The following is a 1,153,433-nucleotide window of genomic DNA, read 5'->3' as shown; positions in this document are numbered from 1 at the left end:
CTCTACAGAGTGTCGACATGATGCCTTGGCCTGCTCGACCACCAGAACTGTCTCCAGTCGAGCGCATATGGGGCATCACCTCACGACGACTCCGGCGTCATCCACGACCAGCATTAACCGTCCCAGCATTGACCGGCCAAGTGCAACAGGCATGCAACTCCATCCCACAAACTGACATCCGGCACCTGTACATCACAATGCATGCCAGTTTGCATGTTTGCATTTAACATTCTGGCAGTTACACCGGTTACTGATGTACCAGCATTTCACATTTGCAATGGGTTATTACATTAATTACATTGACCTGTGATCTTGCAATATTAGTGACTTAATACCTGGACAAATGTTTTCCCGAAATTTCATTACTTTACATACAGAGATTATACTGATAGTAAAGCGTTCTACCTCACTTTTTTTGCGAAGCACCCTGCAATCCGAAGACGTTGCCGATTGCAAATTATCGATGAGATTTGTTTATTTCCAATTACATAGTTTTTTTCTTTACCAGTTACATAATCTATTTTGCAACTCCTAGAGCAAACTGCCGATATTCTATGGCGCTTAAATATCGTGACGCCATTATGTGCTCATCTGGAAGTCTCTCCTTGATACTGTTTCTGCGATCCCATTAAGAATTCGCAAGATAGTCTACCTCAATTAGCTTGATCTGGATCTTTCATAACTAGGCTTTTGAACAGAGGTCAAGTGAAGCTTGAGCACCGTATTCAACAGAAGGTGCAGAGGCAGCAATACTCTTATTAGTAGAGTTTAAAATAGCGACTTGGAGAACGCACTGTTCGTTGCGACCACTAAGATGTTGGGGACGAGCTGGCGTAAGCTATGTTTCATATCATAGGCGTCCCTAACCCATACGCTGTTGTGTTCTCTACTTAAAGTTTCAGCAAGACTCTTCATTACTTCTAGGTTTTGCTTGATGCCACTAAACAGACACAGGTAAATAATGATAGTTCCCAAATGAAACTGATACAAAGATAAAAGCAGAGTAGTGAGCCGTTAATACAAATGTCAGAATTGTGAACATAGAAATGTGATCCACAGGTAACAATCGACATTGTAGAACGATGCACGAAATAAGAAAGAATAATATGTTATGTTCTCTCCGAGCATAGAACCGTGGAGACAAAGTCGCGGACGACGCGACACTCCTTGGCTACGGCGTATACAAGGAGATTCATTTATTTATTTTTTAACGTTACAGAGTGACCCACTATCTCAGTAACGTGGGTCATTTGTTACTAAAGATTAGTAACAAGTTACAGAGACAGACTCTTTGTCTTTTCCTAAAGCTTCTCTCAGTGCTGTTATTTTTCTTGTCTTTTACTTAATTACATTCTTAATTACAAACGTGTGTTACATAAAATACATTTTGAGACAGGAACAATTTTTACTATATTCTTAAGAAGAAATAAGATTTAGATAGTAAGAGAAGTCCTTTTACCTGGGTATTTCAACTGAGAGGGCTTCCGTAAACACTTCGAGCGTTTCTCCCATAAATTAGCATATTCTATTCTACTAAGGTTACTACTCAATGGATGTACGTCGCGAGATTAACTCTACGTGGTTTGTATATGAGGTTTAACAGCACTATTAGTTACTACAATCACTTTTTCCAGTTGCCCGCGCCATATCGAAAGAGCAGCCTACCCAAAAGGTAGTTCTTATCTATGCTGTGCGCTCGTGTTTGCGTAGTTAAGTCTTATGATACTGTATCTCTATGTTTATGTACAATATTATAAAATTCATTTACAGTTTCCATCTCATGAAGTTTACATATTAAACAATTAGATGTTAGAAAATAATGACCCCAGAAACTAAAGAATTACTTGTTTTGTCACGGTGATCGAGTGCCAGATTGTCTGTCCTAAGTGTCATTTTGTATGTCAGCTCCGTTGTCGCGAAACATATCGTTTCCCCTTCCAGGTGACGGAGGTGTATCACCAGACGCAGAGCAGTCTGAAAAATTTGCCTATTTTCTAACCTACATATACATAAGTGAGTCTCAAGATCATCACTGTCAATTACGTCGTTCTTGTGTTGTTTTGGGTTTTTTTCTGTGTCCTGTGACGCATTCCGACATTTGTCTTCCTTTAGTGTGGCGTACACTGGGAACTGCGTGTGTCTGAAGTATTTGTAACTGTATTACTAGGTAGGTAGATTATTTGTATTTTGCATTAGGCTTCCGCTGTCTGTGTTATTGAAATACTGTTTGCCTATCTCGGGATTATTTGGCAGCTGAGGGTTTTATTTATGGTTATTTCCTAGTATGGCTGTGCTGTATGTTCTGCAACCATATATAAGCCGTACAGGCCTAATGTATGATCTGCGTTTGCTAGAGGCATATTCGGAATGTAATCTTAATGATGTGTTTTGGCCTAGAGAACTCTTTACAGGTCTTGTATCTTTTTGTCCTTCTTGTACTGGTGTATCAATATGTCTGTCTGTTCCTTGTTTTTCGGTGTGTTGAGGAGAACAACATACCGACCAGCGACACCGCACGATCAAAGGTAGGTAAGGAGAAAATTTCCCATTCACAACGTAAGCGCCGCTCAAGAGAGGGTCTGTCGATAGGGAACGTCATATGATAACTTGGCTGCGCCCCTAAGGGCTATAAAATCGACGTGCAGCAAGCAAGAGGCACGTAACTGGCGCAGTGAGCCACCAAATGGTGTCTAAAATTCAACGCTGAGAAGACACAAGCGATAGTGACTACCAGACGACTAAAGCCAGCAACACTGCCACCGATTACCCGCCCGGGAACAGCAGCGCCATGGGGCAGCACAGTAAAGTACCTGGACGTCACCATAGACAGAATATTAGCACGGAGACAGCACATGGAGAACCTCTTCCATATGGCCTCTGCGAAGATGAGGATGATCTACCCGTTTTTGAATCCACAAACAAAACTTCATTTTCAGCTGGGCTTCGCCATCTACATGGCATTTCTACGACACATCTTTGAGATGCGACAGTTACCCGGGGAAAAGCGCCGAACACGCACATCGACCTACGCAGAGGCTTCACAACCGCGTTTCTCGCTTGCTCAGAACAAGCGAGGTACCGACCCTTCGAGAAGCGTATCTTCTGACTGCGCGTCTCTTCTACAGGAAGACAGCAGAGTCGGAAACCCCGTACATCCGTGAAATTGGCACGCGGCTGCAGACATTGCACAACACTCGCTGGCCTCGTCTGCTGTGCGACTGCCTCGCCAGCACCAGAAGACAACAAGACAACTGCACCCACGAAGCAAGACAGCCAGATGGTCAGGACAACCCGCACAACGCAGCTTGGAGGCACAGCTCTTGAACTCCGCCGACACACGGGAACAGTAGTAGTCCCATAAAGCAGACCAGCAACAACAAGAGCCACGTTCACTGTTGACTACGCTTCCTGGGTAACGCTGCCTCCTCACTCTGCAACCCGGCCGATTGTTATTGACCTGTTCAAAAATGGCTCTGAGCACTATGGGACTTAACATCTCAGGTCATCAGTCCCCTAGAACTTAGAACTACTAAAACCTAACTAACCTAAGGACATCACACACATCCATGCTCGAGGCAGGATTCGAACCTGCGACCGTAGCGGTCGCGCGGTTCGAGACTGAAGCGCCTAGAACCGCTCGGCCACCAGCTATTGACCTTTATTACACCCGGTACTATGATGCGTATTCTGTAACCCTGCCGAAGACGATCTGGAAACGGAGTGTTCACCGTTTCAGTTTAAGTATACAACAGCCACGCTGTTTTATTTACTGAGTGATAACTTCTTCTTCACGTCCTAATTCAGGAGCTGTGCGGTGCACTGTCTTCGATGCATTAGTGAACCCTTTGATAAAAATGAACAGACTTCGTACGCCGCGATCGCAGTGTAGACACTTTCATTGTGATAAGATGACTGGTTTCGACAGTCTTACGCTGCCGTCATCTAATCTTATGGAACGTGATATAAAACTGCCATGTTACGTTACATGAAGTCAAAGCATAAAAAGCACTCTCCACGTATAAAAAATTCAGGAGATAAAATGTACACAGTTGGTAAAATATAGAGCTGTGTGGTTTTTTATCGAGACATACGTGTATATACGTGGAGAGTGTCTTTTATGGCTTGGCGTCACGTAATGTACACTAGTGACCATTAAAATTTCCACACCAAGAAGAAATGCAGATGATAAACGGGTATTCATTGGACAAATATATTATACTGATATGTGACTACATTTTCACGCAATTTGGGTGCGTAGGTCCTCATAAATCAGTACCCAGAACAACCACCTCTGGCCGTAATAACGGCCTTTATACGCCTGGGCATTGAGTCAAACAGAGCTTGGATGGCGTGTACAGGTACAGCTGCCCATGCAGCTTCAACACGATACCACAATTCATCAAGAGTAGTGACTGGCGTATTGTGACGAGCCAGTTGCTCGGCCACCATTGACCAGACGTTTTCAATTGGTGAGAGACCTGGAGAATGTGCTGGCCAGGGCAGCAGTCGAACATTTTCTGTATGCAGAAAGGCGCGTACAGTACCTGCAACATGCGGTCGTGCATTGTCCTGCTGAAATGCAGGGTTTTGCAGGGATCGAATGAAGGCTAAAGCCACAGGTCGTAACACATCTGAAATGTAACGTCCACAATTCAAAGTGTCGTAAATGTGAACTAGAGGTGACCGAGACGTGTAACCAATGGCACCCCATACCATCACGCCGGGTGATACACCAGTATGGTGATGACGAATATACGCTTCCAATGTGCGTTCACCGCGATGTCACCAAGTACAGATGCGACCATCATTATGCTTTAAACAGAACCTGGATTCATCCGAAAAAATGACTTTTGCCATTCGTGCACCCAGGTTCGTCGTTGAGTACACCATCGCAGGCGCTCCCGTCTGTGATGCAGCGTCAAGGGTAACCGCAAGCACGGTCTCCGAGCTGATAGACCACGCTGCTGCAAACGTCGTCGAACTGTTCGTGCAGATGGTTGTTATCTTGCAAACGTCCCCATCTGTTGACTCAGGGATCGAGACGTGGCTGCACGATCCGTTACAGTCATGCGGATGAGATGCCTGTCATCTCGACTGCTAGTGATACGACGCCGTTGGGATCCAGCACGGCGTTCCGTATTACCCTTCTGAACCCACCGATTCCATATTCTGCTAACAGTCATTGGATCTCGACCAACGCGAGCAGCAATGTCGCGATACGACAAACCGCAGTCGCGATAGGCTACAATCCGACCTGTATCAAAGTCAGAAACGTGATGGTACCCATTTCTACTCTTTACACGAGGCATCACAACAACGTTTCACCATGCAACGCCGGTCAACTGCAGTTTATGTATGAGAAATGGGTTGGAAACTTTCCTTATGTCGGCACATTGTAGGTGTCGCCACCGGCGCCAACCTTGTGTGAATGCTCTGAAAGGCTAATCATTTGTGTATCACAGCATCTTCTTCCTGTCTGTTAAATTTCGCGTCTGTAGCACGTCATTTTCGTGGTGTAGCAATTTTAATGGCCAGTAGTGTAAAATTGCAGTTTCGTGCCTAGTTCCATAAGATCAGATAATGGTAGCATAAGGCTATCGAAACCGGTCATCTTCAAGCAATAAAAGTGTCTACACTGCGATGCGGACGCATGAATTGTGCCCATTTTCAACCATACCGATCGCCGCACAGCATAGCGCGTGGCACAGTGGTTAGCACACTGGACTCGCAGGCGGGAAGATGACGGTCAGATCCGCGCCCGGCCAGCCTGATTTAGGTTTTCCGTGATTTCCCTAAATTGTTTCAGGCAAATGCTGGGATGGTTCCTTTGAAAGGGAAGGGCCGACTTCCTTCCCCACCTTCCCTGTTCCGTTGGGGCCGATGACCTTGCTGTTTGGTCCCCTCCCCCAAATCAACCAACCAGCCACAGTGTGTGTACATTACAGAATGAATCCTTTGTGTTTACTACTTAAGCTAAAAACTAAACTCCGCGAGAACAGGCCGTGAAGGCACAACAACACTGACACCGCCGGGTCATCCTCAGCTCACAGGCGTCTCTGGATGCGGATGGAGAGGGGCATGTGGTCAGCACACCGCTCTGCCGGCCGTTTGTCAGTTTACGAGACCGGAGCCGCTACTTCTCAGTCAAGTAGCTCCTCAGTTTTCCTCACAAGGGCTGGGTGCACCCTGCTTGCCAACAGCGTTCGGCACACCGGTCACCCATTCAAGTGCTAGCCCAGCCCGACAGCGCTTAACTTCGGTGATCTGACGGGAATTGGTGTTACCACTGCGGTAAGGCCGTTGGCACTACTAATTGTATCTGAGCTATTGCAGCTCAGGTTAAAAAAATCCTGTTTCTCTCAAGAGTAATCAGTTGTACTCTTTTAAAATAAAGAAGTTAATTTACTCTTCATTTCTTGGAATCGCCGGGAGCCCTACAGTGTCGGCGAGGAGAATGTCGTGAGACCAGTGACCTTGTCTAGACCATAGACTATCAGAACCGCCTATGTGTCATTTGTTTACTGTTGATTACTATCATGTGCATTACTTGTCAGTTTTTGTGTTCTGTTCTGGTTCCGCATGTAGCATCGATGTAAGCATGTCCGTTTCAGTAGAGAAGATTGAACAAGTGATGCAAGCCTCTATGGACAGGGAACGGCAACGGCAGTTTCTGCAGATTATCTCAAAACAAATGAAAGCTCCTACGGCTTCAAACACTGAGACAAGCCCGCTGCCTTTAGAAGATTACCGGAAATATATCGAGCTTTCCCGCAATTACGCCGAGTAACTGCGACAATTCTGCAAATCTACCACATCACCGGTGAGCCTAGAGAACGAGCCTTCTCCATTACATGGTGCGGTACTGAAACTCACAGGGTGAACATTAATAAAACTGTTAAATCGCAGGGGCGCATCCCTGACTAGAAATGGAAGGAAGAAAGCTCTTATGAAAGTGTGTCCGAAAAATGCGCCTTTGATACGGTAGACGGCGCTAAGAATGACACTTTCTCTGACCACGTGCCGTATGTTCCTTGCGTGTTGCAGTGTGTGTGATCGACGCAGCGTACTGTAAGTAGCAGAACGGTCCGCTACTCATGTCGGGAACAAGCAGATGGAAACGGTCGAAAGGCAGCTCGACTATATCAAAACATAAACACCAACTACATCACATAACATTTCAAGCAGTTTTTGGACGTCTGTGTGATCATGGGTTCTTTTAGACAGGCGAACGTGCAGGTAAGCTGCGGACTGTGCGTACCCCAGATCTGGAGCACCGGGTTCTACAGGAGACTGAGACGGACTCCAAGACAAGTAGTCTACCAACATGGTGTAAGCCAGACTACTATTGCATGTATCCTGTATGACAGCCAGTACTGTCCCTATCACCTGCAAACCAGTGCAAGTATTATCAGAAGCGGATTTTGCCTATGGTTTTTGTACTAGACCATCACAATTATGGGATGTTTTTTTGTTATCAATCCTCCTTACCGACGAAGCAATCTAGACCAGAACTGACATCTTCAATCTGCATTATCGTCATCTGTGGGTTACATACAATTCTCGGGGAATGGTTGAGGCGTCTCATCAGCATCGGTTCAGCATCAACGTGTGGGGTAGGGATTTTTTGCGACCACGTATTTGGAACAGTTATTATTCCAAGACGCCTCGACGAAGGAACGTACCGGGTGATCAAAAAGTCAGTATAAATTTGAAAACTGAATAAATCACGGAATAATGTAGATAGAGAGGTACAAATTGACACACATGCTTGAACGACAAGGGGATTTATTAGAACAAAAAAAATACAAAAGTTCAAAAAATGTCCGACAGATGGTGCTTCATCTGATCAGAATAGCAATAATTAGCATAACAAAGTAAGACAAAGCAAAGATGATGTTCTTTACAGGATATGCTCAATATGTCCATCATCGTTTCTCAACAATAGCTGTAGTCGAGAAATAATGTTGTGAACAGCACTGTAAAGCATGTGCGGAGTTATGGTGAGGCATTGGTGTCGGATGTTGTCTTTCATCGTCCCTAGAGATGTCAGTCCATCACGATACATTTGCGACTCTTCAGGTAACCCCAAAGCCAATAATCGCACGGACTGAGGTCTGGGGACCTGGGAGGCCAAGCATGACGAAAGTGGCGGCTGAGCACACGATAATCACCAAACGACGCGCGCAAGAGATCTTTCACGCGTCTAGCAATACTTTTTTTTTGTTCTAATAAAACCCCATGTCATTCCAAGCATGTGTGTCAATTTTTATCTCTCTATCTACATTATTCCGTGGTTTATTCAGTTTTCAAATTTATACTGATTTTTTGATCACCAGGTAGTTCGACTACCTGCGGAATGCTGTTCCTGGGCTGCTTGAGAACGTTCATTTGGCAATATGACAGGTTATGTGGTTTCTGCATGACGGAGCACCTCCTCACTTCCGCATTACAATTCGCCGACACTTCAACAACGTCTTCTATGGAAGCTGCATAGGACGAGGAGGCCGTGTAGCATGACTTGCTAGATCAAGGGACTTAAACCGCCAGGATTTTTACCTCTGGGGCCACCTGGAAAGCCTTGTGTATGCTGAACCAGTTCATGATGTGCAGACCCTTCAAGAGCATGTTCACGACGCCTGTGATGCTATTCGGAGAGATGCCCGGACGTGCGAAGGAGTGCGGCAATCCATGATGCAACGTGTGAAATCGTGCACTGTATTCCACGGAGGCCACTTCGAACATCTGTCGTGACATGGATGCGATGCAACTGTGTACTGTGTTTCGGGACGATTTGCTGTTGTGTGCACACCGTCAATTTCCGGACACGTGTTTTTCCTCCATTTCCAGTTAGTAATGCGTCCCTGCAATTTGTCGTTATATTATTGATCACCTTGTATAACTTCATGTCCATGTTGTCCCCTACGACTGCGCTTACTGACCTCTCATTCATTGACCCTGCAAACGAGGTCGAGACGCATCTGGACAAGACCGAACACATCAATGCTTTCAGACTCTTGTTTTTTCGGAAGATTAAACAAACAGAGCAGCCATAAATTGATTTTATTGTTGAAGGTCAAGGCTTAGTAAAGCAATGCGTTTTTTCTTGTACTACCTGTAAAACGCGATTTGAGTTTCAAATGGTTAGAGACACCGTATTTCAGAGTATTTCTGACTTAACGTTGGGGTAGGAGCGTTTTTTTAATTGGATCGTCCAACATTGTACGGTGTCAAGAAAGTTGTCCAAACCCATGAAACTCACCGTCGGTTCGCTGGATCTGCTAGTGCGGAAGCTATGGATATAGCAGCGGTTCATCGGCGCAGCAGACCTCGCATACACCTCGCATGCACGTGCCCGGCCAGCACGGCCCGGCACCGCCCTCTGCCGGCGGCTGCCCACCAACGCCAAGTCTTGTGTTCGTTGCGGTACACGACACGCCCGGACGAACTGCCTCTATCGCAGGGCCATTTGCCGTGGAAGCGGAAAGCAAGGCCACCTGCAAAATGTAATCTCGAGCAGCGGAAGGAAATTCTAAAGGTGTACTCTAATGAAACCCTTGAGTGCGAGGTCGCATGTTCAATCTTTAGTAAGGCTCAGTTGAAAGTGTTGTGTTAACAATTATGACAGGAAAAATATCAACTGCTATTGACTCACCATGTGCATCAGTAGGGCGACAGAAAATCAGTGTCCGGGAGACGCAGAGATCAACTTCCCATGGGATGTATGTATTACACTTCACAAAATGGACATCGTCCACATTCCAGAAATGCTCAAAACAAACCATTAACTTGCATCATGAACATGTAATGAAAAATGGCGTTCCACAGTGATCATAAATGTTCTCACCATCAAGATCGAAGCCGAACTCCTTGGAGTCAAAAAGCGTGTAGGACGTTCAGCTATGTATCCACTCTTAAAGAATACATGTAGAATCATGTTCTTGTGACGGAGCGATGAGAACTGATGGAATGTGATGGAGTGCAAGCGAAAGCGAAACAGTCTATCGTGGAGCTTATCGTGAAACTGGCAATCCTTTAAGGTGTGGATGCAGATATTGCAATAATTTGTTTTATAGGCACAGAAAAAACAAACATCCAGAGACTCAATTTGTCCAGTGGTTCTAGTTGGTACGAACTGCAACGTCACACGTTTTTCAGGAGGAATAGTTTGTTCTAAAAGAGTAGGTTTTCTTATATGCGGACTAGGAATCAATTAAAAGCTAGGTATCCACTCTTAAAGAATATATGTAGAATCATATTTCTGTAATGCGGTTATGAGAAATGATGCAATGTGATGGGATGCAACGGAATGCGGAACTGTCTCTCGTGGAGCTAATCGTGAAACTGGCTGTCCCACAAGGGGGAGCTGCAGAAAGTGCAATAACGTGTTTCATATGCAAGGAAAGAACAAACATTCAGAGGCTGTATTTGTCCAGTGGTTCCAGGCGGTATGAACTGGAATGTCACACGTTTTTCAGCACAAATACTTTGTTCTAAAGGAATATGATTTTTATACGAGACCAAGAATCAAGCAAAAGTAAGTTATTTTGACCAGCTGTCTGCCAAAAGCAGTGCCTAACCGTAGTCGTAGTTTTCTTATGCCCATTTTCCCTCTCTTGCTCGCTGTAATGTAAATACACTGGTGTCCAAAAGTAAAGCAACAAACTGCTGTTTCCCCGTCCTGTGTCTAATTCACGATATAGTCATTCAAACTGTCAACATATGTCGTTACGATCGTGTTCTGCACGAAGGTGGCATTCCGATCAACGGACAACAACGCAAAGCAATGACGTCAGGGTACCTATGTATCGGGTTAGTGTTTGCAGGGTAGTCACACATTCACAATCGCTGCTTACACAGTTACAGACGGCGCAGAATGGTACAGAGAAGACGCCTACGACTCTCTTGCTGTGGAGGGCACAGGAAGAATGGAAGCAGGATAGTCGCAAACTGATGTGGCCCGGTGGCTTAATCTGAATCGTTCTGTTGTTTCTCGGATGAGGTGACGGTTTATAGAGAACGAAACTATGTCCCGGAGACCAAGCCAGGGCCGCCCACGCGTGACATCAGAAAGAGTGGACCGTTATTTGGAGGTAAGGACGCGATGGTACTGCACTGCAACTGCCATCTGACCTCGCAGCATCCCCCGGACGTGTTATATCGAGGCAAGCGGCGTACAGAAGGCTTCAGCAAGTTGGCCATTATTATTGGAGACCCGCTGTCTGTTTACCTCTGGCGTATCCTCGCAGAAGGGAACGTCTAGAGTGGAGCCATCAACGTTGCACCTGGACGGTCGAACAATGGGCCGACGTTCTTTTCACAGATGAGTCCCGAATTGGTATGGAGAGTGAATCTCGACGGATTCGCATCAGGAGAGCACGTGGAACACAAATTCGGGACCCAAACATTGTGGAAAGAGGCCGATATTGAGGAGAATCCCTAATAGTGTGAGCAGGGATTATGTTGACCGCCCGAACACCTCTTCATGAAATTGTAAAGGTGAATCAGCAAGATTTAACTGCTGTCAGGTGGCGTGAGGAGACTTTGGGATCTCATGCGCGGTGCTGTGGGCTCCGACTTCATACAGATGGACGATTATGCTCGACATCATACAGCACAGTTGGCTGATTTTTTTTTTGTTTGTAAACGGAAGATATAGGAAAATTGTGAGCAGCTCTGCAGGAGGAATGTGAGTTATTGCATCAACATGAGACTGATAAGTCATTCACAGCACGTCCCGTTGTTGCCAGGCCTATATTGGTGCCAGAGGTGGTCACAACCTATACTAAGCACATTAATCAGTTGTCAGAATATGTGTGCAAATTCGTTAAGTTGGAAAAAAACGAAGAACATTTTTGTCTACCATTACGTATGTTGCAATTGATTACGTTCTGTATCCTTTACATTGTTTGTACTTTACTACCATGTGTTTATACTGTTTTGCGGCACAATAAAGGCAACCTTGCAAAATTTCCGTTTGTTGGTTTAAATTTGGAGACCAATGTAGTCGTTACTGCCCTTGAAGATCACGCACACGACAAAGAATCGTAGGGGACAGAACATCTCCCACTTCTCGCAGCACAATAAATAACTTTCCAGCCAATTTATCTTCCAGATCGGCAGTAGGCTTATTTGTATACGAATGAGTTAATTCACTGATGTCAGTTGATCTTGATACAACTCTCTTGGTACTTCTGATTTCCAGAGTTCCTTTCATACTCATTTCCTCTTCAAATTCCGAGTGGTCGGAGTTGAAAATAAATTCGTTACTGAAAGATGAGACTAGTTTGTCCATCGTATCTACAAATTTTTGGCCGATTCCGCAGTTTGCGGAGCATCGTCAAGTTGACGCTATGTTTGAAATTTCGTTATCTTATATCTTCCAATTCTGTAGTACTGTTTGAAGTTAAGCAAGAATGAACTGCTTCCCTTGAAATCACTGTAGTCTATGTCCCACGCAACTTGATGTGCATAACATAGTAGGTCACTTTCTACACGGTCACATTGCTGTGGACTTACTCGAAATCTGTTCATAATTGCTTTTTTGCTATGCTGCAGATGGTCTTCCACGTACGTAATTATGTTCAGTACCCGTTCCTTGAACAACGACTGTCCTCCGCTAGGTTTCATTGGAGAAGGGATTTGTCGCTCCTTGTCCGACAAGGACGATAAACTACACTCCTGGAAATGGAAAAAAGAACACATTGACACCGGTGTGTCAGACCCACCATACTTGCTCCGGACACTGCGAGAGGGCTGTACAAGCAATGATCACACGCACGGCACAGCGGACACACCAGGAATCGCGGTGTTGGCCGTCGAATGGCGCTAGCTGCGCAGCATTTGTGCACCGCCGCCGTCAGTGTCAGCCAGTTTGCCGTGGCATACGGAGCTCCATCGCAGTCTTTAACACTGGTAGCATGCCGCGACAGCGTGGACGTGAACCGTATGTGCAGTTGACGGACTTTGAGCGAGGGCGTATAGTGGGCATGCGGGATGCCAGATGGACGTACCGCCGAATTGCTCAACACGTGGGGCGTGAGGTCTCCACAGTACATCGATGTTGTCGCCAGTGGTCGGCGGAAGGTGCACGTGCCCGTCGACCTGGGAGCGGACCGCAGCGACGCACGGATGCACGCCAAGACCGTAGGATCCTACGCAGTGCCGTAGGGGACCGCACCGCCACTTCCCAGCAAATTAGGGACACTGTTGCTCCTGGGGTATTGGCGAGGACCATTCGCAACCGTCTCCATGAAGCTGGGCTACGGTCCCGCACACCGTTAGGCCGTCTTCCGCTCACGCCCCAACATCGTGCAGCCCGCCTCCAATGGTGTCGCGACAGGCGTGAATGGAGGGACGAATGGAGACGTGTCGTCTTCAGCGATGAGAGTCGCTTCTGCCTTGGTGCCAATGATGGTCGTATGCGTGTTTGGCGCCGTGCAGGTGAGCGCCACAATCAGGACTGCATACGACCGAGGCACACAGGGCCAACACCCGGCATCATGGTGTGGGGAGCGATCTCCTACACTGGCCGTACACCTCTGGTGATAGTCGAGGGGACACTGAAGAGTGCACGGTACATCCAAACCGTCATCGAACCCATCGTTCTACCATTCCTAGACCGGCAAGGGAACTTGCTGTTCCAACAGGACAATGCACGTCCGCATGTATGCCGTGCCACCCAACGTGCTCTAGAAGGTGTAAGTCAACTACCCTGGCCAGCAAGATCTCCGGATCTGTCCCCCATTGAGCATGTTTGGGACTGGATGAAGCGTCGTCTCGCGCGGTCTGCACGTCCAGCACGAACGCTGGTCCAACTGAGGCGCCAGGTGGAAATGGCATGGCAAGCCGTTCCACAGGACTACATCCAGCATCTCTACGATCGTCTCCATGGGAGAATAGCAGCCTGCATTGCTGCGAAAGGTGGATATACACTGTACTAGTGCCGACATTGTGCATGCTCTGTTGCCTGTGTCTATGTGCCTGTGGTTCTGTCAGTGTGATCATGTGATGTATCTGACCCCAGGAATGTGTCAATAAAGTTTCCCCTTCCTGGGACAATGAATTCACGGTGTTCTTATTTCAATTTCCAGGAGTGTACACGGTTCGACACTTTCTTCAGTATCACTTCCACTTGTTAAGCATGCATCGTCATCACTGTACTCCTCACATTCATTGACCGCACAGTCGAGTGTGTACGACACCACACATTCCACTGACTCATAGAAACGCTAATATTTCATCTGCCGTTTCTTTGCCATTCTGCGAATTTCCTTGGGTTCCTTTATGACGAAATGTTAAATTCGGCAGCTGTTGTAGATGCATGCAATGTTTGTGAACCGTTGCGCGATCGATAGCTCGCGACACGTCTCGCGGAGCACAATTTTTGGCGTGCTGGGGGAATGACACTTTTGCCGCGAGTGCTGATGAGGCCGTTTTCCGAGCAGAGGCAGGCAGTGAATCAGCACGGACAACTCAGGTCTGCGGGGCAGCGGCCGGCAATTTGTTCTGCCACGCATGTGACTTCCGAGTCGGTCTGGCTGAGCATCTTCTGGACAAGAGGGACGTGCAGCGGAAATGGAAGTGGACACATTATTCCTCTGGCTGACCAGGTCTGGAGGCGACCAGTGGGTCGTCGTCATTCACACGTCTCCTGGTGGCTCCAAGTTTTCCACTGTCATCCCACAGCGGCTTTGCATGCACGGTGAGCTACATAAAGACTGATCTTCTTCCTCGCTGTACGATTGGTTCGCTTCCTGCACGTGTTTGTGCCCTGCTGCTTCTATATCGGACTCGGTTCAGCCTCCTATTGTTGTTGTTTCCTGTTTCAGTGTCTGGCCAATAGATTTGAGGAGCGTATTGTTCGTATCAAAACGTAATAGTTTCCATTCGTTCAAATGGTTCAAATGGCTCTGAACACTATGGGACTTAACATCTATGGTCATCAGTCCCCTAGAACTTAGAACTACTTAAACCTAACTAACCTAAGGACATCACACAACTCCCAGTCATCACGAGGTAGAGAAAATCCCTGACCCCGCCGGGAATGGAACCCGGGAACCCGGGCGCGGGAAGCTTTCCATTTGTTAATTGCCATAGAGTTATGATTTGATTATCTGTTTTAAATTATTGAAGTTTTGTAAGTTTCTTTTATGTTCAGTGTTATTAATCATGACTGCCAAAACATTTTTCTTCCCTAGTGCCTTGTGTACGAAACCGCCGAGTTGCTTTCTTTAGTTATTCAGAGCCCTCAAGCTTATGCGCCTCACTGCGGCAAATATTATGGCCTGTATTTTGCGGGTTATACTTATGTTTACGTATGTGACGTTCAGCAGCCATCGGTTCGTATCTTACATCCACGTAGGCTTTCCGCTCCGTGCGATGGTTAATTTGCCGTTTCCGCCTCGTCACGTGATTTGAAGTTGAATCTCGGTTGGCCGTTGAACATCTTTACTATCAGGTGTAAGTGGGGGCGGTTGCCTTGGCCAGTTACCTTATTATCTTTTAACGACTTTTCAAAAACGTTTTGTCTGCGAGCGTCTAATCTCAGACTTAAGTTTTACTAGTTTTACTTAAAAACTACTTCTCTGTTCATCAGGCTATCATTGTATGTTTGTGCCTTTGGGCGTGTTCCCACTGGTTTCTTAGGAACGGAGTATGGCGAGCAGCGTATCGGACCTGCCCTAAGTAGTTTCGGGTCCGTTCGTCAGGATCACATTGCCCAAAGTATGGTGATATCAAGGAGCTTTATTTCTTGTTTCCTTTTAATGAACTCCTTTTTAGGTAAACTTGAATTATTTGTTGTATTTTAGTCAAACACACTCTAAAGAGGTTTTTGGCCTATCTATTTGAAGACTGTTTTCTTAGAACCTTTGAAGGGATTGTTATGTAAATTCAATTGGTGAAAAATTATCTTTCTTCTCTTATTGAAATTTTCTGTAAATTTTGCAACAATAGTAACCAGTGGCACAAAAGATTTGTATATTTTTGGAAAGAGAATAAAATTTGTAGTAAATTTAAACATTCGTACTACATGTTCCCATGAGTAACTTTTGGAGAGTTGAGAGCAAATATTTGAATTAACACTATAGCCTTTTGTTATTTGATCTCACTGAAATATTTGATAACATTGTTGATCGATTATCAGTAATTGTTCTTAAGTAATTTTATCTAATTGAACAATTTAGTCTCAATGTGTTAAGGTCCTATTGGCCTAACCGGTAAAGTTATTTTTGCTGAGAAGTGTTAATAAAAATGTCGATACAAATGATGTTCAATTCTTATTTGGCCCTGTCCTTCCACTCCCAGGCAACCTTACGTCATTAGTGCGTACCTGTTTGCTTTGTTTATGGTTGCCATTGTTCTGCTATTACTGTAGCACTGTTGTGATTTAATCGTCGACTAAGCAGTTCAACTATGCTCCACAGGCTCATGCTGTGCTCACCACTGGGTACCACTTGTCCTGCCCCCTGTTGCTATTAGCAGCCAACATTGGGTTTGCATGGTAGGAAATATGTAGGACCTCGAATGCCGTAAACATTATTGACCTTCTGCGACCTCGCACTCAAGAGGTTTTTGTCAGAGGACAATATGGACCTTGACTCTGCAGAGCCAACCGCCCAACGACATGCTGTACGACACATTACGGAAGAACGGCGCGGAATATCGCTTTCCATAGACCTCATCGATAAACCCATAACCTTTACGTGGACAAAGGTTCAGCTACAACTCTAATTAACCGATTCACTTAAAGGTAAGTAGCTAACACAACCGAGACAGATACTAGGTGGCTACAATCATGGCGAGGTACCCATGAAAGGGTGCTTCGCCATCACAGCTGTTTACAACGGGGTTGAACGGACCATTAATATTTCCGTCATCAACCACTCAGAGTTGGTGTTTGATTCCTTCCGCACTTTTGGATTCTCTACTAATAACTTAATCAATTTCATTGCTCCATGTCAACATCGAAAAACGTCAACTCACTTTGTTGGAAATTCGAGGATATATTTTCTGATACACTTGGTATTGCTACTAGTTTTGAAGCACACATTACGCTGAAGTCGGACGCTCGTCCTAAGTTTGTGCAGGCGCGTCAAATTCCACACGCATTGCGTGACGCCATGCTATCTGAACTGGATAACTCAGTACAACAAGGCGTCCTGAGACCCATTTCTAATAGCGCTTCGCCTTTGCCAGTTTCACCAGTCCAGAGATCTGACGGAAGTATTAGTATTTGCGCCGATTTTAAGAAAACTGTCAACCCGCAGATTCTTGTCGACTCCTTCCCCAAACCTCGCCCCCAGGATTTGACTTCAGAGTTAGCGGTGGAAACTTGTTACTCCAAGACTGGTTTCGACGATGCCTATTCGCAGCTCACGCTGGATGAAGACTCGAAGATATTCGCATATGTTTTGGGCAATTCTAATACCAAAGCTTGCCGATTGCTGTAGCAAGTGTGCCGATGGTTTTCCAAAGATTTTGGGAGGAGATTAAAGACCGGGTACGGTGCTATGCAAACTACTTCCATGATGCTGTGGTCTCTGGGTCTTCTGAGAAAACGATTATTTGCACATTCTCCAGAAAATCTTCTGTATTTTCAGGGAAAGAGGTCTGCGTTGTACCAGCCACAAATGTCACTTTTTGAAGACGTATCTTGGGTATACTGGCATCCGTCCTTCCAAAAAAAAAAAAAAAAAATGACCAATGCTGCCGCCTTCGCGGCACCTCTCAGCCGTCTGACGAATACCGACATACTTTCAACTCGCTTTAGCAAGGACTGCTGAGACGTCGTTGTTTCATCCACTACGACAACTTGTAACACTTATATCGATTAGAAGAAGGATTATATTATGTAACTGTGTATCTGCAATTATGAGGTGTGTATTCTGTGTTAGTTAAACTCCTTGATCTATGCAAAAATACTAGAATTTTGTAATGTATATACGAAGAAAGCAAAAGGGTACGTTAAAATGATAAATTATTATAATATGAGCGTTTTCATAAAAAGAAAATATTTATTGATAGATGGTTCATGCTTAGGGCATTTGTATTTGTAACATGTAAAAGCTGTAGGGAAGTCCCTCCGCAACGGAAGTGGCATGGCGCTATGTAAAAGGTGATTTTTGACGGTCGAACTGAGGGGCTCCTTTGTATGAACGGCACGCAGTACGTGGCTAGCCGTAGCACGGTACACTTCGACGGTGCTAAGAGAGGAAACTGGAAACTGCTTTATAAAGGATTTGCCTCCGATGTGGATCTGGTTATTATTTGGTATTCTAGGCATAAAGGAATGGCTCTAATATGCTGAAAATCCGACGCCAAGAAGAGATTTTTATAGACCACTCGAACATCAAGAGCCGTGAGTACAGTTAGCCGCCATGTCGCTTGCCACCAATCTTCGCCACTGCTTCACAAACTTCATACATTCAGTAATCTATATGGACACTGATCAGTTAATTTGTGTGCTGTTTCAATAATAATCACAAAAAACTAAATTCATGTCCGGAGCCTTATTTTCTATCCTGATCACGAACCTATGCAGTGTCCTCACCTAAGTGCTACTAAAACCGAGTATCCTGATTTAAATGAACAATTCTTCCATTCAAGTGTTTAACAGTGACTTTTTTGTCTGATGTAAATGCAGTAGTAAAAGTTAAACATGAAATCACAAAAGTGAAGTTGGATAGGCTTTTGCTGAAGTATCCTTAGTTTATTACAAAACACAGTTTTGTAAAACTGTGTGCCCGACCGAGACTCGAACTCGGGATCTTTGCCTTTCGCGGGCAAGTGCTCTACCATCTGAGCTACCGAAGCACGACTCACGCCCGCTCCTCACAGCTTTACATCTGCCAGTATCTCGTCTCCTACCTTCCAAACTTTACAGAAGCTCTCCTGCGAACCTTGCAGAACTAGCACTCCTGAAAGAAAGGATACTGCGGAGACATGGCTTAGTCACAGCCTGTGGGATGTTCCCAGCTGTGAGGACCGGGCGTGAGTCGTGCTTCGGTAGCTCAGATGGTAGAGCACTTGCCCGTGAAAGGCAAAGGTCCCGAGTTCGAGTCTCGGTCGGGCACACAGTTTTAATCTGCCAAGAAGTTTCATATCAGCGCACACTCCGCTGCAGAGTGAAAATCTCATTCTGGAAACATCCCCCAGGCTGTGGCTAAGCCATGTCTCCGCAGTATCCTTTCTTTCAGGAGTGCTAGTTCTGCAAGGTTCGCAGGAGAGCTTCTGTAGAGTTTGGAAGGTAGGAGACGAGATACTGGCAGAAGTAAAGCTGTGAGGACCGGGCGTGAGTGGTGCTTCGGTAGCTCAGATGGTAGAGCACTTGCCCGCAAAAGGCAAAGGTCCACAGTTCGAGTCTCGATCGGGCACACAGTTTTAATCTGCCAAGAAGTTTCATATCAGCACACACTCCGCTGCAGAGTGAAAATCTCATTCTTGATAGTTTTGTAGGATTACAGTGCAAGAGTGTGTAAATATTATTGTCTAGAATACCTGCTTCAAACGTGATAAAAAAGCAAATAAGTTCTACTCAGTTTCAAAAATAGTGTGGTTTTGATTTCTATCATGAATGGTTCCTTTTATGTGTTGTATTTTATTGTCTTGCAAAGTAAATTACGAACTACTTCAAGTGAAGTGAATGATGAGCTTTTTGAATTAGTCTTTTCTACTGCAATCATCAAAGAGCGTTGACTAATGAAACTATACTAGTTTATGGGTCCCCATCATATTCTCCTCCTATTAGGAAAAAATTGAACTATTACTGTTGCTAAGGAAAAATTATACATGTAGAGGAGCTGAAACAGTGTATTTATGATATCATTCATCTTTATTTGTGTTTTTTTTTCATGTCAGTCAAGATAAAAGCCCTTCATGTCCAAATTTAGTTCTGCACTTCATGCAGTAACATTTCAGTAATTGATTAAGTAATGCTCTTGAGTGTAGCTATCATTAGTATGAGTCTGGTGCAAAATTACTTCCTATAATTTACTGGTGTGTGCTTTATTGGTAACTGCTGCTACACACAGTTCAGAGTGCACTGTGTAATTTTGTATCCTGTTTGCTATTCAAAGGGAAATCTCAACGAAAGTAACTTCAATAACAATATTCAATTTTCTTAAACATACACTCCTGGAAATTGAAATAAGAACACCGTGAATTCATTGTCCCAGGAAGGGGAAACTTTATTGACACATTCCTGGGGTCAGATACATCACATGATCACACTGACGGAACCACAGGCACATAGACACAGGCAACAGAGCATGCACAATGTCGGCACTAGTACAGTGTATATCCACCTTTCGCAGCAATGCAGGCTGCTATTCTCCCATGGAGACGATCGTAGAGATGCTGGATGTAGTCCTGTGGAACGGCTTGCCATGCCATTTCCACCTGGCGCCTCAGTTGGACCAGCGTTCGTGCTGGTCGTGCAGACCGCGTGAGACGACGCTTCATCCAGTCCCAAACATGCTCAATGGGGGACAGATCCGGAGATCTTGCTGGCCAGGGTAGTTGACTTACACCTTCTAGAGCACGTTGGGTGGCACGGGATACATGCGGACGTGCATTGTCCTGTTGGAACAGCAAGTTCCCTTGCCGGTCTAGGAATGGTAGAACGAAGGGTTCGATGACGGTTTGGATGTACCGTGCACTATTCAGTGTCCCCTCGATGATCACCAGTGGTGTACGGCCAGTGTAGGAGATCGCTCCCCACACCATGATGCCGGGTGTTGGCCCTGTGTGCCTCGGTCGTATGCAGTCCTGATTGTGGCGCTCACCTGCACGGCGCCAAACACGCATACGACCATCATTGGCACCAAGGCAGAAGCGACTCTCATCGCTGAAGACGACACGTCTCCATTCGTCCCTCCATTCACGCCTGTCGCGACACCACTGGAGGCGGGCTGCACGATGTTAGGGTGTGAGCGGAAGACGGCCTAACGGTGTGCGGGACCGTAGCCCAGCTTCATGGAGACGGTTGCGAATGGTCCTCGCCGATACCCCAGGAGCAACAGTGTCCCTAATTTGCTGGGAAGTGGCGGTGCGGTCCCGTACGGCACTGCGTAGGATCCTACGGTCTTGGCGTGCATCCGTGCGTCGCTGCGGTCCGCTCCCAGGTCGACGGGCACGTGCACCTTCCGCCGACCACTGGCGACAACATCGATGTACTGTGGAGACCTCACGCCCCACGTGTTGAGCAATTCGGCGGTACGTCCACCCGGCCTCCCGCATGCCCACTATACGCCCTCGCTCAAAGTCCGTCAACTGCACATACGGTTCACGTCCACGCTGTCGCGGCATGCTACCAGTGTTAAAGACTGCGATGGAGCTCCGTATGCCACGGCAAACTGGCTGACACTGACGGCGGCGGTGCACAAATGCTGCGCAGCTAGCGCCATTCGACGGCCAACACCGCGGTTCCTGGTGTGTCCGCTGTGCCGTGCATGTGATCATTGTTTGTACAGCCCTCTCGCAGTGTCTGGAGCAAGTTTGGTGGGTCTGACACACCGGTGTCAATGTGTTCTTTTTTCCATTTCCAGGAGTGTATATTTCCAAATTAATGGACCTGATTGGGCTGGCGAGCGTTTATTTTTTTTTTATTCACTTTCATTAACTCTCAACGTTAAAGTCCGTTTGGTTTTTCTGTTAATTTCACCAAATTCGAAATTATAGTCCGATACCTTTGTCCATTATACACACGCGCAGTCAATTTTCGAAATCTTCTCCGAGGGTAACATTAGCGTGTTTCACGTTAGAGTGATATACGTGAGTGTTATATGTGACAGGACTAAAGGTTCGGTTGTTAGGAAAGAGTGACATATACGCTAGTGTTATAAACTCCACACCTCCTTTTTAACCACAGTCGTTTCATCGTATGGTCTTGGAGCCATGATCTCTCAGCACATCAGTGGTGTAGGACGAGCTGTTACTTACGCCTCCAAAAAATTGAACACGATGTAAGTTGAATATTCACAAACAGAAAAAGAAGCTCTTTATGTCCTGTTACGGGGAAATGGCCGTCCCTTCACAATTTTTACGCACCATAAACTATTGTGCTCCTTACACAGAGCAAATGTGCCCATCCCTGACTGAACAGGATTAAAAATTCAATTGTGGGCACTGTATCTTGCCTGATATCAATATAACATCGCATGCACAGCATCCGGACAACATGAGAACTCGGATGTCGTCTGTCAACTATCAGTAGATCCAGATCCAGCATTTGAGACCTCAGAAGACACGTGGCATTTCGTCGACGACACTACCGAGGAACTATTAACCCGATTTCCCTTTGATACACCATGCATTTCCATGAAACCCGCCAAAGTCCGGAATTAACGTAGATAGCCCACTATTTGCACCACGGCTAGCCGAAGAAGAAACAGGATGCCATTCCCCTATCAGTTCAAGTTTTTTTTCTGAACATCTTGCCTTCACAGAGTACGATGGAGTGATCTTGTATGTAACTTGCACCAACGGACTATAGTAGTCATCCCATCCTTTCTGTGCCCCACAATCCTCAAGCACCATCATCACACGCATTAGGGAATCGATCGAACGAAACAGCCCGCTCAGACACACTGTTTCTGGCCAGAGATGGAGGGTGGGTGACGTCGAGAAATTTCTGAAAAACTGTAAAACTTGTGCAGAAATAAAAGCTGCACCCAAGCAAAAATTCTTCTCCTGGACACCTGCAGCATCTTGGCAGGGGGTTCACGTAGATTTTGCTGGACCCTTTCATTGAGCTCAATGGCTGATTATCATCGATGCTCTCTCTAACTTTCCATTTGTTATTCAACAAATTTGACGAATTTCTTGTACGCACAGCATCCATCAACCTGACTGCAGAACGATTCTGTTGCTTCCGACAAACATTGCACGTAAGGACTACGAGGTAAGATAGAAATTAGGGCTCATACAGAGGCATACAGACAGCCATTTTCCCACGTTCTATTTGCGAGTAGAACAGGAAAGGAAATGACTAATACTTGCATTGGGTAAAGTGGATTGCGGAGTATCGGTGTAGATGTAGACATTATGTCTACTCCTTTCCATCGTGTTTTGAATGGAGAAGCCAGAATGGTGGTTCATACATTCAAGACACAAATGCCTAAACTAGTTCAAACCATGCCAGAATCTCAGGCTCCTCTGCTGTTTCTCTCGTAGTACCGGTCAGTGCCAGGCATCCACGGTAAGTCTCCGGCGACATTACTCTATTGTAGGCTCATTGCACTTTGCTCAATTTGCTTCTGTCCCTCCAGCTTCATCTGGCACCTTCTGTGGACCATTTTATGTATGGTGAGTCTGTCCAGCTCAGCTCTACAAGGGCGAAGACAGATGGGACTGGGGGGGGGGGGTTGTGGGGGAGTTGATACAATGTGGAAGAGCCATGTTTCTTGTGCACATTAATACAAGCATTGCGCATCTCCACAACAATCAGTTGCCTAGCACCCCACCTAACGATAACTATACTGCCCTGAGGCAGCATGTTTCAGATGAGCTGCCACCACGAGTTGGCCCAAGAGGACCAGCCGATGCACGCTGAAGTCGAGAGGCAAATTCCGCAGCCGCTACACTAAGGCTGCCTACAGCGATGCCTAAGGGCTGCCGCCCTTTTCGCCCACTGCTCTGCATCACAGCCTATGAAAGAGGCGCTTGGACCAGCGCAGGTACCAACCTCCCATTGCCTCAACAACAATCTCCTGAGATGGCCCCAACCTTAGTATCTTATCCAGGTCCAAGCCAGCGTGAGATGGCCTCAACTTCAGCTGTAGTGTCAATCGTGACACCGCCACCAGCAGCATTGGAATCGGGCCAGATTCCAGCCACCTTGCACGATGAAGATGTCCAGATGTTGCAAACATCGAACAAGGAAGAAATGGATCTCCCTTTCCCCAAGCTCTCGGGGCTGGGTCTTTCCCCAGCGGTTTTCCTCAACAAGCCTATATCCCGAATGGACGAGAGTGAAGAACTCGGATTTCGAGCCACTGAAGACGTCTGTCCCTGAGGCCCTGCTGGCGACTGCAAATTCCAACGGCTTACAAGGCGGTCCCAGTTGTATGAGCGGCCTTTTCGGAAGCGGATGTGCTACGTTCGCTCCGATCTTAGCACTTTGGAGATAGAAGAAGCGGAAGACGCGAGTCTCCGTGACTACAGCGCTGGTCAACGATAACGCGTCGCCAAAGGAAGGTAAGAAGAGAGTTTCCCGTATTCAACATAAGCGGCGCTAGAGAGAGGGCCTCCCGGTAAGTAACATCACACGATAACTTGGCCATGGACTATCAAACTGGCGTGCAGCAAGCAGGAGGCACGTTCGCTATGACTTCGTTTCCTGCACAACGTCGACTGATTGCTATTACTTCGGACTGTGTGCGGAAGGAACTTTGCCATGGATTCTCTAGCCCTGCCGAAGACGACCTGAAAACGGGCTGTTCAACGCTTCACTTTAAGTACACAACAGCCACACTGTTTCCTTTGTTAAGTGTTAGCTGACACGTCCTAATTCAGGAACTGTGCTGCACACTACCTTCACTGTCTTAGTGAATCCATTGTATTTACTAATTAAGCTAGTGACTCTAACTGACGTCCAGATACATCACGTATCCGAACTATTGCAGTTTAGGTTAAAGAACCTTATTTCTATTAAGAGTAATAACTTATACTTTAGTTGAATAAAGAAGCTATTTATTTTACTATTCCATTTTTTGAATTCGTCTCGAATCCTACCGAATAGTAAAAGTCACGTTGACGAGATGTCTTAAACTCCGCACAACTGTGTTCAGTAAGTAGAAAAAGTAACTACATAATTCTGCTGCGGAGGTGGTAAAGTAACTTTAAAGAAGGAACAACCTCATGCAAAGGAGGAACAGGAAAGAAACTCACACAGTGTTCAAATTTCCAGGGCCATAAGCAGTATGTGCGGAAGGAGAGCGAGAGGACTCTACGGGTTCACTCAAATAGGTAACAACCCGTTGGCAAAAATGGGAGTCACAGTGATCTTTGAGGCAAAAGTCGAAACATTAGCGAGCGTAAATCACAAATTGTGTCATTTATAATACAAGAAATAAAAGCGAGCACGCGCAATGTAGCATACGCAAGGACGTAAATCGATGAGCGCAATCTGTAGATGGTAGATAGTAAAGTTGATAATGTTGTACTAAGGAAATGAACGGTGCGTTTATAATCAAAGATTAAGACTTAAAAGTCCGCCCCTGGTAAATGAGTGGTCAGCGCGACAGAATGTCAAATCCTAAGTGCCCGGGTTCGATTCCCGGCTGGGTCGGAGATTTTCTCCGCTCAGGGACTGGGTGTTGTGTTGTTCTAATCATCATCATTTCATCCCCATCGACGCGCAAGTCGCCGAAGTGGCGTCAAATCGAAAGACTTACACCCGGCGAACGGTCTACCCGATGGGAGGCCCTAGTCGCATGACATTTTTTTCTTTTAAGGCTTAATAGTTACTGGGATCATAAGATATATTGGAAAACCATTTGCCGTCGGCCTTGTTCTCAGGATTTGCAATCAGGAGATGGTACGCATATGATACCCACTGGCGACTCCAACGGCAAGCACCAGGGATACGTACGAAAAGTCATTGTTCCTCTAGGCACCACCAGTCGCCATTGATTCTTACTCACAACCTACACCACTGTTATATGAAAGGCATAACTTGTACGTTATATTCGTTTTCACAAGGTATATCTCTCGCAAGTGGCATTCATGAGATAATACAGACTAGGGATATGGGGCAGGTCCCGTTCCTAGAATGTTTATGAAGATAGTTCTCAGCGGCTGCAAAGACTAAAATAGGGAGTTAGGGGTAGGATCTGTCACTTGGGAGCAAGTCACACACATTGGGACTTTGTGAAAGATCTGAAAAGTGGTAGGTATTGTATGCCTAATTTAAGTAATTGATACTACATTTAGGTTTTATAAAGTGAGTGATGTGGAGTTGTACGATGTACTGGTTGAGAAACCTGGTGACGCTAAAAGTCAGCAAACGGTAGTGATATGCATAGTTGTAAGCAGATACGCGGGGAAGTCCATAACACAGAGTTATGTAGCGACTAGCGGCTATAGAAGTGGGCGATACGTGGCACCGTTGCCACCAGTCGCTTCTCTGTATTTACACTCCTGGAAATGGAAAAAAGAACACATTGACACCGGTGTGTCAGACCCACCATACTTGCTCCGGACACTGCGAGAGGGCAGTACAAGCAATGATCACACGCACGGCACAGCGGACACACCAGGAACCGCGGTGTTGGCCGTCGAATGGCGCTAGCTGCGCAGCATTTGTGCACCGCCGCCGTCAGTGTCAGCCAGTTTGCCGTGGCATACGGAGCTCCATCGCAGTCTTTAACACTGGTAGCATGCCGCGACAGCGTGGACGTGAACCGTATGTGCAGTTGACGGACTTTGAGCGAGGGCGTATAGTGGGCATGCGGGAGGCCGGGTGGACGTACCGCCGAATTGCTCAACACGTGGGGCGTGAGGTCTCCACAGTACATCGATGTTGTCGCCAGTGGTCGGCGGAAGGTGCACGTGCCCGTCGACCTGGGAGCGGACCGCAGCGACGCACGGATGCACGCCAAGACCGTAGGATCCTACGCAGTGCCGTAGGGGACCGCACCGCCACTTCCCAGCAAATTAGGGACACTGTTGCTCCTGGGGTATCGGCGAGGACCATTCGCAACCGTCTCCATGAAGCTGGGCTACGGTCCCGCACACCGTTAGGCCGTCTTCCGCTCACGCTCCAACATCGTGCAGCCCGCCTCCAGTGGTGTCGCGACAGGCGTGAATGGAGGGACGAATGGAGACGTGTCGTCTTCAGCGATGAGAGTCGCTTCTGCCTTGGTGCCAATGATGGTCGTATGCGTGTTTGGCGCCGTGCAGGTGAGCGCCACAATCAGGACTGCATACGACCGAGGCACACAGGGCCAACACCCGGCATCATGGTGTGGGGAGCGATCTCCTACACTGGCCGTACACCATTGGTGATCGTCGAGGGGACACTGAATAGTGCACGGTACATCCAAACCGTCATCGAACCCATCGTTCTACCATTCCTAGACCGGCAAGGGAACTTGCTGTTCCAACAGGACAATGCACGTCCGCATGTATCCCGTGCCACCCAACGTGCTCTAGAAGGTGTAAGTCAACTACCCTGGCCAGCAAGATCTCCGGATCTGTCCCCCATTGAGCATGTTTGGGACTGGATGAAGCGTCGTCTCACGCGGTCTGCACGTCCAGCACGAACGCCGGTCCAACTGAGGCGCCAGGTGGAAATGGCATGGCAAGCCGTTCCACAGGACTACATCCAGCATCTCTACGATCGTCTCCATGGGAGAATAGCAGCCTGCATTGCTGCGAAAGGTGGATATACACTGTACTAGTGCCGACATTGTGCATGCTCTGTTGCCTGTGTCTATGTGCCTGTGGTTCTGTCAGTGTGATCATGTGATGTATCTGACCCCAGCAATGTGTCAATAAAGTTTCCCCTTCCTGGGACAATGAATTCACGGTGTTCTTATTTCAATTTCCAGGAGTGTATTTAAGATATCTGCGATCGACTCTGTATCGCGTGGCCGCGGTTTCCTCTTTCGACCCTTTTCGGCTATTTAAGCCCAAAACGCTGTGAGGAGAGGGCTGGTTTTCGTCGGTTGGTTGGCGCTCCGGTGTGCAGTCTGGTTGTCGGCGATAGCTCTTTGCGCCTGCTCTGCCTCTTTGTGTCACGTGGGCAGTGCAGCTGCGATCGGAAACGTGCGTGCGGTCGGGAGTGTGTACTGCGTCTAGTGAGAGGGCGATTGTCTCGTCTGTGATGCTAAGCGATGTGAACATGTGAAAGTGCCTGTGTAATGTATCAGCCTACAACTTGATACGCTACAGATTCAAGAGGTGGGAATTATTCAGGTTCATGAAGTCCTGCTGTATATACGTATATTGAATTTCGTGCTGTTTGCATTTAACAGCTTTCCCAGTGCTTGGACGTCCATGTTATCTGTTTCGTATTGACCACTGGTGCACAACTTATTGAACAGTGGTTATCCATGTGAATGAGGGTGCCTGTTTTGGACGCACTTGAGATACGGGAAAAGAGTGTACATCTAAGTGAGTGTCTGTGCACTCCGAAATAACCACAGGTTCGATTTTCTGGCTGACTGCTGGTTTTTACGTAATGTGTTCAGAAATAAACAAGCAGGGGCTTAATGATAAAAAATTTATTGCGTGCTGGAGTCCTGTCGTATTGTAATTATTGAGTGTGTGTTTATGGAATGAATATATATAATTAATCGGCTGTGGGGTTATGTTATGAGTTAAATTACGAGGGCGTGATTTAGCACTATGACCATCTTCTTATATATTTCAATATATTATCACTTCCTGCTCTGACAGTAATAAGCCTGTGTCCACATGTCATTAATGACAAAGTAGTGCAATTATTAAAGTAGCTAATTCTGAATGTGAATGGCATGTGGGCCCTTGTAGCCGTATTCTTGTTTTCATATTTTTCTAATGTTTTAAAGATTGTGTTACTCTGGATACTGCCCAGTTGCTGTGTGGTTTTATGTTGTTGTTGCTGTGGTATAATCAGCGGTGCGCGTCGTCCGTTGCAGCTGGTCGTTTAACTGGGGGACGACGCCTTGGCGGCGATGTGTTTGAATTGTAACCAATAGCGCGGTCGCTGTGTTTATCAGTAGACTCCAGTTCTTCGGCGAATTCAAGTTGAGTATTTCATTATTTGTTCCTGATGACGCCGAGGCGTCAGTCTTTCCTACTTCACCTTTCCTTTCGCCTTTCATTCAGGCTCGATCTGAGTTATAGTTTCCGCACACCTCTGGTGTGCCATTACTTGTCACTGAAATTTCGTAATACCTGTAAATTGTACTGGGTTTTTAATATCTTATTCAGAAAAAGAATTTGTGAGTAGTTTCTACTGTCAGCAGGTCTCCTGCTGCTGTGGAAGTTTTTCTCAGTAAACCATTTATTGTTTATATGGTTCTTAAGATTTATGTAAAGAGGGTTTTAAAATTATTTATTGTTTAGGATGGGCTTTGACGCCCGTAGACATTTCGTCTCTTCAGTAATGTTTAAAATTCTAGGGCAATTATGTATATTATTCTGGGATAACCAGTTTTCTGTTTTAATGCAATTGTTAAAGAAAATCTATTGGAAATTACAAGCCAGAGTTTGTGTTTGATTGGTCATTATTGCCTTGTCGTTACTGGGTTGAAGTATCCTTGAGCGTGTGTCCGACGTCTCAGTGGGAATTATGTTGCTTGCAGGTAGAGTCGATATGGCACCACGTTCAGTGTGTAGAAATGGCTAACCATTACGAGTAGATTCACACCTATGAAGATCGTTTGTGATTGGAAAAATGTATGAGATGTTATTGAATTGAGCTCCTAAAGAAAAGGTGGGATGATAACTTCAATGTAAATGTGGAGGTTAAAGTGCCATCTGTAAGCCCAAATCATATGAAAGGGATTCTACTCGAAACAAAAAATTTCACCCCTGAAATAGAAACGCTTGTTGCAAAATGCGAAATAAGATATCATTAAGACCACATCTTAGGTCAAACGACACTTAAGTCATAAGGTTGTGACGTAGAACGTGATAAGAAATTAGGTAGATAAATGGACTGGTAACTTGTCGGCATTCATTTTGCTCAATGGGCTTTGCTAAAGGAAGCCATTTGCTCGAGTTGGGAAAAGAGATAAGCCAATAGATTTTCCTTCCAAGGGGGAAAGTACTTCTGAGAGGGCAAATTTTGTGAACTGATCTCGTGCAGTGTGTGGCGGAGGGTAATTCTGGTACCAATAGATTTTCCCTGTTCAATTCGTGAATAGTAGAAGGACGTCAGATAAAACCTCTGTACGAGACCTGGTAGCTCTGATTACGTTGTCGCGGCCACCATGCGAGATGTATGCAGGAGTAAGTAATATGTTGCCTCTTTCATCTTAGAACGCACGGTCCCGGAATTTTAACGATACAGCTCTCCATGACTGGAGCCTAATGAGCATCTTTCTAATGCTCCCGCGATTACGAAAAAGACCCGTGACGAAACGCAGTATTCGTATTTGGATCTCCCCTATTACCTCTACTAGCAGTACTGAATAATGATCCTCGACAGACGAACATTAGTTAAGAACCCTTACGATTAGTGTTTCATAAGCAACAAAAGTAAAGCAATAAAATAATGGTAGCATCGTGTATAACAACCGTGGGAACTGCGATGATACGTGTTTCATGGCCGATAAGAATAATCATCTACCGCTACGTCTGTGATGTCCAACTGACGTACTGCACTTGGACAGAGCGTAAAACAAAAGGAAGTTCAACTAGATTCGTGTCTACAAAATGGTTCAAATGGCTTTGAGCACTATGGGACTTAACATCCGAGATCATCAGTTCCCTAGAACTTAGAACTACTTGTTGTTGTTGTTGTTGTTGTTGTTGTGGTGGTGGTGGTGGTGGTGGTGGTGGTGGTGGTGGTGGTGGTGGTGGTGGTGGTGGTGGTCTTCAGTCCTGAGACTGGTTTGATGCAGCTCTCCATGCTACTCTATCCTGTGCAAGCTTCTTCATCTCCCAGTACCTACTGCAACCTAGATCCTTCTGAATCTTAGTTTATCCATCTCTTGGTCTCCCTATACGAAATTTACCCTCCACGCTGCCCTCCAATACTAAATTGGTGATCCCTTGATGCCTCAGAACATGTCCTACCAACCGATCCCTTTTTCTAGTCACGTTGTGCCATAAACTCCTTTTCTCCCCAATTCTATTTAATATCTCCTCATTAGTTGTGTGATCTACCCATCTAATCTTCAGCATTCTTCTGTAGGACCCCATTTCGAAAGCTTCTATTCTCTTCATCATCATCATCATCATTTAAGACTGATTATGCCTTTCAGCGTTCAGTCTGGAGCATAGCCCCCCTTATACAATTCCTCCATGATCCCCTATTCAGTGCTAACATTGGTGCCTCTTCTGATGTTAAACCTATTACTTCAAAATCATTCTTAACCAAATCTAGGTACCTTCTCCTCGGTCTGCCCCGACTCCTCCTACCCTCTACTGCTGAATCCATGAGTCTCTTGGGTAGCCTTACTTCTCCCATGCGTGTAACATGACCCCACCATCTAAGCCCGTTTGGCCTGACTGCTGCATCTATAGAGTTCATTCCCAGATTTTCTTTGATTTCCTCATTGTGGACATCCTCCTGCCATTGTTCCCATCTACTAGTACCTGCAATCATCCTAGCTACTTTCATATCCGTAACCTCAACCTTGTTGATAAGGTAACCTGAATCCACCCAGCTTTCGCTCCCATACAACAAAGTTGGTCGAAAGAATGAACGGTGCACAGATAACTTAGTCTTGGTACTGACTTCCTTCTTGCAGAAGAGAGTAGATCGTAGCTGAGCGCTCACTGCATTACCTTTGCTACACCTCGCTTCCAGTTCTTTCACTATGTTGCCATCCTGTGAGAATATGCATCCTAAGTACTTGAAACCGTCCACCTGTTCTAACTTTGTTCCTCCTATTCGGCACTCAATCCGTTTATATTTCTTTCCCACTGACATTACTTTCGTTTTGGAGATGCTAATCTTCATACCATAGTCCTTACATTTCTGATCTAGCTCTGAAATATTACTTTGCAAACTTTCAATCGAATCTGCCATCACAACCAAGTCATCCGCATATGCAAGACTGCTTATTTTGTGTTCACATATCTTAATCTCACCCAGCCAGTCTATTGTTTTCAACATATGATCCATAAATAATATGAACAACAGCGGAGACAAGTTGCAGCCTTGTCTTACCCCTGAAACTACTCTGAACCTTGAACTCAACTTACCGTCAACTCTAACTGCAGCCTGACTATCCATGTAAAGAACTTTAATTGGTTGCAAAAGTTTGCCTCCTATTCCATAATCTTGTAGAACAGACAATAACTTCCTCCTAGGAACCCGGTCATATGCCTTTTCTAGATCTATAAAGCATAGATACAATTCCCTGTTCCACTCATAATACTTCTCCATTATTTGCCGTAAGCTGAAGATCTGGTCCTGACAACCTCTAAGAGGCCTAAACCCGCACTGATTTTCATCCAATTGGTCCTCAACTAATACTTGCACTTTCCTTTCAACAATACCTGAGAAGATTTTAACCACAACGCGGATTAAAGAGATACCTCTGTAGTTGTTTCAATCTTTTCTGTTTCCATGTTTAAAGATTGGTGTGATTACTGCTTTTGTCCAGTCTGATGGAACCTGTCCCGAGTCCCAGGCCATTTCAATTATCCTGTGTAGCCATTTAAGACCTGACATTCCACTGTATTTTATGAGTTCCGACTTAATTTCATCCACCCCAGCCGCTTTATTGCACTGCAATCTATTGACCGTTTTCTCCACTTCCTCAAATGTGATCCTATTTCCATCATCATTCCTATCCCATTCTACCTCGAAATCTGAAACATTACTGATCGCATTTTCACCTACATTGAGCAACTCTTCAAAATATTCCCTCCAACTGCCCAAGGCATCCACAGTATTCACCAGCAGTTTTCCTGACCTGTCCAAAATACTTGTCATTTCCTTCTTACCTCCCTTTCGAAGACTGCTAATTACACTCCAGAATGGTTTTCCAGCAGCTTGACCCATAGTCTCCAACCTGTTTCCAAAGTCTTCCCAAGATTTCTTCTTGGATGCTGCAATTATCTGTTTGGCTTTGTTTCTTTCTTCAACATAACTTTCTCTGTCTACCAGGGTTCCAGTATGTAGCCATTTTTGATACGCCTTCTTTTTGCTTTTACAGGCTGCCTTGACTGTATCATTCCACCAAGCTGTTTGCTTCATCCTACTTTTACACACTACTGTTCCAAGACATTCTTTAGCCACTTCTAGTACCGTGTCCCTGTACCTTGTCCATTCCTTTTCCAATGACTGTAATTGACTACATTCAACTAACTGGTACCTTTCTGAGATCGCTGTTATGTACTTGTGCCTGATTTCCTTATCCTGAAGTTTCTCCACTCTTATCCTCCTACATATGGACCTGACCTCCTGCACTTTCGGCCTCACAATCTCAATTTCACTGCAGATTAAATAATGATCAGTGTCATCAAAGAATCCCCTGAATACACGTGTGTCCCTCACAGCCTTCCTGAATTCCTGATCTGTTATTATATAGTCAATGACAGATCTGGTTCCCCTGCCTTCCCAAGTATACCGGTGAATGTTCTTATGTTTAAAAAAGGAGTTTGTGATTACTAAGCTCATACGGGCACAGAAATCCAAGAGTTGTTTCCCGTTCCTGTTGGCCTCCATATCCTCTCCAAATTTACCCATAACCTTTTCATACCCTTCTGTTCGATTTCCAATCCTGGCGTTAAAATCACCCATGAGCAGAACACTGTCCTTGTCCTTTACTCTAACAATTACATCACTGAGTGCCTCATAAAAACTATCCATCTTATCTTGATCTGTCCCTTCACAATGCGAATATACTGACACAATCCTAATTTTCTTGCTAGACACTGTAAAATCTATCCACATCAGTCGTTCGTTTACATACCTTATTGCAACTACGCTGGGTTCCATTTCTTTCCTGATGTAAAGCCCTACACCCCATTGTGCTATTCCTGCTTTGACTCCTGACAGGTAGACCTTGTATTCTCCCACTTCCTCTTCTTTCTCACCCCTTACCCGCATGTCACTAAGAGCTAAAACGTCCAGCCCCATCTTACTTGCAGCCTCTGCCAGCTCTACCTTCTTCCCAGAGTAGCCCCCATTGATATTAATAGCTCCCCATCTCATTACCATTTGTTTGCCAAGTCGTATCTTAGGAGTCCCTGGTTTGTCAGTTAGAGGTGGAACCCCGTCACCTCCAAAGGTCCGAGGCATTTTGCTCTGATTGTTGCCAGCATCATATTTAAAGTACCAGGGAAGCAGGTTGCTAGCCTTACTTGCCCCGAGTCCCACTGGGTTTTACCCCTAACGGCTGAGGGACTAACCGGTGGATTTGGTAGTCTTTGCCGTATGAGCACAAAGGTGACCACGACTCAGAATATGTCCGAGATGCCCAGCCTTATTCCAAAGTAACTGGTATCCTGACTGTCAGGACCACTTACTTGGCCACACACACGTTGCCCATGGTTCATGAACTAGGACATGACTACAGCAACCCACACCATGAATCATTCTCTTCTTGTATAAACTATTTATCGTCCATGTTTCACTTGGATACATGGCTACACTCCATACAAATACTTTCAGAAGCGACTTCCTGACACTTAAATCTATACTCGATGTTAACAAATTTCTCTTCTTCAGAAACGCTTTCCTTCCCATTGCCAGTCTACATTTTATATCCTCTCTACTTCGACCATCATCAGTTATTTTGCTCCCCAAATAGCAAAACTCCTTTACTACTTTAAGTGTCTCATTTCCTGATCTAATTCCCTCAGCATCACCCGATTTTATTCGACTACATTCCATTATCCTCGTTTTGCTTTTGTTGATGTTCATCTTATATCCTCCTTTCAAGACACTGTCCATTCCGTTCAACTGCTTTTCCAAGTCCTTTGCTCTCTCTGACAGAATTACAATGTCATCGGCGAACCTCAAAGTTTTTATTTCTTCTCCATGAATTCTAATACCTACTCCAAATATTTCTTTTGTTTCCTTTACTCCTTGTCCAATATACAGACTGAATAACATCGGGATAGGCTACAAATCTGTTCCACTCCCTCCTCAACCACTGCTTCCTTTTCATGCCTCTCTACTCTTGCAACTGCCATCTGGTTTATGTACAAGTTGTAAATAGTCTTTCCCTCCCTGTATTTTACCCCTGGCACCTTCAGATTTTGAAAGAGAGTATTCCAGTCAACATTGGCAAAAGCTTTCTCTAAGTCTACAAATGCTAGAAACGTAGGTTTGCCTTTCCTTAATATTTCTTCTAAGATAATTCGTAGGGACAGCATTGCCTCACTTGTTCCAATATTTCTACGGAATCCGAATTGATCTTCCCCGAGGTCGGCTTCTGCCAGTATTTCCATTCGTCTGTAAAGAATTCGCGTTAGTATTTTGCAGCCGTGACTTATTAAACTGATAGTTCGGTAATTTTCACATTTGTCAACACCTGCTTTATTTGGGATTGGAATTATTACATTCTTCTTGAAGTCTGAGGGTATTTCGCCTGTTTCATACATCTTGCTCGCCAGATGGTAGAGTTTTGTCAGGACTGGCTCTCCCAAGGGTGTCAGTAGTTCTAATGGAATGTTGTCTACTCCCCGGGCCTTGTTTCGACTCAGGTCTTTCAGTGCTCTGTCAAACTCTTCACGCAGTATCATATCTCTCATTTCATCTTGATCCGCTTCCATTTCCATAATATTGTCCTCAAGTACATAGCCCTTGTATAGAGCCTCTATATACCCCTTCCACCTTTGTGCTTTACCTTCTTTGCTTAGAACTGGGTTTCCATCTGAGCTCTTGATATTCATACAAGTGGTTCTCTTTTCTCCAAAGGTCTCTTCAATTTTCCTGTAGGCAGTATCTATCTTACCCCTAGTGAGATAAGCCTCTACATTCTTACATTTGTCCTCTAGCCATCCCTGCTTAGCAGTTTTGCACTTCCTGTCGATCTCATTTTTGAGACGTTTGTATTCCTTTTTGCCTGTTTCATTTACTGCATTTTTATATTTTCTCCTTTCATCAATTAAATTCAGTATCTCTTCTGTTACCCAAGGATTTCTACTAGCCCTCGACTTTTTATCTACTTGATCCTCTGCTGCCTTCACTACTTCATCCCTCAGAGCTACACATTCTTCTTCTACTGTATTTCTTTCCCCATTCCTGTCAATTGTTCCCTTATGCTGTCCCTGAAACTCTGTACAACCTCTGGTTTAGTCAATTTATCCAGGTCCCATCTCCTTAAATTCCCACCTTTTTGCAGTTTCTTCAGTGTTAATCTACTGTTCGTAACCAATATATTGTGGTCAGAGTCCACATCTGCTCCTGGAAATGTCGTAAAATTTAAAACCTGGTTCCTAAATCTTTGTCTTACCATTATAGAACCTATCTGATACTTTCTAGTATCTCCAGGCTTCTTCCATGTATACAACCTTCTTTCATGATTCTTGATCAAGTGTTAGCTATGATTAAGTTATTCTCTGTGCAAAATTCTACCAGTCGGCTTCATATTTCATTCCTTACCCCATTCCACATTCACCTACTACGTTTCTTTCTCTTCCTTTTCCTACAGCCGAATTCCAGTCACCCATGACTATTAAATTGTCGTCTCCCTTCACTTTCTGAATAATTTCTTTTATATCATCATACATTTCATCAGATTCTACGTCATCTGTTGAGCTAGTTGGCATATAAACTTGTACTAATGTAGTAGGTGTGGGTTTCGTGTCTAACTTGGCCACAATAATGCGTTCACTATGCTGTTTGTAGTAGCTTACCCGCACTCTTATTTTTTATTCATTATTAAACCCACTCCTGCATTACCCCTATTTGATTTTGTATTTATAACCCTATATTCACCTGACCAAAAGTCTTGTTCAAAAATGGTTCAAATGGCTCTGAGCACTATGGGACTCAACTGCTGTGGTCATCAGTCCCCTAGAACTTAGAACTACTTAAACCTAACTAACCTAAGGACATCACACACGCCCATGCCCGAGGCAGGATTCGAACCTGCGACCGTAGCAGTAGCGCGGCTCCGGACTGAAGCGCCTAGAACCGCACGGCCACCACGGCCGGCAAAAAAAGTCTTGTTCCTGCTGCCACTGAACTTTACTAATTCATAGTATATCTAACTTTAACCTATCGATTTCCCTTTTTAAATTTTTTAACCAACCTGCCCGATTAAGGGATCTGACATTCCACGCTCCGATCCGTAGAACGCCAGCTTTCTTTCTCCTGATAACGACGTCCTCTTGAGTAGTCCCCGGCCGGAGATCCGAATGGGGGACTATTTTACCTCCGGAATATTTCACCCAAGAGGACACCATCATCATTTAACGATACAGTAAAGCTGCATGCCCTCGGGAAAGATTACGGTTGTAGTTTCCCCTTCGTTTCAGCCGTTCGCAGTACCAGCACAGCAAGGCCGTTTTGGTTAGTGTTACAAGGCCAGATCAGTCAGTCATCCAGACTGTTGCTCCTGCAACTACTGAAAAGGCTGCTGCCCCTCTTCAGGAACCACACGTTTGTCTGACATCTCAACAGATACCCCTCCGTTGTGGTGGCACCTACGATACGGCTATCTGTATCGCTGAGGCACCCAAGCGTCCCCACCAATGGCAAGGTCCATGGTTCATGGGGGGGGGGGGGAGGTGGGTAGAACTTCTTAAATGTAACTAACCTGAGGACATCACACACATCCATGCCCCAGGCAGGATTCAACGTGCGACCGTAGCGGCAGTGCGGTTCTGGACGGAAGAGCCTAGAACCGCTCGGCCACAGTGGCCGGTTTTGCTCAAGAGCTAATAATATTGACATTTTGGGGCGGCAGATCGGGTTGCATATGTGTCGATCTTATTATTAATAGGTAACCTACATAAATTAGTATGCTATGGGTCCCCAATAGAGTAGCTATCGTAAGGGAGTCATAGGTTTGCCGTTCACGAAGTGCTAACTGGTAAATATCGATATCATTCGAAACATATTGTGTTAACTGTTCTGTCTTAGATTACTACCTCCCTTACCAACCCCAAAATTGTGGCACTGTAAATGCCTGACGTAGAGTTATGTTGACTTTGTGATCGGATGATTAACTGATTAACAACAGTACTTACATTTAAATGCATTATGCAACGCGAGATACGATCACAAATATTTGCTAAATGTTTTCAATCTCATTTTTCTTCTACGCATTGTATCTACTACAACAGTCTTAATTTTATTTTATATTCCTTGCTATGACCACACTTGAAGCTGACAGTCTCTATAATGCGCATTCACGAATCCATGTTACATCAGTTTCAAAATTTAAAGCCTGCCGGTGTGGCCGAGCGGTTCTAGGCACTTCAGTCTGGAACCAAGCGACCGCTACGGTCGCAGGTTCGAATCCTGCTTCGGGCATGGATATGTGTGATGTCCTTACGTTAGTTAGGTTTAAGTAGTTCTAAGTTCTAGGGGACTGATGACCTCAGATGTTAAGTCCCATAGAGCTCCGAGCCATTTGAACCATCAAAATTTAAACCTCTGCAGCTGATCCCTACGGGTCGCGCATTATATGGCGCTGCAAGCGCGCGGCCTATGAGGTGTCCCACATGCACCAGCAGTGTGCGAGTGGCAGCACGAATACGCTTCGCCAATGTTGGCGGAAGTTGCCGAAGATCACGCACTTGCACTCACTTCCACGGAGGCTGCGAATCTGCGGTGTGTACATGTACTATGCGCTTCGCTTAGCACAAGACTTGGGCTAAATTTATGTGAATGACGAATAACAAATACAGACATAAACTATTATTCGTTATTCGTGAATAATAAATGTTAATCGAACATTGCTCGTTTACATGAATGAAAATACTTATGTATCATCAATGAATAAAAAGTGTTAAGAATAGTAGATAAATTTGAAATCCAGTGCCATTTATTTCTCAAATTCTTTGTCATTTATTAAATGAATGTCTTTGTTCGTTTTTTTGAACAACTCTTTTTAAAAAGAGTCTCATCAGAAACTGTGCTTCATTTACGGAGATTTACCGTTCTGACACCAAAGAAAATACTGTACATTCTACATGCAATGCGCTCCTGAATTCCTCTGTAATCATGATTCGATGTATGACTTTCAGCTTGTGATCTTCTTCGGCATAAATACAGAAATCATCAATTCTGCCGTAATTTTTCGCAAATAATTCGTTGTGAGTCCACTTTAACTTTATTTCTCAAATCACATTCCAAATAAAATATTCTTTTTACATCATATCATTCGAAACTTGAGACCCGATTTCTTTCACATTTCTTTAGCTATTATATGTCTGAAGTTTGTTGTCTCTCTTGATCATGGACAGAAATAGAGGTGAACTACTTCTTTTTAAATCGTGAGTAAGACTTTACTGCAATAATTGCAGTTGGTAGAGAAGGATGAAAATCGTTTTCCAATCGTCTGTGGACACTTTCACGATACAAAAGTTGCAAATGTGCTGTAACATAACGAATTATTTTATATACTCAAACCTAGTGTCCCTTCAGAACTTTTTTGAATTTCGAACCTCTACGTAATAAAGTATCTGAAAACTGTATGTAATTACGTAGATGTACGTCAGATCGATAAACTATTCCATATTCAAACGGCAAGCTTATTCTGAGTTAATCCTAAAACGCTTTGAATGACTTTGGACGTCCAGCAGCGTTCTACACATGCTGCAGGGGACTTTGGATTAAAAGGCTGGTGATGTTAATCATTAGAAACCATGAGTTTGCCCATTTTGTTGCACTACAGACACGAGTGAATTGCGTAATTATATGAAGGAGACAAGCGTATTCGATAGTGTTAGCTGTTTAAGAAAAGCGTTGACAACTTTTTGTCGGCTGCATTCTCATGGCTGGCTGCTTACGTAGAGTTCTTGCGCATGTTAGCAGTGGGAGGGAGAGACATATTGTCAAATGCAGAGATAGTTGACTGGGTACGAGTCGGTAGTGCAAAGGTCGAAAAGCACTAGGCAGCCCGTCTGCGGCAGCCGGTAAGACAATGACGTGCATTGTAGGCCGCACATTGCGCCGCTACGACAGCCGGCTGGCTCCGCGTTGCCAGTTGTAAGCAGGCTGCTCGTAGAGAACGTATATAGCTGCCTCCAGTCTCCGTGCGCTTGTATCCTGAAACAATTTACACAATGACTTTCGGCAGTTTGTAGGATCTGGCGAAGTTTGCAGTTCTGAAGGGACGTACAGTCTTTTTTCAAATTCATAGCCGTCTCTTTCTGCCACATTATTTTGTAAAATACAGCACGTGTTTATTATGGCAATTGCAAATCCTTCTCGAACATCGACTGATCAATGAAAAATTCTCCATTCTCCGCTTATTTGCCAAAGCGCCAGAAGTGTTCTATAAACTTCCTAGACCGAGACAGTGGGTAGTTAAAGGTTCTTTTATTGTTTGTTAAACTCCTTCCTCCATAAAGGCACATTTAAGTTTTCAAATGTACCAAGAGCCTCTGCTTCAACAATGATGCACAGCATCGGTACTCCATTGTTTGATATGGTGCTTTTTTCAGATCACATGAGTTTTTATTAACAAGTTCTTCATGTAACATTAATTACTTAAAAATAGGTGAGTCACTATGCTTTTCGTATGTTCCAAAATCTATGTAAAATGAACCTATAATCCGCAGCACATACAGCAAGTAAAATGATCGAACGACATTTTTAAATTATAGTAAAGTACGTTTGTTATGAGAAAAAAAGCATAACAAATTCCACGTCCTTCTCGCTAGGGTGATCGGTCACGACTGATCGTCAGCTGCCTGTTCAACACTGATGGGACCGTCCGTCAGTAAGTATTTTAATGTTTCATTTGTGACGCTGTAAATCAAGTAAAGCTGTGCTGAACTCGAAGTTAGTATGAGAATTGCAGTACTTTACTAGGCGTAGTGGTGTGCCTTGTCCACCTCTGAACAGACTTGCACAGCCAGTTGAAGGGGGATCTACATTTCAACATGTACTCTGAAATACAGTGGAACTTGAATTATAATTATTGCCATTGCTATAGGTGAATGAAGCGACAAGTAACAGAGAAAATCGCCGGACCAACTAGGGATCGAACGATAAGCCTTTAGTTCCGTCGTTTGAAATGTAAGCCACTCTTTTTTTTATTGAAGGGGGGGAGATCGGGATTCGAATCTGGGATCTCCTATTTACTTTTTTGTGGAAAGAACGTTCCTGGTGCCCAAAGGGAGGGGTGGTGGCAAAGTGGGCAAGGATCGCAACCCGAGCTTGATCACCATATCCCGTTCCCTCCCCTAGCATCCAAGGAAAGCGTAGGGAACGTGGAGTAGGTACACAGCACATTAGCGCAAGGAATTTTGTTTCATTTCATTATTTTTTATTTATTTAGAATTTTTTATGTACCATCGAGTGTAGCAGGAAATCGATGTCGCGAGGAGGAGGGAGCGGCATTTCTTCACACTTGGTGGGAGTATCAACGCCCAGTTTTTCACAGAAGTATTTTTCTGTGACCAGAAAATAACAGATACTAACCAGTACTAAGAGTGGGAAAGGTGGGGATCAACTCTTCATTGCAGTAACACCCCAACTCTGCAGTGGGTTTACGAAGATATTACAAACAAAATTAGAGAAAAATTGTCTGTATTTGGGATTGCAGACAACTGCACAGTGCCGTCCATTAAGGAAGTGCCAAAAACCAAGGAAATTTTTCTCGTCGTCAGCAGACAAGTAGATGCACGTCCGCAAATCCACTTCACGGGATTCGTCTTTATTTCTGGGAAGTATACCTATTGCGGAAAGAGGAACAGATGAGGAGGTACCTGATGAGGAGTTGGGTAATGAAGGCCAGCACCTGTCGCACCAAGAACCAGACACCTGTCACTGATACACACGCCAGGCGATGCTCATTCGTGTCTGCAAGGTGGATCCCATTAGAGATGGGGGATCCGCTCTTGAACTAATTCATAGAGTTGAATCTTTCAAAGGAGTGAACAATCAGTGATTCAGAAAAAAAAGAACAGTAGCTCCAAACGTTTCCCACGGCAGAGAGAGAGAGAGAGAGAGAGAGAGAGAGAGAGAGAGAGAGAGACGGAGCATATCAGCAGCGCCTCTGCTGGTCACAGCACAGTGCACGCCACACAACACAGCCAGCGCCGGCCTCTGCCCTGCTTCTGCCTTGGCTGCCTGCATTGTGCAGTGCCCCATTGGATTTTGTGTTTCACATATGCCGTGCCGTCTCTGTGCGTCGTCTGCCATGTGCAGTGTCTGGCGCAGCTTAACTTCGCATCGCACTCTGTCGGCGATCGTTTCAGTCGCACGTCCTGCCCTCTGGGCAGTTGATGCGAGCAACAGGACAGAGAGCCACCTAGCGGATAACATAGGAACTACTTGCAAAAACCTGCTCGCGAGGGAACGGACGATTTGTCTCGGAGCGGGTGAGTTCACCGCTCCCCCACCCTCGGAACTCGCCCGCTCAACGCTCACCCCACCATCTCGACTCTAGCCAGAGCATTGAGCAAAGCGACTCAGGTGTCACTCTGGTCTCTGCGGTCTCAGCTCATGCAGTAATACAGCTCGCGGCTCGACCTGCTCGACTCAGCGCCTCTGCATCGGAGTTCGTCCCCACTGGATATTGTTCTTCGTAGTAATACCGCTATGTGTATTACATTATTATGTTATGTATACATCAATTGTTTTTATTTTATTTTTATTTGTTTAAACTGATTAGATTAGGTTCCTGATGACTCCTCTTACTATAGGATTTTTATTATGGACACTCGAATTTACGCTTTAATTACGAGCGAACCGATAAACGTATCGCAGAATGTGATACACCAATATTTTCCTTATTTTATTCTGTGTAAGGCTATATGCAGCACTTTCGTTTTACAGTCAAATTTATATTTTTTTTCTTATTCTGGTACGGATTTTGCGATTTTAGGCGCCTTCGGAAGGAAACGTTCACTTTAAAAATATATGGCTTGCGATGTATTTGTATGAGGTTAATGAAATTTTAATACATTATAGCCAAATATATTGTTAATGTAAATCTCAAGTTACAACATTTTCCGATCACCCAAAAAACCACGATAGTGCAAAATAAATCAATAATCAAAAACTTTGTCATATCGTGGAAATTTCAATAAACAATACAAAATTCTTACTCATTATCTGTGTTACTTCAAAATAGTATCAAATAAGATCAAAATACAGGTATAGTACTGGAATAAACCAAGTTTAAAGGGCAATGTGCCTTCCATTTATTTTCTATTGTAAATGAGTGGTGAGTCATGAAAAAGAGCTAATTCATTTCAGGGAGTGAACAGTTCTGATCCAGTCTCTGAAAAGAACAGTTTTGCCCATCTCTAGATCCCATGAAGACGTGAACGGCATACTTGCTTCCCATTCACCGTAAGGAACAATACGACTGGACGTCAGTGATGGGATAAAGTGTGCACACTGAGCGCCAGACGGCACGACAGTTGATGGGGAGATCCTTTCCCTCCGTGGACATCAAGCGCACTGGTAGTATAGCAGTACGGACGTAACTCATTTCGAGGAAAAAGTGGTGGAAGTAAAAGAAGGGCGGCGGGATGTCTGGAAGCTGGATAGGAGCTGAGAGAGAGAATGGTGCAAGCGCATCCAGCAACAGGGGACAACGGCGCCACAGCTCCATTTGATAGCTGACGAAAAGGGCTCTGTCTGGGACATGATGTAGGCCTAAACCACCCCTGCACCATGGCTGCCGAATGTCTCATACCGTATCTTGAACAGTAAACCGTGGCAAAACATATGAATCCAGCACCGCTAGCATGAGTTGGGTCATGGATGGGGAGTGTCTGTGTCGCATGAAGGATACGTGACACCAAATATACGTTGACACATTTTGTACGTTGTAGAAGATCGAGGGCTCATAAACGATGAGGAGCTCAGCTTGGAATTGGGGCAGTGGGCGGCGGCAGTTGGAGGCAATCGTGCGCCGCAGATCACATGCGAAATCCAGTCCTAAGCATCGGATGGTAGCAGCAACAAGCAAAGGAGCAGCGCTGTCTGCAGGAAGCCTCGCACCTACAGCCAAGGCGCTCTGTTTGCGTACATCAAGGCAGCTACAAGAAGCTTCGCTGTAGATGGTAATCCATGTTAATGACTCCTTGACCCTAGCATCTCTATGAAGAACGAGGACGAAATCTTTCGCATAAGCAGTGCAACTGAATACATGACCACTGAGAAACATACCAGTCGGACGTTGACGGAAGCCGCAGAGCAACGGTTTCATGCCGAAAGCAAACAACAGTGCAGAGAGCGGGCAGACTCGACGCACTGAACAACGGATCAAGGTGGGAGGTGGGTGACGGCCATTGTAGAGTATACAGGACGTATCGCAGTGAAGGGACGCATTGCGACGTCGATGATAGTATCAGGATATCCCATATTACCCTGTCCAGGTTGTCATGATCGACCAGATCGAACGCGTGGCTGAAGTAAAGAGTGGCCAAAGGTGCAAGTACGTGACGAGCGTGAGCAAGAGTGATTACGTCTCGACACCGACAGGGGACAGTGTGGATGTCATTGGCACCTCCAGAGAAGTTTGATCAGGGGAAACCACACACCAACCGGGAAGTCCATATAAGCCTTGCAGCCAACAGCTGTAAAGAGTGACTTGGCAGTTGGTCTTTGGGCACCTGGGTGGAATTGAAGGTGCCTCAGTGATTAAGGCTTCCTGCTGAACCCGGGAAGAGAGGCATGCCCTCTTCAGAGAAGAAAGTGGAACGTTCACAGTAGTGACCCGAACCCAAGGCACATAAACGCTGATGATCCTGACGCCACCGAACGTGTGAGAGCCATATCACTGGTAGCTGGGAGATAGGCTACTGCATCAGTGAGAATTCCGTCATGTAAGAGGATCGCCACCCCTCTACCAGTAGGTGAATGATGGGAGACGTGTGTTGTAAAGCTACGAGGAGCAGGAAAGGTTGCAACATACACCTCCTGATGGAGGGCAGTGTCAATGTCTGCAGTGTACAGCATTTCACCCCTCATTCTGCCAACGGCCTTGTCAAAGAGGGCGGAGCAATGGCCGCTCTACTTACCTCTCTGATCCTGAGGTAAGTGGCCAACTTCACTTAGCTCACAGCCGAATTGACCGACATCAGCCTTTAAAGCCCTTAACATATTAGTGTCTTTGACTTTTTCTAGGTTTAGCGTGAGCAGTCTTAAAATTGGGCCACAGTTCAGTTAAGCTGCTCATAATTTTGCTAACGAACTCTCTACCATTGTCAGACTGCAATACTGATGGAACGCCGAATGACGTGAAAGTGTCAATAATGCTATCACATACCTCTTCAGTTGTTGTGGACTTCAGTGGTCTGAAAACAACGAATTTAGTGAGGTGCTCCTATCAGGAATTTGTAGTCTCCAACTGGTTGCGATTTGAAGTCGATAAGATCAACTTGACATCTGGAATTTAGCTCCTTGAACAGCATTGGCTTCACTACTATTACTTTTTTCTGACCTTGTTGCTTTTGTAAATAAGGCTGACAAACTAAGATAGATTTGGTCATCTCTGTATGTTATATTATAGAACTTCAACATTTCTTCATTCGGTCGCGTCCACTGCGGCCAGTCATTACATGAGCATCGTGCAGAATATCATACAGTTCTTCATCATAAACATAGTATTTAATCTTATTTTCTTCAGTTACAGAGTGTATTAATTTGCTTACTCCATTCACAGGTAAGAGGTATCTGGGAAGTTGGATTAAAGAAGACATGGATTGCCAATAAGATATCGAAGTGGAAATGTCTCTGGCGAAAGAGGCATTTCAAAAGCAGAGAAGACTCCTAACAAGTTGTATAACGAAGGAATTAAGGAAGCGACTGGTTAAGTGCTTAATATGGAGCGTAGCCTTGTGTGGAGCAGAAAAGTGGACTTTGAGAAAGCAGCATGAGAAGAGAATTGACGCTTGTGAAATGTGGATACGTCGTAAAATGGAGGAGACCAGCTAGAGTGATAAAGTCGGGAATGAAGAAGTACTGAGGAGAGTTGGAGAAGAACGGAGGATGCTGCTGACGGTGAAGAACAGGAAGCTAAACTGGGTAGGCTACAATTTAAGAGTAGATTGCCTTCTAGTGGAGGCAATTGAAGGTTTCGCTCCAGGAAAGAGAGGGAAGGGCAGGTGGAGATTCCAGATGCTGGATGATGTCAGCAGGCCACAAGGAGGGTACCAAAGAATGAAGAGGAATGCAGAAGACAGAGACGCATGAAGGGCTATGCAGTCAAAACCTGTCGCAAGGCAGACAAACCAAAGATGATGATGATGATGATGATTCACTTCCAGCACTTCATATCTCTTCAAAAACTTGTAGTCGTTGCCGTCCCTCTTTCGTCCAGATTTTAGTGATGTAGCCTTCCTTATAAGTGACTGATACTTTCCTCTGTCCGTGAAGGCAGAATTATAACTGAGATTTCCCTGTTCCATTCTAAGAAGTTCTTAGAATTTCACTGATTCGACCATAGCTGCACTGATATCAACCACAGCTTCACTACTGTAAACCGCAACTGTACTACTGTCATCCACAACTGCACTGCTGTATAACATAACAATAACGAGATGACGACAATTACATTCATACTGATGCTTAGTAGCATTGTTGGACGCACCGATAATAACCCGGGAGTAGCGAAGGTATACCTTCACTAGTGCGTAATATGCTACTGTACACTTTCCCTAGCCGAGTACAGTGATGGTTCACTTTCACTAGTGCATGTGTTTTTTTTTTTCAGTTTATAGTAAGCTCTCTCTGATCATTTTAGTGATGGTGCACATCCACTGGGGAAAGTTTACCTTCCCTAATCTTCGCCGACCGCTGTGGCCGAGCGGTCCTAGGCGCTTCAGTGTGCAACCGCATTGCTGCTACGGTCAGAGGTTCGAATCCTGCCTCGGGCATGAATGTGTGTGATATCCTTAGGTTAGTTAGGTTTAAATAGTTCTAAGTCTAGGGGACTGATGACCTCAGATGTTAAGTCCCATAGTGCTTAGAGCCATTTGAACCATTTGAACCTTAATCTTCTGCTTCCACTATAATGCATTCATGCATTCTCCTTTTACACACGTTATATACTAAAAGATCTCTGCCTTGTGTTTCTGTTTGTACATGCTTGGATTTGGCTGCTAGTTGCTATATGCATCTCTTCCCTTCTCTACAAATATTAACTGAAGTTCCCCGCTCGCTTCTATTAGAGTGTATATGCTGGCCTCAGGAACCACTGAAGCGATGTTAATACTCGAGGCAGGCTGGCGCGACCGCTCTGTCCATGAGTGAGCCGGTTTAGGGGGCGGGCGGCGCCTTTGATGCACGGCTCTCACAAGGGAACCTCCTCATCGCACCCCCCTCGGATTTAGTTATAACTTGGCACAGTGGATAGGCCTTGAAAAACTGAACACACATCAGTCGAGAAAACAGGAAGAAGTTATGTGGAACTATGAAAAAATAAGCAAAATATACAAACTGAGTAGTCCATGGGCAACATAGGCAACATCAAGGACAATGTGAGTACGGTAACGCCGCGGTCCCGTGGTTAGCGTGAGCAGCTGCGGAGCGCGAGGTCCGTGGTTCAAACCTTTCCTCAAGCGAAAAGTTTACTAACTTTATTTTTGCAAAGTTATGATCTGTCCGTTCGTTCATGGACGTCTCTGTTCACTGTAATAAGTTTAGTGTCTGTGTTTTGCGACTGCACCGCAAAACCGTGCGATTAGTAGACGAAAGGACGTGCCTCTCCAATGGGAACCGAAAACATTTGATCCAGGAAAACACGTCTGATATATTCTATACGACACTGGTGACGGCATGTGCGTCACATGACAGGAATATGTTGTCGACCCACCTAACCTGCACACTTGGCGAATGGGTAAAAAGATTCTTCTACCTTGCCCGATTTAGGTTTTCTTATGGATGTGATAATCACTCCCAAAAAGGTGATGAAAACATAAGAGTGTGTCACATAAACTCCAACAAATGAATGCAACAGTTTCACAGTCGCACAGTTTTCTCTGTGCTCTGTCAAAACATGTTTTTAACGTTATCAAATTTTTCCGTGTGTAGACCGTCAAATCCTGCATATGTCCAAGCAAATCTGAACATGTCCTGGAATTTTGGAGAGCGAAGTTGATTATGTGTGAGTGCCTGAACTCTGATAATTGTCTGAAAAAGAAATTAAAATATTCTCTCGAGAGAAAACTTGAACCAAGGACCTCTCGTTCCACAGCTGCTCGCGCTAACCACGGGACCACGGCGCTCCTATGCTCAGATTTACATTGATGTAGCCTATGTTGCCCATGGACTACTCAGTTTGTATATTTTGCTTATTTTTTCATAGTTCCACATAACTTCTTCCTGTTTTCTCGGTTGATCTGCGTTCAGTTTTTCAAGGCCTATCCACTGTGCCAACTTAAAACTAAATCTGAGGGGGGTGCGATGGGGAGGTTCCCTTGTCAGTATTAGCGGGTTGCAGTCGCACAGTCCACTCACGCCCTTAGGCCCTGCAGTACGCCAACAAGGGCGTGTGCTGCTTAAATCGTTTCATTTATACGAAAATGATAATATTCAGTTACCTAACGTTGTTCTCCGATTTTTAATCATAACTCTACGCAGTGCCCTGTAAGCAAATTTACCGCTACTGCGGAAACTCGTCTGGCAATAGATACTTAGAACTGAAGCCGGAATGGGTCGCTAGTAGGACCGTTGATATTTATAAGAATATCGCGAATCCGATATATCGTCATTTGCTCTCTATACGTCGGAAAAGATTATCGATATATCGACGGAATACATATCGACGTATGGCTGCACATTGTAAATATACTACCTGTTTTAAAGCTGTATATTTAAGTATTGGCTTATTAGATATTCTGTACATCTGCTTCTCCCCTTAGAGCAAGAATTAAAAGGGTAACGATGCACGTTCACGCTTGGCGATAAGCACTTTGCTAACAATGGTAGCTGCAGGTAAGTGGCTCAATAAACGGTGTCCGATGGGTCCGTCGTTCGGTTTCGTTACATATAGGATTTGTCTCGAACACTTTATGTCGACTTCCCAGTTATCTTTTATTTCTGCAAACGTCTGCGATCTAGCAGTTCTATTGTCAGAATTGCGTGGTCAAGTTAAACGTCGCAGTTTCTATTGGTAGCACCGAGCACCGATTACGTCAGCACTGCCCCTTACACGTCTCCGCCCAACGCAAAGACCAATCTTGTCTTTTAGATTTTTGTTCATCAGTTTCAGCAACTATTTTTGAAGAATGCCGATGTGCAGAAACAGCAATCGTTTTTTAACGCAGCTGGTGCGCTATTTCTTCACATTGGATTTGTTGTTCCATTCACATAACCTCCCACCCCCCTCCTCCCAGTGCAGTCGAACTTCTTCTTTGTGCCATCTACAGGGTGTTACAAAAAGGTACGGCCAAACTTTCAGGTAACATTCCTCACACACAAAGAAAGAAAATATGTTATGTGAACATGTGTCCGGAAAGGCTTACTTTCCATGTTACGGCTCATTTTATTACTTCTCTTCAAATCGCATTAATCATGGAATGGAAACACACAGCAACAGAACGTACCAGCGTGACTTCAAACACTTTGTTACAGGAAATGTTCAAAATGTCCTCCGTTAGCGAGGATACATGCATCCACCCTCCGTCACATGGAATCCCTGATGCGCTGATGCAGCCCTGGAGGATGGCGTATTGTATCACAGCCGTCCACAATACGAGCATGAAGAGTCTCTACATTTGGTACCGGGGTTGCCTAGACAAGAGCTTTCAAATGCCCCCATAAATGAAAGTCAAGAGGGTTGAGGTCAGGAGAGCGTGGAGGCCATGGAATTGGTCCGCCTCTACCAAGCCATCGGTCACCGAATCTGTTGTTGAGAAGCGTACGAACAATTCGACTGAAATGTGCAGGAGGTCCATCGTGCATGAACCACATGTTGTGTCGCACTTGTAAAGGCACATGTTCTAGCAGCACAGGTAGAGTATCCCATATGAAATCATGGCGGTGAATCGAGGAAGTACAGTACATCAAATGGTTCAAATGGCTCTGAGCACTATTGAACTTAACATCTAAGGTCATCAGTCCCCTAGAACTTAGAAATACTTAAACCTAACTAACCTAAGGACATCACACAACACCCAGTCATCACGAGGCAGAGAAAATCCCTGAACCCGCGGGAATCGAACCCGGGAACCCAGGTACAATACATACTGACGAAACTAAAATGAGCTCTAACATGGAAATTAAGCGTTTCCGGACACATGTCCACATAACATCTTTTCTTTATTTGTGTGTGAGGAATGTTTCCTGAAAGTCTAGCCGTACCTTTTTGTAACACCCTATATACTTGCTTCACAAAGTCGAAGAGAAAGACTGGACGTGATGAAAGCTCAAAAAGTAGTGAGACTCCTTCACACGGTGAAAGTAAAATTATGTTCTACTAGTATTTAAAAAGAAAAACTTCAAATATTTAGCGAATATTGGGGAAAAAAGTAACATAAAATAAAAAATCGGCTCTCGATATTGCCATTTCAGAACTGACACGTCGATATATCGAAAAAAAGTAGTCTGCGCATATCGATATTTTGAGGAATGCTATAGATAAATCGATATTTTATCGACAGCCCTTGTCGCTAGTACAGCTGACAACAGCAGGCCGGATGAATACCTGGTTGGGGTCGCATGCAGCTCGCGGCCCGCAGTTAAGACGACCACTGCTTGTTGAGAATCAGTCATGGGTATGACACATTCGACTGTTTTGGTGTACGAAATCATCTTTATGTTGTTGTAACACACAAATTGTGATTGTCTGACTGGTAAGAAGAGGATCTTTTAGAGAAAAGATCCGCAGTTTATTACGCAACTTATTGTTCGAGATATCTGAGTGAATACCGTCAAGACCTTAAAGTTGTCTCCGAAACACTCAGCTCGTCCGGAAGCGCTGCACTCAGCGTGGGCTCAGATACACATGCAGATCTGTCATCAGATGACTAAGTCAGTTTCACGTCGTCTAACTTCGCGGTTCGTACAAACCGTGCGTCCTACATACTAACAGGTGTCTCGGCACAACGAGTTAGCGTCATTAGAAATAAAACATAACGTATTACCGCCGGCCGAAGTGGCCGTGCGGTTAAAGGCGCTGCAGTCTGGAACCGCAAGACCGCTACGGTCGCAGGTTCGAATCCTGCCTCGGGCATGGATGTTTGTGATGTCCTTAGGTTAGTTAGGTTTAACTAGTTCTAAGTTCTAGGGGACTAATGACCTCAGCAGTTGAGTCCCATAGTGCTCAGAGCCATAACGTATTACCTTTTGTCTCTGGGGGTCACTGGAAACTGGGTTTTGCGCGCGCGTGTTTGTGAATGTAAGACAATAGCCTATTTTCCTGTGTTAAAAATATGTTTCGGATTACTGTTATTCTGATTCATTATAACTTTTAAACAGCATTTACGATCAATATTCTCAAAATATATCTGTTATTCTTATGTAATTAAATCTTAAAAAATCATTTAATATCAAGATCTGGTCGCGTGATCGAAAAAGCTCTCTTATTGTCTGATGCTCCGGTGACGTCACAGGCCGGTAGTAAGACGAAGCGATACGCGTGTTGTAGGAGCGTTAGCCGAAGTTATGAGGTTGTTACGTAATTTTTCTCCAAACAGTTTAGCTATTTAATAATGGAAAACGGAATTACAACTTCTAAGTAACAATAGGAAGGAATTTTGTGAATGGTGATAATTGAAGCCTTGCGAAAGTTGGTGCCTTTATACTCCACCCATTTAGAGCTGCGAAATGTTCAACGACGGATATTCTTTTGCCTCTTCCCTGCAACATAATTAAACTCGCTCAAAACTAAAGACTTGGAGAACTCCTTACAAATGGGTCCGTATATTATAACTAGATTCAGTCGACTATCAGTCATGAGCTGCGACCCAAAGCAAAATAAAATTATTCTTATCCAAACTTAGTGCTGATTTCCTTCCTAGAAGACTCAGCAGAGACTCTTTATTCAGCATGCGTTCACTGACGCCGGCACGGTAGCTCAGCGTCTTCGGTCAGAGGGTTAGCTGCCCTATGTAAGAAAAAGCTGAGTGAATGGATCAACAATGAACTTCAACGGGTACCAGGGGACATCCGCCCCGTACAAATGTAACGAACAAAATGAGATTAAAAAAAGGGGGGGGGGGCGCAGAGTAAGGGTTACAGGTTCAAATCATCGAATGGTCAAATTTTTTTAAAAGTGTTACATGAAATACGAACAAAGCCTTAGAAGAACTGATTGTAGCAGCTGTTTCGATTGTGGAATGTATTATGTATAGCATCAAATTAGTCTGTCTGAGAATGGGCAACAGAAGGTAAATGGATTTACTTTGCCAACAAACAATTCACTCTTTTGGAAAGGATTGCTAACAGTGAAAATATCGCCATACGCCCACAGTACGACGAGGTGTAGGACGATGAGGTTATGCGGAGAGATATAAAACGTGTACAACATGCAGGTGTCACAAACAAAAGGGCTGTGATGTTTCTGAGTGTAATTTAACGTTACCGTCTGAAGCAGACTTACTTCATCTTTTTGTAAGATGATGAAACTGCAAAAGTTTAAACAGTAAGAATCCTAGCTGGACAGTACGAAGATATAAACATTGTTTCTAATAAAGTAAAAAGTGTGTGGTCACATAAACTACAATATATCGTTTAAAACGTGACGTGTGTCAGTAGCGATCGCATATGTAAGCGCTTGTAAACAGCAAGGAAAACGAATAATATTCTGTTTCTGATTGGTGTAGTGAAGTTTTATAATTGTCGTTTAGTTTTTATATTAGAGCAGTCTCGAATCGGTTTAAAAATAAGTTAAAATGTTCTTTTGGGTTAGATTAGAACCAGCGATCTATGGACATCGTCCTATAAAATTCGACGGTCTACCGTTATAACAGCTGTGCTACCGAATAATTAACGTGTAGGTGGATAAAACGACGATTGAGTCTTGGAGTTTAATTTCATTGAATGATTATGTCCTTCGTTGTAACTGTGGGAAAGCATATCTCGGACGTAAGTTAACTTATGCTTCGACATGGTAGCAATTTGCCGGTACAGTTCAACCATCTTTTACGCATCTTCTCATTCTCTGGAACACTCAAAAAGAACTTTTCAGGAGTGTTTATAGATGTATTTGTACAGTATGGTACTACACACCATTTGTAACGCATTTTCCGAAACGTTAATTCCAAAACAAGACATCACTGTGAATTAGCGTTATGACAAAGGAGCAGCGAGTTAGCCAATGACGTCACAGGCATCACATGATTCGAATGGAGCATTTTAGCGGGCTTTCACATTATTTGAATTTCATTTTCTTATTTATAAAATAATACTGAAATTCAAGAAGCATAGAATGACAAACTTAATCATTTAAGACAATTTCAGAAAACAGTCGAATTCCATATTGACGTCTACAAGGATGGTTCTGTGCTTAGTAATGCGCCTACAAAGGATAATACCCTGTTGTGGAATGGTAAGAACATAAAGACCCTTATTACTATTATTTAAAAGAAAGTTAAATGAGGGCCGGCCGCGGTGGTCTAGCGGTTCTGGCGCTGCAGTCCGGAACCGCGGGACTGCTACGGTCGCAGGTTCGAATCCTGCCTCGGGCATGGGTGTGTGTGATGTCCTTAGGTTAGTTAGGTTTAAGTAGTTCTAAGTTCTGGGGGAATTATGACCTAAGATGTTGAGTCACATAGTGCTCAGAGCCATTTGAACCATTTTTGAGTTAAATGAGGATAGCTAATTGGCAGTCGGACATAGACATCTTGTCTGACTTACTTACGCAATACACTGACTTTTGTTTTTATGTTGTAAAATAATGCTCACACCTCCGGTACGCTTATGATCTTGTAGCTTTTTGTTGTTCGACCATTATCTCATAACCTCAGTGACTTGCTACGTGAGCAGTTTGATAGCATCCACTTAGCTGACGAACACGTGATAAGAGCCAGTAGAGTTCAAGGGAAAACGTCTATATCAGCACACATACTCTGCAAGCCACAGAACTGTGCGTGGTACAGGGTACCATGTACCACAGCTAGTAATTTCCTCTTCTGTTCCACTTCCAAATAGAGGGGGGGGGGGCATATGGTGGAAACGATTGTCTACAGGGTGTTTCTGCAAGACCGTGCAAAAATGTAACAACATAAAGAGAGCTCCACCAAACAATTTGAGGTAGGGAACCTGGGGCTGGAGAAGCCAGCTTAAAGAGATAGGGAAGTAAACTTATCTGCTGTTTTGGGTAGAATTACTGTTTTGAATCTTATTTACAACTAACATGCGTACAAGTTTACATGCACTGTGCTGTTTATTTACATGTACTGTACATTCCTTATTTCCTGCAAGCAAGAAAGGACGACGAGCCTGATTACTAGGAAGTCATGATGCAGGTTTGTTTACTTTACTTGTCCATAAGGTGGCTCTGTTGTATCATATTTACATTGTCCCATGACAGAACGTGCTATGAATCAACGACAGACCCACTTATTACTCAGTGATATTCAGAGACGTACAGTAACAATACCATGGAGCAGTACCGGTACAGTTTTGCAGAACTCATTGACATTCACCTTGTGTATGGGGAAGCACGTTGCAGTGCTCTCACTGGTAAAAGACTGTATAGGGACGATTTTCTAACAGACGTCATCCGTCTCAACATTTACTTCTCTCGAGCGACGAATGTGGGAGACTGGTTCATTCGAAAGAAGAAACGAGGGACCTGGCAACATGAGGACTTCTCGCACACCCAATTTTGAAGAGGAGGCGCTGGAACGTATTGCAGCGGACCGCACTACAAGTACTCGTCGTACTGCACGTGAAATGGGCGCCGCACATACTAGAATGTGGCGAGTAATCCGTGCACAACACTTACACCCGTATCACCCACAACGAGTCCATGCAGTACTTATGACTGGCTTTGCACCAAGAGTTGCATTGTGTCAGGGTTGCTCCAACAATGGATTGGTCAAATGGTTCAAATGGCTCTGAGCACTGTGGGACTTAATATATGAAGTCATCAGTCCCCTAGAACTTAGAACTACTTACACCTAACTAACCTAAGGACATCACACACATCCATGCCAGAGGCAGGATTCGAACCTGCGACCGTAGCAGTCGCGCGGTTCCGGACTGAAGCGCCTAGAACCTCTCGGCCACCGCGGTCAGCATGGATTGGTCGACCAGATTTCCTCCAAATCGTACTGTTTACTGAGGAGACCTCATTTGATCGTGACGGTATTTCGAACAGCAAGAATAGCTGTGTGTGGGTTGAGGAAAACCATCACGCCGTAGGAGAGTCACACCATCAAGTGAGTTTTGCTGCGAATATCTGGGTCGGCATTGTAGGCGACAATCTCATTGGGCCATATCTTCTACTTGACCGTCTGAATGGCCATCTGCACTTGAGGTTCGTGCAAAGAGTTCTATCTGAGTCGTTGGAGAACGTACCCTCTGGTATCCGAGAGAGGATGTTGGTACAACATCACGGGGCACCGCCTCACTTTAGTTTGGATGTCCGCAGCCATCTTAATTCTGCCTGGTCGCTGGATTGGAAGGGAAGGCCCTATTCCATGGCCTGCGACGTCACCTGACCGGAATCCCCTTGATTATTTCCTATGGGGATATCTGTATGAGACCACTATGGATACGGAGGTGGAATCAGTCGCCAGAATTGAAGCTGCCTGTGGTGTGATTCGAAACACACCAGGGATATTTGCTAGGAGTGCATCAGAATCTTGTTCGCCGATGTCATGCTTGCAGTGAGGCTGATGGCCGTCAGTTTCAGCATATTTTGTGATATACAGTACAAATGGTACTTTCATTGTGTCATTGATGGTATTTGGAGTTAACTGTAACTAATGTAAAAAAAGTAGAACAGTAATTTGATTTTATTCCTGTTACCTCCTAAAGCTGGCTTCTCTGACCACAGGTTCCCTACCTCAAACTGTTCAATGGAGCATCCTTTATGTCCTGTTAAATTTTTGCACGTTCTTACGAAAACACCTATATATGCCTCCGTATGAGCTCTAATTTCTCGTATCTTATCTTCGTGGTGCTTACACGAAATGTATGTTGGCGTCATTAGAATCGTTCTGCAGTCAGCAAAAGATGGTTATCTAAATTTTCTCAATAGTGTTTCTCGAAAAAACCTTCACCTTACGTCCACGTATTCCCATTTGAGTTCCCGAAGCATCTCGGCAATCTTCTTCCTTTCTTTCGGTGTTCAACCCTGAGGTTGGTTTGCAGCACAGCGCCATTCCTCCCTTCTGTCTGCCTTCCTCTTCATTTCCACGTATGTGTTACATCCAACGTCATTCATGATCTGTTGCATGTATGATATCCTTGGTCGCCCCTGCCGATACCTTCCCTCAGTAGCTCCTTCTGCTATTGTTCCAATGATGTTGTTATGTCGTAGGCTGTGCCCTACAAGTTTGTCTCTTCTTGTTTGGGTGTCCCTCCACAGAGATCTAGTTTCCTGAACATCTCTAAGCACCTCTTCATTTATTACTTTGTCTCTCCAGCTGATCGTCATCCTTCTATAGCACCACATCTCCAGGGCGTCTAGCCGTTTTCTCTCTTCTCTTCCAATTGTCCAAGTTTCACATCCGCATAGGGCCACACTCCTAACGAAACCTTTCATGATACGTTTCCTTATTTTCAGACTGATGTTGTTGCTTGTGAGTAAGTTCCTTCTCCGATTAAATGCAATTTTAGCCTTTTGTATTCTGCTCGCAGTTTCTTTCCGGCTTCTACCATCCCTTGTGATTTTGCTTCCCAAATAAGAAAACTCCTCTATCACTTCCAGCTCCTCTCCTCCAATTCTCATTCTCAGAGGTTCATATTCTGCTCCTGTACTGCATATCATCACTTTAGTCTTTTTCTTGTTTATTCTCATTCCATACTGATTGCATAGAATTTTTTCATTGTTCTGAGGATTTCCTCTAGATCTTCTTTTGTCTCCGTGACTGTAGCAATATCATCTGCATAACGTAATATGTCTATCTTCTGCCCATTAATTTTGATCCCCACCTCAGTAGTTTCTCGAACTTGGTCATAGCGTCCTGGATGTGAGCATTGAATATAAGAGGAGAGAGAGCACATCCTTGTTTTGCCCCTTTTCTAATATTTGCTTCTTGTTCCTGGTGACAGTTCCTAATCACTGCCACCTCATTCTTATAGAAACTGAGTATCACACGGATGTCTTTGTACTTTATTCCACTGTTCCTCAGCACTCTGAACATCTCTTGCCAGATAACGTTATTAAATGCCTTTTCCATGTCTACAAAGGCAATATAAGTTGGTTTATTTTTCTGCAATGGCTTTTCGATAACGAGTCTCAGTGCCAGAATCGCCTCTCTAGTTCCCAATCCTCTTCTGAAACCAAACTGATCTTCATTCAGCATATCCTTCACCTTCTCTTCAATTCTCTTCAGAATTATTTTTATGAGAATTTTTGATGCATGTGATATTAGGCTTAGAGTTCGGTACTGTTCACATTTTGTAGCTGCTGCCTTCTTTGGTTTAGGACCAATGATACATTTCTGGAAGTCTGTCGGTATCTCTCCTGTGTTATATATGGACCTAATTTCATGCTGTCACCAGCATTCTTTATTAGTTGTGTAGGAATGTCATCAATACCTGTTTCTTTGTTGTCCCGTAGTTCTTTTAGAGCTCTGTCAAATTCTTCTTGCAGAATGCCATCTCCCTTGTCATCTTCGTCTACTTGCTCTTCTCTTCCTATTACTTTCTCCGAAACAGGTGTTCCGGCATACAACTCCTCTTTGTATTCTTTCCATCTCTTCGCCATATCTTCACCAAACAGCATTTTCCCCTCTTTATTTTCTATTGTGCCTGAGAGTGTTGCTTTAAGTTTGTTAAAAATTGATTTGCTGTTCTGTAGGCTAAATCAGTTCTTCCGTTTTGCATATTTTCTTCCACTTCCCTGCACATTTCTTCAAGAAAATTTTCTTTTGCTTTCCTAGATTCTCTGTTAACTAAATTCCTTAGTCTTCTGTATTCACGCAATACTTGTGTGTTATTAGACCCTACCAGCTAAACGCAATAGTGGAAAGAAAAGCTAAACATTCCGATATAAACATGTTGAGGACGGTAATTTTATCTAATAAGAAGATCGCTGCATCTTAAGTGACTATTGAGTTTAAAATACGTCAAGAGAACACACTGTCAACAAAATAAATGCCATGAAACTCGCAGAAATGAAACCTATCACTTACACAGGGTGTTAAAGAAAAGTGTCTAATGCTTCGAGAGGTGGTAGTAATCATCGAAACAAAAAAAAAAAAAAAAACAAAAAAAAAAAAAATTTACAGTAAACATGGGTCCGGAAACGCATACTTTTCAAGATAAACCAGGGCTTGCAGAAAGGGCTGCGCGACGCTTACACTACTGGCCATTAAAATTGCTCGGTTCTAGGCGCTACAGTCTGGAACCGGGCGACCGCTACGGTTGTAGGTTCGAATCCTGCCTCGGGCATGAATGTGTGTGGTGTCCTTAGATTAGTTAGGTTTAATTGGTTCTAAGTTCTAGGGGACTGATGACCTCAGAAGTTAAGTCCCATAGTGCTCAGAGCAATTTGAACCATTTTTTAACCATTAAAATTGCTACACCAAGAAGAAATGCAGATGATAAACGGGTATTCATTGGGCAAATATATTATACTAGAACTGACATGTATTACATTTTCACGCAATTTGGGTGCATAGATCCTGAGAAATCAGTACCCAGAACAACCACCTCTGGCCATAATAACGGACTTGATACACGTGGTCATTGAGTCAAACAGAGCTTGGACGGCGTGTACAGGTACAGCTGCCCATGCAGCTTCAACACGATACCACAGTTCATCAAGAGTAGTGACTGGCGTATTGTGACGAGCCAGTTGCTTGGCCACCATTTACCAGGCGTTTTCAATTGTTGAGAGATCTGGAGAATGTGCTGGTCAGGGCAGCAGTCGAACATTTTCTGTATCCAGAAAGGCCCGTACATGACCTGCAACATGCGGTCCTGCAATATCCTGCTTAAATGTAGGATTTCGCAGGAATCGAATGAAGGGTAGAGGCACGGGTCGTAACACATCTGAAATGTAACGGCCAGTGTTCAAATAGCCGTCAATGCGAACAAGAGGTGACCGAGACGTGTAACCAGTGACACCCCCTACCATCACACCGGGTGATACGCCAGTATGGCGATGACGAATACACGCTTCCAATGTTCGTTCACCGCGATGTCGCCAAACTCGGATGCGACCATCATTATGCTGTAAACAGAACCTGGATTCATCCCAAAAACTGACGTTTTGCCATTCGTGCACCCAGGTTCGTCGTTGAGTACACCATCGCAGGCGCTCCTGTCTGTGATGCAGCGTCGAGGGTAACCGCAGCCATGGTCTCCGAGCTGATAGTCCATGCTGCTACAAACGTCGTCGAACTGTTCGTGCAGATGGTTGTTGTCTTGCAAACGTTCCCATCTGTCGACTCAGGGATGGAGACGTGGCAGCACGATCCGTTACAGCTATGCGGATAAGATGCCTGTCATCTCGACTGCTAGTGATACGAGGCCGTTGGAATCCAGCACGGCGTTCCGTATTACCCACCGATTCCATATTCTGCTAACAGTCATTGGATCTCGACCAACGCGAGCAGCAATGTCGTGATACGATAAACCGCATTCGCGATAAGCTACAATCCGACCTTTATCAAAGTCGGAAACGTGATGGTAGGCATTTCTCCTCCTTACACGAGGCATCACAACAACGTTTCACCAGGCAACTCCGGTCAACTGCTGTTTGTGTATGAAGAATCGGTTGGAAACTTTCCTCATGTCAGCACGTTTTAGGTGTCGCCACCGCCGCCAACCGTGTGTGGAAGCTCTGAAAAGCTAATCATTTGCATATCACAGTATCTTTTTCTTGTCGGTTAAATTTCGCGTCTGTCGCACGTCATCTTCGTGGTGTAGCAATTGTAATGGCCAGTAGTGTAGTTCCGGATACTAGAACAGTCGTTGCATTGACCCTCCGCCAAATGAGTCAGCAGGTTGTTATGTAGTCTTATTCACGGTACTCTACCTACCATTAGGTGGTCCGCAGTCAGTTGTGTGGTTCGATTCGTGTTGTAGACTACGTTAGTTTTCGTTCTGTTGGTGTGCGTCATTGTAGAGTACACTCAACCCTGGGTACCTATCATAGTGTTTTTACTTTCTTGCAAACGTGGATTCCCATATGTGTGGCAAGTACAAAAGGTGTGGTACATTTACATTTTCTCTGTTCCACCACTTGTTAGCAACGGAAGCCTGCTACTCGACAAGTGAAATGGCGGTTATGATATTCTGTTGTGGTTTAGCAAATGACGTAGCCTGCGAGCCCGTATCCCCTACGCTGAAAACTATTCATAAGGCAGAGTTCCCTCTGATAAGCTGTTCGCCAAACTTTACCAACGTCTGAGGGACACAGGTACCTGTGCACCTCGGGAGACTGACTGTGGAAGACATCGCACAGTCCGCACGACCCGCACGCCTGACAGAGGAGAAGGCGCGCTTTCTGGGCAAGAAACCCCTGGGACTGTTGTTGGAGTCACGTATTACGGCAGTCGAGTTTAGGCTTGTTCTGCGCACCCCACCCACGTCACGCATTCTCCGAAAGTCAGTGAACGTTCAGTAGTATTTTGAGCGCTTTGCTGTTAATGCCGTAGCTAATGCGAGCATTAAACGTGATCGTAGCGAATTGTTTAATGAATTTCTATTCCATTTGTTGCGAATTGTCATCGCTGGTGGTGGTATTAATGATAAATTCTGCAGCAGCAAGCGAGAGGCGTAATTTGCGGGATATACGCTTTCTTCAAGCGGAAAGTACGAGCACGCGTACCGCAACTGTCGGTTGGAATCGTCAATGCAATCCCTATTTGTCACTCGAGACTGGTCCGCAGCTCGTGGTCGTGCGGTAGCGTTCTCGCTTCCCGCGCCCGGGTTCCCGGGTTCGATTTCCGGCGGGGTCAGGGATTTTCTCTGCCTCGTGATGACTGGGTGTTGGGTTTAGGTAGTTCTAAGTTTTAGGGGACTGATGACCATAGATGTTAAGTCCCATAGTGCTCAGAGCCATTTGAACCATTTTTTTTTGACTCGAGATGCGCGAACTGCCATCGTTTATGGATCGGACTATAGAGTGCGACGATGTTTAGCAGCAGCAGAAGACGTGTCTCACTCTCTTATCTGGAGGGTACTTCATGAAAAGATGGTATATCCCTATCATCTACGGCCCTTTCAAGCCTTAAGGCCTCAGGATCATCATGGCAGACGGCGGTTCTGTCAATGCCTGTTCCAGAAGACTGCCTCAAATCCATAGTTCACATCCAAGATGAGACAGGGCTCACAGGAGGTGGTATTGTGAGTTGCTATAACCAGCATGTATGAGCACATGTAAATCCCCAAGCACCTCAGGAAAGAGGGCATCCACACCGATTCTCAATCAACGTATGGGCAGGCGTACTTGGCGGTAGATTAATAGGGCTATACGTGCTACCACATAGGTTAACTGGGGCTCATTACCTGGACTTTATCATTAATGTTTTGCACATCTTGCTGGAGGCTGTGCCATTGCAGCAACGAATACAAATGTATAAATGTGATTCTTGCATGATGTCGCACCAGCACATTTTCGTCTCAATGTGCGCGAACATTTACGCAGACATTTCAGAACTGCTGGATTGGTCTGAAAGGGGGGTGGGGAGGGGTAGGGGGGTGGTTCATGCCCAGACCGCAGTCCACTAGACTTTTGATTATGGGGACACGAAGGAATTGGTCTACGCCACGGCAATCAACGATGTGCGGACATTACAGCATCGCGAATCAATGCGTGCCAGCAGGTACAACAACCAGGTATACTCCAAAGGGTGCGTCACTCCTTACGCCGGAGGGCAGAGAGGTGCATTGTCATGAAGGACCGCCACGTTGAACACCTCTTGTAAACACGTGTTTATCGCTGAAAGTAGGCATTTCTACACCCAAGTTATTCGATTTATTTTTCATGTTTCGATGAGTTCTTCCACCTCTCAAAGCATTCGACACTTTTTTTGAACTTCCTTTACTATTTCTCAAGTCAACATCCATTTTTCTCAACATATAATAATCGTACAGGTACTAATGAGGTATCGTTAGGAGGTTTTTTTACCGGCTTCTGACATTGCATTGCGCTGAAACTTTCTGACTGTGGAAAATTTTAACATGAAAAGAGACTTGTGACAGGAAATAGGGCATCATGGATACCCAGCTTCATATCTATATTTTACGAATAAGAGTCTCTTTTCATATTATTTTATTGCAAATACAATTTTATTTTTTTAAAGTACTTATTAACTGGATAATTTGTATACAGCAATGTCATAGATAATAACCGTGAACACTGCGATATTCCATTATTTCTGCCTGTTGTACAAGTTGACTTTTCTAAACGAATAAACTTTCCGAGGCGACAAACATCCTGTAGCATTCTTATATTTATTAGATCAGTCAAGATTACCTCCACATAAACTTATACTAAAGAAAAACAATATTGTCATGTTGACAAGAAACCTGAACGCTAAACAGTGCTTAGACAATGTAGCACGCATGGTTGTAAGAAAAGCCATTGAATTTACTGTTAATGCTCTGCTGATTGACACCAGGAAGGCTGTTGTAATACCACCGAGAAATCTGACACAATCTGATTCAAGGGTGTCTTTTCATATTGACAAAAAGACAGTTGACTATTAGAATTGCGCTTGCGATCACTATAAACAAGTCGCAGAGACAAAGGCTTCAGAGAGCAGAAATGTGTTTACCAAATCCCGTCTTTACTCACGCACAACTGTATTTAGCTTCTCAAGGATAATAAATCAACTAACATTTTTGTATCCCTTGAGGAAAACGAAAAACAAAAACTACACGACAATACAGTTCAAATATTGTCAAAGTCAAATATTGATTACACCGAAGTACTGTAATGCTCTGTCAGGAATTTTGTTAAAAATTATATGCATGGAAATGCATACATAAGAATGTATCATAAATTCATGATCATTATTTCACGTCCTTAAGTTCATTTTTCTAGGCGTTTTTTCTTCATTTGCAGAACTACCCTTACATCAACGACTACACTTATTCCAAATACTGCCATTATTTAACACTATAAAAGTGCGAAGGGTTCGCACGGGTCCCGTGGTAGCTATTATTATCTACATTTTATTTGCATACACACTCCGCAAGCGACGGTACGGTGCATGGCGGAGGGCTCCCTGTACCACTACTAGTTTATTTTCCTGTTCTACTCGCAAATAGAGATAGCGAAAAGTGACTGTTTACAAGCCCTGATTTCTCTCATCTTATCTTCGTTGTCTTTACGCGAAGCAGCAGCATTAGAATCGTTCTGCTTTCGGCCTCAAATGTCGGTTCTCTAAATTTGCTCTATAGTGCCTCGCGAAAACAACGTCGTCTTACCTCCAAGAATTCCCATTTGAGTTCAAAAAGCATTTCCGTAATATATGGGTGCTGATCGAACTTCGCAGTAACAAATCTAGCAGCCTGTCTCTGAATTGCTTTGATGTCTTCCTTTAAACTGGCCTGGTCGGGATTCCAAACACTAGAGCGGCACTCAATAATGCATCGTCCCAGCGTTCCACACGCCGTCTTCTTTATAGTTGAGCTACACGTCCCCAAAATTCTTCAAATAAAGCTAAGTCGACCATTCGCCTTCCGTAGTACCAACGTGACGTGCTCATTCCATTGCATGTTGTTTTGCAGTGTTATACGCCTAGATATTTCATCGATGTGACTGTCAAACAGCACACTACTAACGCTGTACCCGAACATTAAGGGTTTCTTTTTCTTATACATCCGCATTCATTTACATTTTTCTACATTTATAGCAAGTTGTCATTCACCACGCCGACAAGAAATTCTGTCGAAGTTATTTTGTATCCTCCTACAGTCGCTAGACGACACCTTCCCTTAGACCATAGCGTCATCAGCAAGCAACCGTAAATTACTGCTCACCCGGTCCGTCCTATTGCAAAACAGGTGGCTGGACAGTGCTTCATGGAAGATAAAACTTAAACTACCGACCAGTTCTGAAATCTAGTGACGTTCGCAAGTGAATGTTTACGTTAGGATTGAAACCGAGTTTACTTGTGGGAATTATTAAAAGAATTTTACAACCTACATTGCCCGCTTACAACTGTGAAGCTTGTATAAGTGTTTGTACGGTCATCTTTGGTGTGCAGTGGGTTGTATCACTCTGCTGAGAGAAAAGATAGCTGGTATGGTTTTTGCATTATATTTCGTGTTCAGTCGATGGTGTATTCAGTAGCAGATTTCATTTTAGATGATTATGTCGTCACTTATACAGCTGGAAATTGGTCTGATGCCATGGAAATGAAGTAAAACGTGCGATTGCAGTCTTTCTCGGCGTATTCCACCGGTGAATTCTTCTCGGGTTATCAGCCGACTGGTGGCGTCGTCTTGTCGCAACGTTTCAATGAGTTTCGTACCCATCATCTTCTGGCGAAGTCACTCGGCTGATAACCCGAGAAGAATTCATCAGAAAAATAAAACGTCTTTCTTGGGATTTACAATTATTTCAACTTTATCGATCGATTGAGTTCTGCATTGGAGGAAAAATTGAAACCCTGTTACCCTTATCAAGTATCTCTCAAGGATATGGGTTTAATGGTTTGGATGTCATAAAGTAGGTGGCATTCATTTTATTCTGTCCGTCTCTAGTAGACAGAAATGGGAGAGACATTTAATTGGCCAACTAGGAGATTAGGTAGAGCTTCGGTTGTTAGTGTCTTTCTGTATCCAGATTTTCTTTCACCTCCGTGTCTTCAAAAGGGTTGAGAGGTCTTTTTGTTAACCCTCGAACTGGCGCGCCGTTTTTCATAACACGTTCGGGCTCGCGGCGCACTTTGTACACACGAAGAGAGTAGATTCCCTGATGTTACCAAGGCAAGTCAAGTATGATCAAAATCACAGTTTAATCTTAGTTTATTTAAACAAGGAGAAGATAAACATACATAATATGAGCTAAACTACTGTTTCATTAAACAATAATGAAATAAATTTTCACTATGAGTGTGCTCCCTGCCGCCGTTGGATCAGCAGCTGCCAGCAGCAAGTCGTGTACTCCTAGCTTACTTATTTGTTACATAGTTTAATTCTTAATTTCTTTGCGTGTTTTTGGGTACTTGCATTGTTTAATTCATAAATTTCGGGCGTATTATAGTATTTGAGAGTTGTAGCATCGCGCTTTAGTGTTTACTTCGTAGATTATTACTTAAATTGCGTGTGAGTTTCGTAAAGGAGGTGTAATTTCGAGTCTTAGTTACTGTAATCGTAAATTCAGGCAGATTGTAGCGCAGTCGTTAGGCATTTGTACCGGTTAGTTAAAACATTCTTTGCGTGTTTCCCTTGCGTTATCTAGGCACGGACTCGTGTTTCAGTAACTGTTGTTCAACATCGATTAGAATGGACAGGGACTGTGATTGCTGTGTTCGGATGAGGGCTGAGTTGGCATCCCTTCGCTCACAGCTGCAAGCGGCGCTGACTTCGGTCGCACAGCTTGAGGCTGTTGCCAATGGGCACCACTGTGGGGAGCCGGACTTGGGTATCATGGGGATGTCAACCTCGTCCCGTCTGTCCCCAGATCGGTCTGCCGCTGTTGTTGCCCCGGTTGCTGCCCGCAGTGGGGCTGAGCCCTCGCCTGTGGTTGATTGGGAGGTCGTTCCAAGGCGTGGCAGGCAGCGAAAGACGTCCCCGGAGGCTGATCAGAAAGCCTCCCCGGTGCGTCTGACAAACAGGTTTCAGGCACTGTCTCTGGCTGAGCCAGATGCAGCTGCCTGCCCTGTTTCGGAGGATGATTCTCAGCCTTCAAGGTCCGGGCAATCACAGAGGGTGGGCTTATTGGTAGTTGGGATCTCCAATGTTAGGCGCGTAATGGGGCCCCGTAGGGATATGGCGGCTAAGGAGGGGAAGAAATCCAGTGTGCACTCCGTGTGCATTCCGGGTGGAGTCATTCCTGATGTGGAAAGGGTCCTTCCGGATGCCATGAAGAGCGCAGGGTGCAGCCAGCTGCAGGTGGTGGCACATGTCGGCACTAATGACGTGTGTCGCTTTGGATCTGAGGAAATTATCTCTGGATTCCAGTGGCTATCTGATTTGGTGAAGGCTGCCGGTCTTGCTTACGAGATGAAGGCAGAGCTCACCATCTGCAGCATCGTTGACAGAACCGACTGCGAACCTTTGGTGCAGAGCCGGGTGGAGGGTCTGAATCAGAGGCTCAGATGGTTTTGCGACCGTGTTGCCTGCAGATTTCTTGACATGCGCCATAGCGTGGTGGGGTTTCGGGTTCCGCTGAATAGGTCAGGAGTTCACTACACTCAGCTGGCGGCTACACGGGTAGCGGAAGCTGTGTGGCGTGGACTGGGCGGTTTTTTTTAGGTTAGAAGGCCTCGGGAAAGTACGGGGTGGGCTGCTATCTCAAAGGGTGCATGGCAAATACAGGACGTGCTTGGATCAAGGAACAGTCGGAATTGTGGTTGTAAATTGTTGTAGTTGTGCTGGGAACGTTCCTGAGCTTCAAGCGCTAATAGAAAGCACAGAATCTGAAATCGTTATAGGTACAGAAAGCTAGCTAAAGCCTGAAATAAGTTCTGCAGAAATTTTTATGAAGTCTCAGACGGTGTTCAGGGAAAATAGATTAGGCAGAATTGGTGGTGGAGTGTTTGTGTCTGTCAGTAGTGGTTTATCTTGTAGTGAAGTCGAAGTAGATACTCCGTGCGAATTGGTATGGGTGGAGGTTATACTTAACAGCCGAACTAAGTTAATAATTGGCTCCTTCTACCGACCCCCAGACTCCGATGATATAGTTGCTGAACAGTTCAGAGAAAATTTGAGTCTCGTAACAAATAAATACCCCACTCATACGGTTATAGTTAGTGGGGACTTCAACCTTCCCTCGATATGTTGGCAAAAATACTTGCTCAAAACCGGTGGTAGGCAGAAAACATCTTCCGAGATTGTCCTAAATGCTTTCTCCGAAAATTATTTCGAGCAGTTAGTCCACGAGCCCACGCGAATTGTAAATGGTTGCGAAAACACACTTGACCTCTTAGCCACAAACAATCCAGAGCTGATAGAGAGCATCATGACTGATACAGGGATTAGTGATCACAAGGTCGTTGTAGCTAGGCTCAATACCGTTTCTTCCAAATCCGCCAGGAACAAACGCAAAATAATTGTATTTAAAAAAATGGATAAAGTGTCACTAGAAGCCTTCCTAAGAGACCATCTCCATTCCTTTCGAACTGACTATGCAAATGTAGACGAGATGTGGCTCAAATTCAAAGATATAGTAGTAACAGCAATTGAGAGATTCATACCTCACAAATTGGTAAGAGATGGAACTGATCCCCCATGGTACACAAAACAGGTCCGAACGCTGTTGCAGAGGCAACGGAAAAAGCATGCGAAGTTCAGAAGATCGCGAAATCCCGAAGATTGGCTAAAATTTACAGACGCGCGAAATTTGGCACGGACTTCAATGCGGGATGCCTTTAATAGGTTCCACAACGAAACATTGTCTCGAAATTTGGTAGAAAATCCGAAGAAATTCTGGTCGTATGTAAAGTACACAAGCGGCAAGACGCAGTCAATACCTTCGCTGCGCAGTGCCGATGGTACTGTTACCGACGACTGTGCCGCTAAAGAGGAGTTATTGAACGCAGTTTTTCGAAATTCCTTCACCAGGGAAGATGAATGGAATATTCCAGAATTAGAAACGCGAACAGCTGCTAGCATGAGTTTCTTAGAAGTAGATACCTTAGGGGTTGCGAAGCAACTCAAATCGCTTGATACGGGCAAGTCTTCAGGTCCAGATTGTATACCGATTAGGTTTCTTTCAGATTACGCTGATACAATAGCGCCCTACTTAGCACTCATATACAACCGCTCGCTCACCGATAGATCTGTACCTACAGATTGGAAAATTGCGCAGGTCGCACCACTGTTTAAGAAGGGTAGTAGGAGTAATCCATCGAACTACAGACCTATATCATTGACGTCGGTTTGCAGTAGGGTTTTGGAGCATATACTGTATTCAAACATTATGAATCACCTCGAAGGGAACGATCTATTGATACGTAATCAGCATGGTTTCAGAAAACAACGTTCTTGTGCAACGCAGCTAGCTCTTTATTCGCACGAAGTAATTGCCGCTATCGACAGGGGATCTCAAGTTGATTCCGTATTTCTAGATTTCCGGAAAGCTTTTGACACCGTTCCTCACAAGCGACTTCTAATCAAGCTGCGGGCCTATGGGGTCTCAATTGTGCGACTGGATTCGTGATTTCCTGTCAGGAAGGTCGCAGTTCGTGGTAATAGACGGCAAATCATCGAGTAAAACTGAAGTGATAGCAGGTGATTCCCATGGAAGCGTCCTGGGACCTCTGCTGTTCCTAATCTATATAAATGACCTTGGTGACAATCTGAACAGTTCTCTTAGGTTGTTCGCAGATGATGCTGTAATTTACCGTCTAGTAAGGTCATCCGAAAACCAGTATCAGTTGCAAAGCGATTTAGAAAAGATTGCTGTATGGTGTGGCAGGTGGCAGTTGACGCTAAATCACGAAAAGTGTGAGGTGATCTACATGAGTTCCAAAAGAAATCCGTTGGAATTCGATTACTCGATAAATAGTAAAATTCTCAAGGCTGTCAAATCAACTAAGTACCTGGGTGTTAAAATTACGAACAACTTCAGTTGGAAAGACCACATAGATAATATTGTGGGGAAGGCGAGTCAAAGGTTGCGTTTCATTGGCAGGACACTTAGAAGATGCAAGTCCACTAAAGAGACAGCTTACACTACACTCGTTCGTCCTCTGTTAGAATATTGCTGCGCGGTGTGGTATCCTTACCAGGTGGGATTGACGGAGGACATCGAAAGGGTGCAAAAAAGGGCTGCTCGTTTTGTATTATCACGTAATAGGGGAGAGAGTGTGGCAGATATGATACGCGAGTTGGGATGGAAGTCATTAAAGCAAAGACGTTTTTCGTCGCGGCGAGGTCTTTTTACGAAATTTCAGTCACCAACTTCCTCTTCCGAATTCGAAAATATTTTGTTGAGCTCAACCTACATAGGTAGGAATGATCATCAAAATAAGAGAAATCAGAGCTCGAACAGGAAGGTTTAGGTGTTCGTTTTTCCCGCGCGCTGTTCGGGAGTGGAATGGTAGAGAGATAGTATGATTGTGGTTCGATGAACCCTCTGCCAAGCACTTAAATGTGAATTGCAGAGTATTCATGTAGATGTAGATGTAGATATAACTCTCTTTTTCCAAGGACAGATGTTAAAGAGAAAGTAACGACGTATTCGAAGCATTAAGCAGTGCAGTTGCATCAGATCTCGTTCAGCTGCTTATTCGACCACTAATTATCTCGTAGACAACTGCCTCAACGTGGGATTATGTTGCTAGTTCGTAACTGAGCTCGTTTTCTTGAACTGATCGTAAATTATTTCTCGCTTAGCTCGCTTTGTATTTTATATTACTGCTGATCACTTGGACGTACGACAACACAATTTATCGCTGTGTTTCCTGAAGCAATATTGAAGGAATAGGTATAGGTTGGCAGATGTGAAACAAAAATAGAACCGCACAAAATCATTATATTTTTCGTTGGCGCTCTTTATACACAGGCTCGCCCGCTCGAGGGTTAAATTACTCGAAATAATTTCTGTAATATTCGATGTTATGTAAACATAAGCGTGCTCTCGCTCAGGAGTTTATCCGATTTTGTGAAGTCTTATAAGCTGACGGCCTTGCCGCAGCGGATACACCGGTTCTCGTGAGATCACCGCAGTTAAGCGCTGTCGGGCGTGGTCGGCACTTGGATGGGTGACCATCCAGGCTGCCATGCGCTGTTGCCACTTTTCGGGGTGCACTCAGCCTCATGACGCCAATTGAGGAGCTAATCGCCCGAATAGTAGCGGCTTCGGTCAAGAATACCATCATAACGACCGGGAGAGCAGTGTGCTGACCACACGCCCCTCCTATCCGCATCCTCCACTGAGGATGGCACGGCTGTCGGATGGTCCCGGTAGGCCACTCGTGGCCTGAAGACGGAGTGCTTATAAGCTGATGTCGTTACTGACTGAAAATGGAACTTCCCTTTTTGTTTTACAACATGAAGTTTTTATTTACGCATACTAAAGACAGAATAACATGGTTAGCATACGATCATGGGAGGAAACATGAGTCTCAATTGAGCTAACGTAGGAAACAAACTGTGTAGTTTGCGAGCCGGATACCGCCGAGAGCTGCCGCTGGATAGCGTTACGGTAGCAAACGACGTTAACTAGCATGTCCCATCTGATGCGGATGCTTTGTCTCGTGAGGATGGACTTCCCGTCCGTGTCCAGGTCAACGTCAGCTGTTTCGTTCTGTGTAAGGACGCGTTAAGAGTCCGTCGACTGTGGCCGTGGCAAAGACAGGGACTTCGCCCGACGCTACGGTAACTCCGAATCCACAGACGAGGAGGACAGTTTAAAGTTTTGGGGGCAGGAGGAGAAGAAGTTTCGCACCTGTCACGGCATCCAGTGATCCCTGCGACGTAGAGCAGTCTCATGGGTGGTGGCGTCGTAGGCACCGCTGGCTGGTGAGGCGAGGTGAGGCGCGGCGCGGCGCTAAGATTAGATGCGCTCCGCGTGGAAGGTGCGAGATCGATGTGGGCAGCCGCTGGTGTTGACGCGGAGCTGGATGTCCTCTGGCTCTGTGGGCACACCAGAAATCTCCTGTTAGGCCGAGGCGAGCTCTGCATGTTCGTGACTAATAGCCATACCTGCTGCCGGCAGCCGGCAATTTAGAACAGGAACCCTGCAATCACGGCCAGGGAAAACTCGTGTCTTCGGAATGGAAGGTCCGTACTGTGTGCAGGTAAAAATTCGATGTCCTCGCGAAAATGAGACTTCAGGAATTTCAGGTTGCCGTGGCGTCGTAGACCAGTGAGACTCGAACAAATGGGTGGAGGTATATACGCCGATGTACGAGGTGGTACCCGTAAGTTCCCGAAATTTGAATTTTGTGCCCGAATGGCTACTAGTACACTGAAATATCGCAAGTAGTCTCCCCATACGGTCTTTAATCAGTTTGGCAACCGGCTACCATCTGTGGTTTGCGTAGTTGTTGGTAAGCATTTTTCCACTATTGTGTTTCCGTGAGTTTGCGGTTTTTCGGTGGATGACCTGAAAGAGGAGCGTGTCTGTACATTTTATTGTTCTGAAGCAGCGAAACCCGGTACAGAAACTCACCTAACGTTGAAGCACGTTTTGAAGACGACACTTTAGGTCAGACAAAGCGTTGACACTGTTACGAGCGCTTCAAAAACGAGGAAACATCAATGGATGATGACGAACGTTGCGGTCGGCTATCAGCTGGCATCACACCAAGAGATGTTCAGAAAATAGGGGATCTGAATCTGTCATCCAAAATCTTTGTAAGAACTTCGGAATAAATTATGGTGTATGTAAACGTGCACGAATTGAGCACGAGAAAGATTGCGGTGAGGTCTGTGCAACGACTGCTTTACGACATTCAGAAATATCATCGCGTAGTAGCAATCAGGGGATTTAGAAAACTGCTCCAAGACGACCCAAACGTTCATTCAAAGGGTGTCACCGGCGACGAAAGTTAGGTTCATGGCACTGAACAAAACAGAAATAGCCGCAACTTGGTAAAAGATTAACTTGAAGGTTATAGAAAAGCTAGATAAAATCGGGAAATTATAGCATATAATGGAAAGTCGTGAACAAAGAACAGACTGTCCTCTAAGTCGAACAGCTACGAACATCAGTCACAGTTACAAAAATAGACACGAGTCTGCCTGTAGAACAAATCGCATCTCCAGTACAACAAGATTATTAAGTGTGACTTTATTTTGGAGATATAGCCGTGGCCGTGGTTACAATGTGATTGACAACTATGAAAACTGACACTTACCAGCCATAATTAAGATCGCTTCCTTTTAGTGTGTTAGTTCACCTTTGTCATCCAGACACTATATCGATTTTTTTTTTTATACACGAATTCACAAAGCATCAAAACTACTTATTGTAGGACACTGGTGAACACGTTACAGAGCGAAGAAATGTCAGAATATGTTCGATTGACTTGTCAGGCAACGTGTATGGGTGGATACCAGTGACATCCGGCGTTTCCCGGAAGTATCTTGAACATTCGTTACCACATGTGACTGGGCATTGTCATGCTGAAATATGGACTACTGAATTGCTTGAAGAAGCAACCATACGTCTGTTGCCAAAACCCTCCCTGGTTGTAGCAGATTGCATATAAAAACTAGCCTCTCTACTCCATGCACCACCCACCACTTCCCATCAGACACTTCTGAGCCTAACAGATTCAATCACTTCCTCCCCGCGTCACACTCTCATCTAAAGAAATCCACCTGTACTGTCCGTCATCTATTCATCCTCCTTTCCGACACCTATAGAACTTGCTGGGAGCTGACCTTCAAGGACTTGCAGGAACAGCATCGTCATCTATATCGTAGCACGAAACTCTGCGTTTCTTATACTAATACCGTCAAAATGAATAATCTTTTATTGTATTTTAATCATGCAGCGATGTGTTTGGATGAAGTGGGGTTTGGTTTGAGGGTTTTGCATACATGGACTTATAAAAACATTTATTAAAAATATAAACATCTTTCACAAACAAACTACAAGAGCATAATGTTAAACAATAAACCAACTGAAATGCATGTTGCCAGAGCTAGTACTTGTACAGTCTGGGCATCAAATAATCACAGAATAATTTAAAGACTCCTTAAAAAGTATCAGCAACACAGTAAGCGGGAACCAAACAAGAATAACAAATACACAATAAAATATTAACGCTTTCAGCCCGTAGACATTAATGCACTACAGCTCAATACTACGAATCCGCCTACGCTATGAGCAACAATAATCAGTAGAAATTGAATAACTTATAAGTATACACAATATGGATTACAAACGACTTTGTAGCCGGGGCATCCGCATCTGTGGTAGTACATTTTATAGCAAGAACTGCGCAACAGCTGTATCGTGAACCAATTTTTATTAAGGCACTACCTGTTGGATTGCGTCCTCAGCGTGACAAACAGTGTGCAGAACTCTTTCTGAGAAATGTTAACGCACTCCAGTGACGTATAAGGAACCACCACACACGGGGTAATATTCTGCCCTCATCGTCAGGCCGTGGAATATACAAACTGGAATGGATCGTCGCACTCGAAACATATGTACACTCTCCTTCACTGTACACAATACTCGCCGAACACGACCCTAAATCTGACCACTTGTAAAATAACAAAGAATCACTACAGGCCTTAAAGCACACTCCTAACTCTTCGCCTGTACACTGTTAACAAAACTACTGTTCTGCATATCTTGTTGGGGTGCTGTCCTCCCTTACCTCTGAGAATAGACACCGACAGCCCTCCTGGTCGATGATGTCCACAACTGCGCGGTCACAACACGGGCCAATCATTGATTCTTCAAACTGTCCAGCTCCACGCCACATCAGGTCGCAGACGACTCCGTCTTGGCTACTGGCCACGAATTAACTCTACCCCAGAATCGCTGCATCCTTGCAGTTCTAACTGTGGTTCACTGCGATGCCTTAGGCCTACCACGAGCTGGAACAGCGCTGTATACTACGTCAGGCACAGCCCTCAGACAGCGCTCACATCGCGGCTTCCGTCGTAAGCTCACACAGTCGTTGTCGCATCTCTCGCTCCAGTGGTCAATACCTTCAGTCCCAGCCCGCTCCCGCTCCCAACATCGACCTCGGCCATTACCTCAGGCTCAGCCTCGCTCCTCATGCTTCGCAGACACACCCCAGTTGCCACGGTGCTGGTCTCCAGCTCCCTGGTGGAGTAGGTCACCCTCTTTCTCCGAGCCGCGCCTCACCAGCTCATCTTGGAGAGGCCCTGTAACAGCTGTGTCTCAAATCCCGTCATCCGCGCCCTCTGGCCCTACTGCTGCCGCCAGACCAGCTCTGCCGCGCCTGGCTGGACGAGAACTGTGTTCTGTGAACTTCAAATACACTGCACACTCTAGTCTTATTCATTTCAATTGTACAAAATTGTGAGGCTGTTTTTTTCTTATGTCGCCATTGAGGCGCTGATTCCCACATACCTCGCCTTCGAAAGTGACAGTTTGCAGTGCGATGAGTGACAGGACAATTTTCTTGCCACCCCCTGAGTTGTTCAACCATACTCGAAGGGCATCGTGGGCAGCACCCCCTTTGGAGCGTAGTTTGACTGCAGTTTTTGGCTTGATATACAGTGTGGGCCACTAGGAATCTTCGAAAACCATTCGACGGAATCTAAACGTGATGCGAAGCAGCAAAGAGGTTTTATGCCTTTTTAGCACTATTGTCTCGCGCCCTCCTGAGGCGTGATCACAGGGAGAGGGGGTGAGACGCTATGTTACTACATTATCATGTAGGTGAATAAAACAGCAAAGGGTCCGTCTTAAGACCCCAACCCACCCACTCACTCGTCGACAACACTCTCAGTGCTGCCCACGCACCTTTGGTGAGCACTTTAGAAATGCGCCTGTCGGAAAGTTCGACACTTAGGCTCCCCCTCGGAGGGGGGGGGGGGAGACCAGACAGCGAGGTCATCGGTCTCATCTGATTAGGGGAGGATGCGGAAGGAAGTCGTCTGTGCCCTTTTCAAAGGAACCATCCCGGCATTTGCCTGAAGAAATTTAGGGAAAACACGGAAAATCAGGATGGCCGGAAGCGGGATTGAAAAGTCGTCCTCCCGAATGCGAGTCCAGTGTGCTAACCACTGCGCCATCTCACTCGGTCCTAGTGGGGGTAGGGGTGAGGAATGAGGAGGGGGGGGGGTTGGGGGGAAAGGTCTTAGAGGGACCCTTTGCCGTTTTATTCACACACATGATAACGTAGCAATGTATTTTGCCCAGGTCGCCGTTTATACTGTATTTTTCGTTTTTAACCAGTCTGTTCCCAGTCCCACAACTAACAACACCAGATCTTCTTTGCTAAAATCCTTACAAATTTGTCCAAATTTACCTGACTAAGTAAGACTAACACCTGGTCCCCTGGCACCCTGAACATAATTTTTCAGGTAGCTGTTGTCCTACACCCCTCCCATGACCACTGCCTAGCAGCAGAGCCGTTCTCTTTGTGTTTTGTTTTTCACTCGGCTTATCTGTAAGTTTCCATAGCATCTGTTTATACCCAGCCTTAACGCTACTGGTGAAACCAATAATTCCAAAAAATTGCGACAGTTTACTTATTTAACAAAGTACTAACTTAATGGGCCAGAGTTCGGGTCTCATTACCCTCGCCAAACAACAGTTAGTGTCATGAGAATACTTTCGCTAAGTTTTTTTACTTATCTTATCGTTTTTCTAACTGGTCGATGTTGGCCATCACCATTTCTCTCATAAGGCACTCTTCATCTCAGACAGCATTTACACCGCTACGGCCGCCTTCTGCTTATTCGCAGATGTTTTAAGACATGTCTTATTGTGTCCCTTCTTCTTGTTAGTTTTTTCCCGTATTCCTTTTCTCGCCTGTTCCGTGAAGATAATCCTCGTACTTATATTAACAGTCCACCTAATTTCAACATCCTTCTACACAACATTATCTCAAACGACTCGATTTTCTCACAGTCAGTTATTCACTTCCACGCAATATTGCACTTAAAACGCACACTCTCAGAAATTTCTTCCTCAAATGCTTATGTTTGATACTAGGCGACCTCCTTTGACGAGGAATACTGGCCGGCCGGAGTGGCCGAGCGGTTCTAGGCACTACAGTCTAGAAGCGCGACCGCTACGGTCGTAGGTTCGAATCCTGCCTCGGGCATGGATGTGTGTGATGTCCTTAGCTTAGTTAGATTTAAGTAGTTCTAAGTTCTAGCGGACTGATGACCTCAGCAGTTAAGTCCCATAGTGCTCAGAGCCATTTGAACGATTTTTGTGAGGAATACTGTCTTTGTCAATGTAAATCTGTTTTTTTATCTCCTTCTTGCCTCGTCTGTCACGTATTATATTGCTTCCAAGGCAGAAGAATTAGCTCATATCGCTTACTGTGTGGTCCTTAATTTTGATGTCAGCTTTGTCGCAAATACCTTTCCTGCTATTCGTCTTTCTTTGGTTTATTCTGTGCACAGTTCACATATTCCATTCAGGAGGACCTGCAATTCTTCCACACTTACTTATAAATTTTCAAAATTCCACTCACTGTTCTATTTTTGCATTCCATACTTACGACACACGCCTTTTTTGTGTCGTCGATGTGAGCCTGTTTTACTCGGTGCATAGTCAGGAGCCTCTTTATTCACTCACTCACTCACTACCTTGTCCTCCCCGAGCACATCACAGTGTCACTGCTTTGCTGATGAGGCTATCACAATTGTATACAGCGCATCATCCAACTGGGTTTTATCTACAAAAAATTGTTAAGCGTTCAAAGTCTAGGAAGATATTAAGCAATACAATATAAGCAAATATATTGCACAATAAGCCGTCTTGGGAAGACTCAGACTCCATAGGCGATCGGCCCCCAGCAGACCCTAACTCATTCACTGTTGGCTAGTCGATGATGATCACCTCCGCCACATAACGTGAAATACCTTCAGATATAGCCGGCAGGGGTGGCCGAGCGGTTCTAGGCGCTATAGTCTGGAACCGCGCGACCGCTACGGTCGCAGGTTCTAATCCTGCCTCGGGCATGGATGTGTGTGATGTCCTTAAGTTAGTTAGGTTTATAGTTCTAAGTTCTAGGGGACTGATGACCTCAGATGTTAATTCCCATAGTGCTCAGAGCCTTTTGAACCTTCACATATAACCGTACTTCAGAATGCTAAAAACAGAGAGTGCACAAAATCGCACAACTCTTTATTACTAATTATCGCATTTTTGGCACAGTAGTACTTCACGGTTTTCCAGAATATTTTCTTGTTACAGTCTATAATCTTTACGACTTCAATATTTTTGTGATGGCAAGTTTCAAATTTGATAATAGGGAAAAGAAGGAAAAGTAACAGGAAAATATAGACTGGGGGTTGTGCCAGTTGGCATGATTTGCTAATCGATAGCGAGTATGGATCGATTACGCATGAGCGTCGATTGCAAGGGAGACTGAAGCGGCAGACGGCATAGATAGTTGGATGGGGGACAACCCAGTGACGGTGGATGGGAGGCCAGTTTGTTACGCGAAAAGCCTGCAGTGTTTGGAAATACTTGAGAAATTCTACATCTGCTAGTTCCTACGAGGAATCTAAGGGAATAAAGCACGGATTTTAATGCTATGTGGATCTTTAAGAATAAAAACTGTGACGTGAAAGGCTCTGAAGTACTCACGTGTCAGGGCAAGGTTTTGTGATCATCTGCTAGTTGTCATAATGCTTCGGGTAGTTACGCTCGTGTGGTGTATGTACGTGTGTGCCTCGCGGCCCTCTTAAGCTCCGTTAAGTAAGACAGGGAAGCAAATGTGTGCTTGCTTCAAATTAAAGTTGTAAGGTAGGTGGTAAGGTCTTATGGGAGCAAACTGCTGAGGTCATCGGCCCCTAAGCTTACACACTACTGAATCCAACTTAAACTAAGTTACGCTAGAGACGACACACACACACCCTTGCCCGAGGGAGGACTTCAACCTCCGACGGGGGGGAACCGCGCGGACCGTGACAAGGCGCCTCAGACTGCGCGGCTACCCGCGCGGCTAAAGTTATAAGATTGCCGAAGTGGATATACGTTTCTCCAGAACCGTCATATTAGCAACTGGTTTTATGGATAGAGTGTCTGCACAAATTCGGTTGATGGGATTGTTGAGGCCGCGTGGAATTAGCCGAGCGGTCTATGGCGTTGCAGTCATGGACTGTGCGGCTGGTCCTGGCGAAGGTTCGAGTCCTCCCTCGGGCATGGGTGTGTGTGTGTGTGTGTGTGTGTGTGTGTGTGTGTGTGTGTGTGTTTGTCCTTAGGATAATTTAGGTTAAGTAGTGTGTAAGTTTAGGGACTGATGACCTTAGCAGTTAAGTCCCATAAGATTTCACACACTTTGAACATTTTTTGGACTGTTGAAACAAACGGTATCGTCAGTGGGAATACTGGTTCCTCTGTGTGGTGTTGGGGCTGAGGAGGCCTTAAGCACAGCCAGCTGGCGTGCGGTATGCGACGCTGTTACAGATGAGGCCTCATACTAGCTATCGCTCTAAACCACTGGGCTAGGAATAGCGACAATAGTGATGGTTCGGTATTACGAGTGAAATAAAACGTCTATCAGTAGACTGACAAGTACTGGGCTTCAAGGAAAGGCTGGAAACGTGCTCAGCCGGAGACACTACTTTGGAATTCTGCAAGCAGCCTCGTCGTGGCGATCATAAATTATGTTAAGTAACTGATGTACTAAAAACTATTTTATTTGGTTTAGTGTGATTCTTAAATGTTTAATTAGTACTCCAGTACTATGGAATTCTATTTTATGGAAGTGTGACATCTGGTAAGGAAGCAGTAATAATTAAAGTAGGGGGCCCTCTGAAGTATTATCTGTTATGTAAATTTACATAAGGGACCACCTGGTAGCATATGACCTGACATTATACTGAGTGCTCTATCCGAAAATTACCTCGAGCAATTAAACTGAGAAGCGACTCGTGGAGATAACATTTTGGACCTACTGATAACAAACAGACCCGAACTTTCGACTCTGTAAGCGCAGAACAGGGAATCAGTGATCATAAGGCCGTTGCAGCATCCCTGAATACTGAAGTAAATAGGAATATAAAAAAAGGGAGGAAGGTTTATCTGTTTAGGAAGAGTAATAGAAGGCAGATTTCAGACTACCTAACAGATCAAAACGAAAATTTCTGTTCCGACACTGACAATGTTGAGTGTTTATGGAAAGAGTTCAAGGCAATCGTAAAATGCGTTTTAGACAGGTAAGTGCCGAGTAAAACTGTAAGGGACGGGAAAAACCCACCGTGGTTCAACAACAAAGTTAGGAAACTACTGCGAAAGCAAAGAGAGCTTCACTGCAAGTTTAAACGCAGCCAAAACCTCTCAGACAAACAGAAGCTAAACGATGTCAAAGTTAGCGTAAGGAGGGCTATGCATGAAGCGTTCAGTGTATTCGAAAGTAAAATTCTATGTATCGACTTGACAGAAAATCCTAGGAAGTTCTGGTCTTACCTTAAATCAGTAAGTGACTCGATATAGTATATCCAGACACTCTGGGATGATGATGGCATTGAAACAGAGGATGACACACGTAAAGCTGAAACAATAAACACCTTTTTCCAAAGCTGTTTCACAGAGGAAGGCCGCACTGCAGTTCCTTCTCTAAATCCTCGCACAAGCGAAAAAATGGCTGACATTTAAATAAGTGTCCAAGGAATAGAAAAGCAACTGAAATCACTCAACAGAGGAAAGTCCACTGGACCTGACGGGATACCAATTCGATTCTACACAGAGTACGCGAAAGAACTTACCCCTCTTCTAACAGCCGTGTACCGCAAGTCTCCAGAGGAATGGAAGGTTCCAAATGATTGGAAAAGAGCACAGGTAGTCCCAGTCTTCAAGAAGGGCCGTCGAGCAGATGCGCAAAACTGACATCGATCTGTTGTAGAAATTTAGAACATGTTTTTTGCTCGCGTATCATGTCATTTCTGGAAACCCAGAGTCCTCTGTAGGTATCAACATGGATTCCGGAAACAGCGATCGTGTGAGACCCAACTCGCTTTATTTGTTCATGAGACCCAGAAAATATTAGATACAGTCTCCCAGGTAGATGCCATTTTCCTTGACTTCCGCAAGGCGTTCGATACAGTTCCGCACTGTCGCCTGATAAACAAAGTAAGAGCCTACGGAATATCAGACCAGCTGTGTGGCTGGATTGAAGAATTTGTAGCAAACAGAACACAGCATATTGTTCTCAATGGAGAGACGTCTACAGACGTTAAAGTAACCTCCGGCGTGCCACAGGGGAATGTTATGGGACCATTGCTTTTCACAATATATATGAATGACCTAGTAGATAGTGTAGGAAGTTCAATGCGGCTTTTCGCGTACGATGCTGTAGTATACAGAGAAGTTGCAGCATTAGAAAATTGCAGCGAAATGCAGGCAGATCTGCAGCGGATAGGCACTTGGTGCAGGGAGTGGCAACTGACCCTTAAAATAGACAAATGTAATGTATTGCGAATACATAGAAAGAAGGATCCTTTATTGTATGATTATATGATTATATTATACACTGGTAGCAGTTACTTCTGTAAAATATCTGGGAGTATGCGTGCGGAACGATTTGAAGTGGAATGATCATATAAAATTAATTGTTGGTAAGGCGGGTGCCAGGCTGAGATTCATTGGGAGAGTCCTTAGAAAATGTAGTCCATCAACAAAGGAGGTAGCTTACAAAACACTCGTTCGACCTATACTTGAGTATTGCTCATCAGTGTGGGATCTGTACCAGGTCGGGTTGACAGAGGAGATAGAGAAGATCCAAAGAAGAGCGGTTCGTTTCGTTACAGGGTTATTTGGTAAGCGTGATAGCGTTACGGAGATGTTTAGAAAACTCAAGTGACAGACTCTGCAAGAGAGGCGCTCTGCATCGCGGTGTAGCTTGCTGTCCAGGTTTCGAGAGGGTGCGTTTCTGGATGAGGTATCGAATATATTGCTTCCCCCTGCTTATACCTCCCGAGGAGATCACGAATATAAAATTAGAGAGATTCGAGCGCGCAAGGAGGCTTTCCAGCAGTCGTTCTTCCCGCGAACCATACGCGACTGGAACAGGAAAGGGAGGTAATGACAGTGGCACGTAAAGCGCCCTCCGCCACACACCGTTGAGTGGCTTGCGGAGTATAAATGTAGATGTAGATGTAGACCATGTCAAACATTTGCATTGTGAAACCGAGGGGACTATGTCTTCTCCCTCTTCTGTTTATGGGATTACTGATATAATTTGGTGTAAAGAGTTTCATACTTTTATTTTTGGTTAAGTAAATGTTCAGAGAACTAAATGGTTCAAATGGCTCTGAGCACTATGGGACTTAACATCTATGGTCATCAGTCCCCTAGAACTTAGAACTACTTAAACCTAACTAACCTAAGGACAGCACACAACACCCAGCCATCACGAGGCAGAGAAAATCCCTGACCCCGCCGGGAATCGAACCCGGGAACCCGGGCGTGGGAAGCGAGAACGCTACTGCACGACCACGAGATGCGGGCTGTTCAGAGAACTGCATGTTAACCAGCGCCTTTGAACTTTATAAATCGGTTGTTACAATGGAATAACAATCAGTCCTTACGGATCAATCTCTATACATAAAAGGCAAGCTCCTGGCTCACTGACTGACTCACTCATCATCGCCCAGGCCAAATCGCTAAGTATAGAAAATAAAAATTTGAAGAAGATGTGGATCATATACTGCAGGCGCCGTTAGAAGGGATTTTTCGGAATTCCAACCCTAAGGGGGTGAAATAGGCGACGAAGGTTTTTTTTTAATGTCGCTATTAAGGAAATATTTAATTTAGACATACGAAAATTGATAATTGGTTTCTCGGTCAGAAATAAAGAAATACGTGTTTCAGCATTTTGTAAATAAACCTTAAGGGGTTGAAATAGTGGGTGAAAGTTTTTTTTATATTATATCATTATTAGAGAACTACGAATTTTTTTCGAAGCTACATCTATGAACTCTGGTATTTGACTTCTCTATTCCAAATAAAGAAATACCCCCTAACCGGGTGATATAGGTGATGATAATTTTTATGACAATATTTTATTACAGAAGCATTTTTAAAGCTAAATCTTTGAAAATTGGGGAGAGGAATGAAAGAAGAAGCCTGCTTGTGCACTATTTAATCATAGGGAGAAACGATCGGAATGATAAAATAAGGGAAATCAGAGCTCGTACGGAAAGATATCGGTGTTCGTTCCTTCCGCGCTCTATTCGAGATTGGAATAATAGAGAATTGTGAAAGTGGTTCGATGAACCCTCCGCCTGATCCTTAAATGTGATTTTCAGAGTATCCATGTAGAGGTAGATGGATGAAATAATAACTAACACGTTGCTTACAAATTATGAAAGAAGGCTGTACAGAGATTTAGGAACCAAATTTTAAACTATGAAACTTTTCCGGGGGTGGATGTCAACTCTGACGATTTATTGGTTTAAAACTAAACTCCGCCCGAACAGGCCATGAAGGCCCAACGGTACGGGCGCCGTGTCATTCTCAGCCCACAGGCGTCACTGGATGCGGATATGGAGGGCCATGTGGTCAGCACACCGCTCTCCCCGCCGTATGTCAGTCCCGAAGCAGCTACTTTTCAGTCAAGTGGCTCCTCAGTTTGCCTCATAAGGGCTGAGTGCCACCCGCTTGCTAACAGCTCTCGGTAGACTGGATGATCACCCATCCAAGTGCTAACCCAGCCCGACAGTGCTTAACTTCGCTGATCTGACGGGAACAGGTATTACCGCTGCGGCAAGATCGTTGGCAATTTATTCGTTACAAACTGGAAATTAAAACTGAAGAAATTGTAAGAAATGAAGGAGATGGGACCTGCATAAAATGAAAGACCAGGGCATGCTGAAACTTTCAAAGGGAGCATTAAGCAACAATTGGCTGAAACAGGTAAAAGGAATACAATGGAAAACGTATGAGTAGCGTTGAGAGGTGAAATAATGAATGCAGCAGGTGATCAAATAGGCAAAAAGTCAATGTCCAGTAGAAATTCTTGAATAACTTATAACATATTTAATTGATTAAGTGAGAGAATTTAAAAATTTAGTTAATGGAGCAGGCAGAACTGAATTCAGACATCTAGCCTGAGACTGTCCGAAAGTGGAATGTGGCAAGGCAGGAACGGCTAGAGGACGACTGGAAGGCTATAGACACATGCATGATTGTGGGAAAGATAAATGGCGGCTATGGGATAATTATTCCATTGGAGAAAGGGAAACAGCTGTATGAACATTACGAGTTCAGATGGCAGTCCAGTATCGAACAAGGAAGGAAGGTTGAAAGGTGTAAGGAATATATACAAGGAGTAAAAAAAGTCATGTTTTGAGAGGTGGTTGTATGGAACAAAACAAGATAAGAATATCATGTAAACATAGGCTCTAAAATGTATACGTTAAGTGCTGTGAGTACTTGTTCATGTTCGTTGCTGTGTGATGCATCTCTTCTACTGTAAGCTCTTTCTTAATGTGAACGACCTATAGAGTGCTGTAAACAAATGACACATTCGTCCGTTATTGTCGATGGACACAGCATGCAGTCTACATCTGTTACTTTTCTTACTCCAAAACGTATTCACTATAGCGCATACATTAGTTCTAATGGATCAAGAATGCACCCTGAAAAGTTTGTGAAATGCTTTCACATTGTAGTTTTATCTCTGCACTTAGAGCATAATGGAAGCCTATTATTTGACGCGGGAACTGGCAGACATAACCTTCTGTTATGCTATAGCAGATGGAGGCAACAGTCGAGCCCTCGTCCCGTATAGTGAACAATATTATACTGGAAAATATCCAGAACGTAGGGCATCATCATAGATAAAGGTACAATGTAAAAGCGTTTCACAAACTTATACACACACAAACTAGTTCCATTACAGAAGAACTAATGTATGCACTGCACTTAACCAGAACAGTGGATATAGTTTATAGTAATAATACTAACAGATGCTTACTGCATGTTGCCTCCATCGACAAGCAACTCCTGGTCTCGCGGTCGCATTCTCGCTTCCCGAACATGGGGTCCCGGTTTCGATTCCCGGGGGGGGGGGGGGGGGGGGTCAGGGATTTTCACCTGCTTCAAGATGACTGGGTGTTTGTGTTATCATCATCATTCATGAAAATGGCGAGATTGGAATGAGCAAACGTTGGGCATTTGTACGGGCGCTGATAACCACGCAGTTTAGCGCCCCACAAACTAATCATCATCATCGTCCAGCAACAATAACAAAGGAATCCATCCTCATTTGATTACTACGGTCTGTAGATCGCTCGCAATAGCAAAGAGCTTGCAATAGGAAACATGTGTTTCACACTAGCTAAGATGAACAAGATCTCCTTGATCTTGAGGTACGCATTTTAGAGCTCATGTATACTGGTCATTTTGGCCTTGTTTTGGTCTACACCACTACCTCTAAAAAAATAGGACACTTTTTTGCAACACCCTGTAGAAGTGGTATATAAGAGAAAAGTACATTATTATATGAGAGGCGTTCAATAAGTAAGGCAACAATTTTTTTTCTCGCCAACTTTCGCTGGAAAAATGTGGAATTTGTTGTGGGAAATGGTGGAATACAACCGCTTCAGCCCCTGTAGTTTCATGAAGTTCTGAACGGCGGTGGTGCTATATGCAACCTTTAAAATGGCATCTGCAAGGGAGGCGTGTTCTATGCAGAGAGCTGTCATGAGTTTCTGATGGTGGAAAACCAGAGCATCGCAGAGATTCATAGGCACTTGCAGAATGTCTACGTAGACCTGGCAGTGAACAAAAGCACGAAGAGTCGTTGGGCGAGGCGTCTGTCTCATCGCAATAACGTCTCGCAAACAACGACCTCCCACGTGTCGGCTGGCTGCACAGAGCTGTGACTTCTGCAGTGCTGGAACGTGCGGACACTATCATTCAGCGTGGTCAACGGATATCAAACACCTCGCTGCACAACTCGCTGGTGGTAATGCTGACACACTCAGGTATCAGCTGAGATCTTCAAAAGTGTGTGGTCGCTGGTTGGTTGCCGCCCAAATGAAGGCCATAAAGGCAACGAAGGAATTGCTTGCGCGTTAGGAGGCTAATCGTGACATATGGAGAGAGTATTGATGCAGCAAGACGTTGGTTCTGACGTCGACAAGTAGAGTGGTACCATGAGGACATACAGGCCCCCCCAGTAAAGTGTAAGGCCGTCGCATGAGCGCAAATTATGTTGAAAAATTTGGTTTTGTAGCGAAGAAGCGGGGAATGCTACGGTGTACTGGTAACCTGAATAAACCAACTTACTTACTGAAAAAATGTGTTGCATTACTTATTGAACGCCTTTCGTAGAAAGGAAAAAAGAAGTATATAAATATAAGATGGAGAAACGACACTGTAAGAAGCATCTGGCATAGCATTGAAAGCCCTGATTCTAAACAACTTCAGGATTATTGAGACCCTTGACAAAACATACCATGGCCCAACTATTCAAACTGATGTGCGACCTAAGAATGTAACAATTCCAATTCCAAAGAAGGAAGTTGCAGATAAGTGTTAATATTACAGAACCAATAGTTTATTATGTCATTATTGTATAATACTGGCAAGAATTACTTACAGAAAAATGGAAAAATGTTTAGAGGTTGACCTGGGGGAAGTTCGGTTTGGGTTCCATAGAAATGTAGGGACACATGAGGTAACACTGTCGCACGAGTTGCCTCGGAAAATAGAGTGAAGAAAGGCAAATCTCCCTACACGGGTTTTGACAATATATATTCGAAATCACTGTTGATAATTGTGAAGATAGCAGAGACAAAATACGGGGAGGAAGGGGTTATCTACTACTCGTAAAGAAACCAGGCGGTAAATGTAAACGTAGGCTTCCGCGGTTCTAGGCGCTTCAGTCCGGAACCGCGCAGGTTCGAATCCTGCCTCGGGCATGGATGTGTGTGTTGACCTCAGATGTCCAATAGTGCTTAGAGCCATTTGAACCGTTTTTTCCGCGGCCGCTGACACATTCAATAATATTTTTCTGGGTTTGTGACCGCATTGTCAATATACATAAAACTACCTACGTTTCGGACCCTGTTGCAAATGACCTTCTTCAGCGTGCTTTTTTTTACAGTAAACAAAAGCACCGTGAAGAAGGTCGCTTGCAACAGGACCGCAACGTGGGTAGTTTATATATTGACAATACGATCACAAACCCAGAAAAAATTAATTGAATGAAAGCAGACGGTAGTTTATGCATGCAGGACCTAAAGTGAAGTAATAGATGAGAAGAGATCTGCAGTCTTTTCCCAATATTTTTCAGTGTATACATTGAGCAAGTAGTCAAGGTAGCCAAGGGTAAATCTGTAAAGGTAATTAAAGTTAAGGGAGAAAAAAATTAAATCTGAGAGATTTTTGGTGACATTGTAGTTCCGACAGAGACGGCAAAAGGTTTGGAAGAGCATTGAAACGAAATGGATAGTGTCCAGAAAAGATGTTATAAAATGAACATCAACAGAAGTTAAACAGGGACAATGGAATGATGTAGAATTAAACCAAGCTATGCTGAAAGAACTAGAAAATGAACACTAACAGTAGCGGATGATTTTTGCTACTTAACAGAAACAGACGATTTCCGAATTAGAGAGGATATAAAATCAGACTGGCGCCAGCAAGAAAACAATTTCTTAAACAGAGGAATTTATTAGCACCGAATGGAAGTTTAGAGGTTAGGAAGTGCTTTCTCAAGATATTTGCTTTGAGTGAATCCTTGTATGGAATGGGGGATAAACAGTTCATACGAAAAGAGAACAGATGCCTTATAAATGTGGTGTTACAGAAGAATATCGAAGATTATATCGAGAAATTAATGAGAAATCACTGAATCGGACTGAGGAGAAAAGAAATCTGTTTAAAAAGATGAATATAATAAGGAATCGGTTGACAGAACACATCATGACGCATCAAGGATCGCCAGTTTAGCAATGGAGAGCAGTATGGACGGTTAAAAATTTAGCAGGTGTCCGTCCACTTAGCTGAGTGGTCACTGCGTCTGACTGCCATGCAGCGGGGTCCGCAGCTCGTGGTCGTGCGGTAGCATTCTCGCTTCCCACGCCCGGCTTCCCGGGTTCGATTCCCGGCGTGGTCAGGGATTTTCTCTGCCTCGTGATGACTGGGTGTTGTGTGATGTCCTTAGGTTAGTTAGGTTTAAGTAGTTCTAAGTTCTAGGGGACTGATGACCATAGATGTTAAGTCCCATAGTGCTCAGAGCCATGCAGCGGGTTCGATTCCCGGCCGGATCGGAAATTTTCTCTGCTCAGAGTATGGGTGTTGTGTTATCCTCATCATCTCACTATCACAGACACGAGAGTCGTCCAATGACATGTCAACTCCAAAGACTTGCAACTCCACGTCTGGAGTTCCCCTTGGATTCCTGGCCATCAATGCCAGGAGATCATACTGATGGATAAATCTCGTATCTTAAGGAAACTATTCACGGTGCACATTTCCTTTCCAACACAAATCAGTAATGTCTCCACGTACTCCTGTTTCTAGCCACGTCAAGTTGTTAAAATGCCACGAGCTTTCGACCAAACAGTCCTTGACTACTGTCAAGTGGAATGACTACTGATGGGCTGCTGGTACGCCCTTACACAGAGTGAATCACCTAAAAATTTCACCGCAAATATTACGGAAATGGGAAGTGCTGTTGATGTGCGGTTTTCACAGAATGGATTGGTAGTCAGAGGCTCGTATTTTTAGCCGATAAAGAGATTGTAGTAATACTTATGAAGCGTATTTTTTGTGCAAACATAAACTTTTTTAAATGGAACACTAACAAACTAAAAGTAGGGTAAATTAGAATGTCAGTGGTGTTTGTTGCAGAATTCTAGTGTGAGTCGTGTACGAGATAAAACTTTCCACACCGACACTTGCTTTTGTCTTTCAACCTGCTTAGTTGCTACGTAAGAAGTTTTTATCTTTGCTTACAGTGTGCTTGTGTGTTCTTTAAGTGCATTGCGACTTGCTGCTCAATTAGTGTGTGACAGTCCAACCCGTAGGTAGTGAATGGACGATGGGATTTACCAGTGCAGAGAAAGCCGACATGCTGATGGTGTATGGAGAATGCACTTCGTTCTTTTACGGAGTTTGCGGCAAGGTATCCCATTAGACGTCAACTATTTCGGCAATTATTTATCAACCTCTTCAACCAGTTACGTGAAGGTGGTAGTTTTACACCCAGATAACGTAACAGAAAACAGAAACAAGTGACGACAAAAGAGGGGGAAATTAATGTTCTCGCTCGTGTTGCAGTCAGTCACCACGTTAGATCCTGTGCTATCACACGCGGAATTGGCTTGAGTCAGGTAAGTGTCCTACGCATTCTCCATCGACATAGGCTCCATTCCCACCACAACTTTCTTCATCAAGAGCTGCATGGAAGCGATTATGAGAATCGTGTTAACTTCTGTACATGGGCATTTTGACAAGAAATTCCAGATGTATCATGTATCTTGTTTAGTAATAAAGCCCCATTTAGCAATCATGGCCAGGTAAACCACCGAAACATGTGCTGTGGTTTGTTGACAGTCCCCATTGGGTTCGTCAGCTGGAACGTCAGCGTCCATTGAGTATAAATGTGTGGTTTGGTAAAATGAACCATCAGCACATAGACCAGTTTTTCATAGACGGAACACAGAACGCGCACAAGTACCGCAGCCTCCTAACAGCCGTCCGCCGCTCGTGGTCTCGCGGGAGTGTTCTCGCTTCCCGAGCACGGGGTCCCGGGTTCGATTCCCGGCGGGGTCAGGGATTTTCACCTGCCTCGAGATGACTGGGTGTTTGTGTTGTCCTCATCATTTCATCATCATCCAGGAAAGTGGCGAAATTGGACTGAGCAAAGATTGGGTAATTGTACGGGCGCTGATAACCACGCAGTTGAGCGCCCCACAAACCAAACATCATCATCATCATCTCTCCTAACAGCCCATTCTCCAAAGATGTTAGATAATGTTCCTCTGTAGACTAGAAGAAACCCGTGGTTCTAGCATGATGGCTGCCCAGCCCTTAGTGCAAAAAGTACTACGTCTTCACTATTTTTTTCCAAATCGCTCTATTTGACGCAGAGGACCTGTACCTCGGCCGGCCAATTCCCCGGATTTGACGCTTGTAGACTTTTTTCTGTCGCTAAATCTAAAAGATGCAGTCTACAAGGACATACCAACTACACCCGATGATATGCAATGAAGTATGACTGCAGCCTGCTCGGACATCTCCGCTGAAATACTAGTTCCATACCAGACTGGAAACGAGTACTTCCGCTGCCGGTGATCATTTTGAATACAACCTGTGACGGTCACTTGTCCCGTTACTGGTCAGAATCCACATAACTAGTGTATGCACTCGTTTTGTTCTTTAGCGTATGTTACCACGGGTATTATGTCGGTGTGGGAACTTTTCAAAGTACGATATCTCATAAACGTCTCGCACTAGAATCCTGCTACACACTCTATTGACATTTTAATTTACTCTCAGTCTGCTAATGTCAGTAGACATTGTTCCACTTAAAAAAGTGATGTTTGCACAAAATTACAGTCTGTTGACAGGCTAACAATACGAGCCCCTAACTACCGATTCACTCTGAGGAAACCGCACGTCAATATCATTTTCCATTTCCGCAATATTTACAGTGTAAGTTTTAGATGATTCAGCCTATACACCTTAGTTGCCGGCTCTGACGTCACTTTTGCTCATGGCACCCATAGAGGGTGTCCCAGGTGAAACGGCCAATTCAGGGATACGACAGGAACGATGTAGTGCACATGGGCTTAAAATGCATACCTTTCGACGTATGAGCACTTCATCTTCGATACTGTGAAACAGATCTCTTCCGGTGAACAAATGCTTCCAATTTTTAAGATTTGCGTTTTAGAGCCCATGTTTACTTGATTTTTTTCTTGTTTTGGCCCACACTACTTCCTCCCAAAATATATAAAAGAAAGAATTTACAGTAACAGAGGTTTGTTTCACAGTATAGAAGATGGAGTGCTCGTAGCTCTTAAGGTATACATTTTAGAGCCCATCTGTACTGCACTTTCTTGCTTCGTATGATAGTTCCTGTCATATAGCTGAATATTGACCATTCCCCCGGGGACATTCTGTTTGTGGCCATACGCTCGTGTCTGCTGCGCCCGCTTCAACTTCGTGATCGCTGGATCCCATCCGCGATGAGCCGCAGGCCACCGTTCTGTTAAGGGCGCTATCGGCGATTTTTATTTCGATAGTCCCAGAAGCCGTCACTGAGGGCACGAGCCTGTCGAGACTCGTTCTAACAGCTTCTGGCACAGTGTAACTAAAGAAGCCATCGCATTCGACGATAGCGTGAGCGCCAGTGACGTCATAGCCGGCAGGATAAGGGCGTACAAGCAGCATCAGCACTTACTCCACTTGACAATGTCCAAGGAGTACTTGGTCGAAAGCTCGTGGCATGTTAACCATTTGACACGGCTAGAAACCAGAGAACAGTTTTTCCACCTGTTTGGTTTCTTTCTTCGAAATGATCAAGCAATTTTCTACCGATTCAGCTTTTGCATGGTTTATAAGTGAAATCCATTACGCTTCGTCTTGTCGACTGTAATAATTTTTCACGAACATTTGATTCCAAGTGAATTTTCACTCTACATCTCAGTGGGCGCTGGTGTGACGGACAGGAACTCGAACACGGGCACTTGTTCGTGAAAGGCAAAGGTCTTAGGCTTGAGCCCGGTCTGACATGCGGTTTTAATCTGCCAGGAAATCACAAACACTTAACGTTAGAAAGTTGATGTTATGCTCCCTAGAATCAGCAAAATCTGCAACACTTGAAGTAGTGCTAAAGAGAATAACAACTCTGAAGTAACTGATGTTTCCCTTAGATAACACTTGGTCAACTAATACAAACGGTGTGTACGAGTAATAGGGGCACATAAAGAGAGCCCGCACTACCATCACTCCACTTTCAGTAAAGGAATTCTACTGACTTCGGTAGTCCTCTGCTCTCACAACCATCTTATCTCTGACCATTGTAAGTGACGACGCGGAACGCCACCACCTCAACAACAGATCTATCACAATTGAGTGTCGTACTCGCTCTCTCAGGTATTTCTCACACTTAATTATGTATCTACATAATAACAATAATTATAAGCGGGTCAGTGGCGTGATGCATATCTTTCTATTGGACACCACTTCGGCGACTTGCATGTCCTAACCTATCCCAGTTACCCAACTCGGAAAAGGAGACCTATAGTTTAAAGTGCACTCCTCACATCGTTGAAAGGTGAATGCTTGGTTAAAACGAAGACTGAAAAAATTGTGCTCCAACCGATATTCGATCCCACTACCTCTCTATTTGCAGACATACGCTTCACCACCACACCGCGAGGCTCGACATGTATATACACCGTTCGTCCATAGATTTTGGAGTGAGTTTGCTAGTATCAAAGTATGTGACTTGTATGGCCGTATCTTTGACAGTATTGACTTCAAGCTTAAATTATTTACACCGCCATGGGATCGTAGACATTAGTATTTGACACACATCTACATCTACATGGATACTCTGCAAATCACATTTAAATGCCTGGCATAGGGTTCATCGAACCATTTTCACAATTCTCTATTATTCCAATCTTGTACAGCGCGCGGAAATAATGAACAACTATATCTTTCCATACGAGCTCTGATTTCCCTTATTTTACCGTGGTGACCGTTCCTCCCTATGTAGGTCGGCGTCAACAAAATATTTTCGCATTCGGAGGAGAAAGTTGGTGATTGGAATTTCGTGAGAAGACTCCGTCGCTACGAAAAACGCCTTTCTTTTAATGATGTCCAGCCCAAATCCTGTATCATTTCTGTGACACTCTCTCCCATATTTCGCGATAATACAAAACGTGCTGCCTTTCTTTGAACTTTTTCGATGTAGCCCGTCAGTCCTATCTGCTAAGGATCCCACACCGCGGAGCAGTATTCTAAAAGAAGGACGGACAAGCGTAGTGTAGGCAGTCTCCGTAGTAGGTCTGTTACATTTTCTAAGTGTCCTGCCAATAAAACGCAGTCTTTGGTTAGCCTTCCCCACAACATTTTCTATGTGTTCCTTCCTATTTAAGTTGTTCGTTATTGTAATACCTACGTATTTGGTTGAATTTACAGCTTTTAGATTAGACTGATTTATCGTGTAACCGAAGTTTAACGAGCTCCTTTTAGCACTCATGTTGATGACCTCACACTTTTCGCTATTTAGGATCAACTGCCACTTTTCGCACCATTCAGATATCTTTTCTAAATTGTTTTGCAGTTCGTTTTGGTCTTCTGATGACTATATTAGTCGATAAACGACAGCGTCATCTGCAAACAACCGAAGACGGCTGCTCAGATTGTCTCCCAAATCGTTTATATAGATAAGGGACAGCAAAGGGCCTATAACACTACCTTGGGGAAAGCCAGAAATCACTTCTGTTTTACTCTATGATTTTCCGTCAATTACTACAAACTGTTATTTCTCTGACAGGAAATCACAAATCCAGTCACATGACTGACACGATATTCCGTAAGCATGCAATTTCGCTACAAGCTGCTTGTGTGGTACAGTGTCAAAAGCCTTCCGGAAATCCAGAAATACGGAATCGTTCTGAAACCCTTTGTCAATAGCACCCAACACTTCATGTGAATAAAGAGCTAGTTGTGTTTCACAGGAACGATGTTTTCTAAACCTGTGTTGACTGTGTGTCAATAGACCGTTTTCTTCGAGGTAATTCATAATGTTCGAACACAATATATGTTCCAAAATCGTGCTGCATATCGACGTTAACGATATGGTCCTGTAATTTAGTTGATTACTCCTACTACCTTTCTTGAATATTGGTGTGACCTGTGCAACTTTCCAGTCTTTGGGTTCGGATCTTTCGTCGAGCGAACGGTGGTATATTGTTAAATATGGAGCTAAGGCATCAGAATACTCCGAAAGGAACGTAATTGGTATACAGTCTAGACCAGAAGACTTGCTTTTATTAAGTGATTTAAGTTGCTTCACTACTGTGAGGATATTGCATTCTACCTTACTCATATTGGCAGCTGTTCTCGATTCGAATGCTGGAATATCTACTTGGTCTTCTTTTGTGAAGGCATTTCGGAAGGCTGTGTTTAGTAGCTCTGCTTTGGCAGCACTGTCTTCTATAGCATCTCCATTGCATAAATTTAAACTTGATACTTCAACCTGCTCCTGAGAAAAAGGAGCCTTAACCGGCCGGCCATGGTGGCCGAGCGGTTCTAGGCGCTACAGTCTGGAACCGCGTGACCGCTACGGTCGCAGGTTCGAATCCTGCCTCGGGTATGGACGTGTGTGATGTCCTTAGGTTAGTTAGGTTTAATTAGTTCTAAGTTCTAGGGGACTAATGAACTCAGAAGTTAAGTCCCATAGTGCTCAGAGCCATTTGAACCATTTTTGAGCCTTAACTGCAGACAGACGGACAACATATGGCAAAAATATTTTTTTTGTGATATAATTACAGATTAACAATTTTAGTATTGTTTTCCTTTAAATGTACTGTGGAACCTTGCTTATCGCGAAATTTCTTGATTGTGGGTCAATGGGTTTTGTTGAGTGAGTCTGTATCAAAATATGACATTACTGGCCATATCTTTCGATTTCATTGATTTTCAAGCTTAAATTTTGTACACCGCCAAGAGATTATATACCTTAATACCTGACGTAAATTTCAAGTTGATACATCTACGTGTACTTCAGAAATGGTCGCAAACACTTTCGACCGCAAAAACATTCCTTTTGATGGTCACGGTTTTCGGTGTGTTTTTAACCATGCTCAAACACTCACACCATGTTGTAGCTGGTGTCGCTGAATGGATCGGGTGTTGTAACTCCACGAAAGTGAGTAGTCGCTTCATTCACCGCCACCACCTACCATCACGATCTGGGTATGGTCAAGACCTGAACGAAACCGATTACCACCAACGTAAAAGTTTTTACGGTCGAGACTGTTTCTGTCTATTTTTAAAGTACGTTTAGCCAGATCGCTTTTCTCCACGAGTAATGTTCTCAAAAACTACATTTACATGTTCCTGAGAAGAAAGTCTTAACAGAGGGGCAAACAGATACACAGAGAGGCAGACAGATAGACATCAATGTGGCAACGGTCAGCAAGTGATTTTTAGTGGGGTCCGGAAGACTTAAGAAAGTTTTTATCCATGTCAAAAAGAAAAAAAAACTCATGTTCCTTAGTAATTTTTATTATTTTAATTCACAAAATAATATGAAATACAATACATAGGCATAATTGTATTCAAAAATCAATGGGAGAAATTACTCTTGTGATCTACAGCCGGTTTTTTAGGGTTAGGTTCACGCGGAATGCAGCCAATGCGAATAGTGTCTTCATAGTGGGCGGCTGTTAATCTTACCTGATACTGGTTCTTCAAAAACTTCATTTTCGAAAATGAAGTTTCACAAACCTATGTGGAGTCAAACATAGCATCCAGGTAAATGGCTAATTTTTCACAATTTTAATATTTTGCTAGAAGATGTTTACTCCAAGATTCTTCGGCGGATCTTATTTTATACGTTTGCAAGGAAATGTCTTCCTGCAAGTCTGTTATCTCCATTTGGAGTAAATGTCATTTCGGAACTATTTTCATACTCAAGATTTGCTGGAAAGTGAATAAATACTTGACTTAAAATGACTTTTTCAAAGATGTCCAGCTTGCGTCGGTGGAGAGACACACTTTATATCACATCAGATATTGATTACCCGTTTCTTTGCAGCTAGGTATTGAGCACATTTAAATGTTTCAGAATGTCTATGAGGAACGCAACAGCTAGCATATTGCGTTCGTTTGCTAGGAACTCCAGATGCTTCCTTACTTCTTGTCTGTCCAAGTTGTCTAAGAAGGACGTTACTTATTCCTTTATTTGCCAAAAACGTCCAGTCACTTGAACTTTACGTAGTCAACGAACATTTCTGTGCTGCACCAAATCGGGATGCGCTCAATCACACTAACAAACTCGTTGCACTGTCTGTGCCGAAGAGCACAACGAGACCTCATTAAATTAATCAACGTGATCAAGCTGTCCATTACTTAGTTCAGAGCGGCACTAAATTTTCCACAAAGGGCTTTCTGCTGCATTATGCACTGATAAGACAGTAGTTCAGCTTTCTTATCTTCGGTTCTATTTACTAGTCCCTTTTCTTTTCAGGGGCCCCGTCAGTTGAAAGAGACACCGTTTTATCATAACTAACGTTTGATTTCGTCATGAAGTCATCAAATGTCTTATAGTCGCACGAAATTAGACATTTCCTTTTCATCAACAATATCACATGATCCCTCAAGTGCTATGGCGTAGCAAAGCGTCTCCTGCAGATGTTCGAGCAAACTACTTTATTTTTATTGTCAGTAGCGAAAATTTCTGCTCTTCTTGTACTGCTCCTTGCTGACAACAGAATGCTTTGAACTGCAGCAACGTCATTCTTTTACTCTTCAAAAAGATCCGCTGCCACTTCCAACTACCTCAGAATCTGGAAATGGTTTCCGTTGTTTATTAAACGTCCAACAAACACGCAACGCTGCTTGGTTTTTATTGCGCGCTCGTAGAGCGATTTAGTAACGCCGTGCTCTTTTCTTGTGTGTGTGCGTGTATGTGTGTAGGCAGCTAGATGTGTCTGGAGATTTTCTTAGATTTACTCCTCAGAGGAAAATTTTTAAGCTACTCCTGATCCGTTGTTTCGTAGTGACGCTTTAAACTGGCACATTTACCAAGAGCGGCAGTTTTGTTACATATGAGGCAAAATGAAAAAACTATAAGCATACCAGGCAGCCTAAAGCAATACTGTTTAGTCTACTCAGTCAAAAATTTCCTATTTTCACTATCAACTTCACGCTTTTAAGGAGCCACATATGGGGAAAAAAATCACGTAAAAGATTCGACAGTAACAAAACAAATTAGGAACAGCTCCGTACGAAATCGCTACAACTACTGATGTAGTGACGATAAAAATAGTCCATTTTATTTACATTTGTTCTTTACAAAAATCGCCACCCGACACAAAACGCGTACTGACGCTCCGCAAAGGAGTTGCCTCCGCGTCAAGGTGCATGCCAAAGCACCGCAAAAAAAGACGCTTCAATGTCCCAAGTTGCTGCTGCCGTGTACACCCACCCGAAATATAAGTTTGTCTTTTCACATCAAATTTTCCTGAAGTGGCAACAGCTTTCGTTGCCTGCTCCGATTGAAAAAAGGATTCATAAGTTGCGAGAGTCAGAGATCGACTTATAAAATCTCCTATTTCATAAAATTAAATTCTTGTGTTGTCTTTGGGCGTAGGCTAGAGAGCTTTCATGTGGATCGACATAACACGCTGTTCTGGCCAGCAAGCTTCTTCCCTTCCACACAGCGCACTCTCCTGTGCTACAAGGCACAGCAGCCACGTGTTTAACCTACTTGCTAACCGTTAAGAACTCGAACTCAGCCATGCAGTTACTTATAAAATATTATAGAAATGATAAAGGTGGCGATCAATCCTATTGTTAGCTACAGAAAAATATTTTTAAATAATTTACGTGCGTAATTTATACTTCCCAAAAATTTTTGTCGGATCATCTTCCGCGGTCAGGACCTGGACAGCGTTCTGGCAGTTGCCGAGGTTTCATTTTACCGATTGAAGTACGGAACCCTAAAAAAGGACAGTATGATATGGCGTCCATATACAGTTAATGAGAACGAGTTTTCTATGACCCAGGTCTCTTGTAATGAAATAGTGCAATAATATGAATACTTACCTCTGTTGTGTGTGCAAGTTTGTGGGTTAGCGATACTCAACGCCAACGTTATCAGCGCCCGTACGGAGGTCAATAGAAACGAATGTGGTTAAAACGTAGAAAATGCGATAAAAGACGAACTGAGATAAAATCGCATTCACCCTCTTCTAATCTCATCCATTATCGCCCGCTCTACTTGCCTGCCTTTTAGCCCCATAAAAAGGAAGTGCTCTTCGGTAGCTAGATGTGTAGCAATCCTGCACGGTAGCAGTGGAATTCTATACCGTTTCTCATACAGAAAATCTTTCCATTCATTGGGATACGCTGAATAACGGTAAAGGGCTTTTAATTGTTCCACGAATAAGGACCACAATCCCCTGTGACTGATTGAAATGACGGGTTGTTGTGGCGCCACCAGCAGTCGACCAATGGTGTTAACGCCCAGAAGATGACCCCTACGTCGGGTTGAAACCGGTTGGCGGTATAATAATAATAATAAATGCGATTAAGACTGTTTTTGAATAATTGATTAATCATACTGATCACTGCTTCATCTCCACAACCATGTTGCCCAAAAATCCATTACAGAGCCTCCACCAGATTGAACAGTCCCCTGCTGACACGCAGGATCCAAGGATTCATGAGGTTGTCTCGTTACCGGTACACGTCCATCCGCTCGATGCAACTAGAAACGAGGCTTGTCCGTCCAGGCAACAAGCTTCCAGTCATCAACAGTCCAACGTCGGCGTTGACGAGCCCAGGTGAGGCGTAAAGCTTCGTGTCGTGCAGTCATCAAGGGTAAACGAGTGGGCCTTCGGCTCCGAAAGCCCAAACCGATAATATTTCGTTGAATGGTTCGCACGCTGACATTTGTCGGTGGCCCAGCGTTGAAATCTGCAGCAATTTGAGAAAGGTTTGCACTTCTGTTATGTTGAACGATTCTCTCCAGTCGTCGTTGGTCCCATTCTTGCAGGATCTTTTTCCAGCCTCAGCGATGTCGGTGATTTGATGTTTTACCGAATTCCTGATTTTCACAGTAGACTCGTGAAATTGTCGTACTGTAAAATCCCCACTTTATCGCTGCCTCGGAGATGCTGTGTCCCATCTCTCGTGCGCCGACTATAACACCACGTTCAAACTCACTTAAATGTTAATAAGTGACCATTGTAGCAGCAGTAAACGACCTAACAACTGCGCCAGACACTTGTCTTATATAGGCGTTGCCGACCGCAGCGCCGTATTCTGCCTGTTTACATATCTCTCTACTTGAATACGCATACCATACCAGTTTGCTTGGCACTTCAGTGTATGTGGCTTTTGGAAACAAAAAAAAAAAAATGATTCAAATGGCTCTGAGCACTATGGGACTCAAATTCTGAGTCCCCTAGAACTTAGAGCTACTTCAACCTAACTAACCTAAGGACATCACACACATTCATGCCCGAGGCAGGGTTCGAACCTGCGACCGTAGCGGTCTCGCGGTTCCAGACTGTAGCGCCTAGAACCGCTCGGCCACTCGGCCGGCGAAACTCTATCCACTGCACCAACTGCGCAGAACTTTTGGAAACACTTCATCGTTCTTGACATTTTAGTTGTTATAACTTTTTGATAATTTAAGCGGTTACTGTTTTTATTGTTATTTACAAACATTAACAACGGAGCAGCTCTCCACTTTTATTAGTGGGCTGACTCATTTTGCTTTGGCTCCTATAGCGGCGTGGTGAGATGATTTCAGTATGTACCACCACTGGACACACGTAAGTGTAAACAAACAAAAAATTAGTTCAGTAACTACATTTTTTCGGAGTGATGATTAAAACTTTGTGACTCCCCGTCCTAAATCCTGCTGAACAAATGCAGCACAGTGTTGAACGCGTGCTGCCGGCTGTCACCGTGGACGTACGAAGGAAACCGCGAAGCGATCTCCACCCAGGGTCAGCTGTCGAAGTGGGTCATGATTGGCGAATATCGACCTTTGGCGGGTAAACGTTTGGCGGGCAGTCGGGCGTTGCGTGCGGGCCGCGCCAACCGATCCGGATGGGGATACCAGGTGCGCCGCCCCGCCCCGCCCAGGCCCTCAGGGAAGCCGGCCGGCTCTCCACAACCACTTCGCCCGTGAGCACTGCGACCGCAGACATGGGTCCTCCCCTGCAGGGCGGAACTCTGCCCGCTGTACTGCTGTGTCCTGCATCTGCTCCATTTCTTTTCTTTAAGTATGCAGGGTGTATCCTGTATGAATTAATCTGGGCAAAAAGTTTTGCGCCATGTACATGTCTGGAAAAGCCTGCGGGTTAATTGAATGGCAGTAAGTAATGTACGAACAAGCGCGGAATCAACTAAATAAATCTGCTGCAAACTGAAAGGAAGTACATAACCAGAACAAATGACGTCCACTCGGAAAGGTATATGTACATTACTGGCCATTAAAATCGCTGCACCTAGAAGAAATGCTAAACGGGTATTCATTGGACAAATATATTATACTAGAACTGACATGTGATTACATTTTCACGCAGTTTTGGTGCATAGATCCTGAGGAATCAGTACTCAGAACAACCACCTCTGGCCGTTATAACGGCCTTGATACGCCTGGGTATTGAGCCAAACAGAGCTTCGATGGCGTGTACAGGTACAGCAGCCCATGCAGCTTCAACACGATACCACAGTTCATCAAGGGTAGTGACTGGCGTATTGTGACGAGCCAGTTGCTCGGCCACCATTGACCAGACGTTTTCACTTGGGGAGAGATCTGGAGAATGTGCTGGCCACGGCAGCAGTCGAACAATTTCTGTATCCAGAAAGGCTCGTACAGGACCTGCAACATGCGGTCGTGCATTATCCTGCTGAAATGTAGGGTTTCGCAGGGATGAAATGAATGGTAGAGCCACGGGTCGTAACACATCTGAAATGTAACGTCCACTGTTCAAAGCGCTGTCAATGCGAACAAGAGGTGACCGAGACGTGTAACCAATGGCACCCCATACTATCACGCCGGGTCATACTGGCGATGACGAATACACGCTTCCAATGTGCGTTCACCGCTATGTCGCCAAACACGGATGCGACCAACATGATGCTGTAAACAGAACTTGGGTTGATCCGAAAAAACGACGTTTTGCCATTCTTGCGCCCAGGTTCGTCGTTGAGTACACCTTCGCAGGATCTCCTGTCTGTGATGCAGCGTCGAGGGTAACCGCAGCCATGGTTTCCGAGCTGATAGTCCATGCTGCTGCATACGTCGTCGAAGTGGTCGTGCAGATGGTTGTTGTCTTGCAAACGTCCCCACTCAGGGATCGAGACGTGGCTGCACTATTCGTTACAGTCATGCGGATAAAATGCGTTTATTCTCGACTGCCAGTGATACGAGGACGTTCGGATCTAGCGCGGCGTTCCGTATTACCATCCTGAAGCCACCGATTCCATATACTGCTAACAGTCATTCGATCTCGACCAACGCGAGCAGCAATGTCGCGATAGGCTGTAATCCGACCTTTATCAAAGTCGGAAACGTGATGGTACGCATTTCTCCTCCTTACATGAGGTATCACATTAACTTTTCACCATGCAACGTCGGTCAACTGCTGTTTGTGTATGAGAAATCGGTTGGAAACTTTCCTCATGTCAGCACGTTGTAGGTGTGAATGCTCTGAAAAGCTAATCATTTGCATATCAGAGCATCTTCTTCCTGTCGGTTAAATTTCGCGTCTGCAGCACGTCACCTTCGTGGTGTGGAAATTTTAATCACCAGTAGTGTATATTTGCACATATATGAAACCAAAATCTGCTGCTGGATAACTTTCAGTACTGTGATGTTCCGTCTTCTACATTTAACATGCTTTCGTTCTGTGTGTAGGCGGTGGTCGAGGCTGGATTGCTTGCACCTTGTCCACTCTTCGACGACGCTCCCGAGTTCATCCAGTGCGCGAGGACGATTCTTGCTACGAAAAGTTGCAAGTTTTTTCATATCGAGTGCCACAGCTCCAAACTTATTAAAAAACGATTCCAGACAATGTCATTTACATCAAACTGATTTCGTCGCTGTCTCATTTTCGAGTGCTACCAACTCCTATCGATGTAATGTTATGTTATAACCCTGTATGGGTGTCTACAAATGTGCGTCTGACATTTTAATATGTAACCGCTGTCTTAGTAGACACGAGCGAGGACAAAGCTCCGTACTCCTCAACGATTTAAAATAGCAAAACTGCCGTCATTTTAAGTCTTCGGCGAGTACGTAAAACTATAGCTCGCTCGGCTAGCCGCGTGATCTAACCCGCTGCTTCCCGAGCGGGAAGGCGTGGCGGTTGCCGGCAGCCGGTCTCGGTGGACGAGCGGTTCTAGGCGCTCAGTCCGGAACCGCGCGACTGCTACGGTCGCAGGTTCGAATCCTGCCTCGGGTATGGATGTGTGTGATGTCCTTAGGTTAGTTAGGTTTAAGTAGTTCTAAGTTCTAGGGGACTGATGACCTCAGATGTTAAGTCCCATAGTGCTCAGAGGCATTTGAACCATTTTTGGTCCCCGGCACGAATCCGCCCGGTGGAATAGTGTCGAGGTCCGGTGTGCCGGCCAGCATGTGGATGGTTTTTAAGGCAGTTTTCCATCTGCCTCGTCGAATGCGGGCTGGTTCCTCTTATTCCGCCTCAGATACATTACGTCGGCGATTGCTGCGCAAACACTGTCTCCATTACTCTACCACACAAACATTTGGGGCTACACTCGTCTGGTGTGAGACGTTCCGGGCAGGGCGGGAGGGGGGGGGGGGAGTCCTGTTGGGGCCGAACCGCACTGTAACCCTGGGTTCGGTGTGGGGGCGGCGGTGGGGCGGGTGGACTGCTGTGGCCTGAGGGCTACGGCGCGACGAAGCCTCTCCGTCGTTTCTAGGTTCCCGGTTCAATACACAATACACACAATGTAAAACAATTCTCGCCCGTGTCTACTACGGCAACGGTTACATATTAAAATGACAGACCTACATTTGTATACACCCGCACAGGGTGATGATGTAACATTACGTCTTTAGGAACAAGTAGCACTTGAAAATAACACAGCGCTGAAATCAGCTGATCGTTTGAGGTAAATGACATTAATTGTACAGGGATTGAACAAAATTAAGCCAACATCTGGAAAATGCTTGCTTGAACATAAATGCAGATGCTAGCCGAGTGTGTAACCTGATCCGTTGTGTTTGATCTAGAATGGGAACTGTCCAATGTCCCGAATATGTTGCTCATTGTCAGAATAGTGTTCTGTGCAGTTGTGAGTGCTTTATGTTGGATCTAAGTTAAGTCGTACGTCGAAGAATTCTTGATGCTCGTATGGTGCGTCTTCCGTAATCACGGTAGCCGAATGTTTGGTGTTTCAAGAGAGCATTCAGGGAAATCAGAAATGCGTCCTTTGCAAAGTCAAAACATGGACGAAAGTGTTCTGTGCAGAACTGACTGTCGCACTGTCATACCTAAACAACACTAAGGGAGCTCCACCAGCGGCGAATTGCAGGGTGAGCTGGAATTCCGAAACTACTCATCAGTGATGACTAACAGGATGACGAGGTGCCGAAGCCGTAAAACCTGGACCATGGACTAGTGGAAGAAAGTCATTTGGTCAGATGAGTGTTGCGACATTCTGTTTCCAACTCCTGGCTACGTTTACGTCTCAAGAATGAAACATGGCAGGGGCCTGTTGATGATTTGGGCAGCCACATCGTGGTGTTCCATGGGCCCCTCGCTACGCTTCGAGATCACGATACTGCCAAGGATTGTACGACCATTTTGGCTGACCAGGTCCATCCCACGGTACACAGTTTGTTCCCCAATCCTGATGCAGAGTTCCGAGACGGCAGTGTCCCTGTTCACAAAGCTCTCATCTTCCGTGACTGGTTTTGTGAGCACGAGAATGACTTGTCGCATCTGCCACGGACACCAGAGCTCAATATTATTGAGCCTTTGTGTGGTATCGTTCAAACAATATCGGCAACTCAAATCGATACCACAGAGGACAGCGATGTCTTGCTGCGCACTGCACTGGCGAAACGACGTCCGTCTTCCAACTCCCCAATGCCACCGCACGGAGGCCGTTCTACAGCCGCGCAAAGGAAGGCTCAGCCAGTTTGTGATTTTCGATCAACTTCTTGGATTTAACTGTCATTCTGAACTTTGTGATTTTTTGTACTTCATGAGAAGGGTTTAGTGAATGTATTCATCAGGTTAGACCTATTGGGGTTAGCTGAAACGAGAGGGAAAGGAGAAGCAAGGAGAGAACTGAGGAAAGGCTACCGACTGTACTGGGGTGGAAATGAGGAGGCAAGGAGAAATGGAGTCGGAATGGTAGTAAGAGATTGATTAAAAGAGGAAGTGAAGAGAATAAGCGATAGGGTGATGAAGGCCAATATGTCGCTTACGGGGACGACCATAGAGGAAATACAAGTGTATGCGCCGCAGGTGGGTTGCACTTCTGAGGAGAAGCAAGAGTTTGAAGAGGAAATGCAGAAGCAGATGGGAAGGAAGAATATGGCAGTAATGGGAGATTTAAAGGCACACGTTGGAAGAGAAAAACAAGGCTGCGGAAGTGTGCTGAGACCAGAGGGTTGGGGCTGCCGAAATGAGGAAGGTGAAAGACTATTGGAGTTCTGTCAAAGGAATGGCTTGCCGGTTGGGAACTCTTGGTTCAGGAAAATAGAGAGCCACAAGATTACCTGGTACAGTCATACTTAAAGAGAAAGTCGATAGTTCACTGCTTCCAGTACGACAGTGAGATGAATGGGAACATCATTGACATTAAGGTAATACAATCAGAGGCTTTGGAGAGCGACTACCGTTTGCTGGTAATGAACCTGAGAGGGACCAAGGATAATAAAGGGACAGTAAACCAGGAAAGTCGTATAAAGGTATGGAAGTTGAAGGAGGAAGAAAGCAGACTACAGTACCTACAAGTAGTAAAGGAAAGCATTCCAAAGGATGAACCAAAAACGGTAGAAGAGGAATGGGGTAGATTCAAGGGAACATAAGTAAGTGCGGCGGAAGCAATATGTGGGAGGACAAGCAACAAAAAGAGAGGGAAAGAAACACCCTGGTGGAATGATAAAGGATATAGTACAGAAGAAGAATAGAGCCTTTAGGATATGGTTCCAGAAGAGAATAATAGAGACAAAAGAAGAGTAACAGGCAAGCAAGAAAGAAGCAAAAAGAGAGATGGCGGAGGAAAGAAGAAAGTGGATGGAACAGTGCACCAGAATGATGGTGGAGGATAGTGAAGGTTCAAAAAAGGTGTAATATGGGATGATTAAAAGTAATAGGAAGAACGGTACGACAGATTATGCTCGAATGGTAAACAGAAGTTTACAAGATGTAAAGAATGAGGAGGATGAGGAGGAACACAAGAAGATGTGGAAGGAGTATTTTGAAGAACTCCTGAACCCGAATGGAGACCTGGATGAGGAGGAACAAGCCGAGGAGAAATATACGTCATACTATGTTCCGATCCTGACATATGCATCAGAAACCTGGGTTATGAAAGGAAGAGAGAAAAGCAAAGTACAAGCTAGTGAGATGAAATTCTTGGGAAACAGTGTTGGAGTGACAAAGACAGACAGGTTAAAAAATGATAGGATCAGAGAGTTAATGAAGGTGGAACCATTACAGGAGGAGATAGAGAAATCAAGGCTGAGATAGTATGGGCACGTTGAGAGAATGGAGGAGAAGAGGATACCCAGGAGGATACACGAGATGAAACTGGAAGGAAAGAGACCAAGAGGAAGACTGAGAAACAGATGGCTGAAAGGAGTGGAGGAATGCGTCCAAAAGAAAGGAGAAGACTGGACCAAGGTGAAGACGGAGATATGGTGGCAAGACAGAAGACGATGGAGAGGTCTATGTTCCATACAGACCCGGCCAGAGGCTGAAAACTGTCCAAGATGATGATGATGATGATGATGATGATGATGATAATTCATCAGGTGATGCTTTAATATTCGAAGACAGTTGTAACTATTGGGTACATTCTTGTGGCAACGGATTGTATAAATTAAGTAATTTTTTTAATCGTTCTTGTAATAAAGTGAATTAGTAAGTTGCAGTTCCACTCCATCATTTCCTAGAGCAATCAAAGAAACCCACAGTTCTGGCGGACGACTGTAGTTTCGTCAAGTCATAACACTTTTTGTTCTATTGTATCATTGTTAGATGAGCTTACCACTATTTTGCAGGGAAAATGGTATACGATTCTCTTGAAAACCATACAGGGTCTATATTTGCACATTGCAAGATGACTCGAAGCTGTTTTGAATGCTAACGGGTTTTCTACACTGTACTAAGTATGGTAATCTCTTTATCGAAAAGGCAGTGTCCTGACTGACCGACTGACTCATCATCGCCCAGCCCAAACCGTTAAGAATGGAATCTCGAAATTTGGAGAATATGTGGAGCTTATACTGTTGGGGTCGTTTAAGAAGGGATTTTTCGAAATTCCAATACCAACGGTGTGAAATATTTTTTTATGAAAGCATTTTAAAGCTAAATCTGTGAAAATGTAAATTTGACTTCTTAGTTAGAAATAAAAAAATACGTGCTTCACTGTCTTCAGAAATTCAGCCCCTGTGGGGGTGAAACGGGGTGTGAAAGTTTTTATGGAAATATTGTGCGAGCATTTTTGAAGCTATATCTATGAAAATGTGTGCTTTGCTTTTCTGTTAGAGACAAAACATACGCATGTCAGTGTTTTTCAAAATTCAACCCCTAAGAGGGTGAAATAGGGGTGAAACGTTTTAAGAAAATATTTCATTGCGAAAGCGCTTGTAAAGCTAAATCTTTGAAAACTGGTGTTTGGTTTCTCAGTTAGAGATGAAAAACTACATGTTCCGCTGTTTTTGGAAATTCAAACTCTAAGGGAATGAAATGGGGTCAGACTGATTCACTGACTCATCATCGTCCAGCCCAAACTGCTAAGTATAGAAACTTGAAGTTTGAAGGGGGTGTGGATCTTACTCTGTAGGTATCGTTTACAAAGGGACTGCCCGAAATTCCACTCCTAAGGGGGCGAAATAGGGGATGAAAGGCCTTTTGAAAATATGCCGCTATTAAAGAAATTTTGAAGCTGGAACTACGAAAACTGTTATTTGGTTTCTCAGTCAAAAAATAACAAATATATGTTTCAGCATTTTTGGTAAAATAGAAGGTGAAAGTTTTTTTCAAAATAAATAGTTACTAGAGAACTACTAAAGGATTTTTGGGGCTACATCTGTGACAACTGGCATTTGACTTCTCGGTTAGAAATAAAAAATAGGTGATTCAGTGTTTCTGGAAATTCAACCCCTATGGGAGTGCAACAGGGGATGAAAATTTTTAAGAAAATAACAAGTTACATTAAAAAAAATTTAAAGCTAAATTTATGAAAATTGGTATTTACTTCTCGCTTAGATGTAAGGAAATATTTGTTAGGGAATGAAAGTTGCTATGGAAACATCTCCACAAGAAAGCAAAAGGCATTATTAATAAAAACTTTGGACTCCAACTACCAGAATCGCTGTTTGGCCAGAAGTACATTCGGAAAACACTACGCCTATATACCCTTGTTAGCGTGAAAACCTTCGAAGGTGTTGCAATTTGTGAACAACATGAAAATTCGTTTAAATAAAAACAAAGAATCCTTGCAGGCCGCAAGTCTACGCGAGCGAAGCAGCGCGCGCTAAGCTCATGTTTCCATATTTTTGTCCACCCACTGTGTAAAAAGAAAGGTGGTAACGGAACTGTGCGTAGGGCTGGAAAGCAGTTTGCAGGATAGAGTCCCGACGCCGTCAAATTACCCTCGACAGTGGTGGGAGGCGTTTGCCTAACCCATATGCATGCTGAATGTGTGGGACTTCGTGCCACGACATGCTCTGTTCTAGGCCTCCTACTCATTCTTTTAGACGATCATCAGCTATCAGACAAATTCTGCTCTCCTTCCTGAAGGTAACACGACGCCTTTGTTCCAGATTCTATTCCAGATTTCTCCACCCATAAGATGCTGGGAAATTTGTACTCCATTTCGTAATGGGTGTGTAGAGGTCAAATTGATCGGGTGGAAACGGTTGCGTACTGCCTAGGTTAGTCTTTCTCGTAAAAGGAAGCGTGCAGTCATGTTGCATTCTCCTCGGGGTATCTACGAACCATAATTTGCAGGTAGTGGCCACCAGCTAGCGCTGTCGACGGCCGACCATCACTACTAGACAAATATTCTTTGCTATGTGTCTCACGGTAGCAGTTGTATGTTCGAATGACGTCGCAGTGGTGTACGTAAATTCAGCAAGCAATTTCTCGCGCCGACAACCATTCTTGCCGTAAAGTGGCAACGAGGGCACAGCTTACGCTTGGAGTGATCCCTCGAGGCGTGTTGACGGACTGAACAGCGCACAACGGCGGTCTGAGACATGGCACATTCTGCGGCAGAGGTTTTCAAACTTTCTGGTCACTGCTCCTTTGACACGACTCATATGACATCCGACTCGAAGTACTGGAAATACTTACTTCTTTATTAACAATTGACAAAACATATTTTACTCAAATGGCTCTGAGCACTATGAGCACTATGGGACTTAACATCTATGGTCGTCAGTCCCCTAGAACTTATAACTACTTAAACCTAACTAACCTAAGGACAGCACACAACACCCAGCCATCACGAGGCAGAGAAAATCCCTGACCCCGCCGGGAATCGAACCCGGGAACCCGGGCGTGGGAAGCGAGAACGCTACCGCATGACCACGAGATGCGGGCATATTTTACTCAACCTTCTTCCAGTGAAATCAGTGGGAAGGATGAGCATCCTTCTTGAGCAAATTTTGGCATAAGACTGGAAATTGCGACTCGTATTTCTTTGTCCACATTCATTCGCAGACCATATTTCGTGTGGTTGAAGGCCGATGGTAAAAAAGTAGAATGCTGCAAATGCTATCAAAACTCGCGAGGCCTTACTACCTATTTGGGAACACTCCAGCTACACCAAGCTCCTAAATTCAAGTAAGAATGAAGACACGGACTTCTGTTTCAATATGGAGTTTGAAGAAATATCAATAAATTGCTCTTTTTCTTCAATGTTAAATGTTGACGAAAGTTCTCTACTGAAAGGATCTTCGGTTCAATTGTGTCTGCTCAACTCACTCTGGAAAGAACTTCCGAAAGTAATCAAAGAATTCAGGTAAACGATCCGCAAACACAGACTTGATTCCTATACTCAAGTGAAAATCATTGTATTCTAAAATCGTGTGAAGAACAGAGAAATCTTAGTGTATATCATTACCATTCAACTTTTTCTTCCACATTACCAGTTTCTTTCTGAAAACTGTTTTTTTTCTGACAGTTTCAGAATGCTGCTCTCATTACCTTGAAAGAATACATTCAAACTGAATTTCTTAAACATGTTACAAACACACGCCAGCTTTAAAACAAAGTCACTGTCTACGAACTTCTTGACCTCAAATGTTTCTCTCGAACAAGGTAAGAGTAAAATTCGTTCGTGAGTTCATACACCATTTTCAAGAGATTCCCACAAAAATGTTAACGAGAGTACCTGCAATAAATTCGGAAAATTTGTTCAGTCCTCATATCAACGCACATTTGTTGAAAACATCTTTTAATAATTTTTACCACTTCTATCACTGATTGAAGAATATGAACTACTGGACTCATAATAATTTTTGATGCGAGTGCTTCTTGGTGAGTAAAACCGTGTGTCCCAATAGCATGAGGAGCCTCTTTACGGATCAGAGCTTGCAACCCGGCGTAACAACCAGCCGTACTATTACCTTCATCTGTACACATGCCTACAGTTTTCCCACTTAATGTTATTTTCTTCCATAAGTATTTTAAAGAGCGTTGTTGCTTTTGTTTCAAGAGTTATTTTCCAGCAGAAAAGAGTATCTTCGTGAAATTTTGTTGTCATGCACAAACCACACGTAGTAAATGAGACGAACATCATCGTGTTTGTCTGTGGTTTCATTTAACTGAATAGCGAAATTACCATTACCTTTGAATGTTTCATCAAGTGATCATTAACGTCGTCAGCTATATCCAGTATTCGACTACTGATACTGTTGTCTCACAAAGGCACACTTGCTACCTGCTTGGCAGCTGACTCGCCATAACATATACCATGTCCACAGCAGCTGCTGAAGTAACGTTTTCCGCTATAATGTGAGATATCTTGGTATTGCTACATGGTAAGCGACTTTGTAAGATGAAAGAAGAGCGTTCGGAGGAATCATAGCTTGTTTAGTGGAAGTTTATTTGTCCTGTCATTTCTTTTAAAGCGTGGGAAAATTATTCTCTCGTTTGTTTCCGAGACTACCGGGATTCGAATCCAAAACTCGTTTCATTTTATTAGAAAGCATGCTTTTAGTAGGTAGGACTTTGAAACAAACGACGTTCGTCGTCCCAAAAGTAATACACGTAAATCGGAAAGCCAAGTAACTGTCGTCATATTTCCTGCATTCTCGTTTATACATGTCTCTATGTCTGCGTGATACATTTGAAATATCACGTTTTACACTTTAAAAAATTTGTTCTGTTGTTGTTGTTGTGGTCTTCAGTCCTGAGACTGGTTTGATGCAGCTCTCCATGCTACTCTATCCTGTGCAAGCTTCTTCATCTCCCAGTATCTACTGCAACCTACATCCTTCTGAATCTGCTTAGTGTAGTCATCTCTTGGTCTCCCTCTACGATTTTTGCCCTCCACACTGCCCTCCAATGCTAAATTTGTGATCCCTTGATGCCTCAAAACATGTCCTACCAACCGATCCCTTCTTCTAGTCAAGTTGTGCCACAAACTTCTCTTCTCCCCAATCCTATTCAATACCTCCTCATTAGTTACGTGATCTACCCACCTTATCTTCAGCATTCTTCTGTAGCACCACATTTCGAAAGCTTCTATTCTCTTCTTGTCCAAACTAGTTATCGTCCATGTTTCACTTCCATACATGCCTACACTCCATACAAATACTTTCAGAAACGACTCCCTGACACTTAAATCTATACTCGATGTTAACAAATTCCTCTTCTTGAGAAACGCTTTCCTTGCCATTGCCAGTCTACATTTTATATCCTCTCTACTTCGACCATCATCGGTTATTTTACTCCCTAAATAGCAAAACTCCTTTACTACTTTAAGTGTCTCATTTCCTAATCTAATTCCCTCAGCATCACCCGACTTAATTTGACTACATTCCATTATCCTCGTTTTGCTTTTGTTGATGTTCATCTTATATCCTCCTTTCAAGACACTGTCCATTCCGTTCAACTGCTCTTCCAAGTCCTTTGCTGTCTCTGACAGAATTACAATGTCATCGGCGAACCTCAAAGTTTTTATTTCTTCTCCATGGATTTTAATACCTACTCCAAATTTTTCTTTTGTTTCCTTTACTGCTTGCTCAATATACAGATTGAATAACATCGGGGAGAGGCTACAACCCTGTCTTACTCCTTTCCCAACCACTGCTTCCCTTTCATGCCCATCGACTCTTATAACTGCCATCTGGTTTCTAAAAGGGATCTAACATTCCACGCTCCGATCCGTAGAACGCCAGTTTTCTTTCTCCTGATAATGACGTCCTCCTGAGTAGTCCCCGCCCGGAGATCCGAATGGGGGACTATTTTACCTCCGGAATATTTTACCCAAGAGGACGCCATCATCATTTAATCATACAGTAGAGCTGCATGTCCTCGGGAAAAATTACGGCTGTAGTTTCCCCTTGCTTTCAGCCGTTCGCAGTACCAGCACAGCAAGGCCGTTTTGGTTAATGTTACAAGGCCAGATCAGTCAATCATCCAGACTGTTGCCCCTGCAACTACTGAAAAGGCTGCTGCCCCTCTTCAGGAACCACATTTTTGTCTGGCCTCTCAACAGATACCCCTCCGTTGTGGTTCCACCTACGGTACGCCCATCTGTATCGCTGAGGCACGCAAGCCTCCCCACCAACGGCAAGGTCCATGGTTCATGGGGGGGAAAAAATTTGTTCTAGCTGACATAAATACAAAATCGCATAAGACGACCAACAACTAAAAACGATTTGCATTCGACAAAGCTCACCCACGAACTGAATAAAAACAAATGAGTCGCCCCTAGTGCGATTCGACTGCCATCTACCACGCTGCCGCAGAAACAGTTTTTATGAAACGAGCGTCGCGCGGAGTAACCGCGCGGTTAGAGGCGCCTCCTGCCGAATCCTCCCTCGGGCATGGGTGTGTGCGTTGTTCTTAGTATAAGTTAGTTTAAGTAGTGTGTATATCTAGGGACCGATGACCTCAGCAGTTTTGTCCCTTAAGATTGCACATACATTTGAACATTTTATGAAACGAACGCGACGCCCCTGGGAGCTGCGACACGGTTTGAAAACCCCCGCTCTACGGAACAATGTTGACCGGTGAGGTTGACTTTTATATGCGTTACACAGTTGACTATACGTATGTATTTTCCGGGGTCAAAAGAGTATCGGAAAAGAGTTTTCATCTAAACACGCATAAGGCTAGTGCAAAACTTTTTTGAACTGTTTGAACTAGTCGAATACGCCTCACGGACGTTTTAAAGTTTCATCTTATTTTTTATTCTTCCCCATCACCCACATGGCTACAGCAACCGCTTTACACACACTAGGCGTCACTTTTTTACTTTAAGTTATTTGCACAGATACATAATATTCAATACCGCTTTTATTTCAGTTTAATTAGAGTGTTTAACTGGGAATCAGACGTCTACTGTCACAATTAAAGGGACACTTTTTTAAACACAGTAATTGTCTCACATTGCGACGCAGAAGTTTGAAATGTGGTGTACGCAGTCTCTTTCGTAGACCTATTGCGCCTTATATGTCTCCTGCCAATGAATCGCAATCTTTCGTTTTCTCTGCCCACAACAAACAGCAAGGTGTCGACTCAGAAGTTCATGTGAGGTGTAACATGGGTTAATGATGTCATATTCATTGGCAGAACACTTAGAAGGTGCAATAGGTCTACCAAAGAGACTGCTTACACTACACTTATCCGCCCTATTCTGGAGTACTACTGTGCGGTGTGAGATCCGCATCAGGTGGGACTGACGGATGACATCGAAAAAGTACAAAGAAGGGCAGCTCGTTTTGTATTATCGCGAAATGGGGGAGATAGTGTCACAGACATGATACGTGAATTGGAGTGGCATTCATTAAAACAAAGGCGTTTTTCGTTGCGACGGAATCTTCTCATGAAATTTCAATCACTAATTTTCTCCTCCGATTGCGAAAATCATTCTGTTGGCACCCATCTACATAGGGAGAAATGATCATCACGATAAAAGAAGAGAAATTTCCCGCGTGCCGTTCGAGAGTGGAACGGCAGAGAGACAGCATGAGGGTGGTTCACTGAACCCTCTGCCAGGCATTTTATTGTGAATAGCAGAGTATCACGTAGATGTAGATGTAGATATTGACACCAAATTTCACCACATTTCTGCCCAACGACTCTGTGGATGTGTCACACGGTGACATGTCTCTATACCTATTCTTGCTCACATTTCACTCCCTTCGTTTGACGCCTCTACGATGGAGGTCAGAACCGTGACGCCCATGAGGATTTCTTATGGATGGTCGAGGAAAACATTTCAGACATATCGCCGCTCAGAAGCGACAGGAAAAGGCCTCAGGAACTTGCATAAAGGGCGACAACGAAACCATCCAGTCCCTAGGGGATTTATTTTCAAACATTTCGCACTCTGAAACGACAATTCGTAGTGCAGTGTACAACAGGACAACGTTCTTGACAAATTTTACCACTGCTGACATCACCCGGACGATTCAAACCTTTTCTAAGGACTTCGTAAGGGTGAATCCCCGTAGTACGTGGTCTCACCCCTTTGGAGTGTAGCATGACCGAATGTTTTGCTTTGTTATTCAGGGTGGAACCACTAGCAACCAATCAGAACCATTCGACGATATCTGAACGTGATCCGAAGCAGAAGAGCGTGTTTGTTCTTTTCAATCTAACCTCTTTCGCCCCCTCCTGAGGCTTGTGGACGGAGGGATGCACACTGACGCGCAGTTCCAATCATAGCAAGAGAAGTCAAATACTTAGGATTAACTAATGTTAGGGACCACTCGTTGATTGTTAATACGAGGGGGAGTTGGAAAATAAGTTTCCCCTGTCGACTGTGGGCAGAGTTGTGTGATGTGGGCGAAAGACGACACGGCAGGTGAACGCGCACGTGCAAGACACCGATACACCATCGGGTAGAGGTCGACCGCGATCAAGCAGATGGCGCTGTCGCAGTGCCTGCGCAAAGCGGAGGCCAGCCGCTCAGTCTTCTCCCGGAGCTGTGGAAAGAAGGTGCGTTTTGGAGTCGTGGTCAAATGCGGAAGTGAGAGCTGTTATCCGCTATGAATGGGCACGTGGAGTATCAAGCACAGAAATTCATAACCCCCTTGTTGAGGTGTATGGGTCAGGTGTGCTGCCGAGGCAAATAGTGCGGAGATGGTGCCAGCAATTTAGTGATGGACGTCAGCAAGTGCAGGACATAACGAGACCTGGACGGACGCGCACGACCACTACAGGTGCAAATGTCAGGAAGGTGGATGACATGACTAAAGCGAACCGGCGTATCACCATCGATAGAGTAGCGGCAGAACCTGGAATCGGACATGAGCGAGCTCACAAGATCATCCACGACATTCTTCGATACAGGAAGGTGTCAGCACGATGGGTGCCCCTCGAACTGACCCCGACACACATGGAACAACGCATGGCGTTCAGCCTGGAACAGCTTGGGCGTTACCATTAATCTGACAATGACCTTCAGTTTCGGATTGTGACGGGGGATGAAACGTGGGTCCACCATTACACGCCCGAATCGAAGGCCGCATCCATGGAGTGGAAACATCCGCATCACCTGTCCGAAAGAAGTTCAAAAGCAGTCCGTCTGCATGTAAAGTGCTACTCTGGGACGCCAAAGGAGTTTTGCTGCCGGTCTTTCTGGAGGATGCAACCATCAGTGCTGCGCGGTCTTGTGCCACTCTGTCGAAACTGAAAGAGGCGATTCGGAAAAAGCGGCCTGGCCTTCTGTCTGGCGTTCTGCTGTTGGATGACAATGCGAGACCACACACGGCGACGGCAACTCTTGGTTGGGAGCGCCTACACCATCCGCCTTACAGTCCGGATCTCGCACCAAGTGACTTCCATCTGTTTCCCGCTTTGAAGAAGACTCTCGGTGGAAGGTGCTTTGGCAGAAACGCTGACGTCAAACAAGCTGTTCAACGCTTCTTCCGTATGCAACGCCCTGATTATTTCCCGGAAGGCTTTTTGAAGCTTATAAAGCGGTATGACAAATGTCTCAATGTACACTCCTGGAAATTGAAATAAGAACACCGTGAATTCATTGTCCCAGGAAGGGGAAACTTTATTGACACATTCCTGGGGTCAGATACATCACATGATCACACTGACAGAACCACAGGCACATAGACACAGGCAACAGAGCATGCACAATGTCGGCACTAGTACAGTGTATATCCACCTTTCGCAGCAATGCAGGCTGCTATTCTCCCATGGAGACGATCGTAGAGATGCTGGATGTAGTCCTGTGGAACGGCTTGCCATGCCATTTCCACCTGGCGCCTCAGTTGGACCAGCGTTCGTGCTGGACGTGCAGACCGCGTTAGACGACGCTTCATCCAGTCCCAAACATGCTCAATGGGGGACAGATCCGGAGATCTTGCTGGACAGGGTAGTTGACTTACACCTTCTAGAGCACGTTGGGTGGCACGGGATACATGCGGACGTGCATTGTCCTGTTGGAACAGCAAGTTCCCTTGCCGGTCTAGGAATGGTAGAACGATGGGTTCGATGACGGTTTGGATGTACCGTGCACTATTCAGTGTCCCCTCGACGATCACCAGTGGTGTACGGCCAGTGTAGGAGATCGCTCCCCACACCATGATGCCGGGTGTTGGCCCTGTGTGCCTCGGTCGTATGCAGTCCTGATTGTGGCGCTCACCTGCACGGCGCCAAACACGCATACGACCATCATTGGCACCAAGGCAGAAGCGACTCTCATCGCTGAAGACGACACGTCTCCATTCGTCCCTCCATTCATGCCTGTCGCGACACCACTGGAGGCGGGCTGCACGATGTTGGGGCGTGAGCGGAAGACGGCCTAACGGTGTGCGGGACCGTAGCCCAGCTTCATGGAGACGGTTGCGAATGGTCCTCGCCGATACCCCAGGAGCAACAGTGTCCCTAATTTGCTGGGAAGTGGCGGTGCGGTCCCCTACGGCACTGCGTAGGATCCTACGGTCTTGGCGTGCATCCGTGCGTCGCTGCGGTCCGGTCCCAGGTCGACGGGCACGTGCACCTTCCGCCGACCACTGGCGACAACATCGATGTACTGTGGAGACCTCACGCCCCACGTGTTGAGCAATTCGGCGGTACGTCCACCCGGCCTCCCGCATGCCCACTATACGCCCTCGCTCAAAGTCCGTCAACTGCACATACGGTTCACGTCCACGCTGTCGCGGCATGCTACCAGTGTTAAAGACTGCGATGGAGCTCCGTATGCCACGGCAAACTGGCTGACACTGACGGCGGCGGTGCACAAATGCTGCGCAGCTAGCGCCATTCGACGGCCAACACCGCGGTTCCTGGTGTGTCCGCTGTGCCGTGCGTGTGATCATTGCTTGTACAGCCCTCTCGCAGTGTCCGGAGCAAGTATGGTGGGTCTGACACACCGGTGTCAATGTGTTCTTTTTTCCATTTCCAGGAGTGTACTTTGAAATTATGTAGAAAAATAAAGATATGTCTTATCTTTAACGTCTCATTCTCTTTCTTTTTCCTTTCACACACAACTCTGACCACAGCCGACAGGGGAAACCTATTTTCCAACTCCCCACGTATTAACGCAATGAAGACTACGGAAAGGACGAAAAGAAGAATAATAACACAGAAAGTGGACATGAACTAGGGACATAACCTACAGAACACGTTAGCAGCTCTCTATTGCTTCAAATTTGAAAGGAAACTATCTGGGATAAGGGCCAGAATTTACAACTGCAAACAGTTGTGATTATTGGTGGAGCTGCAATGCGGCTTCACCGCCTAGCATCTCGTGGAGCTCGATGGTGTTGCTAGCGGCGGCGGAAGGGAAAGCAGCCAGCTCACCTGGTTGCTGCAGGCCCTACTGAGCTTTTTAAGTCGAATGGGCACTGCTGACTTCCCTATGGACACTCTGTACTTTCTGCCCTATCTGAAACGCGTGCCCGATTCACAACGTACAGAGCCCACTTGTAGACCATCACTCTCCGTTACAAGTATCAGGCGTCTCCTCATTGCGTATACGCGTCGCGCCGTAACAAAGATTTTTGCCGGTATGAATATTCCTTGCAGTCGTTTACATGTGAATATTTCTGCCGATATTATTCACAGGGATTTTTTCTCTGCCTCGAGAAGACTGGGTGTTGTGTGCTGTCCTTAGGTTAGTTAGGTTTAAGTAGTTCTAAGTTCTAGGGGATTGATGACCATAGATGTTAAGTCCCATAGTGCTCAGAGCCATTTGAACCATTATTCACAGAAGCTTTGTAGAAAAAATTAATTTATATTCCGTGTTGTTATTGTAGTCTTCGGTCTAAAAGCCCGCATCTCGTGGTCGTGCGGTAGCGTTCTCGCTTCCCACGCCCGGGTTCCCGGGTTCGATTCCCGGCGGGGTCAGGGATTTTCTCTGCCTCGTGATGGCTGGGTGTTGTGTGATGTCCTTACGTTAGTTAGGTTTAAGTAGTTCTAAGTTCTAGGGGTCTGATGACCATAGATGTTAAGTCCCATAGTGCTCAGAGCCATTTTTTTCGGTCTAAAAGCTGATTTGATGGAGCTCCCAAGCTAGTTTTTTCATGTCCAAGCCACTTCATCTCTGAATAAATATTGCAGCCTACATACATTTGAACCTGCTTTCTGTAATTAAATCTTACTCTCCCTGTATAATTTTTACCCCCACCCTTTCTTCCATCACAAAATTAACTATTCCTTGATACCTCAGAATGTGTGCCACTAACTGATCACTTCCAGTACATCGGCAGTTTAAATGTCTTGTTCTTTCACTTGACTAATTCCTTAACTTGGCTCCAGATGAGTTCTGTTTGGTTCATACTGTAGTGAGGCGGTGGCCACTGTAAAAAAGCGGCATTTGTATGGTGTGGTCGAAGCTGTAAAAATGTTGTTTTCCATGTTTCTACGACGCTTATCACTCTGGCTCGTGTAACGCCACACCTGTAGTATAAAAAAATGGACATAGTCCAAACACAGTGTATTTTACTTTATTTGTTCAAAAAACTTAATTGTTACGTTTTATTAACTTAGACAGCCTTTGTTAACAACCTTTTATAAATTATCGGAAATTAAGGATTTATATTTGCAATGAAAACTGGAATTTTGCGTGCTGTACATTAGTAGACACAAGAAGACATGCATTTTTCATGAAAAAGTTGATTAGAATTGTTCATTGACATGTATTTAATGAATTTTACATTTAAAACGTGCAGGTATTAGAAACTGAGTAATCAATCCACGGACTATACCATATTACCATTCTACAACGCTACCGATTCAGTAGTGTATCCTGTTTCCAAAAAGCTTCAGCAGTAGTAAGTTTCAAAGCCGATTTTTTTCTGCAAATTTGTGAAAAATTAAAAGCAACCTGTTTTTCGCCATTTTCATGGTGTTCCACGCGCTTGTTTCATTACATAGCAGGAAGCAGCGTCAGCCGTTTTCAGACTGTATTAACAGCGCGACAATCAGAGCACAAAAGTACAGAAACAGCGACTGTAGACGATTTTTGAAATAAAAGCTGCATATCTAAAGTATGAATAAGAAAAACTTTGATGGCTGTTAATACGTCAAAATATCTTAAAGTTTCATTTACCGTAACGTAGTAATAAGATATCTAATACATAAGTAGGACCTTCTCCTAAAAGTGTAACGACACCATTGTGTGTGTGTCACATCTGCTGTTCAGTCGTCTCGTTTTTGTTTGTTTAAATCAGATTTATCCTTATGATGAACAGATTATAACAATTAAAGCAATTACTTTTGAAATAATAAACAGCTTACTTACTTTTTCCCATCTGTCTCATTTTCAAATGACTGCTCCTTATATATCCTCTTTACTTCCGCCATCATCAGTTATTTTTCTCCTCAAATTGCAGAGCTAGTGTATTGATTTCAGTGTTTGATTTCGTAATTTGGTTCCCTCATTTAATTCAGTTACATTTGCTTTATGGTCATCTTATAACCTCTTTCTGAGACGCTATTGATTCCATTCAACAGATCCTCTAAATCCTTTCCCGCCTCTGACAAAGTTAGAAATTAACGGGCAAACCTTATAGTTTTTAATTCTTTTCCCCTCCTCTTCCCACATTTCTTGCCCTACATACAATCACCACCTCCCTTTCATTTGCCTCGATACTTAGAACTGCACCCTGTATTCTATCACTGATACTTTCAGAATTCCGAAAAGGGTAGTCCAGTCAAAATTTTCTGTTGTGGACTGACAAGACAGCCAGTCCACAGTGACGGGTAACCGAAAGGCACGCGTTTACACACGCCGGCTGGCGTTATGTCTGAAACAGGATACGTAATGAATGCTATAAAGAAAAGTACGTAGCTTCTGGAATACTTAACTTTAATCCATCATTTGGATACAGCATTCTTGATGATACAAGTGAGTCTCTCTCTAGAAATGGTTAATGGCGCCTTGCTAGGTCGTAGCCATGGACTTAGCTGAAGGCTATGCTAACTGTCTCTCGGCAAATGAGAGAAAGGCTTCGTCAGTGTAGTCGCTAGCAAAGTCGTCGTACAACTGGGCCGAGTGCTAGTACGTCTCTCTAGACCTGCCGTGTGGTGGCGCTCGTTCTGCAATTACTGACAGTGGCGACACGCGGGTCCGACATATACTAATGGACCGCGGCCGATTTAAAACTACCACCTAGCAAGTGTGGTATCTGGCGGTGACACCACATTTTCAATATTTTTTCCCTAGATTTACAAATGCTATAAATGTAGGCTTGCATTGCTTCATCGTATCTTCTAAGATAAATCTTTGCGTCAGTAATACTTCGCGTGTCCCTACATTTCCCTGGGATCCAAATTTAGTTTCTTCCTATCAGATTATACCAATCGTTCTATCCTCAATTAGTTAATTCGTGATAGTATTCTGAAACATAATTTACAAAACTGGAGGTTGGGTAACATAAATTTCAAGACCAGACTTTTTTGATATTTCGAGTCAAACGTTTTCTTTCACTCTGAGGGAATTACGCCTATCCCATACATACCGCATACCAGGTGGAACAGTTCTGTTGCGTTTCGTTCTCTAAACGTTCTTAATAATTCTTAAATCATGTCGTCTACTCGAGCAACCTTACTCCACTCTAGTCTTTCATTGCTCTGTCTTATTCTTCTTACAGCATCGCATCCCTTATTTCATCTTCATGCACCTCCCTAGCATAACATTGACTTCAACTTCCTTTCCTTTATATAGCCCTTCTAAAACTGTATTACTTCTGTCTTTGTTATTTTCTTCCTCCCTTGAAAGTAGCTTGCATCTGAGCTCTTAATGTTCTTGCCCTTGCTCCTCCTCCCTCCAAAGGCTTCCTTGATTCTCCTATCAGTGGCATCTTTCTCTCGTGTTGTCATTTATGCTTCTTCAGCACTGCTTTTATCCTCTAACCATTCTTTAATTCCTGTAGACAATATAAAACAAAATATACATACACCGTTTAAAATTGTATACCATTTTCAAATTTTTGCTTTATATCATTCCAAATTTTAATCAAATACGTTCCCTAAAGATGCCATTTGTTTTATAAGTCTACTCTAAGCATTTCCACCGTAACGTATTAGAAATTTTATCTTGGTCAAGCTTTAACGAAACGTACGAAATAAGAGTTTTACGCCTGATACAGTTAAAGCTGGCGTAAAATAATAAAAATGTGGCTTATTGCTTTGCAATCATGTACAAACAATTTTACTCAAATACTAGAATGAAGTCCTTTCAAGTTTCTTTCTGTTTTGGTAACCCTTCGCGGTTTTATTCCTCTGGGGGTAAGATAAGACAGATATCAAAATCAAGGAACCCAGTAATCTACCACATTATCCTATAAATTCTCAACTCTGATATGCCAAATGGTCTTGAATATATGAACATACATTGGCCATATTAAAGCAGCTTTAGACGTCGCAAAAAATTCCCATTGTTGAACGGAATAGTATTACAAGAAAAGCAGCCAAGATTAATGATAGAGACAGCAAGAACAATATACGTAAAACACGGAGGAAATGTTATGAAGCAATGTGTTTACATAATATTAACAGAAAATTAGTTATCGATCATCTCTGGCATTAAATGAGGAGAATACCGCTCTTCTTATGAAAAAAGAGGAATATGTCCAAAAAACATAGACTTCTTCAACACAGATAACACTATACATATTGCCAGCGCTCCCACTAATAAATGTCAAGCTCGAATAAAGAAACCTCTAACCAGGTGTAGCTTTATGCTTGCTAATATAGGAAAAGACCAGTATATGCTTGTAGCCATCAGTCTCCCAAACTGTGATCCCAACCCAAGATTCTCAAAGAACATGTCTCCGTCAGGCCGATTTAAATTTTATAAACAGTCATACATATTTATTAAGCAAAAAGCTTAATTTTATCATTTACCAAAATTATACGTTTGAGAAAATGTTCACAGTCAAAAACTCGGTAGACCTGATAGACCAGAACAAAGTCATTGACATCCCAACTGGTGGCAGATTTTCGTCCTTAAATGTCACTAGTATGTACACGAACATTCCCACAGCTGACACTATATCCATTATCAAAACTACCTTATTCAAATTCAATAAAATTTTAAAAATAGAAATTGATGAATTACGTGACCTTATTAAAAGAGGATGTAGATGAAGATGAAATGGGAGATATGATACTGCGTGAAGTGTTTGACAGAGCACTGAAAGCCCTTAGTCGAAACAAGGCCCCCGGAGTAGAAAACATTCCATTAGAACTACTGACAGCCTTGGGAGAACCAGTCCTGACAAAACTCTACCATCTGGTGAGCAAGATGTATGAGACAGGCGAAATACCCTCAGACTTCAAGAAGAATATAATAATTCCACTCCCAAAGAAAGCAGGTGATGACAGATATGAAAATTATCGAACTATCAGTTTAATAAGTCACAGTTGCAAAATACTAACGCGAATTCTTTACAGACGAATGGAAAAACTGATAGAAACCGACCTCGGGGAAGATCAGTTTGGATTCCGTAGAAATACTGACCCTACGACTTATCTTAGAAGAAAGATTAAGGAAAGCAAACCTACGTTTCCAGCATTTGTAGACTTAGAGAAAGCTTTTGACAATGTTGATTGGAATACTCTCTTTCAAATTCTGAAGGTGGCAGGGGTACAATACAGAGAGCCAAAGGCTATTTACAATTTGTACAGAAAGCAGACGGCAGTTATAAGAGTCGAGGGACATGAAAGGGAATCAGTGGTTGGGAAGGGAGTGAGACCGGGTTGTAACCTATACCCGATATTATTCAATCTGTATATTGAGCAAGCAATAAAGGTAACGAAAGAAAAATTTGGAGTAGGTATTAAAATCCATGGAGAAGAAATAAAAACTTTGAGGTTCGCCGATGACATTGTAATTCTGTCAGAGACAGCAAAGGACTTGGAAGAGCAGTTGAACGGAATGGACAGTGTCTTGAAAGGAGGATATAATATGAACATCAACAAAAGCAAAACGAGGATAATGGAATGTAGTCGAATTAAGTCGGGTGATGCTGAGGGAATTAGATTAGGAAATGAGACACTTGAAGTAGTAAAGGAGTTTTGCTATTTGGGGAGCAAAATAACTGATGATGGTTGAAGTAGAAGGGTATAAAATGTAGACTGGCAATGGCAAGGAAAGCGTTTCTGAAGAAGAAAAATTTTTTAACATCGAGTATAGATTTAAATGTCAGGAAGTAGTTTCTGGAAGTATTTGTATGGAGTGTAGCCATGTATGGAAGTGAAACGTGGACGATATATAGTTTAGACAAGAAGAGAATAGAAGCTTTCGAAATGTGGTGCTACAGAAGAATGCTGAAGATTAGATGGGTAGATCACATAACTAATGAAGAGCTATTGAATAGAATTGGGGAGAAGAGGAGCTTGTGGCACAACTTGACTAGAAGAAGGGATCGGTTGGTAGGACATGTTCTGAGACATCGAGGGATCACCAATTTAGTATTGGAGGGCAGCGTGGAGGGTAAAAATCGTAGAGGGAGACCAAGAGATGAATACACTAAGCAGATTCTTAAGGATGTAGGCTGCAGTAGGTACTGGGAGATGAAGAAGCTTGCACAGGATAGAGTAGCATGGAGAGCTGTATCATACCAGTCTCAGGACTAAAGACCACAACAACAACAACATTGAATTAGTTCTATCACACAACTATTTCACCTTCTGTGACGAAGTATATGAACAAAAATAAGGCTTAGCTACGGAGAATCGCCTGTAAGGAACAGTTGCAAATATATATTTAGATCACAGAGAAAACAAATTTTTTGAAAACTTTGATGACCCAACTAAGGAAGTTACATAGGTCGCCGTCATAAAGGTGATACAACAGTCCTGCTCCATGGCGCTCTTGATGCAGCTAATACGTGTTGCCACCGATTTAATCAGATGCATAAAAACATCACGTTCATTATAGATCATGAAAAAAATGGGAGTATTAGCTGTTTGGACCAGACGGCTAAAATAGGAGATAACTATCTTTTGAACATATTCCGGAAACCCACTACATCTGACTACATAATTCACAGCAGTTCTTACCATCCACGACTCCATAAAGAGGCAAATTTCCGCTCAGGCCCATAAAGAGGCATATTTCCCCTCAGCGATTGACAGATTAATCAAATACCCTTCAAATGAGGCGAGTATTAATGCTGAATTATATGCACTGGAGATAATAGCGTCTCACAATGGCTATGACCCAAAACTAGTTATGAAATTATACACAAAAAACAGAAAGAACGTTGTAGGAGCAGAAATCAGATTACATTATAAAAGAGTAAGCAAGCAGAAAAAAAAACAAGTTTATCACCTTACCGTACTGGGGTAACATTTCTAACATTTTTTTTCGAAAAACTAGACTGCAAATCGGCTTCAGGACAGAGAACAACGTAAGATCACTTCTTATACACAGTATCGATAGAGCCAAATATATCACATGTCAGTGGTGTATCACATATAAATTAGTAAATGTGACAAATTTTACGTTGGGCAAACAGGGAGAACCTTCAAAAAGGGATTTAGAGAACATAAAATGTTAGCGAAGCCAATCTCTCAACATTCATTGTTCATTTAACGGAATACGAGCATTCTGCTAATGACGTTAACGAAAACGTCACCATTCTCTACAAATCAGAAAAAGTCAGATTATTAAATAATTAATAGAAATTCATGAAGCCATCAAAACACTCGAAAACAATAAAGCAAGTGGTGAAGACTCCATTACAGCAGAATTATTGGAGTGGTCAGAACCAAAAATCGTAAAGGATCTACAGCTGCTTTTTGAGAACATATGGAAAACAGCATTAATCCACCCGCTGCATAAAAATGGAGACAAAACATGTCAGTGATTACAGAGGAGTGTCACTTCTGCCAGTGGCATACAAAATATTATCAAAAATTCTCCTCAACAGAGTGGTAGATACTTTAGACAAACAACTAGGAGAATGTCAGGGTGGTTTTCGAAAGGGAAGATCCTGTGCAGAACAAATTTTTAACTTAGTCAATAATTCGCCATAGAATGTTAACCAGCAAACCAATACTAGTGTCATTTATAGATTTCAAGAAAGCATTTCATTGTATAGACAGAGAAACGATAGATAAGGTCATTAGAGAATTTGGTGTTAAATCAAAACTAGCAAACATAATTCGTGAAACACTAACAGGTACAGTATCTAAAGTCGAATTTATGGGAGAAGTATCTCAGCCTTTTGAAATAAAAACTGGTGTTAGACAAGGCGATGGTTTATCACGTTTACTGTTTAACTGTGTTCTAGAAAAAATGAAAGGATCTGGAATTCGGAGCTAAAAAATCACAAAAATGAACCAATAACTCTGGGAAGGAAAACAAATGGAATTAAGGTAAACTGCTTGGCTTTTGCGGATGATTTCGCAATACTTTCAGATAATCTGACAGAATCAGTTACTCAAATAAACATTCTTGAAAAATTAGCAAACAGAACTGGTCTCAAAATTTCAGCTGAAAAAACAAAATCCATGACAAATATAAAAAATGCACCAACATACATAGAAACACAAATAGGTAAAATAGAGCGAGTAAATAAATTTAAATATCTTGGAGAAACTATACAACAGAATGGACTAGAAAAATCTGCAATAGATGTAAGAATTAACAAAAAGGAAAGAGCGTATGGTTTGACCAAAAATATTTACAACAAGAAATGTATATCTAGAAAAACAAAACTAAAACACTACACCACAGTGGTACGACCAGAATGGATCTGAATGCCTAACGATGAACTATAAGATGGACAAACTAGAGGTATTGGAAAGAAGGATTATTAGAAAAATAATGGGTGCAATGAAAACTGCAGATGGTTGGAAAATAAAAAGTAATGAGGAGATCTACAAAAATATAGAGAAAATATCTGAAGTAATGGCCAAACGAAGATTAACCTTTTTGGACATCTCTACCGAATGGATGGAAACAGACTAACAAAACAAATACTCCTATATTTCTGGAAGAAGAAATCGACAATAGCATGGATTACAGAAGTAAGAAAAGATCTTGAAAGAAACAACATCAAAGAATTTGAAATAGCAGAAAAAACCGTTTTAAAAACGAAATACTAAATTTGGAAGGCTTTCAAAGCAGATGAAATAAAAAATCGGGAATAACATGGACAGAAGAAAGGAAAAGACTTCATGGGGAGAAAACGAGGGAATACTGGAAAAATAGGAAACAACGACAAAGGAAGAAGAGGAACAGAAGTTGTTAAGGTGATCCTAGTTGGTCAATACTATTGTAAAAAAAAATAACCAGGCATACTTAACAAAAAAGTAGAGTTACGGAATTCTCTCAGTAGGTGGGACTATACCAGGCACAGCCTACATCTCAACAGGAAAGGGAAGGGGAAACTGGCTGGGGTAATAGCAGGAAATTTAAGGGGGGGAGGCACTGCCATGAATGGTAAAATACCAGTGGTTACAGGTGTTGGAGCAGCACATTTTTTAGGATAGGTAAGACAGAAAGATGTTAAGTTCTACGAGAGGTCAGGATTGAAACAAATCTTCAGTTTAGGAAAGAAATTAAACAGCACAATTCTGGCACATTGTATCACCAATCACAGCTGTCAATTATAAATTTTCACCAATCACCGGAATTTTTATCTCCACCAAGTTGTATCTCAGTCCTAGGTAATTGCATTGATGAATTAAAGCCACCCAACCCAGTTGACATAATCTGCCTCTCTGAACACCATGTGACCACTGGTATAGCAACTAGGCCTAAGCACAATGAGAAACTCAGACAGGAGAGTACTGCAAATGTTAGAATAAGGAAAGGTTCTCATAAAAGTATAATTAAAAATAATGTAAGTATATTTCATCAAAATATTGGGAGTTTAAAGAATAAAATAGATGAGCTTCTGGTTTGTTTAGAAGATTTAGAAGCTGAGGATGAAATAGATATACTATGCCTGTCTGAGTATCACATTGTTACTGACATTGATAAGGTAAATGTAAGTGGATATAAGCTCTCTGCACATGTAATGAGAGAAAATATGGAGAAAGGAGGAGTTGCCATATATGTCAAAAGTTATCATTGTGCAAAAAGTATAGAAACAAAAAAGTTTTGTGTAGAGAAACATATAGAAGCATGTGCCTGTGAGCTTAAATTAAATAAAGGCACATTTATAATTGTAACTGTATATAGGTCCCCATCAGGAAATTTTAATCTATTTCTGAAAAATTTGGACTCCTTGTTGTGCTATCTGTCAGACAGGGGGAAGCAAATTATTATTTGTGGGGACTTCAATGTAGATTCTCTGAAAGAGGGTAATAGGAAAAATGATCTTGAAGTATTACTCGGTTCTTTCAATTTGACACCCGTTATTGATTTTCCTACTCGGGTGGTAAAGGATAGCAGCTCACTGATAGATAACTTCTTTATAGACCTAGATAAGTTTAACCAGATAAATGCTCAGCCTGTTGAGAATGGTCTTTCTGATCATGGTGCACAGCTAGTTACAATATATGACATAGCTCCATTCAGCAATACTAAACAGTCCTCCAAAGTAGTACGTTCAGTCAACGATTTAACAATTGCAAATTTCAGGGAAAGCCTACAGCAGTTAGACTGGGATGAGGTGTACCGCGAACCTGATGCCAATTTAAAATATAATTCATTTCATGACATTTTTGTAAATGCATTTGAAAACTGCTTCACCAAGAAAATAGTTAAATATACTTGTAAGAAATCTTGTAACAAACCATGGCTTACTAAGGGTATAAAAACATTTTGTAAGCGGAAAAGGGAAATGTATCTGATAGCAAGAAAGAGTAGCGACCCAGAAACTATCAAACATTATAAAAACTACTGTGTTATATTAAGAAAAGTTATTAAAAAATCCAGAAGTATGTGTATCATGTCTGAAATCAGCAACTCTGATAATAAAATTAAAACAATTTGGAATATTATTAAAAGAGAAACAGGTCAACCAAGAGCACAGGAAGACAGTATTACCATCAAATTGAATGAAAACTTTATGAACAAAAAGTCAGAAGTTGGAAATATTTTTAATAATCATTTTCTAAATGTTGTGGATATAATAGGATCCAGGTGTTCATTAGAAGATGCTAGGCTGTTAATGGAAGAGGCCATACCTATGCAATTTGATACAATTGAAATCTCACCCACTTCTCCCTCTGAAATTAGGAAAATAATAAACTTGCTTAAAAGCAAAAACTCACATGGAATTGATGGCATTTCCAGCAAAATACTAAAAGCTTGTTCTCAACAGATAAGTAAGATTCTCAGCCACCTGTGTAATAGCTCTCTGGAACAGGGCATTTTCCCTGATAGACTGAAATATGCTATTGTTATACGTTTGCATAAAAAGGTGGATAGATCTGATGTCAACAATTACCGTCCAATCTCCCTTCTAACAGCTTTATCCAAAATTTTTGAGAAAGTGATGTATTCAAGAGTAGCTTCACATATCTGTAACAATGAAGTACTAACAAAATGTCAGTTTGGTTTCCAGAAAGGTTTGTCAACAGAAAATGCCATATATGCTTTCACTAATCAAATTTTGAATGATCTGAATAACCGAACACCACCCATTGGGATTTTTTGTGATCTCTCAAAGGCTTTTGATTGTGTAAATCATGAAATTCTGCTAGACAAGCTCAAGTATTGTGGCATGAGTGGAACAGTGCACAAATGGTTTAATTCATACCTAACTGGAAGAGTGCAGAAAGTTGAAATAAGTAGTTCTCATAATATGCAAAGATCAGCACATTCCTCAAACTGGGGAACTATCAAGAATGGGGTTCCACAAGGGTCAGTCTTGGGTCCTTTGTTGTTCTTAATATATATTAATGACTTGCCATTCTATATTCATGAAGAGGCAAAGTTAGTTCTCTTTGCTGATGATACAAGTATAGTAATCACACCTGACAAACAAGAATTAACTGATGAAATTGTCAATACTGTCTTTCAGAAAATTACTAAGTGGTTCCTTGTAAATGGACTCTCACTGAATTTTGATAAGACACAGTACATACAGTTCCGTACAGTGAATGGTATGATGCCATTAATAAATATAGACCTTAATCAGAAGCATATAGCTAAGGTAGAATATTCAAAATTTTTAGGTGTGTCCATTGATGAGAGATTAAACTGGAAGAAACACATTGATGATCTGCTGAAACGTTTGAGTTCAGCTACTTATGCAATAAGGGTCATTGCAAATTTTGGTGATAAACATCTTAGTAAATTAGCTTACTACGCCTATTTTCACTCGTTGCTTTCATATGGCATCATATTTTGGGGTAATTCATCACTGAGGAATAAAGTATTTATTGCACAAAAGCGTGTAATCAGAATAATAGCTGGAGTCCACCCAAGATCATCCTGCAGACATTTATTTAAGGATCTAGGGATATTCACAGTAGCTTCTCAGTATATATACTCTCTTATGAAATTTGTTATTAACAACCAAACCCAATTCAAAAGTAATAGCAGTGTGCATAACTACAATACTAGGAGAAAGGATGATCTTCACTATTCAAGATTAAATCTAACTTTGGCACAGAAAGGGGTGAATTATACTGGCACTAAAGTCTTTGGTCACTTACCAAATAGTATCAAAAGTCTGACAGATAACCAACAAGTATTTAAGAAGAAATTAAAAGAATTTCTGAATGACAACTCCTTCTACTCCATAGAGGAATTTTTAGATATAAATTTAAAAAAATATTATAAAAAAATAAAAATAAATAAAAATAAAAAACACAAAAGTGAAAAAGTTGTTATATTAACTTAAGTATGTTGTTAAATTAACTTAATTATGTCATGTATTGGAAAATTTGACTCATTCCACATCATTACGAAATATTGTATTCATGATCCATGGAACTAGTATTAATCTAATCTAATCTAATCTAAGATGTATACATAAAATGTCAACTGTGTTTTAACCGAATAAATTTGCTCTGGAGTCTATATCCTGCATGTAAAATTGTCTAATCTGATGTAATATGTTGGATTTTTCTGCAATCTTATACCTTTTGTATATTTTGTCTTCACATGCCAATTATAAAAAGTTATAATATATAAACATGACCTTAGAAAAGACAGTTTATGTAGACTCCTTGACCTGTTAATTCTATGCTTGCTCTGTATAACAGTTATGTCAAACATTATCAAATTTGACAGCGGTAACATACATGAGCAACTGTGTAATAATATGTCACAGGACGTATTTCAGATCCTTTCGTATTAACTGACAAGCATGTCATTTGCTATAGAAGTGTATTATGTAATTAGAGTTATATTACTGTTACATATGTACGGTTATCATTTTGTAGAAATCTATGCACATCCAGTTGTTTGTTCCTCTGTATTAGATGCCACTGATGATGAGTTATAAAACAGAAAATCAATTTGAAAGTAAAACATTTCTATTGCAACTCATAGTGTGTATAAGAAGTCTCTTCATAAGTATCTGAAAGCTGCGGACCACCAAGCTTCGAGATTCATACATAGAACGCCGCCTTTTATTTCATATCCTGTTGGTAATATAGTTTATACGTTCGTTTTCAGCGATCATGTAGTCCTGATTGTAGGAGATGTGAAAAAGAAAACTCCAGGCAAGAAAGAAATGTAATTTATTTTCAACTCAATGAGATCCTGTTTAATTAACACAGAAACAATCGTAAATCTCATATTTGAGTATCAAAACGTTGAGACTTCTAAAATGACAGCACACCCCAATTTTCGGTTTTATAACTCATCATCAGTGGCATCTAATACAGAGGAAGAAACAGCTGGATGTGCAATTACGAACAACTTAAATTGGAAGGAACACATCGAAAATGTTGTGGGGAAGGCTAACCAAAGACTTCGTTTTATTGGCAGGACACTTAGAAAATGTAACAGACCTACTAAGGAGACTGCCTATACTACACTTGTCCGTCCTCTTTTAGAATACTGCTGCGCGGTGTGGGATCCTTAGCAGATAGGACTGACGGGCTACATCGAAAAAGTTCAAAGAAATGCAGCACGTTTTCTACTATCGCGAAATATGGGAGAGAGTGTCACAGGAATGATATAGGATTTGGGCTGGAAATCGTTAAAAGAAAGGCGTTTTTCGCTGCGACGGAATCTTCTCCCGAAATTCCAATCACCAACTTTCTCCTCCGAATGCGAAAATATTTTGTTGACACCGACCTACATAGGAAGGAACGATCACCACGATGAAATAAGGGAAATCAGAACTCGTACGGAAAGATGTAGGTGTTCATTCTTTCCGTGCGCTATACGAGACTGGAATAATAGAGAATTGTGAAGGTGGTTCGATGAACCCTATGCCAGGCACTTAAATGTGATTTGCAGAGTATCCATGTATATGTAGATGTAGACGTCATATTTGCTATCATTTGCGTCACGTAACAGACGACTGTAGCACTACGTTGATTGCACATGGTTATTCTGGATAAAATAAATTGTGTTTTTATTGCTTACAGAGCATCGTACTGCTGATGTAATTAATAAGACGGAAAATCCTGCTTTTTCACAGCGCGTCAGTCTTTCTCTTGCGAGCAGTTTGAGGTAAGTAAAATGGTTGTCTCGGCTGGTGGAACGTTAAGCGGCGTATAAAATGGGCTCGAAGCACGCCCCTGCCGTGACAGAAGTCGTTGAGAACTAAAGTGACTTTCATTGTGTTGTTAATGCCAAGCAGTTTCCTGTACCAGCGCTGGTATACTGAAATTGAATTGAAGGAGGGCTTATTTCTAAAGCGCCCGTACATCATTACCTGCTGTTATAGACCTAGCGAAACAAATTCAGTGAGAGTAAAATATTTGCTGTTCCTACATAAATTGCGTCTTTAGCAGGCGACCTCTGTTTTTTCTGTTGTAAGTCTCGGACACGCAACTAATTTCCTGGAGATTTTTTTGCGTGCCGTCCTTGAAAGTGAAATACCTGGTTCTCCGTGTAACGTACTGTTGGGAGGTAAGCTTCCCTCACACCGACGGCCGGCGTAATCGGGAGTCAAGAATTCACTGGCACGGAATGCCGCCATCAGGAAATAATTTTTTACGTACTTCTCCAGTGATAGAACGTTCGTCGGCGCTGCCTTTCCACCTCTTCTTTAAGCACGCAAGGCAGGAGAGTCTCACGGCGTATGTGATCGGTGGTCAGATTACTGCAAGCCACATTTTTGCCACCAGCGGACTCTGTGCGCATTGACATCTTACTGCAGTTCGCACCGAGCAAGGTGGTGCAGGGACAGAGTACTGGACTCGTATTCAGGAAGTCAGCGGTTCAAATCTCTCTCCTGCCATCAAGATTTAGTTTTTCCATGGTTTCGCTAAGCAGTATATGGACAAAGGGTAGTATTAAGTAAAAATTAACACCTATTTCTTTCATGCTCTACTTCTTTTATATGTATTTTACAGTTTCTTAGTTAATTGTGTTTGATGAAGAATACTTTCTAAACAATTTGCAAATATTTTGAACAATTTAGGACGTATTGATGATTATAAAAAGTAATAACAAAAAATTGCTGCTCAACATTTTCTAAAGAGTTTCCTCAAATTCAGGTACCCTTTAATCACATGAGAAGGAGATGAAATTTTTACCGGATTTGTATGTCAACGATGAATGAGTTTCCTGATCTGCTTAACTCCGCACGTTATGTAAAGAAACGAACCGGAGGCATAACTACAGAACCTGTACCTGTATGTTATATGTATTGACCCTGGCTGCTGAGACACTTGTCCCACTGTGACACAAGGTGGTGAAAAGCTGTTTCATAAAATTCCCGGGGCTGCGATATTAACCCGTTCCGCACGTACGGCTGGTAATAACAAAAAATTGCTGCTCAACATTTTCTAAAGAGTTTCCCCAAATTCAGGTACCCTTTAATCACATGAGAAGGAGATGAAATTTTTACCGGATTTGTATGTCAACGATGAATGAGTTTCCTGATCTGCTTAACTCTGCACGTTATGTAAAGAAACGAACCGGAGGCATAACTACAGAACCTGTACCTGTATGTTATATGTATTGACCCTGGCTGCTGAGACACTTGTCCCACTGTGACACAAGGTGGTGAAAAGCTGTTTCATAAAATTCCCGGGGCTGCGATATTAACCAGTTCCGCACGTACGGCTGGACGTCGTCGTCCGAGGTGAATCGTTTTCCCCTCAAAGCCTTATCAAGGGGAAAAATGGCTTAATCACAGGGAGAGAGGTCTGGACTGTATGGAGGGTGGCTGAGAACCTCCCATTTGAATTTCTGCAGGAGTGCCGCAACTGTGTTGGTCGTATGAGGCTTTGCATTGTCGTGAGCAGAATGACCCCATGGGTGAGATTGCCTGGTCATTTCGATTTGATCGCTTGGCGAAGGTGGTCAAGGTTTGCGAGTAACGCTGGGCACTCGCTGTTGTCCCGTGCTGCAGGAAGTGAATCAGAAGGGGGCCATCTTGGTCAAAGAAGAACTCCAGTATAACTTTTCCTGCACTCATGTGGATGGCCTTTGCTTTTTTTAGTGGTGGCGACCCTGGATGCTTCCACTGGCGACTTTGTCGTTTTGATTCTGGTTCTAAGTGATGACACCATGCCTCATCTCCAGCCACCACTTGTGCCAGGAACGCATTCCCTTCCCGAGCATAGTGCTGCAGACGATCAAGTCAGCGGGCCATTCCACATTCTCAGTAATTCAAGAACAGTTTTAATCGCATTTATTATTGTTATAATACCGCCAACCGGTTTCAACCCAACGTAGGGGTCATCTTCTGAGCGTTTACACCATTGGTCGACCGCTGGTGGTGTCAGTCCTGTCTACATAACGGTATAGTTTCCTGCCAGCAGTCGACCAATGGTGTAAACGCCCAGAAGATGACCCTTACATCGGGTTGAAACCGGTTGGCGGTATTATAACAATAATAAATGCGATTAAAACTGTTCTTGAGTTACTTATTAATCATACTAATCGCTGCTTCTCTCCACAACCAAGTTGTCCAAAAATTCGACATTCTTCCTGATGTGGTTGAAGACTGTGGGGCACCCATTGGACACACACTTTGCGCATGTGCAGTTGTTCCTTCATGATGGTGTGAACACTTCCGACGCTCAATCCGACCACGGCGGCTATGGCTTTCACTGTCACTCGACCAGCTGGAAGATGTCATCGGTAATGCAGAGTGGTGCTCCAGACCGTGCATCATCGGCTAACGACACCTGTCCTTCCCCGAAGCGCTTGTGCCACGCCTTGACCCTTGCAAGGGACATGCAGTGTTCGCTGTACGCTTGTGACATTCTTCGATGAATGTCTGTTACTCCAACTCCTTCCGCTGTCAGAAAACGAACAACACCTCTTTGCTCTTGTGTTGACGCCTCCATGTCACTGCTTGCAATGCTACTGGCAGTGTTGGACGATTGGTGCATGCTGCTGCTAGCTCTGTATAGTCAGGTGACATGCACGCGTGCCATCTAGCGGCGGGCTGTGAACTTCCAGGCTCTGGTCGAAACCACACCTCGTTACCCACGCTACGATATACCCTCCTGTCATCGGTTTGCGCATTCCAGACTCCGGCTCGTTTCTTTTTGAACGCCCCTTATATATTAACCATAAAATATTATTATATGTAATATTTTAGTTTTTAGAATATTTTCCTAGTTAAAAATTTCATTTCTCTATAGTTTAGTTGAAACTGGAATAAAGTTTAGGTCTACTAGGTACGTACAGACAGTTGCGAGCTGCCGTTACTTGTTTCGTACGCATATATAAATTAAATTTTATAGAAATAAATTATGCCCATATAATATTTAATGTTTTTTTGAATTGAAGAATTCATGGTATATGATAATGAAGGAACATTTCGTATCCGAAGTGTCCTCTGCATCTGAAAATATTATGAGATTTAACGTTTTGAGTATCTTAATTGACAACGACATCAGGAGAAAAGCAGAAGAGTCGTTCCTCAGATTGTACTTACACTACGAAAAACTACAGCTTGTGTGCTGTTGGAGTATCACAACAAAATTCACTACAAGGAGCGGCAGTTTGTGGCTTTCCAATCTCGTGTTCTCGTGTGCTAGTGTTTCCTGTCAGCCGCATTTACTACAGACGTCGTCTCTCTTAATTTCCCTTATCCGCCCTATCCTCTGCTACGCTCATCTCACCTGGATCTCCGCCCCTCCTAACTTTTACAAATCCCTCCAAATCCTAGAACGCCATGCGCTCCACCTCGCCTATCGCATCCGTCTCCCCTTCCCCACGCGGATCCTCTATGACATTATTCCGTTCCCGTACCTCCTTCTTTTCCTCGAACGGATACGGATCCTCTACATCTCCCGTAAACTTGATCCCCCTCTCCCACTTGTCTCTCCCATCCTCCCCCCCCCCAACCTCCGTCTGCTACCTCACCTGCATTCCCACATCCCACCCGCTCTCCATCTCTCCACTCTCCACACCCTCGCTCAAGGTGGCTTCCACCGACTCCCCCTCCCTGATGATGCCCTCATCCCCTCCTACCAACTTTGATCCTCCTCTACCGCACCCTGTGTTTTTTTCCCCAAGGGCACCCTCCCTCCCTTCTCTCCCTCCTCCCTTCCTCCCTCCCTCCTCCTCCTGGGCTTCCCCTACCCCCCTACGTTCTTTCCTCCCCCTCCCATCTCCTCTGCCAATGGCATCTACACACTCCCCTCTCCCTTCTCCCCCCTTTTTCCCCTTTCGGCAGGTCCCCGGACTCGTACACGTATAGTGAACTTTCGCGCACTGGAGACGTATAGTAAACTTTCGCGCGCCAGAGATCATCGCCTACTGTTTGTGTGTGCTGTCGTGTTCGTACTCAAGTGTTCCAGTGCTTAATCGTTTGTGCTCCAACGTCCGCGTGTGTCATCTGCCGTCTCTGTGCGTGTACACGTGTCTGAACATTTTTATTTTGGACTCTGCGCCCATGAACGGCTCCATGTGTTTTATTTTGTCTGTCTACGTTTGTATATCCACCATATCTGTTCTGCGATTGTCTTCTTTTGTATCATTAGTTTTATCTGTGGCCGCAGAGCGACATAATATGCCGCTGCTGGCCTACCTGTATCAAGTGTGAAATCAATAATAAAGAAAAAAAAATCTCTTAATTCATTGTGGATTCTAATCTTTATCTGCCCTTGCAATTTACTTCCACTACTGCCAGTTCTAGTTACAAGCTGACCTTTCCTGGATGTCTGAATTCACTTTAACCCTTTATATGAGTGAGACTGTTGTTGTGTTGGACAAACATTGTGCACTGTAGAATTACTCAACAACGAAAACGAGATTGCTATCGCCTATGCTTCCCCGAAAAATCAGTTTTACCTGAGCATCCCCCAGAAAACTGTCACCGGATCAGATCTGACAGAACCTGAGTCATAGCTCCAGCTAATGGCTTCTGGAAGAGTGCAATTCAGGAAGACGTCGAAATAGAAATCATTGGTCACGGTCGTAACAGAGCCGGCGACTTACAACCTACAGCTGCGTAGGGATACAGCGCACACAAGGTTTAAGCGGGCGCATCGAATACGGAGTCAATACGTGTCCAAATATGGCGACACTGCGAGCATCAGAGATGTCACAGTCGTCAGAGTATATAAAGCTGTACCCCAGCCTGTCAGCGCTCATTCCACTCGACGATGGCCAAGGTGTTCTCGGTATCTGGCGTGAGATCAGAATAGTTAGCGGCAGACTGCTGTTCCCTGGTCGAAGAGGCGTAAGCCTGACCCTGGGGCGTAACGCTTTGGGAACTGGCACGTGCCACGCGACGGACCTCAGTGAGGAAGTGATACATCACACATAACCTCACCTTCTCAAGTGGCTCTTTCCACCATGTAGCATTGCCAGACGTTAAGCTTTTCATTTCCCAAGCCCACTCGGACGTTGCCTTGCGACAGAAGCGAGACCTGCAACCTGACCCGAGAGCAAAGTGAAGGGTGCGTGGCACAGGGGGAACTGTGTCGGGGCACCAAAGAACTGCCCCAAAGGTCGAGCGCGGCTTAGGGGAGGTGTAGTGCGTCATCAAACACCGACTGTGATGCGCATCGCCGCCCGAGGCCGATTGTTCCTGCGACGATAATGTCCTCCACCCTAAGGAGAAAGCAAAGGGTGCGTGACGTAGGGGGAGTTGCGTCTTGAGGGTCACGACCATCTGTGCCTCCTGCGGCTACCAGGCCAGGGAAGGTCGCCTCACTTCGGTGTGTGGTGCTCCCTGAGCTGGGCGGCCGCTGTCCCCCTTCTCTTTTGCAGGGCATATGATACCAGTGTTCCAATTCCAAAGAAAGCAGGTGCTGACAGATGTGAAAATTACCAAACTATCAGTTTAATAAGGCACGGCTGCAAAATACTAAATGGTTCAAATGGCTCTGAGCACTATGGGACTTAACTTCTGAGGTCATGAGTCGCCTAGAATGTAGAACTACTTAAACCTAACTAACCTAAGGACAACACACAGATCCATGCCTGAAACAGGATTCGAACCTGCAACCGTAGCGGTCGCGCGTTTCCAGACTGTAGCACCTAGAACCGCTCAGCCACTCCTGCCGGCTGCAAAATACTAACAAGAATTCTGTACAGACGAATGGAAGAACTGGTAGAAGCCGACCTCGGGGAATATCAGTTTGGATTCCGTAGAAATAATGGAACACGTCAGGCAATACTGACCCTACGACTTATCTTAGAAGATAGTTTAAGGAAAGGCAAACCTACGTTTCTAGCATTTGTAGACTTAGAGAAAGCTTTTGACAATGTTGATTGGAATACTCTCTTTCATATTCTGAAGGTGGCAGGGGTAAAATACAGGGAACGAAAGGCTATTTACAATTTGTACAGAAACCAGATGGCAGTTGTAAGAGTCGAGGGGCATGAAAGGGAAGCAGTGGTTGGGAAGGGAGCGATTGTAGCCTATTCCCGATGTTATTCAATCTGTATATTGAGGAAGCAGTAAAGGAAACAAAAGAAAAATTCGGAGTAGGAATTAAAATCCATGGAGAAGAAATAAAAACTTTGAGGTTCGTCAGTGACATTGTAATTCTGTCAGAGACACCAAAGGACCTAGAAGAGCAGGTGAACGGAATGGATGGTGTCTTGAAAGGAGGATATAAGATGAACATCAACAAAAACAAAACGAGGATAATGGAATGTACTCGAATTAAATCGTGTGATGCTGCGAGAATTAGATTAGGAAATGAGACGCTTAAAGTAGTAAATGAGTTTTGCTATTTGGGGAGTAAAATAACTCACGATAGTCGAAGTAGAGAGGATATAAAATGTAGACTGGCAATGGCAAGGAAAGCGTTTCTGAAGAAGAGAAATTTGTTAACGTAGAGTATAGATTTAAGTGTCAGGAAGTCTTTTCTGAAAGTATTTGTATGGAGTGTAGCCATATATGGAAGTGAAACGTGGACGATAAATAGTTTAGGCAAAAAGAGAGTAGAAGCTTTCGAAATGTGGTGCTACAGAAGAATGCTGAAGATTAGATGGGTAGATCACATAACTAATGAGGAGGTATTGAACAGAATTGAGGAGAAGAGAAATTTGTGGCACAACTTGACTAGAAGAAGGGATCGGTTGGTAGGACATATTCTGAGGCATCAAGAGATCACCAATTTAGTATTGGAGGGCAGCGTGGAGGGAAAAAATCGTAGAGGGAGACCAAGAGATGAATACACTAAACAGATTTAGAAGGATGTAGGTTGCAGTAGGTACTGGGAGATGAAGAACCTTGCACAGGATAGAGTAGCATGCAGAGCTACATCAAACCAGTCTCAGGACTGAAGACCACAACAGCAATATAACACCAGTGCTCCACTTATCCCTGTTTGCCAGTATGGGATACTGGCGCAAGTCGACCAAGACGCATCGCGGAGCCTGTGGATATCTGGGGCGTGATTTGCCAAATCCAGAGGGTGGTGACATCGCCTGGGCAGGTTAGTTGCGTCCACAGCGCTGGACGACTGGATGAACGGCCCCCACCTGAGTAAATGGCCGAAATGTGGAAGCTCGGGCCAACAGAGCGAGGGCGTAGGGCGAGGTGTGCATCCATCTCTCCAGAGTGCGAGGTGTACTTGCCGATGAGTGCTGGAAGAAATCGTCAGTGACCGGGTCATTGAAGGGGACCAGTGTACTGGCAACAGCGTGCTGAACCCTGCAGCTTGGTGATGCCCTTGATCTAGGGGAGAGGTCAGTGGGCGTGCTGCAAACCTTCTTCGGTTGTGTAATTTCATAATGGCTGACACTGAGACAAGTGATTCGAGTGCACCACCTGCAAAGGCTTATTCGATGCTATCTGATTCTTTCTCACGAGAGGACTGTGGACAGGCTGTCGAACAGAGTGATGGAGAGACACTCCAGGATCACTCATATCATGGATCAGACTGCCAAGAACGGTAAGATAAGCCAGGCAGTGGTGCAGTCTGTCAAAAACGAGTTGACTGCGTGGACCATAGCAAACGCTAAGCTGGAAGGTAGAGTTGAGGAATAAGAGAAAGTAAATGAAAGACTGCAATAGTAGTCTGTAAAGACACGGGCTGGCGTGGCTGCATAAACAGCACTGAAGGCAAGGACGACGAGAGGAAGTGTTGTTAAAGTCTCACAGCGACCAGAGCAGCAGTCTTTCTAAGACCTTTGCCCAGTCAACATGTCAAAAAAGAGCAGGAAATTGTCACCACAGTGGTGAACCCCACGAAGAAAAAGTTTAAGATAAATAAAGCAGAGACTACCAAAAATGTAGTTATTGTAGATGTAGCTACAGAAGATGATAAAAATAAAATCGTAGGTAATCAGGAACTGTTTAAGGTGGCGAAGTGCGAACCGCCGAAAAAGAGGAATCTATTGATCATAATGTATAACATTCTAGTCGGAATGAAGGAGGAGGAGATTCAAAAATAGTTCAAATGGCTCTGAGCACTATGGGACTTAACATCTATGGTCATCAGTCCCCTAGAACTTAGAACTACTTAAACCTACTAGCCTAAGGACATCACACACATCCATGCCCGAGGCAGGATTCGAACCTGCGACCGTAGCAGTCGCGCGGCTCCGGACTGAGCGCCTAGAACCGCTAGACCACCGCGGCCGGCTAGGAGGAGATTTATAACATGATAGTTCAACAAAATTTTGATGATACGGACTTGGAGACATACAAAAGGAATTAATTCAGACTTCGATTTAAGACTATGGCTTGAGAGTATGACGTTGTACACTACGTTGTTGAGGTTTCAGGAAAAATGTGGAGGAAATTGACGTCTATGGGCAAGCTATATGTTGGTTTCCACGCACTCGATGTGAGAGATTACCATGCGGCACTTCACTGCCGAATTGCTGGGACATAGACCACATCCACAAGCAATGTGGCAAGAAGCCGGGTTGCTCAAAGAGCAGAGCAGAAGACCACACGAGCAATAACGGTAGTAAAACAGGAATATGCATACCTTGCATAAGAAGAGGAGAAAAATCCTGTGCCCCCACAGGCAGGACCTGACCCACACAGAATAGATTATGGCTGAAAATATGACAGGGCCTGGGATGCGCAAAAGAAAGTCCCGAAGCGAAAGAGGGAGAGCCGCTGAGGATAACCTCAGACACCAGAGATCATAGAGTAGTTATGGTGGACGTTGATATTCAAACAGAGCCGCAAATTCCAATTGGGGCTATGGACCGACAGACGACTGTGATCAGCAATTTGGACGTCCTGTGGTGGTGGTCTGAGCTGAGGTGATGAAAGGAAATGTGCAAAGTGGCCAACTGCGGGACAGAACTCCTGCGCAAGATCCCCGCCGTACTAGAGGGCAGAGAACAGGCCCTGTAAGACTATACCCCAATTTATAATTCGCTACGCAGCTTGCACGGCTGGAGCAGACTGCTGTGCTAACCACTGCTTTGTGGCATGTGGTTTGGTTAGGACATACATACGGTAGGAAAGTAACCTTCTCGGCAATGGAGGCTGTAGATAGAATACAGCTGAAGTCAATGAATCTCCCCACTGACTTTGGAGCTCTGAGGTATGTCGTAAAAAAAGTTTTTGAAAAGTGGAACGAACACTTCGATCTAGGTGAAATTTATGCCCAGTCAGTCTTCGCCAGCGGGCACATTGCGCTGGATTGGAAAGAGACGTAGTTTGAACGTAACGTCCACACTTACTTTCCATAACAATGGACGTAAGTGTCGAACAATTAAATACACACAATAGCAGGTTAGGAATACAGGAGCTACATAAATTTGTGAAGAGGAGGAGACTGGACGTGCTCTATCTGCAGGAGCTATACTCCCTCGCCAGATGAATGGCTTTCATGGCCGCCACATGGCAGATCATTAGTATTGGCCAAAGGTAGCACTAATTGTGATCAACAGAGCGCTCAGAGTCACTATTGTATCACAATTATCGAATAGCAACTGCAACGTCATAGAGCTTCAGACACCTCTCGGAATACTCACATAGTTAACACTTTCAGAACGATGGAAACACTGAAGAACACTTGGATCACCCTATTGGTGTGATCACGGCGTTGTGAGAGCGAAAAGTCATCGTGATGGCAGACATCAACGCGAAATCTCCCGTCTGGTTCAGTGGCACTTGTGATACGAATGGTGGCATAACAGAAGAGACGATTATGGCCTTGCAACTTGAGGTGGCCAGTAGGCTGGGGAAGCCGCACGTACACGGCCGGAGGGGGTGAGGTTACAAACATAGACGTCACTCTGGCAACGCCAGGTGCTGCAGACAACATAAAGAACTGGGTGGTACATGGCGGGGTCACCAGAAGCGACCATAATCTGATCACATTTATGCTGAATGATAGAGAGTTCCATTGGGAGTTGGGATAGGAAGTCCAGCTCAACTACAACAGAGCTGATTGTGAATTTTTGATAAGGGAGTGTGACATTCCAACATTGTCAGAAGGTGATGACAAGTGGAGAAGTATGCGAAAGACCTGATAAGGGCACTTACCACAGCAGTGAAGACAGCTGTTCCAACCAGGAAGCGACCTGTAGTGGCCTCTTCAATTGCCGTGGTCTGCCGAACTTGGACAAATGCGTCAGTCTCTCAAAAGAGCGATGCGGTGCTACCAACCAAGTGTCGTATGAAAGGATAAACAATATTGGTTCCAACAACATCAGGAAGACAAGGGCCCCTTTCAGAAGGAGATAAGAGCGGTCAGATTCCGCATCTGGGAGCTGTATGTGCTGTACCAGCTGGCAACTGACTCCTTGGGCGCTCCATATGAATTGGTAAGAGAAAAATAAGAGAACCTATGGTTTTATCCACAGTCAAGGACAGGGACCGAATGATGGGGTCTTGGCGGAAAACTGCCAAGTTCCTTCTCCAGTCCTTGCTGCCTGACAATGATGAAAGATGGATATAGATGAGCTGCGCTGTATAAGGGCAGAGGATTGAGTTGAATACAGCATACCTGTTTTCAGAGGAGGAAGTGGTGACCCATATAAAAGACTAATGTTGTAATAGTGAAGAAAGGTCCCAACAAAGACCCAAGAGGGCGATCGGTGTCTGATGGTGTTGCCCTAGCGGTCAAGCTCTGTGGCCCAGCTCCACACATATACATAGTCTGCATAGTCCAGGGCTCTGTCTTGGGGCCACTCTTTTGGGACATCAATATGGAGCCACTGTTGAATAGTTTACAATGCAGCGACGATGTGCAGACAATCTCCTCCTGCTGGTTGGCAGTCGCATATCGACCTACCTGCTATTAAAAGGACAATCAATCAGTAATCTGACTGTTAGGATCGATGACTCACCAGTTCTTCAGCGTAGTGAGGCCCTATATCTGAGAGTCGTCATAGACGAGAAGAACTTCGCCACGCTTATTGAGACCATGAACCAGAGATCGCTAGAGGTGCTGAATAACCTTATTGGAACAGGGCAAAACAGATTGATCCTGCCAGCAAATTTAATAAAATTATATCATACTAGTATTCTCACTTCCATCGTGAATTGCGGATCAGGAGCTCACGAGGGTCATGCCTGCCATGACCGTGAGAAGAGTGCAATGGAAGATGTTATTACGTTCTATAGGGGCATATAGGACAATTTAGGGAGGACCTTGCTGATGTTAATGGGGCTTTGTCCGCTTGACATCAAAATAACACAGCTTGGTATTGGGTGAAAAAGGGCAAAATTGAGAGGACAGCTGAGATGAGATTCTGGGGGGTTCAGGCGGTGGATAAAATTACGATTAAAAGGTGGGGAGAGGAGTTATCGCAGAAGTCGTGGGAGACTGATGAAACGGGTCAAAGGACATATCAATTGCTGCCAATTATTAGGGAACGTTTGCAATTAAAGTACTTTCAGCCCAACAGAGGTCTGTTGCACTTTCACACGAGACATGGACCATATACGACGTATCTGTGCTTTCCCGAATGAGATTTTCACTCTGCAGCGGAGTGTGCGCTGATATGAAACTTCCTGGCAGATTAAAACTGTGTGCCCGACCGAGACTCGAACTCGGGACCTTTGCCTTTCGCGGGCAAGTGCTCTACCATCTGCGCTACCGAAGCACGACTCACGCCCGCTACTCACAGCTTTACTTCTGCCAGTACCTCGTCTCCTACCTTCCAAACTTTACAGAAGCTCTCCTGCGAACCTTGCAGAACTAGCACTCCTGAAAGAAAGGATATTGCGGAGAGGTTCGCAGGAGCGGTTCTGTAAAGTTTGGAAGGTAGGAGACGAGGTACTGGCAGAAGTAAAGCTGTGAGTACCGGGCGTGAGTCGTGCTTCGGTAGCTCAGATGGTAGAGCACTTGCCCGCGAAAGGCAAAGGTCCCGAGTTCGAGTCTCGGTGGGGCACACAGTTTTAATCTGCCAGGAAGTTTCGTATCTGTGCTTGTTTGGGAGACTGTGGGGCGCTGGAGGGCACCCTGATCATGTGATCTATGAGTGTCCTATACATAACGACTTGGCAGCCGAACTACGACAACAGTTACCCAGTCATTATATTTACCATCTGATAAGACATCAAAATATCTTCGAAACAGAAACCTGGCAAGTGTCGTCGTAACTGCCGTCTGCTTCACATCTTCTGTGCAGCGAGCTACGTTAATTTAAGTATTAACTGTATTTTTCTTACTTATCACTTCTTCTTCCGTGTGTTTTTGCTTTTAGGAAGCTTTAATTTTCGAGTACTAGTAATAGTGTTCCATAAATTTCGTGTTTGTCTTGAATACAGTCAGAGAGAGTCCCTTTAGTCAGCTATAGTGCCAGTAGTGCTAGCGTTTGTTTTGAATATAGTCCAAAGACAGGTAGTTCTTATTTTCATTGTTTTCAACAAGAAGTGTCTAGTAACCACAGTTTAGTCAGCTATCAGCCGCCTTTAGTGAATTAGCAGTCTAGTTAAAAGTTGATTAACTCTCTACAGTAAATTGATTTCTTAGGATGGATAGGATGTGTGACTGCTGTGTACGGACGTAGGAGGAGCTGGCCACTGTTCGCCAACAGTTGGTCGTGTTGATGGCTGCGGTCAGCCGTCTTCAGGCTGCTGCCTCGGAGTGTAGCGGCAGTGGGGAGTCTGGTGCGTCGCATTACAGGTGTTACATGCTTCGCCCACGGTCCCTGCTGTCAAGACATCTTCGCGGGTACCGGGCGCGGTTGGGCCACCCTCTCCCCAAGGTGAGTGGCGGGTTCAGCGGCTTTCGCATGGCACGAGGCGGAGGGTGAATGTGGAGGCTTGCCGTGTGGCATCGCCCGCTCTGCCTGTGGGTGGACATGTGGCCGCTCCTTCAGCAAGGTCCGAGCAGGCACACGGGGGGAGTGGTTTATTAGTGATTGGGAGCTCCAATGTTAGGCGGGTGATGGAGCCCCTTAGGGAGATAGCGGAAATGTCGGGGAAGAAGGCCAGTGTTCACTCTGTCTGCTTGCCATGGGGTCTAATCCGAGATGTGGAGGAGGCCCTGCCGGCTGCGATAGAGAGCACTGGGTGCACCCGACTGCAGATTGTTGCTCATGTCGGCACCAACGACTCCTGCCGTCTGGGTTCAGAGGTCATCCTCAGTTCATACAGGCGGTTGGCGGAGTTGGTGAAGGCGGAAAGCCTCGCTCGAGGGGTGGAATCTGAGCTAACTATTTGTAGTAGCGTTCCCAGAACCGATCGCGGTCCTCTGGTTTGGAGCCGAGTGGAAGGCTTAAACCAGAGGCTCAGACGATTCTGCGGAGATCTGGGGTGCAAATTTCTCGACCTCCGCTATCGGGTGGAGAAATGTAGGGTCCCCCTGGATAGGCCAGGCGTGCACTACACGCAGGAAGTGGCTACAAGGGTAGCGGAGTACGTGTGGAGTGCACATGTGGGTTTTTTATATTAGAGAATTCCCTCCCTAGCCCCGACAAGACGCCTCCTGAGACGCGACAGGGTGGTAGTAGGCAAAACGTAACAGGGAATAACAATATTAATGTGCTAATAGTAAACTGCAGGAGCGTCTATAGAAAGGTCCCAGAACTGCTCTCATTAATAAACGGTCACAACGCCCACATAGTACTAGGGACAGAAAGTTGGCCGAAACCAGATGTAAACAGTGATGAAATTCTAAACTCAGATTGGAATGTATCCTGCAGAGACGGGCTGGACAGTGAAGGGGGAGGCGTGTTTATAGCGATGAAAAGTACAATAGTATCGAAGTAAATTGATGGAGATCCGAAATATGAAATAATTTGGGTGAATGTCACGGTTAAAGCAGAATCAAACATGGTAATTGGATGTCTCTATAGGCCCCCTGGCTCAGCAGCTGTTGTGGCAGAGCTCCTGAAGAAAAATTTGGAAAATATTTCGAGTAGATTTCCCGACCATGTTATAGTTCTGGGTGGAGATTTTAATTTGCCGCATATAGACTGGGAGACTCAAACGTTTATAACGGGTGGCAGGTACAAAGAATCCAGTGAAATTTTTTTAAGTGCATTATCTGAAAACTACCTTAAGCAGTTAAACAGAGAACCGACTCGTGGCGATAACATATTAGACCTTCTGGTGACAGACCCGAACTATTTCAAACAGTTAACGCAGAACAGGGAATCAGCGGTCATAAAGCGGTTACTGCATCGATGATTTCAGCCGTAAATAGAAATATTAAAGAAGGTAGGAAGATTTTTCTGTTCAGCAAAAGTGACAAAAAGCAGATTTCAGAGTACCTGACGGCTCAACACAAAAGTTTTGTCTCAAGTACAGATAGTGTTGAGGATCAGTGGACAAAGTTCAAAACCATCGTACAATATGCAATAGATGAGTATGTGGCAAGCAAGATCGTAAGAGATGGAAAAGAGCCACCGTGGTACGACAACCGAGTTAGAAAACTGCTGCGGAAGCAAAGGGAACTTCACAGCAAACATAAACGTAGCCAAAGCCTTGCAGACAAACAAAAATTACGCGAAGCGACATGTAGCGTGAGGAGGGCTATGCGAGAGGCGTTCAAAGAATTCGAAAATAAAGTTCTATATACTGACTTGACAGAAAATCCTAAGAAATTTTGGTCTTATGTCAAAGCGGTAGGTGGATCAAAATAAAATGTCCAGACACTCTGTGACCAAAAATGTACTGAAACAGAGGATGACAGACTAAAGGCTGAAATACTAAATGTCTTTTTCCAAAGCTGTTTCACAGAGGAAGACTGCACTGTAGTTCCCTCTCTAGATTGTCGCACAGATGACAAAACGGTAGATATCGAAATAGACGACAGAGGGATAGAGAAACAATTAAAATCGCTCAAAAGAGGAAAGGCCGCTGGACCTGATAGGATACCAGTTCGATTTTACACAGAGTACGCGAAGGAACTTGCCCCCCCTTCTTGCAGCGGTGTACCGTAGGTCTCTAAAAAAGCGTAGCTTTCCAAAGGATTGGAAAAGGGCACAGGTCATCCCCGTTTTCAAGAAGGGACGTCGAACAGGTGTGCAGAACTATAGACCTATTTCTGTAACGTCTATCAGTTGTAGAATTTTGGAACACGTATTATGTCCGAGTATAATGACTTTTCTGGAGACTGGAAATCTATTCTGTAGGAATCAGCATGGGTTTCGAAAAAGACGATCGTGTGAAACCCAGCTCGCGCTATTCGTCCACGAGACTCAAAGGGCCATAGACACGGGTTCCCAGATAGATGCCGTGTTTCTTGACTTCCGCAAGGCGTTCGATACTGTTCCCCATAGTCATTTAATGAACAAATTAAGAGCATATGGACTATGAGACCAATTGTGTGACTGGATTGAAGAGTTACTAGATAACAGAACGCAGCATGTCATTCTCAATGGAGAGAAGTCTTCCGAAGTAAGAGTGATTTCAGATGTGCCGCAGGGGAGTGTATCGTAGGATCGTTGCTATCACAATATACATAAATGACCTTGTGGATAACAGCGGAAGTTCTCTGAGGCTTTTTGCGGATGATGCTGTGGTATATCGAGAGGTCGTGACAATGGAAAATTGTACCGAACTGCAGGAGGATCTGCAGCGAATTGACGCATGGTGCAGGGCATGGCAATTAAATCTCAATGTAGACAAGTGTAATGTGCTGCGAATACACAGAAAGAAAGATCCTTTATCATTTAGCTATAATATAACAGGTCAGCAACTGGAAGCAGTTAATTCCACAAATTATCTGGGAGTAGGCATTAGGAGTGATTTAAAATGGAATGACCATATAAAGTTGATCGTCGGTAAAGCAGATGCCAGACTGAGATTCATTGGAAGAATCCTAAGGAAATGCAATCCGAAAATAAGGGAAGTAGGTTACAGTATACTTGTTCGCCCACTGCTTGAATATTGCTCACCAGTGTGGGATCCGTACCAGATCAGGTTGATAGAAGAGAGAGAGAAGATCCAACGGAGAGCAGCGCGCTTCGTTACAGGATCATTTAGTAATCGCGAAAGCGTTACGGAGATGATAGATAAACTCCAGTGGAAGACTTTGCAGGAGAGACGCTCAGTAGGTCGGTACAGGCTTTTGTTGAAGTTTCGAGAACATACCTTCACCGAGGAGTCAAGCAGTATATTGCTCCCTCCTACCTATATCTCGCGAAGAGACCATGAGGATAAAATCAGAGAGATTAGAGCCCACACAGAGGCATACCGACAATATTTTTTTTCACGAACAATACGAGACTGGAATAGAAGGGAGAACCGATAGAGGTACTCAAAGTATCCTCCGCCACACACTGTCAGGTGGCTTGTGGAGTATGGATGTAGATGTAGATGTAGATGTAAACGAACTATCAGTTAAGATTGTAAGGGAATTCCTGAGGGACAACAACTAACAGCAGGATACAAAATGTGAAGTACGTACGCACTTACCCAATATCGCCGGGATGTGGACTGGCCGACCGCCGTTACGGTCGGAACCCGAAATGTCAGGGAGCAGGGAAGAGATGCTTCGATAACTGACAAAGACGATGGCAAAAGTTTAGGTTAGAAACATGTTAGTTAAAAGTAGGAAAAGTTAACTGGAGCTAATGGTAAAGCAAACTTCATCGAAATTGAAAGTCTGTTGGGGCAGCCCAGTTTCAGGGACACAACCTGTGGGATTAGCTCGGTGGGCATGGTCTGAATAGTAGGTTTATAGTTTTCTGGCACATCTTTAACGCTGCAGGTATTGTAGTACAATAGATCTAACTAGCAAAACAAAAGTAGTTTCAGCAAAGTCAATAACAAAGTTAGAAATATGTTGCCCATTTTAGTTAAGTGTAATATCACTACTTGTAACAACTACATGTTAGTGATAATTGTACAACGTTGGACCCACTAATCACTTAGGTGGTAGGTTATCATTCTATCATAATTTTTGTTAAAAATAAAGATTTTTATTAAAAAAAGGTGTTCTTGGTCGTATGCTCTTGGAATTTTAATCACTTGACGTGGATGGAAATCGGAGAACGTTTTATTCAGAGGACAGTTGTTCCTCACACCCCGCACTTGCGAGACTTAGCTTCTCGTGAATTATTCGTCTTCACTAAGATGCACTGAAGCTGAATGGGCAAAAACCTGACACGGTGGATAACACTGATGCCCGATCACAGATTCTAAACCACATAACAAAGACACACTTGCAGGAGACATTTTAAAAGTGGCAGAAAGATAATGGTGCAGATTAAGGCCTTTTTTTATTAATCAGTCTTCTGACTGGTTAGATGTTGCCCGTCACAAATTCCTCTTCTGTGCCAATCTGTTCATCTTAGAGCGGCACTTGCAACCTACGTTGTCAATTATTTGCTGGATGTACACCAATCTCTGTCTTCCTCTACAATTTTTAATCTCTACAGCTCTCTCTAATACCATGGAAGTTATTCCCCGATGTCTCAACAGATGTCCTGTCATCCTGTCTCTGCTTCTTGTCAGTATTTTCCATATATTCCTTTCCCACCGATTCTGCGGAGAAACTCCTCATTCCCTACCTTATCAGACCACCTAATTTTCAACATCCATCTGTAGCACCACAACTCAAATGTTTAGATTCTCTTCTTTTCCGGTTTTCCCACAGTCTATGTTTCACTACCATACAATGCGGTGCTAAAAATGTACGTTCTCAGAAATTTCTTCCTCAGATTAAGGCCTATATTTGATATTAGCAGAGCTCTCTTTTCCAGGAATGTCGTTTTTACCAGAGCTAGTCTACTTTTTACGTCCATCTTGCTCCGTCCGTCACTGGTTATTTTGCTGCCTAGGGAGCAGAGTTCCTTAACTTCAAATATTTTGTGATCACCAATCCTGATAAGGTTATCGCTGAAGTTTATCGCTGTTCTCGTTTCTGCTATTTCTACGTCTTTCTTCGATTTACTCTTAATCGACATTCTGTACTCATTAGACAGTTCATTCCGTTCAGAATGTCCTATAATTCTTCCTCATCTTCCCTGCGCATAGCAATGTCATCAGCGAATCTTATCACTGATATGCTTTCAGCCTGAATTTTAATTCCACTCTGGAAACTTTCTTTTATTTCCATCATTGCTTCTTCGATGTATCGACTGAGGAGTACGGACCAAAATCTACATCCCCGCATTACACGCTTTTTAATCTCAGCACTACGTTCTTGGTCTTCCAATCTTATTATTCCTTCTTGGCTCTTGCACATATTGTATATCACCAGTTTCTTCCTGTAGCTTACCTCCATTTTTCTCAGAATTTCGAACATCTAATACCATACTATATTGCCTAATGCTTTTTGTAGGTCGACAAATCCAGTGAACGTGTCTTGATTTTTCTTTAGCCTTGCTTCCATTATCAACCACAACGTCATAATTGCCTGTCTGGTGCCTTTACCTTTCCTAAAGTCAGAGTGAACTTCATCTAACACATTCTCAATTTTCTTTTCCATTCTTCTGTATATTATTCTTGCCAGCATCGTGGATGCCTGAGCTGTTAAAATGATTGTGCGATAATTCTCGCATTTGTCAGCTCTTGCTATCTTCGGAATTGTTTGGATGAGATTTCCCCGAAAGTCTGACAGTATGTCGCCAGACTCATAGATTCTATACACCAAAGTGAATAGTGGATTTGTTGCCATTTCACTAAAAATTTTTAGAAATTCCTATGGAATGTCATTTAACCCTTCTGCCTTATTTGACCTTAAATTTTCGACAACACTTTTAAATTCTGATTGTAATACTGAATCCCCTATCTCTTCCATATCCACTCTTGTTTCTTCTTCTGTCACGACATCAGACAAGTATCCCCCCGCATAGAAGCCTTCAGTGTACTCTTTCAACCTATCTGGTCTCTCCTCTGCATTTAACAGTAGAATTCCTATTGAACTCTTAATGTTACCACACTTGCTTTTAATTTCACCTAAGGTTATTTGACTTTCCTATGTGCTAAATCAGTTCTTCCGACAGTCATTCTTTTTCGTTTTCTTCACATTTTTCATGCAGCCATTACGTCTTAGCTACCTGCACTTCCTTTTTAATTCATTCCTCAGCGACTCGTATTTCTGTATTCCTGAATTTCCCTTAAAATACTTCCTCCTCTTGTGGTTCTTGAACAGAGAATTCGCTGTTACTATCTGAAATTTATTGCAGAAGCCAATTAGTCTTTCTCCTCTATCATTCCTGTCACAAAGCCTGTATTCTGCTGCAACTCTTTCGTCTACTCCTTCACCTAGAACCGCATTCCAACTCCCCCTGACTATTATATTTTCATGTTGCTTTATGTACTGAATTATCCGTTCAATATCCTCATATACATTCTCTGTCTCTTCGTCTTTAGCTTGCGACGTCGGCATGCATACCTGAACTAATATTGTCGGTGTTGATTTGTCGTCGATTCTGATGAAAACAACCGTATCACTAAACTTCACAGTAACTCACTCTCTGCCCTAACGTCCTGACATAACGAATCCTACACCCGTTATACCATTTTCTGCTGCTTTTGATATTACCATGTACTCATCTGAACAGAAATACTTGTCTTCTTTCCATTTCACTTCACTAATCCCCACTATATCTAGATTATGAATTTGAATTTCCCTTTTCAGATTTTCTATCATCCCTACCACGTTCAAACTTCTGACATTCTACGCCGTCTCGTAGAACGTTATCCTTTTGTTGGTTATTCCATCTTTTCTCATGGTCATCTCCTCCTTGGCAGTCTCCTCCTGGAGACACAAATGGAGAACCAGTCCGGAATCTTTTGTCAATGGAGATATCTTGATGACACTTTTTTCAATTAGAGACCATATATCCTATGGATACACATTATGTGTCTTTCAAACAGTGGTTTCCATTGCCTTCCATATCCTCATGCCGTTGGTCATTGCTGATTCTTGCTCCTTTAGGGGCATTTTCCCATCCCAAGAGCAAGCGAATGCCCTGAATCTCTGCCCGCTCCTCCGTCCTCTATGAGAAAGCCGTTGGCTGAATGAGGGTGACTGACTTCTTATGGCGGTAGTCTTTGGCCAGCATTGCTGATGATTTGTATTCGGAGTATAAGTGGTGGCGGGGTTCTAGCCCGGAACCGAGCATTACTAATCAAAGACGCTAACCTACATTTTCTTAATTTTTTTCTTTTTTTCCATTTTGTCCGTTATTGTTCGTTGCCTTTGGGCGGGGCGGACGTCACATGACATCCATTCAAGTTCATCATTGCTCCCTTTACTAAGATTTTTTAATTTTTTTTGCTATCGAGTTAAGCCTCTATGGACTTTTGGTAACAACCAATTTCATTTTAGTGTCTAGGTCTTGTTCTTCTTCCGGCTTTGACTTCCTGCCAGTATCTCCTGAGCCCATCAAGAAGTGCCTGTTTATGCTCTTCGGATAATGATCCTCTCTGTCTTTTGGACCTTGATGCCATTTTAAAACCTTGGTAGTTGTTCACCAATCTTCTAAATTTGTTCCTGTCAGGAATTTCTCTCCCTGAGATACCAATCTGCCTAAGATCTCTTTCACATTCTTCGAACCATCCCGGCCTTGTTTTCTTAGATTGGAAGAAACTCCATATTCTTTTTGTTAGTCGGTCACCGTACGTCCTCATGAGATGACCGTAAAATAACAATCGTCTCGCTTTTCCAGCCGCTGAGCTTGACCTTGTCTATTCATGGTCAAAGTTTCGGACGCATATAAGCCCTCAGGTTTTACAACTGTACTATAATATCGGAACTTGGCCCCTATACTCAGAGTTTTTGCTATAGGTTAAGTTTTTATTATTATTGTTATCATTATTATTATGGTTCAAATGACTCTGAGCACTATGGGACTTAACATCTGAGATCATCAGTCCCCTAGAACTTAGAACTACTTAAACCTAACTAACCTAAAGACATCACACACATCCATGCCCGAGGCAGGATTCGAACCTGCGACCGTAGCAGGCGCGCGGTTCCAGACTGTAGCGCCTAGAACCGCTCGGCCACTGCGGCCGGCATTATTATTATTATTATTGGAACAGTGGGCACCCAAACCTCTCTCCGAACACCCTGAGCTTTCGCGCCGATTCCCCTAGACCACTAGTCCACAGTCTCGGTACGAAATAATAATTTTAATTAAGATACTTCAGAAACTTTCCGACACCACGTCGTACTTTTAGAGCCAGAAACAGCGGAAAGTTGCGTTCGTAAAGTTACGTAACACTGGAGAATAATAATCTCGATATTAAATAATCTTGATCATCTTCTCTCCGCAGCTGATTAACGTAAATTTTAATAAAAGCCAATGCAGCTGCATTTCAGACATCTTTATTAAGCCCCAAACGGTCTCGCACTAAATGAACATCTTCAGGTGACACCGAAAATTCACTAACATTCTTTGTAACTTTCACAAAGTGGCGGAAATATGACAGTCCCATGATTCTAAAAAGGCAAATTGCTGCACACAGTGCTAAAACACATGTTCTAGAGCACGACGAGGACACCGAAACACTTTGCCAACCGTCTGTCACCTGAAGATGCTCATTTATAACGAAACTGGTTGTGGCGTAATAAATGTACATTTTTATTACCATTTAAACTTAGTATTCACCACGATGCTTGTAGGACGATGTATTACAACTCACTAAAGAAACCATTTAGGCGAGACAGAAAGCGTTTAAGGAACTTGGCGGCTGCGTAGTGTATAGCGTGGTCGAACGCGTAGTAGTGCAGCGGGCGTGGGGGGCGCGGTGATTAGCCCCGGCTAGCTGCCAGGTATATAGCACGGCGCCGCAACCGAGCCGCGCGGGTGGCCTACGTTCCCAGGCAACAAGGCCAGCGCGCAGCGGGCGCCAGTCGTTAAGGCCGGCTCACATGTCCGCCCGTCTCTGTCTGCAAGGGGCCCTGGCCCTGTCACTCAACAGCACAACATGGCGACTCCACCGCCCTCATGACTAAGGAGGAAAATCACTCCACACACAGGAGGGATATGCAGATCTCGCAAAAAATGCAATACAATTCAGTCATCTTGTTTTATTGTTTAACGAACAAAACAAGTCAAAATAACGTTTTATGTGTAGTTGACAATAGGGAACTGGAAGTTCAAGTGATCTAGTAGAAACTTCCGATAACTGATAATGCGATTTATCGTAAGTTCGACAGACAAAGATGGAATCAGGAAAAATTCGTCATAAGAGTGCAAATGAAAAAATACACTACTGGCCATTAAAATTACTACACCAAGAAGAAATGCAGATGATAAACGGATATTCATTGGACAAATATATTATACTAGAGCTGACATGTGATTACGTTTTCACGCAATTTGGATGCATAGATCCTGAGAAATCAGTACCCAGAACAACCACCTTTGGCCGTAATAACGGCCTTGATACGCCTGGGCATTGAGTCAAACAGAGCTTGGATGGCGTGCACAGTACAGCTGCCCATTCAACTTCAACACGATACCACAGTTCATCAAGGGCAGTGACTGGCGTATTGTGACGAGCCAGTTGCTCGGCCACCATTGACCAGACGTTTTTAGTTGGTGAGAGATCTGGAGAACGTGCTGGCCAGGGCAGCTGTCGAACATTTTCTGTATCCAGAAAGGCCCGTACACGACCTGCAACGTGCGGTCGTGCATTAACCTGCTGAAATATTGGGTTTCGCAGGGATCGAATGAAGGGTAGAACCACGGGTAGTAACACATCTGACATGTAACTTCCACTGTTCAAAGTACCGTCAATGCGAACAAGAGGTGACCGAGACGTGTAACCAATGGCACCCCATACCATCACGCCGGGTGATACGCCAGTATGGCGATGACGAATACACGCTTCCAATGTGCGTTCACCGCAATGTGACCAATCACGGATGCGACCATCATGATGCTGTAAACAGAACCTAGATTCATCCGAAGAAATGACGTTTTGCCATTCGTGCACCCAGGTTCGTCGTTGAGTACTCCATCGCAGGCGCTCCTGTCTGTGATGCAGCGTCGAGGGTAACCGCAGCCATGGTCTCCGAGCTGATACTCCATGCTGCTGCAAATGTCGTCGAACTGTTCGTGCAGATGGTTGTTGTCTTCCAAACGTCCCCATCTGTTGACTCAGGAATCGAGAAATGACTGCACGATCCGTTACAGCCATGCAGTTAAGATGACTGTCATCTCGACTGCTAGCGATATGAGGCCGTTGGGATCCAGCACGGCGTTCCGTATTACCCTCCTGAAGCCACCGGTTCCATATTCTGCTAACAGTCCTGTGATCTCGACGAACGCGGGCAGCAATGTCGCGATCGCGAAAGGCTACAATCCGACCTGTATCAAAGTCGGAAACGTGATGGTACGCATTTCTCCTTATACAAGGCAGCGCAACAACGTTTCACCAGGCAACGCCTATCAACTGCTGCTTGTATTTGAGAAATCGGTTGGAAACTTTCCTCATGTCAGCACGTTGTAAGTGTCGCCACCGGCGCCAACGTTGTGTGAATGCTCTGAAAAGCTAATCATTTGCATATCACAGCATCTTCTTCCTGTCGGTTAAATTTCGCATCTGTAGCACGTCATCTTCGTGGTGTAGCAATTTTAATGGCCAGCAGTGTAGTACACTAATTTAAATAACACACGTATTTCTTTATAAAGGTATGCAGAAAGTAACAACTAGAGATAAAATTAAAGTTTATCTTTTTTTCCAGATTTATTAATTTTTATTTTCATGTCTGAAACGGAAGGCTCACTCAAATTTCCACGAGTACATACGAAAATGTCGGTTTCATTCATTTTTGCATACTGGGTAAATTGTGTCAGCAATGATCGGATTCATCAACGATCAGATCTTAAAAACGAACTTGTGCCCTTTTTTTAAGTTAGTTGCCCAATTCTCACTCGCGGCGAAACGTTTATTGCCCAGATTAACAGCGAATGACATAGGCTTTTTGTAAGTGCTCGTCATATTCCGTAAAGCGTAGCAGTTTGACATCTTTGACTTACGATATCGGCACACAAACACTCAAGCATATAACCTCCGACAGGTACGTTTTATCCTTTACACAAACTAAGCCATTTCATTAATCCTTTTTCAAGACACGGAAACTTACTTCGAAGCTTTCACTTCTTTGTAATATGTTTTCAGCAGACTTATCTCTCAGCTTCAAGACTGTCGACAGGGTGGGTGGCGAAATTCCGAAGCGCTCCGTTATATCCTATTTTGTTTTTCTTCTTTTTTTTTCTATTTCACTTTCGATGGGTTCAATAACCCGCTTCTCTTCTGCGAAAGTCGAACACTTGTATTTCTTTAAACTCATTTTTACCACTGGATTAATATATTGTAGTAAGTTATGGACTGATGGGAGACCCAAGAATTGTCACGAGAGATTAATAATGAAACAATTATCTCACCTACTGACGAAACAGTTCGACTTACCGAGTGTTAGACAGCCACTAACTTAGAAGCATAGAATATTTGCAGTGCCGTCTGTCACGACAATTGCTCAGATTTTTCGAGTGGACCAAAACACTCGTAATTTCTTTGATTTATTGAGGTTTTTTTTCCAAGGGACTTGACAGAAAACTAGATTTATCGGTAATTTCGATTTATCGAGAAATTTGATTTATCGAGGTTAGAACTAATAAGCGTCGACTGTAACTGTTGTGACCGGTTTGGCCGAATCAGGCCGTCTACAGCTTTAACGCTACATTACCAGATAGTTGCTCCTCGAAGCACTGGCTGCAGGAATACCACGTCCAGCAAGATGCTGACTTATAATGTTCAGACTAGTACGGTGCGCTAATGTGAAGTAAGTGCGGGTTAGGAAAGCAGGGGTAGCTGTCGTTCCTCACTGACGTATTTCTCCACGTAGACGCCTTCTCTGTGTGGACTCAATCATTTGTTGCTGGTTAACTGTGCTACACAGTCGCCATTTCTGGACTCATTCGGACCATACTTTCAGGGCAAAGCAGTTTTCAAAAATACTAATGCCTCTTCAAGAAAAAGATTATTAAATTAAGGAATTAAATTAAATTAAATTAAATTAAATTAAAGAAAAAATTATAAAATATAAGCCCGAACTCCAACGACAGGCTTACAAGGATCTTAAGGGACATTTTCCGAGTATTGCGGTGTAAGAGACCAGTAGCTCGTTGAATAATAATGTAATTATGATTTATTTGGTTTGTTACCCTAATATGCCTTAAAATTATTCAAGATTCTGAGAGATGCCTCCACATTAGATATATTTTTGTTTGTTTAACAATGGTGCGCAGCAGTACGAATAAGTTCAGTGATGAAGAGTTGGTCGGCCGCTAAGCTGGGCTGCTCTCGCAGCGGCGGGAACCACGTCAAGTACTTTTGTGTCTGTATATTACAGACTTTCTCCTTTCGTGAAGGTATTTTCCCAGAAACGAAGGTAACTGGTCTCACAAATTGAATAAATAATGATTATGTTAATACTCTGTAACAAGCCGTCGGAGACCATGGGTTCCTTGAACCAAAAATACTCAGAACTTAGGGGGCTTTAGTAGTATAACTGCCCTTGACTGCGCATTCGCCCTAACTCTTAAAATATCCACTAAAACATACAGAAAATAATTACTTCATTCGCTAATGGCATTCGGGATCACGGTGCAGAAGTTAGTGACCTAAGCGAAGAAAATGGCTTCATCTTTTACGAAATATAATGTGTTTCCAAAGTCCTATATTACTTCCTAGGACAGATAGAGGGTGTCCAGTAGTGAATGACAAGAAACAATTTCCGTACCGTAAAAGCGAACGCATAAAAAAGTTCTATACTATCGCGTTTGCTGCGTGAAGAGAGAGATATTAATTTACTATTAACATTATAAGCTATATTTCCATAATGAAAATAACTAACAATGCATCCCTACAACATTTCTTGATAACAGATGGTGTGTTAACGTCTTGGAACAGTGACTACCGTTACATGACAACCGAATGACTCACCTCAGGGACCAACGGACAAAGAACTCGTAAGAAGAGCGATTCTACGCGGTTGAAACATCGGCAGGCATTCTACATTTCACTTTACAGTGGGACAGTGACACTGTACCCAAATATATTTTATTCAGTTAGTCTTAATCATTTTTCCATTTAGATTACCTGCAGGAAGAGCACCATTCTGCACATGACTCTACAGCCCCAGTTGTCAGTCGCACACAGATTACTATTTTTTACTATTTTTTCCTTTCACCTAAAGACCTTACGTTCAGTACCAACTTGTTCTCGTCAGCTTTAAGCCGTGCGCCTCAGGCTGCCTTGCATTTTAGCTTTACTCCAGGGCAGATGGGTTAGTCCATCAGCCCCTGTCTTAATCGCACTTCAGCTCTTGCGTCTGCCTCTGCCTCTATTGTGAATCCGCCACCCTCCCTACTATTCAGCATTTGCGCTCTGAAATTTCACTCTTCCTTTTTCAATATCTTTTAATTTTTGCCCCTGTCGCCCATATGACTGGCATATGGTATAACTACATACATGTTGAATGGTCTCTTTGTAAAGACTAAACTGCAATACACGCAGGTACTTTCTTTGAATTTATGATTTTCAATCGCTCCTAACAGCCACGTCTTGCAAATCGACCCCAAGCACTCGCTGCGCTATAGGCAACTATGGAGAAAACAATCTTACTACAAATTAATTTTACCGAAGTCACTTCCTTGAGTCGTCTGCATGAATTCTTAATACTGACGACCATATCAAATGGTTCAATTGGCTCTGAGCACTATGGGGCTTAACATCTGAGGTCATCAATCCCCTAGAACTTAGAACTACTTAAACCTAACTAACCTAAGGACATCACAAACATCCATGCCCGAGGCAGGATTCAAACCTGCAACCGTAGTGGTCGCGCGGTTCCAGACTGTAGCGCCTAGAACCGCTCGGCCACCCCGGCCGGCACGACCATATCCCCGGCTTGTCAAGCGCAGGGCGGGAGAGCTGACAAATATCAAGTCCAGCGTGTTCAAGAGGTTACTATTTACAAAAGAATTACATTAAGATATGAAATTATAAGTAGTTTTGAACATTATACGTTTGTAAATCTGAACCAGACGTGGAAAGGTTTACCCGGTCAGGCCGATACCGTAGAATATATTTCCAGACAGTGCCTAGAAGGAACCAAATTTTCCTGCAATAGTTTAGAATGCATCGTGTAGAGCACAAAAGAAAGTGTGGAAGTAAGCTTACGGTTAAATGAGCACAAGTATCCTCAGAACTATCCTTGCAGAAAGTCTGAAATTCTCATTCCCTCATGAAGAATGCGTCACGAATATAGCAAGGCAACGACAACGTGAAGTACCACATTTACTCTGAAGTTGTTAAGGGAAGAGACTATCTCATGAGATCTATAACCCACATCTACAGACGGTTGCAAAAAAGTTCCCATAACTGTCCTTCTGTAGAAATGAATTATTAATTCGACTTTGCTTTTTCTTTCTCTTCTTGCTACTTAAAATTCTGTCGATGTTGAAATATTGAAAGAAGTCATTCCACTTTCGTTTCCACATATGGTCTGGGTGTGGACTTTCTGAAAGGATTATCTCAGCTCCTCTAGATACGAGCTGCAGGAGTTACCGTAAAAAGTAATCTGCATAAGTGGACATGAACAGGAATCCGGCTCCGCGTAAACACAAGTCAGTCTTCGAATTCACTTCATGGTTAAATATAAAAAATATGTTTATTTAACTTTTATGAAATATTGAGAAATTGATCATCATATGTTTCGTGGAAAGATAGTTTTGTTGAAGTAAAAGCCATAAGGAACACTTTTTGGGGAATGTTGCCTTAGTGGAATTACTATAGATATTTGATTCAACAATACAACAGAGGAAAAATATAAATACTAGGGCAGCGGGGAAGTTTTTTGGGGAGGAAAGGTGGGAGGAGGGGGCATTGTGTCGAGTAGTGACAGATTGTTACATATACATGCAACGTACTAACTAATACTGTGCATTTTATGATAGATTTCTAGCTGGATGCAATTGTTCTCTACAAGAAAGAAGATATTTTCGGTCTCCATTAGTGACCCAGAACCATTTGAACACAGCACTCGCAGCTACGCAGTAACTACCAAATTTCATACTCCCGCAAATACAGCACCACTCATTTTATGAAGAATATTGCACTGCTTGGTACATAGCTCTTGAGGAAATAACACACGACCCAGTTTCAGGTAAATCTGATTTTCTGAAAAGAATTAGAGAGAAAGAATTACACTATCATCCTCGTTAACAACGCATTACACGTAATACATGGTATACGACACATGATGATGTCATGTAACTCATGATACAAGACGTGTAAAGAAAGAAATATATCTTTGCATTACTATTAGTAAGGCACATATTCAGCTCGCCAGTGACTTATTTTACAGAGACCTGCCCCACTTGGGACATACAACGGATCCTACACGTGCCACACATTTTGTCTGTTTCACCGTCTGACAAGCTTCCAGTGTCCTTATCAAGTTGGGCGTTTACGCTAATAAACCTTCGATTTTATTCTTTTTTTGTGGTTGTTATTTCATTAGCCTGCGTACTGCGCTGAGACTTCTCTTGAACTTCTACATCTAGGCTCTTTTCCCTACTTCTTCCCTGTGCATTGATCACACTGCGTTTTGTGCATTTTTGCATCTCATTCCCGGGTTGATGATCCCCCCGAAAATGAGGCATACTATTTTTATAAATTTTCTAGATCTACTTGCGTCATTTTTTTTTCTTTTTGACCTTAATAGACTGCTTTGATTGTAACCGCCTTTGCTCGGTCTCTGTTATTGGAATGTGTATGTTATGGGACTGCTAACCGTTCCAGTATATAACCCAACATCCATACCTCTGTGGACCTGATTCGTTGGTGGGTATTAAGGGATCTTTGAATCGCGATATGTTGAGTTTTGAACAGGGAACTAGAAGCTACTGCTCTTCTAACCAATGTGTAACTACTTTGCATCTACAGGAAGTTCAACTATCATATCGCAAAACGTTTTTAATAACATGTTAATGTTTGCAGCCATTATTAATCAGTTGCTATTTCAGTTCTGTTTGGCATGTAGATAAGCACAAATAGTATCGCTCTTTTGGAACTGAATTAATGTTTTGTTTTTTAACCGGAAAGGATTCACCTATCTATAAATTAGAAGATAATTGTTGAACTATACATATCTTCTGACTAGGCACTTAGTGTTTCCTGGCAGCACATTTATGTTATGTAACTATGTTTTGTTTTTTAACCGGAAACGATTCACCTATGTATAAATTAGAAGATAATTGTTGAACTATACATATTTTCTGACTAGGCACTTAGTGTTTCCTGGCAGCACATTTATGTTAAGTAATTATTTTCATTGATCTGATGGAATTACATTTTCCTAGATACAACCTGAGTCTCAACTGTATCTACGATAAATGCTAAATGAACCGTGGCGGCTTCATAATCCGAGTACTCTTTAGTTTTGGATGGCAAAGACAGAGTGAGTCAGTTTGCTGTCGCCACAGTGCCTTCTACTGGACCTCCTACTGCACTGATACCTGAATACAGTTGCCGGCCAACACACCAGAAATTATTAAACGTTCATTTTTTATACTGGAGTAGACGTTATTAACCGGTAACGCAAAACCAGTCCCACACAATTACAATGTTGTTTTGAACTAATTATTATTCAAAGTCGAATGAATGGAACAAGGTACGACACCAACCTACACAACGACAAATATTTTTTACCTAGCTTCATAAACAGTAAGTTTGGCACAAATTTTAATTCATTACTTCAGCTTCTGTCCTCAAGTATTTACAGTTATAGAGTTACGATCTATGACTTGCAATGATGAGGCAAAATATTGTGATTAGCTTATTAGTGTACTTTACATGCCTACTCACAGATCACTCAATTCCTGTAAAGTACAGGCCTATTGTTTGTGGACGTAGAGCTGGCGCCGCAATAGCGTCCCTAACGTGTTTAATCCGGTTCAGAGAGCTCTTCAAACTACTTTGGCACGATTCTAGCCCTGTGATACGGTCAGTTTTCCTATTGAAGATGCCATCGCCGTCGGTGAAGACATCAAACAATAATGTTCACTTAGTCACAGCTGTCATGTTGCAATCCGCCAGGTTAACCAAAAGCGCTAATGCGCTGCTTCCTGGACTCGGGTAGGGGCGCCGGCCCCGGATCGAATCCGCCAGGCGGCTTAACGACGGAAGCCGGTGTGCCGGCCAGCCTGGATGTGGTTTTTAGGCGGTTTTCCACCACTAGGTGAATACCGGGCTGGTCCCCACGTCCCGCCTCAGTTCCACGGCTCGCAGACATCTGAACACATTCGCACTATTCCATGGATTGCTCTAGGCACAGACAGTCGGGGTACACTATTTCCGTCCCGGGGGGGTACGGGTTGGCGGCAGGAAGGGCATCCGGCCACCCCTTAACTTAACCTTACCAAATCCGATTAACCATGCCGAACCTGCATCATTAACGGAAAAGGGACAAGCAAAAGAAAAGAAAGTCTACAGCTATCATGTTGCCTTCTATTACGATCTCAGTCCCCATGGAAGCCAAACTGAATGTACCCCAGAATATAGCACTGCCTCCACTGGTTTGTATCCGTGACATGGTGCATCTTTGGAGCAACTGTTCACCTGGATGAAGGTGTTTCTGGATATGACCACCGACCTTGTGTAGCAGAAAACGCTATTCATCCAACAAGACGACACGTTTCCGTTAATCCACGGTTTAATCACGGTGGCCCTCTGCACACTGCAATCGCAATTGACAGTGTCGTTGAGGCAACGTAGGAACACATATAGGTGGTCTGCTGCCGAGTCCCATGATCAGCAATGCACGCTTCAAGACACTTGCGTCAGGACCAGCATTGCACTCTGCCATCAGATCTGTCACGGGGCGCCACCTATCCTGCTGTACATTTTGTGTTGTGGTGCGGATGTCCAATACCTTATCACCTACTCGGTGTTGTGTCTCGCCGACCTGTAACCACTTTTCACAGGTGCTCACGACAGAAGACGCGAACTGCCGCCTTGCTTCGGTGTATCCGAGAAGCTCGTTCCAAGGCTCATTCCGCATCAGGTAGGATTAAAGGAAGACGTCGAAGCAATTCAGAGACGGGCTGCTACATTCGTTACCAGTAGGTTTCAACAACACGCAAGTACTACGTAGATGCTTGGGGAACTCAAATGAGTGAGCAGTCCTAATGCATCGACTGCGCAATGACCAGCGCAGGCCCGCGAAACGACATCAAGAAGGCGCTAACCCGCGAAACGACATCAAGATGGCGCTGACCGGTGCGGCAGTGGGAAGAGCGGGCAGCGCCACGCCTCGAGAAAGACAGAGTTCAACGCCCCCTGTCAACGCTGATTTAACCAGCCGCCCATCGCTGGTCGGGCCTTTTCGGTCGCAGACTTTGAGAGCATCAGTACTGAGTAATATGAAAACGTTACTTAACGATTATTAATAGATTGTTGGTGAACTTGCATGTAGGAGGCACAGGAAGTTAAGTATTGTTTTTCCATTAACAGAATTAGTTTTCTATTAATTTCAAAGGTTTTTTTTCAGATGATCTGGATTCCTGCCACCAGTCATCACAACTTCTCTGCTTCCTTGTTTGTGTCCGTGTGACTCACACAATAGCCGACACAACAATGAGAGTCCCTGGAGGGAAGACGACGTTCTTTTCGAGAAACTGATAAAATTTAGAGAATCGGCATTTGAAACTGAGCTATTATACTGTCCCCAACGTACATTTCGCGTAAGGACCGCTAGGAAAAGGGTACGAACGGAGGCATTATAGATAGTCTTTTTCCCTCGCCCTATTTGCGAGTGGAATGGGAAAAGAAATGACTTGCAGAGGTTGTATGTGAATGTAGATGGCGTTGGGCCGTTGCGACCTGCTCTTTGTTGAAGTCGCTTACGTCAGAGGATCTCCCCATTTGAGCCTGTATAGTCACTAGAATGATTTTAAATTCGCCACTGCTCCGCTTACATTTTCCTTACCGCGTCACATGCCCACAAAGCAACCAAGTGGCATTCAGTTTCGTATTGGGCAATGGCTATATTTTGGCTGGTCAGTGTATTGTAATTTATCGAAATTACAAAATAACTCCATTGTGACAGCTTCAATAATGATTTGCATAATTATTCCAGTTTTGCATGCATGGCTTCGGAGTTGTGCCATTTCAAAGATCAAGAGGTCATTTTAACGCAGCACTTGAAGTTGGAGCAGTATTTATCTCAACCAAGCTCCAATGAATTCTACTGTTGGAGAAGAATTAAGGAACGCGTAATGAGCGTTCAGCTGACATGTGCGGATTCATTAAGTACTTGTTGTTGTAAGAAAAACTAGATGAAGGTATTATCAAAATCACTAGAAGTATGCGTGTCTATATTTCAACAATGCTTTGAGAAAAGGACCATCAAATAAAGCATAAATGTTTATCGATGATTGCATCCTATTGACCTAGTTCATCAAACGGAACTTCTTTGAAAGGATGTACATATACTAGTAATTTGCAGACGAAAATTCCACTTCCATATTTTGTGTGGTCAGCGATTTAGTCAGTACTTAACGGCAAAGTTTTTCTACTGCAGGAACAGCCTTCGGAAACTTACTGGCTGTTGCCTGAACAGACAGACGCATTCGGATGACTGAACCCGTAGACGTACGGCAGACTTCCTGGTTTACGCTGATAACACGCGGCGGGCACATACCAGGAAGAGTATCGCAAATTGCGCTGTGGAAGCGCAGTGTTTCCAACGCCACTCAAGGCCCTCTTTGTCTTGGTTCATTGCTCAAACTTTTTGTGCATTTGGCGACCAAACAACAAATTTTTAATGACATCATCTTACGTAATAATTATTCAGTTTCATTTTCTTCCAACTCGTTGTTTTTTTAACCGGATTGAAGTTGATTTGCTTTGTCGTGTGTCCGAGGTAGATGTTGCTTGGGAAAGTGACATCACAATTTTATAACTACATAATACATATTTCAGTTACATCTTTGGAATTTCCAAATTACAGGATGTTTCAAAAAGAATATGCGCATTTCTAACGCGTATATTTATCTCATTTCTAACGCATATATTTATTAATCTGCAAGATATACAACTATGAAACTTGTTACACATATTTATGAATTTCTCAAGTTTAGATTGCAGATGTTCAATATGTCGTCCATCAGCGATACGAACAACATCAAATCGATACTCGAATTCCTCCCACAATCGGATAAATATGTTCATCATCAGTGATGTTATGGCAATACGGATCCAGCACTTCAACTCTTCTAGGTCCTGGAGAGTGGTGACGCATAAACTTTGTCCTTAACACAGCAGCAGTTGAGTGACAGAGCACACAATATGGATAAAGTTATTTTTATATTCCGTAACAGTAGCCACGTTAAAATAACAACGGCGAAAACCTGGCCTTTAAAGTAGAAGCTAGGTAAATGCAGGTCTGTGTATAATCCGTACGAGGGACAACATAACTAAAATAAAATCGCTGGCTGACATGTGTCACCCGCGCCACTACTCAAGGATGAAACCCCACAGGAAGAAACCACAGACCGTCAAATCCGGTGACAATGGAGACCAGCTGAGAAGTGCTAAGTCGCCGGCTGTTTGACGATTAATTCCATCGTCTTGGTAGAGTTTCATTCAGTTATTCGAACTCTTGGTGACTCCAGTGAGGGGTTGCCCCTTCTTTTTGAAAATGTAGTTGTCCTCGTTCAGCCTCGAAAACAACTAGCCGTTCGGTCTAGGTGCCTTGTCACGGTTCGCGCGGCTTCCGCCCGTCGAAGGTTCGAGTCTTCCCTCGGGCATGTGTGTGTGTGTTGTCCTTAGCGTAAGTTAGTTTAAGTTAGATTAAGTAGTGTGTAAGCTTAGGGACCCATGATCTCAGCAGTTTGGTGCCATAGTACTTACCACAAATTTCCAAATTTCCATAGCAAGACACTGTTGGCCGTTAACCGTGTTTCGATGAAAGATGAATGTGCCATGAACAGATGAGTTGGATATCGCACAAAACGCATTAACTTTTGGTGAATCTTGTGCATGTTCATTGTGTGCATATGGGTTCTATAGGCCCCATATTCCAACGTTGTGTTTGTTTACTTTCCCACTAATGTGGAAAGTCGCTTCATCACTGAACACGATGCGTAGTGCGAAAGCGTTATCATTGCCAATAGCATTCTGAAGGTCGTCAGAAAACGCCACACGTCTAAATTTATCGTCATGCCGCAGAGCGTGTAACAGCTTTAACTTGTACAGCTTCATAAGTTTCGTAACTAACTGATTTCTCAAAACACGTCAAATTGTTGTTGTAGGCAGTCGTAACTCCCGACTGGCACGACGAGTTGATTTTGCATGACTACATCGGGAAGCCGTTTGAATTGGCGCTACATTTCCGTTGGAAATACGAGGGCGGTCAGCACTCTTTCCTTTACACACACATCCTGTGTCTAAAAACTGTGGAGACTGTGCCATATTGAAAAGACTTAAGCTAAACGATACTGAGTCTGTGTTATTGGAAGCTAACGAGACACAAGGCGGAGCCTAAAACGAAAGGCAAGTGCCCCGTCTGCGATGCCGGCAGGGAACCGCCTTTGCTCCGGAGACAACTGTTGCGCGGCGCGGGGCACCCGCATAAAGGCTATCGGCGACACAGCCGAGACAGCGGGGCCGCACACCCTCTTTGTGTTCGGCGCTGTTTCAGTGGCAGCGAGCAGTGTCACTTCTCCACAACGACTTGTGGAAAGCGAACCAGGCGATATCACGTAGAGAAACCCCGTTATCTGGCGTTCGTTCCAATAAAACTTGCAGAAATAAGTTTTCATTGTAATTACGAGGCATAAACGCACGTGGAACTCAGTTTCGATAGTAAAACTGGGTGTCGCTATCGAAAAAAAAAAACTCGCTAGAGTTATACAGGATAAACCACCGACAAAATTTCGGAAGTTCTTCAGGGTATTTTGGTAAAAGAGACTCTTGGTCTCCTGTGGCTCATTTTAGAAGAATAATGTAATTATGATGTTTTCAAAACTTCCCGGCAGATTGAAACTGTGTGCCGGACCGAGACTCGAACTCGGGACCTTTGCCTTTCGCGGGCAAGTGCTCTACCATCTGAGCTACCCAAGCACGACTCACGCCCCGTCCTCGCAGCTTTACTTCTGCCAGTACCTCGTCTCCTACCTTCCAAACTTTACAGAAGCCCTCCTGCTAACATTGCAGAACTAGAAAGCAGTAGCCCACGAAAGGCAAAGCTCCCGAGTTCGAGTCTCGGTCCGGACACAGTTTTAATCTGCCAGGAAGTTTCATATCAGCGCACACTCCGCTGCACAGTGAAAATCTCATTCTGGATGATGTTTTCAGTTTATTATTATTATTGCTTCTGTAAAAATGTCTTTACAACAATGAAATAGCCTGTAATATGCAGTCACCACAACGTGCAACACAAAACACAGAAGAATTCAACAGCCCTCATACGAAACATAAACACGTTTATACCAGCGTATTCAATCCATTCTCTCAGAGTGTCGTACAGTAATGCAATTTTTATCGGTAAACTACTCCATTCAGCTTGTATCACTGTTGGCGCACAACTAACACTGTTGGAAAAACAAACCCAAGACAGAAACGAGGTTGGGCATGGATGTGTGGGATGTCCTTAGGTTAGTTAGGTTTAAGTAGTTCTAAGTTCTAGGGGGCTGATGACCTCAGATGTTAAGTCCCATAGTGCTCAGAGCCATTTGAACCATTTGAACAAAAACGAGGAGTACTGAATGCAAGGTTGAGGCTTAAGAGTATTGTGGGCATTATAGTTGTCGACAACACGTACCGTAAGTAAATGAAAAAAGACACACGTACCACCTACATTTGCAGCGTTGCGATGATATTTTCAGTGGAGCACAGATACAAAGGTAAATGTGGGTGAGAAATCAAACGAAATGTAGGACTAATTATTCTGAAAAGAGTCACTGGAGAACTTAGGTCCCTTATTTTTAAAAAATATTTAGAAAATATCTCTAAACAACCTCCTACATTTTGTCGGTGTCCTCAAAAACGATTCATGTGTACAGTCAAGGCTGCAAATGCATTTACATCTCCCCGTCTCTTGTGGGTTCATGCCCTTTCCTGTGCACACTGCAAGGGCCTAAATCTGAATATTAAGGTCAGTTTCCTAATATTTGCGTGAGACATGCTGAGTAACTGAGGCAACGTTGCATGTTTTGCCCTTCAGGATAATCGAGTAAAATTATCTGCAGAATGATATTTGTTAGCTACTGTATGTCGTGGTGTGACAGCTAAGACAGTGGATTCATCTTCTATCGGAGCAAGTTTCAAATCCTGTACTGTCTTAATAATTCGAGTTTTTCTTTGTTTCCCTTAATCACTTCAGGCAAATACCATGTTAGCTGCTTCTATAAGGCTGCGAATAATTCTTTCTCTCATGCCTATTCAGTTTATCAAGTGCTCCATGTCTAATGACCACACTGTCGGCGAGATGTCAAAGTCTAAATGTCGTTGAGGGTACACCGAATCTTAACGCTACTCTCTTTTCTAAGCTTCCTTCCTTCCTTTTTTGCTGACAACTGTGTCACACGGCATTCGGGAATAATCTCTCCCGTATTTATAGCGTAAAACATAGATACTCAGTAAGTGTAATACAAGGTTCAAGTGTTCATACTCATAAAACAAGTGAAAAGTGAATGTATTCTAGTGTATCTTCTGTATCACTTCGACACTAAATTCTAAGGAATGCTGGGGAATTATCGCCACGACCTTGTCGCACCCCAGGAATGGCATCCGAGTCGTGATTAGAAACACAACACTGTGTCAGATTCCTTCCTGGTTAAAATTATGCTTGGTTAAAATTATTGCAATCACGATAGAGTTTGGAAGTAAGTCACTCGAACGATGTCATTTCTGTGTTAGGATAGTAAATGACGCATTGTAAACAAAAGAGTGCTAATAGTGGCAATGTCAATTCATTCCGCGTCTGCGGTAGCAGTGGAATGAGATAATTTCTGTTTTCAGCAGGCTGGATTGGTGTCTGCTTGTCTGAGTTGGCATCCTCAAGGAAAGTGTGACTATCAGCTCGCTATTGATTGCGGGCTCAAACTACACAACGCAAGCACCGAACAGAATAAGAGCATTCGGAAACTGTATAAACAGTCCATTTACTGTGAATCGAATTCCCACAATCCATTAACGATCTTTGACATGCTGTACTGTCTAAGGTTTTTATGCAGTTTTCAGCACTTGTTTAGTTGAATGTAGGTCTGACCCACAGGATAACTCAGAAACACAAATGTAACCTTAAAATATGCTCAAAGGGAAGATCAAGGTTGGTGATAGAGTACTATTTCAGCCGCTTTTGCACTATGTTTATTTTGTCCGTAGGGCAAACTTGTTCCGTTCCAGCTACCTTGACCTTCACAGTCGTCAGATTGCTTGTATACTTTATATTACGGCTTCACTGTAAATATAGGTGGACCATTTTTAAGAGCTCTCGAACACTTTTCCTGAAATTACGTTGCTAAACCCTCGTAAAATTTATGAATGCAGTAGGATATAAAACAAGACATTTTGTACTTAATTTGGTATGTAATCTACCTTTCTGCCAACGGCCTTGTCAAAGAGGTCGGAGGAGCGGACCCATCAGGGCATTCTCTTGTCCTTGGGGTAGAAAACTGCCACTAAAGGCGGAAGAATCAGCAGTGATAAACAGCATGAGTATGCAGAAGGCAATGGAAACCACTGCATTACAGATACACAACGTGTATTCGCAGGACATGTGGCCTGTAATTCAGAAAGTGTCATGATAATCTCTCCATTGGCGAAAGATTCCGGAATAGCCCTCCATTCGGATCTCCGGGAGGGGACTGCCAAGGGGGAGGTGACCATGAGAAAAAGACTGAATAGCCAACGATAGGATAACGTTCTACGAGTCGGGACCTACAATGTCAGAAGCCTGAACATGGTAGGAAAGCTAGAAAACCTGAAAAGGGAAATGCAATGCTCAATCTAGATATAGCAGGAGTCAGTGAAGTGAAATGGGAAGAAGCCAAGAATTTCTGATCAGATGAGTATAGGGTAATATCAACAGCATCAGAAAAAGGTATAAAGCGTGAATGATTCGTTATGCCAGGAACGTAGGGCAGAGAGTGAGTTACTGTGAACAGTTTAATGACAGGGTTGTTCTTATCAGAATCGACAGCAAAGCAACACCGACAACGATAGTTCAGGTATATATGCCAACTTCGCAAGCTGATGATGATGAGATAGAGAAAGTATACGAAGATATTGAAAGGGTAATACAGTATGTGAAGATGAACATTTAATAGTCAAGGGACACTGGAATGCAGTTATAGGGGAAGGAACAGAATAAATGGTTAAAGGAGAATATGGGCTTGGGACAGGAATGAGAGGGGAGAAAGACAAATTGAGTTCGTAATAAATTTTAGCTAGTAATAGCGTACACTCCTTTGTACATATGTACAAAGAAGATAACTGCGAAGAAACTATGCGTAACAGAAGAAATACTTCTGTTGATCAATGAAAGAAGGAAGTGCAAAAATATTCAGAGGAAGACAGGAATACATAATATAAGTCACTGAGGAATAAAATAAATATGAAGTTCAGGGAAGCCATGATCAAATGGCGGCATGAAAAATGTGAAGTAATCGAAAAAGAAATGATTTTCGGAAGGACTGACTCAGCATATAGAAAAGTCAAAATAACCTTCGGTGAAATTAAAAGCAAGAGTGGTAACATTAAAAATTCAACGAGAATTACACTGTTAAATTCAGAGGAGAGAGGGGATAGGTGCAGAGAGTACATTGAAGGTCTCTATAGGGGGGATGATTTGTCTGATGGTACAGAAGAAGAAGCAGGGGTCGATTTAGAAGAGATAAGGGATCCAGTATTAGAATCAGAATGTAAGAGATCTTTGGAGAACTTAAGATCAAATCAGGCGGAAGGAGTAGATAATATTCCATCAGAATTTCTATAATCATTGGGGGAAGTGGCAACAAAACAACTATTCACTTTGGTGTGCAAAATGTATGAGTCTGGCGACATACCATCTGACTTTTGGAAAAGTATCTTCCACACAGTTCCGAAGACTGCAAGAGCTGACAAGTGCGAGAATTATCACACAATAGCTTAACAACTCATGCATCCGAGCTGCTGTCGAGAATAATGTACAGAAGAAAGGAAAAGGAAATTGAGGATGTGTTAGATGACGATCAGTTTGCTTTAGGAAAGGTGAAGCAATTCGGGCGGTTCGGCTGGTAAGAGAATCAAGACTAAAGAAAAATCAAGACACGTTCAAAGGATTTGTCGACCTGGAAAAAGCGTTCAATAATGCAACATCGTGCAACACATTCGAAAAATAGAGCCAAGCAATAGGGAGAGACGGATAATATGCAGTATGTACAAGAGCTAAGAGGGAATAATAAGAGCGGACGACGAACTGCTCGAATTAAAAAGGGTGTAAGATAGGGATGTAGTCTTTCTCTCCTCCCCCCCCCCCTCCAGCAAGTGCTGCTCTGAGACGAAGAGGTTGGCACAGGAGATCAATTCCTGGCGGGCAGCATCAAATCAGACAGAAGACTAATGACTCAAAAAAAAAAAAAAAAAAAAAAAAAAAAAAAGAGAGAAACCTACCACTGAAGATCTTATATTTGTAATCAACTAATGTGTAATCTATAAATTACGACTTCCTTTGAATAAAATGTGGAGTAGTAGCCTTTATGATGGTTTAGTAGCAATGTAACATTTTCCCTTTAATGTTTTAGGAACTCGCTCCGTTATTAATGCAGAAAAAGAGTTGAAACTGGTCTTTTCTCGCCGTTCAATGCGCCTGACCTAAGACTCATGTACTGAGCAGTTTACGGAATATTAGTAGCGTTCGCATGTCGATGGATAAATATAATGCCTTTGTGGGAATCCGACATCCAGTTGTGCCGTTGAGAGCCTCTCTCACCTCTCCCCTTCAGCAGTCTCGAGAAAAATTAAATGACGGTAGGTGATTTCTTCCGTATTTGATTATGACATTTTATGTATACTGCAGTAAAACTTTTAAAATCTTTATTGTGCTGAAATTAATTTTGACAATTATTTCTAAAATAAAGTACGTGGGATTTATACCATTTTAAATTCTAAAGTCTGCCAGATTATGACATAAACCGTGGGAATAGTTCTGCATAACAAAGATTTTAGCAGCTTTATGGTGGTATACATGAAAATGCCCTTTCAACTGCTCTGGGGCACAAGTAAAGATTTTTTATGACTTATCACAGCTCCCGAAAATGGACCGCGGAATTTGGCGCAGCTGTAAGACACGAATATGACCGAAGAAAAACCACAACCAGTCACACTTTTTCAATGATCTAGCCTCATGGTTCAGCGTGTCACAAATCACTGGAACAGACCTGTATGTTGTAATGTACACTGCAAAACTTTCCCTCAAGACAAACACGTGAAACATGTACGAGAAATTCTCGTTGCCGTCTGACGATGGGCCCAGGCCCAAAAGTAGTTCCTGTGAAATAGTCATTCATTCAAAAAATGTGGCTGGAGGCAATTTTTCCTCCATGTTGTTTACGAAAATAGCAGCGGTGTCCTGAAACCACCATGCATAAAATAACTGTACTCACATTCTAGAGGGCAGCTGTTCAAATCCATGTCCGGCCATCCAGATTTAGCTGTTCCGTAATTTCCTCCAACCGCTTAAGGTGAATACCGGCATAGTTCCCCTGAAAGTCAATTCGAGCTTACGATCCGCCTAACGAGCTCGTTGTCGACGGAACAATAAACCTTGATCTTCCTCCTCCGACAAAATGTGTTCGCAACACAAAAACAGAAGGAACGCCGACCGTCCTCACCTGTGAGGACCAGAGAGGCGGCCAGAGGGCGCTGCAGCTGCGGAGGCGGCGGAGGCGGAGGCGGCGTGAGCGGCGGCCGGGCGGCGACTGCCGGTCGCTTCCCTTCCACCCCTCCGCCTCCGCCCAACGCCGGCGGCCGCCCCCGCGCTCGGCGCGCCTACCTGTTCGCTTCCTCTCCCCCTCCCACTTTCCTCTCGCCTCTCACTCGGTACTTCCGCTCGCTGCCATCTGCTACAGTCAAACTGCAGCTCTTATCACTCCAAATACCAAACTTTGTCGAACTATCTCTATTCAATCCGGTATCCATCTAATGTCGTGCCCGACCACATTCGATAGTTTGATCGGCTCAACAAGTGGATGAGAGGCCTCTCGAGAAACACTGTGGCTCAGCACGAATTGACTTCTATAGCGCCGGAAAAAAATGCAGCACCCTCGAGGACTGTTTTCAGTGGCACCAGGTGCATGCTGAGAAGTTTTAGTGTTAGTTATTCATTTTCCACGGTCATCGGCGATAAGATGGTACTCTGGAGGCCTATCTGTGCAAGGCCTATCTGTGCACCTTCTGCTTTGACTCTGCAAACAGTAACTGTGCTGACTTTAGGGGTGAAAAGTGTGTGCAAAATTCCTTCTAGGGTGTAACCATACCCCACCAACGAGTACGTACTCCAGTTGAACTGTTTGAGCCATTTGAACGGGGTCATGTTGTGGGTCTGGGGGAAGGCGAATGGACATACCCAGGGGGGCGCAGAAAGCGATGCGCAGAAAGCAACGTGTTTTCTCGGTTGTGCGCATGACGTCACGGTGGAAGCAGCTGTGCCAAATACAGTTCGAACTGTGTGTGATTGTTTTTGTTATGTTATGTTGTGTTTGAAGGAATATTTTGATTGAGTTCTTTCTTCTGAGGTACGCAGTCAACAGCGGAAACATTCGGACTTCGGGATTGTTACGGTTTTTGCTGTAATTGATATTTGATTCGGAACTGAAATAGTTAGCGATAGTGGACAGGGGATCAACATTGTGTTCGCCAGCTCTATAGTTTATGGTTCGTCCTGTGAAATTCTTATTGGAGAATCTACAAGTGAGTGAGAAAATTAATTTTTACAATGCCAGGCTGTGCTGTTACGGGCTGTTTTTCCTACAACCGGAACACAAAGGGAACTGACGTAATGTATCACGGTTTCCCGCGTAATGAAACATTACAAAAACTATGGTTGTCGAAATTTTGTAGGAAAGACAGTGTAAATGTTGCGCATGCACGAATATGCTCTCGCCATTTCGCAAAAACAGATTACTTAAGGGATTTACAGTCTGAATTGCCCCGAAAAAGAATGCTCAAGCCAGATGCAGTTCCTTCGTGCAATTTTCCGTGCAGTAGTGCGACTGTCAATGTGTCACCAGCAACAGAAGACAGAACCAAACGGTATAAGAAACGAGAACTACATAAGAGATCTCTGGAAACTCTGGAAAAGCTGTCACCAAATAAGAAACATCATAATAAGAGCACATGTACAGATGACAGCCGGCCGGTGTGGCCGTGCGGTTCTAGGCGCTTCAGTCTGGAAGCGCGTGACCGCTACGGTCGCAGGTTCGAATCCTGCCTCGGGCATGGATGTGTGTGATGGCCTTAGGTTAGTTAGGTTTAAGAAGTTCTAAGTTATGGGGAACTGATGACCTCAGATGTTAAGTCCCATAGTGCTCAGAGCCATTTGAACCATTTTTGAACAGATGACAGTTTTTTCAGACACAGATGAAGTTACTTTGATGAATACTATAGCGGCATTAGAAAGAAGGAATGCTGTTGTTACAAACAAGTGTGTGCAACTTCGAGCGAGGAATAAAGATCTTCGGAATCAGCTGTCTAGAACGCGACGACTTATGCGTGAGGAAGAAATTAATAAGGAGATTCTTGTGTCTAAGGAAATTACTCTTGTGCTGGGAAAAATATTTTCACCCAATAAAATAAAAAGTTTATTAAGTGACTCAAAAAGGGTTAGATGGAGTAATGAAGACATTTGTAAATCAATTACTCTCCATGCTATATCTCGGAAATGTTATATTTTTCTGAGGAAAAAAATCGGGTATCCTCTACCAGCTGTGTCGACGTTGAGGGCCTGGATAAACCGGTCTTTTAGTTGCAGTCCTGGCATTTTGAAAGATGTTTTGATTATGATGAAAATGCAGGCTAAAACATTCACTGACAGTCAACGTGTTTGCATTTTGTCCTTCGACGAAATGGACATCGACAGTAGGATTTGCTATGATCAACAAGAGGACAGGGTGTTAGGACCCCACAGTAATGTTTTAGTTGTTATGATGCGTGGACTGTTTGCGAGTTGGAAACAACCTGTTTATTTTGATTTTGATGTTCTCATGACGGCTGCCCTCTTGAATGAAATTATTGTCGCCTTAGACAGTAATTCGTATAAGGTTGTAGCTTATGTAGCAGACATGGGAACAAAAAACGCTTGCGTTTGGAATGAGCTTGGCGTGACGCACATAAACAGTTGTTTCCCTCATCCTAGCGACACACGGAAACGTGTGTGGGTGTTCGCTGATGTCCCACATTAGCTTAAGCTGTTATGGAATCATTTGCTGGATGAAGGTATAGTTGAAGAAAATAAGGCAGTGACGAAATCCGTGTTTCAGAGACTTTTGGCTTTAGACAGTTGGGAAATGAAAATGTGCCCAAAGTTAATCCAGCAACACATCACTCTTAAGGGAAGAGACCGACAGAGAATGCGTTTAGCAGCCGAATTGCTATCTCACATAACTTCACAGGCCGTTCGGTATTTAATGTCAGAAGAAGGACACGCTAGTGATTTCATATAGCTGGTCGACGATACTTTAGATGTCCTCAATTCAAGGACCTTCGAAAGTAAGAAACCTCTGGCATGTGGATTCGGAATTCATTTAGAAGCACAAGAACAATGTCTGCGCAAGTTCTACAACTGCTGTGAGAGGATGCACGTTGGATCATCAAGGCATTTGTTACCTTTTCAGAAAGGATTCATGAAGTGTATTCGGTCAATTTTAGGTCTATTCAGTGACTTAAGAGAATACGATGTCAAATACATACTTACTGCCAGGCTGAATCAGGACTGTCTCGAAAACTTCTTTTCTCTTGTAAGGGGCCTGGGACATTTTTATGAACATCCAACTCCGATAGACGTAAAAAACCGAATCAAGCTATTATTGTTAAGTGCAAATGCTTCCGATATTCCTCTATCTAATGCTTCTTTTGTTGAACCTGATGAAGAAGGAACATTTGTTACTGCAGCAGTGTTCAGCAGTGTTCTTCCTGATATGTCTGAAGCACTGTCGATGATTGAAGGGCAGAGAGGAATTGAGGGGATAGTGCTGACAGCAGAAAATCATGAGAGTGCCTCAGCATCCGTGGGTTCGGACTGTAGCGTGGAGGGATTTCAGTACCTGGCCGGATATACAGGGTGAGTCACCTAACGTTACCGCTGGATATATTTCGTAAACCACATCAAGTACTGACGAACCGATTCCACAGACCGAACGTGAGGAGAGGGGCTAGTGTAATTGTTTAATACAAACCATACAAAAATGCACGGAACTATGTTTTTTAACACAAACCTACGTTTTTTTAAATGGAACCACGTTAGTTTTGTTAGCACATCTGAACATATAAACAAATACGTAATCAGGCCGTTTGTTGCATTGTAAAATGTTAATTACATCCGGAGATATTGTAACCTAAAGTTGACGCTTGAAACCTCCGACGTTCAGTTGCGTGTTGTAACAAACACGGGCCACGGTCGGTTTCACAAACCACGGGGCAGTGAATCTACGGAACATGCATTACTGGTCCGTGGACAATCCTCGCTGGCTCAGACAGGTACAGCGACAGCGACCGTGGACTGTAAATGTATGGTGCGGAATCATTGGTGACCACCTCATTGGTCCTCACTTCATTGCAGGGGCCCAAACAGCTGCAACATACGTCTCGTTTCTACAGAATGATCTGCCAACGTTGCTCGAAAATGTCCCACTGGAAACCCGTCGACGTATGTGGTATCAGCATGATGGTGCACCTGCACATTCCGCAATTAACACTAGGCTGACCCTTGAAAGGATGTTCGACGGGCGTTTCATAGGACGTGGAGGACGCATAAATTGGCCAGCCCGTTCTCCTGATCTTACACCTCTGGACTTCTTTCTGTGGGGTACGTTAAAGGAGAATGTGTAGCGTGATGTGCCTACAACTCCAGAGGACATGAAACAACGTATTGTGGCAGGCTGCGGCGACATTACACCAGATGTACTGCGGCGTGTACGACATTCATTACGCCAGAGATTGCCATTGTGTGCAGCAAATGAAGGCCAACACATTGAACATCTATTGGCCTGACATGTCGGGACACACTCCATAATTGAAAACGGAAACCACGTGTGTACGTGTACCTCACCCCTCATGGTAATGTACATGTGCGTCAGTGAAAAAGACCAATAAAAAGGTATTAGCATGTGGACGTAATGTGCTGTTCCAGTCTCTTCTGTACCTAAGGTCCATCACTGTCCCCTTTGGGTCCCTACGTAATTCTGTGCTCTCCGATACACACGATCGAACAGCGGAGGAGTGGTACTCAAGCGTCAACTTTAGGTTACAATATCTCCGGATGTAATTAACATTTTACAATGCAACAAACGGCACTGATTACGTATTTGTTTATATGTTCAGATGTGCTAACAAAACTAACGGGGTTCCATTTAAAAAAACGTAGGTTTGTGTTAAAAAACATACTTCCGTGCATTTTTTGTGGTTTGTATTAAGCAGTTACACTAGCCCCTCTCCTCACGTTCGGTCTGTGGAATCGATTCGTCAGTATTTGATGTGGTTTACGAAATATATCCAGCGGTAATGTTAGGTGACTCACCCTGTATAGCCCATCTGTGCTGGCAGTACGACAGAACATTAGCCACACCCACTGAAGAGCTAATGTCGGTCCCAGGGGAAAAACCAGTCAGCTAGCTGTGTACGATTTCTAAGGGAAGCTTACTTGTGCCATCAGAAACTTGGCTTGAGACAATAAGCCAATTCGAGCTGACTTTTACTCAGCTCCATGGCAGTGAAAGTTTGTCTACAGAAAGAGGCATAATTAGTAACCTGTGTGCAGTACTTGGTGAGCGGTTCCCCAATATACACAAAGAAATAATTAAAATATATGTTAGAACTCGCACATTTATTCGTCTGCACTGGCTTTCATCAAAAGACAGAGCAAGAATATCTGAGGTAGCTCAGAGGAAAAAAAAGGGAGAAAATGGCATATGCCATCAAAGTAATCAATTCACTACATAGCGTAACTGTTTTGCAAATAAAAGTTGTGTATATAGGTACGTACATTTTGACAGAACAGTTGGATATAGAGTGTCGTTGCGTGTGATATTCTGTTTGTAAACTTCTCCCTAAATTGTCATGGTGTTACAAGACACGTTACAAATGCTTTTATATATTTGCAACACTGCTGCACAGCTTCACTGCAGAGGAGAAATGGAGAATAAACTTGTTTTTTTCTTTATATAATGCTAATTTAAAGTAATTATGCTTTTAAGTAAATTCATTTCAATGCGATTAAATGAATAGTTTCTGATTTATTTGAGCCGAGGTTTCGAATTTCAAGTCTGTGTCAGTATGGTTGTGATGTAATATTTTACCGATGTGTAAGGCATAAGCTGCAAAAGAATATAACTCATCAGTTTAACTGTAATATTTTAGCAGCAGAAAAGCAGTTTAGACATCTCTATTCTGGTGTAAACAAAATCTTCCGCCAAAAACTTGACGTAAACGCGGATGCTGTGTCGTCTGCTTGTGAGCGCTTGCGTCCACGTTGTCGTCACTAGGCCAGCCAATGGCAGAGCAGAGCGCTTACTGCCCAACCTTATTATTTAGTAACCTTGAACATACCGACAGACTGTTGCAAATAATATGCAGAATGTATCGGTGGCGTATCGCTGATTTCAACAGCCGTCTGTGGAAGATTCCCGCACTAGAGGACCAGGTTCCGGGCGTCCGCTTAGTACACAGGCACGACAAGATCGACGCATTATGCGAGCATCAGTGGTCGAACGAACATCATCCAGGGAAGAAATCAGGGAACGTGTCGCACCTGACGTGTCACAACGCCCACTGGGAGCCGTCTGCTTGCAGCAGGACTAAGATCACATGCGCCCCTGGTGAGGCACGTGACACCGGCAAGCAGGGCTACTCGGGTGTCATGAAAGAGTGGACTGGAGACTGGAATGTCATTCTGTTGTTTTCAGTGATGAGAGTGTGTTCTGATCGTATGCGAGTAATGGAAGTGTACGCGTACAGCCTAGGCTTCGCTAGTACCTATTCTTGAGTATATTTACCCGTGACACACATGTCCCCCTCCAGGCTTCATAGTGGGGCCCGACGGGGACCGGGTATCCGTTACATCTCGCAGTCACATTTAGTGTTCCTGCAAGTGACCAGTGCCTGTTACACTGCTATTTGTTATCCCCGTGCTACTGCCATCTGTTCCAGAGGGAGGTAATGTGCTTTTTGAGAAGGACAATGCTCGTCCGCATACGACTGCTGGAATGCAACGTGCTTTACATTGTGTACAACTGTCCTGGTCAGCAAGAGCACAAAACTTTCGCCAATTCATCTCGTATGGGAATTGGTGAAGCGGGAACTTACTCGCGCTCCAGAGCCTGCAAGAATATTGCCGAAATGCAACAAAAGGTACAAGGTGCTTGGAACAATTTATCGTTGGATGCCATTTAGGAGCTTTACGATCGCTACCGCCAGAGGAGTGTACACCGTGTATTGATGCAACTCTTTGGGCATCTTTTACTCTGACATATGTATTTCATTTGGCCTGAATTTGTTCTCATATACTCCTACACTGATAACCTGCCTGTTACATAGCTTGCCAATAAGATGGCAATGTCTTTCAGGGTGTTGTAATTTTTTTCCGACACTGTATCAAGTTCGCAGAGTGTGCCAGGCGTCTATCGTTTGTAACAAATGAAAATTTAGTGTCACTGAGCAAGTTCCCAGTCATCTGTCACAGGCAGTATCCTTTTTCGGACTAAGACACTCGCGCAGACCTCTCGGTGCGACTACACAAACATCTACAACCTGTATCTATCTCTACATCTGTACTCCGCAAGCCACCTCATGGCGGGTGGCAGAGGGTACTTCTCTCACCAACATATTTTTTCATACTCTCTGTCTCATCCAAAAGTGGCAAAATTGATTGTGAGTAAATCTCTGTATGATCTCCAGTAGCGCAGATTTTCTCGAGTGGTCATTTTGTGAGATGTATGTTGCCCGACTGTTCCCAGAAGGTACGCTTTTGGAGTTTCATCAGTAGACCTCTCCGTGATGGACAACGCTTCTCTTCTAGTGTGTCACTGGAGATTCTTGGCCATCCCTGTAACGCTGTAGCGTCGACTAAACGATTCAGTGAGAAAACGCGCCGCTCTTTGTTCGATCTTCTCTGTCTCTTCTATTAAGCGTACGTGATACGGGTACCAATAGTCAATAATATGTAGAACAAGTTCTTGCAAGTCACTTCTTTCGTGAATGGATTATATTTCATTAGGATTCTCCAAATCATTCTCGGGGTGGCAACTGCTTTTCCTACAGTTCATTTTATGTGCTCATTCCACTTCTTGACGCTCCGGGTAGTTACCTATGGGTAGCTGCTGCTTCCAGTGTTTTCAAGTCGCACAGTAACTGATATTACCCCATGTTTATGCGCATATATTTACGTTCTCGGTCAACTCCAGTCACTGCACCATTCGTCGATTCTGTGCAGGTACTACTGCATTTCGCCTTGATCTTCTGCGTTGCAAACTTCCTATGGACAACAGCATTATCTGCAAACAGCCCCTTGGAGCTTCAGAAGTTATTAAATAGATCATTTGTATATACTCCTGACAAAACAGTGAAGCGCACAGAAAACATTGTCGGTTGTCAATGTAAATTCTTACTAATTCACACCATCGGTGGGTATGTAAATGATTGGGGGTGTAATCCCCTGTGAGAGATAGAATAGCCGCCAGAGTGGATTAGTGTTGTTCATGTTTATTGCTGTTGCAGGCCTGGTACGGCATGTAAGGGGCATGAACAGCGTCGAGGTTGACTGATCTCTGCGACGGACACGGGGATGTCACACACTCGTGCAAGACATCGTTATCAGCACCCGATAGAACTTGAAAGAGGCTTCGCCGACAGTCTCTCCTGGAAGGCCGGTTGAATCGTGCAATATCCAGATTTACTGGGCATTCAGATGTCACAGTGGTCGGATTTTGGACTGTATATGTATGAGAGGGCAAGCACACTCATCTTCAAGGTACCAGTCGATTACGTGTAAGCACCGTAATTGAGGGTCGCATTACTGTGCGCCAATCACAGCGGGTTACTCCTTCACATGTGTGCCTACCGTTCGAGAACAACTAACGGACACCCTGCAACGTTCTGTGTTATTTCACACCGCTGACCAGAGACGACTAATGGCAGCTGGACTTGGGAATTAATGTCCAATACGAAGGCTGCCGTTAACATCACAACACGAACAGCTGCATGTGTGGCAAGAAAGTCTGGACAGCTGATGAATGGTGTCACTGCCACTACCCTGGATTACCGACGTTGGCAAGTATAGCAGCAACTTGGAGAGATGAATCAATCTTCCAATGCATTAGGGAGGTACAGCGGTGATACTCATCACCATGATGTTTGTGGAGCCATAGGTATAATTTCCGATTATGGCTGGTAGTGCTTGACAGCACGACTGTATGTCACAGACGTTCTGCGTCCTAATGTGTCACCTCTCATAGTGTGGTGCCATTTTGAATGGGCCGAAGCTCGTCAGAAGCTGCTACGGGTCTCTATGAACTCTCTCCATTATGTTGTGGTACAGTCTGTGCAGAATTCCATACCGGTGGATGCGCAAACGACAGGGCACGAGTGGGGAGATCGATAGTGGTGGGGGATAGGCGCAGGTGTTGTAGGGGAAATGCCGAGCGCCGGAGGGGAATTGCCGTTCTAAGCTGATGCCTACGTTCACATTTTTTGTGCATATTAAGTGGGGCCCGGTGCTTGCATGGTGACCATTCAAAAAGATCTACTGTCACATCTGCTTTGGTTATTATATGGAAAGAATTCCCCAGAAAATGCAGCAATTTATTTTCTCCCAGCTTGTTAACCATTTGCAACTTTCAGAGCAGCATCATGAGTGGCAATTTTTAGTAAAACCTACACATTTCTCTGGTTGGCATGTTAAAATTTACTTCTTTTGCGAAAACACAGCGGAGTATACACAGTCTCACCTCGATAGCATATTGTACAGACACCATTACGAGAGAATCCTGAAGCAGTGGTTTATTAAGTTTATTAAGTGAGGAACTGAGGAAAATTAAGGTCGGTACAAAAAAACTGTAATGTGTTCACTTATATCAAACCCATAGCATTTCTCGTTTAACCAGCTAGGATGGCTCTTAAAAATTACATTCCTTCATAGAACAGGTCTGTAGTTAAAGGAATAACGCGGCAGATAATTATGTAAAGCTTCATTTTACATATGAGAGTTCCTGTTTGTGTGCTATCATTTGCCAAAATCTCATTTCGATATATCATATGGGGAATGTTGTGGATTTTCACTCTGGCTTTTTCACTGGCGCGGCGCGCTCGCAGATGAGTGTGCTATGTCAGACCAGTTTTCTACAGATTGTTCACAATTAGACACTTCCACCCAAGTTGAAAGAAAAATTCAGTATGTTAGCTAAGCTTCATATGCAACAGAATATTATGTAATATGCACCAAAAGCAAAATGATAGCGACCTCTGTTTTCCATTGCAAACTTTTTCCGAATTTGGCGCAGCGTATCACTTCCATGTAAATAGCACAGTAACTACAACCATTAACGAAATGATCGGCACATGATGATGAACCTGGCATTTAAAGTTATAAATAGAGCAAAATGAATTTTTTTACCGAATAGTTTCTGTAAAATCGTTTGAATAAGATTCGCCTCTGTCATCTCTAACCGGTCGAAAGGTGGAAAATATTTGTCGGCGTCGTCTTCAGTACGAACAAATGAACTCGCGCAGCGCTTTGGGCGCAAAGTAGTCGCTGCGCATCGGCGCGGTCTCTACGGCCGTGGCCAGCAAGATCCTCAGCTCTGTCCCCAGACGGGACCGTTTCGGACGTCATCCCTGTCCCGGAGCCAATATGCAGAATATCAAGGACCAGTTAAACAATTGTTAGCCAGCTCGCCTCGGGAGATAATATGATAGCCATCCCAACTGAGTCTTTGCGTGCAGCCAGGTCAGAGGGGACACAACTTCATACTGATAAGGGGCCTCATACTGACAATTTCTTTGTAAATATGACTACTTTGTAATCACTGAAATAACATCACAACCATGAAGTCAGATTTCGTTTCCTCCTTCGCTCCGGGTGCTTCAACTTCTTTGTCAGGCTGCCTACGTGGTAAATAGAAGCGGCCCTGAACACTCCCTTGCGGTATTAACTTTATATTTGTCGATTTTGTTCCGTTCAGAACGATGCTTTGAATCCTGTCACAAACCTCGTCCGATACTTGCTAATCTCGTATTTTGTTCAGTAGACGATAGGGCGGAACTGTATAATTTGTCTTTCTGAAGCCATATAATACGGTATTAACCTGGACGCTATGATCTACAGAACGGAAGATAGGAACGTTTTAGTTATAAATTGTTCTTAATAACGTATTGGTCCCAGGAAGATGTCCATTCCTGTTGACACATACTACTTGTGCATCACAGCCGAGACATTATGTGGGCAGACTTCCATCGTCGTTCTTCCTAAATAAGCCAGCAATGTCATAATTTGTATGCAGCATCACATTTTCCTAGTACTAGTGCTAGTCATAAAATTTAACAATCACCTCGAAAAGCTTAAGTCATGGAATTAGTTTTTTTATCGGTTTTCAGGCGCATCTCTGACGTCCTAGTACACAACGAAGACCCCGCGCCACAGGACCGCCGGACGCCGCTAGAGAAGCCTAAGCAAAATGACAACTGCCGAAAGCAAATCACTGAACGATACTCCGATTTACCGACGTATTCCGCCATTTTGATTGGTTTCTCTAGCGGGGTGCTACGATAGTTTGGCAAAGGGATTTCGGTGCGTATCACAGTTATTGGCATGCAACTGCAAACAAACATCTAATTAATTTTCTAAATACATGTTACGCAATGATAACTGAAACTTTATAACTACTCATACAGAGATAATCTTCGAGATGACAATTCACTTTTGACACGTTGTTATTAGTTACGTGATGAACAAGGCGGCTGATTTTTATTTTGAATAAAATAAGCACGTGATAATTCGTGTACAAGAGGAGCATTATAATGAGGAAGCAGAAAAGATCCTATTTCAAATCTGATGTTGATCCCATAGCTCATAACAAAACTTGCTACGAAATAGTGAAAATTGTAGTACAGATATCAAAGCAAATACATTTCTAGAAAAAAATAATCACATCCGGCAGCCAAGTAAAGACAATATGATGTATAGTGACGTAGGAAACTGGTAGAAGCTGAGATGAAGGAGAGCAGATAACATTAAGAGAAAATCATACATTTGTAAAAAATGTGTGCAGTGTTGAAAACTTTTTAACAACCATTTCATAGCTGTTACTGGAAAGATGGGCTGTCAGTTTCAGTAAACGCTGTAATGGAATCTCAGTTCAGCTATTACAAGTAACTTCTAAATATGAATAAGACTCTTACTACACCAGCAGAAAACATGTATACCATGAAATCTTTAAAATAAAATAAAATCCTGTGGTTATGGTAAAATATCATCAAATTTAATTACAATATGTTATTCTGGCTTTATTAAGATATTATTTGTGCATCCAGTTATTTGACACTGGAACATTTCCCGATTGGCTGCAATATGCTGAACTCAAGCCTCATAGTGATAACTAAGAATTCGGGAGGGTAGATTTGGGATCGGGTCACCCTTATGGAAGGACAATGATCCCCACATAACTGCTTCAGCGTTCATCATCATTAATACATAACTTGTTTTTATTAAAGTCAGACGAGTTTTAAAACTAATCAATAGTAAAATTGCCTGAGCAGACTTTAGAAAAGTGACTTTTAAACAGCTGCCACTAATTATGAGCCACCAGCTATTAACCTAACATGAAAAGTAAATAATTTTAAAAACAACTAACTACAGTTAGCAAAATTCACTGAGTATTTTTTAAAACTAAATGACCTTTGAAAAGCTGCCATTGATTATGAAGCCATTGTCACTCAGTACACAGCAAAGGTACAGAATTTTAAAAACAATTAACAGTCACTGAGTAAGCAGCTACAGCCAGCGAAAATTCATGGATCACATTTTAATCAAATGCCTTATAAACAGGTGCCATTAATTATGAACCATCTGTCATTCACTACACACACAAGGTACAGAATTTCAGAACAATTAACAATCGCTGAATAGACAACTACAGTTAACCAAAATTCACTGATCACATTTTAAACAATTGATTATGAAACAGCTACTACTAATTATGAACCCGCTGTCATTCAGCAGACAGGAAAATACAGAATTTCAAAAACAATTAACAGTCACTGAGTCAGTAGCTATAGTTAGCCAAAATTCACTGATCAGTTTTAAACCAAATGACCTTTAAACAAAGGCTATTACACTACTGGCTATTAAAATTGCTACACCACGAAGATGATGTGCTACAGACGCGAAATTTAACCGACAGGAAGAAGATGCTGTGATATGAAACTGATTAGCTTTTCAGAGCATTCACACAAGCTTGGCGCCGGTGGCGACACCTACAACGTGCTGACATGAGGAAAGTTTCCAACCGATTTCTCATACACAAACAGCAGTTGACCGGCGTTGCCTGGTGAAACGTTGTTGTGATGCCTCGTGTAAGGAGGAGAAATGCGGTACCATCACGTTTCCGACTTTGATAAAGGTCGGATTGTACCCTATCGCGATTGCAGTTTATCGTATCGCGACATTGCTGCTCGCGTTGGTCGAGATCCAATGACTGTTAGCAGAATATGGAATCGGTGGGTTCAGGACGGTAATACGGAACGCCGTGTTGGATCCCAACGGCCTCATATCACTAGCAGTCGAGATGACAGGCACCTTATCCGCGTGGCTGTAACGGATCGTGCAGTCACGTCTCGATCCCTGAGTCAACAGATGGGGACGTTTGCAAGAACAGTTCAACGACGTTTGCAGCACCATGGACTATCAGCTCGGAGACCATGGCTGTGGTTACCCTTGACGCTGCATCACAGACAGGAGCGCCTGCGATGGTGTACTCAACGACGAACCTGGGTGCACGAATGGCAAAAGTCATTTTTTCGGATGAATCCAGGTTCTGTTTACAGCATCATGATGGTCGCATCCGCGTTTGACGACATCGCGGTGAACGCACATTGGAAGCGTGTATTCGTCATCGCCATACTGGCATATCACCCGGCGTGATGGTATGGGGTGCCTTTGGTTAGACGTCTCGGTCACCTCTTGTTCGCATTGACGGCACTTTGAACAGTGGACGTTACTTTTCTGATGTGTTACGACCCGTGGCTCTACCCTTCATTCGATCCCTGTGAAACCCTACATTACAGCAGGATAATGCACGACTGCATGTTACAGGTCCTGTACGGGCCTTTCTGGATACAGAAAATGTTCGACTACTGCCCTGGCCAGCACATTCTCCAGATCTCTCACCAATTGAAAACGTCTGGTCAATAGCGGCCGAGCAACTGGCTCGTCACAATACGCCAGTCACTACTCTTGATGAACTGTGGTATCGTGTTGAAGCTGCATGGGCAGCTGTACCTGTACACGCCATCCAAGCTCTGTTTGACACAATGCCCAGGCGTATCAAGGCCGTTAGTACGGCCAGAGGTGGCTGTTCTGGTTACTGATTTCTCAGGATCTATGCAACCAAATTGCGTGAAAATGTAATCACATGTCAATTCTAGTATAACAAGTTTGTCCAATGAATACCCGTTTATCATCTGCGTAGTGTAATTAAGAACCTACTGTTGTTCAGTAGGCAGCAAAATACAGAATTTTAAAAACAATTAACAGTCTATGAATGGTCAGCTACAGTTACCCAAAAATTCACTGATCAGATTTTGAGCAAATGACTTTTAAACAGCTTCCGTTAATTATGAACCCACCGTCATTCAGCACACATTCAAAATACAGCATTTTAAAACAATTAGCAGGGTCTCAATAGGGATCTACAATTAGCCAGAATTCACTGATGAGTTTTTAACCAAATGAGTTTGAAACAGCTGCAATTAATTATGTATGGTGGTTGGATAAACCACACTGAGGGGGGGGCACGGGGAGAGCGAGAGGTAAGGATTTACACGGAAGCTACTTAAATTGGACAGCATGGTTGCCGACCTTCCACTCGTTTAGCCATCGCTAGCGTGAACCGGCCAAATAACCGCCAAGTCGCTGGTGTGTTTTCAAAAATATCATGTCCATTCACGAAAACCGCTTCACAGGGCAGGCGGTAAACGACTCTCGAAACCAGGCTCTTCGCCTTCACAGGATCTGATTCGATCGCTCGAATACCATCCAGGGCTCCAAACCTCCCGTGGCCCCGGTCGACTCGCTGCGCACGCCACACACTCACTGCCCAAAACCTACCTGCTTCGCGGCTTTTGTCCCCACCGATGGCGCCACCGGCATACCTCTAATGACATACAAAGATCGTCAACGAGGGGAAAATAAATAGGCCGAGCCTACATGCTTCACGTATAAGAAAGGAGATAAAGAAATGCCGTCAAACTTCTATCGTTTCACTTCTGCCAGCATTCTCGAAAAATTTGGAAAAGTTCAGGCAGCTTCTTAACCATCTGACTACAAACAACATATTTGCTACAGTCGCAGTTTGGATTTATAAACGGTTTCTATATTTAGAAAGTTATTTGCACATACATCAAGATGTAGGACAAGCGCGGATGACGGAAGGACGGGGAAGGAAATCGGCCCTTTTAAGGAAACCATCCTTGCACTTGCCTGAGGTGATTCAGGAAAAACACGGGAAACCTAAATCAGAATAGCCGGTCGCAGGTTTGGACAGGCTTTATCCGGAATGCTTGTAGGCGCTTCAGCCCGGAACCGCGCTGCTGCAACGGTCGTAGGTTCGAATCCTGCCTCTGGCATGGATGTGTGTGCTGTCCTTAGGTTGGTTAGGTTTACGTAGTTCTAAGCCTAGTGGACTGACAACCTCAGATGTTCAGTCCCATAGTGCCTTTTGAACCATTTTTGAGTGCTTGTAGCATGGTGAACTACATCAAATCAGTCTTCGGATGCAACACAACAGCACTGCGAGACCGTACTTAATTCATTAGACAATAAATTACAGCATACTGGTTCATTCTGAGATCTGTCAAAGACATCTGACGTTGTAAATCACAACTCCTTTTAAATAAATTAGAATTCCACGACCCCCCTTGAGCGGATAAGGCCAGCTCTGACGGCTTGCAGCTGATATAGCGACCGTAGTTTCGAAGGTCGGCGGCATTGTTGATGGGCAGGGTTGCCGATTTGCCGATTGGGTCCTCTGCTGTGGCTTGAGCAGTCTCTTGTTCAGTGATGGGGAATCCGTCGAGAACATCCTGTAGCTCATCGTCAGTGACAAAACACATCGCTCCTGTCCGTCGAAGTGTAGATCGGGACCCACTTGGAACCGGGAGAAAGTACACGCTTTGTCGTGCTGAGGATCGAGTATGTGGTGGGTTTGGTATGGATACCTGCTTAGGAACAGGGCCCACCTTTGTAATCGCCGAGATTTTTTCTCTGGGTTGCGCCTGTCAGGACTGAGGAGGGCAACCGAACGTTTGTGATAGTAATCGCAATTTCGCTCCGTACGGAAAATTATGAAATTTCTGTACGCCAACAATGATTGGTAGTACTACATTTTCTATTCAGCTCTATTTGATAGGCATATGCAGTTAATCGCTCTGTGCCATCAGGAGTTTTGCGTACTAGTGCCATGCTGGGAGGCTTTAATGGCGAGGTGCAATGGTTTGCTGGGATTGAACATGGCTAGGCATGGAGAACGACTCAGGCTAGGATAGGGAAAGCACCAAATTCGTTCCTCTGACACTGTGGTTTTAGTAAGATATAACAATTACTACGCTAGGACGTACAGAAGGCACAGAAATTGGAAAGCACCAAAAAAACTACAGCAGGAAAGAAGAAGGATTGGCGGCGCGACTCTACTGTCTTAGGCAGCGTCTGATGCCGTCACGATACATGTACATGTACATGGATACATGTAAAAAATTCGTCTTGGTTAGTTTGTCTGTAACAGCTTTCTGAATGGTTAAAAACTCTGATGTAGACTGCAGCAGTGGAAGACGAAACGTTAGGCAGAAATTAATGCCTTGGACCACAGTCTTGAACCAAATATCAGCAACATCGGTCAAAATACAGTTGGCAAGTAGAGATCTACTGAAATTTGGCGGCATTATTTTTCAAATCATTTTTGATGCCTGGTGGAGAAAATTCGTAAAGCAACTGATTTTGCTCGAGATGGATTGAAATTCAGTACGGTTAGTCAGTACAGGGAGCAGGCTTCGACGTTTTTACACATTGGAGAGAAGCATTCAATAATAAGGACCTGTGCCGTCGCGCTGCTATGGTCCCAGGTTCGAATCCTGCCTCGGGCATGGATGTGTGTAATGTTCTTAGGTTGGTTAGGTTAAAGTAGTTGTAAGTCCTAGGGTACTGATGACCTCAGATGTTAAGTCCCATAGCGCTCAGAGCCATTTGAACCATTTGAACTAAGAACCTGTCTTTGGTAGTCAACTTCTGGCTCGAAGAAATCGCATTCCTCGAAGCTGAAGTGCAAACCGTACCGTTGTACTGTAAGGTTTGGAAAAGAAGGCGAAGATTACTTACATTGTTACATACGTTCCTTATGCTTTCTTCCTGTAAAAGATGAACTTCACATTTCAAGTTTTGGCTTAGGGTTTTCTTTACAGTTGTTTGTTTCCTCAATCTTGCCCGTATTTCACTCTTAGAAGTAACAAGTAAGTGATCAGTGGCTATATCATTACCTCTAAATAATGGGTACATCGAATTTGAGAGCTTATTTTTTTATTAGCTACTACATAGTCAATTATTGATTGTGGACCTCTTGCATTCCAAGTGTTTTTATTTATCTCTTTTTTCTGAGGAAGGTATTTGTAATTTTTAGCTGCTTAAATGTAACAAAATCTCTTAATGTCTTGTCATTTCCATTTAAAGTTATTTCATCAAATGTGTCTGTTGTATACACACTGGCATCCGTCCAATTTTGCATTTAAGTCTCCTGATATTAAAAAAAGATCAGTTTTATTATATTTGTTTACTTGTTTTTGCAGCTCTTCATAGAATATTTCTGAATCTTCATGTTTTCCTTCTTCAGGTGCATTACTTCTATGACACATAGATATCCTCTATTAATTGTGAATCTGGCAATTACAATCTTTCATTTATGTAGTCTTTTTTTGTTTACTGCACCCACTGCTCATTTCGTTTGTTCGACTTCACTGTAAATTAATGTATAATTATTTATAACTTTCGTGCTTCTCAGTTTCTTCTTTGTTTCTTACAGCATTGCTTACATGTCTTTCTTTCAAGTTTTCTATAAGCTCCAATCGCTCTGTATTAAAACCTCCTCCTATATACCAGGTACCCACACATAATGCACCTTTAACACCAATTCGTTTTCCTTTACCATGGCTTTGTCGTCTTCCTTGAGAACTATGTGACTCTTTCTTAGAGACTTATGAGTTATCGTCTTTTTATAAGGTTCTTCAGCTCAAATATTAAAGAAAAACAAAATGTATCAATTGAAGAAATGAAGTCTGTAAATGAGACCGCAATCATTTTATTTTTGGCACTTTTATTTTCACAAGTCCATCCCATGTACTCTCATGTTTAGCTTGATGGCGATTTTTTATCAGAATACTTTAACGATCTGAAGTTGGTGGTAAGCCGAAACCGGTAATAAAGTGTAAAGAAATCTGTGTGATCATGACGGACTTGTGAGAATAAAAATAAAATGCTTATAACGCCTGTTTACCAACACGAACAAAGTCTGGGAAATATATAAACAGAAAAGACATGAAACGAAGAATTTAATAAACAAATGAAATAGTGAATCCCGGGAAAGATTCATTGCTAATGTTGAGCATGAAATTCATAGAAGGCAGAATATAAAGTTTAAACTTATGAAGCACATGAATAAAACGGAGTAAAATACTGTAAACATTAATATAAAAACACTGGATACATCATTATAGAAAATTATGGTATGATGAAAGAAGCGAAGAAATTTATTCTATAAAAGTAAAAAAAACTTTGTAGGTCGAATACACATAAAAGAATTACAATCAGCCCTAAATGTAATAAAAAATGGAAAATCTACTGGCTTGACGGCATTAATGCAAAGTAATCAAGTACAGAAGAACAATTTTTGAATTTGGCTTCCTCCATATTTTAAATATGTGCTACAAAAATTATTCCATACCTGAAGAATGAAACAAAGCTTAAGTTTTTTTCTATATGTAAAATGGGCAATAGGAAAGACACAGGAAATTATAGAGGAATATGTTCACTAAATGCAGGATGTAAAATTTGTGGGAAAATTCTTAATCGAAGATTACAAACCACAGCTGATGCAATAATCCCAGAAGAACAGTCAGACTTCAAAACGGACATTTATGTAATGATAATGATAATGATAATGGTAATAATAATATGACAAACCACTGAAAAATCTCGTGAATTTGGTTTAGAAACGCATTTAGCGTTTATTGATTATGAGAAAGCCTTTGATGAGGTAAGAAGAGCCATTTTGCAGAAAACACTAGAAATAAAAGGTTTTCCTGAGCACCTTATTAATACCATAAAGAGTCAATATGCAAATACAAAAATAGTTACAAGTTCAGGTACGAAAATCTCAGATGAAATTTTAATAAATGAAGGTGTTCGACATGGGTGCTGTGTATCACCCACTTTATTTAATTTATATGTTGACGACCTAGTTATGAAGTGGAAAGATGAAATAAGTTAGGAATCAAAATAGGATCTAGTGTACCATTAAATACTCTACTATATGCTCATGATAGATAATAATACAGGAGACAAAAGGTAATTTACAAGGAAAAGTGTATAGATAGAGGCAGAACGCGATATATTACAGCTGTCTGAAAATAAGACAAACGTAATGGCTTTCAAACAGCAAGAATCCATTCACACTGAAAATAACAATAAATGAAAAAATTATCGAACAAGTATCACACTTCAGTTATCTAGGATGTGATAATAATTCCAGCTATGATAAAGACATCGAGAAAAAAGTTAATAAATATCAAGCTATCTGCGGAACAATTGGAGAAACTCTGGGAAGAAAAATAAAAAAAAGAAACACAAATGAATTCTATAAAGCTGTGGCCGTATATGCTTCCATATACTGTAAAAAAAAAAAATCACATATGCAGGCAGCAGAGATGAAATTCACGAGATATGCAAGAGGCTGTTACAATGGATAAAATAAGGAGTGAAACAATAAGATCAGAGTTCAGTTAATGACAAGATAGAAGATAATGGAGTGAGATGGAGGGATCATGTTTATAGCGTGACTGTAAACAGATTGCCAAAAAAGATAAAAGATAGGTCGACCTCGTATGAAGTGTGAATGATAGAAACAGGTGAGTACAACACCAAATCCTTGGAAGGAAATGATGATGTCGACACTCAAGCTTCTGTATCCACTTGAAATGTGAGTGGACGGTCGAAAAGGCAAGTGCGGTCCACATTTTCTGTAGTTGCGCCGTAAAAGGATCTGCCTGAGACAAGACAACGTGAACTTTTTCATGCCCGTGCCGTGGCGCAGGAGAATATGAGCCACAGACGGCGGCGACTGGCCGAGCTTGCCAGCTGCTTGCGTGTTTACGAGGGCACTGCTGCCCGAAGCGTGTGCAACAACACTGAGGGCAACCGCGGGCGCGACTTCAGTATGAATTGTATGCTGAAGACTGGTTATCCGCAAGTGTTCTACGAGGCGCAGAACAGCAAACTTCCTTAGTGCGCTTCCTACTTAGGCTTGAGAGATTCGAATCCCATTTCCACGATTTAGTCTGAAACGGGACGAACTTTTTGAACGGAAGACTAGAAGTTGAGCAGTCTGTATCACGGTTCCGCAACTTTCTGTGGCAGCAGACGCATATTGTTTCGGAACGAGAGTTGAGATTTAGTGAGTTTGAGAACCTCTTCCAGGGTTGGAGCGTCCACCTATCATGCTTGTGAATACGCGACCTAGTCTGGAGTGAACCGAATGAATACATTTCGCACAAGATAATCTGCATATCGAGTTGTTGTTGTTGTGGTCTTCAGTCCTGAGGCTGGTTTGATGCAGCTCTCCATGCCACTCTATCGTGTGCAAGCTTCTTCATCTCACAGTACCTACTGCAGCCTACGTCCTTCAGAATCTGCTTAGTGTATTCATCTCTTGGTCTCCCTCTACGATTTTTACCCTCCACGCTGCCCTCCAGTACTAAATTGGTGATCCCTTGATGTCTCAGAACATATCCTACCAACCGATTTCTTCTTCTAGTCAAGTTGTGCCACAAACTCCTCCCCAATTCTATTCAATACCTCCTCATTAGTTATGTGATCTACACATGTAATCTTGAGTTGTCGGGAGCCACAACCAGTCTGACTCGATAACGACGATATCTTCTGTGGCGGTATCAGTGTCGTTATCTGGTCGAGATACAAGAAATCACAAGGGAGCAGTTTTCCGACTCCAAAAGCGACTAATTCCAGTTATTTGTGGCGTGAACTCAACAACATTCTGGAGAGGCCTCTTCAAGGCACTGAGGATACTAAATACAGCGTCCCAGTCTGTTTGTTGATCTACACATCTAATCTTCAGCATTCTTCTGTAGCACCACATTTCGAAAGCTTCTATTCTCTTCTTGTCTAAACTATTTATCGTCCATGTTTTACTTCCATACATGGCTACACTCCGTACAAATACTTTCAGAAGCGACTTCCTGACACTTAAATCTATACTCGATGTTAACAAATTTCTCTTCTTCAGAAACGCTTTCCTTGCCATTTCCAGTCTACATTTTATATCTCTACTTCGACCATCATCAGTTATTTTGCTCCCCAAACAGCAAAACTCATTTACTACTTTAAGCGTCTCATTTCCTATTGTAATTCCCTCAGCATTACCCGGTTCAATTCGACTACATTCCATTATCCTCGTTTTGCTTTTGTTGATGTTCATCTTATACCCTCCTTTGAAGACACTGTCCATTCCGTTCAACTGCTCTTCCAAGTCCTTTGCTGTCTCTGATAGAATTAAAATGTCATCGGCGAACCTCAAAGTTTTTATTTCTTCTCCATGGATAGTACATGTAAAAAAAAAATGGCTCTGAGCACTATGGGACTTAACATCTGTGGTCATCAATCCCCTAGAACTTAGAACTACTTAAACCTAACTAACCTAAGGACATCACACACATCCATGCCCGAGGCAGGATTCGAACCTGCGACCGTAGCGGCACGCGGTTTCAGACTGAAGCGCCTTTAACCGCACGGCCACATCGGCCGGCGATAGTACATGTAAAATGACGTTTGTGGAAAGGACCTGGAGGTTAAACTGTCCATGCTGTGTAGCTCCCTGTTATTGATTACAACTTTTGCGACACAAAGATTCTAATCTGGCTGCTACTGTTCATAATGCGAAGAAAATGTCGTACAAAATTCTAAGAAGTACAAAGTTTCTAGGTTTATGAAGTACGTAAATTTGCGAAGCAGATTCGACAATTAGAAAACACAACGCCATATCAGAAAAGTAACATGCCCGATAGTGCAGGAAGAGGGGCCAGTTACAGCTGCCCCATTCGTCAGAAAAGAGGAAAGACGGAAACGGCAGCGGCTGGTGTAGCAGCTCCGCTGATCGAAGCAGGAGTAGTGTGTTAGCGCGGCTTGCGAGTCCACCCAGTGTACCAAGCGGGCCTATTGTTTAAGTTGTTGCTGTTGATATTGATTTTCTTGTTATTGTTGTTGTTCATGCAGCGTTAACCGCTGCTGAAAATTTTTTTAAATATCTGGCCCTGTATTTACCTTCACTGAATGAGTGCTGTGTCCGAGTCCAGTGCCTTTAAATTGTGGCGACTGAACAACTTTGATGGTAGAAGAACAATTGCAGGAAGTTGTATAAGTCCTCGTAAAGTCGTTATCAGCACAGCAATTAATAGCTCGTACAGCAACCCGTATTCCAGTCCAGTAGAGGGTAGCCAGATTCCAGGAGCGGGTCGCGAGGATGATGTCAATAGTCTCCACGCAGTGGATGATGTGACAGTGGACCTGCATGTAGGTGTTATGAAGGCGGTATGACTTCTAGGTAGCGGGCGAGACCACGTGAGTCGCCGGGAGGGCCGTCAATCTTGAGTTGTCGGGAGCCACAACCAGTCTGACTCGATAACGACGATATCTTCTGTGGCGGTATCAGTGTCGTTATCTGGCCGAGATACAAGCAATCACAGGGAGCAGTTTTCCGACTCCAAAAGCGACTAATTCCAGTTATTTGTGGCGTCAACTCAACAACATTCTGGAGAGGCCTCTTCAAGGCACTGAGGATACTAAATACAGCGTCCCAGTCTGTTTGTTGCTTAATATCTCTTTTTCAAACCAACAACTCAATTCATGGAACCAGTACTTGGTACATACATAAAAAAAATGTTTGCATCAAGACGTTGACTGTGGATATTGTATCACGGACACAGTCGCTTTCACTGTTCAGAGATGTCACTAAACCCACCCAAAGATGTAAACAACCATGCATGAGCAGCGCCTATTAGACGGAGGGGTTCGACAGCCAATCAGTTCCAGTCATTCCACCAGTAATGAGATACACGGCTCGTGTTGTCTGTAGTTCAACCATGCCTAGACGGTCAATACCACGGCTCGATCGCGTCCGCATTGTTACGTTGTGCCAGGAAGGGCTCTCAACAAGGGAAGTGTCCGGGAGTTTCGGAGTGAACCAAAGCGACGTTGTTCGGACATGGAGGAGATACAGAGAGACAGGAACTGTCGATGACATCGTCGCTCAGGCCGCCGAAGGGCTACTATTGCAGTGGATGTCCGCCACCTACGGATTAGGGCTCGGAGGAACCCTGACTGCAACGCCACCATGTTGAATAATGCTTTTCGAGCATCCACAGGACGTCATGTTACGACTCAAACTGTGCGCAATAGGCTGCATGATGCGCAGTTTCACTCCCGACGTACATGGCGAGATCCATCTTTGCAACCACGACACCATGCAGCCCAACTCAGATGGGCCCAACAAAATGTCGGATGGACCGTTCAGGATTGGCATCACGTTCTCTTCACCGATGAGTGTCTCCTATGCCGTCAACCAGACAGTCGTCGGAGACGTGTTTGGAGGCAACCCAGTCAAGCTGAACACCTTAGACACACTGTCCAGCGAGTGCAGCAAGGTGGAGGTTCTCTGCTGTTTTGGAGTGGTATTATGTGGGGCTGACGTACGCCGCTGGTGGTCATGGAAGGCGCCGTAACGGCTGCACGATACGTGAATGCCATCCTCCGACTAACAGTGCAACCATATTGGCGGCATATTGACGAGGCATTCATCTTCATGGATTACAATTCGCGCCCCCATTGTGCACATCTTGTAGATGACTTCCTTCAGGATAACGACATCGCTCGCCTAGAGTGGCTGGCATTTTCTCCAGACGTGAACCCTATCGAACATGCCTGGGATAGATTTAAAAGGGTTGTTTATGGGCGACGTGACCCACCAACCATTCTGAGGGATCTACGCCGAATCACCGTTGAGGAGTGGGACAATTTGGACCAACAGTGCCTTGATGAACTAGTGGATAGTATGTTACGACGAATACAGGCATGCATCAATGCAAGAGGTTATGCTACTAGGTATTAGAGATACCAGTGTGTACAGCAATCTGGACCACTACCTCTGAAGGTATGGTGGTACAACATGCAATGTGTGATTATCATGAGCAATAAAAAGGGCTGAAATAATGTTTATGTTGATCTCCAATTTTCTTTACTGGTTCCCGATCTCTCGGAACTGAGGTGATTCAAACCTTTTATTGATGTGGTGTATAGAAGTAATTATTACAAACATTTAAAATTTCTTACTTTGATTCAGAAAGACAGCCATTATTCTGGAAAACATGTTCAACAATCAGCCAGCAACCATAATAAAGATCATGAAACTTCCTGGCAGATTAAAACTGTGTGCCGGACCAAGACTCGAACTCGGGAACTTTGCTTTTCCCAGGCAAGTGCTCTACCGACTGAGCCTACCAAGCACGACTCAGACCCCTTCCTCACAGCTTCAATTCTGCCAGAATCTCGTCTCCTAATTTCCAAACATCACAGAAGCTCTCCTGCGACCATTGTAGAACTAGCACCCCTATTGTTGTTGTTGTTGTTGAGGTCTTCAGTCCAGAGACAAGTTTGATGCAGCTCTCCGTGCTACTCTATCGTGTGCAAGCTTCTTCATCTCCCAGTACTTACTGCAACCTTCACCCTTCTGAATCTGCATGGTGTTATTCATCTCTTGGCCTCCCCCAAGGATTTTTACCCTCCACGTTGCACTCCAGTACTAAATTGGTAATCCCTTGATGCCTCAGAACATGTCCTACCAATCGATCCCTTCTCTGGTCAGGTTGTGCCAAAATTTCTGTTCTCCCCAACTGTATTCGGTTCCTCCTCATTAGTTATGTGACCTACTCATCGGCACCCCTGAATGAAAGGATAATGCGGAGACATGGCTTAGTCACAGTCTGGAGGATGTTTCCAGAATGAAATTTTCACTGTACAGCGGAGGGTGCGCTGATATGAAACTTCCTGGGAAATTAAAACTGTGTGCCGGAACGAGAATCGAACTTGGAATTTTCGCTTTTCGCGGGCAAGTACTCTACGGACTGAAGTACCCAAGCACGACTCGCGCCCCGTCCTCACAGCTTCAATCAAAGTTTGGAAGATAGGAGACGAGATACTGTCAGATTTGAAACTGTGAGGACGGGTCGTGGATCGTGCTTGAGTAGCTCAGCAGGTAGAGCACTTGCCTGTGAAAGGTGAAGGTCCCGAGTTCGAGTATCGGTCCGGCACACAGTTTTAATATGCCAGGAAGTTTCATATCAGCGCACACTCAGCTGCAAACTGACAATGTCATTCTGATAATAAAGATCAGTTTAAGGGAAGCCTAAAGGACTTACTGGAAGTCAACCACTTTTACTCTGCGCTGACGAAATTTTTAGCATAACTGGTTGACGTGAACGTACACTAACGGAAAAAAATCACAACACCAAGGAGTTGTGCGACGTAAACGAAAGTGCATGGGCGTGTTTCTACATCTTAAAGATGATGTCTGTTCGGACTTCGCACCAGCTACATAAGGGTAATGTTAGTAGCCGCACCATGTAAATGGAAATCAGCTTTACTTTGAATACACCCTCTGACGGTAGTGGGCATTAGTTACCTTTGAAATCTGACGTGGTGAGTTGATGTTAGTCAAGATTGCCTTCAAGGTGTTTGAGTTTTAACAAGGTCTCGTAATAGGACTAAGAGAAGTTGGATCTTCCTTCTGCGATAATGTAGCCACTGTAGATGATTACAGGCAGCGGTGAACATGAAAACTTACTATCGCAAGAACACCGGGCTCCGGACGGCCACGTGGCACTACCGTGAGGAAAGATCGTCGTGTTCGGCGTATGGCTCTGGAGCATGGGACGGCATCTGCAGCAGCAATTTGAGCAGCAGTTGGTACTACAAAGAGCTGTTACGGTCGGTTAGTTCAAGGGCAGCTACGAGCCAGACGCCCTGTAGCGTGCATTCCACTGACCACAAACCTCCGCCATTTACGACTTCAGTGGTGTCAAACGATAGTTCATTGGAGGGCAGAGGTGGGGGTCTGTTGTGTTATCTGATGAAAGCTGGTTCTGCCTCGGTGCCAGTGATGGTCGTGTGTTGGTTAGAAGGAGGCCAGTTGACGGCCTGCAGCCATCCTGTCTGTGTGCTACACACACTGGATGTATACCTGGAGTTATTGTCTGGGGTGCGATTTCGTATGACAGCGGGAGCACTCTCTTGTTTATCCCACTCGCGAGACTGCAAAATTGTACGTCATTCAGGTTATTCCACCTGTTGTATGTCAGTCATGAACAGCAATCAAGAGAGTGTTTCCCAACGCGATAACGCATTCCAAGGGATGTTTTCCAACAGAATAACAATGGCCAACATACAGCTGTTGCAGCCCTACATGCTCTACAGAATGTCGACTGTTGCCTCGGCCTGCTTAATCAACAGATCTGTCTCCAACCGACCACATATGAGACATCATCGGACGACAACTCTAGCGTCATTCACAAACATCATTAACCATCCGCGTATTCACCAACCTAGTGCGACAGGCATGGAACTACACTCCTGGAAATTGAAATAAGAACACCGTGAATTCATTGTCCCAGGAAGGGGAAACTTTATTGACACATTCCTGGGGTCAGATACATCACATGATCACATTGACAGAACCACAGGCACATAGACACAGGCAACAGAGCATTACACAATGTCGGCACTAGTACAGTGTATATACACCTTTCGCAGCAATGCACGCTGCTATTCTCCCATGGAGACGATCGTAGAGATGCTGGATGTAGTCCTATGGAACGGCTTGCCATGCCATTTCCACCTGGCGCCTCAGTTGGACCAGCGTTCGTGCTGGACGTGCAGACCGCGTGAGACGACGCTTCATCCAGTCCCAAACATGCTCAATGGGGGACAGATCCGGAGATCTTGCTGGCCAGGGTAGTTGACTTACACCTTCTAGAGCACGTTGGGTGGCACGGGATACATGCGGACGTGCATTGTCCTGTTGGAACAGCAAGTTCCCTTGCCGGTCTAGGAATGGTAGAACGATGGCTTCGATGACGGTTTGGATGTACCGTGCACTATTCAGTGTCCCCTCGACGATCACCAGTGGTGTACGGCCAGTGTAGGAGATCGCTCCCCACACCATGATGCCGGGTGTTGGCCCTGTGTGCCTCGGTCGTATGCAGTCCTGATTGTGGCGCTCACCTGCACGGCGCCAAACACGCATACGACCATCATTGGCACCAAGGCAGAAGCGACTCTCATCGCTGAAGACGACACGTCTCCATTCGTCCCTCCATTCACGCCTGTCGCGACACCACTGGAGGCGAGCTGCACGATGTTGGGGCGTGAGCGGAAGACGGCCTAACGGTGTGCGGGACCGTAGCCCAGCTTCATGGAGACGGTTGCGAATGGTCCTCGCCGATACCCCAGGAGCAACAGTGTCCCTAATTTGCTGGGAAGTGGCGGTGTGGTCCCCTACGGCACTGCGTAGGATCCTACGGTCTTGGCGTGCATCCGTGCGTCGCTACGGTCCGGTCCCAGGTCGACGGGCACGTGCACTTTCCGCCGACCACTGGCGACAACATCGATGTACTGTGGAGACCTCACGCCCCACGTGTTGAGCAATTCGGCGGTACGTCCACCCGGCCTCCCGCATGCCCACTATACGCCCTCGCTCAAAGTCCGTCAACTGCACATACGGTTCACGACCACGCTGTCGCGGCATGCTACCAGTGTTAAAGACTGCGATGGAGCTCCGTACGCCACGGCAAACTGGCTGACACTGACGGCGGCGGTGCACAAATGCTGCGCAGCTAGCGCCATTCGACGGCCAACACCGCGGTTCCTGGTGTGTCCGCTGTGCCGTGCGTGTGATCATTGCTTGTACAGCCCTCTCGCAGTGTCCGGAGCAAGTATGGTGGGTCTGACACACCGGTGTCAATGTGTTCTTTTTTCCATTTCCAGGAGTGTACATCCCACAAACAGACATCCAGCATATGTGCAATACAATACGCGGACGTTTGCATGCTTGCATTGAACATTCTGGCAGTTACACCGGTTATTAATGCACTAGCATTTCACATTTGCAATGGTCCATCTCACGCTTACATTAACCTGTGATCTTGCGATGTTAATCACTTAAATATGTTACCTAGACAAATGTATTCCTGAAATTTCATTACTTTACATTAATTATTTTTTGGTGTTGCGATTTTTTTCCATCAGTGTATCAATAATGTCAAAGAACGTGCGTATTATGTAAAATTTGACTTCTGCAGATTTTCAGTGCAGTAATGTGATCAATATAAATAACTATCGTAAACTGATAATTCGTTGATAAAAAAATGTCGTGTGACGAGGGCCTCCCGTCAGGTAGACCGCTCGCCTGGTGCAAGTCTTTCGATTTGACGCCACTTTGGCGATTTGCCCGTCGATGGGGATGAAATGTTGATGATTAGGACAACACAACACCCACTCCCTGAGCGGAGAAAATCTCCGACCCAGTCGGGAATCGAAGCCAGGCCATTAGGATTGACAGTCTGTCGCGCTGACCACTCAGCTACCGGGGGCGGACTATTCGTTGATGATACTTGGCTACAATAGCCTAACAAAATATTATACAAGCGACAGTGTATTGCAAATTTACATGCTTTGTGATAACTTTGTCATTACTTCTTAACTGAAAATATATATGAAATTTTTCTGTTATTCCATATCCATGAGAACCATTTCAATTGGACCTGTGGAGTGGATGTAAGCATATCTCTTTTTTTGTAAGAATGCATTCATTTTTTGTGCTCTGGTCTACATTTTTGAAGATCTCTTCAATATATTCAATCTATAGAATTAATCCAATGTAGTCTAACAACCCTCACCTACGATATATAGTCACCTTTGGGGCACAGGACATGCTTCATAAATTGTAAGTGTCCAATGGTTTCGAATAAAGAAAACCTGCCCAATTTCGGCTACTGAGCTCCTAGGTGATATCAGTCTGTGCCATACGACATTTACATTTCTTACCTGTGAATTCCGCTGTGCGGGTGGTCCCGGCAGAGGTTCGAGTCCTCCCTCGGGCATGGGTGTGTGTGTGTTTGTCCTTAGGATAATTTAGGTTAAGTAGTGTGTAAGCTTAGGGAGTGATGACCTTAGCAGTTCAGTCCCATAAGATTTCACACACATTTGAACATTTTTTTGTGAATTCCGGAAGGGGAAACGGCATTGTGTTTCAGTAGAGCGTAACACGTTTGCTCATATGTGGTACCAACAACGTATAGTCGAAAGTACTGGAGGGTCTGTAGTCATCACGATCTGCCAACTGTTAGCATCGGCTTTCGAAACTGGAACCGTAACTGCTGCTTTAACTAGCTCATTTCAAGTCCTCGAGTTACTCTGCTTGGTTGTTAGATAGGCTGGCAGCTCATTTACGGACACAAATTTTTATTTAAAGAGAGCAATTCGTATGACACATTTAAACCGTAAGCTTACTCGCGACTTTATACGTAAGTTCGCTTCATGTAAGAACGCGGCCCAATTTCCAGCCCTTCTGCGCATCCCCCTCCACTAACCACTGGTGGCCGATAATATTCATTCTCTGTCTGAGCGGCTAGCTCAGAGTTACAGCTAGACATTGAGAATCTCGCTCCTACATGTTGCACTGTTGCCCTATATTCGTGGCAGCGAATTACTCATTCAATTACCAATTTTTTTTTGTTTCCTTTTTTTTCTTCCAGCAGTATATCTGTGAATGAGTATCTTGTAAATGTGTAAGTGTGATTAAAAGAAAAATCAGGTGACGGTAATAAATGTGAAGTGCTTCACAAGCAGGCGAGTTGGATTATTTACCTTATTAATAACTTTTTGAAACGTGAATTTAAAAGCAGGTCTCCTACTGTTGACTTTGGAAAACACAAAGACGGACTCCAGAACCATGTGGTATCGGCAAGACAACTGTAAAGAAAATTGTAAACGAAAGTGTCAGAGCTGTAGGAACCATAGAAGCAATTGGTTTCGTGTCGTCTGGAGAGCAACGAAATCGCAAGGAACCTGTAACACAAATGGATGATTTTAACAACGATTTTTTAAAGTGCTCCATTGAATGATGAATGACCAACATAACAAAAACTTGTTAGTTATGCAGGCTACAGTGGTAAGCACTCCGTCAAGATAAATAATTATAAAAGACGTTGGTTCCAGATATGTTAAGAAGAGAGTTTTTAGTCCACAGAAGTGACATAGGTGCAGCACGAACTATATCCCATATAAAGATTCACGATACAAGAGAAGGACGTAGTTCAACAGTGTATTACCTTGATGAAACATGGGCCAATTAGAATCATTCCAAGAAGATCTGCTGGAAAATGAGTGACGGTATTGGCGGTTTTAAAGTTCTCATAGGGACAGGTTCTCGGATAATTATTCTGCATTCTCATTCTTCTTCTGGTTTTATTTATGAGAATAAACTTGTATTTACGTGTAAGAAAAACAGCTGTGATTACCATTGGGCAATGAACGCTGTCAGTTTCGTGACGGAATTCACAATTCTTGTCATATCTTGCTTCGAAGTCGGTCATTGCCAGTTATAATTGAACTGTTATAAAGAAAACATCAAGTACAAACGCCGTAAAAGGGGATATTTTTCCCCGGCTTAAAAATAAGAATATTAAGCACCGTATAAATCAGACTCGTGCCGATCTCCTGCAGCTCGTTAATTTATACAAGTCACGTGACAGAACGTACAAACTTGACTTCCTTGCACGTGAATGGGATCACACAGATTTGCGTTTACCCACGTGTCACTGTCATTGTAGCTCCATGGAATTAATTTGGGTAAAGTGTTTTACGGCTATGTGGGAAAACAAAAAACACTCAAGATTACATACAGTGAATCGCTTGTGCATGAGGCAATACACAATGTGCTAACAGACAACATCCCATCTGTAGCATGGGCACAGTCTGTGTGGTATGCTGAAAAGCTTCAGAAAGAAGAATTTGACAGGGGATTGATGATGGATATAAGCCTTGAACCTATCATCGTAAATTTACAATCAGATTGTTCAGAAACAGACATAAATGGAAGGGACGATGGTATTACGATGTAGACTTTGGAACAAAGTAATAATATTTCTTAATCTTAAAGACTCATAGTTTAAAAAAATGTGTTTGTCAACATATCGGTTGCATACATAATAATGGGAACTTCCTAGCCTTTTTGATTAGGACTTTGTTTCCTTTCAATTATGCAGACTATGATGTTCAACATATTGCCCAAGGAGAAGTTAAGCTTCTCCCACCACGTTGTAAACCTCTGTCATTTTCAAGGCACGAACTGGATAAGACCCTAAAATGACAGTAACAGTTACTTGTCGAGATATCGGTGGTTTTCGATGTTAGCGGTCAGATTCCCTGGAGTTATTCGCAGATGATGTTTCATTGTTTGCTTGTTCAATGCCAGCACTCCTATCTAAAATCTGTCTCTTCAATAATGTCTAATTATAACAGTACTTATGATCTACGAATATAAACTCTATATGTATGTATTTTTCCAGGTGTACCTTCTAATTGTTTATTTCACTTTTTGTACTAGATGTAGTTTAACATGCCTACTAAAACATATGAATGTAAAATAAGTAGAATGCCTGGTTAGATGTAAGAGAGGGCCTGATGGCCCTAATCTTGCCAGGTTAAATAAATCAATATATATATATGTGCGGTCTCTCACTGTAATATCGAACGTGTTAGTTCACACTCATAATGGCCATTAACAACGAAAAATATGACAACTTACAGACCATTTTTACGATAGCCTTTTACATTAACCTTTTCCACCACTAATTCTTTTTTACTTGCAGGAATTACACTTACCTATAGTCAAACAAACAAACACACACACACACACACACACACACACACACACACACACACACACCTTACACATTTTTAAAGCTTCTATTGAGCAGAAGCAGTTGTCAAGCAAATGTAATGATTTCGGTTTGTGCTTGAAGTTAATTTTATTGTTTATTTAAATTTCTATCATGATAGAAGGTTGTATACATGGAAGAACCCTGGAGACACTAAAAGGTATCAGATAGATTATATAATGGTAAGACAGAGATTTAGGAACCAGGTTCTAAATTGTAAGACATTTCCAGGGGCAGATGTGGACTCTGACCACAATCTATTGGTTATGACCTGTAGATTAAAACTGAAGAAACTGCAAAAAGGTGGGAATTTAAGGAGATGGGACCTGGATAAACTGAAAGAACCACAGGTTGTACAGAGTTTCAGGGAGAGCATAAGGGAACAATTGACAGGAATGGGGGAAAGAAATACAGTAGAAGAAGAATGGGTAGCTTTGAGGGATGAAGTAGTGAAGGCAGCAGAGGACCAAGTAGGTAAAAAGACGAGGGCTAGTAGAAATTCTTGGGTAACAGAAGAAATATTGAATTTAATTGATGAAAGGAAAAAATATAAAAATGCAGTAAATGAAGCAGGCAAAAAGGAATACAAACGTCTCAAAAATGAGATCGACAGGAAGTGCAAAATGGCTAAGCAGGGATGGCTAGAGGACAAATGTAAGGATGTAGAGGTTTATCTCACTAGGGGTAAGATAGATACTGCCTACAGGAAAATTAAAGAGACTTTTGGAGATAAGAGAACCACTTGTATGAACATCAAGAGCTCAGATGGAAACCCAGTTCTAAGCAAAGAAGGGAAAGCAGAAAGGTGGAAGGAGTATATAGAGGGTCTATACAAGGGTGATGTACTTGAGGACAATATTATGGAAATGGAAGAGGATGTAGATGAAGATGAAATGGGAGATACGATACTGCGTGAAGAGTTTGACAGAGCACTGAAAGACCTGAGTAGAAACAAGGCCCCCGGAGTAGACAACATTCCATTGGAACTACTAACGGCCTTGGGAGAGCCAGTCCTGACAAAACTCTACCATCTGGTGAGCAAGATGTATGAAACAGGCGAAATACCCTCACACTTCAAGAAGAATATAATAATTCCAATCCCAAAGAAAGCAGGTGTTGACAGATGTGAAAATTACCGAACTATCAGTTTAATAAGCCACAGCTGCAAAATACTAACACGAATTCTTTACAGACGAATGGAAAAACTAGTAGAAGCAGACCTCGGGGAAGATCAGTTTGGATTCCGTAGAAACACTGGAACACGTGAGGCAATACTGACCTTACGACTTATCTTAGAAGAAAGATTAAGGAAAGACAAACCTACGTTTCTAGCATTCGTAGACTTAGAGAAAGCTTTTGACAATGTTGACTGGAATACTCTCTTTCAAATTCTAAAGGTGGCAGGGGTAAAATACAGGGAGCGAAAGGCTATTTACAATTTGTACAGAAACCAGATGGCAGTTATAAGAGTCGAGGGACATGAAAGGGAAGCAGTGGTTGGGAAGGGAGTAAGACAGGGTTGTAGCCTCTCCCCGATGTTATTCAATCTGTATATTGAGCAAGCAGTAAAGGAAACAAAAGAAAAATTCGGAGTAGGTATTAAAATCCATGGAGAAGAAATAAAAACTTTGAGGTTCGCCGATGACATTGTAATTCTGTCAGAGACAGCAAAGGACTTGGAAGAACAGTTGAATGGAATGAACAGTGTCTTGAAAGGAGGATATAAGATGAACATCAACAAAAGCAAAACAAGGATAATGGAATGTAGTCGAATTAAGTCGGGTGATGCTGAGGGAATTAGATTAGGAAATGAGACACTTAAAGTAGTAAAGGAGTTTTGCTATTTGGGGAGCAAAATAACTGATGATGGTCGAAGTAGAGAGGATATAAATTGTAGACTGGCAATGGCAAGGAAAGCGTTTCTGAAGAAGAGAAATTTGTTAACATCGAGTATAGATTTAAGTGTCAGGAAGTCATTTCTGAAAGTATTTGTATGGAGTGTAGCCATGTATGGAAGTGAAACATGGACGGTAAATAGTTTGGACAAGAAGAGAATAGAAGCTTTTGAAATGTGGTGCTACAGAAGAATGCTGAAGATTAGATGGGTAGATCACATAACTAATGAGGAAGTATTGAATAGGATTGGGGAGAAGAGAAGTTTGTGGCACAACTTGACCAGAAGAAGGGATCGGTTGGTAGGACATGTTCTGATGCATCAAGGGATCACCAATTTAGTATTGGAGGGCAGCGTGGAGGGTAAAAATCGTAGGGGGAGACCAAGAGATGAATACACTAAGCAGATTCAGAAGGATGTAGGTTGCAGTAGGTACTGGGAGATGAATCAGCTTGCACAGGATAGAGTAGCATGGAGAGCTGCATCAAACCAGTCTCAGGACTGAAGACCACAACAACAACAACATTTAAATTTCTACTTATAATGCGGTTCAAATCGAAATAAATGGTAATTACTGCAAGCAGTTTCAATTACCTTGTCGTTAGACAATTGTCGTTTTGAGAAAAATTGTACATCACATCTTCACAAAGCTGTGTCAGCTTTTCTCGCCTCCCGACGTCACTCAGACTAAACCTGTGGAGCAGTGGACGCAACGTCGTCAAGACGTGAATTAATATTTCTTTTATGGCGACTGATCGGAATTGGTTTTAATACTTACTATTCCCCTCACAGATTAGAACGTATAATACAACGTACCGTAGGCAAACGAGCTAGACTGTTGTCCGCAGCAATGCAGTTCACAACGTGGACTTTGTTTGCCCGCTCTCTGCTGCCGCACATGCGCAGTTCTCATCTCCCCACGCTTTCTTTGTGCTCCACATCTGTGCACGGAAGGGCTGTGCTAGGTGACGCCGGCTATAGTGAGACTATGGTGGAGATGTTTACTTATTTGGGCTACTTGGAATACCTGCTAAAAATCGTGCATATAGTGGAGGTACCCAAAAGAAACCGAACTAATTTTTTAAACTCATTTATTCACGTTTTAAGCGTAAATCTTCAGATCCCTTCAATGTACTCTCCACGAACGCTAACATCGTTGTCTAATCTTTTATTCTGAAAACATTGTTGACATTCATCTGATGCTTGACAGCGCTTCCGACGCTTTTTCTTCACCTCAGGAACATTAGCAAAACACTTTCCTTTAGGGCCTCTTCTCATTAGAGGAAACAAGAAAAAGTCGCACGTGGCAAAGTAGGATAAGTATGGGCAGGAGTGGGGCTGAGAAACGGGTATCTACCATTTTTGGTCAAGACAGGGCTGTGTGAGCAGGGACATTGTCATGATGGGAAAACCAGTCACCCTAGTGCCATAAATCAGGCCGCGTCCGCCGCTGTTGCGCAATCTTTTCAAAACTTCAAAGCAGAGTCTGGTTACCTATCTGACCCTGCAGAGCTGGCCGGGGTGGCCGAGCTGTTCGAATCCTGCTTCGGGCATGGATGTGTGTGATGTCCTTTGGTTAGTTAGGTTTAAGTAGTTCTAAGTTCTAGGGGACTGATGACCTCAGAGCCATTTGAACCGTTTGACCCTGCAGAACAAACTCCAAATGGTCGACTCCTCTCATACAAAAAAAAATAGCGATGTGTTAATATTTGAACTATAAGTCTTCCACTAACCGGAGTGTTGCTTTCATTCAGGATCTTAAGCCAACTTCAAGTTTCGTCACCTGTTATAATTTTTGAAAAAAAGTTTGGGTTGTTTTGGAACTCTTCTTTCAAAGCAAAGCATGCTTCCACGCGACTTTGTTTTTGTTCAGCAATCAGCAGTAATGGCGCGAATTTGGCAGCCACACCTTTCATTCCCAAATCTTGTCACAATTCGCTGCACTGAACTCCAAATGACTCCCGACAGCTCCATAATTTCTTCAGTGGCCAGTCGACGGTCTTCGTTTATTTTCAACATTTTCATGTGTTCGGGCTGTGCAATGGCGATCAGAGCGAGACTTATCACCAACTGAAATTTCATCTTTTTTGAAAGGGGAAAACTACTCTAACACTTGAATTTTTCCCGTAGCATCATTCTTGTACGCCTTTTTTTTTTTAACATTCCAAGAGTTTCTGTTCCACTTTTTCGGAGCATAAGGCAGAATTTCACCGTCGCACTCTTTTCACGAAAAACAGCCATTGCAGAAACGACTATCACACAAAACGGTTATCATCATAAACTCTGCCGAAACTAGTCCTGGCCTTCAGCGACGGCACTCGGCTTGCTGATTCTGGAATGTGCGCATGAAGCGCTCCTAGTGGCGAAACGCCGTACAACAAAATCTATGCCCACCAAAAAATTAGTTCGGTTTCTTTATGGGTGCCCCGTCATATAGCCTGACCTTATAAGGTGGAGAACTACCGATGTGGTAGCCTTTAGATCGCTGCTTGTAAAAGCACGTCAGTTAGAGTTCTGGAGCCACAAGCTCTGGAAGCCTTCACGCGACTCTCGACATTACGCACCACTTGCAGAGTAAGAGATCGAAACACAGTTCACTGAGGTACTTACTCTACGGGACAAATAATATTGTGAAACACAAGCAGTTACGTAAGCCTACTGCGAATTCAGGTGGTTTCCCCTTCTACATATAAATCAGCATCTATACTCTACAAACCACTGTGAAGTGCATGGCAGAGGGTACGTGGCGTTATAGCACACCATTCACGTTTGGAGCATGGGAACAATGATTGTTTAGACGCCTCCGTGCATCCTGTAATTAATCTAATCTTGTCCTCACGATCCCTACAGAAGAGATACGTTGGGGGTTATAGTATATTCCTGTAGTCGTCATTGAAAGACACTTGTTGAAAGTTTGTGAGTGCACTTTCTCTAGACAGTTGGCGTCTGTCTCTCAAGACTTTGCCAGTTGAGTTTCTTAATCATCTCTTTAATACTCTCCCACGGTTCAAACAGTCCTGTGATCATTCGTGCTGTACTTCTCTGTACACCTTCAATATCCCCTGTCAGTCCTGTTTACAATGGGTACCACACACTGAATCAGTACCCTAGGATGGGTCGCGTGAGTGATTTATAAGCAATCTCCTTTGTAGAGTGATTTCACTTCTCGAGTAGGTATCTTCCAATAAACCGAAGTCTACCACCTGCTCTACCCAGGACTGAGCCTGTGTGATCATTCCACGTCGTCCGCAGCTCGTGGCCGTGCGGTAGCGTTCTCGCTTCCCGCGACCAGGTTCCCGGGTTCGATTCCCGGCGGGGTCAGGGATTTTCTCTGCCTCGTGATGACTGGGTGTTGTGTGATGTCCTTAGGTTAGTTAGGTTTAAGTAGTTCTAAGTTCATAGATGTTAAGTCCCATAGTGCTCAGAGCCTTTTGAACCATTTGAATCATTCCACGTCGTGTCTCCACAAAGCGTTACATCCAGTTATTGGCATCAGTTGATTAATTCCAACCGTGGTCACAGGTACTGTAGCCATAGGAAACTACGTTTTTTTTTGTTTTTTTTTGTGAAGCGCACAATTTTACATTTCTGAACAATTAAAGCAAGCTGCCATCTTTTCACCACTTTGAAATCTTATAAAGATCTGACGGAATGTTTATGCATTTTCATTCAAGCAGCACTTCATTATAGATAACTGCATCGTCTGCTAAAAGTCTGGGGCTTGTATTAATATTGTCCACATGGCCATTAATATACAACGTCAAGATCAAGAGAACACCACATGTTACTTCTCCGTCTGTCGATGAATCATCATCAAAGATAACTCGCTGCGTCCGCCTTACCAAAAACTCCGCTGTCCAGTCGCAAATTTCGCTTGCTATCTCGCACGATTGTACTTTTGATAACAAGTGTAGGTGTGGTACTGAGTCAAATGCTGTTCGGAAATCGAGAAATACTACACCTACCTCACTGCCTTGATCCAAGGCTTTCAGTATGTCGTGTGAGAAAAGTGCGTCTTTTGTGAAGCGAAATCTTGTCTTCCTTTCCGACACCGCCTGCGAAACTCCGTGTCCCCTCCTAACGTGATGCTTTACAACACCTCATCTCACCATAGTACAGCTGACCTCTTTTCCACTGCTTACACCGGCTATCGTTTTCTCTCTAGACGAACGTGTGACAACACTCATTACGGAAACTGAAGAGAGATTCGTAGTTCCTTCTCGGCACTACAGCCCATGTAGGGCCCAGGCGTTGACCACCCGTCTCCCACAATACTCTCTCGACTTCGCCAGCCCGCTCCAGTTCGCACTCCTAACCTTTCCAGATCCGTCTATGCATAATCCAGCATCGGAATCTCGGTCTTCCCACTGAGCGGCTACCCCCTGGCTCTGCAGTTAGCTCCTCCTTTGGCACTCGCTGTTCCTCCATTCTACGCTCATGTCCCAACCACTGGAACTTCTACGGCGGCTGGCGGATTTTATAGAGTTCATACAGTTCTGCATTGGTCCTAGTTCTCCAAACACCACTTTCACCTCCTTACCCATATGTCTTGCATAGTACCTTGCGTTCCCATGAATCCAGGGCATTTCTGACCTGCTCTGTTATTGTCCACCTTTCGGGCACAACTGGTTCTATAATCGTTTTGTAAACTGTCATCTTTAGCTGTCTTGATATTCTGGAGAAAGGCATCATGTTAAGGAAGCTGTAATAGCACCTGTTATCTGGAGCTCAAAAAAAATGGTTCAAATGTCTCTGAGCACCATGAGACTTAACTTCTGAGGTCATCAGTCCCCTAGAACTTAGAACTACTTAAACCTAACTAATCTAAGGACATCACACACACCCATGCCCGAGGCAGGATTCGAACCTGCGACCGTAGCGGTCGCGCGGTTCCAGACTGTAGCGCCTAGAACCGCTCGGCCACCCCGGCCGGCTATCTGGAGCTATTCTAGTCTTTATCTCTGTTGGTACGATATTATCTTCCGTAGCCATACCTTCCAAATACTTCAGCTGAAGTACTTGAGCCGTTGTGGCTTTCTCGCAATGTATCGATGTCACTATTCTTATGATCTTTGATTAACACGTTGCCGCTGAACCGCAGCGCCCTATACTATGGCGCCTCCGGGCGTGGTGGCGGGTTTGGTGGGCAGTATGAGCTGAGGATGGAAGCTGTAACGAGCTCTCCGTGGGGTCTCTTTGCCGTGGTGTTAGCTGTTGGCTGGCGGCCAATACTGGGGTCGTGTTACGGGAGTTGGCTTGGCACTCATTAAAACAGACTTTTTTTTGGGTGTCCCGAGATCTTTTCACGAAATTTCAGCCACAAACCTTCTCCGAATGCTAAATGTTTCATTGACACCCACCTACATTGGGAGAATTGATCATCGTAATAAAATAAGAGAAATCAAAGCTCGCACGGAAAGAATTATGTGTTCCTTTCGCCCGCGCGCTGTTCGATAATGAAACGGTAGAGAAAGAGAGTGATGGCGAACTCGACGAATCCTCTGCCAGGCACTTAAGTGTGAAATGCAGTGTAATCCCGTAGATACAGATGAAGAATATGTGGCATGTTTAATGAGCCCTATGTTAAAATTAATGCAACCAGATGATTTCTTAATTTTCCTAGACATTAGTTCTAGTGGTATCAGGGGCTCTAACAATAACTATTAAAGCCTATTGTCGCCGGGTTCAGCACTGTCGGACTTCTCCTCAATTTTTTGCAGTACTCTAACCATTTGTTCTCACGCATTTAACGTTCATATCCCTTTCCCTCTTCTTCCATGGTGTCCCCAATTAGATTAAAACAAATTCCTAGATGCTTCCCTTCAAAAGAACATGGTCGGCGCACTTCGCCGTCTTTGCCCTATAGAAACTCGTCTTCGTTTTGATGATGCCTCCTTCAACGGGACATTAAACTCTAATATTTCTTCCCTTTCATTTTATCATACACGATCTTTTGTTGTTTCTGTCTTTAGCATTACGTACAGACCACAGGCTTGGACGGATGTACATGGTAAAGTTAAGTTCTTACAAATGACGCGCTCCAACGAATATTCTCTCAATTGCTGACATCAGAATAAATCTTTCTAGAGAAACGGTTGGACTGTTCAACAGATCACTTGTCTTGATTCAACATTCGAAATGTTAGAACGTTTTAGTCCATCTTTCATTACGGCTCTCTGTCCAAGGAATGGCTCCGTTCGTTAAGTTCATCCCCATTCTTGAAATATGACGATTTACAGCTTCGATTTTACTTTCGCTTTCCTACACACTTCCACTTTTGTGCAGATAACCTATGATACGTTCACGTTATCGAGCTTATGTGTTGGAGCACACAAGTAAAGGAAACTGCTACTGCGTGAACAAATCACTTACCTAGAACTGCCAACTAAATATTTATATTCTCGAAATACATGTTTCTGGCAGAGATAATACAGAACATGTGAATTTTCTGTTTTTGTGTAGAAATATTATTGAATTCCCTGAAATAGTTTCTTCATTTCGACTGTAGACTTAATGGTCCTACTTCTACTTGCTTGTGCAGCTACGAACTGATTATTTCCCGTACGATAGAATGTCTAAAAACGTACATTGTCAAAACAGGTGCTAAATTATCCTTGGGCTTTATTAAATTTTACCTGCAACACGTTGTGAGAGCTATCAGTTGCACAATTGCTCGTAAGTGGTCCGTCTAGAGTATTCCTGTGGTCTTGCAGTCAGCGAACCCGCGAACTTGAATATTGCGTGACAAATCAGCGGCGACGCGGCGATAAACTTCTGCCAGCGGCATGCGTGTCTCGATTTCCTTTGGCAGTAATTTGCCGAATGGCTTGCCAGATTAGCTGCATGTAGATCGATCCTCTGCGCTAGGCCAGCACCACACACGGTTCAGGGGAGAACTTTAGCAGACCCTCCATCTCTCACGTGCATTCCCTGTCCTGATCGTCACGGAACCTTACCGCTGGCATGAGGCCAATAGTTTAGAGACGAAGTCACCTTAGATAATACGAGGTAAAAAAAAAAAAGTCCACTTGTGTGCTCAGTTATGCATTTTATTCGCGGCACGGTATATCCGAATTTCCTATATCCGTGTCAGTTACATCTAACAGATTCCTTAATTTTTTGAGCAAGATAGCTTACCACGGAGCTGTCACATATATTGTTAAGAATTTTATGAGTAATAAAACAGAAGAAAGTTAAAATACGGCCCCACATAATAGCGTATTATACAGATTTCCTACCGTACGTGATTACTTTCTAAAATCTACATGAAAATGATGTGGCAAATAGTATCGGAAGCACTTTAAGAGTGTTCGTGAACGTAAATAAATATAATATATTGCGCATACACAGGAAAAGAAATCCATTTCTGTGTAACTACACTACTGATGAAAAATTGCTGGAAACAGCATTTACCGTAAAATATCTTGGAGAAACTATCCAGAGAGATCTTGGAATAAGTACATAAAACAAATAGTAGGAAAAGCAGATGTCAGACTGAGGTTCATAGGAATACTGTAAAGGAAATGCAACTCATGCATAAAGGAAGTGGTTTACAAGGCACTTGTTCCTGAGTATTGTTCATTAATCTGGAATCCTTACCAAGTAAGACTGACAGAAGAGATAAAGAAATAAATAAGATACAACGAAAAGGGGCACGTTTCGTCGCGGGATCGTTTAGCCGGCGCAAGAGCGTTACAGACACACTCAGTAGCGGATGTTTATATAAGAGAGGCTTTGTGCACCACGGAGAGGTAAACTATTTAAATTTAGAGAATGTGCTTTCCGGGAAGAAACGAACAACATATTACTGCCTCCTACATAAATCTCGAAAAATAACCACAATCAGAAAATTCGAAAAATTAGATCTGATGTAGAGGCTTACGTACGACCATTCTCCCCAATGTGACGTGGCCGAGCGGTTCTAGGCGCTTCACTCTGGAACCGCACGACCGCTACGGTCGCAGGTTCGAATCCTGCCTCGGTCATGGATGTGTGTGATGTTCTTAGGTTAGTTAGGTTTAAGTAGTTCTAAGTTCTAGGGGACTGATGACCTCAGATGTTAAGTCCCATAGTGCTCAGAGCCATTTTAACCATTTGAACCCAATGTGCCGTTCATAGTGGATCAGGGAGGGGAGCATCAGTCCATGGTAACAGAAGTACCCTCTGTCACGCACTGTTAGGCGGCTTGCGGAATATGATGTAGATGTAGATATTGACGTCGTCATACACTAATGATAAGCTTGTCTAGGTCAGTAATACAATTATCTTCTACAGTTTATTTTAACTAAAGTAATATAAAAACTCTCAGAGACACAACTACAATGAGAAAGACACCGTTTGGTCATTTGCAACGTTTTTATGGATTACTTGTTTCGACCCGTACCACAGGCCACCTTCAGTGCTTTGTTACTGCAAAGAGCAACTTGCCGCCAGGGAGATCTGTAAATCCTCGACCTGATGACAGGCAGTATTTCGCAGTAATAGGTGGCTCAGGAGTGTAAATGAAGTGATTAAAATACAGCTGAATGAAACAAGGATAACATGTCACCGAAACTTCACATTTACCCTTCGTTGTAGAATAAGGGAAGAACTCACAACAATATAGCAACTTTAATTTTGGGAAATATTACTCTGTAAGAACTGCACATTTTATCATACACTGGCCACTTACATTAATGTGGCCACCTGTCTGAAGCCTGAATAACCACCTTTTGCTGCGCGGACAGCTGCAAGGCGCCCACGAAGAGTCAGTGAGGTTCTGGAAGGCACTGGCACAGATGTGGAGCCTCACCGATTCCAGTGCCGTGGCCAGCTACGCTAGATTTCTGGTTGAGTATCCATGGATCCATGGCGCGGACAGTCCAATCGAGGTGGTTCCACAGATTCTCGATTGAGCTTAGAACTGGGGAGTTTGATTGCCAGAAGAGCTTGGGAAACTCATCCTGGTGCTGTTATAACCACGGAAGTACACTGCGAGCTATGTGACACGTTGCATTGTCCTGCTGGTAGATGCCATCGTGCCGAAGAAAAACGAAAATAGTTACTGGGGTGAAAACGGTCCCCAACGATAGATGCATACTTGTGTTCATCCAGTGTGCATTCCAGAACGACGAGATCACCTAAGGAATGCCCTCTGGTCTAGACTCTTCAATGATTGTTGCAGCGTGTTTGCTTTAAAGTGTTTCAAGCCACACACACCATCGGCCATTGTCAGATGAAGCAAAAAACGTGACTCATCTAAAAAAAAACATTTAGCAGACGTCCAGTTGCGTTACTGGCGTGTTAATTCGAGCATTCATCGCCGATGAACAGCCGTCACCATGAGTACATGAACCAGCCACACGCTGTGAAGGCCCAAACACAGTAACATTCACTGTACGGATGTTGAGGAGACGCCGTTGGCAGCCCCTTGGCCCATGTGGCGAGTCAGTTGCTCAATAGTTGCACGTCTGTTCGGCGCTTACATCCGTCATCTATGGCTCGTGCTGCACCATAGTTGTCTCGGCGCCGATTTTGGACAGCGCCAATTTGCCTTGCAAAACATACTCTAGCCATGGCGGCACACGAACTGTCTCCAGATTTGGGCGTTTCGGAAATGCTTCCACTCTTGCCCTGGAAGCCAATGGTCATGTCCTTATGGACGTCAGATAAATCAGTCCGTTTCCAGATTGCGTCAACGACTGCTCTTTTTCTCTGCATCCCCCCCCCCCCCCCCGAAATGGTTTACACTGAGGTGACAAAAGTCATCGGATACCTCCAAATACCGTGCTGGACCTCCTTCTGTCCTGCGTAGTGCAGCAACTGGATGTAGCATGGACTCACAAGTCATTACAAGTCCCCTGCAAAACTAATTACCCATTCTGCCTTTATAGCCGTCTATAATCGCCGGTGCACTGACCTCTCCATTATGTCACATAACTGTTCGATAGGATTCAGTCGGACGATCTGGTGGCCAAATCAAAAATGGTTCAAATGGCCCTGAGCACTATGGGACTTAACATCTGAGGTCATCAGTCCTCTAGAACTACTTAACTAACCTAAGGACATCACACACATCCATGCCCGAGGCCGGATTCGAACCTGCGAACGTAGCGGTCGCGCGGTTCCAGACTGAAGCTCCACAGCGGCCGGCGTGGTCAAATCATTCACTCGAATTGTCCAGAATGTTCTTCAAACCAACAGCTAATAATTGTGGCCCGGTGACATGGCGCATCGTCATCGTTGTTTGGGAACTTGAAGTCCATAAATGGCTGAAAATGGCCTCCAAGTCTTTCAGTTAGACCTTAGGACCCAGTCCCTGCCATGCAAACACACCCCATATCACTATGAACCTACCACCAGCTTGCACAGTGCTTTGTTGATAACTTGGATCTGTGGCTTCGTTGAGTATGCGCCACACTCGAACCATACCGTCAGCTCTTACCAACTGAAATCAGGACTCATTTGACCAAGCAACGGTATTCCAGTCGTCTAGTCTCCAGCCGATATGGTCACAACCCCAGGGGGAGGTGACGCAGGCGACGTTGTGCTTTTAGCAAACGCTCTCGCGTAGGTCGTCTGCTGGCGTAGCCATTTAACGCCAACTTTCGCCGCGCTGTCGTACTTCCCAGATTGATTTCTGCGGTTATTTCACGCAGTGTTACTTGTCTTTCAGCACTAACGCCTCTACGCAAACCCCACTGCTCTCGGTCGTTAAGTGCATTCCGTCGACCACTGCGTTGTCCGTGCTGAGAGGTAATGCCTGAAATTTGGTTTTCTCGGCATACTCTTAACACTGTGGATCTCACCATATTGAATTCCCTAACGATTTCCGAAATGGAATGTCTCATGCGTCCAGCTCCAACTACCATTCCGCGTTCAAAGTCTGTTAATTCCCATCGTGAGGCCATAATGACGTCGGAAACCTTTTCACGTGGATCACCTGAATACAAATAACAGCTCCGCCAATGCGCTGCCCTTTTATGCCTTGTGTACGCGATACAATCACCACCTGTATATGTCCTCATCGGTATCCCACGGCTTTTGTCACGCCAATGTATGTAACCACCATTGCTAAGTACTGCCGCCTGCCATTGTGGGTGGTTATTACATGTTGACGTCGAAGGTAGAGGGAGATCACATTAATGTGACTGGACTGTGTGTATTAATTCAAGCAGATGCATATCATTCTTGCAAATAACACATTTATGTCTCTTGCGAATCCGCTAGTCGTAGTTATCCTTCACACGCTATTGTTTCTTCAGTCACTTGCGCATGTCTAGTATTTAGATTCAGAAAACGATTGTAAACAAATGCCGAGTCTTTCAGATAAATCACCTTAACGAGACGTAGTCTCAACTATCACCCATAAAAAATCAATCCGTGCGAGGAGACTTGGTGTTAGCCCTGCTCTGCACGTTTACCCTTCAATATGACACATTTTTCTCAACGGTGGATGACTTGGCCGACATCTTGGTTGTAGGTATCACAATTTCACCGTTGAAGAAACGGTCCATCTCGAAAGTCATGCCATTGTCTTTCCGGGAAGGTCTGCCATGCAATGACATCTGCACTCGAGAAAAGAGGAGGAAATCACGGTGTGCCATATCAAGACGAAAGGAGAGAAAGGCGGGGAGATGGAGGCGAAGGGGGAAATTTGATAGTCCAAAGCTGCGCAGAATGAGCGGTGCGTTCTCGTGGAGCACTGACACCCCTCCAACAGCTTCCCGGGATGCTTCGTCTTCACAGCGTCTCGTAACCTTTACAGAATTCGCTAGTACGGTTCTATGGATGTTTGCTCCTTACGAGTGTAACCTGCTGGTAAGATGCCACAGCAGTCTCAAACGACACTCAGCATTATCCTGCCCGACAGAAGTTGGGTCTTCGCCTTCATCGGCGGAGATGAATCCGCTTGTTTCTAGTGCTCGCTTTTCTCCTTTGCGTCGGGATCATAGTGATCCACGTGTGGCATCGTCCGCTGTCCGGTCAGCCGCACTTTCAAATATGCGCGCCGCCGGTTACGCCGGCACGTTTTCTACAGCCGCCACCGCGACACGAGGTCACTGCCACGAACGAGTACGCCGATGCCAATGAGATGCAAGCACCGCGTCCTTGGAGCTCTAGCGGCAGGTGTACTCAAGTTCGAATATCCATGCACTGACCCCATACCACGTGTGTGGCAGTTGGATAACATTTACAGACTTTCATAGTGCCCAGCGGTCGACATCTTCTGAATAGACATTATATTGAAAAGTAACAGATTTATAAATCTCTTGTATCTGTATACATTTTTACATTCCGATCTACTGTTAGCAACTGATGCTGCAACTACAGCAATGAAGTTATGGTATATTACTTTTACTCTTTGTTACTAGATCTAGAATAAATTAATATCTGAATCCTCCATTCATTAACAGCATGCTCACTCCTGCGTGCACTAAAGAACCACACAGCGTGCAAGGAAGTTATGACACCAAGCACTACTCGTCCATGGTGATCAGGCGGTCAATGCAGTCATCTGGGTTGGCCTGGCACAGCTGTAACATTTCCGCTGTGACCCCGATTCGGCGGGATTTTATAGTCGGTGTTGTCAATCGCGAATCGAATGACAAGCCATCTACGTAACGCACAAAGTGTCATGCAGAATGCTGAAAACTGATCCAAGATTGATTTTTACTGCCCCGCGGTTTGAGACGACGTGTCACGGACCGCACGGCCCCTCCCGTCGGGGGTTCGAGTCCTCCCTCGGGCATGTGTGTGTGTGTGTGTGTGTGTGTGTGTGTGTGTGTGTGTGTGTTTGTTGTTCTTAGCATAAGTTAGTTTTAGTAATGTGTACGTCCAGGGACCGATGACCCCAGCAGTTTGGTTCCTTAGGAATTCACACACATTTGGACATTTGATTTTTACTTTTTCCATTATTACCTCGATTGTGACATGTCAGTCTTCGAGCACCAGGAATTCCACTTCTGTTGCGATTCCAGGTTCCTCGCTTGGGTCTGCCAATTCGTCCTTCATCATTCACGCTTGACTACACTGGTAGCTACACTAAAGTGACAAAAGTGATGGGATAGCGATAGTCACAGATACAGATGGCGGTAGTATCGCATACACAACGTTTAAAAGGGCAGTGCATTGGCGGATCTGTCATTTGTACTCAGGTTATTCACGTGAAAAGGTTTCCGACGTGGTTATGGGCTCACAACGGGGATTAAGACTTTGAACGCGCAATGGTAGTTGGAGCTACACGCATGGGACATTTCATTTCGGGAATCGTTAACGAATTCAATATTCCAAGATCTACAGTGCCAAGAGACTGGCAAGAATACCAGATTTTAAGTATTACCTCTCACCATGGACTTCGCAGTGGCCGACTGCTTTTACTTAAAGACCGAGAGCAGCGGCGTTTGGGTAGAATTGTCAGCGCTAACATACTAGCAACAATGCGTGAAATAACCGCAGAAATCAATATGGGACATACGACGAACGTATCTGTTAGCACAGTACGCCGAAATTTGCTAACGGGCTATGGCAGCAGAGGATGACGCGAATGCCATTGCTAACAGCACATCGCCTGCGGCGTCTCTCGTGCGCTCGTGACCGTATCGATTGGACTCTAGACGACTGGAAAACCATGGCCTGGTCAGATGAGTTCCGATTTCATTTGGTAAGCACTGATGGCAGAGCCCGAGTGTGGCGCAGACCCGTCGAAGCCACGGATTCAAGTTGTCAACAGGCACAATGCAACCTGGTGGTGACTCCGTAATAATGCGAGCTATGTTTACATTGAATGAGCTGGGTCCTCTGGTCCAACTGAACCGATGATGCCTGGAAATGGTTACGTTCCGCTAACTGAAGACCATATGCAGCCCATCATGGACTTAAGATTCCCAAACAACGACGAAATTTTCATGAATGACAGTGCTCTATGTCACCATGGCGGCCGGCCGTGGTGGCCAAGCGGTTAAAGGCGCTACAGTCTGGAACCGCGCGGCCGCTACGGTCGCAGGTTCGAATCCTGCTTCGGGCATGGATGTGTGTGATGTCTTTAGGTTAGTTAGGTTTAAGTAGTTCTAAGTTCTAGGGGACTGATGACCTTAGAAGTTAAGTCCCATAGTGCTCAGAACCATTTGAACCACCATCACCATGGCGCAATTATTCAAGACTGGTTTGAGGACCATACTGGACAATTCGATCAAGTGATTAGAACGTCGGACATGAATCCAGTCGAACGTTTATGGGACTTAATAGAGAGGTCAGTTCCTGCACAAAATGCTGTACCGCCAACACTTTCGCAATTATGGTTGGCTGTAGAGGCAGAATGTCTCACCGAGCGAGGTGGCGCAGTGGTTAACACACAGGACTTGCATTCGGGAGGACGACGGTTCAAACCCGCGTCCGGCCATCCTAATTTAGGTTTTCCATGATTTCCCTAAATCGCTTCAGGCAAATGCTAGGATGGTTCCTTTGAAAGGGCGCGTCCGACTTCCTTCCCCATTTTTCCCTTATCCGATGGGATCGATGACCTCGCTGTTTGATCCCCTTCCCCGAATCAACCAACCAACCAGAATGACCCAGTATTTCTGCAGCGGGCTTCCAGCAACTTATCGAGTCAATGTCACATCGATTTGCTGCACTATAAGGCATACAGGAGGTCCAAAACGGTTCAAATGGCTCTAAGCACTGTGGGACTTAACATCAGAGGTCATCAGTCTCCTAGACTTAGAACTACTTAAACCTAACTAACCTAAGGACATCACACACATCCATGCCCGAGGCAGGATTCGAACCTGCGACCGTAGCACCAGCGCGGTTCTGGACTGAAGCGCCTAGAACCGCTCAGCCACAACGGCCGGCAAAAGAGGTCCGACAAGATATCAGGAAGCATCCCGTGAGTTCTGTCACCTCAGTGTACTTTGTCAGTAGTTGACATTGTGAAGGCTCCGCAGTCGTATTAAGATATGGTATAAAAACGGCAACCAACCACTAATCTAAAGGCGTTTTTATTTAATACATTTTAATGATCCATACCATTACTGCCCTCGAACTTTTGTTTCTCATTAGATGGCTGCACTACAGACTGAACTGCTAATCAGACGGTTGTTTTGCTTGCCACGGTGTCAGCGAATGTGGTTTTAAAGCTATTAAGACACTTTCACTGACGTCATGGCAAACAAAAGTACCAACGTTTGATTAGCAGTTAATCCTGTAATGCAGCCCTCTGATGTTGCACAAATGTTCGAACTCGGGAACGGATGGATCAATAAAATGTGTAGTCTTTAAATTTGCTTGTAGCTGTTTTTATACCGTACGCTGGAAGTGCTTGCACCACCTAACCACTGTTTCACATCGTACTCTTGCCGACTTCCACCAGCTCAGCACGGACTGTTGAGCAATGTTCCCCTTCAGATGCGGAAAACCAGTTACCACACGATATTACATTTTATCAATGGGCTGCGACATTTTGTTTGGCTCCTCTAGCGGCGTACTAATGTACTGTGACTCGCGGATTTCAATGTGTGCACTCTAAGACAAAAAAAAAAAAAAAAAAAAAAAAAAACGCACCACTGAGGAGTTATCTGTATGGGACGAAGAGCTGTAGATGTTAGGCCTATGTGTAGCTACAGAAAAACAAATGATTACAACATCAGAAAAGTTAGATGATTTATTCTGGCCGGCTGGAGTGGCCGAGCGGTTCTAGGCGCTACAGTCTGGAACCGCGCGACCGCTACGGTCGCAGGTTCGAATCCTGCCTTGGGCATGGATGTGTGTGATGTCCTTAGGTTAGTTAGGTTTAAGTAGTTCTAAGTTCTAGGGGACTGATGACCTCATAAGTTAAGTCTCATAGCGCTCAGAGCCATTTGAATCATTTTTGATTTATTCTGGAGAAATATCTTCACAAACTGAGCAACTGAATAGCGCACTGGTCAATCACTGGTCCTTACGCAAGCAGTTATTCGGTTTGGCACTGATTGATAGAGTTGTTTGATGTCCTGCTAAGGGACGTCGTGCCAAAGTTTGTCCAACTGGCACGTCAAATCGTCAAAAACTCGAGCTGGTTGTGGAGAGATCAGGAGACCTTGCTGGCCGTGCTACGGTTTGGCAAGTACGAAGGCGTGCAGTAGAAACTGTCGCCGTATGCGGGCGGGCATTATCTTGGCGAGATCTAAGTCCAGGATGGCTTCCATGTCGGGCAAGAAAACTGGGCACAGAGTATTGTCGACGTATCGCTGTGCTGTAAGAGTGCTATGAATGATAACAAAAGGGGTCCTGCTATGAAAAGAGATTGTGACCCAGTCCTTCACTCTTCATTGTCGGGCAGTATGGTGGGTGACAGTCAGGTTGGCGTCTCCACTCGCGTCTTCGACCTGGAATCTCAATGTCTTCAGTGATGAGTCCTGCTTCGAATTGTGCCCCGATGACCTGCGGAGATGATTCTGGACACGCCCCAGACAGCCGTATGTTGCCCGCTTTGGGGTGCCATTACGTTTCATAGTAGGCCCCCTAAGGTTGTCATCCGCGTCACTCTTACAGCACAGCGTTAGGTCGACTACATTGTACGCTCCGTTTTGTTGCCCATCATGGCAAGCCATTCTGGCAATATAATGCCCGCATGCACGTGGTAAGGGTTTTTACTGCCTATCTTCGTGCTTGCCAAACCTTATGTTGACCAGCAAGGTCGCGAGATGCCTCCTCAATTGAGAACATTTGGAGCATTATGGACAGGGCCCTCTAACCATCTCGGGATTTTGACGATCTGACGCGCATTTGGGCAAAATTGGCACGATATCCCTCGGGAGGATATCCAACAACTGTATCAATCAACGCCAATTTGAATAACTGCTTTCATAAGGGCCGGAGGCGGACCGATGAGTTATTGACTTGCTCAGTTTGTGAAGCTCTTTCTGTTGAACTATCAAATTTTTCAGAAACTGTACTTATTTGTTTGTATGTATACATACGTCACACCTACCTATTTCCATAATACCTTGTATTCTATTGTATTGTATGTTAACCGCAGGTCTAGAAACGATGGAGAGGCTCCGCTCCGCCGCAGCCGCAGTGGTCCACTTCACCCCTCCGCCGCCCCCACACCGAACCACTCTTTCAGGGTTATTGTGCGGTTCGGCCCCCGGTGGACCTCCCCAGGGAACGTCTCACACCAGACGAATGCAACCCCTATGTTTGCGTGGAAGAGTATTGGTGGTATACGAGTACGTGGAGAATTTGTTTGCGCAGCAATCGCCGACATGGTGTAGCTGAGGCGGAATAATGGGAACGAGCCCGCATTCGCCGAGGCAGATGGAAAACCGCCTCAAAAACGTCCACATACTGGCCGGCTCACCGGACCTCGACACAAGTCCGTCAGGCGGATTCGTGCCGGGGACCAGGCGCTCCTCCCTACTCCAGAAAGTCGTGCGTAAGAGGGCACTGCCGGATAATACCTTAGTGATGCGTCGTTTTCCTTTCTTTTTTTTTTCCTTAGAGTCTATCAGGAGTGTTGACTTGAATCTACAGACAGAGTTAACAACATAACTTTTTTTCGAGGTGATAACTAAATTTTTATGGATATTCCTCGTCTGGTACAGCTAACACATCTCCGCATTTTAAAATCATTTTTATTTAGGTTTTGGCCGCTCGAGCTAGGGTATTGCCCTTGCGAGTGGAAGTCTACCGCTCGCTTTCTTTGCAAGTTGATTCTGATGTTGTCTTAGTTGATGCAGTTCTGCATCTCTTTGGATGTGTCACATCTGAGTTTGATTTAACAGCCAGAATACTTCAACGCAGTTGATGTCTGCATCATATTGGACAATTAGACTCGTGAGATTAAATATGAATCAGATGTTTCAAATTTAATACGTTATAGTTTAGTGATATATTTCTTCACACAAAATATAAATTACTTATTGTGACAGAACTTCACGTTATACAGTAGTATTAAAGAGGTTTAAATGAGATATATTCGTAACAAGTCATTTGTAACAACCATTAGCATTTGAATTCCATATCCGTACATCACTGAAAGAAAACGTTCAATGAGCCTCACAGACAGTGGCGTTCGACGTAACAGATAAAACTTTCCGAGCGGAAAGGCATAAATTCTGTATTACAGAAGAGTGTCTCACATGGAAAGACCTATGTCTTTCACTTCTGACCGAACGAACTGACACATGTTTTATCGATCTATCACTTTCATATTAAATGAACATTTCTTGGAGAAATTTTTTCCAAAGCCAAAACACGACAGCATAATTATCTTGACACACTGATGAACTCAGACGAAGGATATTTACCCTGATAACATAAGGAAAGAAGCTATGGATTTGTAATGCCAAGAAACTCCTTATCTGACAAGTGACGTTGAGGAATGTACAATAAAAACTACACACGCTGTTTCGCAGTGCAGTGAGTTACGACGTTTACGAATTGTTAGGGAAAATGCAACTGAAAAAAAAAATCGTTCAAATGGCTCTGAGCACTATGCGACTTAACTTCTGAGTTCATCAGTCGCCTAGAACTTAGGACTACTTAAACCTAACTAATCTAAGGACATCACACACATCCATGCCCGAGGCAGGATTGGAACCTGCGACTGGAGCGGTCGCTCGGCTCCAGACTGTAGCGCCTAGAACCGCACGGCCACTCCGGCCGGCAGTGCAACTGAATACGAGACATCAATGAAGCTTAACATTTGTGAACGACATTAAGTTCACAATACAAAAAGTAGAATTTTAAATGTTTTAAATCTCTAAAAGCCATTCCTTGCAGAGAGTGGATTTCTGAACTAATATGCGAATGAAAGTCTCTTTGAGCTACATGAGCTTCCAATATTGGGAAGAAATGAGACACAACATTCTAAGTTGACGTAAGATGCATTTCAGTACCGGTAAAACTCCAAGATGTTGCTTCACATACTTTTGTCCTTTCATTGAAGGTACACTATGATAATTTTACTGCTTCTCGTCTCCCGGATACTGTTCTAAGCAGCTAACAAAGAAAGATTTCCGGTAACGAAGTTGAGCTGAATACTTTAACGGTAAATAAACTTACGATAATAGTTATTTCTATGTGTGACACCTCAACTAATGCGGGGAAAAAAAACTCAGCTCCCTCGTAACACTCAACAACTGCAATTTTAGAGTTCTGATTAAGTGGGACGAATTACAGATATTACAAATGTGATGACTTTTATTGCTTTTTGCAAAGTGTTTTTCTAACGTGTCATAAAAAATTGCTTCAACCACAGGAATTACGCAGTCCTAGACAGCTTAAAGGTATTTAATGTGCGAAATGGTGTTCTTCCCGTAGCGCCCTTCTGTGTGATACCCTGTCCACAACTTCACGGGAACCGGATGCTGAAGAATTGCATTTAAGGAACTGTACGAATTTTCATGCAAACATACATGATTATTTTTAGATGTTAGTTATGGACTTATGGCTGTAGCCAGTCACATCTATAGCCTCCATAAAACCGTTGTGGGATATGGAATGTGTATGAAGCCAACCATGGATTACAACACGTCCAGGATAGTCTTTCGGCGCAAGTTCCTGCCTTATGGTACAAACAGAGCTGTTATTCGTGTAGTATCCCGGTAACTGTTACCATTGCAGTAGGGCTAAGATACTATCTGCATTATGCAGCAATCGTTCCTGTAGATCGGCGGTAGTCACAGAGAATGGCCCAAATGAGTTCTAGTGTTGTATTGAAAAACTTACTGCTTATACATCAGATCCTTACCACAGGAAGGCCCATTTATGAGTTCGGATGGTTCATCTCGTCTTGGTGGCAATACTACCTCACAGAGGTGTGTACGGCTACTTTCACACATCTGACAGATATATTTTGCTCATAACTTAATACGACTATTACACAGAAGTAACAGACATGCGACTGCTTATCGAACAGCGAAGATAGAAAAATGCGGAGATGGCTCTGAGCACTATGGGACTTAACATCCATGGTCATCAGTCCCCTAGAACTTAGAACTACTTAAACCTAACTAACCTAAGGACATCACACAACACCCAGTCATCACGAGGCAGAGAGAAAATGCGGAGAGAGCAACACTTATTGATCCCCAGGTTTTCTCAGGGTGACTGATTAATCGTGTGCTTTCGGCTGTACACCCGAACAAGAAATGCCTGGAACAGAAAGTAATAAAAGCATTTTACTGGAATCAATGCAAAAACCAGCTTGCTTTCACAGATTTAACTATATGTTTAACGTGCATGGAATCATAGACACTTTGAGATTTAAAATCCGACAGATGTTGACGAGAAGGCGGACCTAGTTGCAAAAAATAATTTTATAGCGTCTTTTGATGGTTTTTGTTTTTACGGTCTCCGTTTCGAATAGTTGCTTGATGCAGCTCCCCACGCTCCTCCCTTCAGCTCAGTCTTGCTATTGTAGCTTCCACCGACTTGCACCTGCTCACTGTAGTCATACCTCAGCAATTCTTACCCCACCACTTCCACTACCATAAAGCCGGTTCCCCGATCCATCAGGATGTGTATGATCAACTGGTTCCTTCTTTTAGTCACGTTGTGGCACCAGTATCTTTTCTCCGAAATATGGTTCAGCGCCTCTTCGATAATTACCCGATTTACTGCTCTAACCATGAGCAGTCTTCTGTAACACCGCGTTTCTTACCTGAACTGTTGATTGTCCACGTTTCACTTGCATACAAGGCTACACTCCATAGAGATACCTTCAGAAAGGACCTCCTAACACTTAAATTTATATTAAATGTTAACTAAATATGCCACTTTTTGAGGAACGCTTTCCTTGGTGTTGGCAATCTACATTTTGTAACCTCCCTACTTCGGCTACAATCAGTTGCGAATATAACTTTTATTTACTCGATGACTGGTTTCGGATCGGAACACATTTTCAAATCATTTAAATAATGAAAATGGTACTTCCCAAAAATAGGAAAAATGACAAGATAACAAACGTATACGTAAGCCTATAACAAAGTGCACATACATATGTCTGTTATCTTGACGCGGTTCTTACATTTTGGGAAACACTATTATGACTTCTGGTTGATTTGAAAATGCGTGCCGCGCTCGGTTAGCCGAGCGGTCTAGGGCGCTGCAGTCATGCACTGTGCGGCTGGTCTCGGCGGAGGTTTGAGTTCTCCCTCGGGCATGGTTGTGTGTGTTTGTCTTTTGGTCAAGTAGTGTGTAAGCTTAGGGACTGATGACCTTAGTAGTTAAGTCCCATAAGATTTCACACACATTTGAACATTTTTCAAAATGCGTCCCGACCCGAAACCAGTCATTGAGTAAATAATAGTGAAATTTGCAACTTTGGCTGTTTTTTTCCGTTGCTGCCCTGCAATTACTTCAGCATGCTGGAAGTTCGTAGTATTTTGCTGAACAAATATCAAAACGCATCTACTATTTTTAATGTTTCATTTCCGAATCTAATTCCCTCAGCAGTATCCGATGCAACTTTACTACATTCAATCACCCTTGTTTTACCTTAACTGGTGTTGGTGGAATGTATGAAAGAAACGTCCTGTTATGAATAGTTCGATACTAGAGCGACGTGTGTGTGAAAGTTCAGATAAGTAATTACATAGAAGTGGCAGTAGGCTTCATTACTAGTGTAAAGCGAGTGCTGGTGAGGTGTCGCGTGACGATAATGGCGAATTATTTCTGTGATACAGAGAGCGTGCAGGCAGTGCGTTTTGCTGGCACCGCACGCGCGTTTTGCGTGCGCATGCTGTTTACAAACTACGCCGGGCCACGCCACGCTACACCGCGTCGAGTTGCCCCGATAGGTGTTAGCAGGATTGGTCGATAGCGGCTATTTGCGGTTACGTGGAGCCGGCAGTCGAATGCGATTACGGCCGCAGTCGCGCCTGCCAACTGCTCGGCGAGCGTGTAGCCGCCTCACGGCCATCTGTGTCTTACGGCAAAGCGTGCAGCGCTGTTGTTTCCTCTTGGTTTTGTTGCTGCTACTGCTGCCGTCTTCAGTCTGCAAGACTCGCTTCGTGCAGCTCTCCTCGCTAACTCATCTTGCGCAAATCTCTTCCTCTCTGCGTAACTACTGCAATCTGCACCCATTTGAACCTGCTTACGGTAGTCGGGCATTCCTTTCACTTCCACATATACGATCCACTGATGCCCCGGAAAGTGTCCTATAAACCGGTCCCTTCATTTAGTGTAAGGGTTCCGTAAATTTCTGTCCTAATTCTCAGCATTCTTTTGTAACTCCACATTTCAAAAGATTTTTCACTCTTCTTGTCTGGATTTTTATCGTCCACGTCTCACTTCCGTACAAGGCTAAAAGCCAGGCAAATACCTTCAGAATATATTCCCTAACACTTAACTTTATCTTTGATGTTAGCAAATTTCTCTATCTTAGAAGTTGTTATTCCTTTTGCCAGTCTACATTTGCTGAAATTAGAAATTCACAGGGGAACAGTTCGCTGTGAATTCGATAATACATAAAGCAAGGATCATCAACGAAATTGTATATGGATGTACATATAACCATTTACTGAGTGTCTCACATGATGTAGAGTTCCCAATATTTGACAAACAGTTCGTGCCGGCCGCGGTGGTCTAGCGGTTCTGGCGCTGCAGTCCGGAACCGCGGGACTGCTACGGTCGCAGGTTCGAATCCTGCCTCGGGCATGGGTGTGTGTGATGTCCTTAGGTTAGTTAGGTTTAAGTAGTTCTAAGTTCTAGGGGACTTATGACCTAAGATGTTGAGTCCCATAGTGCTCAGAGTCATTTGAACCATTCAAACAGTTCGAGGTATCGAATCAAGGGTTCCGAATAAAATGATACCACACACACAAAAAAAGTTCCACATCACCTCGGTTCCGAGAGTTCCGGAACCTGTACAGAAAATTGGAATACAGATCAACATAAACATCATTTCCACCATTTTATTGCTCATGAAAACCACACATTGCATGTTGTACCACCATACAGCGAGACCTTACAGGTGATGGTCCAGACTGCTGCACACACCAGTACCTCTAATAGCCAGTAGCGCGTCCTCTTGCATTGATGCATGCCTGTATTCGTCGTGGCATACCATACACAAGTTCATCAAGGCACTGTTGGTACAGATTGTCCCACTCCCACGCGACCGCTACGGTCGCAGGTTCGAATCCTGCCTCAGGCATGGATGTGTGTGATGTCCTTAGGTTAGTTAGGTTTAAGTAGTTCTAAGTTCCAGGGGACTGATGACCTCCGAAGTTAAGTTCCATAGTACTCAGAGCCATTTGAACCATTTTGTCCCACTCCTCAAAGGCGATTCGGCATAAATCGCTCAGAGTGATTGGTGAGTCGCGTCGTCCATAAACAGCCCTTTTCAATCTATCCCAGGCATGTTCGATAGGGTTCATGTCCGGAAAACGTGCTGGCCACTCTAGTCGAGCGATGGTGGCATTGCTGCCAGGAATCCTCTAAGCCATAATCCGTAGATAGCGGTCATGCACTGTAGTAATAGCTCTTGGGTGGCCTGCGTGAGGCATGTCATCGACAGTTCCTATCTCTCTGTATCTCCTCCATGGCCGAACAACATCGCTTTGGTTCACTCCGAAACGCCCGGACACTTCCTTTGTTGAGAGCGCTTCCTGGCACAACCTAACAACGCGGACGCAATCGAACCGCGGTATTGACCATCTAGGCATGGTTGAACTACAGACAACAGGAGCCATGTGCCTCCTACCTGGTGAAATGACTGGAACTGATCGGCTGTCGGACCCCCTCCGTCTAGCAGGTGCTGTTCATTCATGGTTCTTTACATCTTTGGGGGGGGGGGGGGGGGGGTTAGTGAAATCTCTAAATATTCAAAGGGACTGTGTCTGTGAAACAATATCCACAATCAATGTCTATCTTCAGGAGTTCTGGGAACCGGGGTGATGCGAAACTTTTTTTTATGAGTGTTATTTTACGGTACTTTTTACACTCGTGAATCTTGTTATCTGATACCATATAGAAGCGTCCGTGGCTTTGAATTTTGGACAGAATTGTACACCTTATTTAAAGTCTATAGTCGAATAACATATGTCAGTATTTGAAGGGAATGTTTCTCAGAAACAGCGTAGAATTGCTCAAACAGGAAAACTTGTAGTGTCTCATTTCCCAGGCTAGTACCTCATTATTATCTGATTTGCCTATTGTTCCATAATGGTACTCTCGTTTCGTTTTTTGTTGATATTTTATAACCTCTTTTGAATTCGCTAACCATTCCCTTCAATTGATCTTCCAGGTCCTTTGCGTTTTCTGACAGTCATTGCGTTTACATGCGAAAGAACTTCTGAAACACGAAAACCGAGTTTCGTAAACTGTTTTTCGCTATCGTGTTTACTTGTTTAGGCCTGAGGCATCTTTTGCTAGGTCAGTCAAATAAGGCGTTTGGAAAACAGCTGTTCCAGTTTCTCACTTTGTCAGCACAATTGCCATTTCTCTTCAGTTAAATATTATAGGTAGTTAGCTTCATGCTCGCTCTAATGGTTCTCTTTCTCCTTCATTGTACATAAGGTGAATCTGTTCATATTCGCCGAAAAATTTTATAAACAAGATGTAACCTGACAATCCAAGCACGTTTCAAAAGCGATTGTGCGTTTAAATGGAAGCGAAAATCGACTGTGGATGTGGAAAACCCACTACGTTTACATGGAGCTCCCAAAACTGTGGCTGTGGAAAACCCACTACGTTTACATGGAGCTCCCAAAACAGGATTTCGTAAACCGATTTCTCAATAATGCTTCTGGTTGCTTACGTGGACACCTCAACAAAATCGATTCCGGAAATCCGGTTCTACCTGCCAGATTTCCGCTCCCACAACTGATTTTCGCTCCCATTTAACGCACAACCGTTTTTCAAACGTGCTTGGGTTTAAATTTACGTCTTGTTAAAAGATAAAAAACTTGAAGAGAAATAGTGATTGCGTTGACTAAGTAAGCTATTTTCCAGAAGCCATATTTAACTGGGCTATCAAATCCGCTTCAGGACTTAACATGTAAACACGGCGGTTTCCGAAATTCGTTTTCGTCTTCCGGAAGATGTGCCGCATGTTAACGTAGTGACCGGAAGCTAGAACTGACTTCCAGAATCAATTTGGAGCGTTTACAAGACCAACCAGAAGAGGAATTGGGAAACTGGTTTACGAAATTCGGTTTAGGGAGCACCACGTAGACATCGTGAGCATTACAATGTCATCGGAATAGTCCGTTAAACATTGGAAAAAGAATGCTCTAAATCAACAAGTACTGTAAACGTAGGTTTGCCTTTCTTCTGTAGGATCAGTATTGTCTCGCGTACCCCTACATTTCTCTGGGGCCCAACATGATCTTCCCAAAGGCGGCTTCCCCCCTCCCCCCGTTCTTCTATTCTTCTCCAAATCTGTGTTAGTGTTTTGCAGCCATGACTTATAAAACTCTCGTTTCGGTAATATTCATAACTATCAACCACTGTCTACTTTGATATTGGAATTACTACATTCTTCTTGAATGTCTGACGGCATTTTGCCTGTCTCATGCACTCTCGTGTTGCATACGGGGCTGAACAGTTTTGTCAGGTTGTGTTCTCGCGATTTCAATAATTCTGAGGGAAAATTATCTACTCCTGGCACCTTATTTCGACTTACATCTTTCAGTGCTCTGACTGTGTCATACGACGGTACGCGAGATTTCCACACTCCTAAACACACCTAGGTCCACTGCTTCCGATGTGACGGTGAAGTGGAAACGTGAAGGGACACGTACAGCACAAAAGTGTACAGGCCGACCTTGTCTGTTGACCGACAGAGACTGCCGACAGTTAAAGAGGGTCGTAATGGGTAATAGGCAGACATCTAGCCAGACCGACACAGAGGAATTCCAAACTGCATCAGGATCCAAAATGGGTCAAATGGCTCTGAGCACTATGGGACTTAATGTCTGAGGTCATCAGTCCCCTAGAATTTAGAACTAGTTAAACCTAAGGACATCACACACATCCATGCCCGAGGCAGGATTCGAACCTGCGACCGTAGCGGTCGCGCGGTTCCAGACTGAAGCGCCTAGAACCGCTCGGCCACAGCATCAGGATCCACTGCAAGTACTATGACAGTTAGGAAGGAGGTGAGAAAACTTGGATTTCATGGTCGAGCAGCTGCTCATAAGCCACACATCACGCCGGTTAATGCCAAACGACGCCTCGCTTGGTGTAAGGAGCGTAAACATTGGACTATTGAACAGTGGAAAAACGTTGTGTGGAGTGACGAATCACGGTACACGCTGTGGCGATCTGATGGCAGGGTGTGGTTATGGCGAATGCCCGGTGAACATCATTTGCCAGCGTGTGTAGTGCCAATAGTAAAATTGGAGACGGTGGTGTTATGGTGTGGTAGTGTTTTTCATGGAGGGGGCTTGCACCCCTTGTTATTTTGCGTGGCACTATCACAGCACAAGCCTACATTGACGTTTTAAGTACCTTCTTGCTTCCCATTGTTGAAGAGCAAATCGGGGATGGCGATTGCATCTTTCAACACAATCGAGCACTTGTTCATAAAGAACGGCCTGTGGCAGAGAGGTTACACGACAATAACATCCCTCTAATGGACTGGCCTGCACATAATTCTGATCTGAATCTTATAGAAAACCTTTGGAATGTTTGGGAACGCCGACTTCGTGCCAGGCCTCACCGACCGACATCGATACCTCTCCTCAGTGCAGCACTCCGTGAAGAATGGGCTGCCATTCTCCAAGAAATCTTCTAGTACGTGATTGAACGTATACCTGCGAGAGTGGAAACTGCCATAAAGGCTAAGGGTGGGCCATCACCATACTGAATTCCAACATTACCGATGGAGGGCGCCACCAACTTGTAAGTCATTTTCAGGCAGTTGTCCGGATACTTTTGACCACATAGTGTACATTCACTTCTTTTTTCTTGCAGCAGGCCGAGGTGGCAGAGCGGTTGTAGGCGCTTCAGTCTAGAACCGCGCAACCGCTATGGTCGCAGGTTCGAATCCTGCCTCGGGCGTGGATGTGTGTGATGTCCTTAGGTTAGTTAGGTTTAAGTAGGTCTAAGTTCTAGGGGACTGATGACCTTAGCAGTTAAGTCCCATAGTGCTCAGAGCCATTTGAACCATTTCTTTCTTTTAAGACCGTTTCCTGTGTATAGCGCTTACAAATATTTTTTCTGCCTTTCAGCCTTCTCTTCTTATTTCAGCACTGAATTGTCTTATGGGTTGTTAATATTTACACAGATCCTTCTCTTTTTCTCCGGAGGTCTCTCTCATTTTCGAATGGGCGGCAGATGAAGACTAATCCCAGAGTCCAAGAGACACCACAAAATCTGTCTTTCTTTCACAAAAAACTATTGCTACAAATATCCTGCCAACTGCACGTCACTTTGTCGTCATCGTTGTCGCCTTCGGGAAACACATCCCACCTAATTTGCACATGCCGAGTATTCATAAACGGCTCGAGTTACTGAAATAATGTCTGTGGCGTTTGAACGCAAAGGGTGAGTCTTCAACTGTAATGGTAGGACACACAACTTTTTTATGTAAAGAGGTACTGAAACACCCGACAATTTATGAAAAGAGAAGTGACGTGTTACAACACTGCCAATATTTGCCGTTAAGCTTTCCGCAAATCTCTCGGCACAGAGCAGTTACGGCTCAATTTCCTTATAACATAGCCTGTAACTGTTTGCCGATACATTACAGCATCGCATTTAGCACGTTTCTAGGCTATATTTGCGAAAACTTTCCCTACCAACACTGAAATCTGTTATTTCACTGAACGTTTTAAACAATGTATAAAATGCTTTCAAAAATTGAAAGCCACGGATGTTTCTATACGATATCAGATAAAAAGTTTAGAGTGTAAGACCTACAGTAAAATAGGATATTTTTTCCCGAAAACCTTGTTTCGATACCTTGAATTGCTTCCACATCACATGGAAAACTTAGTAAATAGCTTTACTTCCGTTCATTAAAAATATACTTCGTTACTGGTTGTTCTTTCTCACTTATTAGACACACACCTGAGCGGTTTCCTATTAGTTCCTAACTTAAGAAAACACTTGACAACGGAAACGATAGTCTACAGCAGCCCAAATACCTACCTAACAAAAATAACATACTTCACGCGCTGAACAATATTAATTCCTAAAAATGGAAATATTGGGAATGCAGTAAATGTTTGATCATATTCATACTTACAGACAAGGAAGGTCGTCAGTAGTCTCTGGGACAGGAACGATGAATCGCTATTGCGGTTGCTATTCAGTAAATGAAGAGCCAAATATTTTTTATTTTTAAAGCACATCATCAATACAGGCAATCAATTTATCTATCGTCCATGCCGTTAAAAATTTTTCAAATCTCTCTGCCCCTCAACGTGGCAGAAAAAATGTTGGCTTTCAGTTTGCCGCAACCTCACACACGTGTTTTCATTTCTTCGTTGTTGAGAAATTTTATGCCTTATAACAACTCACTGAGCGGATCACATAACGAAAAGATAGAAAAGTTGTAGTCTAATATTCCGTATAAATTTAGATCACTGGAGACGAGCTCCTAACTCAGCCAGACAAGGATGCTAGAATGAATCTCACAATGGCTCGACTTGTTCCACAATGAAGAAGCAGGATATTTTACAAGCATTTTTTGCTACTTCGATTTAGGTGAGTAAAAACAAATACAAGTAGGTTCGATTTATTACCCCTAAAAATGTAAAACTAGATTCGTGACTTGGCAGTTTCATAAAACACTGCCTGTGGACCACCTTGCACATGTTACACGGTAGATCAACTAGTCATGGCTAAGGAGTAAACTGGGTCAACTTTTCTACCAGTTCTTCAGTCGTAAGCTGACTGAATTTTATACTAATCGCATCACTGTGAGAGTAAAGTGACTTATCTGTTTGCCCTGTATGTTACTGATGAGATGCACATGCTCAACCACAGATGCACTGATCACCTAACTTTCATAACTCCGTACAAATCACATAGCATTCGCTGTTTTACCGAGGTATTCTAGATTAAAGTTTCGATAGTTTAGTGTCATTCCCTGAAATCTGGACTCATACGACTAACTACAGTTCGCCCTGACATTCTAAAATAGTGATGAAAAATTCGTATTTATGCGTCACGACCAGGTGTTTCTAGAAAAAAAGCAAAGGAGGATAGTCCATCGAAATAAGCTTCGTGAGAGATCAAGCAGCAAGTTAAATGACATTCGACCACGAATTTCCGTCTTTGATAGGACGTGCTCTTTGATGTGAATAATCTGCTGAGGCAATAACAATGTCAGGACTATCTGAAGAAGGCTGTGTTGTGTGTTCGAAACTCATTTCGACACAGTTTTTAAGCAAACATTCAGTACGACGAATACATTGATAACGAATATGAAATTTCAATATTTACACAACATGAAACAATATTAACAGAAACGCACAGTTTCCTAAGATGATACTTCTGTTACAATTTTCCGTCTTGTGGCGTCTTAAGTGCCTTTCTCCAAGGCATTATCGGTTCCGAGCTGGCTAGAGTGCCTGTAAGTTACGAGGCTGCCACCAAAGCCCCGATATACTGTAACAACTGGACCAAGTGGACGAACGTACGCACATCTACACACTGCAAACACCTCTGAGTAGCAAAATAGAACACGTCTAGCATAAAAACAAAACCATTTGCTTACTCGCAAACGAAGCTGAGAAACTCTCATAATGTCGTATCAATATTTCATTTCTATCGTTACATAAACTTAAAGGGACTGGAGCTTCGTTTGGCCAGCGATTTTCGGCATCACTTTAAGTATCTCTATCGGCTATTATCGGGAGAAGTAGCGAATATTTTAATCCCTGCGCCATTGCATTCTGTGATGAAACTATAAGTAAATAAACACAATTCCATTTAAAAATCGATCATTTTTCACTGTTTCAGTAGACAAAAAATTTACGATTATTATCCATGCACAAAAATATACTCACTCGCTCTTTTTCATACTATTACTAGACAAAAACTTTGTTCTTATATCATTAACATCGTATTAAATAGCGAGAATGCGACTGAAGTGCGAGTCCATCATTTTTACGTGGTAGGTACATATCTGTCATCAATATCTTTTCTATAGCGTCCTAAAATAGTAGTGCCGTTATGTTTTGTATAAATACAATAGCTTTCAGTTACGGAAAGGTGTGTTGCATCCGATAATCATCAGGATGAAACTATAGACATCCTTCTGACACACTCCCTTGAACAGAATCGTTTGGACGGTTATGAACTGTACATATATTTTACACTACTGGCCATTAAAATTGCTACACCAAGAAGAAATGCAGATGATAAACGGGTATTCATTGGACAAATATATTATACTAGAACTGACATGTGATTACAATTTCACGCAATTTGGGTGCATATCCTGAGAAATCAGTACCCAGAACCACCATCTCTGGCCGTAATAACGGCCTTGATACGCCTGGGCACTGAGTCAAACAGAGCTTAGATGGCGTGTACAGGTACAGCTGCCCATACAGCTTCAACACGATACCACAGTTCATCAAGAGTAATGACTGGCGTATTGTGACAAGCCAGTTGCTCGGCCACCATTGACCAGCCGTTTTCAATTGGTGAGAGAATGGAGAATGTGCTGGCCAGGGCAGCAGTCAAACATTTTCTGTATCCAGAAAGGCCCGTACAGGACCTGCAACATACGGTCGTGCATTATCCTGCTGAAAAGTAGGGTTTCGCCGGCCGGTGTGGCCGTGCGATTCTAGGCGCTAGAGTCTGGAGCCGAGCGACCGCTACGGTCGCAGGGTCGAATCCTGCCCCGGGCATGGTTGTGTGATGTCCTTAGGTTAGTTAGGTTTAATTAGTTCTAAGTTCTAGGCGACTGATGACCTCAGAAGTTAAGTCGCATAGTGCTCAGAGCCATTTGAACCATTTTTTGTAGGGTTTCGCAGGGATCGAATGAAGGGCAGAGCCACGGGTCGTCACACATTTGAAATGTAACGTCCACTGTTCAAAGTGCCGTCAATGCGAACAAGAGATGACCGAGACGTGTAACCAATGGCACCCCATACCATCACGCCGGGTGATACGCCAGTATGGCGATGACGAATACGCGCTTCCAATGTGCGTTCACCGCGATGTCGCCAAACACGGATGTGACCATCATGATGCTGTAAACAGAACCTGGATTCATCCGAAAAAATGACGTTTTGCCATTCGTGCACCCAGGTTCGTCGTTGAATACATCACCGCAGGCGCTCCTGTCTGTGATGAAGCGTCAAGGGTAGCCGCAGCCATGGTCTGCGAGTTGATAGTCCATGCTGCTGCAAACGTCGTCGAACTATTTGTGCAGATGGTTGTCGTCTTGCAAACGTCCCCATCTGTTGACTCAGGGATCAAGACGTGGCTGCACGATCCGTTACAGCCATGCGGATAAGATGCCTGTCATCTCGACTGTTAGTTATACGAGGCAGTTGGGATCCAGCATGGCGTTCCGTATTACCCTCCTGAAGCCACCGATTCCATATTCTGCTAACAGTCATAGGATCTCGACCAACGCGAGCAGCAATGTCGCGATACGATAAACCGCAGTCGCCATAGGCTACAATCCGACCTTTATCAAAGTCGGAAACGTGATGGACGCATTTCTCCTCCTTACACGAGGCATCACAACAACGTTTCACCAGGCAACGCCGGTCAACTGGTGTTTGTGTATGAGAAATCGGTTGGAAACTATCCTCATGTCACCACGTTGTAGGTGTCGCCACCGGCGCCAACCTTGTGTGAATGCTCTGAAAAGCTAATCATTTGCGTATCACAGCATCTTCTCCCTGTCGGTTAAATTTCGCGTCTGTAGCACGTCATCTTTGTGGTGTAGCAATTTTAATGGCCAGTAGTGTAGTATTCGCTCTATATTCTCAGGTAATATGCAGGGTGAGTCACTAACAATTGCCACCAAGAATAACTCCGAAAGTATGATAGGAGCTGAAAAGTTTGTGGGGACATAACTTGCATGGAACAACAGGGGCCATAATATGACGTTGGTTTTTTTGTTGCTAGGTGGGATCGCTTCACAGATATGAAGGTAAAGTTTACTTTTTTAAATGGGATGCCATAGTTTGGAACTTATTTTCTGATAGCGGCTATCGAAACGAATCCAGTGATTTGTAAAAGTAAGGTCTTTGAAGGTCAACGTAGGTCACAAAGGTGGCATGAAGTCCATTTACAGATGGTGTTCTGAGTGATAACCATTGGTATCAATGGAGTGCTGCAATCTTCTTATGGATTAAGTGGTGTTCCTTATCACATCGGCACTTATCGAAGCGCATTCTCTGACATTTCTCTCTCGCATATCTTCAGGTGCAGTTGGAACGTCTTTATAAACAATGTCTTCTACGAATCTCCACAAGAAAAAAATCCAGAGGCGTCAAGTCTGGCGAACGAGCTGGCCACGACATCTCCACGCCCAATCCAACGATTTGGGAATTGTTTCTGCAACTCATTTCTATCCATCATCGAAAAATGTGCCGGACACCCATTGTGTTGATACCACATTCTGTTCCTTGTTGTTGGAAGAAATACCTTTAGAGGCAGACGTAATGTTTCTTGCAGGAATGTGGTGTTGGGTTGTTTCGGGAAGGAGACCAGACAGCGAGGTTATCGGTCTCATCGGGTTAGGGAAGGACGGGGAAGGAAGTCGGTCGTGCCCTTTCAAAGGAACCACCCCAGCATTTGCCTGGAGCGATTTAGGGAAATCACGGAAAACTTAAATCGGGATCGCCGGACGCAGGATTGAACCCTCGTTCTCCCGAATGCGAGTCCAGAGTGCTACGTAAACACCGTTACACGTTGTTCCGCAGCAGTAAGTCCACAGCGTACATATCGTATTTCAGCTCATCGTTGCTTCAAAAATTTGACCGCTTTGATGTGAAACTAAAATTTTATCTCTAACAGTGTCACACGTGGCACCAATACTATCTTTCTCCGCTCATTCCCTTATTATATCGCGGTTTCTCGGTTGGACCCTCCAATTGTGTCAGGGTAAGGCATGTACAGACCAGTGCCGGGCTAATTGTAAGGGGAGGGAGTAGGCGAAGGAGGTGACCTATTCCAGACATCTGGTCCACCCAGGATCAGACCATTTTTAATCAAATCCCAAACAAGGCCAAAATATGTTTAGTAAATATGAGTCAGTTTGAAGTTAAGAGGCCACATTATCTGGCGACGGCAGTTGTCAATGTGTGTGAACAGATTTTTATTTTTTTATTTTTGCAAAACTTTCCATGAAACTTACAAACTGTACAACTTAAATTCTGTAATCCGCCTCGATAGCTGAATGGTCAGCCTGATGGAATGCCATGCGAAGGGGCCTGGGTTCGATTCCCGGCTGGGTCGGAGATTTTCTCGGCTCAGGAACTGGGTGTCGCATTGTCTTCATATCATCTCATCCGCATCAACACGCAAGTCGCCGAAGTGGCGTCAACTAAAAAGATTTGCACCAGGTGACCGGTCTACCCAAACTACATTTCATTTCATTTAAAAACTGTAGAATGATAAGCCTTTGAAGCTGACAGCAGACCGATTCTACTGCCGCCAACGTATATTTCGCGTAAGAATCAAGAATATAATATAAGAGAAATAATGGGTCTAATGGAGCCATATACACATTCGTTTTCCGCTCTCTATTTACGAGTGGAACACACAATGAAATAGTTAGTAGTGATCAAAGATACCATCCGCCTTGCACCATACAGTGGTTTGCGAAGTATGTAAGTACCTCTAAATAACCAGTTGCCAGAATGAAATTTTCACTCTGCAGCGGAGTGTGCGCTGATATGAAACTTCCTGACAAATTAAAACTGTGTGCCGGGCCGAGACTCGAACTCGGGACCTTTGCCCTTCACTGGCAAGTGCTCTACCAACTGAGCTAACCAAGCACTACTCACGCCCCTTCCTCATAGCTTTAATTCCGCCAGTACCTCGTCTCCTACCTTCCAAACTTCGCAGAAGCTCTCCCGCATACCTTGCAGAAATAGCATTCCTGGAAGAAAGGATATGGCGGAGACACGGCTTAGTCACAGCCTAGGGGATGTTTCCAGAATGAAAAAGGCAAAGGTCCTGAGTTCGAGTCTCGGCTCGGCACACAGTTTTAAACTGTCAGGAAGTTTCAACCAGTTGCCAGTTAAACAAAATTATTCTACATGAAACGTGTTTCGGTAGCTCTACCATCTACAAAGGTGTACTGTAAGTACAGTAACGTCAGTATAGAAGAAAAACATTGTGGAAGTTTGAGAATCATTCTTACGTTCCTTTACATAGGGAAAGATTGCAGAGGATATGTGGAAGGATATTCAGCAGCAGCTGGAAAAAGATGGGGTGGATATTGGGTTGTGTAGGGCTCGAGGTTATGACAGTGCCGCATCAGTGTCGGGTGTACATCGGGGAGTACAACGAAAAATCAATCCAAAAGCTCTGTATAATCTCTGAGCCAGTTCTTCCTTAAGTCTTTGCATTGTTCATACATGCTCATGTGTTTCCTACGACGTCACCTGTTTTGGAACTGTAGAGAAGTTGTATTCATTCTTCTCGTCTTCTACATACACAAGCTGTTCCCCAATTGATGTTACACATGTCAAGAGCTTGTAGAGGGGACTTAGAAGATCTAGTGTAACATAGAAACTCATCCCCGGAAACGTCATCCTGCGACGCTACAGACCGTCGAAGTCATAGGCGCTAGCTCCTGTAAATGTATATGTATACAGGTTGATTCCTTGATGATATTACAAGCTTTCAGGGATAATGGACAAGGATAAATTTTTCGATTCGTGGTAAGGGTCCATGTACCAGAAACGAACGAGTCGAACACTTAGCTGTACTGATGTTGCTAAAATTGTAGGGCAGGCAACTTTCAGAGGTGGTAGTATGGACCATAAAATGAAAAAAAAAAAAAAAAAAAGTCCACTAAACATGGGCTCTAAAACGCATACCTTAATAGCTATGAGCACTTGTTCAATAGAGGAGATTTGTTTCACACTAGCGAAGATGAACAAGTGCTCATAGCTTCTCTGGTATGCATTTTAGAACCTATGTTTACTCGATACTTTTTCTTGTCTTGTTCCATACAACCACCTCTGATGCATACTCCACTGTCAGAGGTATCAGAGTGATTTTCTCTTTTTAACTTCCGACTCTTTCGTTACCAATACAGGGACCCTTACTTCAAATTGATACGTCTATTCCTCTCCATCATGCTTAAAAGTATGTAACACCGTCCTGTATATGCATACATTTACGGGCGGCTGGCACCCATGACTGATGTTTCCAGAAATGGGTTACTATGTAAAACTTTATCCACGACAAACCTTGATACTAAATCTGCTGCAAGCTTGCTTCTTGCAGCGCTCCAGCTGTGCCTTATCTTTCAAACCTTCACCAACTTTTGGCACACGATACTGGAAGCAAATTTAGTCCAACAATTTTCTACAATTTCCGAAAATGACTAGATTAAGGAGTCGTCAAAATGAGTTTTTAGGGACGGAACGAACTACGACTATAGACTATGCTGTTTCTTTACGCACTAAAAATGCAATGGTATGGAAAATACATTGGCTGACAAGGAGGAAGACGGTATATAAAACAATGACGGGTGCGCTAGCTCATGATGCTGGGTTATTGAGTTAGGAAATAGTTCGTCGCTCAGTGTTTGAATGCATAGACCGATTTATATGAGAGTTGTCACAACGATGTACAGTCATGAAGGGAATAACTTGTGTCTAGGATGGTCCATACTCGATTCGATAGACAATCAGTCAAGCAACTCGTATTGATGAGTTTTATTACAACAAGACAAGTACTCAACTTTGATTTGAGAACTCTTGTAGTCCTTTATACATAATCATTCACAAGTGCAATCACACGGATGTGTCGCAAGCAATGGGCGACATACAAAATAATCAGTCTTCTTCAAGTAACACTTCTGGTCCTAACAACCGCTGCTAATAGAAGTCTGTCAAATGAACTGCAGTGACAGCTGATGTCTGTGCTATGTAGAGCTTGCTAATGAAGAGGCTACTATGCGTCGACTAACGAAGTGGTAAACGTTGAAGCTGCTATCGAAGTGGGCTGCCAGCAGTCGGACGCGGCGCTTATGTCGTCTTCACTTAGAGGCCGCTGCAGTCGCTTTGTCGTTCTGGAGGGAGGTCGGTCAGCGTGCGATTGGATGACCTCAAAATGGTTCAAATGGCTCTGAGCACTATGGGACTTAACATCTATGGTCATCAGTCCCCTAGAACTTAGAACTACTTAAACCTAACTAACCTAAGGACAGCACACAACACCCAGCCATCACGAGGCAGAGAAAATCCCTGACCCCGCCGGGAATCGAGCCCGGGAACCCGGGCGTGGGAAGCGAGAACGCTACCGCACGACCACGAGATGCGGGCGGATGACCTCATCTTACAGCCTTTTCTTCTCTGTCGTTCCTGACTGGCGTGCCGGTGCTGACTTTACACCGTAACAGCATTACCATAATTTTTCAGATTACTGAAAGAAAATTTATGCTTGAAATTTCCATTGTGCCTTGGCTGTTACACTGGAGAATCTGGTAGATATTTGCGGTAAGTTTGAAAAGGAGCAGGTGCTGCAAGAAACAAGTAGGTGTCGTAGGCATCTACATGCAATCGACGTATGAACAATGCTGTTAGATGAGCAGCCCAAGAAATCCTTCAGTTTATAATTAAATTGACTTTAGTCAATCATTATGCTGAACATCATTTATAAATCCAATTCGCGTTGAACATTTGTGCCTCAGTCGCACCATGCAAGAGAAATATCTCTAAACTGTAATTAATAAAGTATACCTCCACTCCATGATGAATCAAGAATGAGTAGCCTCTTCATTTTATCAACTGAAGGAGAGGTTCAAATGAAACAGATGTCAATGACATCACTGATAATTTCAGTACAGGAACGAAAACATGTATTATACTGATACCAACATTAACTAGTATCTAACACAAAGGTTATGAAACTAAGTGATATTATACGCTGAGGTGACAGTCATGCGATAGCGATATGCACTTGTACAGATGGCGGCAGGCCAGGGCATTGGCGGAGCTGATTCGTACTCAGGTATAATAATAATAATAATAATAATAATAAATGTCGTGTGATGAGGGCCTCCCTTCGGGTAGACCGTTCGCCTGGTAAAAGTCTTTCGATTTGACGCCACGTCGGCGACTTGCGCGTCGATGTGGATGAAATCATGATGATTAGGACAACACAATACCCAGTCCCTGAGCGGAGAAAATCTCCGACCCAGCCAGAAATCGAACCCAGGCCCTTTGGATTGACATTCTGTCGCGCTGACCACTCATATGAAAAGGTTTCCGACGTAATTACTGCCGCACGATGGGAATTAACAGGCTGTGAACGTGGAATGATAGCTGGAGCTACACACACGGGACATTCCATTTCGCAAATCGTTAGACAATTCAGTATCCACATTATCAGCAGTGTGCTGAGAAGACCAATTTTCAGGCATTACCTCCCACTAAGTTTTTGAAAACAGCCACAAGCCGCTCTTTGTATTTTATAAATTGAGATAATACTGAAAACTTACACTGACGTTACGTTAAGTAATATTCTATTTTCAATTTGGTGATTTACGTTTAAACTTGGTTGACAGCCCTATAGATTACTGTACTATAACACTTTAAGTTCCGTTTAAAGTGCAGTCATAAATGATGACACTGACAGCGCCTTTTGGTTAAATTGACTGTACAACACAGGTACGACAGAACTTGTGACATCCATGGCATATTGTATCTAAAGATAATTTACAACTACAGAAAACGAAATTTACATTTTAGGCTGCGTTCGGCACCGACAACGGTCATCAGACACCGTTGCCAAAGGTAGCCCAATAACATCGGCCGCCAGCGTGGGCATAGCGTGACCGATCTCCTCAATCAGTTTTTGACGGTGTCAAGGTGGTTCGGTTAGAATAGTGTTCTATGTATGAACTAGGTTAGATTTTAACTTTGACACGACGCCTCTGTGCTTTAATAGGGGTAATGCGCCGCCATGCTTTTCACTTCAACAAAATATTTTTTGAGGTTATAAGCCAAAAATTTCCAATAAAGACTTTGCCTATTTGAGGTTTTGAATAAAACTGCGATGTCAGTTCATAGATTCCGAACTACATCCCAATTATATTTTCATCCTCAGGATGACACCTTCTCATTCTTCCTTGAATGAAACTTATCAGTTTCTCATGCTCGATATTTCATGCAGGAGAACGTCGCTTGATTACCGATTTGAATTTTATCGGTTGATGTCCGTAGTCTGTACGTTCGGGAGATAAGATCGGCTATAGCGCGACCACGTACGTAGTGGCATACTGATTTGAAAAGATCGGCCGTCTCCAGCCGATGCCGAACGTGGGCGGAATACACCGATATATCTAGATATCGTATCATCTAAAAAAAAGAGCGCATGTGTTCAAATTAAAATAGCTTTCAAAATACATTATAAATACATAATTAAAATGCCTTTACCAAAATGCATTCAAAATTAATGTTTTTAAAACTCTTCTGTTGGGATAATATGGCAGATATTATATTTCAGTTGCTTACCTACAGCACTTCATCAAAAAGCTAGAAGAACCCACATAAATTTAATTAGTTTTGTGCATTTAATAGATTTTGCGAGTTTTTCTTCTTTTCTACCTACATCCTTACTGCTACCGTACAACTCGGTTGGTGCTGTTACATTTGACAATAAAACAATGAGAAATTTGCTTAACAGAATGTTAAGATGACTGACATTTCATTTCTGTTGGATGGCACTGCATTCGACAAGATCATAATGAGAAATTTGCTTAACACAATGTTATAAGATGGATATTTCTGAAATTCCGTATATCCATTCCTATAGGCATCATCATCAAACATCATTATCTACTGCTCATATTATATGCATTTTGTAATGTTAACTCACTCAAGATATCTGGTTAAATGTAAGAGGAGGCCCCAAGGTTCCAGTCTTCTTAGTTGAAATAAATGCATAAAAATATAAATAAGACATACTTTATTAGATTTACAACTTAACAATTGTGAAACATTTTTACAGTACAATATAACTGGTTTCCCTCTTCTGGAGAAGTATAATAAACATGGAACAGAATAAATCTACAACATTTGAGTTACATATAGTACCAAAAACTTGATATCTTCCCCCACAAATAAAGATGACTAAAAAACATTTTAAATGCAACCAAGAAAAATCTGATCACTTCCATTCTTTTGCACATACTTTTGTCCAATATGGTCATACAGCATTGGTATCTGATGCCCCACAAATATTTTATTCTCTGGCTGAAAGACAGAACTTAATTTTAGCATGAATGAAACAGACTGAAACCTTGGTCTACGAGGCAGCTACTCCAATGAATTATTTGTACCGATTTCCTCTTCATCTTTAATTTTCCCCATTATTTTTCAGTTGCTAGAATAAAAAAAGTCTCGCAACTACGTTATACTTGGCTCTATTTTGCTACGTTACTTTAGTGCTAATGACACCACACTCACAATCAGAACGTTATTATGATTCTTCATATTCTTCAGTTTGTTTCAGTTTCCTATCCATTATTTTCTAACAGTATTATCTCAACAAAGAGCCAGGCCATACAATTCTTTATTTTTTTCTGATCTTGGGGACCTTTATCACTGCTACAAAGAAAGATTGAGGGATCACTGTTCAGCTAGCTGGATACTAGCCATTGAAGTTTTCCAGTGATTCCTGGAGAGGGGCAGCAGCCTTTTCAGTAGTTGCAGGGGCAACAGTCTGGATGATTGACTGATCTGGCCCTGTAACACTAACCAAAATGGCCTTGCTGTACTAGTACTGCGAACGGCTGAAAGCAAGGGGAAACTACAGCCGTAATTTTTCCCAAGGGCATGCAGCTTTACTGTATGGTTAAATGATGATGGTGTCCTATTGGGTACAATATTCCCGAGGTAAAATAGTCCCCCCATTCGGATCTCTGGGCGGGGACTACTCAAGAGGACGTTGTTATCAGGAGAAAGAAAACTGGCGTGCTACAGATCAGAGCGTGGAATGTCAGATCCCTTAATCGGGCAGGTAGGTTAGAAAATTTAAAAAGGGAAATGGATAGGTTAAAGTTAGATATAGTGGGAATGAGTGAAGTTCGGTGGCAGGAGGAACAAGACTTTTGGTCAGGTGAATACAGGATCATAAATACATAATCAAATAGGGGTAATGCAGGAGTAGCTTTAATAATGAATAGGAAAATAGGAGTGCAGGTAAGCTACTACAAACAGCATAGTGAACGCATTATTGTGGCCAAGATAGACACGAAGCCCACACCTACCACAGTAGTACAAGTTTATATGCCAACTAGCTCTGCAGATGACGAAGAAATTGAAGAAATGTATGATGAAATCAAAGAAATTATTCAGATAGTGAAGGGAGGCGAAAATTTAATAGTGATGGTGGATTGGAATTCGGTAGTAGGAAAAGAGAGAGAAGCAAATGTAGTAGGTGAATATGGATTGGGGCTAAGAAATGAAAGAGGTAGAATTTTGCACAGAGCACAACTTAAGCATAGCTAACACTTGGTTCAAGAATCATGAAAGAAGGTTGTATACATGGAAGAACCCTGGAGATACTGACAGGTTTCAGATAGATTATATAATGGTAAGACAGAGATTTAGGAGCTAGGTTTTAAATTGTAAGACATTTCCAGGGGCAGATACAGACTCCGACCACAATCTATTGGTTATGAACTGTAGATTAAAACTGAAGAAACTGCAAAAAGGTGGGAATTTAAGGAGATGGGACCTGGATAAACTAACTAAACCAGAGGTTATACAGAGGTTCAGGGAGAGCAAATCTGAACAATTGACAGGAATGGGGGAAAGAAATACAGTAGAAGAAGAATGAGTAGCTTTGAGGGATGAAGTGGTGAAGGCAGCAGAGGATCAAGTAGGTAAGAAGACAAGGGTTAGTAGAACTCCTTGGGTAACAGAAGAAATGTTGAATTTAATTGATGAAAGGAGAAAATATAAAAATGCAGTAAATGAAGCAGGCAAAAAGGAATACAAACGCTTCAAAAATGAGATTGACAGGAAGTGCAAAATTGCTAAGCAGAGATGGCTAGAGGACAAATGTAAGGTTGTAGAGGCTTATCTCACTAGGGGTAAGATAGATACTGCCTACAGGAAAATTAAAGAGACCTTTGGAGAAAAGAGAACCACTTGTATGAATATCAAGAGCTCAGATGGAAACCCAGTTCTAAGCAAAGAAGGGAAAGCAGAAAGGTGGAAGGAGTATATAGAGGGTCTATACAAGGGCGATGTACTTGAGGACAATGTTATGGAAATGGAAGAGGATGTAGATGAAGATGAAATGGGAGATACGATACTGCGTGAAGAGTCTGACAGAGCACTGAAAGACCTGAGTCGAAACAAGGCCTCGGGAGTAGACAACATTCCATTAGAACTACTGACGGCCTTGGGAGAGGCAGTCCTGATGAAACTCTACCATCTGATGAGCAAGATGAATGAGACAGGCAAAATACCCTCAGACTTCAAGAAGAATATAATAATTCCAATCCCAAAGAAAGCAGGTGTTGACAGATGTGAGAATTACCGAACTATCAGTTTAATAAGTCACAGTTGCAAAATACTAACGTGAATTCCCTACCTCAGGGAAGATCAGTTTGGATTCCATAGAAATATTGGAACACGTGAGGCAATACTGACCCTACGACTTATCTTAGAAGCTAGATTAAGGAAATGCAAACCTAAGTTTCTAGCATTTTTAGACTTAGAGAAAGTGTTTGACAATGTTGACTGGAATACTCTCTTTCAAATTCTGAAGGTGGCAGGGGTAAAATACAAGGAGCGAAAGGTTATTTACAATTTGTACAGAAACCAGATGGCAGTCATAAGAGTCGACGGACATGAAAGGGAAGCAGTGGTTGGGAAGGGAGTGAGACAGGGTTGTAGCCTCTTCCCGATGTTATTCAATCTTTATATTGAGCAAGCAGTGAAGGAAACAAAAGAAAAATTCGGAGTAGGTATTAAAATCCATGGAGAAGTAATAGAAACTTTGAGGTTCGCCGATGACATTGTAATTCTGTCAGAGACAGCAAAGGACTTGGAAGAGCAGTTGAATGGAATGGATAGTGTTTTGAGAGAAGGATATAAGATGAACATCAACAGAAGCAAAACGAGGATAATGGAATGTAGTCGAATTAAGTCGGGTGATGCTGAGGGAATTAGATTAGGAAATGAGACACTTAAAATAGTAAAGGAGTTTTGCTATTTGGGGAGCAAAAGAACTGATGATGGTTGAAGTAGAGAGGATATAAAATGTAGACTGGCAATGGCAAGGAAAGCGTTTCTGAAGAAGAGGAATTTGTTAACATCGAGTATAGATTTAAGTGTCAGGAAGTCATTTCTGAAAGTATTTGTATGTAGTGTGGCCATGTATGGAAGTGAAACATGGACGATAAATAGTTTGGACAAGAAGAGAATAGAAGCTTTCGAAATGTGGTGCTACAGAAGAATGCTGAAGATTAGATGGGTAGATCACATAACTAATGAGGAGGTATTGAATAGGATTGGGGAGAAGAGAAGTCTGTGGCACAACTTGACTAGAAGAAGGGATCGGTTCGTAGGACATGTTCTGAGGCATCAAGGGATCACCAATTTAGTATTGGATGGCAGCGTGGAAGGTAAAAATCGTAGAGGGATACCAAGAGATGAATACACTAAGCAGATTCAAAAGGGTGAAGGCTGCAGTAGGTACTGGGAGATGAAGAAACTTGCACAGGATAGAGTAGCATGGAGAGCTGCATCAAACCAGTCTCAGGACTGAAGACCACAACAACCAATATTCCTTAGAGACTAATGACCATTTCCCCTCAACAACATTTCTCTCTTATAACAGAAACTTTATTCTCTCAAAGCACTCTCAATGCTTTCTTGCTGGCGATTTGATTAAGTTTCTCAAACAAGCCATGAGAAAAATCAAACTTTGGAAATTAACTTGCCAAGGGTTATTTTCCACTAACCAATATTTCCATTCAATCTGTCTGCTATGAAATGAAAACTGAGCTAGCATAATGACAACTACTAGGTGAGGGTTTCAAACTGGTACTAACGCAGTTGTTTTACTACTACTCTCTTGTTGATATCACTTGTTGCACCTGTACAATTCTGAAACACCACCAAACTTATAACTATCTATTGTTACACTGGTCCAAATAATTATGGGATCACATACATCACACCATCAAACATATAGCTATCTAGCCAGCTATCACTGTTACATAGGCCCAAATAATTACACAAACATGCATCATATATGAGAGAAGCAACCAAAAGGAATGAAGTTGAAGAACCAGGAGATGAAGACAATGAGTTTCAGAAAGAGGAAAACAAGGCAAAGGCAAATACAGAAGCAGCCCTAGCGGGTGCTAACAAGAGGACGAATGGTGGTGAAGAGAAGCAGGAAAATGAGTAGAGTCCGAAAAATGAAAAAGAAAAGTTGGATGAAGAGAGAGAAAAGGAAAAGGTCGAAGAGGGAAGAGAAGAGGAAACAGAAGAAGGGGTAGAGGAGATAACTGTGAGAAGGAATATGAAAAAAATCAAAAGATGGAAACTTCAGACGAGGAGGAGGAGGTGGGGGGGGGGGGGGGGGACAAGGGAGGCGCAACAGTTTAGAAGAGCAAGAAGAATTTGACAATTGGTCCAGCTGGGAGAAGGAAGAACCTTTCAACATACCACAGACTGAGCCAAAAAAAGATGAAAATTTGATATTACTTATAACTGGATCAGACCTGACAGAAAGGATGAATGGGATGAATGAAGAAGAAGGAAGAGTGGATTACGGAGTTGGTACTTATTAGATAAGGAACCTGTGGACTTAACTAACCAACCATAAACAACCTACCATGAGGGCTACCCATTAATGATGCAGACAGTGTATCAGGAGAATTTGTTAGCAAAGAAGAGTTTTACAATGATACTTCACCAGTTCGTTTCGTTAGTTTGTTCCACGTGTGCTGCAGGGAGTCAGTGCTGTAACATTTATGCAAGATAATGAGAAGCCCTGAGAGATTGGAGCCACCACTGCGGTTGAAACAGTTGGCCCAACAACAAATACTTGTGATTTTTGAGAAGCACCAGACTTGATTGTTGAAGAGGAGAGGCTGGTTTACAGGTGCACTGAAGCATCAGAATATGCAGTGGGGAAAATTTTGAGAAAGGAGAGGATGTGGCCTGTAAGACACTTGTTGATGTGGGAAGTAGGAACAACTGAAAGTAGTTTCAGCACACAATGTTTATACACAAAATAGCTGACAGCTAGCAAGTCATGGGCATGGCACTACAGCTTCCATTATGATAGGAGTGAATGAACAACTGAGTATGCGGGTATGTGAGATTCAGTTCCTCTCTGTAATTAAATTATGTATGTATCCATGTACGATGGGCAACTGTAATAATAATAAATTATTCTTAAACTGGGGAGGCATATGTAATGGACATATTTTCAGCCCCTTTTAACACTACCCAAAGCCTCTTACCAGTTTAATGTCTAGAAAGAATGCATTATAAATTTGTATCTATTTAGTCTTTTTACCAAGTCTTTATGTAAATGTAAATAAGAATATTGTAGAGTATGTAATATTCATTTGTTGATGCTCTTATGTTATGTTATGTTGTATATTCTGAAGCTTTGGTATAGCCCAGAATTTTTTATCTATGTAAAAATTTGTCAGCACGGTAGGAATAAATGAAGTAGAGTGAACCTAACGTGGGACTGAGAAGTGTTAATAACACACTGATTAAGCATGTGTGACTATTGATAGAGAATCAGTTACATTTTGCATGAAGAAGTTGTTCTCTCTGTAACAATGAATGAAAAGCAAAATCAGGAAGACAGTATTCAAAGTATTGATATTCAGTCAGTCTTGGTTGGGATTTGGATATGCGTGAGTGGACGGACATGAGTAAACAGTAAACTGATTATTTTAAGGACAGCAAAACAGTTTTAGTAGTGTGATGAAGTGGAGGAGTTTAAGAAGATCAAGAGACAGCGCATGGAGAGGGGGAACACAGTAATTACATCAAGAGACGAGTACAACTAAGAACTTTCTAGAACATAACTGCTTCATTATTGCTGAAATAACTATTGCGATTTTGAAAAGAGGACTAATTCCAAAATTTGACACAGAAGATGATTTTGCAACTGAGCCAAGAATTTCAAGACAGATGATTTTTTTAAAAAAAAAGGTTTAACGCTGAAGACACTGGGAGCCAGAAGCTAGTATTACACCAAGTTGCCTTGAACAAGAAGCAATCGCATGAAGAGAACACAAATGCACTGAGATTTCTTCTGGCAGTATACTGATCTATTTTCTGTGTTATTTAGGGCAGAACAGAGACAGTGAAATTTGCTCTTTCTATGGACGGTGTTACAACTGAAAGCTGACACCTATAGTCTCATGTGTCAAAATGAAAACTATTTCAAAGGTTTGTTTGATCAGTGTAAGGGCCAAAGATTACATTAATTAGAGAGAAAATTTATAAACAGACAACCTGTCACACAAAACACATAGGTAGGCAGTTGTCCACTTTGAACTTAAAACCCTATCTACGCTTGCCAAATCGACATAATCAACTTCTACATCCTGCTCCAAAACGGTCTAGAAATTTCAGTGTCTTTTTGGTCACAAGATGACACACAACAGCAAGACAGGAATTTTATTTGCATTCTGGTAATGCGCCAGACGAACTAACACTAATCGGCACAGTCATAGGTTCTTAGATTTACTTCTGGGGGAGGCTGAGTTGACACTACAACAAACACAAAATATTAGCTCACTTGATTATACACTCCTGGAAATGGAAAAAAGAACACATTGACACCCGTGTGTCAGACCCACCATACTGGCTCCGGACACTGCGAGAGGGCTGTACAAGCAATGATCACACGCACGGCACAGCGGACACACCAGGAACCGCAGTGTTGGCCGTCGAATGGCGCTAGCTGCGCAGCATTTGTGCACCGCCGCCGTCAGTGTCAGCCAGTTTGCCGTGGCATACGGAGCTCCATCGCAGTCTTTAACACTGGTAGCATGCCGGGACAGCGTGGACGTGAACCGTATGTGCAGTTGACGGACTTTGAGCGAGGGCGTATAGTGGGCATGCGGGAGGCCGGGTGGACGTACCGCCGAATTGCTCAACACGTGGGGCGTGAGGTCTCCACAGTACATCGATGTTGTCGCCAGTGGTCGGCGGAAGGTGCACGTGCCCGTCGACCTGGGACCGGACCGCAGCGACGCACGGATGCACGCCAAGACCGTAGGATCCTACGCAGTGCCGTAGGGGACCGCACCGCCACTTCCCAGCAAATTAGGGACACTGTTGCTCCTGGGATATCGGCGAGGACCATTCGCAACCGTCTCCATGAAGCTGGGCTACGGTCCCGCACACTGTTAGGCCGTCTTCCGCTCACGCCCCAACATCGTGCAGCCCGCCTCCAGTGGTGTCGCGACAGGCGTGAATGGAGGGACGAATGGAGACGTGTCGTCTTCAGCAATGAGAGTCGCTTCTGCCTTGGTGCCAATGATGGTCGTATGCGTGTTTGGCGCAGAGCAGGTGAGTGCCACAATCAGGACTGCATACGACCGAGGCACACAGGGCCAACACCCGGCATCATGGTGTGGGGAGCGATCTCCTACACTGGCCGTACACCACTGGTGATCGTCGAGGGGACACTGAATAGTGCACGGTACATCCAAACCGTCATCGAACCCATCGTTCTACCATTCCTAGACCGGCAAGGGAACTTGCTGTTCCAACAGGACAATGCACGTCCGCATGTATCCCGTGCCACCCAACGTGCTCTAGAAGGTGTAGGTCAACTACCCTGGCCAGCAAGATCTCCGGATCTGTCCCCCATTGAGCATGTTTGGGACTGGATGAAGCGTCGTCTCACACGGTCTGCACGTCCAGCACGAACGCTGCTCCAACTGAGGCGCCAGGTGGAAATGGCATGGCAAGTTCCACAGGACTACATCCAGCATCTCTACGATCGTCTCCATGGGAGAATAGCAGCCTGCATTGCTGCGAAAGGTGGATATACACTATACTAGTGCCGACATTGTGCATGCTCTGTTGCCTGTGTCTATGTGCCTGTGGTTCTGTCAGTGTGATCATGTGATGTATCTGACCCCAGGAATGTGTCGATAAAGTTTCCCCTTCCTGGGACAATGAATTCACGGTGTTCTTATTTCAATTTCCAGGAGTGTAACTTGAAAAGATGAAACACAATATTTAACACTGTAATAATCCATGGCCACAAGAATGTTGTGCATTTGTGACTATCAATGAACACCAACTTATCACCCAATACAGTACAGGATTGTCTCTTTTCTCAAAGCATGACTGAATATAAACTCTACTGCATAGTTCAGTCCTACACAACTCCTGCAATGCTGGCTCTGTAGTGAGATGATGTTGCAATCTTCAGCAATGATTGTGGAGTGGACTGAGAGGTACTCCACTCTGACATCAGCAGGCATGCTGCAGTGGTAATGTATGGAATTTTCAAGTACGTGTCCTCCAGATTCGCTCATTCATTGCAGCATCTGGCTGCAGTTATTCTTACTAGTGGTTCCATTGCTAGGTACCAACTCTGCCACGTGACCTCGTTCTTCGGAAGACACCACATCTCTCAATTTGTGAAGACAGCATTTAACAAGCTATTATGCAAACATTGATAGAGATTTAAGAATAGTATCCAGAATTCCCTAAGAAAAGTATTGAACAGAATTTTGTCCTGCACCATTACATTAGCAACACAGCACTCTCTCACGTTTAGGTCTGGCCCCAGACCCCTACACTCATCAGGAGAGAGTCAGGAAGGATGTGCAATAATACAGGATTGTCTCCCAAGACACCACACCACCGTCAGGCCGGTGGAGCGGTAGCCTCGACAGCAGGGGGAGGCTGGCATGCACTGAACTTGCAATTCCACCAGTACAGCGAAGTGTCAGGTGGCAGCTATTATGTCAATGGGCGGCCATTGACCTGTGGTCACTGTTGGCCTCCAGCTCTACGTTTCCATCTCCAAAGTGCTCTTGTTAATGGTGAAGATATACTTGGCAGATATGTCTGCATCCAGGTGCACCTGGATTACTTATTTTAAAGCAGGGGTCAGCCCTCAGCCCATGTTTAGGAGACAGGAGCCAGCAGCATCAATGTTGCCACAGGAACTGCGACGAGCAGCAGGAAGTGGCCCTCCCTCTCGAAGGCAGATGACGGCCAGCATCCAGGTCACACAGGTCAAGCCTCCAGCAGGTCTGCAGGGTGATTTGTGTTGTTTCAGGGTGCAAAAACAACTAGGGTCATACACCCTATGTCAGAACCGTAGAACACGCACAAAAAAAAAAAAGAAAAAAAGGAGTTAAAAATAACTACATGTTAAGCCCAATCGATGGAAGGAAGGGCAGCTAAGAACAGGGACTTTGAGAACAGGGACTTGGAAGAAAGGTCCATAAAATATGGCACAGAGACAACAGATGTTATGAACTAAAGACTAAATGAATGAAACTCCATTTTCTGGTGTAGTATGGGACTATGGCTGTTCAATGTTCAATAAAAACAATACCAAGCACCGTAGTATAGCTTTATTTCTAGGCAACCGGTTTCGACGAAGTGTAATGTCAAAACTGGTTGCCTAGAAATAAACCTACACAACAGCGATTGGTATTGTTTTTATTGAGTAAAGATTAAATGTCCTTTCCCATATTGTTATGACAGACAAAAAATTAAATGCAGTTGACAGCCTGCGCAGTGTTAGCTAAAATGGCCGATAACTCAGATGGCAAACATAAATGAGAATGTAAGTGGAAATGGCAAACCATCAAAGGTTGAGGGCAATGAGCATAAAGTGGTGGGGATCACCACGTAACAAATGGCAATGGCTAAAAAGACAGTGCTCAATACACACCCTACCTAAAATGATCTCCTCATGCTGAGAGGAGTTCAGCCAAGCCGCTGGGAGAGGTTTAGTTTCTCGGAGTTGTTCCCGTGAAGGGATGACCAGTGGTGATACTAAAGTGACACCACCTGCTGACAGATGGCAACACAAAGATCATCATAGGCAATGGAAGAACTGGCAGGGTGAGGTACCACGACCTGCTGCACTAATGGAAGGACAGTGTAAGCAAACACAGGCTCTGAACAGCAATGAGAGAGTCAGAGCAGATGAAACAATTGAAAAGCCTGTGTCACCAGATGTGGTGCATGGCCTGATATAGGGCAAACAGCTCCACAGTAAATACTGAGCAGTGTTCCAGAAGCCAATACTGAAAATCATCGATACCAATGACGAAGGCACACCTGACTCCACAGTCAGTCTGAGAGACATCAGTGAACACAAAGGTATTATCGCAAATTTCCATGCAAAGGTTGAGAAACTCACAAGGAAGGCCTAGTTACAACACAACAATAAGTATTCAGGTGCCAAACCTGCAGAAAAAAGCCTCTGAAATGTGAAGTTGCATAAGTCTGAAGCTGCCAGGATAGCTGGAGTAGTGTCATTAGGAAGCGAATGAAGTCCTAGGTGAACATCGGCTGCTGCATGATGTCAAGGTGGTGAGGGGTTTACACCCATCGGGGAAAAAGCCAGGTAGTGTGAAGTTAAGCTGCTGGTGCAAGAGCCGAAAGCAAACTCTAGGAGGTAACAGAGAAGAAGGACGCACCCCATATTGTTTTGATCAAAGGAGTTATCGAAGAAAGAGGCATAGGATGGATGGTCAGGCATGGCAGACAAACAGCACGCATATCTGCTGAGGAGAAAATCACGGCAGTATGACAACAGTAGTTCAGCAGCTTCTGCATACACTCACAACCAGGCTAGTGTAAAAGGCGCCAGTGGCCAAAGTGATGCCACAATGGTGAATTGTACTGAGACAACGTAAGAGGTTAGACGTGTGGATAAATAAATCAAACACCCATCGTCTAGTTTTGAATGGAAAAGGACCAGTACAAACGGAGGTGGGTGGTCTGATCTGCTCTCCAGGAAGTACTGCTGAGGACTCATAGGACACTGATGTACAGTGGGTGGCCAGGTAAGACACATGGAACACGAAAGTTCCCTTTAGAGCATGAGCCCCAGACATGTAGTTTTAATGAATGGAAGAGTAACAGGCCCAAGATACAAAGACCCTGCAGCATGATGGTGTCCTCCACAACCCATCAGCATTGCCTCAGAATTTGCCACTGCACCTGGCAGTGATCGGGTCCTTCCAGCGGGACATATGGTTCTATAGACGATCTAAGATGGCTAGATGCGGCAAGGGTGAACTCCCATAGCCTCCCTTCTCAATGGATAGCTGTAACTGAGACAAGGGCTCTTATCTAACTATTGTTGACCCCCTCACTGTCAAACACAATGATTACTGGTCTGTCATTAATGGTTGGCATAAGCCCAGCACATTCTACAGATCTCTAAATCAATGTAGTCATGAGGTCATGCACTGTGGAGAGCATGGCATGCCTGCAATCACAAGCCATTAGGAATTCTGAACTGTGGCACAGAGCTGAAGCAGCGTGGAATGGCATACCATGTCTTTCATTGCGCTCAGTTTGGCTCAATGACCAGCCAGATTGGAGCCGTCATTCCTGCCAGAGGTATCAGTTCTGTGCAATCTCAAATTACTTACATATTTAATCATGTGTTATTCTTACTTCCTACTATACTGATTATGTGCAAAATTTCGTGATTTGCTACTCTTCCTGGTGTTGCAATTTAAATGGCCAGCAGTGTTCTTCCTTCTAAGATGACTGCAGAACCCACTGAGACAACCCATATATAGCCTCCCTGAAACTGTTCTTATTTTCATTGGTCAGTGATTTGTATTCTATATTTTTTGCGCACATGTGTAAGAGATTTGATGAGATTTTCATATTAAGTCTGCATGCTGTTAAAGAAACAAGATATAGAACCTCTAGATACCCCCAACTGGCTTGTCAAAAACATCAGTGTGTTTCCAGAATGAAATTTTCACTCTGCAGTGGAGTGTGCGCTGATATGAAACTTCCTGGCAGTTCGAGTCTCGGTCTGGCACAGTTTCGATCTGCCAGGAAGTTTCATATCAGCGCACACTCCGCTGCAGAGTGAAAATTTCATTCTGGATATATCCCCCCGGCTGTGGCTCAGCCATGTCTCAGCAATATCCTTTCTTTCAGGAGTGCTAGTTCTGCAGGGTTCGCAGGAGAGCTTCTGTAAAGTTTGGAAGGTAGGAGATGAGATACTGGCAGAAGTAAAGCTGTGAGGACGGGGCATGAGTCATGCTTGGGTAGCTCAGTTGGTAGAGCACTTGCCCACGAAAGACAAAGGTCCCGAGTTCGAGTCTCGGTCTGGCACACAGTTTTAATCTGCCAGGAAGTTTCATCAGTGTGTTACTGATAACTGAGAAAAACTCCTTTGAAGCTGTGTTCACACCAGTGTTCCTGTTTTTTGCCCTACCACTGCACATAAGTATTGTTTTTTGGAAAATGTAATGATATTTAAAAGAGTACAAGCATATGAGTGCCATCCTCAATTCCTGCCCACACACAATTGCTACAATGAACCTGATGCATTTCTTCCATGACCAATTGATTTGCATCTGTCCACACAAAGTGGTTGTGGTAATTTACTGACTCACTAGGCGAATCCCACATCATCTATAAAGAAAATGGAAGTTGTTAACTGTGGATCTTCAGCACTCCATTTTATGGTCCATTTGTAGAACTATAATCTGACATGTTGTCTTATGACATGATCCTTTCCACACACTAAAAGTGTATATGGACAGAGGAGCAGCTCAGGCAGGATTAACCACAAAAGAGCATAGTTTATGCCTCCAGCAGTTCCAGTTCTTCCTATACTTGTTGCAGAATCATCAAATCATCTTGCTGAAACATTTCCTATCCATCCAGTGTGCATACTGTGCAGTCTACGGTGATCACTGTTCTTTGTTGTCAATGATATTGTCGTTACAAGTTGCTGGAACCACCTGCTGGCCATTTTTCAGCTGGGCTGCAGTGTTAAGTATATCATTTGGAGTTCATGGCATGAGCCAGCATATTAATACTATTGGCTAAATCACAGCAGAATATAGTGTCTGCCATCTTTCATTGAATGAAAGGATACAATTTCACTCTTTCCGTGGTTCTCATTTGATGGAATTACTAATCTTGTTCTGATGCCAGCACATTCACAAAACACATTCATAGAATGGCTGATGGAGGGGACATGTGAGTACTGCATGCAACATCACAGTCAAAACATAGGAACACACATAACCAATATGAAATAATTAAGCTTATCAAAACAAAGACAGCCTACACCACTTTCTACTGACCATTTATAACACAATTAAAATATCTCCTCCCTCAAAATCTTTTTTTTTTCTGGATGTAAGTCGATACGAGCCTTTTCCTTCTTCGTTTTGTTGTAGGGTGCAAAAACAACTAGGGTCACAGGCACCCATGTTTGAACTGTATAACACTAAGATGAAAAAGGAGTTAAAGGTCCATAAAATACGCCATAGAGAAACAGAGGTCCTGAAGATAAAATGTCCTTTGTCATATTGCTATGACAAATTAAAAGTAACATGTGGTCAACAGCCCATGCATCGTTCGCTAAAAAGGCTGTTAACTCAGATGGAAAACATAAATGAGAATGTAAATGGTTAAAAAAAATTGCAGTCTGTCAGGAAATGACAAACTGTCAAAGGTCGCCGACAATGAGCACAAAGTGGTGGAGGATCATTACTTAATAAATGGTAATGGCTAGAAATATAATGCCCAATACGTAACCTAGCTAAAATGATCTTGTGATGAGAGGACTAAGAAGTCAGCCAAGCCATTGGGAAAGGTTTAATTCCCTGGAGCTTGTTCCCTTGAATGGAGGACCAGTGGTGATACCAAACTGACACCACCTGCTGACAGATGGCAACACAAAGATCATTGGAGGAAATGGAAGAACTAGCAGGCCGAGGTACTAGGACTGTGGCCTTAGCAGCAGCAGCAGCCTTGTTTCCCGTAAGACTGATTTGACCAGGAACCCACACAAACATGACACTGGCTTCATCAAGACTGAGCAAGTGACAACTGTCCTGGAGCCATTGCATTAAGGGATGGACAGTGTACAGCACACAAAGGCCCTGAATGATACTGAAAGAGACAGAGCAGAAGACTATTAAAAAGCCTGTGTTGCCGGATGTACAGCATGGCCTGATACAGAGCAGAGAGCTCTGCTGAGCAGTGTTCCGGAAGCTGACACTGAAAAATGTCCGTGCGAATGACGAAGGCACATCTGACACCACGGTCAGTCAGAGAGGCATCAGTGTACACAAAGCAACTATCAAAAAAAATCCGTGTGAAGGTTGAGAAACTTATGGCAATAGATCAAGGCTAGAACACTGTCCTTAGGAAGCAAATGAAGTCCTAAGTTCACACCCATCAGGAAAGTGGCAAGTAGTGCGAAGTTAAGCTGTCGGCACAAGATCCGACGGTGAACTCCAGGAGGTAACAGAAGAGGGACATGCCTCATATTGGAGAGCAAAGAAGTCATCGAAGGAGGCAGCACAGGATGGGTGGTCATGCATGGCAGACAAACATCATGCATATCTGCTGGGGAGAAAGTCACAGTGGTATGACAGAGGTAGTTTGGCAGCTTCTGCATACAGACTCTCAACTGGGCTAGGGTAAAAGGCACCAGTGGCCAAACGGATGCCAGAATTGTGGATAGAATTGAGATGGTGTAAGAGGGATTGATATGCAGATGGATAAACGAAACACCCGGTACAAATGGAGGAGGATGGTCTGATTTGCTCCCCAGGAAGTACCGCTACGGACACACAAGATTTCAATGAATGGAACAACAACAGGCCCAAGATGTAAAGACAGTGGAAGAAACCAACTGCACTGCCAGAAATTCATACAAATGGTTTTGTCAGTAAAAAAGAGAAAGCCACAGTCGATGCTCCAGGAGTGAAGACGATCAAGACACTGCTGAAGACACCACTCAGACAGACAAGTCCTTGGAGAACTGCAATAGAACAAAATCATCAAAGAAAAGGAAACCAGAGATGCCCGGCAGGATAAAGGCCATTACAGGGTTCATGGCAATAGCAAAAAGGACGATCCTCAGAACGGAACCCTGGGGCATACCGTTTTCCTGGATAAAGCTCTCCAAGGCAGAACCCACACGTTCCTTAAAAACTCTGTCTTTTAAAAATTCCTGAAGGGAACAGGGCATGTGGCCATTGAAGTCCCATGTGTAGAGTGTATGAGGATATCAGTTATCCAGTAGGTGTCATAGGCTTTCTCCAAATTGAAAAACACAGCCACAGTCTCATATTTCCACACAGAGAGCCATTCATGACATGGCTTGACAAAGTGAAAAGATGGTCTACTGCAGAAAGACGCGTTCTAAATCCACACGGTGCAGTGGAAGAACTCAGCATTTGATGGGCCTTGGCACGAACAGGATAGCTGTGGAGGAGCGAAGCTGCAAGCAGTTGTTCTACTTGAGAATCAGTAGTAGTCTCCAAATGTAAAGTGCCATTGCGTAAATGAGAGCAGGACTTCATAGGGCCAGCAACTGCATCAACACCTTTCCAAATAATAAACAGATTTACCGTAGCAAAGGACTGACCACCTTCAGTGTATGAAATCACAAGGAACCATGGTGCAACTGGGAGTGTCTTTGAATCGTTAGCCTCATTCCATTTACATAGGGTAGATGTTGACTGTGAAGATGGTGACTGGCTCATTGCAAGAAAATCCCCCGTGATTGCCAGTGTCTCCAATTGTGCGCTCCTTCCAACATGGGGGGGGGGGCCCTCACACGGGGGTGCACCCTCCTAACATGATTGTTCACACCTCATGTTACACCTCCCGAACACCTGACAAGAGGGACCAATCAGCAATTTGGGAATGTAGGAGCTCAGGCTATCACTCCTCCCTGGGCCTAGCCTGTACCAGGCGGTACGTATGAACCCTACCTGTTCAACTGGGGCTGGGAATTACGTGTTACCCAGTTACATGTTAAGTGCCAGATGTATGGGCCGGCCTTCAGGAGCACACAGGGAGAAACCTCACAACATCAAAGCAGAGGAAGGATAGGAGAAGGGAACGGAGAAAGATAAAAGGAAAGAAAAACAATGGAGAGACTGTTCTGGTATCGGGTAATGAAACTGCAGGACACATTTCCAAAAACATTCCACACATGCTCCAAGGTAGGAGAAAAAGAATAGCAAGAGGATAGACATGCAGCATGGAAGGGGAAAGATACTGCAAAGGCTGGGGTCCTGTGGTAGCCAAGCACGAACTTTGCAAAGAACAGCAATCCCCCCCCCTTTTCTTTCCTTCAAAGATACAAACAGCAGTATGACTTGTTCAAATGGCACCCTGTATTTTTATTCGATAATTCATTTCCCCTCCTAAAAGCCTATTCAAAAATGTATCACAGTCTACCATTAACTGAAATACAATGTTATTAATTACATAACACAACATTTACTTTGAGCCCAGGATCACAAACTCGTCCACTTGCTGGAGTTTTCAGAAAACATATGAAAAAAATGGTTCAAATGGCTCTGAGCACTATGGGACTCAACTGCTGTGGTCATCAGTACCCTAGAACTTAGAACTACTTAAACCTAACTAACATAAGGACATCACATACACCCATGCCCGAGGCAGGATTCGAACCTGCGACCGTAGCAACAGCGCGGCTCCGGACTGGAGCGCCTAGAACCGCACGGCCACCGCGGCCGGCAAACATATGAAAACCAACTAAAAACATAACACAAAATTGACTTCGACTCTCCTGTACCATTGCCCAGGAGCAGAATACTCAAATGTGCTCAAAGCAGTGACCCTGGACACCGATACACTTGTTGAATGGAAGAATTATTTACTGCTTCCAGTTTTGCCTGCTGAAGAGAATTACAAGCAAGCATGATATGTTCTTGCATGTCCTCTGGAGTTGTTGGAATATCGCGAAAGACAACGCCTTTAATGCATCCCCGAAGAAAAAAGTCCAGAGGATTTAAATCGGGAGACCTAGCAGGCTAACTAACTGTTACATCTCAACCAATCCATCTTGCAGGGTACCTTTGGTTCAGAACACGACATGCACACAATGCTTTACGTGCTGGACATCCATCGTGTTGATACCACAACATAAGCAATCTGATTCTTAGCGGCACTTCATCCAGAGGAGGAGGAAGAATTCATCTGAGGAAGTTGGTATACGCTGTGCCAATTAGACTACCATTGATGAAATAAGGGCCAATAATCGCAGTACCAAGCATCCCACACCAGACTTTAACTCTCCACTGATGCTGATGTTCCACCTGTCTAAGCCATCGTGGGTTGTGACTGGAACAATAATGTACGTTCCTTGTATTTACCTGTCCTATGTTTGAGAAGGAACATTCATCGGTAAATAGAACATTGGAGAAGAAGTTCAGGTTGGCGAGAATTTGCTGCTGTGCCCACTGACAGAAATGTACATGATTCTTGAAATCATTCCCATGTAATTCTTGATGTAGTAGGGGTACATGGTAAGGATGGTACTGGTGACGTGTAAGCATACAATGTAGACTGGTTTTAGGAATGCCATTTCGTGTTCAAGCTGTCGTGTGCTCACATGTGGATTCATAGCAATGGAAGCGAGAGCAGTAACTTTAGCAGCTTCGTCTGTGCGAGTGCTGAGACGATTGCGTTGTCGTGGGTTGGAACTCCCCGTTTCCTGAAGCGCCGCAAAAAGACAAGGAAACATCAATTAGGAAGGTGGGTTCTTGTCAGGATATCACTCTCTGTACAGTTCCACTGCCTCTGTAGCATTTCGCCTACCTTCAACAACAACAACAACAACAATAAAGGAACATTATGTCGATGCAGTTTGTGGGAAGGATAGCTTTTACTGTATGCCTACTCTACACAACAGTATTTAAAAGGACTAAATTAATGTACTAAATGTACCCATACATAAGAAAACAGTATTGCAATTATTGTTCAGCTGACTTACTTTCCCCATAGATAGAGTAGCACTTCTACCTTCTCTTCACTTGGTGTACATTCTACTCACACAACTTTTCAACGGATGGTTTACAGAATAAGGAGTGTGCATTCTACTTATGTTTACATTTGACCTCTGTAACGTCAGTACGTGGGATGTGTTCCATTACCCCGAGTATCTGTACTAAGTGCTGCAAGCATCGACGTCAATGTTGTGTTATGTATTAATAACACTGTGTTTCAGTGAATGGTACACTGTGCTACATTTTTGAATAGGTCTTTAGGAGAGAAGATGAATCGCTGAATAAAAAATACAGGGTGTCATTTACAAAGAGTCATACCACGTTTCATATCTTCAAAAAAAACCAAAGCTACAATGAAGGCAATCATGCTGACTGATGCCCCCCTGACAGGTAAAGAACATTTGCTTGAAACATTTTGTAATTTGCATCTGGACAAACAGTTATTTAGGGTGGTAAAGATAAATGGGACCTCCTGTATATATAATAGGTATTATGGCACTCTTATACCAATGAACATGAAGACACAATATCATGATTAACTTTTTATTTGGTAAAGTATCTATATGTCTAAACTGTACAGCCCTGGCTGATTCACACATTCTTGAAAGCCGATTCAATTAACAGCATTTATAAAATCAAATGGTTCAAATGGCTCTAAGCACTATGGGACTTAACATCTGGGGTCATCAGTCCCCTAGACTTAGAACTACTTAAACCTAAGGGCATCACACACATCCATGCCCGAGGCAGGATTCGAACCTGCGACCATAGCAGCAGTGCGGTTCCCAACTGAAGCTCCTAGAACCGCTTGGCCCCAGCAGCTGGCAAATGGCATTTATAATGGAATAAATTGAGCATATTTCAAGTTGCAGCAGCAAAGTACCAAATGTAAGATGGCACTAGGTTAATTGCCAATTACCGTTGCAACTTCTGCTGAATCGTGCAGCAAGTAGGTTTTATTCTCGTTTAAGCTGCTTAGCACTGGATTGGTGACAGTATCAGGTGCATGTGGAAACGCCCTTCATGAATATCAACACTAAATTCAGCAAACACTCTCTGACAAAAAACGAAATCCTTCTGAAAATTTATAGAGAATTAGTATCACAGCAGATTAATTGTTTAAATCCAGCTGAGCCATCTCTGTATGGCATTATCAGGTATGTAGGCATTCGGTTGTCTACAGTGCTATCATATCCATTTGAAGTTCTGGCGAATGGATATGTGAAATACACTAACAAGATCACTGCTTGTGACAAATCCAGAGAGAATAACATTGTGATGGTGTGCTGAATCATAAGAGAAGATAGAGGCGCTTGCAGTCAGTCATTAGGGTCTAAATACAACTTGGATTCATACTTAAAGACTAACTATTTTTCCAATTGGCACGTTCTAGAACATTACCTCTCATTAGATAAATTAAAGCAGCAGCTCATTGTATCTTCAATGGGTATACTCATTGTAATTTTGGAACCTACTGATATCTTTATTTTCTTTGAAAGTGTGAACTTACCAACTTTTGGGAAAAATGAGCTAGCAATATCCTTTGTAAACAATAAATTTGGGTATCACAGAGTCAACATCACAGAGGCTCCGTCAGTTAAATGTAATTATGCGTTGACAGAGATTCCTTGTGTCCTAAACTACTAGTGTATAATTTTTATATAAACACGAAAATTGCCGCCAAGTAGCAGTATGGTATGGAACACACATTAAACTCGACTTCAGTAGTGGATTAGCTTCAGAAATGATTCAGTTGTTACAGTTAAAGACTAAGATGTCTTAACGCCAAAAGTCATCCTCCATACTGTCGACCAGTTATGCATATATTTCAGTGAAATGCAAAGTTTTGTTAACAAGGCACACAATTCAACAAGCTTAAGGCATGAGTAATGACAATGTAAGAAAATTACTGTAGTGCCCTGACACAAAATATAGATGTAGAATAGCACAACAACTCATAGCTTCTTTTTCCAGGTAGTTTAGTATCTACATCCTATTTTATTTGAAAATATGATTGTCCAATCCAGTATTCATCATCATTATTAGGAAACTGCAATGAAAGCACTACTGGAAATTTTAAAATGTGTTGAAAGTAAGTGACAAATGAGTGATATTAACTTTGCATATTTTGTCAGTTCCCTATAGCCACTTGAAACTGGTATTTAACAGAAGTTCTTTGGTCACCTATTTTCAGCAAAAATGCTGTACCTATCATATATATACCTATCATGTACACAGAAACAAGATAAGAAGATAAATTTAGCATCAGATGCGACTAATGACTTCACTGATGTCTCACAGCAAATAAGTCAGACTAGTACCAGTTTTTCTCCCTGGTGAGATTAAAAATCTCAAAAGTGTGCTTGGAGGTCAGATTCAATAATCCTTACTAATAAACTAATGCTACTGGAACAACTTTAGACACAGTGATGCAGTTCTTCAATCATATTTGTAATTGGTTGACAATATGGAGGATATGCTTGGGCATTAGTCATTTCAGTCTTTAATTTTAACAACTGATTCATTTCCAAAAGTAATTCCCTATTTGTGTCAAGTTTAACGTGGACTCCATACCACGCTGCTACATGGCGGCAATTTTTGCACATAAAAAAGAAATTAGTCTCTCAGAGGTTTTGCAGATGGGATCACTGTCACCACATAACTGCATTTAACTGACTGAGCCACTATGATGTTGACTCCAACTCTCAAATTTACTGTTTACGAAGCATACTGTCAGCTTTCAGATGCAGACAGGTGTGAATACTACTGACCCATCAGTTTAATACACAATTGTTGTAAAACACTGGTACAAATTATTTACAGAAGTTATGTGTGTAACTGGCAATGGACAATGGACCTTATGTGATATTTAAGAGGAAAACTAATTCCAAAAATATCAGTGAAAGGAATATTGGTGATGTATGTTTGGCAATATCACCCTTGTTCGTTGCTTAACTTACATAACATGTTGATGCTCAACAGCTTTGCAAACATGCAACTGAGAAAGTGCCACACAGGTTACAAAAAGGGAAAATTGACTTACTCTTTATCCCTGGAGGCCTAACATCTGTGCTGCAACTGCTAGCTGTGTGTGTAAATAAGCCATTCAAAGCTCCACTTAAATGGCACTAATGCAACGAATGGCCAATGAAAACCACAGCAAGTGCAAAATCAAGCAGCCAGCTTTATCCTATTTGAGAGTAGGTGAAATGAGCATAGGACTCCACTCTGCTACACAGGTGGAAAAATTTTTCAATGTATGTGGTATTGCAAGTTCATTGGACAAAACCGAGAATGGAAAGATGACAACAACGATTCTTCTGCTAGTGATGATGATTATGTTATATTATTTATTGCAAATAAAACACTAATTAAAGCTAATATTCCTTTTTTCCCCCGTCCCTTACAATTAGGGTGCATGGATTATTCATGTGTATACAAGATTTTTAGGTGTTCTAAACCACAGAACCTATCAACACTTCCTAAAAGATTAGACCCCTTTTGCTGGGATGGAACTAGAACACTGACCCTTACAATTCCCAGCAGAAGCAGTTTTTAATTGGGCACAGCTCATGACCTGCTCAGAAGATTCCATTTGGCACTAACATTCTCCTGCTTTCCAAACTCCTCAGAAACTAATCTGTTACTACATATCTGCAAGGTATTTATCATTACCACATTCAAGCTCAACAATGTGTTACAGTCATTGCTTCAAATGGTACACACTGAGTACACAATGAGCTATGAAAGGCGCAAAAAAAAAAAAAGAAAAAAAAAAAAAAAAAAAAATGAAATTAAACACCTATTAAAGATCACCTCCATATAGTGAATACTGATATACCTTCACTCTGCAATACCACATACCATTTGGTTTTCAACAATTATTTACACAGCACATGTACACGATTCGTTTGTCCACACCCAACCTTAAAACAATGTTTACATGGTCATGATGAAGATCATTTGGTCATGCCAGAAACCATTGTTTAATGTAATTTTCCAATACATACAGATTTCTTCTTGTCTCTCCTGCGATTATCCCAATTAACACTGCGCTGTTTTACAGTGTTTGGGGTGTTGGAACTGGACCATTCACATTAGCCAGACAGCACATACAGAGCCATGTGGAACATTCTCAATGTGTTTTCTGTGACCAAATAACTCAACAGTTATATGTCAAATTTGAATGACCATTACACGAGAACAGTAAGACATAATGTACGAGGGCTGGAAATTTAATGGTGTCAACTATTTATTTACAGCTCGTACAAAATAGATACATGTTTCAAAGTTTTACTGACCTTCAAAGTAGTCACCAGCATTGTGTATAACCCATTGCCAGTGATGTGGAAGTTGTAGGATACTCTTAGCAGTGCCAGTTGTGTTGAACTGCCTGACAAATTTGTAGCATTTCTGAAGAGAATGTCATGAAGTGTTTCCTTCCGTTTAGAAATCGATTTGAACTCATGAGGGCTTAAGTGAGGAAAGTGCAGTAGGTGGTATAGCACTTAGCAGCCCCGTCAGTCAGACAAATCAGTAACAGCTCGCATTGTACATGCTTGAGCACTGTCATGCAAAATGATGGTCAGGTCCTGCAAAAAGTGTCATCACTTCTGTCTTTATGCTGTTCATTTTTGGGACACAACCTACGACCAGCTTAGAGACGGAAGTGATGACACTTTCGCAGGACCTGACAATCATTTTGCAGGACAATGCTCAAGCACGTACAGTGCAAGCTGTTACTGATTTGTTTGACTGATGGGGCTGCTAAGTGCTACACCACTTACTGCACTCGCCTGACTTAAGCCCTTGTAAGTTAAACTATTTCTAAACTGAAGGAAACACTTCACGACATTCACTTCAGTACTGCTACAAATTCGTCGGGCAATAGACCGCCCCACTCAAACTGCCAACACAACTAGCACTGCTAAGAGTATCCTACGAATTCCACATCGTTGCCAATGGGTTATACACAATGCTGGTGACTACTTTGAAGATCAGTAAAACTTTGAAATATGTATCTATTTTGTACGAGCTGTAAATAAATAGTTGCCACTATTAAAGTTCCAGCCCTCATATATTCCAGGCGACAATAAATGTTACCAGATTGCAACAAAGTCATGCCACAAAGTTTCACTCAATATAAAAGTAGGTGGGATGTTACACATGAATATGTCTTACACTCGGCAAAATGAAATACTGCTATATTTTCCCACTATACATTTCAGGGAGAGAAATGGGTCATTATTTAAATGTGCCTAAATCCAATCCACCAACTAGTTGCCTCAGGGAAGTAAACATTTTGTCTTCATAATAACGAATCAACTGCCATCAAAAATTCTTCAGAACTAGACATGGAAGAAAACACGATACTACAGTATTTATTACACTAACCAGTTATAGTGAAACAAGGACAAGTTTCATACTGGAAGTGATGTATGAAAGTCTCTTTTTGCAAGTCGTGTTGTAAGACAACAATACCACATTTGTGTGGAAAGGCATTATTTTAAGAGGTTGTAAATTAGTGAAATTCAATTTGAATAAGTGAATAGGGATGCAGAGGGAAAATAAACAAATACAGAAGTAAGTAAGAGTATTTAAGGCACTTCAGTTCTCACAAATAAAAATGGAAGTATATTGAGAACTCATCAGCAATACATACTGAATTGTTAAGAGGTTAGTCAATAACAGCAAGAAGGGAAAAAGTTGACACACACAGTGCACTGGTGATTGGAAAATCCTAAATTAACAACTGAAACGTGCAAAACCATGCTACAGATAAAATGTGAACTGGAAACTTGTAACTGCAGTAAATATGTAGTGCGCCAAGAAATAAGGAAACTACAAGCTCGACAAGGCCACACATATTACAAGAAACATTTCATAAAGCAGGAAAGGAGGAGCAGCTTCACAGTTCAGAGCATTTCAAATTTCCACGAAGATTAAGTGTAAGAAAACAGGACTTCAAATGCTAACAATTACAGAGCAGAAGAGCACTTGCTTGCTCTCCCTCTCAGAACAGAGATCGCATCTAGCATATTAGTGTCTGCTGAACAATAAACCATGATTTGTCCTCTTACGCTTAAGACTGAAGTTGATCACTTTCAATAACTAACACTAATAACTTACACAGCAACAGCTTTCACCCAAGTCAGAAATTACAATGAAGTTAGTTCTGTCGTAACGATGAAGGAGGGGGGGGGGGGGGGGGGGGAACCAACTAACACTGTAAATTAGGTAGACTGAGATGAAATATGTTATCATTCAACTGAGAAAGGATTATCCATTATGCCTAGTGGATTAGTGGGCAGAATTCCCTTCAATACAATATTGAATAACATCAAAATAATACAAGTGGTGTTTGTAAAGTCCGTGCAAAAATAAAAACTACTTACGTGTTTGGGGTAAACATTTTTTATTTTTCGACAGTCTCCTTTTAGACTTATACACTTCGTCCAACACCGTTCTAATTTGTTGATCCCTTGCGAATAATACGAATTGTCAAAGTCTGCAAAATAGCTATTACTTGCTACAATCATCTCCTCGTTTGAATAAAATCTTGGTCCCACCAGCCATTTCTTCAAATTGGGGAACAAATAGTAGTCCGAGGGATCAAAGTCTGGAGAACAGAAGGGGGGATGTGAAACAAGTTGGAATCCTATTTCCATTAATTTTGCAACCACAACTGCCGAGATGTGTGCTGGTGCATTGTTGTGATGGGAAAGGACTTTTTTTTGCAGTCCAATCGCCAGCATATTCCTCGCAGCTCTGTTTTCAAACCATCCAATAACGATGAATAATATGCACAAGTTTTACCCTTTTCCTTATAGTCGATGAGGATTATCCCTTGCGCATGTCAAAAAAACAGTCGCCATAGCCTTTCCGGCCAAAGGAATGGTCTTCACATTTTTTTGTGCAGATTCTCCCTTGTTAACCCATTGTTTAGATTGTTCTTTGGTCTCAGGAGTATAGTAATGTATCTATGTTTTATCCACAGTGACGAAACAACGCTTAAGTTCTGTGGATTCTTCCTGAACAGCTGCAAACCATCCCTGCAACACTTCACACGATTCTGTTTTTGGTCAAGTGTGAGCAATTGCAGAACCCATCTTGTGGATAGCTTCCTCATGTCCAAATGTTTCTGCAAAATATTGTGTACCTGTTCATTTGAGATGCCCATAGCGCTAGCAATCTCACGCACCTTAACTCTTCTGTCATCCATCATCATATCATGGATTTTATCAATGATTTCTGGAGTCTTAACCACCACAGGGCGTCCAGAACGTTCAGCATCACCTGTGCTCATATGGCCACTACGAAAATTTTGAAACCACTTATAAATTGTTCTAATCGAAGGTGCAGAGTCACAGTAACGTTTATCAAGCTTCTCTTTAGTCTCCTGAGGCGTTTTGTCTTTCATAAAGACATGTTTAATCACCACAAGGAATTCTTTTTCGTCCATTTTTTGGCAATCACTCAACTTCCTTGATTCACAGGAATGCCAAACACAAAGAAATAGACCAATATGGCTGAAACTTGGTGTGCATTCTTTCCAAAGATGCTACTAACTAAACATGATCTCAATACACGCCGGTGGTGCCATCTCTCTGACTTTGCATGGACTTTTCAAACACCCCTCGTAAAACATCCATTAGCAACAAAATAACAGAAAAAGGGAAATAAAAATGACAGACTCAATCCAACAGAAAGTGAAATAAAACTAAAAAATGATTAACAGTTGTAAATTAGAGAATTACCATTCCAGGGTTCCCACAAGATTCCCCAAGTGAAATTCCCTAATATTTCCCTAATTTCCAGATAAGTTTTAGCATCTTTCCCTGACAAATTTTGAGGTTTAAAGGATAAGTAAAGACATAAGTTAACAAAAAAAAAAAAGTTAAGGACTTCTGTATTTCTAAACGTGTGAGCAAACATATAAGTACTACCATCAACATTTTATGTAATGAACTGCTTTTAGATGGAGAAAGCAAGCCAAAATGTATGTTTGTTTCATTAAGACCACTGGTGTTATTTTACTTCAATAAAGCGAAACAATTGGTGACAAAAACACACATTTTGTTGGAGTTGCAAGACAGATTTAAAATACCTTCACTGCTTTCAGAAAAAAAAAAAGCAGGCCTCTTGAAAGAAATGTATACTGTGGGGAAGAATTGTGTAAACCCACACTGTAGGTGACCACAAATAAAATGTTGGTTCTACTATGTTCGTTATTGTCAGTTATTACACATTGTGTTACATCTATTATTCTAAAGGTATTGTGTGATTTTTCTTTCAAGAAGAAGTAGACGAGTACATAGTGTACAAACTTCCAGCAACTGCCACAATTTTCTTGTTCTTATCGGCCATACTTTCTAATATATAACCTATTTTTGGAATTCCAAAATGTACTATAATAAATAAAATGTCTACAAAGTGTGACACAGTTACAATTCCTAAAATCCATCGCCCGTGGCCTCTGGCCTGCTGAGGAGCACCACAGTCCTGGCTCCATGGATAAATCATGAAAATCTGCCGCATTACACCACACACAGACAGACAGACCCAGCCTGTGGGCAGACCAGTGATACTAGATCCAACAGGAAGGGCCCACACATTAGTGGGAAACTATGGGCTTCAGATCAGCAGGCCCGATCCATTAAAGAAATCCACAGAAATGGCCTGCAGTTTTTGCCCAGCATGGAAGTCCACTCATGTGGCCACCTATTCACGTGTCACAGACACCATGTTGAAGAAATGAGACCGTGGTGATCACCCACACTAACTTGAGCAAATACTCTGAGAATCAATACTGGTGAGGACTGGTAGCAACTCACAGTAAAGATGATCACTGAGCCACAGAGGGGGACATAGGAAAGACAATCACACTCCCACAACTAAATTTTTGGCCATAGCCTTTGTCGGAAAAAGAGAGCGCACACACATTCACACAATCACTCAGTCGCAGCTGTCTCCGGCCGTTGTGTCAACAAGCTCTGAGAATCACATCCAAACAAACCACTTCTCATGCTGCCCTGCCTCTCAATGCAGTACCAGTGCCTACTGCTTTGAACCAAATATGGCAAGAAAGTGTAGATGCACATGTTTAGTTACAAAGGTACGAATTGGTGGTTTATTCAGAAGCTAAATGTGAAACCTTTACCAAAGATTCACTCCTCAAAAAATTCTTTCAATTTCCTGATATATTATCCAGTGAACACATAGTTAAATAATGCCTATGGCATACAGAAAGCCAAATGGGCGTGAACTATTATGGAAATATTTCTAAATCGTTCATCAGTTATGGGGAAGTGGCTTGAATAAGTAATAAATGAGTCTAGCATGTGTCCTTAATGTTTGGTGTTATAGTCAACTTTTCCAATTGGATAACCACACATTACTTCCAGGAAAAGGGAGGAACTGGTTAACTGAAATAGTTGCACCACAAATCAGATTTTAAAAAACAATCACATACCACAAATAAGGTATTCATCATGCAAATGAGGAGGAAATTATTATAGCTCATTAAATAATAATTACTGAACAAAGTAAACAACCACATGCTACCTGCAAAATTACTGCAGTGTTTAGTTCATACTACACTGACATTTCAGGTAAACAAATTTACGCCAACTCCATAAGCACCATTTCAATATCAATAAACTTCCGATGCAAACTTATTTAAAATGCAAAAGACATGAATGATTTTGGATGTCAACATTAACCTGTAAAGAAAATTGCAGCAAATTACCGACCTTGCCAATTTTAATTATTTTTAAAGTAAACTTATCCTGAAAGTGAAATGTGATGTTTAACACACCCCTAGACTTTCATAATACTTTGTGATGTGTGTTATTAACAGAAAACCTCTGAAGAGAAAATTTGTAAGAAAACATAGGTGGTGTTTCATGAAAACACTAAAATCTACTACAAACTGAAAATGCAGAAAATATGCCGTTAAAACTTCCAAATGCATTCCATAATATTACTGCTAAGCACCAATTTTAATTATGTATTCCCAAAAATTTAACATTTTAGCTGCACTGTTCCTATGTGACAGGAATATCAATCCATGTCTAGTAATTGTGGTTCAATCATCTCACTATGATTCAACAGCAGAAACTATATTAAATATTAAAATATTTCAATATATTCTGATGACATTAAGTCACAACATAATGAAGGGAGGAACTGGATGGACAAAGGCATTTTATCATTGGTTTCAAGTGATTACACTTTTACAGTATTCAGATTCATTTCATAGGATATATCTTACATAACTAAGCACAAGTTTCAGGTACAGAGACAGGAAATGTTTCAGCTTTTACATTCCACAATTTCATTTGCATAACACAGTAAGCAACCTCACAGTTCTTGCACATGTATTCTGTACCAGTCAGAGTTTCACCTGTAATAAAATCTCTACCCTGAAGAAACAGAAGCCAGCTAACTGACGGTCTGCTTATACATGTCAAATTGGAGCATCAGTAAATGCTTCGTGTTGGTATCTCGTAAGACCCTTTACAAACCAGTAACCTTGAGTTTTTTAGGACGACGTGTTGTGTGGGATGTCTCAGAATCAGAGGTGTCAGACTCCGACTCCTGCTGGAAGTTTGCTATGGCATCCGGTTTGCCAACAAGTGAAACTTCACTTGTTTCTGCAGCAAAATTGCCAGTTGCTTTGGCTTTCTCCAATGTTCGAACTGCAACATTAAATTTTCATAAATACAATCATTTAGAACATACAGATAAAAATACATACAACAGAATATTGATAAATACAAAAGGTTGCATTGCATCTTGCAATTCGAGAAGAAAAGATTGAATACTGAATGTAACACAAATGGACAAGAATGTTACTTATGAGGGCAAATCATTTAAGATGTGCTAAGTACAGTAAATATCTGCAAAATAGAAAAAAAAATATTAAAAAAATTACCAACACAGAAAGTGACTGCCACAATTTTTAAAATTCTGGGAGGACTTTATGATAGACTGTCTGGAAAATGACAGAGTGAGAGACTCTTATCAAACTGGACCATTTGTATAGCGCAGGGTGTATACACAGACCAGAAAAAAGAATTTCCCCACGTTTCCTGGTTGAAGATACACTTTTTGTCCAAGTGAAAATACACTTCTTCCTTGGTGAAAATACACCTTTTCTGTGTTAAGTTCCAATACACTTTCCCATGGAACTGTGAAACTTACAAATCCTTCCCAGCACTTTAAGAAACAAAATACACTGAAGGTCTTTTATGCAGGGCAACGTGTACACTCCACATTTTTATATTATGAAAGCACAAATATGAATTCTGCAAGTACAGCACAGTAGCTTTTGACACCCTGAAATTGAGATCGTGATCTGCTTTTGTCGGCCAATCATAGCTCATGTTACATGACTCACAAGAAGCCAATGACAACAGATATTCAGAGCATAGGATTTGTGCCAATAGCAAGATCACTGCTAATTAGCACTTACACATAAATAGGAAAGTTAATTGTTTAAATTAGTACACATCCTGTACAGCTACACGAAAAGCTAGCTTTCACCTATAATATTAGTCATAAAAAAAAAATATATATATATATATATATATATATATATATATATATATATATATTATTCCACGTTTGTGCTTAGGCAGGATCCAGAGCATAGTTTCAATTGCAACAGGTGAATATTTTGGACAATTACAATTGTAAGTTTCACTGCTGGGCACCGAACATTTTGTGTGGTCCTTGGCTGAATAAATGTTCCGATGAGCACTTAAGTCAAATATGTGTAAAATTGCTCAAGAATTCAACCAACACTTTCTTTTGAAGCATAATTATACTTTTTGCGATCGTTATTGCAGAATTTGTAATCTATGAAAGAATTACAATGAATACGAAAAACAAACCTTGAAGCTTGATCTTTTTTATCAAACACAAACATGGCAAAGACTTTTAAGAAATGGCACAAATGGCTGGTCTTCAGAGCCATTTTCCCAAGCAGCTGGTCCTCAAAATGTTTTGAATAAGAACCAAATGATGTGCGATTTAAGAAATAAATCACCCAGTCTCACATGCAACGTAATTCATCTTGCATAAAAGGAAACTTATTTTGAAAGTAACACTTCTCAAACCATCAATGGCAATATTTTCAGACGACCTGCTAGAAATGTAAACAGTTGTAGCATCACACTCATCGAAAACAGTTTGTTGTTACTAAGCATTGCATAGTCTTTGTCCTAACGCCCTTGACACATGTTGCTGTTGGCAGATGCTTGTGTGCAGATAATGTTTTGTTGCAAATAGCACATTTTCTTTGCAATAAAACTTTTTTGTGTTATTCTCCTATTTACGTTTTCTTGAAGCAGTATTATTCTGCAGTAGTGGGCCAAAATAAAATTTTTTGTTAGAGTATCAGTTCTTACCAATCAATTACAAAAATTTAAATGGAAACCAAAACTATGAAAAATTCTTGGGTTTTTCCCAGGTGAAAAATTTCCCGTGTTTTTCCTGGTTTTACCGGTAAATGAAGTAGATGTGATGAAGATTATGTTGCCTCAGGATAGTACGCATGTACACAAAGACTGAATACTGCAGTGAAAAAAAATGTGCAACAAAACAGTTCTCAAACTACCTTCTCCAAATTTGACATTTTTGTTAACCTCACAAAACTGTTTGATGGTGGTGGTGGTGCAGACTTCAGCTATTTAAGAAGTAAAATTACACAAGATGGCTCAAGCAAATACACCATCAGGTGTAAGATGGTGCACACAGACACTGCATTTTTCAACAACAGAATTTATTAGTATCAAAACTCAAGTGATTTAAGGCAATTTTTTTAAAAAACTGTTCACCCTGAGCATGACAATTATGTAAAAAAAATGGAATCCAAGAAAAGTCAATACCAAGATATTGGAAATATTTGAAATGTGGTGCCCGATAAAGATTTTATAAGTGAAATGGACACAAAACAGTGAAAGAAAGATATACACAAAAGGAATGAAGTTTAGAAGTGCCCAACCAGAAAGAAGGACATGCTTGAAAATCTTCAAGAATAGGCAGCTTGTATGAAGGGTAATCAAAGTATTAACTACCACATCAAATGTGTTACATAATTAACATTGTACTTACAGTTACATATCTGCCATCCAGTGTCATTACACATACAGTATAAAACTAGAGAAGCCTAAACATAACGTCAAAGACCATTGACAACATGGAATATTGTGCAATAATCAGTTTCTGCATTTGGAGGGGAACAGTGCTGCAATGATCCATGCGGAGCTGGCGGAAGTAAAAAGCAGCCATACACTATTATTTGCTAGAAATATGGTACAATGGTTAGGTGGCAGGAAATATTCTAGTACAGTGAAATTTTCTGAAATGACACAGAACAATGTGACAGAGCACCTCTCTGTGAAGAAACTGGAATCTCGAGAGAAGTGGAGACCATAGTGCTTCAAGATCAGGTCATTACAATCTAGGTGACAGCGGAAAAAGTTGAAAATCAATCATTGATCAGTTGTCAAAAAGCTCCATGACAATTTGGAATGTGACAAATATTTCCATCCCATGGGTTCCATAACTGCTGACATTATTGAAAAAGTTTGCAGAAATGAGGCAACAGAAGAACTGTTGCAGCTGTGTCAAGCCAAACCAGACGATTTTCTTCGCCACCTAATTACCACGGAGAAGTGCTGGCTGTATCACTATGACACGGAGATAAATAAGCAGTAGAAACATGGAAACATCCCCACTGAAGAAGACACTCAACTACTTTGGGGCAAGGGGATGCCGATTGTTTTTCCCTGCCATGGTACGATGCTACTAGATTATGCTCATAAAAGGCAAACCATCATGCACTGTGTGGGAGACATTTCCAGAGTGACAAGTGGTTTTCAAGGTCTAATGTTTCCTAAACAACCAAAATGCAGATTACTACAACCAAGGTATCCATCAGTGAGAAAAACATATCGCAGTGCAAGATGAATATGCACAGAAGAATAAACACTGAGTTTCATGACTGCACCTCTGTTTTTGTATGTAATGACAGAAACTTTATGATCATCCCTCATGTGGCGAAACACTTCACCCAACTTTCAAGTCATGATCACTTTATTTCTCAATCACTGCACACTTTTCAGGTGTTTTGCAATAATATATGCATTTGTATCGCAAGGAGAGACTAATGCATAGAAACGTTTTCTCTTTCATGATAAATGACATGTTCCCTAAATGGTAGTAACCACCACTGACACAACACACCCTTTGACCATCAAAATCTAGTTGTCTGCAAGCAAGCTTGCCTGGAATCCCTTGCTGTTAAAAAAGACTTTGGCACTTATAAAAGAATCAACAATTAGCAACAATATGTCCTTCCAAAATCAATCTGTCATTTAGTAAGTCTCTAATCAACATATTTCTGCACACAATGTATGTTGTAAGCTGAATTATAATATACAAGCTATTTCATCAAACATTTGAAGATAATGTAGTCATTCACAAATTGTAGACTCATTATACGATAGGCATGATTATTCTGGATAAATCTGAACATGCATTTGTCTTTTACAGATAAGTTTCACACTTTACGCTGATGACATTCAGTACAATATGGAGCAAGAAATTTGCAAAAATTTATCTTCTATACTTATGGAATAAATCTCTTTGAGAAATATGAAGAATGTATTCTGCTTACATATTACGACTCCTTGTGGAATGACAACTCTTCTACAAGGTTGAATCATAAAAATACTTCCAATGGGTATTAAAAATAAGCAAATGATTACAGCTTCATGACAGTTGTGTAGTTGGGAAGAGTGACTTTGAAGGTCACATTGCACAAGGTGCATTCTGTCGTTCACTTCCAGCATGCACAATAAGCCAATTCTACCAAGATTCATCACAGCCTGTGCCCTCTGTATGGGTATTGGGTTACGAGTGACGATAATGCAAGAGAGTGGTGCAGAAAATTCTAGGCTGGTCACACACATGTGGATGATGAAAGTGGTAACAGGAGACGTTCAGATGTGGCTACTGAAATTGATAACAGGTTTCATGAAAGTAATGCATGAGAATACTCTGACATGACATTTTACGTGGGAGTCTTATATGGTTCAAATGGCTCTGAGCACTATGGGACTTAACATCTATGGTCATCAGTCCCCTAGAACTTAGAACTACTTAAACCTAACTAACCTAAGGACAGCACACAACACCCAGCCATCACAAGGCAGAGAAAATCCCTGACCCCGCCGGGAATCGAACCCGGGAACCCGGGCGTGGGAAGCGAGAACGCTACCGCACGACCACGAGATGCGGGCGGGAGTCTTATAAAGCTCCGAAGTGTAGTGATACATAATTTGTGCTGTATCACCAAGGACTTCATCGCCTACATGGTAAGTCATATGATTAACTTCAGCACATCATCAAAATTATAGCATCTTTTATAATGGAATAAGGATCTAACTTGTGAGCACAGGTATCTCTAGTTCTGAAACAGTTCACCAAGATATAGTCCCAAAAAAGTAACTACAGCAGCTAAGGAAATAGTGAGCTATTAATTAAATGAAGATGACAGATGTTTTACTAGTTGAAAGTAAATAAAGTGTATTTTTCCTTTCTCACCGTATTCTACATCAAATGAGGTGAACTAAGAAACCGTTACAGAATTAATGATATGCAATCAGAAGAGTACCAAATATTAAAAGAAGCTGCAGTGAAGATGTGACAAACAGTCATCACACAAAGTAAATATGTCCAAGAAGATGAAATATTAGTGACACTTAGGACAAGTAATAGAAAGTCAACTCAAAACAATCAGTGCAGGTTGATTACTGAAGGGATCATTCTTCTTCACAACACTGCACAACCACATATTGTGAATGGAAAAAAAAAAAAAAAAAAAACACCTCAAGACAATTTGTCTGGAAGATTTTTCCAATGCCATCATAAACCGGAAAGGGCAGCAAGTGACTTTCAACTCTTCCTCAACATGAAGGGCTGGCTGGGTACGCAGTACTTTACAACCAACAATGAGTTGAAGGTTGCCATCAACTATTGTCTGAAGCACCACCATTCTTTGATGAAGTGATTAAGAAGCTGGTGTCAATGTACGACGAATGTCTGAACTTAGGTAGTGACTGGAGCAGTAATGTCAATAGGCAGAAATAAAAAGTTGTATTTTTTTTAAGAGCCAATCAGAGGCTGACTTTTGAATAGCTTTCATTCGTAAACAGACATGTATTTCACAAAGCAGAGCTCTTTTAAAACTCAGCTCGCTCTCTTCGTCCATGAGATCCAAAATGCTGTAGGCTGGTGCACAGGCTGATGCTGTGTTCCTTTTGGAAGGCATTTGATACCATCCAGGAATACCATACAGTGAACAAAGTGCAAGCTTACCTGTGTTGGACCAAATTTGTGGCTGGATTCAGGATATCCTAGGAGATAGAACTCAATATGTTCTCCACATATCATATGGTGGCTTGCTGATATAGAATTAGGTGTCTTTTGCAGTAAAGGCATTTTGAACATTTGTGTAACCCAGGGGGAAAGGGATTAACAATCTAATTTTCTTTGCTAATTACAAGTCATTAAAATTACTCTCTAATGAAGTAACAACAGAATGAAACTTTTGCTACTAAGGGGTAATCAACAATAAGCCTTTCAACAGAACAAAAATTTTCCGTTTAAGTAATTCTAAATGAAAACTCCAGTCTGGACGCAGAAAATGTAAGTGGATGCAGCAATCTGATAGCTATAAATAATAACAAAAAACAAGGACAGACAGAAGTACTTAGCACTATGAGATGAAATACCTCTTGTTCTCAACAGGAACAGTTACAAGTAAAAGATATTAATGATAACTTTCTGAACTTTCAGTTTACTTCTTTGGGAAAGAAAAAGAGGATCCACAAAAAGAGGACATTTGGACTTCCAGAGGAGATCTGTGACCTATGTAATCTATTATAGGAATAGTGTTTTGGTCACATGCTGTTTTATTAATATTGATTATTGGTTTCAGCTTTGCACTGCCATCTGAAGGTTGCAAAGCTGAAAGCAGTAATCAATTTTAATAAAGTAGCATGTGATCAAGACAATGACTTTGCAATCTAGAGGGATTAGTTGAGGAAGGGATCAGATCAGCCAAGATGGTATGTTGAGATAGATTCACCTGCTTCTGCTCCAATATAGTCTCACAAATAAACAAAAATAAAAATTAATGAAATCTACCTTCTAACAACAAACAATTTGTTCACTTGCCCATAAATAATCTAACAACAAAAACGCACAAAAGGTAACAGACCACAGTGTACAACTTACTCTGAGACTCCAAGAGTGTATTCTGTCTCTTCAGATCATCAATATCTTGTTGATGGGCGGAATTTTTTCTTCTCATGAACTGAATATAGTCTGCAGCTTTCTTTAAGATAAGTGCACGGCTTGCCTGGGAAGCAAAATACATATTCCATGTTATTTTGGTTTCCTTCACACAAAAATAATGCATTACAGGATTATAAATTTCTATGAGAAACTTATGCAAAACCAAAAACATCTCCCACTGCTACCAAAGGGAAGTGGAAAAAAAGCACAAAAAAGTGAGAGTGAAATTTATAGATTAATCTGTGTGACACACACTTCCTGACCCACAACTCCCCATATGACTGCGTAGCTGAAAGCGGAACATTTCAACGATTTTGATCAAGATAAACTCATGCTGCAGTATTGTTCTTCTGCACACCAGTGGAGAAGTGTGCACACAATCAACTAAGTTAAAGTTCCATGCAATATGCACATTTATTTATATATAAAAGCCTATTTAGAAATTTACCACTGTGTGAGACCACATGTACAAGACTGTACGCCAATGTAAAGTTCTAGATTCACACAATGCGTCATTTCTGCGTAATCTTTCATTGATTGTATCAATTCCCATTTGTTCTGTCACACATTGTGAATTTTTAATATTTGTGAGTGCCATGATAAACCTGTACTGTTATTGTTAATTGTAGGCATAAACTCAATAGAGCTCTTTTTAAAATTTTGAGAACAGTAGGCGCATCCTCCCCAGACAATCTTTCTCTAATTTAATTGTACAATTATGTGAGAAGTAGGTTATTTTGAGAATTTTCAGATGCTACCAGACTACATTTTAATAAGTTACGGGACATAATTTATTTTGTAGCAGATCAGCATTTGTGGTTCACAGTTTCACCAAGAAATAGATCACCCCTGAACTTCAGTGTACATTAATGCAAACAAACATGTACTTTTGAGAATATAATCTATAATATATGAGCAATTTCTAGCCAACAGGTGTTTGTGATTTAATTAATGTAGCAGATTTTTTGACTAACATTGTGTGTTACATATAGTTTTCCTTTGCAGAGGAGTAGCCCTATATATTACATGCATTTATCATAAATTAACTCTGTTTTCGAGTTTTCTAATAATTATAATTAACATCAGAACATTTTAGGAAACTAATAGTTTTTCCCACATGTCTTCGTGTTGCCTTAATAGAAATCTCATTTTGTGTATTTGCTTCAATTCTTATACAGGGAATTAGCAACTTTTTAGCTCAACAGATTACAAGATAACCAGTGAGCTTAAAGTTATTTGTTCATTGTCTTGCAATATATTGCACCGGCCAAAACGTAGCCCCACTGTGTATGCTGTTCTCGAGCATGGAATGAGTTCGCAGATATTCGTAAGTACCTGGAAATCATCCTGACTACTGTCAAATGATTGGCAGCTGCTGAAAATCACAAGTGTTGGAAGAACGCCAGTGGGCTGTGTGTACCTGTGCTACTTGTACCAATGGCAACTCAAGTATTATCCTCTCCCATGGATCTTGTCTCCTCTGCAGAAAGTACAAATCTGATATTACTTGTCCACTTGACTGCGACTGACATGTCAATGGTAGACCTAGGCATTCTGCCAGGGGGGACAGGGACCAGGGAGGACTCAGTTTCACTGAAACTGAGCCAGTGGGACTCATTTCACCTGTTTTGGGGAAACTTTGTACATTGTCAGGAAATGGCAAATGCAAAAGGGTACGAGTCTATTAATCGTCAACAGTTCAAATGTACAGCGAACGATGGTACCCTCTAGGAATATGCAGCAAGGGACAGAAAAGGACACCATGTGAACTCAGTATGTATTCCTGGAGGCCTCATTCAACATGCTGTAGAGGCTGTTCCAGCAGACACTGAGGGAACAGGGTGCAACCAACTGCCAACTGTGACAAATTTTGGAACAAATTATGCCTGTTGTCTGAGCTATGATTGTCTGAGCTATGACGTTATTCTTGGGTCATTCCGGTAACTGGTAGAGAAATTTGAGAAGACCAGCTTTGTGCATGGAGTTTCAACGAAACTCACAATTTGCAGCATTGTTGCCAGAACAGATGGTGGACCATTGGTTTTTGGTACAGTGGAAGAACTGAACTAGAGACTTCAAAAAGTTCCATGACAAGCTAGGCTATGACTTCCTGGACTTGTGCCATAGGGTTGAGAACAGTAGAGTGCCCCTAAATGGGTCAGGTGTGCACTAAAGAGGCTGCTTCTCAGGTAGCTGACTGTGTCGGGTGCACACAAGGGTTTTTCAGATTAGGTGACATGCCACCCAATCCAGATAACAATAGCTGTACGAAACCCTGAAGTACCAGTGTAAGATTGTAAGAAATGTCTCCCACAGGTGAAGTATTAAAATCCTAACGGTAAACTGAACTAGGGTGCCAGAGCTTGAAGAGCTCATGAAAAGCGGTGAAGCTCACGTAATACTAGGTACAGAAAGCTGGTTGAAACCTGAAACTGATAGCAGCGACACTTTTGGGGAAAATTTAAGTGATATCAAACGGATAGGCATATGGGAAATGGAGATGGTGTATTTGTCACAGTAGACAAGAAACTCAAATCCACTGTGGTATAAACTGAAGATGCATGTGAGATTGTTTGGGCAAGACTCAGTTTCAGGGGTGGGCATTAAAAAAAAAGATTATTGGATACTTCTATAGCCATCCAGACTCATCTCCTGATGTAACCGAAAACTTTAGAGAAAACCTCAGTTCACTTGTACATGATTTCCCCTATCATACTGTAATCTTCGGTGGAGACTTTAATTATCCAACAGTTAATTGGGAAAATTACAGTTTTGTTAGTGGTTGATGAGAAGACATCCTGTGAAACGTTAGTAAATGCCTTCTCTGAAAACCATCTGGAACAGATAGTTACGAACCCCACACATCAAGAAAATATACTGGATCTAATTGTAACAAATAAACCTGACCTCTTTGAGGATGTCCACATCAAAACTGGTATCAGTGACCATGACACGATTGTGGCACAGTGATCCCAAAAGTACAAAGGACAACTAAATCAAACAGAAAAATATATATGTTCAGTAAACTAGATAGAAAATCAGTAGTGTCATATCTTAGCAAGGGGCTTGAAACTTTCAGCTCAGGGCAGGAGCACATAGAGTAACTCTGTCTCTAGTTTCAAAAAATAGTTCACCATGCACTGGATAGATATGTACCCAGTAGAACAGTTCACAATTGGAGGGAACCTCCATGGTATATAGTCACTCTAAAGAAACAGATTATTGCACAATAGGTGTAAACCAAAATGCAGGACTACAGATAGAGAGATGCTGAATGAAATGTGTTTGGCTGTCAAGAGAGCAATGCGCGATGCCTTCAATGACTACTGTAGCAGAATACTGTCCAGTGATCTTTCACAGAACCCAAAGAAATTCTGAACCCAAAGAAATTCTGGTCATATGTAAAGGCTTTTACTGGCAACAAAATTAGTGTCCAGTCCCTAACAAATGAGACAGGAACAGAAATTGAGGGTAACAAAGCAAAAGCTGAAATACTTAACTCCATTTTCAAATGTTCCTTTACAAAGGAAAACCCAGGAGAATTGCCCCGTTTAATCCTCATACCACTGAAAAGATGAATCAAATAAGTATTAGAATCAGTGATGTTGAGAAACAGCTGAAATCGTTAAAATTGAACGAAGTTCCAGGGCCCGATGGAATACCTGTCAGATTCTATCCTGAATTTGTGGCTTAATTAGCCCCTCTTCTAACTATAATCTATTGTAGATCCCTCCGACAAAAAGTTGTGCAGTTCTTGGAAAAAGACACAGGTCACACACGTCTTCAAGCAGGGTAGTAGAAGTGATCCACAAAACTACCATTCAATATCCTTGACATTAATTTGTTTTAGAATCTCAGAACATATTTTGAGCTCAAACATAATGAGGTGTCTCAAATAGAGTAATCTCCTCCATGCCAACCAGCATGGATTTCAAAAACACTTCATTTTAAACCTAACTCATGCTTTTCTCATACAACATATGGATAGCTGTGGATCAAGGCAATCGGGTAGAGACACTATTTCTTGACTTCTGAAAAGCATCTGACTGACAAGGGGACCTTCCTGTCTTGGAAATTCAGTTTGGGATGAGACTTCACAAGTTGGTAGGGTACCTCAAGAGTGTCCACTCTTAAGTCAAAGCACACTATCTAGAAAATTTCAAGAAAAAGAGCTCTAAAGTTTTAAGTGTAGCTCATACGCACTTCATTTATGGTCAGTAGCAGCGTTCCAGCACACAAGTGAAATAGCGAGGTAAGTAGCATGCTAGAATATCATACGGCTGATCTGGATTTGATCTTACTTGCAGGCTCAATTTTTATTTTGTTTTTTTAATTGTTTTAAAAATTGTAACAACTTTTAAATACAGATAATGAATGACCTGAAGTATTATCAATTCAATCACAAATAATTTCAGTTTCTTTGTGAAATGGCTGTCACAGGCTACTTAAAACGTGAATTACACTCATCAATACGTTCTTTTTAAAAGTGGTAATTAATTTACCTCCATTAAAAATTATTCAACTTTTTAAAAAGAAAATACGGATGAGTGTAACTCACATTTTAAGTAGCTGTGACAACCATTTCATAAACACATATTATTATTTGTGATTTAATTGATATACTTTAGTTCATTAACTAACAGTTGTTATAATTTTTAAAATGATTAAAAAACATTGTGCAATCTTACCAACAGGTAGGTAGGATTGAAACCAAGTTGGCCACATGACATAGAACACACTACTGAATGAGCTACATCTAAATCTAAAGAGCCCTTTTCTGGATAGTGCACTTTAAGAGTTCTATGTGTCGACACTCTTGACATATACTACTAATCTGGGAAGTCTCATCCCAAAATGAATTTCTGAGGCCGGAAGGTCTCCCGTCAGTACCACACCTACACTTATTGTCAGGAGTACAGTCATATGACGTATAAAGTGAAATTTGTGACTGGAATGAGAACTTTTTGGTAGGGAGGATGCAGTATGTTATCTGGATGGACAGTCATTGTCAGATGTAGAAATAACTTCAGGTGTGCCCCAGGGAAGTGTGTTGGGATCCTTATTGTCCATGTTATATATTTTGACCTAACAGACAATGTTACTAGTAACCTTAGACTTTTTGCAGATGATGCACTTATCTGCAATGAAGTACTGCCTGAAAGAAGCTGCATAAATATTCAATCAGGTCTTGACAAGATTTCAAAGTGGTGCAAAGATTGGCAACTTGCTTTAAATGTTCAGAAATGTAAAATTTTTCACTTCACAAAATGAGAAAATGTAGTGTCCTATGACTATAATACTGCTGGAATTGACCGACTCATACAAATTCCTGGCAGAATATGATTAGAATAATCACTGCATGCACAAAGGCATTGAAACAATCATTCTTACCCATGTTCCATAAGTGAATGAAACAGGCAGAAACCCTAGCAACTGGTACATTGGGATGTATTCTCTGCCACGCACCTTGAGGTGGTTTGCAGAGTATACATGTAGATATAGCTGACAGACAAAAGAATCAATTAGCTGAGAGGAAGGCAAAAGACTCTTTCGTTTTGAAAAATTATCTTCCAGTGCGGATATGGTAAAATCCAACAGCAGGAAAGGCTATGAAGCAATTTATGAAAGCAAGAGCTTGTTTGGAAAGTACAATTTGTAAATAAGGAAGAGAGTACATTGTTTCAGTGCCTAACTGAACCAAGTTAAATCATCAGGAGTATAGAGAAACACATTTATGTATGCAACTGAAAAAATAAATAAAATAAAGAAAATTAAATGGAAAACTTCGTTCAACGTTCATATATCACTTGATATTTGTCATAAAAGAAAGTTCAAGCAAAAACAAACATGGAAACTCCAGATCATAATATCAACAATATTAGGAAAAGTACAGATAGCTACTCCACACACTCATGCAAGGTGGGAGTGAGGGGTATGCACTCCTCCTCCTCCTCCTCCCCCCCCCCCTTCCCCACCTCACTCCAGGCTGCTATTCATATGACAGTCTTATTCCAATCGGAGTTGCCGGTGCTGGTCATCACATGCGCACGAGGTGTGTGTGCTTGCGTGAATGTGTGTTTTCTTTGCTTAAGAAGGCTATAATATGTAACAGTCCATTCGTTGCAGCTGTCTTCAACTCAACAGATCATCTTTACGGTGCATAAACAAAATAGTATTCAGAAAACCACCAGTGAAACAAATTAACATTTTTTTGGGTGGAAATATGCAGAATGAATAGTGGGGACAATGTATCAGGACAGATATTCTTAGCACTGCTATTAAAATAGCTTCAAAATGAGAGTTATGACTCAGAATAAATTTTCACTCTATGCAGAAAGTGTTCCAATTTGAAACATGCTGGAAGATTAAAACTGTATGCTGGACCAGGACGCTAGCAACAGAACCAGCCAAGCACAATTCGCGATCTGCCTCACTGCTTTATCTCCACCTTTGAAACTCCACAGAAGTTCAGTGAAGTTTGGAGATGAGCTACTGCCAGAACAAAGCAGTGGCGTGGGTCATGAGTTGTGTTTGTGTGAGAATTTTGAATCTTATGCCTCACTTGGGTATATACTTTCCATGTTGCTATGGATGCTCAATGTCTATTCTGTGTACTAAGCTGTAAAAGATTTCATGTAAAAGGTTTTAAACTATTAATGTGTGCATAATAAATCTAATCATTCTAATGAGATAGTGCCAAAAAATTACTCCAGACACACTATGTGGAGCAAATTTCTCAACATGTTTAATATGAAAGGGTGTTAACAGATATCTACACCACGTGGCAATATCCCACTGCTTTCTAAAGAACTGGGCATGCCGCACTGGCAAGCTGTCAAAAGTATTTTGAAATACCTCAAAGACACCAAGCATCTGAAGCTATTGTTTTCTAAAGCAGATGACTGCCATATAGTAGGTTAGTGCGATGCAGACTGGAACGGAGATTCTGAAGACAAGTAGTCAACAACTGGACATTCATTTCAAGGAGAAACGATATCCTGGCAGAATAATAAACAGCTAACAGTACCCTAATCCACAACTGTGGCAGAATGTATATCCCTGAACTCAGCACAACATGAGGCTCTATTCTATGGCTTCAACGTTTAGGCGGCGAGATATCTCCAAATTCCAAGAAGAAGCCTGTCAAACTACTGTGGGACATGAGACAACAACGCAGCAACTGACTTGTCTAAGATTAGTGGCTACATAAAGGCCACAGACACCATTTTATAAGAGAGAAAAAAAAAAATAGTGTCAGTCCGAGTAACTTTGGAGCACATACTTTCAGACAAAATGCTGGCAGACATCTGGAAAAGCCTTGCTATCATCTCTAGCTTAAAATTTAGTTTTTGTATGTTTTAACTTTTTGCAGACATGAGTCTGGTGGGAGTGTGAGAAATTAGATTCTATTTGTGTAAATATTGTTTGTGTTGCTATGGACACACAATGTCTTTATTCCATGTACTGGATTGTACAAGATTTTGTGTAACAGTTTTTAACTTGGTAATGTGTGTATCATAAATCTTATCATTCCAATCAGATACTTGCCAGCAATTACTCTAACAGATTGGCTAGCTCAGTCTGTGGAACACTTGTCCAAGATTTGAGTCCCAGTACCAATTTTAGAGTGCCAACACATTTCTAAGTAATGATGTCTGGAAATACGGAAGCGTCCGATCCCGCCCGTCTGCTTTGACCCATGACGTCACAAATATGGCGGAAACAAAAACAAACACACACACTTTCCACAAGAAGCCTAATGACAAGCGCGGGAAATGCGGTGTTTTGGGTGGGGGGTCAAACTAAATATAAACAAATTTAGACGCCTTGCGTAGCTACAACGTGTAAGTGAAGACAGGCATGCATGAATACCCACCCACCTCCCCAGGGGTCGTAACCCCTGCAACCAACAGAAGATAAAGATGCTTCAGTAGCTGATTAGTGTTTTTTGTCTTTTTATTTAAAAAAATCTCACAGTATAGAACGAACAGATCAGAAAGATAAATATAATAAACTAAAACAGAAATTGGAGGAAACAGATAATTAAAATAAGTAATAAGCGTTTTTAAATTAAAAAAAAAAAAAAAAAAGAATCTCACGAGATAGAATGGCCACACTCAAACCAAACTCCGCGCCGTCATGACGTCACACACGACAACACCCTTACATCACGGGTCAAAGCCTACGCGTGGGATCGGACGCTTCTGTCGACCCTGATGTCTGGTAATGCATCAGAACATATTTAACTGTAAACTTTGTCTCTAAACAAATGCTTTTCAATAAGAAGACAAAAAGACAAAGTATATCTTGCCAAAAAATAAGCAAGCAACACTACTGCCCTGCTAGTATGAAATAGTATAATTTTATTGTTAGGTGATACATCTAAGCTGAGTAATGAATTGACAGCTTGTGAAAGCTCTACATCGATTCCATTGGCCATACTGGACTTACTGCTATGTTGGCATACTGTTAATTACGGCACTATACTTCTTATCCAAAATTAGTAGCTTAGGTAATAAGGAAAGAGCTTTTAGCTCATTAGCCAAACAAGTATTTGTCATATTTCATACTGTACATTTAGCAGACCTCTAGAATTTTTTATTCTCACCAGAAGATCAACAAAAATCATATGGTAAACCAAGTGTAATTACATACATTGCTATTAGGCAGTCCTGTATGAACTGGAAGCTAGGGCATAAAGGGTTACAGGCAATGGTTAAATATTAATGAAATGCTAGTTTGCAACAAAAGGACAAGTTTAAACTAATAAATCTTGAGAGACAAAGATAGCTAGGAGATCCATGGTAGCTCACACCAGCGTAACATAGGTTAGCTTGCGTTGCACTGATACTGCAGTGGTATTGCATCACTCGCATGTGTGAATTAAACAATGCCTCTGAATGTGTTAGTGCCATCTTCAAAATACGAGTATGGTCAAGGCTCCAGTTCTGGCTATTACACCACTTATGGCTACTTTGATGTAATTAGTGAATTTTTAAGCTTCTTTTGAATACCAGCCAATCTTATTATAGCTTATTATAAACAGCATGAAATGTGGTTGGTTGGTTTTGAGGAAGCAACCAAATAGCGAGGTCGTCGGTCCCATCAGATTAGGGAAGAAAGTCAGCCATGCCCTTTCAAATGAACCATCCCAGCATTTGCCTGAAGCAATTTAGGCAAAACAAAGAAAACCTAAATAAGGATGGCTGAATGTGGGTTCGAACCATCATCCTCCCAAATGCAAGTCCAGTGAGCTAACCACTGTGCCACCTCACTAACATGAAGTGTGCTATTCAATTAGACAGAGAAGCATTTCTTTTGTTTGTTCTTGTTTAGAGTCACAATTTTGTGAAAAATTCTGTAGTTAAGAAGCTGAGCTTAGAGTTTTTCTCTAAGCAACACACAATCAATTTTTCATATTTTGCATGGTAATAGTCTTGGCTCAGCATCTCATTAATTTAATATAGCAGAAAATGCAACAGTAATTATAAATACCAGAACATTTTTTTTAACTCAAGGCTCTTGAGTCAACCAAAGAATAAAGAATTTCATTACTCTCTCAGCAAAAGTAAAAATGCACTGATTGCTGATGTTGAGGCGATGATGATTGGTTCATGAGGCTCTCAACTGTGCAGTCATCAGCACCCGAAAGTCCCAATTTTCACACAGTTCAATTTTTTCACATTCCAATCTAAACACGGTCACGAATTATGGTGAAGATGATGAAGACAACACAAACACCCAGTCCCCGGGCAGAGAAAATCCCCAACCCAACCGGGAACTGAAACTGGAACCCTGTAGTCCAGAAGCAGCAACACTAGCCACTAGACCACGAGCTGTGGATGTGTTGAGGCGATGAAGGTTGCTACTGCAAACATGTTTTACATTGCCCAAGAACATCAAGAAATAAAATTTCTGTTCTACTTCCACATGAATTTTGCACTGGGAGAAGAAAAGAAATTGATGGACTTTGTTTTTCACTGTTCCAACATGGAGTTCCTCATTACTAAGTCATCTCTCTGTATCTGCACACAAACTTATTAAAACAGTGTCACACTTTTTTTTTTTTTTTTTTTTTTGATTAGTTTCTAGCAAATGGATTCTACAGTGATTTAACACTAGAACACCCGGTAGGCGTCAATTGACTTTTTTTTATTTTAAAATACGAAGATCTTTAGTTTTTAAAATACTCTGTTCCGGTGATTTTTCCGACTTCATAGTTTTAGACTATGTTTTAAGTTTCCTTAATAGTTTTGCTCTGTAACTACAATTTTTTTTGGATAATTACACACCTACCGCTGGTTCTTAAGGGCGCTCAATTGACCGCTTCTCACAGCTGTAAGGTTTACCTGGTTTAATTAATGCTTTTGTTAGCAAACAATGATCAGTTTCATACATTGTTGCAAATAATGAGTTATATACATTTTTTGATGATGATATCTTGTTTGCGGGGCACTCGACTACGTGGTTACCAGAGCCCATACTAATTCCCAATCTTTTCACTATCCAGTCTCGCTGTTTTCCCAAACGATGATGAAGTGACGAGGACAACACACACACCCAGGGCCTGGGCGGAGAAAATCCCCAACCCGGTTGGGAATTGAACCCATGACCCCGTGATCCAGAGGTAGCAATGCTAACCACTATACCACGAGCTGTGGACATATGTGTTTATGTCAGTACCAGTTCGACTGGCAGCTGTACTGGACTGCTATCACGGTTGTGGCCTTTCTGAAGTTGAAATTATAGAAGCTCTTCAAACACCTCCACCTCAGTCTGAAGCAGATGAGACAGAGTGAGTACAATGAAAGTGGAGCACTACACAATGAACACCTCCTGTGCATTCAACTAGCGATTCATCAGAAACTAGCAATGATGATAACCAACCAAGAGTTTCTTCCGATGATGATGATGCTGCTTTAACTTGTGTAGATATATCTGGCATTAATTTGTGAAATGCAAGTATTAGGAACTGTCGCAGATGGAGAAAAGAGGTTAGTAAAATATTATTATAATTATCAAGCGCAAACTTTTTTAAAAATATTATTTGTTTATTTTTTGTCTTACCTAAATATATAAAATTTATTTTTATAATATTTACAGATTTTTGCAGATGTTACAGAAAAAAAAATATTGGAATGAGAGCTGATACTGATCAACAAGAGTTCCAATGGAACAGCCATTTCTCCTACAAACTCTGCAGGAAGGAAGAGTCAGCAAAATGTTATTCAAGAGACGGATGTACTGAAAGTGTATGCAAAGTGCACTGTTAGGGAAGTATCCCAAAATAGTGCACTCTGTCTATTCATTAGAGAAAATATGTTGTGCCTGGTAAAAAAGCACACTGAAACAGGAATACACATTGTACTCCATGATAATTTGTGGAACTTGAATTTGGAAGAGCTGGAAGCATTTATAGCCATATTGTATGCTTGAGGGGCATTTGGCGCTTGGAGTCTTTGTAGGAGAAATTTGTGGAGTCTTGAGTGGGGTCCTGCCTTTTTTACTCAAAGAATGGAAAGAAAGAGACTTTTAGCAATCACGTGATTTACTCGTTTTGACATCAAAGCTACGCATCAGCACTGTAAAGAAGCAGACTTGGCATCTGAAATCTGGTACATGTTTATAGACAACTGTACTGTATGTTACAAATCAATTAAATTCTTAACCGTGTATGAGCAGATGTATCTGATGAAATGCTGATGCCCATTCATTCAATACATGACTGCAAACCTGATAAGTACAGCATAAAGTATTGATTACTCACAGATGCTCAAGTTAGATATGTTCTAAATCGTTTTCCTTACTTGGGCAAAGACCAAAAGAGATCTGCCCATTATAGCCTGGGAAAATAATGTTATGTCTCAATGAACCTTACTTACAAAAGGGGAGATAGGTTACAACAAACAGCTTTTTCACTTCACTCTAGCTGGCAAAAGTGTCGAAAAAGGGTGACACAAGCATTGTTGCCACTTTGAACAGGAGTAGAAGGGAAGCGCCACCATCTGTGAGGGAAGGTCAAAACATACTTCATTCAAGTGTTGTTTATAAGGCTGACGACATCAGTCTAACGTCTTACAAAGGAAAGAGTAAGAAAAATATGCTTATTCTTAGTTTATACACTTCAGCATATCAATCACTGAGGTTGCATCAACAAACACTCTAGAAACAGTTGATTTTTACAGTAACTCCAAATTCGGCATAGATGTGAAAGATGAAATGTCCTGCAAATATCATAAGGGCCATGATGAGCTGCTGGCCAGTACATGTCTCCCATAACATTTTGGATCTGATTTTGATCATTTCTTGTAGTGTTTCGAGATATTTGTAAACATCCCAATACACCATTGGAAAGTATTTGACAAGGGACGCTCGCGACTAAATTGAATAAGGATAAATGTAGTGGGAAAGGGAAACTGTATGTTTTCCTTTCTTGTATGCGGTGAATGTGGAGCAGTGGTGGAGCTGGCGAGAAGGGGAGCAGTAAAAATGGTATTACAACCACTGGTCATCCGGGGGTCATTTGTACCATGGTGCAACAAGTGCCTAAATCCGAGAGCCATGGAGTAAATGACACACCAACAACAGTGTAGTGAACAACTCAAGAGTGGTAGTTATTTTTCTGGTTTTTCTCTCAGGTCCTACAGTACAGACATTTGAATGTACTCAAGAGAGTGGTATTACCGTAGCAATTGGTGGTTGTGTTGTGAAAAATAATAATGAAAACGTTGGACAAAATATACCCCTGTTTGTGAGAAGTGTTGCTATTTATTTAGTAGTGCAAAAGAGAGAACTTGCAGAAGCATTCCAGGGATCTTCATCGCAGTTGGATCGACAGGGAGGTGGCCCAGAAGGATCCGGATAATACTACTTTCATCTGGGGGCGCATTGGGATCAGCGAAATATTGCCGTTATATCCACCAGGCACGCAAATTCCCACAAGTGCTGGTATAAGGCTCACCACACATCTTACAAAATAAAAGGAAAAGTACACCACATGTGACGACCCCAGTAAACACGAATGGAGAATGCAACAGCAAGTAACTGCAGAAAATTGATTTGAGTCAGAATTAAGGCTCCAAAGAACACAACACAGAGAAGTTGCACCTGGCAACTAGCAATCAAAAACAGTGCCTTATAAAACATGTAACAGGAAATCAAAATTCATTAAGAGCTTCTTTTGAATGAATTGTATAAGAAAGAACAGTAAACACATAATGAATGGAAAATATAATTTACTGTCACAAATCTGAAACAGAAAGAAATAAGACAGTGGCAACAGAAAGTGCACTCATATTACAAGCAATGAGCACACAGAATTAGTTCAAAACTTAAAACTGTTTCGACTTGATAATGCGTACTGCAGACATCGATCCAGCGAGAGGTGTCAACGCAGAGCAGCAAGCAGTTATGCGAGTACGGGGTGCTGCATTGTCCAGCCAGCGATAGCACACAGCACGAGAGCAGATGTAGGCTTGAGCTTCGGCACCAGCTTAGGCTGTTCTACAACCAGCACATAGTTCACAGTTCCACAGAAGGGTGAGCCATGAACACTTAAAAAGTAGGAACAGTTCTTTGAGTATAGGATTTAATGTTAATATTGTCAATTGGTAATAAATAGTGCGTGCCAATCACAAGAAAGATGGCAATTCAAAATGAGGGGTTAAGATCAGTACCAGAAGGTATAATCAAAGAATGTACTAGACGCAAGAACCTTAAATCGTCACACTGAACCAGAGAGAGAACGTCTCCCATGCACAGATGAACTACTTGCTCATTTAGCAAAAGCAAATTATGTTAGTTCCATGGATCTTACAGTTGGGCACTGGCAGGTAAAATTGGCTAAAGAATCTAGATCTTATACCGTATTTCTACATGACAAAGTCATACCAGTTTAAAGCCATTTGGGTTAAACATATCATTATCAGTGTTTGTATGAGCATTAGATTAAGCGTTAGGGAGAAAGTTGTTACAAGAGCTATTGATTTATGTAGATGATATACTTACTGGTTCAGAAACCTGGGTCAAAAAGAACACAAAGAGAAATTTTATACCACCAAGGGAATAAGTATTAAGCTCGTTAAACCATATTTTGGGCAAGAGGAGTGCCCACACTATTTTTATATTAAAAAAAAGTAGTAATATAATTATTAATGGCAAGAAATACAAAACATAATTATATTTTCTAAAATAAAGTGATGAAAACTTAGCAGTCAGTTGACTTCCATTGGGCATTCTAGAGATTAGATCTAAGATGACTAATCTAGTGTTAAAGCCCCAGTTTCATTATAGTATGCAATGACCAAAAACAGTGTAATCACTGGCCATAGCAACAGCCAATGTGGGGGGAAAGAAAAACTGGAGAATTACACCATTTCGTGTTCAATATTTTTTTTTTTTGCTTTTGCTCTAAAAGTTAGACCATTTGTTCCTACATAGTTGTAATGTACATTCTTGAAACAATAGATGAGTTTTTGAAGTGATTTGTAAACTTTTATCCTATACTAAACATGTAGTCCATCTTGAACCATAAGTTCGGCCTCAACCCAAGAGCGTATCATAAAACTGACATGCTTGTACCAATAAAGATTATTTTTAACATTTAATGCTTCTTAGAAAAAAATAATGAAACAGACAATGCACAAAAAACATCACTCAGACAAATAAACATCGTTTCTGGAAGACATTTTTTCCCCCTCATTACATGAAAATCTATGGTACCTAGGCATGAAAATTACAGACAGACATCTGATTTACTTTTATAGATGCACAACACCTACCAAATTCAACTGAGAAATCTACTATTTAGTCAATTTTCTACAGTCAATATGGTGAAATTTTCACCAAATTTCCACAACCATTGAATTCAATTGCGCACTTAACTAGTCTTTATATAGGTATTGGCCTTGGGTAATTAAATCTGACAGACTGTATTGTAACAGATTTTTGACATAAATTATCTACAGTATTAGAATGCAAGCTGCTCACTGATTAGTAGCAAAGGCATATATAATAGAGAAAAATCACGAAACACTGACCACTTTCTCTCCTTGCAATGCGGGAACTGACTCACGCAGGCTTGTGAAACTGTCTTTTATGTGATCACGGCGTTTCCTCTCAAGTGCATTGTGGTGCGCCCGCTTCTCCGCCTGAAACATTTTTTTTATATTTAAGATCAAATCTAGAGAAACATAACTACTTGCCAGAAATTTTTAGTGGAGCTCACTCAAGTGCTAAAAATTAAGTTTATACATGGAGATTAATCATACTGATAAGGGATGCTCATGGGAATATACCACTTGGCGACTCCAAAATATTTGAAGTATTCTGAATTTAGAAAAAATAAAGAGAGCCTTCCTTAGTCAGAGGTGAGAAACTTCTTAGTGGTGTTTTCTTTCCTTGCCTTGTTATATTAAATGTTCTCCCTGTGTTTCCACATCATTTTCTAATTTCATATTCTTTTATAATAAGCAAGTCAAGGTTAAATAGAAATCTGATAGTGCAGAATCATTAATTCATTACCTGTACATAAAATTAAAATTTTCCTTGCCCAAGTCACCACCCATCTACAATGAATACTAAAAACAAACAAGGGAAACTCTTACACAAAAAGGATCTACATAACTACCAATCAAGTGTACGAATAACTGTTGAAAGGTTTATGATCTATGACAATATGCATATCAACTGAAAGCAACACATACTACAGGAAAGTTATTACTGGAATCTCATAGCATGCTAGTTAAGTAATCATTACTGCAAAGGTTAAAAACAGTTCTAAATATTGCTCTAAACATGTCAAAGTACTTCTAAACATTATATGTTTATAGCCCATCTATACAAGTGTGCCAAATCATACTGTATGTACAGTACCGCACCTAAAATATTTACTGACGACAGATTTTCCTACCAATAAAACAGCAGAGGATAACCCAATGACTTAGCGGAAAGTTTAGTATACAGAAAACAAACATCGGGTGATGACATAATGTTGTTCAGCTTCACGATTTTTTTTTTAACTTTAATAACGTCGTAAAAAAATGAACAAACTAACCGATCAAAAAATTTCTTGCATCAGTTTTCTCACTTATAATCTGTGGATCTTAAGATTACACATGATGTTCGTATATCCTTTATTGTGGTTATAAAGACTCACCGCATAAACGAATGCACGTAATTTTTACGACGTACGCGTTACGCTGTAATGCTCTGCTTTACTTCCAGAATTTGCATGAAAAACCAATTCCCACTGTTAAAAGTAGATAATACGCATCGTACACGATTCGTCGAACTGCTTCAAAATACCACTAACGATCGTCTGGTCACAGTAAATTTTAACAAAGCGACTAGCGTTTCCATTTGAATTAATTTAGTTTCCTTTTTTTAAATGAATTCTGAACTACTTCGTTCAATTTATGTACGCTCAAGAGTGCTGAACTAACGGGATTTCACCAAACAATATTTTGTATACAGTGCTTTCTTCTTCGTAATTCAATACCAAAGAAACTTCACTATAAGTGTTTCCGTCCTTACGAACAAATCTTTGATCTTGATAGGCCTACTATCTAATGTTTAATGTCAATAAATCACAAGCATAAAGCTAAATTAGAAATAATTTAAGAAAATACATAAATTAACAGCTTATTCTAAAAATTATGGTCATATAGATGTAGCAAAAGCTATGATATCGCCTTGATCAAGCATAGTTCCATGGAAGTGTCTCAAGTGAAAGAGAAAGCTCCCAAAACAAGCCATGAAAGTGTCATATGATGGCATGCACAATCGGAACGTAAGGTACATACGACACGTTTCAACTTTGGTGCGCCACACCCGTAGTTTGATCTCATTTTTCGGAACAAAAACACTGACAAAACGCAACACTTCACAACACCTTAAGCATTATTTACCATTGACGTAAGTAACAACACTTCCGTCCACCTCCCACAAACACTCCAATCCCTCACGTTGCTTTTACCCTTTCCACTGGACAACAAGCGCTGCCAACTGCGGAGAGTAAACACCCTAACTTTTATACAATATGCATTGATTAATGGTGCTTCTAAACGGCGCCAATCAACTTTGCATTCAGAATCACATAAATTAATGCATAATTGGAATAGATATACCTATAAAAGTTGTTATCAATTTTGATATTTATAGTGGTGCAACTACCATGCTATTTACCCGTCTCTATAACATTAGTGTGCTTCCTTGTTAATAGCGGTTCGATTTGCCCCTCGAGAACTAGACGAAACCTTGTTATCATTGCGTCGTGTGCAATTTTTGTGACTATCACTGCAATAATGAAAATATGATATCACTTGAAAATGATTAGTGATTCATCTGTATGGGGAATGACTACTGTCTCTCAATATGTGCACAAAAAAGAGTACTATTTGCAAGTTTTTAATTGTATCACTATATTTACCTTTAATAATATGCCTATATAAAATAATCTATCTTTATTGTTTTTTTTTTTTTCGTTACAGTAAAATGAAATTTCTAAGATCAGCGTAAGAGTTAGTTGTCAATGAATAAGTACTAGTGAACGTTCTTAAACATTAAAAGTTTGCTCTCCACAGATTGCTTCACAATGGAATCCATTCCTGTTCCCAGCATCAACGTCCCTCTTTGTTCAATACAAAGAGAAGTGAGGAGCTTAAATGTCTTATTTTCTAAACAAAATAAATTCAATGTGTATTGTATGCTTTACTGCATGCGAATGGATTTAGTTTCTTCCTTGTTTCTTGACAAAACTATAAATTATATTCAACAAATTGGTTAGCAAATGAAAATTCATTCCCGTCTACAGTGTCTAGGAGACTTCTGATGAACAAACATTCAGATATTCACTACACTGGAAAGGAGCTCTTGATTGAAAAATGTTTGTATTTGTTGCGAGAAAATGAGTTGCAAACAATAAAGTAGCCAGGCTAGCGGAGATTACTAAGTTATTTAAGACAAAAACAATAGCATCAAAGGAAGCAGAGCAGTTGAAACCTTCAAAACGTAGCTTAGCAATAAGATAAAAGTAAATTACAAACTAGTTAAAACGAAGAGAATAGAGACAAAAGGATGAGAGCAATTAAAACCTGCAAATATGAATGTATCTTTCAGGTAATCGCAAATTAAAAACGGATTTTGCATGATATTAACAGAGATGAAGTGCAACTAAACACAGCACTGACTGGCCTTTGTAAGTGGAAACAACACAATAGATTTTTAGGGTAAGTGCTTTATTGGAAATGTCTTCAGAAGGTGTCAGTAGGTGTCAAATATTATGTTCTGTGCTGTATTACTAAACCAGATATTGATGTAGTCTGTATTATTGAACACTAGTTGAAAGACGAGATAAAATTAAACCAAATATCAAGAATTACACTAAAAAGCTATCTTATTAAGGAATCCTCTGCACATGACAGAAATAGTATTTTTGCGAAAAAACAAATGAATTTCATTGAAGTTAAATTGTCCCAATATAAAATGATTTTGAGATATCTGCAAACAGTCTGCCAGAACTTAATTTTGTAATCTTACACAAACACACACACACACACACACACACACACACACACACACACACACACACATACACTGACAGGTATTTATTAAGTGGAACTTTATCTGTATTTATGAACAAATTATATGTTCTGCTGAACAATTTCAGCCCATTAAATATGAGGATACAGCTACACTTCGTCAGTGTATGTGTAAGCATAACATATAAAGGAATAATGGTGTTAGCAAAAATTTCTAAAAGTTCTGGACCAATTTACTCCAGATATTTACATGATATTCTAATACACGGTGTTGGGTGTATAAGTGCAGATATTTTAATTAGCGGCTAAGGACAGTGTACTGAACAACATTACATTAATGTTTGCTTCAGTCTGAGACTAATAATTATAGCTGTTAGAAGTAGTATGTTTTTAGGTTTGTTAGTGCTTCCAATTACATATGTCAAGAGCAGCCACTAATGCTTATTTTCCCTGGCTTGCCTGTCAGGTCTTGAGCTTTAACAGGAAAAAAGAAAGTTGTATTTATGACCTATCAACTTATTATTAGAATACTACAAAGGAATCTGAATGCTCCGAAACTTTGTAATCCTACTGATTTGCAGATCACAACTATGTGAAATACTATAATGGAAGCTGCTATTCTAAAGGTCCAGCAGCAGGAGAAGTCTGTCATACCGTGTATATCATTGATCCCAACCGATTTACTCATTCATTTTGAGCAACTGCAGTTCTGAATCAAGATTTCGTTGGCAATAACAATTAACAAGGCTCAAGGTCGGAGGGAGGGGGAAGAGGAGATCGATAGCACAGAGGAGAAGGAAATGAACATAGATAGGCTGAAAGAGAGATGAACAGAGACAGGGGAAAGGAAGAGGTGGGGAGAGATAGAGGGGACAGAGGGAGGGAAGAGGAGGAGGAGGTGGAAAGAGAAAGAAAGAAGAAGAAAATTAGGACTACATCCAATTCCCATACTTACTTACAGTTACAAAGCATTGTCAAGACTGCTAGTGATGAGTAACAAATGACTGGAATGTTGCAGTCCGATCCCTGGTAAGTCACCACTCATGAAAGTATTACTTCCCGAATTTGCTACAAAAGTAGAACATATCTTGTAATGCTCCATTAACTATGGAGCCTTATTTAACACCCCTACTGATGTCTGCAAGACAATTCTCACTGTGCTATGCTCTACTCTGGCCTGTGGCGGCCATCCCTCTTCACCAGGTTAAGGGAAATGATGCTATCAGCTACCCTCAACAACAGTCTCCTTGACTATTGCAGAGATGGAGTGGGGGGCTAATACACACAAGGCTGCCAAGAGAATAACAAAGGGATGTCCACAGGGCTCTATCTGTGAACCAATATTTTGGGATATTGCAACTGAGCCCTTGATGAACACCCTGGATAGTGTCAACAGAGTAAGAGGTGTAGTGGCATACACATATGATCTGCTCACAGTGGTGTCAGCCAACTCAAGAGCAGCACTAGAGACAAAAGGCACACAGCTGCTTCAGAAAACTGAACAGTTGTTGGTGCAAAGAAAATAAACTAAAAATAGCACCCAACAAAAGTGTATATTTACTGCTCACAGGAACATTACAGAGGAAGCCAGTTCTAAAATTATTCAATACTAGCCTACAGAGGAAGCAAGCCACACATTATCTAGGACTGCATCTCGGTGAAAAACAGACTTTCAAAAATTGCATCAAACTGACAACTGACATAACCTCCAAAATTATGCAGAAACTAGCAAAACTCAACACAAGTCAGTACAAATTACATATTAAGACAAAAGGGCCTGCCACATTGTGATATTTGAATCCATCGCATGCTTTGCCTTAAGTGTTTGGGCTCACAGAGTGAACATACAGACTAACAAGACAATTGCAAGACGAAGTCAACATAGAGTACTCCTGAGAATGAGCAGAGCCTTCAACACCACATCACTAGAGGCACTTTGTGTTGTGATGTGGACCTGCACTATAGACGTAGCTATACGTTATAGATCTGCATTTTACTGGTTTAGGAGGGACAGGCTCGACAAGGTCACCAAAATTACAGGAACGAAAACAAAAATAAAACACTGGCCGATTCAAACCTGGCAAAGAGAGTGGGATACATCTGATAAGTCACCGAGTGCACTCTCTCTTTTCTAACATACACGAAAGATTACAACTGAAACATGTTGACCCAAGCTTGGGGATGGGCCATTTCTTGACAGGCCATATGCCATACCCTGTACACTTAAACCACATGGGCCTAACTAACGATGAAACTTGCATTTGCAGAGAAACATGCTGCTATACAACACGGTAGCACATGCAAGACCTATGCAGAATAACAGTGAAATCACCAGAATAATATGTACTCCCAGTGATTGGAACACAATAAATAGTATAGCTGATATTGTACTGAACACATTGCATGAAGAAATAAAGAGCCAAACTCCATGTGGAAGGAGGCATAGACAAGCACAAACAACACCACAAACCACATGGCAGGACAAGCAAGAACACAGATTCCGAAACCAAGGAAGGAACCAACACACTAAGTGCAAATGCCTCAGAAGAGATAATCACATAAGGGACCCAAACCAACAACACATGACACTGCATGCCATAACACAGTCACATTCAACACAACAAGCAGTAACAATCATGAAGCAAACAAACAAATACTGAAACCACATATTAAGACTCTAGTAATAAGGTACCATTGATTGGGAGGAGAAGGCTTGAAGAACTTTAATTCTGAGGCTCCTCTTCCCTGATGATATATTTTATATTGCTCAAAGTATACTGCACACCAAACAGCAATGTATTATTTGTGTTATTATGAGTAGACAAAGTATATTCTCTATTTTATGTAAAGGTACAGTCAATGAGTTTTACATATATAACGTATTTTTTGTATAAAGTTTGTATAAAATTAAACATGTAATGTATTAAGTTATTTAAGGAATACTAAATTCAAGTAGCAATGAACATCATTCTATTTCTACACTCCTGGAAATGGAAAAAAGAACACATTGACACCGGTGTGTCAGACCCACCATACTTGCTCCGGACACTGCGAGAGGGCTGTACAAGCAATGATCACACGCACGGCACAGCGGACACACCAGGAACCGCGGTGTTGGCCGTCGAATGGCGCTAGCTGCGCAGCATTTGTGCACCGCCCCCGTCAGTGTCAGCCAGTTTGCCGTGGCATACGGAGCTCCATCGCAGTCTTTAACACTGGTAGCATGCCGCGACAGCGTGGACGTGAACCGTATGTGCAGTTGACGGACTTTGAGCGAGGGCGTATAGTGGGCATGCGGGAGGCCGGGTGGACGTACCGCCGAATTGCTCAACACGTGGGGCGTGAGGTCTCCACAGTACATCGATGTTGTCGCCAGTGGTCGGCGGGAGGTGCACGTGCCCGTCGACCTGGGACCGGACCGCAGCGACGCACGGATGCACGCCAAGACCGTAGGATCCTACGCAGTGCCGTAGGGGACCGCACCGCCACTTCCCAGCAAATTAGGGACACTGTTGCTCCTGGGGTATCGGCGAGGACCATTCGCAACCGTCTCCATGAAGCTGGGCTACAATCCCGCACACCGTTAGGCCGTCTTCCGCTCACGCCCCAACATCGTGCAGCCCGCCTCCAGTGGTGCCGCGATAGGCGTGAATGGAGGGACGAATGGAGACGTGTCGTCTTCAGCGATGAGAGTCGCTTCTGCCTTGGTGCCAGTGATGGTCGTATGCGTGTTTGGCGCCGTGCAGGTGAGCGCCACAATCAGGACTGCATACGACCGAGGCACACAGGGCCAACACCCGGCATCATGGTGTGGGGAGCGATCTCCTACACTGGCCGTACACCACTGGTGATCGTCGAGGGGACACTGAATAGTGCACGGTACATCCAAACCGTCATCGAACCCATCGTTCTACCATTCCTAGACCGGAAGGGAACTTGCTGTTCCAACAGGACAATGCACGTCCGCATGTATCCCGTGCCACCCAACGTGCTCTAGAAGGTGTAAGTCAACTACCGTGGCCAGCAAGATCTCCGGATCTGTCCCCCATTGAGCATGTTTGGGACTGGATGAAGCGTCGTCTCACACGGTCTGCACGTCCAGCACGAACGCTGGTCCAACTGAGGCGCCAGGTGGAAATGGCATGGCAAGCCGTTCCACAGGACTACATCCAGCATCTCTACGATCGTCTCCATGGGAGAATAGCAGCCTGCATTGCTGCGAAAGGTGGATATACACTGTACTAGTGCCGACATTGTGCATGCTCTGTTGCCTGTGTCTATGTGCCTGTGGTTCTGTCAGTTTGATCATGTGATGTATCTGACCCCAGGAATGTGTCAATAAAGTTTCCCCTTCCTGGGACAATGAATTCACGGTGTTCTTATTTCAATTTCCAGGAGTGTACTAACAAATTTACAGCCATAAGTGTATTCCTCACGTAAAACTAAAATTCATGTATTCCACCTATCAAACGTGCAATCAGTATTTAATCTATATAATACGAGGTATCTGTATCTAACATATCATATAAAATAATATGTATCTAATGTATCATATAGATATGACAACTACCAACAATAAGACAAACAAACAACTAGTGAATATCATGTAGTGTCCTGAAATGCAACACTGCAAGTAATATATGATTACACAGAAACAAAATAAACATACATAAACACAAATCATTTCAGATGAGAATAGTTTGAGGTTCTACTGAGACTTTCTCACCTGAAACAACCAACAAGTTGCTTAGACTATATTACACATCTAAATACGGTACATCACTTCCCTCTACATATTGCAACTTATTTTCACCACACTTAATGTATTACCTTTTTCTTTGATATTTGCATTATATAAATTATATTCTTATCGACTAGGTAGAAAAAAATTACATAGAATCATTTTAACAATTGTTAAGCATTCACTTCTCTGTAACTTCTCTGTAACCTTAGATAAATTGTTATTATTATGTTCTTCATATTATGTAAGAAATTCATTAACAACTGTATACCAGTAAGATTGTAATAATAAGTAGTTTTTGCTGTTAGATTTAAAAGCATCTGACCCACCTTACATTTCAAGGCAGTGGTTTACTCTGTGCTGTTAATGAAATAAATAAGTAAAATAAACCTACTCCACAACTCAGGAGTGCTACACTGTGGTGGACCTGCTGTTCAACGTTGATTTGGCAGCACTCTGGACTTAGAATTTGAATTTGAGACTGTAACTGTGATCTTTAACATTCAGTAGGCTTTGTCTGTCAATGGACTTATGATTCTGCCGGAATTCTGCATTTCACCTGCACTTCCTGGACACTTGTGTAATCACCATCGATTTATATAATTTCCATAAAATGTTCATCAACAACTTAGCGCTTGGTAACAGAATTATTTGTATCAGTGTGTCAATAAACAAGAAAATGGTGATATATTTACTGTTTTATTCCTGGTTATAACACAATAAAATGGCGATGAGCCAGCAACCATCTACATTGGAAACTCTACTCACGCAACTTATTCATCAGCAGGACGACAACCAAGAGCTGCTAATGAAGACCCTCCAACCACTTCTTCAATGCAGACACAAGCAACAAAGCAAGTGCTGGCTTTTCCTTCTTTGATGAGGCTTTAGAGGATTGGAGCATGTCCATGTATTCAAGCAGCTGACGCCATCCTCGAGAAATCTTTGTTTTTGTCTTGGTCAAAACCTGAGGTTCACTGGCTACTGTGCAGACTGGTCCCCTAATCTAGCCCTTCAGAGCTCATCTTTTCAAATATTCTTTCGTTGCTGACTGAATATTAACAGTGGGATATCCATATCATTTCCTCCTTGGTTGCATTTTACCAAAGTAAGAAACAGAAAACCAGACTAATAGAGGATGGGCCGCAGAGTTGCAAGGTTTAAGGTGAAATTGTTATTTTGATATCCCAGAAGTAAGGAGTTCTATACAGAAGAAATGATCAGGGACATCATCATCTGGGGTACTCCAGACAGGGAATTCCAGTACAAGGTACTTCAGCTCGAAGACTCACTGTTAGACAAAATTTTGTACTTAGCACAAAGCTCTCAAGTGACCTGAGTAGCAGACAAGAAACAGGAGTCATGGATCGACATAGCAGCCGTTAATGCAAACACATCTGAGCCAGCAGCCAATGGCCACATTAATGGCTATTTGGACAAAGCAACATAGCATTAATTAACAACGTCCTCCCTCCTACTCGAGCCGATCAAACCTACTCGAGCCCATCAAATCGAAACAATTGCCGTCATGTCCGGATTGTTTTAAAAAACATCAACGTGAAGACTGTCCTGACAGATGGGCCTATTGCCAAAACTGTTCTGCCAGTGGCGATTTAGCTTCTGCATGCCGTAAGTCCTGTCAGGCAAATCATCCTCCTGCCCCACTGATGAATGTTAATCTGGTAGTCACTATAGACCATCAAGAGACCTCCAATAAGCTTTTCGTAGAAGTGCAGATTGTAGACAAACCAGTTCAACTACAAATATTCACCAGCGCAGCCTTCGGCATTCTGCATTACGGTAGCTATTTGAAACTTGGGGTTCCTCCCTTGCAAGAAACGAAGAGGCATCTAATGGCGTATAATAAATATACTATCCCAGTACATGGTCAAGTCGAACTGCTGACGACATATCATAATGTCACCCGCCACTAGTTGTTAACAGTGATTCCGCTGAGAACTTGTTTCGACTTGACTCTTTGCAGAAATTTGGATTTTCAATAGACGATTCTGCGAATTTGGTACACAAAGATGTTCCGCAATCGGACCTAGAGACACTTTGTCAGGATTATAAGGACCTGTTCATCCCAGAACTCGGCACCACAAAGGATTTTGAAGTGCACATCGCACTGAAACATAATGTATGGCTCAGTACTTTTAAGCCTGCGCTGTTCCGTTAGCTCTCAGAGGCCAAGTAAAGGAAGAATTGAATTGCCTAACTGCAATTAAAGTTCTAGAATCTATTTCTTCTAGTCAATGGGCTATCCCATTAATCACAGGGTGAAAGCCATCGGGGAAGATCCGCCTGTGCGGCGATTTTAAAGTAACTGTCGACGCCCAAACAGAGACTGAGACATATCCTATTCCGAAACCAGAGAATTACTGACAAAGTTAAAACGTGGAAATTTCTTCTCTAAAACAGATCTAGCAGATGTATACCTCCAAGTTCCTCTTGATGCAGAATCTCAACAGTTTCTTACATTTATCACGCCGCACGGACTTTATCGTTTGAAACGCTTAATGATTGGTGTAGCAAGTGCCTCCACCATTTTTCAGCGGTTTCTGGAACAATTAACATTCAAAGTGGATGGATGCGTTAACTATTTAGACGACATAATTGTAACAGGGAGAACCACGGAGGATCACCTTCGCAGTCTGAAATCTTTATTCAACGTCTTAAGGCTGTCTGGCCTAAAATGCAGAAAAGAAAAATGTTGTTTTTTCCAGCCGGCGACTGAGTACCTCGGCCACATCATTTCCAGCTCAGGCATTCATGCTCTGGATAAACATGGCAAAGCCAAAATCAGACTTCCCAGACCAACAATGCTTAAGGAACTTCGTTCCTTTCTGGGGAAGATATCGTATTGTCAAAAGTTCTTACTGCCAGCAGCAACAAAAATCGCCACCTTGTCCCAATTATGCAAAAAAGGGGTGCCTTTCCAGTGGACACCATCTTGCGAGCGCACCTTCCACAGGCTGAAATCCCAGTTGTTGACGGCCACGTGCCTCGCATGTTTTGATCCTACAAAGCCGATAGTTGTTCCAACAGATGCATCCAACACAGGCGTTGGAGCGGTCGTAGCACATAGGAAGGGGGATGGTTCTGAGCACCCTGTGGCCTACGCATCGAAAACAATTGACTGACAGACAACGCAGGTACTCCCAAATAGAAAAAGAAGCGCTGACCATCATTTTGGCGTTAAAGAAATTCCACGTTTTTGTTTATGGGACGAAATTTCATCTCATCGCAGACCATAAACCGCTGATCTCCTTATTCAATCCAGCAGCAAAGATTCCAGACAGGACTGCTCACTGCCTCCAGCGCTGGGCTTTATTTTTGGCGCGCTACCGGTATGAGATTCACTTCCGCAACACGACTGAGTATGCAAAAGCTGTTGCCCTCTCCCGCCTTCCATGGGGACCCGATCCACAGTTCGAAAGAGCATTCTGTTTTCACATAGATGAAGAAGCGAAAGCCGCCGTAGATTTCTTTTCCCATTACCAGACTCAACCGGTAATGACGAGGTACTCCAACAAGTCAGAGTCACATACGAGGGTTGGAACTTTAATAGTGGCAACTATTTATTTACAGCTCGTGCAAAATAGATACGTGTTTCAAAGTTTTACTGGCGTTCAAAGTAGTCACCAGCATTGTCTATAACCCGTTAACAGCGATGTGGAAGTTATAGGATACTCTTAGTAGTGCCAGTTGTGTTGAGAGTTCGAGCGCTGCGGTGTATTGCCCGACGAATTTGTAGCTGTTCTGAAGCGAATGCCGTGAAGTGTTTCCTTCAGTTTAGAAATCCAGTTGAACTCACGAGGGCTTAAGTCAGGTGATTGCAGTAGGTGGTGTAGCACTTAGCAGCCCCATCAGTCAAACAAATCAGTAACATCTTGCACTGTAAGTGCTTGAGCGTTGTCCTGCAAAATGGTGGTCGGGTCCTGCAGAAAGTGTTATCACTTCTTTCTGTATGCTGTTCATTTCTGGAACACACCCTACCATCAGCTTAGAGACAGAAGTGATGACACTTTCTGCAGGACCTGACCATCATTTTCCAGGACAATGCTCAAGCACGTACAGTGCAAGCTGTTACTGATTTGTTTGACTGATGGGGCTGCTAAGTGGTATACCACCTACTGCACTCACCTGATTTAAGCCCTCACGAGTTCAACTCGATTTCTAAACTGAAGGAAACACTTCACGGCATTCGCTTCAGAACTGCTACAAATTCGTTGGGCAATAGACAGTGCCGCTCGAACTGTCAACACAAATGGCACTACTAAGAGTATCCTACGACTTCCACATCGCTGGCAACGGGTCATACACAATGTTGGTGACTACTTTGAAGGTCAGTAAAACTTTGAAACGCGTACCTATTTTGTACGAGCTGTAAATAAATAGTTGCCACTATTAAAGTTTCAACCCTCGTACTTTATGGATGGCCCGAACAACAATCTTCCAAGACTTTCGCGGCATTCCGCCAGTTCTTTAATGCCCGCCATCATCTCATGTTGATCAATGGAGTAATTCTATTCGTTTACGACTAGGGACACCCACGAGTAGTCATTCCTAATTCGTTACGTTAGCTCATCCTGCAACTATTGTACCAAGGTCATTGGGGGTGGGAGGAGGGGAGGGAGGGGGAGGGAGGGAGGGGGGGAGGGTCCTCGAACTAAACTCCTGGCTCGCAGGTTCACTTACTAGTCGGGCATGAACCAGGGTATTGAACGACTCACTCAAACATGTCCATCCTGCCAAAGCCAGCAGGCAGCACCGTGACATTCATTTGCTTGTTGGCCACCATGTGCTCGCCCTTGGGTACACATTGATTTTGCTGGGCCAGTGTTTAATGCCATGTTTTTGACAGTGGTTGATGTTCACCACTACAAAGCTCCGCACCGGGCAGTGGCCGCGCTCCGTTACGCGCGGCCGAGAAACGCATCGTTGGTCGACTTGTCCGTGCACAGCCCGCTGCTAACATCACAGGCCGCCTTCGCGCTTGCTTCGAACCACAGCGCGGCCTTCAATGCGAGACGCCTATAATAGTTTCCACATCGAAACTTTGTCTCGAAACCTGGCAGAAAATCCAAAGCGATTCTGGTCGTATGTGAAGTATGTTAGCGGCAAGAAACAATCAATGCCTTCTCTGCGCGATAGCGATGGAGATACTATCGAACACTGTGCTGCCAAAGCAGAGTTAGGCCCGTCCACACGTTACGATCTGTCTGCGCAAATGTCTGCGCACATCACATCTGCGCAGACAGATCGTTGCGTGTGGACAGAAGATTTGCACCAATCTGAGGTGTGTACAAACCTGGAAGTTGGAATTGGAGGTTTGAGCGAAACCTCTCAAATCTGTGGGTTCAAACCACATCTGCGCAGACAAGTTGGAGCGTGTGGACAGGAGATCGCCGCAAATCTGGTGCGAAACAGCTGTTTGCTCAGTCTAGTGTTTGTGTGCACAGGGGATTAAATTGGCTGATACTCGTTAGTGTTCTCGAGAGTTTGTAAGTGAATTCATTGAAATATGTAGAAACCACCCATGTTTGTGGAAGATTAAAAGTAAAGAATATAGTGACCGAGACAAAAAGACTGCAGCATACAATGCTCTAATTGAGTTATCCAAAGTTCAGAAATCTAGATCTGATGTAGGAGTAGATCAAGTATACCAGCCAACGTTATGGTATTTTGATCTTCTTGGCTTTCTTAGTGATCAAGAAACGCCAAGACCAAGCAGGAGTACAATTGAAGATGAAATTGGAGTGTCAATGTTACCGCCAGCCGTTCATGAGGAGAAATTGCCTTTCTCATACAAGTATTTTTTCTCATAATATGAAGGGTTACAAGCTTTAAGAGATAATTATAAGTTTCGACATCCATCCGCAAATACACTCCTGGAAATGGAAAAAAGAACACATTGACACCGGTGTGTCAGACCCACCATACTTGCTCCGGACACTGCGAGAGGGCTGTACAAGCAATGATCACACGCACGGCACAGCGGACACACCAGGAACCGCGGTGTTGGCCGTCGAATGGCGCTAGCTGCGCCGCATTTGTGCACCGCCCCCGTCAGTGTCAGCCAGTTTGCCGTGGCATACGGAGCTCCATCGCAGTCTTTAACACTGGTAGCATGCCGCGACAGCGTGGACGTGAACCGTATGTGCAGTTGACGGACTTTGAGCGAGGGCGTATAGTGGGCATGCGGGAGGCCGGGTGGACGTACCGCCGAATTGCTCAACACGTGGGGCGTGAGGTCTCCACAGTACATCGATGTTGTCGCCAGTGGTCGGCGGAAGGTGCACGTGCCCGTCGACCTGGGACCGGACCGCAGCGACGCACGGATGCACGCCAAGACCGTAGGATCCTACGCAGTGCCGTAGGGGACCGCACCGCCACTTCCCTGCAAATTAGGGACACTGTTGCTCCTGGGGTATCGGCGAGGACCATTCGCAACCGTCTCCATGAAGCTGGGCTACGGTCCCGCACACCGTTAGGCCTTCTTCCGCTCACGCCCCAACATCGTGCAGCCCGCCTCCAGTGGTGTCGCGACAGGCGTGAATGGAGGGACGAATGGAGACGTGTCGTCTTCAGCGATGAGAGTCGCTTCTGCCTTGGTGCCAGTGATGGTCGTATGCGTGTTTGGCGCCGTGCAGGTGAGCGCCACAATCAGGACTGCATACGACCGAGGCACACAGGGCCAACACCCGGCATCATGGTGTGGGGAGCGATCTCCTACACTGGCCGTACACCACTGGTGATCGTCGAGGGGACACTGAATAGTGCACGGTACATCCAAACCGTCATCGAACCCATCGTTCTACCATTCCTAGACCGGAAGGGAACTTGCTGTTCCAACAGGACAATGCACGTCCGCATGTATCCCGTGCCACCCAACGTGCTCTAGAAGGTGTAAGTCAACTACCCTGGCCAGCAAGATCTCCGGATCTGTCCCCCATTGAGCATGTTTGGGACTGGATGAAGCCGTCTCACGCGGACTGCACGTCCAGCACGAACGCTGGTCCAACTGAGGCGCCAGGTGGAAATGGCATGGCAAGCCGTTCCACAGGACTACATCCAGCATCTCTACGATCGTCTCCATGGGAGAATGGCAGCCTGCATTGCTGCGAAAGGTGGATATACACTGTACTAGTGCCGACATTGTGCATGCTCTGTTGCCTGTGTCTATGTGCCTGTGGTTCTGTCAGTGTGATCATGTGATGTATCTGACCCCAGGAATGTGTCAATAAAGTTTCCCCTTCCTGGGACAATGAATTCACAGTGTTCTTATTTCAATTTCCAGGAGTGTAATTTCGCCAGTCGTTAGGTTCGTCCTGCAACTCTCTCAGTAAATTTACGTGAGAAAACTGCTTTCGCTTTAGCAGCCACTGTCTACACCATTTTGCCCGCTTTCTCTGTTTCCTGCGGTTGGTCTGAATGTCTTTTGCAACACAAGTTGCGAACACAGACCACAACAGAACTTCCTCCATTTCTATATTTCAAAATAACTGAATTAAATGTTTGACGTTTACGGGCAGCGTAGTCGCTTGCCACTGATATTTCTTTTCTACACCGGCAGATGGCGGGCGAGTAGTAGATTGGGGTTTGTGTCGTGTGAACTCACCACATTTGCAGCGATCTTTTGCATGTACAGACATGTGCACCGATGTCTGCGCAGACAGATCGTTGCGTGTGGACCAGGCTTTACTAAACACAGCCTTCCGAAATGCCTTCACAAAAGAAGAGGAAGTAAATATTTCAGAATTCGAATCGAGAACAGCTGCCAACATGAGTACCGTAGAAGTAAATATCCTCGGAGTAGTGAAGCAGCTTAAATCACTTAATAAAATGAAGTCTTCTGGTCCAGACTGTATACCAATTAGGTTCCTTTCGGAGTATGCTGATGCATTAGCTCCATACTTAACAATCATATACAACCGTTCGCTCGACGAAAGATTCGTACCCAAAGACTGGAAAGTTGCACAGGTCACACCAATATTCAAGAAAGGTAGTAGTAGTAATCCACTAAATTACAGGCCCATATCGTTAACGTCGATATGCAGCAGGATTTTAGAACATATATTGTGTTCGAACGTAATGAATTACCTCGAAGAAAACGGTCTATTGACACACAGTCAACATGGGTTTAGAAAACATCGTTCCTGTGAAACACAACTAGCTCTTTATTCACATGAAGTGCTGAGTGTTATTGACAAGGGATTTCAGATCGATTCCGTATTTCTGGATTTCCGGAAGGCTTTTGACACTGTACCACACAAGCGGCTCGCAGTAAAATTACATGCTTATGAAATATCGTCTCATTTATGTGACTGGATCTTTGATTCCCTGTCAGAGAGGTCACAGTTCGTAGTAACTGATGTAAAGTCATCGAGTAAAACTGAAGTGATTTCTGGCGTTCCCCAAGGTAGTGTTATAGGCCCTTTGCTGTTCCTTATCTATACAAACAATTTGGGAGACAATCTGAGCAGCTGTCTTTGGTTGTTTGCAGATGACGCTGTCGTTTATTCACTATTAGTCATCAGCAGATCAAAACAAACTGCAAAACGATTAGAAGAAATATCGAAATGGTGCGAAAAGTGGCAGTTGACTTTAAATAACGAAAAGTGTGAGGTCATCCACATGAGTGCTAAAAAGAACTCGTTAAACTTCGGTTACACGATAAAAATCAGTGTAATCCAAAAGCCGTAAATTCAACTAAATACCTAGGAATTGCAATTACGAACAATTTAAATTGGAAGGGACACATAGAAAATGTTGTGGGGAAGGCTAACCAAAGACTGCGTTTCATTGGCAGGACACTTAGAAAATGTAACAGATCTACTAAGGAGACTGCCTGCACTACGCTTGTCCGTCCTCGTTTAGAATACTGTTGAGCGGTGTGGGATCCCTACCAGATAGGACTGATGGAGTACATCTAAAAAGTTCAAAGAAAGGCAGCACGTTTTGTGTATTATCGCGAAATATGGGAGAGAGTGTCACAGAAATGATACAGGATTTGGGATGGACATCATTGAAAGAAAGACTTTTTCGTTGCGACGGAATCTTGTCACGGAATTCCAGTCACCAAATTCTCCTCCGAATGCGAAAATATTTTGTTGACACCGACTTACATAGGGAGGAACGATCACAAAGATAAAATAAGGGAAATCAGAGCTCTTACGGAAAGATATAGGTGTTCTTTCTTCCCGCGCGCTATACGAGATTGGAATAATAGAGAATTGTGAAGATGGTTCGATGAACACTTTGCCAGGCTCTTAAATATGAATTGCAGAGTACCCAAGTGTATGTAGATGTAGACAGCGACTGGCCACCCATAACACTCATCGACTGGCCGCCCAGAATATACAGCGACCCCAGCTGCCGGGCTTCTTTGACTGTCGAACCTTTTCCAACGCCTTTCTGACGTCTACAAGCCAGTTCTCATAGCGCTAAGTTCTACTCCGCATCTCGGGAGTGCTAGGCTGCAGTGGACCTGCTGTTCGTTGATGATTTTGCTGCGCTCTGGAATCCGAATCCTATGCTGGAACTTGGACTTCAATGTTCACCAGGCTTAGTGTGTCAACAGATCTGTGTTTCCGCCGTAATTCTGCATTTCGCTTGCACTTCCTGGGCACTGGTATAACCGCCATCAGTTTATATAATTTTCTATAAAGTGTTTTTTACAATTTGGCGTTTGGTAACGGAATTATTTGTATCAGTGTTGTGTCAATAAACCGTAAAACGGTGATGTATTTACTGTGTTATTCCTAGTTATAACAAGAACTATACATTGTGAAATCAAAGACGGTCCTTTGGTGCTTAAAGTGAGCACTCGGTGGCGTATCTTTCGAATCTCTGGGAGTGTCGGGAATTTTAAATGTCTTCTGAGGCCAAAAATAAGGAAGACTTGTGAATCACGAATCCCCAAGCCACCACAAGGAAGATAACATAGGTCTTTTACAGGTAAGCCCTGCGAGAGCAAAAATACAGGATTGGCTCAAATGGTTCAAATGGCTCTGAGCACTATGGGACTTAACATCTATGATTATCAGTCCCCTAGAACTTAGAACTACTTAAACCTAACTAACCTAAGGACATCACACAACACCCAGTCATCACGAATACAGGACTGTCTGGACCACTGAAATGGCATTGTGTTGCCAGTGATTTCGGTAACTTGATTGTGGGCAAATGTTTCTCAGTGCTTTGGATCATTTTGTATCCAATTTAAAGCAATCACTGAATCGGTCCACATAATCGCTTTTCTGTGGTGACAGTTTGTAGGTTGGTAAAAGTAGCGTAAAAGACTTGTACCTACAAATACTGCAGGTGGTTCTAGGTGTCGCAGAGCAGTCTTTTTGACCGGCAGTATCGTAGGTCTTCAGTTCAGAAAAAATAGCAGAAGGCGTGCAGTGAATAATTGTCAGGCTGCAGATTGGTGACCCCTAGCCATCAGAGGTGGGCATCTCATGGAGAGTCTTAAGTTCGGAACCACCAGAGTGACCAGCGATATGCAACGTCGAAAGACAAAACCTTGTGCTATGCAGTAACTCTGAGCCACAAATTTTTGAAACAATAACTTGCCGTATACAGTAACAGGAGAGTACAATCCTAGAGGATCACACAGTTGTCAGGCGATCTGAAGAACATGACGTTTCATTGTTGGTTATGCTGAGGCATACATCAAGACATCAGCAGTTGAATGTGAAGTGTATCGCATCAATCTTCAAGTCTATTCCGAGGATATTTCTCCATCGGAGGTGGTAAATACTGATGTTGTCATAGCTGATACAGTGATGGAGAGTTTGTAGCTCATTTCGACATCAGTAATTCAATTATGTTCACCAGGTCACTTTGGAAGTCTTTTATCGTGCTGATGTCTATCTCGTTGTCAGTGGAAGAAGCGAAATCGTTCACATACATGTGGTGATTGACGAGAGAAGCGTCTACTAGGAACTCACGCATGTGGTGAGTAGCTAGTTCTCATAGTGGAGGCCGGGGCTATATGTCAGTCCGAAAGGAAGTCCCGTTTTTAGTCACTTCGTTAGTTATCTGATAGTTGCCATCGTTGTTTGGTATACTCGAAACAAAACAAAAAAAAAAAAAAAAAAAAAAACTATCGTGTCGGGTCCCTGTCTTCGTGATGGAATGAAATCTACAGAAAGATCTGTTTGATGTCATCCACAGTAGCACAGTGGTGTAGTCTGAAGCAAAGTGTAACATCACATTTTATTATAGATATAAATGTGTCAGATACTGTGCTGTGTGTAGGAACCAAAGGCTATATTACTTGCAAAAGAAAAGCGAACATTATCATTGCATTATTTCCGATGTTTATTATCTCTGCTGTTGAATTTAATGTTAATGACTCCGAATTTGTTCTTGCTCTGAAAAAAATGAAGGGAACTTATAATTGTAAATATTACGTGTTACAACTCGGTAGTAAAAGTTTTATTCAAGGAAGAAATCAACAAGTACTCATCTCCGACAAATAATTAGGTGAGACTCAAATGGATTCTAATTACTATACAAAGTTTCGGCTACACTGCGTTGACGTGGAATTGGAGAGACACTGAGGAGGTTGGCGAACGATTCTGCAAATAAACACGGCGACTTTCAACGGACTCAAGAGCACGAAACAAGAAATCTGCCCAGCTCTTTACCAACGTGTTAGCAAACGACAAAACCCACATAAGGCGAGTTTAGTTTGAATGGACATCTCAATACACCATTTGAAAACAAAGAATATCCCTTAACACGCGCGTCCGCAGCTCGTGGTCGTGCGGTAGCGTTCTCGCTTCCCGCGCCCGGGTTCCCGGGTTCGATTCCCGGCGGGGTCAGGGATTTTCTCTGCCTCGTCATGACTGGGTGTTGTGTGATGTCCTTAGGTTAGTTAGGTTTAAGTAGTTCTAAGTTCTAGCGGACTGACGACCATAGCTGTTAAGTCCCATAGTGCTCAGAGCCATTTGAACCAACCTTAACGCACGAGGTGACTTTTCTGTAACGTATACCACGAGGTGGAGTCTCCGGGACCCCCATGTTTAAACCCAGATTTAAGGAAAAAATCGTATGATTTTTTAAATTTATGCTATATAACATTTATTTTCACAATTATTTAGGTGTTGTTTGAATGCTTCTAGTTTATTCTGCTGCGTTAAACAAAGCCTGCAGCATTTTACTATTTATCATACAAAAGCACTTATCACACAGAAGCACATAATTCTGTGTGTTATTTTAAATAGTACACATAAATGGACTGTTAGAGTACTGAATTTTACATTATGATAAAATATACACTCTCGGTAGCAGATAAATTTCCATATAGAACTAAATTGCAGGGTTTAAATTTTCACATAAAGATTCGGACCGACAGCTACAAAACGAAACACTTTCAAATTCACATGAATTGTTGGGAACTACATTTTTGTTATCATCACTGAGAATACATTCGATTTTAACAGGCACTTGAAGTATTTCATTGAAGAGACAGATCGATCCGCATCACAACTTTCCTGACGTTCTTACTGTGAATGGCGGAACTGTGATCACTGCCTATGTTGGCACTCCGTGCGCAAATCGTCAATTCTCTGCACGTCTTCCTGCCTTTTCTAGCCTTGCGACTTCAGTGTATAAAACATCATTATCCACGAAAGGCTACTGGAACTTACAATGTTGTCTAGAATGTCACTTATATGTTTTGTGTAAAGTAAAATTTTGCGGTACTCCAAAAAGCTTCTCCATTGAGAATGATATGCTGCGTAGTGTTTGCTAGAAACTCTTCAATCCAATCACACAGATGGTGCGATGTTTCGTACATTCGCGTTTTCTTTCATTAGGAAGTAGCACGGAACTGTAGCAAATGCAAAGGAAAACGGCATATAACAGGGTGCCCGAGCCTACTACCTTCCGGCTCTCATGGGTTTCACAGGATTATTGTTTTGGGAACCCATGTATTTTCCTACAGAAGAGATTTTCGGTCTCCAGAAATGTCATAATACGTGAGCATAAAACATATTCCAAAATCCTACAACATACGTCAGAGATGTAGGCCTTTAGTTTTGTGCATCTGTTCGATGACCTGCGCTTTTTTCCAGTCATCATGAACAACACTTCGTATCAGTTTACATGAGGCAGCCGGTCCTATAACCCGAATGTGTGCTGCTTGTGATTGTAGTCGGATATCTGATTTTGAATTTTGTTCACTGACGAAATGGCTAAGTTTCTTTAGAGCAAATGGAGCAGTGGTGTGACTACTTGAAATTCGAAGAAAATGTTCTGCCTTGGTTGCTAGATGTTTTCACTAAGTGGGCTCTATTCAAATAAATAAAGCAGGGCGACTTTTGTTTGAAATTTTCTATGCTGTCCTTCACGCTGGTTATTTTCTTGCACTCCTACGCCTGGTGCCCTTCCTTTTCACAGAATACACAACATGGCAGTGAATTTCGTTTGTATGATTCTTTGTGGAATTAGTTTCTATGCTGAAGGCTCTTGTCATTTTTAGTAAAGACGTAGAAGCAGCAGATTATGCCCTGACTTTTTCTGTTTTTATTTATTTATTTACACGTCTAGTTCCGTAGGACCAAATTCAGGAGTAAAACTCCAAGGTCATGGAAGTGTCAGTACATGAAATTACAACATAAAAGAAAACTCGCTAAGAGTGGGGTTACCCTGAGGGAAGATCTGACGCGCGAAAGACTAAAAGTTTTGAACACTGCGATCACACAGTTCGGCCTTCAAAATGTATGGACCAAGGATGGGAGGATCGTAGTCAAGACGGAAGGAGGGAGGAAAACGGTGAAGAACATGTCCGAACTGAAAGACTGAGCGAAATCTCGCGAGACACAAAGTCTCATATTGTACTCTGTCTAATATAAATTAATTTTTATTCTTTCTTTTCATTTTTTTACGTAAATATTGCTTCGTTATTTCTATAAGTACCATAAGTACTCTATTTAAAATCAGTCAATTGTTTCACATAAATATTGCTTCTTTATTTGTCTATCATAAGTGCTCATGTATATTCATATTGTCAGTCAAACGGGAATTAACATTCTCCATTAATAGGAATCTCCTTAAAACCGCCTTTCTATATCTGTTATTTTCATCCTCGTCACTACCACTACTACTACTATTATCTTTTTCGTAACCACTACTGCCACTTTCCATCTTTCTTTTCGCTCCCTTCTCCGATACCTCCAGCTTGTCTTTCACCTTTAGCCCACAGACGCTTGAGTCAGTCACGACCTTGGACACACCTGTAAATATGTTTTCCCCGCGAAATCCAGCTTTTGTCCCTCTTCCGGCCAGCAGGTAGACGGAGCGCGCTCGGTCCTACAGGCGGCCACAATGGGACGGACCGGTTCCAGCGGCGGGTTCTTTGTGGCCCACGCGAATGCTCAGTCGCTAACGGCTCACTTCGACGAGTTCTGTGGCCTGTTCTGACAATCGCTGTTCCATATTATCCTCGTCTCTGAAACTTGGTTGAAACCAAACATTTCTTCCGACGCTATCCGAATCACTGGTTAGTGGTTACTCTCTCCTAAGGGCAGATCGTGAAACACGACGCGGGGGTGGTGTGGGTGCCTATGTTCGCTCTCATCTGAGACCTACTATACTATGCACATCGGATGCAAAGGGCGAAGGAGAAGCAGAGTTCCTGTTTTTCGAAATAAATACATCAAATCAGACACTGCTAATTGGAGAAACCTATAAACCTCCAAACGTCGGTGCTATGTCCTCCTTTCAGTCTGCCCTGTCCTCGCTCGTGACACTGTATGAACACATAATCATTATGGGCGACACAAACATCGACTTACAGTTAAAATCTCCAAAAAAATGGTTCAAATGGCTCTGAGCACTATGGGACTCAACTGCTGTGGTCATAAGTCCCCTAGAACTTAGAACTACTTAAACCTAACTAACCTAAGGACAGCACACAACACCCAGCCATCACGAGGCAGAGAAAATCCCTGACCCCGCCGGGAATCGAACCCGGGCGTGGGAAGCGAGAACGCTACCGCACGACCACGAGATGCGGGCGTTAAAATCTCCCTCTGCAGAAAAACTAAGGAGACTGTTCCACTCCAATGACATGAGTTTAACATCGCTGGACCCAGCTTATCACACGCCACACAGCCATACACTCATAGATATAATAGCAACAAAGCGAGCAGATAAAATAATTCGCGCCAATCAGACATCCGCTCCAGGACTCTCTGCTCATGACGTGATATTCTTAAATTACTCAGTGAATACTACCAAAGAAAAATCTCACCTGGTAACCTACAGAAACCTAAAAAATGTTAACCATGACGCTCTTCAAAAGGATTGCTCAGACATCAGTTGGCATGATATAAGCAATGAACCGACTTTAGACGGAAAAATTCGGGAATTATGTCGCAAAATTATTGCACTGTATGATAAACATGCTCCTCAACGCACTGTCAAGGTAAAGAGAGTTCCCGCTCCGTGGCTCACCACTGCATTACGCCAGTTAATGAATAAACGTGACGCTGCACATAGGGCCTTCAAGCGTAACCCAACTCCCGAGGCGTACGAAGCTTATAGGAAACTCCGAAATAGAACCAAGCAAAGCGTGAGGAATGCCAAAATCAGACATGCCCGCTCTGTCGTATGCGGCATATCAAAACCTGCTGCACTGTGGAAAAAGCTGCGCAGTTTCGGTATAGTAAAGCGAAGATCTGACGCTGTTTATCAAGCGTCTGCAGAAGAATTAAACGATTTCTTCTCAACAGCTATAAAATGCCACGGAGCGACAAATTACCAGCCCCAAGATATCAATCTCTTGAGAGACAAGTTTTTCCTAAAACATGACACTACCGGCACAGTACACAAGGCAATTATGAGAATCTCTTCCGAGGCAGTAGGAAATGATGGAGTGAGCATTGGCATGATTAAGAACGTCGTAGACACTATTACTCCAGTTATCACAGACATCTTCAACCTGTCTCTTGTCAGTAGTACATATCCTACCGAGTGGAAGCAAAGTTTAATTCAGCCTATACCCAAGACTGACAACCCTAAGTCGCCAGGTGACTACAGGCCGATCAGCATACTACCTGCAATATCTAAAGCCCTAGAATACATCGTCCATGAACAGCTGACAGATTACCTCAAAACTCATAACATCCACGACAAATATCAGTCAGGCTTTCGAAAGCACCGTAGTACAGCAACTGCATTAATCAAAGTAACTGATGACATTAAACATGCTATGGACAGACGTGAAGCTACCATCCTAACACTGCTTGACTTTAGCAAGGCTTTTGATACAGTTGACTTTGATATATTACTAATTAAAATGAAGCAGCTGAATTTCTCAAACAGCGCAATACACTGGTTCGACAGCTACCTCAAAAACAGAAGTCAACAAGTCATTTGTGGGTCGGAAAAGTCATCATGGAAAAACGTGCGCTCTGGAGTACCCCAAGGCTCCGTCCTTGGTCCATTACTCTTCTCACTGTACATTAATGATATTTCTTCAGTGATTCACTCCTGCAACTACCATCTATATGCCGACGACATCCAACTGTACATAAGTGCAAGCTCCAAGAACATTGCTGACGCAGTAGCGAGTATGAACGCAGATCTTTGCTCTGTTTCTCGATGGGCACAGAACCTAGGTCTGAAACTAAACCCCAAGAAATCCCAGGTCATGCTTATATCTCATCCAAAGTTAATCAGTCGGTACTTTCGCGAAACAGCCCCTCAGATACTCCTCAATGGTACCCTACTACCATACCAAAAAACAGTAAAAGACCTTGGAATAATCTTGGATGAACATCTAAACTGGAAAGAACAGACAGTCACAGCTTGTCGGAAGTCGCTCTCCTCCCTACATGCAATTCAAAAATTTAGAAAAATATTTCCAACCCACGTTAAACAAAAATTAGTCCAAGCACTAGTCTTGCCTAATCTTTACTACTGTGATGTAGTTCAACACGGCACAAACAGTGAAAATTCGAGATGCCTCGAGCTAGTGATGAATGCTTGCGTTAGATACGTATGCAATATACGGTTGTATGATCATATCAGTCCTTCATACTCCCAGCTAGGTTGGATACGCCCACATAAGGCACGCGATCTCCACACGATGTGCTTACTTCATCGATTTCTTAGCCACTGGTGCCCCCAATACTTATCTTCTCACATTAAACACCTATCATCATTCCACAACCGCAATACCAGATTGGATACGTCTAGCATCTTGGCTGTACCTTTACATAACACAAAATCTTTCTCCGTGTCATTCTCCATCTCAGCCATACGACTATGGAACGCGCTCCCCTGTGATCTGCGTCTTATCCAGAACCACTCAACATTCAAGAGGGAGCTCAAGACTTACATATTAGGGACGGTACAGCCACCATTGTTGTGCCCCTCTCATCTTTTTCTTTCTCCTCTCCATCATAGCTTCGAATTTTACCATTCTGTTTCTCTTCCTCTAACCTATCTACCTCTTCTATATCTCTTTCACCCCATTCTATCGTCTTATGTCTCTGCTTGATGAGAATAACTCACAAGCTGCAAGAATATAACGAGAAAAATTCCCAACTAGCAATAGGACTGACATTCATAAAAGAAAAATATGTTTACTTTCATATACATAGTCATTACTATTATTATTATTATTATTATTAGCGAATGTCCCCATGGGAGAACGATAAGCAGGTGATTAACATTTCTTAATGTTCTTCTTATTTTCCCAGTATTTCTTCATTGCCTCCCCAAAGGCCTTCTTCCTTTCTTCGGTCCACTTTGGTCGGAAAGGTTTAGATTCCGTCTCTGGAGTAAACTTCCACTTGTCGATTTTTCTTCTGAATGTATCCCGGTCTGATGTGTTTGTTATGTCAATTTTTGCCTTTTTCAAATCCTTCTTAACTTCAGTTACCCAGGGTATTGTTGCCTTAAGTGATGTCATATAGTCCAGTAGACGTTTAGTTAACCTGTTTCCAGGTAATCTGTCTATATGTCCATAAAACTTCATCCGCCTCTTCCTGATATCTGCCTCGATGTTTGATATTTTTTCGGTTGTCTCGGTAGTCTGCAGCCTGTATCCATCTTGTGTGTATCGTGGTCCTAGGATTTTTCTAATAATTTTTCTCTCTACTTTCTTAATTTCGTGTAAATCTAATTTTCTATTCAGGGAGAGTGTTTCACTTGCATATGTGACTGTTGGTTTGATGACTGTGTTGTAGTGTCTGATTTTAGTGCCTTTTGATAGACATTTCTTGTTACATATATTTTGAATAAGTCCGAATGCTTTCTTGATTTTCTGTAATCGGTTTTTTTGTGCTATTTTCTCAAGTCCTGTTGGTTCAATAACTTCACCGAGATACTTAAAGTGCTTGACTCTAGTTATTTCACCATACTTTGTTTTTAGTTTCGAAATATCTAATTTTGAGCAGATGAATTCTGTCTTCTCAAAGGAGATTTGCAGGCCAACCTTCTCAGCACATTCTTTAAGTGTCTCAATTTGTTTTACTGCTGTTTCTTCACTGTCAGTTATAATTGCCAAGTCATCTGCAAACGCTAAATAAGGGATGTTCAATTTTCCTTTACCTCTTCCTAGTTCAATTGGCTTCCACAAGCTTTGTTTCCTTAGTGTTACTTCCCACTCTTTCATAACTTTGTCCAAAACTATATTGAATAATAGTGGTGAGATCCCATCTCCTTGTCTTACTCCTGTTTTAATTGAGAATGGTTCCGAAATTTCCCCTCTGAATTTAATTTTTGATTTGGTTTCTGTTAGTGTTTGTTCAATTAGTTTTCGGGTTTTAGTGTCTAGGCCTCGTTCTTCGAGAATGTGACATAGAGACTGTCTGTCTATGGAATCGTATGCCTTTTTGAAATCAACGAATGTGCAGATTATTGGTTTTGACCTGATTGCTTTAATCTTTAAAATAGTTTTAAGGTTGAATATCTGTTCCGGGCATGATCTATTAGGACGAAAGCCTGCTTGGTAGTCTGAAATTGTATGTTCTAGTTGTTCTTGTGCCCTCTTTAGGAGACATGCAGATAGAATTTTGTAGGTAACTGGTAAAAGTGAAATGCCTCTGTAGTTGTTTACGTCTGATCTCTCTCCCTTTTTGTGCAATGGGTGAATTAGTGCACACTTCCACTCCTCTGGGATATTTTCTGTCTGCCAAATTTCTTGGATGATGCTAGTGATCTCTTTTAACGAATTTGGACCAAGGTTTTTCAGTAGTTCAGCTACAATTCCATCTTCTCCCGATGATTTATTGTTTTTGAGTTTTCTAATGTGACTATAAATTTCTTCTTGAGATGGTGGTAGTGAAGTCTCATTCGTGTGTTCTGGTTGTAATCTGGGGAATCTTGTACTTGGTTGTGGGCAATTTAGGAGTTGTGAGAAATATTTAGCTAGTTCTTGGCAATTTTCTTTGTTAGTTAGTGCCAATTTTCCATTCTGTTTCCGGAAGCAGAGATTTTGTGGAGTGTATCCTTTGATTTGATTTGCGAATATTTTATAAAAATCTTGAGTGTTGTGGTTCTTAAAGTTTTCTTCAATTGTGTTTAGTTGTTCATTAAGGTATTTTCTTTTAGTTTGTCTAAGTATTTTAGCTGTTTGTTTTCTCACTTTGAAAAATGTTTGTTGTGTGGTTTCTGATTTGTCACAATTGTAATTTAAAAAGGCTTGTTGTCTCTCTTCTAATGCGTTATCACAATTCGAATTCCACCATGGATGCTTGGATATTTTCTTTAACGGAATCAAATCTCTTGCTTTCTGTATAATTTTCGTTTGGAAATCTTTCCAGTTGTTTGTTGGTTGTTTATCCCATGCTTCTGTAATTTCTGATTCCTTGATATTTTTCAAGTCAAATTTGGGAATTAGTGGTGATTTCCTTTGGCGTTTCCTTTTTGGAGTGAATTTAATTTTAACTCTGGTAAGGTAGTGGTCAGAATCTATATTTGCCCCTCTGCGGACTTGAACGTCGTGTATTTCTTTCTGGAAGTCATAGGAGATCGCAACATGGTCTATTTGAAATTCACCAAGCTGAAGGTTTGGTGATCTCCATGTTTTTTGTTTATTGGGGTCTTTTCGAAGTGATGTTGTCACGATTTTTAGGTTGTTTTGCTGACATAACTCGATGAGTCTCATGCCGTTCTTGTTTGTGAATTTGTGTGCAGGGTAATTACCGACTGTTTTTTTATATTTCCTCTCTTTGCCAATTTGCGCGTTGAAATCCCCTAGAAGAATTTTTACATCCTCCTCTGGAATTTTGGACATTTCAGTTTCGAGTTTTTCCCAAAATTTTTCTGTCTTCTCCGGTTCTTTTTTGTTGGCAATGTTGGTAGGTGCATGAACATTAATAAATGTATATATTTTGTTGGTGTGCTTGATTCGCATGGTCATTAGTCTGTTACTGATTTGATTTATGTCTATAACAGAGTCAAGGGTGTCCTTATTTACAATAAAAGCCATGCCAAATATTGCAGCTCCTTTGCCAATTTTCTTGTCTGTTTTACTTTTAAAGATACAGTAATTGTTGTAGTCTATTGTTTCTGAATCAGTGAATCTGGTCTCTTGGAGAGCAAGGATTTGAATTTTCTGTTTGTTGAGTTCTGTTGTAAGATTATGAAGTTTGCCTGTCTGAATTAGTGTCTGAATGTTAAAAGTGCCAATAAATGTATGGGACTTTCGTGGACGTTTACTAGAGAACTCCGACTTTCTCTGTCGTACGAGCCCAAGCTCCCCAGAATCCGATAGCTTGGTTGTCGCCACAGGGCGAGTGGATTGGCCACCTGGGGTAATATTAATTTTACTTGTACGAATCATACTGCTTGTAATTAAGTTCCAGCTAATGCTGGGTAGTTAGAACCAGGGATTGTTAGTTCCTGGAGCTTGGTGTTCAGCCGCACCTCACATGGTGAACAGACTATTATTATTATTATTATTATTCATGATTATTATAATAATTTTTTGATTGTTATAATTATCATTGTACTACTTTTATAATCTCTATTTTTTTCTTTAACATTAATACTGTATAACATGTTATATGTCCTTAATGTTCTGTAGAAACTGAAATTTGTTGAATCTGAGTATGCCTGGTTAGGTGTAAGAGAGGGCCTGAAGGCCCTAATCTTGCCAGGTAAAATAAATGCATAAATAAATAAATAAAAATAAAATAAATAATAGATAAAATAAAATGTTTATGAACCCAAAAAAGTCAAATCATAACTTTATGTAAACGCAATCAACAATATAACATAGGAATCAGCTTAATTTTTCAAGGAATTCCTCAACAGAATAGAACGAGTAACCCATGAGAGGAAACTCTTCGGCTTCGATTTGAAAGCGCGTGGATTACTACTAAGATTTTTGCATTTTGTGGTAGCTTATTGAAAACGGTTGCAGCAGTATAGTGCACCTTTCTGCACAAGAGTCAAGGAAGTGCGATCCAAATGCAGATTGAATTTCTGCGTAGTATTAATGGAGTTAAAGCTATTAATTCTTGGGAATAAGCTGATAACAAAAAAGACAGTAAAGAATATAAGTATCGAGAGGCCAATCTCAAAACACCCAGAATAGTGAACAGGGGTCGACAAGAGGTTCGCGAACTTACACCACTTATTGCCCAAACTGCCCATTTCTGAGCCTAAAATATCCTTTGAGAACGGGAAGAGTTACCACAAAATATAAGCGAATGAAAATAAGCAAAGTAGTTTGTGTCGAACTATCACGTACTTCAGGTACTGTTCGAATAGTAAAAATGGCAGCATTAAGTCTTTGGACAAGGTCCTGAATGTGAGCTTTCCACAACACTTTACTATCTGTCTGAACACCTAGAAATATGATCTGTTCAGTTTCATTTATCATATGCCCAGTCTGTGAAATAAAAACGGTGGGTTTTGTTGGTTTGTTTGTTAGAAACTGTAAATACTGAGCCTTGCTATGATTTAGTGTTAGTTTATTTTCTACAAGCCATGGTCTTATGAACTGCACTATTTGAAACAGAGCCAATGTTGCACACATCCTTTTCTACAAACATTTTAGAATTACCTGTAGTACTAGACGGCATATCATTTATATAATTAAGGAACAGGATCGGCCCCAACACTGATCCCTAGGGCACCCCTCATTTGACCGTGCCCCACTCAGACAGACCTCACATAACAGCCATTGTCAACACTGTGAATAATAGCACACCAATTGTGAGCTACTCCCTATATTCCATAACGATCCAACTTCTAGAGCAATATTTTGTCATCAACACAAACACTTTAGTTAAATAAAAAAAAATATTCCTAGCATTCGAAATTTTTTTTAATCCATCCAGAACCTCACAGAGAAGAGAGAACGTAGCATTTTCAGTTGTTAAACTACTCCTAATGCCGAATTTGATAGCAAATTATGTCATACAAAATGATCAATTATCCTTACATACACAATCTTCTCAATAACTTTAGCAAACACTGATGGCCTAGAAATAGGTCTAAAATTGTTTACATTATCCCTTTGACCCTTTTTATAAAGCAGCTTTACAACTGAGTACTTTAATCGTTCAGGAAACTCACCATTGTACCGAGAGAGGTGGCGCAGTGGCTAGCACACTGGACTCGCATTCGGGAGGACGACAGTTCAATCCCGCGTCCAGCCATCCTGATTTAGGTTTTTCGTGATTTCCCTAAATCGCTACAGGCAAATGCCAGGATGGTTCCTTTGAAAGGGCACGGCCACTTCCTTCCCCGTCCTTCCCTAATCCCATGAGAGCGATTACTTCGCTGTCTGGTCTCCTTCCCCAAACAACCCAACCCCCAAACTGACCATTCTAAAAGGATTAATTACAAAGATGGCTAAGTACAGGGCTAACATGTGCAGCACAGTAGTTCAATATACTGCTAGGTATTCCATCATATCCTTGAGAGTCCTTAGTCTTCAGTGACTTAATTGTTGACTAAATCTCCCCCTTATCAGTATCGCAGAGGAGGATTTCAGACATCCATTTCAGAAAGGCATTTTCTAGGAGAGTTACATGAGTCCTTGTAGAAACTAAGTTTTTATTTAATTCGCCAGCAATGCTCAGAAAATGTTTGTTAAATACTGTACATATATCTGACTTATCAGTAAGAGAAACATGTTTACTATGAACTGACTTTATATTGTCGACCTTGTGCTGCTGTCCAGACACTTCCTTCACAACTGACCATATGGTTTTAATTTTATCCTGTGAATTAGCTATTCCATTTGCGTATCACATACTCTTTGCCTTCCTAATTACATTCTTAAGCACCTTACAATACTGTTTGTAATGGGCTATTGTAGCATGATTGTGATTACTTCTAACATTTTGATATAATTACTGCTTTGTTCTACATGATACCCTTATCTCACTAGTCAGCCACCAAGGCTGCCTTTTACTGCTAGTACCCTGTTTAGAACGTTCTAATGGAAAGCAACTCTCAAAGAGTATAAGAAACGTGTTAAGGGAAGCATTATATTTGTCATCTGTTTTATCGGCACTATAAACATCCTGCCACTCTTGTTCCTTAAGGATGTTTAAAAAACTCTCTATTTCCATTGGATTAGCTTTCCGACATAATTTATATTTATAGATAACATTTGTTTGAGTACAAAAGCTGTTTAGTGTTAAAATTTTTGCACCATGGTCTGAAAGGCCATTCTCCCTTTTAGTAACAGAATGCCCATCTAGTAATGAAGAATGAATAAAAGTATTGTCTATCGCTATGCTACTGTTCCCTGCACTCTGGTTAGAAGAAATACAGTCTGCATCAGATCATATGAGTTTGGAAGATCTACCAACATCCTTTTTCTTGCACAATCATATACAAAATTAATACTGAGGTCGCCACATATAACTAGTTTTTGGTACTTCCTATAAAGCGACCCAAGAAACCTCTCTAGCTTGAGCAGAAATGCTCTGAAATCAGAGTTAGGGTACCTATAAACAACAACAATTAGAAGTTTAGTTTCATTCAATTCAGCTGCTCTGCACAACATTTAAATACCTATTCAGTGCAGTGCCACGATACGTCTACGGAATTAAATGGAATACTGTTTTTTGCGTAGAAGGCCACTCCACCACTCCACAAAGAACTCCTTGAAAAGCAGCCAGCTAATCTGTATCCTGGTAAAGGAAGCCTCTGAATTGTCAAGTTATTCACGAGTGGGACAGAGTTGGAGGGATCAGATAGTGGCACCGAAAGTACCCTCCACCACACACCATTAGGTGGCTTGCGGAGTATGATGTAGATGTAGATTTAACTGGTGCTCCGATATAGCAATAATGTCAGAGTCAACATCTATAAGCAGTTCACTAACTTTATCTATAATACCTCTTATATTTTGATGAAATTTGCTAATTCCTTCTCTACTTGGTTACCTGACCTCCTCTGAAGGTGATTCCTTTGTTAGAGGGACTTCCTTTAACCAGGTATAAGTATCAGAAGACTTCAGTCTGAAAAAGGTGCAGCTGTAACACCAACTACTACAGGAATTTTTCCATGGGTGATCCCACCAACAACACTGTCACCTATAAGCTTTGCCAGCCTTCCCTTCCCATACCTATTGAGATGCAGGCCATGCCTAGTGAAACCTGATCTATTGATAGACTCAACTAGCACTACTGCAATGTGACCCATGTCCTCCGCCATCAGTGTCTTCTCCAGTTCCATGTTAACGCGCCTAACAGCAGCATTAAGATGGGGCCGATCATGACACTGAAACAGTTGCATGAAGTGCACATGAGTCCCACCATTTTGAGTAACCATCTTTACCAGGTCACCACCTACATCATATTCCCCATCCCTATCAAGACTATTCCCTGCTCCACTCACAATCACTAATTGATCCTCTTTCGTAAAATTCCTACATAACTCCCCTATGCTGTCAGTCACCTGAGCCAACCCTGCACTAGGCTTCACAAGGCTGGCGACCTGGTACTCACTCCCCAACACTTCCTGTAACTGCTGGCCCACACCTCTATCGCGTAAACTACGTAGCAACAGAACATTCTTCTCTCTGTTAGAATTTGCAACTGACTTAGACTTCCTAACTGCTGAGAACTGCTGCATGTTTCTTACACCTACAGCTACAAGAGGCTCCTCTCCACTCAACTCTGACAATTGGTCAAATCTGAATATCTCCTTCTTCTAAATGCCTTCTTAGCAAATGCCAGTTCCAATTCCCCAGCACCCTTCACCCTCCTCAACATATCTAGTTCCTCCTTTGCGTCTTGTAACTACACCTGAAGGGCACAGATCTTACGCTCCCTCTCCTCTGTCAACTTACTTCTGCTATAGATTCTGCATTCCCAGGAGAGGATCTCACTAGAATACCCACTAGCTTCTCCACTGCATTCCCCCCAATGTAAATACTATGAACAAATCCCACACCGTAACCCACTATTCAGGAACCTACGAAAAAGCCCATACTTCTCGCTCATGGTAAAAGTTTAACAGTTACAAAAAAATTAAACGTCTACGTTACCTAAGTTCAATTACAACAATATAACTATTTAAAGAACTAATAATAGTGGTCTCGAAATTCTCTCTCTACTAAGAAATCAATTTTTATTAATAGTATTAAACCACCACTAATACCAATACCACCAAAACTTCGCACAATTTCTTCGCTAAAAAAATAAATAAATAAATAAAATTCAAACGGCCACTGGAACCCTCAACGAAGTTAAAAGACTGAATGAAAATTTTACTGAAATGTTTCACTAGAAATAATTAGAAACGTCAGCTGGAAACTACCGCACGAAATTTATTAAACGACTTCAAACTTTTTAGACAACTCTAAAAAAAAATGGGCGAATGTTTCCAAAAATTCATTAAACCGTTACTTCGCCACAAACAGCACGAGACACGGTTGAAAACTACTAAATTTAATAATTGTATAACCGTGCACAAACAACTTTATCCGAATGTAAATTCAGAACCGCTGTAGCTGCTACTGCAAGCCGCTAAAAGATTTATTAGAGATCCTTCGACTTCTTTGTTTATGAATTCCATTAGCTTCGTAATGTCATCTTCTGTAGTATCTTATCGTTTAACATGGGTAACCCATCGTCGGTAGATGTCTTCAGTAAACACCTGTAATAGTTTCGGAGCAAAAATGCGACGGTAATTATCTGTATTTGCGCCTAGAGTGTGAAGTGCATGGAGGTGACCATTGCATTTAATGTACGCATGGCTGAAAGAAGTAAGGGCAGTTGGCTGTAGAGGCTACAGGTACTCAAGGAAATCAACACGAGCTTGGATGATGCGATTAGCATCAACGTATTTAGCGCTTCCTCGTACATTTCAGATGTTACAGTTATGCCGTCAACCAGATCTTGAGCGTCGACAGCATAATGTGGATTAACACATATAAAATGATCTGGCTACCACAAAAAACAGTTGTTACTTGACTGAGTGTTACGTTTTATTAAATCCAAAGAATGTGCATACAAGTGTACCACAAACTCCAAGAACTAAATACGGTACTAATCACAGATTTTGTCATTCACACCCCTACAGCTGCCCCGCTAGATAAAAAGGTTGTCAAGAAATGAATTTCTGAATATGACCGTAGGTACGGTACGCTGTTTGGCTATTAATAATGAGTTGAGGAACAATGCTGGTGTGTATAACGTATCGACGAAAGTAACTTTCGCATGACGTATCGCTGTCAAGTAACACTGTTAGGTGCAACTCAGACCATGGATAGAAAGAACTACTAGAATATATTACAGAACGCAAAAGCATGAAAGGAACAATGAGACGAACAAGACAATAATTATACTAAAGTCACAGCAATTTATGACGGTTCCCTGTGTAACAGGTAGTTATTTCGTGTATAGTGCTGATGGGTAAAGCTGTTTTGTGATCGCGTGCAAATGGGTAACGTATCTTACTCTCTTCTCAAGCCCAGACATTCTACATAGCTATTAATTTTGGATTTTAAATTAACAACGGCCTCAGTTGCAATGTTTACGTAGATTTACCTGGTTTCAGTTGGAATAACCCAACCTTCTAAAGAATAAAAATTTAAAATAAATATTTATACTGTTGCTGAAAGGGCCGCGAAATGTTGAAAGTATTAATTTGGGTCCTGTAAGACCGCTAATGTTAGGTGCGAATCATCTCAAATTAGTTAGAAATTCTGCTGTAACATAACAAGAATGCACAAAATGATATAAATGAGAGTTTGGTATTTTTTGTAAAATTGCAACACAACCTGTCCCTTTTTCATACTACATTTTATTTATCACTGCTATCAGGGTTCAAGTGATCACGTGCAAGTTCAATTACTTTCAACTCTGAACAAAATAATTAATATTTAGACATGGAATTTGTGAATATGAAATCTTTATCTCTATATATATGAGAATATTATAACTAGCAATACAATTAACTCTTCATCAGTGAAATTTACACCTACATTCTCGTAGCTGTTCAGTGGGCTAAGTTGGTGGAGAATTATATTTTATCTTTTAAACTAATCAAACTCTCATGTACTCAATGGAGGGTATGTTAATATTCAACTCTTGAAATTCTGTATTCAATGTGTATGCAGGTTGGAGTGAGCAAAATCTCGACTCAACATTTATGTCGCCTATTGCGCACTGATACATTACCAGTCAGGAACTGCGGCGGCGTTGTCTCCATGCTGGATCTGAAACGCTGATTCGCTACTCTGGCCCTGACTGAATCACTCAGTCTCAACTTTCCTGCGTTCCGCAGAACGTTAAATTTTCCCTAGTCGAAATAATCGCTTTTGCACACTTGCTAAGAGATGGAGCGACGTGAACAATGCTCTGCCCACAAAAATTCCCTCAGGAATGTGAACTAACACTTTACATCTGTCGCCACGATACGTGAAGCGTACCGCCCTCACTTCGCAGGAGTAAAGGTCTCAAAGTCTTCGCTAAATTTTCACACATAGGCGTGGCCCGCTGTGAGACGAGAGAGCTCTGTTAATTTAGTTCTCAAAACTGCTTTTATATGATGTTACTCTCCCCATCATGTTTCTTCTATGTCACACAGTATGGCTTCAGCCAGCCACTTCCTCTTACAGGTGGATTTTTATTTTTCTTCCCAGGTCGCCGCTAGCCTTGTTAATGCTGTCTAGCCACTCAGCTGTGTTTATTTAAACGGTATTATACTGTTCTCGCCTTATTTCTTTCTATGCTACAGCTGGGCCTACTTTTGTTTATGTTAATTGGGGTTTCCCAATGCCATTAGCCATGTGCACAGTCCACCACCAAACTGCTTTCACTTTATCTCAGTTACACATGCCCCTGTCGTTATAAGGGTGGATATTGTTTTGTTATTCGGCACATGATATTGTTACAATTTCTTCCTGTTAACAATATAGAGTTATTTTCTGGGGATTTTATTCTGTATCATAATTATGAAGCTCAAGTAGGGTCCGAAAAATGCAGACGCTTTACAACCGGACATTACAAAAGGCAGGGCTGGCCCTCTTAATGTACTGTATGTGATCGTCACAGACGGCAATGCATGATCTCTGCCACATTTTACCATGCTGACGCCGAGGTTGGCAAAGGATTGTCGTGGTAGCGCGTTCAATTCGTCCGCCAGTGCGGCTGCTAACTGCTGGATGTTCATTGGCGCATATGGACGTGCTGCAATCCGTGTCCCCAATGCATCCCACACGTGCTCGATGGCTTTTTAGTCCATGGAACGGACAGGCGAGACCATTCACCCAATATCCTTTAGTTCCAAGAGCCTCTCCACCTGCAGTGTTCGATGCAGTAGCGGATTGTCATCCATAAAAATGGATGGCAGCCCTGGAATGACGCACATGAAGAAGAAGTACAGTGTCACAATGACGTTGACCGGTGATTGTACCATATTAAAGGATCTGGAGGTCAGTACACCAGTGCAACATGTTGGACGATGTTCCTGGGTGCGTTATGTGTTTCCAGTTGTAGACATACAAGGCTACGTCCAACACTGTCAAACACGATCTTTTCCTGCTCACTACCGATACAGCAGATTTCAGCAATAACATCTGAACTTACGGAGCAGCTGCATTGAGTGTATTAGAAAACAGGTAAATCATCTAGTATTGAACTGTCGACGGCACGCTTTTACAAAAAAAATGGTTCAAATGGTTCTGAGCATTATGGGACTTAACTTTTAACTTCTGAGGTCATCAGTCCCCTAGAACTTAGAACTACTTAAACCTAACTAACCGAAGGACATCACACACATCCATGCCCGAGACAGGATTCGAACCTGCGACCGTAGCGGTCGCGCGGTTCCAGACTGTAGCGCCTAGAGCCGCACGGCCACTTCGGCCGGCACGCTTTTACATTACACACACTTCACACAGACGAATATCCTATGTTTGCGACACGTTTATGTTGCTCGTTGTCTCTCGTATCTATCGCTTCCGCTTGATCCCTTGTGTACCGTATTACGGAGGTCTACCGTACATTATTTCACTGTCCTTACAAATTGTACTATACGAAATTTGAAGTTATTGCCTAATGTAGGGCTGCCGTAATTCTCTTCCCTAAAATCGTGACAGATGCACATTAGAAATGAAATATAGTGCACTGCCGATGATATAAGTAATACAAATATATTTGGCATAGTTTTAATGTAAAAGTTTTGCTAAACATTACAATTTAAGTTTATTGTTGCTACTGTACTTCTGTGGTGACTGTACAGAGTCAAGATATTTCAATATTTTGTCACTGGAGATTATTGTACAGGATTCAGAACAAATGACATTTACCATATTATAACGGATGTCAAGCATAGCCCTAACTGATGCCAAATTTAACATATATCTGTCTTTAGTCCAGTGAGCATACATTAATGAAAACACTCTCTGTACATTAATAATGTGGCCATGAACAGAGAAGTAAAACTTGACGATTTTCAGCTGTTCGGAACATTGCTCTTACGGCACACAGCTTTTGAAGAACAGTAACCACTATTGTAAATTCTCGAATCCCTGAACATAGTTGTGAATAATTTGTTTGTAAGCGTGGTGGAGTGGTAGGAGTTGATGATGATGTTTGGTTTGCTGGGCGCTCAACTGCGCGGTCATCAGGGCCCGTACAAAGTTCTCATTTTTACACAGTCCAGTCTAGCTACTGAATGATGATGATGATGATGAAATGCTGAGGACAACACAAACACCTAGTCCACAGGCATAGAAAATCCTCAACCCGGTCGGGAATCGAACACGGGACCCTTATTGAACGTTGCCTCTGCGGCACCCACTTTCCTCACTTCTGAATTAATTGTCAGTTGCTTACTGGAGGAGGATGCTTAACTGTGCTTCACTGTACCGACATGATGTCTGATGTCACTCCCTCTAGCCGGCCAGGGTGGCCGAGCGGTTCTAGGAGCTACAGTCTGGAACCGCGCGACCGCTGCGGTCGCAGGTTCGAATCTTGCCTCGGGCATGGATGTGTGTGATGTCCTTAGGTTAGTTAGATTTAAGTAGTTCTAAGTTCTAGGGGACTGATGACCTCAGCAGTTAAGTCCCATAGTGCTCAGAGCCATTTGAACCATTTTTTACTCCCTCTCCCATGTGCAACAGAAAAATACTGACTGTAAAGAAAAGTACTTTTCAAATTACTAAGCAATTGGGAAAGGAAATCCTACATTTTATTGCATTAATTATTTGTTGTATTTCTTATTTTTTTTAAAAATACAACGGAACTTGCTTGTAGAGTTTGCATTCTGCTTCATGTTCACTTCGACATCTTTCTTCACTCAAGGAAATTGTGTGGGGCATTTATCTTTAAATCCTGTTTTACGATTTGTTGCCCTGACCTTAAAATGTTAAATATTTCTCGCTTGATACTCTTGGCCACTTATCAGGATATCTGATTGAATTTCAAGGATTCCTACATATTCCTCTTCTTGAAACATAGAATGTCGAACAAGATTACTCCCATTGTTGCAGCTCAAAAGGAAGGCGCTGTGCCCCCCCTAGCTCTCAGAAAAAGGAAAAAGAAATGTAGTAAGGTCAGGTATTTTCTGTGATTTGTCAAAGGCATTTGATTGTGTGAACCACAATATCCTTTTAAATAAAGTAGAATTCTATGGTGTCACAGGCAGTGCTGCAAAATGGTTCAAGTCATACCTCTCTAACAGAAAACAAAGGGTGTCAGTGCAAGGGACTAGTGAATTAAATTATCAGTCATCATCAGAATGGGAAGAAATTACATGTGGTGTCCCACAACGATCCATCTTAGGGCCATTGCTTTTTCTTGTGTACATTAATGATCTGCCAGAAGCAGAGTGCTTTTTGTTTGCAGATGACACAAGTATTGCAACTTGCTTGTATGTCGAGTGTAGTTCTAGAAAGATCTGCTAATATTTTCATGGATATTAATAAATGGTTTAAAGCCAACTGAATGACTTAAACTTCGAAAAGACTCACTATATGCAATTCAGAACCTGTAAGAGGTTTCCACCCAGCATATGCATAAAGTATGAAGACGAGCAGATAGAAGAGGTTGACAGTCTTAAATTCCTGGGATTACAACTTGCTAATAAATTCAGTTGGCAGGAGAACACCACAGAACTGCAGAAACGCCTTAACAAATCAAGTCAAACAAAAGTTTTTAGAGTCCAAAAGCGTGTAATACGTATTATTTGTGGAAAAAATTCACGGACGTCCTTTAGAAACCTCTTCAAAGAACTGGGTATACTAATTACTGCCTCTCAGTATATTTACTCCTTAATGAAATTTGTCCTAAATAATATATCTCTTTTTCCAACAAACAGCTCAGTCCATACATACAATACCAGGAACAAAAATGATCTGCACAAGGACTTAAAAGCACTCACTTCAGTTTAAAAAGGGGTCCACTATCAGGAACACTCATCTTCAATAATTTTCCAGCAAACATAAAAAATTTAATTACAAATAAAGATCAGTTTAAAAGGAGCCTGAAAGACTTACTAGTGGCCAACTCCTTCTACTCCATTGACGAATTTTTTAATAGAAACAAGTCATACTACTAGAATTATTATTTCAGCTTAAAAAAAGGACATGTTCCACATCCACGAGGATCTCCTCAGCACGGATCTATGAAACGAAAAACTAATCTAATCTAAAACTTCCTGGCAGATTAAAACTGTGTGCCCGACCGAGACTCGAACTCGGGACCTTTACCTTGTGGCTAGGCCATGGCTCCGCAATATCCTTTCTTTCAGGAGTGCTAGTTCTGCAAGGTTCGCAGGAGAGCTTCTGTAAAGTTTGGAAGGTAGGAGACGAGGTACTGGCAGAAGTAAAGCTGTGAGTACCGGGCGTGAGTCGTGCTTCGGTGGCTCAGTTGGTAGAGCACTTGCCCGCGAAAGGCAAAGGTCCCGAGTTCGAGTCTCGGTCGGGCACACAGTTTTAATCTGCCAGGAAGTTTCATATCAGCGCACACTCCGCTGCAGAGTGAAAATCTCATTCTGTAATCTAATCTAATCTAATCTCTTCAACAAAATAATTTAAAAGTTGGAATAACACAGGTTTTTAGCAAGGTCGGAACTGAGACTTCTTAAGTGGGAGGACCCAGTATGTCGTCCTCGATGATGTGTATAGAAGGTGTCGTCACGAGTGCCCCAGGGAAGTGTGATAGGACCGGTATTATTCTCTGTATACGTAAATGATTTGGCGGACAGGCTGAACAGAAATGTGCGGCTGTTTGCTGATAATATTGTGGTTTATGGTAAGGTGTCAAAGTTGAGTGGTTGTAGGAGGATACAAGATGACTTACACCATATTTCTAGTTGGTGTGATGCATGGCAGCTATTTCTAAATGTAGAAAAATGTAAGTTAATGCGGGAAAATAGGGAAAAAACTCGTAATGTAGTGTTCTGCTTGACACAGTCACGTCGTTTAAATGTCTGGGCTGCGCGGGATTAGCCGAGCGGTCTCAGGTGCTTCAGTCATGGACTGTGCGGCTGGTCCCGGCGGAGGTTCGAGTCCATAGCAGTTAAGTCCCATAAGATTTCACACACATTTGAATATTTTTAAATATCTGGGCGTGACACTGGAAAACGATATGAGGTGAAACGAGCATGTGACGACTGTGGTAGGGAAGGCCAATGGTCGACCTCGGTTTATCGGGAATATTTTCGGAAAGTGTGGTTCATGCGTAAAGGAGACCTTATGAAGAATGCTAGTACGACTTATTCTTGAGTACCGTTCGAGTGTTTAGGATCCGTACCAGGTCGGATTAAAGGAAGACATCGAAGCAATTCAGAGGCGAGATGCTAGGTTTGTTACCGGTAGGTTCGATCAGCATTCAAATGTTACGGATATGCTTCGGGAACTCAAGTGTGAATCCCTGGAGGGAAGAAGGCATTCATTTCGAGGAACGCTTCTGAGAAAGTTTAGAGAACCAGCATTTGAAGATCACTGCATAACGATCCTTCGGCCTCCAACATACATTGTGCGCAACGGCTATGAAGATAAGATGTGTGAAATTAGGGCTCATACAAAGGCATATAGATAGTCGTTTTTTCCTCGCTCTGTTTGCTAGTGCAACAGGAAAGGAAAAGTATATTAGTGGTACGGGGTAACCCCCCGTCACGGGTCATACGATGGATTGGAGAGAATTATGTACATGTACATATTTTTATGACTACTTAAAAGTCGCCAATCGTCTTCCACAATATCAAAAATACCCCTTAACTCCAGGTCACCACCCCCAGCCCCCCCGTCCAATACACTGGTATGGGCAGCCTTGAGCTGATCCATGGTTGGTACGCACTTGTACCAACGTAGTTACCAGCTTCCCGCTCGCTTCTAATTAGTGGTTGGATCGCAACGTAGTATTGAAATTTATGGCAGACTGAAAGGCGATAATCCTCTGCAAGGCACGGCCATTTTTGCATTCATAAATGGAAATAGGAAGACGGCAGCCTGACGTTCATTACAAGGACAGACACGCAGGCTTCTCTGGCCAGATGGCCGAGCTTGTCACTGTAAGGCGGTGTGGCAGCTATGATGCTGCACGGACATACCGTTATAATCTTACGCAACTGTACTCGACAGAGCGGGACTTGTTCCGAGGGAAGGAGACGCCAATGAGGTAATAACAAACGCAGAGGAATACATAAAGCAATGTTTACCTCCGTGTTTAACTTACCATGAACAGAGTGTAATGTTAGGCTAATGCAATTTTGACGCAAAAGTTTATTACTGACATGCAACTTTCCTGCTATTATTTATTATTAACGAGCAACTCTGTCGCTGTTATTAGTGTTTCTAGGAGTGTATTAACTGTGGTTGCGGTATTGCTATTCTCAGCGTGGTAGTAGATGTGTGCAGAAAACAGTGCAGTCGTCGAAATACGGAAAGAGAGCGACTTACCAGTCGTCCAGAACGGCATGATAATTGGCTTTCGGACCAAGTGTGAAATATTTTCCGAAACAGCAAAGTTTTTAAACAGTTCACATGCCGCATTGGTTGAAGCATACTGTGGATGGAGAACTGCGCTGTCTAAACCTGGCGTCGAGGCAACTGCGGTGCACAGCCGCCTATAGACGACAGCAGCAAACTACAGTTACAGATACGTGTACGAGCGAATAGACGTGCAACTACTGAGCAACGGACCGCCGAAATAAATCAAGGGACTATCAACAGAGTCTAGTTCATGAACCCACGCTGACTACTGTTCATCGGCGACGAAGGCTGAAATTTGCACTCCAGCACCGGTAGTGGACGTCCAGTGAGTGGCGACAGATAGCCTTTTCAGATGAATCACGATTTATGCTCCACCAGGCAGATGGGGTAGGAGTGTGTGGCGTAGAACGTCTGAAAAAAAAACAAGGAGGAAGCGTTATGGCATAGGTAATGTGTTCTTAGCATTCCCTGGGAGATCTCGTCATTCTAGAAGGTACAGTGCATCGACAGAAGTATGCATTTATCCTTGTAGACCATGTTCACCTCTACATGCAGTTTGTCTTTCCTCGCCAGGATGCCATCTTCCAGCACGGCAATGCGACGTGTAACCAAGCTCGCAGTGTACGTGCGTGGTTCGAAGAGCTCGAGGATGAGTTTTCTGTACTCCCTGGTCAGCAAACTCCCCGGAGTTAAGCCCAATCGAGAATCTGTGGGACCACTTCAATCGAGTTGTTTGTGCCGTGTACCCTCAACCGAGAAACCCAACGCAACTCAACTAGCCACGGCACTGTAGCCGGGATGGCTCCGTGCCCCTGACGGCACCTTCCACAACCTACTGACTCTCTGCGCGCAGCTCTTCTATGTGTCTGGACAGTGTGTATACAGGGACTTCCACGTCTTTGGTTCGCTGCCAGGTCACTTGCGGCGCAGTCCTTCATCATCTTGTTTTTTTTTATTGGGTCGTTTAAAGTCTTCCATATTTATTTTTGTTGCTTAGTAAACAGTTGCATCTCTGCAAATGTCAACACACTGTGTTCCTGATTACGACTTCTTGTTTGTTACCGCACCCTTTGAATCGCGATTCTGTCGTTGCAGGAAGAATAGAAAGGAATTCAAAACACAAGAGGTAAAAGCTATGCAGATATACAGCCATTCATACCAAGAGAGCCATGGTTTATAAATTCCATAGCTGCAAGGAAAATGATAACGTCCATTGTGAGAATGCGTCTGTCATGGATCTTCCCATAGTCGGTACATTGGAGACAGCCTATGTCAATGTGACAACTACTGATTGAAATCACATCCTATTTTAATGTAAGCGCTATGACAACGGGAGATTCAAATTTTTAAAGCAACTCTCGAGACTTGGTCACTGTCAGCCATTTTGACACTGTCCCAGTTCAAAATGGTTCAAATGGCTCTGAGCACCATGGGACTTAACATCTATGGTCATCAGTCCCCTAGAACTTAGAACTACTTAAACCTAACTAACCTAAGGTCATCACACACATCCATGCCCGAGGCAGGATTCGAACCTGCGACCGTAGCGGTCACGCGGTTCCAGACTGAAGCACCTAGAACCGCACGGCCACACCGGCCGGCTAAGTCCCAGTTCCAGGAGATGGCCTACAATAGGACAACAAAATGACTCAGAAAACGGGAATTGTCCCAGTTTTTCGTCATAACATACGGTGCCCGAAAACTAGTTTCAGGACTTTCAAAAGTCACGGAATTCAGTTTTTAGATACACTTCATGAAATTCTATTAGTTTTTAGAGATTTCGCTCAATTAAGCGGAATACGAAACGATAAATTAACGATCCTAAGTTTGATGAAATTGCTATTCGGTGGACCGAGGAAAAGGTTAGTGATATAATCAAGAAATAGAGGAAACAGGTGACGATTTTATGATGCCAGTGATCACAGTTCTGCTAACGAACAAGAGGATCATTCAGGAGAACTTCTAGGCCTCTGTGATGAGGACCTTTCCGTTTGTCAAATAAAATAAGTTCAAATCAGATTTCATATCAGTGGTGATAAAGAAAAATGTAGATCCCACCACTGAATGTCACTTTTGCAGACTTTCATTAAATACCAGTCAAGTGCAATTTTTATGTGCAAATTTATATCCTGGAATTTATTTTTATGTGAAAATGTACTTGCTGCAGAGATATTATAATGATTCAGAACGTAAAACCCAGTTCTCTAACAGCTCGTTCGCACATACTATTTAAAAAACTGCAGAAAAGTATGTGGTTTTCTGCGATAAAAAGTGAAATACTGCAGGCTTCATTTAATTCAATAAAATCAACAAGGGACATTTAAACAACACTTAAATAACCGTAAAAATAAATTTTATACAACTTAAATTAAATATTTCAAATGGTTTGCACCTCCAATCTCGGTTTAAACGTTGGCGCTTCAGAGATCTCACCTCGTAGTGTACGTTACAGAACAGTTACCTCTTGAGTTAAGGAAGTATAAATTTTAGCTTATTTCTCTAACCACCATAGTCCCACATTGATGATAGTATCAATATTGATACACTGAGGCTAGAGAGTAACTATATTGTCGTAACAAAAATGGTTCAAAAGGCTCTGAGCACTATGGGACTTTAACTTCTGAGGTCATCAGTCCCCTGGAACTTAGAACTACTTAAACCTAACTAACCTAAGGACATCACACACATCCATGCCCGAGGTAGGATTCGAACCTGCGACCGTAGTGATTGTCGTAACAGTTCCAGGCGTTGCAACTTGCCTAGAGCCATGAAAACTGTTCCGATTGCCGCACCACTTACCACCGTCATTGACAGAACAGTTATGTCAGACAAGCTGTACCAATTGGCTTCTCGCATTAGTCGTATTGTTGCCATTTGGCTACAATACGCAATGCCGAAAAGTGCCTGAAAATTCGGTGACAATTATTGTAAGGAGTGGAATTTTATCAAGAAAGGTCGATTTGATTACGAAACAGTGTGTTCAGTACGTAACTGCACTGACGGGGAAAAAATCGCAACACCAAAAACTAATTAACATAGAGTAATGAAATTTGGGGAATACATTTGTCCAGGTAACGTATGTAAGAGATTAACAATGTAAGTTCACAGACAAGCGCGAGTCAGGCCACTGCACATGTGAAATGCTGGTACATTAGTAACTGGTGTACCCGCCAAAATGTTGAATGCAAGCATGCAAACGGGCATGCATTGTGTTGTACAAGGGCCGGATGTCATTTTGTGAGATGGAGTTCCATGCCCGTTGCACACGGTCGGTCAATACAGGGTCGGTAAATGGAGTTTGTGGATGACGCTGGAGTTATTGTTCGATGATGTCCCACACGTGCTCGACTGAATACATACCTGATAATCGAGAAGGTCAAGGCAACATGACAAAACTCTGTAGAGCACGTTAGGTTACAACACCGGTATGTGCGCGGATGTTATTGTGTTGGAAAACATCCCCTGGAATGCTGTTCATGAATGGCACCACGAAACGTCGCATCACCAGACTGAAATACAAATTTTCAGTCGGGATGCGTGGGACAATCCCGAGAATGCTCCGGTGCCATACGAAATCGAACCCTGGACCATAACTTCAAGTGTAGGTCCAGTGCGTTTAGCATGCAGACAGGTTGGCTCCAGGCCCTCAACTGACCTGCTTCTAAGCTACGTACAACCATCACTGGCATCGAGGCAGAACCAGCTTCCATCAAAAACAGCAGACCTCCACCCACCCTACCCTCCAATGAACTCTCGCTTGACACAACTGAAGTCGAAAATGGCGGTGGTGTGGACTTACTGGAATACAAGATACAAGGCGTCTGGCTCGGAGTTGTCCTTGAATACATTCTCATGGTCTCTGCTACCAGCAGTCATGCACAGTGCCTACATTGCTGCGAAGTCTTTCTGAACATCGCGGAAGGAACATTCAGCATTTCGTAGCCCTACTACACGAACTCGTTCAAAAACAGTGAGGTGTTAATAACGGCGCCTTTGTTGCCTTAAAGGCATTCTTGACTAACATCAACTTACCACGTCAAATATCAAAGGTAACTAACACTAAGACTGTTACAGCGCCTATTGAAAGCAAACCTGATTTGCGTCCTCATATTGGCGCTACTAGCACACCTCTTATGCGTCTGTCGCTTAATCTGAATAGACGTCATCCTTCAGATGTAGAAACATGGCTACCAATTTCATTTATGTCGCACAACTCCTTGGTATTGCGATTTTTTTTCTGTCAGTGTATTTTATTAGTATCAGTCACGGTGGGCGTTCTAGCAAAGTGGATGACATAAAGTCAAAGAAACATATTAACACATTTATTGCACCGAGTTGTAGTAAAACTCTGCAATATTATTTGGTAAAACCCCAGTCAACTGAAGACAAAAACGTTCGAGCAGCCGAACTTACTGTTGCCTACCAAACGATGAAACATCAGCAGACCTTTATGTCTAGTGATTGTACTAATAAGGTGATGATTCTTCTATTGCAAAAAAGTGTAGTTCGGCAAGAACTAAAGTATCAATCTTTGTAACAGCAGTTACTGCTCTCCAGATTTTAAGGGAAAGCCCTGAGAACATCATAAAGTGTTCTTTCTATGGGGTATCCACTGATGCCATCAGTCATAAAGCTGTCAAAATATTTACGTTTGTTGTTCATTTCTTCGATATTAATGGAAGAATTAAGTCCAAACTATTGCAGGCGAGTGCACTGGTTAATGGAACACCCGACGAAATTTCAATATTTTGTATGAATATTATCGAAATGTTTGAACTCGAAAAAAAAAAAGTTTGGCATTTTGTAGAGATAATACGACGTCAGCTATGGTGATATAAAAAGAAAAGGCAAATGTAATGTATTTACAAAAGTGAAGACAACATTGCGTTCTTAAAAGATTTTTTGACCGGCCGGTGTGGCCGTGCGGCTCTAGGCGCTTCAGTTTGGAACCGCGTGACCGCTACGGTCGCAGGTTCGAATCCTGCCTCGGGCATGGATGTGTGTGATGTCCTTAGGTTAGTTAGGTTTAAGTAGTTCTAAGTTCTAGGGGACTGATGACCACAGATGTTAAGTCCCATAGCGCCAAGAGCCATCTTAAAAGATTTTTTCCTAAATGACGACAAAGCCCCCAAAATACTTAAATTTTTCATCAAAAGTGGAGCTTACATATGGTTCATTCACAGACAGCTTAGCACTTTTCATTATGGAATAAAGGAAACTGAACGGAGCACGTCGTGCCCGCCTAGTGCTCGGTTGTGTAGTTATTCTCTCACGAAGTTTGATGTAAATAATCCACTGCACTTCAACGGAAAAAACGATGGATATAGTGACAATACCAGAAGGAAAAAAATAACATTCATTACGTCGCATTAAGATTGTCTGTAGCACAAACGGGGGTTCACAACACTGCAACCAAAAGTTTTGCTCACTTACCCATTGACATAAAATGCCAGACAGACAGCAAAGTAAAATCTGGAACTGAAACGGTTTAACTTTGACCACTGCTCCTGTTCCGCAGAAGATTATCTATTACCGTAATGTCTAAATGGTGATGGGTAGAAGTTACTAACATCTGTCTGCCTTTAATTAAAAAAAAAACAAACGAAAAAGCTAACAGATGGCTGGTGTATTGTGACGAGCCAGTTGCTCGGCCACCATTTACCAGACGTTTTCAATTGGTGAGAGATCTGGAGTATGTACTGGCCAGAGCAGCAGTCGAACATTTTCTGTATCCAGAAAGGCCCGTACAGGACCTACAACATGCGGTCGTGCATTATCCTGCAGAAATGTAGGATTTCGCAGGGATCGAATGAAGGGTAGAGCCACGGGTCGCAACACATCTGAAATATAACGTCCACTGTTCAAAGTGCCGTCAATGCGAACAAGAGGTGACCGAGACGTGTAACCAATGGCACCCCATACCATCACGCCGGGTGATACGCCAGTATGGCGATGATGAACGCTTCCAATGTGCGTTCACGCGATGTCGCCAAACACGGATGCGACCATCATGATGCTGTAAACAGAACCGGGATTCATCAGAAAAAATGACGTTTTGCCATTTGTGCATCCAGGTTCGTCGTTGAGTACACCATCGCAGGCGCTCCTGTCTGTGATGGACCGCAGCCATGGTCTCCGAACTGATAGTCCATGCTGCTGCAAACGTAGTCGAACTGTTCGTGCAGATGGTTGTTGTCTTGTAAACGTCCCCATCTGTTGACTCAGGAATCGAGACGTGGCTGTACGATTCGTTACAGCCATGCGGATAAGATGCATGTCATCTCGACTGCTAGTGATACGAGGCCGTTGGGATCCAGCACGGCGTTCCGTATTACCCTCCTGAACCCTCCGATTCCATATTCTGCTAACAGTCATTGGATCTCGACCAACGCGAGCAGCAATGTCGCGATACGATAAACCGCAATCGCGATAGGCTACAATCCGACCTTTATCAAACTCGGAAACGTGATGGTACGCATTTCTCCTCGTTACACGAGGCATCACAACAACGTTTCACCAGGCAACGCCGGTCAACTACTGTTGGTGTATGAGAAATCGGTTGGGAACTTTCCTCATGTCAGCACGTTGTAGGTGTCGCCACCGGCGCCAACCTTGTGTGAATGCTCTGAAAAGCTAATCATTTGCATATCACAGCATCTTCTTCCTGTCGGTTAAATTTCGCCTCTGTAACACGTCATCTTCGTGGCGTAGCAATTTTAATGGCCAGAGGTGTACTTTGAAAACTTCAAATTAAATTCGAAAGTAAAATCAATCAGATGCTCAGAGTAGACGTACATCCCAATTGTGCTATGTTTGGTTTTCCTGGAAAACTGACAGAGTTACCGGAGGGAAATATTCCGGGAAAAGAAGCGAATAGGCTACTGTAGGAAGAGCACGCCTACATCTCATATAGGTTACGCTACCATTACAAAAAAGATTGCTTACGTACACATTAGTGCTAAACATCCATTTTACGACGTCTTAAGTGTGAGAGACCATTCGCTTAATCACAATGCTGGAAGGTGTTTAAATATTTTTTTTTTTTTTTTTTTTTACCTTGTAAACTGCTATTATTGGCCACACACTGATGACGCATCATAGGTTAGATTTCAAAGTGAGAATATGGGTAAACTACAATGAAACTAATGCACTGACAATCCAGTAATGCAAGAATTCTATCCTGCATGGAGGTCTACCTCTACGTAGCTCTGTTTCTATGACATTTCAATAATCGTTCACTTTGTTGACATGCACAAGATACGATCGCTTGCCTTGGTTCTTTCCTCATTGCACACGTTTACGGGCTAGCAAAGAACACATAGGTAAGTTTTTTTTTTTTTTTTGCAAACGTCAACATTAAAAATGTTTTATATACGAGTTGAAAGCAAAAATTGTAACGAACAAGAAGCAGCACTAGTAAGCAAACAAGCCTTGGTTTCAGAGTTCTAGCTTCAATTGCTATAGATGTAAATACAGTAAAAGTGGAATTAAATGAATTACGAAAACGTGCTTTTCGCATCACATCCTTCTCTTCTGGGTTATTCGTAATACATCAACATAAACAAGTTACATTAACGAGGCCAAATGTGTCGTATTACTAGAACAAATACGCATTTAAGAAAAAAAAACATTCGAAATTGCTTTCCTTACACTATGTTATTCAAGTGAGCACTGTAATTATTAGTATTTAAAATAGGTGTTGCATGCACACGGCAGAAATAATGAACAAGAAACAGTCGTTAACACTAGTCTGCTGATCTGGGCTACGTAAGATGGCGGCACTCCCCGCCCACTCTGGCTTCTAAGCGACGTGCAGCGTAAGCTTATAGAGCCACTACATCCATTCTTTTTTTTTTACCTCCATGGAAAATAACATTAGCTTGCAGGAGCTTCAGCCAAACGCAAATATCATTAATATACAAAAGAACGCTTTAAATGTGAATGGGAATGCAGTCAGGTATACTTTTCGCAATAAGAATATTTTAGGTGGCACAGAATTTCATTTAAACTGAACCATCTGAATGATAAACGCAAATCAAGAGAGGATGCATAATACTTGACTATGAACAATTTGCGTACGGTAGGTTTTTATAGATATAGCCTCATGTTTCATTTTGGGTGGTAAGATAAGTAAAATAATGATTTATCATTGTTATAAATTTTGCGCGCAAATATTATTAAAATACAAAAGAACGCTTTAAATGTGAATGGGAATGCCGCCAGGTATACTTTTCGCATTAAGAATGTTTTAGGTGGCACAGAATTTCATTTAAACTGAACCATCTTACGACAAACGCAGATCAAGACAGGATGCGTAATACTTGACTATGAACAATTTGCGTACGGTAGGTATTTATAGATATAGCCTCATGTTTCATTTTGGGTGGTAAGATAAGTAAAATAATGATTTAACGTTGTTATAAATTTTGCACTGTTTTGGAATAAAGAATGTGGCCTTTTCAAATAAATTATTGTTGACATACATGTAGTCATACCGTCCTGAACTTCAGGATACGCTTTACCTGAATCTACCGGCGGCGGCATTTCATCGACATGGAACGCAGTATGATTACCAGGCAGTCGAGATATGCAATTACATTTAAAGGACAAAAAGCTGAACTTGACGACAAATTGTAGCAGTAGGTGAGCACCCCATTCTATAACAACACAACTGCCAATTCAGACATTGTTTTCACTCTCACGTAGTTTCGTTTAAATCATATTTCCAACGCCAGTTGCATGTTATGTCAGCAGCTTCTTTACGTCTAAATGTATATTATGAAAACTTTAGTGAAATGCTTGTTGGAGGGTATTCCCCTTTCTACTCACACTACATGTAATTAGTCTAATTTTGTTTTCGCGGTCCCTACAGGAGCGATACGCAGGGGATTGTAGTATATTCCCAGATCCATCAGGTAACACTGGTTCTTGAAACTTGGTATGTACACCTATCTGATATGGATTCCGCACACTTGAGCAACTTTATGGAATGGGTCACAGTAGCATCTTGTAGGCAATCTTCTTCGTAGAATGACTGCATTTTCTCAGTGCCCTTTTAACGAACCAAAATCTGCCACTTGCTTTAGCTAGGACTAATATTATGTGATCATTCCACTTCATATCTCTACAGATTGTCATAACCATGTTTTGGTTTGAGTGAATGAAGGTCATCTTATTCCGTGAAGTTCATTGTTGATAGCAGCCGTTTTTAAGTAACAAAACAGAGACACACGACTCACCAGAGCAAATATGTGACGGCGAGTGGTTCGAGTTTGATCCTCAGTGAATACAGATGAGATATAGTGAGGGGAGCTGATTCGGGCTAGATATTGTCATCTATAGTGTAGGCATAAATTTGACACTGCTAGTAGTAAACAATAATATGAACTGAATGTCGCTTAGGACATTTAAAATTGTACGGTCAGAATACCGTTGACAAACCCCACATGCTCTGATCAATCACATTCCACCACCCAAAATTGAAACCTTTCTGTATTGGAACTTCACAAAATTTGAATAAAATTAACTGCCTAGGACAGAAATTAAAAAATCAGAACAGTATAACTGGGAGATTATTTTAAAAAATCTGAGTATGTACCAGAACGTTCTCACTGATCATTTAGACGCTAGAATTCTTATCACATTCATGACATTATCAGATAAAACAGAAGGCAGATCAAATAGAAATCCGACAGCTGCTCTACTGTCAGATATAAGATAGAGCTACTTAAAATGTGGTAGCCTGTAAGTAGTGTGCCACAAACCATCTCACAGCATTTCTCTTAATCGAGCAGTGTACGATTTATAACGGGATTGGGTGATGGTAAAGACGCAGAGATCTGTATACTGTCTAGATGTTTAAGACCAACTGTCTGAACGTGTCACCCGCAGATGCTCGTATTTCGTTTCCCGACTAATTATCACATGGCTGCCACGAAATGTCACGAGAACGGATAATGAAAATACTTTTCGATTCCCACTTGTCCTTTTGTTTGTGACATTTAGTTTCGTAGAAATGGAAATGCTAGTTTCATAAAAATATGTCCATGAGTTCGGACAGTTCTACAGTAGATATGTACGTCATTTACCATCTTTTTACGCAGGACAAAACAGTAGACTATTAGTACTAGTAGTAGTAATGGCAGCGGATTTTGTCAGAAAATACATAGCATAGAAAATACAATGATGTATATATAGTACGCTACACAATACAGACGAAATATGGCAATCAAGACTGCATAGGCTATTGCTTTCTTAAATGAAGATTTTTTTTAAATTTCTTTTATTCTGCTCCCGAAATTTACAAAAAAAAAAGCAGGGTATTTTACATGGAATGCATACACTTTGGTATTTAAGCACAAATAAACTCTGAATTCTAACATATTGCTTCAAAGTACTCATTCACATTAAGGTAAGCACTTTATTAAAGACATTACTGATATATAGTAAATGAATATGGTTATTTTACTATGAATTTGTTTCTGGTATTCATTTACGCTATAACGGCTGCTGATTATCAAACGTTTTACTATTGCTTTCTTAAATGAAGATTTTTTTTAAATTTCTTTTATTCTGCTCCCGAAATTTGTTGTACAATCCTGTTCTCTTAATGTTTGTTTGTATTTGTGCTAAAGCTTTATTTATCCTTTTTATGTGGATGTCATTGCACTTTCTTGTATTGTAATAGTGAAGATCTGAATGTGTTTTGATACTGTGAGTGTACCTTTTTATGTTAATTATTCTCGTTTTTATATACAGAGTGCTCGGAAATCCCGTAACAAACTTCTAGAACATGTATAATATTTCGAATAGTGAACCATGCCCGCAAACGTACCGTTTCCGTTCTACGATGGTTTCAATTCAGACGTGTAACGCGTTCACGTCTGCTGAGGGGTAGAGAAAAGCGTCAGAGTTACCTGTCCTGGTATGCAACAGGGTAGACGAGATGACGTGTACTGCTTCTTGTGGGCTCATATGCAATGTTTAATTTACGAGGCTCCTGTAGAGACACCGGAAGATCTGCTGGCACGAATTGTGACCGCTGCACTATAAACTGAAGAGACACAAGGTGGGATGGAGAGTGTGTACCAGAACATGCTTTGCAGATACAATGTCTTTACAACGTTGGTGGTCGCCACATAGAGGCGCTGTTGTAATGCATCAATACTATTCTGTATTTGCAGTATATTGGGTTCTTTTTTTGTTGTGGAATAATGTAAACACCCAATGTTCAAGCGTGAATACAAATAAATGTGCTTAAGTGATAAATCGATGTTTCGTTATGCTTCCTTTCTAATTGTTACCTGATAACTGTTCTGCCTAACGCCTAATTCAATTCCCCGAGCGGAAGTGGATGATTTAAACATTTCCGGGAATGGATTCCTATTCTAAATGTTATGTACTCACTCCTCTCTCCAAGTCCTAGATGTTTGTAACGGTAATTTGCGAACACGCTACAGAGGCATGGCAAGGGTAGAATATTTGACTTTTGAAATAACTTTGTTGTGGATGTTAGACTTTAACTGTTGGTAGTTAGTTTGACAAATCGTTTTTGTACAGTGAAGATGGTTTTCAAGTTTGTCTTATTATGATAACAGACGGTCAAAGTAGAAAGTTCCGCTACACTGTCTACTACCCACACGATACGAATTATACATAACACAAAACGAGCAGAACTCAGGATATTAGCGAGCTAGCGGATGTGAGCTTTCCAGTCTAAATTTTCGCCAATTGTTGTTGTTGTTGTGGTCTTCAGTCCTGAGACTGGTTTGATGCAGCTCTCCATGCTACTCTATCCTGTGCAAGCTACTTCATCTCCCAGTACCTACTGCAACCTACATCCTTCTGAATCTGCTTAGTGTATTCATTTCTTGGTCTCCCCCTATGATTTTCACCCTCCACGCTGCCCTCCAATACTAAATTGGTGATCCCTTGATGCCTCAGAACATGTCCTACCAACCGATCCCTTCTTCTGGTCAAGTTGTGCCACAAACTTCTCTTCTCCCCAATCCTATTCAATACTTCCTCATTAGTTATGTGATCTACCCATCTAATCTTCAGCATTCTTCTGTAGCACCACATTTCAAAAGCTTCTATTCTCTTCTTGTCCAAAACTATTTACCGTCCATGTTTCACTTCCGTGCATGGCTACACTCCATACAAATACTTTCAGAAATGACTTCCTGACACTTAAATCTATACTCGATGTTAACAAATTTCTCTTCTTCAGAAACGCTTTCCTTGCCAATGCCAGTCTACATTTTATATCCTCTCTACTTCGTCCATCACCAGTTATTTTGCTCCCCAAATAGCAAAACTCCTTTACTACTTTAAGTGTCTCATTTCCTAATCTAATACCCTCAGCATCACCCGACTTAATTCGACTACATTCCATTATCCTCGTTTTGCTTTTGTTGATGTTCATCTTATATCCTCCCTTCAAGATACCATCCATTCCGTTCAACTGCTCTTCCAAGTCCTTTGCTGTCTCTGACAGAATTACAATGTCATCGGCAAACCTCAAAGTTTTTATTTCTTCTCCATGGATTTTAATACCTACTCCGAATTTTTCTTTTGTTTCCTTTACTGCTTGCTCAATATACAGATTGAATAGCATCGGGGACAGGCTACAACCCTGTCTTACTCCCTTCCCAACCACTGCTTCCCTTTCATGTCCCTCAACTCTTATAACTGCCATCTGGTTTCTGCACAAGTTGTAAATAGCCTTTCGCTCCCTGTATTTTACCCCTGCCACCTTTAGAATTTGAAAGAGAGTATTCCAGTCAACATTATCAAAAGCTTTCTCTAAGTCTACATACGCTAGAAACGTAGGTTTGCCTTTCCTTAATCTTTCTTCTAAGATAAATCGTAAGGTCAGTATTGCCTCACGTGTTCCAGTATTTCTACGGAATCCAAACTGATCTTCCCCGAGGTCGGCTTCTACTAGTTTTTCCATTCGTCTGTAAAGAATTCGTGTTAGTACTTTGCAGCTGTGGCTTATTAAACTGATTGTTCGGTAATTTTCACATCTGTCAACACCTGCTTTCTTTGGGATTGGAATTATTATATTCTTCTTGAAGTCTGAGGGTATTTCACCTGTCTCATACATCTTGCTGACCAGATGGTAGAGTTTTGTCAGGACTGGCTCTCCCAAGGCCGTCAGTAGTTCCAATGGAATGTTGTCTACTCCGGGGGCCTTGTTTCGACTCAGGTCTTTCAGTGCTCTGTCAAACTCTTCACGCAGTATCGTATCTCCCATTTCATCTTCATCTACACCCTCTTCCATTTCCATAATATTGTCCTCAAGTGCATCGCTCTTGTATAGACCCTCTATATACTCCTTCCACCTTTCTGCTTTCCCTTCTTTGCTTAGAACTGGGTTTCCATCTGAGCTCTTGATGTTCATACATGTGGTTCTCTTATCTCCAAAGGTCTCTTTAATTTTCCTGTAGGCAGTATGTATCTTACCCCTAGTGAGATAAGCCTCTACATCCTTACATTTGTCCTCTAGCCATGTCTGCTTAGCCATTTTGCACTTCCTGTCGATCTCATTTTTGAGACGTTTGTATTCCTTTCTGCCTGCTTCATTTACTGCATTTTTATATTTTCTCCTTTCATCAATTAAATTCAATATTTCTTCTGTTACCCAAGGATTTCTACTAACCCTCTTCTTTTTACCTATTTGATCCTCTGCTGCCTTTACTACTTCATCCCTCAGAGCTACCCATTCTTCTTCTACTGTATTTCTTTCCCCCAATCCTTTCAATTGTTCCCTTATGCTCTCCCTGAAACTCTGTACAACCTCTGGTTCTTTCAGTTTATCCAGGTCCCATCTCCTTAAATTCCCACCTTTTTGCAGTTTCTTCAGTTTTAATCTACAGACCACATCTGCCCCTGGGAATGTCTTACAATTTAAAACCTGGTTCCTAAATCTCTGTCTTACCATTATATAATCTATCTGATACCTTTTAGTATCTCCAGGGTTCTTCCATGTATACAACCTTCTATCATGATTCTTAAACCAAGTGTTAGCTATGATTAAGTTGTGCTCTGTGCAAAATTCTATCAGGCGGCTTCCTCTTTCATTTCTTAGCCCCAATCCATATTCACCTACTACGTTCCTTCTCTCCCTTTTCCTACACTCGAATTCCAGTCATCCATGACTATTAAATTTTCGTCTCCCTTCACTATCTGAATAATTTCTTTTATTTCATCATACATTTCTTCAATCTCTTCGTCATCTGCAGAGCTAGTTGGCATATAAACTTGTACTACTGTAGTAGGTGTGGGCTTCGTATCTACCTTGGCCACAATAATGCGTTCACTATGCTTTTTGTAGTAGCTTACCCGCATTCCTATTTTCCTATTCATTATTAAACCTACTCCTGCATTCCCCCTATTTGACTTTGTGTTTATAACCCTGTAGTCACCTGACCAAAAGTCTTGTTCCTCCTTCCACCTAACTTCACTAATTCCCACTATATCTAACTTTAACCTATCCATTTCCCTTTTTAAATTTTCTAACCTACTTGCCCGATTAAGGGATCTGACATTCCACGCTCCGATCCGTAGAAAGCCAGTTTTCTTTCTCCTGATAATGACATCCTCTTGAGTAGTCCCCGCCCGGAGATCCGAATGGGGGACTATTTTACCTCCGGAATATTTTACCCAAGAGGACGCCATCATCATTTAATCATACAGTAAAGCTGCATGCCCTCGGGAAAAATTACGGCCGTAGTTTCCCCTTGCTTTCAGCCGTTCGCAGTACCAGCACAGCAAGGCCGTTTTGGTTATTGTTACAAGGCCAGATCAGTCAATCATCCAGACTGTTGCCCTTGCAACTACTGAAAAGGCTGCTGTCCCTCTTCAGGAACCACACGTTTGTCTAGCCTCTCAACAGATACCCCTCCGATGTGGTTGTACCTACTATCTGTATCGCTGAGGCACGCAAGCCTCCCCACCAACGGCAAGGTCCATGGTTCATTTTCGCCAATATGCACACCTAAAAATTTGGTGGTAGCTACCCTCTCAGTCTGTTTATTTTAAATACTGAGGTGCAGGCCGTGATGTGACTTCGCTTTCCTGTAATGGATACATTTAGTTTTTTAGAGATTTAAAATTAACATGTTCATTTCTAATCAGTTTTGTGTATATTCTAAATCTCAGATAGCAGGTTTTGCCGATACCTGGTTTATATCACTACAAGAATATTTGTGTCATCAGCAAGCATTTACTTGAGAACCATTGGAATCTCAATGTCATTTACATAAAAAAGAAATGACAGAGTCCTAGGACACTGTCTTACGGTGGCCCTATAGGTAGTCTGTAACAATATTGTGCTTTTGAATGTTCTAATTTAGCTAGCAACATATGTTGGATAGTAAGGAATACTATGGATAAGACCACGCGCATTCCTATTGTCTTGCTGTATTGTATCGTATTGTTGTATGGTCCCATTACAATATTTTCAATGAATTGAGTATTAGCTGTTTCTCTACTCATACCTCTGCGAAACCCTTGTCGATTTACAGAGAAGAGATAGAATTTTTCAAGGTAATTTGTTATTAAATGTTTTATGGCTGTCTCTATAACTTTTGAAATACAGATATTATTATCGGTCTATAGTTTCCCGCTTCATATATATTGCTCATTTTATACTATAGTTTTACTTTTGTATATGATCGAGCAGGAAGCAATAGGGACAAACGGTGCCATCCAACGAGAATTAGAGAAATTGATGAGCAGCGCTTATTGATTAGTATGGTATTGGTTTGCTTTTTATATCTCTATCCCAGATGTAGTTTTTCTTGTGCCGGCAGAGGCATCTTCAAGCATAATTGCTAGGGCGCTCTCTGAGGACTGCCATCACCGACTCATCAAGATGGTTACTACACTATCTCCTTGCATGTTCCTTCCGGCATAACTCTGTAAAGTGCACAGTCCGCTCCATGTAATGACGTCCACATTAGCTCGTTATCTGGTGTACATCGGGAATTCTGAATCGTATGCCATTAATGAGATGCCTAATGAGTAATCAAATTAACAATGGAAAAAAGAAGAAAATAGGATTTAATGTTCCATCGACGAAGAGGTCACGGGAGACGGAACACGAGGTCGGATTGACGATGGATGGGGTAGGAAATTGGCTGCGCCCATTCGAGCGAATCACGCTTAACTTCAAGCGATTTAGAGAAAACGGGGAAAACGCCAATCTCGCTGGTCGAACGGTGATTTGAACCGCCGTGCAAAACCTTAGCGTGCTTCTTGCCGCGTCAGTTGTGGCAATGATGGAAGGAGAGTAATTTATATGCCCCTCGAGACGTTGCGGGCTCGCTGCAATTGACGAGCCAAGCAACTCAAGAAGATTTTTTTGCAGCGAACCGCTATCCTCCCGAATACAAGACCAGTGTGTCACCAATGTGCCAACTTGCTAGGTAAATTTACGTTGAGATCCTCAAAACTGTTTCAGTATTTGCATCTCCCAACAGCAGACTTATCTTATCCTTCACCGAGACACAATGGTTGCAAGACTATCTTATTGATCTGTTAGTCGGCAGTGATCATCTTGCACGTTGATACGCCGATTCTTGAGAGCTACTTAGAAGCATCAGCCAAAAATTAGTGGACTTTTTCCCCAATTCGCCTGGCAAGAGATAAAAGTTTATCAGAGTCATTTTTCCTTCCAGATTATGTCAGGTCTACCGCAGAGCAATAACATAAACACACTACTACGAGCGAACTTCCTTGGGTTGAGCAAATGCAAATGCGAACATTGGACTGTCTTCATAAATACTGAACCATGTGCGCTTTCCCGACCTTTACGTGGCGTGTAAGACATTTCGCAAGTCGTGATTTTCCATGTCCGACACGTAACATCTGTGCCAAGGTTATTCTCGCATATAACGGTTCGGACATACGTGTGTAAATATGAGTACAGTTAGCTGATACGCTCGCAACTCATTACGAAATTGCTTACGAGCCCTCCTGTGCCCAGCTACAGGGTTCTGTGATTCGTCACAGAATGTAAGTACTTGAACAACGTGAAGGTGATACGTGTATCGTGAACCGCCATTTTTGCTCGAACTGCGGAAATGCACGCTTTATTTGTTTCTCTCTGCCGAACATTTCACGAGCCAATGATGCAAAATAGGACATCAGTCTGTGACAGTGTAAACCATCCCATTATTACTTATTATTTTTCTATAATGCAGATTTTATTAACTACGTCGCGAGATATATTCTCTTGAATGAAGTACTTTAATAGTAGGAGCGGACATTTTTTGCGAAGAAATTTCCTGGTGTTAGCCTACTAGCAAAGAGTGAAGTACTCGATGTAGAGCGAAAGTTCCTTTCCACAGCGTCAGTTGCCACCGCGGAAATTATCTTCGTGTGTTCACACATGTACGGATGTGGCAGCGAATACACAGGTGTAGACGATCCGTAACAATTCTACTACTCAGGCCGTTTAGCAGCTCTGTCTCCTTAGACGATTTCAGCGTTGCTATCCATATCACTCTGGCAAGAACATTATTCATCTCACCATGGGAACAAGCTCAGGGAACTTAATCTCACCCTCCGCTCCCACGCCTGGGAGACTTCTTCTCGTTCATCTCGTGGCGAGCGGTTAATTTTTGACAGAATACGTGCAAGACACTGACTTTTACCCATCCTCATCTGTTAAGAGGCGATTCCACGCCAATTTGCTCGCACTGCAACAAAGCCACTGACGATGCGTCACTTTCTAAACCAGTGTCATTTTTCTGACTCTGTACTCTTCACTACATGTCTGTATTGCTTTAGGAGATACGCCGATTCTTGAGAGGAACTGAGAAACATCAGCCAAAAATTAATGGACTGTTTACCCCGATTAGCCTGGCATCAGATAAAATTTTATCAGTGTCATTTTTCCTTCTAGATTATATCTGGTTTTTATTCACACCAGTAACAGAAACACATTATTACGAGCAAAACTAGTGTGATGGACGAAAACTTCCTCGGGATGAGCAAATGCGAATGTGAACGTAGGGTTGTCCTCATAAATACTCAACCATGTGCGCTCTCCCGTAGGAACATGACGAAAAAGAATTAATTTTTGACCGTGGACATCAGCTGTTCTAGAAACTTCACTTGTAATTTTTCGCTTTACCTTTCCACTGTTTGTATGCTTTATAACTAGCGCCACAGGCTCACCATGACTATTCGTTGTATTTCTACTCACCTACTAATGCCATTTAGACTCTATTTGTCCACTAATTTGAACCAGAGATTTCTTTGCCTAATAAACGGCCCATTTTAAGCCACGATTTGCGCGCATATGACCTCAGCTGTTTTGCACCCTAAAGTACCAACATAAAACATCAAAATATCAACAGCTATGATAAGCCGACACGCAAGTTATTGGAACGGTTTAGGGTCCTTACAGATTTTGTAAACATTTGTAGACACAGTTCGGCAGAGCAACAGTCCTAGAATTGAGTTGCGGCGCTGAAAATCACAAGGGTCTAAAGTACATCGTCATCGATTTTGCAGCAAGTAGCTTGCTCGTGACAGTCTATGATCTTATAGTGATCCAGCTTTATGTACACCGAAGGAAAAGAAATCGCAACATCACAAAGTAATTAATGTAGAGTAATGGTATTTCGGGAATACATTTGTCTAGGTCAGTGGTTCCCAACAGGTGGTCCGCGGACTCTCAAGGGTCCGCGAGCTATGCCAGAGGGGTCCGCAAGATGCTATTAGAATAAATCAGTTTTAATTTTTTCCTGTCATTTTCAGTTCATACTCAATTTTTATTTTTTTGAGGCGTTTGTTATACTAAACACCCAGATTTGAAGACACAAATTTTGAGCAATAATCAAAAATTTGACAATAACAATGATGGATAAAATGATAAAGTTTTAAGCTCAATATTTTTTCAATAATGAATATGCCAATGTTTTTTCTAAGTGCCAAAAATGGAAAACGTATAAAAAGACTCTTAATTTGGCTTTTTTAGGTACTTGATACTGTGATAAGACAAGGTACCAATCATGCTCGATGAGGGCGTCTTCGAGAAAATTTTGTCGGGAACCCCTGGTCTGGGTAACATATGTAAGTGATTAATATCGCTAGATCACAGGTAAGCGCGAGATAGGCCATTGCAAATGTGAAATGCTGGTACATTAATAACCGGTGTAACCGCCAGAATGTTGAACGCAAGGATGCAATTGGGCATCCATTGTATTATACAAGTGCCGGATGACGGTTCATGGGATGGATTTCCATGCCTGTTGCACTTGGTCGGATAATATGGGGACGGTTTATGCTGTTTTTGGATGACACTGGAGTTATTGTCCGATGACGTCCAGAATGTGCTCGACTGGGGCCTGTGGAACGCAACATACAGGACGTCTGACTCGGGGCTGTCCATGAAGTAACCGATGTCCTACAGTTCGTTGAGTCACTACGGTGCCAGCTGCTGCTGAGATTGGTGCTGCAGACGCAGTACGATGCACTATAGCCAAACGCCGAACACTATGGTCTTCCATCTCGGTAGTGCCTCATGGCCTCTGGAGCCCGATCTTCCTGCAACTGTACATTCTCGTGACCACTGCTGCCAGCAATCATATGCAGTGGCTACGTTCCTGCCAAGGCTTTCTGCAGTATCGTAAAAGGAACATACAGCTTCTCATAGTCTCACTAAACGACCTCGTTCAAACTCAATGCGCTATTGATAATGGCGTCTTTGTCGCCTTAAAGGCATTCTACACCTACATCTACATTTATACTCCGCAAGCCACCAAACGGTGTGTGGCGGAGGGCACTTTACGTACCACTGTCATTACCTCCCTTTCCTGTTCCAGTCGCGTATGGTTCGCGGGAAGAACGACTGCCAGAAAGCCTCCGTGCCCGCTCGAATCTCTCTGCTTTTACATTCGTGATCTCCTCGGGAGGTATAAGTAGGGCGAAGCAATATATTCGATACCCCATCCAGAAACGCACCCTCTCGAAACCTGGACAACAAGCTACACCGCGATGCAGAGCGCTTCTCTTGCTGAGTCTGCCACTTCAGTTTGCTAAACATCTCCGTAACGCTATCACGCTTACCAAATAACCCTGTGACGAAACGCGCCGCTCTTCTTTGGATCTTCTCCATCTCCTCTGTCAACCCGACCTGGTACGGATCCCACACTGATGAGCAATACTCAAGTATAGGTCGAACGAGTGTTTTGTAAGCCACCTCCTTTGTTGATGGACTGCATTTTCTAAGAACTCTCCCAGTGAATCTCAACCTGGCACCCACCTTACCAACAATTAATTTTATAGCTAGTCTCAACTCACCACATCTAGGCTCAAAGGCGACTAACGCTCACGATCGTTACTGCGTGTATTTAAAGCAAATCTTGTTGGCTTCCTCATAGTGACACTACTAGCTCTAGTCTTAGCGACTGGATGGACATCATTTTTCAAGTGCAGAAACAGGCCTATCAAATTTCGTTTATGTCGCACAGCTCTTTCTTGGTGTTCCTATTTTTTCCGTCAGTTTATATCTGTAGCCCCACACTGTATGTATGAACATTCATGAAAAGTTGTCTCACCGATTTCTCGGATATTCATTTCCATGTGGGCCCAAAGCACAAAGCACAATTTTGTTGCCCTGCGCTGCTCAATTGTTATCTAGGGTTGACAACATAATTTAGTGTCTATATCATTACGCAGTACTAATACTTCGTATTCGAAAGTCTTCTGGCAGTTTTACACCGGTTCCCGTCAGATCACCGAAGTTAAGCGCTGTCGAGCTGGGCTAGCACTTGGATGGGTGACCATTCGGTCTGCCGAGCGCTGCTGGTAAGCAGGGTGCACTCAATCCTTGTGAGGCAAACTGAGGAGCTACTTGATTGAGAAGCAGCGGTACCGGTCTCGTTAACTGACATACGGCCGGGAGAGAGGTGTGCTGACCACGTGCCCCTCCATATCCGCACATCCAGTGACGTCTGTGGTCTAAGGATGACACGGCAACCGATCCGTACCTTTGGGTCTTCCAAGGCCTGTTCGGACGGAGTTTAGTCTTTATGGGCAGTTTTATCTGAACCTCAACTCACAGAATAGACTTCATGAGAATGACGATTAGCGGGGATTACAAAGCGTTGCATTAGATCATAATTGTGTCTGTGTTCATTTAGTAACTATTTTATGAATTAACATTAATAATGAATATAAATTTAATTATTAATATTTCTAACGTAACGTGGGTACATACTTGTTTAATAGGAAGCTAAAAAACAATTCAAAGTTATAAGACCGGTGCTCTGTCTATAATTTTGGTTTTCACAAGCATGTATTTCTGTGAAAACTTAGTTTCCATGCTTTGGGTCCTTACGGTCCTCAGTGCCTCAGTTGGTTCATACTTTGTAATCTACAGGAAGAACCTTCTTGGATGCAGAACGTGCCAAGGCGTGTTTTACAGACAGCAGTACAAACCAAAAAAATAGTTCAGTACGCGATATTAACAAATAACTACCATCAAACTACACTACTGGCAATTAAAATTGCTACACCACAAAGATGTGCTACAAACGTGCAATTTAACCAACAGGAAGAAGATGCTGTGATATGCAAATGATTAGCTTTTCAGAGCATTCACACAAGGTTGGCGCCGGTGGCGACATCTACAACGTGCTGACATGAGGAAAGTTTCCAACCCATTTCTCATACACAAACAGCAGTTGACCGGTGTTGCCTGGTGAAACGTTGTTGTGACGCCTCGTGTAACGAGGAGAAATGCGTACCATCACGTTTCGACTTTGATAAAGGTCGGATGGTAGCTTATCGCGATTGCGGTTTATCGTATCGCGATATTGCTGCTCGCGTTGGTCGAGATCCAATGACTGTTAGCAGAATATGGAATCGGTGGGTTCAGGAGGGTAATACGGAACGCCGTGCTGGATCCCAACGGCCTCGTATCACTAGCAGTCGAGATAACAGGCATCTTATCCGCATGGCTGTAACGGATCGTGCAGCCACGTCTCGATCCCTGAGTCAACAGATGGGGACGTTTGCAAGACAACAACCATCTGCACGAACAGTTCGACTACGTTTGCAGCAGGATGGTCTATCAGTTCGGAGACCATGGCTGCGGTACATCACAGACAGGAGCGCCTGCGATGGTGTACTCAACGACGAACCTGGATGCACAAACGGCAAAACGTCATTTTTTCGGATGAATCCAGGTTCTGTTTACAGCATCATGATGGTCGCATCCGTGTTTAGCGACATCGCGGCGAACACACATTGGAAGCGTTTATTCGTCATCGACATACTGGCGTATCACCCGGCGTGAATGTATGGGGTGCCATTGGTTACACGTCTCGGTCACCTCTTGTTCCCATTGACGGCACTTTGAACAGTGGACGTTATTTTTCAGATGTGTTACGACCCCTTCATTCGATCCCTGTGAAACCTTACATTTCAGTAGGATAATGCACGACCGCATGTTGCATGTCCTGTACGGGCTTTTCTGGATACAGAAAATGTTCGACTGCTGCCCTGGCCACCACATTCTCCAGATCTCTCACCAATTGAAAACGTCTGGTCAATGGTGGCCGAGCAACTGGCTCGTCACAATACGCCAGTTACTACTCTTGATGAACTGTGGTATCGTGTTGAAGCTGCATGGGCAGCTGTACCTGTACACGCCATCCAAGCTCTGTTTGACTCAATGCCCAGGCGTATGAAGGCCGTTATTACGCCCAGAGGTGGTTATTCTGGGTACTGATTTCTCAGGATCTATGCACCCAAATTGCGTGAAAATGTAATCACATGTCCGTTCTAGTATAATATTTTTGTCCAATGAATACCCGTTTATCATGTGCATTTCTTCTTGGTGTAGCAATTTTAATGGCCAGTAAGGTACTATACTCTTCTTCACTTTTCACGGGCTGTAAATAAACATAAAATCGACAGGGGAGACTGTTTCTTTGCAAAAACACAAAAGGGTCGCTGCTTTCTCAGTTATAGTAAGTCGGTGCTGAACATTTAGGAGCAAAAGAAGGTAAAAGGCGTAAATTAGAGCATGAGGCCGCTTCAAGGCCACATATTTCCATTATTATTGACGAAAAACTTTTCCAAGGTGGTGGTGGTGGTGGTGGTGGTACTAATAGTAGTAGTAGTAGTAGTAGTAGTAGTAGTAGTAGTAGCAGCAGCAGCAGCAGCAGCAGCAGTCGTCGTCGTTGTCGTCGTCGTCTCTATAGTCCGAAAAATGGTTTGATGTAATGCAGCGTTCCACGTTAGCGTAACCTGTGCAAGTCACCTCATACTTGCATAACTCCTTCATCCTACATCCATTTTAACCTACTTACTACACTAGTGAAGTATCAGAACGGTAGCTGTGAAGAAATTGAGGGCAACAGAACATAGCCAACTCATCGATTAAAACAGGAAATCTAAAAAAAAGTGCTGGAAAATAAAAGAATACGGTAAAGTACTCCACTTGAGACTGAAGTTAATGGCAGTACAAAAAAAAAAAAAGAAAAAAAAAAACCGAATAAATCGAAAAGAAAATGGTCGTCTGAAGGACAGATATAGAAAAGTCAACACAATTCTCGGAGAATTTAAAAGCAAAAGTGTGAACATTAAGAGAGCAAGCGGAATTTCACTGCTAAATGCAGAGGTGACACAGATCGGAAGGAAGAGTAACCTGAAGATTTCTACAGAGAGGAGGAACTGCTTGTTGACGCAGAAGATGAAATGAGTGTCGATTTGGGGTAAGTAGGGAAGCATTCGTAGATCCACAGTTGAACAGAGGGCTGGAAGGGCTGAAATTAAACAAAGCAGAAGTGATAGATAACATACCAGTGGAATCTGGGAAATCATTGGGAAGGAGAAGGGGGTTGCAATTATTTAAGTTAGTGCGCAGAAACTAGAGTATGAGACAGGAGACATGCGATCGGGTATAATCCATTCAATCCCAAAGTACGAGTAGCTTGCACAGATAAAGGTGAGAGTTATTGCACAATCAGCTTGATAGCTCATGCATCCATGTAGCTTATCTATTCAATCCGAAAGATAGCTTTTTCAGATAAAGGCGAGAAATACCACACAACCCGCTTGACAGCTCTTGCATCCATGCACCTAAGCAGAATATTATACAGAAGAATGGAAAAGAAAATTGAGAATCTATTAGGTGACGATCGGTTTAGTTTTCGGAAAGTTTTGATGTTACATTTGATAGTGGAAACAGTCTCTCGCCGACAGGTATTTGAAGAAGAGGATCAAGCAACGGAAATATATCAGTAATGCTACAAAATAACAACTCTCGGCCTCCACCATTTATCAGTCCTTTGACGCAAATGTGTAAATAAAGGAGTCCTTGTAGTCGACGATGCTAGTACGTGTGTGTGACATGTGTGCCTCGCTTGGCGAGAAAGGCAGCAGGAGGGCAGAGACTGTTCCTCTTCATTCGATTTTCTCAAAAATATTCAGACAGCATGTTCTAAATACCGCTTGGTAGCTGCCGCTCTCTCGTCTGTCTGCGCTTGCCGCAGTGGATCGGCCGTGACTGTGTGTAAAACGGAAAAGTGCACTAAAATTTGAGACTTCAGCTTTTCGTCTACACCACGGTTTTCCGTCGGTGTCTTGCCGGAAGAATGCAATGTTATTTTGTAATGCGCGATTACTGTAATCCCCCCGACTCTGAGTAGGGTTTTAGGGGCTACCTTGGCTATCAGTCAAATGATGGAAGTAGAAATGACTCCGCAAATAATCTCACCGGACAAAGTACTAATTATCCAGTTAAAAGAGCACACGGATCGCTTAGGAGCGCTGTTGATGGTACAGAACTGGTACCATGCGGTCTTCTCACTCTCTATCGCTGACGTAAGTCATGGCAGCAAAATGGTGTGTATGTACTAGTCCGTTGTATGGAATATAGGTTGACTTACAGACGTGACAGAGGGACAGAAAACACGATGAATGGAGTTGACCGATTAGTTGGAGTATCAATGCAGGCTATCTAAATTGTCTATAAGGAATGGTGTTAATAATCGCATTCGTGTAACACAGGGTAACGATGCTAACTGCTTGTGAATGTCAGACAGGAATGGCTGGTGTCAGAGAATGGAAGTGAATATCAAGCAGTTTCCAGGCTATCACTTCGAAGGGAACTGGAACAAACGGACATTTGGAATCAGGTACCTCGCAACATGCTATTGCTCCAAGCGGCACATGAAACTGCTAGTCATCAATGGGCCAAACAAAACAGAAACTGTAAAATAGCTGACTAGAGGCATGTACCGTGGTCTGACGAGTCCCGATTTTGCCTCTTTTAAAATGACGTAAGGCGTCGAGTGCATCGCCGGTTCAGTGGGACCTTTAACCGCAGTGTACTGAGGTTGTAATTCAGGCCGGAGGTGGTTCTGTGATGATTTGGGGGTGTTTTCCTTATTATGATTTTGGACCACTTACTCAGCTTACCGTCAACACAAACAAGGCTGCTTACTTCAGTATTCTCGTGACCAAGTTTTACTCATTCTCCTACATCTCCCATAATAGTCTCGCGACATGGTCTCAACGAGAAAAGCAGAGAAATCGCGGAGCTTCAGCGACAACCGTTCTTCACTCGCGCCGTTCGCGAATATAAATGGAAAGGGCGGGAAAGATAGTGGTACTAGACGTATCCTTCACCACACACCGTACGATACCGTAGTTTGCGGCGTACAGATGTAGATGTAGTAGATCTGTAGATACTCCTGTCTTCCAAAATGACAACACGACAGCACAGCTACATTCGTAGTTTGACGGACACCTTAGGACTCTATCGTTTCTCGTCTCACGACTGGCCCGTAAAAACACTCGATCTCAATCCCACAGAAAATGTCTGGGACGATTTGGAACAGCGGGTGAATTTGGCAGTCAAGATCCCCGCAGTCTCGTAGTCATACGGGATCTAGTAATCAAGGAGCGGTTCCAGTCGCATATGGTGCGTCTGAAGAGACGTATGTACTACGTTTCTCGAAGATTTGGCACCATTATGAAGGATTGAGCCATTTATCTTGGGGGTACCAAACTTTTTGTTCCGTTTTCCGATTCTAAACAGAGAACTTTTTGGCCCTCTTTTGGCCCTCCTGGACTTGTATTGTCTGAATAAAAATGAGTTCAACAACAGTCTGTCCAATCCTCATAGATAGAGAATGAAAGATGCAATAAAAAAGATGTAATTTTCAGTACAAGGAGTCGACAGAGACAAATGAATGGCTTCGAACGAGTTGTGTTCGTAGAAATCCACAGTTTTGGACGAAGCGTAAAGAATTTTTTAGGGGCTAAATGTGCTGCAGTCTACTGTAAGCGATGTTAGTCCGAAGTGCAACCTTCAGAGAAACACTAAACACTGTTGCCACTCACGTAGGCCTGTGGAATTAAGCCAGACCACCCAACTCTTATAGCGTACGGCGCGAAATAATTATTATAGGAGGCCGTACGGTGGTTAACAGACAGGAGTCGCGCTCTGGTGAAGCAGCATTGAAACCTTCATTCGTGTTTAGATTTTCTGTGTTCTGTGAATAACATAAGGAAAATGCTGGAATGGTTCCTTTGAATAGGACGCGACCGATTTCCTCCAGCATTCTTATCTTAGCTGGGGCCCTCTGTCTTATGACGGGCCGTTAAATCCTCATCTTCCCTCCTTTTGTAAGAAACAGTTACAGGACGTATGTGTGAAACATTGAATAGGACTCTAGTTGCCGCTTATGTAAGGAGGGCACTGGCAAGTGGATTTGTCGAGCGGCGACACACTTCATTTTCGTGGTCTTACGCTGCCCAGCGCCCACTGATTACCAAGAAGAAATTCGTGACGTCGCTTTTAGAGTTGCGCATACAGTGCCGTTATGACATGTGGAACAGAGGAAGCGAGCTGTATGGCGAGGTGAGTCACGGCAGATGATGTGGTCTTCCTGGGTACCTAGCTAACGGTATATATCTGAATGTCTTCTGTGGCAGTGAAACGCGCTGGGTATGGTGCGATGACCATGGGTTGTTATCGTAGTTTGCGCTCGGACCACTAATTTTAGCCGATGGCAAAACGAATGCGGGTGTTTCTAACAGCATTTTACGAGGGTTGCCTTTTCAGGTTATTAATGAAAAAATAAAAAATAAAAAAAAAATAGGTTTATTGTTTCTCTAAATATAGGCCCTTAAAATTTGTACTCTCCTGCTAGCGTTAGAACCAATTCTGGAAATATTTTTTTCCGCTCTGATGTTGGTACCATGAAAAATGATTTTGTAACGGTTAAATAGCTTCCTGAGGTGATAAAGTCGCTGTCCATGAGTCTCTTGTTTGACATAAGGTAAATAAAAGAAATCATTAGGCGACAAATAAAGTGAAAACAGCCAGTGTGGACTTGAGTCGACATTTTTCCCGCCGCACAATTAATTGTTTGGCGTGCTGTATGACAATTACTGTTGTCATGAACAATGCAACGGTTTCGCTTGTTTCATCTGATTTCATCGATGACTTGTGGTAACTGAGTTGTTGCGTACCATTGAGAATTAACCATTCATCAGTACGTAGATTATGACAAACGAGTTACACAGATGTGATTAAGAACACAACTTATTTCTGGAAGACATGATACCTTTATCAAATTCTTAAAACTATTATGCTGTTAGATATAATGAAAAATAAGTAAACAGCTAACACGCATTGTAAAACATACTAGGCTCCACCTTATACATGCCATGGTATGAGGGTCACTCCAAAAGAAATGCACACTATTTTTGTTAAAATACAGTTTTCATTCTGCATGTGTGAATGTTTTACAGTGTGTAGATACATACTTCCCGCTTGTTTTCAAACTTAGTTCAACCTGTTCCCGTGAGTGGCGCCGTCACAGCATCTCTTCAAGCTACACTTGACGTTCGTCAGAAGCAATGTGCTGTCATAGAATTCCTGTGCTGTGAAAACGAGACAGTGGGAAACATCCACAAGAGGTTGAAAGAGATGTATGGAGATGCTTCTGTCGTTCGCAGTACAGTTAGTCGGTGGGCAAGCAGGTTACGTGACGAAAGCGGGCACGGCAATATTGAGGATTGTCCTCGCAGCGGCAGGCCTCATGCTGCACACACTCCAGACAATGTCCAGAGAGTTAACGAATTGGTGACTGCTGACAGACGCATCACAGTGAACGAATTGTCACGCTACGTTGGGATAGGGGAAGGAAGTGTTTGCAGAATACTGGAAGTTTTGGCGTTAAAAAAAGGTTTGTGCCAGGTGGGTTTCCAGGATGTTGACAGTGGCTCACAAAGAAACAAGAAAAACGGCATGCAGCGAACTTTTGGAACAGTACGAGAATGGTGAAGATGAATTTCTTGGAAGAATAGTGACAGGTGATGAAACATGGCTCCATCATTTTTCACAAGAGAGGAAGAGGCAATCAATGGAGTGGCATCATGCAAATTCACCCAAGAAAAAAATTCAGAACCACACCTTCCGCTGGAAAAGTTGTGGCTACAGTGTTTTTCGATTCTGAAGAACTCTTGCTTGTGGGCATAATGCCAAATTCTGATGCTGAAGAAACTTCAAGCTCGACTGAGTCGTGTTCGACCAAATCGGCAAAAGCAGGATGTTTTGCTGTTGCACGACAATGCACGGCCACATGTCAGTCAAAAAACCATGGAAGCGATCACAAAATTCAGATGGCCAACACTGAAACACCTGCCTTACACTCCTGACCTGGCCCCATGTGACTATCATCTCTTTGGGAAACCGAAATACTATCTTCGTGGAACAAGGTTTGAAGATGATGATTCCCTTGTGCACGCTGCCAAACTGGCTCCAGCAGGTGGTCCAGAATTTTACCGTGCGGGTATACAGACGCTGGTTCCAAGATAAGGCAGTTGAGAGGGATGGAAATTATGTGGCGAAATGAAACTATTGTTCCTAAAGGATGCATCTACACACTGTACGACTTTCATATATGTCGAATAAAAGATGGATTTAAAAAAAATAGTGTGCATTTCTTTTGGAGTGACCCTCGTATAATACGCCGAGGCGACAAGTCATGCAATACCTCCGAATATCGTGTCGGACCTCCTTTTGTCAATCGTAATGCAGCTACCCGATGTGGCAACGAATCAAGTCGTTGCAAGTCCCCTACAGAAATAGTGAGCCATGCTACCTCCATAGTCGTCCATAATAGCGAAAGTGTTGCCGGTTCAGGATGTTGTGCACGACTGACCTCTCGATAATTTCCCATAATTGTTCGATGGGTGGCCAAATAATTCACTCGAATTGTCCAGAATGTTTTTCAAACCGCCGGCCGCTGTGAGCGAGCGGTTCTAGGCGTTTCAGTTCGAAACCGCGCTGCTTCTGCGGCCGCAGGTTCGAATCCTGCCTCGGGCATGGATGTGTGTGATGTCCTTAGGTGAGTTAGGTTTAAGTAGTTCTAAGTCTAGGGGACTGATGACCTCAGATGTTAAGTCCCATAGTGCTCAGAGCCATTTGAACCATTTTGTTCTTCAAACCAATCGCAAACAATTGCGACATGGTGACGTGGCGCATTGTCATCCACAAATATCTGAACGTAACCAATTCCAGACAATGATCGGTTTAGCCGGACCACAGGACCCAGTTCATTGCCGGCCGAAGAGGCCGTGCGGTTCTAGGCGCTGCAGTCTGGAACCGCGAGACCGCTACGGTCGCAGGTTCGAATCCTGCCTCGGGCATGGATGTGTGTGATGTCCTTAGGTTAGTTAGGTTTAATTAGTTCTAAGTTCTAGGGGACTAATGACCTCAGAAGTTGAGTCCCATAGTGCTCAGAGCCATTTGAATCATTTGAAGCCAGTTCATTCCATGTAAACACAGCCCGCGCCATTATGGAGTCACTACTAGCTTGCACAGTGCCTTGTTGACAACCTAGTTCCATGGCTTTGTGGCTCTGCGCCGCACTCGAATCATCCCCTCAAATCTTACCAACTTAGATCGGGACTTATCTGACCAGGTCATGGTTTTCCTGTCGTCTAAGGTCCAATCATTCCCCCCATGAACCATGGACCTTGCCGTACCGTAGGTGCAACCACAACGGAGGGGTATTTGTTGAGAGACCAGAAAAACGTGTGGTTCCTGAAGAGGGGCAGCAGCCTTTTCAGTAGTTGCAGGGGCAACAGTCTGGATGATTGACTGATCTGCCCTTGTAACACTAACCAAAATGGCCTTGCTGTTCTGGTACTGCGAACGGCTGAAAGCAAGGGGAAACTACAGCCGTAATTTTTCCCGAGGGCATGCAGCTTTACTGTATGATTAAATGATGATGGTGTCCTCTTGGGTAAAATATTCCGGAGATAAAACAGTCCCCCATTCGGATCTCCGGGCGGGGACTACTCAAGAGGACGTCGTTATCAGGAGAAAGACAACTGGCGTTCTACGGATCGGAGCATGGAATGTCAGATCCCTTAATCGGCCAGGTAGGTTAGAAAATTGAAAAAGGGAAATGGATAGGTTACAGTTAGATATAGTGGGAATTAGTGAAGTTCGGTGGCAGGAGGAACAAGACTTTTGGTCAGGTGAAGACAGGGTTATAAATACAAAATCAAATAGGGGTAATGCAGGAGTAGGTTTAATAATGAATAAAAAAATAGGAGTACCGGTAAGCAACTACAAACAGCATAGTGAACGCATTATTGTGGCCAAGATAGACACGAAGCCCACGCCTAATACAGTAGTACAAGTATATATGCCAACTAGCACTGCAGATGACGAAGAAATTGATGAAATGTATGATGAGATAAAAGAAATTATTCAGGTAGTGAAGGGAGACGAAAATTTAATGGTATGGGTGACTGGAATGCGAGAGTAGGAAAAGGGAGAGAAGGGAACATAGTAGGTGAATATGGATTGGGGCTAGGAAATGAAAGAGGAAGCCGCCTGGTAGAATTTTGCGCAGAGCGTAACTTAATAAGCCGCCTGGTAGCATTTTGCGTAGAGCATAACTTAATCATAGCTAACACTTAGTTCAAGAATCATAAAAGAAGGTTGTATACATGGAAGAATCCTGGAGATACTAAAAGGTATCAGATAGATTATATAATGGTAAGACAGAGATTTAAAAACCAGATTTTAAATTGTAAGACATTTCCATGGGCAGATGTGTACTCTGACCACAATCTATTGGTTATGAACTGTAGATTAAAACTGAAAAAAACTGCAAAAAGGTGGGCAATTAAGGAAATGGGACCTGGATAAACTGAAAGAACCAGAGGTTGCAAGAGTTTCAGGGAGAGCATAAGGGAACAATTGACAGGAATGGGGGAAAGAAATACAGTAGAAGAAGAATGGGTAGCTTTGAGGGATGAAATAGTAAAGGCAGCAGAGGATCAAATAGGTAAAAGGACGAGAGCTAGTAGAAACCCTTGGGTAACAGAAGAAATATTGAATTTAATTGATGAAAGGAGAAAATATAAAAATGTAGTAAATGAAGCAGGCAAAAAGGAATACAAACGCCTCAAAAATGGGATCGACAGTAAGTGCAAAATGGCTAAGCAGGGATGGCTAGAGGACAAATGTAAGGATGTAGAGGCTTATCTCACTAGGGGTAAGATACATACTGCCTACAGGAAAATTAAAGAGACCTTTGAAGAAAGGAGAACCACTTGCATGAATATCAAGAGCTTTGATTGAAACCCAGTTCTAAGCAAAGAAGGGAAAGCAGTAAGGTGGAAGGAGTATATAGAGGGTCTATACAAGGGCGATGTACTTGAGGACAATATTATGGAAATGGGAGAGGATGTAGATGAAGATGAAATGGGAGATATGATACTGCGTGAAGAGTTTGACAGAGCACTGAAGGACCTGAGTCGAAACAAGGCCCCCGGAATAGACAACATTCCATTAGAACTAGTAACAGCGTTGGGAGAACCAGTCCTGACAAAACTTTACCATCTGGTGAGCAAGATTTATGAGACAGGCGAAATACCCTCAGACTTCAAGAAGAATATAATAATTCCAATCCCAAAGAAAGCAGGTATTGCAGATGTGAAAATTACCGAACTATCAGTTTAATAAGTCACAGCCGCAAAATACTAACACGAATTCTTTACAGACGAATGGAAAAACTGATAGAAGCCGACCTCGGGGAAGATCAGTTTGGATTCCGTAGAAATGTTGGAAGACGTGAGGCAATCCTGACCCTACGACTTATCTTAGAAGAAAGATTAAGGAAAGCCAAACCTACGTTTATAGCATTTGTAGACTTAGAGAAAGCTTTTGACAATGTTGATCGGAATACTCTCTTTCAAATTCTGAAGGTGGCAGGGGTAAAATACAGGGAGCGAAAGGCTATTTACAATTTGTACAGAAACCAGATGGCAGTTATTAGAGTCGAAGAGTATGAAAGGGAAGCAGTGGTTGGGAAGGGAGTGAGACAGGGTTGTAGCCTATCCCCGACGTTATTCAATCTGTATATTGAGCAAGCAATAAAGGAAACAAAAGAAAAGTTCGGAGTAGGTATTAAAATCCATGGCGAAGAAATAAAAACTTTGAGGTTCGCCGATGACATTGTAATTCTGTCAGAGACAGCAAAGGACTTGGAAGGGCAGTTGAACGGAATGGACAGTGTCTTGAAAGGGAGTTATAAAATGAACATCAACAAAAGCAAAACAAGGATAATGGAATGTAGTCGAATTAAGTCGGGTGATGCTAAGGGAATTAGATTAGGAAATGAGACACTTAAAGTAGTAAAGGGTCCGCCGCTCGTGGTCTCGCGGTAGCGTTCTCGCTTCCCGAGCACGGGGTCCCGGGTTCGATTCCCGGCGGGGTCAGGGATTTTCACCTGCCTCGAGATGACTGGGTGTTTGTGTTGTCCTCATCATTTCATCATCATCCAGGAAAGTGGCGAAATTGGACTGAGCAAAGATTGGATAATTGTACGGGCGCTGATAACCACGCAGTTGGGCGCCCCACAAAGCAAACATCATCATCATCATCAGTAGTAAAGGAGTTTTGCTATTTGGGGAGCAAAATAACTGATGATGGTCGAAGTAGAGAGGATATAAAATGTAGACTGGCAATGGCAAGGAAAGCGTTTCTGAAGAAGAAAAATTTGTTAACATCTAGTATAGATTTAAATGTCAGGAAGTCGTTTCTGAAAGTATTTGTATGGAGTGTAGTCATGTATGGAAGTGAAACGTGGACGATAAATAGTTTAGACAAAAAGAGAATAGAAGCTTTTGATATGTGGTGCTACAGAAGAATGCTGAAGATTAGATGGGTAGATCACATAACTAATGAGGAGGTATTGAACAGAATTGGGGAGAAGAGGAGCTTGTGGCACAACTTGACTAGATGAAGGGATCGGTTGGTAGGACATGTTCTGAGACATCGAGGGATCACCAATTTAGTATTGGAGGGCAGCGTGGAGGGTAAAAATCGCAGAGGGAGACCAAGAGATGAATACACTAAGCAGATTCAGGAGGATGTAGGCTGTAGTAGGGACTGGGAGATGAAGAAGATTGCACAGGATATAGTAGCATGGAGAGCTGCATCAAACCAGTCTCACGACTGAAGACCACAACAACAACAAGAAGGTCCAATCGATATGACCACCAGCCTATGAGAGGCGCTTCAGGCGATGTCGTGCTGTTAGCAAAGCCACTCGCGTCGGTCATCTGCTGCCACAGCCCATTAACGCCAGATTTCGCCGCACTGTCTAAACGGATACGTTCGTCGTACGTCCCACATTGATTTCTGCAGTTATTTCACGCAGTGTTGCTTGTCAGTTAGCACTGATAACTCTACGCAAACGCCGCTACTCTCTGTCGTTATGTGTAGGCCGTCGGCCATTGAGATGTCCGTGGTGAGAGGTGAACCTTGGTATTCTCTGAACACTCTTGACACTGTGACTCTCGGAATATTGAATTCCCAGACGATTTCAAAAATGGAATGTCCCATGTGTCTATCTCCAGTTACCATTTCGCGTTCAAAGTCTGTTAATTCCCGTGGTGCGGCCGTAATCACGTCGGAAACGTGTATCACTCGAGTACAAGTAACAGCTCCGACAATGCCCTGCCCTTTTATACCTTCTGTACGCGATACTACCACCATCTGTATATGTTCATGTAGCTGTCCCATGACTTTTATTACGTTTGTATACTACTGACTGTCAGAAAACAGAGCTCTGTGAGACTGTTAAGGGCCGCCAGTCACTAAGAACGTTATACCGTGATATATATCTGTAATGCAGAGTCTTATAAGTTTCACAATGCATGTCTGTTGCTTCTTTCTTTTTTCCCTCTTTACAAAAAAAAAGGTATAGGATCGAAAGCACAGAATTACAGGCCAATGTCCCTGCCGCCCGTCTGCTGTCGGACTCTAGAACATATTCTAAGCGCAGACATAACAACCTTCCCGAAGGAAAACAAACTTCTCTCGGAGATACAGAGCAGATTCAGGAAAAATCCATTGTGTGGGAAACAGTTTTCTTAAACGATACATTGTAAGTAACCTTTACAAGCTGATGAACCATTAAAAATGGTTCAAATGGCTCTGAGCACTATGGGACTTAAAATCTATGGCCATCAGTCCCCTAGAACTTAGAACTACTTCAACCTAACTAACCTAAGGACATCACATAACACCCAGTCATCACGAGGCAGAGAAAATCCCTGACCCCGCCGGGAATCGTGAACCATTAGATGACGTCTTCTAGATTCCAGAGAGAAATTTGTCGCTGAACCACATCATCGACAATTAACCAAGATATCTCCGTGTAGACCTATATGTGATTGGCTTGGTGAGTATTTCGGTATTTGAATGCATTATGTCATATTAGACATAAAATGTTCCACAAAAACGTAACATCGGGTGTATCCGAAGGAAGCGTGATAAGACCTCGAATGTTCTCAATATATAAAACCGATTTATAAGATGGGATGAGCAGCACTATACTACTGTTCGCTGACAATGCTGAATGCTGAAGTCCACAGGAAAATGTCGTCGGACGATCGTAAGAAAGCACGGAAAGACTAGGACAGTATTTCGAATTGGTGTAATCAGTTGCTGCTCCCTTTAAACGTAGACAGAAGTAAAACAGTGCCTGTAACATAGAGAAAGAATCCGACTGTATCTGATTATAAGATTAGTAGTGGACATCTTGAGTACTTCACGTCAGGTTAGTACTTACATTGGAGTGATAGCAAGAAGCGATATGAAATGAGACAGTCAAGTAAAATCGATATTTGAGAAATGCGAGTGGAAGACTCAGATATTGGAAGGGTTCTGAGAAAGTGCATTGCAAGGAAAACACGTAAGTCGCTCCTGTGACCAATTCAGATAACTGTCCCATTGTTTTACGTCCTTATCAAGCAGGCATGACGTGACATCCATCGAACGAATTCAGACACGTTCGACAGAATCGTAGCGGGTCTGTATAGTCCACAACAAAGTGTAACAAGAATGCTCCATGGGGGAGGGGGGGGGGGGCGTAGAGCAGGGGGGGGGGGGGGGGGACTTAAGTGGGAAACGATGTTCAAAAGAGAATCTGTACGCGTAGAAGACTGCGCCACCGTAATACTATCAGCGCCGTATATCTTGTGTAGGAGTGAGATTAGGCATCATACAGAGGCACAGAGACAGTCATTTCTTCCTTGGTTATCACGTGAAAGGAACTGGACGGAATATCGATAACACTGATACGACGTACCATCGACCATGCACTGTACAGGGGCTTGTAGGGTCTATAAGGAAACCGAACAAAAAAATCATCCACGGAGACTTCGCTTTGATGTTATATAATACGTTCTCTACCGTACTAATGGTCTCAATTCGAGTCCTTAAGTTTCTACGGATATGCCATATCCACGGAAATCATTCATTGAAGACTAGGCGCTTCAGTCTGGAACCGCGCGGCCGCTACTGTCGCAGGTTCGAATCCTGCCTCGGGCATGGATGTGTGTGATGTCCTTAGGTTAGTTAGGTTTAAGTAGTTTTAAGTTCTAGGGGACTGATGACCTGAGATGTTAAGTCCCATAGTGCTCAGAGCCATTTGAATCACAGACAAGTAGAACATACAGAGCTAACAAATTGTGGGAATGAAACTTCCTGAAAGATTAAAACTCTGTGTCGGACCGAAACTCGAACTCGGGATCTTTGTCTTTCGCGGGCAAGTGCTCTACCATCTGAGCTACCTAAGCACAACTCACGACCAGCCCTCAGAGCTTCAATTCTGCCAGTACCTCGACAAGGGTCCGAGTTCGAGTCTCGGTCCGGCACACAGTTTTAATATGCCAGGGAGTTTCATATCAGCGCACACTCCGCTGCAGACTGAAAATCTCATTCTGGAATTGTGGAAATGTTCATTTGTACATTGTATCCCCTATCCTAAACAGAACTAGACATTTCCCGTTTTCTGGTTTCTCGCGCCAGTATATGTGCGATAACGTACCTCACTACACACACACACACACACACACACACACACACACACACACAAAACTTTACAGACAGATACCTCTGAAAGATTCAGAACAACTTCAACTGTTCCACTGTCAGCCATCTTGTTTTTACACCTTCAACTGTTCCACTGCTCGCCATGTCTGTTTTTACAGCTGGTAAACAGTGAAAAAGTGACAGTGACAGTGGCAACTCAATATATAGTGTCTGACAGTGATGAAGAAGAGGAAAAAGAAAACGTAAGTGAAACATAATGTAGACACACACACATACAATTTCAGGTATAGAAATAACAATTTTCAAATCGTAATTTTGGCTTAAACAGGTCATCTACTTTAAGGTGTAAGTGGTTGCAGATGACAAACAGTGGAACAAAAGAGTCACTGTAGAAACACAGCACATCAGAAAAACCGCACCATGTGGTAAAAAGGTATGAATTCATAATTTTATGTGTTTTTTCAAATATCTGTAAGTACGATTTAAAAACTAATACTTACGTGTATACAAACAGTAAAGGACATTCTTTACCTTTAACAGCCATAAAATAAAAAAAATGGTTCAAATGGCTCTGAGCACTATGGGACTTAACATCTGTTGTCATCAGTCCCCTAGAACTTAGAACTACTTAAACCTAACTAACCTAAGGACATCACACACATCCATGCCCGAGGCAGGATTCGAACCTGCGACCGTAGCGGTCACGCGGTTCCAGACTGAAGCGCCTAGAACCGCACGGCCACACTGGCTGTGTTTTGCTAAAGGCTGTCCCTATCCAAAAACATACGTATTGTTGAAGCAAAGACGGAAAAAAGCTTCAACCCCAAGATGATTATTGTACAGATAGTCCAGGAAGTATTTTAGGCGAAGAAACTAACGATTGTTAGTGAATATTTCAGGCGGTTCGTGGTACTGAATGAGGTATGAGCTTGTAGTCTATGTTTGTAAACTGCATCGCCCCAAATTCAGTGATGAGTCAAATCATTATGACCACTGGTCACTGTGATGTGGGAAACCAGCTAGTGGGTGATAAGGGCACGTGACACTGTAACGAAAGCGAATAAACGGGGTAGAGACGGATGGTGAAACATTCAAACGACCATACGAGTCACAAAAGGAGAAATCTACTGATGCAAGCGGCTTTGATAAAGGGTATACCACTAAGGCCCGATGCCTGGGAGCGAGCATCTCGAAAATGGCGAAGCTGGCCGGTTAATCGTGTGCTACTACCATCTAACTAAAGTGGTTGGAGGACGGCAAAACTATGAATAAACGACAAGGTGTTGGGCATCCATGCTCATCACAGAGTCTGAGGGTCAGAGTCTTGCTTGCGCTATACAGCACGAGACAGATCTGGCCACATAGTGCAGTGGGTGGTGTAGGCACAGGTGGTTCATCACACGCCGTTCAAAGCACATTGTTGAACGTGGAGCTCCGCGGCTGACGACCCCAGGTTGACCCACTGACAGCAGTGCGCACGGGCTAATAGAGGTTGGGGACCGTCAAATACTCGCCTGATAAGATGTAAACCATTTCCTATTACAACAGTTAATAGTCGTCCCCGGATACGTCATTGTCCTGGAGAGTGTATGCTCAAAATATCCACCACGCCATGAACGCAGGCCAGTGGGACCCTTTTACGCTATGGGGGACGTTCTCCTGAGTTTCTATGGGACTTGTGGTAGTAATCGAAGACACCACGACTGCTGTGGTATATGTGAACACGTTGATATCTTTGCCACCAAATACAGGGTGATTCTAAAGTCACTATACATTTGTACTTAAACAAATTTTATTAACCAAAATGTAATGGCGCTGCAACTTATGTTACAATAGGACATAATGTGACCACCTTACATGTCTAGGCACCCCCCGCCCCCCTGCGCTCCACTGCAGACCGAGAAACCTGCCCAAGCATATCTCGTGTAATCTCAGCAGCTACGGTTCGAATCCATTGTGTTAAGTGTTCAGTGCTGCGGATCTTCACCTGGTATACCTTAGACTTGATAACCCCCTATGCAAAAAAAGTCTAAGGGTGTCAAGTCAGGAGAGCGGGATGACCAATCCATCTGAAAGGAAATGCTTGATTCAGATAATCCCGAACAACGAGGGCAAAATGGGGTGGTGCACCATCCTGTTGAAAAACAACAGTATCCACAATCCCATCAGATATCAACTGGGGCTCCAAAAAACTGTCTCAACATATCTAGGTATATGGTTCCAGTAACGGTTTGTTCTGCGATGAAGAAGGGCCCATACACTGTTGACCTCGTTGTCCCTAACCACACGTTCACTTTTGCTGTGCCCCGTTGCCACTCCTGCAGCACACTTGGTTGTTCGTCTGCCCAGATCCTGCAGTTGTGTCTCTTCACATGTCCACAGGTATGAAATGTAGCTTCATCACTGAACAAGACATTTTGCATCAAATTATTTTCCACAGCTCGTAGCAGGTCATGACACATAACTTGTCTGGCTGCGTAGTCCTCCGCTTCAACCTTATGTACGACCTGGATATGGTAAGCATGTTTGTGCAGCTTGTAACGAAGAACTCTCCATACAGTGGTTTGTGGAATGCCGAGCTTCCTACTAAGTCTCCTGGTAGATGCGAAAGGGCTACGTGTGACCGCATCCTGCACACTTTGTGTGGTGTCATCGCCAGACACCACACTTGCTAGGTGGTAGCCTTTAAATCGGCCGCGGTCCGTTAGTATACGTCGGACCCACGTGTCCCCACTATCAGTGATTGCAGACCGAGCGCCGCCACACGGCAGGTTTAGAGAGACTTCCTAGCACTCGCCCCAGTTGTACAACCGACTTTGTTAGCGATGGTTCACTGACAAAATACGCTCTCAGTTGCCGAGACGATAGTTAGCATAGCCTTCAGCTACGTCATTTGCTACGACATAGCAAGGCGCCATTACCAGTTACTATTGAGATTATGAAATGTACCATCAAGAGCGATGTTCACCATTTATGGATTAAAGTTTAGTATTCCACCAGCTACGTCAGTTTTTTATACAGTCTAATTTCCTTGTCCTGTTCCAGCCTGCCTGAGCTAAAACGCGTGCCTTTCGGCTTCTTCTCATACCGGTGTTGGCTCTCCTGCCAACCCACAACACTTTGCACGGTGTCTGGCGTTCTGGCAGGCCTCCCTGGACGTTCTTCATCTGCAACACTACCAGTACGCTGGAATTTATTGACTAGGATCTTGATAGCAAGCCTGGTGAGGCATGTTTTCCGGAATCGACGGGCAAAGTCTGTCCGCGCCTGTTCATATGTCAGTCCACGAAGACGAGCAGAAACAACAGCAATTCGTTCTCCTTTTGTAAGCATTCTGTCGTAGTACCTGCAAGAAACAAATATTCCGTTACTATATCACTGAATTGTATAGTGACTTTAGAATCACCCTGTACACATGATCTGAGCACGATGGAAAACATTTGGGGCGCTATCGGGCGCTATCGGGCGCCATCGCCGTGCACACAAACCACTGGCTCGTAATTTTCTGGTATTGTGAGAGCTGTTAGTAGACATTTGGTGCCACCCACCTCCGGGACCCACCAACAACTTGTCGAATCCTTGCCACGCATAATCGATTCTGTTCTGCGGTCCCTGGCGGTAGGTGCAATCTGTGTTTATATGTGCCACAGAGTATCTTTTTCGTTAAATAAGTAGAAAGAAAACACCTTCGAAGAAATCGCTGTTAGTGATACGACCTTAGAGCAGAGAACACGTATACAGACTAGACACAAAGACTCTGTTTCGTTGCAGGAATATGGGGAGATGAACAGCACAAATTGTGATTGGTGGTTGCAGGAAGAAATATATAGAATCTCCCGCATTTATGCATTGTTGTACGATGAGTAATCATAGTTTTATTGATCACCTCGAGAAACGAAAATACATGATTATTTTTTTGTTTACTTGCAAATACACGTCTACACATTGCAATCCCCGCGTCACAGTACCATAGCACGCCAGTAAATAACGCGAAACAAAATGGCGCAGCACATCAATAAAGTGGATTATCGACTGATAATTCCTTTTAAGCAGCAGTGAAAATGTTACAGCTAAATCAGACCAGTCCAAATGACTTCTTTGGCTGCCACAGGCAGTCAATATTTGACAATGACCGCCAAGGCCTCATCCGAAAAATCGTGGATATTTAACCACTTGACCCGGCCAGAGAAAATTTTATTAGTTTGTATCACCGTGAGACCATGCGTTCGTTCAAACTGGAACTGTAAAGCAAATTCGACATTTCAATCGACTGTAAGAAGTCACTGGACTATGAAGGGCGTTTTTCCCTTTACAGGGTAAACAAAACTCGTGCGTTCTGACACAACACTATTCCCTCAAAATGTTCAAATGTGTGTGTATTCCTAAGGGACCAACCTGCTGAGGCCATCGATCCCTAGACTTACACACTACTTAAACTAACTTATGCTAAGAACAACACACACACCCATGCCCGAGGGAGGACCCGAACCTCAGGCGGGAGGGGCTTATATCCGTTGTTTACTTTATATCCGTTACTGATAGAATGGGATTGTCAGGATCAGTAAATAATGTCCTTGAATATCTGAAACTAGCCTTTACAAATAGCTTCAGGTACATGAATATGTCACTCACTTCACCAAAAGAAATAACTTCCATAATAAAATCTTTAAAAACAAAGCATTCTAGTGGTTACGATGAAATATCAACAAAGTTAATTAAGGCATGTTCTTGTGAGTTTAGTACAATTCTAAGTTACCTGTGTAACCAGTCAATTATAACTGGGACATTTCCTGACTGGCTGAAATATGCAGATGTTAAGCCTCTTTTCAAGAAAGGGGATAAAGAGATGCCATCAAACTACAGATCGATTTCACTTTTGCCAGCATTCTCAAAAATTTTAGAAAAAGTAATGTACAGGCAGCTTCTCAATCATCTGACCACAAATAACATATTATCAAGAATACAGTTTGGATTTCTGAATGGTTTTGATATCGAAAAGGGTATTTGCACCTACAGTGAAAATGTACTTAATTCATTAAATAACAAGTTACAAGCAGCAGGTATTTTCTGTGATTTGTCAAAGGCATTCGATTGTGTAAACCACAACATCCTTTTAAATAAATTAGAATTTTATGGTGTCACAGGCAGTGCTGCAAAATGGTTTAAGTCATACCTCGCTAACAGGAAACAAAGGGTGTCAGTGCAAGGGACTAGTGAATTAAGTCATCAGTTATCATCAGAATGGGAAAAAATTACATGTGGTGTCCCACAAGGATCCATCTTAGGGCCATTGCTTTTTCTTGTGTACATTAATGATCTCTCATCAGTTACACTGCCAGAAGCAGAGTGCGTTTTGTTTGCAGATGACACAAGTATTGCAATAAATAGTTTGTCGAGTGTAGTTCTAGAAAGATCTGCTAATGATATTTTCATGGATATTAATAAATGGTTTATAGCCAATCACAGATATTAAACTTCGAAAAGACTCACTATATGCAATTCAGAACCTGTAGGAGGTTTCCACCCAGCATATGCATAAAGTACAAAGAAGAGCAGATAGAAGAGGTTGACAGCCTTAAATTCCTGGGATTGCAACTTGATAATAAATTCAGTTGGGAGGAGCACACCACAGAACTGCAGAAACGCCTTAACAAGTCTGTATTTGCAATTCGAGTGTTAGCAGACATAGGCATCATAAAAGTGAAAAAGCTTGCATACTTTGCCTACTTTCATTCCATAATGTCATATGGTATAATATTTTGGGGTAACTCTTCAAGTCAAACAAAAGTTTTCAGAGTCCAAAAGCGTGTAATACGTATTATTTGTGGAGTAAATTCACGGACGTCTTGTAGAAACCTCTACAAAGAACTGGGTATACGAACTACTGCCTCTCACAAGGGAATGGTCAGACTTGTCATGTCGAAACCTGTGTTGCTTTTTTTACCACTGTGAGTTAACATTGTAAGAAGTCTGTATGCAGAATTTTAGCTGCTGACATGAACTGCAAGTCTGTAAACAATTTGATGAAGTAAGACATTATTGTCGCATGGTTTCCGCGCTTATAACGGCCTCTTGTACAACCCTGACCTCTCTCGCCACGTTATACCAACGCCATATAGGGCGTTAGCTACGGCCGCTCTCTTGCCACAGCAGTGAGAGAGCTGATTCCCCAGTGAAAGCGATCGTACGATAATAAAACATTTGTTGACCAGTATGGCTGATATGTTATCTACAACATTCTTTCCAAATAGCTATGAAATAGACACAAATAAATATACGGTTTAGAACACGTCCAAATTTTATTTCTTGTAATTACCTCAAAAATGCGAAATATTGATACAATGTTCAAAACATAGGTTTTTTGTGCACCAAGAACATACAAGCAAAGATGACATATGACAGCCCTGCGAATCACAGACGTTGTTAGATGTCCGTAGACAAAACTGGGCTGGCGTTAGGAATGAATCAGGCCTAGTATCAATATATTTCGAGGAGTGCCACGCATATTTAATCAAATTCTGAAACCGCGGGGAGGAAATTTGATAATGTACTACTGATTGCAGCTTGAGAATATTGTCACGGTGATACACAGGAAATTACAGTGTTCTGCACACAATAATTTTCTCTGTTAGTTTTCTGTAAAATGCCTTCCACTGACGGAAAAATTCTCTGTCTAAAGGTTGAATTTACGTTCGTCGTCTCGGGTGGAATCTGAAGTATCTCTACTTCTTTGTCAGGGTGGGCTCGAAATACAGCTTTTAATGAATCACACCTTTTATGACCTGACCACGAATCTAGAAGGAGAAGAGATTTGTTCCCGCAGAACGGAAGAAAAGCATGACGCATGAAATGTGTAACGTTTTCGTTTCCCATTTTTCCAGACTTCGATGCGTCTACCACAAGATTGTTTGCGTGTAACATTGTTCCTTTGACACGTGGTCCAAAACGTCCAATTGGTTCTTGAAGACACACATATAGGCTAGTTTAGGCAGCAATGAACCATCCAGACTAATTATGGGCATTATAGTGTATGAATGGGTGAGTGCAGTCGTGGACTGCGCAATCGCCTCAATATGTTTTTCCCCTTTGAATGTCAGTGTTCTTTTCGCACGCATTTCTTTTTGAAAACCTGACTGATCTGCATTGTACACGTACGATTCACTAAAACTAGCGATCTTATTTTTTGCATTCGTAAGAAAAGCTTCTATCATTTCGATTTGTGTCACTTCATTTTCCGACCTGTTTCTCGATACAAATTTTATTATTTTTGTTGCCACAATTTTATGTGATCTTTTGAAGCGACTAATCCAACTTTGAGAAGCTGTAAATTCTTTAGCGCCTATCGCATTGGCAATCTCTAACGCCCAATCACGCAAAGTTGTATCGCTGACATTAAATGACTGTTGTCTGGCATCGTAAATAGCTCAAAAAGTCGCGCATTTATCTCCGTCGCAATTTCCAGTCGACTCTTACGTCGTCCACCGACTTCCTTTTTCCATCTATATAATTCACGTTCAGAACGGACAAACCGATACTTATTTTGAACAGTACTTACACATAGGCGTTTCTTACCACTTTCGTTCAACCAATACGTCACCGCTTTTTCTTTGTCTGATAAGGTAACTGTAGTTGCTGGTGTTACTTTCGGATGGTACGTGGCACTATCACTCGAAGAGTCTTCATGAGTGCAACTTTCGTCGGTGCCTTCGCCGTCTGTAGATTCACAATCTGCAATATCGAGTGTTTCAGTTGTTTCTAGCCACATGTCTGCGCCATTTACATGCTCGTCTAGAAGTTTAACAACCATGTCGCACAACACATAGTCTTCACGCGTGTTTTCTGTTGATTGCTTCATTTGGCGTCTGTGGCATATCTCCATGGCAAGCAGCAAAACATTTACAGGGTTCACCATCACCTGGGAGGGGAGATTGAATGTTCACCGTTAAGTGGCTTGCGGAGTATAGATGAACATGTACAGAACATCTTTCACATCTCTAACCAGTTTCAGAACGGTATGTTTCGAAATACGTACCAGAAATTAAAAGGACGTGGATGCCACAGAAACGAATATTCGTTTCCCCTTTCCACCAAACCCGTGCAGCGATATTCCTCTTTAGTGAACGCCGCGATAAGACGGCCGCACTTCCCGACCATGCGCACGACGCTCGCGACTCGCCATTTCCAGGGGTGGCCAGCCGTCACTGCAAGCCCCAAGCAGGAAACACAGCCATGTTCGTGATTTTTTTTAGGTGACTTCCAGTTCATGTCAGCAGCTACAATTCTGCATACGGACCTTTTGCACAGTTAAATAACAGTGCTAAAAAAAGCAATACATGTTTCGGCATGACAAGTCTGACCATTCCCTTGTCAGTATATTTACTCCTTAATGAAATTTGTTCTAAATAATATATCTCTTTTTTCCAACAAACAGCTCAGTTCATACATACAATACCAGGAACAAAAATGATCTGCACAAGGACTTAAAAGCACTTACTTTAGTTCAAAAAGGGGTCCACTACTCAGGAACACTCATCTTCAATAATTTGCCAGCAAACATAAAAAATTTAGTTACAGATAAAAATCAGTTTAAAAGGAGCCTGAAAGACTTACTAGTGGCCAACTCCTACTCCATTGACGAATTTTTTAATAGAAAAAATGATGTATTGTGTATATTCATACTATTAGTATTGTTTTTTCAGCTTTAAAAAAAAAAGTGACATGTTCCACATCTACGAGGATCTCCTCAACACGGATCTATGGAACGAAAAACTAATCTAATCTAATCTAATCAGCCACGCAATCCGTGAGATGGCGCCCTATACAAAAAATGGTTCAAATGGCTCTTAGCACTATGGGACTTAACTTCTGAGGTCATCAGTCCACTAGAACTTAGAACTACTTAAACCTAACTAACCTAAGGACATAACACACATCCATGCCCGAGCCAGGATTCGAACCTGCAGCCGTAGTGGTCGCGCAGTTCCAGACTGTAGCGCCTAGAACTGCTCGGTCACCCAGGCCGGCTGACGCTCTTAGACCGCGCGGCCACGATTCCCTGTATACTAGCAGTACAAAGACGCCTGTTACAAAATTTGTTCTCGTCAATATTTACGGTATAAAACGAACGTCAAAGACAGACATTTTGCTAACACTGCAATCACGTGTACTAAAAACAAAAAAAAAAAAGTACGACAGACGTCTCCATACACAATACAACAGCTTTCAACCCTAAGATAGATCCATATAAAGTAGCGAGCTCTATTAATGAGAACGGGATGGAAAGTATTAAGAGGTGCTGTGGATTGAGGTATATATAAAAATAGATGCTAATGTCAGATTCAGTTTATTCCCTAGTCATGTGTGTCAATATTTGAACGTTGCTTCCGTAAAAAGTTATCCAGAAAATCCTTTAAGAAACAAATAAGTTATGAAAAGCTAAGAGAATTAAAATGTCATGTAAGAGGAAGAGGGAAATTTATACACTGAAGCAACAAAGAAACTATTATAATGTTACTTAAAATTCGTCTTGATTGCAAATTTTTTATTTTTATTTTCTTATAATAAAAAAAATGCAATCAAGACGGATTTTAAGTAACATTATAAAATCACTGATTGCTGTTATCCCATAAGACATTATATCTGTTTTTGCGAAACTGGTATAGTCTTGAGTATTCAACAGAGAAATGTGTAAACAGGCAGAATACGGTGCTGCTATCGCCAACGACTGTATAAGACGGGTATCTGGCGCAGTTTTTAGATCGGTTACTACTGCTACAATGGCAGGTTATCAAGATGTGAGTGAGTTTGAACGTGATGTTGTTGTCAGCATCTCCAAGGTAGCGATGATGTGGGTACTTTCCCGAACGACCATTTCACGAGTGTACCGTGAAAGTCAGGAATCCTGTAAAACATCAAACAGATTATATCAATACTCAGCTCGTCAATCAGTTTTCGTATTCCAGTCAGATCCCGTTTACTTCGCGCAGCATTTATCTCCAATACCTTTACCGTTTTGTGTGTTTCGAGTGTAAAGAAAGCATTTCGGTGACGGGAGGGCTGTGTCAAAGAAAACGTGTCCTTATGCTTTTACAAAATCCACTTCCAAATTCTCAATGTTGAACGGTTAATTTCTTCTCGTGAACGCCTCCCGAAGGAGGTCAGCCGGCCGGAGTGGCCGAGCGGTTCTAGGCGCTACAGTCTGGAACCGCGAGACCGCTACGGTCGCAGGTTCGAATCCTGCCTCGGGCATGGATGTGTGTGATGTCCTTAGGTTAGTTAGGTTTAAGTAGTTCTAAGTTCTAGGGGACTGATGACCTCAGCAGTTAAGTCCCATAGTGCTCAGAACCATTTGAACCATTTTTTTGAAGGAGGTCACGTTATGGTTTAAACTCTGTTGGAAGACTGTTTACTCTCAAACAAGTCCTGTCTAATGCCTTGGGCATAGGATAAGTAATAGGTATCCCTTCGGGATGCCCAACTCCGATAATATGTCTAACAGCAACCTGCAGTACACTAGGATCATCCAAAAGACTTGACTCGACATTAACTTCTAAATTACTGTAAATTGTCTGTGTGTAGTTGTTTATTATTGTTTAGTAGAGCTCGAAATGTTAGAATTTTTTTTTTTGTATTTGAGAAAAAGACCTGATTTTTTGGAGTTCTTATTCTCATTAGTATTACCTCTGCCAAACCCTGCACTTCGCGCGGAAATAGGGGAGGACCTGCAGATGATGTCGAAGCTGCGTGTATGTCTGCTGCTACTGCAGGTGCGGTGTCGATGTAATCATGATCCTGTCCGTCCTCCTTTGGCAGGAGTTCCATGTAGATGCGGTATCGTGTTGGGCAGCTGACAAGTCGGGTAGCCTTCCGTCGCAGGAGTTACTGCACCAGGAACATCTCTTCTGTCAGCAGCCCCCCCCCCCCCCCCCCCCCCAGTTTGAATTGATCCAAGTGTTCGCCACATAGTCTGTCCTTTAAAGAATTTCACGAACTTCATCTGGTGTGATTTTTCATGCGATGACGAAGTGCTTCCTTGTCTTGTGGACAGATCGTTATGAGTTAAACTGTCTGCGTTTAAGCTTCCTCAGTGTTCAGCTTCACTTACACAAAATTTCTGCAGCTCAAGCTAGTTTGTTATGCAACACATCTTTGTCTGCATTATTACCCATTTAAGAGACTGTCTTCTAAGTTCCTTTGCAACTGCTGTCTCTAATCTCTTCCATAGTATCAAGTCGTTTATGAAATTCATGAAGTCAAGGTGATGATTCTGAATAACCTCTGTAGTGGTGGCCCTGGAATTTCGTCATAAAGTGACACTCCTCTCCCTGGCAGTATAATCCCAAGTTGCTACGCCAAGCTATGGCTGCAGTCGACTGGGATTTGTACTTCCGTTCCCTGCGCAACGTGTTTTCTGTTACTTGTTTTACATAGATTTGATATGAAGGTGACCACTCTACGCTTGATTGTAGTTTAGGTGGATGCTGTACGGCCTCTTCCAGTTGGAATGTGTGGCGTCTCGTTGGAGGACCACAGTCACGTCTGCTCACTGTGAAAACACCCCTTTCTCGAAGCCGCAGCGTAAATGCGGCGAAAAGGGAGTTGGACGTTGTGGCTGACTATCTTGATAAAGGCGAGCAGCTCTTCCATTACCGTGAGCATCGCCATACAGAAGGACCAGGTTGGTGTAGTCTGCAAACGCATACACGACGATTTTGCTCTAACACACACCGACACTCGAATGAGGCTCGAACCATGTTCTATGACGTAGGAAAGACATCAAGTGACAGCATCCGATCCGACGTAAACAGCCCGCCCTCCCCCCCCCCCCCCCCCCAAACCATGACTATCCTGTTGCACACCTACCTAGCAAACATTTTTTCAAACGCTTCTAGTACGGAAACTATACATGGGTTCCATTTAAAAGTATTGTCTGCTTGGCCCCTTTTTACAAGTCCTAGAAGTTTGTAAGGGTAATTTTTGAGCACCCTCTATACTTATCGGCAAACCACAGTACGGCGCGTGGAGGACGGTAGCTTGTATCATTACTAGTCGTTTCCTTTTCTGTTCCACTCGCAAGCAGGGCGGGGGAAAACGATTGCCTATATGCCGCCGTGCGAGCACTAATTCCTCTTAAATTATCGTCGGTGGCCCTTCCGCAAAATTTACGTTGGCGGTAGTATAACTGTAGTCAGCTTCAAATGTTTGTTGTCCAAATTTTCTTAGTACTTTTCCTCGAAAAGAATGTTGTCTTACTTGCAGTGATTCCCACTTGAGTTCACGAATTATCCCCGTAACACCCGCGTGCTGACCGAGCTCGCCGGTAACAAATCTAGCAGCCTGCCCGTGAATTGCTTCAATCCGACCTGGTAAGGATCCCAAACACTCGAGCAGAACCGTACTAGTGGTCTATGCGCGGTCTCCTTTGGAGATGAATCACACTTCGCTGAAATTCTCTCATTAAACCGAGGTCGACCATTCGCCTTCTCTGCTACCGTCCTAAAGAGCTCGTTCAATTTTATGTCCGTTTGCAACTTTACACCTAAATATTTAATCGACATGACTGTGTCAAGCAATACACTAGTAATGCTGCATTAGAACATAAAGGAATTGTTTTTCCTACTCATTTGCGTTATCCTGCATTTTTATACATTTAGAGCAAGTGGTTCTGATTCACAAGAAAGACGCGCCGTGCAACGCGGAAAATTTCCGACCAACCACGCTGCTGAAGGCAGACTGCAAAATAGTATCGTGATGCTCTCACCGGACATGCGCCATACTCAGGAGAAGCATTCGAAGCTATAGCCGACTAAAGGTAAGCCACTAGCCTCACAACACTAAACAAAACCGAAGCTGCGATTGTGTTCATAGACTTTCACAAGTCCTTTAACCGCGTGGGGCACAACTTATTGTATAAATCTCTCGAGAAATGCTGCCTTTGAGAACCGTTCCTGCGAACACTAAAGAACACCCTGAGCAGTGCTACGTCCGTTGCGTCTACAAACGGTCGCAACACGAAGGTGATACAAACTTTTTTTTTTCCTTTATTGTAATTTTCATCACCTCATACAGACGGGCTGTCAGCAGCATAGTACGCTGCTCTTCAGCCTTAAGTGAAACAATAACAAGACATATAGGTGATACAGACAATACAGCAAAAACGGCGGGCAAAAAAAGGAGATACAAAAAACAAGAAACATGAAACCGTTCACGCTGGACGCGAAAAAACAGTGAACACTTGGTGACACGGCGCACAGAACACGGATGACGGCGACGGCACACGTGAACAGTTGATGCGTGACGGGGACAGAACACTAAACACAAATCGAGGCACACACACGACACACAGATGGCGATGATCTCCGGCGCGCGAAAGTCCACTGAGCGTGTACGAGTCCGGGGACCTGCCAAGAGTGGAGGAGGGGGAGGAGGAGGAGGAGGGGAATGGGAGAGGGGAGAGAAGAGATGCCATGGGCAGAGGAGAGAGGGGGAGGGAGGAAGGGGGGAGGGGAAGCCCGGGGGAAGAGGGGAGGAGGAAGGGGGAGAGGGAAGAGAAGGGAAGGGAAGGGAGGGAGGGAGGGTGCCTAAAGGAAAGGATACAGGAGGTGGGGGGGGAAGGTCAAAGTTGATAGGAGGGGTAGATGGAGGGGAGGAGGGCATCATCAGGGAGGGGGAGCTGGCGGAAGCCACCTTGGGAGAGAGTAAGGAGGGTGGAGAGATGGAGACCGGGTGGGACGTGGGAATACAGGCGCGGCAGCGGGCGGGGGTGGGAGAGGATCGGGGAGACGAGCGGGTGAGGAGGATCAAGTTTATGGGAGGTGTAGAGGATCTGTATCCTTTCAAGGAAAAGGAGGAGGTGGGGGAAGGGATGAGATCATACAGGATCCGCGTGGGGGAGGGAAGACGGATGCGATAGGCAAGGCGGAGAGCATGGCGTTCAAGGATTTGGAGGGGTTTATAAAAGGTAGGGGTGGGCGGAGATCCAGGCTGGATGGGCGTAACAAAGGATAGGGCGGATGAGGGATTTATAGGTGTGGAGGATTGTGGAGGGGTCCAGACCCCACATACGGCCGGAAAGGAGCTTGAGGAGACGGAGTCGGGAACGTGCCTTGGCTTGGATTGTCTGGAGATGGGGAGTCCAGGAGAGGCGACGGTCGAGGGTGACGCCAAGGTACTTAAGGGTAGGAGTGAGGGCGATAGGACGTCCATAGACGGTGAGATAGAAATCAAGGAGGCGGAAGGAAGGGGTGGTTTTGCCTACAATGATCGCCTGGATTTTGGAAGGATTGACCTTGAGCAACCACTGGTTGCACCAAGCAGTGAACCGGTCAAGATGGGATTGGAGAAGGTGCTGGGAGCGTTGCAGGGTGGGGGGCAAGGGCAAGGAAGGCTGTGTTATCGGCAAACTGGAGAAGGTGGACAGGGGGTGACGGCGGCGGCACGTCCGCCGTGTACAAAAGGTACAGAAGGGGGGAGAGGACGGAGCCTTGGGGCACACCGGCAGAGGGGAAAAAGGTGTAGGAATCCGTGTTATGGATGGTGACATAGGAAGGACGGCGGGAGAGAAAGGAACCGATCAGACGGACGTAGTTAATGGGAAGGGCGAAGGTTTGGAGCTTGAAGAGGAGACCGGAATGCCATACGCGGTCATAAGCGCATTTGAGGTCAAGGGAGAGGAAGATTGCGGAGCGATGGGAATTGAGCTGTTCGGAAAGGAGATGAGTGAGATGAAGGAGAAGATCGTCGGAAGAGAAGGACGGCCGAAAGCCACACTGGGTAACGGGAAGGAGGCGGTGCTGGCGGAGATGCTGGTGGATGCGTCGGGTGAGGATAGATTCCAGGACCTTGCTGAAGACCAAGGTAAGGCTGATGGGACGGTAGGAGGAGACGGCGGATGGCGGTTTGCCAGGTTTAAGGAACATGAGGATACGGGAGGTTTTCCACAGGTCGGGGTAGTAACCGGTGGACAGGACTACATTGTAGAGCCTGGCCAGGGTGGAGAGAAAAGAGACAGGAGCTTCACGAAGGTGACGGTAGGTGACACGATCGTGACCAGGAGCGGTGTTGCGTTTTGTGCAGAGTGTAGCAATGAGATCCTATGTAGTGATAGGAGTATTGAGGTCTGTGTGTGCAATGTTGTCCAAGTACTGGAAACCAGGAGCGAGGGGAGGGACAGAGGTGTCAGTTCGATCGCAGATATCCGGGAATAGGGAGTAATCGAACTGGGGATCATTGGGGATGGAAAACACATCAGACAGGTAGGAGGCAAAGTTATTGGCGTTACTAAGGGCGTCAGGGAAGGGGTGATCATAATGGAGAAGAGGATAGTAGGGGGAGGGCTTAGTTCCGGTAAGGCGACGGAAGGCTGACCAGAACTTGGACGAGTTTATAGGGAGGGTAGCATTTAAACGGGTGCATGTCTGTCGCCAGTCCCGGCGTTTCTTAGCCGCGAGCAAATTACGAATGTGTCGCTGGAGTTGCCGGTGGCGTCATAGGGTGTCCGGGTCACGCGTGTGGAGGAAGGCACGGTAGAGACGGCGGGATTCATGGAGGAGGAGGACGGCCTGTGGGGGGTAAGGTAGGACGGTGGGGGTGGATGGCGACAGTAGGGACGTGGGCCTCCACGGCCTCAGACAAGGTCTGCTGGAGAAAGGAGGCGGCATGGGTGACATCATCGGGATGGCAGTAGGTGAGAGGGTGGCTATCGACCTGGGTGGAGAGGGTATCCCGGTAGGCATTCCAGTTGGCACGGGAATAGGCATGGATGTACTTAGGGGGAGGGTCATGACGAGGGTCGGGGCGGGGGCGACGACCGTCTGAAACGGTGAGGAGGACAGGGAGATGGTCGCTACCAATAGGCTCCAGGACATCCACCGTAATGCGACCAAGGAGGTTGGGGGGAGGAGAGAATAACATCGGGAGTGGAGTTGGATTCGGGACGGGTGTGTTGGGGGATGGGGATGAGGTCGCCTTGAAGGGAGGAGAGGAACCGATCCCACCGCCGTAACTGGGCAGCGGAACGACTATGGATGTTGAGGTCGGCGGCGATCACGTAGGAGGAGAAGGTACAGTCGATGTGGGAGAGGAAGTCGAAAGGAATAGGGGCGTTGGGGCAGACATAGATGGTGGCGCAGGTAATGGTAAGGCCGGGGAAGAAGAGACTAAGGATCAGGTGTTCGGTGGGGTCGGGAAGGAGAGGTTGGAGCCAAACGGGGATCTGGCGGTGGTGACCAATGACAACTCCACCTCGTGCAACTGGGAGGGGATTATCGGAGCGATGGAGGAGATAGGGTGAGGTGTGGATGGAGTAGTGGGGTTGGAGGAAGGTTTCATTGAGGAGGAAGGCATCCACGCGGTGGGTAGCAAGGGTGTGCAGGAAGAGGTTCTTGTTGGCGGGAAGGGAGCGGATATTGTTGAAAAGCATACAGTGCTGTGTGATACAAACGGTGAGGCTGTGTTTATAAGTGATGCTCGATCCGGTGCTGTGACAAAGTCATAACACTGTCAGCGGAATCACGCTGAATGGAACAGTTATAAAGTGCAAAGCGTATTCAGATGACTTTGGGTTCTTCGTAAGCAACAACTTAGACAATATGAGGATACATGATGCAATACAAACTTTCCAACAGGCAGAAATAATTAATTCACAAAAGACAGTATTACTACCGACTGGCAACAAAATATTAGACGACAATAGCACGTGGTACAAAGTAACAGAGACGCAGAAATCCTTAGGGCTACAGTTGCATGCGTGTCCTCTGGAAATGGCGGCGTAAAACTGGATACCGGCGCTGTTGTACACAGTCAAAGGTATCGCAAGTTTAAACACCAACAGACAGCTGCACTTCTTCCATAAGCCGAGGCTCATTAACGAGCAGCTCTTCCCGAAAGTGTGGTTCCTTGTGCAGGTTACAGGCCGCGAAAGAGACAGCGAGAGCCAAAGAAGGGGCAGTTTGCTACCTTTTTTGGCGTTGCGAAATTTTGAGAGTGCAGTGTACATGAAGGAGGAGTGTGCTTGATCGACCTGCAGAGGAAGTATGCGGCTCTGCTGACCCACCGACTGAGTGCCACGGCGGAAAAAAATCCCAACAGTATGGCAGTTGCCTGTTTAAATTTGTACTGGTTAGAGTTCCAAAAAGCTCCTATCAACATAGTAAATATCCTTATAAACCAAAATATGTAAGGGAATATTTCATACAGAGAGGGTGCGTCCTGGACACAGTTGACGACATTTGCACAGGGACGACTAAGAAACTCTATGCAGAGCTACAAGAACAGGCACTACGGAACAGAGATAATAAAGCCAAATCAGGAGTGAAGACAAGTACCGTAAAACCTGCATGAGGTTGTCTTCGCTTTCTAAGTAAGAACAACTTGGTATAAAGGTGTAAATGACACGGTATCCACCAATGGAAAACTCTAAGCTATTAATCTTAGGCCATCAGCAAAAAGGCCATGCCTGCTATGCAGCCGACACGCTAAGACATCGTTCCCAACATGGAGACACCGTAATCAGTAGTTAGATTTTATCTGATAGCTGAAAGTCAAACTGTGTACTATTAAATATATCTGTCTGCTGTTGAATACCTCTTATGTGTTGAGTGGAAATCTATTGTAATATTCATATTATTAAATCATACAGTGTACTCCAGTCTCACACTTGTAATCATGTAGGGGAACATTCTGTACAAAAAGCTGACATTATATTTCCATGGCTCTAAATCTAACATATACTCTCATATCGATGTTAAAATGAGGCTTTTCACAAAGATCATTGAAAAAGTATTGAGAATGAATGAATTCAAATTTTTGACTGCAGTTAACAAAAAAGATGCTTACAAGCAGCAATTGATCTTATTTACTTTTTATGTTTCAGCTATAGAATCTCTAGCTTGGCTTTGTAACATGGGCCTTCAGCTTAGTCATAATGTATTTTAACATTCAGGATTAAGAGTTTTCATAAATTACAAGATGTATAAAGTTAGTATTCACTTTCCCCACAGATGTATGCACCCTGAACTATCTTATAATGGTAAGTCATATGTTGCCACTCCAACAACTGTCATACTGTAATAGTAGTTCCTTGAGGACCAAACATCATAGTTTCCTTACTGCACTGTGAATTTGGGTGTGGCTTTAGCAGCTGTTATAACAGAACACATGAGAGTTGCATCAAACCAGTCTCAGGACTGAAGACCACAACAACAACATTACGGAAATTCCAGGAAGTCTATATACGCTCACTTTTAGCAGCTGTACAGTGTTTTGTAAACAAAGCAGAAGGTCACAGTTTTTTTTCACGAAAAAAAGGCTGCATCCTGGAATGGCAATAAACTTCAGACTGCATGACTCAATAGTCTAAATTATTGTTATTCTTTCTATTATAGTTGCATCTGTTATATGTCATGGGAAATGACTGTGAAGATTTATAAGTACAAAGGAATCAATTTAAAGCAGATTCCCCTTGGTGTTTTGCACACTATCAAGCAAAATAATACCACCCTGCTGCTAGGGTGTGGTCACTCTGTTGCCACTTATTAAAGGTCCAACAGTAAATTTTATTAGTCGGTGGTAGCTGCATGCCTTAGTAAGGTGTGAATCCAGGAGTTGGTACTGAAGCCCCTCCCCCCCCCCCCCCCCCCCCCCCCCCCCACGCCTCACTCTCTCTTCTCCTACCAATACCAAACCCTTGAACTGCACTTGACTAAGGCATGCAGCTAACACAAGCTCATAAAATACTCTTAGTTTGTTAGTACCCCCACCCAAATAAAACCTGTCATTAATATAATAATAATATTTTGTTTAAATCAGTGGTTAATACATTACTTTATCTTCACTGCCAAGAAGCAGTAATTTAGAAAAAATAAATAATTCGAGAAACATTCATTAGTTAATTTACGAAGTACACGTTTCACGAAATTGAATCAAGAACTGTAATTGCATCTGGCTCACAAAACTTTGACACTGTCTAATTTACACAACACAAAATCAAAATTTGCACTGACCATTTCAGTATTTCACTCAGCATTATGATTGTCAATACCATTCACGACTGGAACAAGGAAAGGAGGAAGTGACAGGGATACACAAAGTATCCACCATATACCATAAGGTAGCTTATAGCTTATGGATGTATATGAGGCATGTAGACTGTGGCTATGCTAGCTTGTGAATTGGGGGGGAGGGGGGGGAGAGGGGGGGGGCATACCATTCCTTTTGCTCATTTCCTGTTGCATTTGGGATAGTCTTTTTTTTGCATTAATTCCCTGCTCTGTTTGGGATAATCTTTTTTTTTGTATTAGTAAAGAGTCTTTACCCTTTCTGTTGCTGACACTGCCAGTAGCCTCATGGACCACAGCAGGTATGGTCAGCCTCTACTTGGCTGCAATTTTTTCTGCTGTCTATTAGGCCAAAAGCCCATCCACCGAGGGATGCATCTGAAAGGTATCCTGTGTGCAACATAACACATAATTTTCTAGAATTCCTGCTATTTTCGAGACACTTAGTTTCCTTGCTACTTCATTCCCCCAAAGTAAGATGAGGCCACTTAATATAAACAGTTGTGATTTCACTAAATATTGTCATTGTTTGCATGGCCCTCTTCCACAGCAGCTGTTTGGTGAAAAATACTAAAAATACTCTTTAATTTCAGTAAATCTAAGATAGAAAAACAACAATTACTGATATCATTAAGTATTGATGAACCAACCTGCCACTGTCCAAGCCATAGTGTAAGAACTGGACACCATCATAAAGACAGTATCACAGATGAGGTGCCTGGGGAAAACTAAGTATTCATCTACATCCATACTCTGCAAGCCACCTGACGGTGTGTGGTGGAGGGTACCTTGAGTACCTCTATCGGTTCTACCTTCTATTCCAGTTTTGTATTGTTCGTGTACAGAAAGATTGTCAGTATGCCTCTGTGTGGGCTCTAATCTCTCTGATTTTATCCTCATGGTGTCTTTGCAAGATATACGTAGGAGGGAGCAATATACTGCTTGACTCCTTGGTGAAGGTATGTTCTCGAAACTTCAACAAAATCCCATACAGAGCTACTGAGCATCTCTCTTGCAGAGTTTTCCACTGGAAATTATCTATCATCTCTGTAACGCTTTTGTGATTACTAAATGATCCTGTAACGAAACGCACTACTCTCCATTGGATCTTTTCTCTCTTTTCTATCTATCCTATCTGGTACGAATCCCACACTGGTGAGCAGTATTCAGGCAGTGGACAAACGAGTGTACTGTAACCTACTTCCAATGTTTTTGGACTGCATTTCCTTAGGATTCTTCCAATGAATCTTAATCCAGCATCTGCTTTACTGACAATTAATTTTATATGGTCATTCCATTTTAAATCACTCCTAATGCCTGCTCTCATATAATTTAGGGAATTAACTGCTTCCAGTTGCTGACCTGCTATAATGTAGCTAAATGATAAAAGGATCTTTCTTTCTATGTATTCACAGCACATTACACTTGTCTACATTGAGATTCAATTGCCATTCCCTGCACCATGCGTCAATTCATTGCAGAACCTCCTGCATTTCAGTACAATTTTCCATTGTTACAACCTCTCGATATACTACAGCATCATCCGCAAATAGCCTCAGTGAACTTGTGATGTTATCCACAAGATCATTTATATATATCATGAATAGCAACGGTCCTATGAGACACCCTTGCGGCACACCTGAAATCATTCTTACTTCGGAAGACTTCTCTCCATTGAGAATGACGTGCTGCATTCTGTTTTCTAGGAACTCTTCAATTCAATCACACAACTGGTCTGATAGCCCATATGCTCTTACTTTGTTTATTAAACAACTGTGAGGAATTGTATCGAATGCCTTGCAGAAGTCAAGAAACACAGCATCTGCCTGGGAACCCGTGTCTATGCCCCACTGAGTTTCGTGGACACATAGCGCGAGCTGGGTTTCACACAATTGTCTTTTTTGAAACCAATGCTGATTCTTACAGAGTAAATTGCCTTCTTTATAACAGATTAAATAGCTATCATGAATAAGTCAAGTTAACAGTCTGAAAGCTTCATAGTAAAATTTCTTATTCTTAGTGACAATGCTGCCATGGAAATTCAACCTACTAGTCATTTCTGCTTGAATAATTGCGTAAGAAAATGTGGGACCAACCTGGTCAAACCTGGCAATGATCCAGTGTCACCACCATTTTTCTAATACATTATAGGTGTTAAGCCTCTTTAGGCATGCCTCTGGTACAGTCTGAGAAATTAATACAGACAATGTCATAGTGGTGTCATTCATTATGACTGAGGAAGTGTAGTTGTACAGAAATTTGCCTATCAAATTAATTTCTCGATTATTTAAATGCAAAATGCACAACTCCATGATGCTCACACCCACTGCACCATGTCTGCACACCTTTAACAAGATCAGATGGATGCAAATAAGATAAATTCTTCTAAAGAGAAAAATTCAATAATATACATATTTGTCACTGTAACAAAAGTTACTTTGGTGGACTGCCTTACTGCAGTTGCATCTGTTGCAACACTTTAACATCATGTTACAAGACAGATTCAGTTTTTACACCACCACTAAAAATCAGCCAAAACTATATATTTTAATAGGAAAAAAAAAAAGAGTTGAAACTTGCGAATGGCTTCATGTAAGCAAGTTAGTTTGAATTTACAAAACATTTTATTTATCCACTGTTCTGATTCTAACTGTGATGTGAGTTTTTTTCCTTGTCTTCTTTAAAAAAGATCTCGTGTTATGTACATAATATTTAAGTACACTGGAATAATTTTAAAACCCAGGAAGAGCATTGTAATATCATAGTCAGAAGATTGCTTCTAGACCACATTTTTACATTATGACAAATTTTGGAAAAATACAAGGAAAAATTTAAAAAAAATATATTGATTAGTTTTCATTGATTTATAAAAATTCAAAGGAATCTACTTTGAAAGCATTATACTTAGCAAATATAGAGGACCCCCTTAGTTAATATATGTCTGCCCCCGGTAGCTGAATGGTCAGCATCGCGGATTGTCAATCGTCTGGGCCTGAGTTTGATTCCTGGCTGGGTCGGGGAATTTTCTCCATCCAGGGACTGGGTGTTGCGCTGTCCTCATAATCATCCTTTCATCCTCATCGACTGCAGGTCACCAAAATGGTGTCAAATTGAAAGACCGGCATCCAGCGAATGGTATGTTTGATGGGGGGACCTAGCCATATGATTAAATAAATAAGTTAAAATAATACAAGAAATATATAAAGATAACACATGCCTTGTTAAAATCAGTAGCACACTTTCAAAAAAATTTGCAAGCAAGGTCCTGTTACAAGGCTGACCCTCGTCACTGACACTATTTAAAATTGATATAAATGGAAAATGATCATATGGCGTCAGAGGCCAGGAGTTCCCAGGTGCCAAGTGCAAGTCTCATTGAGTGTGATGCCAACCTGTGTGTCGACAGTGGGGATGAAATGATGATGAGGACAGCACAACACCCAGTCACTGAGGAGAAAAAATCTCCCACCCCATCTGGGAATCGAACCCGGCCTCCTGTGCGTGGCCTTCCAGCATGCTGACCATTCAGCTATTGGGGCGGACAAATTTATATAGATATTAGTCTTAGGACATGGTCTCACAGATGTAAGAGAATGGGATTAGAAATGACACATCTACTTAATTTATTATTTGACAATGACTGAGTCGACATACCATGAGAGAGTGACGATGCCAATTATGTATGTAATCAGTTAGCATTAGAATGCAGAAACTGCGGTCTGAAGGTTAATCATCAAGAAACAGAATATCTTACCAAAATAATTTTTGCTACATGGAATCTGTTTTAGGAATAGAGGGAAATTTCAGATATTGAAATTAATAAAAGAATTAGTAGAGGCAGGAAGGTCACTAGATGCACAACTCACTCTTATGGAGAAAGAATGTTATGAACAAACTAAAAGTTTGTGGTAGAGAGTATAGTCTTGTTTTGAGCTGTCACTTGGACAACTAATCACAAACATTTTAATAAGCAGGGTGTGTTAGGGAGGGATTTCTGGAGAAGATCCGCAAAAATTTCAAGAAAAGGAAAACAAATAAGTGTTAAGGAGAATTGAACTATGAAATAGAATATGTGGATATGTAAGTAGAACGGAGTAAACCAGAATACCAAAACTTATACTAGGATGGGAAACAGAAGGAAAAGGAAGCTGATGACCCATAACTACCAAAATGTACAGTTGATAATGAGAAAATCTGGCACAGAAAAAGATCAAAACACATGAACAAACATCTTGAAGGGTAAGTGGAGAATACTTGTGTAATAATGTGTTAATATTTCCGAGCTATTTTTATATTTGAGTAAAAAAATCTCTCATTCACAAAATCTTAATTTATAAAAAGGATACTATTAGACAAAAACATCTTCAAGTATTTTAATTTTTTATGTTTTCAGTTCTGAATATTTACCCTTTATTGATTTTTGTGCCTAACAGTAAACAACTATTTTGGTTGAACTATGGCACATGAAAATGTAACACAAAATTTAAGAACTTTTTATTAAGCAGTTTCCATTTCCTGCAAGGACTCCTCTTAATAACTGCCAGCAGAAATAAGATGTGCAAACAGAAACCTACATACCAACATCTTGAGCATCATTTTTATAAAAACAGTAATTTGTTGGTTGGTTCATTTGTGAGGGTTGACGACAGTAATTTGTCAGATCAGTAGTGGTTGTCAGGCAAATAATAAATGGAGAAAGTGCAGCTAAACTAAATTCAAAGTAGCATTCAACTCCTAATAAATAATACTAATTAAAAAAAATCATTACTCGGTTAACCAGCCTTCAGAATAAAGATTAAAGCCCTTCATAACACTTTACAAAGGAACTCTGATCCTCTTCTGGCCCTCTGTCAGAAAAATGGTTCAATACAGCTCTCCATGCTACTCTGTCCTGTTCTAGCTTCTTCATCTCTGAATAATTATTGCACCCCACATTCATTTGAATCTAATTACTATACTCGTCTCTTTGTCTCCCTGTACAACTTTTATGCCCACATTTCCCTCTAGTAATAAAATGATTATTGCTAGATGTCTGGGAATGTGTCCTATCAACCAATTCTTTCTTTTAGTTAAGTTATACCACTAATTTCTTTTCACTCAAATTCTATTCATTACCAGTAGCTCTTCATTACTTATATGATATAACCACCTAATCTTCAGTATTCCTCTGTAGCACTAAATTTCAAAAGCAACTCTTCCTATCTGAACTGCTTATCATCCACATCTCACTTCTGTATAAGACTACACTCCAGACAAGTGCCATTAGAAAAGCCTCAGAAATTCTTATAAATTTATTTATGATAACAAATTTCCCTTCTTAAGAAACATTTTTCTTGCCACTGTTTGTCTACATTTTACATCCCATCTGTTTTGTCCATCATCAGTCACTTCACTGCCCAAGTAACAAAACTCCTCAACTACTCTATGTCTCATTTCCTAATCTAAGTCCCTCAGCATCTCTTGATTTAATATGACTACATTTTATTCACTGTGTTTTATTTTGTTAATGTTCATCTTATACCCTCAGTTCAAGACACGGTTCACTCTGTTCAATTACATTTCCAAATGAGTTTCTGTCTCTCACAGAATTACAATGTCATCAGCAAATCTCAAAGTTATTATTTCATCTCCCTGTATTTTAATTCCTTGTCCAAATTTTTCTTTGCCTACTTTTACTGTTTGATCAATGTACAGATTGAATAATACTGGAAATAGGGTACAACTCCGTCTCACTCCCTTCTAAACCATTGCTTCCATTTCATGCCTTTTGAGTCTCATAACTGCAGTCTGTTTCTGCATAAGTTGTTTATAGTGATTCACATCCTGTATTTTACCCCTGCTATCTTCCAAATTTCAGAGACTGTATTCCAGCCAACACTGTTGAAGCTTTCTCTAATTCTACAAAAGCTGTAACTGTAGGTCTTCCTTTCCTTAGCCTACCTTCTAAAATAAGTTATAGGGTCAGTATCACCTTGCATATTCCAACATTTCTCCAGAACCCAAACTGTTCTTCCCTGATATCAGCTTCTGTCACACTTACCATTCTTCTGTAAGATAATTTGAGTCAGTATTTTGCAACCATGACTTATTACACTGATAGTTTGGTAATATTTACACTTGTCAGTAGTTTCTTTCTTTGGAATTAGAATTCTTGCATTATTCTTGAATTCTAGGATATTTTCCCTGTTTCATTAATCTTGCACACCAAGTTAAACAGCTTTGTCATGGTTGGCTCTCCCAGAGATATCAATAAGCCTGATAGAACATTGTCTACTCCAGGGCCTTGTTTCAACTTAGGTCCTTCAGTGCTCTGCCAAATTATTCTCACTGTTTCATATTGCCTATCTCATCTTCACAAACTACTTCTTCCCCTTCTATAGTAGAGCCTTATAGCTTTCAAGTTCATTTGCCTTTGGCAGCCCTCTATATATTCCTTCCACCTTTCAACTTTCCCTTCTTTGCTTACTACTGATTTTCTGTCTCAGCTCTTGATATTATTACAGCTGCTTCTCATTTCTTAAAAGGAGTTCTGATTATTTATTTATTATTGTTTGTCCCATGGATCAAATCAGTACAGAATCTTGTATGGTTGATACAGGATAAGTAAATACAAAAATATGTATTACAACATGTACAACATGAATGTCATACAGCATTTTCACAAACTTTTACTAAAAGCTTTTTAAAAACAGCAGGCAGCAACATTATAATACTGATAGCCTTATCTTTACCTATATAGCACAGGTTTTAATACCTAAAATTTCATACAGTTTAATTATCTTATTTTCTTATGAGCTGCATGAGTGGGAAAGATAACATCTATGCTCAAACAGTAACATTTTTTAAAAAATTTTATTTGCTTTAATTCCTACAGACAGCATAAGGTGTGCATGAAAATGACTTAAGTGACTACTGTTTTGATATACTTTCTTTATGTGGAAATGTCAGACTTCCAAAAATTCCTGCATAGTGTAAAAACAGTGATTTACTATGAGAGATTTTACATTCATTTTAAATTTCCACTGAGCTGACAGGTCATGGGATAGCGATATGCACATGTACAGATGGTTGCAGCATCATGTACACCAGGTATAATAGGGCAGTGCATGGAGAAGTTATCATTTGTACTCAGGTGATTCATGTGGAAAGGTTTCTGATGTGATTATGGTCACATGATGGGAATTAACAGACTTTGAACACGAAATGGTAGTTGGAGCTAGAGGCACGAGACATTCCATTTTGAAAATCATTATGTAATTCAGTATTCTGTAATTCACAAAGTCAAGAGTGTGCCGAGAATACCAAATTTCTGGCATTACCTCTCACTATGGACAACGTAGTGGCCGACGGCCTTCACTTAATGAGAGCAGCGGCATTTGTGTAGAGTTGTCATTGCTAACAGGCAAGCAAAAATGCATGAAATAACCACGGAAATCAACGTGGGAAGTGCGATGAATGTATCCATTAGGACAGTGTGGCAACCTTTGGCATCAGTGAGCTATGGCAGCAGCTGACCATTGCGAGTGCTTTTGCTAACACCACAACATTACCTTCAGTTCCTCTCCTGGGCTCATGACCATATTGGTTGGACTGTAGACTGGAAAACCAAGGCCTGTTCATATGAGTCCCAATGTCAGTTGGTTAGAGCTGATGGCAGGGTCCAAGTGTGTCACAGACCCCATGAAACCATGGACCCAAGTTGTCAAAAAGGCACTGTGCAACCTGGTGGTGGCTCCAAAATAGTGTAGAGCTGTGTTTACATGGAATGGACTGTGCCCTCTGGTCCAAGTGTACTGCTCATTGACTGGAAATGGTTATGTTCAGCTACTTGGAGATCATTTGCAACAATTCATGGACTTCAAGTTCTCGAAGAATGATGGAATTTTTATGGATGACAATACACCACATCACCAGGTCACAGTTGTTCATTACTGGTTTGAAGAATCTTCTGGACAATTTGAGCAAATGATTTGGCCACCCAGAGAACATTTACGGGACATAATTGAGAAGTCATTCTGTATGCAAAATCCTGCACTAGCAACACCACCACAGCTGTGGACAGCTATGGAGGCAATATGGCTTAAAATTTCTGCAGGGGACTTCCAACGCCCTCTTATGTCCAGGCCACAAGTTGCTGCACTATGTTGGGCAAAAGGAGGTCTGATATGGCATCCCATGACTTTTATCATCTCAGTGTATTTACTTCCTAAATTTCTTTTGTTTATACGGGAAGGTGATTACATAATTTTATTCACATACATTCAGCGCTTAATTTCTAAACTTTTAGGTGTCGGAATGCGCCCCCTTCTACAACTTCTCCCCCCCCCCCCCCCCTTGCTGGCCCAGAGAGAGAGAGAGAGAGAGAGAGAGAGAGAGAGAGAGAGACTTGTGATAAGACTGAAGGCGCGCACACGCGCGCGCCCACACACACACACACACACACACACACACACACACACACACAGTACCTCCTGCCCGTCACATCACATTGGTAACCCATTGTGTCACATTCACTTATGCTGGCGCAGCGGCAAATTATAGTTACATTGTGATTTAATGCACAAAAGAAAGAAAGGAGAAAAAAAAGGTCTCTGGGAGGTGCCGGAATGCATTCCGGCTGAAATTAAGCACTGCATACGTTTAACACAATAACTGTGCAAGTTTGTCAAGTGGGGATTTAGTCTTACAGAATCTTGTGCAATGATGATGGCAATCCATATTTCTGTCAAGTTTGTTAATGCTTTTCTCAGTGAAATGTAATATTTCTAGTGTGCATTGGCAAGGAAGGGGCAATATATTCTGCTTCTTAAATAACGGTTTACATGCTTCTGTTTACTGTTTGAGTAAAACTGTTGTGACTACTTTCTTTTGAAGTTTAAATAACTTAACTGACTCAGAACTTTGACTCAAAAAACATAAGCCAATAAATAAGTATCGAGTGGAAAAGAGCATAGTATTACAAGATGTACAGCTTTGCTTCCACTGTTTTTTCGCCAACATTTGAGGCTTTACTGAAACAAATTTGTTACACATGTATCATACTTTCTCCCATCTTTTGGGCAGTGTATGAATCCCGCGTCGAAAAAATTGTTCATCTTTTGAAGCAATCCATGAATCGATCCAGTTTGTGATTTCTTCACAAGATCAGAAGTGTTAGTCAGCCAGTCCATGCGCTATTGATCTAAACAGGTGATACTCAGAGGGAGCAATGTCTGGAGAATATGGTGAATGGGGTAACACTTCCCGTTTTAATGTTTCCAAGTATGTTTTGACCTCTTTTGCAACGTGGCGTCGAGTGTTGTCCTGCTGCAAAATCACTTTATCATGCCCCTCGCTGTATTGCAGCTGTTTGTCTTTTAATGCTCTGCTTAAATGCATGAACTGCATTCAATAATGAGCACCTGTGATTGTTTCACTTGATTTTTAACATCTCATAGCACACGACACTGAGCTGGTCGCACCAAATCGAGAGCATGATCTTGGAGCTGTGAATATTCGGTTTGGCTGTCGACATGGAAGCATGGCGCATGGCTGGGATATCCCCATGATTTTTTGCATTTGGGGTTATTGTAATGAACCCATTTTTCGTCCCCAGTCACAATGCAATGCAGAAATCCCTTCCGTTTTTGCCTCTGAAGCAGCTGTTCACAAACACACAAACGCCGTTCGTCTCTTCATTTCAGCTCACATGGGACCCAAGTTCCTTCTTTCTGAATCAGGCCCTTAGCCTTGAGATGTTTTGAAATGGCTTGCTGTGTCACTCTCACTAATCATGCCAATACCTCTTGAGTTTGATGTGTGTCTTCACTCAGCAATTTCTCCAATTCTGCATCTTCGAAAAAATTCTCTCTTCCACCACTATGCTGGCCTACGATGTTAAAATCACCATTCTTGAAGCACTCACAACACGTTCTTTCACTAATAGCATCCTTACCATATATACTTGAGAGCATTCGATGAGACTCAGCCATTGTTCTCTACATATTGAAACAAGACAGTAACACCTCCAACAAATGACAAGCATTAGGCTCGTAAACTGACATTTTCAATCAAGAACAACTTTATGATGCAGACACAAATTGACTAATGTTTGAATGAGGCTATGTTGACCAAGGGCCAAGCTAACTGCCTGACATCTGCGATCTGTTTCTTTTGACTGCTACTTACCGTTGTCACCACCTATCAGCAAACGGCAGAAGCAAAGTTGTACACCTTGTAGTTTGATACAAAGTTTGTAGCCTTTTTCCAGAAGTTTAATAAATGCAACAGATACAAATAACAAAGACTTTAGTCATGAATAATATTTTTTCCTTCACTGTTTACAACAGTGTGCCAACGCAACTTTTAATGCCATGACTGTAAAATCAGTGGTGTTGAGGTGTTGAACCATATTCTGAGTGCATTTTCATCAAGAAACGAAGTTCCTTTAAGGTTATTTGATACAAAGTGGGAAAGGTGAAAATGTAAAGGTGCAAGCTCAGGTGTATAAGGTGGGTGCAGAATGACTTCCCAACCCAACTTCTGTACAGAATTTGTTGTCAGTCTATCACAATGTGGCAGGCATTGTCATGGAATAGCATCACTTCACATAGTCTTCCTGGTCATCGTCCCTGGATTGCATCTGCAAGACATCTCAGTTGTTGACAATAAATGTCAGCAATGGTGGTTACACCTTAGGCAAGTAATTTATAGTACACCATACCATCACTGTGCCACTAGATGCATAACATTATCTTTTGTGGATGCATGCAGATCTTTCTATGAGGAATTGTTGCTTCGTTTGGGTTCAACAAATCATTTCTTTTCCTTTTGTCAGCATAAGTACACCGTTTCTCATCACCAGTAATGATACTGGATAGTAATGGTGGGTGCTGTTTGTGTGCCAACTGACGACAAGCAAGCTGAGATGCACATACAGCCACCAGCTGATTTTTGTGATTTTGGCTTAGAGCATGCAGTACCCATACATCCAATTTTTGAAACTTCCCCATTGCATGCAAATGTTGTACGATGATGGGATGATCACAGTTCACCACTCTGCTTTGAGTATTGTGACATAGGTAATTGCGGATTAATGCATTTAAATGATCTTCATCAAACACTAAAGGTCTTCCTAAATATGGAGAGTCACTAATGTCAAAACAATCCTCCCAAAAATGAGAAAACCACTTTCTTACCATTATGTCAAATGGCATTATCCCCATACAGAGTGCAAATGTTTCTGGCTGCCTCCGCTGCTGTCACCCCTCTGTCGAACTCAAGTATAAGAATATGTTAGAAATTTTCAAATTTCTCCACTTGGTACTCCATTTTCTAATGTCTGCAGCTCCACTCACTAACTCCGGATGAAAAAATGAAAATATATAAACTCAAATAGCAACAGTGAACTACAAGTAATAATTAAAAAAATGACAGTTGATAAATAAAGCCATACAACCACAATAACATCATGCAAGACAAAAACACTATGAACTTATGCACCAACATAATGTGTTGTTATCAGTGTACTTGTGTTGATAACATTTCTTATTGATCTGATCATAAAACACGCTTTACTGAGCTTTGTCCTAGTTAAATCAATGTGCTCTTTACAATTAAGGAATCCCCAAAAATTTAGTTTCATTGCCAAATTCAGCATTGTTATTGTTCAGTGATATAGCTGGTACAGTGGATTTCTATTTTGGGCAGTCTTAAAAGTTAGTCTGACTGTCTTCTTTACATACTACACACATTTTTAAAACTCTCACATTCTTTTACATTTCATTCCTATCCAGTTTGTATGTAGAACTACTAGGTGATATTGAATGTATACAGAAAAGGGTGCATGAATAGTCACGGGTTTGTTTGACCCATGGGAGAATATCACTGAGATGTTGAAGGAACTGAAGTGGGAGGATCTTTAAGACAGATGGAAACTATCCCAAAAAAAGGCCACAAACAAATTTCATGAACTGGCTTTAAATGATGACTCTAAGAATATACTACAATCCCTTACATATCACTCCCACAAAAATCGCAAGGACAAGATTAGATTAATTGCAGCACACAGACAGAGGAATTTAAACTATCATTTTTCCCACAATCCATAAGTTAATGAAACCAGAAAATGTTCATATGTACAGTAAATCTGAATCTATACTCTGAAAACCACAGCGAAAAGCACGACAGATATTACTGCCCACTGTACTACTTATTAGAGCTTCTTTCCATTCCATTATTGCACAGAACGTGCATAGAATGATTGCTTAAAACTTCTTGCATACTGTAACAAGTCTGCTCTGGTCTTCACAGCCACTATAAGAGCAACTATAAGTTTTAATGTACCCTTAGATTCTGCACTTACAGCTGGTTATTGAAACTTTGCAAGTTGGCTTTTAGTGGATAGTTGGCACCTCTCTTCATGTGCTGCCACTTCTGGTTTTTCTGCCTCTCCAAGACACTCTTGGATGGGTCAAACAAACATGTGCCCTTCTTTGTATATGTTCAGTAACCTGCTAGACCTGGTTGGAATAGATCCCAAACACACTGAAGAGCCAAAGAAACTGGTACACCTGCCTATCATCATGTACAGCCTCTGCAAGCACGCAGAAGGGCCACAACACAAAGGCCTAGACTTGAGTAATGTCTGAAGTAGTGCTGGATGGAACTGACACCATGAATCCTGTAGGTCTGTCCATAAATCCATAAGAGTATGAGGGGGTGGAGATCTCTTCTGAACAGCATGTTGCAAGGCATCCCAGATATAACCTATAACGTTCATGTCTGGGGAGTTTGGTGGGCAGCAGAAGTGTTTAAACTCAGAAGAGTGGTCCTGGAAACACTATCTAGTAATTCTGGACATGTGGGGTGTTTCGTTGTCCTGCTGGAATCTCCCAAGTCCATCAGAATGCACAAAGGACATGAATGGATAAAGATGATCAGACAGGATGCTTACTTATGTGTCACCAGTCAGAGTCATATCTGGACGTATCAGGGTCCCATACAACTCCAACTGCACACACCATTACAGAGTCTCCACTAGCTTGAGCAGTCCATTGCTCACATCTAGGGTCGATCGATTTATGAGGTTGTCTCCATCTGCTCTATATATCTTGAAACGAGACTTGTTCGACCACACAACATGTGTCCAGTCCTCAACATTCCAATATTGGTGTGGACAGGCTGAGGCGATGCATAAAGCTTTGTGTCATGCAGTCATCAAGGGTACATGAGTGGGCCTTTGGCTCCGAAAGTACATATCAATGATGTTTCATTGAATGGTTTGCACACTGACACTTGTTGACAGCCCATTACTGAAATCTGCAGCAATTTGCAAAAGGGTTGCACTTTTCCCTGCTGCAACAATGTCAGAGATTTTATGTTTTGCCGGATTCCTGATATTCACTATACACTCATGAAATGGTTGTATGGAAAAATCCTCAGTTCATCACTCCCTTGAGATGCTGTGTCCCATTGCTCATGCACTGAAAATAACACCATGTTTAAATTCACTTACGTCTTGCCATTGTAGCAGCAGTAAATGACCTCGCAACTGTGCCGAACACTTATTGTCTTATTTAGGCAATGCTGACTGCAGTGCCTTATTCTGCCTGTTTACATATCTCAGTATTTGAATTGGGTGCTTCAGTGTACAACAAGCAATATTCTAAGAAATGTTGCACAAGTGTTCTGTAAGAAATATCTTTTGTAGACTAAGTCCATTTTCCCAATACCCTACTAGTGAATCAAAGTGTGCTACCTACTTCACCCATGAATGAGTCTATGAGAGCATTCTATTTAATATTTCTACAGTTAGTTAACTTGGGTATAAGTTGAATGATTCTGATTGTGACTCATTGATACTGTATTCATAGGATACTACATTTTTTTCCATTTTGTGAACTGCACAATTTTGCATTTCCGGACATTTGAAGCAAATTTCCAGTATTTTCACTTTCAAATATTAACCCTTTCCAACCCAATTTTTCTACTTGCTGCATTCTTCCCAACTCTTATTTATAGTACAGCAATGGAAACATGTTGGACATTGTTCGACATTGGAACCATAGTGAAAAATCGTTATGTCAGATGTATTCCAACAGTGGAGCTGAAAGGGTTAAGAATATCTGATTGAATATTGCTACAATTATTGTGAGGCAGTACTTTGTCACAGATAATTGCAAAAGCCTGGGGTTACTTTTAATACTGTGATGGATCATTAATACATAGCATGAACAGCAAGGTCCAAATACTCCACACAAGATAAAATGCTACAGCCTGTCTACTGAGAAAGCCTCATTCCAGCTGCAAATTCACTATCCAATATGATTGTACTTTTATATTAGCATATACATGGAAACTATATAGCAGGTAAATATTGGTTGATTAAATAGAAGGTACATAACATTCTGATACAAAAAAGTGTTTATTACCATTGATACAGTTGTTCATAAGAAATGCATGGTGTAACTTATATGAAGTTGCAAATTTCTTAACATTTCATCAAGTAATACATTTCATTTATTACTGGAAAGAAAACAATTTATATGGGATTCGATCATAACAAAGAAATTTTTATTTTCACTGTTTTATATTGATGTATTTCACAGCTGGAAGTTCTACAGGCCATCAATAATACCTGTCACCTTTTTCAGATCTGAAACATGTAAATATTGAAGTTTTTACAGCACAAAACACATTATAATTTATTACTGTTTAGAGTCATCAACATGAAATTGATTACAGCAATAAAAGACAGCTTACCATGAATCATTATGTTTAACTGATCCTCTGTCACGTTAAATTGGTGATATTTTTCTTCTCCTGTTAGACAATCAAGCACCTGAAGCTTCAAGCACACTTCTGGTCTGATTTCACCATCAACAGACAAAACATTTGACCCACCAACCAAGTCAACACGCCAGCTTACATCTTTCAGATTGCTCACTATCAAAAGAACAGAAAAAAAGCTGATTTAGTGCAATCTGAAAACTAACAATGGCTTAGCAGCTATACTTCCTTTAATGCTAGCCTGATTATAAAAACATTATGCAGTAAGTATGATACAAACAAAGAAATTTTTATATGTTCCCTCTTTGGCACCACACATTTATTTCAGTGCTGTCTTGATAAGGAATCACTGCATAATATAAAGTTACTAGCAGCAGCAATAATGTCCTCAACCTTTTGAGATTAGATCTTGAGAGACAAACAGAAACAAGCTGGAGGATCTTAATATGGAGAATGGGAGCACCAACATAGTAACTAGTTTTAGTTCATGCAGCCTCAAAGTGACTTTGGAGATGCTGTTGTTGTTGTTGTTGTTGTTGTTGGTGGTGGTGGTGGTGGTGATGGATCACCCTATTTCGCAATAATTGTGGACGCTTCAGCAATGGCACTTCATTTCACTGACCAAGGAGGCTGCTTAATAATCCCATGCTATTGTTTGAACTTTTATTTGGTAAAATTATTTCTTTATCTGTCCCAAAAACTATATTCAGAATCTCAATAAAATACAAAGCTATGTCTTTCTCACTGTACTTTTTTACATACTTTATGTTGCTCTAGGAGTATGAATTGATATTAAAAATACTCTGGACCATGAAGTACCTACAATGATGTTACAATGTTAAAAGTAAAGTCTTGCAGACTCTAATAGAAAATTTTTGTGCGTGTAATATTTCATTCAAGTTAGCTATTGCATATTGACTCCAATGAGATGACTAAGTCAGCAGTTCACTTAAAACCATATAACAGTCTGGCATTGTCATATTTATTTACAGTTCAATTCAGTACAAGTTCAGTGTCTTACAAACTGTGCCAGCTTGTTTGATTACATATGTGAGATATTTTAAAATGTAAAGCTTATTTTGTGCTCCATCTCATTCCTTTTACTGTAGGCCAATCATTAAAAAGGCTACAACATTAAAGGAAGATTGTTCTTCAAGGTGGTTGACATTAGTTACTAGCAATTACTGTTCAGATTTCTGTGTGACTATGATGAACAGTTACTGATGGAGAGTCTGCTGAAGTGTTACACCAAGTCCTCCTGCAAGAGGCACCCAGTCTCACAGTGTCAAGGACCAGAGAGATTGCTCACATCTTTGCCCATTCTTCTTCCTAGTACCAGTTCTTGAGCATGTAGTATGTGGAAATTTAGTTTCTATGTGTTCTGTTACAGCTCACTTAACCTCAACTTACACCTTTACTACTGCTGGCTGCTCCTATTTTGCTACATTCAACCTACTAACTGCATCTAGCTTTGCCTCCTCTAAGATTTATCTTCACATTCGCTCTTCCATTATGCCTGGATTTTTGACAGGCTTCCTGACCACTTAAAACTTTTCAGTATCTCATATTCTTCTTTTATTGTATTGAGTGTCCATTGATACAAAGTCATATAAGGTATTCTTCCTGTTTCTTATATAGTCAAATTTCAGACTTCCAAAAAGCAAGTAAACCTGCTAGCTCTGCTATGTTTGTCACCTGCTTTTGCCATTATCCATCCACATCCGAATGAAAGTCTTTCATGTTTTCCAAGTCAGTCAATTTAGTGGAACCAACTACTACTTCCAGCATTCATCTAGATGTATTCAAGCTTTCTCTACTGGGTCTGACAGTGCTGCTTTCATGTCCCAGAGGAATCATATTATTGCTCCATCTGTCTCACAATTTGGCCAACCCATTGCCATTTCAATCTGGTAACTCTTTTGAAGACATCTGTCAGACATTGGTTTGGTTCATATCGAGGCTATTGATAGGGGGGATTTCACAAGGCATGGCCTTCACCTCAATAGGAAAGGGAAGGGTAAACTGGCAGGGTTGTTAGTGAAATCCATAAGGGGGGACACTAGTACTCATGGATGTACCTCTTTTTTAGACTAATATCAGTGTCCAATGAGAAATTCAGGCAGGCAGGTGCTAAAGAGGTCCAAAACTCACAAAATTCTCACAACAGGAAAGTAAATAATGATGTTACCATATTTAACCAAAATATTGGCGGATTAAAGAAAAAAGTAGATTCTCACAAAAGTAAAGTAAAAAATAATGTTACCATTTTTCACCAAAATATTCTGGGATTGAAGAATAAAGTAGATGAGCTCCTGGTTTGTTTAGATGACATTGAATCTGATAATGTAATAGATATACTATGCCTGTCTGAGCATCACATTGTGTCTGATATGGAAAAGGTAAATATCAGTGATTATAAACTAGCTGCACATATGAGTAGAGAGAATAAGGTGAGAGGAGGAGTTGCCATATATGTCAAAAGTTATCACTGTGTAGAAAGCTTGGATACAAAAAAGTTTTGTCTAGAGCAATGTATAGAAGCATAAGCCTGTCAACTTAAACTGAAGGAGGGCCTGTCAACTTAAACTGAAGGAGGGCTCTTTTATAATTGTAACAGTATATAGGTCCCGTTCAGGGAACTTTCATTTATTCCTGGAAAACTTGGATGCCTTGTTGTGCTATCTGTCAGATAGGGGAAAGCATATTATTATTTGTGGGGACTTCAATGTTGATTCACTGAAAGAGTGTAATAGGAAGAATGACCTGGAAGTCTTGCTCGGTTCTTTCAATTTGACATCTGTCATTAATTTTACTACTCGGGTAGTAAAGGACAGCAGCACATTGATAGATAACACTTTTATAGACCAAGACAGGTTTAAAAACATAAATTCTTGTCCTGTTGAGAATGGGCTTTCTGATCATGATGATCAGCTAGTTACAGTATATGACATAGCTCCATTCAGTAATTCAAAACTACCTTCCAAAGTTGTGCGTTCAATCAATGACTCAATAATTATAAATTTCAGAGAAACTCTTCAGCAGTTAGACTGGGATGAGGTGTACAAGGAACCCGATGCTAATTTAAAATATAACTTATTTCATGACACACTTGTAAGAGAATTTGAAAACTGTTTCCCCAAGAAAGTAGTTAAATCAAATTATAAGAAACCATGCAAAAAACCTTGGCTTACTAAAGGAATAAAAATATCTTGTAACCACAAAACAAAAAGAAAGAGTAATTACCCAGAAACAGCCAAATATTATAAAAACTATTGTGCTACATTAAGAAAGGTTATTAAAAAGTCCAGAAGCATGTGCATCATGTCTGAGATTAATACCTCTGATAACAAAATCAAAACAATTTGGAATATTATTACAAGGGAGACAGGGCAATCAAGAGTACAGGATTATGGCATCGCCATCAAAGCGAATGGAAACTTGATAAACAACAAGCCGGAAGTCGAAAACATTTTGAATAATCATTTTTTAAATGTTGTAGAGAAAATAGGATCTAAATGTTCATTAGAAGTAGCAAGGCAGTAAATGGAAGACACCTTACCCACACCATTTGATACAATTGAAATTCCACCCACCTCTCCTGCTGAAATTAGGAAGATAATAAACTCTCAAGAATAAAAGCTCACATGGAGTTGATGGCACTTCCAGCAGGATAATAAAAGCTTGTTCCCAAGAAATAAAAGAAATAAGTGGGCTTCTTAACCACATATGTAATAGCTCTCTGAAGCAGGGTATGTCCCCAGATAGACTGAAGTATGCCATTGTTAAACCACTGCATGAAAAAGGGGATACGTCTGTTGTCAACAACTACCGCCCAATCTCTCTTCTGACTACCTCATTCAAAATTTTTGAAATAGTAATGTATTGTAGAGTAGCTTCACACCTTTGTAAAAATGAAGTTTTAACAAAATGTTAGTTTGGTTTCCAAAAGGGTTTTTCAACAGAAAATGCTATATATACTTTCACTAATGAAATATTAAATGCTCTGAGTAACCAGAAGTCACCCATTGGGATTTTTTGGGATCTATCAAAGGCTTTTGATTATGTAAATCATGGAATACTTATAGATAAGCTCAAGTACTGTGGTATGAATGGGACAGTGCTCCAATGGTTTAAATCATACCTAACTGGAAGAGTGCAGAAAGTTGAAATAAGCAGTTCACATAATATGCAAAAAACAGGTGATTTCTCAAACTGGGGAACAATCAAGAGCTGCAAGGTTCAGTCTTGGGTCCTCTGCTGTTCTTAATATATATTAATGTATATTAATGATTTGCCATTCTATATTCAAGAAGATGCAAAGCTGGTACTTTTTGCCGATGATACAAGTATAGCTATCACACCCAATTTAACTGGTGAAATTGTAAACGATGTTTTTCAGAAAATCATTAAGTGGTCTGTGCAAATGGGCTCTCATTAACCTTTGACAAAACACAGTATATACAGTTCCACACAGTAAATGGAATGACACCATTGATAAATACAGACTTTGATCAGAAATTGGTAGCTAAGGTAGAATATTCAAAATTTCTAGGTGTATGCATTGATTAGGGGTTGAACTGGAAAAAAACACACTGAGGATCTGCTGAAACATTTGAGTTCAGCTACTTATGCTATTAGGGTCATTGCAAATTTTGGCGATATACCTCTGAGTAAATTAGCTTACCATGCCTATTTTCATTCTCTGCTTTCGTATGGCATCATATTCTGGGGTAACTCATCATTGAGTAAAAGAGTGTTCATTGCACAAAAGTGTGTAATCAGAATAATTGCTGGAGCTCATCCAAGATCATCCTGCAGACACTTATTTAAAGAGCTAGAGATCTCCACTGTAACCTCAATATATACACCAGTAGCAGCAGCAAAGGCTCAGATATTCTCAGCAGCAATGTCAGATAAACCAATAGCAGCAGAATCACCACAATCATCAGCAGAGCTGTCGTCATCAGCAACAGCATCCAGAACAGCAGACCCCATAATACTACCTCAAGGCAATGAAAATGCATGTAAGAAAACATACAAGGTTTATTAGCCGCAGCAGCTAACAAAGAAGGGCAGTCACCAAGTCGGGGAGCGCAGGAGCCACCAGCAACAGCAAACACACAGAAGAGGTACCTGAGGCCTGGGAGATCAACAGCAGAAGCAGCTTCCAATCAAGACAGATGCCTGAGAACTAGGAGACCTGCTACACTAAGTGAGGATTTTTTATGGTACCGAGTAAGCAGAAAGAGAACATGGAAAAAGATGTAAGTAAAACTGTCCATCTTAAATACCAGTGTGACAATAGTGAGAGGGACATAAACTCCGGACAAAGATACGACCCAGGTTTAATGACACAAACTGAAAAAAAAACATTGCATAGTACCAGAAGCAAAGGGAGCAAGTGAAGTGCTTAGTATATTACAGGAAGGGGAACTATTACATTTAAAGCCAACTGTTAGAATACTTCACCAAAATGTTCAATACATAAACAATAAAATAGAGGAACTAGAGGTAATATTACAGGAACATAGGCCAAACATTCTAGTAGTTACAGAACATGGGCTAAAAGAAAACCACATAGGAATGTACAACTTGAAGAATTATGTGAAAGTAGCCAGTTTTTGCAGAACTTCCTATAAGGGTGGTGGGGTTGCCATTTTTTCTAACTATAAATCAACTAAAGCCATAAATATAACGAAATATGCTATAGAATTGAGCTTTGAAGCTACAGCACTGGAAACTAAAATTGCTGGGAATTTATGTTGTGTACTAGGTTTGTATCAATCACCAAATGGTATAATCAAAACCTTATTTGAACAGCTGGAAGATATAATACAACACCTCTCAAAAACATATGCTTATTTGATAATTATAGGAGATCTGAACATAGACACAAGTAAAAATACAGACAATACTAAGACCCTATTGGACATATTGTGCATATACAACCTAAAAATAAAAATAGATAAACCAACCAGAGTAACAAAGCATAGTGAAACTATAATTGATCATGTAATAACAAATATTCCTACATGCTATTGTGACACACAGGTAATAAACTCCACATTAGCAGACCATTTTGCAATCATGATAGACATAAATATAAAGACTAGTGATTCAGTGCAGAAGATATGGGAGATGAGAAGACAGAACTACCCACATAACATAAAGCTGCTAAAAAAGATGTTAGAGGCAGAAAACTGGGAAACAATATATGCAGCTAAAGATGCAAACACCAAATGGAACCAGTTTTTTCTTTATTCAGTTATTATTATGATGTTACATGTCCTGTTAGTAAAAGGCTTGTCAGACAGCAACAAAAAAAGAAAAGCTGGGTGACTGGAGAAGTAATCCATGCCAGAAATAATCTGAGAGTGTATTATGACCTCTCCAAACAAAAAAATACTGAGGCCTACAACACACTGTATAAAATAAAAAAGAAAGAGTACTGTAGTTTTATCAGAAAAACTAAAGCATCATTCATCAGGATGTCTATAGATAAGGGAAAGAACCACTCAATAGGTTTATGGTCGTTCATTAATGAGGAGAGAGGAAAAGTAACAAATCGGGCGGAGGACATCTGCCCACTGATGAGTGGGAAAAGCAACGCAAACCCTCTAGAAGTAGCCAATACTTTTAACAGATATTATATTACTGTGGCAGATGAATTAATAAGTCAAAATAAAACAAATGCAGCAAGTAAATTGTTAAACCCCCCACATACAAATCATAATATGGTTTTCATACCTACAACAGATGCAGAAGTGTCAAACCTCATAAAACAACTAAAAATTAAACATTCATCTGGCTTCGATGGTGTCACATCACATCTCATAAAAGAATGCAGAGAATGTATATTAAAACCATTGACACACATGCTGAATGCTGCGATAGAAGAAGGTATATTTCCAGATTCACTGAAAGTAAGTAAAGTGAAGCCAATATTTAAGAAAGGGAACAGGGATGAATTAGGAAATTACAGGCCAATATCATTGATCTCAACATTTGCTAAAATCTATGAAATGATAATAAAGAATAGAATTGTAAGTTTTATAACAGAGTACAGTATACTGCATTCATCACAACATGGTTTCAGAGAAGGGAAGTCAACAAAAACAGCATCAACAGATATAATTGAGCACATTCTTAATTTACTTGACAGGCAACAAAAGACTTGTGGGATTTTTATGGACCTATCTAAGGCATTTGATTGTGTGAACCACTCAAAATTAATGATGAAATTATATCAGTATGGAATTAGAGGAAAATGCTATGACATACTTAAATCATACATTACAAATAGGAAACAATGTACAGAAATCAGACATACTAGTGGGGAAAATATAACAAACTACAGATCAGAATTACAAACAGTTAAACACGGTGTGCCGCAAGGGTCTGTACTTGGGCCAATACTATTTATACTCTACGTAAATGACTTCCCTAGCTATATAAATCAGAAACTTATAATGTATGCTGATGACACAACAATCATTTGCACAGCTGACACAAAGGAGGAGCTTGAGAAGGAAGCACTCCTGACTATCGAAAATGCAAATAAATATTTAACACAAAACAACCTGTTTATGAATCAGTCTAAAACAATGAATGTAGTATTTCAGACCAAGCATAGTGAAAATTATAATATAAATGTTAATATAAATGGAAAGACTATTAAAGAAGTAACCAGCACAAATTTTCTAGGAACTATAATAGACAAACATTTGGCATGGGGGGAGCACATCGATGCACTGTGTAAAAAGATAAACAAACTGATCTTCATCATGCATAAAACAGCTAAGACTGTGGATGATAAAGTCCTCAGATCAATGTATTATGGACTTGTCTTCCCACATTTGTCTTATTCAGTTCATATATGGGGAAGTGCACAAGCTGGCTACCTAAAAAGAATATTCACAATTCAGAAAAGGGCAGTGAGATGCATTGCAAAAATACCACCAAGACAGACCTGTAGGCAAGCTTTTGTATACTATAATATTATGACAGTATATTCACTGTACATATACCAAAGCATAATGGCGGTAAGGTCAAGTGATAAACACCTCTTAAATAAAGATGTACACAAACACGGTACAAGAGGAAATGAAAATTACTACATGATAAACAGAAATCTAAAACTGTCTATGACTGCCCCAGAAGAAGCAGGCAAAAGGTTTTTTAATAAACTCCCCAAAATCATTAAAAAAGAAACAGACCTAAAATGTTTTAAAAATCATTTGAAACTATATCTCACAGAGAAATGTATATACAGTTTGAGTGAATACTAAGATGGTGTTTAATACATTATATCATTACTGAAATGTATCTTTTAAAATTATCATGTATGTTGTTTGGATTTGTGTGTACATATAATGTGAAACATGTAATACCTTTGTATGATTATGGACTATTTCTGTTTAATCATCTGTTTCATTTATATATAATGAAATCAAGTTTGATGTTAATAGCCTATTGTATGACACACCCAATACTCTCAGCTGGATTTTCAGCTGGAGTCCATGGGCAAAGAATAAATAAATAAATAAATATATTCACTTATGATATTTGTTATTAAAAATCCAAACGAATTCAAAAGTAATAGCAGAGTACATGGCTACAACACTAGGAGAAAGGATGATCTTCACTACTCAAGGTTAAATCTAACTTTGGCTCAGAAGGGGGTAAATTATGCTGGCATGAAAGTCTTTGGTCACTTACCTAATAGCGCCAAAAGTCTGACAGATAGACATATAGCATTTAAAAGGAAATTAAAAGAATTTCTTAATGGCAACTCCTTCTACTCATTAGATGAATTTTTGGATATAATAAGTGGGTAATTTCCCCAACCCCACAAAAAAAAGAAAGTTAAGTGTCATGTAATATTTTGTGTAATGTAATATCTTGTATGGACACCTTTTATTAACCTGACACGTTCCACATCATTATGAAGTGTCGTATTCATGATCTATGGAACAAGTACTATTCTAATCTAATCTATGTTTTTCCTCAGATGAACTTGTTTGTCAACTTGTCTCTGAGGTTGATGCCTAGTATCCACCACTCCAGACTGCTATTGCCTTATAAGTGGATATTTCTTAAGTCCATTCGACTGTACGGACATTAGAGGCTATTACAGTAATTTCTTAATTAAGGTAGTATGGCAGTTATTTTCAGAACATGGACTATCAATAACAAACAGGTTAAGTAATATTTACTTGGTTGATGAACACCTACATTGAGAAGAAACAAGTTTCAAATTTAACATTTTCCTACACTGATTCTTTAAGAACACAAAAAAAAAAAAAAAAAAACAAATACCACAGTATACTGGACACACACACACTATAGAATCATGAGCATCTAGCATCTAGGAATGTTAGATACCAAGCACAGAAAGGCAGATTGGATAGCTGTAAATACACTCCTGGAAATGGAAAACAGAACACATTGACACCGGTGTGTCGACCCACCATACTTGCTCCGGACACTGCGAGAGGGCTGTACAAGCAATGATCACACGCACGGCACAGTGGACACACCAGGAACCGCGGTGTTGGCCGTCGAATGGCGCTAGCTGCGCAGCATTTGTGCACCGCCGCCGTCAGTGTCAGCCAGTTTGCTGTGGCATACGGAGCTCCATCGCAGTCTTTAACACTGGTAGCATGCCGCGACAGCGTGGACATGAACCGTATGTGCAGTTGACGGACTTTGAGCGAGGGCGTATAGTGGGCATGCGGGAGGCCGGGTGGACGTACCGCCGAATTGCTCAACACGTGGGGCGTGAGGTCTCCACAGTACATTGATGTTGTCACCAGTGGTCGGTTGAAGGTGCACGTGCCCGTCGACCTGGGACCGGACTGCAGCGACGCACGGATGCACGCCAAGACCGTAGGATCCTACGCAGTGCCGTAGGGGACCGCACCGCCACTTCCCAGCAAATTAGGGACACTGTTGCTCCTGGGGTATCGGCGAGGACCATTCGCAACCGTCTCCATGAAGCTGGGCTACGGTCCCGCACACCGTTAGGCCGTCTTCCGCTCACGCCCCAACGTCGTGCAGCCCGCCTCCAGTGGTGTCGCGACAGGCGTGAATGGAGGGACGAATGGAGACGTGTCGTCTTCAGCGATGAGAGTCGCTTCTGCCTTGGTGCCAATGATGGTCGTATGCGTGTTTGGCGCCGTGCAGGTGAGCGCCACAATCAGGACTGCATACGACCAAGGCACACAGGGCCAACACCCGGCATCATGGTGTGGGGAGCGATCTCCTACACTGGCCGTACACCACTGGTGATCGTCGAGGGGACACTGAATAGTGCACGGTACATCCAAACCGTCATCGAACCCATCGTTCTACCATTCCTAGACCGGCAAGGGAACTTGCTGTTCCAACAGGACAATGCACGTCCGCATGTATCCCGTGCCACCCAACGTGCTCTAGAAGGTGTAAGTCAACTACCCTGGCCAGCAAGATCTCCGGATCTGTCCCCCATTGAGCATGTTTGGGACTGGATGAAGCGTCGTCTCACGCGGTCTGCACGTCCAGCACGAACACTGGTCCAACTGAGGCGCCAGGTGGAAATGGCATGGCAAGCCGTTCCACAGGACTACATCCAGCATCTCTACGATCGTCTCCCTGGGAGAATAGCAGCCTGCATTGCTGCGAAAGGTGGATATACACTGTACTAGTGCCGACATTGTGCATGCTCTGTTGCCTGTGTCTATGTGCCTGTGGTTCTGTCAGTGTGATCATGTGATGTATCTGACCCCAGGAATGTGTCAATAAGGTTTCCCCTTCCTGGGACAATGAATTCACGGTGTTCTTATTTCAATTTCCAGGAGTGTACATATCAAAAGGACATACGTTTATCAACGAGTTAGAGAAAGGACAGGTCAGAATTACATGCAACACTTAAATTAAAAAAAAAGTGTACATGGGGATGTGGCTTCTGTATTATAAAACAGCTCGTAGGTTGGACATAAACAGTATTTGATACATGACACTGTATCAGCCACTATGCAATTAAATTTTTGCATTTTGTTTGTAGCAGTGATGATATGTTCATACCTGTATGCCATGTATACTTATAACAGCATTCAGAATCATTGAAATTTTGTCTCAGATACTAACAATTGCTCAGAATGCATAAATATATGACCATATCTACATATAGATCCATAGAATCATTTTAAAATATATTTCAGTAAAGGCCTACTAATCAAATCTGATATTAATGTTACTTCAATTCCATTTCTGAATAAATGATTGTATATAAATCTTTTTGTCAGCTGTCATTTGTCTCATTTTATCTTTTGTTTCAGGTGAAATGTACAACTTTACATTCTCTACATTAACAGCTAGTTGACAACTTGATATTTAATGAATGTTTTGTCAAGATTTACAGGCTATTACTGAAATATTATTGGATAGTAGTTCACCATAGATAATTACCTCTATGTCAACATTATAATATAATGGGCCACAAATTATCTTGTGGCTCAACCAAAATTGTTTCTTTCTTACTCTATGACAATATCCTGTCTGCTACCTACTAAAAAGTTTTTAATCCAGCCACAAACCTGGCTAACCATGCCAGTGTGGACATAATTTAAGTTTTACATGTCAGTGTGCTACAGAATCAAAAGCTTTTTGAAAGTGAAGTCACAAACAAACTGAAGATTCTACACATCACTATGCAACAATAACAATGGTCAAGTGAGATGAAACATATACCAGAACAGAAAAGTAACATGTTCATAAATACATGTAAGTTAATTGTTCAACATGTCAGCAATAGTTTGAGCTTCAAGCATCAAGAAACAAATTTGTCACTCATATAAGGAAAACACTCCTAACAGCAGGTAAGAGAATGTTTCATGTCACTGACTTTCTCAGAGCTTAGATAAAAACAATATAGTCCCATGTCAATATTATTGCTTAACAATGAGTTGAAACTTGAAATGTTACTTTCACATATTAAATATAACAAATTGAAGTAATACACAATTATGTGTATGTTGTAAGTAGTACTCGCTTAACAAAGAGCACATAAATTAAGACAACAAAGGCAAATTTTGTCACTTTAATCACTAACTTTGTCCACAAATACGAATGCATAGTCCATAAACAAAGCCAAGTTGGTTGAAGGCAAAACACTGAATTACAGCCATTAACAAGAACAAAAAAAGTGCGGGCAGGGCAACATCAAAATCCAATAAGCAGAATGGCATGACTGATAGTAGCTCTAGTAGCTGTACTTCACTGAATCATTGTTGCCTGCCGGGACCCATTGCTGCGAGTGGCACAACCCATGTGGCATACCATGCTCTCAACTGGTGGCAGTAGTCAACTGCAAGCTGTAATGCCTCTGAGACACAATTGATACTTGCCATTGTGGGTATATTAAATGCCACCCCCCCCCCCCCCCTTTCTCCCATGAATCAGCACATACAACCATCGTAAATGTCCCAGCTTATGCCAATGCCAATGGGGCAGAGGGCTGCGGCAATGGCAAAGGCGAGGGGTGGAGCAGTTGAACACCCCACCAACAGATACAGAACCATGGGATAGGGGCCAGCCAACCCTGTTGGCCTGGCCGAGCACTATGGGAGGGAGACCAGTGTGCCAGGGGAATCTGGCTGTGACAGGACAGCAAGGGAACAAGAGTGAGGGAAGGTCTGTATGGAGGCAGTGGTTCAACCTCCATATGCTCCTACACCATAATCCATTGACCAACCCTCTGGTGAGCAGTGGCATCAGGGTAGGGGGTTTGAGCATGTTCCAGGATGCACGACAAGGGTGAGAGAGCACATCTGGTGGTGATTCAGGTGTCCAGCCACAGCAGTGGAGCCAGGAGTGCCAACAGTGACTGCAGTCGTGACTGGAGCTGGTTGTCGTGGTGTGCCAGACAGATGCACCCAAATGCAACATCAAATGTCTGAAGTGTCCATGGCTGCTGAAAAAACATTGGATCCACCCTGTAAGCTGACCAAATGTGCCTGCCATACCTAGGCACCATAGGCATGGGTAGGCCTGTATGCAAGCTGGGCATGCTTCATGAGTTCGAACAGGGCACAAAAGGTAATAGGGGTGATGATGGGCAGAGTCCATGGCACATAAGAGAAGTTCAAGAGAGGGTCCACCACCAATAGCCATATAGCTACAGCAAAATCAATGTGGACCTTTCCCCATGGGTGGTCAGTACGGGACCATGAAGTGAAATGTTGCACAGAGACTGCCTGACTGAGGGTGCAAGCATGACAGAAATGACATGTGTTCTACACCAGCACAGATGCTGGGCCAGTAGCCGTGGCACTGGGGCAGTGCCTCCATATGCGTCATCCCCAATGCAAAACATGAAGCTGGAGGATGTGGGCATGAAGCAAGTGTGGAATGATGACCCAGTGTTCAGAGTCCTACATGGTCAGTGTTAAGATGCCATATGTAGCATTGAGCCTATAGTGCAGTGCAAATAACTGTGTAAGACATGTTGCCAGGCTGGAAACATACTCTGGCCACCCCTTCTGTACTGCAGAGTAAACTTTTCATAGGACTGGGTCACAGGATAATGCCATGGTTGCCTCACACATGGTCAATGGGAATTCATCCACAGTTTGTTGTAAATGGTGTTCCAGGGCAAAAAAACTGTTTCCTGCTGACTGAAATCTGCATCGGGGCCAAGAGGGAGATGGGATAGGTCCTCTGTATTAGTGTGTTTGAAAACAATGCACAGTGCTGTTATGTTTTCTCTGAGAGCTTAGAATGATTCCCAAACAATGAAATTTAGGGTTTGTGGTCAGTCAGCATGTGGAATTTGCCACCATACAAGTACACATGGAATGTATTGACCCTGTAAATGATTGCTAAAGCCCCCTTCTCGATCTTTGAGTAGATAAGCTGCACGGGAGTCAACATTTTTGAGGTGAAAGTGATTGGCTGTCAGAACCATCCAACAACTTTTGGGCCAAAACTGCAGCAACTCTGTACTGGAGTGCATACATTGTGACTGTCAATGAAAGGCTTGATGTATGTGGCATCAGACGTGGTATCACCTTGAGACTACCCTTAATGTGGTAAAAATCCTGTTAACAGATGGTAAACCACATATCTGATGCTATTCTTGCACAACCGACAAAGGGAGGGCATGATTGCACCATTTGGGGAATAAAGTTGGCATAGTACATGATTTTACCCAGGAATGACTAACTGTGTAAGGTTAGTAAGAGCTTGTGCACCACTGATGGCACTGAATTAGCCTTGTGTGGGTGTGATATCTTTGTCACTTAAGTATTTGATATTGGGGGTGAAGAAACTGCTCTTTTCCAACTGACAGCATATGCCATTTTTTGGAGCTGTTTGAAAAGGGATTTGAGGTTCCCATAGAGTTCCTCATGTGTCAACACTGTAATAATGATATCATCCAAATAAATAACACATTGCAGAATATATTTAATCAGTTATTCTAAATAGTTTTGGAAAATGGTGAGTGCACTAGCAACTTCAAACAGTCAGCAGTTGCACTTGCATAAAATGAATGGTGTATTTAATACTAGGAGCTGCCTCAACGCTTCATCAAGCAACATGTGTAGATCTATCTTTGAAAAACATTGGCGTCCAGCCAGTTTAGTCAACGAAACTTTCGGGTTAGCCATTTGATGGAGATCCAGGTCAGACTGGGCATTTATAGTGGACATTTTAAATATCCTCACAAATGCATAAGAAGCTCTACAAAATTTTGGCACCACTGAATGCTTTGAAGAGATGTGAGCAGTAAAATTAAACACACAGTCCATTATTGGTCCAAAAATTCATTTTACGAGGTGCATTCAAGTTCTAAGGCCTCCAATTTTTTTTCTCCGGACTGGAAAGAGATATAAACATGTGCATTGTTTTAAAATGAGGCTGCATTCATTGTCAATACGTCCCAGAGATGGCAGCACCGTACAGCAGATGGAATTTTACCACCAGGGGCGAGAATAAGAACTGTTTTAAAAACTTAAAATGGTGACGTTTTCCTTACTTGAACAGCGTGCAATCATTCATTTTCTGAATTTGCGTGGTGTGAAACCGATTGAAATTCATCGACAGTTGAAGGAGACATGTGGTGATGGAGTTATGGATGTGTTGAAAGTGCGTTCGTGGGTGCGACACTTTAATGAAGGCAGAACATTGTGTGACAACAAACCGAAACAACCTCGGGCTTGCACAAGCCGGTCTGACGACATGATTGAGAAAGTGGAGAGAATTGTTTTGGGGGAACGCCGAATGACTGTTGAACAGATCACCTCCAGAGTTGGCATTTCTGTGGGTTCTGTGCAAACAATCCTGCATGACGACCTGAAAATGCGAAAAGTGCCATCCAGGTGGGTGCCACGAATGCTGACGGACGACCACATGGCTGCCCGTGTGGCATGTTGCCAAGCAATGTTGACGCGTAACGACAGCATGAATGGGACTTTCTTTTCATCGGTTGTGACAATGGATGAGATGTGGATGGCATTTTTCAATCCACAAACAAAGCGCCAGTCAGCTCAATGGAAGCACACAGATTCACCGCCACCAAAAAAATTTCGGGTAACCGCCAGTGCTGAAAAAATGATGATGTCCATGTTCTGGGACAGCGAGGGCGTAATCCTTACCCATTGCATTCCAAAGGGCACTATGGTAACAGGTGCATCCTACGAAAATGTTTTGAAGAACAAATTCCTTCCTGCACTGCAACAAAAACGTCCGGGAAGGGCTGTGCATGTGCTGTTTCACCAAGACAACGCACCCGCACATTGAACTAACGTTACGCAACAGTTTCTTCGTGATAACAACTTTGAAGTGATTCCTCATGCTCCCTACTCATCTGACCTGGCTCCTAGTGACTTTTGGCTTTTTCCAACAATGAAAGACACTCTCCATGGCCGCACATTTACCAACCGTGCTGCTATTGCCTCAGCGATTTTCCAGTGGTCAAAACAGACTCCTAAAGAAGCCTTCGCCGCTGCCATGGAATCATGGTGTCAGCGTTGTGAAAAATGTGTACGTCTGCAGGGCGATTACGTTGAGAAGTAACGTCAGTTTCATCGATTTCGGGTGAGTAGTTAATTAGAAAAAAAATGGGAGGCCTTAGAACTTGAATGCACCTCGTACAAATTGCACAGTGTGTCAAGGTCAGGAAAAGGCACTGTTTTGTACATAAAATAGACTTGGTACATGTATGATGTTGTATGATGTTTTGTAGTTGGCTACCATGGCAGTTCACTGAGAAGAGGAATGGCCATACAGCAGTAAGACACAGCTCGGTACTGGACCCTTCACAGCAAAGGAGAGCTGAGCTGCCAATACAAATCCTTCTGATTAACAACACTTCAGAGCCTGTATCCAGCTGGAATTTCAGGAACTGGCTGAAAACCATCAGGTTCAATGTAAGCTCCTGTGGTAACAGTGTGAAGCAATGTGCTCTCCCCATGCTGTGACTGAGTGCTTAAATTTGCCACAAAATGCAGGCAGCATAATCATGATTTTATTCCAGGAAGGATGTGCAGGAGAAAGCAGCATTGGAATCATAATCTCAAACATTTATAAGAGAACAGTATTAAAAGAATTGTTATAATGATTATGTGGCAATTCTGAAGAAATAACACACACACACACACACACACACACACACACACACACACACACGCACACACAAATGAAAACCAAACAACAACTGTAGCTATTTTGAATGCTGTAAGAACGTTTCAACACATATTTACCATATCATGATGTTGCCTGAAAAATTCATGAAAAGTGACTTACAGCGGAGTGAGTTGTCACGCAGAGCAGCAGTAATAGCAGGTAGGTTGTCACTGTAGACACGACAGAGTGCAGCACTCAGCTCACGTGGCAGCCCCAACTGCTGCAGTTCACTAGAGAGTGCTTCCTCTGTCACCCCGTGGCGTGCACCTGATGTTAGCACGAAAGACACTGCTGCCACGCATCCCTTCACATCACCAGTGTCTGCAACCAGTATATACATTACATGCAGGAGGCACATACAAGTGTGTATCTAATACTGCCTGTGTCACTACTTTAATAGGCAGGAGAATAGAATGATAGAATGCTCCTGTCTGAGAGTAGAGGATATATGAAAGCTTCATTTGGAATGGACATTTTACTTCACTCCATATTCATTTAAAGAATACATAGAAGGAGCAAGTATAAAGATAAGTGGGAGAATATGTAGAAGGATACTACTATCTTGGAGACAAAATTACACTCGACAGCTACAGCAATAACTGTATCACAACAGGCAATCACTGATCAAGTAAGCTTGCTTAATAAAATATGTATGTCCTTAAAAATGCTGCTGTAAGATCAAGAAAGAAATTCCTACCTGGAGCAATACACTGTAAAGAAGTCAGAGAGGAGAAAAATGCAAGTATTTGAACAAATTCAAATCTTAAATTAAGTGGAAAATCTATTACATTTGGAAATAGGCATACAGTTCATACAAGAGACAAAAATGAAATACATAGTACAGATTAATGAGGACTGTGGCTGTAGCTGGTGTGTAAAGCTGAGGAAAGAATTCTTTTTAAAAATATTAAAATATTCTTGATCAAAGAAGAGAGAGGGAGTTTACAACTAAAAGTAAGCACAATCATATAAAAATGATATAATTTTTATCCCACAGCAGAAATTGCACTGATTTTAAACTCCCTGGCAGATTACAGTTGTTTGCTAGAAAAGGACTCAAACCTGGGACCCTTGTCTTCCAAGAAAATATGAAACTTCCTGGCACATTAAAAATGCATGCCAGACCAGGAATTGAAGCCAAGACCTTTGGCTTTCATGGGAAGTTGCTCTACTCAATGAGATATCCAGGCATAATTCACAACCTGCCTTACAGATTTCCTTGGAAGACAGGACAGAGGTACTGGTGGAAGTAAATATCTGAGGACGGATCATGAGGCTTACTGAGTTTTGCTCAGTCAGTAGAGCAATTGCCCACAAAAGGCAAATGTCTTGAGTTACAGCCCTGATCTAGAATGCATTTTTAATCTGCTAGGGAGTTTCATATAAAAATGCTTCATAAAAACATAACATTTATCATAAAGAAGTGAGATAGTGTCTATAAAGAGGATCATTACTGACTGACAAACTTAACTGCGAGAACTGGCAACACCACATGAACTGATATATGAATCTTATTTCTTACTAATACTCATTGTGTCCTTACTATAATTATTGATGTGACTATGAACGTATATAACATTTTTCACTGTGCTTTGTCTTAATGATGCAAGAGGTGTCCTCTAATACAACAATATCAGTAGTAGTAAATAAAATGCATGTCCCTCTTTTGCTATTCAACCAGGTAGTATACAAATGACATTCAAGTTTATTAGTGTCACTATTATAGATTAGAGTGACTTTTGAGGCTACTACAGGAAATTCCATGTACATTCATTGTAGGAACTACATATGTTTTATAAAGGTGGAAAATTTAAGTCAGGATTTGTTAATGGAAATCTCAAGACTTGTCTTTCCATAATTCCAGCGTCTTCTATGTCATCCCACTCAGTCACTTTAGTGCTGCCCCTCACTAAAGTGAAACATTTCTATTTCCATGCATAGTAACGAGTACAAATATATTCCTCTAACAGATTACTTTACTCCCTTTATTTACTGTCTTGTGACAATATAGTTAGCTGGAGCACATCTGATATTTCTGTTCATCAGATTATCACGAGCTGTTCTGTGAGCAATTAAGAATGCAGGACACAAGCAGCTGTGGATAACTGTTCACTTCAGCGTCAATAATGTTTGTCACTTGTCACCCAATCATTACTTTAGGGAACTGGCAGAAGCAGTGAAGAATGGTGGCCCACTTTTTTACACTGGTGACATAATTTGCAGCATGGAATTGTGCTTTTGATGCTGAGTTCAGTGAATGGTAGCTCTTCCAGGTCTGTAATGTTCTGCACTGGATAACCCTCTAACGAGTCACATACTTCCTACAGTTAGGGTTGTCCTGGATACATCAGTTACTCATTAGAAATTTTTAGTGGCTAGCTGAGTAACAAGAGCAGATATGGCTACAAACTGGCACTTAGCACCAAATTTCTTATGTTACATGATGACTACTCACTAACTATAAGCAAATTATAATATTGACCTGCAGAGTGAATATAGTGAAATAGAATGTTATGTCACTGGAAATAAATGCAGAAGTGTTTGTAACAGAGCCCCACAACACACTGCTTTTATGGACAAAACTGTGCATAGAAACACAACAAATCAAATAATTAGTGAAATTATCTTTTGTAAAATATAGCTTAGATAATCCAGGACCTGGTAGTGTGATGTTGTAACAAAAATTTTGCATCTAGCAAGCCAAAAATAAATCAATTTCTTTAGGGATTTTTTTTTCTTTTTTTTTTTTTTTTTTTTTTTTGGGGCGGGGGGTCAAGAGGAAGACGTAACTGTTGTTCAGTTTAAAGAAAGTTTCTGCTGACCATTAGAATTAGATACAGTACTCACAAATTCATTTAGAGACAATGCAAGCTTCATGGAACATAGAAGTGAATTTATAGTAGGTGATGTTAATACATAGAATAATGAGTAAAATCAAAATGTTCCACTGAGGATACAAACATCTTGAAAAACTAATTATAAAACCATTCACCTATATCTGTTTTGCACAACTCGTATATCTGCTCACAGATGGCAGAAGCCAAAGAACACAGAAAAAATCATTTTAAGAATAAAAATTAAAATCCTACACCACTCAAGATACCACCTTCAGCTCCATATTGGTTAGCTAATATTTCTTGCTTTGAATGGCTGCTTAAAAATTAAAACAAACAATGTAGTCATTCATGACATCATATGCTACTTATTCCACAGTAGCCAACCAGTAAAGATTTGGACAAAAGAGGTGATGATTGGTGCCATACAGAGTGGATTTTATGCTGTTTTTCATGTATAATGCAATATTCATTGTCCCTTCAACAACTGTTAGCAGTGTATGATCATTTTGCACTCTGGATGCCAACAGCACAAGGCTCAGGGTGGATTATTTATGTCAGTAGTAGAAGTCAATCCTAGTCAACACTATTATTAATGCAGAATCTGCTCTCATAATTAAACACATTTTTATGCTGTTCATCATCCAGCTGTGTCTTTCTCTGCACTTTCGAGGCAAACTGCTTGGTGATAAGATGTGACAAGTAGCTTGGTGAGTGCTACCCTTACTTGTAGCTCATCATACAATTGCTCAAAGTCTTAGATAATTCTAAGTACAAGAGAAATCTTAATTTGGATTGCACTCACCTTGCGATTATCGATCACTGCTCATCTGATGCAACTGTTGTTTGATTGGTTGGTTGATTTGGGGGAGGGGACCAAACAGGTCATTGGTCCCATTGGATTAGGGAAGGATGGGGAAGGAAGTCGGCTATGCCCTTTCAAAGGAACCATTCTAGCATTTGCCTGAAGTGATTTAAGGAAATCACGGAAAACCTAAATCAGGATGGCCAGACATGCATTTTAACAGTCATCCTCCCAGATGTGAGTCCAGTGTGCTATCCCTGGATGTGAGTCCAGTGTGGTAACCACTGCACCAACTTGCTCAGTATGCAACTATTCTGACTTGAACCCTTGCCCCACTCCTGCCAAAAAATCAGGATAACGAACATGTGCACCCTCCTTTGATCAATGATACACAAATAACATCTCATGTCCGGCACACTGGGAAATTCTTTGGAAGGACCATCTGCATTGCATTTGTTGACATCATCCTGGCCAGTCACAATGTTTACTAATCCAGTGTGAAGGTTTGAAAGATAAATCACTCTTTCCCAAGTAAATACAGTTGTTAAGGCCTCATTATTTTCATATTCGAAGCGTGATTCTTACTGTATTCCAAGCATGGTACCTGAGGTCGAACTCTTTACTGCCCTCTATTATCAGACACACTAATTCAGTGTTTCTACTAATGAATATGATATGGGATGAAGATATCAGCCACACTTTAATTAAATCAACTATGTTAATTTTAATTAGGTTTGACCAAACACCAGACACATTCAGTGATATCAAAGGTACCCTGACACCCATATGTAATGCGGAATTGAACACCAGATGTCAAAAGAAATAGATGTGCCAATATAAAAAGAGGTGAGGACTGTTTTGCAGAGAAGCAATAACAGCAGAATACGTCATCAGAGCTCAGTAACTTCACATGTACCAGTTGCCTGAGTATCAAATTCATCAGATGCATTTCAACTCTTAGAAAGGTGTCCCAAATCGAATGCTGGCAATGTGACTGTGAAGTAAAAATGTGAAGTAATAACCACAGGAAAACCAAGACCAGGAAGAACTCATTCACTGATAGAGAGGGACCGTCGAGCATTGGGGAGAGTGGTTTTAAAAAATTACGTTAAATGAGTGGAAGGAATTACCCAAGTTCAGAAGTCCTACTAGCAGTCCAGTTAGCATAATGACTGTGCATAGGGAGTTAAAAAGAATGGGGTATAATGGTTGAGCAACTCCTCATAAGCCACGCATTTCTGTAGTCAATGCTAAGTGAAGCTGTTGTTGGTGGAAAGAGCAACAGCACTGGACAGTGGATAACTTGAAATGAGTTGGTGACAAATCATGTTAAACCTTATGGCAATCCGATGGAAGGTTTTTGGTTTGGTGAATTCCTGGAAAATATTACCAGCCATTATGTGTAGTGCCAACAGTGAGTTATAGAGGAAGTGAGAGGAAGCAGTTTTACGGTATAGGGTGTTTTTCATGGTCAGGATTTGGTTCCCTTACTGCACTTCAGAAAACGCCAGATGTGGAAGGATATGAACATATTTTACGGCATTGTGTACTGTGTACAGTGGAGGAACAGCCTGGAGACAATTACTGGTAGTACAAGCATACAGAGGACCCTGTCATAAAGCAGCAATGGTTTGTGGGCATAAGCAATGTGACCTAAAGTATCTGGTCACCCTCAAAAACACATTTTTCATACCGAGCGAGGTGGCGCAGTGGTTAGACACTGGACTCGCATTCGGAAGGACGACGGTTCAATCCCGCGTCCGGCCGTCCTGATTTAGGTTTTCCGTGATTTCCCTAAATCACTCCAGGCAAATGCCGGGATGGTGCCTCTGAAAGGGCACGGCCAACTTCCTTCCCCATCCTTCCCTAATCCGATGAGACCGATGACCTCGCTGTCTGGTCTCCTTCCCCAAACCAACCAACCAACCTACCACATTTTTCATATTAGATGAATTAGGTGCATTGTGCTCCCACCTACTGCCAGGTACTCCATACCAGCGACCTCAGCAGTCATGTGGGGGCACTCCGCAGAACTCATGGACTTTGAATGTGGTGAGATGATTCGATGTCATTTGTGTCTACGTCTGTACATAAGATTTCCATTCTCCTAAACATCCATAGGTCCACTGTTTCCAATGCTATAGTGAAGTGGAAACGTTCAAATGGCTCTGAGCACTATGGGACTTAATATCTGAGGTTATCAGTCCCCTAGAACTTAGAACTACTTAAACCTAACCAACCTAAGGACATCACACACATCCATGCCCGAGGCAGGATTCGAACCTGCGACCCTAGAGGTCGCGCGGATCCAGACTGAAGCGCCTAGAACCGCTCGGCCACTCTGGCCGGCGAAGTGGAAACGTGAAGGGGCACATACAGCACGAAAGCGTATAGGCTGACCTCGTCTGTTGACTGACAGAGACCGCCGACATTTTAAGAGGGTCATAATGTGTAATAGGCAGACACATAGCCAGACCATCAGACACGAATTCCAGACTACATCAGGATCCACTGCAAGTACTATGACAGTTGGGCGGGAGGTGATAAAACTTGGATTTTATGTTCGAGCTGCTGCTCATAAGCCACACATCACGCTGTAAATGACAAACGACGCCTCGCTTGCTGTAGGAGCGTAAACATTGGACGGTTGAACAGTGGAAAAACGTTGTTTGGAGTGACGAATCACGGTACACAATGTGGCGAACCGATGGCAGGGTGTGGGTATGGCGAATGCCTGGTGAACGTCATCTGCCAGCGTGCGTAGTGGCAACAGTAAAATTCTGAGGCGATGGTGTTATGGTGTGGTCGTGTTTTTCATGGAGGGGGCTTGCAATCCTTGTTTTTTTGCGTGGCACTATCACAGCAAAGGCCTACATTGATGTTTTAAGCGCCTTCTTGGAGAACAATTCGAGGATGGCGATTGGATCTTTCAACACGATCGAGCACCTGTTCATAAGGCATGGTATGTCGTGTGGTGGTTACACCACAATAATATCCCTCTAATGGATTGGCCTGCACAGAGTCCTGACCTGAATCCTATAGAGCAAATTTGGGATGTTTTGGAACGCCGACATTGTGCCAGACCTCACCAACTGACATTGATACCTCTCCTCACTGCAGCATTCCATGAAAAATGGGCTACCATTCCCCAAGAAACCTTCCAGCACCTGACTGAACGTAAGCCTGCGAGAGTGTAAGCTGTCATCAAGGCTAAGGGTGGGCCAACACCATATTGAATTTCAGCATTACCGATGGAGGGCGCCACGAAGTTGTAGGTTGTTTTCAGCCAGGTATTACATAGTATAACATTCCTGAAATAGAATGGTCAGCCCAGAGAACTGACTTGTATCCAGTGGAATGCCTTTAGGAACTGTTGGAACGTCGACTTTTCTCCAGACCCCAGCAACCAACATCACTACCTTCTCTGGTTTTGGCTTCTGAGGAAAACTGGGTAGCCATTCTTCCACAGATATTTGGACACCCCAGCAGAATCAATCCGTCATAACGAGTGGACACTAACAAGTATCTGGATTCTTTCCATCAGATAGTGTATTAATGAAACAGAGGCCGAAATTTGTTAAGACATACGCCAGAAAAGTATGCACTTTCAGATCTTATGTTTAAGTAATATTTGACATAAAACACTATACCGATGCTTCCTTTCCCGCTTTGATCCGATGGTGGCAGTCTGCCAAAATGCCTAACCTATGTGGATAAATGTAGAACGATTCACACATTTATAGTTATATATAAGTTATTCATCATTGTCGCTGACCTCGGTAACGACTTTCTATCTTCTATTATCAAACAAGTCATTTATTTAGTCTTGTACACTTTGTACTTTAAGCAGATTTGATCTAATTCATTTGTGTTAAGTGCCAGTGTGTTGAAACATTGTGAATACAGGTAAAATTTTTGTGTGAGTTACTAACAACATAGCGTGATGCAAGCCAGTACTACGTATCTACATCTACACGCATATTCCTCATACGGTGCACAGCGGATCCTACCCTGTACTGCTAGACATTTACTTTTCTGTTCCAATCGCAAATAGAACGAGGATAAAACCACTACTACATACCTATTTTTAAGTCATCAGTTTTCTGACTAGTGTGATGTGACCTGCCACGAATTCCTCTCCTGTGCCAACCTCTTCATCTCAGAGTAGCACTTGCAACCAGTATTGGGGCAAAGAGAGGACCAGTCCACTCTGCATTGTTGCCAGATGTATCTAAGATAGTGGTGATGACGTCATCCAAGATGGCGTCGTGTAGACTTTGCAACAGCGCATTACGTCATTCAAGATGGCGGGAAGTTTGAATTTTAGCGGGAAAGTGCGCCCCCCTCCTCAAGAAAAATGGCGTGAAGTTCAAATTCTAACTGGATAATGCACCACAGCACTATTATCTCTACTACGCAAAGAAAATGGCGGGAAGATAGGCCACTTGGGCTAACGTAAGTCACCCGACCGCCACTTCCTCCTAGGAACTGGCGCCAAGTTTGAATTCCTACAGGATACTGCATCATAACCCGGTATTCTCTACTAAGCAAAGAAAATCGCGAGAAGATAGCTCACTTGACCTACCTCCACTAACTTGAGTCACCTGACCGCCACTTCCTCCTACAAACTGATGCCTGGTTTGATATTTGTGTGCCGCGCAGGCTTAGCCGAGCGGTCTAAGGTGCTGCAGTCATGGACTGTGCGGCTGGTCCCGGCGGAGGTTCGAGTCCTCCCTCGGGCATGGGTGTGTGTGTTTGTTCTTAGGATAATTTAGGTTAAGTAGTGTGTAAGCTTAGGGACTGATGACCTTAGCAGTTAAGTCCCATAAGATTTCACACACATTTGATTTTTTATATTTGTGGTAAAAAAATGCCACTTGGGTTTTTTGCTACCAACCTAAGAAAAATTTGGGAAGATAGGCCACTTGTCCTAACTTAAGTCATCCGACTGCCACCTCCTCCTACGAACTGGCAACAAGTTTGAAATTTGATGGTAAACAAAAGTCAATTTGCATATCTCTACTAAGCTAAGAAAATGGTGTGAAAGAAAAGACACTTGTACTAACCTCAGTCGCCAGACCGCCACCTCCTCCTAAGGATTCGTAGGAACCTTGGACATAAGTATTTATTTAAACAATTCCATGCAGGTGTGTTCACCACAAGGTTAGGACTCCAACTGACTTAGTACACACCGCCACCACAAGAGGGCGCTCTCATCTGTGATGTAATCCAAGATGGCGACACCCAGTTATTCATAAAGAGCTCCAGACTCCAACTGACTAAGTAAACATCGCCACCGCCAGAGGGCACTGTCGTTACTTCAGGAGATGACGCAAGTACCGTTAATCAAGATGGCAGCATGCAATGTGTTCACCACGAGGCTTAGTACATACTCACACCACCAGAGTGCGCTACTGTGTACTTGGAATGAATTTTAGCGAATGCCACGCCCATCTGGTCTTGGAAGCAAATAGTTAAAGTCTCCGCCACGATCCTCAACCCAGCAAAACGTCCCCTTACCGATCCATTTTGGCAGGCTAACGTGTAGTAACATGCACAGTGCATGATGTCATCCAAGATAGTGGGGCGAAATGGCGGCAAAACAGACCTGAACACAAGTCTTTATTTTGCAGCCAGTGTCTCCACCACGAGATTTAGAGTCCAACTGACCTAGTACACGTTACTGCCACCAGAATGTACTGTTATCCCTCCTATGACCTAATCCCAGATAGTGGTCTGTAGGGGGAAGATGGCGCGAAACTTACTCAGGCTGCACTGGACTGCTGGGGAGAGTAAGGAAGGAGTGCACTCTATTCATTTTCGAACATTTTATTTAGTGATGGAGTATATTTATCACACTAATACAAAACATATGCTTGGGGTCACGACACACAGCCCACAGATCTCTAAACTACTCCTAAATAATGCTCTAGAGACACGCAAACAACTCCTAATTTACGCAAATAATTTAAGTACAGACATTCAGACTCTTCCTAAATAATGAAGCACAGTGATGTATAGACACACTCAGTACTCATAAACTGTCCAAATAACGCATAGCACAGTGTACAGACCCGTTCCCAAAATAATACATCAGACACGCAACCAACGTACGCAGACACCGCCCCCTGTCCACTAGAGCGCATAGGAGGCTACCGACAGCCCCACCTACTGAGGCGCCCGTCAGCTGTCAAACCACACATAGCTGCCCACAGGCATGGATACATCCCTTTTCATACTTGACACTAGAGAAATTCCTATCACAATACGTGTTCACCTAGATGCCAATGATAACATGATTGGACAGGAGCAAAGACTTACATACAGAGTGCAGATGCTCATGCGTTTGGCCGACGTGTCCGATGTGGCTAAAAGTTGGGTCTATTCACTTCCCGTTATACCAACCTCACAGAATTCCAAAGTGCAGCCACCATACGCGAGACACCTCTGGACAGCACGCACTTTACCACAGATGGCAGAACAGCACAGGCTGCTTCCATCTAACGGAACATACGAGATGCGTTCAGCCGTGCGTACCCACCGCAGCGTGGCTCTCGCCTCGCCGTGTAACGTCTGTGTAGCGACTCGTCTTCTAAAACGTTCTCAACGTTAATCTTACGTCACATGGCATTTAAAAAAAAAGAGCCTAGTCGACCTATCGGGAATTGTATATTGTCACAGAATAGCTTGTATGCACGGAAATTCTTACCCTAACAGAAGGTGTTTACGAAAATAACATCGAATGCCGTCTTCCCAGCGCTCCTAACGCGTTAACCCTTCCAGATTTCAACATACGCAAACGTTCCCTCTGCTATGTAGAGACTCCTATATCCCAGCACAAACGATGTGAATGAATCTAGCATTCTGATTGGCTCTTATCGAATTTACCCGCCGAATTATTCATGCCACCGGTATCGAAGCACCATCCACCTATTCTTTCTCGGACTACCCGCGGTTATTTTACACAGATCGGTAAGCTGAATTGACAGTTAAACCCGCAAATTTATCTCCAGAGTATCAAAAACATTCCAGACTCACAAGAATATTGGAAGCCTGGAATATATTTACCAATGTAACTACACTTGAAAATTACGATTGCTGCTACAGTTTGACACCAATCAATGTACAGGTAATGTCTCCTCTTGATGACTGTGCTTCAGTATCTATAGCGCATATAATTTTCCACTTAAAAACTCTCTCTCATACCCTTGTTGTTATCGATGTGCTGAATCTATGCGTCCCTCACGATAGGACAAACAGTCATCCTCTCTAGTCATGCCATAACATAAACCATAGTATCTTTACAATGCAATATATACACATTTTACACAATGTAAGCCACAGTAAATTTACAACAGAATATATACACATTTTACACAAACAGTCCAGTTACCTTTTATATCTGTACAACACCCGAAAAAATTATCGTACGCCTACACTCACACAGGCTATATGTTACAATGCTCCCCAGTCCTAGGGAAGCACTGTCAGCCTTTTCTTTCTTTCTATAGACCCGACATAACATTGTACCATTTTCGCGATACTTCTCCATATCAAGCACTAGACGGCATCCTACCGATCGCTAACGCAACATATTTCCCAACATATAGACTCGAAATCATTTCTCTACAAACACGAAACTTTAGCTACGTGAAATGTGCTCTAGACCACTGACTAACTAGCAACAAACACATTAAAAATCATATTTCCACCCGCAAATACCGATCTCGCTGATCTAACATACTCCAAATCATCCATATAATTTACAAGCCAACTACGGTCTTTCCCATGTCCAGAGAACAGGCAGACGTATCTTCCACATGTCAGATGCACACACCACAATCGATCTTCTCTCAACTAAATAAAGACGCAAAATGTGCAGAAGCAGTCAACCGAACAGTTTACATGGGAGGGAATAACGGTCCAGCGCAAACGCACCTCTGTACACAATCTTGTCAAATTTACACTTGATCACGAAAGCCGCCCATCTTAACGATCGCGATCTCAATTGAACGTCATTCGACAATGTGCGAAGTATCGGAAATACACCCTACCAAAGGTAGTGGCTCTGGAAATGGAATATCTATGCCCGTCATACGACTGAACATACTCTTCCCATTGCTAACACAGTACTCCAAGTCAAATCCATACCTTCCCTACAACAGGGCATAGTCATCTCCTTTCCACATACACATTCTTTATAAACCTGATGTTCAAATATGTAAATATCATGCACCCACCAATACTACTAAATAATACTTTGACTGTTAATTCTCGAACACAAAGTATATCAGACAGCGCTCTACATATTTCTAAGACCTCGAGCGTAGTACTTAATTTACGATCCATCTCTCTGTGTATGGGAGTCACATAGCATTCTCGTTGTCTTAGGGTAAAATTTAGAGATTGAAAGACCATCCTCACACTGTCATTGACCAACCTGCCATGCAGCACCGTTACCGAATTAATCTGCAACCGATCAGAAGAAGACCGCTACACTCCACGTCTCGTGAATGAATCGAGCTTTCCGAGTCCTAACCCGTCCAAGTGCACCAGTTTTCTCACGATGCGACCATGTCGAGGAGCTTAGCACTCCTTATCGATGTATAGTAACAGATTTCAAAGTGCTGTGATGTAATAGCAGACAGTTAAGAAGAACAAGAAAGAATTAATTTTTATATGCGATGGTGTTCCAAACGGATGGAGTTAGACACATTTTTACGTAAATCATCCAAGCTATCAACTCTGAAGAATTGTTCTAGAGTCTAGGATCGGTACCTGGAAGGTATTGGTAAGAGAGAGAACATAAACACACACACTCCTAAGGCTGCAACGTTCTGAACTTAAAACGGGTCTATAATGTTAGATCGCCTACGTTTCCAACCTATCAGTTAGATTAGATTAGTACTTGTTCCATAGATCATGAATACGACACTTCGTAATGATGTGGAACGTGTCAGGTTAATAAAAGGTGTCTATATACAAGATATTACATTAGACAAAATATTATATGACACTCAATAATTTTTTTGTGGAGGTTGGGAAATTTCCCACTTACTATATCCAAAAATTCATCTAATGAGTAGAAGGAGTTGCCATTAAGAAATTCTTTTAAGTTCCTTTTAAATGCTATATGGCTATCTGTCAGAATTTTGATGCTATTAGGTAAAGGACCAAAGACTTTTGTGGCAGCATAATTTACCCCCTTCTGAGCCAAAGTTAGATTTAATCTTGAGTAGTGAAGATCATCCTGTCTCCTAGTGTTGTAGCCATGTACACTGCTATTACTTTTGAATTAGTTCGGATTGTTAATAACAAATTTCATAAGTGGATATATATATTGTGAGGCTACAGTGAGGATTTCTAGCTCTTTAAATAAGTGTCTGCAGGATGATCTTGGATGAGCTCCAGCAATTATTCTGATTACACGCTTTTGTGCAATGAAAACTCTTTTACTCAATGATCAGTTACCCCAGAATATGATGCCATACGAAAGCAGAGAATGAAAATAGGCGTGGTAAGCTAATTTACTCAGATGTATATCGCCAAAATTTGCAATGACCCTAATAGCATAAGTAGCTGAACTCAAACGTTTCAGCAGATCCTCAGTGTGTTTTTTTTTTTTCAGTTCAACCCGTCATCAATGCATACACCTAGAAATTCTGAATATTCTACCTTAGCTACCGATTTCTGATCGAAGTCTATATTTATTAATGGGGTCATTACATTTACTGTGTGGAACTGTATATACTGTGTTTGGAAGTAGTTTGGAATGTGGCGTTGTTAATATTGAATTGTGAGAAATATATTGCAACCACATTATATATATCCTTCTTCCCCGTTTCTCTACGATGGACCATCTTATCGAACTGTAAAACGAAAAACAAACTTTTGTAAAATGCTCACTCTGCGTGATACGAGCTCAATATAGCTTTGCGGAGATGTATAGAGTCCACTGTTCACATCCGATCACGGTTCAGAAATTATAGTAGGTCTGCATCAGGCCTATATAAAATGGTCGTTAGCAGCATAAGATGCAGGCTATGTCACGTGACTGATGCATCTGGTCAGAACACTGGAAAAAAATTGACCTGCAGCATCTTCTCCTTCTCTAGGATGAATCAGTCAACCATTAACTCGTACCTCGTTACAGCTCTATCTCAATAGATCGACCCATCTGCTCTCGGTTATCCTTTAGCGCAGATGCAAGTAAGTGTAGGGGTGAATAGTTCTCTGCCCTCCTGAAAAGCGCCAAATACAGTACTAAACTCCCATGTACTGGTACCTCAATAAACGTACAGTATAATACTACCTCAACAGAAAGAAAATTCACTGCCTCCCAGATTCCCTTCGTTTCGATGTCAACGTTTTCCCAGATTCCTCTTGCTTTCACATACTTGCCCCCAGGTACAAATTATTTGGCGCGAACCAGAAGATACGCAAGTACTTCCTCAACTTCCTCAATTTCCAGCATTTTGGTGTATATTCAGTCAATTTATACCTATTCACTCGTTATTTTTCGCTCTGTCCAGAGGTGTCTCGCGTATGGGGGCTGCGCCTTGGAATTCTGTGAGTTCGGTATAACGTAAAGTGAACAGACCCAACTTTCATCCACATCCACCATACGCATGAGTGTGTGCGCTCTGTATTAAAGTCTTTGCTCCCGGCCGATCAGATCATCGGCGTCTAGGTGAACACGTATTGTGATAGGAATTTCTCTAGTGTCAAGTATGAAAAGGGATGTATCCACATCATCCCTGTGGGCAACTGTGTGTGGTTTGACAGCTGACGGGCGCCTCACTAGGTGGGGCTGTCGGTGGCCTCCTATGCGCTCTAGTGGACAGGAGGAGGTGTCTACGTATGTTGGTTGCGTGTCTGATGTATTATTTTGGGAGTGGGTCTGTACACTGTGCTGTGCGTTATTTGGATAGTTTATGAGTACTGAGTGTGTCTATACATCACTGTGCTTCATTATTTAGGAGGAGTCTGAATGTCTGTACTTAAATTATTTGGGTATAGAGTGCACTCCTTCCTTACTCTCCCCAGCAGTCCAGTGCAGCCTGAATCATTTTTGCGCCATTTTCTCCCTACAGACCACTATCTGGGATTAGGTCATAGGAGGGATGACAGTACATTCTGGTGGCAGTAATGTGTACTAGGTCAGTTGGACTCTAAATCTCGTGGTGGAGACACTGGATGCAAAATAAAGACTTGTGTTCAGATCTGTTTTGCCGCCATTTCGCCCCACTATCTTGGGTGACATCATGCACTGTGCATGTTAGTACACGTTAGCCTGCCAACATGGGTGATTAACGGTACTTGCGCCATCTCCTGAAGTAACGACAGTGCCCTCTGGCGGTGGCGATGTTTACTTAGTCAGTTGGAGTCTGGAGCTCTTTATGAATAACTGGGTGTCGCCATCTTGGATTACATCACAGATGAGAGCGCCCTCTTGTGGTGGCGGTGTGTACTAAGTCAGTTGGAGTCCTGGCCTTGTGGTGAACACACCTGCATGGAATTGTTTAAATAAAGACTTATGTCCAAGTCCTTTTCCCATGAATCCTTAGGAGGAGGTGGCGGTCTGGCGACTGAAGTTAGTACAAGTGTCTTTTCTTTCACACCATTTTCTTAGCTTAGTAGAGATATGCGAATTGACTTTTGTTTACCAGCAAATTTTAAACTTGGAGCCAGTTCCTAGGAAGAGGTGGCAGTCGGGTGACTCAGGTTATTGGAGGTAGGCCAAGTGAGCTATTATCCCGCGATTTTCTTTGCTTAGTAGAGATAACAGTGGTGTGAAGCATTATCCTGTTGGAATTCAAACTTGGCGCCAGTTCGTAGGAGGTGGTGGCAGTTGGATGCCTTAGGTTAGTACAGGTGACCTATCTTCCCGCAACTTTCTTAGGTTGGTAGCGAAACCCCAAGTGACGTTTGTTTACTGCAAACATTGAATCTTGGCGTCAGTTCGTAGGAGGAAGTGGCGATCAGGTGACTTAGGTTAGGGGGAGGTAGGCCAAGTAAGTTATCTTACCACGATTTTCTTTGCTTAGTAGAGATAATCGGGGTGTGACGCAGTATCCTTTTGGAATTCAAACTTAGCACCAGTTCATAGGAGGAAGTGACGGTTGGGTGACCTAGGTTAGCCCAAGTGCCCTATTTTCCCGTCATTTTCTTCGCTTAGTAGAGATAATGGAGATGTGGTGCATTATCCTGTTGGAATTTGAACTTCACACCAGTGTTCTGGGAGAGGGGGGTGTGGCACTTTGCCTCCAAAATTCAAACTTACCACCATCTTGGTGTCATCATGGCCGCCGTCTTGGATGATGTCATGCACTGTTTCCAAGTCTACACGACGCCATCTTGGATGACGTCATCGCCACTGTCTTGAATACATTTGGTAACAATGTAGAGTGGACTGGTACTCTCTTTGTCCCAATACTGCGGCCTACATCCTTAACTATTTTCTGGATGTATTTTAGTCTTTGTCTTCCTCTACAGTTTTTGCTCTCTATAGATTTCTGTAGTACTATGTAAATCATTCCCTGATGTTTTACCAGATGACCAATCATCCTGTCCCATCTCCTTGTCAGTGTTTTTCATATATTACTCTCCTCTCTGATTCTGCACAGTGCTTTCTCATTCCTTAGCTAATCAGTCCACCTAATTTTCAACATTAGTCTGTAAGACCACATCTCAAAGGCTTCGAGTCTGTTTTTTTCCGGTTTCCTTGTGGTCCATGCTCCACTACTATAGAATGTTGTGCTTTAAACGTACATTCTCAAAAATTTCTTCCTCAAATTAAGACCTATGTTTGATATGAGTAGACTTCTCCTAGCCAGGAATGCCCTTCCTGCCAGTGGTAGTGTCCTTTTGATGTCCTCATTACTCTCTCCTTCGTTGGTTATTGTGTTGTCTAGGTAGCAGAATTCCTTAACTTCGTCTATTTCGTGACCACCAATCCTGATGTTAAGCTATTCGCATATCTGGGAGCCTACTCCGTATGCACGTACCTTCGTTAACAGTCTGCAAGGGGGCACGATATCACACGCTTATCGGAAATCTGCTGCTCTCATTTCTGCTACTTCTCGTTACTTTCGTCTTTCTTCGATTTACTCTCAATCCACATTCTGTACTCATTAGACTGTTCATTCCATTCAGCAGATCATGTAAATCTTCTTCACGTTCAGTCAGGATAGCAAGGTCATCAGAGAATCTTATCACTGATATGTTTTCACACTGAATTTTAATTCCACTCCTGAACCTTATTTTTAATCTCCATCATGGTTTCTCCCATAAGTCCAACCCCTCGTCCAAGTCGTGGGAGATGGGCAACGGCACAAAGTAGGGGACTGCCTGTAGGGGCGATGTACAGCGGGGACTTCGTGTGCCCCAGGACCGCTACGGTAGCTGAGAAGGCTCTATGGGAACCCCGAAACGTGACGGCTAACGGGGCTCTGGTGAAGCTGCGATAGGCCTAGCAAGCCAGTAGTGGATAAATCAACTGCTTTTAAAAAGGGAACATGCCTCGGATCACGGAACGGATTTAAAGGAAACCGACCAAGCAATGGAAAAGGATTACGAGATGGTTTACGACTGGGCACCTTAAACGTAAGGACTCTAACTGGGAAGTTAGAAGAAATTGTAGAAATGATGGAAAGGAGGAAATTGGACATCTTGGGACTTGCTGAGACTAGGTGGAGAGGAGTTGGTGAAAAACCACTAAGTAAAGGATGTAAACTGTACTGGATAGGGAATGAGAGGGGAAGAAATGGAGTGGCAATAGTGGTCAGAGAGGGTCTGCAGGAGGAGGTGGAAGGTATCAATGATCGAATGATAAAAGCCAGAGTACGAGTGAAAGGAAAAAGCATTGAAATCATCCAAGCATATGCCCCACAGGTGGGGTGTACAAAAAAGGAGAAGGAGGAATTTGAAGATGACATGCAAAAGCAGCTAAATGGAGGTAATCAGATTATAATAGGGGACCTCAATGCACATGTTGGCACAGACAGGAAAGGATTCGAGGAGATAATGGGACCAGAGGGCTGGGGGAACCGAAATAGAGAAGGAAAATTGTTGCTGGAATTCTGCAAGAGGAATGGGCTGACGATCGCAAATTCCTGGTACAAGAAGAGAAGTAGTCACAAAATAACTTGGTACAGTGGGGACTGGTCCCAAACTTCAGTAGTAGACTATGTACTAGTGGATAGGCAGATGATGAGCAGCCTCACAGATGTTAAGGTCGTTCCATCTGAGGCCTTAGACAGTGGCCATCGGCTGTTGGTAGCCACCCTGAGAGAGAAAAAAGATAGGAGGGCAACAGATATACAGGAGAAAAGGTTGAAGACATGGATGCTGAAAGAGGATGAACGGAGGACCCAGTACCAGACACTGATCAGGAAGAAGCTGCCAAAGGAAGATCAGAGAACAGTGGAAGAAGAATGGGGAGATTTTAAGAGGGCCCTAGTTGAGGCAGCTGAGATTGTGTGCGGAAGAACTAGCACAAAGAGGAGAAGTAAGGAAACCCCATGGTGGAACAACATATGTAAAGAGGCAGTACTTCGAAAGAACAAAGCCTTCAGAGAATGGTTCCAGACCCGAACAGAGGAAGCTAGGGTAAAATATAAGGAAAGCAAGAAAGCGGCACAGACCATAGTAAGGGCGGAGAAGAAGAAGTGGATGGAAAAATGGACAAGAATGTTAGAAGAGGACAGTGAAGGGAACAAAAAAGTACTTTACACCATGGTAAGAAATAAGAGGAAGGACAGAAGCGAGTGCCTGAGGATCATGGATAATAATGGAAGAGTTGTGGAGGAAATGCATGAGCTCAAAAAGATTTGGAAGGAGTACTTTGAAGATCTGTTGAATGCCGCCAAGCGGGTAACTAACAGCGATGGAGAGCCTAAGGCAGCAGACGATGATAATAGTGGGGAAATTGATGATCTAACTTGGAATGAAGTGGAAGAAGCCATAAAGAGGATGAAAGGGGGCAAGGCACCAGGTTGGGACGAAGTAACAGTGGATATGATACGAGCAGCAGGAGAAGTAGGAACCCAGTGGCTATACAGAGTGCTGAGGGTGGTGTGGAAGGAGAACAGAATTCCTGAGGATTGGAAGAAAGGAATTATAGTCCCGATCTTCAAGAAAGGGGATAAAAGATGGTTGTCGTCTTGCAAACGTCCCCACTCAGGGATCGAGACGTGGCTGCACGATCCGTTACAGCCATGAGGATAAGATGCCTGTCATCTCGACTGCTAATGATACGAGGCCATTGGGATCCAGCACGGCGTTCCGTATTACCCTCCTGACCCCACCTATTCCATATTCTGCTAACAGTCATTGGATCTCCACCAACGCGAGCAGTAATGTCGCGATACGATAAACCGCAATCGCGATGTGTTAAAATCCGACATTTATCAAAGTCGGAAACGTGATGGTACGCATTTCTCCTCCTTACACGAGGCATCACAACGTTTCACCAGGCAACGCCGGTCAACTGCTGTTTGTGTATACGAAATCGATTGGAAACTTTCCTCATGTCAGCACGTTGTAGGTGTCGCTACCGGCGCCAACCTTGTGTGAATGCTCTGAAAAGCTAATCATTTGCATATCACAGCATTTTGTTCCTGTCGGTTAAATTCCGCCTCTGTAACACGTCATCTTCGTGGTGTAGCAATTTTAACGGCCGGTAGTGTACTTAAGTCCTCAAGCTATTCGCATGCCTGGGAACGTACTCCGTATGCTTGTACCTTCGTTAACAGTCTGCGGGAGGGCACGATATCAAACGCTTATCGGAAATCTAGAAATATGAAATCTGCCTGTTATCCTTCATCCATAGTTCGCAGTATATCATGTGAGCAAAGGGCAAGCTGAGTTTCGCATAAGCGAAGCTTTCTAAAACCGTGCTGATTCGCGGAAATAAGCTCTTCGGTGTCTAGGAAATGTATTATATTGGAACTTGGAATATGTTCTAGAATTCTGCAGTAAACTGATGTTAAGGATACTGGTCTGTAATTTTTGGGGTCCGATCTTCTTATATAGAGGAGTCACCTGCGATTTTTTCCAATTTGCTTAGGCCTTTGTGCTGGGCGAAAGATTCAAGATAAATTAAAGCTAAATAAGTGCCGTGGCGTGCCAGTACCATAGAATACTCTTTGTAAAACCGATTCGGGATTCCATCCGGACTTGGTGACTTATTTGTCAACTCTTGCAATTGCTTCTCTACGGCAGGGATATTTATTACTATGTCGTCCATACGGGACTGTGTGCGATGGTCAAACGACGGTATGTTTGCACGATTCTCAGGGACTCAGTATTCGAGAAGAGCGAGTTATGAATTTCGACTGTGCTACAGGATTTCTTTGGTATGACTAACACTTATTGAGAGAATTTTGAGATGTTTCCTGCTACAAGATCAAACCCGATTTCCTGACGCATCTTGAGTCAAGAGAGTTGGTACTTCGTTTAATGAACGTCATGCTGATGGGACGATAAATTCTATTCCTCATCCTCTATGACCCGTGTGTACTCATCGCAGTGTACTTTTGTCCTGAAATAGTTTTATTCCCCTAGATATTTAGTCCACGATAGATCTCTTTGGACTGTGTGACTTTAATTCAGTCGACTATTACCTTCAAGAATGTTTAGTCGCTTTCAGCGGCGATTTGTGATTTCAATAGTAGGTAAGGCCGAGAACTCGTTACCAATGTGATGAAATTGTCGAAAGCGCGAGAGTGCTACAGATTTTTACCCCTTTAATTATTCCCTACAAATACTTATACTTGCCAATTCTATCTAATGCGTACGTTGCGAAAGCAGCTAAAATGCTCCAAAGGAACAGGAAGAAAGGTACAAATAACAGACTTTGTCAAGCAAACGCCTTTAGGAAGCAAGGACTTTTTAGCAACTGAAAGTCACCCCATGTTTCAAGCCCTTATTTCATCCTAATCGTTTGTGAAAACTCCCATTAGATGGTGACACGTTACCATATTCTTATGAACTCAGCCGAAACATTTACAAACTTAACCTGCCAATGCCTGAAACAAAAAAGTGGCTTTAGAACTGCGAAAACAACGGTATTAAATGTCGACACGGTTGTTGACGTATCAAAGCATAATACAAAAATGGAGAGACAGCGATTTGACAGTGAAGATTCAGTCACTTTGTTGCTTTCCGTTAATTGTAAGCATCGCAAGGTTAAAATCGTGATAATCTTGGTACGACACCCATGGGTTCATCTCACTGAGCCTTCTGAAAGCACGTGAGAGCTCCGTAAAAATCAGGCCCCAAACCTCGGCTACATGAAGCTATTCGACATTTCAAAGCGTAGCCTTACGACTAGCTACTACCTGTTTTAAGAAAGAAAAACTATCACTCTACGTCAGCGGTTATAAAAACGCAGACTTGCAATATTTAAACGGGTACGGGAAATATTCGAAAGGCTTCCCGATAATTTTAATTCTGTAACTAATAATTGAAAACTAGGTCTTGAAGTATCTGTAGAGTTGACTCTGTGTTAGAGCGTTTAACAACGGGACGTGCTAGTTGTTATCTTAGACGAAGAGAAAGTGAATCCCCGGAATGAAGAGCACGGCTGCTGGAGCGGCGGCGAGCAGGGTGTGGCGGCCGGCTGGCTTTGACAGACGCTGCTCTGCTCATTTCCTCTGCGTCGCCGCGTGTGCCACACGCCCCCGCATTGCAAGCGATGCGTGGAATTGTCTGACGACTTACCATATTTTGCATCCGCCGTAAGCTTCTTAACTTTGTCGTACTGAAACACAAGCAGAAATGAAATTGTTTTAGTATTGCAGTATTGATACCATCTCTTGGATACCGAAATTACGCCAGAACAAAAAATTGTGACATTTCCATTGTCATTTTGTCCGTGGTGGATCTCTCTGAACTGTTTGACTTTAATTCAGTAAATCAAATACTGTAATCAGCGACAAAATTGTGAATTCCTTCGATAATGTTTCAAGAGGCGGCTCTTATGTTCAACATTACGTAAGGAAAATGTACTACAGACCCAAATAATTTCAGCAAATGAGACAATTCGTAGCACCTCGCCATCGGCTGCACATTGCCTTCCAGCTCCAAAAAGTAAATCCCGTTTATATTATTTTTCTCGCTTATTATGTGTAGCCAAGAGTTAATTGGATGTGTGCTTGCCTGGGAGAGTGGGAGAATGGACATGATGGAGTGGGGAAGTATGGAAAAGCCTGGGAAACTTAAAAGACCCAGATAGCTCCCGATGCCAGATTAACGACTGGTGACCATAAATATGAAACATCGTGAATTTCATCCCCAGTTACCTCCAACTTGTATGTCATTTTCGCAGAAGAATTAATGGACAACAAGAAAATTTAATTATTAATTACGATAGTAGCACGAGGTGTACCCTGCAAGTAACTTAGTCTTGTTTACCCCTTTAAAATGAATTACCGAAATTCTTTATTTTTATTTTACCGTCCTCCTTTTCTTCTCATTTTTCTAGAGGGACTGGGCAGATAAGAAGGGAGTTCCAAAATGAATGCACCGTTTCCTGCAACTGACGCGATAATGGCTTTCCCGTACAAGACAACTAACAGCGGCTTATAAGACAGTGCCCGGAATACATTGCCAGTAAGCAACGAGACCCAGCGAGGTCGTGCTATGGTTAGCACAATGGACTCTCATTCGAGAGGACGACGGTTCAAACCGGGTCCGGCCATTGTGATTTAAGTTTTCTGTGATTTCCCTAAATCGCTTCAGGCAAATCCCGGGAAGGTTCCTTTGAAAGGGCGCGGCCGATTTCCTTCCCCGTCCTTCCCCCATCCGATGGAACTGGACCTCGCTGTTTGGTCCTCTTTCCCAACTCAACCAACCAACCAATCAACGAAGACTGAACGGTGGTCAGTGGCTAGGAGGGAGGCTAGAGTTAAGCATTATGTACACTTTAATTGAAGTACCAGTCTCGAACTGGTTTGATACTGTCAGGCATATCTTCCTGTGTATTCTATAATCTTCACATCTCCGCATACCAACTACACAGCACTGTAAAAAATCTGTTACACAAAAGGAGGCAGCCAGAGTGGCAACTAAAATGGATGTTCATTTAGTCGGTGACCGGCTTCGGACTACGCCCATTTTCAAAGTAAGTTTGCCAAGTAAAATTTCCGTCCAGTGGGTACATTTGTATACGGTCCCAACTAATGTTCATTATAAAAAAATTTCCGACAGACGTCGAGAAGGGCTCTGCATGCAATGGGCATTTTTGATATCCTGCAAAAGGCTACTGCTTGCATTCGCTTTTCAAAACTGCACGCCTTCAATGCGATAAACTGGACAGCAGCTGACTGGAAGTGTGTAGTGTGGTCCGATGATCGCGATTTTTCGTCTTTTCTAGTTACAAAGGCACGAGAGCATCGATGGCCCAATGAGACATATAACCCGCAGGGAGTGTAGTTCAAATCGAAGATGGTTTTGTAAAGTTTTGGGGGTGTTTTTCGTACCACGACTTGGGCTCATTCGTTCAGTTTACCGTCAACATAAACTAGGTTGTTTAGTTCTACGTTCAAGGTAATCAAGTGTTGACCTTTTTATAGCTTCATGATGAATATTCTGTAGACAGTCCTGTCGTCCAGGATTCATGGAACTGGAAAAATACATTCCTAGTCTGACGAACGAACCGACTGGACCGTAGAGTCTCCCCACCTCAGTCGCACAGAAATATATCTGGGACTGTCTGAAACAGTAGGTGAAACGAAGCAAGCAACATCATAGCAATTTGGTAGGTATACGGCATCTAATGGATGGCTAGGGCTGGATATGACACTCGTGAAGAAACTTGCGGACTATCTTCCTTGCCGAATTGAGACTATTGTCAAGGTTAGAGACACTGGTCATGGTAACAGGTTGTTTCCTGGGGGTGATTAATCTTTTGTCAGATGTACTTATGAGGGACCAAGATACAACGAGGGCGAGATGTGTTGTGCTTGATCTGTCTTTCCTGAATGCCGGTGCTGTTTTCAATCAAGCTATGTAATCTTGCTAGGAGCTCACGTTCAGGTCAGTTAAATAATTTGTTGCCAGGGATGATTTAGATGCGGAAATGGCTATAGCTATTTTTGTAGAAGTGAGTAAAGTTTGCAGTCGTGTCGCTGAGTACGTTGTGAGGCGGCCTTTTTCCCGCGGTGGTTCTCGCGCAGTGCGTCAGAGGGCAATGCCGTAGCCGCTGGGAGCACGGCGCCGCTTTGAGGTGCTGGCCGGCTAATGGCTCCCTTTTCGCGGGACAGACTTATTTTGCCGGTGCCGGCGCCGTTATAGAAATGGCGCTTTATTGCATTACGACTATCCTTTCAACACCTCTTACGGCCCCCGATTTGATTACGGTTAATCTATTGGCTTACTGTATCACAGTCGGTAAACCCGCGTCGCCAAAGGCTGCGCCCGGGAAGAGAGTGATACGCCGGGAGGTGACAGCCATTCAGTGGCAGACGCGACCTTGCACTTATCGAGTTTTCCTGTGCATGGATGTCTCATCACATGCGGCGAAGCTTTACTGTCTGTCTGCAAGGAATGACATTTTTATTTGACAAAATTCAAAGTAAACATTTCTTCTGGGTCTTCTTTGTATACTATGTGTGAGAGGGCCGACTTTCCTAAATAATCTGGCGAATCTTCTGAAAGATTTTAGATGCCTACGATCTAACCTTTGTCGTTTTCATTTTTCTCTGTCATCTAAAAGCATATCTACCGACAACAGACATTTAATGAACGGCAATTTCGAAAAAGGAAAGAAACAAACGCTTCGTAATATTTTATTGCTTTAGTGATTTTGTACGTCCGGTGGCGAATTTCAAAGTGCATCTACTGCAGGAACCGAAGAACAGTTCGTTAACAAAAGCCCACCTGTTAATCTCTATATACCCACATCAAAAAAAGTTTTGCATCACCTCGGTTCAAAGTTTTGCATCACCTCGGCTCCGAGAGTTCCGGAACCTGTGCAGAAAATTGGAATAGAGATCAACATAAACATCATTTCCACCCTTTTTTTGCTCATGAAAACCACACGTTGCATGTTGTTGGTTGGTTGCTTTGGTTTGTTTGGGGGAAGAGACCAAACAGCGAGGTCATCGGTCTCATCGGATTAGAGAAGGACGGGGAAGGAAGTCGGCCGTGTACTTTCAAAGGAACCATCCCGGCATTTGCCTGGAGCGATTTAGGGAAATCACGGAAAACCTAAATCAGGATGGCCGGACGCGGGATTGAACCGTCGTCCTCCCGAATGCGAGTGCATGTTGTACCACTATACAGCGAGACCTTCAGAGGTGGTGGTCGAGATTTCTGTGCACACCGGTGCCTCCAATACCCAGTAGCACGTCCTCTTGCAGTGATGCATGCTTGTGGCATACTATTGACAAGTTCATCAAGGCACTGTTGGTCCAGATTCTCCCACTTCTCAACGGCGATTCGGCGTAGATCCCTCAAAGTGGTTGGTGGGTCACGGCGTCCATAAACAGCCCTATTCAATCTATCCTTTTGTCATTATACGTGCACTTTGGGACGCTCTCAGTAGTCTTAGGCGCCGCCATGTTTCTATCTATGTTTCTATTTATGTCGGGAGAACTTGCTGGCCACTCTAGTAGAGCGATGTCGTTATCCTGATGGAAGTCATTCACAAGATGTGCACGATGGGGGCGCGAATTGTCGTCCATGAAGACTAATGCCTCGCCAATATGCTGCCGATACGGTTGCACTACTGATCGGAGGATGGCATTCACGTATCGTACAGCCGTTACAGTGCCTTTTATGACCACCAGCGGCGTACGTCGGCCCCACATAATGCCACCCCAAAACATCAGGGAACCTCCACCTTGCTGCACTCGCTGGACAGTGTGTCTAAAGCGTTCAGCCTTACCAGGTTGCCTCCAAACACGTCTCTGACGATTGTCTGGTTGAAGGCATATGCGACACTCATCGGAGAACATAATGTGATGCCATTCCTGAGCGGTCCATTCAGCATGTTGTTGGGCCCATCTGTGCCGCGCTGCATGGTGTCGTGGTTGCAATGATGGACCTCACCACAGACGTCGGGAGTGAAGTTGCGCATCACGACTTCTTTGAGTAGTAACACGACATCCTGTGGCTGCGCGAAAAGCATTTTTCAACATGGTGGCGTTGCTGTCAGGATTTCTCCGAGCCATAATCCGTAGGTGGCGGTCATCCACTGCAGTAGTAGCACTTGGGCGACCTGAGCAAGGCATGTCATCGACAGTTCCTGTCTCTCTGTTTCTCCTCCATGTCCGAACAACATCGCTTTCGTTCACTCCGAGACGCCTGGACACTTCCCTTGCTCAGAGTCCTTCCAGGCACAACGTAACAATGCGGAAGCGATCGAACAGCGGTATTGATCGTCTAGACATGGTTGAACTACAGACAACACGAACCGTGTACCTCGTTCCTCGTTCCTGATCGGCTGTCGGACCCCCTCCGTCTAATAGGCGCTGCTCATGCATGGTTGTTTACATCTCTGGGCGGGTTTAGGACGTCTCTGACAGTCAAACGGACTGTCTGTGATACAATACCCACAGTCAACGTCTTTCTTCAGGAGTTCTGGGAAACCGGGTGATGCAAAACTGTTTTTGATGTGTATATAAATGGCAACGTCCTGACTGGCTCACTGACTGACTCATCATCGTCCAGCCCAAACCGGTAAGGACAGAGACTTGAAATTTGAAGAGGGTGTGGATCGTATACCGTAGGCATCGTTTACGAAGGGATTGCTCGAAATTCCACTCCTGTGGGGGGTGAAATAGGAGATAAAAGGTTTTTGAAAGTGTGTCGCTATTAAGACAGTTTTGAAACTATAACTACGAAAACCGACTTTGGTTTCTCAGAAATAAAGAAATTCAACTACCAAGGGGTAAAATAGTTGGTGAAATTTTTTTTGAAAGAAATTAATCATTACTGAAGAATTACTAAACCATTTTTAAGGCTGCATGTATGAAAACTATTATCTGAATTATCAGTTAGAAATTTAAAAAAAAGTACGAATTGAAATTTAACCCCCAAGGGGGCGAAACATTGGACGAAATTTTTAAAGAAAATACTTCATTACATTAAAAAATTTAAAGCTAAATCTATAAAACTAGTATTTCAGTTGGAGGATCAAAGTTTCTATGGAAATATCACAACAAGAACGCAAAAGGCATGATTAACAAAAACCTTAAGACTCCAGCTACTAGAATCGCTTACTGTTCAGAGCTACATTCGGAAAAGACCATGCTTCTACGGCATTAATTAGCGTAAAAAAATTTGGAAGGTGGTGTTATTTGTGAACAAAAAAAAAAGATTAAATAAAAACAAAAGAATCGCTGCACGCCATACAGTCTACGCGAGTGAAGCAACGGGCGCTAAGCTATTGTCAGAGCCTACACTGAGCTGCTTTTGGAGGGGAGAAGCAAAGCAGTAGTTTAAAATTAGACTTCATTATTTTGACAACTGTTCCCTCACATAAAATGTAAGTAACAACACGCAGAGCGTTTAAGATACCATTTTTCTTTTTTACATTCTTTTTTACATTCATCACAAAATATGTCGTAATAACATGTTTATAGATGGAAACTCTTATTTCTAATATGAAAATGGTTTCTTAAATTTTTAATGCCAATTGAATTTATTTATGATTATGAGATTCCAAACCTGATCACTGAATTTACAATATATAATTTTTAAAAGGGATGATTTGGTGGTTTCTTTCACCTATTTTACATGCGCTAAGTGTGCCTGGCCAGGATACGTCCCAGTGGTTATGTTGGCTGTATCAAGATGAAATACGTGATAATAAATTAAAAATAAGCAATGTTTTCTTTCTTGTTGAAAGATATATGAAAACACGTGCACAAGGGGAGAGCAAAAAACCTTTTTCGATGGGGTTTAATGACTCGTCATTGTGGAGCAATAACAAAAAAAAAATTAAAAAATGAGGGACTGAAAATAGATCATATCGTATTTCTATTTATATGAGGACCACTTATCCTCACTGGGCCAAATTATTATGGGTCGAAGGATACGAGAATTACTGCATTATTTTGTACACAAAATATAACAAAATCTACGAACTATTAAAAAGTGCTCATTTTCTTTTTAATTTGATATGAACTATTCGCAACTGTCCAACATTTCGTTATTTCGTGCTCTGCCACATTAAAGAAACTTAATTCTAAAGAACTTCTCGCGTATTTTCCTGAAGCGATTGCTGGTCTCGAATCATTAATGTGCAAACATGTTCGGTAGGATATAAATTTGAGGATTTTTCGGAACTTTCCAATGTCGATACTTCTGGGTGTCTCTGTCCTGCCAATTCTTGGCTATTTTCGAGATGTGCTCGCTGCTGTTATAGAACACGAAATGGATGATACGCATCTCTTCGGCTAGATAAAGGAATCGAACAGTTGACAGCAGACATTATTCTAAAACGACAGTGCGTTCTTCCGTGTGAAACCCCAGTCAGTTCTGCTACTGCGGCTGCAGTCAAACTCCAGTCATAAGCTTATGGCTCTGAGCACTATGGGATTTAACTTCTGAGGTCATCAGTCGCCTAGAACTTAGAACTACTTAAACCTAACTAACCTAAGGGCATCACACACATCCATTCCCGAGGCAGGATTCGAAACTGCGACCGTAGCCATAATCTTATCCTTCCACTCGGTGTTAAGGCAACAATCAGACTTGAACAGAAGAGAGTGTCTATTGGATTTCCAAGACAGTCTACCATCCACATCCGAACTTAAATCCTTCTGGACGATAGCAGTCCTTGACGTTTTTTGGCAGTTGAGAGGTACTGGGAATATAGTGCGCTGTATTGGTCTGTTTTCTTGCACATTATTCTTGCAATTTTGCAGTGATGGAAGCCAGCAGAATGAAGACGTCGGCGGAGAGTACTCGCACTGATTGAGGGTTCGTACAGCTTTTGTAGCTGACATGATTGGATTATCGATACTGACGTTTAAAATTGTTCTAATGTTGCCGGTAATAATTGCTTTAACTCTTCCAACATTTTGGCGAGTACGAAGACCTCCTTCGCCTTCCTTTTGATATGCGACTACCCACAGTTTCTCAGAGCCCGTTGCTTCTGCCATATGAGCAGTCTGGTATCCACAATCACATACACAGGGTATTCGGAAATTCCCGTTACAAACTTCTAGGATTTGTAGAGGAGAGTGCGTACATAATATTTTGAATAGTAACCCAGGTCCGGAAACAAACAATTTCCTTTCTACGTCGATTTTAATTCAAATGTGCAACGTGTCCACGTCTGCTGAGGGAATGCAATAGGGTAGACAGGACGACGTGTACTGCTTCTTGTGGGGTCATATGCAACGTTTAATTTACGAGGCTCTTGTAGAGACAGAGGAAGATCTGCTGGTAGGAATTGTGGCTGCTGCACTGAAAAAAAAAAAGAAAACACGAGATGGTGGGTGTGTAGCAGAATATGCTGCGTAGGTACAATTTTGTAACAACATTGGTGGTCGCCACATCGAACCGCTGTTGCAATGCATCAGTACTGTTACGAACGTACAGTATGCTGGGATCCTTTTGCTTTGGAATAATGTAAACACGCAATGTTTCAGTGTTAATACAAATAAATATGGTTAAGTGATAAATTGATGTTTCGTTACGTCTCTTTTTGAAGTGTTACCTAATAGTTGAGCTGCGTCATGCGTAGTTCAATTCCTCAAGCAGCAGTGGATGACTTAAACATCTGAACTGAAATAGTAGTAGAACATGACATGGGTTTCTATTCAAAATATTATGTATTCACTTCCCTTTGCAAGTCTGGAAGTCTATAACGGAAATTTCCAAACACCCTGTATACAGACAATGCTGCTACCAGTTGCCTCACGTATACCGTATAATACATGGTCCGAAGAGATTTCCTTCTCGGTTTTTATTCCCCCTTCTTTAAACAGCGGTTGACACACCTCGCAATTGATAGGAAATCGATTATTGTGATCGAAACACTGACTAATCGCCGTAAATCAGACAACGGTATAAATTATCATTTTGGTATACTCTAATACGAACACGAATGTGTACAGTGTACAGTGGTCATAATGCTTTACTAAACGATACCTGAATTTTATGTAATAATTGTGGTAACGCGTCGCGAGAAATAAAAGAAAAATTTCTCTATGGAATGTGAAGAGGGCCAAGTTCACCTAAAATCCTGTCCTGATAGACTCTTATATGAGTTCTGTGACTAGTTTCGGGGTTCAACTCATGGCTAGCTTGATCATGATCTCCATGGTTAAAATCTGTCATTGCAAGCTTCTAAAGTAGTTCACGCGCTAGGAAATAGTTGACTGACGAACTTTGCTTCTTCTACAACTTACATGAGTTAACTCTCGTCTCTTGTAAGATGTTTCACACTGGACGTGGACGTGAACGTGTTTAGCACGTAGAAATACGTTGCCGAAAGCTGAACAGTTCGCACCTTTGCAGTACCTACCACGCTCACGCCGAGGTGGTCACATGGAATCCCTTTCATAAAGACAAATGTCTTCGAAATACGATATGAAAAGGGAATCTCATCATTGGGTATACCATCCTCCGTACTTGTGCCTTCTCTCGGCTACTGCTGCTTCTCATGCACCAGATACGTGGTTGAGGCTTCATAGAACTTATTCAGAAGCCTTTACAAACATAAGATTTGTTGTAAACACAGTGCAAACAGTGACGCGGCACTCCTAAAGACTCCGGCGAAACTGTCAGTCCTGAATAATCTGCCACAAGATCGGCGGGATCCGGCTTGCCAGTATAGTTCGACGGCCGGAGAACGAACGAAAACTCGTTTGTTCAACTGATGGAACTGAGGAGCGCGCAGATGTTGTTGAGCGTGTGTGAGGTTAGGCGATCTTCTCCGGTCTGAAACTCCGCGATTTAGATGGTAACCAACGGCTGTTTGCGGAGAAATTCTTACTTGTGTGTTGCTTGAAGCTTAAAATGCAGTTTAGGTGGAAGTTATGCACTTGTTCGCCCAATTACCTCCTCACTATCACTCATTATCGCAAATTTCTCCGTTTCCCTCCCCATTTTCCAGCAAGAAATATTATGCTTTCCGAGTTGAGGATTCACCCTACAGAAACCACACCACCACAACTCACTATATATAAACCAAGGCTACTGTCAAAACGAACAGCAGCAAAGAAACAGTAACGCACTTGTCACTTTTGTGTCTGCATATGATGATTTTTCCTAATTTGCATTTTTCTTTTTTGTAATTGTGTTAAAATAAAAAATAATGCTATGTGATTAAATGCACATTTTGCATCACCATACAGAACTTTGTAAATGGCTTCACACGTTTCAGGTATAATTTTCCCAAGGGCCTGAGGTAATACGATAGTGTTAAACTTAATGTCATCCAAATCTCTCCCCCATAGCTACGAACCTTATTACTGCTCTGAGTCGTACACTAGGAGAGACTGTGTTTCTTATCTTATTACTTCTCTCAGTTAATAGTACCACCAATGACAAGTTTGAAGTACGTACTTTCGTCCGTTTTAAGATGGGGTAAATCCGGTACAAACCACTAAAGGCAGTATGTATGCTTTATTAGTTTCTTTACAATCACAGTGGTGCGGGTCTGGTGCAAGTTGCTCGGTTATTACGCAAATTGTAGTCGATATACTGAGGTGAGTACATGTTTCCTTCTACCACAGTTTTTCCTTGTGTTCATGTATTGTATATTAAATTGATTTCAAATGCGTAAATCAACCATTCTTAGTATAAAAGAAGTCATAAGCGTTACTGTAACAGAGAGTAAGACGTTTTTTCGGCCGTAGTAGCCTTGAGGTATTGCGTGTCTGACGGTTGGGAGAGCTGCAGCCCAGCAATCTGGTGGAGATGCCTCATTGCTATAAGATTTTACAAATAATCTGACAGCATTCCATGCTATTCAAAGGAAACCGGTGTTACCTCATGATTTTATAAATAAAGCACTCCGTCTTCAGGCCACGAGTGGCCTACCAGGACCATCCGACCGCCATGTCATCCTTAGTGGAGGATGCGGATAGGAGGGACGTGGGATCAGTACACCGCTCTCCCGGTCGTTATGATGGTATTCGTGACCGAAGCCGCTACTATTCGGTCGAGTAGCTCCTCAATTGGAATCACGAGGCGGAGTGCACCCCGGAAAATGGCAACAGCTCATGGCGGCTGGATGGTCACCCAACAGCGCCTAACTTCGGTGATCTCACGGGAACCGGTGTATCCACTGCGGTAAGGCCGTTGCCCCATGATTTTATATATATATATATATATATATATATATATATATATATATATATATATATATACTAGTTATTTTATTTCTTACATTTACGTCATTGTGGCAGTTTACAATTCTATTATATACAGGAATATACAAATATTTATGACATGCCTACTTAATACATATGGAAGGGCATTGCCAAGAGAGGTCAGTGGACAGGCAAAGAAAATACTATTCGGGGAAGCAGAAAGGCATTATGGTATTCCGGCACAAACCTTAAAAAGAGGAATGGTGTCCGGCAATCTGGAAAAAAGGTGTACTGGGTCCAACAACTACAACTATTTGAATATTCACCTAAGTCAAATTAATAACCAGTAATACTTTTAAATTAAATTTAATCAAAATAAATATTCATGATATTAAAAAATATTATCTGCTAAGACTGATTTATTTCTATTTCCTTTCACAAATTTAGGTTTATTTGGACCACGAAATAAGAAGAAATTGGTTGCCCATATTAAGGCTGTTGCAGCAGCCGGTTTTGCGCCTGACAGGTTGACGGCGAGAAGGGTTGCATACTAATGGCAAAGTAAATGAGATTACCAAACAAATTCATCAACGAATGTGAAACTGCGGGTTACGACTGGTTAAATTCTTTCCTACGTAAAAATCCAGAACTGAACGTACGCCAGTCTGAGGGTCTTTCCTAGAAAGACCGGCGGGAATAAGTAAGGAAATTGTTGGTAATTATTGTGAAGTATTGGCAGAAGTACGGAAGGAAAATGATTTATTTTTAACATGGACCACTCCGGAATGTCGGCAAACAACCAACTTGGTTCTGTGATAATGGAGAAAGGTACCAAATCTGTTCCTATACTAACATCAGAAAAGAAATGCGAAAATGTGACTGTTCTGGTTTGTAATGCTGCAGGCCAATTTATGCCTCTTGTTCTGATATTTAAGGAGGTAAATAAGAAAGCGAAGTTTGCTGATGGCTTGTCTCCAGGTTCCGACGTTTACATGAACCGAAAGTCATCGTACATTAGTACAGACTTGTTTTACATGTGGTTCACTGATCATTTCCTGAAAAACAAGCCATCGGGAAATGCCCTTCTCATTTTAGACGGACACGCATCTCACAGCAGTTCTCCGCAGTTGCTTCAGACAGCTGCTGGGAACGGTGTGGTAATGATGTGCCTACTTAGCCACTGCACTCATGCCTTGCAGCCTCTGAACGCGTTATTTATCTGGCCTCTAAAAGCATATTTCTGGAAGAAGATTCAGCATGGTAGCACAAAACAGACAAAGGAAAATCACTCAGTATCAAATGGGTTGACTAGTTGGTGCAGCTTGGAGTGAAGCCGCGTCTGTAGGAACAGCGCTTAGTGTCTTTGAAGCCACGGAAATTTATCCATGTAACCCAGATCGAGTACCTGAACACTTCTTCTCAATGTCACACACAAATGAATCATCACCATCAGCATCAATACAACAAATTTCCAGTTCTATGGACCCCTCACTTACTCCTACTGGTTCTTCCCAGAACTCTTCACAACCTTCCACATCTAGTACGTCATCTGATAAAATGACATCAACGAAACTTCTCCGGAAAATACGCCCGATACCAAAACGGCCCAAATGAACGTAAGACGAAAGCTCAATCGGAAGCACTTTCTGGCAGATCCTACAAGCAGAGAGGCGTGAAAAACAAAGGCAAAACGTAATTAAGGAAAGAAAACGGAAGGAAAAGGTCAAAACAATATCATCCATCACTGCACGAGGCAGGACACGACCAGCTAAGAGAACTATCGCAGAAACTGGGAAGCATACAATAAATTTAGAAACCAACCGCTGCTGTGAATGTTGGGAAAATTATTTTCTAACCACAAAAAAGATGACTGGATCCAGTCTTTAAGTTGCAACCAGTGGCTCCACAAAACATGCTAGAGAACAAAGCCTCAAGAAAGAATCTATGTAAATTAATACCTTGTACGCTGTAAGTGGAAATTAAAATATTACGTAAATTAATATTGTAAATTATGATTCAATTCAAGTTACTATTCAGCTGCATGCACACAATTTTCTTGTTGTATGTTATAACGCTCAGTTAAATAAAAGTTGTAGAAATCGGCTTAAACTTGATTTTGTTATTAATTATTTTACTGCGGCAGCTCTCCCGAGAAGAGTTGGCATCTGTACCGGGTTTCACGGAGAGTCGCCGCTTATGAAAAAATTCCTTTGCTCCATCTTTTCTCTGTACAACATTAGGTATGTTAATAGAATATTGCGATATTGAAATATTATGCTTTTGTTATTAACTACTGCAATTTTTTATTTAATTAATAACTTTTTCAAATTTCTTCTGTCTCAGGTTATGAAGAATTAAAACTGTCTGCGGCAGAAGGAACATTTGTCTACCACAATGTGCGTCACAGTCACATCTATAGTTCCATTGACTGCATATCTGGGCCTTTATTTCTTTATCTCTTCTCTCAAACGGCGAAGGAAAGTGCAATAGTATGATACATTGATAGTTACGCCCTTTTGCATGTAATCCATCATTATTGCTCTTCTGCATCACAGACGACCAATACCATCACCTTACCGGCTGATTTTTGCACCCGAGATTTTCTTGGGGTTGGGGATGAAGGACGTTACCATTGCTGCGACTGTTGTTTTGTCTCATGATCAAAGTGGTGAACACACGTTTCGTCCATTGCCACATACTTTGCAGGAAAGCCTACTTCATCCGCTTCAAATTGGCGGACGATTTCTTCACAACACTGCACACGCTCCCTTCTCTGATTTGTATTCAAGTCTTTCGGGACCCACCGAGATGAAACTTTCCAATTCCCGAAACATCCACAACAATGTCATGAGCACGCCCATGGGAGATTCCAAATGTAGTTTCAATGTGCTGCAACGTTGTTCGACGATCCTGCAAAATCGTATCGTGAATTGCAGTTTCTTCCACGTTTGAAACCGGACACCCAATTTTTCGCTGTTGCATAAAACGAAGTGTATTCCACATTTCCTCCACAATTTTCTTGGGCATCATCCCCTTCAAATGAAGATATTCAATCACATCACAGTTCTAAATTTTCTCGATTTCGTAAGTTTGCTTACGCTACTATAAACAATGCATCCTAGGAGCAAAACCAACGAAGCTTGAGCCGCGAAGTTTGACTTGCATACCCACAAAGGGTCACCATAAAAGTAGGTGGCGGTGTTTGTGCGAGACATTACGGTAATATGTCGGGCTGGAAACTTTCCAATCACCCCTCATACACGTAGCATACTGGAATAATAGGGGGCGACAAAATTGTCTATTATCGAATGAGGAAATAAGATACATTAACGACGTAAAAGAAAGTCTTGTGTAGCAATGTCGAACGCGTTCTACTACATCTACATTGATACTCTGCCAATCACATTTAAGTGCTTGGCAGAGAGTTCATCGAACCACCTTAACAAGTCATAGCGCGCGGAAAGAACGAAAGCCTATATCTTTTCGTACGAGCTCTGATTTCCCATATTTTATCGTGGTGATAATTTCTCCCTGCGTAGGTCGATATCAACAAAATATTTTCGCATTCAGAGGAGAAAGTTGGTGGTTGGAATTTCGTCAGAAGATTCCGTCGCAACGAAAAACGCCTCTGTTTTAATGATGTCCAGCCCAAATCCTGTATCATTTCAGTGACACTCTCTTCAATATTTCGCGATAATACAAAACGTGCAGCCCTTCTTTGAACTTTTTCGATGTACTCTGTCAGTGTCGGCAGCGGTGGCCGAGCGGTTCTAGGCGCTTCAGTCCGGAACCGCGCGACTGCCACGGACGCAGGTTCGAATCCTGCCTCGGGCATGGATGTGTGTGATGTCCTTGGGTTAGTTAGGTTTAAGTAGTTTTAAGTTCTAGGGGACTGATGACCTCAGATGTTAAGTCCCATAGTGCTCAGAGCCGACTCTGTCAGGTGGCGGTCCAATCACATCATCTGGTAAGGATCCCACACCGCGCAGCAGTATTCTAAAAGAGGACGGTCAACCATAGAGTAGGCAGTCTCCTTAGTAGCTCCGTTACATTTTCTAAGTGTCCTGCCAATAAAACGCAGTCTTTGGTTAGTCTTCCCCACAACATTTTCTATGTGTTCCTTCCAATTTAGGATATTCGTAATTGTAATTTCTAGGTATTTAGTTGAATTTACGTCCTTTAGATTTGATTCATTTATCAGGTAACCGAAGTTTTACGGATAACTTTTAGCACTCGTGTGGATGACCTCACACTTTTCGTTATTTAGGGTCAACTGCCACTTTTCGCACCATTCAGATATTTTTTCTAAATCGTTTTGTTTTGATCTTCTGATGACTTTATTAGTCGATAAACGACAGCGTCATCTGCAAACAACCTTACTTTAATAGGTAACTGCCCCTAACAAGTAGTAATACTGACGACACTCGAGAGAAAAGTAAACGTCATGGTTACATGAAGCTCTGTTCTTACGGCAGTGTGCCCGCCTCCGTAGCTGAGCGATCAGCGCGACGGACTTCCATGTGGAGGACGCGGGTTCGATGCCGGTACTGCCAGGTAGTTTTCCTTGGTGGGAAGACTGGAGCGGTGTGCACTCAGCCTCGTGATACCAGCTGAGGGGCCGAGTAAAAGCGGCTCCAGGTCACCAAACTGACAACGTCGGGCTAGCGGTGTGCTGACTCGACACCCCTCCATATTGCATCCAGTGACGAAGTTGGCGGAGGATGACACGGAGGGCGGCAAGTGGACGGAGTTATCGATAGTGTCATTAAGGAGACTATCAAAGCAACATTTGGCTGCGTAAATTACAATTTCCCATTAAGTAAATTACGGTGTAACAGGAAATGCTGCAAAATGTTTTACATCCTATATCTCTGACAGATAACAAAAGGTGTCAATAGTAAAGAGACACGTATTAAGCAATCGGGCAACATCCAATTGGGAACCAATAACATGTGGTGCCCCCAAGATTCCATCTTAAGGCCCTTACTTTTCCTTGCATATATCAATGACGTTTCATCAATAACGTTACCAGATACCTAGTGTGTTTTGTTTCCAGATGATACAAACATTGCAATAAATAGTAAATCAAGTACAGCCTTAGAACGGTCGACTAGTGAAATCTTCATCGCCATCAATAAATTGTTCTCAGTTAATTCTGTCACTAAACCTTGAAAAAACATACTATTCGCAGTTCAGCACTTGTTTTCTGCGAGTATATGCCTAAAATATGACGACAGATAGAAGAAGTTGACAGTGTTAAATTATTGGGATTACAGCTTGATAATAATTTTAACTTGGAGGAGTATACCACAGAACTGCTGAATCGCCTAAACAAATCTCTGTTTGCTATGTGAATGTTGTCACGCATAGGTGGTATAAAAATAAAAAAAGGTAACGTCCTATACTTAATTTCATTCCATAATATCATACGGGAGTATTTTCTGGGCGAAATTAGTCAGCTGAGAATAATTATGGGTCTCCGTATGCACCAAGATGAAAATCTTCCAAAGTATTCTATTCGTCGCGCCGACAAGTGCTCTCTTCATCACATGCTCACTTGTATAAATGCGCAATGGAAGAAGAAAACGATAGGTTAGAATGTTTAGTCTGTACACGAGTGAAATAGTTGACTAAAGCTACTGAAATGCAATAGATTTAATGGATAACAGTTTTCTCTTTGAGAGGTAGAGTATGCGGACATAAACATCTATTGCCGGCCGGTGTGGCCGTGCGGTTCTAGGCGCTCCAGTCTTGAACCGCGTGACCGCTACGGTCGCAGGTTCGAATCCTGCCTCGGGCATGGATGTGTGTGATGTCCTTAGGTTAGTTAGGTTTAAGTAGTTCTAAGTTCTAGGGGACTGATGAAAACAGATGTTAAGTCCCATAGTGCTCAGAGCCATTTGAACCATTTTGCCATAAACATCTATTTGCAGCAAGAAACCTCACCTCTGAAATGGGATCTTCAATTCATATTTGGCTTCGGTGTCAATTGTTTGCATGATAAATTAAGTAGTTGCGTGATATTAAAAGCCTCCTTTATTTTTATTGTTTACAGTTTGAGGATACTTGTTGCCCACTGTGTACCTTGCTGTGTAGAAGACTTTTGGCACCATACTGTGTGAATTACGGTTTATAGCACGATATGTCTTTAAGCATATGAGTACCTGTAATATGGACATACATACTATTTGTACACATTATTGTAAGACACGCACTGTGTAATTTTTAGGTGTGTGGTTTGCGTCAGCATGAAACCGGTAACCAGAACAGCTGAATTATCAACTGAGACTCATGACATCAAAAATTATCCAATTTCCTCAGTACTAAATAGTTTCGGGCCTACTATCCCGTGGCACCATGCCTCGAATAATCAAGTATTCAATTCTGTTTGTGGTATGTTGTGCAAGTACTTGAAGCCGGGAGCCAGGGGTGAGATAGTAAGTTTGTGGATGGTAGTGAACAGACAGTGATCAAAATGAGAGTCGTCAGGAACAGGTAGTGAGGTTTGAGATACTACCAGTGAGTCTATGGAATGCTTTCCAATACTTTAAAAAGTTTATGGGGAGTGTAGTCCCGTGTCTGGTGCACTTCTGGTGCCAGTCCGGCTTCTTTTTGCATTTAATACATTCCTGACGTGTGTCTGTTTTTGCCGGTGGAATATGAGTTATCCTGTTCATGAATTTGCAGGAAGATGCAATATATGGGATGGGAGTCTCGAAGGAGGAGTGAGGCTTGTGTAGGGAAGATGGCACAGTGGGAATATAAGGTGTTGGTAGGAATGTGGTTGGATATATCGCCTGACAATGTCTGCTGCAGGAAGGATGTAGTATGAGGAATATCGTCTTGTTATTGGAGGGCCAGAAGGCAGCTTTCACTCAGGGTTCTATGGATTCCCAGCAAGCATTCCAGTTGGCGCATGAGTAATCTTGGATAACTCTTGGATGGAGATTGGAATGGATTGAATGGGGATGACGTGTGTATGGACTGAATGGGGATGAGGTGTGTAGGAGACGGCGAGGAGTATGAGTAGGTGGTCATTTCCAGTTGGATCAAGGACTTCTGCAATAAGGCGTCCAAGGAGATTGGGCAGTGCTTGGACAGCATCATGTGTAGGATGGGAATTATGTCACCTTGCAGGGAGACGTTAAACTGACGCCACCACTGGAGTTGTGTGGGGGACCTACTGTGGAAGCTGAGATCAGTGGCAATAATATAGATTGAAATGGTATGGTCTATGTTGTTGAGAAAGTCATATGGGATGTGGTGATTAGGTCAAATGTAGATGGTTGCACAGGTAATGGTTACAGTTTGGAAAAAGAGGGTAAGGATAAGGTGTTCGGTGGGAGTATTCTCTAAGGATTGTGGCTAAACAAGGATGTTATTGTGGTGACCAATTGCAACTCCCTCTCTGTCCAGGGGAAGGGGTTATCTGTGTTATGGAGGAGACAAGAGGAGGTTCAGATGGTATGATAGGGTTGGAGGAACATTTAATTAAGAATAAAACTAAGGACGTTGTGTTGGGACAGAGTATGCATCAAAAGACATTTATTGGAGGGTAGGGAGCATATGTTCTGGTACAGTATTTTGTAGAGGTGTGTATTGGTGAGGAATGCTGGACATTCGCCACGCCGGACATTTGCCACACTTGCCCCTTCGCCAGGTAGCTTGAGTAGCGATCCCTCAGGTAAGGGACTCCCTTCCTTGCACTTCTGTTCGCTTTCAAACCGCCGTCTCCACATCTTACTCGACACAACCAGTACGTGAGGGATCTTCTTCGACATCTTGGCGAAATACAGAGCTTCTTTTCCGAAATCTAAATATTTATAACTTTTGAGAAACGAAATCGATACCTACGATTATGTCAGTATGTAATTAGTTCTGCCAAGTATAAATATAGATCCCTCTGTCTGTACGGTAGCTTCCTTTCACGCTTACTGATTGCAATAGAAACAGTTCATCGGCATGGGAGCAACAAGAAAGGAACGATGTAAAGAGAATGCGAATGTACGCTAATCATTTCTTTTTGATCACTGTATTTGTGCCTGTTTTAATTACTACAACTGCATGCTCAAAAGACAACAAGGAAAGAAGAAATGGGAATGTGAATGTTTGAAAAGAAGAAAGACATACTCCATATTAATTTACTCTCTAAAATCCGATATCCTTTGCGGGGAAACATTTGTTAATAAAGTGTAGCGGGACAATGTTCAAAACATGACTGAAAATACGTTCACTAAATAGAGATAAGAACATCTATGATTGACAAGTCATCTAAAGTCGACGTACAATTTAAAATGTTAGAAATAAGGAAATGAAGTAATACAGAATGCTATGCTTGTAACGTACGTTGTCGTTCTACATTGTTTAGCTCTGGTATTTACAGGGTCACAGAGAAAGAATCCTAGGTTTTGAAGGGAAAAGCCGTAATTGTAATAATCTGCAATACAACAGAAACAAGAAGCACAACTAAAGGAAATATAATGTAATGTGTCTTTCAGCTCTCAAGCGACAGTGAAGCAGATAGTTCCTCTGACTTAGTATGGGTAGAGATTATATTCAACAACCGGAATAAATTAATAACTGGCTCAATTTACCGACCCCTGGTCTCAGATGAAACAGTTGCTGAACAGTTGAAAGAAAACTCATCACAAATAGGTACCCTACTCATACAATTATAGTTGGCAGTGACTTCAATCTACCTTCCGTATGTTGACAAAAATACTTTTTCAGACCTTATTGTAGATAGAAAACAACTTCCTTAATTGTTCTAAATGCTTTTTAAACATTATTTTGAACAATTAGTTCACGAGGGCATTCAAATTGTAAATGATTACGAAAACACACTTGACCTCTTAGCCACAAATAATCCTGAGCATCACGACAGGCACAGGGATTAGTGAACACACAGTCGTAGCGAAGCTCACCAAAACTAAGCGCGAAATATATCTATTTATAAAAAACAGCTAAAAATTCGGTTGACGTCTTTCTAAGAGGCAGTCTCCAATCCTTCGAAAGTATGTAAGTGAAGACCATATGTGGCTTAAGTTCAAAGACATAGTATCAACAGCACTCGAGAGATTCATACCAAATAAATTAATAAGAGACGGAACTGATTCCCCATGGTACACAAAACACGACAAAAAGCTGCTGCCGGAGCACCGAAAAAGAAACGTATAATTTAGACGAACGCAAAATCTCCAAGACTGACGAAGTTTCACTGAGGCTCGAAATTTGGTGCGGATTTCAATGCGAGATGCATTTAATAGTTTCCACAACGAAACTATCTCTAGAAATGTGGCAGAAAATCCAAAGAGATTCTGGTCCTATGTTAAGTAAACCAGCGAAAAGGCTCAGTAAGTACCTTTACTGCGCGACAGCGATGAGTAGGAGGGGGAGTGGGAGACAAGGGACCCAACCCTTCGGAGCAGGCAAAACCGTGGCAAATGTCCACATACCGTTGGTGAGGACTAGATGGAGCTTAGACTAGGGTGTCGAAGCAGGTAAAGAGGAAGTGAACCTGGCTGTGAGAGTAGGTATCTTGGGTGTTGGGATGGAAGATGGAGCTGGCAGCGAGCGAAAGCTGTTGAAGCATGTGTGGATGTTGGCATGGGTGTATATTTTGGAGGAAAATTATCATGAATTTGATTTTGTCTTCAGCAGTGGGGATTAGACAGAGGGAATTGTTGGGATAGATGAGGGTATCAATGGGACTGTTTGGGACAGTGAGTTCTGGTTTAGCTGTTTTGGTTTCTTTGTACACTATTTTATGGTCCAAAATGGATGAAGTAACATGTTGCTATAGCATACGACTTTAGTCTGTTTGTGCTACATGACGCGCTGCCACTGTCTACTGGTTTTAAACGCCCTGCTGTTATAGGAAAATTTTTAAACAGCTTAACTGTGGTAATTGACTTGTACTTTTATTGTATTAACTGTTTTATCCTTGATGATTGGAAGTTTTAATAAAGACTTTCTTACATTCCGATATGGCATCCCCTACATAAGGTTTCCTTTGTGGGAGCCACGAAATTAGGCTATCAGTTGTGTGTATGTTCTGTCACTGTTCATGGGTAAACTTGATTTTGTTATACATATATGTATAATCTTTACATGATTTATATGCTATTTTGGAAAATACTGTTTTGTCTGTCTATACACGTATACACTTTGTATCTTGTTGTAAGCACTCAATAATTTCTGTGACAGTTGGCATAAATTGTAATTTTAACTTTCCGTCTCACAGGATTATTTGAAAACTGGTTCTGATAACCCAAAACTAGTAATAAATCAAATAAAAAGTGAATCTTGCAACTTTGGCTGTTTCTCCACTCCTGGAAATGGAAAAAAGAACACATTGACACCGGTGTGTCAGACCCACCATACTTGCTCCGGACACTGCGAGAGGGCTGTACAAGCAATGATCACACGCACGGCACAGCGGACACACCAGGAACCGCGGTGTTGGCCGTCGAATGGCGCTAGCTGCGCAGCATTTGTGCACCGCCGCCGTCAGTGTCAGCCAGTTTGCCGTGGCATACGGAGCTCCATCGCAGTCTTTAACACTGGTAGCATGCCGCGACAGCGTGGACGTGAACCGTATGTGCAGTTGACGGACTTTGAGCGAGGGCGTATAGTGGGCATGCGGGAGGCCGGGTGGACGTACCGCCGAATTGCTCAACACGTGGGGCGTGAGGTCTCCACAGTACATCGATGTTGTCGCCAGTGGTCGGCGGAAGGTGCACGTGCCCGTCGACCTGGGACCGGACCGCAGCGACGCACGGATGCACGCCTAGACCGTAGGATCCTACGCAGTGCCGTAGGGGACCGCACCGCCACTTCCCAGCAAATTAGGGACACTGTTGCTCCTGGGGTATCAGCGAGGACCATTCGCAACCGTCTCCATGAAGCTGGGCTACGGTCCCGCACACCGTTAGGCCGTCTTCCGCTCACGCCCCAACATCGTGCAGCCCGCCTCCAGTGGTGTCGCGACAGGCGTGAATGGAGGGACGAATGGAGACGTGTCGTCTTCAGCGATGAGAGTCGCTTCTGCCTTGGTGCCAATGATGGTCGTATGCGTGTTTGGCGCCGTGCAGGTGAGCGCCACAATCAGGACTGCATACGACCGAGGCACACAGGGCCAACACCCGGCATCATGGTGTGGGGAGCGATCTCCTACACTGGCCGTACACCACTGGTGATCGTCGAGGGGACACTGAATAGTGCACGGTACATCCAAACCGTCACCGAACCCATCGTTCTACCATTCCTAGACCGGCAAGGGAACTTGCTGTTCCAACAGGACAATGCACGTCCGCATGTATCCCGTGCCACCCAACGTGCTCTAGAAGGTGTAAGTCAACTACCCTGGCCAGCAAGATCTCCGGATCTGTCCCCCATTGAGCATGTTTGGGACTGGATGAAGCGTCGTCTCACGCGGTCTGCACGTCCAGCACGAACGCTGGTCCAACTGAGGCGCCAGGTGGAAATGGCATGGCAAGCCGTTCCACAGGACTACATCCAGCATCTCTACGATCGTCTCCATGGGAGAATAGCAGCCTGCATTGCTGCGAAAGGTGGATATACACTGTACTAGTGCCGACATTGTGCATGCTCTGTTGCCTGTGTCTATGTGCCTGTGGTTCTGTCAGTGTGATCATGTGATGTATCTGACCCCAGGAATGTGTCAATAAAGTTTCCCCTTCCTGGGACAATGAATTCACGGTGTTCTTATTTCAATTTCCAGGAGTGTACATCGAAAAAAAGTGTGTGAAATCTTATGGGACTTAACTCCTAAAGTCATCAGCCCCTAAGCTTACACACTACTTAACCTAAATTAGCCTAAGGACAAACACACACATCCATGCCCGAGGGAGGACTCTAACCTCCACCGGGACCAGCCACACAGTCCATCATGAATGCAGCGCCCGAGACCGCTCGGCTAATCCGGCGCGGCGTTTCTACATCGAACTCAAAAGATATTATGCTATTATAATTTGCAACAACAGACAAAATACTGGTGGAAAAAATTACTTTTCAACATTACGTATTGTCAGAAGCGCTGTTATAGACATTACTCTCCAATATATTCTAAAACATGATTCAGAAGGATATTTTGGCACACTCCAGAAGTGTGGAAATTTGAAGCAGCATGAAGAAATTCCTCAACTCATTGCCTCCTTGCTCAAGTAAACTCATCAACTGGTGTCAGTGGAACAATGAGAAGAGAGAGTGTGCACTAAGGTTCTATAGATGATGTTATCATAATTTTAGAGAACAAATTACCAAAGTTTCTTCTTGACTGTTTTATCAATGTTAACCACTAATTCTTCTTTTGAAAAGACAAAAGTTCAAAATGGTTGTTGTAGTACCTATGTTCTCTAGATATATGTCAGAGAAAACTTCACTATTGATTATCAGGATGGGGTGCAGAGCGCACACTGTAGTAATTAACAAATCACTATTTGCACAGGATCAGCTTACATAGTTACCAGTCCAGTTTCATATGCTATTATACCTGAATATCTTCAGCATAAACTAGCTGTTCATGTTTTTAATCAGAAAATACTTCCGAACATAAAAAATAAATTTCCTAATCTTAAAGTGAAGGAATTATTCTCTCATGGAGGTGATCGACATTTAAAACAGTGGTACACGTCAATTAATATAACTTTCAGCAAAGAATACTGTGGTATTGTGTTGAATTGGCATTTGTTTTGTACATCCCATGTAAAGGATCTGCTGCTGCTGATAATGAAATGCTGAAGCAATATCTGTGGCAGTGTGTGAAAGTTAGAAAAGATCTCATTACTGATGGCACATCTTATGTACGATGTGCGAAATACAAAACTGATAAAATTAATAATTAGAAGTTCCAGCAGAGAAGCTAAAAAGCCTGCCAATTAGTTACAACAGTATTGGATCGCTATCAGATCTCTTCCTAACACTGATTAAATCCGCTGTGTTCAGACCGTTGGGAAATAATACAGTCAAAATAGGTTTCTTGTCTGAGGAAGACGGTACACACTTCCATTTCAGACCTATCGAAGACCAGAATGTTCAAGAAGAAAACTTCATTACTTCTTTCATAAGTAGTTGAATGGTAACTTTCCACTGTCTTTTGGTCAGTAGGTTATCGTTAAAAACTGAATGAGGACATTTGCAATAATTTGTTGGACAAATTGGCAGTGAAGAGTGTGAAAAAATTTTTGTGAAATTCCTTAAGAGACCACAGAATAAATTTGCATGGCCAGAAAAGGATGATATTAGTGAAGTTGCCATTTCCCAATAAAAAGCCGATCACGGATTCACGGGAAAGATTAACTTCCGCTAAAATTAAATTAAAATTTTTAACTAAATTTGTTTTTGTTATCTGATTACTCTTCCTTATTCATAAATATGTCATTACACAATGATTTCAACGTTGTTAGATATTATATCAGTGTGTGTTCTTTCAGTCATGTCCGAGAGAACAGACGCCACACATTCATGTAACTGGTTTGCTTTGGCCCACGGACTTCAGTGTAGATGCACATTTACGTTCGACCCCCAGCGGGAATATAAGATTAGTGAGCATCAAGGACATGGACGGAGGACTATGGATAGGCGACGCTAGGCGAGAGTGTGGGTCAGCCAGGGAGCAGGCCGAGATAGTCCCCACAACTGCGATAAATACATTGTCTAGGTGACACAGCGGTTAACGCAAATGCCTAGTGAGCAGGAGATCCTCGGTTCGAGTCCTAGTCAAGCACACATTTTCACTCATCACCGCCGATTTCGCAAAAAGTTCAGATGCAGCTGATATACCGGTAATTAGTTTCTTCCCTTTCCTTTCTCCGCCCCCGCCCCTTCAAATTCAGTTTACACAACTGTCACATATATAATTTCAGTCGTTCATTATAAGTTAAATGAATGTGTTACACCTGTAATATCAAAACGTTACATCCGTAACATTTACTTGTCTTATTTTTTATTAGTTTCGCTAAATTTATTTAATGCCCGGTATATTTTCATGAATACTGTTCTTGTGCTTTATATAAATAACACAAGATTCTCTCTGTGCTGACGAAACTCACAGATATTACTAGAATTTCAAACACATTTGCATTAACTTCAATTTGCTGAGTTACGTCAGTAACACTATCATTTTAAGTTTTAGCGGCAAATGAACACAGTTTGCTTCATGAAACGCTGGCTGTATCTTGTTCATATTTAAGTCCATCTACAAAAGATTAGTAAAACTTTCCGTTTTATTTTCCAGTTAATACTTCACTTTCAACTGCACAACGGAGGAATCATCAACTGACTGTTTTTACAATACAAACATTAACATAAGCTACCTGTAGCGTTATTTTCTACAGTTTCTACTACAAGAAAAGTGTAAAAACGAGCGGTTAGAGGAAAAAAAGTAAAATCCAGACTAGGGGATACTTACGTCGATGTCCTCTCCTATAAGCGACCGTGCTACCTGCTGGCAAAGCAGCTTCATTTTAATTGACGTCTGGAACAGGAAAATGCACAATAACTAACGTGCCTGTGGCGTAGAACTGTGTAGGTTATATTTCGAATGGATACCATTTTTGTAATATTTCCAGTCAATGTAAGAGACTATCAATTGACGAGGACCACACAACGTGATCAGTTAAGAATGTTCTAAAATGATACGTGTCAAGTGCAATATGCAAATAAATGACTTGTGAACTATAGTATACGTACCATACGCGCCAACGTATTTATTTCTGCAAGAATCCAATCTGGGCAGTCCAGATCTCCGCAGAACCGGAACCTCTGAAAAAGAGATATCTCATTACTTTCTTCAACACATACAACAATGATTTTACGGCAGCTGCAGTTACAAATAAACATATGACTACTGCATTTGCATATCAGCATTAGTGACATGAGCAAGAAAAAAGAATAACAGTTCAAATTTGTTGAGTTGGATTGTCAAATGTTACAGTAATTCCACGTGCCTTCCACTGTTAATGTCTGCCATTAGTAGAGCACGGATTTTTCTGTAATTACATCTTTCTTTCCATATGATCCCACGCACGTGAGAAGAGTAAATGTTCACGGATTGTCAGCGCTGAGATACTTCATTTTATTGTTAAGTATTTTAACATATTTCATTACATTACGTGTTTATAGGTATTTCAGCTTCATGCTACATAAAATCACATATGACTGCTTTTTTTTACCTTTTACCCCACACGCTCAGCAGGTCGCTCCCTTAGAAAAATATCCGAATCCGACCTACCATAAACATTGAAGACAAGAAGTAAATTTTCTTTACAAATCATGTTTTACTGCAATAATACGTGGTTAACTGCACATTTGAGCAGGGTTATGAAGCATGTGCTTCTGATTTTTTCTAAGATTTGGAATTTCATGCGCTGCCGAGATTGGCAGTTGGGCAAAGAAAAGACTAGCGGTTACAATTTTTCCGACTCTAGCAGCTTTTACCAATTCAGAACTAGGGTATATGTGAGCCACAAAGTCTGCCTAATTGTACTTCCTAAGAGTTCACGACTGTGTGTTCATGATGCCCCCTGTTGCTTCAATATATCATCTAAATGAAAACCTTGGGTTAGGGCAGACGACGCTTCCAGTGCTGATGGACAGGCTGCTCTACGTCGAGCGTGCAGTAAGCGGGTCCGGAATGAAATTTTCACTCTACAGCGGAGTGTGCGCTGATATGAAACAGCCTGGCAGATTAAAACTGTGGGCCGGACCGAGACTTGAACTCGGAACCTTTGCCTTTCGCGGGCAAGCGCTCTACCGACTGAACTACCCAAGCACGGCTCAGAACTCGTGCACACAGCTTTAATTCCGCCAGTACCTCGTCTCCTACCTTTCAAAATTCACAGAAGCTCTCCTGCGAACCTTGTAGAACTAGCACACTTGGAAAAAAGGATGTTACAGGGAGATGGTGTAGCTAGTTCTGCAAGGTTCGCAGGAGAGCTTCTGTGAATTTTGAAAGGTAGGAGACGAGGTACTGGCGGAATTAAAGCTGTGAGCTCGGGTCGTGAGCAGTGCTTGGGTAGCTCAGACGCTAGAGCACTTGCCCGCGAAAGGCAAAGGTCCCGCCTTCGAGTCTCGGCCCGGCACAGTTTTAATCTGCCAGGAAGTTTCAGTAAGCGTATTGTTTGCTCTATTAAGTCCCATACACACACACACACACACACACACACACACACACAGACAGACAGATGCGCACGAAAACGAAGCAAAAAAGCAGTACAATCGTCTAAGAAGCAAATGTTAGTGACGCACAGATGCAAAAGACTCCAAACTCCACAAACGAATATTTATTTATGTGCTCCACTATGGTTGCTGCCAACATTCCATGGTACAAATTTCAAGTGAACGAATATCGCCCCTAGAAAAGTACTGCTGGAAGATGATCCCTGATGGGTTGACGTTAAGGAAAGACTATTTAGATTTTTGTAACCAGGAGGCTCTGAAAACTATGCGGCCTATGTAACTGACCTTCTCATACAGATAAATGTCGACAAAACAACTGGACGCTTGTGAACGTTTCATTAGAAACGCCGGCCGATGTGGCCGAGCGGTTATAGGCGCTTCAGTCCGGAACCGCTCTGCTGCTACGATCGCAGGTTCGAGTCCTGCCTCGGGCATGGCTGTGTGTGATGTCCTTAGGTTAGTTAGGTTTAAGTAGTTATAAATTCTAGGAGACTGATTATCTCAGATGTTAAATCCCATAGTGCTTAGAGGCATTTGAAACATTCATTGGAAACCTCACTGTTGGCAAACGCGACAGAGAAGAACCCTCATAACCATTATTGATTTCTTGCACAGTGTTGGAAAGCACAAGTCTGTAACAGTAATTCGTTTACTGATGAACGGTCAAAGTGCTGCGGCCTCGGGGAATTCACGAAGAAAAAGTTCTCGGTATGTATTCGGATGTTACGACCTACACACTAAAGGCACTTACTTCCTACGCGTAGTCTATCCGACTTTAATCAGACTGTCTGCCCCATGTGCTGTATGGTATCGCCAAGAAATTGCACGGCAGCTGCCCAGAGGTAAATAAAATAATTTCATAGACCAAGAAAGTGTGTTTCAAAGTCCCGCAGTGTGTCGCACTATCGCCTCTAGTGTTGCCGCCTGACTCAGTCCTAATGAGTTGGGGTACATGGATTGAAGCTTGTTTAATCCTAGATTTAAAGGCTTGAAAATGTTCATTATAAAAATTTCCGAGAGAATCTTCTGTTTCAGTATGAGATTCACTAAATGGTTCCGCTGTACCTAAAATCGAAAATGCTTCGGAGTAGATCCATAGCAACTTCTGCTTCCTCGCCAGCAGCATTAAAAGATCAGAAATCGTTAGAAATCGTCGAGAATATCAAGTTCAAGATGACAGATTAGAAGTGATACTGGGCAGTGCGTATTGAATACGTATGAGGCTGCGTTGGAAAGAAATCTTTGTAATTCGACTTTTGATACATCTGCGATATCCTCAGCCGCGCGGAATTAGCCGAGCGGTCTGAGGCGTTGCAGTCACGGACTGTGCAGCTGATCCCGGCGGAGGCTCGAGTCCTCCCTCGGGCATGGGTGTGTGTGTTTGTCTTTAGGATAATTTAGGTTAAGTAGTGTGTCAGCTTAGGGACTGATGACCTTAGCAGTTAAGTCCCATAAGATTTCAGACACATTTGAACAGTTTTTTTTTTTTTTTTTTTTTTTTTTTTTTTTTTTTTTTTTTTGCGATATCCTCAGTGGGCAGAAGATCCTCCAGTGGACATATCTCCAGAAATATTCATCTCCTAAAATGACGTTGAGAAATAATAGTCTTCCTACAGTAACATTCTGACCGTCGACATTCTACGACAGCAGAGAATTTGGAGAAGTATCTGGGGTTCATTGCGCTTCAACACGAAAGTTAAGAATGGCCAGCGCAGGGAACTACGTGGGGTTTCTCTGGGTGCTGGCTAATGAGTAGAGCCAGAATTTTTATGTAATTTTAACACGCAAATTATGCACGTATTTATGTAATGAAAATGGTATTTTCTTCATGCATTATAATACAATCTACAATGGAGGGAAAATTTTCGAGACTATTAAATCGCCGGCCGCGGTGGTCATGCGGTTCTAGGCGCTGCAGTCCGGAACTGCGGGACTGCTACGGTCGCAGGTTCGAATCCTGCCTCGGGCATGGATGTGTGTGATGTCCTTAGGTTAGTTAGGTTTAAGTAGTTCTAAGTTCTAGGGGACTGATGACCTAAGATGTTAAGTCCCATACTGCTCAGAGCCATTTGAACCATTTGAATTTGACTATTAAATCTGAAAGCTATGTTGCAATGACTTTTTTTCTTTTGAGATTACGGAATAACAGGTTGAAGCCCCATAGACCGCTCTCCCTTCCCCCGGTTCGAATTCGCCTCTGGATGAAAAAAGCAAAAAAATGACGTCTCGGCTAAATTATTCATTATTAATGCACATTTTTTTAATGTTTAACAGTCGCATGATGTCGCTGTCAAGTACCATGGCTGGATGAAACTTAGGCCATACATAACACGATCTGCTGCAGTATAGTACAGAGTGTAACTGAAAGAAAAGTGCAGTGAGACGAACAGAAATGACACTTTTATTCAAAGACAATAATGACACTGAAGTTTAATGATTTATGTTGGTGCCCTGGGCATTACAAACGGAGGGACATGGTTCTTAACAGAGTGTAGTTCTTGTGGTAGGGCGCTCTACCCCTTAGCCAGTGCTGTTGACTACTGCTGGAGTACGTCTCCCAAGCGCGTCCCACACGTTCTTGGTGGTATTATGTCTGGCGAACGAGCGGGCGAGTCTATTCGGCGAATATCCTCTCTTTCCACCTCTGCTGTCCGCTGCGATTGCGTATTGTTATCCATAAAAATGTAGCCAGGGCCGAATGCACCGCGTCACGATGACGTTGATCGGTGAGTGTAGCGTGATGATGATGTTTGGTTTGTGGGGCGCTCAACTGCGTGGTTATCAGCGCCCGTACAATTACCCAATCGTTGCTCAGTCCAATTTCGCCACTGTCCTGGATGATGATGAAATGATGAGGACAACACAAACACCCAGTCATCTCGAGGCAGGTGAAAATCCCTGACCCCGCCGGGAATCGAACCCGGGACCCCGTGCTCGGGAAGCGAGAGGTGAGTGTAGCGTGTTAAAAGATTTGGAGCTCAGTACGCCCGTGCAACATTATGCCTCCCCACACCATAACACCAGGACCACCAAAACGTTCATGTTCATCAATGTTCCTGGGTGCATTACTTACTTACACACACACACACACACACACACACACACACAACTTGTGTGCGGCCACTGCATACCATTAAACTATTGCGCACCAAAAATTTATAACAAAAACGTAAGAAAGGCAACTAAAATACTTTAGCAGGTACAAGACACGAGACTGGCTGATCACCAGACTAAAAGGCGATTGATTAGCCATCACTCAGAAATTGAAAACAGTAACATGGCTCGCGTCTTATAAAGTAAGATTGTAGTGGTTGAAAGTATATGAATCTATGAGCGTTGACTCTATAATATTTTAGCTAACTACAAGGTGTGCATGTAGGACAAATATGCATGTTATACAGGGTGATTCACGAAGATATGCAAATATTTTAATATGATATTCTACAAGTAAAACTAAAGAAAAAAGTTCATATAAACATAGTCCGCAAATGTTTAGTTAAGAAGTTACGGCTAATAAAAGATGTGTATCTGCAGAAGTCTCCCGTAACATTCGAAATACTCCGCTAATGTTTCGTGCATTCGGAATCCTCCGAGTTGGATAACGTATGCGATATTCGTTAACTGCAGCTGTAGAATTAGCGTAACATTTGCCATAAATAAACGCCGTATCGGCGTCTTCCTCTGTCGTAAATTTGAAAGACATCCCTATTTCATAAACAATCGACAAACTACAACAGTTACTATGTGGTTTCACTTAAATACACTGTTGTTATTATTTTCTTTCACTGAACAATACGGAAAACTAACTCGTTTCAAGGTTAGCAAACGACTGAAACAACTCACTAACGGTTGCCAACAATGACAAACGTTTCTACATTCTTCATGGAAAGTAAATAAATTTACAATCTTTGCTTCTCTGGATGTTCTGGAAAACTACTGCAGATACACGTCTGGGACATGTTTTATTAGATTCAACAGATCAATAACAACAAAATAAATGGAAATCCTGCCTTACTTTAACCTCGTAAAGCTCTGCGATGGCTTCGTATTAGCAAAATTGCGAAATTTCAGGCAAAATCTTGTTAGCCGTAAATCCGTAACTAAACATTCGCGGACCTATATTTATATGAACTTTTTTTCTTTAGTTTTACTTGTAGAATAACATATTAAAATATTTGCATAACTTCGTGAATCACCCTGCATAGCGAAACGGAAGGAGCACTCTACAATGCTAAATATCGAACGGCTGAGTATGCGGTTGATGTACTATCTCTGAAAATTGTTAGCAGTTACCTTTGTATTTGTTTTGGATCGCGAATACCCACAGGCTGCCTCAAAAGAAGACTTTTCTCAATTATGACAATAAATGTAACTTGTTTAATGTTTGATGCTGTATTTTGTTAAAGTGCTGGATGAAGTGAAGTGCAATCAGGTCATAATGGTTTCAAAAACAACGTAACTACAGATGTCATGGAGAGCAGAAAGTAATTATGAAGATGGCAAAGAATAAAGCATTGGAAGGCTTACACCACTGTGTTGCAGCGAAATTCAGGAAGACCTGCAGTTTGAAATAGTAGATCTGAGGAGCCTTTATAAATAATATTTTCTTCTTGACTGAATCTTCCGTCGGTTCTTGGTTCTGTAGGACAAAAGCAAACTTACGCTTTTCATTTATCATAATGTTTTCCTGATGTTATTTTGATTTATTCATTATGTTTGGCAATAAATTTTAATACATTCAAATAATACCTCTGTCGGAAAATTTATATGAGACTGTTTGTATCTTTCGCAGAGGAGAGCCTGTTTTTGACCATCGAAACTAAATAAGCGAGTGGTAAAGTATGACGAGGAGGACGCTGATTGTTGACATTTTGATGTGGTGGTTTTTCTGGTTTTCGTGTGTAAAGACACTATTAAAACATCTCATTAATATGTGCACCTAATCGTGTGAACAGGAGAAAGACAGTGATTACTACTGAGTAAACTGTGAACTGTGCACTGCTTTATTCGCGGATAACTAAAAATGGGAGACCACGACGTCGGGATCACAAGTTTACTTCAAACTTTGTACATCCTTAGAAGCCCATTAAAACAACATAACGTGCAAGTAGTAAGGTGCACCACTCTTGTAATATTGAGAAAATTGCAAGAGACGTTTTACGTGCCCATTACGTAACGGATGTACCTGTGAGTAGGTGCCGGATGTTAGAGTTCATGGTGGTCAAGTGGTTAGTGTTCGAGCTTTGAAACACATGCATATGACGCGACGGTTTGACTCCCGCTCACAATTAATTTTTAATCTATATTTTTTCATCTCTGGTCATGTTATTTAATTTATATGACTTTGAGAGGTAATATAACCAAAAAACCGCAGTGAAAGTACCTTAAGCAGAATGAACTCATAAAAATAGTTATAGAAAAGCAGGTGTCAGGCTCAGATTTATCAGATCATCCACAAAAGAAGTGCCTTCCAAAGCATGAAGTTTTAGTCAATTTCATGTTATTTGACTACTTACTATTTTCGAAATGTGGTGCTACAGAAGAATGCTGAAGATTAGATGGGTAGATCACATAACTAATGAGGTATTGAATAGAATTGGGAAGAAGAGGAGTTTGTGGCACAACTTGACTAGAAGAAGGGATCGGTTTGTAGGACATGTTCTGAGGTATCAAGGGATCACCAATTTAGTACTGGAGGGCAGCGTGGAGGGTAAAAATCGTAGAGGGAGGCCAAGAGATGAATACAGTAAGCAGATTCAGAACGATGTAGGCTGCAGTAGGTACTGGGAGATGAAGAAGCTTGCACAGGATAGAGTAGCATGGAGAGCTGCATTAAACCAGTCTCAGGACTGAAGACAACAACAACATTTTAATGAAGTTTAATTTTTACAACAAACATATTTATAACAATCAGCAAGCCGGCCGGTGTGACCGAGCGGTTCTAGGCGCTACAGTCTGGAACCGCGCGACCGCTACGGTCGCAGGTTCGAATCCTGACTCGGACATGGGTGTGTGTGATGTACTTAGGTTAGTTAGGTTTAAGTAGTTCTAAGTTCTAGGGTACTGATGACCTCAGAAGTTAAGTCCCATAGTGCTCAGAGCCATCTGAACCTTTTTTTGAACAATGGGCAACTAAATAAAGACACGCATAGAACTACTTTGCGACTTGCCCAGCTTAGCGGTGAGACGTTGCTACAGTAGCAAGAACGAATAGTGTAGGTGAAAATTTTTTGAATATCGCAGAATTTACACTTATACTACAAAAATGAAAGTGTGAGCGGGAGTCGAACCGTCGTCTCATACACGATCGTCTTATGAAACTCTTAACACTAACCACTTTTTTTCCCGCTGATCTCATTTTGTTTGTACTTGTTCGTTGGATATGTTCGGGGCGGACGTCCCATGACACCTGCTAAAGTTCTAATTGATCCGGTAGCTCAGTTTTGTATTACCACTTGACCATCAAGAACTCTAACGTCCGGCACCTAAAGACAGATACATCAGCTACCTAACAGACGCGTAAAACTTCTCTTAAGATTTTCTCGGAATTGCCAGAGCAGTGCACCTTACTACTAGCACATTATGTTGTTTTAAAGGCCTACTGAAGGTGTACAAATTTTGAAGTAAATCCGTGATCGCAACGTTATGGCCTCCCCTCGTAAGAAGTTTTTGCGTGTGCAATGGATGCAAATCGGTGGGTCACTGGTAAAACAATGCGTCTGCACAATATAGGGTTTCCAAATCTCGAGGACTGTGCTTTGCTGTGAATAAGACTTGAATTGTGTTACATCAGTCTTTGAACTAAACACGTTTCACGGGTACCACAGAGTAAGAATTGTATGGACGAATATACCTCGTACACCTCAATGAAAGTACCTTCAGCGGAATGACCGCACAAATATAGTAATAGAAAAGCAGATGCCAGGCTCAGATTTATCAGATGAATTCTAAGGAAATTAATTCATCCACAAAAGAAGTGCGTTCCAAAGAATTCATTCAGGTTCTTGACCAATTCTTGTTAGTACGGGACAGTTAACAGTTAGGATTGAAGAGGAACGGCAGACGATTCAATATAGGCAATGTACAGTCGCGCTCAAAAGTATCCGAACGACCTGAATTACATTTCGCCTGATTCGCTTGCAACACATAACGCAGCTGTCTAGCAGGTCCTCTAATCGCTCCTTGGTACAGTCGTTTGACTATTGAAAATGGTTCCAACAAGTCACCACTAGAACACACTGCTCTGTATCGCAATAACTCAAGATGTAAAGTAATACTACGATACTACAAATATCAGGGAACACCTTATCACAGGTAAGACTGTCCTTAAGGCTTGTAAGCTCACATTTATTACAATAAATGACATACCTGAAATGATACAACTCTCATTATTACGTCAGATAGGTAATGCACGTAGTAAGTTCGTCGTATTCATTATGTCCTCTTCAAAGTAACATGCCGTACCTATTATTTAACACAAAATGACATTAAAAATTTAAGTTATTCACGAGCATCTAGTTGAGAATATGTATGAACATTAAATGACACGACGAACCGTCTTGTTCTGCATATGGGTTCAAACCAAGCTCATGCAGACTAAGCAAAGATTTCGTGACTGACGGAAACTAACAGTCATTTCTGATTAGGCATACAGAGAGTGATATACCTCGATTTTAGACAGTATCAATTAGCAAATACCAACTTTAAATTACATAACGCAAACATTTTTAACGGACGCGAATTCCTACCCAGCACCTATTGTCCTTGTTAACGAACTACGAAAGATGTTAAATATTGCTTCTTCACGAGTAACGTATTTGAAATGCCGTGAGGTAAAGCTTTGTGTTGGACAGGGATTCGAACCCAGAACCTAATAAGATTGATATCGAAGCACAATCAACAGTGGCATATCTGATTTTCTCGGCAGTAGCTAGATGTTTTAACTGAGATGACGAGACGAAACATTAATTTTTTCATTCCCAGGACTCCAACACGGCACCTATCGCTGTTATATTCTAGAGAAAACGAATGTTAAATATGGGTTTGTTGCACCAGCAGCGACATGTGAGCGTGTTTGAACTAGAAATAATATGACTAAGAGTTTAGTGCTGACTGGGAATAGAGCTCCACACATATCGTTGTTGACTACACACAAAGAGACGTCAGCTACCGAATTTTTCTCCACCAGCAGCTCGGAATAACATCTTGAACTTACAGTGATCTCGCAAATAGTTCTGTGTCTCACTGGGAGTCAAAAACGTCGGATATCGTTAGTGTTGACAACGAATGAAAATACATTAAAAATGGAAATTATTATCCACCAGCAGATAGGTGTTCTCATGCTAGAGCTTGATAATACATAATGAAATCATTAGTGCGGGGCCAGGATTCGAACCCATTCACGCGCAATATGTGGCGATGTTGAGGAATCTGCAGTTTTGAACAAACAGCAAATTGTAGCCGAGCTATATCGTCACGAAGGGATCAAATTCCGCGTTAAGGGCGATCTGAGTTGCATTCCCAGTTCAGAACCAATTTTATCGACATACACAAGCTCAGATAAGAGATGGAATAAGTGTCCTGTGAGCCTACATAGCGTTTGTTTCGTCACTAGAAATAAATAACTACACTCCTGGAAATGGAAAAAAGAACACATTGACACCGGTGTGTCAGACCCACCATACTTGCTCCGGACACTGCGAGAGGGCTGTACAAGCAATGATCACACGCACGGCACAGCGGACACATCAGGAACCGCGGTGTTGGCCGTCGAATGGCGCTAGCTGCGCAGCATTTGTGCACCGCCGCCGTCAGTGTAAGCCAGTTTGCCATGGCATACGGAGCTCCATCGCAGTCTTTAACACTGGTAGCATGCCGCGACAGCGTGGACGTGAACCGTATGTGCAGTTGACGGACTTTGAGCGAGGGCGTATAGTGGGCATGCGGGAGGCCGGGTGGACGTACCGCCGAATTGCTCAACACGTGGGGCGTGAGGTCTCCACAGTACATCGATGTTGTCGCCAGTGGTCGGCGGAAGGTGCACGTGCCCGTCGACCTGGGACCGGACCGCAGCGACGCACGGATGCACGCCAAGACCGTAGGATCCTACGCAGTGCCGTAGGGGACCGCACCACCACTTCCCAGCAAATTAGGGACACTGTTGCTCCTGGGGTATCGGCGAGGACCATTCGCAACCGTCTCCATGAAGCTGGGCTACGGTCCCGCACACCGTTAGGCCGTCTTCCGCTCACGCCCCAACATCGTGCAGCCCGCCTCCAGTGGTGTCGCGACAGGCGTGAATGGAGGGACGAATGGAGACATGTCGTCTTCAGCGATGAGAGTCGCTTCAGCCTTGGTGCCAATGATGGTCGTATGCGTGTTTGGCGCCGTGCAGGTGAGCGCCACAATCAGGACTGCATACGACCGAGGCACACAGGGCAACACCCGGCATCATGGTGTGGGGAGCGATCTCCTACACTGGCCGTACACCACTGGTGATCGTCGAGGGGACACTGAATAGTGCACGGTACATCCAAACCGTCACCGAACCCATCGTTCTACCATTCCTAGACCGGCAAGGGAACTTGCTGTTCCAACAGGACAATGCACGTCCGCATGTATCCCGTGCCACCCAACGTGCTTTAGAAGGTGTAAGTCAACTACCCTGGCCAGCAAGATCTCCGGATCTCTCCCCCATTGAGCATGTTTGGGACTGGATGAAGCGTCGTCTCACGCGGTCTGCACGTCCAGCACGAACGCTGGTCCAACTGAGGCGCCAGGTGGAAATGGCATGGCAAGCCGTTCCACAGGACTACATCCAGCATCTCTACGATCGTCTCCATGGGCGAATAGCAGCCTGCATTGCTGCGAAAGGTGGATATACACTGTACTAGTGCCGACATTGTGCATGCTCTGTTGCCTGTGTCTATGTGCCTGTGGTTCTGTCAGTGTGATCATGTGATGTATCTGACCCCAGGAATGTGTCAATAAAGTTTCCCCTTCCTGGGACAATGAATTCACGGTGTTCTTATTTCAATTTCCAGGAGTGTAGTATAAGAAAGGTTATTGGTAATAGAGTTTCTACATATCGCCACTCCAGACTATATTGTGGCTCAACCTAACATCTGCTTGGTAGGGAAGGAATATCATTTTTAATGTGAATTTCAGACCACAATTCCATTATATCTTCTTCACTTGGTGTAGCCAGAAGAAAATGGCATCTGTCTCTCCCTATCTAAAATCATTGATTGAAGTTGGAATCGAACCCAGACCATGGATGTATGAACCTATCATCAGCCCAACAGACCACCAAATCCTCTTCTCAGTGGCTCGTTTTCCTATCATAACATCGTTGTACCACGCTGGCTGAGAATTCTGACACACAGGCTCCCTGTATCAATTTGCAGCATGTTAGTAAATTCATTTACTTGGTTGACCGAATCACCATGAACTAGCTGCCTCGGCTACCAGTGCATGCATTCAACTTTATTTTGTAATCACCAAAATAAAATCACATAACTGCCACCAAGACAGAACTGCCAACAGTGTAGGATGCAGAAATTTAAATAGGAAGTATTCCTTTCCACTTGAGCTCCTCTATTGCGCTATCTGTTTGTTGAAAACGTCGTGCAGTGCAAACGAAAAGGTATAACTGTTTGTCTCTCATAAGTATTGACCTGGCGATATGCATTATCCCACAGCGCTGTGGAGTGCAGAATTTCTGGAGGAATTGTTGTGACTTCTGGAGCTGTTATAGCTACGTGTCAGCTAGTGGCGTAATGGTAAGAGTCGCACATGGTAGATAAGACGTCGCGAGTTCGAGTACATACACTGCTATATTTTTTAAAACGCAATTCTGCTGCCTGCTAAAATTATCAATCTACTGGAACTTGTAACATAATTTCCTTCACGTCTCAACCCAAAATAGTCGTATGTGGAAAAAGGGGTAACTTCTGCGACATTTTGTTCGTTTCAAGTTTAATAGACAGCCAGACAGTAGATGCATCTCGAAACTTTTGTATTATGTATGGGTAGAGAGCATCGTGCCAAAATACGTCGGAAAAGTATTTTCTACATTAGCTGTCGTCTGGTAGTGGCATTTTATTCTTCTTCAAACTTTGTTTGACAGCTTTAACTCAGAACAAGTTTTCTACATGCATGTAATCAATAAACTACATGTGCATTTTTAGACTGTTATAGATAACATTAGAGAATTCGCATATATCGTTGATGATTAATTTCTCTCACATGTTTACTATTGTTTCAACAACATTAAAGGAAACCTTACGAAAATTGTGAACTGTATTATAAAAATGAAATAAAACTATCCACGATAACCTTACGACGAAAGTCTGTTTTAATAAAACTGAGTATCTGTACACAAGCGTGCATCTATCGTCACGAATTGGTAAAATACTACTCACTTAGATTTTGATTGGGTCTATGTTTAATTGGTATGCTATGTCATAGTCAAGAGGTATGCAAATGTGGCATTTCATAAATAAAGTTATGTATTCCTAGAAACCCAAAATTTGCTTGTCGGCAGCCGGCCTGTGTGGTCGTGCGGTTAAAGGCGCTTCAGTCTAGAACCTCGTGACCGCTACGGTCGCAGGTTCGAATCCTGCCTCGGGCATGGATGTGTGTGGTGTCCTTAGGTTAGTTAGGTTTAAGTAGTTCTAAGTTCTAGGGGACCGATGACCACAGATATTCAGTCCCATGGTGCTCAGAGCCATTTCAACCATTTTGCTTGTCAGCAGCGGAAAGAGGCGTTACCTGTTGTGAAGCATTGTAAGGTTTTCACAATTGCATTATGAGCCGAAAGTATTTTCTTGCGATTTCCTTATCGATTTATGATCTGACTGCTTGTAGCTCTTTCACAGAAGGGATAAAAACGCTACACTCAGTGAGACTGGAACTGCGAACCATATCAGACGCTTTTTCACAGGTCAGCACGTTACTACAGAGCTGGCGAAGAAGTATGTGCCTTAGCTTCCTCTTACGAGACCAATAGTGGCTAGAACTCGTAAACCGCTATTTGAAGGACGAGATTAGTTGCGATTTCCGCGTCCAACGACCTTCCTGGGCTGGAAGCCGTAAATTTACAATCTTTTGTTACACCTCAAACGAAAATAACTCAGATTATTCAATGGAAATGACAGGTAAAATCAAGTGAACTTTGAGGCTTAATTCCGTGCACACCAGGAAGTAACTCGTCGATCACAGAGTTGCCAAACATACATTGCCTTGTTGCCAAATCTCAGTTACAATACCAGCAGGAAGAAGACGAACCGATGTGATCTTACAGCGGGCTGGGAAGTGACCATAGCTCGTGTCTCCAAGTCGCAGCTGCTACGGCCTGGAATACGTAATGCGTCTGATTCGCATTTCTGTAACTAGGTTTAGGGACTGGAGCGTGGTTACTAATAATACTCAGAACTGAGTGCAAACTAAGCATAATAAATCAGTAACTCTCATAGTTGTTTTTATATTTCTTTCGTAAGTGTACTCAAAACTAAGAAACTCATTCACACAAGTTTTCGTGCCTCGCCGATAGTCGAGCACAACAAACAAATAAAAATAAAAAATGAATGTGTGTGTGTGTGTGTGTGTGTGTGTGTGTGTGTGTGTGTTACAGAGAGAGAGAGAGAGAGAGAGAGAGAGAGATATATATATATAAAAATCAAAAAGAATGAGAGAGGGAGAGAGTAAAAAATTGTAAAGAATTGAATCATGGTATGTAAAGAAATCTTTCATTAAAATCATTACAAAATGTCGTATTCATGATCTATGAAACAAGAATTAATCTAATCTAATCATATCATATTGACGACTAGCCATGAAGAGTCATGAATTACCGAAGTTTTTTCCAATACCAGTATCCAAATCTAAACTTGAAAATAAAAGACGACAGTTTTTGTAATAAACCGGGACTTCTATCAAGACCCTTTCGTCCCTGTTAACTAACCACGAAAGATGTCTGATATACCTCTATTCTGAAGTAACAAAGTGTGCATGCATTTGAAGATGAAGTGCATGACATGAAGTTCTGTGACGGAGATACGAACCCAACACGTAATCGGACTGTTAACTAAGTAAAATGAAATGTTACGTATCGGTTTTTCTTACCAGCTGCTAGGTGTTTGACTCTAAAACAGGGGCGGGCAGGAATCCTGCACATGTGCGGTGCACTTGCACGCGTGCAGTTAACAGGTGTTCCGCGTGCACACAGGGGCAAGCTGGCCACCCGCTTATCTCCCAACCCCCCCCCCCCCCCCCCATACCTTCTGTCCGCTGCTTCCTCTGTAATGCGTTTTGTTTCCTAGCTTGCTTTATTGAGTGAATGAATAAGGTTAGTAGGAGTGCTTGAAAGAAATCATGGTTTGAAAGAGTACCTATTACCTACGATACGTTTTATTTAATTATCACAGGTGGAGTTTACAATACGTTTAATATCTGGAACAAAATTTCTACATACAGACAAACACAAACAGTTACTTAAATTTTCATCACTGATGTTTGCTCTTAACCGAGACTTATTAATTCAGCAAATGGTTTTCCAGCTCTCGCTATATTAAGCGCAGTCTTATAACTTGCACATACCGCTGGGCTATTATTGTTGTCGTCCTGAAAACTTGAAAACAGTGCTCCATAAAATGTTAAATCAGTTAGATGAGAGACGTGACGAGAGAAAGTCGCAGATCTCTCGTGACAACAGCAACTACGACAAATTCAAATGGCTCTGAGCACTATGGGACTTAACTGCTGTCGTTATCAGTCCCCTAGAACTTATAACTACTTATACCTAACTAACCTAAGGACATCACACACATCCATGCCCGAGGCAGGATTCGAACCTGCGACCATAGCGGTCGCGCGGTTCCAGACTGTAGTGCCTAGAACCGCTCGGCCACTCCGGCCGGCCAACTACGACAGATTCATCTGGTATCGTCAGATCGCTCTTCTTAAGCTCAGTCAATTCCCCATCCGCTCAGAATCCGACAATAAATTGTACTCGTCCTTGTGAAATTTATTATAATGGCCTTCAATACTAAACTTCCGTTGACCAGCGAGAATACTGCCACATATTAAACATTTCGAATTTTCACGTTTTTGCATAGAGAAAAAATGATTCATTACTTTTTAAAAGATAGCAAATCTCCACTTCTCCGTTTCTTGAAATACAACTTTCACTACATAGTGCTCGCTTCGCATCAACGTCCGCAGCTTAGCCTGGCACTACACTGCCGCAACCTGCCGGCTGTCGCCACAGCCCCGGTCGCCGCCTGCACGCGAGCAGCACACGTGCAGCGCTGTGCGCTCATGAGCCGCGTGCAACGTTTGCCCGCCCCTGCTCTAAAATAAGGATACAAACGTTTGTGCCTAAGTGACAATCGAACTGCACACCTACCGTGCATCCACGAATATAGCTTAAGTATCAGTTGCTTACTCACCAATAGTAAGATGTGTGCGTGTTTGACCAGAAATAACGACACCTATTGCGATTCTTGGCAACACATGAACAGACATTAAAAATGCACGTTAATTTTCACTAACAGGCCGGTGTGCACGTGAGAGGGCTTGAAATGAAATTATGAATATTTTTGTACTGGATCAGGATTCGGACCCATATACTTACCTTTGGAGGAAACCTAGAGAAGACTGCAGTCTTGAGAAAAGGAACGAAATGATTGAACTATACTATTCAGAGAGATTCAGATCCTCGAAAGAGGAGATACGAACTCGAATCACAGTGCAGCACCAAATTTTTCAATGTCTCCAATCAAGTACAAGTAAAGTAAGAGCCCTGTTCCTTTAAATGGCTATCGGTTCATCAAATAAAATAAAATTTTCTAATGTAAGTAAGTTTACTGGCGACTGTATTTCTGTTTACCATGCCTTCCGCTGTGTCATTTCCCAACGTAAACCGGCTCTGCCCAGTTGGTAATGAAGGAACGTGATGTTTAATGCGGATTCTGGATTATAACGTCTTTCTCGTGATGTTACCAGGGGTAAAGTAAATCTGTTTGTGCCTCTTAAAAGTAGATGCCTGAACCCACGCATTGCACCTGTGATAGTTCGTTCCGCCAGACCATTGTGGCCACATTTCCCAGCCCCAGGAGTGTGCTGTAATAGGTGATGTGCTTAGCTTACAAAATTAGTCACGGTGGAAAAAACGCAGTACTATGAAATGATTAAGTAGAAGCAAGCTTCTGAAGCGGAGATTATGCTATTCTCATGTCAGCAGGATGTAAAGACTCTTCTAGGCATCATAGGCTCGATGTGAAGCCATTTTGAAATTTTCACAAATTCAGCAAATTTCTTAGTTCGAGAAAATCCACTGGGAAGTGTGAAGTTACCGGATAATTCGATTATTACCGTCATTATTACTATCATTTTCTTCATACCGCTGCTGGAACACTGTACTTGATGCCTTTTGGTCACTATAGAAGTAGTTTCCAAAGAACAGGTTCTTTCCCTGTCTACGGAATCCTTTTCATGTTAATATCAAACATCAGTAATAACTCATAGATTACATTAAAACTAAACTAATTGATGAAGACGTTACTCGATAACAAAAAGGCGCTGCCTTTCTTCATTTACTTGGGTCTAGAAATGGCGATCGAGTACTGCCAAACCAAAAAGCAAGAGATCTTACTGCCTTCCGATATACGTCGCTGTCAGTTCTTCCATATGATTTGGTCGACATGGCCTGTTTCAAGTTTTGTATGACAGGCAATGTTTTAGACTTAGTCGGTGACCATAAATTCTAGCTCAGAGTGACACCAGTTTAAGTAACCTAATGTAGCGAAGACTGTTTGCCAGTGCTCTTTCACACCGGAAAATACACAATTCACTCATTGGGCTCCATAAGTACACTGTAACAGTAATTTCTGTGTGTATGCAATGCATACGAATTAGAATTTAGTGGTGCTCTCTCTTCCACGTCTGTATACAATATGCCTGACCTAAACGGGCCCTTTATCATTACAGGCCCTGGGCAGTGCAAAATCATACTGACTACAAGAAGGTGCTTATACTGACAACCTGACTGTTCGTTTTACCTGATTTTGTACTCACTTAAATAAAACAACATGACCTTCCAGTGGGAGACATTTCGACCCTCTTTTCCTTCTGGGAAATTTGTCAGTAAGCTTTTTGCCTAACAACCAGTGAAATGCGGCAGAGTACGGCCGGTAAATGATTCACAAACCACGATTTAGTGCCGTTAAGATGATTTATTTAAACGTCACAAGACTGCACATAGGTGCAATCGATTTCGAGGTGCAACGTGTTTGTTATCTTACTTTTGTGACAGGTGGGCATAAGTGATTTCCAAAGACTTTTTATTGTACTGAAATAATCTTTTGTCACAAAGTAACAAGGTACGTGTTTTATTCGTATATACACTCCTGGAAATTGAAATAAGAACACCGTGAATTCATTGTCCCAGGAAGGGGAAACTTTATTGACACATTCCTGGGGTCAGATACATCACATGATCACACTGACAGAACCACAGGCACATAGACACAGGCAACAGAGCATGCACAATGTCGGCACTAGTACAGTGTATATCCACCTTTCGCAGCAATGCAGGCTGCTATTCGCCCATGGAGACGATCGTAGAGATGCTGGATGTAGTCCTGTGGAACGGCTTGCCATGCCATTTCCACCTGGCGCCTCAGTTGGACCAGCGTTCGTGCTGGACGTGCAGACCGCGTGAGACGACGCTTCATCCAGTCCCAAACATGCTCAATGGGGGAGAGATCCGGAGATCTTGCTGGCCAGGGTAGTTGACTTACACCTTCTAGAGCACGTTGGGTGGCACGGGATACATGCGGACGTGCATTGTCCTGTTGGAACAGCAAGTTCCCTTGCCGGTCTAGGAATGGTAGAACGATGGGTTCGATGACGGTTTGGATGTACCGTGCACTATTCAGTGTCCCCTCGACGATCACCAGTGGTGTACGGCCAGTGTAGGAGATCGCTCCCCACACCATGATGCCGGGTGTTGGCCCTGTGTGCCTCGGTCGTATGCAGTCCTGATTGTGGCGCTCACCTGCAGGGCGCCAAACACACATACGACCATCATTGGCACCGAGGCAGAAGCGACTCTCATCGCTGAAGACGACATGTCTCCATTCGTCCCTCCATTCACGCCTGTCGCGACACCACTGGAGGCGGGCTGCACGATGTTGGGGCGTGAGCGGAAGACGGCCTAACGGTGTGCGGGACCGTAGCCCAGCTTCATGGAGACGGTTGCGAATGGTCCTCGCCGATACCCCAGGAGCAACAGTGTCCCTAATTTGCTGGGAAGTGGCGGTGCGGTCCCCTACGGCACTGCGTAGGATCCTACGGTCTTGGCGTGCATCCGTGCGTCGCTGCGGTCCGGTCCCAGGTCGACGGGCACGTGCACCTTCCGCCGACCACTGGCGACAACATCGATGTACTGTGGAGACCTCACGCCCCACGTGTTGAGCAAATCGGCGGTACGTCCACCCGGCCTCCCGCATGCCCACTATACGCCCTCGCTCAAAGTCCGTCAACTGCACATACGGTTCACGTCCACGCTGTCGCGGTATGCTACCAGTGTTAAAGACTGCGATGGAGCTCCGTATGCCACGGCAAACTGGCTGACACTGACGGCGGCGGTGCACAAATGCTGCGCAGCTAGCGCCATTCGACGGCCAACACCGCGGTTCCTGGTGCGTCCGCTGTGCCGTGCGTGTGATCATTGCTTGTACAGCCCTCTCGCAGTGTCCGGAGCAAGTATGGTGGGTCTGACACACCGGTGTCAATGTGTTCTTTTTTCCATTTCCAGGAGTGTATTTTGTAGGAAACTGTAATTGTGATGGAAGATTATACACCTGAATGTTTGACACAACTGGTAGGAGAAAACGCTGCATATTAACCAAACCCCGCGCCTCCTCTCCATATCCTCCTATGACACGAGCACGGGATTCTCCTCCCATACTGCTACAGAGATATTCCTAGCACAGCTGAGAATTGGCAACACCGTCACAAACATTAGGCAACACTGTGACACCGAGCGAGGTGGCGCAGTGGTTAAACACTGGACTCGCATTCGGGTGGACGATGGTTCAATCCCGCGTCCGGCTATCCTGATTTAGGTTTTCCGTGATTTCCCTAAATCGCTCCAGGCAAATGGCGGGATGGTTCCTTTCAAAGGGCACGGCCGACTTCCTTCCTCGTCCTTCCATACGATGAGACCGATGACCTCGCTGTCTGGTCTCCTTCCCCAAAACAACCCCCCTCCCCTCCAACACTGTGACAGGGAAATCACTTCCGCGTATGGTACTGAATTGACTCGCAAAATTCGCTTGATATTCCCTTTCCATTTGAATGACTCGTGCTATATAATTCTCATGTAAACTAAGACACTGAGACAGAAAATTCAGTTTTTTGCCTAAAGAAATGCTATTCTTCACATAAGCGACAACTTTTATTATATTTCACGATGCGTTATGAGGCTGAGCGACAAATACCATGATGAGAGCGGCGTACAGGCAGCAGAGTGTCCGTAGCCCGGTGGTACCGCCCGTGTCTCGGGTCAGAACTGTTCAATCAGTCGTCAGTTCTAACCGTGATAGGGGCCAGCGTGTGCGAGCTTTTTTTTCTGATATATTTTATGGAGCTGCGAATTTCCAGAAAAAATTCTGTATCGAAATCGGAAGAAAACCTTTTCACATCAGATCCTCTTGGTAGCTCGACTCAGTAAGTTGTGTTAATGGTCATAGATCTTGGCTTTCTGACTGCCAAGCTGCTTCGCAATACCAGCGTCTCTGAAGAAATTCGAATCGACCATCAGCATTACGAATTTCAATATCGTTCTTCACTTAAAGACTCACATGCCAGGGTGGTAAGTATGACGGAAATGAACCTCTTGTTTACTATAGGGCCTCTATGCTAAATTTCCACAGTAGCAATTAGGAACTCCCTGCAGACATTTGCTAACAGCGGCTCTAGCAACTTACTTTTTCTCTGGGTAGCTTCAAATATGGGCAATTTTGTCGCCTTAAATCCAATTGAATATTTTAAATATCACTTGTGAACAGCGTTCACTTCTCCGTTAATTAAGGTATAGACCTCAAAACAAGCAATTTGCCTGAGTAGCTATAGAGCATGTTCTGATAGGTATTGACACAATCTTTTGCATCCATTCACCATAGCGAATCAAAGAAAGAAACCAAACACATTACATTGCATTTACTCTCTGTGCCTTGACTAACACATATGAATCCATGACAATAATAAATTATTTGAGGAACCTCCCGTGAAAGGAAAAAGAACAGATTGTGACGCTTTAATTGTAGTGCACTGGATCAGCAACAATGAAATTAATTCTGTGCCACATTGATGTATTGCATTCGAGTGTAATAAAATAATCATCAAATAAAAACGGTTTTGTGCCTCCTTTGCTATCAAGAGTGAAACACAAATCGTAGACAGATTTTATGGGTCACCACTCAACAACATTACAGCATTTTACATGGTCGAGAGTGCGGAATGGAGCAGACGTTGTTGGGAGAAGGCGAGACAATGCAGTGCCTCAGCCCCCGCCGGTAGGCAGTAAACGGGTCCCAAAGGACTCAGATGCATGCGTTGTTCACAGGCAGATGGTCGATAAAGAAATCTTTCGCTAAAACATTGTTGAAGCAAACTATTATTACCAGTGTGACAGAAAGCGAAATATATTGTGGATTCCCTTGAATTACACTCATAGCCTCAGCACCGAGAGGAAAGGGGCGATAAAAATTTTGTCAATGAGTGCTTTCGGTCGCCAGACGTCATATTACCTAGTCTCGCGTTTTACCTCAAGACTATGGTCGTATTCAAGAATAATGTACTAAGATGAAGTCAAGACTTCCTCTGGGAAGTGCCTCAGTCTACTATGTTGCCAGATCGAGCATATTGCCGGACATAGGATTCTGATAGGAGCACGACTGTATTGCCCACCTTACGTGAACGACTCGGCGGTCAATTTTTTGCTCTAAGACTGTATCTACGACACATATTGTACGCTGAAGACCCAGAAGAATTAAAAAACAAAAGTAGTTTATGAGAGCAACGTTAACTACAGCGTTCGAAGTATTCATAGTATTGTATACGTGTGTGTAAATGCCTTCCAATGCCCACTCAAGGAAGACAAGGATACACGGTCTACCTTCAATATTATAAATTTGCCTCAGTTTGCGGATGAACTCTGAGTAAGGTTGATAATCATTTTGAATATTTAGCATATTGTACCCATTGGTGTTAAACTCGTTTTCAACCAATGATTCCCCAGCTACAGGAACACTACTTGGGATACCTCATACACAAAATACATACGCAGTGCTATCAGACGAAAAGATCAACCTGACACAAACTGTGTTTGTTTTACAACCTTCGTACCTGGATAATGAGCTTTTTCCTATTAGAGATGTCTGTGAACGTTGTTGCTTGAGACGATTTAAGACGAAACTAAATTCCTTCAGCTACGACAATGTTTAAAGAAATCGTCTTAACGAAACTAAATCGTGGTTTGTGAATCATTTTCGGGCCGTACTCTGCAGCATTTCGCTGGCTGGAAGGCAAAAAGCTTACTGACAAATTTCCCAGAAGGAAAAGAGGGACGAAATGTCTCCCACTGGAAGGTCATGTTGTTTTATTTAAATGGTTACAAAATCAGGTAAAACGAACAGTCAGGTTGTCAGTATAAGCATATTACTGTTGTCAGTATGACGTCGCACTGCCCAGGGCCTGTAATGATAAAGGGCCCATTTAGGTCAGGCATATTGTATACAGAAGTGGAAGAGAGAGCACCACTAAATTCTAACCCGTATGCATTGCATACACACAGAAATTACTGTTACAGTGTACTTATGGAGCCCAATGAGTGAATTGTGTATTTTCCGGTGAGAAAGAGCACTGGCAAACAGTCTTCGCTACATTAGGTTACTTAAACTGGTGTCACTCTGAGCTAGAATTTATGGTCAGCGACTACGTGTAAGGTCAATGAGTCAGGTGCGAGTTCTGCAACTGTGAAATACTTTCCTACATTATAGAAGCGAATATTAAATTTGAACTAATATTACGAAAATTTTGTACTTGGATAGCTTAGAATGAAAATCTTTCTGTTTATTGCAAAGGAAAACAATTGATTGTCTAAAACATTGACTGTCGTACACAACCTGAAACAGGTCATGTCGACCAAATCGTATGGAAGAACTGATAGCGACGTATATCGGAAGGCAGTAAGATCTCTTGCCTTTTGGCAACACACACACACACACACACACACACACACACACACACACACACATTCATTTTTTATTTTTATTTGTTTGTTGTGCTCGACTATCGGCGAGGCACGAAAACTTGTGTGAATGAGTTTCTTAGTTTTGAGTACACTTACGAAAGAAATATAAAAACAACTATGAGAGTTACTGATTTATTATGCTTAGTTTGCACTCAGTTCTGAGTATTATTAGTAACCACGCTCCAGTCCCTAAACCTAGTTACAGAAATGCGAATCAGACGCATTACGTATTCCAGGCCGTAGCAGCTGCGACTTGGAGACACGAGCTATGGTCACTTCCCAGCCCGCTGTAAGATCACATCGGTTCGTCTTCTTCCTGCTGGTATTGTAACTGAGATTTGGCAACAAGGCAATGTATGTTTGGCAACTCTGTAATCGACGAGTTACTTCCTGGTGTGCACGGAATTAAGCCTCAAAGTTCACTTGATTTTACCTGTCATTTCCATTGAATAATCTGAGTTATTTTCGTTTGAGGTGTAACAAAAGATTGTAAATTTACGGCTTCCAGCCCAGGAAGGTCGTTGGACGCGGAAATCGCAACTAATCTCGTCCTTCAAATAGCGGTTTACGAGTTCTAGCCACTATTGGTCTCGTAAGAGGAAGCTAAGGCACATACTTCTTCGCCAGCTCTGTAGTAACGTGCTGACCTGTGAAAAAGCGACTGATATGGTTCGCAGTTTCAGTCTCACTGAGTGTAGCGTTTTTATCCCTTCTGTGAAAGAGCTACAAGCAGTCAGATCAAACATCGATAAGGAAATCGCAAGAAAATACTTACGGCTCATAATGCACTGGTGAAAAACTTACAATGCTGCACAACAGGTAACGCCTCTTTCCGCTGCTGACAAGCAAAATGGTTGAAATGGCTCTGAGCACCATGGGACTTAACATCTGTGGTCATCAGTCCCCTAGAACTTAGAACTACTTAAACCTAACTAACCTAAGGACATCACACACATCCATGTCCGAGGCAGGATTCGAACCTGCGACCGTAGCGGGCGTGCGGTTCCAGACTGTAGCGCCTTTAACCGCTCGGCCACTTCGGCCGGCAGAGGAATATCGCTGCACGGTTTTGGTGGAAAGGGGAAACGAATATTAGTATCTGTGGCATGCACGTCCTTTTAATTTCTGGTACGTATTTCGAAACATACCGTCCTGAAACTGGTTAGAGATGTGAAAGATGTTCTGTACATGTTCATCTATACTCCGCAAGCCACAGGTGATGGCGAACCCTGTAAATGTTTTGCTGCTTGCCATGGAGATATACCACAGACGCCAAATGAAGCAATCAATAGAAAACACGCGTGAAGACTATGTGTTGTGCGACATGGTTGTTAAACTTCTAGACGAGCATGTAAATGGCGCAGACATGTGGCTAGAAACAACTGAAACACTCGATATTGCAGACTGTGAATCTACAGACGGCGAAGACACCGACGAAAGTTGCAGTCATGAAGACTCTTCGAGTGATAGTGCCACGTACCATCATCAGTTATCTCCGAAAGTAACACCAGCAACTACAATTACCTTATCAGACAAAGAAAAAGCGGTGACGTATTGATTGAACGAAAGTGGTAAGAAACGCCTACGTGTCAGTACTGTTCAAAATAAGTATCGCGTTGTCCGTTTTGAACGTGAATTGTATAGATGGAAAAAGGAAGTCGCTGGACGACATAAGAGTCGACTGGAAATTTTGACGGAGATAAATGCGCGACTTTTTGAGCTATTTACCGATGCCAGACAACAGTCACATAGTGTCAGCGATACAACTTTGCGTGATTGGGCGTTAGAGATTGCCAACGCGATAGGCGCTAAAGAATTTACAGCTTCTCATAGTTGGATTAGTCGCTTCAAAAGATCACATAAAATTGTGGCAAGAAAAATAACAAAATCTACATCGAGAAACAAGTCGGAAAATGAAGTGACACAAATCGAAATGATAGAAGCTTTTCTTACGAATGCAAAAAAATAAGATCGCTAGTTTTAGTGAATCGTACGTGTACAATGCAGATCAGTCAGGTTTTCAAAAAGAAATGCGTGTGAAAAGAACACTGTCATTCAAAGGGGAAAATCATATTGAGGCGATTGCGCAGTCCACGACTGCACTCACCCATTCATACACTATAATGCCCATAATTAGTCTGGATGGTTCATTGCTGCCTAAACTGTATGTGTGTCTTCAAGGACCAAGTGGACGTTTTGGACCACGTGTCAAAAGAACAATGTTACACGCAAACAATCTTGTGGTAGACGCATCGAAGTCTGGAAAAATGGGAAATGAAAACGTTACACCTTTCATGCGTCATGCTTTTCTTCCGTTCTGCGGGAACAAACCTCTTCTCCTCCTAGATTCGTGGTCAGGTCATAAAAGGTCTGACTTATTAAAAGCTGTATTTCGAGCCCACCCTGACAAAGAAGTAGAGATACTTCAGATTCCACCCGGCACGACGAACGTAATTCAACCTTTAGACAGAGAATTTTTCCGTCAGTGGAAGGCATTTTACAGAAAACTAACAGAGAAAATTATTGTGTGCAGATCACTGCAATTTCCTGTCTATCACCGTGACAATATTCTCAAGCTGCAATCAGTAGTACAGTATCAATTTTCCTCCCCACGGTTTCAGAATTTGATTAAATATGCGTGGCACTCCTCGAAATATACTGATACTAGGCCTGATTCATTCCTAACACCAGCCCAGTTTTGTCTACGGACATATAACAACGTCTGTGATTCGCAGGGCTGTCATATGTTGTCTTTGCTTGTATGTTCTTGGTGCACAAAAAACCTATGTTTTGAACATTATATCAATATTTCGCATTTTTGTGTTAATTACAAGAAATAAAATTTGGACCTGTTCTAAACCGTATACTTATTTGCGTCTATTTCATAGCTATTTGTAAAGAATGTTGTAGATAACATATCACCCATATTTGTCAACAAATGTTTTATTATCGTACGATCGCTTTCACTGGGGAATCAGCTCTCAATGCTGTGGCAAGAGAGCGGCCGTAGCTAACGCCACCTTGTCCCTAGATGGCGTTGGTATAACGTGGTCAGGGTTGTACAAGAGGCAGTTATAAGCGCGGAAACCATGCGACAATAATGTCTTATTTCATAAAGATGTTTACAGACTTCCAGGTCACGTCAGCAGCTAAAATTCTGCATACAGACTTCTTGCAATGTTAAGTCACAATGGTAAAAGAAGCAACACAGGTTTCGACATGACAAGTCTGACAATTTCCTTGTAAGAATAACACAAAGCAAGCGCAGAGTCAGGCAGTCCACAGTGCTCACGAAGTATTACGGATAGCATATGTTTGGAATGCCAGGCAGCGAATACTTAGACCAATATTTCCTTTGAGAGCGTGGATGTGGAACAGGGGGTTTCCTTGATCTGTCAAGCTGGAGACCCTCGTACCGATTGAGCAGGTTGTCTGCTAATGATATTTACACAGCTTGCTTGACCACTGAATCCCAGTAGTATAAGGCTATGGCCAGTATCTCGACTTTCCTATCCATGGAAGGTTTTCTTTGATTTGTCAAGCTGTAACCCTCGTACCAACTCAGCAGGCTGTCTGCTAATGTTTACACAATTTGCTTGACCACTGAATCTCAGAAAGGTAAGGCTGTGGCCTTTATCTTGACTTTCCTACCCATGGAATGGCCATTGTAACTATAATGTTCAGCCATTGCCGATTTATTGGGCTGTAGAAGCCAAGCGTATCGCTAGTGCTCCGTGCAGCGTTCTTATACAGTGAGTATTGTTTGTCGTTTCCTCCACAGATCTCAGATCTGCTTTCACGAAAGAATTCGTTGTGAGTGTGGTAGAAGGTACATACTATATTATCTCTAATATCGTCTGCTTTCGCTATCACTGATAGTGTGCGCTATTCACAAGACATAAATTAGTAACGACAGGGCACGCCCAAGGTGCATCACAAACGCCGCCGGTTTACTTTCCTATCCCTCTGTAATCCCACCTTCTGCCTACCCAGACAAATTATCGGCGTAGGGGCGTCATTTTTTTAATCGATGTTAATTTAGCGGGTCTGTGGGAAACTGCCTCCAATTAGCTTTCGTCGGATTCCGTCGTGACATTTTTAGACTCTTTTTTTCGAGAAATTGCCAATTAAATCACGTGTCATGCTTCTTTTAGTATCCAATCTCTGTTGCTCTTTCACTCACCTATTCTGTATTTATCTCAACCGATTTGTTGCAGTCGGCCATTCATGTACGATAATCTTGACTTTTTTATCTCCTACCGTAGTATTTTGTAAAAAATAACCTCCCGAGTGAGGTGGAGCAGCTCATAAGGAACTACACTGGCGACCGACTGGAACGGACTTCTGACACCCGTATGACATCCAGATTTGGGTTTTCCTTGGTCTCCGTTAGCTGAATTAGGCAAACGATATGTTTCACTGAAAAAAACATCACTGCTTTACCTTTTCGTCCTCCTATAATACGAGCTTGTGCTTCATGTGCAATGCTCCGTCTCCGACTGGACGTTACATTATAATCATGCTTTCCTCTTTGATAATACTGAAATCATGTGTAAATTATTAGCCTACAATAATGTAGTATTTTTAACAGGGTTGAAAACGGTCTTATTGTTCACAAGTAGATGTTTTGGATTTTAAAAAAGTAGTAACGAAGTACACTCACCATGACAGAGCAGACGGATCAAATATTCTCAGGCCGGGATGAGTCTGGAAAAGAGAAAAAACGGATGAAATGTAAAAAAGAATCGGAAGCACAACAGCTGCAAATTTTCAGTTATCGTTCTCAGATTAAAAGACGACAGACGCATCTAACTGACGTCACTCAACTGTAACCTGATGCAATGAAAGGTGGCAGATTTAGAGCCATGCATACGAAACCGAGATGTTATTAGTGAAAACATTTGAAGGCTACTTATTTTGTATGAACACAAGTAACTTGAAAAAGTAGGCTGATTATGTGTGCACCTCAGTGATTTAGTCTATGTTCACTTATGATGGGGCAAAACTTTTTCTTAATTTAGATTGCTTGGCGTAGCAGCGAAAAAGGACGAAGGAAATAAAGTACAAAGAGACGTGAATGAAACTCACGATATCTTCACTGCGATTGCGTGGTGTATAGGTGATTTTTTTACACGAGCGTTGCTTTGCTCACTTTAAAACGTTTTGTACTTTTGTTACTGTTAATGAAGAACAGTCAAAATCGTATGAGGTGCCAGAAAAGTAGATCCATATCACTAAAATTATTCTCAGCATTCGTGGTGGAAGCCTTCGGGTCCCTGAACTGGGAAAAGGAAGAAAGAAAGTGCGTTAATGGGACATATACTAATGAACCAAAACGACACTAAATACCGCCTGGTGGTGTTGCGGGTTTGCACCACGATAAGTATGCAGACAGAATAGGGACGAACGTGAAATCATTCTAGGGACGACACAGGATGCAAATTAGGAAATCCACTGACGTAAGCGTCTCTGAAGAAGGGCATAATATTATAGACCGGTGCCTGTGAACGAGAATCTCGGAAACTGCGAAGCTGCTTGTCTGTCCTGGTGCAGCAGTCATGAGCATCTATTGAAAGCGGTTGAAGGTCGGCGAAACGACGTGTAGTGAACAATGTGTTGGGCTTCCAAGCCTTACCACAGAACGAGAGGTTGGAGGATTCCCCACTCGGTAAAGCAGGACAGACGGCTAACGGTGGCAAACACGACAACAGAGTACTGTGATAGTACAAGCACAAGTGCTTCGGAAGACGCAGTTCAGCGAACATGGTTAAACACGAGGTTCTGCGGCACACGAGCCCTTCGAGATTCTATGATGATCCAAAGAAATTATAATTTGCGATTTCAGTGGCCACTGGGTCATTGGGACTGGACTGTGGATCAAACATAAACGTGTCGCCTGGTCGGATGAATCGCGTTTCTTCTTGCACCAGCTATGTCGTCATCCAGTCGATCGGCTGCTCGAAACGTGAACCGTGCCGCCGACGCAGGCCAGCTGGAGCACTATTATGCTATGGGGAGCATTTATTTTTACTTCCATGGGACCTGTCGCCGTAATCAAAGATACAATGGTAGCTGTGAGCTACGTGAATACCTCCACCCTTCATGCTTGATGTGTTCCCCGACACCGACAGCATCTTCCAGCAGGATAATTGGCCACAGAACGAAGCCACAATGGAGCTACAGTAGTTTGAAGGGGCGTGGTAGTGAAATAACACTGCTCTCCTGGCGACCAAATTCACCTACTCTGAACCCGACGACTACCAAGGATATGTTGCATCCATGCCACGGAGAATCATTGCTCTTGTGCTTTCATAGATGGAGCAACACACTATCAGGCAGACGATCACAATATTCTGCCTCAGCAGTGTAGAAATACAAGGTGTCCCAAAAAGAATGACCCGGTTATTATTTATTAGGAGTAAGGACGTAACACCAACAAATTGCATACTAAATTACTCAGAAAAGACAGAAGTTTATAAAAATCCAACATAAATATTTAATATGTCCTCCATTGGCTGCACGGACGACATCTAGCCGATAGCCGAATTCATCCCAAACTGAGCGTAAGGTGTCTTCTGTCACTGAAGCTACAGCAGCTGATATTCTGGTTTTTAGTTCATCGGTCTCACGAATATGAAACGCCCGCTGAATTGCGATCACTGATTGAGTACCACTAAATTCAATGACACAATACGCCTTCTGTTGCGTGGACGCCATATTGCGCGAGACTGGCTGCACTCTCCAGGTCAGCGCTCGTAGCGACATGTAATGGATTTTTTTCTGAAACTCTAGACCGTGCCGATTACATCTAGCGCTGTTTCAGTTACCTAGTGACATTTGTCTCAATATTATTAGAGGTTAAAATCGGGTCATTCTTTTTGGGACACCCTGTATATTGTTGGAAAGTACACTTAAAAAAAGTATTTTTTAAATTGTTTTTCAGTGAAGTTGGTTACATACAGAGCCATAGATACTCGAAATGAGTCGCCTCACCACGTCCCCCCTGGACTCTGGAGTACAGAATTTTTGTTCATTACAGAATGCTCATTCAACAAGAACAAATACAGCAAGTCTTTTGGGTCACCTATAAAATTTAGTTTTTGTAGCATGACACGTTTCGAAACACACCAACGAAAATGTCCGAAAGGACACCACACACACACACACACACACACACACACACACACACACACACACACACACACACACACACACACACACACATTATATATAAACTGAGGACCACCAATTGATAACTTTAGTGCAGCACAGATGCACACCAAGCTCGAAATCTTACAGGTACCGGCGAAATGGCGCGACTTATGAGAATAACGGGCAAGGGGCACTACATCAGTAGCGTGTAGATAGGCTGAGAATTTCGGTCTGATGGCATACGTGGTAGGGTACTCCGTGCAGCTGTGATGACCACTGTGTCCAGGGGGCGCAGTGACCAGTGCATCTGCCTAGCAAGCAGCAGACATCGGTTCGAATCCTGGTCCGGCATATAGCTTCAACTTTCACCGTTGATTTAAATCAGTGCCCACTAGCAGTTAGTGTCATTAATTCCTTTGTGTCTTGATTCATAATAGCTGCAGGATCAAACTGTCTGTTCTTTAGGACATTTCGAAAGAACAGACGCCACATATATACGATTTCGTTCATTTTAAATACATACATACATGAAAAAATGATAAATTCGTAACACTAGTAAGAATACAAGTAAGTGATATGATTTTATTGTCTTTCACTGAATTGATGTGAGCCTCCATGATTTTCTATCCTACTGAAGTCCGAAGTTGTTTTTCTGTCCTCCCCTAAAATTTTTGTCCTCTTCAACTCGGTCGCAACTCGTGTTCTAGTGGCTAGCGTTGCTGCCTTTGGATCACGGGGTCCCGGGTTCGATTCCTCGCCGGTTTGGGGATTTTCTCTGCCCGGGGACTGGGTGTTTGTGTTGTCCTCATCATCCTCATCATTTGTGACAGTGGATAGATTGGACTGTGTAAAAAAGAAATGGACTGTGAAAAAACTTCGACTTTGTACGGGCGCTGAAGACCGCGCAGTTGAGCACCATACAAACCAATCATCACCACCACCACCACCACCACCACCACCACCACCATCCTCCTCTGCAACTCCCTTTAAGAGGCTACTACAGAAGTTACTCCCCAATGACTGAACGTACGTCCTACGACCCTGTCTATTCTTCTACTAAGAGAATTAGATATATTCCTTTCCTTGCCGATTCTGTGGAGACCCTCTTCAATTCGTTTTCAGCATCCCTTTGTAACACCACATTTCAAATGCTTCGTTTCTCCTCTTGCCTGGTTTTCCACTGTTCACGTTTCACTTACATATAATGCTGTTCATTCTCAAAAGCTATATGAAGAAGACAATTACTCAAAAACACTCTCTAAGGCATATATCTGATCCTGTTGGTCTTTTAGCGATAAATGCTTTGTCTGTACCAGTACAAAAGAACAAACACCACATATATGATTAAGGCGATGACGGCCAGTTGATCTCTCCAGTACAGATGCACACCAAGCTTGAACTCTTTCGCGAATCGGTGAGATTATGAGACTAATGAGCTGGGCCACTACATCAGTAGCTTGTGATATTTTATTTCCAAGGTAGCAACAATCGCTCATTTCATGTATACGTGGTCTTCTTTTTAATGCTAAGTTTGTCACTAATCCCACTTCACCTGGTCCTCAATACTTCCGTTTTACCGAGCGGGTTGGCACAGTGGTACAGTACAATTGACTTGCATTTGGGACGACGACGGTTCAAACCCGTGTCCGATCTTTCGGATTTAGTTTTTCCATTATTTCCCTAAATCGCTTAAGGCAAATGCTGGGATGATTCCTTTGAAAGGGCACGGTCAATTTTCTTCTCCATCCTTCCCTAATACTAGCTTGCGCTCTGTCTCTAATGACATCGTTGTCGACATATTAAACGCTAATCTCCTCCTCCACTTCCGTTTTTCACTTAGTATTCGTGCCCTTTGCTCAGCAGACACTGAACAGGTCCTCTAATTCTTCTTCACTTGTAAGGTCATCAGCAAACATTATTATTGATATACTTTCAGCCTGATTTTTTCTCTTTTCTGACGAGTTCTTTTCTTTCTTACATTGCATCTTCGATGTACAGATTGAAGGCTGCAACCTTGCCTCACACGCTTTTTACTCTGCACACATGTTCCTTGGTCTCCAATTATTATTATTCACTCTTGGTTCTTGTACATGTAGTGTATCACCCGTCTGTATCTATTGAGTATATGCTACTTACGTTTATAATGAATTCAAACATCTTGTACCACTTTAGATTGCCGAACGCTTTTACTAGGTCCAGATCTTCTATGAAATTGTGTGTATTTTTCTTCTGCCTTTTGTCCGTGATCAACTTTTAAGGTCAGAATGCCTCTCTGCTGCCTTTGCCTTTCCTAAAGCATAACTGACTGCCATGTAACAGATCCTCTTTCTCAATGTTCTGTATGTTATTTTGGTTAGCAACTAGTGCACGTGTCATGCAATATTTCTCGTATTTATATGTCCTTGACATCTTTGGGCGAGTGTGTAAGAAAATCTTCCGAAAGACGCTATATGGTTCCAGAGATCTTTCCAAGCCTCAAACATCTATGGTTTACTAAATAAAGGTCTCAGACATAACATTCTACCAAAACCTAATGACAAAAACACCAAAGAATTAGTTGTCAGCACGAAAATTGCATGTACATAGCCAAATTAAGCCCAAGTGAACAAATTACTGTAAGTTCAAAAGCCAAACAAATTACTGCAAGAAATCTACACTCAACATACAGTTCTGAGACAACTGATTCAGGAATAGTCACTAGCATCAATGAAAAACTTAAAGGTAACAAAGCTGTTGTTGTTACGGCAGATAAAAGAAACACTGCAGTTGAAACTTCCTGGCAGATTAAAACTGTGTGCCGGACCGAGACTCGAACTCAGGACCTTTGCCTTTCGCGGGAAAGTGCTCTACCAACTGCGCTACCCAAGCACGACTCTGCCCCGTCCTCACAGCCTTAATTCCGCCAGTACCTCGTCTCCTACCTTCCAAACTTCACAGAATCTCTTGCGAACCTTGCAGAACTAGCACTCCTGGAAGAAAGGATATTGCGGAGACATAGCTTAGCCACAGCCTGCCAGTTTTAATCTGCCAGGAAGTTTCATATCAGCGCACATTCCGCTGTAGAGTGAAAATTTCGTTCTAGAAACATCCCCCAGGCTCTGGCTAAGCCATGTCTCCGCAATATCCTTTCTTCCAGGAGTGCTAGTTCCGCAAGGTTCGCAGGAGAGCTTCTGTAAGGTTTGGAAGGTAGGAGACGAGGTACTGGCGGAATTAAGGCTGTGAGGACGGGGCGAGAGTCGTGTTTGGGTAGCTCAGTTGGTAGAGCACTTGCCCGTGAAAGGCAAAGGTCCTGGGTTCGAGTCTCGGTCCGGTACACAGTTTGAATCTGCCAGGAAGTTTCATATCAGGGCACACTCCGCTGTAGAGCGAAAATTTCATTCTAGAAACACTGCAGTTGTTATGTATGAAGAAGATTAAATCAACAAAACCTTACAATTCTTTCTGAAGGCTGACCCCACACCTAAATATCAAGTTTAGCTCAGGGAATTAATTAAATATTCCAACTAGCTCCTATCAGATACTGATGTTCATCACAGCTCAGTCATGAACTCCGTACCTCATAAACTAAGATTTTGGCCAAAGATTTTTAAACCTCAGTGCCTAATATGACCGACTGTTAACTCAAGGAACAGTCTTGAATACTACATCTTTAAGAAGCTTAAAGATTTCCTTAGCAGTTTTTACACATTTGAAGACAACTTCTGTCAGAAATCCCCAAAGATTTATTAATGATGCAAGTGATGTGCACATACCAATAAATGCCAGATTTGCTTTCCTGGATATTGGAAACCTGTACACTAATAATACTGTCCTTGAAACTATTGAAATAATGCAATTTAAAAAACAAATAGCTTTGCAACGCAGAGATATACGAACACAGAGACGTTACAGTTAATTCTAGCACATAACTACTTCCGATTCAACAAGAAAATCTATATGCAGGCAGATGACCTAGCAATGGGAAGCAGTCTTGCCGGGCTTTTATCCGATATTTACATTAATCATCTGGAAAATAAATTTTTTAGGGTCAATACCTATTTAAAAGATAAACTGCTGTATTACAAAAGGTATGTTGATGACATAGTCATCTTGTTCACTGGTACAGTAGATGAAATAGAATCATTTACAAATGCCATGAGTAACATGCACCCCAATATCAAATTCACTCTTGAGCATCAGAAAAAAGAGTTTCAGTTCAATCAAAAGCATGTTTCCGAAATTCATAGAAAAACAACCACCACAGCATAGAAAAACAACCACCACAGTAGTAATTATAAATAATTCTTCATGCCACCCTACACAGCACAAAATGGCTTATTTCTGATCCATATTACAATGTATAAATAAAATTCCGCTCAGTTGATCTGCCAAGAAAGAAAGAAATCAATATTATCAAAGTTGTAGCTGAAAATAATGGCTGTAAGTCACAAATAATTGACCTCTTGCACAATAAAATTAAGGATAGTAAATCACTTGCAGTAAATTCACAATCAGCAACAGAAAAGGAACTTTTAGCACACATTACATTCCTAGAAGCAATCTAATACCAAATTGGCAATCTTTACCACAGGGCAGTAGTACAAATAAGCTCCCATACCAACGACACAATGCAACGTAATCCGCCCCCGGTAGCTGAGTGGTCAGTGCGACAGAATGTCAATCGAATTAGTGAGGCGTCTAAAATTAGCAGACACCTGGCGCCTACTACACCAAGACCACACCGAATTCACGTACCTGTATAACCGCAGCAGAAGAAGAATCGACAGAGTATATGAAAACAGAGAGATGGCCGCCTCTGTGACACAAGTAGAGGTCGGCCCTGTGATCTTCTCAGGCCACTGTGATTATCAGTGCAAACTCCGTCTACTAAGAAGAAAGCTACCAGCAGGAAGAGGGACGTTGAAGCTGAATACAAGCCACCTCACGGACGAAAAGTTAAGGCAGGAAATAGCCGACACGATTCATGCATGCAGACAGAGGCGAGGCGAGTATAATTCTACTACTGAGTGGTGGGTAGAACACGCCAAATCGCAAATAAGAAGGGGGCTGATAAGGTACAGCGCTGAGAAGGCTTTCTGGAAACGAAACGCGGCAGACTTCTACACAAGATGCCTACGAGACGCGATGGACGCCCCTGCGGACGAAGAACTGCTTCTGCCGCGGATCAGAAGACTCAAGGCACGTATGCTGAGCATGAAAAGGGACAAAATCAGAGGTGTCATCGCCCGCAGCCATACAAACGACGAAATCAAAGATGAACCTGCCACGCTGCACCACCTGCATGGGGAGAGATAGAAGGCTAACACTAAAATAAGGGAACTCGTTGACAAGGACGGCAACAAACTATCAATGAAGAAAGAAATAATGGCCACGTCGAAGACCATTTCAACAACCTGTTCCGAGGAGAAGACAACGACGACGCAGAAATGGCGAGGATCCTGCAAGTAACCCGCCGGATCCTTACCAACGCAGACCAGGCGCTATTAAATGACAATGCGACAGATGACGACGTTAGAGCCACCATTAAAGACACCAGACCCGGAAGAGCACCAGGCGCAGACAGTATCCCAACGGAATTCTACACTGCGCTCTGGGGCTCAGTCGGCGGTATTCTTACTGAAATAGTAAATGAAGTCTTAAACGCGGCAGAATTGTCATCAAAATTTCTGCAAGGGACGGTGATTCTGCTCCCCAAAAAGCAGGCTGCCAACGTAATCGAAGACTTTCGGCCCATAACGTTACTAAATTCTGACTACAAAATTGTAGCAAAGTGCCTGGCTGCGAACATCAAAGTCGCACTCAAGAAAGCCGTTAGCCCATGGCAGACCTGTGCAGTGCTTGGCAGGAACATATTCGACGCCGTCTGCACATATAGGGACATTATAGCCCACGCCGCAACAACTAGGACACCCGCAGCAGTAATCTCTGTCGATTTCTACAAGGCTTTCGACAGGATCAGTCACCGGTACTTACTGAAAACTATCGCACACCTCGGATTCGGGCCAAAATTCATGAGAACCATCAAGAACATCATCACAAATGCCACCTCTAAAATAACAGTAAACGGATGGATTTCCAATTCTATACGATTAGGAAGATCCGTCGGTAAGGGTGCCCTTTATCGATGGCAGTATTCTCAATAGCCCTGGATCCTCTTTTACGAAAACTAACAGCCGACATCAGAGGCTACACATTAGGTACAACAAACATCGCATGTATGGCCTATGCCGATGACATGGGCATTTTCATTCAAAACGAAGAATTAGGAAAAATTCATCCTATCATGGAATCCTTCGAAAGGGCTTCAGGTGCCAAAACGAATCCGAGGAAGACAGTGCTACTGCCGATAGGCAACGGCAGTATGCGAACAGCGAAACAGTGGTACCATAGGACACTCGGAGTAGAACTACAACAGTGCCCACTGAAAAATGGCAGCACATAACTGGCGCAGCGTCTTGAACACAACAGGAGGGCTCGCGAGGACACACGCGAACAGAAACCTGATGCTGAGCCAAAGAGTGCAGTTGATAAATGAAACGATCCTGTCGAAAGCTTGGTACATGGCCCAAATACTATATGCACCGACAGAAACTGCACGAGCAATAGCAGGTGCGGCGTATTACGTGTTGTGGAGACGGGAAATCTTCAAAGTCTCCCAGGCGACGTGTTCCCTAACGAGGGAAGAAGGCAGACTTGGTCTGACAGACGTCAAAACGAAATGCGCTTCGCTACTCCTGCACCGAGCGCTAAAAATCGAGAACCAGAACAGTAACAAAAAATGAGTCTGATCACTATGGGACTGAACTTCTAAGGTCATCAGTCCCCTAGAACTTAGAACGACTTAAAACTAACTAACCTAAGGACATCACACACATCCATGCCCGAGGCAGGATTCGAACCTGCGACCGTAGCGGTCGCGCGGTTCCAGACTGTAGCGCCTAGAACCGCTCGGCCACCCCGGCCGGCGTCAGAACAGTAACAGCATTACGTCCAACCTGCTCAAGGACTAGGGACCGGGATCTGAGGAGGTACCTGTAGACACCGCAAACATCCCGTTCAAGTTGCGGCACATTAAACAGATGACGGTTGACAAGAGCTATATCGTGTCCATTATAATTATCCGGGCTGTTATGCCGTGGTCGGTTGATGAATTTTGTCTCAATTCCCAACGTTTCGTCTACGGGAGACATCTCCAAGGGGGTCCGTAGGTCGATGGAAGGTCCAACACACCCACTGGCTCGCTACTGACTGCCGCTAAATTCCGTGTCCGCGCGCTCCCGCGCCGCGGTGTGAAGTCACGTGTTTTGAAAACGTCAGTGCAATTGGCCGCTGTCCGCCGCCGTCGATCGCCGTTGCCATCACCCAGTAGTGGACGGGTGGTACACATCTTCTTTAACACCGGCATCCATATACCGTTTAATTTCACGCCCTCCTCCTTTCGGTTGAAATTATTTGGGTGTTTAGCGATTTCGATTGCCTCCCTGTAGAGCTTTTCGTAATATCCGCTTGTGGCCGCTAGTACTTGCGTCTCCTCGAAACGAATATTGTGGTTCCCTGGCTGGAAAGCATGCTCCGCAACAGCTGATCAATCCGTTTCTCCTCTTCTACAATTTCCCTTGTGCTCTTCCGAACGCTTAGAAACAGTTCTTTTAGTGGTACCCACATAAACATCACCACAGCCGCATGGGATCCTGTACACTCCAGCTTTTTCCAATGGTTTGCGAGCGTCCTTGGCAGGCTCAAGGTATTCCTGTATCTTCTTGGTGGGCTTGTAAATTACGGTAATATTCCGCTTCGTCACGCACACGGACCGTTATTTGCACCGGGATTCGAACCACCACCCACAACAGAAGCGGGGTGTTATCAAGACGTTAGCGGACAGAGCTAGAAATACACTCCTGGAAATGGAAAAAAGAACACTTTGACACCGGTGTGTCAGACCCACCATACTTGCTCCGGACACTGCGAGAGGGCTGTACAAGCAATGATCACACGCACGGCACAGCGGACACACCAGGAACCGCGGTGTTGGCCGTCGAATGGCGCTAGCTGCGCAGCATTTGTGCACCGCCGCCGTCAGTGTCAGCCAGTTTGCCGTGGCATACGGAGCTCCATCGGAGTCTTTAACACTGGTAGCATGCCGCGACAGCGTGGACGTGAACCGTATGTGCAGTTGACGGACTTTGAGCGAGGGCGTATAGTGGGCATGCGGGAGGCCGGGTGGATGTACCGCCGAATTGCTCAACACGTACATCGATGTTGTCGCCAGTGGTCGGCGGAAGGTGCACGTGCCCGTCGACCTGGGACCGGACCGCAGCGACGCACGGATGCACGCCAAGACCGTAGGATCCTACGCAGTGCCGTAGGGGACCGCACCTACCGCCACTTCCCAGCAAATTAGGGACACTGTTGCTCCTGGGGTATCGGCGAGGACCATTCGCAACCGTCTCCATGAAGCTGGGCTACGGTCCCGCACACCGTTAGGCCGTCTTCCGCTCACGCCCCAACATCGTGCAGCCCGCCTCCAGTGGTGTCGCGACAGGCGTGAATGGAGGGACGAATGGAGACGTGTCGTCTTCAGCGATGAGAGTCGCTTCTGCCTTGGTGCCAATGATGGTCGTATGCGTGTTTGGCGCCGTGCAGGTGAGCGCCACAATCAGGACTGCATACGACCGAGGTACACAGGGCCAACACCCGGCATCATGGTGTGGGGAGCGATCTCCTACACTGGCCGTACACCACTGGTGATCGTCGAGGGGACACTGAATAGTGCACGGTACATCCAAACCGTCATCGAACCCATCGTTCTACCATTCCTAGACCGGCAAGGGAACTTGCTGTTCCAACAGGACAATGCACGTCCGCATGTATCCCGTGCCACCCAACGTGCTCTAGAAGGTGTAAGTCAACTACCCTGGCCAGCAAGATCTCCGGATCTGTCCCCCATTGAGCATGTTTGGGACTGGATGAAGCGTCGTCTCACGCGGTCTCCACGTCCAGCGCGAACGCTGGTCCAACTGAGGCGCCAGGTGGAAATGGCATGGCAAGCCGTTCCACAGGACTACATCCAGCATCTCTACGATCGTCTCCATGGGAGAATAGCAGCCTGCATTGCTGCGAAAGGTGGATATACACTGTACTAGTGCCGACATTGTGCATGCTCTGTTGCCTGTGTCTATGTGCCTGTGGTTCTGTCAGTGTGATCATGTGATGTATCTGACCCCAGGAATGTGTCAATAAAGTTTCCCCTTCCTGGGACAATGAATTCACGGTGTTCTTATTTCAATTTCCAGTAGTGTATTTGTGAACCTGAGTTGCTCGACGCTGAGATGGAACATCTCCACAATGCACTAATGAAGAACGGATATTCGTCCGCCGTAATAAAACGTGCGTTGAGGCAGCCACGCAGAAATCATACTGACGTACAGGCTACTGCAAAATCTAAGGTTTTCCTGCCGTTTGTTAAAAATGTAACGCAAAGAATAAGGAGGATCTTGACGAAGCGGAATATTACCGTAATTTACAAGCCCACCAGGAAGATACAGGAATACTTTAAGCCTGCCAAGGACGCTCGCACACCACTGGAAAAAGGTGGAGTGTATAGGATCCCATGCAGCTGTGGTGATGTTTATGTGGGTACCACTAAAAGAACTGTTTCTAAGCGTTTGGAAGAGCACAAGGGAAATTGTAGAAGAGGAGAAACGGAACGATCAGCTGTTGCGGAGCATGCTTTCCAGCCAGGGAACCACAATATTCGTTTCGAGGAGACGCAAGTACTAGCGGCCACAAGCGGATATTACGAAAAGCCTTACAGGGAGGCAATCGAAATCGCTAAACACCCAAATAATTTCAACCGAAAGGAGGAGGGCGTGAAATTAAACGGTATATGGATGCCGGTGTTAAAGAAGATGTGTACCACCCGTCCACTACTGGGTGATGGCAACGGCGATCGACGGCGGCGGACAGCGGCCAATTGCACTGACGTTTTCAAAACACGTGACGTCACACCGCGGCGCGGGAGCGCGCGGACACGGAATTTAGCGGCAGTCAGTAGCGAGCCAGATCGACCTACGGACCCCCTTGGAGATGTCTCCCGTAGACGAAACGTTGGGAATTGAGACAAAATTCATCAACCGACCACGGCATAACAGCCCGGTTAATTATAATGGACATGATATTTCCTGCCGTGAAAGTCTACATTGTAGTATAACAGCTATATCACCGCGGTCGTTGCCAACCCACAACAAAGAACGGCGAGGAAGATCTACGGCGCTCTGAGGGGGAAGACAAGCAAAACGAAAATAGAGATGAGACTTCCAGATCACAACTGGCCACAGGTCTGGAAGAACACCTCTGAAGGGACACTGCGCGAGCACGCCAGGGACACCTGGTGGGAAATCGTTCACCAGCCAGTGCCAACAAACGAAAAACTGGCGCGCATTAACATGCACGAATCGCCAAACTGCGATCTCTGAAACCATACCGACACCATCGAGCATCGCTTTAGTTGCAGAGAGAGCAAGAAAATATGGGCGACAGCGAGAAGAATGATCGCTCACATCAACAGAACTGACGAAAGGGCTATACACGTCACAGCTGTCACTGTCCCGGAAGCGAAGCCTTTCCCCAACCCAAAACGCCTGGCCACGCAGTGGATTCTCGCCACAACAGCACACGCCATCGTCAGCAAACGTCAGACCGTCAAGGTGCAGTTCCTCACGGAGAAGTGGGAGGAACCCAAGAGGACCAAACAACGCAAGAACTAGCGCGAGACCTTCCAGGACTTCCTGCAGGTCCCGCTGGACGCCGCCTTCCGAGACGCCTTCTACACGCCGTGAACGACGTCCTCCCACGCCCCAGTAGCTGAGTACGTCGCCCACTCATCCCTCCAAAACCCAACATCAGGAGCGGTGTAGTGAGAAAAGCGTGTGGTAAAATGTGAATGCAAAGTACAAAGTGAAATTGCGCAAGTGTGTGTCACGTGTACAAATTCTATCGATACAGTGTCCTTTCCTCATAGGAAAACAAAGCAGGCAAACAGAAAATGATCAGCCAGAAATCTAGTGCAAAGGATACCAAACAAGTGAACCAAGGTAACAACGAAATCTATATAGTGTCCTTCATATATTAGTGTGCTCTCTCGCTCACACTATCTCTCTCTCTCTCTCTCTCTCTCTCTCTCTCTCTCTCTCTCTCTCTCTCTACTCAAGTTACGTTGTTTTTTGTTCCTGTGGTATATATATACTTCTGTTCTCCATGTGCCTAAATGTAGCATGTTTCCTTGTGATTTATTACAATTTTTACCTTATATATCCATTGCCTGATAATATACTCGTGTATGCAAAGTGTAGCGTCTACCTAAATTCAGCACATTAGGATCCTTCATTTATTTATTCACATTTTTTTGTTCCTGTTTGTCTCCCCATTTGTCATAAATATCGCGAACATGATACCATATGCGCAATTTTTATTGCCATACATCATAAATCTAAAATTTAAAAAAATTAAACTCAAAATACAACAAACCAAAGTAAGGCAAGTTGGCCACAACAGCGTGAACACAATATGCAAAAAACTATCTGAAGGACATTCACGAATATAAGGGTTATTCCTTACCAAAAGACAATTCATGAACACTTACAAAAGAGAATCGAAAAAATGTCCATGACCGCTTAATAGTATAGCAGATCAATTTCATGTAAAAATCTGTAATTGTGAAAACCTGTAAATAAAAAAAAAGTCTATATATGCTACAAAAAAAAAGCCCGGGTTCGAATCCCGGCAGGTTCGGAGATTTTCTCCGCTCAGGGATTGGGTGTTGTGTTGTCCTAATCATTATCATTTCATCCCCATCGATGCGCAAGTCGACGAAGTGGCGTCAAATCGAAAGACTTGCACATGGGGAACGGTCTACCCAACGGGAGGCCCTAGTCACACGACATTTACATTTATGCAACATAACCTTATCCACAGCACCAAAACCATCAGCATAGGCCTAGAAAAATCAGGAATTTATAAGATTACTTGTGAAAACTGCCCTAGATTTTATCTTAGACAGACCAGTAAAAGCTTCAATATAAAATATCGTGAACCCAAGGATGGCTTTGAACTAAAAAATTCCAATAAATTTGTAGTAGCTACTCACATGAATCAATATGGACACACCGTTTCTAACACATATTACATATCACTCACAAAGGCAAGAAAATGGACCTTTCAGAGAAACAAGAAATACATATTCACACCCTCCCCCCACCCACAAACATTTTCAATGAGCTAGAGAATAAGCACTTTCTAAATGATTTCCTTGGTTTGTTCACAGGAATCAAACATCAACTGCACCCCTAACAGTTAAACCACTGCAGTTCGACCAGCATGTAATTTTATAAGTATAAACTACCATGATGAACAAATGTGCTGCTCTTATTCCATCATAATGTGCTGCTGTTATCCCACCACCCAACATTTTAATTCTGTGTTTCCTGATTCGAACTTATAAAACCGTCTTGATGATTATATATTGTGTGTGTGTGTGTGTGTGTGTGTGTGTGTGTGTGTGTGGGCGCGCGCGCGCGTGCTTGTGTGTGTGTGTGTGTGTGTGTGTGTGTGTGTGTGTGTGTGTGTGTACACACATATATGTCTCCTTCATAATATGCAATCAGTTGGCTCCAAAGTATTTAGATTTCTATCACAGCTTAAGTACATGACGATACACGAAACATTACTAATACAAAACTGGACATGGTCTCTGACTCGGAGAACAGAATATGGTATTAAGTCCCTACATGCTACAATCAATGTTTCTACATGCTTTGTCACGCGATCAAGACGTCCAGGACGTGTTTCTAGAGAAATTTTCTTTGCGGGGTTTTATGAGAATCCACAATGCATCAAGAGTGATTTTTGGAAGATCGTTACGACAAAGTGACCGACAATCGCATCACAGATGCATTAGATGGGAGCAGTGTGTACGGTGATCGTCAATGTTTATTCCGTAAACAACCAGCGAAAAAACGCTCCTATCTGAGCACAAAAAATGCGAAAATAATGTTAGCCCATCCACCCCCACTTGCTCATTCTCACTCATTCATTCGATCCAACTTATTGTCATTATCTCTTTATCTCTCTTTGTCACTGTCACCCGTTTCACAGCCACAGTCCCTCTCGTTCTGTCCTATTACAACTTCTCCTCTCACTGTCACTGTCTCCTTCTTGCTCTCTCTTACTACTACTATCTCATTCATTCCTTTCCACTGATTCCGTCTCTTTTGACTGTCAGTACGTCTCTCTTCCTCGTTGTTACTGCCCATATTGTCTCATTATCAAATGCCTCTGAGCACTATGGGACTTAACTTCTGAGGTCATCAGTCCCCTCGAACTTAGAACTACTTAAACCTAACTAACATAAGGACATCACACACATCCATGCCCGAGGCAGGATTCGAGCCTGCGACCGTAGTGGTCGCGCGGTTCCAGACTGTAGCGTCTAGAACCGCTCGGCCACCCCGGCCAGCCGTCTCATTATCACTGGCTCTCACCCGTTTCTATTTTCTCATTATCCTTATTCATCTCCCACTGACACTGTCTCCTTTACAATTTTCCTAGCACTATTTGTCACCGTCAACTATTTTCCATTGCCACTCTTTTTCTTACACTGCCATTATCTCCGTCGCTCTTTCTATAGAACAACCACTGTCTATGTTTTCCGGTATTAAATACTTTTTCCGTTTCTTTCCCATAGCCACTATCTCCTTCTCTCTCAGAATTAAAAGTGCAAATATGTTCGCACGCCAAAATTTGTAGGAAATTTTTTAAAGGTGCTAAGTAAGGTAGAATGAGGCAACTGGTACTCCACTTCTAAGTCAGAGCTTTGTATATAGGAGAGTATTTGTCTTTTTTGTGCTCCAAAAGGCACATTTTTTTCGCTGCTTTCCTTCTGTTCCCTGCAACAGCGGGGAATGTCAGTCATATGAAAAGAACTATATGGGTCAGTAAAATTTTGATAGTTTATGTGAAATTGAAATAACTCTAAACTATTTTACACTTCAGACCGGATTTAACACGCATAAAAATTTTTGCCTGGGCTTCAGTACTATAAAACGGGGTTCCCAGAACCTTTATGATGATAACGGAGACACTTTCCAGCATTTTTCTCTGTGTTACGTCACTTTGTAAACTACGTTTTCGCCTCTCACCGAATTTTACATGCGTATTTTACATCTGTAAGTATGGTATATTTGAAACTCTGTATCTCGGAAATGGATGACAATAACAGTAACATTTTCAAGGTTGTTCAAGATCAGGATCTTAGGTATACAGCGTCAAAATTACACCTATTTCCTATGCACAGCCGTCTTGGAACCTGCGGCTCGGTTTTGGTAACCAGAAACCGTGTTATTGGGACGTTCCCCAATTTCGATAAACATTTGTGAGAACTGAAAGATGGTATTTCTAGACAAATGCCTAGACAATACCGTTAAAATTTTTATAGGGTTATTTATAATTTAAATTTCGCTTGACAGCGCATTTTACGTGCCCATTATATGTGTACATGTAAGGTAGGTTGAACCTCTGCATCTCTGAAACGGATACATATATCAAGGACATTTTCAAGGCTGTTCGAAATCGCGATCTTCGGAATATATCTTACAAATTTTAACCTTCGTTTTGGACGGCGCAATTTTTACAAGTTACAGTGTTGTTTTGTCGTTTCTTACATGTTGTGGCAGTCAACTGCTTTTTTCGTCGCCGTTAGCAGAGGGTGCAGTTTAACTTTCACTGCACGCCCTCCCTGGTTCAGTCCCCAGCACCGTAAGCAACTCATTTTCAAGTCAATTGCTTGTGACTTGGTTGCACCCATTGCTTTATGTGAAAAATTGTTATTACTCATAACTTATGAATTTTCTGTCAGTCATTCAATTTTGTGTTGCGCATTCTTTTGTTTCTGCCGTTGATTTTTTAATGCACTTTATTCTATGGAAACTGCTTTTGTAAGGAAGCTTTTACCAGCCATTTTTCCTTGAGTTCTTTTTAGTGCTGTTGAGTCTGCATTATCTCTGTTAATAGGATTACATGTCATCTGTGCTATAATTGTTATCTTTTCTTTGGTTTTTAGCTGTACGTTTAGAACAATCTATGATCATCGTTTCATTTTTAGTTTCTTTGTGTTTGTATAGTTTAAATTACATGGTTTAAATCATGGTTGGGGGAAGCGTGCACCTGGCTCCAGTCTGAAAATCCAGGCCTATAAGGACAGAATGGTGCCTCAATTCTTCATCGTAGAAGGGCTCTTGGAAAAAGTGGTAGTCGCCTCTCAAAACATGCGCTGGGAAGCGTTGTGTGTAACGACGCCAGTCTGTACAAGCCATTTCATTATGATTGACACCTTCGTTTCGAGCTTCTGATCTGGCTACATCACATGAAGAAGGCTGATGTGTTGTACCGTGTTGGAATTGTGGAAAAGTTTACTTTTATTTGACGTGTGAATATTTGGTTTTAGTCGAAAAATGGCGAAATACGTGGCAGCATTGTAAAGAAAGAGTGCTTTTTCTAGCCTTTTTTTGCGAGTGTCAACTTCTATGAGTCACCGAAGCAAGACCGTAATTAATTTAACAACTTCCTTTGCACAGTTTAAAGATACACTCCTGGAAATTGAAATAAGAACACCGTGAATTCACTGTCCCAGGAAGGGGAAACTTTATTGACACATTCCTGGGGTCAGATACATCACATGATCACACTGACAGAACCACAGGCACATAGACACAGGCAACAGAGCATGCACAATGTCGGCACTAGTACAGTGTATATCCACCTTTCGCAGCAATGCAGGCTGCTATTCTCCCATGGAGACGATCGTAGAGATGCTGGATGTAGTCCTGTGGAACGGCTTGCCATGCCATTTCCACCTGGCGCCTCAGTTGGACCAGCGTTCGTGCTGGACGTGGAGACCGCGTGAGACGACGCTTCATCCAGTCCCAAACATGCTCAATGGGGGACAGATCCGGAGATCTTGCTGGCCAGGGTAGTTGACTTACACCTTCTAGAGCACGTTGGGTGGCACGGGATACATGCGGACGTGCATTGTCCTGTTGGAACAGCAAGTTCCCTTGCCGGTCTAGGAATGGTAGAACGATGGGTTCGATGACGGTTTGGATGTACCGTGCACTATTCAGTGTCCCCTCGACGATCACCAGTGGTGTACGGCCAGTGTAGGAGATCGCTCCCCACACCATGATGCCGGGTGTTGGCCCTGTGTACCTCGGTCGTATGCAGTCCTGATTGTGGCGCTCACCTGCACGGCGCCAAACACGCATACGACCATCATTGGCACCAAGGCAGAAGCGACTCTCATCGCTGAAGACGACACGTCTCCATTCGTCCCTCCATTCACGCCTGTCGCGACACCACTGGAGGCGGGCTGCACGATGTTGGGGCGTGAGCGGAAGACGGCCTAACGGTGTGCGGGACCGTAGCCCAGCTTCATGGAGACGGTTGCGAATGGTCCTCGCCGATACCCCAGGAGCAACAGTGTCCCTAATTTGCTGGGAAGTGGCGGTAGGTGCGGTCCCCTACGGCACTGCGTAGGATCCTACGGTCTTGGCGTGCATCCGTGCGTCGCTGCGGTCCGGTCCCAGGTCGACGGGCACGTGCACCTTCCGCCGACCACTGGCGACAACATCGATGTACTGTGGAGACCTCACGCCCCACGTGTTGAGCAATTCGGCGGTACGTCCACCCGGCCTCCCGCATGCCCACTATACGCCCTCGCTCAAAGTCCGTCAACTGCACATACGGTTCACGTCCACGCAGTCGCGGCATGCTACCAGTGTTAAAGACTGCGATGGAGCTCCGTATGCCACGGCAAACTGGCTGATACTGACGGCGGCGGTGCACAAATGCTGCGCAGATAGCGCCATTCGACGGCCAACACTGCGGTTCCTGGTGTGTCCGCTGTGCCGTGCGTGTGAACATTGCTTGTACAGCCCTCTCGCAGTGTCCGGAGCAAGTATGGTGGGTCTGACACACCGGTGTCAATGTGTTCTTATTTCCATTTCCAGAAGTGTACAACCATCCTCTATTTACTGACGGATTTTCGTTGCTTTCCGATTAATCTTAATAATTGCGGACGTCTATTGCCTCAATTCGCCTAATGGTGATACGTAGACGATAAGTGAAAGTGCAAACTCTGTTGTTGTCTTTTAATGTTTCGGTTGGTTGGTTGGTTGTTTCGGGGAAGGAGACCAGACAGCGAGGTCATCGGTCTCATCGGATTAGGGAAGGACGGGGAAGGAAGTCGGCCGTGCCCTTTGAAAGGAACCATCCCGGCATTTGCCTGGAGCGATTTAGGGAAATCACGGAAAACCTAAATCAGGATGGCCGGACGCGGGATTGAACCGTCGTCCTCCCGAATGCGAGGCCAGTGTCTAACAACTGCGAATGTTTCGGTGTTAGTGACAGTACAGTGAAGCGAATTTTGAGATGGCCTAGAGAAACTTCAAGTTTTATATCGCCAAAAACGAGTTCTGGCAGGCGGCAGAACTTTGCATTGGACAAGTTTACACAGTGAGTCACAAGAAGGAAAATTAACGATTTCTGTGTGGAAAATCAGTTTATTAACAGCAGCAGTTGTACTGGAAAAGTTGAAGATGGTTCAAATGGCTCTAAGCACTATGGGACTCAACTGCTGAGGTCATTAGTCCCCTAGAACTTAGAACTAGTTAAACCTAACTAACCTAAGGACATCACACACATCCATGCCCGAGGCCGGATTCGAACCTGCGACCGTAGCGGTCTCGCGGTTCCAGACTGCAGCGCCAGAACCGCGCGGCCACTTCGGCCGGCGAAAAGTTGAAGAGTCCAGTGGAAGACTTCCCTGATATGAGTGAGACAACCCTTTGCTGCACTGTTCGGAAATTAGGCTGTAGATACAAAAAAGTCAAGAAAATTTTTGTGTTGATGGAAAAAGTGTCAGGAAAAAGACAGAACTTGCGCAAAATACTACACTTGGATGGACTAGTTATAAGACTGATGTGAGTTGGTTTGGTGCAAATCATTCCAGAAAGTTTGGATGACAGAAACAAAGAATTCCTTATGCATCAGAAAATGTATATAATTCTTAAAGAAGTAGTGTTCAAGAATGGAATGGCTGGAAAGGAGGAATTCAAATACCGTCCGGTTCTGGAAAAGTATTGTTATGTACCACTTTGAACGGAGATGGGTTCTGGCAAAGTGGAGGTGCAGATTATTCTGAAATGCATGCCAGACACTACGAAAAGTTGTTTAGGAGCGTTCTCGAAAAATTACCGAACAGATCTATTATCGGTATAGATCAGGCCCTACAAAACACGATGATCAATCCATTGTCACGAGATCCATCTACGAAATGGATGAAGCATTCTATCATTGCGTGGATGAAAAAGCAGTACCGTAGAGCTATTTAATGCCATGTCGTACGAGGAATTTACTAAATCAGGACTATTGGAAAACGTGCGACCGCATTTCGGGTCTCAATGATACGTTTTGGAAAACTTAGTGCATCAATGGACATAGAAGTTCAACTTCCGCGGTTGCCTGTGGCGCACTGCAAATTCAGAGCTACTAAACTTATACGATCCTTTGTCAAGAACAAGGTAGCAGAGAAGAAGTTTTTTTTTATTTTATTTTTTTAAAGATAAATGATACTTTATAGTAGCGTTGCTTCACACTGAAAAGTGGAGGAATTCAGTCATATACATAAACTTGAAAACAGATATACATAAATAACCCAGGCCCGACACAGAAATACCGTTTTGGTCAGTCCAAGGAGACGACTGCAAGAGCAGCAGCGAAACCTCAGCTTGCAGTGAAAGCGAAAGTTGGCTGCATTTCATTCACTATTATTTTCAACAAAATTTATTTCAAGCTAATCGATTTTTTATTTACTTTTAATCCGTACAATACATTTCATTTATCATTGGTTGAGAGCTGCTTGTATGTCGAGAGATCACTTACAATTTCCCTTTCTATTGCCCTCTACTTGCAACAACAACTGAACGAGGCAATGCTTTAAGGGAATGCGAATAGGAAGTTGCCATTCTTGGCTGGTGAATAGGTGCTTATCGCATGTATTGGAAGCTCAGTCGCAACCTACTGCATTTGACTTTATTGCGGTGAAATCAGAAAAAAACGAAAATACGCCTGCAAATAGAAAAAGGTTTCTAATTCTCAGCTGTGAAAAGGAAATTTTTTCTCCGAATTACCGTCTGGCTTCTATGACCTCTCCGATAGCAACTGGTCAAAAATTTCTCGAAAAAGCACGCTTTCTCTTAAACATTACCGCTTATGTCGCCGCCTTTCCAACTAAAATGAATTAGTCACACAAAAAATAAAAGTAGACACTTCCACCACTCCTGCGGTGCACCCACAATAAGAGCTTAAATTCAGGAGTAATCATGAAGAGATAGTCGCACGGTTGTGTACAGACGTTCCGTCCGAGATCGATATCTTGCAGGTGCTCCTTTCATCATGACACTGACCCAGTTGATCAGGTAATAATGTATAGAGCTCATTTAGCTTCAGTACGCTTTACAGTTCTGAAATTGCCCCATTTGACAGACTAGTTCCCGTAAATGAGTCTCGGGGAAAAGGGTGGTTTTTATGGTTGGTTGAAGAGCTTGTGAGAGTATGCAGCCATGGGGATGCTCCACAGCTCTAAGGTTCTTGAACTAACGAGACGTATACTGTATGGTTTTGAAGTCTGAATACAAGTAATGTGCGTAGGACATTATTTTGAAAAAAAAAAGAAAACAAACACAACAGTTATGTTGTATTGCAAAATTAACTGGTATGTGTTGCATAGCCTACATTTAAGGAGGATGGCATACCTGCAGAGTCCAGTTTTAGTTGAACTAACACCGAACTACGGGTCGAGTACCATACGCTAAAACAACATTCTACGTTGAATGTTTTGGCTAATGACGGCGAGATGCATTACATTTTCAGAAAATTTTACAAACAAGAGTTTTAGCATACAGAACTTATTTCGTGACGTGGATGCCTAGTACGAGAGGTGATACTAACGTCGAATGTACTCAGAATCAATCCGGGTCTACGAATGTAGCAGGCGTAAATAATATGCTCGTTTAACGCAAAAACAGGCCAAAATCTCAGTGCCAAACAGCAATCATTACACGAGAAACTGTAATCGTGGTAATACAGAGAGAGAAGGCCCTTCCGGAAACTCCGAGTTTCGCCAGAAACCGGTCGCCAACAGAAATGCAATTAATGGTTCAACGAGAGATTGCTTTCTAGAGAGCACACAATACCCCGCAATAATGTTCTCTCGGCGCGGCTGTATTTCCCCAAAGAGAAGAGGGTAATTTCTTCGGTCTGAATGACTGACAACGGGCCGCGCGGCGATGTGTCTACACGGTAAAACTCGCAGCCGTGAAATGAAATGTGACTTAAAGGCGAGCGCAATGGGCGCGCCCACGGCCTGCTCTGTCCTGCCTAGTAGGCCGCAAACGAGGCACAGGGCGTCACCACAGAGTGGAGCAGTTTATCAGCGCTACAATTTGGTAATGAGGTGACGATTTTCGGAGACTGGCAGCAAACTGAAATTTAATAAAAAAAAGCACATCTCTGAATATTGTTAAGACATCTCTTCGATTGTGTAGTTGTAACACTTAGTGTGGAAAAACATACAAAACGTGCTTAAGACGTACAAGAATCCCGAAAATTGTTTGTTATAAACCTTGGTACCATTTGGCGCTAAAATTAACTTACTGATATCTAACTGTATTAAATCCTATAAGGAATTCAACGTGAACCGCACACACACACACACACACACACACACACACACACACACATATATGTAAATATCAGTATTAATTGAAATCTTACAAAGAATTCGAAATATTAGCGGAACGCTCCCGTTCATCCAGCGTGTCAGTGACTGCTGTCACTATCCTCAAATCATTAGATTTCGCGTCGGTGTTTGTCATCGGATGAAGTCGCAGTCATGTCCTCGCGTCAACATTAATCAACGACGTCTTTTCTCATCGCCGTCCTCATTTTGATGTAACAGTCGTCACTACCAAAAACAATTTTACATAACTGATTTGTATCAAAAACTTGAGAAGGTATTGTGATACCACATAATTATGCTTCCCACCGCACCAGTCCAAAAAATTAATGACAGATTAGAACATTGTAAGAGCCACATCAGGAAACTGGTTATAAGTGCCAATAAGAAAGTTTTTACAAGTTGATTCCTGTAAAGAAGAAAACAGCAACCAGCCACGGTTAATGAAGCTATTTATTTACGCAAATAGCGCCGTGAACGGTTTAGAATCAACAGGTTGTTCTTCAGAAGGCTATTCATGTTTATTTTATATTTTCTGTTTACCTTAGTTGTTAGGTGTTTCTTTTCAGACAACCAACGTACATAAGCAGCCTTATTAGCGCTCGCTGGTTGCTGTTTTCTTGTCTGAAAGACTCAACTTGTATTTCAGACATAGCCACAGTTTCCGGAATGGCAGTTTTCGTCGAAATAGAAGGAAGAAAGTTTTTGTTCCATGTGATATTAATACTGATACACAACGCTGTAGTTGTGATGAAACAAGTACAGAAATACGGCATAGGCTTGTAACTACCAGTTGTAGAACTGCAGGCAACAAAAACAACTTTTATATATCTTTCGAAATTTTGGAACTTCAGAGGGCCACAGCTTGGCACAAACACCATGCGCCATGTTCTAACACATTTTTGAATGACTTTCTAGAGACATTCAACAGAGTACCGACAACACAATAGTACTGAAAAGCGTTTTGTGAAAAAATGGCACTTCGAAAGTTTTCCATTTCCACTCTTCATTCCTACCCTCCCCCCCCCCCCCTTTCTCCCCGCACTCCGTTCTTACCATCTCTTCCATATCCATCGACTGCTCACGCTGTTTCCACCTGTAGCTTCTTACTGACAGTTCTAGTCTACTTGCCTTATGTTCCTCTCTCATACACCACAGTGCAACTGTCCTTTCATCATCGATACCCAAGAGGTGCAGTCAAGGTTTTTATTATGACCTCGAAAATAAAGTTACATACTTAATTTTCCGTTTATTTTCTGGTATGTGCCAAAACAGCGCAAGCCACTGATAAATTGGGGATGGGCTGCCCCATTTTGTTTTGTTTCCTCTAGCAGCATGGTACACTACCGTGGCACGAGGATTATAATTGATTTATATGTTAATTACTTAAGTTCATTTTTAAAGCCGATAAAACTTTGACTAATATAGTGTGGCATATATTCCGACGGAAATTCCAGCTGCATTGCCGACTACCGCCACTGAATTAGTGCACGATATTACGCTCAGGCAACATATCTACCTTCATCCTGTCCTCTTCAGATCCCAAGAAACTCACTTCAGAAATCAGACTCTATAATTTAAGTACAGCTTTTCACTAACCTTCCAATCAGCCACTAGAGATCATGAAAAGACTATGTCCTCGCCAAATCGCACTTACCGTTATTTTGAAAGACCCACTGTGTTATCTTTAACCCAAACATGAGACTCAGCTTCTTCCACACCGCTTCACAAGCAGCCGACCACAACCCCTTCGCCTTCTCTTAACTTCATCCGTGTCGTCAACAGAATCTTTACACCGGTACTCACATTCGCAAACCCCAGCGACGTACAAATTTCCCCAGCCCACAACCAAAGACAAAGGACAGCTTCTCACATCCCACCTATAGACCTAACAATGACAGAGGTATTTAAATTATGGTTATTTTCATAGTGTAAAAATCTTCCGGTATGTCCCTATTGTCAAGCTGTTACTTCTACAATGCCACTACCAATTGTCTCCAACGACATGAAACTCTTGTCAGTTCACTCCACCTATTGATCTACTTACAAGGTAAAACACAACCCATTGAACGTGATTTAAGTGTTGCTCTCCAATCTACTAGTACAACCCTTCGATCCAATGGATCTTACTACCGGAGATATCTTAAGATTCTTAAGTTCCACCCTGCAAAAACAAAATCATCAATTCCAACGACGCTACAACCTTCAAGAAGTGTTCCTCAGAAACTATCCAGTATCTCACATAAGTTCAAACTAGCTGCTCGCTCCACCTGGTCATCTTTCCTTCAAATTATTTCAACATGCGCAGTCAACTTTTCACTTTCAACCCAAAAATCCCCTCCCTAAACATCAACTGTGATATGTCATTCCAATATTGACATCTACAGCTCCTTCCGCAATAGACTCCAGCATTGGTGACCATTTATGAACACTCTGGTTCATGACGTAGCGCATAACTATCCAGAAAGTATTTTCAGGTGTGATACTAACTCTTACTTTCCCTAAACTATTAGTGTACATCTATGCGAAGACCTTTAAAAGTTGGAAGTGACCATCACCATCTACATGTCTTTCTTACTATTGCTTACACCTGAATCCACAACCACACCAAGTGTTAATGCATGCCAACTGGAAATTCTCGTAGACTCAAATCAGAATCCACTCACTTCTTTTGCCATACGCCAGATGCGTTCTTCATACCACTGGTTTCAACAGAGTCAGGCGCCATATAAATTTATATCCCAATTCGGCCTATGCACCTTTTCAATCTAGAATCTTCTACTAACTCCTCTTCTCCTCCTCCTACATGAGACTAACTACGAGTATTATGTTACTAGCAGACATCAGACTAGAGCTCACGCAGCACTGTCAAATACAATTACATACTTGATTAGAAAAGTACATGATGCAAAAAGGAAGCACTGAGAATAGCGACAAACATGTACTAAACCTAACCACTAGATTTCCTACAATGGCATTTGAGAACTGATAATCCTTTTCGTCGTTTTAGAGCCAATAATTCTAAAATCATAGGTAAACTTAGTACTTTGCACACAAACTCTCTATCTCAGAATATATCTATAATAATTATAGATAATAAAACAGGGTGAACAACTCACAATCCTGGTTTCCCTTGTCAAGTATAAAAAATAATCTTCCACGTTAAAAAAAGCCAAACTATCTAAATTAGGATAGAACCAGACCAGAAAATTCATCTTCAATATACTCTTCCTATCAAATACGACGAACTCTACCTTCTCTTCTCAATATCAAGACTCCCTTCTCATTCCAAGAACTAGCCTAAGTGTGTGTACTTAAGGAATGATAAGCCTGTCATTATTCACCAGATCCTTTACATCTACACTTACATGCAAACATAATCGTATTATCTCAGTAATTATACTATAAATTTACTCAGACATATCCTTCCTTTCTTGTGAGTTTCTCATACCTTTATTTTAGGCCCTCTGATGAAACTGATAAGCATCATCATTCTTATCTTATCGGAAGTCATACAGACAATACTGAAGAAAGATGGAGTTACATTGTAGCTTATATAAAAGCAAAAAATACTGAAATATGGAGTTTTTCATAGATCTTAACCTAACTCTACGCGCTTGTTATTGAAGAATGCATCTCTTTTTGTGGCAATGGTGTACTGTTCATCGTTGGAAAACTTCCTGATATTTATGAGAGTCACTGTTGGGTTACCTGTCAGGCCAGGAGAAATGGTTAAAAGTTTGTGAATATGAGAATGTGAATTTCTTAAGATATTCTAACACAGAAAAATGAGCTGAAAATATTATTCACCTGTTACAATCAGATTACATATTAAATTTTCCACATGGAGTACATCAGAATAGTAGAATTCTTGTTAATAATATTTTATAGACAGACTGCAGACCAAACAATTCATTATTTACACGTGATCAATGCATATTGTGACCAAGTTGGGCAATTAACGCCATATACCTCTGAGACATTTACACAAAATGATGAGATTTATTAATGACACAAAGGTACAATTTTTTGACAGTAAGATGTGACAGATGAGCTATGCAAGGATAACGATCGTAGTTAAACTGTGCCAATAAAGCCGGCCGCGGTGGTCTAGCGGTTCTGGCGCTGCAGTCCGGAACCGCGGGACTGCTACGGTCGCAGGTTCGAATCCTGCCTCGGGCATGGATGTGTGTGATGTCCTTAGGTTAGTTAGGTTTAAGTAGTTCTAAGTTATAGGGGACTTATGACCTAAGATGTTGAGTCCCATAGTGCTCAGAGCCATTTGAACCATTTGATTAGTTCACATTATAGTCATGGATTTTCGAGCAGAATTATGTTGAGACGTTCTGACTTAAGAAATCATTAGTGATGTATGAAATTCATTGGTAGCACAGGGAAATTTTCAAGTCTAATTACAATATACCATTGAAGAACATCCATGTAAGAAAGATGATAGGCAAACCTAAATAACTATTATACTTTTTTCTAAAAAGAGTTCTGTAAGATTTTAGTAGAAACAATTTCCCTACTAGACTGCAGAATACCGAAAGATCTGCTGAAATGAGAATGCTATTCATACAGTTACTCATCAAATAATACAAGTTTTAAAAAATGACTGTGTCGAGAGGCTGAACCACATGAACATCTAAAGCATTGTACTTTTTAGGACATTCTAAATTTTATGGGAAAATGTATTAAAACAGTTTATTTGGGATATAGTCAATAAAATAAAAAATTGGTAATGAATATTGCAGAGAATCCTGAAAAATGAGCAAGTTTCATTACCTGAAGAGAAATAATGAATGCAGCAGTCAATTTTGGATATACTCAGTCTTTATATATTTAGTGAGGAAATGAATACGGGAAATAGAATAAGGGAAGGGACAGGATGGTAGAACTTGTTTTAAAACATCGGAGAACAACGTACACGCCGCTAGACGGAGCTGTACAGTGTAAAAAGTCTAAGGGAAGACAGACTGGAATATATTCAACAAATAATGGATGATGTTGGATGTAAGCAGTACTCTGAAATGAAGAGGTTGAGGAAGTTGTGATAGGCCACATCAAGGAAGACAAAAACTGATAACAAAACAAAGTGAATTATCTATAACAAACTTGATCCTTTTAGCAGATGAGAAGTATTATAAGTAGTTATGTCAAAGATAGCAATAGAGAGACTGTTAATGTTTTCATTCAGATGTAGTTGAATGTAGGTTGAAGCAGAATACTAGCTTAAAGAAAAAAAGACAGGTCGGGATCAAGCCAGAATAGGAAAAGAAGAATTCTGCTTATAGGTAGCAGTCATGGGAGGGGTGAGGTCCAACAGCTTCAGGAGAAATTAGGGACAGAGTTCCAGGTCACAAGTTTTGTGAAACCAATTGCTAGCCTTATCCAGTGACAGAAAACTTAGGTCAGCTATCCAAGGACTTTGAGAAGGAAGATCAGATAATTATAGCTGGGGGAGCAGTAAACAGCCTGGCTATGAATCCAAGATATAGTATTAGGAGTGACCTGGATAAAATAGGAGCAGGAACTAGGCACACAAATGTGGGGTTTGTGGAGGTCTTTCAGCGCCATGATCAGCCCTGGGTAAACACTGCTGTAAGGCATGTTAACATTGAGGTGAACGGGATGCTCCAGACACCGGCAAAGTCTCACATGAGTGTTGTTCCAGTTCATGCTATTGGTAGGTGGGGTTACACTACACATGACCTACACCTTAATAGGAACGGCAAAGATAAGTTAGCTTCTCTATTAGCAGATACTAAGGGGGACCACAGTTACACAAGAGGTGATCCCTGTGATTATTGGGACCAGGCAGACAGGTTTTTTAGGTTAAAGCCAAATTCCAGACAGACAACAACCAAGGAAAACAGAAGAAAAGAAACTTAATGCACAGCAAATAGGGATAAAGATAAGGGTGGTATCAACTTACTTCACCAAAATACCAGGGGAATAAAAAATAAAATAGATGAGCTGATACTGCGTTTAGATGACCTCAAAAATAAGAATGAAACTGATATACGAGGGTTATTCCAAAAGTAAGGTCCGATTGATTGCCAAATTGAAACCACAGTGAACATCAGAAATGTTTTACTTGTAACAATTAGCTACACCTTTCAGCTACTTCTCTACGTAGTCGCCGTTCTGACTTAGACTTTTGTCATAGCGTTGTACCAACTTTTCAATAGCCTCATCATAGAAGGCAGCCGCCAGTGCTTTCCGCCAATTCTCCACGCTGGCCTACACCTCGTTGTCTGTGTCAAAATGTTGTCTTCAAAGACAGCGGTTCATGTGACCAGAGATGAAACTCAGGGGGAGACAATTGCGGACTGTATTGTGGGTAATCTAACATTTCCATTTGAAAACGATGCAGGAGCATCTTCATTGCCCCTGCAGAATGCGGCTGAGAATTGTCGTGAAGACGAAACAGCACGACAGTTATGTAATGTTGGCTGCATAGCTTCAGGCGAAATTTCTCACCAGGCCTCGTACTTGGCGGCAGACACTATTTTCTAGACATCTTTACGCACTCACTGCGAGCTCAGAAATGAGAAGAGCGACGTGATGCTAACTGGGGTTATACTAGAGACACTACCCAACACATCTGTGCAAAGCTTTATCGGAGTTTCATAGTCGTTTCCATTTCGCGACCGATCGGACCTTACTTTTGGAATAACCCTCGTACTTTGCCTGTCTGAGCAACAAGTAACTGTGGGGATGGAAAATGTCAGTATAAATGGGTATAATTTAGCATCTTACACTTGTAGATCGAGAATGGATAAAGGAGTTGCCACGTTCATAAAACAAGGGTATAAAAACAGAACTGTTGAAGTAAGCAAATTTTGTGTTGATCAGCATTTTGAGGTTTGTGCATGTGAACTTCAGCTAGATAATGTTGTGTTGATATTAGCAACAGTGTACAGGTCTCCACTAGGAGATTGGGAGCTATTCATAAAAAAGTTTGACTCCCTATTATGCTGTCTATCAGACAAAAGAAGTCAGTAGCCAGGGTAGAGCATACTAAGTTTTTGGGTGTACATATAGATGAGAATCTTAATTGGTAAATTAATATTTTGGATCTCCTAAAGCGACTAGGTTCAGCAACTTCTGCAATCAGAATAATTGCCAATTTTGAGGATTTAGAAATTAGTAAGCTAACATACTTTGCATACTTCCACTCTCTGATGTCATATGGAATAATATTCTGGGGCAACTTAACACTTAGGCAGAAGGTATTCACTGCTCAAAAGAAAGTAGTTAGAATAATGTGTGGGGTTCATAGTCGCACATCTTGTAGGCATCTGTTTAAAAGGTTAGGAATTCTTACAACTGCTTCACAGTACATTTACTCAGTAATGAAATTTTTTCTCAACAACATGGACCAGTTTCAAATCAACAGCGACATTCATGATTACAATACCATAAAAAAGGAAGACCTACACTATCCTTTACTTGATCTATGTTTTGATAAATTACCAGATGATATGAAATGTCTGACAGACAGCAGTAATAGTTTCAAAAACAAATTGAAATCATACCTCCTTGACAACTCCTTCTATACCATAGATGAATTCTTTAATATGAGTAAATAAATCTGGAAATGTAATATATGCATTTTGTGCCATTTAAGGGAATGGGATAGATAATAGAAATATTTAGGTATAACACTATAATGTAAACAAAAAAAATAAAACTTGTTTCCTGTGCGCATTCCTTGTGCATTTGACACACTCCACATCATAACGGTTTTCCGTGCTATTGATCAATGGAACACGTAACTAACTAACTAACAACTAATTATTCTTGTCTGGAAAGGGTTGGGTGGGGACTAAGAGACTAAACAGAGGTTACTTCTCCTTGATTCACGGATAGTTTATATGGAGTTGGTGACGTCCGCCAGGAACGAGTTCTGACGATTAAAGAACGTAGGAGTGGTAAAACTGGACATTTACCAAAGCTAAGAAAGAATCTGGAGAGACATATACGGATTAGGTCAGTGTGGAGGTCAGAGCAGATGATGAGTCTCTCAGGCCTCATCCATGGCGAGAAAGAACCCCAACTGCATCTAACTCCCACCAAATCCATTAAGAGAGAAGAATGTCTTCTAGACGAGTGATTCAGCATAGTATAAGTGAGAAGGCTAAAAACGGAATGGACATCAACTGGACCATCAATAATGGAAACAAGAAAGAGAGATAGTTAAGGCAGCAGGTGGTTGTCTCTTGAGCTCTGCACCCAACGACAGCTGTCCCACTCACAGCAATCCCAATCCTGACCAATTATAGTCAAGACGTATGGAGCACCCACTATTCGACATAGTGCAAACATCTAAAACTGAAAATAGAGTTCGGCAGGAAAGGAGGCAAATTACATCTAAAAGCAATTAGAACAAGGAAGGACGACAGACGCAGCTGGCAAAGGAAGTATGGTCGAGAGTCTCCCAGAGCCAGACCCAGCAGACAATGGGAGATGCCCCAATCCCAACCACCCCCGACCTTGCCGGAGGTAGTTTAAAACCTGAGAATAAAAACCGCTGTCATGGGAGAAACAGAGCACCAGTTCAATTGTTCGTGAATTGTCTTGCCAATATTAGAGGCAAAGAATTTGGAGAGTTATGCTTAGTATGGAGGGCCAGGAGGAGGGAGCATCCCACCAGGATACGAGCTACTGTCTGCAATGCTCTGCAACCACAATCCGGGGTGGCTTGTTATATAAAATAAAACTATGGGTTAATATGGTATGACCAATGTAGAGGAGACGTAAGACAATGGATGCATTCCAGGAGGAAGGAAACGAGAAGAACCATACAGCATGGTTTCCTCGATAGTGCGGAGTTTGTTGGAGAGGGCAGCAGCCTACCATATGTTTTTTCATCTCTGAGTAAATAGAGGCCCTATTTGAAACTGGAAATCCGCACCTGGGATCGCTAAAATGAACGTTGGGTGAGTAAATGTTTCTCTATCCAAATAATCGTCCAAATCATTCCCTATGATGCCCACATGACCTGGGATACAGAAAAAGACAACTGAGCAGGCAGTAAGAATAAGATTCAGAGGGGTCATCAATAGCAGATATCACAGAGTGACATGAGAAACGGTGTTCAATGGCCTGAAGACTGTTCATTGAGTCATGTTCCCGGCAACGGATATTGTTTCTGACGAGTGGGAGATGTGAAAGCATATCCCGCCCTATATAAGGTTTTAGAGCCGTCGATGTAAATGATGTTAGCACCTCGACATTCTTGAGAACTAAAAGTAACGAACGGTGGAAGGTCATGGGGGCGACTGAAATTGTAGGCCCGTGGAACAAATCGATTTTAATTCGTGGCTAGAGTACCAACCAAGGGGAGACATGGGAAGAGGGGAGGGCGAAAACATAGGGAGTACATTCAAGGAGGTTATGTGGAAGTCCCTGTAGATGGCTCCGAAAGACATTTCAATTGGCAATCCTTCTTATTGGCAGTGTAAGGGGTCGTTGCTCCTTGTATGAAAAAAGAATATTTTAGTGCTTTGATTACATACGTTGAGGACTATGTTTTAGCAAGGACAGTAAATGCTTACAGAGAGACAATCTGATGTAATTTCGTCCAACATATTATTTTGGGCGACTTTCATTCTTTTTCTTGTCCCTCTGCACTACATCTCTCATCAGCCACTGAGCAAACCAGGTGCATTAAGATACCATTGCTCGAGTATCATCATACTGAATGTAGTTACATAATATCAGGACAAGTGGCACAGGCTGATGTAACATGTTATTTTCAAAAGAAATAATAACGCTAAACTAAAGAAATGTACTGCTTCATTATATTCATTTCTCAGTTGTAGTAACCTTGATCATTATTTAAGCACTCACTCCAGTTTTATTCCTGTGTAATGTTTCTAAAGTATTTTATGTAACACCTTGTAATAATGAGGTTGAGTACGACCTTTGTTAAGAAAGAGCAAATATATATATATATATATAGGCAGTTGTTTATAGACATTGAGTTTTTGCTTGGCTTAAGGATACACTCTCGCCATTGCGGAGAACAGACAGCTTTGGCGAATACAGTTGCAGACCCTGAGTAGATGTAATCTTTGTGTAAAATTTAGAAACTGGATCATCTGATCATGTTTTGAATCAGGGCCTGGGGCCATATTGGGGGATGAGACAAGAGCCTGAAGCAGTTCTCACTCAATAAAATGTTCATTATACATATAACTCGGCTTGGCAGGGTGAAGATGGCAACAGAGATCTATAACAGCCAGGTGGTTCTTCAAAGAGTCCATCATGTTAGTTGGTCCATATGGCAGTGACAAAGAAGTGATAGCATTACTGGGAAGTGGTCACTGCTACAAAGATCATCATGGAGGAGCAAACAATGTAGCTAAGCTATAAGGTTAGGGTAATAGATCGTAATATCCGTAGTCAAAAAGGTGTCATTAACACCACTGAACTGGGTAGGAGGACTGTCATTGAGGAGGCTCAGGTCGAATGAAGCTGGTCAGTCAGAAAGCCTCTATGCGATGTGTTACATCCCTACAGTGGATGGTGCACATTTAAATCCCAAAGAGGGATGAAAAGGAGTTGTTGGATTAGGGTGGTCATCATTTGGGGAAGTAAATGCCCAGCCAAGGGGTAAATAAATGTTGCAAATGGTGATTTCTTCTCTCTAGCTTCCAATGTGGTGTGAATGGAACTCAATAATTGACGGCGTCTATGTGAAAGAACACATGGAGCCCTCCAGTTGCCCTAATAGGACCAGAACAATTCCGAAAAATGCATGGTAGCTCTGAAGCATTGAGGAATGGTCATCCGAATTGAGTTTCCTGGAGGGCGACACAGAGTACGGAATACGAGGGAACTAGTTGTTGCAGTTCTGACAAGTGAAGCAGCATCCATTACAGTCGACTGGATCGTCATGTTGAGGGTATGCTGGTTAGGCCCAAAGGAGCCAGTGCACCAGTCAAATACTAAGAGCTCTTTCTGTCACTGGTACGAGCAGGCCAACATCAATGAACATTTGCTCAGAATCTGATGGTGTGGGGCGGCAGTGGTAGTGGTGGTGGTGGTGGTGGTGGTGGTGGTGGCGGCGGCGGTGGCGGTGGCGGTGGCGGTGGCGGCGGCGATCTGATGCCTCCGGGGTCACAGAAATAGCCTCCTCCTCCTCCTCCTCTTTCGCAAATTTTGGTGACCGATATTCTTGTGAGGGTTTATCCAAGTAGGCATGGGGACATACAGAGCTCAGCTCCTACAACTACTGGCCGGTGTCAGGCCTATTCTTCATTCAGTATACGACAGACTATCAAATTTTTGTATGTTTGGTATTTTACTTTCTTTTTTAAATACTGGGCAAACGTGTGAATGTGAAGGATGGTGTTCAGTACAATTGACACCCAAAAACTGTTGTTCGTAAGGATGACCTTCGTGGAGTAATCGTCCACAATTTACACTTTTTGGGTTTGCCGTGCAGAGAGATAAACGACCAGATCATAAACACTGGGAACACTTCAGAGGCGCTGGGACATGAGTAAGCACGCTATACCTGTAGACCATGGCTAACTTTTTCTGCGAGGATTCGTCCTTCAAAGGCAAAGATGAAAACTCCTGTATGTCTTAGTTATCCAAGGAACTTTTGTATGTGTTGGACGAAAGTAGGAGTGAAAGTAGGAGTACGGCGGTGCGGACCACTTGGTGTTTCTCGGATTTACTGCTAGACAACGGACGCATGGAGTGCTTGAAACAAAGCGCAGACACCACTCCTCGTTTGCCACGACGTGAGCGATGTGGCTGTTGCATCTGTGTCACACGTAAATTTTATTTGTTTTTGATTGTCAAGGCTGGTGAATTTTCAACACTGGTTTGTACTTTTACAAAATGGCTCTGAGCGCTATGCGACTTAACTTCGAAGGTCATCAGTCGCCTAGAATGTAGAACTAATTAAACCTAACTAACCTAAGGACATCACACACATCCATGCCCGAGGCAGGATTCGAACCTGCGACCGTAGCGGTCGCGCGGTTCCTGATTGTAGCGCCTTTAACCGCTTGGCCACCACGGCCGGCTGTACTTTTCAGGCAAGAAGTAATATTACCATATCATATCAATGTTTTGCATCACGATTTACACTCCTGGAAATTGAAATAAGAACACCGTGAATTCATTGTCCCAGGAAGGGGAAACTTTATTGACACATTCCTGGGGACAGATACATCACATGATCACACTGACAGAACCACAGGCACATAGACACAGGCAACAGAGCATGCACAATGTCGGCACTAGTACAGTGTATATCCACCTTTCGCAGCAATGCAGGCTGCTATTCTCCCATGGAGACGATCGTAGAGATGCTGGATGTAGTCCTGTGGAACGGCTTGCCATGCCATTTCCACCTGGCGCCTCAGTTGGACCAGCGTTCGTGCTGGACGTGCAGACCGCAAGAGACGACGCTTCATCCAGTCCCAAACATGCTCAATGGGGGACAGATCCGGAGATCTTGCTGGCCAGGGTAGTTGACTTACACCTTCTGGAGCACGTTGGGTGGCACGGGATACATGCGGACGTGCATTGTTCTGTTGGAACAGCAAGTTCCCTTGCCGGTCTAGGAATGGTAGAACGATGGGTTCGATGACGGTTTGGATGTACCGTGCACTATTCAGTGTCCCCTCGACGATCACCAGTGGTGTACGGCCAGTGTAGGAGATCGCTCCCCACACCATGATGCCGGGTGTTGGCCCTGTGTGCCTCGGTCGTATGCAGTCCTGATTGTGGCGCTCACCTGCACGGCGCCAAACACGCATACGACCATCATTGGCACCAAGGCAGAAGCGACTCTCATTGCTGAAGACGACACGTCTCCATTCGTCCCTCCATTCACGCCTGTCGCGACACCACTGGAGGCGGGCTGCACGATGTTGGGGCGTGAGCGGAAAACGGCCTAACGGTGTGCGGAACCGTAGCCCAGCTTCAAGGAGACGGTTGCGAATGGTCCTCGCCGATACCCCAGGAGCAACAGTGTCCCTAATTTGCTGGGAAGTGGCGGTGCGGTCCCCTACGGCACTGCGTAGGATCCTACGGTCTTGGCGTGCATCCGTGCGTCGCTGCGGTCCGGTCCCAGGTCGACGGGCACGTGCACCTTCCGCCGACCACTGGCGACAACATCGATGTACTGTGGAGACCTCACGCCCCACGTGTTGAGCAATTCGGCGGTACGTCCACCCGGCCTCCCGCATGCCCACTATACGCCCTCGCTCAAAGTCCGTCAATTGCACATACGGTTCACGTCCATGCTGTCGCGGCGTGCTACCAGTGTTAAAGACTGCGATGGAGCTCCGTATGCCACGGCAAACTGGCTGACACTGACGGCGGCGGTGCACAAATGCTGCGCAGCTAGCGCCATTCGACGGCCAACACCGCGGTTCCTGGTGTGTCCGCTGTGCCGTGCGTGTGATCATTGCTTGTACAGCCCTCTCGCAGTGTCCGGAGCAAGTATGGTGGGTCTGACACACCGGTGTCAATGTGTTCTTTTTTCCATTTCCAGGAGTGTAGATTGTATTCTACTAACGAAATACCATTCATTCGAGCGAGTTTCTGTTTCCGCCATATTTTAATGTGCAGTTTCAGCAGCATCCCGCCAGTGAGAGACGAGAGATGTGTTTTGAAACTGCAATGAAGCAAGCGGTTTGAAGTGTTTTGGAAAGCGAAATGACGGAATGGTCTGCTGCCAATAATTTAAATGTCCCTAGAAGAAGACTGAAATCAGTTGTAGGGAATCAGCGAAATCTATATATCTGAGACAGGGCTTTTTTAAGCCAATATTGTTTGTGAGGAATTTTTTTGAAGAAAAATAGATCCACTGTGAAAGGTGTGATGGCAGGGAACATGAACTTTGTGCAGACCTGGAAATTCATCGAATTACTATTGTCACTACTGCAAAATGAGAATATAATGAAGCAGATTAACAGTTAAAACAGCTTCTTTACTTTCAACTTTGAACATTAGAGAAATATTATTCAGTTAATTTGGATCATGTGAAAAACCAAAACAATTTCTATAGTAAGACTTATGTTTCTGTTGCAAGTTTTTACTTTAATTTTTTACAATGTTGTGCGTTTGATATATAAACTGATTATATTTGTTTGTGAACCACGAAACATTTTTTAAAAGTGAACGTATTTTTTTGTATGACCATATTACTCGACATTTCCCTCACAATCTGGAATTTGAAGTCTTAGAAAATCTTCTCCTGCTGAGTGTCGTTTTTGATAGAATATTTTTTTTACCATCTGTACCAAAAAATGTTTGAACAAAAGTATTATGCAGTTATACCTCATTTCAAAACAGCAACAAATGTTTTTTGCCAATTTGGGCTTTAGCTGCCGTTCCCCAACATCTCGCCATTTCATACCTGCTCGGAGCTCTTCATCTGTCTGGCGCATAAGTCCTCTGTAAAACTTAACTCCTCACACCACGTTCAAAGTTTTATGCGACACAGTAGCCACTGATATGTCACCCAGTCGTTCACATGACTGAAGTGTTTGAGTCTGTGCAGTACAGGAGGCCTTAATCAACAATGAGTCAAATTTTCCAAATTTTTTATTTGTATGGTCCACAAAAAATTATGGTTTTGTCGCCCTAAAAGTAAACACTAGGGACTGAGTGAACTGTGTCACCCCAAGTAGTCTGCCTTGTCCGTCTTCCCATGGGTTAGTCAGAGTCAGCTGCAGAGTTGTAACTATGTGCGTTGAAATATCTGTCTGTTGAGAAGGCCGAATCAGAACGGCCATTGCGCTGGTTCGGTTTCATAGTTTCATATGCGGAACTTCCGCCCTGACGCCTCGTATTCCGATCAAGTTTTCTCCCAACGGGCGCCGTCCATCCACAGTAAAGATCATTTGGCTCGAGGTCTTGGCATATGTCGGGAGCTAGCAATTCAGCCACCGCAACTGTGATCCATTTGTTGTCAAGGCGCTCTACAGTAAGCATACATAATGACCCCACCGCGTCGGACTGGTTACTACATTGGCTTTTAAGCACATAAACGAGCATACGCCGTAATTGTGCACAAACGATGGTCAACACATTAGGCACCAAGCACTGTTTAAGGCGTTCTTCCCCAGTCGGTCTACACTACAGAAATATTTTGAAAATGGAGGTCAACTAAAAAGGCGATTAAAATTACCTCATCCGAAAAGTAATGTGAGAGAAATGAGTGAAGATGTCGACATAGAAAGCAGAACCTAGGGATACAGCGAAGTCAACATCAAAGGCTGCCACTCTGAGAAAGAAAGAGAAGTAAGTAGAGTCGGAGGTGGCAGATGCTCCACGAGAAAGGAAGTGGGTGTTGCAATAGCTTGGGGCTCAGTGCTCGACATGTACGTTCTCACGAAAAAGACGTGATCCCCTTGAGGGTCTCTAGAAATAGGCTCGTACTTTACGTCGAAAAACAAAAAGAACAGTACAAAACATTCAGTTTTGTCCAACAGCTCAAGAGTTAATGTATCTGGAGAAAAACCTTAGTGATTATGGTGGAATGCCCAAACGTTTGGGGGTATGCATTGAAGAAAATTTAATTTGAAAGAAACGTGTTATTGAGGCCCTCAAAGAGACTAATTACGTAACTTCCTTTCTTCACATAACTGCTGGTTTAATAAACAGACAAATCAACACTTACTAGTGCCCCATGCATTAAGTTTTTGGAGTAACTGACCACTTAGGAAGAAAATATTGATAGCACAGAAGTAAACTGCGGGAACCACACGTGTTGTTACTGGTATCTGGTAGGCTGCTTTTCAGGGAGTGGCATTGTCATCACCACTTCTCGAGATATACTCGCTCTGTAGCTCTTCATAAATAATCCACGACAGTTTGAGATAATGACAATGCGTATCGTTACTACACCAGACGACTAAAATGACTATTATGCATCGCTAAAGCTATTTTTCTTTTCGTTTCTGTTTACACAAGTATGTTTTGACATCTACGTGTAATCTTCACTCGGTCTCGTTTTTACTTCTGTAAATACCAAGTTTTGATACTTTCGCTTTTTTAAGCTTAAAAACTATAAAGCGCACTTTTCTGTGATTGCTCATCTGAAACTGCATTAACTGTAAAGACTTTTTACAAGTTTTATGATACGACAGCATGGCATCAGCAAGGTAATCGGAAAAATGTTTCTTTGGTCAAAAACTAAGGCTCTGTAGACTTTTTGCTGTGTTTGGCATGAACGTACTTTCTGTTTTCGTCGTATTGAGCATCGCTCCTCCCCGCTCCCTCCGTTGGCGCGTTTTGTGGGCTATAATTATGGACACCTCTTTTCCCACTTTTTCCATTTTACTCTCATCTGTCATCGGAAGTTTTCATAGACAAATCTATATCCAGAAAAATTTATGTCACTACACTCGCTGAGAGATATCACTGCCACCCGTTCATCTGCCTTAGTCTCTTAGATTTATGGCTATGGGGACATTTAAAGGCGTCGGTGGATTCCACACCCATCGACGTCACGCTCAAGTTACGAGAGCGCGCGTCTCATGTATATGACCATATGTGAGGACAACCAAATGTGTTACACTGAAGAGCCAAAGAAATTGGTACACCTGCCTAATATCGTGTAGTGCCCCCGTGAGCACGCAGAAGTGCCGCAACACGACGTGGCATGGACTCGACTATGTCCGAAGTAGTGCTGGAGGGAATTAACACTGTGAATACTGCAGAGCTGTCAAAAAATCCGTAAAAGAACGAGGGGGGTGGAAATCTCTTCTGAACAGCACGTTGCAAGGTATCCCGGATATGCTCAATAAGGTTTATGTCTGGACGGTCTGGAGGCCAGTGGAAATGTTTAAGCTCAGAAGAGTGTTCCTGGAGCCACTCTGTAGCAATTCTGGACGTTTGGGGTGTCGCTTTGTCCTGCTGGAACTGCCCAAGTCCGTCGGAATGCGCAATGGACAGAATGGATGCAGGTGATCAGACAGGATGCGTATGTACGTGTCACCTGTCACAGTCGTACCTAGACGTATCAGTGGTCTCATATCACTCTAACTGCACACGCCCCACACCATTACAGAGCCTCCACCAGCTTCAACATTCCCCTGCTGCCATGCAGGGTCCATGTATTCATGAGGTTATCTCCATACCCGCACACGTCCATCCACTCGATACAGTTTGAAACGAGACTCGTCCGACCAAGCAATATATTGCCGGTCATCAACAGTCCAATGTCGATGTTGAAGGGCCCAGACGAGGCGTACAGTTTTGTGTCGTGCAGTATCAAGGGTACACAAAAGCCTTCGGCTCCGAAAGCCTATATCGATGAAGTTCCGTTGAATGGTTTGCACGCTGACACTTGTTGATGGCACAGCATTGAAATCTGTAGCAGTTTGCGGAAGCGTTGCACTTCTGTTACGTTGAACGATTATCATCATTTTTCGTTGGTCCCGGTCTTGCATTTCAATGACGGCAGCAATGACGGAGATTTGATGTTTTATCGGATTCCTGATATTCAAGGTACACTTTTGAAATGGTCGTACAGATAAATCCCCACTTCATCGCTACCTCGGAGATGCTATGTCCCATCGCTCTGCACCTACTAAAACATCACGTTCAAACTCACTTAAATCTTGATAACCTGTCATTTTAGTAGCAGTAGCCAATCTAACAACTGCGCCAGACGCTTGTTGTCTGCCGGCCACTGTGGCCGAGCTGTTCTAGGCGCTGCAGTCTGGAACCGCGCGACTGCTACGGTCACAGGTTCGAATCCTGCCTCGGACATGGATGTGTGTGATGTCCTTAAGTTGCTTAGGTTTAAGTTCTAAGTTCTAGGGGACTGCTGACCTCACATGTTAAGTCCCATAGTGCACAGAGCCATTTGAACCATTTGAGCTTGTTGTCTTATATAGGCGTTGCCAACAGCATCGCCGTATTCTGCCTGTTCACACATCTCTGTATTTGAATACGCATGCCTATGTCAGTTTGTTTGGCGCATCAGTGTAGTTTGAGTTCGATTTTCTTTTTCAAAGGGGGGAAAAGGATAGGTGATAACGAACAATTACCATATCGAGGATCCCCTGTAGTGTCAACACACAGATGGCTACCACGGGACAAAATCTCGTACATCTCGACAAGTTTTTGTTTCCAGACATACGTTTATATGACTTAAGCAGTTTTGTTCTCTATCATCTCCTGCAAGGATATGGGACACTTTTTAAAAACCTTACATACTTCAATAGACTGACGTAAGTTGTATCAAACACTTGTTATTAAAGAGCTGATAGTACAGATTTTATTGAAAGTAAGGCAAGAACTTCCTCCAAAACTAAGAATCCTTTGAGTGACATCAAATAGCAGAAAAAACAGAGAACATGCCATGCTTCCATGATGTAATCTGAATGACTACGGAATACCGCTCTGAGAATAAGTTATGTTGACTTCAGACACAGAAGAAAGAAGCGGTGAGGAGACAGTTGGCGGAACTGGAAGGCGGCACGTGGGGGCGACGCTGTCTCGCGGCGTTGTGGCCCAGAGCTGCTAGTTGGACCGGCCACCCTAGTCCACGCTGGCCGGCCGTAATTCGCGCGATTGCTTTAGCCTGCAGCCACCCCCTGCCTTATCCGAGTCCTCGTCTCCATGCTTTCCTTCCTTCGTTCATTCTTTCTTTCTTTCTTTCACTCAGACAATACGGAATGCTAAACCTAAGCGAACATTTTATCCTTAATAAAGTAGTTTGACGCTATTGACTGCTAGACGTTGATTAACACAGACCAATACGTTTTTTATTGTTTTTTGTTAGGTGATAGTTTAATCACATCGTTTTTTGGACACTGAATCCAAAAGTGACCTCCCCTTTTTCTATCACGTAGGAGTTGTCACAACCGTACTTAGTTATAAACTAGGAAGTTAGGAAAACTCTTCTAATGAAAATTAAATTTTCAGTATAAAAAATGGTTCAAATGGCTCTGAGCACTATGGGACTCAACATCTTAGGTCATAAGTCCCCTAGAACTTAGAACTACTTAAACCTAACTAACCTAAGGACATCACACACACCCATGCCCGAGGCAGGATTCGAACCTGCGACCGTAGCAGTCCCGCGGTTCCGGACTGCAGCGCCAGAACCGCTAGACCACCACGGCCGGCTTTCAGTATAACAAGAAGACTTTATCGAAACATAAAACTACTTCTCTGCCGCATTAGAATTATGCATGAATTATGAATCTAATGGCTTAAATTACATTTCTCTCTTCTTGTTGTGGCATTTCGAATAGGTTCTCTCTGTGTAAATTGCCTACTGTACATCTCGGTGCAGTGACCAACAGTAGTCTCCCGTTACACTGACGTTGCAGCGGCCCTGATATAGTCTTCGTATGACTTCAGTGCCTTGATGATGAAAGTCTTCACCTTTTTCCTCACTGAAATCACAGTAATTTTCAGATGAATTCGTGGTGATTTCTTAGAAAAGGAAGTATTGAGACTCAAACAGTTTGATTTTTTTGAACCATTCCAACTGTTGCTTACAATAGAAATATAATATAAGCTCCATCTGTTGACTATGAACTTTGTAACAACCTACTTGAACGATACCGTAGCTCCACTTTCATAGTCTTTTGTATTCGAAGTCGAATATCATTTTTCAAAGGTCAGGTTTAGCAAATATGGTTTCTTTCAGTTTCCCTTGTAACAGATGGGGACACTTTGTAACAACCATACCACAACAAATGTTCTCTCCAACAATGCTAAATATTGCATTTTCGGGCAACAACAAAGTTATATTATGTGACAGGTGTCATTAGAGCACAGTTAATAAAGTCATTTCTTAAATAATGGATAAACTAGGCACTCATCTTTTCGTGTTTCCCACGCTGGTCTCATTGTGAACTCATGGCTCAATCGTCGAAAATCTAGGTAGTGATGATTCCAAACTCGGATGCAAAGAGGTCTAGGTGTTATTCGGCGATATTCAAAAGTTTTATAGGTGTGTTTCATAATCCATTCTTGAAGATTAAACTTTTGCAAGTTAGGACAAGGGTGATGTAAAAAAGTAATCAGAACTCCGAATTTAAGTTACACTTATTTTTTATTACTTTTGTTGCAATATCACGTAACGCGTTCCAAAACATCACTTCACAATATAAAACATACTTGAAAATATCTCCTCAGTGTTGAAGTTCACATTTCATAAACTGACTACAATTTGCGTCTTTTTAACATGACAACCAAAGCTTGACTCTCTAATAACCGCTTACGCGCCCAAAAATCAGAGTTACAAGTACGTCAAAGATCATAGTGAGAAAAGAAAGAAGACACATAAGAATAATATCATTGCAATATATACATATCGATGTATCGAAGTACCTCTACGTTAATGAAATCAAATCTGAATGTTGTCACAGAAATATGTTAACTATTTTACAGAAAAACAGTAGAATATTGCTGGTATCGAGAGGTTGAGGTGAGGTGCCGTAATGGTTACGTAATTCAAGTACCATTACAACTTCTTGCAAAACTATTCGGAACGTTCTTCAGTTTTTGGTGAGGCTATCACAAACTGTTGTTTTAGAACCAACTTAATGTGCAAACATGCTAATAGAATGTTTTTCGGATCAGTGAGGGTTTTGCACAATATGTTCTCTCCAACAATGATTCTTTGACCTACTACCTCGTTTACAAAAGAGTGAAAAATTGGAATAGTACATGTAATAGATACCATTAAAATCGCTAAAAATATATTTTTTAAATACTACGTGTTAGTTGTTAGAAAACGAGTCGCCTTTTTGTTAAACTGACATTCTGCGCACCAAGAACTGTAAGAACAAGCCTTAACAAAGATTTTCTATCGTTGTCCTGTTTTATTTGTAAAAAATGAGGTACAACGTATAAAATTAATGTCTCAAAAGACAGGCGTTAACTGATCAAGATTCAGGAAATGTACACTGTATTGTAGTTTGTGGTGTACACATCTAGATTATAAGCGTCCGTAAGAGGGGACGCATGTGTCGCGCCCCCCCCCCCCTCCCCCCCCTAGAATGTGTAGTACAAAGGTTTTATGCACTACAAGACCCTCATACACTTCTAGAAGTGATTTCTCCTGGTTCCGCTACATTTCTCGTTTAGATAACTGTAGCATTACGTAATCGGTCGCAGTAAGACTCAACTGATCAGTTCAAATACACACTGCACCAAAATATCACCGATAAACTTTCAGAGGTCCTAGTAAGGAGCAAAACAAGAAAACAATGTCTAGTAAACATGGGATCTAAAATGCATTCCTTAACAGCCATGAGCACTTTTCATTTTCGCTAATGCGAAACACATCTACTGAAGAATTTTAGAGCCGATGTTCACCATGGATTTTTTCTTGCTTTGCTCCTTACTACAAGCTCAGAAAATTTGACGGTGGAGTTCTGGTTCCCGATGCTTATGCTTATAAAAAAAAATGGCGTTTTTAGAGTCTTGCGGCCCCCTCCTTCCCCCCCCCCCCCCCCCCAATAAGTTTCTGTGAACGCCTATGATCTAGATGTAAATGGACATTCACCGCCCGGGAAAATGCATCAAGAGACATATTTGATGATCGAAATTTACCACCGTTGCGAAAACGTCATTCAGCAGCGTGAAAGTCAAAATACCATGAGGACATTCCCTGTAACGGAGTGGTAATGTTGGAAACGTTCTGAACACATTTTCGTAATATGTTGAAAAAAGTGAAGCTATTACAAATTCTAGTAGCCCTCATTTCTGATTTTCGTAAGTGGATTTGATTTAGCACTGAAAGTACCAGAACCTCCTGCGTATTAGTGAAGTCGATGTCCACTCGCAGGAGAATGCACCTACCACCCCGCCACTTTCACTGTCAGAACTCAAGAGGGATGCAATACACAGCATATTATATTTTTCGCTGTATTAACTCTGCGTATAGTTTAATTTTCATTTATTGAAAGAAAATGCTGATTTTTTAAGATCTGAAGGCACATGATCATGCACAACGAGAATTTTCCACTAAGATATTCCTCATTGAAGAGAAATGATAATTTCTTATAGTAAAAATCTCTTTCACACGAAGCAACATTTCATCAAAGAGGCGATGTAAACAGACATAAAGTGCGTAATTCGGGTAATGAAACGCCAGTGTTTGTGAGGACGTATATTTCTATCAACGATTCTGTGTACTTGGATATCTGTAGAATTAGGCTATTACGCAACTCACCGGCCGGAGTGGCCGAGCAGTTCTAGGCGCTACAGTCTGGAATTGCGCGACCGCTGCAGTCACAGGTTATAATCCTGCCTCGGGCATGGATGTGTGTGATGTCCTTAGGTTAGTTAGGGGACTGATGACTTCAGAAGTTAAGTCCCATAGTGCTCAGAGCCATCTGAACCATGACCCAACTCCAGGACATGCAGCCCGACATAGCGTTTCAACTAGATGGAGTGTCACCTCATTAGGCAGTCTCGAGTATTTGCACGAAGAATTAATATATCGCTGGATTCGAATGGATCGCTCAGTCCGATAGCTACCAAGATCGCTAGACAGAGTTTTTCCCTTTGAAGATATGTTAATACCAAGGTGTACGCCAAATCTGTGCAGGATACGTGCACCCTGTGTGAATGCATCGTTGAAGGTGTTAAAAGTGTTATCCCGGAAACGCCACGAAATGTGCGGCGTGAGACAGAGTAGCGTTTGGGTATTTTGTATCACCATCGTTGCTCACGTTAAGCAAGTTAAATGAAATTACATATGCTTGAACTTTATGAATGTGTATTTGCATGTGTCAAATATTGTCTCTTTATCGATATTAGCTACAGAGATCTGACAATTTTATATCTGGTGAACATTCCACGCCTCACAGTATTCAGTAAAGGGATAATATTATTCGACAGAATTTCTGAAGGAGATGAAACGGATAACGCAAACGGTCCTTAAACGCGATACAGCTGTAAAGTGCCTTTTAAACATGTCTACTAACAAGTCAAATGCTATGAGATAGATTCATTGTGTTAACTGTATGTTGGGTGATTGTCAGAGGGAGTTGCAGGGAGGGAAGGAAAGAAGCCTGGGTGCCACACAGACAGCCACAGGATGAGGACGGGGAGGGGGGGCGGAGGAAGGGAGGGGGCGGGGCGGACTCAACAGGCCACGCCTTCCTGCTGCAGTACAGCTACCTTAATCTGGTATTTCTTTCTTCCGCGAAACCAGTAGCAAAATGGCTTCGTAATAGAAACTAAATTCGTCTTAAATATTGACATTTTTAATGACGATCGTAACTCTGTTAAATGCGTACACATATTACAAGGATAGAAATTAGTACGAAACAGAGTGAAGTATAACAAAGGAACACAGCGGACAACGACTACCTCTCGCAGTACTGTCAGCAAGGTAACGTGGCTGCAGCTAGAAACAAATGATTACCGTTGACAGCCTTCTGACTTGTACCAATTCATCACTAGGGAACTGATTAGCCAACTTGCAGTTAACTCACTGTTTGTCAGAATGTTAATATAAGCAGTAAATATAAGGCTTCTTATATCTCTGAGAACTCTTACAAATTATAAAACAACTAATTGGAAAGCCTTCGATCTAATAATGCTACGTCCCACAGTAGCCTTTCAGTCCATGTCTATAGTCCAAGGTTTCCTATCACATACCGATACATTTCCATTCGCCTCGGAAAGGGCACCACCACTTTTAATTTTCCGCCAATTCCGTGGTTGGGGGTGGGGAGTGACTTCAGCACAGCCCTGAGATAAAGAAATTATCGCCAAAATTCGAAATTCCCGCCAAAATTCGAAATTGTCACCAACAGGGTAGGTGGGGGATGGGGAGGGGGGCTGGGACCCATGTGTTGGTTGAGAAAAACACGACATCTTCAGGTAGCGGTGGGTATGGCTGGGGTAATTAATAGATCAATTTAATTAACTTGCATATCAATTTGACATCATTTGATATCAAAATTGTGGTGGAGTCCCCATCCTACTACCAAGTAAGGGGAATATGGGATCGTGAGAACAAAAAAAGAGGTTATGAGTGCACATGGAAAATGAAAAGAATAGGAAAGCAATGTACTTAAACCTATTCAGTTATGGCGTTTACGTTAGATATTACAATGGGAAAATACTTACGTGTATCGATATAAATTCAGAAGGACGTGATTTAGAACGATTTACATTGTTGCAAAATGTTCGTAGACTCGACTCTGAGCACTATGGGACTTAACTGCTGAGGTCATCAGTCCCCTAGAACTTAGAACTACTTAAACCTAACTAACCTAAGGACATCACACACATCCACGCCCGAGGCAGGATTCGGACCTGCGACCGTAGCGGTCGCGCGGTTCCAGATTGTAGCGCCTAGAACCGCTCGGCCACACCGGCCGGCGTTCGTAGACTCTTGGACTGCTTGAAACAATGTAATGTGAACGTCTCAGATTTTGGGGACTTCCTGCTACAAGCTCGTCACGAGGTGGACGCTTGTTATAGCATGGCCTACCATACAGGCAAAACAGGGCATAAACAAACAACGACGGACATTCAGTGTTCGATTCCTCGCTGCGATATTTTTTTTTCACATTACAAAATGGTGACCATAGATAAATAATAATATGCATTCATTTATTAATTATTTATTTCGTATTTGTTTTATGCAGTAAGGTATGTGAATAATTAATTCATTTCAGTTGTTCCAAAAAATAATTATTCGCATATATAACTATATAATATGAAACAGATCCATGCTGCTGCCTGCCAACGGCCTTGCCGCAGTGGTAACACCGGTTCCCGTCAGATTATCGAAGTTAAGCGCTGTCGGGCTGGGCTAGAACTTGGATGGGTGACCCTCCAGTCTGCCGAGCGCTGTTGGCAAGCAAGGTGCACTCAGCCCTTGTGAGGCAAACTGAGGAGCTACTTGATTGAGAAGTAGCGGCTCCGGTCTCGGAAACTGACCTACGGCCGGGAGATCGGTGTGCTGACCACATGCACCTCCATATCCGCATCCAGTGACGCTTGTGGTCTGAGGATGACACGGCGGTCAGTCGGTACCTTTAGACCTTCATGGCTTGTGCGGGAGGAGTTTTTATATTGCTGTTTAACAATACCCTCGAATCCGGAAAATGGTACCTGCTTATCAGGGCTGCTTGGCATACTGAAGGTTTACCAGTAGATTACTTACAGAATTGTGGCTAATTTTTTTTTCAACTGATATGATCCCACTCATCTGACTCACGCTTACAATAAACAACAAAATGAAAATGTTATTGAAGCTAATTTCATACTATATTATAATTGCCAAGTAACTGTCGTATTAATGCAATGGTGTAGGCCAAATGAACTAAGATATTTTTTCCTAAATATAATTTTCCTTATTACTTGGTATCGTTAGAAAATTTGTGGGTTGTGAGAGTGTCTCTTGTGGAGACCTCGGAGCTGTAGGCCCCAGCACTCTGTCCTAAATCCGACCACGCTGCCACTGTTCATAGAAAAACTTGACTTTGATATACAGGTATGTACAGTCTTAACGCTGCTTGCACGCTTTACAGCAAATTCTGTTTTGTCTATTTGCTATCTATAAACAGGTATGATATCTGCTATATCTTGTAATATACACTCAAATTTTGTAACAGTTTATTGGATAAATCGTAATTTTAACTTTTCGTCTCACACGATGATTTGAAAATGGATTCACGTGACCCGAAATTAGTCGTCAGTTAAACAAAAAGGAGGATCTTTTAACTCTGGCTGTTCTTGTATCAATCTATGCAGTTGTTGTTGTTGCCTGTATTAACAAATATCATCTACACTACACCTGTCGACCATCTTTATTTAGTCGACTATCCCACAAGTTGTGTTATGTGCAGTTGTCAGTCCCCTTTTTTGAATAGAGCAATGCTGCGTGGGCCTCCCACCATTACTGAATACTACAATAAAAAACTAAAGCATACAGACGCTACACTGATTTTGAAATGAAATTTGCTTACGAAGAACAGAACACTCCAGCAGTGCAATGGAATTAGGTGCTTAACATAGATTTCCACATGCAGATAACTAAAAAACTATTGGCAGACAGAGAGGGGTTCCTGATTGTCTGAAACATGTATATCTACAAGTCAACCACCAACGCATATATATCTACAACAATTCTCCTTATTCTATAGACTTAACTTTCTGCTCATTCGTTCGACTTCTACTTACGTTTTTCAAGAAATCTTCAGTACCTTTAGTATCGCCTCCTGTGTTATTGTAACAGCGCCATCTGACAACCTGGTTGATGTATGCAGACTACTCGTCATTACTGCCTGTTTAGTTTTCTTCATATTTCGGTTGTTCTAAATTTCTGACTTTTTTGGACCAAATTAATACCATGTGTTATATGTAATATTTTATTTTCCACTCTTCTCTCTTCTTCATCAGCTATCTTGTGTTACCTGAAATTTTATTTATTTTTTTGCTGCTGTTCACCTCTGCCACATCTTAAGCTGCAATATTTGTTAAGCATCATTCCTCTCTAAACTTCCTGGCAGCTTAAAACTGTGTGCCGGACCTAGACTAACTCTGATTTATGCCCCTCATCTCATTCTGGATCATTCCTCTAACTGAATCTATAGTTTTATTCTCTGTAGCCTTCATCCTATCTTAATTTTACTTGGTATTGTCCTTCTTACACAACGTTGTTTTAAATCCATGAAACTAGAGGCATTCTTAATGAGTTTAGTTCTTTCTAGCTTAGTGTACAATTTCATTTCCCATCTTGCTAGAATTTCATTACTAGAGATCTTAAACTGGTTTTATATCTGCACATTCTGTTTCTTTTTGTTCAACAGCACATAGTTTAACACCGCTTGGTCCTTGAAATTTCTTTTTTATGTCTACATTTTTCTTGAAAAAATTAGGATAAACATTCCTTTCTTCTCGGTAAATTCCATTAATATGTCCCCTCTGGCGATCCTGGCATCAAATTCCACTTTTCTGACTGAAGAGTCATTTTTCAACTTATTTCCTACTTACTATTAAAGTCGCCTGTTACTAATCCTTATGGTGAGAATTACATTTGTTTCACAGTTCTTGTGACTCCTCATAAAGATCTTCATCTTCCTCATCACGATGCGAGGTACTTTGAGCGTAAACTTGTGCTATTTCCTATGAGTATCTTTTACATATTTTACAATGTCACATATGTCATCACGAATACAGACCTTTAGCTGCACGAATTATTAAAAATGTGAATATTTTATTTTCAGTACATCGATCGTGGAGAAGTCGCGGGCTGGCCTTTACTCTTCAAATTTATTATGATAATTAGTACTTAAAATGAACAGTTATGACGTTGAAGTACGAAATATCCTACAGGAAATTAAGAAGAACAAAAAAATATTTCATAAGGCATCTTAGCTATCAATTGCAATAACAGTCATTCCCACGTGCCTTCATGAGAAGCGAAAATTTACCTTAAAACTGGATTTGGAGTAAAAAAGAAACAGAAAAAGAACAGGGAAACATTAGTAGCGACACCATAATGTACATAACATAAAGGTATTGTTAAAATAAATGCTAAATGAAAAGAAACAGTTTAACGTAGCTCTAATTCGGTGATTCATAATAGACTCAGATAGTATTACAAGACACTGGTTGACATGTTGCGTGATCGTTGGTATATGGGTAGTCAGGTTATCCGACTTGAATCTGTATCTGTACCGTCTCGTTTTGTTTTAGGGCGCAAATACAACCAGGGTCACATGCGTTCATGTCAGAACCGTAGAACACGAAAGAGAAAAATGGAGTTAAAAATCACTAATCTTTAAGCATAACCGACTGAAGGAAAGACAGGTAAAAAAGTGATTTGGAGAAAGGAGAATAGAATACGCCACAGAGAAACGGAGGTCCTGAACTAAAGATTAAATGTTCTTCGGCATATTGCTACGACGGATAAAAATTAAAAGGCGGTCGACAGCCCGCGAGTCGTTCGCTAAAACGGCCAGTAACTCAGACGGCAAACATAAATGAGAAAGTAAATAGTTAAAAAAAAAGGGCATTCCGTCAGGAAACGGCAAAGTATATACCGAGGACAATGAGCCCGTAGTGGTAGGGAAGCATCACTTAACAAACGGCTATGGCTAAAAAGGCAGTGCTCAATAGCAACATAGCTAAAATAATCTCTTCGCGGCGAGAGGGCCGAGAGGAGATCGTTGAAGCCGATAGTAGAGGCTTAATTCTCCCGAGCTTGTTCCCATGAAGGGAGGACCAGTGGTTATGTCGAGTGACGAGGAACCCACAGAAACATCACAGCGCTCTGTCAAGAGTGAGCAAGTGACAGCTTTCCTGTACACGTTGCACTAAAGGATGGACAGTGCACACCACACAGATACTCTGAATGGCACAGAGTGTCAGAGCAGATCACGCCTGTGTCGCCGGATGTACTGAGTGGCCTAATAAAGAGCGAAGAGCTCTTCTGTAAATACTGAGCAGTGTTCCAGAAGCTGATACCGAAGAACGTCGGTGCCAGTGAGGAAGGCACACCCAACATCACAGTCAGTCCGACAGCTATCAGTGTACACAAAGGTACTGTGCGAAGTTCCGAGCGAAAGTGGTGAAACTTAAGGCAACAGAGCGAGTCTGGAGTAGTGTCTTTATCAAGGCCAAGGTGAACACAGGCTGCCGCACGAAGCCAAGGTGGTGAATGGTTCATACCCATCGAGAGCCGGAGGTGCCTGGCAGGGGTTAATGCCATAATAGGGTTAAAGGCGATAGCAAAGAAAACAACGCTCCAGACGGAACCCTGAGGCACACATGTTTCCTGCATAAAGGTGTCCGACACGGCGGAACCCACACCTGCCTTGAAAACTGTGTCTTAAGAATTCCTGAATGAAATGGGGCAAGCGGCCACAGAAGCCCACATGTTTAGAGTACGGAGGATATCAGTCCTCCAGCTGGTGTTGTAGGCTTTCTCCAAATAGAAAAACGCGGCCACAGTCTGGTATTTTCGCAGAAAACCATTCATAACATGGGATGACAAAGTGACGACATGGTCAATCACAGAACGGCGCGCTCAAAATCCGCACTGCGCAGTGGTTAGTAAATTGCGAGACAACAGACACCAGGCATGAATCATACATTCCATCACCTTTCAAACACAGCTGGTGAGAAAAACGGGCGAAGGAAAGTTTTTTTTCCTCGACAGGCTTAGGTGTGGGTATGACAATGGCTTCACGCCTACGTCGGGGAAACGTGTCCTCTATTCAGATTGTACGTATGAAGGAAAAAGTACTTGCCCGCAAGAGAAAGGTTCTCCGAGTTCCCAGTGTGAACATCGTCCGGCCCTGGCCGGCGGATCATGATGAAGTGAGAGCATGATTTAGCTCCCTCACAGTAAAGGCTCTAAATCTCATCAGAATAGTGGAACAAGGTATTGGAGATAGCAGTAGAGTCTCTGCTACTGTCAGGCAGAAAACTGGGGAATGGACCTTGGCCCCAGACAGCCGTCGGAGGTTGGCCCACATGACGGAAGATAGTGTGGAACTATTGAAAGAACTAGTAAAGCAAATCTAGCTATAATTTTCTGCTATCCCGAAGAACGCGACGACACTGTGCACGCAACGGTTTTTAACGAATGTAGTTTGCATTCTTTGGATGACAGTTAAAAACACAGAGAACACATCTCTGCGCGCGAATTGCGTTGCGGCATGCCCCTGTCCACCAAGACACTGGGACACAGCACGGCAAAGAGGAAGTGTGAGGAATGGAACATTCGTCGACGGCAAGGATAATGTTTGTAAAATATTCTACCTGGTCGTCACAACTGGGGAAATGTTGTTTATCGAACGTTGGCATGGGGAAGCAAAGCCTCCAGTCGGTCTTAGAAAACTGCCATTTGGCTGTGCACATAGGTGGGGTAGAAGGAGAGAGGACAGACAACTCGAGATAATGAGCAAGCTGGGCAGTGCAGAAGGAGCAGTCCAAATGGGAATAGGTGTGAGTGGAATCTGAAAGGGACGTGAGTGCACTTGTGTTAAGGCAGATGAGGTTAAAGTGATTGAACAAGTCAGCCAAGAAGGTATCTCTCTGGCAGGTTGTGGGCAAGTCCCAAGGGGATGGTGCAAATTAGTCACTGAGCAGCAGAAAAGGGCGAGAGAGTTGCCCAATAAGCTGAAGGAAGTTTGCCCTGGTGACATCGAATGACAAAGGGATGTAAAGGGTATGAAGAGATAAGGTCAAGTGAGGAAGGAAAATGCGGACTGCAACAGCTTGAAGCCGGGTAGTCGGGGTGATAGGTTGACTATGGACACCATCCCAGATGAGCGGCATGACTCCCCTGTGTCCTTGGGAGGAAGGTCAGTGCGGACCGGGAAAAAATGCGGGTGCTCAAAGTGGTAATGAGGACGCGATTTTGTTTCATGTCGGTCTGCAGAGTCCACAGCAGAAAAAAGGTTGGTGGTGCGCACCGACGACAGGGAGGTCGGTCGGACGAGAGTATCAAGTGTCGACACTGTCGAAGAGGATCTCAAAATTGGCGAGGGAGAAGACCGTTAGCCTTTCTTTGATTTCTTGGAGCCTTTTTGGATGGCAGAGGAAGACTCATATTTCTTGGCTGGAGGGACGTAGTCTTCGTGGGCGTATTCCTTCTGTCCTTTCTGGCCCGTCGGTTGTGTAGCAAATGATTTCGCCTCGTGAGGCGAAAGTTCGGCTTGTTGCACAGCTAGAGGAGGAGATGGGGATGCTGCCATGACATTGGGCGATTTCATAACTGCAGTGCTGAATTTGAGGTCGCACGTTTGGGTGGCGATGTCCTTCGTGAAGCGAGATGTAGCAAGAACAGTAGAGTAAATGCCGCATTTTAGAATGCAGGGTTTCTGACTAGCCAACAGTCAACAGCCAAGCGTCCAGGTAAGGCACTTTTTCCTTCACCGGGATTTCCTCGACAGCCCGCTCATCGAGATGGTTCAAATGGCTCTGAGCACTATGGGACTTAACTTCTGAGGTCATCGGTCCCCTAGAACTTCAAACTGCTCAAACCTAGCTAACCTAAGGACATCACGCACATCCATGCCCGAGGCAGGATTCGAACCTGCGACCGTAGCGGTTGCGCGGTTCCAGACTGTAGCGCCTAGAACCGCTCGGCCACTCCGGCCGGCGCTCATCGAGATACATGGGACAACCTCGGGAGGAGGCGGTATGGTCGCCATTGGAGTTGATACAGTGAGGACAACGAGGCAGACACTCGCGCTCGTGAGCATCCCTACCATAGGTTACACATTTGGCCGGGTGTTGACAGGACTCTGCAGTGCGGTTGTAACGATGACACTGGTAGCAGCGCCTTGGGTTTGGAATGTATGGTTGGACTGTGATAACTTCTTAGCTCGCTTTGATCTTTGACGGAAGCACCACTCTGTCAAAACAGAGAAACAGAGTGCATGTAGGCACTGCCGTTGCATTTATCTTTTTTTTCACCCGATGAACTGCAATGACGCCCCGATCAGAGAGGTACGTTTGGATTTCTGCCTCGGTCAGACCATCGAGCAGGCTAGTGTAAATAACACCATAGGAAGAATTCAGCATTCGATAGGCCCTGACATCAACAGGATAGCTGTGGAGGAGCGAAGCTGCAAGCAGTTTTTGTGTTTGACAATCAGAAGTAGTCTCCAAAATCAAAGAGCCATTGCGTAAACGAGACCAGGATTTCACGAGGCCAACAATTGCATCAACACCTTTCTGAATAACAAACGGATTTACTATAGCAAAGGACTAGCCATCTTTAGTATGCGAAACCACGATGAACTGTGTGCAGATGGGAGGGTCTTTGAATCGTTAGCCTCATTCCGTTTACGTTGGTAGACATTGACTATGAACTAGATGATTGGCTCATTGCGAGAAAATCTCCCATGACTGCCAGCGTCTTCGATGGCAAGCCCCTTCCAACTGGGGACCCCCATGAAAAGGGGGTCACATCTGCCCAACACCTGACAGAGGGATCAATGGCAATTTGTGAAAGTAGTAGCACAGGCAATCACCCCTCCCTGGGCCTTGCCTGTACCAGGGGCCTGTGTGAACTTTTCCTGTCAACCCGGGGCTGGGAATTACGCCTTACCCAGTCTCCTGTTACAGGTCAGAAGCGGTGGTCAGCGTTCAGCAGCGCACAGGAAGAAATAAGAGGAGCCTCAAACGCCGAAGTGGAGGAAGGTTAGAAGAAGGGGAACGAAGAAAGAAAAAAGGAACGGAAAACAGTGGACAGACATGTTCCCCAAGGGAGGGGGGGGGGGAGAGAATAGCAAGAGGACAGACATGCAGCACGGAAGGGAAAAGGTGCTGCGACGACTGGGGCCCTGTGGCAGCCAAGCACCAACAGGCCAAAAAGAGTGGCGAGACCCGTGGTGGTCTGTACTGTCTCGTATAAATGCGCCATTCGCTGCAATAGCGCTGCACTTTAACGCAGCTACGTGTCGAACACTGAATCTCCGTAAGAAGGGTCGAGGTTAAAGTTTAAAGCTTTGATAAATTAATTTCGATATAGTGCTTCAGTTCACTTAGCCAAAGATGACCTCTGACATAGATGCTACGATCGCCGGCAGCACTACGACACAGGATGTTATGTTGTCATACTTTAAGACAAGCTCCACAATGCATATCATACAAATAGAACGGCTCATTTGGCTGCTTTCGTATCTCCACATTCGTCTCATGCCTCATCAAGCGAATATGTGTATTAAATATCTTAGGTCAATGTCTGGTACATCAGCTACTATAGGAAATTTATCTGTGAATTTGTGCTGGACTGTTCACAACGCATCAAGAGACAATTGGGTTGTTTTATAACGTGTCAAGACAGGTGAAAACTTTGTTGTTCACCACTATTAATTTACCCATAAAAATACTGTTTTGTAACACTGACAGCAAGTTTGTAAAACTAATAACATGTACAATAAATTTAATTATTCTAGTTACATTATTTCGTGGAATATGTTACGATAACATTGATGAATTTTGTCTTCTGTGGATTTCATCCTTTCACATGTGGCTATACAGACAAAATCAAACACTAATCAAATATTATCTTCGATAGCGTTAAGCAGGTATTCACTCTCCAAAATTCATCATAATAAAGCAAGTCCCAATTATCTCATGCTCCAACAGACTGAGCATGCCTGTCCATAAAATATGTTTCCCAAATCAACACACGTTAATACAAATTTTGCACACCATTTCAGTCTTTTACATCTCATGTAAAAAAAGAAGAGTTGAATCAAATGCTTTTCCATTTACCACAAAACCACATAGACCGCAACCCGTTTGCCAATAGTTTGTTTTCTTCTACATACACGTTGTTCACAATGTATCGTGTATAAGATTGTTTGTGTTTCTATACTACCGATATGCAACCTCAAGAATTCACTAATCCCAGCAGTGCATCCTGTAAAACTCGGTTACAAGCTTGACTCTAACAATGGATTCTTCTACACTCTAGTTAAGAAACGACTGATCTCCACCCATTTAGTTTCCTTCCAAATACAAGAAACCACTGACCCAAGGACAGAAAACAGCACAGTCTATATAATGTACTAGCCTCCACTATAAGAGAAGCCATCCAGCCGTCTTGATTGATGCTTTCATATGTCCTGCCCTACAGTGCACTTGACTATGTAGCGACTTTCCCCCTAGTCTGGAACAAACATGAATCTGCTTTTCCACTGGTGCATTCAGGAAGCCTGCTCCACCATAACCTCCCCCAACAATACCATAACCCACATACTGGTACCTTCCCCCTACCTAGCATCTTACCCTTTCAACACAGACTTCCTCTACCCAAAAATCCTCCATTAAAAAGCAAGGCATCCGACCTGCCCTGTCAATCCCATCCCAGGAAAATGCTCGCCACCCCCACCAGCCTAACCCATCACCTCCCCAGCCACTGACTCAAGCCAGCACCCCCCCCCCCCCCGAACTGATATCCCTCCCCCCAGCTCTCTCTCTCTCTCTCTCTCTCTCTCTCTCTCTCTCTCTCTCTCTCTTTCTCTCCACTGCCTATTCACCATGGTACAGACACATCATTTGCTGAACCACCCTGGCACCCCTCCCACCCACTGACCCAATCGTGCTGCACACTGTCACTTCCTGCCAACGACCGCTGGCACACCCAACCCACCAACTCACAGCAACGCATCCCAACCTAGCAGTTACAATCACTGACCCAAAGAGGCTCACTTACCTCCCACCAACACAGCCCAGTGCACACGACACTGACCCACACAGGTGTGTTCCCCCACTCCCTTGCGACCAACAGAGGCACACACATCCCTGTGCTCTATCTGGAAAACCTCCTACCCTACCTGGCAAACCCCTGACACTACCCACTAAACCCCCAACTTAACACTACTGGAAAACCCCCAACCCTATCCTACTGGGCCGGCTGGGGTGGCTGTGTGGTTCTAGGCGCTACAGTCTGGAACCACGAGACTGCTACGGTCGCAGGTTCAAATCCTGCCTCGGGCATGGATGTGTGTGATGTCCTTAGGTTAGTTAGGTTTAAGTAGTTCTAAGTTCTAGGGGACTGATGACCTCAGAAGTTGAGTCCCATAGTGCTCAGAGCCATTTGAAGCCATATCCTACTGGCAAACACCCAATCATATGCAACAAGGATGCACTTCTCGACAACAGTCCTCTCTGGCAGCCACCCTACCCAGCAGATCTCTTTAGGCAATCCCTTTCCAGAAATCCTTTTGTGGCAATGCCCATTTCATACTGAGCCAGCGAACTCTACAATGTCACCAACTGCTCATTGTAGTATCAGAGGCGTTCTCTTATTCCTGAAGCGGCTTCTCCATCTAATAATCTCCTGTGATCCTGCACTATACAACCTACAACATTCGAATCCTCACACTACTCACTTACTGCCTCAACTCCACACTAACTCAGTAATCCCTGCTAAGGTTTGACACGTGCTGCCACCTGAGCCTCAATAAACAGCACTAGCAAGACTGTATATCATCTGTACAGATATCAAAGGTCAGTTTCTTTTGTGTTACTTTCTACATAGTTCATTCTATGTAAATTATGTTTGGAAGTGTTTCATCTACGCTGTGCTGTCAGTGGGGTGTTAAACGACGGTGTTACACAAGTGTACATGTTAACTTACCAGGTGCAGAGCTGGTGGCTACCAGGACGGCGTCTCAAGACGCCTGAGGCGTGGGTCGTGGCGCGGCAATCTGTGCCGCCCCCAAGTCCCCACTTTAATCTGTGCCGGCCCGCTGCCGCCACCGCGGGGGTGTCTCGCTGCGTTTGTGTGAGGGAGGGGCGGGGGAGGGGGAGGTGGAGGGGGAGGTGACTGCCCACTGACAGATCGGAGGTGACCGCGCCCTGGCCCGGCCTGCTGGGCCAGTATTTAAACGGCACCAGTCCTGCCGCCGTCCCACAACTCCGCCGGACGCCGCCCTCGAAGCCCAAGGTAAAGCAGCACTGCGCCTCTTTCTCCGCAGCACAGCTTCGCTACGACGCCGGTACAACACCCCAGTATCTAATTCGAAGCATATTAAATATTCAGGGATTGCTACAGAGGTACTGTCGATATAGGCACCCACAAACGTCCATTTCTGTATTCGTGAATGAGAAAGCAAGCCATGCTTCATCGTGTGATGTGTCAGGACACAATTATAAATTATTTTGTGTATGTAGTCCCGTACTTGAATAGGACTTTGTCTGCTTCAGTCCTCGTCGCTTAAAAAGGTTGATGCTACATCCGATATAACGAGCTAATGTTAAAATAGATTACAACGGATATGATACTTTCCGAAAGCTAGAGCCTTGGCATATCAGTATCATAGTACAATCAAACATAAATATTCGTTTTTAGCTGCCGACTCCTCCACTGAAACAATGAAACAAAGCCACATGAATCAGTAAGAGTTATCAGTCTGTTGTTGCAAGAATTCTTTAAGCTATTAACATTTCCATCAAAGCTGATCATCTTCAGGTCCGTCTGAATTAATAATATGATCATAACTGATCAGCGAAGAGCAGTGCGAATGATGGTCGCATAAGAAATGCAATTATCGAAGGCGTTATTTCTGAGTTTGAGAAACAAGCCTGGGGCACTCGAATGCTATACCTCTGCACCGCTATTGGTGTGGTGTAACTAATTTCATTTAGTGATGTACTTTAACGGAGTGATGGGCACCAGTAACATGTTTTAACCCCCATCTCACCAGTCTGCCACCCCTCATCGGAAATATTAGTCCTGATGGCCACTGGGACTATCGAAAATCTGAACTATATTTCCTGTTAATGATTAGAGAGTATTTTCTGAAATTAAAACGGGTTCAGACTAGTCTAACACATGCAACGCATGTGACAAGTCCAACACAATTTATTGGAAGCAGTTGCTTTCGCATATGTATATATCGCTGATGCTATCTAACTCGCAGTCCATACTTAGCCCATGCAGCCACTTTAGCCATTTTTTCGTAGGCTCGGTCAAGATTTTTGACAGTGTAGCACCATGTAGAAACCTACGTGACCACCACCGGCATCTTAGCAAGTATAATCATTTATATTTTCAGTAGGTGGTGGCTCACAGTTTGCAGAAACTTAACGGAAAATCCCTACTTTACCACTATAAGCTACTCTCGGTACCTTCATTATTGATACTAGGTTTTATTGTATCAAATCATCATCAGAAACAGGAAATTTTTCAATCAAAGATGTGAATAAACCTATGGCCGTTAGTCCCGCTCTGCACACGCTAAAACGCATACTGAACATCAGGGCCAGATACCGATATATAAAATATTTTGCTAACTTGTGATCCACATTGATAAGTACTGTATGAGTGAAACAGTGAGCTGCTAGGTGAACTACGGTTTACAACCAATATCAGCCTTTCAAGATCATCTTCAAGTACCCGAACGCAAACGAAACAGGATTAAGTCCGATTCCCACGTGTTAACTTTCAGACTCCTGCACGTGGTGTGAAAATCGAAATTTATTATGAAATAAAAGCAATTCACCTATAAAATGTCGGTTGTGTCTACACATTATGAATTTCATACGGATACATAAACCTTGAACATTGTTCATCAGCTAGTACCGACACATTAGTCGCGAGGGAATTCAGCAACTGTATTCCTATTTAAAAATTTATATATTGTTTATTTTCCATCTGAGGTTCAAAAAAAGTGTGCAACTGAAATATAAAAGTAGAAAGTATATATCTTTTAAACTGTTCAGGAGTCTTGTGCATCAGGTTCTGATGCTCTGTTTGCGTTATGTAGAATGGGGATGTATGTATACACAATGAAACTGTAATTGACGCAGATTTGTGACAATCTTAAGTTGTAGTAATAATAACGGTTTTAGTAGGAGATGGTGGTATATGATTCTCGATAAACGAATATTGATCTAATTAAAAACATATATGCAGAGGATTTGACCGTCACATTAGAAGGTACCACGCATTAACTAAACAATTATTTTTGGCCTGTCGCTAACGAAGAAAGAGAAAATATTCACCGCACCAAAGCCCTACCCTGAATATAGCTTCTGAAACCCTTCGCTGGCACGGGTGCGTGGTGATAAGCTCCGCCAAAAGCAATTGCAAAGATTCTTAACGTAAGAAAATACTTCCGTATCTAATATTAATAAAGGTGCAAAGTATGGAGAGCGTACAGTTCAGCACTAGAGAGTGTCGAGACTTTAAATTCTCCGGTTGTCGGTAGCCAGGCCGTACAGGGGTGAGCAACAGCAGCCAAAGGCGCGTCTTGCCTCACAGCGCAGGCGCCAGCGAAAATTTCAACATCGGGACGCACCCCGCACGCTCTGTGACGGGCATCCGGGCCGTAAAACAGCACAACGGAACCCTCAAAGTGGGCTGGAGACGGACGACAACTGGGCCTCTACATAATTTCCGCTAAAAGTCGCGTTTCTTGTTGCTCTCTCTGTTTTAAACGTTTGCAAAGCATTTTCGCGGCGCGCTTAACAAATAAAAGCGATGCGGGTCCGGTTTACAAGTGAACTGACGTTTCACCAACAATTGTGTAATTAGTAAAATGAGGTGCTGGACGGGCTATGAAAATGTGCACAAAGCTTTAGCTGGAAGTAGCTAGTGTCAAATGAGGGACAATCGCAGAGCATTCGCCCTCACCGACGACGGTGAAAATGTGGACGGAACAAAGGAATAAAGAGTTTGTCATGCAGAGACAGAGAACGAAAATACTATAGTTTCCATTTTATATATTCACTGTACACTTTACTGTTTTGGAAACTATCAATGGCATTACAAGTAATTTTTCGTATATTACCTGCAAATGATTATTTCAAGCAAATGTCGCTGTTCTATCGATGCGTGCGATCTCCCACTTATGACTCTGCTTCTGTCCCAAGTATTTGGCTGACTGACAGAAAATAAGATAAAAGAGGAACGCCTTCCCACAGTAAGTTTTCTTTTAGAAACAAGAGGACAATTTCTGTATTGCAGCAAGTCGTGGGCCAAGAAAAGGAAGGTCAAAGTATCCTACAGTTGACATGTACCTGTTGTAAAATTTCCTGCAAAATTACGTAATATTTGTGTTCACAGTAAAGACGAGCATACTTCCTGTTGTAAACCTTACTTAGCTTGGAATGGAAAAAGATGGAGCTGGAATTCGACTATATCCTTTTCAAAGGAATCATCACATATCTCGCTTTGATCGAATCGATGTCGCCGGAAAAACTGAGTACAAGTCCTCCCGGATGGCAGTTTCAGGCCTCGATTCTCCAGTGGGGGTTCAGTGTCTTAATCACTTCGCTACATCTGTCTCGTTCTCCAGTTCCCTTGTTAGCTTTGACACGAGAATGTTGTCGAACCCAAAATTTAGTACATATGCTATGTTTTGCGATAGTTAGTGAATGTTCTGAAGTATTCGAAAACACGTCCACGGATTACATGCAGTTGTTTAAGTAATAGATCGAACTGTTTAAAATCTTTGAGTATTACAAACTTAAGCTTCTTTTTTGACAGGAAAGGGCAAAGAATGAGGCCCACATACACACAAAATTTATCTCTGTAATTAATTCGCGGAACGCAAATACATTCCCGTACGAATAACGAAGGAATTAAAATTACAGGTTACAGCCTATATACTGATTGCGTACAACGACCAGAGGAAACTTACGACAAATTGGTTTCCCTCCTTGCGTTACTACAGTTAACATCTAAATCTGCACGCTGCAAGCAACTGAAAGGCACGGCAGAGATTGCTTCCCACTGTACAACACCTTAGGGTTTCTTCCCATTCCATTCGCGTATGAAACGCGGGAAGAATGCTCAAATGCCTTTATGCGTATTGTGTGTAGTCTAATCTTGTCCCAGTGGGCCGTATGTGCATGATATGGGGCTGCAAAATATTCATAAATTCCTTACTTAATACTATTTACTGATTCTTCGTCGGCACACTTGCGCGGGATAACCGGTGTCTTTCTTCAGACGTCCACCAGTTCAGATTTGTCAGTATTTCCTTGCCGCCCTCATGAATCAAACACCTGCGACCATTCGTGCTGTCCTGTTTTTGTAGACGTTCAATATCCACCGTTAATCATATTTTGTAGGTCCCCCACTTGAGCAATATTCTAGGTTGCAGTAATGGACCCATAAATAAAATGTTACTTCCCGGTGTAACACACAGTTCCTGCCAAGCGCGCAATAAGGAGCCAGAAATAGTCTCGTGTGAATGTTTTATACCTCTCCAATATCATCGTAATTGTAAACAGGACACACAGAGAGATGAAAGGAAGTCAACTGACACAAATCAGTCGCGATGTTGATTATACGGTCTTGCATATATTCACCAGAGTTCACTTATGTAAACCTAATCAGGACGGATAGATTCTTCTGAATGCCGATCCAGTCCTGTGACATGACATGAAATAGTTGTAACTATCTGAAAAGGAATGGTGATTTTATAGCAAACAGCTCATATTTAATAAACAGCATGTAAAATATGCCAACTGTAAGTAAGTGCATCACAGTAAATACGAGCGGTTGGCGATTGTTTTATGTATGCTGTAGTTTAAAGGAATATCTTTTCCGAAACTAAAAAACTGAATTACAGTTCTGCGTACAACACATGTATATTTTTACTGGTCACAGGACCAACTACACCTAGGTACCCGCAAGGAACGTCGCCAATATGTAAAGTTAAATAGATAGATTAAATGATAAATTTCCTTCGCACAGTTTTCGAATAACGGATACGCAATAAATGTCACACTGTAAGGCAAATGAAGAAGCGTACGTACTGATCTACTTCTCCATCACTTCTTCCATATGAGAAACTGATTAAACTAACATAGTACGATCAGAAGAGGTGAGAGATTGCTTCTCGACACGAAATTTATCTTTTTACCGAACCGTTACAATGGGTAAGAATACGGTGGTTGGAGGTATGAATGAAATTAACTCTTCCTTTGCTTAGATCGAGAATACGATCAGCGCAGCATCCAGCAGCACCTATGTCCAGCTCGATAAAAAATGTCTAGCTTAAATCAGCCGTAGAACACCAAATCTTACTTATGGACAGTCGGCTATCGAACCACTGAACGCAGTTTTGTACTTGTGGCCGACCGTTGTGGCCGAGCGGTTCTAGGCGCTTCAGTCTGGAACCGCTACGGTCGCAGGTTCGAATCCTGCCTCGGGCATGGATGTGTGTGATGTCCTTACGTTAGTTAGGTATAAGTAGTTCTAAGTTCTAGGGGACTGATGACCTCAGAAGTTAAGTCCCATAGTGCTTAGAGCCATTTTTGTGTACTTGTGCAAACGACTTCCTGTGTAAATACACGTACGTGAATCACAAGAAAGTTAGAAGTTCTGTTCAGAATATCATAGTAGGTCACACCGACATTGCTTGATGTAACCTCCCAGTCTCAGTCTCTCGCCTACCTCTTCTTTATCACACAATAACACAATCTGTTCATTCTGGCCGGCCGATGTGGCCGAGCGGTTCTAGGCGCTTTAGTCTGGAACCGCACGACCGCTACGGTCGCAGGTTCGAATCTTACCTCGGGCATGGATGTGTGTGATGTCCTTAGGTTTGTTAGGTTTAAGTAGTTCTAAGTTCTAGGGAACTGATGACCTCAGATGTGAAGTCTCTTAATGTTCAGAGCTATTTGAACCATTTTTGTTCATTCTGCGGGTGTATATTTATTACAGTTCTGTTACCTCTTCATTTTGTAATTGTCACACAGCTTTTTTAAGGAAAGTGTGTACTGCATATTTTGTTCTAAAATATTAGAAATTTGAAACAAGAAACAAAAAGGCAGAGATAAAATTCGCATGTGCACTTGAGTTTTGCGATTTATATCCTATTTATTAAAATCATATGTAAATAAATAGTGCCAAGCGGAATTTCCTGTATCACAGTTATTGCCTATTCAAGTTATTGTGTGCTTCTAGAAAAACGGGAACCTCTCACCATCAAGGATATTCGCTGTGCACTTTTACGGAGCGACAAAAGTATATTACTGCTCGTGTTAAATGTGAAGGAAGCTAGCTTCTCCTTGGCGAAGTGTCGTATAGTATTTGACAATCAAAAAGAGGCGCAGTTGGCGGGCACCACTGTACTTTCTTAATGTTGTTTATATTAACATGCACGCTACGCGCTTTGTATCTGCTTTCTTCTCTAGATATGGGAAAGTGTACAATATCATACAAGAAGAAATAGAATATGACGAAACATTAAGTTTTAAGACGACATTCTTAACGCTACTGAATTCAATTGAGACAACAGGAAAACGGATAGTGGCAGTCCAGAACACTGCTGCTGTTATATGGTAAAAGAGCGCTGGTTGGTGCACTTTTTTACTATCCTGTGATGTACTTCAGAAAACGCCTGCTAGTTATGTAAGCCCGCGCTGCAACTCGCCCCGGCACCAGGCAGGCGCCTGAGCCCTCGTCCTCCGTGTTGCAGATGCCGCGCGCCCTCGCCTGGGCCTGGCTGGCAGCCGCCGCTACGCTCACCCTGGCACGACAGGTAAGCAGCAGCAGCAGCAGCAGCTGTCTCTCCTCTGCGAGTGCGATCGCAATCTGACTGACGTTCAAGGCTCTGCGCACACGAACTAGTAACAGCCACAGGTGTTCGCAGAGATCTTTTCAATACACGCACGGAGACATGCCGGCGATAAGCGCGCATTAGTACTGAGTCGGAAGACCAAGTATGGACGTAAGCGAAAGAAAGCTGTGATTACGCTAAATAGTTCAAGCCTGTACTACTATATTAAGATATGTCGTCGTTTAACGTCTTTACCAAGAATCCTGAACAGTACTTCACCATTTTACTTTAACTTTTCACTCGACACTCTAACGTTTGGACTCACAAATGCTATGTATTTCTTAATATATCTAGGGTGGTCCGTTGATCGTGACCGGGCCAAATATCTCACGAAATAAGCGTCAAACGAAATTTGTCTAGCTTGAAGGGGGAAACCAGACGGCGCTATGGTTGGCCCGCTAGATGGCGCTGCCATAGGTCAAACGGTATTTAGGTGCGTTTTTTAAATAGGAACCCCCATTTTTATTACATATTCATGTAGTACGTAAAGAAATATGAATGTTTTAGTTGGACCACTTTTTTCGCTTTGTGATAGATGGCGCTGTAATAGTCACAAACATATAGCTCACAATTTTAGACGAACAGTTGGTAACAGGTAGGTTTTTCAAATTGAAATACAGAACGTAGGTATGTTTCAACATTTTATTTCGGTTGTTCCAATCTGATATATGTAACTTTGTGAACTTATAATTTCTGAGAACGCATGCTATTACAGCGTGATTAAATACCACATTAATGCAATAAATGCTCAAGCTGATGTCCGTCAACGTCAATGCAGTCGGCAATACGTGTAACGACATTCCTCTGAACAGCGAGTAGTTCGCCTTCTGTAATGTTCACACGTGCCATGACAATCCGCTGACGCATGTTGTCAGGCGTTGTCGGTGGATCACGATAGCAAATACAACTTTCCCCACAGAATGACATCCGGGGACGTCAGGTCCGATGAACGTACGGGCCATGGTATGATGCTTCGACGACCAATCCACCTGTCATGAAATATGCTATTCTACACCGCTTCAACCGCACGCGAGCTGTGTGCCGGACATCCACATGTTGGAAGTACATCGCCATTCTGTCATGCAGTGAAACATCTTGTAGTAATATCGGTAGAACATTACGTAGGAAATCAGCATACATTGCACCATTTAGATTGCCATCAATAAAATGGGGGTCAATTATCCTTCCTCCCATAAAGCCGCACCATACATTAACCCGCCAAGATCGCTGATGTTCCACTTGTCGCAGCCATCGTGGATTTTCCATTGCCCAATAGTGCATATTATGCCGGTTTACGTTACCGCTGTTGGTGAATGACGCTTCGTCGCTAAATAGAACGCGTGCAAAAAACCTGTCATCGACCCGTAATTTCTCTTGTGCCCAATGGCAGAACTGTACACGACGTTCAAAGTCGTCGCCATGCAATTCCTGCTGCATAGACATATGGCACTGGTGCTATCGATGTTGATGTAGCATTCTCAACACCAAAGTTTCTGAGATTTCCGATTCTCGCGCAATTTGTCTCCTACTGATGTGTGGAATCCCGCGACAGCAGCTAAAAGACCTACTTGGGCATCATCATTTGTTGCAGGTTGTGGTTGACGTTTCACAAGTGGCTGAACACTTCCTGTTTCCTTAAATAACGTAACTACCCGGCGAAGGCTGCGGACACTTGGATGATGTCATACAAGATACCGAGCAGTATACATAGCACACGCCCGTTGGGCATTTTGATCACAATAGCCATACATCAACACGATATCGACCCTTTTCGCAATTGGTAAACGGTCCATTTGAACACGGGTAATGTATCACGAAGCAAATACCGTCCGCACTGGCGGAATGATACGTGATACCACGTACTTATACGTTTGTGACTATTACACCGCCATCTATCACACAGCGGAAAAAGTGGTCTAACTAAAACATTCATATTTCTCTACGTACTACACGAATATGTAATAAAAATGGGGCTCCTATTTTAAAAGAACGCAGTTGATATCCGTTTGACCTATGGTAGCGCCGTCTAGCGGGCCAACCACAGCGCCATTTGGTTTCCCCCTTCGTTCTTTGTAGTTTTTTCGTTTGATGCTTATTTCGTGAGATATTTGGCCCGTTCACTATCAATGGATCACCCTGTACAAAGATATGTCGTCGTTTAACGTCTTTACCTAGAATTCTGAAAAGTACTAAACCGCTAAGGGTAGAAACTTTAAATTTGCAGAGGGTCTTGATCTTGTACTATAGGCGTCGTTTAAGAAGGTATTTTTCGATATTTCTTCCTTGAGAGGGTGAAATAGGGCATGAAAGGTTTTTTTGAAAATATATCGCTATTAAGGCAATTCTGAAACTAGAGTTACGAAAGTCGGTATTTGGTTTCTCGGTCAGAAATAAAGAAATACATGTTTCGGGATTATTGGAAATTTAATCTATATGCGAGTGAAACAGTTGGTGAAATTTTTGTTGAAAACAAAATATTAAACAACTACTAAAGCATTTTTAAAGCAACAACTATGGAAATTGGTATTTATCTTCTAAATAAATGTGTGTTAGAGGATGAAAGTTTCTATGGAAATATCACCACAAGAATTCAAAAGGCAGGATTCACAACAACCTCCGTCTCTAGCTGCCAAAACTCGTTCTGGACAGAAGTAATTACGGAAAGATCATGCTTCTACATCCTCAATTAGCGTGCAAAGTTTAGAAAATGTTTTAGTTTGCAAACAACATAAAAACTGGATTAAAAAAAAAACAAAAAATCTGTGCGGATCATACAGTCAACGCGAGCGAAACAGTGGGGGCTAAGCTAGTATAATATATAAACATGTATGTAATATATAAAGGAGAAACATTGTTACCAAAAATCTTGAGACGTTCTTGATCAATTAGCTCCAGATTTTCACACGATAATCTAATGGACCGTCTGGCGGGCAAGTATAATGCTATAATGGGTAAAATCTTGACTGATTTACTTCAAATTTTATGTGACACTCTAATCAACATTCGGACGGACATAGGCTATATATTTTTTTCAAACAAGAGTGTACACATTTTCTGTTAAAGCCGACTGAGAGAAAGAAAATACTGTTCTGTGCTCTGCTGTTAAAATGTGCAGTTTGTTCTTTCTCGCGATCAGTTTTAACTACGATAGCATGACATTCAAACAATTAGTCAAACTGTGTTCTCCCATACATAACTTTCTCATTACACATACTTTTAAATAAAAATCTATACACAACAATATCTTGTTTTTTTTTTCTTCCTCGCAGTCCGCTTTCACAGATAATAGGATATCTGTATTTATGGGTCATCAGCTTATACTGTTATAGAATCTGAATTGGCAGTAACATTAAACAAGGTTCAAAATCATAGAGAAAGAGAGGGCGAACGGACAGAGAGGGAGGATGGACAGAGAGGGAGGGAGGAAATTGATAGAAAAGGGGGATGGAGGAGGTGATGGGCAGAAAGAGGATCGGTTGGCTAGTATTAACAGATTTTAATCTTTTATTACTGACACAAGAATTGTACGTTCAGATGAAAGGCCCGTCCATAGGGAGCAAAGCGTTGGCCGGTTAAGGATTTTTCAAGTTTTTAATGGCCACATTCATGCAAAAACACCACTAGAACATAAACACGCACTAGCTTGACAATGACGCTTCCCTGCATCGTCTCTCTCCTGATCTCATTTCACAATAAAACCGAGACAAAACTTATCAAATACTTGATACCATGCGGTTCTTCTTAATCTGACCGTGGTGCTCCTTGCAAGGCGTATCCTATTTCAGGGTATTTCTTCACCTCATCAGTGAACAGTTTCACATCCGATACGGCTTCCTCCACGGCAGTCTGACGACAGCTGCTGCTGGGGCAGCGAACACTGCGAGATCTCTGTGAATCAGCAGTGGTTGGCGAGCGCAATTCTCTCGCTGCGAGTTCGCAGCATCACCACCGTAGTGTGCGTGGCTCCATTGTTCCACGCGTACAGCTAAAACGCGCGAGGAAATGACGCAGCGAGCTCGCGATAATAAATCGCTCGTGTGCGTCGAGCCTAAGGTCCGAATTTGCGGCGTTATCGCGACACGACAGCCGCCACGGCGCTCCATTCTCCATGGCCGCTTTAAAGTATCTCCTAAAAACAACACTCAAAAGCTCTGAAATTCAATATGGCTTGGATCTCTATAGTACCTCGAAGCACGTCAAAAGTCCTAGTTTGCATTGGGGTCGGATGTAAAGGTTGCAATTTTTTTATAGATGTAATTTTTCAGGCTTAGACACTTATATCGCAAAAACAATTCAACTCACTGAAATCCGGTATTTTTCGTTTATTACCAAATAACTCGCTCGGCAACGGACCCCTGCCAAGTTTCACATTACAATTTGTTTGCTATATGTAAGCTTCGGAAAACGAGCCCGCTCGCTATCGTTGCCAACGAATTTAAATCAGTCTACAGTGTCGAACGTTTTCTTATGGGAGACAACATTTTCTTCTCACTTTGTGCCTTTAATTCTCAGTACTCTTCTGCCGTTTCCAGACATGTTCCGTAAATTAATTCTTCTCTTGTTGTCATGATACAGCTTGAATTTTAGAGTGCACTGCACGAGCACTTTTTTTTTTAATGGCGGACCTACTAATAAAATTTAGCCGCCGTTGACCCCCTATAAGTACACCTTTAAAAATTGTTAAGTGCCGTACCTCATCTAAGTTCAAATACAACAGTAAATTTTTCATGATAATGTCATTTATTTCAGATAGGCAAGTGTACGTGAGGATGAGACGGGACAAAAGGCCATCTTTCAGACTGGTCTGGATTTTACGAAAAAATAAAAAATGAGGACACAGTAAATGATATTTTATAAACAGCATTACATAAAGAACAGAGTTACAGCTTTAAGAACATAACTTCGACACAAAATTCTAAGGGAATTATTTCGTTTCTTCAACTTGTCCTACGCGGTATTGATCAATATTTGAGTCTATTCCTGTATTTAGTTTTTGCGTAATTGTGCTTAGTACACAGTTTTTCGTATAAGTAGGAAGCGACAATTGGTATCACAGTTCATAACGTTCTCTCACCTCATGTACGACAATGATAAAATAAAGAATGAAAGATTGGTACTGTTTTGTTCAAAAATGGTTCAAATGGCTCTGAGCACCATGGGACTCAACTTCTGAGGTCATAAGTCCCCAAGAACTTAGAACTACTTAAACCTAACTAACCTAAGGACATTACACACATCCATGCCCGAGGCAGGATTCGAAACTGCGACCGTAGCGGTCGTGCATTCCAGACTGAAGTGCCTAGAACCGCTCGGCCACACCGGCCGGCTGTGGTTGTGTGTGTTGTGACACTCAGAAATTGCTAATTCCATACTCTGCTGCCTGCAGGGCATCTGATTAAGAAACAGAGCGAATAGCGAATTTATACAACGTAACAGTGTCTACAGACTGAAGATTAATCACTGCAACTGTACCTCCACAATCGAAGTTGGGTCAGCTCCTGTTTTTGTTATCTACTATCACATATACAAGAACCAAAATTAGATCTTTCCCCATTCGATGCAAGTATTACGATCAAGCCCAATGGGGAAAGCTGAACACTTGACAATGTAAACAACACTTTCTTGAAAATTAATTTTGGATCCTCTGTAAATGGCCTATCACTGAAAATCACTGAAATTACATAAAACACACTATGCGCTATTCAGCATTGCACAAGGTCTCACCAAACCGTTTGAAATAAGGGATTAGGAAAACCGATATATGATACAGAATATTCTAAATTCTTAGGTGTTTATATTGATGTGAACTTTAACTGCGAGTCACGTGTTGCATCTCATCTTACACGTCTATGCGCTAAAACTGTGGGGTCACGAATAACATCAGATTCTAGAAATCATGACGTCGAAAAAATTAGCTTCTCATATCATTAACTAATGTATTGTGGCGTCATGCTTTGGGATAATCAGTCATTCAGGAAGAAAGTGTTTGTTATTGAGAAGTATGTAATAAGTATAATGTGTTTTGTCCACTATAGAACTTATAATAGTTCTTTAAAGAGTCCGGCATATTGAATTCACATTCATAGTCCATTAGATTAGATTAACACTTGTTCATAGATAATGAAGACGACACTTCATAATGATGTGGTATGTGTCAGTTTAACAACAGGTTTCTTTCATGTCAAATAAAATAAAAATAGATTTTTTTAATAACTGTAATATTACTAATTTATATCTAAAAATTAATCTGTTGTGGAGGAGTTGTCATTCAGAAATTGTTTTCATTTGTTTTTAAAATACGTTGATTGGCTGCCTGTCAGACTTTTGATGCTATTTGGTAAGTTCGCATAGTGTTATAGCTATGCACATCGCGTGTGCTTTTGAAGTGGGATACGTTATTAACAACAAGTTTAATAAGTGAAATTAATATATATGTATATATATTAGTGTGAAGTTATTGTGAATATCCCTAGTTCCTTAAATAAATGTCTGATCTTAGGTGGTCTCCTGCTACTATTCTGATTGCAGGCTTTTGTGTAATGAATATATTTTTCCTTTATGATGAATTACCCTAAATATGATTCCATACGAAAGCAGAGAATGAAAACAGGCACAGAAAGCTAATTTATGGATACTTTTATCGACCAAATTTACAGTAACCCTAATAGTGTAAGTACCTGAAAAACGCTTCAGTAGATGACTATTGTGTTTCTTCTAGTTCGATCTCTCATCAGTGCACACACCAAAAATTATGAATATTCTCCCTTTGTTACAGACTGCCGTTCAAAGTTTATATTTACCGATGATGTTGTGCCATTTACTATCCTGTGTTTGCAGAGAACCATTTAATACATTTCCAAAAGACAACTAATTCTTGTTAGTTGGGTGTGATCACTATATTTGTATCATTATCAAAGAGGAGTAGCTTTGCCTCTTCGTGAATAGGTTGTGGCAAGTCATAAATATATATGACGAACAATAGGGGACCCAAGATCGAACAATGACATCCCATTCTTGATGCCTTCCCTAGTTTGAGGACTTTGCTGTTTTTGCACATTATATGAACTTTTTATTCAACCTTCTGCACCCTTCCAGTTAAATAAGAATTAAGTCATTTGTGCACTGTCACACTCGCACTACAATACGTAAGCTTATATAGGAGAAATCCATGATTTACACAATCAAAAGCAGTTGGGAGAACACAAAAAATTCCATTGGGTGATGTCCGGTTCTTCAGAGCATTTAATATTTGAGCAGTGAAAGCATATAAAGCGTGTTTTTACTTAAAAAACCTTTTTGAAAGCCAAAATGACATTTTGTTAGAACTTTATTTTTTAAAAACACGTGAAGCTGCTCTTGAATGCATTACTTTTTCAAGAATTTTGGATAAAGCTGGCAGCAGTGAGACTGGGCGATAGTTGTTGGCAACAGAGCTATCCTATTTTTACAAAATGATAATTTCCTAATTTCAGAAGCAGACGTGGGTATAATTTTAATTTTATTATATTGCATAGGAATTCTCTGTTCCATATATAAAGCCTTGCCTTTTCTAGAGAACACTTGGGTCCTAGTTTCTCCACAGCTTTTCAAGATGGTTATTAGAAATATTTTCAACTTCTGACTTTTTTCCACATAAACTTTTCACTCACTTTGACTGTAGTACAGTCTTTCTGTGCCTTGTTTCCCTTAAACCAACATTCTGTATTATTTTAATTTTATTGTCAGAGGTGCTAATCTCGGACACAATAAATACACTTCTGAACTTTTTAACCACTTTTCTTAGTAAGGCACAGTAGTTTTCATAATATTTGACTCTTTCTTAGATGCATTTCCCTTTTCCGTTTACAAGATTTTTATCCGTTTAGTAAAGCATGACTCTTCGCGCGCTTGCTTACTATTATAGCTGAATGTTTTATTAGGGAAACTGTTTTCAAATATGTATCATGAAATAGTTTTAAATTAACATCAGCTTCGCAGTACACCTTATCGCAATCTAATTGCTGCCAGCTTTCCCTAAAATTTCCAATCGCTAAATTGTTAAATGAACACATCATTTTGGAGGACTGCTTGGCGTTACTGCATGAAGCTATGTTTATACTGTAACTAGCTGTGCATCATGATCAGAAAGACCATTCTCAAAAGAGTAATTGTTTATTTTATGATATTTATCTTGGCCTATGAAAACAGTATCTAGAAGTGTGCTGGTTGTGGGTATTACTGGAGTAATAATTCAAGGCCATTCTTACTCTCAAGAGTGTCAATAAATCTACATTGAAATATCCACAAATAATAATTTGCATCCCTCTTTCTTACAGGACAACAAAATTTCAAGTCACTCCCTTATTAAGCCGCACGGGATTAGCCGAGCGGTCTAGGCGCTGCAGTCATGGACTGTGCGGTTGATCCCGGCGGAGGTTCGAGTCCTCCCTCGGGAATGAGTTTGTGTGTTTGTCCTTAGGATAATTTAGGTTAAGTAGTATGTAAGCTTAGGGACTGATGACCTTAGCAGTTAAGTCCCATAAGATTTCACACACATTTGAACATTTGACAACAACAGCAACATTCGTAAACATAATACCATAAGGAGAAATATTTACACTATCCATCACTTGGCATTAGTGTCGCACGGAAGAGCGAGGTATTCACCCGTAACAAATCTTTTGACCATTGGCACATGGATGTAAAGGATTTAATGCATAAATGTCCGTCCCAATAACTAAGTGGTCAGCGAGACGGATTGCCGTTCTACGGGCCCGGGTTCGATTCCCGGGTAAGTCGGAGATTTTTCTCCGCTCAGGGACTGGGCGTTGTGCTGTCTTCCTCATCATTTCATCCCCATCCGACGCGCAGGTCGCCCAATGTAGCGCCGAATGTAATAAGAACTGCACCAAGGCGGCCGGACCTGCCCCGCAAGGGGCCTCCCGGCCAATGACGCCAAACGCTCATTTCCATTTCCAATGCATACATAAATTCAAACACAACCTGAAGTCTATATTATCGACAGCGCCCTTCTGTTTGAACACCAGAATTCAATGTAAGTGGGAAAGAAATACCATAGCTTAAGATAAAAAAGTGAATCGGTCTATACGTGGGCGTATTTTTCCAGAGCAAACGAGCTGTACCATTGTAAAGCTGAGTCGTTTCACACAAGTGGCGCACGGAAGACGCAGGTGACGCGTCGTGTGTCCTGCGCAGGGACCGGACAGCGAGAACGCGACGCTGGCAGAGGACGGCGCCCGCGGGCGGGTGAAGCGGGCGGGGGTGCCCGAGGCGGCGCTCGCAGACGACGGCCGCAGCCGGCGCGAGGAGCCGCTCTACGTGGAGGAGCCCGCCTGGGTGAGCCGCAGCTCCGCCCCGCCTGCCACCGCATCCATGTCCGCACCTAACTGCACTTCGCCCCTTTAACTGACCACGTCGTCTGGTACTCACTCTGTTTTTCTGTTTACATTCCAAGGCCGTACGTTCCTAGACGAGTCAATCAGTAAACCGAATAAAAAGTTCTCGGGTTTTCAGCGGTGTCGAGTGATTAAAACTACACGAACTTTCGGTCAAGCACTCCTCGGCCAATGTTAAGTGGTAGGACTGCCTGCGGGCTGCTGGTACGCCCCTTATACAGGGTGAGTCACCTAACATTACCGCTGGATATATTTCGTAAACCACATCAAATACTGACGAATCGATTCCACAGACCGAACGTGAGGAGAGGGGCTACTGTAATTGGTTAATACAAACCATAAAAAAATGCACGGAAGTATGCTTTTTAACACAAACCTACGTTTTTTTAAATGGAACCATGTTAGTTTTGTTAGCACATCTGAATATATAAACAAATACGAAATCAGTGCCGTTTGTTGCACTGTAAAATGTTAATTACATCCGGAGATATTGTAACCTAAAGTTGACGCTTGAGTACCACTCCTCCGCTGTTCGATCGTGTGTGTCGGAAAGCGCCGAATTACGTAGGGAACCAAAGGGAACGGTGATGGACCTTAGGTACAGAAGAGACTGGAACAGCACATTACGTCCACATGCTAACACCTTTTTATTGGTCTTTTTCACTGACGCACATGTACATTACCATGAGGGGTGAGGTACACGCACACACGTCGTTTCCGTTTTCAATTACGGAGTGGAATCGAGTGTGTCCCGAAATGTCAGGCCAACAGATGTTCAATGTGGTGGCCATCATTTGCTGCACACAATTGCAATCTCTGGCGTAATGAATGTCGTACACGCCGCAGTACATCTGGTGTAATGTCGCCGCAGGCTGCCACAATACATTGTTTCATATCCTCTGGGGTTGTAGGCACATCACGGTACACATTCTCCTTTAACGTACCCCACAGAAAGAAGTCCAGAGGTGTAAGATCAGGAGAACGGGCTGGCCAATTTATGCGTCCTCCACCTCCTATGAAACGCCCGTCGAACATCCTTTCAAGGGTCAGCCTAGTGTTAATTGCGGAATGTGCAGGTGCACCATCATGCTGATACCACATACGTCGACGCGTTTCCAATGGGACATTTTCGAGCAAAGTTGGCAGATCATTCTGTACAAAAGCGATGTATGTTGCAGCTGTTTGTTACAACACGCAACTGAACGTCGGAGGCTTCAAGCGTCAACTTTAGGTTACAATATCTCCGGATGTAATTAACATTTTACAATGCAACAAACGGCACTGATTACGTATTTGTTTATATGTTCAGATGTGCTAACAAAAGTAACGTGGTTCCATTAAAAAAAACGTAGGTTTGTGTTAAAAAACATACTTCCGTGCATTTTTGTATGGTTTGTATTAAACAATTACACTAGCCCCTCTCCTCACGTTCGGTCTGTGGAATCGATTCGTCAGTATTTGATGTGGTTTACGAAATATATCCGCGGTAACGTTGGGTGACTCACCCTGTATACACTACCTGCCGGCTGTGAATTCAGTGGCGGGTTACAGCGAGTGACGACGTATGTTTCGTCAAATTGTATCCGGTGTCCGTTTTCTAACTCATGCTTAGCTTGAAATGCATATGTGCCCTCCCTTCACGTGTTAAAGCCAAATATTATGTATATTTATGCGATCGGGAATGCTCATTAGCAGCCATGCTACATGTACATAACAATTAAGCGTCAGCAAGGAGCATTAGTGATGAATGTTGTGCAACCTTAGTAGGGACAAGATCCGACTATTTGGAAATAGGATCCGAGACAAACTTCCGTCACAATGTCTGCATACATGACGTCAGATCCGCCTACCAACAGCGATCTGAACAGCCATTGGCTGAAGGTTTGGATATATGTAGGAAACGAGAGAAGTGTCCTTATTGGCTGAGGAAGAAAGGGGGGGGGAGTCTCTTTTGTCCTCTGGGAAGACAGGGCGAGTTAGTCGCGAAGAGCCACGCAAAACACACGGTCGAGTAACTGGGGCGGCCCTAAAAGAACGGTCGCGAGTGCATATTTCAGATGTTAAACAAGATATAAAGTGAAGTTATTAGTTATAAGAACGCCACCTGTCGTGGGTAGTGTCTATCATTATGTAAAGTCAGAAAAATGTGTTAATGTGTGTACAGGGTCGAATATAACGGCGTAGACCAGAGCCGCCATATTGCAAATACTGATTCTGTGACGTGTCTGACAAAGCAATTTCTGTATTAAAACAAGTATAGTTCAAACGTTGTTGGCCATTAACAACTGGCATCCCTGAACACTCCCCTTCAGCAGGATCACCACCTACATAGAACCTGGCGACTGAGCGCTCCTACTGTGCTACGAGGGACTTACCGACGCAGCAGGACACCAGGTTAGTGACACCACCCAGAGAAGTACTTCCTTCTCGCTACAATGCCAATGACGGTATTGTAAGCCAAAGCAGATTTCTCGGGATAGCGTAGGCGATAAAACCTCACGTTCCTTCTTGCACTGTTCCACAACTGTTTGTCCGACGTAAGACTGGCCACACTCGCAATATATCCCGTAGATCCCACGTGTTCCGAGACCTGATGCATCTGTAACTAGTCTCAATAATTGACAGATTTTTGTCAGAGGTCTGAAGATTGATTTCATCTTGTATCTTTTCAGTAGACGGCTTACGTTGCTTGACACAGAGCCGTAGAATGTCGAGAAAGCAGATTTTTTTTTCCTGCTTCTCGTCGGTGACCATATTGTGCTTCTTCCTTGATATAACTTAATTTATTTGACGAACTTAATAGTCATGCATATAAGTGATGTACCAGCAGCCCACTGGTAGTAGGCCTATACCACTCGCCACTTTACAACGGGTGCTTGGCCGGAAGGTTGTGTAATTTTAATCACTTGACGCTGCTGGGAACCCTAGAACTTTTTATTCAGTGCTATCACCACGAGATTCTGAATTCTTATGTCAACCAATATACTGGTTGTTTCCATTCGATTTCACCATACTGTATCTTCTCACCAATGAACATAGAAAATTTAACTTTGGCACAGAACTGCAAAGCTTTTACTTTTAAGAGAACCACATGATTTTAAAAGTTTATATATTTTACATGCAAGCATGCACAGCCTTGTGGGTATTGTTTTCATTTAAGTTTACAATCAAAGTTTTCATTTACCTTTCACCAATAGTTATGACGCGCTTGTAGCAGTTGAATCGATTCCCGGCGGGGTCAGGGATTTTCTCTGCCTCTAGATGGCTGGGTGTTGTGTGCTGTCCTTAGGTTAGTTAGGTTTAAGTAGTTCTAAGTTCTAGGGGACTTATGACCACAGCAGTTGAGTCCCATAGTGCTCAGAGGCATTTGAACCATTTTTTAGCAGTTGAATCCTGCGTTGCGTGAAACATAACGGTCGCCGTAAAATACGAACGACGGACATTCGAGGATTGGCTAATCCTTGGCTGGTACGACGAATAAATGCGAAAAACTGTCGAATTTGCTCTACGTCTTTAACGACCGTATGGTGCTTTACCCCTTCCATAATCACAGTTTTTAAGCCGCTGTTGCCGTCTTCGAATACTTTTGAGGTATAGGAAGTGCAGTCCCATACTACTGACGAAAATGAGGTCGCACAGCTGTAACAGAACTGAACCTCTTGAAAAGGAGATCGCAGAACGCCTTTTCTCGGTATGTTGTCATCAAGAGCAATGAACGAGCGAGCGAGTACACCAAGTTTCTACCTTCAGTCATGTGCGAGATATACTCTCGTGAAATACGATGAATTTGTTTGGAACACCCTGTATCACTCCCTCCAAAATAAACCTCGCGAAAACGCCACAAAGGTAAAATTAGATATATGCGAGCTCATACGGACCCTTACCAACAGCGGTTTTTTCAAGTGCTATGTTCACGGCTGGAACAGGAAAAAGAGGGTGAAGAGTGGCAGTCGTACATCAAGTAGTCTCCGTCACAGACTGTAAGGTGATTTGTCAAGTGCAGACATAACTACAGAGCAAAGGCACGGCACCCAGTAAGACTGTCTGATACGGCACTACACACTTCTGCTTGTTGGCTTATTAAGCCTCATGGTAATCTATCAGTTACAGCTCGTATGGCCTCTTAGCATTCAAAAAGAACCTCAACATTTAATATGCTCTTTATTTTTTTACCATAGTCACCTTCTCAAACATATTGTTATCAAAAACATAGAAATGCGTTTGAATATTCTCAATAAAATAAAACCTGTCCAGTATAAAAATATAAATATATAACTCATCTTCAATCTTTTCAATAATGTGTATGTTCGTCGATTCAGCTCTTTCTTCAGATTTCTGGAAAAAACTGGGAGCCCAACCAGGCGAATGAAGATGATGTGGAAGCATTTCGAAGCGAAGGTCGCGCAAGTTTACAGCAAATACGCCCCGTGTATGGAAGGGCGCGTTATTATGGGAGAAAAACTTTTTTTTCTCTCTGCGGGATACGAAAGTTTCATCCGCCGTGATGATTCTACTGTTGCGATGGGAATTTGTCAGCTTCATCGTATCCATAATTTTATCCACAGTTGGAACCCTTGGATGCACATTCTCTTCTACACGCGTTTCGACCGCTCAGTCTCTGGTCATTGTTAAGAATTCATGCGTGGCCAGCAGCTACGAAACACCAAAGAAACTTATTGGATTTGCTCTTCAGAGAGTCTAAACACTTTTGACCAAGTTTCATGTGTATACCTCAGTGATCGATGGTAAACAGAAGCGGCACTTAACAAGTGCGAAGTCTTGCCATACCCCTAACTTAGTATCTTTGCACACAGCATACAGAGACCTACCCAGTGTCAGCAAGCCCCTATCCCTTCAGACGCTGAACTTTGAAAATTCTTAGTTAATAGAACAGTACGCAAGACACATCTAAATCAAGTAAGTAGTTATAAACATGGCATGAAGATAATTTTTGCAGTGCGGACGCATTTAGTCATAATAAACTGCAATAAAATAAAAATACGTACTAAATAAAAATAAACTGATGTATGACGTCATTCAGCAATCATACACGAGTAAGTTAAAAACGCTGAGATTAATTATACAGATCAGTGCTCTTAATAATTCAGAATAGTCTAGCGTCTGAGGCACTTATCACTTCACTGTAATAGTCATAAGGCTTGTCTCCTGACTATCGCATCGTGAACACAGAACGACAAGTTTAAGGGCAGTATCTGAAGGAGTGTCAAATGCTCCTGACTAATAAAAATTATATGTATACTAAGATGGTATCTGTTCTTTCAGCCGCGCGGGATTAGCCGAGCGGTCTGAGGCGCTGCAGTCTTGGGCTGTGCGGCTGGTCCCGGCGGAGGTTCGAGTCCTCCCTCGGGCATGGGTGTGTGTGTTTGTCTTTAGGATAATTTAGGTTAAATAATGTGTAAGCTTAGGGACTGATGACCTTAGCAGTGAAGTCCCATAAGATTTCACACACATTTGAACTTTTTTTTTGTTCTTTCGGACATGTCCGAAAGAACAGATGCCATCTTAGTATACATATAATTAAGCCTCACCGGCCACTTGACCATCTTCTTCTTCTGTGCTAATGCACAAACAGTGTCCGAACTCTTACGGGAATCGGCAACGCGCCGCGGGTAATGAGTATAATGGGCGGGGGCACTAAGAAAGTAGTGCGGGACAATACGTTGAGAATGTGGGGTTTCGCGGGGGGCGTGCCAGAGATAAATCTCTGCAGTCGCGCTATCCTCTGTGTCCTCGGTGGCTCAGATGGATAGAGCTTCTGCCATGTAAGCAGAAGATCCCAGGTTCGAGTCCCGGTCGGGGCACACATTTTCATCTGTCCCCGTTGACGTATGTCAACGCCTGTAAGCAGCTAACGGCGTTCATTTCATTGTAAATAAAAATTCATGACCTGCCGGAAAATCGGCAACGCTTGCTCACGGATGACTAATCCCACGATCTTCCTATGCTAAGGAGCACTCAGCCGTGTCGCGTGCCTGATTTGACACTGCCTGGTTAGCACCACCTACGCCTGCTACACTAAGGGGAGCTCTGCCATTTCTAAGCGCCAAAGCAGAAGTACCGTACAAAAACGGCGAGATAAATACAATGTCAGCAGAAGGTTGGATTGGGAAGGGTGAGGCAGGGCAATTTGTCGTGTCCTTTTCAAAAACAACCACCCTGGCATTTGCCTAAAAAGCGATTTAGAGAAATCGTGTAGAATATACATTGCCGGAAAAAATTAGTACTGCCTTTTAGGGATTTCCAATTAACTCAAGATTTATTGTTGCAACAGTGCATATGGAGTACATGAAATGATTACATATACAAATCACTAGCACAAGCGCTTCTGAGGTATCAAGTGTCGACACATGCTGAAATACCTATATTAGTACGTGGCGTAGCCTCTACAGGCGGCAATGCAGGCGCTAACTTTGGCATCAAGTCGGTGGTACAGATGGCGAATACCGTCCTGGGAAACGTTATGCCACACCTGACCAACATGTTCACGTAATTCTGTAACAGTTGTTGGCTGACGATTCACACGAGGCACTTCTCGTTCCTCGTTCGGAGACAAGTCTGGAGATCGTGCTGGCCGCAAAGTTGCTGCACGTCTTGCAGAGTACGCTGAGTTTCACTGTCAGTGTGTGGGCGAGCATTATTCCGTTGTAAGAACGACAAAAGAACGAGTCTTACAACATTCTGCTCATACGGAGCGCTGGTTAGTGTCCCCTCCAGAAACACCAAAGGTTAACAAGAGTTGTAGCTTACCGCACACCAGACCATAATGTCTAGGGGTGCGGGGAGGGGGCAGTGTGCCTTGGACGATGCACCCGACGAGACAGTGCTCACCAGGTCTACGTCGTAATCCCAAACGACCATCACTTGCGTGCACTTCATCGCTGAAGACCACGACGCGCCATACCATCTTTCTAATGATCCTCTGACAGTACTCGTCAAGCCATGCACATCGATGCTGCGGCGTGAGTGGAAGAGCGGCTAGAGATGTGCGTCCCGGAAGTCCCACTACTAATAACCTGTTCGCAACAGTTCGTGTTGAGACGTCTCGGCTCACAAGGCATCTTACCTGTGCTATGATAGCTGTACGATCTGCCACATTTTCCCTTACAATACGACGATCCTGGCGAGCGTTTGCGCTACGTGGACGTCAAGAACCACATCTATGGGTGTGAGAATTTTCGCGTGTTCACAGAAACCACATCGTTGCGCAACTGACGCAGCACGTCCATCTTGTGTGGCTATTCAGCGAAAGGACCATCCCACCATTCGGAAGGCCCCTTTCAAGTTAGCTTAATTGGCTGTAGGAAGCACGAGTGCGTCTCCATGGCTTGGTTGCCTGCCTGCTTCACACGTTTGCACCACACTGAGCCTTCTGGCTGTAAGCATTCCCTATTAACGGGTACACACAGATGACGCTCTGGTAGCTATTCTACTAAGCTATCTGTTGGCGGACGACGTTGAAACAATTATCAGGACATGTACTAGCCCCCAGATGGCATATGCTGTCATTGGATCGAAATCGACGTAGTCTTTTCAGGTTTATTAATTTTTTTGCGGCAATGTATGTCTGGATCGCTCGACAGGGACTGACTCATCGTTCTCTCGAATGCGAGTCTAACTTCTTAGCACTGCAGCACCTCGCTCCGTAATGGTACGAGGCACCGTGCACAACAATAAAGCTCGGCACTACGAAGTGCTTGATGCAAATATCAAATATTTTCCAGAATGTATCTTTCACTCTGCATTGGAACTGGTGCTGTTTAGAAACTACATAGGGGATTAAAACTGTGCACTGGACCGCAGTGCTCTTACCGACTGACGTATCGTGGCATGACTCAAGAGCCGTACTTACAGCTGCAATTCTGCTGGCACCTCTCTTCTACTTTCCAAACGACACAGAAGCTCTCCTTCATAACTTGCGGGATTAGCATTCCTCGAACAATATAAAAGGTTTTCGAAAATTGCCGTTACAAACTTCTAGGATTTGTAGGGGGGAGTCAGTACATAGCATCCTGGATAAGAACCCATGTCCGGAAACTTGACGTTTCCGTTCTGCGACGGTTTCAGTTCAGATGTTTAACTCATCCACTTCTGCTTGAGGAACTGAATTAGGCTTAATGCAGTACAATAGTTCGGCAACAATTCGAAAACATACATTTATCACTTAAGCACATTTATTAATATTAACACTTAAACATTACGTGTTTATTCCATAACAAAAAATAACCCAGCATACCATACGTACAGAAGAGTACTGATGCATTACAACAGCGGCTCGACGTGGCGACCACCAACTTCGCTACAGACATCGTCCCTATGAAGCATGTTCTGGTACACACTCTCTATCCGATCTAATCTCCCTTCAATTTCGAATGCAGCGAGCAGTACTCATACCATTAGGTCTTCCTCTGTCTTAGATTATACTTTGCATGCGACCACACAAGTAGTACTCCACAGGAGTTAAATCTGGCGATCGCGACGGCCACGCTGTTGGACACTTAGGCCTATCCATTTTTTACCACATAGTTTGTTGAGATGTTTCCACATCGCAAGTGAGATGTGAGTTGGTGCACCATCGTGCTGAAACCACATTTCCTGACAAACACTAGGTGGCACAGCTTTCAAGAACGGATCCAAAAGGTTTTGTAGGAAGACCGCGTGTGCAGGACCAGGTAGCTTCAGTGGAACGAAGTATGGCCCAATCACATTACCGTATAGAATGTCTGCCCAAACATTAATAACAAACAGGTTCTAAAATCCCTGAACATGCATGTCACGAGGGTTTTTGTGTGCCCAGACATGACTGTTTGGCGAATTCAGAACACTGTCCTTAATAAACTTACATTCATCTGTGCACAGAATTCGACATAAAAACAGGGGTGCAGCGATGCAGGAACCAACGCGTTGTGGAGAACCGACTGGACACAAGTTTGCATCCTTTTGGTACGGATGTAATTGTTGTTCACGAGCCAGCCGGTGTGGCCGAGCGCTTCTCGGCGCTTTAGTCTGGAACCGCGCGACCACTACGGTCGCAGGTTCGAATCCTGCCTCGGGCATGGATGTGTGTGATGTCCTTAGGTTAGTTATGTTTACGTAGTTCTAAGTTCTAGGGGACTGATGACCTCAGATGTTAAGTCCCATAGTGCTCAGAGCCATTTGAACCATTTTTGTTGTTCACGCAGAACTAATACCCGTTGCACCCGCAACTGTTCTAGTACTTGTTGATGAACTCTCTTCAACGCGATGGAATACATCATCTTGAAATTCGGGCGTGCGGCGTTTCCGTGGAGCACCACAGTCCTGTCTCCTCACGGTGGAGGTACCCACGCCGCTGCGGAAATTGGGCAAAAAGTTTGTGCGATGGCGTGCTACGTTGTGGAAAGAATGCGTGTTACAGTCGACTAGGAGCTTTCCGCCACGTCGAGCTTCGCCATACACAAGCAGCACATCTGTGTATTCCGAAAACGTGTACCGACCCACGTTTACTGTAACGGAGACGCACGGGCGTCGAATAGTTCTCGCAGCACAGGAGACTTTAAGTCACAGAAGGTGACCGTCTGACGTAGTACACGCCATCCTGTCTACCCCGTTGCATTCCAGGATAAGCAATTCTGACAGTCTTCTTGTTGTGTACATAGTTCCGCGTAGTCAGCGCGTACACAACTTTCCCATTAGAGCGCGCCCCGCTAAGCACAACAGCGCAGGCGCAGCGCTCGTCCGTCTCCGCACTACGAGATGGCGTTACCTAAGAGACGGACCAAATTCTGCTTCCGCCGATCCGCGTATTAATATGTCACGCAGCCAATGAGATTGCTGCTAACATAGAACCTTTTCTCCTCGCGGATCACACTCGCGCAGTGATACCTGAACGCGCGAGGTATTATAACGAGTGTACAGACCTCCGATGAGTCAGTCTGCATTAGTCTGCATTTGTCTGTACCAGTCTATAGTCAAGTTTCAGTCTGCGCCTAATAAGATTATCATATTCCTGTACATAGCCATGAAGAGAAATGTATAGACACTTTGTCAAGTATCAGATATATGTGAGAATAAGATTAACGTACGAAGACCAAAGGAACTTCAGATTGTCAATTGTAAACACCATCCAGAATCAAGTTACGTAATATCTATGTTTTTTATTATTTTAATAAATGTGTGTGAAAATTAATCAAGTTCTGTTTAAAGTTGGTCACCGTCAATCTGCTACTGTAAGCGTGCAAGTGGCATTTCTATCGTCTGACCTAACGGCAGAAGATAAACACCCACGATAAGACCACGAGACATATTGCTGACACTCGCCTACTTCGTTAGAGCGACAAGTCAAATAATCTGATGGTGTGTGTACCGAAGGTCTTACAGTACGCACACCACATTTCTCTTTCCCTCAGCAGACGTCGACGCGTTACTCATCTGAAATGAAACCGTGGTAGAACGGAAACTACGCGTTTCCGGACATCGATTCCTACTCAAAATATTATGTACTGACTACCCTCTACAAATCCTAGAAGACTGTGACGGGAATTTCGGCATACCCCGTATATCGCAGAGGAATGAGATCGCCATTGGTCACTGGCTGTAAGGACGGATCATGTGCCGTGCCTGGATAGCACTGCCAGCGAAGGGCAAAGCTCCGAGTTGGAGTCGCGGTCCGGCACACATTTTTGATGTGCCGAGGAGATTCCCTTCGCGCATACATTGTTGTTGGCCTCGCGTTGCTTCCAGTATGAGGGCGGTGGCGGTTGCAGGTGCTGCTCGACCGGCGCGAGACGCTGGGGCCGGCGCGGCAGGCGGTGGCAGCGGCGGTGCCGATGCCCGCGGGTGTGGGCGACGCCTTTTGGGTGGCGCGCGGCCGCCGACGGGAGATGTCCGCCTCCTCCGCCTCCGCCGAGGGGCCCTTCTGGGCGGCGAGGGGCCGCCGCGAGATGGAGTTCTTCTGGCCCACCAGGGGAAAGCGCGACCAGGAAGGTACACCTTACTCTGCCCTACCTTCTAACATTGCGCACTGCTTATTTATTTGCATCTGGGTACGGCTGTGTCCGCAGCACTATACTTACGATGTGCTATTTCTTTAGCGGTCTCCATGTAGTCACGCTAGTTACAAATCGCCTTTCCTGTAATGCTATAACGGGCGACACTGAGGAGATTCAGATAATATGTTCACAAAATTCAAATATTCAAATGTGTGTGACATCTTATGGGACTTGACTGCTAAGGTCATCAGTCCCTGACCTTACACAGTACTCAACCTAAATTATCCTAAGCGCCAACAAACACACCCATGCCCAAGGGAGGACTCGAGCCTCCGCCGGGACTAGCCGCACAGTCCATGACTGCAGTGCCTTAGACCGCTCGGCAATTTGTTCACCTCAAATATTTTCGGAACCGTATAAAATATCGTGATTCTGTTGTCACAGAGCCGGCCGGGGTGGCCGAAAGTTTCTAGGCGCTACCGTCTGGAACTGCGCGATCGCTACGGTCGCAGGTTCGAATCCTGCCTCGGGCATGGATGTGTGTGATGTCCTTAGGTTAGTTAGGTTTAAGTAGTTCTAAGTTCTAGGGGACTGATGACCTCAGAAGTTAAGTCCCATAGTGCTCAGAGCCATTTGAACCATTTTTTTGTTTTCACATAGATGAATTGTGAGAAAGTCTTCACTAAAAGACGTATAGTCTCTTTTCATGGCTGTATTAATTACACAGGTATTGATATCAACTACAAGTATAGTGGTTTTTAAAGAGACAAATTGAACTGTATTTCTCTCTTCGAAATCAGATTACTGGTTTCAGGGTAATTACAATATTTATCTCAGGATTAGTTTGTTTTGAATGCGAAACAGATTGCGGTCTTCTGTGGAAGTTTGTGATTTCGTTCACAAACGAAAAAATACTTCACATCGGATATGGAGGAAACAGAGTGACTTACCACTGCGAAACCGATGTAAAAGGGGCGTATGGGAAATGTAGCGATTTTGTTATAGCTTTGCCTTATTCTAACCAGTTCTGTTTTGGAAATACTTAATGCTACCTCATCGGCGTAGGCAAGTCTAGTAATGTTCACCTCCCGCATCTGTATTCCCTGTGGATTAGTCTTGGTAAATTCTCTATCAATCCTCTCTAAGACTAGGTTAAATAAAATAAGTGAAATGGCGTCACCGTGTCTCAGGCCATTGCACACCTCAAAATTTTCCGTTTCCCCTACCTCGTCACTATACGACAAAGTTTCATCTATATACATTTTAATTAATCTGATGAACTTCGAAAGTATTTTAAATTCCGTCATATTTAGGAGTGTCTGTCGGTGTACGCAATCATAGGCCTTTCTGAAATCTAGAAATAATACGTGGACATCTACTTCTTTTATTGGGACCTGCCTATTTAATAAGCAAATCTATATGATTTTATAAGTGGCACCTAGCAACCAATTCTTCTGTGGTTATTGCACATAAGGGGATCATTCTTCTTAAATATAGGGCATATAATTGCGGTTTTTCAGTCTGCAGGTATAATTTCTGTCTTCCAAGTTGTTTCTATTGAAGACTATAGCTCTAGTTTCAGTTGTGGTCCTCCATTCCTTGATAACTCAACGTATATCTAGCTTTCATCAAATGCTTTAAATGGCCCTCAGCACTATGGGACTTAACATCTGAGATCATCAGTCTCCAAGACTTAGAACTACTTAAACCTAACTAACCTAAGGACATCACACACATCCATGCCCGAGGCTGGATTCGAACCTGCGACCGTAGCAGCAGCGAGGTTCCGGACTGAAGCGCCTAGAACCGCTCGTCCACAACGGCCGGCTCTAGCCTTCATCACAAGCATTGTTATTCTTTAATTTTTTTATTGCTTGCCGTATTATGTTTACTGGTGGGGTGATGACTTTAACAGGGACTGCATCAGATTCTACTTGAGCAGCTGTGAGAAGTACGTCTTTCCATCTTTTTTGTTTGTCACTTTTATTGGTCAATATTTTCCTATGCTGATCCTTTATAAACTGTTCACTTCTAGTTAATTTACGAAAATATTTCCTTATTTAACTTGCCCTGTGATGCTTGAAACCATCCTCCGTTTCCCTTATCATATTCTGTAATATTCCCTTTACTCTTGTTTTGGAGTCCTTTGTGTTTCCTGCCCTATATTATAGCATATTTCCTTCAGTGTCATTGTTTCTTTCTTGAATCCACGCTTTTCTCCCATTTTTCTCTCCAGTACTTTCTTGGTATTTACATTAAACAAAATTTTGCCACATAGTTTTCTTTTCCGTATATATTTGGAACTTACTTCTTGAACACTCCTCCTAAGCGGCTCTATCTGCTTTTGACATTTTGGTATTCCCTCTTGGCCAGTCTAGTTTCTGTTAGGTTACTTTCCATTTCTTTTATACGTTTTCTTTTATATCTTCTTTAACCAAATTTCCTATGTTGCATCTAGTAATTTCCACTATATTTAGTTTCCTTTTCGTTTTTGATTAAGAAATGTAAATTATACATTTCAGCAATCATTTGTCCTTTTTAAATTTTATTATGCACATCCAGATTTCGGCTACAAGCTATCCATTCTCAATGCACTATTATTTTCGCTCAATGCATGTAGGTTCATTAAACTGTGGGTGGAGCCCGATCAACAGGGGCTTACATGCTTTGAGTGAAAATAATAGTGCATTGAGAATGGCTTGCTTCTAGGCGAAATCTGGAAAAAAAAAATTTAAGTCCGCAGCTCGTGGTCGTGCGGTAGCGTTCTCGCTTCCCACGCCCGGGTTCGATTCCCGGCGGGGTCAGGGATTTTCTCTGCCTCGTGATGACTGGGTGTTGTGTGCTGTCATTAGGTTAGTTACGTTTAAGTAGTTCTAAGTTCTAGGGGACTGATGACCATAGATGTTAAGTCCCATAGTGCTCAGAGACATAGTGCTCAGAGCCAATAAAATTTAAAAAGGACGACTGATTGTTGCAATCCATAATTTACAAGTCAATATGACAGTCGCTGAGTGCAACCGCTTTCCGAATGGACGATTGAGAAATTATTTCTGTCACCATCCTCAGCTTTAAAGGTTCTAATATCTTTAATACTGTTTTGGAATCATTTTTCGATAACTGCATGTCAACTCTATTCACTACCTTTCCATCTGGTGATATCCACGACTCTAAATTAATGCGTCTGTATTGAAATTTTGTGCTGTTGAGCCTGAGATCATTAGTCACTGTAAATTTTGTAACCTGAACCCCATTATCTGAGATTTCCTCGTGTAAGCTGAAATAGCCGTGGTTGGTTTGTAAAATTTTTCCTTTCCTATTTTGGCATTAAAACTCTCCTAATAATACTTTTGCATTATGCTTACTCATTGAGTCGTACATGTTTTCCCGTTGACTGTTGAATTCTTGGGTATATGTGCATTTAGAGACGTAATTTCTAACCACTGAGTGAATTGTGATGTATGATATTCGATTATTAACGTGTCTGAATTCTTTTATTGAATAATTTAATGATTTGTGAACCTAGAATCCGGTTCCAAATTTATGGTATAAGTCGCAGTTTCCGTAAATTATTCTCCTGTCTCCTATTTTCAGTGACCCCATTCATTGCCATCTTACTCCATAAGAGCTACCAGCTGTACCCTGTATTTGTCTAATTCGTTTACTAGTGTGTGGGTATTTCCAGGGCAGTATATGTTTCTGATATTCGAAGAAACAAAAAAATATCCCTACACTTTTGCCAACTTTGTTTCCAGTAAATTCTTTTCTTTTTCCGAGTCATGCTTTGAGTATCCTGACCTGTCAGCATTTACTTGAGTAGGTTGGTGGACCTCTGCACAGCCTCCAACCTGAACGATCAGGAGCCATGATTTTGGGATGCTCTACCCCTAGAATTAGGGAAATAGAAGCAGAAATTAGGGAATTAGAAGCAGAAAGGTGGAGGAGGAGGAGATTAGTGTTTAACGTCCCGTCGACAACGAGGTCATTAGAGACGGAGCGCAAGCTCGGGTTAGGCAAGGACGGGGAAGGAAATCGGCCGTGCCCTTTCAAAGGAACCATCCCGGCATTTGCCTGAAAGGATTTGGGGAAATCACGGAAAACGTAAATCAGGATGGCCGGAGACGGGATTGAACCGTCGTCCTCACGAATGCGGGTCGAGTGTGTAGCCACTGGGCCACCTCGCTCGGTGTGAAAAGGTGGAGCTCATAGTGACATCTATGTAATTGATATAGATATAAAGAGAACCTATATATGTCATTTATTAAAGATTTTCACACAACTTATCTGGGTGAAAACAGAATTGAACGGATCTGGAAATATCCGAGCTAAACGACTACGCTTAACTCCATCACCCTGTATGTGAGGCTATGTCTGAATACATTCTTCCGCTTTCTGAGTGGTATGTTAGTTTCACTTAGCGCCACATAGTAATTTTAAGTGTGAACCCCAGGCAGATTCCTACGATTTTGTCATTGTGGCATTCAATGAGCATTTGGACGCTAACTCAAATATGTCCATTTTGATGGGTTAGACTACAGCAGACACTTGAAAATGACTTCACAGCAATGAAAACAAAATAAAAAGAGGTTTTAAGCCGTCGAATAGTAGCCAGTATGGCAGAATATTATCATTCAGACGATTTGTGGTGGCTGTGGAGCTCGTTAGAAGTAAAATATTTAGTATGTGAAACACTTGGTGCCTCGAAACAACAGCTGACGTGGAGAACGTAATGGCAGTCTCACATTTTACTTTGCAAGTGAGACTGTGTACTATGTAAGACATCTGGTACATTCAACAGATCGACCAAGCGAGGTGTGTGACTCATGCGACAACAAATGATTTTTCGTTCTACCTGTAATAACAATGAGGCGCGCGACAAGTTACAGTTGCGAAGAACAATCACAAATGGTGTCTGCACGAGAGTTGCGAGATGACTTCCAGACGCCACGGGATAAGCCATGAACGCAAAAAGCCAATTGGTTTGCGACGAAAAAAAGTGCCAGAAAAAAGCCAACTGAAGCTAAACTAGCCACATTACATGAACAATTGCACTGTTAATCGTAAAATATGGTTAGTTACAAGAATGGGGTATAAATCTAATTTAGGAAGCTCAGATGATACTGCAAGTCAATTGCCTACCGAAGGAATGATTTCCGTCGCTGAAGTTGAGAGAGGTGCCTAATTTTACTGAAACATCTGGCCAAGTTCATGATGGATGTGACAGCATTTTTAGTACTATGTTTTATATTTTGAGATTAATGGAAAATAATCATCTGATCTTCAACAGTCATGGTATACTTATTCTTTACACACATAATTTATCTACGAACTATAACAGTAGTCCTCAATCTTTCCGAGACCATTACCCCTGTGCGCAGTCAGATGTTAGACAGTACCCACCATTACCAACAGCAACATAAGTACCTATGATGATATTTAATTCTTGTGGATGTTTTATTGAACCGCTAACTAATGAGACCATTGGTGCAGCTTATTTATAATAACTTTTATTTATTTATTTTTTGGGATGATTAAGCAATTCTCAGTGCATCGCGAGTGCTACTTAAAACTCCTCCTCAGAAAAGAAACAAAACACTTGTTAGAAAACATGCTTCCACTGCACCACTCCTCTCCCTAGCGACACTTGCTTCACCAGTCAACCTAACTAAAATGTGTGCGCTTACTGTTTGTAAATCACTTGACTGTTGCACTCCTTACTTCTGCAACGCCAGAAATTGGAAGACTTCATGCTTATAATGTTTTGCGTCATAAGACTACCACTAATAATAACAATAATATTCTACATCGATACTCAGCAAGCCACCGTGCGTGGTGGAGGGTACTACTTCTAGTCACTTCGTTTCCTGTTCCATTCGCAAACAGAGCGAGGGAAAAACGACTGTCTATATGACTCCGTATGAGCCCTAGTTTCTTGTATCTTAACTTCGTGGTCCTTGCGCGCATTGTGTGTTGGCGGCAGTAGAAGCGTTTGGCAGTCCGCTTCAAATGCCGGTTCTCTAAATTTTCTCAATAGTGTTTCTCGAGAAGAACGTCCCATTTGAGTTCCCGAAGCATCTTCGTAACACTTACGTGTTGTTCCAATCCACCGGTAACAAATTTAGCAGCCCGTCTCTGAACTTCTTCGATCCCTTCCTTCAATCCACCTGGTATGGATCCCAAACACTCGAGCACTACTCAAGAACAGGTCGCATCATCGTCCTACATTCTGTCTCCTTTAAAGGTGAACCAATCTTCTAAAATTCTAGCAATAAACCGAAGTCGATCATTTGCCTTCCCTACCACAGTTCTCACCTTTCGTTCCATCTAACATTGCTTTGCAAAGTTGCGCCCAGACACTTAAACGAGGTGATGTGAAAAGCAGGTCACTAGTAATACTGTATCCGAACATTACAGGTTTGATCTTCCTAATCATCCGCAGTAACTTACATTTTCTTACATTTAGGGCTAGCTGTCATTCACCACAGCAACTGGAAATTTTGTCTGAGTCATTTTGTATCTTCCTACAGTCATTCAACTTCGACACCTTGCCGTAAACCAAGGCCTCATCAGCAGACAACCGCAGATTGCTGCCCACCTTGTCCGCCAAATCATTTGTGTACATAGATAACAACTGCGGTCCTATCACGCTTCCCTGGAGCACGACTGACGTTATCCTCGTCTCTGATGAACACTCTCCGTCTGCTTTGTTTTAGGGCGCATACTGGGTTATATTATTTATTTCCGTTCTATAACAACAACAATAATAATAATGTGTGGGCCCTACAACAGTGTAGCAGTCATTATATAGTTACTGTTGTGTTGTGCTGTCAGTCTGTTCGTTTACTGTTGCGAAATTAATAATGAAGCAATTCTCATATATTGAGGGAACTACCTACAACTTGGGGAATGTACACTCCTGGAAATGGAAAAAAGAACACATTGACACCGGTGTGTCAGACCCACCATACTTGCTCCGGACACTGCGAGAGGGCTGTACAAGCAATGATCACACGCACGGCACAGCGGACACACCAGGAACCGCGGTGTTGGCCGTCGAATGGCGCTAGCTGCGCAGCATTTGTGCACCGCCGCCGTCAGTGTCAGCCAGTTTGCCGTGGCATACGGAGCTCCATCGCAGTCTTTAACACTGGTAGCATGCCGTGACAGCGTGGACGTGAACCGTATGTGCAGTTGACGGACTTTGAGCGAGGGCGTATAGTGGGCATGCGGGAGGCCGGGTGGACGTACCGCCGAATTGCTCAACACGTGGGGCGTGAGGTCTCCACAGTACATCGATGTTGTCGCCAGTGGTCGGCGGAAGGTGCACGTGCCCGTCGACCTGGGACGGGACCGCAGCGACGCACGGATGCACGCCAAGACCGTAGGATCCTACGCAGTGCCGTAGGGGACCGCACCGCCACTTCCCAGCAAATTAGGGACACTGTTGCTCCTGGGGTATCGGCGAGGACCATTCGCAACCGTCTCCATGAAGCTGGGCTACGGTCCCGCACACCGTTAGGCCGTCTTCCGCTCACGCCCCAACATCGTGCAGCCCGCCTCCAGTGGTGTCGCGACAGGCGTGAATGGAGGGACGAATGGAGACGTGTCGTCTTCAGCGATGAGAGTCGCTTCTGCCTTGGTGCCAATGATGGTCGTATGCGTGTTTGGCGCCGTGCAGGTGAGCGCCACAATCAGGACTGCATACGACCGAGGCACACAGGGCCAACACCCGGCATCATGATGTGGGGAGCGATCTCCTACACTGGCCGTACACCACTGGTGATCGTCGAGGGGACACTGAATAGTGCACGGTACATCCAAACCGTCATCGAACCCATCGTTCTACCATTCCTAGACCGGCAAGGGAACTTGCTGTTCCAACAGGACAATGCACGTCCGCATGTATCCCGTGCCACCCAACGTGCTCTAGAGGGTGTAAGTCAACTACCCTGGCCAACAAGATCTCCGGATCTGTCCCCCATTGAGCATGTTTGGGACTGGATGAAGCGTCGTCTCACGCGGTCTGCACGTCCAGCACGAACGCTGGTCCAACTGAGGCGCCAGGTGGAAATGGCATGGCAAGCCGTTCCACAGGACTACATCCAGCATCTCTACGATCGTCTCCATGGGAGAATAGCAGCCTGCATTGCTGCGAAAGGTGGATATACACTGTACTAGTGCCGACATTGTGCATGCTCTGTTGCCTGTGTCTATGTGCCTGTGGTTCTGTCAGTGTGATCATGTGATGTATCTGACCCCAGGAATGTGTCAATAAAGTTTCCCCTTCCTGGGACAATGAATTCATGGTAACACTTATTTCAATTTCCAGGAGTGTAGTTTCATGAGATATTTAAGAATATGTGATATACGTAGCTCAATTTTATTTTCATTGATGCTTGCTACAAATTACAAAGTTTGTGTGTTGTGGGTGGACTATGTGAGGAAGATGTTCATACATCCGTTTCACAAACTGTAACTATCACCACATTGTGTCACACGTTAGTAGTGGTGTATGGAAGAAAACAATTTTTGGTAACGTATGGAATTAGTATTACACTCTTACAAAATATTGATAATAGTAACGACTTTTTAAAAACGATTTAGTTTCTGGGGGTAATCACCCCCCCAGATGGGAACCACTGATCTCGAATAATATCAACTATGGATGACTATTTTGTACTCTCTAATTTGCATTGGTTATCCGAACAGCGATCTCTCTGTAAACGAGGATCTGCGTTCACTGCCAAGAACACATTCTCTTACTTAAGATACAAGTTTCTTTCTTTAATCGTTATTGTGAAACGCCCGGTATTGAAATTGTCAGCTCGACAGTTGGGAAACTGTTCACCTAGCACCCAGTGACCATTATTTCTATGAAGTATTTTTGTTACGTAGGCACTGACTGAGCAATAATGTGTTACGTTCATCCACGGAATAGTTTGATCAGTTTTAGTCGCACGCCCGCGAGTGCGGGTTTGATAGATCTCTCCACCCTACTGTATACTGTGCAAGTGTTTTCACCTCTGCGTAATTACTGAGACCTAAACCCATACAGCCCATTCTTTGGTGCCGCAACATGAGTTTTACCCTCTCTAGTCCTCTAGTCAAGATGTACCCTAAAGCTTTTTTATTGCCTTCTTATTCCACACTTACTCGTGGTTATCTAATCTACTCATCTAATACAGAGCATTCTTCTGCAACATCACATTCCAAGAGCTTCTATTCTCTTCTCGTCTGTACGATACTGCCATAAGATTCCCAGTTTAGGATTGTTCATGCTTAAGAAAAATTCCTCCGAAGTTGGTGACTGTTTAAAACGATTCAGCTCCTTCATATTCCGCATTTAAGCAATAAATGGCTACATTGAAACGTTACCGTGCTCCTCTCAAAGATGATCCACTGAAGGGCGACAAAAAACTGTGTCCCCAGGTGAAAGGAACTAATAGTTCCTAGCATGCTGTTCGAAGAATCGCGATTAAATGCGAATGAAGCTGTTTATGTTACTAACTTATTAGGGAGAATGGTACAGTACACACGTAAAATTAATTATGACAAAGTTTTGCGCAATAAAAGTTCTAATATTACTGTTGCCTGAATACATAGCGAACTGTAATTTCTAGACTATCTTTGACAAAATAAAAAGGAAAATAAACCTTAACACATAAAGATATAACATCTGTTAGTAATTATTACGATTTATTTAGAAAGAAATAGCAATTTAATATGAGATTCATTCTTTGTGCATTTGCTCTGTCTCTTCATTAAACCCAACCGACAGATACAATACTGCAACACGAATATATTGTACATTAGTAACAACGTAAAGCATAACGTCAGTGCTCTTTGTGAAGATCACCAGAATACAAAACTATTTGTTCTTGGGCTCTGCACACAATATGGCGACTTAACTGCATGTAACAAATATTCGCATCTTGCCAGTAAAACACGATCTGACAACCCAGTGGAAGGGTATGGAGGTTGGAGAATGCCTAGAAGACGTTACCTGCCATCAGGTGTAGCGTCAACAGTGAAGTGTGGAGGTTATGGTGGTGGTGGTTGTTGTTGTTTGGTACGGGCTGTTTTTCATGGGAGAGGTGGGGAAATGCTAATTTCGGATGGGTATGAACACAATTTACAGCATTGTGTACTGTGTACAGCAGAGGAACATTTTGGAGACGCTGATTGAGTCTATCAACATGATAATGCATCTCGTCATCTGTGGGGCAATGGTTTGTGGACAATAACATTTCCGATAACAAGTAGCCTGCCCATAGTTCGACTCTAACCTAATGGAACTTATAGGTGCTCAACGCCGGGGTTATTAGCGCTCGAAACCAATGGAACACCTCTGGTTTCGGCTCTTGAGGACGAACGGGCCACTATTCCTCCACAGACACTCAGCAATCTCATTGAAAGAGATCCCAGCACAATTCAAGCCGTCATAATGGCGAAGGGTGGAGAATCCCCATATTAACATCCACTAACAGTTGATCAGACAGTGCAGTTACCGGAAGTACGGATAGTGGCTTACTCTGAAGTCGCCACACTTGTGCCCACAGAGGTAATGGTTGAAGGTGCGGGCGAGGAGGAAGACGCCGGCCTGGCGGGCGAGTGGGCGGCGAGTCGCGACCGGCGCGCGGGTCTGCGCAGCTACCTGGCCTCGAAGTCCGGCGGGCAGTTCTTCGTGCCAGCCAGGGGCAAGCGCGGCAGCCCGCACGCTGGTGAGTCCTGCTCGACTTGCTGCTGCTGTTCTGCGCCCATCTCTACAATCAGTGTGCCCTACTATCATTTGTACCCGCCTGCTGCAGTCAAGCCTTTGTCACACTCTAAAATGTTTACACCACACACTTCCCTCCATCACTAAATTAATTATTCTTTGACACTTCAGTATAAGCACGATCAACCTGTCCCTTGCCAGGTTGTGACAAGAAACTCACTTCTTCCGAGTTCGGTTCAATATCTCTTTATTAGTTAGTCTCCTTACCCACGCCATTTTCAACATTCTTCTATAGCACAACAATTTGAAAGCTGGCCGAGACTACTACTTTGCCATTCCCTCATCTTCATCTTACAATGAAAAATAGCAAAAAATCGTTTTATATTATGGCCACGTTTAGTGTTATTTTCTGTCACATTCGGTGTTATTTCTGCCAAAATTAATGTTGGTTTTTGTTAGCTTCATTGCTGTTTTTGCAAATTAGTTAATACTTCTGCAAAATTCTTTTTTCATTTTCCAAATCCGTTGTTCATTTTCCAAATCCGTTGTTCATTTTCCAAATCCGTTGTTCATTTTCCAAATCCGTTGTTCATTTTCCAAATCCGTTGTTCATTTTCCAAATCCGTTGTTCATTTTCCAAATCCGTTGTTCATTTTCCAAATCCGTTGTTCATTTTCCAAATCCGTTGTTCATTTTCCAAATCCGTTGTTCATTTTCCAAATCCGTTGTTCATTTTCCAAATCCGTTGTCCATTTTCCAAATCCGTTGTCCATTTTCCAAATCCGTTGTCCATTTTCCAAATCCGTTGTCCATTTTCCAAATCCGTTGTCCATTTTCCAAATTCGGCGTTTTTTTGTCAAATTTGCCGTTATTTCTTGCCTAATTCGGTGTAACTTTTTGTCCTTTTTTTTACCACATTCGGTACTATTTTGGAAGTTTAATGTTACCAGGTTTGCCGATTTCCATGTTATTTTTTTGGCAAATTTGGTGCTGTTTATTTTGCTAAATTTGGTGTTGTTTTTGACAAATTTGATATTGTTTTTTGCCAAATTCTGTGTTATATTTTTTAAGTTCGGTGCTATCTTCTTCGAGACATCTAAGCTCGTTACGTGAGAAAATAACTGTTAGTTTATGATTACAAACGAGAGATTAGAAGTCAAAATGCAATTTTAACAGTTAATAAATATCAATTACGAATATTAGTAAACTGCTGTTCTCACATTTAAAAATTCCATTATATCTCTAAAAATCGCCGATTTCGCGTTGTTCCGCTAAATACCGCTAATTTGGAATTATTGTTTTCGCTTAATTTTACTGTCCAGTTTCGTAGACATATTACGCTCCTATGACCTCCCAAGCCTTTTGCGTGCTGACAGAATTACAGTGCCATTCTAAAAATCTGTTTTTATGCGTTTTCCTTGAATTTTTATTTCTTTTCCAAATTTATCCTTTTTTTATTGCTTGCTGTGTACATATTGAGCGACACAACGGCCAGAATTTAAAAAAATATGATTCTACATTTTAATTAATATTTCCATTTGTTAATAAGTATGGAATTCTAAAAAGGTAAAATAAAGTATGCTACTAGCGAGATTCGAACCAGCGGCGCTATGCGCCGAGTTACGGACTAATTCATGAATAAAAAATCCACGTTTTATAGTTACCAGTGATCAGAAATCGAATCTTCAAAGGCGATTTTTTAGACTTTGTGAATTGCATCATAGCAAATAGATGCCTGGGCACTGCATTTTAAAACCTGTAAGTATGAAGGAGATAGCCGATCCGTGATGTCCCCTTGCGATCTATAAAACAGAGACTTCCGTGCCATCTGGACCGAATATTCCAGAGATAAGAGTGGTAGAATTTTTATTGAGGCAAAATTTCGATGTTCAAATCGTGTGAAACCTTATGGGACTTAACTGCTAAGGTCATCAGTCCCTAAGCTTACACACTACTTAACCTAAATTATCTTAAGGACAAGCACACACACCAATGTCCGAGAGAGGACTCGAACCTCCGCCGGGAGCAGCCGCACAGTCCATGACTGCAGCGCCATAGACCGCTCGGCTAATCCCGCGCGGCCAAATTTCGATGCGGTTACTAAAAAAGAGCAACAAAAAGGGCTTTGCCTGACTCCTGCAACTTTCAGGCTAATTTCTTATCGAAAGGTTTTTGATAAAACGCAGAAAAAGCTTTGATCGTGCATAAATTCAATAAAGGGTCGAAAGCAGCTACCTAACCACTCGTCGATCAATTTAGTGTCAAAACGCAAAACAAGGGGACAGAAGAAGAGGTTCCTTGAGTCACATTTACTAAAGACAATCATATTACACTAGCACGATTTCACTGTCACCTAGTCTCTCAGAAGGAGAGAAAGAAGTTAAAATTTTTAAAAAAATACTTATTCGCAAAACAAAACTAACATTGTGTCGCTGGTGTACAATGAGAAGAAACTGCTCTTCTTGCACTTGCAAGACCCAATCTACGCTCATGGACACGTCACACGCAGCAGAAAGAAAACGTCGATGTTTGCAATACCTATTTAAAAGATGCTTACCATCCGACGATAATGGTTTAACCATCAAAACTGGCAGTGGATAAAGTAAAAATTTTGTGGATGAGGCTAAACTATATTTTAAAAATGCTATAATATTACAGCACACCCATTAAAGACGCACTTCAAATGAGAGAGAAACGCTCGTTTTATCCACGAGCAATCTGGACAATCTGGACCTTTTGTGCCTGCACGTAAATCAGCAACCAACCACTACGCGAGTGTGTTTGTGACGTCAATGATGTACAGATTGTGGCGAGACTGGAGTTTTGCCGTGCTAGTACACATTGCCGTCCCCATGCCACGGTAGCGTAGCCCGCAGATATAGGAGCAAGAACCCCGGTGTGCCCCTCTCCCTAGATCCAGGCCTGCAACGAAGTTGTCTTGACACAGCTAGAGCATTTCTGTTGCTGCTGACAACCAATCACTGCACGACAGTCGGCTTTGTGAATGGGCTGTCGGCCTGCTACGGTGCCGTGGCATGTCGATTTCAGTGTGTACAAGGTTTGCAGACATGTACCTGCTAACGAATAAAAAATAATTGCGTAACTTTATTTTTTGGAGGCAGCAAAGTATGTATTAGGGTACGTGAATTATAAGTCCCAGAAGATGCAAATTGTTACGCTCAAATACTACGCAGTGGATTCCTGAAGATTCCACTTCCCACGATAAAAAAAAAGTCAGGACTAACAAACATGGTGGATTTCAGTAAGTAGCGTCCGCGCTCACTATCCCTAGCAGCACTAGAGGTAATTTGCTTCCCTCCCGTCTTGTAAACATGTAGCTGTCGTCCCAATTCGTTTCTTCTCTGCATGCACTAAACAGTGTGTAACGAAGTGGCACAGGGGAAACAGTTCAGTGCTATTAACTATAATACCGTATCCCTCTGAAACCATCACACGAAATGTACACCAAGGACACAGTGACTCAATTATTTGCTAGACAAATTACCTGAAAATAGAATATTTCGTAAAGCAATTGGACCCTCGCGTACCAGACTCATTTTATTTCACCTCTCGCGTACTTTTTCAATCAACATTAGAATTAATGCATCCAAAATTCGAGACTAAGTAAAATTGTCACGGAAATTTTTCAGTCGAGAAATGTGAAAGTGATCCGGATCTAAAAGACTATTTGCAGTTCGATTAGATGAAGATGCTATTCATTTAATGAAATGCACATATTACAAGGATATTTTGAGTTGTTCTTCATTATTCACAAATCTGTTCTTCCGTTATTTCCACATTCTTGGAACATGGACTACGAGTTATCGACAGTTGACAGACCTGAACTTTTAGGAACAGCTGTGCTCCAGCAGTGACCGTTCTTACCATGAACAACTGTATTTTCTTCATCGCTGTCTGAAGATATGGTAGACTGATCAGTTTCATCACGAAAATAATTTAAGTCACATTCACAATTGAGTTGTTCTAACAATGTCTACCCGAGGCACACTCAGTTAGTAAAATGTCATTCCTACGTGCCATTTTCACATAAATGAACTTCACACAAAACGACAAAACAGTTACACGATATGTATTTCAGGGTCACAGTGACCCTTCAAAAAATATTTCTGTCAAATTAATTACACAAGAATGCCTCACAGTTTCGAGCGTCCGTTCCGTTTGGATCTCACTCAATGTTGAACTTACGCTACTGGCCATTAAAATTGCTACACCACGAAGATAAGGTGCTGTGCTACAGACGCGAAATTTAACCGACAAGAAGTAGATGCTGTGATATGCAAATGATTAGCTTTTCAGAGCATTCACAGAAGGTTGGCGTCGGTGGCGACACCTACAACGTGCTGACATGAGGAAAGTTTCCAACCGATTTCTCATACACAAACAGCAGTTGACCGGCGTTGCCTGGTGAAACGTTGTTGTGATGCCTCGTGTAGGGAGGAGAAATGCGTACCTTCACGTTTCCGAGTTTGATAAAGGTCGGATTGTAGCCTATCGCGATTGCGGTTTATCGTATCGCGACATGGCTGCTCGCGTTGGTCGAGATCCAATGACTGTTAGCAGAATATGGAATCGGTGGGTTCAGGAGGGTAATACGGAAAGCCGTGCTGGATGCCCACGGCCTCGTGTCACTAGCAGTCGAGATAACAGGCATCTTATCCGCATGGCTGTAACGGATCGTGCAGCCACGTCTCGATACCTAACTCAACAGATGGGGACGTTTGCAAGACAATAACCATATGCACGAACATTTCGATGACGTTTGCAGCTGCCGGATGCAGTGGCCGAGCGGTTCTAGGCGCTACAGTCTGGAACCGCGCGACCGCTACGGCCGCAGGTTCGAATCCTGCCTCGGGCATGGATGTGTGTGATGTCCTTAGGTTAGTTAGGTTTACGTAGTTGTAAGTTCTAGGGGAGTGATGACCTCAGAAGTTAAGTCCCATACTGCTGAGAGCCATTTGAATCATTTTTGACGTTTGCAGCAGCATGGACTATCAGCTCGGAAACCATGGCTGAAGTTATCCTTGACGCTGCATCACAGACAGGAACGCCTGCGATGGTGTACTCAACGACGAACCTGGGTGCAAAACATTTTTTCGGATGAATCCATGTTCTGTTTACATCATCATGATGGTCGCATCCGTGTTTGCCCTCATCGCAGTGAACGCACATTGGAAGCGTGTATTCGTCATCGCCATACTGGCGTATCACCCGGCGTGATGGTATGGGGTGCCATTGGCTACACGTCTCGGTCACCTCTTGTTCGCACTGACGGCACTCTGAACAGTGGACGTTACATTTCAGATGTGTTACGACCTGTGGCTCTACCCTTCATTCGATCCCTGCGAAACCCTACATTTCAGCAGGATAATGCACGACCGCATGTTGCAGGTCCTGTACGGGCCTTTCTAGATACAGAAAATGTTCGACTGCTGCCCTGGCCAGCACATTCTCCAGATCTCTCACCAACTGAAAACGTCTGGTCATTGGTGGCCGAGCAACTGGCTCGTCACAATACGCCAGTCACTACTCTTGATGAACTGTGGTATCATGTTGAAGCTGCGTGGGCAGCTGTACCTGTACACGCCATCCAAGCTCTGTTTGACTCAATGTCCAGGTGTATCAAGGCCGTTATTACGGCCAGAGGTGGTTGTTATGGGTACTGATTTCTCAGGATCTTATGCACCCAAATTGCGTGAAAATGTAATCACGTGTCCGTTCTACTATATTGTGTCTGCCCAATGAATACGCGTTTATCATCTGCATTTCTTCTTGGTGTAGCAATTTTAATGGTCAGTAGTGCACATTTGTGTATGTGCAGTGCATGCACAGTACCAAGAGAAAACTCCAGCGTTAGACTTCTCGCTCCCCAGGCCGTTCTCACGCCAAGTGACGATCTGTTGTATCGTTCGATGAGTCTCCCTTGCTATCCTACCTACTCGCTAGCGTCCCGTAACAAAATCTTCCTGTACTGTGCATTAAAATTAGGAAACAAAAGTGAAATAAATATCGGTAGTGATGTGGCGTAAACGCCACGCGGCTATGGTTAAAAGTTTATGACTATCGCTGTTACTGTATTGGTTTAAGTTACGTTGAGAGTTTCACAATGGTGGACTTAATTGCAGGAGTGAGTAAGCGTGAAGCAGGTGAGCTGGAGCTCGCGAGCCGCCGGGCGTCGCTGGGCTCCGAGTCGGTGGAGGGGCCGTTCTGGGCGCCGAGGGGCCGGCGCGGGCAGGCGGCGCGGCTGCTGCGGCTGCGGCTCGCCTCCACGGCCGCCGGCTCGGCCTTCTGGCCGGCCCGGGGGCGGCGCGCCGGACCCTCCTCCGCCTCCGCCTCCGCAGAGGGGCCCTTCTGGGCTACGCGCGGCCGCAGCCTCGCTGCGCAGCACTCCTTCTGGCCCGCCAGGGGCCGCAGGGGCGACCCCATAAACGTGAGTTTCAAACAAGACTCATACAATGACAAGCAGGTGGCAATGACAAGTCATGTGATACTTCCCAATATCGTGTCGCTTGGCGTAGAGCAGTAACTCGACGTGGCATAGACTCAAGAAGTCGCTGGATGTCCCCTCCAGAAATACTGAGCCATGCTGCCTCCGTTGTTGTTGTTGTTGTTGTCTTCAGTCCTGAGACTGGTTTGATGCATCTCTTCATGGTACTCTATCCTGTGCAAGCCTCTTCATCTCCCAGTACCTACGGCAGCCTACATCCTTCTGAATCTGCATAGTGTATTCATCTCTTGGTCTCCCTCTACGATTTTTACCCTCCACGCTGCCCTCCAGTACTAAATTGGTGATCCCTTGATGCCTCAGAACATGTCCTACCAACCGATCCCTCCTTCTAGTCAAGTTGTGCCACAATCTCCTCTCCAATTCTATTCAATACCTCCTCATTAGTTATGTGATCTACCCATCTAATCTTCAGCATTATTCTGTAGCACCACATTTCGAAAGCTTCTATTCTCTTCTTGTCCAAACTATTTATCGTCCATGTTTCACTTCCATACATGGCTACACTCCATACAAATACTTTCAGAAACGACTTTCTGACACTTAAATGTTTACTCGATGTTAAAAAATTTCTCTTCTTCAGAAACACTTTCCTTGCCATTGACAGTCTACACTTTATATCCTCTCTACGTCGACCATCATCAGCAAAATTCATTTACTACTTTAAGTTCAAAAATGGTTCAAATGGCTCTGAGCACTATGGGACTCAACGTCTGAGGTCATCAGTCCCCTAGAACTTAGAACTACTTAAACCTAACTAACCTAAAGACATCACACACATCCATGCCCGCGGCAGGATTCGAACCTGCGACCGTAGCGGTCTCGCGGTTCCAGACTGCAGCGCCTAGAACCACACGGCCACTCCGGCCGGCTTAATACTTTAAGTGTCTCATTTCCTAATCTAATTCCCTCAGCTTCACCCGACTTAATTCGACTACATTCCATTATCCTCGTTTTGCTTTTGTTGATGTTCATCTTATATCCTCCTTTCAACACCCTGTCCATTCCGTTCAACTACTCTTCCAAGTCCTTTGCTGTCTCTGACAGAATTACAATGTCAACGGCGAACCTTAAAGTTTTTATTTCTTCTCCATGGATTTTAATACCTACTCCAAACTTTTATTTCGTTTCCTTTACTACTTGCTCAATATACAGATTGAATAGCATCCAGGAGAGGCTACAACCCTGTCTCACTCCCTTCCTAACCACTGGTTCCCTTTCACGTCCCTCGACTCTTATAACTGCCATCTGCTTTCTGTACAAATTGTAAATAGCCTTTGGCTGCCTCCGTAGCCATCCATAATTGCGAAAGTGTTACAGATGTAGGATTTTGTGCACCAAGTGACCTCTCGATTATGTCCCATAAATGTTCGATGGGATTCATGTGGGGCGATCTGGGTGGTCACACCATTCGCTAGAATTGTCCAGAATGTCAAACCAATCGCAAACAACTGTGGCTCGGTGACATGGCGCCTCGTTGTTTGGGAACACGAAGTCCGTGAATGGCTGCAAATTGTCACCAAGTAGCCGAACATAACCATCTCCACTCAACGATCGGTTCAGTTGAACCAGAGGATCCAGTGCATTCCATGTAAACGCAGCCCACACCATTACGGAACCACACCATCATCTTGCACAGTGCCTAGTTGACAACTTGGGTTCTACATCTACACTCCTGGAAATGGAAAAAAGAACACATTGACACCGGTGTGTCAGACCCACCATACTTGCTCCGGACACTGCGAGAGGGCTGTACAAGCAATGATCACACGCACGGCACAGCAGACACACCAGGAACCGCGGTGTTGGCCGTCGAATGGCGCTAGCTGCGCAGCATTTGTGCACCGCCGCCGTCAGTGTCAGCCAGTTTGCCGTGGCATACGGAGCTCCATCGCAGTCTTTAACACTGGTAGCATGCCGCGACAGCGTGGACGTGAACCGTATGTGCAGTTGACGGACTTTGAGCGAGGGCGTATAGTGGGCATGCGGGAGGCCGGGTGGACGTACCGCCGAATTGCTCAACACGTGGGGCGTGAGGACTCCACAGTACATCGATGTTGTCGCCAGTGGCCGGCGGAAGGTGCACGTGCCCGTCGACCTGGGACCGGACCGCAGCGACGCACGGATGCACGCCAAGACCGTAGGATCCTACGCAGTGCCGTAGGGGACCGCACCGCCACTTCCCAGCAAATTATGGACACTGTTGCTCCTGGGGTATCGGCGAGGACCATTCGCAACCGTCTCCATGAAGCTGGGCTACGGTCCCGCACACCGTTAGGCCGTCTTCCGCTCACGCCCCAACATCGTGCAGCCCGCCTCCAGTGGTGTCGCGACAGGCGTGAATGGAGGGACGAATGGAGACGTGTCGTCTTCAGTGATGAGAGTCGCTTCTGCCTTGGTGCCAATGATGGTCGTATGCGTGTTTGGCGCCGTGCAGGTGAGCGCCACAATCAGGACTGCATACGACCGAGGCACACAGGGCCAACACCCGGCATCATGGTGTGGGGAGCGATCTCCTACACTGGCCGTACACCACTGGTGATCGTCGAGGGGACACTGAATAGTGCACGGTACATCCAAACCGTCATCGAACCCATCGTTCTACCATTCCTAGACCGGCAAGGGAACTTGCTGTTCCAACAGGACAATGCACGTCCGCATGTATCCCGTGCCACCCAACGTGCTCTAGAAGGTGTAAGTCAACTACCCTGGCCAGCAAGATCTCCGGATCTGTCCCCCATTGAGCATGTTTGGGACTGGATGAAGCGTCGTCTCACGCGGTCTGCACGTCCAGCACGAACGCTGGTCCAACTGAGGCGCCAGGTGGAAATGGCATGGCAAGCCGTTCCACAGGACTACATCCAGCATCTCTACGATCGTCTCCATGGGAGAATAGCAGCCTGCATTGCTGCGAAAGGTGGATATACACTGTACTAGTGCCGACATTGTGCATGCTCTGTTGCCTGTGTCTATGTGCCTGTGGTTCTGTCAGTGTGATCATGTGATGTATCTGACCCCAGGAATGTGTCAATAAAGTTTCCCCTTCCTGGGACAATGAATTCACGGTGTTCTTATTTCAATTTCCAGTAGTGTACATGGATACTCTGCAAATCGCATTCAAGTGCCTGGCAGAGGATTCATCGAACCACTTTCACAATTCTCTATTATTCCAATCTCGTATAGCACGGGGAAAGAATGAACACCCATATCTTTCCGTACTAGCTCTGATTTCCGTTATTTTATCGTGGTGATCGTTCCTCCCTATGTAGGTCGGTGTCAACAAAATATTTTCACATTCGGAGGAGAAAGTTGGTGATTGGAATATCGTGAGGAGATTCCGTCGCAACGAAAAACGCCTTTCTTTTAATGATTTCCAGCCCAAATCCTGTATCGTTTCTGTGACACTCTCTCCCATACTTCGCGATAGTAAAAAACGTGCTGCCTTTCTTTGAGCTTTTTCTATGTACTCCGTCAGTCCAAGCTGGTAAGGATCTTATACCGCGCAGCAGTATTCTAAAAAGAAGACGGACAAGCGTAGTGTAGACAGTCTGCTCAGTAGATCTGTTACATTTTCTATGTGTCCTGCTAATAAAACGCAGTCTTTGGTTAGCCTTTCCTACAACATTTTCTATGTGTTCCTTCCAATTTAAATTGTTCGTAATTGTAATACCTACGTATTTAGTTTAATTTACGGCTTTTAGATTAATCTGATTCACCGTGTAACCGAAGTTTAACCAGTTCCTTTTAGCACTCGTGTGGATGATCTCACACTTTTCGTTATTTAGGGTCAACTGCCACTTTTCGCACCATTCAGATATCTTTTCTAAATCGCTTTGCAGTTTGTTTTGGTCTTCTGATGACTTTATTAGTCGATAAACGAAAACATCATCTGAAAACAACCAAAGAGGGTTGCTCAGATTGTTTCCAAAATCGTTTATATAGATAAGGAACAACAAAGGTCCTATAACACTACCTTGGGGAACGCCAAAAATCACTTCTGTTGTACTCGATGACTTTCCGTCAATTACTACGAACTGTAACCTCTCTGATTGGAAATCACAAATCCACTCACATAACTGAGACGTTCACTACAAGACGCTTGTGTGGTACAGTGTCAAAAGCCTTCCGGAAATCCAGAAATACGGAATCGATCTGAAATCCCTTGTCAGTAGCACTCAACTCTTCATGTGAATAAAGAGCTAGTTGTGTTTCACAGGAGCGTTGTTTTCTAAACCCATTTTGACTGTGTGTCAATAGACCGTTTCTTTCGAGGTAATTCATACTGTTCGAACACAATATATGTTCTAAAATCCTGCTGCATATCGACGTTAACGATATGGGCCTATAATTTAGTGGATTACTTATACCACCTTTCTTGAATATTGGTGTGACCTGTGTAACTTTCCAGTCTTTGGGTGCGGATCTTTTGTCGAGCGAATGGTTGTGTATGGCTTCGTGGGATCTGTACCGCACTAGAATCAAACCCTCAAATCTTACCAACTGAAATCGGGACTCATCTGACCAGGCCAGGTTTTCCAGTCGTCTAGGATAAGCCGACATTGTCACGAGCCTAGGAAAGGCGTTGTCATCCTATCAGCAAAGGCGCTCTTGACGCTGTGGACCTCGGAATATTGATTTCCCTAACAACTGCCTATTTTTGAAATGGAATGTTTCATGTGTCTAGCTCCAACTACCATTACGCGGTCGGAGTCATAATTCACGTCGTGCAGCGATAATCATGTCAGAAACTTTTTCACGTGAGTCACCTAAGTACAAATGACACTGCCCTTTTATATCGTGTACGCGATACTACTGCCATCTGTATATGTTGATATCGTTATCCCATGGCTTGTGTCACCTCAGTCTATGTACGCTTCCACAGCTGGTGTCGAGATGAATAAAATCCTTTTGGGTGAAAGACCGCGATATTATGAAGTTCTAAATCAACCGACGTTTCGACAGTCTTCGCAGTGGTCGTCTTACAGGTTACCTAACTCCTGGTTTATAGACATGGTCTTCTCTACATATACCTTCTTATTTCGGTCGTCAGGTGACAATCGAGGTGACATTCTGATACTTCATTGAAGAGTTTGAAGCCAAAGTGCCTACGGTAGAGTGGCTGCATAGTAGACTGTCTTCTGAGCTACTTTAGCAGGTGACTCGCAGGCAACAGCGACTCCTTTATTCTCTGACCAGAGGGCGGTGGTTTCCTTACCACAGGATTTGCCCTCTATTTTGCAAGACGACGCAACGACTGTGGTTAAGGTGTTACGGTTTTGTGTCCTGTCCAATTTGTTGCCTCGGATTTTAGCGAGAGGATTTTAATGTGCTGCTGGGTGACTGGCTCACCCAGGCTTTAGGTAAGAGGTCCGCCTGTCACGATTACCTACTTGTTTCACTTCGATTTCTGTTCTCTTTTCCTTGTGTTTCCTTTCCTCTTTTAGTGCGTTTCTTCTCCTCTTGTTTTGCCTCTGTATGTGAGGATTTGGAACTGCGTCAGGTCTGTGTCTTTTAGCCGTTCTCCTTGTTCGGTGTCCGTCTTCGTCCCTTCACTGCATGTGTTCCTGTTTCTATGCGTTTGGGCGCTGATGACCACGCTGTTTAGCGCCCGAAAACCTCAAACCACACACACACACACACACACACACACACACACACACACACACACACACACACCCACACACACACACACACAGCGAATCGGCAGCTCCTAACAGAGTAGCGTTTTTTTATCTGACATTTCCACAACATTCATTACTTTACAATCCGGTTTTTATTTGTTACGTCATCGTCAGCTACAATGATAAAAATGTGTGACTGAAATTTTCGTGGGACCAAAGATTTTAAAAGAATATAGAGTATCTCAATTTATTTCCAAAGATGAAAATTGTTTATGTTTGATTTAGGACCGAAACTCCTAAAACCGCAATGTAAAATATTTAATTTGGATAAAATGTAGCACATTCAATAATTAACTACATCACAAATTACTATAATACTTATAGTAAAATTTGGTGTTATGGTGTTATGGTCAAAGGGGGTGATTTAATAACAGTACTGCCCTCAATAAGTCCAATAACAGAAACAGGCACTATGTAAGAAGTGTGACGTAGCAGGTAAATGAAACATCTGTAATGATACAAAGTAAAATTTCAACTACAGTAACTGAAATAAAGAAAACACGGGAGTGGGAGGGGTACTTTACAAATTGGGCTTGAAGGGATTATTAGTAGTACCTGTAGTTAATTTTTCGAGTAGTGGAATCCTTAATCTCTAAAATGGTTCAAATGGCTCTGAGCACTATGGGACTTAACATCTGAGGTCATCAGTCCCCTAGAACTTAGAACTACTTAAACCTAACTAACCTAAGGACATCACACACATCCATGCCCGAGGCAGGATTCGAACCTGCAACCGTAGCGGTCGTGCGGTTCCAGACTGTAGCGCCTAGAACCGCTCGGCCACTCCGGCCGGCCCTTAATCTCTCCTTTCATCATGGACCCCTGATTTGTTTCTACAACATGTTCGTAATGTGACTGTCTGTAATTAGATTATTTGCAACAAAAATAACAATTATTTCTAATAATATTTCTTTCTTTCAAAAAGTAATTTCAAAATTAACACAAAAGTTATTAAAGAACTTAAATAGCGAAATTTTAATGAGATGAGTGGTGCTGGACCTTACTTCCATGGATATTCCTAGCATTCGTCTTTATGGATGAATGTTGAATTCTCAAGACAGGTTCAGCATCAAGTCTGATACGGTTTTCTCTCCCATTTATTTTTACTTTTTTTAAGGACGTAGGCTAATCTTAGAACTTGTGTCACACATGCACGTGATTGCAAATGATAAAAGTACCAACCTGGCCTTTTCTAACAATGGCGCACATTCATATTTTCAACTGCATCAGAAACCCACTAATACCAGTAACATTAATTTTTCTTCGAGTGGTGAATGAGATGTCGGTTCAACAAAAGTTTCTTCTCATTAGAAGGCCGAACGTCGTGCATTGACAAGTGACAAAAAATGTACTTCGAATCCAGAATTCATTTTGACATTTAATCTTCTGTTCAGTTGGGGAAATACAGCTTAAAAGTGTCATTAAAACTTTTCAAATTTTTTTGAGAGGCATTAATTTTACGTTACTTTGTTGAATGTTATGAAGAATGACACGTAAGTTTCGTGGAACCCATGAGTGATCTCCACGGAACATCATTCTTCCGTGGAACAGACTATGAGGCGCTGTACTAGAGCACTGCAAGTGCGTGCCCGATCCGTGTGGTCTTCTCTCGGCTGCAGTGGTGTGTGACAGAGAGGGCGAATAAACCTCGCACAGCTTGGCGGAAGTTACTGAAGATGACCGACGCTACCACGCCTAATGACAAAGTAGGGATGGGAAAAAGAGGCCGGTTAAAATTGATACCTGTATCTATGTGTAAATAACCAGTATTGTTCGTTATTCGTTTAATCACTGTTATAACAGGTGTTTTTAGTGACAAACGGGTAAAAAGCTGGCATATCAACTAGCCATAACAGTAGTGCAACAATTTTTCAAAATGACTGAGCACAGCAATCAGTCGTCATTTTCTTTCAGGTTTTATCAAACAGATCTAGATTTCGGCTAGTTTTAAACGAACTGTGACAGAAGCCCGAACAACAGGGGACTGACGTACTAGGACATGCATTTATACCACGATATAGTGCATTGATAATGGCTAGGCACTAGCGGGAATATAGATTTCCTTAATACAACCTGAAAGAATAGGACAACTGATTGCTGTGTTCCATCACTTCTAAAGTCCTGTAACAGTCGTTGAGTGCGTTCACATTCCTAATGGAAGGTAACTTGAGCAACTACTTTTGGTTTTTAGATAAACCGCTTTAAAAAACGAATAATTTTTATTGGTAAAATTTCCTTCGATTTGAAATATGGCTTAATTACATGAAATGGGAAAAGCGATCAGTGCTATTTCAATAATAATGTCGACTTAAACAAGCAATAAACACACAAAATGAGAATTGGTATAGCATTGCTGCGACAGTAATGTACTTGTTATCATGTGGCGTGACCTGCTGGGTGGTACGCATGTACATGCAGTGTGGGAGACTCACCCTATCTGGTCTAAATTTTAATTTCCCACTGTTGTCGGCGAACATAAGTTGTGAGTAAAAATTTCTCGGTGTACATGCCGCGTCAAATCAGGATAAATCTCCGAGCTTTCGACCACTACCTCCATGGTCGTCGTCAGGGCTAAAACTGACTGTCGTGAACTAGCGAGGTTCCCACTTTTATATGCAAATGACGGCTTCTTATTGGCTGGAATACGTCAGCGATATGGCACGTAGCGAAGTGGTGCCCTCTACTTCCATAGATGTAGTTGCTATCCCGCGTTGCTTGCAGCGCAATCCCTTAAATCAGGAGGTAAAGTGCGAGAAGTTTTTCTCTGCGATTTTTCTTTATCCAGTGCACTCTTCCAAGTGTTGCTGAGTGCATAGCCGTTGTCTCTATTAAAGTTATTATCGCTAAGTCTAATTTCGACTGCTTCCCGGATCACAGAGTCCCAGTAATTCGATGTGTGGGCTATTACTCTGGTTTCTTCAAATAAAATCTTATGCTTGTTAAGCAGGCTATGTTCAGCCACCGCAGATTTTTCCAAATACCTGTATTTCAGGTGGCGTTGGTGCTCGATGCAGCGGTCGGCAACGGTTCTTACAGACTGGCCCACGTAATTCTTGCCGCATTCGCAAGGAATAGTATAAATTCCCGGCACTCTTAAGCCGAGACTATCTTTGACTGGTCTCAACATTTCCTTGATTTTCCTAGGTGGTCGGAAAACTGGTTTTATTCCTTGCCTCTTCAGGACTCTGGCTATCTTGCTCGTTGTAGCACCGCAAAAAGGAAGCCGCGCTATGTGTTGGTCCTCTTCTTGTATGTGGCCGGCATCGTGTCTTACTTTCTTGGACAATACTGATTTAATTTCACCGGCAGAATAACCATTCCTCTTGAAAACAGTCGTCAAATGGTTGATCTCGGGACCGAGGTGGTCCTTGTCGGAAATAGTCCTGGCTCTGTGTACTAAAGTATTCAGCATAGCTCTCTTCTGAGACGGATGATGGAAGCTATGGCTATGCAGATATAAGTCTGTATGGGTTGGCTTCCTGTACACAGAATGGCCCAGTCGTCCATCCGGCTTTCGCTCTACCAACACATCTAAAAAAGGTAACTTCCCTTCCTTCTCTAACTCCAATGTAAATTTTATGTTTGGATGTACGCCATTCAGATGTTCGACGAACTGCTGCAGCGTGTCGCTGCCGTGTGGCCAGATTAAAAAAGTATCGTCGACGTATCTGTAGAAGCATGATGGGCGGAGGTGAGCACTGCTCAGGGCTCGTTCTTCAAAGTCCTCCATGAAAAAATTCGCTATTGCTGGTGACAGTGGCGAACCCATGGCTGTTCCATCCGTCATTTCATAATAATTTCCACTGTATAAAAAATAAGTGGTCGTCAAGGTATGCCGGAACAACTTCAAAATTTCTGAGGAGAAATGAGCAGACAACAGTTGTAATGTGTCATCCACAGGTACTTTGGTGAACAGAGAAACCACGTCGAGGCTGACCATGATATCACTTGGGCCTATCTTCATCTGTTTTATGATATCAACAAACATTTTTGAATTTTTAATATGATGTGGGCAGTGACCAACTATAGGCACCAACAATTTAGTTAAGTGCTTTGCAAGCTTGTACGTAGGAGAGCCAATAGCGCTAACAATCGGTCTCAACGGGACGTTCTCCTTATGAACCTTTGGCAAACCGTACAGTCTTGGTGGCCTAGGTGCTCTCGGCCGTAAGTTCTTCACCAGTTCGTCGGAGAGGCCAGAGTTTTTTAGTAACTCCCTTGTCTTACTGCTGAGCGCCGATGAGGGATCCCGTCTGAGAACCCGGTATGTGCTGTCCTCCAGTAATAATCCAACTTTCTTATGGTAATCTGTAGCATTGAGGATTACCGTGGCGTTCCCCTTGTCAGCAGGTAAAACAACTAGATCTTCATCCTTCTGCAACAATTTCAGTCCTTGTCTCTCCTCTCTGCTGATGTTTGACTTAGGCGGCTTGGATGTCGCTAAAATCCGGCTAGTAGCAAGCCTTACGTCATCCGCTGCTTCTTGAGGAAGATGACGAACTGCTTGTTCCACTCCACTAATGATCTCAACCACCGGTAACTTACGTGGAGCTGGGGCAAAGTTCAATCCTTTACCGAGAGCCGAGATGGTAGCTTCATCAAGTTCCTTGTCAGAGAAGTTGATAACAGTGCGGTGAATGCCGTTGGACCCAGTAGTTCCTTGATCACGGTTAAGCCGCTCAAATTTATCGGCCTGTTTCGCCGTAGTCCTGCTTAAATTGGCTCGTTGGTGTGCCGCCAAAGTCATATCCACCCATTCCCAGTCCAATGGTGAGAGGACTTCGGCCAGAAATAAATGGCAACTAAATAACAGGCGAGCGTTCATGTCTAGTTCATACCTGGTATGACGTATCCTCTCCTTCACAATAGCATGGCTGGTCTTTCGTAAAATTCTGTTTACTGCAGCGCTTCTGATGTGGTGTTTGACGACTGCAAACTTCGGTACTACCTCCTTGTCACGACAGCGTTGTAAAAAAGCCAGATTGCTCAGCAACTGAGACTGTTTCAGGCGCAGCTTCTCCAGGTGACGAACGCTGCGCGCTATGTCCTCCCCGTAGAGGAAACTAAGTGGGAACCTCGCTAGTTCACGACAGTCAGTTTTAGCCCTGACGACGACCATGGAGGTAGTGGTCGAAAGCTCGGAGATTTATCCTGATTTGACGCGGCATGTACACCGAGAAATTTTTACTCAGGAAATACGTCGCGAAAGACTTCGTAGCCAACATAAGTTGTGTCACAGAATGCCACCATCCCTAGTCTGTAAATATTTTTTACTGATGGGTCAGTGAAGTATAACCCTCCACTTGCTTTAAGAGATTAAGAACGGAAGGAATCACAACATACTTCCAACATCATATAAGGAGAAAACTTAACTATTCATTCACAGCTTACAATAAAAATAGGAAATAGCTGAACTGTTGCCTGTTTCTACATAATATGCCTTTATCTGCCTGAAGCCCTTGCAAACGGACAGATAAACAGGAGGAATAGAGTTCCGCAACGTGAGATTTCACTTTTTAGACTGACTATTACATAATGCCCAAATAATGGCATGATCCCCGTTTACAACAAGATTTTTGACTAAAGAATCTAAAAAATTAGCATCAGTAGGAAAATTACTGGTGATTTATTGTACTATTCAACCACTTGTCACTTTACGAGAAAATCTGCGAAAGTCTATGTAATTTAATATTTTGATTCTATATATCTTCAAATTGAGAGAGTCAAAGTTTTTCAATTTTTGGTCGGTTTCGAAGATTATTGCAGGAAATAAAAGGAATAAAAATCCGAAAATCGATTATTTCAGAAATCGTTTTTTTTTAGCGGTTTTCACAGTCAGCTTAAACTTGCATTGGAAACCGATGTAACCGAAAACCAGTTGTATCAGCGATAAACGCCATCCCCAAGATAAAGCCGCTTGCGCATCTTGAATAGCAATACGGAAATCACGCAGATGCGCGTAGACCTCGAAGTTTTAGTGTGCTCGGGCACGATGCTCGACGAACAACCGACGCTCACTCGCTTTCGCTACGCGAAAGCAGTGCTCTGACGTCTAGCTTATACCTAGGACAGCTTTTACCTGCCGCTTCTGGCCTTCCTGACAACTGAAATATCAGCCACGGCTTTAGTGGTTCTTGGCAACTGCAGATGGCCTTTGTTACCCAAGTCGGACAAAACGTAATGCTAATCCGTTTTGTAATTACTGCGACAAGGATGTTGACATATTCACACAGAAGTTCGTGAATGACTCTACTGTGGACAGCATCTCCGGAAACTTTCGTCAACAGTCGTTTACGAACTTCTAGGTGAATGTGGCGGAGTCTATGTTCGGGAAAACGGGAGACCGATAAGCAGTCACGCGTTGGTGTAATGAATCGCGCAGTAAAGCTGCGAGGATGGGTCGTCAGTGGTGCCTGTATACTCACAAGGGAACATCCCCATCGCACCCCCCTCAGATTTAGTTATAAGTTGGCACAGTGGATAGGCCTTGAAAAACTGAACACAGATCGATCGAGAAAACAGGAAGAAGTTGTGTGTAACTATGAAAAAATAAGCAAAATATACAAACTGGGTCGTCCATGCGTAAGATAGGCAATATTAAGGGCACTGTGAGGCGAGGAGCTCCGTGGTCCCGTGGTTAGCGTAAACAGCTGCGGAACGAGAGGTCTTTGGTTCAAATCTTCCCTCAACCGAAAATTTTAACTTTTTATTTTCAGTTTATGTGAAAAACTCTTATGTTTTCATCACTTTTTTTGGAGTGATTATTACATCCACAAGAAAACCTAAATCGGGCAAGGTAGAAGAAACTTTTCACCCATTCGCCAAGTGTACTAGTTAGGTGGGTCGACAACATATTCCTGTCATGTGACGCACATGCTGTCACCAGTGTCGTATACAGAATATCAGACGTGTTTTCCTGTGGAGGAATCGGTTGACCTATGACCTTGCCATCAAATGTTTGCGGTTCCCATTGGAGAGGCACGTCCTTTCGTCAACTAATCACACGGTTTTGCGGTGCGGTCGCAAAACACAGACACTAAACTTATTACAGTGAACAGAGACGTCAATGAACGAACGGACAGATCATAACTTTGCGAAAATAAAGAAAGCAAAATTTTCTGTGGAGGGCAGATTAGAACCAAAGACCTCTCGTTCTGCAGCTGTTCACGCTAACCACGGGACCACGGCGCTCGTCACCTCACATTGCCCTTAATATTGCCTATCTTACGCATGGACGACCCAGTTTGTATATTTTGCTTATTTTTTCATAGTTCCACACAACATCTTCCTGTTTTCTCGATTGATCTGTGTTCAGTTTTTCAAGGCCTATCCATTGTGCCAACTTATAACTAAATATGAGGGGGGTGCGATGGGGATGTTCCCTTGTCAGTTGGTAGGAGCACTCACCTGGACAGAAAAGGTCGTGGGTTCGACTTCCCGTCCAGCATGCTGATTTCACCTGTCACGATGGTTATGAAGAGCACAAACTCAGCTGAAGGCTACGTTTAGTAATTCAAATCGTAACTGGATTATTTTAGCTATACATTATACATCAAATATTGAAATAGCATTCAGTAGTGTGAAACATTCATTCTGCTTACTAACATATGTTTGTTTAATGACCAGATAGGGTCCCTGTTATTTTACGATGGCTTCTTTAATGAGCTGCCAAGTCAAAAGTCACAACTGGCAATGTAAAGCGTGACAAGTTAGGTAACATGAGGGTGAAGAGAGTACATTCTTGATATATTCCATCTGGTGCCTATCCTTAAGAACACCAAGAAACCTACCTGTATTTTACGTGTTAAGTTTGGAATAAAGGGGTACTCGCTCTTCTAATATCTAGATACCAGGATTCCTTCCGCGAAGTCGAAGGCCAGTGGTTTGCTGTAACCTGTAACACAAATAGGATTATCAGAATGAATAGTGCTGTCACTCTAGTTAACGGAATAATACTGTAGAAGCTGAAAAAAATGCTTTTATCTGTTTCCCTGAATCCAGCATATGAGAGAAAATAATTATGACCCTGGGTTCTGATCGCTATTCCGAAACCAAAGAATGCTAATTGACCTGTGCCTTACAGTATTATGACCACAGTATTTCGTTTAAGGTAACCTGGACAGAAACAAACGGCAATAATGTTCAGCGAAGTAATGGGGTTGTGTGAATTCCTAAGGGACCAAACTGCTGAAGTCATCCGTCCCTAGACTTACACACTACTTAAACTAACTTAACGCTAAGGAAACACTCACACTCATGCCCGAGGGAGAGCTCGAACCTCTGGCGGAAGGGGCCGCACGAGCGAATTTTTGTATAGAAAACAGTAACACCCATAATTAATCATCTTACCACTGCAAGAATAATAATAAATCGACGAACAGGTCAGGGGGATCAAGCACTGCCAACCAACCAGCGTGTCGAACTTTCCTGTGGCGACGCTGAAAGCCAGTATGGAAGGCCATATGGTTAACGTACAACTCTAACAATCGTTGACCACTAATGTAAAATTTTTGGAACTGAGCTCCTCAGCTGTCCTCAAAACACTTCCATCCAGTTCGGTTCTCCCACACAAACGAACCGTGAAACTGCCTCGAATCGGACACCAGTCCTTGTCTTGCTTGAATAGTCCTTAGGACTAGCTCTACCATTTTTCGGGAGGACAGAGGTTCAGACCGTTCCGATTCAGGTTTCCCGTGGTTTCTCTAAATCGCTTATGGATAATGTCGAGATGGGTCCTCTGTAAAGGATACGACCGATTTCCTTCCCCGATCTGAGTTTGTGCTCCTATAATCTTCCCTTTTTCTTTGCCAATTTATATGTGCTACATTCTGGAAAAATAACCTAGCAGGCCGGGGAAGACGTGTACAAATAACTGAGGCAAATGAAGAGGTTGAAGAAGGAAGGGGGGTTAGGATTTAATGCCTCGTCGACAGCGAGGTCGCCGGCCTGGGTGGCCGAGCGGTTCTAGGCGATACAGTCTGGAACTGCGCGACCGCTACGGTCGCAGGTTCGAATCCTGCCTCGGGCATGGATGTGTGTGATGTCCTTAGGTTAGTTAGGTTTAATTACTTCTAAGTTCTAGGCGACTGATGACCATAGAAGTTAAGTCCCATACTGCTCAGAGCCATTTGAACCATTTGAGCAGCGAGGCCGAGATGGAATCACAAGCTCGAACTGGTACTTTACAATAGGGCACTGCGATAAAACAAATCCTGAGCACTTCAAACTTCCGTTGTGACCGAGCGGTTCTAGGCGCTTCAGATTGGAACCGCGCGACCGCTACGGTCGCAGGTTCGAATTCTGCCTCGGGCATGGATGTGTGTGTGTTGTCCTTAGGTTAGTTAGGTTTAAGTAGTTCTAAGTTATAGGGGACTGATGACCTCAGATGTTAAGTCGCATAGCGCTCAGAGCCATTTCAGACTTCTGTCGCGCTATGATAGAAGCGGATGCTGCTATGGAAACAGCAACGGTATGAGATTCTGTAGTGCACATCTTTACTTGTCACCGGATGCTAATACACATAAAACTTTTATTGAATTTACGCTGACATCGCAGTTTGTTTAAAAATGAGAATCAGTTTGTTTGCCGTTAAAATGAAGCTCTGGTCAGTGGTAGTCCATTAGGTATGGAGTACTAGCAAGAAGAAAACTAGCACCTTACTAAAATAATCACCATATGCGGTCATATAGGGAAGCCACAATAGAAGAATATAACGCAGAAAACTAATTCCGACAAACAGAACTAGACTTCAGAAAGATTGTTTCGACATGTAACGCTTACACAGTGCTGTGCTATACTCATGACGTGGAACGCAAGGATACAGAACAAATGGCTTATAGTTCACCTGCGTCTTTTCGCCATCTACGTACAGAAGACTAGCACATCACACATTCAGAGACAAGCGGCAACCAATGCAACATAGATATGACAAATAGAAACATGAGAAGAAACTGAAAGAAGATGTATATAAGATATAGACAGTTACAGTATTATATCTTGGTGACTTATCCACAGAAATCTTTATACTGTGCACCACACATTTATCAAATGGCTCTGAGCACTATGGGACTCAACTGCTGAGGTCATTAGTCCCCTAGAACTTAGAACTAGTTAAACCTAACTAACCTAAGGACATCACAAACATCCATGCCCGAGGCAGGATTCGAACCTGCGACCGTAGCGGTCTTGCGGTTCCAGACTGCAGCGCCTTTAACCGCACGGCCACTTCGGCCGGCGCCCCACCACACATTTATGACTGCAAGCCCTGCAATTTTTCCTCCATATGAGAAGTACGAAGCACCTCCCTACACCTACATACACTGCAGACCACTGTGAATTATACATCGGAGGACACTTAGCGTCGTATCACATGTTCAAGTTTCTCCCAGTTCCAATTACGTGCGGAGTGCGAAAAAATAACTGCTTAAACGCCTATGTTCGCGCTGTAATTATTCTAAACTTGTGTTCGCGGTCTCTATGAGAGACACACAACCTACAGTGTGTAATAGGAGACAAAATTATAATAACCCTCTTACAGTTTTCGAAATGTATTAAGACAGAGAAACAATTTCGGACATGGGTTTGTTTGTTTATTCATTTTGGCTATTTGAAGTGCCTTGCTAATCAACATGAACAAAAATACATCCACATACACACAACAACAAAAGTTTTGCATCACTCCGGTTTCCAGAACTTCTGAAGACAGCCGTTGGCTGTGGATATTGTATCACAGACACGGTCCCTTTGACTTTTCAGAGATGTCACAAACCCCGCCCAAAGATGTAAACAACAATGCATGAGCAGCACCGATTAGACGGAAGGGGTCTGACAGCCGATCAGTTATAGTGATTCCACCAGGAAGGAGGTACACTGCCTAGAAGGTCAATATCGCGGTTCGATCGCGTCCGCATGGTTACTTTGTGGGAAGTGTCCAGGCGTCTCGAAGTGAATCAAAGCGATGTTGTTCGGACATGGAGGAGATACAGAGAGACAGGAACTGTCGATGACGTGCCTCGCTCAGACAGCCCAAGGGCTACTACTGCAGTGGATGACCGCTACCTTAAGCATTATGGCTCGAAGGAACCCTGACAGCAACGCCACCATGTTGAATAATGCTTTTCGCGCAACCACAGCACATCGTGTTACGACTTAAACTGTGCGCAATAGGCGGTATGATGCGCAACTTCACTCCCGACGTCAATCTATACAACCACAACACCATGCAGTGCGGTACAGATGGACCGCTCAGGACTGTCATCATGTTCTCTTCATCGATGAGTGTCGCATATGCCTTCAACCATACAATCGTCGGAGACGTGTTTGGAGGCAACCCGGTCAGGCTGCACGCCTTAGACACACTGTCCAGGAAGTGCAGCATGGTGGAGGTTCCCAGATGGTTTGGGGTGGCATTATGTGGTCGAATCGTCGTTGAGGGGGGGCACAATCTGGACCAACAGTGCCTTGATTAACTTGTGGATAGTATGCCACGATGAATACAGGCATGCTGGGTATTAGAGCTACCGGCGTGTACAGCAATCTGGGCCACCACCTCTGAAGGTCTCGCTTTATGTTGGTGCAACATGCAATGTGTGGTTTTCATGAGCAATAAAAAGGGCGTAAACGATGTTTATGTTGATCTCTATTCCAATTTTCTCTGCACGTTGAGGAACTCTCGGAACCAAGGTGACGCAAAACTTTTTTTGATGTGTGTATTTATAAGGTAATATGACAGCGATTAATACAACTAGTCCGGCCGCTGTGGCCGTGCGGTTCTAGGCGCTTCAGTCTGGAACCGCGTGACCGCTACGGTCGCAGGTTCGAATCCTGCCTCGAGCATGGATGTGTGTGATGTCCTTAGGTTAGTTAGGTTTAAGTAGTTCTAAGTTCTAAGGGACTGATGACCACAGATGTTAAGTTCCATAGTGCTCAGAGCCATTTGAACCATTTTTGAATACAACTACTAAACAACTACAGATAAAAGTGGTAATTTCAGATTCTGTACGTTGGTAGTCCGTTAAAATATACACTGTCAAATAAAACGATTAAATTCGTGATTAACGATAATAAGTTGCAAAGCAACAAATTCGTTCCATTAGACACAAATAAGCAATTGGAAAGTTCTCATACTCATCCACCGTGGTTAAAAAAAACCACGTAGAAAGTTTCCACGGAAGCAAAGAGTTTCTTCATAGGTTTAAGCGCAGTCGAAGCCTTGTGACAGCCAGAAGGCAAACGAAGCTAAAATGGCTGTAAGAGGAGTTGTGCTAGAATGTTCAATATTCGAATGATTAAGGAGTTTTGGTCTTTCGTGAAGTCCGTAAACGAATCTACATCAGTTACTCAGTCGCTCAGAGGCCATACTGGCAGAAAACGGGAGATGACAGAGAGAAGATCGAAATACTTAATTCGATCTTACGAAATCATTTTATTGCACAATACCGTGATACAAATCATCCTTTCAGTCATCGGAAGAACGCCGATATGGCATTCCTGAGATAAGAGACCAAAGAAAAGAAAATCTGCTACAGTCGCTGAACAGTGGAAAGGTATGTGGACCGGATTAGATTCCTGTGAGATTCTACAAAGATTATGCCACAGAATTTGCTCCTCTTCTAGCAGCAGTTTATCAAACGTCGCCAAAGCACAGAAGGATACCAAGCGATTGAAAAAAAGTGCTCTTTCAGATTTTCAAGAAGAATGTCTAACAGATGCACATAATTAAAGGCTCATATCAAATGGTTCAAATGGCTCTAACCACCATGTGACTTAACATCTGACGTCATCAGTCCCCTAGACTTAGAACTACTTAAACCTATTTAACTCAAGGACATCACACACATCGATTTTCGTACCCACTTCGATTCCGGTGTAAAGTGTTAGACATACATCTCATCCACATTAACAAATCGGTGAACGGAATCCGATTTGTTCTGCCTGAAACTGAACAGATGTTGCTGAGAATTTCGCCTGCACTACTGACTTTGGTCAGCATTTAAAAAAGGCGGCAATCCTCTTGCTAGGAAACGTTTTCGTCGTTAATACGCCACGCAGAATGTATCGCAATATTTCTTCTTACACGACAAAGGCGTCGGATATTTCATTCACATTTAATCATCAATCGTTAAATACCATTGTTCATTTTTACGTAGTTTCTTCTGTGGCCGACTTTGGAAAAAGAGTAGACTCCTTGAAAGTTTTATCAATGTTGGATGTGTTCTGCTGTTTATAAACTTTCCGAAGCCGAGAACTTTATGACAGCATGTAATTCCACACGTGCAGTTGTACACACACACACACACACACACACACACACACACACACACACACACACTTGGGGACCATATGGTTAGCGCAATTTTTCTGTTTTCATTTAATCGAATTTTTATATTTTTACAGTCCGTGCTCATGGGCAAATCAACAAACGGTGCAAACAGTGTAAACCAAATACCAATATTCGTACTTGTAACTTCAAAAACTGCCTTAACGGGAACGTTTTGAAAAAACTTTTCATCCCCCATTTCGCCCTCTTCGGATTGGAATTTCCAAAAACCCCTTCTTAGACAATACCTACAGTACAAGATCAACACCCTCTCCAAATTTAAAGTTTCTGTCCTTAGTGCTTTGTGCTCGGCATCGACGAGTCAGTCACGACTTACTCGGACAAGGTAGGATACATATCATTACAGGTGTGTGAAAAATTTAAAGTAAATCGGTCAAGAACTTTTTGAAATTTTTAGTAATAATTTTTGCCCTTTATGCATTACATATTTATTATTTATATTTAAAAAATAGTTAATAAGAAGCTCATATTCGATGCAATCAGTGATTCTGAACAACCAAAAATTTACATTTTTAGTTATATAGATTATCCCTGAAATCGAACGTCCGCACTAACTCTGAAATCGGAAGCTTGCTGTACTCTGAAAAGTCTTATAAATAAAACCATTCCGCAGATTCGCTTGTGCTATTGCGCAACGTGTGCAGATATAATAAAACTAAAACTTCGGGGATTTTTACGCCATATCCCAGAACGTTTAATCTTGCCTTCGTATGATTACAGAGCTACTGCCAGAAGACAACGCTGAACGTCACACGGACGAAGGACGTACATATTAGAAGCCACACCTATGCTCACGGAGGTGTTCGAAACAGCGACCCTGTAGTCACGGGCAACACGCACCATCTGGTACGACTAAATCAGCTTTTTCTCGCGTAGTGGAGGAACAAATTTTGTCCTCTCCTAAGCACAATTCACTATGCAGCCTGGAAAAGGACTGAACTGTGTCTGATTTCCTTGCCGCTGTAACAGCTGCAATTTCTCAGAAGACCATCGCAGTTCCACGGCTAGTATTAACTGCTGTTTCTTGTGGACACAGCCAGCCATCCTCACACATCAGATATGGCGATGAATGAGAGTACTTACGTCGAACTTTGCGGTAGTTGCGAACCAGAAGGCAACAGTGTGAATAAGCCGGCACCGGCAGAAGTTGCAGGATCGAACAGCTGCAGCCTGCTGAGCTAACGAGCAAAATGGAATTTCTAGTTTTAAGGTGGAAATGTTTCACCCGATCGATGAATTTCATTGCGCGGTTTCCCTCCTCTGTTTGTTCTCAAATGCGAGCGTCCTTTTTACTCAGAGTTTACCCAACAGAAACTTTCAATGTTTGGAATACAAATGAGGGCAGATGCGATATTTTACTTTCCAGCAGATGTTACAAGCAAGCGTCACAAATGAATATTAAGTGTTAGAAAACAGAGCCGCAAAAGGCCTCTCAGTATGAATAACAGGGCGCATTTTAGTGCTCGGGAAGAGATTTTATATAATTTAACTCACGTCATTCAGTTGACATCCCGTGGAATCCAAGTGAAATAAAAGCATTATATATACCCCGACGACCTACAGATACTACAATTTACATAACTATTTCTAAAAATTACAACATGACGAAAGCAGCGTGAAAAAATCATTATTCGAATTAGGGTACTACATGTAAATGAGCAGAATAATACAACAGCGCGAATTTGGGCTAAGCAGGATATTTTAAATGTCCGCGTTAGACACATACATGAAACGAAGTGTTAAGTTTAAAATACATTCATGGTAATTTTTGAGTAAATGCCACGTTGTCGTCTTAGATAAACCATTCTGACATTTACCCGTGAAAAATTATGTAAATTAACACAAAGAAAAAAGAGTGACTTGTTTTAAAAAGAAGACATAGCTTCTGAGGATGACTAAAGCTGATATCAGTAACAGGAAGTAGTGAAGCATACTTGCAGTGCGTCAGCTTCGATCAGTGAAATTATCAGTTTGTACGAGGATTATCGAGTCATATGGTCTATCTTCACTTCAAAAAATAGCTTTCTTTTGTGAGGAAATAGTTAGCTTCGCCAACTCACAATATTTACCTGTGACAGTTACAGCTAATGGTGAGCGATGACACGGCACTGTTTACCTGTAATAATCGTTCCAGGAACAACAAGACATCACGCCAGAATTGCGTTTAACCTACTAGCCGCCACGACCATTGCACCTCACCAATCGAATACTCACACCTCGTCTTAAAAGTCGATAAACACCAGCAAGTCGTTCGGCACAGACATCTGTAGATTACGACACAGAACCAGTACGCACATGATAAAACACGTCGCCGAAGCCAGTATATCACACTCTGTTTCATATTAATGAACATATACACATAGAATGTTCTTACAGCCTCTCTCTAAGGCAACCTGTCGCAGTAATTAACACGATTTTAGATCCTCTTAACGATAATGCAAATACCGTACTTTTATTCTCTGTGATGTAATTAACGAGAAACAATTTCATATAGTCTGACAGAAAAGAAAAACACAGACATAAAGAAAAGGGAAGTCCTGCTTTGATGCTGATATTATAACGCAATAAAAATTAGATGTTCATTTCAATAAAGACAAACAGAGCAAACAAAATTTGCAGGAGTCTTGTCCCGCCACCTAAGCAAAAATAATGCGCTAGATCGGAGCAGGCTATGCCGACAGAGACGCATCTAGATAGGATTATAAGAAGGATGGGAGAAAAATAAGAGTAAACTACCCTGATTATAAGCTTTTGCTGCCTAGTATGATTTCTGTGTATACTAGTTTGTTGCCAGAGATTCGAAGTTCCACATGACGATCATTGTTCTCTATTTTCTAACAGGATCGTGGAGATACAGCGGACACAGAAGGGGAAGACTCAGACAACGCGGAGGACAGGAGCTTCTGGGAGAAGCTGCACGAGAAGGACCAGGCGAGAACCCACCAATAGCCAGTCGTCGGCAGGAACAACCCATATCATTATCAGCAAAGGCCTTAGGCGTTTTATGAACAAATAAAGAATGAAATCTGCAGCATGACACAGAGTTTTAATAAAAAATTTCTGATTATTTGTCTGAAGAAATTATGCTACCATCCTCACAACACAAGCACTATTTGATACGTACTTCGTACAGTGAAAAAAAGCATTAAGTCACTCACATGTAATACAGACAATTTATAACACTTACGTAACTCTAAGTATTAATCATTACATGCATTCAAATATTAATCTACAAGGGTAATTATGCAAACATCGATGCTTTCTTTGGACATCACTTTTCACCTTTACGCCGCTTCATAACAAAAGACAATAATTGAAATGTTAATTTTTTATTCTCTTCCCACCAGCATCCTCATGGATAAGTTTCTTAGTGGAAAGAGAAACCTTTTCGTGCCCATGTGCTGAATACTACAGATGTATAAGTTAAACGTGTCGCATTTGTTCTCAATCAGGGTTTAACAAAGTGTTGTAAGGCTAGAGATTAGTAAGTGTACAACACTGTCCCGAACGTCGCACCAACAAAAACTTATTACTATTTCTAATATGTCTTAAGCCACCAGAAACTTATGTTGCTATTGTCAACTTCATTGCTGCAGAGTGGTAGCAAATTATTATGTTATTCCACAGGCAACAAGAGTTACTGCACAGCTTAATGCGCAGCGAGCAAGCTTACGAGATAGGGAGATGAGCCAAACCCGGATAGAATCCGAGCGTTGGATTAACGATCTTTGCTCTGGTTCACTAGCCAGTCTGAGCGTGGTTTTTACGCGGCTTCAGATCCTCGCTTAGGCATAACAGTGGGCTGGCCCCGTACCTCCACCTCAGAAAATACTGTATAGAAACAGAACAAAGTTTAGACGACTCACGACCGATGGTGAAACCCCCCCCCCACCCCCGATGGCAGGACCACTATAATGACTGGAAGGGCATCCTGCCCCAATCTCAAATAAACAGATTTGTCAAATTATGAAAACAGTATACCGTGTACGACAGGAAAAACGTTAGGAAAGAGAGAATTTCAGGAGACAGCAGATCTATGTTGCTAAAATTAAACCAGTTTTCCAGATACACTTCATACAGCTGTTTATCTTCTATAGTAAGCTGCTACGTCAACGTAGAAGCTTCCGTATTCGCCATATGTAGAACAAAATGAAATGTTCATCGGTAACACTGTGCTGCCTCATTCCACGACATTCAGGATGTTTTCTCGAAGATCAGAAAAATACACTGACTTACAAAAAAAAAAATGAAGCACCCAGAAGACAGGGTCGGATGTCAGTGTAAGTTCGTAGACGTACACACCCTCTGTGGAAACGTGAAGGATTACAGCTGCAATCCTCTGTGACAGGAAGGACGGCCAAGAGAGTGCATCAGTGTTGTTATCATGCTTGGTAGAGTATATGAGGAGCGAATCACCGTCAGGCGTTGAGTAATCCTTTGAAGGACTGGGAGATGCCCCGTACTCCATTACCAGCACCTGACGGAACTTTAGAGAGGCCTCATCGTGGCTCTCTTATTTGGCAGGCTGGTCGAATCGTGCAGTATCCGTAAATGTTGGGAGTTTGGGGTGTGACAGTGACCCAATGTTGGACTGAACTGAATCAAAAGCGCAAGCAACTCGTCGTTCCGACTGACCACGTATGACCACCACGTCGCCGTATTATGCACCGACTAGACCGTAATCTCTTGACATGTGCGCCTGCCATCCGAGAACAAGTAACAGACACTCTGTTGCATCCTCTGTCATCCTAGCAACAGCTGAACCAGGCAGTTACCGTCCAATTCATAGGCTGCCATTAACACCACTACATAAATGGCTGCATGTTGAGTAGTGCCGTCACCAGAACGCAAGGACTGCTGGTGAAAGGCGTTACATGGTGTTTAGCGATGAAATGCGGTTCTGCACTTCCCCGAAGGACCATCGGCGGCGTGTGTGGCAGCCACCTGGGGAGTAGTCCCATTCTTCCAATGTTCTGTAGAAGCACAGCGGTGTTACTTCTGAGGTCGTGGTGTGGGGACCTACCAGGTGAGACAAGAAGTCGTCCCTAGTAGTGATGAAGGGAACTCTGACGGCCCACCGCCACGTCACGGTCACCCTGCGCTCTCATGTGTTACCTGCAACGCGGTCGTATTGTGGTGTCGTCTCCCAAGAGGACAGTGTTAGTCCTCACATGGCAGGTTTCTGTATGAATTCTCTGCGGGATGTTCGGGCGCTCCTGTGGCCAGAAAGATACACAGATCTCTCTCCGGTAGAATATGTGTGGCACCATCCTAGAAGTCAACTCTGTCCCAGGTCCAGAATTCAGTATACTGAGGACCAGTAACAATAGTTGTGTCCAAATTGTCTTCTGACAGCTATCCCAATTATCGCATGATCCCTGGCCAGAGAAGATGCAACGTCATATTGATATACGGGCTGATAGCGCCCTTTCTAAAGTTGACTGTTTTGTAATCTCAGGCAGAACATCACTCACTCTTTCAATCCGTGACTTTTCACTTCGTTCCCTCCTCCCCTTCTGGGTGCTTCACTTTATCTTCAGGCAGTGTATCTGCAGAAGTGATGGAGAAGTTCAAACAGAAGTATACGACATAGGCAAGAGTATCACTGGAGAAACATCCAAACCGAAGTAGTTGTCGGAAGCCACTGGAAGATTATAATACTAGCCACTTTATAAATTCAATAGTAGATTAAGAAGTCCTTTAAATAAGTACGGGCGCACAGAATTGGATTGACAGAACTAAACTGCGCAACTGAAAATCTCAAAAGGTCAATTGCTTCTCGATTTTGGAGGTCGACCTGCAGTGCCTCTGGGGCACGGCGCTTGACCTGCTTGAGGGTTTCTCTGGTCCCCACGATGTGTTTTCTGTCTATTAGTTCTTTGCCCAAAAGTGTAACTCACCACGCCTGCAGACTCCTAAAGAAGGATTCATACACATGGAAATTCGCTCTATACAGGGTGAGTCACCTAACGTTACCGTTGGATAGATTTCGTAAACCACATCAAATACTGACGAACCGATTCCACAGACCGAACGTGAGGAGAGGGGCTGTGTAACTGTTTAACACAAACCATACAAAAATACACGGAAGTATGTTTTTTAACACAAACCTACGTTTTTTTTTTAAATGGAACCACGTTAGTTTTGTTAGCACATCTGAACATATAAACAAATACGTAATCAGTGCCGTTTGTTGCATTGTAAAATGTTAATTACATCCGGAGATATTGGAACCTAAAGTTGACGCTTTAAACCTCCGACGTTCAGTTGCGTGTTGTAACAAACAGCTGCAACATACATCTCGTTTCTACAGAATGATCTGCCAACGTTGCTCGAAAATGTCCCACTGGAAACGCGTCGACGTATGTGGTATCAGCATGATGGTGCACCTGCACATTCCGCAATTAACTCTAGGCTGACCCTTGACAGGATGTTCGACGGGCGTTTCATAGGACGTGGAGGACGCATAAAACGGCCAGCCCGTTCTCCTGACCTTACACCTCTGGACTTCTTTCTGGGGGGTACGTTAAAGGAGAATGTGTACCGTGATGTGCCTACAACCCCAGAGGATGTGAAACAACGTATTGTGGCAGCCTGCGGCGACATTACACCAGATGTACTGCGGCGTGTACGACATTCATTACGCCAGAGATTGCAATTGTGTGCAGCAAATGATGGCCACCACGTTGAACATCTATTGGCCTGACATGTCGGGACACACTCTATTCCACTCCGTAATTGAAAACGGAAACCACGTGTGTACGTGTACCTCACCCCTCATGGAATGTACATGTGCGTCAGTGAAAAAGACCAATAAAAAGGTGTTAGCATGTGGACCTAAAGTGCTGTTCCAGTCTCTTCTGTACCTAAGGTCCATCACCGTTCCCTTTGGATCCCTACGTAATTCGGTGCTCTCCGATACTCACGATCGAACAGCGGAGGAGTGGTACTCAAGCGTCAACTTTAGGTTACAATATCTCCGGATGTAATTAACATTTTACAATGCAACAAACGGCACTGATTACTTATTTGTTTATATGTTCAGAAGTGCTAACAAAACTAACGGGGTTCCATTTTAAAAAAAAACATAGGTTTGTGTTAAAAAAACATACTTCCGTGCATTTTTTTATCGTTTGTATTAACCAATTACACTAGCCCCTCTCCTCACGTTCGGTCTGTGGGATCGATTGGTCAGTATTTGATGTGGTTTACGAAATATATCCAGCGGTAATGTTAGGTGACTCACCCTGTATATCACTGTCGCCAAAAACACTTCTTTCTAATAAAATTTAACAGAGGATCGTTGCGTTAACATTAGTCAGGGCTAAGGTAATATCATGGTACTGCCCAGTACACGACCTCCAGCTCTTACCTCGAGCATGATGACTGATCCTTTTCTTTATAAAGCCATTGCCTTCATCAACGATGGACGCAGAGGTTACCTACTTTCGCGAGGTCTTCACCACTGCCACCGCAGAGATAATTGCGGAAAAGTAATTTATTCTCAGTTCAAAGGAAAGGCTGACCAAGCCTGCCCCATCAAACGTTGTGTTACCCTTGAGGAGAGCCGTGGTTACGACCATCATCACAGTAATTTGAGCAATTTGGGTTCAGCAGACTGCGCGGAATCACGTCCTTTCTCTTCTTCTGCAGGGAAGCAGGCCTTCAAGAGCAGGACCATGAAACTTTTCCAAAGCACATAGCCCAGACTGTGGTCATGAATGCTGGATTTTCACTAATATCGCAGTGAGCATTGATCACCAAGCTGAGAGGAGCCCTAGTGACAGCTTCGTTTAGTTTCAGAATGAATCTTTCAGCCTGCAGTGGTTGTGAGCTTGCTTGAAATTTCTGGGCATATTAAAACTGTGCACTCGACCCCAGTAACCCGCCATTCGCGGGCAACGCTTTTGCTCACTAAGGTATTGGGACGTACCTGACTAATCACGTGCAGCTCCTACTTCTGCAAGAGACAGTGCGACGAGGCGTTCCAAAGTGATATCTGCTCCAAGGCTTCGAGTGACAATTTTCTCGAACACGCCTCATAGTAAACCTCTGTAACGGAAGGAACTGGACTGAGGAGGTCATAGTTTCAGAACTGGAGTGAGGAGGTCATAGTTTCACGAATATTATGCCGTGTTTCTGGAAGGGAAAAAAGGATTAAAAAAGCGCCGCCCGCCCCGCATTGCATTGCGACAGGCTAACTTGCGGTAGCCGCGCGGTTTGAGGCGAAGTGTCACGGATTGCGCGGCCCCTCATGCCGGAGGTTCGAGTCCTCCCTCAGGCATGTGTGTGTGTGTGTGTGTGTGTGTGTGTGTTGTCCTTGGCATAAGTTAGTTTAAGTAGTGTGTAAGTCTAGGGACCGATGACATTAGCAGTTTGGTCCCTTAGGAATTCTCACGCATTTGAACATTTTGAACTTGCGGTGAACTGCCTCATCTACCTGGGACCAACACGCTACGTTATCACGATCGTCTAACTGACAGGCGAAAAGCTATAAGCAATGACAATGGCCTCTATTCTAATTTATTTATCACGTTCCGTGACACCATGTAAGCCAAAGCATCTTAGTCACAGAACTAGTCTGTACATAGTGTACAAAAACATCGATTAGAAAATTTATAAACTTGTAAACCAAAAATAGAATAACTAATAAAACGCAGAAAGATTTTGAGAGAGTGTACGAATAAATAACATATTACAGAGAAAAGTTCTGAATTGCTGCGAGGAAATCCTGTACAGAATAGGAGTGTGCCATAACAAGATCTTTCAGTTTGGAATTGAATACTTCAAGTTTACCATATAATTTATTCAGTTCTGCGGGAATCCTACCGGGAATGAAACACGCTGAATAGTGCACACCTTTCTGTAAACGCTTAAGCAAGTGTTATCCAAGTACATATCGCTTTTACTCCTAGTGTTCACAGAATAAAGGTTGAATTTTCTTCTAAATCAAACAATATTTGTAACAACAAATTCCACGATGTACAAGAACGGCAGCGTTAGAAATCCGAGACATCAGAACAACGGCTTATAGGAAGTTGATGAACTGACACCACAGACCAGCATTTTTATGGGCTAAGAATATTCTCGGCGAGTGCACAGAGTTATCGCAAAACAGAACACCATACGAAATAAAAGAGTGAAAGTAAGCAAAGTAAACAAGTCTCCGTTTTTCACAGTAAGAAATAATAGATATTATTCTCATAGTGAAGATAGAAGCATTCAGTTTCTCCACAAGATAGGTCAGTAACATTTTGCTTTTGCAAGAGTTCGGTGTCAAAAATTGTGTGTATTGCGTTCTTTTTCCAGTTAAAGCGTTAATCTGTTCTATGTTAGCGATGTTATCGATTAATTTGTAAACTACATCATTTATGTTACATTTCAAGTTACTCATAATTACAGCTGTGTAAACTGCAAAGAGGAACTTCTTGTTGCACTCCCTTCCCCCCTCCACTTTACATTATCCCGGTTACATACAAATCTCTTCCTTGTTAGTTGACAGAGGAGAGAGGACAAGCTTTTACCTCCTCCTTTCCAGTTATGCAGTGAACTGTTCTTGAGCTGTAAAACATTGAAGAAAACTGTACACAAATGTGGTGAGTTAATTGTAGTCGCCTACAAACTACGACCTATTTGAGTCAACGCCCGTCTGCATTTGTTTATTCATTAAACAAAACATCTCAGCGTGTCACCTTCTTTATTTACTTGTCAGTAAGATGACCTGGACACTCCTGTTCATTTAGCTTCTAGAAAAATGAAAAAAATGGTCTAGTGGTAGGGCCTTTGATAATAATAAAAAGATATAATTGAATGCTCAGCGCGCAAGCGTGCCAGACGAGGAAATGGACCAGACTCGCGGCGAATTCGTGCTACGGATTACCGACCATTGGTCTGGTTCACCCGCAACTGCGAATGTGATTTTTAGGTGGTTTTCGACGCTAGTTCCGGCAAATAATGAGTCGGTCATCAATCTCCACTTCAGAAAATACTATACACAGGCAGTCAAAAAATTTTAAGTCACCGAACAACGTTCACCCTATTGACAGACAGATGGCGCATTCGCTCCCTGATGACTGTGGCGACAAGAAAAGAACCTAGTCACGAAGATAAAACAAATTAAATTTTTATAAGTCGTGAAAAATGGCTGATCCCATATGACGGCATAAACAGAGAGAGAGAGAGAGAGAGAGAGAGAGAGAGAGTGAGAGTGAGAGAGAGAGAAAGAGAGAGAGAGACGTCAAACACAATGTAGGTGGACTCATAAAGGCGTTTGGACTATTAAAGGTGACGATCTGCTAGAAGAAAAAGACACCTAAACGAAGACTAAGATAACATAGAAGACACATAACGATATAAATCCAATAGTTCTTTCAGCGACCATGGGGTAAATCTGTATTTTTGTCTAACGGAAAATCGGTAATTATTTCTTACCTTTTACAAACCCCGACAAGAGAGTCAGAAGGTTTTTCATTTTATTTAATTATGCAATTATTTTACCTGGACGTTCAGACGTCCTCCTACATCTAACCAAAGCGCTAAGAAATTCTATTTATGGTTAATACTACGATGTGCACTGCTTCATTTTCAAAAGTAAACTTTTGGAATTAACGGTATCAACTACCTTGTTCAGATCAAGCACCGCTAAAATGGTCACTCTTCGTCTGCCCGTTGTTTCTCTGAGATTTTTAATCAATTTAATTAATGCTATTACCACGCTTCTCGTTAGTATCTGTTGCATTGTTATAAGTGATACGATAAGCCTTCTGCTGCTCATAGACTACGTAGTCCGAGACCCTCACTGCTTTGTTTAATACGCTGATGGACTGGTAATATTGTGGTTTTGGATCGTCTTTAATGAGTATGGTCGAATGCTTAATGCTTTGCTTTCTCTCAGTACGGTATGTGACGCTAAGCCGGCCGGAGTGGCCGAGTGGTTCTAGGCACTACAGTCTGGAACCACGAGTCCGCTACGGTCGCAGGCTCGAATCCTGCCTTGGGCATGGATGTGTGTGATGTCCTTAGGTTAGTTAGGTTTAAATAGTTCTAAGTTCAAGAGACTGATGACCTCAGAAGTTAAGTCCTGTAGTGCTCAGAGCCATTGGAACCATTTTGTGACGCTAACGAGAAAGAACTCAAGGACGTTTTTAAGGACCGGAGCAACACGCTCTACAAAAAAAAAGAATGGCACGGAAATCGGCAGATTTAATGCACACGTACGGACAAACAAATAATTACGAATTTAGAAAAAATTGGATGATTTATTCAGGAGAAGAGCTTCACAAACTGAGCAAATCAATAATCCGTTGGTCCACTTATACCCCTTATGCAAGCAGTTTCTCGGCTTGGCATTGATCGACAGAGTTGCTGGTGGGCTGATGACGGATATCGTGCGAAATTCTGTCCCCCTGGCACGTTATTTCGTCAAAATCCGGTGCTGATTGGAGGACCTGTCCATAATGGTTCAAATGGCTCATAGCACTACGGGACTTAACATCTGAGGTCATCAGTCCCCTAGAGCTTGGAACTACTTAAACCTAACTAACCTAAGGACATCACACACATCCATCCCAGAGGCAGGAGCCTGCGACGTAGCGGTCGCGCGGTTGCCCATAATGCTCTAAATGTACCCACTTGGGGAGAAATCTAGTGACCTTGCTGGCCAGTGTATGTTTTGGAAAGCACGAAGACAAGCAGTAGAAATTCCCACCGTGTGCGGGCTGAAATGTAAGTCCAGGATGGCTTGCCATGAAGGGCAATAAGAGAAGTATAGAATATCATCGAGGTACCGCTGTGCTGTTAGGGTGCCGCGGATAACAATGGAAGGGGTGTTGCTATGAAAAGAAATGGCTTCAGGAGACACGTCTTCGCTGGTCATCGGGGCTCAGTTCGAAGCCGAACTCATCACTGAAGGCAATTCTACTCGAATGAATTACATTCCAGGCCGAAGACATACCTGGAGACACCCTGGACAGCGGGGTAGGATACCAACCTGACTGTCGCCCGCTATACAGCACGACGACCAGGAGTGATGGTCTGGGGTGCCATTTACACTCCTGGAAATTGAAATAAGAACACCGTGAATTCATTGTCCCAGGAAGGTGAAACTTTATTGACACATTCCTGGGGTCAGATACATCACATGATCACACTGACAGAACCACAGGCACATAGACACAGGCAACAGAGCATGCACAATGTCGGCACTAGTACAGTGTATATCCACCTTTCGCAGCAATGCAGGCTGCTATTCTCCCATGGAGACGATCGTAGAGATGCTGGATGTAGTCCTGTGGAACGGCTTGCCATGCCATTTCCACCTGGCGCCTCAGTTGGACCAGCGTTCGTGCTGGACGTGCAGACCGCGTGAGACGACGCTTCATCCAGTCCCAAACATGCTCAATGGGGGACAGATCCGGAGATCTTGCTGGCCAGGGTAGTTGACTTACACCTTCTAGAGCACGTTGGGTGGCACGGGATACATGCGGACGTGCATTGTCCTGTTGGAACAGCAAGTTCCCTTGCCGGTCTAGGAATGGTAGAACGATGGGTTCGATGACGGTTTGGATGTACCGTGCACTATTCAGTGTCCCCTCGACGATCACCAGTGGTGTACGGCCAGTGTAGGAGATCGCTCCCCACACCATGATGCCGGGTGTTGGCCCTGTGTGCCTCGGTCGTATGCAGTCCTGATTGTGGCGCTCACCTGCACGGCGCCAAACACGCATACGACCACCATTGGCACCAAGGCAGAAGCGACTCTCATCGCTGAAGACGACACGTCTCCATTCGTCCCTCCATTCACGCCTGTCGCGACACCACTGGAGGCGGGCTGCACGATGTTGGGGCGTGAGCGGAAGACGGCCTAACGGTGTGCGGGACCGTAGCCCAGCTTCATGGAGACGGTTGCGAATGGTCCTCGCCGATACCCCAGGAGCAACAGTGTCCCTAATTTGCTGGGAAGTGGCGGTGCGGTCCCCTACGGCACTGCGTAGGATCCTACGGTCTTGGCGTGCATCCGTGCGTCGCTGCGGTCCGGTCCCAGGTCGACGGGCACGTGCACCTTCCGCCGACCACTGGCGACAACATCGATGTACTGTGGAGACCTCACGCCCCACGTGTTGAGCAATTCGGCGGTACGTCCACCCGTTCTCCCGCATGCCCACTATACGCCCTCGCTCAAAGTCCGCCAACTGCACATACGGTTCACGTCCACGCTGTCGCGGCATGCTACCAGTGTTAAAGACTGCGATGGAGCTCCGTATGCCACGGCAAACTGGCTGACACTGACGGCGGCGGTGCACAAATGCTGCGCAGCTAGCGCCATTCGACGGCCAACACCGCGGTTCCTGGTGTGTCCGCTGTGCCGTGCGTGTGATCATTGCTTGTACAGCCCTCTCGCAGTGTCCGGAGCAAGTATGGTGGGTCTGACACACCGGTGTCAATGTGTTCTTTTTTCCATTTCCAGGAGTGTATTTTGACTTCTGCTGCCATAGGAAACGGTACGTCGACGATAATCCACGCTCCGACTTGTTGCTCTTTACAACAAGCCATCCTCGGCTTAAACTTCAGCAAGATAGAGCCAGCCCGCACACGTCGAGAATTTCTGCTGCTTGTCTTCGTGCTTGCCAAACCCTATGTTCGCCAGCAAGGTCGCCAGATCTCTCCCAAATTGGAGAAGATTTGGAACATTTGGAGCATTCTGGAAAGGGCATCCAACCAGCTGGGGATTTTGGTGATGCAACGCGCCAATCGGACAAAATTTGGAAGAATATCCCTCAGGAGGACATCCAGCAACTCTGTCAATCACTGCCAAGTCGAGTAACTGCTTGCATAAGGGCCAGAATCGGACAAACGGGTTACTGACTTGCTCAGCTTGCGATGCTCTTCCTCCTGAATAAATCACCCAGTTTTTCTGAAATCGTGACCATTTGTTAGTCTTTACGTGTACCTCACATCTACCGATTTCCGTCCCATTCGGATAATTCATTCGTGTCGTGTCGTTTTTACTGTCTTAAAAGTTTATTTTGGCACCTTTTAATGACTCAAGGTTCACTCCATTATTACTTATCGTCTCAGAATAGATTCTCATGATATACGTGCTTGAGGAAAAACTTCGGAGATCAGTAACCGATTTTAAAAGTGATTGTTATGAAGTTGTTGATTAAAGTGGCAAGGATGAAATGCGCTAGACTGTAGTAATCCCAGAACACTCGTTTAGCTCATCCCACATGCACATTCAAGTTCCCTCTTAGTGAGACAGGCATTGTATGTTGCAGACACTGATATGTTTGTCAGATTTCTCCGATTAGTTATTGCTTTTCGTTGACATATTTTATTTTTCACGCTTACAGTTTCTTGAAATTTTTTAATAGCGTTTGCACAGACAGTAAGTGAGGGCATGGTGTTGCTGTGGTCTTCAGTCCAGAGACTGGTTTGACGCAGCTCTCCATGCTACTCTATCCTGTGCAAGCCTCTTCATCTCCGAATAACTACTGCAACCTACATCCTTCTGAATCTGCCAAGTGTATTCATCTCTTGGTTTCCCTCAACTACTTTTACCCTACACGCTTTCCTCCAGTACTAAATTGGTGATCCCTTGATGCCTCCTAACGTGTCCTACCAACCGATCCCTTCTTCTAGTCATATTGTGCCACAAGTTCTTCTTTTCCACCCGCGGCGTACGTCGGCCCCACATAATGCCACCACAAAACATCAGGGAACCTCCACTTTGCTGCACTCGCTGGACAGTGCGTCTAAGGCGTTCAGCCTGACCGGGTTGCCTCCAAATACGTCTCCGACGATTGTCTTGTTTAAGGCATGTGCGACACTCATCGGTGAAGAGAACCTGATGCCAATCCTGAGCGGTCCATTCCGCATGTTGTAGGGCCCATCTGTACCGCACTACAGACAACACGGGCCGTGTACATCCTTCCTGGTGGAGTGACTGTAACTGATCGGCTGTCAGATCCCCCGATGTAATAGGCGCTGCTCATGCATGGTTGTTTCTATCTTTGGGGGGGGGGGGGGGGTTAGTGACATCTCTGAACAGTCAAGGGGACTGTGTCTGTGATACAATATCCACAGTCAACGTCTATTTTCAGGAGTTCTGGGAACTGAGGTGATGCAAAACTTTTTTTTGATGTGTGTATATAATGGATCTGCTAGTACAGGTCGTAGACACATGGTTGACGACATATGGAAGTTTGGGCCTTGCCGTGAGTCGTGCACGGATAGGCGCATGGTAAGGCGACCGCTCGTGGTAAGCGGGAAATCCGCGTTCGAGTCCCAGTCCGGATCTAAATTTCATAGTCGTAATTCCATTCTACAGCTGATGGTAGTCCTTATTCGCAATTGCGAATTCATTTGATGCATCCCCCTTCCGTTCCACTGACCAATTCATCACTATCACCAAATTCAATTTCAGAATTTGTAGGTTCTTATAACATGACTAATATTTATCAGCAAGAGAGCGACGGTACATTTTCATTCACAGTTGTCTCTAACAAAGGACAAAACGGCACCGAATAAGAAGGGCCAAGAAACAGTCAGAAACCAAAGAGAAATGAAGCACTGTTGAAATCATTGACGCTACCCACACAGAGCAATTCAATGACCAGACGGTCTACATTGCCAAAATGCTAAATTTATGGAATAAATCATTCTGCTACTAAGGAGGAAGACCTTATGAAGACCGCCATTAGACTTAAATTAATGGATTAAGTTTAGCTGAAAAAATTAATATATTTATAAAATCCGGTAGAGTAAATAACAAACAACAATAAATATATTATCAGAATTTTAAAATATGAAATACCAATGTAAATTACAATATTTACAAAAGGAAAGCACGAAGTACCCCTTCCCTCTTGGTACTGTAAGGGTTAAACTAAATATGCCAGATCAGTTAATAACGATGCCGACCCGACCTCATTAGTTACGTGACCTACCCACCTAATCTTCGGCATTCTTCTGTATCACCACATTTCGAAAGCTTCTATTCTCTTCTTGTCTAAACTATTTGTCGTCCATGTTTCACTTCCATTCATGGCTACAATCCATACAAATACTTTCAGAAAAGACTTCCTGACAAATATATAATCGACGTTAACACATTTCTGTTCTTCAGAAACGCTTTTCTTGCCATAGCCAGTCTACATTTTATATCCTCCCTACTTCGACAGTCATCAGTTATTTTGCTTCTCAAATAGCAAAACTGATTTACTACTTTTAAGTGTCTCACTTCGTAATCTAAATCCCTTAGTATCACCTGATTAATTCGACTACATTCCATGATTCTCGATTTGCTTTTGGTGAATTTCATCTTATATCCCCCTTTAGTCACTGTCTTTTCCGTTCTGCTCCTCTTCCAGGTCCTTTGCTGCCTCTGACAGAAGTACAGCGTCGTTGGTGAAGCTCAAAGTTTTTATTTCTTCACCGTGGATTTTAATTCCTACTACAAATTTTTCTTTGGTTTCTTTTACTGCTTGCTCAATATACAGATGAATAACATCGGGGATAGGCTACAACCCTGTCTCACTCCCTCCTCAACCACTGCTTCCCTTTCATGCCCCTCGACTCTTATAACTGCCACGTGGTTTCAGTACAAATTGCAAATGCCTTTCGCTCCCTATATTTTATCCCTGCCACCTGCAGAATTTGTAAGAGAGTATTCCCGTCGACATTGTCAAAAGCTTTCTCTAAGTCTACAAATGCTAGAAAGATAGGTTTGCCTTTCCTTAAACTATCTTCTACGATAAATCGTAGGATAAGTATTTCCTCGCGTGTTCCAACATTCCTACGGAATCCAAACTAATCTTCCCCGAGGTCGGCTTCTAACAGTTTTTCCATTCGTCTGTAAAGAATTCATGTTAGTATTTTGCAACAGTAACTTATTAAACTGATAGTTCGGTATTTTTCACACCTGTCAGCACCTGATTTCTTCAGCACCTGCTTTTTTTTGGGGATTGGAATTATTTTATTCTTCTTGAAGTCCGAGGGTATTCCGCTTGTCTCATATATCCTACTCACCAGATGGAAGTGTTTTGTCATGGCTAGCTCTCTCAAGACTATCAGTAGTTCTAACGGAATGTTGTCTACTCCCGGGACCTTGTTTCGAATTAGGTCTTTCAGTGTTCTATCAAATTCTTCACGCACTATCATATCTCACATTTCATCTTCATCTAAGCCCTCTTCCACTTCCATAATATTACCCTCAAGTACATCTCTCTTGTCTAGACCCTCTACAAACTCCTATCTTTCTCCCTTCCCTTCTTTGGTTAGGACTAGTTTTCCATCTGAGTTCTTGATATTCATACAGGTGGTTCTCTTTTCTCCAAAGGTCTTTTTAATTTTCCTGCAGGCAGTATCTATCTTACCCTTAGTGATGCACGCTTCTACATCCTTACATTTGTTCTCTAGCCATCCCTGCTTAGGCATTTTGCAATTTCTGACGATCTCATTTTTGAGAAATTTGTATTCCTTTTCGCTTGCTTTAGTTACTGCATTTTTATATATTTTTTCCTTTCATCAATTACATTCAATATCTCTTCTGTTACCCAAGGATTTCTACTAGCCCTCGTCTTTATCTACTTGATACTCTGCTGCCTTCACTATTTCATCTCTCAAAGCTACCCATTCTTCTTCCACTGTATCTCTTTCCCCAGTAATGGTAACATCTGGCTAACTTTCATCATTCAACCACACCGCTGTTCTAACTGTTTGACAACATTCGCCATAAGCGAAAACCATATCCGCTTTATCGACTATCGAATATACTTTGAAGGTATGAATAGCTTCACGATTAGCCGTCAGATAGCTACAGCAGCAGAGAACTGACTTTTAGACTTCGAGCGTACAGGTAAACACAAGAACCGTATCTGAGTTTCGCGTTTGTTTAGATTTAGTAGAGTATAGCAAATGTTCGTGAGACTACTTCTCGTGACGAATGGACGGTGCTATCAGGCGCTGTTATCTTATAGCTACTAGATCCAAGTTCCACACTTGTAACGTCACTGAAGTTAACTTAGATGGCTCTTCCGAAAGCCCCAGAAAAGTATATGTATTTAATTATTGAAAGGCAGCTGTTATATTTAGATAGCTAAAAACATTAAAATTTATTTGCATATTAGAAAATTCAACTCAGAACTCACTATAACTTAGCGAAATCCATACTTCTACACATTTACTCGTGCTGGATATTTTAGGGCGCCCCTTCCGAACTGCATTACATGTTCATATTGTGACGCGAGTGAGTGCAACGCTGAGTCGAAAGATGATTGGAAGTTGCCGAGTGAGTCCGTGTATGAAACCACCTGTTGATGTCCAGGGGAAAATTACAGCACTTAAGTGGATCGGTATAAATTTTAAATGGTGATTTTTAACCACATAGTTATTATGACTCCTATGATGTATACAGAATCACCATATTTCACGAAGATTTGTTGAATGCAAGTTTGTCACTTGATTAGCGAAACCCAGGTGAAATTAATATCCTAATGCTGCGCGGCAAACGTCAGGAGCAACGTCAAAATAGTGTATTGCCTGCCTAAGTGACGTGCCTGTAAATAATCTGTACTGTTTAACGGTAGTGTTAGTACTGTACATAAGAGGTATCTTTCAGGAACCAACGCTACTCTCGTAAAAGCAAGCGCATTCCTCTTTGCAGCAGTAGAACAGGGGCTTGTTACTAAATGTACACTGACGCGATGCACCAACAATTTCATGACTTGTTTAATAAAATTGAGGGGATTTTATGCCGATCAGTGAGTGGCACTGACTTCGCGAGAGTCAGGAGCGTCTATAGAAAGGTCCCACAACTGCTCTCATTTATAAACGGTCACAATGCCCACATAGTACTAGGGACGGAAAGTTAGCTGAAACCAGATGTAAACAGTAATGAAATTCTAAACTCAGATTGGGATGTATACCATAGAAACAGGCTGGACAGTGAATCGGGAGGCATGTTTATAGCGATAAAAAGTGTAACAGTATCGAAGGAAATTGACGGAGATCCGAAATGTGAAATAATTTGGGTGAAGGTCACGGTTAAAGCAGGCTCAAACATGGTAATTGGATGTCTCTATAGGCCCCCTGGCTCAGCAGCTGTTGTGGCAGAACACCTAAAGGAAAATTTGGAAAATATTTCGAGTAGATTTCCCGACCATGTTATAGTTTTGGATGGATATTTTAATTTACCAGATATAGACTGGGAGACTCAAACGTTTATAACGGGTGGCAGGGACAAAGAATCCAGTGAAATTTTTTAAGTGCATTATCTGTAAACTACCTGGGGCAGTTAAACAGAGAGCCCGCATCTCGTGGTCGTGCGGTAGCGTTCTCGCTTCCCACGCCCGGGTTCCCGGGTTAGATTCCCGGCGGGGTCAGGGATTTTCTCTGCCTCGTGATGGCTGGGTGTTGGCTGCTGTCCTTAGGTTAGTTAGGTTTAAGTAGTTCTAAGTTCTAGGGGACTTATGACCACAGCAGTTGAGTCCCATAGTGCTCAGAGCCATTTGAACCATTTGAAGTTAAACAGAGAACCGATTCGTGGCGATAACATATTAGACCTTCTGGTGACAAACAGGCCCGGACTATTTGAAACAGTTAACGCAGAACAGGGAATCAGCGATCATAAAGCGGTTACAGCATCGGTGATTTCAGCCGTAAATGGAAATATTAAAAAAGGTAGGCAGACTTTTCTGTTTAGCAAAGGTGACAAAAAGCAGAATTCAGAGTGCTTGACGGCCCAACACAAAAGTTTTATCTGAAGTACAGATAGTGTTGAGAATCAGTGGACAAAGTTCAAAACCATCGTACAACATGCATTAGATGAGTATGTGCCAAGAAAGATCGTAAGAGATGGAAAATAGCCAACGTGGTACAACAACCGACTTTGGAAACTGCTACGGAAGCAAAGGGAACTTCACAGCAAACATAAACATTGACAAAGCCTTGGAGACAAACAAAAATTACAAGAAGCGAAATGTAATGTGAGGAGGGCTATGCGAGAGGAATTCAACGAATTCGAAGGTAAAGTTTTATGTACTGACTTGGCAGAAAATCCTAAGAAGTTTTAGTCTTATGTCAAAGAGGTAGGTGGATCAAAACAAAATGTCCAGACACTCTTCTCTAGATTGTCGCACAGATAACGAAATGGTAGATATGGAAACAGATGACAGAGGGATAGAAAAACAATTAAAATCGCTCAAAAGAGGAAAGGCCGCTGGACCTGATTGGATACCAGTTCAATTTTACACAGAGTACGCGAAGGAACTTGCCCCCCTTCTTGCAGCGGTGTACCGTAGGTCTCTAGAAGAGCGTAGCGTTCCAAAAGATTGGAAAAGGGCACAGGTCATCCCCGTTTTCAAGAAAGGACGTCGAACAGATGTGCAGAACTATAGACCTATATCTCTAACGTCGATCAGTTGTAGAATTTTGGAACACGTATTGTGTTCGAGTATAATGACTTTTCTGGAGACTAGAAATCTACTCTGTAGGAATAAGCATGGGGTTCGAAAAAGACGATCGTGTGAAACCCAGCTTGTGCTGTTCGTCCACGAGACTCAGAGGGACATAGACACGGGTTTCCAGGTAGATGCCATGTTTCTTGACTTCCGCAAGGCGTTTGATAGTTCCCCACAGTCGTTTAATGAACAAATTAAGAGCATATGGACTATCAGACCAATTGTGTGATTGGATTCAAGAGTCATTCTCAATGGAGAGAAGTCTTCTGAAGTAAGAGTGATTTCAGATGTGCCGCAGGGGAGTGTCGTAGGACCGTTGCTATTCGCAATATACATAAATGACCTTGTGGATAACATCGGAAGTTCACTGAGGCTTTTTGCGGATGATGCTGTGGTATATCGAGAGGTTGTAACAATGGAAAATTGTACTGAAATGCAGGAGGATCTGCAACGAATTGACGCATGGCGCAGGAAATGGCAATTGAATCTCAATGTAGACAAGTGTAATGTGCTGCGAATACATAGAAAGAAAGATCCTTTATCATTTAGCTACAATATAGCAGGTCAGTAACTGGAAGCAGTTAATTCCATAAATTATCTGGGAGTAGGCATTAGGAGTGATTTAAAATGGAATGACCATATAAAATTAATCGTTGGTAAAGCAGATGTCAGACAGATTCAATGGAAGAATCCTAAGGAAATGCAGTCTGAAAACATAGGAAGTAGGTTACAGTACGCTTGTTTTCCCACTGCTTGAATACTGCTCATCGGTGTGGGATCTGTACCAGATAGGGTTGATAGAAGAGATAGAGAAGATCCAATGGAGAGCAGCGCGCTTCGTTACAGGATCATTTAGTAATCGCGAAAGCGTTACGGAGATGATAGACAAACTCCAGTGGAGGACTCTGCAAGAGACACGCTCAGTAGCTCGGTACGGGCTTTTGTTGAAGTTTCGAGAACATAGCTTCACCGAGGAGTCAAGCACTATATTGCTCCCTCCTATGTATATCTCGCGAAGAGACCATGAGGATAAAATCAGAGAGATTAGAGCCCACACAGAGGCATACTGACAATCTTTCTTTCCACGAACAATACGAGACTGGAATAGAAGGGAGAACCGATAGAGCTACTCAAGGTACCCTCCGCAACACAACGTGAGGTGGCTTGCGGAGTATGGATGTAGATGTAGATGTAGAGTGCTGCCTTGTTTTGTGCAAGAATTCTGGATGTGGTTTCCGTTGCATTCCCTCAACTTATACATGGTAGTAACTCACGGGAAAAATGGATTACGGTTTAATGTCGTGTCTACGATCAGATTACTGGATACTGGATAACGCTAAAGTACAGATGAGTGTAATAGTTGCTTGCTAGGTATTTTGTTATGTTTAATAACATATTGTGAGTATGCAAACACGCAATAATGCACAGGGATCCAATAAAATGGTGTTGAGAAAATGCTTTTGAGACAAAATAATTATGTCACTGGTTACTGAAGAGAAATCTTTACACGAGATTCCGGAGACGGCTATTGTTGAAATCTATGCAGAAATCTCTTTGCTGTTTTCTCAAAATATTTTGTCGGAAATATTTTCTTTAAACCATCATGTGCAATAAAAATATCTTGGGAATTATCTGTTGTCCTAGAAAATTGATATTTTTTCTATGAAAGGCAAGAATCAGACGTAAATAGGGACACAAAAATTCGAAATAATTTTCTACTTCGTATATCTAACTGTAGTATAATTCAGTGGGCTTATCGAATAAATATTCTAGAATATTTCAGTTACTGTTGGACTATGGACTGGTGTTGACTCACGCCAGGAATACCCCTTCAATGCCGATTTCATGGCGGGATTAACATTCCAATCTGCTCACGAAAGCGGCTGTCGCGGAGCCGAACGTACGCGCCTGGAGTAGTAGCAGTTTCTGTTTTACAAATGGCTCTGAGCACTATGGGACTTAACTTCTGAGGTCATCAGTCCCATAGACCTTAGAACTACTTAAACCTAACTAACATAAGGACATCACAAACATCCATGCCCGAGGCAGGATTCGAACCTGCGACCGTGGCGGTCGCGCGGTTCCAGACTGTAGCGCATAGAACCGCTCGGCCACTCAGGCCGGCTCTGTTTTACACAAGGTATTTAGTTCAGCTTCTGTTTTCACGTACTTCTACGAAGAAGTGTATGTCACTGTGTAGGCTAGTGTTTACTGACTTACTCCACGTTTTCTGCGTAAATTTAAAGTTTTTATCTTCGTGTAAGTCGACTTTGGAGAGTAGAAAAAATCAGAAGTAGCGTAGCAGCAGAACTTAGACTGCACCCAGCAGGTTCTGATACGTAATAAGTCAGTGGAAGGGCTAGGTCGAGGAGGGTGTGATACTTTTCTTCAATATACGTTACATTTTTATTTTAAAAAGCTTCCATTAAAAGAAAACAATGTTCAAAACGCATATTCTATGAATTTGAGACAACATATTTTTAAGCAGGAAAACTGATATACCTTTGCATCTTCCTTAGCAATTACAAAATACAACTACAATAAATTATGAAATCCCCTTATAAGAAAACAAATTTATAAATCCTACATTATCCATCCTGCTATGATAAGAATGTTATCAAGTCTCACTAAAGTAAAAATTATTTTTTTTTACATAGACAACAACCGTAGAAATTTTTCAGCGCAGTAATTTAAGATTATGCTTATGGCTTGTTGCATCACTGAGCTCTGATCAAATACATCAAACCAACAATACTGGAACTATCGCGCTCATGAAGTTAAGACAACCAGCTTGCCTTAAGCCAGCTGCACCAACAATTTTCTGATTCACGTCCACAGCCTTTCCAGATAACAAATGGTTCAAATGGTTCTGACCACTATGGGACTTAACATCTGAGGTCATCAGTCGCCTAGAACTTAGAACTACTTAACCCTAACTCACCTAAGGACATCACACACATCCATGCCCAAAATGAAGCGCCTAGAACCGCTCGTCCATAGCGGCCGGCTTTCTAGAAACAAATAAGGCCACATAGTACTTCTGCACATGCAACAAGGCACGCCAGGTTTCACAACCCCAGACAGGCGACTATTAGCACATTGGATCAGTCGATGATAATCGCAACCATTGGCTATACAGAGCGAGGAAAACAAACTTGCCCAGGACTTCAGATGGGTGGTCGCTACAGGTTCAAAGCTGATGGCGGAAGAGTACTCCTGCTGTCGCTCCGCTGCAGACGGCAGGCTTCTTCGTCTAGGTGGCGGCACCGTCGCACTGACTAGGGCACCGCCCTCTGCCGGTGGAGTTCGTATGCATCACTACAGTGGCGACCTTTCAGCCGGCACATCTTCTTAGGTTACTGTTACTTGTGGTATAGACAAAAAGTGATTAGCGGTCGATACGGACTGCGCCTCTTGTGTACGGATGCAGGGAGATATGGCCACTCTTCGTAAACTGCTGGAAGCTGTGCTGCTCAGGGCCGACAGGCCTGGGGCTGTGGTGGCGTTGGGACACCTGAGACGAATGCTTTAGCTCCTCTGGAGCCTATATTGTAACCTGGGGTCCTTGGTGGAACTGCACCTTCCGATTCACAATCGACAATTACCCGACAGACAATTACCTGACAGCGCCGGGCGAACAGTGCGGTGGTCAGCCTCAAAGTTGATATTTAGCAAACAATTCTGCGAGGCAGGTTTACGACAGTGGTCACAGATGAGAAGTGCCTGTTGGGCACTGTATAGAAGTCTGAAGTAATCAGGCCAGCACAGGGCAGTGACGTGCTGTGAAGAACCCATACATCGCAGTTACAACAGCGTCTAGTGACCTGTGCGTAAGAGCCGAAGCGAGCTGAAGAAAGCTGACGTAATTATTAAAGATCAATCCACTTGCTCTCCAGAGGAACTACGTCAGTGGCATAGGGAAAAGACAATATAAATAAGCGATCCCAGAGTTTCAAATGGGGCCAGTCGAGTTGCCATTCCGTCCATATAGAGAACGAGGACTGTTAATATTGCAGGCCAACCACGACGACGGATCGTTGAGGTTGACCTGCAACTTGAACAATCGTCATTATCTCCGGTTAAAAAATCTGAGAGATTGGCGACATGACTGCCCCTGTTTGAATCTCTCGGCTTGCTTACATATATCTCTTTTCTCCAACCTGAGGACGTAGCTCCTCTGGAGGGGACCTTCTGGTGATGGATATTTGTGGCCAACCAGTCCGCTGAAACTAACACCAGCCTCCGCTACACAGACGTGCATCAGCTGTGGCGTGGCAGACTGCACCGCGGAGCTGCAGCGGCGCGAGAAGCAGGAGGGCTGCTAGCCTCCACTCTGGGTGACGTCGTCTGGCGGACTGCAAGCTGCCGCCTGCAGTGGCGGAGGTGGGCCACGAACTCGCACCCTCCCGGGTGCAGAGCTGTCTCCGGTCTCTGACCGAGCTGCCTTGGGCAGCTGGAGCTCCTAAGGATCACTACAGCGACGGGAGTCGGCTGTTTCCTTTCAGTGCTCTACTTGGGGTCCCCGAGTTACGTTTGACCTTAAGGCATTTCTCAGAACTGTAGCCTTGTGTATAAGTAAAACGTAAACGAGAAACAGCTCAGAAGAAAAGATAATAGACACTTTTGAACTGTAGTGCTACACAAAAATGCTGAGGATTAGATGGGCAAATTGAGTAACAACGAGGAGGTACTGAATCGAATTGAAAGACTGATAGGAAACATTCTGAGACTTCAAGGGATATTTAATTTGGCAAGGGAAAGAAAAATTTTAGAGGGAGATCATGACTAGTAATCGGTTTCAAATAGATGACGGTTGCAATAGTTAAGCAGAAACAAGGAGACTTACAAAAGACACATTAGCGTGGAGAGCTACAACACAGCTGTCTTCAGACTGAAGACCATAACAGCATCATCAACAACGGTCTTCTGTCCATGTTAAAACGCGTCTGTTGTCACATTGATAGCTGAAACGGGACTCAACCACAATGTCTGTGATAATGCACTGACTGGTTGTGCACCGAACAAGTTGATGCTCCTGACACGAACTCTTGGTCCTCTAATTTGAGGGGTACCGGTATGGCTGGCCGGTACGCATAGTTACCACCTTCACTAAAGCATTTTCCCATAGAGTTAGTAACTTCATACTTCAACAGAAATAGCTATGGGAGGCTGCAAGAGGGGCATGGTCACGGTACTACTGCCTAAAGTGTACACTATCTGATCAAGGCTATCCGGACACTCCTATATAATGCGGAGTCGACCACTACACGTCACGTGAGGCGGACCCGCCAATGCAAAACGAGGCGAGCTACACTGTGTTGACAGTAGAGAAGCAGTAATAGCAGAACTGGTAAGTCAGGGCAGCTCAGTGGCTTCCAATGTGGACTAGTCTTTGGATACCATCGAGGGTAACAAAGCCATCAGGAACATTTCAACCTTTCTAAAGCTGCCCAAGTCGATTGATGCTGATGTGATTGTGAAGTGGAAATGTAGAAGTAACAGCCATAGCTAAACGAAGACCAGGCAGACCTCATGTACTGGTGGACAGCAACTGCCGAGTATTGTGGAGGGTTACTTTTAAAAAAAATAAAAAAGAATAAAAAGAAGCATGAGATTGCCGGAAGGAATCACTTACGAGCTCCAAAGTGCTATGGGGTCCATCTATTTCAATGACTGTGCATAGAGAGTTAAAAAGCAATGGGATACAATGGTCAACCAACTCCTCATAAGCGACATCTTGTTCATGCTGTGCGATCCTTGAGGTAGAGTAAAGAGCGACGCCACTGTACAGCGGCTGACTGGAAACGAGTGATGTGGAATGATGAATCATGCTACACCTTGTGGTAATCTGTTGGAAGGGTTTCGGTTTGGCGAACGCCTGGCATATGTTACCATGTGTTGCGCCAAAAGTGAAACACGGGGAAGGTAATGTTACGATATAGGGGTGTTTCTCGTTGTTAAGTTGTTCAAATGTGTGTGAATTCCTATGGGACCAAACTGCTCAGGTCATCGGTCCCTAGACTTACACATTACTTAAACTAACTTATGCTAAGAACAACACACACACACACCCATGCCTGAGGAAAGACTCGAACCCCCGTCGGGAGGGGCTGCGCAATCCGTGACATGACGCCTCTAACCACGCGCCCACTCTGCGCGGCTAGTTAAGGTCTGGTCCCCTAGATGGTTAAGAATATGCTACATGTGGAAGGATATAAACAGTTTTTACAGCATTGTGCACCGCATACAACAGAGAAACAGTTCGGGTATGATAATTGTTTGTATCAGTATAACAATGAATCCTGCCATAAAGCAACATCCATCAGGCAATGGTCTGTGGACAATAGCATTCCTGAAATGGATTGACCTGCTCAGAGCCCGGACCTGAACCCAGTGGAACACGTTTGACATGAGTTACATCGTCAGCTTGACTCCAGACTCCAGCGTCCAAGATCACGACCTTCTTCGATTTCGTTTTCGGCTCTTGAGGAAGAACGTGCTGCCATTCCTTCATAGACATTCAACGCCTCAGTGTCCGCCCCGATAGCTGAGTGGTCAGCGTGACGGACTGCCGACCTATAGGGTCCCGGGTTCGATTCCCGGATGGGTCGGGCATTTTCTCCCCTTAGGGATTGGGTGTTGTGTTGCCTTCATCCCTTCATCATCATTGCATCCCCATCCGGCACGCAGGTCGCCCAATGTGGCGTCTAATGCAATAAGACCTGCACCAAGGCGGCCGACCTGCCCCGTAAGGGGCCTCCCGGCCAATGACGCCAAACATTTCCTACACCTCAGTAGAGTTCAAGCCGTCATAAAGGCGATTGATGGACATGTGGTATTGACGGCATCGTTGCCGACCACACACGGCGCGCCGCTCACAGCTATGCGAGAGACGGCACTTTAAAACTGCCACCAGCGTGTCACCGGGCGACCTCGTTCCTCCATCGCTCGCAGTCTCCGATTTAGGTCGCCACCAGAGGACATGGCCACACAGCCCGCGAATCTGATTGGTTGGCGAACCTTTTCAAGCAGCAACACTCCGAGGTTCGCGCCCAGATTCAGTGCTTTATAGACTTAACACAGTACGGAAGACTGTATGAGGACATTACATCAACGCAGCACGATGCTACTGAAAATTACTGATATTTAGCGACTATATAAGTGTATTTGCATTCAAGACTATTTGTTGTAATCAATAACTTTACTCTCATTGTACATCACTCTGCAGCGCAGAAGAATCTACAACACTTCGAAGTTATGTATATCTCTATTATTAAGTATACGTAATGTAAATAAAGTTATTAATGTATTATCATTTTGTAGATGTCTGATTGTCTTCATTGCCACCTATTATTAGGGACACATCAGCATCCCATATCATGTACTTTAATGGGTGTATCAGTGTACAACAGCAAAAATCGATCATCGACACGCGCAATAGCCCGCTGTGATGTATTATGTATGCTGATTCAAATATTGGTCTTTCATGTAGCTTTCCTGTCCAAAACAGTCCTGGTGGATACCTAGCTCCATATTTTCTGAACAGTATCGCTTTGTTTCATATTTTCTGAGTAGTATCCTTTTCCGTAAGTTGTTTTCCATTTCTGATATTTTATCTAGTTGGTACCGGCACGATCCTCGAGAACCAGGATTGGAATAGTCGATTACAAACAGAAAATCATAAAATCCCGCGACGAAAAAGTGTTTATCTGTAATGACAACATCTTCAATGATTGATACTCAATAACGAAGATTTTCCAGGCGAAATGCTTGTTGAAAGGAAATGTCAAAGTATACAACACAACTGTAAAAGCATAAAGAAATAAAAATAAATATGCAACATATATAATAACAGCGATACAAAAAAATTAACAAAAATTAAACTAATCCCACAGCACCAAGAGATACAATAGACAACTCTTTACACTTTGCAATCAAACCGGAGAGCTTTTTACCACGTTTGTGACAATTTCGGCTTCTATGTAGTTTCTATTCAAATTTTCACTTAACAGATTTTGGCTGCCTGCTGATGGCCCTCGTGCTACAACCGGTTACCCCGAACATTTGATGTTGGATGTAGGTCATGCAAACATTCAGGAACAAAGAAGCGTCGATATATCAGCCGACCTGTGACAAGGTATTGTTTTGTTGGAATGTTGGGTCTTGAGTATGCTGGAGGAAGGTAATGAACTTGTCGAATCTAAGATTCAGTCGTCCCAGCGGAAGCATTCTGAATCGATAACACCGAAAAGAGTTCGACAGGTGCGGTCAAACACTCACTGTGTTCAATTTTAACGGCATAGTGCACCATGAGAATTTTCCAGAAGGTCAAACGAGCAACATGCAATAAACCAACAGGTGGTGACACAGTGGTGTTGAAACATGTTTGGATCAAATGAAAAAACAGTGTTTTGGATAAAAGGCGGCTCTTACAACCAATAATATGGTGTGTTACTTACACGTACAACGTCGTTTGAGTTGAGCAATCTAAAAAAATGGCCATATATTGTAGCAAAACAATTGGCTTCTGAACCACGATGGCACACCTGCTTACACTTCGTTGCCTGTTTGTGAATTTTTGCCCAAAAGCACTACTGTAATGGCACCTCAAGTTGCATATTCGCCAGACATGGTCCCATGTGATCGTCATTTTACAAGAATACATGAGATTAAAAACGCGTCGCTAAGGGAGCTGAAAATTATACCAAAGTCAGCTTCAGAAGTATTTCGGGAATTGGAATAAGCGCTGGCGTAAGTGAATAATATCTAATTTTGAAGAGTGTAACATTGACATAGCGGAAGAAATAAAATTCTTTGGAAAATACAAAACTGCCATTATTATTTTAACACACATCGTACGTCACAGGCTTGTAATGGATAGAGTGTCTCGCAAATTTCCTAGGAGACACAATATAAAATTCCATGATCACTGATGGTTTCATGTGAACCGCCTTTCAATATGGTTCTGGTAAAGTGTTGTGCAGTAAGGGCGAGTCCTCGTTCTCTCTTCTGATAATAGCTTTCCAGCAGTTGTATAGTGTTTGACGGCAATCCACTGTCCACCAGTGGTCGTCAAACGCGACACCAATGTCTGTCGTCATGGCCGCCACGTATTTGTATGGAGCGTTTCTTGTTACCGTGATTCTTTCGTGTATTGAATCTTCCGTTGACTCCCCTTTTCTAGAAACAAATTGATGAGACCTGATTCCAAGCAGTAGCCAGCTATCTGGAAGAATGAAAATGTCTTACCCAACTACTTTTGATCTATGTCAGACGAACACAGATTCTTATAGCACATCCCACATTCGTATACGCGTCACATCCAGCTACAAGTGGAAACTTCTACAGCGGAAGACAGATCAGTCAGTAAACCGGTTGCTATTCCATTGTGAAGATTGAAAGTATATTTGGTAATATCTTGCCGCAAAGTAATATATATGACACAAGAATCGAAAATGTTAGTTCCTCAGTGTCGCAATTAAGCTAGAGATTCGGCACAGGTTAACTTTAAAAAATATTCATTCTGCAGTTGTGATTTGGTCATATTGGTTTGAATTATAAATCGTTTAGTAATATCACTCTTTATCCACGTGCGATACAAACGCCACTATTATTCTTCAGGAGGCAGTATGTCAAGCAATTTACTTCGTGCTTACCAAACATATGTTCAGTGGTATATACGTAGTTTGGACTGGGTGAAGGAAAAGTTCTAGTATTTCGTCAGATCAGAGGAGAACGCTAAATGTCTCAAACAAACTGGGCATCAGTGTTATCTGCTTTTATGTTCGTCCCTCGGTTTATGAAGTCAAACAGATTCTCGCTACCGACTGCTGCACAACATCTGTTCTATTATCATTCATGTTCCTGCACCAATTTTATCACTTCTACATAAAGACAGCTGTCACTCATATATTCTCCAGAGCAATTACACGTCGGCACGCCGGTAACATATCGATCAAAGTGATGAATGTTTCAGCACCCTCGGTCCTCGTTTTATTTCGTTTGCAACTTGATGTATCGTCTGATCAACATGTCAGTCTTCACGTACTGCTTGAGTTTAGTGTCACCCGAAATAGCAGTCGCGTAGAGATTCCTTTTTTTTAAACCGATGGCTTACGAAACAAGGACAGAGTTAACCTACGTGTCAGGAACTTACAGGAAAGTTTAAAACACTAGTAGTTAAAGACGTAAAATCGAGGAGATTCAGCATGGCGCTTACTCTCAAGTGCAGAAACCGTTATTCCAAATTGAGGAATGAGTCGAAACTTTCGTAAATGTTCAATTCCATATCACCCTCTGACACTGCATTACCACTCACAAGGAGAGGGGTCCTAACCATGTATATTCATCTATTTTTAGAATTCATTCATCACATGGCTCGTCTGCTCGTCAACGAATATCAAAGTTCCATACATCATCTTTTCGACACAGCATGAGGACTACATTAGAAGTCTCTTTGCAGAATGACGGAATACTTCCTGATCATGTTACAGGTCTCTAATAGCCTTCTTTTTACAGACTAGCTGGAAAGCGAAAAGCATTAGTTGTACATAGTTTAAATTTTTTCTCCACCCGAACCGGGGCATCATCGAAATTTCAGGAATTTGCAAGATTGTGGATGACTCCTGTCACAGATATATCGGTTGTATAAATCAGTAGTAATTTTCATTATGGTCTATTTATTGTATTTAAGCTGTAGACAATCTGTGAGTGTATTTATGTTTTTCCCATTTTTTGCAGCAGATCTGATGATGGTCATTATACCCTACTGGCCATTAAAATAGCTACACCAAGAAGAAATGCAGATGATAAAAGGGTATTCATTGGACAACTATATTATACTAGAACTGACATGTGATTACATTTTCAAGGAATTTGGGTGCATAGATCCTGAGAAATCAGTACCCAGAACAACTACCTCTGGCCATAATAACGGCCTTCATACGCCTGGGCATTGAGTCAAACAGAGCTTGGATGGCGTGTACACGTACAGCTGCCCATGCAGCTTCAACACGATACCACAGTTCATCAAGAGTAGTGACTGGCGTATTGTGACGAGCCAGTTGTTCGGCCACCATTGACCAGATGTTTTCAGTTGGTGACAGATCTGGAGAATGTGCTGGCCAGGGCAGCAATCGAACATTTTCTGCATCCAGAAAGGCCCGTACAGGACCTGCAACATGCGGTCGTGCATTATCCTGCTGAAATGTAGGGTTTCGCAGGGGTCGAATGAAGGATAGAGCTACGGGTCGTAACACATCTGCAATGTAACGTCCACTGTTCAAAGTGCCGTCAGTGCGAACAAGAGATGAACGAGACGTGTAACCAATGGCACCCCATACCATCACGCCGGGTGATACGCCAGTATGGCGATGACGAATACACGCTTCCAATGTGTGACGTTATGTCATTCGTGCACCCAGGTTCGTCGTTGAGTACACCATCGCAGGCGCTCCTGTCTGTGATGCAGCGTCAAGGGTAACTACAGCCATGGTCTCAGAGCTGATAGTCCACGCTGCTGCAAACGTCGTCGAACTGTTCGTGCAGATGGTTGTTGCCCTGCAAACGTCCCCATCTGTTGACTCAGGTATCGAGACGTGACTGCACGATCCGTTTCAGCCATGCGGATAAGATGCCTGTCATCTCAACTGCTAGTGATAAGAGGCCATTGGGATTCAGCACGGCGTTCCGTATTACCCTCCTGAACCCACTGATTCCATATTCTTCTAACAGTCATTGGATCTCGACCAACGCGAGCAGCAATGTCGCGATACGATAAACCGCAATCGCGATAGGCTACAATCCGACCTTTATCAAAGTCGGAAACGTGATGGTACGCATTTCTCCTCGTTACACGAGGCATCATAACAACGTTTCACCAGGCAACGCCGGTCAACTGCTGTTTGTGTATGAGAAATCGGTTGGAAACTTTCTTCATGTCATTACGTTGTAGGTGTCGCCACCGGCGCCAAGCTTGTGTGAATGCTCTGAAAAACTAATCATTTGCATATCACAGCATCTTCTTTCTGTCGGTTAAAGTTCGCGTGTGTAGCGCGTCATCTTCGTGGTGTAGCAATATTAATCACCAGTAGTGTAGACTGAAACCGGTAATCTGTTAACAAAAAGATTGTGACCATAGACGAAAATTAAATGGAAACTTAAGGAGACGCTGGATGCTGGCGTCTGTAGTGAACTCCCTATGCACAGTCATTAGCTGGTCTGCTGGTAGCACAGTTGAGCCTACTAGTAGTCCCTTCTGCTGATTTCATGCTTTTTTTTATAACTACCCTCCGCAATGCTCGATGATCCGTGTCCGTCAATACGTGAGGTCTGCCAGGTCTCGGTTTATCTGTGGTTGTTCCTTCGTATTTCCATTTCAGAATCACATCACCAACTGCCGACGGACAGCTTTAGAAGGGCTGAAATGTCCCTGATGGATTGTTACTCAGGTGACATCCAAAGGACAGTCCACGTTCGAATTCCCTGAGCTGTTGTGATTGGCCCATTCTGCTGGCACTGCTTCTCTGCTGACAACACAGTATTCCCCATCTTCTTTTATACTGGCGGGTTCGCCTCCCGTGACATCTTGTGGTCAGTTCCGCATTTACAAAGGCTGTCCGGATACTAATTATAAGATAGAGCATTTTTAACGCGGGTTTTAAATAAGTCGCCCTGGTTGAGAAAGCCAGTGTCATAAAAGATAAGGCAACGCCGAAGCATGCAATGAAACCACTCACACGGCATTATGCAGCTATGTCGTAGACAGCAAAGAGATAGGAGCCGAAAACGTTATGGTTTTCCACACGACTGTATATATTATGCACTAACATAAAACTTTTAGGGAATGACGTTTATGCTATGTAATGGACCTTCACATAAAATTGCCGAACTGTTGTCATTAGGTCATTTCAGAGGGATGAGATTATTTTCGTACGACATCTTGTTTATAAAAAAGGAGATGGCCTAGGTATCAGTACCACAGATCTCGGTCAACTGAGAATAGTCAATTGGGAATACAATGAGAATGGAAGGATGACAGATACCGGCGTAATTCGTCCTCTTTTGTTAACGCTTTTTTTCTGCATCGACGGATGTTTGCTAATTAACACCTAGTTAAAACAGCAGACGGCGACTGGAGGTTGCTACAGTTATTATCCGTCAAAATAATTAAAAATTGGAATCACTAAACTATTTTTCGTCAGATTAATGCATGACACGTGTCTGATATTGCCTTCTTTTCTGAAAAGTGTCGAATCTGATGTGAACCGTTTCCAGACCAATCTCGTCAAACGATCTGTTATTTGTTGGATTTTTTTCTTGCTCTCAATGTTGAAACTAAGTTTGAGTGATAAATAATTTCTTTAGATGACATACTTCTGTAACAGCGCAGGGTTGCTTAGAGAAGCTCGATGAAGGTTTCACAATTACGTAAACACAGGACAGCTTCTCAAAGAAAGGGACCAAAGAAATAATGATAAAGTGTTAGAAAAATCTTGCACTCCATATCGGAAATTAACTCTCAAAAGAAAAAAAAAACTGAAGGTGTGACTAGTCCACTGTATCATTTAACTCTGGAACACTAGTCCAGCAAAATACACAGGAGAACGTCTATGCAGTTCGGGAATATTGAAATGTTGAAGGACCCTGAAGAGCTCAGGTGATAAGTGCACTGTTAATGAAATGCAGTGGTCTGGTTTAAAGCCCTTGTCCGACAAAAATTTTTGAACAATAATCGAAGCAATGTTTTCTGTGTAATACATTGATTTATCTTTAAAATGAAACAGTCCGACTAGCAAGTAACAATAAAACAAGTAATCATGCTCAAGATAACATTTACCAATTTATTATACATCCGTTTGACCTATGGCGGCGCCATCTAGCGGGCCAACCATTGCGCCATCTGGTTTCCCCCTACAAGCTAGATAAGTTTCGTTCTTTGTAGTTTTTTGGTTTGATGCTTATTTCGTGAGATATTTGGCCCGGTCACGATCAATGGACCACCCTGTATATATGGCGTGGACGGCCAGTGACCTCTTCAGTGCGGATGCAAACCAGGCTCGAACTCTTACGGAAATCGGCGAAATGCCGCCAGCGAGTAATGTGGATAACGGGCAAGGCACATTACATTAGTAGTGTGTGAATAAGCAGAGAATTTGGGTCTGATGGGAGGCGTACTAGGACAGTGCATGCAACTGGGACGACCATAGTGTCTGGATGGCAGTAGTCAGAGCATCTGCTTAGTAAGCACGAGACGGTCCGACACAAATTTTCAAATTTCCCCGTTGATTTAAACCAATGCCCACACGCAGCCAATCTTTGTAATTCCTTTGTGTCTATTTACAAAATTAATAAGAAGGAAATGGCTGATTGCACGTATCTTTCCTGTGTTCTGTAATCGGTGTTCCGAAGGTAAAAATTATAATGTGGTTGGAAACAGCGGCATCATACGTCAGAGGCACCAGTTAACTGTGATCTTTTATACTACGTTTTAATATCAAAAACTGTTCCGTGCCGCAAAGTAAATTCTGCGACGTCACTTTCAACACTGTGACACAATAACATAATTCGTACAAGCCTGAAGAGCGCTTGACGCGACAGTTGGGAGGCCTACAAAAATGCAAGCCTATAAATTATTTATAAGTGGTTGTAGGCCGTAAAAATACGCATTGTCCCATGTACGGTACATCCACCACCGGGGCAGGTCGTTGGAGTAGCCGGGGAAAAAGGGCCCAGCTATTCGTCCGGAATAACACTTGCAAATGCGCTCGTCACACGATTTGCATTCTCACATATGACCCGTGCTCACATTAAAAGTCTGCGTGTAAAGCAACGGGTGATATTTTTAACGGACGGTAATTCGTCGTTCAGTGTTCCTGAGCCGTTCGTTTGCAGAAGAGTCGACGTCGCCCATTACAAAATGTTATGCTTTTCTGAGCCACTGGTCTAAAAGGGTGCTTGGCTGTTAACAGCGCGCTGCTCTTCGCTGTCCGCATGTGTCGAACTTCGTTTTAATGGAATACTGTCACTTGTTCATCAGCATACATGATCCCTCAAAAGGGCAGTTTGCGTCCTTGGCCATGTCGACGAAACTTCTAGGTATACCGCGAACAAATAGTGTGTAGCTTTTCGTCGTGTAGAACCACAAACGAATAAGGCGTGTATCAAAGTTATTTGGAACAACTTTGGGAGCCGATTGCTCTGACACACACACACACACACACACATACACAGAGAGAGAGAGAGAGAGAGAGAGAGAGAGAGAGAGAGAGAGAAAGAGAGAGAGAGAGAGAGAGAGAGAGAGAAAACATTTTTGGAAATACATTAACTTATTAGCTGATTACAGGAAGTTGTCCAGTTATCTCAATCTCTATTAGACAGGGAAAGGGTTCAAACGTATCTGTTTGGTCATTCCGTGTCAGCTGGTCTAGCCTGCCACATGAACACCTCAAAATATGTTGAAATCTAGTATATAGATTCCAGAACTTCAAAATGTAAATCTACAAAGTATTAGCACCTGATATGCATTACTAGAGCTGTCGCACTTTTCAATTGAGCGTGGTGAAAACGTCGTGCGCAACATTACGATTTTTTTTGTACTTTTTGACAAAATATTAGACAGTAGTTACGTGTGGTCTCAGTCTAACACTTGCTGTATCAACTTACTGGTACGTGTAGTAAGCAATTTCAAATTTGCTGGATGCCAAGTTGAGTAACATGTTTACCACGGCCGGCCGAAGTGGCCGAGCGGTTCAAGGCGCTACAGTCTGGAACCGCGCGACCGCTACGGTCGCAGGTTCGAATCTTGCCTCCGGCATGGATGTGTGTGATGTCCTTAGGTTATTTAGGTTTAAGTAGTTCTAAGTTCTAGGGGACTGATGACTTCAGATGTTAAGTCTCATAGTGCTCAGAGCCATTTTTTTTTGTTTACCACGCCCAGTCTAAAGGTAAAAAAAAAAAAAGTCGTCAGGTCAAATATTTTCAAAAGTTTGGCTATTAATTTTTCCTGAACCAGACTTTAGGAAGGCCTCCATTTGTAAGAACGTAAAGTATTATTACCAAAGTCGCTATGTCCAAGGCATTATAATAACTTAGTTTCAGAGATATTTTAAGGTAAAGGTGGTTCTAAAAAATATAGCACCAACTTTCAATCCTTTTTTGACGTTCTACATTCCAGAAGAGATATTTAAACTTCCGCAGCTTTAATTATCATATGAAAAAACTCATTTTTTCCTATAAGAATGTTATTTGTTCCATCTCGACAACACATCCCCATCTACCATTCATTGTGTTCAATAGTATGTTTACATGTACGGACAACATCACATAAAAGTAAAGTTGTATGGCACAAATGGCTGGAAGACCCGAAAGGCAGGTTCAGCCGCCTAATATAGAAAGGCTTTGCCTATGCTAAGCGCCCGCAGGCACCTTTCCTTCGCGAAGTATGAGAGCTCTGTGCATAAGCGTATTTGTTAAATGTAGATTCCATTAGTGTGTGTATGTGTGTGTAGTGTAGTGTAGTGCCACGTTCGTATTAGATATGATGAAAGACAGGAGGGGGTCAAACCTGGTGCCAGCACATGTTGCACAAAGACTAGTGATCAGGGACTCCACGCCAGCACCCCTCTTCCGTAAAGGCAAAGGAGAAAACGTCAACAGCACGCGGCGTACTTGGCCGATCACATATCCAAGTACTGGCCACGCCCGACGGTGCTTAACTTCAGTGAACTGACGGGAACCGGTGTCGTTGAGACAACGCAAAAAAAATCTTCTTTCTGCAGTAACTTGAAAACGAAGCATTGCCAAACACATCATTGGATTACACGAATGATTTTAACATGTTTTGGTGAGAGCCCAGCTTCACAGTTTGCCCGAGTCTTTTCTGTATACCTTGTATAATATTCAGAAAAATATGTGTACAGAATAGTATGAAAATGTACTGGTATAATTTTAAAATTTTGAGTCAGGTTGGAAAGCGAGATCGAGAAAACCACGTACTAGGTTTTTGTTCGCCAAAGCAGACATTCAGAGTTCGAATTCATGTGCGGTGCACATTTTTATTCTAATACCCAAGTTCGTAAAAGCCAATACATTTATAAAACTGAAATACATCTCAATAGAATTGAACGCACTCACCTTCTGGCTTCAGACAGTCCCTTATAAATGCCACAAATGCTCGGCCTCGAGGATGAACTTCTCTGAGAATTTAGTGAAAGAACTGAAAGTCTGATCTGGCCACCCATAGGTCGACGCCAGGTACTTTAGCGTCCGATCGAAATCTAGGTGGCTTGCCTTCAAATGCTTACTCTCATTGACGAGGAGTCATGGTAGAACTCCGGTTAACATAAAGTCCTTTCATTTACGACGCAAGTGAAGCTAGCATTGCATGGAAAGTACATCAGGTCTCTCTCTTAAGAGCCGTCACACCCATTTTATTTGGTGTTTCAGCAGGTGAAATTTCTTTTTTGCAGTGTGTAGACGGAGTCAGTTGAGACAAGTTCTGCACTACAGTAAAAATATGTAGAAGCATTTAGATTCTATGCATTTAGTACGTATTACACCGTCAATACAGCATGGAACTTATATCTTCATAAAAAATTCGTTATTTCTCCTTTTGTGACTCCACAGTCTCAAATTTATACCGAAGAGTATCTCTTAGTAGGCATCGACCACTAAGACCAACACTGTTGCAAGTGATGTTAATTTAGTGATGATGCGCACTAACAAACGTGTTGAAGGAAACACACATAACATCTAAATTAAATGAGAGCCTCACAGTGAATTTATTAGTCAAATCAATGGAGAAACATTTGGGGTAGCCGAATACGTTTTTAGTAATAGCATGTCACTGGAAGAAAGTAACTTTTGTGAACACCCACTGGGTCATGACTTAAAAAAAAAAAAAAAAAAAAAAACTTGATATCGGCTTTTGGCAGAGGCCGTGTCGATACTGTGAAAATATGCACCACACCTGTCACCAATACAGTCTATAAAGTCCCACTTGTACGGCGTGATGGGACGGTTCTTCGGTAAAACTGACCCAACAATTGTTTAAGGCCGGCCGAAGTGGCCGTGCGGTTAAACGCGCTGCAGTCTGGAACCGCAGGACCGCTACGGTCGCAGGTTCGAACCCTGCCTCGGGCATGGATGTTTGTGATGTCCTTAGGTTAGTTCGGTTTAACTAGTTCTAAGTTCTAGGGGACTTATGACCTCAGCAGTTGAGTCCCATAGTGCTCAGAGCCATTTGAACCAATTGTTTAAGTCCAGTTGTATTTGCCGCTAGATGACTATATGTATCTCAACATTAACTTTAGGTCCCTACCATAAACTACACTTGCGGAGCGCTATGTCAACCAACAATTAATATCATTCGAGACCGGCACAGTAATTTTCACCTCTAACAGTGAAAGACTCTACAATGGTGCGAATTAAGTTATAACGTAGACAGGCCATGGACGAATAATAGCCAATTTTCTATTAATACCGTCAGCTCTAACTCCGGGTCGACTTGATGTTTTTCAACGCTGTCTGTTAGTTACCTTTTCCTTAAATTTAATCTACAGGTAGAAGATAGCGCAGGGCAATAAATACGACAGTAAGGAAATTGCTGGTAAAAGCACCATGTACTTTTAAGACGCCCGGGGTAGCAAGAATACATTTTCTTGCGAAACCACATTAAGCGCCTTATCTAAAAGTTTACCAGGCAATTTGCCCACGACAAGAACTTTGCCGACCTCTTAAAAAGTAAGTGATCTCCATTTCGACGCTTAAAATATTTGCTAGTTACGCGTCTATTGCAGAAAGCACATTTTCATCCTTGAATGCAGGCATTGATCAGAACTAGGAAAGAAATATAAGCAAGGTACAATGACAATAATTTGAGAAGGAAACTGTTTACACACAGTAGTCTGTACTACCAGTCTTTGGTCTAACAGGATAAGTCATGTAGTGTGTCAGTCTAAAGGGATTAGATTAACAGCAGATGTTTACTGGCCTCACATTAGCGATTCGTACAAGCCATGCATATCTTCAATCGCATGGCTGTAGACCATACACCATAATAATTCTGAAACACGTCTTCCTCAGCGTCTGAGATATCTCTCACGGATCAGTAAGTAATACACCAATACCGTTTAACCATCATTATACAAGCAAACACTAGATATTGCCTCTGACAATAGTATTGTTTTACAATTAGCCACTAGTTCAAATGCTCAAATGTGTGTGAAATCTTATGGGACTTAACTGCTAAGGTCATCAGTCCCTAAGCTTACACACTACTGAACCTAAATTATCCTAACATGGGAACCTCCCCATCACACCCCTCTCAGATTTAGTTATAAGTTGGCACAGTGGATAGGCCTTGAAAAACTGAACACAGATCAATCGAGAAAACAGGAAGAAGTTGTGTGGAACTATGAAAAAGATAATCAAAATATACAAACTGAGTAGTCCATGGGCAAGATAGGTAACATCAAGGACTATATGAGCTCAGGAGCGCCATGGTCCCGTGGTTAGCGTGAGTAGCTGCAGAACCAGAGGTTCTTGGGTCAAGTCTTTCTTCGAGCGAAAAATTTAATTTTTTGTATAATCAACTTCACTTTACAAAATTCCAGGACATCTTCAGATTTGCTTGGACAAATGCAGAATTTGACGGTCTACAGACAGAAAAAATTTGAAAACGTTAAAAACATTTTGACAGAGCACAGGGAAAACTGTGCGACTGTGAAACTGTTGCATTCATTTGTTGCAGTTTATGTGACAAACTCTTATGTTTTCATCACTTTTTTGGGAGTGATTATCACATCCACAAGAAAACCTAAATCGGGCACGGTAGAAGAATCGTTTTACCCATTCGCCAAGTGTACAAGTTAGGTGGGTCGACAACATATTCCTGTCATGTGACGCACTTGCCGTCACCAGTGTCATATAGAATATATCAGACGTGTTTTCCTGTGGAGGAAACGGTTGACCTATGACCTTGCGATCAAATGTTTTCGGTTCCCATTTGAGAGGCACGTCCTTTCCTCTACTAATCGCACGGTTTTGCGGTGGGGTCGCAAAACACAGACACTAAACTTATTACAGTGAACAGAGACGTCAATGAACGAACTAACAGATCATAACTTTGCAAAAATAAAGAAAATAAACTTTTCACTCGAGGGAAGACTTGAACCAAGGACCCCTCGTTCCGCAGTTGCTCACGCTAGCCACAGGACCACGGCGCTCCTGAGCTCACATTATCCTTGATGTTGCATATCTTGCGGATGCACTACTCAGTTTGTATATTTTGCTTATTTTTTTCATAGTTCCATACAACTTCTTCCTGTTTTCTCGATTGGTCTGTGTTCAGTTTTTCAAGGCCTATCCACTGTGCCAACTTATAACTAAATCTGAGGGGGGGTGCGATGGGGAGGCTCCCTTGTAAGGACAAACACACACACCCATGCCCGAGGGAGGACTCGAACCTCCGCCGGGACCAGCCGCACAGTTCATGACTGCAGCGCCTCAGACCGCTCGGCAGCCACTAGTTACTGTCAAGGTTATGGCGCTCAGAAACTGTCAGAGTAGTTTGTTTACATAGAACACTCAAATAATTAAAATTTTACGTGAGTGTTTTCATTTGATATCTTTGTGTGATTTTCCTAAAGGCCTAATTAAAGAATGATGCATGGGTTGCTTCGTTCAACTGTTGGTAAGCAATCACCATCAGAGAAGACTGTTGACAATTGATTTGCAAAATTTTGTTGTGGTCATGTTTCCATATGCCATGAATTACGTGAAGGTCGGCAAAACACATCGATGCTGGGGGCAACATAATTGAAAAGGGTCAGTAGGCGACTTTGCGTGAGACTGAAGTATCCCTACGTATACTGAAAACTGCAATACATTTGATTTTGCATGAACATTTATCTGTTCTCGATGTAATCCGTTTAGTTTGACAGAAGTGCAAAAAGCAGCCTTGTGTAAATTGTTACAAGTAAATCCTCAGAACATTCTACCAACGAAAAGAAAAATTCGTATACAACATCACAACTGTAAACTATTCTTAGATAGATTCGCACCAGCCGAAAACCAAGCAATAATCGATTGTCTGTGTGTTCCAAGACGAACAGAAGTGGTTCGTCCGAGAAGTTCTTAAAAAAGTTGGTTATTTCTTTGATTACATTGGGTATGTTACAACCATTGACTAATAGAATCGAAGAACAGTAATGTTGAATAGTTTTCAGCAATTTTCTTGTCGCAATTCATCGATTAAATCAGGAAAAATAGCAGAGTGCATGTCACTATTCTTAATCATGACAATGGCACCAGTCACACAGCAGTCAAACAATTGACCATTTGACTCACAAAAACGCCGAACTAATGTGTCATTTCTCGTTTTTACCTGCTATATCCGTAATGACTTCTTTTTGTTCCCTCATATCAAATAAAAAATAGGTGGAAAAATATTTTGTCAGCTTTTAAGTTTCTGAGGTACGAACATCAGAGTCGAAAAATATGTTTCCAGAATTGTGAGAAAAAATTTCCAGAATTCCAAGTAATAACGTATAAATTTTAGTGAAGAATATTTTGAGAAACCAAAACATGAACAGATTAAAACGGTGTCTTTCAACTTTTTTTTAAATTTAAACGCCAGTACCCAGAAATCGGTTGTGTGAACGCGTGTAGCTCGCGCTCATTTCATCAACCATAAATGACTCAATTCTGATTCAACTGTTAGTCCGGACAGGCACTACAACACCGACGCCCGCATTTCTCAGACAGCGCATTTTCACATGATCCACGGGATAGTACTGATGCTCCCACTCAAAGCCTCAATCCCCCTAAAAAATCTAAGTAGAACTCCAGAGCAACAGAAAATTCAGTCTTACAACATCGCTGTGGCTGAGGTCAGACCATTATCTTCGTCGCCAGCTTCCTCTCAGGAGTGCTGGTCACGCCGTATCGTGATCGAGTCGCTGTGAAAGAGCGGAAAAGATAGATAGAGGTGATGGCAGAGCGAAGCGGTGAGTAAGTCTGCAAGGCGTGGGAGGATGCTCCACTCGAAGAACTCTGACCGGAAAAGACGAGGATACGGCACAACAGTTTCAACGTGTCGCACATGTGTGAACACACACACCAGCACAAAAAAAATATTTTTGTGCCATCGCAGGAGAGAAGGGGTTTAGGACAATATCTCACTAGCGGGAAAAACCACACGCTTTGGAAATCAGGATGGAATTAATTTGAGAAGTGACTAATTATTTTGTCTTTGCTACATATATTACCGTAACGTCACAAAAATAACAATTGTCTCCTGGCCTAGGGACAGCATTGCTGGCTCGTAAGTCCTGTGTAGTTACTGGATACGAGATAACGATTTGCTAATCAGAATAATATAACGTGCTGAAGTGTGTTCGAGAACTTACAGCTAACTGGAGTTTGGTAACCAACCAGAAATAAGTAATTTACCAAAAGGATGCTGAAGTTGTAAAACACTCTCCTACTATTCATCAGGAAATGACAAGAAATCCCCGAATGAACACTCTGATTTGAACTAATCATGATTTATACAACGGAGAAGTAATACTCTAAGAACTTCGCTACTTGCAAGTTGCTACGTATCATGCTTTCATTCATGCCAGGTTTTTGATCTTTGCTCTAAGACAGCTTTAACTTTCTGTGTGTCACGACGACAGTGATCCAGATCTAATGAACTTAGCGGCTTATACGAGTTTAAACACAATCTGTAGTGATATCGCATTTAGGAGCGCTCAAGAACAAATAAACTGTTTTTCTTCAAGATGCTCGTTTGAAGGAAGAAAGGTTAGATTTCACGCTTTATCAACACGTAGGACAGTGGTGAAAGGAACCACTGTGGTCAGTTTAAACCATCCACGCGTTCACTTACAGTCGTTGCAGAGATCATCAGGGCGCCATGAAGAATACGAGACTAGTGTTTTAGCTATCGCGTCACTTAGTTAAGTTAGTGCCACCACAGCTGTCATCATTGCAAACACCGTGCCTAATGAACTCCGTTACAAAATCAAAATAAAGTTTATCTTTCACCGGTCTGTTAGCACCGTTAGATCTATTTCTCTTTTTTAAAAAACGGTATGTCACATCGAAAAAAATGTTATTCGTCAGGAAAATGATAATTTGTCTAGAAATTTTCGTTAATGGCAATGCCTAATAGCCAGGTGGTTAGACCACAAGCGTCAAAACCACGGCCATGAACGCAAATTAAATGTGTTTTGAAATCTTTTACTACCGAAAAACAATAACACAAGACTGGAAAGATAATATGTATGTCATCTTACTTCATTTTCGCCGGCCGCAGTGTCCGAAAGATTCTAGGCGCTTCAGTCTGGAACTGCGTGACCACTACGGTCGCAGGTTCGAATCCTGCCTCGGGCATGGATGTGTGTGATGTCCTCAGGTTAGTTAGGTTTAAGTAGTTCTAAGTTCTAGGGGACTGATGACCTCAGATGTTAAGTCCCATAGTACCCGGAGCCATTTGAATCATTTTTTACTTCGACTTCCGTTATCACGCTTTGTCGTCAGAGTAACTCAGGGGTAATATATTCCTCCTCTACTGCTAATACCTACCGCCTGACTCTATACAGTAATAGTAAGGCAGTGATCACCAAACTTTAGCCTTAGAAATACAGTATTTTCCACAATTAGCACGTCTCGTAACCAATCCAGCGAAGTGACCGCTACACTTTACTTTCTGTAAGATAATAAAAATGCAGACATCCTATACCACATTCAGGGTCAACGTCCAACTAGAGTTGCAACTCAAAAATGCTCAGACCGCATTCCCTAGTTGCAAACTTTCATCCTTCTCTTTTGAAATCTTTTGCCCTATAATCTCGCGTATATTTTCGTCTTTGCCTTACTCTGTGGTCTTATTTGGGATGCTTGTAACACAGCTGATAATTTCTGCCACTGAATATCTGCCTTCTAATTACGGAACGCCCCAAAAGGAGAGAGTCCGCTGCCACTGTGTGCATATGGCGGAAGTTCTTGCGGCAGACAACGGTCTAGTCCTTAAGGCATCACAAATCAGTCTAATGTGCACAACAAACTAGTTTTCATAGAAGGAAATAAAATCTTGGATCTGGAAACTTAGCACTGCATATCGTGCACTGAAAGAAATGCTTTACATAGAAAGACAGGGAAAAACTGGCCAAGCTGGAGTAGGACTCGCACACTGAGAATTCCGTACAAACTTGAATCATGTATACGGGCAGTTCATCCACCCTGTTCTCAGCACTGAAACTGGCTAAACATCGGTCCCTGGGATTCTGAGACTTCGGAGAATGTTTTAATTTCAAGTTTGAAGACGAATATCAAACGACAAAAGAATATTTTCCGTATGTTATAATTACAAATTAACGATTTTCGGATTTTTTTCCTTTACTTATGCCGTGAAACCTTTCTTCTTGCCATATTTCATGCTTCTTGGCCGACTGGAAGTACCCTAAAGGTTTTAATGAGTGAGTTTATGAGTATCAAAACATATGAAGTAAATGCACTGAATTACAGGCTTCACTTTTTTACATCGCCAGGGGTCCACAGACCTTAATATGTGACCTAAATTTCAGCTTGATACGTCTACCATGCTGCTTAACAGACAGACGCACATACAGATAGTCTGATAACAAACGGAAAAAATTTTTTCGTGTGATATAATTACCAGTTAACGATTTTCGGATTTTTTCCCTTTACTTATACCGTCAAACCTTTCTTCTTGCCAAATTTCATGCTTCTTTGTCAACGGGAAGCACCCTGTAGATTTTGATGAACAAGTTAGCGAGTATCAAAATATAAATGCCCGTATCTTTTGACTGCACTGACTTGAAAGCTTCATTTTCTTTTTACATCTCCAAAGGACCGTAGACCTTAATATGTAATACGGATTTCAAATTGATTTGCCTATCAGTTCCTGAGAAAAAGGGTTTTGAACAGTCAGACAGAGAGAAAGACAGACATACAGACAGACGGACAACAAAGTGATCCTACATCTACATCTACATCTACATCTACATCTACGTGATTACTCTGCTATTCACAATAAAGTGCCTGGCAGAGGGTTCAATGAAACACTTCAAGCTGTGTCTCTACCGGTCCACTCTCGAACGGCACGCAGGAAAAACGAGCACTTAAATTTTTCTGTGCGATTTCTCTTATTTTATCGTGATGATCGTTTCTCCCTATATATGTGGGCGCTAACAGAATCTTTTAGCAATCGGAGGAGAAAACTGGTGATTGAGATTTCATGAGAAGATCCCGTCGCAACGAAAAACGCCTTTGTTTTCATGATTGCCACTCCAGTTCATGTATCATGTCTGTGACATTATCGCCCCTATTTCGCGATAACACAAAACGAGCTCCCCTTCTTTGTACTTTTTCGATGTCATCCGTCAGTCCCACCTGATGCAGATTCCACACCGCACATCAGTACTCCAGAATAGGGCGGACAAGCGTGGTGTAAGCAGTCTCTTTAGTAGACCTCTTGCACCTTCTAAATGTTCTGATAATGAATCGCAGTCTTTGGTTTGCTCTACGCACAATATTATCTATGTGATCGTTCCAATTTAAGTTATTTGTAATTGTAATCCATGAGTATTTAGTTGAATTTACAGTCTTCAGATTTGTGTGACTTATCGCGTAATCGAAATTTAGCTGATTTCTTTTCGTTCAAATGGTTCAAATAGCTCTGAGCACTATGGGACTTAACAGCTGAGGTCATCAGTCCCCTAGAACTTAGAACTACTTAAACCTAACTAACCTAAGGGCATCACACACATCCATGCCCGAGGCAGGATTCGAACCTGCGACCGTAGGATTTCTTTTAGTACTCGTGTGAATAACTTCACACTTTTCCTTATTCAGGGTCAATTGCCACTTATCGCACCATACAGATATCTTATCTAAATCATTTTGCAAGTCGTTTTGATCATGTAATGACTTTACAAGATAGTAAATGACAGAATCATCTGCAAACAATCTAAGACGGCTACTCAGAATGTCTCCTATGTCGTTAATATAGATCAGGAACAATACAGGGCCTATAACACTTCCTTGGGGAACGCCGGATATTACTTCTGTTTTACTCAATGACTTTCCGTCTATTGCTACGAACTGTGACCTTTCTGACAGGAAATCACGAATCCAGTAGCACAGCTGAGAAGATACTCCGTAGGCAAGCAGTTTGGTTAGAAGACGCTTGTGAGGAACGGTGTCGAAAGCCTTCTCAAAATCTAAAAATATGGAATCAATTTGACATGTCCTGTCGATAGCACTTATTACTTCATAGTATAAGAGCTGGTTGTGTTTCACAAGAACGATAATTTTTGAAATCGTGCTATGTGTCAAAAAATAGGTACTTCATAATGTTAGAATACAGATTATGTTCCAAAACCCTACTGCAAGTCGACGTTAGTGATATAGGTCTGTAATTCAGCGGATTACTCCTACTTCCCTTTTTGGGTATTGGTGTGACTTGACCAATTTTCCAGCCTTTAGGTACGGATCTTTCTATGAGAAAGTGGTTGTATATAATTGCTAAATATGGAGCTTTTTATCAGCATACTCTGAGAGGAACCTGACTGGTATACAGTCTGGATCCTATAGGGGTCCCTCTTATAAGGGTTCCGTTTTTACTAATTGAGGTACGGAAACCTAAAAATAAATGAGACAGTATATTCTAGCTAGAAGTAAGGCTACCTGGATTAATACCACGAAATTAGCGCTGTGGGATGGAGAGGTTTTGTGCTAGCCCCCTTCCTCTGCGTGTTTCAAACTATGACTTGTAGGGGAGGACATGCTTTGCACGTGTTCGACGACTTCCCTTTAGCCGACTCAAAAATTTGACAGCAGAGAAAGGTGACGTTTTTGCCTTCGCGCTCGGAATAGCACGTACGCGTGTTCTGTGCTACTCGTCCAGGATCACGTCACTCTTGCGCTGTACAACGGAAGGACTTAATGAAAAATCTGATGCAGTCAGTTAGTGGACTGTCGAAGTGCTGTCCGCGTATATTGCTGGCAAGAATTCTCTACACTAACATGTCAACTAACAATATCCTGACAAGTGTACACAGGGTGGACCATTGATAGCGACAGGGCCAAATAACTCACGAAATAAGCACAAAACAAAAAAAAAAAAAAAACTACAAAGAACGAAACTCGTCTAGCTTGAAGGGGGAAACCAGATGGCGCTATAGTTGGCCCACTAGATGGCCCTTCCATAGGTCAAACGGATAACAACTGCGTTTTTCTTAAAATAGGAACCCCCATTTTATATTACATATTCGTATAGTACGTAAAGAAATATGAATGTTTTAGTTGGACCACTTTTTTCGCTTTGTGATGCTGCTCTCGTTAAGAATACATGGACAGTAATTGAAGGACACAGAGACCGCGAGTAGACAACGAAGCCTCATCGCAAAAGTTCGAGGTCGGAGATTCGCCTGCTTTGTAGGATAATAGGCAAATGTGAAGACAGAGTACAATGCTATTGGAGACCCAAAAGTTTAGGAGAACACCACCGAGCGCACTTTGTTGAATATGGGACTCCGCAGCAGAGACCCCTGTGTGTTCCCATATTGCTTCACTACTATCACCGAGCGAGCTGAACTCGAGTTCCGGAGGACGACAGTTCAAAGCCCCGACCGGCTATCCAGATTCACTAAGTCGCTGTGAAGGTGATTTCCTTCACCATCGTTTCGTAATCCGAACTTGTGCTTCGTCAATAAAGATCGAGTTGCGACGGGGCATTAAATTGTAATCTTCCTTCTTTCTTGTCTCAACAACATTGTCAGTTACGGTTGCAGAGGGCAGGGGATCATGAACGTTGGACCGCGGATCAATGGAAATGTATCGTCTGGCAGGAAGAATCAGATTTCTTGTCACGGCAGGTCGGTGGTCGTGTCCGCATGTGGCGACTTCAGGGTAGAGGCTATTCGAAACATGTACTATGACACGGACGCATGCCTCTGGGGGCAATATAATGCTATGGCATTCATCTATTCACCTGCATTTCTATGGAACCTATGGTTGTAATTTAAGGACTAGGTGAACATTTATTGCGGATCATCTACGTCCCTCACTCGTGATGTCTTCCCCAGCGAAGGTTACATCTTCCAGCAGGATAACTGTGCGTGTCACAAGATCGGAATCGGGTTACTGTGGTTTGAGATTCATGATAGTGAATTTACGTTGATGTCTTCGTCACCAAACCGACGAAACACATACGAAACAAAATTGGGCGCCATGTCCGCGTCCACAAGCCACCAGCCCGTAATTTCCGGGAATAGCGTGATCTGTGATTAGGCAGCAGGTGCCAGATACTTAGGAGAAGGTTCCAAGAACTTGTCGAATAACTGCCATGCAGAATCGCTACTGCTTTATGTTCCAAAGAGAGACCAACACGCAGTTACATAGGCGTCCATAATGTTTTATGACATCACTGTAGGATGATGAAGACAGTGGTTAAATTAAACAGATAATTCTCAAAAAAAGTTAATATATTTCATTCATAGCTTCGAAAAACACGTCTAAATGATCTGTTTCCATCATGGATACAGATGTGGTAGTATAATGTGATCAAATAATTGCACATAGGAAAAGAAATCCACTACTGTACAGCTACACTGTTGATGACAAACAGCTGGAGACAGCATCAGCCGTAAAATATCTAGGCGTAACTATCCAGAGCGACCTTAAATGGAATGACCATATAAAACAGGTAGTGGGAAAAGCAGGCACCAGACTCAGATTCATCTGAAGGATTTTAAGGAAATGTAACTCATCCATGAATGAAGTGGCTTATAAGACGCTTGTTCGTCCGATTCTTGAGTACTGTTCATCTATCTGGGATCCCTATCAGTTAGGACTGATAGAGGAGATAGAGTAGATCCAACGAAGAGCGGCACGTTTCGTCACGGGATCGTTTAGCTGGCGAGAGAGTGTTATGGAGATGCTAAACAAACTCCACTGGCAAACGTTACAAGAGAGACGTTGTGCATCACGGAGAAAGTTACTATTGAAATTTCCGGATAGTACTTTTCAGGAGGAGTTGGACAACATATTACTTGCTCTCACATACATCTCGCGTATTGACCACGAGGAGAAAATTCGGAAAATTGGAGCCAATACAGAGGCTTACCGACAATCATTCTTCCCACGCACTATTCGCGAGTGGAACAGGGCTGGAGGGATCAGATAGTGGTACCGAAAGTACCCTCCGCCACACACCGTTAGGTGGCTTGCGGAGTATGATGTAGATGTAGATGTAGATTTCCCGAAAAAAATTTCGCTAACTTCTGTGAAATTTGCAAAACAAAGAAGGGTTCATGTGACTGAAGTTAGCTTGCAGGATCTTCGTCTAACGGAACTGGCCATTGTCCTGATGAAATGTAGTGTGCGGAGATTCATGAATGACGGGCGGTGTCGCGGAGGTTGAGACTTCCTTAAAGCAGCCGATGCGTTCAAGTTGTTCTCAGCATTTAAATGCAGACTGTAGCGGATACCATCAAAAAACCCTACATACTGCTGGATTGCTGTCGTCAGATTGCCGTGCAAAAACCGCATACGTTCAACGCTGTAGAAATGGATGAACTGGAACTCGTCTCATAATACACTCCTGGAAATTGAAATAAGAACACCGTGAATTCATTGTCCCAGGAAGGAGAAACTTTATTGACACATTCCTGGGGTCAGATACATCACATGATCACACTGACAGAACCACAGGCACATAGACACAGGCAACAGAGCATGCACAATGTCGGCACTAGTACAGTGTATATCCACCTTTCGCAGCAATGCAGGCTGCTATTCTCCCATCGTAGAGATGCTGGATGTAGTCCTGTGGAACGGCTTGCCATGCCATTTCCACCTGGCGCCTCAGTTGGACCAGCGTTCGTGCTGGACGTGCAGACCGCGTGAGACGACGCTTCATCCAGTCCCAAACATGCTCAATGGGGGACAGATCCGGAGATCTTGCTGGCCAGGGTAGTTGACTTACACCTTCTAGAGCACGTTGGGTGGCACGGGATACATGCGGACGTGCATTGTCCTGTTGGAACAGCAAGTTCCCTTGCCGGTCTAGGAATGGTAGAACGATGGGTTCGATGACGGTTTGGATGTACCGTGCACTATTCAGTGTCCCCTCGACGATCACCAGTGGTGTACGGCCAGTGTAGGAGATCGCTCCCCACACCATGATGCCGGGTGTTGGCCCTGTGTGCCTCGGTCGTATGCAGTCCTGATTGTGGCGCTCACCTGCACGGCGCCAAACACGCATACGACCATCATTGGCACCAAGGCAGAAGCGACTCTCATCACTTAAGACGACACGTCTCCATTCGTCCCTCCATTCACGCCTGTCGCGACACCACTGGAGGCGGGCTGCACGATGTTGGGGCGTGAGCGGAAGACGGCCTAACGGTGTGCGGGACCGTAGCCCAGCTTCATGGAGACGGTTGCGAATGGTCCTCGCCGATACCCCAGGAGCAACAGTGTCCCTAATTTGCTGGGAAGTGGCGGTGCGGTCCCCTACGGCACTGCGTAGGATCCTACGGTCTTGGCGTGCATCCGTGCGTCGCTGCGGTCCGGTCCCAGGTCGACGGGCACGTGCACCTTCCGCCGACCACTGGCGACAACATCGATGTACTGTGGAGACCTCACGCCCCACGTGTTGAGCAATTCGGCGGTACGTCCACCCGGCCACCCGCATGCCCACTATACGCCCTCGCTCAAAGTCCGTCAACTGCACATACGGTCCACGTCCACGCTGTCGCGGCATGCTACCAGTGTTAAAGACTGCGATGGAGCTCCGTATGCCACGGCAAACTGGCTGACACTGACGGCGGCGGTGCACAAATGCTGCGCAGCTAGCGCCATTCGACGGCCAACACCGCGGTTCCTGGTGTGTCCGCTGTGCCGTGCGTGTGATCATTGCTTGTACAGCCCTCTCGCAGTGTCCGGAGCAAGTATGGTGGGTCTGACACACCGGTGTCAATGTGTTCTTTTTTCCATTTCCAGGAGTGTATTTTGCCAGTCAGCGTGTTGGTGTGCCCGTGGAAGTCTTAGACGTATGTAGGTTCTACACTTTGGAAGCCGACAGACTGGAATACCTACCAAAAATCTACCAGCAGTAGACAGTGCCGTACCGTCGATGCCGGCAGATCCACGCCTTCTTCAGCGCGCGTTTAAGGGCAGGGTGGGTGTCATCGAACACTGTGCTCCCACTGTGTTTTTCAGCATACGCACCTCGCTGCGAACAACTCGCTTCCCTCCATTGGTTCCATACATGCAGTGCTTTTGTAACGCTATTCTCTGTACGGTTTGTAATTTTAAAGTGTACCAAATAAATGCCTCAGAAAACAAATAATCTGTCCCGTTTGAACCATTCTCGCAATGAAAATGTGCCATTTGCACATCTTCGGCTCTTTACTGACGCAGCTTGGCTAACATTAACGATTTCGGCCACACCAGCCTGCTCGAAGCCATCTTTCCGCAATCGACTTCTGGTACACTGTGCCACATATCCACTGAGTTTGGATCCAGTCAGGCTATTGTTACCGGATACGGCAATATTTCTGAATGTTGCGAAGAGATAGCCGTTCTGATCTTCGGGTATGCATTTCCAGAAACATTAGAATGTAATGATGTAAGTGACTCGTATTGAAGAGAAGCGGGCTTAACAAATCCTTCCTTCTGCATCCCAATTTACATTTCCTTTTGTTTCGAAGGGCAAACGAGGCGACGTTTGCTTAAATATGACCCCAGTCAATTTCTTCCTCTTTCTCCCGCAGCTGAGATAGCGCTCTTTTTGTGAAGAGCTGCCAGTGAAGGGTATATTAAATAATTTTTCTTCCTTGGGCCATGTCTTCTTCAGTATTTCAAGAAACGGATAGTAACATTTGTTTGCCCGCTGAGAACCTTTTACAAAAACCAGAGATTGGGAAAATCCCTTATTTTGTATCTTTTCATTCTCACTAAAAATCACTGAAATCTCTGAATATAGTTAGGTTACGGTCCTTGTGGCATCAAGATCATTAAAAAGAAAGCACTTAGTTGGGAAAGGATGCGGAACATCCTGGGTACTGGACTGCTAAGGGCTGAGGGAAACCAGGGGACAATTAAAGCAGAATGGTGGACGGGAATTAAACACCTCCTCCCCGCCCAAATACGCGTCTACGCGTCTAGCCTCTTAGGCGGCACCCTGTTAGCTCGGTAAGGTCTGAAGACTGCGCTCTATTGATATCCGAGTCTTTGTAAGACAACTAAATCAACATGTGTAACGCATGAGAAGGTACGCAAATCACTTATTATTCTATCGAAGACAGTGCAGCAGCTTCTCTTCTCTGTTCCTGCGTACTCTGTGCAAGTCTTTTCAATTCTTTGGAGAACTGCCACCCTACCATTTCCTTAAGGGGGGTAGGACGTCAAACGGGCCAACTTGGAACAGGAGAGGCAACAGAGGACATTTTAATTTCCACTGTCTATACTTTTACAAATACATTCATAAAACTTTGTCAGTATGACCAGGAAGGATTCAGAATTCACACTCATAGCAGTGGAAGTTCGAAACCATAACGAAGTAATTTTTTTTACATGTGAAATTTCATCATTTTTTTCACTTACTAATGGCAGCATTTGTTGCTATAGTTACACTTTTCGTCATAAGTAAGAGAGATTCTTCGATGAATTTTGCACAGCATACAAACCATACTTAAATGTGTATGAAACTCCAGAATTTTCCAAATCTATTAAAAACTGTGGTAAAAATTGAGGTAATTAACTACAAAATTTGTGTTTTTTCTAAACATGAAGTTCACAATACAACAGATCATTCGTTTTTTCATAATTTAAATAAATTCTAGAGTTTCATACACCTGTAAGTATGGTATGTATGCTGTGCAAAATTCATCGAAGAATCTCTCTAACTTATGAAGAAAAGTGTACCTATAGCAACAATTGCAGCCATTAGTAAGTGAAAAAATGATGAAATTTCACATGTAAAAAAAAATTATTTTGTTATGATTTCGAACTTCCACTGCAATGAGTGGGAATCCTGAATCCTTCCTGGTGATGCTGACAAAGTTTTAAGAATTTATTTGCAAAAGTATAGACACTGGAAATTAAAATGTTCTGTGATGCCTCTCCTGCTCCAAGTCGGCCCGTTTGACGTCCTACCCCCCTTAACTTGGTAAAGGTTACGTCATCCTTGTTCTGCCGCTTGTATACTGACGATTTAGCCTACAGAACCCTCTAACACGGGAAGAAAGTAATTTTTCAGAACCACCATGATTTGCTGACGAAATAAACTGTTACTGACGACCATTGTCGATCGACCGATCAACATCAGGTAGCACAAAATTATGCTGCCCTATGGCACGGTTTCAGTTGCGACTTAACGTCACTCAAGATGCTTGTCACCATTATATAACTACTGTGAAGATTTATATCACCGTTTTTTAGTAGCGTCCAAAAAGCTCTAATCTAGAACTGCTAAGTACTGTATGGCAACACTTTAACTGTAGCCATACAGACTTTTGTTCATAACTTTACAGTACCTGATAATGATTGAAACTGGTAGTTAATAACGGTTCATTTCATCTGCAGCTCTCGTTGGTTCTTTTTTTCCGTATATTTATGAGCCGCAAAATATGTGCCTCTCAAACATTCTGTAATAGACGACCATCTCAATGGTGTTTCATATGCATGGCACACTGTCTGTATACGAGTACAAATACAAAACTTTAGGTCAGTACGATGCGTCTTACCTTGGCGCTCCCATCTGGTCTTGGTGCTTCTGTGTTAAATGCCCTATGGAAAGTGATATAGAGATCTCGAATTGGGCTACTCTTCCCTCCAGAAAGAGGACAGCAATGAGAAAAGACTAGCCCCGCTACAAACAGAAACTATGTGAAACTGAGCCACGTGGGCGGCGTTTGCCAGGCGCAGCGACGCGTCTTCGCACCGGCTCCCTGTTATTTCAGGCTGTGACTGCGCCGACTGTCACCACAGACAGATTGCGGGACTCTCACGCCCGGCCGCAATCGGAATTCCATCACCGGCAATCGATAGTGGCGTGTACACCTTCCGCCCGCAGAACGCACGTTCTAAATTAGTTACGCCTTTTAGTTCACACGCCCGTATCCTCCACTTCGAAAAAAAAAAAAAAACGTGCTACATGAAAATATCAATCAGATTCAACCCGGGGGGGGGGGGGGGGCAATGGTGACCCTGTAAACACGGGTTTATGAATTGATAAAACCCGGCATTCGCCAAAAACTGTGGTCGCCTACTGGTATCTTTGAGTTTAGCATTTGGAGAATCGACGCAGCTAAATATTAAGACTGACTGGAAATGATACTCGAACCCCGCATCTCAGGAGCCCCTTAGAGCCCCGGTCAGAATCCCCGTCCTGCAAATTATGCACGAGAATTTCGGTGGAGTTTGTAATGCAGGCGAGAGGTACAGGCGGAAATGTAATTGTGAGCTTGCGTCATGCTTGGATCGCAAAAGTCGGTACACTACTTGCCCGCGAAAGCCAAAGCTTCGGGGTCCGAGACACTATTTTAACCTTCCAGGAAATTTCAAATCAGCGAACAATCCGCTGCAGAATAAAAATTCATTCTGGAAGTTTCTAATACTGAATTTAGCATATCCAGTTTCAGTTTTCCCGAGAACTCTCCATGGTGCCATGACATATATGGAAGAAACATTACAATTAACCTTTCCACCGACAACTAAGTAATGAGAAACAGAACATTTGCTCTGAATGGATAAACACAGGTAAAGGAATATTGGTCGTGGTGTTGTCGAAGGATGGTTTAGGGAAACTACGGAAAACCAAAATATTAATGGGAGGACGAGGATCTAAAAATGGCTCTGAGCACTATGGGACTTAACATCTGAGGTCATCAGTCCCCTAGAACTTAGAACTACTTAAACCTAACTAACCTAAGGACATCACACACATCCATGCCCGAGGCAGGATTCGAACCTGCCACCGTAGCAGTCGCGCGGTTCCGGACTGAAGCGCCTAGAACCGCTCGACCACCGCGGCCGGCAGACGAGGGTCTAAACCTCGCTTCTTTCCAATGCGCGAGTTTATTGTATATTACCGATTGCTCTGTACAGCACTACATTAATTGTTCTACATACTCGTACTGGACTTGGGACAGCTGCCATGGATGCACCTCCTAAATAGAAACCGACGATTTGCCCTCGTTAGTTGGGTGTCAGGTGCGACACGACCATAGATTACATAACACAGACGTGCTGGCGGTACACAACACTTTGCGACAAAAGCGGACAGCAAAAGACTTTCATTTTTTCCGACTTTTTCAACAGCTCCTGTTTCATTTTTTTTATTGGTTATGTCCAAGTAAGGATTGCATGTGGACTAATGTAGCATTTATTTCCTTTTTTGTTCCTATTACCAGTATCTTCAACCGTTGGCTGCGTTTTTTTATTCTTCTGTCTATCATGTTGCTTGTCGAGAAGGCTTCCTGGAAAATTTGTGTTTTTTAATCACGACTGAAAATTTCGTTCTTTCCTTAAACACTTCTTGATGGATGATAATTTCGTGTACGTCTTTATGCATTTCTGTCAGCCGACTATTTAAGTTCTTCATAGATAAAACCAAGCTCAAAATTTTCTTTGTATGCTTGTTGTGATTCATTCTATACTAGTGGCCATAAAATTGTAATCGCTGTTTCGTAACAGAATACGTGAATTTTTCTGTATCTTAACGCATTTCCTTTTATCTTCATCCACATTTCGTTTTCATATCTTGCTAAAAGGATTTTCCTCATAATTCTTCCTTTTTTCTTTTTGGATGTTATTTTATTAGAGTTCTGATGCTAATTATTATAGATTCACACGCCGTTCGTAAAGCACTATCTTTTTTGATTATTGTAATATAATATTGTACAATAGTATTTCTTATTAACTTTTTATTATACCTGTTCGTAGGTAGTTGTTCGCTCCATGTACTTCTGTAATTATTTCTCTGTTAGCGTGCCGGTTCAGTCATTTCTTTTCAATAAACTTACCTAAATATTTGAATTTGATGACATGGAGCTTTTCGGATTCTGGTGATTAATGGTTGATTATTATATCACGATCGACTGTTATCGATTTAATTGGGAATGGACGTATTTATCCGAATCAGTATGCTACTGTCGCAAAGAAACAAATTTCTGCTTAACAAGCTTTGAGAGCAAATAAGTCGCCATGACTTTCGGACTCATAAGTTACTAATAAATTAGTTCATTCTTTTTAACGAGAGCGGTATCTATAATTGCTGTATTAATAATTTATCAATTCCGATTAAGCTAATGTAATTAATAAAATGTTTCGACATTACGATAGTTGAGTTTTATTCAGCGAAACTCCGGCAGTAATCTGAAACTCACAGGTATTTTACTTATATGTTTCGTTGAAGTTCTATAAACGAAGGACTGTGAATCGTCAACAAAACAAAATTGTTAAATATGTGTAGATCATAGACCACTGATGATGTCTCGACCAAATAAAACGAGACACCTACATAACTAAATAAAGTAATTTAGTTGTCGCACAGACAGTACCAGAATTAATAAAATATAAGTGACAGTGGTCGCTCAAATTATTAGCTCTATCTTCCGCAAGGGCAGGGCGCAGCAAACACACAAACTTAAAAAGTCAGGAGCAGCTGGATTCCGTCTCTGACTTCTACTGGCTCGTGAGATACGCTGCTTAAGCGATCAATGCGTTTTATTACTTCATGTGACGCTGTCTTCTATTTACTTTGCGGTGTGTGCCGAAGCCACGGAGAGCGCTGAAGGGGCTGCGGACTGCGCGGAGAAATAACGCAATGGACGAGGCGGGGAAGGGCAGACCTCCCGTTAGCACAAAGTCCGAGACAATTCAATACCGGCCTCCCACTGCGAACCAGTCGGCTCATACGGGACCGTCAAACACAACAGAATTCCCTTGTACCCTAACAAGCTGAGCAGAAGATGGATATAATTAGATGATATCGATAGAGCCACGAATTGTACACAAAAGACAATTCAGTCAATTACCTTCGTAGGAAGATAACAGTGTTATCCATTTCGGGAGGATATTCGCATTACTCACGTAGACAGAAACACCAATATTGAAAATATCCCTTTGAACATCATCTTCCGATTTCACTGTCAGAGACTACGTGTTTATTCAAAAATGTTGTGAAGCATTTCACGTTTCTTCCTTCTGTTAATAAATGTGAAGGAACAAGTTCAACTCGAATACCTTCTGTTTTCTAGGACAGGACTGAACTGGTCATCATACAGCACATCTTCAATTTTTCCGTTTTTCTCCCCTGTATTTTGAATAGTCAATGTTATAGAAGCATGATGAGTCTAAATGTAACTGCAAGAGATTTCTCTTTTGCCAACCCGTTCTTTCCTGTAAACGGCACGTAGACTACCACATATCGCCGGCCGGGGTGGCCAAGCGGTTCTAGGCGCTACAGTCTGGAACAGCGCGACCGCTACGGTCGCAGGTTCGAATCCTGCCTCGGGCATGGATGTGTGTGATGTGCTTAGGTTAGTTAGGTTTAAGTAGTTCTTAGTTCTAGGGGACTGATGACCTCAGCAGTTAAGTCCCATAGTGCTCAGAGCCATTTGAACCATTTTTTGATCTTCCTAAAGTAATTTGTTTTCCAATTTCAGCCATACAGATTTTCTCTCTAACTGTCTGTGGTCTTAGTTCTAACGTTTTCGTAGCGATAGTTTTCTTCTGAATATTTCTATTGTGTTTTAGTTTTACATTAATCTTTTATACACGCATAGCGGGTCCTCAGGCTAATTTCGTTCCTTCTTTATGCTGTTCCCCACTTCCTTCTACTGAACTATCTCGAATGTAGTTATTTCGTCTAATAATCACAGCGTCAAAGAATTTCCTCGTCACTTTCTCACTTAATAATTTCTGTGATAACTTGTAATCTTTCTGCATGTCAGTCGTCTGGAACCGCGCGACCACTACGGTCGCAGGTTCGAATCCTACCTAGGGCATGGATGTGTGTGATGTCCTTAGGTTAGTTAGGTTTAAGTAGTTCTACGTTCTATGGGACTGATGACCTCAGATGTTAAGTCCCATAGTGCTCAGAGCCATTTGCATGTCAGTCCAAAACATCACGATTAATACTAATCATATTTCTGGTTTTTGGAGCTCTTGTTGTCACTCATACCCGTTTTTTAGAAGTAAATACCTTTTGTAGCACAGCCTTCAGCAAAACTTAAACGATTTTTTTTGTCACACCGATTTTTTTCCAACCTATGTGCCATTTTCTATAAGTATGGCTAAGGTCCTGTAAGATTGTAATACTATTAACGATATGGCATATGCTGAAAGTAGTTTTTTGTGCAAGTGCACCCTTATTGTAGTCTATCTGATGCATCATTAAATACAGTTTTGACCAAATCTCTTAATATTCCGCTGTTACTTTTTCACTTTAGATTGCAACTACAAAACAATGAGAGATATTTTGCTGTTCACTTGTTAAACACGTTTTGGTCTCATATGACGCAGTATCACCTTACAGCCGTGCAACTAAAAGTCTGTTACCTCTTTTCAGTGTAATTCCTTGATATCTTCTGCAGCTCATTTTAGCATATTCATTTTTCATCTCAAATTTTCATAATTTTTCCACATTACTCAAATGTCAAACATTATATGCTCGGACTAGTACACTTTCCTCCCCTCCATATTCAGGACGGAGGTGGAACGGAATTGTTCCTAAGTGTTTAAAACAATAACAATGTGACGTAACTGTATTTGAGACGATGTGACATAAATAGAGATAATTCTAAATGATTCGAGAAAACGTCCCTCCGCCCCCACCCGCTATTTTCATATTAGTGGAAGGAAAACGCAATAAGTAATTACAAACAGAATTGGTGAGCCCCACAAGTTGGTAGAACGGGTGTTAAATATTGTTGTATATTTGTGGATGAAAGAAGAGCAGTACAGTTACAATCAACCAGCGCACACTTCTTTATTTACGACAGTGGACGTACGTTTATAGATACACGCAGTGAAATATGTACCAGGAAGCTGAGTGGTGTATTTTGGTACGATTTCAAGCACAATACACACTGGTTAACAAAAAAAGTTATGCACAAGAAAGTAATGGCATCCGTGTGTTTAAACCCTTACCATCCACTCATATAGTAACTCACCAGGGTACCCCTTTGGTTTAGTGTACATGGTGAGGTGAAGTACTCTCGTTCTCGTCAGATCCATGTACACTCTGTCTGTCCATCTGTCCTCGTCATTGCCTTCGTCAAACGCCGGTCCGTTGTCACTGCCTGGATCGTCCTTCGCCTTGCCGCCTTCCATTTCTGGAACGGACTTCCTGTTACCGCCATCATCTGGGCCTTCTTCTCTACCGCCGTTTGTCGTCCCTACCATCAAACCTCCTTTTCTGTCACCCTCTTAGTCTCTGCTGTCTTAAGTATCATCACCAGTGACCGAAATAATCAATCATGGATCGTCCCACTAGCACAACATCCACAGGCATTTATGCCCTCCTCAGTTTTACTCCTGACACCACATTTGCCTCTAGCCCCCTCTTCTCCTCCCCCCAGTACCTTATCCCAACTACTTTACCAGTCCCTTTTACTAGCATGCTACACACAACTTCATCAACCAGTAAAAAGTTACAGTCGTCTGCATCTCACATAGTATGTTCCTCTACAGCTACGTCAACAGCAGATACCTTATCTCAACAACTAGGCCACACACTGGTAAGATGTAAGACACCTTGCACTCTACAGACCAATCACCCCATTCGAAATTCTGAAAAATTCCCCCCCCCCCCCACCCCCGAGAGACATAATGCCGAGCCGACCACCCCATCATTCCCAAAAATCAAAAATATTTTGCATGACCCTGGAAACAACTCCACCAACCATCCCTCCCCCTTCTCAAACTTCTACACAATCGATTCTTGACGCAGTATCTCTTCACTATAAAAACTTAGCTTCAAAAATAAAAAAGCGTCTCTCTAACCTCAGCATGACCACACTCAAGCCATAAACTGTTTCTGTAACCATAAATTCTTCAGTTCTTGACTTCTATCCCATTCCGCTACCCAAACTTCTCTATATAACCCTTTACACCAATAAGTCTTGATCTCCCGTGATCCACCACGTTCCAAACAACTCCAGCCTTTAAACTCACCGCCACACTTAAAAGATGAGGTGGAGAGAATACACTCTTCGATCACAATTCAGGAAGTTGAGCGGTTATTCAACTGTAATTCTTAATTCTAGATCTTAAAAGTGCTTTACATCCGCTGATCCCACATTTCTTTATTTGTGTGTTTTCAGAATACCCCTGAAATACTGAAATTTCACAAAAAATGGGGCCTTTATGTAGCCCTCATTCATCACAAATAACTCACCCATTCCCAAGTATACCATCGCCAAAAGTGTCTGATACAAAAGGACCGCCTAACCAAAGGACGACTCGCGTGCCCCCATTTAAAATCTAATCATCACATAAATCAATTTCTCAAAGCGCAACTCCAAAGTAATACTTGTAATCTTTCCCACTTGACGCACTCCTCCACGTGTTAAGAAAGACCACCCCAACAACACTGGTATGGACTTTCCTCACCGACACCAGCAATATACCACTCTATGCAAATAACTATCCACATCCCGTCTCTAACACTGAAGTTGTTATCTGTTTTTCCTTTTTTTAAGACTGCACTCCAAATATCCTTCCCTTTGAGCAATCCTACATCCTTCGTCGTATCAAATGTGCTGTTAATTCCATATCTCCGATGAACACCACTCTCGTATACACACAGAATCACTCCCTTTACACGTTTATATCCCGATTTAATTCCACATCCACCCAGCTACGTGCAGCATGTCAAATCTCACTGCATCCACTCACTTCCTGAACCACAACGACATCATGTATTATAACAATTCTCGAAATACTCACCTCACAATTTCTCTTCTCCTACACCATCCAACATGAGCTGCCCAGCTATAGGTTGGTGGGTTGATTTAGGGAAGGGGATAAAACACCGAGGTCATCGGTCCCATCGGATTAGGGAAGGAAGTCGGTCGTGTCCTTTCAAAGGAACCATACCGGCACATGCGTGAAGCGATTTAGGGAAATCACGGAAAACCTAAATCAGGATGGCCGGACGCGGATTTGAACCGTCGTCCTCCAGAATGCTAGTTCAGTGTGCTAACCACTGCAGCAACGCGCTCGATGCCCAGCAATATCCCGATTCCATTTTCCTCTTACAGTTCTCACACTAATGAAGGCACCTTTCCGCATAGAGCTGGCGATTAAGCATCAAAACATCATCCAGCCAACCTGCAGAAGCAGCAACATCATTATCCACCACATTATCATCGCCATAATACTTTGTTCATAATTGGCTCTACATCGAGATCATCTATTTCAATATCCTCCATATGTTACCGATGTTTTAATGTTTGCTTTTAATTACACTGAACTAAAAAGCTGAAAAGCAACCACATTCAGCTCGCCCATCTTGCGAGATCTAACGAAAAAAGATCAGTTAGTGTTCCGTTTACATACTCTTGTTTAAACTCATTCCCCTCCCTGGGCTGCGCAACAACCTATTGTGCCCAGATCATTTCAAGCCTCTCAGTGCTCACTTGACGAATTCTCTTCAACCTTCCCGCCCTCATCCATCTCCTCCCCAACACCAGCTCCCCAGTCACTTTCACTCTTCTCCTAATTAATCCTGTTTCATCCAAATGGTTACCTGGAGCTGGTTCCCACGTCTGCAAATGTCGTCGTCCATACGACCTACAGAGTCGCCAACCGAATTACCCAGCATCTCAAACACGCCACAATCTTCACTTTGGGATTAATCACATTCTCTGTTTTAATAATATCGCATGCGTGTTTTTGATCTTGTAATGTTTGTTTTTCTTCATCTTGCATTATAAAAATCTGATTGGTTGCAGAACATTGTCAGATACATTATGGGAGAATAAAAGGGAACTATAAAAAATAAGTTAAACGTTTAATGAACACTGTGAAGGTCCATCCGTTCATGTGAGACAACGTTACCAGAAGTAGATGAATTGTGAAAGAGGCCTCATTATGGGTCTAAATGTGGCCAGTACTGCGAAATAAACTGTAAAAATTTTGTATTTCTGGCCTACAGTGAGTATAGGCTTACAAATGAAGGAATGTTACTGTTCCGAATACTGTCTACGATGAAGTCACAATAACGCAAACGCTGTAGCAATATTAATAAACGAGAAGAAAATGGAAATAATATTTTGATGCCTGATATACAGATACCAGCGCTGCGTGGCGTCTGTTTTAGAGCGAGAAGATGACATCGTCAAAAACTCCTAAAAATAATTCATTCTACTGCAAAATACTTGTGCATATCGAATGAAACAACAGATTTACCGATGCCAGTCATTGTTTATTGATATCCGCAACGCGTTTCGAAGATTTAAACCTCCGTCATATGGTGGATTGTGCGCCCCCTGTAGCTGAGTGGTGAGCGCGACAGAATGTCAATCCCAAGGGCTCGGGTTGGATTCCCGGCTGGGTCGGAGATTTTCTCCTCTTAGAGACTGGGTTTTGTGTTGTCCTAATCATCATTTCATCCCCATCGACGCGCAAGTCACCGAAGTGGCGTCAAAACGAAAAACTTGCACCCGGCGAACGGTCTATCCGACGGGAGGCCCTAGTCACACGACATTTATTTTTATTTGGTGGATTTACATGGGTTAGTACTACATGTGTGTGTTGCATTCCGACTTTTTGGGGTAACTTGTTGCACTGTCTCCAGTAGTCAGAGCTCCTTTCTCTGTCGTAATAAATTATATGTAAACTCTCATACTTTGTAAAGCAAAACGGCCAGCCGGGGTGCCCGAGCGGTTCTAGGCGCTACAGTCTGGAACCGCGAAACTACTACGGTCGCACGTTCGAATCCTGCCTCGGGCATGGATGTGTGTGTTGCCTTAGGTTAGTGAGGTTTAAGTAGTTCTAAGTACTAGGGGACTGATGACCTCAGAAGTTAAGTCCCATAGTGCTCAGAGCCATTTGAACCATTAAAGCAAAACGTGTCATAATTTGTAAACAAAGAAGGTTCTCTGTTTACAAAGAATAATAGTTTACATGTGATGTATTTCGACTGATGTACTTCGACAGAAGTCCTAACACAACAAATACATGTAGTACTAGCACATGTAAATCCATAAATGGTGGAGATTTAAACCTACGAAGTGTGTTGTGGATGGTGGAGATTTAAACCTACGAAGTGTGTTGTGGATATAAATAAATGGTGACTGATTAGGGTAAACTTGTTGTTGATTCGATATCATTAACAGTCACGGTAAATCCTAACCTAAAATGTTCACGTTTTTGCTTGTGCTTAGTTGAAAAGAAGCGTTTTGCTAACAGACTCTACACAAGAATATACAGATGTTCATCTATTAAAACATACTATTTGTTATCTTCATGTTAGTCATCCGATCACGATATGCTCAAACGTAAGGTCGATTTGCACTAGATGCTAACCGAGCATCAGGTAATGCCATGTTACGTCATGGAATGGCAACGTACCCTCTAATGGAAGTTGGCTCACGATACTGAATACCGCTCAAAAAAAAAAAAAAAAAAAAAAAAAAAATATGGCTCTACGGACTATGGGACTTAACATCTGAGGTCATCAGTCCCCTAGACTTAGAACTACTTAAACCTAACTAATCCAAGGACATCACACACATCCATGCCCGAGGCAGGATTCGAAATTGCGGCCGTAGCAGCAGCGCGGTTCCGGACTGAAGCGCCTAGAACCGCTCGGCCACAGCGGTCGGCCAATACTGCTCCAAAAAAGAATATGAACAGCTCAGATAACCATAAGAACCTTTCGCGAGAAAAGGGAGCTATAAGAGCACAATACACAACAATATAAAAATTAATTAATATAAGATCGTAGCAAGCAACTGGGCAGCATTTGATTTAGAGGCTCACATAACGCCACGTTGACATTTCGCGGCGAACTCGTCTGTCAACGATTGGTGTGAACACCGTAATGTTAAATAAATTATGGTATGCTCGAGGTGACATGACGTGACATGGGGTCCAGGTGAACCGACCCTCAATCACCATCGTTTCTTCTTAATGGTAACTAGCTAATGGCACGGTTCCACTGTGTTAGCTGTCCGGTGCAGCACGATAGGCTGACCTCGGGAGGCCAGAAGAGGCCACCCCGAGAGACGCGTGCTTAAGAGCAGCCGGATGAGGGAGTTGAACTCCGGAACGACCATTAGTGTAAACAACGCGCGCAAATCTTTGTTCGGGAAGGCAAGAACATCAAAGGTCGGGGGCAGGCGGGGAAGCGGGGTTCCTTCTGGAAGCAGCGGGAGTCCGCCCACGCTGCCGGCAGTTCCCATTACTGTAATGGAGAACAAGGAGGACGCGTGGCGTCGCGGGCAGAGATGACGCGCCAGCTGGCCGGCGCGGCGCGGCGCGCCCCAGCCGTCCGCGCGTCAGCGCCGCGACTCGCAATGCTGACAAGCAGCGTCTCCTGCAGGCGGGACGGCAATCGTGGCGCAACCTAAAGAGCTGCAGTGCGCGCCAAGGAAAACTCTCGCGCAAACCGATTCCTCTAAAATTTTGATGATAGTTCTCTATTACGGCAGCGTTACTCTAAGGCAGTTACCTTTTTCGCTGACATTAGCTTTGCTATCTAGCAAACTATGGAGGCTCACAAGTATTTAATCCATCCACCATAAAAGTTCTTAATTCATTTTATTTTTAAATTTAATTTCATTCGTATAGTAAAACAATTTCAAAACAGACAAAGACAGATCTACAGAAAGGGTTAACAGATAAATAGATACTTAGACGAAGAAATGTAGTGCGAGGAGGGCTATGCGAGAGGCGTTCAATGAATTCTAAAGTAAAGTTCTATGTACTGACTTGGCAGAAAATCCTAAGAAATTTTGGTCTTATGTCAAAGCGGTAGGTGGATCAAACAAAATGTCCAGACACTCTGTGACCAAAATGGTACTGAAACAGAGGATGACAGACTAAAGGCCGAAATACTAAATGTCTTTTTCCAAAGCTGTTTCACAGAGGAAGACTGCACTGTAGTTCCTTCTCTAGATTGTCGGACAGATGACAAAATGGTAGATATCGAAATAGACTACAGAGGGATAGAGAAGCAATTAAAATCGCTCAAAACTGGAAAGGCCGCTGGACCTGATGGGATACCAGTTCGATTTTACACAGAGTACGCGAAGGAACTTGCGCCCCTTCTTGCAGCAGTGTACCGTAGGTCTCTAGAAGAGCGTAGCGTTCCAAAGGATTGGAAAAGTCTTCCAAAGTAAGAGTGATTTCAGGTGTGCCGCAGGGGAGTGTCGTAGGACCATTGCTATTCACAATATACATAAATGACCTTGTGCATGACATCGGAAGTTCACTGAGGCTTTTTGCGGATGATGCTGTGGTATATCGAGAGGTTGTACTGATGGAAAATTGTACTGAAATGCAGGAGGATCTGCAGCGAATTGACGCATGGTGCAGGGAATGTCAATTGAATCTCAATGTAGACAAGTGTAATGTGCTGCGACTACATAGAAAGAAAGATCCCTTATCATTTAGCTACAATATAGCAGGTCAGCAACTGGAAGCAGTTAATTCCATAAATTATCTGTGAGTACGCATTAGGAGTGATTTAAAATGGAATGATCATATAAAGTTGATCGTCGGTACAGCAGATGCCAGACTGAGATTCATTGGAAGAATCCTAAGGAAATGCAATCCGAAAACAAAGGAAGAAGGTTACAGTACGCTTGTTCACCCACTGCTTGAATACTGCTCTGCAGTGTGGGATCTGTACCAAATAGGGTTGATAGAAGAGATAGAGAAAATCCAACGGAGAGCAGCGCGCTTCGTTAAAGGATCATTTGGTAATCGCGAAAGCGTTACGGAGATGATAGATAAACTCCAGTGGAAGACTCTGCAGGAGAGACGCTCAGTAGCTCGGTACGGGCTTTTGTTGAAGTTTCGAGAACGTACCTTCACCGAGGAGTCAAGCAGTATATTGCTCCCTTCTACGTATATCTCGCGACGAGACCATGAGGATAAAATCAGAGAGATTAGAGCCCACACAGAGGCATACCGACAATCCTTCTTTCCACGAACAATAAGACTGGAATAGAAGGGAGAACCGATAGAGGTACTCAAGGTACCCTCCGCCACACACCGAAAGGTGGCTTGCGGAGTATGGCTGCAGATGTAGATGTAGAAGAAAGAGGAGATAAAAATGTAGGATAAAGTTGAACAAAGCTAACACACAACTACCTCCAAAGTTGTGATAATGTGATTCTGCATGGTCCTAAAGAGGGTAACATGATCCACTACTATCTATTGTACGTAATTTCAGCCTGATTCTATTTACGAATGCACCGAAGTCTAAATACATATTTCTTCACTGTACTTGGAGATTAAAAGAAAGTGGAATGGAATATTCACTCTGCAACGGAGTGTGCGCTGATATTAAACTTTCTGGCAGATTTAAACTGTGTGCCGGACGGAGATACGAACTCGGGACCTTTGCCTTTACGCGGGCTAGTGCTCTGCCGACAAAGCTACCCAAGTACGACTCACGACCCCTCCTCACAGCATTAATTCCGCCAGCATCTCGTTTCGAATGAATGGACTGCCGTTTCGATGTTTCTCGAACCTCCCTCTGTGCAGTGACATGCACAACGTCTTTCTATCTTTCATAGTTTGTCTGTAATAAACAACTGAGATCTAGTCTTTCTTTTTGAATCACCATGTAATGCCTAGTTGTGTCTAAATCTGGCCATCTGCATCTAAAATTAGTTCTCGCGACGCGCACCAGCTGATGCCGGTAGCAGCTACTTTCTTCTCCGTATTTTAGATCTGATCTAGACTGCACTTTGCTCATAAAATTATAAAGAAGACCATTTTTTTACTGGCAACATAATGACACCTTACTGCTAATTATTTAAAACAAACGCATCACAACTAGAGGACATAAAAGTTGATCTGTATCAGGCTACAAGAATTTCCTTTTTTACCTGACTTCCTGCAGTTCATCTTGAGATAGAGAGAACGTTTCGCTACTCTTTAACGGAGATTATTTGCGGTGAAAATTTGAGAAATGTTAAAATCGTGAGCATGAACGTGATTCAAATAAGGAATCCTGCTATGAGCATGCAGTGTGCTACCAACTGCTTGAGTTTGTGAAGTACAGAAGGAATAAATCTGAAGTTGAAAATCTGAGTAGCAGCCTGAGACGTGCACTGCCAGCGCAAGGTAGGAAACCGGGTTCGACCACAAAATCTGAAACTGCTACAAATGTTCATTTTTCAGATTCGTTCAAACGCTCTGAATTCCCTGTACGCTCCACTAGCTTTGTTTCTGCATTAAGTGCTAATTGTGACAGAGCTTTAGCCGTAAAGATTGAAATTTTCATCACAGTCCATCTCTGCTGCGTATAAGACGCTTTTATTCTGACGGTCCTACTCCCGTGTCTGACGTGGTAGGACAACAATGATCACTTTCATACAATGTAGGCTTTCACGGCCGGTGTTGTCTTCAGTTAAAACTTCCGGGCTGAGAGGCCGTGGTCGATGTATAAAATTCCCACCTGACGTTTCGTCTCCATCTGCGGGAGACAACTTCTGAGGTCGTCCGGCTACTGCCACTGAGGCTCCAAGTACTCTCGCATTTATAGAGCGCATAGAGGGCACCACCATTCGTCACGTGATGCCAGCGGTATGCCTATCTTTGGAAGGCGTCATCATTCTCGATTAAGAGTAATCAATTGTCATTCTGCTGGCGCAACGTCGACATCCATATTTTGTTCGACTTTAAAACTTCCTCTTTCCTATTGAAATTGTTGTGGTGTTCGTGAATTTCTATTGCTTCCTTATACATGCGCACATGATAATGGGATGTGCGTGCTAGAACGCTTGTCTCATTAAATTTAATTTCATGATTCCCATCTCAAAAAACGTGCTCAGCTACGGCCGATTTTTCGATGTGTCCTAAGCGACAGTTTCTTTTATGTTCGGCTAAGCGTGTGATTACACTTCTTTTCGTTGTTCCATTATATACTTGTCCACAACTGCATGGAACTTTGTATACCCCAGGTATTGCTAGGGGATGTCGGGCGTCTTTTGCAGTTCTTAAATATTCCATAATCTTCTTGGTGGGTCTGAAGATTGTTTCGATCCCATACTTGGCCAGAACTTTCCCGACACGGTCCGTAACCTTATTAATAAACGGTAGGAAAACTTTTCCAGTAGGTGTCCGTTGTTGCTCTGGACTTCTGGCTTCTTTTCTTCTTTGATGGAGGGCTCGATCAATTTCCTTACTTGTATATCCGTTTTTGATGAAGGCTGACCGTAGGTGATTCAGTTCATCTTGTAAGTAAGCCGGCTCGCAGATTTTGTTGGCTCTGTCCACCAAGGTTTTAATGACACCTCTTTTTTGCCTAGAATGATGGTTAGATTCCTTGTGGAGGTATCGATCCGTGGGAGTGTTCTTTCTATATACCTTGTGGCCCAGCGTCCCATCCACCCGTTTAATTACCGATACATCCAGGAAATTGAGTTGACCCTTGCTCTCTTTCTCCATCGTAAACTGTATCTTCGGGTTAATACTGTTCAGGTGCACCAAGAAGACATCCAACTCTTCTTCACCATGAGTCCACACTACAAATGTGTCATCAACATAGCGGTACCATTTAGCAGGCTTTTTACTGGCAGTCAGCAGGGTTCGCTGTTCGAAGATCTCCATAAATAAATTGGCAACAGCTGGGCTGAGGGGGCTTCCCATCGCCACCCCGTCGATCTGTTCGTAAAACTCGTTGTTATACTGGAAACAAGTTGTCGTCAGGCAGTGTTTAAATAAAGCCACTATGTCAGTCGTAAAAATATCTGCTATATATGAAATAGCTTCGTTTACAGGCACCATGGTAAACAATGACGCTACATCGAAGCTCACAAGAATATCACTTGGGCTGACGTTAATCTCCCTCTGTTTTTCAATAAAATGCGCCGAGTTTTTAATGTAACTGTGCGTTCTGCCGATGTGTGGTTGCAGCAAGCAGGCAAGATATCTGGCCACCTCTTGTGTTGGAGATCCTATGGCACTCACAATCGGTCTCAACGGGACCTGTGGTTTATGCACCTTTGGGAGTCCATAAAGTCTGGGTGGATAAGCTACCGTTTTGCACAGTGAAACACCCCCGATTAAATTCCTTCTTGGATTTTGTGTAATTTATCGAAGCCGCCAAACTGTCAATTGTTATGATTATATGACCGTGTGCTTAATGGATGAAGGCTATCGATTTTCCTGCTGTGGTTTTGGGGGTATTTCAGCCGAGTGCGGCTGTTTTGCGATTGAATAGTGGAATGATTGAAAGTTTGTCTATTATTAAGGACCACAAAGGTAGCGATGTACAAACTGAGGCAGTTGCCACCTTCGCCTTACACATCTAATTACAGTTATATCTCTTATTGGTTGCTGATTTTAGGTATTTCGTCACACGCAATGATGATGGTTAACATCCACAACAATCCTCACTGCAATCCATGGTTGTTGCTGGCCGACGCGGTTGACGCGAAACACGTAATTCGGCACTTGTCACTTTCGGTTTCGGATCACTCGCGAATCGGTATTAGTGAGTATCAACCCCAAGACGATCAGGGGGACGTGCTCACTCGTCATACTCCGGTGAATTTACTCGACCACCATTCTTGCCTGTCTCTCCGGCACTACTGCTCACTCGTCACTCTCCCATACTACTCCGCATTCGACACTAGTCACACACTGCCTTCTGCAGCGCTTGACAATCGACTCCCGTCGACTCCTGTCTACTGTCGACCTGGGCGTCGGATACTAGCATCTATGTTCGTGGGATCATGGATCCCTTACAACAGTTGTTTTTTATCATCCGAAGAAAGAGAAGATTGTTTCGCCAGTTGATTGGTATTTCTCAAAATTTTGGTAGTAGGATCCTTCTGAAGCTTTTTGTACGTAGTGGGATCCAAAAGGTCACTAATCTTCTTGTGATAATCTTCGGTGTTCAGCAAAACCGTAGTATTTCCTTTATCAGCTGCAAGTACAATAATGCTCTTATCGGCATTGATCTCCCTCAGTGCCCTCCTTTCCGACTGAGACAAACTGCTGGTAGGTGGTTTCGCTTGGCGTAATATTCTGGCTGTTTCAGTCCTGATTTCATCCGCGGAGTGCGATGGTAACAAACGGATTCCTGCCTCTACATTCGCTATAATGTCCTCCGTAGGAACCTTTAGTGGCGTGGCTGCAAAGTTGCCTCCTTTCGACAGAACTGAATGTCCCTCTTTTGTTAATTCTCTCCCAGACATGTTAATAACAGTTCGAGAGTTGCCAGCGACTGATGTTTCACCTCTGCCTTTCTGTAGGCCATCGTATTTCCTCTTTTGCTTATTAGTTGCCATTTCTGCACTGAGCTCCATGGTCCTGAACGTTATAAAGTCCACCTTATTCCAGTCATAACGTTGTGCCAGCAGAATGACAATCGATTACTCTTAATCGAGAATGATGACGCCTTCCAAAGATAGGCATACCGCTGGCATCATGTGACGAATGGTAGTGCCCTCTATGCGCTCTATAAATGCGAGAGTACCAGCAGCCTCAGTGGTGGCAGAGCGGCCTGAGCTGGCGAGGCGAGCGCATCGCTGCTGTTGCGCGCTTCGCTTACTCGGCCGTTGAGAGCTCGTGAAGAGGTTTCTGTGCTGTGGGCGCCGCGGAGAGCAAATTGTCGTGCGTTGTTTTCACAACGCGTGCAGATTGTCGTGTTCCGCGCCTCGCAGCATGGGAAAGAAGGGTGCGCAGAGAAAACCTGCCGCTACGAAGGGTCCTTCGGTTGTGCAACTCACTGAGTCTGCCGACCATGCGAGGAACTCCCGAGAAGACGAGTCGCGGCCTGTTCCCCCTTTGTACGTCAAGTGCAAAGGCGGGTGGACAGCGCTGTTCGACACCATCACGAATTGCGCTCGGAACGAGGTGGTCTACGAGTCTGTCGATACAGACTCGCTGATCTGCGTTCGAGCTGCAAACGTGGCCGACCACAGGGCGATCAAGGTCGCAGTGGCCGACCACGTCGTCGACGCGCCGCCGGCGCGTGATAAGGCACCTTCCGTCGGAAGGATGAAGACGACCAAGGCACTCCTCAGGGGGTTACCTTGGTGCTGTGACGAGGCAGCGGTCCGGGAAGGGCTGCTGCGGGCTGGGTTTGGTTGTGCAACCGCAAGGTTGCACAACCGGACCAACAGGAAAAGGGCGCCGCTCTATGCCGTGACCGTGCAAACGGTCGACGGCGGGAGCGACATCTTCGAGTTGCGGAAGTTGCTGGGCTTTCCGGTGACGACAGAGGCTCTCCCGACCTCCATGTACCCTCTGCCCCAGTGCTTCAGGTGCCAGGGCGAGGGCCATGTTGCGAAGTATTGCCACAACGCGGCGCGGTGCGGCAAGTGCTCAGGCGAGCACGACAGCCGCGCCTGCGACCGCGGCAGCAACGTTCTACCGACTTGTGTCCGGTGTGGCGGCCCGCACATCGCCAGTTGGCGCGGTTGTGCAGCCTTCTCAAGCCGCAACCGTGCCGGGGGCGGCGAGGGGGCCGCGGCCGTACCGACGCAGCGGCAGAAGCGAAGACGACGTCGGAAACGGCGTAGGGCGCAGAACAGCCCGGCGCAGCTCAGGGGCGGCGCAGTAGCAGATCCACCTGCCAGGGGCAGGGACGACCGCTCGGAAACGGGCAGCCAGGACGCAGCTCGCTCTCCCGTGAAGAAGTGTGACCTCGAACTCGGCACCGCCGTGAAGGAGGCCACAGCAGCCCTCAAAGCCGTCATGGCGGCGGAGAGGGCTGCCTTCGCAGCCGCCGTGGCTGCAGAGAAGGAGGAGGCCTTGAGGCAACTGCGAGCAGTCTTCGCCCAAGGCCCCAGCGCAGTCGTACCTGCGAACACTCCTGCGACCTCGCAGAAGGACGTTCGCGCGCCTGTCCCAGCGGTTGCCCTAGCAGCACCGCAGGTGAAAGGTGCAAAGAAGAAAACCACCGCCCCAGCTGAACCGGTGGCAACGCCGACTGCTGCGGGAGCGGGCCCCGCAAGGGATCGAGAAGCCAAAAGGGCAGCCTTTATCGCACAAGCGCGAGCGAATGGTAACACTTCCTCCGACGCTGAACTGGCGCAGCTCTCCGAACAAGCGGAGCTCATGGAAGCTACATTACGGAAGGGCTGCGGCGTGCAGTAGAGGAGGACGCTGAACGGTAGCCGATCGCCGCCGTTCTGCACCAGCCTGATGAAGCTGCGTCAAGTCACCGACGACAAGGCGCAGCAGAGGGGCTAACAGCAACGCATGCGTTGCCGCGCCGAACTCTTATGTTACAGGGAGAAAGCCACTGCGGCCGGCCCAGGAGACTACAAGCGAGCCCAGCCGCAGCAGCCGGACTGACCCAGCTAACGACCACGCAGCACATAGGTAACGATGCACGATACCTCACGCTAACCTTCCCTCACCTTGCATGCTCTGTCGCAGCTAGCAAGCCGCTACTGCCCTTACTACCCGTCCTAGTGTCGCAGAGGCTTTTTTTCCTTTGGCGCTGCCCTTGGCACTTTTTTTCCTCTGCCCTTACAACCGCTACCCTTCAATCGTTTTCGACCACTTCTATCTCCTGATGGACCATGTTAATGAGTAATCTTACCCAGACGCATGGATAACATCACAGCCTGCATCCTGTGACGCCTGATTCATAAACTAACATGCTTACGGAGGTGACAGTAGAACTTTTGGTTTGGTCACCACGTTGGTGCGGGCGTAGAGGGGCCCCATCCTTAGCGAATAAAGCCTCAGTGGCAGTAGCCGGACGACCTCAGAAGATGTCTCCCGCAGATGGAGACGAAACGTCAGGTGGGAATTTTATACATCGACCACGGCCTCTCAGCCCGGAAGTTTTAACTGAAGAATGATCTCTTTGTTTGTCTATGTTATATATGAAGTCGACCCGACAAGGTGTGTTATCCTGGTCGTAGGGATGCTCTCGTGGTGTTCTGAAGGACTTTGTCGACGGTATCGCAAACGCTGCATTACATGTTAGCATTCCTCCAACTTCGAATTTCATTGCCACTGCCAGTATCTTCGGTTTTCTCCGCTACATCATCAGCTCCCACATTTTGGGCTACTGTCACACTTCTCTTGAATCCTAACATATTGTCTCATACCAGCAATTCAATAGGTCTCGAACTCTCGTGGATAAGTATTCGTTGCGGTGTAATACTTCACTTTAACGAAAATTCTCTTTACCGTACTAAAGACAGCAGCATGTTCCCTGCAGTCGGCGCCACTGTAATCCTAAAACTTCTAGTACACATCTAGAAGTCGATATTTTGGCTCAGTAGTGTTGATTCCCGCCAGATACACGTTACAGAGAACAACGTAGCCCGGTAACCAACGACAATGGCCGCTGTAGTGTTTCCGAAAATAATTACAAAAGGCTCACCTGGTTCTTAAAGTCCCTTTAAGACCTCCCAACAATGCCTCTCTGCCGACGTCTCAGAACACTTCTGGGGCGACAGAATTGAAGCGCCTACATAATAACTTCAAACCTCAGAATTTAATGACAATGTGACTGTTTCGTAGTTATCTGTGGTGCAATTTCTTGTGCTCTAAGTAAGTGTAAGAGATAAAGACCTTTTACCTTCCGGTAAAAACCCAGCGTGTATTGCCACCTCGCTACTGAAAGCTTCTTCATAACGGAATTGCAAAGGATCTCTACAGATCCCTAACCAGCCACAAACTTTCTCTGCGTTGACATGCTATATTAAATCACTCTTCGAAACTGAATGTTTCCTTTGCTCTAATCGTCACTCTAAAGAAAACTGCATGCGCTCGACAGAGTAATGTTAATGTAAAACATACGAAATAGACTGTAATAACAGATATTTAAAAAATGCACGCGCTTGGATATGTCCGTGTAATAGGTGCACGCGCCGTTTAAAAATGGAAGAAAAACGATGCGGGATGTATGGCGAGGGAAGCCGAGCGTTTGCGAGTAGAGAAGGGAGAGAAATTGCACCTATTATGAGTTCAGTGTTCCGCGGGATCGGTGGCTCGGATTCCCGTCCGGCCAGCGTCCTTCGCGTTTTTGTACTTCTCCGCAATTACTTGAGGCGGATGTCGATATGATTCCTCAAGCTAGTCCGCTGTCCCATACGCTGCGAGGTACACGTAAATTGAACAAATACTTCGTAGCTGATTCAATCGATATCAACAGGGCGTCCAACTCCGAACCAAACACCCCCTTATTTTATGTCCAAAACAGTGCAGCTGCACAGTATTTTTCAGAACGAATTTCCGCTCTGCATCGGAATGTGTGGTAGTTTGAAACTTCCTGGATGATTAAAACTGTGTGTACTGGACTGGGTCTCGAAGCTGATATCTTTGCCTTTCGTGGGCATGTACTCTACCAATTGAGCTATACAGGCACGACTCTCGAACCACCCTCACAGACGTACTTCCGCCAGTACCTCATCTCCGACCTTCCAAACTTCACCGAAGTTCTCTGCATATCTTGTGGCACTAACTTCCCTAGAAGAAAGGACATTATGGAGGTATGGCTTAGTCACTGCCTCCTTTCTTCCAGGAGTGCTAGTCCCACAAGGTGAGCAAGTGAAGTTCTGGGCCGTTTCAAAGGTACTGGTCACTCCTTGTGAGAAAAAAAAAACGTAGAAGTTTTCATCGATAGAATAAAAGAGATGTCATGCGTAATCTGCACAGAACTGCTATCGAAAAATGACGAAATATTGCAGGCGAAAGGCAAAGGTGTCAGTTAGACTTCCGGTCCAGTTCACAGTTTTAACCCTCTCGCTGCTACAGACGTGCATTCAGGAAACCGACCTGAGTACGGCTTTGTTGGGGCTGTACTGCTTTGCCTGTGCAGAGAGATGGCGTTCTGGCCGCTATGAAGTACCTGTTATCCGACTTTAAGAAAACTACTAGCTGAAAATAATTGATTTTTGCACATTTTACAGTCTCCTAGATTTTCTCGATAAAGGATTGAATTTTTTTCGTTATTCGTCATAGTTAATGCGCTGCATCAAATTAAGTAAAACACTGCCCGATATATTAAGGAGTTTGCACAGTAAGAACGCAACGTATAAACTTCGCCTATGGTTGATTTTAGCTAGTACATTGCAATACATGAAATGTATGTGAGATCGAAATATTATTTCAAACCGAGAGCAGAACGAAATCTCAATTCGCTTTCGAGTTATTGGTTTTTACATCCGACGGACGGTCGCGCACGACAAGCACTTTTGCGTCCCTGTACATTGGAAATTATGTGGTCGTAACAATCCTTGTAATTTATAAACGGTTAGAGATATCGTATCCAGGTTTTATGCAAATGATAACAAGCAAAGAGTGCTTGAAATTTTTTTGTTACCGAGAAATGAAAGTACCTCGTTCGCAGCAGTGAGAGGTCGGCGGCTCAGGTCGTACACAGACGTCAATAGCAGTGTAGGAAAATTCAAGCGATGCACACATAAACGCCCACAGTACCTGGAGACCGGTGGAGCAGGATGTGTATACACGTCCACTGCAGGAAAGCTTTCGTATAGCACTTGCTTCTAAGAGCTTATATTGTCTAGTTGTTCAACCATCTACCACGGAATACGATGCCACTATCTCAGTTTCTGCTAGGTCTTTTGCTGCTGACTGTAAGTGGAGGCGTAGTGGAATAAGGTCCCCGAAGAAAAGAAGCTATTTTTGGCTCATCAGTCTTCTAACTGGTTTGAAGCAGTCCACCAACGACTATTCCTCGTGTGCCAACTATTTTCTCTCAGAGCAACACTCAGTTATTTGAAGGACATATTCTAATCTCTCTCTTTCCCTACAGATTCCGCCATCTTTGCGTCCCTCTAGTACCATGAAAAATTATTCCCTGATGTCTTAATATATGTCCCATCATCTGTCCCTTGTTTTACACAATGTTCTTCTCACATTCCTTTTATTCATAGTATCTGCAGAGCACCTCATTTCTTACATTGTTCACATAATTTTCAGCATCTATATGTAAGACTACGTGTTAGGTGTTTCGATTCTCACACTCTTAACACAGTCCACGACTCATTTCTATTAAATTCTGTGATCCACAAGTAAATTATGAGCACTAGTTGGCAAACCTGGCACTGCCCAGATATTCATTTTGCTAATTTTCTATTAGAAACGAAACCAAAAACTGAATTGTGTTCGTACTGTAATATCGAAAATATTCGTTTCCATGTATTCGTGAAAACACGTAGATACACTCAGCGGTATATATCGATACTGTCTGCGAAACACGTTGCGAACAGAGTTAGTAGTGAAGAAGTAACAAATTTAATCGTCATGACAATGCGGAAATTTTTCACACATCTCAGTGTCTATGATGTGATATCTTCCGAAGCATGTGTAGTACCATGATCTAATTTCGTAGGTGCATTTAGCGGCATATGCGTATACTATCGACAAAATTTATTGCCAATGGAGTTAGTAACACAGAAGTAATAAATTTAGAAGTCATGGATAATGCGGCAGTTTTTCACGCGTCTCGTTGTTCATGACCTCAAGTCCCCTGAACTGTGATAGGCATGTGCTTCTTACTTCCGCAGTGATTGTTGCCTGAGAGGAACGGATATGTGTACCAAGTTTGGTTGAAATCGATCCAGTGGTTCAGGACGATACGTGGAACACACACACATTTATATACGAGGGGCGTTTGAAAAGTCCGTGCAAAGTCCGAGAGATGGCACTACCGAGGCGTATCGAGCTCATGTTTAGTTAGTAGCATCTTTGGAAAGAATGCACACCAAGAGTCAGCCATATTGGTCTATTTCTTTGTGTCTGGCATTCGTGTGAATCAAGGAAGTCGAGTGATTGTCAAAAAATGGACGAAAAAGAATTTTGTTTCGTGATTAAACATTACTTTATGAAAGACAAAATGCCTCAGGAGACTAAAAAGAAGCTTGATAAACGTTACTGTGACTCTGCACCTTCGATTAGAACAATTTATAAGTGGTTTCAAAATTTTTGGAGTGGCCATATGGGCACAACGCTGAACGTTCTGGACGCCATGTGGACGTTACGACTCCAGAAATCATTGATAAAATCCATGATATGGTGATGGATGACAGAAGAGTTAAGGTGTGTGAGATTGCTAGTGCTGTGGGCATCTCGAATGAATGGATACATAATATTTTGCATAAACATTTGGACATGAGAAAGCTATCCGCAAGATGGGTTCCGCGATTGCTCACGTTTGACCAAAAACGGATTGGTGTGAAGTGTTGCAAGGATGGTTTAAAGCTGTTCAAGAAGAATCCGCAGGTCTTAAAGGGTCGTTTCGTCACTGTGGATAAAACAGGGATACATTACTATACTCTTGAGACCAAACAACAATCTAAACAATGGGATGCCAAGTGAGAATCTGCACCAAAAAAGGCGAAGACCATTCGTTCGGCTGGAAAGGTTATCGCTACTGTCTTTTGGGATTCGCAAGGGATAATCCTTCATCGACTATCTGGAAAAGGGTAAAACAATTACAGGTACATATTATTCATCGCTATTGGATCGTTTGAAAACTGAGCTGCAAGAAAAACGCCGGCGATTGGGCCGCAAAAAAGTCCTTTCCATCACGACAATGCACCAGCACACGCCTCAGCAGTTGTGGTCGCAAAATTAATGGAAACAGGACTCCAACTCGTTTCACATCCCCCCTGTTCTCCAGACTCGGCTCCCTCGGACTATTATTTGTTCCCCAATTTGAAGAAATGGCTGGCGGGAGAAAGGTTTTATTCAAACGAGGAGGTGATTTCAGCAACTAATAGCTATTTTGCAGACTTGGACAATTCCTATTATTAGGAAGGGATCAACAAATTAGAACAGCGTTGGCCGAAGTGTATAAGTCTAAAAGGAGTCTATGTCGAAAAATAAAACAGGTTTACCCCAAACACGTAAGTAGTTTTTATTTTTGCACGGACTTTTTAAGCGCCCCTCTTATATATAATGTGTATCGTTGGATTTCGTACTCATATTGATAACTATGTTTGGTACTAGTAGACTTCTGTAAACGAGGAACGCCCTCTTTGCTGATGTTAGACTACTTCTAATATCTTTGCTTCGTTTATCGTGTGTTATTTTGCTTCCAAGATTGCTGAATTCCTTCGTCTACTACCTACGCCCCAATTTTGATGCTAAATTTTTCGCCTATGTCATTTACGCTACTGTTCAGTACCTTCGTCTATATTTAGATTGCTCTCAGTCCACTGTGCTGCTAGTGAAATTAGTAATGAAACACTTTTCCACTTGTCTGCCAAAAAGCGCAAGCTAACTTTCTTTTCCATACATAACAGTCATTTTATAACTTGAAAACATATAGTTCTTACCTCTGCATTCGTTATTCCACAATATTGTCTGAATATAATGATACGTTCATGAAGTGACGGAAAACAGTGCTGCGGTTGAAACAAAAATCACTCCTAAAGCCTTAGAAAGCTTGGATCGAATACCTTCGTTTGCACTATGGGTCTTGAAAAAATTAACAGTTCTTTTCTACATATACGTGATTACTCTGCTATTCACAATACAGTGCCTGGCAGAGGGTTCAATGAACAACCTTCAAGCCGTCTCTCTCGAACGGCGCGCGGGAAAAACGAGCACTTAAGTTTTTCTGTGCGAGCCTTGATTTTTCTTGTTTTATCGTGATGATCATTTCTCCCTACGTAGGTCAGTGCCAACAGCATTTTTCGCAATCCGAGGAGAAAACTGGTGATTGAAATTTTATGACAATACCCCTTGCAACGAAAAACTCCTTTGTTTCAATGATTGCCACTCCAATTCACGTATCATATCTGTAACACTATCTCCCCTATTTCGCGATTATACAAAACGAACCGCCATATTTTTACTTTTTCGATGTTACCCGTCGGTCCCACCTGATGCGGATCCCGCACCGCAGAGCAATACTCCAGAATAGGGCGGACAAGCGTGGTGTAAGCAGTCTCTTTAATAGACCTGTTGCACCTTCTAAGTGTTATGCCAATGAATCGCAGTCTTTGGTTTGCTTTACCCATAACATTATCTATGTGATCGTTTCAATTTAGGTTATTTGTAATTGTAATCTCTAAGTATTTAGTTGATTTTTGCAGCCTTCAGATTTGTGTGACTTACCGCTTAATCGAAATTTAGCGTATTCTTTTTAGTACTCATGTGAATAACTTCACACTTTTCTTTATTCAGGGTCAACTGCCACTTTTCGCATCTGAGATAGCTACTCATATTGTCTCCTATGTCGTTAATATAGATCAGGAACAATACAGGACCTATAACACTTCCTTGGGGAACGCCAAATATTATTTATGTTTTACTCAGTGACTTTCCGTCTGTTACTACGAACTGTGACCTTTATGACAGGAAATCATGAATCCAGTCGCACAACTGAGGCGATATTCCATAGGCATGCAGTTTGCTTAGAAGACGCTTCTGAGGAACGGGGTTGAAAGCATTCTGGAAATCTAAAAATATGGAATCAATTTGACATTCCCTGTCGATAGCACTCATACTTCATGAGCATAAAAAGCTAGCTGTGTTTCGCAAGAACGATATTATCTAAATCCGTGCTGACTAAGTGTCAATAAATCGTTTTCTTCGAGGTACTTCATAATGTTCGAATACAGTATATGTTCCAAAACCCTACTGCAAACCGACGTTAGAGATATGGGCCGGTAATTCAGCGGATTACTCATATTTCCCTTTTTGGATATTTGTGTGACTTGAGCAATTTTCCAGTCTTTAGGTACGGATCTTTCTGTGAGCGAGAGATTGTTTATAATTGCTAAATATCGAGGTATTGTATCAGCATACTCTGAGAGGAACCTGACAGGTATAGAATCTGGACCGGAGGCCTTGGCTTTATTAAGTGGTTTAAGCTGCTTTGTTACGAGGTGCGTTTGAAAAGTCCATGCACATTCCGAGAGATGGCAGCACCGACGGGTATTAATGTCATGTTAAGTTAGTAGCATCTTTGGAAGAACGCACACCAAGTTTCATCCATATTGGTCTATTTCTTTGGCATTCGTGTGAATCAAGGAAGTCGAGTGATTGTCAAAAAATGGACGAAAAAGAATTTTGTGCCGTGATTAAACATTATTTTATGAAAGGCAAAACGCCTCAGGAGACAAAAGAGAAGCTTGATAAACGTTACGGTGACTGCACCTTCGACTAAAACAGTTTATAAGTCGTTTCAAAATTTTCGGAGTGGCCATATGGGCACAACGCTGAACGTTCTGGACGCCATGTGGATAAAATCCATGATATGGAGATGGATGACAGAAGAGTTAAGAGATTGCTATTGCTGTGGGTATCAAGAATGAACTCGTACATACTATTTTGCATAAACATTTGGACATGAGAAAGCTATCTGTAAGATGTGTTCCGCGATTGCTCACGCTTGACCAAAAACGGAATCGTGTGAAGTGTTGCAAGGATGGTTTGCAGCTGTCCAGGAAGAATCCGCAGGATTTTAAGCGTCGTTTCGTCACTGTGGGTGGAACATGGATACATTACTATACTTCTGAGACCAAACAACAATCTAAACAGTGGGTTACCAAGGCAGAATCTGAACCAAAAAAGGCGAAGACCATTCCTTCAGCCGGAAAGGTTATGGCGACTGTATTTTGGGATTCGCAAGGGATAATCCTCATCGACTGTCTGGAAAAGTGTAAAACTATTACAGGTGCATATTATTCATCGTTATTGGACCTTTTGAAAACTGAGCTGCAAGAAAAACGCCGGCGATTGGACTGCAAAAAAGCCCTTTTCGATCACAACAATTCACCAGCACACACCTCAGCAATTGCGGTCGCAAAATTAATGGAAATAGGATTCCAACTCGCTTCACATCCCTCCTATTCTCCAGACTTGGCTCCCTCGGGCTGCCATTTGTTCCCCAATTTGAAGAAATGGCTGGCGGGACAAAGATTTTATTCAAGCGAGGAGTTGATTGCAGCAACTGATAGCTGTTTTGCAGACTTGGACAATTCCTATTATTCAGAAGGGATCAACAAATTAGAACAGCGTTGGACGAAGTTATAAGTCTAAAAGGAGACTATGTTGAAAAATAAAGAAAAGGTTTACCCCAAACACGTAAATACTTTTTATGTTTGCACGGACTTTTCAAACGCCTCTCGTACACCGAGGATATCTATTTCTGTGTTTCTCATCTTGGGAGTTGTTCTTGATTGGAATTCAGGAATATTTACTTCGTCTTCTTTGGTGAAGGAGTTTCGGAAAACCGTGTTTAATAACTCTGCTTTAGTGGCACTGTCATCAGTGACTTCACCGTTGTTATCGCGCAGTGAAAGTATTGATTACGTCTTGCCACGGGTGTGCTTTATGTATGACAAGAATCTCTTTGGGTTTTCAGCCAGATTTCGAGACAGAATTTCACTGTGGAAATTATTAAAAGTAATGACTGTAAATATCTTCCTGTAATCTATTATAACAATAAATATCTTCCTGTAAACTATTATAATAATGGAAGGTTTTTAATTTTCATGTGTACGCGCTGATTTGTGTGACTCAAATGTAACCTAGCTTAAATACGCTGTGCAGCACAATTAAAGAATCACTTTTCCGGAACCCCGAGCTCGACAACGCTTCAAACACAAGGTGTCGACACTTACGAAAAGAAAGCCAAACATCAGAAAACAAGTTCACGAAAATACCAATATAAAGAATATAATCTGACAACTACATATAATAATAATGTGAAATAAGGTGATAACGAATTATTATTACTACATAAAAGCCTACCTAACATAACTAATAAGCAAACAGACAGTGACTGAACCACAGATGTCGGTTAGATGTCAATATCATCAGACGTATGTTAAAAATGTATAATAAGGAAATCCATTTAATATTAATCTACACAATTAGAACTAATGTACCAAAATTATGCAACATTTACTTACAGATAACCTGATGCTGACAGTTCAGTGAAGCAGGCCTACTGTAAAATAAAAACAATCAAACTTAGCATTTTATTTGGAATTAAAATTATACAATGTACTTTAGAGACATATACCACAGAACGGTCCCAAAAGAATATGATTTATTATTTCATGGTTTACAGGCGAAGAATTGCTTTCTAAAGGCTATCCTCACTGATACAATACCTATGGGAGACTCAAGCAATAAAATTTATTGAAGCGCAAGTGTGTAGGTTCCTTTGCAATGTTACAGGCGTACTGAAACCGCGTCCAGGACAACGGCTCGCGGTACGCCTACGGGATAACACACGGCGGGCCTGAATGTAAGTCCGTTAAGAGTGACATGAGAAATATTTGCACTTTCTACGAATCTCCCAGCCTAATTTCCGTACAAACACACAGATAGGGCCAGAATAAAGTCGATCTATGGGAAGATCTCCTAACAACAACCGTTTCAATATATTGACAGCACAACTGATGTAAAATGTGTGTTTAGCGTCCCACTGGATTGCTCGTTAGATTAATTTGTTTCGTTATACCACGGGTAGTTAAGAATCTCTTGTAAGCTCGCGAAACTAGAGCACAGATTTGGAATCGATGAGAGCTTATTGTACAAATTATATAAAGTCCAAACAACCAAGGGTATTTGCGAATAGAATTTGAATGAAGACAATACATCAGAATAATCGATAAAATAAATTTTAACTCGGTTGGTAATTAAAAGCTGACATCTAGAAACACTAAAGACCTAGATAAATTCGGACTAAAGGTACGCAATAGTTAACTGGAAAGGCAACAGATAATATCAAGACAGGTCTCTGTGGCAGTTGATGGATTGCATTCCATAGAGAATATACATATGACAGAATGACAGCGGTTTGGCATATGACTGTGTACCACAAAAATGGTGCAGTATTCGATGTGAATACATACGTTGTCAATTTTCTCACATCTAATCAGACATTCTACGTATTCAACATTGCATATATTACGATAAACATGTTCTCAGTCACATTTAATACAGAAAACTGCATTTAGAAATTACAAAATTGTTGATTAAAACATACAGTTTAGTTCTTCCACAATTAGTGCAATAATAACACAAATTATGGAAAGGCAGATTTAAACTATGAGCGCTAGTGAAATGGACATGAGAAAAAGGGGCGAAAGAAACAAAGGAAGAGGAACGTATAACATACAGTTAATGAGAATACAGGAAAAGAAAGTGGAGAAACTCACAGAGAAAGGGAAAGAGAACGATATCTAACTGGAATAAGATGAGAGCACTGGCTTCACTATTTGGCAGAGGGAACATTGCCCATACATATCATTTTTATGGGAAACGTTATCAGGGAGACGGAAGAAAGTGCTTCATCTTCTTTTTAAAGACAGCAGAGAATGGAACTGTGTGTAGGATGCTGGGCAGTTTGTACCAAAGGCGGGCGGCAGGAACAGAGGAGCTGGCGAATGTTTTTGTTTTACGTGTAGGCACGGCTGGGATACTGTGTAAGTAGGACCTTGAGTTATGCCAGATACTGCGGTGCTAGTGCATTGAGAAGCCGACGAAACGGACATAGCGTATTGAAGTCACGTAACTTATCTCGTCGCAATCAGTGGGACAACAGAAAAAGAAGAAGGGAACAAAACAAAGAGTAACTCGTTTTCAGCCTGGACACTCGACAGTGTGACAAATCTACTTCGAGGGAACGCAGCAAGGTGCTTTGGAATGGGCAAAACGTTCTTGTCTCGCACTCTGAAGTGCAATAGTTATTAAGATTCGTATTCGTCATACTGATGATAAATATTCTAGCCCGTGTTCGTCATACTTATGATTACATATTCTAGCCACGAGACGCCAGTATCTATTATCTTCTAGTTCTTGTACGATAAAAACAAGTATTTTGTCTTTACTGATTTTATATAGACTCCACCTTAGTGATACTCCAACAAACACAGAGATTTATATTTTTCTGCTGATTATTTACTTTTGTTGTAAGCTCAATACAATCTATACATCTGCTGTACCAAAAGTACCATAGTATTTTGCTAGTTGTGTTTACCTTCACGAAGTCCTGTCTTGCGAGACGGGAAAGTTCTATCGCTAGTGAAAGACGTAAGTACCGGAAGAATAGTAAGTGAATGTGTTACCGAATGATCTGCTGACACTGTATTACGCAACAACCTGATGTAAATATTATACAAAAAGTCAGACGATCATTTGGGTTTGCCAAACGAGCGATCGGCAGTTTCCAAGCTGGCTACCACTTCCGACAAACTCACTGAAGAGTATATGACGCCTTGACTGGAAGTGAGTTTGTCTCTAATTTCCAGAATGAGAAAATTCCGTTGCTGCATGAAATAACTCGTGGTGAAGCTGCAACTTCTGTTCAATAACTTATATGATAGTTGACGACACTCTGCAAAATGCACAGATACAGAAACAACGGTTTATCTGAAGTCATTCACGTATTTCACTTGTTTTCAAACAAAATTATAAACACAATGATCAATAAAATGCAAAGTAATGCACACTGCTAATACTCGTAGATGAACTGCATAAAAATGAAAGTTCAGAAGCTTAGCTAAACGAACAGAATATAAGTTTTGTGACTCATCGCAAGTTTTCTTGTCTCTGAAGAAAGCCGAATAAACTTCTATGAAATTGTTCGACATTAATCTTATTCGGAAGATCTCCCGAGAACGATGATCAGCTTCCCCCCTCATGGATCATTTAGTGAGAAAAGAGTCACTATTGAAGCAGCTGTTACAAATCAGTTTCCTTCGCTTACAGCGCCGTGCTTCTAGAAAAGCGTCCATTATGGTTGTTAAAATGTCTACCCACAAAGTAATATGCATTGTTTTGTGTTTCACTACGAGATGTGACACTTCCAACGCAAGACTATTGTAGTCCTTCAAATGATAAGACACGTTCTTAATGTCAGTCAGCGCGATGTGAGAAGAGGGAACGTCAGTTAACTATTTAAGTTACTAAAATAATATTTCGTTAAAGGCCGAAGGAACTAAATTACAGAACAGAACACAAAATAAGACAGGGTAAGAGCAAGTAAAAAATTTTCAAATGCGATGCAGCCTCCGCTCAACAACAGAATCACATTTCCATGGATAGACTAAATGAGCTTAATAAGTGAGTTAGCTTTACCACAAAGGATTTTTAAAGCATCTATGCAATCTGTGTTTCGTTCTAATGGTTAAACTGGAATACCGTCACGTAATAAAATCCTTTTGTTTTGTTTGCTTTACCACCAAGCTACTTCGACCAAAGGTTTATAAGCAGTCTGCCCTTCCAATGTCAGCAATTAAGAGCAACGACAGACGAGAACGTCTAAAAGGTACACAATATTATGTTATAGAGATCGGAAATAGCTGAAGCCATGGATATATAAGAATAAAAATTAAAATATGTTTTCCATGAAGAATTAATTGTGTGACAGCTGTCTACAAAATACTGCTCTAAAGGTTAAATTCTGTCTAAAAGCAAAGGTGAAAAGTAATTAATCAGGAATTTTTGGACCGACTTTAAAGAATCGGACTGATTTTTCTGCAGACTTTTTTCTGAAGTACACTTGGGTGCACCGCGTTACGCCATAAACGAAACAGGAATCTACGCAATGGAAGGAATCCGATGATCCCGCAGAAAAAAATCCGCTGTCGACAGCATCGTCCGCAAGTAAAGTAAGAACAGAAGCTTATCTTCAATGTTACATGAAGCTATATCGCCACCAACATTGCTTGATATGAATGAATATTTGCTGTATAAGAGTGAATCTTTGGTACTGGAAATTGCATGTCCACTGAAATGTATATGGACAAACTGGTGAATATGATGAACATGCCAAAAAAAAGAGGGGGGCGAGGCGAGAAAGGAGTCTAAGTAATGTGGGCGTGGAACAGTTTTAACAAGCTTATTATCAAATGGTGAGAGGAATAGTAACTGGCTGCTGCTACTTTAGTAAGGGGGAGTAATGCAACTGTTTTTGGTGATTAAGGAACAAGTCAACATTATTTTATTGGTGTTTACTAATGACCAGAATTTCGTGTAATGTTATTTTTCTGCCTTTAGTTCCTGTATGGAGAACATCACATTTTATATCCTATGAATGACAGTCATTCAGTACATGTTAAGCAAAGGTGGAATTTTCGTTTTTCAGAATCTTCCTTTCACGCTCAGTCAGCCTAGTAGTTACAGTTCACCTGACTGAGGTACATATAATTTGCCACAAAGATTGCAGGTAATCCTATAATTTCCACCACTCTGGTAAAAGTGAAATCTTATCTTTACTGTTGAATAAAAGATGGATGATAGCATTCCTGGTGAAAAAAACTAGAGTATATTTCCTAGATTTTAGTTTTCTGACAATAACCTGTAAAGTCCTAGCTACATATTGAACGGGGCCCATTTGTCATCAGGTTGGGTTTGTGGTGTCTGAGGAGGATAAAAGGAGTGCCGAGAGCCGGTTCATAAAAAACTATTAAATAAATGTTATTGTGGCACATTAATACTGAGAAGTCAAGTTTTTAATATGTTCCTCCAAGAACCGATGGACTGTTTCATAAATATTAGGAAGGAAATGAACATATTTGATATACATGAAAAATAAGCAAGAAGGGATAGGCCTATTCCATCTGTTGCGAATGGAGAAGTCAAGACGGCCACTACATTATGGTCAATATGTTGCGCAAGATAAAAAATGCAATGGAAGCCCAACAACAAGAGGGGAGCACCAAATATGGCTGCAACAGGCGGAGCAAGGCCTAATCTATGACAGAAGGAGTAGTCTGCTGGGATGCAAAGAAAAGATGAGATAAAAGACCTAAAAGAAAAAAGTCATCACTGTTCATGACAATGTATCTGCATACAAAGGTTCTTTGGCTTTAGCAAAACTGAGGTGTATGAAGTTATATTTGTTGGAACATTCGCTCTATGATCCACATTTGGTATCATCTGTCGCTTATTTGCAGGTACAGGATTAAAAAAAAAAAGAAATGGCCAAAATTCCAGGAAAAATTCCTCACACGCAGAGGAATAAAATGTATTATGTGGACATTGATCCAGAAACGCTTTATTTCCATGTTAAGAGCTCGTTTTCTACTTCTAATCACATTGATCATGAGAAACATGAACGTACCAACGTTACATGAAACTTTTCCTTACAAGAAATGTTCGACATACTTTCTTAGTTACTATATGAACTCTTTCCTAAATCAAATGTTCAAAATTCCCTCCGTTAGCAAGAACACATGCATTAACTCAACGTCGCGTTGAATCCCTGATATCTCCCTGGAGATTCAAGTCACCAACAAAGATTTGTTGTCAGTGTTGGGGCAGGCAATATTGTTGACTGTTTGTTAGGACCTCATGTTCTGCCACCCATGCTCAATGGAGAAACTTACAATACTTTCTTAGATAACACTCAACCTGTCCTGCTAGAACATGTGCCTTTACGAGTGCGACAAAATATTGAGTTCATGCACGATGGAGGGCCTCTTCATTTCAGTGTTAACGTTCGTAGGGTTTTACATAGCGCTGCAGCACCGGATCTACGATACCTCCGAACCGGAGCAAAAACTCTCCCCTCCCCCCCCCCCCCCCCTCATGAGTTTGAGCTAGGACGTCAAAAATTTAAAAAAATAGATTTTTCAAAAAAATGACCATTTTGTAGCGCACATCTTTCTGAAGAGTTTGATATATAAAACGAACATGTTCGAGGAAATGTAAGACATGTTATCTGGTCTTAAGCGTGCCAAAATGAAGTGCCACGCCTCTTCACACAGCACTCTTCCACTGCACGTCGCTGTATTTCGCTGTGTGGAATTCAAAAGTGTAAATTTTGTAATGGAAGCCATCAAACCTATATTCAGATAAGTGGAAATTAAAATGTCCTGTTGTGCCTCTCCTGCTGCCAGTCGGCCGGTTTGACTTCCTACTCCCTTTAAAAAATACTCACAATTAATACTGGTTGGGATTATTTGTGACAGGGAGAATAAGAACTCTCCGGAAAATTTGATTCTTTATTGCCTATTAGCTAATAAATTTCTCTTTTACATAACATAAAATTAAATATAGGAAACATAAAACAAGTAAAGACAAGAGACAAGCAAGACAGTACCCATTTCTTCAATCCTTAGCTCCCAGCATCTTTTCCACTCTAATCTTGTTCCAGCTTTTACACAGCGTGCTTTCTTTTCTGTGAAAGAACCTATTACCTCATCAAAGTTGGTCTCAATGGCCAGGTCTGCGAGGCCAGATAGGCGTTCCTGACTCATTATTGAACGCAGATAGCTTTTAATTATTTTTACTTTGCTAAAGTTTCGCTCACAGCTTGCAGATGTCGTCGGTAATGTGCAGTATATCCTTAAAGCTGTACTAATATCTGGAAAAGGTCCTTGCAAGTCATGCATGCACAACTTTTGTAGCATATCAAAAGCAGTTGATGTTTCATTAATTTCTATCCCTAACGTTTTTGAATATGGCGAGTTCCAGGCAAAAATCAATTGCATTCAAGTACTTCGAATATTTTCGTGCTAGATCGGCTCCATTTTTCTACAGATCCTCAGTCGACATACTTAAAAATACGGCCCGCTGAGAAAGTCGAATTTTATGTGGACTATCTGCATTCTCTATCCTTTTTTAAATTTGTGTTAAAATTTTGTCAAATACTACTTAATCACCTTTGAAAAACATCTTAGTCGGGTCTAGTGTTCTTGATTCTCCTCGCAGATTTCGTCATGTTGCCTTGCCTTTCTGGAAGTTCGTTTGATTTTGAGGGCAGGCTTGATTCCAAAATTTTCTGAAACAGGTGTAGTTTTTTCGATCCACTGCTCTATTGTTTTCTCTCTCGCCCCTTGCAAGGTCTTAACAAGGCCTTGCATTACCACCATAGAGCGCAAAATGATAATGTCCTCTTTCTGTACTTCGACGTTCGCTCTATCAATCTCTCGAAGGATACCAGCCCAAATTTTAAATTCAGGATAAATTTAAAATCCATCACTGCATGTAGTAGGCGACCATCTTCATACTTAGATTATGCGGCAAGAGAGGATTTTTTAATTTCTTCCAGAGCTTTAGCAAGTTCGGTAAATTATTTCGTCGAGCTGTAACAGCTAATATTTAGCCGACGACCTTCTTTGGTTACTTCCTTTTAAGTTAGTTTCTTGTACACTTCTGCATTATATTCCACCGCGAGGTGGATCCAACGAAAAAGCAATAAAATATCTATACAATCCCAAATAAACTACACTACTGGCCATTAAAATTGCTACACCAAGAAGAAATGCAGATGATAAACGGGTATTCATTGGACAAATATATTATACTAGAACTGACATGTGATTACATTTTCACGCAATTTGGGTGCATAGATCCTGAGAAGTCAGTACCCAGAACCACCACCTCTGGCCGTAATAACGGCCTTGATACGCCTGGGCATTGAGTCAAACAGAGCTTGGATGGTGTACAGGTACAGCTGCCCATGCAGGTTCAAAACGATACCACAGTTTATCAAGAGTAGTGACTGGCGTATTGTGATGAGCCAGTTGCTCCGCCACCATTGACCAGACGTTTTCAATTGCTGAGAGATCTGGAGAATGTACTGGCCAGGGCAGCAGTCGAACATTTTCTGTATCCAGAAAGGCCTGTACAGGACCTGCAACATGCGGTCGTGCATTATCTTGCTGAAATGTAGGGTTTCGCAGGGATCGAATGTAGGGTAGAGCCACGGGTCGTAACACATATGAAATGTGCCGTCATTGCGAACAAGAGGTGACCGAGACGTGTAACCAATGGCACCCCATACCATCAAGCCGAGTGATACGCTGGTATGGGCATGACGAATACACGCTTCCAATGTGCGTTCACCGCGATGTCGCCAAACACGGATGCGACCATCATGATGCTGTAAACAGAACCTGGATTCATCCGAAAAAATGACGTTTTGCCATTCGTGCAGCCAGGTTCGTCGTTGAGTATACCATCGCAGGCGCTCCTGTCTGTGATGCAGCGTCAAGGGTAACCGCAGCCATGGTCTCCGAGCTGATAGTCCATGCTGCTGCAAACGTCTTCGAACCGTTCGTGCAGATGGTTGTGGTCTTGCAAACGTCCCCATCTGTTATCTCAGGGATCGGGACGTGACTGCACGATCCGTTACAGCCATGCGGATAAGATGCCTGTTATCTTGACTGCTAGTGATACGAGGCCGTTGGGATCCAGCACGGCGTTCCGTATTACCCTCTTGAACCCACCGATTCCATATTCTGCTAATACTGCTGTTAGTGCATGAGAAATCGGGTGGAAACTTTCCTCATATCAGCACGTTGTAGGTGTCGCCACGGGCGCCAACCTTGGGTGAATGCCCTGAAAAGCTAAGCATTTGCATATCACAGCATCTTCTTCTTGTCGGTTAAATTTCGCGTCTGTAGCACATCATCTTCGTGGTGTAGCCATTTTAATGGCCAGTAGTGTAACTACTTCTGGACATGATGACGCAGAATGCACACCCACAAGAATAGAGAGTGTGCTAGACATTGTATAAACTTAGCGAACTCATTCATTTCCATAATTCTGGATTGGACTCTTACGTATGCCGGCCATGTTAGATTCATCATCGTAAGATTGTGTATGACATTTTTTCACATCCAGACCATGAGCTTCTAGTGTTTCTAGTATTCTCAGTGTGATATATTTTCCAGTCTTTCCGTCAGCGTCTATAAAACAAATACAGCTTTACTTAATTTCACATCCAGTTTCTGTTATTTTTATACAACGAATCACTTGACCCATTTGTTCTGTGTGAGATACGTCTGGAGCGCAGTCAAACACGACGGTGAAATTGTTGGTCTCCTTGATAAAACTGATAACAGTATTTCCCAGTTTGTTTGCCATTGTATCGATAATTTCATTTTGCATTGTCTTCGATAAATAGGATTCCTGTTTTGTTTTTACGTGATCTACGTGGTACTTGAGAGTAGGATTATATTTGGTGAGCAGAAATATCAAATTAAGAAAATTACGTTGACTAGGTTGCGGAAAATTTTCAGTGAGATCACTCGGTGTTTCTTTAGAACCTCTAAAAGTAAGACAATTTGTGGGAAGATACATGCAGCAGAATATGGCACTCTTTTCTTTCTCAGAGTGGATTAATCTCTCAATCTCGCGATCGATGCCCTGACACGATTTTATTTGCTGCAGACGGGTTTTCCATTTTGTAAAACATTCTTTACGTGTTTGAGATGTTTCATACTCAGATAATCTTTCTGAAGCTTTTGTGCGGTTAATGAGGCACTACCTACACAAGGCTGAAGTAGAAGAGCTGCCGTATATCATGCAGGCTGTATAGTAAATTGCCTTTTTGCTTTCGAATAAACAAGCCAAGATGTTTTAATATTTTCCTGATTTGCCATTAGTCCGAACCACATGCGATATGTCAAATGCCTAGCGTTTCATACAGTGGACCTGAACTCTATGTTATCTAGATGTTTATCTTTTAGTAACACAGCTTGTTTGCTGAGGAATGACCTTCGCTGATCTGTAATTTTTTCGTGGTCCGATCATGGGTCCACTGGATCTATAACTTCGTCTTTGCTACCCGTCTGCAACAAGGCAGCAGATGCTAGCTCAAAGTCATCTTCCTGCTAAGATAATACCAACGATAAAGACTGTTTACCTTCATCAGAGACTTGAACCTTCGCCTGTTCGGTCGAATTATCTTTAATGTCCAAATTACAAGAATTGTTCGAAATACTTGAAAACATAGTATCAGTGGAGCTTAATAATGCGTTTGCTTCGTGAAGCCATCTTGTCATCTTAGTAGCCGATTTATTTATTTCTTCAGCTTTATCTTTAGTTCTTTTTCTGTTCTGAGCCCCGGAAAACTTTCTTGGTACGCTCATCATTTGCTCTTTACTTCCTAAAAATAGAGATAAATATATTTTAACATTGACGTATCGTTCTTACATACAAAATCATGATCATATTTGTGAGTTTGTGTATATATGTCTTTTATATTGATATGAACAGGCACTTTTTATTTTAGCCTATCTACGACCAGTTACACAATCTTGCGATAAATTCAGAGATAGCAATCGGTGGAATAGGCTAACCACAGTATGACTTGGGGCGCGCATTGCACGACGTCATTTTATTCTCCGGTTAATTATCCCTGGAATAGCGTATCCGTCAAATTAGGTTGACAACAACAGCAGAGCACGCTCCGTATTCATTACAACAGCAATTGGTGACCTACAGAAAGTACATTTGCTGAATTATTGATCACTGTTTTTGCAACTACTTTTACATTTCCTGAGCATATACATAACCAGTTTCTATCATGTGATGGTTATTAACTATTATATTTGTGACATAAATAGAGAATAAGTTTGAAATGTCAGCATACGTCCCAGCATAAAGAAACAACTAAATGGGCAAGGGAAAGATGCAGGCCACTTATCACGAGTCATTGGTTACTTCACAAGAGTCCAACAAAATTTTATTGCACAGATACCAAACAAACTAACAAAATACAAACGATAATAGCTGCTTACAATGAACGTAATTAAGAAGGGGCAACTAATCTGTGACAATGTTTTGCGTCAGCAACTGATTTAAAATGTCAACAGCAGCTCATATTCCAGCAGAATAAAATAGTTAAGAAAAGGCATTTCAAAATTTCTGCAGTTACACCAACTAATGATAAATTATTTTGTTTAAACCAATAAAATGTAACAATTTAGGAAGGACTAACAAGCAAGTAGTAAAATCAAAAATAACACAAACGTGCACTCAGCGATGGGCAAACAATGACAACAATGAAGCTAAAGATTAGAGTTCCAACAATTGGCTGGTCGAAGGGGGGGGGGGGCCTTGACATTAATGAATATAAATTAGAAGGCATGAGCTAACGTGAAATTTCACAAGTCTGGTATCTGACGGGCTGATGCCCGTTAAGTACTAATATTTTATGCAACGAGCACAGGAACAATTCTCAACGCAAATATCGAATATTTGATCAATCAGAGAAGCCCCATGGGCATAATCCGAATACTGACGTGGAAAAATAAAAAAAATAGCATTTATTAAATTGGGCATTACACCAATATTAAAACTATCACGTTAAAACCAAACTTCAACCAGAGAAAACATGGAAGGGTCAGGTACGGCCGGCCAGGTCTGAGTAAGATGGTTTAGAAAAAGGGAGCTTCAGGTAAAATTAACGCCCGATTGCTACTAGATAGGAACTCAACTTATTAGGGATGTCGTAGCAATGCAGGAGGCCGCAACGTCTCAGAGGCTATGGCGAGACGGGAAGCGGCGCGCCGCCCGCGCGCACATACAAAGCCGACGAGTACAGGCTACGCCCCGTGAAACGGTGGGTGACAAATAACACCCAGGGTAACGCCTCCAAATGCTACGAACAGCTCAGAAAGCCGAGAGCAAACAAGAAAACGTACGGTTCACGCTTAATAATCATATAACATATGAAAATGCTCAGACTAACAAGGGGAAGGCCTCAGAGACGGCCAACCGATTCGGCTCAGCTTTGGCAGGTCGCTTTTGTAGAACCTAAAACGAAAGAATCTAACATATTTTGGGTCAACACCCGCACGTTTATGAGAAAATCACCCCTAAAGGTTATGACGAGCGATCGACTCAAAGTTGGTGGGATCGATAGACAATTGTAAATAGAGCATTTTTCATCATCAGATATGGGGTCCGAAAACGCACACTTTTACAGAAATCGAGGTAAGAAACTTTTACAACTGCCGCTTTTGTACCCACATATTTAAGGCCTGTCCGTGACAGCGCCGATAGCGCAACGGCAAAGGTAACTGGATGGTAATCGGAAAACCCGGGTTCAAATCTCTAAGAAACCTGGCAGATGTTATTCTTTTCGTTTGTATTTTTCCATATCTCAATTGATAGGGATAGGATGGTTAATAAGGTAAGTAAATCAATAAGGAATGATAATAATAAGGTAGGGAAACTAATTTCCCAAACGCCGTGAGTTAGTAAAGTATTAAACTTTTAAGCCTTGTCACATGAAAGCAACTCCAAGTAAAAGTGCTGCGACTTCCTCAGGAGGAATCATAGATAGCCAACCGTGCGACGCTTGTTTACAGCGAGGTACGGGATATAATGCACGCGGGGAGAATGATGTTGTCCCGGTTGCCTCTTCGTCATATCATAGGGAAGGATCAGTGTAGCTGTCGAAAGATTGCATTCATTAGATGCTCTTGGTGCCGTGAGTAAATTTGTTTCGAATGTTTATATGACAAGTACCACCCATCTAGTTGTTCGAAGAAAAGTGAGGACACATAACAGTGAGTGGAAGAGGCATTGTAAAGTGACCTGGAGTAACGTTTTAGTTGTTTACTATACCAAGAGGTTTGAGAAATTTATTTGCCTACCTTATTATCATTCCTTGTTGATTTACTTGCCTTATTAACCCTCCTATCCCTATCAATTGAGATAGAGAAAAATACAAACCGAAAGAATAACATCCACTACGTTTCTTCGAGATTCGCAGCCAGTTACCTTGGCCGTTGCGCTATCGGTGCTGTCGGCGAAAAGCGTTGACCATGTGGGTACAGAAGCGGCAGTTGTAAAAGTTTCTTACCTCGATTTCTGGAAAAGTATGCGTTTTCGGACCCTATACCTGGTGACGAAAAATGCTCTATTTACAATTATTTATCGATCCCGCCAACTCTGAGTCGATCGCTCGTCATAACCTTTCTGGGTGGTTTTCTCAAAAACGTGGGGGCGTTGACCCAAAATATCTTAGATTCTTTCGTTTTAGGTTGTACACAAGCGACCTGCCAAATCTGAACCGAATCGGTTGGCCGTCTCTGAGGCCTTCCCCTTGTAAGACAAGAAATTCAATGTGAGCGTGACCCCAAGCCCCAAACAAGCCTTACGTATTACAACGAGAATATTAATTTAAGAATTACTAGTGGATTAACCGGTTAATCTTACAATAAAACGTAACAACGAGTTAACGTAATAACCAAAAAATCACAGGACTACTCAAACACACTAACTTAAGTGACTTAAACGGTAACAGGCAAATCTTGAGAACTAACACTCAAACAACTACAACAGTAATTGTATTTAGAACAATAAATATAATTTGTTTTTTGAAAGGGGCAAAATCTTACCAGAGTTAGAGAATTTAATTACCCAAATGAGCCAAGATTCACTGGGCCGCCAGCGTTTGCTTACCACGGCCTTAGGCAATTTTATAGCCGTTACGTCAACTGGGAAGCAACGACTTCCAACACAAGTAAGACTCAATTTCGATCTCAGTAGTCACTAATACACATGGCGGCCTCGAACACATGACACAATTAAATTCAGGCCCGAATGACAAGATAAGCAGACACTGAATAAGTTGCTACACATCAAATATTGCATTCAGATAATTTCAAATAAAGGCACAAGAAATACTTTAGTCAGAGCGACGGAGAACTACAGGCAATCCAGGAGAGCGGGAGCAGGGGAGCACATATGTCAATCAAGTAACGAGTACCTTATCCCCAAGGGGCAGAACAGACGGTACCCGAAAATGAACAGCACTCCAACACACACATCAGCAACTATGCCTCCTTAATAAAGGGTAAACCAGCCGCGTAGACATTTGGCCAAAGTACTGTCGACCAGCACAACTCTGCCGCCCCACCGACCTCTTAGACAATCGTGCGTCCGTAAGCTCCGCAAACAGCCCACCGTACGTCACGTGTGCCTCTTGTCTCTTCTCCCATGTGGTCAACAACCCAATCCAAAAAACTACAACCAAAGAGTCATCTAAAAGGCGACCGAAGCGCCATCCAGCGACTAGACAGAGACGGATCGCGCCAGCAGACAAAGATGTAAGAACATAGAACGAGCCAACACTGCTCAAAGTTTACCAACAGCTTCAGTGAATAATCATAATTCTTTCTATGTTGCTGAGGTAGAAGTGCACATACGCACATATCCAAACTTGATGCTATCGTTACAGTTTGAGGAACAGTAACAATTACATACATAATCTTGGCTTGTGCAATCATCTCCAGTTGCTCTATGTACTGTGGGAGGGAGGGGAAAGTAACAGGAGACATAACACTTTCACTGTTTTTTTTTTGTACAATCCTCTCCTTAAAACAATCAATTTTATTTTTATTTTCAGAGTAAAAATTCCTATTCTCAGATGTGAAAGAACTAGTACAACTGCAGATGGAGCTGATTCAAAAATAACACGATGAGAACCAGAGAATGGAGGGAGAACTGTATTAGTTAAAAATGGCATTGTATTCAAAATAAAATTTACAAAAGACTGTATCTTCTGCATTTATTCATTGTCACACACATCCTTTTACTAATCCCGCTGGCTGTCTAATTATCACTATCAGTGAAGTCTCCAATGGAAAGAAAGACATCACCAGAGGCAAAGTATTTTAGCGTCAATAACAGCTGATTAATTGTTACGTCTCACAGAAAGGAAAGGATTACATGTGACGATTCTGGGCATTAGAGGTAAACTATCGTTAAGTGACATTTCACTAATTTTACAGGAGAGCACAAAGAAGCTGCTGCAGCTCGGACTCCGCTGCCTGTAAAGTAAGTCAAATACACAATTATTAACAGCCATGTCTTTTATATCCTTTCTCACTAGTCTCTATGTGCACTTTGCCTTTATTATAACCACTTACCATTGATTACTGCTGGGTTCTGCTTGCACAAGGATACAATCACGTTGCTGAATATATACAGATGATAGTTTACCACTAACAAGGTACGACTTAAACAAGCCGCACACGATAAATACCTCAAAATCGTCATTTTTGAACTTACGATAGTTTACATCTGACGTTCAGAATTTGGTTGATAGTTCAAAAGAAATTAAAAATACTGCTTTACAGTCACTCCCTCTAAATGTTACGATTATGTGTATTCAATAACTAAAGATTCCTGTCAGCTGAATGCCAAGTGTCAATGCTCTTATAGCAAACAACTTTTATTTTATGATATATGCTGATGTTCTTATTTGTATAGTACTAATAATTAAGAAACACATCTGTATTCCATTTCTGAGGAACTCTCACCTTCCACATTTTTGCTTTCTTTTCAAATAAAAGGAAAAAGAAACTTAGCTTAAGTAAGTACAAATACCTTACATGTTCATGGGAACAACGCTTAATGGGAGATGATTCTGTTGTTCTGAAGCATTAATCGTCCTTTGGCAATATTAACATGGGGAGTAGAAGGGACATTTTCTGACACATAAAAGACAAAATAGCTCACTAAGTCAACAACTGTGGCTCTAATATTTTCACTAAAAGACATTAAGTTGTTCTGAATGGAAGATAACGTCTATTTTGTCAATGTCTGCTAAATAACGAAATAGGTCTTTGTAGTATTGCAGCAATTGCAACACACGCCAAATAAGCGAGACTGTTTTGGCACAAATGGTCACTTTTATGTACCTCATCTACATAAATAACACGACAGAATATAATATACGAAGTAACATTATGAAACGCCTATTAGGGCTACAATAAGCATACAGGTTTATGTTAGGAAATAATTTCACATTTCATTCATACGCTCCAGTTTCTCAAGCTAGAGATAGAATAGTAGTACGAAATTGTTACATGGATTTGAAATCGTCATGTTCTTCCATATAATTGGTGTAATGTGCCGTTTCTACTCCTTTCTCGTTCTAACAAGCAATCTTGTCAACAATTCTGTAGCTATTCCTTCCATTGTCGAAACTTATTCTCCGGTTAACTTCACTAACTCTGCTAGAATGACTGGTGCAGTTATCCCATGTTTATTCTCCGGTTAAGCGTTATTATATCTTCGTACAACGCGTTTTCCGCGCTATTCGGTGAACAGGAGACTGTACAACTGGCCCTTAGTGGAGTAGCGTTCTGGCGAAAACTTTCTGTCAAAACTTCATTTCCTTGGATACACCGAGAAGATTATCTGTTATCTTTCTTACCTATTATTACTGTTAGCTGTTTGTTTCCACTCTGGTAACTTGAATCTATGGATTCCGCGAGTAATTATAACAACGCTGATCATTCGCACACCCAATCAGTCGTATAAACAAACAGCGATTGACATTCATCCGTTCGGGTTTTTTGAACTCAGATTGCATAGACCTGTCCCATTTTGTCTGCGGAAAAGTTTTTTATCTCTAGATGCGGCGGGGATTCCCCCGGCAGAGACATCACGGACACTATAGACGCATTCAAAAATCAACTCATTATTCGTACAGAAATCATCTTAGAATGCGTTCAAAAATGTTCAAAAACCAACTTGGATGCGTTTCAAAATCATATGAATAATCGATAGAGCAACGTGTGCTGGATGCTAGGCGGTTTATGAAACAAGGTTCTTTTCTTCAAGAAAATGTATTTGGCGCCCTCTGAAATTGCCACCCGGAGCAGATACCCCGATTTGTCCCCTTTCCCAACCCCTCCCTCGATCCGGGCCTGCACAGCAGATTTAATTATGGATGGACAGATAGAGGTGAACCAGTTCCTTAGTCTCCATGCTCTTCGACCTAAACCGACAAGACTTTTATTTGTGGGAGCATTTGAAAGCTCCTGTGTACGAAACTTCGGAACAAGATGTACAGTCTTCGTGCCCGTATTGTAGAAATCTGTGAAACAATACGCAACTCTGCAGAGATACAACACGGCATCAAGTATTCATTTAGGACTGTGTTTCATTCTGTAAACACGAAGATATGCTGAAAATTTCAAGTGTGAAAATGTTTTATGTAATGCTGGTCCGTCCTGTTTCTGCGTGTTTCCCGTGATTAATAAGCAGAAAATGAGCTCTAGCATGAATATAAAGGCCCATACATTTTTTTTTCCTCTACGTGTGAGGAATGCTTCCTGAAAGTTAGACCATACCTTCTTGTTAGACACTATATGAACAGGTTTTAGCAGCTGTAGATTTGTGTATCATTGGCCTTACAGAATTGCACTTCACGGATCGAATCTGCTCACAACCGAAACGTCGCAGAAAGTCTGTGGGGGCGAAACAGGGCTCATTTGTAAGGTAGTGAATCCGAGAACTTTTCTCCTTGCTCTAGTACATCCATTCATATTTGATCATACACCAGTAACAGCCGCGCGGAGTGGCCGTGCGGTTAGATGAACCATGTCACGTATTGCGCGGCTCCTCCTGCCGGAGGTTCGAGTCCTCAAAAATGGTTCAAATGGCTCTGAGCACTATGGGACTCAGCTGCTGTGGTCATAAGTCCCCTAGAACTTAGAACTACTTAAACCTAACTAACCTAAGGACATCACACACATCCATGCCCGAGGCAGAATTCGAACCTGCGACCGTAGCGGTCGTGCGGTTCCAGACTGTAGCGCCTTTAACCGCTCGGCCACTCCGGCCGGCGTTCGAGTCCTCCCTCGGGCATGGGTGGGTGTTGTTCTTAGCATAAGTTAGTTTAAGTAGTGTGTAAGTCTAGACACCAAAGATCTCAGCAATTTGGTTTCTTAGGAATTCACACATTTTTAACACCAGTAAAAGATAAAGCTCTCGTCCACCGGGAGGTCCGTTTGAACACCATACCGGTTTACTGTCTCCTATTTGAAATGGTGTGTCCTGCCTCCCTCCGTTCTTTGAAGTGACTTACGTAGCCAATTATAGAGGTGTATTCCAAACCACGGAACAACTCGACATTTTCCACATTAAAAAATCATTGCTAGAGCGGAAAGAAGTGATACGAGACAGCTGTATCAATTAATGAGCAGCCACTTAACAACACTTCATTCAAATCAGTACAAAGATATTCAGTTCTGGTAGAATCTCAGTAATACCATGAATGTTATATAATACTCCGTTACTTTCTTTTGAAACTGATCTACGACAAGGTTTAATATTCGATTGTAAAATCTTTATGACACAACTATTTTCATTTGTAGAAGCCTGATACAATTATTGGCAGGCCGGCCGCGGTGGCCGTGCGGTTCTAGGCGCTTCAGTTCAGAACCGCGAGACTGCTACGGTCGCAGGTTCGAATCCTGCCTCGGGCATGGATGTGTGTGATGTCCTTAGGTTAGTTAGGTTTAAGTAGTTCTAAGTTCTAGGGGACTGATGACCTTAGATGTTAAGTCCCATAGTGCTCAGAGTCATTTGAACCATTTTTTGAACAATTATTGGCTTTCAACAAATTCCTAGAAAAATTGACTTCGCTGTTGTAAAGGCCATTTGTTCTATAACATACACGCAAGCGATTAGTCCATGGCACACGATGTTCAAAAATCGTTAGTGATTCGCTTTACTTTATGAGTTACAGAATCTCGTTCAAGGTAGAGTGCGGCGCATCTGGTGAAACGGGACAGCAGACGAGATTAGTAGCCTCTGGCGCCCGACCTGGTGGAAGCCTCCAGAAATCACCAAGGAGGAAATGTGTGACTTGCACGATTCCGAGCAGCAGCGCCAAAATATAATTGCTTAACTGAACTTTTTGCAGAAACGATACTCCCGCATTAGTGTAACAGTTGCCCGTATGGTGGGCGACAGTCGCATTGGTATCCCACTGCAGGCCGGGACGTCTCCAGACACATCTTAGACGTGGAATATCATTGACTGGAGCAGAACTGCCTTCGTTGATAAGTCCCGCTTTGAAATAAGTCCCTATGACAAGCGAAGGTCTGGGAACACCCTGGACAGCGGTGGAATACCAACCTGTGTAGTCGCCCGCCCTATGGCCCGACCAATTGGAGTGATGGCCTGCGGGTGTCATTTCTTTTCATAGCAGGACTTGCTTAGATGTCACCTGCGACCCTTACAGTACTTCGGTACGTCGACGACATTCTACTCCCCGTTTTGTAGTCCTTCGTGGCAAGCCATCCTGGCATTACATTTCAGCCCGACCGCGCACGGCGAGAGGTTCTACTGCTTGTCTTCGCGCTTGCCAAACCCTACCTCGGCTTGCAAGGTCGCCGGATCTTTCCCCCAGTTGAGAACTTTGGAGCTTTGCGGGCAGGGCCCTGCAACCAACTCGGGTTTCTGACGATCTAATGAGCCAGTTGGACAGAATTTGGCACAATATCCCTTAGGAGGACATCCAACAATTCTACCAACCAATGCCAAGCCGAATAACTGCTTGCATAAGGGCCAGAGATCGATCAACGCGTTAATGATCATGTGTTTGCCAGTGCACGTACACCTACCGATTCCCATCCCATTCGGATAATTGCTTCGTGGTACGTCATTCTTCTGTCTTAGAGTGTATCTTGTAATTGCTGCTATGATCAATAAGTGCGACGGTTATTTTAATGGTGCAAAGAGTCATTGCTAATTAAATAATATTGTACAACATGAAAAGTTAGAGAGAGAAGGAGGAGGGAGGTTCCAGACATCCGAATAAAATACAGCCACATGTTATGTTTAATTTCATCCCTCAACGTACTTAAGAATTTCCTCGGACGCCTGCTCTACCGCAACGCGCATGCGTGCAGAGCAATCAGAGCGGCAGAGGTAGCGTCATGAGGTACAAACTGAAAAGAGTGATCTTTGCACCGAATAGATCCGAGTGGTCCCTGCAAAAATTATCAGTGATGATCAGATGAGTATGATATGCCACAGAAATTTTCTTATTCTCCGAGCACCACCTTTCAACGACAGTACATCAGCAAAAAAGAATTACAGAGAACATAGAAATCTAAAATTTTTTTCTGTTAACGATTGAATCCAGATGTCTATCTATTAGGCACATTAAAAGAAATGAGCTTTAAAATTAAAACTTACCCAATTCTGGTCGTATGTAAAGTACACAAGCGGCAAGACGCAGTCAATACCTTCGCTGCGCAGTGCCGATGGTACTGTTACCGACGACTGCACCGCTAAAGAGGAGTTATTGAACGCAGTTTTTCGAAATTCCTTCACCAGGGAAGATGAATGGAATATTCCAGAATTTGAAACGCGAACAGCTGCTAGCATGAGTTTCTTAGAAGTAGATACCTTAGGGGTTGCGAAGCAACTCAAATCGCTTGATACGGGCAAGTCTTCAGATCCAGATTGTATACCGATTAGGTTTCTTTCAGATTACGCTGATACAACAGCTCCCTACTTAGCACTCATATACAACCGCTCGCTCACCGATAGATCTGTACCTACAGATTGGAAAATTGCGCAGGTCGCACCAGTGTTTAAGAAGGGTAGTAGGAGTAATCCATCGAACTACAGACCTACATCATTGACGTCGGTTTGCAGTAGGGTTTTGGAGCATATACTGTATTCAAACATTATGAATCACCTCGAAGGGAACGATCTATTGATACGTAATCAGCATGGTTTCAGAAAACATCGTTCTTGTGTAACGCAGCTAGCTCTTTATTCGCACGAAGTAATGGCCGCTATCGAAAGGGGATCTCAAGTTGATTCCGTATTTCTAGATTTCCGGAAAGCTTTTGACACCGTTCCTCACAAGCGACTTCTAATCAAGCTGCGAGCCTATGGGGTATCGTCTCAGTTGTGCGACTGGATTCGTGATTTCCTGTCAGGAAGGTCGCAGTTCGTAGTAATAGACGGCAAATCATCGAGTAAAACTGAAGTGATATCAGGTGTTCCCCAGGGAAGCGTCCTAGGATCTCTGCTGTTCCTGATCTATATAAATGACCTGGGTGACAATCTGAGCAGTTCTCTTAGGTTGTTCGCAGATGATGCAGTAATTTACCGTCTAGTAAGGTCATCCGAAGACCAGTATCAGTTGCAAAGCGATTTAGAAAAGATTGTGTATGGTGTGGCAGGTGGCAGTTGACGATAAATAACGAAAAGTGTGAGGTGATCCACATGAGTTCCAAAAGAAATCCGTTGGAATTCGATTACTCGATAAATAGTACAATTCTCAAGGCTGTCAATTCAACTAAGTACCTGGGTGTTAAAATTACGAACAACTTCAGTTGGAAAGCCCACATAGATAATATTGTGGGGAAGGCAAGCCAAAGGTTGCGTTTCATTGGCAGGACACTTAGAAGATGCAACAAGTCCACTAAAGAGACAGCTTACACTACACTCGTTCGTCCTCTGTTAGAATATTGCTGCGCGGTGTGGGATCCTTACCAGGTGGGATTGACGGAGGACATCGAAAGGGTGCGAAAAAGGGCAGCTCGTTTTGTATTATCACGTAGTAGGGGAGAGAGTGTGGCAGATATGATACGTGAATTGGGATGGAAGTCATTACAGCAAAGACGCTTTTCGTCGCGGCGAGATCTACACTCCTGGAAATGGAAAAAAGAACACATTGACACCGGTGTGTCAGACCCACCATACTTGCTCCGGACACTGCGAGAGGGCTGTACAAGCAATGATCACACGCACGGCACAGCGGACACACCAGGAACCGCGGTGTTGGCCGTCGAATGGCGCTAGCTGCGCAGCATTTGTGCACCGCCGCCGTCAGTGTCAGCCAGTTTGCCGTGGCATACGGAGCTCCATCGCAGTCTTTAACACTGGTAGCATGCCGCGACAGCGTGGACGTGAACCGTATGTGCAGTTGACGGACTTTGAGCGAGGGCGTATAGTGGGCATGCGGGAGGCCGGGTGGACGTACCGCCGAATTGCTCAACACGTGGGGCGTGAGGTCTCCACAGTACATCGATGTTGTCGCCAGTGGTCGGCGGAAGGTGAACGTGCCCGTCGACCTGGGACCGGACCGCAGCGACGCACGGATGCACGCCAAGACCGTAGGATCCTACGCAGTGCCGTAGGGGACCGCACCGCCACTTCCCAGCAAATTAGGGACACTGTTGCTCCTGGGGTATCGGCGAGGACCATTCGCAACCGTCTCCATGAAGCTGGGCTACGGTCCCGCACACCGTTAGGCCGTCTTCCGCTCACGCCCCAACATCGTGCAGCCCGCCTCCAGTGGTGTCGCGACAGGCGTGAATGGAGGGACGAATGGAGACGTGTCGTCTTCAGCGATGAGAGTCGCTTCTGCCTTGGTGCCAATGATGGTCGTATGCGTGTTTGGCGCCGTGCAGGTGAGCGCCACAATCAGGACTGCATACGACCGAGGCACACAGGGCCAACACCCGGCATCATGGTGTGGGGAGCGATCTCCTACACTGGCCGTACACCACTGGTGATCGTCGAGGGGACACTGAATAGTGCACGGTACATCCAAACCGTCATCGAACCCATCGTTCTACCATTCCTAGACCGGCAAGGGAACTTGCTGTTCCAACAGGACAATGCACGTCCGCATGTATCCCGTGCCACCCAACGTGCTCTAGAAGGTGTAAGTCAACTACCCTGGCCAGCAAGATCTCCGGATCTGTCCCCCATTGAGCATGTTTGGGACTGGATGAAGCGTCGTCTCACGCGGTCTGCACGTCCAGCACGAACGCTGGTCCAACTGAGGCGCCAGGTGGAAATGGCATGGCAAGCCGTTCCACAGGACTACATCCAGCATCTCTACGATCGTCTCCATGGGAGAATAGCAGCCTGCATTGCTGCGAAAGGTGGATATACACTGTACTAGTGCCGACATTGTGCATGCTCTGTTGCCTGTGTCTATGTGCCTGTGGTTCTGTCAGTGTGATCATGTGATGTATCTGACCCCAGGAATGTGTCAATAAAGTTTCCCCTTCCTGGGACAATGAATTCACGGTGTTCTTATTTCAATTTCCAGGAGTGTATTTACGAAATTTCAGCCACCAACTTTCTCTTCCGAATGCGAAAATATTTTGTTGAGCCCAACCTACATAGGTAGAAATGATCATCAAAATAAAATAAGAGAAATCAGAGCTCGAACAGAAAGGTTTAGGTGTTCGTTTTTCCCGCGCGCTGTTCGGGAGTGGAATGGTAGAGAGATAGTATGATTGTGGTTCGACGAACCCTCTGCCAGGCACTTAAATGTGAATTGCATAGTAGTCATGTAGATGTAGAGGTAGATGTAGAAGTAATGACAGAGCGATCTCGGGACGCGCCGACCCTACACCCCACTCACTCGTGCTGAAAACAGAGAAATCAAAGCATCAAAAGAAGAACAAAGGGGCGCAGAGCGTTTGATGACAGCATAAGGAGTGCGGGGAACGGAAATTCATCGAAGAATGGCGGAAGTGTACACAGAGCACTGAATGTCCGTTGTAATTCTGACGCTTAATCCGACCCCTGGGGCAATAGTTGCCTCCGTAGCTCACCGGGTTTCAATAGGGAGGGCATCCATTCGCTGGACAATGGTATCGGTTATGCGGTGTGGTGTTTCAGATCTTGCGTCATCGGCTAACGACATGCGTCCTTCTTTGAGTAGCTTGTGTTATGTCTTGTCTCTTGCAACGGGCATGCTGTGCTTTTCGTACACTTGTGCCATCCTACGATGAATGCTCATTTCTCGCACTCCTTCCACTCTCAGGAAACGCACTACATACGTTTGCTCTTGTTTTGCAACTTCCATATCTCTGTTAGGAGGGCCTGTATGCTCATACGGCACCACTCCAATGGTCGATGTCAGAGCCAACTTCTTGCTGCATCAATAACCAGGATTCACGTACAGCTTTGCGCGGAGTGCATCCTTCCAAACAGATGGAAGTCGGAAGGTGCGACATCCGGGCTGTAGGGTGGATAAGGAAGACCAGTCCAGTGAAGTTTCGCGAACTCCTCTCGGCTGCGCAAACTTGTATGAGGCCTTGAGTCGTCGTGGAGAAGGAGAAGTTCGTTTATATTTTTGTGGCGAAGAACTAGCTGAAGTCGTTTCTTCAATTTCCTGCGGGTAGCACAATACACTTCCGAGTCGATGGCTGCACCATGAGATAAGACAGCAGACAGAATAACGCTTAGAGTCCCAGGAGATAGTCGCCATGACTTTACCGCCTGAGGGTGTGGCTTTGAACTACACTCATGCTCATAAATTAAGGATAATGCTGATACATGGTGAAACAACGCTCTGGTGGGCGGTTTGCGGATTTAAATCTCCTCGGGGTATGACCATGCGGTGTGTTTGACCTGCGGTCGTCGCACGGTGGCGCTGGCAGCAGTCTACATACGCAGAGGTGTGTTGGTGCACATCAGAGTACGGTGCAGCAAGTGTGCAGTCGTTTTCAGACGTGCTAATGGTGACTGTGTGTTGAAAATGGGCCAAAGAACACATATTGATGACGTTATGAGGGGTAGAATACTAGGGCGACTGGAGGCTGGTCAAACACAGCAGGTCATAGCATGGGCCCTCCGTGTGCTACATAGTGTGATCTCAAGATTATGGCAACGATTCCAGCAGACAGGAAACGTGTCCAGGCGCTACTGTACGGGGCGTCCACAGTGTACAACACCACAAGAAGACCGATATCTCATCATCAGTGCCCGCAGAGGACCACGGAGTATTGTAGGCAGCCTTGCTCGGGGCCTTACCGCAGCCACTGGAACACTTGTCTCCAGACACACACTCTACAGACGACTGAACAGACATAGTTTATTCGCCCAGAGACCTGCAAGTTGCATTCCACTGACCCCTGGTCACAGGAGAGCCCTTAAAGCCCGGTGTCAAGAACACAGTACATGGTCATTGGAACAGTGGTCCTAGGTTATGATCACGGACGAGTCCAGGTATAGTCTGAACAGCGATTCTCACCGGGTTTTCATCTGGCGTGAACCAGGAACCTGATACCAACCCCTTAATGTCCTTGAAAGGGACCTGTATGGAGGTAGTGCTTTGATGGTGTGGGTTAACATTATGATTGGTGCACCTACAACAAATGGTTCAAATGGCTCTGAGTACTATGGGACTTAACATCTATGGTCATCAGGCCCCTAGAACTTAGAACTACTTAAACCTAACTAACCTAAGGACATCACACAACACCCAGTCATCACGGTGCACCTACACCTCTGCATGTCTTTGATAGAGGAACTGTAACAGGTCAGATTTATCGGGACGTCATTTTGCACCACTATGCCCGCCTTTTCAGGGGTGCAGTGGGTTCCACCTTCCTCCTGATGGGTGATAACCCACGGCTGCCATCGTGGAGGAGTACCTTGAAACAGAAGGTATCAGGTGAATGGAGTGGCCTGCCTGTTCTCCTTATATAAACCCCATCAAGCACGTCTGGGATGCTCTCTGTCGACGTATCGCTGCACGTCTTCAAACCCCTACGACACTTCATGAGCTCCGACAGGCACTGATGCAAGAATGGGAGGCTATATCCCAGCAGCTGCTCGACCACCTGTTCCAGAGTATGCCAACCCGTTGTGCGGCTGTGCACGTGTGCATGGTGATCATATCCCATATCGATGTTGGGGCACATGCGCAGGAAACAGTGACGTTTTGTAGCACATGTGTTTCGGGACGGTTTTCTCAACTTATCACCAATACCGTGGACTTACAGATCTGTGTCGTGTGTGTTCCCTATGTGCCTATGGAATTAGCACCAGTTTTATGTAGTGTGTGTGGCACCACATTCTGCAATTATTCTTATTTTATGAGCATAAGTGTACTTCTTTGGGCGAGAGATGGTGTGGCACCACATCGTGGATTGCCATTTCCTTCCGGTTCGAGGTGATGAACCCAAGTTTCATCGTCTGTGACGATGTTCGGCATAAAACTGGCACGATCAGCCTCGTAATGTGCAAGCAACCATGCCGAGATGGGTCCTTCGTTGCTCGCTATGGTCTTCTGTTAGGCAGCGAGCGACCTAGCGGGTGCACACCTGTTAGTACTCCACCAGGTGGACGAGAGTGTCAGTTCTACCAGCAGAGATGTCCAGTTTAGCAGCGAGGTATTTGTGGCCCGTCATTCACCTCGAATGGGATTGTCCGCGTGTTCCAGCACTGCAGGAGTCACATTTTCCTGTTGCCAACCAGCACGCGGAAGATCGAACAGGTTTGCGCGACTTTGTTGCGATGATGACAGACGTCTCGCCCAATGACTCACCGTGCTTTTGTTCTCTGTCAGGTCTCCATAGATATTCTTCAAGCGCCTATGAATTTCAGAGATGCTCCGGTTTTCTGCACAAGAAACTCACTGACAGGCCTCAGCTTGGGACGCAATTCCGTTAGAGACGTAATTTTGAAGGCTACGTATAGTGCCGCCACCCATCGGAACTTCATGGAACTATAGGGCCTGAAGCAGGAGTATTCGAAGATGTCCCACGACAAATTTCTTATTTTTCCAACCGAAACTGACCGAGAAAAAAATTTGTTGCATTACTTATTGAACGTCTCTCGTATTTCTTTCCCCCGTTTCCTCTCCCTCCCTCGTCCCCTTTTTCTTCGCTTCCTCATTTTTTCGACAGTTTCTATTCGTAAATCGAGTCTATCTGTAAACCATTCACTTGTATTTTTGTTTTGGCCACGATACTGTTAATACTGGAAACGCTTGAAAACATGTCCGCTCTGTGAACAATAAAGTACACGTTGCAACTCGTGGGTAATAAATATGCCACCGTCTTTTGTACTATTGTACACGCCTAACCTGCTTTTACACAATTATAGAAGGTTTTTCTTTGTCTCATTCCCATATTTGCAGAAGTATACTACACCAACGAAAACAATCGCGTAATCAAAATGAGTTGTGTCACATAAATTAAAGTTGGCAGGCGTAATCCTACATCTGAAAGATGATGTCTTTCCAAATTTGTCGCCAGTCACATAAGAGCGGCACTTGTAGCGCCTCTATGAGTATGCAAATCAGGTTCGCTTTAAATACACGCTGTAACGATCGTGAGTGCTAGTTACCTATGAGACTGGACTTGGTGAGCTGATGTTAGTGAAGAATGCCTTTAAGGCGACAAAGACGCCTTTATCAACACCTCACTGAGTTTGGACGAGGTCGTATAATAGGGCTACGAGAAGCTGGGTGTTCCTTCTCCGGTACTGCAGAAAGACTTGGCAGAATGTACCCACTGTACGTGACTCCTATCAGCAGTAGTCACGAGAATGCACGGACTCAAGAAGACCGGGCTGCAGAAGCCATGAGGCACTACCGAGAGGGAAGACCACCGTGTTCGGCGTATGGGTCTAGCGCATCGTACTCCACCTGCAGCAGCAGTTTGAGCAGCTGATGACACCACAGTGACGCAACGAACTGTCACAACTTGGTTAGTTCCGACCCAGACGCCCTATACCGTGCATAAAAAAAAATAAAAAAATAAAAAAGAGTTCAAATGGCTCTGAGCACTATGGAACTTAACTTCTGAGGTCATCAGTCCCCTAGAATTTAGAACTACTTAAACCTAACTAACCTAAGGACATCACACAAATCCATGCCCGAGGCAGGATTCGAACCTGCGACCGTAGCGGTCGCGCGGTTCCAGACTGTAGCGCCTTGAACCGCTCGGCCATCCCGGCTGGCAGCGTGCATTCCACTGATTACAAACCACCACCGTTTGCGACTTCACCGGTGTCAAGCGAAAGCTCACTGAGGGCAGGGTGGACGTCTGTTGTGTTTTCTGATGAAAGTTGGTGCCGCCTCGTTGGCCGTGTGTTGGTCAGAAGGAGGTCAGTTAAGAACTTGCACCCAACCTGTCTGCGCGACAGACACACTGGACCTACACGTGGAATTATGGTCTGGGGTGCGACTTCGTATGACAGCAGGAATACTTTCGTGATTATCCCACGCACCCTAACTGCAGAATTGTACATGAGTTGGTGATTCGACTGGTCGTGCTACCATTAATGAACTGCATGCCCATGTACCGCTGTTGCGACCCAGCATGCTCTACAGAGTATCGACATGTTGCATTGACCTGCTCGTCACCAGTCCTTTCTCCAATCGAGCATACATGAAACATCATTGGACGACAACTTCAGCGTCATCCGCAAACAGCATTAATCGTCCCTGTATCAACTGACCAAGTGCAACAGGCATGGAACTCTATCCCATAAACTGCCATGCGCCACCTGTACAACACAATGCATGCACGTTTGGATTCAACATTCTGGCAGGTACACCGAATATTAATTTAACAGAAGTTTACATTTACAATGGCTTATCTCGCGCTTACATTAACCTGTGATTTTTCAATGATAATCACTTAAATATCTTATCTCGATAAACGTATTCCCGAAATTTCTTACTCTACAGTACTAATTTTTTGATATAATTGGAAGAAGAAACAGCATTGGTCGTATTTTTTTTGTTTTATTATCCGCAAAATCGATTTTCGGTCACTTAGTGACCATCCTCAGCTCTAAGCTTGTTAATACCAGTATCTACCAATTTTAATTGTATATTACAGCACTGAGGATGGCCACTAAAAAAAAGCTCTGAGCTAATCTTGTTTATACCAGTACCTACCAATTTTAATTGTATATTACAGCACTGAGGATGGTCACTAAGTGACCGAAAATCGATTTTGCGGATTATAAAACAAAAAAATACGACCAATGCTGTTTCTTCTTCCAGTTATATCCATTATCTGGTCGTGGTGCACAGATTACTCCTTGGAGTCGCCAATCAATAATTTTTTGATGTGATTTTTTTTCGTCAGTGTTTTAACGTCTGGAATGTCGTTACAGTTAAGGGGACAAAGAACACGAAAAGTTTAGCAATAAGTTGTTTAGTATGCTGACGTCGATGTCTGTAATCGGAGGATAGCGCGATCCGTAAGCGTTGACGTGGGTGGTGGGTGGAGAGAAATTGTGAAGCAAGTGCAAAAATTACCAACGGCGGCGTTGATGCACGTCGTGAGTGGCGGGGGCGGCTGCGGCCCCGCCCCCTCCGGCAGGACGGGATCTCAGCCAATGGGAGCGCGGGACGTAGGAGTCGGCACGCGTGTTATAACAGCGCGGGGCGCGCCGCGGCGGCCACCACAGTCGGCGGCGGCAGCAGGCGGGCGCAGCGCGGCAGGGCACAGCACACGGCGGCTGCCTCTGCGACTGACACTCCAACAGGTACGGCAACTGCAGCCGGTAGCCGCTAGCTACAGTAGTACTCCCTTGGTCCGCTGCAGGTTGCCCGGCTGGCAAAGATACCGCCAGGGGTACAAAAGGCAGCCTACCGCTGTGCTCCGCGGGTAGCGTTGCTATCTACATTAGACTCGTACATAGGTGTAGCTACCAAATGTCTCATTACTGTGTGTATCCTCTCCAAACTGTGTTCCTCTGTACTTCTTGGATTATACATAAAACATGCTGCGTTATTCAGAAGCTGCCTGCCTGACTGGTCTTACACCTGTTCTACTTGCCACATTATAAGTTAATTTCTTCTGCTTTTTATAATATTTTTGCGACGCCATCACAAGAGTATATCACAATGACGTAACCAATTTTTTCCAGCCAGACGTCATTTTCAGTCTCTCAACAAATAAAAAGAGGAGACGAGGAAACATTACAAACTCTATAAAATCTGCTGTATAACTATGTAATGATAAAAAGGTATTAAATTATATCTAAAGACACATGTTGAAAACTGTTTCCCTTCAGTTGTCAACGATACTAAAGGCAACAGTAGTTAAATGTCGAGGTTTTGCAAGCGGTGTAAAACACTCTCTTCCGTGTGTTCACGGTATGAAGATGACCACTGGCTGGTCCAAATTGGCTAAGGCATTGTGGAACGCTCGCTCACGTAACTGTGTAGTAAAAAGTACATATAAAAATAAAAGAACGTAATCAATCAATCGTTTACTCTCGAAGTACAATTTTTCATTTTTTCCATATTTTATAAGTTGTTCCTAATTTTTGTAACTTATCTCTCGTTCATTTCTGTTGCGTATTTCAGAAAATTGACGCCAGTCTCCTCTTACGCTTCCTACACCTCTTCTATGTGCCTGTTTATATGCTACGGGAAGACGTATCTTATTCATCCACTGTGTATACATTTCGTCTTAGGTCTTCGTACACATCTTACTCCAGTCGGTTTATATGCTATCGAATGTGTCCTGTTCATCCTCTGTGTATACGATTAGAATATAATTCATGATCTGCATTGTATAAGTTTCAAGTTAGGTATAGAATACAAATAGAAAGTAAAGGACTCGCTTATGATTTTTTAAAAATACTGTGTGTGACGACTGTATCTTAACGATGGCAGAGCTTTCACTACAGATGTGCTGGCTATACGGCCTATTAGCCAAATGTCAATAATATATAAAGAGATCTGTTAAAGTTAATATCCAGTAGTCAAGATACGTTAAACAGATGCTGAGACGTGTACTTGTTTTATTCTATACTATAGTTTTGAACTTCCAGCTTTTAAAAAGATCTAACTACAAATGTTTTCTTGTATTCATGTTTATGCAATAGATGGGCAATACACAGGGCTGCACAGAAGTGAAAAGCCGTTATTCCCTTCACTCATTATTTTGTTACCGCTTTTTCAGCCTAACTTTCTGCTTTCGAAATATCAGCCTAACTTGTGCTTTCGAAATAAAGTCTTAGTACTCTAATCGAAGAAATATGTCACCCTTACAGACAGTCTTATTACAGGGATAGAAGAAGTATATAATGCTTATATACAATCTTTATAGGGTTGTTCCTTTTATTTTACCATATGTTAGATGCATTGATCATTCATGTACCGAAAAGGTGTTCACATTATCCGAAATAATTTTTTCTACTACGAGAAACAATAAGTCCAAACAAATATGAATCAACAGAAGTACTTCATATGGGGAAAGCACGAAATATTTTCTTTTATCGAATGAGAGTGTATCTCATATAGCTGACAGAGCGCCCTAATCCTTGACACCTTTTATATTTGATTTACTGATTCCCTATAAGCAGAACTGCAAAACCACTGTGAAAATCCGATGGGAATGTACTTCAGTATATATCAATTCCTTAATTTTTATCTGTTACAAGCTGGTGGGAACACTTTTAGTAACATACAGTTTTTGTGCTATTATGTAACTCTTTTATGCCAAAAGTAATGCAGCTGCTTGCGTAAAATAATAATTTTTTACTTTCCTTGCTATGTAAAAAAATAATTAAATTTTTTGTCAGAATAGTCTTAATTACGTATGGTACCTTTCATAGCTACTAAAGGCACGTTCCACTATGTGAAGGAAGATATTAACGATCTCATCTGCGGTTACATTATTTGAAAGATCCTTTATGCTCTACAGTCACAACATCACTGATACACTCTCATCATCGTTCGCAACATTAGTCACGCACTTAGTAATTGCTTCCTTATCTTTTATATTATACTCTGTATCTATGAATGTTACACAAAATAATGGCATGTTTAAAACGCAGACTAACGGTCAAGGCGGAATTAAAAAGCACGATCTCCACTGTAAAGAACGTTATTCAAGAGCAAGGAGGCAGGTACGATTAAGTATTAAACGAAGCAAACTATGCCACACCATCTTTCAGATTTGCCAAAAACTTCATTACTTGATTTACAAGCTAACTTAAAGACTGCCTCTGTGGCCTAGTGGTTAGTATCTCTGATTACGAGGTTAAATGAAAAAAAGTAATAGTTGTGAATTCACGTCATACCATAATGATTTGCAGAACTCATTCATTCACACATTGTGTTCCGCAAATTTCATTATGAAGGAGAGCTATTAGTGAAGAGAAGCAGGTCAAGTTATACAATAACAGACAGGAAAAGCTACTGTAGGCAACTTCTGTAAAGTACATTAACAAATTATGCATACTGGCAATTTACTCAAACTTCTAGATCATTGGTACGTGTATATGGGTATTAGGAGAGTGACAACTACTATGAAAAAAATGGTCACTGCTCCATCTCTAAGAACATTCAGCCGGTGTCTTCATCTCATACTTCAAACCAAGTATTCATTTAACTTTGCAGAACACTGCCGACTGTTAACGTAGTGGCACGGTCAAGATCTTTTTAATAAGAACTTCAGAGTTAAGCGAAATTTACATTCGTTAATAGAAGTATTCCGCCGCCCGCAGTGGCCGAGCGGTTCTAGGCGCTTCAGTCTGGAACCGAGCGACCGCTACGGTCGCAGGTTCGAATCCTGCCTCGGGCATGGATGTGTGTGATGTGCTTAGGTTAGTTAGGTTTAACTAGATCTAAGTTCTAGGGGATTGATAAATTCAGATGTTAAGTCCCATAGTGTTCAGAGCCATTAGAACCAATAGAAGTATTCTTTTGCTTTGTTTTTTAATATCTGGGGATTTTTCGATTTCCTGCCTGATGTTTACCGGCATGTACGCTGAGAGACCCACAATATTAAATATTTTAAGACACTACGATCGTGGTGCGACAACTTCTGATACTATTTTCTTTCTTTAAAAAAATAAAAATAAATAAGAACGTGATCTTTCACATCTCGTTTGCATCCCAACGCTCAAATTGCTCGTTAGCAGAATCCTCTGTTCTAAGCTTCTGAGTCTCTACGCGTAGAGAGTACAGCATTGCGCAGAGCGATGGATGGTGCCATACCTGTGAAGCGACTTCTCCCCCGCCTCGGGCTCGTCTTACTGACTGGACGAGCGCACTGCGGGTCTGCCTACCGCGAGGGGGCACGCAGACGCCGTACACTTGGTAAAGCGATACGCTATGGGTCTGCTCGCTCGCTCTTTCCTAACGCTTGTTCTTCTGTACGTTTACAGTAGTCTAATTCTACGCCAGTAGCACACAAACCGCTCATGTAGATCACTGCTACGCAATCCTTACATTTTCATTTACAACGAGACCGAGAAAGAAGTTGGTACGGAAGGGCAAGACAGACTGGGAGAAATGAGTAGACACTAATTCCATGTGAGCGTGCAGATAGCGGCATCCGATGCTAAGAACGAAACTGACACAAAGGTAGCACTACCTTAGAAAATTTTAAAGTATAGGCCAACAACTAATAAATAAAACCGAAATTTTTCCGTTTTTATTTGTTGTAGTTGCCATCCTCCACTTCGTATTTTTATTTCTACCGATGTTACAGCATCGTCATTTTGTGCCTGACGTCTGCTGCAGCAGTACGCAGGTTGTAGAAGGATGTTCTAGCGGCAAGTTCTCCCGAAATAGTAAGCACAAGTATTTCGACATGGTCTCCACAAACTTTAATTTCCAGTTTCGGTGCACATAGTGATCTGTTTACGCGTGACACTGTTTAGTAACATGTCTACGCAACGAAAAACACGCCCACCTACATGTCTGTACACTCAAAGATGTACGGTTCTACAAACTGCTCTGACTCGTGCAGGTGCGAATGTCACATTACGCTCAAATAAAGCCTGCTCCTGTCGCGTAATACGCTAACGTGCGAGTCTGTGAGGTAAGACAGACCTTGACAGAATCCGTGCGGCGGATTAACGTCCGTGGGTTGGTACACCGGCGAGCCTGACTGCGATTTTTAGATGGTTTCCCACACTGAGTTAGGCAAATGCTGGGCTGTTCCCCATATTGCGCCTCAGAGAAATTCCACCATACACAGAACAAAGTTTACGTGATTCACAGACAACTGGCGGACGCTTCTTTCTTCCCTTAGGTTACCTTGAGGACTGTGGCATCAAGTAGGGCATCCGGCCACAAAGTTAAATAGTACATAAAATTTGCCAAATCCTGATAAGGCGAAATCCGTACTAGACATGATAAATGCCAGGAAAAACAGCAAAATAGAATATTATGTTTAAACCAAATCTTTATTAGCTTCACATAAATCCGCGCAGCCTATTAAAAATAAATCATGAAATGAAATATTAAGAGAATCCGAAACTCGCGGAATTTATTCTTAGATAAATGTTGACATCGTGATTATTTCCCTCGTTTCGTTACCGTCGTTTACATAAATATTTATGAAAGAAAAGAAAGTAATCGTTTTGTAACAAACGTTACAATAGTTTGGTAATATTATGGCGTCGACACAGGCTGGTAAAATTACAGTATCAAACATAATTTGTTTATTCCGTACCACCGAAATGCAATGAAACGAGAGGAAGGAAATAGGAGAGTTGAACGTCCTGCCGACAACGAGGTCATTAGAGTCGGAACACAAGCTCGAATTACAAAATGATGGGGAAGAAAATCCGCCGCGCCCTTTTCAAAAGAACCTTCTCGGCCTTTGCCTGGAGCGGTTTAGGGAAATCACGAAAGACTAAAAACTAGATGGCCAGACGCGGATTTGAACCGTCGTCCTCCTGAACGCGTGTCGAGCGTGTTAACCATCGCGCCACCTCGCTCGGTGAAATACAAGAAGACAAACGAAATTGTGAAAGTAGTCGAGAAACTCTAAGCGCCTACCAACAGTTTCTGTTTACAGGACAAGACCTTTGCATACTTGGTGAGCATCTACCGCCAAGTCATCGCAACACCAGCTAGGTGTCTTATCGGTCTCTCATGGTCGGCCGAAGTGGCAGAGCGGTTCTAGGCGCTACAGTCTGGCAGCGCGCGACCGCTACGGTCGCAGGTTCGAATCGTGCCTCGGGCATGGATGTGTGTGATGTCCTTAGGTTAGTTAGGTTTAAGTAGTTCTAAGTCTAGGGGACTGATGACCTCAGATGTTAAGTCCCATGGTGCTCAGAGCCATTTTTTTTTTTTTTTGCCATGAATCTTCTGCATACAGAAAAACGAAAATTGTTTGAGACATTTCGTTTCACACAAGGAAAATCCCCATGCTCCCATCCATCTTTTGGTTTGCTGTGGTTACCCAAAGACACATAAGACAAATGGATTGATCGTTCATTTGTAAAGGACACTACCAGTTTCGTTCGTCATCCATCTCCGTCCGACCTTGTTCCCCCTCTCCTTTCTTTATTTCAATACATGATATAAAGCATCTTAATAATTATTATGATTACTTTTGTTATCAGATTCAGGGTAAAGAATGGCGCTCTGCCGACCACTCTTTAGTCGACATCACATCAACTGGAATTTCCAGCATGCTCCGACAAAGACTGAATCTCTTGGTGCCTTTAAATACCGTCAGTATGAGGTCTTCACTGAGGCGCGTATCAGAGAAACTTTACGATTTCCGCTCTCTGATATGCCACTGAATTCATTCGTAGACTCACTTGCGTGTAACATTGTTGGGCTCTATACAGGAATATGTACGACTTCAAACAACTGGATCATCTTACACTGCCAACCTTGAGCGCTGTGTTTCTGTTTATTTGCAACTCCCATGTGGTCTAACAGAATACTACTCGAATGATAGTTCATTATTTCAGTGGTCTCATGTTCAATGAAGTTTGCGTGCAGAAAAGTCCAGTGTTTTGTCCCTGGTTTGAAAGTCTCGGGAGGTAAATGAGAAATATTCCTGTTAAAGTGTAGCCATCAGCCGGTGCGTCGTGTTCACTGTTCCACTTGCGTTGGGCTGGGTACCTTCAGCTATTTGGAAGTGCACTTGCTGTAAGGGCTAGGTCATTACTCTGCTACGAGCATACTACCGGTACCACTTTGACGCGGAGCATTGTGTGTTTGTTTTTTACAAGTAAGAAGCGACGCAGGTGTCACATTTCTATCATGTTGCGCATGTTTGAAGGCACAGAATGATGTCACTAAACGTAAATTGAAAGAAGTAGCAAAAAAAATTCTTAAAACAACTCGGAAGCCGGCTTTGTACGAGAGTACCTTGACCATAAAACTCACCGCAACAAAGAAAAATGCATAGTGATGTACCGCTGTTGAGTCAGGCTTTGGAGTCGGATACAAGGTCCAAATAAAGACGATGTTAAGGAAGCATCACCTCAAGCAGTTTTCGGAAAAGCACGAAAAGCTTAATCCGGGTGGACGGACACAGTTATGATTCCCTCTCCTCCCGAAAGCGAGTCAAGTAATGTATCTCTCCAGTTTGTTAGATGCAATGGCAAATACTACACTGTCACATTTCAAAAGTAAAGTTAATTTTAGTTATCATTTCAAGTTCCATGGTAACTGGTATCATTACAGACAGTTTAGTAACTCAGTTTTGATAATAAACTGAGGATAAGCACCTAATGAGTTACGTATGAAAACGGAGGAAGAGGGGATTAGTGTTGAACGTCCCATCGACAAAGGGGTCATTAGAGACGGAGCAAAAGCTCGGATTAGGAGAGGATGGGGAAGGAAATCGGTCGTGCCCTTTGAAAGGAACCATCACGGAATTTTCCTGAGGCGTTTTTGGGAAATGACGGAAAATCTAAAGCAGGATGGCCGGACGCGGGTTTGAATCGTAGCCCCCCTCCTTCTGAATGCGAGTGCAGCCTACTAATCACTGCGTCACCTCGCTCGGTGCAATATGAAAACCGAGTGAAACTTTAAAATTTGGCTACGCCAGAATTTGAAACTACTTTATAAGAAGTCGAGCTATCCAGGACATATCATAATTAGTAGCAAAAATTGACACGGGTGAAAGTACAAACGATAAAAGCAGAAAAAAGTGCCTGTAAATATGGGTTCTGAAACGAACCGTTTGCGACACGGTTGAAGAAGTGTGGTTACAAGCCCCATCATACCTTAGTATGAATTTTTGACCTCGTTAGTACAAATGTATTTTAAATGTAAACTATTCGATTCAGTGCCCACTCAAGACTTCTCAAATTACACGCACGACCAGCGGTTGGGGTCTGTAGTACACGCATCATCAAGCACCGGCACATTTTACTGGGGATGTAACACATAACGTGCCGCTACGTCGAAGATGGACAGGTCAAGCAGGACCTGCACTTTGGCCTCCCAGATTACGTGACCCCAATCCTCTGGATTTTTCTGCCGGTGTCACGTCAAAAGTAAAGTGTACAGCACTCCCGTAGTGTCGTATTTCTTGTGAATTTAGGTCGTGACTGAAATGTCAGTCCAATTAGTAGGGGAATTAATCGAAAAGTTTTCATTCCGAATACATTTCTATTAAGCAGGACAGTATTTCGTACTAAAGTCAACGTCCGTTTGTAAAAAGTATTCACAATTGTCTCGCAAATGGAGCATTTGCGGATCCATATTTGCGGAAATTATCTATTTCTATTATCGTTACCTTTACCCGTGTCAGTTCCAGCTATTAATGGTGATAAATCGTGTATACTGTGCTCAATCACACACTTACAGAAGCCGAATAAACAATGCAAGACTTTTTTTTAGATATTTCGTGTTAGCTGCCATTCTCTTTATTTTGTGTACGGTTGTACAATTTCGACCTAAGGCTATTCTAAAGTATTTTAGGGATTATTTTTTAGTAGAAAATTATGGCATATACGTCCTTGTTCCTATGACTTCATATTATGCTCACAAAATAAATCAGAGAGGTTTTATGCTATTTTAGGAAGCAGTTGTTGCAAAAAAAATCATCCATAAAATACTTGAAAATGGCTTAAGGCCGATATTGTACAATCTTTTTTTTTTAAAATTAAAAGAATGGCAACTGAAGGCATCACGAAATCATTCAGAAAATTCATTGCAGCTGCAGATCCTCTTGGATTGAAAATTACAGAATAAAAGACTTGTTCAGTAAGTGCCTGGTTCTCAAATCCTTACCCCGTATCACAGGCGGAGCTTATTCATTTCCCGTCGTAATCCTCGAGAAATGTTAGAATACTGTTTGCAACAGATTTTCGGATGTCTTATATTCATATTTACGTACGTCTAAATTCGGATCAGCAACGCGTCAGACAACTGTAGCTCCCTTCACAATCAGTGCCGAATAGGCCCAATACAAAAGTGAGTCACTGCTTTAACACAGACTGGCCTAATCCCCTGAAAGCGAGTAGGCGTTCCCGGCACGTGTGTTAACAGACCACGTGTGTTCTCCCCATATGTACTATAGCACCGAGTGAAACCTTCAAGTACTGCACCAGACGTAAGGAAAAGTGGAATAAAAGATGGAGAGGGTGGTTAACTACTCACCGCGTTTAACATACGTGACTACCGTCAGCGGGAGACGGACTGCAATTTCCCAATAAGCAAATTAGCTGCCTTGCGTTTGATTGCTGACAGAGCAATCCCCTTCCGCGCTGCGTTGATTGCAATCCTATGTTATCAATCGAGTTAAGTGCCTGATTTGGCTCAAGGAGTAGAGCACAGTCCGAGATGCCTCAAAAGACCACGTGAAGCGTTATTTCCCGCAATTACGGACCTCATCGCGGAGACTCAGTACACTCGCCGGTTCTGCTACGATACTGTCTACATTGTAGTTGCAAAGAATAAATAATTTTTGGGGGATTGAAGCTTTTTATAACTATATTAAAAATACTGATAAATGTTAGTCGCCAGCGTAAACGTCGAGAGCTGTTTGAAAAAGTTATGATTCACAATCAAGAGTTGCTGGTAAAAGTTTCTTTACTATAAGTCAGTTGCGGTCCATATGCCAATATCAGGTAGCACAAAATATTTACAACAGCGTACAGGACGATATAAAATCAATGACGCGAAATGATATAAAATCCGTTATTCGTCGCTTTTGTAAAACAGTAGTATGAAATAGATCGTCAGTATTAAAAATGTACCTGGGCGTGCTGAAAAGTAATGGAAAACACTTAAAGCTTTTTAAATAAAGCAAACGCTGCAACATTGTAAATCTTATTCTTCATGTTTACATATTTATTTCTTGACATAGTACCCTGGTGACAAACATATTTCTCCCACAAGAGACCAGTTTGTTGATATAGTCATTCTAGAATGTTTGACTGTGTTGACGGAGCCACTACCACACCTCTGCTTGCACCGTTTTATCACTACCAAAGTGAAGTCCTAGTATGTGTTCCTTAAGTTCTGGAAACAGATGAAAATCGCACAGTGCCATGTCGGGACTGTATGGAGTATCATAGTCGAGAGTAAACCCAAGGCGTCTGATTGTTGCAGATATCGCACATCTCATCTCTGGTCCTGCACTGCCATGCTGAAGGAGAGGTTGTTCCATATGTAGACGAACTCCTCCAATTCGAAACTCAATTACAGCACGCTGTTTCTCAAGAACTGACATATTGACGTTACACATCGCCATGTTATGCTGTACTTCGGAGCTGTCTAGCGGCAGAAGGCACACACCCATACTAGACACTGCTCTCCTTCACGTTATATCAGGTCAGCTTACAACGCTACCAAAGGAGGCATTCTAGATTCTACAGAGCCGGCAGTATGTTGAGTGCCTCCTCCCGTATCTCAGTTGAGCACAATCACGGAAACTGCTCTGTTCATGACTTTCTGCTGGATCTGTTCTGGCAGTCGCTTAATGTGACTTTTGTTAGAGAAACTAGGGAAACGACAATCAGCCAGTCTGCGTAGTTGCGAGCTATCGTTGCAGCCCCATAATGTAGAGGTAGCGGTTTGACTCCTGTCTCGGGCATAGAATGCCAGTGGCAAATAAGGAAATCACTGACAATAAGTAAATACAATTTTTAACATGTATATACAAAAATGGGTAAGATTTGAACCTTTATACAACAGCTGTATGGTCCTGCAGTCTAATGAAAAACAAACTAATGGCACAACTGAGTTCCGACTTCAGAGTCCAGTTCGTTCATTTGTGCGCAAAGTCACCATATTGCAGGATCAAAACCGTTTAACGAAGTAACAACATTTACACCAAAGAACATTAAAAAGTTTATAAATTTTAGTTACGTGTAAGATAAGTGCCAACGAGATTTAAAATTTAAACAGTCCAAAAATCTTAAAGAAACAATCACATAAATTTTTCTGTTACAAGTTCCGTCGACTGGAAATTTATCAAACGCTGGTATCTGTCGTTCGTATGTGGAAGTTTCCAAGCCACTATCATACCGATGCTCCGGTGACGATATTTTTTCTGCTATTCAATCATTAATTGAAGCAGATCTTGAGGTTGCGCATGGAATAAGACTTCGAAAGAGTAAAGTTCAAATTCGCACCTGGATATCATGATTTTGAGACACTTCAGTTTTCCCGAAGTAGATTATGGAAAATTAATTCGCGGGTGTGCGGCCTGATTTCGGTCCCAACTGTGTTCTCAGATCCGGTTGTACACCCTTGAACTAAACTTCTTACCTACATTATGTTCTCTATGATTACCCTACGACGAATACCTCGATGGTTCCCTTGCAAAGGACACTGCCGGCTTCTGTGCCTATCCGAGCTTGGCTTCATCACTTACGACCTCGTTGTCGACAGAAAATTAAAATCTTAGGACTGATTTTTTTAAGTTTATTGAGGGAATATAGTTAAACCATTTTCTCTGAAGAAACGGTTCAACGTAGGAAAAAAAAGGACTTGCACTAGCGATATAAAATCCTACGTGATGTTACCGAGACAGAGACATTTTACACTATCTGGTAAAAGTATCCGGACACATATTAGTTGATATTAATATGGGATGAGGGCACCTTTTGCCTTTAGTTTTATTAAAATGAAACTCCTCCAGATGTACTTGAGATTTTATATATATTTGGCTACTAGTTTCGACGTTGCGTCAACGCCATCTTCAGGACCGTACACTTTGATGAATTCAATTGTGTGTGGCTCAGTAATAAAAGTCCGCGGTGAGACCAACACGTGCTCCATATGGATGGCGGGCAGTGAATTACACACAACTGATTTCACCAAAGTGTATGGGCCTGAAGATGGCGTTGACGTAACGTCGAAACTAGTAGCCAAATAAATATAAAATCTCAAGTGCAGCTGGAGGAGTTTCATTTATAATAAAAATTATACCAGCTGTGTCCCACTTTCATCCACTTTAAATATGGATGAACGAAGATTTTGCCTTTATGGTTTGAACTCTGTTGATGAGGTGTCCGAATGTTTTCACGAGCGGAAACCAGAGAAAGTAGTGATGCTGGGCGCTACGGTCTGGAGCGAAATCGACATTGTACACTACTGGCCATTAAAATTGCTACACCACGAAGATGACGTGCTACAGACGCGAAATTTAACCGACAGGAAGAAGATGCTGTGATATGCAAATGATTCGCTTTTCAGAGCATTAACACAAGGTTGGCGCCGGTGGCGACACCTACAACGTGCTGACATAAGGAACGTTTCCAATCGATTTCTCATACACAAACAGCAGTTGACCGGCGTAGCCTGGTGAAACGTTGTTGTGATGCCTCGTGTAACGAGGAGAATGCGTACCATCACGTTTCCGACTTTGATAAATGTCGGATTGTAGCCTATCACGATTGCGGTTTATCGTATCGCGACACTGCTGCTCGCGTTAGTCGAGATCCAATGACTGTCAGCAGAATATGGAATCGGTGGGTTCAGGAGGGTAATACGGAACGCCATGCTGGATCCCACCGGCCTCGTATCACTAACAGTCGAGATGACAAGCATCTTATCCGCATGGCTGTAACGGATCGTTCCGCCACCTGAGTCAACAGATGGGGACGTTTGCGAGACAACAACCATCTGCACGAACAGTTCGACGACGTTTCCAGCAGCATGGACTATCAGCTCGGAGACCATGGCTGCGGTTACCCTTGACGCTGCATCACAGACAGGAGCGTCTGCGATGGTGTACTCAACGACGAGCCTGGTTGCACGAATGGATAAACGTCATTTTTTCGGATGAATCCAGGTTCTGTTTACAACATCATGATGGTCGCATCCATGTTTGGCGACATCGCGGTAAACGCACGTTGGAAGCATGTATTCGTCATCGCCATACTGACGTATCACCCGGCGTGATGGTATGAGGTGCCATTGGTTACAAAAAATGGCTCTGAGCACTATGGGACTTAACTACTGAGGTCATCAGTCCCCTAGAACTTAGAACCACTTAAACCTAACTAACCTACGGATATCACACACATCCATGCCCGAGGCAGGATTCGAACATGCGACCGTAGCGGTCGCGCGGTTCCAGACTGTAGCGCCTAGAACCGCTCGGCCACCTCGGCCGGCCATTGGTTACACGTCTCGGTCACCTCTTGTTCGCATTGCCGGCACTTTGAACAGTGGACGTTACATTTCAGATGTGTTACGACGCTTGGCTCTACCCTTCATTCGATCCCTGTGAAACCCTACATTTCAGCAGGATAATGCACGATCGCATATTTCAGGTCCTTTACGGGTCTTTCTGGACACAGAAAATGTTCGACTGCTCCCCTGGCCAGCACATTCTCCAGATCTCTCACCAATTGAAAACGTCTGGTCAATGGTGGCCGAGCAACTGGCTTGTCACAATACGCCAGTCACTACTTTTGATGAACTGTGGCATCGTGTTGAAGCTGCATGGGCAGCTGTACCTGTACACGCCATCCAAGCTCTGTTTGACCCAATGCCCAGGCGTATCAAGGCTGTTATTACGGCCAAAGGTGGTTGTTCTGGGTACTGATTTCTCAGGATCTATGCACCCAAATTGTGTGAAAATGTAATCACATGTCAGTTCTAGTATATTTGTCCAATGAATACCCGTTTATTATCTGCATTTCTTCTTGGTGTAGAAATTTTAATGGCCAGTAGTGTAACTCATCGCACAGGCGTTCCCTTGGGTTGAGGTCCCGGTCTGCGCAGGCAGGCCACTTCAAGAATGTTACTGGCCATAAACCATCGTCTCACATACGCTGATTTGACGGAGGATGCATTGTCGTGCTTGTACAGTCTGTGATTGTACCCGAATTGTTCCTCTACTGTACACAGTATATACTGTAGTAAAATGTGTTCATATCTTTCCCCATTTTGCGTTTTCTTAAGCGAAATAAGCGAACCACAAGCTAACAACGAACAACACCCCACGTCGTAACACTATTTCCTCCGCACATCAGTGTGGCACTAAGGATGATGGTGGGTACGGCTTTCCAGGCATTCGCCAAACTCATACCATCACACGGGTTAACATGTGGCATAGCGCGATTCATCACTACAAATTAATCGTTTCCAGTCATCCACTGGCATGTGGCGTCACACTTTACGCCACCTCAAGCGCCCATTAGTAATGACTACAGAAATATGTCGCTTACGTGAAGCTGCTAGAACATTAAACCACATTTTTTTTAACTTCTTAAGCACAGTCATAAGCTGGACTGCTGATAGGACGTTGGAACCTACGAATGACTCTTTCCGCTGATTTCCTGCTGATTTTTGCAACCCCCCCCCCCCCCCCCTCCGCAATGCTCGATGGTCCCTGTTGTCAGTACACGAGGCCTGCCTGGTTTTGACTTAGCTGTGCCTGTTGCCTTCGCATATCCACATCACTATCTCATCGCCAACAGTCGACATGGATAGCGGTAGAAGGGCTGATTGATTTGTTACTCAGGTGACATTAAATGACTAGTACACGTTCGAAGTCAAATGGCTCTGAGCACTATGGGACTTAACAGCTATGGTCATCAGTCCCCTAGAACTTAGAACTACTTAAACATAACTAACCTAAGGACAGCACACAACACCCAGCCATCACGAGGCAGAGAAAATCCCTGACCCCGCCGGGAATCGAACCCGGGAACTCGGGCGTGGGAAGCGAGAACGCTACCGCACGACCACGAGATGCGGGCGTTCGAAGTCACTGAGCTTTTTGTGGTCGACCTTGTCTGCTGTTACTGCTTCTATAGTGACAACACATTACGCCCCGCTTCCTTTTATACCGTTTCCTACGCGTCTCGTGACATCTACTGGTCAATTCCCCATTACAGAGGGTTGTCTCAATATATGAACCACTGGGGAAAACTGTTTCACGTGACATCTACTGGTCAATTCCGCATTACACAGGGTTGTCTCAATATATGAACCACTGGAGAAAAATGTTTCAGAAGCATACTGTATTCCATAATAGAAAGTTCCAAAACAGCACACACATCACTGAAGATTGATAAATTCACTTTGGAAATAATCCCTACCCTGTAACTATGCCAATTCTCCGCAATATTATTTGTCCCAGAAGTGCTAGTTCAGCAACGTACGAGCGTTGGAACTTAAATAGTGGCAACTATTTATTCACAACCGATGCAAAAGAGTCACATGTTTGTACCTGTTACTGTCCTTCAAAGTAGTCACCAGCGTTGTGTAGAGCCCGTTGCCAGCGATGTGGAAGGCTTAGTATGCCGTTAGCAGAGCCTGTCCTGTTGATGGTGCGAATGGAGCGGTCTAAAGGTAACGTGATTCTCGTAAACGACTGTGATGGTCATTTCCTAACGCATTACGTTCCTCAACGGCAGACCGTCAGTGCACAGTATTAATGTTCGTTTTTGGAGCATAATCTGCGACCAGCTTTGCGAAAGAAGCGGCGACACTTTCTGCGCAACCCACCCATCATTTTGCACGACAATGCGCGGGCGCATATAGCGCAAGCTGTGGCTGCTCTGTTCGGTCGATGGGACTGGTAAGTACTGTACCGTCCACCATACTCCCCGAACTTAAGTCCATGTGACTTTGATTTGATTCCAAAGATGAAGGAACCACTTCGTGGCATTCGCTTCAGAACTGTTCCAGAGATTCGACAGGCAGTAGACCGCTCCATTCGCACCATCAACAAAACAGGCTCTGCTAACGGTATACTACGCCTTCCACATCGCTGGCAACGGGTTCTACATAACGCTGGTTACTACTTTGAAGGACAGTAACAGGTGCAAACATGTAACTCTTTTGTATCGGTTGTGAATAAATAGTTGCCACTATTTAAGTTCTAATGCGTACATACGAGATATTCTGTGAAGTATAAAATGTAGAGAAGGGGTATTGGTAGACGTGAAGGTGGAAGGCAGACCGTGAGTCGAGGCTGGATAGCTCAGTCGGTAAGAGGTTTCCCAGCCCGCAAAAATAAAGGTTTCGAGTTGGAATCCCTTCATGTGAATTCGTCCAAGAAAAAGAGTCCCTTTCTACAAGGGCCCGAGAATATATTATAGAAGAACCACATTTACATTATTTCTGGTACTGTGATGCCATAAAGTAAATTTTTATTATTAAGTAAAACTTTGCAAAAAGTTTCATGTTCAGCACGCACTATATTCCCCAAGTATCTTACATGATAACAGGAATGAAACGCGTTTCTTGAATTATTGGTCGTTTCGTCAGAATTATTTGTACATGTCATGTCGACAGCAATCAGGAAATACGGAACTCCTCGTCTTCATTATTTGTGTCTGATATTACAACCCTTTTCGGGGATACGCTTCTAACCTGTGAAAAGAATAAGCATTCACTCTTTATATGAGTCTTTTAATAAAAGATGTTTCCCAAGATAACTTATTTAAAATAGCCTACAAGTTTAATAGACCTCCATGAGTAATACCACATCATGCTCAGTAGTAATCCCCGTAGAACTTTCAATCATTACTTGTGACCGAAGCATGACGTTTCCTTCTACGTTTGTAGAATATTGAAATACTCAACAGTAGCGGAATTTACATTAATACGATGTTTAGTTTTCTGCTACCAACTAAAACAGCATTCGGGAATGCTAAAAACAATCATATTTCGTTGCTACTGTTTAAGCTATTAAGCATCTTAAAGATGAAGCCATAGTCTGTCCTTGTACAAATTATTGATGTAGACAAATAAAACAATATAAATGACTGCAAAATACTGATTGGAAGCAAATCTGAACTGGGGTTAAGCTGAGGCGGTATTTCGTATTTGCGGAATCTAGACAAATTTAATGGAGGTTGATGAAATGAGACAAGATGGTTCCTGGGACCACATCGCAAGGAGGTAGGCAGCAGGCGACATCCTCAAACGACAGTTGGGGAAAATGTTAATATCTCGAGAGAAATTCTGACAAGAAGGAACCTCCTACCGTATCTGTGGATTCCTCAATAAGCCCTCACGCGGTTTACGACACCAGGGTCGTAATCCAAATGGTAGCGCGCCTACGATTCGCTGCCTCCAGCGAAACTGGTGAGGACGAATTAAGGAAAGACACGACGGTAGTAAAAAGAAAAATGCAGGGGGAAAAGACATATATGACAGAAAGTTGTATACCTGACGTGTAAACTACAAAAATAAATTTCCATTCCATACCACGTTACGTCGCTGGTCTGTATCAAGCCTTCAGCAATAATTTTGATATCCATTTGTTCTACACACGCTTGAGCAGTCCTTATCAAATTAAAAGGGAACAATTTAAAATATTCAGTATTTATTTCTTTCAATAGCACTTAACACTCTGCTATTAATTAGTTACAAGTTAATTACAGAAAAGCTGTTACATTATTTATAAGCTGAACGGGGCCAGAACTTGCCGCTTATTTACTTGAAGAACAAATACATCTTTCACTTGGGCTTTATACTCAAATTCGCGATGAAAAAACTCCATTTCAAGCGTAGTCACACTCAGTTACGAGACAGGAAAGCTATCGCTCAGAAATCCATTTCCTACAATACCTTAACAACATATTTAATTAAATTTAACCATCATCTACACGGAAAATAATGCTACAATAAAATGCTATATGGTTCAGTTTAAAAGAAACTAAAATTTAAAATTATTTCTATTTTCTTGAATTTTAATTGATAGGTGAATTGACATTACAAAGACTAAAGATCGAGGTTTGATCAGTTACTCCCTAAAATATCGGAGCTACTAAAGCAAGTACGTTCGCACACAACTAGCTAACAAGGAGAGATAAAATATTTTAAATATTCCCTAAATCTCTTACGCTTCTCGTATACAGCATCGAGATAAAATTCATCTGATTCACGAATGTTCACATAAGAAAATTACTTAATAAGTGGCAAGCTCCATCGGGCGACACAGCAGTGAACGAATGCGCAATACAAAGCGACTTCGCTTCAGATCACATGCTGCACATACACTGATAGCTTTGCGGCTTGTCCCAAGCGTCAATGCCAATAGCGAGACGTCAGTTATTTGAACAGGAACTAGCGACTGTCACGCACAGGCTATTCCTGACAATCATCGGGGCGGTTTGAGGACATTAATCGGATGCCTATTTTGTAACAGTGATGCGGGCGAGATACGAGCAATGTTTGTTCCTCTCAGGTACATTTGGCTATCTCGTAGTCGCGGTAATAGCTGTTGTTTATACCAAAGGACGCCAATCCAGAGTTTGAATTACTGTAGACCATTTTTTGTTAATAATGTCAGCACCACCTTTTCTCATGCGTTGCAACAGGAGGGCAGCCTATAATTAATTTTCTTCCGAAAATGATGTAGCTCTCAAAGGTAATACAGTGAAAACCTATGAATTTGCAAAATAGCTTGCTTGCTTAGCCCCATAGGGTAGTATACTGCCTCACTTCGATGAGTCAGTGACAGTAGAATGTATATCAAGGGGAAAAGCGAAATCCTGGTGAGATCATAGATCTTCGCGTCTGTAATAACTTCGAAAATTACTTTGCAAAAACAGACATAATGTCTTATGGGATAACAGCAATCAGTGATTTTATAATGTTGCATAAAATCCGTCTTGATTGCAAAAAAATTTTTTTTATTATTCATATGACCGGTTTCGGTTCATTCAGAACCATCTTCAGATCTGTAAAAATAATTATACTAATTTACCATTTCACGGAAGCAAATGTTTTTCATCCTATCTAATCAACATCAAATGTACCAGAACGTACCTGATATTTCAGTTACAGGAGTAACCCGACCAAATCCAGCAACTTTCACATGCTACGTCACATAAAATTGGTTGGCAGAGTGCACGTCATTTATATTAATTATAGCACTATTACCGACAGGTGGCGTCTGGTACATTTGTTACATTCCATTTGTACATACTGTATTCAGTAGATCTTTTTTATATTAAAAATATTTGGCTAAAATATGTAGATGTCAAAGTTAAAATCTTTACTTGTCAGAATTAAAAAACAGTAAAATTATCATTTTTATACGATCTAATAGCATAGGGCGATTTATATATCTATGGTGCTGGTGTGAACTTGTTTTGCAATCAAGACGGATTTTAAGCAACATTCGAAAATTACAAAGCCACCAATAGCCTACTCCTGCTTTCGTATTTCGTTATACAGCAAAAACTAAATTCAGTACACGTCACGAATTATTTCTAGCAGAACGTGCGTAAAAATAAGTCCTCCGAATTTCTTACGTGAAAACCCTTAAAGCATTTTAAATAAAGCAAACGTTATTAATATTCTACACCTATATTCCTCATGTCTACATACACTACTGGCCATTAAAATTCCTACACCAAGAAGAAATGCAGATGATAAACGGGTATTCACTGGAGAAATATATTATACTAGAACTGACATGTGATTACATTTTCACGCAATTTGGGTGCATAGATGCTTATAAATCAGTACCCATAACAACCACCCCTGGCCGTAATAACGGCCTTGATACGCCTGGGCATTGAGTCAAACAGAGCTTGGATGGCGTGTATAGGTACAGCTGCCCATGCAGCTTGAACACGATACAACAGTACATCAAGAGTAGTGACTGGCGTATTGTGACGAGACAGTTGCTCGGCCACTATTGACCAGACGTTTTCAACTGGTGAGAGATCTGGAGAATGTGCTGGCCAGGGCAGCAGTCGAACGTTTTCTGTACCCAGAAAGCCCGTATAGGACCTGCAACAAGCGATAGTGCATTATCCTGCTGAAATGTAGGGTTTCGCAGGGATCGAATGAAGGGTAGAGCCGCAGATCGTAACACATCTGAAATGTAATTTCCACTGTTCAAAGTGTCGTCAATGCGAATAAGAGGTGACCGAGACGAGTAACCAATGGCACCCCATACCATCACGCCGGGTGATACGCCAGCATGGCGATGACGAATACACGCTTCCAATGTGCGTTCACCGCGATGTCGTCAAACACGGATGCGAACGTCATGATGCTGTAAACAGAATCTGGATTCATCCGAAAAAAATGACGTTTTGCCATTCGTGCACCCAGGTTCGTCGTTGAGTATACCATCGTAGGCGCTCCTGTCTGTGATGCAGCGTCAAGGGTAACCGCAGTCATGGTCTCCGAGCTGATAGTCCATGCTGCTACAAACGTCGTCGAACTGTTCGTGCAGATGGTTGTTGTCTTGCAAACGTCACCATCTGTTGACTCAGGTATCGAGACGTGGCTGCACGATCCGCTACAGCCATGCGGATAAGATGCCCGTCATCTCGACTGCTAGTGATACGAGGCCGTTGGGATCCAGCACGTCTTTCCGTATTACCCTCCTGAACCCACGATTCCATATTCTTCTAAGAGTCATTGGATCTCGACCAACGCGAGCAACAATGTCGCGATACGATAAACCGCAATCGCGATAGGCTACAATCCGACATTTATCAAAGTCAGAAACGTGATGGTACGCATTTCTCCTCCTTACACGAGGCATCACAACAACGTTTCACCAGGCAACGCCGGTCAACTGCTGTTTGTGTATGAGAAATCGGTTGGAAACTTTCCTCATGTCAGCACATTGTAGGTGTCGCCACCGGCGCCACCCTTGTGTGAATGCTCTGAAAAGCTAATAATTTGCATATCACAGCATCTTCTTCCTGTCGGTTAAATTTCGCGTCTGTAGCACGTCATGTTCGTGGTGTAGCAGTTTTAATGGCCAGTAGTGTATTTATTTCTCAACATAGTCACCTTCGTGACGAACACATTTCTCCCAACGAAAAGCCAGTTTGTTGATACCTTCGCTGTAGAATGTTTGACTTTGTTGACGAAACGACAACCTTACGTCCGCTGCAACGCTTCATCACTATCAAAGTTTTGAAAACAGATCAAAATCGGATGGGGTCAAGTTGGGACTCTATGGAGGATGATCGTTGAAACTAAACCCAAGTCGTCGGATTGTTGCAAATGTCAAAACGCTCTTGTGTTATCTTGCATTGCCATGCTGAAGGAAAGGGTGCTCCATGATCAGTGCACATCGCCTTGTTAGACCCTACAATTCGGACCCTGTAGCGGCAGAGGGCTGCCAGTACGTAGACATGAAGAATAAAGATGTAGAACGCTAATAACGTTTGTTTTATTTATCAAGCTTTAAGAGCTTTCACATAAATAATTCAGAGCCAATTTTCTTTTCTTTACTGTCGTCTCAATTTCGATTACTTTGAGGTCACATACCAGTTCATTCTATTATACGGCCTGTACAGGGCGATTACAAATGATTGAAGCGATTTCATAAATTCACTGTAGCCCCATTCATTGACATATGGCCACGACACACTACAGATACGTAGAAAAACTCATAAAGTTTTGTTCGGCTGAAGCCGCACTTCAGGTTTCTGCCGCCAGAGCGCTCGAGAGCGCAGTGAGACAAAATGGCGACAGGAGCCGAGAAAGCGTATGTCGTGCTTGAAATGCACTCAATCAGTCAGTCGTAACAGTGCAACGACACTTCAGGACGAAGTTCAACAAAGATCCACCAACTGCTAACTCCATTCGGCGATGGTATGCGCAGTTTAAAGCTTCTGGATGTCTCTGTAAGGGGAAATCAACGGGTCGGCCTCCAGTGAGAGAAGAAACGGTTGAACGTGTGCGGGCAAGTTTCACGTGTAGCCCGCGGAAGTCGAGGAATAAAGCAAGCAGGGAGCTAAACGTACCACAGCCGACGGTTTGGAAAATCTTACGGAAAAGGCTAAAGCAGAATGCCAGTTCGGCATTTCTTAAACAGGAGATTGGAAAACCGATGGATTGGTCGTGGTGGAGATCATGATCAGCAATTCATGTCATGGCCTCCACGCTCTCCCGACTTAACCCCATGCGATTACTTTCTGTGGGGTTATGTGAAAGATTCAGTGTTTAAACCTCCTCTACCAAGAAACGTGCCAGAACTGCGAGCTCGCATCAACGATGCTTTCGAACTCATTGATGGGGACATGCTGCGCCGAGTGTGGGAGGAACTTGATTATCGACTTGATGTCTGCCGAATCAATAAAGGGGCACATATCGAACATTTGTGAATGCCTAAAGAAACTTTTTGAGTTTTTGTATGTGTGTGCAAAGCATTGCGAAAATATCTCAAATAATAAAGTTATTGTAGAGCTGTGAAATCGCTTCAATCATTTGTAATAACCCTGTATTAATCTCGTTATGTTTGCGTACCTGTTACATTTAGAGCCCAATGTCCTCAGAAAAGTGCTCTACCTCCACCTGTAACAAGACCTGCGCAAAATAATGAAAGCACCCTGGCTGAAACATCTAGTGTACAGCCCTTTTTACTGATTAATGTGCTGCATACTGGCTTGGTGTTGTCTTTCCTCATTCTATTGCAAAATGTCTAGAAATATACAACATGTATGTGACCGTTATGCTACTGTGTTAACTTCATGTTGTATCTAACAGATGTCAAATGAAGGCAAATAACATGTGCCTGTGCCGGCCGGATTGACCGAGCGATTCTAGGCGCTTCAATCTGGAACCGCGCGACCACTACGGTCGCAGGTTCGAATCCTGCCTCGGGCATGGATGTGTGTGATGTCCTTAGGTTCGTTAGGTTTAAGTAGTTCTAAGTTCTAGGGGACTGATGACCTCAGCTGTTAAGTCCCATAGTGCTCAGAGCCACTTGAACCATTTTTGAAGAGGTGCCTGTTCTGGTGAAACGCCCGTGAGAAAAGACGAAATCTACAACGGTTAACTCGAACTATTATACACAGTGCTATGATGTCATATAAAGTTCATGGATTAACTTCTTGGGCGAGAATTTGTATAGGCATGCATATTCAAGTATAGTGATATGTAAACAGGCAGAATACAGCGCTGCGGTCGTCAATGCCTACATAAGGCAACAAGTGTCTGGTGCAGTTGTTAGGTCGGTTACTACTGCTTAGGTCGGTTACTGCTGCTAAAATGGCAGGTTATCAAGATTTAAGTGAGTTTGAACATGGTGTTATAGTCGGCGGACGAGCGATGTGACATAGCATCTCCGCGGTGGCGATGAAGTGGGAATTTTCCCGCACGACCATTTCACGAGTGTACCGTGAATATCAAGAATTCGGTAAAACATCAAATTTCCGACATCGCTGCGGTCGGAAAAAGATCCTGCAAGAACGAGACCAACGACGACTGAAGAGCATCGTTCAAGGTGACAGAAGTGCAGCCCTTCTGCAGATTGCTACATATTTCAATGCTGGGCCATCATGAAGTGTCAGCGTGCGAACCATTCAACGAAACATCATCGATACGGGCTTTCGGAGCCGAAGGCCCCTTCGTGTACCCTTGATGATTGCACGACACAAAGCTTTACGCCGCGCCTGGGATCGTCAACACCGACATTGGACTGTTGATGACTGCAAACATGTTGCCTGGTCGGAAGAGTCTCGCTTCAAATTGTGCCGTGTGGATGGATGTGTACGGGTAAGGAGACAACCTCGTGAATCCTTGGACCCTGCATATCATCAGGTGACTGTTCAAGCTGGTGGAGGCTCTATAATGGTATGGGACGCCTTAGTTGGAGTGATATGGGACCCCTGATACATCTAGATACGACTTTCACAGGTGAAACGTACGTAAGCATCCTGTCTGATCACCTGTATGCATTCATTTTCATTGTGCATTCCGACGGACTTGGGAAATTCCAGCAGGACAATGCGACACCCCACACGTCCAGAATTGCTACAGAGTGGCTCCAGAAACACTCTTCTGAGATTAAACACTGCCGCTGGGCACCGAACTCTCCAGACATTCCAGACATAAACATTATTGAGCATAGCTGGGATGCCTTGCAACGTTCTGTTGAGGAGACACTTCAATCCCCTCTTACTCTTGCGGGTTTGTGGACAGCCCTGCAGGATTCATAGGGTAAATTCCGTCCAGCACTACTTCAGACATTTAGTGGAGTCCATGCCACATCGTGTTGCGGCACTTCTGCGTGATTGCGGGAGCCCTACATGATATTAGGCAGATGTACCAGTTTCTTTGGCTCTTCAGTGTATGAATGTGGAGTACAACACAAAGTTACTCACAGGGGTTATAATAAGAAGACCATTCGAGACGCACTGTTATGCTCAATGCGTTTGCAGAAGGCGGTTTCAATTAATGTGGAATTACTTAAACGGAACACGATACGGCTCTGCACGGTAAAATTGCTATTGCCAAACGTAAAGTAAACGCAGTGTATAAGGACAGGTCTGGTGGTGCGAGCAGCACAAAACTGGATTAAGGGAAATACGTAATGGGAGCCGCATTGTGTGCTCCTACACTGTTCCGTAGAGCAAGGCAAATTTAAGTGTGGAGAACGGTAAGGAGTATACAATCCAGACTGTGAATTATAATAGAGTTTACGTAATAATTTTGGAGGTCATGTCGTTGCTTTCAGTGGTCCTGTGGTTTTGGCGGTAGGAAAACTGAGTTATAATGACCACAAAATAATTTTCGATAAGCGTGTTCATTCAACAGCATGAATAGTTTTTTCAGTGGGGAGTTACGTCCTCCAAGATGGTAATGGCTTCACTGACACAACTACAAATATTCAAGATTCGTTGATTGTCATGACGATGCAATAGTAACTCTTTCATTGCCTCCACGACAGCCTCATTTCTATCTTATACACTCATCGCGGTCTAAGTTAGAAAAATAATTAATGATATTACCTTCTTTCAGTATCTCTCAAGCAGTTGTAAATGGTATAAGGAATTGAAAATGTTACACAAACACACTGAATCTGTACAGTGATTTAATATATATATGAATCTGTGCAGTGACAAGCATCAAAGGAAACCAACGAGAAATGTAGAATGGTCATTGAAGTTTAGGAAGAAGAAATTAAAACATTTATTTTTGCCGATGACACTGTAATTCTGTCAGAGACGGCAAGGGTTTTGTAAAATACTAACTGCCAAGTAGTTCACAAGTCTTCTGGAACACCCAGAAGAAAAAATACGCGTCAGAGGGTTTGATACCAAAACAAAAAACTTTCATCAGAAGAGTATTTTAATAACGAAAAATCTGAAAGATTTGTTTTATAAATTATTGGAAGAATCACTTCATTCACCAGTTTTGCAATCACAACTCTTCTTAATCTCCTTTCTGAAAAAAATGATGTTTGGAGATCGTTCTGATGACAATGAAGTGATTTGACAATTATATATGGGTATCTTACAGTTCCGGAATCTCAATTCCGCGATGTATTACCTTCACAGCAAAAAATATTTGACCAAGTACATTGATATAAAACGCGACTACTCCGAAAAGAAGATCATCTTTTGCTTGAAACAAAACGATCTTTACTTCCAATATTTTTTTCTTTGCTCTCTTTAAGTTACAGTTGTTTCCAGCGGCGTTTTCTGTAACCAATGATTAATGTTTTCTTTCACAAAAATTACAACCTTTTGATTCACGTGTCTTACTTTCGATCGCGATTAATTTCAGACAATTGTACCTAAAACTGGGGACTGATGATTATACTCATTGTGTATCCGGTAATAATCTCTTTCTTAGAAAACGCTTTTATTTTCCTTGCTTTACCGCGTTGTAGACTGTAACGATCTTCCAAAGATAATTTGGCATGTGCTTTTGGCACAGATTAATTCCTAAACAGCTGCATATGAAATGTCCCCAATAGTATGAAATTATTTTTAATTTGAGAATTATGCTTACAGCTGCTTCAATTTACAAGCAAATGAGATTTTATGAATTCATGTTGCCACGTGCAGCGCGCCGTTAGCTGTTCTGCTGTGTTAAATTATGTCCCATGCAGAATGTACATTACTAGGTACCACTCAGCTTCTCCTTATAACATCTCATCTTTATTTTAAGGGCTCTAATGCAGGAAAAGTTATTTTACTGCGAAATATTTTAATACGCTGTCCTCTGCAATTCTTAGCAAGGCCGCCATGTACATGATTTTTTACTCTTTGATCGCGCAATTGTCTTCTTCTCCCCAAAGGCGCAGACGCTATCAGAGATTACTTCTGGATAATTATTCGTAGCAAATTAACGGTTCTTGTAATAAGTTCTGCCGTTGTTTTATGGAAGCATAATATGATTAATTATCACAGCGGCATCTAACGTATTCAGTACATAAAAGTAGCGTATATGGGTGCATGTTGGCAATCGACAACTTAAAGTGCTCTAAAGAAGAATGAAAAAGATGCCAAAAAGATAAAAAAAAGCTTCCTCTTTATTATTTTCAGATTTTACTAATCCCCTTAGCTTTCCACGTAGGGACAGTAAGCCGCTGGCCAGTGACGAGGTTTTGGAGAAAGCAAATTGTTCTCGTATCTCGTAATTTCATCAGTCACGGTCATAATAATATCAAAGGGACATTAACATAATGTTCATTTATTAAAGCACATAACTAATATTTAACGAGATAAGAGATCCTACAGTAGGGTTTTAGCTGAGCACATATCACCATCAGTGGTGTGCGCTTCCCATTTCAAATTTATAGTACAAGTACTTTGCCATGAGATGTATACGATTGTTGGAAAAGGAACAATACATTCGAATATTAATAATCAGCTACTCCCAAAGGCACAGAAAGGGAATCTGCATCAAGGGAATTACACATAACAGCTCACACAGCAGGTCTTTCTGCAAACAGTTTTTACGAAGTGTATTCGGGATAAAATACAGGGATCGAAAAGTTGTTTACAAGTTATAAAGAAACCACATTGCGGTTATGTGAGTCGAAAGACACGAAAGGGAAGCCATAATTAAGAAGGGTGTGAGACACGGTTGTAGCCTATCCCCGATGCTACTTAAATGGTTCAAATGGCTCTGAGCACTATGGGACTTAACAACTGAGATCATCTGTCCCCTAGAACTTAGAACTAACCTAACAAACTTAAGGACATCACACACAGCCATGTCTGGGCCAGGATTCGAACCTGCGACCGAAGCGGATGCTACTCAGTCTGTACATTGAGCAAGCTGTGTAGGAAACCAAAGAGAAATTTGGAAAGGGAATTAAAAATCACGGAGCAGAAGGAAAAATTATGCGATTTGATGACGTGGAAAATAAGTTGAACGGAATGGATAACATCTTGAAAGTAACTTATGAAATGAACACCAGTAAACATATAACAAGGATAGTGAGATGGAGTCGAAGTGAATCAGGCGATGACACACTAAAAGTAGCAGATGAGCTTTGTTATTTGGGCAACAAAATAACTTATTAGGGCGAATTAGGGAAGGTACGAGGGTTGAAACTTTAATAGTGGCCACTATTTATTTACAGCTCGTACAAAATAGATACGTGTTTCGAAGTTTTACTGACCTTCAAAGTATTCACAAGCATTATGTATAACCCGTTGCCAGCGATTGGAAGTCGTAGGATACTCTTAGCAGTGCCAGTTGTGTTGACAGTTCGAGCGTCGCGGCCTATTGCCCGACAAATTTGTAGCAGATCTGAAGCGAATGCCGTGAAGTGTTTCCTTCAATTTAGAAATCGAGTTGAACTTATGAGGGCTTAAGTCAGGTGAGTGCAGTAGGTGGTATATCACTTAGCAGCCCCATCAATCAAAGAAATCAACAACATATGACGACTACTACTGTTTGCATAACACAGTGCGCGTTCCATGTTCATCGTCATTATAAGTAACGTAAAACACGTAGCTCAAGCTTTTTGCTTCGTGAATGAATTATTCGCAACACCTATGTTAACTGCGGACGAGTTAAGCAGGTAATTATCAGCAAAAACAAAGACGAGGGACAATGACGTTATCTTTTAAGAAACCGCCCAAAGAAATTACAGACGTCTTGTAGTAGGCGAAAGAAATCCAATACGGCTTTGATTCCTTCACAATTTCACCACGACGTTCTTCTGAAACAGAGGCTGAATAAAAGCATACAAATATTTTTTGAGAAAGATGTGATACACAACAAATCCTCGAAGGTGAAATATTTGCGCCGTTTGCCAGTTTTGTTAGAAATAAACGAAGTTAGGCTGGGTTTTAACGTCCTCTGGCATTAAAGTCACTCGAGGCGCCAGACCATGGGAAGGAAATGGATGTGACCTTTATTGCTTATTAATCCACGAATTCGCTGCAAGTGACTTACGGAAATCAGTGAAGATATAAATCTGTGTGACCAGTCGTGAATTTGAACTCTGCTTCTGCGAATGCTAATTAAGTGACTGAATTAGTCCTTGACCATTGCATCACGGTTGCTGGCTTTTACTCGTTTCCCAGAATAAACATTTTCCATTGTTTGTTCAATGTGTCTTGGAAGCGACTTGGAGACTACACTACTCCCTTTGGCGAAATATTTGCCTCAATATAGTGCCATCGACGGTGTGGAATGAATATCGTCAAGTTAGAGAAGCCTCAATGTTCGTCGCTTGACAACTTCACAGGCGTGCTATTTCTCCTGAAAGATGTCAAAAGGCCTATAATACAGTTCGAGCAGTGACGAAATTTTGCAAGTTCCTGCCAGGTATCGGGTATGATATCAGGAAATTTCATTTTATGTTTAAGCTGGTCCCTGTGGTGTCTCATGGGCACTACACGAGGTCATGAACCCGAGCATAGTACACGGTGAAGCAGCAGCCGAGGGAGAGCGGAATCGCTCATGTGGCGAACATGACGCAATCATTTCCACTTACTTTTACACTGGACATTGGATGTCTGTGACAAGTCCTCTCATTTGATTTTCATAATGACTTTTGCAGGTGGAAGCGTTAATATTTTTGCAATCTCAGCTACCGAGGACTAAAACTATCCGACTATATACCGGTGTTCGTAGGATATCCGCTTTATACACAACGCGTTTTGTGTGGCCAGTAGTATATTATTCCTGAAGACTCGACACATCAATTTTCCACAGTCTGCAACAACTGCACCGTTTTTCCATGCGTTCATGACAATTTATCATGCACAAATAAGATACATTATACAGGGTGAGTCACTAGCTATTGCCACCTAGAATAACTCCGAAAGTATGATAGTAACTGAAACGTTTGTGGGACAAATGTTGCATGGGACAACGGAGGCCATAATATGACGTTGGTTTTTTGTTGCTAGGTGGCGTCGCTTCAAAGATATGAAGGTCAACTTTGTTTTTTTTTTAATGGGACGCTATAGTTTGGTACTTATTTTCTGATAGCGGCTATCGAGACAAATCCAATGATGTGTGACAGTAAGGTCTTTGAAGGTCAACGAGGGTCAAAAAGGCGGCATGAACGTCCATTTACAGAAGGTGTTCGAAGTGATGACCATTGATATCAATGCAGTGCTGCAATCTTCTTGTCATGGATTGAGTGGTATTCCTTATCACTTTGGCACTTACCGAAGCAAATGCTCTGACAATTCCCTCTCGTATATGGTGCAAATAGTAAATATTCGCCGAATACGGCGTATCCATCTAACGTGCCACTGACATGTGAACACCATTCGACATTTTCACAATACAACACTAATATGAACGGTAAGACTATGTGAATGATGTATTCCTTCGAAGAACAATTCGATATGCTTCTCATTTGCGGAGAATACCAACGTAATGCAGTGAGAGCGAGAGGCTTATACGCCGAAAGATATCCTCAACGTTCTCACCCTACACGTCATACATTTAAATGTGTGTATCTTAAATTGAGAACAACTGGATCTTTAACGCATCGGAAACATATCCGGCAAAGGAAAGTTATTAACGAGGAAACGGAAATTGGTACTCTTGCCACTGTTGTTCGAGGTCCTAGTGTTAGTTCGCGTCAAATCGCATAGGAATCTGGCATGAGCCAGAGTAGTGTTATTCGTGTTCTGCATCGCCATAAATATCATCCTTACCATATCAGTCACCACCAAAAATTAACTAGTATGGATTGTAAGCGTCGCACTGAATTCTGCCGATGGGCTCAATTTCAGATTCAGAGGGATAACACATTTATTAAATTGATTTTATTTACTGACGAGGCTACATTCACGAACCATGGAAATGTTAATTTGCATAACATGCATTATTGGGCAACTGAAAATCCATGTTGGCTGTGGCAAGTTGCACACCAAAAACCGTGGTCGGTAAATGTACGGTGTGGGATTCTGGAGGACAGAATTATAGGCCCCTATTTCATCGAAGGAAATCTTAATGGTAGGAAGTACACCACGTTCCTGCAAGAGACATTAGGTCTGTTATTGGATGAAATACCTTTAGGAACAACGAACAGAACGTGGTATCAACATGACGGGTGTCCGGCACATTTTTCGCTGATGGCTAGAAATGAGTTGCAGAGACAATTACCAAATCGTTGGATTGGACGCGGAGGAGATGTGTCGTGGCCGGCTCGTTCGCCAGACTTGACGCCTCTGGATTTTTTCTCATGGGGATTCGTAAAAAAACATTGTTTCTAAAGACATTCCAACTACACCTGAAGATATGCGAGAGGGAATTGTCAGAGCAAGTGCTTCGATAAGTGTTGATGTGATAAGGAATACCACTCAATCCATGATAAGAAGATTGCAGCACTGCATTGATACCAATGGTCATCACTTCGAACACCTACTGTAAATGAACTTTCAAGCCACCTTTCTGACCTTCGTTGACCTTCAAAGACCCTACTGTTACACATCTTTGGATTCGTCTCGATAGACGCTATCAGAAAATAAGTACCAAACTGTAGCATCCCATTAAAAAAAACAAAGTTGACTTCATACCTCTGAAGCGACCCCACCTAGCAACAAAAAACCAACGTCATAATACGGGCCCCGTTGTTCCATGCAAATTTTGTCCTACAATCGCCAGCCGCGGTGGCCGAGCGGTTCTAGACGCTTAAGTCCGGAACCGCGCGACTGCTACGGTCGCAGGTTCGAATCCTGCCTCGGGCATGGATGTGTGTGATGTCCTTAGGTTAGTTAGGTTTAAGTAGTTCTAATTTCTAGGGGACTGATGACCTCCGATGTTAAGTCCGATAGTGCTCAGAGCCATTTGAGACGAAAAATGTCCCACAATCTTTTCAGTTCCTATCGTACTTTCGGAGTTATTCTTGGTGGTAATAGTTAGTGACTCACCCTGTATACACACGCAGTAGTCTACCTCTCCCAGTGTTGCATCGGAAACGCAGATGTTTCCTAGGATAACCGGTGGAGGTTACGCAATTGTCTTAGTTTTATGAAAGTTAACGCACAATCATACACAATGTTGTAATGGTTCACTACCCATTACAGCTCACCTAGTTACGAAAACTGATGAATACTGTGTGCAGACATATTACGTAGCTACAGAAAATATAGAATTTTCTTAAAATGAAATACAATTAGTGTTCTAATTTTCTCTCTCTCTCTCTCTCTCTCTCTCTCTCTCTCTCTCTCTCTTCTGTCTTTCGAACGCGCGGTCTCTCTCTGCCTCTCTCTCTCTATCTTGTACCACATACGTTATTTTTGTATTCTTTTCATTCTCTAGTCAGAACGGGCTGTTGGATAACCGCCCGCTGTAGCGTCAGGGGCTTTCCAGCGAAATACCGAGCGAGCTGGTTGTACGACAGCGAAACAGTCGCGACTGTAGACAGTTTACCGTAGGACAGGAGAAATGCACGATAGCAGCGCACCTGTTCGCAGGTAGACGATGGATGCTCAAATACCTGGGATACTCCACCTACAAGGTCGCGCAAACACTGGGATTTTCAGACGCCACGGTGCCATGGATGTGCCGGAGTACCTCGACTCGTCTAAAACCGATGCCACAAGAGTCAGCTAACCTGGGGAACAATGCGCTGTTGACTGACGTCACTGGCAGCTATGATACATTTTAACATCGAGAAGGACGACAATGTGCAGAAAATGATCGCCAGTCCAATACCGCAAAGCAACAACATGTGAACAAACATACAGGGTGTCCGAAAAGACTTTCCCTGATTACACAAATTGATAACTCAGGCTAGAAGTAAGATACAAATATGAAACTAGTGTCTAATTGTTTACAAACTATCAAAGTTTTTTACACACATCAGTAAACTTCTGCATGAGCACCCTTGGTAGTCCAAAGGTGAATGTTTGGTGCGCGCTATTGCACGATCGAATTATCGGGCCATTCTTCTTCGCTGAGGCTACCATCACATCTGCAGTGTATCTGGACATGTTACAACTGTATGCTGTTCCTCAGCTGCTTCAGTATCACCCCGATGTCTTATTTTAGCAAGACGGTGCACCGTCTCATTGGGGTTTGGACGTCCGTGCCATTCCTGGGCGACGGATTGCTTGGGATGGGGCAACGGTTTGGCCTCCACCCTCTCTTGACATAACCCCATTAGACTTCTTTTTATGGGGTTATGTCAAGCACGAGGTCTACCGAACAGTGGCCGAGCGGTTCTAGGCGCTTCAGTCTGGAAACGACTGACCGCTACGGTCGCAGGTTCGAATCCTGCCTCGGGCATGGATGTTTGTGATGTCCTTAGGTTAGTTAGGTTTAAGTAGTTGCAAGTTCTAGGTGACTGATGACCTCAGATGTTGAGTCCCATAGTGCTCAGAGCCATTTGAACCATTTTTTCTACCGAACACGTGTACCAGATCTCGAAACCCTGCGGCAACGGATAACCACAGTCGTTGAATCGATCCCTCCAGTCATGTTGGCTAATGTGTGGACGGAAATTGAATATCGCCTAGATGTGCTACGCGCTACCAAGGGTGCTCATGTGGAAGTTTACTGATGTGTGAAAAAACCTTTGATAGTTTGTAAACAATTAGACACCAGTTTCATATTTGTATCTTACTTCTAGCCTGAGTTATCAATTTATGTAATCAGGGAAAGACTTTTCGGACACCCTGTACAATTCAGAGTCTGTTCGCCATGTGTCAGCCCTGCGTGGTAGCCGCGCTGTTTGCGACGCCTTGCCACGGTTGGCGCGATTCCCTCCGTCGGAGGTTCGAGTCCTCTCTTGGGCATGGTTGTGTGTGTTGTACGTAGCGTAAGTTAGTTTAAGCTAGATTAAGTAATGTCTAAGCCTAGCGACAGATGACGTCAGCAGTTTGATCCCATAGGAACTTCCCACAATTTTTTTTTTTTTTTTTTTTCGGGTGAACGTCTCTTATCCCGCGTCACATAGGATCGAGATTAGCATAGGTGAAGAACACAGTGACTGGATGCTCCAAGAGGTTGCCTTCACTAATGAGTCGCAGCACACGCTGGTACACACAGATGACAAGTAGCGAGTGCGTCGAAAACCACGTGAAACAAAGCGTCTTGCTTACCTAAAGGACACCATTCAGTATAAAGAGTGAACCAGAACTCCACCGACAAACTTTCAGAGGTAGTAGTATGGATCAAACCAAGAGAAAAAAGTTAAGTAAACATGGGCTCTAAAGTGCATACCTTACGGCTATGAGCACTTTTTCATCTTTTATACTGTGAAACACATCTCTTCTCCTGCAAGCTCCTTGCTTTCAAACTTTTGGTATGAGGTAGTATGGACCAAAACAAAACAGATATGTCCATACCCGTTGGGTCCAAAATGCATATCTCGATACTTATAAGCACTTGTTCTGTAGAAGAGATGTGTTTCACAGTAGCGAAGATGAACAGGACTCATAGCTCTTAAACTTCAGCCTACCAAAAAATCTGCATCACGTTACCTACCTGTCGGGCCTCTCAGGATCGTATTGTTCAAATTTACGTAAATTTTCTAATTATGACTTGAACTACCTTTGAGGTCCCAAGTAAGTTTACGTTTTAAAACACGCACTTTTTATACTTTTGTTTGTGGTTTTTGACGGATACCTGGTTGATCTTCATTCTTCACCACGTATTTTAATAAACCTTATTACACATTTGTGCACCGTCCACGCAAAACAGCAGACTGTTTCAAGTGTATATGTTTGGTGCACTTATAACATCTAATTCAACTTTTTTTCTTCTCTACACAATATGCATATCTTCTCCGTTACTTAGCTGGAGGCTTCGTTGCTCTTCCTGGATCCGGTGCTACTAATGAATTCATTGACTTATTTACCCCTGCCAGTTGTTTTCCCAAATTGACGATGAAAGTTCGACGTGTCATTTTTATTGTATGCATTCATAACACTTAGATCAATCACATTGAAGAAAACCACCAATAGGCAGCGCCTTGCTTTTCTCATAGCACTGTAGCATCGCGTCTTCTGGTCCATTGTGTCGACGCCACCATTTGTGGCACAGTACGTCATTATAGAGTCATTCTCTTTTTCTTCTGATGATCATACCGTTGGTTGGTCATGGAGAGAGCTAAGGACGTTAACAACTTTGTCCTTCTTCGGAAGATAAGGGGCTAGCATCACATCTGGTTGAAAACCAAATAATGTAGAGTGTATTTCATGTCCTTCAAGTGTAATAAAATCGTCAGGCAGTTCACCTCTATTTTGTTTCGGATAGTATCCATTAGTGTCAGATCTTTTGACAGCAAATAACGAGCTAAATTGGGAGATGTAAAAGAATTAACACAGGTGACATTACGTCCAGATTTGCAAGTTCAATCCGCAAACATTCTCTCCTAGTCGCAAGGCTCTGATTGCTTCCTCCTTCCCCAAGTACACTTTCATCTTCCAGCAGTAGCTTGTTGCACTGTTACAAATTGTCGAGAACTTTATTCCGTATCTACCAGGTTTTATGGGAAGTATTGTATAAATGAACAGTGACTTTCAAATGTAACGAACTGTTCACCCACGTTCATGTACCATTCTGGAATGTATGCGTCCCTCAGGGTAGACTCCAACACCTCAAAAACTTCTCTGGTTGGTTCCAGTTAGTCTGTTGGCCTATATTCACATCGGGCTGCTGTGTTTTCAGACGACGCCCTCAATATAGGATGGAAGCGGTTGCGAAACATAACTTCCTGAACGTGGTTAGCCATTGTCAACGTTCCTAAACTGAGTGATATCTTCATTTCTTGGCCTGTAAACACCAGCCAGCATCAGAACACCAAGAAACTTCTTCAGTTTATGCGAATCTATATCCACCCAGTCCTTGTAAACAAACCTTCCTTGTTGGTCCACATACACACTTTCTCAGTAAGGTGTACACGAAAGAACAACACAAAACAAGACTCTTCAAAATCACAATTCCTAATAGAATACCTAATAGGTCTCTGCTCTTCTTTCAATATATCCTTTTTGCTCCGCCTAACAGAAATTCCAGCCTGAGGATCTGTAGCCCACATTTCATTCCCATTACGAGAAAACAAAAAATCACACTCAACAGAATTTGCCTTAAATTGTTCTTCTTTTCTTAGTAGAGGGGTTCTTCAATAATTATCATCCTCTTCGGATTGTTCTGAGTTTTCAGCGACGTCTATCTCATCATCATCATTGGAAAATTCAAATTCACCGGGAAGGTTTTCAGAATCACAGGACTGCTCCAACAACTCCCTTATTTTCTCAACCTGTAGTCCTCTTCTCCGTAACATTTTCAGTTTGTAGAACAGGCAATCGTTATGAAATAATGTATCAAAATAAACACGTGCTATCACAAGAAAGACTATTGAACACTGAAAGAACATCAACGCGAGTCAGCATTAGCAAATGATGTAACAGACGATACGCACACAGCCACCTGGTTATTTAAAAATTGCTTCTAAACGCACTGTCTCACCGTAGCAAACATGAACATGTGCTCTACACTATGTGATAAAAAATATCCGGACACCCCAAAAACATATGTTTTTTATATTAGGTGCTTTGTGCTGCCACCTACTGCCAGGCACTCCATATCAGCGACCTCAGTAGTCATTAGATATTGTGAGAGAGCAGAATGGGGCGCTCCGTGGAAGCCACGGACTTCGACGTGGTCAGGTGAATGGGTGTCACTTGTGTCATAAGTCTGTACGCGAGATTTCCACACTCCTAAACATACCGAAGACCACTGTTTCCGACGTGATAGTGAAGTGGAAATATGAACGGATACGTACAGCACAAAAGCGTAAAGGCCGACCACATCTGTTGACTGATAGAGACCCCCGATTGTTGATGAGGGCAGTAGTGTGTAATAGGAAGACATCTATCCAGACCATCACACAGGAATTCCAAACTGCGTCAGTGTCCACTGAAAGTACCATTACAGTTACGCGGGAGGTCGGAAAACTTGGATTTCATGACTGAGCTGCTGCTGATAAGCCACTCATCACCCCGGTAAATGCCAATCGACGCCTCGCTTGGTGTTAGAAGCGTAAACATTGGACTACTGAACAGTGGAAAAACGTTGTGTGGAGTAACGAATCACGGTACACAATGTGGCGATCCGATGGCATAGTGTGGGCATGCCGGATACCCGGTGAACGTCATCTGCCAGCTTGTATAGTGCCAACAGTGAAATTCGGAAGCGAGGTGTTATGATGTGGTCGTATTTTTCATGGAGGGGGCTTGCACCCCTTATCGTTTTGCGTCGCACTTTCACAGCATAGGCCTACATTGATGTTTTAAGCTCCTTCTTGCTTCGCAGTGTTGAAGAGCAATTCGGGGATGGCGATTGCATCTTTCAACACTATCGATCACCAGTTCATAATGCACGGCATGTGGCGGAGTGCTTACACGACAATAACATACCCGTAATGGACTGGCCTGCACAGAGTCCTGACCTGAATCCTACGGAACATCTTTGGAATGTTTTGGAAATCTGACTTCGTGCCAGACCTCACCGACCGACATCGATACCTCTCCTCAGTGCAGCACTCCATGAAGAATTGGCTACCATTGCCCAAGAAACCTTCCAGCACCTGACTGAACGTATGTCTGCGAGAGTGGCAGCTGTCATCAAGACGAAGGGTGAGCCAACACCATACTGAATCCCAGCATTACCGATGGTGGGCGCCACGAACTTGTAAGTCATTTTCGGCCAGCGGATACTTTTGTTCACATAGAGTAGCTCTTATGGAATGCATTCCACAGCCTATGTTTTCCGGACTTTTTTTGTTGTTTTGGTCAGTTCTACCACCTTCGAAACTTTGGTTCACTCCATATCAATAACTGACCTTCAGAAACTAGCTTCCCCACTCTCTATACCATATTTACTTTCCCCTATAAGTTCAACACCGCGCACATGCCGAAGTTGACAGTGTTCCTATAGATGTAATCTGGGATGATGTTGAGTGTCAGATTCTTGTTATTTCCAAGTGCAGTTCCTCACATCTGTAATAAAAATTATGGGCTATTAATTAAACAATTAAATTGCACTGAATTTTGGTTTTCGCATATTCAATTAAGAACATGAGATTTTTTATGTGGAACTTTCATTAGGCCTTGGTCGGTCAAAAGCTCATGATAAAAACAAACAAAAGAAAAGCTTTTTAGTTGCCTGATCTGGACAGGCAAACAAGAACAAACGTTTCGCTGGGAAAGCTTAAAATCACATAAGATCAAATATTAATATAGAAAATACTACTCTGAATCAAATCAATGAACTCTCCCATTTGAATAGAATATTTATTGTTGATAACAGCACTCCGACGAATGAGGAATTTGAACAAACGTTCAGCAATAACAGAATTTTTTACCAAACAAATTAATTTATGAATGAGGCAGATATGAAAAAATGGCTGTTTAATACGTTGTTGTGAAGGGTTATCCGTGAGGAAATAGTAGGGGCATGAATTAGAGCCAATGAAAATGTGGATATGGAGGTGAGTCATCAAGATATCCTCGACGAAATACAAGCCTACGAACTCTAATAGAAACGAATGTAAACAGTGCATTTATTAACACGATACAGAAAAGAGAATAACTAAACTGACTGAAGATTTTTTTTTAGATAAGGACTTCAAAAAGAACATCTTCGAAGGAAAACTCCTAAAAAGAAAATCAATGTGCAGGTTTCGATCGCCGACTTGCAATTGTATAATTTGAGACATTATGATGTGTTTTTCTTTAAATACTTTCTTTAATGTACTTTCAATGTAAAATTTTGATAGTATCTGTTAGTATGATAAACTAGCGACTCTAAGTACAAGTTCAGTATACAGGTAGAAGAACTTTTTCTTCGAGCGATAACAGGTGAATACTGCCTCACACTTTAATGGATGCTGTCGAAACTCAAGAGAAGAAGTTCATTATTTAGTGGCGAACTATAAAATCGAAAAACTCCCCGAAGCTCTCAGGTTTCTTCTTCGAAGAGGCAAAGGCTTCCTTCGAGAGTCACAATTCATCTTCGTAGAAAAACAGCCCTTAATGGAGGAAGAGTCGTGTTTTAACATGAACAGTATTGTAAACCGATAGGCACTTGAAATGTAAACTCATTCGCATCTGATGACAGTTATGCAAATAACTCGGTGTTCACATTATTAGACCAATCATAGAAGTTAATGGCATGAATTTGTACTGAATGACCCTTTTTTTCATTAAATGTACAGTTTACAGTGAATCCACAGTTCGTGATTATGACAGCTTACTCTAAGTATCACGTATCAAATTGACGTTTAATACTGCGATTGAAATACACTGACGGCAAAAAAAAAAAAAAAAAAAAAATCGTAACACCGAGAAGGAGTTGTACAACATAAACGAAATTTGGGATGTGTATTGCCACATATGAAACATGATGTTTATTCAAATTTCGCGCTAGTTCCACAATAGTGTCACTATGAGGAGCCAAATCAGGTTTGATTAAAATACGTGCAAATGGTTCAAATGGCTCTAACCACTATGGTGCTTAACATCTGAGGTCATCAGTCCCCTCGACTTAGAACTACTTAAACCTAACTAACGTAAGAAGATCACACACATCCATGCCCGAGGCAGGATTCGAACCTGTGACCGTACCAGTAGCGCGGTTCCGGACTGAAGCGCCTAGAACCGCTTTTAAATACGTACTGTAGCGGTCGTGAGCGTTAGTTTCCTTTGAGATGGGAAGTGGGGAGTTGATGTTAGTCAAGAATCTCACTGAGTTTGAACGAGGCCATGTACTAGGCCTACGAGAAGCTGGATATTTCTTCTGCGACATTGCAGAAAGACTTGCCAAGAATATAGCTACTGTAAATGATAGCTGGCAGCGGTCGACACGAGAACGTACGGTCGCAAGAAGACCGGGATCGGAACGGACACGTGACGCTATCGTGAGGGATGACCATAGTGTTCAATGCATGGCTCTAGAGCATCGTACTGCATCTTCAGCAGCAAACGAGCGGCAGTTGGCGCCACGGTGACACAACGAATTGTTAAAGATCGGGTACCTCAAGGACAACTCTGAGCCAGAAGGCCTGTAGCGTGCATTCCACTGACCCCAAACCACTGCCATTGGCGACTTCCGTGGTGTCAAGCGCAAGCTTACTGGAGGGCTCGGTAGAGGTGCGTTGCGTTTTTCGATGATAGCTGGTTCTGCCACGTTGGCAGTAACGCACGTGTGTTGGTTAGTAGACAGCTGAGGACCTGCAACCAACCTGTCTGCGTGCTAGACACACTAGACGTACACCTGCAGTTACAACATTCTCGTGGTTATCCCATGCACCCTGACTGCAGATCTGTACGTCAGTCTGGTGGTCCGATCTGTTGTGTTGCCATTAGCCGGCCGGTGTGGCCGTGCGGTTCTAGGCGCTTCAGTCTGGAACCGCGTGACCGCTACGGTCGCAGGTTCGAATCCTCTCGGGCATGGATGTGTGTGCTGTCCTTAGGTTAGTTAGGTTTAAGTAGTTCTAAGTTCTAGGGCACTGATGACCACAGATGTTAAGTCCCATAGTGCTCAGAGCCATTTGAACAATTTTTTAGCCATTAATGAACAGCAATCCAGGGGGTGTTATCCAGGAGGATAACTCTCGCCTAAATACCGCTGTTGTAACCCAACATGATCTACAGAGTGTCGACATGTTGCCTTGGCATCTCGATCACCAGATCCGACTTCAATCGAGCACATCGGCGGACGACAACTCCAGCATCATTCAAAATCGGCGTTAACTGTCCCTCCATTGACCGACCAAGTGCAACACGCATGGAACTCCATCCCGCAAACTGACATCTAGTACCTGTACGACAAAATGAACGCATGTCTGCATGCTTGTAGCCAACGTTCTGGCGGTTACACCCGTTGTTAATGTAGTTGTATTTCACATTTGCAATATCTTATCTCGTGCTTACATTACGCTGTGATCTTGCAATGTTAATCACTCAAGTATGTTATCTAGACAAATGTATTGCTGAAATTTCATTATTCTACATTAATTATTTTTTGGTGTTGCTTTCTTTTCGTCAGTGTAAATTACGCCGATAGAATAATTAATAGCTAAGCCTTGACGTAAAACTATGTAATAGCAACGTTCGCAGACTGCTTTAATTTTTTGATTAATGAAGATTTTAGGAGGTCGGTATTACTTATCGAAACATGACTGTTGTCGTAATTAAAAGGTCAGTGTAGACTCATGGCGATTAGAGTGAAACAGCTGCAAAGCACGTACAATTACGGATTCAATTTCTCAGCATTCTCACCTCTTCAAGTGAACACAGGACGGTTTCTACAAAATGGCTTCTTTATTCTACAAAACATGAGCTATTGCCCCGTTTGTGGTGATCACGTTGTCGACGGCCTGTTAAGTTCTAATATTTCGAGAACACTGATATTTGTGTAATTGACACCTCACAACTAATACTAAACTACGCATTGCTTTCACGATTTAAAACTACAGGGGTTACACCTCATTCATTCACGTGAGTGTGTAGGATACAATTTTTCTGCTGTTCACTTTCAAGCTCTTGCCGAGGTAAAAACTATCAAAATTATATCTTTAGATCACATTACGTGTTAATTTAAAGCAACATGCTAGATATTGTTTTATGGTGATTCTAGGCCTCCACTTGATGTAAGAGGTCGTTCTTCAGACCCGTCAGCGTCTGCTTGCGCAATTTTGGACGAAACGTGATTCTATCTATCGGTTCTGAAGTGATGACCGACCCTGGCAGCTGCGGTAGCCGTTCATTATCACCTCTATGTGGACCACTGTACATGTCTAGTTGAAACTCGTCGGCTGAATATCTACTTTGCAAGGAACTCAGTTCTTCACATAGCCCGATTTACTGTTCAGTTTATGTAAGTTGTTGTTCCTGTGATCTTATTCGTATCAGCTCTTCAAATATGGTCGTTGAACGATAACATCATGTCTTCTGAAGTTCCAACACCACCGTTTCAAAACTTATCGTAGAAAACCAGTTCATTTTACACATCTTCGCTCGGTGTGACAATGGCTACATTACTAGATGGCTGCATTGTTTCATTCTGCGTAGGTCCACGACGTCTGATGGAAGTAGATGGGCCTTTTATCCCGCATTTGCTTTTTCCCACACTACCTACCACTCGCTGGCGGTTCATTTGTGCAACCCATGCTTATTGCCGACTTTTTGACCATTTATTTCTTCCATTCTGTCTTTAGATTCCTCTCAGGAGATAGAGACAGAAGTTTGAACAGGAGCAGTGACATCATACAGCCTATTTCTCCTTCATGTCTCTTGAAAACACTGATAGGGAAAACGACTAATACGCATCGGCAATGAACTGCAACCAAAAACGCATAGTACTGCAAGGTTACCAAACATTTCGAAGAAAATTACAAATACTATACACATGTGTTCTCCAAGAACTTGTTGTTAGCGAAATGAGGCCACATGAATGTTATAGGTCACGCCTTACCAACAATGAGTCAGTAATGCCAGTACTTTATTCCAAGAGTATCATGAAGTGCGATGCTTGTATTATTTAAATGCGCTGATAGTACAATAAACTTGGAACATGACTTACCTCCCCTCGAATATGAATTTAATATGGTTTGGCAATTTTATGCCATTCAGAATAGAACCTACCATATGCAAATCTTCACAGATAAATTATTCCAACATTATAATACATCAGTTTGCACCAAGAGAATGCGACTGCAGAAAACCCATTTCTGCAGCGTAATACAGAACAACCCGCCTGGCACTGTAAGCTGAGAGCAAACAGGGGTGCGTGAGTCAGTTACAGCAACATAGCTACCTTCTGCTGCGTACTTGAGACCAGCCGCACATACTCGACTGCTGACCTCCTGTACCTGGCCTTGCTTGTGATGCCGTCGTTTCTTACTCTGCACTGCCATATACGAAATTTGATTGGACTTCGCATGAATTGAATACAACAACACTCCGAAAGTGGTCGGTACATCATTACAGAAAGGACGAACGAACACGGTAAAATCAATTACATTATTGAGGCCCTTTGTCCTACAGTTAGACTAGGGTACGCATGTTACCGCCTTTATGCAAAGCTGGCAATGTCACACATCAGAATTAGAGTTAATGGAGCTTACAGGACTGAAAATAATTAATATTGAAAAGCCAAGAGAACCTGCCAGAATAGTTTTGGATCTGCCTACAATAAATCACACGGTTCTCCAAGGCGCAAGATACACGGTCGTGACCAGATGATCATCAGCGACAATGCACAGCAAAACTCGGTCACTACACAACTAGACATTCAGCATTGTCCAACTTAACCGACATTTGGTTGTATGATAACGAAAGACGCGCCGTAAACTTTGTTCAATTAACGTATCTCTCTCTAAATCTGTAGATATTTTCACCCTCAAGATATACTCTCAAGCACCAATTACAAGCACTGCCTACACAACAGTACATATTTAGACTTAGTCAACATCAAATAAACAAATATACAGCTTATGGTGTAATTAAGGTGGATTGCTAGCTGACACACGTTCCGTCTTAGTCAAGCCCCGACATGTTCTCTTCTACTCAACGGTGTACACCTCAACATAAAAGTTTTTGACTTCTGCGATGTAACACAAGCTAGTTTACTAATAATTTTCCTCTCAAAATTTTAGTGTTCTGCGTTGGTTCCTCCAGTGGAATCTCTTTTGGATCACTGTGTGAAATAATTCAGTCTTCATCCTTAGACTCTTAAAATGTGATCTTCAGGTGGACTATGTTTCTTTTCCCGGTCATTTATGCCTCGGAATCGTCCATCCGTTGTTGCTGAGGGATGTCTGCTCCTGAAAATTGGAAACTCTTCTGGAACACTATGTGAAATTAATCAGTTTTCATCCTCACACTCATAAAATGTGCTCTTCAGGTGGACTATTTTTCTTTTCCCGGTCGTTCATGCCTCGGACTCGTTCATCCGCTTGTTGCTGAGGGATGTCTGCTCCTGCAAATTGGGTCTAACTTTTACTTCCTGCGCTTTGTGTTCTTGCACTGGCTTCCTGAAAACTTTCCGACGCTGCTCTGTAAACCCTGCCACGGTGTCATGGCGTCCTTGGGCACTCTGTCGCCACACCTCGTGACAAAGGCTGCCTCCGGCCTCCGCACACTGCCACAAATTCTAATTTCAGAACGTAATTAAAATTTAAACGTCTTCATAACTCTGATCATTTTGCAGTTTTCACCAAACGCTGTTAAATAAACAGCTGGACCCGTACTCCTTCCGTTCCAATCTCTTTCTCCTGTACTGAATTCTCATGATTCCAGAACCACATACCGGGTGATCAAACAGTCAGTATAAATTTGAAAACTGAATAAATCACGGAATAATGTAGATAGAGAGGTACAAATTGACACACATGCTCGGAATGACATGGGGTTTTATTAGAACCAAAAGAATACAAAAGTTCAAAATATGTCCAACACGTGACGTTTCATCTGATCAGAATAGTTATAATTAGCATAACAAAGTAAGACAAAGCAAAGATGATGTTCTTTACAGGGAATGCTCAATATGTCCACCATCATTCCTCAACAATAGCTGTAGTCGAGGAATAATGTTGTGAACAGCACTGTAAAGCATGTCCGGAGTTATGGTGAGGCATTGGCGTCTGATTTTGTCTTTCGTATCCCTAGAGACGTCTGTCGATCACGATACACTTGCGACTTCAGGTAACCCCAAAGCCAATAATCGCACGGACTGAGATCTGGGGACCTGGGAGGCCAAGCATGACGAAAGTGGCGGCTGAGTACACGATCATCACCAAACGACGCGCTCAAGAGATCTTTCACGAGTCTAGCAATATGGGGTGGAGCGCCATCCTCCATAAACATCGTATGTTCCAGCAGGTGTTTATCAGCCAGGCTGGGGATGATACGATTCTGTAACATATCGGCGTACCTCTCACCTGTCACGGTAGCAGTTACAAAACCAGAATCACGCATTTCCTCGAAGAAAAAAGGCCCGATAACGGTAGATGTGGTAAATCCAATCCATACCGTGACTTTCTTGTCGTGCAGTGGAAAAAATGGTTCAAATGGCTCTGAGCACTATGGGACTTAACAGCTATGGTCATCAGTCCCCTATAACTTAGAACTACTTAAACCTAACTAACCTAAGGACAGCACACAACACCCAGCCATCACGAGGCAGAGAAAATCCCTGACCCCGCCGGGAATCGAACCCGGGAACCCGGGCGTGGGAAGCGAGAACGCTTCCGCACGACCACGAGATGCGGGCAGTGCAGTGGAGTTTCCACGACAGTTCTAGGATTTTCGGTAGCTCAAATTCTGCAGTTGTGGGCGTTGACAGACCCTCGGAGCATGAAATGTGCTTCGTCGGTCCACAACACGTTACTTAACCAAGCGTCATCTTCCGCCACCTTTTGAAACGCCCACACCGCAAATGCCCTCCGCTTCACTAAATCGCCAGGTAACAGTTCATGATGCCGATGGATTTTGTACGGATAGCATCGGAGGGTACGCCTCAGTGCCAACCAAACAGTAGTGTATGGAATGCCGGTGCGACGTGCGACTGCACGAGCGCTGACTTTCCCGTGCATAGACGAACCCGCTACAGTCTCCATTTCTTCCTGAACTGTCTCAGCAGCATTATGCCTTATCCTTGGTCGGCCACTACGGGGTCTATCGTCTAAACAGCCCGTGCCTTCGAACTTCGAAATCATTCTCGCCACAGCTGCATTTGTCAACGGACCTTTACCCGTTCGAATCACCTTCCTACGGTGATAGGATCGTAACGCTGAACTAGCACATTCCCCATTCTGATAATACAGCTTCACTAAAAGCGCCTTTTCAGGTAACGTCAACATGCTGCGACAGCTGGCGCATCTGATTCTCTCTCTCATTACAGCTCCTTTTATACACGATTGTAATGCGCAGTCACTGACGTTTTGCTGTCCAGCGCCATCTGTCGGACATTTTCCGAACACTTTTTTTTTGTTCTAATAAAACCCCATGTCATTCCAACCATGTGTGTCAATTTTTAGCTCTCTATCTACACTATTCCGTGGTTTATTAAGTCTTCAAATTTATACTGACTTTTTGATCACCCGGTATGTCCACACACTATACTCGTAGTGTCCCACCCCAACACACTCATTATTGAATAGCATATTTCATGACAGGTCATGGCCCGCACGTTCACCGGATCTGACGTCCCCCGGATTTCTTTCTGTAGGGAAAGTTGAAGGATATTTGCTATCGTGATCCACCGACAACACCTGACAACATGCGTCAGCGCATTGACAATGCATGAGCGAACATTACGGAAGGCGAACTACTCGCTGTTGAGAGGAATGTCGTTACACGTATTGCCAAATGCATTGAGGTTGACGGACATCATTTTGAGCATTTATTGCATTAATGTGGTATTTACAGGTAATCACGCTGTAACAGCATGCGTTCTCAGAAATAATAAATTCACAAAGGTACATATATCACATTGGAACAACCTAAATAAAATGTTCAAACGTACCTACGTTCTGTATTTTAATTTAAAAAACCTACCTGTTACCAATTGTTCGTCTAAAATTGTGAGCCATATGTCTGTGACTATTACAGCGCCATCTGTTCAAATGGTTCAAATGGCTCTGAGCACTATGGGACTTAACATCTGAGGTCATCAGTCCCCTAGACTTAGAACTACTTAAACCTAACTAACCTAAGGACATCACACAGATCCATGCCCGAGGCAGGACTCGAACCTGCGACTGTAGCGGTCGCGCAGTTCCAGACTGAAGCGCCTAGAACCGCTCGGCCACCGCGGCCGGGCAAATGCGCCATCTGTCACAAGGCGAAGAAAGTGGTCCACGTAAAACATTCATATTTCTTTACGTACTACACGAATACGTAATAAAAAATGGGGGTTCCTATTTTTTAAAAAAACGCAGTTGATATCCGTTTGACCTATGGCAGCGCCATCTAGCGGGCTAACCATAGCGCCATCTGGTTTCCCCCTTAAAGCTAGACAAGTTTCGTTCTTTGTAGGTTTTTCGTTTGACGCTTATTTCGTGAGATATTTGGCCCGGTCACGATTAATGGACTACCCTGTACAATAAGCATAGGTGCGCTCCAAGAAAACATGAACGTAATGAAACTGGTAGTTCTGTCGCCACCTGTAGACAGAATCGATATTTTTCGGATGAGTGCCACGATACAGGGAACAGCCCAGTGCACTGCTGACTCTCATCAGGACGGCGATCGACGTCTCCCTGTTAAGACACAGTAGAACACATGATATGAGGTGGTTGTACCAGCCGATGGAAGAAGATAGCGTGAAGAAGGAAACAAGTGTGAGGGTTCAACGATGCGAACTGAATGTGAAGAGGACTGAATGAGGAATGCTGGAGACTCCCTACTCTAACACCTTTACCTTTTTATGTTGTTAAAGAACTAACTTTTTTAAAGCGTCTTGTACATTTTATCTGGGGATAAGAGCCTATTTTCGAAAAACATATTGAGACTTGCGATCTTAGCACGAATTATTTGTGGCTGAGAGAAATTTTAATATTTTACTAATGTTTCACAACCTCGACCTCCCACCAGTTACAATGGGAAATTCTAAAATAGAAAAATACACTGTGTTTATTAGCTAAGAAGTCGCTGGTGAATCACTGGAGTCATCCGTAAGTATCAAATAAATATGGACAAGCATCCACAGCTTTTGCGGCACACAGACAGCTGCGTGGAAGGTATATGTTAACTGAGATTCAAAGAAATAGACAACAGCTATATGATTCGGCAGGGGTTAATTCAGGCACAGTGAGAGCATCACAGAACTGATGCTACAAGAAATACGTTGTGCATCACGGATATGATCACTCTTAAAATTCTGAGAGTGTTCTTTCCAAGAGAAGTCAGAAATATGCACGAACGTTTCTGAAAGTTAAGCCAGGAATAACTGCTAGAATGGAACAAAACTCGGAGGATATGTAGAGTAGGGTAACTACAATATGTGATTAATATTTCAGAGAAATCGAGTTCACGCAAGCACCACAGAGTCCTCTCTCACATGACTAGAATGGTCAGTATTATGGAAGCCTCAGCTGTTGGCCACAGCATTGGTTAAATCCACAGATATTCGTTCATAGTCAACATCGAGACAAAAGAACTGATTCATAGGACTATGTAGTTACCAATCTCTTCAGACACTAAGAAATGATAATGGGTCTCTCTGCACGGTGCACCCGTACTCCGGATTGCCGGTCGTGCGCCTTAGCAGCAGCTTGTAAATGTTGCGGCTGACGGCGATTAGATATTCCTTTATGCCTGCGGCTTGTGAAGCTGCTACGTGGCGAGAATCCAAGGTGTGCCGCGGCCCCCGTGGCCAAAGCCCGGCTTTGTGTGGGCTACCGCACCTTGCCTTGCACACACAGCAAACTTCGTTAACGGCCGCAGCGGCGAAGAGGGTTTAGAGAACCATTCACTCAAACATTCCGTTATCTAGTAATACGTACATCGATTTTCATATTTAACTAAGTATTGACTTTGGCTGTCAACATTTCTTAGTCACAGAAACTGGCTGCCTAGTTTCCTTTTTGCAGAAACTGCTATGGTTACCTACTTGCGTCTAAAATATAATTCACAGCTTAGAGGAACTGATTCTTAAGATGGTCGTGTTGAAAATCATTCATTTAATTTGTTGCGGTAGATAGTATGCAGCACACCTGGTTAGTAGACGCTGATATTTTAGTGACATCTCTTCGGCGCAGGGGCGGTGAATACTAAAGGACGTCTGGCGTCGCGGGGAAGCATCAGCGGAAATTTTGTATCCAAATCAGGTTCTGATCTACGAGGAGCGTTCAATAAGTAACGGAACACGTTCTTTTTCTTTCTCGACTAGTTTCCGTTGAAAAAATGCGGAATTTGTTGTGAAATATCTTAGAATATTCCCGCTTCAACCCCTATAGTTTCATGAAGTTTCGATATGTGGCGGCGCTATGCGTAGCCTTCAAAATTTCAAAATGGCGTCTGTAACGGATTTTTGGACACCATGGTTGTGGAGATGAAGCAGCGATTAGTATGATTAATCAATTATTCAAAAACAGCCTTAATCGCATTTATTATTATTATACCGCCAACCGGTTTCAATCCGATGTAGGGGTCATCTTCTGGGCGTTTACACCATTGGTCGGCTGCTGGTGGTGTTACTCCTGTCTATATAACATAGTTTCCTGCCGTTATGTACACAGGAGTGACAATACCAGCAGCCGACCAATGGTGTACACGCCCAGAAGATGACCCCTACATCGGGTTGAAACCGGTTGGCGGTATAATAATAATAATTGCAATTAAGGCTGTTTTTGAATAATTGGTCTGTAACGGAGATACATTCCAGAGTGCTGTCATTGAGTTTCTTTTGGCAGAAAACCAGAGCATCACGGGCATTCTTAGGCGCTTGCAGAATGTCTACTGAGACCTGGCAGCGAACAAAAGCACTGTGAGTCGTTGGGCGTAGCGTCTCTCATTATCGCAACAAGGTCGCGCAAACCTGTCCCATCTCCCGCCTGACAGCCGAAAGCACACAGCTGTGACTCTTGAAGTGTTGGACGTCAGCATTTTCGTCGCCACAAAAACGCAAATGAAGTTCTCCTCTGTGACAAAGTAATGCCTCACACAAGTCTGCGCACCCAAGAGAAGCTCAAAAGACCTCAACGGGCTGTGCTTCCTCATCAACCCTACACCCCGGATCTCGCGCCTTAAGACTTCCATCTGTTTGGCCCAAGGAAGGATGCATTCCGGCTAAACAGTAAGTGAATAATGGGGACGTCTTTGATGCAGCAAGACGCTGCTCCGACATCCACCAATAGAGTAGTACAAAGCGGGCATACAGACCCTTCAAGTAAGCTGGCGTAACGCCGTCGCGCTAAACTGAGGTTATGTTGAAAAATAGGTTTGTAGACCAAAGAGTGAGCAATAATATGGTGTATTGGTGTACTGAAATCCTGAATAAGACCAACCTGCTTTCAGAAAAAAATGTGTTGCATTACTTATTGAATGCCCCTTGCATCACCCCTATACATTTGAGGCAACGACTTCGAAACACCCTGTGTGTGTGTGTGTGTGTGTGTGTGTGTGTGTGTGTGTGTGGGTGGATGGTATTTACGTGCATCCGCGCATCTCTATACGAAACGCGCAAGACACTTGAGTTGGTAACTGCTGGAAATCTGCGCGCTTAAATTATATACATTGGTTTAAGTATATGTATATTGACGGATATATGAGTTCTTCCTTAGGGGCAAATCAACAAATATATGATTATATGAATATGATTATATGAATATATGATTATATTCCCCCCCCCCCCCCCCATGAACCATGGACCTTGCCGTTGGTGGGGAGGCTTGCGTGCCTCAACGATACAGATAGCCGTACCGTAGGTGCAACCACAACGGAGGGGTATCTGTTGAGAGGCCAGACAAACGTGTGGTTCCTGAAGAGGGGCATCAGCCTTTTCAGTAGTTGCAGGGGCAACAGTCTGGACGATTGACTGATCGGACTTGTAACATTAACCAAAATGGCCTTGCTGTTCTGGTACTGCGAACGGCTGAAAGCAAGGGGAAACTACAGCCGTAATTTTTCCCGAGGGCATGCAGTTTTACTGTATGATTAAATGGTAATGGCGTCCTCTTGGGTAAAATATTCCGGAGGTAAAATAGTCCCCCATTCGGATCTCCGGGCGGGGACTACTCAAGACGCCGTCGTAATCACGAGAAAGAAAACTGGTGTTCTACGGATCGGAGCGTGGAATGTCAGATCCCTTAATCGGGCAGGTAGGTTAGAATATTTAAAAAGGGAAATGGATAGGTTAAAGTTAGATATAGTGGGAATTAGTGAAGTTCGGTGGCAGGAGGAACAAGACTTCTGGTCAGGTGAATGCAGGGCTATAAATACAAAATCAAATAGAGGTAATGCAGGAGTGGGTTTAATAATGAATAAAAAAAATAGGAGTACGGGTGAGCTACTACAAACAGCATAGTGAACGCATTATTGTGGCCATGATAGACACGAAGCCCACACCTACTACAGTAGTACAAGTTTATATGCCAACTAGCTCTGCAGATGACGAAGAAAATGATGAAATGTATGATGAGATAAAAGAAATTATTCAGGTAGTGAAGGGAGCCGAAAATTTAATAGTCATGGGTGACTGGAATTCATCAGTAGGAAAAGGGAGAGAAGGAAACATAGTAGGTGAATATGGATTGGGGCTAAGAAATGAAAGAACCGCCTGGTGGAATTCTGCGCAGAGCCAAACTTAATCATAGCTAACACTTGGTTCAAGAATCATAACAGAAGGTTCTATACATGAAAGAACCCTGGAGATACTAAAAGGTATCAGATAGATTATATAATGGTAAGACAGAGATTTAGGAACCAGGTTTTAAATTGTAAGACATTTCCAGGGGCAGATGTGGACTCTGACCACAATCTATTGGTTATGAACTGTAGATTAAAACTGAAGAAACTGCAAAAAGGTGGGAATTTAAGGAGATGGGACCTGGATAAACAGACTAAACCAGAGGTTGTACAGAGTTTCAGGGAGAGCATAAGGGAACAATTGACAGGAATGGGGGAAAGAAATACAGTAGAAGAAGAATGGGTAGCTTTGAGGGATGAAATAGTGAACGCAGCAGAGGATCAAATAGGTAAAAAGACGATGGCTAGTAGAAATCCTTGGGTAACAGAAGAAATATTGAATTTAATTGATGAAAGGAGAAAATATAAAAATGCAGTAAATGAAGCACGCAAAAAGGAATACAAACGTCTCAAAAATGATATCGACAGGAAGTGCAAAATGGCTAAGCAGGGATGGCTAGAGGACAAATGTAAGGATGTAGAGGCTTATCTCACTAGGGGTAAGATAGATACCGCCTACAGGAAAATTAAAGAGACCTTTGGAGAAAGGAGAACCACTTGCATGAATATCAAGAGCTCTGATGGAAACCCAGTTCTAAGCAAAGAAGGGAAAGCAGAAAGGTGGAAGGAGTATATAGAGGGCCTATACAAGGGCGATGTACTTGAGGACAATATTATGGAAATGGAAGAGGATGTAGATGAAGATGAAATGGGAGATACGATACTGCGTGAAGAGTTTGACAGAGCACTGAAAGACCTGAGTCGAAACAAGGCCCCTGGAGTAGACAACAATCCATTAGAACTACTGACAACCTTGGGAGAGCCAGCCCTGACAAAACTCTACCATCTGGTGAGCAAGATGTATGAAACAGGTGAAATAACCTCAACGTCAAGGAGAATATAATAATCCCAATCCCAAAGAAAGCAGGTGTTGACAGATGTGAAAATTACCGAACTATTAGTTTAATAAGCCACAGCTGCAAAATACTAGCGCGAATTCTTTACAGACGAATGGAAAAACTGATAGAAGCCGACCTCGGGGAAGCTCAGTTTGGGTTCCGTAGAAATGTTGGAACACGTGAGGCAATACTGAGCCTACGACTTCTCTTAGAAGAAAGATTAAGGAAAGGCAAACCTACATTTCTAGCATCTGTAGACTTAGAGAAAGCTTTTGACAATGTTGACTGGACTCTCTTTCAAATTCTGAAGGTGTCAGGGGTAAAATACAGAGAGCGAAAGGCTATTTACAATTTGTACAGAAACCAGATGGCAGTTATAAGGGTCGTGGGGTATGAAATGGAAGCAGTGGTTGGGAAAGGAGTGAGACAGGGTTGTAGCCTATCCCCGAAGTTAGTCAATCTGTATATTGAGCAAGCAATAAAGGAAACAAAAGAAAAGTTCGGAGTAGGTATTAAAATCCATGGAGAAGAAATAAAAACTTTGAGGTTCGTCGATGACATTGTAATTCTGTCAGAGACAGAAAAGGACTTGGAAGAGCAGCTGTACGGAATGGACAGTCTTGAAAGGAGGGTATAAGATGAACATCAACAAAAGCAAAACGAGGATAATGGAATGTAGTCGAATTAAGTTGGGTGATGGTGAGGTAATTAGATTAGGAAATGAGACACTTAAAGTAGTAAAGGAGTTTTCCTATTTGGGGAGCAAAATAATTGATGATGGTCGAAGTAGAGAGGATATAAAATGTAGACTGGCAGTGGCAAGAAAAGCGTTTCTTAAGAAGAGAAATTTGTTAACATCGAGTATAGATTTAAGTGTCAGGAAGTCGTTTCTGAAAGTATTTGTATGGAGTGTAGCCATGTATGGAAGTGAAACGTGGACGATAAATAGTTTAGACAAGAAGAGAATAGAAGCTTTCGAAATGTAATGCTACAGAAGAATGCTGAAGATTAGATGGGTTGATCACATAACTAATGAGGAGGTATTGAATAGAATTGGGGAGAAGAGGAGCTTGTGGCACAATTTGACTAGAAGAAGTGATCGGTTGGTAGGACATGTTCTGAGACATCGAGGGATCACCAATTTAGTATTGGAGGGCAGCGTGGAGGGTAAAAATCGTAGAGGGAGACCAAGAGACGAATACACTAAACAGATTCAGAAGGATGTAGGTTGCAGTAGGTACTGGGAGATGAAGAAGCTTGCACAGGATAGAGTACCATGGAGAGCTGCATCAAACCAGTCTCAGGACTGAAGACCACAACAACAACAACATGATTATATTTGGCGGTTCCCATACCTCTCCTTGCACTGCCTTATTTCTAGTGTCAAAGATCATTATCTTCATCGGCATCACCCATTTATCATCCAGAGCTAGATATAGGACTGTTCCAGACTTCTCCATAAATTACGATCTTAAGCTTTTCGCATCCAAGTTTTTCTCGCTTGCTTCTTTAAATTATCAATGCTTCTGAAGAACAATAAAGATTAATAAAGTAACGCACTTGAATGGATTTTATTTGAATTACCTTCGATTTGCAGATGACATTGTTTTATTTGCTTTACATTCAGAAGAACGTCAGCAAAGCACGCAAGAACTGAACAGAGCAGGTTTTACAGACAGACCAAAATAATGTAGAATCAGTTTGATGTTAGGAAAACACTAAAGGTTAATCATGCCATTACAGAAACAGTTGACGAATTTGTATGCTTACGACAGTTGAAGACTACAAGCGGATGGACCTTTAAAGAAATAAACAAGAGTATAACAACGGCTTGCAACAACTTCACACAAAGTGAAATACTCAAACAGTCAAAAAATTGATGGTTGCCAATCGAAAGAAACATATTGGGCACGACAAGGAGGGAGAGAAAAACAGCGAAACGTATAAGGACGTGATAGGGACTGTTACGAAACTAAAATGGATATCGCCGGGAATACAACAAAACGAAATTCTGAATTGGATTCCTCGTCATACGAAGAGACGTAGAGGACGATCTAATAGAAAATAAATTTACATATCAAAGATAATACAATTATTATATCCCCCAAATATAGTAATTTTAAACATATAAAATAAGGAGGGTTAGGGATGACTCTGCGAAGGTTTGGTCTTCCTTGACATACTGTTATATGGGGGAAGGGGCGGGGGCAGTCTGTGCTTAACCTTTATCTGCACTCCTCACCATTCCGGCGCGACAGTAGCTCTTCGGTGGGTTTCATGTCTTTCCTGAGGCGCTATAATTTCGTCGATTTATTAATCATTCTGGCATCTGATGCATCACTTTTAATAAATTTCTACTTTCCAAATGACTGTTTCTGAGTCTGAACCTTGTTTTCTTTATATTGAGTCTAGCAACCACGCAGAAGATGTCGCACGCCCCGTTAAAATTTGTAGACCTCTACTCCAGTGACAACGTTACTTTGTGGTGCTGAATACAGGACGTCCACTAGCGTTGATTTTAAGAACCCATTGAGGATCTAAGAAGTTCATTTTTTTTTTTTTTTGATTGTTCTCCACAGACAACCAGGGAGCGAGGTGGCACATGGTTAGTACACTGGACTCGCATTCGGGAGGACTACGGTTCAAACCCGCATCGAGCCATCCTGATTCAGGTTTTTCGTGATTTCCTTAAATCGCTTCAGGCAAATACTGGGATTGTGCCTTTGAAGGGCACGGCTGACTTCCTTCCAGATCCCTCCCTAATCCGATGGGACCGATGACTTCGCCGTTTGGTCCCCTCCCCCAAATCAACCAACCAGTCAACAACCGGGACGTAGATTGACATTCCATGGTGTTCAGAGATGAGATTCGCTTCTCTTTGTGGCAGTCAGAATGAAACCGATACGTCCGCTAATGTCCTGGTGGTATGTCACAGAAAGTCTAGAGACGCCCTCTCCAACTTCTGGGTTCCGGTAATGAAGTACTCCACGCAGAAACCATGAGCAATATCAACGAAGAGGTAGATATCTGAACTTTCGTTTAGGAGGAATCAATCTCTTTCGGAGTCGTGTTTACTCGTTACAGAACGTCCCGGTGACAACAACGCGCTACTAAAGGGGAAAAGAGCAGTTAACAAATTTTAAGTGGTAGCTTGTTCAGATAAGGGCAAGATATACTTTCTGCAGTAATAGGATGTACTAGGCAAAGGCAAGCTTGGAGTGTTAATGCGCTGTACAACTCAAATCAGGCTTTCTTATATATGGATACTTGTTTGTTAAACCTGTTCGTGTGATGTTATATTCATTTTAGTGTTTCTTTCTGCTACACAGTACCGAAGGCTTTAGCAGGCAATCATGTCTAATACAATGTACAATTATTTCCACGAATAATGTAGCGTTAGAACGAAACCTGTTGGTGTAAGCTGCGTGTACAGACATTACTTTGATGGCCCTTCAAGTGTTGCGTCTCTGCAGCATTACATACAGCGTGTTGGAGGCACGATGTATTCAACAGTCCAAGAGAATCAAAATGACCATGAGGTATAAACTTACATGCAGCAGTGAATAATGAGGATATGTTCTCAAAATTTTGGTCCCTTTTTGTTTGATATTGTGTTTTAGTACCGTTGGATACGTACACACATTATAACACATACCTTACCGTAGAACGATGGTGCCCCAAAACTCATCTATTAACAAAATAGGTTGACCGTTGGTTATGACTGACTCGCCACACAAGCTATGAATGGAACCATCTGTAAAATTAATTTAAATTTGTCCTGTTGCTTGCAATCTGTCGAAGTCTGCGACTGCGCTACGAAGATCACAAAATAACACTTTTTCAGTTTACGTCACGTTTATTTTCCATTTATTGGCAGCGTGCGTTATTTGGCATTCCGGTCAACGGACAATCTCGCCGACGATGACGTCAGGGCACCTTTCAAATGGAATAGTGTTTGTCGGGTAGGCCCACATCCACAGTCGCTTTGTACACAGTCACAGACGGTGCAATATGTCACAGAGAAGACGCCTATCAGGCTCTCTGCGGTGGAGGGCCATGGGAAGAATGGAAGAAGGGCAGTCGCAATCTGATGTGACCTGATGCCTTATGTGAATCATTCTGTTGTTTTTCGGATGTGGCGACAGTGTATAGAGATCAAATGGCTCTGAGCACTATGGGACTCAACATCTTAGGTCATAAGTCCCCTAGAACGTAGAACTACTTAAACCTAACTAACCTAAGGACATCACACACACCCATGCCCGAGGCAGGATTCGAACCTGCGACCGTAGCAGTCCCGCGGTTCCGGACTGCACCGCCAGAACCGCTAGACCACCGCGGCCGGCTATAGAGATCGAAACTGTATCCCGAAGACCAGGGCGGGGCAACCGCGTGTAACGCCTGAAAGAGAGGACCGTTATTTGGCTGTAAGGACACGACGGTGCCGCCTTCGTACTGCACGGCATCTGGCCTCGCAGGATCCACTGGACGTTTTGTATAGTGGCAAACAGTGTACATAAGGCTTCAGCAGAGTGGCCTTTATTGTCAGAGACCTGCTGCATATGTACCTACGACGCACCTTCACAGAAGGGAACGTCTAGAGTGGAGCCGTCAACATGCCACCTGGACCGTCGAACAGAGGGCCAGTGTTCTTTTCATAGATGAGTCCCGATTTCGTCTGGACAGTGGTTTTCGACGGATTCGCATCTGGAGGGAACATGAGACACTATTTCGGGACCCAAATATAGTGGAAAGAGACTGATATCGAGGAGGATTCCTAACGGTGTGGCCAGGGATTTGTTGACCACTCGAACACCTCTTCATGAAATTGTACGGTTAAATTAGCAAGGTTTAACTGCTGTCAGGTTTTGTGGCGAGATATTGGGACCTCAGTGCGGTTGCTGCGAGGTGCTGTGGGCCCAGACTTCGTACTGATGCACGATGATGCTCGACCTCTTAGAGCAGGGGTGGTTCATGGTTTCCTGGAAACGGAATACACTGCACGCATAGCGTGGCCTGCTCGCTCCCTCGATTTGAATCCCATAGAGCACCACTGGGATGCACTAGGGACATGGGTTGCTTCACGTCAGCATCCACCAACCACTCTCCAAAACTTGCGAGAAGCGTTGCAGGAAGAATGGGCGGTATTGCCTTAACGTGAGATTGATGACATCATTCACAGCAATACTCGTCTTTTGTTAGGCCTGTATTGCTGCCAGAGTTGGTGACACCCCATACTGAGCGTATTTAAAAAAAAAAAAAAAGTGTGTGAATTCATAAGAGACCAAATTACTGAGGACATCGGTCCCTAGACTTACACACTACTTAAACTAACTTAAACCCTAAGGACAACACTCACACCCATGCCCGAGGGAGGACTCGAACCTCCGGCATGAGAGGCTGCACGATTAGTGACATGGCGCCTCTAACCGCGCGGCTGAGCGCATTAACCAGTTGTCGGAATGTGTGTGTAAATCAGTTTAAGTCGAAAGAAGACCATTTTTGTCTACCGTTATGCACATTACAGTTATTTACGTTCTGTGTTATTTATATTGTTTCTACTTAACTATGACCTGTTTATACTGTTTTGTGGCAAAATAAACGCAACCTTGTAAAATTTCAGTTTGTTGCTTTAATTATGGACTCCAGTGAGTATATCTGCTGAGTGCGCCAGCGGAATACTGTTCCGAGATATTTTTGATCTCGTATCCTTATCTGGATACGGAACACAAGAACAGACACAGCACTTCCTCGTACAATAATTCGAAATATAACCTCGCTGATACAGCCAAACAGAAAACCTCCTGGCACTCTACAGGAACGTGATTATCAGTTGGCGTACAAGTAATAGTCAGGTACTCGATGATGACAGCATCCTGGCAAAACTCATAACGCCAATAACTACTAGAAGATAAACGACAAAAAAGGTTCAAATGGCTCTGAGCCCTATGGGACTTAACTTCTGAGGTCACCAGTCCCCTAGAACTTAGAACTACTTAAACCTAACTAACCTAAGGGCATCACACACATCCATGACCGACGCAGGATTCGAACCTGCGACCGTAGCGGTCGCGCGGTTCCAGACTGTGGCGCCTAGAACCGCTCGGCCACCCTGGCCGGCATAAACGTCACTGAAGCTGAAAAGTGTTATTTTATAAATTTCTAAAATCAAAATTTTAACCCGTTCTTAAAAGAGAACAACTAGACGTGTTGCAACTACTGTATGATTCCTTACAGCACACAGTTCATTGGAATTAAAAGGCACTAAGTCGCACGTCTATAAGGCGCGAACAAAAGATTTCCGTTTAAGGGCATTGCTGCAGTGTATATGAAACCCAGAGCGACCCCGGCGCCGGTGTATAAGCACCGACATGTAGACAAGAGCTTAGTGTGATCTTCGAACAGAAACTTTTTGATCGCGCCTTATACTTCGAACCAATGGTCGTATATTAGGAAAGATATGATGTACAGGACACATGTCTGCTACACATTTGTTACGATGTTTTGTGCAGACTTGTATTTGAATAAGCCTTCTACGCCATTGATAGTTCTTAATCATAGGAAACGTATCTATTATGCACGTTGCTCTTTGTGTTGTTACGAATCGTTTCCAGAATTGTAATATAGGTCATAGATCGCCTCTTGCGACTGCAATAAAAGCATTATTTCGACCATATGAGTTTCGTTTTATTTCTTGGCTATCTTCATCTACATCTACATGGATACTCTGCAAATCACATTTAAGTGCCTGGCTGAGGGTTCATCGAACCACCTTCACAATTCTCTTTTATTCCAATCTCGTATAGCGCGCGGAAAGAATGAACACCTATATCTTTCCGTACGAGCTCTGATTTCCCTCACTTTGTCGTGGTGATCGTTTCTCCCTATGTAGGTCGGTGTCAACAAAATATTTTCGCATTCGGAGGAGAAAGTTGGTGATTGGAATTTCGTGAGAAGATTCCGTCGCAACGAAAAACGCCTTGCTTTTAATGATGTCCAGCCCAAATCCTGTATCATTTCTGTGACACTCTCTCCCATATTTCGCGATAATACAAAACGTGCTGCCTTTCTTTGAACTTTTTCGATGTACTCCGTCAGTCCTATCTGGTAAGGATACCACATCGCGCAGCAGTATTCTAAAAGAGGACGGACAAGCATAGTGTAGGCAGTCTCCTTAGTAAGTCAGTCCTGCCAATAAAACGCAGTCTTTGGTTAGCCTTCCCCACAACATTTTCTATGTGTTCCTTCCAATTCAAGTTGTTCGTAATTGTAATACCTAGGTATTTAGTTGAATTTACGGCTTTTAGTTTAGACTGTTTTATCGTGTAACCGAAGTTTAACGAGTTCCTTTTAGCACTCATGTGGATGACCTCACACTTTTCGTTATTTAGGGTCAACTGCCACTTTTCACACCATTCAGATATCTTTTCTAAATCGTTTTGCAGTTTGTTTTTATGTTCTGATTACTTTATTAGTCGATAAAAGACAGTGTCATCTGCAAACAACCGAAGAAGGCTGCTCAGATTGTCTCCCAAATCGTTTATATAGATAAGAAACAGGAAAGGGCCTATAAAACTACCTTGGTGAACGCCAGAAATCACTTCTGTTTTACTCGATGACTTTCCGTCAATCTTCAGTGGATGCGGTAATAGTGTTGTTTTTCCTACAAAATCTGTTTGCTAAGACCTTAAACAGTTCTTATGCTTTAAACTGGTGCTATTAGCTGTCTTACAATTACTACTCACGATTTGTTGTTCCCTACTTCACTCTCAATGTTCTTCTACACAGAGATGTTCGATTTTAGTACAGGAACACTCAATGTGTTTTCGTTGTCATGTTCGGTGGATCCCCTTCAACCTCGTGTACTTTGTTTTAATATTGCGCGATGCGATCAAGTTCTTTTTGTCTTTTGGCGATTGTGAAGGCATCTGCTATCTCCTCTGAGTGTTATTATATTTTTCGACTGTTTTTGTGTGTGTGTGTGTGTGTGTGTGTGTGTTCATTAGAAATTCTTCCAGTCCATATGTGGCATACAGCAAACCAGTGCTTAGCAGTATTGGTTAAAAACAGTCTTGGTTGCAATTTTAGTTTTTTATTTATCAACGATGCGTTTCGCCTTATTTAGGCATCTTCAGGTTATCTTTTCTAGATGGACGCGAGAGGTACCGTTATGCAGATCTTGGTGCCTCTCGCCTCCATCTAGAAAAGATGACCTGAAGATGCCTAAATAAGGCGAAACGCGTCGTTGAAAAATAAAAAACTAAAATTGCAACCAAGACTGTTTTTAACCAATACTTCATTAGAATGAAGTATGAAACCAAAAAATTTGATCACTGAAAATGCTCAAGGAATACAGCGAAACGCTTATGGTCTTAGTAAGACTTTTATTACAGTCGCAAAAGATGGTATGTAATCTATATTACTTGCATCTGTTATGCTCCACTGGGTCGTTCGTAACTCGTGAAAAATTGTTCATATGGCAAGTGCAGCGCCTCGCCGGCAGCCCCGCCGTCCTTCTCTGTGGAGAGCGATCATGATGGACGTTCGACGGCATCCCAAGTGTCGGCTGTTCGTTGCGCTCCAGCGAAGAGTCGCTGCCGCCGCGTGAATATACGGTCGTGGCAAGGCAGCCAGGTCTCCCCTCGTGGCTGTCCCTGCTAGTGTTCCGCGGAACTTCCCCTGCTGCTTCTTGTATGAGTAAGTCTCAACTCATACGGAAGAGAGTAGATTGTTTCGGCGACGATATATGGTGTGACCTGCTGGAACAAAAATTCTTGAGAACCACTTGTTACGAAAAGGGGAACCTAGTCTTGCAAGTTTTAGCTGAACTTCTTCACTTAATGGAACGATTGCATCAAAACGAAACATATATGCACGATTTACAACGACCACTTACGTACATATATGCTCGCTTTCGTAACGAAGTTCCCACCAGAGAATACAGTAAGGATTCTGAAGTAATGATAATGGTTATGCTACATAACGATCACAAAACATTATGGCCTAATATACTTCGTGCTTCGAAGTACTAAAAAAAATAAAAAATCATTTTTGTCGATCAGCTGCATTATCACATTGTTCAACGTCTAGTTTCGATATTGGTACACTATTGGACATTAAAATTGCTACACCAAGAAGAAAAGCAGATGATAAACGGGTATTCATTGCACAAATATATTATACTAGAACTGACATGTGATTACATTTTCACGCAATTTGGGTGCATAGATCCTGAGAAATCACTACCCAGAACAACCACCTCTGGCCGTAATAACGGCCTTGATACACCTGGGCATTGTGTCTAACAGAGGTTGGATGGCGTGTACAGGTACAGCTGCCCATGCAGCTTCAACACGATACCACAGTTCATCAAGAGTAGTGACTGGCGTATTGTGACGAGCCAGTTGCTCGGCCACCATTGAAAAGACGTTTTCACTTGGGCAGAGATCTGGAGAATGTGCTGGCCACGGCAGCAGTCGAACAATTTCTGTATCCAGAAAGGCACGTACAGGACCTGCAACATGCGGTCGTGCATTATCCTGCTGAAATGTAGGGTTTCGCAGGGATGAAATGAATGGTGGAGCCACGGGTCGTAACACATCTGAAATGTAACGTCCACTGTTCAAAGCGCTGTCAATGTGAACAAGAGGTGACCGAGACGTGTAACCAATGGGACCCCATACCATCACGCCGGGTGATACGCCAGTAAGGCGATGACGAATACACGCTTCCAATGTGCGTTCACCGCGATGTCGCCAAACACGGATGCGACCATCATGATGCTGTAAACAAAACCTGGAGTCATCCGAAAAAATGACGTTTTGCCATTCGTGCACTCAGGTTCGTCGTTGAGTACACCATCGCAGGCGCTCCTGTCTGTGATGCAGCGTGAAGGGTAACCGCAGCCGTGGTCTCCGAGCTGATAGTCCATGTTGCTGCAAATGTCGTCGAACTGTTCGTGCAGATGGTTGGTGTCTTGCAAACGTCCCCATTTATTGACTCATGGATCGAGACGTGGCTGCATGATCCGTTGCAGCCATGCGGATAAGATGCCTGTCATCTCGACTGCTAGTGATACGAGGCCGTTGGGATCCAGCACGGCGTTCCGTATTACCCTCCTGAACGAACCGATTCCATATTATGCTAACAGTCATTGGATCTCGACCAACGCGAGCAGCAATGACGCGATACGACTAACCGCAATCGCGATAGGCTACAATCCGACCTTTATCAAAGTCGGAAACATGGTATGCACTTCTCCTCCTTACACGAGGCATCACAACAACGTTTCACCTGGCAACGCCGGTCAACTGCTGTTTGTGTATGATAAATCGGTTGGAGACTTCCTCACGTCAGCACGTTGCAGGTGTCGCCACCGGTGCCAACCTTGTGTGAATGCTCTGAAAAGCTAATCATTTGCATATCACAGCATCCTCTTCCTGTCGCTTAAATTTCGCTTCTGTAGCACGCCATCTTCGTGGTGTAGCAATTTTAATGGCCAGTAGTGTATTATCCTCTGATCGACGTCACCAAGGCCTGACTACGATACAAAAGCATTGCACATGTCTTAATATCTCATGGTATGTGCTGGCAATGACTCGACCTAGAAAACTATTATGATTTCATTACGTTGATCACAAGAAGATAATACTGTTGAAAGTAGTCGTTCAAACAATAAACTCATATTGGAGCTCCTCCGGCGGTTCTATATTCTTCTTCAAAGGTTTTTGTTGCGTTACAGTTCGAGTAAAATAACATGCCGTGTCGGCAAAGTGCTGGCAGTTACATCTGACAAGGTCTCGCACGTATCTACGGCCGGCCGGAGTGGCCGAGCGATTCTAGGCGCTACAGTCTGGAGCCGGGAGACCGCTACGGTCGCAGGTTCGAATCCTGCCTCGGGCATGGATGTGTGTGATGTCCTTAGGTTAGTTAGGTTTAAATAGTTCTAAGTTCTAGGGGACTGATGACCTTAGAAGTTAAGTCCCATAGTGCTCAGAGCCATTTGAACCACGTGAGACGTATCTACGAAACAAGCGACAAATCACGCATCTGGATTCGAGCAACAACGGTGATGGGCTGGCTGCTGACCCCTACCTCTTCAGTCGCTGAAACGTCATTCATGAAGCTATTTCAGCCGTGGTACATCAATTGGAACGAAAGTAGAAGACGTTTACCGGCTGCTGTAAATTTGGTTTGAAACATTTCATGTCACGCAGTACTGCCGAAAAAAAAATAGTACACCCGGAAAGATGGCGCCGATTTTGATCCGATGACGACATATGCCACGTGGGGGATAGTACACGAACTGATAATGGTTCCAACGTCGTCCGCCAACAGATAACGTAGTGGTACAGTTACCAGAGCGCCACCTGCGTCTACCTTTTAATACGGAATGCTCACTGCCAGAAGGCTCAGTGTGGTGCGAACGTGTGAGGCAAGCAGGCAACCATAACACGGAGAAGCACTCGTACAGCCAAATGAGTGAGTTTAAAAGGGGTCAAATTCTGACCTACCGTGTGGCGGGATGGTCCTTTCGGAGAATACCCACATAGTTGGATGTGCTGTGTGTGTTGTGCAACGATGCTGGTATCAGTGATCACATGAACAATCTCACAACTGTAGACGAGGTTCTGGACGTCCACGCAGCATAGACGCCCGCGAGGGATGTAGTATTGTAAGGGCGGCCGTCGCAGATCGTACGGCTACCAGAAGTCAGGGCTTGTGAGCCCAGATGTGTTATAAAGAACTGTTGCGAATCGTTTATTAGTAGTGAGACTATGGAGACGCACTCGTCTAGCCCGCCTTCCACTCTCGCCACGGCATCGACATGCACGGCTCGACTGGAGCTGTCTGAGGATCACTTGAAAGATGGAATGGCGCGTTGTGGTCTTCAGCTACGAAAGCAAATTCTGGCTGTACGAAAGTGATGGCCATTTGTGTGTACGGCGTATATCTCGTGAGCGCTGTCCCGTAGAGTGATTTTGTCCAAGGCACAGTGACCCCACCTCAGGTTTTATAGTATGGAGTGTGATAAGCTACAACTCTCGTTCACCTTTGGTGTTTCTGGAGAAGAAGCTAACCAGCGCTCGGTATGAGCAGAATGTTGTTAGATCCGTTATCTGCCGTTCTTGCAGTAGGAAGTTGATGTGTGTTCCAGGAGGATAATGCTCGCCCAACACTGCCCGTGAAACTCAACGTGCTCTGCAAGACGCGCAGCAACTTCCCTGGCCAGCACGATCTCCGGACTCGTCTAAGCACATGTGGAATATGATGGGACAAGTTGTGAATCGTGCGACTCGTCAACCAACAACTCTTACAAAGCTACGCGAACACGTCGAGTAGGCGTGACATAACGTATGCCGTGACAGAATTCGCCGTCTGTACGATCGTTTGGATGGAAGAGTTAGTGCCTGCATTGCCGTCCATGAAGTTTACACCACGTTCTAATATCAGTGTTTCAGCATGGATGGATACCTGTTACCTCAAATTCGCTAGTGCTATTGATCTGTAAATGTCATCATTTCATGTACTCCATATGCACTGCTGCAATAATAATTCTTGAGTGAACTGGAAACCCCTAAAAGGGTGTATAATTTTTTCCGGTAGTATACAGGGTGTTACAAAAAGGTACGGCCAAACTTTCAGGAAACATTCCTCACACACAAAGAAAGAAAATATGTTATGTGGACATGTGTCCGGAAACGCTTACTTTCCATGTTAGAGCTCATTTTATTACTTCTCTTCAAATCACATTAATCATGGAATGGAAACACACAGCAACAGAACGTACCAGCGTGGAGGCCAATCAGCTGCTGATAGTGCCTGCACACGCTGTACATGGTACGGAAACAACTGGTTCTCCCGTAGCACTCTCCATACAGTGACGTGGTCAACGTTACCTTGTACAGCAGCAACTTCTCTGACGCTGACATTAGGGTTATCGTCAACTGCACGAAGAATTGCCTCGTCCATTGCAGGTGTCCTCGTCGTTCTAGGTCTTCCCCAGTCGCGAGTCATAGGCTGGAATGCACCGTGCTCCCTAAGACGCCGATCAATTGCTTCGAACGTCTTCCTGTCGGGACACCTTCGTTCTGGAAATCTGTCTCGATACAAACGTACCGCGCCACGGCTATTGCACCGTGTTAATCCATACATCAAATGGGCATATGCCAATTCCGCATTTGTAAGCATTGCACTTACTGCAAAACCACGTTCGTGATGAACACTAACCTGTTGATGTTAAGTACTGATGTGCTTGATGTTAGTACTGTAGAGCAATGAGTCGCACGTCAACACAAGCACCGAAGTCAACATTACCTTCCTACAATTGGGCCAACTGGCGGTGAATCGAGGAAGTACAGTACATACTGACGAAACTAAAATGAGCTCTAACATGGAAATAAAGCGTTTCCGGACACATGTCCACATAACATCTTTTCTTTATTTGTGTGTGAGGAATGTTTCCTGAAAGTTTGGCCGTACCTTTTTGTAACACCCTGTATATCACAACGAAGTTAGGACAGTCATGTCAAACTAGATTATTCCCATGGAACGAGGTGGCACAGTTATTAAGACACTGGCTTTGCATTCAGGAGTGAGGTTCCAAGTCTCTGATGATGTCTTTGAAATGGAGAGTTAGTTTCCTTATAATGCTGTTCTTATCCAATCCGTTCTTAGGTCCTCTCTGACGTCATAGTTCACCCGAAGTAAACACCAACCATTTTACTTCTTTGCCGGCCGCTGTGGCCAAGCGGTTCTAGGAGCTTCAGTCCGGAACCACGCGACCGCTACGGTCACAGGTTCGAATACTAATGACCTCAGATGTTAAGTCCCATAGTGCTCAGATCCATTTGAACATTTTTTTTCTTCTTTTGGAATGTTGCTGAGACATGACATACAGGTAGACAAGAACTCACTACATTACATTTAGATTGCTGCATTATTACACTGATTGAATGGAAAGTTTTTCACGGTGAAACACTTGTCCCATGTTTATAACATGATGAGCATTAAAAAAAAATGGCTCTGAGCACTATGGGACTCAACTGCTGTGGTCATAAGTCCCCTAGAACTTAGAACTACTTAAACCTAACTAACCTAAGGACATCACACACATCCATGCCCGAGGCAGGATTCGAACCTGCGACCGTAGAGGTCGTGCGGTTCCAGACTGTAGCGCCTTTAACCGCTCGGCCACTCCGGCCGGCTGAGCATTAAATAATTAAACTTTCATTCGACGCGGAATTAACGTCCATCATCAGAATCAGCATAAGATTGAGCCCCGTACTAGGTAACACTCGTATTCCTTGTGACATGGAAGCAAATAGCCTCCGAATGCCATCTTGAGAAATTTATTGCCGTACCCAAAACAGATGCTGTGACAGTTCATGGAGGTTCCTGCCCGAAGGCTGCTTCAAAGTACATTTCTTCTCATTTCACACTACACATGCCCTATGGGTGAAAAATTATGGGACCGCTCAGGCCAGTTGGAGACCCAAACATTCCTCAATGCGTCTTTAATGTAAACAGCAATGTGGGCTCTTGCTTTACCGTACTGGAATATGCCATTTGGTGTTCTGGTCATGGAGGAAGAAAGCAAGATTACCGTTTAACGTCCCTTCGACAATGAGGTCATCGACACTAAGGTCATTACGGACGGGGTACAATTCGGATTGTTTCAAAGATGGGGAAGGAAAGTGGCCGTATTTCCGCCATTTTCCGGAAGCGATTTACGGAAACCGCGAAAAACCTAATCAGGATGGTCAGACGCGTATCTGAACCGTCGTCCTCCCGACCGCAAATCCAGAGCTCACCACTGCGCCACCTCGATCGGTGAGTTACGACGTGTATTAAACATACACGTACTGGCCAGCATTCATCCTCACTTAAACAACTGCCAAATCAGTGATGTTGTCATCTAAAATAATCCTCACATCATGATGAATTTTACGGTGTCTCCGCAATAAAACTGCCCTGCTTCTTCAGATGATACAAGATCTTATCTTCCACTTGTCATTGCTTAACAATTACATCGACAATGGAATACCATTTATACTTGTGGGCATACAAAGCACTTTGAAGTAGACATTAGGCAAACGATACATCTCATTACAGAAACTATTCAGCCAACTCTAACCAATAGCACTCTTTCACTGGTATAACACCACTTAATTGTCAGCGTGGAAGTTGTTGCAGATAAATGAGGAAAAAAAATGATAGACCCTAACCTGCCTCTATACAGTCACCATCAGGTTTACGACACAGCTATTTGACGCAGGTAATTCGTGTGGACAGAAACCAGGAAACTAAATGACTTCACAAATGGAGAGACGAGACTCAACTTCTCATCTTCCCACTACAGGAAACACTAAAAACACTACCGCCAAAGCATCTCCTGCCGTTTTCTTCATCGAAAACTCGGAACTGAATGGAATCTCGAAGGGTAAGGAGAATTTAGAAAAATAGCAAATCTTACCACTCTGCGCCACTCTAGGCCCCTACCATCAGCTCTTACCAATTGAAATCGAAATACATTTGACCTAGTCACGGTTTTCCAATCGTCTAGTGTCCAATCGGTAAGATCAATAGCTCAGGAGAGAGGCAGCAGGCGATGTCATGCTGCTAGCAAAGGCACCCGTGTAGGTCCTCTACTTCCATAGCCCATTAACGCCAAAATTTCGCTGCGCTGTCCTAACGGAACCGTTCGTCGTACTTCCCTTATTGATTTTTGCGCTTATTTCACGCTGGGTTTCTCGTCTGTTAACACTGATAACTCTACGCGAAAGCTGCTGGTCTCGGTAGTTAAGTGAAGGCCGTTGGCCACTGCGTTGTCGGTGGTGAAAGGTGATGCCTCAAATTTGCGATTGTCGGTACACTCTTGACACTGTGGATCTCAGAATACTGAATCCCCTAACGATTTCCAAAGTGGAATGTCCAAGCATCTAGCTCCAACTACCATTTCACGTTTAGAGTGTGTCAGTTCTCAACGTTTGGCCATAATCACATCGGACGCCTGTTCACATGAGGTCTGCCAGTGCACTGCCGTTTCATACCTCGTGTACGTGACACTACCGCCATCTCTATATGTGTATATCGCTATCCCATGACTTCCTTCATCTCACTGTAGTGTAAAGAGGACAAAAAAATTAATGTGGCGTTGACAGTAATTTACAAGGAATAGAATTTCCTTTTTTCTTTGGTTTCGCCATCTGTCGAAATTATAAACGTTACAAGATGGAGCAATAGGTCATTTGTATCAGAATGGCGATCGGATCGACACTGGCAGCTCAGAAATAAGCCTGACACAACTAACTTAAAAAAACAACCGGACATTTGGATCGGGCAATAACGACGTTCAAATTAAGTTCGTTGCGAAAAAGGGATCCAATATCTTTCCACTGGAACTTCACCAGCTATTGCGATGTAGTTAATACCTTGGTGAAAGCAGACCGGCCGGCCGGTGTAGCCGAGCGGTTCTAGGCGCTTCAGTCAGGAACCGCTACGGTCGCAGGTTCGAATCCTGCCTCGAACAAGGATGTGTGAGATGTCCTTAGGTTAGTTAGGTTTAAGTAGTTCTAAGTTCCAGGGGACTGATGACCTCAGATGTTAAGTCCCATATTGCTCAGAGTCGTTTGAACCATTTGAAAGCAGACCACATTTAAAAACAACGTATGTCCTCCCTTCCACAGTTTATCTCCGCATCGCCGGCCAACTTATGGCTTTGAAATGTTCTGGAAGGTCAGGATCGGAACTGAGACTGCTCTCTTGAGCTCTCTACGTGTGCAGCAGCGACAGAGGTCCACGGATAGCGATGAGTTCGGTTACCCCAGCAGTTACCGTGGCGGCGACAGGCAGCATTTGCCGCGTCGCCAGCTCCGTTCGGTCCGCGACTTGCCACTTTCGACCGCCGCCGCTGCCGCCGCTGCTGAATATTAACCAACTGCCAGCAGGCTAGGCCGCATCGGCAAATGCGTTCCGGCAATCTAAGCCGCTACCGTCTCATCAGGCAAGTTTGCCGCGGCGTCCGCGGAGCGCCAGACAGTGAACACCCTGACTCTACCGACTGCAACTGTCCGAACGACATCGGAATATCTGATTGAGATACTGCATGTAACTTACTTGGGTATACTAAGTGGCGAAACTATTATTAAGCGATTTTTTCTCCTAAGTCCAATAGAAGGTACCGTCTATCTAATTCACCGCTCATGTCCCATAAATAAATAGGTACACCAGACATAAGAAAGTCATTTGATAAGTCTGGAAAAAAAGAAAGAAAAATATTTGTTTCGTATGCAACTCATCCTACTTCTAGACATAGTCTCCTTCGATGGATATACACTTGGTTCAACGATCCTCCTGCTTTCATCCCACCGGAAAAAAACAGGTTTTGTCAAACGCTGCAAAATACTCGTTGACTTCAACTATCACTTCTTCATTTAATGAAAATTTCTTTCCAGCTAGCCAAAGTTTCAACTTAGGGACAGAAAGAAGTCACTTTGTGCTAAGTCTGCTGAACAGGGTGGATGAGGAAGCAATTCAAAGACCACTTCAAGCATTTTCGACACTGTTATCGCTGATGTGTGCGGCGATGCACCACACTGGTAAAAAAGTACTTTTTTGCGTGGCAGTCTTGGTCTTTCTTCAGCCAATGCAATTTTCAAATATTTCGACAATGAAGCATAGTAGGGTCCAATTATGGTTCTGTGTAATCTGTAGATTAAACGTTCTTTATTTTCCGATTGACCCTCGTAGTTGCGGGAGGAAACAGTTGTTACGAAACATAAGCAATTTTCAAAGACGCTTTTGACAGGCAGGAGCTAATACAGACTAAAATATTAATTTAGGCCAGTGGGTACTAACCTTAAAACACTTAGTGTAGGCCTCTTTTATATCCTCTATGTCTGGGCCATGAACGAAAATGGTTCAAATGGCTCTGAGCACTATGGGACTTAACTTCTGAGGTCATCAATCCCCTAGAACTTAGAACTACTTAAACCTAACTAACCTAAGGACATCACACACATCCATGTCCGAGGCAGGATTCGAACCTGCGACCGCAGCGGTCGCGCGGTTCCAGACTGTAGCGCCTAGAACCGCTCGGCCACCCCGGCCGGCTATGAACGAAAATACCTGGGATTCGTGGATAATGTTCTTTCCAACTGACCCACGCCCGTAAGCCTCACGAACCGATTCGCTGTCTGTATGTGCTGATATATATACACTCCTGGAAATTGAAATAAGAACACCGTGAATTCATTGTCCCAGGAAGGGGAAACTTTATTGACACATTCCTGGGGTCAGATACATCACATGATCACACTGACAGAACCACAGGCACATAGACACAGGCAACAGAGCATGCACAATGTCGGCACTAGTACAGTGTATATCCACCTTTCGCAGCAATGCAGGCTGCTATTCTCCCATGGAGACGATCGTAGAGATGCTGGATGTAGTCCTGTGGAACGGCTTGCCATGCCATTTCCACCTGGCGCCTCAGTTGGACCAGCGTTCGTGCTGGACGTGCAGACCGCGTGAGACGACGCTTCATCCAGTCCCAAACATGCTCAATGGGGGACAGATCCGGAGATCTTGCTGGCCAGGGTAGTTGACTTACACCTTCTAGAGCACGTTGGGTGGCACGGGATACATGCGGACGTGCATTGTCCTGTTGGAACAGCAAGTTCCCTTGCCGGTCTAGGAATGGTAGAACGATGGGTTCGATGACGGTTTGGATGTACCGTGCACTATTCAGTGTCCCCTCGACGATCACCAGTGGTGTACGGCCAGTGTAGGAGATCGCTCCCCACACCATGATGCCGGTTGTTGGCCCTGTGTGCCTCGGTCGTATGCAGTCCTGATTGTGGCGCTCACCTGCACGGCGCCAAACACGCATACGACCATCATTGGCACCAAGGCAGAAGCGACTCTCATCGCTGAAGACGACACGCCTCCATTCGTCCCTCCATTCACGCCTGTCGCGACACCACTGGAGGCGGGCTGCACGATGTTGGGGCGTGAGCGGAAGACGGCCTAACGGTGTGCGGGACCGTAGCCCAGCTTCATGGAGACGGTTGCGAATGGTCCTCGCCGATACCCTAGGAGCAACAGTGTCCCTAATTTGCTGGGAAGTGGCGGTGCGGTCCCCTACGGCACTGCGTAGGATCCTACGGTCTTGGCGTGCATCCGTGCGTCGCTGCGGTCCGGTCCCAGGTCGACGGGCACGTGCACCTTCCGCCGACCACTGGCGACAACATCGATGTACTGTGGAGACCTCACGCCCCACGTGTTGAGCAATTCGGCGGTACGTCCACCCGGCCTCCCGCATGCCCACTATACGCCCTCGCTCAAAGTCCGTCAACTGCACATACGGTTCACGTCCACGCGGTCGCGGCATGCTACCAGTGTTAAAGACTGCGATGGAGCTCCGTATGCCACGGCAAACTGGCTGACACTGACGGTGGCGGTGCACAAATGCTGCGCAGCTAGCGCCATTCGACGGCCAACACCGCGGTTCCTGGTGTGTCCGCTGTGCCGTGCGTGTGATCATTGCTTGTACAGCCCTCTCGCAGTGTCCGGAGCAAGTATGGTGGGTCTGACACACCGGTGTCAATGTGTTCTTTTTTCCATTTCCAGGAGTGTATATCTCTATCTTCCTCTCTCTCTCTCTCTCTCTCTCTCTCTTTCAATCAAATACGGCGGACATAATGACTCAAACTGTGACCAATGGAGATCCATTTTCTCGAAGGCTGTTGCAAATTGCCAGCGAACTCTTCGCCAGAGAAAAATAAATAACACCAAAGTTTTGGTTAGTTCCTCGATGCTTTATCTAGTTCTCTATATTTTTGCACCTGAAACTAAACGCAAGAAGACCTACTGCGTAAATTAACTGGAACTGATAACCGCATCTTAATGAGTGAACTAGATAACGCCTTATTTAATTTTTCTACGCGTGTCTTTTGCTGAGACTGAGGTTTCACACAAGGCACTGATCTTTTAATGCTGTACAGGTTCTCAGCCGATTCAGACACATGGTCGTGTGATGAAAAATCTGTCGTCGACAAAGTAGACACAGAGATTTTAAATAGGGTCTACATGTACGTCCTATAACAAAGGAGGAAAAAATTATAAAAAGTAATTACAGTAGAGTTTCCCATATTTTCCGTTCTAGTCTCTTAAAGACAATGATCTTTAACTACGCCTTGCGTCACAGGCTCTGGACTTCGTCGATACCTAGAAACTACAGTATTCTTTCACAGTCGACTCAACTGTGTGCCATCTGCTAGAATTGCATGCTACAAAGAGGAGTACTATTTTTTTTATCAAATGTTGTGGTCTTTTTTATTATAATGAAGCGTGACCTTTATACCCAGTCTCATAGTTACAGATAACGTACTACGTTCACAAATGTAAACCGCTAACGTATCTCAGTGGCTAAAAGTAGTGGCGTCAGGCCCCAACTTGTTTCAATTTGCCTCCGGCCACTATCCCTCTAAATATGTGACCTTTCAATATATTTTTCTATTTTTTAATATTTTTTTCTTCAGTTCTCTTTAATGTAAGTGGAAAAAAATTTCTCACTCCAACCGAAACCTTAGATATGGTTTACAGACTGCTACAAGGTCTTGCGGATGAAAGATAAAAAACAGTACCTGTTACTGTCTTATCTAAAAGTACTAATTGTAATTAAACGATCACCACATGTTCGTCTCTCGCGACCTCCTTTAGCTGCATAGCTTCCACACTGCGTACAATATTCTTTAGTATAAGTAACGAAGAACTAATACTGTGTTGCGATAAAAAATCGTTGCACTCGAATGATCGAAAAAATCTTTTCCATACTGGCAGCTATGTCCCACATCAGAAGGAATTTCAACGAAATAATCATGAAAAATCCGCCTCGATTGCACAAGCTACCTGGTGTTTACCTAGGTTTCAGCGTGGATAACCACGCCTTCTTCAGAACAAATATAAAACAGCTTGCCTAAATAGGCATAGTCAAACTCAGTTCGGTGGAGAGCCTGTGACAATCGTACGTTGGCTGGGGTGAGGCAGCACACACAGGGTTGAGATAAGTAACATTGACTTGGTACATATGTACCGTGTATTTGAAAAAAAATTTTATGGGGTCTTGCCGCTATAGGTGTTGATCTTAACTTTTGACTATGCCTATTTAGGCAAGCTGTTTTATATTTGTTCTGAAGAAGGCGTGGTTATCCACGCTGAAACCTAGATAAACACCAGGTAGTTTGTGCATTCGAGGCGGATTTTTCATAATTATTTCGATACTTACGATTGCCGACGCGCTGCAATGCTGAAAGTTCTTGAATTTCAACGACTTCCTGCACAGCGACTTACGGCATAATGCATGCCAGTACAAAAATGGTTCAAATGGCTCTGAGCGCTATGGGACTTAACATCTGAGGTCATCTGTCCCCTAGAACTTAGAACTACTTAAACCTAAATAACCTAAGGACATCACAAACATCCATGCCCGAGGCAGGATTCGAACCTGCGACCGTAGCAGCAGAGCCGCTCCGGACTGAAGCGCCTAGAATCGCTAGGTCACAGTGGCCGGCTCATGCCAGTACAGGATGAACTCTAGTTGCCGTTGAATTGGAACAGAATACCGTTCCGTGTCCAGATCTGTAGCCCACGCGCCCAGCAAAAAGACAGATATTGTTCAATGTGAAGCGCTGCACATGGCGGAAAGAAGGTACACAGTGCGCCCAGTTGGTAAGTTCCTTAAATCCACTACGCAACACATGAATCACGTAGACATCGCAACTGGTCGAAGTGAACGGAAAGAGTCCAGAGGACCATGCTGGAGTCTGGCATTTTCTAACAGGCCATGAATACGCCATCTTCTTCGCTTTCAGACACTCTGCGACCAGTGGGCCACGCAATGAAAGTCTTGTGTCCAGGCGGCCATTGCCAGGTGTCTCCAAGCCGATGGATTACCACTATAACGTCATTTACGGCAGACTGCTTTAACAACTTAACAACACCAGCAAAAATTGTAATATCACTGAGTAGTGGGTTCACTATTAAATATCACTGAGTAGTCGGTACACTGTTAAGAGCGTGTCATTTTTAGTGATGAATGCTACCGGTACTTGTTTCCAGGCAAGAGTGCACAGCACATACGAGTGTGCTGCTGAACACCAAGAAATTCAGTTTATTACCGAACAGCACGGCTGAGAGACTGCCTTCAATGCCGATGTATTAATTCCAAGCATCCTAATAATACGTCGGTATTTCGAGGCGATAAAGTAGCCAGTTGACATGCTGTCTTGGCTTCACTCATCAGTCGAATGTCCCATCGAGGCAATTTCCGACATCACAAATCTTACATATCGAGTGTTAATCTGCTCCTCCTCCACGGAGTATTCAACGATTCAGACGTCTGGGAGGTATTATGAGGTTGGGCTATAAAATAACAGGACTATTGCTATAAAACATTTTATTTCAAAAACATACATATGTAGTTACTGTAGCCCTAAATACACTCTCCTCCTCTATCCCTACAACGCTCCACGCGAATTTTCATTGATGGAAACAGTGCAGGAGATCTTCCTCTGTGAACTCCTCGATGAGAAGTGCCGCTTTTTCTTTCACTGCTTCAAAGAACTGAAATCTTGTTTCTTTTAATGCAGATTTGACATTGGGAATAAACAAAAGTCATATGGTGCTAGGTCAGGCGAGTAAGGTGGGTAGTCTAAAGCTGGCATGCTGTACTTCGTTAGAAAACTCTTAACAGACAATTCGGTATGAGCCGGTGCGTTGTCTCCATGACTTGTTCTTCCACAAGCCGGGTCGTTTTGTTCTTATTTGCTCACAGAGTTGAGCAAGAATTTCGAGGTATTAATGTTCATTAACAGTTTGACCTTCAGGAACCCAGTTTGCGCAGTTCCATGAACATTGCAAAAAACAGTCACCGGCGCTTTGAATCTTGATTTGTTCGCTCGAGATTTTCTTGCTCTCGGTGAAGATGGGCCCTTCCAGTGCACGGACTGGGGCTGAGTTTCGGGAGCACAAGTGAAAATTCAAGATTCGTCATATGTTACTCTCTTTTCAGAAATTAGGATCGTTTTCAGTGTTATTCAAAGTGTTAGCACAGTCATTCTGACGAGCTTCTATTTGTTCGATCGTGAGGATTTTCGGCACCAGTTTCGCATATACTTCTCTCATGTTAAACTGGTTAGTGATCAGGTCCAATCAGATTACCTACGTTTTTGACGTTGGAGGGCGTCCCGGGCGTGAATCAACTTCAACGTCTTCTTGGCCATCTTGGGAACACTTGAACCACTCAAAAACTAGTGTACATGATAAAACAATCTCCACCATACACTTCTTTTAGTAAAAGATAGGTTTCAGGTGCAGTTTTTGCAGGTTTCACGTGAAACTACAAGACAGTTCGTTGCTCCATTATTACACTTAACATTTCTCCGGCAAAACAAAATAACAGCTCTTACACAAACGAAGACCACGGCCAACATGATTTGCCTACAGACACCAGAATGCCGTATTCGACATCTTTGGCGAATGTGTGCTTACTCTGTGACAACATCAGTCCCGTTATTTTATAGCTACATAGTTTGTACTCACACACCAACAAGACTCACTCTGAGAATGTAATCCTTACTGAATATCACAGGAACACCTTTTTTTTTTTTTCAAGCGAACTTTGATTTTCACGTGAAAGGTATGATGTTGACAGCTTATTTTCTCTCATCACTGCAGTCATCAGTGGAACATTAGAGCATAAGTTTCCATAACGTCAAAAAGATTAAATCAAAGGAAATCATTGGAACATTTCAACAACTTTACGTGAACTTCATATCGGTCCGATTTTTGTTCATATAAGACAAATCTTTTCTTTTGTTAATTTATCCGATTCTGCAACTTTGTTTTTGTCTTTCTTATGACTGGCAACGTGCCCATCTCCCTTTGACTCGCACTGTAGCTACAGCCAGCAGCCGATGGAAACACTTGTTGCAGTAAGTACTCATTAACCCATTGGTATCGGTGCCAGGACGTGTCAGCAACAGAATCCCGCGCCACCCACGGAGGCGAGTGACGTCACGCGATCAGCGCCTCCGCTCATCAGGTGCACGGACCGTTCTGTAATGAGAGTTTACACTGCTGCGCACTCGCCCATTTGTTTCCCAGGTGGCAATGACAAGATCGGTTCGGCAGTCGGTCGATAGGCAATACCAATCGGATGGCTGACTGGTGGAATTTGTTTCGTATCTGCTGGTAATTATTGTCGCACCGCTTGCTCGCTGTTTACTAACACCCCCGGATGAAATTCAGTTTTATTGCGGAGGGAAGCAGTTTTAGTATAACGATAACAGTCTCATTAGCAGTTCAGCATGTTCGATCACTCGCTCCGTGGACGTTACGGCGACATGTGCGTGACCCACAGTCACGTCACTTCCGATGGGTGGTTTCAGCCTCTGAAGCTCGTCAGCTTCCTTGCCCATAAGAAAATTTGTTGCAGCTATTACCAACCGTCTAATTACGGACACGAGAAGGTAACAGTATTTTAAATTGTTATAGTACTGTGCACGAAGCAGTATCCATAACGCGTTCCGTAAAGAGATCCTAAAATGTTCTCTGACCCCGAGAATAATCACTTCTTCTGGAGAACAACACATCTCTCCTAAACCAAGCACTGATGTAGCATACACCAGTCAGCAGACACAAAGGGCGCGCCTCGATATTTTGCAAACAGTGAAAGGGACTTAATAGGTAGATGCCTCTGTCCCAGATTTTCGGAATGCATTTCGTTATCTACCAAGTACGCGATTGATTCTAAAAATAATTAACTAGTAGGGTAAAGGGAGGTACATTCGTGATAAATTTGTTATTTTGCTAAACTACTGCTCATGTTTATGGTATTAATCTTGTATGAATACTTTCCTGTTAGGGAGCGAACGTAATACAACGTTTTTAGGCTGTATTTCTTATTTAAAGAGTGTTACTGAATAAATATGGCGGCATCTTCCAAACGATAAAAAGTATGTAATTTTGTGATAATACTAGTCTAATTTTGTGATAAATCGTAATTACGGTAATTTCACAACAAATTTATTGGATTACTTTTTTTTTTTTTTTTTTTTTTTTTTTTTTTTTTTTTATAAGAAACTAACAATACAAGTGGTCATGCAGGTGAAAATACGTTCACTGTATCACTGACTATAACATATTGTAAAATAAATCCCGAATCTTCAATAGTTTTCACGCAGTGTCAAAAATACGCAGACGATGCAATAACCACCACAGTATTTCACGAAACGGCACGAAGAATGAGAAAAAGTTTTGTATTTTTGATTTTAAGCGTGGTGGAACAGAAACAGGCATATGGTGCCACTGGCGGGAAGCACAGAACTACCACAACACGGGCCAACCTTCTCCTTGCATAGGGATGTTCGCTGCACACAAACAAAAAATTATAACACGAAAATATCTCCCTTTACCCTATAATCCGATAAGTAATCGTCGACGACGAACGTTCTTCAGAATGTAAATGTATGGCTGTAGAGAGTCTATATAAATATTTTTTCTTTTATTATTTTGTTTTATTCGTCGTATTTAGCACTACATTTCAATGGACTTAAATAATATATCTGTATGAACAGAAATGTTTCACGGTATATACACAGAATGAACATTAATAGAACCGACAAACTGCAGAGACGGATTCCTGACTGGAAATGGAGGAAAAAGGTGATCAAAAAGTTTCCTTCGATTGCAGTACAGTCCAGAATGGGAAAGCCAATATCGCCGTGAACATTGAGCCAATCATCCCACCAACGCACCACGCTGAAATACTCGATTGGTAACACAATGCTGCACAAGTTCGTAACTGACGGTTGCACATGCTCGTGCGACAGGAATTGTCAACCCTTCAAGACCTATTTTAAGGGACCGAAGGCGTGATAGTCGTATGAGGACATATCAGGCCTATAGGTGGATGCTCGAGTGTCTCCCATTTGAGTTGGCGTAACTTCTGTTATGACATGTGCAATATGGGGACGTGCGTTATCATGAAGCAGCACAGAACATCGCGTACCATTTCACAACGGTGCTTTTTGACAGATATGCTGCCCCATATACATTCTTCATTCTTGTATGGATGTATACTGGTGCTTGTCCTTCGGCAGAAAAAAAAAGAAAGACTGTACGTTGTTCCTATTTGGACGCATTTGGTAGTAAAGTCACCATAGTTCACGTTGCCAAGTTTACCGAACGCGTGTCGGAAAGAAAGACAAGAATGCCACACTAATTCCTTGTTTACATGTCGGTGGTTATACACCCACATCTGAATCGCGCTACGTTGTATACACGCCGCAGCAACGCCTTCAAACGGAAATTTTTGATCGCCCCATGTATCTTTGCTGTAAGAGAGCCTGTTGTCGACTACGATAATGAAGACTCGAGTGGTATGGCAGTGTCGAAGTAGACGTATTGTTGAGATGACGGCGTTGCTGTTGTGTTGGTTATCGAGTGTACAGAAACATTTAAATCAATATGTGCATCGTATCGTGGGAACCTGGGATACTGAACGCATACAAAGAAGTGCAGCACGAATGGTCAGGTTTGTTTGACCTATGGGAAACTGTCATGGAGATACTGCAAGAACTGCACTGGCATATGCTTAGACATTTACGCAGACTATTCCGAAAAATGGCTCTGAGCACTATGGGACTTAACATCTTAGGTCATCAGTCCCCTAGAACTTAGAACTACTTAAACCTAACTAACCTAAGAACATCACACACATCCATGCCAAAGGCAGGATTCGAACCTGCGACCGTAGCAGTCCCGCGGTTCCGGACTGCAGTGCCTAGAACCGCACGGCCACCACGACCGGCGACTATTCCGAAAAACTATGCTTACATCGTTCCAGGACCCAGCTTTAAATGATGAATATAGGAATATACTACAAGCCCTTACGTATCGTTTCCATATTCATCGCAAGGAGAAGATTAGATAACTTATTTGTGCGCACAAACGCATTTAATCAATCATTCTTCCCGCGCTCCATATGTGAATGATATGGAAAGAAGGCCTAATAGCTGGTCAAATAGGAAGTAGTAATTTTTATGTACATCACTATGGCTTGCAGAGTACGGACGTAGACGTAATTGTATATTTTGCCTCTTTTGAAACGATGAAAGGTGTCGAGTGCACTGACAGCGCAATGATGTGTACAGCTCGATGCGCGTGACGCGTATAATTCAGGTCGGATGTGGTTCCATGATGTTTGGTGGTGTTTTTCGTACCATGGGTTGGGCGGACTCAAAAAAAAAAAAAATTCAAATGTGTGTGAAATCTTATGGGACTTAACGCTAAGGTCATCAGTCCCTAAGCGTACACACGACTTAACCTAAATTATCCTAAGGACAAACACACACACACACCCATGCCCGAGGGAGGACTCGAACCTCCGCCGGGACCAGCCGCACAGTCCATGACTGCAGCACCTTAGATCGCTCGGCTAGTTGGGCGGACTATTCAGGTTAATGTGAACATGAATCAGGACAGTTATTTCAACATTATTGGCGACTAAGTGCTGCTCTTTCTTCTGTATCTTCACGATGATTATATTTTTTGGCCGTTTCCATCTTCCAAGATGACAACAGCTGAATACATATGAAAGCACGCATCAGTTTCTGATTTGACGAACACGTAGCCACCCTATCACACTCTAATTTGCCCGGTCTCATTACCACAGAAAATGTGGTTCAAATGGCTCTGAGCACTATGGGACTCAACTTCTGAGGTCATTAGTCCCCTAGAGCTTAGAACTAGTTAAACATAACTAACCTAAGGACATCACACACATCCATGCCCGAGGCATGATTCGAAAAAAATGGTTCAAATGGCTCTGAGCACTATGGGACTTAACATCTATGGTCATCAGTCCCCTAGAACTTAGAACTACTTACACCTAACTAACCTAAGGACATCACACAACACCCAGCCATCACGAGGCAGAGAAAATCCCTGACCCCGCCGGGAATCGAACCCGGGAACCCGGGCGTGGGAAGCGAGAACGCTACCGCACGACCACGAGATGCGGGCCAGGATTCGAACCTGCGACCGTAGCCGTCTCGCGGTTCCAGACTGCAGAGCCTAGAACTGCACGGCTACTGCGGTCGGCACAGAAAATGTCTGGCACTATTACGAACTGTAGATGAAACATAGTAACCAACATGCCCATAACTTTATACATTTACCGGATCCAGTCGTCGATGAGACGCTTCTGTCAGATGTGGCAAAGAAACTTGTGGACTCTCTCTCTTGCCCAACTGAGGCCATTATCAAGGCCAGGGGCGTTGTTACACGGTATTAACATCATGTCTCACGATAGTGATTAATTTTTTTTACTGTGTGGTTATTAAAGTTGAATAATACTGAATTTTATTACCGTACGCCTCAGTTTCATTCCCTCTTTTATTTCCCCTACTATTATGGACTCTTCCCAGTGTAAGCCATGCCTAACAATTGTATGTTTATATTTTATTTCACAGAAGCTGTTGAAAGCGTAATCAAGTACAGACTACAGTTGCTTTCCAGAAAATCTTTACATAATTTAAATGGAATAACAGGTGGTTTGCGACCTCTCTGCAGGGTGTGAAATCGGTAACCTAAATGTGCTTGGCCTTAATGCAGCGAGGTCAGCCAGGCAAACAGAATTTTAAACGAAGCTGCTCATCGTGAACTGACTGTGGAATTAAGTACCAGACAACACTAAAGATGGTCAAGTATCAGGAAACAAAGCTGTAAGTTTCATACGGAATGCATAACGGATGTAAGTTTAAGACGGCATGTATATGTGAGTACCATTACCATTACAGGTCATAACTTAAAAAGGAAATAATGCCATGGTTTTGCTAAGATAGCCTAGCAAAGCTGACAGCGCAATATAGCATCATTAGCAACCGAATACATCATAAAGGGAAAAGTAAACACCACAGACATCCGTGGCAAACTGTAAAAAACTCAAAGGGCAAACCAGAACGAGATTACCTCTCAGCCCTCCAGACAAGGACTAAACGCCTCCTGGAGGCACTGTGGCAATTCTGGCGCTCTGCTATCGTTGCCGACAGAAGGTCCGTACCAAATGACGCTACATACTCGTACAGATGAATTTTGTCGCCGACTGGGGTAAAAAATGTGTGTGAAATTTTATGGTACTTAACTGCTAAGGTCATCCGTCCCTAAGCTTACACACTACTTAACCTAAATTATCCTAAGGACAAACACACACACCCATGCCCGAGAGAGGACTCGAACCTCCGCCGGGACCAGCCGCATAGTCCAGGACTGCAGCGCCCGAGACCGCTCGGCTAATCCCGCGCGGCACTGTGGTAAGTTATCGCCGTTTCTGGACACGCCGGGGGTACGCCTTCTAAGGCTATGCGTCATTCTTCCTTACAAAAAGTCGCGTCTTTGTAGTGAAATAAGAATATCCTTCCGTATAAGAACGGCCTTAGATATTTAAGGCGAAGCCATTATTATGAATGATACGACTTCGTACAAAGGATATGTACAGGGTGTTTCAAAAATGACCGATATATTTGAAACGGCAATAAAAACTAAACGAGCAGCGATAGAAATACACCGTTTGTTGCAATATGCTTGGGACAACAGTACATTTTCAGGCAGACAAACTTTCGAAATTACAGTAGTTACAATTTTCAACAACAGATGGCGCTGCGGTCTGGGAAACTCTATAGTACGATATTTTCCACATATCCACCATGCGTAGCAATAATATGGCGTAGTCTCTGAATGAAATTACCCGAAACCTTTGACAACGTGTCTGGCGGAATGGCTTCACATGCAGATGAGATGTACTGCTTCAGCTGTTCAATTGTTTCTGGATTCTGGCGGTACACCTGGTCTTTCAAGTGTCCCCACAGAAAGAAGTCACAGGGGTTCATGTCTGGCGAATAGGGAGGCCAATCCACGCCGCCTCCTGTATGTTTCGGATAGCCCAAAGCAATCACACGATCATCGAAATATTCATTCAGGAAATTAAAGACGTCGGCCGTGCGATGTGGCCGGGCACCATCTTGCATAAACCACGAGGTGTTCGCAGTGTCGTCTAAGGCAGTTTGTACCGCCACAAATTCACGAAGAATGTCCAGATAGCGTGATGCAGTAATCGTTTCGGATCTGAAAAATGGGCCAATGATTCCTTTGGAAGAAATGGCGGCCCAGACCAGTACTTTTTGAGGATGCAGGGACGATGGGACTGCAACATGGGGCTTTTCGGTTCCCCATATGCGCCAGTTCTGTTTACTGACGAAACCGTCCAGGTAAAAATAAGCTTCGTCAGTAAACCAAATGCTGCCCACATGCATATCGCCGTCATCAATCCTGTGCACTATATCGTTAGCGAACGTCTCTCGTGCAGCAATGGTAGCGGCGCTGAGGGGTTGCCGCGTTTGAATTTTGTATGGATAGAGGTGTAAACTCTGGCGCATGAGACGATACGTGGACGTTGGCGTCATTTGGACCGCAGCTGCAACACGGCGAACGGAAACCCGAGGCCGCTGTTGGATCACCTGCTGCACTAGCTGCGCGTTGCCCTCTGTGGTTGCCGTACGTGGTCGCCCTACCTTTCTAGCACGTTCATCCGTCACGTTCCCAGTCCGTTGAAATTTTTCAAACAGATCCTTTATTGTATCGCTTTTCGGTCCTTTGGTTACATTAAACCTCCGTTGAAAACTTCGTCTTGTTGCAACAACACTGTGTTCTAGGCGGTGGAATTCCAACACCAGAAAAATCCTCTGTTCTAAGGAATAAACCATGTTGTCTACAGCACACTTGCACGTTGTGAACAGCACACGCTTACAGCAGAAAGACGACGTACAGAATGCCGCACCCACAGACTGCGTTGTCTTCCATGTCTTTCACATCACTTGCAGCGCCATCTGTTGTTGAAAATTGTAACTACTGTAATTTCGAAAGTTTGTCCGCCTGAAAATGTACTGTTGTCCCAAGCATATTGCAACAAACGGTGTGTTTCTATCGCTGCTCGTTTAGTTTTTATTGCCGTTTCAAATATACCGGTCATTTTTGAAACACCCTGTAGCATGTTTAAATGATAGTTCGCAAGAATGTTTCACAGCCGCCATTCATTTTCTGCACATACCAACTAAAGCTATTGTTCTTAGGTTCACCATACTACTGCATAGTTCACCGTATTCATGTAGCTACATATTTTGTGGCCACGATATTTTTTATTCGGGGTGGCATGGGTTCCAAAAATCCTTAGCATATCCACACAAGTTGCAAAGTATGGTGGTTTGCAGCACTGAATTGGTGAACAGATCACATGATACGTGTCTTCGTTGGGGTATTATCAGGTAGACAGTTATTTTGTTACAAAATTCCATGTACAGTGGGGAAGATTTTGTGGAACCCGGGTGCAAGAGCTAAGCAATAGAACTAACGTTGTCTAAAACTCTCGTAACAGCTGCTGTCACAATCACAGGTCAATTTGGAGAGCCAATGCTGACCTGTTTAAGCCCTGCGCTGCCTGTGGGGAGCAGAAAACGGTCATCCTGACCCGCTCATGATATAGTGCAATAGAAAACTTGATTCGTCTGTCCAGTCAACTAGTTTACAATCTTCCGCGGCCTTATCACGAAGATCCCGTATCAGCTATAATAATAATTGATGAGGTCGTTATTAAAGTAGTGAACACGACGCATCGTCTTTTATAGAGGATGATCAGGGCACTTTCAAAAACTTGCACCTTTCCCAGTACCGAACATTTCCATGCCGCAAGTCAGTATTCGGCTGCTCTATTCTAACTTAAACAGCGGGCAAGACTGCTACTCTAAACATATTCTAACGTCAGGAGTTTGTGAAAATCCAGCGAGACTCGTCCTTTACGTGATACTAATTCCTTACCAGTTTTCCATATTTCTGCGCACGTAATTGACCGAATGAACTTTCCGTATTCCTAGCGCCTGTACCACGCCAGTTGCCCTGCAGATGATCTAGACGTGGACCTGTTTACTGGTGCAGTAGACGCAACGTGAAAAAGACTGGTGTTGAACGTCAGCATCAGTGTCGTAACAGACGGAGCACCAGGTCGGATGGAACAAAATCTTGGAAGAAAATAGACTGTACACTTGTTTCAGGAGTCACTCTAGCATTCCATCAGGAGATTCAGGGAAATCTAGAAAAAACCGCATAAGAATAGTCGTTCAGGGATTTGAATTCACTTGTCTCGATTACAAATCCTGTGTTTTTGCGCCATCTCACTCAGCAGGAACGGTGGACATAATGTGGTGATATATATATATATATATATATATATATATATATATATATATATATATATATATATATATATATATATGAAACTTACAACACAATGGTTCAGTGACAATTAAGGCTGGCCGGGGTGGCCGAGCGGTTCTAGACGCTACAGTCTGGAACCGCGCGACCGCTACGATCGCAGGTTCGAATCCTGCCTCGGGCATGGATGTGTGTGATGTCCTTAGGTTAGTTAGGTTTAAGTAGTTCTAAGTTCTAGGGGACTGATGACCTCACAGGTTAAGTCCCATAGTGCTCAGAGCCGTTTGAACCATTTTTTTTGAACAATTAAAGGAAAATGTGGTCAGCTTTAGTTTGTTCCGATATTAGTTTGCTGATATGCAATTTCCATGCTAAAGGCAAAATCACACGTTTCGGAGAGGCACCGACAGTGGTATACAGGTATAAGTTCGTATCGTAACTGTTACAGACAGTTGCAGGTCACAGAAACACGTCCTCGATGCTTTGTTTAAAGCAGGTCTGAAGTAGTATGCTCCATTGATTTATTCGAAAGCGTGAAATGAAATCACTAACATTTCCTCGTACTTACAGCAGGACCAGGTAATTTCAAATCAATTTCCCTTATATCATTGTAATGTGGTTTACTGCCATGAGGTTAATAGCGACGCTCTTCTGTATCAGCGTATGACTCGAATCGCCGCATCAATATGCTTTCGTACGATCAAACAATTTTTTAAATAAAGGTGAAGGTGAAAAAAGTGTCATTTTGCAGCCACACAAAGTTGCTGAATAAAGTTATCATAAAACGTTCAGTCTTGTTTTGGTTAAAATTTTTCATTCGCACTATTACGTTTATCCGATGAAACAACGCGACATTTTGATTTCTTAGAAATTTTGAGAGACTATTTACTACCAGTGAGACTTTTACAACACAGTTCACACAGACGAGATTTCATATGATTATTCAGAATGATTTATTTTAGATTCTACGGCCAATATAGTTTCTTCTTATGACACAGTCTAGTGTCTGTGTAGCTGGTTCTTCAAGTCATCACTTACGTTAAAGTTTTATAGGAAGGATCAAGCACGGTATCCAACTGCAGAGTCGAGTCATCCATGGAAACAAAACTAAAGGCTTTAAAAGATCCTTCACAGGTCTCATCAGCTTGCACAGCGCTCTCCCCTCAACAGACTCGCAACCTGGACAAGCACGGTGACTCACATAGGTGGCAAATCGGTTACAAGCAGACTGACGCACCTGCTTACGCAACAAAATTACTGATACAAATAAACTCCAATCACATAACACACGTCGAGTAAACGGGTTGGTAATTATCTACCTGATTAGAAATTGTAATTCCTGGATGAGCGACGTAATGACAAAGCTTTCAGCCTCCGGTACGGTAAACATTTCGTGGAATCCCGCCCATACAGAGCATCACAAATGTACTCGCTAACGGTCTAGCACTCATAGTGTCATAATGCAACCTGTCGTATTTCTCTTTAAACTAGCGAATAATTATCAAACACAGGTTTACACATGAATATGAGAAGCTACAGAAAACGAACTTCATCTGCACTGACATTAGGGATAAATTTATGACTGACTCCTTTATCATTCAGGCGTTTGAATGCGATGAGAATACCCCTAATACAGTTTCGAGTGGAAATTAAGAAGTACAAATTCTACATTCGTACGGTAAAACAAGTCGAAAAGAAGGAAGGGTAGTCGATAGAAAACACGTGAAAGTAACTGTCTCTTACGTTCTCACGACTAAACCACTGAACCGATTTTGATGAAATTTGGTATGGAGATAGCTTGAACGCTGAGGAAGAAGATAGGCTACTTTAGAAAGGAGAAAAGTGCAATAAAATTAAAACGTATGTATAAACCATCCATTATAGAATATTACAGCCTTGAGGTATAATTATTCTCAAAGCAATGTATAATAGAATAGAATGAATATGTTATTTAGTGACCCTGGTGAAACTTAAAAGAGAAATTCAGTAGGGTCGCTATAGAGTATATTCGTTCTATGCTATTATACATTGCTTTGTGAATAATTACACCCGAAGTTCAAAAATTCAAATGGCTCTGAGGGCTATGGGACTTAACATCTGAGGTCATCAGTCCCCTAGAACTTAGAACTACTTAAACCTAACTAACCTAAAGACATGACACACAGCCATGCCCGAGGCAGGATTCTAACCTGCGCCCGGTTCCAGACTGAAGCGCCTAGAACCCCTCGGTCACAGCGGCCGGCACACCTCAGGTCTTTAATGTTTCACAACGGGTGGTTTATACATACTTTGTAGGTTGATGGTATGTACTGAAAAAAGATAAAAATATCGACCTTTAAGATGGCGAAGAAGGATCTTTCTTTTTTACATCAGTGAACATAAACCATATTTAAAAATCATTAAATTTGCTGAGTAGTGTACACATTGCATAATGTATAGCCACTTTAATAACACAATTCATTGATGTGTGCTCCTGCCTACACCCCTCCGCACGCACCTGTCGGCAGCAATGCTGCGCTCGCCGTGTGTTAGGTGTTAGGGCAGTTGGAATGGAATAGTGGGGGGGTAGGGGGGGTGGGGGTAGTGGGAGGTGGAGGAGGCGCACATCACCAGCAAAACACATTGATTATCTACCTATTTAGCGGCACTACATACATTTATACACACAAACACACATATCTACACCATTTTCTGCAAATGTTTGCTCTTTTTTCACATGGAATTTTCAATTAAGCTTTTGAATACGGTTCGGTTCTCCGGTTGGCCCTAAGATTGCCTCTGAGCTTAATTGGTCTAATCTCTTGTATCACTGCAGGAACCACGCCAATCTTTTCCGTGGTTGGTATTTCATATTGAACAAAGGACTAAACGAATTTCACGTCGAGGAAAGCGAAGTACTAAAGCCCTGTGTTAGAACAAATATTTGGTTTAATGAGTTCATTACTTTTTAATGTAATTTTATGTGGCACTTGCAAACCTGAAGTCAGTTGATGATCAGCTGTTCTTGAAGCTGTTCACCAGAAGCTGTATGCTATATAGCGTTCTCCAAGGTGGCAGTGTGAATTTACGAAAGTGCTTCTGAGAATCAACTGTCATGCTGCTCGAAGACGGAAGGCCAGGGAATGGATCGCCATGGTTCTGTTCTTGAGGGTGTATAACCGACATACGATCGCTTTTTGACGAAGCAGATATTTTGTATGTTACCATAGCATTAATTTCTTATTTATAATAAATACACGTATACACTGGCGTGAAAAATTAAAGGAATAAACCGCTGTTCCTCAGTCCTGTACCTAATTCACGATATAATCATACAAACTGTCAACAGATGTCCGTACGATCGTGTTCTGTACGGAAGATGGCACATCGGTTACCGGAAAATCACGCCAACGATGACGTCAGGGCACCTATCAAAGGGAGTAGTGTTTGCCGGGCAGTCCCACATCCACAACTGCTATGTACGCGGTAACAGACAGTGCAATATGCCACACAGAAGACGCCCATCAGATTCTCTGCGGTGGAAGGCCACAGGAAGAATGGAAGCAGGATAGGCGCAAATACATGTGGCCCGATGGCTTAACGTGAATCGTCCTATTGTTTCTCGCATGTGGTGACAGTTTATAGAGACCGAAACTGTGTCACGAAGGCCTGAGCCGACCACGTGTGACATCAGAAAGAGAGGACCGTTATTTGGCTGTAGCGGCACACGGCACACGGATACTGGCATCTGACCTCGCAGCATCCCTTGGACGTGTTGTATCGAGGCAAACGGAGTACTGAAAGCTTCAGCAGTGTGGTCTTTACTGTTGAAGACCTGCTGTATGTTAACCTCTGGCGTGTCTTCATAGAAGGGAACGTCTGGAGTGGAACCATCAACATGCCACTGGACGGTAGAACAGTGGGCCAATGTTCTTTCACAGATGAGTCCCGAATTGGTATGGAGAGTGATTCTCGACAGATTTGCATCTGGAGGGCAAGCGGACCACGATTTCAGGACCCGAACATTGTGGAAAGAGCCGATATCGAGGAGGATCCCTAATGGTGTGGGCAGGGAACATCTTAACCACATTACCACCTTTTCATGAAACTGTGCGGGTGAATCGGCAAGACTTAACTGCTGTTGGGTATCGTGAAGAGATGTCGCGAGGTGCTGTGCGCCCAGACTTCGTACTGGTGGAAGATAATGCTCGACCTCATAGAGCACGAGTAATTGATATTTCTTGGAGACAGAAGATACTGCACGCATGGCGTGACCTGCTCGCTCTCTCGATTTGAATCCCATAAAGCGTGTCTGGGATTCACTAGGGAAAAGGATCGCATCACGTCAGCATCCACCGACCACTCTCCAAGACTTACGAGCAGCTCCGCAGGAACAATGGGCGTTATTGCCTCAGCATGACATTGATGACGTTATTTGTAGCATGCTCCGTCGTTGTCAGGCCAGTATTGCTACCAGAAGCGGTCAAACACCATAGTGAACATATTAACCAGTTGTCGCAATCTGGTATGTTGGAAAAACTAAGAACGTTTTCGTCTATTGTTATACACGTTGCAGTTGTTTACATTCTGTATTCTTTACATTGTTTCTACTTTGCTATGACCTGTTTACACTATTTTGTGGGGCAACCTTGCAAAATTTCCGTTTGTTGCTTTAATTTTGGACCCCAGTGGAAAATCAATTTAACTGAATCAAACAGCTCAACGTGCGATAGTAAATGTGACACTTTCGAATAAAATACAGAATCTTTAATATTACACCTTATACCAGATGGTTTTTCGTGGCCTCTTCGAGGTTCCCAACGGTGAAAAACTGTGGCAGTCTGATGCTCTTTAGAATTTCTCTCATTACCACTTTTAACTTAATGACATCTTCCATCTTGCTCGACAATTTACAAGTAATTTCACGTTCATATGGAAAAAATGGAATATCATAGTTTTTGCCATTTAAGCCATGTTCTACACCAACTCTTCGTGCGTTGAATCTGAACTGCAGATACAACATTTGTAAAATTGAAAAAAAGCGGAAAATAGAAAAGGGAAAAATTTTGTTTTCGGCAGCGCCAACATTGACATCGTTCTTAAGCTGTTAGACGTTGTCCAAAACTGTTAGCTGAAATTCTACATCGTCAAAAAGTTAACTGTTCTCGGACTGTTTACCGCCGACGTAGATTCATTTAAAACTGGTGGAAGTTTGTATGAAGTCTGCTTCATCCATTTTCAACGGATAACGTGTGGGCGAATGAATTCAAAAGTACCCATACTTAGGAAGAGGATCCAGGTGAAAACAGCATCACAGAAGAAAATATCAAGAATACACAGTACGGGGGTGGATCACCCGCGATTAAAGGTATACGAACTTCGACACCAAAAGGTATATCACAAGAAAAATTGTGATACATTATCAACGGTGAATCTGAACTCCACTGACTACATTTCAGAGGTTGTACAGGGATGTTTTCTGAGTGCTAATGGTGTAAGGGACCCGTAGGGTCTGGTGATTCATTAGAGAGTAATTGCAGTTCGTTTGATTTCTTAATCTCATTTATCATTTATCTATTTCGCACTGGAAGTATCTACACTACAGTACAGACGTCGATAGTATGCGCTGTGTGTCCTCTTCGGTCTGCAGCTCGTTCCATTCTTTCACGGCCCTTGCTGCTGACAACAGCGATGCTCACTTTACTCTTCACCCTGGAACTTGTATTCAGTATTTCTCGGTTCTGTGTCGCGATTGTTTTCCGGCAGTTGTTAGTTGCACGTTAACAGTAATACACAGCTGTACGTCGTAGGTTTACTGTTGAAGGGCTAGCAGATGTGCACCTCTTGTATAAGTTCAATGACTGTGGTGGAAGACTGGTACGCCGACGCCGCGTTGAGCTGTTCCCGCTACACCGACAACCACGCCGCAGTACTTTTGCATCTGAGAGCTGTTGCATTACTCTTTGTTCGTGTGTTGCACGTTTTGGTGATTGCATATTAAAGGCTTCTGAAGAAGGTGTTTCCATAGAAGATAATTGGAGTAACGAACCGAATTAATCATAATTACATTATTACTCTGTAACGAGCCACTGTAGACCACGGATCGCTAGTACCAAATAACTCAGAAAGTATGACTGAACAACCTCCGAAATTTTATCGGTGCAGTTGGGATTCATCCTGCACTTGAAGAGTTAGGTTAGGTTAGGTTAGTGTTGTTTAACGTCCCGTCGACAACGAGGTCATTAGAGACGGTGCACAAGCTCGGGTTAGGGAAGGATGGGGAAGGAAATCGGCCGTGCCCTTTCAAAGGAACCATCCCGGCATTTGCCTGAAACGATTTAGGGAAATCACGGAAAACCTAAATCAGGATGGCTGGAGACGGGATTGAGCCGCCGTCCTCCCGAATGCGAGTACAGTGTGCTAACCACTGCGCCACCTCGCTCGGTGAAGAGTTAACATGTCTTGTGTAAATTGGGCGCAGAGTTTCTTGAAAGCTTACAATAGGCAAATGCAGAAACAATTTTCTTGGCAATGTTTTAACTGTTTTAAAATGAATCTAACTAAGTTTGTGCTGTTATCGTGCAAGAGACAAGTGACCACCAGCTCATGCCAGAAATTAATAAGCAGTCAAGGAAGTGGGTGGATGCCATCGACCTACATTAAAGAAGGCGAAGTCGGATTGATCTGCTGGGATGGTCGTGGTAACTGTATACTAAAATGCAAAAGATATTCATCTTATTGATTCCAAGAAAAAGAGTAAAAAGATAACTCGTGAGTACTAGGAAAATCTTCTGTAGCAAATGATCTTCAATCAGGACAAAGCACCTACACACAAAAGAGCTTTTAGAATGGAGACTCTTAGGATCAGAATTCCGAATTGATCAAACATCTCTCTGCTTTTCATCTACTACCACGTGTAAGGAAAATAGTGGTTGGTAAACTATTTGAGTCACGAGATTATGGAAGTTGGTAAGTATTTTGCACGCTGAGAATCATTCATCGGAAAAAAGGGTCAGCTACGGGGTTCAAAATTGGAAAAGATGTGCTTTTCTACATATAAAACTGTCCTTCACAATCAGGCCGAGAACATTCCACCTAGCGCTCTTGGAATTTGCAAAAGGGAAGGTTATTACAGTACACAATCTGGTTCTGAGTCATCTTCTAATTACGCTTCTTCCCTGGATTCTCGTGACGTATGATACTAAATTAAGTTTGACGGACTACACTAGATCACGATTTCCAGAGTGAAGATCACTTACGTTGAAACCGAATAAGCAGAAATGACAGCTCTCGCAGCAGGCATTTTGCCTTCCGAGAGGCATCTGTTTTGATTATGAACAGTACACCGCCATTTATCATCGGGTTAACATCGAGCAGCGCAAAACACCACTGCTATGTCAAACCCTTGTCGCTACGGCTACGCTTGATTCATAGGCCTACTGTATTCAGATTCTAGCCAGGATTGTACCGATTGCAGTTTCTGATGCAGGCAAGGAAGTGGCGTAATACTTCTCTTGCTCACTGACTGAGAACACAAACTATATACGTAGCCTCTTCCTCTACTTACCCAACACCAGGTATATGTCTGCTTCCACGATGCGTCCACCACAACGTCAGCAACCTGGTACTGGTGCCAGCAGCAGAATGACCTGAAACCAAAACGGAAGTGTAAGAACAGAAAACATTCTTCACGTCTACTTTTAATGGTAGCGAACTGGCGTTCACGAGTCTCACCTACGATACCTGGATGATACGAATATCACATACAATTCATGGGCTTGTTGCTCATTTACTGATGACGTCTTATTATTTATTTTCCTTGTTGTGGCATCCCTCAAACGTTACCTACAGAGCGAACTTGTTCGAAAACATCGGATGTTAAAAATAAGATTCTGGTGCCATACATTTACTCATACATACTAGCACACACCGCCATACACGTTTTCTTTTTACCCTCTCCTTCCAACCACCACACTCAATATCAACACCGACGTTGATGTCATGTTCCTTGATCTCAAAAAGTTATTTGATACAGTTCCTCGCTGTTGTCTCGTGAACCAAATAAGAGATTTGTAATTATCTTCAGGACATCCTTGTAGATAGAACCTCATACGTCGCTCATAACGAAACAAAATCATATTTCGGGAGCACCCCATGGGAGTGTTACAGGATCGTTACTGTTTACAGTCCAGATCAATGTTACATCATGACGTTTGCGAACGATGCTGTTATCAGTATGAAGGACGAAATGCCAGAAGACAGTAACGAAGTGCAGGACGGCCTGGAGGGGTTCCACGACTGATGCAAGAACTGGTTGTTGACCCTGAACATAAATAAATGCAAAATATTTCGCAAAAATAGGCGAGGGGATCCACCACTGTTCGATTACATTACTGGTGACAAAGCCGGACGATGTGGCCGAGCGGTTCTAGGCGCTTCAGTCTGGAGCAGCGCGACCGCTACGGTCGCAGGTTCGAATCCTGACTCGGGCATGGATGTGTGTGATGTCCTTTGGTTAGTTACGTTTAAGTAGTTCTAAGTTCTAGGGGACTGATGACCTCAGATGTTAAGTCCCACAGTGCTCAGAACCATTAGAACTGGCGACAAATCAATAAAGTACCTACGAGTATTTAGTGGAAATTGTAGGAAAAGCTGATGTTAGGTTGAATGCATTTTAAGTATCTTATGAAAATGTAATTCATCCACGGAAAACGTAGTAGCTTACAAAACGCTTCCAACTGATCCTTGAGTATTGCTCATCATTCGGGGACCATTACTAAGTGGATTAATAGAAGAGTTTCAAAAATGAGCGGAGTGTTTCGTCACGGGATCGTTTAGCCGGTGCAAGAGCGAGATGAAGATGTTCAACAAACTTCAGTGGCACACGCTACAAGAGAGGCGTTGTGCACCACGATCGGGTTCCCTGTAATTGAAATACGAACACAGCACATTCTGGACATAGTCGGGCAACATATTAGAACTACTTCCTCTCACATACCTCTCGCGAAATAACTACAACGTGCTCATAAGGAGGTTAACCGACAATCACTCTTCCCACGCGCTACTCGCAAAAGCAAAAAGGTAAATGATTAGTTGGGAAAGGAAGCAGCTGATAGCAGTACCATACTGATAGCAGTGCCGGAAGTACTCTCGGCTGCACACCGTAAGGTGGCTTGTGAAATGGCGCTGCAGTCCGGAACCGCAGGACTGCTACGGTCGCAGGTTCGAATCCTGCCTCGGGCATGGGTGTGTGTGATGTCCTTAGGTTAGTTAGGTTTAAGTAGTTCTAAGTTCTAGGGGACTTATGACCTAACATGTTGAGTTCCATAGTGCTCAGAGCCATTTGGCTTGTGAAATATAGAGATAGACGTAGACCAAAGCCACCACCACCACAAACACTTCAGAAATTTCTACTCTTTAGATAGTCCACTTCATAACTTTACATTATTTTGCTCTTTAGACCCTAGGCGTAATGGAAATTACGAAAATTTTATTTTGAAGTAGGCTTCGTACGAAATATCCAAAATATTATTAATTTTATCCATGACTGCTTGAGAATACTGTAGCTGATTGTTTAATTATCCGCGAGGAACAAAAATGCGTCAGCCACACAGATTTTGGAACAATAATTTATTTTCAGTTACTAGTTTCGAGCCAAGACCCATCATCAGACTGCAGCGAGGATTTCTAGAGCCGATTTCTGCCTGTTTTCCTGTAATTTACGTCCCTGTTGAAGGATGAAAATGTACAAATGCGTAAAAGAAATCCTCAGTACTGCCTGGTAATAGGACTAAAGCCAAAACTAGTTCTGGAAAAATAAATTACTGTTTAAAAATAGTGTGGTTGGTTGCTGTTACCTTCCTCAAAGAAAATAATAATTTTATAACAGTTACTGCAAAAGATGGCCACTCAACCAAAGAGTACCATAACCATTTGCCAATGGTTAAAAATTAGCAAAGCGTTTCTACATCCTTTGTTGTTGACGTCTTCACGCTAGTAGGTAACTGATGGCTAAACTTCACTAAAAGCTGTAGTAAGCTATTTATTACTTCGGATCGCAGAGGGCGACTGAAGATGATGTGCTGTGAATTCCCCGGGATGCATTTGCGCAGAGGTGAGTGCAAACCTTGCAATCAATGAAAGCTCTTTTCATGATTAAAAGGGAAGTGCCATATTATCAGGAGAAAGTTCCCGTGATACACTTCAGAGTCGTACCATGGTACAGATGAGACGATGATATTGATTTTAGAGCGCATAACCACCACCCTATGAAAATGTGAATCATAACCCTTGGTGCTATTCGACAAGAATAGGCTGAGTGTCGGCACCGGAATTCATCTCCTCTCTTCCCTCATCAACGTACAACACAAACATGACGCCACGCTGTGCACACACACATTACAGTTGGCTACACTTAGCCGCGACTCTCAAACATCGCGCGAGAGGGGCCAGTGTACGCGGAGAAAGAAAACCGAAATCTTTTTCTATTAGGCTGCCGGAGCCAGCCCTTGGGGACTGCTGCCCAACAATGCTCTGTGGCTCCTCATTTTTCACACATCTCTTGATAGTAAAGCGTCTCTTCTTGTTCACGTACGAACTAAAAGAATGTTATTTGTATTGTAGTGCTGCAGTAAGTGTTAAAAAACGTCAATATAGTTTGTGTTTAGTTATGTAGGGCAACAGATTGCCTAAGCTTATTACCTCACTGTAGCCAGCAAGAGAGACGCAATAATAACACAAGTTGCTAAATCCTAATCTTCAAGATAAAGTGATGAAATTTATCTGTACCCTGAAAAACTGATTACGTGCTAGGTCTTCTAAAGTAGTTCTTGGGGTTGACGGCGGAAATCACCAGATCGTGGTGCCCGATTGCTAGACGTATAATTCGCAGGCCCAACTAAACACCCGTACAGAGGGGATAAATTGTTTGTGACATTGCACAGAGGTGGTAGGTTTTCTGTGCGCTCCACGAACGAAGTTATAAAGGATGGGTGCCAAAATTTGTTTTGCAATGCGACTGCCTGGTTACCAAACTACTTTATGAACTTCCTCACGTATTTCACAGCTTATTCGTCAGTCACTTGTTCAGACTCTGAAGCGTCGAGTGTTGTAATGGATCTCCCAAAGAAATTTGTTGAAAGGGCAGTTTCGACTTTTTGCTTCATACCTATCGCTTTATGTCTTTATATAAAATAATCAAAAAAGACAGTTTTCAGAATAAAACACGAAGAACTACTTAATTACGCTGGCAACATAAATGAGGATACAACCATAATCCCCTCAAATTATGCTGAGATGCTAGAGACAGAACTGATTGGAATAAATGAGGACCTATGGGCCGCAAGTCTAAGTTTCAACGAGATAATGCATATATACATGCTTCTCCTACAACTAAAAACTGATTTGAAGATAAAGATATCGATATCGTGCACTGGTCTGCATTGAGACCAGATTTGACCCCGTGGAAAACTTTTGAGAAATATTTGCAACGAGTTTTTATCGCAATGGAAGGTACTTTGAGGCTGTATGTGAGCTGAAAAAAGCGATACTAGAAAAAGTGGGTGACAATTGCACTGCAAAACCTACAGGCCCTAACAAAATCAACGCCAAAGAGAATTTTTGAGATTATTAGGAAGAAAGGAGGCTGGACAAAGTGCTAACAATGCAATCACACAACAGGGCAGTGAGTGCCTTTATACCAATTTCCTTACAGGAAATGCAAACGCCTTATTTAATAGCTCGTTTTGTAATTCCATCATGATTGTTTATATCTTATATTTATTATGCAGTTCTCTATACTGTGCCTTCTCATCTCCGAATAACTACTGCAGCCAACATCCTTCTGAATCTGCTTACTGTATTCATCTCTTGGTCTCCCTGTACGATTTTAGCCCCCCCCCCTGCCCCCCTCACGTTTCCCTCCATTACTAAACTGGTGAGCTCTTGATGTCTCTGATGTGCCCTATCAACCGATCCCTTCTTTTGGTCAAGTTGTGCCACAAATTTCTTGTTTCCCCAATTCTGTTCAGTAACTTCTCATTAGTTAATTGATCTACCCATCTTCTGTAGTACCACATTTAAAAACTTTCTATTATCGTTTTGTCTAAACTATTTATCGTTCATGTTTTACTTCCATACATTGCTACACTCAAATAAGACTTCCTAACACTTAAATCTATATTAACACATCTCTCTATTTTCAAAAATCCTCTCTTGCCATTGCCAGTCTACATTTTATATCCTCTTAACTTCGGCCATCATCAGTTATTTCGCTGCCCAAATAGCAGAACGCATCTACTGCCTTAAGTGTCTCGTTTCCTGATCCACTTGTCTTATCATCACCCGATTTAATTCGACTAAACATCTGGGTTCGCGTTAGCGTTCATACTAGCGAGAGTGGGGACCGCAACCTCGCCCTGGCCTTCCTGATTTAGGCAATAGAAGAAATGTATTCGCAAATGCGAATACAATCAGATTCCAGCTGGACCTTGTCTTGTCATAAAATATTACATTCCAGTGCCTTAGTTTTTACGATTACAGCTGTCGATCGCAGCAGTGTCTGTTCCTTCAGACATGCATGCATGCCTAAAGGACGTTGCAAAGTATATCGTAAAAACACAGGAACTGCAGTATAGTATTCTTGATTGAGGTTTTCTGTGCTTTCCCAAGGCTGTTACCAGGCTGGTTCCCTAAGCAACGCCACGGTTGACCCCTATTCCAAACCTTGCTCACTTCGAGCAGCATCCCGAATTACTTCGAAGTCGAGGGAATGTTAAGTCTAGCCTTCTGCACTTGGTATGATCATCTCTTAGGCATATATGATTCGTATCTTCTTTCAGTAGTTCATTAAAATTCGCTGTTTCAGTGTTAAACTATAAATAAAAATTGCCAGTGTAACTGTAAGAAACCGCCTTCACTCCCATTGCCTTGTACGTCCGCTACAGCGCCTTATTATACTTACTGGAAGTCGCATGCACTCACATTCATCAACCTATGTTCGGCTATATTTCCAGAGAACATAGTTTCTCATGTTGCTACAAAAGATGCAACTTGATTTATTTCGCCTTAATTTTCAGACGCCTTCATCTGAATCTGATTATATTTCTTTGTACCCTCGCGAACCGCCCTCTTCAAGAGGGGCGACCGGTTCATTTACTTTCATACTGCAGTCCCTCTTCACCAACACCATAATAGTCGTCCTATCATGATTACATAATTCTGCCACTCGTTCTGCTATATAATTTGAATCATTGGTGTTCATTCCTTTAACCTTGTTTCGCTTTTGTCGATGTTCATCCAATATCCTCCTTTCAAGACAATGTCTATTCCGTTCAACTGCTTCTCCAAGTCCTTTGCTGTTTCTGACAGAATGACAATGACATCGACAAACCTCAAAGTTTTTATTTCTATCCCCTGAACTTTAATTCCTACTAAAAATCTTTCTTCGGTTTCCTTTACTGCTTCTTCAATGTACAGATTGCAGAACATCGGCGACAGGCTACAACCCTGTCTCACTCCCTTCTCAACCACTGCTTCCCTTTCATGCCCTTAGACTCTTATAACGGCCGTCTGGTTTCTGTAGAAGTTGTAAATGGCCTTTCGCTCCCTGTATTTTACCCCTGCCACCTTCAGAATTTGAAAGAGAGTATTCCAGTCAACATTGTCAAAAGCTTTCTCCAAGCCTAAAATGCTATAGAAGTAGGTTTGCCTTTCCTTAACCCGTACTCTAAGATAAGCCGAAGAGTCAGTATTGCCTCGTTTGTTCCTAAATTTCCCCGGAATCCACACTTATCTACTACTTACAGAATAAATTCGATACACATGTGCTTCAGAAATTGCACTATTACTTTCGTAGGAACCTCGCCTTTACACTGATTTCCACTGCTATACTGTCTTTCAGTCGTGCAGCATCGTGCAGCCACGTCACGTACTTAAGTCAGCAAATGGGTTGTTTGCAACAAACCTAGTATCTACACGGACTGTAACACCACGGAATGTTTATAAGGCGACAATTGTCGCGAGTGCCCTTGAAGTCGCAGCAGATGCGCACGGCATTGGTGCTTCCAAGACAGCACCGACACAGCAATGGCCATACAGCCTACGCCGTCCTTTCAGAGCAGTTCCAGTTCTCCAGACAGCATCATGTCTCGACGCTTCGATAACAGTGAGAGCTGGCAGATTACATCCGTCATTTTCATAAGGGCGGGAGGAGGGGGGGGGGGGGGTAGCACCTGGCGTGATGATATGCGGTGCCATTGGGTACCCAAAGCCAGTTGTTTGGACAGCAGCCATTACGTTTATAACGTGTTAGGATCGATGGCTGTGCCATATCTTCAAGGTCTCCGCGCGTTAGAGCTCAACAAGATAATGCAAGAGCGCGTGTTATTCTTGCTGTTCCGACACACCCCGATACAGAGTGTGCCCGACTGTCGCCCTCGACAGATCTCTCACATAATGAAAACATTTGGTGATGGATTGCCGAGAGACTGGCGCACCATCACTCGCCAGTTACTATAACTGATTAAGTCTCAAACGTAGCCGTACCTATCATTCTAACTCAGTTCGATCTACTGTATATCCAGCCAGGGTAGAGCCACTGTTACTCGCAAACATGTCACCTCTGTGTACTCAATTTTGCACCCTGAAAATATCCCCAAACTATCTAAAATCGCATCCTGAAAATATCCCCAAACTATCTAAAAACTTAATCATGTATTCTTCCTACTAAGTGTATAGACGCACAATAAGTGAAATTTTGTTATTTGCTATTCTACCTGCTGTCCCAGTTGTAATAGCCATCGAAGGACCGTTTCTTGTATTCACGTAGCTGCTTAGCAGACTTTCAGATGTATACACGGAGGTGACAGAAATGATAGGAGAGCGGTATGCGCATATACAGATGGCGGTAGTATCGCGTACACAAGGTACAAAACAGCAGTGCATTGGCGGATCTGTCATTTGTACTCAGGTGATTCCTGTGAAAAAGTTTACAGCGTAATTATGGCCGCACGACGGGAATTAACAGACATTTAACGCGGAATGATAGTTGGAGCTAGACGCATGGGACATTCCACTACGTAAATCGTTAAGGAAATCAGTATTGCGAGATCCACAGTGTCAACAGTGTACGCGAGAATACCACATTTCAGGTGTTACCTCCCACCACGCAACGCAGTGGCCAACGGTCTTCACTTAACGATCAGGGCAGCGGCATTTACGCAGAATTCTCAGTGCTAACGGACAAGCAACACTGAGTGAAATAATAGCAGAAATCAGTGTGGGATATACGACGAACGTATCCGTAAGGACAGTGCGGCGATATTTGGCGTCAATGGCACTTGGCAGCAGATGACCGACACGTGTGCCTTTGCTAAGAGCACGACATCGCCTGCAGCGCCTCTCCTGGACTGAAGGCCATATCGGTTGGACACTAGACGACTAGAAAACCATGGCCTGGTCACATGAGTCCTGATTTCAGTTGGTAAGAAGTGATGTTAGGTTTCGAGTGTGGCGCAGGCCCCACCAAGCCACGGACCCGAGTTATCAAAACGCACAGTGGAAGCTGGTGCTGGCTCGATAATGGTGTGGGTCCAACTGAACCGATCGTTGACTGTAAATGATTATATTCAGGTATTTGGGGACCATTTGCTGCCATTCATTGGCTTCATACCCCCAAAAAAATAATGGTTGGCTCTGAGCACTATGGGACTTAACATCTCAGGTCATCAGTCCCCTAGAACTTAGAACTACTTAAACCTAACTAACCTAAGGACATCACACACATCCATGCCCGAGGCAGGATTCGAACCTGCGACCGTAGCGGTCGCGCGGTTCCAGACTGAAGTGCCTAGAACCGCTCGGCCACCAGGGGCCGGCCTATGCCAAAAAACTATGGAAATTTTATGGATAACAAGCGACATGTCACCGGGCCACAATTCTTAGCAATTGATTTGAAGAACTTTCCGGATTGTTCGAGCGAATGATTTGGCCACCCAAGATAGCACGACATGAATCCCTTCGAACATTTATGGGACATAATCGAGAGGTCAATTCGTGCACAGAATCCTACACCGGCAACACTTTCGCACTTATGAACGGCTATAGAGGCAGCATGGCTCAATATTTCTGCAAGGGAGTTCTAACGACTTGTTGAGTCTATGACACTTGCAGCTGATGCACTCCAGCAGGGCCTCGTGGCCTCGACTTGCTGCATTTCGCCAGGCAAGAGGTGGTCTGACACGATGTTAGAAGGTATGACGTCACTGCTGTCACCTCAGTGTAGTTAGCCCATTAGGTCAGAGGGGAGTAGTTCTCGAGGGACCGAACGCAAACACCAGCCACGGCGGGTCACCGCGCCTGGCTGCTTGCCCCGACGTCAGTAGTTTCCCCTTGCACGGCAGTTTGCAACCCGCTCTGCGTGCGCTTTGTATGGCGTCGAGCGCACGGGTTCAGTTAGACTAGGGGCTGAACGAGAGAACCAAGTTACGATTCCGTTCTAGCGTTCATCCTACCAGTACCCAACGCCCCGCTGTATCATCTCAAAGACCATCTTCTGTGTGGCCGAGTCGACCAAACACAAAAATGATACTTTCTTGAAACGGCAATATTTTAAAGTCAAAAATAAACTTATATTCCGACGTCGTTTTCTTTAACTCAGCGTATTTACCCCGAACGGATTCCATTCCTCAACTGCATTTCGTATGGCAGTTAGAATTCTCAGCTACGGCTGACCTCATCATTGGACTCATAACGTTCTTTCGAAGTTTCAATACCTAAAACTTAAGAATGTGCGAATTTTAGTGAATAAGGAGAACGTATTTTAAAGTCATACAGCTGAGTTCAACCACGAGTTTTCAACACTTTCTAAAAAATGCAAATCATCGCCACGTCAAAAGAATTTCTTTCACTTTTCCAGAAATCTTCTCGAGTATTATCAGTTCCAATCATCAAGAAGAGTTCCGTAGTATAACCCATCAGTTTTGCCTTTTGTAAGGTAGTCCATAAGAGAAATCCCTTTTGCATCGTAGAAAGGAAAATTGACAAAAAAATAGGACTCTTGCAGATGAAATCGACTCCGCCTTTACCGGCGCAAGGTCACGGAGTTCCACCCATTGTTGTCCACTGCTTCCATTCTTGTCGCAGGAAGGAATAAGGATGATTGGGATTTATCGCCCCCATCAACGAATTAAGATGGATAGAGGTGAGAATCTGCTGACTCTTTTTGCGAGGAACCGTCTCGGCATTTGCCAGAATGAATTTAATGAAGCCCAAATCTGAACGGCCGGATGAGAATTTTGACGCCTTCCTCTCATGTGCGAATCTGGTGCGCCACCTCGCCAGGTTTTATGGAGTGTAGAAGTCTACAGACATCTCAGTCACAAAAAGGAAAAGTCGTCGTACAAAATTAGTTGGAAATTTTTTTTGATTGATGAAGATACTGTAGAGAATTTTGATCTCGCATCTGGCTTTGGTAAACATACAGTAAATGCAGCACCTAATTTGCACAAGCTTTTTCATAGTTAACTTTCCATGTCAAATGTAACGTATCTCTGCAGTAGTCTATTTTACAACTGTTAATCGCCCACCGTTCATTATTTTGTGGATTTATTTTCGGTTTCTTCATATTGGTTCCATCTTTGGGACGTCCATTAGGCGTACCATTTTCAAGAGAAATTCAGTCTTTTTTTTTTTTTTATTCGGCACCACATATCTTAACTGCTGGAGCTCAAGAAACAGACTCGTTATGAAACTTCAACTATGGACGAATCTCGTTAGTGATAAACACTCCATGGCAAAGAATGTTATGACTACACGGTATTCCAGGTCCTCCATTTGAATGAAACACACAGCTTTAAAAATCCGCGTAAACAAAATTATGCCAAGATAAAATTCAATGTCAATTCTGTGCCACGCCTTACTTCGTATTAGGTATAGGACTAAATGTCTGCTTCCTACACCTAGACCAAGTACCTACCACTACCTGAAAACTGTACTAGCTCGTCCAGCTCTAGGGTAAGGGAACGGAGTGATACCGTTAAAACAACAATACACTGAACACAAACACTGCACAGACATTTATCTTCATTCACAGTTTAAGCGGGTGCATATGTTTAATGGTGTCTGTTATGTTCGTACGTACAGTACGCCACCCGGAGTAGGATTTACGACGTGCTGAGAGATGAAAAATATATTTAATCCAACCGCACCATTTAACGCACAGTTTACCACTATATTACTACAACCGAGAGAAAACCAGCAAAAGCCGAATTCACGCCGCCGCTAAAAAAACTGACACGCGTGTTCCATCGCTCCCATTTTGCTACGAATTAGCGTTTCGATTCGATTGTGACAACAGCAATACCAAATTATAAGCGTCTAGAACAACTGCAATTACAATGCTTGAGTAATTACCCATTCATAGGACACGACGCGCGAAGATTGAATCTATTGGCAAGTAGCATTCGAGACTCGATACATATTGTGAACCTGAAGTGCAACGAGAAAAATTCAGAGATTGTTCGGTGATATTTTCTGTGTACTCTAGTATTAGGGACCCATGGTCTTTGAAGTTTAGTTGCAATGTCGATGCATTTCGTTTGACTTCTTACCTCCATTTACCTTTATATCTGTAATGCACAAAAAATATCTGCCAAAAAGTGGGAACGTCAACGTTATTTGCTTGGAAACAAAATATTCTTTTGATTTCTGCGTAATAAATCACCAAAACTGATAGCCCGATACAATGACACTTGGGAAATTAGACGGCTGAAAGGTGTTTTCTATACTGAACAGGCGGCCTCTGTGACCGAGCGGTTCTAGGCGCTTCAGTCTGGAACAGCGCGACCACTACGATCGCAGGTTCGAATCCTGCCTCGGGCGTGGATGTTTGTGATGTCCTTAGGTTAGTCAGGTTTAAGTAGTTCTAAGTTTTAGGGAACTGATCAGCTCAGATGTTAAGTCCCATAATGCTCAGAGCCATTTGAACCAACCATACACTGAACAGGTGACTCCTGCAATCATCTATGGAATGCACATACAGAGTTAAGAAATGTGGTGCCGAATTATAAAATGACTGCATTTCTCTTGAAGACCGTACGCGTAATGGACGTCTCAAAGACGCAATCAACATGAAGAAACCGAAAAAAAAAAATCACAAAATTGTGAACGATCGGCGCTTAACATTTATAAAATAGACTACTGCAGAGTTACACTAAATTTTACATGAAAAGTTAACTACGAAAAACCTGTGCAAATTACGTGCGGCATTTATTGTGTGTTTACTAAAGCCAGATGCGGGGTGGGGGAGAGGCCATGTACGTAAAAAACAGTATTCCATTTGAGTCCATAGACGTATCACGCCAGTGCACGGAACAGATATTTGAATGTTGTGCAGGGGCAGTTGAATAAAGTGAAACAAAATTTCTAACGTTTGTTGTTTATAGATCCCCTAACTCTGACTTCAGAGTATTTCTGCTCAAGCTAGAGAGGGTTCTTGATTCACTTTACAGAAGTACCTGAAATCAGTTATACGTGGTGACTTCAATATTGATTTTGTATGTGATGGTGCAAGAAAAAGAATGTTGGAAGATATTAATTGATAGATCTTACGCAGACTGCGCTTTTTCCATCTAGGGTGCAGGGGAACAGCAGCACAACCACAGACAATATTTTTATTCATTCTTCATTACTAGATGGGCATTCTGTCAATAAAAGGCTGAATGGCCTTTCAGACCATGATGCACAAATTTTAACACTAAAAGGCTTTTGTACTCAAACAAATATCACATATAATTACAAATTATGTAGGAAAGTTAATTCAACGGCAATAGAGAGTTTTTTAAACCTCGCGAAGGAACAAGAGTGGCAGGATGTTTATAGTGCCGATAACATAGATGACAAATATAACGGTTTCCTTAATACATTTATCATGCTCTTTGAGAGTTGTTTTCCATTAAAACGTTCTAAACGGGTACTAGCAGTAAAAAGCAGCCTGAGTGACTGACTGGTGGGATTAGGATATCATGTTGAACAAAGCGGGAATTGTGGCTACGTCTAACATTTTGACACAGTAGCCCATTACAGACAGTACTGTTAAGGTGCTTAAAAATGTTATTAGAAAGCAAAGAGTATGTGGTGCGCAAATAGAATAGCTAATTCGCAGAATAAAATTAAAACTATATGGTCAGTTGTGAAGGAAGTGTCTGGTCAGCAGCACAAGGTCGACGATATAAAGTCAGTCCGTAGTAAACATATTTTTGTTACTGATAAATCAGATATAAGTACAGTATTTAACAATCATTTTTCTGAGCATTGCTGTTGAATTACGTAAAAATTTAGTTCCTACAGGGAATCATGTAACTGTCTTGGCAAATGCCTTTCCGAGATTGATGTCTGAAATACTCTTCTGTGATACAGACAAGGGGGAGACTGAGTCAATAATTAAATCACTGAAGACTAAGCACTTTCATGGATATGATGAGGTGTTTAGCAGAATATTAACGTACTGTGCCTCACATGTTAGCCTGTACTTAGCCATATACACTCCTGGAAATGGAAAAAAGAACACATTGACACCGGTGTGTCAGACCCACCATACTTGCTCCGGACACTGCGAGAGGGCTGTACAAGCAATGATCACACGCACGGCACAGCGGACACACCAGGAACCGCGGTGTTGGCCGTTGAATGGCGCTAGCTGCGCACCATTTGTGCACCGCCACCGTCATTGTCAGCCAGTTTGCCGTGGCATACGGAGCTCCATCGCAGTCTTTAACACTGGTAGCATGCCGCGACAGCGTGGACGTGAACCGTATGTGCAGTTGACGGACTTTGAGCGAGGGCGTATAGTGGGCATGCGGGAGGCCGGGTGGACGTACCGCCGAATTGCTCAACACGTGGGGCGTGAGGTCTCCACAGTACATCGATGTTGTCGCCAGTGGTCGGCGGAAGGTGCACGTGCCCGTCGACCTGGGACCGGACCGCAGCGACGCACGGATGCACGCCAAGACCGTAGGATCCTACGCAGTGCCGTAGGGGACCGCACCGCCACTTCCCAGCAAATTAGGGACACTGTTGCTCCTGGGGTATCGGCGAGGACCATTCGCAACCGTCTTCATGAAGCTGGGCTACGGTCCCGCACACCGTTAGGCCGTCTTCCGCTCACGCCCCAACATCGTGCAGCCCGCCTCCAGTGGTGTCGCGACAGGCGTGAATGGAGGGACGAATGGAGACGTGTCGTCTTCAGCGATGAGACGCTTCTGCCTTGGTGCCAATGATGGTCGTATGCGTGTTTGGCGCCGTGCAGGTGAGCGCCACAATCAGGACTGCATACGACCGAGGCACACAGGGCCAACACCCGGCATCATGGTGTGGGGAGCGATCTCCTACACTGGCCGTACACCACTGGTGATCGTCGAGGGGACACTGAATAGTGCACGGTACATCCAAACCGTCATCGAACCCATCGTTCTACCATTCCTAGACCGGCAAGGGAACTTGCTGTTCCAACAGGACAATGCACGTCCGCATGTATCCCGTGCCACCCAACGTGCTCTAGAAGGTGTAAGTCAACTACCCTGGTCAACAAGATCTCCGGACCTGTCCCCCATTGAGCATGTTTGGGACTGGATGAAGCGTCGTCTCACGCGGTCTGCACGTCCAGCACGAACGCTGGTCCAACTGAGGCGCCAGGTGGAAATGGCATGGCAAGCCGTTCCACAGGACTACATCCAGCATCTCTACGATCGTCTCCATGGGAGAATAGCAGCCTGCATTGCTGCGAAAGGTGGATATACACTGTACTAGTGCCGACATTGTGCATGCTCTGTTGCCTGTGTCTATGTGCCTGTGGTTCTGTCAGTGTGATCATGTGATGTATCTGACCCCAGGAATGTGTCAATAAAGTTTCCCCTTCCTGGGACAATGAATTCACGGTGTTCTTATTTCAATTTCCAGGAGTGTATGTAATTTTTACTTTCGGAATGGTCACTTTCCTGAATGATTAAAGTGCTCAGTAGTAAAGCCGCTTTATAAAAAGGGAGACAGAGATAATGTAGACAATTTTAGACCTATTTCTATGCTAGCAGTGTTTGCTAAAGTTATTGAAAAGGCTACGTATGTAAGGATAGTTGACCATTTTATACCACACGATTTGCTATCAAATGTACAGTACGGCTTTAGAAGTCGTTTAACAACTGAAAAAGCTATATTCGCTTTTCTCTGTGAAGTACTGGATGGGTTAAACAAAAAGTTTCGTACGCTAGGCTTATTTTTTGATTTAACTAAGGCGTTTGATTGTGTTGATCACAAAATATTGCTCCAGAAGTCGGAGAGTAGCTCACAATTGTTTTACCTCTTACTTCAGCAACAGACAGCAAAAGGTCAAAATTCACAGTGTTGAGAATGGCTGTGATGTGAGGTCTGAGTGGGGTACGGTCAAATGAGGAGTGCTCCAGGGATCAGTGTTGGGGCCACTCCTGTTCGTTATTTATATAAATGATATGGCCTCTAGAATTATAGGTAACTCTAAAATATTTGAGTTGCTGATGACACTATCTTAGTAGTAAAGGATGTTGTCTGCAACATTGGCTCGGTTTCAAACAGTACAGTTCACAACATAAGTTCATGGCTTGTAGAAAATAAACTAACGCTAAATCACAGTAAGATTCAGTTTTTACAGTTTCTAATACACAATTCAACTAAACCTGACGTTTTAATAACACAGAATGGACATATGATTAGTGAAACTGAACAGTTCAAATTTCTAGGCGATCAAAGAGTTAGTAAACTGTCGTGGAAAGCCCACGTTCAGGATCTTGTTCAAAGATTTAATGCTGCCATTTTTACTATTCGAACGGTATTTGAAGTGAGTGATCGTTCCACACAAAAATTAGTCTACTTTGCTTATTTTCATTCGCTTATGTCGTATGGTATTATATTTTGGGGTAACTCTTCCCATTCTAAAAGGATATTTTTGTCTCAGAAACTGGCGGTTCGGACAATAAGTGGTTTAAGTTCACGAAACTCTTGTCGGCCCCTGTTCAATAGTCTGGGTATTTTGACATTGGCCTCTCAATACATATATTCCTTACTGTCATTTCTTGTTAACAATATTAGCTTATTCCCAAGAATAAGCAGCTTTCACCCAGTTAATACTCGGCATAAATCAAACCTGCATTTGGATCGGACTTCCTTAAATCTTGTGCAAAAAGGTCTGCAGTATACTGCAGCATACATTTTCAATAAGCTACCACAAGGATTCAAAAATCTTCGCAGTAATCAACGCGCTTTCAAATCGAAACTGAAGAGGTTCCTCATGGGTCACTCCGTCTACTCTGTCGAGGAGTTCCTCGACGAATTAAGCTGATGCTTGTTGTGTTGTTGATTGCGTTTACTTAAACTTATGGCTTGGCTTTTTTCAGGTTCATAAACATTTTATTTTTATCTGTTATTACTTTTATGTTGTAATTTCATGTACTGACACGTTCCATGGCCTTGGAGATTTGCTCCTCAATTTGGTCCTACGAAACTTGACGTGCAAATAAAGAAATAAAATAAATAAAACCATTTATGAAGAACTGCTACTCTTTTGTAACGTCGACTTTCCTTTTTTTATGGCTGAGACATGTGTCTACTTCGACAATCCAAAAAACCTAGCGAAGTGGCGCTGTGGTAAACCAACGGTTTCGCACACGAGAGGAAGGCGTCCATATTCGCACCCGGTCGTTCAGATTTAGATTTCCTTAAATTTATTCAGGCAAATTCCGGGATGGGTCCTTGACAAAGGCCCACTCTACACTTAGGACTCAAGCCTGCGTCCAGTAGTGCTCAGGTCTGTCCCTGGTTTGTTTCCCCGGCAGTGTTAGTTGTACGTTAACAGGTATACGCAGCAGTATGGACAGATTTACTGATAAAGAGTTATAAAAATTGAAACTGCAGACGTATTTTAGTTGGTTGCCGGCACTGAGGAAATAACTCAACTTTGCACTACCAATGCACTCAGTGAAGCCATACACGAGATACAGTTCTGCATTAGTAACTCTACGCCACACTACTGTGTATCTCTGTTGACGTACAACAACAACGTCGGAAAAACAAGCACGAGATGTAACCGAAAAGTACTACACTGTCCAGTCACATTAGTCTGACCACCTGTAAAAAGCCTGAATAACTTCCTCTTGCAGAGCGGACCTCTTCGAGGCGCTCAGGAAGAGGGTCATTGAGGTACTGGAAGGTACTGACAGGGATTTGCAGTCACGCCGCCTCCAATGCGATGGACAACTGCGCTAGGTTTCTCGGTTTAGGGTCGATGATCCGAAGAGAGGTGGTTCCGCAGATTCTAGACTGGGTTGAAATCTGGGGTGTTTGGTGGCCAGGGGAGTGCAGCAGACTAATCCTGATGCTCTTCGAACCAAGCACGCACACTGCGAGACTACGAGCTGTGTGGTACGTTGCATTATCCTCCTGGTAGATGCTGTTGTGCCGAAGAAACACTAACTGAATGAAGGAGTGGACTTTCTCCTCAAGGATAGATGCGTACTTGTGGTGATCCAATGTGCGTCACAGATTGACAACATCATCCAGAGAATGCCGCGAAAACATTCCCCGCACCATAACGCTCCTCCGGCACAAACCCTTCTGACAATAGTTGCAGGGTGTTTGCTTTCTATCCGACGGAGCATAAAACGTGATCCATCTGAAAAGATCACCTGTCACCTCTCAGTGGATGTCCAGATGCGGTACTTGCGCGGCAGTTCGAGCCTTCGTCGCCGCTGAACAGTAGTCAGTATGGGTGCATTGACCAAGCACCTGTTGTAGAAGTCCATACGCAGCAACGTTGAACGGTCGTTGAGGAGATACTGTTGGTAGCCTCTTGGTTCGTCGGGACGATCAGCTGCTTAATAGCTGCATGTAAACCGTTTAAATCCCATATATTGTATTGGATTGCCAACGGGGTTGCCCCAGTGGTAACACCGGTTCCCGTCAGATCACCGAAGTCAAAGCACTGTCGGGCTGGGCTTGTACTTGAATGGGTGACCATCCGGTCTGCTGGGCGCTGTTGGCAAGCGGGCTGCACTCAGCCCTTGTGAGACAAACTGAGGAGCTACTTGATTGAGAAGTATCGGCTCCGGTCTCGGAAACTGACATACGGCCGGGAGAACGGTGTGCTGACCACATGCCCCTCCATATCCGCATCCAGTGACGCTTGTGGGCTGAGGATGACATGGCGGCCGGTCAGTACCGTTGGGCCTTAATGGCCTGTGCGGGAGGAGATTAGTTTTTTTAGTTTATTGTATTGGATTGGAATCCATGCATTCGGCTGTTTTATAGAATGACGTATCACCTTTTAGTGGTGTTTTATTTTGACGGACAACGAGTGTTGGCTACCAAACTCCAAACTTTTGAGCTGTAATTTTTAGTTACACGAGTACAAAAGTTTTTAGTATTCTTACGTAAAATCTCTTAAAAGATTTTTTACAAAAATTTCTTAAAAGTCTTAAATTTTTTTAATAAAATTATCGTATCAAAGGATGTCTTAGGGTTATTATTCTTTCCGCATTTATTGTTGTGCAGATGTTCATCTGATGATGTGGCCCCTAGTGATATGAAAGAGGTAGCGACCTAAAAATAAAGGACTAAGTACAGCTGAAGCGGTTTATTAGTACCAAAGATGAGTACACAAAAATAAATAAATAAACCGGCGCACCACGAAGGGATTATCCGAATGGGACGTAAATCGGTAGATGCGATGTACATGTACGGAGAAATAAATGATTACAACTTCAGAAAAATTGTATCACTTATTCAAGAGAAAGAGCGTCACGCGTTGGTCCACCATTGATCCTTGTGCAAGCACTTATTCGGACTGGCACTGATTGAGTTGGTCGATGTCCTCCTCAGGGATATCGTGCAAAAGGCTGTTGAGGTGACGCATCATATCGTCGAAATCGTGAAGCTGCTGGAGTTCTCTGGCCATAATGGTCCAAACCTTATCAACTAGGGAGAGATCCGGCGACCTTGCTGGCAAATGTAGGATTTGGCAAGCATGAAGACAAACAGTAGAAACTCTCGCCGTGTGAGGACGGGTTTTATCTTGCTGAAATGTAAGCCCAGAATGGCTTTCCATGAAGGACAACGTATAGAGGCGTAGAATACTGTGTCAACTGTGTGAACAGGGACCCTATCGCCTTGGAACAAAGCATCAGAACTGGGGAACAAACGTTCATGGGACGGACCTGATCAGCCAAATTGGCCACAAATGCTTGGCACTAATTCCATATTGCAGAGGAAGCACGGGACCACGGAATACCACAACATGTTTCACTCTTGGGCCATAAATTCAGCCAAAAATTGGAAACAGTGTGAGCTTTCAAATGTGTGTGAATTTTTAAGAGACCAAACTGCTTAGGCCATCGGTCCCTTGACTTACGCACTACTTAAACTAACTAATGCTAAGAACAACACGCAGACCCATGCCCGAGGGAGGACTCAACCTCCGGCGGAAGGGGCCGCGCAGTCAGTAACATGGCGCCTCTAACCGGCTGGAGACTCCGCGCGACATGGAACAGTGTGAAAGATGACATGTGCGACCAAATGACTTCCTTCCATTGCTCCTTAATCCACGTTATGTGTCTTCGGCCCGCGTAGCTACAGGAATCTGCATTACTGATAGCAGTTTCTGGATTCCAGGTCGCCTTGCAGTTCCTTGCTTGTGATTCTCTTCTTGTTGTTTTGGTGCTGGTACGGTTCGCGAGTGCGACATTCAGTTCTGCAGTGACTTTTGGAGCTGTCTTCCCCACGCTTTTCGTCACTATCCTATCCAACAACTGTCCGTTACGATCAGTCAACACACACTTTCGTCTGCATTGTGACTTAGCGGATGATGTTTCCGGCTGTCCTTGTGTGGGGTATAAATCTCCGATACGATGCCTCTTAAAACCGCAAACAATTCTGCTACCTCGGTTACAGAAGCACACAATATATGGCCACCAACCATTTGTCCACGTTCAAATTCAGTTATCTCCGACACAATGCATTCACAACTACACTACTGGCCATTAAAATTGCTACACCAAGAAGAAATGCAGATCATACACGGGTATTCATTCGACGAATATATTATACTAGAACTGACATCTGATTACATTTACACGCAATTTGGGTGCATAGATCCTGAGAAATCAGTACCCACAACAACCACCTCTGGCGGTAATAACGGCCTTGATATGCCTGGGCATTGAGTCAAACAGAGCTTGGATGGCGTGTACAAGTACAGCTGCCCATGCAGCTTCAACACGATACCACAGTTCATCAAGAGTAGTGACTGGAATATTGTGACGAGCCAGTTGCTCGGCCACCATTGACCAGACGTTTTCAATTGGTGAGAGATCTGGAGTATGTGGTGGCCAGGGCAGCAGTCGAACATTTTCTGTATCCAGAAAGGCCCTTTTAATTTGAGATGGGGCTCCTCCACGCCCGCACCAACGTGGTGACCAAACCAAAAGTTCTACTGTCACCTCCGTAAACATGTTAGTTATCTAGTGGGTGGATCACAGGATGCTGGGCTGTGATGTTGTCCGTGCGTCTGGGTAAGGCTACGCATTAACACGGTCCATCAGGTGATAGATAGTGGACGAAACGCGAGTGAGGGTAGCGATTTGAAGAGCAGAGGGAAAAAAGTGCCATGGCTCGTGCCGTGGGAAAAAAACCTCTGCGACAGTGGGATGGGTAGTAAGAGCAGTAGTGGCTTACTAGCTGCGATAGTTCATGCAAGGTTGGATTTGTTAGTATAGGTATCATGCATCATTACCGTGACAGGCGATGGCGATGTGTCCCAGTTGCTGCGGCTGCTACTTTCCTGGAACAATCAATATCGTTATACAGTAGTGGGAGATCGGCCATAGATCATCTCACTGTTTGGGGGATGTGTGGAGCTTGTTTGCGTGCAGTGTACGGTACGGCTTCCCTGTATGGTGCCAGTTATTCGGCAGTGTATTTCAGCTGGATATCCAGTAAATGCGTCTGATTAACAGGGGCTCGCCTGTGCCGTTATGTTTGCGTAAGCTTGGCCATAGATGTTATGTCCTTGCAAGTATGTCTTTTGGTCTTTTATGTTTCCATCTATGGTTGTGGTCGTAGTTCCCCAGATTCAGAATAAACGGGTTCTGCGAATGTCTGGAGTTTCTGTATAGTCTTGTGGTGAGTTTGTGGATTACCTCCGTGAGAGTCTCAAGTCGGTATTCCCGGTGAAGGTCCGCGATGCGTGTGTATCGTGGAGCATTGCTTATGATTTTGAGTACCTTGTTTTGTATGAGCTGCAGACGGCGCAGGCGTGTAGGCGCAGCGTATCCCCAGACGGGAGCTGCGTACGTCATCAGGGGTCGGATAAGTGTCATGTACATGGACCTCGACACCCTTCTGTTCAGTGTGCTACGCCTGTTGAGCATAGGATAAAGCTGTTTGAGCCTCGCGCTAGCTCGGTTGGTCATGTGTTGTATGTGGTCCCCCCAGAGTAATTTCCGGTCCAGCCAGACACCGAGGTATTTGACTTTCTCGCGGAAACGTATTGGGCGTGCATGTAGAGTTATTGGTCTGCAGTAGCGGTGTTTGCGCAGTTGCTTCGGTCTTCTCGTGAACAGAACGGCTTCGCACTTGTCGACGTTTACTCTAACACGCCATTTCTCCAACCAAGGCTCAGCCACTCTGAGTGCAGTCTGTAGGCGTGACGTAATATTTGATGGTTTCCAATCTTGCGCAAGGATGGCTGTGTCATCCGCGTAGATTGCCATCATTGTGTTGTGTGTGGTTGGGAGATCGTTTATGTAGAGGTTAAACAGTAGGGGCCCTAGGATGCTTCCCTGGGGTACTCCCGCGTGTATACCATGTCGTGTTGACTGTTTTCCCTGCACGTCAGTGTTGAAACTCCTGTCTGTGAGGTATGAGTGTATTAGACGCAGCAGCCCGTCGGGGAATCCCGCGTCGCTGAGTTTGCGGATGAGGCCGTTGTGCCATAGACGGTCGAAAGCCTTTTCGATGTCCAGGAACACTGCCCCTGTAGCTTTGTTTATGTTGAAGCCATGTGTTATGTGTTCAACGACCCGTAGGAGTTGTTGTGTTGTGGAGTGGTGATTTCTGAAGCCGAATTGCTCCGGTCTCAGGATGTCATTTGTTATGCAGTGCCTAGTGATGCGTTTGAGAATCACCTTCTCAACAATCTTACTGAGCGAGCTCAGAAGGCTGATGGGTCGGTAATTTTGTGGGAGGCTGTGGTCTTTCCCCGGCTTCCTGAACATCAGGACCTTGGCCGTCTTCCAAAAGGCGGGGAAGTGTTGGTGTTTTAGTATGGCATTCGTTATGTGTGTTAGGTATTCAGTTGCTTTATCCGTGAACTCCTGGAGGACACGGTTTTGAATGCCATCATGACCAGGGGCTTTCCTAGCAGCGGAATGCATTATGGCCCAGGAGACTTCGGCTGTGCTAGCATGTCGAATGTTGTCGCGCGATGGTTGGGCTAGAATGCGTGTAACCTCTTGGTCAGTAGCAAGTGTGAACGCTGGATCTGATGGTACCAGGTTCGGTGTGAATGACGCTGCGAGTGTTCGGGCCATTAGTTCTGCTTTCTCTTCCGCTGAGTATGCAGGTCCGTCGGGCCCTTGAAGTGTTGGCGTGTATATTTTCTCCCTGGTGAAGTGTCGGGCTAGTTGCCACACGCCAGGTCGTGTGGTGTCCAGCCCTTCGAGTGTGTGGTTCCACTGTTGTGTTCTATGTGTTTGTATTTTATCGTGTATGATGCCCTGTAGTCTGTTAATGTGCCGTTTGAAGTACGGACGCCTGGTGCGCTGCCATTGTCTCCTGAGGCGATTCCTCATCGAGATTAGGCCCAGGATTTCCTGGGGCAGGGCCGCACTATGTTGTTGTGAGGTGCGATCAGGTATGGTGCCTGCCATTGCGTCCTGGACGGCGTTAGTGAGGGTTTCTACTGCCTCGTCGATTTGTGCTGTTTCATTAATTTCGTGTATAGGTGGGATGTGGCTATCGAGCGTTTGCTTGAACCTTGTCCAATCCGCACGCCCGTAGTCCAACATCTTACGTTGTTCCATGTGCTGCAGTGTTTCCTCAATGTATAGTATTACAGGTTGGTGGTTTGAGGGCAGATCGTTTTCAACGGAAACGTTGAGTGTCGATGTAATGCCCTTGATGAGGGCCATGTCTATCACGTCTGGCCTGTGTCCCCTCTGATAGGGAATGTGCGTCGGTTCAGTCGGCGCTAGTATGATGTAGTTTCTGCCAAGTGAGTGTTCGTACAGTTTTTTGCCGTTGGGATTTCGTATGCGTGAATTCCATTCTGGGTGTTTTGCGTTCAGATCTCCAGCGACTATTACTCGCGGTGAAATGTTGAGTAGTGTGCTGATATCGCGTGTTGAAATGCCTACAGGGCTGTTGTATACCGATATCAGTGTGGTGTAGGCTCCGTTGAACTTGACTCTGACGGCCGTAGCCTCGATTTTTTCCAGTTCGGGGAGCTCTATGTTTGTGTGCTCGATGTCTTTGTGTATGACGATTGCAGTTCCACCTGCCACGGCGCCGCCCGGTCGGTCGGTACGATAGACACAGTAGCCAGGAAAGTTTAATTGTTTGTGCGGTTTGAGTTTAGTCTCGCTCAGTAGCGCGACAAGGATTCCCTTGCGCTCCATGAACGCGGCAAATTCTGCCCTTTTGTTGTGGATCGAGTCTGCATTCCAGAACAGGATCCGTGATAGTGTGTGTGTGTCTGCGTTATGGGCCGGGTGTGGCGTATTATTCATGTAAGAGTGTGAAAGAGTGTTGTGATGGCAGTGTGTATGACAGCCCAGTATTGCCCGGGTTCGGCGCTCATGAGCTGGGTGATAAGTGTAGTGACGGCCATCAGCACCTTGGTAAGGATTTCAATGGTCGTGTGTCGGGGGAATAGTGTTTCCAGTATTCCCCCAGGTGATGTGTTGGTGTTAGGTGTGGCAGCCTGAGGTGCTGTTGTGGTGTTAGCGGCCGCTTGTGCAGGTATTGGTGTGTTGTTTGGGGCGGCATTTGTGTTTCGTGGTAGAGGTTGTGGCGCCTGAGTTACTTCTGTGGTGAGGGGGATGGTAGTGTGAGTTACAGTCTCGGTGTCTTGTTGACTGTTTTCCTGTGTGTTGCTGTTCTGTTGTTGCTGCGTGGCCTGTTGTGGTGATTTCGTGTTCCCCGCTCTGTGTTTGCGTGTACGTTTATTCCGCCTCTGGGCTTGGGGTTCGGGGGGTTCTTGTGTGGATGTGTTTTCTTGTATATGGTGCGTTTCTTCGCAGCTCGTGATTTCCGGGAGTGGGGTCGTGTTGTTTGGGGGCATAGGTGTTGGTACCGATGTACAGGACCTGCAACATGCGGTCGTGCATTATCCTGCTGAAATGTAAGGTGTCGCACGGATCGAATGAAGGGTAGAGCCACGGGTCGTAACAGGTTTGAAATGTAACGTCCACTGTTCAAAGTGTCATCAATGCGAACAAGAGGTGACCGAGACGTGTAACCAATGGCACCCAATACCATCACGCCGGGTGATACGCCAGTATGGCGATGACGAATACACGCTTCCAATGTGCGTTCACCGCGATGTCGTCAAACACGGATGCGAACGCCATGATGCTGTAAACAGAACCTGGATTCATCCGAAAAAATGACGTTTTGCCATTCGTGCACCCACGTTCGTCGTTGAGTACACCATCACAGGCACTCCTGTCTGTGATGCAGCGTCAAGGGTAACCGCAGCCATGGTCTCCGAGTTGATAGTCCGTGCTGCTGTAAACGTCGTCGAACTGTTCGTGCAGATGGTTTTTGTCTTGCAGACGTCCCCATCTGTTGACTCAGGGATCGAGACTTGGCTGCAGGATCCGTTACAGCCATGCGGATAAGATGCCTGTCATCTCGACTGCTAGTGATGCGAGGCCGTTGGGATCCAGCACGGCATTCCGTATTACCCTCCTGAACCCACCGATTCCATATTCTGCTAAGAGTCATTGGATTTGGACCAACGCGAGCAGCAGTGTCGCGATACGATAAACCGCAATCGCGATAGGCTACAATCCGACCTTTACCAAAGTCGGAAACGTGATGGTACGCATATCTCCTCCTTACACGAGGCATCACGACAACGTTTCACCAGGCAACGCCGGTCAACTGCTGTTTGTGTACGAGAAATCGGTTGGAAACTTTCCCCATGTCAGCTCATCGCAGGTGTCGCCACCGGCGCCAACCTTGTCTGAATGCTCTGAAAACCTAATAATTTGCATATCACAGCATCTTCTTCCTGTCGGTTAAATTTCACGTCTGTAGCACGTCATCTTCGTGGTGTAGCAATTTTAATGGCCAGTAGTTCACACAGAACACTGTTTTATCCATGACAGAGTCTTCAAATATATTGAGGACATTACAGAGATACTACTTGTGGTCAAATAGAAGAGCACAACCTGTAGTCTTGGCTAGCATCCGCATTTACGTTCAGACATGCATTTCTTATTTTTTCGAACCATTGTACCAAGTGGCTACCCACGATCATTTTGATTTGTTGCATGTTTATAAAAAGAAACCCGTGTCTCCACTAAGGCACTACGTCGTCGTTGCAGGGGCGAAGTCGTGCATCGACGAGGATGCGAGCATTGACGGTGCTCGCGGTGGCGCTGGCGGCCGCTACGACGGGCCTCGTGTGGGCGGCGGAGCGTTGCTGTGGCGACGCCGAGCCGTGGCAGGGGCAGGCGCGCGCCAAGCGCAGCTTCAGCGCCTGGGGCGGCAAGCGCGCCGGGCCCGACGGCGTCGCCGGCGCTGACGTCGACGACCGCTACGGCGACGGCGACGACCAGAAGAGGGCCTTCTCTAGCTGGGGCGGCAAGAGGGCGGTCGCCGGCTGGCAGGCGGCGCCGGGCAGCCCGCTGGAGGAGGACAAGCGCTCCAAGCAGTCCTTCTACAGCTGGGGCGGCAAGCGCGGCCTCGATGGGGACACAGAAGCCGACGGCCAGGTTCCGGAAGACGCGGTTGAAAAGAAGAGGGGAGGGGTCAGGTTCTCCAGCTGGGGTGGCAAGAGGGACCCTTTCCAAGACGACGACGGTGGCGTGGAGGACCTCGCCGACAGCAAGAGGGCTTTCTCCAGTTGGGGAGGGAAGAGATTCGGCGACGGAGCGCCGGCCGCGGAGAAGCGCGCCTTCTCCAACTGGGGGGAGTCGCTGGCCAACCGCCGCCTCGACCTATACAACTACAGGCCCGTGCAACTCCGCAACGGCAACGGCCCGCCCTTCTTTCCCTGGGGTGGCTAATCGAGTTCCGCCCGGACGCTTCTTCTGCACCCCCTCTGCTTTTCGTTTCCATAACGCACACGGAATGTGTAGCGTATCGATTGCTTTGTACCCTTGTGTGGAACAGAAAACCGACATGCCATTGTTTGTGGCTGTCGGAGAAATGTAGTAATGTTTGCGTGTAATACATTGCAGTAATGTAGTAATATGTGAAAAAAATCAGCCAATAAAGACGTAAAATGTCATCCTTTCCGTTCATTGCATTCTTCCTACCACTGACCCAAACACAATCAACATTTTGTATCGTTGGAATATACAGCATGCAGTTTCCAAACTGAATTCCTTGTAAAAGACACAATTCACTTTCTCCAATTATTTGAATTTATTGGCTTTACCACCAATAATGGTTACTACTCTACAGCTTACAGAAAAAATACAGCATGGTTACACTATCTATGGCAGTTTCTTCATGTGTCAGATATCAACTACATGCACGCGCCACTGTATGCAACATTCTTATTGAAAATTAACTAGATACACAGTACACAGAAATGTTGAGTTGCAAATTGAAGTTACTTTGTACTGTAAATTCTATAATTAAACGCGAACATGTCGAAACTGAAACGTAAACAAAACCTTATGAAAATCTAATTAAAATTAAATTAAATTTGTGACGCTAAGCTTCAAGCGATAACAGTTGATGAACTTGCAACACAACAAACGTCGTGCCCTTCTACAGAATTCACTATAATGCAACGAGCAGCGTGGATCTATCGGATGATTCGTTATCGGAATTCGAACCACTCTTACCACAATTTCTCGGAGAAGAAATTATTATTCTCACTAAAAGTTGTATCTAGTTGCTCTTCCGCAGTATCTGGGCTGTTTCGTCATTTCTGAAATATGCTTAAATTCTGTGTTTTGTACCTTGCACCCATAATGGTATTCTAGGTTCCTATAATCTTACAACTCTTATCAGATAAATTTTTCTTATGCTCGGCACCACAAAATATTATTAGGCTCCAGACTGCATAATGCACGGACAGTGTATATTGTGATGTCTGATGTAGTATCTACCGTCATACACCAAAAAATTTGGGTCTTGAAATTTTCTCTATGAATTATTGCTATAAGACGGTAACACATGCGAAAACATTATTTCAGCATATATTTGTTTACACAGCCACAATCATTTTCTTAGGCACGAAATTGTATATGTCAATGGATTCAGAGTAACTATGCATGACTAAGATTTCATGACCGCAGCCCGCTTAAATAAAATTATGGTGTGTTTCGGACCGCATGATAATATAAAATAAAATTATCTCTCACAATAGTCAAAACGTTGGTCATTTCATTTTAAATTACAATGTTTCAAATGCCCTAAACAACTTTTCTTGAAATTTTTGTATGCTCCCCTACAAACAGCAATAAGGATTACTTTTTCTTCGAAGACAAACAATGAGACTCATTTCTAGCAGAGAGAAAAGACGCAAAAGGTAGCTTTAAAACCTACTAATACAGGGTGACTACTCAAACTTGAAAAAAAGTTCCCTGAGGGTTCCAGGGCTGAGGAGGAAGATGGTGCCAAGGAGGTCCTCGTAAATTAATGGTGAGTGAAGGGCGGGGAAGGGGTATACTACAATAATTACCTTTCTTTCTTTCCTCTCAGCTGATATGAAGGGCTTATTTCAATAGTGGTACAGCTCCATTTTTGTTCATCTTGAGATACAGAAAACTAAAGTTAAATGAATGCTGAAAAATCTGCAGTTGAGATACCAGAAATATTCAAGCATATGGCTTCTTGCTAGAGATGAACCCTTCTTTCTGTTTGTTTGGATCATTAATTTCAGAAGCATTATAGGCAGAAAAGTGGAGGTAATGGACTTGTACCACTATTGAAATAAGCCCTTCATATACAGGGTGAGTCACCTAACGTTACCGCTGGATATATTTCTTAAACCACATCAAATACTGACGAACCGATTCCAAAGGCCGAACGTGAGGAGAGGGGCTAGTGTAATTGTTTAATACAAACCATACAAAAATGCACGGAAGTATGTTTTTTAACACAAACTTACGTTTTTTTTTAATGGAACCACGTTAGTTTTGTTAGCACATCTGAACATATAAACAAATACGTAATCAGTGCCGTTTGTTGCATTGTAAAATGTTAATTACATCCGGAGATATTGTAACCTAAAGTTGACGCTTGAAACCTCCGACGTTCAGTTGCGTGTTGTAACAAACACGGGCCACGGTCGGCGAGCAGCATCTGCAGGGACATGTTTACGATGACGACCGTGTTTACGAGTGTGGCTGTAGTGCACTGTTGTGGTTTGGTCTGGCTGTCGCAGTGTCCGCATGTAGCGCTTGCTGCTATTGTTATTCTGCATTCGTCTCCGCACGCAGACCAACTGTAGTACACCCTGTTACCAGACGTCTGTGATAGTGTGGTGTTGTAGGAACTGTGACCATGGTGTATTCGAACTCAGAAAAGGCGGAGATGATACTCATCTATGGCGAGTGTCGACGAAATGCAGCTGAAGCCTGCAGGGTGTATGCAGAACGGTACCCGGACAGACAGCATCCAACGTGCCGCACATTGCAAAACATCTACCGCCAACTGTATGCAACAGGCATGGTCGTAGCACGCAAACGGGTCCGTAACAGGCCCGTCACAGGAGAAGCGGGTGCAGTTGGTGTGTTAGCTGTTGTTGCCATGAACCCACACATGAGTACACGGGACATTGCGAGAGCCGGTGGACTGAGTCAAAGTAGTGTCATGCGCATACTGCATCGTCACCGCTTTCACCCGTTTCATGTGTCGCTACATCAGCAATTACATGGCGATGACTTTAATCAACGAGTGCAATTCTGTCAATGGGCATTAACAGAGAATGCGTTGCAGTTCTACCTGTTTACCGATGAAGCGGGTTTCACAAACCACGGGGCAGTGAATCTACGGAACATGCACTACTGGTCCGTGGACAATCCTCGCTGGCTCAGACAGGTAGAGCAACAGCGACCGTGGACTGTAAATGTATGGTGCGCAATCATTGGCGACCACCTCATTGGTCCTCACTTCATTGCAGGGGCCCAAACAGCTGCAACATACATCGCGTTTCTACAGAATGATCTGCCAACGTTGCTCGAAAATGTCCCACTGGAAACGCGTCGACGTATGTGGTATCAGCATGATGGTACACCTGCACTTTCCGCAATTAACACTAGGCTGACCCTTGACAGGATGTTCGACGGGCGTTTCATAGGACGTGGAGGACGCGTAAATTGGCCAGCCCGTTCTCCTGATCTTACACCTCTGGACTTCTTTCTGTGGGGTACGTTAAAGGAGAATGTGCACCGTGATGTGCCTACAACCCCAGAGGATATGAAACAACGTATTGTGGCAGCCTGCGGCGACATTACACCAGATGTACTGGGGCGTGTACGACATTCATTACGCCAGAGATTGCAATTGTGTGCAGCAAATGATGGCCACCACATTGAACATCTATTGGCCTGACATGTCGGGACACACTCTATTCCACTCCGTAATTGAAAACGGAAACCACGTGTGTACGTGTACCTCACCCCTCATGGTAATGTACATCTGCATCAGTGAAAAAGACCAATAAAAAGGTGTTAGCATGTGGACGTAATGTGCTGTTCCAGTCTCTTCTGTACCTAAGGTCCATCACCGTTCCCTTTGGATCCCTACGTAATTCGGTGCTCTCCGATACACACGATCGAACAGCGGAGGAGTGGTACTCAAGCGTTAACTTTAGGTTACAATATCTCCGGATGTAATTAACATTTTACAATGCAACAAACGGCACTGATTACGTATTTGTTTATATGTTCTGATGTGCTAATAAAACTAACGGTGTTCCATTTAAAAAAACGTAGGTTTGTGTTAAAAAACATACTTCCGTGCATTTTTTTATGGTTTGTATTAACCAATTACACTAGCCCCTCTCCTCACGTTCGGTCTGTGGAACCGATTCGTCAGTATTTGATGTGGTTTACGAAATATATCCAGCGGTAATGTTAGGTGACTCACCCTGTATACTAGCCATAAACGAGTTTAATCACATTTTTTAAACATAGATAATTTATGTGGAATATTATCACATAATTAACACACTTTCAAATACTAAGTACTTTAAAATTTGTGATTTATAGAACACAATAACATTAAATTTCAATTATGGGTTAAAAACATAGAATTTCCTGAGAGTTTATAAAATTCCTGATATTCCCTGACATTTCCCTGATTTTTCCAGGTAAAATACAAGTCTTGAAAATTTCAGGTTTTCCGGAAGTATCGCCGCCTTGTTAACCGTGTATGCATTAGATATTACACGCGATAAAAGAAAGCAAAAACAGGTGTAAAATACGGGGGAAAAGCGTATGCTGCATACTCGTTGGTCTGAATCGTTGCTGTCGCATAACGCAGTTACTGAACGCGTCAGTCTCGGCTATCACTCGTCACATACTGTTCATGACAGTGCATATGCAACAACACTCGCCAAGCGCAAACGTTGGTGATTCGGACGCATTACGCGATGCGATGACAATGTTGTCTCTGCATTAATGGATGTGTAACTGCCGTGTGCCAATAGCGCACTCTCTGCCATCGCATTGGGAAAGTGTCATGATGTAATATAGTTCATCCATAACACGAAAGAGTTTTATGACAAAGTCCATTATACTTTTGGAGAGTGCCGAAATACAACTAAAAAGCACTTACCAGGCGCCGGTCTTCACCCTGTTTTTCTAGTCCACCTCCTCACGCACTTTTCTAGCTCTGAACAATACCGCGACAGAATATACCAATACATAAAGTGGTTGCCAAAAATAGCTGAATAGAAAAACGTTTGTTGTCAGCAAAATTCGAGTTCAGTACTGACATCACGTTATGAACAACTAGACCACATTTAGAAGGCAAGGAAAGATGAAGTAACACCCTCTCTACAGAGAAAAAGCCAGTTCACTCAGTAGAAAAGTATAAGTAAAATGTGACCTTAAACGAGAAAGACGGGAAAACAGCACAGCACAGCGACATGCGGCTGCTTGCTGCAGGCGAAGGCCAAAGTTGAACTTATTTACTTTTACCTTTCTTGTTTAAAAAAATCTGTTCCAAAATATGATTTTTGAAAGACTCAGATTGTCTTCATTAGAGGTTTGTTTTACTGGAGTACATTTCACCATCACTAGTCACTTTTTTTTTCTTTTTTTTAAATATAGGCCTTTTGCTATAAGTGAAACGCGTTACGAAGCTATACTTCCCTGGTAAATGCAAACAGCCTTACACTCAAAACTGGTGTTTGGTGGCATGTGATAGTGAGAATTTCTATCGTTCTGCTTCGTTATGGTGTCATTACTGGATGCGAACATGTTTATTCAAGATCAGTGGTAGGGGCATGTCATGCCATAAGAACGCATAATGTACGTCGTTTGTTACTCCACACCTTATCCAATATTTCCACCAACCATTCTCATGGACGCTGTTGTAGATCCCATTTATATAATAAAACAGTGTTGCGTAACCCACATTTAAAATTAATGATAACTGTAGAAGCAGGTAGAGATGCTACCACGGCCTTTGCTTCTCCAGTGAGGGCCTCTCTTTGCCAATTTTTGATGAATGACTCTCTAGAAACTGCACAAAGGGCCTTTGTCCGAATTTTCACAGCCAAATGAAGAGTGGGAAAAGGGCAAATGGGATAACAAATTGATAATCGTGGGGTCTAGTTTTGCAAAGAAAGATGTAACTGCTTGAAAGTAATCAGGGTAATTAAGAAAAACTTAATTAGTAATTTGAGGGAAATTACACAGTGGGTTTTTATCCGAATGTTTATTGTCAAACGAAGAGTCAAAATGGACAAATGTGGTATCAAACTGGCCAGAGTGTGGTCTAGTTTTGAAAAAAAGGTTTAATTGTTTGAAAGTAATGACGGTAATTAAGAAAAACGTAATTAGCTACTAAAGTACCATAAAGGGCATCTCTTCAGGGTCTAGCTATTCATCATCATCATCATCATCATTTAAGACTGATTATGCCTTTCAGCGTTCAGTCTGGAGCATAGCCCCCCCCTTATACAGTTCCTCCATGATCCCCCATTCAGTGCTAACATTGGTGCCTCTTCTGATGTTAAACCTATTACTTCAAAATCATTCTTAACCGAATCCAGGTACCTTCTCCTCGGTCTGCCCCGACTCCTCCTACCCTCTACTGCTGAATCCATGAGTCTCTTGGGTAACCTTGCTTCTCTCATGCGTGTAACATGACCCCACCATCTAAGCCTGTTCGCCCTGACTGCTACATCTATAGAGTTCATTCCCAGTTTTTCTTTGATTTCCTCATTGTGGACACCCTCCTGCCATTGTTCCCATCTATTAGTACCTGCAATCATCCTAGCTACTTTCATATCCGTAACCTCAACCTTGTTGATAAGGTAACCTGAATCCACCCAGCTTTCGCTCCCATACAACAAAGTTGGTCGAAAGATTCAACGGTACACAGATAACTTAGTCTTGGTACTGACTTCCTTCTTGCAGAAGAGGGTAGATCGTAGCTGAGCGCTCACTGCATTAGCTTTGTTACACCTAGCTTCCAGTTCTTTCACTATGTTGCCATCCTGTGAGAATATGCATCCTAAGTACTTGAAACCGTCCACCTGTTCTAACTTTGTTCCTCCTATTTGGCACTCAATCCGTTTATATTTCTTTCCCACTGACATTACTTTCGTTTTGGAGATGCTAATCTTCATACCATAGTCCTTACATTTCTGATCTAGCTCTGAAATATTACTTTGCAAACTTTCAATCGAATCTGCCATCACAACTAAGTCATCCGCATATGCAAGACTGCTTATTTTGTGTTCACATATCTTAATCTCACCCAGCCAGTCTATTGTTTTCAAAATATGATCCATAAATAATATGAACAACAGTGGAGACAGGTTGGAGCCTTGTCTTACCCCTGAAACTACTCTGAACCATGAACTCAATTTACCGTCAACTCTAACTGCTGCCTGACTATCCATGTAAAGACCTTTAATTGCTTGCAAAAGTTTGCCTCCTATTCCATAATCTTGTAGAACAGACAATAACTTCCTCCTAGGAACCCGGTCATATGCCTTTTCTAGATCTATAAAGCATAGATACAATTCCCTGTTCCACTCATAACACTTCTCCATTATTTGCCGTAAGCTAAAGATCTGGTCCTGACAACCTCTAGGAGGCCTAAACCCATACTGATTTTCATCCAATTGGTCCTCAACTAATACTCGCACTTTCCTTTCAACAATACCTGCGAAGATTTTACCCACAACGCTGATTAAAGAGATACCTCTGTAGTTGTTACAATCTTTTCTGTTTCCATGTTTAAAGATTGGTGTGATTACTGCTTTTGTCCAGTCTGATGGAACCAGTCCCGACTCCCAGGCCATTTCAATTATCCTGTGTAGCCATTTAAGACCTGACATTCCACTGTATTTGATGAGTTCCGACTTAATTTCATCCACCCCAGCCGCTTTATTGCACTGCAATCTATTGACCATTTTTTCCACTTCCTCAAATGTGATCCTATTTCCATCATCATTCCTATCCCATTCTACCTCGAAATCTGAAACATTACTGATCGCATTTTCACCTACATTGAGCAACTCTTCAAAATATTCCCTCCATCTACCCAAGGCATCCACAGGATTCGCCAGCAGTTTTCCTGACCTGTCCAAAATACTTGTCATTTCCTTCTTACCTCCCTTTCGAAGACTGCTAATTACACTCCAGAATGGTTTTCCAGCAGCTTGACCCGTAGTCTCCAACCTATTTCCAAAGTCTTCCCACGATTTCTTCTTCGATGCTGCAATTATCTGTTTGGCTTTGTTTCTTTCTTCAACATAACTTTCTCTATCTACCTGGGTTCTGGTATGTAGCCATTTTTGATACGCCTTCTTTTTCCTTTTACAGGCTGCCTTGACTGTATCATTCCACCAAGCTGTTTGCTTCATCCTACTTTTACACACTACTGTTCCAAGACATTCTTTAGCCACTTCTAGTACTGTGTCCCTGTATCTTGTCCATTCCTTTTCCAATGACTGTAACTGACTACATTCAACTAACTGGTACCTTTCTGAGATCGCTGTTATGTACTTGTGCCTGATTTCCTTATCCTGAAGTTTCTCCACTCTTATCCTCCTACATATGGACCTGACCTCCTGCACTTTCGGCCTCACAATCCCAATTTCACTGCAGATTAAATAATGATCAGTGTCATCAAAGAATCCCCTGAATACACGTGTGTCCCTCACAGCCTTCCTGAATTCCTGATCTGTTATTATGTAGTCAATGACAGATCTGGTTCCCCTGCCTTCCCATGTATACCGGTGAATGTTCTTATGTTTAAAAAAGGAGTTTGTGATTACTAAGCCCATACTGGCACAGAAATCCAAGAGTTGTTTCCCGTTCTTGTTGGCCTCCATATCCTCTCCAAATTTACCCATAGACTTTTCATACCCTTCTGTTCGATTTCCAATCCTGGCGTTAAAATCACCCATGAGCAGAACACTGTCCTTGTCCTTTACTCTAACAACTACATCACTGAGTGCCTCATAAAAACTGTCCATCTTATCTTGATCTGTCCCTTCACAATGCGAATATACTGACACAATCCTAATTTTCTTGCTAGACACTGTCAAATCTATCCACATCAGTCGTTCATTTACATACCTTATTGCAACTACGCTGGGTTCCATTTCTTTCATGATGTAAAGCCCTACACCCCATTGTGCTATTCCTGCTTTGACTCCTGACAGGTAGACCTTGTATTCTCCCACTTCCTCTTCTTTCTCACCCCTTACCCGAATGTCACTAACAGCTAAAAGGTCCAGCCCCATCTTACTTTGCAGCCTCTGCCAGCTCTACCTTCTTCCCAGAGTAGCCCCCATATTTTGTGCATAAAAAGCTACACCGGTGCAGAAATTGTTGAATTCCTTCTTTCATGCTGAAAAAATATAATAAACATCAAATGGCTGCTTAAACCGAAACTTTTCCGACTTCTCTTAAACTATACACTGTTCATAATATAAGGATACCAACTGATATATTAAAATATTAGTTATATTTTATAAACTAAATATGAAAATTAAAAAAAAACTGAAAAAAGTCCAGTCAACCGTTTTTTCAAATGATTTGTCTAAAATTAAGAAATAACATAGTACAGATAAAATTTTTTTACGTGCTTCTTCAAACATCAGTCAAATGTTTCTCTAATCTATTTTATTTCTACTTTTTACACAAATCATTTCACAAAATATTTGACTGGTCTTTTTTCAGTTTTTTTTTCTTTCTCTTCAGACTAATACTGAAGTTTAGCTGGCAGTCGGTATTATTTTATGAACGTGAGACACGAAGATTAAGACAGTAAAATAAAAGAACGACAGTTTTTTTTAATGAACAAATGGGCATCTGGCTGGCTGAAGTTTGCTGATCTCCAACGGTATCAAAAACTTCAAATATGTATCAGTAATAAAGTAGGAGTACCTATGCCAGGGCATTCAGATGTGCAGAACAGAATTGATATAGCGAACGTTCATCTCCTCCACTCACACGACTGCGGTACGTAGTTAAGGTCTATCCGTAATCGCCCTGCAGGTTTTGAATTTCATTACATCGTTAGTATAAACAAATCCCCTACAAAAATGTACGGATTTTCCACATGATGGGGCATTTAGCTTGTTTGTAACAAGAAAGTTCTATTTTTTATGTAGAATAAGCGCGAATAGCCGCCGCCTTTTTTTAGGTTTTGTACTGCATTTTCGAGTCTTTGTTTTAATAAATTATGCCGTGGTGTCATTGCGCAAAGGTTCTCTAGTCCACCACTGGGAAAGTGTTCCGAAAACTTCAATTGGGGACTATAACATGCAGGCAATTCTTCATGTAGTAACTAAAATATTAAATGCACATAATCATTCTCCACGTTAAAGGAACCAATACTACAGTTTACTATTGTGACTACTTTAAAATAGGCATAACTGCTGGTGATCTATACAATGACGAAATGACCCGAACTGTCATTTTCTGTGCCACTACACATTCCTCCAAATCCATATATTCAAACGGTATGGTTAGCAGCACATTCCCACACCACCGCATTTATCTATGTCTCGTAAATAAATGTCCATACAGCCACATAAATTGGTTCTAGTGTATTTACTCTTTATCACGCTACCGATTATCTTCAACAAGTAAAGGACGTCTTACTATGATGACTGAGTTACGTGCACCTTTGCTGTACTCACCTACTAAAAGTAACTTTTTCTCTACTGCGTATTTCGATCTGCATCCATGGAAACAACAATTATTGATTCATCTTTGTTGTTTCTAATAAATAAAATAGTAGCAACAACAACTCAAACAGCGTAATATTTAAGTTACGACCTCTGCGCAAGTTAAAAACAAACATCGTTATAATAAAGTGTCCGCACAAAATACGAAAGCCACGTAACAATCCCGATTCGCGTTGACGTCATGCGCAGTACACTATGTTCACTCGTGACTCACTCCATAGATATTCCTACTCTTTAGAATACCACAACCGTTCTACACCGACAGTAATAATTAAAAAACTTTTACTTTTTTACTTATGAACTAAAAAGTTATTAAACAAATTGTCGACTGAAGAGCATTAAGTAATCATAAGCATAGGCTAATTCTGTATTGTGGTCAAATATAGCTGTAGAAGAACAATCACTACATTCTTACACCATAGTCACAAGTTACATAATTACTTAAAAATTAAAATTATTCTCGCGAAGAAGCCTTCAATATATGAATGTGATTATTCCGCTATAATAATATCACTTACCTAGAAGTCTAATAGTTACCCAAACAAGGTATCCTATCAACATTTGCTCAAAAATGTATGGCGAGATCTGGTAGGCACATTAGTCAAAGAATCAAATACATCCACCACTTGGTAACTAAATACATTTGTGTGTTAATATGTTTTCTGCACAATCTGTCCTCCATCTATAGGGCCACACAACTATATAGGGACGGGAAGCCAAACACGACAACAATTAAGCTTCCTCTGACCAAGCTCGAGACAACATTCTTTGTAAGCGAACACGGCACTAGTTTCAGACAGTGTTCAATCAACTGTGAACAGCGGAGGAATCCTGAAGAAGATCCCAGCAGAGGGGTCAAAACGTCGAGTACTGAAGAAGTTAAAAGTGGAACGTGATGTGTCCTAATCATCCAGCAGATTGTACCTTCAATGTAAATGGCCACGAATGCCTGCAAACGCGCATAGAACGTGTCAAGCCTTAGTTTAGATCATGGTGGAATGGTCTAGATCAGTGGTGCTCAATCCGAAGCAATTTCGTGTGGCGCGAAGAGCCATCATTGGTTGGTCATCAGACACGAATCTTAACTACCAGATATTACATCTGTTTTTCAGACAGAAAATAATTTTCATAACAACCATTAGAAACAGGAGTTTGTAGTACCAACGCAATCACTCACTCAACAATTAATCGTTTACAGTTAAAATCATCGATCAATTATGATGTTGCCCGCTCAGTGACACGATTACAAAAGCTATTTCAGTACTAACTTTCTTATGCGCTTTTGCGGCGTTCGTTGCATAAGAAACTACAAAGGCATATTCTTCTGGTAGCGGTACCATTTCACCAGTTAATCTCCAGTCATCGAAAAACCTAAGTGAGTTATTATAATTATACACATCAAAGAAAAGTTTTGCATCATCTCGGTTCCGAGAGTTCCGGAACCTGTACAGAAAATTGAAATGGAGATCAACACAAACATCATTTCCGTCCTTTTTATTGCTCATGAAAACCACACATTGCACGTTGAACCACCGTACGGCGAGACCTACAGAGGTGGTGGTCCAGATTGCTGTACACACCGGTACCTCTAATACCCAGTAGCACGTCCTCTTGCATTGATGCATGCCTGTATTCGTTGTGGCATACTATCCACAAGCTCATCAAGGCACTGTTAGTCCAAATTGTCCCACTCCCCAACGGCGATTCGGCGTAGATCCCTCAGAGTGGTTGGTGAGTCACGTCGGCCATGAGCAGCCCTTTTCAATCTATCCCAGGCATGTTCGATAGGGTTCATGTCTGGAGAATATGCTGGCCACTCTAGTCAAGCGGTATCATTATCCTGAAGGAAGTCATTCACAAGATGTGCACGATGGGAGCGCGAACTGTCGTCCATGAAGACAAATACCTCGTCAATATGCTGCCGATATGGTTGCACTATCGGTCGGATGATGGCATTCACGTATCACTAAGGGCGTAACAACACATTTTTATTGTTTGCCTCACTCGACCACACTAAATTTCGGCTGATAGATATTGCTAAAGCACATTCCACTCCGGTCCCTGGTCCCAGTAAGCATGTCCAGAAAAGTCAGCGTTTCAGTATCAATGATCACGGCAGGTAAATTAGACATTCTTGGCAAGAAACACGTAAAACCTTGCATAAAATGTCGAAGAAATCTGTATCAAAGAATAGGTTCAGTTTCTGTTAATAGAGTACAGCGTGACATAAAAGATAGTTAACATTTGAAAATGCGCTAATTCACCGCATAATGTAGGTAGTGAGGTAAAACTTGACACACATGCCTGAAGTGACATGGGGCTCTACTGAAACCAAAAACAAGTGCAAAAATCGGCCAACAGACGGCACTGGGCAGCAACAAGACAGTGACGCCACATGAGGGCGCGAGGTACGCCGATATGTTTCATAACCGCGTCAACCCTGGCCTGGCTGATAAATAGCTGCTGAATGGTACGACTTTTATGTAGGGTGGCGCTCCGTCCCCGTTTAGTGAGGATCCCGTGCTGCCACTTCCGCCGTGCTTGGCCTCCTAGGTCCCCAGACTTAAGTCCGCGTGATCATTGGTTTTGCGGTACCCGAAGTAGCAATTCTGCCGTGATCGTCCGACTGCGTTAGGGATGCCAAAAGACAACACCGGACTGCAATTTCTCACCACACCTACCTGTTCACAGCATTGTCTCTGAACTAGGTATTACTGATGAATGACAGCCGACGTGTTTAACATTTATTATGAGGAACATCGTCTTTGCTAAAATTGGTTTTTGTGCTAATTGTTGCATTTGTGTCATGTGAAACGCCATCTGTTGATAATTTTGTGCACTTCTTTGGTTTCGATACAACATCTTGTCATTTCAAGCATGTGTGTCAATTTTTGCCTGCCGGAGTGGCCGAGCGGTTGTAGGCGCTTCAGTCTGGAACCGTGCGACCGCTACGGTCGCAGGTTCGAATCCTGCCTCGGGCATGGATGTTTGTGATCTCCTTAGGTTAGTTAGGTTTAAGTAGTTCTAAGTTCTAGGGGACTGATGACCTCAGAAGTTAAGTCCCATAGTGCTCAGAGCCATTTGAACCATTTTTGTCAATTTTTGCCTCTCTACGTACATTATTCCGTGAAGTATTGAATTTCGAATTGCTGACGAATTTTTGGGTCATTCTGTGTGTAGAATACAGAGAACGAGTCTCCTACTTGAAATTTGTCATGTCGTACGAACAAAATGTAGATCTGGAGAAGGCTGTCGTAAGTTGTTCACTGTTCAAGACGTACAGTAATATTACGGTGGAAGCAATCAGTAGTTTGTAATACGCTTGACAGCACAAGGCCGAAAGTTGTAATAACGTAATTCTTGAACTGTTCATTGAAAATACAGTGCGACTAATTCCTCCCTGCCCCTTTTTATGACTCAGTGTCTTGAAGCTTGGTGCATGGAAAGTCTCCGGCTAAAAATCGTATGGTACTTGTCTTTGATCTCTACTTCTCTAAGTGTCATCGCTTGTATTAAAGAAATTTATTCCTGAACAGCATATCCAAGACTTAACTGCAACTCTTGTTTGTATCAGTACGGAGAAGTCACCTCATCATCATCATCATCATTATCATCATACTTGCATATTCCTCTTTCAGTAGAATGCGGTTCATAGTATGTTAAAACACCTCTTTTTATGGTTTCTTAAACTTTCTATGTAGATAATAGTGACCTAGGTGTTCTTCTTAACGTATCCTTTATTGAAGTCATCCACGTGGTCACCTGTCATTCGTTTGCGGGTTGTTCTAAATTGGGATGACAGTGGAAAGCGATACTCTGGCGATATTTCCGTATTAGAGAAACTTGTTTCTTATAAAGAGAAATCATCGAAATTTGTGATCCGTGCTATCGTCGGTAACATGATAAAAAAAGCAGAATCCTGTTATCAACGGAACATATGCTTTTTCACAGCTTGGACAAATCTCTTAATTCGCTTTGTTATCGTCCGGCTCTCAATGTCTTACATCACTATGGCTGCTTTGGTATATCTTCGCTTAAGGGAGCTTATTTATTTGTCACACAACATGCCGTTGCCCAGACTGATTTTATCGTACCCCATTAAGCGCTGTTGCTGTTTCTATTGTTGTGAAGGTGGTACCGTAGATACCAGATTATGCGCACCATAAGTAAATTTTGATCTTTATTTCTGACAATTCCAGACATTAAAAAATTTCCAGTAATTTATTTTCTCTTATGTTCATTTAGAGCCAAAACAGGCAGTGGTGGTCGTACTGTATATGGACTAGTGACTGCAGTTAGCCTGCAACGGAAACATGAATCAGAACGTAATCAATATAGAATCTGGTCTTGTGTGACAATATCTACGAGACGGTGTCGTTCATTGTCACCTGGAAATTATTATGTTATATTGATGAAATTTTATCAGTGTTGACGAGGATAAAAGCGGCCAGGGAATCCATGATGAGATGTGGGTTGTCTATTGAAATGATGCCCATCTTATGACACTGTTTTGAGGTGGAACAGGAATGTCCCTTACAGATGAGCCAAGTGCAAAAGCCAGCTGGGATGGACGTGTAGTTTTTTGGGACAGTTTTGGAGGCATCCTCACAGACTACTTTACTAAGAGTCAAATCGTCATTGGCAGATACTATATCAATCTTATAGACAAGTTACGCGAAGCTCTAATTAAGGAACGTCACGGTATGCTTTCCAGAAGCGTTCGTCTTCAGGTTGACACCTCACAGACTGAGTCATCTCAAATCGTAGTTGGCAAAAGGAGGGCACGTGGCTTTGAGATCCTGCAGCATCCACCTTAATCTCCCGATCTCGCACCAAGTAACTTTTCTTGTCTCCAAGAATGAAGAATCCGTTGCGTGGTCGCGGATTTGACAACCCAGATTCGTCATTAATGAACTGTAAGAGTGGTTTAATGGAAAATCTGCAGACTTGTACAATAAAGGCATAGGGAACGTGAAGAAATGCTGGGAAAAATGTATAAATCTGGATGGTGGCTCCATAGAGAAAACAACAAATCAACCCCTGTATCTATGACGTTTTTAAGGGTTATAATTAGAACTTTACTATACACTGATCATCCAGAAAATAATGACCACCTAGTAAATAGCCGGTATGTGCATCTCTGGCACGGATAACAACGGCGACACGTCGTGGCATGGAAGCAATGAGCCTTGGTAGCTCGGGGAGAGAGCCGGCACCACTTCTACATGCAAAAGTCACCTAATTCCCGTAAATTCCTGGAAGGGGACCGATGAGCCCTGACGACACTTTCGATCACATCCCAGATGTATTCGATGGGGTTCAAATCTGGAAAGTAGCGTGGCCTGCACACCAATTGGAACTCGCCACTGTGTTCATCGAACCACTCCATCACACTCCTGGCCTTGTGACTTGGCGCATTATCTTGTTGAAACATGCCGCCGCCGTCGGGAATCATGATGGTCATGAAGGGGTGCACGTGGGCTGCAACCAGTGTACGATACTCCTTGGCGGTCATGGTGGCTTGCACGTGCTCCGCTGGACCTATGGTTGCCCATGTGAATGTTCCCCAGAGAATAATGGAGCCACCGCCAGCTTGTCTGAACGCCACAGTATAGGTGTCAAGAAGCTGTTCCTCTGGAAGGAGACGCATTCGCGCCCTCCCATCTACGTGATGGAGAAGGTGTCAGGATTCATCAGACCATGAAACGCTCAGCCACTACGCCAACGTTCAGTGCTGATGGTCACGTGCGCATTTCAGTTGTAGTTGCGGATGTCGTGGCGTTAGCATTGGCACATGCATGGGCTGTCGGCAGCAGATGCTCATCGTTAGGAGTGTTCGGAGGAATGTGTTTTCGGGCACAGTCGTACTCTGCCCAGCATTAAAGTCTGATATTAGTTCCGTCACAGTTCGCCGCCGTCCAGTTTCACCAGCCTGCCGAGCCTACGACGTCCGACATCTGTAATGAGGTGTGGCCGCCCAACCGCACGACGTCTGGTCGTCGTTTCACCTTGGTTTCGCCTCGTGTGGAAGACATTCACTACAGCACTCCTCGAACAACCGACAACTCGTGCAGTTTCCCAAATGCTCGTGCCGAGCCTCCGAGCCATCACAATCTGCACTCGGCCAGACTGAGATAGATCACGCGCCTTCCCCATTCTACACACGGACAGTACTCTCACTGATACCACATGCACCGTGCGGATGTCTTACTAGCAGTCATTCCTTGCCAGGTGACGATGCTATCGCCTATACGGGTTTATATCGATAATGTTCTAGCTCCTCAGTGTATACACACACGTATACCAAGACGAATAACAATCGTGACACTACCGGCCCTTGATACAGTACATCTGATACTGGAAAGTTGTTGGATAGAATAGCTAGGCAACGAACGAGAGCTGGTATTCCTGTCCAGCATTCAACAACCATGCTACAATTCGGTCATGGGGAATGTTCCAAAGTAGTTAATGTAGGCCACACATCAATGCTAGCACTAAATCTAGGGAAGCGATGGACAATGTTGTGGCTTTACCTCGATATTTTTCAATGCGTTGATTAACAAACGCAGCATCGGATGGAAAACATCATGTTTGTTTATGGCCTCTACGATACTGTGAATGTAGTTATCTATGATTAACCCGAACGTCTTCTTCACGTGTGGCAGAAGACAAAACAATGACTGGTGGGTCTTTCGGCTGAGAGAGAGACGTTGTTGTCGTGTCGATGAATTCGTGAGTAGCCGCGCGGCATTAGCCGAGCGGTCTGAGGCGCTGCAGTCATGGACTGTGCAGCTGATCGAGTCCTCCCTCGGGCATGAGTGTGTGTGTTTGTCCTTAGGATAATTTAGGTTAAGTAGTCTGTAAGCTTAGGGACTCATGACCTTAGCAGTTAAGTCCCATAAGATTTCACACACATTTGAACAATTCGTCAATACATACCCACAGTTCGTTCTGACAGTTAAGAAATCTGTCAATTCGAATACAAGCTTTGTGACGGAGTCTCAGCAACTTCCAGAAAATGATGGTATGTAATCTAGACTTGCATCGTCAAACTTTTAGTATCTGCGAAACGCATCTCAAAACCTTAACACTATATGGGCCGTACCTGTTTCCAACTAAATATTTTAAAGGTGTTAAGTATATAACAGGTTTAAATACAACAAAATCTTTATTCTTCAAATTATGTAACTTCGACTATTTCTACTGATGTAGCCACACATCTTATTTTACCGTTTCATATGTAATAATAATAACAATAATAATACACACATCAAAAACAGTTTTCCATCATCTCGGTTCCCAAAACTCCTGAAGATAAACGTTGACTGTGGATATTGTATCACGGACACAGTTTCTTTGACTGTTCAGAGATGTCACTAAGCCGCCCAGAGATGTAAGCAACCATGCATCAGCACCGCCTGTTAGACGGAGGGGGTCCGACAGCCGATCAGTTCCAGTCATTCCACCAGGAAGGAAGTACACGGCTCGTGTTGTCTGTACCGAGCGAGGTGGCGCAGTGGTTAGCACACTGGACTCGCATTCGGGAGGACGACGGTTCAATCCCGTCTCCGGCCATCCTGATTTAGGTTTTCCGTGATTTCCCTAAATCGCTTCAGGCAAATGCCGGGATGGTTCCTTTGAAAGGGCACGGCCGATTTCCTTCCCCATCCTTCCCTCACCCGAGCTTGCGCTCCGTCTCTAATGACCTCGTTGTCGACGGGACGTTAAACACTAATATCCTCCTCCTCCTCGTGTTGTCTGTAGTTCAACGATGCCTAGACGGGCAATATCGCGGTTCGACCGCGTCCGCGTTGTTACTTTGTGCCAGGTAAGGGCTCTCAACTAGGGAAGTGTCCAGGCGCCTCGGAGTGATTGTTCGGACATGGAAGAGATACAGAGAGACAGGAACTGTCGATGACATGCCTCGCTCAGGCCGCCCAAGGGCTACTACTGCAGTGGATTACCATTACCTACGGATTATGGCTTGGAGGAACCTTACAGCAACGCCACCATGTTGAATAATGCTTTTCGTGCAGCCACAGGACGTTGTGTCATGACTCACACTGTGCACTATAGGCTGCAAGATGCGCAACTTCAATCCCGACGTCCATGGCGAGGTCCTTATTTGCAACCACGATACCATGCAGCACGGTACAGATGGGCCGAATGGACCATTCAGGATTGGTATCACTTTCTTTTCTCCGATCAGTGTCGCATATGCCATCAACCAGACAATCTCGGAGACGTGTTTGGAGGCAATCCGGGCAGGCTGAACGCCCTAGACACACTGTCCAGCGAGTGCAGCAAGGTGGAGGTTCTCTGCTGTTTTGGGGTGGCATTATGTGGGGCTGACGTACGCCGCTGGTGGTCGTGGAAGGTCAATTTTTGTTTAGGGTTGACTAAGCAAAAGATGAAGAATCCGCAAGTGATATTCACTAATGACTGCGGCATAATTATTCGTAAAATTAATTCTGGCAAAAATGTGATGTCATACTCTCCCCAAAAGTAATCTGCCCAAAATTTTTGGACGGGTTTTGGGTCGACATGGTTGAGATGCTTTGACCAAAACGCGATGCTAGCTGGAAGTTCCGAACTTGCTAATCGAAACATCGGCAACACTGTGCCAGTCAGATGTAGATGGTCGCGTTGTTGTGCTAAAAAATAACGTGTTAGTGAATGATGTCAACGTTCTTTAACGGGTGTTAACGGGTATAATCATCTTCTTTATTTTAAACAACGTAAATGTAGCCTCTACTGTAGTTTCAGAACAAGTTTGAATCAATTAAAGAGAAAAACTAGAATCGTAGTAGGAACTGCTTCTTTGGACTTGAATCCACAAACACAATGATTATCATCCAAGTACAAGGTGATTCCGTTATGATGTTACGAACCTTCAGGGGTAATGGAGACGGGTAAATGTAACAGTTTCAGGTAAGGGACCCTTGTCCGGAACCGAGTGAGTCGAAAGTTATTAGTGAGAATCGTTCTGATATTTCTGACAGTGAAATACCTGTACCAGAACTGTTGTTGCAAACCAAAGCAAAAAAGCCTACTAAACAAGGACACTAAAGTGCATGCCTTAAGACCACATCTTCGATAATATGATCTATTGAAGAAGTGCCCGTAGTTCTTAAGGTATGCATTTTAGAGCCCACAATTACTGCACGTTTCTTTCTTGTTTTGGTCCATACAACCTCCTCCAAAAATGTAGAAACCAAGAGCTTGCAGTAGATGAGTACTGAAGGTGAAGAGGTGTAAAAACTCTTATGGTGTGCATTTTAGGGTCCGTGTTTACTGGCTATTTTTATTTGTTTTGGTCCATACAACCACCTCTGAAATCTACCTACGTTACAATCTTAGCAACAACGGTATCGGTATACGTGTTCCACTATCAGAGATAGAGGAACGATATTTGCTGATAAATTTCGATTCGCTCGTTTCCGGACGGGGGCCCTTACGTCAAATTGATATATTTACCCTTCTCAATCAACCGTGAATGTCAGTAACATTATCACAGTGTTGATGCGTGCCTCTCCAAATAACCACGCATTTTAAACATTACTCTGCGAAAAATTGACGCCATGTCGTAGTAAGGGTCCTAAGTATATTTATATTCTTCATAATTAAAATGAAGATCAGTTCATAAAGTTGCTTTTTAACAGATGAAAGACTCAAACTATGCTGATTAGATATGTTCGTTAATTTTGCACTGTGTTTTAAAATATACAAACAAGAACGAAAATGTACGATGCACACTATATTGTGAGGTTGTTTTTTAGAATTTTATTTTATATTTTATTGTATAACGCGTTTATGCTGAACTATATTACATAATCATGTTTTTTAATTCTTGATTTCATTATTTATTTTATTTTGTGATGGATGAATCTCTTTGACGCTTTTTAATATACTAGTCCATGACATCTGCACACTATAAAAAAAATTATCCCACCCGCAACTTTTGCATTTTACGTTAGTTGACAAACTGCACATTGTGGCGCAAAGAATGTGTGGGTTGTCATAATACTTTATTTTTCGTTGTGCAACATCATATGGTAGTGTTCGTAATATCATACTTCTGTAGTTTTTATTGTTGTAGCCTCTTTCTCCGTTCCAGCTAAATCCCAAGATGATCTGCAGCGCAGAAATCGGTAGTGGGTAGTAATGGAAGTGTATCAGATGGTGTTTGTTTTTTTATTATAACATCACCGTCGTGGTTGCTTCCGTTTCCTCTGTAGAGCTTAGAGCAAATGGCTTACTTCAAACGAAAAAAAATATTGAGAAACTGAGCACCAACAAAATTAATGTCTGTTGATGCTGGAGGCTGCTAAATGCCCGTTATCAGCAACCTTTTTATTTTTACTTTCGGCTTTTCTGTCTCAAAATACACAAAGACAGAAATCGGCAGGATAGACAGACTGCGAGAATCCTGCCTCATCGACTGCCTTCCACATTCTGTAATACAACATAGGTGAAACAATTACATGCGTGTCAAGCTACAAAATGACACTGACGAGCTCATGTTTCTAAGATTAAAACAACCGTTTATTTCACACTATTATCTATTGTAAACTGTTGACAATTCGATTATCGTGAAAAGTTCAAAGAATTCGAATGCGTAAGTCTATCTCCCGATTCCCATAAGCAGTTCTGGTCTTACGTTAAATCGGTAGGCAGGTCAAACCCATCTCTTGAGGCACTCTGTGACCATAATGACATCGAAATGGTGGATGACAGAGTGATGATCAAAATACTAAATTTCTTTCTCCAAAAGTGTTTTGCCGAGGAAGATCGTACTGTGGTGTTTTCTTCCAATCATCGCACGAATGTCAAAATGGTAGATGTCAAAATAAGATACCGCGAGGTAGAAAATCAACTAAAATCAGTCAGCAGAGGAAAGGCGACTGAATTTCAAGCGATACCGAAACGATTCTACACAGACTGTGCGAAAGAACTTGTAGAGGCTCATATCGATGACGTCATTCTGTTGCATCCTTTTAGAACACTTTTCATGTTCTCTTATTATGATCCTTCTGGAGACCGTATCTCTTCCGCAAGCAACAGTCGTGTGGAACCCAACTCACTCTGTTCGTCCACGGGGCCCACAGGGCAATCTACACTGGCGTCGAGGTTGGTGCTGCTTGCCTTGCCTCCCGGAAGAGGTTCGATGTAGTTCCGCATTTTCGCTTAATTAATAAAACATGAGTCTATCGTGGCACTGGAGGCAACAAGGCCATGGTACGTCGCTGGAGGTAGATAGCACCACTTCTGCATGCAGACGTCACGTAATTCCCGTAAATTCTAGGAAGGGAACCTATAAGCTCTGACACCACGTTCATTCACATGCCATGTGTGTTCAATCAGGTTTAGTTCTGGCGTGTTGAGTGGCCAGCACATCAATTGGAACTCGCCATAGTGTTCCTCGAACCACTTCATCACACCCCTGGCCTTGAGACATGGCGCTACTGTCTTGCTGAAAAATGCCCCTGCCCTAGGGAAACATTATCCTCATGAAGGAGTGTACATGGTCTGCAACCAGTGTACGATATTCCTTAGCCATCATGGTGCCTTGAACGATTTCCGCTGGACCATGGATGCTCAAGTGCATGTTCACCAGAGCGTAACTGAGCAGCCACCAACTTGTCTCCGTCCCGCAGTACGGATGTCAAGGAGCTGTCCCCTGGAAGACGACGGATTCGTGCCCCCCATCGGCATGATGAAGAAGGTGTCGGGATTCACCAGACCACGAAACGCTCTGCCACTACGCCAACGTTCAGTGCTGATAGTCACGTGCGCATTTCAGTTGTAGTTGCCGATGTTGTGGCGTTAGCATTGGCGCATGCATAGGCTGCCGGCAGCAGATGCTCATCGTTAGCAGTTTTCGGTGTACTGTGTGTTGAGGCACAGTTGTACTTTGCGCAGCATTAAAGTCTGATGTTAGTTCCGCCACAGTTTGCCGCCTGTCCTGTTTCGCCCGTCTGCCCAGCCTACGACGTTCCACATTTGTAATGAGGGGTGGCCGCTCACCCCCACGACTTCTGGACGTGGTTTCACGTTGGTTTCGCTACGTGTTCAGGACACTCATCGCAGCACTCCTCAGACAGCTGACAAGTCGTGCAGTTTCCGAAATGCCTGTGCCGAGCCTCCTAGCCACCACAATCTGCCCTCGGTCTAACTCAGATAGATAGCGCGCCTTCCCCATTCTACACCCGGACAGCACGCTCACTGATACTTCATGCACCATGCGGGTGTCTGATTAGCAGTCACTTCTCGCTAGGTGACACTGCACGGGTCTATATCGATAGTAGGTCGGCGGTCATAATGTTTTGGCTGATCTGTGTAAATGACATATGGATAACGACGAAACCTCTATGCGTCTACTCGCAGATCATGCTATTGCTTTCAGAGAAGTCACAATGCTATATAATTGTAGCGAAGTAAAGAAAAGCCTGCAGATGATCGACGTCTGCTGCAGGTATTGGCAGTTGACCCTCAACATAAACGAATGAAAGGCACTGTGCACCAATAGGCAGAGATGCTCATTATTGTATTATTACACAAACGTTGAACAATCACTGGAGGCAGCTGCCTCGATAAAATATCTGGAAGTATGCGTACAGACCGATTTATGGTGGATCGACCATAACCACACAGAACTAATCGCAGGAAAGGCAGATGCCAGACTGAAATTCATTGCAAAAGTCCTCAGGAAGGTTAGTCCACGCACGATGGAGGTAGCTTCCAGAACTATCGTTCGAGTGATACTTGAATACTGCTTCTCAGTCTGATGCCTGCACCAGATGGGATTGATAGATGAAATACAGAAGATCCAATAGAAGAGCAGCGCGTTTCGTTACAGGTTCATTTAGAAGCGCGAAAGCGTCTCTTTGAACGACGGACGCTGCAAGAGAGGCTTTGTGCGTCACAGTGTGGTTTACTATTTAAATTACCAGGCCGTACGTTCGTAGAAAAGTCAACCAACAGGATGATGTTACAAACTTTCAGGGATGTTAGAGAAGGGTAAATTAATCCATTTGAGGTAACGTACACTAGTTCGAAAACGCCCGAATCGAGAGGCGTAAGCGAAAATCTCCTCAAGTCCTGAATTAGTCTAGCGTAACGCTCAAGCTAAAGGCCACAACTGTGTTCGTGACGAACAGAATTCCAGCTGAATACTCAGGAATACCCTTAGATAATTTCCCCTGTTGATGTACTTGCAACGGCGCACGTAACTTCATGTCAGAGAGACCGAAAATCCTTAATCTAAGGTACAGTAATAATGAATTCCATTTACCTGCACAAGTTTCACGAGATCCTAAATTTACAGCAGCTGTTGAAAATGGCGTTCCCTAGAGTCAGTGAGGCACGGCAACGTAGCACAAAGTTCTCTCGTACTCTTGCTGTTTGAATAGTGTTGCAGGCAGGGGGGGATTCTTGCCAGGATAGTCTCTTGTCTTTCGACAGGCGTCTCGTACACAAGAATTTTCACATGGCCCCACACGAAGAGATAAGTGGGGTGAGATCAGGTGAACATGCTGGTCACGAAACAGGAAATTCCAAGCCTATCCAGTTTTCAGGGAAAGTCTGACCCACGGATTCATGAACCCAGTCCAAAGTGAGGTTGGGCTTCATCACTTTGGAACCACATCGGTCTATGAATAACAAGTGGGATATCTTCCAGGAACCTACTCTCCTGGCAATAACAGTACCAGTACATGTATTGCACTGCTAGAAGGATAGAACGACATTTGCTTATAACTTTCGACTGGGTCCTTTCCGGATAAGGGCCCTTCCCTAAAAATTGACATATTTACCCTTCTCCATCATCTTCGAAAGTTTGTAACATCGTCACGGATTCATCCTGTATGTATTGCTGCTTCTTACATATTTATCTGAAGGGAAGATCATAAATGTAACATTAGAGAGATTCGAGCTCACATGGAGGGTTTCCAACAATCGTTCACCCCATCACTCGCTACTGGAACAGAGAAAGGAGGGAACACTGATACACAGCGATACACAGTGATAAACACGGTTCCTTCGGTGGCTTGCGGACTACGATGCAGTTATACAAAGTGCTCGGACTCACGAAGCCATTGTGCAATAACAAATATCGACATCTGACTAACAGTTTCAGTAACACCTTTCTCTAACGCTGAATCACGTAAAAGGTTTGACCAACTCGCCGCTCATCTAGTACACTCACCACCCTGATTGCCAGACACACAACACTGTACATCCTATCTGCTAGCGTCGAGTAACTCTTCCCTCTCTCCATGGTAGTGTCACGCTTTGCAACAGACAATTACGTTCCGACCATTTCCTTCAGACAAGGCTTACAGTCGGTAATATTAGAAGATGAAAGAAATAGGTGGCCAACTGCTATAACCGAATGATACGGTTATTGACTGAAAAGTAATGCCTCCACCTTCGTAACTCTTCAACATTGGTATGCGGCAGGTACTGGCTTGTTCCGCAGCCTCTTCTCTACAGCTCCAGTTGGCGGGAAGCTTTAGCACTGAACGGTTGTGTTGTTACAGTGTAAAGTATGCAACCCTGCGCAGACGGTCGGTCAATGAGATTTAAGCAACGTGCAGTCATTGAATTCTTGACAGCAGAAGGTGTCACCACAAAGGAGATTCATCATAGAATGAAAGCAGTTTATGGTGATTGTGTTGATGTGAGTACTGTGCGTCGTTGGGCGAGTATGTTTAAAGATGTTGAGGCGGGAACATCTGACTTGCGTGACAAACAAAAAGTTGGACGTCCTGCGACAGCAACCACCGAGTTTCACAAGCAAAATGTTGACAGGTTGATTCAGGACGATCGTCGTATCATTCAGAGAGAAACTGGAAGCACAATCGGCATTTCACAAGAACGTATGAGTTACATTACTCATTTGCTTGGCTGTCGGAAGATCTGTGCACGATGTGTACCCCGCATGCTGACGCCTGAAATGAAAGCGCACAGACTTGAAATTTGCCAGGAACTCCTCTCGCATTACGAGAATGAAGACGTACAGTACTCACATCAACACAATCACCATAAACTGCTTTCATTCTCTGATGAATCTCCTTTGGGGTGACACCTTCTGCTGTCAAGACTTCAATGACTGCACGCTGCTTAAATCGCATTGACCGAACGTCGACGCAGGTTTCCGTACTTAACACTGTAACAACACAACCGTTCAGTGCCAAGGCTTCCCGCCAACTGGAGCTGTAGAGAAGAGGTTACGGAACAAGGCAGTAGCTGCCGCATACTGTTGAAGAGTTACGAAGGTGGCGGCATTACTTTTCAGTCGACTCTCGTATGTACAATCATCCTGTCCTTCTGTCACATGTGTAAATAACCGAAATAGGAAGATGAGGAACCGGTACAGTGTTTTCCTCTAGCACCCTAGGTATATTTTAGTTCTTGCGTCCTGCCCTGCCGCTTAATACACAACACCGTCTACCTGACACACCGGAGCCCTCTCACAAGCGGCAGGACACGGGACGGTGCGGCCATCGATATTGGCGATCTGCGGCGGTCGGGCCAGAGTGCGTCGCACGGCTGCAGCGGCGACGTAGGCCGCAGGTGGCCGCCGCGGGAGCTGACGGCGTGGAAAATCGCCACTGCGCGCCGCCTCTCACCTGCGGTCCGCGCGTGCTCCATCCGTAGTGGCAGTTCGCGAGGGGATTTCCCAGGGGAGCAGTTGGTAAGCGCCAATTGTTGCAATCAGATCCAACGGCGCTTCTAATACAGGAAGGATAAGCTGATCTTACAGCACACTTTCTGTGGCGAGGAACAGAAGCGGCGCGTCCTTGGCGGCATACAATGCGGCAGAGCTGATTATTGTGTACAGACTTTGAGAACAGGTTCCTCACGTCCTGACGTCGATACAAAAGCTACACTACTGGCTATTAAAATTGCTACACCAAGAAGAAAAGCAGATGATAAACGGGTATTCATTGGACAAGTATATTATACTAGAACTGACATCTGATTACATTTACACGCAATTTGGGTGCATAGATCCTGAGAAATCACTACCCAGAACAACCAACGGCCTTGATACGCCTGTGCATTGAGTCGAACAGAGCTTGGATGGCGTGTACAGGTACAGCTGCCCATGCAGCATCAACACGATACCACAGTTCATCACTGGCGTATTGTGACAAGCCAGTTGGTCGGCCACCATTGACCAGACGTTTTCAATCGGTGAGAGATCTGGAGAATGTGCTGGCCAGGGCAGCAGTCGAAGATTTTCTGTATCCAGAAAGGCCCATATAGGACCTGCAACATGCGGTCGTGCATTATCCTGCTGAAATGTAGGGTGCCGCACGGATCGAATGAAGGGTAGAGCCACGGGTCGTAACACGTCTGAAATGTAACGTCCACTGTTAAAAGTGCCGTCAATGCGAACAAGAGGTGACCGAGACGTGTAACCAATGGCACCCCATCCCATCACGCCGGGTGATATGCCAGTATGGCGATGACGAAGACACGCTTCCAATGTGCGTTCACCGCGATGTCGCCAAACACGGATGCGACCGTCATGATGCTGTAAACAGAACCTGTATTCATCCGAAAAAATGACGTTTTGCCATTCGTGCAACCACGTTCGTCGTTGAGTACACCATCACAGGCGCTCCTGTCTGTGATGCAGCGTCAAGGGTAACCGCTGCCATGGTCTCCGAGTTGATAGTCCGTGCTGCTGCAAACGTCGTCGAACTGTTCGTGCAGATGGTTGTTGTCTTGCAAACGTCCCCATCTGCTGACTCAGGGATCGAGACGTGGCTGCACGATCCGTTACAGCCATGCGGATAAGATGCCTGTCGTCTCGACTGCTAGTGATACGACGCCGTTGGGATCCAGCACGGCGTTCCGTATTAGCTTCCTGAACCCACCGATTCCATATTCTGCTAACAGTCATTTGATCTCGACCAACGCGAGCAGCAATGTCGCGATACGATAAACCTCAACCGTGATAGGCTACAATCCGACCTTTATCAAAGTCGGAAACGTGATGGTACGCATTTCTCCTCCTTACACGAGACATCACAACAACATTTCAACAGGCAACGCCGGTCAACTGCTGTTTGTGTATGAGAAATCGGCTGGAAACTTTCCTCATGTCAGCACGTTGTACGCGTCGCCACCGGCGTCAACCTTGTGTGAATGCTCTGTAAAGCTAATCATTTGGCATATCATCTTCTTCCTGTCGGTTAAATTTCGCGTCTCTAGCGCGTCATCTTCGTAATGTAGCAATTTTAATGGCCAGTAGTGTACATTAACGTAAGCTCTCGCCCTTACAGGAGCACACTATCGCTTTGAGCCACTGTAATTGGGCGATCCGGCCTCAATAATGGTGTAGAACCGGTACCAGGAGGTCATGTGATCCTCTAGCTCTGATGAAAGTCATGGCTTCGAAGAGGTGTCTAGGTGCCAGTCAGTTGTAAGGAATCAATACAGTAAGATGGATCGACGTGAAAAGGTGACAAAGTGGCAGATAGGAAGTATCGTGTTTGGACATTGCTACGTCCAAAGCCTTAATGAAGTCGTCCAATCTGTCAGCGTATCAACGTGCATTGTCCGACGTGTCTACAAGGAACGGTGTACCATTAGCTACGTTGTAACACGGGGGAAGAGCAGTGCTTACAAGGGAACCTCCCCATCGCACCCCCCTCAGATTTAGTTATAAATTGGCACAGTAGATAGGCCTTGAAAAACTGAACACACATCAATCGACAAAACAGGAAGGAGTTGTGTGGAATTATGAAAAAATAAGCAAAATATACAAACTGAGTAGTCCATCCGCAAGATAGGCAACATCAGGGCTGGTCTGAGCTCAGGAGCGCTGTGGTCCCGTGGTTAGCGTGAGCAGCTGCGAAACGAGAGGTCCTTAGTTCAAGTCTTCCCTCGAGTGAAAAGTTTACTTTCTTTACTTTCGCGAAGTTATGATCTGTCCGTTCGTTCTTGACGTCTCTGTTCACTGTAATAAGTTTAGTGTCTGTGTTTTGCGACCGCGCCGCAAAACCATGCGATTACTAGACGAAAGGACGTGCCTCTCCAATGGGAACCGAAAACATTTGATCGCAAGGTTATAGGTCAACCGATTCCTCCACGGGAAAATACGTCTTATATATACGGCACTGGTGACGGCATGTGCGTTACATGACAGGATTATGTTGTCGACCCATCTAACTTGTACACTTGCTGAATGGTTAAAAAGATTCTTCTACCTTGCCCGATTTAGGTTTTCTTGTGGATGTGATAATCACTCCCAAAAAATTAATGAAAACATAAGAGTTTGTCGCATAAACTGAAAATAAAAAATTAAACATTTCCCTCGAGGGAAGACTTGAGCCAAGGACCTCTCGTTCCGCAGCTGCTCACGCTAACTACGGGACCACGGCGCTCCTGCGATCAGACCAGCCTTGATGTTGCCTATCTTACGGATGGACTACTTAGTTTGTATATTTTGCTTATTTTTTTATAGTTCCACACAACTTCTTCCTGTTTTGTCGACTGATCTGTGTTCAGTTTTTCAAGGCCTATCCACTGTGCCAATTTATAACTAAATCTGAGGGGGGTGCGATGGGGAGGTTCCCTTGTTAGCAAAAGATCCTACTCGCCAGGGACCGGAGGCGAATATACACCTTGTCAGTGAAGTCGAATTCAAACACGACAGGAATTGCTGTTGTCAGTGAATGCAGATCCATCTCAATCAGTTCCCAGAGAAGATAGTGAAGGGTACTGCGTGCAATGGATACTTGGAGTTTGTTACCTCGCAAAAGGCGATTGCTCAGAGCTACACACAAAACTGCATGTTTTAATGGGCCAAAAAAACTGGACAGTAACTGACCGTACACGTTTAGCGCGGTGGTCCGATGAGTCGCGATATTGCCTCGTTTCACCTGATGCAAGGCGTTGAGTACACCCAAAGCTCAGTGATAGCCTTGGAGGGTGTAGGTCAGGCCGGAGGTGGTTCTGAGATGTTTTAGAGGTCGTTTTCGTAACGTGACTTGGGCTTATTCATTTAGTTATCCTGAACATGAACCAGAATGTTTATTTGAGCACTCTCGATAACAAACTGTTGCCATCACTGCTACATCTTCATGACGCTGTGGACATTACCGTCTTCTAGATGACAACAGCCATGTCCGTGGGGCTACACGCGTACATTCCTGGTGTGACGAACACTCCGGCACGCCATCACACGTCGACGGGCCTGCTACATCACCGAGGATTAGTTCCACAGAATACGCCAAGGGCTAATTTGAACTTCAACATCTCTGCAATTTGGCAGCTATATGGGGTCTACACTGAGATGGCAAAAGTCATGGGACAGTGATATGCACATATACACATGGCGGTAATATTGCATATACAAAGTATAAAAAGGCAGCCGGTTGGTGTGGCCGAGCGGTTCGACGCGCTTCAGTCTGGAACCGCGTGACCGCTACGGTCGCAGGTTCGAATCGTGCCTTGGGCATGGATGTGTGTGATGTCCTTAGGTTAGCTAGGTTTAATTAGTTCTAAGTTCTAGGGGACTGATGACCTCAGATGTTAAGTCCCATAGTGCTCAGAGCCATTTTTTTATAAAAAGGCAATACACTAGAAGAGGTAATTTGTACACCGATGATACACGTGAAATAGTCTACGACGTGATTATGACCGCAAGACAGGAATTCCATATTCTGAGAACGAAAGTGTCAAGAGTATGCCAAGAATACATAATTTCAGGCATTACCTCTCACCATGGACATTGCAGTAGCCAACAGCCTTCTCTTAACGATCGATAGCAGTGCCGTTTGCATAGTGTTGCCATTCCTAACAGAAAAGTAACAATTCGTAAAATAACCGCAGAAATCAATGATAGACTTACGACGAACGTATCTTTTAGAACAGTGCCGCGAAATTTGGCGTTGATGGGCTATGGCAACAAACAACCCAACGCGAGTGCCTTTGCTAAGACCACGACTTTGCCTCCAGCACCTCTCCTGGGCTCATGACCATATTCATCGGACCCTACACGGCTGGGAAACCGTGTTCTGGCCTGGTGAGTCCAGACTGCAATTGGTAAGAGATGATGGTAGAGTTTGTCAATATGGCACTATGCAAGCTGGTGGTGGCTCCATAATGGTGTGGGCTGTGTTTACATGGAATGAACTGGATCCTCTGGTCCATCTGAAACGCCCCTTGACTCGCGCACGTCCATTCTGTGTCAACAGTGCGGCCCCTTGCAAACACTTCTGCGCCAGGAAAGTATTTCCGCAAGCATAGATGGGCAACAGTGGCTGGTAAGGTTTTAGTAAACGTTGCTGCAGTTAGTGACTGGACAATATTGTCCTGATATGTTGTCAGCAATATGCGATTTTTATGGCCCATGTAAAAGCATCTTTAGCAAAATGCTGCAAAGTAGTTGACCAAAGTCGCTTAGACGTGGGTGATGCTGATCCAAAAGTCCAGATATTGCACCATGTAACATCCATCTTTCAGGCAAGCAGAAAGAACTTCTGGAGGAAAAAGGTTTTCCGAGGACGTTTACACAGGGGTCCTCGAATGGCTCCGTGACCATGGAGCGGACTTCTGTCGACGAGGAACTGAACGATTGGTAGAACGTTCCGACCGTTGTTTGCAGAGACTTTGTGCCTATGTTGAAAAATAGTGTCATCTATTTGCGCCACTTTGAAGTGCAGTGCAGCATTCAATAAAAGTTACTTGGCCTCCCGTAATAATGAGTACTTTTGAAGTCCGTTCGTAAAATACACTCCTGGAAATGGAAAAAAGAACACATTGACACCGGTGTGTCAGACCCACCATACTTGCTCCGGACACTGCGAGAGGGCTGTACAAGCAATGATCACACGCACGGCACAGCGGACACACCAGGAACCGCGGTGTTGGCCGTCGAATGGCGCTAGCTGCGCAGCATTTGTGCACCGCCGCCGTCAGTGTCAGCCAGTTTGCCGTGGCATACGGAGCTCCATCGCAGTCTTTAACACTGGTAGCATGCCGCGACAGCGTGGACGTGAACCGTATGTGCAGTTGACGGACTTTGAGCGAGGGCGTATAGTGGGCATGCGGGAGGCCGGGTGGACGTACCGCCGAATTGCGCAACACGTGGGGCGTGAGGTCTCCACAGTACATCGATGTTGTCGCCAGTGGTCGGCGGAAGGCGCACGTGCCCGTCGACCTGGGACCGGACCGCAGCGACGCACGGATGCACACCAAGACCGTAGGATCCTACGCAGTGCCGTTGGGGACCGCACCGCCACTTCCCAGCAAATTAGGGACACTGTTGCTCCTGGTGTATCGGCGAGGACCATTCGCAATCGTCTCCATGAAGCTGGGCTACGGTCCCGCACACCGTTAGGCCGTCTTCCGCTCACGCCCCAACATCGTGCAGCCCGCCTCCAGTGGTGTCGCGACAGGCGTGAATGGAGGGACGAATGGAGACGTGTCGTCTTCAGCGATGAGAGTCGCTTCTGCCTTGGTGCCAATGATGGTCGTATGCGTGTTTGGCGCCGTGCAGGTGAGCGCCACAATCAGGACTGCATACGACCGAGGCACACAGGGCCAACACCCGGCATCATGGTGTGGGGAGCGATCTCCTACACTGGCCGTACACCACTGGTGATCGTCGAGGGGACACTGAATAGTGCACGGTACATCCAAACCGTCATCGAACCCATCGTTCTACCATTCCTAGACCGGCAAGGAAACTTGCTGTTCCAACAGGACAATGCACGTCCGCATGTATCCCGTGCCACCCAACGTGCTCTAGAAGGTGTAAGTCAGCTACCCTGGCCAGCAAGATCTCCGGATCTGTCCCCCATTGAGCATGTTTGGGACTGGATGAAGCGTCGTCTCACGCGGTCTGCACGTCCAGCACGAACGCTGGTCCAACTGAGGCGCCAGGTGGAAATGGCATGGCAAGCCGTTCCACAGGACTACATCCAGCATCTCTACGATCGTCTCCATGGGAGAATAGCAGCCTGCATTGCTGCGAAAGGTGGATATACACTGTAATAGTGCCGACATTGTGCATGCTCTGTTGCCTGTGTCTATGTGCCTGTGGTTCTGTCAGTGTGATCATGTGATGTATCTGACCCCAGGAATGTGTCAATAAAGTTTCCCCTTCCTGGGACAATGAATTCACGGTGTTCTTATTTCAATTTCCAGGAGTGTAATTCTGCAGATGGTTGTGTTGCACTGCTACCTGGGCCATCGGCAACTACCTGCTGAATACACTTCCTCATGTAATATGACAATGTCCACGGTTCGCGGTGTTAAGAGTCCTGTCCCAGCAAGTCATCATCTATAAATACCACTGAATGTTTGATGATTCGACTGTTGGCGGTCTAGTAAGGCTCGCAGATACAGCTATACAGCCCACTGAACATTGTTAAATGGTTCAAATGGCTCTGAGCACTATGGGACTTAACATCTGAGGTCATCAGTCCCCTAGAACTTAGACCTACTTAAACCTAACTAAACTAAGGACATCACACACATCCATGCTCGAGGCAGGATTCGAACCTGCAACCGTATCGGTCGCGCGGTTCCAGATTGAAGCTCCTAGGAACATTATTATCAACATGACAGTACACAAAGTATATCCGGTTGCTCGTGAAATGTATAACCCATCGTTGGCCAACATTCATGTGTCTCTTGCATCTGGTCCAGGTAGAACACACACAACAAACTGAACACCACTGTTATCCAGAGCACCAAGAGCGTCTGACAGGTAGAATTGTTATAACATGCTGAAAGACGCAATTTCTTGAATCAACACTACATTTTATTTTAAAAAGATTTGTATGAAAGTTTAAGAAGCATGGTAGTATTTACTGGAAAGAAAGAAGGCGCTTAAGTCCCTATGACTACGACGTAACAAGAGAGCACAGACTGGACTAGGATGTGGAAGGAAATCACCCGTATTATCTCCAAGAGAGCTTACCTACCTTCCACCATGAGTGATTTTGGGTGACCTAACAACAATCAGAGTTGCACTTCCTTCGCAAGCGTGTCCAGTGTCTTAGTCACTGCGCCACCTCATTCAGTATCATCAATATTATTTATTGTAGCTGTGACGGAGAAAGTAAGATATTCATACAATCCACGCATAAAACTATATTTCTTAGTACGAGTATTTAGATTACCACAGTTCTCAATAGGTAAAATCTTTGCATACACTGCGCTCCAGATCTTAACAGTCTAAACTGTATGAACGGCAGACGAGTCTAAACTGGCTATTTTAAGATAACTAGAAAACTAATGGTTGTGTAAGTTCCTCACCTATCACCCGCTCGCTGCAAAAAATTCTGATCCTCCTCCTAAAGTGCGGGCTCATAGTGACCGACATCACGAACGATGACACGATCGTTTACTTCCTGGTTCAGGAAATGTTTGTGAGGAGCAGCAGCACTTGTCTGATAAACTGTGACTTAATTGAGTCTTTTCTTTTTGTGCACGTGCTTCTGCAGAGAAGTGAACTGTACGTCTGTATTTTACTGTGTAGACTAGTGGTTAGAAAATCAATCGTAGTTTTTGTTCTTGCGAAAGTCTTGTGAATATCCTTGAGTAGGGCGGCTTCCTAGTGTAAATTCTCCCGTCGCCAGAAACTCCGTCACGCCACTAAGTTTTAGTTTTGTGCTAGAAGACAGCACACAATTTAGATCAGTGCATTCTAGTTTGAATATTTATCTCGTGCAATAACTTTTCGACAGACAGGATTTCTAATAAGAGGTATCTGCAAATAAATCAACTTCAGTAGAGAAATTTATTTCTGTTTAATAGCTTGCGGTCTCAGAGTACAGTGAGAAATCTGCACAGCAACTTTTAGAGTTACTTTATTCTCCTTTGGTATATTTTCAAACTCAGTAGCGCAATTTGAGACCTTATATCCATTTTATACACAGTACGATATGGCTAGGGACTGTGCTTGTTGTGAGCGGACACAAGGAGAGTTGGCTGCTGTCCGTAAACGGTTGGAAGCTGCGTTGGCTACCGTCGACAATGCTCAAAGTTGCGGTGATGTCGGGGCGACAGTGACGAGACCTGCAACACCTTTGGTACCACTGGACTCCCCTGGTGAGCCGGACGTCGCTGCGGCTTCTGATACGCAACATCTGACCGGTCCGTCCTTTCTCCAGAGTGGGTGGCAAAAGAGGGAGCAGACCGGGCGGCTGGCTCCCTACGTCTTAGCAACAGGTACGAGGCGCTTTCCAGTGTTGAAGATAACTCTGAGCCAGCACGGGATGCCTCTTCTGTTGGGCCTGCGTCAATTTTCCTGCCCAGTCCGGACAAGTACAGAGGGTAGGTAAGCTAGTCATTGGGAGCTCCAATATTAAGCGGGTGATGGAGCCCCTCATGGAGGTAGCAGGCAAGGCGGGAAAGAATTCCGGTGTGCATTCGTATATTTGCCGGGAGGTCTCACCGTTATGTGGATGAGGCCCTGCCAGTGGCTATCGAGCGCACTGGGTGCAACGGGCTGCATGTAGTGGCACGTGTCGGCACGAAGAACGCCTTCCGCTTGGGTTCTGAGGCCGACCTCGGCTCCTTTTGGCGGCTGGCTCATTTGGTGAAGGCACCTAGCAACGCACGTGGGGTGAAGGCTAAGCTGTCTATTTGTAGCATCGTACCAAGGGTTGATCGCGATCCTCTAGTTTGGAGCATAGTGGAAGATCTAATCCCGAGGCTCAGACGGCTCTACGACGGTATCGGATGCGAATTTCTCGACCTCCGTTACCGGGTGCAGAATTGTAGGGTTCCCCTTAATAGGTCAGGTGTGCACTACACGCAGAAAGAGGGCCGCTAGGGTAGTGGAGTACGTGTGGCATGCACATGGGGATTTTTTTAAGTTAGAAAACTCCTACCTTGGGAACAAAGACGATTTGCCTGTTAAATCAGCTACAGAGACCTCAGAGAATCTTGGTCCTCACAGATCAGAGATAAAAAAGAGTAATATGACTTTAGTAAACTGCAGGAGCATCCAAGGAAAGGTTCCAGAATTAGTATCGCTTACTGAAGGTTATAATGCACAGATAGTATTGGGAACAGAAAGCTGGTTGAAACCAGAGGTCAATGACAACGAAATCCTAAGTTCAGATTCGAATGTTTATTGCAAGGCTAGGTTAGTCGCCAACGGTGGCGGCGTGTTTATTGCAGTAAAAAATTCGATAAAATCTATCGAGGTTATCACGGATTCCGAATGTGAATTAATCTGGGTGAAACTGAGTATTAAAGAACGGTCAACATGGTGATCGGATGCTTTTATAGACCACCTGGGTCAGGATCTGTAGTTGTAAAGCGCTCCAGACAGTAGTTACAGAATATCATTAGTAATTTTCCTGATGATGCCGTTGGTGACTTCAACTTGCCAGGTATAGATTGGGAGTGTTATGCCATCAAAACTGGTGCCAGAGACAGGAAATCGTGTGGCAGTATTCTGGATGTCTTGTCCGAAAATTGCATTGAGCAGATGGTTGGAGAACCAACTCGAGGGCCGGCCAGGGTGGCCGAGCGCTTCTAGGCGCTTCAGTCTGGGACCGCGCGACCGCAACGGTCGCAGGTTCGAATCCTGCCTCGGTCATGGATGTGTGTGATGTCCTTAGCTTAGTTAGGTTTAAGTAGTTCTAACTTCTAGGAGACTGATGACCTCAGATGTTACTTCCCATTGTGCTCAGAGCCATTTGAACCATTTGAACCAACTCGAGAGGGTAACGTCTAAGACCTGGCAACAAACAGACCTGAACTTATCGAATGAGTTAACGTAGAGGAAGGTATAGTGATCATAAGGCAGCATCTATGACGACGGATACTACAAGGAATGTAAAGAAAGGGAGGAAGATATATTTGCTCAGCAAGGGTGACAGGATACAAATTTCAGAATATCTCAGCAGTCAGCGTCAAATATTCGGTAATGAGGATGGAGACGGGAAAGATCCACCATGGTTTAATAGCCGTGTTACAAAGCGTTATGTAAACAAAGAGCAGTTCATCTCAGATTCAAGAGAAGTAAAAACCTAGCTGACAAACAAAAGCTGAACTAAGCGAAAGTGAGCGTAAGGAGAGCAATGAGAGAAGCGTTCAATGATTTCGAAAGTAAGACGTTGTCAGCCAACCTGAGTAAAAACCCTAAGAGATTTTGGTCGTTTCTAAAATCAGTAAGTGGGTCAAAATCATCTATTCATTCTCTCAGCGATCACACCGGCACCGGAACGGAAGATAACAGGGTGAAGGCCGAAATACTGAAATCGGTCTTCCGAAGTTGTTTCCCTCCTTCCAGTTGTCGTACGAACATCGAAATGGCAGATATTGAGATAACCCACCGCGGAATTGAAAAGCAGCTACAATCGCTTAGTAGTGGAAAGACTTCAGGACCAGATGATCTAGATTCCTTTAACATTCTATAAAGATTATGCAAAAGAACTTGCTCCCCTTCTAGCAGTAATTTATAGTAGATCACTTGAGTAACGAAAGATACCTAAATAATGGAAAAAAGGGCAGGTCATTCCCGTATTTAAGAAAGGCCGTAAGACAGATCCACACAATTATAGACCTATATCGTTGACGTCAATCTGTTGTAGAATTATGGAACATGTTTTATGCTCAACAACTGTGACGTTTTTGGGAACAACATCTCCTCTATAAAAATCAACATGGATTCCGCAAACAGACATCCTGCGAAACTCAGCTCGCTGTGTTCCTCAATGAGATCCACAGCGTAGTGGACAACGGCGCTCAGGTTGATGCCGTGTTCCTTGAGTTCAGTAAGGCATTTGACACCGTCCCGCACTGCCGTTTAATGAAAAAAAATACGACCTTACGCAGTATCTGAGCAGATCTGCGATAGGATTCAAGACATTCTTGCAGACAGAACTCAACACGTCGCTCTTAACGGAACTAAATCGACAGATATAAAGGTAATATCCGGAGTACCACAGGGAAGTGTGATAGCACCGTTGCTGTTTACAATATATATAACTGATCTAGTAGAAAGCGTCGGATGCTCTTTAAGGCTATTCGCAGATGATACAGTTGTCTATACCAAAGTAGCAACGCAAGAAGATGGTAACAATTTGCAGAACGACCTGCAGGATAAATGATGGAGACTCTGGCAGTTGACCCTGCACGTAAATAAGTGTAACATATTGCGCATGCATAGGAAAAGAAATCCACTACTGTACAGCTACATTGTTGACGACAAACAGCTGGAGACAGCGTCTGCCGAAAAATATCTAGGCGTAACTATCCAGAGCCACCTTAAGTGGAATGACCATATAAAACAGATAGTGGGAAAAGCAGACACCAGACTCAGATTCATCGGAAGAATCTTAAGGAAATGTAACTCATCCACGAAAGAAGTGGTTGAGTACTGTTCATATACCTGGGATCCCTAACAGGTAGGACTGATGGAGGAGATAGAGAAGCTCCAACGAAGAGCGGCGCTTTTCGTCACGGGATAGTTTAGCTAGCGAGAGAGCGTTACGGAGAAGCTAAACAAACTCCACTGGCAGATGTTGCAAGAGAGGTGTTGTGCGTCACGGAGAGATTTACTATTGAAATTTCGGGACAGCACCTTTCTGGAGGACCTTTCAGGAGGAGTCGGTCAACATATTACTGACCACGAAGAGAAAATTCGAGAAATTAGAACCAATACAGAGGCTTAGCGACGATCATTCTTTCCACGCACTATTCGCGAGTGCAACTGGGTTGGGGCATCAGACAGTGGTACCGAAAGTACCCTCCGCCACACACCATTAGGTGGCTTGCGGAGTATGATGTAGATGTGGATTGCACATTAATGCAAAGCCACCAAATACGGAAAAAAACACAACGTTTGTTTTATCAGATCCATCTCATTTCCACGAAACATCCATTGTAGCATTTATTAATTTCTTTAAAGGCATTGTGTTACTAACATACTGACAGCCCTACAAATAATAAAAATCGAAAGAGGGCAATAAAAGCGACAGACCAGTGTGGCCTACTACCATGCGCGAACAACCTCCCAGACACGTGTCAACCCAGCAATTCTCTCACACACACTTCTACGAAGTAGTCGCTGAATGCTGTTTACCAAATATAGTCATACCATGCACGGGCTGCACTGGATGCAGTTGCTGCAGGCGTCGTCACGACAATGCTTTGCTGCCAAGGACCAGGCACTGATGCTTATCTTCCAGCGCCCCCCGATGAGGACTTATGCTACTTACACAAACTGTTGGGTAGTAATAAAGCGATTCTACTGTCATCGAGCAGCTTTTGAGTCACCTCGACTCACCATACTCCATAACAGAAGACTCACACCTGTTACGATATATAAAGTGGGCATCGACCAACTTCGACAACGTAGTGTTGCTGCGAAAATACCTGCTACTCCTACTTCCAGTGCAGCCTAGGAGAGGCACAAGCTTGCGTGGTAAATAATCCTGGCCAGCGGCCGAGCTACGACAGGAGCCGGAACGACAGACTGGCCGAGTGCGGGATGGGCTGGCAGCTTGTCCCATCTGTGGCGGGTGTTGGGAGCAGAGACATCCGGGGAGCAGAGACATTCGGGGAGCAAATCCTGATCCAGCGTCAGGCTGCCAGATGCTCAGTGGTTCGGTAGCTAGGAGGGCCTCAATTCGACCCTTGGCCCATCAATGCTGTTGGTGGATGACGGTGGAGTGGTAGCAACCTCCTGACAGAAGCTGACACTGTGAAGGACTCAAACTTGATGACTCTCTGATTTCAGTATTTATACGGGCCATAATGGTCTGATATGGTGTGGCTGACACAAACGTCACGTATGCTGCATGACAAAGTGGCCCTGGTTTCTTTATCATGTTGGTCACTGATTGCCAGGTGGGCAGAGGTGCCTAGGTGGGTGCCATGGCGGACTGCCATGCCAGGGTACTGCTACATGTAGCATTCTTATGGCAAAGAGCCTCCTTGTCTTAGGACTCGTGATGTTACACTCTTCCCCCTTAGAATAATTTGCTCATCTGAATTCTCTCTGTTGCTATGCCTGGGTCTAATTAACAGGTTACCTGCCTCTCGAGTATGGCCCCTGCTTCCGCATCACATAATCCGAGATGCAATGTGTCTCATAATCCAGATACTGCATCGTGCTACCCCATATGCAACCCGTGTTTGGAGGCGGGGGGGGGGGGGCAATCGAGAGACAGCACCCAGCAACCTTATAAATTTAGGAGGATAACCAGATGTGACGTCATGACATTACTGGAGAATCTGGACGATCTTGTTACTATACCGGTAATGTAAACTACATCGAAAATGGCACACTCCTTAGCAATAAATAATTAAATGTGTCTATACCGATCACAAAACGGTTTTGTGACGGTCTTATGGTAGTTAAAATCCGTGGTGAAGCGACTGCCTAGAACACTTTACAGAATGGATTATGTACGCCGTTAAGTATTTAAGTTCGTCTCTACGAGACCTAGCGTTAAGGGAAAACAGCTTTAAACTATGTGGAAATTGTGAACACAGACTTCACACAAGGACGACATAAGTGTTATACTAAGTGTTATGCTGTAGCTGGAGAAACATATTTTTCTCAGTGCAAGACATCGCTCTCAACAGTACCGCCAAATGTAGATATTGCTGAATAAGAAGTGATTCCCACGAATAATGTTATTTCGCAGCTCTTAAGAAAAAAGAAGCGATGTGTTGAACAGACTTAAACCATCCTCTATTTTAAAAATGACTTATTTAAGTACAGTTAACATACATGTGCACATAAAAGAAAACTAGAAATGGAACAGGTCAAAGTTAAGAAATACAAACTGGAGTATTCGGCGAAAACATGTGCCATGAAGTAAGAATATAATCTGCTAAATAGAACTGGAAGAAGAACAAGCCATTGCAGACGTGCAAGAGGGGTTTGAAAAGTACTTTAAACACGGCGTAACACAAAATCGGAGTGCGACTGGGGAACAAAAGCACTATTGACTTACTCGCAGAAAATGTTAGATCAAGAACATTTATCACATTACAGGATATTCTTACAATCTGTTTATAAACCTTTATTGCGGTTTGGATCTGCTTAAAAGGCATCGTTACGTTGTATTTAAATGTGGTGGTACAAACATTGTGCATCCAGCAACACAAAAGCCATTTGCAGAGTTTCAAAGTGATGGAATAACTACTTTTATTTACCACTTACTTGCTAAAACGGTAAACTTAAAATTCTATATGTAAATTCCACTAGAATACGGGGAAAAATCCACAGGGTTTATGAGATTGTGTGACGGAACTATGATGTTTTTGTGATGGCACTGGTTGACAGAAGCAAACCAAGCAGCCGCCATGTTAATGTAAGTGCTTATGAAGCCAACATGTCGTACAGGTGGTTTTCATAGTTGCACTTGTTTTTTACGAAAATATAGGTCTCTCCAAAATGCAGCATTTTTAGCATGCTTTGTTGTGTTTAAGTGTCAGGAAATGTGACACTGGCAGAAAAACACGTCATAGTTCTTACACGGAAGTTAACTCTTGGTACTATTTAGTAGCTGATTATGATAAGAAAAGGAAATACAGCCTGGAAACTTTTCAAAGAGCCCTAAACCAGATCATTAAATGTCGCATCCTTCTTCAGTAAGGCAATCAAGAACACAGCATGTTCAAAATTAAAGCTACGGCAGAACTTTCACAAAAGTACAGCAAATATAAAGACAGTCAGAAATTATACTTTTCTAGTGTAGAACAGTACGCAATATCTTCTTTCCCCTTAAATGCGATTTGGTGAGGTGAAGCATTACTGAAAAACTCCTAATAACGTTAGGTGACGGAAGTTTCATTTCTGTACCATCAGTAATATACGAGGTAACTCCAAGTAGTCCAAAGATCGAAAGTAATAACAATCTATATTTGCCAGTCAGTAACACCAGTGACATTTTGATAGTGTAGAATAAGATGAATTATCTTTTTTCCCCGCTAAAATTGTGCTTGGCGGGGTGAAGCACTATTATTTTCATCGTTACACTGGCGTATTATGAAAGCATGCAGTTTTAAGTGACATACCCCATTAAAGATTACTCCAGTCTCCAAAATTATGACTGTACGTATGTGTGTGATACACTTAATTTCGGAATCCACTGTGCCTTGCACCAAGTGGGTATCCAGATCGAACCTCAGTCAGGTTTTGGGTGCCAAATGTACCTTAACCTGCCAGTTACATCAGTAGCGTCAATGAAGTGAGCCTTCTGTGTTTTGTACTGATATAGAACAAATATTTACGTATTTTGAGAAAAAAATACAGATAATTTTTGAGTTCTTTGCAGTGCTATTTTACTTTCGGTGCAAAGATCGTATTTTCATCCCTGGTCACGTGGTCAGAGATCGAACTTCCCCTGTGTGGAATCTTGTCTTGTTTTTTATAATGAGACTCATAGTAGTATAGGAAATTTTACCTGCTGATGGCAGTTCTCTCCCATTGTCTTGGAGGTTATAAGTGATGGTATGTGTGTGTGTGTGTGTGTGTGTGTGTGTGTGTGTGTGTGACATGGAAATAACATTGTGCATTTCATTTGAGTATCATTGCGCCTTGCATCAAGTGGGTACAAAGACTGAACCACAGTTGGTTTTAGGGTCAAAGTGTACCTTAACCTGTAAGTTACACCACAACTATAAAGCGAGGCACATGTGTGTTGAACTGTTATGCAACAATAATACAGGCAATTTAGACTTGGGACATTTAATTTGAGAATCCATTGTGTCCTGTATCAAGACAGTACAAAGATCAAACCACAGTCGGGTTTTAGGTGCCTGTTGTACCTAACTTTGAATTATTATTAGTGAGCCACATGGGTTTCGTACTACTATACAACAAATCTTCACATATTTTGATAAATAGAATAGAAAATTTAGACATAGAAATGACAATGGGGCATTTAATTTCAGGCTCCACTGTGCCTTGCAACAAGTGGAGGCAAAGATCGAACCAGAGTCGGGTTCCAGCGCCAAGGGGTACAGAGAACAAGTAGGCTCTCTGGGATACATTTTTTATGGTGGTAAAATACTGGAATGTAACTGGAACAGCAAAATGTGTGTGTGTGTGTGTGTGTGTGTGTGTGTGTGTGTGTGTGTGTGTGTGTGTGTGTATGTGTGTGCGTGTGTGTATGTATGTTTGTGTACAGGACCACTGCGAGCCAGCACAGTCCGGAACAAGATGTGTTCTTGCGCCCAATCTCCAAATATAGCAATTCTATTTCACTGTTATTTTGAAGAGGGTCTGAAATGATTTAAACATAGCACAATTTGGGGAATATTGGAAACACACAAAAAATAGAATAAATATAATTTTTTGTTACACAGTAAGCATATATTCACAAATGCAATTTATACAATAATGATGGACGTTGCAGGAGATACTGCTGACGGAATTTGAGCGAACTAACAATTGTTTATGGCGCAGCAGGTTAGAGCAGCGTGCACGGTAGTATACACAGGTATATTGTCAAGCCACTATGAATAGCACTATCTTCAGCTGCATGTTGGATGCAGTGTTGTTCCGTATTATAGAGCCTGTAAATATTCAAGGATATTACTCCGACATCCCCAGAGAAATCGAACGCAGTGAACTGACGCAGAGCAGAAAGTTTACTGTATATAAATACGTGTCAGAATGACTGTTCCTAGTTTTCTAATGTCATAGAGAACAAGAACATAAACAATATTTATCAATAACACAGTGTCTGTAAATGAAACGTTTCCTATATTAAAAAAAAAAAAAGCCAGCGCTCATCACTCAGATTTTAGACGCCTTTGTTTCAGCTGGTATTCTTACCAAAGAAACAATGAACTGCTGAAGATAGTTTGTATAACTTGTTTCGAGAACTAAAATTGATAACACTGTTTCTCCATGAAAGTGTGGAAAGATAGGCTTCTTATTTACAGAACTGACGCTAAAAGTTAAATGTCCTGCGTCCAGTATGTAATTTTTTCCGAGTAGATTTTCTGCATTCTAATTTCCACACATATTTTCACTCAGGATTAGAATAAGTTTCGGCAGCTACAAATTTCATAACATTTATAAATATATTTATAATTTTGATTATATTTAATTACATCAGTTTCGTAGAAAGAAAACGTTGTGTCGCACACTTGCATGATATGCAGTTACTATGATAGTGCTCTGTACTTCACGCTCATTTTGCAATGAAGTCCTTCCAGCATTATTATTACAATATAGGACTACAGTTTCTTTCAACCCGGTTTAAGTTCAAAACTATGCAATTATGGACATTATTTTATTAATAAAATTGTTTAGCTTCGTGTCCTCTGTTATATCAGAAAAGTAGGAACAGTTAAATGCACTGAGAAAGAATACCACTGCCATAACACTTTCAATAAAGAGGAGACTGAAAAAATAATAATAAATATTGCTTTGGAAAGTAGCGATGATGACAGTTATCAGGTACCCAAGACCAGCACAGCCAGGGAACTGGATGATAACTCAATGGACATCTACACGGCAAGAGATAAAACTGATACTATAGATGACTTTACATGTTCGACTTCAGATGGTACTAAATAATGAATTATTGGAAAATGTACGCACACCACATTTAATTTTATTTTTTTAATTAGTTCAATTTACTTTCAGTTCACTTTAAAACGAAATGCTAAGTACGACAAACGTCTGGTACCAATAACATAGTGATAAAGAGTGTTCTGCCCCCGCTTGTTCTCTGGCGTGCCCACACACTTCAGTAAACACGCATCAGCGAACTCGCATGTAAAATGCAATGAGACGTGCAGCGGCTAGTATATTATAACGTATTTGTTGATAACACAGTCAATGGCGTTTTAGGGGCCTTTTGTTCACCAAATGTTTGAATCACATTGTCAAAGTCTATTGTCTTGCAAATCTGTGAGACATTGTTGATTCATAGTTGATCTGAGACAATTCTTAACACGAGTTAGAAAGCTGAATGACCTTTCTGCTTTAGCTACACTCCATAGGAAAGCGCAAAATATATTCAAAGCTACAAATACTTTCGGAAATGGGCTTGAAATTTTGAGCTCATGCCTCTTATTCAAGACGTTGATGTTTCGAAAGTAATGTCTTTGAAGTCTGAACTATGAATTGTTTCAAAATATTTAATTTCTTCTCCTAAATCTGTGATGGCATCATTATGGTTTTCGTTGATAAGTAGCTTGTATGCCTCAGCGACATGATCGTCAGTCATCTTTGAGAATTCCCATAACAACTCAAATATTCCATCGAAACTCTTCATTGCTTCATATCGAAGTTTCGAGTTAGGCACTAGATTGTCAACAAAGATATAAAAACATTTATTTTGAGCATGTCTTATGAATTCACATTCCCAGAGTCATCTTGAAATGATTTCATCAGTTTAGTGCGCATCTACAGAAATTCAATGTCGATATTAATTTCATTGGCAACAACTCTAGATTCAGAGAGGTGTCTTTTATCGCGAACGTATTTTAAAGTCATTCAAAAAGTGGGTACCCTATGATCCAGCTCTTGTAAAACACATTAGCAAGATCAGAGATGGATAATAACTTGGAAAGCTTTTACAAGTGCACTATCTGTCTAGTGATACTCAGAATAAATTTATTTATAGTTGCACCCATCATGCTATAACCGCCATCTTGGAACAAAGAGAAAATGTGAAGTATTATTGAATTATTGTTGGTGCAATGCCCTATTCAAATCAAGTTGAACAGTCAACATTCACCCCGCATTATATTTACTTCAATAAGGAAACTGAGAAATATAAAATAAATGAACTGCGCTTGGAATCCGCCGATTGTAATTAGAAAACATCACATTTAATTTGATCAACACTCAATTCCAATGAGTGAATGACGCATACAAGGTTATGATAATGGAAGCAATATAAGTGGGGTTTATGAAGGAGCTCAGACACATTTTCTTCAGTGGAATCATCTTGCTAATTTTTTTCCGTGTGTTTGTCATAACCTACACTTACGTGGAATACATACAGGTGGGAGTATTCATGATGCAGATACTTTTTTTCGGAGTAGTTCAACAACTGTACAACGTGTTCAGTTGCAGTCCTCAACGATGGTAAATCCTGAAACAGAGGAGTGATCCCGCTGACGCTGTAAGACTAATTGTAGCTCACTTGGATAATATTACCGTCGCAGTTGAAACTTCCAGAGACTTAATTTTTCAGCTGAAAAACATTATGTGGTACGGGGTATTTTGGATTATGTGAGATCTTTATAGTGTTCAACCGTGACATCAATTTAGCTAAAGTTATAGGTCCCAAAGGTCTCTCTCTCTCTCTCTCTCTCTCTGCCCGAAAAGGCCTCGGAAGGCCAAAGGGTACCCACGATTCTAGAAGCTGTACAGCATTACTGAGTTGATATACAGCTGTCGCCATGTGGCGCCCATGCACTTAGATTAGTCTATTAAGGCCCTCGTAAACGATCAATTTGTCAAACTTTAATATATTTCCCGTTTGTCAAACATAAAGCGTTTTAGATATGTTTAAGAGAAATTCTGATTGACAGAAAATGTGACAAGATGGCGAACCTTCTTGTCCTTGATGTTTCACCGCATATGTTTAGTGAAAAAGTGTTTTATTACAATTTATCTCACTGTATTGTGCATTTCCGCAATGCTGAAAACTGCGATCAAGGATAAAAACAAAATGACATGGCGATTGTGGCCGAGCGGTTCTAGGCGCTTCAGTCTGGAACCGCGCGACCGCTACGGTCGCAGGTTCGAATCCTGCCTCGGTGATGGATGTGTGTGATGTCCTTAGGTTAGTTAGGTTTAAGTACTTCTAAGTTCTAGGGGACTGATGACCTCAGATGTTAAGTTCCATAGTGCTCAGAGCCATTTGAACCATTTTTGACATTGCGTCTTTCCCAGCCATACCTAACGCAGGAAGAGATTAAGGAGAAAAACTACAATCTACGCACAACATACAGGCGTGACTGCTATAAAATAAAAAAGAATCGAAATTTTGTGGCTCTTCCACGGACGATGCACATGTGGCAGAGCAGAGAGGGTTCTGTGCAAACTGGAGTTCAGTATGAACAGTTCTCGCTGTCCGAATGAGTTTGGGTTTTCCCCTTGGGCGTGGTAAGGTCCGTAGATTGTTTGGCAGACATGTGTGGCATGTGGGGAAGCTGCAGACGAACCAGCGCTGGACTTATACACAGTCCTTTATACACGGACTTGAACAAGCTTGTAATTATTACTTCCGCCTAGTACAGTTATTCAAGTGCCTTTTCTTTATCACGTAAGATTCCGCGCTGAGCGGCAGGTGTAGTCACGGCCAGTGGAACAGACAGGCGAGCTGCTTACACAGTGGAGCGCTCGTGCGGTTAATACCGCGAACTGTGAAATAATCGTACGGCATGTTAGCCGGAAGACCCCATGGGGGTGTTCGGCCGCCGAAATTGTAAGTCCTCTTTAGCTGACGCCACTTCGGCGACTTGCGAGTCAATGATGATGAAAGACACACAACATCCAGTCATCACGAGGCAGAGAAAATCCCTGACCCCGCCGGGAATCAAACCTGGGACCCCGTGCGCCGTAAGCGAGAACGGTACCGTAAGACAACGGTGTATGTGCACAAGTGATTTTGCACGGCCCTTCAGTTTTATGTGGATCTGTTCTGAATTTTACATGAACAATGATGCGGCACAGCACGGTAATGGTTCGGTTACCGTTGCTATAGCACGTGGTTGCTATAGTACGCGGCGGTTCAGACAACGTGCGTGGCCCGGCTACAGCACGGAGCAGGCAGCGATGTCGGCTGGGATAGCGGAAGGTCACGGTGCTGCACAGAATTCGAGCTGCTGGCTAGGCTGGCGACGGTTAGCGATCCCGAGGAGGCGGTGGCTGCAGCGGTGTTGGCTTTCCAGGCTGGGCAGATAGGCGGAGGTCTCTCCTTCGTGAGCGAGTGGGTGTCACTTACTGCTCAGATGGTGGAACGGTGACGTGCTGGTACTACTGTGGGTAAATATCGCTCCCATGTGCAGGCAGTTACGGAAGGCGTAATGTTAATGTGTCACGCTGAATTATCTGGAGTGAAGGCAACGAGCGGCTTCGTAATTGGCAGTGGCTGGTTACTATAGCTGAAAGGTTAGCGTGACGGACTGCCTTCCTAAGGGGCCCGGGGTTCGATTTCCGGCTGGGTCGGGGATTTTCTCCGCTGAGGGACTGGGTGTTGTCTTCTTCATCATTTCATCCCCATCCGGCGCGCAAGTCGCCCAATGTGGCGTCGAATGTAATAAGACCTGCACCAAGGCGGCCGCACCTGCCCCGTAAGGGGCCTCCCGGCCAATGACACCAAATGCTCATTTCCATTACCGGCCTGATTTCGTCACACGGACACCAGGAACATGGAAGTTGTAGACGTCCATTCAGTTCGATGGTGTTCGACCGGCGCCTAGCTGACCCTGTATGTGGCCTCATTGCAGTTCTGGACTCTCACTTCTGCTTCAAGTTCGCCTATAGTTTTTTCCCATTACATAGACTATATGATCGCACGCTGCGATGTTTTCATGAACTGTCATTAAAGGACCAAGCAGAAGACAATAAATTTTCGCATACTTGTTTCTTATTTTCAGTGTGAGGGCGAAATAACTCAACAAGTAGGTAAAAGTTTTACTCTCCATTCGGAGAAAGCTGATTTAATCTACGGGTTTTCATGTGTAGCTTTCTCTCTCATTTTAAAACTTTCCGTGGGCCAGCGTCTTGTTTTCTTCTTCTTCTTTAAACTCAGAGCCAAAGTCAATGTTAGAAATTCTTTATCTGCATTTGTAGCCATCTCCACTTGTGTGTAACTACAGCCTACAGGAACAGCATCTGCTTCAAAAATCCGGTTAAACTGACGAACTTTGTTGGTACGTGTGTGGGCTTTTTGATAAATCCCTGGCTAGGTAAGAACGAATTCAGAAAAGAAGTTTGATCATTTAAGAGATGCCCCAAACGGCGCGCTCAATGCATGCATTCCCTCATTCAAAGTAAAGCTGAATGCCGTGTGCAACTTTACGCTGGAGGATTTATAACAATAATATTGCTGACTCTGCAACACTGAAACGTATTAGGAACCGATGATTGATAAATATTGTTATGGTTATGTTCTAAAAAACGCAGTTGATACCAAATTTGTTTTACAGTACCAGCCTGATGCTTGCCAACTGAGGACCCGGGGGAATCCGAACGTTTGAGAGACTTGCCCCCCCCCCTTCACATTTGGACTCCTATCATTTCACTCCCCTTCCCCCTCTCTCATCAAGGCTGTGTGTGTGTGTGTGTGTGTGTGTGTGTGTGTGTGTGTGTGTGTGTGTATGTGTGTATGCCCAAATCCCATGCCTCGCCACCACCTGTATACACACGGGTTATAACTTCATGAGGACGGTACTCACATGGGAATGGACCAATGCGGCACGTCGAATCCTACCCTGAAATTTTTCAACAGGAAGAACATCAAAAAGAGAAAAGAAAAAAAAGGCAATGTCAAAATTATAGCTGCTAAGGCGCACTGCTGGTATTTAAAAGTATGTTAAAAATGTCTCAAATCATTTATTTTTTGAGTAATTGTTACCCAAGTTACTTGCAGATGAAAGAAAATCAAGGTAGTATATGACGATAAATGCAGACGGCTTCCACCAATGGAGACATTAACTTGTTGACTTTAAATATTTTATAATACTACCTATAGCACAGTTCTTATGATAATTTTTGAACAATGTATATTTCACTAACAATGAAACAGTTCCTTATTTGTTCCCTGTAGTCGTCACAAAAATGGGAACTGTCTATTGGACGACGAAAATCATCAATTTGGTTACATCAGGAACACCTGACAAAAGAAAAATTAATGCATTCTGGCACTTCACAGCAAATACTAGTTTTATTTACAGAGAAGTGGGATGGAGTAAGAAATGGTCGTAGCCTTGTTCTGCATGTTGTACTGTAAACAGGCATACCGCATCAAATTCGTAAAACTGTGGATGAATCCAACAAACACAATGAATTATTCTTTGCAACTGTTAAGAAGACGTTTCGGATGTAATACTTAAAATTGTTCTTTCCTATTTTTCCAGATTTTATTGCGTCAAATACAAGATTTTTGCACAAATCGGCCAGCGCCAATGTTAAATATCAGTGGATTACTGATTTCGCAGCTTTTATCTCCCTTTAGGAACCTCAAGGCAAATTATGATTTATACACATCAAGAAGCTTCGTCTTCACGTCAACAACGAATGCCCCTATAGTATTACCTATTAATCAAATCTCCTCCGTATGTTTACTTGAAGTAGGCTAAACTTCGTAATTTTATTACTTCCTTTTCCGCGTAATCTCTTGAATTTTAACAGAGTCGAAGAAGCCTGAAACTCTATAAAATTCATCTTACATGCATTTCAGAGAATCCAACCTCGAAGGTATCTCTCGATAACGGTACACTGGCTCTCTTGGTTAGTTCTAAGTCTTTCAAATAGTTTTTCTTTCACAATTTTTGCGAGTTTCATTAAGGTACATATTTCATACTTGTTGTAAATCTTTCTTCCATTTATATAATACACGATCAAATTTTACGAAACGAAACTGGCTTTGCAAGCTGCTTAACTTTAAGCATGTCCCTCCTTCGTTTAACCAAATAATTTATAACTTTTTTTGTCACTGAAAGCTATTACTGAACATATTATGTTTAAATCAGGAAGGTACTGAGTTGTGTTTCGGACTTTTATTAGTGCAACAATCATCCATCGAACCGAACTTCACAACGTCGTCAGAGTTCATTTCCTGTTTTTTTATAACGATTCCACTATTTCAAAGAAATGTCGAACCATTTGGATGAACGTTCAAGAAATTAACTAATGAATAACGCACATGCAGGTATGCCTACAACGTTCTTCAAATAACATTTTTGCATAATTGGCAGCAGTGTCGGTTCGTGAATATACATTCTAGGTGTTAACAAGTTTTTAAATTCCGATGAATTTGAGAGTGTGAAATTAATAACATCTGCTGAACAACAGTTATGCTTATCAACAATACAACTACAGCCACTGCCAATAATAACAATAATAATAATAATAATAATAATAGTAAGATGCATAACTTATCTAACGCAAGAATTGTTTTGGTGGAATTTTGTTGTTTTGTAGATAATTAAGTACAGTTTAAGGCAACAGCGAAATACACTCCTGGAAATGGAAAAAAGAACACATTGACACCGGTGTGTCAGACCCACCATACTTGCTCCGGACACTGCGAGAGGGCTGTACAAGCAATGATCACACGCACGGCACAGCGGACACACCAGGAACCGCGGTGTTGGCCGTCGAATGGCGCTAGCTGCGCAGCATTTGTGCACTGCCGCCGTCAGTGTCAGCCAGTTTGCCGTGGCATACGGAGCTCCATCGCAGTCTTTAACACTGGTAGCATGCCGCGACAGCGTGGACGTGAACCGTATGTGCAGTTGACGGACTTTGAGCGAGGGCGTATAGTGGGCATGCGGGAGGCCGGGTGGACGTACCGCCGAATTGCTCAACACGTGGGGCGTGAGGTTTCCACAGTACATCGATGTTGTCGTCAGTGGTCGGCGGAAGGTGCACGTGCCCGTCGACCTGGGACCGGACCGCAGCGACGCACGGATGCACGCCAAGACCGTAGGATCCTACGCAGTGCCGTAGGGGACCGCACCGCCACTTCCCAGCAAATTAGGGACACTGTTGCTCCTGGGGTATCGGCGAGGACCATTCGCAACCGTCTCCATGAAGCTGGGCTACGGTCCCGCACACCGTTAGGCCGTCTTCCGCTCACGCCCCAACATCGTGCAGCCCGCCTCCAGTGGTGTCGCGACAGGCGTGAATGGAGGGACGAATGGAGACGTGTCGTCTTCAGCGATGAGAGTCGCTTCTGCCTTGGTGCCAATGATGGTCGTATGCGTGTTTGGCGCCGTGCAGGTGAGCGCCACAATCAGGACTGTATACGACCGAGGCACACAGGGCCAACACCCGGCATCATGGTGTGGGGAGCTATCTCCTACACTGGCCGTACACCACTGGTCATCGTCGAGGGGACACTGAATAGTGCACGGTACATCCAAACCGTCATCGAACCCATCGTTCTACCATTCCTAGACCGGCAAGGGAACTTGCTGTTCAAACAGGACAATGCACGTCCGCATGTATCCCGTGCCACCCAACGAGCTCTAGAAGGTGTAAGTCAACTACCCTGGCCAGCAAGATCTCCGGATCTGTCCCCCATTGAGCATGTTTGGGACTGGATGAAGCGTCGTCTCACGCGGTCTGCACGTCCAGCACGAACGCTGGTCCAACTAAGGCGCCAGGTGGAAATGGCATGGCAAGCCGTTCCACAGGACTACATCCAGCATCTCTACGATCGTCTCCATGGGAGAATAGCAGCCTGCATTGCTGCGAAAGGTGGATATACACTGTACTAGTGCCGACATTGTGCATGCTCTGTTGCCTGTGTCTATGTGCCTGTGGTTCTGTCAGTGTGATCATGTGATGTATCTGACCCCAGGAATGTGTCAATAAAGTTTCCCCTTCCTGGGACAATGAATTCACGGTGTTCTTATTTCAATTTTCAGGAGTGTAATTTGTAAGCTTTCGCAACTCTCCATTTCGCATTTTTGTATAAGTGGGAAAGAAATTAACTAATGAATAACCCATATGTAGGTATGCCTGCAACGTTCTTCAAATATCATTTCTGCATAGTTGGCAGCAGTGGCGGTTCGTGAATATAAATTCGAGGTGTTCACAAATTTTTAGATTCCGATGAATTTGAGAGTGTGAAATTAATAGCATCTGCTGTATAACAGTTATCCTTATCATAAATGCAACCACAGCCACTGCCAACAATAACAGTAATAATAATAATAATAATAATAGTAAGATGCATAACTTATCTAACGAAAGAATTATTTTGGTGGAATTTTGTTGTTTTGTACATAATTAAGTACAGTTCAAGGCAATAGCGAAATAATTTCTAAGCTTTCGCAACTTTCCATTTCGCATTTTTTTATAAATGGGAGTTCTCGTGCTTTTCCATTTTATTCAAACAGATGAACAAGATCCGTAACAGACGTATTAGTTCATGGATTTACTTCAGTGCTGAAAATTAGATACTCTTACGCTGCACCCACACAACAGCTTGTGCTAACTGTACACTTCCTTGTTAAATGTGTGCTTATAGTCACACTTATTTGATTTCGTCGCTATCTCAAGCAAAGGATCTGTTCTCGGAGGCCCTTGTTCCTTTGCGGTTCACTTTTCTGCTAATTTACCTTTCTGTTCCCAGAATGGTATTTGAACTCTGGAGCGGAGTGTGCGCTAGTGTGAAACTTCCTGTCAGATTGAAGCTGTGTGCCGGTCAGAGATTCGAATTCGGGACCTTTGACTTTTGCGGGAAATTGCTCTACTGACTGAGCTACCCAAGCACGACTCACGACCAGTCCTCATAGTTCATATTTACACTGCACACGAAAGCCGATTCCCGCATAGTAAACAACCAACTCCAAACACAACGCGGCGTTTGTGGAAATAATTAAACTCAGGTAGTAAAATCTATTAACATGGTCACTTGACGTGAATACAAATGAGGCGTTGAAAACCGTAAGGGCCTAAAGCACATCGCTGTCGATCCCACATTTAAGTGAACATCAGAGGAACCAGCTATACAGCTCTCCGTGAATTTTCATATATGCAATGTAGGCCTACAGCACAGATACACCTGACTCACCATAATATCAACAGATTTCAGAAGCACAAATAACTGCTACACTCTCACAATCGACGGTGATGTGGTAGAGGACTTAATACTCTCAGTGCCTAAAATCGATTACTTTATGATAATATTCGTAACTTAATATACTATAACTCATTCAGAAACACACAAAATAAGTATACTGTCAGTACATCTTTAACATATACAGACGTCCGATCTAATCTTACGACAGTACACAGTGAATGTATTAGCATATCTGAGGAGCTGCTATCATCTAGCAGGATTTACGCCGAGCGAAGGGGATAAAAGTCTGCCGCAGTGTGGAACCATCTGATGGCACTAACGTAAATTTGTATTTGAATAGTGCGCTTGCTGTACACATCGTGAACCGTGCTCCGTATCAGATCCATACGTATTGTACGTAAGGCTAAGACTCCTTAGCCTGAGCTGAACTGTCCGCCATATTTCTCCAAAGTATAGGATATTCATACTTATTTACACACTAGTCACGATGAGAGTGAGGATATCTAACTAAATGTATAGAAGAATTTGTCGTAAGTATGGGTAGCTGCTCAGCTGTGAAGTGCAGTGACTATTGCAGAAATGGTTTTCGCATGTTTATATTTCGTAGTGACCCTGAATGAAGAATAATATGGACCACAGACTACCGGAGAGACAATCGGGAATCTCCAGCCGCTCAGTTGTGTATTGTAAATATACGGTAATAAAAGTAGTTGCAAGCATGAAACCAGTTGTGTAAAATTTCGCTTCTTCCCAGTCGAAAACTATAGTGAAGCAGTTCGTCTCAAAATTTTTCGATTCCTGAGATTTTTTGCAATTGGAAAAGTGGAGAGGAATATTTATGATGTATTTATATGTCTTATCATAAACACACATACACAAACTGAATAATATTGAACCATATTTCTTATATAGACACGATAGAACGTTTGATAATTCAGATAGTTTTATAGCGGATTGGTCATTGTGAGCGAACCTGCACAGGTAACATAACCTTCAAAGGATAAAGTTTTTACCACAACTCAACAAATAACAAACCTGTCACGTAGGACATAAAATGAATAATGGTTAAATGATAGGTGGTACTATTAATAAACACTCGTTTCAGTGTAAGATGAAACTATACCTTCCGCCACCTCTTTACAACAAAAATGTGGCATTTCTTTAAGTATCTCATTTTTAATAAAAGAATAAACACCTCTTTTGCAATTGTCTATATACAGGCAAAACTAATAAATAACAACAGGTTGTTACTGCATTGCCGGTTGCTGTGGCCGAGCGGTTCTAGGCGCTTCAGTCCGGAACCGCGCTGCTGCTACGGTCGCAGGTTCGAATCCTGCCTCAGGCATGAATGTGTATGATGTCCTTACGTTATTTAGGTTTAAGTAGTTCGAAGTCTAGGGGACTGGTGACCTCAGATGTTAATTCCCATAGTGCTTGAGCCATTTGAACCATTTTGTTACTGCATAACACCTATATCTGAAGACATTGGTACTTAGTTCGTAATTCATTACATTTGATATTTACAAACTATCATGCAAGATTCGAGCCAACGTGTCTATGGGCGTGTAATATTACATTTCAGTTTTCTGTTCGATGAAAAGGGAATTCTAAACATATCTATAAACTTTAATCACTGTTTGTTTCACTTCATACATGCACTATCAAATATTTTTTAAGAAATACTATAAGAAGTTGCATGAACAGGCTAACCACATACAAGGTAAACACTGATGAATCCTCAGACACGGGGAAAACACGGCGGACGGTTCAGCCTGTTATATAGGAGCTCTACGTAAGGGAAGTTGCGCATCCGCAAAAGTTCTTAAAATGTGCACAACTGAATGCGTGCTCGTGACACTGATGCCAAGTTTCACAGAGTCCAGAGGAACTGAGCGCGGCAGATTTAAGCGACGTACCTTTCAGATTGCAGCATCTCTGTTACGTTTTAACAACATTCAAAGATAAATAACCAATAAATACGCAAGGTGTCGAAAGTTAGCGTGTTCACGTGCTCTTACACAGCAGCCGCCACTGATTGGCAACATTAATTGGATTCCACGTTACTGCGAAACTTTGCATCAAGACAGACGCTATTGGCAAGCATATAAACAAAAAGTCAGCTTTATCTACATTGTTAAAACTTAGTCACACCACAAAAAACTGCAATGAGTTGCAAATTCATGTGAGTAGTAAATGTGAACAATTCTATCAAACTATTAACGAAAACTAAAATTCGCTTTACAAATTACTATTGCGTTGTATGAGTTAACAAGACGTACATAAAATTCACTTTGTATTTACCACAAGTTTAGGAAATTCAACTAACAGATGATCACTTGTTTTCAAATGGTTCAAATGGCTCTGAGCACTATGCGACTTAACATCTGAGGTCATCACTCGCCAAGAACTTAGAACTAATTAAACCTAACTAACCTGAGGACATCACACACATCCATGCCCGAGGCAGGATTCGAACCTGCGACCGTAGCGGTCGCTCGGCTCCAGACTGTAGCGCCTAGAACCGCACGGCCACTCCGGCCGGCCAACACTTGTTTTCACGCAAGAAATTATAAGAATGTCTTATTTGTAGAAAGCATTTAATTAGGTGATCAAACTAGAACATCCATCAAAGTAAATGGTGGCAACTGAAACTGCGGTTTGTCCAAGAACGTAAGCTTGACACTGTAGGTACACGATATCCCAGTTTTTTCCTGTATAAATTGTAACTTTTCTGCACTACAGTGTGCAAAGAAATCGACATGCAAAATAATGTTCTCTTTGACCCGTAGAACCCATTTCGACCCCTATAACAAACTTCTTTTCTGATTGAGAGAAATTATTTTGGGCAGTATTCGATTAATTTCACGAGACGGAAGTGAATTTATTACTTTCTTCATTGTGAAGACGTCGTTTCGTTGATGACAACTGACTTCGAAGACCTTTAATATGTGCTTGCAGTTTCATGCACATGTTTTTCATACGGGTATTTCTCCTCTGTAATGCAGCTACATAAGTTTTGAGCTGGCTTTATCTGAATCTTTAGAACAATGTTCTCTGTGTTATTTTTCCGTGGTGAAAGCTTTTGCTAAGTCCCTATTGTTCTTCTGTGGGTCTAACAAAAATCAAATGGCTCTGAGCACTATGGGACTTAACTTCTGAGGTCATCAGTCCCCTAGAAATTAGAACTACTTAAACCTAACTAATCTAAGGACATCACACACATCCATGCCTGAGGCAGGATTCGAACCTTCGACCGTAGCGGTCGCGCGGTTCCAGACTGTAGCGCCTAGAACCGCTCGGCCACCCCGGCCGGCCTGTGGATCTAACATTTGTTGAAAGATTCTTTCCCTTCTTCTGTTACACGTGGTGTGTTAGCACTGGCGCTAATATTACAAGGCAAATTACACGACGGAAATGCATCGCTCTTCAGCACCCGTTTCCGCGGTAAATTTAGCAGTTACGAACACAAGTCTCCGACATATTAGTTTCTCTCAAATAATGAGAGCATATACTAGCATTTGCAACATCCACATTGTCCGTTTCACAGCATTTCGACAGCTAAATCCTTTGCAGACATGAGTCGCGAAGGAAAGCGCGAAGCACTACTTCCGTCCCTTTAGTGTTGCGATTGTCAGAACTACAGCCAACAACAGCACAACCTGGCATTGCTTGCACACACTCAACAAAATTTCACTTGCAAATAATCCACTACACAAAAGCGACTAGGTGAAAACAGTAACATTCACGAAACCACACAGCCCAACATACAAATATGGGCGTAAATGTTCCACTCTGGCGTCATGCGAACATTGGCATAAACGCGTTTGCTTCTGCGCTGCGTTTACTGTGCCCCTCTGGGTGCCGTGCTTTTACTTTACAGTAAAAACTCGATTAACCGTCACTCTTTAAGCCGTCAGTTTCTGTTAACCGTCACTGCTGTAACAGCATAATAATACTGTAATAACAGAATGCTCTAAGGTGCAGTGACGCGTTCGCTTTGTTTATTTACTCTATTTTAGTGGGAAGTGAATGTTCTCGCCCGCCGTAGAATGGTACATAAAATATGGCCTTCAGTTGACGTGCTAACACATCTCTCCATTTTCTTGTCTTTGTCTCACTTGTGAGTCAACAATCACCACTGGATCGGTTTCCAGTTGTGGCGAGAAGACTGTCGCAGTGTATCTAGCGGGCTGTGCCGTGTTACGTGTTTTCCACTTGAATAAGCTTTACTGACAAATATTTTACACTACCGTATTTCGTGCAGGTGTGTGTGATACAATGACTTGATAAAATGTCTGAAAAACGTACACGTGTTGTTTTAGGACTTAATCAAAAACTTGAAATTATAAAACGCTTAAGAAAGGGCGAAACTGCGACAAGTGTAGCGCAGATTTATAGTATTGGAAGAACAACAGTTAACGATACAAAACGTGATGCTGATAAAATAGAACAACATGTGTCAACAATGCACGGGGGTTTTCAAATTTTGAGTGATGACGAAATTGTTGCCAGCGTAAGTGCCACCAAAGAAGAAGAAGAAGGGGCTGATGAAGACGAGTGTTCAAACCATGAAGAAAAACAAACTATTTGCCACTCAGAGGCCGAAACAATGCTGTCCAAGTGTATAGAATGGTTTGAAAGTCAAGAACAGGCTAATGCAACGCAGGCACCACTGCTCCGAAAAATACGAAACATTGCCGCGGTGAAAGCTCGAACATCAAAAAGGCAGAAGAAATTGATTGACTATTTCCAAGTTAGATAAACTATTTCATCTGTAAATTTATAGTACAGTACAGTACTGTACATTACGTATTTTGCAACTTTTGTAGCACTTGTACGGATGTTTTATTATGTAATAAATAGTTTTATTTGCTATTACAATCGTGTTTAATTTGTTTTCGCTCCGAAATATTATTATATTACTGTGAGAGTGATATGTGTCTATACATAAAATAATTGATTGAGGTTATGTTTTGGAGGAATACAGTGTTTGTGTTATCCGTCTATTCGACCAACCGTCACGACCACGGTCCCGAAGATGACGGTTAATCGAGTTTCCACTGTACGTATGTGCAGTCGGCCAAGGATATGTGCCTGCTATATTGCACATGCGCTATCTGTTACAGCTAGGGAGGGGTGTACATTTGAGTGACATTTCATAAGTAATTTAGACTATTTTTTCTTTTACTTACAAGTTGCTGTTTTTATGTCTCTTTACAGTCCTTCAATATATTCTCCCTGCTTCTCTACAACTCAATTCCGACGTCTCGCAAGCACTATTATTCCATGCAGGACACCACTTCCGTTCATCTGTCGAACGGCTCGGGTAACGGTGGTAGAAAGCTCTTCCAGAGAAAGATAACGACGTCCACGAGTACGTTTTTTCAACTTCGGGAACAAATCAAAGTCTGGACTCATGTCCGGGCTGGACGGAGCATATGGCAACACTTCCCATCCGTAATTGCGCAGTTTTTGGACTACAGTATTGCTGATATGAGGGCGAACATTGTCGTGGTGAATGAGTGGCCCAACCTTGAGCAAGTGAGGCTGGGTTTTGTGCATTTTTCTGCGCACGTTTTGCATGAAGTTACGATAATACACAGTTGCAACAATTGTTCCACACACCGGCCGGTGTGGCTGTGCGGTTCTAGGCGCCTCAGTCTGGAACCGCGTGACTGCTACGGTCGCAGGTTCGAATCCTGCCTCGGGCATGGATGTGTGTGATGTCCTTAGGTTAGTTAGGTTTAAGTAGTTGAACCAATTGTTCCACAAGGGACTCTATGTTCCATGGTGGTCATAAGCAAAAATTCGTCATTTACTTGAGCCTTGATTGAGCGCGTCAAATTTTTTTTAACATGGAGGATCTGAAGCTCTTCACTCATTGTACTGTGATTTCAACTACTGTTCATAATGTCTTATCCACGTGTATCAGTACCGACAATTCGACACAAGAATCCTTGATTTTCGAGGTCGAATTGTTGTTTGGGCAAGGTTGCAATGTCCAGGCGTTTCTGCTTCTCTTCAGCAGTAAAAACCGCGTGGAACCTATCCCGCAGAAAATTTTCTCTTCTTCAAATCATTCTTCAAAATACGAAATACTGATGTTGGGGGAGTTCCCGTGGCTTCAGTTCCTCCCAAGTCGCACTGCGATCTTTCTCAGGAGCACTTGCCCCTAGTTTCACCCTTCGTTTATCTGTTGACGTTTTGGCCTTTCGGGTCTTGGATTATCGTCTATGTTCATACTGCCACCGTGAAAATGATTAACCCAACGTGAAACTCTGTTACGGCCCACTTTAAACTCACCACAAACTTCACTTAACGCACTGTGGATTTCTGTCGGGTTTTTTGCCGCGTGAAGTCACATACCCGAGACACCTGCAAGGTACACTTATACCTCTTATTAATTTTATGTTAGAGTACACAGCGAAAAAACACAAACACTTGCTTCTTTCTCAAGCTCCCAACTACATCTGACGTAATTTCCATTGTTGTTGTATCACTCCACAGTAACACCAACTTGAGCATTATTTATGAAATGTCCGTCATGTCACCAGCCGCCTGGTGAGCTACGAATTTGGCAACTTTGAATTTTTTATAATACTTGCAGTGAGCCTTAGCAGCAAAACTTTCAGCATTGTGTTTCTTTCGATGTATTCTTCCTATATAAAAAGTTTCGTGGCACATTTCGACATGTCAGATTTGGTTCTTTCCCTTGTGAAGACAGTATGGCACCAAGCTTATAAACCGTCGGCTGGAAGCCCCATATACAAAAAGTTTTGTCCATGGGTTTCACAAACATGCAGCGCTGGAAGGCACTTGAGTAGGGGCCACGAAGTGTTCCCCATGTTCTTCTGTTCAAGCAGCAGCTCAATCTGAGCAGGCCACTTTTCTCATGATAGTCTTTTTGCTGTCTCTGCTTTCCCACTCACAGAGAAAGCAGCAGTGCTTTGTGCATCTGAGCTGCATGCCGAGAAGAATTGCAGTTACATTGAGATATCCACATACACACAATTTGTACTGCCGATACTAAATAAGTGTGAGTAGCAGTTTAAGATTCTCATGTGCCGTGTGTTCTTCACATACATGCAATTTGTGCTGTTCATACTCTATATGTGTATCAGTTTTAAATTCTCAAGCGTCTTGTTCAGATTAATTCCATGATCACTCGGCGCAGAAGAAAATTTGTTCTTATTATGAAGAAGTACTGCTTTCCAATTAACTTCGTTGGAACCTATGAACAACAGCCACTCATTTACCTTGAAATTATGACCAAGACCCTGCATAACGAACTCTATATAATTACAAAAAACAGTGTCACTCTCCCTGGAGAATTGTTCAGAAAAAACATTGCGGTCATGATAAACTTTCACTTTTGTACCGCAAATTACATGGGTCTGTTTTTTTAATCTCGAAGCAGGGATCCCCTTGCGAGAAAAAGTATGGTTCGTTTGGTTCACAGTTGCTTAAAAATGTGAGGTCGGTATGCCAGTCTCCTTTGCTGTCTTCTTCCTGTTCGTGGTTGTCCAGTTAATCAGGGTAACTTATTACCAATCACGGCATCTTTATACCACTTACCACTATAGTTTCAAATGGCTGCTGCTCCCGCCTACTTGCATTATTTTGTACTAAAAGTAGCAGTTTTATTACGTCTGTGATTTCTAGTTAGTATTTCAGTTGACTTTCTAACTTCCAACAAGCTCTCAGGCTTGTGATTATCGTTTGAGTTGCTGCAAAGAAAGCTTTTGAAGCCAGTGTTTGAATTTGAACAATGTCACGTCTATACAAAGATACTGATACTTAAAACTAGGCTGTAGTACTCAATTAGCACTATTTGTTTTTTCTTCTTACTAACACCTGATTTCCTTCTGGCACGATCTAAATTTACCCAGGGTATTATATATAGGAATTTTTTAAAGACTAATCTAAGGTTATCCTGAATGACAGTGTACTTTGTATCATTGCTGAAATTTTATTCTAAAAGAGCATAGTTAGTACAAATTTTTAGTTTTCCAAGCACTCAATACCTATAGAAGTAAAATGTTGCAACATCTGTTGCGATGTGTAATTTATTTTGTGTACAGTATTTTCAAAAAATGATAAAAAGTGGTACGAAGTTACCCCGATCGATTGTATTTTCTCTACTCGCTATCACATTTCCAGGTGGCGCTGGTATCGGCATTTCTTCCCTTTGACCTACAGGCCTTATAGCAGATGGTAAATTAGTGTATTGCACAGTTGTCCTTGTTTTCAAGCGATTCCCTCCTTTTTTGTCGGACAAAAATAACAATCCGTGGTTTACTCCAAATAATGGGAACATCAAAGTACGGACGCCTGACGAGATCTTTATAACCAGACTGTGAGGAATATCAGGATATACGAGAGGGGCGTGGCAATTCTTGCCCTGGTCGCAAACCGTACACAAGAAACAAAGTCCGTAGCAGTTCCTTCAAGTTTCCGTTTTCAGAATTAACACTCTACAGATATAACAAAAATAATTTGTGCTATTTAAAGTAAAAGGCATTTCTTCTTCTGAATTAACATGAACCATAGATCACTCCGTACTTAAAATCAACAACAGTCAGTTCTAACCACTGTCAAAGCTAAAATACAAGTGGCGACAACCACCAACGTGATTCTACGTGTTCAGGCACAACTCATCGGCAGTGTCATTTCTCCACTTGAGCGTGGTAATGTCCTAAAGATATTACGATTAGTTTTCAACAATTACATTTGCAGAATATGTAGTTAAGCCACAGACTATTTCATTTAAGTATTCAACATCGACGACTTAGAAAAGAACACAGTTCACAGTCTTTGTAAGGAAAATGTTGTTGACCAGTGTATTCATAGTTGCATACAAAATGTGCTACAAGCACTCGGTCAAATGGAGTTTTTCGCGTCCTACTGCCGATAAACAACAAATAATTTAACATTTATCTTGGTACTGAACGAACATATAACGAGGTCGACTGCCTCTTTAAAGAAGTTACAATGAACTATGCATTTCAGCACAAAAAAGTTCCTGTATCTTTGAAAGAGGAACCGTTTTGTCTCCACAGGTGCCTGTCTCCTAAAAAGAACCGACGAAGTTCCTTAATTAAGGCAGAAACGTAGTAGTCTGGTAATGAGTTTCTGACTCAGCCCTACAGTGAAACTATAAATACCTGTCACTAATTTTACTTATAACGTGTGGTGTAGCAAACTCATAACTTCTTCGCTCTTGCTTACAGGGTCTTTACCTGACGTGGCAGGAGATTTCTGTACCAACAACCAAGCGGAACGTGTCTAATGAAAAAAGAATTAACATGGCTATTTCCTAATCCCACATCTCATCCGAAGGGAGTTGAACGAGAACCCTGTTGCTTTTTTTCGTACAAATAGGCACTGATCCACACTCTTAACTGTATTTATGTTTTAAGCCGGTGGCGAGTGTCTGCGTTCTACTTATTGGAAGGCCAAGATTCAAGTGATGACTTGGAGGCCACATTTTTTTGCACTTGTCATACTGTACCGTTCCGATAGTTCTGAAAATACATGACTGTGAAAACTGGCTGTATGACGCTGGCAACTTACACTGCCACATACACTACTGGTCATTAAAATTGCTACATGAAGAAGAAATGCAGATGATAAACAGGTATTCATTGGAGAAAGATATTATACTAGAACTGAAACGTCATTACATTTTCACGCAATTTGGGTGCATAGATCCTGAAAAATCAGTACCCAGAACAGCCACCTCTGGCCGTAATAACGGCCTTGATACTCCCGGGCATTGAGTCAAACAGAGCTTGGATGGAGTGTACAGATACAGCTGCCCATGCAGCTTCAACACGATACCACAGTTCATCAAGAGTAGTGACTGGCGTATTGTGACGAGCCAGTTGCTCGGCCACCATTGACCAGACATTTTCAATCGGTGAGAGATCTGGAGAATGTGCTGGCCAGGGCAGCAGTCGAGCATTTTCTGTATCCAGAAACGCCCATACAGGACCTGCAACATGCGGTCGTGCAATATACTGCTGAAAAGTAGGGTGCCGCACGGATCGAATGAAGGGTAGAGCCACGGGTCGTAACACGTCTGAAATGTAACGTCCACTGTTCAAAGTGCCGTCAATGCGAACAAGAGGTGACCGAGACGAGTAACCAATGGCACCCCATCCCATCACGCCGGGTGATATGCCAGTATGGCGATGACGAAGACACGCTTCCAATGTGCGTTCACCGCGATGTCGCCAAACACGGATGCGACCATCATGATGCTGTAAACAGAACCTGGATTCATCCGAAAAAATGACGTTTTGCTAATCGTGCACCCAGGTTCGTCGTTGAGTACACCATCGCAGGCGCTCCTGTCTGTGATGCAGCGTCAAAGGTACCCGCAGCCGTGGTCTCCGAGCTGATAGTCCTTGCTGCTGCAAACGTCGTCGTACTGTTCGTGCAGAAGGTTGTTGTCTTGCAAACGGTTGTCGTCTTGCTAACGTCCCCATCTGTTGACTCAGGGATCGAGAAGTGGCTGCACGATCCGTTACAGCCATGCGGATAAGATGCCTGTCATCTCGACTGCTACGATGCCATTGGGATCCAGCACGGCGTTCCGTATTACCCTCCTGAACCCACCGATTCCATATTCTGCTAACAGTCATTGGATCTCGACCAACGCGAGCAGCAATATCGCGATACGATAAACCGCAATCGCGATAGGCTACAATCCGACCTTTATCAAAGTCGGAAATGTAATTGTACGCATTTCTCCTCCTCACACGAGGCATCACAACAACGTTTCACCAGGCAACACCGGTCAACTGCTGTATGTATATGAGAAATCGGTTGGAAACTTTCCTCATGTCAGCACGTTGTAGGTGTCGCCACCGGCGCCAACCTTGTGTGAATGCTCTGAAAAGCTGATCATTTGCATATCGCAGCATCTTCTTCCCGTCGGTTAAATTTCGCGTCTGTAGCACGTCATGATCGTGGTGTAGCAATTTTAATGATCATAGTGTATTTGCCATTAGGACATGGCGGAACAAGAAATCACTTAAGTCCGAAAAGACTGTTTGCTGCGGTGGTGATGTGCCTGTTACATGTTCCTCAATCTATTTCGAGGCCCAGGTAAATAACTGAATTTCTCCTAGTTAACTCTCTGGCGTCAATGGTGAGTTGACGATCAAGTAGCTTGATGTTACGGATGAATGCTTTTTCCGTGTCCAGGAACCCTGCTCCTATTGCTTCTATCCTTACTCTGGTGACCAGAAGCATGATAGAACTTCACTTCTGTGCATAGAGTGAAACCACGTAAACAATTCCTTTCCTTCAAAATAGATTGGTCATCGAGGCCCTTTATTATGCTACACTTTAATCTAATTGATCTGTTTTCATGGGACCATCCAGAATCCACAATTTACAAAGCAGATATCTTGTCATTAACCTATGAAAAATATATCATGCATGTGGCACCATGTGAAGGGACACAGACATAATAGATCATGTTGAGTAATCCTTTCTGTGAAGATTTGAAGCTGCCATACTAACCATGTCAAATCATGTCCAACAATACTTGTGAGACACCAATGCAGCTTAAGATCGCGTGTCAGAGGCGTAACTTGATAACTATGATTAGTATTGTTCCTTTTTTTACATGTTCTTTAAAACTAAGTGAAAACAATAAAATAAAAAAACTGCATTCGTATTAATACAGATCCTTTTCAATTTCTTTTCTGTGATGAAAAGAACCAGCAGAAGAAAAAAAAGATAAAGAGGCAGTCATTGCCTTTTCTCCAAAACAACAAAATAAAAAAATGTATTCACATCAATACAGTTCCTTTTCAATTCGTTCTCCCCCCTAACTTTGATGCATAGAGCTATTTGGGGAGGGAAGGAAGGAGGAGGGGCGACGAGAGAGAGAGAGAGAGAGAGAGAGAGAGAGAGAGAGAGAGAGAGAGAGAGGTGTATTGTTTGCAGTTCAATGCACAAAATATTTTCCTTCATTTATGAACTGCCTTATATACTGGAAAAGCCGAAAACCTGTTTCATATGATCATCTGTGTTACGCGTAATTTATGTAACTGAAACTGGAAAATTATAAAAGGAGTCACTAACAAGGTGCTCATACTTTGGTTCTGAACATCTGGGGACTGCGCCTGATACCTACAGCATCTGGTTACAGGTTTTTGCATCAGAATATAAAACTCCATTCTGATCCCTAGATAGGGATGTCTGGTCTAAATGGAATTACTTTTATTTCTAGTATTTTGCTTGCAGTTTTCACTGTTCATCTTAAGTCCATTCTTATTGTTAAACAAGAGTACCATTAAGGAGTAAATGTATTGGCATGCTGAATGTAAGGATCTCTACGCCACTAAAGAAGCTTCTGCAAGACGTTCACTTATCAATCTCATATAATATTCATGCTGCAAGCAGTGGTGGCTCCTGAGTATACATTCTAGCTGTTCACAAATTTTTAGATTCAGATAAATTTGAGGGTGTGAAATACACTCCTGGAAATGGAAAAAAGAACACATTGACACCGGTGTGTCAGACCCACCATACTTGCTCCGGACACTGCGAGAGGGCTGTACAAGCAATGATCACACGCACGGCACAGCGGACACACCAGGAACCGCGGTGTTGGCCGTCGAATGGCGCTAGCTGCGCAGCATTTGTGCACCGCCGCCGTCAGTGTCAGCCAGTTTGCCGTGGCATTCGGAGCTCCATCGCAGTCTTTAACACTGGTAGCATGCCGCGACAGCGTGGACGTGAACCGTATGTGCAGTTGACGGACTTTGAGCGAGGGCGTATAGTGGGCATGCGGGAGGCCGGGTGGACGTACCGCCGAATTGCTCAACACGTGGGGCGTGAGGTCTCCACAGTACATCGATGTTGTCGCCAGTGGTCGGCGGAAGGTGCACGTGCCCGTCGACCTGGGACCGGACCGCAGCGACGCACGGATGCACGCCAAGACCGTAGGATCCTACGCAGTGCCGTAGGGGACCGCACCGCCACTTCCCAGCAAATTAGGGACACTGTTGCTCCTGGGGTATCGGCGAGGACCATTCGCAACCGTCTCCATGAAGCTGGGCTACGGTCCCGCACACCGTTAGGCCGTCTTCCGCTCACGCCCCAACATCGTGCAGCCCGCCTCCAGTGGTGTCGCGACAGGCGTGAATGGAGGGACGAATGGAGACGTGTCGTCTTCAGCGATGAGAGTCGCTTCTGCCTTGGTGCCAATGATGGTCGTATGCGTGTTTGGCGCCGTGCAGGTGAGCGCCACAATCAGGACTGCATACGACCGCGGCACACAGGGCCAACACCCGGCATCATGGTGTGGGGAGCGATCTCCTACACTGGCCGTACACCACTGGTGATCGTCGAGGGGACACTGAATAGTGCACGGTACATCCAAACCGTCATCGAACCCATCGTTCTACCATTCCTAGACCGGCAAGGGAACTTGCTGTTCCAACAGGACAATGCACGTCCGCATGTATCCCGTGCCACCCAACGTACTCTAGAAGGTGTAAGTCAACTACCCTGGCCAGCAAGATCTCCGGATCTGTCCCCCATTGAGCATGTTTGGGACTGGGTGAAGCGTCGTCTCACGCGGTCTGCACGTCCAGCACGAACGCTGGTCCAACTGAGGCGCCAGGTGGAAATGGCATGGCAAGCCGTTCCACAGGACTACATCCAGCATCTCTACGATCGTCTCCATGGGAGAATAGCAGCCTGCATTGCTGCGAAAGGTGGATATACACTGTACTAGTGCCGACATTGTGCATGCTCTGTTGCCTGTGTCTATGTGCCTGTGGTTCTGTCAGTGTGATCATGTGATGTATCTGACCCCAGGAATGTGTCAATAAAGTTTCCCCTTCCTGGGACAATGAATTCACGGTGTTCTTATTTCAATTTCCAGGAGTGTAAATAGCATCTGCTGTACAACAGTCACGCTTATCAACAATATAACTACAGCTACAGCCAAAAATAATAACAGTAATAATAATCATAATAATAATAATATGCATAGGCCTAACTTATCTAACAAAATAATTCTTTTTGTGACATTTTGTTATTTTGTATATAAATGATTACAGTTTAGGGCAATAGCGAAGTAATGTGTAAGCTTCTACAGCAGAGTGTGCGCTGGTATGAAACTTCCTGTCAGATTAAAGCTTTGTGCCCGACCAGACTCTACCTCGGGACCTTTGCCTTTTGCAATAAAGTGCTCTACCAACTGAGCTACCCAAGTAGGACTCACGACGCGTCCTCACAGCTTTCTTTTTCTGATAGCATTTGAAATAGATTCAACATATGTCACGTTTACACTGTGCACAAACGCCGATTCCCGCATAGTAAACAATCGACTCCAAACACAAAGTGGCGTTTGTGGAAATGATTAAACTCAAGTAGTAATATCTACCAACATGGTCACTTGACAAGAATACAAATGAGGCACTGAGATCCATAAGGGCCTAATGCACACTGCTGTCGATCCCACATTTAAGTAAATATCAGAGGAACCAGTTATACAGCTTTTTGTGAACTTTCATATATACAGTGTGGACCTACAACACAGATAAACCTGGCTCACCATAAGATCTATAGATTTCAGAAGCATAAATAAATGCTACAGTCTCCCAATCAATGGTGATGTGGTTTGAGCCTTTTGGTTCTCAGTGTCTCAAATGGATTATTGTATGCTAAAATTCATAACTTAATATACTATAACTCAGTCGGAAACCCACAAAACAGGTTTACTGTCACAATCGACAGTGATTCTCAGTGCCTCAAATGGATTACTGTACAATAAAATTCATACCATAACTCAAACAATGGAAAATCCAGGATGGAATGTAACAATATTATGAAAAGGAAAGTTGCTACTCACCATATAGTGAGATGCTAAGTCGTGGACAGGCACAAAAAAGACTCTTACAATTAAATCTTTTGGCCATTAAGACCTTCATCAACAATAGACACACACACACACACACACAAATGCAACTCGCACATATGACTGCAGTCTCAGGCAACTGAAACCACACTGCAAGCAGCAGCGCCAGTACATGGTGGGAGTGGCGACTGGGTGGGAGTAAGGAGGAAGCTGGGATAGGGAGGGAAAGGGATAGTGTGGTGGGGGTGGTGGACAGTGAATTGCTGCAGGTTAGATGGAGGGCAGGGGAGAGGTGAGGAGGGGGGGCGGCAGTAGTGGAAAATGACGACTGTGTTGTGCTGGAATGGGAACAGGGAAGGGGCTGGATGGGTGAGAACAGTGACTAATGAAGGTTGAGGACAGGAGGGTTATGGGAATGTAGGATGTATTGCAGGGAAGTTCCCACCTGCACAGTTCATAAAAACTGGTGTTGGTGAGAAGGATCCATATGGCATAGGCTATGAAGCAGTCACTGAAATGACGGATATCATGATTGGCAATGTGTTCAGCAACAGGGTAGTTCACTTGCTTTTTGCTCACAGTTTGTTGGTGGGCATTCATGTGGACAGACAGTTTGTTGGTTGTCATGCCTGCATAGACTGCAGCACAGTGGTTGAAGCTTATCTTGTATATCACATGTCTGGTTTCACAGTTAGCCCTGCCTTTGATGGGATAGGTAATGTTAGTGAATGAACTGGAGTAGGTGGTAAAGGGAAGATGTAAGGAACAGGTCTTGCTGGCAGCAGCAGCTGGTCAAGACACATGCAGCAACAGGGAAGTGACATATTTTGTGACTTTTACGCGTTCCTAAACATGGGCAGATTTTATATCATCATCTGTGTGCTTTAAAAGTTTAGTTTCTTCAGTTTCTGCTAGTTAATTTAATGTCTAATAGCCACAATTCTCGCGTTTTCGTTTGCGTCAGAAAGTAAACTGATTATGTGACATATTACAAGTTCCTAATCATGAGAGAATTATTTAGTTTCACTTGAGTGCTTCGGTAGTTTGGTTTTTGAATCTCTCGATGTTAATCTAATTTATTAAACACAGCTCGCACTGAGGTTGACCCGTCACCTGTGGTCGAGTGGGAGGTCGCCTTGAGGCGTAGCAGGTGGCGAAAGACTTCCCAGGCTGCTGCACATAAGGCCTCTCCGGTTTGTCTGATAAACAGGTCTGTGGCTCACACTGTCGCTGAGCCAGATGCTGTCACCTGTCCTGTTTCAGAGGAAACCTCTCGGCCTGCAAGATCCGGACAATCACAGAGGGTGGGATTATTGATAGTTGAGAGCTCCAACGTTAGGCGCGTTATGGGGCCCCTTAGGGACATGGCTGCCAAGAAGGGAAAGAAAACCAATGTGGACTCTGTGTGCATTCCGGGCGGAGTCATTCCAAACGTGGTACAGGTCCTCCAGGATGCCATGAAGAGCACAGGGTGCAGCCAACTGCAGGTGATGCCTCACGTCAGTACCAATGATATGTGTCACTTTGGATCAGAAGAGATTCTCTCTGGTTTCGAGGGGCTAAAAGAACGGGTAAAGGCTGCCAGTCTTGCTTGGGAGATGAAAGCAGAGCTGACCATTTGCAGCATAGTCGACAGGACCGATTGCGGACCTCTGGTACAGGATCGAGTGGAGGGTCTGAATCAGAGGCTCAGACGGTTCTGCGACTGTGTATGTTGCAGATTCCTTGACTAGCGCCAAAGGGTGGTTGGGTTTCAGGTTCCGCTGAATAGGTCAGGAGTCCACTATACGCAGGAGGTGGCTTCACGGGTAGCAGGGGCCGTGCGGCGTGGACTGGACGGTTTTTCAGGTTAGAGGGTCTCGGGAAAACACAAAATGGGCTTCAGTCACAAAGGGTGCTATTCCGAAAGGATAGCCTAACGCGGTTGGCGGTGGCGTGTTTGTTGCTGTCAGAAGTAGTTTAACTTGTCGCGAAATTGAAGTAGATAGTTCCTGTCATTTAGTATGGGCTGAGGTCATTGTTGGTAACCGGAATAAAATTATAATTGGATCCTTTTACCGACCGCCCAGTTCAGATGATACAGTTGCTGAAAGGTTCAAAGAAAACTTGAGTTTGACGTCAAACACATACCTGACTCATCCGATTATAGTTGGTGGTGACTTTAATTTACCCTCCATATGTTGGCGAAAATACATGTTTAATGCTGGAGGTACGCATAAAACATCATCTGAAATTGTGCTAAACGCATTCGCTGAAAATTATTTTGAGCAGTTAGTTCATGAGCCCACATAAACACTAAACGGTTGTGAAAACACGACGCCTTAGCAACAAATAATGCTGAGATAATAACGAGCATCAAAACGGATACAGGGATTAGTGAACACAGGTTTGTCGTAGAGAGATTAAAAATTGTAACCCCAAAATCCTACAAAAATAAACGAAAAATATACCTATTCAAAAAAGCAGATAAAATTCACTTGGCGCCTTCCTGAGAGACAATCTCCACTCTTTCCAAATCAATAATGTAATTGTAGACCAGATGTAGCTTGAATTCAAAGAAATAGTATCAGGAGCAATTGAGAGATTTGTACCAAATAAATTAACAAACGACGGAGCTGATCCTCCTCGGTATACAAATCGGGTCAGAACACTGTTGAAACAACAACAAAACAAACAAGCCAAGTTTAAACAGACGCAAAATCCCCAAGATTGGTGATCTTTTACAGAAGCTCGAAATTTAGCGTGGACTTCAATGCGAGAGGCTTATAACAGTTTCCACAACGAAAATTTGTCTCGAAACCTGGCAGAAGATCCAAAGAGATTCTGGTCATATGTGAAGTATGTTAGTGGCAAGAAACAATCAATGCCTTCTCTGCACGATAGCAATGGAGATATTATCGAAGATAGTGCTGCCAAAGCAGATTACTAAACACAGCCTTCCCAAAAGCCGCCACAAAAGAAGACAAAGTAAATATTCCAGAATTCGAATCAAGAACTGCATGAAAGATCCATACCCAAAGACTGGAAAGTTGCACAGGGCACACCAATAGTAGTGGGACAAGGCAGGCATCACCCCTTATTCCGTTGTTGCCAGATGGATCCAAGGTGATGGCGGTTACGTCATCCAAGATGGCGTCGTGTAAACATGGCAACAGCACATGACGTCATCCAAGAGGGCGGCCATGACGTCATTCAAGATAGCGAGAAGTATGAATTTTGCCGCCAAAGTGCCATGGCCACCTCCCCCAAAAAATTGGTGTGAAGTTCAAATTCCAACAGGATAATGCAGCACACCACTGTTATCTCTACTAGGCAAAGAAAATCGCGGGGGAATAGCTCACTTGGCCTACCTCCACTAACCTAAGTCTCCTGACCGCCACCTCTTCCTACGCACTGGCACCAACTTTTAATTTTGGCGGAAAACAAAATTCAATTCCCATTGTAATACTAAGCTAAGAAAATGGCGTGAAAGAAAAGACACTTGTACGAACCTCAGTCGCCAGACCGCCACCGCCTCCTAACGATTCGTGCGAAAAGGAGTTGGACATAAGACTATATTTAAACAATTCCATGCAGGTGTGTTCACCACAAGGTCAGGACTCCAACTGACTTGGTACACATCGCCAACACCAATGGGCGCTCTCATCTGTGACATAATCCAAGATGGCGACACCCAGTGTATTCACCAAGAGCTCCAGACTCCTACTGACTTAGTACAAATCGCCACCGCCAGAGGGCACTGTCATGACATCAGGTGATGATGCAAGTACCGTTATTCAAGATGGCAGCATACAAGGTGTTCACCACGAGGCATAGTGTTCACCACCATAGTGCGCTACTGTGGACTTGGAATGAATTTTGTCAAATACCACACCCACCCGGACTTGGAAGGAAATAGTTAAAGTCTACACCACGATCCTCAACCGACCGCCACGTCCCCTTACCGACCCACATTGACGGGCTAACGTGTCCTAATGTATTTTAAAGTGCACAGCACGAGGTCATCCAAGATGTTGGGGCGAAATGGCAGGAAAAAGATCTGAATACAAGTCTTTATTTTGATCTTGACTCCAACTGACCTAGTACACATTACTGCCACCAGAAGATGCTGCCATCCCTCATGTGACGTAATCCAAGATCGTGGTCTGGAGGGGAAAATGGCGTGAAAACGACTCAGGCTGCGCTGGGCTGCTGGATAGAGTAAGGAGAGAGTGTACTCTATTTATTTTGGAGCATTTTATTTAGCCATTGAGTATATTGATCACACTCAGGCAAAAGTCTCGTCCTAATGTGCTTGGCATCACAATACACAGTCTGCAGACAAGCTAACAACTCTTAATTTTCCGAAAACATTTCAGTACAGACCTGCAGATTGCTCCTAAATAATACAACACAGTGATCTGTAGACACGCTAAGTACATGTAAACTGTCCAAATAGCGCATATCACAGCCTACAGACCTGCTCGCAAAATAATGCAATCAACATGCACAAGCACCCTCCACCATATCCTGTCCAAAGGACCGCGAAGTGACACGGCCGTCAGATGTCAAACAACGCACAGGCCCCCACTCGGGTCCCGCAAGTATGATGCTACCACATCCCTTTAATGCTTCATTTCTGAGAAATTCCTATGCAAATACGTGTTCACCTAGACACAGCTCCTGGCGCAACCAGCCAGGCTGATGCGCACTCCGTCGCACCCGCCAGCCACCGCCACCGAATGCATATGAAAGTTGATTCTATACGGTCTCCGTTATACCGACGTCATAGAAGTCCAAGGTGCGCTCACGACAGTCTCATATGCGTGACATCTCCGTGCACCACTTGCCTTTTCCGCGGATGACAGAATAGCACAGGGCTCATTGCTCCTAGCACATGACACAGGCGTTTAACCATACTTAACTACCTAGCATGACTGACGCAACACCGCTAAGTGCATTTGCATAATTACAAACTCATCTAACAACATTCCCAACCTTATTCTTACGTCACATTGCTTTGTAAAAAAGTAAGAGCCAAGTTGACCTCTTGGAAATTGTAGAGTGGTTCAAATGGCTCTGAGCACTATGCGACTTAACTTCTGAGGTCATCAGTCGCATAGAACTTAGAACTAATTAAACCTAACTAACCTAAGGACATCACACACATCCATGCCCGAGGCAGGATTCGAACCTGCGACCGTAGCGGTCGCTCGGTTCCAGACTGCAGCGCCTAGAACCGCACGGCCACTCCGGAAATTGTATAGTGTCCCAGAAATAGTTAACGCTCGCTTTCTTGATGCCTCAGCTTGTATCCACGGAAAGTCTTACAGTAACAGAACCTGTTTACGAAAATAACGCCGAATGCAGTCTTCCCAGCGCTCCTAATGTCTTACCCTTCCAGATTTCAACATACGCAAAAAAATTGGCTCTGAGCACTATGGAACTTAACTTCTGAGGTCATCAGCCGCCTAGAACTTAGAACTACTTACACCTAACTAACCTAAGGACATCACACACATCCATGCCCGAGGCAGGATAAAAACCTGCGACCGTAGCAGTCGCGCGGTTCCGGACTACAGCGCCTAGAACTCAAACATACGCAGATGTTCCCTCCGCTATGTAGAGACTCCTCATCCCAGCACAAACGATGTCAATGAATCGAGCATTCTGATTGGCTCTTATCGAATTTACCCGCCGAATTACTCACGTCGCCGGTATCGAAGCACCATTCACCTATTCTTTCTCGGTTATTTTACACAGATCGCTAAGTTGCATTGAGAGTTAAACCCGCAAACTTGTCTCCAGATTATCAAATACATACCAGACTCACAAGAATATTCGAAGCCCAGAATATATTTACCAATGTAACTACACTTAAAAATTACGATTGCTGCTACAGTTTGACACCAATCAATGTACAGGTAATGTCTCCTCTTGATGACTGTGCTTCAATATCTATAGCGCATATAATTTTCCACTTAAATACTCTCTCTCATATCCTTGTTGTTATCGATGTGCTGAATCTATACGTCCCTCACGATAGGACAAACAGTCGCCCTCTCTAGTCATGCCATAACATAAACCATAATAACTTTACAATGCAATATATACACATTTTACACAATGTAAGCCACAGTAACTTACAATACAATATATAAAAATTTTACACAAACAGTGCAGTTACCATTTATACCTGTACAGCACCGAAAAAATTATCGTACGCCTACACTCACACAGGCTATATGTTACAATGCTCCCCAGTCCTAGGGAAGCACTGTCAGCCTTTTCTTTCTTTCTATAGACCCGACATTCAGTGGTAATAAACTACTTTATACTGATCACCATTTCGCACCAAAAACTAAACCTCACAAAGTTGTCTACAGATGATCAACTACATACCAGACTCGTAAGAATATTGGAGCGTGAAACTTACCACCACCCCAGCAATATATCACCGAGTACCGTGTCGATAAACATACAGTTCATATTCTCCACCATACAAAATCATCCCTTACATCAGCGGGCAGAAGTCGCTCACAGAACTGTTCTAGAAATTAGCGATCGTTTCCCCTCGACACAAATGCGTTACTGTCTCTCCTTCCTTGTCTGCTTGCTTTTCTATGCACATCTCCAGACTCGGGGATTACAGGAACACACGTATTTTCGCCATGACATTGTACCATTTTCGCGATACTTCTCCATATCAAGCACTAGACGGCATCCTACCGATCGCTAACGCAACGTATTTCCCGACATATAGACTCGAAATCATTTCTCTACAAACACGAAACTTTAGCTACGTTGAGTGTGCTCTAGACCACTGACTAACTAGCAACAAACACATTAAAAATCATATTTCCACCCGCAAATACCGATCTCACTGATCTAACATACTCCATCCATATAATTTACAAGCCAACTAAGGTCTTTCCCATGTACAGAGAACAGGCAGACGTATCTTCCACATGTCAGATGTACACACCACAATCGATCTTCTCTCAACTAAATAAAGACGCAAAATGTGCAGAAGCAGTCAACCGAACAATTTACATGGGAGGGAATAACGGTCCAGCGCAAACGCACCTCTATACACAATTTTGTCAAATTTCCACTCGATCACGAAAGCCACCCATCTTACGATCACGATCTCAATTGAACGTCATTCGACAATGAGCAATGTATCGAAAATACACCCTACCGAAGGCAGTGGCTCTGGAAATGGAAATGTGTACCTGCCTTACGACTAGACATACTCTTCCCTCTGCTATCACAGTACTGCAAGTCAAATCCATACCTTCCTACTACAGGGCATAGTCATCTCCTTTCCACAAACACATACTTTATAAACCTGATGCTCAAATATGTACATATCACGCACCCACCTCTACTACTACTACTAATTATATTATTTTGTCAATAAATCATTGCCTACAATATTAAATAATACTGACCGAAAATCACGAAAATCAACGATGCGTGTGCATGTCCCTTATGTTCTTCTTGCTAGTCCTACCACCATGTCCTAGAAAGAGAGATGTAATCGACCAGATGCTAAAGAAAAAACCCAATCCCAACAACTACTGCATGTTACTCCCACAAGCACTGCTGGTTCTACACGTGCACACAAGTATCCTTGTTAAAAGCTATACCCGCTTTACAAATTGTGGTACATTACTTCTGAATTAGGTAGTTTTCTTTTTTCCGGACAAATACCGTGACGGTGATCGTAGGAATGTGTAAGCTCACGATGCAACGTAGTGATAAAATTACCGCATTTGAAAGTCAATCGGCTAAGGAACGTGGTATGTAAGTGGTGTCTGCGACTCCCTCACACAGCCCAAGCTAAATAATTTTATATTATTTCTAGTGCATTCTGCCTCGAGACCATATTAGACGTTCAGCGATATATCCACTGAGTTATAGGCGATAACTGATCGAGAAGGAACACAAACATTAGTAGTAGTAGATTATGTGCTGATTGAGATCGTAAGAAAATGTACACCAGTTTCCCCGATCTCTAGTGTCATGCTATCCGCTAGAAATGATGTCAGTCATTTGGAATTGGGTCTTTCCATTCGAGCACGTACCCGCGTTCGATCCTATTGACAATTCCTTTAATTATTACAACCACTACTGAATGACATTTCTGGCACTGTCGTATCTCGAAGCGAGTCACCTTTCCTGAATCTACCTGCTACAGTAAAATTCCAACATCGTTTTAGTCACCCCCTATGCATCTTCCAACTGATGCTATTTCTACAGATTTCCACATGTGATCGTTCCAATTTAAGTCGGAACTGAGCAAAAGTCAGAGAAAGAAGACTGGTGCTGCCATCTTTTGAAAATCTTACCTTGGGGCTAATGGTCACCATCATCCTCGAAGTACTTCCTATCTGCACGTACACACCGGTCCCAGCACTTCTGCCACTGGTCAAACATTTTCTGGAAGCCCTGTTCTTTGAGGGTGTTTATCACTGCCAGCGATGCTTGTTGAATTCTCTCTAGAGTGTCGAACCGACGGCCTTTCAACTTGAGTTTCATTTTTTGGGAATAGTGCAAAGTCATGAGGCTCCAAATCTGGCGAGTATGGTGGCTGGGATACAACCACCATGTTGTTTTTTGCCAAAAAGGTCCTGGTGAGCAAGGACGTGTGACAGGGCGTGTCGTCATGATGCAGCAGCCAGTTCCCTGGACGCCAAAGTTTTGGCCATCAAAGCCGAACATTTTCGTGGAGTCATTGCAAAACTTCACAGTAGTATGAGGAATTCAATGTTTGGTTGGGTGCGACGAATTCTTTGTGCACAATTCTCTTGGTATCAAAGAAAACGATGATCATGCTCTTCAGTTTGCCCTTCACCTGTCTTGCATTTTTGGGTCTTGGAGAGCTCAGGATCTACCACTGGGACAACTGTTGCTTTGTCTCTGGGTCACAACCGTCAATACAGCTCTCGTCACTGATGATAACCCGTGACAAGAAGATTGGATCATCAAGTGCGGTCTGATGAAGGTCCGTGCACACTTCAACACACTGTGCCTTCTGACTGGCAGTCCAGATTCTTGGCACAAATTTTGCGGCGACACGATGCATGCCAAATTCATCAGTCAACATTCGTTGACATGTCCCATAACCAATCCCCCCCTCTGCAAGGTCTTGAATGGTTCGACGTCGATCCCCACGAACCAATTGTTGAAGTTCGGTAACAATGTCTGACGTTGTGCGGCTAATGGACCTTCCAGTGTGAGCATCACCTTTGACATCTGTAGGGCCGGCCCTGAACTGAGCATGCCACACACACACACACACACACACACACACAGCTCATGCTCTGTCCCCCAAACACTTGTTGAATCATTGCAAGGGTCTCCATAGCAATTAGCACTTTTCCTGAGATTCGCACAGAATTTGATACACAGGCAAAGTTCTGTTTGCGGATCCACTGTAAAATCGCCACCCACCAAACACTGAGTATTACGGAAATCACTGTGGAAATGCAGAACGTCCTCCCAGCTGAATGCCACTCTGCACAATGACTCATCAGATATGCAGCACTCGCCACCTACCAGTGCAAAGATCTACTACTCCTACTTTCCAGATGGCAGCTCCAGTCCCGAAAATTTTGGATTCCACGTCATAAACAAATATGTAAGAGAGAAAATGGGAGCTCATGACTTTTCTTTGTCTTTTTGTTTGTTGGGTAGTTGGTTTTGCATATAATTACAACTGCACATCAAAAGTATTAGTCCATTGTGTATTTTATATCCTGACAGAATACAGATTGCATTCTACAGGCAATAAAAATTAGTTGATCGTATAACTTCTTCACATTTACCATGGAAATTACTTTTGATGCACATACAGTTTACATGCACAAACCTAAAAATATTTTTGTGTTGCTTTCATTGTTGTATTTTACCTTTGTGTTGAAGAAATTGCATCTTTTTGCATTGTATGATACATCTGTATTGTTTTCTTTATTTTTTCTACAATGACGTTGTTTCATGTTACAAATATTTCAGTTTTGCTATAAATATTGTTTACTTCTAAGTTACAGACAGGAGGATAACTATGTAGAGAAAACTGTCCCATAGGTTACCCACCACTTTATACATCCTATCTCAGTTTCTATATGGTTCACGGCTTTGTTTTTAGAAGAATCTACACACACACACACACACACACACACACACACACACACACAAGATAGCCGTGTGTGTGTGTGTGTGTGTGTGTGTGTGAGGGGGGAGTACTAGTTAGCTCTGAAGAAGGATATTCTCAAGAAGCTTCGTAACATTTTCAGTCTTGTATTTGCATTGCTCAATGCCTCAGATATGTGATGAATTGTTTCCTTTACTACTTCCATTATTTATATTCCACCTTGTATGTTCCACTATATTTGTAGCAGTCACTTTTTCTGGTGTGATTCAGCTTTCAACTTCATACTGTAGTTCTATTATTTCCACCTACAGTGTGTAATTTACAGAACAGATGTTCACAGCGTATGGTGACACACAAAATTCTTCAAATTCCATATTTAACTTCCTTAAAAGAACTACAATTAGTTAATGTGATGATTTTCATAAACTACTGAACTGGCAAGTGAGAGTAGCAGGTGAAGTTGCCTTTTACTTCCCTTGCCATGCTATTTGTCTTGGTCAACTATGCATTTGCAATGAGCTTCATTGAATGGCACTGGTATAGACTGTGGTATGCTTTTAAATTAGTTACAACACTACTCAAGCAGGGAAAACTGCTGGAACCGATCATTAGTAATGAACAAGATCAAATTTGGCCATATTGTTTTGGGAAAAAAAAGAACTATACTGCTACATGATAGCACAATCCTCAGATATGCTGATTCACTCACTATATACTGTCGTAAAATTAGACTGGGCTTCAGTATATGTTAAAGTTGTACTGACAGTAAACCTATTTTGTGGGTTTCTGAATGAGTTATAGTATATCAAGTTATGAATTTTATAATACAGTAATCCATTTGAGGCACTGAGAACCATTAGGGCCTAAACCACATCACCGTTGATTGTGAGATTTTAGCATTTATTTATGCTTCTGAAATCTGATGATCTTATGGTGAGCCAGGTTTATCTGCACTGTAGGCCCACACTGTACAGGGTGTTTCAAAAATGACCGGTATATTTGAAACGGCAATAAAAACTAAACGAGCAGCGATAGAAATACACCGTTTGTTGCAATATGCTTGGGACAACAGTACATTTTCAGGTAGACAAACTTTCGAAATTACAATAGTTGCAATTTTCAACAACAGATGGTGCTGCGGTCTGGGAAACTCAATAGTACGATATTTTCCACATATCCACCATGCGTAGCAATAATATGGCATAGTCTCTGAATGAAATTACCCGAAACCTTTGACAACGTGTCTGGCGGAATGGCTTCACATGCAGATGAGATGTACTGCTTCAGCTGTTCAATTATTTCTGGATTCTGGCGGTACACCTGGTCTTTCAAGTGTCCCCACAGAAAGAAGTCACAGGGGTTCATGTCTGGCGAATAGGGAGGCCAATCCACGCCGCCTCCTGTATGTTTCGGATAGCCCAATGCAATCACATGATCATCGAAATATTCATTCAGGAAATTAAAGACGTCGGCCGTGCGATGTGGCCGGGCACCATCTTGCATAAACCACGAGGTGTTCGCAGTGTCGTCTAAGGCAGTTTGCACCGCCACAAATTCACAAAGAATGTCCAGATAGCGTGATGCAGTAATCGTTTCGGATCTGAAAAATGGGCCAATGATTCCTTTGGAAGAAATGGCGGCCCAGACCAGTACTTTTTGAGGATGCAGGGACGATGGGACTGCAACATGGGGCTTTTCGGTTCCCCATATGCGCCAGTTCTGTTTATTGACGAAGCCGTCCAGGCAAAAATAAGCTTCGTCAGTAAACCAAATGCTGCCCACATGAATTGAAGTTTTGGATGCTGTCTGTCTGTATGGAAGAGGTCACATTATTGGAAAAAGAGAAAATCAGAGAAGATACCAATTCCAAAACTGTTCGGGGAAGTCTCTAACATTTTGCACTAAATGTGAAGTACTCCTTATTTTTCAAACTTCCATAACTAACTAAACTCGCCAACTAAGTGTTTGATTGTAGCTGTACCATCTAACTAGCTACTAATTTCTATGAATAATTGTTTTCCAACATTCAGGTCACTAATAATTAGATTCAACATTCTTAGTAAGTGTAACTAAATGAACCTGTAGTTTCTAATCACTAACTTCCATAGATAATCACAGTTAACCCTGTTACCAAGTGTATGGCTGTTATGACTCCATTTAGAGGCTAATTACAAACTTCCATAAATTAATTCTCATAATCTTTAAAGAGTGCTTAATTTATTTTGTAATTTGAGCATTTAAACAAATCTTTCTTTCTTTGAAATTTATCATTTTGTTTCTAATTTGTCTCCTTAAAAATAAAGTGGAACACAAATTGTAAAGGAAGAAAGAAAGCTGAAGAAGGATAGTTTTCTTTATAGGACACCACAAGTGCCTGGCATCATATTTACAGGACAGTGATAATTTTTATTTCTGTCAGAGGGAATCAATTTGAACTTCAGCTATATGTTGTTTTAGACCTTCTACACACTGCCTTAAAATGTTTAAAGAAATTCGCACTTATAAAAAAGTACTAATGGGTTAAGATAGGCAATCCAACTTACATCATCCACACTTGGAGCAGATAATGTAAGTTGTATTGCCTATCTTAATGTGCATAAAATATTTTCTCCACCAGTTTTATTTTGCACACCTTACAGATAGTATTTCATGTAGAGCAACCAGTAAGGCGGAGAACAATGTCTAGGAAAGTAGGTTGTCGAGCAAAACTAGTGAAGCAGATCTGTACGTACACGATGTTGTGGAGGAAAGAACTGTTGCTGTCCTTGTCAGAACTCGATTTTTTTAATGAATCTGAAGAAGAAAAGGGTTCCAGGAGTTGAAAGTGTTGTAAAAGTTCCTCTAGGTTGCCCGTGAACAGGTTGGTATAACATGGTGTATACCCTTAACCCTTTCCACCCTGGCCCGCATGATCATTCAAGTTCGATTTTAAATTTGCCCCACCTCACATACATAACTTTTCTGCATCACTCCAAACAGCAACGACTGTGAGGGCTTCCAGCTCGTGTTTGGTAGCTGTTTCATTTCATAATGTGACCACCAGAGAGCAGTAGATGACTTCAAGCTTCGACGAGAAGACATGACTATGCATTCGCGAGGTAAATACAATGTATTTTCCACTATTTCATTCATTTAAGGCAATGCTGCATTATGTTTGACTGAGAATATTTCGATTGACGTATATAAGGTGTCTAAACAAGTGCATGATGTGCCAGTTGTATTTTATAAATGTTTGTATTTGGAACAGCATGATTGTGCATCTCAGATGTTAATGATGCCAAGCTTTGATGCTAACGTCACTTTCACATACAGTCAGTACAGTAAATATTTGCACTAAGATCTATGAATGAATAGTACTGCTTTGGTTTTTATATAAAAATAAAATATCTTTTTGTCTTTTAGGGTTAACAGATGAAGAAATGGTACAACTTATTTTGGAGGATTCCGATTTAAGTGACCTCTCCAGTGACGACAATGACGATGATTTTGAACCACGTCACATTGCATCAAGTGTTACCAATATTTGTGCATTTTCAAGGAAAAACACTGCTTTTGTTTGTGTGTGTGTGTGTGTGTGTGTGTGTGTGTGTGTGTGTGTGTGAGAGAGAGAGAGAGAGAGAGAGAGAGAGAATTATTTTGCAACATATATATATTTTGGTTTCTAGACAACAAATTGTGTGTCAGTACAACAAATATATGGGTGGCATAGACCGCCACGAGTGGCTTCTTGAGACACATATGATCACAGTATGTGAGACTTTTGTCACACTATTGTATTCAGAGCCCTTGAAAGAAAAATAAATAAAAGCACTTCTTGAACACCACAACTAATATTATTTTGACTGAGATAAAACCTAACTAGCTTGATCGTGCTAGTGATGTTTTTGGGGGAAAAAAATCACCCAGAGAATTTTTTCAGTAGTTTTACCTGATTCCATATGTCATAATGCATGAGAATTGACATATTTCAGATAAAGGTTTTAAAAAATTTCCTCATGGTGGAAAGGGATAAAGTAACAAGCTTGATGGATCACTTTATAGGGAACAGAAGCAACTGGGTTTCCAAGATGTAGCAAGCTATCAGTTCAGTAGTAACTGGGCATGCCCTGTAGCCTGAGGCAATTTCCTGTTTCCTAAAACCATTACTCACTATATTCTTTTGTCTAATGTGCAATACTGACATACAAGAAGTAGTATGTAATAGGCTGTACACAAACCTGCACCACAGACAATATGGCTGGTCTGTCTGCTGTCCTCTAGTGACTAGACTATATAAATTACACACCACACAATGACTATGTCTGCCAAAGCAGAATGCAGACTGGAGATGAGTACTCTGCTGGTATGTGGTTGGCACCTAAATTGGTCATGTTGATCCTGTGCTCTGGCATGCGGTTGGCCTTAGGTCTAGGCTAAAACTGCTGTACTGTAATCAAAATCCCTGCCAAGATTTAGCACTGCTCACACATGCCTTCTCAAACTCTTCGGTCCTGGTAGGTTTGTGTACCATGGACAGAGTTGCGAGAGGCACTACTGACACATACTTCTTAGGGCATGGCTATTGCATCTCAGATGAAAGAATATTGGGTGTGGTCAAATGACAACAGCCAGCAAATGGCTTCAGGCTATTGGGCATGGCCAGATACTTCTCCACCAACACCTTGCTACGAAAAGTTCAGTTATACAGATAACAGTATGGACCTTAAAACTCAGCTGCATCAACTAATTTTTAGAAGTAAATGTGGCATTGAGTAACCAATAGCCATGTAAATACAACGGAAAATGTTGCCAAACTTTTGGGCATGTTCTTCAAAAATAACAAAGTACTGCTCTCTCTCTCTCTCTCTCTGCCCCCCCCCCCCTCTCCCAAGTCACAAGCCACTCAATATCTTAACTATATACTACGAACAACTATGGCTCATAGTTTAAAAGAATAATTGACCATGAACTGGACAGATATGTACCCAGTAGAACAATTCATAATGGGAGGGAACCTCCATGGTATACAGCCACTGTAAAGGAACTTCTAAAGAAACGGAGACTACTGCGTAATAGGTAAAACAAAGCACAGGACTGTAGATAGAGATATGCTGAACAAAATATGTTTGGCAGTCAAGAGAGCAATGTGCAAAGCCTTCAGTTATTACAAAAGCAGAATATTGTCAAATAATCTTTCACAATTCCCAAAGAATTTCTGATCACATGTAAAGGCTGTTAGTGACACAAAAGTTGGTGTCCAATCAATCAGGGACAAGACTGGAACTGAAAGTTAGAACAGCAAAGCAAAAGCAGAAATGCTTAACACTTTTCAAATTCTCCTTTACAAAGGAAAACCCAGGAGTAGTGCCCCAACTTAACTCTCATACCAGTGAAAATACGAGTGAATCAGATACAAGTGTCGGTCACATTGAGAAACAGTTGAAATCGTTAAAATTGAACTAAGCCCCAGGACTTGACAAAATCCGTATTAGATTCCGTACCCAATTCTCGGTTAGGTTAGTCTCTCTGTTAACTATAATAATCTGACATAGATACCTTCAACAAAAAACTGGACCCAGTAGTTGGAAGGAAGCAGAGGTTACACCTGTATACAAGAAGGGTAGTAGAAGTGATCCAAAAAGCTACCATCCAATATCCTTGATATCCATTTGTTGTTGAATCCTAGTACATATTCTGAGCTCAAACATAGTGCGCCATCTCAAACAGAGTGACCTTCTCCATGTCAACCAGCACGGATTTTGAAAACACTCGCACTTTTCTCGCACAACATTCTGAAGGCTATAAGTAAGCATTTGACTCAGTAGTGCACCTACGCTTATTATCAACAGCAAGATCATATGGGGTACCAGGCACATTTGAGGATTTCTTGGTAGGGAGAACACAGAATGTTATCTTGAATGGAGAGTTGACAGATATAGGAATAACTTTGGTTGTGTGTCGGATCCCTTGCAGTTCACGTTGTATGTCAATATGAGACTGGAATAGAAGGGAGAACCGATAGAGGTGCTCAAGGTACCCTCCGCCACACACCGTCAGGTGGCTTGCGGAGTATGGATGTAGATGTAGATGTATGTCAATGACCTTGCGGTCAGTATTATTAGTAACCTCAGACTTTATGCAGTGATGCAGTTATCTAGAATGATGCAGTGATGCAGTTATCTAGAATGATGCAGTTATCTAGAACAACTACAGTCTGCAAGAAACTACACAAATATTGAATCATACGTCAGTAAGATTTCAAAGTGGTGCAGTGATTGGCAGTTTGATTTAAATGTTCAAAAATGTATAGCTGTGCACTTCACAAAAAAATGGTATCCTGTGAATATAATATTAATCAACTCAGAAATATTTGGTGTAAAGCTTGACAGTTACACAAAGTGGCACGATCACATAGACTCAATCACAGGCAATGAAGGCAGCAGACTTTGATTTATTGGTAGAATATTAGGGAAATGCAATCAGTCTACAAAGGAGATTCCTTACAAATCACTCGTGCGACCCATCCTATAATACTGCTCAAGTGTGTGGTGGGACCCATATCAAATATGACTAGCAGTGGATATTGAACATGTACCAAGAAGGGCAGCACAAATAGTCACAGGTTTGTTTGACCCATGGGAGAGTGTCACCGACATGTTAAAAGAATTATCCCTAGAAAAGTCTACTGACAAAGATTCAAAAACTGGCTTTAAATGATGACTCTAGGAATATGCCATAACCCTCTACATATCACTGCCATAGGGATCATGAGAATAAGATTAGATTATTACAAAACTTTAAGAAGCATTTAAACAATCATTTTTCCCCCACTTCATATGTGAATAGAACAGGAGAAAGCCCTAATAAATGGTACAGTGGGACATATCCTCTGCCATGCACTTCACAGTGGTTCACAGAGTATAAATGTAGATGGTGACATGCTGAACTGTTGCCTTTACTACTTTCCTTATTTATAATCTACCAGTGCCTCTCCATTACCATCTCTCTTATCAAATAATTTTTATTCTGAGATGATCAATTGCTGAAATCTAGGATCCAAGAATAAAATATAATTGGAAGATGAGTTCAACACATTTTTATTGAAATTCACTAAGATTATTGTAAGTGTGGGAAAAAAGAGAGATTTTTTTGTAATTGAGGGGGGGGGGGTGATGAGGGGGTTACTAAATAATATTAAAATAAGATCATGTTTCTACACAGAGGAACAAAGCAGGTGGAGGGAGGGAGGAACTCAGGAGTAAACATTATTGTAAGGAGGACAGTGAAAACAATATTATTCATATTGAAGAAATCTAACAGAATAATAGAACTTCTTTTAAAGATAAAAGAGAGATATTACACTTTCCACTGAAGTAATACAAACTGATGCATCAAAGTGATCACATCTCATAAATGTAAGAACCCCCCCCCCCCCCTCCCCTGGCCCCTCGCAAAATGATAATGGGAGATGCTGAAGAATCAGTAAGATAAAGACTAAAGAATGATACACTACTAAAAATGACAGACGCCATCCATTATTAAAATTTGTAGAGGGGAACAACATGGTTGCCTTTAAAATAATCTTTCAGAGGAATACAAATAATAACAAAATTTTGAAAGATCCTGGCAGCTTAAAACTGTGTGCAGGTTAGGACTTCAACCCTTCCTTTGGTGGGCACTGAGAAGGAGAGAAGTACTAGCAGATTTAGGTCATGGATTGTACTGGGATGGCTCAGTTGGTACGACAATTGCACACAAATATAAAGATTACAGGTTTGAGCTGTGGTCAAAAATACAGTTTTAATCCCTCAGGAATTTCCAAAAAGCACACACTCCACTGCAGAGTGAAACATGCATTCTAGAAATAAATAGGTAGGGTAGGTTGTTCACCACAGTACTTTATTAGGCATGGTCCTATTGAAGATGGTTTCCCTTGCCCTCCTCTGACCTTCAGTTGATGTACAAGAGGGCTGTTCAAAAAGTAAGGTGACTTTTCAAATTCTGTGGGCAACGTACATTCGATTATTGATCTTTTTTTCTGTTATGTTGGTACACATGTCCCAAACATATGTTCACAGTTTCAAGTGTACAGCATACTTAGTTTGTTTTTGACAGGTAGAAAAGTTAGATGTATATTAGTGTGCTCGGCAATTTTCGATTACTATAAAAAATGGAGCAAAGAATTTGCATCAAAGTTTGTGTGAAAAATGGAATCAAATTTTCTAAAACACTTGAAATGTTGACAGTGGCATATGGTGACTCTGCTGTAAGTAAAAAAAAAAAAAAGTTTACAAGTGGTACAAGCTCTTCCAAGATGGCTGAGAAGACGCCAATGACGAACCTCACTTTGGCGCCCCAGATCATCATCAAAAGATGATAATGTCGAAGTTGTGAAGAAAATTGTTTTGAAAAATCATCAAATTACTGTAAAAGAGGTTGCTGAAGATGATGGCATGTCGGTTGGCTAATGAAATGCAATTTTTTTGGATGTTCTGAGCATGAAATGCTTGTCAGCAAAGTTTGTTCCAAAACTCCTCAATTTTGATCAGGAGAACCATTGCGAGAGCATCGCTCATGAGTTCTTAATTGACATCAATGATGATCCTGATTCGCTCAAAAGGGTCATAACTGGTGATGAAACATGTGTTTATGGTTATGACATTGAAACCAAAGCCCACTCGTCCCAATGGAAGCATCCTGGAGAGCCAAGAATGAAAAAAACACACCAGGTTCAGTCAAATGTCAAAGTTCTGCTCACTGTTTTTTTCAATTACTGTGGCATAGTGCACCATGTATTTTTGCTCAATGTTGTACAGTTAAGGAGAAGTATTACCTAGACATTATGCACTGTTTTCAAGAAGCAATACGCAAAAAAGTCCGGAATTGTGGAAAACAATTCATGGCTTTTGCACCACCACAATGCACCTGATCATTCATCATTGCTCGTGAGAGATTTTTTAGCCAAAAACAACACGACAATCATGCCTCAGCCACCGTATTCACTGGATTTGGCCCACTGTAACTTTTTCCTGTTATCCAAAACTGAAGAGACTTATGAAAGGATGAAGATTTTCAACAATTGAGGAAATAAAAACTGCATCACTGGAAGTACTCAAGGCTGAACCAAAAAGTGCTTATGAGAAGTGCTTCAAGGATTGGAAGAAGCATTGGCGCAAGTGTATTGTATCTGAGGGGGATTACTTTGAAGGGGACAACATAAATATTGATGAAGAGCTAAATATTTTTTCATAAAAATATATAGTCACATTACTTTTTGAACAAACCTCATATAATCAGTTAGAGTGGGACCTACAGGTTAATATAAAAAAATAGTGCAACTTGGCATTTTTCAAATTAATAATTTTTTTTTTTTTTCAGAAGAGAAAGAACTTTTAAGTCACAGAGGAAAACATCCTTGGTCCAACTGCAGATTGAACCCCAGTGCTTTGAATTTGATATGTGGTACTTGCACCCTCAGCCAGTGAATGGTTAAAGTTGGAGGCAGGAAAGAAAGCAAGGCTTTCTCCCAGCTGCCACCAGTATTTAGACACACAGTCAACTGCACCATACATTTTCAATGCCAAGAGCATGTATTGAAATCGTTTTAGAGAAAACTTGTGTTGAAAATGTAACATTATCAATGCATAGAGCATACTCAGAAAGCACATTATGCAAAACATCCTGGAAGTTACATATACTTTTGGAGATACTGGTGTTTTCTCGATGTGCTTATGGGCAGCATGTAATGCCGTTCGAGAGCTGCAATTCAACAGTAATGTGTACTTCATATACAGCAAGCATTCGCCATTCACATTTACAAATATCTTTCGATATGAGGAAATTGTCATGAAATTAAAGATTTTTCATTAAATTTTGTAAAAACATGTTCAGAACAACTATCCTCCATTTTATGGCCTCAGCGTAGATTTTTAAAATATATTATACAATATAGAAATTCACAAATCCGTATGATTTTGGAGCAGAGTAAAGTTGTTCCTCCAGCCAGAATGCAAGTTTTGTAAGATCTTTCAGCACCTGCACTTGACCATGTCCAATCTTTAAAAAATTCCTGTGGCTTTGTTTCACAGGCTAGGATGATACTTTTCATCAAAGATGATACGTTTTACTGGGTTTTCCTCAGAAAAAGATACTTAAATGTAAAAAAATTATCAAGTCACAGCAGCGACCCAAATGGGAGTGCTACGAGTCATTCAGTTCCCAGATGCAGTTCTCTGGGTGAAAGAAGCCACTAGAAAGTTGAGAGCGAATGTCTCATCCACTGTCCGCACCAACCAGAGGTGTGTTACGATGGAATGACACCATCACTGTGTTACTCTGACCTTGGAAACTAAGTGTCATGTGTGTGCATGGAGACTTGAAAATTTTTCAAATTCTAAATACTGTTGAGTAGCTGCAGCACTTCAAACATTCTAAATAATTTTTCCCATAATGTTGGTGTTTACTGCTGCATGGTGAGTAGATTATTTTCTATCAAGGAATATTAATTCAACTTTTATGTTTACAAGAATCCACTTTAGAGTGAGCTATTAAATGAATTTTGCCGACATGACTTGCACCTTCCTGATCTGTTTCTAATCTAATGGTGAATGCAGACTCAAGAGTGAAAAATGAGGGGAGAACTAAGATTTATTATTGCATACACAGCTTCCACGAATGACTTGATAGCTGTTATTGTAATTGAAGCACTAGATGCTATTGCTGTGGTCTTCATTCCAAAGAGTGGTTTGAAGCAACTTTTCACGCTCTCTATCCTGTACGAGCCCCCTCATCTCCAAATAACCTCTGCCATCCACACGCTTCTGAATCTGCTTGCTACATTCATCTCTTGGCCTCCCTCTATGATTTTTACTCTCCCCCCCTCCCCCCTACCACACACACACACACGAAATTCGTGATCCCTTGATGTCTCAGAATGTGTCCTATCGATGATCCCTTCTTCTAGTAAGGTTGTGTCACAAATTTATTTTTTCTTTTCTCATTAACTCTATTCCAGATTAGTTGCATGAACTGCCTATCTAATCTTAAACATTTGTTTGTAGTATCACTTTCCAAAAGCTTGTATTCTCTAAGCTAAACTAGTTATCGTCCACATTTCTCATTGATACTTGGCTACACACCAGGCAAAATGTATTTGAGAAGACTTCCTAACACTTAAATTTATTTTTGATATTAACCAATTTCTCTTCTTCATAAACACTTTTCTTGTTACTTCCAGTCTACATCTTACATCCTCTCTACTTTAGCCATCATCAGTTATTTTGCTACCCAAATAGCAAAACTCATCTACCACTTTAAGTCTCATTTCCTAATCTTATTTCCTTCAGAATCTTCTGATTTAATGTGACTACATTCCACTATCCTTGTTTTGACTTTGTTGATGTTCATCTTATATCCTCATTTTAAGACACTGTCCATTCCGTTCAACTGCTCTTCTAAGTCTTTTGCTGTCTGACAAAATTGTAACATCACCGGCAAACATTATTTCTTCTACCTGAATCTCAATTCCTACTCCAAATTTTTGTTTGGTTTCCTTTGCTGCTTGCTCAGTGTACAGATTGAACAACATAGGAGATAGGCTATAAAACTGCCTCACTCTCTTCCCTTTCATGCCCCCCATCTCTTATAACCACCACCTGGTTTCAGTACAAATTGTAAATAGCCTTTTGATCCTTGTATTTTACCCCTGTCCCCTTCACAATTTGAACGAGAGTGTTCCAGTCAAAAACTTTCTCGAAGTTTACAAATGTAGGTTTGTCTTTCCTTAACCTATCCTCTTAGGTAAGTAATAGGGTCAGTAATGCTTCGGGGTGTTCATGCATTTCTCCAAAATCAAAACTGATCTTCCCTGAGGTCAGCTTCTACATTTTTCCATTCTTCTGTAAAGAATCAAAGTTATTATTTTGCAACCATGACTTATTAAACTGACATTTTGGTAATTTTTAAACGTGTCAGTGCCTGCTTTCTTTGGAATTGGAATTATTACATTCTTCTTGAAGAGTGAGTGTGTTTCGCCTGTCTCTCACATCTTGCACACCAGATGGACTAATTTTGTAATGGTTGGCTCTACCAAGGCTATTAATGGTTTGGATGTAACATAGTCTACTCCCAGGGCCTTGTTTAGGCTTAGGTCTTTCAACACACAGTCAAATTCTTCATATTTCCTATCTCATCCTTATCTATGTCATTTTCCCTTTCTATAATATTGCTTTCAAGTTCATCTCCTTAGTATAGGCCCTCTATAAATTCCTTTCACCTTTACCTTCTTTGGTTAAGGCTGGTTTTCCATCTGATCTCTTCATATTCATGTAATTGCTTCTCTTTCCTCCAAAGACTTTAATTTTCTAATAGACGATATCTATCTTTTCCCTAGTGAAATATTGTTCTAAAGCCTTATATTTATGCTCTAACCATTCCTGCTTATTAATTTTGCACTTCCGATCAACCTCATTTTTTAGATGTTTGTATTCCCTTTCACCTGCTACATTTTTAACTTTTCTCCTTTCATCTGTTAAATTCAAAATCTCCTGTGCTATAGGATGATTTCTACTAGGCCTGGTCTTTTTACCTATTTAATCCTCTGTTGCCTTCACTATTTCATCTCTTAAGGCTACCCATTTGTCTCCTACTATGTTCATTCTCGTTCTAGTCATCCACTGAATAGTGTTCCCTCTGGAACTTTCAACTGTGTCTGGTTCTTTCAACTTACCAGATCCCATTTCCTCAGTTTCCTACCTTTTTTCAGTAATTTCTTCAGCTTTAATCTACAGTTCATAACCAATACATTGTGGTCAGAGTCCACATCTGTCCTACAATTTAAAATCTCTGTGTTACCATTATATAATCAATCTGAAACCTTCAGTGTCACCAGGTCTCTTTCATGTACACAATCCTGTTTCATGATTCTTAAACGAAGTTTTAGCGACGATTAAATTATGCTCCGCGCAAAATTCTGCCAAGTACCTTCCTCTTTGATTCCTTTCCCAAAGTCGATGTTCACCTACTATTTTTCCTTCTTTTCCTTTTCCTACTCTCTAATTTGTGCTCCCCATCACAATTAAATTTTCACCTCCTTTACGTATCTCAATAATTTATTTTATCCCCTTATACATTACTTCAATCTCTTCATCACCTGCAGAGCTAGTTGGCATATAATCTTGTACTACTGTTGTGGGTGTTGACTTTGGGTCTATCTTGGCTACAATAATGCGTTTACTATGCTGTTCATAGTAGTTTACCCATATTCCTATTTTCTTATTCATTATTAAGCCTGCTCCTGCATTACCCCCATTTGATTTTATACTTATAACCGCATATTCACCTGTCTAGAAGCCCTGTTCCTCCTGCCACCGAACTTCACTAATTCCCTCTATATTTAACTTCACCCTAAATCTTCTAACCTACCTGTGCGATTAAGGGATATAACATTCCATGCTACGATCCATAGGATCCTCCTGATGACAACATCCATCTAAATAATCCCCACCCGGAGATCCGAAGGGGGACTATTTTACCTCTAGAATACTTTACCTAAAATGATGCCATCATCATTTAACCATGTGGTGGAGGCTTTCGGCCATTCGCTGTGAGAGCACAGCAAGGCCATATTGGTTGACGTTCAGGGCCAGATCAATCATTGAATGTGTTGCTCGCAAAACTACTGTAAAGGGCTGCTGTCTCTCTTTGGAAACCACCTCTGTCTGGCCTGTCAACAGATACCCATCCGCTACGGGACCTACAATGTGGCTATCTGTATCACTGAGACACGCAAGCCACCCCACCGACATCAATGTTCATGGTTCATGGGGCAGAAACCTTGTGTTATACAGTGTGTGTTCCATTCCACGTAGGGAGTTGCAACCTCACTAAAAATATTTCAGTAGCTGTGCTGCAATGCTGATCTTGTGTTTCAGTGATAATAGATTAAGCACTTTGCAGGTGGGGAAACATCCAGGTTATCTTTTGTTTTTACCACAAAAGTTCCTACTGAGTTGGGCATGCATGAGTATTTCAGCCGGATGCAGGGTCTTCATTTATGACCCCTCAAAGCAGTTTGCACATTTACCCCCAATACCCTCAATATGTATGTGAAGGAAGAAACACTGAAACATAACATTCTCTACACAATAATCTTCCCCCCCCATGAACCATGGACCTTGCCGTTGGTGGGGAGGCTTGCGTGCCTCAGCGATACAGATAGTCGTACCGTAGGTACAACCACAACGGAGGGGTATCTGTTGAGAGGCCAGACAAACGTGTGGTTCCTGAAGAGGGGCAGCAGCCTTTTCAGTAGTTGCAAGGGCAACAGTCTGGATGATTGACTGATCTGGCCTTGTAACAATAACCAAAACGGCCTTGCTGTGCTGGTACTGCGCACGGCTGAAAGCAAGGGGAAACTACGGCCGTAATTTTTCCCGAGGGCATGCAGCTTTACTGTATGATTAAATGATGATGGCGTCCTCTTGGGTAAAATATTCCGGAGGTAAAATAGTCCCCCATTCGGATCTCTGGGCGGGGACTACTCAAGAGGATGTCGTTATCAGGAGAAAGAAAACTGGTGTTCTACGGATCGGAGCGTGGAATGTCAGATCCCTTAATCGGGCAGGTAGGTTAGAAAATTTAAAAAGGGAAATGGATAGGTTAAAGTTAGATATAGTGGGAATTAGTGAAGTTCGGTGGCAGGAGGAACAAGACTTCTGGTCAGGTGACTACAGGGTTATAAACACAAAGTCAAATAGGGGGAATGCAGGAGTAGGTTTAATAATGAATAGGAAAATAGGAATGCGGGTAAGCTACTACAAACAGCATAGTGAACGCATTATTGTGGCCAAGATAGATACGAAGCCCACACCTACTACCGTAGTACAAGTTTATATGCCAACTAGCTCTGCAGATGACGAAGAAATTGAAGAAATGTATGATGAAATAAAAGAAATTATTCAGATAGTGAAGGGAGACGAAAATTTAATAGTCATGGGTGACTGGAATTCGAGTGTAGGAAAAGGGAGAGAAGGAAATGTAGTAGGTGAATATGGATTGGGGCTAAGAAATGAAAGAGGGAGCCGCCTGGTAGAATTTTGCACAGAGCACAACTTAATCATAGCTAACACTTGGTTTAAGAATCATGATAGAAGGTTGTATACATGGAAGAACCCTGGAGATACTAAAAGGTATCAGATAGATTATATAATGGTAAGACAGAGATTTAGGAACCAGGTTTTAAATTGTAAGACATTTCCAGGGGCAGATGTGGACTCTGACCACAATCTATTGGTTATGACCTGTAGAGTAAAACTGAAGAAACTGCAAAAAGGTGGGAATTTAAGGAGATGGGACCTGGATAAACTGAAAGAACCAGAGGTTGTACAGAGTTTCAGGGAGAGCATAAGGGAACAATTGAAAGGAATGGGGGAAAGAAATACAGTAGAAGAAGAATGGGTAGCTCTGAGGGATGAAGTAGTGAAGGTAGCAGAGGATCAAGTAGGTAAAAAGAAGAGGGTTAGTAGAAATCCTTGGGTAACAGAAGAAATATTGAATTTAATTGATGAAAGGAGAAAATATAAAAATGCAGTAAATGAAGCAGGCAAAAAGGAATACAAACGTCTCAAAAATGAGATCGACAGGAAGTGCAAAATGGCTAAGCAGGGATGGCTAGAGGACAAATGTAAGGATGTAGAGGCTTATCTCACTAGGGGTAAGATAGATACTGCCTACAGGAAAATTAAAGAGACCTTTGGAGATAAGAGAACCACATGTATGAACATCAAGAGCTCAGATGGAAACCCAGTTCTAAGCAAAGAAGGGAAAGCAGAAAGGTGGAAGGAGTATATAGAGGGTCTATACAAGAGCGACGCACTTGAGGACAATATTATGGAAATGGAAGAGGATGTAGATGAAGATGAAATGGGAGATACGATACTGCGTGAAGAGTTTGACAGAGCACTGAAAGACCTGAGTCGAAACAAGGCCCCCGGAGTAGACAACATTCCATTGGAACTACTGACGGCCTTGGGAGAGCCAGTCCTGACAAAACTCTACCACCTGGTGAGCAAGATGTATGAAACAGGCGAAATACCCTCAGACTTCAAGAAGAATATAATAATTCCAATCCCAAAGAAAGCAGGTGTTGACAGATGTGAAAATTACCGAACAATCAGTTTAATAAGCCACAGCTGCAAAGTACTAACACGAATTCTTTACAGACGAATGGAAAAACTAGTAGAAGCCGACCTCGGGGAAGATCAGTTTGGATTCCGTAGAAATACTGGAACACGTGAGGCAATACTGACCTTACGACTTATCTTAGAAGAAAGATTAAGGAAAGGCAAATCTACGTTTCTAGCATTTGTAGACTTAGAGAAAGCTTTTGATAATGTTGACTGGAATACTCTCTTTCAAATTCTAAAGGTGGCAGGGGTAAAATACAGGGAGCGAAAGGCTATTTACAACTTGTACAGAAACCAGATGGCAGTTATAAGAGTCGAGGGACATGAAAGGGAAGCAGTGGTTGGGAAGGGAGTAAGGCAGGGTTGTAGCCTCTCCCCGATGTTATTCAATCTGTATATTGAGCAAGCAGTAAAGGAAACAAAAGAAAAATTCGGAGTAGGTATTAAAATCCATGGAGAAGAAATAAAAACCTTGAGGTTTGCCGATGACATTGTAATTCTGTCAGAGACAGCAAAGGACCTGGAAGAGCAGTTGAACGGAATGGACAGTGTCTTAAAAGGAGGATATAAAATGAACATCAACAAAAGCAAAACAAGGATAATGGAATGTAGTCGAATTAAGTCGGGTGATGCTGAGGGAATTAGATTAGGAAATGAGGCACTTAAAGTAGTAAAGGAGTTTTGCTATTTGGGGAGCAAAATAACTGATGATGGTTGAAGTAGAGAGGATATAAAATGTAGACTGGCAATGGCAAGGAAAGCGTTTCTGAAGAAGAGAAATTTGTTAACATCGAGTATAGATTTAAGTGTCAGGAAGTCATTTCTGAAAGTATTTGTATGGAGTGTAGCCATGTATGGAAGTGAAACATGGACGGTAAATAGTTTGGACAAGAAGAGAATAGAAGCTTTCGAAATGTGGTGCTACAGAAGAATGCTGAAGATTAGATGGGTAGATCACATAACTAATGAGGAAGTATTGAATAGGATTGGTGAGAAGAGAAGTTTGTGGCACAACTTGACCAGAAGAAGGGATCGGTTAGTTGGACATGTTCTGAGGCATCAAGGAATCACCAATTTAGTTTTGGAGGGCAGCGTGGAGGGTAAAAATCGTAGGGGGAGACCAAGAGATGAATACACTAAGCAGATTCAGAAGGATGTAGGTTGCAGTAGGTACTGGGAGATGAAGAAGCTTGCACAGGATAGAGTAGCATGGAGAGCTGCATCAAACCAGTCTCAGGACTGAAGACCACAACAACAACAACAACACAATAATCTTATTACAGATCGAACAAGAGAAGGAAATTGGGTGTATTCTCTATCAAGGAACCACCCTTACTTTTGTCTTTTAAGCAATTTAGGGACATCATAGAAAACCTACATGACTGATTTGGAATCTGATACCCCTGAACAAGAGTCATGAGCTAATTATTACACCACCTCACTCAAAATATATTCCACTATGAACATTGCTGCTTTACTTCCAGATCATAATGGTACACCTGCACAGAAACACAGACAATGAAACTGCACATGAAGTAAATAGTCTTGTAGATAGAATTTCAAACAATAAGAAATGAACTTCGTTAGATTTTACATCATATCCATAATCATTTAGTTTGTGTTAGTGTGTCCCATACATTACAGACATCAATAAATGCCTGTCTTCCATCCTCATAGATCAATTCTCACAGTTTACCCATAATTTTAGAAATTTTACGTGATGTTAAAATTGTATGTCCATCACGTTTCACTAAGGTTCGTGCCTAGTTTAAAATTATTCGCAAAAATCTTCTCATGAAATTGATGGTTTTAAGTTTCTTTCTTTAGAGCATGAAAGCATTTCACGCTAATGCTTAGTTCCCTTTGGAAAGGCATTTAAAACTTACTAATGTAATTGCTTAGTTAGTATATTCAAAGTCTCAGAAACTCTGAGTAGCACTTTATCATCTCGTGGCAGCCACTAAATTAGCAGCGATGATGAATACACCAAGTGTCTATGGTACCACAACAGAGCTTGTTCTGCAACAGTCACGGCCTTAGTGTCTGCTTTCATGAAAGAAGAAATTTGAATTTTTCCTTCCAGCACTCAATTTGTGAGCGAGAGAATAATGAGATAATTTCTTGTAAAATAGCACAGAATTTTTTCCCATTCAACTCTAAATGTCTGTCTAATTACCTCTATGCACTGTTAAACTCTGCCCTTCCCTTTTAAGCAAATACTTAGCTGTCTAATGACTGACCCACCTGTCCTAGATATGTACCAATTACTTGAATTCTAATGAGGTCTCTCTTTTCTTGTTCATTCTGACTGTCTTTGCTCCATTGCTGTCCACTTTTCCTTATGTTCCCTTTTAATTCTGAACTTTCCTGAATTAGATGCATCTAGCACCTTTTGTGCCAATTCTAACTTATCCAGGTCTCAAATTTCCTACGACACTGGCTTTTCACTGTTCCTATCTCTTAACCCATCCTCTTATCCCTCTTTTTGACCTTCGATCCTTGGTAGTTTTTCTATTTTAGTTTTGCACACCCTTATTTTCTCCAACTCTCTCTACCCTTTTGTTGAACAAAGGAACACCCTGTTCTGGAAGTTACCATTTGTCAAATTTTATTTATTTTTGCCTAAACTGGTTCTGTAAGTACAAGATTTGTCTTCATAATGTAATTCTACAGCTCTAGTATCAGTATTGACGCCAGTGCTGTCAGAAGTAGGGTGTTAGATATCTGTAATTACAATAATGAAATGCTAATAAAATATGTAAAATTTACAAAGATGGGACTGCCTACATACTTTTATGAGGTGCAACTTCCTGCACAGCCAATAAAAATACACAAATGAATAAAATAAAGTAGTTCTGTAATATTCTGACATATTATCCAATTATATGCTTTTAATAATGAATTATGTATATAATTTATGGGGAGCTGCATGCATGCGCACAACCCTGAGCGCACTCACACATGCACACGCACTGAGAGAGAGAAAGAGAGAGAAACTTTGTTTATTGAAAACTCAATAATTGAGCGAGTTGTTCTTAAATTACTTACATTCTGCCAAAATGTTCCATAGGGTCACTCTGTGTAAAGTCACAGATATTTTTGTGAATCCTATGCTGACCACTTCGGAGATTAGTCATAATTGGTACAGTTACCTGCATGTTTTAATATTAAAGTAAAACTGCCTAATTACACTGGCCTAATTCCAACCATTTTTGATAAATTCAGGTTTGAAAAATCAAGGGTGTGTAACTGGTCATTTGTCAGGAATCAATTTCCCTATTCAGGTACCTACTTACCACTCTAACCTACAGACCCCAATTTTTGTATGCACCTAGTATGTAGGCCACTAAGATGATCTAATGTATAAAAAGTAAGATACATCATTTAGATTTTGTACAAAAAATGTTGAGAAACACGTTTTCCATGTTGTGCTTTAAATGTGTGATTTATTTATTTATTTACTTTTTTTTAAGAATTTTAGATTTGCACAAGGAAGCAGTAGAGATTTTATTTTGTGTAATAATGAAAAGCATTTGACACTGCACTTCAAAGACAACTCCATCACAATTTTATTAACCTCAAAGTCCTGGGAGTGTACGCAACAACTGAATCTCATCTTGACTTTTTGTTGCAATATTTACACATCTGGTAACAACCTTAAGTGCAAAGAATAATATACTAATTAACTTTATTTACTAACAAAGGACAAAATGAAAATGCCACTTACACCTGCCATCCACAATCACTGCTACCGAGAATTGCTACATAAAAACCACGTATTCCTTGAAAAACTGTTGCTAAAATGTTTGTGGTTGACATGTAGGTCAGAACTGTAGACAGGCAAGGCCTGCCAGCAGTAATCAATCATTTATCTTGGGGTAGTTGTTGTATTTCAATGTTAAATGCCTTTTCAGTGTAAAGAATTATAAGAGGCAGTTTAGGTGCACAAATGAGGTAATATATCCTTGTTCTGTTACTGTAAATTAGAAATATAACTTCAGTTAAACAGAAGAAATGGTGCAAGCAATAATGAGAGTCATTAATAACTTTAAATTTACAGCAGTATATACAAAGATAAAAATTGTGCAAAGAACAGTTTCATAAACTCTTCTTTGCAGAATTTTTATATTTACATCGATGGTTGTATAATTATAATGAACAAAACTGTTTTTAATAACTCTTCCATGTTGCATTTAACTGTTTTCCACGACATCTTGATCCAAAAACGAATGAGTTCACATAATGGTGAGCGATACGATTGTTTTACAGCACTTATACTCAAGTTTATACAATGGTGCAATGTGACTCTGTAATGATGGGACCATCCGCCTCACATATAACACTTGAGAAGGGGACCCAAACACGTAGTTAATCTTAACATCTTTAAATTCATGTGATGCCTCGGAAACGTGTCCTATGTACCAGTTTTCATCATATTTGAAAGCCACATACTGCCCGACTTGCAGCTGCTCCCACAAAGCATTTTGAAGAACTTCGACAGCAAGATTGCTCCGATCTGCATCTGTTGGAAGTCTCTTCATTAGAAAGATGTTCCAGTAGGGACTAGGAATGAATGGTACTATCATGTTCCTGGAACTGTCTGTATATAATGCTGTACCTGTGTTCCACAAAACCATCGTAAATTTGATCTCCTATGAAGAAACAAAGAACATATTAATGCTCTATATTTCACTGAGTACTCTGTGTACAACTATTTCAGATTAACTAAAATAAATCTTGTTATGCATGTGAACCTTGTTATTTACCAAGACAGAAACAATCTTTCCTTTCCTGTATGAAGTCTTGAAAAAATAATGTTGCTGTAAAGTATCAATACGTTTTGTTTCAAAATTTTAGGTAACATCTTTTGACCACTCCTGTGTTCTGAGCAGAAATTACACGACTACTCCTGTTAACTTTTCTTGATACACACACCATGTGCTCTGTAACACTAACAACAGATACTACTATGAAAATACTTCATGAAGATGAAGCAAGTGATAAAACTTGAATCTGTTGACTGTGAATTGAATGTCACATTTCTGACTGAGGAACTCCATTACATCAGAAAAATGGATGCACCTTTCACATTGACACTCCACACAATACAGGGTGTCAATCCATTCTTAGTTTTTTTGCAAATCAAATAGTTTGTAGGTTTCTTAGAACACAGGTGGAGTACAGTAAGGACACTTCCAAGAACACAATCACATAATGCATTACTTGTGAAGAGATATTCAACAGATGCAGATGGGAGCATTCTTGCTATGGAAACTCATGAAAATGCCTTGTAGGAACCGCTGCATATCAGGCAGTATGTCGCTTTCAAATACTATGAAAACTGGTACATTTCTGGCATATTTCCCACAGTTAACGTGAATTTAAAGATGTTGACATTAACTGCAAGCTACTGCTAAATCACAATTCCTTTCATGTCCCAGTAGGAATGATGATGTTTGGGTCCCCTTCTCCAAGGTGGATGTCCCATTGTTACAAAGCACATTTGACAGTTGTTGTTGTTGTCTTCAGTCATGAGACTGGTTTCACAGCTCTCCATGCTACTCTATTCTGGGCAAGCTTCATCATCTCCCAGTACTTACTTCAACCTACATCCTTCTGAATCTGCTTAGTGTATTCATCTCTTGGTCTCCCTCTACGATTTTTACCCTCCACGCTGCCCTCCAATGCTAAATTTGTGATCCCTTGACGCCTCAGAACATGTCCTACCAACTGGTACCTTCTTCTTGTCAAGTTGTGCCACAAACTCCTCTTCTCCCCAATTCTGTTCAATACCTCCTCATTAGTTATGTGATCTACCCATCTAATCTTCAGCATTCTACTGTAGCACCACATTTCGAAAGCTTCTATTCTCTTCTTGTCCAAACTATTTATCATCCATGTTTCACTTCCATACATGGCTACACTCCATACAAATACTTTCAGAAGCGACTTCCTGACACTTAAATCTATACTCGATGTTAACAAATTTCCCTTCTTCAGAAACACTTTCCTTGCCATCGCCAGTCTACATTTAATATCCTCTCTACTTCGACCATCATCAGTTATTTTGCTCCCCAAATAGCAAAACTCATTTACTACTTTACCTTTATGGAAGATCAGTGTCGGGGGGGTGGTGGTGGGGGGTGGGGGGGAAGGACCTGCAGATTATGATATGTCGTATGACAGAACTATTTACCAAAACAAATATTGTATTTTTACTGTTAAAATGTGTAGGAAAGCATTAAAATAGTAATTTAAGAAGTCTAAATTACAACCCCCCCCCCCCCCAAATGTCACAGTACCGGACCCTCTTTCATAAATCAAGCAGTATATACCAATATACATTTTAAAAAATGTTATTGATGTCTCGTATTGCTTGCACCTTTTCTTTTGTTTCACAGAAGTTATCTTTCAAATTTACAGTAACAGAATAAGGATATATCACCTTATTTGTGCACCCAAGCTGAAACAAAAGATAACTGTGTCAAGGTCTTGCCTGTATCATTCTGATCTACATGTCAAACAAAAATATTTTAGCAACAATTTTTCACACAAGACACACAGATTTTAATTACCAATGCCTTGTAGTGTTGAATGTGAATGGTATGTGTAAGTGATGTTTTCAGTTTGTTCTTTGCCACTGAATAAATTTAGTTAGGATATTCTTCTTTGCACCTAAGTGTGTTACCACTGATGTACACACTTCAGCAAAAAGTCAAGTTGAAATTCAACTGTCTATGTACCCACCCAAGACTTTGAAGTTTGTCAAATTTGACATTTTTTTTGGATGGAGTTGTCTTTAACTGAAGGTAAGAACTAACAATTTAATCACTGACTGGAAAAAGGAAGCAAGTCCTTTTTTTTCTTTCGAAAATAATCTGAGATATACACAAATCAATACAAGTTTTGCATCACCCCGGTTCCCAGACAGACGTTGACTGTGGATATTGTATTACAGACATAGTCACTTTGTTCAAAGATGTCACTAAACCCACCCAAAGATGTAAACTACCATGTATGTGCAGCACCTATTAGATGGAGAGGGTCTGACAGCTGATCAGTTCCACTCATTCTACCAGAAAGGAGGAACACGGCTCGTGTTGTCTGTAGTTCAACCATGCCTAGACGGTCAACACCACGGTTCAATCGTGTCCGCATTGTTACTCTGTGCCAGGAAGGCCTGTCAACAAGGGAAGTGTCCAGGCATCTCTGAGTGAACCAAAGTGATAATGTTCGGATGTGGAGAAGATACAGAGAGACAGGAACTGTTGATGACACGCCTCACTCAGGCCACCGAAGGGCTACTACTGCCTGCGGATTATGTCTCGAAGGAACCCTGACAGCAACGCCACCATGTTGACTAATGCTTTTTGTGCAGCCACAGGATGTCGTGTTATGACTCAAACTGTGCCTAATAGGCTGCATGATGCACAACTTCACTCCCGACATCCATGGCGATGTACATCTTTGCAACCACGACACCATGCAGATGGGCCCAACAACATGCCAAATGGACCGCTCAAGATTGGCATCACGTTCTATTCACCGATGAGTGTCGCACATGCCTTCAACCAGACAATCGTCGGATACGTTTTTGGAGGCAATCTGGTCAGGCTGAACGCCTTTAGACACACTGTTCAGTGAGTGCAGCAAGGTGGAGGTTCCCTGCTGTTTTGGGGTGGCATTATGTGAGGTCGATGTATGCCGCTTGTGATGATGGAAGGTGCAGTAACGGCTGTACAATATGTGAATGCCATCCTCCGACTGATAGTGCAACCATACCAGCTGCATATTGGCGAGGCATTCATCTCCGTGGACAAAAATTCGTTCCCCCATCGTGCACATCTTGTGAATGACTTCCTCCAGGATAACGACAGTGCAGAACTAGAGTGGCCAGCATGTTCTCCAGACATGAACCCTATCAAACACGCCTGGGATAGATTGAAAAGGGTTGTTTATGTGCGACGTGACCCACTAACCATTCTGATAGATCTATACAGAATCTCCGTTGAGGAGTGGGACAATCTGGACCAACAGTGCCTTGATGAACTTGTGGATAGTATGCCACAACAAATACAGGCATGTATCAGTGCAAGAGGACATGCTACTGGGTATTGGAGGTACCAGTGTGTACAGCAATCTGGACCACCACCACTGAAGGTCTCGCTGTATGGTGGTACAGCATGCAATGTGTGGTTTTCAGGAGCAATTAGGGTGGAAATGATGTTTATGTTGATCTCTACTCCAATTTTCTGTACAGGTTCCGGAACTCTCGGAACCAAGGTGATTGAAAACTTTTTTTGATGTGTTTACATTTAATTTTTGAGCTGTCTACTCATCGATGAGTGGAAATGGGAAGAAAAAACCAGTACTAATACAAAAAGTACAGCATTTTAAAGTTTGTAGTTAGTGGAATAGTGAAGAATGTCCAGACATTCTTCTGTTTTCCACTCACCAGTGTAAGCAGCATCACCAGATATCAGGCAAAGAATATTACAACAATGCTTAAAGTGGCATTTAAACACATTGTTTCAGTTTTAATGTCCCATATTATTGTCAGTGTGTTTATGTAAGTTGCTGTTTGTAGACCACTAGCATAATGAGTTGACTCTGAAATTGAAAAAGTACACAGGAGAAGAAAAGATGTAAGAAATATAGAAGACTATGTCAAAGAAAGATGCAAGAGAGCTAGATCACTAGGACAGGAATACATAACCTCTAATGCATTACTTGTGCCCGCAAAACGGTCTGGTCCACCGTGCAAGTAAGTTTTATATAAATGTTTTCATGTGATGTTTGTCTTCATTTTACTGCTAAATATCTAAGTGAAGCATATTGTAGCTTGCTCAAACATTTTGTTTTGTTGCAGTTGTTCCAAAGTCTGTGTTGAACATTTCAAAGATGAGGATCAAATGGAAATAATTAGGAGATTTAATGATGGTAAAACTAAGAGGGGGGAAAGATCTGTATTTAATGGGACTGATAGAGGATTCACCTGTACAAAGAAGGAGCAGAAAAGAAAATCCGACATTTGTGAAGAAAGGTACATACAGATTCTTTGATATGAAACAGACCGAAAGGATACAGGTATGTCGCAAAGCATTTTGCAGTTTGCATGCTGTGAGTGATAAGGCTGTTGTACACTTATCACCATCCTTGTTAATGGACAGTCTCCAGATGAAGGTAGAGGAAAGAATGTTAACAGGGGAAATATAGCTGGAGCTGATGTCATTGCTAAGATTGATGCTCATATTTGATCTTCCCCAACCCACTAGTCACACTACAGTGGCAAAAGTATTGTATATTTGGATTCCAACATAAATATGAGAAAGATGCACGACTTGTATTGTGACAAAAACCCGGAATTGACGGTGAAGTTTGAATATTATCTCAAAAACTTCAATGAAAATTTTCATTATAGATTCGGTCATCCACAAGTAGATGTACATTCTGCGTGTGAGGAGCTTCTAGCCAAAATTAAATCTCCATTCTTGAACGGAGTTGCAAAACGAGTGGCTGACACAGATTTGATGGGTCACAAGCGATGAGCATCCAAGTTTTATAAAAACCGACAAGAGGTGATAAAACTGTGTGCTAGAAGGAATGATAGAGGATCTGGCCTGGCACTGTAAGAAATATAGAAGACTATGTCAAAGAAAGATGCAAGAGAGCTAGATCACTAGGATCTGGTGTTCTGATTATATGCAAAATGTTCCCCTTGCTTGTCTTCCTGTACAGGAAATGCTCTACTTAAGAAAACCGTGGCTATTGTATTTGGAATCCATAACCTGAAAGACAATAGAGCACAGTTTTACTGCTACCATGAAAGATAAGGCAATCGATGTGTCAATGAAGTGTGCACATTTCTCAGTGACTGCGTAAGTGGACTACCTGACTCAGTGAAAGAACTACATGTGTTCAGTGATTCTTGTGGCGGGCAAAACAAAAACAATACTGTTGTGTGGTACCTGATGTATCTTCCAATGACAGGAAAATTTCAAATAATTCAGCATTATTTTCCTGTTCGAGGTCATTCCCTCCTCCCATGTGATAGGGATTTTGCAATAATAAAGAGAGTCATATGACAACAAGACAGAATCTCCTCTGTCAAACAGTATGTTGAAATGATAGTTAATTCAAGAAAAACACTGAATTCGTTTCAAGTCAAAATTATTGAATATAAAGATATTATTGACTTTAAGAAATGGTGGCCACACCACTTTAAAAAATCTTCAATTGCCATAAATTGCCAAGCAAAGAAAAGATTTTTCGCTTACTACATTTTGGCATGGATGGACTGCTTTGCAATTCACACAGGCTTTTTAAAGGAAAACAAATACCTGATTATCCCAGAACTATTGCATACAACGGTAAGATTCCTATAAATACGCAGAAGCTGCAAGAATGAAGTACATTCCATTAGAATATCAAGACATTTTTAACAACATTCTTCAGTGGCCCACAGGTAATAATGATTTCCAGTCTGATGTAGAAGATTAGAACTTCCAAAGAGACAACATAGTACATTTGATGAAGATTAAAGTGTTAAAAAATATTGTTAATTACAATTTTTTTTATATTCTATCACAGTACATTGTTGTTCTTAAGATTTTTACTAAATAAATTGTTAGAACATAAATAAAAATAAATAGCTGAGTAAACCAATGTTACTGTGACATTCTTTACTAACTCCCCGTGAGAGGATCATTTATTGGAAAAGGGACGAATGTCCACCAACTTCCAAACAGGATAGCTTCACAAATATTTATCAACTGCACTGGAACGACTCATCACTGTGTACAGATAACCTAGTTCTACAAGTTTGTAATGGACCACAAAACTGTAAGAACAATACTGTAAGTTTTAACAAGTTTTTTTTTTTAGTTTTTTCTAAACAGAGGTGATTGGACTTTCTTCCTTTTTCCAATCACTGATTCAATTACACTGCCAAATGCTTTTCATTATTATTTATACTTAATACAGACTAAAGAGTTACAGTGCACAAACTGAGGTCTCTACTGTTATCAGAATTAAGCTTTGTCTAAAAAAATAAAAGTAGAGAGAGAGAGAGAGAGAGAGAGAGAGAGAGAGAGAGAGAGAGAGAGAGAGAGAGAGAGAGGGGGGGGGGGGGGGGGAAGATTGGGATCTGTAAGTCAACTCATTACTGAGTAGTGGGTCTCTGAAATATGGAAATTGGTGTCCTACTAATGACCAGGTACACTTACACGAGTTTTCAAACCTGAATTTATTGAAAATGGCTAGAGTTGGGACAGTACTATTCGGCAGTTTACTATGAAGACACACAAGTATCCCTTTACCAAATATGACTAAATTCCAAAATGGTCACCTGAATACCCCTTGTGAGATCCCATGCTATGAATGTATTACCACATTTATTTGTGTGTTTCTACTCACTGTAATTGGACTTTACCTTCTGAAGGTAAGGACTATTCATCCCATTTGTCTCACAGTTGAATGAATAGAGTCTTTATACTTGTTTAGAGTCTACAAATAACGATACATATATACTTACTTGGACACTGGTTAGCAGGACAAGACCAGTTGCTGACAAGTGCAAATAGGATGGAGCATCTCTTAGAATGCAAAAGTTTTGCGATGTATTTGCTATCTTCATTTACAGTCTCTAACTTTATAAAAATTGGAAGTAGATGTATTTATTGATGCTGGATAAACAAGACTAATATTAAATACATTTGACAGTTTTGATGCACATTACAAATGAAATTTGTGATACTATACAAAAGCTATTTATTATAGTTATAATTTATGACAGCCCAAAAACATTCCTGAGGGACTTTGTACTGACAGAATTACTATACATAGACAAACACTATAAAGTGCACATATACTCAATGAAATCTCCTGACAAGAGTGAAATTGTGTATTGGGCCGTAGTTAGAACTCGAGACATTTTTCTTTTGTCGACAGTCCTTTAACCAACGGAACCACCGAAATGTGCATAACAAGACACGCTAGTTTCATGAAGTATGCAGACAGATGTCAGTGAAGTTTTGTAAGTGTATAGAGAAGAGGTAATGACTACCTGGAGGGAGGCCATTAGAGAAACTCAGATAACTGCTGATAAATTATCTACAAAATTCAAGGGTCTGAGTTCATCTCCTTGCATGGAAAATAGTAAAGATTCTGAGTTAAATGCACATTAGTGCAATTCATGATAAACCCCCAATTCCCATTATTTGTAAGCCAAACAGTGTTTACGGAAATCATTTTCATCGCCAGACTTTATACCGGATAATTGCTAGTCAGTTAACACAAATTTTATAATTGTGACTTGTCATATATGAGTATCACTAAACAAATATTCATGTCCCTTTAGAGCATTCAGGCCAATCTGTATAATACATACAAATGAGCCAAACTTCAAAAAACAGGAAAGAAGCAGAATTTATAAACATCTAAGAAGATGCTACACACATAATTTCTTCTTTCTTCCATTTCACTATATACAAATTCAAGATGAATTTATATCAGTCTGATAAAGTGCAACTAAAACTTGAGAGAAACTGAACCGAAGGTTTCAAGGTTTTACAATAAACACTTCTGTAGGTGCATATGAAAGTTTATTTATCAAATAATTATGGAAAAATCGCAATACATTATTAAAATGTTTGGTCAACAATTTTTCAAAAATTTAATGAACAGAAATGAAAGTAAAATCTACAAATGACTTTGTTTTACACACTTACTGACAACAAAGTGCAGAGTATTAACTGCATAAAATATACCATTGTTTTTCTTACTATATAAAATATGAAACTTAGTTCAGGTAATTTTATCTGTTCATATCAGTACCTATCTCTTGAGAGAGATCGTGAACGAGACCGACGGGGAGAGCGGCTTCTAGAACGCGATCTGCTATATGACCTCCTACGGGGAGAGCGAGATCTTGATCGCCAGGACCTCCTGCCACCCTCACGACTTCTCCCTGTTGACATCTCAACACGAACACGTGTGCCACACAGACGTGTACCGTCCAGAGCTCGCACTGCATCCTCTGCATCCCTAGGGTCTGCAAACTCAATAAAAGCAAAACCAGGTGGGTTCCTTGCTACCCAAACATCTTTCAGTGGGCCAAACTTGCTGAAGGCAGTCTCTAACTCATATTTCGACGTGTTGCTCCCCAGGTTACCCACGTACACCTTGCACGAAAGGTCCCATTCACGGTATCGAGACATGTTTTCCGGCAGATGGCAAGATGTTGTAAATGGGAGCCCTGAAACAATTGTTTAAGTACTGAAAGTGGTCCCACTTGCCCATATTGAATTTTTAACGCCATATAAATACAAATTATTTTTTTCAGAGAGAGACTAACGTAGGAAAGAAAAAATAAATAAGTAAAAAATGTGAGGTATTTTAATAGTACTTTCAACACAAACACAAAAATCAGTTACATTTCCTGAATGCAAAAACTACGTCTCCTGTTGGTAAAAGTCTAGAATAGGGCCAGTGGCATACTTACGTGTTTCGTGCAGGAATGTTGTCAGCACTTGCCGTGAGGTATGATGGGAACAAAAGCAGGTGTGTCAGCTGTATGTGTGACACAGCCAATGAGAGAGCAGCAGGCAGACGACGTGTTTCGAAGTAATACATTTGGAAGAAAGGGTGAAAGATTGCTGTAAATGAGTATTATAAATTTAATTGTTCCTTGTTTGAGCTGCAGCTATTTAAACTGTGCTAGTATCTGCAAACCAAGGACAGCGGAACAACTTATGACATATTCAAAAATGCATTGAAATATTTCTCTGCTCTGTATTGCTATGCGATTGATCTGCACGAGTACACTGATAAGTGGATCAGTGTTGCAATTAAAAATCATGGGGGGGCAGGAGGTGTTTCACTGTTTATTAATGATAAACACTGATCCACTTACCTTCTCCCATGACTGAAATAAAAAACATTGATCCACCATCTCAAAGTGGCGGCTTTTGCTCCACTTCCAGATGATTCCACCCACACAAACCTTCGATTCTTTAAGAATCATTTTACAACCATATTTGATACATTTTTGTGTCTGTACAGTTAATCCACAAGACAACCAATGGACTACATTACTGCGCAGAACTAAATCACTCTTAAATCAATCCATGTAATAGCACTTGCTGTCATGAACACAAAATATTTCTCTCAAAACTCTCTAATGCATCAAAAAACAGCAAACAAGGCAACAGTTTCCAATCCAGTGTTAGAAATACGCTGCCTCTGTTCCTGCCTCTCACCAATTATGTCAAAATCTTCCCACTGGCTAGGTGAAACTGAAGCATTGCTAACCTATGAGCAGTAGACAATCACTGCTGTAACTGCCGCTGGCCCTGATCTAGACTTTAGCCTTTCCTGAATTACGCTGCAGGAAGAATGTTAATGCCATAATTGTACTATGGTAAAAATCAATACAAAGCACATTCACAATTTTACATTCAGTAAATAACGAACGGGTCCATATAGCACCAAATCAGCAAATATGCATAAACAATTATATTATAAAACCATAATAACAAGTATTTCATATGTCTCGGAGAACTGATGCAATGTGAATTAATACAAAACCATATAGCAACTACACTAGTTTCAGACAGGAACAATCACATAAATATCTTTCCTAAGTTAATAGAAAAATTTCTTAATCTCAAATTAACTAAATGAGTAGCTGAAAGGATTTTTTTTATGTGAAACAATATTGAAATATAGTGATTTCATAACACTTCAATTAGTTTTAAGAGCTTCAGTATGAGACAGACTTAAGGTGGGCGATGACAAGTGGACGGGATAGTAAGGCGAGTGGGGTAAGTGGTAAGAAATGCAGTATATATTGTGTATTTCACCTACCTCTCTATGTATTGATATGTGCTTGTATGATGTATGTGGTTGCCTGTAACGGAAGACACCTTCATTTAATATTAAATACCATCAATCAAAGAATTAAGCTTGCATTTATTTCTACTTTGAGGAACACTTATGATGTATTTTACTTAGCAACCCACTGACATATACCTGAAACTGACTCAAACTTTTATCTGTAATTTGCTGATATTTATTAATACTCCTGTTTTTGAATGCAAAGACTGATAGTTATTCATAATTCAACAGACAATTTGTAACCATCTAACTCTTTATCTTCCAAACAAAATCTTGACATTTTGCTGAGAGACCTGCAGTTTTGTTGCTGGGAAAGTTACAAGATAGTGTGTTAAAACCAATTATTAAATAACTGACTGGGTGACAACAAAACTTTACAATTATGAAAAAGTCGGTAAATATGGAAATTAACCGTTGGTGATTAACTGGAATGTTGGAGATATGTTATACATCAAGGTAGCGAGAAAATATTTTACCATACAAGCTAGTTCTTGAACTTTCCATAACAACTAGTAAACCCTATATAGATGGAACAGGGCTTGGCTGTGGGGAGTCATTGTTATATTGCGGCTCCCTAAACGACCGCAGATACTAAGCACTACTCGTCCGCAATATCATACAGCCTGCCGTTTTAAGTCGAATGCTGTATGTCAATCACACACCTGAGACTGAAATACTGGACTTAAAATGGATTTGAGTTTTAGTATTTTATCGTAAAGCCATCAAATCTGCAGTTTTAAGTCACTAGATTATCGCACACCATCAGTATAAGTTAATTCACTTTTCTGACTAACTTCCGATAACACGGAAGGCCGAAGTGATAAAAGTCAAAGACTTTTTCTTCAGTTACATTCATTTCTAGAATTTTCAGTCTGAGACTTAGGGGTGAAAATACATGGGGTGGCGAGCAACGGGTAACAGGGAAAGGTTAAGTACATAGGCCAATACATTCGGGTTTCCTTCCATTCCAGTCATTGCGTAATCCATGCAGGTAATTCATAAATCAGATAGTTAGCTAAACAAAGTGGTGGTTAATATTACAATCCTTGTACTAAAAGCACCCTTACAGCTACTCAACTTTTATACTTACGGGACACGAACACAGAAATTACAACAAATTTACGTTCTCGAGAGTTGATCCTGCTACTGTTGTACGGCTTTTCCCGGCATGTTTCGTACGTCAACAAAGACTACAAGCATGTTCGTTGGACACAACTATGTAGTCAGTTGGTGTGAGCAAAACTATTTCAAAATGAAATTGCTTGCTTCCATATGCCCTAGTCCCGAATATCAAAATAAATTTTCATAAAATGACATGTTATACATTTTTTTAACAAAAGTTAATAACAGAGAAATTACCACACGCTTGAAATAAACCCTGAAGAGTAATTAAAATTTTAAGTATAGGCGAAAGCTAATCAATATAACGAAGTAATATTAAAATTTCTGATGAAATCCTAGTGGACATACAACTGTTGACAGGCGATCGATAGAGAAAACATCAAGCTTGAAGGGTTGAGTTAGAATCTCTGACGATCAATTTGGATCAAGGTGAAGCGAAAAGTATATTCTCAAAGAAACAGTGTTATTTCTTGGATATTTACGCCTCGAATTAAAAGACGTCCTAAGTGTAAGGTATGTAATGTCAGTAATATGCTTCAAATATACTGCGCGAATTGAGTAAAACAATAAAGCTGTAATAGTTGAAATATTCTAGGTAGATTTCTGTAGCCATTATGGATATCAAATACTATTGTGAGTGAGGTGGAAGTCCTTAGTGGTGCAAGTATCAGATCACATTAAAAGTCAAGTCTATTGGGCCTTCTGTTGCTAGCTGAGTAAAGTTTTTTTTAGGAAGGATTTTGCGAAATACTTCAGAACAATTTTGAATTGCGCATGTAGTATGCCCCCACCCCCCTTTCTATGTCTTTGTTGCGGTTACAGACCGATCTGTAGCGTAGCCGGAGGACTGGGTAATGTTGAAAGTTCATAATTTGGTTAAGAGTTGGTGAAGCCAGTAATTTGAAAGCTAATTAAAAGTAGTGGTAACGAATTAATCAGTAGTGCAGCATAATATTTATGTCGGCGCCATATCAATGGAGTTCTAATAGAACTTCGAGTAGGTAGCTTTTACAGATTTTTTTTCCGTATAAAAACCTTTCTGAACGTTGCACTCGCCTATTATAGTGCGGTAACCCATGTTAACAAACTGAAACAAAACGATTGGATACTCTCAAAATTTTGCATTTAAAAAAATGTCGTTACTGTATTTGAAGAAGTATAAGATTTGTATGAATCATAACTTAAGGTTTTGCATTTTTTCCATTACGCATAGCAGAGGTATAAGTTTATTGTGGCCATGTCTTTGTAACTTGTAACCAGTGAATCCGATTTGGGGAGCTCAAACATGTTTTCTCTTCATGTAAAAGAAACTCAGTTTGAAGCGTTTGTGGACCATACTGAAGCTGGTGAATGCGATATTAACTAACCACATTTCCACTCGCAAACAGTTAGATGCTGTACATTCGACTTGGGTATTGTCAGCTTTATATTTACTTAAATTTTTTTTTTTTTTTTTTTTAGCCCTAGTTGTAAGGCATCCCTAAAATTTTCATTAAACATCGTTTCATGTGTGATCTCCTGTACATCCTTCCACTCATGTTAGAAATGTTGGCTAAAGCTACACTCTGGACCCTCGCCCCCTTAATCCTGATACCTTGGTTGCAAACTGATCTGTTGTGCAGCCCAAGGTGTAGGTTATGTTGGAACAATTTGGTTGTGAGTTGGCAAAGCCAACGAATGGGAAAGCAGCAAAACTGGTTGTGGTAACAAACTGATGGGTAGCAAAGCCTAATATTTACATCCAACAATGGAAAATCCAGGAAGGAATGTAACATTATTATGAGAAGGAAAGCTCCTACTCACAATATAGTGGAGATGCTGAGTTGCAGATAGACACAACAAAGACACTCTCGCAATTAAATCTTTTGGCCATTGGTCTTCCACAGCAACACACACACACACACACACACACACACACACACACACACACGACTGCAGTCTCAGGCAACTGAAACCACAATGCGAGCAGCAGCACTATTGCATGATGGGAGTGGCGATTGGGACGTGGTGAGGAGGAGGGGGAGAGATAGTATGGTGGGGGTACCGGCTAGTGAAGTACTGCAGGTTAGATGGAGGGCAGGGGAGAGGTGGGAATGGGAAGTAGTGGAAAAGGAGAGAAATAAAATGACTGGTTGTGACGGTGGAATGATAGCTGTGTAGTGCTGGAATGGGAATAAGGAAGAGCTAGATGGGTGAGGACTAACAAAGGTTGAAGCAAAGGGGGTTACGGGAATGTAGGATGTATTGCAGGGAAAGTTCCCACCTGCGCAGTTCAGAAAAACTGGTGTTGGGAAGGATCCGTATGGCACAGGCTGTGGGGCAGTCCTTGAAATGAAGGATGTCATGTTTGTCAGTTTGTTCAGCAACAGGGTTGTCTCCTTGTTTCTTGGCCCCAGTTTGTCGGTGGCCATTCATGTGGACAGACTGTTTGCTGGTTATCATACCTGCATAGAATGCAGCACGGTGGTTGCAGCTTAGCTTGTAAATAACATGACTGGTTTCGCAGGTAGCCCTGCCTTTGATGGGATAAGTGATGTTAATGACTGAACTGGAGTAGATGGTGTTGCGAGGATTTATGGGACAGGTCCTGCATCTAGGTCTCATACAGGAGTATGAACCATGAGGTGAGGGATTGGGAGCAGGGATTGTGTAGGGATGGACGAGTTTATTGTGTAGGTTCGGTGGACAGCGGAATACCAATGTGGGAGGTGTGGGAAGGATAATGGACAGGACATTTCTCATTTCAGAGCTCTGCGAGAAGTAATCGAAACCCTGGCAGAGAATGTAATTCAGTTGCTCCAGTCCTGGGTGGTACTGAATTGGAATGCTCCTCTGTGGCTGGACGGTGGGACTTTGGGAGGTGGTGGGAGATTGGAAAGATAAGGCATGGGAGATTTGTTTTTGTACAATCAGCTGGAGACAGCGTCTGCCGTAAAATATCTAGGCGTAACTATCCAGTGTGACCTTAAGTGGAATGACCAGTGGGAAAAACGGACACCAGACTCGTATTCATCGAAAGAATCTCATCCATGATAGAAGTGGCTTTCAAGGCGCTTCTTCGCCCAATTTGAGAGTATTGTTCATCAAACTGCGATCCCTATCAGATAGGACGTTTCATCATAGGATCATTTACCTGGCAAGATAACCTTATGAAGATGCTAAACAAACGCCTCTTGCAGACGTTCAAGAGAGGCAGTGTGCATCGTGGAGAGATTTAATCTCGAAATTTCGGAACAGCACTTTTCAGGAGGAGTCGGACAACATATTACTTCCGTCCCCCTCCCCACATACATCTCCTATATTGACCACGAGTAGAAAATTCGAGAAATTAGAGCCAGTACATAGGCTTACAAACAATCATTCTTCCCACGCACTATTTGCGAGTGGAACAGGGTTGGAGAGATCTGATAGTCTTGCCGAACATACCCTCCGCCACACACCAGTAGGTGGCTTGTGGAGTATGATGTAGATGTACAAGGTTGGAAGGATAATTAGGGTCTGTGAAGGTTTCAGTGAGTCCCTCAGTATATTTCGAGAGGGACTGCTTGTCACTGCAGGTCTGACGACCACGGGTTGCTAGGCTGTATGGAAGGGACCTCTTAGTATGGAATGTGTGGCAGCTGTCGAAGTGGCGTATTGCTGGTGGTTAATAGGTTTGATATGGACAGAGGTACTGATGTAGTTTAGTTATCTTTGAGGTGGAGCTCTACATCCAGGAAGGTTGCTTTTTGGCTTGAGTAGGGTCAGGTGAAGCAAATGGGGGAGAAGTTGTTGAGGTTCTGGAGGAAAGTGGATATGGTGTCCTCACCTTCGATCCAGATTGAATCTGAACCAGATGAGGTGTTAAGGATTATGGGTTTTTAGGAAGGATTCCTCTAGATGGCCCATGAATAGGTTGGCTTAGGGTGGTGTCATGTTGGTGCCCATAGCCATAACCCAGATTTGTTTGTACGTAATGCCTTCAAAGCAGAAGTAATTTCTATGGGCGGGTAGGTTCCAGGTCATAGGTTGAAGGTACGAGTGTATGAGAGCAGAGATTCTCTCTGTGGGGGCAAAGTAACTGGCCACTATGGGGCGTCCTGGGTGGTGTATTAGGTAGGAGTGAGTAGAGAGATGAACTCTGGGGAGAGGTTCTAAGATTTTCCAAAGGATTTGAGTAGTGACTGCTGGATTATTGGAATGGGGTCACTGTGGCAAGGTCTGTAGGTGGAAGTATCACATAGCTTGCAGAGTCCTTCCACTAGGTAAACCCTGCGGTTTATAACAACAGTGGTGGAGCCTTTGTCTGCAGGTAGGATTATAAGGTCGGGTTCAGGTTTTAGCTGGTGGACTGTGGTTCTTTCTGCAGATGTAACATTGATTTGCATGTTGAGGGATCTGGGGAATGATGGTGAAGCAGGGTTCGAATTTAATAAATTGTGGAAGGTTAACGGGGTGGTTTGGTGGCAATGGGTATGGATGGGGGAGTGAAATGCGTTAGGCAAGGTTCAATACTGGTCTTTGATTGAGGCTGGGTTGTATAGTGTTGTTGGTGGTGAAGTGTTTCCACTGTAGGGATTGGGAGAATGAGAGAAGTTCTTTAACAAGGCCTGCATGATTGAATTTGGGAATGGGGCAAAAGGTGAGGCCTTTGAAAAGGACAGAAAGGTTCATGACTCAGTTGTGGGTCTGTTTAGGTTCTGGATTCTGTGTGGTGGTTGGAGGGAGTTTGGGAGGGTGGGGTAAGTGTAGTAGGTCTGAGGGACACCATTTTTCAGCTATGAGGGGATGTGGGGGAGGTTTGGAGGTTGTTGTAGAGGCAGTGGACAGTGGTACTCCAAGGTGGGGGTAGGAAGTGAGCAGGATGGAGAGCTTTTTGAGGTGGGGTTGTGCATGTTGCTCATGTTCCTGCAGAGCAAGAGTTTCAATTTGTATTACGGGTTCCAGGAATTTGAGATTGCGGATGGAGAGCAGGTACTGCAAGGAGGGCTAAGGATTGGCGGAATCTGAGGTCATTGTGGAAGGTGGGGTGGCAGCAAGAGATGGGTAATTTGATGGTGAGGCCATTAGGGAGGATTCCATGAGCCAAGCAACAATGCGGGAACAGTAAGTGGTGCTGGGATCTGGCTAGGGATAAGAAAACTTTTCTGTTTTGATGCAGATGGAAGGAGCAAGGATCCATGATGATGGTGGAAAAATGTAAAAGATTATGTGGAATTACGTCCAAAAAATTTCGCAAAAATACAGCCAAATACATGCAAACATTCTCAAAGGATGAAATGGATGGGAAAGGTGGAAACAAGATGAAATCTGAGGGAATCGACGATAGCGAAAAGTGAAAACTCACTAATATTGGTGAGAAATAACAAGGATCAAAGTGAAGAATAACTAATAAAAAATATATATTACTGTGGCTAGCCAGTCTGAGGGTGGATAAGTCTGAAGAAGGGGACGGCAGGTGTGACTGGATGGTGGAATTAGTGGATGTGAACTCGGATAGAACGGAGGAAGTGTGGGGGTGGGGAGGGGTTCGTAGGATGAGATACAACGTCGTGTGACACCCGAAAGGTGTGGGAGTTAACACGCAAAAAAATGGGAAATGAGTCAGGGAGAGTGATCAGTTTGAAAGTATAGGATTAATTATATCGGTGGGAGTAAAATGGGATTTAAGATGCTGCACCAACAATCAGTGTGGTCTTGTAGCCTCTGTTGTGCCTGACGTGCATGGCTGAGATACAGTGTGGCTCCTAAGTAGAGCGTGCAGTGCAGTTTGTAAGGCAACAAGAGAAACACAGGAAAGATGAGAAAGAGGGACGGACGTTGAGTATAATGATGCTAAAGAAAATAGTAACAAAGGAAAACTGCACTGGGTTAGGATCGAAGAAAAGCCATCAGGCAAAAATCAAAGAATGGAAAATCCAGGATGGAATGTGAAGAGGGTCCAATATGTAACTTTCATCGAAACCTCAGCCCACATTCTACTTTCTTGGTGTCTTCTTGTCACCCATGCTTAACTCTAGTAAGCAAGCAAGCATTGTTTTATAAAACTTCAGCTGCTTCCTTTCTTGGCTTTATTCTGCAACTTCTTTTTACAGCATTAAACCGTGAAACAAATCCAGCTGACGTTAAACCAAGCACAGTACGAACTTTTACTTATGTAATTGAAGCACGGGTAACAAAACATCAAGAAAGTAAAATGCATCCCCAAAAAAAAGTGGTATGATGTAGAAGAGTTAAAAGAACTGACACAAGCAAAGTTTAAGAAATTTATGATCCAAATGAAGAAATTGAAGTAAATGTAATACATGAAAAGGAAAAAAATCTGAGTACTAAAATATTGTTCATTTTAACATAAATTTAAAAAACAAACTCATTTGTGATTAGTGAAACAACACCTACTGAACATCATCTGCTGAATAAGTGTGCTTCATTACTTATATTAAAAATATGATATGGATGTTAACTCTCAGATTTTGTTAAGAAAACATTACGTTCTTGCTACTGAATGGGAACTTCTGATATTTGGTTGGCAAAGTGCAATTTTTTTCCAATTTAGAAAATGTCAGGCAGGTTATTACTTGTTTTAGGATAAAAAAATTCTTTTTTTCCTATCAATGGGTACCTCATAGACTTTTTGATTATATTGAATGTGTTGCACTGAAGTTATTTAAGCAGTAAATGAGGAAAACAGATTGGTAGTAAATCACTGCTGTAGAAGTGATGTAGAGCACAATGTAGCATCTGTAAATGCTGCTGAGAAAGAAATGGTTAAGTCGCTGGCTGAACACTTACCATGAGTCAGTAAACTGTGTCATTTCACTAATGGGTTCACTGCTATATATAAAAATAGAAAAAGCTTTAAAAACTTATGCGAACAAAAATGGTTTTTCTATAGGCATTGAAAGCTTCGTTTTTGCTTCTAGCCACTATAAATGTGTGTGATAGATTGGGGGAACTGTAAAATACGTGTTGAGAGAAGCTAAATAACAGCTGCCTCTGATGATTACAATTTTTGCACCGCTAACAGTGACAAAAGGGTTTTTCCTAGTTGGAGAAAATAAACTCTCATTTCTCTATGCAAGCATCTTGATGAATTTTACAACCTGCGCAACACATGGTACCAGATACTTTCACAATTACAAACCACATTCCTGTGGCTCATTAGAGATTAGAAGAGTAACATGTTCTGAAAAGTCTCACTTGATTTTTCTCATCCAGGGAAAATGCCCTGCAGTGAAATGCGCCCATCCTCTACCAAACTATATTGTAGCAGCTGTATCTGATGAGAGGTACTTGCCTTCATAAGGAACGTTTGTGATAAAGAGGACGGTGAATTGTTTTTCACCCATCTGGACCGGCAATGTCATTCTTTTGCCCTGAGCAGGAAAAGACTTCACCTTTGGAAAACATTTTAGATGCTGCTGATGTGCCTGATTTGAGCACACTGGGAAGAATGTTTTACTTTAATGAAAACAATTTTAATTTAACACAATCTAATTTTTCACAGTTGACTGCAGAGGTGTTGTTAAAACTTTGAAAACTCAATGGAGTTCCACTTCTGAATATGTACATTTTAAATTTAAACATTTGTCTATCTGGAATAATTAATTAAACATGCTAATTTGATGGTTCTAGACAAGAGTATTTCAATTAAAACTATAACTTTAGGCTCTATCTTTTATTATTTTAACACATCTGACACATGCTAATGTTTATCAATCTACGTAATGTATTAAATGACCTTTTGTACAATGATATGATACAGTTTTGTTGTTGTGGTCTTCAGTCCAGAGACTGGCTTGATGCAGCTCTCCATGCTACTCTATCTCGTGTAAGCCTCGTCATTTGCCAGTACCTACTGCAACCTACATCTTCCTGAATCTGCTTAGTGTATTCATCTATTGGTCTCCATCTAAAAATTTTACCGTCCTCGCTGCCATCTAATGCTAAATTGGTGATCCCTTGATGCCTCGGAACATGTCCTACCAACCGATCCCTTCTTCTTGTCAAGTTGTGCCACAAATTTCTCTTCTCCCCAATTGTGTTCAGTAGCTCAGCATTAGTTTTGTGATCTACCCATCTAATCTTCAGCATTCTTCTGTAGCACCACATTTCCAAAGTTTCTATTATCTTCTTGTGTAAACTATTTATCGTCCATCTTCCATACATGGCTACACTCCATACAAATACTTTCAAAAACATTACCTTGACACTTAAACCTATATGCAATGTTAATAAATTTCTCTTTACAGAAATGCTTTCCTTTCCATTGCCAGTCTAAATTTTGTATCCTCTCTACTTTGACCATCATCAGTTATTTTGCTCCCCAAATAGCAAAACTCATCTACTACTTTGTGTCTCATTTCCTAATCTAATTCCCTCAGCATCACGTAATTTACATTCCATTATCCTCGTTTTGCTTTTGTTGATGTTCATCTTATATCCTCCTTTCAAGACACTGTCCATTCCGTTCAACTGCTCTTCCAGGTCCTTTGCTGTCTCTGACAGAATTAAAATTTCATTGGCAAATGTCAAAGTTTTTATTTCTTCTCCATGGATTTTAATTCCTACTTTGAATTTTTCTTTTGTTTCCTTTCCTGCTTGCTCAATAATATACAGGTTGAATAACATCGGGGATAGGCTACAATCCTGTTTCACACCCTTCCAAACCACTGCCTCCCTTTCATGCCCCTAGACTTTTATAACTGGCATCTGGTTTCTGCATAAATTGTAAATAACCTTTTGCTCCCTGTATTTGACCCCTGCCACCTTTCAGAATTTGAAAGAGGGTATTCCAGTCAACATTGTCAAAAGCTTTCTCTAAGTCTACACATGCGAGAAATGTAGGTTTGCCTTTCCTTAATCTATTTTCTAAGATAAGTCGTAGGGTCAGTATTGCCTCACGTGTTCCCACATTTCTGTGGAATCCAAACTTACCTTCCCCGAGGCTGGCTTCTACCAGTTTTTCCGTAAAGAATTTGCGTTAGTATTTTGCCCCTGTGACTTATCAAACTGATAGTTCAGTAATTTTCACATCTGTCAACATCTGCTTTCTTTGGAATTGGATTTATTATGTTCTTCTTGAAGTCTGAGGGTATTCTGCCTGTCTCATACATCTTACTGATCAGATGGTAGTTTTGTCAGGGCTGGTGCTCCCAAGGCTATCAGTAGTTCTAATGGAATGTTATCTACTCCTGGGGCCTTGTTTAGACTTGGGTCTTTCAGTGCTCTGTCAAACTCTCTTCCCATTTCATCCTCATCTACGTCCTCTTCCATGTCCATAGTATTGTCCTCAACATCGTATCTTGGCTTCAATAATGAATTCACGAATAAAAGTCTGATGTCTGTCAGAACTTCGCCCATCTGGACCAGCAATGTCATTTTTTGTCCTGAGCAGGAAAAGACTTGTTTTTTACCTTTGGAAAACATTTTACATACTGCTGGTGTGCCTGATTTGAGCATACCAGGAAGAGTGTTTTAGTTTAATGAAAACAGTTTTAATTTAACACAATCTAATTTTTCACAGTGGACTGCACAGGTGCTATTAAAACTTCGACAACTCCAAGAAGTTCCACTCCTGAATGTGTACGTTTTAAATTTAAACATTTGTCTACTTGGAATAATTAGTTAAAATGCTCATTTGATAGTTCTAAACAAAAGTATTTCAATTTCACGTGGTGGGCAAACTTGTGGCAACCCTGTGCTTGGTTTCAGATATGTAGCTGAACCCCCTCATCTCATCACCAGTGATGACTTCTTTCAGAAAGTCATGCCCTTCTGCAGCATAGCACGTGAAGTGATGCAAGCTTGTCATTATTAACTGTCCCTTGTGGTTGCCTGAGGTTCTTTAAGCACTCAGCAAGCACTATAGGAAATGTTGAACAGCTGTAATAATGTTCACAGCTCCATGTGTCAGCCATTCAGACTTGCTGCCTCAGTGGCTCCGACATTCTGCAGGGTTGCAGCTGTTACTTGCTGCCAGGGGTGTGGCGAAATTCTGAGGTTCACATGGACCTCATGGAAAAATGCACACCACATGCAGAGGTTGCTACGGTCTTTACACTTATCCCCATACGTGCCGTGCAAGGTCCCATGAATTTCACTTGGTTAATTCCCTTTGCCCCACAGATATCGAACTACACTTTGCTGCCCTTCAAAAGTTGACACCAGTAACATGTGCGCCGTGATTGTTTTGCAGTTCAGGATTCTCTTGCTAAAGGTGCACATGAAAACAAAATACCCTCTGTAGCGCAAACTTCGAGCTGTATTGGGTGCAGTGCCTGGGGAGACAAAAAATTAAATTGTGTGTTACTTTCTGATCATTGTTTTTATAGATATTTAAAAAAATGTTCAAAATAACAGCACAACAGCTTGAGATTATTGTTGCATCATTTTCTTCCTAAAAACAAGTAAGTAAATTTCCTAAGAGCCAAAAGATTCCAGTGGTTTTTTTCTCTCTGTATAGTTAAACATTTACAGAATGTTATACTAAAATATTGTTTCTGCAGGAAGATTGATCCCAGAGCAATGGAGTATAACTTTCAACATTTATTTGATCTGGTTCGTAGAGTTGTGAAAAAAAATTTCATTTTTGTTCAGGTCTTGCTTCAGTAAGTAACATGGCAGTAAAATATAAAGTTTCTCATTTCTGTTCTCTACCTTTCCATTGGTTTGATGCTGCACTCCGGCTTTTTGATTTGTGCTAATTTTCTTATCTACACCCAAGATCCTCTACGAACCTGTATCAGCTAGACTCTGCAAGAGTTCAGAAAATATCACTCACGTATGTTTATTGTTTGAAATCTCATATAGAGTGAGCAAAACAAAACTTGCCCTTAAAATATTTACAGGATTGATGTGAGAGTGACCCAGTTCCTAGTGAAAATAGTGTTATTTGCTACAGAGCCTGTTTCGTGCTAGTTTACTGTTAAGTTTGTAAACAGTTCCCTGTGAGAACCATGAACTGTGTGTTTCACATAACATTAAACAGCAAAAAGGTGCTGTTTTATCATAACCACTGTGTTGTTAGGTTCAGCTGGTCACTAAATACATCTGCTCCTCTCACTCAAACATAGCAACGCAGTAAAGTATTCAGGACAGAGCACATGGAAGATACATGCACAGATGTGTTACAACTGATTGGTGCATTGAAATCAGTTTCCAGGATTTTCTGTGATGGACAATTCTCCTGTTCACAAGGATTTGTTGCACTTCAGTATTAATGTTTTTTTGCCCAGCTGTATTTTGCCCACTCTGTAGATAAGCTCTACGTGTGCAATTTCTTGACGTGATTTCTAATTACCTGCCGTTGCGTGTTGTTGGAATACCATGAATTTAATTTTTCATACATTCTTAGGTCTGGTTTGTCCTCCAAGAAATCTTCCCATTTAAAAGTCCAAAGATGAAAAATCCTGGTGATCATGTTCAGGGAATGTGCTGAAATTTGGCATAACATTTTTACCAAACAGTTAGCTACCACTTTGTAGTCTAGCATCATTCTGTTAAATTGCAAAAAAAAAAAAAAAGAGATGCAACTCTTCTGATTCTTCCATAGTTCGATGACCTGATCCTTGTGTTTGAAACATGAAATTTAATGCCATCTTGCAGTTGTGTACTTAGTGTAAAATGATTCATGCTACTTTGTCCAGTAATTATAGTTCTACTTCCGTGTGTAAACTGTGAGATGAAAATGAATCTTACTGCCTCTAGGTAAATTTTTCATTTATTGACAAAAATTATTGTTTGAGCCATTAGTGATTGTCAGTCGACGCATAGCGTGCAACTTTGATTGGTGGAGTCTTATCATAATGTCAAATTTTGGTGAATGCTGTTGTGGAAAATACAAATCTTCCTCAGTTATTGTCGGTTAGTTTTTCAGAGCTGTTTCCAAATGTTCAAAACACTACATTTTTGTGACTCCATAACAAAGAATTGGTAGGGCATATTCTAACTTACTGTGTAACTATTATTTTTGTAAAATGTTTTGTGTGTGAAAGTAAGCTGTTCTCTATTTGCATGATTTCTGAGCAAAGATATGTTGCCAGTATATGATGATATTGGTTTCTGTGATTGCATAGTAAAATTCTCTAAGCTGTGTCCTTGAACTAAATTAATGACATTTTTAAAACATTTTTCATGAAATGTTGTAAAAATGTCATTTTATTGGTCAGTAGATATCTCTTTTACCCTGCTCACCAATTGAGAGTAGCTCTGTATTTCTGTTCTTAGTACCAGCTGTGACATGATGGTTGTTGATTAAATTTCAAAATTTGTGTTATTGTGTCACTTCGTTCCCAGTGAGAGAATGGCATTCATGGAATAGCATTTTCAAAATGCCAAAGCTCTAATGTTGAAAAGTAAAATCTCAAAAGGTCAGAATGCATGGGTGATGCAGTAATGGAGTTGACTAAAGCTGGATCCTCTTGTTAACAAAGGTGAAAAACATAAACAATGGGGATAGAAGATACTTCTCACTTCTTGTAGTGTACCAAGTACCTTATACTACCACTTGCTGGTGTCCCATGTAGTTCACTGTTTGGATATGTTCTGAAGTCTTTTTTTTGTGTGTAACAATTCCTGTGGTAATACTAGGATAAGTTGACTGTCTGATAAATTTATTTTTTCGGAATGGACTCTACTGTGAAGTATACTAGTTGTATGTTGTGGCAGATGTCTGATATGATTCCATAGTTGGCTGTTCGCAAACAGTTTGTGTTCTTGGGGATTGTTGTTCCACATTTGTGGCTGAAATGTCACTTATATTTGTAGCTTAAAGTTAATGATATGGGTACATGTGACCATGTTACAGGGCTAATTTGTGACAATCTGTTTGCCAAGGCGATTGGTTTGGCTTTGTTTATGTCAATGCTACATTGACTAATTTTTTGTTGAAACTTGCTTGTATTGGCTCACATAGTACAGTGATAAGTGAATGGACTTACTGGTTTTTCTTTTGCGCTCCCGAGCTCACATTATCCTTGATGTTGCCTATCTTGCCATGGACTACTCAGTTTGTATATTTTTCTTATTTTTTTCATAGTTCCACACCACTTCTTCCTGTTTTCTCGGTTGATCTGTGTTCAGTTTTTCAAGGCCTATCCACTGTGCCAACTTATAACTAAATCTGAGGGGGGTGCGATGGGGAGGTTCCCTTGTAAGCAATGTTCTTCATTTGTGAGTAAACATGTAGGTTGTTGTATTATTTTTACTAATGGAATGGCTCTCCATTTTGAAGCCATATGTTCAATAATAGGGCTACTTGCCAAGCAACATTATCGTTACCTCCACTTAACGAGTGCAAAACGCGTAATTACATAGTGTAACTTCCTGCTGGAACAGTAAGTAATTGGATAACCCAAGTTCTCCATAAATTTGTCATTCAAGTTCTGAAATTGCTATTTATGTAGAAATTTTTTATGCATTTGTAGTATATGCCTGAATTTTAAGTCATCTATTCAGCGATCACAGCCTTTGCACTTGAGCTGCCTTCACTGTGTACGTCATCTGAAAAATTGAACCTCTGTACTGGTTGTCATCTATTCAACGATCACAGCCTTTGCACTTGAGCTGCCTTCACTGTGTACGTCATCTGAAAAATTGAACCTCTGTACTGGTTGGAAATAGTTTTCAAGCAGTTGACAGACTCTTAAAGTTGTTACTGATTTCAATATTTACATACCTACAAGAAAGTAATTACTAGCACTGGACGAATATCATCTCACCGTACAGAAATGATGTTTCTAATAACATACAGATATCTTTATAGTAAGAAACCGTTGGTTTCATGTTAGTAACACATTGTGGACAGAGATTTCTGAATTTGATCTAATGATAGGTTGTACATGCAAGTTAACATAAATAGTAATTAAATAGGCTATACCACTTACAAGGAGAGGTCACGGTATTGGGATTAGAGATTCACTTTGTACATGTTTAGTAGGCCATTAAAGCAATATAATGTGCAAGTTTCACGTGTCTATTATGTAGCTTATGTACCTGTGTGTTGGCGCCAGATGTTACTGGAGTTCTTGGTGGTCAGGTGATTACTGTTTGCGCTTCTTAAGACAAATGTGTATGGAGTGACTGTTCGACTCCTGCTCAAACTTAATTTTTTTTCCCTCCCCATCACTGGTCATATTATTTAATTTTCAAAATGTCAGTGAGGTGTGTTTTCCCTTAGAAACTCTTGACATTCCCTGTAAATGCGGGGAAACTGCAGCCATTCAATATAGCAGATCCCATTTCAATTTATGTTTTCCATATCTGTATGACAAATAACGTCCTGCAACGTGTGATGTCGAGAGCACATTCAGCTAGTAAATGTACATTACTCGTGTGGTGTGGCATATTGTATCTTCACTGTATTACTGATTTTGAATGTCATTTGCAGCATTATTCAGAGAGATTTGACTTGGGCTTTCCTAGCCTGTCCCTCGTACTTGGAAATTTAATTAAAAACACTAAATACAGGGTGTATACGACCCGGGACAACTGGGAGATCCGGGAAAAACCCGGGAATTTTTTCATCTGGGAGAAAACCGGGAAAAACCTGGGAATTTTTTAGAATTCCGGGAATTTTTCATTATTTTAGGTTTCAGTTAAATTTTTGCAATATTGACTGGTAAGAATCGATGGTCTAACAAAGGATATTACTCTATCCCGCTACTGCAGAATAATACAACAACAATAAAACGTGAACGAGAAAAAAATATGAAAATAAAACATAAATTGCAAAGGAAATGTGCCATATACAACAACAAAACACAGTGCTCATACAAACGTTTGCCAACAACAAAATGTGTCAAAGGTGTTAGGAAGACTATGCAATGCTTTATAACAACAAAATGTCTCCGATGAGAGTGACGTCACAACGGTTTAACTAGATTCGTTATAGGAGTTACGAGCGGGCTCATGCGCATGCGCAGTTGAGTGGCGGGGCAAACTGATGTATCTGACCCGAATGACAATTACGGGGGTGGAGGGGACGCCAAATTCATATTCTTGAGAAGAAAAAAATCATGTTTCACAAAGAGCCTCGCATCCAGCGCACGTTGGTCTACCGATTACTCATGATTTTCTAACGCATCCCTCTTGGTTTTTGAACGCACTGTGTAAGTTGATTTCTGATTGAATCATAAGTTAATTTTTGAATGCGTGCCTAGTGTACGTGATGTCTGTCAGGGGAATTGTCGTCGCATCTAGAAATAAACTTTCCTGCAAGCAAAAGGGGACCGGGTTATACGAGCTGAGCAGAGTAAAGCCGAACGAGTGAACGCCAACCGCTGTCTGATTATGTGGTTGATTGGGCTTGGAATGATCAGCTGTGCTATAATTACTAGCGAAATCGATAGTCAGACTACCAGAGTGGAAATAAACGACTAACAGGAATAACAGGTAAGAAAGATTACGTATTATCTTCTCGGTGTATCCAAGAAAATGAAATTTTGTCAGAAAATTTTTGGCCAGATCGCTCCACTTGTAAGGGCCAGATGTACAGCCCCCTTCTAGCAGCCAATTAACTTCTATTCTGGAAGTAGGGCGGAAAGTGGTTTGTACGAACATAACAACGCCTAACCGGAGAATAATCAGGGATAACTAAACCGGTGATTTTGGCAGGGTTAGTGAAGTTAACCAGCGACTAAATTTTGACAAAGGCAGGAATAGTTCCAGAGTTAGTCATGACAAGATTGTTTGTTAGAACGAGGAACGGGGATATCACACCAATTAGGGAAGAATATGACGATTCCAAATTTAAGTAAAAATCTCGTACTACTACTTTTCGATCTCATGCTCGAGAAACTGGGGCGTATGAATGAAATGTGAAACTATTTTCTAACATTAAACTATTTGCTTGTAGTAGGCCTAATAGTCATTTTATGTTGGTCTTCGTGAATTATATTCTGTCGTGTTATAAAAATGACCATTTGTGCAAAAACAGTCTCGTTTATTTGGTATGTGTTAAAATTTCTGCAGTGTTAGAAAGACCTATTTTGTTTTATCTAGCAGACAGCGACAAAATAAACGTAATCAGATTTGAGACACCACACGTCATGGGTAGTATTTGTATTAACAACTTACGCAGCATTAGACAACGATATTTCGGCCTCTTTTCTTTTATGACATAACGTAAGATCTTTTAATGTTTTACACATACGAACATACGGGCTTCCTGCGTCATCGTAGCTGCCAAAGCGCGGTGGCGCCTCTTACCTGGCGCTCTCTGACGACTGCTGAAATGAACCTGTTTCTAACAGGTCGCGGGAAAATATTGCGAATGGCTGTTTGAAAAACGTTACTTTCAAAGCAAGTTTCCTCTTTCGCAAGTGGAACTATGTGTGAGAATGTGCGATGAATTCCTTAAATCACAGAGCGTTTGATGACGAGCGATTAGAAGTATTTAGAGCCCAGATCAGACAATCGTGTCGTTATTATGAGCAAATTGATGTAGTGCTACGGGAAGCTCTCGCTCCTCTGCGGTAGCTAATTTATTTGTGGAAAACTTTGAGAACAAGTCACTGGACTCGGCTAAAAATTTTACTGGCACATTTGTGTGATGTATCTTAAAGTGTAACACGGGCAAGAAAAATCAACATTATAAGTGAAAGCTTAGCTTCTGTTGCAGCTTATTAACCTTAGAGACCAATGTTGTACGTGAAAGCTTTGCTTTTCTTGTAGCAACACTATGTATATTAATTTAAAACATTAACTTTTCCTGTTTGTGTATCCGCGCTACTTAACAGTGATATTGCTATTAGCGGACTACATCACGTGTCCTACGCTCTGAATATCCGCTGTCATCGGCTGGCGGGATCATGTGACATGAGCAATGACTCGCTTACAAAAGCGTATCGTAATCTCGATTACATGGTTCGGAAAGTAACATGCGGTGTTTGGTGGGATTCGAATTTATACTTTCGTGATACGAAAATATACAGCGTACTTACTGATGCAAAAAAAAAAAAAAAAAAAACTGTCACTTAATAGCATGGAAAAATTGTGTTTTCATCCGGGAGAAAGTGTATTTTTAACCGGGAAATCCGGGAAAAATCCGGGAATTTTTTTTCCTTGTCCACGTGTACACCCTGTAAATAGTCAAATAGCATATGAAATTCACTACAACTTCATGAAAATGCATCTGATTTTTGTTATATTACCTCTCAAATATCACACAAATTGAATAATGTGACCAGTGGTAAAAAAAGTGTAGATTAAAAAATAAGTTTTGATACGATTTGAACCGCCGCCTCATCCACAACTCCTTTGCAAATCCCAAATGCTAACCACTTGACCACAATGACCTGCACCTTCACACAGATACATCAGTTATGTAATAGACATGTAAAACTACTCTTGCTATTTTCCCAGAATTGCCCCATTATGTTGTTAAATATCCTAGGAAAAGTGTACAAAGTTTGAAATAAATCGGTGATCCCATTGCTGTGGCCTTCCCTTGTTAGTGGCCTTGACTCAGATACTACACATTTAAAAGTGAAGTATTCTAATGAAAAAACTGTCCAAACATCTCACAAGCTGATAACTATACTCTTTATTGTGCGACTTGATAGGACGCCATCCAGTGTTTAACAGAATGATAAGCAGTACTATTATATAACCGCCATATTCTGAATGATTCAGATGGTATTTAATAGTCATCAGTTAAATTATATTTCCCTTTTCAATAACACTATGATGATGATGATGATGATGATTGGTTTGTGGGGCACTCAGCTGCGCAGTCATCAGCACCCATACAGTCTATTATTACACAGTCCATTTTTTTTTATTTTTTTTTTATTTTATTTTTTTTTTTTTTCCCCCCACAGTCCACTCTAGCCACTGCCACAAATGATGTTGATGAAATGATAAGGACAACACAAACACCCAGTCCCCAGGCAGAGAAAGTCCCCAACCCAGCCGAAAATTGAATCCTGGACCCTGTGGCCCAGAGGCATCAACACTAGCCACTAGAACATGAGCTGCAGACCAATAACACTATAAATTTGCTTGATGACTTGACTATTGCTATTGTGGCAATTTTTTCCATTCATTCATTCATTCATTCTGTAGCTCCATTAATGCAAAAATTGTGCAACTATTTGAAATGAATTAATATGGGAAGGGATATTTATTTTCTGTCTGTGAGGAAATGAAGGGAGCGATGTAATATATTTTGATATTTTATCAGTGGCTGCTACTACAAATTCAAGCTTCAATAAAAGTTAATAAATGTGCATTACTTGAAATACGTTGTTGTCTTGTCCCTAACAAATTTGTTGGGTAATTGAAATGTCGGCTACTAAAATTGAATTTCATTCAAATGTTTTCAGGTTTTTGCAAATATTCCTTTACGGTGTTAGTGGCACAGAAAGTTGCTGTTTGGAAATTCATAGTTAATACATAAATTCTTAACTGTGCAGGTAAGTGCAATATAGTTTGTCTATCTTTAGTTTTAGTAGAGATTTCTAACATTACTGTCAAATAGTCAGTGTGCTGGGGTCACTTTGTTTTATTTTCCATGTCCATATTTTGTTTCAGTTACAGTTTGTTTAGACCAGAGGAGTACATGTAAGCTAAGTATATTGTCTATCTGCGGTTCATTAAATTAGTGAAATTAGTGTGTGTGTGTGTGTGTGTGTGTGTGTGTGTGTGTGTGTGTGAAATGTTACAAATCTAGTTATTTCATATTTATTAACAGGTAAAGTTTCTGCAAGTATTACAGTTTTGGGATTGGTATGCATAATGTATATGTAAAATTAATGGGTTTGTTTTTGAAAGGAGAGAAATTGTATTTTCTGTTTGAGTGAACAGGTACTAAATTTAACTGTGTAGTGAAATTCTTTGCTTCACACATATATGTTGACCTCAGCAACTGACTTAGTGTATTGATTATTCCTGTATTAGTTCAATAACTTAGCTGCAGTAGCGCGCACTCCTGTTGCGAATTGTGGTACAAAATTAATTCCTGGCATGTAATTGTTTATTTATGGTGCCAAGAATTAATTAAAAACACATATATATATACAGTTATTTAAATATAATTTAAAACAATAGCATCACAAGACCCAACTCATTTGATATTTCAACAGAACTGGGTTGTAACAGATCAACCGCTACAGACCAATGGGCATCAGTAATATGCAAGCAGGTCAACATACAGCAACCACTGCAGAAATCATCGGCTGCCGCACGTGTGCAGCAGCCATGGCTCAGTTGCCTCGCTCGCCCTTTGCTGCGGAACACCGCACCGTCTCTGCCTCTCACCCGCCCGACGACACCTCATCCGACTCTCACCTCATTGCGGCACCGACAGCTGCAATTCCAGCAGTAGTGCCTCGGCTTCCAAATCATTCCTAGTTCAACGCATCTTTATTCTCTATCTGAGTCTCCACTACATCGATAGATGGAAGGTTAGGGTACAATTCTGTATAGTTAAGAAATAATTTTTGGCTCAATGTGGCCTTATGGAGGGGTCTGGAAGTTTACTTTCCTCGTATAAAAGAGAAAAGTTTGCAGAAGAATCCACTTGGTGTTTTAAGTACTGTAGAGGCTACCCATGTAATACAAATGTACAATATAAAGGAATGTTGCTGTGTCTGAGATGTAAAGTGGAAACATAGTGGCTTGAATATAAATACTGAATTTTAGTGTTAACAAACTCTTTTTTTTAATATTATTTGTGTCTGATTTATTCCTACTTTATGAAAACTGAAGGTGACAGTTTATAAATGCAAATTTAATAGCCAACATTCTTTACCCATGGATTCAGGCAGAAAGTTAAATATAGATCGGAATATCTAAATTAATTTTTCTTGATATTTAATAGAGGCTGTATTCTTTTATTCACGCACTTAGAATTTTTTTATGTTTATGTGGCAGTGGCATTACTTTTTGTGATGGAATTTCTTCTCCGTAAGAAATGGAGAACTTCAATGTTTTAGCAGTCTAATATATTGACCCATCATAAAGAATGTTATAATTAGTACTGTACCTCATTTGTAGAATTGTTTGGAAAAAGTTCAAATGGTCAAAAAATTAAGTTTGGGAAAGAATTAACTTCTACATCCATGTCTTTGTTTCATGACTGCACTTATCTTGTTCTTTTGGTCATTGATTTCGAGATAAGTAGGGTCTTACATCACCTTGGTGTTCGATATTCACCAGTAATGTGTATCAGCAACTAATAGGGTTGGGAAGCTTCTTTGTGACCAACTGTAGCTCTCTGGAACAAACGAACAGGTTTCTAATTAGGTATGATGTGTATTTCATTTTTTCTTCGAGGAAAGTTGAAGTGCTTGGTTTTACTGTGTAGTGACAATGGAATCTTCATGTTGGTTGCACGCCTATTGCAGCATTGTGATTTGTATTAGCATTTCTGTTACTATGTCATAACATTAAAAAAGGGACATCAGTTACTCTCCAAACAGCATAATCAGTATTTTCTTTTAATTTATCAAAGTCTTTCGGAAACAGACAATCTGGGATGGCATCAACTTCCTCTTCAGCTATATTTTCAAATTCTTTCAACAAATATTTATCGACAGATCTGAACTCTCTTGATTAACTGTATTCAGGATGCTTTGAAAATGAAATGCTTTTTTCTTAAAATACCTGATAGTTTCTCAACATTTACAGATATTTGTCAGTTGGATATCTTCTGTATTGTATCCTTTCAGTTAAATGTATTTGAAACAGTCACCTGATTAAAGTTTTAAATACTACCTTGACTACGTTGGAACACTTTAAGTTCAGTTCATTAGAAGTGCAAGAATGGTCTGAGGACTTTTTCTAAGAAAACAGATACCCTGTAGCACTGTTCATAACTGTGAGCTTAGTTATGCTGCTATTTAACATAGAAAATTAATTTTTACTCTTGAAAAATTAACCTAAAGGCTCTTCATAGGGAGTTCTTCAGAATCTTCCATTGTTTGTAAGCTGCTGCCAGCTTAACTTTATTTATGTGACTACTCATTAGTGTCCTTCAATGAATTGCCGTTGAATAAATTTGCAATCAAAATTTTTGGTTGCAGTTTTACTGTTTCAGCTATATTGTCTAAATAGATAGTAGTGGTAAGTACATGTAATTATGTGTCTCAGGATAAAATATTTTTGTGTGTTTTTTGGGAATTTTACTTACTAGAGTTTCTGCATGGAATTAAAAAGTGAAAGTTAGAAACATTTAATATACTGCTAGATTTTTTTTTAAAGTGAAATAATTTGAAGTAATGGACTCTTTATTTGTTAAATTTATTAAACAGGTTTCCCTTGTTAAATACTTTCAAAAGATCCAAAGTCTTTCTTGCCAAAATTATTTAAAATAGCAATGTAAAGTTGAAAGCTCATGCACTTAAGGAGAAGAGTTATGCTTGTTCTAATTCATTTTTTGAGTGTTGCTAATTTTTTTCTGTTTTTACAAGTATTGAATATCTAGTGTGTGTGCGTGCACCTTAATTTTTAGAGATTTTATAGCAATTGTTTGATATTTCAGGAATTCAGTTGCTGCTTTGCATCAGCAGTAGATCTCAGAGATGTCCAGGTATCGTGAATGGGATCTTTCCTGCAAAGTGTATGTTGGGAATTTAGGCAGCAGTACCTCGAAGTATGAGTTGGAATCAGCATTCAGCAAGTTTGGCCCATTGAGGGATGTCTGGGTTGCGAGGAATCCTCCAGGGTTTGCATTCATTGAATTTCAAGACCCTAGAGATGCTGAAGACGCAGTAAGAGCTCTAGATGGTACACGAATGTGTGGCACCAGGGTTCGTGTGGAGATGTCAACTGGTAGGAGTCGTCGTGGAGGTTGGGGGCGCAGTGGACGACGCTCACCAACACCACGCAGGCGTTCATACAGTCGTTCTCGCTCCAGGTCTCGTAGCGACAGCCCCCGTCGTTCTCGTTCAACTTCAAGAGATAGGCGCTAATGCAGTTGTACTTAATCCTGGTATGCAGGCATTATTTTTATGACCTGATTTGAAAGTTGCTGGATGGATTTGTGTAAGTTATGACTGTAAGAGTACATTTATTTGTCATCTTCTGTGCCTTAAGTATATGCAGTTGATCTGAAGCACTCCAGTAGCTTGAAAATATTTTTTTCGTTTTGTCACTAAGAGCAATAACATCATTACCATTTGTAAAATTTTCATAGTTTTATTTATGAAAGACTTGACATTCGACTTCGGTATGTCAGTTTAGCAGGTGGATTCTGTAAAGTTGTATTAATTGTCATGAGATGTACTGTGCAGCTATGCTTTTCACACTGCAACACAGTTAGTCCTGACCCTTGTCAATTGTCAGTCACCATCCTGTAAGCAGAGACTTGATAAAAGTATGATGATGAATCATATCATTGAAAATAGTCAATTTTTGTAAGTAGTTGTAAGTTTTAGCTTTTAAGTGATATTAGTATCATGTGAAACATACCTAGCTTAGATACTAGTGTGTGTAGTTAATGCAATACTGTACTGCAGTGGTACCGTATTAAGTGTGTATATAATTCAGAATGTGCATCAAAAAAGTGACTAAGAAGTTGACATTTTGTTATTTATGAAAATTGGTATTCTGCAAGAATGTCTTGTAACTATTTGCCTATAGGCATGGAGTTCAATGTGTTCAAAGAATTTTTAGCACTTCCCTTCATCTAAAAACAATGTGAAATGGAAAATCCTCCCTTTTCCTTTCCTTCACTTGTATTGAATGAAATGTGAAAGACGTACTGTAATTTTGTAATTAAAGAATTGTGGTCTCTTTGAAGAGTAAGTATTTATTTCTGCAAATTAAAACCTAAAGCCTATGTTACTTTGGTATTGTTTCCCTAGATATAGACAGTAGTGAGCAGGGCTATGATTACATGCCTGTATCCAGGTGGTACTCACATAAAAGATGTATATGTACCTTTGTTAGAAGGCATTTAAAACTGTGTGTTCATAATAACAGAAATATCAAATTAGTTGAGTAATTATGACACTTTTTTTCTGTGTGCCTTCTGTAACCATATGTTTGACCTTTTTCTCTAAATTGAACCAAACCTTTCTTGTTACTTTTCAGTTAATTAGCTATATTGGGGAATAATAAGAGCAAAAATACTGATTTGGGTCAGTGTTTAGGCATATCTGAGGCACAGTTTCTCCTTCTCTACAAATCCTGCCCTGAAGTCTGAGTGACCTACCCTCCTTTCTGAGCTTTCACAAACCTTCCCTGTTTTCTTCCTGAGAAGGAACTCTTCTGAAAGCTGAGAATTTCTCAGGTGTGAGTATTGGTAGCACTGGTCTTGCTCTTGTGATATAGACTGAATTTGGCATTTCAGTTGGCAATCCAATTATTTTACTTTTTTCGTATGGGGCTTTAGTCACATTTTGCGGGCTGTAGCATTCATCATCTCAGGTTAGAGGCTTTACTAAGGAAGAAATGATTTTCGTATAGGTCTGAGTAGTAAGGATTCCCAAAACATTGCACATTATTGATTGTATAACCAAGGATCAGTAAGGTTTTTGAGTGGATTTAGTTGTATTCTGAATCCATTGTGATAATGCACACAGGTCAGCACTGAGATTCCCACTTGTTATTTTCAGTTAAATTGAATTTAGTGCAGCCTTAGTCCTCAGCAAACGAGTGGTTGTTTGCAACAGAATAGAACTGATACGTTAGAAACATAGACTGAAAAGAGAATGGGATGTAATGTTGGACTCAACACTTTTGATGCAATTATCTTCGTTGTATTATTGGTGAGGTGCAACGTAAACTGAAACTGCATTAATCTTGCCGATATTTATACCACAGCAAGTGATAATTAGTAGTATTTATTGAACTGCTGATACAAGATGGTCCAATTGTGTGTGTTAGGGGCTAACTCAGTGTATAGTGTTCCAGTAGTATACCAGATATGATGATTGCAGAGACATCTGTTGTAAGTTATTCATAACTTAGATCATGTTCATGTTGAGCACCACTGCTGAAAATGTTAATGATTAATTAAAACCACCTCATACGTATTATTACGCACTTAATGTGTTACGATTTTTTTCGTTCACTGGACATCTTCAAGCTGCCTGTAGTTAAACAAAACAGGAAATTAAGCTAAACCTTAATGAATAAAATAGGCAGCTTACACTGATAACAACCTTATACTAAATTCTGTGTTGTTCGTAGTTAATTTTCATAAGCTGCTCAGTTTGGAAAGAATAGAAAAAGTAGAAGAGTGCTGCCAGTACCTTTCTTCAGTAGTTTGACATTGTTGTTTCCAGGCTGCTGAGGAGTGATCAAAGATAACTGCTATGTGTAGGGACACGTGTGACAGTAATAAATTTGGTCAGTTGCACAACAGTATGTTAGTGTGTATTTTTGTGAAAATTGATTTTAAATTTGCAGATATAAATGACATTCAGGTTTTAAGAAGCTATGTTCAGCATTTAGCTTAAACTTTTGTATTAGCAGGTTTAGTTTTGATGTAATTGATTGTTCCCCTTAGTCAAGAATCACCAAAAGAAACATTTTAGTTGAAAATGTGGCATAAAGGAAAGGAAAACAGTTTGGCTGCGTTTAGTCATTGCATCCAAGCATGAAATTCTGTAATACCCTCGACATAACTAATTTAACCTTGCCATCTTGTCGAGCAGGATATCGTACAAATGAGGTACGAAATACATGCTGTTATGGTGGTCTGGTCTTAAAAATGAAGTGTGGGATACTCCTTTGACATGCATAAAACATTTTTCTGTATTATATGCTACATTTTCCCAAATGTACGAGAGAAATGTGGCATTATGAATACCTTTTCCAACAGGTCACAGTGGAGAATGAAGGTGAGAAATGCTATCAGTGATGTAAACTTACTTTTTAGTGCACATTTCTGTCAAATATTTAAAAAAGTAGGGTTGATAATATTCCCTCAGAATTGCAAGATAAAAAACATTCAAGAAGACCATGATTATTCCAGTTCCAAAGAAGATAGGTACGAAACTAATGAATGTCTAATAAGTCATAGTTGCATAATTGTAATATGGGAAGGATTGATTGCTACGCACCACATATGCGTGTCCAGTGTCAGCTCCATGTACCAAGGCCCAATTGTGGCTCGTGTAGGATGTGAGCGGCAGTCAAGTTGGTGTGCCTAGTGGAGAGGGGTGGGGGAGATGCTAATGCTCTCATTGCGGGTGTGCAGGGATTTGGTGGGGCCAGAAGAGGGCTGCTGAATACAGCAGTAGGAGGCTACGATGGCAAGGAGAGGTGGAAAAAACACAATTTTGGTGCAATGGCTGGATAGGTGTGAGTATTACTGGAGTGGGAGCAGGAAAGGTGATTACAGGTGGAGGAGAGGGCAGCTAGACGTCAGAAGGTTACGGGAACAAAGGAACTGTCATAGGGCAAGTTCCCACCTGTGCAGTTCAGAAAAGCTGGAGGAGTTGGGAAGGATGCAGATGACATGGACTGTGAAGCAGTCATTAAAGGGAAACACACAGTGTTTGGCAGCATGTTCAGCAACTGGGTGGTCCAACTGTGTCTTAGCGACCCTTTGGCTGTGGATTTTCTTGTGGACAGTCTGTCAGTTTAAATGCCCATGTAGAAAGTGACACAGTGTAGATCTTACGGCTGCTTTCACTGGTGGCCTCGTCATTGATGGGGTGGGTAGCGCTTGTGACGGGACTGAGGTAGGTGGTACTGGATGTATGCAACAGGTCATGCATCTAGGTCTATTGTGAGGGTATGAGGCAAGGGGTTAGGAGCTGGGGTACAGGAATCGCAGCAGTTTTGAGTCAAAAAGAGAGCAGTAGCTAAGAAGAGAGTGATACAGGGTCTTAATGTGTCCCTGATGTTTCTGCATTGTACAAGCAGTCAAGGAAATGGAACAGAAATTTGAGAAGGGAATTAAAAGTTCAGGGAGAAAAAATAAAAGCTTAGATGTTTACGGGTGACATGGTAATTTTGTCACATGTCAAAGAAATTTGAAGAGCAGTCAAATTGTAAGGATAGTGTCTTCAAAGGTGGTTATAAGATGAACATGAACAAAAGAAAAACTGCTGACTATTTGTAGTCTGATGCTGAGGGAATTACATTTGGAAATCAGAATTTATAAGTGGCAATGAGGTTTTGTTTGGGTAGCAAAACAACTGGTTGCTGAAGAGAGAGAGAGAGAGAGAGAGAGAGAGAGAGAGAGAGAGAGAGAGAGAGAGAGAGAGAGAGTGTGTGTGTGTGTGTGTGTGTGTGTGTGTGTGTAACATGCGGACTGGTGAGCAAGGAAAATGTTTCCGGAAAAGTGAAATTTGTGGACCTGAGTGTGTACATTAAATGCTGAAGTGTTTGATGAAGGTATTGTCTGATTTAGCCTTGTATGGAAGTGAAATGAGGGGAATAAACAGCTTAGACAAGAAAATAAAGGTTTTTGAAATATAGTGCTACAGGAGAATGGTGAATATTAGGTCATTAAATTGGTTAACTAATTAAAAGGTACGGAATCAAACTGGGGAAAAAATTTATGACAACTGCAGCGAAAGGAAGGATGTGTTGATAGGACACTTTGAGGCAACAGAAAAGTGTCAATTTGGTAATGTTAACATGTTGAAAATGGCATACAGTGTCCTAAAAATTGATCCACAACTAATTATTCACTTTTTCCACTATTGCCTCAGTTTTAATAGGATGATCTTAAAGCACTGGGCCCCCACTTCTCTTGATATTATCTGTTCTTAACATGGAAATGGTCTGCCTCTTCATTCTTTGTCATTCTTACTTGTCTGACCACACAAGGTCTGTGTCACATTACAAGTTTCATATGATGGTTCATTGTTGCTGTGCACTTCCACTAACTTAGCATATATTGCACTGGTGTTCCCCTTCAAATGTAGAAAACAAATTACTGCAAAATAATACATTTTTATCATTGAGTTGCACCATTTTGTTTTGGCTCGTCTAGTGACATGTGATGGTGATATGTTACTGGGATTTCAGTGTGTATTAGGACTGCAGACCCATATCTGCAAATGCACAAAAAATTAATTACAAAACCATATTTTTTTGAGATAACAAAAAATTAGACCATTTCTAATACAGTATTCAGAACGTGTGCTTTTCACCACTAGAACTGGTGGAATTCATATTACCAAGAAGATGGGCAGTGTCTCCATCTAAAAATGTTAATGGATTGAGCCCAGTAATTAGTAAATGAAGAAAAATCCATTTAAATTAGCTTGCATTTCATTTACATTTTTGTTCAGTGAAGGGGCAGTGTCACAAAATAATGTGAAAGCGGTAGTAATGGGATGGTTGTGTTCGACGGTCAACAACTCAGGTAAGGCACATGTCGCGCTGGACTGTGAGTGTTCAGCACGGACTAGGCATTAGTGCAGGTTATTTATGAGTACTGCACACTTTGTATTTGGATTCAGAGGCTGAGGTTGATGTGACATGAAAGACCTAACAGAGTTCCAAAGAGGGCAAATTGTGGGGGCTGGAGTATCAGTAATCAAGACAGCCAACTTATTGAATGTTTCAAGAGCAACTGTTTCAACAGTCATGACAGCCTACACAAAACATGGAAAGACATCATCGTGTAAATTTAATAGTGGCACTAATCAAAATTAAATAACAGAGATCGTCATACGCTAATACGAATTGTGTCAAAACTATGGCGGCTAAAGTGACTGCAGAGCTCAATAGCCATCTTTGAGACACCATATTCATGGACAAGCTGCTATACCAAAACCATTAGTGACAACAACAGACACAAGGAAGTGTAAAATATGGTGTCAGGAGCATAAATCTTGGTCAACTGATCATTGGAAACATGTTATGTGGTCCAATGAGTCTGTTTTCGTTATTTCAATATCAGGTTGGGTTTAAGTCTGGAGAACGCCAAAAGAATCCTATTCTGATTGCTTGACTCCAATGGTCAAGCATGGAGGTGGAAGTGTGGGGTTCTGGTATTCTGCTTGCCCGATCATTACTCTCAAAGGCCATGTTATAGCCAAGGTTGTGTGAACATTTTAGATGACCAGGTGCACTGCATGATTCAAATGTTCCCCAACAACAGGACAGTACAATCATAGTATGAGAAGAACGCAACTGAACTGCAGCATCTTCCCTGGCCAGCACAGTTTCCAGACTTGAACATCTTCGAATTCTAGTGGGTGGTATTGGAGCACAGACTCTCGAGCAGATTTCCACTTCCCTCATCGCTATAGGAGTTAGAAGATGTTCTGATCGAAGAGGAGCATAAAATTCTACTGGAGACTATATAATCATTATATGCCATTATTCCAAGAAGAATCACATCTGTATTATGGGCAAATGGTTGTCCAACCCCTTATTAATAAAGCATTCCCAAGCAAGTACAGGTGTTTACATTATTTTGTGTATCCCGTGTTGGTTTGAGTAGCAGTCAAGTTTTATAACTTGAGAGACAACAAAATTTTTGAAGTAATGTAAAGGAGTTTCACTACATGATCAGTGTAATTCATAAGACAGATCTGAATCAACATGGAAATGTTCTTGCTTCACCTCTTTGAACTTACTAGTGTTCTATTGTTGGCAGGAAGTCCTGGTGTAATAGTGTAACTTATGCCACGTTCCTGATGTGGTATTGCTTTGTCTGTTGTTACTTCACTATTTTTAGAATCAGTTTCTGCTCTGGATGTCAGCTAATTAATTCTTGGAAGTGGATCTTTGCTGTTGTCCACAATCTCCAATTGTGGACATCAAGGGGTGCAGTCTGAAAGCAGAGAATCCAGATGAGGACTGCTAATTGCTTTAGACTTCCTTCTGCATTAAAAGTCTCTGTATTCGCCTGTGCTTTTATTGTGAACAAAAATACCTTGTGGTACTTGACGTAATTTCCAAGTACCTTTACTAGCGATCTTGCTTTAACATGGCTGTAGTGTGGCCACTGGCGACTACAGCAGAGTCTCTCACCTAACACTGTGTGCGTGGCCCAACCTGGTGGTGAAACATCTATCACTAAGCTTGTGGTAGTCTGTGTTAAAGTAATGCATATGTTTTCTCTGTCCTCCAGATTTGGTTATGCATCACAATTATCACCAGGAATTATATTAGACTTTTTCTACAAGTAAATTGTACATCTATTTACACTGTCAAAGTTCTAGTAAATTAAGGAAAAAAAGCTGTGTGAGAGCAAACTCAGCAAATAAATATTCTACAGTGCTACACAGAATGAAAAAATAAATCTTCTTTGAAGTGTCTACACTTGTACCTTCTGGATTTTCTCATAGTGTGCAAGGAACTGCGTAAGATCAGTTTTTTTCTTAAAATCTAGCAAAATGATGAGATGCTTAGGATGTGAACACTAATGCTGATTGTGCAAATAAGTTCCCTGTATAAATTTTTATGTTGTGTTGCTTTCATCCTGTTTTATCATTCTTATATTTAATGATAAGAGAGGATGATGTGGAATAGGCCTAAAAAAAGCCCACCTCATACATAATAATACTGCTCCCAAGAGGTGGGCAAGAACCTGAATTTGTGATGTGAGATTTTACTCTGAAATACATTTATGGTCTATGTGTCTGTTGACTGCGTAATATTTCAGTAAGAAGAAAGCTCAACAAACTGTTTCAAATAAATAAGTAAATAAATGAATGAATAAAATAGTTAAGTCTTAACAAGTGCAAACACATTGTGTGTAGAGCTATTTAAATTAAGGGGAAGATGTTTATTAAACATTACTTATTACCTAAAGTACCTGTAGCTGTGCTTAAGGAAAGATAAAAATAGTGTTGTTAACACTTGGTTACACTTAGTTGCTTGTTACAGAATGTTACTTATTGTTTACAAATAATATTTTATGAAGTAAGGGAGTTATTGGTAGAAGTGAAGCTGCAAGAGCAGGCTGTGAGTTGTGCCTGGATAGCTGAGTGAGATTGCCAAGTTTCTGGGATTGAGTCATGGTGTGGAGCACAGTTTTAATACACTAGAATTTTCAAAATAGTGCACACTTTACTGTGGAATGAAAGATTAGTTCTGGAATCATTATTGGTTTAAATAACTGTTTTGAAACTGATAATTACTTTCTACATACAGTAGTCATTTCTTCAGAGAATAATTTAAATTAGTATATAAAACAATTATCTACATAAATGTTACATGATGTAAAGTCATGTCATGTTGTAAAATAATATCACTAAATGGATAAAACCGACATTTTGACCATTTAGTGAGAGTTGTTTTATAAATAACACAGATCTACACTGAAAAAAACTTTAATGCCAGCTGACTCCTACCTCAGAAGCTTAAGCACTTACATGTTACTTACATCTATACCTGCAAATCACCTCATACTGTGTGTGAGGAGGTTAGTTAGGTATCTTGCCCCAGATTTCTAAAGGGACGCATCACTATACATTGCCAAGCACTGTGAAGTAAAGTGTGGTTAAAATTAAACTTTCCCTATTTGGGAGGGGCCTCCCATGAAAAAGAGTAAGTGTAGGACAATGGAACATTGTAAACACATTTGTAAGGACATATGGAAGAGAGATAATGTATAAGCCTTTGGAAGAAACACATTTTAGTTTCCATTTGAGAGGGTAACATTTGTTAAGTGCATGCCATGTTCATATTCCAGGTTACAAATATTACTCAATGTGATGACCATCTGCATGACAGCCTGGAATCACACTAAGGATCGCTCTGCCGTTGCCTGAAACATCTCAGGTGGAATGGACCATGGAATGTTCAGCTGTCCTGACACAGTTCACACACAGCTTGAAGATTGCACATTGCATCTGGTATCAGCCATGGCAACAATAACTTATTAAACAATTTGTGGTGCAATTGAGTGCCAGTCTCCTCCAGGAGAAATTCTCAATTACTAATTACTTCAAACTTCCAAGTCACCTTCTTCAACTCGAATGTGGAAACAGGATCTCTGTGTGTTCCTTTAATGCATCGCTACTCATGAAGCACAGCACCCCTGCTCACCTTGTCCTTTAGGATTGGTATTGAATGAGAATGTCACTTGGAGAAGTAAGCAAGAAATGTGGAGGGAATGCCTTACATTCCCCTTTGATCACAATGCATGCTATTTCCAGGTGTAACAGTAACAGTTGCAGCTAACATTCAATACCAGTAAAGTATAATGCAGTAACATTTATTTTAAATGCAGCAGACCTCTTCATCCCTCATAACCTCTCAATAGAATGGTGTGCCAACCCCCTCTGCCTCTTCCCTCGTGCATGTCTTTTGGCAGATACTTATTCATTGCTATACAAATTAGATGGCACAAAGTTTCTTCAAAAACTTGGTACAGTTCCAGTCTTGTGACCGTCTTGATTTCCGCACAGTGCTATGATACAATGGCTGCTATGATATTGTTCCCTGCCAGCTGCGAGGTTTGTGCAGTTAACCGATTTGTGAGTGCTCAAAAATGATCTTGAGGAGAGATCCATTGCCAGTTGTGCCACGTTTATGGGACAACATTATGTGCGACAGTATTGTCAAACAATGGTGCAGGAAATTTGCTGAAGGACAAGACGAGATTCTGAACGTAGACAGTAGTGGCTGACCATCCATGGTGTCATCAGATCTGATGGAAAGTGTGCAGCAAGCAGTTCTGTGGAACTGGCACTTCACAATTTCAGAATTCTCTTATCAGTTACTCCAGATGTCTCCCTCAGTGTTGGATGAAACTGTCTCCTAGTGGCTTGGTTTTCCTAAAATGTGTGCTCTATGGGTGTCAATGCAACTGATAAATGAACACCAAACCAAATGTTTGGCCACAGCATTGACATTCCTCCTTGTAGAACAGTACACAGAGAAAGGTGACGATCTGAAAGCTCACTTTCTGACAGTCTTTTTGTTGTACCTATCTGCGACTCAGCATCTCTGCTATATGGTGAGTAGCAACTATCCTTTTCATAATATTGAACTGTATCAGTTATTAGAGCTTTTTCCCATTCCATTCACATAAGGAGTGTGGGAAGAATAACTATTTGAATGCTCTTGTATGTGCTGTAACTAATCCAATCTTGTCCTCACTATCTTTGTGGGAGTGATTTGCAGGGGTTTGTAGTATATATCTAGAGTTGTCCTTTATAGCTGATTCTTGAAACTTTGTAAGTAGGCTTTCTCAGGATAGTTTACGTCTTATCTTCATGAGTCTGCCGCTTCAGTTCTTTCATCATCTCGGTGACACTCTCCTGTGTTTCAAACAAACCTGTGACCATTAGTGCTGCCCTTCACCATGTACATGTAATATCTCCTATTATTCCTGTTTGATATGGGCCCCACGTACATGAGCAATATTCTAGGATGATTCACATGGCTGATTTGTAAGCAACATGCCCCTACAAGAGTTACACACAGGTGTTGTATGAGTTGATCGATTCCATTTGAGACTCATTAATATTACAGCCACAGGATACATTGTTTTGTTTTGTGAAATGCACAGTTGTAGTGAACTTTTAAAGCAAGTTTCCAATCTTTACACCACTTTTAAATCTTATCATGACCTGACTGAATTTTTTCAGCTTCTTTCAGGCTGTACTTCGTTAAAGATAACTACATCATGCGTGACAAGCCTGAAATTACTGTTAATATTATCTGCAAGATTATTAATATAAAACATGTACAATAATGGCAAAAGAAAATCAAAAGGTTAAGAAGGGCTGCTCATTTTGTATTATAGTGAAATAGGGGAGATAGTGCCATGGATATGATATGTAAATTAGAGTGCCAATCATTAAAACAAAGGTGTTTTTCCTTGCAGCAGGCTCTTACGAAATTTGTCTCCAGCTTTCTCCTAAGAGTATGAAAATATTTTGTTGGCATCCACCTATATAGGAAGGAATGTTCACAATAAAGTAAAAGAAATCAGACCTTGCATGCAAAGATTTCAATGTTTGTTTTTTCTGTGCTCTGTTCAAGAGTGGAATGACAGAGAAATAGCTTGAAGGCAGTTTAGTGAACCCTCTGCTAGGCACTTAATTGTGAATTTCAGTGTAATCATGTAGATGAAGGGACTGAAGATACTTCCCTGGGGTACATTTGAAGTTACTTCTACATCTGTCATTGACTTTCCATCCAAGAAAACTTGCTGCTTTCTCCCTTCCAAAAAAATCCTAATCCAGTCACAAATTTTGCTTAGTAGCTTGTATGATCATACTTCTGATAACATGTGTAGGTGCAGTTGTGAGTTAATTGCTTTTCAGAAATCTAGAAATACTGCATCTACCTAACTGCGTTGATCCATGGCTTTTTGTATGTCACATGAGAAAAGTGCAAATTTGGTTTTACATGATCAGTGCATTTGGAATCCATGCTGTTTGGCATTAAGGAGGGGATTGAGTTTGAGCTCAGAATATTTTCTGTCTCTAATGACCTCACTGTCGACTGGATGTTAAACCCTAATCTTCCTTTCTTCCTTCAGAACATGTTCTAAGATTCTACAACAGATGAATGTTAAGGCTATTGAACGGTAATTTTGTTGATCTTTTTTGCTACCCTTCTTGTTGGCAGATGTGACCTTTGCTTTCTTCCAATATTTGGGCATGGTTTTTTGTTCAAGGGATCTATGGTAGATCACAATTAACAGAGGGGCTTACTCACCTAAGTGTAAATTCGAATAGGGGCCATGAGGCTTTCTTTAGTTTAAAAGATTGTAGCTGTTTCTCAGTGCCACTGGCAGTAATGTCTATTTCACTCACCTTTCTGTGGTGATAGAATTAAATTGAGTCAATACCCCTGGATTTTCCATTGTAAAGGAACATTTGAAAGGAGAGTTAAGCTTTTATGCTTTTGTTTTGCTGCTTTTGATTTCAATTCCTGGGTTGTCTGTGGCTGAGAGGACACTACACAAAAACTTTGTGGCTTGTTTCTGTAGAACTACACATTCCCAAAGCTTCAGCACAGGGAAGTATCACAGACCTCTTCAAACCTCATCAGTGTTTTAACTGTTGTTCTTAATAATCCAAAAGAATGTTACCAGTACAAGATAATGATCTTTTAGTTTGGAAACAAAAAAGTCATATCGAATGAGGCAGAATGGTGGGGGAGAACAGTCATTTCACTTTTGTAAGCTGACAAAAAATGGACAAATGCATTATTACAGAGAAGGGACCAGGAGTAGTCTATTGCTACTGTGTTTGGTCTCTTTCAGCGAATACTCTTTCACAACCTTTTCAAAATGCTTACGTAGCACTTATGGTTGCCTATTAGCCGTTTAGGTAAAAATTTTAAATGCACATTCCATTGACCATGTCACTTTAACATTAGGTCAAGACTGTCTGTTTTGCTGTACAGATCCTTTGTCAACCCACTGTGATATAGCCTAGTCAACTAAGACCAAAAAAGGATGACTAGGGGAAAAAATTTATGTAGCCACACATTTTTGTGCAGTCGTAGAGGGGAGTGTCATGAGTGTTGGGGTTTGGGAGGTGTTTAAAGGTCACTTTTTATATTTTTCTTGATCAGCTCTACTTCTTGAATAACTCGGCTTCTGCTGAAAATGTTTCCCAGTAAAAAATTAAACTATGTTAAATTTACTACAAAAAAAGGTCCTGTTAATTGTTTCTCTAGAACTAGTAGTTGCAGGGGGCAAAAAAAAATCACAAATTATTAAAAATAGCATTTTAATGGTAGAAAATTAACTTTTATTGTTAAATGAAGCAGATTTGGACCAAATACTAAATGACCGTACCGTATCGAAGTACAGTAGAGCTTTATTGAGGAATAAATTGTGTTGTGGGATGTGATTGGTGGCAATGGAAGGGAATGGGGATGGAAGATAGAAGTGTGAGGGAAGTCAGTTGGCCAGAATGAGTCACTTACTTTCCTCATTTGCGCATCTGCAAAATGAACGAGAGAGCAAATAAGTTCCCACTCTCTCTACACCACATCGCAGAAAACAATTATAAGCTGTTTCACAATCTTACTGACCGTTCCGCAGCATGCCTTGGAAATCGCTGGTAACACAGTGTACAGACATATCTGGAGAGTGTTCATTTTGTGCAAAATGCATCGTGCACAGACCCGTCTAAGAAGTGTTTATTTTCCATAAGATGCATTAAAGACTAAATGGACTACAGATATTAGTTATTTATAAAACTACACATATGAAGAGAATCTATGTAAATCTCTGCATACTGTCATGCACTGCTAGTAGGGAAATTGATTGTTAGTCATCCTATGCTATTATTGTGGCTTCCTTCTGAGAACTGTTCATCTTCAGTTTCCACACAGAATAATCGACTATACCCTCCCCAGCATTTCCAGTCAGTTCTCTTATGTGAATAGACAAAGTAACTTCTCTGTGCTCATGTTTAAATATTGGAGTGACTGTCTGTTTTTTGTTTACTTATTTGCTGTAATTAAGTGAATCTGTATAAAATATGTTTCTATAAACAATAACTGAGAAGTGTTTAAAGAAGAAGTTAATAGATTCTGAGCATCTTGGTGATTGGAATGGCCATGTGGCCTGTTTTCAGAAAATGATACAATTTTTCCATGCAAGTGGTCATTTTCAGTATGAATAATGTGTCTTTGCGTGCAACACTTGATAGCATTAAAAACTAACCACCCACACATGATCAAAAAGTTTGCAGATAAGGCTTATTTCACCATAAATTGAACTGATTCCCTTGGGCAGGGATTCAGACTGACATGACCATGGAGCAGACTCTGATGTACCCCTTTAAAAGCTCTGTTCGCTTGACACATAAGGAAGAGACATAACTGAATCTGTTCTAGTGATTGGAGGATAGCCTAGAGCAACTGCCGTCTGCTCATCATTAGAGGAATTCACTGGATTGACTTTACAAGTGGGGATTAGCATTTTTATCTATAGGTATCAGGGCAAAATAGTGATGGACAAGACTGGGCCAAAATTTTGGACTGGTTCAATGACCATCCTCCTTTTTGAGAATGAATTCATTTATGTCTCTGTCAACACAAATAATCTGAAACTCAATACAAATTATCTCCATTCCCGAAGGCTCTTCTTAACGAAGGGGGAATAAGAAAAGGAAATTTTCTCTTCACAATTCTTTTGCAAAAGACAGTTATGCAACTCTTGACCTAAGAATGAGCGCCAGTGTAATAGATCACCTTGTGAAATGGGATGTGGGTACCAAGTTTTCCCTACTTTGCAATCAATATACAAAACCTTCAGTTGATATCAATTTTAATGAGAGCAAGGTTGTCACTGCTCAACTGGGGCATTTTCTTCCAAATGAATAGAACAAAACAAGGCTTATACAACTCCTCAATTATAAAATGATAGCAAGGGGAATACAAATAGTAGTTACTACAAATTACACTGATGGTACTATGGTGAGGTGTCTGTTACAGAAAGCTGCCCTGTACACAACTGTCATGATAAGGTGGAGGATGGCAAATTGATTGTTTTGCTCAGTGTTTTTTCACAACCAGGCACATACATATACTTACTTCATGAAGCCTGATAGGGGCAAAGTTGAATCCAAATTATTTTCAACAAGCTATTAACTTTTTGCTGGATCCATCTTCCTCCTCTTCCATGCATTTAATGAGTGCGACATGACCTCAGCCATTTACAACAAAAACCGAGGAGAAATGGTTAAGCTGTTCAGTAAATTTCCTAGGAATATGAAGACAAACATCTGACATCTTCACTGGCTCCTTGATATCAGTAGACAATGTTGCACAGACTGGTGAGAAAATGTTCTTGGAAATTTACCAAACAGCTGAATATCAGCAAGATCTGAATAAACTCTGGTATGCGGCTTTCTTAAAAACCAAATCCAAACCTCACCTACTGCTGCCAAACACAGGAGCTGTACAGTTACATTCTTTCAGAGTTTATTTACAGGCACATTAATTTTACTAATTTTCTTTTTTATGTATGTTTTTTACAACACTATTTCTTGTTACTTACAGGTGTTTGCTTACTTATTTACAGATACAACAGGGGCTCAATAACCCCCTACCACAGACCAAGTGGGGATTTAAGCTGGGGGGAGGATGGACTGCTCTATCCAGAGACCCAATAGCACTTGAAGCTATACTGAACATCTTTTGCTGATGTTCTATTGTGTGTGGGGGACAATGTGGATACCGAAAAGCCAGCATTGCATGTTCCATGGTGCAAGTTTCCAATCTTCACACCACATTCAAATCTCATCAAGCTCTGACTTACTCTTTACCCAACGAAAATAATCAGTTATTAATAATGTAAATGGGTAGATAAATGATCTACTAACCAAGAGGTAGCAGGAGAACACACACATAAAACGATTTAACGTTTACAAGCTTTCGGAGCCAGTGGCTCCTTCTTCTGGCAGAAGAGTTGAAGAGGAAGGAAGAGGGGTGAAGGGAAAAGACTGGAGAGGTTTAGGGAAAGGGATATAGTTCAGAAAAGTCACGCAGAACCCTAGGTCAGGGGAGACTTACTGGGCAGAATGAGAAGGAAAGACTGACTGTTGGGGACTGCACTGGACAAGATTTGAAAACCTGAGAGCTTAAAGGTGGGAAACAGGGTAATATGCAAGACAGAGATTACTACTAAAACATCATGCCCGTGTTAATAAGAGTGAAAAGCTAAGTGCATTATATGTAACAGCTGTGGGAGGGGGGACGGCCAAAAATAGACAAGTTAGAAAATGAAAGATATCGAAAATTAAAATGGAGTGAAGAAAGGAGTAGTTACTGTGAATAAATGCTAAGACGGAAGGAATTAAAGTATATTAAGGCTGGAATAGGTGGTGGTAGGAGGGTGCATAGGGCAAGTCTTGCAGTGGGGACGTTCACAGGGGTTGGAGCTATAGACTAGGGATATGGGTGCAGAAGGAGCGTAGAGCCTGACAAGGATATTGCAGAGATTGGGAGGGTGATGGAAAGCAATTCTAGGTGTGGTGGGCAAAATCTCAGACAGAATGGATCTCATTTCAGGACACGATTTTAGGAAGTCATGGCCTTGTCGAAGTAGCTGATTGATACATTCAAGACCAGAGTAATACTGGGTGACAAGTGGAGTGCTCTGAAGTTGTTTTTTGAAGGGCTCAGTAGTACCAGGATTGGTTGTGATGGCCCAGGAAATCTGCTTTTGAACCAGGCTGTTGGTAGAATTATGTCCAATGAAGGCTGAAGTGAGAGCGGTGGTGTATTGCTGTAAAGAGTCTGCATCCGAACAAATACATTTGCCTTAAATGCCAAAGCTGTATGGGAGGGAATGTTTCTCATGGAAAGGATGGCAACTGTCAAAATGTAAGTACTGTTGTTTGTCGGTATGTTTGATGTGGACAGAAGTGTGTAGCTGGCCCTAGGTGAGAATAAGATCAACATCAAGGGAAGTGGAATGGGATTCGGAATAGGACCATGTGAAATTTAATTGGGAGAAGGTATTTAGAGATTCCAGGAATTTTAATAGGTCAGCCTCACCATGAGCCCACACAGAAAATATGTCATCAATGTACCTGAATCAAACCAGGGGCTGAAGGCTTGGACAGGGATTCCATTGGACCCTGGAGCTTTGTTCATACGTGGATTACACTGGGACAATTCTCCTATGTTTTCCTTTGTAAGGGAACATTTGAAAATTTAGTTAAGCATTTCAGCTTTTTCTTTGATACCCTCAGTTTCATTTCCTGTATCATTTGCTAGGGTCTGGACACTAACTTTGGTGCCACTAACAGCCTTTACATACTAATAGAATTTCTTTGGGTTCTGTGAAAGATCATTTGACAATATTCTGCTATAGTAGTCACAGACGGCATCACACATTGCTCTCTTGATGGCTGAATGTGTTTCATTCAGCACATATCTCTATCCATAGCCCTATGCTTTGTTTTACACCTTTTATGCAGTAATCTTTGTTTCTTTAGAAGTTTCTTTACAGTGAGTGTATACCATGGTAGTTCCATGGAGTCCCAGGATTGGAATGACTCCTTACCCTCTCCCTTAAAACCCACATCCTTTCATCTTTCCCTCTTCTTCCCTCTTTCCTGACGAAGCAACCGAGGGTTGCGAAAGCTCGAAATTTTGTGTGTGTGTTTGTGTGTTTTTTATTGTGCCTATCTACCAGCGCTTTCCCGTTTGGTAAGTCATGGAATCTTTGTTTTTAATATATTTTTCCCATGTGGAATGTTTCTTTCTATTTTATTTACTGAATAAAGATGATGTGACTTACCAAACGAAAGCGCTGGCAGGTCGATAGACACACAAACATACACACAAAATTCAAGCTTTCGCAACCAACGGTTGCTTCATCAGGAAAGAGGGAAGGAGAGGGAAAGATGAAAGGATGTGGGTTTTAAGGGATAGGGTAAGGAGTCATTCCAATCCCGGGAGCGGAAAGACTTACCTTAGGGGGAAAAAAGGACAGGTATACACTCGCACACACACCCATATCCAACCGCACATACACCCACAAGCAGAAAATGTCTGCTTACCTTAGGGGGAAAAAAGGACAGGTATACACTCGCACACACACCCATATCCAACCGCACATACACAGACACAAGCAGAAAATGTGAAATTAACAATATTTAATTCAAAGATTTCCAAAATCAAGAAAATAATTTATTCAAATTTCCATTGTAATCCGTACATTACTATACAAGCCCTGAGAACCACATCTGACACTGTTGGCATTACTGAATGAATGTTTATTCACAGCTTTAGTTGTGCCCATGTTACAGTGTTTATAAGCTAGAACCTCATTAACTACTAATTTTTACCACAGGTTTTTTTTTTTTTGCCTTAATAGAAATCTCATTTTGTGTATTTGTGCAATTCTTATAGGGAATTAGCAACTTTTTTAGTTCAACAGATTAAAAGATAATCAATGGGCTTAATTTAGTCATTTGTTCACTGTCCTGAAATACATCATAGTAGCTCAAGCAGCCCCATTGTGAATGCTGCTCCCAAGTTGGTTGACACTCATAAGCAGCTGGAAATCACCATGACTGCTGTCAAACAATTGGCAGCTGTTGCAAATCAGTGTGTTGGAAGAGCTTCTGAGGATCATGTGCCTGTGATACTGGCACAAGAGGTACTTCAGGTACTGTCCTCTCCTGTGCATCCTGTCTCCTCTACCTTGTTTAGGTTTTTATGCCCATATATTGTGAGATTTTTATTTATTTTTATTATTAGTAAATCCGTATGCATTTTCTATGCTACCACCATCAGTAGACTTGTGCAGCACTACACTGTTGTACACAGGGTATTTATGCAATTTTATTGCAGGTAATGTATTAAATTTGTCTATACTGTGATATTGGGAGATACCAAGACATGAAAATATTGAGAAGAAAATAGAATCTTTTGAGCAGAACACATAAGAAAAAAATCACTTGTATTCATGATGATGAAAAGTAGTTGTGTTTTACAAGTTGCAATTGCAAATTGTAAAATAAGTGATTTACATCAACATTATTAAGTAATATCCATTGACTTCAAAATTTTGAATAGAGAAATTTCAATTATTGGAATCCTGTCATAAATAACAAGGTGTATTGTCTGTTGGCCAGTAAGATAATGAAGCAGACAAGGACAGTTTTTTTACCATCCCAAATGTCCTTATGAAGAAGCATAATTTATTGAAAGAAACTTGAAAACAAACTCTCTCTCTCTCTCTCTCTCTCTCTCTCTCTCTCTCTCTCTCTCTCTCTCTTCCCAGAATTTGGGTCTGGGGGAAGTGCATGAGGGTAGTCCCTGCAGTTGAGTTGCAATGTGAGCAGGAGAGCTATGTTCAAATCCCAGCCTGGTACAAATTTTCAACTTTCCCCACTGATGTAAATTAGTATCCACAAGCAGCTAAACATCATTAATTCCTTTGCATCTTGAACCAGTTTGAATTACCTCATGATAAACTTTGAAGTGTTGTGTGTGAAAGAGCACCTGCAATGGCAGGAAAAAACTAAAACATCATTGATCTTTTGCAGCCTGATCCTGAAATTCTGTATTTCTTACATTTTTGGTACAAAATTAACTTCTAGAAATTTGTAAAGTGTACTTCCAAAATGAAAATATGGAGAAGATAGATTTACCAAAATGAGTTTAATCAGAACAAATGCCAATCACTTTGTCAGTTTATTAACTTTTTATTATTGCTATTAATACATTAAATTGGAATGAAACTTTCATGCTTTTATGGTAATTTATGTTTTTAGTTATACACATTATACTTTCATTTACAGTCACTGAATTTCATTTAATCCCTCTGCACGCTGCTCTGTTAAAGTGTAGGACTTTATTTTATGAGGGTAGTCTGACCTCTGACTTCTCCTCTATTCCTCAACATTCATCTTATTTTTAATACAAGCCCAAGCACTGTAAACCACAACAGCCCTGTATGTGTTACCTTATTTGTGGATTTTTCTCCTACTTGCCAATAAGTTTCAGCTCTTGCATCTTGGCTGTGTCACTTCTGCACTGCTCAAAAATCCCATGGACAATTTGTGGTGCCCTTCTTTGTGCACATTCCAGATATGAGATCAGATACAATTGGTATGGGTCCCATACAGAATTGCAATATTTAAGATGAGGCCATGCCAATAACAGTATGCTTCTTACTTCACTTTCTTTGAACAGCCCTTCAAAATTCTCATCACCTAGAAGGGGAACTCTTTGTCTTGAAAACAACCTCCTTCACTTGAAAACCCCAATGCTATTTCCTATCTTCCTATCAAATGTCACTCCTAGATATTTAAAGTTAGCTGCCATGGCAAGTATATCTCTTCTAACCCAGACTCAAATGTTGTATTGCAGGTTCGTTCCCCCCCCCCCCCCCCCCCTCCCCCCCCCTCATGAACTTACAGTCTGAATCTTGTTTACATTGATGCTCATTCCATTTGTGTTTATTTCAAGGTCATCCTGGAGAATTTCACTATCCTGCTATTGCCTAATTCTGTGGTATACCCTTAAGTCATCTACAAACATTTTAATATTTCACTGGATTCCAGTACCTGTGTCATTTATACACTCCTGGAAATTGAAATAAGAACACCGTGAATTCATTGTCCCAGGAAGGGGAAACTTTATTGACACATTCCTGGGGTCAGATACATCACATGATCACACTGGCAGAACCACAGGCACATAGACACAGGCAACAGAGCATGCACAATGTCGGCACTAGTACAGTGTATATCCACCTTTCGCAGCAATGCAGGCTGCTATTCTCCCATGGAGACGATCGTAGAGGTGCTGGATGCAGTCCTGTGGAACGGCTTGCCATGCCATTTCCACCTGGCGCCTCAGTTGGACCAGCGTTCGTGCTGGACGTGCAGACCGCGTGAGACGACGCTTCATCCAGTCCCAAACATGCTCAATGGGGGACAGATCCGGAGATCTTGCTGGCCAGGGTAGTTGACTTACACCTTCTAGAGCACGTTGGGTGGCACGGGATACATGCGGACGTGCATTGTCCTGTTGGAACAGCAAGTTCCCTTGCCGGTCTAGGAATGGTAGATCGATGGGTTCGATGACGGTTTGGATGTACCGTGCACTATTCAGTGTCCCCTCGACGATGACCAGTGGTGTACGGCCAGTGTAGGAGATCGCTCCCCACACCATGATGCCGGGTGTTGGCCCTGTGTGCCTCGGTCGTATGCAGTCCTGATTGTGGCGCTCACCTGCACGGCGCCAAACATGCATACGACCATCATTGGCACCAAGGCAGAAGCGACTCTCATCTCTGAAGACGACACATCTCCATTCGTCCCTCCATTCACGCCTGTCGCGACACCACTGGAGGCGGGCTGCACGATGTTGGGGCGTGAGCGGAAGACGGCCTAACAGTGTGCGGGACCGTAGCCCAGCTTCATGGAGACGGTTGCGAATGGTCCTCGCCGATACCCCAGGAGCAACAGTGTCCCTAATTTGCTGGGAAGTGGCGGTGCGGTCCCCTACGGCACTGCGTAGGATCCTACGGTCTTGGTGTGCATCCGTGCGTCGCTGCGGTCCAGTCCCAGGTCGACGGGCATGTGCACCTTCCGCCGACCACTGGCGACAACATCGATGTACTGTGGAGACCTCACGCCCCACGTGTTGAGCAATTCGGCGGTACGTCCACCCGGCCTCCCGCATGCCCACTATACGCCCTCGCTCAAAGTCCGTCAACTGCACATACGGTTCACGTCCACGCTGTCGCGGCATGCTACCAGTGTTAAAGACTGCGATGGAGCTCCGTATGCCACGGCAAACTGGCTGACACTGACGGCGGCTGTGCACAAATGCTGCGCAGCTAGCGCCATTCGACGGCCAACACCGCGGTTCCTGGTGTGTCCGCTGTGCCGTGCGTGTGATCATTGCTTGTACAGCCCTCTCGCAGTGTTCGGAGCAAGTATGGTGGGTCTGACACACCGGTGTCAATGTGTTCTTTTTTCCATTTCCAGGAGTGTATGTATTATACACAGCAGGAGTCCCAGAAAACTTTCTTGTAGCACCCCTGACAATAACAATACCACCACTTTATTGGAGACCTTGCTTGTACATTTACCCTCTCAGTTGTCCCCCAAAGAAGTACCTTTACCCAAGATACTACTGGGTCTTCTACTCTAGGAATTCATAATTTATGTAACAAGACTTGTGATGGACTCTGCTGAATGTCTTGGTTTAGAATGATGCAGTCTAGTTGCTCTCCCCTCCCATGTAATGTGTCTGTTACATCCTAAGTAATCCTACAGGTTGTGATTCACTAGAGTCTTGTTTCAGAAATACACGGTGAATTTACTCAGCCCCATTGTTGTGTTGGGTATTGTATAGATATTCTTAGCTACAAGCCTTTCAATCATTTTTTTGAGTGCAGTGTTAGACTGGCTTGTATTTTCCAGCATTATGTGGATCACTTCTTTTGTGGATAGGGGTCACAGTGACAACCTGGCATTTCCCCTTTCTCTTATTGTAGCGTAACCTGATAAATCACACCAGATAGGGCACAACTGCCAGATCAGCCTTTTTGAGGTCAGCACACATACTATTTGGCTCTCATGCCTTCCCAGTCTTGCTGTTTTTAAGTATTTCCATGATTTCCTTTATACGTAACTGGAAATTTCCTGACACATTTGCTGCTACATGCCCATCTGGTTCCTCCCCCAGTGTGTGGTTTAAAACCCACAGTCTAACTGCCATGCTCCAAAACAGGTGGCTAAAGGTGTCTACTTGTTTCTGTTATATATGACTGAATCTCCCTCCTTTTTCCCAGAAACAGCGAACTATAAAAACTCCTTATCTCTTCTCCATGGGTCACTGTTTTTCATGCCATGTACAGCATGAAATAATATTTTGCTATCCATATTGCCAACGCAAGTTTGTCCTGTATTTCTCTTAAGTGAGTCCTGTTTCTAACCCATTTTTGACCTTATTGTGTTTTGTCCCACTTTTCCTTTTTAATCAGCCTATGTGTTTATTGGAATACACTGGCTCTGTCCTGTCACTTTTTCTCATTGCTAACATATCTCCTCTTGACCAATTCCCTGGACTTTCTCCACTTGTTGAATTCAAATGATGGAATATTTAGAATCAAATAAGAATATGAGTTGGATTGCTACTCAAAACATGGAAGAGATGTTGAATGGCTGACAGGCATAATTAAAAGCAAACTATTGGAAAAGTCTTTCATCAGGTGAGAGACACACACAAACACATTCTCACATGTACAACCCACAACCACTGTTATCTCTGGCACTGTGTATCACTCTTTTCCAATTCAGCTCAATACTGAAGCTGACTTTTGAAAAACATGTCAGAATCAAAATATGTACACTGAAAGAAAAATGTTCTAATATTATTTCTTTTATCAGCACGACATATTATTGTGAACCATTGTACTCCTCAGTAAAGTCTATGATATCAAAATGCTGTTCACAGTTGATCAATCATCATCTCTCAGAATTTCTGTCACTAACCCTGACAAATAATATACTTAATTTAAAAGCTCTTCATTAACTGCTATACACGTTCTATAAGCTACATGCATTCTTGGCCTGTTTTGTTTTTGTCATTAATAGTTTTAAATAATTATTTTGTAATTCCTTTCTCTTAATTATGTATTTAATTAATACTTTTCATAGAACTTGTGAGGTTCATTTAATCGAATCAATTTAATTAAATTTGAAGTTCTGATGTGGTGAGTTGGGGGGCCAGCACATCATCTGGAATGTGAACTGGAATGTGCCTCTGTATTCCTCAAACCACCCCATCACACTCCTGGCCTTTTGACAAGGTGCATTATCTTGTTGAAAAATGCCTCTGCCATTGGGTAACACAATCGTCATGCATGAAGGAGTGTACATGGTCTGCAACCTGTGTATGATATTCCTTGGCTGTCTTGATGCCTTTCAAAAGCTCCACTGGACACATGGATGTCCACATGAATGTTCCCCATAGCATAATGGAGCTGCCACCAGCTTGTCTCCATCCCACAGTACAGGTGTCACGGAGCTGCTCCCCTGGAAGATGATGGATTCATGCCCTCTCATTGGCATGATGAAGAAAGTATCAGGATTCATCAGACCATGCAATACTCAGCCACTGTGCTAATGCCCAGTTCTGATGTTCATGTGCCCGTTTAAGTATAATTTCCAATGTTGTGATGTTAACATTGGCACGTGCATGGGTCATCAGCTGCGGAGGTCCATTGTTGGGAGTGTTCAGTGCACTGTGAGTTGAGACACACTTGTACTTTGCCCACCATTAAAGTCTGATGTTATTTCCACTACAGTTCGCTGCCTGTCCTGTTTTACCGTTCTTCCCAGCCTATGATGTCTGACATCTGTAATGATGGTGGCTGCCCAACCCCATGGTTTCACCTGGGTTTTTCCACATTTTGAAGACACTCACTCCAGCTCATCTTGAACACTCGACAAGTTGTAAAGTTTCCGAAAGGCCCATGGCGAACCTCTGGGCCATCACAATCTGGTCTTGGTCAAACTCAGATTCCCCATTGTGCACATGGACAGCCAAACTATGGTTATGGCGCCAAGTGAAGATCGTGAGTTTGTAAGTTCTGTAAATAAATACATAAATCATGAGGAAAAGTGCTCGACATGTGGAAATTTCTCCGTCTTTTGTGATAAACTGTGTGTTCTGCGCCATACACTTAAAGAAATCGCTGAAAGAAGAAGCGCTACAGGCAGAAAACATGAAATGAAAAGTGTGTGTGTTCCTGCAACATCGTCTCATGAACAATGGCGAGATATTCCTACAACATCGTCTTATGAGCGAGATTTAGACCTGTGGGCTACAACCTACTGCTACTGCGGAAGAAATGCTACCAAAGGTATAATGTGCTTTAACTGTAAAACAATGTTCCACATAAAGTGTGCAAATGTCGATCCAAAGCAGAAGAGTTGGTTCTGCTCAAACTGTTTCAAAGATGATTTAGGCAAAAAATTGGACAGTTACGAGTGCAAAACCAAAATTATCACTGCACTTTCAGAAGAAATACGTGTTCTAAAAAGTAAAGGTAATGAAATAGAACAGCAGTGCCAACAGAGTGAAGTATCAGGTATTCCAACCTGTGAAAATACAAGGGTTTGTGACAAACTATGTGGGAAATGTCAAAAAACAGTGAAAAATGGAATGGTGTGTAAGGAGTGTGGGAAAATATTTCATTTTCGTTGGGGAAAAATTGACCCCTCGCTAAAAGGAGACCAGAAAACTGTAATGATGTGGAAATGTGATAGGTTTAGGCATAATACTGTTGTCAGTAACAAAGAAAATGTATCTTGTGAAGCAGCAGAAACAGCAAGCAAAACAACAATCGAAAACCGGTCATACAAAAAAGCTAACTGTTTACGTGGAAGTAGGGAAAGGTGTGGGATTGTCAATAGATCCGAAGCAGAACGTTCATCTTTCAATAAAATAGTGCAAGAACCTCAAAATCCAGCAAATAACATAGTCACATCTAAGAAGAATCAGAAAGAGCCTCAAAATCCAGCAAATAGCATATTAACACCTAAGAAGAATTGGAAAATCTAGATTTATTCTGACAGCTATGCACGAGGATTAGCAGCTATGTTATAAGAAAGAGGACCTTCTGCGATTAATGAAAGCACAATAGATGGAATCGTAAAACCATGGGCAGGTTTTCGAGATGTATCAGCATCAATCAAGAAAGACTGCAACACCTTGACAGATAAAGACTTTGTAGTTGTAATGGCTGGAGCAAACGATGTCAGTAGAAACCAGAGGGAGACAGCAACATCAACACTGAAGAAAACTCTGGAAACATTTACCCACACCAACGTGATTGTTGTCAATGTGCCTCATCGACACGACTTGCCTCAGTGGTTCTGTGGTAATAAGGAAGTGGATCAAACCAAAGCACTTCAAAAATGTCTCACAGAGATTGTCACACCAAGCATGGTCAACATTTTAACAAATCAGGCAAATGTGTTTTAAGTGACTTCGTTATCAGGATAGTATTAGATAAGTTGAGCTGTGTTTCAACTGAGATGTCAAAAAACTTACAGTGCTAGACCAGGTTAGATACTCCAGCACCATTAGGTTACAACCTGGTCAACTGCTTTATGGTAACAGTATGTTAAGTCAGTCAGGTAAACATGTAAATGAAATGAAGCGAAAAGGGGAGTTTAAAATAGGTTTCCTCAATATACAGGGTATGACAGATAAAAACCTAACTGTTAATGAATTTTCCAATGAAAACGTGTTTGATATCTTATGTATAAGTGAACACTGGTGCAAAGAGGAAGAACTAGGTTACAAAGTACTGGATGATTACACTTTAGTTAATTGCTATAGTAGGAAACACCACTTGAATGGTGGAGTAGCAATATATGTAAAAGCACCGCCTACACAAAAATATAGTAAGCTAGATCTCAACACTCCCTGTGAGGAACTGCACTTTGAAACATCAGGTATAGTGATTGAGTGCCTTAAAATATTAGTAGTAGTAGTCTACAGGTCACCTAGTGGAGACCCTAGTATCTTTCTTGAGAAATTTGATGACCTATTAATGTCCCCCTGTACACCAAAATGGGAACAATATACTAATGTCATTGGAGGGGACATCAACTCAAGTTTTGATGTTCTGCAGGACAAAAAAACTGTGGCAGATTTCAAGAATGTACTTAGGCAATATAACCTGTACTATACTAACTCCAAACCTACCAGGGGCCCTGCTTGTCTTGACAATATATTTACAAATATTAATAGAACTCATATGTCTTCAGATGTAGTTAGTTTTCATTTCCCAGTCCATAATGCAGTATATATTAGTCTTAACAATGTAACTCCAGACTGTTCCAGCCCAAAAGCTAAAACTGTAACCACGAGACCTAAGAACAAAGAGAGGATAGATAGTTTTTGGCTTTCCCCTACTTGTATCAGCTGGGATGCCCTATTTAGTAGACTACAACATTGTTCCTCCGACATTGTTTTTACTGAGTTTTTCTCTATATTTTTAAATACATTTGAAAATAATATTCCTTTGAGAAAATGTACTCTAAATATTAAGGATAGTAGTTGTTATAACAGAAGGAAAAACGGAATGGTATATACCACAGCGCAAATGAAAAACACTGTTATGCTCTATTCTGGTATGTACAAGAACAGCAAATCTGAACTACATAAAGAATTATATTCCAGAGCTAAGTGTAATTATAGACAGGCTATTAATGATGCTAAGAAGCTATATAATACAGCCCTCATTGAAAAGTCTAGAAATAAATGCAAAAAAGCCTGGAGTATAATTAACTCTGTGGCACACACTAAAGGAAAAGACGTTATTGCCATATCCCCAGATGAAATCAATAAATTCTGCATCCAATCTATTGAAGAAATGTGCAGCTCAATAGACAAACCTCCAGAAAATGCCCTTAACTTCATCGATAACTATTTTGAAAGGCCCCGCCAGAGCATTTTCAACTTCACGGAGGTGTGTACCAATACAATTCTGAAAATAATTAAAAATTTCAAAGCCTCAGATAGCGTTGATTACTATGACTTATCATGTAACTTATTGAAAGATATTATTGACTGCTTAATTGATCCCTTAACCTACTGTGTAAATAAATTTCTAGCTGAAAACAAGTTTCCTGATGTACTAAAAATATCTAGAGTGGTCCCAGTATGTAAGAAAGGTGATAAGAACTGTCCTGCTAGTTACAGACCAACATCGTTAACTCCTGTTTTCTCAAAAATTCTTGAAACAATTATGTATAATCAAGTTAGCACGTATTTAGATAACTTAAACTTAATAAGTGACAAACAATATGGATTCATGAAAGGTAAATCCACAACAGATGCTATGGATTCTCTTGTAAAATTTATTCTGGATGTGTTTGAGGCCAGGGGATTTGTTCAGGCTACATTTTGTGATCTGAGCAGAGCATTTGACTGTGTGGACCATGATACTTTACTGAATAAGCTATCCTATTATGGTGTTGCTAATAGCAGCATAAATATGATTAAATCCTTCCTTGAGAACTGCCAACAAGTTGTATGCATTAACAGGGAGAAGTCAGATCTGATTAATGTCAGGTCTGGCATGCCACATGGCTCAGTACTTGGACGTCTATTGTTTTTACTTATGATTAATGACCTGCCATCTTTTGTAAACTCTCACACAATAATGTATGCCAATGACACAACTTTTTTAAATAACAGCTCAGATTTAAACACACTAAAAAATATAGTTAAAGATACCTTTGCTCAGAGTTCGTTATGGTTTAGAGCGAACGGTTTTCTACTAAATGAAAGTAAGACCCAGGCACTTTCCTTTAGCTTAAGAGAGAATCATGACTTAGAAAGTATACAATTTTTAGGTGTTATAGTAGACAACAAGTTGACATGGGAACCACACGTCAAACATTTATCTGCCAGACGCTCAAGAGTTATCTATTTAATTAGAAACTTAAAAAGACATGTCCCTAATAGTTATATAAGATCAGCATATTTTACTTTCTTTCAATGTATCATATCATATGGAATATTATTGTGTGGCAATAGCAGTCACGTAAAGGTCACTCTACTTTTACAAAAAAAAAAAAATTAGTAAGAATAATAACTAACTCAGATAAGTTAGAACACTGTGAACCCTTGTTTGTTAAATTGCAATGCCTGACGGTAATAAACTTGTACATCTATAATGTTCTATTGTGTGCTAGGAAAAATATTTCAAATATATCATTAAGAAGGGTTGTACATAGCCATAACACCAGGAACAAATCATGTTTAGAGGTACCATATTAAAGACTATCCAAGTCAACGAATTCATATTTAGTTCTTGGACTTAAGTTGTACAATAAATTAAGTATAGATTTAAAAGAGTTACCTGTCAATATCTTCAAAGCTAAGTTGTACAGAATACTAGTAAATAATCCTTTCTACACAGTAGACGAATTTTTTGAAACTGAAAATACTGTCTTTCAACACTGTATCTAACGGATGGCCTTATGTAATCCAAACTAAATTGTATTTAGTAATTAATGTTAAAAATGTAAGTTATCTTGATGTTGTCTATTGCTTTATGAGCTGAATGACAATAAAATTTGATTGATTGATTGACTGATTGCTCACTGACACTACATGCATTTGTCTGACTAGCAGTCATTCCTTGCCAGATGATGCTGCTATTGCCTGGACGGATTTATATTGGTAGTAGGTTGGTGGTCATAATGTTCTGGCTGATCATTGTATATTAAACAACACTTAAGAATTGATTTTGGCATATATCAAACAGATACACTTAGAGGGATAAAGTTAAAAGTGAACTACTGTAGAATTAATAAAATGAAAAGGGAAGTGGGTGTCTACACAAAAATGACAGTTAACTCTCAGATGGAACAATTAGTCAACATTGTGCTTAATTGCTACATTAGTGGACCTAACACACACAAATCAATATTATTGGCAGTATGCTGACAACCAGTGTGTAATGTTTGCGGTTATATCAAGCTGTTATAGAAGGCATCAGTAATAATGTACCAGACTGACTGTCGGTTCTTTCTGTAAAATAGTAATGATTATCTAGGGTTGTTGACGTCAGGTTTTGGATTATTTGTGGTAACAAAGCTTCTAAATCTGTTTAAAAGATATGTTGGCATAAATAATAAACACCATCATATTAGGTATTCCACATGCCTCTTAGGAACTGAGTGCCCACCAGATGATACAGCTGCTGCTCAGCAGCCACCAACCTATCTTGACTGTCATCAGCACCATTACTCTCATGACCAAATGAGGTGACATAAGATTGACAGTAATATGAAGCCATGGTTGTTCCTCTGCTTATCTCTTATAGCAAAAACTTCCTGTGACCTACAGCAAATAAACAACATGCATACACTAGATTTACAGGGTGATTATAATTAAAGTTAAACTTTAAAAGCACTGTAGAAATCACACCACTGGTCAGAATGATGTCAAGTTGTAATGGAATATTATCGGAGAAGGGGGAAAACATATGGCAAAAGAAAAAAAAAATAGTGTGAAAATTGATGAATAGATGGCTCTGTATGTGTCAGGATACATAAATGTAAACACTTACCATGCACATGACCCATTGAAGTTGGTATAAAGATGCTACGTACACGACTTATCCTCCTTTCATGTCTGCGACATTTGCCGTGATTATCTCAATGCAGGATCACGCTCTGCTTGTAAATCTGTATTACAAGAATGATGACTGTGCACATGTTGCTCTGCAGAATTTCCAGACACTGAAGGGTTTGAAAAAAGGTGTTGGTCCAATGACGGCCATGGGTGTGGAGAAAATGATTTGAAAAGACATGTTCTTTTGGTTAGCAACCTGCTAGAGGGAGGAAACGAATTGATTCAACATCAGTGGAAGCAGTGGCCACAGCAATGCAGGAGGAGACGAGCAGTGGTGTGTAAACGTGTAGTGCATGGAGAATTGCCCAAACATTGGACACACCTGTGAGCACGGTGCATAAAATCCTATGAAAGATCCTTATTTACTATCCATTCAAAATTACCCATGTGCACAAGTTGCTTCCTGTTGACCTGCCAGCAAGAGAGACCTTTGATTTAAATTTTCTTGCTCACATGGAAGTGGATAATAATTGGCTGTGGAAGATTTTGTCGACAGACAAAACCCACTTCCATCTGACAGGATATCTTGATACACAAAATTGTTGAATATGGGCTACAGAAAATCCACATGCAAATCAGCCAGTACCACTTCATCCTGAAAAGGTCACTGTGTGGTGCAGGTTTACAGCATCATTTATCATAGGGCCATATTTTTTTAAAGAGACAGGTGCTTCCAGTCCTGTTACCTGTACCATCACTGATAAGCGCTATGAGATTCTTTTGCGTAACCACGTCATTCCAGCTCTCCTACAGCGTGGATGTGTGGATAGGATCATTTTTATGCAATATGGTGCACCTCCGCACATTGCAAATCCAGTTAAGAGCTCGTGAAATGCCATTCTGTCCAGTGGTGCTATTTCTACAGCGATTTGGAAGTTTAACTTTAATTATAATCACCCTGTACTTCACTAGATTACATCACTGTGATGTATAGTAGAGTAATGTAAGAACAATGTATGATATCAGGTGGAGCTATACTGACCAAATAGCAATAAAAGGCCAGATCATTACATATGAATAGGTAAATGATCTGATAGAAAAGTTAAAAATAAAAGTAGAAGGGGAATTATCTGACAATATTAGCAGTGTACTGCTCAGAAGAAGAATTCATGAAGGGTACACAAAACTTTTATGATTAAGTACAGTAGTTTCTTAATAAAGCTGACAAAAATGAATGCATTCTCATAGTAAGAGAAGTGAAAGCCAGAATAGCAACCATATATTTATGACATATTATGCAACCTGGTGGTAACTATGTTGAATTCAATAGGAATATCATTAACCTCAAATTTTGTGTTTTCACTGACACCACCCCGCCTCCAATGAACCACAGACCTTGCTGTAGTGGAAAGGCTTGTATTTCTCAAAGATCTATACAGCCATACTGATGGTACAACCACATCTGAGGCATGAAGATGTCAGACTAACATTTGGTGCTTGAAGAGAAGCAGCAGTCTCTCTGTAGTTTGAAACATTACAATAAATGTTGATGGTGTTGAGACAGCAACCAGCCACAAAATGGCTCTGAGCACTATGGGACTTAACATCTGAGGTCATCAGTCCCCTAGAACTTAGAACTACTTAAACCTAACTAACCTAAGGACATCACACACATCCATGCCCGAGGCAGGATTCGAACCTGCGACCGCAGTGGTCGCGCAGTTCCAGACTGAAGCGCCTATAACCGCTCGGCCACAGCTGCCGACACAACCAGCCACAAATTTATTTTCAGTTCCTTTATTCAAAAGGTACTGTTACCGATTTTGAAGCATTATGATTCATCTTCAGACAGTTTTCATGTTTTCATTACATGTGGTGCATTTTTTTACAGATTAATTGTCCTAAAATATAAATAATACATAATTATAAGCATGCCACACAGATGGTTGCATTACAGATTTGCATTGAATGTGACTTACGTGAAATGTCTGTTTGTAGTGTTCGTTTTCATTGTCCAAGAGATGTGAATACGGATCAGCGGTACATAAAAATTAACAGAGTAATTCTCACCCTTTTCAAGAGGTTGCAGTCTTTACCTTTCTGATCTCAACAGTTAAAACATAAAAGGAATAATAGTTTTCTCCAGGTCAGCTCATCAGAGAAGCCCTCTGCCTCCTGCATAATAATCCAAAGAGAGACAGATAACTTTTTCTAGATTGCAAAGCTAACCATAATCATGAAACATGGCACTAGGAAATAACCCTAATGTAAATCCCTTTTGTGTGCTGCAACTAATGATTACATCTAGAATCACCCTCAAATTGATGGCATATCTGATTTTCAAAATGATTAAATTATTTTTCTCTCAATAAGAAGTCAACAATTTTTCTATCCACAGCAGCAAATGCAAGTCACACAAAAATGAATAAGAAAGAGAAGGTTATTTTATTTCATAAATTCATACATGCTGTTATGGTTAAAAATAAGTTTCAAACAACAACCATGGAAAGGTCAGAGGAAGAGAACACTTTAGACATTATATCTGAGAGTAATGTTGAAAATGTTCAGGGTAGCGGTAGCGATGTTGTCGTGCCACCAAAGTGACTCAGTGTCGCAGCTGGTGAGCAATATTAGTGCTGAAGTTGCAAATCCTACACCTGACACTTTTGTATAATTATAGATTAGAGGCTTTGACTAACAGTGTTAGTAAACTTACTCAGATGCAAAACACTTTGAAAACAGATGTTGCAGATCATGTCATTGGAGTGATAAGTGACAACTTAGAAGGAATAACTAATGACATTTCAACACTGAAAACTACAGTATAAGTTATTCCAGAACAGATTAAAATCCTGACAAATGATTTTGGTACAATGCAATTAGAACAGACAACACTTCAGTCCACAGTTCAAAAGGTAGTCAAACAAGTAAATGACATAGCTACAAAGTATGAAAGTCAAGTTGATGATTTTTTATGTGAAAAAGAGACTCTAATTTATGGATTAGAAACAGAGCTACAGAAGGCTGTTGAGCAAATGATTACTGATGTGTACTCAGAGCAGAATATGTCAGTATTAAAGATACAAAGTGAGTTAGGTCATATACAGAGAACACTTACCGAGGATCTACCTAAGTGGAAGAATCTTGTGCAAACACAAATAGGAACACAATTAGAGAAATTATATGAATGGGATAATATTAAGGAGCAAGTAAGGAATGATAGTAGCTATAAAGGTGAGAGTAATGTTGAATGTCATAGTCTTGTTTTTCATGCAAATATATGTGCCTAAGGAACAGTAGTTAGCATAAACATAGTTACACAAAGTATGGTGCAGACATCACACTTTCATCAGTTATAATAGAAAAAAAGTGTTATAAAAAACCCGACAGTTCCAGGTGTTTATCCCAGAAAAGAAATCTGTTCATCTAGTTATTTTCAGTAAAAGCTTTTAGAAGCATGCAGCCTACAGCTTGATCTGAACAACAAAATATCTGGTACATATTAGGGTTTACACAAGGTGAAGCTGCACTTTGAGCATCTGAGACAGCAGAGAGCTGTCACACATTTGCACAATTTGACAATGCATTTCTTGTTAAGTATTGGTTATGCTGTGTGCAGGAGGATTAAGAAAGCAAGTATTTAATCCAGAGCCATATGACATCAGGCAGGGACCTTTATGAAAATATTTCAACAGTACATAAATGAGACTCATTTCTGGGCTGAACTTAAGGCTCTGAGTGATGTTCTACACATTTTGAAATGAAACTTCCACTTCACATCAGAGAAAAGCTAGTGCAGGTCCCAGAATCTAATCTAGAATACTTTTTATTGGTCCTCAATTCAATTGACATTATAAATGAAGATATGAAAACTAGTAATAACTACAATAATCAGAATGGGTATCTTAATGGTGGGGTGGAGGACAGACTATGCCCACCCAGCTGCAGTATAATGGCAACAATCATGGGCTAGCACCTGATGCACATCCCACATTTTTATTTATTTATTTATTTATTTCACTCATGTTCTGTAGACCCATTAGCGATAAATCGGTTGGGTGTAGAATGTGTCATTTACATAGATTTGATACATTTGTTTATAATAATAGGTTGTACAATGAATAATATATATTACATAGAAAAAATGTTTACAAGAATTGTTTTTTGTAAAAAGTTACAAATTACATGGAACAGACTTATAATAGATCAAAATCAATTCACATATTCTCATACATAAATTCGTCCAGTGAGTAAATGGTTCTACTTAGAAGATACTGTTTAAGTTGATCTTTAAAAGTAGGTGGATCAGTAAATGACATTTTTATTGCCTGAGGGAAAGCATTAAATATTTTTATGCAAGAGTAGTGTATTCCTTTTTGCACAATACTTCATCTACATCTACATCTACATTTATACTCCGCAAGCCACCCAACGGTGTGTGGTGGAGGGCACTTTACGTGCCACTGTCATTACCTCCCTTTCCTGTTCCAGTCGCGTATGGTTCGCGGGAAGAACGACTGTCTGAAGGCCTCTGTGCACGCTCTAATCTCTCTAATTTTACATTCGTGATCTCCTCGGGAGGTATAAGTAGGGGGAAGCAATATATTCAATACCTCATCCAGAAACGCACCCTCTCGAAACCTGGCGAGCAAGCTACACCGCGATGCAGAGCGCCTCTCTTGCAGAGTCTGCCACTTGAGTTTGTTAAACATCTCCGTAACGCTATCACGGTGACCAAATAACCCTGTAACGAAACGCGCCGCTCTTCTTTGGATCTTCTCTATCTCCTACGTCTACCCGATCTGGTACGGATCCCACACTGATGAGCAATACTCAAGCAGAGGTCGAACGAGTGTTTTGTAAGCCACCTCCTTTGTTGATGGACTACATTTTCTAAGGACTCTCCCAATGAATCTCAACCTGGTACCCGCCTTACCAACAATTAATTTTATATGATCATTCCACTTCAAATCGTTCCGCACGCATACTCCCAGATATTTTACAGAAGTAACTGCTACCAGTGTTTGTTCCGCTATCATATAATCATACAATAAAGGATCCTTCTTTCTATGTATTCGCAATACATTACATTTGTCTATGTTAAGGGTCAGTTGCCACTCCCTGCACCAAGTGCCTATCCGCTGCAGATCTTCCTGCATTTGGCTACAATTTTCTAATGCTGCAACTTCTCTGTATACTACAGCATCATCCGCGAAAAGCTGCATGGAACTTCCGACACTATCTACTAGGTCATTTATATATATTGTGAAAAGCAATGGTCCCATAACACTCCCCTGTGGCACGCCAGAGGTTACTTTAACGTCTGTAGACGTCTCTCCATTGATAACAACATGCTGTGTTCTGTTTGCTAAAAACTCTTCAATCCAGCCACACAGCTGGTCTGATATTCCGTAGGCTCTTACTTTGTTTATCAGGTGACAGTGCGGAACTGTATCGAACGCCTTCCGGAAGTCAAGAAAAATAGCATCTACCTGGGAGCCTGTATCTAATATTTTCTGGGTCTCATGAACAAATAAAGCGAGTTGGGTTTCACACGATCGCTGTTTCCGGAATCCATGTTGATTCCTACATAGTAGATTCTGAGTTTCCAAAAACGACATGATACTCGAGCAAAACACATGTTCTAAAATTCTACAACAGATCAACGTCAGAGATATAGGTCTATAGTTTTGCGCATCTGCTCGACGACCCTTCTTGAAGACTGGGACTACCTGTGCTCTTTTCCAATCATTTGGAACCTTCTGTTCCTCTAGAGACTTGCGGTACACGGCTGTTAGAAGGGGGGCAAGTTCTTTCACGTACTCTGTGTAGAATCGAATTGGTATCCCGTCAGGTCCAGTGGACTTTCCTCTGTTGAGTGATTCCAGTTGCTTTTCTATTCCTTGGACACTTATTTCGATGTCAGCCATTTTTTCGTTTGTGCGAGGATTTAGAGAAGGAACTGCAGTGCGGTCTTCCTCTGTGAAACAGCTTTGGAAAAAGGTGTTTAGTATTTCAGCTTTACGCTTGTCATCCTCTGTTTCAATGCCATCATCATCCCGGAGTGTCTAGACATGCTGTTTCGAGCCACTTACTGATTTAACGTAAGACCAGAACTTCCTAGGATTTTCTGTCAAGTCGGTACCTAGTATTTTACTTTCGAATTCACTGAACGCTTCACGCATAGCCCTCCTTACGCTAACTTTGACATCGTTTAGCTTCTGTTGTCTGAGAGGTTTTGGCTGCGTTTAAACTTGGAGTGAAGCTCTCTTTGCTTTCGCAGTAGTTTCCTAACTTTGTTGTTGTACCACGGTGGGTTTTTCCCGTCCCTCACAATTTTACTCGGCACGTACCTGTCTAAAACGCATTTGACGATTGCCTTGAACTTTTTTCATAAACACTCAACATTGTCAGTGTCGGAACAGAAATTTTCGTTTTGATCTGTTAGGTAGTCTGAAATCTGCCTTCTATTACTCTTGCTAAACAGATAAACCTTCCTCCCTTTTTTTATATTCCTATTAACTTCCAATTCTTTTGTTCAAGATGTAGATCATTTTTTACCCTAGTGTCATAGTTATGATACTTGCTGTTCATTTCAAAAAGGGAATGGTTTTTACACAAGAAACACATGAGAGAGAAAATGCACTGAGATACTATTGTGAGTATTCTCAGTTCTTGGAAGAGTTTCCTTCAGGAATGTCTGTAATTGACACCACACAGAATCCTAATGACTCTTTTCTGGGCTATGAGGATTTTGTTTGCCTTTGGCTGGTTTCCCCAGAATATAATTCCATAGGCCATCAGGGCATTAAAATAATCAAAATAGGCAGCTTTCAAAGTATTTAAGTCACTGAAGGAAGCAATCACATGAATAGCGTAAATTGCTGAGCTTAGTTTTTTTATATAGGTAAGGAATGTGTAAGGACCAGTTTAGATTGCTATTAACAAGTAGACACAGGAACTTTGTTGCCTCCACTCTTGCTAAATTCCCAGCATTGTATTTAACATTAAACTCCCCTTCGATATTTTGGCTTGTGTGGAATTGAATCAATTGAGGTTTTTCAAAATTTAGTGATAATCCATTGGAGGTATACCAGTTAAAGGTCTCCTGAAAAATTTCATTTACAGTGATTTCAAGATTAGTATTTGTTGAACTGTCTATCAAAATCATTGTGTCATTGGCAAACAAAGTAAATTTTATCTTAGCCCTTGTACACATTGGAGGGTCATTTATGAAAATAAGGAAAAGTAGAGGACCCAGAATAGAGCCCTGTGGGACTCCACAGTTTATTGTGCCCCAAGAAGAGGACACTGGTTCCCCATTAGTGTTGTTTACCATAATTTTCTGTTTCCGGTCCTTTAAATAGGAGGCAAGCCACAACCCTGCTTCTCCAGTTAACCCATAAAATTCTGCCTTTCTCAGAAAAATCTCATGGTTCATGCAATCGAACGCTTTAGAAAGGCCACAAAAAATTCCAGTTGGAGACATTTTATTATTGATTGATTCAAGAATTGCATTGGTGAAAGAATATATTGCATCTTCTGTTGAGATGTTTTTCTGGAAACTGAACTGACTTTTATTGAGAATATTGTATTTACTAAGATGTTCAAGAATCCTTCTGTGTACAAGTTTCTCGAGAATCTTGGAGAAACAAGTTAAGAGTGAAATAGGACGATAATTGGTTACTTCATTTCTGTCACCCTTCTTGTACACCACCCTTCTGCACACTGTTTATACAAAAGTGAGAGACAATATGGTAGCCATCTAGATTCAGCATATTGATACCACTGCATATTTAAGTCTATCAGGGACAATTCCTAGTCTCAGTGAGTCATTAAAGATGTGGCACAGGACTTCACAAATGAAAATGTGTGCATGTTTCAACACTTTGATGGAGATACCATCAATACCAGTTGAGTTTTTGTTTTTCATGGTCCTTATTATCTTCTTAATTTCCTCAACAGTGACAGGAGGCATGCTAATCTGGGGTGTTGCACTAAGTCCACTTCTTTGTAAAAGATTCAGAGCCTCATTTATAGAACCATTACACCCTATTTTATCCGCTGCAGTCAAAAAATGCTTGCTGAAAATTTTTGCAACATTTTCACCTTTATCAATGATATTCCCATTATGTCTAACTTCAATATTTTCTGCATCATTTGAGTAACTACCAGTTTCTTTTTTAATAATACCCCAGATGGTTTTTATTTTGTTGCCAGAATTATCTATTTCTGATTTGATGAACATACTTTTTGCCTTTATCAGAACTTCATTTAAGATCTTGCAGTACCTTTTATAATGAGCTCTTATTTCAGGATCATTAGTATTTCTGAGAGAAACATAAAGCAGTCTTTTAGTCCTATATGATGTTTTTATTCCTTTTGTGAGCCACTGTTTGCTGGTATGGCTCTGGTACTTGTTCTTTGCAGTTCTTAGAGGGAAGGCAGCTTCAAAGTGGCACATAAATTCATTTATAAATAGGTTAAATTTGTCATTGACTTTCAGTTCTCTATAAATTGGACTCCAGTCAATGAGTTGAAGATAACTGTTGAAGATCATGAGATTTTCATTATTAGTTACCCTAAATGACCTTTTACAGACTTTGTCTTTCTTGTATGGGCATATATCATTGATAGTTAGCAAGTGGCCATCATGGTCTGAAAGACCATTTAGGACTTGTTTTACTGTTGCATTGGTGTTTCTATTCTCATCAATGAAAATATTATCTATAAGACTTGAACAGTAGTTTGTAACACTTGTGGGGAAGTCTACCGTGGGTGTGAGGTTGTATGTGTTCATTATATGTAGCAGGTCAGCTCTACTACTATCATAATCTAGAAAGTTAATGTTAAAGTCTCCTAAGACTACAGTATTTTTATTTTTTGAATATATATGGGATAGAAGAGATTTGAGTTGCTTAAAGAACATACATTGCTTCCCTGATGGGGCCCTATACACCGTTGCTACAATGAGTGACAGGGTCTTGGTGCTAATTTCTATACCACAAGCTTCAAAATGCTGATCAAAACAGTATTTTGTGAGCTCTAGAGATCTATACATTATATTCTTTTTTACATGTATAATTACACCACCCTTCTGCACACTGTTTATACAAAAGTGAGAGACAATATGGTAGCCATCTAGATTCAGCATATTGATACCCTCCTTTACATGGTGTTCGGTAAAACAAAGGATATCGGCATTATCAATAGTATTACTGTCACTAATATTCATTGTCAACAGTTCTAGTTTACTTCTTAGCCCCCTTATATTTTGATGGAAAATACACAGTTTGTCACATTTAGTATTGACTTTTTGAGGAAGTGAGTTGCTAGGTTTCAAGATGGGTGAGTTTTTGCACACACTCGTTAGATAATTGATCTTTTGCTGAGTGTCATTTATGACTGACTTACCTAAGTCATGGTTTTCCCCTTTTTGTAGTGAAACCATAAAAAACCTTGATTTAGTGGAGCAGGTTTTCTAGGCCTCAAGCTCCTCTTTCGATTGTACACTGCTGCAGGCCTTGGTGACATTACAGTAGTTTTGATGGAACACAGTGATCTAATTGTTGATCCTGCTGCAGTTAATGTTTCAGGTACTGTAGTTGATATATCTGAAGTTGATGACACTTCCACTCTTTTGATTGATGACACTTCCACTGAGTCGTTGACACTTCCACATTTGTTGACACACAGCAGGCAGCACCGATGTCAGTGCCTGCCCCGGCAAGTCGCAGTTCTCCAACTCATAAAAGGAGACATAAGAATAATGACAGGTATCACCCTGGTTATTTGAACCATGGTAATGGTTACTGGTATGATCAGAACAGTAGAAGTCAGTGGAGAACACCACCAAATAGTCACTGACAGTACAGCCTGAATAGGAATTTTCAGAATCCACAGTAGTGATACCATCAGGGAAACCAGCCACAATTTGATCGTGGGGAGAAACACTTACCATCAATCAAATCTGGACTTGAATCTGAATGGGGAGCCACAATGGGGAAATCCAAGTCCAGCAATGTATATAATTGAGGTCACTGACAATGCACATTTATTGACTGCAAATACATCAAACTGGGTGTGTTTGAGCAGATCGTTAACAACATTCCATTGTATAATACACCAGCAGGTCTAATACACAGAAACAAAGGAAAAAAAAACAAGTAGGTTACAGTGATTCCACATATGCCTTGGGTAACACAGTATTAATATTTCTAAGAGAGAGTGCCTAGATGCAAAAGATTCATTATGACAAGCAGCTGCATAGAGTTAACCAATTCTTAGTTGGGGAAAATGAACTGCTGAAGACCCACTGTAAACTGTTATTGTTACAGAAGAAAAATAAGTCTTTTTTGCATTGTGTTAATATCACATGACAGAAGCTATTTACTCATGTACCAACACAGCACGAAGACAAAAACTGTAGCCTGAAAAAGTATCTCCAGTAGGAAAATGCAAAGAAAACTAACAGCAGAGACAATGTTTGTGTAGGTAATACTAATACCAACTATAGTAAGAAATAAGAAAGCAAGGCTATATATGGAACACAAGATGAAAGAACAAAAGCACAACAACACAAACATACTGGTGCTATTCTGTCATTTACACAGTACTTAAGTAAAACAAAAATTTAGTACACGTATGTGGCAAATGATGCTGGACTATAAAAAGAAAATTGGGCTAGGATACATTAGTGACTAGGAAATAATAAGTTAGGAAATGCAGCTGTAAATGTCAGGCAAGATTAGTATATTGATCACTGTATATTAGGTTAACTAATAGAATAATCCAGAGTCTATGGGCATGCACCTCGCAGAATGGTGAAAACAAAAAGAACAGTGAAAAAAAGAAACAAATGAAGAGCATAAAGCACATTTAAGTTCCCATCGAATGGCAATGAGTACCGGGACAAGCAGAGAAATTGACAAACAATGAAATGAACGGATTGAAGAATCAAGAATTGAGACACAATCTTATAATAAAAGACTGCGAACTCAAGTCAGCCATGAAAATATCACCATACGAGAAGCTAGGATGAGGACAAGTAAACAGTACAGCCTAACAAATGAGGTATTCCGCTATCACCTGATGAATGAATACACATCATAATCAGAAAAATGGATACCATCTGCCAGTTTTGCAAAGTGAAAAATTTAGTAGGGAAACACCAGGATTCTGTTGTATGAATGGAAAAATTCGATTATCACCACTGGAAGTACCTCTGCAGGATATTTACTTCACATGAGCAGGAGAACTCCAGAGTCAAAACACTTTCTTAAAAAAATAAAAGGGTACAATGCCTGCTTCCAAATGACTTCTTTCAGTGTCACTTTGATCAACACAAACAGAGATGAAATTGATTACATTTTTTTCCATTTAAGGAAAAATTCATCACAACATGGAACCATTACTACTGCTACTGAATGAAGACCATACATTTCTGCAACTATATTTCATCAGAAATGAAGAAACAGAAATTAATCAATGATGCACAATCTCATATGGCTACATGACAGAATTCATCCTACAGCTACTGACAAAATCATCCAAGCTCAATTTCCCAATACACAAGAAGATCGGGAACTGTACAATGTATTAGTAAAAAATATGATTCATGGACCATGCAGGCCGTTAAACCCCAATTGCCATGTATGAGTGATGAAAAAAGTAAAAAAAAAGTACCCAAAACCACATTATTACCACTCTGGGTGAGGCTTTAGATGTGCCCTCCTAATTTTAATCTAAATTTTTTTAACTCATCGGTTCTTCTGTGCTCAAGTAGGTAGTCCTCACACAGGAAAACAAAGTCACACAATACTCCATTCTGACTATAACCCATTTCCTAATATTTCAATAAACAGACTTATAGTGGCCGTAGGCCCTACAGGCTCTTCTTTCCTGTATGATTATGATGTCTGCATCTATTACAGTTCTTTAAATATAAGTATCACAGTAAACCAACTGCAAAGTACTGTAAGGAAAAATCGATTTTGGGTCCTCAAATGATTCCATTTCATGAGTCCCAAAATGTGTGTAATGCATTCTGTTGTCACCTAACTCTCCACCCACACAAGGACCTTTATTCGCACGAAGAATTACTTAAGGTAGTAGAAACTTCCTAGCAATAGTTGTAAAAGTCGTGTGGCAGCCTGTCCTAAGGATTGGCAGCCCCATGTGTGCTACTCCATTTCGATCCAGTTCATCAGTGTGGGATCAGACTCACAACTTGTGCCTTTCAGATGAGTCCTACATATAGTTTCTTGACAGACATGTAAATACCCACTTACATATTTAATGACTTATTACTTAACTATGCTGTCCATGTATCCCCCAAAGACCATCCAAATCATGATATTCCATTTCCAGATAAAAGAACACAAGCTCCATTAAAATGTCCTTGGTCTGATGGCCCAATATCACCCATCTCGTATCCATCTTCTACAAGCAACACATGAGCTTTTTGAACTCTCTTTCACATTCATTTTCATGAATCTCCCCTTGGAGGGTGTCCTGCCCATGATTTCAGCTTGGTATATCCTTCAAGCCAAAGAACATGACAGACCAATTTATTCTACAGCAAATTTTTGTTTAATGCTGGACAAATTCCAATGTGAGAAAATCATTTACAGTGGTGGATCATGCACTCATGGCCAAATATGTTATGCTTTCACACCTATGTGTGGCAGTGAACAACACTTCCCCCCACAGGAATATGCTGTTGTTACCATAGAACTAAAAGCCATTATGCAGACTCTTAAGATACATCTAAGCATGTTCACATGAGTCTTTACTAATTTGTAATGACACTATAAGAAGCTTATAAAGCCATATCTCACTGCTACACTTGACACCCACTAATATTGTCCATTCAAAGCCTTCTCTCTCAGTTCCAAAACATCAGAAGGCTAATTCACACATCATTTGGCCAAGGAGGTGACCTAAAGCATGTTCTAGAATTAAAGACACTGGCCTTGACTTTGAAGGACCCTATCCCAACAATTTATAGCACCATGGAATATAGTGTGGTATTCAGGAGCTGATTGGTCACCTGTGTAGTATCATTCCATCGGTGCTGACACCGCAGCATTAGCAGTGATGGTATGACACATGAAGCAACCCCCCCCCCCCCCCTCTCTCTTCCCAAATCCACTTCCCTCCCCTGGCCAGTGTGTATATGTCGGAAGTTATCAAGATTGTTACAATTCTTTATTAACAGTTATAGAGTGTACATTTTCATAATAAGGCAAATGCTGAAGCTAAGTGACTCACTACCCTCAACTTTAGCTGATGAAGTGTTGTTGTCATTGTGGTCTTCAGTCCTGAGACTGGTTTGATGCAGCTCTCCATGCTACTCTATCCTGTGCAGCTTCTTCATTACCCAGTACCTACTGCAGCCTACATCCTTCTGAATCTGCTTAGTGTATTCATCTCTTGGTCTCCCTTTATGATTTTTACCCTCCACGCTGCCCTCCAATACTAAATTGGTGATCCCTCGATGTCTCAGAACATGTCCTACCAACCGATCCCTTCTTCTAGTCAAGTTGTGCCACAAGCTCCTCTTCTCCCCAATTCTATTCAGTACCTCCTCATTAGTTACCCATCTAATCTTCAGCATTCTTCTGTAGCACCACATTTCAAAAGCTTCTATTCTCTTCTTGTCTAAACTATTTATCATCCACGTTTCACTTCCATACAAATACTTTCAGAAACAACTTCCTGATATTGAAATCTATACTCGATGTTAACAAATTTCTCTTCTTCAGAAACACTTTCCTCGCCATTGCCAGTCTACATTTTATACCTTCTCTACTTCGACCATCATCAGTTATTTTGCTCCCCAAATAGCAAAACTCCTTTACTACTTTAAGTGTCTCATTTCCTAATCTAATTCCCTCAGCATCACCTTACTTAATTTGACTACATTCCATTATTCTCATTTTGCTTTTGTTGATGTTCATCTTATACTCTCCTTTCAAGACACTGTCCATTCCGTTCAACTGCTCTTCCAAGTCCTTTGCTGTCTCTGACAGAATTACAATGTCATCGGCGAACCTCAAAGTTTTTATTTCTTCTCCATGTATTTTAATACCTACTCTGAACTTTTCTTTTGTTTCCTTTATTGCTTGCTCAATATACAGATTGAATAACATCGGGGATAGGCTACAACCCTGTCTTACTCCCTTCCCAACCACTGCTTCCCTTTCATACCCCTCGACTCTTAAAATTGCCATCTGGTTTCTGTACAAATTGTAAATAGCCTTTTGCTCCCTGTATTTTACCCCTGCTACCTTCAAAATTTGAAAGAGAGTATTCCAATCAACATTGTCAAAAGCTTTCTCTAAGTCTACAAATGCTAGAAACATAGGTTTGCCTTTCCTTAATCTTTCTTCTAAGGTAAGTCATAGGGTCAGTATTGCCTCACGTGTTCCAACATTTCTATGGAATCCAAACTGATCTTCCCCGAGGTCGGCTTCTATCAGTTTTTCCATTCATCTGTAAAGAATTTGCGTTAGTATTTTGCAGCTGTGACTTATTAAACTGATAGTTCAGTAATTTTCACATCTGTCAACACCTGCTTTCTTTGGGATTGGAATTGTTATATTCTTCTTGAAGTCTGAGGGTATTTTGCCTGTCTCATACATTTTGCTCACCAGATGGTAGAGTTTTGTCAGGACTGGCTCTCCCAAGGCTGTCAGTAGTTCTAATGGAATGTTGTCTACTCCGGGGGCCTTGTTTCGACTCAGGTCTTTCAGTGCTCTGTTAAACTCTTCACGCAGTATCATATCTCCCATTTCATCTTCATCTACATCCTCTTCCATTTCCATAATATTGTTCTCAAGTACATCACCCTTGCATAGACCCTCTATATACTCCTCCCACCTTTCTGCTTTCCCTTCTTTGCTTAGAACTGGGTTTCCATCAAAGCTCTTGATATTTATGCAAGTGGTTCTCCTTTTTCCAAAGGTCTCTTTAATTTTCCTGTAGGCAGTATCTATCTTACCCCTAGTGAGAGAAGCCTCAACATCCTTACATTTGTCCTCTAGCCATCCCTGCTTAGCCATTTTGCACTTCCTGTCGATATCATTTTTGAGACGTTTGTATTGCTTTTTGCCTGCTTCATTTTCTGCATTTTTATATTTTCTCCTTTCATCAATTAAATTCAATATTTCTTCTGTTACCCAAGGATTTCTACTAGCTCTCGTCTGTTTACCTACTTGAGCAGAGGTGCTGCCTTCACTACTTCGTCCCTCAAAGCTACCCATTCTTCTTCTACTGTATTTCTTTCCCCCATTCCTGCCAATCGTTCCCTAATGTTCTCCCTGAAACTCTCTACAACCTCTGGTCCTGTCAATATATCCAGATCCCATCTCCTTAAATTCCCACCTTTTTGCAGTTTCTTCAGTTTTAATCTACAGTTCATAACCAATAGATTGTGGTCAGAGTCCACATCTGCCCCTGGAAATGTCTTACAATTTAAAACCTGGTTCTTAAATCTCTGTCTTACCATTATATAATCTGTCTGATACCTTCTAGTATCTCCAGGATTCTTCCATGTATACAACCTTCTTTCATGATTCTTAAACCAAGCTGATGATGTACAAATCTAATTTTACACATTATCCAATAGTGGTGCTACTTTAATCTTATTTTAAGGTCAGACAATATTTCTTTTTCTTGTGGGGGAAGGGGCAGGGGGTTTACAGCCCCTGGCTGTTTGTCCGTGCCCTATCTTTTAATTCATTTATCCTTCTACATTTTTCATTGTTCTAACCTAAGAGTATTACCTCATTTAATCCTAACACTGTAGTGATCTGACAGTCCGATCAAGCTTTTATAATTATAAGGCATCTGCCAGTCAAACACAGAAGATGTGCTTCCCACCACTGCACAAGGTCCAGAAGACCTTTCAGCTGTCTGTGATCAGCATACTTCTCCCAGCCTATGATACTTTACTTTTACTTTATAGCTGGTCCCATCCATCTCATTTATGTTTTCCACCTGAGATGAACATACTAATGGCTCCTTGTAGAAGAATTTTATTGATGCGGCATTGCCGGGATGGAGTGACTGATGATCTAGGAGTTTGATTGTTCAAACCCATCAATCATTCCACCCATTCTACATCATTAATGTATTTATCCCCACTCTGTCTTTTAATATTATATATTTCTTATCAGTTATATTTTCATCTCTTTGGCTTTCTTATTGTCATGGATAAGCTTCATTATTTTGTCTAATAGTTTTTCCGGTACTTTATTTTCTTGCTGCTTCATAGCATTTTGACTACTACAATGTTAAGTTATCATCAATATTCTACATTTCATAACTTACAGTGTCATGTTCAGGTATGTTTTTCTTTAGACAGTCCCATTTTCACTGATAAGTATATTCACTGATAAATTCCAATAGACAACAAACTTTAAATATTTCTTCTTGCTGTTTCTTATTTTCTGTAACTATCTACCACTTTGGAGGGATTGATAATTTTGTTATCTGTGTTGATATCTTACCCTCTTTATGCCCTTGTGTCATGTATTACTTTAGTTAGTTTCATATTTGCTGCAGTGAAGTATATCATAGATCTACTATCATGACAGACCCATGAGTATTTATTTGTGTACACCGCAGGACATTAAAATTGCAACAACGTGAAAGTGACATGCAACAGACTGGTATTACATTTACTACATGCCTAGATATGCAAACGATTACAATTTCAGGGTAATCACACAAAGCAGATAGCTGTATTGCCATCTACATTTGGTATGTAAGGAAAGATTATGCTGTGGATTTCTTATTCAGAAAATACATTTGACTTTTTGTTGTTTGTGAGAAGATTGTGTCATGTCTTATGTAAGAAGGAGAAATGGCTATCAGCCCATGACGGCATTCATCAGAGAAAGGATTCTTGGTGACAGATATAGTTGATTAACAATATTTGATCTTTACTCACAATATTTTGTAGCTAAAACTTCATTTTCAAGGACTGCGCAAACATCGTGAGTATTACATTTGCTTGAGTTTTTCACCCACATTTGACAACTTCAGATTTTGTGTACTACATTGTTCACAATGTTTGTACAGTTGTGGAAGTTTTTCACTGGTGCAGCCAAACCAAGAGTTTGTAGGGAGGCAGCAGATACGTGGGGGTACAGAGTATTTTTAATATTCTGGAAGACAAATGACAACTTATAACTAGATGCATGGAAGTTTCAGTTCTGATCCTGTTAAAAACCTGCATAATACCGACTTTTATATCTTTTTCTTGGTAGAAGAACACCTGTCTTCATTAAATTTTTTCTGCTTCACTAAGAGCTATGGGCTGGCTGTGATCCCCCCCCCCCCCCCCCCCCCCCCCCTTGCCCCCAGGTATGGGCACTAGTAAAACTGAAGCAGATGTAATGCCCGTTATCTCTATACAGTCATTGAAAAGGAGGTTATTGCACTAAAATGTGTTGGATGGCAATTAGAAAATAAAAATACTATGACTAAAGCTGGACTACGATTAACAAAACATGTATCTAACCTCTAGAAGCTACAATCATGTTCAGCTGACAAGAGAGGTTGGGGGGGAAATCCTGGAGCCCAAGACTCATGGGAGGCCCAAGCTTTTCCAAGGTTTCGTATCCTCTAAGGTACTCAGTTGGCAAATACTGGACTGCTATTGAAAAATAAATTTTGAATCATATAGGGTGGTTTTAAAACATATTCAAAGAGGGCAACATTCATGAGTCATCCGTTCATAATTGTTGAGTCAGTAATATTATAGGTAGACTTCCACCAACATAAGGTTACACATGGCAGTTCACTTTTACGTTGACTGATCTATGAATGAATAAAAGAATGTGTGCACTAAGTGCTGTCTAATAGGCTGGTCTAAGTACGTGGATGGCACATGGCAGAAACTACATTATTGGCTCAGTAACACTGTACAAGTTCTAGCATCTAGCGAGTGTAGCTTGGGATTGTTATTAAACAACACTGCTTGCTTTACTTTGTTTTTAATAAATCAGCATTAAAACTGAATGGAAATTTTACCAATAATAACATTTTATTTAGAAACTTCAACTTTTAGCACCACTGTTACAGCAAGTTGATATTTGCTGGCTTTCTTTTGCCATTTATAAGTTCTTCTTTTTAAAAAGTGATTATAGCTGAGGCCCATAAAAAACTGAAAAAAATGGTTAGTAAGACTAAAAAGACTGGTAGGTATTTCCCAACTGTGTTTTCCAATTCTCTTTGTGTCAGTAGCAGGTAGCATCTGCCAATGCCGAAGTAAAGAATTACTGTAATTATGATATGTCCAGGATTGCCCTTGCTATTCTTCAAAACTCCCTTGCTATTCCTTGAAAGATCACAATCCTCACACACACCTGATATGTGGCAGCTGCACTCAGAACGGAGCAACTGCTCAATACATGTAATATTGTAAGAGCTATTATTTCATACAAAGCAATACAAATAAAGCAGTTTTCTGTGTCAGTCACTTATTTATTTTTTCACTATGTGTTTGGATGGTTCACATCATCATCTTCAGGCGGAGAATTTTATTTATATAGCTTGTGTTGGTGAAGAGTACAGCAGCAGATGAAGGGCAATGTAGGTTATGTTGCATCTTTTGAGAGGTAGTAGAGTTCATAAAAAGTCTGCATACTGCTGCCTGTTGTATGTTGTCTCCACTGTATATTATGTTTATACTGTTGGACATTGTATGACACCTTTGAAGCAATCGTGTAAACATAATGTACAGAGCAGAGGACATACTACAGGCAGCTGTATGCAGACTTTTTACAACTATACTACCCCTCAAGAGATACAACATAACCTACATTGCCCTCAGTCTGCTGCTGTGAAAAGGCATCTGTACTCTTCAACACAAGCCATGTAAATAAACAATTCTCCACCTAAAGATGATGGTATGAACCATTGAAACATGTAGTGGCAAAATAAATAAGTGACCAATGCAGAAACTGTTTTATTTAAATTCATCAACAGTCACAGAATTTATAATTCTGTCCTTTATGAACGAAATATTCTTACACAGCAGTACTAAGAGCCGACCATGGTGTGCTTCCATCTTGTATCAAGACATTTGAGTTTGCAATATTGATAATGATTTGCTTTCCAAACTTTTGGCAGTTATGAGTTTGGTTTGCAGGAGAACAAGCTTATTTAAGAGATATAACTTAATAATTTGTTAACCATTTTTTAATCAATATTTTTATTGTATGAGGCATATATACTTGTACTACTTTGGGGGTCTTGGTTTGTGACTATCTCGGTTATGATAATGCATTCAGTAGCCTTTTATAGTAGTTTACCTGATATTTTCTTATTCATTAATAGCTGGGGTACATGGCTTCATTCAGGGACTTGATACGACACTTTGTGGTGGTTGGAATAAAAGGATAAACTTTAAAGTATAAGAGGTTAAAAAGTATTGAAACCATTCTAACTATTTACAATACTTGTTAAGGTTGTTGTTGTTGTTGTTGTTGTTGTTGTTGTTGTAGTCTTCAGTCCTGAGACTGGTCTGATGCAGCTCTCCATGCTACTCTAACCTGTGCAAGCTTCTTCATCACCCAGTACCTACTGCAACCTACATCCTTCTGTATCTGTTTCGTGTATTCATCTCTTGGTCTCCCTCTACGATTTTTGCCCTGCACGCTGCCCTCCAATACCAAATTGGTGATCCCTTGATGCCCCAGAACATGTCCTACCAACCGATCCCTTCTTCTAGTCAAGTTGTGCCACAAACTTCTCTTCTCCCCAATCCTATTCAGTACTTCCTCATTAGTTATGTGATCTACCCATCTAATCTTCAGCATTCTTCTGTAGCACCACATTTCAAAAGCTTCTATTCTCTTCTTGTCCAAACTATTTATCGTCCATGTTTCACTTACATACAAGGCTATACTCCATACAAATACTTTCAGAAATGACTTCCTGACACTCAAATCTATACTCGATGTTAACAAATTTCTCTTCTTCAGAAATGCTTTCCTTGCCATTTCCAGTCTACATTTTATATCCTCTCTACTTCGACCACCATCAGTTATTTTGCTCCCCAAATAGCAAAACTCCTTTACTACTTTAAGTGTCTCATTTCCTAATGTAATTCACTCAGCATCACCCGACTTAATTCAACTGCATTCCATTATCCTCGTTTTGCTTTTGTTGATGTTCATCTTATACCCTCCTTTCAAGACACTGTCCATTCTATTCATCTGCTCTTCCAAGTCCTTTGCTGTCTCTGACAGAATTACAATGTCATCGGCGAACCTCAAAGTTTTTATTTATTCTCCATGGATTTTAATACCTACTTCGAATTTTTCTTTTGATTCCTTCACTGCTTGCTCAATATAGAGATTGAATAACATTGGGGAGAGGCTACAACCCTCTCTCACTCCCTTCCCAACCACTGCTTCCCTTTGATGCCCCTCGGCTCTTATAACTGCCAACTGGTTTCTGTACAAATTGTAAATAGCTTTTCGCTTCCTGTATTTTACCCCTGCCACATTCAGAATTTGAAAGAGAGTATTCCAGTCAACATTGTCAAAAGCTTTCTCTAGGTCTACAAATGCTAGAAATGTAAGTTTGAGTTTCCTTAATCTAGCTTCTAAGATAAGTCGTAGGGTCAGTATTGCCTCACGTGTTCCGATATTTCTACGGAATCCAAACTGATCTTCCCCGAGGTCGGCTTCTACTAGTTTTTCCATTCGTCTGTAAAGAATTCACATTAGTATTTTGGAGCCGTGACTTATTAAACTGATAGTTTGGTAATTTTCACATCTGTCAACACCTGCTTTCTTTGGGATTGGAATTATTATATTCTTCTTGAAGTCTGAAGGTATTTCGCCTATCTCATACATCTTGCTCAGCAGATGGTAGAGTTTTGTCAGGACTGGCTCTCCCAAGGCTGTCAGTAGTTCTAATGGAATGTTGTCTACTCCCGGGGCCTTGTTTCGACTCAGGTCTTTCAGTGCTCTGTCAAACTCTTCACGCAGTATCATATCTCCCATTTCATCTTCATCTACATCCTCTTTCATTTCCATAATATTGTCCTCAAGTACATCGCCCTTGTATAGACCCTCTATATACTCCTCCCACCTTTCTGCTTTCCCTTCTTTGCTTAGAACTGGGTTTCCATCAAAGCTCTTGATATTTATGCAAGTGGTTCTCCTTTTTCCAAAGGTCTCTTTAATTTTCCTGTAGGCAGTATCTATCTTACCCCTAGTGAGATAAGCCTCAACATCCTTACATTTGTCCTCTAGCCATCCCTGCTTAGCCATTTTGCACTTCCTGTCGATATCATTTTTGAGACGTTTGTATTGCTTTTTGCCTGCTTCATTTACTGTATTTTTATGTTTTCTCCTTTCATCAATTAAATTCAATATTTCTTCTGTTACCCAAGGATTTCTACTAGCCTTTGTCTTTTTACCTACTTCCGCTGCTGCCTTCACTACTTCATCCCTCAAAGCTACCCATTCTTCTTCTACTGCATTTCTTTCCCCCATTCTTGTCCATTGTCCCCTTATGCTCTCCCTGAAACTATGTACAACCTCTGGTTTAGTCAGTTTATCCAGGTCCCATCTCCTTAAATTACCACCCTTTTGTAGTTTCTTCAGTTTTAATCTACAGTTCATAACAAACAGATTGTGGTCAGAGTCCACATCTGCCCCTGGAAATGACTTACAATTTAAAACCTGGTTCCTAAATCTCTGTCTTACCATTATATATATTCTATCTGAAACTGGTTAAGGTATAAGATGTAAAAAAAAGTTATTGAAAACATATTTGAACTAATTACAATACCTGTTCATAAACAACATTTTTCATTTTGTTATTCAGTGTATATATCAACAAATGTTTCAAATTTTCTACTCGAGAACAAGCTACATATAGTTGACTATGAGAGAAGCAGCAGTCTTTGTTTGATGCTGCAATATTTTAAAGATTCACAAGCTGCGACATCGTCATGAAAAAACAGTGACCCATATGTATGTAATATGTCTATCGTCACAAACTTTTTGTTAACAGATTACTGGTTTTGGTCTTTAATGACCATCATCAGATCTGCAGCAAAAATGGGAAAAAATATAAATTAAAGGAAACTTATTTTGCAGATTGTCCTTGTGCCTGGTTAATTGTAAAACCGTATGCTAATTTGATTGGAAATTGCAGTCTTTTAAATTGGAATGGCTGTTCAGTAGAGATCAGTGGTATTCTGTGGATAAATAGTGTGTGTCCTTCGTACTTTCCAGTCATAAGTTTGGCTTCAATGATGTTATTCAAAACTGTTTGTTGATCATCCTTGTTCCATTACTTGGTTTTGGTGAGTTGAGATTTCTCAGTAGTGAGATTGGAGATGCAGTTTTAAGTCAAAGTCAGTAGTGGCACTCCTGGTGCTTGCAAAGAGTTTAGAAATTCTGTAGAGAAGTTTGCACTTCCTTCAATGTTTACTATCATGTAGATCAATTTGTATATCCTCTCCTCACCAGAATTTTTTTTTTTTAATATTAAAGCTGAGATCATCAACAATATTATTTTTAGTTACCTAAATTGTACTTTCAGATTGCATGTCTGGATTGCTATTGAACAATGTTTGGAAAAATTTTGTCGGGTAATTTGTTTTCAGCAATGGCTATGTTACAGAAATCTTTGTTGAGTTTAATAAGGCCCAATGTCTGGTCAGTAGGATATGTGCCTTTGCCTATTTGTAAAAGTTGTTGAGCAAAATGTGCTGTTGTTTCCTCTTTCAATAGTTCGCCTCTCATATTTTTTGTTAATTGCAGTATTTATATGTCTGACCAGAGATGCAATTTTTTAAAGTATGCCTTGACCTTGTGTGCTGGTGTTGATGTGGGGATAACTGGAAGTGTTCATTGAAAAGATCCCGAGAGTATGAGTAGAGCTCGTAATATCACTTCAGAGTTTCCTCGCAAGTCTTGTAATGTTCAGTCCTTGTCTTTGAGTGATATTTTTATTTGCCATTGTGAATTTGTCCCAGAAGATAATTTTAGCTTGCTTTAGAAGTTTATGATGTCCACATGCTCTTTGAGATTTTACATACTGGGAACTTTTTCGGCTACATTCGGTGGTAGTTGTAGGATAGAATGTGCGGTTCATCATCCTTCCATATGTATGGCTGGAGTGCTGGATGATGCCAGTGCAAGTGTGATGTGTTGTTTAGCACATATTTCCATCAGCAATAGATTTATTAGGAACATTTTTCCGATGCCACCTGGTGTGTCCAATTAAATAATTCCACCAGTGTTGTCGATCCAGTCCATGATAATATTGTCAATTTCCTTTTGATTGCCATTGAGCAGTGGTTTATTGTGAGCAACATACTGAAATAGTTCATGAATATTGCAGCTTTTTTCCTTTGCAATTTCAAAGTTTAATACACTGATAGTATCTTTTTGTGGTCCTTGCATACCAAGTTGTAGACTCTGTGCAGGACACTGTGGCCAATGCACAGTGATCAATTTTTGTCCAAAATGCTGTGTGAGTTCATTTGTTTGTTTGGAAGGGGAGGCCGACAGATGTTTGAAGCCTTGAAATATCCTCAACATTCTTTATATTTCGTAAATGGTTTGAGATATCAAAATGAGATTTTGGCAAATGATAATACACAAAGAGAAGAGTATTTTGCCATATGGTTATTATGCAGAACTTCATTATCTGCCATGTTATTCCACTAACTGCAGACTTCTTCAATGAAAGAATGTAATTTTTAAGGATAATCAATAGCTGATGAAATGAGAATTGCTGTGGGTTTGGAACAACAGGGCTTTTCATCAATTCCTCACTTAATAGACCATTGTTTCAAAATTCTGTTGCAGTTGTGTCTGCACAAAATGTTAGTGATCTGAGACTGTAAAATCCACTGTGATTTGGCAAAAGAAGCAAATTTTAATATGGTGATAAGAGAAATGTGTAAGACTTATTCAAAATTCGCCACTCTTGATGGTTCTCTGAAAGTTACAAATGGTTAACCTGCCAGCAAAAATAAATCACTGTCTTTTTGGTGGAATTCTTTTTTGGTACTAACCAAAGCAGAGGTGATGGATCTTCTTGAATGTTCACCATGTAAGTGCTTCGTTACAAAAAATGTGAGAGTAGGCTTCAGTAGGCTGAGTATACTCAGACTAATGCACCAGTTTTCCTGATTCCTAGATTATCTTGTACTGAAATTCCTTGTTTTCATCATTGAAAGATTTTTTCCTTGTTTTGTTCCATGTATAATAGGTAGGGATGTCAACATATAGTAATGTTTTTGTGAATGAATCCATTTGGCACAGTTGTTAAAAATTGTTAATGTTATATTCTGAGATTGTTCACCTGCAGTTTTCCTAGCAGTTCCTTTTTTTGAAGTACATTCTCTGTCCATTCTCTAAATGTACTGCTATATGTTACACAGTTGTTTGTGTTCGTGTATTGGAAAAATGAAAATCCGCCATGCTGCGTTGTTACTGTTGCTGTAGCATTCCATTTAGCATATGAGAATCTTGTCATTTTTGTTTTATTGTTCACTGTTTTTGGCTATTTGAAATACTGCCATGTCACTGCCTTTGTTCACATACTTACAGACATATTTGATGGATTTCACTGAATTGTGGTATTCTACATTTATGTGTGCTTGGAACATTTTGGAAAGTAGTCTCTTATATGGTACTACCCATTGACCATTCATTTTCAGTTTGTTGTTGCCTCGTGTTCATATTTTTGCTGTGAAGTCACTATTTTTGGGTGATCATCTTCTGTATTTAGGATAGCTACCAATCCCAGTTTGTGTGTCATTAAAGTACAGTTTTGTGTATTTTTCTGTACATTTTCCATCACTCATACATGCAAGTTGGGGTTTAATGGTCCACATGGTCTGTGAATCATGTTTTTTACTACTATCTCATACAGTTCCAGATGTTCTTGTGAATTGGGAAATTCAACTTGTATGATTTTGTTGATATCTGAAGGATGAATTCTGTCATGTAGCCACATGAGATTGTGTGAATGTGCAGTAGTTGTTTTTGCCATTCTGTTGTGTACATCCAGCAACAGTTCCAAAGATGTGGTGCTTTGTGATATCTTCAATATATCACATTTGTTTTTGTTGGAGAACTTGGACTATTATGTTGTGTTGATGCATGGGGGCTTATCCATATCATACTTGTTCTTTGATTTCTGGCCACAATGAGTTGCTTGTGAATGTTATGAAGAGGTCAGGTCATCCATATTTCCTTATGTATGTCACGGTATATAGAGTGTATTAGTGCATGTGTTTCGGACTTCCTATGTATGATGTGGGTAAGATTGCCATTGTTCCAATGTTGTGAGTGTTTCTGTCATTTATCATTGCGTCTAGAAGGTGGATACATTCTTCCATGCATAGTTTCTTCTAAAGCAACTGTTCAGCTTCTATTTTTGCAAGAATATCCACCAGGAATTGTTAGAATAAATGGCTGTGATGAGAACGTGATTCTATGTTTCATTGTCTCTGATCATTAAGCAGCAAGCATAGGATTCTTGGAAGTGTCTTTTTTGTTTGTTTCTATACCTGTTTCAGGTTGAATTTTGTTTCACATTAAAATGATATCCACCCTTTCCATGCAGAAATATTAATTGATATTGGAGGGTATTTTCCTGTACATTTTCCATCACTCATACATGGTAAGTTGGGGTTTAAAGGGTTGCATGGTTTGTGAATCATGTTTTTTACTACTATTTCATACAGTTCTGTATGGTCTTGTGAATTGGGAAATTCAGCTTGGATGATTTGTCGATATCCTAAGGATGAACGGTGTGTCTCTGCAATGTGTTGTAGCCCTTCTCTTCATCATTGTACAATTGTCACATCTTGGGTTTTCATTTTCCACAATTATGATGAGGTAGTCTTTTGTCGGCTTGAATTATTATAACTTTATTGTCATCAGGAATCATTTGGTCTAGTGTTGTTTTGAATATGTGAATCAGTTGATTGTATTTGGTAAGGCAGCATTCTCAGTGGCACCAACAACTGTCATCATATACCATCGCCAGAGACCACCCAATAACAATGGCCAACAGCATGGTCATAGTGCATCCGATCTCCTCTGTCAGTTTTTGGCAGGGTCAAGAAGATTAGATTAAGTTAGAATTCATTCTTCTCCGCCTCGACTGACATCTCTGCCCAAACTCTTTGCCTTTACAAATGTCTGCCTGTGTCTGTGTATGTGCGGATGGATATGTGTGTGTGTGCAAGTGTATACCTGTCCTTTTTTCCCCCTAAGGTAAGTCTTTCCGCTCCCGGGGTTGGAATGACTCCTTACCCTCTCCCTTAAAACCAAATCCTTTCATCTTTCCCTCTCCTTCCCTCTTTCCTGATGAAGCAACCGTTGGTTGCGAAAGCTTGAATTTTGTGTGTATGTTTGTGTTTGTTTGTGTGTCTATCAACCTGCCAGCGCTTTCATTTGCTAAGTCACATCATCTTTGTTTTTAGATATATGTATGAAGTAGGTTAGATTTTAACCTCTAAGGGTGGGGTAGATATCATGATGCCTCTGTATTTGGATATGAGTGCTGCACAGTAGTGTCTGCTGTTAAAGAGATGCCAAGTGCACGTGAATGAGCTTTACTGTCTTGTATAGAATGTGGCAAGTACTATGCACTCTGTACTCAGTTTTGGGAATAACCAGACCAATTGTAAGAATATATTAGATGACGGGAGAAACGTTCTATCACATATTCGAGATAATTTGTGGTGACCTTGAGAAGATAGTTATAAACACTCTGTTTTGCTGTATTTATTTAAAGTTGTGCTGACATACATGAATTAACCTTCAGTGACTGTCATTTAGTATGCAAGTGGAAGACAAGCATAAAGTGTAGCATAAGGTACTTTGAAAACCTAAAGCACTTAAAAGTGGAAATACACACTGTACACCACATTTGCAAACCATTTCATATTAATAGTATCACTACCCTACTGTCATAAAACACTAGTAAGCAGTAATAACTGTAATAATTTGTAGACAACTAATGACAACCTACTGCAAAAAACCACCAGTACACTAGCTATAAGTGTATAAGATAAACCACTTGAACAAATTAATTTTTGAGGTTATAATCTATGCCTAAGTTCCAATAAAGATTTTTCCTATTTGAGGTTTTGGATAAACCAGTGATTCTGAACTATATCCCAATTATGATATTTTTATCCTTAGGATGTCACAAACTCATTCTTTATTGGACTAAACTTATCAGTTTCTTACATTCCATATTTTGTTTGTGAGAACATTAATCAATTTCACTGAAGAATAAAAACTGATTTGGATTTCACCGATTTTCGTCTGAAGCCTGTATGTTCAGGAGACATGATCGGCTATAGTATAACCATACACATAGGTGTACTGATCTGAAAAGATCGGACATCTCCAGCTGATGTTGCTCATTGGTGGATACCACCCATATTGGAGCCACTGTGAATACAGCTTAAGATCCTCCATACCTCTCAGATTACTTCTCTTCTCAGTTCACTGATACTTGTGCATTGTTGATCAGTCTCTATTTCTTCATTTCTGATGAAATATACTTGCAGAAATTTATGCTCTTCATTGGGTAGTGGTAGTAATGATACCATGTTGTGACAGATTTGTCCTAGGATGGAAAAAACATAACTGATTTCATCTCTGTTTGTGTTGATCAAAGTGACACCGAAAGTAGACATTTGGAAACAGGCATTGTGCTCTTTTATATTTTGAAAAAGTGTTTTGATTCTGGAGTTTCCCTGGTTATTTAATGTAAAAATTCCTGTGGAGGTGCCTCCAGTGGTGGTAATTGAATTTTACCATTCATACAACAGAATCCTGGTGTTTCTCTACTAAATTTTTTCGCTTTGCAAAATTGGCAGATGTTATTGATTTCTCCGATTATGGCATATTTGTGTTTGTTCCATTCTTTTGTTGGATTGTAATGCAATGCTTCATTTGTTAGGTTGTACTGTTTACTTGTCCTCATCCCTGTTTCTTGTAGGGTAATATTTTCACGACAGGCTTGAGTTCAACGTCTTTTATTATAAGACTGTGTTTCAATTCTTGATTCTTCAATCTGTTCATCTAATTGTTTGTCAGTTTCTCTGCTTCTCATGGAGCTCATTGTTGTTTGTTGGGAACTTAAACATGCTTTTACTGTTCATCTGTTTCGTTTTTTCACTGTTGTTATTGTTTTTGTCATTTTGCTTCAGGACTAGCAAGATCTCCTCCTATTTTATGTTTGGGCATTGTCTAAAATACAAATCAGTCCATCTTTTTTCTAACAGATACACTAAGTACACTTTACACACTTTCTTTTCCATTTGTATTCAGTCACTGTATCATTTTGACAGTTCACTCTTCACTGTTGTTTTTGTTCACTCACTGGTCTATTGTTTCAGTGTCTCTCTTTGCCACTGATAATAAACTGACTTTTGAACCCACAATGGGTCTTGCTTTGTATACCTCTACCAATGCACAGCTCCACCAGTGCTAAATTCAATAACATACCAAAAAGTCTTCAAATGGTCCACAATGTTTCAGAACATTCCACAACATTTGATAGAGTTCTGGACTGTTGCACAATGATCCAAGATATTCCAGGATTTTTCCGAGCATTCTGGACTCTTCCCAAATGTTCCAGACTATTCCAGTACATTCTGGATCATTGTGAAACATTCTGGAATGTGCTCAAATACTCTTAAATGTTCTGGTGTGTTCAAATACTCTCCAATGTTATAAAATGTTCTAGAAATTTATAGAAGGTGAAACTTCCCAGCCCTTATATCTTCAAAATCACACCATTCAAGTGAATATTGAACCTTCTACGTGGATGGGGAATGGAGAGCTACCACACCATGTAACTCCCCTGATCATACCGGGACTTATTTCTGAGTTTTAGTGGCACACATATTGTTCACTTACTTTTGTAATACACACATCTAAAAAAGTTTTGCATCACCTCGGTTCCCAAAACTACTGAAGATAGACATTGACTGTTGGTATTGTATCACAGACACAGTCCCTTTGACTGTTCAGAGATTTCACTAAACCTGCCCAAAGATGTAAACAAACATGTATGAGCAGCACCTATTAGATGGAGGGGGTTCGACAGCCAATCAGTTCCAGTGACTCCACCAGAAAGGAGGTTCATGGCTCATGTTGTCCATAGTTCAACCATGCCTAGACAGTCAAAACTGTGGTTTGATTGCATCTGTATTGTTACTTTGTGCCAGGAAGGGCTCTCAACAAGGGAAGTGTCCAGGCGTCTCAGAGTGAGCCAAAGCAATGTTGTTTGTACGTGGAGGAGATACAGAGTGACAGGAACTGTGGATGACTGCTGCCTATGGATTATGGCTCAGAGGAATGCTGACGGCAATGGCACCATGTTGAATAATGCTTTTTGTACAGCCACAGGACGTTATGTTATGACCCAAACTGCGCACAATGGGCTGTATGATGTGCAACTTCACTCCTGACATCCATGGCATTGTCCATTTTTGCAACCACGACACCATGAAGGACAGTACAGGTGGGCCCAGTAACATGCCGAATGGATCTCTCAGGACTGGCATCACGTCCTCTACACTGATGAGTGTCGCATATGCCTTCAACCAAACAACTGTTGGAGATGTGTTTGAAGGTGACCCGGTCAGGCTGAATGTTTTTGACACACTGACCAGCAAGTGCAGTAAGGTGGAGGGTCCCTGCTGTTTTGGGGTGGCGTTATGTGTGGCTGACATAGACCGCTGGTGGTCATGCAAGGTGCCATAATGGCTGTATGATGCGTGAATGGCATCCTCCGACTGACAGTGCAACCATATCAGCAGCATATTGGCGAGGCATTTGTCTTCATGGACGACAAGTGGTACCCCAATTGTGCACATCTTGTGAATGACTTCCTTCAGGATAATGACACCGCTCAACTAGAGTAGCCAGCATGTTCCCCAGACATGAACCCTATCGAACATGCCTGGGATAGATTGAAAAGGGTTGTTTGTGGACAATGTGACCCACCAACCACTCTGAGCGATCTACGCCAAACTGCCATTGAGGAGTGGGATAATCTGGACCAATAGTGCCTTGATGAACTTGGGGATAGTATGCCATGACGAATACAGGTGTGCATCAATGCAAGATGATGTGCTACTGTATATTTGAGTTACCGGTGTGTACAGCAATTTGGAACACCACTTCTGAAGGTCTCACTGTATGGTGGTACAACATGCAATGTGTGGTTTTCATGAGCAATAAAAAGGACAGAAATGATGTTTATGATGATTTCTATTCCAATTTTCTGTACAGGTTCCGGAACTCTTGGAACTGAGGTGATGCAAAACTTTTTATGATGTGTGTATATGTTGCTTAGGAATTGGATTTTACTCAGAATGAAGTTTTGTGTGACTTTGTTCTCCTGTGTGAGAAGTTCCATACTTGAACACAGAGTAACTGGTGAGATAAAAAAATTTAGATTAAATCAGAAGGCACATCTAAAGCCCCACTCAGAGTGGTAATAATGTAATACTGCCAATGTATGTTATAGACTTTCTTTCTTTCTGGATAGATTTCTCTTAGTCTCGAGAGTAAAAATAGGTCATTTGGCCTCCCTTTGTTTGTACCACTTGTCTAGTTCACAAGGGTTCTTTCCTATTTTCAAATTTGGGAAAACTATGGGTTCACTACATTGGTTGGAAAACACTTCTGTGCCAAATGTGTTTAAAGAGAGCAAGAATATTATGTGTGCATTGTAGAGGTAAACAATGTAGCATCTGTTGTGTTTGTGATCTAAGCTTGAGGCTGTGCCATATATCACACCAAAGAACTGAGTAGTTCTCACTTATTGTATGGGTCTTTATAAGTTACTGAGGATTGAGAATCAATCTGCTTATCCTTTATAGAGTGGAAGGTGGAAGGATAACTTTTGGATGCTAAGGCTTGGGCAAAGTGCATTGCAAGTTATTCAGCAATGATGGTGATATTATATTTAAAGACACCATTCTGATACATGTCTGGATACCAGAGGATCACTAGTGCCTGTAAATGCAGCATACTTAGTAGGAAGTACTTTATGTGGCCTAATAGTAGTTGCAAATGTTTTTCAACACTCCATAGTGTGTTTTTAATTAGATAGCAGGCCTGGTCTCAGAGCTATTGGAGGCAATAATTATATCCCTTAATGGATGTTATTTATGTTTCTCGAATCTCTTTCTATAGTGTGATTGGGTAGACAGAAGTTATACTTACCAAGCAGTAGCAGGAGAACACACATATAAAGATACTGAAACCTGCAAACTTTCAGAGCCAGTGGCTTCTTTCTTCCCCTTCAACCCTTCTACCAGAAGAAGGAGCCACTGGTTTCAAAAGCTTGCAAATTTCCATACCTTTATATGTATGTTCTCCTGATACTGAAACCTGCAAACTTTCAGAGCCAGTGGCTTCTTTCTTCCCCTTCAACCCTTCTACCAGAAGAAGGAGCCACTGGTTTCAAAAGCTTGCAAATTTCCATACCTTTATATGTATGTTCTCCTGCCATCACGTGGAGTACCTTTCTGTGATTTTTGATGGCTACAGCTATTTCAGGGCTTCAATCTGGTACAGATTTCCAGCAGTGAGGATTCTGATGAGAAGGAGATTGCTGCATCTGCCACACAAAATACTACACTAATTGTTTGTTGGATGGTAACTTTGCTTCCTCTCTTGGAAGGGAGTTCATGGCTTAAGGAAATGGTGAGATATGCCAATTGATATTCTTAAAGTTCCAGCATGTAGAGTAGGCTAATTGGTATTGGTGTGGCCGAGAAAGAAAGAAAAGTGGTCGCTACCACATAAATCATCATTCACCTTCCAGTAAATGGATAGGAGATAGCTGGGGCTACAGACAGAAAGATGAGTGTGATCTGATGTTTTCCTGGCGTATTTCCGATATGAACAGTTCTCGGGTATCCAACCGGGTAGCGTCGTAGTTTATCCACAATATTTCGGCAGATGTACACGCTGCCATCTTCAGGTGGTTCCTGACGAATGCTGTGCTGTTCCTCTTAGCGCGCTATATATACTAGCCGTTACCCCCTCCACTGTTCCTCTCCTGGTGTCTTCAGTGCGGCAGGCGTGGCGGCTACTGGAGGTGGTGGATGAAGCGGTGCCTGGGTTTGTACAGGGGTCTGCAGTCTCCCTGCTGCTGTCATCGGGTGCGGTCCATGATCTCTGGGACTGCATATTTCTCTCCAGGCTGAGTGCAGGGTTCCAAGCCTGACTAAGTTGAAGGTCACTGTCTTTATTAATTAGATCATCCTGTAGTCGGACTTTGATGGCCTCTATAGTAACACAGTCCCAGAAGTAGGATTGACAGAGTATTTTTGTTTTTTCGTAGTCCATAGGATGGCCAGTCTTTATACAATGGTCAGCCACGGCTGATTTAGTGGCCTAGCATAATTCGGTATGGTACTTGTGTTCACAGCACCTCACTTCTACATTGCAGACTGTCTCCCCAATGTATGATTTTCCGCACTGACAGGGAATTTGATAAACGTCTGGTTTCTGAAGGCCTAGGTCATCTTTCACTGAACCCAGTAGAGTCAATGTTTTTGAAGGGGGTTGGAATACACATTTCACATTGTGTTTCCCCAGGATTCTACCAATTTTTCTTGAGGTGTTTCCGACAAATTAAACGCACACCAATGACTTGTGTTCTTCTGTTGTTTATTCTTGTTCTCTTGGTGCAGTCTGTCAGAGTGTGTGTCTTATTTGCTTCTGGTTGTGCCCATTTTTTCAGAAATGGTGCCTCGAGGTGCTGAAGTTGTGCTGGAAGGCTCTCCTGATTGCATATCGATCATGCCCTGTGAACAAGTAAGCGCAAAACGCCTTCACACTGAGAGCTATGGTGGCATTTAGGTATAAATAAGTGTGTGTAGGTTTTCTGTATACACTATGTCCCAGGTTGCCGTCAGGTTTCTGTTTCACCAGGACATCAAGAAATGGTAGGGAACCATCCTGCTCCACCTCCATTGTGAACTGTATGTTGGGGTGCAGCAAGTTGAGGTGTTAATTCATTTAAGCTGTCCCATCCATGTGGCCAAACAACGACTGTGTCATCCCCATAGCAGAAGAAACAAGTTGGTTTTTGTTTGGCTTGTTCTAGTGCCTTGTCATCAAAATTCTCCATAAAAAAGTTGGCTACAACCGTTGAAAGCGGGCATCCTATGGCGACGTCATCTGTCTGTTCACAATAATTTCCATCAAACAGGAAGTATCTTGAGGTGAGCATGAACTCAAAGAGCCTTGTTAGGTTGTTATCGAATTTCCTGCTTATCAGATTGATGGAGTCTTTCAGTGGTACCCTAGTGAAGAGGGACACTACGTTGAAGCTCACTAACAAGTCGCTATCTTGGAGCTGAAGTTCTTGTATACATTGCACAAAGTGGATGGAATTGCTGATGTGGTATTCGCATTTTCCCACAAATGGACTAAGGAGACCCATCAGGTGTTGGGCCAGTTCATAGGTTGCTGCTCCTATGTTGCTGACTATTGGATGCATAGGTGTCCCATCCTTGTGGACCTTTGGTAGCCCATACAGTCGTGGCAGTGCAGCTGCTCGTGATCGAAGTTTCTTGACAGTTTTTCCGTCAAAGGTACTGCAAAGAAGTTCAATGGTTCTTCCTTGAAGGCAACTTGTTGAGTCTCCTTCTATCCTTCTGCACGCTGCATCATTGAGTCATTGAGAAGTTCGTACATTTTTCTCTTATATTCTGAGTGCAGGAGCAGTACTGTAGCATTGACTTTGTCAGCAAGCAAGACCACCAACTCAGGATCACTGCGTAACTCGTGGATGGCCGCTCTCTCCTCCTTTGAGATGTTCTGTTTCAGTGGTGTGGCCCCGGTGAGCGCCACGCACTTTTTACGACGTATTTCTTCTGCTTCATTGACTGGCAGAGTGTAGGTGGCGTGCTCCACACTGCTTATAATGTCCACAATCGGTAGAGACGTCTAGGTTGGGACAAAGTTGAGTCCTTTCTCGAGCACCGACATTGCTGCATCATTGATCGTTCTTCCTGTAAGGTTGATGACAGTACGCTTAGGTGGTTCTTGGGTAGTCTTCTGTCTTCGATGCCGGCTTACTCGTAGCTTTTCTTCGTATGCCGTCTGCTTGTGTCTAGGCGTCAGCCCATTCCCATGATATGGGAGATAGAAGTGAAGATATCCTGAGATGGACATCCAGCAGTTTCTTCGAAGTGTCATCCAGGCAGCGGTGAGTATAATGAATTCTCTCTCCAGCACTAAGCTGACTCACCTCATGATGCGCCTGGCTGCGGCAGTCCTTCTGTGGTAAGTTATCTTGGCAAAAGGTGGCACAACAGTACCATCTCAGCATCTAAGCAGGAATGCAAGTGAGCACAGCAGTCACTCCTTCTTGTTCCGCAGCTTGTCTAGCATCTTCATCTGTTGAAGCATTTCCTCCCCGCAGAGGTACTTGATATGTGATCTGAGTTCTCCCGGTGTATTTTTCCAATTTGAACAGTTCTCGGGTATCTGACCGGGTAGCGTCGTAATTTCTCCACAATATTTCGGCAGACGTACACGCTGCCATCTTCAGGTGATTCCTGAGGAATGCTGTGCTGTTTCTCTCGGCACCCTAAATATACTAGCCATTACCCCCTTCACCGTTCCTCTCCTGGTGTCTTCGATGTGGCCAGCATGGCGGCTACTGGAGGTGGTGGGAGAAGTGGCGCCTAGGTCTTAACTGGGGTCTGCAGTCTCCCTGCTGTCGCCATTGGGGAAGGTCCTTGATCTCTGGGACTGCGATGGCTAGTATATATAGGGTGTCAAGAGGAACAGCACAGCATTCGTCAGGAATCACCTGAAGATGGCAGCGTGTACGTCTGCCGAAATATTGTGGAGAAATTATGACGCTACCCGGTCGGATACCCGAGAACTGTTCAAATTGGAAATACACTGGGAGAACTTCAGATCACATATTAAGTACCTCTGCGGGGAGGAAATGCTTCAACAGATGAAGATGCTAGACAAGCTGCGGAACAAGAAGGAGTGACTGCTGTGCTCACTTGCATTCCTGCTTAGATGCTGAGATGGTACTGTTGTGCCACCTTTTGCCAAGATAACTTACCACAGAAGGACTGCCGCAGCCAGGCGCATCATGAGGTGAGTCAGCTTAGTGCTGGAGAGAGAATTCATTATACTCACCGCTGCCTGGATGACACTTCGAAGAAACTGCTGGATGTCCATCTCAGGATATCTTCACTTCTATCTCCCATATCATGGGAATGGGCTGACGCCTAGACACAAGCAGACGGCATACGAAGAAAAGCTACGAGTAAGCCGGCATCGAAGACAGAAGACTACGCAAGAACCACCTAAGCGTACTGTCATCAACCTTACAGAAAGAACGATCAATGATGCAGCAATGTCGGTGCTCGAGAAAGGACTCAACTTTGTCCCAACCTAGACGTCTCTACCGATTGTGGACATTATAAGCAGTGTGGAGCACACCACCTACACTCTGCCAGCCAATGAAGCAGAAGAAATACGTCGTAAAAAGTGCGTGGCGCTCACCGGGGCCGCACCACTGAAACAGAACATCTCAAAGGAGGAGAGAGCGGCCGAAATATTGTGGAGAAATTATGATGCTACCCGGTCGGATACCCAAGAACTGTTCAAATAAGAAAGATGAGTAACTGCAAAGGTACCATATGCTGGGCTAACATTAGTGGGAGACCCAGAATTTAAAATTCAATACAAAGATTAAAACTGAAAATATGAGTTTTAGTATTTTATCTCTGAGGTTTTGGAAGTGCCCCATGAAAGATTTTGGGCATTAATAGACCTAAAATGAACTTGAGTTGGAGTAGCAGCAAGATCAGATAAGTGTTCAAGTGCTATATCACCTTCCTATCTGGGATAGTTAAATGTTACAGAGCATAAGATCACTACGTGTCCATTTAGATTCAGAACTGCTTCTAATGAAGCATTGAGTGGAATCAGTTCACAGAAACTGGTCTTAGGCACCAGTATACAATCCCACCTGATGCCCCTCCCACAATGACCTCAATTTTTGTAATATGCTTTGTAATCAGAATGTAATTTTTACTCTGCAACAGAATGTGTATTGATATGAAACTTCCTGACAGAGTAAAACTGTATGATGGTCTAAGACTTGAACTTGGGACCTCTGCCTTTCACGGGTAAGTGCTCTACAAACTGAGCTATCCAAGTACGACTCTTGACCCATCCTCAAAGCTGTACTTCTGCCAGTACCTCATCTCCTACCTTACCAATTTCACAGAAGTTTTCCTATGAAACTTGCAGGACTGGCACTTCTGGAAGAAAGGATGTTGTGGAGGCATGGCTTAACCACTGCCTGGGGGATGTTCCCAGACTGAAATTTTCACTCTGCAGTGGAGTCTGCATTGATATGGAACTTCCTGCAGATTAAAACTGTGGGCTGGACTCAGGCTTGAACTTGGAACTTTTGCCTTTGCAAGCAAGTGCTCTACCACGTGAGCTACCCAAACATGATTTGTGACCCAACCTCACAGCTTTACTTCCCTAAGTACCTGAGGGTGGATCGTGAGTTGTGCTTGGGTAACTCAGTTAGTAGAGCACTTGCACGTGAGAGGCAAAGGTCCTAAGTTCAAATCTCAGTCCAGCACACAGTTTTAATCTGTGAGGAAGTTTCATATCTGCTTTGTAATGTTTGAGAATTGGGGAGCAATCTGCTAGGAGTTGAGTTTGCTGTAGGACTAAACCAACTGTAGCACCACCACTATTATTTGGTGCTACTGAATAATAAAGCAATACTGCCATGGCTATTACAAAAGGGCTGGGAAGTAGCGCAGACCACAGCAGATCAAACACCATTGCATGATATGTGGCAGGAACAGCTGCTATAAAATGGGGCTGTTACCACAGAGGGCAGCACTGTAATAACTGATGCAGCAGAAAGACAGAACACTTTTTGAGCGAAGTAGAGTGCAGCAAACTTGCAGAATGTCTTTAAGGCTAGGTCAGTAGAAAATTCACATAGAAAACAATCATGCTGGTAGGTAGTAGTCATGGGAGCGGTGCAGGCCAAATGCTACAGGAGAGGCTAGGTGTAGAATACCAGTTCATGAGCACCATGAAACCTGATGGCTCATTCAGTCAGGTGTTGGAGGACATAGGGACCTTGTACAGAGGTTTTGATGGAGAGGACCTGGTAATTATAGTAGGAACAGCAGGAAATGGCTTGGCTAGCAACTTGAAAGACAACATTAAAGGTGACCTGGAGGAAGTGTGAGCAGCAGCAACACAGACTCGTGTGGGGCTTGTGGAGGCTTTACAGTGCCATGACCAGCCGTGTATTAACAAGGCTGTTAGCCTTTTTAACAAAGAACTGAACAGATTGCTTTGGAATGAAACAAAGTCTCATATCTGTACTGTGCCTGTTGCTGCAGTTGTGAGATGGGGATACACAAATCATGGCCTGCACCAGGAGAGGTGGATAAAGAACGGAGTAGCTGAGCATCTAGCAGAAAATGGAAGAGAAGGGGTGGGGAGTGGGGGTGGAGGGGTGGGGGGGTGGGGGGTGCTACACTTGGTATAGTCCTACAGGAAACTCAATTCCTAGCAGATTACTCTCCAATTCTCAAACATTTCAAAGCAGACTACAGACAGAAAGTATTGAAAGGAAAGGCTCATAATATGTTCTGGAAAAATGAAATTAATTTGTTTCATCAGAACATTAGGGGATTGAAAAAGAAGGTAGACAAGCTTATTGTATGCCTAGGAAATGTGGAAAATTTTGAAGTGATAGATGCCTATGCCTCTCTGAACATCACTTAACTATCAGAGATTATAGACTAGCATCATTTTTGTGTAGAGTTAACATAGAAAAAGGAGGAGTTGGACACAAGTCAAAAATATTGAACCAAATAGTTTTTGTGTTGATCAGAACCTAGAAGCTTGTGTTTGTGAATTGATATGGCAGAATACTTATCAGATGATTGTAAAGTCTACAGATCCCCTCTAGGAGACTTTCAGCCATTTATGAGAAATCTAGATGCATTTCTGAGCCCCCTGTCAGACAAGAAGAAACAGCTAGTACTTTGTGGAGATTTCAGTGTAAATTACTTAAAATGTGCAGACAGTAAAAATTAACTAGAATCATTATTTGGGTGTTTCAATCTAGTTTTAGCAGCCAGATTTCCAACTCATGTGCAGCAAGATAGTAGGATACTGATTAATAATATTTTAATAGACAGTGATCAGACTGAGACATTTAATGCATATTAAACTGCTAATATAGTTATATGGATATGGTGTCTGTTCTTTCAGACATATCTGAAAGAACAGACTCCATTGATGACCTGCAGCTGTCTAGAACATAATTAGAATTATATATTAATACCTTCAGCTGCTGACGAGTGTAGATATATATCAATGGGGACAGGTGAAAATGTGTGCCCCAAGATGTCTGAAAGAACAGACACCATAACCATATAAGTATATAGTTCTGGTGATATCGACCATGACCTTCTTCTTCTGTGCAGATGCACACATATTACCTGAACTCTTACGGGACTTAGTAAGAATGTCTTCCATGATTAATGAGTGTGTTGGTTAGGGACACTACGAATGTAGTGTGTGGACATATAAGGTGAGAATGTGGGTCTCGTGGGAGGTGTGTGCGAGATAGTCTCTGCAGTTGCACTATCCTTTGGGCCCTCAGTGTCTCAGATAGATAGAGCGTCTGCCATGTAAGCAGGAGATCCCGGGTTTGAGTCCCGGTCGGGGCACACATTTTCACCTGTCCCCGTTGATACATATCAACACCCATCAGCAGCTGAAGGTATTGATATATAATTCTAATTTAGTTTCAAACTACTAATGGATTATTTTATTATGGAAACAAACGATATAGCACCTTACGGTCCTGAGCCAGGTTCACACAAAGCAGAAGCTTATTAATGAGAATAGCATACAACATTTTAAGAGTAAGATAAAAGAGGTGGTATAGTATGAGGTATACTGGTATGTAAAAAGAGAGAATAATGTCAAATTCAATTTATCCCATAGTAAACTTGTGTCAGCATTAGAAAGTTGGTTTCCTAAAAAGTTATCCAGAAGATCCATATATAAAAAAGATCCAGATGGTGTGCTCTACTGAGAATGCTACTTATACATTCAGTCATAAAGCCTTAAATTATAAAATATTGCCAGTCAATATTTATTGTGATCTTTCTGAGGTTTTTGATTGTGTAGTCCATGTTACTCTCTTAGAAAAACTCAAGTTTTGTGGAATTGATGGCTTTACATGCAGCTTGTTTGAATCACACTTAACAAACAGAATATGAAAGTTGTCTTGAATAATTCAATGTTGGAAGGGTAAAAAAGTTGTAGAGGCTGGGAAGAAACCAACAGGGTTCAGTTTTGAGTCCACTCCTACTCCATACACTTACACTTAGCATTCAACAAGCATAATTGGAACTTTGTGCAGGTGATACTAGTGTTATAATAATTCCTATTGGAGACAAAGTAACAAAATATGTTGTAAATGATGTTTTCCAAAGAATTATTAAGTGGTTCTTAGAAAAAAGACTCTCTTGAACTTTTGAAAAACCCACTACATTCATTTCTGTACAATAAACATAGCCATGCCAACAACTGATGTATCACATAAGCCAGAGTCAGTAAATAGGGTATAAAGCTCCAACTTTTGGGTGAATAAATTGATGAAAACTTTGAACTGGAAGAAGCACATTACTGAGCTTCTCAAACAATTAAGTTCAACTACTTTCACTCTTCGTATAATTGCTGATCTTGGAAACAAATAAACTAACTTCCTTACATACTAAGGATATTCCCACCCAATAACATTTTATGGAATAGTTTTCTGCAGTACCAAATGACTTACAATGGGAAGCATCAGTCACAGCCAAAAGATTCATCTTGTATTTTGCATGTCACTTGTGTAAAACCTAAAATGAAAGACTGTAAGATATTTTGGCTCATCACCCCTACTGCTCCCCCATAACTCCCATTTTATAGAAAACTACCCCCACATGCAATCAACTCATAACTGACTAGATGTGTCCTCATAACATAACAACTGTTCAATGAAAGTGCAGCTGACTTAGTGATGGAAGCATTTGGCTCAGAAGCAGAGAACATGTGTTTGATTCCCAGTTGCATTCTGCACTTTTTTCTATTTTTATTTTTTTTTCACTTCAAAACTGGTAGGAATAGGAGGGTTAATAAGGTAAGTAAATCAATAAGAAATAATAACAAAGTGGGCGAGCAAATTTCTCAAATGACTCAGATTAATAAATGATTAAAATCTGAAGCCTCACTGCATGAAAATAATTCTGAGTAACACTGCTGCGAAGGTGGACATTCAGTGGTAATGGAGAAAAACTAACCCTCGTCACAGTTGGTAGCAAGGGCACCCATACCTATTGGTATGGGGGAGGGGGGATAATGGTGTAGTCAGGTATTATTCTTCCAATAATATGATTTAAAAGTTGGTAACATGCAGGTTTTTAACAGGGTCAGAACTGGAACTTTTTTATGGCTACTTACAAGTCACCATTCATCTTCCAAAATATTAAAAACACTACATTTCCCCAGGTCTAACCCCCACCCCTACAAACTATAATATGGGTGGACTCAGTAGATAGATTACATAATGTAATGCATTCGCATATGGTACAATATTCCCTCACAGCATCTGAATGACTGACGCCTAAGATTTCCCCCTGCTTATAAGAAACATTAATTTGGTCCTTGGGGTACAGAAGAAGCCAATTTTTAACTAACCCATTAAAAAATGTTTATTTCACTCACTTCAAATCTGAGAAATAGAAGAACTCAATTTACAAAACTTATCGCGAGAATATTTTAAAACCACACATTGCTGATAACAGGTTCAGTCTGATGTTGGATTTCTGTGGGGAAAAACTAACACCATCATATATGATAGCATGTTTATACACTGCACAAAAAAAGAATTGGCCTTTAAAGCCCCCATAATGGTCTGTGATGCATAAGTTTGAAATTTGTCTGAAAGGTGTCTACTATTTTTCTCTGAAATGGTGAAAAAGTGTGGTGCCCTGCAACATCACCCTCAGATTTCACCAATTTTGATGCTTCGGCAGTGGAAGCTTGAGCCCCAACATGCAGTGTTGAAATCACATTTTTTTATTTTTTTTATTTTTTTTATTTTTTTTTTTTATTTTTAGTGGTGGCTGAGGTAAACATTCAAACACACTGATGTTAGGAAACAAGAGGGAAAGCTCACAGGAAGTGGCATAAAGGGCATTCCCACACATTTTGCAGTCGAAAATGTCAGTTGGCAATGTGATAAGCAACAGTTCGACACTGCTGACACCCCCAAGATGATTTGACCCTACCTTAAGGACATGTTGGGACTTGAACTCCACTGAACATGATTTGACTCCTTTGGAGCGTAGTGCAGCAGGTATGCAGGGTGGCATCACTTGGGACCATTCAAGACCATTCAATGAAATTTTAATGTGATCTGAAACAGCACAGGGTGTTTATGCTTTTTCAGCCTTCTTGTTTCATGCCCTTCTGTTGCATGATCACAGAGAGGTAGAACATTGACATGCACATGAATAAAGTGATGAAGCTTCCCTCTAAGACCCACAGTTTGGAAACATCCTTCATGCCACCTATACACATCTGGTGCCTCATGGCTGCTCTAGTGCCTGAGAGCAGGCAGCCCCTTCAGCACTACTTAGGTGGAACTGCCTGCCCACAGGTGCTAGAGCAGCCATGAGGCACCATTCAGCTAAATGGGTGTTGAAGTCTCTAACAGGTACATTTTTTATGTGCTCAACAAATATGCATGGGTGGCACTGAAGATGTTGCTGAACTTCATAGCATAATTCATGGTTAACTTTTAGCACAGATTTTTCAGACAATGTTATGTTATGGAAGGCATTCCTGAAAAAGAAATATTTTTAAATGTAAACCAAGTTCATTTTCTTCCAAATCTTTTGAAGGAGCAATGAAGTTGCATGAAGGTTGCATTGGTTAGATACTCTTAGTGCTGTGGGTATATTTGATTGGAATGTTTATATGACAAGTACCATCCATCTAGTTGTTCAAAGGAAACTGAAGATATATAACAGATTGAGTGAAAGAATCATTGTAAAATGACCAGGATTAAATTTCATGGAAATATAGATGCTCAGCAGATGAAGGAGTAAAAATGTATAATAACAGGTCCTGAGTTCGAGTCTCAGTCCGGCACACAGTTTTAATCTGCCAGGAAGTTTCATTCTAGAAACATCCCCTAGGCTGTGGCTAACACATGTCTCCACAATATCCTTTCTTCCAGGAGTGCTAGTTCTGCAAGGTTTGCAGGAGAGCTTCTGTGAAGTTTGGAAGGTAGGAGATGAGGTACTGGCGGAATTAAAGCTGTGAGGATGGGGCGTGAGTCATGCTTGGGTAGCTCAGTTGGCAGAGCAATTGCCAGCGAAAGGCAAGGTCCGGAGTTCGAGTCTTGGTCAGGCACACAGTTTTAATCTGCCAGGAAGTTTCATATCAGCACACACTCCTCTGTAGAGTGAAAATTTTATTCTAATAACAGGTGTTGTTAAAAACCCAAAACTAATACGACTACTGATGCCATATTTTATAAATGATCATTGGCCGATGCAGTGCGTAACCCCACAGCTGACCTCCCTCCCTGACGCTTCTAACACTTGGACCTAATATGCCAATCCACCATCGATGTCTGTTGCACCAAGGGTGTTGATAACATTGTCGCTGACTACATGTCATGAGTTGGTACAATCTCGTTCTTTTGAGACTTTAACGAACTACCTGCCCAGCAACAAACAGATGATGACATACAGCAGTTACTACAGAGCGAGTCTAACTTGCTCTCAATAGAGCCTCACTAAATTCTGGGTTCTTCCCTACTGGTCCTTTGCGACGTTTCCGTAGGCACAGCCCATCCCTTGTTCCAGCCGTTTTGTACTGCAAGATATTTGCTGCTATCCATGACCTCACATAATCTAGTATTCGGGCCACCACGCGCATAATAATGGAGCGTTTTCTATGGACTACAAAAGCTGGGCCTGTGCATGTGTACCCTGCCAACGCTCCAACGTTGGTCACCATGCATGCCCACCACTGGGTTGGTTTAACATTCCTAAGGGCAGGTTCCATCACGTGCATCTCGACCTGGTTGGCCCGCTCCCCCCTTCAGAGGCTTTTATTTACATCCTGTCTATCGTTGACCACGTTAGCCAGTAGGTTGAGACCACTGCGATCACAGGTATAACAGTCGACTCTGTCGCATGGGCCTTTATCGCCTTCTGGATCGCGCGGTTCAGCAGCCCATCTTTGGTAACAATGGATCAGAACGACGATCTGAGGTTGTTCTTTTTTCCGACCTGCGTGGTGCAAACTACTTACAACAGCCTACCACCCACAGCGCAGTGGGTAGGTTGACCGCTGGCACCACACTTTAAAAGCCGCGCTGATGTGCTATGACATGTCCTGGTCAGAGGCTCTCCCCTGGGTGCTAATTGGCATCCCTACAGCCTACAAAGAGGATTTAAAAGCCTCCCTAGCTGACTTGTTGTACAGGGAAGCTCTCGTCCTTCCGACTCAATTCGTCGAGGACTCCAACCCTCCCGCGCAGTCCGAACTTCCGACTTTAGTAGAACGCTTCCGACACTTCGTCACACAGGTACGCCTCCCGCGCCGCTAAGGGCACACACGGGTCCTCACTCCTTTGTCCACAAAAACCTACTCGTTTGTGACTGTGTGATGATGTGCGAAGACACGGTGCGACACGCACTGCATCCAGCCCCTCCCCCCTGCCGCCTCCCCTCCGTACTCAGGCTCAAATAAACAACTACGCCACTCGCTGCAGACCTTTGACATTTTGTTCCACGGTAAAAGGGAAATAGTGCCCGTCTTGCGTCTCAAACCAGCTTGGCCGCTCGACGAAGATGCTAATCTGGAGGACAACTCCCACTCCTGATCACACTTCTGTGCAACCCTTCACTCTCAGGGCTCGCAATGAGCCGAGTTCTCCTTCCGGATCTGCTAGTGATAGTCCGAGTGACATTAGTGCTTCGTGTCCTCCACCCAGCTCGGGGGTTGCAAGTGATGTTGGATGCGAAAAATTCTCCTCACCTTCTTCCACCCCAGTGATTCCACTGAGCGTCCGATGCTGTCCGAAGAACCTACATTGCCGTCTTCTACGTCGATGTGCCATCCTTTTCCGTCGGGGACCTTTATCTGGAGCTATGTGATAGCACACTTTACGTCCCGCATGACCCTCCGTAAACAATGGACTTTCATTTCTCCATATTTAGAGCATGCTGCCATTCATCGCACCAAATGGAATACGAAATTAGAATTATGTTAATACCGTCAGCTGCTCACGGGCGTTGATATATATCAACGGGGACAGGTGAAAATGTGTTCCCCGACCGGGACTCGAATCCGGGATCCCCTGCTTACATGGCAGACGCTCTATCCAACTCAGCCACCGAAGACACAGAGGATAACGCGATTGCAGGGACTATCTCGCGCACGCCTCCCGCGAGACTCACATTCTCACCTTGTATGTCCACAAACTACACTGGTAGTGTCCCACCCCAACACACTCATTACTCGTGGAAGACATTCTTACCAAGTCCGGTAAGAGTTCGGGGAATATGTGTGCATCCGCACAGAAGAAGAAGGTCATGGCCGGTAATGCCACAACTATATACTTATATGGATATGGTGTCTGTTCTTTCGCACATGTCCGAAAGAACAGACACCATATCCATATAAGTAAATAGAAATACTGTCAAAATCATCCTGTTTCCTCCTCCAGTCACTCAACGACGACACTTTCCTGTACATTACAGCTTCATTAACAAACAATGACAGGCTGTTACTCACCCTATCTGTCGGGCTGTATTTGTTTATACACAACACTTTTCCCTGGGAACTCCTGCCGATACCTTTATCTCTGATGAACACTTGCCATCCAGGGGAAGGTACTGGCAGCAACCTGGAATTCTCCAAACAGGTGAAGAGTGTAGCAGATCAAGCTGCAAACACGCCTTTGCAAACAGCCGAGTAATTTATACGTCATCCACAGGCATAGTTGTACAGTTGGGCGCTAAAATAGCATTGGCGGAAGCTATTATCAGGCCACCACAAACCCAGCAATGCTGCATTTCGCCGTGAATGCCGTACCGTACTGCTACTTGGTGTAACACAGCATGGTGTCTCCACAGCCGTGTATGTGATGAAAGTCTGCCTTCTGCGACAACATACTCACCTGAAGGGGTAGAAACAGTCCTCGCTCAGTTGGCAAAATTATTCTGTATCCTGCATTCAAATGTAACAGTCTCATGGCCAACCATTGGTCGAATGTATGGTTAGACCACACTGGATCCCAACGAGGATGTCAGAGCCGCTGATCTGCGTGCCGACAGCCAGTTCTGACGGTTCCAGGCTGCGAGTGGGATCTGGTTGGGCGAGGCCATCCAACAGTCATTATTGCCAGACACACCAGCTGGTTTCCGAGGTTCCTGAGTTCAACTCTGAGAGCCTGTACACTTTCTGCCAGCCACATCGGGGTTCTGGCTTACCACGCCAGTCGCCTGATCACGTGTGCCGGGGCTGATACGCTACAAGTTCAGCAAGGACGCCATCGGCCCCAGTTGCAGCTGTATTGCTTTAGCATTCCGCTGTAGAGACTGCCTGAGAGACACCAAGTGCACCGCGGAAACAGCTGCTCCGTTACGGTAGAAGTCCATCAGTCAATAAAATGAGTGAAGTACAAATTGCTCGTGCAACTTCGAGCACACTGTGGTACTGAAAAACCCATCTCACACTCAGCTCTGAAGTAAAAAAAGGCCACCTCGTAACACTGGGAACATGTAGACGCTCAGTGATGTACACTACTGGCCAATAAAATTGCTGCACCAAGAAGAAATGCAGATGATAAACGGGTATTCATTGGACAAATATATTATACTAGAACTGACATGTGATTACATTTTCTCGCAATTTTGGTGCATAGATCCTGAGAAATCAGTACCCAAAACAATCACCTCTGGCCGTAATAACGGCCTTGATGCGCCTGGCTATTGAGTCAAACAGAGCTTGAATGGCGTGTACAGGTACAGCTGCCCACGTAGCTTCAACACGATGCCACAGTTCATCAAGAGTAGTGACTGGCGTATTGTGACGAGCAAGTTGCTTGGCCACCATTGACCAGACGTTTTCAATTGGTGAGAGATCTTGAGAATGTGCTGGCCAGAGCAGCAGTCGAACATTTTCTGTATCCAGAAAGGCCCGTTCAGGACCTGCAACATGCGGTCGAGCATTATCCTGCTGAAATGTAGGGTTTCGCAGGGATCGAATGAAGGGTAGAGCCATCGGTCGTAACACATCTGAAATGTATCGTCCACTGTTCGAAGTGCCGTCAGTGCGAACAAGAGCTGACCGAGATGTGTAACCAATGGCACCCCATACCATCACACCGGGTAATACACCAGTATGGCGATGACGAATACACGCTTCCAATGTGCGTTCACCGCGATGTAGCCAATCACGGATGCGATCATCATGATGCTGTAAACAAAACCTGGATTCATCTGAAAAAGTGACGTTTCGCCATTCGTGCACTCAGGTTCTTCGTTGAGTACACCATCGCAGGCGCTCCTGTCTGTGATGCAGCGTCAAGGGTAACCGCAGCCATGGTCTTCGAGCTGATAGTCCATGCTGCTGCAAACGTCGTCGAACTGTTCGTGCAGATGGTTGTTGTCTTGCAAACGTCCCCATCTGTTGACTCAGGGATAGAGACGTGGCTGCACGATCCTTTACAGCCATGAGGATAAGATGCCTGTCATCTCGACTGCTAGTGATACGAGGCCGTTGGGATCCAGCACGGCTTTCCGTGTTACCCTTCTGAACCCACCGATTCCATATTCTGCTAACAGTCATTGGAATTCGACCAACGCGAGCAGCAATGTTGCGATACGATAAACCGCAATCGCGATAGGCTACAATCCGACCTTTATCAAAGTCGGAAACATGATGGTACGCATTTCTCCTCCTTACACGGGGCATCACAAGAACGTTTCATCAGGCAACTGCTCTTTGTGTATGAGAAATCAGTTGGAAACTTTCCTTATGTCAGCACGTTGTAGGTGTCGCCACGGCGCCAACCTTGTGTGAATGCACTGTAAAGCTAATCATTTGCATATCACAGCATCTTCTTCCTGCCGGTTAAATTTCGCGTCTGTATCACGTCATCTTCGTGGCGTAGCAATTTTAATGGCCAGTAGTGTAGTTATTGTAAACACATGGATCTACTGGTGCTTGCAGCCAGTATCTGTGTGCACGTGCAGTTCCACCTAAGCCAGGTTTTTCTAGGAGCACGAATTCGGCGCCGCGTAGTACCTAACGGGCGATGTTTAATGCATCGTCCTCTGGACAGTGAAAAAATAGTGAAGGTGTTTCCTGGCAGAGTGCAGTGCGTAGTCCGCCAACGCCTTACACAAGACGTGACAGGCCGCCTGATTCTGGACGCATCTAATGAGTTGTATGCTGCATTCTAGTGAATGAGTGCCAAAGACGTGGAAGAGTATCCGTGAGCACTAAAGAACACAGCGATAGAAGAAATAGATATCAAAGGGTTTGCTGAAAAAGAGAAGAGAGCCAGATACTGGAACTGATTAGATTTCAAGAATGCCTGGGAGATGGAAGGAACAGTTTTTCAAATGTTTCACCACACACTGAAAACGTGGAAAGTTGCCATAACGTGTCGGTGGAACCCAGTAAGGCCTCGGTAGCAACGCTGACAATAAGTTCAGAAACAAGTGAATGTGAACCACTTTCCCCCAAATCTTAGCAAACATCAGAACCCCCTCTTTTAGCCGCATGTCAGCACGGGCTAACCAAAAAGAAGAAGGAAATTGATACCTTCACAAATATTTAAATTAGAACAAAAAAGACACACTCCACTTTAAAAATCGCCTGGAAGAGCTGTCGAAACCACCACAACAATGGTACGAAATAGGCATGTTCATCAAAACCAAGGCTATGGCCGCAAAAAAATTTAAGCCAGATACCATTATCCAGACTGAGATTGGATTTTTCCGAATCGTCACGGAGATGGAAGTGTTCAACCAACAGCGTCAAACTGAATCTAGTTCACCAACCGATAATATTTTGAAAGTCATTCGCCCTCGCACTACACGTCAATATCATTTCCAAGATCCATCAATCACACGCTTACAACACCTCTCAGGGAAGTTACTTGCTGTTTTGTATAATATTCCTTACTTTATCTGCAATATAACAACCACTGAAATCTATGAAAATTGTTTTGTGGTTGTATATAGCAGAGGTTTTTGTTGTATGTTACAGACTTGTAAATAGTGTAATTTTCCATTGAATTTCTTGCAAATAATAAAAGATTATTAATAAAAACTGTAAGAAAACTGCTTTCACACAGTATACTTCCCAGACAGCACGTTTGGACTGTATAATTATGGGGATTACGACTTCATTTTCTGGGAAAACATGAACGCGCAACGCATTTGAGTATTGCATCCCTGCCGACGTAAAACGCCCTGTCCTATTGGCGCAGCGCCAAATTCCTGCTCCCAGGTGTATACAGCTTCACTGAATGAAAGGCAGAAAGATGATAAGTTTTGAGCAGCTCCTGTTCATTTAGAATACATAAAAGAGTACGTATTCCATAAAACTGTGGCAGAATGGTTAGAGTTGTCTTGAAGTATTATTTATTGATTGCCAAATTATAGACCTGTTATCTGATTTTCAAAACGAGTCGTACATCTTACAATTTTCGTTTTTCATCTTTTTGCGGTTTTCTTTTCTTTTGTTTTATCTACAACATTTGCAAAGAATAATACTTTTCAAAATAACAATAATTTAAGGTTGAAATATAAATAAAATTTTATGGTTTTTGCGACGAATATAAAAAGATGTTAGGCTAGAGGAGAGATTTGTTAGTACCATCACCGAATGTGACTGACGGTGAATAATACCTCCGGATGATCTCTTCGAGCCGTTGACCACCAGTCGCACACACACAGAAACACACGCACACACACACACACACACACACACACACACACACACACAAATGGTTGTTAGTAGAGAAGTAGTATTGCTTATCCTGTTTATTACTAATCCTATGTGGGACCGATGACCGTAGCAGTCTGGTCCCTTTAATCCCACAAACCAACCAACCAACTAATCCTATGTTGACTAACTGAAACCCTCAGCTGCCAACAGGTGTTGTTGACATACCTCGATGTGGACAGCTGAAAATGTGTGCCTCGACCGAGACCCGAACCCGGGATCTCCTGCTTACAAGGCAGACGCTCTATCCATCTAAGCCACCGAGGACACAGATGAATAGCACGACTGCAGGGACTTATCCCTTGCATGCTTCCCGCGAGACTCACATTCCCAACTGTCCACAATTCTACATATGTAATGTACCTTATAGACATTTGCCCATCCACTCATTACTCGCGCACGCTTTGGCGATTCCCGTAAGAGTTTGGGCAAACTGTGCGCATATGCACAGACGTAGGTCAATGGCTGGGTAGCCTTTAACTATATATATAAAGACAGCAACTGCTCTCGAAAGAACAGATACTGTGAATGACCGTGCAGCTTTTTCCTGGAATAAATGATGACTAACTTAAACCCTCAGCTGCCGACAGGTATTGTTGACATACCTCGTCATTCACAGTATCTGTTCTTTCGAGAGCAGTTACTGTCTTCATATATATAGTTAAAGGCTATCCAGCCATTGTTCTATGATATTGTGTGTTTGTATCCATGACGTCGTCAGGGAGCAGTTTATGCAGCAGAAACTCTGCTGTATTCCTCCATCCCCTTGTCATCGTGCCGTCATCCTGCCTTAGCGTTCCCAGAACTATTGGGGTTTTTATTTTCTCTGTCAGTATATTTTGCTCTGTTTATGTTGTTATAAATAGCTCACATTGTTGTCTAGGAGTGTTGTATAGGGTCTTGTCTGTCTGTATAAGTCTTGTGCATGCCTTTGTGCTTCAAGTCTTATGTGTCTGTCCCTATCTGCTATCGCCCTTTAATATAAATTTCGTTTGCGTCTGGCATCTTGTTTGAGTCTCGTGAGTTCGTTGGTCCTTGGTACTGATGAGCGTTTTGTGTTCTTTGCTGTCGGTATTGATGTGTTCTGTGCATGTTGTATTATCTGTGTTAACATGTGTGCTCTATAATCGATACCTCCATTGATGTTTCCTGGATCGTGTTGTTGGATAATTCCGTTAATTTGTCCCAGTCTGCTTTATGCAACAATAACTCTCTGGTGTGTGATTTGCTCGTTGTGTTCTGAGTGTGAGTTAGTGTGTATGTTATGACATTGTGATACCTACTGGTTATGTTGTCGTGTTCAGTCCTGTTTGTTATGTCTGCCATTGCTGCATTATTTGCTAGCGTAAAGTCGATATTGCTGCTCGTACCATCGAACCCTGCTTATGTTGATATAGGGCCTTCCGTGTTCATTACACGTAATTGTGTTTCTTGTATTAGGTCAGTGATTATGCGTCCTCTGTCATCTGTTCTGTCTGAGTTCCAGAAGGTCGATCTGGAATTAATGTCAGCATTTATCACTAATTTTTTGCCTCTGGCATACATTACTAGGTCTCTGATGTAGTCTGTGTACGGCTGTATTTGATGGCTGTATAGGGCATACATGGATGCAATAACCCATGTGACGTTCCCATTAGTTACTTCTATGGTAACTAAGTATTGATTGCATAGTTGTGTGCCCTTAATTATGTTATAAGTTCTATTTAAAATTACTATTGCAGCCTTACAGTCATTGTTGCCTGTTATTGTGGTAGCACGTTTTGGCAGACATATTAGTTGCCCACTTCTATTTTAAGGTTCTTGTAAGCACATGATGTCTGCCTGCAAGTCTTGTGCTGTTTTAGGGATTTCCGCCCTGACTGTCATACTGTTTTTGTATTATGAAGTGAGATATTAAGTTTTTGTCTATGTGTTCTGGTTATTTCACGTGTACCAAACATTTACTGCCTGTCTGTGAGTAATCTAAATATGTTCGTCAGTGTGCTCTTACATGATCTATATACAGGCGGTCCCATTTATCTTGACCACCCAAATAACTGTTTGTCCAGATGCAAATTACAAAATGTTTCAAGCAAATGTTCTTTAGCCGTCCGTGGGACATCAATCAGCATGATTGCCTTGGTTGTAGCTTTGTTTTTTGCAAAGATATGAACAAACGGTTCAAATGGCTCTGAGCACTATGCGACCTAACTTCTGAGGTCATCAGTCGCCTAGAACTTAGAACTAATTAAACCTAACGAACCTAAGGACATCACACACATCCATGCCCGAGGCAGGATTCGAACCTGCGAGCGTAGCGGTCGCTCGGTTCCAGACTGTAGCGCCTAGAACCGCACTGCCACTCCGGCCGGTAAAGATATGAACAGCGCTATGACTTTTTAATAGGTTATTTGCGGCAATACTCTTTCGACAGGAAGTATTTAGATCGCTGCCCCTGACCGGAGGGCGTCAGTCACTAGCTCAGTCACTAGCTCACTGACTCAGCTCACTACTCCAGTTTGTTGTCTGTCATTCATTCGCAGAGCGGGCTTAGGCTACGACAGTGCATAGCGACATTATAGCAGGATCACGGATATTGTCTGCAAGAAGACTATTACGGAAGAGCTTGTACCACAACACATGGACTCTATTCCACTTAAGTAAAAACTTATAGTTCATGTAAATAAAAAAAGTGTTGATCGTTGTGTGCATTTGTGTTGTAGAAAGAGGATACAGGCAATTCCATAACAAGATCCTCGACCTTGCTTACTTGGTATAAGACTCTGCAGTGGCAATGAGGATAGTTCATACAGAACAGAGAAAATTAAGTGATTCCACTACCACACGATCTCTCCGTAACATAATGATTATAATAAATTACATAATTTATACGTCACAATTTTACAATTCCCTCTTCGGTAACACGACACTGCAGGTATTAGTTTATTATATTTTTTGGATGAGGACTCGCTCAAAATCGTAATGCTGGAAGCTGGAGTGTTTTATGCTTATAGATTGGATATGCGATCATGATGTCACTTCAGGTTATTGCTCCTAAAAATCAGAGCATATATTAGTCCGCGCCCGGTAGCTGAGTGGAACCTACTCTTCGAAAAACTTTGATCCGGTATGGTAAAGATGTTGTCGCCTGGAGGAAGAGCACTATGGACTTTTCCTACAGGATCCTACGAGAATGCTCCCCTGAGCGCCATACACGGATGAACCATGCTAAGGCCCAAATCTCCAATCTCATGCGAAGGCATTTGGAAGGAGCGATAGTAAGATCTCGTACTGCTGATCGCATGCCCCATGAACATCCGTCGATGTACCATATCATCCAAGAACGCCAAAATCGACGCCGAAAATTGATTCACGTCCTAACAGACCAAGAAGGGCGTCGCTACGTAACCCAATCTGCAATAGGGAATGTGATTCAAGCCCACTACCAGCAGCTCTACGCCGCAATTCCATATTCCCCAAAGTTGATCGAGGAAGTCTCACAGCTCAACTTCGGTGGTATCCCAGGAGATGCGGCGATTGACTTGATGTCAGAGGTGACTGACGATGAAGTCCACGATGCGATCCGGGCAGGAACTATCAATCGCTCCCCAGGACCCGACGGTCTTCCCCTCGAATTTTATCGCACCTTCCGTGATTTGTTAGAGTCCATCTTCACCTCCATCAGTCGGGAACTGATGTCTCCGGAAGTACCTGTGCCGGACGCTTTCATGGAAGGAATTATTATTCCTGTACATAAACCGCATGGTGGCACCAATATCAGTGATTATCGGCCCATCACCTTCCTTAACAGTGATATGAAAATCTTCACTCGCCTTTTGGCGGCACGACTTAAAAACGTTGCCCGATTTGTTGTGTCGCCAGACCAAGCATCTTTGGGAGGGGATAGTAATATCCGCACGGCTTTATGCCACTACAGGGATATGATCGCCGTTACCCAGGCACAACGCCTCTCTGGGGTACTTGCGTCTTTGGACTTTAGTCAAGCCTTTGATTGGGTTGACCATTCGTTCCTTACGGTCGTTCTGCACCATATGGGTTTCCCAGTCGCCGTTATCACGGTAGTGATGCGCCTTCTGCGGGGTGCCTCATCCAGGATTATGTACAATGGTAGACTCACTCCTCCGATAAAAATAGGTCGATCCGTACGTCAAGGTTGCCCTCTATCAGCGATTTTGTACGCCTTTTCCTTGGAATCCTTGCTATGTGGACTAAGACAACGTTTGGTAGGGCTGTCCATAGATCGCTACCGATTCTGTTTCATGGCCTATGCTGACGATGTAGTCATCTGTTTACGTCATGCCGACGAGATTCGAGCTGTTTTGGCGTGGGTAGCGACTTATGGTGAGACGTTGGGTAGCTCTTTAAACGTACAAAAGTCACAAGTTATGTTCATTGGCACGGGACTTCCTGTGGCGTGCGTTACACCTCTCACCACCGTTGATACCATTCGCTGTTTGGGAATAGATTTTTCATCTGATCTCCGGCGTTCAGCCACCACCAACTGCCGACGCCTCCTTTTAATGATCAGAGCAGGTCTTATGGACCATCGCCTTCGATCCCTAGATATTCTCCAACGAGCTCGATATGTCAATATATATATCGCATCCCGATTTTCCCATGTAGCACAAGTTCTACCTTTCCCGCTTACTGTGGCACGTCGCATGTTGGCAGCGATGGCATCTTTCGTCAGCTCTGGGCTGTTGTTCAAAGTTAACTATGCAACCCTTACTCTTCCCCGTGAACGAGGTGGGATTGGTCTGTTTCACGTGCCGGATAGAGCTCGCGCCCTATTAGCCAGCTCCCAGATGACGGTATGGACACGTTGCCCAACGAGGCTCACTGGTCTCCTACTGTCGGCATATTCGCCGGTCTCACTGTCAGCCCCAGTGATGATCTCGGATGTTCCGGCCCAGTTCCATTATATACGATACTTCTTTCTTGAACTCAGTTATCTACGCCTCACCTTACCAAGACAGCTTTTATTCAAGACAATGGCAGTATACAATGTCCTCCAATTAGGTCATCCACCTAACCCGATTGAACAAAAGTTCACCCAGGTTGACTGGCGTCATGTATGGCGCGCTGTGTTCGCCTGTTACCTTGACACGAATGTTCAATCTGTCTGGTACTAACTGTCAATGGTAAGCAACCAATTTCGCCTTCATCGTATCCACCTCGCCCAATCCCCTCTATGTTCCACGTGTGGAGTGCCAGACAATGACGAACATCGGTTTGTTTGCGGACCAGCGGCGGAGGTTTGGCACTTGATTCGTCGTATTGTGGCTTTTCTAACGCGGGACATTCCGGATCGGATTACTACCCTTTCATTATTATTTCCGGAACGTGACTATTTTCCTCGGACAAAGACCAATGCTGTGAATTGGATTCGCGGACATGCCATTCACTACCTATTTGGACAAACTGTAGACTCTGTACTCGATTTTTGGACATACCTCAATGACCGTCATTATGTCGTTGTCCGTCACCCAAAATACAGACAATTTTTCTCGAACTTCCTTGGGAGTGCTTTCCACGACCCGCCTCGCAGCTGGAATGTGTTAAGCCAAGAGAGAAGAAGGTTTCCTGTTTGAACCAATGAACATTTCTGAACAATTGAATGGAACATATCAATTTCGAGAAGACGTGACTCAACATATTACCAGCGAGGCGCAGAAGGCCTCTGAGCAATTACACATCAAAACTAAACAAAAACACAATAAAAACAATAAAAATAAAAATAAAATTCAGAAAAAGGAAGATTTTGTTTTGTTTGTAAGAATAGCCCTAACCTTGATTTCCCATATTTCCCCTGGTATATAGGCAGCTCTCTGGGGTAGGTTTCGTCAGGAGCCAACGCCTGAAGTGGATCAGATTTTTTTTGTTATAGGATGAAAAGTGGCGGTGGCACTTAGGTTTTTTTGTAGTCCCATTTTCCTAAGGGGCTTTCTAAAAAACAAAAAAATAAAAAACCAAAAATAAAAAATAAAAAAGAAAAAAAAACAAAAAAGTGGTCAGCGCGACAGAATGTCAATCCCAAGGGCCCGGGTTCGATTCCCGGCTGGGTCGAAGATTTTCTCTGCTCAGGGAGTAGATGTTGTGTTGTCCTAATCATCATCATTTCATCCCCATCGACGCTCAAGTCGCCGAAGTGGCGTCAAATCGAAAGACCTGCACCCGGCGACAGGTCTGCCCAACGGGAGGCCCTAGTCACACGACATTTACATTTAAGAACACATATTGACAATACTCTTTCTCAGGGACTCACGTAGTGAATACGTGGTTGGCGACCACGGGGCCCTGAGCTGAGTCCTGGCGTTGCTTCCACTTACTTATGCCAGGCTCCTCACTTTTATCTTTCCTGTCTGGCTACCCTCGGCCATCTCTTGTTCTTTTCCGACCCTGACGCTATTAGGTTTCGATGGCTAGGAATCTTTCATTTTCCATCCTATACTTCTCATGCAACGTCTGATCCGGAGCGGGCGGCTGCAAAAGCCTCTGTATCCCATGTTAGGGGCGGCCTCCAGAACTAAGGAAGGCGACGGAATATCACCGCAGATTATCTTCCCTGCATAATGCAGTCTCCATTTTATGCACAAAAATGGCTTCCTCTCATGTTAGATCTGTATCCGGAGGTAAAACAGTCTCCAATCCGGATCTCAGGGGCGGAGGATGGGGGGGAGGGGCACATCTTGAAAGGAGGCATAAAATCAAAACGAGAATTGGTACCTGGAATGTTATTACTCTGCTACAAGCAGGAAAACTAGAAAACCTTAAAAGAGAGTTGGAAAAGAATCACATGGACCTTGTAGGAGTCGCTGAGGTAAGATGGAATGGATGTGGAGAGTTACAGTCAGATGAATATGTATTGTACTAGTCAGGAGGAGAAGTAAAAGGGATGAATGGAATAGGAATGATTATGACAAAGGAATTGGCTAAATGTGTGGAATATGTGGACTATGCAAATGAGCGGGTTATTGGTGTAAGGCTGAAAGGAGCACAGAAAGATTTACTTATAGTCCAGGTGTATATGCCAACTTCAGAACATGATGACCAAATTGTAGAGGAAACGTACAATGTAATAGAGAGAATAATGGACGAAAATTAAAAAAAATGTTGCAAAATGGTAATGGGAGACTGGAACGCCATTGTGGGAAAAGGGAAAGAGGGAAACATAGTAGGCAGTCATGTTTTTTAAAGAGAAATGATAGAGGTGAATGGCTAATTGACTTCTGCAGGGAAAGGCAGCTGATAGTGGCAAACACATGGTCCAGGAACCACAAGAGGAGGGTCTACACTTGGAAATCACCAGGTGATAAATACAGAAACCAAATCGATTTTATACTGGTAGAAGAAAGATACAGAAATGGAATCAAGAAGGTGCCCACATTACCAGGTGCAGATATTAATAGCGACCACAACTTACTTAGGGCAGAAATAGAAATAAGAATGAAAAAACTGAAGAAGGCGACCATGGTTAAGAACTGGGGTCTAGAGAAGATAAGATCCAACAAAGAATAAATTACAGATATGCTGTCTCGGGAGTTTCTAAACACATTGTGAGACAAAGAACCACCTGATAATGCCAACGAGTATTGGAATATGCTGAAAGAAGGAATCATTAGAGCAGGACAGAAAAATACAGGATATGTAAAAGGGAAAAGGGCAAAAAAACCATGGGTCACACAAGAAATGATATTCAAGATGGAGTAGAGAAGAAAATTTAAAAACAAGAACACTGAAGTTGCAAGAACTATGTACCGAAGGTTAAATAAATGAACTGCGAAGAGAAACAGAGCAGGATAGGAAAAAATGGCTACAAGAGGAATGCGATGCAATTGAAGAACTGGACAAGAAAGGAAGATACGACTTACTATACAGCAGAGTAATGACTATGACATGGGATCAAAACAGAGCAGGAAGGGCAACTACGGAAATTTTGAGTAGAGGCGAAGAGGTAGTGTACAAAGATCGTGACGATGTCCTCCAGAGATGGGAAGAATATCTAAAAGAGCTATATGACACAGATCGCAAACCAGAAACTCTGGAACTTGATCACTCAGCAGTGTAAGTGATGACGAGAAAGGACCAACCAACATAATGGAAGAGATGGAATAAGAGAAATATTGAGGTTATTTAATAACATATATGACAGTGGTGAATGGCCTGAGGACTTTCTGACAACAGTAATGATTCCATTACCGAAAAAACAAGGAGTCAAGAAATGCAATGAGCGCAGGACAATCAGCCTCATTTCACATGCAGCCAAAGTGATGTTAAGGATAATTAATAAGAAACTTGGGAAAGTAATGGAGGAGAATCTTGGCGAGGAGCAGTTTGGCTTTAGACGGAACACGGGCACCGGAGATGCAATAGGTCTCCTACGAATCTTGGGAGAAAGATTTATTGAAAAAGGAAGAGACCTATTTATGTGCTTCATCGATCTAGAAAAGGCATTTGACAATGTTGTCTGGGACAAGAAAAAGAATTACAGGATTTGGTGGACACTATTGAAGCTAACGGAAAAAAATATGGAATGAAAATTAACACAAAGAAAACAATAGCATTCGCACTAGGAGGAAATAAAGAAATAAAAATTGTACTGAATGGAGAAATATTAGAACAGGTTCAAAATTTTAAGTATCTTGGAAGCAGGATAGACACCGACTGGAAGTGCACCACCGAAATTAAAACAAGGGTAGCAATGGCAAAAGAGGCATTTTATAAGAAAAGTAGAATTTTCTGCAGCGGTCTGGACAGAGAACTCAGGATGAGACTCGTAAAATGTCTTGTATGGAGTGTTCTTCTGTATGGCGCTGAAACATGGACTTTGAGGAAGAAAGACAGAGAAAGGGTGGAGGCTTTTGAGATGTGGACATGGCGGAGGATGAAAAGAATATGTTGGATGGACAGAGTACAAAATGAAGAGGTACTGAGAAGAGTGGGAGAGAAAAGACAGTTACTAGATGTAATAAAAAGAAGAAAAAAATGGATTGGGCATATTTTAAGAAAGAATGATGGACTGATACAAACAGTTTTAGAAGGTTATGTAGAAGGGGAAAGGATGCGAGGAAGGAAGAGATTTCAGATACTGGACGACATGGTGGACGGTACAACATACAGCAGCCTTAAGAAGGAAGCAATGAATCGCAGAAAATGGAGAGGCAAAGGACCTGCTAATATAGCAGGAAACTGACGAAGGTGATGGTAATTGACTACACTCATTAAATCACATTAAGTGACTGGTTTTTGATGTCGCCTTCACCGGTCTGTTGGAAATTTTTCTGGGCTAACGATACATCAAAGTAAATCTTGATGACCAGCACTTTAAAACAGATGATTGAACAATACGTCGCAGAAACCAACGTTTGGTCTCGTCTTGTAGGGTGATATGTGCTACAACGACATAGTCTACTAATGTATGCGTAAACACATATTTAATGATCCCATCGCGGTGTTAAGGCTATCACCATGATACAACTAATATGGGGCGGGAGAGCTGCCAGTGTACATCTAGGAATATATGAAAGGTTTTAACATCCGTGTTATGCAGGAAATAAGAGGTAAAATTAAAAATCCCAAATGATTTCGGCAGGAAGGAACGGAGTTCACTGTTCAAGGTGTTTTACAGGAAAAGAAATTAAATCCGAAAACATATCTTATTTGTACTTGTCAAATTACTGGCGGTGGAAATAAATAGATGATTGTAATGTAGATTTAAATTATAGGTTGAGAAATAAACTGGATGTTATTTTCTGTGTGTAAATGCGTATGCAATGAGTGATAAAGATTGTGTACAAGAATAATTATTTTGTAATTCGCTAGCCAAGTATCCTACTTTTTGGATGGTGGGGAAGTTGGTAGTTGGGTAACGAAATAAACACCAAAATTGTAACGTATATGAACGTCATAGCGCTTCCGGCATTCCATATCCTTACTCGCCGATGATTGATTGTCTACAACGAAACGGACCGTCCACTTCACGTGCGTAGGAAATGACAGATGAACAGTGACACTCCCGTACATCAAATGAAATACTTCTCCATGTGGACGACGCCTCTTTCATTGCTGTTGTTGTTGACCCTCAGTAATATTCTCGTACTCCTATGAAAAAGAAGTACAGCACTTTTATTAACGAAACCTGGCAAGAGTCTCATGCCAACGAGCAAATACTCATAAGAAAAAAAGAACATAGATACGACTGTGTGTGGGACTACGACTCGCATCTTCCTATGGTTGTGGTAAAATGTTTACTATATAAATTTAGTGTTGCCATGTTGTTTCTTCACCACTGACATTCTCGTAAATTAGAGACACGTATAATAACAGTTATTACAGCAGTAAATACGGACCGTTTTTTTTTCCTCCGCTCAGTGCTCCGACTGATGGAGTCTTGCCTTGCTTGTCCAGCCCCTGCGTCCCGTGATCGGTGTCTGACATGTGACCACAGATGCTGTCCGCAAGTGGGCGTACAGCGCATTCCGAGGTTGATCTCTGGGTAATTTGCTGGTGCACGGCGTCCAATGGCAGCAGCATGTTCTCCAGGCAGCTACCAGGTATGTCGCGCCGGAGGTAAGTACACAAATGTTTATAGTTTTTTTCTTTTTAATAATGTGCTTGTTAACCTGTTTCAATTGTGAATTTAGCAATATATTGTTGGTATACGTTTTTGGATTTTTCCATGATTATTTACCTGTATACTCTAATGCTATAGTGTCAGATGCCTCTAAGACATTCATATAGTGCCGTCACACTCTAAATAGTGCAGGGGTAATGTAGACCTGGTATTTAGCAGGAATGTATTTGTTGTTAAATAATGCATTGCAGAATTTGTTAAAGATTCAAATGTCTGGTATATATGCATGTTTTTGGAGTACTGGATAATGGTCATGCGTTGTAGTACTCACATAAAATGTCATGACATAAATTATAATAATTATGCTGATAGTACAACTGCCCTGCTTTTAACACACACGACGGCACACACACATTTTAATGCAGCAATGATGTAGGTTTGGTGTGTACAACGACTTTATTTGTTTAAATATCGTGTTGTGGTAGGTTAATTATACTTACGTGTCTTCTTACTCTTTTTATTCTGCCTGGTGGCGCTGGCTGATCTCTGCCTTTGCTAGTACTTCATAATGATCTCTCTCTGTTGTGGTCACGAGAGTAACAGCGCCCCCATAATTGATTTAGTAATAAAATTGGGAGGGGGAGCATGATTATTATTGGTCCAGAGAGGAAGGGAGAAGTGAAGGATTCTCATTGGTGGTATAAACCTACCAGAATGTTTCAGATTATAGCAGCCTCTTGTCAACCATCCAAGATACTTGTAAACAGTAGCGGAGGAATGTGATTATTCATCAGTTGCTTGCAGAAGCTATAAGCAGGGCTGCAGTGCATTTATCTACCATACCTGTCATATGATGGGGAGATGGGTGAGTGGATGGCGTATTCTTAAGGCAGACAGGTGAAATTCCGTTGTTCGCGGCCCTGGGTCGCCGGCAGTGCAGAGCGTTGCGTGTCCCACAGACATCTCAGCTGCTTTCAGTCGGGTCGGCTGGTGGCTGCCGTAGTGGTTGCTTCTGTTTATTGTCTAAACGGTGGCATCTGAGTGCTGGTATGATCCCTCTCATTCTTATTATTCTAGTGTTTCCTGTAGTGGTGAAGGTAATTGCTTAAAGTGCAAATTTAGCAGTGTGTGTACATCTTCGGGTTTCTTCCGGCTTTATTTTACAAATCTGCTCTAATTCTATAGTGGTATACCGTTCAAGGAAACTTTATAGTGACGTCACACAGTAATAATGCAATGGCAAATTCCTTGTAAACTAGGTGTGTGCGTGTAACAGTGTGGTACTTGTTAATAAAGCACACTGTGCAAATATACAATATTTACGCGTGTCTTTGGTTGACAGTCTGGGAAAGTATCGGTAGAGTTGCAAAAAAATTGCCCAACATGTGTACATAGCATTGGGTGGTCGAAGTGCTGGAAGAATTTGCTGTGATGACATTAAATTATAGTAGCTGTCACAGATTACATCATAAATTCGTTAATATTTACCGAGATATTGTAGAATATGTCGTGACATCATTATATTGCTGTATTTGTGCCAACAGGATAACATGCTCGTTTTGACACATACATTATGACATCTTATGCACTAGTAATTTTTGGGTGACGTAGAAAGAGTTCATTTGAACATCCTGTTGTGGTGTATGTTTCATATGTAAAGTCTCAGCAGTAGCGTTATTTGTTGTTAATAATGAAAATCATAGAATATCGTCGTCATTTGTTTTAATATCGTGCGTTAGTTTTTGTTAAAAATTTAATATCTCGCTAAGAGTGTATTTGTCTTTAAATAAATCATTGCAGAAATTGTTTAACTCGGGGCATTGAAGTAGCTTGTTATATAATGTGCTGCGGTAGTTATTTAGTTCGGGGTACCAATGGAGTTTGTTATAAGTATGCTGCGGGTAACTGTTTAGTATTGTATTGACATTTTCATTACAGTGGAGATGTAGGTGTTTAATAAATCGATAAAATTGCAACAAATTACCTAAAAATTGTAAATGGCAATTAATTATGAGAGGAAAGTGTTATTTTTATTTACGCATCTTTTTATTCAGTTTGGGGGTGTGTGTGTGGGGGGGGGGGGGGAGGCTGGATTATGCTGACGTTTCATGGCGATTCATCCACTACAGTACACAGACCTCGACTAATGCATCCCACACAACTGTTGTAGTACTACAAGGAAGAGGGGAAGCCTGATTCTTACAGGTATGTTCCACATACAAGAGCCTCAGATGTAACCTGGCACCGAGAGTGACAACGATTAAATTCCATAAAAAAGAAGCAAGCTACTGAGGCCACGGAATGCAGAGCGAAAAAAAGACGTAGCGAAAAGTTTCTGGATAATGGCTCTGCCATATATTATTAACATTGTTAGCCGTTTTGTACGATCCAGATGCTGATCTTTAAAGTACTACAGATATTTTCTTGTTTATATTATGAAGCTGTGTAGTAGAGCATGTGTGTACATGGCGACGTCATATGATACTGAAACAAAGCAAATGAAATACTGCCTCTGCGGACACGGCATAAAATGGAGGAACCTCGATTTTCCTTCTTTTAATTAATTTGGCTGATGCGAATTCCTGCTGTGTACAGTGGACATGACTGACCTTCGCCTAATCAAGGCAGGCTGAAAGGTTATCTGTTTCTACCATGTGGTCCCTCCTACTCCGAGTCTGGCGATTTAACGCTGGAGAACATTTTTCGGCCTGCCGCCTACGAGGAAGAAAGGCAGCCGGTCTGCAATGTCTCAGTGGACAAAAGGACGTTTCATTTTTGGATCAACACGACGATCTCCGTGAGGTAGAATGTATGTATTTCCTCCTCCTGGAGAGAGGCAGATGCTTTGTGAGAAGTGACGGTAGTAATGAATGAGATCGTTGCGGTTATGGAAACAAATGGAAAGTCTAAGGAGAGAGGATGACGCCGCAGAGGTCACTGCACGCGTCCACCCATTGGCGTTTCTGGCATGTCCTGTAAAACAACACTGCTTTCATTCGCTATGGAGTTCCACCAGTGTGTCAAAAGTTGCGCAGTGAAAGCTACCATATGCAAACAACTGCTAAGGGCAGACTCAACTTCCTCTTGTGGATCAATTAGTTATGTCACACGGTGGTAACTGCGGTGTTTAGTTATATGCCTGTTTTGTTCTGGATATGCCTGTTTTGTTCTGGCAACTTATATCAGATTTATATAAATTTTGATTGTCTTTCACTAAGTATTACCTTCTCACTTAACACACTAGTTGTGTGCTTCTGCTTTCCATGAGAAACAATAATCGAACGTATATATGTATGTGATGGTATCTTATACGGATTCTTTTAATTTTTGGGTTAATTTAATTCGACTGTAGGAAATTATTTTTCCATTTTGTTGATTTCTCATTGTATCGGGTTTCTTGCAGGAAAAACTGCAATCTCAACATATGAAACTGATAACTGAGTATAATTGTTACTCATATTAGAAACTTTCCTCAGTCACTTTGTAAGGTGTCAGGCAAATCCAACACCTTCCATGAAAACCCTGACATGATAAGCAAATCCAGTTGTATGTCACATAGCTCCGAATAAATCGTGACATTAAATTAACCAAAGTAATACGAGTAACGAGTGAGCAAATGTAATACCACAGACTAACACAAGAATGCCTAAATGCATGTCATACCTTCCCACCGTGAGATAGACGCAGTTCCGAGTGGAGAAAAGAGAACAGAAGCCGAGAGCAGAACCGTGTTAAGCTGGAAGGCCGTACAATAAGGGACGGACACCCACGTCGCCAGCTAACCGCTAGGACCACTCCCCAGCCCATGTTAAAAGCTAGAGCCCTCCAGAAGAACAGTATAGATCTTACGATAACACAAAAAGGGCCACCCCAGCCGCAAGTTTTAGCGTGAGACGTTTTCGCGTCTCTGTTACGTCAGGACCACCCCCCAGCCCATGTTGAAAGACAGAGCCCTCCAGAACAGTATAGATCTTACGATAACACAAAAAGGGCCCCCCAGCCGCAAGTTTTAGCGTGAGACTTTTTCGCGTCTCTGTTACGTTGCAAACTTTAAAAACATTGCCCCACCACGAAAAGTACAACGTTTCTCATTGGATAGACAGAATTTTTGTAGGCGGAGCTTAAGGTTAACATTGAGACCCTGATTGGTCAGATGAAAACACAGCCAGATAGTTTTTTTAAACCAACTTCAGTAAATTGTAGTAAGGAGAAGTTAGGTGAGAGTTACTTCCGAGACGGCGAGGTGAGCGGAGCTGTGCTGCCCGCCGGCCCCTGACGAACACCGACAAGGTAATGAACGCACGCGATGCGGCATAACAGCGCATAACGCTTCACTCAGAACTGCAGAAGTCTCATCTGTTACACCCCCTTTTTGCGTAATACTAGTGTCGATCGTCAATAAAAGCTCATGGTGTTCACATTTGCCACTTGAAGTAAAGATCTGAAACGCGATGATTTTTCTGTTATATAGTTATTGAGAAGCCACATCAGCCACTGTAATTTACGACAAGTTAGATAAGTAATTAAAGATAATTGAGGGTCACTGTAGACCATTTTGATAGTTTTCTCTTTTGTTAAACTTAATTTAAACCTAGATTATAGATGTGATATGGCATAGCTCATCCTTCGATCCATTGTAGAACTTGGAAACCCATTCAGGGAATATTCGTTCACATTTCTGTTGAACGCAGTCGGTTTTACCATTCTGTATTAAAACGTTTCCTTTTATCAATAGTGAAATTTATAAACAATATTTTGTGAGTAGAATAAAATTTCCAATGGTAAACTTAACTGCTTTTTCGACGTTATTTTACCAGCTAACTAAAAATAGGAAAGCCTTGAACCCCTTCCACTAAATTTAGTTAGTATTAAGATTCTTTTACAGGGAGTGCAGTGGAGCTGACGCTGAAATCATTAAGTATTTGGTTATATCATCGCTAGTCCCACTGAACTCTTCTGAACTCTACATGTCATGTGTGGTCTGGCGTCTCCTTACCAGCAACAGGTCCCAGGTTCAAACTAGTCAATTCCCTAAAAACACGCTCAGAGCGTCGTTGCGCGAAAGTGGTAGGGAGACACGATATAGAACCAACAGAAACCACGCAGAATGTTAGAACTTGAGGTTTTGAGAATATTAAAAATGAACGAGGGCTACGCGGAAAGCAACTGCCGTTATCGCGTAGCGCGGCAAACAGTGGAGGAACGGAAACCTTTCCTGAACCAAAACGCACTGCGGGCTAACTAAGCACACGTCCGGATGCGCTGGTGGGAAGACTGAGCTGCCTCCAGTTTCTCCCAGTCCAAATAAGTGTCTGAGCTGAAACCCAGTGAGTCCATGTGGTAATATGAGTTTTTTGGTAAAAAAAAAGTTTATATCAGCTACTGATTTTACTCGTCAGTTTTGGGATATCTACACTCCTGGAAATGGAAAAAAGAACACATTGACACCGGTGTGTCAGACCCACCATACTTGCTCCGGACACTGCGAGAGGGCTGTACAAGCAATGATCACACGCACGGCACAGCGGACACACCAGGAACCGCGGTGTTGGCCGTCGAATGGCGCTAGCTGCGCAGCATTTGTGCACCGCCGCCGTCAGTGTCAGCCAGTTTGCTGTGGCATACGGAGCTCCATCGCAGTCTTTAACACTGGTAGCATGCCGCGACAGCGTGGACGTGAACCGTATGTGCAGTTGACGGACTTTGAGCGAGGGCGTATAGTGGGCATGCGGGAGGCCGGGTGGACGTACCGCCGAATTGCTCAACACGTGGGGCGTGAGGTCTCCACAGTACATCGATGTTGTCGCCAGTGGTCGGCGGAAGGTGCACGTGCCCGTCGACCTGGGACCGGACCGCAGCGACGCACGGATGCACGCCAAGACCGTAGGATCCTACGCAGTGTCGTAGGGGACCGCACTGCCACTTCCCAGCAAATTAGGGACACTGTTGCTCCTGGGGTATCGGCGAGGACCATTCGCAACCGTCTCCATGAAGCTGGGCTACGGTCCCGCACACCGTTAGGCCGTCTTCCGCTCACGCCCCAACATCGTGCAGCCCGCCTCCAATGGCGTCGCGACAGGCGTGAATGGAGGGACGAATGGAGACGTGTCGTCTTCAGCGATGAGAGTCGCTTCTGCCTTGGTGCCAATGATGGTCGTATGCGTGTTTAGCGCCGTGCAGGTGAGCGCCACAATCAGGACTGCATACGACCGAGGCACACAGGGCCAACACCCGGCATCATGGTGTGGGGAGCGATCTCCTACACTGGCCGTACACCACTGGTGATCGTCGAGGGGACACTGAATAGTGCACGGTACATCCAAACCGTCATTGAACCCATCGTTCTACCATTCCTAGACCGGCAAGGGAACTTGCTGTTCCAACAGGACAATGCACGTCCGCATGTATCCCGTGCCACCCAACGTGCTCTAGAAGGTGTAAGTCAACTACCCTGGCCAACAAGATCTCCTGATCTGTCCCCCATTGAGCATGTTTGGGACTGGATGAAGCGTCGTCTCACGCGGTCTGCACGTCCAGCACGAACGCTGGTCCAACTGAGGCGCCAGGTGGAAATGGCATGGCAAGCCGTTCCACAGGACTACATCCAGCATCTCTACGATCGTCTCCATGGGAGAATAGCAGCCTGCATTGCTGCGAAAGGTGGATATACACTGTACTAGTGCCGACATTGTGCATGCTCTGTTGCCTGTGTCTATGTGCCTGTGGTTCTGTCAGTGTGATAATGTGATGTATCTGACCCCAGGAATGTGTCAATAAAGTTTCCCCTTCCTGGGACAATGAATTCACGGTGTTCTTATTTCAATTTCCAGGAGTGTATTAACAAACTTAGACGTTTCGATTCAGTGATGTAGCATGTTTGACTATGACAGTACAAACTTACATGAAAAGAACAGATCGGCTCGCCGTGTGTAGTCATCTTCAGCAGCCTAGTGATGAATTTACAGAAAACTGGCATTTCAATATTTCAGTTTCAGGAACAATAGCAGAAAATTTCTCGCACTGTTTCGTATGAGATGATTAATGGGAGACTAGACAATCGTAAGCCCTATTGTTAACGAAACTGCTGCAGAGGAATACAAGTCACAGCCCATTATTTCTGCCTCGGAGTTTATTTCGCTCTACGACGAGGGAGAAAACTTACTGAAGGGCTTGAAATTTGACTGCCTTACGCAATGACGAGTATTTGTTGTTACCACGTATGCAAACAGAAGTTTGTAAAAGTAGGAAGTATTACTTTTCGTAAGAAAGTACTTGAAAGGTCTAATTATAATCATCATACCAGTAAGAGCACCGAGCGAGGTGGCGCAGTGGTTAGCCCACGTGACTCGCATTCCGGAGGAGGATAGTTCAAACCCGCGTCCGGCCGCTCTGATTTAGGTTTCCCGTGATTTGCCTAAATCGTTTAGGGCAAATGCTTTGAAAGGGCACGACGGACTTTCTCCCCTATCCTTTCCTAATTCTATGGGACCGATGACCTCGCTGTTTGGTAATATTTATATGTAACAGTGAGTAATTTCTTCCATGCTTTATAGATTTACAACCCATTTTAGTGTCGCCACGATAGTTTGGAGCTATGATGTGGAGAATCATTATGTGGAATTGGTATTTCAGTTTCCCTAAGGATGAATTAAGATTGAAGATTTGATTCCAAAAAATAAGCGATCAGTATTGTTCACAAAATATTTCTAATATGGTTGAAACATTTTATAAAAGAATGCTTTGATGGGAGGAAACTTGTAGGTGTGTGTGTGTGTGTGTGTGTGTGTGTGTGTGTGTGTGTGTAACAGAGATAAGGCCATGGACTAGGCAGTATGGCAAGTAGTCTCTACTACTAGCTACTCTGTGTATCCCTACAGTGATATGTCAAGACTACATAACCTAAATATACAACGATGGCTGTTACTTCCTTTCGCATAAGAAATGTTCTAGCGAAATGAGCTGCGACACCTATCACAAAAAAAGCGACACACCCTTGAATTTTTCTCTTCAGAGCCTTAATTCAAGTACATTACAAATATCGAATTCAGATAGTTAAGATGCCTATGAAACTCGTGTACAAAATGCACGGTAATTTCTACATTAGCGGAGTAATAAAGTTCCAAATATACAGAGCAATTTCGGGTAAACCTTACAATGTAGCGAAGTCAAGTGACACGGGAAGCAATTTATCTTGACGACAAAAAATTCTGAGCATCTAAATGCTCACTCAAAAGATGTAGCTACTCTATGTATCCCTACAGTGATATGTCGAGACAACAGATGCTAATTCGACTCACACATATGCCATTTATTTATAAACGTAACAATGGGCTTTGTGTCTCAAGATGGAGAACTTCACGAAGATGGAATGTACATCGAAAAAAGTAAAATAAATGTAATTTAAATATGTACAAAATAAGATCTCTATTTTGTACAGAACTTTATTTAGAAACGCAGTGATGACTTTCCAGGTAGTGTAAAGACGTACTGGGAACTCTGATTAGACAGTCTGTGGTTTGAAGTGTGGTTATATGAGAAATACATGCAGTCAATGTTTTCGTCGACAATTATAACTGAAAACTATACGGAAAATATTGTTACCTTTCCATTAATGAACACAACCAGTAATCGGAATTGTAATTTATGGTGTTATTGGCCATAATCTTCTGAATCAATAGACCTGTTGTTCAGATATGCGATCAGTCATGAATTTTCATTTCAGTGGTTGTAAAATTGTTATACATGCACTTTTGGCTTCCCAAACACGATGTAATTTGTATTGAGATCATATTAGCTGAAACAGTTGGTGTTGGGTTCCGCTAAAGTTTCTTGCATTTTCTTTGAAGTAAAAGTGCGCAGTTCTCTGACGCTTAAAAAGAAAAGAAAACATCCAAATTCACCAATAACACCAAGTAACCGAGTCTTCGGTGTGCGTCATTTGAGAATTTTGCATTTACACGCAAGCAGTGGTTTTCACTGATGTAGATCAATTTTCTTAAAATGAAAGTGAAACTAAGGAAGTAACCATCACGTTTTGTCATTTTATCATTTGTATTGCCCTTTTATTGATATGTAGTGTAATTTTACATTTTAAAATAGTTTTTCATTCGTATTTTCCAGATATGCCAACAAAAATAATAACTACGAAAGCAACAATATAACGTAATAATCTTATATTTACGCACCATTCACCACCACATCTAATCCAGATAACGCTTCCTTTATTATGAACTTATTCATAACAGCATAATATATGGCCAAAAATATTTTGAGCTTGAGGCGTTGTAACCGCTCTGAAAAATTACACAGGGACCAGGGAGAATGCTTAAGAATACAATAATTTCTATATAACATTACACATAAAACGAGGCCGCAGCAAAGTCTTAGACAAATACAAATTTAAAAACTAGAGACTATATAAAGTACTGTAATTGAATGAGTAGTTAAAATGTTTATGGACGCCAAAAGTATCTACTTCTGTATAGTTTTAAGAATTTTTATTGTAATGGTGCGATTTCATTCTTTGTACAGAATCTACAAGCGTAACTCAAGATTTTCTTAGGGAACATGTATCGTAGATGAAATAAAATAAATATTTTTTGACGAAATGTCCACACCTAAAAAAAGAAGAGAGACGTGGCCAATATCAGACTTAGCGTCAGTACAAAATATGACACTACAGGACACGGCAGCCTACATAATCTTGTAATACTTATCTCTCAATGACAAATCACTAATCTACAACAGGCCACTGGATAGAAGCATTAAAGTTATCTTCTTTATTACTGTATGGTTTCATGCACTAGTTAACGTTGGTTTCTGAGGATGTCTGGAGGACTTGTGACATTGTGGATGGCACTAAGTGATTCATCATTGCTGTGAGAACTTCCTATTGACTATTGATGAGAGATGAGGCGATGGAATCGCTCGAGGATGCCGCTCCACCGTCTGAAAAACATAAAATAAATTTATTAGTGAACGGCATATTTAGTTTAACGTCCAACTCCACAAATTCACATGTGACGCAGCAATACGTAAATATTCTCTTTCCTTGCTCTTTAAGAAATCGTAATTACGCTAAGAAATGTGATTGAATGAATGTTTTTTTAGGTTATTAAATGTTTGCAAATTAGGTTCATTTTCGTAATTAGTGATACATGATAATAACATGTAATTGTTGTCTTTTTTTGTTTTTAGGCCTCCGTTTTACCGCAGTCGCAATTATGTAAGTAAAAGAGGTCATAGCTTTCTTTTTCGACTGCAATAAAAGTCTTATTTAGATCATTTACGTTCCACTTTATTTCTAAGAATCTTCAGTGATCACACGTAAAACCTGAAAACTGTTTACAACCTTGAAAAATAGATCTATAAGGAAACTCAAATTACATTAACTATTAGAGGAACCGCCTTAAGTTACACAGGAAGAGAGAGGAGATAGTGTGTCTCAGCTAAAGATTTTGGGCGATGGAAACTGTTAGAGGAACTAAGGGCAATTAGTTGTAAAGGACGCGTCAAAGCCGAGACTGTTTTAGGGGATCAGTCATTAGCTCTCTTTTGAAACTGGAAACGTGAGGAAACCGTGAGAGATAATTTCAAAGTCAAGTTTCTGCTGCAGAACAAGATTTAGAGGAGAAAGGGGCTTCGTTTGGAGTGAGACAGAAAGGATTTTATTCTGATAGGAACGAGGAGGAGAATCAAAATCCTGAAAGATCCAGTCGCTCGTGGATTCTCATTAGTTACTACCCACTCTCTAGTGATTGCCCTCTTGTGTTTGGTTTGATACGTCGCTCCGAAAGACAAATAATACACTTAGTTCTTCGAAAAATGCAACACACAGGAAGAATCATCTGAATCAATCCGCTTTCATAGGATGTGTAGAACGGTGTACCATCGATAAGTGAGCAAGACCACAGAGAAATGATGTACATGTTGACCCAGCAGTACCTATCTCGTGTTACTGGATAGCTCAGTGTCACGGCAAACTGAATTGAGAATCACAAAACGAACTGGAAACTTGAAAGCAGGTACAGTATGTGTTGCCATTGTCAGTATGCGCAGTCTCAGCAAATGAGATAGTCCAAGTAGACCAGAATGATCTGTGTTCAGGAAATGCGGTTGTGATGCAGTAGCAGTTCGGATCGAACAATGGACGGTATATGACATTGCTGCATAGATACACCGAAGGGTTGGCACTAGAAAATGTAATCCTGCAATGACTGCCATTTTAGCAATGTAGGCGCAATGAACCGCATGCTTCGTTCACAGTGAAGACTCGATGTGAGGGACTGAGTGGGTGCAGACGCCTTTGCGTCGATTTTTCGAAGGTAGGAAGATTAGGCTGTAACATCTCTTCGCCACTGAACTCTTTAGATACAGGGCTATAGCTAGCGTTGTTCCAAGGACGGGGAAGGAAATCGGCCGTGTCCTTGCAAAGGACCTACCGTGCCATTTACTGCGGTATGGACTGGAGGCACTGAATCGCATCGACGTCTACTGTTCAGAAACTAAATCGCCTCACGTTACAGGGTGCACTTTCACATTGTCAAAATAGCAAAATGGGATGTTTTCTGAGTCCTTGCTACCTTCAGAATAGTAAAGAATGCATATTACTCAAAACGGGCAAGAGATTTTTCTAAATTTACAAATTCTAAAAAATGTCGGATTACATTTCTCGGCTTGTCGTCTAAGGTAAGTCGTTCAGTCAATATTGCCTTTCGTGTTCCTAAATTTCGCCGGGATCCAACTTGATTGTCTTGCAGGTCGACTTCTCCCATTCCATCCGTGTTAAACTTTGTACCCGCGACCGTCAAGAGTTCGTGGAAGCATTTCCATACAAATAGGGCACTCTGTCCGCGTTACAATGGTAGCAATTATTTTGTTACAATGAAGTAATAAAGATAATTAGGAAAATACACTCAGTGAATTACCCTGTAACGAACTGATGGAAACCAAGTGTTCATCCTATTAAAGAATCAAGCAAACAACACTGATCAACTTCTCGAAGTTTGTCTGTAGTGTTACTTCAAAATAATCAAATGTTTAATGTAATAAATGAATCCGACAATAACACATTATCGAACTGAATTGGGGAAGAAAGAAAATTATACATTTTGATTAATAGAAGGGATCGGCTGAAAGAACACAGTGCGAGGCTTCAAGGAACAGTCACTTTGGTAATTAAGGGAAATGTGAGGAGTAAATATTGTTGAAGAAGAGGTGAGCACGAGTACAATAATCAGGTTCAAATCGCTGTAGGTATGGCTTCTATTTTCTAGATTTAATTTCTTTTTTGTCCTTTTTGTTAATGTTTGCTTTTTTACGATTGAGAGTTTATAATTCATAAAGAGATAAAGTGCCTGAGATAGTAAAGTAACAGAGCAAACTCTTCTATTTAACCAGAGAGACGACACAGAATGCGTCATAATAGACTTAAAATGTTTCTTTTGTAAAAGTATAGATATGACGATACAAAGTAAAACCATTCATGCCTCATGCGATTCCTATGGGTTCGTTGCCGATTCATGTAAATTTATTCAAGGTAAAGGTATTATTTCAAAGCAAATTATTGCTAAGAGTCCTGCGCATTATTTAGATACCCTGAATAATGTTTCGTTCCCAAATAACTCTAAAACTGGTTTTCAGCACTGAAATAATTGAAGCTTTCGGGGGAATTTCTGGTCGGCTTCACAGATAGTCAGTGAATCAATTTTAATCGTGAAACTGGATCTGCATCTGTTCCAAAGTACTTTAAAGGAGTCGGATAGTTTTTCTACGGGCGACACGGTGATTATATATTTCATGATTTCGAAGAAATACCGCAAGCCGAGGTTACTCGAATGTTGGCTTATAGTGGACTTGGACTTGTTAGGAATAAAAAACAATAACTTTCATAATTTGATGTATAAAAATACAGTGTGAAAGCATTTATTAGTATTCAGAATTGACAAGTATTTTTTATTCCATCGAATTATCCAGAGATCATGGTTATAAGTAAAACAGTTTTGTGCTTCACACAGGAAAGTGATATAGCGACATAAAATACCTACAGTGCCCCACCACGCAAAATATTTATGAAGTAATATAGTAATGTTTTCTTTTAATTTTGGAATTGTAAATTTCGTAATCAAGGCAAATACGAGAAGTAAATATTGTTGAAATGTAAGCACGAGGGAAGTAAGCAGATTCAGAAGGATGGAAGTTGCATCAGACCACATTTCAAGCATTACGTATCACCACGGACAACGCACTGACCGAGGTCCCTCGCTTAATGATAGAAAGCAGCGGCGTTGGCGTAGAGTTGTCAGTGTGAACAGCCAAGCAACAAAGCAGTACTGTGTGTAGTAACTGAACAAGTCAATGTTGGGCGTACGGCAAACGTATACGATCGGACAGCGCGACGAAATTTGGCGTTAATGGGCTGTGGCAGCAGACGACTGACCAGCGCGATTGACAATAGTAACAACAACAACAACAACAAAATTAAAGAAGAAAAGAGTGACAGACAGAGATATAGTGAAGCGCGTTTCCATCTTTACATTTCCAGAAAGGATAGTACATTTTAATGAGAAGAACATAAAGAAAAATTGCCTGCACCAATAATTAAAGTTATATCATCAACGTTCATCGATTTTTATAGCAACAAATCGGCAAACGCCCTAATTAACAACGTGGTACTTCTTTAACGTATATGATGCAGTGAATGGAAATCAACCTTTCTTGCATCTATGAGAGCCAAAGTGTATTTAAAAAAAAAAATTCTCTTAAGAGCTCCTAACAATTAATTCTTTATTGCAACCGATTTAAATCCAGAGATCATCATCAGATATGTCAAAGTCATTTGAAGCAGCTTACACGGCAGTTTAAACCTAAGGCGTCAAATAGCATAAAACAACAAATGTATTCGCAATTGCGAATACGATTAGATTTCAGCTGCCCAATTTATTAATTACATATGAAAATTTGCGCATCAAGCTGGAGTTCCTGCTTTACCACCGAGCGGTTGCCATAACAACTTCGGCTATCCGAGCACGCTTCCTGGACCGACAGCAAACCTCCATATGTCGCCATGTGTCCACGTCCTGCACTCACACAGTTACTGTGATTTCCGCACAGGGAGAAACTTATTTATAATTGTCGTGGCCTGTCTAGGCATTTAATGTGATTTTGCAGTGTCTGTGTTTTACAGTGTACCATGCAATGTCCTTCAGACATACACGCATGTCGGAAAAAACAGACGCCGCTACGATCTACAGCTGTAAAACACGGACGCTGCAAAATAGTATTACACGCCTAGATAGGCCGCAGCGGTAATAACTTAGTCTCTCTCTGTGCGGGAATCACAGCAACTGTGCGAGGGCGGAACGTGGACACCTGGTGACAGACGGTGGCTTGGATCCGTCTGCGAGGTGCACTCGGATAACCGAAGTCGTTATGGAGACGGTTCGCGTAAAGCGGGAAATCCAGGTCTGAGTCCGATCCGGCACAAATTATCGTATCTCACTAATAAATTGTGCAAAAAAAAATGGTTCAAATGGCTCTGAGCACTATGGGACTTAACATCTGATAGTCATCAGTCCCCTAGAACTTAGAACTACTGAAACCTAACTAACCTAAGGACATCATTCACATCCATGCCCGAGGCAGGATTCGGACTTGCGACCGCAGCAGTCGCGCGGTTCCGGAGTGAGCGCGTAGAACCGCGAGACCACAGCGGCCGGCTAAATTGTGCAACTTCTTCTTTTGTTTCACATAGCTGTAGCTCTTAGCAGTGAATGCATGTCTGCAGGACATCACATAGTACACGATAAAACACGGACATGCAAAAGAACATTAAATACAACTGAAGACACTGCTGTGGTAAAGTATTTCACAATGATGATCTGAGAATTGTAACCTGCTGTAATAAAAAAAGTATTCATTAGTAGCTCATGGTGTTGTAAGTATGATATTTCTAAATACCTTCTAGCTGTGGGCTACCACCTTTAATCAAATGTATGATAAAGAGTCGAGGAACATGAAAGGGAATCAGTGGTTGGGAAGGGAGTGAGACAGGGTTGTAGCCTATCCCCGATGTTATTCAATCTGTATATTGAGCAAGCAGTAAAGGAAACAAAAGAAAAATTCGGAGTAGGTATTAAAATCCAAGGAGAAGAAACAAAATCTTTGAGGTTCGCCGATGACATTGTAATTCTGTCAGAGACAGCAAAGGACTTGGAAGAGCAGTTGAACGGAATGGGCAGTGTCTTGAAAGGAGGACATAAGATGAACATCAACAAAAGCAAAACGAGGATAACGGAATGTAGTCGAATTAAGTCGGCTGACGCTGAGGGAATTAGATTAGGAAATGAGACACTTAAAGTAGTAAAGGAGTTTTGCTATTTGGGGAGCAAAATAACTGATGATGGTCGAAGTAGAGAGGATATAAAATGTAGACTGGCAATGGCAAGGAAAGCGTTTCTGAAGAAGAGAAATTTGTTAACATCGAGTATAGATTTAAGCGTCAGGTAGTCGTTTCTGAAAGTATTTGTATGGAGGGTAGCCATGTATGGAAGTGAAACATGGGCGATAAATAGTTTGGACAAGAAGAGAATAGAAGCTTTTGAAATGAGGTGCTACAGAAGAATGCTGAAGATTAGATGGGTAGATCACATAACTAATGAGGAGGTATTGAACAGAACTGGGGAGAAGAGGAGTTTGTGGCACAACTTGACAAGAAGAAGGGATCGGTTGGTAGGACATGCTCTGAGGCATCAAGGGATCATCAATTTAGTATTGGAGGGCAGCGTTGAGGGTAAAAATCGTACAGGGAGACCAAGAGTTGAATACACTAAGCAGATTCAGAAGGATGTAGGTTGCAGTAGGTACTGGGAGATGAAGAGGCTTGCTCAGGATAGAGTAGCATAGAGAGCTGCATCAAACCAGTCTCAGGACTGAACACCACAACAACTAGAACAGCATGGTGCATATTGTTATAGCGTTCTGATAACCATTACTGGTCGTAAATGTATCCTTCGTCATGACCTTTGACACTGATTTTCTTTTCAAAAACTGAAGTGCAATGCCATAATCCCTTTGACATGAGTTTCTTAATCCCACTTCTCCCACTCCCATCCCCACACCCACACCCACCCACCCACCCACCCAACCAGCCACACACACTCACCAGAAATTCGAAGCTGTTCGAAATAAGTGGGGCACTGTGTATGCTCTATCCATACAGGGTGTAACGAAAAGGTGAGGTTACACTTTCAGTGGAAAAAAATATTTCCTCGCGTAGCAATTTCCATCTTGCAGCTGGTTGTCTTACGCTGTGATAGGGTTGTCCTCAACTACACGAAGGAGTTCCTCCTCCTGTTGAGGTGTCCTGGTCCTTCTATGCCTCCTCCAGTTGCGAGTAGAGGGCTTTAGCGTCCCATTCTTCCTAAGACGACGATAAATTGCTTCAAACTCCTCCTGTAGAGGCACTGTCTTTCTGGAAATCTCTCTAACAAAACATAATCAGGAAGGTATTTTGAACATTTCATGTAAGAAAACGTTTCTTGTAATGGTATTATGTTCTGTTTCTGCATGTTTCCCATGATTAACGCGATTATGATAAGAAGCAGAAAATGAGCTCTAACATGGAAATAAAACGTTTCCGGACCCACGCCTACAGGGTGAGGCAGCTAAGTCATAACAGCCCTTGTATCTTCCCAGCCGTAATAGATACAAAGATGCCGTTTGGACAGTGCATTGCAGGGGCAAGGGCTACTTGATTACATCACATTTCATGTTTGTGCTATTTTTTATTACAGAGATATGAGGCCATTTTTTAAAAAATGGAACCCTATGTTAAATTTTAGCCTAACATGAGTGGCTTAAAAAGACACTTTCAAATATGCGTATATCATAATATTCAAGCGAATAGGTTTTGAGACACAGATATGTTCTCGTATCGTGTTCGTCCTTCGAAGCGGCGTTGTCCAGTGCGACCTTTCCTGTTGTGTAGAGTACATGGTAAAGGTCGTGAATCCTCCTTACAAAAACACGCCCATTTACCCAACAATAGTAATACATACTGCGATATTTGCGCAAAACTTAACTGATGATATAGCGCAAATATTATTAAGTTATTTGACAATTGTGATACCAAAATAGTAGACAACATACAGTATTAAAATACTAGAAGATTTTAATACATTCTAAGTAACAGAAATACTAATGTAAATGAGGAGGTCCTTATTGGTCACAATTATTTCGTACGTTTTTTTTTTATTTGAAAATATTTGCTATTGATCACAATACGAAGCAAATACACACAAAGATGCAAACTACATACTGTACATGATACTAAACTTTACTGAAGCATGTGCTCAAAATGCTTCCCCTCTGCTGCAATGCACATTTGTAGTCGCCGCTCGAATGATTTGTGAACGGCTGCGAGGGTATCACGTGAGATATCAGCGCACGCTTAGATGATACGTTACTTCATATCGTCTGGCGTAGTTGGTATTTCAGTATACACTTTATGTTTGATTGCTCCCCACAGAAAAAAATCAAGAGGGGTCAAATCAGGAGACCGGGCTGGCCACTTCACTTCAGCACGTCGTCCTATCCAACAATCCGGGAACTTTTCATTTAACAGCTCTGTAGCCACACGGGAAGAGTGAGCAGGACAGCCGTCATGTTGGAACCATATGCACTGACGCGTAGTTAGTGGTACCTCTTCCAGCAAAACGGGCGGAATGTTTCACAGGAACTGTGCTTAGTTATTGCCATTTAGTATACCCGGAATGACGTACGGCCCCACAGTGACGTTTCCGACCATGCCGCACCACACGTTAACACTCCACGGTTGCTGATGCTGTACCTGTAGAAGCCAATGAGGGTTCGCTATTGACCAATAATGTATATTATGCAAATTAACATTACCGTGGTTGGTGAAAGTCGCTTCATCAGTAAAAAGCACCCGTTGAAAAAAACGTTGTATCATCTTGTAGGCGCTGCAGCGCAAACCAGTAAAATTCCTGGCGCCGTTCGAAATGCACACCGGAGAGTGCTTGATGCATTGAGAGGTGAAATGGGTGAAATCTGCCGGTGCAATATGCACAGAACACTTCTCTGACTTATATCACATTCCGAGGCGACACGTCGCGACGACACAGTAGGGGCTTTATGCGCCAACGCTAGAACGCCCTCTTCATGTACCTCGCCAGTTGAAGTTTTCTGCCTTGTCCTCTGTATGGCGTTCCATTATCTCGATTCAAGTAGTTTCTTGCAAATACTCGCAAGAAGCTGACGCGTAGGACTCTAACTATCAGGATACAGCTCTCCATATCGCTTTATTGCCCTAACAGCATTTCTTCTACTTTCACCGTACACTAGAAGCATATCTCACTTTTCTTCGTTGGTGTAGATGTCTGCTCCAAGAAACTGTGACGGAAATGCGATGTCTCATTACCCCAGCAGCACATTTATATCTTTCTCTCCAGCTACCTCGTGCGTCACCTTGCGGCGTTATCGAGAAGCAGGTAAACAAAGTCTTCCCTGTTAAGTTGCTCAGTCGTCAACAGGAAAGGTCGCATTGGACAACGCCGCTTCGGAGGACGAATACGATACGGGAACATATCTGTGTCTCAAAAAATATTCGCCTAAATATTATGATATACACATATTTGAAACCAGTGTTTTTAAGCCCATCATGTTACGCTACAATTTAACATAGGGTTCCATTTAGAAAAAAACCAAAGATGGCCTCATATCTCTGTAATAAAAAAAAGCACAAACATGAAATGTGATGTATGCAAGTAGCCCCTGTCCCTGCAATTCACTGTCCAAACGGCATCTTTGTATCTATTACGGTTGGGGAGATACAAGGGGTGTTATGACTTAGCTGCCTCACCCTCTATAAAACACATTTTATTCCTCTGTGTGCGAAGAAAGTTTGCTTAAAATTTGGATGTACCTTTTGTTAAACCCCGTATAAGTTGCAGTTGGTAAACGTGCAGCGAGGATAGCAGTCGCAGTGGTCGGTGGTGAGAAGTGAGAGTCTGTCAGGCAGAGTACGTACCCGGAGCCCAGGACTTCTTGCCGCGGGTGCCGTAGAAGCCGACGGGCGCCTTCTTGGTGTTGCCCCTCTTCTGGCGAGTCGCCTCGCTGGCCTCGTTCAGATAGTACAGCAGGGAGTCGAGGTCGGGAGGGGAAGCCCCGTCGTCCTTCTTGCCTCGTACTCCCTGAGTGGCGGACAACACAGGCATCACCTCAGTAGCACGTTCACACTATCGTCAAACTTACTCAAGCTACTTTTGCTTCTATACTGAGATCACAAAAGTCACGAGATTGCGATATGCACATATACAGATGGTGGTAGTACCGCATATACAAGATATAAAGGGCTGTCATTTGTACCCAGGTGATCCATTTGAAAAGGTTTCCAATATGAATATGGCCTCACGACGGGAGTCAACACACTTTGACCGCGGAATGCTAGTTGGATCTAGATGCATGGGATATTCCATTTCGGAAACCGTTAGGACATTCAATATTCCGAGCGTCATACACTACTGGCCATTACAATTTTTACACCAAGAAGAAATGCAGATGATAAACTGGTATTGGAGATATATATTATACTAGAAGTGACATGTGATTACATTTTCACGCAATTTGGGTGCATAGATCCTGAGAAATCAGTACCCAGTACAAACACCTCTAGCCGTAATAACGGCCTTGATACGCCTGGGCATTGAGTCAAGCAGAGCTTGGATGGCGTGTACAGGTACAGCTGCCCATGCAGCTTCAACACGATACCACAGTTCATCAAGAGTACTGACTGGCGTATTGTGACGAGCCAATTGCTCGTCCACCATTGACCAGACGTTTTCAGTTGGTGAGAGACCTGGAGAATGTGCTCGCCAGGGCAGCAGTCGAACATTTCCTGTATCCAGAAAGACCCATACAGGACCTGCAACATGCGGTCGAGCATTATCCTGCTGAAATGTAGGGTTTCACAGGGATCGAATGAAGGGTAGAACCACGGGTCGTAACACATCTGAAATGTAACGTCCACTGTTCAAAGTGCCGTCAATGAGAACAAGAGGTAACCGAGATGTGTAACGAATGGCACCCCATACCATCACTCCGGGTGATACGCCTGGATGGCGATGACGAATACACGCTTCCAATGTGCGTTCACCGCGATGTCGCCAAAATGGATGCGACCATCATGATGCTGTAAACAGAACCTGGATTCATCCGAAAAAAATGACGTTTTGCCGTTCGTGCACACAGGTTCGTCGTTGAGTACACCATCGCAGGCGCTCCTATCTGTGATGCAGCGTCAAGGGTAACCGCAACCATGGTCTCCGAGCTGATAGTCCATGCTGCTGCAAACGTCGTCTAACTGTTCGTGCAGATGGTTGTTGTCTTGCAAACGTCCCCATCTGTTGACTCAGGGATAGAGACGTGGCTGCAGGATGCGTTACAGCCATGCGGATAAGGTGCCTGTCATCTCGACTGCTAGTGATACGAAGCCGTTGGGATACAGCACGGCGTTCCGTATTACCCTCCTGAAACCATCGATTCCATATTGTGCTAACAGTCATTGGATCTCGCGTTGGTCGAGAGGGGCAATGTCGCGATACGATAAACCGCAATCGGGACAGGCTACAATCCGACCTTTATCAAAGTCGGAAACGTGACGGTCCGCATTTCTCCTCCTTACACGAGGCATCACAACAACGTTTCACTCTTGCCAGTCCTGAGCTGTCCATTCGGCATGTTTTTGGGTCCATCTGTACCGCGCTGCCTTGTGTCGTGGTTGCAAAGACGAACCTCGCCATGGACGTAGGGCGTGAAGTTACGCATCATGCTGCCTATTGCGCACAGTTTGAGTCGTAACACGACGTTCTGTGGCTGCACGAAAAGCACTATTCAACATGGTGGCGTTGCTGACAGAGTTTCTTCGAGCCATAATCCGTAGGTAGTGGTCATCCACTGCAGTAGTACCCTTGGGCGGTCTCGGCGAGGCATGTCATCGACAGTTCCTGTTTCTCTGTATCTCCTCAATGTCCGAACAACATCGCTTTGGTTCACTCCGCCTGGACACTTCCCTTGTTGAGAGCCCTTCCTGGCACAAAGAAACAATGCGGACGTATCGACCGCGGTATTGACCGTCTAGGCATGGTTGAACTGAACGAGCCGTGTACCTCCGTCCTGGTGGAATGACTGGAACCAACTGGCTGTCGGCCCCACTCCGTCTAATAGGCGCTGCTCATGCATGGGTGTTTACATCTCTGGGTGGGGTTAAATCTTCGAACAGTCAAAAGGACTGTGTCTGTAATACAATACCGACAGTTAACTTCTATCTTCAGGAGTTCTGGGAACCGAGTGATACAAATTTTTTGATGTGTGTATATTTGAGAGCAGTGTGATACTAATTATGGAAATATGCAGTTCACTAATTTGTTGAAGAATAGAAATTATTTGTGAGTCTAAAGTGGATTGTGATGTGCAGTTTCCCTTGTTCTACTAATAAAAAGCAAGTGGCATCTCGTATAAACAAACTGTTTGCAAATTTAACTATCCTTACAATAACTTTTCCTCGCTAAGATTTCCTACAGTCTCAAGGTAGCGGATTCACGACCTAGGTGCTGCTTTCTGCGCAGGGGACAACAACTGTAGAAGGCTGCAGGTTAGTGAACAGTTATTAGAACTTATGCATTCTACTCAGGGTGGTGGAAGTAAATGCACCTCGTGTGTACTGCAGTCTTAGTACAAATGAGATCAGTGAGATGACATCTCTGGTAACACGGGGAAGCTACGAAGAAGAGAAATATTTTTGAGTGAAGAGGTTTAATGATACGCTTGTATAAATATCACTTTCTTTCTGTCTGCGACTCTCTCTTTTTCAACATGCCGTAATCGCCTGCAGTACTTCTCGTGGCTTCGTGACCATATTGGCTGGAACCTATACGACTGGAGAACCGATTTCAGTCGGTAAGAGCTGATGGTAGGGTTCGAGTGCGGCGCAGACCCCTCGAAGGCATGGATACAAGTTGTCAACAAGGCACCGTGCAAGCTGGTGGTGGTTCCATAATAGAGTGGACTGTGTTTATGTGGAATGGACAAGGTTCTCTGGTCCAACTGAATCGATCATCAGCTGGAAATGGTTACGTGGGGCTACTTGGAGACCACTTGCAGCCATTCATAGACTTCATGTTCCCTACCAAGAATGGAGTTTTTCTGGATGACAATGCACCATGACACCGGGCCACAATTGTTCACGATTGGTTTGAAGAACATTCTGGACAATTCGATGAAGTGATTAGGCCACCCGTAGAACATTTATGGGACCTAATGGAAAGGCCAGTTCGTGCACAAAATCCTGCACCAGCAACTCTTTCGCAATTATGGACGGCTATAGAGACAGCAACCACTTGTTGAGTCCGTGCTACGTCGAGTTGCTGCACTCTGCCGGGCAAGAGCATGTCCGACACGTTATTAGGAGGTATCCCTTAACTATTGTCGCCATGAGGGTATTTGTTAGTATTCTACCTTTTCAAATTTATACTGCTGCGGCGCCACGTAGTTTTGGGGTGTGGCTGTAGATGTGACAAATACACTACTGAACATTAAAATTTTTACACCAAGAGGAAATGCAGATGATAAACGGGTATTCATTGGACAAATATATTATACTAGAACTGACATGTGATTACATTTTCACGCAATTTGGGTGCATAGATCCTGAGAAATCAGTACCCAGAACAACCACCTCTTGCCGTAATAACGGCTTGATACGCCTGGGCATTGAGTCAAACAGAACATGGATGGCGTGTACAGGTACAGCTGCCCATGCAGCTTCAACACGATACCACAGTTCATCAAGAGTAGTGACTGGCGTATTGTGACGAGCCAGTTGCTCGGCCACCATTGGCCAAACGTTTTCATTTGGTGAGAGATCTGGAGAATGTGCTGGCCAGGGCAGCAGTCGAACATTTTCTGTATCCAGAAAGGCCCGTACAGGACCTGCAACATGCAGTCGTGCATTATCCTGCTGAAATGTAGGGTTTCGCTGAGATCGAATGGAGGGTAGAGCCACGGGTCGTAACACATCTGAAATGAAACGTCCACTGTTCAAAGTGCCGTCAATGCGAACAAGAGGTGACCGAGACGTGTAACCAATAGCACCTCATACCATCACGCTGTGTGCTACGCTAGTATGGCGATGGCGAATACACGCTTCCAATGTGCGTTCACCGCGATGTCGCCAAAATGGATGCGACCATCATGATGCTGTAAACAGAACCTGGATTCATCCGAAAAAAAAATGACGTTTTGCCATTGGTGCTCCCAGGTTTGTCGTTGAGTATACCATCACAGACGCTCCTGTCTGTGATGCAGCGTCAAGGGTAACCGCAGGCATGGTCTCCGAGCTGATAGTCCATGCTGCTGCAAACGTCGTCTAAATGTTCGTGCAGATGGTTGTTGTCTTGCAAACGTACCCATCTGTTGACTCAGGCATCGCGACGTGGCTGCAGGATCCGTTACAGCCATGCGGATAAGATGCCTGTCATCTCGACTGCTAGTGATACGAGTCCGTTGGGATTCAGCACGGCGTTCCGTATTACCCTTCTGAAGCCACCGATTCCATATTCTGCTAATAGTCATTGGCTCTCGACCAACGCGCTCAGCAATGTCGCGATACGATAAACAGCCATCGCGATAGGCTACAATCCGACCTTTATCAAAGTCGGAAACGTGATGGTACGTATTTCTCCTCCTTACATGAGGCACCACAACAACGTTTCACCAGGCAACGCCGATTTACTGCTGTTTGTGTATGAGAAATCGGTTGGAAACTTTCCTCATATCAGCACGTTGTAGGTCTCGCCACCGGCGCCAACCTTGTGTGAATGCTCTGAAAAGCTAATCATTTCCATATCACGGCATCTGCTTCCTCTTGGTTAAATTTCGCGTCTGTAGCACGTCATCTTCATGGTGTAGCAATTTTAATGGCCAGTAGCGTAAATAGTAGTGCCTTAAGTTGAAATTATCAAAAACTTTTGGCAAACACGGTATATATTTACAGAATGAGATTTTCACTCTGCAGCGGAGTGTGCGCTGATATGAAACTTCCTGGCAGATTAAAACTGTGTGCCCGACCGAGACTCGAACTCCGGAACTTTGCCTTTCGCGGGCAAGTGCTCTACCATCTGAGCTACCGAAGCACGACTCACGCCTGGTACTCACAGCTTTACTTCTGCCAGTATCTCGTCTCCTACCTTCCAAACTTTACAAAAGCTCTCCTGCGAACCTTGCAGAACTAGCACTCCTGAAAGAAAGGATATTGCGGAGACATGGCTTAGCCACAGCCAGGGGGATGTTTCCAGAATGAGATTTTCACTCTGCAACGGAGTGTGCGCTGATATGAAACTTCCTGCCAGATTAAAACTGTGTGCCCGACCGAGACTCGAACTCGGGACCTTTGTCTTTCGCGGGCAAGTGCTCTACCATCTGAGCTACCGAAGCACGACTCACGCCCGGTCTCACAGCTTTACTTCTGCCAGTATCTCGTCTCCTACCTTCCAAACTTTACAGAAGCTCTCCTGCGAACCTTGCAGAACTAGCACTCCTGAAAGAAAGGATATGGCGGAGACATGGCTTAGCCACAGCCAGGGGGATGTTTCCAGAATGAGATTTTCACTCTGCAGCGGAGTGTGCGCTGATATGAAACTTCCTGGCAGATTAAAACTGTGTGCCTGACCGAGACGCGAATTCGGGACCTTTGCCTTTCGCGGGCAAGTGCTCTACCATCTGAGCTACCGAAGCACGACTCACGCCCGGTCTCACAGCTTTACTTCTGCCAGTATCTCGTCTCCTACCTTCCAAACTTTACAGAAGCTCTCCTGCGAACCTTGCAGAACTAGCACTCCTGAAAGAAAGGATATAGCGGAGACATGGCTTAGCCACAGCCTGAGGGATGTTTCCAGAATGAGATTTTCACTCTGCAGCGGAGTGTGCGCTGATATGAAACTTCCTGGCAGATTAAAACTGGCTGTGGCTAAGCCATGTCTCCGCAATATCCTTTCTTTCAGGAGTGCTAGTTCTGCAAGGTTCGCAGGAGAGCTTCTGTAAAGTTTGGAAGGTAGGAGACGAGATACTGGCAGAAGTAAAGCTGTGAGACCGGGCGTGAGTCGTGCTTCGGTAGCTCAGATGGTAGAGCACTTGCCCGCGAAAGGCAAAGGTCCCGAGTTCGAGTCTCGGTCGGGCACACAGTTTTAATCTGCCAGGAAGTTTCACGGTATATATTTATTTAAAAATCTTGGAATACGTATGTGGTGTGATTTAAAGCCGAACGAACACATAAAAGTAGTCGCAACGAAGACAGCTACCACAGTGAGATGCAATGGAAGAATCGTTAGGAAGTAGCTATAAAACCTTTGTTGCATCGATTCTTGATCAATGCTTGTCGGTCTGGGATCCATGGATCCATATCAGAAGGTATCTATAAAGTACACAGAAAAGCTGCAGTAGAGCAGTTTGTTTCGTCATAGGTTCGTTCAATAATGGTGAAATCATCATTCCAGTTTTATATTAGGTTTTGTAATAATTATCGTTATTAGTCTTTCTCAGTACTGGCGTGATGGCAGTTTCCATTACCTTTTGATCAGCTTTGTATGTTACAATTATGAGGTCGTATTGATTCCCTGTGACATCAGAATTTTGTCAGGTGAACAGTCTGGAATGCGGTCCAATCTTCCTTGTGATATCAAATGGGAAGCTGTTCGATTAAACAAATACTGACGCGGAAACTGCCATAGTGGCGGAAATTCGAATAGCTTTCACTAGGGTGAGAGCCACTAGTGTAAAGGAGCAGTTACTGGGAAACATGAGAACAACATTGGCATTCGTATGCAGCTATCTACCCCACTGTAGACAGCCATCTGCTACGCCACGAACTTTGGTACATATTTCCTTGTGCAGATATCCCATTGGCAAACACTTGCAACTTTAATAGTCTCCTGAACACAATGGACAGACTGTCGGTGCCAGTTCCTCTAAATTTCTGGAAAATTCTTCAATGTAGTAGAAACAACAGACACTTCGGCTCCGGGAAACTCAGGGTGACGTTATTCTTTGACTGCTAGGGCTCGCTGGTCATTGAGTTCTTGGAACGCGGTGCCACATTCAACGCACAGCGGTACGTGGACACTTTGCAAAAACTGAAGTGCGCTCTAAGTCCAAACGCTCAGCCGTGTTGAAGGACGGTATCATTCTGTTACAGAGTAATGCCCGCCCACAGGTTGCCAAGGCTGTTTCGAATACGGTGCAGAAGTTTCGCTGGGAAGCCCTTACGCAACCTCGATACAGACCCGATATCTTCCCAAGCGTTTTCCATATTTCTGGAGCCCTGAAGAAAGGCTTCCGTGCCGTCGATTTGCCTCGTATGAAGAGGTGCATTCCTGGGTACAATCGTGTTTCCGCAGGTAACCAAAAACATTTTTTCCATGATGGCATGTCTCACGGCGGATAATGTAGTTACAAGTTACAATTATGGCGATTACTTTTGAACACTTTATTCACTTTTTCCCATCCGTCTCGTTTCCGATTGACTGCCCCTTAAAGTTTGCTTAAATCACTTCAATGAGGCACAGACACTTTGATAACGCCGCAACCCATTCCCTGATCCTGCCTAGTTTCAGTTCCAATGACTTCGATCTCAATGAAACATCAAAATGTAACTAACTTACTACATTCAGCTTTTCTTCCGACCTGTGAAATGCTACGATGGCAAATCAGTGATTGTCTTAAGGTCTTAGTAGTTGCTGCTCGAAGGATCATATGCAGTTCAGAACATCCAAGAGATTTCCTTTTGGTGTGTGTATAAAATATGATGACATGGAAATAGGAGAAGTTGAGAGTGTAAAATTCTTGGGATTACAACTTGATTATAAATTCAGTTGGGAGCAACATACTAACGAACTGCTAAAGCGCCTAAACAAGTCTGTGTTTGCAGTGCGAATGATGTCAGACATAGGAGATATAAATATAAACAAACTGGCATATTTTGCTTATTTTCACTCCATTATGTCATATGGTATCATATTTTGGGGTAACTCCACAAACAGAGAAAAAATTTATAGAGTACAGAAGCGTATAATAAGAGTAATGAGTAGTGTAAATCCAAGAACATCATGTCTAAACCAATTCAAAGAATTGAGCATATTAACCACAGCTTCTTAGTATATTTATTCCTTAATGAAATTTGTTGTAAATAATACATCTCTTTTTCGAACTAACTGCTTAGTACACAGTATCAATACTAGGAATAAGAACAATATACATAAAGATTTAAAATCACTTACTCTTGCCCAGAAAGAAGTACAGTATTCAGCAACGCATATTTTCAATAAGTTACCAACAACCCTTAAGAGTTTAGTTTCAGACAAGGCACAATTTAAACATAATTTAAAAGAATTTTTGGTGACCAACTCCTTCTATTCCATCCATGAGTTTCTCAACAAGTGCAGTAGACCATTTTAATGAAAATTAATTATACTTTAACTTTTGACAATACTTGGTTGTAAAAGTCATGTAACTACCTAATGTGTGAATGATGGATGTATAGAAAGCAGATGTAAGTCTTTTAAGTCTGTAAATAGTGGAAGTTTAATTTTAAATCTTGTACATAATGTGACTGTTCTTAACTGAGGATCACTGAAATGAATAATTTACTTTAATTTTTGACAATACTTGGTTGTAATAGCCAAGAAACTAGCAAATGTCTGAATGATGGATTTAATGAAAGCAGATGTAAGTATTAAACCTGTAAATATTAGAAGTTCAAATTTAATTCATTTACATAATTTTACTGTTCATTGACTGAGGATCATTAAAATTAATGAAACTCAAGTTTTTCTAATTACATTTTTGTAATGTGTTTATCTAACATGTCCCACACCCAGGAGGATTCCCTCTTTTATGGGTCTATGGAATGAAAAATTAATCTAATCTAATCCAATCTAAACTGACTGCATCACTTCTGAAACCCTCACAAAAAAAGGAAAAAATAGCTTTTGGCCTTCATCTCGAGATCTTCGGCCGACGTTTGTTTAATGTTTTTATTCTGACATGTTTCCAGGATGAGTGGCTGGCATTGTCGAAGATTCACTCTGCACTGCTGGTGGCAGAATTCATCGTCTATTGCTGATAGCAGTCTGGTGAATCTTCGATAGTGCCAACCACTCATGTTGATGAAATGTCAGAAAAATCACTACATCTACATCTACATCTACAAGTATACATCGCAAGCCACCCAATGGTGTGTGGCGGAGGGCACTTTACGTGCCACTGTAATTACCTCCCTTTCCTGTTCCAGTCGCGTATGGTTCGCGGGAAGAACGACTGCCGGAAAGTCTCCGTGCGTGCTCTAACCTCTCTAATTTTGCATTCGTGACCTCCTCGGGAGGTATAAATAGGGGGAAGCAAAATATTCGATACCTCATCCAGAAACGCACCCTCTCTAAACCTGGATAGCAAGCTACACCGCGATGCAGAGCGCCTATGTTGCAGAGTCTGCCACTTGAGTTTGCTAAACATCTCTGTAATAACCCTGTGACGAAACGCGCCGCTCTTCTTTGGATCTTCTCTATCTCCTCTGTCAATCCGACCTGGTACGGATCCCACACTGATGAGCAATACTCAAGTATAGGTCGAACGAGTGTTTTGTCAGCCACCTCCTTTATTGATGGACTACGTTTTATAAGGACTCTCCCAATGAATCTCAACCTGGCACCCACCTTACCAACAATTACTTTTATATGATCATTCCACTTCAAATCGTTCCATATGCATACTCCCAGATATTTTACAGAAGTAACTGCTACCAGTGTTTGTTCTACTATCATATAATCATACAATAAAGGATTCTTCTTTCTATGTATTCGCAATACATTATATTTGTCTATGTTACTAAGATCCTGAGACGTAAACAGCAGGAACTACGTCAACAAGTGACCGCGAAAGCCTCAACGGTTTTGTAATTTTAACAAAAGCTGTGATCGCTAAACAGTGTAGTTGTTGTTGACGGACAGTACATCTCGTGTTAACACTAGGAGCATAGACAGCAGGCAGATGGAATAGAAGAGCAGCTGGAGGGCCGGCTGGGGAGTCAGTACGTACGTGGAATCCGAGCGAGGGCGCCTTCTTGCCGCGCACGCCGTAGAAGCCGGAGAGGGGCGCCTTCTTGCCTCGCACGCCGTAGAAGCCCGACGGCCCTTTCTTGCCGCGCACGCCGTAGAAGCCGGCCTGCGGGGCCTTCTTGCCTCGCGTGCCGAAGAAGCCCTTGAGGGCGCGCTTCTCGTCGCGCAGCCAAGGGTCGTCCAGCTGCAGCTCGTCGGCGTCGGCGTCGCCGTCGGCGTCAGCGTCGTAGTCCTCCCTGTAGGGCAGGCCCGCCAGCTGCAGGTAGTCGGCGCCGTCTCCCAGCTCTGCGTCCTCCGTGTCCGCCTCGTCCTTCTTGCCGCGGACACCCTGCAACAAGTTATTGTTTAATAGGCACAGGCCTTATAACCCACTTTACTACGTACACTCATGCGACAGAAATCAGTGGATAGCGATATACACATATACAGATGGCGATGGTATCACGTACACAAAGTATAAAAAAAAAACCAGTGCATTGGCGGAATTGTCATTGTTCTCAGGTGATTCACGTGATGAGGTTGCCGACCTCGTCACGGGTGCACGACGGGAATTAACAGATTTTGAACGCGGAGAGGTAGTTGGAGCTGGATGCATGGGAAATTCCATTCCCGAAATCGTTAGGTAATTCAATACCCCGAGATCCACAGTGTCAGGAGTCTGCCGAGAATACCAGATTTCAGAAATTACCTCTCATCACGGACGGCCATCACTTAACGACCGAGAGCAGGGGCATTTGCGTAGAGTTGCCAGTGCTAACAGACAAGTAACTCACTCCGTCTTCAGGCCACGAGTGCCCTACCGGGACCATCCGACCGCCGTGTCATCCTCAGCGGAGGATGCAGATAGGAGGGGCGTGGGGTCAGCACACCACTCTCCCGGTCGTTATGATGGTATTATTGACCGAAGCCGCTACTATTCGGTCGAGTAGCTCCTCAATTGACATCACGAGGCTGAGTGCACCCCGAAAAATGGCAACAGCGTTGGCGGTCTGGATGGTCACCCATCCAAGTGCCGACCACGCCCGACAGCGCTTATCTTCGGTGATCTCGCGGGAACCGGTGTAACAGACAAGTAACACAGCGTGAAATAACCGCAGAGATCAATATGGGACGTATGATGATTGTGTCTGTTAGGGCAGTGCGGCGAAATTTGGCGTTAATGGGCTACAGCAGCAGAGAACCGATAAGAGTGTCTTTGCTAACAGCGCAACATCGCCTGCAGCGCCTCTCCTGGGTTCGTGATCATATCATTTGGACCCTGGACGTTTGGAGAACCGTGGCGTGGTCATATGAGTCCCAATTTCAGTTGGTAAGAGCTGATGGTAGGGTTCGAGTGTGTCGCAGACCCAACGAAGCCATGGACCAAAGTTGTGAACAAGGCGCTGTGCAAGATGGAGGTGGCTCCATAATGGTGTGGGATCTGTTTACATTACATGGAAGCGATCACTGATTGGAAATTGTCATGTTCGGCTACTTGAAGAGCATTTGCTGCCAGTCTGTTAGGACAGAGTGGAGAAATTTGGCGTTAATGGGCTAAGGCAACAGACAGCGCGACTACGCCTGCAGCACCCCTCCTGGGCTCGTGATCACATCATTTGGACCCTGGACGCTTGGAAAACCGTGGCGTGGTAATATGAGTTCCAATTTCAGTTGGTAAGAGCTGATGGTAGGGTTCGAGTGTGTCGCTGACCCAACGAACCCATGGACCAAAGTTATCAACAAGGCGGTGTGCAAGATGGAGGTGGCTCCATAATGGTGTAGGATCTGTTTACATTACATGGAAGCGATCATTGATTGGAAATGGTCATGTTCGGCTACTTGGAGAGTATATGCTGCCAGTCATGGACTTCATGTTTCCAAAGATGTAACTGGGCCACAATTATTCGCGAATGGTTTGAAGAACATTCTGGACAATGCGAGCGAATGATCTGGCCACTCAGATCGCCCGACGTGAACCCCATCCAACATTTATGGGACATAAGCGAGAGGCCAGTTTGTGCACGAAGTCCTGCACCGGATAAACTTTCGCGTTTATGGCCGGCTAAGAGGCAGCATGGCTCAATATTTCTGCAGGGAACTTCCAACAACTTGTTGAGTCCATGCCACGTTGAGCTTCTGCACTACTCCGAGCAAGAGTTCCGACATGATATTAGGAGATATCAAATGACTTTCATCACCTCAACGTACTCTGTTTCTTCCGTCCTGTGTCATAAACCTTTTTGATGTGTATTTTTTGTATGCAAACTAGACAAAAAATTAGTCACGCCCAGCTACTACCGCTGAACACCGCCTGTGCCCTCGACAACGTCCTGAGTTCAGCGAGGAAGAGAGTCCACAACTTTCTTCAGGTATTCAATACCCAGTCGAAGCTACTTGTTGGTGATTAGATACAGCAGGACTATGAAGTTGCGGAGATGTCGATCGCTAAGTTTCACAAGCTTTTACAAATAGTGCCAGACATTTTCTGTGGAATTAAAGTCGGGTGATTTAGCGGGCGAGTCGAGGGGCGATAGGCTGCATGACTGGTTATCAAACCAGGAACAACTGCGAGCCGTCCTGTCAACTCGGCTGATACCACAGTGGAAGAAGGGATGTAAACGAAACGGCAACAGTGAACGTTGAAATAAAAATCTTGGCTCCTGTTCACAGTGCAAGAGATCACGGTTTCATCTCTGACCTGAACTGTACGCTCTACTTACTGTGAGCTGAAGGCCTCATTGGATTGTTGGCGCATTTCTACACTTGGCGTCATTTGAAAAGAGAGGCTCATCGCCACACACTACACGCCTCTAGTCAGCTACCATTCATATTCACTAAATTCTCTTGGAAACTGGTTGAGATGGACCTGCATTCTCTTTTCGGTACAGTCGTTCCGTTTCACAAAATCGTTACTACGAGTGACTATTAGAGAACACTGTTCTGTGTGGTTATCAGTATAGATGAAAATTAACACATTGGACAGTCTGAATAGATAAACGAACAAATCGGGCAGCTTCATTCACGCTGCGGTCGTGGGCATGTCCAGCCACAGTAGCTCCTATCTGCCATTCTGTCACGTCTTCACTTCGACCCATGTTACATGCAGTGCTGGATCCACACAGGTCACTTACCGTACACATCACCTCACAGCGATTACTCACGTCGTCTGTGGAGGATCGCATGACCGCCTGTTCACACTTCTACACAGTCTGCAATTCCCCTATAGCAAGCAATATACTCTTTTTGACCGGGTGACTAATATTTTGTTTGGAGAGCTTATTTACAGAATGAAAACCCCTGTCGAAAGCAACTGACGAATGTATTTTCACGTTCAAAAATATCAGATCAATCTGAACTACGTTCCGCCTGATTTATATGCTATTCACATAACCTAACTTTCTTGGAGGTCCTCTAATCTCTTTCGGTACAGTCGTTTCATTATACAAAATCGTTACTACAAGAGACCACTACAGAACACGGCTCTGTAAGGCTATCAGTCCACATGAATTAATATCACGATAATTCAAATATCAGGAAACCTGTTATTAGAGGTGTCACAAACTTAACGCTTGTATACTCATTTTTATTACAATGAACATTTCAAAAAGCATGTTTCAACTTGAAATTTCATGATGATAATTTTTGTACTGGACTGAGACCTGGGGCTCCTATCCAGCAACTATTGTCCCTGTTGACTAACCATGAAAGATATTACATATGATGTCATTCGCAGATAAAAAAGTGTGTGTACGTTGACACTTGAAACAACATTGCGAGAAGTTTTGCTTTGGACAGGGATTCGAATCCAGTGCGTAATCGATTGATAACCATACAAAATCAAATTTCACCTACCTAAATTTTTCACCAGTCGCGAGGTGATTGAAACTGAAATGATAAGACGAAAAAGTTTAGCCTCACCGGGATTCTAACCCGGCGTCTTTGTTTCCTTGTCACAAACAGACGTTAAATATCAGTTTGTTTCACCAGTAATGAGATGAGCGTAGTTTAAACTGGCGATAACGTGACGAAAATTTTTGTGCTGGCTGAAGTCTGACCCACACATATCATGGTTACTGTCTACGCATAAAGAGATGTTAAGTATCGAATTCTTTTTCACTTGTAGCTACGAGTGGCATGTTCGAATCTGAAAAGATATGATGAAAAGTTCTGTGTCTGACTGGCTGTCGAAACCGGCACCAGTATTTGCAGAATCTCAAGTTACAAAACAATAACAAATAATTTTCCTGTAACCTTATATGACGACTGGTTCATTAATAAAATAAAATTTCTGTTGTAATAAAGCTTACTTGTGACAGAAATTCCACATACTTGCCGCTACTTCCGTCTATGTCAAGGCCTAACCAAATTCGACTGTGCTTCAGTCGGTAGCAGTGGGACATAATGTTTAATGTGGATTTGGAACGACGGTACAACCCTGCGTTGTTCAGTTGACGATATCAGAGGTGAAAAGAGTCTCTTCGTGATTGGTAAAAATGGTTGTCTAAAATGTGATTAGAACCCAGACATTAAGCATACGAAGCTAGACTAATTCCAGTAGACCATCAAATTACACATAAAGATGGCTCATGATTTTGTGGTAACGAAGGATGCTCCACACTGGATGAGAATTTCGAATTCGCTGATTTGGATCACTGCCTGTCCAAAACATTCAAATCCTTGTTTGTCCACATGCCATTCACTAGCTGCCATAGCTATCGAATTTTCGTGCTTTAGACTTTATTTTGGAATTACTGAACTAAAATCACATAATGGCCATCTGCATGAACTGGAAACTCCGTAAGATGCGAAAATTTCTACAGGATGTGTTGCTTTCCATTTGAGCTGTTGCATTGTTGTATGTATTTATGCTCTACTGGTAAATCTGTCACACTTAAAACGCAATGCCGGGACATGTTATTTTTTAAACCACATTTCGCACTGCAAAATTGCGTGCTTAAGGGATATCGTCTCAGTTATGTGATTGGATTTGTGATTTCCTGTCAGAGAGGTCACAGTTCGTAGTAACTGACGGAAAGTCATCGAGTAAAACAGAAGTGATTTCTGGCGTTCCCCAAGGTAGTGTTATAGGTCCTTTGCTGTTCCTTATCTATATAAACGATTTGGGAGACAATCTAAGCAGCCGTCTTTGGTTGTTTGCAGATCGCGCTGTCGTTTATCGACTAATAAAGTCATTAGAAGATCGAAACAAACTGCAAAACGATTTAGAAGAAATATCGGAATGGTGCGAAAAGAGGCAGTTGACCCTAAAAAACGAAAAGTGTGAGGTCATCCATATGAGTGCTAAAAGGAACTCATTAAACTTCGGTTACACGATAAATCAGTCTAATCTAAAAGCCGTAAATTCAACTAAATACCTAGGTATTACAATCACGAACAACTTAAATTGGAAGGAACACATAGAAAATGTTGTGGGAAAGGCTAACCAAAGACTGCGTTTTATTGGCAGGACACTTAGAAAATGTAACAGACCTACTAAGGAGACTGCCTACACTACTCTTGTCCGTCCTCTTTTAGAATACTGCTGCGCGGTGTGGGATCCTTACCAGATAGGACTGGCGGAGTTCATCGAAAAAGTTTAAAGGAAGGCAGCACATTTTGTATTATCGCGAAATATGGCAGAGTGTCTCACAGAAATGATGCAGTATTTGGGCTGGAAATCATTAAAAGAAAGGCGTTTTTCGTTGCGACGGAGTCTTCTCACGAAATTCCAATCACCAACTTTCTCCTTCGAATGCGAAAATATTTTGTTGACACCGACCTCCATAGGGAGGAAGGATCACCACGATAAAATAAGGGAAATCAGAGCTCGTACGGAAAGATAGAGATGTGCATTCTTTCCTCGCGCTATACGAGATTGGAATAATTGAGTATTGTGAAGGTGGTGCGATGAACCCCCTGCCAGGCACTTAAATGTGATTTGCAGAGTATCCATGTAGATGTAGATAAAACAGCTGCTTAGGCAGGAGCGTTGTGACCATTCTCATGTAACATATGATGTGATGTAATCAAGTAAGATAAAAATTCCCTGAAAAATTAGGTTGGTGCGTAAGTTCAAAAATGGCTCTGAGCACTATGGGACTTAACTGCTGTGGTCATCAGTCCCCTAGAACTTAGAACTACTTAAACCTAACTAACCTAAGGACATCACACACATCCATGCCCGAGGCAGGATTCGAACCTGCGACCGTAGCGGTCGTGCGGTTCCAGACTGTAGCGCCTTTAACCACTCGGCCACTCCGGCCGGCTGGTGCGTAAGTGTTTGGAGATTTTGTTTGACATGCTGTCAGCCAGGTTGACAATTGGACACACGGGTCATACACTCCTGGAAATTGAAATAAGAACACCGTGAATTCATTGTCCCAGGAAGGGGAAACTTTATTGACACATTCCTGGGGTCAGATACATCACATGATCACACTGACAGAACCACAGGCACATAGACACAGGCAACAGAGCATGCACAATGTCGGCACTAGTACAGTGTATATCCACCTTTCGCAGCAATGCAGGCTGCTATTCTCCCATGGAGACGATCGTAGAGATGCTGGATATAGTCGTGTGGAACGGCTTGCCATGCCATTTCCACCTGGCGCCTCAGTTGGACCAGCGTTCGTGCTGGACGTGCAGACCGCGTGAGACGACGCTTCATCCAGTCCCAAACATGCTCAATGGGGGACAGATCCGGAGATCTTGCTGGCCAGGGTAGTTGACTTACGCCTTCTAGAGCACGTTGGGTGGCACGGGATACATGCGGACGTGCATTGTCCTGTTGGAACAGCAAGTTCCCTTGCCGGTCTAGGAATGGTAGAACGATGGGTTCGATGACGGTTTGGATGTACCGTGCACTATTCAGTGTCCCCTCGACGATCACCAGTGGTGTACGGCCAGTGTAGGAGATCGCTCCCCACACCATGATGCCGGGTGTTGGCCCTGTGTGCCTCGGTCGTATGCAGTCCTGATTGTGGCGCTCACCTGCACGGCGCCAAACACGCATACGACCATCATTGGCACCAAGGCAGAAGCGACTCTCATCGCTGAAGACGACACGTCTCCATTCGTCCCTCCATTCACGCCTGTCGCGACACCACTGGAGGCGGGCTGCACGATGTTGGGGCGTGAGCGGAAGACGGCCTAACGGTGTGCGGGACCGTAGCCCAGCTTCATGGAGACGGTTGCGAATGGTCCTCGCCGATACCCCAGGAGCAACAGTGTCCCTAATTTGCTGGGAAGTGGCGGTGCGGTCCCCTACGGCACTGCGTAGGATCCTATGGTCTTGGCGTGCATCCGTGCGTCGCTGTGGTCCGGTCCCAGGTCGACGGGCACGTGCACCTTCCGCCGACCACTGGCGACAACATCGATGTACTGTGGAGACCTCACGCCCCACGTGTTGAGCAATTCGGCGGTACGTCCACCCGGCCTCCCGCATGCCCACTATACGCCCTCGCTCAAAGTCCGTCAACTGCACATACGGTTCACGTCCACGCTGTCGCGGCATGCTACCAGTGTTAAAGACTGCGATGGAGCTCCGTATGCCACGGCAAACTGGCTGACACTGACGGCGGCGGTGCACAAATGCTGCGCAGCTAGCGCCATTCGACGGCCAACACCGCGGTTCCTGGTGTGTCCGCTGTGCCGTGCGTGTGATCATTGCTTGTACAGCCCTCTCGCAGTGTCCGGAGCAAGTATGGTGGGTCTGACACACCGGTGTCAATGTGTTCTTTTTTCCATTTCCAGGAGTGTAGATACGAGAGATGCTAAAGAATGGAATCCTTTCAGAGAGAAGCGTCCTTTTCGTGCGTTTTTTTTATCATAGGAAAGCAGAGCTTCATACAATAACCAAAAAATTCTAATGACGAGACGAAAAAACCCAGGCTGACCAATCCGAGCACGGCCATGCCAAAAGGAGGCGTTAAGGGATGGTTGGGGGGGGGGGGGGGGTGGAGTGGAGAAGGATCATCCTAGTGTGTGGGGCTTTGAAGCGAGTGCGCGTGCGAGTAAGTATTCTGCTATTCCTGACCTGTAAGGAAATCTCGACATTTGTTAAGAGGTCATGCAATAATTTGTTTGCAAGCGTAAGCACTCACGTTACAGGCCATGCACCAGGAAAAGTTACTGACAATTTTCGTTAATGTAATACTCATATTACTGATTTCTTTCACTTGAAGCGATGGAAAGATATTAATTGTTCTGTATTGTGTTTTGTAAAGGTTAACTGTAATTAACGAGGAATGGTCCTAACAGAGGATGTTTTGCCAATAAATTGGTTATAATGTACTATATTTACATTTTAATAAATGGCACGTCTGATCTGTTTATTTATTATTCATTGTAAATGTCGGCCGGCCGGGGTGGCCAAGCGGTTAAAGGCGCTACAGTCTGGAACCGCGCGACCGCTACGGTCGCAGGTTCGAATCCTGCCTCGAGCATAGATGTGTGTGATGTCCTTAGGTTAGTTAGGTTTAAGTAGTTCTAGGTTCTAGGGGACTGATGACCTTAGAAGTGAAGTCCCATAGTGCTCAGAGCCATTGTAAATGTCGGATTCAAGCATAGTCATAAATAAAAACGTTACCAACTTTATTTTTCGACTTTGATCTTGAAATGTATAACTATACTGTCTATGGTTAATGCAACTGAATCTGTCACCATAATCTTCACTACATATCTCGATTTTTGCAGTCCATAGTATTTACTCCCTCCTATTCTTTCCTCCATTTCCATGTTAATTAAGCGGCAGGAAACAAGTTTGGCGTAACACAAGACCGTCACTTAAACTGAACTGATATCGCAACTGCAATTTACAAGAAGACATCATCGCCTTTCCAGAAGAAAAAATTATCTGATGCTCAAAAAATTGCACGCCACGTAACTTGGCAGGTGTGGTCTGGATGCGCAGAAACACGGATACGTCACGTGACGTGCCAACCAACAGCAGTGAGTCAGACGTAGTGCCCGCTCTGGTTCATTTCATGTAGTGCGGAACGAGTTTACGACTGATGTCAGCATTCTGCGTGGCGTTCTTTCGAAAGTTATTTCGAGGCAGCCTGATCAGTATGAGTGGTAAAAGCAAATCTCAACGACTATTCCACAAGCGGTCGTGAGAAATTGTGCTTCGCTTGTGTCAGTTCTTTAGATGTTAGTCGGAAGCGGCATCCACGTCTGATCACGAAGCATCTCCCTGTGTTGCCGAGTGCCATGAACGAACACCTGAGACTTGCGGTATCGGGTTGAGAACTGTTTAACGGATCGCGAGTAAAGCCGACACATCTGCTGAAGAGAAATTCGGAAGTGAACTCGACGATTTCAGCAAGAATGTATTACAGAGGAAAATATTTGGCGGGTATTGTAAGGTGAATATCTTATGGCAGATAACCTATGTTCATACATGAAAGCAGTTCACAGCTTCAACGGCACCAAATGTACCATACTGAGAACATTAAGGACAATCGGATTCAAATACAGAAATATCAATGCCGGAAGAAAGCTGCTCTTGGAGAGAAGTGACATGGTGGCAGCAAGAACTGTGTTCTTCAGATCAACGCACGGTATAAATCAAGCCGGAAAATCACGTATTTATTACCTCGATGAAACATACTTGAATCAGAACCACTCAACATCAATATGCTGGAAGACAAGTGAGAATGTTGGAGACCTGAAAGTTCCTGTGGGCAAAGGGAGACGCCTTGTTCCTTCACACTGGTTCTACAGAGACAGACTTCGTACCAGAAAGTAAATTAATTTTTAAAACATCAAAGTCAAAGCATTCAGAAGCAGTGTTGTAAAATTCCCAGGAATTTAAAATCGAAGAAATATTCCCAAAGAATATTGCTGGCAATATTCCCAAAATTCGTAAATTACTGGGAAATTATGGTTAATTAGTAAAATAGCTCGAAAAACTGTTAATAGGTAAAAGCAGTAATTACATGGTTAAATCTTATAAGGATCTGGACTTAACCTCCTTGTTATAAATAAAGACTTTTTTGGTTTTCAATGTTTTATATATCAAAGAATTAGCCCTAGAACTGCCAAGCGTCGACATTCATGACTTTTACATTTCCTAGAACTGCCAACGTCGAAATAAGCAACCTTTAGAAAAACCGAGTTTATAATATTGATATTCCACCTAGGAGCAACTAAAGTTACTAAAATACTCAGGGAAGTTTGTTTATTCAGTTTGTTAAGTTTTTTGTCGACATTAGAGGTATTTAGGCTATAAAGTTTAAAATAAACTCGTGCAAATTTTGTAAACATTAGTCATAGAAAATTGGCATTTCGGGACAAATTATCCGAATAAACCGGCCGAGATTTATGATTTACTTGAAAACACAAGTGATTTTACTGACATAGAACATTTTAAAGCATTAATTAACATTGTAAAAGCGAAAGTGATTGCGATATTTCGGAAAATAAATTTATAAATCGTAATTCATCACTGTAAATGAGAAGTCTTTAAATTCTGAAAGTGAAACACCTCTAGTCAGTAGTTTGGAAAAATTAAAAAATAGTACAGATAACAGCCAGTTGAGAATTACACCTCCAGAGAAATATTTTGTAAGTTTAGGTTTCATTCAGAGAAAAGAGGGGTTTCAACTTGCCTAAAAATAGTAGGCCTAGCGAATATTTTAAATTATTTTTCCCGCCAGATTTACAGTAAATGGTGTTTTGCATGGAATTTGCAAGGAAATAATGCGTGGAGTGATAAATCTTGGATTTAAATGTATGGACTTACTTAGTTAACCCAGTTTTAAGGTTCTTTAACTGTTAATAAGTGTTAAAACATTCAAAATCTAAAAATTTTCATTAAATCCCAATTTTTGGGAATCTTCTCGGGCCAAAGAAATATTCCCGGCAATATTCCCTCCCACTGGGAGTATACCCGGCCCACGTCACTGTTCAGAAGACTACCACTCTGAAATGACTTATGGTGTCTTCAAGCGGTGGTTTGTACAGCAGCTACTTTCGTGCCTGGCACAGAATTCTGTGCCAATGCAAATGCATAAGGCTCCTACTGCAAATACCAGAAAGGACGAAATTATTTCGTGGTCATCTAATGGAATTCCTCACACATCGTCACAGGCCAGAGCAGAGTTCTTCGTGCTCGTAAACGTATACAGGTCGAAATATCGTATTTAGAGATTGATGAACTTTGCAAAACAGCATGGTCACAGAGTATCATTGCGACTAAAACCCTACTGAGATGGTATGGGCGCAAGTTAAAGCGCGTATCGCAGAAAGAAACAGCGCCTTTCGGCTTGCTGACGTCGAAAGACTCACACATGAAGCGCTGAACAACGTAACCTTCTCTGCGTAGGCAAACTGAGGTAGACTTTCAGAAACACTGTAGCCATAAGATTTCAAAAAGGAAATCGACAGAGTCTCAGTGATGGAGCCTTTCATAATTGACCTTCACGATTCCGATACTTCTGAGTCAGTAAGAGAGACTGAAGACGATGTTTGGTTATACCTGTGTGAGTACTGCTTATTACCACATTCAAAAACGTGTCGTACAACTAAAATCTGTACTATGTAACTTGACACTAGATTTGCTTAGCCGGTAGCAGACTAATAAAAAGATTTTAATTCTTATGCAGTTACGTTGTGAACTTAGTTCAAAGCTTGTCATCGGTCTTCAACAGTTACACTCGTCAATTTCGGGACTTGAACCTGGGTTTCCTGCTTACTAGGCAGATGCGCTAGCCGTTATAAAAATTTTAATTGCTTTCTTCAGCTTATATCTAGCTGAGACTCTATGTCTCAAGGAAAACTCAATTCAACTATATATCAATATCTACGACAATTATAAATTATTTTATGTAAATTGGTGTCTAGGAACAGAAAAAGCCGCTGTTTTCTTAAATAATGATTTGTAATGTACGACATAACTTTTCATATTTTCTGAAATAAAATTCTTTCAGCTATGTGCCGAAAAGATACTGCACACGTAGATCGGTCAGACGTTTGTTTAAGTCACTCAAAAATAGCAGCTACAAATTACATTTGTGCAGATATCCACTCTGGAACTCCAAATAAATAATTGTGACTACAGTTTGCAAGCCATCAGAAAGTTAACCTAATCGTCGGGTGTCGGCCGCGGTGGCCGAGCTGTTCTAGGCGCTTCAGTCCGGAACCGCGCTATTGCTACGGTCGCAGGTTCGAATCCTGCCTCGGGCATGAATGTGTGTGATGTCCTTAGGTTAGTTAGGTTTAAGTAGTTCTAAGTTCCAGGGGACTGATGAGCTCAGATGTTAAGTCCCATAGTGCTCAGAGCCATTTGCACCATTTTTAATCGTCGGGTTCGAAAGGGAAATGCGTACCTATTTTTCCCATTAATCATACAATTGTAAAATATTTTATGAGCATTATAAAAGTTGTTTGAGGATGGACAAAGGCCACTGCTGATCGATGATGTGTTAGTAAATAAACGTTTTTCGCTACGTTACTTTTGTTCTTCTTTTTAACTTTTACTCCGCAAGACGTCACAAGATGAAGATATTTTTAGAATTCGAGCGCGAAAGAGAAATAAATGTGCCGCTGCTTTTTCCAGTTATTTATCAAGGCATTTTCTTGTATTGATCGACGGGAAAGACAAAAATGCAGCTCTGTCTATTACTGTTGTCACTATTCATCCTATTACCATGCGTTGATATTTTTCTACATTAAAAAATTTTATACAGTCCCGTATTTCAAAGGTATACAGTCTGATGACGTGCCTTATTTCACAAAGGCGTAAATCACGTTTCCTGTGTGCGTATGTAACGTTACTTGTCGGCAGTCAGTAGGCGATTGCACAGTGGAGCGCACCTAACGTACGGTCTGGCTACTTTGCAACTAGGACTATTGATATTTTTAAAAAATATCAGGAATCCAATGTATCGATATTTGAAAACTGTTTATTATCGGCTATCGATATATCGAAATAAGTTATCAGTATATCGGCGTACCGGAAAAAAATTATGCATATCGGGTGCACATTGAAAATACAGGGTGGTCCTTTGATAGTGACCGGGCCAAATATCTCACGAAATAAGCATCAAACGAAAAAACTATAAAGAACGAAAGTTGTCTAGCTTGAAGGGGAAAACCAGATGGCGCTATGGTTGGCCCACTAGATGGCGCTGCCACAGGTCAAACGGATATCAACTACGTTTTTTAAAATAGGAACACCCATTTTTATTACATATTCGTGTAGTACGTAAATAAATACGAATGTTTTAGGTGGACCACTTTTTTCGCTTTGTGATAGATGGCGCTGTAATAGTCACAAACGTGGTATCACGTAACGTTCCGCCAATGCGGACGGTATTTGCTTCGTGATACATTACCTGTGTTAAAATGGACCGTTTACCAATAGCGGAAAAGGTCGATATAGTGTTGATGTATGGCTATTGTGATCAAAATGCCCAACGGGCGTGTGCTATGTATGCTGCTCGGTATCCTGGGCGACATCATCCAAGTGTCCGGACCGTTCGCCGGATAGTTACGTTATTTAAGAAAACAGGAAGTGTTCAGCCACATGTGAAACGTCAACCACGACCTGCAACAAATGATGATGCCCAAGTAGGTGTCGCGGCTAATTCGCACATCAGTAGCAGACAAATTGCGCGAGAATCGGGAATCTCGAAAACTTCAGTGTTGAGAATGCTACATCAACATAGATTGCACTCGTACCATATTTCTATGCACCAGGAATTTCATGGGGGCGACTTTGAATGTCGTGTACAGTTCTGCCACTGGGCACAAGAGAAATTACGGGACGATGACAGATTTTTCGCACGCGTTCTATTTAGCGACGAAGCGTCAGTCGCCATCAGCGGTAACGGCATAATATGCACTATTGGGCAACGGAAAATCCACGATGGCTGCGACAAGTGGAACATCAGCGACCTTGGCGGGTTAATGTATGGTGCGGCATTTTGGGAGGAAGGATAATTGGCCCCCATTTTATCGATGGCAATCTAAATGGTGCAATGGATGCTGATTTTCTACGTAATGTTCTACTGATGTTACTACAAGATGTTTCACTGAATGACAGAATAGCGATGTACTTCCAACATGATGGATGTCCAGCACATAGCACGCGTGCGGTTGAAGCGGTATTGAATAGCGTATTTCATGACAGGTGGATCATATCGTGGCCCGCACGTTCACCGGATCTGACTCCCCGAATTTCTTTCTGTGGGGAAAGTTGAAGGATATTTGTTATCGTGATCCACCGACAACGCCTGACAACATGCGTCAGCGCATTGTCAATTCATGTGCGAACATTACGGAAGGCGAACTACTCGCTGTTGAGAGGAGTGTCGTTACACGTATTGCCAAATGCATTGAGGTTGACGGACATCATTTTGAGCATTTATTGCATTAATGTGGTATTTACAGGTAATCACGCTGTAAAAGTACACTGGACTCGCATTCGGGAGGACGACGGTTCAATCCCGTCTCCGGCCATCCTGATTTAGGTTTTCCGTGATTTCCCTAAATCACTTCAGGCACATGCCGGGATGGTTCCTTTGAAAGGGCACGGCCGCTTTCCTTCCCAATCCTTCCCTCACCCGAGCTTGCGCTCCGTCTCTAATGACCTCGTTGTCGACGGGACGTTAAACACTAATCTCCTCCTCCTCCTCCTCCTCCTCCTCCTCCTCCTCCTCTGTAAAAGCATGCGTTCTCAGAAATGGTAAGTTCACAAAGGTACATGTATCACATTGGAACAACCGAAATAAAATCTTCAAACGTACCTACGGTCTGTATTTTATTTTAAAAAAACCTACCTGTTACCAACTCTTCCTCTAAAATTGTGAGCCATATGTTTGTACTATTACAGCGCCATCTATCACAAAGCGAAGAAAATGGTCCAACTAAAACATTCATATTTCTTTACGTACTACACGAATATGTAATAAAAATGGGGGTTCCTATATTAAAAAACGCAGTTGATATCGGTTTGTCGTATGGCAGCGCCATCTAGCGGGCCAACCATAGCGCCATCTGGTTTCCCCCTTCAAGCTAGACAAGTTTCGTTCTCCGCAGTTTTTTCGTTTTCGTTTGACGCTTATTTCGCGAGATATTTGGCCCGGCCACGATCGATGGACCACCCTGTATACTACCAGTTTTAGAGCTTTATACCAAGTATTGATTTATTATTAGATGTTCTGTCCATCAACAAGCTATCAGACTGCTTATGCCCCTCAGAGCAAGTATTGAAAAGAAAACGGTGATGTTCACGCTTGGCGATAACCCCTCTGCTACGTAGCAATGGTAACTGCAGGTAAGTGGCACAAGAAAAGGTGTCCGATGGGTCCGTCGCTCTGTTTCGTCACATATCGTATTTGACTGAAAGACTTCATGTCGACTTCCCCGTTTTTTCACGCCACCGACCTATACTCCGTTCATCATAAGAATAAACCTGATGTAAAGAAACAGAAACGCGATGATTGGTCAGCAGCGGTAGCTCCGGAAGACTGATGTTATTCCGCTCTTGGAAGTAGGTCCAACTTATGTATTGGATATTTTATTACTATGTCACTGTAAATGACACTTTAAGACATTCTGATATATTAACAGCCATCAACGTTTCTATTAATGATAGATTAGCTACGTAACTTTTTATTTCAAAATCGTGTACAGTCACAGTCTCAGTAAGCGCTACTTGTGCTCTGATTGTCTCGCTGTTCATATGTACCCCGAAAATGGATGACACTGCTTCCTGCTTCGTAGTGAAACGCACTCGCGGAACACCGTTAATGACTGGAAACAAATTGTTCTTAATGTTTTCCACAAAATTACAAGTAAAATGAGCTTTGACGTTTACTGAGAGACATAATAAGTACAAGAAACGTCTGTATACTTGTAATCTTGGCGAAGTTGGTAACGACGTTGTTAAATAATCGGACGGGTTATTGAGCGGTAGTTCGAAACCTGTTGTGTTCCGTTTGAGTACCTAAATCATTTAAACATGAAATTTATCAACATGTGGTAATTAACTCATATTTAACCATCTTTTTTGTTCAAGAAAAATGCACGTTTCTAGTTTCTAATTACTTACTACACGCAGAATTGTGCTTTTCACTGCAAATACACATTCTTAATCACCGATATATTATAAAAGACGGTTACAGATCTTGAAGTTAAGAAAACATTACACAATTAAATTTTTTTGAGAAAAATGAAAAATCAAATACTGTTTGTTTGAATATGCCCACTGTTTTACGGTACACATGTGGTCTTACACGAACGAGAGTGATAACCGTCGTAGAAACACGGAAAACAATTTTCACGGCTTCGAGCACTGTATAATTGCTGCATTTTTACAATTGTCCCCGTGCCTCTGCTATCGGAACCCAACAGAATTGATATGCAGCCAAATAAAGGAATTTGTGGCGAGAAAAAACTTACTGCAACTAATGCACGAAGCTTTATCATACGTCACTACAGAACGATGGCGAAATGAAAAATTGCTACACCACGAAGATGACGTGCTACAGACGCGAAATTTAACGACAGGAAGAAGATGCTGTGATATGCAAATGAGTAGTTTCTCAGAGCATTCATACAAGGTTGGCGCCGGTGGCGCCACCTACAACGTGCTGACATGAGGAAAGTTTCCAACCGATTTCTCATACACAAACAGCAGTTGACCGGTGTTGCCTGGTGAAACGTTGTTGGGATGCCTCGTGTAAGGAGGAGAAATGCCCACCATCACGTTTCCGACTTTGATAAAGGTCGGATTGTAGCCTATCGCGATTCCGGTTTATCGTATCGCGACATTTCTGCTCGCGTTGGTCGAGGTCCAATGACTGTTAGCAGAATATGGAATCGGTGGGTTCAGGAGGGTATACGTAACGCCGTAACGGCCTCGTATCACTAGCAGTCGAGATGACAGGCAACTTATCCGCAAGGCTGTAACGGATCGTGCAGCCACGTCTCGATCCCTGAGTGAACAGATGAGGACGTCTGCAAGACAACAACCATCTGCACGAACAGTTCGACGACGTTTGCAGCAGCATAGACTATCAGCTTGGAGACCATGGCTGCGGTTATCCTTGACGCTGCATCACAGACAGGAGCGCCTGCGATGGTGTACTCAACAACGAACCGGGGTGCACGAAAGGCAAAACGTCATTTTTTCGGATGAATCCAGGTTCTGTTTACAGCATCATGATGGTCGCATCCGTGTTTGGTGACACCGCGGTGAACGCACCTTGGAAGCGTGTATTCGTCATCGCCATACTGGCGTATCACCCAACGTGATGGTATGGGATGCCATTGATTACACGTCTCGGTCACCTCTTGCTCGCATTGACGGCACTTTGAACAGCGCACGTTACATTTAAGATGTGTTATGACACGTGGCTCTACCCTTCATTCGTTCCCTGCGAAACCCTACATTTCGGCAGGATAATGCACGACGGCATGTTGAAGGTCCTGTACGGGCCCTTCTGGATACAGAAAATGTTCTACTGCTGCCCTGGCCAGCACATTCTCCAGATCTCTCACCAAATGAAAACGTCTGGTCAATGGTGGCCGAGCAACTGGCTCGTCACAATACGCCAGTCACTACTCTTGATGAACTGTGGTATCGTGTTGAAGCTGCATGGGCAGCTGTACCTGTACACGCCATCCAATCTCTGTTTGACGCAATGCCCAGGCGTATCAAGGTCGTTATTACGGCCAGAGGTGGTTGTTCTGGGTACTGATTTCTCAGGATCTATGCACCCAAATTGCGTGAAAATGTAATCACATTTCAGTTCTAGTATAATATATTTGTCCAATGAATACCCGTTTATCACCTGCATTTCTTCTCGGTGTAGCATTTTTAATGGCCAGTAGTGTATAACTACATGGTGAAATCCCAGCAGTGCGCCTTTACGCCGCACATAGCTCCTGCAGAAAAATTACCCTTGTTAAAGTCAGGAATTTTCATCAATCTCGTTTCTAATTACAGTTCTATGTTAATTAAGATCCAGAGCATGTTTTTCTTCAGATCACCTAAGAAGCGTATCGCCTGAGTTTTACCATTGTATCCTTGTGTGAAAAATTTAAATGACATTCAAGACTATATTGTTCTCTGCTCGTATCTTTTTACGCCTTTACTACAACTGTTCACATCACTGCAGATTACCTGGACCATGTGGCTGGCCATTGCTTTCCAAGTTAAATGCGCCGGTAAAACTGCTGTCCCGTATTATCGCTGAGTCGATGTACGCATAACGCACAGCATAAAATGTATCCTCATTATCGTACTTGACTGTACTCGAGACAGATTGGCTTCTGGTCCACGTGGAACGAAATCCAATGAGGTGCCAGCAAACTCAGAAGAATACATAGTGTAATGTTTACACGAGATTTATTATTAAGATGAACGGCGTATAGCAAATCAAATGGCTCTGAGCACTATGGGACTTAACTGCTGAGGTCATCAGTCTCCTAGAACTTAGAACTACTTAAAGCTAACCAACCTAAGGACATCACACACACATCCATACCCGAGGCAGGATTAGAACCTGGGACTGTAGCGGTCGCGCGGTTCCAGACTGTAGCGCCTAGAACCGCTCGGCCACAACGGCTGGCGGCGTATAGCAGTTGCAGTGTCAAAATTACGTCGTGAAGTTAAACGTTGAAGTTTCTGTTGCTAGAGCAGAACGCTGATTACGTTAGCATTTCCACTCACACGTCTCCACCCAGCAAAGACCAATCTCGCCATTTAGATTTTTGTTTACCAGTTTCATCAACTGTTTTTGCAGCATGCCGATGTGAAGAAATAGCCCACTAGTTGCGTTAAAATTGTTTTTTTAACTCAGTTGGCGTGCTATATCTTCACATCGGATATCTTGCTAATCCGTTCACACCGCCACCCTCCAATACTTGCTTCACACTGTGAAAGAGAACTGAATGTGATGAAAGTTCAAAAAGTACTAATTCTCCTTGACACGGTGAAAGCAAAATTATGTTTTACTACAATTTCAAAAGTACAAATATTACCGAAAATTTGGAACAAAAGTAATATAAAACAAAAATATCGGCACGAGATCTTGTCAACACGATATCGATAAATCGATATATTGTCGAGAAACCCGTCTCCAACAGCGCTCAGCAGTCCGGATGGTCACCCATCCAAGTGCTAGCCCAGCCCGACACCGCTTAATTTCGGTGATCTGACGGAACCGGTGTTACCACTGCGCAACTTCAGGTTCGAAATAATTATATCATCTTTCGAAGTAAGAAGGAACTTCCGTTTAAAAGAAAATCTCAGATGGAAAAGAATGACTGCGAGATACTGAATGATTTCGTGAAGGAAAATGAGTGTGAATAGTTAGTACTTCTCGAAAATCTACGACTAAAATTCAAGGATAAATATCCAAAACCTTCATCTGAGTACGACTGGATCCACAATCCGTTCAATAAGATCATAACAGACCACATGTAAACAGTAAAACAGCAGGAGCTGATAGAAATCTCAAGTGGTAGAACATTTCAAAATGAATTTAAATCGAAGTCTCGTGGAAATGTTTGAGTGCAGACTAAAAATGAACATCCCAACTTAGCAAGAATGGCGGTGGATATGTTATTACTCTCGCAACAACTTACTTGTGTAAGTCAATATTTTCGGCAATGAAATTAATTAAAGCGAAACATCGGTCTCGATGGCAGTTGAAAGAGGATCTTTGAGTTGCTGTTCCAAAATCCCATCAAGACTGGATCTGATTTCTTCATAATTCAAACACACACATCGCACTAAATGTGCAACTTGCAGAAAATTTCCGAATTTTGAACTGCGTGCATTTTTACTCCTGTTTATTTGGATAATTAGACTCGACGTGACAGTTTTTAAATTGGTATTTAAATGTCGACTGTTGTGCTATCGTCATCTGTACGTCGTGATCTTTCGAGAATTAAACTATTCTAAACGAATTAAAACCCATGTTGATGGAAACAGTTAAACTTTAAGTAACTAAGTAATTTGTGAACTACTTTTTAAAGAAACATATACGTAGTGAAGTACACATAATTGCTCAACTGCAATAATTGCACACCTGGCCGTGATTATTTGTAACTACTCGTTGTTGTTAATTTTGACCACCTTGGAATAATACAAACGTATAATAATCTAAAAAATGCTTAGCTCTTACGTGCTCGAATAATTATTGTTATGGCTGTAATTGATAGTTGCAGTAATCAGTCAGAAGTAAATGTACTGTGGGCAGTTTTTATGCCCAGTGCCGATGTTTGAAACAGCTCGTGTTTATATCGCTGGTATTGGACGCTGTAAAGATTCTAATGGTCTAAAACAGAAAAATCAATAGTCTGCAATTGATTCATCTTTTTAGAATATCCTGGAAATCAATCTCCGCCAAGAGCTCCCTTCTTCGTATTCATTCAGACGCCTTTATTATCGTCTGTTTAAACATGTACAGTAAAAAGATAAAGGTGAACTCAAAAATGGACAGTCAAGAGGCTATATGATATGCGCAGAAGACCAGTATGCGTAATAAAAGCGTGTAAAGCGGATGTAAATGAATCGCTTCAAAACACGAAGATACGGGCAGAGTCTGCAGCGTACACGAGAAAACACATCTACTTCTGAAAGAGACTGTTGTCATAACGGAGTAATGACCGTTTTATATCAACGATCGTGTTTGTTCATATCCTGGTGCAAATTTTCTTTTCCCTTCAACGTAAACAATGCGAAAATTACATTCGCATCCAGTGTAGAAATAACATAGCGGGAAATTAATGTTGCATTCAGGTTTGATATTTTTTCTTCCACATACGTCGACGAGGGGTCGACACCAGTTGGTCAAAATAGACTAGCATAATTTCAGCTGGAATGGCCGGTCGTTGAGTTGAAACTAAGGGAGCAGTATGTCCGGTTGGAGAGAACTTGCTGTTGCGACGCCGGACAAAGCGAGTCTTGGCCGGCAGCAGGGACGGGCGCAGCTTCCTAATTACCGTCCCGCGACCCGCAATGCCAGAACAATGGGAAGCAGCGTGGTAGCTGTGCGGCACGGTGTCCAAGGCTCACTGTGGGATGCCATTAATTGCCCATTTTTCTTCGAAACTCAAATGCCAATATCTCCTCCGACAGCCGTTTCATTGTCACCGTTTAATCTAAAATTACTGAGTAAAAATACTACAATCTCACACTTGTTGTATAAAGAACGTGGACGATTATATCCATTTTAAACTAGCCAAAAAAAAAACCACTTACATTGCGCTGCCGAAAGATCAACATTGATACATTTCACTGGAACTGTCACCAACGGCCGACTTGGTTGTTTTATGATTGATCGGATAAACGAGAAACTGAATGCCGCTTTTATTCCCAGATGGAAGTTAAAACTTTTAGGCGGTAGCAGACGCCACTCCTACATTGTGAACCGAGAGGGTTCGTAGTTAAATTTTTAACTTCTCCTCATTCCCGCGTCCCCTCTCCTCCCTCCGTACCAACGGAATATGCTGTCACCATTACAGAAGCCCAGAAGTTTAATAATAATAATAATAATAACCAAATATATAAAATGTACTGTTGTTATTGTTGTTGTGGTCTTCAGTCCTGAGACTGGTTTGATGCAGCTCTCCATGCTACTCTATCCTGTGCAAGCTTCTTCATCTCCCAGTACCTACTGTGTGGTGTGCGTACTGTAAGACCTTCAGTACACACACCATCAGATTATTTGACTTGTCGCTCTAGCGAAGTAGGCGAGTGTCAGCAATATGTCTCGTGGTCTTATCGTGGCGTGTTTATCTCCTGCCGGTAGGTCAGACGATAGAAATGCCACTTGCACGCTTAGAGTAGCAGATTGACGGTGACCAACTTTAAACAGAACTTGATTAATTTTCATACACATTTATTAAAATAATAACAATCATAAACCTTACTTAACTTGATTCTGGATGCTATTTACAATTGACAATCTGAAGTTCCTTTGGTCTTGGTTAGTTAATCTTATTCTCCATATCTCTGATACTTGACAAAGTGTCTAGTCATTTGTCTTCATGGCTGTGTACAGGAACATGGTAATTTTATGAGGCGCAGACTGAAACTTGACTACAGACAAATGCAGATTAATGCAGACAAATGCAGACTGACTAATCGGAGGTCTGTACACTCGTTATAATACCTCCCGCGTTCAGGTATCACTGCGCGAGTGTGATCCGCGAGGAGAAAAGGTTCTACGTTGGCAGCAATCTCATTGGCTGCGTTACATATTAATACGCGGATCGGCGGAAGCAGAATTTGGTCCGTCTCTAAGACAGCGCCATCTCGTAATGTGGAGACGGACGAGCGCTGCGCCTGCGCTATTGTGCTTAGCAGGGCGCGCTCTATTGGGAAAGTTGTGTAAGCGCTGACTACGCGGAACTATGTACACAACATACTGCAACCTACATCCTTCTGAATCTGCTTACTGTATTCATCTCTTGGTCTCCCTCTACAATTTTTACCCTCCACGCTGCCCTCCAATACTAAATTGGTGATCCCTTGATGCCTCAGAACATGTCCGACCAACCGATCCCTTCTTCTAGTCAAGTTGTGCCACAAACTCCTCCCCAATTCTATTCAATATCTCCATCTAATCTTCAGCATTCTTCTGTAGAACCACATTTCGAAAGCTTCTATTCTCTTCTTGTCCAAACTAGTTATCGTCCATGTTTCACTTCCATACATGGCTACACTCCATACAAATACTTTCAGAAACGACTTCCTCACGCTTAAATCTATACTCGATGTTGACAAATTTCTCTTCATCAGAAACGCTTTCCTTGCCATTGTCAGTCTAAATTTTATATCCTCTCTACTTCGACCATCATTACTTATTTTGCTCCCCAAATAGCAAAACTCATTTACTACTTTAAGTGTCTCATTTCCTAATCTAATTCCCTCAGCATCACCCGATTTAATTCGGCTGCATTCCATTATCCTCGTTTTGCTTTTGTTGATGTTCATCTTATATCCTCCTTTCAAGACACTGTCCATTCCGTTCAGCTGCTCTTCCGTTCAGCTGCTCCTTTGCTGTCTCTGACAGAATTACAATGTCATCGGCGAACCTCAAAGTTTTTATTTCTTCTCCATGGATTTTAATACCTACTCCGAATTTTTGTTTCCTTTACTGCTTGCTCATTATACAGATTAAATAACATCGGGGATAGGCTACAACCCTGTCTCACTCCCTTCCCAACCACTGCTTCCCTTTCATGCCCCTCGACACTAATAACTGCCATTTGGTTTCTGTACAAGTTGTAAATAGCCTTTCGCTCGCTGTGTTTTACCCCTGCCACCTTCAGAATTTGGAAGAGAGTATTCCAGTCAACATTGTCAAAAGCTTTCTCTAAGTCTACAAATGCTAGAAACGTAGGTTTGCCTTTCCTTAATCTATCTTCTAAGATAAGTCGTAAATGATCTAATATAATAATTATAATGTGAAAAGGATACTTGCTGCTCACCATAGAGCAGAAATGCTGAATCGCAGATAGGCACAACAAAAGACTGTCAAGCAAGACTTCGGCCAATATGCTGAGTCTGGCCTTGACAGCCAGAGACTACGGTCATGTTCGTGTGAGTGGCATCTGCCTTGTGTGTGTATGTTATCTATTCTGATGAAGGCGTGTTTGGCCGAAAGCTTTGTCTGACAGTCTTTTTGCTACTAAAATGTAGACTTTCACGGCCGGAAATATCATGTCTATTATAATTATCCGGGCTGTTATGCCGTGGTCGGTTGATGAATTCTGTGTCGATTCCCAACGTTTCGTCTCCGACTGCGGGAGACATCTTCAAGGGGGTCCGTAGCTCAATGGAAGGTCCAACACACCCAATGGCTCGCTACTGACTGCCGCTAAATTCCGTGTCCACGCGCTCCCACGCCGCGGCGTGAGGTCACGTGTTTTGAAAACGTCAGTGCAATTGGCCGCTGTCCGTCGCCGTCGATAGCCGTTGCCATCACCCAGTAGTGGGCGGGTGGTGCACATCTTCCTTAACACCGGCATCCATATGCCGTTTAATTTCGCACCCTCCTCCTTACGGTTGAAATTATTTCGGTGTTTAGCGATTTAGATTGCCTCCCTGTAGAGCCTTTCGTAATATCCGCTTGTGGCCGCTAGTACTTGCGTTTCCTCGAAACGAATATTGTGGTTCCCTGCCTGGAAAGCATGCTTCGCAACAGCTGATCGTTCCGTTTCTCCTCTTCTGCAATTTCCCTTATGCTCTTCCAAAAGTTTAGAAACAGTTCTTTTAGTGGTACTCACATAAACATCACCACAGCTGCATGGGATCCTATACACTCCAGCTTTTTCCAGTGGTTTGCGAGCGTCCTTGGCAGGCTTAAGGTATTCCTGTATCTTCCTGGTGGGCTTGTAAATTACGGTAATATTCCGCTTCGTCAAGATCCTCCCTATTCTTTCCGTTACATTTTTAACAAACGGCAGGAAGTCGTCTCGGAATGAATAAATAGACGTCCTGTATGGTTTCGAAAGAAATCCTGTAGCATTCTCTCTTTAAAATAATGGCAAGTTCAGGTAAGAACGATGGAGGTGGATAGCAATACGCACCCTTCTCTCCAAAGCAGACCAGTAAGGCTCAATAATATTGGGATTTGGCGACTACGGTGGCTTGGGATGTGGTGACAATTTATCTTCGTGCTCATGAAACCAATCCTGGACGATGTGAGCTGTGCCAACAGGGATCTGTTGTCATCTTGGGACGCACCATCACCACTGGAGAACAAACACTGTATCAATGGATGGGCCTCATCCACCCAATCCTTGGCAGTAAGGCGCCCATGCAGGATAACGATGGGGCCCATGGAATACTGCGGTATGGCTGCCCAAATCATCATCGAGCTCCCGCCATGTTTCACTCTTGTAAACTCAGCTAGAAGTTGTAAACAGTGTGAAACAAGGCTCATTCGAAGAAATGACTTTCTTCTATTGCTTCTAGTCCATGTTTTATGCTCCGGCACCACGTTTTCCTGTTGCGGACCTTTACATCAGTGATGAGTGGGTTTGGAGTTCTGGCTCACCCTGCAATTCCCTGCTTATGGAGCTCCTTTCGCGTTGCTTTGATGCTGACAGTGTCCGCGAGTGCGACATTCATTTATGCAGCGACTTTTGCAGTTGTCGTCCTCTTATTTTTCATCATAATCCTCTTCAACCTAGTATTAAGAAAACAGTCTTAACCGCGTTATTTATTTATCTAGTGCCCACCGGTTTCAGCCCATCGCAGGGGTCATCTTCAGGGCGAACCCGCTGGTCGACTGGTGGTGGCGTCACGTCTACTAAGGTGTGGCAGGAGACTGTTAGTACCATATCTCCCATCTCATCTACACCTGCTTGCTCTCCATTTGCTTCGTACTGGTTTTCTATCTGAGCTCTCGATATTCATATAGCTGTTTCTCTGTTGTCCAAAGGCATCCTTAGATAGTATCTACCACCCTCATAATTATACATTCCTCTACACTCTTGCGTTTCTCCTCTAGCCACTTCTACTTAGTCATTTGGTATTTTTTGTCTGTCTCATTTTTTAGACGCCTGCATTCATTTTGCCTTTTTCATTTGCTGCATTTTTGTATTTTTTTTTTAGTTTTATCAACTAAATTCAGTATCTGCCGTGCTATTCGAGGATTTCTACTAGGACTTGTCTTTTTATCTATTTGATCCTCTGTCGCCTTCACTACTTTATCTATCAAAGCTATCCATTTGTCTCCTTCTATATTCCTTTTCCCTGTTTCAGTCAATGGTTCCCTAATGCCTCCTCTGAGACGCTCGACGATCTCTGATTGTTTCAACTTACCTAAGTCTCATTTTAACTTCCCACGTTTTTGCAATTTCTTCAGTTTTTACCTAAATGTCGTAACCAACAAAATGTAGTCAGAGTTTACATCTGCCGCTGGAAATGTCTAACAGTTTAAAACCTGACACCGAAATCTCTGCCTCACCATTATACAGGGCATTTCATGATTCATGTTACACACTTCCAGAGGTTGTTGAGCGGACTTAGCAGACCAGATCATTCTGATACCTCTGACAGCGGAATACGTGTACCGCGTTGTTGCTAGGAACGAAGGGTATGCAATTTTCAGATGTGATAATATGGACCAAGACAAGAAAAAATGTTTAGTAAACATGGACTCTAAAATGCGTACCTGAGGAGCTATGAATAATTGTTCACCTTCCGTACCGTGAAACACATATCTCTATGGAACAAGTGCTCATAGCTCTTAAGGTATGTATTTTAGAGCCCATGTTTCCAGGTTTCTTTTTCTTTTTGTGGTCGATACTACCACATCTGAAAGTTGCGTACCACACAATCTTAGCAGCAACAGTACCGGTACATGTACTCCACTGTCAGAATTATCAGAACGGTTTCCGCTTATAACTTTCGACTCGTTCGTTGGCGGTACAGGGACCCACACCGCAAGTTGATACATGCATCCTTCTCCATCATCCTTGAAAGTTTGTCACATCATCACGAGTTCGCCTGTATATACAGGGTGTTACAAAAGATACGGCCAAACTTTCAGGAAACATTCCTCACACACAAAGAAAGAAAATATGTTATGTGGACATGTGTCCGGAAACGATTACTTTCCATGTTAGAGCTCATTTTATTACTTCTCTTCAAATCACATTAATCATGGAATGGAAACACACAGCAACAGAACGTACCAGCGTGACTTCAAACACTTTGTTACAGGACTTGTTCAAAATGTCCTCCGTTAGCGAGGATACATGCATCCACCCTCCGTCCCATAGAATCCCTGACGCGCTGATGCAGCCCTGGAGAATGGCGTAATGTATCACAGCCGTCCACAATACGAGCACGAAGAGTCTCTACATTTGGTACCGGGTTTGTGTAGACAAGAGATTTCAAATGTTCCCATAAATGAAAGTCAAGAGGGTTGAGGTCAGGAGAGCGTGGAGGCCATGGAATTGGTCCGCCTCTACCAATCCATCGGTCACCGAATCTGTTGTTGAGAAGCGTACGAACACTTCGACTGAAATGTGCAGGAGCTCCATCGTGCATGTCCGCGCCCGGAGAGGATGCCGTCATTTAACCACACAGTAGAGCTGCCTGCCTCTGGGAAAAGTAACAGCTGTAGTTATCCCTTGCTTTCAGCCGTCCGCAGTACTGAGCACAGCAAGGCCATCTTGGCTTCGTTATAAGGCTAAATCGGACAATCATGCAAACTGTTACCCTTGCAAGTAAGGAAAGGGCTCTGTTGTCGTTGCACATATGGTACTGTTATCAATATCGTGGAGGACGCAGTCCACCATACGTCGCTAAAGTAGGTGGTTTACTTTTCAGTAATTTTTAGTTTCATTAAACCTACATAAAAAATTATAAAATTTATCAATCGGCAAATGGGTCTCTCTAAGACTCACCAGTGCGGCAAAAACCTCCTTTATTGAGCGTTATAAAAGGTACCAGTGCAGACACAACCCAAAGTGAAGTCCTAGGTGCTTGCAGACTGGCAACTCCTTCGACTGTCTCTGATTTCGGATGACCTACTATCAGGCTCATGGGCACCATTCTGGCGGGGAACGGGCAGCAGTGAAGGCTGCCTGCAGGCGCCTAGGGCTCTCGTTTCGGGTTCTGTCTGTACAGGTACATTTTTGAAATACGCAAGAAATATGGGCCAGCGCCACCGAAGGTTTGCCGAACTCGTGATTTTTAGGGCTACACTTTGTTGTTTTATTCCCACATGTGTCAATGTCGCATAACCCCCACGATCACGCCACAGGAGGACACAAAGTAGAAGCATAAGCACCCTTTTCTGCTTCGTATCATGTTCAAATTTCGTCGAATGATTTTGAACGGTTCCCAGTGGTTCCATCCATTGCAAGAGAGCAAAAATTGTGGTCTCGCTCTGCTAAAAACGGGTGCGATCACGTTCGATGGGGATGCAGCCCCACAACGTCCTTAGAGAAGGGTTGAAATACCCGAGGGTGTCGACAGTGGCAAATGTTGTGAAGAACATTTTGCTACTCATCGCACTGCGAACTGTCGTCAAGCGCGAGATGTGTGGGGCAACGCCTCAGCGTAAGGGGTGGTTTCTTTGACGCCCTTCATGCCATCGCCAGCCACTTTTTCGTGCCGACTGTCAGCATCGATGTGTCTGGAATGGGTCTCGCCCTCCGCGTGGTTTCTGTGGTGTCACCGCCAGACACCACACTTGCTAGGTGGTAGCTTCTAAATCGGCCGCGGTCCGCTAGTATACGACGGACCCGCGTGTCGCCACTGTCAGTAATTGCAGACCGAGCGCCACCACACGGCAGATCTAGAGAGACGTACTAGCACTCGCCCCAGTTGTACAGCCGACGTTGCTAGCCATGGTTCACTGAGAATTACGCTCTCATTTGCCGAGACGATAGTAGCATAGCCTTAAGCTACATTTGCTACGACCTAGCAAGGCGCCATTACCAGTATAGATATTGAGATTCTATTAATGTATCATCAAGAGCGATGTTCTACAAATGTGGATTAAAGTTAAGTATTCCAGAAGCTACGTACTTTTCTTTATAGCATTCATTACGTATCCTGTTTCAGACCTCACGCCAGCCTGCGTGAGTTTAAGCGCGTGCCTTTCGGCTTCCTCGCATTGTGTCTAGGCTGTCTTGTCTAGACACAACAGTTTCAATTATGGGAGTCAAGGTTTTGGTCTTCGTCGCAGGAGCTCGAAAGAAGCCGTGAAATTTCGGTAGAGGGGCTGTGAATGACTTTCCCATCGCGTGAGATGTCCACTGTGGCATTAGGCTGAATTTATGAAATTTAGTGCCAATGTGACATCTTTAACCACCATTACACGTCAGACGAACTTCTCAAGTGTTTCCTTTTTTCACATGTGTCGACACCTTGCTGTTCGAAACATCGTTAAATCCGAAATTCAAGTCATATTGCCCAAACTTTTGTACCATTACAGTGGAAGATTGTAGGCACCTTTGAGCCAAATTTCAAACTTCAGCGTCGCAATGGCTGGGACTTCGCGGTTTTGAAAGAGCGCTCCTTTAATTTTGTTGCGCTGTGTTGTTGGAACAGATACCTGACAGAGATCCTTTGGAAGAATCTGAAAGTAGCTTATAGTACTCTCGCTAGATTGATTGTCGAGTACTATTCGAGTGGGACATTTAACAGTTGGGGTTGACAGGGGAGATGGAGATGATCTGAAGAAGAGCAGCGCGCGTCGTCACGGTTTTAATAAGCGCGAGGGCGTCATATAGATGAACCTCCAACTATACCGGTAGAGAAGCATTTTGCATTAAGAGAGCGTATACTTATTGAGGAGATAGATAATGTATTTCTTCCTCTCGGCTAACTCATGACAGTAAAACCAAATAAAATAGAGATCTTGACGAACTCAGATCTTCCGAGGATCAATTGCGAATGGAGCAGGAAAATGGCGAAATGATGAAGGCACCAGGAATAACTCCGCCATGTACAGTAAAGTTACTTGTTGAATGTAGGTATAGATGTTTCTCATCGCCGGGGTCCCTGTATCAAAACATTCACTTAGGCACAGATATAAAAACATCTTCAAAGGATTTCGTCTGATTCATTTTCAATGTGCGCAGCAAAATAAGCGCACCGGTTCCGCAGTGGCTATATGCAAGTCAGGAAAATTGCCGAAAAGGAGATCGACATGAAAGGTGCCTTTGTTGCTCGCCGATTAATTACTCTTTGGGAGAGTGTATTACGTATACGTTGCGTAGAGTGATCTCACATATAACCAGTAAAGGCTAATATCAGTATTCGCAATACATCCGTTTCCACCGTACGTAACATAATGCGTTTATTTATATTGTTGATGCTTGTTTTACCTGACGATCTCTTTCGCGTAATTTATAGATACACTATGTGATCAAAAGTATCCTTACACCTGGCTACTAAAGATTTAAAAGTTCGTGGTGCCCTCCATCGGTAATGCTGAAATTAAGTATGGCTTTGGCCCTCCCTTAGCCTTGATGACAGCTTCCACTCAGACAAGCATACGATCAGTCAGCTGCTGGAAGGTTTCTTGAGGAATGGCAGCCCATTCTTCACGGAGTGCTGCACTGAGGAGAGGTATCGATGTCAGTCGGTGAGGCCTGGCACGAAGTCGGCGTTCCAAAATATCCCAAAGGTGTTCTATAGGATTCAGGTCAGGACTCTGTGCAGGCCAGTCCATTACTGGAAAGTTATTGTCGTGTAACCACTCCGCCACAGGGCGTGCATTATGAACAGGTGCTCGATCGTGTTCAAAGATGCAATCGCCATCCCGTAATGCTCTTCAACAGTGGGAAGCAAGAAGGTGCTGTGATACTGCCACGCAAAACAACAAGGGGTGCAAGCCCCCTCTATGAAAAACACGACCACCGCCTCCGAATTTTACTGTTGGCACTACACACGCTGGAAGATGACTTTCACCATGCATTCGCCATACCCACACCCTGACATCGGGTCGCCACATTATGTACAGTGATTCGTCACTCCACAAAACGTTTTTCCACTGTTCAATCGTCCAATGTTTACGCCCCTTACCGAGCGAGGTAGCGCAGTGGTTACGTCATTGGACTCGCATTCGGGAGGACGACGGTTCAATCCCGGGTCCAGCCATCCCGATTTAGGTTTTCCATGATTTTCCTAAATCGCTTCAGGCAAATTCCGGGATAGTTCCTTTGAAAAGGGCACGGCCGACTTCCTTCCCCACCCTTCCCTAATCCGATGAGACCGATGACCTTGCTGTTTGGTCTCCTCCCCCAAAACAACGTAACCTTTACGCTCCTTACACCAAGCGAGGCGTCGTTTGGCATTTACTGGCGTGATGTGTGGCTTATGACCAGCCGCTCGATCATGAAATCCAAGTTTTATGACCTCCCGCCTAACTGTCATAGTACTAGCAGTGGATCCTGATGCAGTCTGGAATTCCTGTGTGATGATCTGTTCAACTGTCGGCGGTCTCTGTCAGTCAACAGACGATGTCGGCCTGTACTCTTTTGCGCTGTACGTGTCCCTTCACGTTTCCACTTCACTATCACATCGGAAACAGTGGACCTAAGGATTTTTGGGATGTGGGAATCTCGAGTACAGACATATGACACAAGAGACACCCAATCACCTGAGGACGTTCGAAGTCCGTGAGTTCCGCGGAGCGCCTCATCTGCTCTCTCACGATGTCTAATGACTACTGAGGTCACTGATGTGGAGAACCTGGCAGTAGGTGGCAGCACAACGCATCTAATATGAAAAACGTATGTTTTTGGGGGTGTCTGGATACTTTTGATCACATAGCGTAGTGCCTTGCTAATCTATCATTCTCCGTTTTTTCTCTATCTTTTTGTCTAGTGGTTGTTTGCAATGGACCACTTTCAAAAGTTTTTTCCTTTATAATAACATAACTTCTTTCACAAAATACGATTCTTTTAGCGCAATAAACCTTTACAACGTTTTTTATGCTAGTTAAGCCTTCCGAAGGTATATTCTTCCGAGATCGAACGACAGGTTTACGTCGTCCATGAAGTCACTTTTGTTCCAGAAAACATATCTGTGAGTTACCTGTCATAAATAACGAAACTGGTTCTGATATCGGACGACTTGTAACCAAAAATTCAGAGAGAAGGATCGGTACAACTACATACTGGGACTATTTTTTCACGTAACGAGCAGTGCGCAGTCGCGTAATATTAGGACTGTGAGGTGGAAGAGGGAGAGAGAAATCAAGATAGTAACTATGGTTTTTATTATTTGGCAGAATTTTATGACAAAGCAAGGTTTAACATTTGTGCATTTACCAGTAGCATTTTAGTATGTGTGTGCATATTTTACGGTGTTTTTCTACCATATTTTTTTCTTTCATTTGATGTACATGTATCTCTTTAAAAAAAGCGTTTTGATTTTATAACTGTTATATTTTAAAGCTGTAAAGCTACTAGTTTAAGTTTTAATTAGATTAGACAATAATAAAAGCGCTATGAGCATCTTCTTGGCGACTGCTATCTCAAGTGCTATCAACAGACGAGAAAAAACGCCTACAGCTGATCATCACTATTGAACAATGCTACTGTGACCATCTCGTAGACGCAAGTTTGAAAGACTAGAACGCAAATATTCAGCTAGTGGTAAATCATTTTTGCAACACTCGCAACCTGCGCATCCAGGTCTTCCTCTGACTGTACAGAGTCTCAAAAACATAGCTTCATAGGAACCCTGCCTCCCCCCCCCCCCCAAAAAAAAAATAAAAAATAAAAAAACAAAAAAGAACTAGAGCAATGTTCGTAGTCTGTCATGCCGAATACGACAAAAACACCGTCAAAATTGGCAAGAGAGTTAAAAAGCCCAGTCGATTTTTCCTTTGTAACATGTAAATAAACCGTAACTGGAAAAGTTATTCCCGTATGAGATTTTATATAGTACGTCCTCTCTACGACTACTAAAAGTGAGTAATAATAATGGTGGAACAATTTGTATAAGAGAAATGGCAGAATACACCCATGTTGCTCACTTCTCTGATTTGCGGTAAAGGACGATTATTGATTTTCGGGGCAAAAGGGGTGAACCAATATTTATAATTCGAATCCATACTTTTAAGAATGCGTCAGTTTATGTTATATTGGAGAATTTGTGTTTTTGTGCATTTGAATGCATAGAAGTCCGCAGCTCGTGGTCTTGCGGTAGCGTTCTCGCTTCCCGCGCACGGGGTCCCGGGTTCGATTCCCGGCAGGGTCAGGGATTTTCCCTGCCTCGAGATGACTAGGTGTTGTGTTGTCTTCATCATCATTCATTCATCCCCATTACGGTCGGAGGACCTCCGCTAGGACTTTGCCTAGTCGGCGGTGCGGGTCTCCCGCATCGTTCCCTACGCTCCTAGGAGTATGGGATCTCATCATCATCAATGCATAAAATGGGTGCTCGGACAGTAGGGCCTAATATCGACTTAAGAAGCAGGATAAACTGTCGTGGCAAACCCGGTTCAGTTTGGCATTTGGCAGTCGTGCACTCCTCGGCGATTGACGAATAAAAAAGTGATGACTTGCCACCATTAACTGGCAGACTAAGTAACCAGCCTGCGTAAGTAATTGCAGTTTATGGTGTTATTAATATTTTATTCATTCAGATGTATTCCTATACCAAGTGATGACATGAAATAACTGTAAGTACAATGGAATAAAACTAATAAAACATTAAACCAAGTTTCATGCTGCGTACAGGAGCTGGATCAGTCTTCATTAGATTCTTAGCGTATGCTGTAGGTGCAACTTTGTCTGTCCTCGCAGGAGCAGACCTGCTAGTTACCTTCACTTGTTTGTTACTGGCGTTCTTCAGCTGTGAACGGTATTGGCATGAGTTTCTAGACGGCTGTTTTCAAGTGACTTTGTTGGGATCGCCCCAATTCCGCTCCCCCTCTCTCCTCGCCCACTGTTAGCAGTATCCCTAACTCAAGGTACTCTATATAAATTAACTTCTTATAAAAGGTGAAGGGAGAGCAGATTTTTGCTGCACAGATGGGGTGTGTTTAGTGATCTGAGGCCTAAAAATTGTGTTTGAACGACTAAATGATTGTTCTGCAAGGCATGTGTACGGAATCAATATGGCTTTTCAGAATAAATATGAGTAGCTATCTCGTTCGCGTAGAGTGTCATCATGGGAGCAGTTGTGCACTGAAGGCCACCCAAGTCCAGTCAGATCCCTGCAAGGCGAGCACACTGGACAAATTGCCCAGCCCCGTGAGACATGACGCTGTTGCCATGTAACACCACCTCTAGCCTTGGTAATGTCCGCAATTCGGCGAGGAAGGGACTCCGAAAATTTCTTAAGTTCATCAAACAGGAACGTATACGTGTCATCTTGGAAGATTAGAGTGTTCAAGCAATCTGAGGAACACTCTGAAAACGAGAGAGGACCGCCTCCTATGTGAACTACACAACCCACTCCCTGAGGGTTATATGTCTCGTTGGTAGTCACTGCTCTGGACGCCTCGCACCGCATGAAAAGAGGGAACTTCACGACTCGTCGGATCTCGCTGCACACTTTGTCATATAGTGTCCCGTTTCTGTGCATCTGCCCTACTGAAGACATGCAACTGTACCTGTCGCTGTCAGCAATGGCCTTTTACGAGGTAATCGACTGTATGCAGCTAGCTTCGCAATGTTTAGTCTGGAAATCTGTTGAGACGAAAGTACATTCTCTGACAGCAGTAGTTCCTGACGGGTTTGAAACCGCTGCCATTGACGGAGGATGAGATTTGTCCCCAGTCGCTCTCGGTTAGGACAATTTCGTTCACGGTGTTGTCAAGGCCACGCTCAAACACAATACCTCTTTTCTGCCATTCTACCACGTTTCCCGTCGACCCATTCCACTGCGATGACTCCGGATACCCTTCTGGCACATATACGCCACATCACCGCCATGACTTACATCAGCGATGGTGCGTCACATGACCTCTTGTTGCAGTTCTACACCACCTACTTCACTCCAAGGTGATACGTGTGCTCTCAGGGTATGTGTGAAGCGGCCACCTGTAGTGGGTCAGTTAACTGCCACCATCAGCGAAAAACTCGTGTCTATGACAGCAATTCAGCGGACGCTACTGTTAACGGGGCTCTAGAGTATAAGCTGACAAGAGAACGCAAAAAAGAGTATCCGAAATACAATTACACCATTATTTGCCCAGCGTCTAAGAAGTTGAGTTTCTTGCATATTTCCACGTTATTTGTTGCTCATAAAATATTCACGTCTCGACAAAATGAAAGCAACTGTGAGCTGATGCTCAGTTGCGAAAGACTGGGGTTTGACGCGCTGTCAACAACGGGATCATTACAGACGACCATAAGTTTGGATTGTTTTAATGATTGCGAATGAAATTGGCCGTGTCCTTTCATAGGAACCATCCCGGAATTTGCCGGAAGTGACTTAGGGAAATCACGGAAAACCTAAATCTGAGTGGTCGCAAGCGTATTTTAATCTCATCCTCCCGGGTACATGTTCAGTGTACTAACCACTGTGCCAGCTCGTTCGATCTTAAAGTTCGTATAAGCTGTCATTTCTATTGAATTATTATTATCGTTATTATTATTACACAGTTCAGTCACATTAACGTGACAGCCTGTCAAAAGCTTGAACAACCACCTTTTGCAGCGCGGACGTCCAGGAAGAGTGTGAATGAGATTCTGGAAGGTATCGACGGGGATGTAGAAAAATATCGACACAACCACCTTGAATAAGTGCGCTGGGGTTCATGGCTGATGATCCACAGTGCGAACAGGGACGTACAAAGCGAACCGTGTGACATGTTGCATTGTCCTGCTGGTAGATGCTATCGTACCGGGAAGACACCACATGCATTTAGACTGAACATCGTCTCTAAGCTTAGGTGCGTTCTTGTGTTGACACATTGTGCCTTCCAGGACGATGAGATGATCTAGAGAATGCCACGAAAACATTCCCATTCTTGCAGGGTGATTTCAGACTTTCACGCCATACACACCAATAGCGGTCTTTCCGATGCAGCATAAAATGTGATTCATCTGAAAAGGTCACCTATCGGCACTCTGTGGACGTTCAGTTGCAGTATTGGCGTGCAAATTCCAGCCTTCGTGGCCGATGAAAAGCAATCAATCAAATGGTCCAAATGGCTCTGAGCACTATGGGACTTAACATCTGAGGTCATCAGTCCCCTAGACTTAGAACTATTTAAACCTTACTAACCTAAGGACATCACACACATCCACGCCCGAGGCAGGATTCGAACCTGCGACCGTAGCAGCAGCGCGGTTGTGGACTGAAGCGGCTAGAACCGCTCGGTCACAATGGCCGGCAGCAATCAAACATCATGGGCGCATGAACCAGGCACTGGCCAGGAAGGTCCATCCGCACCAACGTTCGTTGAACCGTCTTTGGGGAGACGGTGTTCCTAGCGAACAGTCGCTTAACAGTTGCACGTCTATTCGCCCATACACATCTCCACAGCCACGTTCACCCTTGCCTTCCATGACCGGTCCTGCACCACAGTTGCCTCGGCGCTCGTTTAAGAGAGCGCCATTTTTCCATGCACGGTATAGTTTAATCACGGCGTCACGTGAACACTTTACAAACGTAGCCGTTTCGGAAATGCTTCCATCTTCGACCTGAACGCCAATTATCATGCCCTTTTGGACGTTAGATAAATCGATACCTTTTCCCATTACGACAACGACTTCCTGTTTTCCGTGTCCTCCAGACACCTTACAATTCCCTCCACAGCTAGTGGTGCCACCTGCCATGTGCAGTGGTTATTGGACGTTGTCATAAAACGCGGGTGGTGATCACAGTAACGTGACTGGACCGTGTGTTCTCTTAGAGCGAACAGCTACTTCCCAGTTCCAAATTTAATAGCCTAATTCAGATGTGTTATATCATGGACATAATTAAAAATTCAGTGGCGCAAGCGATGTGCCTAGGGAAAGCTGTATCCTGAGCACACTCTTGATTACTGACCTTTCAGCCTCTTTCCAAAACTACTGCATCCATTTAAATCTGAATACTGTATGTAAGGCTTCGTCCTTTCCACAGTTTTTGCCCCCTAGTACTTCCATCTATTACGACATGGACTATTAATTGAAGCCTCAGTATGTGTCCTATCAACCGATCGCGTCTTTTAGTCAAATGGCTACACATTTCTTTTCTCTTCTGTTTCCTCCACACTAAGGGCACAATCGAGACCAACTTTTCTCCTTTTCCCGCTTTCCTTATACAGTTCCTTTGGTTTTTTTTTCAGTTAATAAGTAAAAGTAAAAGAAGCAAGACCTCAACGTCCAGTCGACGACGAGCTCAGTCTGCGATGGAAGGAAGAATGAGAAACCCACCGTGCTCTATTCAGCAGAAAATATTGGCATTTTTCTCTGGATGAATGGAAGTGGAATTCAACCCCATCCTCCCGAACGGCAGTCCAGTGTGCTAGTCGGTACGACACTTCCCCTGGTATTTAGTAATGACAAGGAGCATTTAAAGTCCTACTAAATCCTCTGCTTTTGTTACCGTATCTGTGTATACACACCAAGAAAAAAAAAGACGCATCACGAAGGAAGTATCCGAATGGGACGGTAATAGGTAGATGTGATGTACAAATACAGATAAACAAACGATTAGAATTTCGGAAAAATTAGATGATTTATTCAATAGAGAGAACTTCAAAAATTGTGCAAGTCATTAATGCGTTTGTTCACCTCTGGCTGTTATGTAAGCAGTTATTCGGCTTTGCATTGAATGACAGGGTTGTTGGGCGTCCTCCTGAGGGTTGTCGTGTCAAGTTCTGTCCAATTGAACAATTTTTGAACCACTTGGCTACAGCCGCGTCATGGTTAAAATGGTCACGCACAGATATATATTCGACGAGCGATATTATCTTGCGATATTCTCAATAACGCTTGAGAAGTACGCGCTACTGCTTACACATTTTTTTTGTCCTGATGGAGTACTACGAGTGTACGAAGCTTACAGTAAATCCCCGTTCCAAACGTCGTGGTCTCCCCTTGTGAGTCAAAGTGGGCAGTTGGTTGCCATTGCCGAGAATTCAAGCTGTCGCTTGCAGTGTACCTCTTTGAGGCTCACCTGGAAGCCGCGCATGGGCGCCCTCTTGTCGAAGCCGTCGTCGTCGTCGTCGTCATCCTTCTTGCCGCGCACGCCGTGGAAGCCGAGCGAGGGGGCGCGCTTGTCCAGCTCGTCCAGGTCGTCCTTCTTGCCGCGCACGCCGTGGAAGCCGAGCAGCGGCGCGCGCTTCTCCAGCAGCGCGTCCTTGCCGTCGCCGTCGCCGCCAGCAGCGCGCATGCGCAGGAAGGCGGCGGCGTCGGCCGGGCCCCGCTGCTCGCCCGCGTCCGGGCCCTGGCCCGCGGCGCCCTCACACACCACCAGCGCCGCCACCAGCAGCAGCGCGCCCACGCGGCACATGCTGCAAACACACACGACGGGACACTCAGTCGGCTGCCGGTGGCAACATCGCGGTTACAACAGCACCTACCTACAGGATAGTTACGAGGGTCACTCCAAAAGAAATGCGCACTATTTTTGTAAAAATACAGTTTTCATTCTGCATGTGTGAAAGTTTTACAGTGTGTAGATACATCCTTCCAGCTTGTTTTCAAACTTAGTTCAACCTGTTCCCGTGAGTGGCGCCGTCACAGCATGTCTTCAAGATGGCTGCTACACTTGAAGTTCGTCAGGCAATCATCATAGGCCACACCACCAGCTCCTTTAGTCTACACGATTTCTACCTCACCCTTTATGGTCGTCCCATCCAGGTCACCCCCACCCTGAGACACCTCGGCCTCACCCTCGACCGAAACCTCACTTGGACCCCTCACCTACAGACTAACTGCAGAAAGCCCATTCCCGCCTCAGCCTTCTGAAACTCCTGTCTGGCCGGACATGGGGATTGCATCCTTCTACCATCCTCCACACCTACAAATCCCTCATCCATCCTATCCTCTGTTATGCCAGCGTTGCCTGGACCTCTGCACCCACCTGCTTTTACAAGGCCCTCCAAATCCTCGAACGCCATGCGCTTTGCCTTGCTTCTATATCTGCCTTCCTTCCCCCACACGGCTCCTGTATGAACTCATCCCCTTCCCCCACCTCCTCCTTTTCCTCCAACATCTCTGCATCCTTTACATTGTCCGCAGACTTGATCCCCCCCCACCCTCTGATTTCCTCCTTCCTCTCTACCCCCCGCACTTGCCGCGCCTCTATTGCTGTATCCCTACTTCTCTCCATCTCCACACCCTCTATCTCCTTCATCAGGGCAATTTCCAGTGCCTCCCCCTCCCAGATGATGGACTTCACTGGAACATCCAGGGCCCCCTTTTTCCTCTCCCCTCCTTTTCCCAGAGCGGATTTTCCTCCTTCCCCTCCCCCCCTGAGACCCCATCCTTGCCTCTTTCCTTCCCACATCCGTCCCTACCTGGCCCTGTTCAGCGCGCCCCCCGCCCATCTACCCCCTCTCTTCCTCTCCCTCCCTCCCTTCTTCCGATCTCCCTCATCTCCTTGCGCCTGGCTGATCCTCCGTTTTCATCATCATCAGTGTGCCACGTCAGTGTTGTGTTTAGTGCTGTTTCTCCCGTGCGTCAAGAGGTGTGATTTTAATTGTGTGCTGGCCTTGTACTTAGTGTCACTGTCAGTGTTTGTTATGTGCTACGCCATCCATCAATGCTTTTATGCTCCGGTCATACTGTGCCTTGTGTTCTTTTAATTGTCCCAGTGTGTGTTTTTTTGTGTGCACTACATTTTTACGGTTTTTATCTCCATTTTACAGTCGCCACTTTTTTTGTCTATTGCCTTCCATGATGTTCCCCCTTTTTTATATCTATGTTCACCATGTTTTCTCCTTTGTATATTTTTAAATGTCTTCTATTGTTTGTTCTATGTCTTTTGGCTGAAGAGCAGCGCATATGCTGCTGCCAGCCCGCCCCGATGGGGAATTGAAATACAATAAAGGAAAAAAAATGACGTTCGTCAGAAGCAACGTGCTGTCATAGAATACCTGTGTAGTGAAAACGAGACAGTGGGAAACATCCACAAGAGGTTGAAAAAGGTGCATGGAGATACTGCTGTCGATCGCAGTACAGTTAGTCGATGGGCAAGCAGGTTTGGTGATGAAAGTGGGCATGGCAATACTGAGGATTGTCCTCGCAGTGCAGGCCTCGTACTGCACACACTCCAGACAATGTGCAGAGAGTTAACGAATTGGTGACTGCTGACAGACACATCACAGTGAACGAATTGTCATGCTACGTTGGGATAGGGGAAGGAAGTGTTTGCAAAATACTGAAAGTGTTGGCATTAAAAAAGGTTTGTGCCAGGTGGGTTCCCAGTATGTTGACAGTGGCTCACAAAGAAACAAGAAAAACGGTATGCAGTGAACTTTTGGAACAGTACGAGAATGGTGGAGATGAATTTCTTGGAACAATTGTGACAGGTGATGAAACATGGCTATCATTTTTCACCAGAGACGAAGAGCCAATCAATGGAGTGGCATCTTGCAAATACACCCAAGAAAAAAAAAATTCAAAATCACACCTTCTGCTGGAAAAATTATGGCTATGGTGTTTATGGATTCCGAAGGACACTTGCTTGTGAACATCATGACAAGTGGAACCACCATAAATTCTAATGCCTATGTGATGACACTGCAAACGGCAAAAGAAGGATGTTTTGCTATTGCACTACAATGCACAGCCACATGTCAGTAAAAAAACCATGCAAGCGATCACAAAACTCGAATGCACAACACTGAAACACCCGCCTTACAGTCCTGACCTGGCTCCATGTGACTATCATCTCTTTGGGAAACTGAAAGACTCTCTTCGTGGAACAAGGTTTGAAGACGACGACTCTCTTGTACACGCTGCCGAACAGTGGCTCCAACAGGTTGGTCCAGAATTTTACCGTGCGGGTATACAGGCGCTGGTTCCAAGACGGCGTAAGGCAGTGGAGAGGGATGGAAATTATGTGGAGAAATGAAAATATTGTTCCTAAAGGATGTATCTACACACTGTAAAACTTTCAACATGTAGAATAAAAGATGGATTTTAAAAAAATAGTGTGCATTTTTTTGGAGTGACCCTCGTACAAGGGAAAAGTGGCTACTCACAAGTCCCTGTGTGGGCTGTAATTATCTTGCGGCAGCACAGTTTGGTAGATATTCTGAAGCGTTAATGCGGAACCGACGTACATTTGAAAAAGAATTAGTTCCAAAGGTGGCCACCAGGTGTATATCGGCGCTGTGAATGCAAGAAAGCCGTATTGAAATGTTTCCACATGTAAAGGATTAGGTACAGGACACCAGCAGAAAGGGTCAAACAAGTGAGAATGACATAATGTTGATTCTATTATTAACCACCTGTCACACAATTTGTTCAACGAGAACACCGGTGACGTCGACGAGTTGCTGCATCCGCAAAACGACGTGATCAACAGCTGCTCGCAACACTATGGGTGGAACGTAAGTAACGTTCTTTTCGGTATCCCCAGAGCCAAAGATCAGATACATTCATATCAGAATTCCTTGGAGGCTATGCATCTGTTAAACCTCTGGAGATAACACGTTGCATTAAGCAGACTTTGCTCTGGGCGAACAACATGAGGTTTTGCCCCATCTTGCATGAAAACAGAGATTTCCACACAGCTACGCTCTTCCAAACCACGAATCACATTATGTTCAAAAGGAGGTCTCGATAACTGGCAAGCATCACGATACACATGGCATATACTATGGGTGTATTCTCTACAAAGAAGAACAGACAGAGAATAAAGACGATCGTGAATACACAGCACAAAACCACATGTGGCTAGTGCAGTCCCCTCGTTGACAAATTTTTGACCCCCCCCCCAGTGGAGGGTTAGGTAAGAGATCCATGACTAAGGAATTTGTTGCTAGTGCACTCCAGCAAATGTAATTTCGATGGATTGCTCATGCACTGCCTGCGATATGTATGTTATAAGAGAATCGCAGACCAGAGAGCAGTGTTGCCTGCAGTTGTAAGTAGGCTGTTTAGATTTTTATATTGGTAATGCCACGTAGCGCTCTGTATGAAAATCACTGGCTGTGCTGTGTGCAGTCTGTGGCTAGTTTGCATTGTTGTCTGCCATTGTAGTGTTGGGCAGCGGCAGTTGCATGTGAACAGCGCGTAGCGTTGCGCAGTTGGAGGTGAGCCGCCAGCAGTGGTGGATGTGGGGACAGAGATGGCGGAGTTTTGTAATTTGTCATGAACTGCTATATATATTATGACTATTAAGGTAAATACATTGTTTGTTCTCTATTAATATCTTTCATTTGCTAACTATCCCTATCAGTAGTTAGTGCCTTCCGTAGTTTGAATCTTTTATTTAGCTGGCAGTTGTGGCGCTCGCTGTATTGCAGTAGTTCCAGTAACGAAGATTTTTGTGAGCTAAGTAATTTGTGAAAGGTATAGGTTAATGTTAGTCAGGGCCATTCTTTTGTAGGGATTTTTGAAAGTCAGATTGCATTGCGCTAAATAATATTGTGTGTCAGGTTAAGCACAGTCGTGTATAAATTGTTCTAAGGGGACGTTTCACAGTAAGAACTGTGTGGCGGTAGGAGTAAGTAGTAGCGAGCGGTCTGGTGTATGGAGTTGGCGGGACCGGTCGTGGGGAGCGATCGCGGTGCCTGAGCGATGCAGTATAACGTAAAAGCAGCCGCGCGCATATGTAGTTTGTTACAAAAAAATTTGTACTATTGTTATATCAAGTCCCATGTAAATGTTTAAAAAAGCCTTTTAATAATAATCTTTTTTATAAAATTAACTCTTGGACAATCATTCGTCTGAATTTACTAATTTCTACAATCCATGGTCATCCCGATTAACGTAAAGAAAAATCAGCTGTTTCTTTTTATACATGACAAATCTAGCGGCCAGCATTGCACTGGGCTGTGCCAGAAAAATTTATTATAGGAGCAGATATATACGCGTTATCCGGTGACTTCATTGAGGTAAGAAGTTTCAATCTATTCAGAATGATCTTTCAGGGCCATGACGCAGCACTGCTGACGTCCAAATTTACCAGTTTAGATTCACACTCAGTTAAATATTGAAAGGTTATATGTGAGGCACAATTTTATTGAGAGATTAGTCACGTTATTATTGCTTGGTTACGGAGTAATAAACTATTGCGAGGTTAAGGAATATTATACATATTTTTTCTGTTGGGAGGTTACACTGAATGTCAATGATATACTTATTTTATCTGTTGGGAGGTTACACGCTGTTTAACATTATCCCAAATCCGGCACTTTTGCACGCTACAGTGTAAAATGTGTCTCGTCACTTTATAGAATTTTGCCCCGCCACATGTCATCGACTTCGATCTGGTGCCAGAAACAGAAGAGCAAATTTAGAACGTTGCTGCAAATCATGATGTTTCAGCTGGACCTTATAGCCCTGCAAACTTTCGGACTGTTGACCAGGAGATAGGCAGTTATCGTCAGACAGCCTAAGCACAAGCATTACCCGGGCACATGCTGCATGGTCGGTTACAGCATCCACCAGATTAGGACGCCTTCCTCTTCCAGTTGCCACAACAAGTTCACTGTGTTTTCGCATTTGTTTATCACCTTCTTTAATCTATTTAATGTCATGGGACCCTTCGTCAGGCCTTTCAGTCGGCGGTATTCTCTCAATGCAGCACTGTAATTGCTGGTGTTCACATAACGCAGTTTCACTAACAGCGCACCGCCTCTCTTCTCGATAGCCATACTGTTCACGCACGTTTGGTTCGTCAAATGATACTGTGGACGTTATATTGTCGTATAAACAGAGTACAGCGCCAGATTTGCACCTGAAGGCCACGATGGAACTAATTTGTTTTCCAGCGTCAATCGGTTGCGCATTAACGCATTACAATATTTACCAAATTTCGCTGCCATGCGATGTTTGTAGCACACACTGGATCTCCATGAGGCAGCTGCACTTTGGTTATAACCACCTCGCACGCTGGAGCTCATCACAAAATCAAAGAAAAATTACATAGTTGTGCATTTGATACAGATGAAAGAGCATCATGCATTTTCCGTAGCGAAATAGTCGACCTTCTAGCTAAAAAAAAGTGTTTTAGAAGGACACGTCCCTCCAACATCAGTACCTCATACTGATTACAAACCTATGACAAGAAAGCTGGATACTGCAACTGGATCCGTGAATGGCGTGTACCTCAGCAACATAAGGGCATACACCTAGTGGCCATATAGCCGAAAATTTCTCGTCGATTATAGATCGATTGTCAAGCTAAGGAAACCTCATGTGACGTCCATATTTCGTAGGCGGCTGGTACAGGGATGTTACTCTACACATTCTCGTCTACTAAAAAACCCGCTTCCTGGAAGTTATGAAAAGCATCAAACGAGACCGATCTGAATCATATGATATAGGTATGACCCAAGTACAAGGAAGCACAAGTGGTCTATAGGAAACTGTTCGCAATGAGTTCTCCTCTGCATGCAAGTGCTACATCCTTGCTCTACAGACTCTTAGCTACATCATACATTCTCACTGAAGGAGAGAGTGATCAAATATAGAGATATTAATATTAAAAAAGACATTCCAAAAAAATTTCAGTTGTCCAGACCGTGTACATTATAAAACAAAAAAAAATGTGATAACTAATTTCAGCTGACTAAGCGACCATCTCCAGAACATTCATGGTACAATAAATGTCAGCATACAGCGTACTGACATACCCTGCATCGTCTATGTAGCTTGGGGCTTCTCCTGATGCATGAAACTTGCAAGACATGGAATCTGTGGCAAAGGGTACATCGTCTTCTTTTTTTCCTGCCTTGCTCTCATCAGCGCAGTCTCGGAATGAAGGTGGCAGGGGTAAAATACATGGAGCCAATGGCTATTTACAATTTGTACAGAAAACAGATGGCAGTTATAAGAGTCGAGGGGCATGAAAGGGAAGCAGTGGTGAGGAAGGGAGTGAGACAAGATTGCAGCCTATCCCCGTTGTTATTCAATCTGTATATTGAACAAGCAGGAAAGGAAACAAAAGAAAAATTCAGAGTAGGAATTAAAATCCATGGAGAAGAAATAAAAACTTTGAGGTTCGCCTATGGCATTGTAATTCTGTCAGAGACAGCGAAGGCCCTGGAAGAGCAGTTGAACGGAATGGACAGTGTCTTGAAGGGAGGATATAAGATGAACATCAACAAAAGCAAAACGAGGATAATGGAATGTTGTCGAATTAAACTGGGTGATGCTGAGGGAATTTGATTAGGAAATGAGACACTTAAAGTAGTAAAGGAGTTTTGCTATTGGGGGAGCAAAATAACTGATGATGGTCGAAATAGAGAGGATGTAAAATGTAGACTGGCAATGGCAAGGAAAGCTTTTCTGAAGAAGAGAAATCTGTTAACATCGAGTATAGATTTAAGTGTCAGGAAGTCGTTTCTGAAAGTATTTGTATGGAGCGTAGCCATGTATGGAAGTGAAACATGGACGATAAATAGGTTGAACAAGAAAATAGAAGCTTTCAAAATGTGGTGCTACAGACGAAAGCTAAAAATTAGATAGGTAGGTCACATAGCTAATGAGGAGGTAGTGAACAGAATTGGGGAGAAGAGAAATTTGTGGCACAACTTGACTAAAAGAATGGATCGGTTGGTGGGACATGTTCTGGGGCATCGAGGATCACCAATTTAGTATTGGAGGGCAGCGTGCAAGGTAAAAATCGCAGAGGGAGACCACACTAAGCAGATTCAGAAGGATGTAGGTTGCAGTAGGTACTGGGAGATGAAGAAGCTTGCACAGGATAGAGTAGCGTGGAGAGCTGCCTCAAACCAGTCTCTGGACTGAAGACCACAACAACAACATGGCCCGATTAGTTTAAGAGGGGGCTGGATGCTCCCCCCCCCCCCCAATCCCCCCGGGACAAAATGTGTGTACCCCAACTGTCTGCGTGCATTGGTATTCAAACGAAAATGAGCGAAAGTTTCCCAAACGTTTGCGAATCGTGTAACTCTGAGGCAAGACGTGAGTACCAGCCCGATATTCACCGAGCAGGGTGAAAGCCAAATCCAGGCTGGCCGGCACACAGACCTCGTCGTCAATCCACCGGGCGGATTGGATCCCAGAAGTGGCGTTTCAACACGCACAGTACCTGGGCGGATGTCGCTGAGGGTAAGTCATTCCGAAATAATCGATTTTCTCTCCTATTTCAATCGTTTATTGAGCGAGGAATAAACGACTATCTATATGTCCCTGAATATCACTCTTCGCGCCAGTGCCCCGGATTAAATTCCAAGCCTCTCCGCTGTGTCTCATGAAGTGAGAGCATTTTAGACTGTTGATGGTGATCCATCTGTCGGATGTGGACGTTGCGCTATTCGAGGGGAGGTTTCATCTCTCACTTTCCTTCATCCATAAAAACACACACCCAACCAAATCCAAGCTGCACAAGCACTCAAGAAACTCATCTACATGGCACAGATGAACCCTTGACGCCTCACAGCAAGTCGGTGGAAGACAAAGGGAAACTACCTCCACTAGGACCTTGCCTATAATAGCAACGCTGTTCAAATGCCCAATGTGAGTGAATTTCTAAGGGTGCAAACTGCTGAGGTCATCGGTCCCTAGACTTACACACTACTTTAACTTATGCTAAGAACAACACACACACCCATGCCCCACGCCTCAAACTGCGCAGCCACTCCGCGCGGCAATAGCAACACTGGATTCCTACTCAGTCCCCGAGTATGGATTTACTTTGACTTGATATGCCTCTGCACGTGCCCTTGTCTTTCTTATCATTGTAGTCTCTAGACAAGATGTACGATGATACCAGGGTAATAGTCGCACTGTCATCGTCGAATACATGTTTTATAATTTACCCAACACGGTTTCGTGAGAACTACGCCAACTTTTTAGCAAGGATCCCCATTTCAGTTGTCGAGTATTTCTGTTACACTCTGGCATTGCCTTCACCGACCTGTTATGAGCCTGTGAATTTTTTCGGTGTGTGTTGGTATGCGTAGTTGGTAAGGACTCCAAACAGTGGAACAACACTCCAGAGCTGGCTGCACTAGCGTGGTGTATGCGTTGCAGTTTACCAGAACCCTTTGTTCCAGCTTTTCCAGCCAGTTCTTTCTAAACTTTTCCTAATTGCTGAAAGACGAGTGAAATAATTTTTTCCACTTTAAGGCGTATATCACTAGGTGCAATTTTGAAAGCGCCAAGTCTGTGACAGATCCCTTAACTTAGATTAATTAGGTTTAAGTAGTTCTAAGTTCTAGGGGACTGATGACCTCAGATGTTAAGTCACTTAGTGCTCAGAGCCATTTGAACCATTTGAACCTTAACTGATGAAAATACTGATTACGAGGGTTGTTCGGAAAGTAAGGAACGATCGGTCGCAAAATGGAAAATACAGTGAAAATCTGATGAAGCTTCGCTCAGATGTGTGAATCACTGTGTCTAGTACGCCCGTCGATCGCATCATGTCGCTCTTTTCAGTTCTGAGATCACAGTGAGAACGTAAAGATGGCTAGAAATTAGCGTCTCCCGCCAAGTATGAGGGCCTCGCGAAAGAAGTCGCCTGAAGCTATGCAATCCACGTAACATAACTGTCATGCGGTTCGTTCTAAACGGCAATTCTCGGCCGCATTCTGAAGGGGCAGTGAACGCAATGAAGATGCTCCTGCAGCGTTTTCGATGAGAAGTGTTTGATCACCCACAATACAGTCCGTAATTGGCTACCCTTGACGTTGATCTCTGCTCAAATGAACTGCTGGCTATGAAGACAATATTTTGACACAGGCAACGACCTGCAGTCCAGAGTAGAAAATTGTCGTAAAGCACTGGCGGCTGTCTTCTGTAACGAGGGATTCAAAAGTTGGTACAACGCTACGACAGATGTCTAAATCTTAGCGGCGTTTTGATTTTCACTTTGGTTTCCACTTCGCGACCTATCGTTCCTTACTTTCCGAATAGCCCTCGTACATTGAAGGGTCATACAAGATTGAGAAAGAAAAGAGTTTTATAAATTCATTCTTTCAGTTATGCTCTTGTCACGTTACTTACACATTTCACTGGGACAACTAATGTAGGACAGAACCATTTCTCGCACAGAAACGGGTATAAAATTTAAAAAAACTGGATTAAACACTCGACATTCCTATGTCCCTTTTTTTATGAGGATGTTGGATTGAATCTGTTAGAAAGGAAAGGGCACGTCCCGTCCTGAATAGAATTTTCCTGTCCTGCTCCCTGTTCTGCAGGGCACATAAAATTAGCATACTAACTTCGGCTTTCAGCCGAGCTTAGCGCCGAGCAGGGACACGTATTGGATTAAAAACACTGGCTCGTCTCTTTAGAAGCGCAGGTTGAGGCCCTCAGCTTAAGCGGTGTTATTAAAGAGAGAAATCACGTCGTAATGATAACAGACGTCATGGACTACAATTTAAATGGAAATTTTACGGAGCTGCACGTTTAGACAAAGCATTCCACGCTGGCGCAGATGGAGAACATGAGTAGCATAACATTCTTGTTATTTAGGGCCATGTTGTTTTAGTAAACTGAGTTTGGAAGCAGGAAGAAGGAACCTAGCTGAAAGAAAATACAAGAGTAGTTTGATAAGTCTGGTAAAAAAGCAGGAAAAATGTTTGTTTTGCAAACAACTCAGTTTAGTTCTCGAAATAGTCTCCTTTGAGGGATATACACTTGGTCCATTCTGTTTTCATTTGCGCGGTGGCCCAAATCTTCGTATGAAAATGTTTAATAAAGCACGAAACTCGGTTTCCTCCATTTTCAATCGCAGTCGACCTACTGACTAATTTAGAAAGCTGTCAGAAGTGAACTATAGGATGTACATTGTTGAAACTCTTTATACGATCCTTGGAATAAACAGGCTTACCTACCAAGGAGGCACAACAAAAATGTTTCGTCCTTTCATAGAAATCTACCTGACTATGAAACCACCCTGTGGTATATGCATCCATCGGAGAGTGGAACAACTTTTGTGTACGTCCAATAATTCGAGCTGGGCACTGGAAGGCATTCTTCCGTATGTTTCGCATTATCGCGGGACCTCGATCAGGACGCACATATTACATTTCTATAGCGTATTCAGCAGCTGAATTTCTTATATTGGATTGGCGTAAGTATCGTGACCAGTCTGATGCGGATAATGAATTGCACAAATATTAATATAAGCAAAGGATTTTCTGGTAGCATGGGTATTAATATAGGAGAAACATACTTTTTCCGGTTTCCCTATGGGGTCGGCATTGTTTTCTGTGTTGACGCAGTGTTAGTGGTATTTGGTTGTCTGTCTTGAAAAGATATTCAAATCCTATCACGGTTTGCCTGCATATTTATGCAGCTTTATTCAGATAGTATTTATTATTGATATGTGACATTCCGTACTCGAATGTTGTGAGTCATGGTGAATGTGATAACAAAATATGAAGAATGCCTGGTCACGTGTAAGAGAGAGCCGCGAAGTCCAACGATTAACATGACGCTGCTGTGTGACTAAGATTCTGGATTCGCTTTCGAGAGGACGGCAGTTGAAATCCGCGTCTGGTGATCACATTTTAATCTATCGTGGCTTCCTTAAAGCACTTGAGACGCATATCGGAACGTTTCCTTTTTTAAAAAAAGTGACATGGCCGGATTCTTCAATATCTTTCCCATTTTTCCCATTTAAAACTACAAACAGCAACAATTAAGGTTTAAAATGTTTGTTTTAAACAAACCATTACCGATTTCTGATTTATTACAAATCCGTCTTCTGATGGCTGTTACAGGTTTCCTTTTGTAGTCATTATTTTTGTACTCGGAGATAAACAAAAGTTTTTTACGTACAAAATTCGATAAATTTCCGAGAAGTCTTTTGTTTCTTGTCGACCTTGATAGAACCATGCATGGAATGATTAAAAAGTTATAAAAACTTGAAATGTGGGAGAAACTTATATTTCTCCTTTTTCTGAACGATGAATGCGTCGCGTATTTATGTTATACTCTAAATTTAACACATTTTGGCAGATGTAGTATGGGACTGCTGTCAAATTCTCTGGAAACTGCTTAAATACACACCATTGTATGTTTTATGGTAGCACACACGCTAAACAGTTTCAAAGCATTGCCCGGCTTTACATAAGCAAAAAAAAAAAAAAAAAAAAAAAATTTAAAAGATGTTAGAATAGTAGAGATGTTAAGCTACAACCGCTACATAGAGAATATGGGCACAGTAAAATATATCTTTGCTCGAAGGATGAAATTAATTTATAGGTCGAAACGAAAATTAAGTAGAATAAATTGAAATACGACACAAACAAATATTATATACAAACAGTGGAAGGTTTCCAGAAGTGAACTATCTAATCATATCCTATGATCAGTTAAAGTATTTGTTCATTGAACAGAAGCAGTATTTAACAGTGTTAGTCATGTAATGTGGATGTTCAGTGCTGATTCGCTCAACCTGTGAGGTCACCGGCAGTAGCACGGCTACGTAAGGACGGCAGCAACAACCACATGACAATCACCACTTGACAATAGCTCGTGAATTTTAAACCACTAGACGCGACTGGAAACCCGAGAGAATTTTATCGGTATACAGGGTGGTTGCAAGCAGTCCGAAAAGCCTACAAAGTTGCCGCAGGGTAGCTTGCGCTGAGCAATAATTGTTAAGAAAATAAGTCGATACGTTGCGCCGTTTCCGAGGGAATTAACATTGAAGTTGGGCAGTCAAGTCGTTGTGCACGCAAATTCAAGTGGCCCGCCATATACGGTTACTGTCAGTTGTTCCCACAGCGTAGATAATAGCGCACCAGATTGCTCAGCCTTTGACTCTGGCTTGACCCTCACTACCGTCCCATGTCCTGTTTTTGTATTCTAGGAAATCAAACGAAGGACTCGTTTGTCGACACCGTCTCTGGCGGCCTTCTTGAATTTGCGTGCGTAACGACCTGATTGGCTAGCTTCAGCGCTAATTAACTCTGAAAAGACGGCGACGCTGTTTAACGCCACGAAACCATGCATATAAAAATCGATTGATTTCAGGCGTTTGTTCATCCTGATGTTTTTTGGTATGTGTGTGTGTGTGTGTGTGTGTGTGTGTGTGTGTGTGTGTCTGTGTGTAGGGAATCTGTCTCCGAAGAGTGTGTAAATCTCTGTAAACTGAGAGGCCAAAAGTCATGGTAAGCGTTGTACCATTTTAAGATGTACCATATACGACGACCTAATGTTGCGACTAGATGCAGTGTATGGCGCGAGTCAAGACAAGACATATGAGCAGCCTGTTACAGACACGCGAGCAGCGATCATGAAAGTACGAGACTTAACCGACTTTGAACATGAGATGGCAATCGGTGAAAGACGGATAGGTCCTGTCTGCGATCAACGGTGTCTGGGGTGGATATTCCGTATCGCAGCGACGACGTTCCCGCACGCTTGAACTGTCGCACAGGACGACCACGATTGTCTGATGCACGGACGTCACGGAGAGCCATGCGAGGCGATTGAGGTTCTGCCGAGAGTCAGGTCGCCGCCAATTTGAATGTACGCGTCAGGAACACATTTGCACCACGACTGTACGGAGTCTGTGACGCGTAGTCTTCCCGCCAACTTCTGTTTCAATGCCTTCCCGTGACTTCTAGCCACTCAGTGAAAGCTTTCCTTTATGTGAGCAAGCCTAACTGATAATGGAACTATTATTAATAACCGTGACGTAATACGGGTTATGTTGAGCATGAGCTAAATTTACCCACAGTAATTATACATTTAAAATTACCTCGGAAGATAAAAATAGTTTAGACTAGTAATCATTAGATACTTACCGCTAAAAGTGAAGATCGAGGGTTCAGTTGGGAAATACACTACTGGCCATTAAAATTGCTACACCAAGAAGAATGCAGATGATAAACGGGTATTCATTGGGCAAATATATTATACTAGAACTGACACGTAATTACATTTTCACGCAATTTGAGTGCATAGATCCTGGGTCAGTACCCAGAACAACCACCTCTGGCCGTAATAACGGCCGTGATACGCCAGGGCATTGAGTCAAACAGAACTTGGATGGCGTGTACAGGTACAGCTGCCCATGCAGCTTCAACAAGATACCACAGTTCATCAAGAATAGTGACTAGCGTATTGTGGCGAGCCAGTTGCTCGGCCACCATTGACCAGACGTTTTCAGTTGGTGAGAGATCTGGAGAATGTGCTGGCCACGGCAACAGTTGAACATTTTCTGTATCCAGAAAGGCCCGTACAAGACCTGCAACATGCGGTCGTGCATTATCATGCTGAAATGTAGGGTTTCGCAGGGATCGAATGAAGGGTAGAGTCACGGGTCATAACACATCTGAAATGTAACGTCCACTGTTCAAAGCGCCGTCAATGCCAACAAGAGGTAACCGAGACATGTAACCAATGGCACCCAGTACCATGACGCGGGGTGATACGCCAGTATGGCGATGACGAATGCACGCTTCCAATGTGCGTTCACCACGATGTCGACAAACACGGATGCGACCATCATGATGCTGTAAACGGAACCTGGATTCATCCCAAAAAATGACGTTTTGCCATTCGTGCACCCACGTTCGTCGTTGAGTACACCATCACAGGCGCTGCTGTCTGTGATGCAGCGTCAAGCGTAACCGCAGCCACGGTCTCCGAGCTGATAGTCCATGCTGCTGCAAAAGTCGTCGAACTGCTCGTGCAGATGGTTGTTGTCTTGCAAACGTCCCCATCTGTTGACTCAGGGATCGAGACGTGGCTGCACGATCCGTTACAGCCTTGCGGATAAGTTGCCTGTCATCTCGACTGCTAGTGATACGACGCTGTTGGGATCGAGCAAGGCGTTCTGTATTACCCTCCTGAACCCACCGATTCCATATTCTGCTAACAGTCGTTGGATCTCGACCAATGCGAGCAGCAATGTCGCGATACGATAAACTGCAATCACGATAGGCTACAATCCGACCTTTATCAAAGACGGAAACGTGATGGTACGCATTTGTCCTCCTTACACGAGGCATCACAACAACGTTTCACCAGGCAACGCCGGTCAACAGCTGTTTGTGTATGAGAAATCAGTTGGAAACTTTCCTCAGGTCAGCAAGTTGTAGGTGTCGCCACCGGCGCCATCCTTGTGTGAATGCTCTGGAAATAAAATGAAAATGTCGTGTGGCTAGGGCCTCCCGTTGGGTAGACCGTTCGCCTGGTGCAGGTCTTTCGATTTGACGCCACTTTGGCGACCTGCGCGTCGATGTGAATGCTCTGAAAAGCTAATCATTTGCATATCACAGCATCTTCTTCCTGTCGGTTAAATTTCGCATCTATAGCTCGTCATCTTGGTGGTGTAGCAATTTTAATGGCCAGTAATGTACTTGGCTATGCGGCTTATTCCCCAGACTTGGTGACTCCATCCGATTATCGTCTATTTGCATCACTGGTGTAAGGTGTCAGGCAAATTCAACACCTTCCATGAAAACCCTGACATGATAAGCAAATCCAGCTGTATGTCATATAGCTCCAAATAAATCATGACATTAAATTAACCAAAGTAATACGAGTAACGAGTGAGCAAATGGAATACCACAGACTAACACAAGAATGCCTAAATGCATGTCATACCTTCCAGGGCCACACCAGCTGCAAGTTTTAACGTCACACTTTTTCGCGTCTCTTTTACGTTGCAAACTTTAAAAACATTGCCCCACCACGAAAAGTATAACGTTTCTCATTGGATAGACACAATTTTTGTAGGCAGAGCTTAAGGTTAACATTGAGACCCTGATTCGTCAGATGAAAACACAGCCAGATAGTTTTATTTAAACCATCTTCGGTAAATTGTAGTAAGGAGAAGTTAGGAGAGAGTTGCTTCCCAGACGGCGAGCTGTATGGAGCTGCGCCGGCCGCTGGCCCCTGACGAACACCGACAAGGTAATGAACACACGTGTTGCCGCATTTTTCAGTGCATAAGGCTTCACTCAGAACTGCAGAAGTCTCGTCTGTTACATCCCCTTTTTACGTAATACTAGTGTCGATCGTCAATTGAAGCTCATGGTATTCACATTTGCTACGTAAGTTAAAATCTGAAAGCCAATGATTTTTCTGTTATATAATTATTGAGAAGCCACATCAGCCACTGTAATTTATGACAAGTTAGAAAAGTAATTAAAGATAATTGAGGGTCACTGTAGACCATTTTGATAGTTTTCTCTTTTGTGAAACTTAATTTACACCTAGATTATAGATGTGATATGGCACAGGTCATCCTTCGATCCATTGTAGAACTTTCCCTTCTCTCGACGCTTCTGCCTTGTAGGAATTGTGTCTTGCTAATTACGTCCTTTTCTTTCTTGATACTTGTCGTGTTCCAACTTGTGGGTCGTTGCATCTGGTCTTTGCTGGAGTATTTACAATGGTTCTTACAAAAAGTTTTACTTATAATCATCTAACATATGTCTAGTACCTACATTGTTTTACGCCTTCTTAAAAAGATTTACATATTTTGGCGCCCTTTCCATGTCACAATTCTACGATATTGTGAGTCTTAACTTCCACAAGAATCCTCAAATTCGTTTTTTATTTTTGTGTAGTGTCGTGGTGTATAGCATTTTAGTATTTCATGCTGTTAGACTATCTACGCTTTATCCCTTCACCTTAACCTATGGTACTATTGGTGTTATTTTTGTTTTTGTTTTTATTGAAACTACTTTCTTTTTCCCACCTTCCTCTCTCTTCATTCTTCTTTCTCCTGACGATCTTATCTGCAACATAATCTTGAATTATTGTGCTGATTATTTACCAGCAATAAAATTAATCTTCAAACTATTTTATATGGCTCACATGGTGAAGTCCTAAGGTTTTGCCTGTTTTTGGGTTCATTAGTTCCACAGCATTATCATGAGCAATTCGGCTAATTATGACAGGTCCTTTGTATGCAGCGTAAAACTTATGCATTTTGTGTTTCTGTTTGCTGGAGAGATGGTGTGTTTTTACTTTCTGGCCTAGTGAGAATGTTCTTTTAATTGCTGTTCTATCTCCTCTTTCTTTTCTTTTAATGGCTGCCTTTCTGATGTTGCTGAGTGCTGTTGCTATGACTTGTTTGTGCTGTATACGTGGTACAATAGGAAATCTAACATTTTCTCTGGCTATGTTTGGGGGTTCAATATTTTTAAGTACAGTCACTGGAGGTAATAGTGTAGTGCTATGTGGCATTTCATTTATTACTTCTTGAAAATCTTTAAGGTATATATCCCAAGTGTTGTGTCTTTTGCCTGCATATAATCGGCATAAAGTGCTTATGTCCTTCATAGATCGTTCTGCTGGATTTACGCTAGGTTTGTACTTAGATATATAGATGGGTTTTATTTTG

The 1,153,433-nt window shown here is 42.6% G+C and overlaps 4 protein-coding genes, 1 long non-coding RNA gene and 3 pseudogenes across 9 annotated transcripts; 4 read left to right on the top strand and 4 right to left on the bottom strand.

Moving 5' to 3' along the window:
* Window positions 1-6,191: 6,191 nt before the first annotated feature.
* LOC126099250 (5S ribosomal RNA) lies at window positions 6,192-6,305 on the bottom strand (annotated as a pseudogene).
* A 63,317-nt stretch (window positions 6,306-69,622) lies between these two features.
* LOC126101016 (5S ribosomal RNA) lies at window positions 69,623-69,740 on the top strand (annotated as a pseudogene).
* A 202,243-nt stretch (window positions 69,741-271,983) lies between these two features.
* Window positions 271,984-296,155, bottom strand: LOC126161259 (protein max). Of its 2 annotated transcripts, none has more exons than XM_049917009.1 (4): window positions 296,072-296,155; window positions 294,203-294,313; window positions 279,105-279,228; window positions 271,984-272,494 (listed from the first exon to the last, which is right to left on the bottom strand). In XM_049917009.1, the coding sequence occupies exons 1-4, from the start codon at window positions 296,072-296,074 to the stop codon at window positions 272,313-272,315; spliced, it is 420 nt and encodes a 139-aa protein (XP_049772966.1). In that variant the 5' UTR covers window positions 296,075-296,155; the 3' UTR covers window positions 271,984-272,312. The 2 variants fall into 2 exon arrangements, with proteins under 2 accessions (XP_049772966.1, XP_049772959.1); XM_049917002.1 differs by having other exon boundaries at window positions 295,967-296,119.
* A 110,536-nt stretch (window positions 296,156-406,691) lies between these two features.
* Window positions 406,692-958,425, bottom strand: LOC126172942 (COMM domain-containing protein 4). Of its 4 annotated transcripts, XM_049920918.1 has the most exons (12): window positions 958,234-958,423; window positions 957,114-957,156; window positions 822,243-822,324; window positions 702,392-702,429; window positions 614,291-614,394; window positions 497,834-497,877; window positions 470,361-470,432; window positions 470,080-470,145; window positions 445,096-445,135; window positions 423,853-424,053; window positions 407,041-407,223; window positions 406,692-406,933 (listed from the first exon to the last, which is right to left on the bottom strand). In XM_049920918.1, exons 6-12 carry the CDS (start codon window positions 497,834-497,836, stop codon window positions 406,896-406,898), a joined length of 603 nt encoding a protein of 200 aa, XP_049776875.1. In that variant the 5' UTR covers window positions 497,837-497,877; window positions 614,291-614,394; window positions 702,392-702,429; window positions 822,243-822,324; window positions 957,114-957,156; window positions 958,234-958,423; the 3' UTR covers window positions 406,692-406,895. The 4 variants fall into 4 exon arrangements, with proteins under 4 accessions (XP_049776875.1, XP_049776874.1, XP_049776876.1 ...); XM_049920917.1 differs by lacking the exon at window positions 702,392-702,429; XM_049920919.1 differs by lacking the exons at window positions 702,392-702,429; window positions 958,234-958,423 and adding an exon at window positions 957,806-957,964.
* LOC126104578 (5S ribosomal RNA) lies at window positions 545,887-546,004 on the top strand (annotated as a pseudogene).
* On the top strand, window positions 556,248-622,875 carry LOC126173780 (uncharacterized). The gene is made up of 6 exons (XM_049920987.1): window positions 556,248-556,400; window positions 563,059-563,121; window positions 572,395-572,535; window positions 583,358-583,577; window positions 594,139-594,300; window positions 622,681-622,875. Exons 1-6 carry the CDS (start codon window positions 556,248-556,250, stop codon window positions 622,845-622,847), a joined length of 906 nt encoding a protein of 301 aa, XP_049776944.1. The 3' UTR covers window positions 622,848-622,875.
* Window positions 958,426-958,657: 232 nt separating the features above from the next.
* LOC126172931 (uncharacterized) lies at window positions 958,658-977,650 on the top strand. The gene is made up of 3 exons (XR_007535478.1): window positions 958,658-958,778; window positions 976,571-976,660; window positions 977,330-977,650. It is a non-coding gene; the product is annotated as an uncharacterized LOC126172931 (long non-coding RNA).
* A 100,804-nt stretch (window positions 977,651-1,078,454) lies between these two features.
* LOC126161249 (tachykinins) lies at window positions 1,078,455-1,136,478 on the bottom strand. The gene is made up of 4 exons (XM_049916992.1): window positions 1,136,142-1,136,478; window positions 1,098,576-1,098,923; window positions 1,088,461-1,088,623; window positions 1,078,455-1,079,360 (listed from the first exon to the last, which is right to left on the bottom strand). The coding sequence occupies exons 1-4, from the start codon at window positions 1,136,475-1,136,477 to the stop codon at window positions 1,079,302-1,079,304; spliced, it is 906 nt and encodes a 301-aa protein (XP_049772949.1). The 5' UTR covers window position 1,136,478; the 3' UTR covers window positions 1,078,455-1,079,301.
* Window positions 1,136,479-1,153,433: the final 16,955 nt, after the last annotated feature.

This window comes from Schistocerca cancellata, chromosome 1 (assembly GCF_023864275.1).
Source record: "Schistocerca cancellata isolate TAMUIC-IGC-003103 chromosome 1, iqSchCanc2.1, whole genome shotgun sequence".
In the NCBI taxonomy this organism is placed as follows: Eukaryota; Metazoa; Arthropoda; class Insecta; order Orthoptera; family Acrididae; genus Schistocerca; species Schistocerca cancellata.
Note: the sequence above shows the minus strand (reverse complement) of the source record. Positions and strands in the feature narration are given on the sequence as shown.

What these genes read in the sequence shown, in the direction of transcription:
- LOC126173780 (XM_049920987.1), top strand. Translation starts at nt 556,248, where the DNA reads ATGTTAACTTACCAGGTGCAGAGCTGGTGGCTACCAGGACGGCGTCTC. An exon ending in GGGAAAGCGCGACCAGGAAG is followed by an intron (nt 583,578 to 594,138) that starts GTACACCTTACT and finishes TTGTGCCCACAG; the next exon opens with AGGTAATGGTTGAAGGTGCG. An exon ending in GCGCGGCAGCCCGCACGCTG is followed by an intron (nt 594,301 to 622,680) that starts GTGAGTCCTGCT and finishes ATTTTCTAACAG; the next exon opens with GATCGTGGAGATACAGCGGA.
- LOC126161249 (XM_049916992.1), bottom strand. Translation starts at nt 1,136,477, where the DNA reads ATGTGCCGCGTGGGCGCGCTGCTGCTGGTGGCGGCGCTGGTGGTGTGT. An exon ending in CGCCCATGCGCGGCTTCCAG is followed by an intron (nt 1,098,924 to 1,136,141) that starts GTGAGCCTCAAA and finishes AACTTGTTGCAG; the next exon opens with GGTGTCCGCGGCAAGAAGGA. An exon ending in CAAGAAGTCCTGGGCTCCGG is followed by an intron (nt 1,079,361 to 1,088,460) that starts GTACGTACTCTG and finishes TATGTTTTTCAG; the next exon opens with ACGGTGGAGCGGCATCCTCG.
- LOC126172942 (XM_049920920.1), bottom strand. An exon ending in TAAATACGTTGGCGCGTATG is followed by an intron (nt 470,146 to 470,360) that starts GTACGTATACTA and finishes TTCCTGTTCCAG; the next exon opens with ACGTCAATTAAAATGAAGCT. An exon ending in TACGGCGGATGCAAAATATG is followed by an intron (nt 424,054 to 445,095) that starts GTAAGTCGTCAG and finishes TACTGGTTGCAG; the next exon opens with ACACTGGTGATGTGAAGGGA.
- LOC126161259 (XM_049917002.1), bottom strand. Translation starts at nt 296,011, where the DNA reads ATGAGATCAAACTACGGGTGTGGCGCACCAAAGTTGAAACGTGTC. An exon ending in CACCAAAGTTGAAACGTGTC is followed by an intron (nt 294,314 to 295,966) that starts GTATGTACCTTA and finishes AAAATGTTTCAG; the next exon opens with GCGGAGAAGCGGGCGCACCA. An exon ending in CATTGCAAGGAGAGAAAGTG is followed by an intron (nt 279,229 to 294,202) that starts GTCAGTGTTTCG and finishes TTTGCTTCCCAG; the next exon opens with GCAAGCCGTGCACTTATCTT.